The sequence below is a fragment of the Aythya ferina genome, assembly GCF_964211825.1.
Source record: "Aythya ferina genome assembly, chromosome: 1".
Classification (NCBI taxonomy): domain Eukaryota; kingdom Metazoa; phylum Chordata; class Aves; order Anseriformes; family Anatidae; genus Aythya; species Aythya ferina.
Window position 1 is genome coordinate 11,290,706 of NC_140296.1, and position 1,148,712 is coordinate 12,439,417.

The window sequence follows — 1,148,712 nt, forward strand, 5'->3', positions numbered from 1 at the left end:
CAAAAGAAAATGCAGCAAATCAAGAGCAGCGAGCTAACTCTGTGATACTTCTTTAAAAAATGTAGCTTTAAACACATACTGGTGTTTGTTACTTCATTTCTGAATTCTTTGTGACTTCTTTTTTGATATTGAGGTGCTCAGAACAGTTCATTGTTGTGGCAGCCTCTAATATCTAATAGCCATTTAACATCTCTGTGCACTCTGGTCTCCTGTACCTTTTCACAGTCGGAGCTATTTTTTCTTCCTGCCCCAAAGGCCTTAAGTAGACTGTCATTCTTTTTCTCATCTTTTGCTCACTTTTTCTAGCAAGCAATATGATTAACGTCTCTTTGAGAACTGTCAGGCAGCATTCGCTCCACTGTAAATCAACTATACCAGTTCTCTTCCAAATTTATTAAACAAACTGGCCCTTCTGTTACTGCCACCACTGTTAGCACTCGTTAGCTGTACTGCAGGAACCCTACTGCCTCAGCTTCATCCTGGCAGGCACTCCGCTAATGCGTGACAAATAATGGAACCTATTATCAAGAAAAAAAAAAGGGGGGGGGGGGCAATAGATAAGACAAGTAAATAAGAGGAAGTGCAAACAAATCATAGGAAACAAATTATGCCAAATTTATCATCCAGGGGAAAATAGAGAATAAAATTAATTCTGACAACATGTGAGCTACTCTGTATATGTAATTACAAACACGATAGGAAAAGGCAAGCCTGGAAAAGGCAGTCCATCCTGGAGCAAAGGGAGAGGGTGAATCCTTTCTCTTCTGCAGACAGGAGGGCTTATAGCAAAGCTTTCAACCTATTTGTAGAGTCCTTTTACCTTACATTGTGATTTTAATTACCAGATCTCCGTGCATTTCCAGTTCTTCGTACCCTGCTTGGCATTTGGATACTGTGATCTTGTCAAGAGCATGAACAGACCCCTGAATCCTTAAATGTCCCTGTTGAAATAGAATTTCACTCGTTCTAATATTTCCAGGAATTCACTCTTCTTCCTGTGTCCAATATCATATGCCCTCTGGTGCATTCACAATTCATCTCTGAGTTGTGAGCACGGTCATAATGACTGAAGCGCAGTAACATCCTGAAAACTAATATTCTGAAAAGAAACCTCAAATGGCACAGGGTGGATTCATCTTTTATTGTCTCATTGGTCCCTCTAATACAAGCTGTTTACTCTGGAATATTTGAAAGACTGCATTGTTATTTGTCCTAAAACTTGCTGTAGATTGATTTGATAATCATGCCAAGTCCTTTCTATTTCTGATGTCTTCAGTCCTAATAATTCAACTCATTTATCAGCAGCAGCAAAGGAAAGGAATGCATCTTGCTGTGCAGCGCTCACAGAAGTAAGAGTGAAAGAATTTTATTGGTGTTACGTGTCCAGAAAGCGCTATGAAACACTCAGCATGGTTCCTAGATGGTGTACTTCTGCGTTCACACATCTGCAACCATTCTATTTTGTCCGTATCTCTAACCTTCATTGTACTTTCAGGGTAGTCTTTGAAAGAGACATGTTCAGACTGCTGAGGATACAATGTTCTAATGTTCACATTGAAAATCAGGTCACCAGAATCAGAATGATTAGTTTTAATAATTTATTAATTATAAATCTTCAATCTGCTTTTAAGAAATTAAACTTGAGGAAGACTCAAGATTGTGTGGTCTAGAAATCTACCTGCACATACTCCCTGCAAGATTTAAGTGATATTTCAGGTGAAATTGTCACAAACATAGATAAAAAGAGCCAAGGCTCCTCTGGAAAAACTCATTACGTGGTTACCATTTGCATCCATTTTCAAACTTCGCAGCTCCTTGATGAATTACTCTTTATATTGCATTGGACACATTCCGAAACAGCGTGACTCATTTTCCTGTGCTGGAGATCCTGGCATCTCACAACACAAGAGCTACTAATCCCAGAGTCAATACACAGTTAATTTGGAAAAGGAAATCAACTTGCCATACGACAAACTTAACATGGGGATAAACTTTGAAGAGAGCCTGAAAGAACAAATAGAAAAAGCACTTGATTGAAAAGAGCAGCTGATCTGGGAGAAGCTGTGCAAAACTAAGCTGCTAACACTGGAGTTTGTATTCTTGGAATTTGGTGTCACAAGGACATCATTATTTTTCACGTTTACCATAATAGAAGATAGTTCAACACATGACAAAACAACACAGCTACCAAGGTAGAAAATGTACTTCTATAGTTTGGCTACCTTTATTTAGGTCCTACATCTTATATACCTGTGTGGCAGAACAATTTCTGCTCTGCAGCAGTGGTAAAACCTACAGAAAATTTATTCCTTGTAGTTTTTACAAAATTAAAAAAAAAAAAAAAACTGCACAGCAAAAACATTAAGCAAAACGTGGATTCATAATTTTCTTTGATTTGTATTCCTTACTCTACCTCCTCATCAAAAATGGGTAATGCTTTTTTCTCTGTACTCACTATGCCTGTATGTTCATAAAGCTGTGAATTGGATGCAAATGTTACAATGTTCTTACTTGTATAGCAATTAGTATGCATTTCCTCATATACATATATATATGCTCATTTTTTTTCTTTTCAGTCCCACTTCAGTGCTGAACACAGAATCAGATGTACTGATGTAAGTGAGGTCTGCTATAAACCACTGTGAACAAAACACTTGAATATTTTGATGTTTTTAGGACTTAGTGAAACTAAAATATAAATGCATACTAAAGTTATGGACTTGAGCCTAGATATTTCAAAGGAAAAGGGAAGAGGAGCTATCATAGGCAGCAAAAGACAGCTGTCATGTTTGAGCACGATGTCACAGAAGATAAGGATCCTCACAGCCTTTGAGGGAATTCTTTCTTCACAAGTTGACTGTGACTGCTGATGCTACCAATGTCCTGTTTTGCCATCCTTTGTACTGCAGTCTGTTCATACTCTGTCCTACTACAAATAAAGAACATCCTGTAATCTCTCCTTTATTTATTTATTTATTTATTTATTTATTTGAGCAGAAGCAAAACTAAACATTCAAGCCCTCTGTACTGTTTTAGTTTCTCTGATCACAGCTGGGTGGCAATAGAGACTAGACAGACTAATGACTTCTAAAGAAGAAATATTCCTCACACGTTCAAACACGCTTACCTATAATTTTGCCACATTCCCCAAGTAAAATGAAGAAATCCAGAGAGCCTTTTTAGAAAAGTTCATTCAAAAGCAGATAAAACAGAAGCTGAAATCAGCAAGCTCCATGTATCTGTCATACTAATGAATTGTTTCACATTTTCTTTCACATCTTTGTCTATTCCACATGTTTAGATTGCACTGTACCACTGGACTGTCATTTCTTATATTTAAAGAATATTTACATTCCAATATTAATATTCTGTAATCCAATTATAAGATTTTGGGAAATCATTCTTTATTTAAGTGAAATTTGTTAAAAATGTATTAAGACAGGCAGCAAGGATCAGGATACATCCAAGACTCTTCTCCTCAGAGCAAAGTCTTTTTTCACCAGTCTGCAGAACACAGCCCCTGGTTTTGATTTCCTTCAGTCTCATTGATGTTGAATTCTTCTACACACAGAGGCTTGAACAAGCTCCAATAAAAGTGATAAAAGATAATTTTAAATGACTTCTAAAATCCTCTAGCAGTTATATCTCTCAGTCTTTTTGTACACAGAATTAATTCATCAGCAATAGGAGATAATAAACTATTACCAAAAGCTTGAAAATGCAATAAAATGTGGCAGCCATTGAACACAGAGATGTGACAGTGGGCCGTATGCCATAGGATATGGACCTGGAAAGAAGAGGAGTATAAGAGAGACTGTTGATATTCAAGAACTACCATTTCAACCTCTTAAAAAAATCCATCCTGACTAGCAGGAAATCAAGTAAATGTGACAGAAGGCCTGCATGGGTGAGCAAGGAGCTCCTAACTGAACTCAGATGTAAAAAGAAAGTGTGCAAGAGGTAGAAGCAGGGACTGATGACTGAGGAGGAGTACAGAGTTGCTCTCAGATCTTGTAGGGATAGGGTTAAGAAAGCCAAGGACAACCTGGTGTTGAATCTGGTGAGGGATGGGAAAGGTGACAGGAGAGGATTCTACAAGTACATACACAGCAGAAATAAAACTTAGGAAAATGTGGGAGCACAGCTGAATGGTGTGGTCACCAGACAAAATGGTGACAAATGACATGGGAAAGGTCGAGGTAATCTATGATTTCTTTGCCTCCATCTTTACTGGTAATATTGGCCTTCAGGAATCCCAGGCCTCTGAGACTAGAAGGAAAGTCTGGAGCAAGGAAGAAATACCTTCAGTGGATGAAGATCAGGTTAGGGAACACTTGAACTGGACATCCAAAAGTCCATCAGGTCTGATGGTTTGTATCCATGCGTGCTGGGGGAGCTGGCTGATGTCATTCTGAGGACGCTCTCCACTATCTTTTAGAGGCTATGGCAACTGGAAGAGGTTCCTAAAGAATGGAAGAGAGCAAATGTCACTCCAATCTTCCAGAAAGGCAATAAAGATGCTCCTGGGAACTATAGGCCAGTCAGGCTCACCTCTAGCCCTAAGAAGGTGGTGGTGCAAATAATCCTGGAAACTGTTTCAAACACACAAAGGACAAGAAAGGAATTTGGGATGGTCAGCATGGATTTACATAGGGGAAATCATGATTAATGAACACAGTAGCCATCTACAGTGATGTTACTAGCCTGGTGGATGAAGACAGAACAGAGGGGGGTTGCATATTTCGACTTTAATAAGGCAAGATACTCTCTCCCATAACATCCTCATTGCATGGCCACAAAGATGGTTAAGGGACTGGAGCACCTTTCCTACCAGGAGAGGCTGATAGAGCTGGGGCTGTTCAGCCTGAAGATGAGAAGGCTCAAGGTAATCTCATCAAGGTGTACAAATATCTGGTGTGAGGGAATGAAGAGGAAGTGGACAGGCTTTTCATAGTATTGACGACTGGCAGGACAAGAAGTAACAGGTACAAATTAATAAACATGAAAAAAAAAAAAAAAAAAAAAAAAAAAAAACAGACATTGAATTCCTCCCAAACTCAAGAAAACACTTTCTTTTTTTTACTGTGAGTGTGGTTAAACACTGAAACAGGTTGCCCAGAGAAGTCACAGAGCCTGTGATCCATGGAAACATTCCAAAGCCAACTGGAAATGATCAGCTTGCTATCACTGACACTGCTTGAGCAACAGGGTTGGGCTAGATGATCTCAAGAGGTCCCTTTCAACTTAAAACTTTCTGCGATTCTGTGACAAAACAATGACAAAAATCAATGAATTTCTCCAAAAGTGAGTAAGTTCATGAATTAAGACATAGTAAAACATGCTGAATTCTTTGTTCCTGTGTAATTAAATAGCAATTTGGTCTTACAGAAAACCTAGTATTGCAGAGGACTGAAACAAAAGCACGATGTTTCAACAGAAACACTCTGTAGCTCTGGAAACGAAAATCCTCTGTAGAATTATGAGCATCAGTCATCTTGAATTACATTTAGAACATACTGTTGTGAGAAAAGATAACAGACTGTTAAATCAAAGTAAATGCAAATTTTACTCTCTCTTAAAAGCCTTACTTTCTCATTCAAGAAAGCCTTAAGAAAATTCTAAGCTTAAAGAAAGTATTATTATTGAAGTGAAAGATACCTAATGGTAACTGCCAAATGGTCAGGTTGAGAAGAATGCTAAAAAGTATGCATTTTTAATGTATCTACCTCCTATGATGTTTGTCTTAGATAAGCAAAGTTAAAAAAAGTCTGGTCTGTGAACTAAGAAAAATTTCTATGCCTTCTGGTTCTGTTTCTCTGTTTCTTGATTTAAAGGTTTAGAGCAGAGATCTCTGTATATTGTCTGAAAAATGAGGGCTCAGATCCTTCAGAAGCCACCACAACACAAATAAGTAATTATAGCATGGAGGGGACAAGGTAAGAAAGAGATAGAAGAAAGAAATAATGGAAATAAAATTTATGTGAGTTAATCACAGAATTTCTAGGTGAAAATCAATTTTAGAAAAAAAAAATCTCTTAAAAATATTACATATCTAAGACAATTCATAGCGTACTGTATAGAAGATACACCTCTTTTTCTTAGATCCTGCCTTGAGGAAAGACTATTATGAAGTTTAGTCAGTCCTTCTGGATGGAAAAGCAAAAGGAATGGCAGGCTGGTGAACGAGCCTCAGGAGAGCCATAGTATGCTCAGCCCCAAGCTGGAATATGAGGGTAAACCATGGAGCTGTAGAGGCACAAATCGAAAGGCAGAAGTGATCTTTCTATCAACTTGAAACAGCAAAAAACAGTAAAACCTAATCCTTAATATTGTAGAAGCTAATGATTATTCAAGATGGTAGAAAGACGCTCATACATAACATATGAATTCTTGAAAAAGAACCTAAGGATTAGGACAGAATTATCTAAGGCAATGATTATTGGTATGGCTGCAACCTTGGCAGAAGATCTGACAATAATATAACAGAAAGAGAGTGACCAGTGACTGTACCAGCAAAGTTATTATTGAAAATTCACAAGTGAAGACTCACACAGAGCAATGAACTGTAGAACTCCGATGGATTTATTTCCATTTTTCTTTTAATTAAAAGTATTTCAAAACTATACAACAAGAATAAAATCTAAAGCTTCCAAAGCAAAGCATAATGGATAAAAAAAGCTGAAAGTTGTTTTTGCATAGAGAATGTCCGCCTCAGAGTGAACAAGAAATTTCAACAGATAGAGCTCACTGTCCCACTCTCCAGCCACTGTTCTCTGATGAAAAATGTTATTCTGAAAACAACGACATCTTGACGTGGTCCACATCATTCAAAGCAACCAATACCATGTTTGCCAAACACTCAGCAGGTACCTATGGACACTTTCTGAAAGTATCAGAAAAGAGAATGTGGAAATGATAGAATGTAAAAATACCCCTGAGAAAGTCACACAAGCCTATCTGCAACACTATCTTATTTTAATCAGAACTATAGTTGTGTGATTTCTAAAAAAAATATTCTAAGCAGGGAAAGTTTCTCCTTCATTATGTTGTTTTTGAAACAATCCAGTAGTCTTAGATTTCAAAAGGATATGTGTAAAAATAAAATGTCAATAATTATCTGGCTTCAGGGTCCTTTGAGAGGTTACAACTCTCTACAGTTAAACCAAATAAATGAATACTTGAATAACTTGCTCCTAGAAGCATCACAAGGTTACTTTTAAAACTGGGATAACTAGTTACAGCCGCCTGTTCTCCTGTAGTCAAAAAGCAGTATTTGAAAAAAATCCAGTAACTCAAGGAATCAAAATTCTACTGAATCACATTTCTTCCTGCCTGAGACATTGTTTTGACAAGCTTCCCTACATCATTTCATTAGCAGCAGCATTTTTAACGAAAGAAATGTCACATTAAACAGCGGGACTATATATTTAAACTGCCTGTGCAGTATTTGCTGCTATTCTAATTACTTTGGTTGGTGGAAAGTATCACATTGATGTGAAGGGTGTTTCCTGAGCTTAGGATTCATTTCACTTAACTTTGGACAAATGTAACACAGAGCTTTACGCGTGGACTTGGCATCCTAACTTTCCTTCACAATTAATGACAGAAATGAGGACTCTAAAAGCCAAATTCATCAACCCCATCTTTGATACATGCATTAGGAAGAGATGAATTGTGCCTAGAAATACTTGTTTCATCTTATGGATTGTCAAGGGACAGAAAATCATAAAATTCAGCTATAGACAACGGCTGCAAAGAGACTTGTATTGTTTTGAGTCCTCGATCAACTTAATTTGGTGTAGGATAATATAAAAGCAGCATTATTTAATCAGATTTGAAGAACATATGATTACTATTGCATACCTAAATGACATCTAGGTATTTATGTTAATTGGAGTTAGAAAGGTATACATAGGTACCTTATGCACTTATGTAGAACATATTCCTGCAATCAATGCAACACATATTTTATAAAGTTGATACAATTGAAAAATTGTACACATTTTGACTCTATTCTTCTTCTTTACTTCCTGCATATCGCTTGTCTTAGATTCAAAAAGATAGTGGAAAAACTCTTTTTTTTTCCTCTTTTTCTTGTAATTTTTCATGACTGTTTAAGGGAAAAATCTCTTACCGTAACCTTCCTTTAATTGTGGGCTAAACTAGCTTAAATTACTTCAAATATGCAGCATATCAAGAACAAAAAAAGTTGAATTTACAATGAACCAGCTGCTATACAATGAACCAGTTGCTATATGATGAAACAGACACTAGGTCTTACCTTGTTGAAATGTCTAGAACCCAACTTGGCACCCAGAACCTAGCACTATAGAAAAGACATTTATTGGAATAAAAACAATGTAATTGAACCTGATTTGACTGAAATAAAAAATGATCACACGCTTGGCTCCAAAGAACCATAAAACAGTTTAAAAATCTATGCTTGGCCTTGTGCAAGTTAAATAGCTACTTACAAAATTATTTTTTTCCTGTATTTCATTGCAAAGGATTATTGAGATGCAAAAGGTGATACGGAAAAATCCTTAATAACAACAGGCAATCTTTACTGAAGCAAACAGTACAGGGGCTATATGTGGAAAATGAAAGATAACAAAAAGGGATTTGTAACAGGGACCTGCTTAATAAGGAAAGAATGCATTATCAACTGACCAGGATTCTTTCACTCATTTTTTTTTTCAAGTACAATTGATTCAACTCCTTTTCTTGATTCAGAGACACTTCAGGCAGTTTCTCTCTGCATTACACCAGCATGCTATACCTTACACATGCTATATGCATGCTATACCTTACACAAACTATGCACATATCAGACATGCTAACAACAGTAACTGGCTTTTCACACAGTAAGAAGGATGCAGAATTTTAAGCCTGAGAACTAAAGTGATAGAATATAACTCAAAATGCACCACTTGAACAAGAACATATGACAAGATTTATAAATTTGAAAAATAACCTAAGAGACCTTGAAAAGAGGCAGGAGGCAGAAACAGAAATGCTCTCAGATTTGGCTGCATGTGGCAGTAACAGATGACTAGCCATGTGGCTTGGGAGTTCTCTTAAGAAAATAAAAAATAAAAATATCATTCACTTCCCAAAGCTTAAGGAAAGGAGAGCAATGTTGTGAATCTTTTTGGACAGCATACTGTAAATTTGCAAATATGGTTGTTCTCTATGGGCTGATAAAGAATTCAACACCTCAAAAGAACAGATTTTTTTCCCAAGGTTTGAAAAAATGGAAGGAAAACGCAAAAAAAAAATCTTTATCAGTATGTCAGTTGACTCTTTGAATTTTTCCAGCAGAAATCTCTGAAGGAAAAAAACTTTTACGCTCTACAAGAAGAACCATCAAAGCAGCTTAATCCTAAATGGTCCAAACTGGCTGCTTACAAACACAAAGATGCTAAACAGCAATTAAGACCTATCTACAATGTTTCCACACAAATGAACTAGTATTTAAATAAAGAAGTGGAAAAGCATGTTAAAACCCTAATTTCTTGACATGGCAATGCTTAAAAGCCACATAAAAAAATCCAATATCCCACTGATTCTGATAATGTGAATGCAATCCATAGGATTCCAATACACCTCTAGCAGTTGTTTTGTAAAATGATCGATGAAATGTGTGAACCTCTGTGGAAAACAGGATGAGAATGCAGAGCACCTTTTTATTACAACGTATTAACAGAAATGTTAGTTTGTCTTAGAAGATTTATCTTTCTCTATCAGGAAAGACAAAATTTCATGTAACTACTTTCGCTGAAGTGAGTAAGAACAATCTGTGAATGAAGAATGCATATGAATAATTAATGTCACGGCCCCTGTGTTATTAAATCCCAGCCAAGAGAATTCTTGGATGTAACAGGACTTGCTAACCAAGCCAGAACTCTGTTTCCTGAATACTTCATGTACAATAAACAGGACATGGTCATTGCTGCAATAGGCAAACAAGATTTTTTTTTTTTTTTTAACGAGAATAGAATTAATATTCTAATTGATTTTCTATACCTGAAAATTAATCCAAATGATTTGCTGGAAGGCTTATGAAGCCTATGACAAGATTCAGAGCTGAATCCATAACTCATGAGTTCCCAGAACCACCCTCCTTCTCTATGTGCTAATGGTTACGGCTGGATAGAGCTGGCCTTCATAGTTTCTTTCTTTTTTTTTTTTTTTTTTTTTTTTTTTTTGCAGTAACTACGTATAACAAGTCCTAGAGTGTGAACAGACTGACTGCTTTCATGCATCCCCTGATTCTTTAGGAGATCAGTTATCCTACTGAATAGTTCTATTCCGGGAAGTGAATGGTTTTGGCATACCATCACTGTAGAAATACTTCAGAAAAAAAATTGCTGAAAGGTAGGTGTGGTTGACCCTACTGCACTGGTCTATACATTATGTGGGAAGAGGAATTTGTTAAGAGGGAGAAGTGACACTAAGTGAAAGAAAAAGGTTGGATAAAGAACCAAAAAATACGTACAGCAGTGAACTCTACCTACTTGTTGAAGAAAATCTCCAGAAGAGTGCCATTGTTTCAGTCAATAAAATCTAGCCTGGATATAAAGATCATTAGAAATGGCCTTTAAAGATCACTGTGGTCTTGAGAGAAGTAGGTAATGCAGCAGGTTCTTTATAATGCTGTGAATCGAGGGGGGGAAAGCTATTTTTAGTCAGTAATTGTATATTTGGTTTTTCAATTTAAACTACTGGGAATGTGGAGAGCTGAAAATATTGGTTTAATATCTCCCCAGCTGTGGACTTTTTTTGATAAGATGGAAAATACTAATATCACCTTATATATATGCAGCTGCCTTTGTCCCAGAGGATCCCTAGGACATCTACAAACTATTCATAAAGGAAAGCACATTCACTCAATCACAGATTGCAGCAATCAGATGTTGGGAGTAAAAAGCAGCACAACAGACTAAACAAGGGCATTTCGGACATTGGTAATCTTATGCAAAATCCTGTGCATATGGAGTACCATCAGGCAGTATTTAAAGTCAACAGCTTAATTATTTTATAGTTGGATTTAAAAAGTGGCATGAGAAAGGGGACAAACGTGGAGGCTTTTGAGGTGGTAGAGGATGCAGAATACAGCAATCCTAGTCACAGGTAGTTTTTGATCTGAATGAGTAAAAATCTGTGAGGGATTGATAGAGAAGATGCTGAAGAGATGGAACTGGAATTGTTCTAAAGCAGAGGGAGAATATTCAAGAAGTCTGTGAAAGGATTGCTATAGAGCAATTACATGATGGTTCCCTTGTTACTAAACAACTGTTATCTAGCTATTCAGAAAACAATTAAGTTCTTAATGAACCAAGATCTTCCCTGCAGAGCTATGTCCACAGTACATCTGTTATTAATGGGATGCTAGGAGAGCAGCTAAGGAAGTTCTGGAAATAAAAAGAGTATTCACTGTTCAAATCTTCTCCTCCATACCTGTTAGAAAAGTTTGAAATGAGGGTTGAATTTCCTTTTCGTAAGCACTCAGTCCCCTGTTTCAGCTGATCCATTACCCTCTCCTGCTCCAGAGGCAGTGTACCTGTATGCACTAAGGACTTAACATAACAGGTACATCATAAAACTGGGTCACAAACCATAACCAAAAATAAAAATAATTTATATTTTTAATGCTCCTTTGTCCTGCCTCAGGGTGTGGATAGCTAGCAATTAACATTCCAAAGAGCCCCAAATATACACAGATGAATCTGGTCTGTACTAAATACATCCTGTCTATGCTGTCTATGCCAGCTCTGCTCCCATTCCTCTTATCCTTTCACCTACCCAGTTTTTCCTCAGCCTTTCTCAGTTCTACCTTTAACCCTGGTGTTTTTCACAGACCACTCTGATGTCTGTGGAGGCTGATACAGGTCCATTTTCTTTCTTAAGTCTTGTGTTTCACATAGGGAGGAGGAAGCAGAAAATAAATCTCTTTCCTCAAAGGCCAGAGAGAGAAAAAACAGGGCTGAGCTCTTTCCTGTTTTCTTGCCACCTCTTTTCAGCAATGTTATCAGCTTATAAAGAGTGCACATGAGAGAACAACAGATCTAATTGCTGTTTCCTACAAAGGGCAATGGAAAAGGCAACCCACCAGAGGTTGAAGTTCCTGAAATTCAACAGTGATGCTCCTTCTCATGCAATTGAAAGACTGGCACAAATCCTTGCCAGTCATTCAGGAGGAAAAAAAAAAAAAAAAAAAAAAAAAGAAGCCAATGCTTAAGTAAAGTCAGCCTTTGATACTAGTAGTATAAGAAATCTGTTCCCTGGATATACACTGCCTTTGCTGTGTGTATCCTTGTTGCTTTGTCTGGAGACCTGGCCAAGGCTGGCTTGGAACACACAAAAGGCAGAAGGCAGATTTGAATGTTCCAGTCAGGAAAAACAGAGCATCTGGCCCAAAAGGGAGTTCGATGAGAGCAGCTGCTCCAAGGAGAACTCCACCTAACATCCCACAAATGTCCAGCAGCAACTTGGCCAAGCAACCCTAAAGCTATCCAAGGGTAGAAGCCAGAATCAGGTGTAGGATTTGTTTTGCTGCACTTACGGAGTAGGGAGATCAGATCCTTCAGGAGTCATGCCTCTCCAGCTATATTTTGCTGTGGCCAATAGCCCAGTACAGGTGTAAGATTTAGTGTGCACTTCTCTGTGTGTCTGTACATGTGTGTGTTTGTGTGTCTCTCCATGAATCCTATACTTTTTTTCCCTCTACTTTGATCTGCTACTCTCAGTAAAAGAATAAATGGAATGTGGCTTGTATCTAACCAGTTAGTTTTTTGGATGACAGTGTAATGCTCACGAAGTACTATTTAGTGATATCTGAGATGTAGTTGTAATGCGGCCTTAATGAGATGGTTGTGAGGGAAGGTCAAGGTTAAGGCTCCATGCTTTGAAGATGTCTGGCTCTTCTGCTGAAGAGTGGCAGAGCACTCTAACCCTCATTTTCAGCTTTTAGAAAGTGTAGCTTATTTGTTAGCTGAAAGCCTTGCTTGCACTTGCTTTTTCCAGCAAGCTGAAGCAAGATTTCCACTGCAGGTGCTGAAGTTATATCTGAACACAGTCAGCCCTGCGAGGAGCACTCACATTAACTGAAGATTCATCAGCATTAACTGTCAACAGTTAAGCAGAGCTTGATATACAAGTAGGTGCTGTATTTGCTCAGCCCGAACTCAGCCCTGAGCATGTAGACATTCAGGAGCCTGCAAAAGGCAAAGGAGAAAAGCAAATGTTGTGCTGTTATTTCTGCTATAAAAATAATGACTTTCCAGGTCAAAAGGCTCGCTTCAGATGTTGGGTTGTTAAAAAGCACTGTTTTCTGCTCCTAGAGACAAGCAAGAGAGTGACAGAGCTATTACTGTATCTGCCTGCCACCGAGTCCCTAAGCCAACTGACCAAAAAACCCTTTACAGTCAAGTCAAAAGAGGACTTAACTTTGACAGACAAATCAAATCGCTCATCATGGGATGCTGTAGAGGGCATCATAGCAATACATTTTAATTGCTCTACAGTTGTACCCCAACACTAATTCTAAAAATAGAAACATTCAAGTCATTAGAAAACTAGATGCAAATGGCAAAAGAAATAAACCCGGTTAGAGTGCATGATCATCCAAGCATAACCTGCAAATACCATCTTAATATAACCAATAAAGGATCGCACTCTATCTGAGTGCATTCTTACACAAGTGAGTAATGTGAGCTCCCATGTCATCTCCTCAGCTGCTAACTCTGAAACCCTGGAATGACATCTTAAATGTCAGCATTGTTAATTATTCCTCTGCAAGTTATTTCAACTGAATATTCGCTTCGTGCGCTTGAGTCAAAATACTAGGCTTGCTCCAAAATCAATGCAAGGTGACAAAAGTTCCAATTATCCACCCTTCAGATGTCAAATTCAAATGCTACCAAAAGCTACCTCTACAATCTTCATCGCATTTCATACCACTGAAAAACAAAATTGTAGGGATATCAAATAATTTGAATTTAAGATGAAACAAAATGTACAATTTGTTTCCTGTAATCCCTTCAGACAGTACAAACTGAAAATTATGCCTTGGGTAGGTGATATTTTTCTGTAACTTGCCTATTTTAACTAAAAAAAAAGTCTTGGAAATCCTCACTTCATCGTAGCACTGAAGCAACTGTGGCATAATACATAGCCAGAGATGAAATGTTCCCTATGAAGTTTCAGTCTTCTCTCTTTTTTTAATTGCCACTGATCACAGACAAGAGATCATTTCATTTCATTTTTAAAAATAAAAACCAATTAACCAAGAAATATTCCTGCCTATAGAGTGCTAGAAACCATACCCATGTTGCTAAAACGTCAAGATTATTTTTATGCTGCAGTAGCAACAACTACAAAGGAAAGACTGTGGCATGCTTAAAGATGTTACAGTAATGCTTGACATTATCATGAGTTTCTAGAAAAACATAAGCAGAAAGCTTCAAGCAGATTTTTCTTTTGTGCATACATTATCTAGCGTTACTTTTCATCAGACACAAAAAGATGAAATTCTAACTGTTACAGCAACAGGCCAAACGGCACCTTTAACCCCTTTCTGCTTTCTCTCAGAGCACTACCCTTAATTATCAGATTTCTTGCTGTTATATGTTACTGGATAAATTCTGACAGTTCTCCACTTTTAGAACAGGTCCCAGCCTACGGTATGGCTTATCAACCAGTTTACCTGGCAAATCCAACTAAATCCAAGCTCTGTCTGTTCTTCCCTTCAGTGATCTCATAAGCTGCTTAAGAACAGAGTACTTTTCAGTTTAAACTTGAAACAAAACATTTAGAAACAGAGCTCTGCCTCTATGCCTCTGTTATGCTGCCTCTATTACCTCCTGCTAGTAAATTAGGTAGGTAACTTCAGAATTCTCAGGCAGATTTTATGCCCAATTTTCAAAAACAAAAAATCCCTCTTGCAAAGGTTCTTTTTTAAGATGTCATTCTTCTCTTATTGCTTATGTCTTAGGGATTTTGCCACAGGTTTTATTGGCTCAGTGGCTTGTGTGCATTTGTTCACAAACGGCCTATATTGAGCTATTCATTTTCCTTTCCATCTGTCTCTTCTAACAGCACTTCTGTAAATTTAGTTGGTAAGTTCATAAATATCCAAACTGACTAACGTATAGAATGTCATCGTTATTAAACTATTTTAGAGCTACTATGAATCCATCATGTAAGTTTTCCAGTGCTTAGAGGGCAGCTGCATAGAGGACAGAGGCTTTCTCTTCACAAGGAGCCACATGGAGACAAAAAGGAGCAACAGGTCCTGATATAGGGAAGAAATTTTACCAGGGAGAACAATCAATTTCTGGAACAACCACCATGGGGATGTGGGAGAACCCCCATAAGTGGAGGTTTTCAAGGCATGACTGGATGGGGTGCTAGATAATTTCATCCAGGTACCCTTTTCCTGGAAAGATATCCTTTTCCAGCGTGGGCTGTTCTCTGATTCCATGATTCTGGGTTCTAAATTCTCAGAATAATTATTAGACTAAAAGCATTACTTTAATTAGGACTTCCTTAAAAGCTCTTATTAGAATTTGTTGGATTTGTTAATGTAATTTAGCTTTCCTCTCTTTCAGCAATGTCTCATAAACAAGCTACACGCTTCTCAAATATTACTGACAAAAGCTCAACAATGTAATGTAAAGCCCACACCACTGACAAAATACATCCTATACAAAGAACCTTGCTTTCCATTGTTCTCTCCAAAACAGGAACATTTGTGGTATATGCTCTGTTCTGTTAGGTGGACAGAAAGGACACCCTCCCACCAATAATGTGTTGCAATGCGACATAAAAGAAAAAAAAAAAAAAGGAAAAAAAAAAAAAAAGCTAAAAATAAACTCATAGTTGCAGATACTGAAAGATCAACATTTCTTTTTATACTGCTTCTTGCAATTTTTCTACTAGAGCTGTTAGTCTCATCTTGGCTCATGAATCCCAGAACCAGACTGAGCAAAGGGGTGTCCTATTGAAGGTGTACAACCTTACACCCCCTGGCTCGCTATTTGGATTTCCCTATACTCTTTTGTTACCAGGTAGTTGTGACTGTGAATATATTTCCAGATAATTCCCTTTGTTTTTAGAAAAATATCGATGTTGTATCTTGCCTTGTTTGATGTTTGGTCGTATCCAAGTCCCTGCCCTGATTTACCTCCTTTGTTTCTGCAGAATTGTGCTCATAGCTTTCCAGTAATTTTAATCTGTAAACTGGTTTGAAAGTAGTTTCCTTTACTTTTTTTTTTTTTCTTTGCTGACTACTGTAATTTGAAGCATGTGTAAATACCCATCACAAAATCTTTAATTATTCTGTATTTATTGTGCATATTCTCAAGCTGCTTTGAATATTACTAATTACCTCTTTAAAGTCAAAAAGTAAAAGACTTGGTTCTCATAAGACAAACTCTAGTCAAGAGATAGAAGTTGATGAGCAAAAGCAAATAGAAAATGTCAACAACTTGATATGGCATTTTTTTTAATATAGCGAATGAGATATTCAAAGGCACATCAAGGAGTTAGAAACACAACTCTGGTTAATTGCAGTGGGAATTTTCCTTCAAGAAAGCTTTGAAAACATTTACATGTAATTTTAAAATTATCTGTGTTTTTTTTTTAAAGTTGCACCCCCAAATTTTATTTGGTCATGACAGATGGAAGCTAAAATTCTGAATAACTGATTACTACTGAGAAAGGATGAGATAGGGAGATAATTAAAATGTATACACTGGGAATATGGCTGAAAAGTTAACTTCAGTTGCTGCAGCTGAACAACTGGAAATTCACTGGAAGCTACATTAGGAACTACTTTTACAACATATTTTAAACCTTTACAAATCTAAGTATTTTAAATAAATCACTCTAAATTTCAGCATTAAAAAAAAAAAAAAAAAAAAAAAAAAAAAAGGAAGAAAGAAAAAAAAAAAACTTAAAACAGCATTCCAAATAGAATAAATTATATTTGAAATATTTTGGGTATTGATAATCAAATGTTTCAGTGTGATTTCTTCACAGTCATTCTATCACAGTAAGTGAAGATGTCAGTTGTAATGAAGAAAATGTTTTCAGGGTTCTGTAACCTCCTCCCCCTCTGCCCCTTGGGTTTGGCTGCCTGTCCTCAAGGCCAGATCTGACATGGTGCAGTGATAACCTAGAGTTAACGCTGCTTGCTACCAGACAGAGCCATGAGACACTGTGCTGGGGGCCCTTAGATCAGGATTTCAGCTCCAGGCCATGCCCCTGAGCCTTGTCTGAGCAATGCTGTAGCTGTGTCTGTGCTCAGAATGGCACCTCACTGCTCCTGACCTGCTGCTGACTTGCCTTCTGGTGTCATCTCAGACCTGCCCATCACTGCAGGCTTGTCTGGCCATCTCTTGGCTGTGGCTGACTGCAGGCACCATATGAGCAGTGCCGTGGCAGCAAGGGCACTGCTCAGCTCCCTGCCATCACCCTCAGCTCCCAGCTCACCTGCCCTCACCTGCTCCTGCTGCTGCTGCCTGGCAAATAAAGAACTGAAATGTTCCTGGGACAGTTCTGAAATGAAATACACCAATGAAAGAAAAAATGTAAAGCAAAAATAAAAACGCTTTACTAATTTTTAAGAAAACCACAATGGGAAATTACTGCAGCACTTTCTAGAGTTAGTACACAAACTTATCAGGAACTTTCCTGAAACTCCGTGTATAACTTTATTTTAATCTTTCATTTTAAAAACATTTTCCATAATTCATAGGTTGAAACAGTATTTCTGCTGACATGAAAACCATCTGCCTTAACACAGGAGGTAAGAACCAAGCAAAACAAATTATTCCCTGGAACTGATATTAAAAATGCAGTTCACTCAGTTAATTTAAGTAAACAGTCTAAGCAAAACAAAGCAAAAGGTCGAAATTTGGTGTAAATAAATAGACTAGCAGCTCCTGAGAACGCTCCATGGGATTTCAGGACAATAAATCCAAAGTGAATTGTGCTGCCCTTGGAGTCTGAAGGGATCTGTAAACCCTAAGTTTGGAACCGCAAATTACTACTGAAAGAAGTCGAAACGGCTACGATTCATCACGTTTTGCTGTTGAATATGACAAACCGAAACGCACAGGGATGTAAAGGTGGCACCCAAGCCTGCACCACTCACGTAATAAGCAGAGAAATCATCTGAGGGAAGCACAGTCGGTCAGAAAGAAATGGGTAGTGATCGCATCATGGAGTGGTAATGGCATTTAAATAAATAAATAAATAAATAAATGGATGGATGGAACTGCCTAGTGTTTTCCTAAATTGAGTTAAATGTTATTTAGCCCTGACCTGCCTGAGAAGGAGCTCCCAACGCCTGCCTTCAGCCCGGGCTGAGGTGCCCTGCGCTGACAGAAGTGACACCGGGGCGTCCCGGGACCGGTCCCGCGGGGTCTCCCCGCTCCCCTTCCCCCCTTGGCAGCCCTGTCACACCCCATCCCTCTCCCAGCCGTCCTCCCCTTCCCTCTCCGGTCCCCTCATGGCCCCGCTGTCCCCTCCTGCCCTCCCGCAGCCTGCCCGCCGCCGCTTCCCGCCCGTCCCCTCATGGCCGCCGCCCGCCTCCCCGCCTCGCCCCGCGGCTCTCGGCGTTGCCGCGGCGACTGGAGAAGCCGCCGGGCGCTGGCCGCAACCGCCGCGGGGCGAGGCGGGCGGGAGCCGGGGCGGGAGGGAAGGAGGGAGGGAGGGAAGGAGGAAGGGATGGGGGCGAGGGGCTGAGAGGGCGCACGCCTTGCTCATAGCGGGTGCGGAGGGAGCGGCGGGAGGAGCGCGGCAGGTAACGGGCGGGGAGGGGACGGGGGGGGGGGGACGGCGGTGCCCGTCGCAGCGCGGTGTGGATCGGTCCCCGGTGCTGCCCCGGTGCCTGGGACACCTCGGGTGTCCGTTCCCTGTGGAGCCAGTGCCACTGTGCGTGTGTTATCCGGGGTGTCTGTCCCCGTTAGAGCCACAAATGGCCCCGTGTCACCTCAGGTGTCCGTCCCCTGTGGAGCCAAGGGAGGTGGTCCTGTGCCTGTGGCACTCAGGTGCCGGTCCCCTGTGGAGTCACTGCGCCTGTGTCACCTCAGGTGCCACACAGCGGTGTCCCCACACACCTGTACATACAGGTATCTGTCCCCTTGAGAGTCATGCTTTTTGCCCCCCAAGGAATTAGGGCTGTCTCATGGCACCCTCCCTCCCGTGCTTTGCCCTCACACCCATCACAGAATGGCCGAGGTTGGAAGGGACCTCTGGAGATAGCTGGTCCAACCTCCCTGTCCATGCCCTACATCCCTGTCCCACCAGCCCCACAGACCTGTCCCAGGGTCAGGCTCAGTCAGATCTTTCCTTGCTGCTACGGTGAGTGAGTGCTCCATGGATCCATGCTGCATTTGCCAGACAAGGGAGTAAATAGTTCACATGAGTGTGTTTGGGAACCATCCTAGCCTGGCTATAGGTTAATTAGAACATATGAAGGTATGAAATTTGGCCTCCACTCCATGGCAGTGGAGAAAAGGCTGCTGACTGCACCCACAGATCTACAACAAATTTACATTCATATATTCCAGAGTGCCTTGGTGAATCATTGATGTTATGTGACAGAGAATGATCCAAAACAAACTCTTCCTCGTGGAAATCCAAGTTTATCCTCAAGCTAGCACCCCTTCTAGTATCTCACTGTTGCAGCAAGTGCAAAAGCTGCTGATGGAGAGCTGAGCTTACTCCAGAAGTTTTCATCCTGCCCATTCCAGGATGTAATGTAGAGCCACATTTCCCTGCTCCTGTTGTTCACAGTGGAAGAATTACAGAATTTGAAGGGAAAGCACTGAATGATTCAGTATACACAACTTCACTATGCAAATGTGCATGTGTAAGAATATGAATTACTTGATTTGTTGTTTCAACAGGTCAAAAAGACTATCAATAACATGGAACAGTGCTTGGAAGTGTTTCAGGAACAAGCTCTCGCTAAGTGAGTAAAGAATATCTGAGAGTTGAATACATAACAGAATTGAATTTGTGGGTTTATTAAAGATGTAAAACAAAATATTAATGATATGAGAAGCAAACATTATTTTTCAATTTCTTTGGCTGCTTTCTCTGCAAACTGTGAAGAGGTTACTAATAACTAAGACAACATGGCTTATCACAGTAATACCCTACTGACTGTATCTTACTTATTTAATTTTTTTAAATCTGCATATCTAAACAAAAGAGAAATGGTGAAACTATGCAGGGTTTTATTAAGATGTTAAGCAATTTTATTTTAAATGTTTTTCAAAAGTTGTTGCTAGGCTACAGCAGTATAAACACTGCTTTTAAAACATTCTGAAGCCTTAAAAGCAAGGCTATTAATTGTTAAAGCTATAGTCCTATTTTTCATAGGTAATAACCAAAATTGATCTACCAAGTATGAGATGCACTTTTCCTCACAACAAAGTAAACTTTTTTTTTACATAATCCAAATTTAATTGTTACAGTGTTTTAGTACAGCACAAACTATGGGGGAGATTTAAAAGTGGGCCTCATAACATCCAGCCTCTTCAGGGAACACAATGATATGAAGAGTACGTCCTGATATGATAAGCTGAATAGAATATTTATCTATTATAATTTATGAATAAATTTAATACATCCTTTTCATATGAAATGGTTTCATATATCATTATTACCAAGAAGCAGCCCTAGGTCATATGGCACATATTGAGTATAAAAGAACTTAAAATAATAGAGACACACATATTCAATCAGACCTGGCCCAGGAAGGCTTTAATATGATTTGAAAGTGTGCTCTGTTGTACTGAAGAACAATGTGCGCAGTTTTCATAATGGAACAGAAATAGTATGCAGCATTAAAATATATTCTGAACAGTGCGGCCCTTTTTTTGGCTCAGAGGGCCATTCTTTTTGTTAGTGATATGATTGGTAAATATCATAATTAAAATTAGAATTTAAAAATATCAAAATATTGTTATTTAACACATCAAAAGCTCATTTTAAGAGTTCACCCCCTGCTGGCTTTAGTTGTAATTGACATATGTGAAATTTCAAGCCACTGCAGATGGATCTAGAGAGTGATATGTCCTATCATAAAACAGGTATTCTAGATAGTTGTTTATTTCCATTACCAATACAAAGAATCTGGAAGAGTAATTTAGGATACACATCTGATGATAGGAGATTAATGTTTCAGTCTGTGCTGACAGTATTGCAGAGATAATGCAGATAGCTTTCAAATTTGGGAAAAGAGCTGAATAATGGTGACAGAAATCATGACAATTATCTGCCAGCTGCAAGATCCCATAAATCAAAAATTATCCATCCAAACATGTGTATGACTGTGTATGGCTGATAATTGTTAAATAAATTAATTGTAGTTCATATACAGAGTAAAATGTATTAGTGGAGTGCTATATCACAATCATTTTATATATTTCTTATTTTTAAAGTGACTTTTAAGAAGGGAAAATGAATTAATATTGGCTCCAGAAGCTGGGTTAAGAATCAAAAAATAATTAATGTATTTTATTGAAGATGAAAATCTTTGTTTACATTGTTCTGCATAAGTTTTGCATGTGTTTTTAGAAATATGGTCATACGTATTTTTGTATTTGTCAGCAAACCTGAGAGTAAGGACAAAATGCATGAACTAGAGACTGATAGTATGAACTAAACATTTCTTGAAATTTCAGTTTCTAAATTACAATTTCTTTCTAAAGAGTATGGACAAGAATATTCTTTCATACGCATTTTGGTAACTGTTACCCTATGGTTGATATTAAATGTTAAAATGGCAGTGCTAACAGTTTTAACATTAAAAGGCATTACGATTTCTGTAAATTTATAAAACCTTTCCAAGTTCAACAGGTTTGCAGATTTGAGTTCTGTAATAATCATCAAAACATGGCATATGCATCACTTAAGCGCCAAGAAAATGTGTTCAATAAACACTTTTCCATGTTAAGGAACTATTTCTTTTTTTTTTTTTTTTACTGTACTGCAGTTAGAAGTTGAGCATGCAAGATACATGGAATGTGTGGGGCAAGCATTTCACTTGAGCAGATCCTACAGACAGGGAACTTCAGTGTGTCTGCATGGGCACTGGGAGGGCAGGAAACTGGGGAGCTGGCTGAACAGCTGGGATATGGAAGATTACCAGAAAAGAAAGGAAACATTTTCCACAGGAGCATTTTTATCCATGGCATTTGCCATTTTGAACAAGGTTGTTAACTTGAAACAAGTGCTGGTGTTTACCTGAGAAGGTGGTATCAACCCCCAGGAGTAAAACATGTGAGTACACGTACTGTGTTCTTCAGCGATGTGCTGGCAGCACACCCAGCAGCTGAAGTCTCCCTGGCATTAGGGGTATTACCTCTGAGTGCTTGCCTTGCTTTGTGCTTGAATACGTGAAGTTCTGCTAAAATAGCATTCCTAGTTGCTTGGTACATTCTTGGTTGCAGTGACCCCCCCCAAAAAAAATAAGCCAGATTGTAACGTACATGACACAAAGCAGCAGCCTGTGCTAATTTTGGATACTGAAATCCTCTTTGATACTCCCTAGGACTGAGCAGTTACAGGCACGTTGGGGTGTGATTTTTCATTAACCCTGTTGTACTTTACTGCTACATTATGCAGATGCTGCACTGTCTTTTGTCTCTGTGTGACCATCTTTGTGGCAATTATTTCATAAATAGTCAATTTACAGGTCCAGGCAGAAGGAGAGGAAGAAAAGCTAGGAAATACTGAAGAATTAATAAAAGAAATAGTTAAGGTCACTCTAGCAAACCATCATGCCATAGAGGTATTAGAATGACTACAAACTGATAAGTGATCATGAAGGCATGTGCCACACAGATGTATGTACCATCAGCAGTAGAGAGAATATTTAACTTTTAAAACTGCATAAATTAAAGCACTATACCTGCTGACTGTTACTCTTAGTTTTTTTTTTTTAGAACAGGTCGGTAAGATAAATGATACTTTTGAGAGGAAAATATAACATGGCAAAATTCAAAACAATGACACAACATTCTTAGCTTATTTAAAATAAGAGATGTCTATCAGAAGGCTAAATATACTCTCATGAAATGTAATAGGTTTCAGTACATTTTTACATCATTTGAGATTAACAAATTTATGAAAGAATACAGTTGCTGGTTTAATCAACAGGAAATTCAATGTAGGCTTGTAGCCAACCCCCCAAAAAAGTAATAAGAGGCTTGAAAATCATGCAACGGTATGAGGAAATGGAAATTACATTTAGATTAAACTTTAATTGTGCAATGAATAAGCACTGTGACAGATTAAAAAAAAAAAAAAAAGGTGAAGAGAAAACAGGCGTACCACTGTTTACTAATTGCATATTCTATTGAGATAAGAGGGAGACGGTTAACACTGAAGAAACACCACAATGTAATTTACTTTTACTTTCACATAGGTGTGGCAGTTTCATATTTCATGTAGATATGACAGATGTGGATTGGATACACTAATCTCTAAATTGTTGTGGAGGGAAAATATAGAAATTTTCACAATGCTCAGATAATACCTGATAATAATGAGGGGTTTAAGTGAGATTTTTTTTTTCCATGATCAAGATAAGATTGCAGTGACTAAAGGTAGCACATTTCAATACTTTCCAGTATGTGATAAAGATAAGATAGAGTATTCTAAAGATAAGATAGGTATTCTAAATAAAATACTAGAGCTGTATATTGGGGCAAATTATGAATATAATCTCTTATTAAATCAAGCAAAAATATTTTAAAGCAATTAAAACTAGAACAGGAAACAAGGAAGGTATTAAAAAGTTAAAAGAAGAAGCAGATAAGAAAGTTTATTAACTAATATGAGAAGGAGATATGCAAATAAAAGATGCCACTAAAGAAAATTGCGAGGAAAGCAGATGTTTACTTGCTGAAAGTGAAATGAAAGAGATGTTGTTCCTGAAAAGTGTAAAGATTCAATACAGTATTCCACTGGTTAAAAACAATCAACGAAAGATTTTCCTTCACTCTTGTGAGATAAATGCCACTTAGTATAATGCCACTTGGTACTTAGTATAAAAGTATCTCCATCTCACATCCTATGGGCTCTGAACACAGTAAAACTGCTTAGAAGTTGTGGGATTTTCAAAGAAATACAAGGTTGATAAATATAGTTTCCTTTCAAGAAATGACAAGAAGTGAGCATTACAGTGGTGAGTAAGTCTGCCAAAGACTTTTATCAAAATACTGCCTTAACTATTTCTGATCTGGTATCTCAGTTTAAGTAAACTGAGGTCAAAATGAAGTTTTCAGTGACTTACAAATACTGATTTTTGGTGATGTGTGATTACTCATAGTGATAGAGGATAATCTGATTGTTTTTTCCTATATAACTTGATGAAAAATAAGTTTTATAGAAACTTTATAGGCACTCCGACATAGTTAAGGAATTTGTTCAACAGCTAAGTTTTCTTTATAGCTGTCCAAAACCAGCCCTGAGTGTTAATGGAATAAAATTCCCTTTATTAAATGGATAGGAATTAGGCAGGAGTGTATGTGGTCTCATTTCTCTTTTTCCCAAACCCTAGAATCCTAGGTTAAATGGATAAGAAGCTGTGAGTCAGAAAAATAAAATAGCTAGGAACATTTCAATAAACAAATGAATTATCTTGTGATTTTCTTTTTCCTAACTGGAGTATTTCACTGCAAATTTTATAGAACCATGAGTTCTATAAAGATTCTGACTTTTAACGAAATCATTGCAATTCTGCAATGCCAGATATAATTTCACAGATTGAGTGAAACTCCCAGTTCAGAAAACAATTGAGTTTATTGGGCAATAAATTCTCCAAAATACTTACAGAAAAAAATCTCATATACAGAGAAGAACAGTATAATTTAGACATAAAACAGTCATTTCTACAAATAAAAAGTTTAGAGTGCAGAAATAATTGTTCAATTTCTTGCATAAAATGTATCCAGAACCAAATATTCTATAATGTATATCTTACTTCAATTTTTTCTTACATTCATCATCAAATGCAATACTTGAATTTATATGGGATAAAGAAAGCTTCATATTATTCAGATGCTTTTTATGTACCTGCTAAATGGTGTATGCCATCTGATTTCAACAGTTTGACACTGTCCAGTGTTTAATTTTGTGAAATTAATATGCTGTTCCTCCATAACAGTAAGTATAAGAGGGCAACTTTGACTGCGTTATGTTTCTGATACACCTATATATTCTGTTTATATTCTAATATATATATTAACTATATATTTTGATGCTTATGACACATCATATTTCTAAAGGAGTGACACAAAAAATATTCCATCACTGGTGATGAAGTTATAATGTAAGGGATGTATTACAAATTCAACCTCAGAAGTTTGGAAAAATTCTAACGTTTATGTTAAATCCAGCATGTGGTCCCCCAAAGATAAGTTCAATTTCAAAATGCGCTCACTTCTGTGGTTGCTAATAGAATTAAACCTTACTAGTATCATAGAAGTTGTCTTATTCCATTTTCTACAAAGAGATTGGGAAAACAGAGTGTAAAAGTAGAGCTAGCAATCAAGAACAGTGGCTAGCTTTCAAGCCAACTGTTTAATAACTTCTTCCAGCAAACTGCCTCGATCCGTAGTGGAAAGTCCTGTGCCCACGTGCAGCTTAATATTCAGATTGTCCTACTATTGTCCTTTTAGGTTTAAGCTTGGAAATCTTCTACTTAACTTATGCTCATTTGACAGTTCCTACCTGACAGACTGAGAGGATATCAAACAGCCTTAAAGCTAGACAAAAGATCCACGATGTACTAAATATTCCCATTTGGACTTCGGACAAATTTAAGATTTAACTTTTGAAGGCATAATTTAGCTTTTCTATTTCTTTCTATCTGATGTTGAAAAATGATGATCTTCATCAGAAGTAAAATCAAGTCTTACCAATATAAATAGAAATTTACTTTCCGCCTTACTCTGTGTTTGAAAAAATAAATCCATTTTTTATTATTACTAGAGCCTCTCCGTGTGACACTCAACTTCAGGAGTTACTGCATCAAATTGACATCACAGTAAACAGCAAAAAAGTGGAATGGGAAAGGAAGATGAAAGCTTTGGAAGCAAAGATGGATATCCAGGATCAAGAACTAGCAAGAGCCCAAAGCAAACTGGATCAAAAAGGTCAAGAGGTATTTTAAAATGTCACATTCTATAAAGTATTTATTCTGAGAGGTAGTTAATAGTACGCTCAAAATGCTCTATAAGTAGGCTTGTTTGTTCTATCATGTAAAAATACCAAACACCCTTTAAAGGTCACTAATTACTCTTACTGTTTTGTTTTAAAGTGTGCTTCTGTTCTGAAAAGTATTTGTAAAAATGTCATTGAAAGTCCCGTGATTCTTCTATTTCCCTAAAGTCTAAATCAAATAGTTTAGTTGAAAAAAGATATTGTGTTTTTTTTTTTTCCTAAATGCCAATGCGTCTAGTTTCGTCAGATATTTTAAAAGGAGATGTACAGTTCAAAAGCTTGACAAAATTATGTATTTGTAATTCATGTTTATACTCCATTTTTATAATTTTACATTCTGTACTGGCTAAATGGTAATTTTATTATTAATAGTGGAGATTTGAATTATCACCACTTAGAATTGCTTATCAAACTGAAAACCCCAGCGTACCTGACATCATCTGTACTTCCCAGTCATGTCTGCTGAATATTCATTCAGAAGTATTCGTGAATCCTAGCATGACATTCAGCTCTAGTTCAAGACATCTGAAGTTAAGTGTTTACACATAGGTCTCCTCTTGTGAGCTAGTTGTCTAAACTGCCAGTGGGAGTCTTGAAAATGCTATCTCACTCCCTAATGAGCAATTACAGGAACTTGCCCTTTGTCATTGCAGTCAGAGGAGCCAAGAGAATAACTCAGCTAGCCAATCCCCAAAACATCAATTTATTTGCCCATGCACAGATGTTATCTGAAATATTTTAGCATATTCCAACTGGCTTCCAGCTGCCTCTCCAGAAAAACTTAGGTGTCATGTGTGCTCTTTGTCATATTTCTCAGATCTTTGTGAAAATCTCAGATAATTCAAGATATGTCAAATAGCACTTACTTAGGGAAATGAAATAGGTCTAAAATGTCTCCTGATAATTTGAACATAAGTAACTGAAAGTAATTTATATGATTATATAAACCATTCAAACAAAATTTTCACACTGGGGCACAGCAGTTCATTTATGTGGTTGGTTCAGAAATGCTTTCATTAAAAGGTCTTGACAGACATACCGTATTATCATTAGATCATAATATAAGCATACAATGAGGTTTTTTTACTATAAAATCCCTATCTTGATGTTGCTGCCATCTGGGTTTGTGGTGTCCAGATTTATTATTAAGTTACTGAATGAATAAGTATTTTTAATATTTACCTTTTATGCAACAGTCTTTCAAAATTTCAAATGACTTTCAAAAATAATGTAGATTACACTTCAGAATGTAGTTTCAAAAATAATGTAGATTACACTTCAGAAAAGGTAAAAGTGAATGCTTATTCTAACTGTAGGTGGGACTACTTCAGCAGAAACTGGAAAACTTACAGAAAAATAAGTATGAAATGGCTCAGAGTTATGAAACGCAGCTTCAAGCACTGAAATCTCAAGTAAGGAAAATGTCAGTTTCATTATTTTCTGATTGCATTAGAAAAAAACTTATACATGCCTAATGGTATAGATTTTATGGATTTTATAAAACCTTTATGGATTTGGCAAAGATGAATTGTGTCATGCTAATAATGATGACTACAACTTCTTACTTGGCTTCATTGTCATTACTGTACTGACATGTCCAAACTCTTTGGATGGATCTTGATGTGATTATGACTTCTGTTACGAAGACAAGTATTAGGTTTTCTGATCATGGAATAATAACTTAAAACCTTGGTGAATTAATAGAACAGATGATTAGATTCATGCTAATAAGACTGGGATGCACATTAAGGATTTGAAGACTTAAACTGCTCTCGTCACATCTTTGCTATTGATTTTTTTCTGGGTTTAGTTTGCCTGGTTTACAGGGATTATTAAAGGCTTGATCATTTTCCATAAGTGAACATAGTATCAAAACTACAGCAACCTGGAATATTGTTACCGTGGATTTGTTTTGCCTTTATTTATTGGCTGTTTGCTCTGTGCCTGTGCTTTTGTTCTTCATTATTTTTTGCACTTCAGTTACAAATCTAAATTCTTAGCAAGCTTGAGCCTATTCTAATTATCAGATTTAACAAGTTAACATACAAAATTCTATTTTTTTTTTCCTGCTGTTCTACTGTTTCCTTCACTGAATTCTCCTACCAAACATTTAGTAATTAAAATTTTCCAGCAATCACACTTACCACAGAATTGTCTTAGATTGTTTAAATTGGAAATCATTATTTTCATTTAGAGGTGATAACACTTCTTGCCCACAATCCATCAAACCAATAAATGTATAATTTACTTTAAAGATTGTGTTTTCTTTCATTTATTTTTTCTTTTATATGTGGAAACTGATTTGGCAAACAGTTCTGGGAGTAAGCAGAGATTGTTTTGGTTAATATATAATTAACACGTTTAATCATTTGGGAAAGTGGCTAGAAACAAAAGCTGTTTTATAGTTTGCACATATTACAGAGAAAGAAACAATGTCTAACATGGTTGTTGAGAAGTTAAGCATTAGACAACGAAAAATGGTGTGATGTGCCTTTAGCACTACAAAACTGTCCCCAAAACTGTAGCAGATTGCTCTTTCTTCATCCTTTGTCACATTTCCTGCAATGTATTTCACTTCTTAGATTTTTTTTATCTCATGCTAAAAATGGCTGCTTTTAAGTTACATGTTTTTGCTAAGATCTTTGCTATTCTTTATGGAATTTAAACTCTGGGTCATTTTTCATAAAGCTTTTGATTTTGAAGTTGTTACTTACCTTACGTGTCCTTCTCAGGAGCAAATACAATTTGTTTTCTCTTTGTGTTTGTTTGTTTTTGTTTGATTGATTGATTGTTTTAAAGAATCTGACACTTTACCTTCAAGTTTCTCTGTGTAACTGGTTGTGCTTCTTGCTGAGATTCTCCTTTTCAGTTCCTATTCTGACCATCTAACCTTCCTGTGAGTGCCCAGATTGCTACTCCTTTCATCTTTATGCAAGAAGTTTTGAGTTCTGGCTCTTAATATACATCACTTTCCCAACCGGTGTCATCCACCACTTCTTTGTCTTTCAGGCATCCTGTTTTATCAAAGGCTTTAGCACGGATGCCATTTGCATTTCATTTTCCAGTGCCTATTCCTCCTCTTTCACCAACCTTAATTCTTCATGAGGTATCCATCCTGTACACAGTGACTGAAGAACTGCAAGTGCCTAAGTTGGGAAACCTTCCTAGATTCTCTGTGAGACAAACAGAAAGTTTATCTGTCAAAACAATTTCAAATGCTTATGCTGGGCAGTAGGACTGTCCCACTCTGCTGTTCTAGCTTTCACCAAATGTCCTTGTTAAGCTTCTTTCTTAAATGACAGTGCTGCACAGTCTCCACTGTAGAATTACTTTAATGTCCCCAATTTTAGGCTGCACAAAGTCATATCTAAAATATCGAGCTCCACTGAAAATATTAATCTTTACCCTGTGTCCTTTGTCTCCTTTCTTTTGGTTCTTATCTTCACTTGAAAATTACACCTTCTCCAGTATAAATTAAGAGCTACAATTTAATGTTGCACATATGGCGTGTTACTGTTTACCCAGTAGCATTGTGTTTTCCGTGCAGATGTTTTCTTATAATCCCTCCCAGTTTTTCTTCCATCCTAATCATAATAGAAACAGTAAGGATTGCTTTTTCTAGCTCTAAGAAAGTTAAGGCCATTTAGAACAAATTTCTCCACGATAACACTGTGTCTGTGGACCTCAGTGCTTTTTACCCTTGATACTAATAAAAGCAGCTGTTTAATGAGTAACATTCCCACAGAATTCATTATGTGCTTGCCGAATGCAGTAAAACCCTTTTTTTTTTTTTTCACTGTTTTTTTTTTTTTCCTATTAGGGAAATAATTCCTGCTATGTAACCTGAAACTCTTAGGCCACACTGTTGCACTCATCCAAATATACACGTACAGCATTTTGTCATAATTTAAAAAGCAAAAATTTTAGGGGTTTATCTCTATTACTTTATTCTCTCTCTTTTTTTTTCTATAGAAATACTTAGTAGTCATTTGCACTTTGAAAATGAGAGAAAACCTTCAGCAAAAGAAAAAGAATCTATTCTTGCTCTAAGCACTTCAACAACTAAGTGCATTTAAAAGTTAAATGTCTAAGTCTGAGCTACCTCAGAATCGATGGAAGGAATTGGACACCCCTAGAATATAATGCATTCCATTGTCTGGTGAGAATTTAAAATAGCTGAAATGCCTAAGCATTTGGAGATAGTTCTTTCTAACTCAGAGTAGCTCAGGCTTGGATGTCTAACTTTCAGAAATCTGAACTTAGATGAATCTCACCCTCTTAGATCTCATCACTTAGATGAGTCACTAAAACTCATTCCTTCTCTGCCCCCAGATGGGAGGATTCTTGGCTTTTACTCTAGTTTCTGGTCAGGATAACATCCAGACTATAATCTTTATTAAATAAATATCCACATTTCATTAAATTAATCAAACATGAAAACTCATTTTTTCTCATTTTGTGTGTTCCATTTTAGATTGATCTGCTGGAGTGTTGAAGTCCTACATTTCCTAGCCTTTTTAGCATGACCAGTCTAGTACCGGTCTTCATCTGGGTTTGCTCTTCCCAGGCAGTTTCCATATGCCATCGTATATTCAAGAGCAAAACTCCTGTTAGTTGAAAACAGATATCTTTCTTCCAAAGGCAATGAGTTCCATGTTATATGAGCTTGGATGATCTGACACATTTTAAATCTCACCCTTTATTCCATCTCACCTGTGTTCTCTGGCAAGGTCCATTTCAAATACAGGCAGCGTCTCTACAAGACTTTTAATTTAATTAAAAGGTGAGCTTTCAACTCTGTAAGTCCATGTTATAAGATTTCTATTCAGAAATTCCAAGTTGGTCAGATCTATTCCTGGATCTCACCATTTCATGACACTTCCTGGTTTATGACTGTCTACCTGCTGGTCATCTTTTCAATTCCTTTCTCTATTCCCTATTACAGGTTCCTCAAATTATTTCAAATATCTCTAGGAGGTTTCCACATGATTTCTTCACTCCCATATCTGTTTTTCTGGACCTTCTGTGCAGACCTCAATTACTCATTCATTGGTTCAATAGAATTCTATTTCAGTTTTGTTGTTTTTCCCCTTTGGGAGTTATTTCTTTTCCAGACAGTGGTTTGCCTTAGAGCTGAACAAAAACATGAAGTTTTTATGGATTTTATTTGAAAATCATGTTAGAGTCAAAATTTTTAAAGTGAAGCCGTAATTATTACAAAGAATGTAAACTATCATGTATACCTGAATTTAAAAGAGCCAAAAAACAAGAGACATGAGCAGTATTCATAGTTGTAAGCTTCTTTTTTAGTCAACATTCTTTGCAAAGTTCTTTCACTTAGCTTTCCTCAAGATCATATATTTAGTGTTTCCTTTGATGAAATCCTTGGTTTTCTTTTTTTTTTTTCCAAAACAGGATATACATATCTTTGAGCAACCTGATGTGGTGGGAGGTGTCCCTGCCCGTGGCAGGGGGGTTGGAATTAGATGGTCTTTAAGGTCTCTTCCAACCCAAACCATTCTGTGATTCTATGACCTCTACCAGACAATGGCAACCTCTATTATATCAAACCTACATGTATAAACATCCACTAGCCCCTTTGTTTGTGTAGTGCAGCAAACTGTTCAGAGTGGCCATTCTTCTGAAGAGGCTGGTACTTCTGCTGGTACCTTCACTTTTTTTTCCTGAGTCCAAAGCCACGCTTTCACGGTAAGATCAATAGGCAGAACACTATTTAGGGTCCAATTCTCACAGACGCTCTTTGGTACTTCCTGATTCCAGAAGAAAGCAATCATCCTATCCATAGCATGTCAACAGTTTTCGCAACAGAAGAGAAACATGCAAGTTTAAAATATGTTAATGATAATCCTTCATTCTGGTTAGTGAAGCACCCTTTAAAAATGTCAACACAAGATGGCAGTAAACAAGTGTAAAACATTTCATATAAACAGCAGAGGAAATGACACGATGGATAATAGTACCATAAAAAACTTCAGCAGTAGTAGCTGCCAGATGAACCTATCTGAACAGTTAGTTAACATTTATGTGAGATCTTAGTCTTGTTCAGCTAAGAAATTAATTTTATTAATTGATTCTTTGTTGTATTGATTAAATATTTAGATTGTTGAAGCTGCAGTTGGCAATTCTAGTATAAAGAAAACCTTGCCCACGTGGTCAGCCTTTACAGATTCTGCATGTTCATTTCTGCTTTCATTTTTAGTTTTCAAAGCTGACACATAGTTACGAAAAGCTACGGTTACACCAGTTAAAACAAAAAGATCTTCAAAGTAGAGGAAAATGTGAGGAAAGCCTAGAGACACCATTTGAATTGAGTAACTTAAGCAAGAAATTGGAGGTAAGAATACTTTGTCGTTATATTCTACTTTTAATATCCATTTAGAAATAATTTGTGGATTTAAGTCAAAACTTTAAATTTCTGCTTATTCTACAAAAATTATAAAATTGTCTTCAACTGGCAAGAGAAGGTGCATAGTTTGATATCCAGGTTTTGTTCCCTCACTCAACTTTTAGTAATGTTTTTAGTAGCTTTAAGAGGTAATAGACAGAATTTGCTTCATAAATGTATCTACAGATAAATTTTACTTCCTTCCTGATTAATATATTTAAACTGAATAGTATCCATTGAGGCATCAGAGATTTTACATATGCAGGATATTGTCACATGATACCTACCATTAATTTAGGTTTATAGACTTCAGGACAACTTTGATTGTGTAGGACTAGATAGAAAATGGATTTAGGTTTGAAAAATTGCTTGTTATACACATATCTTGTCAGCACCTATATGCCTGAGGCAATCCACAGCCTAGGTCTCAGTATCTGATTCTCCTAGGTCACACATTAGGAAGCATAAGGCACTGAAAAATACAGTCCACAGAATCCAATATACTGAGTGGGGGACTAGATAACGTGTGACGCTGAGGATAGGATTCAGTTATATTTCCTATCCATCCAGACACAGAAGGGATTTTAGCTGACTTATTCATGGATATCAGAAGATGCTGATCTCTGATCAGAATTCCCAGCCTTGACTTGTCATAGTTTGGGGTTACTTTGTGACCTGTGGAATAATCAAATATTTACTGGGCCAACAGGAGAATTAGCTAGCACAGAGAAATGGCATGTATAGAATCTGCCTCTATACGGTGGCTTCTTAAATACTGATGGGTCCATTCACTGGCTCAGAAACTTGGATCCAGTCTCACCTCTGATAACTGAGCAATCTAATCTCTAGCTGTACTCATTTTCCTTTTTTCTTCCTTGCTTATCTAATAGATTTTCTAGAATCCTATGCAAAGTGAAACTTCACAAGGAGGAATTCCAGAGCTTGATGAAAATTAATATATAGTTTATTATGTAGAAAAATAACTTGGGAAGACTCTGGTTCAGATTCTGTTTGGAGAGATTTTGGAAGATTATTAAACCGAGTCTCCCCCATATTAGGAGAACAGTGTAACCACTAGTCTCATGTAGCATAGAAGGATAAGGAAAAGAAATAAAAATTCTTTGGCTATCCTATGCAGAGAGCATGATAAAGTACTGTGTGCTTCAAGCATTTACTACGCTGTGTCCTGTAGGGAAAGTAAGCAGATGAAACTAGTGGAAACTAAGCATGAGCTAGTTACCTAGCTGTTAAGCATTGTGAAGACTTAGAGGCTCATGATTTAGATTTATGTAAATTTATGCTGTAGATAGTATAAATACTTAGAGAACTTCTCAATCAAAAAAATTAAGATCTAATAGATTTTAAGTACTTTCATAATACTTAAGCTGCAATTAAGCAGAATTTTAGGATGTATATTTTGAATTTGCCTATCTTCTCTGTTACGCTGTAGGATATAGGACACATAAATGTTGATGTCTCTTCCACATGGAAGAGTCCTTGTCATCAGAAAAGCTGCTAGGCCTTGGACTTCAGCATAGCTGCCAACACGTGCTACTACAAGAATAATAAATGGGTTATACATCCATTGTTGACTAAATATATTGCTACTGTGAAACTGTCTGATCCAGCTAATTTGAGAATGACCTTATTCAAGATTGAAATGTGAAAATAATGTAACACAATGCTATCATTTGATTAATTGTGCAGTATGAAAAATGAGTGCTTGGAATATATACAGCAAATTCTAGTATTCAGGAAATAATTACGGTGCTGAAAATCTACTAAGCTCAGCAGTGCTTTAGTAAGGCCTTGAATCTGCAGTCCTCATTTAGTAGTCTGAAAGTCCTTTTGTATCACGTTTTGCTAAAAGGGGAAGATTTTAGTTGGTTTAAAATACCAAAGCAGATATTAGGAAAGCTAAGACTTGTATTAATGTATGTTAGCAAGCATTTGATTTAATTTCACTTGCAAAGAAATTCTTATTTTTTAAAATTCAAGGAATATGCCAATTTAGGCATAATTATAAAAACTCATCTACCTTTTTGGGACCAACAATTCCATTGTGAAAAAGGAAATTTTTATAAAAGCATATTAAACAGTATACTTTTATTTTGGTAATTCTTCATGCAAAGAAAAAGAGCAACAACTTTAGTAATTCTGGAGTTCTACTTGTTTGGTACAATACTGCCTTAAAGATCAGTCATGAACATACAAGGTCTGGTACGATATAAAAGGAAATTCAAATACAGTATAAATAGGAATGTAAATACAAATACAAGACCTGTTATACTAGAGCTTGTTAAACAAGTTTTTATTTAAACTAGGTGAACTTAGGTGAAAAATTCTGAACCTGAAGCAGCAATTGAAAAGAGAGCAAGAAGTAAAAATTATTCACTGTAGTTGTTTTCCCCCTTGTTCAAGAAAAAGAACAAAAAAGAAGGCACTCAAAACGTTTGTCTGAATATTAATATTAATCCATGCTGATTACTCTACTTTACTTCAAACTCACAGGAACTACCCTGCAATAAAATTGGTTGTTTACAGTCACAACTCTAAGATCTACCCTAATTTTAAGTGACTAGAAATATTTTGAATATTTGAATATTTCTATTCAATGATTATGTTTACCACTGAAGTTTTTCAGATTAACAGCCCTTAAGACTATTTTTTCTGGTGACGGTGGCTGGTGGCTGGATGGCTTTTTATATGACTGTTCTTTTCATCTTCTTTATGAAATTCTGGAAAGACTATGTATTAACTATAAAACTGTATTTTTCTTAGAACCATACAAATTACAAAATTATTTAGATTAAGGAAAAGAAGTAATTCTTCCTCTATTCAGTAACCTTGTTTTGCTGTCTTTCAGGAATTTAAAGCAAAATCAAGAGAATGGGATAAGAAAGGGACAATCTGCCAAAATCATCTCATTTATTTAGATGCTCAGCAAAAATTATTGTCTGAGAAATGTAATTTATTTCAGGTAAAATAAGAAGCTTTAGAAGGAAGATGAGAATTAAATGAGCAGTTAGTTCAGCTAGTATTATTTACAACTTATTTTTAAAAATTTAAATGTACTACTAAGCTTACAGTATCAAAAATTAATATGGATACATTGTTTTAAGGCAAATCCATACCAAAAGATTTATTGATTCATACAATTATTTTTTTCCTCATTTAATGTGAATAAATATCATGATGAAAAGTAGAATATTTCTGATAAAGATAACTGCAAAATGCAATGTTTTTTTACTTTTTTAAGTATACTCTGAGCATACTTTTATCTTCTATGCTATCTATTAATATGCAATTAATTGCAATGACAAGTTATTGATAAGTATCTTACAAAGTAAGCAGTACATGTCACTCCTATGTTGGCTGGAAATATAAACTTCCCTCTAATCTAAGGTATCCCTTACTTTTTGAAGATCATAAATAAACAGTATAATTTATACAGAAATTTGAATTCCTATGTGCTGTTCCAAAATCACACTTGGAAATGTTTGTTGGATCACTTATCCCTTTTTGATCATATTTTTCAGCTTTCAAGTTACCGTTCAAGTTACCATGGCTGGCTTTGTGATCCTTTCTAACTTGCCAATTTATTACCTTTTTTTTTTTTTTTTTTACATTGCCTATTGATCTAGCATATTTTTTTTTTTTTTAAATTCCTTCCATTCCAGAATGAAATATTGATTTCATGCTTTCTTGATAACATATCCTGCTCTGAAAAAAAAATCAAGAAATAACTAAAAAAATAATAGGTCTACAAGACAACTCAATAATGAAGTACAGGGAAGCCAATTACGTTGCTGACTGGTAATCCTCTTTTCCACTGGGACTAAGTTCATTGGATCTTAATCTAGTGAAACACTTTCTTAATGATTCATATGAGACTCTTTACCCATATCCAGCATTTCCAAGGATGACAGTTACATTTCATTTACAGATGCTGAAAGCACTATATTGCAATTATTGAACTTTCATACAAAGGTGTGAAAAAAAAGCAAGGCTTTGACTAGACAAATCTACTGACTGATGTATGTGGAGGTGATTATATAATTAGACGAGTCAAAGTAGATTGCACAAGATGATCTTTCTTTCTTTCGAGGTTCACATGACTGTCATCAGTGAACTTTCTTTGAAGACAGATTTCATTGTAACTGCAATAGCACACTGGCTAGTTTATTAATTACAAAGCTGATGGAGTGTTACAAAAGCATTAATTTGTCCTGTGTCTTTGCCCCAAATTCCTTTTCTGTGAGTTTTTGATTTCCAGATGGAGACGTGCCCTTTTTTTCACAGGATTCTTTGACATTATGGTATGTCAAACTCCATAATTTAGATTTCAGGGGACCTTAATTTATTATCTGTATAAATTAAACTTACCTGCCAATTTCTTTAGGCTTTTTATTTAATACGCAGCCAGTGGCCACTTCTACTTATGTGTTCAGCCAACACAAATTATGAGAACATAGTGAAATCAAAAGAGTCAAAAGAATGCCTTTTTGCAGTCCCAAATACAGTATTTGTAGCATGACTGCTTATGTTTAATGTAAATCTTCTTGCTCAACTTGATCTCTGCACTTGATATATGTTTTGTAGGTTTTATTTTGTTGTCATTTTTCAGCTAATTCTCAGTCTTCTGAAAGAGTACTGCTACTGTGTCCCAGTAGGAGTATCCATATGGATTTTTTAAACAGTTACTATAGGTATTTTGGTTCTTCACAATGCCCATGAATTCACAAATACCACCAATAGCAATTTTCTAAAGTTTTGTTTTTAGGACTCTTTAATCAGTACAAGAAACTGAATGGAGTTTGTGACTGCTTCTAGAGATGCCGAATGTGCAAATGATTTTTGCACAAGATTAACGATAATGATATCAAGGGAGTACAGTTACTGTAGTAACGGAGCTGTTTATACATAAACTATGTAATACTAGCCTTCTAGTCTAAAGTTAATTCTGATCCTGAGGCACATACACACAATTCCTACTGAGTTCATTGTATCAAAGAGCAACATTTCTCCCCCCAAAATGTTATAGTTAACTGCTTTGAGTTAGATCATCGTAATCACCCTTTTACATTTAGGGCTAATATTAAGTGCTAGGAAAGAAACACAACAGAGGAGAAAAATCCTTGAAAAGTCTGTAACCTTGTAAGTGTCTGAAATATTCTCACTGAAGGTAAGGAACTTGAGGCTCGAGGAAGATAATATCATTTCGAGAAGTAATGCAAACTGTTCTATTAATGACATCTTTTCTAAGAAAAACCTGGTGAAGAAAATGAAAATAGCTTTGTGATTTTAGTAGTAATGGTTTGACCATAGCAATATAGATGTAATTATTTAATTTCATTAAAAGAGTTTTACTGTTTTATAGAAGCAGACCAAGAGTTATCAATTCCAGATAAGCAATAAGAAACAGAATCAAGAAGAGGTAATTACATATGGCCATCCTGCAAGTGAAAAGGATGAGTTAATTACTGAAAAGCTAAAGGCAGCTGTGAATGAAATAGCAATACACAGGAACAGACTACAAGAGAAAAATCTGAAACTCCAGGAGGATCTAAAAATGTTCCAAAAACAGTGCCAGGTAATGATAGTTTTTCTTTTCTATAACTACTGTGGTATAAATGTTGGAGCATTAATTACTTACAGGTATACTTTCAAAAGTGGTACTGGCATGCCTATATAAAATATCTATACAAGCATCGTATATAAATTTTTTGCAGGAGCACAGAATGAGCTGTGAACAGTAAATTTTTATTGAGTAATACATGAAAACAAAAATGTTTGATATACAGTAGCACATTTTATTCATATCTGTTTATCTAGGTTTTTATAGCTTTCCTATCCCTGTAGCAGACGGAGAGTGAAGTGTTTACTTCACTTGGTTCCTTGTATAAAAATTACTTCTGTAAAATTTCTTTATCTTGTTACCTCTTTTTGTACAAACTGTCCTACTAAACTGACTATACCTACTAAATATTTATATTCAAAAGCCTATGCTATACTTTATTGTTGTAAGAATATTTTTCAGTGCAATGAATTTCTAAGTTGCCAACCACGTGAAGACCCATCAGTTTTTATCTTAGCCTACTGCTTTTTTGCAGACGATATATGAAGACAGCTATTTGGGCCTCTTCTTTTGTTCATAATCTATGAATTTTGACAAGATTGAGATAATACAAGATCTCTTCAGACTTTTTATTAGTGAAGTTTGAAACAGATCTGGAATAAGATTCTCATTTCCATATTTTTCTGGTAACATACCCCTGCTTATTTATTTAAGCACTTCAATATTCACTAATATATAGAGAGAACTGTAGTGACTTTAACTCTTTCTCTTGAAAGATAATCTATTTCTCTTAATAGACAACCTTGCTGAATTTTAACTTCAGTTGCAATATACAGTAATTAACATATACGTGCTGGAGATTATTTTCAGGTGTTGTCAGAACAACCAAGTTTTGTACACATGATGTTTATACATTTAATTCACACATTAGTTCCCTGAGTCATTTGCTTGCATGCAAGTTATCGGTATGCAAGCAAAAAAATCTGAGGCCTGTTAAAAAGGTTCCAATTAATAGTAGCAGGATTAGATATATTTAGAGTGGAACAAAACATGGAGATTGGAGCAGGTGGGCAGATGTTGTAGAGAGTACATGGCGTCATGCTGTAGCCTTCTTAAAGAAAATCTCCAAGCAAGAGGATTTTTGGAATTGTGTGAACAGAATGTGGAGAGATTTAATTGGAAGTGGAGCTAGATACATGTAACACTATTGGCTAAAGAGCAGAAAGCTGCAGAATAACTGTGGTCTTCTTGTGAGATAATTGCTGTTTTAGTGAGAAAAGCTGCATTTGCCAACAGCTGCAGAAGAGGACATTGATGTAAGTCAATATATGGTGAAAATAATGTCACTATGAGCTAAGTGCTAACAGCTAAGAGAAAATATTCTTTTTAGGAATGTCTGCATGAGAAATAAGAAAGTGCAGGGTCTGCCATCAGCCAGGAGTAAGCAGGTTTGTGTGAAGGAATGCTGGGTGGAGGGTGAGGATAGTTGGACCTGATGTGGATGAAATTCGGAGGAGTAGATGGGCATCTTGGTGGGGAGAAGGCTGGTTGCAATGCCTCACGTCTTCCATGCCTGCAACTATTTCATTTGTGCTTCTGCCTATTTCTCTCATACTATTGAATAACAAGAAAGAAGTGATAAAGTGAACTGTATGCAAGACCAGTTTACCTGCTCTAGAGAAAAAAACAAACTTAAGGCTATTCAAACCGAGACTGCAGAGTATTTCCTAACCAGATGAACTGTCTGATAAACTTGATTGCAGCCATGCGTGAGAGGCAGCTTGAGAGCATCACACGAAACTCTCAGATAATCTGCATTAAGTCAGTGGACGCTAATTTATATAGAAATATAGCATATGATTGTATTAGAAAGGTTGAACAGTGTTGAGTACAATTAGAACAGGAGCTGATCTCTAAAGTTTTGAGACTTCCTTTTGATATCAAACATGGCAATCTAGTTAAAGCGACATGTTCACAGAGGAAAAGAGAACATTTGGTATTTTTTTCAACTTGAAACAGTCTCTGAAGATGTAATACTTCACTGGATGTTTTCTAAACAAAACCTTATCTTTTCTTGTTCAAAATTAATTTTCATTTTGTTTTTTTAACAAAATGCAATAGATATTTCTGAAAATAATAAATTATAAGTATCTATTTTTATATAAGTATCTATTAATAGTATCTATTTTTATATGAGTATCTGTTGGGTGACGGAGCATTGGAACAGGCTGCCTAGGGACATTGTGGAGTCTCCTTCTCTGGAGATATTCAAGGCCCATCTGGACGCCTACCTGAGCAGCCTGCTCTGAGGAACCTGCTTTGGCAGAGGGGTTGGACCTGATGATCTTTCAAGTCTCTTCCAGCCCCTACAGTTCTGTGATTCTGTGATCTAATTGACTTTTTTGAAGTGATATGTGAAACTCTTGACCTGAAATTCTGTTTCAATTATTATTGCTGCTACTGCTGTGGCTGCTGTTATTCCTGGTACTATTGTAATTCATAGAAGAAAATACAATTTAAGTAAATATGCCTGTTGAATGCAGCCTGCCACAGATGCTTCAACTTCCACCACACAGTTGTGCAGCATTTCCCTTATCCACCACACAATCGAATCAGAGGTGTACACACACACACCCTAAAAAATAATATATTATAAACTAATTGTGGCTGTCTCATAAATGTTAAAGCCATTAAGCTGATCATAAGGAAGTTTCTGCAGAGAATTTTAACAATTTATTACACTTTATTTCACTAAAAATATGGCCACACTTCTATTTCTGAGTTCAAAAGCTCTCTCAGCCTTCATTTAACAAAGAATATAATGACTACATCTGTATTTGCAGCCCCTAAAAAAAAAATTAAAAAAAAAAAAGTTTCATATCTGTCTTCAGCAGCCCTTTCAGCCACAGGAAAACCACAGGCTTCTTGGAAGGAAGGTCATTCTAATATGAGGCTCTAAGGGAAATAAACCTTTGAAGTTCCTTGCTTGTGGAGTCATTTCTGGATTTTACTTTTTAAAGTTGTCTTTTGAACATTTAAAAGCCTTATTTTTGCTTTTAAACATGGAAACTATATTAAAAAGAAGAAATTATGAGAAATACTTGTTTTTAGTGTAACAGTTTTAAAGGCAAAGGATCAGCATACTTGGAAAATCCTTTTATCTGGAACATGCTTTTGGATCTTGGGTGAGAGGAAATAAATGTTCTCTGAACATTTCTATTGTTATTACAAGAATCTGATTACTGTTGCAACTTTTATTATTTGGCAGTTATAGTTCCAATTTCTTATCTTTAGTATGATCTTAGTATACTTTTTGGTAATTGCTATAGGAGCTCAGATTTTATGATGACAAATATGACATGACGGACAACTTGCTGATAGATTATCAGTCAGAAATGAAAGGTAAATTAGAGACAAGATTTGTGGAGTCCCTAAGGAAAATATTTTATGATTGTGTGAAAATTTGGTGATGTTCATCTACCCAGGCAATTACCAACATGGAGACAGAATTGTTTTGGAGATGATTGAACACACACGATATACATACTTATACACATGTACATAAGTCCACAGGTATCTGCTCCAAGCTTCCAGGCAACGTTTAATGAAGATGTGCACCTAACCCTGCCTTTCTATAGCTTTGTAGTTTCATGCTTTTAAATTTGGAAACGCTGTTATCAAAACGCAACATAGAAGTTACTTACGGCACTAATTCTTACATATGAAGCATGTTCAAGGGTGTAGAAGCTGTTTAATCAAGCAAACTCTGTATTTTACATGTATTTTATGTGATAAAGAGCTTCTAAGTGGTGTCTCCTGTGATAACTTCAGAGATATGTATCGGAACATTGCAAGAGCTAAAGAATGTTCGGTATCTGTTTTTTAGATGGCATTTCTGGAGAAAGTAGCTGATGTGGAAGCAATACCTTCTTCAGAAATAAAGCTCAGAATATAAGTATTTATATCCTTTCATACACATTACTCAGGTGTCAGAAGTGATGCATTAAAATACAGCATTTTGAGCTACTACTCTCATTTTATTTGGCTCTTTGTGTATTTGTTTTCTTCTTTAGAACATGGAGGCCAGCTTTTCAGAAATGAAAAAAGAGCTGCAGTCACGCGATGCTCTCTGGAGATGGATACATCTGGAATGCCAACAATTGCATACAGAATTATTGAAAATCAGAGAAATGCAGGAAATTCAAATAAAGTATGTGTGCTAAAGACAATGTTTAAAATAACAAGTACTACTAAGCTAATCATTTTTTTTCTTACTTCTGATTTAAATCAAGTCTGTTGAAAAAGATAGTTGGGATTCAAGTGTCAGACTTTTAAACAATTTTTGAATGAACATTTTCATACATGACAAGATTAAAGACAGTAGGTGCACCCTCTGATAAAAGGCCTTTATGTTGCATAGATCTTTGCAAGTCAATGTATTTAACCTATTTTATTTATATGCTTTAAGTGCCTCTCTATTTCTTGGCATTAAAACACTTTGGAAATAGAGCAATTATGATTCTCCCTAACCTTCTATGAGTAAAATGTTCATCTTGTTATGGTTTATCTAATCTACCATAACTGTCAAAGAACACATGAAATACTAATCAAGAAGAGATTTCAGGATTCTTTCTGCACACACTTCCCTTTTCTTAATCTCTAGAAATCTCCCAAGATCCAACCTTTTTTAGGCCAAATCTCATGGTGTTTTTTGTTTTGGTTTGTGGGTTTTGTGTTGGTTTTTTTTTTTCATCCCCAAACAAGTTCCCAGTTTTACCCTGGGAAGAAGATTTTTAAGTGAAAGATTATTGCACATTCTGCTTATTTCATATTTTTTGTTTTGTTTTTTCATTTCTTATTTAAAGACATCAGTCATCTTCTGTACAACTTACCGAGCAAACAGAAAATAAAAATTCAGATTTATTACTACTGGCACAAAGTCAAGAAAGCCAACAAGAAGTGCTAAACAAGGTACGTCATACTGTTAAGTATTTCCAGGTCTCACACTGCAGTCTAGGATTTAAAAAAAAAAAAAAAAAAGAGGAAAAAAAAGAGAGAGAGATCAAAGTAGTGAGCTTGGACATGTGCAAAAGAGAGCAGAAAGATAAACTGAGGGTTTAGGAGAGTATGGAGTTTTCATATATGGTTGCATTCCTGGAGGTAATTGTATAGCAATTGGTATTCTGACTCTGCGCACTAACAACTGAGGTTGCTACTTCATGAAAGTAATGGAAAAGCCCAAGCCTAAATATTACTGTGATTAAGTAATACCTTGCAAGTAATAAGTCCTCCAAGGCTATGGGTAGTTAATAGGCTGTAGGAGGTAAGTAGTAGTTTGTAGGTGGTCTCAAACATGAGAATAACAGATCAACCAGTAAAATCACTATGGCTGGTACCCACACAAAGCTACTTTATCAGTCATCTGCTGCACAATCCAGGGCAGTGCTTCTTTCTTTGAGTTTTGCATCGTATTGCATTGCACGTTTCAGAACTGCTGTGTGCAAGCAGTTGTGGCATGGCATTGTGGAATGACACATGGCTTGGCAGGTTAACACTTTGAGGAAGAGGGTGCCTGGAACTCCCCTTACAGACGCGCTGTGTTTTTTGCTGAGTAGCAATGTAAGCATGAACATCTGGAATTGGATGCAGCTGACTTGGATGCTGCAGCAATTTTGGCATGATAATCATGCTCTAGCTGTCAGATTTTTTGCATCTATATCTATTTGTTTACAATTCTAGTATTTCTGTGTAGTTTGCATAAATAAATATGAAATGCCATCTGTTACTGATTGTGTACAGTACTGTGAAGAATTATTAAAATGCATTCGAAGGTATTTTTGCTGTTTTTAATAGTAATGTTTCTTACATATTACGAAAATCTATCAGTACTACAGTTTTGGTTATTAGTTGAAAGATTATGAAAACAATCTTTGTGTTGATTCTTTGGAGAACCCTTTACATGGGAGATAATGGAGAAAGCTTGACCTTAAATTTTATATATAACGGCAGAAAAATTCTCATAAAGTGGTTTACCATATATATTCTTCTATTTCTATCATAGTTTCTCATTAAGAGGTCTCTAGATTTATTTATTTATATTGCTCTGGAGTTAATTTTGGTTTAAGACATGTTTAATGCAGCCTAAAATAACTTTGGAGCGTTATAAATAAATCATACTTAGGTTTATTGAAAAGATATTTCCTTGGATTTTCTTTGTCATAATTTCCAGTTCTTGAAATTAACATTATTATTATTGCATTCCTTTAAAATTTTAATATAAATAATATATATTTTGTTCATTTCTAATACTAAATTAGCAAATGAGAAGGGTTAAAAAAGACATAAAAATAAATAAGACTGTGCACTGCCTCATGAAGACATTTTATTATAAAATCTCAAAAATGTCTGACTTGGTTAGAAGAGTTGGTGTCTTGGAAGCAGACCGTAAAAAAGTCAGTAGTATGTGGTTAGTGATTCAGTCATATTTACTGCACAACATTTTTTCTTATTGAAACGTATTTGCTACAGATAAGAAACCATCTTTATCGAGAGGAGCAGTCCCATTGCTCTGAGCAGGAAAGAACAAGGACAGAAATCTCTGACCTGACAGAAGAGCTTCATCAGAAGGAGATCACTATAGCAACTATCATGGAGAAAGCTAGTCTTCTGGAAAGACAGTTAAAAATGGAGTTACAGATAAAAGACAAATTGTTAGCAAAACAACAGGTATGCAAGCAGGCAAAACCAGCCTAGGCCATTTTACTCCACACTATTGATGATGACATACATTATCTGGTAAAAAAGACATTACTTTTCTTTCTCTAGTTTTCATCTCCATCAGCAGTGACGTAGTAGTATTTATTAAATAGTACAGCCAAATATTATAGCAGCCAAATTGATACTGGAACAATAAAGCACCACTAAATGTCAACTGTACATCTAAATTGCAGATCACCCTGACCATCAATTGCAGTCACCATTTTAATATGCAAAAGATCTCAACAAATTTTTTGTTGTTATTGTATGTGCTTTATCATTGGAATCATTTATTAGATTATCTAGAACATTTCGTAATTTTTAAGCCTTTTTTTAAAAAAAAAAGCTTTGTAAAGAATGTTACAAGTATGCTTAGAAAAGCATGGCAATTTGAAAGCTGAAAACTGTAAAATACTGATGTTTTTAAATGGTAGTAGTAGACTCAGTAGACTGAGTCTATCAGTAGACTGTCATAATACTTTACTTTTGACAATAGGAAAGTTAGTGTTTGGGAAAATGTGACACTGCTGCTGTGTGGCACTATTTACTGGGCCATATGTTAGATGGTATCATTAAGAGTGAATGTGGTTCCTAGGCTTCATGACTAAGGTTTCAAGCAGTTTCAGTGGTCTGCAAGGTCTGTCCTTCTTGGTATTTTGTAACTGTATGTCTACTCCCTTGTTTTCATAACTGATTACTTCTTTCAAAAAGGTAAATAAAACTGGTAGCAGACCATTTGTATGCCTTTCATAGATAGCTGAATATTTCTTTCTGGTTTAGTACTGATGTATTTAAAAAAAAAAAAAAACTGTATCTCATAGATAGGTTCATAATTACTTATGTATACTTTGCAAAATTTAACTTATCATACCTATAGTCAATATTTTTTCAAGTTAACAGTAATATTCATATGTCTAAGAACTTAATCTTTTCCTAGGTGTTGGATTTCAACTACAAAGTTGTCAAATCTGAAAACACACATCTAAAAGAGATGATAGAAAATCAGGAGTGCAAAAGTTGCATGGTAATTCTTGCTTTTTTAATTTAAGCAATATGAAGAGCAATTACTTATACTTACTGTAAATGGAGATTGAGATCATGGCAAATTTAGAAATTTCTGGCTTGTGTAAAATAAATAAAAATAAACTGTGTGACATAATCAAAGACAGGTGGTATTCATGCAGAGCCTGAAGATGGGTATAGCTAGGAATAATTTTAACCTTAATTGTAGTAAGCTAGAAGCAAACAAGACTTTTCAGTTATTTTGTCTAGATACTAAATTCTTGGAGCCTATTTTTTGTAACTGACCAATTATTACAGCTGTTTTTAAACAGTTGTCATTTTCACAGATACAAAAATATGTCCATTTTTATTATTTTCCCCTTTTGTTGATCTGGCATTTAAATAATGGTGTAAAAAACCTGACACAACACTTTCCCCCACCCAGCTTATTTTCAGAGTTTAGTAATTATTTCTCTTCAAACAGGGAATATTTAAAGTTTAATTCATAAAAATGTGACAATATAATGTGGAATTACAGTTTATACAGATGTAATAAACATTTCATACACTGTGTTCTACAAAGAGCTTTAAAACCTTCCCTCCTTACAGAATATCTGCAGTTATTGTGTGTGTCACTAGAAAAACACCAAAATGCAGTTTGTAAATACTGCTGTAAATACGTCTTTGGGGGATTCATAGCCTGGTAATTGTCTGACTGTAAACTGGCAAATGTCACCTTTTCCATACCCTTAAAATGGCATATCAGGGCGTATTATTTATACATCCATATATAATGTTACAGATATGTGTGTGTATATACAGCTGTGTCAGCTCAGTTGTGGGCTTCATGCCATTATAACTGCACTAGAGCTGGTTCTAGAGCTATCAGTTTTAGGGTGACTTAGCAGCCACCTTTGTCTCTTCTGCCTCACCTCTCTAGATGCGAGACATAGCTGAGCCCCTGCCTCCATCCTTGGACAAAATGTCATTTTTTTTAAATACTTTCTGGCACTTCTGTGCCAACTTGGCTCATAATTTTGCCATAAAACTAGCCGAGCAAGGCAAGGTTTATAGGAAGAGATAACGTTAGACCAATTAATCCAAAAAATAGGCAAGCTTTCAGGTGCAGGAACCCTAGCTGTGCTATCAATGTGCTAAAAACAAATCTTTAATACTCATGGATTACTGGGTTCCAAAAGAATAAATTAAACTGGAAATATATGAAAGCACTTCATAATAAAGTGTATGGGATTTTAGCCTTTTGTGTACGATCTGAGAAGTCTTGAGATGATTTTCTGTTGGTGACAGCTTGCTGCTATTGCTAGTCAACCATCAGAGCTAATCTTTATCTTCCACTCTTGGCATCCTAGTGGATGGGCCTCTTCAGCCCCTGGATGCAGTGCACACCTTGTTTGCACTTCCATTATTTTGACTTGTGTACTCTGTGGGTACCCAACTAAGAAGCAGGATTTAGTAACACGGGTGGAGACCGCTGTGATAACGTGGCTCTACTGCTTCTGAAGCTGAAGGTGACTGTCTATCAACACAGATATTAAATCGTGCCTGTAGACATACACTGTATCTAGTATAGTAATGAACTTACATAATTTGTCTTGTTATTTTTGGTGCAGTCATTACTGGAGGGAGCAATGCAGTCTATAGCTATAGCTGTTATGGTTGCTTTTATGTCATAAGTTTTACAATGCTAGTGATGATGAATTTACAACAATAACATTTTGAATGCACTGTTCGTTGAGAAATTTTAATTTGTTTTATTGTGTTATAGAGGCTGTAATCCTTTCCCATTTATCTACAGTGTTGTTTTTTTCTGGAGGCAATTCTTTTGGTTTGCTATAAGTGCTGCATGATTATATGTGGTAGCTAGGTCTTTCTTTAGCATAGAACATTGTTTTGTGTTTGCTTGTTGAAAATACTAACACCCATTTATTGTGGAAAATATGCCTATTTAGTGATGGCTTTATCTCCTTTCACAGACTATAGATTTATCTAACAAAGAACATGGAAATTTCACAGCTTCCATTCACAAACTGGAACATGAGAATGTAAGATTACAGAATAGTCTTGTTAAACTACAAAATGACACAGAAACATCAATACTGGGTGGCATGGATATAAATGGAGAAACAGAGCACAGTTACCAAGCCGGTTCAAAGATGCAGGAAAAGGAAGAGAGGTAATATTTAGATTGTACTTATATATGAAACTTTCTATTAACTTCCTGGAAGTATGTAATTGGACCCAACTTGTAAGGATTTTTTTTTATTTTTTTTTCATTCAGAACTCCCACCAACCTAAATATCAGACTCAGTAAAGTTTTCATACATTTTCATGGCTAACTGAATTTGGCAATAAATGAAGTCTCAGAAATGTTTGCCTATTTTAATATTTTTCATGTGAAATAGTTTTAAAACATTTTTTACGCTGCTTAAGTTATTCTTAGCTCCAGGTTTTGCAAAACAGGACAGAATGAATTTTTACTGCCAAATAAAAACAAGACAAGGAAAGGATATACAAACCAACATGAGAGGTAAACTGCTCCACAGGAGGTTATCTTAATAAGCAGTTTGAACTACAGCTCCTGCTGAAAAGCTTTGTGTCCATTTGTTGGAAGCTTCATTAAATGTATTTTAATGCCTTGTAAAGTTTTGGTGTTCTTGGGTGATCTGTTTTGGTTTTTTTTTTGTTGTTTTTTTTTTTTTTTTTAAAGAAACATAAATTCAGATGCCCTGAATAAATTGTTATCACAGTAAACTTGTTAGGGAAAAGTAATGTGACTTAAGAACACTCAGTCTCACAGAAAACGTATGGCAATGATGTCTTTACTTCTTAATTCCTTGTATTCAGTGAAGCACTGAAGGACCTTCAAATGTGTTATCATCATGGCACTGCAGTAATAAAAAGAAAATTAAACTCTCTGCTAAACAATATTTCACACTACAGGAAATTAAAAATTAATAGAAATCCAAATATTTTGATCATTTATAACAAAGAATTTATGCAATAGCACTAATGTAAAACAGTTCTGTGAAACAAAAGTTTAAATAAAGTAGAGCCAAAATTGTACAGGATAAGATTTCAAAGTCATACATTCCAGTTTATGGCAAACCATAAAGTGATTTTCTTCTGTATAGTAGAAAGGCATTGCATTATCTGTTGATACAGTCTTGCCTAGACTTTCCTTTTAAATATGATGTTTAGTGATGGAGGTAGTATTCACGTGGAAATAAATGTATATATGCATATCTGTGTGCATATACAGGGATATATGGAAGCAGCAGCTATGTCTGTTTTGCTACTAAACTTCAAATGATGTTGAAGGCTTTGCTGAATCAAAGATTGACAAATTAAGGTACAGACTGTTGTGCACCTGTAGATCTCATAATTCCACTAAAGATGGGTTGGTGCAATTTTTGCTCATGCTTCCACTCTTCTTAAGTGAGCAAAAATAAGATTTTTCCAATTTTATCAGTAATTACATTTACTGTACATGAGGAACTGTGAAACTTCATACATGTGAATTCAGTGTAAAGAGAGTTATGCAGGTAGTTTGCAGGATGTTGATTTCATAACCATTAAAACCCAATGTTAAACCAAAACAGGGAGAGAGAAACCTTCCTCACAACAGAAATCCCAGTCACCCCTACTGAACACAAGTTAAATTACAATTCTAATTAATCTGATGAAAACGGTGTATTGGGCCTGTTTTTCAGGTTCTAAAACGTGTATTTAAGTTCCTAAGTTAAAGGCTATTTATTATTTTTTTTAAATGCAGATATAGAGATTACAAGAAAGGGCAAATTCCATGTGCAGTGTATGTATACCTCAGCCAGCAGTCTTTTTAAGATTGAGCCCTATGTATACTGTTGGTTCTCTGTTCCCCAGATGGGGAACTACCCCAAGATTTTCTCAGAAAAAGAAAATTGAATTTTCAACCATCAAATGTGAGCACATAAGCCAGGCAATTGATGTTGGTTTGGTTTAACTCTGGGGTATGTTTTATTTTATTGTGAGCATAAACCATGTTATTTCTGTTTTAATTTGCAGTTCTGTTTCCATGGTAATTATGGTACTGGAGAAAGGGCAAAAAGACTTTTTTACACAGGAAAAAAAAAAAAAAGGAAACACAATGTTTGTGCAAGGTGGGGAGGTTGTGTTTTAAATGGTAATTTTCAGAAGCTGTACTTTTTGTTTGTGCATTCAGAAACCTAGAAATATTTGCACAACAGACAAAAATGTCTTTGAGTGTACCCTGTAATATTTTTCTCTCATGATCACTACTAGAATCCTAGGCATGGGCACAGACAGACAGGAGACCTCTAGAGAAAATACAGATAATTGCAGGAAGGTAGGCTGATGATTTAGGAAGAGGCATTTTCTTCTTTCTTTAGGTGTTCAGTGACATTCTAAATATCACAAAGTAGCACATGGAGAAGTAGCATCTTTGTGCTAAAGAAGACTGAGGCCACATCCTACCTATAACCACTTCTAATTAATTACTGTTCTCATATATGATAATTGATTTTATTAATATTAAAATAAGCATTCTCTACCCCCAAAGTTTTAATCCCTTGTTCATACTTTGTACACGTACAGTTGGTTTGAATTTTGGCCTGATTGAAGAGGATTTTCTTTGATAAATCCAGTGTGCTTAGCCTACTTCTTCAGAAATTAAAACGAGCACGTGAGTTTTGACACAAAGTTACCACAAACACATACACAAATTAGGTAACTGGCCAAGCCAAAGTGCACTTTTGCACTTTGTGTGGAAAAAGTGAGAGGTAAAGGCTAGGACTGAATGCCTCCTGAGGTAGCTGGAGGTCTCTTAAAGGATGTGTGGACAGTGTCATGTCTGTCAGAAAGAAGTCTTCACCACTCTTTGGACGTCTTACATTCTTAGTCATGCTCACCGCCCTATCAGTTATTGCAGCAGATAAACTGGAAGCAGCAAAAACAATCTCTTCAGGAAAATACTTAGCAGCAGTTTTTTAAAATCAAGTTACCAGTTACACTTGCAAGGTAAAAGCAACAATAATTCCGCAGGCATCCTGGTCTTTAAAGACCTGTTGTTCTCTTTCTTAAGAATAGTTATGTCAAGCAGCACGAGCTGCGTGAGGAGTTTGTTTTGCACCACGGAAGTCGCTGATCTCATGGGGACCTAGCTGATTTTGTGTATACCTGAGTATGGAAAAATCTATTCTCTCTCAAATTCCCTTTGTGAGGACATTGTTCTTTCATTTCTTGTCCCATATGTCTCCATGCCAACAGTGACATTATTTTTGCGAAGTATGTGTATATTTTAAATGCTCTATAACCCCACTAAAAGCATAAGTTACTCAACTGCAGTTACAGTGAATTCGCATTGCCAGTATTGACAAATGATCATTTTTTTTACGAATTTGCAGATATTTGCCTACCTTTACATTTGTACTCAACCTAGAACTCTGTTTTTAGATTTTATTTTGGACTGAACTAGCAGAAATTTAAGCCCCAGCTGTGAAATTTGTCTTGAGTGAAGGCATAGCATCTATATCAAAACACCTAAACGTAGGTGGCAGACAGCAAACAGCCCCAGCAATTTATTGAATACAGTAGGAAGTAGAGCCTTTAAAAAATCAGGTCTTGGTGGTGTTCTTTTCTGGGGTGTGGGGTATGTCTTTTTACTATGTGAAAGCGACCATAAATGTAGGCACCCAAGTCTGAAAATTCTGGTCTTAGTGAGAGGAAAGCTATAAAATAACAGTAATAACTGTTATTAAATACATATAGAACCAGTTCTGGGGAAAAAATGAACACAGATCACGTGGAGTTTACTAGGGGTTTTCAGAGGAAATTACTTCCAAAAAGGTCAGAACACAAAATGAAAAAAAAAAAAATCTGCGATTTTGTCATTCGTTGCCATCTATCTTCAAAGGTGTCAGTTTTTTCACTGTGGCCTTCATACAAACAATAGGCAGAATAGATTTAAAATAGGAGAAAAAATAAATAAATGCATTCTCCTATGCCCAGAAGGGCAGAGTGTATTTATTTTAATGAAAAGCATGGAAGAAAGGAGAAATTTCTGCCCCCAAAAAGATAAACATTTTCGGTCATTTAGAGAACTGGAAGGTTTGGTACATATTTCCAGAGTTTTGTCTTTGAATGCATAATAACAATATCATAGTAATAATAATATTATAGCATCATGCTTATAATTTGCTTTCTTGTAGCATTCAGAGTAACTTAATCGCTACTACTTTATAATCCGAGAAAATATGTTCTTCATCAGGTTTCTGGGTTGTCCTGCACAGCCCATTTATAGAGGATTCAGTCTCACGTTTCAGCCCCAGCATGCCTATGTACAAGCAGGAGCCATTAGGGCTGCACTTATTTAGTGCTTCTCCCAGCACTAAATATTTAAACCGACATTAGAAAATGATGGTGTGATCTTTCTGCAGACAGCACTGCCCTTTCCCTGTGCTTGGCATATTCTTCCTTTTTTATTAAAAATAAAATCTGTTTTCCTTGGATCTGAGTAGCACTGCATATTCTTAGATATAACAGTAATCACGTTTTAGTGGCAGAGAACTTGATCTTTAAAAGCTTTTATAGCTGCATTTCAAATTAGTAAAGCGTTTTAGGATCTTTTAAACATCTTTCTAGACATCTATCATGTTTAAGTACAGTAGTTACCTCCCAAGAGTGAAATTTCTATTTCATCATAAGCACAGGCCTCCCTACAGTGGCAATTTCTACTATAGCCAGAAATGTTGTCACAGAAATGTAATAAAATCTGAAATAATTGAATTGTCTTTTTTTTGTTTGTTTGTTTCACGTTTTGGTATATAAAGCAAGTAAAGATCCATTTGAAAATTAGACATCTGGGCAAACAAGTCTCAAAATTTTCTGCTCTTTAATCTATGTGATTTCAGAGTTATTCGGTTAACTGTCAGAAGAAGAAATTTCAAACGGGAAGCAAGATTTTGTTGTTGTTGTAGTTAACCATAAAAATTGTTTGCTTCACAGAGCTACAAATGAATGCAAATATATGCTCATACATCCATTCTGATCACTATAAGCAGGATACAAGAGTTATGGAACATCATAATAAAATACTTGAAAATTCAATAAGCTTGAAGATTTCCCTTATTGTTACAAAAGCATGTTTATGTGTAATTTAAAAAAAATTTAAAGATTTCATCATTTCCTTTATTAATTTCCAGTGCATTTTCTTTTATTAATTTCCAGTGGGTTATCATTAAATCAGTAGCATAATTAGTGTTGCAGTAAAGATTTAGGATCAAAGTTTCCTGTACTATCCTTTTTATTTAACTGATTTAAGCATTTATTCTAAATTCTAGCTATTCGAATATAGTTCTTTAAAGTTATATTATAGGCCAAGTTATATTAAGTTATATTATAGGCCATTTGCTGAGGCGATCGGCTCCGGGGCAGACGTGTTCTGCAGCGGAGCAGGGGACCGAGGCGGGCAGGGCTTTTTGTCCGGCATCGAGGCCACTCGGGGGAGCCGCCGGAACCCGGCTGTCCTCGCGAGGGAGGCTGACGAGGCGAGGGCGGAGCCAGCAACGTCAGTGGCGGGCTATTTAAACCAGGCGTTGCCACCGTTTTAGAGCCATTTGCTGAGGCGATCGGCTCCGGGGCAGACGTGTTCTGCAGCGGAGCAGGGGACCGAGGCGGGCAGGGCTTTTTGTCCGGCATCGAGGCCACTCGGGGGAGCCGCCGGAACCCGGCTGTCCTCGCGAGGGAGGCTGACGAGGCGAGGGCGGAGCCAGCAACGTCAGTGGCGGGCTATTTAAACCAGGCGTTGCCACCGTTTTAGAGCCATTTGCTGAGGCGATCGGCTCCGGGGCAGACGTGTTCTGCAGCGGAGCAGGGGACCGAGGCGGGCAGGGCTTTTTGTCCGGCATCGAGGCCACTCGGGGGAGCCGCCGGAACCCGGCTGTCCTCGCGAGGGAGGCTGACGAGGCGAGGGCGGAGCCAGCAACGTCAGTGGCGGGCTATTTAAACCAGGCGTTGCCACCGTTTTAGAGCCATTTGCTGAGGCGATCGGCTCCGGGGCAGACGTGTTCTGCAGCGGAGCAGGGGACCGAGGCGGGCAGGGCTTTTTGTCCGGCATCGAGGCCACTCGGGGGAGCCGCCGGAACCCGGCTGTCCTCGCGAGGGAGGCTGACGAGGCGAGGGCGGAGCCAGCAACGTCAGTGGCGGGCTATTTAAACCAGGCGTTGCCACCGTTTTAGAGCCATTTGCTGAGGCGATCGGCTCCGGGGCAGACGTGTTCTGCAGCGGAGCAGGGGACCGAGGCGGGCAGGGCTTTTTGTCCGGCATCGAGGCCACTCGGGGGAGCCGCCGGAACCCGGCTGTCCTCGCGAGGGAGGCTGACGAGGCGAGGGCGGAGCCAGCAGCGCCCCCTCCCAGGCTGTTAAAAGCTGCCCCTAGGGAGCGCGAGCGACCAGGAGCGCGGCGAACAGGACGGGCAAACAGGGCGTGGCACGTCGAAGGGCGTGGCAGTTTGCGCGGCAGTTCGCGCGGGCAGGGCGAGCGGGGGGCTCATCGTCGCTCTTTTGCAGCTGCCTCTCCCTTCGGTGCTTGTAACCTGCTTGCGTAGAACCTGACCATGGTATCGACCAGGCAGAAAACCGTGGCCTCCGCATCTCGTGAGGCATCTCCAGCCACGGTCACCAGTGTGGCTACTCAGACGGAGGGCTTGGGGAAACACGCAGCCGTCCAGGTCCTGGGCTGCAGAGTGTGCCCCAGCCTTCTGTCGGTCTCTGACAGCAGTGGTGGGTATGCCTGTGGGAGGTGTGCCCAGGTTGAAGAACTGCTCGGCCAGGTAGCGGAGCTCCGGGAGGAGGTGAACAGGCTCAGGAGCATCAGGGAATCAGAGAGGGAAATTGACTGGTGGAGGTGCGCTCTACCCTCTCTGAGGCAGGTTCACGAGACTGCCACGGCACAGGCGTCTCCTGTTACGCAGAAGACGGAGGTTCACTCCTCCAGCCAGGCAGCGGGAGGAGACCTAGATCAAGGGGGGGAATGGAGGCAGGTGCCTATTCGGGGTGGTAGGCGAGCCCTCTCTCTGCCCACCTCACCTTCTCATCTACCCTTAAATAATCGATATGAAGGACTAGAGCAAGACAATCTAAATGACAAAGTAGACAAACACCCGTCCCAGTTGGAGGGGGCGCCTAAGACAATGCGACCTACACGTCGCATTGCCACATCATCCTTCAAAAAAGAAAGAAGGGCTATTGTTATGGGGGGCTCCCTCCTAAAAGGGACAGAGGGACCGATATGCCGACCGGACCCAACCCGCAGAGAAGTCTGTTGCCTCCCTGGGGCTCGGGTGAGAGACTTTGCCAAGAAAGTCAAGCGCCTGGTACGGCCCACTGACTACTACCCGCTACTGGTCTTTCAGGCTGGTAGCGATGAAGTAGCAACGAGAAGTCCGAAGGCGATCAAAAGAGACTTTAGGGATTTGGGGCGACTACTTAGAGGATCAGGGGCGCAGGTGGTGTTTGCCTCTGTCCTTCCGATAGGGGGGATCGAAGCTGAAAGACGTACTGTTCGCATAAACTCGTGGCTTCGAGACTGGTGTGACCGGCAGAATTTCGGTTTCTTTGATCATGGGAAGGTCTATGCTACACCGGGCCTGATGGCACCGGATGGGATGCGCCTCTCTCGGAGAGGGGTAAGGATCTTAGGTCAGGAGTTGGCAGGGCTGATAGATAGGGCTTTAAACTAGAGTCGAAAGGGGAAGGGGCTAAAACCAGGCGAGCCAGTGAAGACCTAAGGGATGGTATGCTAGAATCAGAGGGGCTGTGTGCCAGTGGGGTCCTTTGGTCAGATCCACAAGGTGCTGAGTGTAAGGAGACGCACCTGAAGTGCTTTTACACAAACGCACGCAGTATGAGGAATAAAATAGATGAGCTAGAAGTCCTGGCCCAGTCCCGCAACTATGACATCATCGGCATAAGCGAAACCTGGTGGGATGAGTCCTGTGACTGGGGTGTTGCGATAGATGGTTACAGGCTCTTCAGGAGGGACAGGCAGGGTAGGCGAGGTGGTGGGGTGGCGATGTATGTGAAGCAGGGGCTGGACTGTGTGGAACTTCAGGTCGGCGATGGCAAAGTTGAGAGCCTCTGGGTAAGGATCAAGGGACGAACGAATAAAGGGGATGTCGTTGTGGGAGTCTATTACAGACCGCCTGGCCAGGACGATAGCGCCGATAAATTATTCTTTACAGAACTAAGAGAGGCCTCGAGATTAACTCCCCTTGTCCTTATGGGGGACTTCAACTTGCCGGACGTTAACTGGGAGTGCCACACGGCTGACACGAGCAAGTCCAGGAGGTTCATGAAGCACCTAGATGATAACTTCTTGGTACAGGTGCTAACGGAGCCAACTAGGAAAGGTGCCCTCCTAGACCTGTTGCTAGAAAACAGAGAGGGTCTGGTGGGAGATGTGGTGATTGGTGGCCGCCTCGGTCATAGCGACCATGAAGTGGTTGAGTTCAAAATTTATGGTGACAGAAGGAAAAGTGCCACCAAAACCTCATCCCTAGATATGGGGAAAGCGGACTTCAGGCTGCTCAGGGAACTAGTCAGTAAGGTCCCCTGGGAAACTGCTCTTGAAGGCCTCGATGTCCACCAGTGCTGGTCACTCTTTAAGCGATGCCTCCTAGAAGCACAAGATAAGGCAATTCCAAAATATCGCAAGTCAGGCAGGCGGGGCAGGAGGCCGGCGTGGCTGACCAGGAACATTCTAATGGAGATTAGGCGGAAACAGAGAGTGTTTCGCTACTGGAAGGAGGGCCAGGCGTCATGGAAAGAATACAGGGATGCTGTTCGTGTTTGTAGGGAGAAAGTTCGAGTGGCCAAAGCACAGCTAGAGTTGAAGCTGGCTGTGTCTGTGAGAGAAAATAAAAAGGGTTTTTTTAGATATGTAAATGGAAAAAGGAGAACTAAAGAAAACATAGGGCCGCTCCTTGATAGGGAAGGTCTCCTCACAGACGATGACGTAGGCAAAGCAGAGACGCTTAACGCCTTCTTTGCCTCTGTCTTCAATGCCGATGATGGGCGTCGGGACCCAGGGTGCCCTGAGCTGGAGGACCGGGACGGTGGGGATGACAAACTCCCAACTGACCCTGAACGTGTGCGGGATTTGCTACTCCACCTGGATCCCTACAAGTCCATGGGTCCGGATGGGATTCATCCCCGGGTGCTGAAAGAGCTGGCGGATGTCATTGCGGAACCTCTATCAATTATTTTTCAACGATCCTGGGAATTTGGAGAGGTCCCGGTAGACTGGAAGCTGGCAAATGTTGTGCCAATTTTCAAGAAGGGTCAGAAAGAAGACCCTAGCAATTACAGGCCTGTCAGTCTCACGTCAGTGCCTGGTAAAATCATGGAGAAGTTGGTTCTTGGACTCATTGAGGCGCACCTGGGGGACAAAGCAGTTATTGGTCCCAGCCAGCATGGGTTTGTGAAGGGTAGGTCCTGCCTAACTAACCTGATTTCCTTTTATGATAAGATCACCCGTATGGTGGACCAAGGGAAACCAGCTGATGTGATTTTTTTGGACTTCAGCAAGGCTTTTGACACGGTTTCCCATAGGATCCTACTGGACAAAATGTCCACCATAGAGCTAAATAAAAACATCATACGATGGGTGAGCAATTGGCTAACGGGCAGGGCCCAAAGGGTTATGGTAAATGGAGCTGCGTCAGGCTGGCGGGCGGTCACCAGTGGGGTCCCTCAAGGCTCCATTTTAGGGCCGGTACTTTTCAATATTTTTATAAATGATCTGGATGTAGGAATAGAGGGTATTTTGAGCAAGTTTGCTGATGACACCAAACTTGGAGGAGTTGTGGACTCAAGTGAGGGCGTAAAGGCCTTGCAGAGGGATCTGGACAGGTTGGAGAGCTGGGCGATCACCAACCGCATGAAGTTCAATAAGAGCAAGTGCCGGGTCCTGCACCTGGGACGGGGAAACCCTGGCTGCACGTACAGACTGGGCGATGAGACGCTGGAGAGCAGCCTAGAAGAGAGGGATCTGGGGGTCGTGATAGACAGCAAGTTGAATATGAGCCAGCAGTGTGCCCTGGCAGCCAGGAGGGCCAATCGTGTCCTGGGGTGCATCAAGCACGGCATCGCTAGTAGGTCAAGGGAGGTGATTGTCCCGCTCTACTCTGCGCTGGTGCGGCCTCACCTCGAGTACTGTGTGCAGTTCTGGGCACCACAGTATAAAAAGGACATGAAACTGTTGGAAAGTGTCCAGAGGAGGGCTACGAAGATGGTGAAAGGCCTTGAGGGGAAGACGTACGAGGAACGGCTGAGGTCACTGGGCCTGTTCAGCCTGGAGAAGAGGAGGCTGAGGGGAGACCTCATCGCAGTCTACAACTTCCTCGTAAGGGGGTGTCAAGAGGCAGGAGACCTTTTCTCCATTAACACTAGTGACAGGACCCGCGGGAACGGGGTTAAGCTGAGGCAGGGGAAATTTAGGCTGGACGTCAGGAGGGGGTTCTTCACAGAGAGGGTGGTTGCACACTGGAACAGGCTCCCCAGGGAAGTGGTCACTGCACCGAGCCTGTCTGAATTTAAGAAGAGATTGGACTGTGAACTTAGGCACATGGTCTGAACTTTTGGGTAGACCTGTGCGGTGTCGAGAGTTGGACTTGATGATCCTTAAGGGTCCCTTCCAACTCAGGATATTCTATGATTCTATGATTCTATGATTCTATGATATTAGATCAAAACTGACTAATTATCCAGACCACAAATAATCTCATCTCTCTTCTAATTTGATATTTCATTTCTAGTATTTGTGTGGCTAAGTTCTGTCTATTTCTCATCATACCGAAGCCAGTTTGTGGTTTAGATTGTATCCTGCAAAATTATATGGCAAGGTTACTCAACTGAAATTCCGATGGGAGAGTTTAAATCAGTGTGATTCAAGTTACAGCTGAAGCAGACAAAGAATGCACACTCAGACAATCACAGTAACTTAGGTGGAAAGTTGCTAAATTGCTGCAGCTTGGTAATGCGTAATCTTATGTCCATAACCGGGTGCAGGAAGCACTTTGAACAGTTGAGTAATCAAAGTCAAACAAATGAACAAAAAGCATGGCTTTGCTCTGATAGCTCGGAGTTTCAACTGGTTTTCATATTTTGATTTTATATTTTTATTGCTATTTTAGAACTTCCCAAAATGAAGATGGATGGCACATGAAAGCTCAACAGACTGCTCTGCTCACAGCCAGTGGATGCCACAGAAACCGTAGCCCAACTTCATATGGCCAAGGCAATATCACTGGCTCAAAAAGTGATATCACTTTATCTTATAAACTTGACAGAGGTCATGAAAAGGAACTGGATGATAAATCTCCACCACCACCAGTGGGGTATCCTTTGTGCTTTGGCGGGCTGTTTTCTGAAAAAGGCACAACAGGCGGTTTACTAAGCCATGCTTACGATGCAGAAGAAATCAAATTATCAGTAAGTAACTGTTTTTCTATAACGTAGATATTTTCAGAGCTTCTTTTAGTGGTCCACATCCATCTGTGGACCAAATGCAATCCTGAAGGAACCAAAAATTAGATTATTCCTGTTGTCACTGTTATTTATTCAGTGCTAGCCCAGCAAAACTGTAAATACCTTATCCTAACATAACCACAGTTTTTTTCTGAAGATTAAACATCCCCTACTGGGCCATATCTCTGTACTAGTAACGATGGTGATAATTACCTGCCATTATGTGACTGCGGGAGAGACTTCTACATTTTAGCTCATTGCCTTCTATATTGGGGCACTCTGCTTCATATTGCCTTCTGTAGGGGCACTGCTTTAAATGTCTTTCCATAATACCTGCAAACTTCTGCCTTAAGTGCTGTTAGACAAATCCGGTTTCCACAGCATTTGATTGATGGATGAAATTAGAGGAATTGCAGCAACTATTTTCTGTGTGTTAGCTATTGTATTTGAAAAGGAACAGAAATGATAACTGCTGTAATCCTTATTTTTCTTGAAATGAAAGAGTAATAGTGCAGCATTCTTTCTTTCAGTCTTCATAGGGTGCAGATTACCAACCTCCACTGACAAGTGGGATAAATCCCACCTTGGCTATGGCAACTTCTTAGGAAAAACTTTCCAGAATTCTTCAACTTCAGCTCTCTCTTTAAATTTGAGCTTTATATTCTTCCTTAGTATCCTTTTTCCATCCTTAGGCAACCACTACAGGCCCCTATTTTGTTTTTTTCCACTAGAAGATTTAGCACTCATTTTCCAGACCTCAAACCACACAACCACACCAACTTTTAATAGAATTTACAGATTATTGAGGAATGGACTGTGGCCATCTCTCTGTCCAACAGTGATGTGTGCATCTTTGTACCCAGGAGATCCTGAACTGTTTGTGCCTGAATCCTATTGAGAGAAAAAAGGGAAGACTAGGTCAGCTTTTAATGGGGAGGACCAGTAGGCAATGTTCTTGCCACATGGCATGTTAATTAGGACAGAAGAGCATCGTGACACCAACAGCCATCTTCAGGCAGGTTGCACTGGTCGTGCCCCAGTTCTGCTGTACGCTTCATAAATGTGCACACATCCTTTCTTGTCAGAGATGTGGCTGCTGGAAGACGCTCCAGAAGCTCCCAGACAACAGCACCACATTATTCACAGATTACCTGCCTGGGAAGCAGGGATTGCAGTGCAGCCTGTGCTCCCAGCAGCTGTGTCCCAGCAGTCAGAGTGAACCAGCTAGCCCTGGGTGTATGACCTCATTTCCATGTTTCCATCTCATAGGAATTTTAAGTGAATGGCTTTTGGTTTCTCATTGGCTTGGAAGTTTTCCTCTTTGAACTGCTAGCAGCAAAAAGAATTGTTTGGACTTTTTCAGGAAAAGTCTGGTAAACACCAGTTCTCATCCTCTCTTCTGTCAGAAGTGTCAGACAGAGATAGCAGGGCACAAAGCTTCTATTTCCAGCCAGCCCAGGGAAAATGCCCATTCTGAGACACTTTTGCAAGCTGCAGGGAAACTATTTCCCAGCTGGCACTCAGGACAGGGTCGGTGCCAAGACAGTTGACTAGATTGTAAGGAAAACATTGCCAGCTGGTGTGTGGGCAAAGTACAGAATGAAATTATTAAGCAAGGGATGTTTCTCAAGCATAGTCTAAGCCCAAAGGAGAGGGATCAAAGCAGGTAGGAGTTCAGAAGATCAATAAAATCAAATCATCATTTATATACATACATATTTATTCAAGAAGATTATTGGCAGGTTCAGAATTGTCTATTTCTATATAATTTCTCTATATTAGCTGGAGCAAGCAGTTATGTACACTGTGCTTCCCAACCTGGATCTTTATTTGTGACTTTTAGTCATGAATACTTTGTCATATTTCCCTTCAGGTGATGGACACACATCACGTGCTCTTGCTTTCAAGACTTAGTAGAACAGGAAAGACTTAGGTTGTAGCAAGGAAAATTTAAATTAGACATGAGGAAACTTTCTAACTTTAAGGACGGGAAATGACTTAATAAATAAATTGCAGTGGATAGTTGTGGAAATTCTAGCACTGGACATTATTAGGAATGATTTTGACAGTCTTGATCCTACCCAGAGGCACACAGTGGTCCATGCCTTTTAAGTAATACTGTTACCTACTTGCTAAGGTATTTATGTCCTCCAAATGCCTTCCTATGTGGCTTGAAGTTATCCCAGGAATCTCAATTTTCATATACAAGCAGAAGCACATTCTTCTGAGAAGAAAGTCATCTGTATCTTCTGCCTAAAACGTACTGCATTGCAGGGTTAGAGGACACTGCACCCTGAAAATTAAAATTAGGCAGACCAATTCGTAGTCTTGGTGTGACAAGAACTTTCCAGAGTAGTAGAAGGGCTAAACATGAGAAGACTTTAATGCTCTGTGAGCATGATTTGACCACTAAACATTAGACTATCCTGAATGTTAATGTTTTCTTGCTGCACTGCTAAATGTGCATCCAGGAATGTTGGACAGTTCATGGGGCAAGAAAGAGATTAGCACTAGTAAAGTTAATTAGGCACTCTGCGAGAGAATAGACCTGGCTTCCCGCAGCGCTTCTGCCCAGCAACCCAGTTTCATAACTCATAAGCATTTTGAGTAGTTTCTGTTTAAGGAAAAGACATATTTAATATGTATCACATATGGAGATATGCGTCTATATATCAGGTGCCCTCCTTCATTTCCAGCAAATGATGAGGCAAAAGGGTGGCTCCTGTTACTGGTATACAGCAAGGAAACACGGGGGGAGCTGACACTGTAGTAATGAAAAAGCAGAGTCCTTGTTGCCTAACTACCCGGCCAGTTATGCTGAAATCTTACCAATGATCCCATTTCTGCACAGCTCCAGTTAGAAAACTGAAAGATACAAAGGAAGCGTTATCTGAAGAAAACAAATTCAAAACTAGGGACCATGAGTCTCATCTGAGACAGGGATTAAAGCAGTTTCTTTATAGTTTTCCTTCCTCAGGCACAGAAAGTGAAGATAATATAGGACATAGTGAAAGAACAGACCAGAGGCTGGGAAAACAAAGCTTACTTGCTAACAAGAAATTTTGCCTTTTAGACCTGTTTAGATACAACCTTCTCTCAAAGTGCATAAACACAGTGCATTAGGGACCTATCTAAAATGATAGTCAGTGATGTCTGACCCTCAGGGTAAGAAGCTGCAAGGAGCCACGATCTGCTTGTTCTGTGATAAACATTCCCCTCTCCTCTGAGGAAATTCAGAAATGTCTCATTTGGGGTTCACACTGTATTTCAAGAAAAACACATCAAAGTGAGTACCAATTGAAGCAAAGGACAGTAGCGTTTTAGGAAGATAGCTTCATCGTCAGGCCAGTATGTTTCTACTGACAAGTCAGCAATTGTAAACACTGCAGTAATGAATCTCTGAGAACCTCTTGTAACTTGATGTAATATTTCTGAAGACTGGCACATCTGCCTGGTTTCCTTTGCTTCTCTCTGGAAGTGTTTTATTTGCTCAGTATTGACTCAGTGATTTTAGACTAAGTGAAACATGGTGTTGCTTTAAATAAAGCCTCCACATACAGTGGCTTCTTCATAATGCAAAGCTATCTTAAAACACTTCAGAGTAGTACTGCCAACTCTATCACTGAATCCAAACATCACAAGAAAATATTTATGTGACCTAGCCCGTGAGAGGGGAGGAAAAAAAATGCGTGTAGCCATAGCATTCGAAATCTCAGGAAAATCTCTTTGTGTGAAAACAATGGTGATTTGTGGGTGGGGAATCATGCACATGTTTCCAGGGAAAAACAAAAGGCGGGTGAGTTCCCTCCAGAGTTTCTCTAGCACTGGAAGATCCCTGCTAGTGCAGGGAGCAATAGAAGAGTGTTGTGGGACAAGGTGAACGAATATATTTACATATTCCTACCTGGCAAATTAAGTCACTTTCTTCCCTGCCCCATTAAAACACTTACTTTTGAGGCACCAAGTAAAGGAAAATTCTGCTTTATCTGTGAATTTCACTTTAGGAACCCTGTATGTCCAGAAAGCCTGGCTCAGTCTAGAGGGTGGTATTGCATCCAGAACTTATTTCTGGCTATCATTTACTTGCTGTACTGTGAAAAGTAAGGAGATTTCTTATGGGAAATCCCTAAATTTCATCTCAAGGTCTGCTGCAAACCATTTGAATAGAATAGTGCTTTACAGCATTTCTGTATTTTCTACTTAATATCTTCTGGCCTGAGAAGCTGTTAAGGGCAGTTTTAAACCAGGCTGAAGCAAAGACTGAATCTGCCTGTAGTTGCTGTGGAAATAGGGAATACCCCATTCCGATATAATGGATCCTAGAATAAACATTTACAGGTTTAATAGAATTGGCATTTTCCACAAAGCATTTGGATATTTAAATCATTTGAGGCCCTTCCTATTTGATGTACTGGCAGTCTCCTTTTTATATTCTAGGAAAAACAAAACTAGAGATTCAATGCTAACAATTCTAACAGTTATTAAAAAATATTTCAACACAGGGTTTAAGATGATAATTTCTAATAATCTTACTCAATATGTAGTCACATAAAGACAGAAAAATATCTTTCTCTTAATATTTTACAGATCCTGTTTGAAGTTTTTTCTCAGTTGACTGTTAAAAATTCATGCCATAAAATCATTTTTATCTTTACAAATAAACATTGAATATATTTAAACAAGCAAATTATCTTTAGACCAAGAAAAGGGTTTTGTTTTCTTTTTTTTTTTTTTTGACAGACATTCCAATGAATAGATCTTAAATATTAGCAAAAGGAATTAACAAAGAATGCTGCTTACAGTTTTAGAACTCATTCCAGCAAAGATTTATTCACGTCCTTTGCTTTATACAACTCTGTGTCCCATGACAACCATTTTAAGATTGATTTTCATATGTTTTATGTCTCTGTCTACTAAATGTTCATTAAATGGAAATAAAATTTTTCAGTGAACTACTTGCAGTGAATAAAGTTTAGTACGTCCTCCAGAATATCAGGACTTGAAGTAGACAGTGCTGAAATGAGTACAGTTTTTCTTCCTTTCCTAAGAAAGCATCTCCTGAGATGGAAGAGAGGCAGAGGGAGAAAATTACAGGAGGCAATCAGCAGTACCCAACACTAGTTATATTCTGTAGTTCCAAAGAACAGGTTATTGTCCTCTGTCCTGGTCTAAATTACACAAATGACTCACATGACCTTTAGCTGATCCAAAGATTTAAGAGGTTCTGAGGCAGCTTAATTCTGTCTAACAGGATATTTATATTTTTTAATGGCAAATCTACATCCCAATGCTGTGAATGTCAGAGGTGTTTAAACATCATGTTCACATTATGGTATTTAGCCACCAGAATGCATTTAAAAATGTATGCCTGAAGTCATATTTTCTTGGAGATGTTTAAAGCTTTAGAGGGTTATTAGCTGCTCTGCCTTAAGATGTGTTTAAGTTTAAAAACTGATTATGCAAGCACGTTGTTGAACTTTGTGTTTTTTACTATTTCTTTCTGTGCATTTCTCAGTCTTCTCCTGAGATGTCCATCCTTGCAAAAACAGAAAAGTTCCTTCAAGAGGAAGAGAAACATACAAAAGAGTTTGAAGAACGTTTAAATTCACACCTTGAAGAACTGCAGAGACATTCTGAAAGCACTCTAAAGAAATATGCCATGCTACAGGAAAGCAGGCATACTTAAGCCAGGCACGCAATCAACAAAATAAAACCACGCGTAATCACTCCAGGTTTTCTTAGAACTAAAATCTGCAACTATCTTCGTAATGTCTTTAGGCACATCATGAATTGTATGTATTTTAGCATGAAGGCTTCGATAAGATAATCATTAACCTGCAGATTTGGGTATATTGCAACTAGACTACGTTACAAAACATTGTACTCTAGACATATTATAAAGTACACAGGGTATGTTCACGTAGTTAAATTGGGACCCCGTTGCAGCACTGGAAATGAAGACACTTTCAATTCTGTGATGTACAGAGGGCTAACAAGTGGAATCATTCCCTTAAAAATTGAATCAGACAAGAAAAATTCTCTAGATTGCACAGAAGAAGAATAATAGGGGCCTTTGACCATGTCATAGCTCCTGGCGTAAAGAGCTAATCTTTGCTCTGGTTATTCTTGGCTATAGAAATAGCCCTTGGGACTCTTGAAATGAGGTCTGAGCTTTTCATTTCTTATGGTGTAAGCCATGCCGTTCTGTGGGAGGAACACGAGCAGACAAAGCAGAAACATACTTTGAAGCCATCCCTATTACTCCTTTTGCCAGACCCATAGACTTCACTTGGGACCGTGATCTCAGGTGCTTCCTGTGCTTTATATTAATGCTTAGAATTTTTTAATCCCTTCTTCAAAAGCACCTCTTTTGATAGTTATGTTGGCACATTGTTTAACTACATTGGAATAGAGAAAAAAACTTACTTCAGAAAACTTGTGATGAGTCTTAGGAAAGGGCCTAAATTCTTTATATATTTCTGCAACATAAGGGAAAAAAAATGTAAAATTGGACAGAGTTAGTTCAGCTCTATATGTTTTACTGAGAGCAGCCCTGAGGAGAAGGACCTGGGCATGTTGGTGGATGAGAAGCTCAGCATGAGCTGGCAATGTATGCTTGTGGCCCAGAAAGCCAACCAAGTCCTGGGCTGCATCAAAAGCAACATGGCCAGCAGGGCAAGGGAGGGGATTGTCCCCTTCTGCTCTGCTCGCATGAGATTTCTGAAGAAATTCTTCACTCAGAGGCTGCCCAGAGAAGCTGTGGATGCCCCATCCCTGGAGGTGTTCAAGGCCAGGCTGGATGGGGCTTTGGGCAACCTGGGCTGGTGGGAGGTGTCCCTGCCCATGGCAGGGGGTTGGAACTGGGTGGGCTTTGAGGTCCCTTCCAGCCCAAACCATGCTGTGGTTCTGTGATTCTTTGCTGAAAAACTGCATAATATTGAGATTCCTTTTATTTGCAATTCAAACTGGATTCTGTTGCTGTGTAAGCAAAACAAATTACAGACAGTGTTGATGAACCACCAATTTCAGTGAAAGAGATGCTGAAGTGCTGCTTTCCAGCATGAACTGTTGCCAACTTCCTGGAAAAATCTAGATGAAAATAATGCCAGACTGTCAAACAGCTCCAGTGTGTGAGTAAAAGAAGCCTCGTTAATATTCAAGACCACAGCAAAAATGTAAATTGTCTTTGGAAGTTATATTTCCATTATGACAAAATATACTACATCACACTTACACAAAATACCAAGATTTTAAATACCGGTTTGGTTCAGTTTGCAATAAAATGAGCAATGAAAATGAGGACATCAAAGATCCTTTACAGGAAAATTCAGGAAAATTGCTAGACTCAGCTGGGGGAATAAAGGCTGAATAAAAAGATGATGAAAGGACATCTGAACAAACTAAATATATATGTGTCCTCAGTCTAAGGAGAGAGGCATCTGGGTGTTTTAAAAGGACTAATGAGGAAATTTAGGAACTTCTGTAAATAAAGTTTAATTTTAAGATGGGGAAGATTTGCAGAAGCAAGAAGACAGCAAAATGTTATCTTTCAGAAGAGCAGAAGAATTAAAAAAGGATATTAGCCTGTTAGCCAGATTCTTTTGTTGCTGCAAGACTTAAACAAGCAAGAAGTCAGTATGCCCCAGAGCTGCAAAGAAATGTGTCTGAGTCCAGTTAACTACCAAGGATCCCTCTCACGATGCAGGGCTATGATTATGTAGAGCGAATAGTTGGAATTATCAAAAAGCGAATAAGATATTTTTTTTTCTAAACCTTTTCAAGACCTGCCCAAGCTCCTGACTTTGGCTAATGAGATAACAGAGGCAGTTTCAGCCTGGCTTTTGTGTAACGCCGTGTAATAAACTCCACGTGAAGAGCACTAAAACTGCAAAGCACGTGTGCCCAAGCAGCTGCCTCTTTTCCCAGTCCTTGCTGCACAGAGCATGTTCCACCAAAAACATGCTGAGCCACAGAATCACAGAATTTCTAGGTTGGAAGAGACCTCAAGATCATCGAGTCCAACCTCTGACCTAACGCTAGCAGTCCCCACTAAACCATATCCCTAAGCTCTACATCTAAACGTCTTTTAAAGACCTCCAGGGATGGTGACTCCACCACTTCCCTGGGCAGCCTGTTCCAATGCCTCACAACCCTTTCAGTGAAGAAGTTCTTCCTAACATCTAACCTAAAACTCCCCTGGCTCAACTTAAGCCCATTCCCCCTCGTCCTGTCACCAGGCACGTGGGAGAACAGGCCAACCCCCACCTCGCTACAGCCTCCTTTGAGGTACCTGTAGAGTCAGCACAGGTCACAGGGCTGGCTCGTACCTCCTGCTCGTACCACCTTCCTCTTCACCAGCCCCAACCTGCAGAAGTTGCTAAGCCAGCAGCTGCGTTTGTACAGCCTGTGATAAAGAATATGTTAAAGAACGATGGGCAGTAGAAACAATACACCGAGAAATGATATACCTGCAAACAGGGACTAAAGACGTAGTGTCAAAAAAAAATAATCATCATACAGCTCCAAGGCTATAAAAGTCTGAAAGTACCCATAAAAATGAAAAAGCAATGAATTATTAATTGTAAGTTCAGTTGACAGGACAAGGTGCAGTGTTCTGGGGCTACAGATTAGTCAAAAGATGGAGAAGGTTTCTACTTTATGAACAGCTGGCAATGGAAAATTCTTGCAAGCTGCTGGACTTCTTCTATAATTTTTCAAAGCTTCACCAAAAAGCTTTTTTTTTTTTTTTTTTTTTTTTTTTGGCTCCCACTTGAAAGGCTTGTTTTAAATATAGAGCACAATGGTTCAAACTGCCACCAGCCTTTTGTTGCTGAAGCAAAACCAGAGGTCACGTACACACAGTTGCCAACATGTTTCGGGAAGGTATAATTTCGGAATAGTTGGTGGGAGAGGAGCTGCCAGGCCACCGCCACCCAATTTGCTTCCCAAAACCTGTGCTGATGGGGCTGTCAGTGGACCGGCAGCGAGCAGAAACATCTAAAAGTGACTTAGGTGAAGAGTGGTTATTTTTTAGTGCGTTTTATTAGTGCATTTCCTTCCTACATCATTTTTTACTCTCTGCTGTATGGGAAATTTAGGAAGGGAGGAGCAGCACGAGACCATGGGCACGCCGAGCAATAAACTAGGGATGCAAACAGCAGTGACAAAACGCTGCCAACTCAGCACAAAAACGGGCAAACGTGAGAACTCACAGGCATGGTTTTCTTGCTTTTCCAACGTGTGGACTTAAAACAATGGCTTAAACTTCCCCAGTGAAAGGCAGATAAATTTCTGCTGCGATCAGAGACCCCACAGAAGCCTGAATCCCCTTCTTGCTGCTGCTTTAGTGGCAGTGCAGCAGGGCACAGGATCGAGCTCTTTGCCACGCGGCCATTCAGAGCCAGACCAGTGGTGGGAAGGAGGAGAAGCCATGAACAGAGACTGTCGAACGAGATGAGCCCCGGGGAGTTACGGCTGGGGTGTCTCATGGCAGGCACCGAAGCACGATGCCCCTAGAGCACATTGTGCAGGATGGCATCCAGGCGGGTTTGGGATATCTCCACAACCTTTTTCATGTGTTTCCATGTTGGCTTTTCCTCACTCTAGGGTTCAGATCTCAGTTATTTAATCACTGGGCCTGAGGTACTGTTTGATCACGTGGGCACCCTCAAATCTAGAAATAGGCTGTAATTCGATGTACCATGCCTAAATTCCATTAGTGGGTTGAGCAACACTCCGAGACACTGACACACGGTGCTCCAGACTCACTTCCCAAAGCAACAAACCCATCGGTTTGTTCCTATTACCTACTCTTAGCCACAATGCTGGGGGCCTTAAAACAGATTTATCAAAAACGTGTTTGCCCACTGACCTTATGAGAACCAGCGTCTGCTCAAAAAGCAGTCCTAAACCATCCTGTCTGAATTTCCTGCAACAGATGTAGAATTTACTGCGTTCAGCTCTGGGGACCCCAGCATGAGAAGGACATGGAAGTATTATAGTGAGTCCAGAGGAGACCACGAGGATGATCAAGGGGCTGGAGCACCTCTCCTGTGAAGACAGGCTGAGGGAGTTGGGGTTGTTCAGCCTGGAGAAGAGAAGGCTCCAGGGAGACCTTACAGCAGCCTGCCAGTACCTAAAGGGGGCTACGGGACAGCTGGGGAGGGACTCTTTGTCAGGGGGTGTAGTAACAGGAAAAGGAGGAATGGTTTTAAACTGAAAGAGAGGAAATTTAGATCAGATGCTAGGAGGAAATTCTTTACTCAGAGGTTGGTGAAGCCCTGTCACAGGTTCCCCAGAGAAGCTGTGGATGCCCCATCCCTGGAGGTGCTCAAGGCCAGGCTGGATGGGGCTTTGGGCAACCTGGGCTGGTGGGAGGTGTCCCTGCCACAGGCTGGAGCTGGATGGGCTTTAAGGTCCCTTCCAACCCAAACCATGCTGTGCTTCCATGAATTTACTTATGGACTTGCCATGGCTGCTTGTACAATCCCAGACAGAGCAACAAATCCTGCAAAAGTCCTGGGTCCTTGTAAATACCACCTAAGTACCACAACAAGATTTTTTTTTTTACTTGAAACTTTTCCACCAGGTACAAATAAAGGTGGTGCACAGAGGACAGGATCAGCAAAAGCCTGGACCCACAGCGACGATGCAGACACGCAGCTGGGCAGTGGATGGCCGGACCCAGGGTGGTTTGGTGCCGCCGTGTGAGCTGGGACTGCACATCCAAACCTCTCCTGGTAAGGAACTTCTCCACGATGCTTCTCCAAAACTCAGAATGGCAGCGCAGGCTCTGCTTCACCCCTGCCAGCACCCAGGGGGCATTCGAGTCTGTACCCGTACCGGCTGGGCACGCAGCAAACGTGTTCTGGAAGAAGGACGGCGCGCCCTATTTCCCTGCTGCATTGAAGAGTGCTAGGTTCTGACCACAGCATTTCAATAAGCAAATATTTTCTTGACATTTGATAGAAACAGAAGACGAATCATCAATTTCTCTACGTTCTGAAAACAGGTGTAGTTCTTCCTTCAGAGCATGGGCAGTGCCACTGGCTTCTCTCACTCAGTTTTGGGGACTCGGGCCCATTTCTGCCACAGCCAGCTGCTCACCCGTTGTGGGAACACTTGACACAGTTCCTTTATTTTCCCAGCACTTTGCAGACATGCATAAATCTCCACTCAAACCTTGATCTCTCTTTGACTCAGACGATTTATGCTTTGAAAAACTGGTCTTAATAAATTGCTTCCATAACTTGATTTATCAGAAGGCATTGGCAGGTTTATAATGACTTCACCTGATAATGAGCACTCGTGGAAAACATATCATAAAGCCACTGCTGAAGAAGCATCTCAGCATGAGTTTTCTGGTAAAATGCTTGTAATAAATCATTCAAGTTTGCCCACAAGCTACTGTGTGCTGGGAAACGGTCGGAAACTCTATTTCTAAAACATTTCTGAAGACAACTGACACTTGGAGTAATACATACAGTTAAAAACCAGACACGGTTACACCTTAAGCAGAGAAGTTCACAGGAGCTGACATTTGGGCAACTGCCATTAATTCACTTCCCGATTACTTCCCAGTGATTTTTGACAGTTTCTGTCTACAGAGGCTTCATACCACTTTTCCAAATGTGCATTCTCCTATGCTAGCAAAAGGGAATGGGGTAGAAAATGTCAGAATCCAACTTCATTATTTACTAGAGAAAAAAAAAATATATATATATAATATTTATTATATATAAATATATTTTAAGATTCAGCCTGTGAAACCAATTCTAACTCCTGCACAATGAACAGCTCAGAATATGTAACACTGTTCCTCTCAATTAGTACTCAGCAAAATTGCACATTTCAGGGAACTGCAGCAGTCTCTTATTAGCATTAAGCTATAGGTTCGTACCAATAAACATTTGGCTCTGAAAAGATGATTACTGTGACCTGAAGAAGTTGTGGATGACAAGAGACAAAGGAAAGGCATAAGAAAAAGCAGAAATGAAACATCTAATTAGAGAAGTAATCTTAAATATTATCAAGTCCTACTGACCTTTTACCTCTTTTGTTGTTATCAGCCGGTTAATTGCTCTTTTGTGTCACAGACTCAACTCTTGCAGAAAATGAAGGGGGGAAAAAAATCCCATAATGACTCTGAACAGCTTCAAGGAAAGCTTTCCAAGTCTATGAGATTATTGCTTGGGCTGATAAATAAAATAAAGTGAAAATAAATGAAAATAAATTAAACTAAACTAAACTAATAAAATAAATAAAATATTAAAATAAAAGCCCTACTTTGGATCTCTCCAACTGGAAGGAGCAGCTCTCAGCACAAAAGCACAGGAAATTTTCAGCGTGTGGCTGGGTGACCATCTTGTCTGTGTCACTTACTGTGCTGCCATCCCAACTGCGCTGCCAACTGGGTGGAAAACAAAACAAAACAAATCCTAATAATTTATCCAAACTCTCCCTTTCAGCTTTAAGCAGATCTCGTATCTCAAAAACAACCCGGTCTGCAGAGCCAATTTAGTTCTAGGCACTACTAACAGCAGCGGCCATCCCAGCGTAACAACTGGGTACGCGTCCCCTCCTGAGCTGGGTTGGTTGGTACCTGGTCACAGGCTCACCATGCTTTGGGGACGTTTGCCTTAGGGCAGAGCCTAATGCAGGAAGCTGTATTTGCTTGCCTATGTTTGCTGAGTTGTTTTTTTTGTTTGTTTTTGTTTTTTGCAAAACAGCTTTGGCTACCCAAAGGGATAGAACAACGCATTGAGTTGATGCTTGGGTTAAAACTGGGCAAGAGCCCAGTTTTTCACAGGCAGACCTACAAACAGTCCCACCAAGCTCACTGGGACCACTAGAAGGTGGCACCTGATGTAAAGATGGGCATAGTCTTTGCCTGCCTGCACAGCAGCACAGCAGCACGCCCTGCTGTGCTCCCACACGCTGTAGCATCACTTTCTTGCTTGCTTGGTCTGTATTTAAGCAAGAGTCAAGAGTTCTCAAATTCCTTCCTCCCAAGTCTTTCGAAACTTAATGCTTGCTGAGTGCCTTCAAATATTTGGACTAGAAAGGGCTGTAGAAAAATACAGAATTACTCAAGCGTTTTAAACAGAATTTATAGTTTGACTTCTGAGGCTAAAACTGCCTAAACTGTGCTCGAAGCTCCCTTTAAGTCAGGGGAGGAAGGGGATTTCACAGGACAGTGGCTCACTTCAGTAAAGAGATTAGAGTTATACCATCACTTTTCCTTCCCTTATGAAATGTAAAATAAAATGGAAAAAAATAACCAAGGGCTGTATCCAAAACCACCTTTTATTGCCACTTTATGGATTTAAATATTTAACATTCATATAAACAACTCTCTGTGTTTATGTAGGTACTCGTGATTTCACCATAAATGGCAGAAATGGTAGAAAATCTGTTTTTCCAACCTTTCTGATATTCCTGGATCTGGTGGATCCTGAAGCATTCACGTTGCATGTTTTCATCTCGTTGCGAAAAAAAGAAATTATTTTTGAGTGAACTATATAGTGTTTAATGAAAAAAATTATTACACAGTGTAGGCTTTCACAATTAAGCCACTTTTTTTTTTTTTTTTTTTTTTTTCAAAATAACATTCCAAGTAAGACTTCTCTCTTTTATTCAAAAAATAAATATATCCTTTCTGAATCAAAGCATTTCATATGACATTAAGTACAAAGAAGAAATGTACTTCTTTGGAAGTTCTGAAATAGACAGACAAGAGCTCATGGGAGCAACATTATCCATAGCAGTGATAAAAGCTGAACGCTGATTTCTTTACAAATTTATAGCAGAACAGAATTTCCTCTTACAATATAGAACTTCAAACAGATTTAAGAAAAACACCATTTTAAAAGTCTGAAAGGCACATGAACTGGACCATAAAACGTACTGGCACATTCACTAATACGTTTTATGTTACATTCCTAAAGAGAAACTGTGGAACCCTAACCAAGAGAAAAGACCGAAGACACCAGCAAGTTCTTTTGTAAAGTATCAGGAGTGACAGAGAGTTTCTTTTGGCTCTTGATAAAAGCATGAATACCCCGAAGGTAGAAAGTCTGCAACGCCGCATCATTCAGTCGTATTTGGGCGAGTTGCGACATAAACAAACACCACAATCAGCAGTACTACAACAGCCAGCGTGGGAAGCACTACAGTGGTGATCTGTTGCCGGGCCTCCTGCATCGCCTGTTTCCTCTCCTTTTTGTCTTTGGAGGTCTCTTTTTTGGGCTTCCCTCTTAGCTGCCTCATTTTCCTCTGAGGATCTTTCGGTTGCCAAAGTGGAGGAGTGAGGGGAGTTGAGCTGCAGAAGACGGGCCAAGGTCTCTCCAAGCAGGGGGCTGAAATATTCCGTCTCCTTCAGCTGGCTGGCTGTACGAGAAACTGCAAGAGAAAGGGGAAAATTGCAAGTCTTCTGAGCAAAATCTACATATATAATACAGTTATTAAAACTATTTCCAGCTTCACTTGGTAAAGCTTTTCCCTGATTGGCATCAATACCCACTCGTCTTTTTTGAATGAAACTGAATGGCATCGTGTTCGTTCACTTCATCGTAGAATCACAGAATCATTAAGGCTGGAAGAGACCTCCAAGATCATCTGGTCCAACCAACCCCCTACCACCAATGTCACCCACTAAACCATGTCCCTAAGTATCACATCCAACCTTTCCTTAAACATTCCCAGGGACGGTGACGCCACCACCTCCCTGGGCAACCCGTCCCAGTGCCTGACTGCTCTTCTGAGGAGAAATGTCTCCTCATTTCCAACCTGAACCTCCCCTGGCACAACTTGAGGCCATTCCCTCTGGTCCTATCCCTGGTTACCTGTGAGAAGAGGCCGACCCCCAGCTCCCCACACCTTTCTTTCAGGTGCCTGCAGAGAGCAATGAGGTCTGCCCTGAGCCTCCTCTTCCCCAGACCAAACACCCCCAGTTCCCTCAGCTCCTCACAGGACTTGTGCTCCAGGCCCTTCACCAGCTCCATAGCCCTGCTCTGGACACGTTCCAGGGCCTTGATGTCCAGCAACACTTTCCCCAGGATAAACTACAGCAGCTTGTCGTGGTGTGTCCATTCAACCAGGAGCACTGAACTTGCCCTGTATTAAGCTGGAAACAAAGCCCAGCACCATACATTTCATCCTCCCAGGCAAACAAGATAACACAGCTAAAGACTTAATGAAAACAACATGAATTAGTCTTGCGTCAACACAGAGCACCAGCTGCCCCTTCTTGTAAGAGCAGCAGGCTCCCAACCAAAGGTCTGTGGCTCCCCACAAATCTGCAGAACCAGGAAGGGCAAGCAGGCAGCCTGTCATAAGGAAAAGCATTAAGCATTTATCATCCACACCTGGTATTTATGGGAATAAAGGGTACTCGAACAGGAAGGGACGTGGAGAAGGAGCCGCTTAACTTACAGAACACAGCCTAAACCATAACATGACTCAGTGCTCTCCCTCTCCTTACAGCTGTCATTTTTCTATGGAGAAAAAAAAAAAAAAAAAAGAAAAAAAAAAAAAAAGAAAAGAAAAAAAAGAGCATCCTAAGTGATAATCAGCCTGCTGACAAATCGCTGTCTTAGACAAGCAGTCATTAATAAGCTGGTTGCTCTGGAGCATCAACCGCACTGGTTGTTAAAAGCAGAAGGATCTATCAGGCAAGATGAACAAAAACACCGCACCACGTGAAGCCTTCCTGAAAGGAGAATTAGGAGGTGCTTGTGTTACTGAACCCAAGGGCGCAGGGAAGTTTTTCTCTCCCCCGACACTGCCTGCAGCTGTGTAAGTCACTGCCTGCGCTGGGGGAGGGAGAGGGCCACGGGCTGGCTCTGTTCCTCCTTGCCACATCCCTACTGCACGCAGGGCACTTGTATGCTGAGCACAAATTGGGGTGGAACAGTTACTGGTGCTGAGCAGTTAATTTTTGGTTGAAATGAATAGGAACTGATGGTTTTCCATCACTCAACGTACCGGGAATTAAACATCTGACGAAATTAGTGGGTGACTGCAACTGCCTCTTTCCTTCCTCTCTTTTCTATCACAGCACAAGCCTGATGTTAGCGTGCTGCTGCAGGTGATGAGAGCAACAAGCAAAGCTGCAACGTGCTCGCAGCTCACCACAGGCACGACTTCTTGATGTGTCATCCTGGTCAACGTTACAAGTTGTCTTATGACTACCTTAAAAAAAAAAAAAAGTGGTTTTCACTGAAAGTGAGATTCTTCCTGCTGATGTTATCGCTCAGCCTTGTTCGTCAGCCTGACGACAGAAGCAAAGCCAGACTAAAAAGCCCACGTCCAAAAGGAGAATCCCCACCTATCAGCGAGGTGCTGCTGCAGAAGGGCTCTTGTTCTTTTTTTCATCCCTCCTCCTCGCAGCCAGCTGCCTGTTGTGAATCTCACCCAGTCGGTCAGGTTGGCGAGATGTTTCATTGGTTCGGGTACGATGTGGAACAGCAAACCAGCGGGTCTGTCTGTCTGTCTGTCTGTCCAAGCTCCTCCCTGGGTGCCATCCAGAGGAACAAGTCCAGCGTGAAGGACCCATGGGCAGCTGGGGTCGCTCCTTCTGCATCCCATGTGCACGCCTTGCCAGCTTCTTCCAATCTTAAACTCCATAAATTCAACTTGGCCTCTGAATCAAGCAGTTCCTTTCAGTGTTGGTAAAGCATAAAAGGGAAATTTGGCTGGCTGGGATGGTTCTCAAAAGAGGAGACAAAGCTCAAGCCTTAGAAAGTCTTAGAAAGTCTTCCTTCTGCCAGCTGCAGCATTGGAGCTGAAATGCAGAACGTATTTAGAGACCAGAAGCCATCAGTGAACTTCATAATGAGGAGGCAAATAGGAACGGGATGGAGCAAATACATCACACCCTGTTCCAGTCTGTTCAGTCAAGTAGGACTACCTGATTTCTAGCCATTACCTGTTCCTTTCGTCAAATCCTCATCTCTTATTGATTCAGGAGAAAATCTTTGGTATTGCAACTTCTGCAATCTGTGTTTTGGGGGGAGGCTGTTTTTTTTTGTTTCGTTAATCACTTCTCCAACTCACTGTTAGCTTTCCTCTGGGGAAAACAAACCTCTGTTTTTCTCCTCCAGTTTCCATTTTCCTCCTACTCTGGTCACAAGCTTTGTTACCGAACTCCGGAGGAACTACTATGCAAAACAGAGCTTTACGTTTATCCCTTGGGATAACTAGAGATGCATTTCAGGTATTTTCATATTGTTTTCCGTCTCTACTGTTAGCGCACGTCAGCGGGCTTTGTGTCTGGATTACTCACAAGACCCAAGAAGTGATGGACAGTGAAATCCTTTGGGACTTTCCACGTGCCATAGTAACAAACAGGAGTTGCCATGAAACCAATCTCTCGAACAATAAACGTTTGCTTTGCTCTACACAGCATCACTTGCTACCCAGGCAGTGGAAACATCAAGTCTCTTTTGAATATTTCATTGTGAAGCAGAATGATACCGAGTTAATTACATACCCCAGCTAGCATCTGATGGCTTGGAACACGAAGCCTTCCTGCAAATGTCAGCGCCACTTGAGCTGCAAGCTGGTGCTCTCCAGTTTGGGAATCTGGCACCCATCTTCAAACACGCTGCCAGCAGACCGGGCTATTTGGCTTTGCTACCAGCAGAGGTGGCCTTGCAGAGAAACCAGCCTAGAGATTTTAGCCAGATGAGCCTCAGGGTTCATCCTACCTGAACCACAGAAAGGAGGCCGCCAGGCTCTGCGAGCTGCTGCCAGGCTCCTGCTGCCTCTAGGAGCCCGCGTGGTTTCTGCAGGAGTTAACACTTGCCCACAGGAAAGGTCCAGGACGCTGTACAGGTACGTGCAGGCGTGTTCCTGCAGTGCCTACAAACTGTTCAGCTGCATAAAATGAAAGTTTGCAGCCCGTGTTGTGCAGAGTAAGGGCCACGGCCGTCCTCATCCACTTCCAGGCCTCTCACCAGCCACACGTGGGCTTCACGGGACAGGAATCACCCTGCTCGCCCACTGGAAAGGCCGAACTCGGACAAGGAGGGGAAGGAGATAAAACAGCATTGGGAGGGCTGTAATTAATAACCTAGTTAGCACTGCCTATTTAAAATCTCTCAGATCAAGCTGCTCTCAGAAGGGTGATGAGAAAGCGACGGCCTCGGTGTACTCCAGCCTTGTGCAAACATTTCCAAGCTCAGTGACCAGCGTTCTCACTCTGCAGGAGAGCTGGAAACTTGCCTTTTCTCCTCAAACAGAAGCTGAGAGTCTTCTTTCCACTCCAAGTGCAGTCACACGCTGTAGGCATCCCCCTGAGGTTACCTCCCATTCTCTAGGAACTCCTCGACCACCTCCAGGGCTGGAAATGAACACCAAACTGGGTCAACCACTGCTTTTGCTAGTCAGTGACTCCCTCAGCTGGGACAATTGCAGGAATACCAACAGAAAATTTTAACAGAGTCCCGCAGAAGTGGAATAGCTGCAGCCCACAACACTCCATGAAATGAACCCTGGCCAGCAGTGATGTGCAGGTAGAAGCTCCTCACATGGCTGCTCCGGGCACCAGGAAAGGCAGAGCCAGCTCCAGCAGATTTCGTTTATCTGCTCTTAGTGTAATCACACGTCTAGACATCTGAGGAACTTATTCTCACTGCTGTTACAGTGTGAATGTATTAACCGCATTAAGCTGAATAATTTCTCTCCAAATCCTGAATTACAAGCGTTTGTGAGCCACTTTGGATTAACCTGGCCCCAGGATCCTGCTCCCGACACTGTAACATTTCTGGGACAGCAAATCAGCTTGAAATTCAAACAAACAACCCGACGAGAATTAATTTTTTTCGTTTAAATTTCCCCCTAGGGCCATGTATGTTTGTAATGAGCCATTACAAACAAACAAACAACAGAACAGGAGACCAGGAGGATGTGCTGGATCCAAATTGCTTGCCAACGGGAAGGAAAAAGGACACAAGATATGTAAGCAGACAACGCTCTTTGCCTTACTGCAGCGTCAAAAAGCCCCAAAACCCAGTAGGTCCCAGTCACCAGGACACACCAGAACCGAAAGCAAGTCAAGAGGAAGAAGCCAAACCCACAAACCTATCGCCTTGTTCCTTGTTTCTGTTGCCAGGCTTGTGACTTCAGGGCACTGCAGCGCCCTGCAAAGAGGCTGGAACAGGAGCAGAGCCCCAGGGATGGGAAGAGGCCACCACCACGAGGAGGTGGCAGCTGAAGGAAACGTGGCACAGGGACCGGCCACCTCGGGGTGCCTGCGGCCGGCAGCTTGGCAGGGATAACAGCGTCACGGTTCCGCCTTCGTTAACGTCTAGCTGCTGCTTAGACCCCACTTTATTTCCTGCCTTTGAAACCACACAGACGATTTATTTTTTTTTTAATGATTGAACTGTGTGCGGCGTTGTTATCCAAGCCCCAGGTAAAATTTAGTAAAAGCAAGGCTTGTTTCGGGCTGCCCCACGGAGCACAGATTTACTCCACAGCTGATTTCGCCTGGAGGTGAAATACCACGTTTTGGCCGGGGGATTTGCTTTCCTGCAGCTCTCAGGTCTGGCCATTGCGACGACAGCACCGGCAAGGTCACCCATTTCTAACGTGATTTGGCCAGCTTAAGAGATACAGCGAAATAGGAATTTTAAAATGTATTTCAGCAGGAGCTTGGGACAGATTTACAAACAGCAAGACGTGTGCACAGAGCTCTAGATGGGGTCTCCAGAGACCTTGGGTCTGCACGCAGCCCTTCCGACCGGCCAGGCCAAGGTCCAGCTCCGCCACCTGCTTTTCCTGTGCTTCGGTTTTCACAGGTGTGAGAGAAAAATGCGAATCCTTGCATCTCCCCTGCATTCCTGCAGATGGTCACGACCTGGGTGCCCTGCGGGACTTGCAGAAGAGCTCAGACCTGCCAACACCCAGCTCCTGCAGTCAGAAGCCAAAACTGCTCCTGAGTTTTTTGTGCGACACCAGGCACCTCACGCTCCTGCAAACCTGACTCTGAAGGGGGAAATAAAAAAGAAACAAGCAGGATTCTAGCATTTTTTATCCAACTGCAGCACTTACTGTCCGGCTACATTCCCAACCACGTCCAAGCACAATCACGCTGCTTTATAAACACTCAGTGTAACAGAAGTTTTAAAATCTTTATTATTTGACAGGCTCCGAAGGAGCAAAATGTTCTGTGCAGCCCTTTGTGTGGGTGATGGAGATGGATGGAGCAGAGATCTGTCAATTTGACTGAAACAGCTGAACCCTAATGAGCGGGCCTGCCCAGAAGATTAACGTAAGGCTTTAATCCCCATCACACCCTCCCTCCCTCCTCCCCCAAACCCACTTCCAGCAGCCTTGCAATGAAGTGAGCAATTCCAGCTGCAGGACTGCTCCTTCTGGCGCTGACACGCAGCTCCGGGGGACCATTAACACGGAGAAACAGCCATTATCTGCTCAAAAAATAAACTTTTAACGTGTACGAGCTGTCCCCCTACTGAAACAAAGGCAACTGAGTGCGGAAGGAGTGTGGGAAGAGCTCACCGCGACACGGGGAACTTTGGCTCCTGCTCTATGGGATGCTCTGGGTCACCGTGCCTGCTGCTCCCAGACAGAAGTTATCCAGCAGAGCCGGCAAGCAGCCGAAGATAATACTCACAGTGCTAAATTTGAGATCTTCATGTTTCGGTGACGCTACCTGTCACGACTTCGGAGCGCTAAAAGTGAAGAAAAGCATTACGAGAAAGATTTTGGCTCTGTGAGAAATGGATTTTCGCAGCACGGCGTGAAGCCGATCCTTAATACCGTATGAACCTACCTCAGCCGACTTCACTGCAGCAAATTATGATTAACAAGTCAAAACAACCCCCCTCTTCCAGGGCAAAAGCTTTTAATTACGCACATAATGATACAGAACTATTAAGATGCTGCTTGAAGTTGGTTTAACATTATTTTTTAGTGAGAGGGGGGGGGTGAGTTTTTGGTTGTGGTTTTTTCTTTTTTTTTTTTCTTTTTTTTTTTTTTTTTTTGCCAAATTACAGCCCTACATTCTGTGTCGCCCCGTCATTACTGCAACATCCCATTTACTGCAAATGGAGCTCTGAGAGTCTCCAAACTCCTCGCAGCGTTTGGGAAATGAAAGCCATCACTGAGCACTGCCAGGAAGTCAGGGACTGTGAGGCCGTCAAAACAAAAAGCTGTTTCCATACGATTTTCACAATCCCGAGGACTGGGAGGCAGCAAGCAATCTGTATTAGAAACAAAAAGCCGCGGATTTCTGCATCTGGGGGGGAATTGTTGAAGAGAGACGAGGTGATGGCATTTCAGACTCATGCATCCAGTGCAGAGCAATCCGATCTGCCCTGAATGTGGCAAAGAAACAGCAGAAAACTGAGTAAAAAATAAAGAGGCAAGTCCTTTTGCTCTACAAACAGAGGGACAAATAACCAAGATTTGTCCATGCGGATAATAAAGACTCGGTATCAAGACAGCCTCTGCAAGAGGCAGTCCGGTGAAGAAGCAGGAATCATATTTACCGAAAACACAAGGAAAATAAACATGCAATTTTTGTCACTGCCTGATTTCGGTTCCCAAGGCCGGGCTGGAAGAAAAAAGCTCGTCATTCTCTGCATCTACAGCCACGGATGATCTTGCCCAGAGGGGCAGCAACCCACAGCACCCAGCACACGACCTCACACCACGTGTTTGCTCAGCCACTTTCTTGCAAACTTGCTTTCTCAGCTGTTCCTGACAAAAATCCGGCAGAGGTGAGACATTTATCTGTCCGCTGCATTTATGGAAATCCAAACTGCTTCTAAATAGCCACGTTAAATAAACCCAATAGCCGCCGGTGTCACATTCCTTGAAATTCATGTGCTGCTTTCCCAGGTTCACTTCGCGGCTACCTCAGCACCACAAACCGAGCTGCCACCCCTGCAGCACTCACTCTCTGAGCTGGCGATGGGAAACCCTAAATCCTAAATGGGAAATTCTCTTTTTTTTAAGTTCCAGACAGGAGCAAGGCAGAACGCCTACAAGTCTGAAGGCTGACGTTAGGGTTTTGTAATGCAAACACAGGAGCTGAGGGACTGTCGCTGCTTTTCATTATAACTCCACTGTCATTAAAACTTGGGCACTGAAGAGTCAGTCCCGACTAAAACTTGGCAGGGAAAAAAATCCGTGCCCATAGCAAGAACGGATTGTGGAGCCTAAAACCACGAAAACCCAAGGGATAAGCCTGGGGTGGCAGCGGGGCTGCTGGAATGATGGAGACTGACCAACAGAGGAGGAAAGCTGAGAGACACCAGGACAACATCTAGAAACAACGACACTCTGTGAATGCTGGACTCAGATTTCTTGTGAAGCAGCCTCCTCGGAAGGCACAAAGGGAAATCTCCCTCTTCTGGCTCATGTTACGAACTCTCCACGATAACAGAAATCAAAATTGATGTGTGTCTGAGCTCCTGAAAGCCTCCCAAGGCAGTCCTGCAGGGCAAAATGGGCAACTCTGCCCTGACAGTGAAGCTTGCTGAGGTACGAAGTGTCCTGGAATGGGATGCAGTCGAACAAGGGGTTGTGATCTCAAACTCACTCGTTTCGGGGCTTGTTTGAAGTTCTGGTTTTTCAGGCTTTTCTTGGCACAGCTGGGTTTTCAGTAGGAGGCTGAGGAAAGGCTGCTGGCACCGGGCCTGTCTCTCCCTTCTCGTGCACATGCCAGGGGAGGGCTGCAGGACGGGACAGAGGAACTAACACAGAAGTCAACACAAACTGAAGTGTGTGTGATAGGGGAACCTCTTTCCCATCTCCGCAGGAAAGGAGCCTCCCTCAGCTCCTCATTTTCCAAGCAGGGCAAGCGCCTCACAGTGTTTTGCTTTGCTGTGGTGTGGCTGAGTTCATTTCCACCTCTGCTGCCTTCTGCGCTCCCTTGGCTGATCCGGGTAATCGAGTTACCAGTGAGTGAAACAAAACCCACCTTGCATCAATACAGCACCACGGGTGAGGCTGGAACTCCTCTGACAGCCAGAAACCTGCAGCTTCCCCAGGCTCCTTCCAAATCACAGCAGTGTGCTCAAACATTGCGACAACAAAGCAATCAGGACACCTTTGGGGGGACAGGAAGATGAGGACTGAGACTCGCAACACAGGATGGGTGGGGAGTTTGGTCTTCCTATCACTGCTCTCATTAAAACCTCATTCTGTTTACTTCCCGGCTTAAACCTGCAGCCTTATTGCATTTCACTAAACAATCCCACATTACAATAACGCAGCAGGCTTCCCTGCCGTGATTGATAGACTCTGCTTGCAATTATTTAAGGAGAAGGCACATAATTACATACAGCTGGATTAGGCTGATCAAATCCCTGTTAGTGTCTGTCAATTTGCACATAACAAGACAGTGTGACATTAATGCAAACTAATTCCGATGCAGAAAGTTTAATTAAGACCTAAAAAAAATAAATTAATTAAAAAGAGATGGATGAACGAAAAGTTTCACGTGCTGGAAGCAAAGGGAGTTTCCCAGCAGAGGCAGCCCCCGGACACAAACCTGGTTTTGCCTCGGCAGTTTTGCTCTGGCACCACCGCTGGCTGTGCCCTCTGCCAGGGCTTTCCGTCTGCTCAGGACACTCAGGACAACTCAAGACAGAAGCAAACGGCGTGGAGCTGTGTGTGTAATGGCAGTCCATTACCAGCAAGCGCAGGTAGTCAAAGGAAGGGGCCTCGCAAGTTGCTCTCGGTGCTCAGCAAGCAGCTATTGATTCCACACCAGAATTCAGCCACCACAAATTACGAGCGATCTTCTAAAGCACTTCCCCAGACCAAAACATGACATTCCCTACCTAACAGCGTTAATTCTCTCCCTTCACATTTATTCCTTTCCATTTGGGTTGTTTTTCAAGTGCTCTGCTGTGTTCTCAGCACTCTCAAAGTCACCCCCAGTGCCCCCAGCGCAGCATCCCAGCTTCATTCCCCGCTGAGCAGACCCAAACTTTCCTGTTCCAGAGCTGCTAACCACAGCTAGGTCACGTCAAGGGGTTGCTGTGGCACACAAGCTGCTTTGGAGGGTGCAGGACCCAAGGAGATCTGTGACACCGCCCCACAGCACATCTCATCCCCCCAGGGGCAGCAGCACCCAGCATCTCGCACAGGCCGGCTCATGGCTCCCAAACGTGCGGGCTGAGTTTCCCACACTGCAGTTTCCCAGTGTGCTCCCTGCCAAATTAAATCAATTTGAGCATCTCATTAAAGAAAGAAAGAAAAAAAAAAAAAAAAAAAGACAGGTTTTGATTCATTTTTAATGGCTTCTCTGCCAGTCCAGCCTGCTGCTCCGAGCTGGTTTACTTTCCTAGCTGCTCTGCTTAGCCACCTCGCTGGGGAGACCCTACAGGGTTTCAACAGCTTTAGAAAGCTCTGAATGCCATATAACCCTCACCAAAGCCTTATCCAAAAAGGCAGCAAGCATTCTGAACCCGTCCGTTTCCCAAGCGTGAATGCTTCCCACAGAATTAATTTTGGTCAGCTAGGGGAAAGGGGAAAAGTGAAACAAGGAAAAACTTGAGCAGCATAAGCTCTAGAAAGGATTACGGTGCAACCTCCTGGAAAATGCATTAAAACTCAACACCACACTAAAACCGTCCAAAAAATTAAGCCCTCCACTGCTCAGTCACATCCCTCCAAACCTCTCAGTCACCCTCTCTGTGGCAGGGACAAATCGCTGCTAGATAACTTCTCCTGAACAAGCCTACCCATTATTCTAACTTGTTCTGGTTTCTTTGGCAGCGCAGGTATTTAAGGCACCCTCCTAAGCCAGCTCCTGCAGTGGTTTTTCTGTTCCGTTACAACTCTTCAAGGCATCACAAAGGCAAATTGAATAAGCACCTCAATTTGTGTTGCTTTCTATTTATAATACCGCGGGCACCCGCTGCTGCTGAGACCTGAGCAGGCATCTTTCTTTCTTTCTTCCTGGAGATTGATGCAGATTAATCTCAGGAGTTCCCTGCGTTGGAGTAATTTCAAGAAACTCCTCCATGCGGTAGGGTTTGTGGGTTTTGGTTTTGTTGTGTGTGTTGTTTTTGTCTTTTTTTTCTTCTCATTTTTATCAGCAACCAACTGACCTGCTCTCAAAAACGCAGCTGGCTTTGTTTCCTCGCTCACCTCAGCCACATTTCGTAGGCTATCTTCTGGCTAAACGCAAGGGCAGGCATTCAGCAAGCAAATTGCTTCGGGTTTTCCCCTGAACCTGCAACAATTTACATCTGTAGGGCCCGTGGGCGGTTTGGGAACCGTGGGCATGCAGGGAATGGCTGTTGGGAGGAGCCTGCCCATCGCCCAGCAGACACAGGGCTTGGATCCCGTGTTATCTGCCCTCTCAAATCAGAGATAAATGAGTTTTCTGTCTTATCAAAGCTCCTGTGACCACCAAGAGGCAGCTCAGGCTCTGCAGGGCAGGGTTAAGCCCCGGGGCTGACCTTTCAGAGGGAGCCCCAGCCCCAGGTGCCTCTGCTGGGTCAGCTCCCAACCAGCGCGCGGAGGAAAAAGCTGCAAGGAAATGCAATTAAGGCTAAAAGATGTGGATGGGAGCCAGGTCATTAAGAGGGACACCGGTTATCGGTCTCATCTCCGCACCGTGGATTTTCCCGGGGCAGCTGACCTGTGAGGTCTGGAATCCTCCTCCAGTTCCCGCTGTGTTCAGGGGCGGTGTTGCAGCATCTCGCAGACAAATTCCCAGGACAGCCCGAGGAGAATTTCATCTCAGGAGTGATTCTGTGCCTCAGGTCCTGCTCCAGAGGGATGCTGTGCTACTTGCCTCTCTGCAGTATTGAACAGGGGCCTCAGACGAGACGGATTTTAAGCATTCCCTTTAAAAAACATGCAGCTTTCTCAGCCAAAAAAATAAAAATAAAACAATCTTGTTGCTGTTTTCGATCATCCCAATCTTGCAAAGATTGCTGTTAGCTTAGGAAAGCACGCAAAAATGTGTAAAATGAAGTTTTCAAAACTTTTTTTACTGCATTTCTTGAAAATTTAAGCAAATAAAAAGGCTCTAAGACACAAACCATCTTTGTGAAGTCCTCAGTATGGTGCTCTCCTTCTTCTTACTTATCAACCACACAAACTCAATGTAACCGTTATCTCGGGAATCCACAGATTTTTAACTTTGTACCAACACGAACGAGATAAAACAGATTTCCTCAAAAAATAAACAAGGCACAGGGACCTTGAGGGTCACTTAAGAGGCGCAGCTTCCAAATGGGAGTCCCCAAACTCCTGTAACCTTCACGTGTTCTCATCCCCTTCCACGATTACTTCTTATCTCGTGGGGAGGTTGGGAAGTTTCGCACCAGCTACATTCAGCAGATCAGCTATAAGCGGGCACGCTGTGGATCCTCCACAATTCCAGGCTGATAGCTAATCACAATTTTGAGCCTTTCAAGCAAATAGGACAACTTAAAATGGCAAACATGGCTCTATCAGCCCATCCATAAATTAGGAGTGACAATAGCAGATTATTACTCATTCACTCAGTGTTTGTTTGGCCCTGGGAGAACTGGCTTTCTTCCAGGAGCTGGCAAACATTGGTTAATATACATGTAAATGTTTTATTTCTCTCCGAGTAGGCAATTTCATGAAATGAAATACCGAATTAGAGACGACCTTAGTTTTTTCTGCTGATGCCTGTCTTGGAGGCAGCGCCGCTGAAAGCCTTTGCGAGGGTTTTCACACCAAGCCACCAAGGGACAAGCCACCTTTTCTTCTGAGAGTGAGGCAGTTTCATTGTGGAAACACGAACGCTTTTATATAAATATTAATCATCCAAGTTCTCCTTGAGGGAAGTGGATGGAGAACGGCTTATGTAAGGTTCCAGGGCTGACTGGATACGTGCTGGACTGTCTCTGCCAACTGCTCCACACGGGCTGGTCCTCAAGGTAAAAGCTGCGCTGCCTCAGTGTGAGAGCTGCAGTACCAAAAGTAGATTCAGAGGCCCCCAAATTTAATGTGAGGGCACTTCCAAATAGCACGTGTCAGTTCCTAAGGGTGAAGAAGGGACATTGTGGTAGCAACAAGTCAGCATGGCTCATAAACCTCTGGACATGCATGTGTGGGAAGAACTGAAGATGAAGGAAGCAAAATGAGTTCCTTTCCAGTCTGGCAGCTCGTCTCAGTTGGTACCCACTGGTTTCGGGCAAGTCTCTCCCTGGACACAAGCATCTGCGTATCCCAGGTGGGCTGAGATCCCTGGTTTAGGGAGTTAGGTACAGCTGGCATTAGGATTACTCCTCCTGATATTCTCTGCTTTAAGAGAACCACAATTTACACTTTACAGGCTACTTCATTAACTAAAGCTACTTCTGAAACAGAGCTTTGGGAAGTAAATACAAGAACTGTGGATTTGTTTTAAGCTGCAGAAAGCCACAGAGGCGATCAGAGCTGCAGCAAGCACACCGGCTACTGCGTGACCCCACTCTGCTTTGAACCTTGGACCTCAGGCTGTGCAGCTCTCACACGGGGCACACTCTCCCTCCTCTCGAGCGGCGCCGCTGACCCCACACTTCTGGGAGCTCTCACGAGGATACCTGCTGAACGCCGCGTCGGACAGCGATTGTAACTCATCCGGAGAGCAGACGGCTCATCGGATTTCTGAACGGGCTTCCCTCGCTTTCAGCAGGGCTGATGCACGCAGCACATAGGGTTTGGAAACAGATTTTCCCCCAAATAGCTCGTACAATTGTGCTGCAGCATTCCACTATCAGCTCAGCTCGTGCTTACGTAAATACCGCGTGGAAAGGCAGCAGTCAGGTGAGCGGTCACAACGAGGTTAATCATGACATCCAGGCTTTGCCAGGGCAGCAGCAGAGCTGCCCTCTTGAATAAATTGAGCTCGGATAAGGCAGCATCGATTTTCCTAAAGAGGTTTCATTACTGAACTCCAGGCTTGTGATTCCTTCTGACAGGACAAAGTTAAGAGTTAATCCAAATTTACTATTTCTTTTCTACCCAAACAGAAACTGACTGGATTAAGATGCAGAGACTGCCATAGACCTCCCTCCCTTTCGGTGTTCTCCCCCCTCTGAGAGAAACTGAACTTCACAGGACTTCAAACCTCACAGAAAAAAAAAAAAAATAAATAAAAATAAATAAATAAGAAAAGCTCATCTTTATTCTACAAGCCTTTCTCCCAGCACTGAAAACCCAATGCATATTTTCTGCCAACTACTTTTATCTCTGCATTGTTCTTAACGCTTTCCTAGAACGGAGATTCTTCAGCACACGAGTGAAGAGCATTAACGTGGTGAGGGGACAGGGACTGTTGGAGCCCAGCCAGTTAAAAGAAACGAGGCAGGAATGCGGAGGCATCCCATGACCTCCAAATCTTTCTGACACGTTTTCTGCTCGACAAATTGCAGCCTCCTATATTTATTTTTTTTTTCCAAGACGGTTACATCAGAAGCCAACAGCTGGCCATTACAAGCTATTCCATTCAACAGAGGAGTTGCTTCTTTACCTCCCACGAGGCTGATAAGAATCCTCCATAAAAGCAAAGGGATCCCCTTCTGATTTCCCACAGGTGCCCTAAAACACTTACTGAGCCACAGCAAGTGCATCCCTGACAAATAGGGTGTCCAACAGACTTGGGGGTTTCCTAACTTTCTGAAATTACCTTTCTGACTCACTCACATCTCTGGGAGCATGAAACTTAGTTAGGTAAGGTCTGAGAAAAAGCAAGCAAGATTAGAGAGCAAGATGAAAAAAATAATTACTAATCTTTGAGGAGAAAAGATATCATTTCTAACTCTCCTATCGTAAAAGCCTTGCCTCTTTCACAGTTAAGCAAAGTTTCCCCAGAGCAGCTATCACCGATTGCACTCGCTTGGAATTTTTGTATAAACAAGCATTGGAATATGAAATGCAAAGTCAAAAAAAGTATCTCAAATCACAGGGTGCATACATCCCAGCACCTTGTCTGCATCCCTTCAGAAAGCAAGAACAAAAAAAATAATTGAACATGAAAAAGAAATAAAACCAGACATGAATTGAAACCTGAAAAGCTTTTTGCTTAAGGTCCCTAATGTCTACGAATTTATTAAGAGATGATGTTAGAGCACCTGAATTTCAGAGAATTACTTCAGAGATGGCTCCCGTTGCAGCTTTTGCTGCTGGAATATTTTACCCTGGCCGCCAGCCAAATCTTCGCTATGCTGATGCCAAATAAATGATACCCAATTTCAACGACAGATGCTGTTGTGTTGACACATAATTGATACATTTATATTCAGGGCTCCCTGGAATTCTGTAACAGCAACACTTTATTCACAAGAAATATCACCGGCAGCAGAACTCAGAGGGACTGGCACATCGCTGATGCTGCCACGCTGCTGGAAGCACGAGGCTGGAGGGAGGAGATCTTTAACCACCCAGGGTGGCGAGGACCTGTGGAGACCACGACACTTCTAGGGCAGTGGAAGATGAAAAGAGACAGCCCAGCAGCCAAAGTGGCTCAGCCAGAAACCAGCGTGCTCGCAGAAAAAGGAAACCTGAAAGTTTGCAGCACAAGTTGCACATCCCCTTCCTGCAGAGCCTGTAGCTGCGTAGGAGATGGAAGTCATAGAAACGCCACAGCACTCAAGTAAGAGCCATGGCCATGCCCTCCTTCTCGCCTTGACTTCCTTGGTTTCCCAGGCAGGAAACATTTTAGCAGCCTTTAAAAATACATTTGGAAAAGGTATGTTCCAAAGGAAACATCATATACCCCCCACCTCGTCTGTTCACTCTTCCGGAGATAACTTGAAATAAACTTTCATAAATAATATTTATTTTGGAAAGCAACTGTATCTCCCCAAGACTAACAAAACTTCAGCCTTTACTGAAATTATTACATGAAAAAAAGCAGGTGACAGTACAATTCATGCCTACAACCTAACTTTTCTTTATTTTTGGTAACGCAGCATTGTATCATTTTCACACGACAAATGAAAACATTCCCAGAATGAAAATATTCAGCAAAAAATGCATCCCCATTCAATTCCCAAAGAAAACAACCCTGCAACAACTAAAATTTGGCACCAAAGACAGCAGCAAATAAACAGCAGAGAGCAAAAATTTCCTGTCATTTATCTAGCTAGCATATGCGGTTCAGCAAACATGCAATGTGGAATATCCTACCATGATGCCTCTTTTTAATTAAAATAAGGTTAAGCTTAAAAATACTTTTGAATCACATTTTATGGGGATTATCAAATGCATTTGAAGCTTACAGATGAACAGGAATCACCACCTAGAAATCTTTTCAGCCCCTGGAAAACATATTTTGTTGGCTGTTTCTTAAACTGTATTTTAGAAGATTGAGCACAGCCCAGAAAGCTTTCTGCTGCTTGTGGGGCCTTATCTAGCTCTCAGATTTCATCCTCAGTCAACTTTCTCCTCACATCACACGAAACGGGGACTGGAAATACTGATGGTAATTCTTCAGACTCTGCACACTGCAGCTCTTCCTCTTAATTCTTCCTCTCCTGCGCTTCTAAGGGCTGCTAAGGCCAAAACCTGTCAGAAGGCCTCTTCGTGCTGAATTTCTCCTTCACGATCGCATGGCACAGAGCAAAGATAAAGTCATACAGAGAAAAACACACATTTATCATCAAAGCACACACCTTTCTCCCAATAAATAAATATATTTTTTTTAAATGTCATTTAGCTCAGCAACACAGGATTTGTAAATTATCCAGGGCTGTATCCTTAAAAAAACACAAAGTGATTGAAAAGGTCAAAGTGCATGAAGCAGAAAAGCTTTCGGGGCCAATGAGTTCTTTGCACTGATGCGAGAGAGGCATTGGAAAACCAATCTTTGCCAAGAAAATGCAGCCAGGCATTAAAAATGTAAGCATCAAGTGCACGGGTACCTTCTCATTGGCAGCTGGGCACTTCAGGAGCAAGTACAGAGGATGAGGAAGGGCCACGAACACCACCGAACAGTTTCCCAAACTTACCGGTTGCGGGGAACGTCTGGTCCCAAATTTCCTCACTCCTGTTCAGAGATCTGACGCAAACCTGCTCCAGTTCAAAAGCTGCAGCAGTTTGTTAGAGCAGTGCTGTGCCTAAGCTAAAAAGGCCAGCCTCTCAGCGCTGCTTTTTAAATTGAGCACTGAAATAGCAAAGCTAGGAGGCTTACAGACAAGATCCAACTCCTATCTAATTATTTAAGAGTGTAGACAGAAGTGGAGGTGCGTCTGCAAGGCACCGTGTAGCTACCTGCTGTCAGTGTTGGGAGGAGGATAATTAGCCTGGGAGGAACTTCATGTTAATAAATACAGACTGACTTGAATATTTCAGCCTGCAACTGAATTTCCTGCAAGGATTTATTCCTACAGCTTTCTTTGGGTGTTTGAAACAACCCCTGCTCCCCCTTAAACACGTAATAAATTTAAGAACTTTCTTTAAAATCAAAAAAAAAAAACACACCACGTTCAGTAGCAATAACCCATCCTGTTTTTAACAAGGGCAAGGGTCCACAAAGTTAAACGGATTCTCACTCCAACTGCTACTGCTGGCTTCTGTGTTTTACCCTGGACACAGAACAGAAAGGTCTCACTTTCTGATTCTCCCACTCAGGAAGGCAGTGCTATAGCTGGAAGACATGGACAAAAAATGAAATGTGCGTATACAAATCTTTCAGTCCCTTTTCCCCAACTTATGTCATTAAGGAAGAAAAAAAAAGATGCAGAAGTGTTTCTGCTAGAAATTACCATACAATGAGTTAGCATGCAAAATAAACTAGCAACAGGAAAAAAAAGAGTGAGCTAGTTCCATCTTTTAAACATGTAAAAATCTTAGAAGTAGTTCAAGGCACTCAGATTTCAGGGCAAATCTTACTTTCACAGAGTGTTTTCTATCCTGTCAAATGTTTCTCTTACCACTGTGGGAAAGATTTGAACAATGGAGGGAAGCTGGCTAAGGCTCGGTCTGCAGACTGAAATAATCTCAGTTCTGCATCCAGACTCCTGAGAAGCAGTCCCAAACCGAGACGTTTAGGCAAGATGTTGACCTGCGCCCCCTTCCTCCAGGCTAAGGCCCTTCCACACAAATTACTCCGCGCCTTCAAACACACCTCACAGATCATAACACTGCAGCTACAGGCCACTCCTTTAAAGTGTCAATTCAGTGAACCTGTTTTCGTAGTGCTATGCAGTGTCACCACCTAACCCCTTCCAGCCATTTAAGATCTGCAGTTTCTGTCCTAAACTACCCTGAAATTTAGCACCGTGCTTTCCCACTGCTAGGGAGGTGGCACTGCAGTGCCAGGTGGGGTGGGGTTGTGGAGAGACCCAGTACAGTAAGTGCAAAGGTCTCTAGGTCGTAAAAATGAACAACTACAAGCGTATTCCTCAAGGTTCATCTGAATCATTCCTTATTTCTGTCATCCTTTTATTTGGGTAGCAAGACCAAGCACAAAGTCTTTCATGACACAAAGACGCTACATGAAGCAGAAGATGCTACAGCCATCTAACAACTAGGAGGCAGGCAAGCTAGGAAATGGACTTTTTTAGAGGCAAAAAGCTTCAGTGAGTTTTAATAACACATTTATACAGCACGCCTCCTCTCCAGGCCTGATACGAAGCACTGTATCGTGGTCAGAGAACTGCTCTCTGAGGATACAAAGCCAAGGTGTCAAAAAAAAAAGAAAGAAAGACATACGGTGGAAAAGCAGCGAGACCAATTTATAAATAGAAAGCAGTCTGAGCGCAAGATGAATACACCCCGAGGTTTGGTACATCCAAGGCATGATTATCTAATAGCTCTAACACGGTACAAAGGCCCACATCAAGATGGGCTGAACACGAGGGTTTTATAGGTAGCAATATAAGGCTCCAGGAGCCTTATTAAAGACCCTTAGACCCTTATCAGAGACCCTAACTGAAGGCAGGTGCTACCTGGAGTGTTAAAGCCCACCCTAACCTGCTTCATTTTTTCTCCTAATTATATCATCACGCAGCCATAGCTCTTCAGCCCTTTAACCACAGTATATTTGCACTCTTACTATTTTTTTTTTTTTTAAGAGCTTTAAGGCTTTTAAGGGTCTTATTTTTAAGGGTCCATCAGTATTTTTAAGGGTCCACTTCTTAAGAGACTTATTTTTAAGGGTCTTATTTTATGTATTTATTTATTTATTTGAAGTTTTAAGGGGTTCCTAGTGCCAAGTCCAAGGGATGCCCATGTAAGTAAATCCAATGCTCCAGCAATCTGCAGTCCTCGCCTCCAGCTCACTTCAGCCTGGAGAAGTTACTCGTGCCTGCAGCAGGGCCGGCCACATTTCTGCTCTTCATGTGACAAAGGCACAAACACGTTGGTTTAGGCAGAAGCAGCTTTTGCACTGATGCTGCTCTTTATTTTCCACTCTTTTTGTGAAATACTGAGACAATTTCTGAGCAAAGCCTTTGGGGAAAGAGCTCTACTCAAAATCACTAGTCCTCTGTCTAGCACAATGAGAGCAGAGAATGCAAATTAGTTGCAATAAAAGCAGCTGGCAATCAATACAAAAGGGCTGGTCTCCAAAAGTAAAACTGGCTCCTCCAAGGATGAGAGTTAAAAGGAGAAAAATATAAGAAGATGAAAGTAAAGGAAGAACCAATGTAAACAACATTGTGGGAGGGAGACACAGAGAGAGGGAAAAAAAAATCTAACAATAAGACTAAAAATATTAGACAAAGTGACAAAAAAACAGCTGGGGGTAAAAAGGGAAGAAATACAGAGATAACTGGAGTGCAAAGAAAAGGATCATTAGAAAAAGTCTAATGGCAAACATGTGCAATCCAAACAGGAGATAAACTAAAAATTGTGAAAGGGAGCAGATAAGAGGCTAGCTGGCACTGAGGCTTAAGGCAACAGTCACAGGTTCACATTCCAGCCCAGCTCCCAAGCACTGATGAGTCTGATAATGAGTTTCAGCATTTCTTCCACCACAGGTTTGGCCACTTCACAAAACCTTGGGCTTTTGTCTCCTCACCTTCTGCCATAATTCTCTAGCAGCCAATACCCACCTGAGTGGGCCAGAGCCCGCTCACTCTACCTGCATGAAGAGCCCTTTTTTAAACTCCTTCACCTCAGGAAGTCCACAGGCAGCTGTGAAGGATGGAGAAAAGCCCAGCATTATCATTACCACCTGTTTAAAGAAAAGGAGAGTTCCTCAAGATTGACACTTCCACTGAGTCTCCCTATTATTTTGTCCAATTTTTATAAGCCGGTTAGAGAAGGAATACATTACGGTCACAGAAGCCTTCCCTTGCAGCTATTATAGTGAGTGCTTGATATAAAGGCAAAAAATAAAGGTATTTTTGGCACTGTTAGCTACCTCTACTCAAGAGAAACCAAAAAAAATGAGCTTCCTGCACACTGCAGAGCAGTGCCACAAATCACTCTCGGTCTTCCACGTATGCATCTAGTCCTGGTTTCATCAACCATTTGGTTTCAGCAGAGATCTGAAGTCACTCATTGTCTTGCACGTGTCTTTAATACAGCAAATTAGCAACAAGGAAAAGGTTACTTTGCTCGAAAGCCTTTTGGCCCCTAGGAGCATCACTAGTTAACTACACAAAACTCCTTTGGCCCCAGTAAAGGTGCTTTAACAGCACGTAATAATTACACAGGGTGGACAGTGGTGTCTTCTGCTCTCACACAGAACCGCAGGGAACATGCTATCAGTGCAGAGTATTTATTTAGCTTGGGTTTTGACCAGCATACTGATGGACCAGGCAGGGAAGCTTCTGCCAAGTTGCTAATATACTTAAAATTATGCTTAGCCCTTCAGAACTTTAACACAGAACAATTCAATCAGGGCATGCCCTGCGCTTCAAGAAATTCTCCATGATTTCTAATGATAACAGGTGGCCAGAAACTTCCAGTCACGTTGACATCTAAAAGCAAAGAGCTCACCTTTTAAAGGGAGAAAGAAGAGACCAACTTCTTTGCAACTGAAAACACTGTGCAAGAAATCAAACTAAGCAGGATGGAGAAGAATAAAAAACCCTGAGACCAAACCAGGGGTAGGGCAAAAGACAACAAAGAGAATATTATCACACATTCTCATCCCCTCAAGATACACGTGTGCCTAAAGGGCTCACAAATATCCATCTCTGGCTGTCTGCCACATCCAGTGTGCAGAGCCTCCTTCCTCTACTGCCTACAGCAATTATTTCAGGCTTTGTCTTAACAAGTAAAATTCTCTCTCACAAAAAAAAAAAAATAAATAAATAAAAAAAAAAAAGTAGGGGTGGAGGCCTGCACTGTTGCAGAGATTTACACCGACAACCTCTGGGACTGCCATTCCTGCTAAGACAATTACAGGATTTTAACTGCACCTTTCCCCAAGGTAGCAGCAGTTAAGACCTTTATACACTGAAAGAGATGCCCTTCCACATTAGCGTGGCCTATTAGCCACAAACAGGATTAAGAGCTCAGCAAATCCTCACAGAGCTCACATCTGTCAACACAACTCCTTCCCGTATGGGCTGAAAGGAAGGTAACTTCTCGGCTTTCCCAAGCACTTACAAGAAAGCTGATATTGCAATAGTTATTAAAATAATAATAATAATTTGGGGGTGGGGGGGGAGGATGGACAGAAACATAACAATCAGAGAGGCCCCTCAGGACCTCTTATTTTGTAAAATAAATAAATAAATAAATAAATAAATGCCACCTGGTTAAAGAACCCATATAGCAATTAACACCAGGAGATCTCCTGAGAAGACAACAGCCAAGATCTCTTTGCCAGATATTACAGAAATCTTTCTGTGCTGTCAGAAAGCAAACAATTATCACAAAAAAAAAAAAAAAAATAGAGCAGCTCAGATCTGCACGCAACACAAATCACTATGGGACAACAGGACATCAATGAATCCACAGATACTTCTTGCAGTGCTTGGAGAAACTAGCAGGGAGACAGACAGATCATTTTGCTCCAGAGCACACAGACCTAATAGCTGAATCAAGAAATGCCAGATCCATTCTCGAAGAGCTCAGACTCTTCGGGAGTAGCTGGGACACACAGCTGTAAGAGTAAAAGCAAACCCAGCCAATTCAGCAGAGAGAATTTGTGCTCAGTTCTCTCAAGCCCTGATACCACTGTAAAAGATAAATTAATCTTCCTTTAAGTGCAGTCCCCATGACAGCACTGCTACCTGCTGAACCAGGGCAGGTCTCCTGCGACTCTTCGTGGAGAAAACTCTCCCTTTTCAGCTTCTCTACAGCACTGCTTCTAGGTAAGGCACACAGCACCGGGCCAAGTCTCGTTGGGCTTCAAAGTAACACACAAGGCAGAAAGATGAGGGAGAAAGAAAATTTGTAACAAAAATGAACAAATAAACTGTTACCTTACGCATTAAGTGCCACAGCCAAAAGATCTACTGTGGAGTCTATGGACCATCCCCTAAGATAGCTCATATCACCTAATTAGCATGTATATTGTATAGATATGCAAAAGCACTTCACTGCCTATTTAATGCATGGAAAAACATAATTAGTTTAAGTATATATATAAAATTTTGCTAGCATACTGATAAGGCAGTGACCAGGAGATCGTCTACTCTCTCACCTGTTGCTGTGCACACCTCCACAAGAGCAGCTAGGAATGTGACTGAGGGCAGCTGCCTCACACAGTGCAACCTCCGCTCAAGCCCAGTGCTCTGGGATCACCTCACAGCCCAGGAGCTCGTCCACAGGCATGGACACGCTGACACTGCTAAGATCTTGTCTCAGGCAAAGTCACCCACAGAGTCACAGAACAGCTGAGGTTGGAAGCGACCTCTGGAGATCACCCAGTCCAACCCCTGCCGAGCAGGATCACCTAGAGCACGTTGTGCAGGATGGCAGCCAGGAGGGTTTGGGATATCTCCAGAGAAGGAGACCCCACAGCCTCTCTGGGCAGCCTGTCCCAGTGCTCTGTCACCTCACGGTACAGAAGTGCCCCTCCTATGGAACCAGAACCTCCTGGGCTTCAGTTTGTGTCCATTACCTCTCACGGGGCAAAACAGGGACAGTTCTGTTGGCCTGCGAGCACTGGTCGCACCCCTGGAGAGTGATCTGCTAAGGACTCACTAGAAATAGGGCTTTCTGACGGCCACCCTGGCAGCCTCTGAAGATGCCCAGAGCTCTGTAAAAGGCTCATTTTTACCTCTGTCTGTTACAGTGCTGTCCATGCTCTTCTATATCACTCTGCATTTGCACTCAACAGCTTCGCCAAAACCCTCTTGAGGAGCAGAAGATAACAGTTGTGCGAGTCCCTGCTGGAAAGAGCACTGAAGAAACAGGTAGTTCCTAGAATTTCCTACGTTATAAAAAGTATTTGACAACCACACTCCAGATCCCTGTTGGTAAACGTCCCTTCTACATTTCCTGCATATCATGAGGGAAAGTAACAACTAAAATTGCTATAACAACGAGCTGTTCATTTATCTGACAAAGATGAGTGAAATTTCTAACTACAGAGCTTAAGAACAGTCTAAAACCTGCTTTCTTCTTAACTTCAGTCTAGGAGGTCTGCGTGGTATAAATAGGCCACTAAAGGCAGTTAGAAGAGAGATAAAGTTATTAAAAATGCACTAATTAGAAACTTTTTTTTTTTTAACAGGGTGTCAGGGAATTACTACAAGACTTTTGTTTCATTTAAAGGAGACAATTTCATCAGACCTAAAAATAACACACAATCAGGTTTTCCAAATTGAGAGGATCACGAAAATCCCCAGGAGGCCCCAGTGCAGCCGGGCACCGCTTGAGACCGCAAAAACCTGACACAAATTTGGGGCAGGACCACGGAATGGAAATATGGAAATCTCCACACCATGACAACATTTATTTTCCCTACCGTCTTAAAAGGTGTGAAGCATAACGGCTTTAGAAACACAGCGGAAAGTAAATTATTTTTTAAGGTACCCAACTGTACAGAGACCCGAAAAAGGCTACAAATTGAACTCACGGCAGCACACGGCAGGGACAACACACGAACAAATGAATCCAATGCACTTAAGGAAGGGGTAAAAGCAGCATATTTGCATTCAGAAGGGATTATCGTATTTTTCTTTCCCCTGGGTCACCTTTTAATGCTTTCCTGAGCTTACTTCCCCCCTCGGCCGGCTGCTTAAACACAGGTCTCGGTCCTTCCTCACACACGCTCGCGAATGAGGAAGCGAAATTAAAGAAATAGATGCCAGATGAGGAAGTTTCGAGCCTTTTGAGGAGTTTTTTTCCACATTTCCAAGAGTTATTTTCCTCACGGATCCCCCCTCCAGCAGGGTCGCCGTTCAACCCCGGCGGGGCCGGGCCGCCCCCGGCGCCTCACAGCCGGGTCCCTCCTTCCCGGGGCCGGCTCCCCGCTTCCCCCCACTTCAAAACTTTCCGCTTTTAACCTCCCTGGAGCACTCGGAGCCCCCCTGGAAGTCCTCGGCAAGCCAACCGGCCCGGAGTCCCTCAGCTCGGCGGCTCCCCCCGGGAGGAGCCCGGAGCGGGCTCCCGGAGCCCCGACCGCTCCCCCCTCAGCTCTCCCTTCCCTCCCCTCCACCTCCTCCCCGGGACAGCCGCGAGTCCTTACTCGGAGCTGCGCCCTCCTGAGAGCAGGGACGGGCGGCCAGCGAGGGGCAGAGTCCGGGCTCCCCGCCGCAACTTCCCCCGCTCCGCCACACGTGGGGCTGAGTGAGGCGCGGGGCTGGCGCCGCTCGGCGCAGAGGACGTGGCAGCTCCCTCCTCCTCCTCCTCCTCCTCCTTCTCCTCCTTTTCTCCCTCCCTCCTCGGCCGAGCCGAGCCGGAGGCTCCTCCCGGCCCCTCTCTGGCGGAATTCGGGGCGCCCTCTGCCGCCCGCCGAGGCTCCCGCTGTCCCCCCAGCTTCGCCCCGCTCCCCTCATGGCGCGGCGCCCCTGAGGCGAGCCCTGAGGTGAGGGCGGGCGGCCGCCGCCTCAGCGCTGCCTTCCCCGGGCGGGCACTGGCCAGGGGAGCCCCTCGGTGGCTTTTTTCGGTAGAATAGGGTGAAGGGACCCCCGCCGGTCCCCCGCCGGACCCCTGGTCCCCTACCGGTCCCCTATTATCCTCCCACAGGACCCCCACTGTGTCTGGTCGTACGGGACAGGCGCACGGCAGCCGGCTGGAAAGGCTGGCGCAAAATCATCGTCTGTTCCTGAGGAGATGTCTCTGTCTGGTGTTGCAGTAAAAGGCTTATCACAAGTGTGTTTGTCTGTTCATTAAATAGGGGAGTGCAAAAAAAAAAAAAAAAAAAAGAAAAAGTGGAATTAGAGCAGCAGGTACTTTCATAGTATTAGGAGGGAAGTACTTGTTGTGGCGTGGAGTTGGTCAGACCCCGAAATGATCATCCCAAACACACATAGAGGGATCCCTGCTGTCCTCCAAGTGAACAGGGACAGTGTGAATGTGAATTCACTGAGAAACCCTACTGAACCCACCCCAAGCTGCTGCCTGCACCAGCAGGACCCCAAACATCTGTAGGTGCTGCATGGTTTCCATGGCTTAGGCTGACTGCCACAGAGATGCTCTCCATTCTCACCGAGAAGAAATCCCTTGCTGTGTTCCTGAAGAGACAGTAGCCACAACTGGTAGGCAATAAAAGATCCTGGGCATCTATTTGCATTTTCCTCTTTGCGGGACTGTGTTTTGAAAATAGGAGACGTCACCTGGGCTTCATGGTTTCCAAATGCCTGACACGGAGGTTTACACTCAGAAGGTCAGCCGGGAGGGATCTCCCCCTTCCCCCAGGTTAATAACAGCTACAGAGCTGCTCCCGAGCTTAATGGTGTCATCCTTCTCCTAGTGCTTTTCTCAGAGTTCAAAATGTTTCCTGCAAGAGCATTCTCATCAGGCACCTTTGCGTAACCTTAATATACCTCCTAATTGAGTGATATTGGAGTGTCATGTTGTTACTTCCTATTGCACTTCTCTCTGCTGAAAACATCCATTTCTTCCAGTTGTGGGCAGATTTTTTTAATCTCGAGGTGTACTGCCAATTTGAGATTAGAATCTGACTTTGAAGTTGTAAAGAAGTGCTGTTCCTGATGTTCAAATAACACTGAACTGCTTAGGGCTAAAGCAGAGAAGAAATAAAATTGTGTTTTTCTAAAACATCTCGCACCATGGTTATCTCAAAGGGCTTTATGAAGTAATGTCAAGTAAAGGGACACCTTTAAGCAAAGCAGCCATTCTGTGCACAAATGTACCTTCGGACATAGATTTTTTTTTTTTTGGCCAAGACACTGGAGTTATCCATAATCATTTAATAGGGCTATTATGTATGTTTAATGATCACCTGCAATGGCATGAGAAATGTCCTATAGTGGTCATCACTTAAAGCCATTAAGGAAATATAAAGTGTGCGTATATCAAATTCATCCTTGGGCTGACTCTACTATGCAAGAACACGCAGTTCAGTCAATTTAGGATTACAGTGTACATGTGAATTTTTCCTACCTACTCCAGTAAAGCTATTACCCTTATAAAGGACATAAAGTGTTGGCTATTAAGTTATGCATTTATGCTGAAGTACGTGAACAACAAACTACAACTGAACTTGTTGCAGGGAGAGATCTGCCCCATGCTGGGTGGCACGCAGGTAATTACTACTGTAATCATTCTAGCTTCAGCACCACTCTGTAACAACAGGACATTGCCCTTTAGGAAACACAGTTTCATTTCTAACCTTTAAGCAGAAGGATATATGTGGGCCATATAGGATTTTCCCATTTGCATCTGTCCACAATAGATATGATTAAGTGCATTTTTGTTTAGCTATTGATTTATTCACCTGGCTTCCTCAAATGTCAGATATATGTATGGTTTTTTGTCCAAGAAAAATAGGGCTGTTTGGAGTATTGATTGCAGCAGCGGAGTCTGCGGTACAGCTCGGTAGAAGGTTTGGTTCACATTTTAAGACATTGCACTGTTCTTTAATAAACCTGTACCTCCTTTGGATGTAGATGTAAAATCTGCTGCCAGGATTATATTGTAATCTTTATTACTTTATTTTTAATCTAGAAAAAAAAAAAAAAAAGTCTTTTCAGATTGTTTTGAATTATCTGTATGCAGTAATCCTCCCTTAAACCTGCTTAGACTTTATAGATTTTATATACAGTAGCATAAAAGGATGGGAAATGGTATTATTAAATTCTGATTTTTTTTGTCTTTTTTGGTATGCTACCTCTGTGATGGTAGCAGCTTAGTCTTTTAATATATACATATGCTTTTAAAAATCTGTGTGTACGGAGAGAAAGAGAAAAAATCACACATAAACAGTAATCAAATTGCAATGACTCTTGTAGTAGTTACAAGTTCAAATACAAACTACACTTTTATGGTTGCACTATAAACACTACAAGAGCCTCTTCAAGGAGAATCTTTTCCTTTTCAGAGAACTTACAGTGGCAAAACCTTCCAGATAACATCTTTCCCAGCTAAGAAACAGATGTGGGTTGTCTAGGCTCTTTGCATTTTATTTTTACAGACTACACCAGTTCTGAAACTCTTTTTCTCCAAAGGGTGAGGGAGCAACAGCAAAATCACCCCACCTGTATGCAGTTCCACCTCTGGGTTCTGCTGATGTCTTTACCTTTCATATTTTTTTCAAAATCTCTCTGACCTTTCTTTGAATTCTTTCTGGTTCCACACTTTCTGCAGATTGACTCCGGACTCTTGTTTTCTTTACTCTGTTCACACCATACTCCTGTGGGACCCTCCCTGAAGCACATCACCTGAGTTTTCATTCTCTTATGTTAAACACATTCCATCTCTGAGCATCCAGGAGGCCTCCTGTATTCATATCTGATACCCTTGCACTAGATGATACTCAACTGTAAAATTTAGGATAAGAGGGCTACGCCACAGAAGTGCCTATTGATGTTTTCCTGGTTATAAAAAGTACTCGAGAAGTGGATCAGATTTTGACATTTAAAGCTGGGTGAGATGAATTCCATTTTATGAGACTTCTCTGTCACTAGTGAAGCCATAGGCAAACTCTGACTAATTTCAGTAGTGAAAGATAATGTCCTGAATTATTTTTTTCAGGAGGTGTGGTTGGTACCTGAGGTGATGGACAACAAATGCCTTCTTTTCCAGCTCAGCAGCTACCTCAGAAGGTGAATGACCATTAGTCATTACTCTCTGAAAGTGGTTTGGTAGCCTCTGAAAAATGAGAGAATCCACTTAGCTCTTCATCTGTATTCTCAAAGATGAGCTCATTATAAATGTTGCTCACTGAACTGTCCCAGAGATTACATTACTCTTTTGCTCTCTTCTGGAGAGAAGACACTCTTGGAGCTCAATCTAACTCTGGTAGACCAAGTTTATCAAAGAGACGCTTGTAGTAATGAATTGGCTGTAAGCTGGAAGTACCTATGTGGGGAACAAGACTTCAGAAAGAAACACTTCAGGCTCTCAGATGAAAATTAAAACTAAACATATTCACAGTAAGAATGAGAATAGAAAGAGGTAAACAAATATATGAGAGAAATGTACAAACCAGGATGAACTGAAAAGTTCTAGCAATACCAACCATGAATAAATTCCAACTGGATGTTTTCCTAAAAAATTGCTGTATTTCCCACAAGAATTGAGTCCAGAACTTGTGATGATCTCTATATACAGAAAGTTGGAGTCAGTTATAACAGTGCTTTCTTCTGACTTTACAAAATATTGGATAAGTTCTTCAAACAGAAAGTATGTCCATATTGACAAGGACACGAAGTGGTTTGCACTGTCACCCTGCTGCAAGAACTCTTTTCTTCTGAAGTCTGGAAAACAGTTGCACAATCTCTACAGTTTGTTCAGTGTAGAGACTAAAATAACCTTTAGAAGAATATGTCAGTTGTGATAGAAAACAAAAGACTGGATTCATCTGCTGCTATAACTTGGCATGGCTCCACTTAAGTCCATGAAAATATACTGATTTACATAAGAAGGAATTCTGATCTATGAGCATTTGAAGCTAAGATTGAAACAAACTGAGATGCTATTCCTTCTCCCTAAAACTCCTGTTTACAGCAGGACAACAGAGTCCCTTTTTTATTAAAATAAAATGTGTAAAGTTCTGAAAGATACTATAGAAATGTGACATCACCAGAACTTTTGTTGATCTTATCTGAAAAGCATTAAAATGTTATTCAGAAACTTCTATGAGCTAATTTACATTTTATGCGTTGGATACACTACAGTAATGATTATCTTTCACGGGCTAATTCTGCAGTGCATGTTTAGTCTTTTTACATTTCTTTTGCTGTCAAAAGTGATCAAACGACAGGAAAAAATTTACTTGATAATAATTGAGTATGTCATCTACTTTCAATGGCTCAAAATTCCAAAGCTAAGATAGACTGGAAGAGCAGAAATGTATGGTGTTACACTATACTTTATCTTCCAGGTAGCTAAATATTGTGACTAAAAGTCAGATTAGACAGTTACATCTGTACCATGTTTTACAGAAGTAGAGAAAGAAGTCCTGGACATTGACAAAGCTTTCTTCAGTACGGGCTATTGATACAAATTGTTTAGGAGCTCTGCCTATAATTTTTCACCCTTTCTCTTGTTTTGGCACTGAACTATATGAAATTTACAAAAGCAGCACCTCCAGGTCTCTAAATCACAAGCATTTTGAGAGTTGATGTCTATGTACAACACTTCCACAGTCAGTCATCATCAATATATTAACAGTTATGTGACTTGTGGTGAATCCCTGTAGATGAATGCCTGAGAAAAGATTTTCTTTGCTTCAAGATTTCCTTCTTTCTGAAGAACCTGTCATACCAGCCAGACTTTCAAAATCTGCACTATATAAACAGACTATAGATAGACAGATAGACTCTCTGTATAGATATATAGACTATATATATAGACTGGGTCTATAAACACAGTCATGTAGTGCTGAGCAACTTCCTCCAAGTTACTAAAAGCTTTCAACTCCTGTTGATCTTTAGGAACTGAATGCATTCATCTATTTACGGGAAGAGTTGAGACTTTTAAAGAATCAAGTGCAAATGAATTGTATTAACTTACATATCTGTGATTACTTTGGGGTATAGTTTGACTTAATGTGCAAGCACCTACTGTTGTTCCTTTTACAATTCTCACACCAGTCATAATCTTTTTCTGCTGTTGTGTTTTCTTTGGTATGCTATTTTCAGTGTTAGAGGACAAAAAGCTTTTGGTTTTAAAAGTTAATGTGAAGCTCCATGACTTTCAGCAGCTTTTTTGCCTCCCTTATGTATATAAACATAGTAATGCTGTGAGCTTTTCTGTATTTTTCCTAAATTGTAGCAGCCAGATATCCAAAAGGCTGATTCAGTTGAGGACTTTTTCTCTAAACAATCAGCCTAATTCCAGGCCAGAGCTGTTGACTGCTCAATGATCTGTTGAAAGGTCCGGTAGCATTTGGCGCACAGATACTGTTTACAGCGTGCCCTTTATTCTTTCTGGCACATTACGGAGCCTTCTGCTTCCTCCTGCTTCACTGATGATCATCTCACAGTGACCAGGGAAGCAAAATAATATAATTAGTGAGTGTAGGTATCCCCAGACAATGTTAGAAAATCACATAGCGATATTATCCAGCTTTGTCCTTAGCATATTTAACAGAGAGAGGGGTCGTGTGCTTTTTTTGACATAGGTGTCACTATAATTCTTTACGACAACCCTTCACATTTGATGACATAGCAAAAAGCAAAAGCTTTAAGTCAAAGTGGGATCGATTCAACTCTGAAATAAAACACAATCTGTGAGAATAATTAAACAGTAGGATGCCTTAGCAAGGAAACCGTAGATTCATATAATTTAAGTTTTTTTTTTTAAAGTAAGTGTTAATATCCTCTTTATAAAATATGCATTAGTCATCTGGAAGAAATGTACAGCCTGCGTGCTGCGGTTATGAGCTGGAGACATTGCAGTTCCTTTTGGTCTCAGAAAATATGAATCTGGGGAGTGTTTCTTCATGGGTCCTTACATGGTGAGCAGAATTGTGTGTGTGGTCCTTGCTGTGCTCATGGTACAAAGTAAATAATTTTCATACCTTGAGTCTCGATTCCCTGAAGTGATCAGGAAGTTTTCTCTTCCTTGCCCCCTCACTTGCCTGTGCAGAGCTGGGCAGATGTAGCTTTATTTTACTTATCTTTACTTTACTCTTTATTTTACTTATCTTTTCCTCTTCCATCAACACCATCAAGGATGAGATGCTGGATTGCATGGACTGGAGAGGGAGTCCATGGGAAATGATTTCAGACTGGCTGGTTGGTACATCTTGTTCACAAGCCAGCTTTGGACTTAGGAAGAGAGATCATTCAGGCTTGGACAGCAAGGTGGACGTGGGTGTTTCTGTCAGAAGGGAGGGTGCCAGGAGATTATGCTTGCAGTTGGGTGGAGGAATGGAGTAGATTCTAGCTGTAGATCAGCTACTTCTGGAGATATCACTGATGATGGCACCATAAGACACTTGCATACGTATAATGGTAAAGACAGAATGTTTTGTTCTTGTTTAGCTCCAGCTGAAGAGAATTTGGTGAGTTAACCAACCTCTTGGTCTTTATCTACCTAACTAGCACATTTCTTGAAAGCTTGGGCAGTCTGAGGGTTGTACTCTTGTGCAAATGGAACTAGTCAGTAAAGACCTGTCCCTCAGAAAACTATGCAAGTTTAATTCCACACTTAAAACCTTTTTTATTTTTTAATGTCTGACTTCGAGATTTTAGGAAAAATGTAATAGATTCCGTCTCATTTAATCAGTTTTGCCTGAACTCATTTCTAAAGTATTTCTCCATATTATATCATGGTTGTAATATCTGATATTATATCTGTGAATGTTCAGTCCTGAGGATCTCAGAGTCTAAGTCCATAACCTTTCTTCCCTCCAAGGCTTTATATTTATAATGCAAAGATAGATATTGCACTTTATTGCAATGTTGAAAGAAATGAAGGGGGAAGATACTCCTAAATCCCTTCTCCTTCAATCTAATAACTTGCATGAGTAGGTGCTACTCGGCTACAGGAGCAATCTCACAACGGCGAGATGGGTGTGAAATGCTGTTTTGAAACTAGACCCATGTGGAAACTCACAGTCAGGTGCAAGGGTATTTGAAATAGTGCATTGCTGGCGGTTTCAGGTTTGTAGTTCTTGTTTGGGATCTTTTCCAGTGGAGTTAAGTATGATTATGCACCCTAGCAGTTGACATAATCTCTGGTTACATTTAGATTCATTGCTATGTATGCTCTTCATACGGAAATATTAGAGATTAGCTCTTTTCACTTCCATCTATGTAGCTGGAGTGTTATACTGTTGTGTTATTTTTTCTATAAAATTCAATAACAAGAAAAAATCCAATGCATTTATACTCAGAGAAAACCAGTCATGCAAAGCATTCATTTATGAACGAGATATGGTTACACTGAGTCAATACTAACACAATTACCTACTTGAACAAGCTCAGCTACTCTATGCATTACCTAATTCTTTCTCTTTGGATTCTTGCTGGTTTTTTGTTTGGTTGGTTGCTTGTTTTGTAAGGTTCTTGTCTGTATTCTTTTATTCTTGTGTTTTCAAGAACCACCATTACTGGCTAGAAATGTAGAAGTGCACGCTGTTGTCATGGAAAACCTGACTTATCTATCTATACAGATATCTTGCCATCACTATAAACAAAAAACAGATGCAAGATCTGCAAACTGTATTTACTGCTCTGAGACACAATAGCCTATTTCTTACAGTTGGCTGGGAAATGCTTTTCTCAGTCTGTAAATCTTGAAGGAAACTCTTCTTTTTCCCAGTGGGACGGAAGTTTTCTGTATTCCAAGAGGGATGAGGGATTTTTATTTATTTCATTTTATTGTTTATTCTTTGGTCAGCGGGGAGATGAGGGGGCTAAGAATTGTCTCTGTTAAATTGTTAGATAAAAATAAATTAATTGATTAATTGTAGATGAGTTTAGATGTCTTAACTTAACCTAATCCAAATCTTTTGTTTCAATTTAAACTTTTCTTATACGAGCTTTGTTGCTAAATGGCAAAGACTATAGAAGATAAAAATCAACGTGTCTCATTTGGAGAATACTGAAAGAGGAAGATTTCAACTATTTCCTAATAGAAATTGTTATGAAATTGATAGTTTCACATAAAAACTCCACTTCTGTAAAAATGGCACTTTCCAAAGAAAATTGTTTCAATAAAAAAAATGTAACTAGTCTCGTCTATCACTGATTCTCAAAGATGAACTCTGCAGGTTTGGAGTGGGTAATTTCTGTCAGCCTCTGAAACCAATAGGAATCTTTTACTAATTCCTGAATATTGAATCAATCATTTTTGCAAAGTGTTATAACTCAAAATCCTTGTGTCAAGATCATAAAAAAAAAAAAAATTGGAAATAAGTTTCACTTTTTAGAGACCTATTGAGATTTGCCATATCCCGGTTTTATTGCCCAGCAATGTAACAGGAGCTAATTTAAAATGCTTAAACATCCCCCAGTACATCCAAGGAGCCTGTAGCTGCCTCGTTCTTTAGCTGTAGTCAGAGGAAGGTACTCCTCCAGCACACTGACCATGTGCACTTGTACTTAACCCTACAGAAATGGGAATTACCCAGGAGTGTAGCACTCAACACAGTTTGAAGTTACTTTAGGAGACACCAGATCCACATCAGAAAAGCAAGTAGAAAAGATGCTCCTGTACCACAGCAGTTTGGCCTCGAGTAGTGTTATGACCAAATTTAAGCCCGTGTCATTGTACATTTCCTATCTAGCATTCATCGTAAATGTTCAGTCACATAGTTAGTAAATTAAAAGTCATACATTTCCTGGAGAACAGATAAGAAAGCCCATCCCTCTCCAAATGCTTACCTCAATCACTACATTTCAGAGCCATAGTTTCTCAGATCCCAGTGAATGCTGATTATTTTCCACCTAGAGGACAGCAAAGGTGGTCAAGAGAGACACTCAGAGTGCTCTGTGACCTGGTCATTATGGCACTTTGTGGGAAAACAACCTCAAACCTTTCAGTCAAAAGAAGCAACTGGGCCGTTTGTGTCCTGGACTGAATTCAAATCCAGGCTCCTTATCAGAGAGCTGTTAGCTAGGAAGGACTTATCAGGACCATCCAGCAGAGCTTAGCCTTGAATCTAATCTAAGCAGCCTCCCAGCAGTACGTTAGTCACAGGACCACTGCTGACATTAATATTCCTTCCTCTGGTGTTAATCGTTACTTAGAAAAATCACTGCAGTATATATTTTTTTTTTCCAAGCAGAAGGAATGAGGGTAGAGCGCCCCTAAAGCTTGTAGTGTCGCGAGGGAGATGTGCAGCAGTAGCTCTTTGGGAAAGCACACTGCTGGCAGCCTGCTTTGGCTCCATCCCTCTGCAGCTCACAACTGTGAAATGGCCTGTTTTGTCGAGCTTGTCAGCAATCTGCATCATTCCGTTGACAACACAGAAAGCTTGGGTTGGCTCACAGCACAGCAATTTCCAGTTGACGAGCTGGTTCAATTGATACATTCACTTTGGGAAATAAAGTAAGAATATTCTCAGTTTGAGCGAAGCTAGCACTGCACGAGTATCCCCCTTGTCTAAAAGAGACATGATGACAGCGTGTACAGGACAAGGCATGATTAGCAGGAGGGAGAAGGAGATGCAGTGTATCTTTTGGAGGGAAATGTTACATTCAATTTTCCTTTATCTTTTGAAAGGAGATTTTCTTTATTGGTCGTACGTGCCATTTGAAGCCAATGAGAGTCAATGCTTCCACCTTTTCCCCAGTTCCCTTTTCCCACACTGTCAGCTGGGGATATAACCCAACAGCTGTGTGCACAGAGGATTTCTTCTCCAAAGGAGAGGGATCATCACTTTGTAAATATAGAATTAAAGACTCCTGAATCAATGACTTTCTAGAAGAGTCAAAGAAGTGCAGCTGGACACAGGAGTCACCAATCCTTGCAAAGCTGCAGGGTACCAAAGACAAATACAATCTCTAAAAAAAAAAAAAAAAAAAAAAAAGATGCAGAAGAACAGTAGTCAGGGATCAGAAACCTAACAGAAAACCTCACTCCATTGCTTGCATTCTGGCACCTTCCGGAGCAGGTTGCTTTTGAAGTTGCATGGTATAGCATTAATAAGAGCAATTCAAGGTTTAGCACTGCTCTTCTAGGCACTGCTTCATCATTTTTCGATGCAGAGAAAGACAGAGCTCAATTTTTTTTATATTTTATTTATTTATTTATTACAAGTGTGGCATGCACAAGAAGAATTCCTCATGTTTTATGTAATCTCTTGCTGCTAGCTTTTTCTGCCACTGGCATTTGTTCCCCTTTCTTATTGCTACATTTGCCATAGGTCTGAGCACATAATAACAATGCAGTACATGTTAGCAAAAAGATCAGAGTGGCCTCTCACTGTATAACTTGCTGCTACGGCAGCTGCAAACCCCATCTTCTATTCCTGGTTCTGCTTGGCAGAAAACCTCTCCTGAAAACCTTTAAATAAATTAAACATTCCCAACGTGCAGCATTTAGTGTCAAACTTTCCTCTTTTAAGATGATTTTTCTCCTTCAACTTTGTTCAGAGTATGTATAATTGGTAGTCTTACAATCCTGCAGTGCTAATCATACCTTGAACACAGTAGGCTTGTTTTGCTCCTAGTATAGATACCGATCCTTAATTACCCCGCATTGTTTTAACTACCTCATCGCATCCTTATCTGTGTTGATGCACTTCGCTTCACATTATATATTTACAGTTGGAGTCTTGACAGGAGGCAGCAGCAATCAAACCATATTGTCTGGCATAACGGTGGGGAAACTGCCATGCCTCTCATGCAAAATATTAATAATAGACCCGTGTGCTGTCTTTGTACAACACAAAACATGTCTTGTTTAAACCACTTAAAAGTTACCTCCCATGTGATGCTGTCAGTATGGGCGCCCAGCGTCAGACATCTAAAGGAGTTTTAATCTTTGAAGAAGCAGCTTTTTTTTTTTTTTTCCTTGTAAATCACACTGAAAATCCCTGCTGCTGATCTCAGGGCAAGATGCTTACATTAAACTGTTGCTGCAGATAGGGACAAACTGTTGCTGGGCAGAGGATGAGAATCAGCTCACATGGGAAGGGAACAGCCTGCTGCTTGCCAGACGAGGGAGCTGTTTAAGTGCAAGCTTGAATTTTAGATCCAGACTGTCTCTGTGCTGTAAGGAGCCTAAATGCATTGCTGCTGCTCTAAATACCTGTGGGAGCCACACACTTAATTGCTAGATCTGGCAAGAGCCAGGAAATACTTGCATAGGTGCTCTCTCCATCCTGCTGAGCTTCATTTGAGGAGATAGGGATGCATCCAGGACAATTAACTGGAAAAAAAATTGGAGGTGTAGTAAGACTTAAGAGGCAACAAATGTGTATTTAAAAGCCATATTCACAGAGTGGTTAAGAGATACTTCAGAAATACATGAAGCCACTTTAGGGACTGATTTCCATTCCAGAAATATAACTACCTCATATTGCATTTGCTACGATCCATCTTGGCCTAAATATTTGAATCAAAGGTAATGTGGCACTGCAAGACTGGATGTTATTAATCTCACAAGAGAAAAGGCTAAACAAAACAAAACAAAACAAAGATTGCAGGTGGTGGGGAATAGCAAATCCTGGCAATATACATGCAGGTCATAATCTTTGTTAGAAAATTCAAAGCCTGTCTGGTTGGCGTGAATCCTAGCCGTGTAGCAGTTTGTTTAATGGTGCTGGAATGCTCGCTCTCCATTAATTCCTAATGGATTATTGCAAAATGTTCTGTAATGATGACGTGCTTGAGCTGTTAATTGATTATGAAATGCCTTAAGAGCTTTATGAAAAGTGTAAGATAAAATTATTATCGGATCATGCCACTCATTAGCTTTAAAGAAAATAGATGTGCTTTATTTCCAGCTAGCCCCTAAATCTCTTTTGTTTGGAAATTGATTCATGTCGCCCTCCTTTTCTCTGGTAATATCGATACCTGCTGCTTGTTCAAAAGGAAATGTGTTCAGAGAGATTAAGGGCCTGAACCAACCTCAGCGAAGTCAACTGGAGTTGATCCCACTGTCTGCAGAAGGAGTTGGAGCAGCCCTTGCTTGGTTTGCCCCAGTACAAAACAAAGGTTTGTGGAAGAGCTGGGATTAGGACCCTCATCCTCTGACTTCCCTGCCTGCACCACAGCAATGGGACTCTTTGAATAGAGGGGATGTGGAAATTCTTGGTTTTGGACTGGAGGCATTACTTTATCCAATAAGAGTTTCAGACTCGCAGCCATCTTTTGTTGTCAAAATAAATTTTATCTAAGTGGTGAGATGTAGGACATTAGGACCACGTTTGCTGTGATTCATTCGTTTGGCTGCTACTGCAGCAGTTGTGCAAGTAACCATCCTAAAGCACTTTATACTGTATTTCCCAAGGAATTTGTAAGATAAACCATGTAAGGAAACTCACCTTGGCAGCTCGAATTTTGCTCAGTTCCTGCTCTGTGCTTTTGAAACCCACAAGGCCAGCTAACAGAGCACAATTCTGAAGGAATACAAATTCTGTAGTCTTGGTTAAGCACTGGCCTGATCCTGTCATCTCCCAGGCTGACATGCCAGTTTCTATTATGCCAAACCCCTGCTAGAAAGCAAGCTTTACAGGAGGCTGAGTGCTTTAAATGTTGGGTGAATGCAACCCCTGGATAAGTTATTCACACTGCACATCTGGTGGTATGCTGAGCCTGAAAAAGGATAGTCTGCTGTGATGTAGGGCTGTGAGCTGATCCACCTCATGCCTCTGCGAGCCGTGCCAGGAGAAGGCAGAGAAAGGACAGCGCTGGATGGGGTCACTTCCCCATCATGTAAGACTAAAAATCCACATATAAATCACAGATTTTCCCTAGGGAGAATTTATCTCATTCTCTGTATTTAGCACCTAAAACCCATTGTGCTTTATTAGCACAATTAATTAGAAATAAAGGTGAATAAGCAAGCATCAGCCAATGAGACAGGATTCACCTTCTAGGCTGTTTAACTAAAACCAGGAAACCCAAAGGCTTTCTACACCATTCTATAGCCAGGTTGTCATTACTGTTTACAAAGGAAAAGTCTTCCACACAAAATTTTAGACTTGCCAGCATCTCTCATGCATTCAAGTGCTGCATGCAAGACAGATAAAAATCCCACCTGATGATAAGCTGTATTAGGAAAGAGGCACCTCTGACAGAGAAAGAAAAGCAGCACTTATGGGTGATAGAAATAATGAAACAGTGATAAGTATTTTCCAAAATCCCTTTACAAGTTGAGGTTTTGAATATTAATTATTATTCTAAGTGAATGCTTTGGCAAATTTACAGTAATCTTCACTTACATGAGCATAAGTACTACTATATGTAAGTACTACTATAAATCAATATATACTTTTAAAAATTCTGCATTTGATTTTTCAGATTATTGGGGTTTCCTCGCCTTATTGTCACCTCTGCAAAGTTTTGGAAATAGACTACAGTCTCCAGAGTTCTGCTAAAATTTGATTGGATTTGATTTTCTGACTCAAAGTTGGTCGTGCAATGACTTCAGCATAATTTGTTTTCTTGTAGGCTTACCTTTGGAAGGAGTTTCATGTGAGAAACAATGTCTGAATAAATAAATATTTTATTTCCTATTTAGATTTTCAGATTTTAAATATCAATAAATATAAAGAATATTAAATCCAATTGAAATATTAATTTGAATTTCAGCAGACCAGCTTCTGTATAAATTTACATATGCATAGAGTCATTGGTGTCACTGAACTGTTTCATACAATTTGGCCTTCATGTTGGTTTCTGATGCAGAAAGCAGTTTTGCAGTTTGCAGATCCAGCATTATTTCATCTCAAATACTCAAGATTTGGTTACAGTTACCTTCCTACCTAATTTCAAGAAGGAATTTAAATGCTTAGGGTATGATTTGGCCATGGCAAGGGGAGAGAACAGTGCAGTCCATGACCATTCAACCCATAAATGCCACTCAGAATAAGGAAAATAGTGAGAAGGACATAACCTTGTTTTGAATAAGGCTCACGCATGAAGCTCAGTACTGATCCTTGGTGTAAAGCTGAATTTCAGCTCTAGTTCCCAGGCTTGCAGTGAGTATACTATAGCTGCCAGTTAAGCATTTTTATAATGTATAAATTGGCAATAAATTAACTAGGAGACATGATAGTTGTAGTTGTAAGTGTTTTCAAGTTGTGCTGCTTCACAAATAATGCTGTTACTACCACTCACTTGGAAATGAACAGATATTTTGCAAAATGGTTTTCTATTTTTGCAGAAACAGCGAAGGCTCTTAATTTCTGCAGAGCACTCAGTCTAGAGGAGTCAGCACACTCCCACTTTACTCCAGACCTCAAATGCTGACAGGTACCACCAGGGCCTGGAATAGCTGTAAGTGGAAAGTGAATTCTCGGTATTCATATGTAAATCGAAATAACTGATGTCCCATTGTGCTTTTGCTTTTGAAAAATGGAAAGAAGAAAAAAAAAAAAAAAAGGAAAAAAAAAAAACATAATAAATTATTTGCATATAAAAAGGCTTTTAACTCACATTCTTTGCTCATTGGCAATCTTCAGAAGCCCATTTTTCTTTGCTGCTGTTAAATTTACCTAGAAAAACATTCACATTGCTGGTCAAGTGGAAGTTCATGAAAAATAATTTATTCTTCATTTATTTCCATAAGATGCAAACCTAGACACAGGGCAATTATTTCTAGGCACAAGTGGTAGAACAAGGTAAGATTCTGTTTTTGTTGTTGTTTGTTTGTTTTTAAATTATCCTAGCTAAAGGTATAAGGATGCTATTTCAGGAGCAAGCCTTATAATAACAGGGAAGGAAACAAGGATGTCTTGAGTTTCTAATCCTGAGTGTGCAGCTGTGTGACTGGATAACCATAAACAAATGGCTTAATCTTTGGGGGACTACTGTTAGTATTATTTCTACTGGTGTAAATGTGGAATAACTTCATGGAAATCAGTGGAGTTGCAATGCTAATCCAACGCTGCCTCCTCATCTGTAAAAGAGGTTAATGACATTGTCCTCTCTCTGGGGTTGTGACACGGATATTTAGTTATGTTGACTCTTTGCTGTGCAAAATGCTAATAGGGTGTTACTGTTAGTGCTAAATTTGTACTGCACAGGTGAAACAAACAGTTAATACACAAGGTACTCATGCTTAACCCACTCTGCTAAAGACATATCGTAATATATCGGCTTTCATTATAGCACCTCTAGCAAGTTTCCCATGACTGCTTTCATTATGGAAGGAAGACTGGTCTATTATATTGGGAAAGCACCCAGGTGCATATAAATAAATTAACACCAAAATATTATTACGTGTGAAATGTGCATATATCCTCCACTATCCTCCACTATGCTCTTTGTTTGTGACAGGTCAAAGAGAGCATCGTAAGTTTAAAATAAGCAGCTTTCATTCCGCAAAGTAATTTGTTGTTATATATACGGTGAGGAAGAATAAAATATACACAGACTAAATGGTGGTCTGATAAATAATTACTGACAGAAGTGATCTGTAGCTTTCAGGCAACCCTTTTAACATTTTCCTGTCTCATTATTTCTGTATATAAATTAGAAATGTCTTCGGAAGAAGTAGCAAGGATACCAGGCATAAAAGCATTAGCAGGTACCTATCCAGTGCAAACCAGAACACAACTGTTTAATTACTACTACCTCAGAACTAGTAATTAATGAAGCAACTGTGGCGAGGACATAATGCCTTTGTGTTGTAAAACTGTTACAAAGCAAGTAGTAAAACTTATGAAAGTAAAACTTCACTAACGACACTTTGCATTGCTGTTTGAGGTTCATGCCAGTAGTTCTCAAAGCATTTCACAAGACTGGGTGTATTATTCCTATTTTGCAGCTGTGGAAAGTGATCCCACTAGGACAAATGCCTTGTCAAAACAAAGTACTTGGTGAATGAGCTGGGAGGAGACCACACAGCCGAGTGCAAGGAAGAGAAAGGTAGAAGCAGAGCTGCCATTTCTAGCAGCCGTCATCCCATGGAGCTGCTCCCATCGTTGTTCTCACCATGGGAAAGTTGACCTGCCAGCTCCCATCATCTATTCACTGGCATTAGGTGGAAGGTAGAAAACCAGAAAGGTGCCACATAAAACAGCATCAGCCCATTAAAGAACCCTTCCTTTTGAGTCACTGTCTGAAGCATTTGTGTCTTTTTTTTCTTTCCAAATGCCACTCTTCTCAACTGTGTGCTAAGACTGATTTTTTGCACTGTATCTTCAACTAATAACTTACAGGTCTGCTTCTTTGTCCCCGCTGATAGTACTGCAGTGACAAGGAAGCCAAATGAAGTCTCTTATCTGTGTGGTTTTCCATGGTCTAAACTTTCCAGAGGTTCAGCTATGATCTCTTGATTTACATTTGTTGTACATAGCACGTTCCAGCATGGGTCAGCTCAGGCTCATTTAGCTTGCAAGCTCTAGTGCATTTGGGCTGTGTGGATGAATCTTCCTTCTGTCTGAGCCAGTATGATTGTGTCTAGTGATATTATATATTTATTTATTTATTTATTTTTTGCAGAGAATAACATTATTAAAACTGTCTGGTATTAACCAAGAATGTCTTCACACTGAAATCTAGAGCTGGCAGTGTAGTTTGAATAGCTTGGGCACCAGCTGCCAGGTACTTACACAGGATCTCAGGCTGGTTTGTACAGTTCATTGCTACTCATTCCCACATCATGCTACTTAGCTTGGTTTTATCAACATGATATAAGAATGTACTTGATAAGCTAAAATACGCTTTGTTGACAACATGTTTTCATTAAGAAGCAAGGATACTACAACAATCACTGGAAATCGCACAACGGGAAAAGTTTTTATTTCCAACATTAGGTATTTGTATACTCACATGCTGAAAGAAAAAAAGAAGCAACAATATTTCTTAGAAGGATTTAATTTAGGAAAGAAATCGATTAGGTGACTTTTACTGTAGCCTCTATGAATTAACAATAGCACTGCTTCGGCCAACTTGTCCTGAAAATGAGCTCATTAAATCTAATTGGACATACTGTATAGCAAAGAATCATATGATAAAACTGTGAATTTTATGTCCAATTAGAAAAATACTCTGTGGTGTTCAGCACTTGATTCCAGTGGTGGATGTCTGCCAAGATACATTTAACTAAAGTGTATGTGTGGGTTAGATTAATACATTTTGAGACAGAAGCAGCTCTGACAACAGGGAAGTCATCTATTACAGGCAGTAATTCAAAGATCACAGCAAACGGCTTGTTAAAGGAAATCATAAACTTGGGAAAATATGAATGTTTATTAAAATTTATTATATCTTATTTAAATAGATGGCTTAGTAGAAGAGACGAGGATTTTTTTAAGAGCTTGTAACTTGATGATAGTGTATCAAAATGATTGAACACGTGTCTTGCAAGTAGAAATATGGCTTATATCTCCCTAAAGTCAAAAGCAAAGGGAATATACACAGATGAGATGCAGAGCACCAGTGTATGCACTTCTTATAAGCATCACAAATCTGGTCTGAGTGGGATGAATTGAAGAACAGAAAATACACATCCAAGATCCATATCCTCAAAGAAAAGAATTAGACAATTCCCAGGGTAGCACAGAATGCCACATAAGGGCTTGGTGTCCAGCCAGGATGAAATCCTGAGGGTTCTGTGTCCAAGCACTTCCCTTCTGCTGGACTTGGGAGCTTCTGCCTGCTCAGAGAGCACAGCACAAAGCCTTCCTGGAGCAGCCTAAGTGAGCACAACCTATCCCTTCTAGAGGAATGTAATGGATGAAGGACAAGCCTAAACTGTGATCTCAACTCCCTCATTATCCTTGAAAGTTCATCTCATGCTTGCCTAATGCCAAATGTGTTGACAGTTCAGAGCACAGCGGAGAGCTCAGTCTTTGCCTGACTTGCAGGTCCCCTCACCCTTTTCTCCATGTGTCTAGAACCTGGCAGCACTTCATTTTCTTTTCAGTCTTACGACTGTGAGTGACTAAACCCCTAGGGATGGAAGGTGACTCAGTGACTAAACCCTACCATGGAAGAAGGCTCAGTGGAGATGTGCAAGCGTGATGGGCCCATGGAGCTCCAAGAATAATGGAGGGTGAGACTGACCACAGCTATGGCAAAGAAGTTGGCGTTGTCTCAACATAAAGTGAAAGAGAGGGTGGCTTTTGTTTTAGATAAACAGCTGGTGGTATAAATATTTCTCCCCAGTTCATTGGAATGCACACTAAGTTACTTTGTAGAGCATATAAAACTGGGAGGAGCTCTTGACAGGCCAACCATACCATGGGGTGCATCAGGCATGGCATTGCCAGTCAGTCGAGGGAAGTTCTGTGCTGGTGTGGCCTCATCTCAAACACTGTGTACAGTTTTGGGTGCCACAGTATAAGAAGGACATGAAACTATTAGAGTGTCCAAAAGAAGACTGTGAAGATGGTGAAGGGTCTAGAAGGCAAGATTTATGGGAAGCAGCTGAGTTCCCTTGGTTTGCTCAGCCCAGCGCAGAGCAGGCTGAGGGGAGGCCTCATGGCGGCCTGCAGCTCCCTCACGAGGGGAGCGGAGGGGCAGGCGCTGAGCTCTGCTCTCTGGGGACAGTGACAGGACCCGAGGGAATGGCATGGAGCTGGGACAGGGGAGGGTCAGGCTGGGGGTTAGGGAAAGGCTCTGCACCCAGAGGGTGATCGGGCACTGGGACAGGCTCCCCAGGGCAGTGAGCACAGCACCGAGCTGCCAGAGTTCAAGAAGTGTTTGGACAACGCTCTCAGACATAGGGTCTGATTTTTGCGTGGTGCTGTGTGGAGCCAGGAGCTGAACTTGATAATCCTTGTGGCTCCCTTCTAAGTCGGGAAATTCCATGATTCTGTGATTAAAAGGGTAAGTATGTCTCTCTCAGTTAGTTAGACCATCACGGAGGGGAATGCATATCTAGCACAGCCCAACAGTGAGTATAAGACCAAACAACTAGCAAAAGAATTTTGGAGAAAGCAACTGGTTTGAGCTGTTTTCTACCTGCATGGATTAAATGCTGGCAGAATGGCTGGCCCTGAGAGTAGTAGTCAGTGACACAATACCTTGTTGGAGGGCAGTAACAAATGGAGTATCCCAGGCATCAATATTGAGTCCAGTCCTGTTTAACATCTTTATTAATGATCTGGATGATTGAGTGCACCCTTAGTAAACCTAGAGATGACACAAAACTGAGAAGAGTGTCTGACTCTTCCAGAGGGCCTTGCTGCCAACCTCAGCAGTCTGGATAGGTGGGCTGACAAGAATCTCTTCAAGTGCAACGAGTACAAAGTCCTGCACCTCGGGAGGAGTAACCCCCCAAGCCAGGGGTTGGACCAATGACCTCCAGAGGTCCCTTCCAACCTCAACCATTCTGTGGTTTTAGGAAACTTCTTATTAAATCTTCAGTATATGAACAGAATGCTTTAGAATAGAGCTTAAAATACCATAGCCAGTATGAAAACTAGGAAGTGAACAATAAACTTCTATTTTCTATAAATCTGGGTATTTGTGCATCTCCCATCACTATGCTACCTAAATGAATCATTACCCATATATCTCACTGCTATTAACCTCATTTTATACTTGGGTAAACGAGGCTCGGGCTTTTTGAGTCCCAACTGAGTGACTTTCAGTAGCTCAGGCATTCTGTTCTTATTTATATGTTGTCTTTTTTTTTCCTACAAATGTTGGTTTTACAGGTAAGAGAATTTAAAAAGAACACCAAGAACATAAATGTTGTGTAAATTCTGTCTCTTTTATTGTGAAACAACTTCTTGTTTATGAGGAATCAGATTTAGCTTTTAGCAGAGGCCTGAGCAATAGACCTCAGCACAATAAGTGCTGATTGCTCTCGGGTGCATAAAATTTAACCTTGGTCAATCTCTTTCAACCAGAATGTATCACTGTGTGATGCTGATGCACGCCTAGCTCTTCTTTGCCACCTGCAGTGGAATGAGATGCCTGACCAGCCAACCCAGTCTGCGTGAGAGGAAGCTGATAGATAATGTGCCATAGAGGTTTATTTTTTTCCCCAGTATGTGTTTACTCTGCATCACAGAAAATCAATTTGTCAAATATTAATTGAATTCTCCAACATTTGGCATATTTGCATAACTATTATGAAACGGAGCATTATCTCCCTTGGTATTATATCCATTTCCCTTAGATGGTGTCTCTTTGATCCATTAATCATGTTTCCTGTATACTCCCACAGAAGCTTAATTGCTCACATCCTGCAGAACCCCCTCACAAAGCAAGAAATTAGCTCTATGTAAATCTAAGGTTATTACCTTGCCTCTATAAATGTAAAACAATTAAATTATCCTCTAAAAAGGACAGTGATAAAAATCCAGATGAGCATTGATCACCCAAGGAAATAGATTGAGGTAATTTTATTGGGCCAGTGGGAAAAAAATGTTTTTCCTTTACCAAGGACATTACTGGGGCAAATAATACTGCTACCTATGTCTTTCTCCACTAATGCTTCTGTCCCCTTCACTGATTTCAGTATTATTTTATTATCTGAATCAAAGGGACTAATTCAATAGAAGGCTCCACTTTTAGGGCTGATATAGGATCACACTGGTGGGTATGTCTGCTTCCTGTGCAGCATCTAGACATTATAGGAAACTCAAGGTATGATCTAAGGATGGGAGAACACTTTTAAGCAGCCACTTAAAGTCAAAGCTGCAGCTACCTACAACTAGCTGATAGGAACTGCTAACAAAAGGAATACAGCTTAAATCTCAGACCTGTAGGGATATACTTTTCAGAAAATACACCTTTAGCCTCAAATCTCTACTAAATATAGGAACCCATGTCTTAAAAAGCTTTGCTCCTTTTTTTTTTTTTTTTTTCCCCCTAAGAGAAGTAGATGGTAGGAACTGCATTATTTAACAGCAATTTGATGGCTACAGCCCTTGTGGAGGAAGTAGGAAAGACTCAACATTTTTATTCAACATTTTCCCATACAACTCAGTCAACTCTCACAGAGATGGTCTAACCATCAGGTATAGCTCTTTCTAGGAAAGCAGGCTAGTGAGGATTGTCCGCCTTTTCCTGTCACTGTGCAAATAATAATCCAGTATTAATTTGGCCATGGAGAGATTGAGCAGATGACTCTGTAATCAGATTTTTCAGACAAAAGCATGGAAAATGGGAGGCCTGGTCTCCAATCACTTCTTCTACCCAATCACAAAGGAATACAGCAGTATGTTTTGTGCAGAACCTGTGCAGTTGAAGTGTTACCTGTGTTTTGAGTATACTAGGTGTCAACCTACACCCCCCCCAAAAAATGTAATTCCTGATCTCGTTCAAGTTTAGGTTCTGAGTTGTTCACCCCCACCCAAACAGCTGATATCAGAACAGCTTGAGCATGTAAAGGTGAGCAAATCTAGAAGCTCGGGGACTTTTAGGATTAAAAAATGCTGACTTCTTCTAGACTTCATCAGCTTAGCTAGGCTTCTGGGTTCTGGGCTTCAGGATTCTGGGACTCAGTTGAATTTATCAGATCAGGTCCTAAGAACCAAGATTACGTGCCCAAAAATCTATGGTATCACAGGAAACTGAAGCTCAGATTCCAGTTTACCAAACCAGCATCTAAGTCATGAACCAGCTTCCCTTCTACATTGTCTCCTCCCAGATTTTATTCTAAATTTACCTCCTTTCAGTCACTAATGACCCTTTGTTCTTTGATCCCTCCTTGGTTTCCCTATTCTTTAGTAAAATCACGGCAGAAAATTGTCTCCATGTCTGTAGAGAGATTGGTTTCTGTCAAAAAGAGCAAAATGGGAGCAAGAAGAACTAATAAATCACTGTTCCATGTTCACTGATTTCTTCTAAATACTAGTTTGTTCACCCTTTGCAGCTTTTTCCAAGTGCAAATTCATTCTCGCCCCTTGTAAATTTTTCTTTACCAACTTTTTCTTTTGTAAGTTTCTCTTTGAAATTCATTTCTTCCATAAAGCCTCTTAATGACTCCATCGATATAATCAGTTTCTTTCTACTGAAGAAAACATCAAAGCTAATTTGTGATAGACCCATAATTTGGTACATCACAGGTCTGTCTGATCATATAGTCTGTTTGATTCAGACTGTAAAGGACTTGATCAAGCCAGGATCCACTCTTACCACTGTTAATATTCTGCTGGTATTTCATAAAGAGTATTATGATATTTTAACAGATATCTGAGGATAATGTCATGTCCATTTTTTGAGAGGAACCCATATTTTATATCTTACTTTGCATGTCACTCAGTGCAGAAGTTGTCAGAGATGGCAGAAACCAGCAGTTAGGAAAGGGAGCACCTAGGACATAGGGTTAGTTGCTTTATGCCTAAATGACAATTGAGACCTCAAAAGCTATTCTGATTGAACTCTTTCCATCAGTCGTTATACTGGCAGAACTTTTTTTTTTTTTTTTTTTTTTTTTTTTTTGTAATGATTTCATCCAGAACTTTTAACTTTTCCTTCAGCAATTGGTAGACTTGAAGCCTTAAGCTATTGTTCAAATTGTTATTATATGAATTTTATTGCTTACTACACAGCATTTGGATGCACTTCTGAGAGAATCTGAAGCTTGTGGAAACTTCAGCAGACACTTTTCAATATATGCTCCATGTGCTGGATGATGCCAAGAGAAAGTTCATGCCAAAAACCATTCTCCACTGGCTGTTTCTGATTGCTTTTGCTAGTCTTCCTCCATGTAATAAATATAAGCAACTAAACAGAGGAGGCAAACAGTACAAATCAAGCCAAATTAGGTTAGAGAAAAAGTAATCATTTTAAAGTTAGAAAGAAAAATAGTTTTCTCCCAGTTTCATACATAGACATTCTGAAAATATGCTGCTTACTGCTGACATAGGACTAAAATAAAGAAATTTAAATAAACCAAACAAACATTTTTAATTATATAAAGAGGTCGTTTTCTGCAAGGTAAAATTTTAAACTACTCAATACATCTTGCTGGAATAGAATCCACTACTTAATGAAAATACCAGAAAACTCAGCACTGTTCTATTTTCTGCTTGAAAGTACCTGCAATAGCGCAAGTAATGTTCAGTTTAGGCTCAGAAATTGCATAAAAGTAGATATTACAAGAAGAAACAAGTGAATTTTAGCAAAACAAGATATGGCAAGGTAGTTAGTAAAAACTGGCAAAGACCAACTGTAAACTCGTAATTGTCCCATTTGTGAACATAATTACTATGCACATTGTAACAACTGCAGCAAATTCTATGCATGGTTTCTGTATATTTTAAAAGGCTGAACACAGATTACAGGAATTTTAGTAAAACGAATGTGCACGTACCAAGCTCGTGCTGTAAAATTCTGCATATACTGGTAGTTCTGAGTAACTACACAGACCGGGTACACACAACAGTAAATACACAAGGGTCCTGTACAGAAACCTGAATTCAGCTCTGCTCTGTTGGCTTCAAACTTTGAGAGAGATCATTTGTTTGAGAGTTTGAGAACTCATTTTAAAATGATCTCGTACAGCATCAAGTTTCATACATGAATAAAGGCGTTCTTACACGTTTTTGGTACTAATCCTACCATCCCAAGACTGGCTCTTTTTCCCATTTAAGAACTCTGGGTAAAGTCCCAGGGACAGATATTGGGCATTGCATACAGTTCGTGTTGGTTTTCTAATAAGAACTTTTCCTTCTCCTTCTCCTTCTCCTTCTCCTTCTCCTTCTCCTTCTCCTTCTCCTTCTCCTTCTCCTTCTCCTTCTCCTTCTCCTTCTCCTTCTCCTTCTCCTTCTCCTTCTCCTTCTCCTTCTCCTTCTCCTTCTCCTTCTCCTTCTCCTTCTCCTTCTCCTTTCCTAATAATGGAAGCTACTCTTTCATGTCTGTCAGGAAAATTTATCTCCAAAAACAGTCTCAGTCTCAGGCAGAGACTATTATAGGCTGTGCTTGCATGGGCTGAACATGGTGTATTAGTCAGTCTCTAACATAAAGATCAGGAAACATCTGTGTTTGCAAAGCTTCCATGTAAAAATTGCACTTAATGCAAACTGTTTAACAAAAGCAAACTTTGGTTTTGAGACCTTATATCTGGAGGGTTACAAACCTTTGTTAAACCAAGTCCTGCTAGTTCCTGGTGGTCATTATAATTACATATCCATTGTCAGGTGCTAAAAGAGATAAAACAGCATGAGAGAAGCAATCACAGATCGCAACAAAATGAACCATAGGAAAACATTTAAGACCACATGATAATAGGCTATGTGGCATTGAGGAATACTGAATGCAGAGAATGGCCTATTCAAACTGAGAGCAGCTCTTATTTTATTCGGGTATTTCAGTAATCAGCAAGAAAGCTGTGTTACTGTCTAATGAGGTGCTGGAGCACCGAGGGCAGGGAGTGGGGGGGAATAGTGTCTGAATCTGACACCTTCTTTAAAGCTCTTCCTTCAGAGTTTATCAAGGAGAATACTTAATTCTTGCAGGGTGCCGAGTCCTGCACAAGGGTGAGCTGACGGGTGGTTTTACGGTTCCATTAGTGGATCTCAGCAAACCTATAAACCAGTGCTTCCCTGCTAAAGATGCAGAAAAGCCTGCAAAGCCCATCCTTCCCCTGTAAGAGAGAGAGACATGAGCATCCAGCAAGGAATTTCTAGTGAAGAAAGGAGCAAGCACTCCCAGGTGGCAGTAAGAGAGATGCAGGTGCTGGTGTATTCACCCTGCCCATAATCCATTCAACTCAAGGCAACTCCCTTCTGATTTTTATTTCCAGGCAGATCTTATATCCAGACACAACAACCCACAGAGCACACACACCAAGATAATATGCCTGTGCCAGCATCTCTCACAACGGGACATCTGCTGATGAACAAGCATTCTCTGTGACAAGGATGTTTGGACATCCTCAAGATTTTGGGGGATTTTTTGTATTGTCCTTTCAGCTCCTCTCAGCAGGCTGCTTCAGCCATGGATTTCAGTCATACAACCCCTCTTCAACTTCAAACACACAAAATAATATATATATATATATATATATAATATTGTGTTTTCAAGTAGATTCACTCTGCAGGACATGTTTTTTTTTACATACAGAATGAATTCTGTCTTGAAAATATATTCCGATTTTCCCCTAACTATTCTGAGAATTTGTAGATAACTCCTCTAAGTATCTTTCTTTGCCCCCAAGGAGAAATATGACTGGTAGCTGAACCACAGGGGAGCGACGATCTCCAGTTTTATCTATGCCTGGCTAGATGTGCCAATATCACTGCATCACCCTTCACCTTTTATAAAAGGAGCACATAGACTTCATAAGAGGAAGGAATTAATGGAGGCCTGTAATACTGTAATGCAAACAGGTGTATTAAAAAGTGGAAAGTGTCACCATATTAAAATGACTGTTTGCTAAATACCTGTTTTTATGTATGTAAATTAGGTGGCAGCAGAAATAACTCTGCAATATGTTGACTAGAAAACACCCTTGAAATAAAGTTCTTATCCAGCACACGTAGGCTTCATAAGCCTTTTTTCCAATACCATCATTCTAGAGCATATATTTGACCTCTTTCATGTCTCCTAAGTAGAGGACTCTAAAATCTATAATCTCAATTACTCTCTTAATAGACTGTCTTCAATTGTTTTTTTACCTGTTGACCTGCAGGATAAAGCTATTTAGAAGAGATGTTATTGTGGAGAGCACTGCCATAATGAAAATGCTGAAGGACAAAAAAATCCAATAAGGAGACTGGAAAACACATTCGGAAGCACACTGCTCAAGTTTAATTTATTCACTGTGCATACTGTGAAACATCTGGGTGTCTTTAATGTACAATCAGGTGTTAACTTTGTAGCAGCTATTACAGTCAGCAGTTTGTGGGAAGTTTGATAGAAAGCAAATTGTCTGCCTAACTGATCCCATAGCACAGAAGTCTTTGAATCAGAAGACAGTTTAGCACTAAAATGCAGAAGACAGGGAAGAAAGCACATTTAACTGCTGCGTAACCTTCCTATGCTTGTGTCTTTTGTTTTGCAATCCTGTAATTTTCAGAGTATTTCATGTGCAGCCATGCATCCAAATGCACCACAGCATTTAAGTTTTACCAAGTAATCTCAGCTTGCCCGATTTCAATCCTGTAGGGCACAGTATAATGGTTTACTATGCTGGTTAGCTTATAGTAAAAAATTACTTCTTCCTTTCTCTAGAGGAAACTGACACAGAAAGAATTTGTGTATTGCACTAACATTTAGAGGACTACTGGAAAGATGGGGAAGGACTCTTTTATGAGGGAGTGTAGAAACTGGACAAGGTGTAATGGCTTTAAACTAAAAGAGGGGAGATTTAGGTTAAAGGTCAGGAGGAAATTCTTCTCTCAGAGGGTGGTGAGGCCCTGGCACAGGCTGCCCAGGGAAGCTGTGGATGCCCCATCCCTGGAGGTGCTTAAGGCCAGGCTGGATGGGGTTTTGGGCAACCTGGGCTGGTGGGAGGTGTCCCTGCCCATGGCAGGGGGCTGGAGCTGGGTGGGCTTTAAGGTCCCTTCCAACCCAAACCATGCTGTGGTTCTATGATCTCAGCGTAAGACCATTTATTATATCCTTTGTGATCAGTCACTCCCCTTCTTGCAGCAGCAGCTCAGACCTTAGGAAAATAAAATATTCTATGCAAGGAACTACTCTCGCACAGCCCCTCTTGCTTCATCCCTTTGTGCTGCAGAATTGTTTCTCTCAGTGTGAATAACAAGTTGTTCCTCATAAATCACAGGTATCAGATGACTTTGCTTTCAAATCCCAACTGCTCTAAGTCTCACGCATATAATAAATGGTCACTCTTATACAGAAAACTAAAACATAAGGATGAAAGCAAAGCAGTAGTGTAAAGCAAACAAGTAGTGTATCAGATTTGAAATGTGTGGCCATTAGTTAAAAAGTGTTTTATAAGACCAGCACTAGTTAGGAGGTTGAGGTTGCTGTTACAGACCCACTTAGCCACTGTAAGCACACCTGGAAGACAGGCAGAGCAGCACTGCCCAACCAGCTGCACTACCAGAGCCTAAATTTACTCCTTTTAGTCAGACAGCACACCCCAAAGCCATGTTGGAATAATTAAGTTAAATGTTGGAGAAGTTAGTGGGTCAAGAGGCAATGCTGAACTTTGGTCCTCCACCATCTGTGTCATCTCCAGGTGAGCCAACACCTAAACCTTCATGGTTAGAATCACGCAATGGCTGAATTATGGGATCACAGAACAGTTTGGGAGAGCCGGGACCTTAAAGAACCACCCATTCCCGCCCCCGCCATGGGCTGGGGGCTGTGAGGGAACATGGAGCCCTCCCTCCTCCTCCTTCCCCCTCAGGGCTGCCCGCGGCCTGGCGCAACCGCGCCTGCGCGGCCATGCTGCGGCGGGAAGCGGCGGGAAGCAGCGCGCAGGCGCGGAGGGCCAGAGCCGCCGGGGCGCCGCGTTTCCCGCCGCGCCGGCGCTGATTGGCTGGCTGGCGGCGAGCGGCGGCGGCCGGCGGGTAGGTGCGGGGGGCTGCGCACTAATGGCGGCGGTGGGCGGGTGGGCAGTTGAGGTGGAGTTCTCTCCTCCTTTGCCTCACTTCCCCTCAGCGCGACGTGCTCCAGCTGTCCAGGTCCCAGCTCCCAAGGGCTGGAGAGGGTCCCAGGCAGAATTACGGCGAGAGGGGGGAGGTCTCAAGGTCTCCTGGTCTCCCTGGAGGCGTTGCCGAGAAACCAGGCTGGGTTTAGCCGCTGGGTGTGCTCTGGGTGCCCTGTGCGGCCGTTGGGGTCCGACTTTGGTCACAGCCTGCGAGAGAGGGGCCTGCCCATGGCAGGGGTTGGACGAGGTGATCTGTAAAGATCCCTTCCTACCCCAAACGCTCTGTGATCCCCAATATTAAATCCTCTTTTGATTTGCACTCGAAATTTTCCTTCCTTATTCCAACAACTCAGTAAGGGATGGCTAACTGGAGCCACAGTCCTCTCTTTACCCTGTAGCGAACTTGGGATTCACAGGCTCAAAAACCCGGTGTTAACAATATCTTATAGGTAATTATTGTGTTTTTTCCACCTCAACTGCTTGCTTCAGTTATTTATGTTACTAAAAAGTGTATTTATTTCTAAGAATTACTTATTTATGTTACTGAAAAGTTTCCAGGTGTAATACTACCTCATGTTGCTGTTAGTGCTACCTGGATTGTGCACTGTGAAAACATCTTTGATTTTTATAACAAAACTGTCTTTTAGAAGGTTTTATTTGTTTGTTTCAGGACAGTGTTTTCTTGGATGAAAATATCTAAAGATCAATAGAAATGTATTTATTTTTTATTTAGTAAAGTGGCTTTAGGGCAGGCTACGTATCAGGCTGAAAAAAAGTTTGTTGGTTTTTTTTTTTTCTGTCTGTGTGGAAAAAATGGAAATAATAATTGTGAGGAAAATGGGAAATGTTCTGCAAAACCAGCAGATCCAGGTTCCACAGTAAAACCTACTGGCAAATATAATTTGAACTGGCTGCTTAAGAAAACTCACACAAAAAACTGTCAACGAGATTATGGCAATGTTTTTTTTATAGCTGTCTTTGCTTATATCACTTATGCTCAAATTTCTGTTTTTCATGTTCTTGTAGAAGTTGATTGTTTGGTGTTCCCAAAAATGAAGAGAAAAGTGGCCAAAGTTGGGAAGTTGAGGCTTAGTCCTAATGAAGAAACCATGCTTCTGAAAGAAGAATACGAAAGAAGAAGAAAATTGAGGCTACAGCAAGTATGCCCCTATTTTTTTCAAGTTGTCTATTTCATTTAAAGATGTAACAAATAATTTTGGAAAATCAACCTAATTTTACTTCATATAAGCTAACTTTTTGCAGTGTAGTAACATTGGGTTTATATTTAGCTTGTGGAGTAGTTTCTGTTGTCATGTTCATTTGCTAGTAAACAGGTATTTTTCTTATGATACTGTCTCTGTTAGGTTCATACGGGCCTTTGTTCCAGAACGTCTTCATCCCTGCCAGCTTCACTGTATCTATCTTTTTAGTTTGTTTTTATGTATCAACATAGAGATACCTCTTTTAACTGATGTGTTAGACAGCAGTAATGGAGAAGAAATAAGCCACTTATGGCAAATACAAACCTAGTTTTCTACTAGATCAACTAAATTGTTAGTGTCACAGCTCTTAATGGTTTAAATATTGCACCTTTTAGAATTACCTGTCTGTTCCTCATCTTATGTTCTATTTCTGTTATGCTGTGCTGCTGTTAGGACACAAGGTTATTTTTCCATTTCTTTTTACTTTTTACCCCTTAGCCTTCCACTGTGCTGTTCTCCGAGGCAGTAATTTAGCAGTATAATTGCCATTTCTCTTTAGAGTGTGTTGCATCATAATGAGAGTCTAATAAATTAATGTGTTGTATTTTTGGCAAGAAGTATATTTCAAACAGTTATTACACTTAGTTTATCAGCTGTGTGTTGCTCTCTCATGTTAAGTAAAACTTCTAACTTTGAGATTAAATTTAGTATATGATAGTGATTTTGGAAAAGGGTAATGGCAACTTTAAAGTATTTTCTGAACAGATTTTTTTTTTAATGTATCTTTCCATCTAATCTTCAGTTACAAGGAGGGAGCGTGTATTGTGGAAGTAATTGCTGCAAAAAACACTGTGCTTTTACTAAGTTACTGACAAAACATAAATGCTATTTCTACAGGTTAGAGAGCAGCAGAAGTACATTGCCTTACAGATAAGACAGAAAGTAAAGCAAAAGAGGGAAGAACAGCTGCATCAGTTGGAGGAGGCATTAAGAGCTGAATGGCAGAAAGAACAAGATGAGAAGATAAAGGCCTTAGAAAAACTGTTTTTATCAAGCTTAAGAGCTGTTGGTGAGGGTCATCGACAAGCCAAGGAGAACGTAAGTACACAGCTGAATGTTGTCACAGATATGCCTTGGTATTTTAGAAATAACAAGGTTGCATTTTTTTATATTCCTGTTTCTTAGAGTCCTAATATTTGGAAGGTAGAAATGTTTAAAATGCTTAAATGTTTACATGTGTTTTCTTTGCAGATACTTATCCATGAGACCATGCATGATGAGAAGGAATATAAACTTTTTATTGGGAAAGATTTATAGCCCCATTGTTGCTGGATGGAAACTCTTAGACATCGAAACATGAATAGCCTATTTAATTATTTTTAGAAGCTTGTTTAAGAGTCTGCATGATTTTGTCTGTTTTTTTTAATTAATTTTGTACAGTCTTAATACTGCATTAAGTACTCCAGTAGTCCAATCTGCTGAGGCTTTTGCTGTGCAAACTCCTAAGTTGTGTGTACAATATCACATTTGCTTATGTGATACTGTGTATTAAGATAATAATTTGTTCAAATTGCACATGGTGAGTTGTCCCAAATATGCCAGTAAACATAGTAACTTTGTTTCTCTACTATCTAATAGTTTCTATGCTTAAGAAGATGAACTTTTTTTTCTTCAGAGACTTAAAAGGTCTCAGTAAGGAATTCAGAGGCTTTTGCACAGATGGTGAACTGGCGTCACTTAATTCTGCAACTGCAAACTGTCTTCACCTCAAAACTGTAATTTGTGTAGGCCTAATTTGAGGGGTCGCTGAGGTTGTTCGGTGAAAATCTGTAGATTTGCATTGATAGGCAATTGTAATTAATGGCTGAAAGATAGTAAGGTGCTGTTGCTGTACAGTTTAATCAGCATTTAAAATGTTGAAGTATCTTTATATTACTGTCTTCATAAAGAGATGCAGAGAGAAGCTAAGGTTTCCACATCAGTCTTTGGTTCCATTGGCTGAGGAATATGGCAAACTTACTGCTGTTGGTGGTAGACAAGAAGAGAATACAGGAGATAAAGAAGAAAAAGTGATTATCTGGAGGATTTTTACTCTGATATAATAGAAGGGAATCTCAGGCTTTTGATTCTTACCAGCAATAACTTAATTTGAAATATAACACTGATAGTAGGAGGAGTAAGTCCTGGATTAATCACATGCAATATTTTATTAAGGAACCTGATTTAGAAGCTCTGGCAAAGCAAGCAGAAGAAAGGAAGCAAAGAGCAGAGAAGAGACATAGGAAAGCCTTGAAAGAGCAGAAGTTCCAAAAAGAGAAATTACTTCATGAGCAAACCCGGTATGCAGTAGATATTGGGTTTCATTAGGCATGGAGTGTGCTTCATTGTGTTACGTGGTGAAAGGCAAAAATCACAGTGATTGGTTGCAGCTTTTTAATTTTGATTTGTGTGTGTGTGTGTGTGTTAAAGGTTATCAGCTTGTGGACAAACCCATGGATTTTGATAAAACTTTGTAGTTTTAAAGCCAGGATCCCCATGTCAAGTACACAAGTTGATCTGGTCAACTCTCAATGGCCAGGGAGCCTGTCACCTCTGTATTTCTATTTTCAGTCCAGGTTATTGGCAGCTACTTGGTGACAGGTGAAATGAGATGTTCTTAGTCCAGCTCTTGATGGAAAGTTACTCCTTTGAAAAAAGGACCTATTGCATTTGACACCGTCTTCCTTGTCTCTTTAAGGAAAAAAAAAAAGGCACAAATTGGTCCAAACTTGGGCTGACATGAAAAATAAATCCGTGTACTCTTGGGGATAGCTGAGCTTGAGTAGAGTTGACACCTATTGATTAAATACTTAGCTTTGTGCACACTTCAGTGATTAAAATATGTTGAAGTGATGCAGAGCTTTCTGAAAAGCAGGATTTTGCTTTGATCCAGAGAAGCTCACGTGTTATTAATGTTTTTGCATTACTTCAAAAATTAATTTTTCAGTGCTGCCTTTCAGTATAAGTTCTGTTGACTCTTCAGTGTGCTTCCCCATCCCTGTCTCTCAATAATTAAATGGAGTCAATGATTATATTTTTAGGCTTGCCTTTTATTTTACACAGTGCTGTCATTGTTGCTTGAATTATTTTTCCTCCTCTCTCTCTCTCCCCATTTATTTACTAGACGAATAAATGCACGCAAGCATGCTCTGGATGTGGAAAGAGAAAGAGCAGCAAAAGTTGCAAGCCTACCACCTCCTCCGCCCCATCCTCTTGAGGTACGTATCCACGATGATCAAAAAACACTTTTTTCAGCGAGATTATGGAAAATGCTCTTTTCTCCGATCATCTAATAAACTGGAAATAATATGTTTGGAGTTCCATAAGCGAAGTCTGTACTTGAGAAATGTTATTTTGCTGTTATGCATAATTATATTATGGATCTGTGCTTGCCCTGCTTTGAGATGGATGTGTCAGCTGTTGTAAGTGGGTTTTGTATTTGTACATTAAAGCTCAAGTGCTTTTGTGTTGAGGTAATGCTATTGAAACAGGGAGGCAGAGCTCTGTGCTGAATGTCAATTTGTGCAGAGATGTTCGCTGTAGGCAGTGAGATGCTCTCAGTCATTAAGCCCTCTGGGTATTCCTTGGGCTGCTGTGATTAATTATTAATTGTATGCAAATATTGAAATGACATAATGTTTTCAGGAGAGAATTTAGTGTTTGTTTTTAATTTTTAGCTTTCTTCTGTTACTAATTAAAGTATGGAACTCATTTCTCTTTCATTTAGTTGCTTTGTCAGAGACACCTGTTCTGTGATATGGCTGTACTTACTTCTACTTTTCTTTCTAGAATTTTGAAGCAAAAAAGATTCCTGCAGTGAAGGCCTATGGTGCTGGCAACTTCTCCATCACACGTTACCATATTTCAGAACCTTATGTGGATAGAGAAATGGCTGGAGAACAGGTGATTAAGTGTTTGTGACATATGCATCCATGTATCTTTATATTGCACATTGTGTGTGGCAGGTCAGCTTCCTAGAACTTGTTTAACAATAGAAACTTGTATAAAGCAGCCTTTATATGAGTTAATAACCTAGCTGATAGGAACTTATGAGGACTGTTTTGTGTTCAGTTGTTGCCAGGATCACTCCTCACACTTTTTGCAATGTGAGTAGACCTCTGAATGGAGGTGAGTTCACAAGACTGGCATGTTAGGGCACAGCAGTCTTCTGCTTTGTGGCTTATGCTAAATGAACAGTTGCAGTTGCCATGCTTTTTTCCTCTTTTAGTTGTGTTCACCCAGTCTTTACCTCATATTCACGTTTGTCTGTTCATGCAGTCAACACTTTCAGCTTGCCAAATTGGCAAAGGTTTGATTTGAGAAAAAGAACGATGAACAGAGCTTTGCCAGGTGGAAAGGTTTACTCAGGTTCACAGTGCAAGCAGACAAAGGCTCAAGTCAGATCAGAAGAAGGGGTGGATCTGGACAAGTGAGAGATGGAGTAAGGACTTAGCTTTTAGAGGTGATCTGTTGTTTGGTTTGTCTGAGGTGAGATCACAGTCTAAATTCTTGTTTGGGATCAGCCTCTTTTAGACTAGACTCTCTACAGTCAATAAGCTTCTCTTTGTGAACGTTCTCTCTAGTGGCTTTGTTTTCATTCATGAAGTTTAAGGTTTTCTTGACCTTTAAAAGACTAGGTCTAAACAATAAGAGCAGATGCTGTGGTTCGAGCTTTATATCATAAAATTCCTAAATGTCAATCTTCCGCCTTGCTTATGTGCAACTTTTTAACTTGAGTATTTATTGAAGTGTTTGTTTTTAGTTAAACATTGCAGACTTTCTTTCTTGTTCCCAAATGAAAATGAAAAAAAAAAACTTCTGGCCTTCTAGTTTAGAACAAAACCATGACCACAAAAGTAGTGAATCAGTAATATTGATTACATTATTCATTTTAGCTTCTATTGTAGGAAAAACAACTGCTCTGCTATAATGAATAAATCATACAAACGATTGTCCTTAGTGGAGTTAGGAACTCGAATGCTTTGACACCTAACACTTAGCAAATGTGTAAATATGAATATTTTTTTTCCCAAATGTATAAATACAGTTTGGTTTTGCTTGCAGTTGAGTACTATAAAACTTCCGAGAGTGTTTGTATGGCATTGTATGCCTTTTTAAAGTGGTTTTGATACAGAATTATTTATTGTTACATTGACTTTAAACTATCACAAGAGCTTGGTGGACTAAACTATTAATTGACTGCCAGCCAGATGCTCGGTTAGCTGCTGAAGAGGAAGTGAAGCGCTTGGAGGAGCTGCACAGAGAGGCAGAGAGGGAGAAAAGAGAGCAGGTTACAAAGGCCCATCTCAGAGGAAGTCATGCCTTGAAGAAGGTCCATTTGGCTCAGGTAGGCAAAGTAAACATTGTGGCTGTTTTTCATGTCAAAATGACCAGTGTTACCTAAGCTATAGGTTTCCTAAGGGGCTGTGGTTTCAGGAGGTGAATTAAATAGGGTTTTCAGAATGCTTTCAAAAAATCATCAAGCTCATCTTAATTTTGGCTCTCTGTAAGTTTATAAGGCAAGAAATCTTTTTGACAAAGATAAACTAGAAATGTTTGGAAGGAGAATAGAGACTGCAGATAATCTGTTCTTTTTTTCTTATTCAATGCCGTAGCTCTTACAGGGACGATTTTTACAGCGCCTTTGTTTGAAATAAGTCTTTTTTCATTTGTTTTCATTGGCAGAGGTCAGGGTAGTCCCCTGTGTCAGTTCAATGAGAAGTAGAAATGGAATTTTTGTTTTTTAAATACAAGATAGTGTGGAAAAAAAAATCAACTTGACAAAGTTGTGAGTCCTATACTTCAGAACCTTGTTTTGCTTGTTTTTTTCGTTATACTATAAAGGTGTTCTTGAGCTGAAGTAATACCTTGTGAGCTAACTGATTGAAGTATTTAGATAATTAATGGTAGAATTAACAATAGAACTTTTCTGCCTGGAAGATCAACAAATTCAAAGTTTTAATTTCATCAACTGCTCCTACAGCCATTGTTTTTATAAACTTGTTTACTTAACAGCTGTGTGAGATCAAGGAAAAAGCATATCATGGTTTTAAATTATGACCAGAACAATGGGTACCATTTTGCAAAGCACCTGTAAGAATGTCAGTCACCCTAAATCTGACTAATGTGCTTTTGAGAAAATTGAAATCTATAGACTCATTCATTATCAGTCCTTCTCCCTCTCTTATGTTCAGTTTATTTTACATAAATGTTTTAAATTAGTATTCAGAGCATTCAGTTGTGGGTTGGTGCTTCTCCCAGATTATTTCCTCACCTTCGTATCCTGCTTTTTACAAAAGGCATAAGGAGCTTTTACTACCAAAAGACAGCAAGAGATGCCAGTAAGCCTGAACTTACTCTGCCTCAACTCCAAGGACTTCTGCAGAATCTGTTAATGAAACAGTTTAGAGAGTCTTCTTCAAATAATACACTGCTTACACTTACCTAAGTGTATATGCAGTGAAAGCATATGCTTAGATATGTACCCTTCTTCCAGTGTCCTTGTTAATTTTTGAGCTGCCTCCATCTTTTTTTTTTTGTTAGTTATCTGAGTTTCTATAAAGTTGCAAGAACTTCTTTTTCCACAGCTTTTTTTTTAACATCTTTGTTTCTAGTGTGTCTGTATATATGCTTCAAATTTCTGGTATTACTACATCTTGTCATTCATGCATGTTTTTTTTTCTGTGTCTGAAAAACTTTAAGACAGAAGTCAGATGAAATAACAGCATGTGGAATGTGTAGGAATGCACCATGTGTATTTATATCTAAGAGGAAAGAAAATTCAGTCACTGTCTGAAGTGCAGAGATCATGTTTGTGCTGACATGAGCTGGTACAAATGCTGATAGTCTTTTCTTCAAATCCATACTTGGATTCAAATTGGGTGTCTTTGCAGTTATGCTCAATCTGTTGTTGGTGTAAAATTTGTTCTATTAAATGTGTGTACAGGAGAGGAAACTGTTCAATACTGTTTTATATTGATTGTGGGCATACCACTTCGTTATCATATTGTACCCAAAGCTTGTGCTGAATAAAATTGAGCTTCATCATGACTTTATCATGGCACATCTCAAAGTATCTATGAGATTCTCAGAAATTATTAATATTTCTTATGAAAAGCCAACAGACTTTTTTTTTAATTTTTGGAAAAAAATCAGCATAGTTACTTTAAATTAAGGTTCTGCTAGTGTAGAAATCTGGAAATATTGATGTTATTTTCCTTAAGAAGTAAAAGCAACTGTTGGGAAGGGATTTTCTACTTAGAAGCTTGTGACAGTGACAGACAACACAAATCTCTCAAACACGGCTTCCTGTGTTTAATTGAGATATGATTGGCCCTAAATGAGGCTTTTTAAAAATAGCTTTAATGTGTCATTGTGCTGCACCAAGAATATTAGCTTACTTTAGCAACTCTTATTTTTAAGTACCATATACTAACAAAAATAGCTTACTGAAGGAAATACTCCTTTACTTCAGGAAACAGATTTAATTCTGTTTAGGAAAGTTGGCCTACAGTGTACAATTCAGCTCTTCATTTAACATTAGATCTTTTAGGTAGTGTTTGGCTGTGTTTAAAATGTCTTCCCCTGAGAAATGAACCTGCTCCCTAGAACAAAATTAGCTAAATGTTTAGAATTAAACTTTGTGGTAACCAAATTGGAAGTATTTTATCAGTCCTGACATACAGCTGTCCAAATGTTGACACAAAATGTTTCTCACCCCTTTCCTTGAAGGACAGGGAAAGGCTACTGAAAGAACTTGAACAAATGCAGAACATGGATCGGATGCGCAGGAGGCAGAGGGTGGCGCAGATGCCACCGCAGCTTTTTGTACCCGCATACAAACGGATGGAAATAAAAGATGACTGGCAGAGGGAGCTGGAGTTTGCCTTTGAAGATATGTACAGTGAGGACAGGCGTGAGTAGTTTGTGGGAGGCTGCTGCAGCTGCCTGTTCTGGGCACAGCAAGTAGCGGGGCTCTGCGTTTATTCCTGGTGGATGCACACTTGCAAACCAGGATTACGTACTGTACACAGCAGTACGTAGAACACAGCACTGGGCATTACACACAAATATCACAAATTGGCTCATTCTGTTCCCTGCTCTGGCTGAACAGGCTGAAGGCTGCTTCATGGGAAATGTCTGTACGTACAGTACAGATCTCTGTAGCAATTGGTCTCTCCCCAGACATACACATCCCTGAGGTTTCCAGCCCTACGTGTACATACACCTTCTATCTCCCCCCTTAATCCCCAGAAATGGGTCTTAAGTACCCAGTCTGTCCAGAACTGATCAGGCCTCGTAGCTCTCCAGTTACCTTGCATGTGCACGCGTGCCCTGTTATCCTCAATCTGTGCTATGGATCCCTCACAAAGGTGGTTTTAGAAGCTCATCGTACCCAGCAGCTGGCCCTGGATCCTCAGCCTCCCCACTTGCTGGCTCCTGGGCATGCAAACAGCTGAGGCTTTCTGCTCTGCTCCAGTTAGTGATACACAGACCCCCCGTATGTGCAAATATAGGCACCCACTATGAATGCCTACAGTAACTGACTGTAAATATCTAGGCTATCTAGTAGATAACCTCAGTTGTCTGTCAAAAAAATGTATGTGCGCGTGCCAGCAGGTTTCTAAGTTGAGCTTTAGCTTCCTGCAATCTCCCCTGTAGCTGGCTTGGATCTCCTGATCCTACAACAGCCAAGTTGTAAACCCTCTGTCCTTCCCAGGCTTTCCAAGCCTCTTGCTGTTCTCCCTGGCTAGTCTGGCTTGCTGTTTGCTAGTCATTGCACACTGGTACATATGCCCATGTAATATGCATACTTTCTTGTTTACACTCCACTTTCTGTCTGTTACACACCCATACATGTGCACGCATGCAACGTAGAGAGTTCCTCACATGGGAAAACAGATAAAAATGGGATTTAGCAAGAAGACAGGACAGGCTGCCAGAAACCAGGCTGTGCAACATCAGACCAGTGTACTCACTGGCCCCTTTTATGCTCTTATTCCCCTGTTTTCTCCTAAGACTTGTTAATCCTTCCCTTTCCCTGCTTTTTTTTCCCTAACTCTCTATAATAAGTCTAGTACAATATTAAGGTGCTCTTCCCACGTGTCCCACGCCCCTTGTAGGCAGTAACCCTCAGTCAATAAGGAGATCCTGAATCCTCTCCCATGGATTCATTTTCCAGGATTTTGCACCTGGACCATGGGGTTGATGGCTCCCATGTGACAGCCCCGTGAACAGCCAGGTCAGGGTGCTCCTTTTTTCTGATGAGTTTGCTGGGATTCTCCTGCAATGCTTTTTGCACAGAGACGAGCCTTTTATTTTAAAACCTTTTATGTTGAAACACTTAAAATATTCTACTGGAAAACACTGTAGAAGTTCTGAATTAAAAAGACCTAATGATCTAAATAGTATTAAATTTAAAGGTCTTCTATTTTGGGGGGTAAAAGTAGTTGAATTAAACATGTTGTGAAACAAATCGATGTTGGAATTTCTCAGTGTCTTGCAGTGTTTGCTTTTTATTCTGATTGGCTGTTTTTTGTGGTTGTGTTCCTTTAATTAGAAATGAAAGGAGACCTGATTTTGCAGTTTGAGCCACAACCTTTGCCAACCCCTTCTGATAGATCTCAAGATAATGATCTCGATCTCTCTTTGGAGCAAGAATCTGCTTGTGACAATCGACAAGAATCAGAACAGATGACAGAAGGGGAGGTCCCTGATGAATCAGAAAGTAAGGCTTTCAAATGTTAACTTAGTCTTTTTGATTTTATGGTAGAAGAAAAGAGATTGCAATTTGATATATTAAATGAATTAACTTTAGATTTAGCTAAAACGTGTAAGTACTAAAATGCTCTAACAACTATGAAATATTTCAGAATTAAGTGAATTATGATGTTTGTCATGGATGATAATATTCTAACAAACACTCCATGCCTGGAAGTGTTCAAGGCTAGGCAGGATGGGGTTTTGAGCAACCTGGTCTGGTGGGAGGTGTCCCTGCCCATGGCAGGGGGTTGGAGCTGGGTAGGCTTTGAGGTCCCTTCCAACCCAAACCATTCTGTGACTCCGTGATTCTATAAATTCTATAAAATACAAATTTAAAATAGAAGTGTGAGTTCTTTTCTAATATTCTTCGGTTTGTTAATATACTGAGAATAATTTTAATTGATGTCAGAACTACATTTTTAATAGCCGTGATAGTTCCTCTATAATTACCCCAAATGGTGGGATGGCACTAGTATATGAACTTAAATATGTTTTGTGTGCTTTGAACTATTAGTCCAGTGAGTAGCTGTGTTGATGTTTGACTTTGTGAGAAAGTCCACTTACTGTATGTCCTTTATGCTCAGGTTTGTGATCGAGTTGCTTCATCTTGTGAGTAGGCCCCAATAATTGCATGTAGTGTGTGTGTACTCTTTGCTTGTGGCATCAACAGGATAATGCAATGTGAACGAGGTGTGTTAGTGAACATCGCTGTGTGCCCAAGCATTTTTTCCATGTCCCTCTGTTGGCATTATCCATATTTTGGTCTGTGATGCATTATGGTGCCAGTGGTAATGCACAGGAGGGGGTGGAAGCATACAGACTAGGAGAATAGTGCTGCTGGCTTCTGCAACAGTGGAATTTGGGCTTAATATTACTCTGAGGTAGTGCAACTGGCTGAGCCCTCCTTTCATAGCATCCTGAGACAAATTGCTGCTTCTTTCTTTCAAGTAAGAGAAAATACTTGTTAAGCCTTGACAACTTGACAGTATAGCTGAGCTATTTGTCCAGTTGTGTGAGCAATTTAAAAAAATAAAGATTTTTTGCTTTCTATGACGTGAGGAGTCATTACCCCAAACTTAAAGGTTTATATTCCTTACAGAACACGAAGAGGCAAAGACTCACCAATCTCAATCAAAACTTGCCTTAAAGAAGTTGCTGAACAAGATTAGAAGCCAAAAAGAGGAATGGACATCAAAAAATGAGAGAGAGATTCCAAGTGAAGTTGAGACTATTGAATCTGGCACAATTCCTAGTGAGGAGAGACAGCTCTGTGATGTAGAACTTGACTGTGAGCAACACAAAAATTCAGTATGTGAAGCCGAAGGTATGTAGTATGTACTTAAATCTAAACATGTTGTGTAGGAACAACAAGATCTATGAGGGTGGACTGTAATAAAGTTGTTTAATGAATTTTTCAGTAGTGGTATTTTATCATGGTTCTAGAGAGTAAAGTTCTTTCGTCTCTGCCCTTGTTTTATAGATTCATTGAAAACACAAAAGGGGAGAGGTTTTTGCTTATTTATTCACCTTGCCCATAAAAATCTGTTGGGAGGAAAGATGTCTAAATACCTTTATCTTGTAAATCTTGCCCAAATTTTTGTCACACTTGGTGTTGCCATGTTTTAAAAGGCAACCAAGAGGAGAATTCTCAGTGCAAAATTGTTCGCTGAAATTCCATACCCGTTAAATCACAAGAACTGAATGCTTCAGAGATTCACAGCTAGAAGTGCTACAGACAAGCATGAAGTGATGTGTCTGTAGTGATGTATTTTTCCTGGGCTCAAGGCACCACCCCAGAAGGCCCCAGGGTAAAACAGGAATTTACAGCAGTCCAATGTTCCATTTTGTTTGGTAGCCCAAGCAGTTTGGGTTCCTTTTTGTTCTGGGCCTGTGCTCTTTTGTTGCTGAAACTGGTGAATTTGTATGCTAAGTGTGATTTTTTTTGAAGTCTATTAAAGTGATTTTTTTCTACTTTGATAAGGTGCTTGCTGTGGTTTTGTTTTAAATAAGCTTAAGTGCTTTGGTTCAGTCATGTACATGGATACACCAGCGTAATTCCAGGGGACTGGAAAGTGTAGCAAGAGTTAAAACGTGCCTCTGCTGAAGACATGCTGCTATTTGAAGTACAGGATGAAAATTTCCTTTTTGTGCAGTAGCTAAGTATTAGATCACTTTCCCAGAGACTACCAGTTTTAGATCCTCTTTTTTTTTTTTCCCCTAAGAAGTTACTGCTTTTTTTCCCTCGGGATGATCTTGGTATTAGGCTATCAAGTTATCTGATTAGAAACTATCTTCAATCCTGTTGGAGCCGGGCCATTATTTATATTCAACAAAGGCACGTGATAAAGGGCCATTAATGGCTTAAATAATACAAAACCTGATTTTTCCAGCTTATGGAGGTGGGCAGAGTGGGATGAAGATGGTCATCTTGTCAAGACCTGCTTGTGCATTTTTGTTTAGAGAGTTTGGGAAACTGTAAAGCAAGATGTAAACACGATCCAAAACTCTTTCTGACTGCATTTACAGTTAAATAACATATATATTTTAGACTCTGTGGAAACATTGGAACATACAGCTGCAGCTGAAAGTTCAATTCTGATCCATCCTCAAGAACAAGCAGCTAAAATTCGAATGGAAAATGAGAGAAAGAAGTTGGTAAGTGTATGTATGTGTACTTTTCTTGTCTTAGTTATGATGTAAAAAGTGATTTACAGAAGATGTTTCAGCTTATAATGCTGTGATAGGCTCTTTTAACATGCTATGAACATTTAAATGAACTTCTAATGAGAATTCCAATTGTAGATTAATACCTTTTTGGCTTAGGGAAAATGTAGCCAACAATACACAACTTTGAAAATCTGTGTAACAATATTGGAAAGTCTCTGGGATTGTTTAGAGTGACAGGAAAATTTTACAGATTATTGTGTTTCCTAGCTAATTTTAAAAAATTGAATGCAAAAAGTCTTTTGTATCTATATGAATGCTACGTTATATTTAGAAAATAATAGCTTTGTTCATTATATAAAGTGTATACGTAATAGATACATTTCATTATATTTTCAGTGTATTGTAGTGGTGGTTTAGTCATTAAAAATAAGTTAAAATTCAGGTCCTAGTTAAATTGTAGACTTAAAGGTCAGAAGTTCAGGAAACATTTGTCAACATAGTGCTCTGTTAGAGGTGTGTGTGGGGGAGTAACGAAACTTTCCCCAAGGATCTGCTGCTTTAACATCTGTTTTCTCCCACTGTGGATCTGTGCAGGTATATTTATTTCCATGTCTGCATTAACTGTTCTCAGGTCTACCTTTTCCTCAGGTTGCTCTTCCTCACATCCCCGTTCAGACCCTGCCACTATAAATTGTTGTCCACCTCATCTTTGTCAGTGCTTTGAAATTTTTCTTCACTTCCATTCTAAAATGATATGTGCTGTTGCTCCCTGTGGATAGAAGTGATTTGTAGATGAAAGATACTCGGAAAGGGAATAAAAATAAACAAAACACTTCAGAGATCTATGGAGTGCTCTTAAACTGGTTATACATTAGCAATTTTAAAAATTTCGTTAGACTCAAATTAACATTTAAATGCACTGAAATCTTGATGAAAAGCTCTATAAAATGCAAAATAGGCTTCTGAATACAGTTTAAAAGAAGGACTTCCTTTGCAACCTCTGGAAAATTATAATTTATCTTGAATGATTACATTTTGATTTTTATCCATTCTGTTAATGGGTAGATGAAAATAGCACAATAACTAACAGTCCCTGAAACTGTTTGAAATACCTAGCCAGGCAACTAAAAGTATTCTAATAAACTGGAATTATTTTTGAAGGCCTCCTACAATTTGGAAAAGCCTGTCATATATATAAGCAATAAAATTTCTGGTACAAGTTGCAAGTTGGAGCAAAGTTTTGTGTGTGGGGGGGTGTTTTTTTCCTCAAGTTTTGTACGTTTTTTTCAATAGATTGAGCAAATAGAGCAACAGAAACAGGAACAGCTGGCCTTGCTAAAGCAAATCGAAGAAAAGAAAGCACGTTTGGAGGCTGATCTTCTGAAGCTCCAAATGCAAACCTGTTTGGAGGAGGCTAAGAACAAAGAGGAGGAGGAAGAGAAAGGTCAGCCAGTACAAAGCTGCAGCATTCCTTCTCCAGATCAACTAAAGAAAGTGGAACAGGAGGTGAAGAATTGTAGAAAGTTGTGTGTGTGTGAATTATTATTTTTTTTTTTTTATTTGACAAGAATCGAGAGCACCAATAGCTAGTTTTAAATTCTGTCGGTCAAGACCTTGTTTTTATTCCTTAGGCCATGAATCAGAAGAAGCTCTTATACATAAAGACCACAACTTTCTTTGTCTAATCTAGAGCTTCTGCTTCCCATGATACCAGATAAACACTTTGAATGTTTGCTTATCTTTGCATAGTTCTGGGGACAGCAAGTATGTATAGAATACCTGCTAGGAAAATCTGATTAGAGTTGTATAATGATGATACATGAACAAATATCCTTCTTTTTGAAGGAAAAAAAGTCTTAGGAAAAAAGTAAAGAAAAAAAGCACCTACACCTTTTTGTCTTTGTCTAAATCCTAAACAGCTACTTAAATGAAAGGATGTTTATTGTGGATATTGAAGGAAACTAGCTTTTATTTTTTTTTATTTTTTTTAAATTTTGCACCATTTGAACAATGTTTGTTCTTCAAAGAATCTGTTTGCCTTATAAAAGCAAACATTAGATCGTTGCTCCCTCACTTTGCAACTGGGTACAGTTACCTCCCTGAGCTAAGCACGCTGACTTTAATGGTATATGCTAGACTTGCCAAGAGACTGTAGCTGTAGGCCACGTGTTCCAAAAACTGCTTTAACTTCAGTGCCTGAGGCTGAAATCTCACAGACTTCAAGTGGTGGTACAGAGAGGTTTCTGTAGACCTGGGAAAACAAAGATTCAGTTTAAGATTGTTGCCTTAACAGTTTTCTGTGAGTTATTTGTATACTTCTACTTAAAATTATTCAATTTCAATTAGTCTGGAAGTACTGCTGTGTCAGAAACTAGAAGCCCTAGAGAAGACAGCCATTTACAGATGATCCGTAATTATCAACAGCGTCTTCTACAGCAAAATAGGTAAATTACTTTACAAAATGCAAGTTCTGACTTGTCTGCTTCAAAATAATTTAAATTGCTTTGATTATTGAAAATGCTAGTCTTTGCACCTGTCTGGAAATACTAATGTCTTCTGTGTGTTTAGGCTGCACGAACAAACAATTGAAGAAGCCAGAAAGCATCTACAGGAGTATCAGAACAAACTGAAGGAAAGATACTCAGCTGCTTCTGTAACACCTTCAAGCTCTGTGGAAACAAAATCAATGCTGAAGCCTGTCTTAGAGGCAGTTCTACAGAGGCAAAGAGTGCAACGGACACAGCACCAGTCCCCTGAACAAGTTCATGCAGAAGACCATGCATGGTCACCACCTGTTTTTTCCAACCTATCTAACGTTCCTGAAAGCACATCATCACAAAACCACGAGGAGCAAACACATCATGTTTGTCCTGGTAGACATGCACAGCTTCTAGAAACGTCAAAATTGCAGTATGGAGAGTTTAACTTGCCATGGAGCTGTCCTTCACAGGAACCAGTGAGCCTGTTGGAAACCTCCCCTGATCAGGCCAGAGAGCCATCTCCGTTCCGGTTACCGTCAGCCGTAGTGACACGAGATGTTACTGCAGTCAGAACACAAACAGAAGCACATGTACAGCACGTTAGGTTTGCTTTGCCTGCAGAGGATTCCTCCGAGCCTTCAGAAGCAGAGCACTTCCGAGAATCATCTCAGGTGATGTCTGACCACCAAACAGAAACAGAAGCTGTAGAAGAGCCTCCACTCACAGCACCCCTTATGCCAGCCACAGGATCTCATGTGGTGCAGGCAGCCACAGCTGATTTTTCGGCAGGTCAGCAGGGGTCTGTAGGGAGCACCACCAAAACAAGCCTCGAGCCCACCGCTCGTACTGAACCTGTGACTTCATCTCATGAAGAAGGCGTTGAGGAATTCTTGACATCCAAAAGTGGAGAGGCATCTTTGTTAAATTATTCTGGAATACTGAATTTAAGGGATAGGATGTTGGCCTCATCAGAAAGCATCCAGGCTCAGCAACGGTATTTGAAAGAATTGCAGGAGCAGCTAGATGCACAAAGAGAAGCTCTTCTTTCTCGACGGAAAATACAAGAGCAACTACTACAGAAGCAGGATAAATTGAAGGAACAGATGCAGAGAAAACAAGAGGCTTTTAAAGAATTTCTGAACAAGCAGGTAAGCTTTATAAATGCTTTGCATGGTGAGTCGTCTAGTAGATAATAAAGCTTTAGGGTGAATGGTAGGATCCTGTCATGAAAATTTTAATTAGGACTTGTGATTTGTGAACTGTAGATCTTTCCCATAACTTCTTATTTCGAGAAGTTTCTTTTTATGTGTGCGTATTCAGGAAATGTTTTCATAGTTGCACTCCTGACTTGTAATTTTGCTCATTTCTGGGTAATGGCAGAAAAAGGCAAGTTTATTTTTGAGTTTATTTTTGAGCTAATGAAGCTCCTTTTGCCCTTTCTTAACCTGAAGCCATCTTAGAAAAATAACTGTTTCCTTGAGCCTTGCTATTGCAGTCTTCATACAGTTAAAATTCCTGAACTCAGGAGTGGAAAAGTACAAACAGACTTTTAAGGAATTATTCCTCTTAAAAATGCTGATTATTCTAATAAAATCTCACAAATGCATTGAAAATGTACTCAATTGTTTTATCACACTAGGGTTGTAGAGCTAAATATATTATCTGTGTGCCCAAATGTTTCAGCAAGATATACAAGGCACTTGAATTTCTTTCTCAAAGGAGAAGCTTAGTATTGTAAAATATACACACAAGAAAATACTGGCTTAATAAATGAGTATAAATATAATCTTAAGTACTGCTGCTTTTTTTTCTATTTAAGGTAAGACGTATCAGCACAAATGAAGAAGTGATGGAGGCACTAATGCCTGACTGGATTAACAGGACTGAAATTTTCCAAGACTCAGAAAACTACCAGCAAGAGAACTGTGGCACGAATAAACTCCACAGAAATGAAATGATTTCGCAGTGCATCGATCTAGCTGGGCAAACTGGTAAGGCTGTTACAGCATTTTTTATTACAATATTTTTTTTTCCCTTTTTGCTGCTGAGATGCAGTTCTCTTCCATTTGCCCAAGCTGATTTGATAGATTGGTTGTAACACGCTAGGGGATTATAATCCACAAAACTTTATCTTGCAGAACAGCCTGAGAAAGTCCTACATAGAGAACAGAAATGGAGATCTTCCAAACCACCCGTGACAAAAGTCAAGTTAGGGCTTGACTTGGAACAGCATGAACTTAGTGTTATTCCAGAGGTAGACACACCGAGGAGTTGCAACATTTCTTTTGCAGGTAAAATATATCTTTGATAAAATATATTGTATTTACACACATACATGTGTATATACGACAAATGATTATAAAAAATACAGATTAGAGGAATTGAATCTTTTCTGAAGCCTTTGAGCTGATTGATTGTAAAATACTAGCTGATACTCTTGTCCTAAGGTGTAATTTATACACAGTCCTAGGCAGCTATTGCTAAGAAAAACTTATCCTGTTAGGGTCTGACTAAAAAAAATATATATACAAAATAAAAATCCAGTGAGAAAAGAAAATTTACTGTGATTCTGGGACTGAAGTTTCCTGTTGACTTTTCTTTTGGGCATATGATAAAATTTGCAGGGTCTATGTTAAAAATTCCTTTCATATCAAAGATACAAGATTGAGTGCAGAATAGAGTCTTAGGTATTCATACCTTGTTTCCTCTGAGGGTTTAATCTGATGTGAATATATCAGTTAACTGCAAAAGGAACCATCAGAGCTGATGGAAGGGTGTTTAAAAGTTCAGTTTGGGAGCATAGCCAGAATGAGTGAAATCTTTAAAATAAGGAGCTAGTATCTCGTGTCTACAGAAAATTTTATATGAGCTCTTTTGTTTTTTCAATTACAGAACACTGTAACAATTCCAGAACAAGCACACAAAGCAGTTACTGGTTTCTGTTACCATTTGTATGCAGTAGTTAGTAATTCTTTGTAAGGAACATTAAGTAACAGGTACAACAAACTGATGTTTTCTTTCCCCCCCACACCTCAATTCACCCAAGTCTCTTTGCAGCTAAAATCTAATGAATATTTTACGAGGCTTTAATATTGTTCTAGTGTTTCTAAAAGAGTGAAGCAGAACAATCCAAGTAATTACAGACCTGTCAGACTGGCACTGATCATGAGCAAAATAATGAAACAGCTGATACGGGACATTTTTTAATTAAAGAAAAGTAATTAATGTTAGCATCAGTTTATGCAGAATAATTCTTGTTGGGCCAACTTACTGTCTTGATTAGATAACAAGTTCCTGTTGAAGGGTTTGATTGAAGAATATATTTATATTCTTAAAAGCACTTGACTTAGTTTTACACATTTTCATTAAAAAAAATCAGAATGCATACCTAAAAATACTTCCAAAATATTATCCAATAAAATATTAGAGTAGGAATTTACACATGCTGTGTAAATCCCCTTCTGATCCACAGGTGATTGATTCCATTATTATTTTACCGTTAGTTGTGTCAGATAATAACAAATTGAACTTGAGTTTTTTAATTGGATTGGGTGGCCAAAAGGGGCTGTTGGTGGGGTGAAAGCATTGGGGAGAAAGGAGATCTTAATCCAGAGCAGAGAATCTGTGTTGCATAACTACATGTATATCTAAACTGGTTCAATGCTTTAAATTCAGGTAAAACAGATTCTGTTGGTGAAGAGTCTTCTCCCATGTCAACTGTCGGGGAGTTTGCGTATGTGAAATGTTACAGTCCTGCTCTTCGGAAGGATGGCAGGTCACCTGGGAGCATAACAAGCTGTGAGGAACAAACCTCTGGTGAAAGTCCAAGGCAAAGGAAACAGTCTGGGTTATTACAAGAGCTGTTGCTGATGAGTGCTGAAAATTCCTGTGATTCAGGTGAGGAAATGCTCTTCCTTTGGGGAACTGTGTGAGTAGCATTCTGCACTGCTAATCTTACTGCTATTTCTCTGCAGCATGTATCCTGACTTGTTAAAGAATATTCAGTGTTATTTAAATATTCTTTAATTTCAACTGTAAAGAATGGAATTTCAATAACTGTCTGTTCTAGAAGAACTGAATTTTGGGGCTTGATTTTTTTTTTTTCCTGGTGATCCACTGCCATTTTAGTAACCTGTGTTCGTGCTATAGTGACCTGCACTGCTAGTCAAGAGTTTTTCATCCAAGGCATGTACTACAAATCTGTAACCTGTGGAGCTGGCTGTAAAGAAGCCTCTTGTATCACCTGATTGCTCTGCCTTTTCCATCAGAATCTCATGCGTGCATAGGGAGCCAACTGCTAGAGAAAGCTGCAGTAGCAGTGGTTTCTCTCCTGACAGAGGTACCTTCTGCCCAGATTGCTTGTAGGGTGCCCAGGTGGGCAGCTTCACCAGCTGGGAATCTATTTTGAGCAGCCCAGTGGTGGGCCTGAGTCAGTACCCAGTGACTCCTTTAGAGACACAAAGGAAATTAATGTTTAAAGAGAACGCTGAAGTGTTCATATACTGATGTAGACATCCACGGAAAGTGCTCTTTCTGTAAGGAATTGCTTGAAAGTTTGGTTGAGACAAACTATAGAAGGCTGAGTGTAACCATTAGCTTAAAGAAGCAACCTTGAAAGAAACAGCTGGTAGCAATGATAGAAAAATAATGCAATAATGTAAGGATTACCTTAATTCTGCTATTTTCTGTTAATCTCTGAAGAGCTTTTATTAGAAATTACACTTTTGAGGCTGGTCTGTGTCCATGGATAACAAAGTTACTATGATTCCATAAATAAATAGCAGTTGTTTTGGCTATCACAAATAAAGCAAGCTGTGGATGTTCAAAATAATTTTATAACGGAGTTGTTGAAACCTAAGCACGTTATGGGTAGCTTAACCGGACAAAGGTGACTGGTCTTAGGTAAGCAAGTAAAGCAGGTTACTATCGTGTTTTTAAAGCACTTGGACTAACAAGTGGATGTCAAGGGGTTTAAATCCTACAGTTTTTCCTTGACCATAAGAAATTCAGCTCGTCTCTTCAGTCTTGGAATAGCTAACTCAGAGGCTCCAGTACTTCCAGTTGCTTTGCATTGCTCTTGAAATTTCTGCAGATTGAAATGCAGTTTGTTGTAGTTCCAGTTGGAAAACGGCACGCTTGGCTTGCTGTGAACTCGTACTCAAAGTTTGTGAAACACTTGCTTGAGCAATGTGAAGTTTAATACAAGATGACAGCACCTCATTGTCCGTTAATTTTCAGCATCCATCCAAAATAAATACATTATTAGAGCCTCTCATGGGTTGTTTTCAGCGACTTCACTGCCATACGTTTGTCTGTATGAGCAACACAGCTGTGTGGTATGCACCTCTTTTTGCTAAAATTTTCACTGCTGCCCCAAATCTTAAAGAAACTTTTAATTTAGTTTGTGCTGAGACGTCCTATTCAACTCAATCAAGATTTAATAGGAATTGAACTTGCTTTAAATCAGTACACCTAAGTACGTTAGCTCACTTTTTTTCAATTTCTTCCTTTAATTCTCCAAATAGTCCTTTTGAAATGTAGGTGTATTTAAATTATCACCAAAGAATTTTGGTTTTTAACAATATTCAGAGAGAAGATTTTCTGAGTAAGTTTTAGGAGTGTTGCTAGATCACCAGTTTCCAAATGAACATAAAATACCATGCTGTAGTCTCTTTTTACATAGCATTATATATGAACGGTGTAATGGTTTATGTAAGATTAGGATTAGGAACCACCATATTTATAGAGAAAAGCAAAGCTGTATGTGGTTAGGTATTTAGGAGCGTTGTCCTCTTGAGCAGTCCAACAAACAACCCAAACTGTCCACAGTATCTTCTTCGTAATTTGAAGGATGTAAGGCACTTAACGGCACTTTGAGTAACCAGTACAGTATTTTCAGCAATAAAATCTAGTTTTTCTTCAAGTTTTTAAAGGTGGAAAGTTAGGGTGCTTTTGAAGTTGCAATTTATGATGTTAGCTGCAAATTCATTTTTCTACTTGATTCTAACTAGATCGTGTTTGCAGTTGTCCCATGTTTTCATAGAATATCCCAAGTTGGAAGGGACCCACAAGGATCATCGAGTCCAACTCCTGGCACCGCAGAGGTCTACCCAAAAGTTCAGACCATTTTCAAGAGGCATAATTGTCTCTCCAAAGATAAGAGCAAGCGAGTGCTTTCTGTGTGTGATCTTGACCTTATCCTTTAAAGAGAGATTCGTGGTGGTTTCTAGCTTTAACGTACAGCTTTGGAACTTGCAAGTTGTACAGCTTTGTAGTTACAGGACTACCAGATGTGCACAGATCCTATTTATCACTATTGACTTGCTTTTTCAAAGTAAAGCATTAGAGATAGAAAGGTCAAAGTCATACAGGTTCTGAAAAAGATGAACTTTGTAAACTTATTTAGATACGTTATTGATAAAGGTGTTTCATTTGATATGAGGTTTGTCATTGGGTGACAGGCGTATTCTTTTTTTGGGATTTCCCTAACTATCTGTATTTCTTTCCTCCTATTGTTACAAGAAGGGAAAAAATAACCCTCTCCAATTTAGATGCAGACACATCTGGATGTAAAGGCGGTCTCAAGGACTGCTTTTGGTTAAGGAAGGATGAATCCCCAAATCCCTGCCCTCCATACTAAGTGGTCACAAGTGCTGCACAAACTGCTCAGCCAGCTGGGAGGCAGAGGGAACAGGTCTGTGTTAGAGCGATGTTGCAGGATTTGCCTTGCTGGTGGCACTGATTCAGATTGCTCTCACCATGCCGCTGATGTCTCCCAAGATGAGTTAGAAACTCAACGTATTTGAGATTTCTTCTTTTAAATCCAGTTTGGTTAAAATGGGCTAATAGAACATAAATTGTTAATAGGGAATTGCAGAATAATGCTACAGATGAGACAGTTTGATTGCATAAACCTTATTTCTGTAGGGAAATCATCTTGGAAATAGTGCCTAGACTTGATGCATACAGCTTTTTCAGTTCTCCTTCCATGCCAATCAACAAACCTTTCTATTTATTCATCTTGGGCTTTGAGTCCGCTTGAGCAGCGTTCCAGATGTGATTACTTTCATGTAATGCCACCCTAAACAGAGATGTTATTCCATGATTATTTCTTCTGTAACCTAAGATTTCAGTTTATTTTTAATAATCCCAAATATTTGTCCGTAATTCAGTATTGCAACAGGCTGTTTTATCCATCTCCAATTCAGCAAACTAGTGTGGAGTACAACTTTTTTCCCCCGATGGTTGGGTTTGGACTGGTCCCTGTTTTTCATTGTCTTCACAAATGATTTGTTGCTCAGTCTGATGCCTTTCAATTGCAGCATGAAATTATTGCTGTTACTGTTCTACTGCAATTTCAGTTGAATAAATTGCATTCTGGGTATTACAGCCTCAATTTTTAAACCCATTTTAACCACTGTGGTGGCCAGGAGATTAAAACGTGAAAGTCCCATGTAGATGTCAGGAAACTGTGAGGAACAAGAACCTTGCACTATTATTTTGGAGGGAGGAGAAAAGAATAAAAAAAGCCCCTCTTTGTGAGTCACCAAGTACAGTTTTTAAGGATATTACTGTAATAAAGACATGAGATATGAGCATGTTGTATTTTTAGCTCTGAAATCAGTAATTAATTTGGTTTATAGCATGGAATTGCTGCTGTTTGTCCCTGGTATTTATATCACAGAACAATGCAGGTTATTGCAGCATAGGAATAAAATGTTTGCAGAATAGCTTTTAATAGAATTTATATACGAGAGTATCAGATACTTGAATCTCCTCTCATATGTATCCTAAATTACTGCCTGTCACTGATAGGCTTTATAAAATAAAGCATTTATTTCAGAGAACTATCGAATCTTGATGTAAAGATACCAGGAAAAAGAATTCAGTACTCTCCACGGCAGCTTGTTTCAGCAGTTAATTATTCTAAAATAAGCAGTCTATTTCCACTTCCCATATGTCTTACAGCCATTTCTTGCCCCTGCTTCTTGTTACAACGTTCTTTGAGGTTTAGATTACAGGAAATTTTTTTCAAGGCCTTGCTTATTCTCACGGTCATCTGCCTCCTGTGTTAAGCTCCCAAGCAGAACAGCAGACTTGTGCAGTTTATTTGGACTGGATTACACCACCGACAGCCAAGGAGCTCGCTGCCACCTCATCCTACTCAAATTTTAAGCTATCTTCCCCATGAACCTGAAGACTTTTGTCATATACCTGACTTACAGTTTTACATGTACTGCAGCAACATTGTTTAACAGACCCAGATTTGCATAAAGCCAGGGTAATTTTTACAGCTGCATTGCTACTGAGCTTATTGTTCTTCCACTCTTGGTTACTTGAAAATCCTTCTGCCAGTGGCTCTGTTCAATTACTGATCAAAACGCCATAAATGATCGGGATCAAGCTTTCTAGAAACTTTGGAGAACTAGGGAGGGGAGTCCTTCTGAGGACTGTTTTCCCCTTTATTTTGAGATCTGTCATCTAGCATTTAAAATAACATAGTAAATGAATAAAGAATAGGTTAACTTCTCTTTTAATCCAAGTAAGTATATTTTAGATATTTCCTTTCATTTCTTGTACTTCCTCCTAGTTCTGGGTGATAGCAACTAGAGGAAACCTTGGTTTATTATTTTTTCTTTCTTTCCTAAAAGGAGTTTCAAAGTGTTTCGTACTGACTTAGATACTTCAGTATTACATCATACAGGTGTTCCACTGATGTTGCCTTGCAGAGGAAACTTCTCCCACTTTGTATAGTAGGAAAACCAGAACAGCTGGGCTCCATCTTCTAGTAAGAAATGGAATTTCAGGTCATACAAGGGACGCCTTAATGTTAGAAGTCACAGAGTGTTGAGAGATCTACCTAAGGATAGAGCCTTACAGGTGCTGTAGATTTGAAATGACACTGTCATTAGCAGCCCTAGTAGAATCTATTAAAAAAAAAGAAAAAAGTGTGTACTTAACTTCCACAGTTTGACTTAAATTTCTGTTAGATATGTAACACTTTTCCTTGGAAAAAGTGAGAGCGGCCCTGAGGAGAACGAGCTGGGGGTGTTGGTGGATGAGAAGCTCAACACGAGCCAGCAAGGTGTGCTTGCAGCCCAGAAAGCCAACCGTGTCCTGGGCTGCACCAAAAGTTAGGTAATTTTTAAAAAGTAATGACAAGTTAGTTAGGTAATTCATAGTTTCTGATTTCTGTGGTCTGCCTTTCTTGGTAATCATTGTACTGGTAGAGGCCAGAAGGGTTCCTCCACCCCAGTGAAATGGTTGTAGGAACACTACCAAAGGCGTATTTCATTCTGCAAAGCCAAAGCATGAATTTCTGGCTCTTAATGCATCATCTACAGAGACCAGTCATGCTAATCATAAATTATGGTACACTGGAACAGAAAGTATAATGTAACTGAGAAGAACGAGGCAAAAATCAGTGCCTAACAGTGAGGACAGCAGCCGTAGAGTATTACTGCCATCTGGTGTTAAAAAACAAAAACAAAACAACACTAACAACTGCTTTCTATTTCTTCTTGCTTCTGTTACACTTTGTTAGCTCAGTCCCAAGATTCTCTCGTGGCTCGAAATTCACCAGTTCCTGCTGCTGAAGTTGGAGAGGAAACACCATGTTCTGGACCATCCTTCAGAAGCATTCATGCGGTTAGTCATAGCAAAGTAACTGTGGAACAAAATTTACTCTTTGTGGTGTGTTCATCTGGAATGCTAAGATGATGTGCAGAAAGGAAAAATATTAGGACAAAATATTGTCATGTTTTTGTTGCCTTGAATCATGCGTTTGAGAACTTTATCTTGTATTTCCAGAATGCTTAGGAACAGGTAGGATCTAGTACAATTGTATGATAATTAAGTGTAGAAGGGATCTTAGAAGGTCCCTGTTTCAGCCTCCTGCTTGCAGCAGGGTGTCGTGGTTTAACCCGACCGGCAGCTAAACACCACGCAGCCGTTCGCTCACCCTCCCCCCTCCCTCTCTGGGACGGGGGAGAGAAATGGAAAGTGAAGCCCGTGAGTTGAGATAAAGACAGTTTAATAAGACAGGAAAAAAAAAATAACAAAATAATAATAACAATAATAATAATGATGATACAATGGTGATAATACGAAAGTAATAATAGTATGTACAAACAAGTGATGCACAATGCAATTGCTCACCACCCGCTGACCGATGCCCAGCCTAACCCCGAGCAGTCCGGCCCCCTCCCCCCGGCTAGCCACCCCTATATATTGTTTAGCATGACGTCAGATGGTATGGAATACCCCTTTGGCTAGTTTGGGTCACCTGTCCTGGGTCTGTCCCCTCCCAGCTCTTACTGCACCCCCCAGCCTGCCCGTTGGCAGGACAGAGCAAAGGCTGAGATGTCCTTGGCTTAGTATAAGCACTGCTCTGCAACAATTAAAGCATCGGGGTGTTATCAGCACTCTTCTCATTCTAAGCCAAAACACAGCATTCCACCAGCTACTAGGAAGAAAAATTAATTCTGTGCTAACTGAAACCAGGACACAGGGTAAGCTGTGTCAATGATAGCCACTGGCTTTCTTCATCCAAAGATCCTGCCAGTGAATAAAAATAGTGAATAAAAATTTGTCAGTGAATAAAAATAGTATTTAAAAATTACTGTTTGTTTATAGATGTATGGAAACATTTATACAAACAGTATGTATGTTTGTGTACATATATATATACACACACATTGCCTGCTAAATATATTCAATATAAGAGAAACCAATGGAGGGAATGGGTTTCTTAGTTTTCTGTTTTTTCTTAATGTGTATTTTAATTCAAAGTTTGGGAGAGACAAAACGTTAACATCTCATCCTTCAAAATTTGGAAGTGTGAGTACCCTCATTCTCTATTCCGTGACTGTACAGCTTTCTTCAAAATTCAGGAAGAAAATATTTTTAGAATACTTTGTATATTTAGCTGTAAAACTAGAATTAACTGTTAATTCACTCTCCTATATTCAGAAGGCACAGACTTGAAGGTACCTGTAAAATTCCAGACTTTTACATGTATTCTTGTTTGTGTTCCTCTGAGACCTACAATTCCCCTGAAGTAGGTCTGTGATGAGAAATAGCCAAATCTGACCACCAGGAGATAAAATAATCTTCCAGGTGTAATGATTTGTACAGTTCTGAGAGGCTTGGTGTGTGTGTGTGTGTGTGTGTGTGTGTTGGGGGGAGGGGGCTGTTGGGGGGCATCTGGGTCTGAGGGGTGGGCTGTGAATGTTCTGTGCTGAGCAATGATGAGTTCCTGTTTGCCTGACCGCCAAAATGAAGGCTTCTACACTTGAACTGAGCTCAGAATAAAAGCTGTGGTTTTAAAGTTTCAATTACAGTGTCTGAATCCAAGGTAACAGATATGTTACTTCCTCCTAGGAAGTGCTTTCTAAGGTAGTGTCCCCGGATTTGTGTTCAGAGGCTTTCATGCAAGCAATACCCTGTGATTTATCTTCAACAATTTCCACAGGAAGCTTTTTGACTAGCGAGACGTTGGATGCCAGCCCTATTGACACTGGTAAGTGTTGGGGTTTTGTGATTTTTGTAAATGAAAAACTGTGTTCTCAACCTTATTTTATAGCAGAATGGATCTGGCTGACTGGACATAAATCTGTCTGAAAAAGGTTAATATGGAACTTCACTTAGGAATTGTCAATACATGTTTTAGAGTGTAATTGGAATATACACATTCTGTGCTCGTGAGGTTTTTTAACTTATAATTTAGCCTTACAACACATCAGGTTCGGCAAAGGGAATTTTAATAAGCAACTGTAACACTAGCAATTTTCAGGTGGCACAATTTTTAGAAAATACGATCCCCAAACAACACACTGATGAAAGTTTTCCAATCAGTTTATACCGTAAATTTTTAGAGTGCTGATAGTTGTCCTACTGTTAGGAGAATTGCATCAATATCTTGTTGCACCAAAGTGTCACTGTAGTAATTTCTAGTAACTTGTAAAAATGCCACTTTTAGTGCCACATTGACTTGGAAGTGTGTTTGTATCCTTTTTTGCTTGCAGGCTGCCTCTTGATCTTAAGTTAGCTTTGTATAAAATTAAAAATGATGTCTTTATAATGTATAGTCATCCTCTATATACTGGCTTTATCACCTCTGAACGTGGAAGGTGGGTTTAAAAGTGATTATGTAGTGACCTGTAGATTTATTTACTTTAAGGCTAAATATTGTCTTAATCTGAGCTGTATCTGATCTCATACCCTTATATGTAGATGAGTTATTCCATGTTCATAAACCAATTCTTGAAGATTATTTCTTGAGCCACTGAAGTCTCAGGCTGGCTCTATTTTAACTACAATGTTCTGAATGTGTAAGTGGCGTTTTGAGTAATGAACTTTGTAACTTGCATCAAATTGTGTTTTACTTAGGTAAAGCTCAAACTCTAAGATAATTTGCTTGCAGCCTTTCTTTCCTACTGTTCTTAGTTGTTAAAAAAAAAAAAAAATGTGTCAGTATTGACAGGAGACAGTTTACAAAAAAAGCACAAAACTTAAAAATAAACAAAAAAACAAAAACACAAGAATCAAGATGTTAAGGGTATTTCAGGATACTAAGCAATGTGTTTTCAGGTGACTTTATGTGAGTGGTTTATATGAAAACATCTGGCTTCTTATTTCAGGATTGTCTTCTGACAGTACGGAAGACCGAGTTTTGAAAAAAACGGGAAGCTGCCCTTGGAGCTCTTTGCTGCCTTGTACCTCACGGCTGAGGCAAGAGAATCTGTCAAGAGCACCTGAAACCTGGTTGCCAGAAGGAGAAGCGTTCCTTTATAAGGGCAGTGAGATTCAGCAGATCTTGGAGAAATGTCGTGGAGATTTGAACTCTTCATCAGAGAACAACGTGCATTTCCAAGGTACCTGCTATTTTGAAGCATTTGTGTGCCGCACTGTCATACAGAAAGAGGAGTTTAATCGGGGTTATGCATTTCTGCATTATATTCAGCCTATATTTTATTGTCAGTGTGTTCTATACATGAGAACTCCTGCTTTGATGATCATCATCCTTTGCTTTATGTATATGTCTGCATAGTATAGTGCAACAAAAAGATAATCTGATCAGATATCTGATCATATTCTGTGCAGCTTCCTGCTACTATGGCTAGATTGTTTCTGTTGTCTGTGCTTATTGCTTATGTATCTGTAACTCTGTATTAAGGGATTCAGAGCAGATAACAATATATAATTCTTATCAACTATCAACCCTATTTGAATGAATCACCACTTACCAGGCTGCCAGAAGGTCGGTGCTCTCCAGCGTGCACAGTTCTGTGCTCTCTAAATGTGCACATTTAATGATTCATGAAAATAAAAACATCTTTATTAGCTGTCGTGCAGATAACTCCGGTGTTTTAATTTGAACTACTTCCTTCTGCAATGTGTTTGGAAACATAGAAACACAGAACTTCAGATCCTTCTAAAGAAGGGCCTTCTCCTTGTGATCCAAATTGTCCTTCCAGCTCAGAGCAGAGCCAATTTACACCAGGTTGCTGAAGGCCTTGTTGAGCAGAGTTCTGATTATCTCCAGTGGCAGAGATTCCATACCACCCAGGCAACTTGCTTAACAACCTTCACTGGGAATTTTTTTCTTTGTGTCTAACCAGAATTTCTTGCATTCCATCTTTTGTCAATTATCTTTACTTCTGTCACTGGGCATGTTCCAGAAGAACATGACTGCATCTTCTCTCTACTTTGTTTTAGGATGTTGTAGGTGCCAGAGATTTCTGTTCCTCACCTCTTCTCCCACACAAGCCTTTTTGTAAAACTGAACAAACCCAGTTTTTAAGCTTCTCTTCAAACACAATGTGCTTCATCTTTCCTCTAATCATCATTTGTCTCCTCACTGGACTTGCTCCATTGTGTCAGTGTGTACTTTTCATACCAGGAAGCCCTAAATAGGACACAGTGCTTCTTATGCAGTCTTGCAAGTACTTAACAGAGAGCCTCTTGACCGTAGCTTTTCATTTAAAAACAAAATAAATTCAGCACTTTCTTGCTGCTGTTTGTTCCTGCATTGTAAGAATTGGATATTGTAATTATTTATTTATTTTTTTTTACAAGCTAGTATTTGTATACCTGCAGAGAATTCTATGTGCTCTACCTATTTCATCTGAAAAGTAATCTCTTTTCTTACAGCTCTAGCAGCTGATCTTGATTTGCCTGAAATGGAGAGGCATTTTCCTAACTCCCGTCATCGGCTCTTTCAGCCTTTGGAACCAAGTTTTGACTTGGATATCTCATCATCCATTTCTCAATACAAGATTTCCCAAGACAACAGAGAATTTAGGAAGGTATTACAGAAAAACTCACGCTTCAAATTTATGTAAGATTGAAATGTGTAATCCCTGTGTTGTGCTTATATGAAACACGGTAATAGTTTTTGACATATGTAGAACTGGAGGCATTTTTGCTGTTAGCAAGGAGAAATGTGATACAAAAAGCAAAAATTGCCATTAACCTTTTATCCTTCATATTCCTGAGAAAATGAAATCTTAATCGGGATTTTTTCTGCCACTAGACTTCCACATTTTCAACAGAAAGTCAAGACACATCTGCATTTCTACATGAGAGAAACTCCAGCCTGAATATACAAAGAGGCAGTCTGCCTTCTGCTCTTGAAACAAACAAGTCTGACGCCATTACATCAGAAGAAGAGTCTCTTAAAGAAAATGGTACTCTGGGTATGTACAATGTAGCCTGGTACATTGTACGCTTACAAAATCAAACCATCGCTAATATGGAACTACCAATCTTTAAAATGGGTTTGCTGGGTTGAAACTGGAAAGAAACTATTCCCTTCTAAATCAACAGTGACTAACACAAAAGCAGACCGTTACATTCAAGCCACTGTAATGGATATTAGGTTACTTTGTTTTTTTTGGTCTAACCAGCTCAGCACCATGCAGCCGTTCGCTTGTTCTCCTCAGGTGGAGTGAGGGAGAGAATCAGAAACATAAAAGTTTGAGAGCTCATGGGTTGAGATAAAGGCAGGCGGGTGTTCAGCCACCTCCAGGCAAGCAGGGCTCATCACACCTAATGATTTCTTGAACACAAATGCTGTCACTCCAAACATCCCCCCCACCTTTCTCCTTCTTTACCCCAGCTCTTATTGCTGCACATGACACCACACGGTGTGGGACATCCCTTTGGCCAGTCTGGGTCAGCTCCTTGCTGTGTCCCCTCACAGCTCCTTGTGCACCCCAGGTACCTCGCTGCCAGGGCACCGCCAGGAGCTGAGCAGTCCTTGGCTCTGTCTGAGCACTGCTCTGCAACATCCATCAGTGTGTGACCGCTGCTATTGTCATCAAAAATCCAAAACAGTACCATACTAGCAAAAAAATTAATTCTATCTTAGCCAAAACCATGATGTGTGTGGTAATTATGACATTAGTGAACAAATTTCAGTGCTGGCTGGGACTAATATTTTAATTATTTTTTTGGAAAAAAAATCATGCATACATCCCTCATTTTGTACATTTGAGGAAATCATTCAATTTATGAAACTGGTTTTTGAGGCATGTGTTAGAATTTCCATACTCTTCTTTCTCTGTTATACGTTGTGTTCTTCAAGAAACCATCAGTCTTTGCTCTTGCACTGTTAAGATGCAGCCACTGCGTGCTGTGAAATTTCTTCTGATTATAAACTGCCTTATCTACCTTCAGAATAAAGGAAGAGGAAGAGAGAAAGGAATAAACTTTGAGATTACAGTGTAATAAATAGTAGATTAAAAGCTTAGGATTCTACAGCAGCACTAAGCTAACAGCTGCTCATAACTGGAAAAAAATTTTGTTAATGTTCTGCAGTTGAATTATTAAAATTATTAAAATTATAAACTTAATAAATTACAATTTATAATGCTTACAATTTATAAACTTAATCTGTAACATATTCTAAAGAAAGAACTGATCTGACATTCCAAATGCAGTGAGCAGTAACATAAGTATTTCTGAAGCCCTAAGTTACCAAGAACCAGGTGTTTCAGCACAATGGTGCTCCAACCAGTAAGAGTAAAAGTAACACAGTATTTACATAGTGGATGGATTAATAATAGAAATGTTCCTGGTTATTTGCATGTATGTCCACAATATTTTGGGAAATACATACTGGTCATCTTTGAAGCTGCAAGCAACTGTGCTGTGTTTATTATGCAGCTTTCACTTCAGATTGCAGGTACTAGTACTAAAAAAAAAATGCCAGAAAATGCTTACACTGTGAGACTACCTGGGGTGACAGCAAAGGGGATTTAGGAAACTCCTGCTAGCTGTAACATTCACTTTCTAAATTGCTCATAGAAACAATCTCTGTGCTTTAAACTTCTCTATTATATTTCCCCATCTCTTTTAAATTTTCTTTTTATGAGCCCAAACCAATTATTCTTGTGCTTTAAAAAAAAAAAAAAAAAAAATAAGAAATCAAAAGCTAATTCAGGTTGTCAGTCTGAGGTAGGTTGATATTTTTGTTTCATCATCTGGAGAATTTTCTAGCGATGGCTGATCCTGCAGGGTAATTCCTCCCTCCCTGTAGTCACTTTTGATATTTTAATAACTGCTATTTATCTGGAGACAATATTCCTCATGCATATAATACCAGATATCTTGTTAAACAATACAGAAATTTCTCAAAACAGAAATACTTAAAGGTTTATACGATATATTGCTATCAATATACAAAACGAACCAAAAAACCACTACCACCAAAAAAAAAAACAACTAATAATGTGATGCTGCAGTCCGTGTAACCAGTTTTATCAATCTTATGTCAGAGACGTATTAAACGCACGCACACACACACATTTAAAGAAACCTTGTTTGGTAGATGCTGTAGTACTGAAATGCCTCCCCAGTAATTAAAATATTAACACGCTTTTTTTCTCCTTTCTAGCTTCTTCTGGAAAAAAAAAAATCTTGATTTGTATGCTTAGAATCAAAGGGAAAGATAATGTAGGGTACAATACTGTAACTTTTAGGACTCATAGAATGGGTTGGGCTGGAAGGGACCTGAAAGCCCACCCAGCTCCACCCCCTGCCATGGGCAGGGACACCTCCCACCAGACCAGGTTGCCCAAAGCCCCATCCAGCCTGGCCTTGAGCACCTCCAGGGATGGGGCATCCACAGCTTCTCTGGGCAGCCTGTGCCAGGGCCTCACCGCCCTCTGAGGAAGAATTTCTTCCAACTAGCTGACCTAAATGAACAGCTGTCAATGTTCCAGTCAATGTTCCAGTTTGGAAGTTGTCTTCTGCTATGAATTATTTCTGCCCCAGTAATGATGTTTCTGATCGCTTTCTTCCTGTTCTTGAGATTTTGCTGGGGGTTCAAAAGAAACTCAGGACTGCCATTTGCAGTGTATAAATGGATATAAATACAAATCTAGTGATGTACAATGCAGTTATGTTAGCAGCATTATGAAGGTTATCCCTAAACATATTGTAATAAGCAACAAAAAATGTTTCTTTTTTATGTACAAAATGAATCAAATATTTAAAAAAAAAATATCAAACTGAATCAAAGTTGAATGAATCAGGTATTGTTAATGGTATTCCATTTTACTAAACTTCAGCAGACTTGCACATTCCTCACCAGTCCTGTTATGGAGGGATTTTTTAAAGGTGAAATTGTGTTGTGTTAAGATAGAATTCTGACTCTAACTTTCTGAAACAGGTTCAGATGAATCTTTCCACCCCCTGCGAGCGGAATCTTCTCTGAGTGATCTCAGCCAGAATGCTGATCAGCCAGAGGACTGTAACGTAATGTTAGAGACGTCTTCTGGACAAAACCCTGGGATTGGAATAAGAGGCAATGAGAACGGTATTTCATCGGCCAGAGAGTATGAAGAACTGACAAGAAGCATGGAGTGTGTTAGTCTGCAGTGCTCAATGGAAGAGACACGAAACGAAAGTCTGAGCTCACTGGAGGAACAAAAATCATTTTATCAGCTAAATACCACACCTGTTCCAGTGGATGAAACTTCCCCTCAACACATATTCAATGAGAATGTTACATTCAGGCAAGAGGCTCTGTCTTCTGAAAAACTACCTGTCGAGGCATTTGATAAGAAGTACGTGAAGCTTCCTGAGAAATTTCTTCATGTACATGAAGCAAATAAAGCTGTGGCAGTGGATTCTCAGTGCAATAGCAATGTAAAGGAGCCAGATCAAGGATTTCCAGAAGTACAGGAATCCTCCTGGATTACCAGGGAAACCAGCTTGGAAGTCCCAGGCATTCGTTTACAGGCTGTACAACAGAATGTTTATTTCCTGGGAAGACGTGAAAAACATTCCAGTTCTGTGCCTGGAAGCTCATGTCGTATTCCAGTCTGGGTACGTAAAACAGATTTTTCTTTTAATTTGTGCAGGTATTTTGTTTACCTTTTTTTTTTTTTTTTAAACCAAGCTATTTTATGCCTTTAACATCAGAAAACTTGGCAAATGTTCACTTTACGGTTCCAGTTTGACTTGCCTGTTTCCTGCACTTCTGCTCTCCTGTTTGCTCTTTCAGATCGAAGCACTGAAGTAATCAGCAGTAGCTAAATTGAGCTCGAACTTACTTAACTGAAGAAACAGCCCCTTCCCCAGTTAAAAAGGGGGCTAAATAATTTAACCAAAGAATAAGTAAACTTAAAATAGGTTTGACAAAGTGGTGGGTTTTTTTATATATATATTTTTTAAAAAAGCGTGGCCTGAATGAAAGTAGATTTCAGACATAATTTAAACTTGAGGGGTGATTTTGTTGTTTGGTTGCTTTGAGTTATTTGTTTTTATTTAGCAGTGTTAAGGGGGGAAAAAAAAAAAAAAAAACGTACTTACATTGCATTTAGGTTGTAGGGTTTGCATACATCAATTAAGAAATATCCCAGGCAAGGTGCTCTATTTCCTTAGTGCTTGGGGCAGATTTTTTTTTCTACATTTTGAATGAGCCTTATCTTTGGCACAAGCTACTACTTGTTGCTATTTCTGCAAATAGTGGTGATTTTTTTAAAATATATTTTAATATTAAGTATATATACATATTTTTAAATGTATACAATGTGTATATATATATATATTAATATCTTTTACACTGAGGTCTTGTGTAATCTGTTTGCTAGGAAACTGAGTCGGGGCATGGTATTATGGAGGAACCTGAACTCACTCTGATAAGCTCAAATGACATCAGCGTTGTGGAATCGGACGTTGAGCATATGAACCAAGAAAAAAGTGAAGAGGATAAAATCAGTAACCCAGCACATGCGAATAAATCTGACCTTAATGATTTTACTGAGGTGAGTCTTAATTAGTGTAATTCTGAAGTTGAGATGCAGTGGGTGAAGGGACTGCAGGATTTATTTTTAAAGTTTTTGAATACTTTTGGAAACATGCTTTCTAATTCTTACTGTCAAGATCAATTTCTGATGTTTTTTCTTGTGCCTAAATGCAAAAAAAGTCTTGTTTCTGTCTGGTGTGTGTCAGTGGTGCAGTACTACTACGTGAGTTAAACTTGTGGTGGATTTTATGCATTTTTAACTAACGTTTCTTTTTGAGACAGGAGAGAGAATTTTTACCACTGGTTCCAGATGTGGATTATTCCATGTTTGTAAGGCCTGACAGTTCTTCCAGAGCCCAGAGTCCCAATGACAGACAGCATCCATCACATCAGACCGCAGGTAATTAACTAGGAGCTTCTCAGGTCTTTGGTATGTTTTGTGGCTTTAAGATGCTTTTGATGCAGTTATTATTACAACATTTGTCTTGGCAGTACTGCTTACAGTACTAGATTCTCTAGCTCTGAATTGCTGCTTATTTTGCAACATTCATTATTTACAATGTCACCTCCTAGCACTATTTGTTAAAGCAGTCAAGGTCAGTATTTTATGAGAAATGGATTGGAATATTTGAGTTATTAGAGGTGACAATGTTCTTTGCTGAAAGTGAGAAATCTCCTTTTCTTTCTCAGTGATGCGCCTAGAGTTTCCTTCTGCATCAGGGAGTTTGCAAGAATCTTTTTTGAAAAGAAAGAAGAGCTTCATTCAGAAATCTCTGGAAAGAGTAGAAGAAATCAAAAACAGAGAGAGGAAAAATGAAAAGCCAGAAGCCAAACCATTTCAGAGAAGGAAGTCTGAGAAGTTAAGCAGGCAAAAGGAGTCTTTTCTTCTCCCTGGTATGTTTATCTGATGTAGGAGTAGATACGCTTTTAGTTGCTTTTTAATATCAAAGAACAGCTTTCCCGTTTCTTTCATTGTTGCTTTTGCAGGCATCTCAGGAATGTGAGAAATCTCAGGATGTGAGGAATTTTTTTCCCCATTTAGCTACCTCTTCAGTGGTGTAAAGGCCCTTAATTATCTGTTTCATACATGTATGGTCATAAGGTGTCTTATGACTGTATTTAGAGACCTCATTCATCTCTGATGTCTGTTAATAGGGGTTTGGAAGTCAGCTGTTGAGAAGCAGTTGCCTAAGGAGTCAGAGACTTAATTTCAAAAGAAAACTTAATCTCCATTGTGTCCAATCTCCACTGTGTCCATTCTTCTTGCTTTTCTTGTTGTAGTTTCATCTTTCAGTCTTTGAAACCTCTTGTGTTTTTGAGTACTCTTGTGCTGAAACACCCTGTCATTGACATTCCTTGATGTTTTACAACCAGTGCCTTGTGTTAACTCAATTTGAGTCTTTATTGGGGCACAGTGTAGCTTTGTATGAACATACGTAGTAGCTAGATTAATTAAAATACGTTTTCCGTGTCTTTTGAAGGGAAAAAAGGTACAGTTGTCAACCAGTTGAAGAAAGTAGGCGAAGTGAAAGTATCTTCTCCAGAAGACAGGAAAGCTGGAAAAGTAGAAATGCAGCAGCGTACTTCAAGGTACCACATTCATATGAAGAAATTTGGATTAAACAAACAGAAGTAGTTTGTCTGTGCCTTATGACAGCACTTTGTGGTCTCCCAGTTGCACCTTAAGGGACACCGACAGCTCCAGAAGGGGGGTTTTGTGAGGGCCAGGAGCAGGGGAGGAATTTTAAGTGACCTTTGATTATTTGATAGCAAAGTCAAAATTGTTTTTTTCTTAATTTCTAGTAACTGAGACTCCCTTAATGTTAATGTACTGCTTTGCCACTTTGCTTCCTGACAGTATTTTCCCATTGTTTTGACAGGCTTTATAATCAACTTGAAGAAGTAAAAACCAGAAAGGAGGAAAAGAAAAGGCAAGAAACTTCTGCTAAAAACAGAGAAAAGGCTAAGGAGTTTCAGAAGGTAAAATCACGTTAGGATCTTGTGCTGGTCAGTTCTCATTTCACTGAGCTTCCAATCAGAGATGGTTCTGCAAGGTGTGACTGAACAGACCATGGACTGAGTCAGAATGTTTCAGCTTAGCTTCTGGGGAGCTGTTACCTAACGTTTGGTAACTCAGGGGAGCTTTTAAGGATTTCATAAGTGTTGCTATGGGCATACCACGTTTCAGACAGCCCGAGTGGACACAGTCACTGTGTTTGTAAGTTCAGAGCACCTCTTAGGGCTGAAATCTTTCTCTAAAGGAAATTAATTGGCTTTGGCTGTTCCAGGGAACTTCTGTTTCTACTGAGCTGAGCGTACCTGAGCTCAAGGTGGCAAGGATCCTGTTTGATGTGCCTACGACCAGGAACTGCTATATATAGAAGCTATACAGTTGCTGTTAAAATGTTCAGGCTACACTCAAGTAGTACCTGTTTTCTGCTTTACTACATTTTTAGTATGCCTGTTTTCTCATGATTTTCTTATTTGCAGAAAATGCTAGAAAAATTACGAGCCAAGAAGACAGGGAAAACACCTTGACTGGCAGAAGCCTTTGAGCGCTCTCCATTACTGGACAGGTACACTTCGAAAGAGCAAGTACTTGTAAGATCTTCTTTCAATACGGTGTCTGTGTAATACCTCATGTAACAGTTCAGCAGTAATTCTGCAGACCTTAATTACTTTTAACCTGTGGCAAACTTTACTAGAATGACAATGCTCAAAGACTTCTGTAATCTGCATTTTTGGTTCTAAGAACTTGCAATACACATTGTGTAAAAATAAAGGTTCTTTTTTAAAAAAAACTTCATCTATGGGTTCCTTCTGAAAAGCTGCATCTTCATGCTTTATGTAGTTCATGTTTACTTAGATGCATCTTAGAGCTGAGGGCAGGATAACACAAACTGTAAGCTGAACTGCTACTGCAAGGCTAAATTTTGTTAATTTGGTAGAGTACCTGTGTAGCTCTATGAAATTTGGCCATTGTTAAATAGGGAAATACCTGGCCCTGGATAAGCAAAGCCTCAGAAAGGAAGGAGTTTCTCTTTAAACAATTAAAGCTGCTTTTTTTTGTTGTTGTTGTTCCAGAAAGCACTATCAATGCTGTTGTAGCTGAAGAGACTTTCAAACTGCTTCCTCCTCCCTAGGTAAAGCGCATAAGCCAAAGGCAGTTTGTCATTCCTGGAATTAAGTGACATGGAGGGTTGCTGCATGTGGGGGGGAGCAGAGGGAGTAATTATGCAGCTGAAGGGGGGAGGATCTACTCTCATCTTCACTCACCCCAGTGGTTTTAAAAGGCTGCTCTGTCTTATGCTTGAATATTCTTGTTCCTTTCTCATAAAGGGAAAAAGAAACCAACTTCACCATGGTTTTTAGTATAGGGTTAAGAAATGATCCCCAGCTGCAGCTGCTCCTTTCAGACATTACTTTTATTTAAATGTTGTGAGATGTACTGAATAAACACCCCCCAAGCCTGAATACAGTTGAGTTCAAATAACAGAAGTGGGGGAAAAGCAATTGGTAACACATTTCAGTTTCCAGAGCAGTAAGGAAAGTTAGAGTGACATGAATTACTGCAATTAACACTAGCATCCTTTGCATTTAAGAGCTGTTCTGTTCTTCCTTGCAACAAACTTGCAGCAACATCACAGCAGGACCTGAAAGAGAAGAGCACACATTAGCACCATGATTCCAGAGGAAAGCCATCTAAACTGTTGTCTTCATCTTTTCCTACTGTTTAAAGCAACTAAATTTGGTAATATGGTGCCTATGGAAATGCAGTAGCGCAGGAACATGTTTATATATCCCTTAATGAAGATGTTTATGGGCAAAAAAAAAAACATTTTCCAATGCCAGCTCTGACTATAATAATTTTATTCCAACCAGTGTCTCTAGCATTTCAGTCCTGCACTTCCATCCCCTCCCCCACCTATTTTGGATCTATTCAAAGCCTTCCATGCAGCTCTAGGCACATCACACCCCCAAGGCAGAAAGCAGCAGCATCCTCTCTCCCATCAGCACCTCAGAAAGGTGACAGGGCAGTAGATCAACTTTTTTTTTTTTTTTACTCTAAGCAGCTTTACTGCATCAAGTTTTATCTCCTCAGAAATAGACCACAGCACACACAATGTGTCCACAGCATCCTGCAGAGGATTTCAATGTACGGTCACCGCGTTAAGAGCTGCTGGTTTTTCAGCCAGGCAAACCCTCTTTGAAGTGACCCTGAGCATCCTTTTAGTACCAGCAATTCTGGCAAGCATCTCACCTTCAGACTTGCTCCAGCAGCACTCAGGTGTTTGTTTTTCACCCCTCTGAAGTTCAGTGACTTGGTAACTGACACTACAAGCTAAGAAGTCAGATGGTTAGTGCAGCAAGCTGCAGTTGGCTGCAGACTGCATGGAGCAGAGACATTTGTTTTCCCCAGTCTGTATGCACAACAACTCTCTCCACAGCAGCTTCTGGAGCCTGAATTAAGAGGTGGAGATTTTAAAACTGACTCCTTGGTAGCCCAAGTGTCAGAGCTGCTCAACACCTCAGCAGGAATCTGTTCGGTTAACTTTACCAGCAAAAGGCAGGGAGCATGTGTCTGACCTACGTTCAGGCTTTATTCCCAGCAGATCTAGTGCCACGCAAGGTGGCAGTTCAAGAGTCTGATGGACTTGCTTTATGGTCATGTCCACAGCCTACCAGAAACTTAACATCCTAGCAGCTTTGGTAATGACCAGATTGTCACTGCTACTACCACCAACTTAAATCAGTATTTAAGTCCCAGATTTAAGTATCCCATCCTTTTTCTTAAGGACCAATCAAAATCGTGCCAATATGCCAAGCTGCGTATCAACAAAACTAATATGTTAAATGTTCCAAAAAAGAATTAATCATGACCAGCAACAGCCCTTGCTTCAGGAGCTACAAAATCACTGTCTAACTCTGTGGCATCCACTCAATTTACACAAATGCCCAGGTTTGACTCGCAGATGAAGCAGCTTGCCCAGGTACTGCCAACACCCAGGACCATCTGCTACTGGGCAAGGATTTCTGTCTTTCACCAGACAGTTTAGTTCAAGTCCTATCAAGTTAACAACCACAGTTCTGTAAAGTTGCCTGAAACCTTCCGTACTAACATGTAACTCAGTGCTTACCAGTCAAAGAGGTCATTATCCTCTTCCACAGCTAATCCTTTTAAAATACAAAATTCCCTTTGTTCTGTATTCCAAATCACCTGTTAAAAAAAAAAATAAAAACTGAATACACCTGGGAGAACCAGCTCTCCCACTGGAATGTTGTGCATGGAATAAGGAATGCACTCAGATCCCTGAAGAGGACAAGGTTTGTATCAGCAGAAATACCAGGTTTAACACACACGGCAGAATGAAAACCAACGATGCCAAATGCCGAACTGCTGTAGCACTGTTTTTTGAACACCCCATCAGAGGAATGCTGCTGGGTGCAGATACCATACAGTGCAACAGGTGCAATAGCTCCATCCACCACTGCACGCATTAAGGTTCAAGCTCTTTCTAAACCCACTTCACAAAAGCTGTCATGCATTTAAGAGAAAAGAAATTCCATCAATTTCAGCAGCTTCAGAACTTCCAAGTATTTACTTTTTCCAAAGCATTTTGCATGTTTTACTTTAAGCTATGCTCTGTAGAACAGAATCCAGGAATTTCAACAGTATAGTAGTAAACTGGCTGAAAAGCTCAAAATTTAACTCAAACATTTGAAGAATTTGAAGCTTAAAGATAGAAAAGCAGTATTTATTGCTCAAATAACACAACAAAAACCCAGCATGTTATGAAGTTATTTCAAGACCAGACAGATACCGGACTGCTAGCTTTTTTTCTTTTTAAAAAGCTATAGCAACCAAACCAAGAACTAATAAATAACTGCTGTAGGATTACAGCTGGAATAGACTCTCCCAAGACAAGAAAACTTAACCCACAATCAACAATGGAATAATTTTGATACCCACACACAAAAAAATGGCTGAAATTCAAGCCATGTAATTAACCATGTTAGTTACACTTGAAATCTCAACACATCTTTTGACTCTTACCAAGCTTCTCCATTTGCACCACTTTTCATTTGTGTGAAATGCAGAAGCCAGTACCTGAAGGAGAACATAACGCATTATATTTATTCCTCTAACAGTAAATGAAGATTTGTCTTGTAGTTTTATCCCACAGAGCTAACAGGTAGTTCAATGGGTAAAACTAAACCACAAGTTTGTTCTGTGAGGCGTTTCCAACGACATGAACCTACAGCAGAGATCCCATCGGGATAGACCTCACCACTGCTGTTACCACCAACTAATACAACAGATACAAATCCAACAGACCAGAGAAGCATAGAACAGTAGTTGCTCCTAAAGTACCTTTTTACTTTTTTCAATAAATTTAGGGGAAGAGGGAAGGGAAACAATGCACTAAGACGCAGTGCATCCTTCATATCAGCAACAGTTTTAATATTAAAAAGCTTGCAGTACCTTAGTTGGAATAAACAGAGGAAATTAACTACAGCATTTATTTAAACACTTGCAACACACATAACATACGTACTTGCACAACCTCAGCTGGCATTCTAACCTGCTGCAGGTTCATATTCCTGGGAAATGGCTTCTTGTTCTTCTCATTTTCTCTTTGTGCCTCCTGAAAAAGCAACATCATTACGAGGTTACGAAGTGACATGTATGTGCACACAAACAAGTAGAGCCTACAGCATTACTGAAGTGATTTCTGATCACCAGAAGCATTTCTGATAACCTCGCTCACTGGAATCACATTTAAAGCTATGACATCCGAATATTAAATGCAACTATGTAATTTGACAGGTTTTTTAATTAATAAAAAGTCAGCCTTTATCTTTACTCACTGACAGAACACTGCTTGTTAATTCAGAATGGCCACCCAGAATAAAGTGAGATGAAAAACACAGAACTGGTTTGTTCAGAAAGGCTATTCTCACTCACTCTCTTCAGAGCAGTTGAACATTTTGCCAATCATCACAACAATTACCTTACAATACTCTCACGTTTGGAGGAAGGTGAGTATCTGATGCAGCAACACTGCATCTCCCCAGTAAGAAAAAACTGCAATGTACCAGCTCAGTGGATTGAAGTAAGACAGCTAATTTGCACTCATCAACGGACATAAGAATTTGGTATCAAACCAACTTACCAAGACTTTCCTTCAGACTGGACTGGTCAGTGGGCTTCCTGAAAAGACAGCAAGTTACAGGATCTGAGAAACAGTTCTAAGTTCAGCTCAGGTATTCTTATATTTGACATCAAACATTTCTTTTGAGATCAGAGACGTGGCCCAGCCTGTCACAAAGCCATCAACAAAATCTACCTGCAATTTAAGAAATGCAAATGCTATGGTCTATGAAATGTAAGTAAGCGAGTTACCTACATCAACTGGTATTGGGATGTCAAGAAAACAGGTATGAGATTCCACTTTAAGACAGCTTACAAATATGCTTTCATGAACCATTTACAGGACTGGAGCACTTCACGCCCTTCTTGTAGCTGCCAACCTTCCCCTGTAGGCAGGATGCCGAATTTAAAAGGAAAACGAGCCAACCCTTGGGGTTTTGTTTTATTGTAGCTACATTTTAGACCATGCTTGCATAACCGTTTCACTAATTAAGTCTGTTACAGGCCTCATTGTCACCACTGCAATGAGCTTTACAGTGAGGAAAGCACAACCTGTTGCTGTTCTAGCCACGTTGTTCAATTCAGACACACAGTGAGTTGTGTCTATTTGCTGAAAAACGAGGCATAACAATGCTGCACTATGCCTGGAGAGTAACTTCTGTTTCTAAAACTCAGCCAGTTAACTTTCTGATACCTGGATTTGTGTTTCAAAATGCAACGACTTCCTCAGATACCTCCCACTGCAAGAAATGTTTTGGAACCAAAAATATTATCACGTAACAGTTCCAAGAAATTTTTCATCTACTTATTTCAACAGAAACACCAAGTTCAATCAGCATGTCCACATTAAAACCATGATGTCAGCAGCTGAAACACTGCAGTGCTGCTTTTTCAACGCATCATCAGGAAGACACTGCTGGGCACACGTGCCATACAGTGCACAGGCTGATTACTTGCTGATTACTTATTGCAGTATTCAATGTACTTCTCTGAAAAAAAATAATTCTCTCATGCTGACGCCCAGCAGGAACACAAAGCTTACCTCTTTTCCTAATGCATTCCACAGGAGTGTGTACAGAGGATTTGTACATCAGAAGGTCAGCAAACAGCTCTCAAGAATTCAAGTAGTCCAAAAACAAGTTACAACTGCTCAGTGCTGCCAAGCCGGTGAATTCATCCACAAAGTCTGGGAAGGAAACAATGCAACGAGACTGTACTTCTGCAAAGGCAATATAAAATTCCCACCCCGAATTCAGGATTTAGATTAAACACTGCTTGAATAAATGCAAAGATTGTCCCTTCGTATTAGTAACACAACCAATACATGCATCAGCTGTGGGTTGCGAAGAAGGGTTTTTTTTAAGCACTAGGTTCCAGGTTTTTTGTCTACAGCACCAGACAAAAACTGAACACGTGCTGAAACGAACTGCAAGCATCAGCTTTCACCTTATTTTTCACGATCTTTAGGCTATATTTGAAGAGCACACAGAAATGAAGCTCAATTCCTCAGTCTCCTATCTACTTACCCCATTAATAACTGTCACCTTTCATATCATGCTTCCTGTTTTTAGACAGGTGTAATTTGGACTACAGTAACTGGGGCAACGAGTTCAGTATCAGATACTCCGTCACAGAAATCAATTTGGCACAGCTCAAGTTCTCTACTCTAGTACCCTTCCTACAGCAAAGGCCAGAAGATGATGCTGTGCTCCTACCCTCTTACAGGGAAGAATGCTCTCCGAAGGCTTCACTACTTGCTCAGCTACATCTCTTACCTTCCTATCTTGCAGATTTTTTCCTGTCCATTTACCCTACCTAAAGTGTTCTTCCATGCTATTTCCTAGGCCCTCCAGAAGACACAAGAACTTGACACATGAAAGAAGCTTCTTGAAGGAAGCTTCACAGCTTTAGAGATCTATGTCCAGGACTAGCTCCCATCTGATATTCCCAAGACACAGGGCATGTATTAAGATGGGATTTTACCAGAGGGAAGCAATCAGAAGCTGCAGCTGCATGACACCCGCCAGTACAGCAATTGTTGGTGGGACACCACCAGGACACTAAGTGCACAGTAGCTCTCCAACCTCCTCAGCACAGAAGGCTCCTGGTAATATCCACAACAAATCACATCTGTCCTTGGTGGAGAGACCCTGTGGCATTCAACACCAGGTTAAACAGAAGTATTTTCATTCATGACTTCTAAAAAAAACCCTGCCTTTAATATGCAGGTACTACAGAATTATTTTACCTTCCATTCAAGCAGAAGCTACAGGCTCTAAGTTTGGTTAGACTGATAAAAGGAGTGTTACTCTGAACTTTCTCTCTCAAGGCTTCACACATAGCAGTGAAATGTGATTTATTCACCTGAAACACACTAGACTGTTTTTCAAAAACATTTTGTTTTGGTAGCAAAAGCTACCTGAAGTAAATAGCCACTGCAAACCAAGTAACAGCTCACCTCTTGCATTAGTTGACTGGTATTTCATTATCCAAAAGCAACAGAAACTGGAAAAAATGAAAGGGATAAGAACTATTAGATATGATGAAGTAACGTGGGATTCCTAAAGCCAAAAGCTACATTTCAGCAATCAATTTAACAGCTGTAACAAGCTGGCTTTTCACGTGTACAAATCCAGTTCTAATCAGAATTGAAATTTAGTTCATTTCTGAGTCACTCAGCAGTTGAACAGAAAAATTCATCACGTGAACTGCAGAATGAGCAGCACTCCCTCCACACACCACCTCGCTATGCCTTACCCAGCAAGAACCCCACTCCTAGGTCCAGGATCAGTCTGTGAAGCCAGAGTACTTCTCAGGTAGACGCCTAGAAGAGTTACATTCAGCCATTAATTTTGGACCATGATTAAGTATCATCTTCAATTACTGAAGAGTAGGTTTTTGTAGTCTTATTCCTCCCTACAGCTATTAAGTTGCAATAGGGAAACCTCAAGGGAAATCTTCAGATTTGAAACCTTAATTCAAGCAAATAAGGAATGCAACTTGACCAATCCTCTTTGTACTGAGCACTCGCAGTGAATCTCCCCAGCCTCTAAGATAAGCAGATGCTTGCTTTTTTTTTTTTTTTTGGATCCCCATTGAGCATCAACAACTTTTACCTGCTGAACAGCTGTTAGTTTGTTGCCGACAGCAATTTGGCTATTGCAGAATATTTGGGGCTGAACCCATTGCTCATTTACATCTCCTTGATTTACAGGTAAGCTTTTTAAACATAACTTTTTAAAAAAATATTTCTACCACTATCAAGACAGCCTTGTGATCTAGGAGTTATCACTTAAAGCTCATTAGTCATGTTTCCAACTGTCTTAAACACTTTTCAGGAAGGAAATTTGGATTTGAGGCAGCACTTGTTAAGTACTATCATCCTACAGAGCTTCCTATTTCTGCTTAGTTACATTCACGAGACCCCATTAAAATATCTTTAAACTTCAGACCAATTAACCAATTTAGTATTCTGAAACACAGCCTGCATTTCCTTGAGATACTGAAGAATAACCCCTCAAATATCACTCAGTCTTACTCCCTTAAAGCTACCAAGCTTCCTCTGCAAAGCTATGGAAGGGGTCTCTGACTCCCCCTTCATAACATGAATGCACATGTGCGCACACACACACACTCTTCTAGATTCTGCTTCTGTTAAATCACAAGATTTTGAACATTTCTTAATTCTGCAATTCTACAATCCATTGATTATACAAATTAAGTTGCAGAAGCTAATATTTAAACACTATTACCAGCCATCAAGGATATTAGATATCTGACAGATAAATGCTCAGCAAAATAATTATACTTGTTTCCTAACACTCAGACACAAATAATCCCAATACACTCACCTTAAGCCCAATCTGACGAGGTTGCTGCGTTGATAGCTTAACGTGGTCTTCAGACCAACACTTTAACCCACGTAGGCCTTAACAGGGTATCTGCAGAGTGACCGCTGCCACCTCCCTTAGCAGTTTGCTGTTCACTGGAGTGAACCTCGCTGAAGCCCAGACTTTGCAGCAGCACGGTCTCTCTTTTTTACTTCCACCGCTCTTCTTGATTTCGCACGTTTTGTTTCTGTCTTGGATTTCTTCTTACTGGGAAGGGTGCTGCTTAAAATGAAACAGCTGTTGTCCTGAATCAATGAAAGACAGCATATTCACAAGTCTAATTCTGAGACACTTCACTTTGATAAGGACATTACCTACAACTTCTTTAACCTCAGAAGGTTATGGAGTTTTTGAAGTTAAGGAATATTTACTCACCACTACTCTGACATCAAAGTCATCTTCATTATCAGCACCCATGCTGCTGTCATCACTGAAATAGACAAAATTTAAATCAAACTCAGTACTCTTATAGTAGCTTAACATACTTAGGCTGTTTTCCTACCACAATCCCTGGCTTCTCGTAATGGGTATGGAAGCACTACAGCTTGTGGGTAAGACTACTGCTTTTACAGGAGGCTGTTCTCAGGCAAGTTTCTGGCAACAGAATTACATCCCAGCTACCAACACAGGCAGGACAAACTCATTTCCACTATGGTCCATGAGTTTTTACAGCAAGACAACTTCCCAGAAAGCTGGGACAATTTTAGTCCTACTACTGTTACCCACTTTAGTGGCTCACCCGAATACTTCAACACACAAGAGCTACCAGTTTGAGTGGCAAGTAAATAATACCTGAACAGGCTTGTACCTTTACATCATCTTCTAGCTTCCCCATTTTAAGGTGCTAATAAGTATATTTACAACACCAAGTCACCTTACTGACTTTTTGATCCACTTATTGCATGTAAATAAACTGTTTTGATCATACAGACCTAAGATGATACCCTTGTATCATAAAATGCTCTACTTTATTTGTGGTAACTGTAGAACAGGAAATATTTCCTCCAGGAAAATATTTCAGGAAATATTTCCCCAAAATGAAGATTTCAGTCAATCACATTTCAATTGCATGATGTGGGTATAGGTTAACAAAAAGGGTAGATTAGAGCTCAATACACCTACAGCTGGGTCACAAAAATCACACACTATTACAGCCAACTGTTCTTCCACCTGAATTGTTCAGCTCTAGGTGTAGCAGACTGCACTGGATCTGGCTGGGGTAGCTTGCTTTGTAGCAGCCCATAAGGTGCTCTGCTTTGGATTTGCGATTGCAAGATTTGTGTCTGTTGCTGAACAGTGCCTGGACAGCTTCACAACTTGCCCTTTCCTCGTTCTGTTCCACCCAGCCCACCCCCAAGCAAGCAGGCTACAGGTGAGCAAGAAATAGGAGGTGGAGACAGCGAGAGTGCCCACCTGAACTGACCGAAGGCTGATTTCATACTGTGGAGCATCAGGTTCAGCAACAAATACCAGGGGTTTGCTCTTGTCCCCATTCCCCGCTCTCCTGTGCTGCTCAGGGGGAGGAGGTGGAGGAGGGTGGATAGGGGGAAGGTGTTTTTAACTCATTTTTTCCATTTCTCACTCCTCTAGCTTGTCAGCAATAGGTCATAAATTACATTAATCTCCCATGCTGAGTTTTGCCTGTGACAGTAACTGGTGAGTGATCTCCCTGTCCTTGTTTTAGCACAGGAGCTTTCTGTTACCACGCCATAGTGGTGGCTCAGCTGTTCATCAGTGCTAAACCACATGTGTTACTGACTTACAGGAGTACATCGTCATTTAACCGATCAAAGTCATGCATCTACCTGTTGATAACAGCATTGACGCTGTATACTCAAATTTGTGTTTTTGTTTAGAACAAGACAGCAAGCTTTTTACTCCCGAAAAATATTAGAGGAACTTACTTCATCTCCTGGATAGGGGAAATGGGACCTTCATCATCTAAATACTTGTGTTTCCGTACTGCCAGACATTCTCTTTCTAAGTCTTCACTAGCTTGAAGTGCTTTCAAAGCCTTTTTGAGGTGTTCTTCATATTTGAGCATTTCAATGTACTGCAAATATCCCTTTGTAGCTGCTTGCTAAAGAAAAAAAAAAAACAAACATCAGGCAAGATTTTAAAAATACCACTATGATAAAGCAAAGAAATCAAGTCTTTATACTATCAACCAAATTGCAGTATTAAACTGACACCCTTATTTCAGCTGTGTTTCTTTAAGGTATCAAACAGAAAACAGCAAGTGTCCTGCCTAACAAAAATAAAGCCAGCTTTGCTTCACTGTATGTAGCACATTGGGTAGAAGCAGAAAACAGCCAAATTACATTCCCTGTTTTTAAAATAAATTAAAAATTAAAGCATTTCTCCAGTAAAACAGGACTCACCTCATAGTTAAGAACCATCTTTAAGGGAATATGTTTTGTCCCATAATGTTTTTCAACAAAAGGGAACTGAACACCCCGATGTAGAAGCCTTTCCCTCTTCTCTTGTGGCGAGGCTGTCAGTGGAGGCCTCCTAGTAGGCATGTATGTGTGCTTATGCCTTGTCTTTGTCTTTGTCTCAGTCTCCGTCTTCGTCTTCCTCCTCCTCCTTTTACTCCGAAAATTTTTGTGTGCAGCAGTTTTAAACTTCCTTCCCCTGAAGTGATAGGCAAAAATGGCTTTCAAATTAAGCTTGGATTTCTTCTCTTTGGAGGGTTCAGGTAGCTTCACTGGACTCAGAGGAGATGGAGAAGAATCTGAACTTTCATCATCATGCACTGTAATAACATCTTCCACTTGTTGCCTTGAAGGTTGTGATCTCCTTTTTTGCTTTGAAGGTGCAGCGGTGTGGTACTCACTGCCACTAGAAGCAAAAAGGTCACCCAAAAAACATTTACTTTCAACAGAATACCTACATTCATGAGGTATCACGCAGGTTTTGTTCATGAAAAGTTCTCAAACTAGCAATAAAAACTCACATTTCTGAATCACTGCTGTCCAGGATGACCTCAACTGAAGACTCCTCAGGAGTGGCACCCTTCCGCCTTGAGCGCGAGCATTTCCTTTGGTTATTTGTTGTGTGCTCATGTAACATGTACGTTTCTTCCTGTTGAGTGCATATTAGGTCTTGGGCATCAGGGTAATCGGAACCAGAAGCCTGGGATTCATCCACATCAGTCATGTTTCAATCTGTCCTAAAATCAATGAGCATTCAAGAAATTAAAGAAAATCCTGTGTTAGCCAGGCACACCTCCCTTGCTCCATTTCAAAGGGTTCACTTAAAACAATTTGTGTGCAAACTTTTACATGAAGTTCTCCTGTATATGGACACATGCATGTAAGCCAGCAGCTTAACTTTAAAGGATGCTGCAGTTCTAAGTCACACTCAAGCCCTCACTTCGCTGTAGTTTATAATAATTTTGAATTTATCCAGGCCTGTTGGCATGAGAAACAACACCATTTCCCTGTTCTTTAAGGTCTCCTGCTCTAACAATCTATCAGCATTTTGTTTACTGATTAATAACAAAAATGGAGACTAGCCCCAAAAGAAAAAAGTAGTTTTCAGCTGAATCTGCAATGCAATCCACCCCTTGAACTACATCAATCTATACAAAACAGACTGGAACACACAGCATAGGAACCTGCCCTCACTGTGTAATAGCCCGGAGTCATTTTATCCGCATGCCAGTCATTTACTAACCTCTAGTTCTCTATCTTGGGAATTTTAACATGCTTTTTACACATATAAACCAGCTGTAATAGATAAGATTAACATGCCAAAACAAATGGTTACAGGACTGTGACTACTCACAGGACTAAGTTCCATTTCCTACCCTACCCATACAGCTACAAGCTATGATCAGAAAAAAGGTGACAAAAACCACAGGACTATATTGCAGCTGTTGTTACCGTAAAGCAGCAAATAAAACACTCTAAGACCTATTTGAAAATCTTAGCAAGTGGGCATTCTTTACTATCAAAGCTGCAGCACTGGAGACACGTATGGTTTGCTCTGCCAAAGTGCATCTGCCTTCTCAAGGCTGACCAAAAAAAAAATATATATATATAGATATATATATATGTAATCACAAGGTTTACGTATTCATTCCATTTCTTGAAAAAGTCATATTTATTACTATTGGTTTACTGAAATTATTTATGTATGTTCCTCCCACCCGCATAGACTCAATTAAAGCAGTGGCCAAGGTGGTTGTTGCAGCCTCTCTGCCTGTTGATTAACCCTGAACCCGTTTCCACTATTTTTTCCTTAAATAGTGTTGTTTTGCTGACGTGCCAGCAAAGTTATACATGCTCTTTAATTTCTTTCTTATGTTGCAACACTTCCTCCACTTTAATTTATTAGTGCTTAACTAAGCAGAACATATAATACAAAATTCCTCACGAGGCAGGACATATAGTAGAAGGTTCCTTCTATGCTAATATCGGTGAAATTCAGGCCAAGAGACCTATCAGTATCACTGCACATCAGCAGTTAAGTTATGAACAGCCTACATTTGGGAATGAGTTTTTGCATCATATAATTGTTCAAGGTAGAACCTTCTTTTTGTTTTTTGTTGGTTTTTTTTTTTTTTTTTCAAAATTAAAGTAGTTTATTTATCACCCTGCACTAAACGCAGGTGTGGGAGTACAGCAGAACTGAAAATCGACCTAATGGAATTTCAGAAGCAGCAGAGGGGCCAAATGTGCCCTTCTTTGGTGCCAGATGAAATGCAAAAAGGTACTGTAATTTTCCAAGACTCGTTCTTGAGAGTAAGAAAGCAGGTATGCTTTATTAACAGCAATGGATACATGGGGAATAATTCCACCAACACATGCACCCAAGCATAACAATGAGTACTTATTTATAGTTTAGAGAGATATATATTCACACCATTTCCAAGAAAGGTAAGCATTTAATGTTAATGGTTTCTCAGAACTAATCATCATATTGTCCCTCCTACTCTCACATGTGCAGTATCCTCTGGTAGACGCATTTTGGGATCTTTTTGATTAAGGCTCAGTCTTCACTGTGTACTTTTCCATCTTTGTGCATGCTCATTCACTATTTAACTGTTTCAGCAGTTTTGCTCTTTACAAGCTCAGCTATTTTCATTAAGATCTGCTTTGGGGCACTGTGTTCCCTCTTCAGGTAAGTTCTTCCTCACTCCTGTGATCAGAGCCAAGTCTCCCTATCAGTGAGGCTGATACAACTCCACAATCCCTTTTCATTTGCAAGTTTTATGTCTTACAATTCTGTGTTTTAATTTGGAAGTAAGTTTTTGTATCATGTTACCTACTCCCTTCCATGTTTTTTCAAAACTGAAGTAATTTGTTTACAAACCCACACTAAAAGCACGTGTAGGGGGATGAAGCTCACCCTAATGTGGTTCCAGAGGGGCCTCATTTGGTGCCAGAGCAGCCGCATGGCTGCTCTGCTGCTTGTGGCCATCCACACAAGGCCTGAGCAATGCAAACTCCAGAACAAAAGCACCTGCAACAACACCAGCTCTCCCCACTCAACTGCAGATAACACTTACAGTTAGGGGCTAAGCACCAGCTTCTACTTCGTCTATCTCACCACGCGGCATGCCAAGCAGCTCCCTGAAAAAGAAGGCCAACCCACTCGTTACACACTGACGGATCTTTTCCCTCGGGAGAGCCAGAAGGCTGCCCAAAGGCGCCCAGCCCCAGGGCGGACATTTTGTGCGCGGCCACTGCCCTTACCACAGCCCGGGGGGAGCCCCGGCAGCCGTGAGGGGAAACTCGCCGCCGCCCTGCCCGCTCCTTAAGGCGATCCCCGGCCCATTCCACAGGCTCACCCCTTCCCCGGGCTCGCTCCTCAAGCAGGCTCCCGGCTACAAGCGCTGGGCGAGCAGGAGGGAGCGGCCATCGCCTCAGCATCGCCTCAGCCTCCCCTCAGCCGGGCACCTCGCCCGCCAAATGGCGGCGGGCGCCGCGCTCCCCCCCTGCCCCTCTCACCTCACGCTTCGGCGCCGCAAAGGGCTCAAAATGGCCGCCCCGGGGACTAAATAGCGGCCGGCTCTCGCGAGAGGAGCTGGGGAGGAGGCAGGGAAAGGAGGAGGGATGGCTGGAGGCTGGGAGGGTCGGGCTGGAGGCGTCATGGAGGGGGTGGCGGTGCCGCCTCCAGGCAGTCGGGGGAGGGACTCCCCGGGAGGCGGTGGCAGGGGCTCAGTGCCTTCCCTGTCTCAAAGGGAGCCAGCCGGGTCCCGTCTCGTAGCCCAGCCTGGCAGGGGCGCAGCTGCCGGGCTTTCCCCGCTCGCTGTGGGACTGTGGAGAGGCGCCGGTCGCGCAGGTTTGGCTCTGCGGCTCCTGGCGGTAACTGGGGGCTCGCTGTGTGCCGGGCGGGCAGGGAGCGGAGCCGTGCTGCTGCTGCTGCTTCCCCGCCTCCTTCCCTCAGCTGCCCGGCCTCAATATCCCCTTCTTTCTCCCTCTGCTGGCTTCAGCGGCAGCTTTGCTGTTTCCTGTCTCTCTGCCCTGTTTCCTCGCCTCTGCCTGATGGTCCCTCAGGGATCCCGGTCTGGTCCCTCCTGACCCGCTCCTCTCCCGGTCCCGTCCCTCGAGCAGTCCCCGCGGCCCCTTGCATCCCCTCATCTTCAAAGTTTCCCTGGGACTTGAACTTTTCCTTTCACGTTTCTGCCTTCCAAATTAGTTTTACTCCGGGTTTTGATACCAGGCACTCCCCACCCCATGAACATGCTTTCTATTTATCTGCGTTCTCCTGGCCCTCACCAAATCTCTGATGTTGTCTTCCTGCTTGGAAAAGAAAAACTAAGAAGTCTTTTCACATGCTTGTCTCAGTTCTTACTGCACCATTCCAGATCTCTTCCTAATGATCTCACTGGTATTTTACCACTTCTGTCCATAACACACCAACGCTGCTTTGAAAGATTGCCTGTTGTCTCCTTCCCTGTTCTCCCTCATCCACACCACACAAACTCCCTAAAAATGCTGTCCTTAGGCTGGTGACTAACTGATCTACCTCTCTTTTTGCTTGCTTCCAGGTCAACTACTACATAGCAATTGGATGGTGTTTTTTATGGGACACTGAGCTCTACCCAGTTTTTCTGTTTCGTGACTGTGGTGAGCTGACTACTGTCCTTTAACCAGCAGGTGATGGTCTAGGTGTTACATTTGCGCCTACTTGTTTGAACTGTGTCCAAGTCTTGCCTCAGTCCTTTGCACAATACCAGGTCTAGCCTCAATCTATTTCATGATTTTTCCAACTGGTGTCTTGAATTCTGGCACAGCTTCCTTCTGGACGTGACAAAAGGTTCTTGAGAGGATGAGGATGACTTAAAACAATGCTGCCAAAGCCATATTCACTCTTTGATTGAATAACTCCCTTTCTTGTGTTCAGTGCACACTTAAAGTCCTGGAGTCTGATTTAATCTATCTAAAGGTAGAAAGGTAGGTTTTTTACCAGAGGCACCACATCCAGCCTGTTACCTTCTCTTCCACAAGCCAAGGAAGGGAGAGAGTCTCTCATGGAGATGGATAAGACCAACTAAGATGAAAATTAGCCCAGATAGCTTTCTTTCTTCCTTTCTCTACTGCTTGCAACAGCAGTGCAGACTCAAGAGGACAGTTGTATAAGGACAGTTGTGTTTTGTTTTTTTTTTTTTTTTCAAAAAAAAAATATTTTTTTTTCAATCGTAAAAGCTAGGAATTTATTTTTAATGGAAGCTAACAGTATACATTAGCAGGTAGCTCATGTCATAGTCCCTTCTAACAAAAGCTCTGTGAGATCTGGGAATGCAATATGATTTTTTGGCTTTTTCCCACAAAGCCTGAGATCTGAATGAGTGGGGCACATTTTCTTTTTTTGTTGTGTACAGCAGACACGTGCCTAAGGAGTTAATGATTCCTGTGGCTGAATTATAGATAGCATATAATCAGATGTTTGTGCCCAGAGCTGGTGGTTTGCCCTAATAGATGACTTTGCTGTTGCAAGGCTAACTGAAATAGAGCTCAGTTCAAAATGGACTATTACACTTATGTTCCAAACAGAACTTTTTGTTATGGGCTCTGTACCCATACAGGGCCCAATATGGTAGAACTTGCTGCTGTTGTTTCCTCTTTTGAGAAGTGCTGCTAGCCTGTTTCCCTCTGGAAAGGGAAGCACGTGCCCATAAACAAGTGGAGAACATGTTACAACCAGGGTTGAAAGTCCGCAGTACCTAATGCTTGAAAGAGTAAACATTAACGTAGGGAAGACCTGGGGAGGCAACTAGCATGCTTTAGAAAAGCCCAGTTTTCTTTCAAAAACAATTTATGGCTTGTTCCAAAGCACATAAGCAAATTAACAGTAACCTCGAAGCTGTTAGTCTTTCCCTTGAAGACATAATTGCGATTCTACTGTTGTCTATGTATTCTTGCATGAATTTGAAAAATAAGTTACGTATCGAAAACAGACCGTTTAAATCACTGAACCATTACTCTTGTTGACAGATCAGTCACTTCTACAGCGTGTGATAATATATTTCTTACCTGAAGAAATCAGTAACAATTAGGAAATGGCCAAAGTTGAAAGGTTTGCTTTTCATGTTCCAAGCCTGGAGGAGCTTGCTGGAGGTAAGTCATGCAGAGAGCGTAACTTTTTACAAACTTAAAATGTGCCCTTCAAACTTTAAAGCTTTTATCATATCCTCTCTACAGCTAATACATGCAGAATGTTCTTGCTGTTAGCACACTAGGATGTAAAGAAAAATACTGTTTTTTTATACACTGTTCTTTAAAACAAATGACACCTCCCCTTCCCCCCAAAAAATCTTGCCAGATAATCTTCACATGAATGGAAACATGACAGGCAATATCCTGTAAGAGCAGACGCTTCCAGACGGTGTCTGGAGATTATAATCAAGCAATTGCAAACAGTCTAGTTCATGTATTTCAAAAAGTCATTGCCTTGTCAGCTAAAACTTTCTTCCTTCTTTGCTCTCATATCATACTTGACTGTGATCGTAATTTCCTGCCCTTGCAAAGCAAAAACACTGCTGAATGTAGTTTAAGGTTATCCATGTTACTTCACAGCTACGGTATGTCAATTAAAAGCTTTGTAAAATTCATAATTAATGTGGTAACTAATAATTCTCTGAACAAGCTCTTTATCTTATGCAAAGTTCTGGCTTGAGAAACAATGCATATATAGGCACTAACATTTGAATTAATAGATTTAAGGTAGATTTGCTTAGAGTATGTTTTTTAAAGTGTATCTTGCTGAAATAAAGTCTAAAAATATTTTGTGCTGTTCGTTAACTTGTCCACCCCTCGATAATGTTTCATTGCCAATAACTTTGCCATTACTTTTTTTTTTTATTACAGTTTTGCAGAAAGGGCTTAAAGAAAACTTTGCTGATGCTCAAGTCTCTGTTATAGACTGTCCTGATCTGACTAAGGAGCCTTTCAACTTTCCTGTTAAAGGTAACCTAGCGTTCCAGTCTTCCACAGAGACTTCTGCAGTTCTTGCTACCTGACTGTACTTGGTTTTGATCTTCTAGAGATGTTAGGAAAGCTTAGGTCATTTTTTGGTACAGAATATGTGTGAGAGGGAAGCTACATTTTACTCTTGGATTTGCTTCCTAGTTGATGTATGAACAAGGACAAATCATTCGAGTGCTTGTCGTCATTTTCTTTCTTCACCTATGATTGCAATACACACTTAGGAAATAAGGTTTATTTATTAAACTCTAAAGGTTTTGAAATGAAGTTATCTTCCAGCTGGATAAATGTTTTTGATCTATGCCAATCACTACCTGAACCTAAGGAGCAGTGCTTCCACTTGGTGTAAATTCCTTCCATCCATGTATGTGAAATTGAAGAAACTGTCTTATTTTGAGTGGGATTCATTGTCTTTGACATGAGCTGTCTAGAAGACAGATGCCTCGTCATCTGTGCTACTCATCTCAGTTCATTGTCATCAACATAGGTAAAGAAGCACCTTGAGAAGGTGCTTCTAAAATTTGAGTCTGACTTTCTAAAGAAACTTTAGGAACCAGTTCTTTGGTGCGTTAGACTGCGTGCTTACTTGAGAATTTCACAGAAGACATTTTACCAAGCTAACTCTATGTATTCTTCCAGGAATCTGTGGAAAGCCTAGAATAGCAGATGTGGGAGGTGTTCCTTACCTCATACCCGTTGTACAGAAAGAAAAAGTGAGTTTTTCTCTGTAGTAGCTGTGGGTTTTAAATACATTTTTAATAGAAAAGGGATTTTGTGTTGAAATAAAAACAAAACCAAGGACTAATGGCTACTATAAGATTCCACTTGTGAAAGAGTGTTAGTTTTCAGTGTTCTGTTAGATTGATTCTGATGCACAGACCGCATCAGGAAATCTTACAGATCTTAGCAAAAATTTCATATGCTGTCTGGTATCTGGCAGCTCATCTTCTCCTGCCTTCAGATACCAGATAGTATTGAAAGCAAACGATTTGTGATAGGAGCCATGGGAACAAATACAAAACAAGGGGCTTGTCTGCATGCTTATATATGGCTTGTTGAAGTCGGTGATTTCAAGTCACAGCCATGCTTCTTTGTAAAAACTGTCTGTATTTGCATTTTCAAGCCAACACTAGATTCACATTACTCTTCTTTTCCAAGAATATCATGCTGCCTTTCTGATACCTGGCATATCTGTCTCTATATGATATTCTCTTCCATGTGATTTCTTTTTTATCTTATACAAATACAATTTTCAATAGAAACAATAGTTCAGCTTTCGGTAAAATGGCAAGGGAACATACAGGCAGACTCTCTCTTCCACAAAATGGTCAGGGCTGTACCCAATCTGTTACTACTAAATGTTGTGTTGTTCAGAGTTTGGAACTGTGTTCATCCTAATTATATAAAATACCAATGAGCTGTTGTGAATGAAATGCATCCAGAGGTTACAGTGAACAGACGATAACTCCAGATCACAGCAGAACACCACAATCAAACGTTTGTGTCTCCTGCAGGTTTATGATCTCAATGCAGTTGCAAAAGACATAGAGCTACCTGGAGCCTTCATTCTTGGAGCTGGAGCTGCTTCATCGAGGATTCTTGGTGTAAATGCTGAGGTCAGTAACAAAAAGCGTGACAGTTCTCAATGAATTCATGGAAGTATCAAAACAGTAGAGCACTATCACACTCGGTGTTTCCCATTTACAACAAAATGATCATTCGACGTACACCTTTCATGCCAAAAGCATGTAAACAACATGAGAAGAAATTAGATGGGAGCCATCTAATGAGGTGCATAGTATCGATATAATGCAAATTGATTTTTACTTGTAATCTTCCAGAAAGCGTGTGATTGATTTGAAGCACACAGGAAACGTGATTTTCTTGAAACTGATTGACAAAAGCCTGACCAGTGGTTTTAATGACAAGATGTAGACATGCCTGTCCAAGTTACCTGTAAATGAAATGCCTTTCATTTGAATCAAAATGAAAAGGCTTTCAAATGAAATACCTTTGAAATGCCTCCTGTCTTTTGCCCTCTTGCGTGACTTTGTTTTACCGTTCTACGTTTTAAAGTTTCTGCATACAAAATGTTTACCTGCAATCGAGGTAGGAGACAAAAACTGCTGCCTGGGGGGGCTTTTAGGTAGTCAGAGTCCTTTCAAGCATAGATCCCTGGCCTTACCACCCTGTTTTGATTAATTGGCAGATGAGATAGCTTATCTCAGTGTTAAATTTGGGACACTATAATAGTGCTTGTTAAGGTACAACTTGAGAAAGTATTATGTAGAATTCCAATAAGTGCATGGCAGGGCTCAGACCTCAAAGGCTGGTCTTTTTTAACACTAATATTCATCTTCACAGAACATTCCATTTAACTCTTCAGAGAAGTAAAAGTGATTCTTTTTCTCTGCTAAAAATTGTATGCTTGTGTCATACATTCGATATTGGCACTTAAATAGCTAATTAGCTATTAGCTAATCAGTCTACAACTTCCTCGTAAGGGGGTGTCGAGAGGCAGGAGACCTTTTCTCCATTAACACCAGTGTCAGGACCCGCGGGAACGGGGTTAAGCTGAGGCAGGGGAAATTTAGGCTTGACATCAGGAGGGGGCTCTTCACAGAGAGGGTGGTTGCACACTGGAACAGGCTCCCCAGGGAAGTGGTCACTGCACCGAGCCTGTCTGAATTTAAGAAGAGATTGGACTGTGAACTTAGGCACATGGTCTGAACTTTTGGGTAGACCTGTGCGGTGTCAAGAGTTGGACTTGATGATCCTTAAGGGTCCCTTCCAACTCAGGATATTCTATGATTCTATGATTTCTGGAGGTTCTATTGCGTTACAATATTACCACGTTTTCCTCATCCTGAGAGATGAAGGGCATGTGATGAAGGGGATTATTTCTTGAGATCACGGTCCAACGCTTAAATTTACATTCATTTGACTGACTCTTACATGTTCTTATTAACTTATTTTGACTTATTGCATGTTCTTTCTCTCAGTTTATCCCTGTTGTTCAAACTCAAAGCGATAAAAAGCCTGCTGTAAATGGGAGCTACATCGCTCAGATAAATCCTGCCGATAAAGGGTGCCTGCTCGAGAAGTACAGCAGTAAATACACCGACTGCGAGTTTGGGCTGTTGGCCAACCTTTATGCCAGCGAGGGCCAACCTGGTAAGGTGCGTACCTGGAGCAAAGGTGACTTTGCTTGCAGAGCTTTGTGGCTGAAGGGAAATCCACATTTCAATGTTCTTAAATCTTCTATGATAACAGTAAAGAAGCAATTCTCTGAAAGAAGTATCCAAATGGAAGAAACTACTGTTGGTGAACAAGGAGAAAAAATGGTGGAGACAGAGAAGTGTTTGATTTTTTGAGGAATAAATAATAGTTTAGTAAAACTTTTCCCTTACAAATCTTCCATTCAGATCCAGTCCAAACATGCAGTGACTTAAGGTTATTGCTGTACAATGACTGACTTGCGTAAATCATTTCTGTACACTTATTTTTTGTAGGTGTATTGCCCCCAGCACAGCTAGCACAAAGCGCTGTTGGCAGAGCAGCCAAAAAAGCTGTTTACTGCATGGAAACTGAGCAGTCTTTTCAATTTCCAAGAGTTTCTAAGAGGTGAAGCCAGCTGTTGGATAAAAGGGGGTTACTTATTCCATTGTTTCATGTGTGGGTAAATGACTTGTGGCCCAGTACCCTTCACAGGCAAAGCTAGTGTTGCCCAAAGTTGAGCAGGTACTGAAAGGACATGGAGCAACAGCTGTGGAGAAAGTCCTGCTGTGACACAGAAATCTGGGGTTATGAGTGTGGGAGAGTTTCAGAGCAGCTTTCACGGACCGTTGCAGGCTGTTGCTGGAAGATAGTTATGAAATAACTTTATTCTCCAGGTCATTGAAGTGAAAGCCAATGGAAGAACTGGGGAACTTAATTTCGTCTCTTGTCTGAGACAAATTTTAGAGAAGCATTATGGAGAAAAGCCAGTTGGGATGGGTGGTACGTTTGTCATTCAGAAGGGGAAAGCAAAGATTCACATTATGGTAAGTTGCTGTCAATTCATATCACTTTCTTCATTCTTCTGAAAACAGAAGTATAAATCAAGACGTAACCTCTCATTGCCCTGACTTTTCCTTTGTATTTTTAAATTTATATGTAAACCGTTAGGATAAGCAGTGTATTAAGCTAAGAAGCTGCTATTACAAAACTGACATCCCATAACTAATGATGCTGTATTACTTGACCTTAATACTGTGATCTTTTCTTTTGAAATCCATGGGCCACTAGAGGAGGAACTGTAAAACTGTTGTGAAGTGAAATAAAATGACATACAGGCACTAAGATGATACTTACAGAAAGCAATAAACATTAAAAAACAACAACAAAAACAAACAAACAAAAACCACTATTTGAGCTTCTAACTTATCCTAGGAGGAGAATCCTCACTTCAGCAGCTTTCCCACTAAGCATCTGCAATGAACGAAGTAATGTTCTGATCACTTCTGTTTCTGGCAGAAACGCAGTAATGGGTGAGCTTCTGCAAGGCAAGAAGTAACTTGAACAGAACAGTGGGGTGGGGAAAGGTGAAGGAAAGTTTCTAGAGAAAAAGTGTCTTGGTATAAGTAACTTCATCTCACTTAAAGCTTTTGTTTTTGCTGTAGCCTCCAGAATTTTCTGCCTGTCCTCTGAACACTGATGAGGATGTGAATAACTGGCTCAAATTCTTTGAAATGAAGGCTCCGCTGGTTTGTCAGCCAGTAATCGTTTCCAGGGATCCAGTGAGTCTCATTTCTAAGTGTAAACTAAGGCTTGTGATGGATTTTGTCTTGGATATGATTTTCACTTTAAGAACAGGAGTGTGTATGTATTGTGTGAAATGCTTTCAGGGGGTATGTGATGAAATACAAGCTTCTCATTTCTGTCATTGGTTTGAATTTTAGACGCAGTCAATCAATTTGGGAATGTAGTGGGCGTTCATAGAGGATTGAGGTTAATGCTTCTGTTCCAATTGCAAGTGTGCAAGTGTTTGCATCCCGAACCTAACAGCAGGGCTTGCACTTACAGCTAGGCACAGCAGGAGGAATGTCTAGAGCACGGAAGCTTGATCAGCCATGTGTTCTTGTAGCTCACTTATAGAAGTCTCTTGCCAATGCTGTGTCAAAATGTGTACAACGTGTCTCAATTGCTGATGCAAATTAAAGCCTGCAATTCCTCAAGTTAGAAGGACACCTTGCACAAACACTAAAATCAGCAACAAAGAATTCAGGATAAAAAGTAATCAGGTTTCAAAAGCCATTAAGATGTTAAGAAGACTGTGTTCAGAAGTAACTAGGAAGCCATAGGTGAAATTGATTTTTTAAAATAACAATGCACTAATAAATAATGTAAGTAAAAATTTCCAGAGTGAAATGAGACAAGCTGTAGGCTTGAATACACTCAGTGGTGTGACTTCATTGTGTCTTTATTTAGCAGCTTTTGGCTTAAGACTAAATCGTGTGCATCTTCCCAGAATCTAATGCTGAGTACTTGGAAAACAGCTGCCAACAGCTGCGCTGTTCTGAATCAGTACAACTTGTGTAGTGGATGCAGCTGGAGCATTCTTATCAGTATCCATTGGAAGCACAACAGCGCTCAGCTGGGGCTGTGTTTTTGGAAATGCGTGAATGCCATCACAGAGATAACAGTGGAAGACAGCTTTAATCCTGTGTTAATGAACTGTTCTGTTTCTTGCATTCTAATGCCATAGCATTACTCACCAGTGTCCTCTGGATATATAAAATTGATAGGGGTGATGTCACTGGTGAGGATGCTGGTTATTTTATTTGCTATTCTTCCTGTTTTCATCCAAGCTGGCCCTCAGAATTGGAGAAGAGATTGTCCCTTTATTGAATGTTTCTATGGTATTCAGTGCAGAGTAGTTCTGATTTCCAGTAGGGCTTCCTTGATAAGTCTGATTTAATCCCAAATTAGAGGGAAAAAAAAAAAAAAAAGGAAATCTCTGGGATATTAACAGCAAAATCTGGGGGCTCTCAGGGTTTCTAAATTCTTTAAAAACATAAGCTCCTCTTTGTTTTTCTTAATATTAGTTTCACAAGCACCTTGCAAGTTTTCATTGCTTCATGGCTGTAGCATCCTTTGAGATCTGTGGAAATACAGAAGTGAGATTATCCCAGTACTTTAAAATACCGATTTCAGGAAAGCGTGCTCACAGGCCTTTCTTTACTCGCAGGGTTTCGACCTGCGCACGGAGCACACGCACTGCTTCAGCGCCCATGGGGAAGGAGGGCACTACCACAACGACACCACGCCGGACAGCGTGCAGTACTGCGGGTACTTCTTGCCTGCGGAGCTTCTCTTCCGTATCGACAGGCCCAAGGAGACGCACATGGTTGGCAGAGACTAAGCTGGCCTGTCCTGGCTTTAATGAAGGCGTAGCAATTTAATTTTGTTAAGTAAAAATGCTGATTTTTGTAATGCTTTTAATTACGCGCATATTTATCAAAGTCAAGAACAAATACAACAGCAATAAACTGCCACCCTTTTAGATTTGTTAAGGGGAGAAAATCAGAGTTTATTTGTAATTGGAGTGGTTATGGCTGAATTTAAGCTGTAATTTCACTGGAGTACTATTAATAATGTATTTTTTGCTGTTTGGTTCCTCTTCCTGCATGGTTCTTGCTGATGACTGATGATGTTTTATTGTAGACAACACCAAGCTGGGGGGAAGCGTTGATCTGCTGGAGGGTCAGAAGGCCCTGTGGAGGGACCTGGGCAGGTTGGGTCAATGGGCAGAGGCCACTGGGTTGAGGTTCATCATGGCTAAGTGCCGGTCCTGCACTTGGTGCACAACAACCCCATGCAGTGCTACAGGTTTGGGGCAGAGTGGCTCAAAAGCTCTGTATAGAGGAAAAGGATCTGGAGGTGCTGATTGATGGTTGCCTGAACATGAGTCAGCAGTGTGCCCAGGTGGCCAAGAAGGCTGATGGCATCCTGATTTTTATCAGGAACAGTGTAGCCAGCGGGACCAGGGATCGTTCCCCTGTACTCTGCTCTGGTGAGGCTGCACCTGGAGTACTGTGTTCACTGTGCTCAGTTTTGGGCCCCTCGCTACAAGAAGGACGTCGAGGCCCTGGAGAAGGGCTATGAAGCTGGTAAGGGGCCTGGAGCACAAGTCCTGTGAGGAGCTGAGGGAACGAACTGGGGGGGTTTGGTCTGGGGAAGAGGAGGCTCAGGGCAGACCTCATTGCTCTCTGCAGGCACCTGAAAGGAAGGTGTGGGGAGCTGGGGGTCGGCCTCTTCTCACAGGTAACCAGTGATAGGACTAGAGGGAATGGCCTCAAGTTGCACCAGGGGAGGTTCAGGTTGGAAATGAGGAGACATTTCTCCTCAGAAAGAGCAGTCAGGCGTTGGGACGGGTTTCCCAGGGAGGTGGTGGAGTCACCGTCCCTGGGGGTGTTCAAGGAGAGGTTGGACGTGGTGCCTGGGGACACGGTTCAATGGAGGACGATCGGACCAGATGATTTTGGAAGCCTTTCCCAACCCCACCGCCTTTCTGAGGGACACCACCGCCTCCCTCCCCTCACCAAGGGCCGTCCCTCCCGCTCCTCCCCGCCCTTCCCGAGCGCGTTTTGGGCTCCGCCCGGCGGCGGCGGAGCGGGAGGAGCAGGAGGGGGGGGGGATCTCCAAGATGGCGGGCGTGCCGGCCGTGCGCATCAGCATCGAGTCGGCGTGCGAGAAGCAGGTGCAGGAGGTGGGGCTGGATGGCAGCGAGACCTACCTGCAGCCCCTCTCCATGTCGCAGAACCTGGCCCGCCTGGCGCAGCGCATCGACTTCAGCCAGGGCTCCGGCTCCGAGGAGGACGAGCCGGGCTCCGCGGGCCGCGCCTGGGCCGAGCCGGGCGAGGCGGAGGATGAGGAAGGTGAGGGGCGGCCGGGCCGGGGGGAGCCGCCGCCACATTGAGGTGGGGAGATCCGAAAAGACGCGGGTCCCGCCTTGGTTTGGTGCGATTCGTGAAATGTGCTTCACGGGGAGGCTCGTGCCTTTGTGTCTGAGGAGCCTGGGTTTCGTTTTTAGGGTTGGTGAAGTTCCAGCCGTCCCTCTGGCCGTGGGACTCGGTGAGGAACAACCTGAGGAGCGCCCTGACGGAGATGTGCGTGCTGTACGACGTGCTCAGCATCGTCAAGGACAAGAAATTCATGACCCTAGACCCAGTCGTGCAGGATCCCCCTCCTCCCAAACAGGTACAGCACGGCTCCTGTTGTTGCTCGTATGAGGCCACACCGAAGATTTGGTTTCATTGAGGCTTTTTGCCTCAAAGTGTTCAAATTGTACTAGAGCAAAATGTGCTAGAGCATTCTAGATCGCAAAATGTCCCAGAGCATTACACATCATCTCCTGGTTCAGTGCTCTGTGAGTGAGTACGAAGGCTAGGAACAGGAGGCGAGGCTGATCTCAAAGGCCTCTTTGTCAGGGCTGTAAGCCCCAGTGCTTCTTGTGTACGTTTAATACCGATGTGAAAGCGATTCTAAATCAGCTACTCAACATACAGCAAAACCCGCTGTCATTTGCTGTCAATTGCTTTTACGATTACTAATAATAATATCACGTGACTTAAAACTCAACTCTTTTTTTTTTTTCCCTTCTAGAATCCTCAGTTCCTGCAGTTGATTTCCAAAAAGAAGTCATTAGCTGGAGCAGCTCAAATCCTGCTGAAAGGAGCGGAAAGATTGTCCAAATCAGTGGCAGAAAACCAGGAAAATAAGCGACAGAGAGACTTCAACTCCGAACTGTTGAGACTGAGACAACACTGGAAGCTGAGAAAAGTGGGCGACAAAATTCTTGGTGATCTGAGCTACAGAAGTGCAGGTATGTGGTAGACTTTTCTATTTCATTATTAGCAAGAATGGAAAATTATACTTTACAAAGAATTTTTAAACTGGAAAAGCACAGGGGATATCTTTAATAATGAATAATACTTCATAACAGATAATTACATGACAAAATTTCACAAGGAGGAAACTTGATTTATTATTAGGGAAGATATCAGGATATTATCAGGGAAAACAGGTAAGTGACCTTAAAGGCTGGCTGTACAGACTTTTAGTAAAGATTGCTATACAGAACAATTCTGTATTGGCAGTAGGGTTGATCAGTTGACAGGTAGATGCTGTAACTCTTTGGCTTTTGTCTACATTTTGTCTGCAATACATTTTAAAACATTGAGGAGTACGTTGTATTTTTCTCTGAACACTGAATCATTATTTTTGTTGTAACTTCTGAGAACTGAAGCTGAGAATATGCATTATTACGTGACTTTAAGAGGGGTTAATGAACCCAGAGTCTAGAGCGAAATATGGAATCAAGGAGTGAATGCAGAATACAATTTGTAAATACAAAGCAGGCCTCTAAGCTGGTTATATTGGGTACTTGATGTGTAGTCAGTGAAGGAGAGGAAAGAGAAACTTAGGGCTGTTCATTTTGTGTAAATGAAGAACCTGTATGTGTGACCCTTCTTGATGATTTATCTTAAAGAAGATGAAACGTGCCCAGGATGTGACAGGGTTGCGGATGTGGGCATCTGGGCATCTGCCTCTATCGGTCTCACCCGAATGGCTGGCTGTATGATTGCTTTTTTACGGACCGAACCCTGCCATAGCCGATAAACTTCAGGACAAACACAAGCAACATTGCTTTGTAACAGATGTTGCACCTTTACTTGCTAACTTATTGTAGAATATTACATATCACACACTTGAGGACTGAGATGCTGCTGTGCTGAAATGAACTTTCTAAATTAGCTATATTTGTAAAGATTTCATTAAGAAATTGGAGTTGAGCATAAACTATGGAGCCCTGGAGTTTAGATGTATTGTGAAACAGAGGTTTGGGCTTCCTTGGTTGCAGGAGATGCTGTATAGTCTCAGGGCTGTGACACTGTTGGCCTCAGAGAGACATGGTGGGACAACTTGTGGGCTGTGAGAGATGGTTACAGGCTCTGCAGGAGAGGGAGGCAGGGAAGAAGAAGTGGGTTAGCCCTACACATTAGGGAGTGCCTAGACTGCATGAAGCTGGGCAATGGAGATCTGTCAGGGTGAAGGGAAAGGCCAGTAAGGCAGATATCATGGTGGGAGTCTGTTGTAGACCACCCAACCAGGATGAAGGGGTAGAGAAAATACTCTACAAGCAACTAGGAGAGGTCTCACAATCACTAGCCATTGCGGGAGACTTCAACTTCCCAGGAGTTTGCTGCAAATACAGTACGACAGGAAAGAAATAGTCTAGGAAATTCCTGGAGCGTGTGGAGAATAACTTCTTGATGCAAAAGGTGAGGGAGCTGGCTGGGGAAGGTGCCCCACTTGACCTGCTGTTTGCAAACAGGGAAGGACTTGAGGGTGATGTGATGGCTGGAGGCTGTCTTGGGCACAGCGATCACAAAATGATGAGGTTTTGATTCTTGGTGGAGATCACTGCAATTGCAAAACAAAGAGTTTTTGATTCTTGGTGAAGGAAGGAAGGTGGTTAGCCCTAGAGCTGTTGTGCAGGGAGAAAAATAGGAAGGCCAAAGCCCAACTGGAACTCGAAAGACAATTAAAGATACTCATTTATAAACACATCGACAGCAAAAGGAGGATTAAGGAGCGTCTCCATCCTTTGTTGCATATGAGGGGAAATACAGTGGTGAAAGGGTAAGGCTGAGGGGCCTAAAGACTTTTTTGCCTCTGTCTTTGTTATCCAATTGTTGTCAGGGTGCCCGGCTCCCTGAGCTGGGAGATGGTGACAGGGAGCGAGGGGAAACCTCTGTAACCCGGTGGGAAACTGCAAGGGACCTCCTCCGTGTTGTGAATGTTCACAGGTTGATGGTCCAGCTGGGATTCATCCAGGGAGGAGCTGGCAGAAGTGCTCACCAAGCGGCTTTCAACAACTTTCCAGCAGTCCTGGCTAACCAGGGAGGGCCCAGATTGAATGGAGTTCAGCAAAAATGACTTCAATCTATAAGAAGGGCAGGAAGGAGCATCCAGGGAATGACAGGTGTGGCAGCCTGACCTTGGACACAGGGAAGGCTGTGGGGCTGAATCATCTGTGATGATTCACGTCACAGTGAATCTGAACCACATCAAGATCACATTCAAACGAAATTCAAGATCACATCACTGCAATCTTATCTGGAATGTCATTTTGCAGGACATAAGGGACAACTGAGGGATCACAGGCAGCCAGCGTGGGTTTATGAAGGGCACATGTGGCCTGACTAACCTGATCTCTTTCTATGCAAGATGACCTGCTTAATAGATGAGGGAAAGGCTGTGGATGTGCTTTACCTTTGTTTTAGTAAAGTGTTTGACACTTTCCCGTGGTATTTCCCTGTCTGCTCATGGTTTGGACAGGTGTATGTTTGGGGGAAGAACTGAGCCGTAATGAATGGAGTTTGGTCCTGTTGGTGGCTGGTCACCAGCGGCATTCCCCAGGGCTCAGTGTTGGAGCCAGCTTTGTTTAACATTTTAACATAGATCTGCATGAGGGCATCAAATACTCCCTCAGGAAATTTGCAGATGATGCCGATTAAAGTGGGAATGTTGATCTGCTTGAGGGTAGGAAGACTCTGCAGGGGGATTGGCATAGGTGGATCGATGGGCTGAGGCCAGCTGTGTGACATCCAACAAGGTAAGTGCTGGGTGCTGCTCCTGGGGCACCACAACCCCGTGCAGCTGTATGGGCTTGGGGAAGAGAGGCTGGAAAGCTGCCTGGTAGAAAAGAGCTTGGCGGTGCTGGTCAACAGCCAGCTGAACATGATCCAGTGTTGTGTCAGATGTGCAAAAAAGTCAACGGCATCCTGGCTTGTATCACAACTAGCGTGGCCAGCAGGACAGGGAGGTGGTCATCCCCCTGTACTTGGCACTGGTGAGGCCACACCTCGAGTACTGTGTTCAGGTTTGGGACCCTCATTACAAGAAGGATGTTGAATTGCTCCTGTGTGTGCAGAGAAAAGCAACAAAGCTGGTGAAGGGCCAAGAAAACAAGGGTTCTGAGGGGCAGCTGAGGGAGCTGGGGGTGTTTGGTCTGGGGAAGAGGAGGCTCAGGGGAGACCTCATTGCTCTCTACAACTAACTGGAAGGAGGTTGCAGTGAGGACAGTGTCGGTCCCTTCGCGTTGGAACAGGCTGCCCAGGGAAGTGGAGTTCCTGTCCCTGGAGGTATTTAAAACATGTATGGACGTGGCACTAAGGGACATGGTTTAGCGGTGGCACTCAGAAGGTCAGGTTGATGGTTCGACTCGGTGATCCTGAAGGTCTTTTCCAACCTGGATGATTCTATGCTTCTAATATGCGTGTCTTTGTTCTTCTTTGATTAGGTTCCCTTTTTCTTCATCATGGCACATTTGAGGTGATCAAGAACACTGATATTGACCTGGATAAAAAGATACCTGAGGATTACTGTCCTTTGGATGTTCAAATTCCAAGCGATTTAGAGGGATCAGCCTATATAAAGGTTTGTCAGTATCTTTAATAATTTAGCATGGGTTATATGTTATGTGTTATGTACATTTGCAACAAAAAACAAACATCAAAAACTGTTTTTTTCTCCCACATAGGTTTCAATTCAGAAACAAGCTCCAGACATTGGTGACCTTGGGACAGTCAATCTCTTTAAAAGACCCATGCCAAAATCAAAACCAGGTATGGTTAGTTATATACTGTTTTCTGAACACATGCTCAAAACACTGTAAAATTCTTGCACAGAGCTTGAAATAAGAGTGATCAAGAATATTCTAACTTAAACTGAAATTCTCTGTTTGGGCTTTGGAAACAGGACATTTTCAAAGTGTACTCCTTCCAGGTTTTATACATGTTTACACAATTTCTGAAATAAAATTCCTAAATTTGTATTTAAGTATGCTGGAGTGCCTTGAGCATGTAACTGAAAGTACATCAAGATACTGTGGTTCAGCCGGTTACAGACTATTTTTAGCTCAACTGAATTGAAGGACTGTTCACTCAATTTTGCCCCAAATGCATCATTTGTTGCTGTGGCTCATATATTTTCTCTGAATCTGAAAGGTGCTGGGCAGCATGTCTTAACTACTGACAGCTCACCGGGCAGCAACTTGGTTAATTTGATACACACCAGTATCTGTAGCTGTAAACCTTTGGATTATAAACTAATTTTTAGTAGTTTAAGATTAAGAAAGAACTTGTTTCTGGCAGGATTTTACTTCACAGTGGTGTGTATGCTGCTTTGAACGTAGGCATGATGCTATGTTATGTAGATAGTTCATACAGCATTCAGGCTACAGTATAGACCAGGATATTCCAAGAATTTTGGGCCTATAAATCATTTGAAAGTACATATTTAAAATCATTTTGTTGGTTTGTTGCAGAGTGAGTTAAATAAAGCCAGAAGCTTCTTTAGAAGTCAGTAGCTATTTTAAAAAAAACGAGGTTCACAAGCAAGAAAGATCTGGGAATATAATGACAGTTACAGAAGGGAGTAGCAATTTAGAATATCTGTATATGTGTATACATACAATATAAATATAATGAAAAGTAAAATTCACTAGTGTTATCTAAAAGTGCTTGCTTAACAGATAAAACTGTGGAAAATGTTCTGTTTGAATAGAATATACTAACTGCCTTGCTGCTATAGCAATTGCTTTCAGGCCACGTCTCACAACTATTGCAGAATATCTGATACCTAGAGGGGAAAAAAATAAGGTAACTTTTCTTTACTCTTCTGAAAACATTAATTCATATTTTTAAGGTTCTCCCCACTGGCAGACAAAATTGGAGACTGCACAGAATGTTCTGTTATGTAAAGAAATCTTTGCCCAGCTGTCACGAGAAGCTGTTCAAATTAAATCACAAATTCCTCACATTGTTGTGAAAAACCAGATCATCTCCCAGCCTTTCCCAGGTAGGATTATTTGCTTAAGTACAGGCTGAAATTCTGTTTGACGTGACTTAAAAAAGAAAAAACAAATGAACAGTGTGTGAATCTTGCTCCTCAAAGAATTTGAAAACCAGAGTTTCCCAGAATTTTGCTTACTAATTGTAGTAAGATTAAACTAATACATTTTAGCTTATAATTTACTAGTATTTTATTGTATAGATTTTGATTTGTTTCTGATTTGTTATTTTGTCAGTAGCATTTAATACTGTCAACTGTGATGATATGTGCACATAGCAGTTTGACACGCACAGCTTCATTGCTCCTGGATTTCATGGAGGTGAAACTTAAGATCTTAGCTAATGGGTTTTCAGAAGAACTAAGACTAAAAAGGGATATACAACTAATTATGTCTTAGGGAGAACGTTTCTGTATTGCTTGAAACTTTTTTTTCAGAAAAAGATGCTGAGTGTTGGTTGGTGAAGAGTAAGAAGTTCTTAGCAGCAGGCCCGAGAACTTTTAGTATTTTTTTAGTAATTTTTTAATCTGCTTGTGCAGGTTTGCAGTTGTCTATTTCTCTGTGTCACTCTTCCAATGACAAAAAATCACAGAAGTCTGCTGCTGAAAAACAGAATCCAGAGGATCATCTCTACGTTCTGGAGCATAATTTGCATCAGCTTATCAGAGAGGTAATGTGCAATACATTCTGTTTTTTGTTCAGACTCACACGTAGTACAACCGAAAGCCACTAGAGGCCAGCAAACTCCTATCCACTCGTGCGAGGCAGCCTGCCGATCAGTTCTGGTATGCGTGGGTGATCAGGGAGTTGACGTTACGCTTTCTTGGAACAGTAGTTCTGGACTTAACCTTAGGCCTTGCTGCTTGCTTCAGAAAAGGCGTGCGAGGTCTTTTCAGTACAGCTCCAGTCTCCCTTTTTCCTTTGTGTCTGATGAGTGTTTGTCAAGAGCTTAAACTGAGCTTTGGTTCAGACCGTACTCCCACAAGGAAAGAAGAATCAATTACTATAATAACTTTGCTTTGTTTGAGGTCCACTGCTTGCTTCAGTGTTTTAGATTCTCATGTAACCAGGTAGAAGGACCCGGGATAGGAGGTTGAGCTGTGCTCCCCTCCTGAACAAATTAGACAAATTGCAGATATCTAAGTAGTTGTGAAACCGTGTTCCTGAGTGTTCATATCCTTAGAGCATGGCTCCACAAGAGACGAAGTCATGTGGAACAGTCCAGTGTTTTTAAACACTGAGCTAAGAGAGGTGTGCCCAGCTTTGTTGTGAATTTTGTTTCATGACTTTGAACTTTCTGTACCTCAGTTTTCATCTTTGAAATGCTTCCTTTAGTTTTAGTCCTTTAGTTCTAGATAGCAGACTTAGTAGTAGGAGCTACTGCTATACTACCAAACTTTTGTTAGCTGGTAACCTTTCATCAAGGTTTGAAAGACAGGGAGGCAAAGTGTAATTATAAAGCTGTTTTTATATAAACCACTGTCAAGCTTGAAGTCGAAAAAGGTACACTTCCTGAAAGGTTTTACACTTCTAAGACTCAGTGTGAAACAGAATGTTGTAATATACGTACTGCTTCTTGCAGGTGCACTTTCTCTTACAACAGCTGTTGTTTGTTTGCAGTGTCACAAGCAAACCCTGAGCTCCACAGTGATGCCACATCCAGCTAGTGCACCTTTTGGCCATAAGAGAATGAGACTAGCGGGACCCCAGGCTTTTGATAAAAATGAAATCAGTGCTTTACAGTCAAATGAAGGACTTTTGGAAAAGATAATAAAGCAGGCAAAACACATCTTTCTGAGACGCAGGTAGGTCACAGGCTATTCTTGTTGCAGGTGCGATAAGATATATCCATGTAAAACACAATTGATTTTTTTTTTCAGTGTTCTTAAAACTAGCTGCTTCTTGACTATTTATTTATTTTGAAGTACTAAGAACAGATAATGAAGTATGAGTAAACACTTCCCTAATAAAAAAAAAAAAAAAAAGATTTCCGAGATCTGTGGCAGCTGTAATGTAGGCTGCTGATTGTTGTTTCTACTTTCGTTATATTGCATAAATCCTTTTTAGTATTCTTTGCTGTACATTAGCTGATGCTGAGTAATACCACTTCAATATTTCTGCAGAATACACGTGAAATGGAGTAAACAAGCTTGCTTCATTTGCACCTGAATGGTGCTGAAATAGAACTTTGATCTGCATGGTTCTGTAGGACTGGCAAGCTTTTTGCATGGCGCAAAGAAAATCAAACTCATAACCTACTCATTTCCTTTGTAAAGACCAAAAAAAAAAAGAAAAAAAGAAAGAAAGAAAAAAGGGAGATAACAGCACAAACTGGTGAGATTATTTTGGGTGGAATGTGTCTTTCTCTTCTAGAACTGCTCGAACCATTGACAGTCTGGCGAGCCGTATTGAGGATCCTCAGATTCAAGCCCACTGGTCAAACATAAATGATGTTTATGAGTCCAGTGTTAAAGTTCTAATAACGTCTCAGGGATATGAACAGATCTGCAAGTAAGTATGTAAATGCCTGAATCTCTCTAGTTGCAAATTGATGCTGCAATGGCAGAGAGTATTCAAGTTTTCTTTACAGGTTTAAGACAGAAAACTAGGAAACCAGTTTTTGTGCACAAGTATTTTATTTTTCTGAGTGGGAAGGAGCAACCACCGTAAGAAAGCTCTTGCCCACCTTACAGTACATTTAATGAAGAAACTTAGTAAGTAGATAACTTATTAAGCAGAGTTTCCTTCAAGGGTGGAATTGACACAGAAAGTGGTCATTGAGGAGGAGGATTTAGTTCAGATGGAGATAGCTGAGTATAAAGTTTTTCTTTATGTACTGGATTCTGAGCTTCCAATTTGGTCATGGAGAGCCAGTTGCTGCTCAGTCCTAGCTTGGTTACGTAGGAACTGAAATGTGAAGCTCATGCAATTTATGCTATTATTACATTGACGTTGAAACATGAGACATCATGTTCCAGAAACGAACGTCTACATGCTGACCAGCAGCAAATTAACTATATGGACAAGTGGATGAACTAGTTACTTTAACACCATTTTCCCATTTTGAGCAGTCCTTTCTGGCTGCTTCCACGCTGCGAAGCAGGTTGTGGTCACTGGTACAATTTACAGTCTCGGTTCCAGAAACACCTGCTGCTCAAGACTTAGGTAGAACAGTAACCATCATTTTCCCATGCGCCTCTGGAAAGAAGCTTGGGAGGTAGCTGTGAGGCACCTCGGGAGGTTCCTTGACCTGAACAAGCAGTGGACTGGCTCTGGGAGCATGCCATGTCCTGCAGTATAGTGGGAGGTGTTAAGGTGAATGATGAAATCGAGATACTTTGTGTTCCTTTGTATTCTATGGGCTTTGCACCATCCTCATGTTAGAGTTCTTATAAATTAATGGGAGGGATTCTGTGTTCTAGAGCAAGCTTCCTGTTTTCAGAAGTTTTGTAACACATTTTGAATAAACATGCAACTTGTCTTCAAAGATCCATCCAACTACAACTGAACATTGGAGTTGAACAAATCAGAGTAGTGCATAGAGATGGAAGAGTCATTACCTTGTCCCATCAGGAGCAAGAACTGCAGGATTTCCTTTTATCTCAGGTAGATTTGTATACATTATTCTTCTGTTTCTAGTAGTGTGTTGGGGAAGAGCTGAAGTAAAAATCTCACCTTTATCTTTGTAAAAAAAAAAAAAAAAAAAAGTATTAGAAAACATGAAATAAAGGTATTGCAAATAGGAAGGTGTATGACTTTTTTCTTAGTATATTTGTGTAGTGACTTTAGTAATTGATACTAAATAGGATGCCAGTTTTTACAAAGGTCACTATCAGTAATCAATTTTTATTCTCCCAGTGAAATGCCTTTGTTTATGCTACTCATTATCAGAGTGCTAAGTTTTTTTGCTGACTTCAGAACAAGCAAGCAAGAGTCACAGCAGACTATAAGGTGTTCAATATATGAAGCTTGCTCAAACCAAATCCAATTTAGAGTAGAGATTTTAATGAGTCCACAATTACTGGCATTTCAGCGCTGTCTTGTTAATGTTTGCTTTGCAGCAGCCATTACTAAATCAGCTGATATTTGAACCGTGGTTTCTTAATTGTATGGAGCAAGCTGCTGGTTTTGTTCAGAAGTGACAGTCTCGCTACTATGCATTATAAATAGCCCAAATACAGGCCTTTAATAACAATGGTTGGCCTGTTGCAGTTACATGAAACTCCACGACACAAAGCAAACAAGTTGAAACAGGTTCTGCTGACGGTATCTCTTTTTGATCAAGTGTTTTCAGGCTTTTTCAGAGAACTGCTAACAGTGCTAGGCTCTTCCTTGTAATGAGCTTTACATTTAATACAGAAAAACTTAAGTTTCTAATTTTTGAAGTTGTTAAAGCTCAGTACTTAAACTACTTGAATGGTGATGGAGATAATCATGTGCTCAAGAACCTCAGCTTTTATTTATTTATTTGAGTTTGCCATAATACTGACATGCACAGGATTTTTAGGTATTCTAGAGTAGAGTTCTTATCTCCTGACCAAGAAAAAATAATTCAATATCCTGTTCATAACACTTCAGTTAGGTGTTAATTGAAAGCAACACTTTTTTTTTTTTTTTAAAAAAAAGCATGTATCTATGAAAGCCCATGTATCTATGAAAAATTCATCTACATTGTGTACTTAGTACAGTGGTCTTCTCTGTGTGCAAAGGAGGTGTCTAACTTGAAGAAAGCACTACTGACATACATAGCATATTAAAAAAAGTTCCTCCAAAACTTGAGAGCGTAAGATAAAGTTGCTTTTATAAATAACTACTGTCCAGCAGCAGAAGAAAAAGCTTGGTAAAACTACTATTCAATTAATTCTGTGGTGTGCAAATATTGGTAAGATGAACTTTTTGTTCTCTCTCAGATGTCACAACACCAGGTACATGCGGTTCAGCAGCTTGCAAAAGTTATGGGATGGCATGTGCTGAGCTTCAGTAACCATGTTGGGCTGGGGCCAGTGGAGAGTATTGGCAATGCATCAGCGATAACTGTAGCATCACCAAATGGAGACTACGCCATTTCAGGTAATATTTTCCTATTCCAAACGTATACAAAATTATTAAAGTTCTTAAATGCATTCTAAGGGATTTTTTTTAATATATATTTTTAAGTCTTTTTCTAAAGCCAGTCTCTGGGATTTATAGAATAATGCCCACTTACAGCAAAATATTTTAGAAACAGTCTCTTGTGTATGGAATTGACACCTAAACAGAATTAGTGTATTATTATTAGTGTATAATAAATGCCTTTTTTTACTGTGAGGGTGGTCAGGCCCTGAAACAGGTTGCCCAGATATGTTGTGGAGTCCCCGTCCTTGGAAATACTCAAAACCTCACTGGAAATTGTCAAAGATCCGTTAACCACACAAAGAGAACACCACTGATCTTGCAGAGTTCTGTGATAAAAGCAACAGAAATCATTACTTCTATAGATCCATTTCAAGAGATATAGAATATACTTTTTTGAATGGAGTGGCGAGGAATACATCACAGATAAGAATTGGGGGGGGGGAAACTTGTTCTTGATACTTTTATGGAAGAATAAATGCATGTGTGAGGGGATTTTTTTTTTGTTGTTTTGTTCTGGTCTAATTTTTTCTGATTTGGTGTAGCCAAGAGCATGCTGTGCTAATAGTAAAATAGTAATAGAGGAGAGGTGGGAAACCAGAGAAAGCAAATCAAAAGAGGAAAAACTCTTTATTTAAAAAAAAAAAAAAAAAAAAAGTACAGTAGTTTTTTTCCAGTATGTTTGGAATTGTCTAGGTAGTAATGTATAGCATGCGTGAGGAAGGGTATGTAACATGAGGAATTTTGAAAGTGTAAAAACACTCATAAAATCTCTGTCCTTCACAGTCCGTAATGGTCCTGAAAGTGGCAGCAAAGTTATGGTTCAGTTTCCACGGAGTCAGTGCAAGGATCTCCCCAAAGGCGATGTGCTGCAAGATAACAAGTGGAATCATCTTCGAGGGCCCTTCAAGGAAGTTCAGTGGAATAAAATGGAGGGGCGTAACTTCGTGTACAAAATGGAGCTCCTCATGGCAGCCCTAACTCCGTGCTAATAACCCATCCGTCTGTCCGGGGGGGTTTGGAATCAGCGCTGTGCTGCCAAAGTTTGCTGCCCACACAGCAAAGGGAAATGGAGCCTGTGGGGCAATACAAGAAAACAAAAATTTATTTCCTGTACAGATCTGTCTAGTGTAGCATTTATAATAAAGTGTTTTCAATGACATAGAGAATATGACTTTTTGAAAAAGTTATTTTCAGCTGTACCTTTGCATATTGCTCTACTTAGATTAACATGTCTAATGTTTTTTCTTTTAAAAATATGAAATTGAGTAGTCCTGTGCTGTATGAAAGGTGTCTGCTCAAAGTAATACCCTTTTCTTCCCTGGATTTATTTCTTCTGAATAGATTTTTGCAAATGTTTCTGAAAGAGTACAATTCAGAATAAACTGTGCAATCAATAAGCCTTTTAGTGATCTAGATCACAAAGAAATTTAAAATTATTTAAAATTCAAGTAGCCATTCTTCACTGTGTGATGTTTTTGGGTTGGGGGCTGATGCTGTACATCAGTTGTACAGTGGTGTGGCCTCTGGGTTGCCTGTTTCATTTCTTCTTGAGAGATGCATCAGTGCTTTAAACTGAGAACACTGCAAAGCCACAGCTCCTGAGTGTATGCAGTGTATGGTACTTTGCAATCAACAGAAGTTACAAGCAGGCATGTAGAGGAACAAGTCTTTATCTGTATGCAAAAAGCTCCTGACAGTGAATTTGTGTGTATTTTTTTGGGGAGGGGGTGTAAATTATGTCTGAGAAGAACAGAGCAGGAACAGAGAGGAAGAGCAGGTAACTCACATGCAGTAGACCTGGGATCTCCACAGTCGTGTCTTTTTATTTTTTTATTTTTTTTTTCCCTCTCTGCCCTGGCATCAACTGCAATCTAGGAAAACAATATTATTCTTATGGAGACCAGCTCTTTTGAGGTCCTAAAACAAAGAGGTAATATGTTTGGTTTTTTCTTTTCTTTTTGGTTGTAATTGTAGCCTTCTTGAAGCTCCTACTAAGGTGTTGCACGGAGCTCTTCTGTTGTGTGATGATTAATTGCTAAAGGTCTTTTTGAAACCTGTCTGTATAAGCTGGTTTAGACTTAAATCCATCTTGCGTTCCGAGGTTTATGTATATATATGAGAACTGCACACAGACTGTGCTTGAATTAAACCATCTTACTTCTGTAGTGACAGCTGTTATTTTGGTAATGTTCTTGAGCAATATGGAATAGCTGTTTAGAAATGGGTATTAAGCAACTGCTTGTGGCAAGCTGCTCTTCAGTGTGTATCCACAGCAGCCACTGTACTCATTGTACCTGTGTTGGAATTTTACACCGTGGAACAGACTGTTACTGCAGCTCATTGAAATATTTGCCTCATTGCAACTGAACCGTCGGAGAGAAAAGGATTTTCTCACGTTCTTTGATAACTCATGGAAAAAAAAATAGTTGAAAATAGCACATGTCTTTATCTTCATGAGATGGGCGAGTCTTAAATAACACCTGAGGTAGCAGTTGCTATATTGCTTGGCGGGCAGAAGCTGTAGGATTACAGGCAGAGAGGGGTTTTGTCCCCTTCAGCTCACAGCTGGATGCATTTGTCACGCATCTGCTTGCAATGAGGCTGTTTTAGCAATGCAACACATCTTTCAATCAAACTCTCAATCAAAATTGAAACTGAGTGTATGAAACTTAAAGACAGTGAAGTACGTGGATAAATGTAACTCAAACTGACAAGTCTGCATATAGCAGTAGTCTTTTTTGTCAAATAAGCACTTCGTTACCAAATAATCAATGTTGAACTATTAGGTTCGTATGGTTGCAGGATATGATCCTTCTGGGAGGGGAAAAAAGACAAAACAACACATGCAAGGTGATCATTTCAATTCCAGGAGTGTAAGCACTACACATCAGATGAGTATCTTCACCTACAGCCTTTCAGGCTTAGCTGTTATTAAACAACAACCCGCAAGATGATTTGAAACCTTCAAAGCGTCTTTTAAAATTAGGAATCGCTGTGTATTCAACAGCAATGAAAAAACACTGATATGACTTCTAACAACAGAGACAGTCTTGAAATTTTTGGTAGTATGTCTTTAAGCATGAGATGGAGACTTTAATGGATGATTAAGACCTTTACACTTGATTGTCAAAGCAATCTTATGAACTTGGACATCTCTTTAATTAAAAAGTTTAAATATAAAATGGTTTAATCCCTTTGATCACTTGGAATGTTCTAAGTATTAGCTTTTGCTGCAGCTTTGCATGCAGTTTATGAATGGAATAAGAGTCGCTATTTAATTTCTAAACTTCCATTTTTAAAAGCTTGCAGTAAAACTAAATTCTTCAGCCACCCCACGCAGCAAGGGACTGCTCCAAACAGCCTCATGTTTTGTATATAAAATATTATTGACATGGATAATGAATATTGACAAACACCAGTTTCACAGAATGTGGATTACTTTATGTTGCACTACCTTTAATTATGCTGTATTTTGGATAAAATTTTCCTGCAAGGAATTGTTTAGGAGCAAAGCAGTGTGTAAGCTAACTGCTGTATGGAATCACTGAATATTCTTTGAATCCCTCTTGTTCATCAAGGATATTACTACTTAAAAGCGAGATTGGCGGCAGCAGCATCAATAACCAAGGATGGGTGCCCAAAACTTCTGTATCTTTAGCCAAGCTGAGGTAGAACTACGCTAGTCAGAAGCTTCATACTGCAGTTACAGAGCATCTGAACTGTAAGGACTCTGAACAGTCATTTACTACTTTTATCCCAGCTTCAAGTATAGTATTCTGAAAGTGAAAACAATCCCCACAATTAGAACAATGAATTCAAAAGGTCATTTATGCCTGCATATGTTTGCTGACTTTGACAATTACATTATTCTAGTAAACGTTAGTAGATAATAATGGTTTGACATGTAAGCTGCACTTAACTACTTTCTAAGCAAGTCTGGCAATGCACCTGCTATATGCTCAGCATAGTGAATAACTTCAAGTTCTAAGATTTACGGATTGAAAAATAATAATCTGAAATAGATAAACTGAAAAAAAATGCATATAGTTCGTATGCAATATGGATACCTTACTGAGTCCTGCAAGCTTGGTAGTGAAAGCAGACACTTTTAAGCTTCTGTGAAATCAAAGCTTCACTCAAAGATACAGAAGACTCTTATAAATACATAATGTGAAGAATTGGAGCAAATTGTTCCTTTACAAAGCTGTGCCATAGCTAAGATTTTAGTCTATTTTTAGTTCCTTTCCTCCTTGATGAAGAAAAGAGCAGCCAGCTGAATCTCTAGCATGTGAATTTACGAGTGGATGTCAGGCCCCTTGTACTGCAAATGGCCTGTTCAATCCAGGCCCGACTCTTTAAAAGAATGCTTTTAAAAGAATGCTATCCTGTTCAGGATGCTTTGGAAAAAGCTTTTTAGCACCTACCTGCTTTATTATGCACTCGGCAAGAAATTCGTTGTTTTTACAGGTCTAACCTCTGCACCTGAGCACAGCAGTCCTTGAGCAGAGGGAGGGGACGCTGTTGGCCTGGCTTGTAAAACTATGAGAATGAGCTGCAGTGCGAGAGGCAGTAGCAGCAGTTAAGCTCAAAAAGCCATGTGGCATCTGTAGATAGATTAGCCTGCAGTCTCGTACGTTTTCAATGCTTATTTCACACTGCTTTACAAAAGCAAAATGGGGTAATTTGAAGATTCATCGGTTTAGTGCTTTCTCTCTCAAAAAGCCAATGTTATTCCACCCAGAAGATCTAGAGGTGGAGAATTCAAGTGCACCATGTGGATTCATGCAAGCACTAGCTAGCTTACTCCTTGTTTTCTACAGAATAGGAAAGCAAAGGTGTCTTCTCTTAACTAGAGTGATTTCAGAACTGTAATTGTAAACACTAAATTTCGAAGTAATGCTGTTTTAATTTTCCTTCCTGGATAGGCTGTTCATCAGCGAGCTCAGTTTGCAAAGGGCTCGACATCTTTCACAAAGAAACTGTTCAGTATTTCTGCCGTGCCACAGGTGTGATGTGTATTTTATCTGCCCGCTCTAATCGTTACAGACAGCATCAGCTTCGGTGCCTGTGTGCAGTTCCCCATTTAACAACCTTTCCTAGGAATGTAATAAAATGTGTGTTAATATCCCTGAGCAATGTAAACAATTGGAAATGTAAGTGGTGGAACTTTGACCAGCTTGGCGTTATTTCAAAGTCAGTTTTGTCTCCAGAAGAATTACAGTTTGTGTTCAGACCTTCAGGAAATTCCTTATGACTGAAAGTAGCAGCATAGGCACAATAAACAGGATTCAATCCTTGCAGTTAATTTTTTTTTAATGTAATACTGTAATTAGACATAATAAATTTACGTTGAATGATCCTAATGGCTGGTTGGTCTGTAGCAGATACTTGCTGTGGCCAAAATGCAGGCGTCCTTCAAGAGCACGATCATTTCCTTTATGGGTTGATACTAGTTGAGTGGTTGTTCTTAAGAGTGGTGGAGGCTGTAGATTTTATTAGTTAGCCACAAAAATGTGTTTGTGCTCTGCCATGAAAGCGTACTCTTTTACTTTGACAATGACTAGCAGAGCTGAAATTGTAACAGGTCAAAACAGCTCCATCAGACGCAGCTCGTTTCATGTCCTATTACCTTTGCACGCCAAACAGCTTCTACAGTAGTCACAGACACTTTACCTTATAAGTTTCTTCTTGCTTGCCGTGCCAATGCTTTCTCCTGAGGTAGAATTGTTATTTTTGTTATGAGACAGTCCTTGGCTAACATTCAATGGTTTCCAGTTCAATCTCTTCAGTTGTACTTGCTGCAAATGAAAGGATATTATTATTGATTGGCAAATGGATGGGAAGGTCCCCTTTCCAAAATTAACAACTCTGTGTTAGTAGCTGAGACATTCTGAACTTTTTAATATTAGCTCAAGCTTACTCATCTACAATTGGGTTTTAAATACAAGACATCTTTCCCAAATATTTGCATAAAGAGTCCCTCACCGTGCTGAATGTGACTCTGGTTTTGTTAAGTCCAAGACTAAAGGCACAATAAAAACTAAAACAAAGTCTATAAGGCCATTATACTTTTCTTTACAACTTCCAAAAGGAGGGCTGTCCTAAGGTGGGATCAGGGCAGAAATTATGTCCCTGGTTGGATCCTGTTCTGGATGAGGACAGAGCAGGTGTCCAGTACTGCAGTATTCCTAAAGCCTGCCAAATAATGTATGGGATTCAGGCTTTGTAAGACTCTGGCACTATAGAAACATTGGCTTTAACTGGAGGAAAGGAGAGGTTTTATCCAAGTAAGACTGTGTATTCTGGCATGATATGAAAATATTCAGTAGCTACAGAAGCTCGTGAGCTGTGTGCACGCTGCAAAAACATCAGCAGCCCTTGGAGTCATAGGTGAGCTGCAGAAAGGATGAGACAGCATAAGCCAAATTGACCTCTTTTCACATCAAGTTTTGCAGAGTTGCCATGAAGTCTGGGTGCGGAGGATTGGGATTCCTGAGCATCTGAGTTGACCCGGTGAAATATTGACACTTTGGCTGCTTGAAATGTAACAGCTTAAGCAGCACTTCAAGAAGAAACACAGACGTTTTGCCTACAGGGCAAGAGACCGCAAATGGATCTGCACTTACAAAAAATGGAGGTGAATGGCTGAAATGTTTTGAAGTGGTAAAAGAAACCACCCATCCAAGGATTTGCCTAGAGCTTGAGCCCGTGCCCGTAGCATGGCCTTTTCTCTTGCTACCTAGGCAGTGCATCCCAGGCTGTGGCTGGAAAGTTTCTTCTCTAATATGTGGATGCTCCTGTCCGTGCATCTCCTGTGTTCTCTTGATCTGTCATCTCTGCTTTCCATGGCTGGTGCCTTCGGCTCCTATTAGGAGCCAGATTTTAATATTAGTCAATCTTCATTGAAGTTTGCAACTGGGTCAGCCATGAGGATGGATTAAAGGAGGGTGTTGGGAGGTGAGGAAGTGGTGCAGTCCTCCATGAAGTGAGGAGGGGACCACTCCAGGGGCCATTTGAGTATTTTCCCCTTGGAGACAGAAGGTTCTTCTGCAGTAGAACCTGGGGGTGTTGCTGTTGCTCTCTGGCTCATGTCCTGTGATGGAAGGTGGTTATTGCAGCTCCAGCCTTTTCTCCCTAAGTTTTGTAGTTTTTAATTGCTAAGTTTTTAATGAGGTTGGGAAGTGTTGTATGGTTTCTGATGTAAAATGTATAAGATAAATGTCCTGCAGATCTCTCTGAACTAACAATCTATTATTCTGTTGCCTGTGTTAGCAGAGATTTGAACAGGATAACTTAGCTGAGCCCATCCAATTTCGTTTCTCTGTCACTGCTTAGCACCTTTAGAGCTCAAACTGTGAGTGGACTTTTGGCTCAAAACTCAGATTTGAGAACCCTGTGCAATGACTGCACTCAGATACCTGATAGCTTATGTGTCGTCTTCTGGAACAGGTGCAGGGATTTATTACACAGCCACATGAAGCAGATCAAAATGGCAGACACTGCAGCGAGAAATGCAAAGAGAACCGCTACAAAATGTATATCTTCGTAGATAATCTCTGCAGGGAAGACAGAAATATATCATTAGAAAATTGTTTATGAGCAGATCAGTGTTTAAACATGGGGTACAGCTGAGAACTCCCGTCAAGTTCATACCATAAACATTGACTATGATGGTGCCGTAGGTGTTGGTTCCATACTCCTCTGTGACAGTGACCAAATAGTAGCCAGCATCTCTCATGCCCACGTTCAGAAGCTGTATAGAGCCATTTTCAAAAATAGTCACTCTGTCCTTGTAGACAGCGGATATGTTGACGTAATTCCCGCTTTTCCACTCCACAATTCTGGTGGTGCCCCAGCTCGACACATGCTTCCACTCAACGGTGGCGACGCCTCTGCAAGAGTATTCAACTGAGAGGAGGATATTTTGTGCCACTGTTGCGTTGATGTTGGGCTGTGGGACAGTCAGTGATACTCCTCCAGGGGCTGAAAGAGAAAGGAGGCAGTGAGTGTGGAGGTGATGCAGCAGTGAGTGTCCCGGGCAGGATGGGACCTCTTGCAGGGCAAATCTTCCTGTCCCTGTGACCTGTTTTAGAAGAGGAGGGATTATCCTCTGCCGTATCTCTCTCTGCTGACTGTGGAAGGCACATACATGTCTAACTTAAGACTAAATACATGTTTTAATTGGCTATAGCCAGGAGAAATTTGTCTATCTTACAGGACAAGTAAGGACAATTGCTTGTGTTTCAGTGTTTTGATACCCAAGAGGAGACAGTTTGGAAGAGTTTTTCTGGGGAAGAGAGCATAACATTTTCTGAAAAGTCTGATATTTCAATATATCTCAAATGGAGGAATGGAAATCATATCCTGCTTTCATAACTCTCATCTTTAATACATTTTAACAATCAAATTCTGTGAGTAAATGCATAGGAAAAACAGGTGCTGCATTTGCTTGGTAAGTTAAAGATCCCTGTGGTAGGCACCCCCTATCACTGTGCTGCTGTATTTTCTCAAGTCCCTGCAATCTGCCACCTTCCTTGGAGGTAAAATGAACTGTTCTTTTTGGGAGCAGTCCTCACCTCCCATCTCCCTTATGTCCCAGCTTCACCGTAATGTAGTTACAACTTAAATGCTGAGTACTTAACCAAAAAAAAGAAAAAAAAAAGATGGCATTTATGATTTCAATCACAACGTTCCAGTTTATGGGGGACCTTAGACGAGCCAAGCCAGCCTAATGCCACCCCAAAAATGGCAAGGAACAGTTTGAAGAAATAAGATTGTATAAAATCCAGCTTATTTACCTCATGCCATGGAGCAAGAGTAAAGCTTTTGCATTCATCAGTAACTGGCTTGCCTTTAAAATCCTGCATTTAAATGGAAAGCTTAACTTCCACGGTCAAGGTAACCTATTATATCAGTTAATTATCATCCCCAAAAAGCAAGAACAGACTTAAACATGTGAAGACTTGGCAAGGACTTCATTATGTTTGCAGGATGAGATGGACACAGCAAGCTGCTGGAGAGGTCTAGCAGACCTTATATCAGAAATAAAGTGTTAGCAATGTTTGAGACAACAGCTACATCAAGGCAGCCAGCTGTCGGTCGGTGCAGATAAATTGCTTACAGTCAGAGGCACCTTGTTTCAAGGGAAACACTGATTTCTTGGCAAAAATGGATACAAAAGAATGTTGAATTCTAACACAATACACACTGATGTGATCGTGGAGCTGTTCAGAACTGCTAAACTGAACTGATTATTCAGTTTAATGCGCAACTGCAATAGCTCTGCTTGTGCGAGGGTTTTTCTGCCTGAAGATTTGGATGAACACCAAACATCCCAGTTTCAATCAGTGTACATAGTTCTTGAATTAGTGGCCCATTTCAGACACTTGGCTAGAGGCTGAAAGCCTGTTACCCACAGCAATCAGAGCAGACAGATGGCAGATAAAGCACAGAGTAAGCCCTACCATCAGATGCCTTTTCCTGGTTCAGCTTGGAGGAGCTCACCAGCCTGCTCTCATGATGTGGGCACATCCCGAGTGCTATTGCTGAGCTGAGGAGCAGTGGTGATCTGCAAATGTTGAACCCAGCGGGGCCAGAGGGCGAGTCCCTCAGCTGTGCTGAGGGTGTGAGCGAAGCATGACCATGGGGAAATGCCTCCTGGAGGCAGTGTGGGGGTCTTTGGGAGAAAGAATGCTTAAAAAAGGCAAAGAAGAACATCTCCAAGGGAAATAAAATTAAAAAAATAATAATAACCCTCTGGGCTAGTGATACTCCTAAGCAAGCACAAATGGGGAAGAGCGGGATAAGTGAATTTCAAGCTGACTCCACTCTGTTTAGGATCCCTCTAACAGGATTCAGAAGCTACTGGCTAAAGTAAGCCAGGGAAAGTGGAAAAGCTGCTTTGATTCCTAGATCTTCATCTGTGGAACCAGCACAGGAGAAAGCCCCAGCCTCTCTGTTTTTTGACCAGATGGGGTGTAGGCTTTTTCCAGGATAAGACCCCTGGGGTTCTCCCTCTGTAGTACTGTGTCATGCTGCCTGCTACCGCTGCAGGGACGCCGTGCTTTCCACCTCCAGCTCAGCTGTGCTCTCAGTTTCACCCTGCCTGCACGAGAGACGACACAAACATGTGAAAAAGGGATTTGTGACAGCTAAATAAACGGAACAGACGGGAAGTTCTGGTAATCGCTGCAAATTGTTCCAATTGTTTTCTGTTCCGTGTGTTCAGTTAAAGGACTTTTCCTGTTTCTGTCCACACAGGAGCTGAGTGTCTCACCACAGCCACTCTTTCATGCTTTGATAAACTCAGGACTTTGTTTTCAGCATAAGACTGCAAGGTAAAGGTAAAAATAAATAAATTTCCTCCACTGAATTGCTTGCATGTGCTCTGTCTCCATCCAGCACGCTGAGCCAAGTATGACAACGCAGTAGCTGAACACCGAAACCCATTTTTAACACGCAGCCTGCCTGGGTCACCTGAACCGGTCTGAGCTAAGCAGAGCCGCACCAGCCCCGAGAGCAAACATCGCACCCACGGGCAGCACCCTGAGCAGCGCTGCCGCGTGCTGCTGGCTGCACCCACAGACCCTTACGGCCCCACACGAGGCGGGATGAGGGGAAGGGGGCACCGATGCCGCCTGTTTGCTGGCACAATGTTGCGCTACAAACCCTTTGACCGTCCAGGAGCTCGAGCTGCTGCTGTTTTGTGTCCCAGACCTTGCGACGGCCACACTGGCCGGGTTTTTTGGGTGGAAGCGTGCTGGTGGCAATGAGGCTGGTGCTGCTCGCATGGAGCTCTGGGGTTGAGCGCTGCTGGTCCCCAGAGAAGGGTCTCCATGGGGACATCCACCTGGGGGTGTCCCCCTCGTGTGCCGCCTTGGTGAGGAAGGAGGCAGCACACAGCGGCCAAACCCAGAGCCACCTGTGGCACTGCCCACCCTAATTCCTCTGTGTGGGTGCTGGGGGGCTCGTCCTGGCCCCAAAATATCCTCTGAGCAGCCAGAGCGGAGGCCAGGAAGGGGGAGAGGAGGAGGAGGATGAAAGGAGAAAGAGGAGGAGGAGAAGGAGAGGAGGATGCTGAGGAGGAGAAGAGGATGAAGAGGAGGAAGAGAGGAGGAGGAGAAGGAGGAGGAGAAGGAGGATGAGGATGAAGTGGAGGAAGAGAGGAGGATGAGGAGAGGAGCATGAGGAAGAGGAGAAGTGGAGGAGAGGAGGATGAGGAGGTTCAGAGGGGGACGAGAGGAAGATGAAAGGAGGACGATGGTGAGGAGGGGGTTGAGAGGAGGAGGAGGAGGAGGGTGAAGGAGGGGGCCGGGATCCCGGGGCCGGGCACTTACTCTGCAGCGCCCAGCCGGCGGCCAGGCAGAGGGTGACGGTGCCCACGACGACTCCGCGCCTCCGGCAGCCCCGAGGGGGTCTCATCGGCCCCCAGCCCGGGGGCTCGCATCGACACGGGCTGCCCCGGGGGAAGAAGCCGCGGGGCCTCTCCCTCCTTCCCGGCCTTCCTCCCTCCCTCCCTCCCTCCTCTTCCTCCACAGGCACCGGGGACGCCCCTCGGGTCCCCCCTCCCCTCCAGAGGCGGCTTTGGGGACACGAAGCCGCTCCGGGGCCCGGCCGCCGCCGCCGCCGCCAGGAAATGAGCGCTGAGGGGCGGCCCCGGGCTCACAGCGGGGCCGGGCCCCGGGCAGGGCGGCGGGGCCGGGCCGAGGAGCTCGGCTGGTCCCTGGGGAACACGGGGGGGCCCTTGTGGGGTCGTCAGGGGGGGCTGCATGCGGGGTCAGACCCGCTCCGAGCGGCTGTGGTGCCTCCCTGGTGAGGGCACGGCGGCGGGGTGCTGAGGGGCACCGCGGGGGGCTCCGTGGGCACCCCTGGGCTGCGTGATCCCAAAGCTTTAGGGGAGGAGACAGCACTTCAGGTGGCTCCAGGAAGGGTTTTGAGGAGAAAGCCCCATTATACAGTGGTTTTGCAGGAGCTGGAGGGCAGTTTGGCCGGCCAGCTGGACTCCCAGCCCCGCATCACCGGTGGTTTCTCCTCATGGTGACTGGAGCATCCCTTTGATGCTGCCTCCACAGCATCCCCACGGGCACACTGATGGGATTTGGGGTTAAAGAAGTGCAGAGCGAGGTGCAGAGAGCTGGCTGCATGGCCAGGCACCTGGACAAGGGGAGAAATGGGGAGAGGTGGACATGCTGGAACCAGCCTGGTGAAGGACTATGAGGGAGATTGAGGGCTTGGGCTACCTGTCATGCAAAGAGAGGCTGCAGGAGCAGGGAGCCTTCATCCTAGAGAAGGGATGGCTCAGGGCAATCTTGTTAATGTGTATTAATAGCTGATGGCATGGAGGAGAAAGGAAGTCAGGGCCAGACTCTTCTCAGTGGTGCCCGGTGACAGGACAAGAGCTGACAGTCCTGTTCCCATCCTACTGTATTCAGACAGGCACTGGGTGTTCTCTCCTTTTGACCATCTTCCAGAAGCCTCCCCAAAATGCATGTTCTTTCAGAAAAGCTGGGATAACGCAAGATAGGCAGAAACATGATTTGAAAACATGTAAATGCCCCAATCCTGAAAATTGATCCTCGCTCAAAGACGGATGCTGCCAGGAGAGCCACCCCATAACTAATGAAAGGGTCGTGGTGGCACTTCTGTAATTATTCCATGCTTCTCCTCATGTTTCCCTCTCCTGAATATTTCCATAGTGTGGTGTGTAGAAGAGATAGACACCTTGGTCTGTGCATTAGCTCTCTTCATGGGTGAGAGGAAAAGGAGATTCCCTACCTTGAAGGGTAGGGTACATTGCTGGGACACCAGGGTCTGCCCAAGCCCCTCAGCCACGGAGTAAGCTAAGACCCACAGAGACTATGCAACCTGCATGGACTCCAGGGCCCATCTTTCGTTCAGGATGCAATAAAATCTCCAGTTTCCCTGACATCTGGTGCATTCCTTAAAGCTCAAGCAATGAGAGTCAGGTGAAGGTACAGGGGAAGGAGAGGTCAGTGAGAACTCGCTGCCAGAATATTGGCTCTCGCACAGGTTTTACAGCCTGCCCTGGTCTGGGCATGCCCTGGTGCTGGGGTGTCTGAGGCATCCCACCAGGCACCTTACCTATAAAAACAGCCTGTGAACTGCTGCCCCTTCACCCCACCTGTGTGAGCTGCTCCTGTGGTTCACCAGATCCGCTTTCCTCCATCAGGCCAGCATCATGCCTGTGCTGAAAATGAGACCAGAGCAAAAAGTCCTGCAGTCCTTCTCCTAGGAGAGAACCCCAGTGGCAAAGTTTCTTCCTGACCCCATCTCTTCATGGTGGTTTTATTTCTCAGAGCATTAAAGAAGGTCTCATGGTGATGTGACTTTACATCATTACCCTTATTCATCTATTTAAACCTTTATAAAATTATTTTGGGGCTTTTGGCCCAGTGACCTGTTTTGGTAGCACAACATATGGGGCATAGGCTTGAATAAAATGAATTGCACTTTGAGTAATTTAAAATGTATCCCGCTGGTTCCATCGATTTAATCTGCTCCATTGGAAAGACAGCTGGTAGTCATGAAATTGAAATCCAGGTCTCGAGCTCTTCCCAGATTCTGTGAGTTTTGGCTTTGCAGTACAGGGCAAATATCCAGTCCTGGGATAAGAAGCGAGTGTCTGTTTTCAGCATCAGTAATTAACAGCAACGAGATTTTGGATTCCACCTTTTAAGGGGAAAATTATGAAACATCTGAATTAAAAACAAAACCAACCAACCAACTAAACAAACAAAAATGAGCAAAAAAACCCAAACAAACAAACCCCAAGCCTGTGCCTCAAGAAACACACTGCGACACACAACAAAATGCTCAGTATTAAGGAAGTATTTAATCCAATTTAGAGGCATAGGGCTGCTGTTGGGGGCATGGGCATAGGAGGGAACCCCAGTCTGGTGGCTCCTGCCTCATATCTCTATAGAGTTTCTCATTACTCAGTTTTGCAGCTTGCACAGAAAGGGTCTGCTGCCTTAAAAACCATCACCATCAACTTCTGCAACAAACCTTGGGCACGGAGGAGTTTGCTGCTCCTGGTCTGATTTCTCCCACCCTCGTGGGCTGGATGGTTTGAGGAGCCCTACCAGTGGCTGGTGAGAGGGGCCAGCTTGGATACATTTGCCCCTCAAAAGGCTGAATCCTACTCTGCCTTTCCAAAAGGCAGAGGATTTTACTGCTTTGCATGAGAAGCATCACTTTAGGGCTTTAGAAAGACCATCCATGTCCTAAGCAGTGTTTGAAGCCAGAGCTTCCTGCCCCACAGCGCAAACCACTTGACTCCGAGGAGGACCTATAATGGCCATGTGGTTCATTAGCAGCTAATCTAACCTAATTTGACCTCCGTGCTTGAGTTCTGGTGAGCCCCAGGGGGTCAGCGCCCCAATTCCCCCCAGCATGTGTCTGCCTCCCAGCACCCCAAATGCCAAGGTGGGGACTCCAGCAGACCTCTCCTGCTGCTGGGGCATCTAAACCAGAGAAACTTTGCCAGAAAGCCAGGTTGGGGCGTTAATGCTGAGATTATTTACCTCGCCGTATTCTTGACTCATTTTCCTAACGAAGCTTTTTATTGAAATCCTGTCCGACCACATTCAGACGGAGGTAATGATACGCTGCTCCGGGTTACAGAGGTTTCGTCCATTAGTCTTGCCCTTCTGGTTTTATTTTAATCAGTTTGCCAAACAGCAGCTCTAGAAGCACGGGCATATCAAACAATAAGGCACAGGCTGCGAGGAATTAGTTTCTCCTGGTTTAATTATAAAGTGCCCTTAAAGTAGCAGGCTTTGGGAATGATTTACAGGCATTGTGAAAGGTTCATTTCACCACCCATACAGTGCTATTGACACCTGGAGATTTTTACTGCTCCATGCTTAGTTCCAGCATTTTAATTTTATTTCTCCCCTTCCCCTCGGGTATTTCCCCCATTTTAAGGGTCCCCCACTGCTCTCCTTCCCTCTTTGCTCCTTGAGAACCTCTCAAGTTTGTCTGGGAGGTCTGATTTCTTTTGCTGGTGTCATTAATAATGGAACAAAACCACATTAATGACTGCAACAGCAGCCAGATAGGAGCCAGAAAGCTCCTTTCAGCCTCTAATATGCTGCATGAGTGCTCTGAAATGCTTTAGACAGAGCTTTGGTGTTTTTTGATTTTTTTCTCTCACCCTTTTCCTTCTGAACCAGAGACAGGAACATGCAGCAGAGGTACCGAAGGAAAAGAGGCAGCCTCCTGCTGCACCCTCCTCTTCCACATGGAGTCGTCAGCCCAGGCTTGCCTTATCCCAGCCTTTTGGAAGTGGAAGGGATGTTCATTGGGAGGACGAGGAGGTTTCGGGCTGTAAAAACATTCCTTCCTTCCACATGAGATGAAAAAAGCCCTTTGAAGTAGAACCCAGCCAAATCCTCGCTCTGTGTGTCAGTGGTTTCTTTCTGCCTTTAATTTTTTTTTGGTAGAGGTACAGCACAAAAAGCCCTTCTCTTACCCGAGATGAATCAATAGCTGTAACAGGAGAGACCCCGGCAGTCCTGGTCTGTCAGCATTCCTCTGCTTTTTAAGCTATCTGAACTGATTCTCTCTGTGGTTTGAGGTCTGTGGTTTGGGAGGGGGGGAAGGAATAGAGGAAAAAATAAAATGAAGTGAAATGCAACCTTGAAAGATACAGAGATGTACACATGAGGATGCACAGATGCTTCCCCCTTTGGAAATAACATTTATCAAATCAGAGGTACTCAGAGCCCACGTTCAGATGGGACTGTCCGGGTGACTGCACTGCCCACCAGGCACTGCTCAGGGTCAGTGATGAACCACGCAATTGCTACGTGGCATTAAAACTTTACTACCAAGAATATCCTCACCCCTCCACACCTTTCTGAAATACAGAGATCACGATGCCCCCATGGGAAGCCAAGGCATGGAGTTGCTGTTTTCTGGGAACCTTGCGGCATAAGCCCCAGCTTTCCTGAGTCTCTGGGGTCACCTCCAGAAGGTGTGGCACGGCACTGCCAGCACTGCGACAGTGGCTGTGGGCTCATGCTGTGGTAGTAGGGCATGCTAAATCATTGCTGCAATTCACTGAGCTCCTCATTAATCATTTTTTCTCTTTCTGTCTTCCTTCCCTCTTTTTGGTCCAGTTTATCACGCACAGCGCGAGCACCTGTGGATGGTGTCTAAGACATTGGGACAGAAATCATCGAAGTGAGACGTGGTTCACGCACTACAAATCACACCAGGAGAAACGGCTTCACCCAGGGAAGCAGCTGCTGCACCAGTTGGGGCAGGTGTGGTGACCATGATAACCTACCCAAATCCTGCATAATGAGAAGTGAATACTGCTTGTCTGGTGTGGATCTGCTGTCAAGATGCTCCCAGAAGCAATGGCTACATCCGTGCATCACTTTTACCAAAGCGACTGGGGTGGGATTTCCAGCCTGGCATGGCTGGTGTGCGTCTCCTGGGAGCTTGAGGGTGCTGTACCTGCAGACATGGGCATGCCATCTCCCCCAGACAGCTGTACATGTGCCACCTGAAGGCTTGTTCCTCAGATTTTATAGTCCAGATCTAGAAATCACAGCAGCTTAAAAAATCCCAGAAATAACACACATCAATTGTTGGTAAATCTATTCTGTGTCAAAATCTAGTTTGGGTTCATCTAAAGCTGTTCAATAATTTGAATCCTATATGCTGAATATTTTCAGGATTCTTTTCCCAGGGCTAGGCTCCACAATCCTTACTCTCTTTTCTCGCTTGGTTTTTATTCAACAGCGAGGCTCTCACCCAATAACTGGGAGACACAGGTCAAATGTGGACATTTCTGGGGAGGTGGGATGAAGGAGAATAACTGGATACCCAGTTCTTTTGCCCTGAAATGTTAACCCCGCAAAACAAACTAGATTTTAAATTCATAATAATAATAATAATAATAATACCAGGAAAATAACAGCGTGTTTCTAATTAAATAATTTATTTATGCTCCAGTTTGGCATGACACCAGGTCAGCAATCACATAACCCTTCACTTGACATCTGTACCTGAAGTTATTTTCTATTGTATAAAGAAAAGAGTCTAGCTAGTTTTACACCACACAAACACACACACAAAGATATAAGAGCACCTTTTATCACAATCATCTAACCATTCCCAAAGCTGCTCTAGTTCTATTTTGCTGATCCATGGTGCTTTGAATTATTCATCAGTAGCAGTGTAAATATTTTCAGATGCAGAAATGGCACATCTATCCAATGTGTGCAGAATTAAAAAAAAAAAATAAATCACAAATACAAAAAGAGACTCTCATATCTTCCTTTTCCCCTGTGAGTTTTGTTTTTCTCCTCTCCATTACCAGACTAGTGCAAGGTTTTGACATCCCGAATCCTGGGATGTCCCAGGAGCTCGAGCCCCTGTCTCCCTTCTCTAATTCAGCCGCTGTCCTAAGATGCAGGGGTAGTGATATGCATAGATTGGGTGAGGAGTTAAAAAGAATTTATCCTGAGTTATAATTAAGCAAGGCAATAATTAAGCATGATTAAACTAGTCTAGTTTAAATGGACCATTTAAATATCTCAATAGCTCTTTTTATGTGGATCACCCGAGCATCTCTCCATTCCATTTGGGGTAAATTTGGGGCAAAGAATTTCCTTTGACCTGTCCTCACGGCTCCCCTGTCTGGACGTGGCACCTGTGGGGGGAAGCTGGGAATAGGCAGCCCCAAACCCAATCGAGTCAAACCCATCCAGCCTTGCAGAATGACCGCTGAAGCATTTTAGGCATGTGGCCTTTTGAATAATGGCTGTGATTGAGCAACACGTGTAATTATGGTGTCTCCTGTGGCAGCGAGTGTGGGTAACTCGGGGCACTCACAGCTCAGCCCCTTGCACATGCACCGGGGGTGGTTTCCTCCTGGAGCACCACAGATGGTCCCCAAGTCAATTAGAGCTTGGCTCCAGCTCCCCACCTCAGCCTGTGTGTGGGGACAACTTGGGAACTGCCCCGAACATACCAGAGGTGGAAACTTCATTTATTTTTTAGCTTCTAATTTGTAGGAGTGTGGTGTGGGCAGGTGGCTGCTGGAGGAGGTCATGCAGCACCCTCACAGGCAGCAGAAGACCTTCCAATAATGCACGTGGTGACCTGGGATGGGCTGTGGGCACCTTGTCCCAAAGTCCTCCTCTGGGTGGGCTCCCCAGCAAGACCCTTTGGGAGGTACACTTCTGTCCAGCGAGTGGCAGGCAGTGGTGCCTGGTGGCAGCCTGTGTCTCCAGGTGAGGACAGTTCTGGGGATGCTGCACTTTGGGTGCAGGGAACGGCATGCTCCTCAAAGGAAGCACTAGGTTGTGTTACTTGGGGCTGCTCTTAGGTGGTGCTAGAGAGTAAATAATTAACACCTCTCCGCAATTTTGAGTGTCCAAAGAAATCTGTCCCTAAAACATTTTGTGAAGGGTGGTGAGAGGGTTGGCTCAACACTATACAGCACGGCACATCTCACAGGACATGCCAGGGCTGCAGGGACTGAGGGAGAAGAATCTTAAATGATCCAAATTTTTTTGTACTTTCTCTAAACCTGATTTTAAGAATAAGAGCCCTCATGTCCACCTGTTGAAAGTAAGCGTCCTTTCCTACTGGGGTGTTTCATTGTCCTGGCACATGCTGCATTTGGATAAGGGCTCTCAGACATGGTGCTTGCTTCACAAAAAAAAAAAAAAAAAAAAAAAAAAAAAGAGTAGAACGTGGATTTTGGTCCTTCATAACAACAGATATATGATGGTGGTGGACTGAACAGTGGAAGTACAACTAGAAGTTTCAGGTTTTGCATCCAACCAGCCAGTTTTAGGTTTTGCTGGTGGTTTCACCAGTACCGTGCCAGTCTGCAAACATTGCCTCCACTGCAAAGATAGAAGCAGGGTCTAATGTGGCCAAAACTATGATCCACATTGTGAGCTGTTGCCTTTTATACACTCTTCCCCATTTTTCTGTAGGTTTTCTTTTGTATTTCAAACATCTAAACAATTCTCTGAATCTGGAGGGGCTTTGGAAAGGTGGTCTCAATGAATTGATGTAGAAAGTGCAATGCAGCTACAGAATAAAAAGGATTGTTATTCACTGTGCTGAGCTCTGAGCCTCTTAAATGTTTGATGTTTGATTCCTGCTTTGGGAAAACCTGTTGTAGGGCTGTGGAGGACCCCTGTTTTAGTTGGATGAACCGAAGGAGCCCCAGGGCAGAGATTGCAGGTTTGATTTCAGCTTCATTTCCACTTTCTATCACGGTCTTGTTCCCAGACAGGTGTGTGCAAAGGTGAGTTTCCTCCTGATGAGGGAGTTATATAGCCCGGGCAGCTTCAGCCAAGTTGAGCTAGATCTATCTTGATGGGATTGAACTGTAATCTTTCATAGACTGCATGCAAAACAGCATGATTTCATGCTAAGGGGGCATTAATTGCCTTAAATTACGTCAGGGCACAATTTCTGTGTGGCCTTTGGGGACTGCAGTGCTGCCAAGGCTGTCTTGAGAGCTTGTCTCGAACCAGCCACATCCATCCAAGAAGAAGCTACACATCACCTTAATTCTGGAAACCAAATACCTCTGTTTAATGTCCTGTGTACAGATCCTTGTCCATAAAATGCTTCCTATACTTAGACTTAGTAACCAGGTGGTGAGGCCAAGAAATTAAAAAAAATTAAAAAAAAGCCATTTCAGTACTTAAATGGGCTCCTTTTTCTTTAACTCTGTTTTGCTACTCAAATACATGATTACAAGTGTGTAATATTCCAGGTCCATTGTGCGTGATATTTGACAATCCTGTTTCTTTCTGTGTTCCTTTCTGTTTCCTCTTTGTGGCTTTTCTGTTTTTCTGGTTTCCTTCCCTGTTCCCTGAACACTCAAACTGGCAGGGTTTCCTACCTGTTCCTTCCTAATTCCATCTAATACGATAATCATCAACTACATAGTTAATCTTTGCAATTCATTATCATAGTTAGGCTTGGAAACTTAGTATGATTAAGGGACGTGCAGGAGAATCAATCTCTGCTAGGCAGCGTTTCAAAGCGTCCTACTCAGAACTGCTCCATATCAATCATCAGGCTGCGCTCATCCTGTTCTGAATTGAACCCTGTCCAGAGGTGCATTATGTGAGGTACAGCACAACAGTGCACAGTTCATCAAATAATGTAGAAATGTGGAAAAGTTGGAAGTTTTTCAGTTTGCTTTTGCTTCATAGGGTAATTTTTTTCTCCCGTTCTGTGATTAGGTCAAGGTCTGTTATTTCTGAATTAAAAGCATAGCTGAACTTGTGAAATAAATCTCACAAGTCTATTAAAGAAAACACTGTCGTGCCCTTTCTGCCACACAGTGCAAGTATCACAGTCTGTAGGTTCATAGCAAGAATCCCAGAGTTGAAATATGCTTCGATTTTTAATCCCACTTTCTTCTTTTTTAATAATGACACTCTCTTTGTTATCATTTGCATAGGTAACGTGGGATCAGCAGAGTTTCTGTGGATGTAGGGGCAGTTTATATAGGCATCCAAGTCTCATTATGGTCTTGACTTCATCTCCATGGCTGGGGGTCAGGTGTGATAGCAACGCTCTGAGCATTCAGTGGTATTAAGATAGAAACACCAGTGGTTGCCTGGATGGTTGCCCATCTCCAGCCTTGAGTTCAGGGTCGGGAGAAGTAAGGAGTAGAAGGCATTACTGGGGTTTTCTAATCTGAATGTTAGGCTGGACACCACATTCAGAGCACCCCAAATGAAAGTCATCCTCATTAAAACAGAGGATAACTTTCAGAAAAGCTTCCAGTTTCACTGTAGCATTTTCAGTGATGAAGAATCCACCTCAGTCCTCGGCAAATCACTCTAACATTTAATGAACCCTACAGTTTAAAAAGCTGAGCCTTGTTTGTAGTCCGATTTTTTTTAGTTTTGACTTCCAGCTATGGTCCCTTCCAACCTCAACCATTCTGTAATCTTGCCAAAAGCTCTGTGAGAGAAAAGAGCCATTATCAAAGTAGCAGGAACATGCTTTGTGAGTGATTCATCTCATCTATCTTTCAACATTACAATGCATAACACCATTCGGGGCTTCTTTTCAGGTGGTGTCTGTACTCAATATTACACCGTGATTCACCTGACCTGTCTCTAGACCCCAGTGTTAGACTGTCCATTAGCCCATACTGAAGTGCATCTCATTTGTTTGGCCAGCTGAGGACACAAAGTGGACTGCTTTTCATTGCTTCCCCAGTCACTGAGAAATGCAGTACAATAGCATAGTGCCAAGAATCAGCCTCACTACAGATTCGGATACTGGATGACAATTTTGTACATGTAATTACATTTCAGGACCTCTCAGTTAGCCAGTTAATCTACCTAATGTACACAGCATTGATTTTTTTACTGTTCCTGTTTCTTAATCAAATTGCCATCTGATATCAACTCAGATGGTCCGCAGAAGATGAAGTCTAAAAATGTCAAGGAAACCCAAGATGCTGGAAGCCTTGGGGCATCGCAGTGGATCCTGCTACCCCAAGAGATGGTGGCATGCTGCCCAGGTGCTGGTATCTGCTGCTTCAAATAGGTCTACTGTAAGTATTTCATCTTTTCTGTTCACTCCCAGGTCCTGGGCCACTGCTTATCAACTTTGCATGAGTGCTAGTGCATTCTCAGGATCTTGTTTGGAGTGAACCAGCTGGTTGCTTCCAACCCAAAACTCATCTGCCATTCTGGAGAGAGTTCACTCTGAAGAACTGAAACTGAGCTCGGGGCCCAGGACTGCTCCACCATGCAGCATTGAGTCCTGTAGACACAGCCCCCTGGGTCCTCTCCCTGCCCCATGGGACCAGCACAAGCAATGTTCAAAGGGCTCTTCATCTCCCTTAGGGTAGCTGACCAAAACCCTGTCTGACCACCAATTTAACCCATTTCCCATTTTTAGAATCTTTCTGTTCATTGTCATGCACAAACTGCAACAGCACCAGGAGCCTTGAAGACTCCTTATCACATTTATATTCGCATTGATGGCCCAGACTGTTCTGGCCTTTTTTCCCCAGCTTTTGTTAGTTTTTGTAAACAAGGGCATTCAGGGCTAGCTAAGCTGGACTTCTGTTATCTTGGACAATTTTCTGTCCTCTGTACAGCAATAAAAACACAGTTTTATGAAAAATTTTAAACAAAAACTTTCTAGGATTTAACTGCTTGTTATTATTGATGACTAAAGTGAGAACATATCTGAAAGGAGCCCCTGTCCAGCCCACCAAAGGGATGCTGTTGATGAAGGAGTTTAGCTTCTTTATCCTACCGTGAAACTGGCATTGCAGTCTTTTAGGGTCACCGTCACAGAGGACAGAAGGCACCTCTGGAAATTCCTCAGTCCAAATCTTAGCTCAGAGCAGGATCAGTGAGAACAGCCCACATGGTTCAGAGTATCTCCAGGCATGGAGACTGCACAGCCTCTTTGGGTGACCTGTGCCACTGCCTCACCCTCACAGTGAAAAAAAAACTTATGGATTATCTTGTACTTCAGTTTGTGCCTGTTGGCTCTTGTCCTCTCACTGGGCACCACTGAGAAGAGTCTGGCCCTGACTTCTTTTCTCCCCCTGTCATCAGCAGCTATTAATACACGTTAACAAGATTGCCCTGAGCCAACCCTTCTCCAGGATGAAGACTCTTTGCTCCTGCAGCCTCTCTTTGCACAACAGGTAGCCCAAACCCTCAATCTTCCTCATAGTTCTTCACCAGACTCGTTCCAATGTGTCCACCTCTCCCCTTTTCTCCCTTTTTCTCCCCTTGTCCAGGTGCCTGGCTATGCAGACAGCTCTCTGTGTACCTCACTCTCTGCTTCCCTAACCCCAAATCCCATCAGTGTGCAGTGGGGATGTTGTGGAGGCAGCATCAAAGGCCCTGCTCAAGTCACCATGAGAAGGAACTGCTGGTGGTGCAGGGCTGGGAGTCCAGCTGGCCGGCCAAACTGCCCTCCAGCTCTGCCCAGTAGCTCCTGCAAAATCAGTGCTCTCCGGGTATAACGGGGCTTTCTGCTCAAAATCCTTCCTGGAGTCTCCTGAAGCTGTCCCTCCCTGAGGGGTTGGGAATGTGGAGCCCCGGGGAATCCAATGAGTGGCCTAAGGCATATTGTCCATAAATAGGAAATACATTTTAGGCACATACACCATACAGACTTGCCATATGTACTTATTCTTCCTAAGCTTGTTTGGTATTGAATACATTTTTGTTCACAATTCTCTGTCTGGCACACAGAACCTCACTCTGGTTCACATTTTTCTCCTTCATTTTATTATTCCAGGCTGCCCAGATTCCAGTTGTAAAGATACACTAGCACCTACCTGACGGTCAAAGAAAGCCACCTACTGCCGCAGCAGTGTTTCCATCCCTGGGGATGATGGCTGGCATAGAAGCTTTAAGAATCAGCAAAGTGAGATTTTTTGTTTTATTTATTTATTTTTCAGTGTGCCCGTGGGGATGGTGTGGGAGGTAGCTTCAAAGGCCTTGCTCGAGTCACGAGAAGGAACCCTAAAGCCTGAGAACTGCGAGGGAAGATTGGAGTGCGGCATGTGGGGATAAAGTCAGAGAGCATGGCATTTCTGTGGAAATGAAGGAAAGTTCATCCTGGCCCCACACAGCCCATAGCTCACATGGAAGTATCTTTTTCACGATGTTAGGAATGTCTGACAAACCTGTGAGTGTTTCTTGGCTTTCTGGCTGGTCCCCAGCTGATACTCTAGGGAGGACACATTTAGGAAATCCTAAAATGGAGCATAAGTGAGAAGGGGAAGAGGTACGGATTTCCCTTGTGATGTTTCATATTCCTATTTTTCTCATTTATAGAAACCAGGCATCCATGAATGCCTAGTGAGGAACTATGGATAGTTCCTATTGGTATGGGAAGTTATTTATATATATATATCAGGGATATGTCAGGGATAAATATGTGTATATATATCTATACATACACATCAGGGATATGCACTGGAAGCCAAACACTTCTTCATATTGTATTTTCTTTTTCAAAAAGATAGGATATGATTAACCTTATGTCAGAAAAAGGCAGTAGCTTTTTTTTTTTTTTTTTTTTTTTTTTTTTTTTTTTATCCCAGTAGGCTGGAAAAAGTTAATGAAAACTGGAACTGTACAGAGATCGTGTCATGGGCATATTTAGGATGCAAAGGAGGCAAACCCACAAATGGAGGGGCAGATTGGGGCCCTATAGTGTCCAAGCAAATTATTATTATTATTATTTTTATGAAGAGGGGGCAAAGAAACAAAGGGTACAGTGAACTGGAGGCAGAAACCTGCGAGATGAAAGATTTCACTGGGTCATTATCCCCTGTGCTGGCAGCACCTCAAGGACATTGGGTGTGCTGGACTGGAACAACTAGGCATTTTGTCATAAAGTATAGGCTAGAATTGCTTTTATATTTATTTTACTTGCAGCTAATTTCTTTCAAAACTTTGCCTGACCTTGATGAATGTTTTCCTTTTAAGCTTGCTGGGGGATGTTCTGAGGAGGGAGTCATATAAGGGTGGAAAATGGTAAACATTCGGGAGAGTTACAGTCATTGTGTCCTTCCCATTTCAGTCCCTCCACGCGAAGCAGTGTGTTTCAGCGGTATGAAATTCAGAGGAGCTTTGTAAGGGCAAAGTGTCCCTGCTGAGTGTGCCAGATACCCCCCACAGCATTAAAGATGTTCCTATTTGGACACACTGAGAGTCTTCTGCGGTGATGCTGGGTGGTGACGTGACCGTGGTGCTCGTCAGCAATGTTCTGCCTCACAGTGCTGAACTTCGGTGCTGCCTTGGGAAGCTGGGGATCTACTGCCTGCCAGGAAAAATGCCTGATTTAATGTCAAGCTTGGGGACTCTGCAGTGGAACAGCTGGAGAAGTTGGGCACAGTGGTGAAGAGAAAAGATATCTCCAGATTATAGAATCACAGAATCATTAAGGTTAGAAAAGACCTCCAAGATCATCTGGTCCAACCATCCCCCTACCACCAATGTCACCACCAAACCATGTCCCCAAGCACCACGTCCAACCTTTCCTTGAACACCCCCTGGGACGGTGACACCACCACCTCCCTGGGCAACCCGCCCCAGTGCCTGACTGCTCTTTCTGAGGAGAAAGATGGAGTCATTTACCTTTCAGAGCTGCTGGGTAGGGTTGTGTGAATGGGATGCTGGCCTTGACTTGAGTAATTTGGAGTTTCATTCTCGTTAGGGACGTGCAGCAGGCCCTTATGCAAAGTGCACTGGGAAAGTTTTGGTCTGCTCCACACAGAGAGATATCCAGCACCCAAACTAGGTCATCGCTAAAGTGGGGGAGTATTCCTGAATGAGCTATAGCAACTGTGATTTAACAGGAGCCTGGTTCTTCTGGCACTGAGGTAATGATAGCTTTGGTGTCTCCCTTAGCTAAGCATGACCTCACATGCTCCCTCTCAAATCACTGGTGTGAAAGATTTCAGTGGGTGACTGCCTAGGGCTTTTAATTTTCAAAACATTTGTTTCTGTGCTTTCTAAACACACATTTCAATTAATGACAGCCTCTAGATATACAGGAAGGAATTTCTGGACTTGATTTAACACAGCACGTCAACAGGACTGCTGTACACAGGTGTCTACCAACACTAGGGTGGAGAATAATGTAATGTGATAATCTTTCTGATGAGGAGCAGAATTTCCATCTTGCTGAGGATGATGCTGGAGAAGGTATTTTAAAGGATGCTCTCCATGATGGGCAGAGTGATCAAGGCTGTATCTAGAGCCCAGGGCTGTCAATCCTTGTCCCAGGTCACTGCACCTTGCCTTGGCACAGTTCAGAGCAGCATGTGGCTCCTCACTGAGTTTGCTGCAGGAGTGCACGGTGGCAGCAGCATCACTTCTCACTATGTGTGTGCACGGTGTGTGCTGGACACAACTCACCAAGCAGTGTGTTGCTTTCATGCCCTGCAGCTTGGCAGGCTGTCCATTGCTCTGGTATTGTGGATATGCTGTTATGTGTCTTGTGGACATGCTGTTATGTGTTGTCCCTCCAGTGCCAGGTGTTTCCACGCACAGCAGCTCCCACTGCTGCTTTGTGGCGAGGGGCTGCCCAGTTCCTGCTGGCCGTGGTGGGTGGGTTGTGACTGATTCCTGGTGAGCCACTGTACTTAAAATGACAGCCATAGTTGCAGGACCTTTCTGAATATTTATTTCAGCTCCTATCTTAACAGCCCATGCCTGAGGGATGCTTTCAGTCCATCAGACTTCAGGCAATGGACCAAACCCAATAGTTAGCTGGGCCATGTTTTTTTTCTGACCCATTAAGAATTTATACAAACACGGTACCAGGGGCTTTTCCATAAAGACTTGGTGGCTTGAATCTTTTGGGATCGTGCCTTCAGGGTTTCATGTCCTTGAGGGCAGGGCCAGTGCCTTTTCCCAGCACTGTTCAGTCATCACGGTCCTCTGAGGTCCTGTACAACAATTTGTGAAGGTGTCTCACAGCATCCCCCTATTCAGCTTGGGTAACACCTCGGCACGAGTGATTTAACCAGGAGTGTTAGAGAGCTCACTTGCTCATGAATCTCCCAGCCAACTCCAGTTTTCCAGCTGGTTGCGTTTTTGTGAATAGTGGCTACCTAACACTTTTTTTTAACCCAGTAATTAAAGGCTTCTGCTTTGCCTTCCAGTACCTGAAGGGAGCCTACAAGAAAGTTGGGGAGGGACTGTTTATCAGGGAGTACAGTGACGGGACAAAGGGGAATGGTTTTAAACTACAAAAGGGGAGATTTAGATTAGATATAAGGAAGAAATTCTTCACTAAGAGAGTGGTGAGGCCCTGGCACAGGCTGCCCAGAGAAGCTGTGGATGCCCCATCCCTGGAGGTGCTCAAGGCCAGGCTGGATGGGGCTTTGGGCAACCTGGGCTGGTGGGAGGTGTCCCTGCCCATGGCACGGGGGTGGAGCAGGGTGGGCTTTAAGGTCCGTTCCAACCCAAACCATGCTGTGGTTCTGTGATCTTGCTCCTCTGCTCTGTCAGACCAGGTCCTGGTTGGGGGGATGTCCTCTCCTCAGTCACGTTACAGCAGGCTGCCTATGTAACCTGAGACCACAGCTGGGGAGAAGCATATGCAAAAGATATCGTGATATCAGGGAAAGCTTCTAAAGAATGCAAAGAACAGTGTAGAACTGGTATTACTGATTGACTGCTGTGGTGATTGCATGGCATTCAGCAATCAGTGTTTTATATCTACTGCCCTCCCTGGGGAAGTTTATACTAAAACTCTAGCTGTTTCAATGGGAACAGGTTTACTCACCTTTTTTTTTTCCCCTTTAAATCAAGAATGCCTAATCTATTAAACATCACCATGTCTCCTTTGTGGCGAGAAAAGTATGTGACTTGAGCATGCCATAAATGTTGGGGCCTTGCCTTCGGGTGGGGAATCAGGGACACCCTGGAGCAGCTTGGGCCTGTGGTACCCCGTGGTCACCGCCACACAATCATGCTCCACCACCGCGCGCCTTTAATCACGTCAGACTTTGAGCTCACTCACTCTCCTTGCATGAATGGATTGCATCTTTATTACTCCGCAAGGACTTTAAATAATTCATTGCTGGAGAAAGCAAAGGGAAGAGCAGCTCCAGACGCTAATTGCTGAGTGCAGTGGGTCCTTTCAAACGAGGCCCCACAATTAATCCCGATTCTCTTGCAGTGCAGCTGTTTGTGTACCTGTCCATTTGTCCACCCAGCGCAGGGGGACAAGGGTGTGGGTTTCCCCCAGCACATTGCAGACATCCCATCTGCGGGGAAGGAGGTTTCTCTGAAACAAAACCACAGCCAGGTACGAAACAGCAACGATTGTCCCCAGGGTGAGAAGCACGGTGAATGTTTTATAGGGGAAGAGCTGCGTGTAGGTCCCATTCATGAGGGTGCAGCCTGGGTAGTGGATGACAGGGGGGATTTTCAGGGCAGGCTCCCCCTCCAGCAGCCTCAGGAGGAGCCCAACCAAGAAGCCAGCAGCCGAGCCGTAGGTGTTGGTGCTGGGAATGAAGAGGGCGCAGCACAGCTGGGGGAAGAGCAGGGCATACACCAGCTCCCCGCTGAGGAACCAGAGGTCATAGACAGAGCTGGAGTAAAAAGCCAGGCCAGCAGCCCCGGCCCCAAACACCAGCATGGAGATCCTCATGGCCCATAAGACCTCCCCTTCTGTAGCCTGAAAAACATGAGATTGTAACATTACAACAGCATTGCCCTGCCCCAGGTCGGTTCCCACCAAGCCCCTGCTGCTTCCACATGGCACCACCGATGGCCACCCTGGTTCTGCTCTGAACATGGCTGCAACAGCACTGGAGCTGCCCTCTGTAATTCTAAGGGTTATGGTTTTATGCTGTTTCCATGAATATCCTAGTCCATACTTTTTACCACTCATTTTATGAAGAGCAAAACTCACTGCAGTGGATATTTGTATCCCTATATGACACCAAGCTGTGTGGTGGGGTTGACACACAGGAGGGAAGGGATGCTATCCAGAGGGACCTGGGCAGGCCTGAGAGGTGGGCCTGTGCAAACCTTATGAGGTTCAATGAGGCCAAGTGCAAGGTCCTGTACCTGGGCTGGGGCAATCCCAAGCACAAATGCAGGCTGGGCAGAGAATGGATTGAGAGCAGCCCTGAGGAGAAGGACCTGGGGGTGTTGGTGGATGAGAAGCTCAATACAGCAATGTGCACTTGCAGCCCAGAAAGCCAACCATGTCCTGGGCTGCACCAAGAGCAGCATGGCCAGCAGGGTGAGGGGGATTGTCGCCCTCTGCTCTGCTCTTGTGAGGCCCCACCAAGAGCCCTGCGTTCAGCTCTGGGGCCCCCAGCACAAGGAGGGCATGGAAGTATTAGAACAAGTCCAGAGGAGGACCACAAGGATGAGGGCTGGAGCACCTCTCCTGTGAAGACAGGCTGAGGGAGTTGGGGTTGTTCAGCCTGGAGAAGAGAAGGCTCCAGGGAGACCTTACAGTGGCCTGCCAGTACCTAAAGGGGGCTACGGGAAAGTGGGGGAGGGACCCTTTGTTGGGGGTGCAGTGACAGGACAAGGGGGAATGGCTTTAAACTGAAAGAGGGGAAATTTAGATTAGATATACATAAGAAATTCTTCCTCAGAGGGTGGTGAGGCCCTGGCACAGGCAGCACAGAGAAGCTGTGGATGCCCCATCCCTGGAGGTGCTCAAGGCCAGGCTGGATGGGGCTTTGGGCAACCTGGTCTGGTGGGAAGTGTCCCTGCCCATGGCAGGGGGGTGGAGCTGGGTGGGCTTTAAGGTCCCTTCCAACCCAAACCATTCTTTCTTCTGTGACCTATGTTTCAAGCTCTGTCTGTAGAACTTCAGCAGCTGATGGACAGACACCTCTAATCGTGGGCAACGCAAAATGGATTTGCACCTGTCCTGAAACTAAAGCATCTAACCTGACACCAAAGTTGCTGAATGCTGTAACCAAGTACCTGTTTCCTCAGGATTTTTCTGTAGATGTTGTGAGCAAACATGGAACTGGCAGAGAGAAGTGCTGAGTCTGCAGACGACATTGCAGCAGCAGCGATGGCTCCTAAGCCAGCAATGGAGACGTATGCTGGGCAGAGATAGTGTAAAACAAACGGCAGTACCATAGCAGATTCTTCTCTCTCATATGGACTTGGAAGACCATAGCTTGTCTTGTTCCAGTCTTTAAGACAGAAGAAGGAAAAGTCACAGAAAATCCTTCACTGATATTTCAACTCTCTGAAGCTGCCTTTCCACCAGGACCAGTCACAAGAGGGCTAAGAACTGAAACCCACTCAGAATTTTAGGACTTTTATTCATTGGTCAGATTCTGTTATCATCTCTTATGTTATCCCTAAGCATGCTGCAACTCTCACCAGATCAGAAGTTTTCCTTCTCCCCAGTAGCATCTATAGAAATAGTTGAAAAGTTTATAGAAATGTCTATAGACATAGATAAATGTCTATAGAAGAAGCTTTGTGTGTTTCCATGAATGGGATCCTTAAAGATCAGACTTCTAGACCTGAGGTCTCTCAGAGGAGAAGGGAATTTTCCTCTGATGTCCCTAATGACAGACGAATTTGTAAATTCAAGCTGTTTCTATAAGTGTCTGGTGATCTGGCTGCTCTTTAACCCTTGTTCACAGCCAACACAGGACTGAACTCCTGGCTGTAGGGACTGAAATATCTTGATTCCTCCAGGCAGGTTTTCTCCTGAACATTAAAAGCAATCTGTAGTAATACTACTGGGTCTTACATGCAGAAGACATTAACAGAAGCAAGCATAACTTTTCTTGGAAAAGAGGATTATGCAGTGTTTTACATGTTCTGCCTTCCTCTTTCCTCACCACAGGATGTATGAAAAATCATTTCACCATAAAGATTTAAACAGGTTTTGGGGTTGTTGTAAGGTAGGTAGTCATGCATTGAACCTCAGAGGGCTCCACATTTCTGGTACAAGCTTCTAGCTTGGCAGTCATGTCTCCCATAGAGGGTCTTTAGGACAATTGGTTTGAGGTAATTGGAAATCTAAATTGGGACTTATTTGGATCCTGTTTTAATTACCTTTGACAAAAACATGTTCATTATTCAGAGACAAGCAGTTCAGTTTTACCTGTTGATGCTGCAACTGCACCAATGAGCACGGAGGGGATGGCCATTAAAAAACACCCCAGTCCAGAGAGGTAGGAGATGAACCTGGCCTGGCCTGGTGAGGCAGCTGAGAGTACTCTTTGGAAATAGGTTTGCCATGGGATGCTCCCAAGCACCTGAAACATCCAGATGTTAGCAACAGTCCCCACTGGTTCCTGACTGTCCTTGGGCATCATACATCCTTTCAGATGGATGATATTCTTTCCTGTAATTAAAACCTCACTTCAAATGCATAACCTTTGCCCAGCTTTAGCTATTGAGGCTAAATGTTTCTCATTGAGGGTGTCTTTTTCCTTTGTTTTAATTGCAATGGATGTGAAATTTTGATCAAAACAGATTAAAGCTTTAGCAGATTGAGAAAGCTGAGAAATGGGTTGTTTGGCATGCTGAGAGAGAAACAGAGGAAGGACAACAGAAGAGAAGCTTTTCAGGAATGTAGCTTCTATAAAAATCTGCCCAAAGTTAGCTAGACAATAATCTTAAGAAAAAAAATATATTTTTTTAAATCACCATTTTCAGTTGCTTAGCAGACGAATTTCATCAGATAAAATCTGAAGTTTCTATCCTCACCAAACAAACTCAAGCTTCTGTGTGTCTCTATTACCACCCTAGTGAGATCTTAACAACCCACTGCAGTCTTGGCTATACTGAGAGCTCAAAAGCTGGGTTGTGCAGTGGAGCCAATGGCACCATGCTTGCTGATGACCTGCAGCAGTGCCATTTTAACAGATTTTTTTTTTTTTTTCTCAAATAGAGGGAATTTTACAGAATTATGTTAAAAACGCATGACTGGGGCTGCAAGACCTACCTCTCTAAAGGTACAAAGTGCTTCATTTAGTGCCAGGAATTAGTTACCTGGATGATCTTACTCAAGAGTAAGACATTGCATACCTTCACATGGGTGCAGGATGGACCCCTTTCCTACCCAGAGCTGAGCCCTGGGTCTCCCCAGTCCATTCAGTGTGCTGCAAAGTGGCTGAGAAAAGATTTTACACCTCATTCTGCTCCTGCCAACTGTGCATTGTAGCACTACCAGCTGGAAGGACCCATAAGCTTTCCATACAGAAACTTCTGCACATTTTCTTCTCCCAACCACCCTTCCAAGAAACATTCCATACCAGGTAGAAGAAGTCGTCCAGCCACCTTCCAAGATACTGTTTTTCTATTTTTCCAATCCAAGGGTCTTGGTAATATTCGTGAGTTGCGGTGTAATAAATACTTTCTGTTGCAGAGTTCACCATGGCAAAGGGGATACAGACCCACTAGGGAAGAAATTGAAATAGTTAACCATTTCCCCATGATTCTTGTTCTGGGGAAATTTATTCAGACATTGAAATAAAGTTAGATGTAGAATATAAAAATTATATAGAAAAAATATAAAATACTAGATTAAACCCACACTCAGAGACTTCCTTTTCCTCCTTCCTTACCCTAAATCTACATATTTCTTGTTCATGGCATCATCAAGAACATGAGTCACTAATTCAGGTCAATTGGTGCCTTCAGTAGACAGGTCTCTCTCCTTTCCAGCCAAGATTTTTTCTGGATAGGCTCTGCTGACCTTACGTGTGAGCAACTTGTCACCCAGAAAGACCAATAGCTCGTGTGGACACTGTCCAAAATGCCTAAGGACTGTAAGACCTTTCAGGAGACCTGAAGAGGATCTGTAGGGCAAGGAACAGTACTGATGGAATTATTTTTGGCCTGAGACATACTGAAAAGAGCAGGATTTTGTCCCTAGGTTAGGAAACTGGTAACAAAGAAATGCACAGGACTTGCCAGGCTGAAGGTAATGAAAACCAGCTGGATGACATCTGTGTATGCAACAGAGTAGAGGCCTCCCAGTAGAGTGTAGAGTATGACAGTGGATGCTGAGAGGATGATAGCCAAAGAGCCTCCAATATCCAAGATGACCCTCATTGTTGCTCCTGCAGAAGAAGATAGTGGTCAAGTATTTTAACACAGATTTCATACACACAGAACACAGAATAAATAAGGTTACATTATTCCCTGGATGCCAGCACACCACTCTGGTTGAGGAGTGCATGGTCTAGAAAAGAGTGTGCAGAGTGAGGACCCAGGGGAGCCCATGTTCCCTTTCTGCTCCTGCCCCTACCTTGCTGCATGGCCTTAGCCTAGTCAGTCTGACCTAATGCTTCTTCTCTCCCACAGGCAAATGAAGGTACTAAATCTTATTGCCAGAACTATCTATTATAATATCATGCATAGATATGGCACTACCATTGCTTGTTTTAAATCTAAAAATATATTTCCAGAAATTAGAAATGCTTTTGTTCCTCTCAGAAAAGGAGACATGAAGCACAACTTCCCACAACTTTGTCCAACTCACTTACCATGTGTATTACACTCTATTTGTGCTGTATGACCTTCAACGAATGTAACAGTGAAGCAGTTATTTACCCAGGGATGCCAGGATAGCTGCAAACCAAAACATCTCTCCTAGCAGTGGAGGAATGAAGAGTAAGCTTCCCATCACATTCCCATATGTTTCCTGGAGGGGATCCATCACTGTCACATAGTTCTTGGATCGCATTGGATTTACAAAGAAGAAACCACCTGTCAGAAGTGATGACATTTTAATAGCATTTTGCATGTGTTATATGGCAGGAAAATGTAAGAATACTATAGTGTATAGTATAGTATAGTATAGTATAGTATAGTATAGTATAGTATAGTATAGTATAGTATAGTATAGTATAGGGTGTATTTCAGACCATTATAGTGAGTTTGAAATTTGTACTACTGGGTTACAGGGAACAATGCAGCCAACCAAGTGCCAGGACCTCAATTCATTTGCTTAAATGGGGGATTTCTTCCATCTGATAGGTTCTAGGTTATCAGGGACATCTGCTTGCAGCTGGCAGATATGATCCTCCACTTTTGGCAGACCGATATGTTTCTGGAATGTCTACAGTAGGCCAGATAGGATCCCCTAGGGCATCCCAAACAGCATAAAATATTGATTTAGGAATTGAAATTTGGTCTTAAATGTCTGCCTAAGACTGAGCTGAAATCTAGTTACACTGAGTGTATGGAGGACATCTTCATTGACCCTAACAGGAACTAATGCATTAGCTCAGAGGACACCTGCGTATAGTCTCCTCTTCATCTCCAAAAACACACAGTCTTCTGAAATGCTTCCCCTGGAAAATGTCAGTTGGCAGAAAGAGGTATTGAAAATGCCTGTTTGGCTAAAAATAAACAAACTTCTGTCCTTGACCATGTGATTCAACATGTTGATATACCTTGCTTTTCTGGTTACATTTTCATTTTGGTGGCTTCACTGTCTCTTCCCAGAATTATGTTGTTTTAATCTGTGCACGGAGCTGAGTTTCACCCACCTTCATCTAAATATTAGTCGTCAGTCATGCAGCTGTCTCATTAAAAGCAAAGAATACGTATTGTGCCTAACCCTGAAGCCAACAGGACTGCTTGTCTGGGCACTACTGACCTGAGTAAAGATTGCAGGATCAGACCTGCACTCCTCAATTTCATTAGTAAGAATTACTCACATAAGAAATGCTGGCACTATATTTCCAAGCCTGATTCATATTCACGTCAGTTGCACTCTTTTCTCTGACTTGAGAAAAAAAAGGTTATTGCTTTTTCTGAAATCCCTGTGCAAGGTCTACACAGGTCTCCTCACTTTCATCTTCCCGTGTGCCTAGAGAGTTACGGTATAACTTCCAGTGAGATTTAACTGGAAGAAACCTTGGTCTCAGCAAGACAGCTGAACCTCAGCAGGAGCCCAGTGATTCTCGGAGTTAGGAACAGATATAGGATATTGCAAAAGTAGCTCATCGAGGAGGCTGTGGGTCACAGTTTCAACAACAGCTGTTAGGTGAGACACAGCTGGATGCATCACACGTTCATACTGAGATGAGATTGGGATTGAGTGGGGAAATCAAAATGGTATCGATTCGTCACACCAAAGTTTCAAAGACAAAATGTAAATGATTCTGATACTTTCAGTAGTCTCTGACTAACAGGCTGTGGTGAAAAAGTGATATCCACATAGCCACATGCTCCCAAAGTTCTCAGATAAGATTTTTGTCCACTAAATTGCTTTAAACAGACAAAGCTCTATGCTAGCTCCAAGCTACCCTGATGTTCCAGTTAAGAAGACATCATTATAAGTGCTTATTTTGGATCTATCAGAGACTGAGTGAACAAAATCACCTTTAAAGTGTACTCTAGACTGTTACACAACTTAATACACTCATGATTTTTTAGAAAGATTTTGTGTCATGATTGCTGTGTGAGTTATTTACCGATGACAAGGGACAAGGCAAATCCCAGGGGCGCCTGGACCCAGAGCAGTCCTTTTGAAGGCAGGTAGACAATTTCAGCTGTGCCGTTGATATATGCTCCTCCAACCCAGGTGGCTGTAAACACGAAAGATGCAGAGATAAGTCTTATGGTGTGCATCCTCATCTAGTCCTGTAGAACACTGAGAGCTTGTAATGGTTTTCTCATACAAGCATTTAATCCCACTCCTTTTTTCGTTCATAAGTCTTACAGAGAGATGTACTGCTGAGCGTGGGTAACAGTATTAGAAACTTACCCTATGTAATTCCCCATGTTCAAAACGAATATCAATGTGTGCATGGTGTGCTCAGTGTCTAGACATTTAGAGGCAATTTGAATATACTTAATTTGCATTTCATTTTTCTAAGCTTTTTCTAATTTTCTAATTTTTTTCTAATGCTTTTGCTGGAGAAAATAGAACTGCTTTTGTTATTCTGCTGAGGCTGATAGACCATCCTTCATGAGTATTGCTTACACAGGCTGACAAAGTAGACATTAGGAAAACAAATGTAAGAAGACATTGCAGTCAGACTAGCAAACCTACAGCATGGGCTCAAATGTCTTACCCAGACAAGTATCTCTTGGATAGCCTTTGACAAAAAAGAGTCAGGAAAGGAAACTTCAGATAATGCCAGGCAGCAAGGAGAGAAAAGGGAAAAGAGATCAGTAGTCAGTGGGGAAACTTCTCTTTATATTTCCCACTAGGTGAGACCCCAGTGCTCAACACCAGGAGCAATTTATTCCACACAAAACTGGATTGTTACAGGTGTAAAATGCCGGATAACAGAAACTGGTTCAAGATTAAGACCACACTCCTCCTTAATGAAAACTGTCACATTCTTCAGGCACTCCTAAATTAAACTCTTCAACTCTTAACTAAACTCTTAATTTAAGCTCTTTAATTTAAAAGAATCTACATAAACATTAGGTTCTGCTTAGTGTGAAGAGGTTTAGAAGAATCCATCCTAAAATGATTCATGAAACCATACTCCTTTAAAGCCACACTCAAGTAAAATCTGCCCTGACATTAAAGGAGGTAACCTGCTTTGAAAGGAAGAAGTCCCCCAAATCTGTGTAATGCATGTGTTTTAAGAAGAATTAAAGAAGTCCTTTAAGAAAACTTACCAGTTGCAGTAAACAATCCAATGCAAACATTTATATTCCTCCCTCCAACAAGGGCCATTTCAGTCGGGTTTCTGTTCTGCTGATCCTTTTTGCTTTTCCATGAAGCCCAGATTCCCGTAGCCAAAGTGAAGGTAAAAAACACACTCAAAGATACCAATCCTGGTATATTTAGAGCCATTTTCTGTTGTTGAATTTAGGTCATAGAGATGGATAATGGATTGATGACAATATTATTTGATAGAGTTCACAATCAGAAAAAAGAAAAATAGTGCTGCCTCATAAAGAAACTGCTAAGTATTAGTTTACTGTACTTTGCAAGAGATTATGCAGTGTGAAACAGTGCTATAAAGCCAAAAATCTTGAGAACAGGATGCAGAGTCTCTGTCTTGGAGGACTGCTGGCAATTCAGTCTTTCCCCTTCTTCAGGAAACACCCAACTCTTACAGGGAGAAAGGAACAAGAGAGTAGGAATTGGTGCTGCTGAGAGTCAGGGAGCACTGAAGTGAGGGGTAAAGATAGCTTGGCTTAAATGGGGGAAATGTTATATTTTGTACTGATATGCAGTGGTATGAAAATAATCTGTATTTCTCTAGGTTCTAGGTACAAGGCTAACACAACAGATAGAGCTAAGAATTTGTCTAAAGTTAACTGAACTAAATCCACTATAATAACCAAAATAAAGCTAGGGAGCAGGGAAAGAAGATTTAGCACTGATCCACCGAAGGAGCTGTGTTCTGATATCCGAAGGCAGCACATCACTGTTTCACTGCTGAAAACAGGCAGCAGAGCCCAGTGCTGATAGACCATAAAATAAAGCAGCAGGAAAGGTGCAGGGTTTCCCTCCCTCCTTCCTGAAGCTCCCTTTAAACAGACAAAATATTGAGAAAAACTCTCATATGCATTGCATTAAGGAATTAAGTTGGTTTCATTTATAGAGTTGTCACGTACACAGTTTGTGTTGCCCTTTATTCTGTCCAGATGTGGTTCTAAAAAAACTGACTGTATATAAAACCAGCACTATTTAGGGCACTTGCTTGGCTTTCATTCATCAATGGAGTGAGAAGCTCCTGTCAATGAGGAAATCAAGAATTTCTTCTCCACAGATGGGCTTTGAGCAGGAATTTGAAAGCCCAAATGTTTAGGAAGTTTCTGCATTGTGCCATCTGCTACTGACATCCAGGAGCAGCTCTTCTTGGAAGTGACAGCTAAATTGCCATGAAAGGAAATCTTCCTTTATATTCATAATCAATTTTGGCTGAGTGATGGGTTTTAACTTTGACCCAATTATTTACGTACAAAAAGGAACACTGCAGTTTAAAGGCACATCTTCTGGGTGATAGTTGGAAGCATTCTTTTTCACCTTAAATGTAGCTGCTAAAAAGTGGTAGCAACTGCAGCTGTGGGTGGCAATGGAGACATTGGTTTCTGTGAGCTGTCTTCTTTGCTCAAAGTGGATTTTAAACCTTTATTTTTCTTTTCTTAAAAAATTAATAAATCATATTTTAAAACACTATCTGCAGTCAGAGACACCTGGAGGGAAATAAGTGGCATGGCATCAATCATGTCCAGGTCTACCAATATCGAATTTCTTCTTTGACATCTGCAGAAAACATCTGGACTGATTCCACTTTTTCTTGGGGAAAAAGAGAAAAGGTAGCAGGCATGGAAATCTGAAAGGAAACTTCTTTTAAAGACCTAGAGGAGTGTAGGGCAAATGTGGTAGGACAAAACACAAGCAAAAAAGGAAAAACTACACAGTGGGATGGAGGAGACTAGAGAAAAATTGTGCATAAGGTAATTTTCATGAAGCTGGAGTGGTTTTGCTGATGTACAGTGTCCACAAGAAGTATTGTACGAGCATCAGGTCATATTAAGACCGATTCCTCATTGAGTCTGTCGTTGTGCCCTTTTGCCACTAGGTGACTCTCAGCTATTGCATCTATTTCAAAAAGAAAAGAAAAAGACAAAATCCCAATTACTGAAGGATATGGGATGTGGGGTTCATCTCCTGCTCGCGATGGAGGGCTGCAGCTCAGGGTGCCAGCTGCTGTGCCAGCCACTCCGAGCTCCCTCCCTAACCCAGGGAGAGAAATATGCAATTTTGGGATGTGATTCAGTGACCTATTTTAGGTCACCCTATGAGGCAGGACAGGGTGAAGGCAGATCTCTATACTCAGGTCCGCTTGTAAGAGCAGTGTTGAGGTAGCCAGGAGGTGTTTCAGGGCTGGATTTGGCTGGTAATATGGAGATGTCTGGTGCTACCTGAGATGCTCTCAAGCCTCTGAGATGTCCCCATGGGCAGGCAGACATTGCAGAGCTCCTGTGGGAGGCACAAGTCCTTCTAGACCTGCAGCAAGGATATCCAATGGCCCTAAGGACAAACCAGTGGGATGCTCATCTAGGCTCTTACTGTCCCCCTATCACTTGCCCTTGATGGCACAAACTCTGAAGTAAGAAATTTAAACAGATAAAAATGAACGAGTGTTCGGAAGATATTGAGGAGTTCTGGGTGCCAGGGAAATTTTCTGTCTATGCTGGAAATGATCTGCACTGTAGAGAGCACTTACAGCTACTCAGCTTTGCAGCTAACCGACTGGAAGAAAAGATGAACAAAATGCCTTTGTGCCTTCAAAAAAGCTCTTGTCCTGCCTTGCTGTGTTAAATGTGCTAACTATTGATGATGAGCTTCAGACACCCCTCTGAGGCCCGTGGGAACAAGAGGAGAGGGTGGCTGAGAGGGTGAGAGGTGTCCCCTGGGGAAGGGGCATTTCAGAAGGGTGGCTGTCCCCTGTGGCTGCTCTGGAAAGGGACAAGCCCACTGAGCTTGTGCGCTGTGGGAAACATAATAAAGTATTCTGAAAATTTGGAAATGGCTTTTTTTTTTTTTTTTTTTGGTTTATCAATTCTTTCATGTTTTTTTTTTTTTTTTTTTTAAAGCTTGTTTGCAAAGGAGTGTTTGCCCACGAGTAGCTCCACTGAGGGAGAGAAACAAGACTGGGCAAGGACAGCAGAGCAGAAGCCATGGAACAAGGACATCTGCAGGGGCCAACCTTTCTACTGGCTTGCTTCCCTCTGTGTGTCAAGAGAAACAGAGCACGGGGGCCTGAGGCATCTGAGCCATTTGCATTGAAATTTTCAGACGGTTTCTCCTGCAATGAGACCCTGTGAACCAGCCTGTGGTTTCCAGTCCAAGTACTGAATCATGTCCTTGACCCTGGCAGCTAAAACATCAGAGCATTGGTCTCTAAACACAGCTTTTCAAATAGTGTGCTTGGTCTAAAGTTTTATTCCTATTCCGAATCAATCCCAGAAACACATTTTTTCTCACTTGTTATAAGTATTTTCTCTTCCAACCTACACAGCTCCGCAGGGGGCTGATCTGCACAAGTTAAAATTGCAGAAGGAAGAGAAGTAATTCAATTAGAAAGTAACACATTTTTGCTCCTTGTGTGAATCTGTGTGGTGAGACTCAATGGTGAGTCACAAATAGAAAAATTAAATAGATATGTGGTCATTATGTCTGTGTGAGTTTTTGACCATTATATTTTGGGGTGAAGACACAGATATAGGTAGGTAAGTAGTTAGATAGACAGATAGATAGATAGATAGATAGATAAAAGGTAGATGTAGAATAATATTGAATTCTGTCTTTGTTCCTACTGGAGCTAGTTTGAAGTCAAGAGCCGCTTAGGTCACACAAATGAAACCAGAAAATAACTTCAGAATAACAATATTTAATATTTACACGTATCAGTGAAGCCAATGATTACAGAGTGGTCAGGACAAATGGCATCCTCATTATTACACAGCTGTAGCACCAAACATCCCCAGTGCACAGACCATGGCACCAAACACCCCCAGGGCAGGGCAGCTTGGTACAAGCAGATGGTGGCAGCACATTTACCCCTCTGTGGTGGGGATGATACATACCAGTGGGTATCTCCTTATCCTGGTGCTAGCACAGCCCAAACTGGCTCTCTCATTGAGATAAAAGTCATGGAGACAAACGATGAGGGCAGGGCTGATGGTTAAGGACCACGAAGAGCTCATAATAGCCTTTCTGCTGCAGGTGGAGTATCTCTCAGTCTGACTGCATGCTGGACATTACTTATAGCTGCCTCCTTGGCTTTTTTTCCTGGCTGAATCAGTAGGCTTTAGTTTGATGTCTGCTTTGGGTGGTACATTGCCCAGGCTTTGCTGCTTGCAATGCACGTCAGCTTTTTAAGCCACCTGGCAAGTTTGGATGCACCTAGTCATGTTCACAACCCTCCACAGGTCTTACACTTGTTTCACAAAAGGTGCTTCTAAACTTTATAATGCAGGTTTCCTGCTTCTAGGACTGAAGCTGTGCTCCAAGGAAGCATCTGTGTGCTCCTCAACTTAGCACAACTGACATTTCCTTCACCAGTTTGTGTGAGGAGTTTTGTGTGCTGCACTGGAGGATGGCACAGACAGCAGTGTGTGTCTGGAAACTCTGGGTCTGTTCAGATGATTTGCAACAATGCAGAAATATGAACAACATTTGACAGAGAAAACATAAATACCTCTCTTTGAAAAATGGATTCCACGTACTTTAAATATATTCAAGTTTTCATAATTGTGTGCCTGCATTCAGGATGGAAAACAATTATCTTATAGTTTGCCTGACTCAGGGAAATAAGGGCATACAATTGAGCTTGGAGGAAGTCACTGAGCTGATGGGGTTCCTGAAATTTGCCAGTCATGGACTTCAGCATCAAGGGCTTGATCTTGGTTGATGATGGAGAATTACGCAGATCCTTGTTGGGATCCTTGTTGCTGTAACACCACCACTGATGCAATTTGTTGCCTTGCAGATTGTATCTCTTATTTGTTACTGAGCTGCATGTAATTACTACCAGTATTGATTTAATGTTTATCTTCACCAGTTAATTGCTTGTGCACGTGATCTATTCTAGAACAGCCCTGTGTGGAAATTCATGAGACTCCTACACAGTCTCATGAGGGCAAAATTGATGCTGAGGTTCTCCTTCTTTTTGTTAAACTGTATTTAGTTAAACTATTGTTCCAAAACCTACCATCTACATTGATCCAAATGCTCCTCTAGGGCCACTACATCTATCAGGTTCTCCTGAAGAACTGATTTAGGAGCGCACTGGATTTTGCCAGACGTGACAGCAAGATACCAAACAAGAAGGGGATTTGGCTCCAGGGTGTCTGAAGGAGGGTGAAAAGTGTGTGCTTCATTTGCCTTCATGCTGCTCAACATCATATCTGCAGGTCCTAATGTAAACTTGGGTCCTGGGTAGCAAGTTAACAGGAACAGACAGGTGAGCTTAAGGCAGGTTTGGGGGGGAAGGAAAGCTCTTTACGTCCAGCCAGAGATATTTACAATCTGCTTTGTGCAGCTGATAAAATGCGTACATTGTCAGAGGTTGTTTCCCATATACACAAGAGGGCAAGAGGTGAGCTTTTATCTGGGGACATCTACATTTTAAGAACAAGCACAGCAGTTGGGAGCAGACAGATTTGTGTTATTGCAGTACCTGAGATTTAGAAGGAATATTTAGAGAGATTAAAATTTGGAGTCTCAGATTTAAATGATCTAGCCATTTTCCATCTTGACTTCTTTATTAAAAAAGAAAAAAGAAAAAAAAAAAAGCAATGTACCCTCCTGAAACTCCTGAATATTTGGGGGTTTCTTTCTTCCCCCCATAAATACAGCACAATACACTATCCTTATTAAACATGAATTTGCAGTTCAGCGCATGTCCTGGCATCCCCTGCAGGTTGTTCACATTCCCAAAATATTTGTCTGAAAGGCAATGAATGAAAAATGATTGATTAATATTCCACAGGGATATCAGATGTAGTGCAAACATCTTGTACAATGAAAATAAACAGTGGGAAGGAAGCAGTGGTGATAAATGAAGCTGTAAAGAGGTTTTCTACTGTTTTGTGAAACAACATTTTTACTACCAATTAAAACTGCCTCTAATCCTCATCTTTCCCACTTATACATACTGGACAGTCATTACATTTTATCATATAGGAAGTATGATAAATAAATAGGAAAAACAATCATGCTGGCTATGCCAATAGATCACACTTCTCAGCTGTTTTGCAGTATCCGAGAGCTGAGCTGTCCCAGACTATAACGTGATGGAGAGACTGACAATGTGCAAATATATCTGAACAGCCTCCGCTCTCCAGAGGTTCTCGTTCATGGGCTGTGCATATCTCTCTGATCATGTACCATTATCAGAGCCTAAAATACAGAAATGGTAAGAATGCAAAGCACTCTGATACCTTTTACTGCATACCAACCTTTTTCCTCATACACGTGCCACATATGCAGCCAATAAGTCCATTGGCGACTTGAATAAAACAAAGAACAGCCTCAATCGCACCGATGGCCAGGAGAATAGAGAAAAGGACAATATTCCAAAGGATGATGTTTTCAGGTTCTTTGCAAATGCTCCATGTTGTCTGGTTGAACAAATAATTGTATCTGTGATAAAGAAGAATAATTGGCAATGTATTAGAAAATTACGCTTTGAGAATGCTTTCAGTTGTACGCCATTACAAAAAGGCTTGGCATTTTCTGGTTTACATTTTCTGAACTTGTCTGCACAGTGGGAATTGAGTCTCAAATTCTCCTACAGTTGGTAAAATGTGGTGATTCTCTTTACGATTCCCTTTGCAGGGTTGTAATTGATGACTGGGGAACAGAGCTACACCTGTACTTTGCTGCATGCTCGAGAATCTCCCTTTTGTTTCACAGCTAATAACTAAAGGGAAAGATCCCTAATGGTTTTAAAATGGGTGTCCATAATCTCCATTTCTGCTGTGTTACCTCAGCCCAGCCCATCCATCATCTCTAGCTCTGGCTTGAACATCATGGTTGCCACTGTTAACTTGAAAGAATCAAGTCTTTGCTTTGCTTTTCAAAATTAAGCAATTAAGCAGAGTAGACACAATTCATGATGATTTAACAGATTAACGTGGCATGTTTGTCAAATACTTCCTTTTGACTGATGAGAGTCACAGCTCATTGCTCAGCAGCCTTTTGAAAGTGTGGTGCATCTTGCACAAAGGGCTGCTGACAAGCACGATGGAAGAAACTCAGGCACCTTGCCCACATGTAAGCCCTTGGTCAAGGAGATGACCAGCTGGAACATGCTGGCTCAAAGGAATGTGAATTCAGGTGTAGACAAGGTGGACCACCAGTCCATTTTAGAGAAATTCAGATTTCCTCTAAGAAGGTGTGGATCAGGGAAAGCAAGGCTGGAGGAGCCTGCAAGTCATACTCACTCCAGAGTGTTGTTCCTGAAAGGGTAGATGTATTCTCCATCACCTGTGTCACACAGAGGGCCCCCAGTCAGAGCCATTGAGGAGAGGACTACACAATACACTCCTCCTGCAAGTCCCAGCAGAGACAGAAACACCGACAGCAGCATCTGAAAGGGGAAAGACCTTCAGCATTAAATGACCAGAAAGCTTACAATTAGTGGGAATGAAACTTCTTGTTTCCTACTATATGCTAAAAGTCATATCATGATATATGTGGGATAAAAAATAGTTGACTCCTGACTAGTGCAGGTGTCCTAGATGTTAAAGGATTTCATATTGTACTAGTTCTGCTTTTAAAAGTGGCTAAGACCAGAGTTGTAATAATTTCTTTTTATTATTATAAATCTTATGTCTTCCTTCAAAAAGCCAGTATGAAGGCAATATGAAGAAAATATTGGCTTGATGTTGTCCTCTGCGCCCAACGAAGCTGTGGATGCCCCATCCTTGGAGGTGCTCAAGGCCACGCTGGATGGGACTTGGAGCAACCTGGTCTGGTGGGAGGTGTCCCTGCCCATGGACATGGGCATGTCCCTGCCCATGGAACTGGGTAGTTCTTAATGTCCCTTCCAGCCCAAATCATTCCATGATGATATCACATTCCTTAGCATTTCCAGCTCTTCTCCAAGAACATCCTTCTCAGCCCTTGAACCAACAGAAGCCAAAGGGCAAGCAATTATTGAACCAGGTATGAAAGCAGCAGTAGATCTTTCTTATTGTTCCTTTCCTTTCCTTTGTAACAGCATGAAGTGTGGTTACCACTGTTCGTGTTGAAGAATCTAACTATGCTGTGTGTGGCAACAAACCAGTGGTGACTTCAAATGCCATGTCATGTACTACTCCCATGGAAGTGCTCCTTTTGTTCTGTGTTGGGGTAGTTTTCCTTAATGGATGGGATGTATTTGGTTGCAGTTTGCATTTAGGAGCAAGAAGCTCTGGCAGGTGCTACTAATGTTGTATCTATGGCAGACTTTCCACAAGTCTAGTCAAGAATCCTTAAAAAGGACTTGTGATTGTTTGCAGTTCTGCCAAGAAGGAGAAGAGAGCAGAAACTCTGTGGAGCAAGCCGACAGAGCCAGGAGAAGACCTGGTCAAGAGGCAAGGCAGCAGGACTGCCTTCAAGTCTGAGGAAGCACGTGGGAAACACTCCCATACATGGCTTGGGTTTGAAGCCAGGCACCTCAGGCCTCCCATTTCCCTGTTGCCAGCAAATACTGGCGAGATCTAACAGTCCAAAAAGAAAGTCTAATGTCAGCTGCTCTGCAGAGCTCTGCACTGCAGACCCAGATGGAAATATCCACTGTCCACCTTGGAGATTTGTGACAAAGTCTCCAAAACTCCTCGCTATCCAGACATGTTTAAGCTGGTGAATGCAATTTCCAACTTGCCAGCCGATGACATTACTGCTTTCTGTGCCTTCTTGCCCGTTGCCAGTGTGTGAATTGACTCATTTTGTGTGCTCTTAGCTTCTAAAGCAATCCTTGAGCTACAAGTTGCTGGGATTTCTCATGAGACTTATTTCATCATACTGATTTATAATTCTGTCTTTTTTTTTTTTGCCAAGCTGGACACTCTTTCTGTCTTTATCTGCATGCTGTCTGAGTTGCATCTTAGCAGAGCGTCATGGTCAGCAAAATGTGGATAATGTGGAATACTGTCCTGGACCAAGGCAGAGCCTGTGTTGTAGCCGATGCCCTGCTTCTCATAATAAGATCACCAGCTATGCCTCGCTGTGAAGGTGAGTGACTGATGCCATGTCTGAAGCTCCTGCCTAGCTGAACCATTTCTCCTGATCTGTTTTCTGTTTACTTCATCTGTGTATCTACATCTTGGCTAAATGATCTTAATTACAATAATAATTAGTTTCATCACAACACAGCAGTATGGGGAGTCCCAATGACAATCATGATAGAAAAAGTCAAATGGTCTCTTGCTGTTACTATGTTTGATAGTGGTTAGTACTAGTACCAGAAGTACTTGTCAGTGCTGTCTTTCATGACTGTTCTTTGACACACGATTTTCTCGTTTGGAATCTCTTGGCTGCATGGTTGGCTTCATTTCACGTATTTCCTTTACTGTACCTATGATCACGTAGTCAAAGATTTATTTTACTTGCTGCTGAAAGGGGACTCTGAAATAGATGCGGCTGTTAAATTGGCTCTTCTCAGCATTTTCTAGACACAGGGTGGCTTTTACCCATTATATTTACTGTTCTGGAGATTGTCTAGAGGTTTTGTCCCATATTCTATGGCAATCTAACAATTTTATTAACTGTTGGATCAGTTAATAAAACTATCTCATCATCTCAGCCATTCAACATTTTCCCTATTTATACCATTTTCACTTATCACTTTTTTATTTTGCATTTTTATTTCCTCATTTGGATCTTCACTTGCAACGTGAAGTCTAAGCTGAGATGCTTGCGTTTATTGAAATATTTAGTTTTGAGTAGTGTTGGCCAGTTCTCTACCTCTTGCAGAGGTTTTGCTGATCATTTTTCCCAACTTTCTTTTACCATTATCATGCTTTATCCTTCACAAAATTGATTTGTTTTTGTGGAGCTAATGAAAGTTTCTAGCATTCATTCCTTGAGCATTTGCATCAGCTGCTTTGGTAAAGTTACCAAGTTCCTCCTGTCCCAAATGGTAGTGCTCTCTACTGCTCTTTTTTCCTCTGGCTTTTTTCTCATACAGATTTTCTTTCTTCTCTGTGTGTTATTTATTTGTTTATGTTTATTTATTTATTAATTATTATTGTTACTTTATTTTAAGAATTAATATCCTGCCTGGTTATCCATATATCTCACTTATCTAGCTTTGCTGGTCTGGAAAGATGCTATGGCTATTCTTGTTCTACTAGTAACTCTTCAGAAAGGTGTAGAGTGAAATACTGAGTATGCTTGAAGATGCAATGACATGTGCTGTATTTTAGGGGCCTTTTTTCCTCATTATGCCAGCACAGCAGGTGTTTTCAGTTGTGTACATGCTAAGCTGCAGGACACTGAAGCTTTCTAAATCTGTTACTTTCCAAAGTCATTACTTCATAAAGCAAGAACAACAAGCCATCTAGGTGTTTTTGCAGGCAACAACTTAAAATGGATTAATGACAAAAAAATTACTCAATGCAGAACATAATCACTGTGAACTGGACAACTTAATATGATGAATAAAAGGATGAGAAATACGGTAATTATTCTTACTGTTGTTGTTGATATTCCAGCTGCATGTAAAGACTGTGATGAAGTCTTGGTCTATTAAACCAGGAATTGCACAAGTTATCAAATTATCATAGGATGGGGTCCCAACCCCGAGGAAAATGGTTATATTCTGATTGAATAGTCATTCCAATTACTATTTTTTTAGCTTTTTTTTTTTTTTTTTTTTTTTTTTTTCAAAAAATAGCTAAAGCTATTTTTTAGCTTTATTTCTTTATTTTAGCTATTTAGTTTTTTTAGCTTAAAAAATAAAAAAGGTGGCTGAGTTATCCTTCAGACCACAGTGACTCCTGAGTAGCTCCAGCGAGGACTATTTCCCTGCCAGTGGATGGATGTCGGTGGACAAGACACCAAACCTAGGGACCCAGCTCATCCCAGAGCCACCTTGCAGGGAGCTCTGGCACCTTGGGAAGCAGCTTCCATGGTGCATGTTGGAACCAGCCCCAGAGCTCCTCTACTCTCCAGCATCTGGTGACTCACACCATCCAGCCCTGGGTGCAGCCCGTATAGTCAGGGTGTCTGAGCCACCCTGCCGTGGGTCTCAGTGCATGTCTTCCCACTGTTCCCAAGGCAACATTTCTGTAAGGCTTCTTCTCCTGAAGAAACACATCATTGGTCTTCAGATCTCCCTACGGAAGTTACATCTTCTATAGAATTAGAGAATATCCTGAGTTGGAAGAGATCCACCAGGAACATTGAGTCCAAAACCCATGTTTCTCCATGCTTGGAAATCACTCTTCCCCAAGGGCTGTGCAGGGGAAATATTTTAATGCCATCCATAGCAACTCACTTTTTGCTCATGCCCTCATCTCATTTCTATGTTTAAGTCATAGGATGACTTGTACAGCTGAACCCTTTTCCACTTTTAAGAGGTGGACAGTTTCCACAGTCCCAGACAACCATTTCAAAGCTACACTGTCCTCTCCAAAACTTTTCTTTAAAAAGAAAAGTTCTTATCAGTAGCTTCATCATCTGGCCATTGGCTCTTTTCCTACAGATACTGTAGAACATAAACTATTTTCTCAAAAATGTTTTTGGTGTATACCTCTAACAGCAAACAAGGAAGAGGGGGAACAATTTGTACGAAATATCTCAGTGCTGGGAAGGTGCAGACAGCATACTTGGCCACTGTGGGCCATAGCTAGCACCATCTCGGGCAGTGAAATGGTGGTGGTGGGGAGCACATGGAGGTCTGCCACCTTAGTCTGCCACTGTGCTGCCACCTTAGTCAGTGGGCTGAAGGAGCAAACCCAGCCTCTCCTGGGACATTTGACTCATCTGTGTAATATTTAGGGTTGGGATGAAGGGAGAGTGGAGACTGAACTGAGCCCAGACCAGATAAATTTCCCCACTTACTAGGTTCAGCAAGGCATGGGAACACCCACAGCACTGCCGTTTTTCACCACTGCTTTCTATATCACTCATAATCTGGATAAGCAGCTGGCTGTGGCACTGGGCTCACCGTGCCAAAGCTCACATCCCAGCCCTGTGACTGGCCTACTTGGCCATCGCTAGCAAATCCTGCTTGCTGTGCACAGGACACATAGTAAAATCAGTGTAATGGCATGTCCCTTGTACTCACTGACATGATGTACTTGCTGACATCCCAACTAAGAATGTTATTTTGGTATTATGAATAATGAACCAAGTAAAGTAAAACAACTTGAAGAGGTAAAGGTCACCTCACAGATCAAACTAAATAATAATTGAAGAGTACAGAAGAGATGCTTTATTGTATGGAATCTCTTGTTACAGGCTGCTTCTGGGAGGGAAGAAGACTTAAAAAAAAAACAACATTTCTAAGTCAGTTTATTCTTGCTAATAACAATGGCCGCACAGAAGTCTGTGCCCTGGGCTTGAAGATTATTGAAGATGTCTGTATAAAATGCTGTTTCATTCTTAATTATCAAGGGAAAAAATCTCTCTGGCCTTTGTGTGGATGACATAGAGCCCAAATTACATTTACACCTCTCATGTACATAACCCTTGGGCAAACACATGCTGTGGGTCAAAGCCTTGCCTGGTGACCAGACACTGGGAAGCCGAGCTGGTTCCTCAGTGCCAGCTGCAGCGGCTCAGGCTTTAGCCTGGACCAGAAAAGCAGGTGAATTATCTGCCCATACAGGTAAGCAGGGATGAATCTATGGAAAAGCAAATTGCCATTGAGGGGTATGGAGGAAAGAGGACCAGAAAGAAGAAAGCAGAAGTAATGGGCAACTCTCTCAATTTTTAGGATCACTTCAAGCAGGAGGAAGCTGGAGCCATGCTTTACTTTATGTAGGGTGAGGTGGAGTGTCTTTGTCTCCCTCTACCCTCAGCACTGTGGCTAAGTGCTCCTGTACCTCCCTGGCTGAGTATGATTTCCCTCATATCAGTGGCTGTAACATCATAACATTCCTGTTGGCTAACTGAGATCTCAGCCCCAGCCCAGGGACGCTGCAGATCAAGCTCTTCTTCTGCATTTCCCTGACTTGGCTGTTGATGGTGGTGTGACGGTTTGTCATTGTACGTTTCCGTCTGCTGAGCAGCCATTTAAGAGCTATTGTGCAAACCCTGTAGTGCCATTTCAACACATCTACTTACCCCACATCTGTTAGCGCAACATCCTGCTCCGCCTGCTCCCAGCATCATGAACGCCGGCAGAATAGCCTGTGAGAAAAGCACAAGCTTAATTCATAGAAATCATAGTATCACAGAATTGGCGTGCAGTACTTCTGCTTGGATGGTTTTTAAAGTCTAGGAGCTGGGGTATCATGTTCCTCAAATGCAAACCACCTTCTAGCACTTCTCCATGAGTTGCACCAGCTGCGATGGTGCTTCTTGCTGAAGAGTTTGTTCTCCCTCCTCTGTCTCAGTTCAGTGTTTTAAGCACTAGGATATTGCCTGTTCTGGGATGGGAATTCTGAATGTTTATGAAAAAAAAAAAAAGAAAAAAAAAGATAAAAACATTTTCTTGAGGGAGTATAAATTTCCATGAGGCAGAAGAAAACCTTTCCCTCTTGACTTTCACTTCATCAGAATCTAACTAAATTTATTCATCCCTGCAGCAAGAGTTATGACAGTCTAAATCTTCTGAGCACCCTGTTCTAAATTATAATTGGGGAGTCAGTCTTAAACTTCCTGAAACACATCTAACTTCTGTTCTTTGTACTAAGCTTCTGGCAAACCTACATGATGGACTTCACTCAGCAGGAAAATCCCAATTCACATCAGCTTTCTCCATGGTAATGAGCAGGTGGAGCTGGACAGATATAGCGGAGTCAGCAACCATCCATGTCTCAGGACATAATGCCACCTTACACAGGTGCTCTGGAGATAGGAAAGGCTGTATATGGTTTGGTAGCTAGAGGGCAAGAAAGCTTTTGTGGGTCCAACTGTGCAGCCAAAGCACTCCTGCTGCCTGCCTTCTGCCCACCACTGTCTGTGTAGGCATCTCACAGAGCAATGTAAGGAGATAAGTATTAGACAAACTAGGAAATGGTCTCTGTAAAGTCAATGAAAGGAGAAAAAAAAAAATGGAAAAGGAAAACGCTGTAAAAAACAGCCTGACAAAATGCTGGAAAGATGTTGCCCCATGTAGGAGAGGAAGAGCAGAATGTCCAAGGTGAATGAGGCTCAGGGAATTTATGTTTATAGTGCGAATATCCATGTTATACTATGTAGGACAGTGCTATGAAACCTGCTTAGTCTTGCAGACCATAAATATTTTCCAGTGGATTTCCTTTTAGTTGTATTGTATGCACCCCTCAGAGGCAGCCTCCAGCATGAGCAGTGGTCATTGGACAACAGTTGGAGGCCTGCAGATGGAGAGAATTGTTTAAAAGACTTTCCTCTTCCTGAAATAAGCCAGTTCTTAAATAATCACAGGCGATCCCCATGGCATCCCCAGCTCTGGCATGTTATCTGGCTCTGAGGAGAGCTAACACTGCCCTTTCCTCCAGGGCCATCTTTTTCTTCAGAGGTTTCCCATCTAAGCTGTGGGCACTGTTCTTTTATTAGCCTGGCTAAGGATGAAGGGTTTGCCTGGAAGCTTTCTTTTTCTTTTCTTTTCCTTTCTTTTCTTTGTTCTTTTCTTTTCTTTTCTTTTCTTTTCTGTTCCTTTCTCTCTTTCTCTCTTTCTCCCTCTTTCTCTCTCTCCTTCTTTTTTTCCTTTTTTTTTTTTTTTTTTCCAGTGCCTGATTATAAACTTCTGCCATTTGATTGGAAACAGGAATTTGCTAGATTTGGCTGCTGTCACTAAAACGAGGGCTGTGTGTGAGCTATGTCTCAGACAGGCATTTCCCTCCACTTAGGCTTTCCATCAGGAAGGATGTTACTGTGACACATGGAGATAGCCTTCCTCTTTACACCCTCAATGTTGGAAATAAGAAAATGGAGAGGTTCTCATGTCATATAAAATTTCCATTAGAGAAGCAGTGGATGAGGAGGGATGAGTGGGGCTGTCTGCTCAGCCAAGAGGTGTGCTGATGGTCTGGGTATCAGCTGATGGATTAAGACCCCAGGTGGAGGCAGGTTTCCTGGCATGGGGAAATGCCATGCAGCCTGGTCTGTTCTCACTGGGGAGCTAGGATAGAGCCCAGGCTCTGGTCATGGGAAACTCCTGCCCCTTGCGTTACTTTTCTGCATGGCCCAGAAGCCAGTCTCCATTTTCATGCTTCCATCACTTAGAATAAGGAGCTGATGATCATGCTTTCTTTCCTTATTCTTCACCTGCGGGCATTTGTCACACTGCTTTTTGGGAAATGCGCACACCCAATGCCGTTGTTAGTGGATCAATAATTAGTCCTAGTGCTGCCATCTGAGTTTTCGAGGTCAGCGCAATTTTTTCCTCCCCTCTCACTTTCTGTTCTCATTTTTGATGTATGCAGTGCTGGCCACAGGCAATCCTCTGTGGAGGCCTTAAAAGAAGGCACATTTTGAATGAGTCTGTGATGCTCTCACGCTTAACATCTGCCTTTCCTTTCATTGAACGCCAATGACTCCTGGGCTTGCAGTGATACAAATTTTCCACAGGTCTCTCATGTAGTTCCACTTCTTCCTTTAGGCTGCCTTCCACACACTCATGCTTATGTTCAAGCTCAGGTGAGTAATTTGCCCGAGTGGCAGCTGGAAGAAGAAGGAGGCAAGCTGCTGGTGGAGAACAATTTATTGAATGATCCTATACCACATTTCTGCTGGGGGAAATATGAGTTTGAACCACATCCATTGTAGTTTTTCCATAGACTTAAATGGAAGCTGCATCATGGGCTGACTGAATGAGATTTGCTTCTTTCTAAGTTAATTATTCTTAAATATTCAGTTGTTGGTTTTTTTTTTTTTTTTTTTTTTTTTTTTTTTTTTTTTTGATGTGCAGGTACCAGCTCTGTGCCAATTTACCATCTGCCTAGGCTGCATAACAGCCAGTGCTTGTCATATGTATGCCACTCGCTTGGCTTTTTATCTGCACTTGGGCGTATAACAAAGAAGGTACAAGGAGCAGCTTTCTGGTGAACCGGAAAGATCAGTGTTCCCAATCATGTTCCCTTCTGGTTATGGATATTCAGATGGAAACAATTTTTCCTGAGTGGTGGAATGGAGAACTGGTCACAGAGCATCACACACATGCCAGACTGAATCCAGAAGGAGGTGGCTGTGGAGGAACACAGGAGGCATTTGGGATTTAAGCCATTTGCAGCTTCACGTTCACACAGTGTTGGCAGGGTCTCTAATGAGCACCTTCTGAAACACATTTCAGTGTTGTCCTTAATATTTTTTTTTTTTGTGAGAATAAAATCAATTAGAGGAATAAGGAAAGTGTGAAAACTCACCATCTCCAGATGAACTTAGGAGCTCAGCATTGTTTTAACTTACTGAGACATGAACACCCACATCACCCTTCTCCCAGTGGAAGGACAGTCCTATTGCTTCTTCCTGACCCGGAGTTCCCAATTTCAGGAATATGTTTTATTCTCATGACAGGGGGCTTTGCCAGTCTTGAATGCACTTTCTCAGTCTTGTACGCCACCTTCCCAGTTAAGCTGCTCAGATATTTTTGCACAAGATATTGCTATGACTTTTTTTTTTTTTTAATTAAGAGGTCCAACAAAACATAAAAAGCAGAAGCAACACTTCTCTCTTACCAGTATCCCAGCTCCCAGAATGCCATGGAAGAACCAGACCAGATCGGTTATCTCACTGAGCTGCAGGACTTGCCCGTTGGGGAAGTAGAGGAGGATGTTGGAGACTATAGCACACAGAGCCAGTGGGAACAGGATGATGCCAATGCACCTTGAACACTTCCCTGTGCACATGGTAGCTTGCTGCTGAGGAAAGACGCAGATAGGTCTGGGTTACCGTGGTGTCACAGCCATGGGATTTCAGCAGTTTTCTTTAATGAAAGAAGAATCAGATGTGTGGCAAGAAATGTTCCAGCTCAGACATACACAGGTAATATTGTTATACAATATTATAGGTAATATTGTTATACAGTGTCTGTTCCCTTCAGAGTCTTCATTTAAACTGGAATTATTCCAGACTGGATTGCTTTAATTGGATTTATTTAAAATTGTCAGGAGTAAACGAGCTGGCATTAAATGAATGGAGATGTACACTTTAGTTGTTAATGGATGACTGTCTGTCCACTGGGAACACCACTGTGACCACACAAATTGATACCCTATTGGCAGACTCATGGTGGGGCTAAGGCCATGTGTAGGAGCTTCAGGTTGCCTGGGATGGCAGTCCTAGGAAGCTGATTTAAAAAAACATAAGTACATCAAGTTTGGGGGCTATTTGCCAAAGGCAGGTCACAGAGCCATCTCACCATAACATGTAAAACTGCAGCTTAACACTTCACATTGGTCAGGTTTTTCTTCTAAGATCAACGAATCATCTGTTAAAATCAAATAATTGACACAAATGAGGCTCTGGTTGGAAGAGGTCTCTGCAGGTCTGCAGTCCAACCTCTTACTGAAAGCTGAATGCCACCAGCACTAGAGCTCTGCATCGGCCATGGCTTTGTGTGGCAGAGCCTTGAAACCCCCATAGCTAAAATGATGCCCTTTGAGGACCTGTTGCAGGGCTGCCACAGCATCTGGGTGAAAACATCTTTCCTCCTGTCCTGTCTGAACCTCACAAGCTGCGGATGTTGCATTTGCTTCTCATTTTATCCTCTTATCTCTCCATCACCTTCATTATTCCTTTCCAAGCCTGCTGTAGGCTGCTATTAGATCTCCCTTCACTGAAGTAAACAACCCCAGCTCATACTACACCTGTGCTGCGATCTATAGCCAACAAGAGAAGGCTGATCAATACAAAGCTGGATCCACAGATATTTCTCCATGGAAGGTTGGAAATTTCAGACTATTGCAACTGAGGTTATTGAACTTTCACACTGCCATTAACTTTACGGGACAAACTGATCATGACTTCTTCACAATCAGGGGTTGTTCAGCCTGGAGAAGAGAAGAGGAGACCTTATAGAAGCCTTCCAGTGCCTAAAAGGAGCTTATAAGAAAGACAGAGAAAGGCTTTTTACCAGGAATTGCAGTGAAAAGAAAAGGGGAAATGGTTTTAAACTAAAAAAAAAAAAAAAAAAAAAAAAAAAAAAAAAAAAAAGAGTAGATTCAAATTAGATATTAGGAAGAAATTCTTCACTGTGAGAGTGGTGAGGCCTTGGCACAGATTGCCCAGAGAAGCTGTGGATGCCCCATCCCTGGAGGTGTTCAAGGCCAGGCTGTTTGGGGCTTTGGGCAACCTGGTCTGGTGGGAGGTGTCCCTGCCCATGGCAGGGGGCTGGAACTGGGTGGGCTTTAAGGTCCCTTCCAACCCAAACCATGCTGTGATTCTTATAACTTCACTCCAGCTCAAGGTTTCCAAATGCATAAGATATAATGTTGCAGATTTCTGTCCTCAGAGAAAGCTGGTAATTTATGACAAAAGGGGTTTTGCTTTACGATCAACAAGTAAAATATAAAAGGGGGATTTGGATACCCACCATTTTGTTACACACACCTGTGTTATACACACGCACCCATGCACGCATACAAGCCTACGCTTGCTACGTGCAAATAGTTTTTGTAATAGCCAAGGCAGTAAACAGTGAAACCTGCCTCAATTTAGTCATGTGCATTGGCTAATCCTGAAAGTTTTGTGTCAAAAGTTGGTGTTGGGGAGATGTTAAGCAGAGTAGGAGTACAGAAATCAATCCAGGTTGGGTTCCCAAACAAAAAAGTCCAGGCAGAAGGCAGTATGAAGATATCTGAGACAACCAGAGACAGACTGAGCCCGGCTTTGATGACAGAAGGAAGACAGCAAAAAGATGAGGTAAGGCATGAAGACAGACCAGTGTCCTCAGACCTCTGGTTTGAAGGGATTCAGCATATTGCTGCGAGGGTTCTGCAATTGCCAGAGACTTCTGAGTTTGCATTTGTACAGCAAAAAATTGCATTGTTCTCTGTTGCTATGAATTTAATAAGAGCACTCTGCTTATATGCATTATCTTCTGAGTACTTTATAATCACATTATGCATTCTAATCCAGCTTTAAAACAAGTTATCTGGCACTAAACTATTTCAGAAAGGAACGTTTAACTTGGTTTATGGTCATTACCTGTTGTTTATATAATGCTCAAAATTGGGCAGGGCATTTTGCAAGCATCTGGAAAAAAGCCCTGACTTAAAAAGATAAAAATCTGACCAGACTGGCAATGTGCAAAGGAAGGATGAAGCAGGGAGGGGATGGAAGTGGAAAAAAAAAAAAGAAGGATAAAGGGTATTTTAACTGTCTTTCTCCAAATGCCAAATGCATCTGGTATTTTTTATTATGCTGACCTTTGCCTGCTCTCCCCTTTCATTCCCCATTTTGCTTTTCCACTCGTTTGCCCAGCTTCACCTGCTCCCCCCGCGGAGAGGAGTGAACAAGCATGGGCACAGCCTTTTCTCCTCCCGTACAGCTCGGTCTTGTCGGGGAGCTACACTCTCTCCTCCGCATCTCTCGCATGTAGCCGCAGGGCCAAATTCTCACCTGGAGCTCAGGAGCAGGACTCTGCTTTGGCTGGGAGAACTCAGGTTTGCGCCGGGAAGGATCCGGCCCTTGACCTATCTCAACACCAATTCACACTGCAAGGAGAACTCAGGCAACCATCAATCGCCAGCTCTAACGAGAGCCTCCACCGCCCAAATCAATGCAGCTCGTTGACCTGTGCACATCACAGAGAGGATCTGGCCGTGTTACTACAGCTTAGGAAAACAATCTGGATTGCCAGAAGCACTCAAAATGCTTTATTAATTCAGCAAACAAAAGCACTCTCTGCAGCTTCGTTAGGCCAGGCGGTGAGAGTGAGCTTCTAATTTCAAGCTAGGGTTTTAGAACGTTTTGTTTTGTAATGCTGAGAGAAGAAATACCACTGCTTACCTTTTATATGGGCTTAGGATGGCCTCCAGGCCCCAGAGCTTCCGCGGCCTGTGTCCAGCTTCCCAGCTCCCCTGTCCTGGAGCGTGGCAGCCCGAGAGAGGCACAGCGATGTTTTCGGGCGATGGCCTCTGCTAAGCAAATAGTGGTTCCTTTCCAGAGAATGAGGAAATACCCCAACTTGTTGCTGGTTGGCCAGCGTGAGGTTTGCGTGCCACCCTGCCCGATCGATTACTTGAGGGCAGCGTTCCAGCGGTCAATGTCTCGGCCCCCCAGGACATGAATTTGGGATCGGTGGAGCCCTCTTCACTGCCAAAACCATTTCAGCTGTGTGCAGTTGCAGAGGGGAGGAGAGGCACATGATAAGGAGCACCCTGTGCTGTGCAGAAAGCGTGGCCAAAGCACGAGGCAGTGGTACAGCAAACTCCGTCAGCCGGTGCAGAGTCGTCTTCTGCACAGCAGGCTTTTGTTGGTTCAAGTTTGGCTTTGGCTTTGCTCCAAAGCATGCTGCTTTCAGCCCAAAAGGGAGAGTAGGAGTGATAGCTCAAGGGGTGAGAGACACGGGCAGATAACAATCTTGCAGGGGAGTAAGGTGTGGTTTGGGGTTTATTCCCACTCTTCACCTCACTGGCTTTCTTCTTTCAGTAACCTCCTCTTGTCTTTGGAGAAAAATTCTCACTGGGAAAGCTTGGCCATGTAGGGTAGAATCCATCTCACATGACAGTAGATGTCTGTGAGGCACATGTCACACCAGGATGCCTTTATTCCTGGTGAAACATGCACTTTCAAGGGAAAATTCACCCAATGTATTTTAGGAGCTGCTGTAGGGTTACAACAAATGCAGGTGTTACAAAGGTGCAGGAATCTCAATGCTTATTTAAGCACAGATGCTGGTATCTGTGGTCAGATGAATCCCACCCATGAGGACTTACAAGTGTGGCAGTGTGGCTGCAAAAGTACATGGGCAAAGCCTGAGACTCCAGACCCCAGGCTGCACATTTAATACCAGCAGAATCAGAAGATGCAGGGTAAGTTGTCTTCAGACTGACTCATGGTGGTGAAAACCTTTAAAAAGCCCGTAGAGTGATCTCAGGCAAATAAATTTCATTACGGTAAAAATGGCAAAAGTGAGGGAAGCAGCTGAACTACTGAACACATGCCCCAAATTTCAACCGGTGTCAACAGCACCATGGCAACAGCATTTCACCCTGTTTCATGTGGTGGTGCTTACTCCGTGGAAAAGAAACAAAGGATTAATCAAAAAGGTGAGGTTTGCAAGTCTCACATAATCCTTGAAAGGGCAAAGGCACAGAACCTAATGGCATTTAAAGTCCTAAATTTAAAACAATTTAAAGACCATCATCAGTTTGCACTGACAGTTGGGGCACCTGGGGTGAGACTGCCAGATTTCGTAAAGAGTTAAGAAGCAAATATAGAAATTTCAAAATGATACTTAAGATGAACCTCCCCTTGAGTCTCATATGCTGGTTGGCAGGAGTTTTGAGAGACTCCTATTTTACACATAATATCTCTAAGATGCCATGTTTTCCATCTTCATGTAGCCAAAAATCTCCTTTGGGGTCATCATCCATGACCTTGATTCAGTTTTTCTCTTATTTTCCCTGGCTCAAAGACCTCTAGGGTAGTGTGCAAAGTTCATGTTTGCACTTTCTCATCCAAGCTGTGTCCCTATCTCTGTATATTTCTTTACAGACCGTTTTTTAATCTCTTCCCTTCACCTTCCAAAGCCTATCCCATCCGACCATACTTCATCATTTAGTGTGTAGACTTGATTCCTAGACTTAACTGTGTCTCAGTCTCCAATACCTCTCAATGCCATTTGCCACTGAATACTTAATAGTTTTTCAAGCAAGTGCATAATGAGCAGAACCAATATTGTGCCAGTTTTGTGCTTTTTAATTAATCTACAGCAACCTGTTGTCTTTTGTACTACTACAAAGATTTTAAACTGTTAGGATGAGTTCAGTGCTTTCATCTATGTTTCTGCAACAATTTTCACTCCAGGGCTTAACCGATGACTAGAGCTTCTAGCCATTAAAGAAAAATAAAAATGCTGGTAAGCTGTACTAAACACAATTCTATCTTCAGGAATATTTTTAGATTTGCAGATTACTGAGTGGGATCTGTATTCAGTCTTTGATGAGAACTGAACCAAATTCTTTCTCAGTTCAGCTTGAAATACAGAAATAAAGTTCCTGTTCTGCCCTTCTCTGTGATCTCCAAGAGAAAGGAGTTAAAACATGGGATCTGGCCCATTTTATGCCTGCTGAAGATCCTTCCACTGGAATGAGAATAACAATGCAGAATGAAGCAGAGCACAGGAACATTGTTTTAATCCCCAAACTGAAAGTTTGTGTTAGCTGCAGAGAGCTTGTTGGCTATTACCTGGGTTTCTGAAGTGACAGACTGACCCTGGAGAAATGGAAACAAACAAACAAACAAACAGAAACCATAAAATACTTAGAAGAACAGGATTTTGTCTGTGAAGTGTTTTGCAGCTAAGCTGAGTGTATACAATTGTGTACATCTATTTTTCCCCCTGCAGTATTGACTTTGAAGGCAATGAAAGCATTTTGTGTTCCACTGATCAATGCCTCCTGATTATATTGACTTGCTGTGCACGAGCTCTGGTCCTCCTTTTATTTCTATCTTTTTAGCCACAAACTCTTTATTAATTTTCCAGTTATGTGTAGTAGCCTGGGTAGTGAGAGAGGAGATATAAATATGCAAAACCTCCTGTTCATAACGCTGGGAATGAAAACAGTTCCAGCCCTGCAATTTCCCTGGGTGGTGCACGGCGTGAGTTAGAAGCCGAAGAATTACAGCCCCGTGCAGGTTTCTGAAGGGCATATCTGACTGCCCACTTAGTCTATTAATAGATGTGTCCCATTTGCAGTGCACTAAACAGAAAATGCCCTATTTGCTGTTGATACTCTGCGTCAAAAAGGATCCAGGAAGTTCTGTTGTCGTTTATTTGAGTATAAATCTGGAGTATAAATCTCAGAGGTGCACAGTGATGCTCTGCTCTGTTCAATTTATCCCATTTTGGCACCAGGGCAAAAGCTATCTCTTGTTGCTGTTTCCTATGACATTTTGTTGGTAATGTTTTCTTCCACTGCAGGAAAGGGAGGTTGATTTACTCAAGGAAGAATCACTATTTATGCTGAATCAAACTGCTAAGAGGCTTTTTCAGAGCCAGGTTTATCAGCTGGGTTTTACAGGTAGCCTGTCCCGAGCCCCAGCTGGCCCTCCTGCTCTGGCAGCAGGTACCCTGTCAGCAGGCCTGCCTGTATCCAGGAGCGTCAGGGTGCCCTGTAAAGGTACAAACAGCAAAGTGAAATTGGCAGGACAGGCATTATTCATGTTTTCCCTTACACTGTGTATCCCAGAGCTGCACAGCCCCAGCTAACAAAGAATCCAACCTAATATGAGCACAGAGGCAGACAAGCAGGAGCTCCATGACTAAAGTCTCACGTCTTCAATCAGATCAGAGACAGCCGTAATAAATAACATCAGATAATTGCCTGGTGAAGGTTATGGTGCTTATGATAAGAACATATGAGAGCCTGAAGAGGTGGGATGGTAGTTGATCCAGACCAAGGCTGCACTCGTGGAGTATATTCACGGCAGGGTACCATCACACACACGTGGTCCTAATATACAGCATGTTCTGGTCATATATTTTATGGGGACTACAGCTTATGTCACATGGGTGAATCTTTCCTTTTCTTCTATTTTACCCATTTTCCCATTTTTTTCCTTCTTTCTCTCTTCTTTATATACATAGCTCCCTTTCATACATCCTTATGCTCTCTCCCCTCCCAGAAACAACACCCAGAGTCTGCTGAGTACAGCTTTCCCCTGTTGACACATCATTTCCTCTGGGGACAATTGTGCCACCACCAAGAGGCAATCCTTTGGGAAGGAACCCCATGATTCAGTAACTCTCACCCAGGTTTGCACAGCCAACGCTCTGCACAAGCTCTGCTGTGTGTCAGGGTGGGGGGCACAGTGCCAAAATGACACCTGGAAAATACCAACCATCACAGCATTTATCCACTGCTTGCTTGCGTGGGTCAGTGTTCATTAGATTTAACCCAAAACTCTTTTTATTTCATTACTCAGCTGCTTTGACCAGGGATGGCATGGTGCCAGTGCCCCTGTTTTCTGAAATGGCAATGAACCGTGACCTGTGGCCAAGGGTTGTTTGTGCGCCTCACACCGAGCAGCACTGTTGCTCTCCAATATTAAAATAATTAGAGGTTTCTGCCTTCATTTTGCTGGTTTCGTGCAACACTTCTTTCTGGTTTTGGCTGAGAGGCATTTCTCAGCCTCACGCTTTGTCACTGGGGTTTGTCCCAGTCTGTGCTCAGTGTGCAGGTGAATTTGGGGCTAAAAGCAGGACCCACTGGAAATGCCTCTAGTTACCTGGAAGAAGGGGAGACACAATACTTCTGCTGCTGATTTGTCTCCTTTCTTCCTAACTTGACCTGTCTCCCAGGAAACCTTCAATAATGATGAGCAAACATTGGGAATGTACCACAGAAATGTGTGTTTTGTTAAAAACTGCTGATTGGGCTTGAACGAGCTGTTTGACACTGTCGGGACGGAAGATGCCTGAAGCCCAGGGTGGTGTTTCTGGTCAAATGGAGAAACCCTTTCCTGGCCAGGGAGATTTTAAAAGAAAACCCTGGTGTGAGGCACCTGGAGAGCAGAGACTAGAGCAGAGAGAAGAGGGCAGCAGCCCAAAGGCTGACAGCCATCGTTGGGTGTTTTGTTACTCTGAGGGGGACTGTCCTGCCTTTCAGCATCCCCGTTTGGTTTGGTGCCAAAAAAATAAAGAATAGTAATAAAAAAAAAAAAATCAATATGAGTTGTGCTGGCATAGCTGTGATGTTTCAAACAGAAGTGAGGTCAGGTTTCTAGCCAGAATTACTGCTTGCCAGCATATCTGCTTACTGCTTCAGCTGTATCGGGAACATATGTGGAAAAATTGGGTAAGCCTTTGGAAATGCAGCTCCTTCAGCTCCTGAAATTTGTCAGATTTCTCCAGCTGGTGCTGGCTGGTTGGAGAGGGGACAGTGCATCCCCTCTGACCCAAAGTTGTTCATGTGGGCTCATGGTGGGGCAGGAGGATATTTTACACCTCCACATTGTCACCTGTAGCAGAAGGGCCCAGGCCAATTACAGCAATATTTCCCAAAGTGGGAAGTGTGTTTGGGCACTTCTTAGCACTGCCTGGGTTTCTGAAAGCAATTCACTGCTTGCACAGACAGGAACATTACAGACTTTTCCCCCAAAAAGAAGAAATCTCCACCTTCAAATCAGTTATACTTTGCTGCTCCTGTGCCTACTGGAAGGCAGCTTCAGGGATTTTTAGGGGGAAGGGTGTTGAGGAAGGTGAACTATAAGCACTTTTTTGTTGTTTAAAATTAGGTACCAAAAGTAGACACAATTATAATTGTGCCTTCTGAAAATGTGTGGCCTGTCTGTCTCCACTTACCCGTATCTCTTTGCATCCTCAGGGACATGTCATCTCCATCCCCAAAAGCCACCTGGGCATCAGGGCAGCCTTTTCTAGGTGGCCCCACTGGAGCAGGGGGTTGAACCAGATGACTCCAGAGGCTCTGTGATTGTGTGGTTCAGGGAGGGGCTGTGATATACCCGAGAGGGATGACAGCAGAGCGTTGTGTGGCTCAGGAGCTGCCCTTTGTGCCAAGCACTGTGGTCACGTTAGCAGGGATGGCACTGTGCTGCCATGGGTTTTAGAACACAGTCCCCGTAGCAAAGCTGGCTCTACCACAGCCACTATGAAGAAGACTTCAAAAAGCTGGACTTAAAGGAGAACAAAGTGTCTGGCATACACTGCTTTTGTTCCTGAGTGGTGTCACCCGTTGCTTACATTGGGTGTGGGCCCGAGTTGAGCTGAGGGCAGGATGTGCGATGACAGCAGGTCTGCGGAGGCTGGGGAAGGATCCTGGGAAGCGCTGAGAGGGAAGACATTGGGTGGAGATGGGATCATAAAAGAGCTCGGTGAGAGATGAACACACACACATTTAGAAAATAAAAACCTGGAGGGCCTTCTCCGGCAGGCACAGCTTGCCTCATGCTCCCCCCGGCTTTTGTGCCCGCAGCTCGCCCAGCCAAGAGGCGCACATACTGCGTCCATGAGGGAGCTTGGTGTGACCCCAGGATGAAATGCAGACCTGGAAATCTGAGGCAGAGCATGGCAGACAGCTGGCACAGCTTTTAAAATCTATTTTCAACCTCCTTATGATGCTTGCATTATTGCATATGGCTGTTACAAGACAGGGATGCACTTCCCTGTGACCTGCCTCTTCCTTGCAAGAATTGCTTTTTGAAAGAGGCTGGGATCCTTTTAAGAATCGTTTAATACTTTTATAGCAGCTCATATCTGGTGATAGCTTCAGGCATCTTCCTCCCATGATAAGTTCACCAAAAAATATATCTGATGTTGTCCCAGGCCTGTTCACCAACTGGCATTAAATGCACTGGATGCCTTTCCTTGGGAAAAAGCAAATGGGAATACCACCTGGATTCACACAGCAGTCAGAGGAAGCCATTTTAGTGACATTTAGCTAAGGATTCGGTGGTTGCTGGACTCATCTGGTGTGTAGTGAATCATGTCCTGAACACCTTCATGCTCTGAAGGAAGGGTAGTATATATCACATCAGCACATCTCACTCCAGAGCTCCCCGTGCCTTTGTAGCCAAATGTGAAAGGTTCCAGGTTCAGGCTGGAGACATTGTGATTTTTTGTTTTTCTTTGTTATGTTTTTCTGTTCTCCTCTATCCATCCATCTGTCTGGTCAGGTGTTAGATAAAGAACTGCAGAGCATCTTATCACAGCAGGGATCTAATTGGGACAGCCTCCCCGTCCACCCAAGAGAGGTGAGGGATTCACCGGGCACACGGGAGGAGGAGAAGCGGCCACCCAGTGCCCACGCATCTCCTTCCTGCTCAGCAGCCGACTGACAGCGACCTGGTACCACTGGTAATGACGTTTCCAAACACGTAAAGTTGCACATTGAGAAGGTCAGCTTTTATTCATCGGTTAAGTATTTTCAGTCCTCCTGGCTGCAGAGAAGATCGTGAAAACCTGATATGCTCAAAAATCAGAGACCAAATAAGGAGAAAGCATTTACTATATTCTCTGAAAAAAAAAAAAAAAAAAAGGCAAACAAAACAACAAACACCTTTTATTTTTGAGAGCCTGACTTGTGATTTCCAAATAGCCCAGAATGGCAATATTGTCCTTTTTGGCTAACAGCACATTTTATAAGCAGCAGCTGCCAAAAACACGTGTGCGGTAAGTCACCACATGCACTGCCTTTCCCTGGGTTTGTGCTTCTTTCCTTGCCCTTTGTCTGGTTTATCTGGCTGGTAAGATTAGGAGCACTGCAGGGCAGGGAGGGTCCCTGTCTATGTATTTGCACTGTGTCTTGCCACTTGTAAAGGAAGCAAGTAATCACCACCCTTGCTGCTTTCATGTCTACTTGCACAATAGAAATAATTAATAGTAATAGTAATGCTTTGCCTATCTGCGGCTCCTTTCATCTGAAGACCTTAAAGTGCTTGACAAGCATTAGCTAAATTAGCTTCCAAATACCTGGAGAGGGAGTCAGATATAATGATCCCCACTTTGTAGATGAGCACACATGGAGAAGCGAGGGCTAACTGAGTGCTTACAGTTAGTCAGCTGAACCCATGCTTCCTCCATGGGGGGAGGTTGCTCAGCACTTCTGAGGCTCAGGCTGTTTTCTCAGGCACCCAAATGTGGGGTTTGCTGTCTGCTCTTTATTTCTGAAGCACACAGCCTGCGGACCTGCGCCATCTGCCCCAAGTCCTGCGGGAGCTGGAGGAGGCGTTTTGGGCACTGTGATTCACGAGGATGCCCAGTCGAACTCCTGACCTGGCTGGGGAGAGGAGGAAGCTCTGCTCACGCCATGTCACATCAGTGGGAACAGGCACAGAAGTGTTTCTGTCTGAGTTGTTCCTGGTTTCAGAAGCAGAAGTGGACTCCAGTGCAGAATTGCTCCAAGCAGCCTGGGGCAGCCAGCTTGGTCTCAGAGGTGGTATGGCCACAACTGCAAAGACACGTTTGCCTTTCACTTCGTAACACTTTCGGAGAGAGATCTGCAACAAAGCTGCCAAATTTGCTCCATCCTGTGTGCATGGTGAGGGCTTACCAGGCTGTCTCCCTGCCATGGGGTGCACAAGCCCTTGCTTGCAAAGGAAGATGCCAAGAGCCCCTACCCAACACCAAGGTCTTAATCCATGGTCGTCTTGTCTCCCGCATGTCTCACTCATACCAAGTGTGCCCCGCACTTCCTGGGATCACACCCAGCAGCAGAAAGGAAAAACTGAGTAAGAGCTGGGCAGAGGCCAGGAGAAATCCTCAGAAGGGTCTATGTAAGATTTAGTAGTAGCTTTGGGTGCCAAAACATTGGTAAATGGGAGACCACAGAAAGCTCTTCAGGGGGATCTCTCAAGTGCTGTTGGGTTACCAAGGGGAAAAATTGGTTTGGTAGAAGGGAGAGGTTTTTGCTTTGTTTTGTTTTTCTATAGTCTGTGCCTTGTCTTTTTTAGTACCAGGACTGAAAAGTTTTCACTCCATCTAATGGCACTCTGTTGTAACAGAGGCTTCTTTTAATAGAGAGCAACAGAGCCACTGAAGAGCAGCAGGTCTGGTCTTTATTGCAAAGCCTTGTAGACACAAATGAAAGACTTTACAAGTGTTGGCAGTCGCCTGCAGATCCCATAAATCACACCATGTCAGACAAAAATGTCATGACATTTTTCCCTGCTTGCTTCTTTTCAGGTGGAGAAACTGGGCAGAAGAAGTCATCAGGACAACAGGTGATTTCTGTTGGCTCGTCTACCACAAGTCACACCCCACCATTAAATCAGCAGACCCCAAATGAACTGTCACAAGCCTGCTGGGATTTTGGATGTTTATTCCACTCTAGGGGATGGCTTGCCTGACTGAGGTGAGTCTGCAGCAGGGAAGCTACTTGTGAAGATGCACTAGCATCACTTCTCCTTTTATTTATTTATTTTTTTCCCCACTGCAATGCTCGATACTTTCCTCAGCTATCTGCCTGAAAAAATCCTGGTTAGTTTTCCAGCCCTGGTGTTTCTCACCACAACTCCCCTATTTAACCAGGAAGAAAATGGGGCAATGACCTCATAGGAGGAAAACAAAAGGGACACATTCCCTCCAGAGCAAGTAAGTAGGTCAGTGCCATGGGGCGGGCTGGAAGAGGAGCCCTCGATGCCTGGGGGGTGGCTGGAGGAGGCTGGGCAAGCAGCAGAGCTGCTCGGGGCAGAGACCAGGCTCTTGGTGCTGGGGATCCTGCAAGCAGGCAGCAAAGGTGGGTGTGAAAGGGTTTCACAAACCAAACGGGTCACAGCATCACTCCCGTGAAGAGGGAAAATCCAATGAGAACCTCGTCTCCGTCACATTCAAGCAAACAGGGACGGCAATGGGGCAGGAGGGCAGCTGCTCCCAGTGCTGGACTGGGAGCTGGGAGACTGGGCTGCCTTCCTGCGTGAGCACCTGGAAGTTACCTAACCTTCCTCTTTCCTCATTTGTATAATAGGGTTAATAAACACGCTCTGCCCCACGGTGGTGACGTAAAGTTAAGCTCTTTCATGTTTGTTGGGTGCTACAATGGGCATCACCATAAAAAACCATAAATAATGTGCCTTGAAGTTCTGTTGAGGTATTAGCCTTGTTTTAGCAGTGCGGATGTTACATGAGCTACCCGCACACAAAAGCTTCTCCTAATTAGGATCAAAACTTCCTTTTTTTTTTTTTTTAGCCTTTCGTTAATGGCTTTTGAAGCTGAACACATTTCACTTGCCCAGCCTATTTGGCAATTTATTATAATCTCTTCAAACTAGCACCGCCTTTCAGTACACTCTTAATTCTCATTATTGCATCCCTTTCCAATCTTCACCTTTAAGTGTCCTTTTGTCCTACGTACTATCAGTTTCTCCAAAGTCTAAGCTCAGCTTTGGTATTTCCCTGCATCCTCAGTGTGGCAGATATAGGCTTTGGCTCAAACACACAGTGGCAAAGAAAACAGCTGTGGTTTGTTCTGACCTAACTGGAGCCCTCTTTTCAATTTCATGCAGTTGTGGTTTAACCTGGCAGGCAGCTGCACACCACACAGCCATTTCCTCACCCCCCAGTGCTGGGGCAGTGGGGAGGAGAGTTGTAAAGAAAGCTGCAAGAACTTTTGGGCTGGGATAAGGGCAGTTTAATAAGTGTTATCAACATTATTCTCATCCTCAATCCAAAACACAGCACCGTAACAGCTACTACGAAGGAATTTAACTCTATCCCAGCCAAAACCAGGACACATGCCTTGGCCCAAGATTTGTCTGCAATTGTAATTGTAGTCCAATGTAATGATCTCTGGACAAATGTGGTGGTAAATGCCCAGGTGTGACCCTGAGCTGAGCCCAAATTAGTGGATGGCAAGAGTGGGGACCCATCTGGGCTCTGACGTAGAACCTGGACAGCTAGCTGGCTTCAGTCTCCATCCTGACAAGGGATTTTGTCACCTTGGGAGTCACCACAGGCACAGCTCCAGGTTTGGTGGCAATACCAGCTGGGGGTAGTCTTACCAGGTCCACCTGCACCTGTCCATGTGAGTAATTCCCCAACCAGGTGTTCAGAGCAGACACAAAAGTGCCATAGCAGGCAGGCCAGGAATGGGTGTCTAGGAATGGGAACTGTACTGCTATCAAGAAGAAGCAGAGGGAACCAGGGAATTAATCTGCTGGAACATCAACTCATCATCTGCTCAATGGAGAATGCAAGTTGGTTTTCAGTAGCAGGTGGTCTGAATAAAAGTGCTTACCTCTGAACTCATGTCAGCTAACTTAAATGAACTAAGGTCTACTCAATGCAGAAGATCAGCACATCCAAAATTTCTTGACCTTGGTGGACATTGACCTAAATGTTCATCATGAAGTTCACTTAGTTATTCCAGCTAATTTATTAATGTTGGGTGGCACAAATCTGGGCTTTAGTGGATTACAATCATTCCTGATGTACTTAAAAGAAAGCTCCATTGGTGACGTCTCAGGGCTCATTCATAAACTGATACTCCAGATATTCACTCTTCAGACCTATGAATATTGCTTGAATATTATAATGAGTTACAAAACTTTGAAACTCAGCCACACACTAATTTTAGCCTTCAGAGGGACAGAAAGTCTTGGGGAAACCAGTGTCCAACCTTGTTGCGGAAAGGATTCTGAACAAAGGGACAAACTTCATCCCATTACCTCACTGCCGGAGGGGAACTTCCCAGAAATTTTCCTGATGCAAGGGCAAAACAGCTATTCTTTCATCTTTTTCTGAGTCACGTCCACAGCACCTCTCCGGAATGTAAATGTGCCTGGTTTTAATGATGTGACAAGGTAATTAAGTGTTAATATGTGGATGCAAAGGGTATACAAGGTGCCAGATCTAGTAAATGCTGAAGCCAAGCTAAGGCATTTACCAGACTTACAACACGTTTCTGATACAGGGTGCTAATGTCTGGAAATTGTTCCTGTTACAGAAATGAAATTTCCAGTAAAAGTCAAATAAATTGACTTTGTATTTGGCTTTTGAATATTTTTTTCTTCTAGCAAGCAAGCAGCCAGGAGTCAATCCCAGGCACATGAAGAGCAATAGAAAAACTAGGACATAGCACTACGAGTATTTATGACTATAGTGCTGGCAGGTGCCAGCTCAGAATTAGACATTTCCCCTATTCCCCATTAGCTCGATGAAGTTTGGATTATATGAGTCCACATATACAGACTTACGTTAAACATATAACAGAATTCTTCAGTTACAAAAAACGCAAAAAGACAGAAGGTTATACCAAAATTGTCTGGATGAATTTTGCCCCATACCTGGTCTTTAAGTATACGTAATGCGATGCAAATCTTTGATTTAAGCAATTGAACTGTATACAAACTCATTCAAAGTGCATGCTATTCTCTAAACAAACACGTCCTATTCAAATGCAAAAGCCTAACTATATTATGGCAATAAAATTTCACATAACAGGCTCCCAGTTCTGTAAACTCAGGTGCTTGAGAAGCAGCTCACAGTTTGCTGGGCTCAGGACAACTTCTGGGGGTGAAGGAGGTATTCGCTGTAGGAGGCTGCAGGGTCACAGGCCCTGTGCAAAAAACGCATAGGGACCATGTTAACTTGTTAACCAAGTGTCACCTTGGCCTTCTCCCAGCTTCACAGCCCACTAGCTGGCCTGTTGGTCCCACCACATTTACATGTTTGACAGCTGTGCCACCAGCTGGAAAGCCTCTGCCTGTCCTGCAGTCATTGTCTTTTCTTTTGCTTTCTAATTATGCTTTTTAGAATCACGGTGCTATTACTTGGCACCATTTGAGTAACTGAGTGACACAACAACACAGTGGAAAATGATTTTTTAAGTACTGGTATTTTGAAAGATCGGACATACATGTAGATTGATGTGAGATGCCAAGAGCTTGGGCAGCATGGATTTGCAGCAGAAGAATGAAGAGAAGAGCAAAGTCTTCAAGGTTAACATGAAGATGGTGGGTGACATACTTCAGGATCTCTGTTTGTACAGCATCTGTATCGTTATGTCCCTCCTCACCCTTCTCATTGTTCATCAGTCCATTGACCTGGGGCAATGAACGTCAGCATGTATTGGACAGCGGCTTACAGCTGAGGGTCTCTTGCTTTACAGCTAAGTTAAGATGACCGATTGTGATTGTCTGTATGCTTACCCATGTACACTGGGCTGCCAGTACTCACAGCTAAATAATCTGAAAGCTTCTTTAGTCAGATACTCCTTGTTTCTGCGTGTCCTGTGTCTGCCTTGAAGGAAGACTCACCACGGTCCATACCTCACATAACCGCCCCATAAAAAAAACATTCGCTTTGCAGAGATAGGTTATGAGTGATGCAGATAAACCTGTGGCCACCAAGTTCCTCTGAGAAGCCTCTGACACCCCTAGCAAGGAGTGACCATTAACTTCAAAGGGAAGAGGTCGGATGGCTCCGGAGCGGAAAGGGGAATTTCACAACCGTCACAGCTGGAAATGAGTCTCAGGTGTAATGCTGCATTACAGAACTGTAGTGTTTAATGTCTTTCGTCAGTTAAAAACTAATAAGAGGGTAGTATGGTTCTAAGTGTCTTGTCACCTAGGTGATTTTTTGGGGGATGTTGCCTAAGTGGTTTCAAAAACCCTATCAATTCATACTTTTATAGGTTTACACCTGGCTTCACCAAGATGGTAATATGGATGTCCTCTTAGAGGAAGTCAGGCTACAAAAGAAGGGACTGATTTTCTACAGAGCTAAGTGGCCATGTTAATTAGGAAGTTTAATAAAAAGGTAATATTTGTGCCTTCATTCTTAATGTCCAAATGGATAGACCTTCCAGGGGATACAATTTTCAGAAATCTTTGTTAAAAAGTGATTTGTTTTGGGCATTCTGGTCTTGAGGTCTCTTCCAACCTAGAAATTCTGTGATTCTGTGATTCTGTGTGAATACATCCAGACCACATTCCATCATAAGAAATTGGTCAGAAAATCCTAGAAATGTGAGGGATACTGGCAAATTCTCTTTCTCTCTCTGATAGTGCGCTATTATAAATTAATGTTATGTCACTGAGTAAACCCAATGAAGGAAGCAAGGTGCTAGCTTTAGAAATCTCAGATGTGATAAAGAAATTAAAAATAATAATAATAATAATAATAATAATAATAATAATAATAATAATAATAAAGAAGGGGGAGTTGACAGGGGTCACAAAAAGACCAAAAAAACCCCAACAACACCCTGTCCCAATATGCCATACTAACCAGTCTGGAAAAGAGGGGACAAAAAAGCAATCAGACTTCCAAGAAACACCAACTGGCTCTAGCCTGGACAGGTAAATGGGCAATTTATGCATTCACTGAAGGATTGGCAAGAGTCCTACCATGGCAGCAACCTCCTCCCTAGCCCTGCTCTGCATAGCGAGGCTCTCTACCTATCCCAGCCCTAACCTGCAGAAAAGGAGGAGCTTTGCCCTGTCCATTCCTTATTTATAACTTGTCAAGAGCCAGGAGGGAGGGGTGAGCTCTCCGTGGTGCATCCTGCTGCTGCCTGCCTGCTGCCAGCCTCGCAATCACAACTACAAATGCCTCCTGTGCGAGGTGGTGGCTGCCTTCGCACTCTTGGGTTCCTCTGCCTGTTCACAGTGGTGGAAACAAAAATCAGAACCTACTACCTCGGGATTGTGGAAGAGAACTGGGACTATGCACCGTCTGGGAAAAATCTGATCACGGGACAGAGCCTCTTGGAGGACAAGTAAGTCATCGGGGGCTTTCATAAACTGGAGAAAGAGTGAGGGCTCTAAACAAAATTGACTAATGTGGTTAATGTTGTTGTAAATGTCTTAAGATGGCTCTCTTCTCTTCTCTTCTCTTCTCTTCTCTTCTCTTCTCTTCTCTTCTCTTCTCTTCTCTTCTCTTCTCTTCTCTTCTCTTCTCTTCTCTTCTCTTCTCTTCTCTTCTCTTCTCTTCTCTTCTCTTCTCTTCTCTTCTCTTCTCTTCTCTTCTCTTCTCTTCTCTTCTCTTCTCTTCTCTTCTCTTCTCTTCTCTTCTCTTCTCTTCTCTTCTCTTCTCTCTCTTTCTGTTGTTGATATTGTCACAGACAGCATTTCAGCTTCTAGGCAAGAGGAGAATTTGTTTGACTTATTTCCATCTTACTTAATTAGGCTATGTAATAGCTATTGTGTACTTGAAGGTGATGTTAAGGAGCTGATATTTGCCAAAGAATTGTCAAAGAATTGTAGTGAATTACAGGATCACAGCATGGCTAAGGTAGGAAGGGACCTCCCGGTCCATCTGGTCCAACCCCTGCTCAAGCGGGGACACCCAGAGCAGAGTGCCCAGCACCATGTCCAGGCAGCTTTTGAAGATCTCTGAAGAAGGAAACTCCACAATTTCTATGGGCAACATAAAAGAAAGATTTTAGAACACGTTCAAAAGGGGGTTAAACCCCTTTTGTGTGTGTGTGTAAACCCTTTGTGTGTGTGTTTCATGGAGAGGCAGGAATTTCTGGGACATGTTGTGAAACTGCAATTTCACCACAATCAAACACAAATCTCTGCAATGAGATGCAGAGGAGCATTTGACAGACAAGCACTCGTGACTTTGCTCTTGGTGAGATGATAGAAATTGGGGGTTTGGTGTGACTTTGTAAAGTTCAGATGTGTATAGTGCCTATGAATGAAATTCAAGACGATTATCCATATGCTCCTGCAACGTATGCAGCTATGGAGACTTCAGTTTAGGACATCTGTTTAGGCAGGTGCTTAAACGTACAGCTGTGAATGATGACATTGAAGTCCTGTGCTGAAAATGGAGTGTGTAGGTAAGCTCCATGATGAATCATGCCTTGGCCAGAGGAAAACAGGCAGACAGGCACCTGTCCTTGTGCTGGTGTTGGCTCCGTATTGCTGCCGTGCCAGGACAGCTTCCCTGGACATCAGGTGGAGATGGCACAAACCCTCAGTGCCTCTCTACAGTGTGGCCTTCCAACACGCCTGGGAGTATTTTTAAGATTTGACCAACATCTTTGACATCCCAGGGATAGTTTAGGGGTCCTTCCTCTGAGTCTAGGCTTGGGGTTGGGATGGGAGCTTTGGGGGAGGGAGGAGGTTCTGGTGTCTGAAGGCACACTGGGAGCTCTGTGCTGTGTCCTGGAGTTATAAATGGAAATGTCCTTTCTGTTGCTTTAGGCAGAAGCAGGACTTTTCTCTAGTGGTTGGTAATTTCAGAATCACTATCAGTCGGATTTAATAAATGAAGAGTTTTTGCAACAAAAAGGAGACAAGAAGGAGTTTTATTTTTCAATAAAGTCTTATGTTTATGCTCTTAACATCTGGAGGACCCAGGTAGCATCCTAGTCATCAGGTGTTGCCCTTTTAGGTAGAATACAGGGTAATATTTTGTTCCTAACCCATGAATAACATTGCTGGAAAGGTTATTCCTCTGTGTTGAACACTGGTGTTTCTCACTTACCTACTCTTTTTGCCAGAGGATAACTTTCTCTCCTCCCTGAACTGGAAGGTCTCTCACTGGAAAGAGATGAGCTTTATGTGAAGAGCTGTTTTCTGTAAATCTTCCTTAATACTAGAGAAAAACATGGAACCTGTTCTGTACTTTTAAGTACCTGCACTTTGAGCTCCCTGAACACCAAGTGGCACATTTACCTTCAAGTAAGAGAGGTACTGGCTTTAGGTATTAACATCAAGGTACTGAGACCTTAATGTAACGCCTTGTTCTTGGCATGATAGGGAGAGATGATAGCTTATGTCTTCAGTTAGTGTTGTAATGTAATCATCAGAGAATGTTAATTCCAGAGGGATTACCCACAGAGGAAATGTAATCTGTATTTCAAGGCAGACTATACATTCAAAGTTTGTGAGCTGTTTGTGATGAACTAACTCCCCACGCGAAGCCTTCCACTGCAGAATAATAAAACCATTCCTGTAAATAGTTTACTCCATTTTCAAAGTGTATTAAGACAGAATGAACCTGCTGTATTCTGGAATAATAGTCTCTCTTCATAGGTATGTGGACTAAATTGTGAACCAATTATAGTTATGCAGAATATTTAGCTCTTTAATGTGAACTCTAATGTAAATTTAAAGCAACTCTAATGTAAAGAACTCTGATGTAAATTTAAACCAATGGTTGACCTGTCAGCTAACTAATTGGTTCCTATGGATAGTAAGAAAAATGCAGTTCCACTAATGAAGTTTAAGGATCGGTTCCTAGGGATGCATTTTGAGGCAGCTGCGTTCAGCAAGCAGCAACGCTTGGGCTCGCTGAGCCGAGCACTTCTCACCTTGTGATGCATCCTCGCAACATGCGTCTGATGGGACACAATCCCAGTTTAATTGATAGGGAAGTGCAGATAAAGAGCTTGCATATAAACTGATTATCTTTAAAAGGGCAGGTGCATATACAAAAAGGAATGTTCCCTTTGATTCCAGCTAGCCCACAGAGATACAATCAAAACCACTTATTCTTTGCTCCTTAATAAAAACGCTGATTTAGCAATTGTGTAATGGAAAGTGTTACATTACCTGGATCAGATAGTGAGATTCAAAAGACGATTTTGATGTTGCTGTGCCAAAGCTGATAACATATTCCTCAGCCTTTGGTTCTTAGCAGCGATGAGGCTGCTTTACAGAAAGCAGACCTCGGCAGCTGAGGCATGGGGCTGAGATCAGGGAGCGGGCTCTGGCACAAGGCTGCTCGGTTCCTGCTGTGCTGGTGCTGAGTGAGCTGCCTGCCCAGCCAGAAGCCATGGAGCTGCCTCAGCACCTCCCTGGGCGTGAGGTGAAAAGTCTGCCTCTCGTCAGAGCTGATTAACCCGAGCGCAGCCCCGTGTTAGCATAACTATCCTGCTCGGATGTTAATTTTGATAATTATTTGTATTGCTGCTGTTGTCAAGGGCCAGCCTGCTGCTTGCATGGAGCAAGTATCTCACTGTGCATCAGTGCTTCTCATGTAAAGACAATAATGAGGCTGCTCACCTCTGCCCTTTCTCTAGTCTGCTTGAAGCCTCGAGCTGTTCCACTGATTTTCATAATTTGGATTGTTGCAAACGGGACTAAAATATTTCACTCTCAATTCTTCCTTCAAACATCATGCAGGCATTTTTTGAAACCCACAGGACTTTGGAAAATAAAGATACATCCAAATTACAGCCACTAAATGCAGGTGGGAAGGTTTTCAGCATCCCCTCCCACCTGATATAACTGGTGGAAGGTTTGACATCGGTTTACCACATCCACATGGCGGACTGGCTGTGCAGGGTGCAGGGACCTGCCAGTGCTGCTGGACGTGCTGCAGATCCCTGTGAGATGTCGTGGGACATGGATGTTGCTGCAGCAGGAGGGTGAGCTCAGACACTGCCTGCTTGCTTTAATGGCCACAGAGGCAATGGCCTTTCAAAATAAAAATGCACTTGGGTGTTGTAGCTTGACATACATTAGTCTTTCCCTCCCTATTGTGGCTCAGCCCTCAGGATTAAAGTTTGGTTGATAATCCTTTTAAATTAATTTTAGTGCTAGTTTATATGATGGGCACTTACATCTTGCTCTGCTGGTGGTAGATGTTATTAAGTTTGCCTGATGTAACCACTCATCCCCTCTCCTTAGGCCACCAAAGTTACATTTATCTGGGCTAAATCTTGCACCCACCAACACTAACGGGTATTTTTTGTTACCGCAGCATCAAACACAGTTTGTGCAACTTGCCTACAAGGAGATCCCACCCAGATAAATGATGGTAAAACTGTCATCATAGATGCTAAACTAATGGCTGAGTAATTATGCGGCCAAATGACCCAATTGCGTCAGCAGAGAACATCACTGTGGGAAGGGTCAGCACCAGAAGGGCACGTAAGGTGAAATCCTTGTCACTGACTTCAGTGGAAGAAGTTCATCCTAGGAGAGAAACCATTATATCCACACTTAACCAGTGACACTTCAGAGCCTCATTTAGAGTTTTTTGTGTTTTACTGACCTCTTCAGTTGCCATTGTCAGTCAGAAAAGGTCTCAAGTGTATTTTGAGGACATTGTGCTTCTGTCGTTTGAGGACACACAACTCATCTTGTTTGATGGTGTGTGGTCAGGGCACCACCTACACAAGTGAGCTGGTACTGCTGGTCCCCCTCCACCGGCCATCCCTCTAGCACAGACATTGCTTTGGCCATTCTGTGGGAGCCATGGTCTGGCAGAGGGTTACTCTGAGTACGTTGCATAACCCAGGGGTTAAAATGACAGGAGAACCATGGGCACTGTTGTAGTTTACTCCAGCCATGAGAAAACTGGAGAATTTTTAGGGAAAAAAAGTATAGTAAATTCAGACATAGAGTATGCAAAGAGGGTAGAGAATAAGGTTTCACCAACAGATTTTGGGGAACAAACACATAAGAGTGTTTGCATAAATGACTACTGTTGCAAAACCTATGGGACTTTGGTGGAGCAATAACAGGAAAATAAAATTTGGGTTTACCTACGGTTGCACCCAGGAACATATAGCAGCTGTTGGGCATGTTAACTGCAGGAGAAAATTCAAGACTCCTCATCTGGTAGTTGTTGGAAGTGTGTTGATTTTTCAATGGTGATTATGATGACAAACCAACTCAGCAAGCTTCAGAGTGTATCAGAGAGGGATCTGGCTCTGTGTCCTGTAGTGTTTGCTTTGCTCTGCATGGTGTGTAGCTCTCTTCATGTACACTGTAACGGGGTACTCACATAAGCACCTTAGGAAAAATATAACCTCTATTAGATTGTATCTCTGCTCATAAAGATCACAGGTAACATAAAAAAGGTAAAAATCTATTCAAAGTACATTTTCTGTGTGATAGAAGGAACAGGTATAAAAATTACACTTAACTCATAGCCCTTTCCTGAGATGGCAGAATATCTTCATGTCTGTTCTTGAATCCATTGAAGAAGAGTCTACACAATACCCTTATTTCACCCTTTCTCTCATTTGGAAGAGTTTTAATGTTCATCACTGCAGAGGGATGGGTTGCTGTAATTACATTAATACAATTTTTTAGGAATTAGAGTTTGTCACTTGTTAATAATTCCCTGTCCCACTCATGTACATTGCCATCTTTTCTTGGAGCTTAAGAACTGGGAATGGTCGCTAGGAAAAAAATGAAATCGGGCAGAGAAATAACAGAAGGATCTTTATTGTTTTCCTGGTCTGAACAAGATCTTTTTATGCCTTGATTTACAAGCCTGCTTACCTCTATACGTACCATTAAGACTGCCTGGTTACAGGAGGAAAAGGAAGGACCACTGAAGAGTTTCTGAGGGAACTTAGGAAATTTGCACGGGTACAACTCCAGGGGATGGAGGGCTCCCCTTCCCTACAAGGAGTAGGACTGGCTGATCATTGAAGGACTGGATGAAAACTAAGTTGGAGGGAGACAGTCAAGGTTCAGAAGAGCAGCTCTTACATCTGCACAAGACCTGAAGGATAGGAGAGGTTCAGGCAGTGATATCACGAAAGCATGATGAGGGTAAAGTAATTTGAAGTGAGCAGGAGAGCATGAAGAAACAGGGAATTTAACCTGCTTGCAGCAAAAAGAATGTGAGAAATAGGAGACATTTTGGCACAGGGTGCCCAGTGGAATAGGCACATCATGATCACTAGAAGAAAGAGGCAAAGGCAGATTTAGAGAACTGGCCATGTTTAACTATTACAGCATTTGAAGAAGTTGCTGCTACAATAATGTATTGGAACGTCAGTGAGTGGGAAAGAACAAAGCAGGAGACGCAGGGGAAGGGGATGTTTAATGAGATGGCTAAAAATGTGAAGTGCTTCTCAAAGAAGCAGACACCATCAGAAGAAGACAGGCAATGGTCTTTGAGAATGCTTTTGTCAAAGATGCAAGTTGAAATCCTGCAGCACAGAAAATCTCGGAGGGGTTCTAGAGATGGGAAGGAACCCAGGACTGGGAGATGCACTGATGCATCTGGGTGCACTGGTGCAACACCAGCATTGGAGACCACACTGAGAAGATGTTCTCACTGAAAGAGAGGGACAGGGGAAAAACCTCTGTGTCCCAGAGGAGCAGCAGAGGACATGGGACCAAGCCTGTGCCAGCTCCCTCTGACACATCCTCTGGCTGCACTGAGGCACTGGGTAAAAGTACCAGCCCTGCAGTGTGCCCACATGAAGTGACCAATTGTTTCAGCATCTGGGGGTGCAAAGGAGAAGTCACTAATGCCTCTACATCCTTTCTATGAGATTTCTGTGGCTGATACTGTTAGTTCCAGTGTGGGTAGTCTTTACGCAAAGGACTGTAATGTACAGCACAGCAACCCCTGTAAAGAGTTTCAGAGAGCTACCACTTACTAGAAAGACTGAGGTGGGCACCCCAGAAGTCCTCCTGGATGAAATGGGGAAGCCTGGACACCTAGAGTGGGACTCACAACAACCAGTGTGCTCTGGTCTCAGGTGGTGGAGGGCAACCAAAAGGGCATGCTGAAAATACATGTCTTTGTATAGGCAGAAGTGGGATCCTGTCATTCCCAGACAGAAGGAAGAGTGAGGCTGAAAGATCCAGGGCATCATCGGTGTCTTTTGGGCAGGAAGCTTTTCTGCCCTTTGGAAAGTGTGGATGTGGTAGGAAAGAGAGCTATGGATGAGCTTGAGTCCAGAACACAATCGTAAGAGCATCCATGGGGTGTGGGAATTTGTCTCCCAGAGTTGATTAGTTGTTTTCTCTTTGTGGTTAACTAAAACCCATAGCTAAACAGACCCAAGAGAGTAAGTTTCTGCTTCTGTGCTGGCTCCATGACTTTTGCATGCCCTGATGCTCAGCATAGAGGAGCATCACCTGCTTTGTGACTAGCTGTAGGATACAGACAGTGGGCTCTGCAGCTCTGAATGGATGGGTTACTTGAATGGACCTCATTTCAGAAAGCTGCCATTAAAAATACTTTTTTCCTACCTCCTAGATGTCTTTGAATAGGAGATGGGCACAGATCTGCCCAACAGAGATGCTAGCTAAGTTTACCTGCTAGCACAGCTTTAGGCACCAAGGAAACCTTCAGTGACTAAACCTGCAGGGTGATTTCCTGAACCTCAATACTTTAATGGGCTTTGGGTTCCCCGTTCTGTGCATTTGTAGGAGCTAGACTCATGTCAAGCATCTGAACATGCCTAGCCTAGAAGTGTTTGGTTTTTCTGGAATACAGTTCTGCAGAGCAGAATATGGGAGAGCATGCAATGTTGTCTGGCCAGATAGCCATGGCCATAAAAGCACTGTCATCATGGGTGAAGCAAGGTGCCAATGCATTGATTCATGTAAAATATTTGGCTGTTTATAAAACTGGGGGAAAAAAAATGCTGAAAATAAGTACTTTATGGAAAAAAAGGATCTATTTGACTTTTTTTCCCTAGAGAAAATTTCTTTTAAGCTATTCTAAACACCAATTTATAATTCGAATTAGGGCACAGCCACAGGAATACATTGCCATGAGGTAAAGCAGCATGGGCGTTCACACTGCACTGCTACTACCACCACCTACTACTCTGTGGTAGCAGCTCTTCCCCCAGGCAGTGGAAGGTATCTTCTCCTGGGAGAGCACAGGGTGACTTGCCAGGTCTCGCTGTGCACACAGAGTTACCACAGAGCTGCTAATTTGCTGAAGATCCAGACTTCTTGGCAGCTCATTCCTTAACAACATTTTTTTGGCGGTGTATTTATCTAACATATTTTGTTTGGTGATGAACCAGGCTGAGAAGCTTCTGTCCTTTCTTCTCTGTTCTAGGCAACTGTTTCTGCCACAGCGGTGCCACTGGCAATGCTTTCATTTGTACCAAAATAGCTCTTGAGGAGTCTGTATTATAAACCACATTTTTCAAATTAAAAAACATTCTTTTGGGAGGCTTTCAGATTTCTATCACTTCAGTGATCTGGTTTAGGCAGTGGCCACAGGGCTGGAGAGGCCATGCTTGGGGGATGTTGTGAGTTACCGTGTCAGGTAGAGATGGCTTGATAAAGGGGAGCACTGGATCTTATAGTGAAGAAATTATAGGACATTATACCTTTTAGCTCCCATGACATCCAACACTGATGCTGTTGGTAGTGTACAGAAACGGCAAAAGAGAATGTGTTCAAGAAGGTGAACAGATCAGTCACAAAAATTCAATATAAATATGGAATTACCATGTTTCTGCCAGTGATACATCAGGAAAACTTAGCTCAACTTTTTAATGAGTTTGTTTTAGGAAGTGTAAAAGTTCAAGCAATCTTCAAGGGATGCAAAAACTCATGGAGCAGTCAACTATGTTGAAGTTGGTTGTATAGTCCGCTCCTGGTTCTGTGGCAAGGGCGGTTATTTGGACACCGTGTGGGATACTTAGGGATGAAGAGTGTGCATCGTACTTGTCAGATGTATTCTAGAGAGAAGTAAAAAAGATTTAGCATCATGACAGATGGGCTAAACATTGGTTGCCAGTATGAAATTATAGTTAAAAGGGCAAAATTAATTTCTAGTTTTATAAGAAGTATTGACAGGGAGCACCTCCACCTTTAACTGCAATATTACTTGCATATTATGTGAAATTCTTGCGTTCAGACTTCAAAAGAGATAGAGAAATATTGGAAGGCTTTCAGAAAAGAACATCAGGGAAGGTTTGTGGCATAAAGAATGCCAGTGCATTTGGTTTGTCCAGAAGAAAGGTAGGAGGCAGTTTAATCAATTAATTAAAACTTGTGCAAGTGTCTGGCTAGAAAATAAATTCCTGATGGTGTGTGGCCTCTTTGATCTGAGACAGGTCATGATGGGAACCAGTTGTTGGAATATGGAGCTATATGATTTTAGACTGTAAATGCAGTTCGGGATTCCAAGGGAGCAGGAATTTAATAGCCACAACATGTCAGCCACTGACCATGTGGTGGGTTCTCTGTCACTTGAAGTTGCTATAAAATGTGGGTTCTGGAAAGTAGAAATTATGCCTTTCATGCAAAAAACACTTTATGCTACTCTTATGGGTTGCCAAACTAGTTGATTATAATTGCTCTTATTGGCTTTAGAAAAAAACTTTGAATTAATTTGTTTTTCTTCTCCTGCACAGTCATGCATTTAGATGTGAGGTTTTGCTCTTGTGAAAGAGTGAGAAGGTGCTAAAACTGTACAGAAAGTCCTGGGTGGCTGGTCCTCAAGTGAAGACTTGTTTGTAGTACCTGTGTAGTACCCACGTAGTACCTGCAAGCAGGATAAGTACTGCACAGGAAGGGGCTTGGATTCTGATAGCATTGTCCAGGTTGACTCCTCACTCTTAGATCCACTAGCTACGTGATTTGTCCCTGGGAACTATTATCTGCACTGTAAGCACTTGTTATTTGATCAACTCTTCAAGGAATTTTTAGTCTCTAAATTATTTTCCCTTCTCAACACTAGGTTTGCAAGCGTGTATGCAACAAGAGGAGCCAACCGCATAGGGCGTGTGTACAAAAAGGCTATTTTTAGGCAATTCACCGATGACACATACTCCCAGGAAATCCCCAAAGCAGCCTGGCTGGGATTCCTCGGGCCAGTCCTGAAGGCAGAAGAAGAGGATGTCTTTATTGTCCATTTGAAAAACTTTGCTTCTCGTCCATACTCAGTGCATCCACATGGGGTCTTCTATGACAAGGACTCTGAAGGTAAAAGCTGATTTGCTCTTTCTCCTTTCTCTTTTTTTTCTCCATTTCCCCTGGAGTAGCAAATGTCAGGGCTAAAAGCTGGTCCAAGTATTTATTGTTCTGGCCATTGACATCAGAGGACTTTAGATCACCCTCTCATAAACCCATCAGTAATTGCAACTGATGACTAAAACCAGGAACATCCTCATTTCTTAAAACTTTTGCCACAAACCTTTGACGCCTGGGATAAATCCAACACTGAAACAGGTTAGGTGGGTCTTTTTTTCCCGAATTATTTTCCTGAATTATTAGTCACAGGAGTATTTTCCTTCCTTCTCTCTACTTCTAGCCTGTTGAATAGATAGAGTTCTTGTAAGTCAATGTTTTTTTCTCTTTATAGGTGTGTAACATACATGATATAATTTTCAAAATCCCAAACTTATGCATGTGTATTTTGGTTAGAGGTGTATGGATTTGCCTACATTTATCACTCTCATCAGTTTTCTGTGAGAAGATGTATAATTTAAGCTGACAAGATGTGTATGTGTTTGTTTGATGAGAGTAAAGAGACATGGAAAAACTAAAGTCTGTTTTTTAAAAGCTTCGTCTACTGATGAGTAATTGATTTTAACTATCAACAGTTTTTGACTGTTTTTACCAAAACTTCTGAAAATTTTCACAATTTCTCAGTGATTCTTTGTTTGTGAGTGTTGTTATTATTTTTTAAAGCTCTGATAAAATAGAAGGAAATATGCATTGATTTAAGGAAAACGGTTAAAGGGGAGCTAAAAGCTTCCTTTATTTTTATTTTTATTTTTGATGTATTAGGAGCACTTTACCCAGATGGAACCGGCGGTAAAAGCAAAGAGGACGACTTTGTTGTTCCTGGTGGAAATTACACGTACACATGGCCAGTAAGGAAAGATTATTCCCCAACTTTGGCAGACTCAAACTGCTTGACTTGGATTTACCATTCTCACATTGACACACCAAGAGATATTGCATCTGGTTTAATTGGGCCACTGCTGGTTTGTAAAAAAGGTACTGAGCTAGAAACACTGACAAAGCAAGCCCCTCTGCCAAGCTTGGCATCTTAACAGTCATTTTTGCTTACAGGTATAAACATGATGGTCTAGAGTCTATCCCTACATAGCCCATAAAAAGGGGCAAGGAATAGCTGGGCCATTCCAGGAGCACCCCAGGGTAGGTATTGTAGCTCTGGGACAACCCCCTTCCTGCTCCCCTTTAGCTTCACAAGAGATTTGCCTCGGCTGGTGGAGGGACTGCAGCATGCTCTGTGGCCAGCTGGGCATGAACGAGGCCAAAAATAAACGTTCCAAAACCGGGATCATTTCAGGACAAGCGAAGGACTCATTGCCCAGGAAGTGAAATTAGGGCTGGGTTGGTGACTTCGGCATTGGTATTTACATACTTTAAACCACAATGTTCCTTGTCATTTTTTTTTTTTCCCTTATGGATTTTTGCGTATAAGTTTTATATCACAGCCATATGGGAATGTGCACTGAGCAGCTGAGGTCACAGCTTGTCCCGTGTACTTACAGCCTGAAAATTTTGGAACCATGTATCAACTCTCTCGCCTCTGTCAGCTGAGCCATTGTGCCCTCTCCACCTGGGACATGTGTAAATCTGCCACCTCTTTCCCATATCTGCTGCAGTACAAAACCAGCCCTAACTTTATATAAAGAAGCAGTTTTTATATATTCAGAAAAAAAAAAAAAGAAAGACTTCAGTGTGGAGAGGACAGGTATGCTGTCCAGCTTTACTCACAATTAAGATGTCTCAGACTTTTTTCCCTTGGGGAACTTCCTGAATATGTGAAACCAAGCCAATAACTTTAGAATAATGCATGAAGCTAGGAGATAGCATGTTCAAAACAATCCCAGCCTGGAAAGCCAGCTTATCTGCATCTTGTGTCTTGACTTTGTCAAGGTGGATATCTGCACAATGCCACTGCATTAGGCCTCCTCCCTCTGTTGGTGGTGGGTGGCTCCTTACAGGGCTGACAGCAAGGCTCTGGGGCTCCATCCCAGAGAACACTGGGGAAGCAAAAGGTTTTTAAGTGTTCAGAGGTAGGCTAGACAATTAGATGAAATATAAATCTCTCAATGGTTAATAATAGACTACCAGTGTCACCACTTCTATAATCTCAGGTTGTCCCCCAAATGGTCCCTCAGATACCAATACTCAAATTAGATTGAATAGATTGTACTCATCCTGTCTTAAGGTTTCTAAAATTTAAATAACTTGTCCTAGTTAATTGTCTAGGCTTCCTCACTAGTCCATGAGGAGTGAGCCACATTTAGCCAGCTGTTCTGAGGGTATGCTCCACAAGCTGCTTCCATGCAACAGAAATGTGGGCTACCACTTGCCTCTCCTTAATTCCTGGACAAAACTAAAGTCACTGGTTTCCAGCTGGATCAGGCTTCTGATCTGCCTCACTGCATAGCTACACAAATGCCAATACTGATCAACGGGCAGGGTTGGGGACAGTGGGAAAAAGATGGAAAAAATGGGACCACAGCTTTTGGCAGCTGCTTGTGCTTATGTCATATCAGCAGATCATTAAATATCAGCTTGACTTAGGTGAGATGAGCTGCCTACTGGAGGCACCCATCTGCTGAAAGGCTGGGGAGGGGGGGGTTAAGGTGTCTTGGAGGAGCAAAACTAGGTGAGGGTCAACGTGCCCTATATTTCATGGGCAGACCACTGTATGTCCTTCAATGCTCCAAAGTTACTGTCATTTTTTTTGCATTCAATCCCCTCCAAGGCTCTTTTTAGCACTTTCCTTTTCGTTTGCAATTTAGGAACTGCAGATGAGACCTCAATAGAAAGGACTGGTGCTGCTAATGCTTTTGCCCTGATGTTTAGCATTGTAGATGAAAATTTCAGCTGGTACCTCGATGAGAATATAAAGACTTTCTGCTTAGAACCAGCAACAGTTGACAAAGACGATGACGGTTTCCAGACCAGCAATCGAATGCATGGTGAGCAGGACTCTTGAGCAAATAGTGACCTACAGCAGTGACCAGGATCTTTTCTTTTCACTAGGACTTTCTGTCTCTTGTGGTATCTCTTCTTTATCTGTGACAGCCTGGAATGGTTTGGGATGTTGAAGTACTGTGCTGATAAAAGCCTCTCCCTAAACACAGTACAACACACTGGTTTGCAGTGAGGAGATTCAACTTTCACATCCAGCTCTGTCACTTGTTTAGCATTTTATCTTAGGCAACAGACATAAGCCTTTTGGTGACTGCTTGACCATCTGTGAAAAGAGAAAAGGAGGCTGCAGAGCACTTTGCGATGTGTTTATTCCAAGAGTCCAGCATTTCTGGCTCTCAAAATGGCCTCAGGACTGGTGGGCTGGCTGGTACTGCTACTCCTGCAGAGATCAGTGGGACAGTAGTACTTTGAGCTATTTAGAGACCTGGTGTAAGAAGTTAAATCCAGAAATTTCTCAGTATTTTGGTTGTTCCATGGAGCCCAGGAGCTAAATTATTGTGCAAAATATGAATCTTTTTCTCCTGAAGTTCTCCTAACATTGTCAGATACGGAAGTGGAGGAAGAGAGAGCTGACTAAGACTGATTTGTCTGATACCATAATTTTCAAATCTTAATTGCTTGAGCCAGCTATATAATAGCTATTTATGACTCAGAATTAGAGGGAATAGATTCCAGACATCCTAAGTACCTGCAGAACAAATTAACTTCATTATCAGGACTTTTTGTGATGACTGGGCCTTTGCAATACCTTGTTATGACTCAGAAAGTTTCTCATAGACTCAGACAGAGAATTTGGGCCATTTGATCATCCTAAGCTGTTAGCTGGCTGTTTAAAAATGTTATCCTCCATCAGGGATCCCATCAGCACCTTATTCAGCTAGGGACTCAGTGTGGACAATCATAGATTCTTTTCCAGGAAAGGATCATGCTTAGAAAGGAGGTCAGAGGAATCTGGCACTTGTCTTTTCCCTCTCATAAAGTCTTCCACTTTTGTTTTCAGCTCTTAATGGTTATATTTATGGAAATCTCCCTGGCTTGGAGATGTGTGCTGACGCTCCCATGTCCTGGCACTTGATTGGCATGGGAAGCGAGATCGATATACACGCTGCGTATTTCTACGGCCACACATTCACCAACAGAGACCAGAGGGCAGATGTCGTCGGTCTGTTCCCAGCAACATTCATCACAGCAGAGATGACCCCTGGGAACCCCGGGAGGTGGTTGATAACTTGCCAGGTTAACGAACATTTGCGAGGTATGATGCTATAGATCTTCCTGATCCTACGAGATACAGAATTTCCAGCCTCCAACATGACAGGAAAAGAAAACTGAGAGATGTTTCCAGTGAAAGCATGATTTGACACTTATTTTCTGACTAACTGAACGCTTGAGAACTATTTCATCAGAAAAACATCGTGAGTTTAGTCTCCAGTGAAAATTATGTATGTTGGCCCAAATATTCAGATAGAATGAATAACTTAACTGTGTAAATACAGGCAACTAATGTGAGAACAGCATGATAGACCCAGTGCTGACACAGCACTTTCTATATAAATTACAGATTTTGATGGTCATTGAGAAGATCTTTCATCATCATTTTTTGTTGTAGATTAATATGTACACTTTAAGAAATACGCCAGATGAAACCTTCATAGATTTTTTTTTATAGAAATCAGACAAAAATTAGCGATGTGTTCAGAAGCTTGGTAAGACACCTTTACTTGAAGGAGTTTGATGATGATGATGTTGTATTTGTGTGGTGCAAGAACCTGAAAACCACATATCATAAACTACATGTAGGCTTGTGATAGCAGGAACTGCATAATTATAATATCAGAAACAGCTACAAGTTGTGAAAATTTTTACTTTTAAGAATTTCTGTGTTCACTTCAGTGGGATTATTATTAGGCAGAGAGACTTGATTCTGTCTAGCAACTCCTTCAGTGTGCCAATAATAATAAACGATAATAAACCAAGCTCTCTATTTCAATGGAAGTCAGGGGGAGGTGATGCCACGTTGCACATTTCAGGAAGCACTCTGATCCCTCATATCATTCTGTCATCCTTACCCAGATTAAGGAACTGAGTAAATAAGCCCACTAAAGAATGTCATAGATTTCAGTGGATTTCACCTGTGGGGTGATGTACCACTTGTGAGAGGAGGGTGCTAGCGTCTAGCTCAGAGTAGACAGAAGTCTCTAAAAATAGAAACTTACCCAAATGATCCTAGCCACTTTTTCCAATCCACATAGCTTCTGCCTAGAGGGTTCTGAATGTTCACTTATACCCACAAATTTGCTGACTCTGCAACTGGCCAAGGACTGTCTCCAGACTCTTTCTCCTCCCAGGTGGCATGGAGGCACTGTATGACGTACAGATCTGCCAAGAAAAACTGTCTCAGCCTTCACCAGTCAGTCATAAGAGAAGATATTATATTGCTGCTGAAGAAGTGCTCTGGAATTATGGACCTGACGGTTATGATAAATTCACTGGGCAGGGCTTAAATGCCACTGGCAGGTAAGCTTTCTCATCCTCTCCTGTTGTGCTTAATTTCGAGAGTCTGGGTGAGACTTCCACAGTGATTCACCAGGGCTAGGTCCTGCACTGTTATTAATTTTAATTAATAAATGAGGCAGGGAGGATTTAAACAACCGTGTTGAGAAATTAGATTTGTAACTGTGATGCTTAGGAGTTGCCTTCTGGAAGCACTTATCTCTCTCCATCATTAAGTCCATGGAGAAAGTGAGCCCTGATGAGGCATGAAAAGTTCAACAGAATGGAAACCCTTACATCAAGATTCCTTTGGCAGCTTTCACACTTGAAATTGGTGTATCTCAGAGGTGCTATGATGGTAGATTTCCCCCCCTTGTTATAACTGATGGAGATGAATTGTGTTAGACTATCTCCCAGGAAAAGTAAAGAAGATTAAAGATGAATTGTGCACAGGTAATAGCACTGGTCTTGCCCTAAGGTAGTTAGAGGTAAGCTGACAGAGCACTTGTCCTAAGTAAGTTGAAATTAAACACATGGAAGTCTAATACACAATGAATACCCGTTTGTTAACTAATTTGTAACTGTAATTCAGCTCAGTAATGTTTAATCTAGCCTGCTGGAAAAGTGTATGCAAACTAGTAACTTGGAAGGTCATTTCTCCCATGTCTGGGGTAATAACTTTATCCTAAAGAAAGGTTTCTGCCCGAACCTCTAGTAATTTAACCAGTCTGATTTGTTAAATCCACAGTGAATCTGCAATTTATTTCACACAAGGGACTGACAGAATAGGAGGGCAATACTGGAAGGTTCGCTATGTGGAGTATACTGATGCAACATTCAGTAAAAGGAAGATTCAGCCAAAGAACATGAAGCACCTAGGAATACTTGGTATGGTGAATGTTCTCCCATCCTTTGGAAGCAAAAGTCCCCTTGAATCCAGTGGGAAATTTGGGGCATTCAGCTGCTAGTCAGTGCTGTCTAGTTTAGATAAAATTACTTTTGTTGGTGGTTCTAACGCCTTCCCTAACTCTCTTTCTTTAAGGTCCTGTAATAAAAGCTGAAGTGGGAGATACAGTGCTAGTTACATTTGCCAATAAAGCCAAAAGGAGCTACAGCATTATGGCCCATGGTGTAAGCTTCAGCAAACTGTCGGAAGGAGCTCCCTACTTAGATGGTAAGTTTTGACTGAACTGCTGTATTGTCACATCCAGAATACTTGAGTCTGCAGATCTTCTCCTGTTGCTCTGTAGCTTTGCCATTTTTGTGGGTATTAAGGAATGGAAGTGGTGATTTGGTTTAGTTTGTGTCTACCCTACATGTCACAACCTGAGGGACCCCCCCAGTCTGCCTCTGTACAGGTTCTTCCCCTTGGACATGTGCCAGACAGGGTCACTGAAACCAGCTGAGGTCCATCTGTTAATTTTGAGTACAAGTCAACAGCCCAATCCAATTTACAATAGTTCTAATCTAATATCCCATCAGTGGACCTACTCTGAACATGCTCCAAAAAATGTTGCTTAGGATCTGGCATGATAACCCTGCTGAGTTTTTGCATAGAGCTATCTACGTGGTCTGGGCTGCTTCACACCAGATCCTCTAACGGAGGCCTGGTATTCCCCTTCCTTCATGGCCAGTATAGTCAGCATCCAGGCATCTTTTATCAGATTGACCCAGAATGTGAAGCAGCAACAATTCTTATTAACCCTCATAACTGTGTAAATGACAGAGCATTTACCAAAGGCTTCCTCCCATTTTGTGCAAAGATGGGATCTTTATCATCTAAGTTTAACCATTAAATGTAAGGTGTCATGTCTAATTGGTAGGCAACTTCTTCAGTCAGAGGCAAAAATCAGCCTCTTCAGAGGGCGAGAAGTCTCGTTTACTTTGAACACCTGTTTTAGGAGACAGTAGGTCACCCCTGGAGGTGTCTCTGTTTCCCTTGACTACCAAAGGAACCTAGATTAGGGTTAGAGCACGTGTCCTAGCTTTAGAGTGCTTATGTTAGATGAGCTGCAGCACCAAAGAGAAAGTTATCCTTCTTGTTGTCGTAATTGTTTTGTTTCCATTGCAACGTATCAGAAAGGAACACCCAGGACATAATCCCTCTTTTGAGAACTGTGCTAAGAGAATTAGGTCAGCATGCAAAACTCATAAAACCATACAATAACATTGACACAAAAGGCTTGAATCAAATTCTGTTGTCTCTAGTTGCTGACCTTGCAATGCAACAAATTTTTTAGCAGGCCAAGCTGTATCTTGAAACATCAGGGTTCACTTTGGCCTTGAATTCACCTGTACACATCCTAACGTCAGATATAATTTTTCTGATGGAAAAGCAGATCCTTCTCTCTGCTCACATTCAGTCCTGTTGTGCTTTCTTTTAAACCTCCATGGTAATAGCATCCATCCTCATTGCACCCTTCAATGTGGAGCAAAATCAACCCAAACCCTACAATTCAGCAGCAGCATGAGCTGCACACTTCTGGGTCCCTGGAGAGGAAACTGACTCCAGATTTATCTCTTCCTGACAATCTTTTTGCTCTTCTCTCTCCATAAGCCTGGTGTCTTGGATTTCCATCATACCCATCTACAAGAGTATGTAGGTATGGCCCCTACAGGGGCTGCAAGTTTATAGTGAGGGACAATGATTTTTCTAAGCCTGTGCTTTGTCTGAGTGTAGATTATTCACATGAAAATACTGTACATAAACATGCATAAGGCTTATCAAAATTTTTTTTTTTTCAGTTGTGCTCTCAGTAATATTCTTCCATATTGCATATAACACTTGTCCAATCTCATAATTATTTTTTCTCTCCAAATCAATATTCTTCTCCATATCGAGCACCATTGCAGGATTAATTTAATAGCATCAGATACCATTGCAGAAGTACCCTGCTTGTATCGCAGTTTGTGGCAGATTGTATGTGTTTAAATATTGATATTTTCATTCATGTCTAAGTTCGTAACAGGATTCTTCATGAGGCACTCCAGGCTTTTGGCAGCACACAGAGAATCAAATCAGTGCAGGCTGCTGCTGACAGAAACATCTGATTGTGCTGAGAAAACCCAGCCAATAGGTGCCTTAGCTTTAAATAAAATTTCTAGTTTGATCTTCCTCACAGCAAAGAGTAAAAGGGTTATTTAGTATTTTTTTTCTTCTGAGGGTGCAGGGCTGACCCCTTTTCCAAACGTTCATTTCCAGTCCCTTTTATGAGTCCTCTCTCTGTGAATACCGACACCCTTTTACAGTGGCTAAATTTCATGAGTGATACTACAGGCACCCCATGCCGGGCAGCAGACAATCACCCCAAATTAGCTTCTAAAGAAAGTGGTAGCAGCCACCCTTTGGAGACTCTGACAGAGGTTCCTTGCTGCAAAATCAAAAAGAAGCAATTACCAGGATCAGATTTGTGCTGAATTTCTAAACAGTCACAACTGCAGCCCCACTCGCTGAGGTAATTGCTTCGTGGTGCTTAATGAAAAGCCAGAGTCTGCGTTCGTACCTCAGATGAATCTCACGATAAGGCAGGAAAGCTACAGACATTAGAGGAAGCCATTTAAGAGCAAGGATGAGCTCTGCACGTCTGGTCTGACAGATTCCAGATCCTCCAGATAGCATCGGGCCGGTGTCTGTGTGGTGTAGCTGAACTTGTTCTGTGAGGAACGGCTCAGTGTGTCCCCAGGGCACTGGGCTCTGGCGAGATGTCCCCATGGCAGAAGTCACCAGCCCACAGAATGGTGCTTGAGCTGTGGTTGCAAGGGAGAGCCCACCTGCAGAAAGCAGTGGCTACGTCTGACCCCCCAGTCAACGCTTGTATTCTGGAGGGCATAACCTTTCTCGTGACCTGGGTGCTTCTCAATTTTCTCTCTGCAGGATATATGAAGCCAGGAGCCCATGTTAAGGCAGGTGAAACCTTCACGTACAAATGGAGAGTGCCTGAAAATGGAGGTCCAAGTGAGAACGACCCACCGTGCCTCACATATCTCTACTACTCAGCCACTGATGCCGTCAAGGACACCAATTCTGGCCTGGTGGGGCCTTTGCTGGTCTGTCGGAAGAACGTGCTGAATGAGGACGGGACGCAGGTGCTCAGCTGGTCAGATGGACCCCAAAGAGCAGGGTAGTGGGCTGGGGGGAGGTGGCCTTATGGGCCAATTTTCCCAGCTCAGATTGAAGAGGTTAAACAAATGTCATTCCTCAGATTAAAAGCTGACCTGTGGGGGGTGTTTAGGAAGGTGAAATTGGCATTTGCCAGTATTCAGGCTTGTTCTGAGTGAATCCTGAAAGGTTTTCCATCTTTTCCATGTACTCGTTAGCAATGAATGCATCTTTCCATGCTAAGTAAGTGCTATTTTCTTTATTCTTCTGGCTGATGCAAAAGGGTCAGCCCAAATCCTATATAAGGACATAGTAAGAAAGCAGCTGTAGTTTTCTGGGGAAATAATTTTTTGTTACAAAAATATATATTTTTTTTCACTTGGGTACTTCTACACAGACTGATTTTAATGTCTTGGCTTCTTCCTTGGCTACAGAAAGGAATAGATAGAGAATTCTACCTTCTGTTTTCAATCTTTGATGAGAATGACAGCTGGTATCTGAACAAGAATATTGAAGCATTTACTGGAGACCCTTCAAAGGTAGATGAAAATGACGAGGATTTCAAGGAATCCAACAAAATGCACGGTACGAAATATCTGATATCTGTTAATGATATCTTTCCTTCACTCATCATTGGCAGATTTTATCATCATTCACAGCTGACTGCAATGCCCTAGAGGGTGAGGTGGAAGCTGTCAGTCAGTGTATGGCCAGCTCCTCATGTCCTCTGAATGTGTGTTGAATCCTTTGTCACATTAACAATGACTGCATCCACCTACCAACTACACCTGGAGAAAAGGAACAGAGTCTAGGTTTTAGATACAACACCTAGATATATAAAAAGGCATAGTGCCAGAGTCAAACAGCAACTGCAGAAAAAAATGATGTTCACTGGTGATTTAAAATTAGCTGCCAGCTTTGGCACTGACTCTGATAATGAAGGTTCATCCTCTGCTCTGCTTGGGCAGTGACCTCTGGCAGAGGGATAAAGACTAGGGGAGAGGCCAGTAATAGTTTAAAACTTCACTTCTATACGTAAATATATGACTTTGGCACAGACATCCTCAAATATATTCCTGATGTGTCAGACTTGATCAAATCACATAATCTCATCATGCTTTGATTTTCCTGAGAGCACTGAGAATATATGCTAATAGTGAACAGATAACTACCAAGCAAAAAGTGTGTGAAGACATTGTAGGCACAATGTCTCCAAACATCAGGCACCTTGCAGTGATTATTCCTCTTTTAATACATTTCTTATAAACTCGCCTCCAGATTTTCTGAGTCCTATTTTATTTTTCTGTTATGAGGTGATATTTAATACTGAAGTTTTATTCTGTCTTAATATCTTTGATGCAGTGATCACAGAAAAATCCCCAAAGTTAGGGAGTTTAGCCCCAGAAAACCCTTCTGGAATGAAGAGAGATATTTTTGAAGTAAAAGTAGAAATTAAAGTAAAAATCGTGTCAGAAGGCTACATCAGAATTGAAATTACTACTTGGACTCTTTATGGCCCACTCCATGGTCTTAATGATCTTTCTCCAAGTTGAAAAGAGTCTCCTAATTTATATATTTAACTGGCATCTGTGAAGCACCCTGGAAAGCTTGGAGAAGCAGTTCTACATCTATGTTGAGGGCTGTTATGGTATTTTATAGGCTAAAAAGAAATGTAGAAGCTAAGTTTGTAAGAACAGCATTTAAGCATTAATGTGGTGTTATCCAGTGCTAACTTTGCTTCACAAAATGCCTCTTTAATTAATGTTATGACTTCCTTGGTTGTGAGCCCCTTGCTGCAGAGGTGGCAGGAGGCTCTGTGCTGAGGTACAACCCACAGGCCACCGACCAGGCTCTTTTCTTCTCCTCCAGCTGTCAATGGCTACTTGTTTGGTAACCTGCCAGGCCTGGCCATGTGCAAGGACGACAAGGTCTCCTGGCACCTCATCGGGCTGGGCAGTCACTACGACATGCACGGGGTTCAGTTTCAAGGAAACACCATTGACCTGAGAGGGACGACGAGGGACGGCCTGGCCTTGTTTCCTCACTTATCGGGAACAGCACTGATGCAGCCAGACCGCGTGGGTACGTTCCTGAGCTTATCTTGGTGTTGTGGCACTTGCAGAAATCAGGCAGCCTAAATAACAGCCAGTGAGATGCTCTGCCCTACTCGGGGAGCGTGAGGGAGCTTGAAAGTGTAGGGACATGCACAGGGGATGGAGCCAGGCTCTTGTCAGTGCCAGGACAAGAGGCTATGCGCACGAACAAGAATACAAAAGGTTCCCTCTGACCATCAGGAAGCACTTCTGTGCTGTCTAAGTGATGGAGAGCTGGCACAGGTTGCCCAGAGGGGCTGTGGGGTCTCCTCTCCTTGAAGATCTTTAAAATCTCCTGGACATGGTGCTGGGTGGCTTGCTCTGGGTGTCCCTTCTTGAGCAGGAGTTGGACCAGATGAAGCCAGAGGTCCCTTCCAGCCTCAGCCATTCTCTGATTCTGTCTGGACTGTGGGAACCTGACATAGCTGAGGATTCAGGCCGCGCTACTTCTCTGGCAAGGTGCTGTAAACCAAATACATGTGCACCAAAGAGCAGAGGCTTGGATGACCTTGGGATAGGCAGCGCAGCAGGCAGGCAGACAGCTAATGGGATGCTCACAGAATTTCCATAACTCTCAAAAATGCTTTTTTATCAAAGACAAAATTCACTGCTTTGCAGATAGTCAGCAGCATGTAAGGTGTTTTAGAACTTCAGTAATACCTGGTCTTTAAGAGGTTCTTCAGAAGTATACACATAAAGGATACTTTTTATTTTCATGTCTAATCCAGTGATTCGTTCTTCAAAGCTGTAGGGGAGATTTATTCATTGGAGATACTTCAGAGAAGCTCTAAGCCAGAGTGCAATGTTACTTTTCTTCCCTCTGATGCAAGTTTTTAAATCAAAGGAATCATGAGAGTTGTGCAAGGCTCTGCCAAAAGCCATCCTTGGCTGGAGCACTCAATAGAAATATCTGTTGGCCTTGTGTGCACACACCATGCCATGGTTAGACCTCCAGCACTGCTGTGTCTACGAGGCAGCAGATTCTTTTCTTATGTCTGTCCCATACACTTCCCCTGTCTGTCATGAAACTGCAAGGCAGGAATTACACTGAACAATATAGTCTAGGAGTTCATTGTTTTTTGCCAGCTAACTCTCTACCGACCACAAGGGAAAATGAATGAATTATCAGATCTTTACAATCACCAACAGCTGTATTTTATTTTTATTTTATTTTTTAACTGCAAGTTATTTTACCTTTCATCATCTTTGCCCTAGAAACACAAGGAATGGACTGAGATCTATCCAGGACAAAGTTATGCTTCCAGTTTTGTTCCATCATTGACTCATTAAGTTGGACAGAAATAACTCAGTGGACTTCTCAACTTTTGCATGCACTAAACAGCTGTGTAAATGCTTTCCTCCTTCACAAGAGTGCTAGCAGGTGGAGTTACACAGGACCATGCTGTGGTCAACTTCGGCTGCAGCAAATGGGAGGGGGAGAACAAATGTTAAAATCTGCACAGGGGCCTGCCAAAAGATGTCTCTCCTGTTACTGCAGCCTTAGACCATCAGAGCCACAGAAAACTCACCCTGTGGTGGTTTGGCCTCCAATCTTACCGCTTCATTTGAAGCTTTCCACTGGCAAAAGCACAGAGGTGCTCTGAAGAGGCACTGGGTCAGTGCCCTGAGCACAGAGCACACACCAATACCATCAGAAACCATACACCAATCAAAGCCATCTCAAGCCTTTTGGGAAAGTGTCCCTTAGCACTAAGTGGCTTTCAGCAGCCTCTGACTAGGTTTGTCCCTTGCTCTCAGCCCATGTTGTGGCCATGCTACCCCTGCTTCTCCTGGTATTCTCCACGGGCATGGCTGTGCCTGGACATCCATCCTCTGATGTCTTGCTGCCATGGAGCACATGGCACCTAAAGGAGATGACTGGTGTGTATCCGTCTTGCCAACTGGTTTCCCTTTCAGTCCTCTTAGTTTTTTCAAAGCCAATGGGCTCTGGATGATATGAACACCCCCTTGACTGGATTTCCATACAGCACCACAGACTAGGGTGGTTTTTTTGGAAGACAAAGCAATGATGTACAAGGCGCAGGACCTAATTTTCCAGCCTGATTGTTTATTTTCCAGAATTACTTACATCTCAAGAGCTTTCATTTCTAGGCACATTCAAGGTGGTTTGCAGGACTTTTGATCATTTTGTCGGGGGGATGAAACACCTCTACGAGGTCAGCAGCTGCCGCAATGCCACCCGAGCCCAGCAGCAGCACAACACCATGAGGATCTTCTACATCGCAGCAGAGGAGGTGGAGTGGGACTATGCCTCAAATAAGAGCTCAGAACCAAAGATTTACAACATCAGCAGCAATGAGGAAAGGTACGCGAAGCAAAAAAAGGCTGCTGGGTGTGGGGCCCACTTATGGTGGAGGAGGAGCATAGATGTCTCCTTTCATGAAGCCAGCCTAGTACTTCTTAGGAGGCACTCTTAGAGAGGTAAACATATTTATAAAATGATAACCTCTCAGAGCAGACTAGACAGCATATGCAAATGTTTTTGTCTCTGTCTCATCATGCTGTTGAACCACAGAAGGCTTCCAAGTCCCTAAATCCATCTGTGGTAACAGCCTTGAGTGAGCCACATCTACATGTACACTGCTCTGTGCTAAGGAATAGAAAGTGTACAGATTTGATCTAGTGGTCATTGAGACTATTGTTTGGTGAAATAAATAAATAAGTAGATAAATACATAAATAAAGGAAAAGGAGCATATTTTGAATACAAACAAACAAACAAAAAACAACAACCTGGAAATCGTGGCTGGGAAGCTGTACCCTGTAAAAAAGCATGAGTATGGTGGAGTCAACAGAAAATATACCTGAAGATATAGAGGCGTGCCTAAAGAAAACATTAACTGTCAGAAAACATCACTGTCAAAAGGCTGCTGCTGTACATGCAGTATTTCACTAGAGTGAGCTGTACTCCTGGGTGCTTGTTGCTTGTGTTTTGTGTGTTGTGAGCCAGCCTTGCAACTCTGCTGCCAGGGGGAGCTTGGAGAAGGGCAGCAAGGAGGCAGCGAGCTCAGAGGAGAGGTTGCGAGTGTCCTCTGCTGGCACATAATATCCACGATAAGACTAATATCCAAGCCAGTGAAAGCAGGCATCGTGGTAACAGGATTCAGGTCTGCAGGGAAAGATAGAGTCTTTTACTGGGGTGGAGGAAGCACTGGCCAAAGTCACACGTAGCTTGAACCTCATTTCTGGTCTGTCAGCTCTGCTGAAGGATTTGTGTCCCCAGATGTTTGTGATGAGTACAATATATCCCCAGCTGTACTTGTTTGAAGACAGTGTGCATTTATTGAGGATTATCACTGCTATTACTTGCTGTATAAAACCTCTTGCAGCACGCAGGGCTTCCCCTCAATCACCACGTTGGACCAAGCTGTATATTCTTGTCACACCTACTATGAATAACACAACATTTACTAGCTTTTAGATACATAAGGTTTGGCACTTTTAATTTTTGCCTTTTTATTTTGCAGTTACGGGCACATTTTTCTGAGCCAAGGTGAAGACCTAATTGGTACAAAATACAAGAAGGTGGTTTACAGGGAGTACACGAATGGCAACTTTACACAGCGCAAAGTGCGGACAGAGGAGGAGGAACACCTGGAAATCCTGGGCAAGTAGTTCTCATGGCTCACAGGCTGAGCATAATAAATGAGAGGATTGATTTCCAAAACAAAGATTTTACAGCTTTGTTAATAAAGAAAAGAGGTGACGCTGATACCTATTCCAGGAGATCAGTGGTTTTACAACCAGTCCATATAACTGCTGCGTGTAAAGATGGTTTTCAGATGAGATAATTTATTCCCTAACATGGAATAAGGAGTTTCTGAAGAAGCACTAACAGGGAGGATTCAAAAATCAAACTTCCAGGATTTACTTTAACATCAAACCATGTGGTACAGGGGAAGATTTTGTAGGTAGATTAACTCAGTATTAAGGGGCTAGATTGGTACCTGAAATTGCACAAGACAAAATTTTATATATGTCATAAAATAAGCATCAGCTCCTGGTTTTTATAGGATGAGAAGTAGGCAAGAACTGATCATAAAATAGTCGGCACTCCCTGGTACAATACTGAAAAAAATAGTTTAATATTTCGGGGGGGGGGGGGGAGGAGAATGCTATTACCACTTTAGGAAACACAATTCTGAAAGATATATAAAATATTCACAAAAGTTTTCCTGAAAAACAAGCTGAAACAAGCTGTCCAGAGACCTATTTCCAGAATGAACAGTTATTCTGATTAGCAAAAAAGAAAAAAGGTGTATGTATATATATGTAATTTTTCATCAGCTGAGATAGCAGATTGGTTTCGATTGCTTTGCTGAAAGTCAGAGCAGCCTGAAGGTTTTGAGGGAGCCCATGGCTCCTTTCCAAGGCCAAAGCCATTGGAAGATTGTTGAAATTCAGAAGAGCAGCATTAATCACCGGCGTCTTCTGCTTTAATTTAGGGCCATTACTCCATGCCGAGGTTGGTGACTCTGTGCTGATCGTGTTTAAGAACAAAGCCAGCAGGCCTTATTCAGTGAGTGCACACGGTGTAGAAGAAGTGGGTTGTGAAGAACAACCTGAGACACCAATTACCCTCCCAGGTAAGGCTGCTCATATTTTTTTTCTTTGAGCTACAAAGGCCGTATATAAAAGTATTTTAACACAGGAATGATGTTCCCTCTTTCAAGCTTATTCATACCTATATGTTCTCCCAGGCATAATACTCTCAACGTTTATTCAGATATGATTCTCTGTGTTGCTGTGCATGTTGGTTCTTGATCAAGTGAGCATGTTGGGGCAAAGAACGAGCCTTTGTTCCTATCAGGGGTAGAAGCAGGAATGTAGCATCACTGGACAACCTCCAAAAATGCAGAAGCAGGCCCAAAATCATGGCCAGGTGAAGCCTAAACCAGCGTTTAAATCAAGAGCGATGCTCTAACAAAGTTTTAAAAATGGGAACTTGGAGATAGTTGCAGTCAGCAATGTTAACTCTTCCTCTTCCTTACTGTACACCCAACTTGTCGATGGTGGAGGTGCAATGCTGGGTTCGCTGCTGTAATGTCTCCTGTGCCCACACGGGAGCAGGCTTGGCATAAACTAGAGAAGGCTCATTAGGCGCTTGAAAGTAACAGTCAACAAGGAGAACAAATCCCTTAAAACCAGAAAAATGCTTGGGTACTTTGCTTCCCCCAGCACCTAGAGGGCCTCGCTGGCTGCCTCCACCAGGCCATGCTGACTGCTCACCGGGGCCCAGCTCACCAGATCCCATCCAGTCCTACTAAATCGCGAAGCTGTCATTGCTCAGATTGATGTCCTACTACCCTTGTGTTCCCCAAAGTGCTGCCAGCTCCTAATGAGACTGTGTAGGGCAGTAAAGAGGTGCAGGGAGTAGGCCCCTGGGTGCCTAAGCCACAAACAGTTCTCAGCTGCCAGAGCTTTGTCCCCTCCCTTCTTTTTGTTCCCTCTACTCCTCTATTTAACCAGGAGAAAAAAGGGAGAAAACATCCGTTTTCATCTTTTTTTATCAGTCCTTTCATGGGACACACTTCACTTGCATTTCAAAGATTGAACATTGATGCCATCTGAAGTACCTTGGGTTTTAAGTAGAGTGGAGATCTCTCTCTCTACAGCCTCCAAATATCCCAAAGGGAGGAGTAAGGAACCAGGAAGTTGCACAGGACCATGGCCTGGCTCTTTTCACATCAGCCCCTCAAAAAAAGGCAAGATGGCACGTAGGTTAGATAAAAGTGGATGACAAATTATTTCCTGGTGTATGTCTCCAGGGCAAGAATGCCTCTGAGACTGATGGGTTTCTTGTTGGTGTTTGCTGTCCTACTACTGTAGTCTTGTGCCTTAAAAGCCTTTTTGATCTCTGTGAGGTCAATAAACCCATGCTGTAATGTGCAGAAGGTGCTTGTAAGATTAAGTGGTATTGCATCATTTACATGAGACTCATGCTATATAATATGATATTTGAGCGTCTTTTTTTTTTTTTTTTTTTTTAGTTATTGCCATACTGTAACACCCACTATTGCATGAACCACCAAAACTGTGCAGTGGCTCAGTGATACAAAGCTAGCTCAGACAATTCACAGCCATTTAAGCTTGAAAACTGCTTTGCTCCAATGCTCACAGCCATTGGCAGCTTTTGGGTTATGGCAGTACCAAGACCACAGTCAACAGTTCCAGGATTTCCTTTTTTTTCCCCTGACTTGTATCACATTACCAGGTGTTATCAGGTTTTGTCACCCTGGAATAAATTTGGGGAAGAGACAGACTGTCTGGTTCAGCATTTGTCCAGCACTTGGAAGGACAAGGTGATGACCAATTCTTGGCCTCTTGCCTTTTTTGCTGGAGCACCAGCAAATAAATAATTATTCATTTAAAAATGGGGAAACACAGCACAGACAGTTCATCTGAGTGTAGGTGTGTTTGTGTTCAATATAGAGAGCTGTTTCTCACCCAAGCACATAATTTCCCCATCAAATTGTTTCTTTTTTAGAATTAGAGGTCAGGGAATCTCTGCTCCCCCTTGCTACCGGTTACAGCACCATCTGCAGATCTCCTTTCACAGGTGATATCTGCCTTCCTTTACACCACTGGAACCTTGCCGACCTCCTGGAATGCAGAAACACATCCGCATGCCATTCCTGCGTGCTTCCACAGATAGCTTTGATGCAGATCATTTTTTGACGAGGAGGGTAGCGGGTCTCAGTTACATACTGCTCAAAGCCTCTAATACTCAGCTGTTCTTGGTAAAACTTTTTTTTTTTTTTTTTCTTTTTTTTTTTTTTTTTTTCCCAGGGGAAATAAACACCTACAGGTGGAACGTTCCAGAGCGATCCGGTCCTGGCAAAACAGATCCAAACTGTATCACTTGGGTTTACTATTCAACAGTAAATTTTGTAAAGGTAATCAAGAAATGGTCAATAAAGATTAGATAGTTTCAGATAAAGTATGCTATCTTGCAGAATATAAAGCATCCTGCTTCTCATTTCTGCAAGGACCATGGGCTTGAGGAAGGTTTTACCGAGCTAGATGTTTTGTTGCCTTTGGTAACAGTTGCATATACTTGGGTAATTTGATCTTCTAAAATCCTAGGGATGCACTATGGTAATGTGATTCTTCTTAAAGAATAGTTGAAGGGATTTTTGGGTGAAGACAAAACATTACTTTGGTACATTAACACGGGGACATTAAATTCTGGGAGTAGTATGTCCAAAGAAAGATATATCTAATCAGATGTAGTAACAATAGTATGATAATATGATAATATAGTAATGAAATATTTCATCTTTATTTAATATGTAGATTATCTGTACTTTTTTCATAACTGGATGAACTAGAACATCTGTAATATAAATATTTATTTCATTTCAGGACACATACAGTGGTCTCATTGGGCCTCTTGTAGTTTGCAGAAAAGGAATTTTGGATGAAAATGGTTTGAGGAAAGACATTAATCGCGAATTTACTCTCCTGTTTATGGTGTTTGATGAAAACAAATCCTGGTATTTGAAAGAAAACATTGAAACATACCTTCATAAGAACCCTGATGATTTTAATTCCACTAAGGACTTTGTAGAAGGCAACAGCAAGCATGGTATGTAGGACTAGGTGGCAGCAGCCGAGAGGACAGAGGTTTATTTTTCACAGCCCTTTTAGGAAGACATTGACTTGGCCTGCAATTACCCACCCACATGACATCTTTATAAACTGCAGCAACTGGAAACAAAAAGATTTCATGAGGTCCAGCCAAGATATTTTTGTGACAAGCTAATTCAACCTTAACCTCATGGGGAAAGGCTGCCTTGCCAGACTTCCCTTGATGTTTGGGAGCTGCCTTCCTTGTTGGCTCACTTTGTAGGAGCACAAGGATGACATTTGAAAAACGTGGATGTAGTAGCAACCAGCCCAGGAGCCAAACAGGCCAGAACAAATGGGGACAGGAATGGCCCTGGCAAAGCAAACTTCTGCTTCTCCAGATTTCTACTTGTTTGAGGCAACAACTCTTCCCTCTTTTCCCATGTAGCTCCTCAGCCAAAATCCTGTTTGTTCAGGAGTCTGATCCCACCAAGTGAAAACCTTACCCAGTGCTTCACAAGACAGCTAAGTGGTTGCTGCTGTACCCTTAGATGACAAACTGTTTGGAGACTGAAACAAAAATGTGGCTGTCTCTCTGCAGTCACTACAGAGAGCCCTTGCCTTGCCACATATCCCAGTCACCTGTTCTTCTTGCCTGAAGGTTATCGTCACCCATGCCATGGCCAGATATTAATCAGACCAATTTTGTCATTCTTCCAGCAATCAACGGGAAGATTTATAACAGTCTGCTGGGCCTAACAATGAACGAAGGCGATACAACGAACTGGTACTTGATAGGAATGGGCAATGAAGTGGATATACATACAGTGCACTTCCACGCACAGACCTTCATCTTCAAGGTAAAATGAATCAAAGTAAAACTTTTACAGTGTGATGGGAAATTTCTTCAAAAAAAGAAGTCCAAGTTCTAGCCTGTTTTTGCAGCTTGGACATACAGTCCTGGGCTGATGCTGAGATCAGGGGGAGGTTTGCATGTGAAGGAGACATGAAATGAAGGGGATCCTTGCAAAGCTTCTACCACTCATGTTCTGTTATAGAACCTGAACAAATGTCACTATTAGAGGTCAGGTAGGTTAAAATACTTATTTTCCCATGGCTATAAGGGAAGATAGAGGGAGGAAACCAGAGTTATGCCCGCTTACAGACTAGTTTGATGTTGTGACAGCTTGACACTGGTAAGACTACCTGAAAAATCTGTCTTTCAAAGTGACACCTGTGCTCAACCAGCACCCTAAGTCCTTAGGAGGAGTCTCCTGTGGTTAATTAATTGATTAAATGGAGGCTGTGCACAGGCCTTAGTTTCTCTCTGTGGGACACACTAGAAGCATATAACAAGGAGCATTTAATCTGCCTCAAGGAGCAAAAAGTCAGACTGGAATATTTCAGTGCCGGGGGTGGGGTATTTGAGTGCAGTAAGGCAAGACCCTTACGATGCTGATTTTGCCTTGCCACAGACAGATAAGGACCACAGAGGAGACGTGTATGACCTGTTTCCTGGGACATTCCAAACAGTTGAGCTGGTGGCAGAAAACCCTGGGACGTGGCTCCTGCATTGCCACGTAGCCGACCACATCCATGCTGGCATGGAAACGACCTACACCATCAATAAATCAGGTGAAGTAGCAGAAATCCGTCCTGGGACTCTGAGGGCGTATTGCAGCAGTTTGGATGAAAGGAAGGGAAGTAAGACAGCTAATGCCAGCTGGTGGGAAGCACCTAGGAATCACTGCCTGCTGCCTTGGGCAGCCAGCATCATATAGGGATGCCCTGAGGGCACGGCAGGGACAGGAGCATTGGCTCTGCTCTGCAACTTGGAAACAGGTGGTGCTTCACAAGAGCATCACCTAAGACAGTGGTGGCCTGTGGACATTCACAAGTGGTGCAGAAAGCTCTTTTTTGGTCTGTAGCTGCTATGGCTGATTCCTTCCTCCAGTCACTGCCTGCTCTCAGGGATATTCATGCTCCTTCCTGCACAGGCAGGGACCAGCTGGGATACGAGGTGCTCCAGAAAATGGGGTTCATCCTGCCCAAGAAAGAGCTGTTCCCTTGACTAAGTAATATTGGCAAATATTTTGAGAGATGCTGGTCCCTTCTACCACCTGTGAGTGAAGTCAGAAGTGTTTTGTGAGCCTCTGCACATCACAAAATGTCACCAAACACCTGGGTCTGGCATCTCCTGCCTGGGCCAGCACAATCTGTGCATGCCACACATTTCTGCAGGGGCTGCACAGTCCTGGCGTGGTAGGAGAGTAAATGTAATACCAAATGTAGTCAAAATCCTCCTTCCTTGGGCAAGGTATATTTATTTTCTACCACATTATTCCTTCTGGCTTGTTCAAATGAACAAGCAAATGCAAAAGTGAAGTAATAGATCCCTGTAGAGGAGGGGGACTTTGCCCATGGAGCTGCCTGGAGCAATCTATTTATAACCGTGCTGATGCAATCAGGATTTCTGTTCAGGTTACTGAGGTAGGAGGAACTAAGAAAAAAAAAAAAAAAGTGCTAATTTTCCAGTGTGGTTTTTTTTTTTTTTTTTTTTTTTTTCCTTTTAAGGATTTTGGCTTAACTAATTTTTTTCCCTGTCTGCACAGAACGGGAAGCCCCTTCAGAAGGAGCAGTCACAACTGTAGCTTATGGTACCACCACTGCAGAAAACAGGACCACAGCAAAGGGTATGCTTTTTTTAACATATAGTTTTAAACTTTTCAGGCTCACGTGCAGATTCCTCATGAGCTACTTCTCTTTTGGCAGATTATAACAGCCAAGAGGGCACTCTCTGGGGCAAAATCCTGAATCCTGGAGCAGCCAGCCTGATGTTCGCAGCTTTTGTTTTTGTTGGACTTGTTCTGCTGCTCACCACACTGACCTTCTTCTGCCTCACCACCCGCCAAGGAAGCAGGATCCAGTACCAGCCTCTGCATGACAAAAGCACGTTTCTAGCAGACTCCCTGTAAGCCCCAACTTTAGCATCGTTCACGGAGCTGTGCCGGATTTCACGACATGCTGCTGCTGCACCTGGAGCAAGACCCACGCCGACAGCCCCATCCCGTAGCCAGCACTCACAACAGCGAACGCGAGCTGCCGGGCAGGGATCCAAGAGCCACCCACCACCATTGCCATCCTGCTGTCTCTCAGCTGAGCTTTGCCCGAGCCCAAACCTCTTGGCCAACGCTCTGGCTACAAGGGGATTTCATCACGGGAGGAAGGAGTGGGCAGGATTGCACCCATGCACCCTTTGCAGAAGCACAGGGGTTGCACCAAATACGCCAAAAAAACATCGGGAACTGTCTTAGTGTGCTGGCTCCTGAAGGCACATGTGTAAGTCTAGAAGTCCCCACAGTGTCCTGAAGGGAATCCAGGCTTACACCAGAGTCTGGCTCAGTGATTCACTGACATTTAACCAATTCTCCCTCCCCCCTTTTTTTTTTTTTTCCTTTTTTTCTCCCCACCCTGTTAAATGAGGAAACTACCCTGGGGACAGGTTTTTAAAGGCACCTAGGTACTGACCAATATACTTTAGCACCTGACAGAGCTCAGCAGCTGTTACAGTTTTTGTTAATCCCTTTAAAAACCTAGCCCTGAGCAACCTCCCAGAAAGTTATTAGACTTTGTAATTGCTGCTCCGTGTGGTCGTCCTGATTCTTTAACTCTTCTTTGCACCAAGCAGCACCTCACCCCCTAATTTTAATGAAACCAGCAGGAGGCTGATGTCTGTGGTCTGCAGGGAAGAAGGACAGAATCAGGCCATGTCTAGTGATACTTGAATGTTTATAGCTCATGTTTAATTAATTAGACAGCGCTCACTCTTGCCATCCAGCTGCTCCTGTCAGCTACAGCTCTTGCAGAGGAGCTCCAGAACTAACACAGCTGTGAAACTGTTTATCCCAGTTGGATTTTGAATGTAAATCCAGGTTGCTGTACTTTTTTATTATATTTTTCCCAGCTCTATATTTTGAAGTATGTTCAAATCTAGGGAACTTGGCTGCCCGTCCCTCTTACTGCAGCCTAGCAGTGTCCCGGATCCATGTCCAGGTAGCTGATATGTAGAAGTTTCTTGGGTGCTTCTTGGTTATTTCCTGATTGCTTGTTTTCCCCAGTTATTTAAGAACACACACATGAGGTAGAACTGCAGGACTGAGCCCAAATAGGAGCTATACTATAGCAATAAACACTTCCACATTCATTTACTAAATCTCCTCTTTGAGCTGACAAATAGATCCCCTAAATCCTGTGATCTTTCTGTTTTGTAAACATTGATATTGAGGTTTTTCTGTTCTGTCCAAAACCACTGCACAGAACGTTTCCTCTCTGTATACATACAAATTAAAGCCTTTCCCTTAAACATACATGATTAATAAAGGAAGTTATTTGGTACTTTCTCTTTTAGAGTAGCTGGCGTGTCTGACTTTTTAGAAACAGAACCGTAAATATATTCTGTCCATAGTAACCAGCCAAAGTGATGACAAAGATAATAAAGATCTGGTTATTTGTACAATCCTTCTGGCACAGTTTCTTTCACCCAGCACACTTCTCAGCTGGAGGGCAGCTGAGAAACAAGAATGAGGCCTCCAGAGGTCCCCAAGGCCTTGGGACGTCACCGTGGCTTGCCCAGGTGAGGCAGGCAGACGCAGAAAGCAGAAGGCATCATAGGGAGCGTGAAGCGTGGTGTTTTGCATTACCTGCCTGCCTGGAGCAGGCAGCTCAGGTCCAGCCATGCCCCACATCATGGAGCTGTGGAAAACACCTGCAACAAAGGACGTAATCCGTGCTGGACTGAAGCACCAGTGGGAGCACAGAGCAAAGCAACCAAATGATGAGATGACAACAGGAACAAGTCACCAGAACTATGCATCCAGGGCCACAGGCCCTTGAGGATTGAATGTCTGGATTACGTAGTCCAAAATCTTTGGAACTGCCCCCGCACCAAGAGCTTGGTAGGTGACAAACACAGTCCCAGCCTTGAAAAACTCCCCAGAATCTAGGAGGTGAGGAATAAGCAGCCCTGGCACCGACATAGCACAAGCTGGCAGAAACTGCTCTTGAAGACAGAAGAGTGGCCAAAGGAACAGAACAGACCATGGCAGAATGAATCATTTTATTTTTATTTATTTTTTATTATTTTTTTTAAAAGCAATTGTACTTTAATTAGGTTTTTGAAAGCCTCCAAGAGCACATAGGACACCTGCATGAATGTAGCCTGCTTACACCTCCATAAGACATTTGAGAAATCCATGGTAAAAATTCCTTAAAGAAATGAAATCACTGGGATAAGAGGAAGGAGGCTAAATAACTGGTTAGAAGATGGGAATAAGGAACCACATTTCATGGTGGAAGTCACTCATGGGGTGCTCGAAGGACCCCCGCTATTCACTGCTTTCTGTAAGGGATGTGACAAAAGGCTTACTGAGTTTAGTGACAAATGTAAGTGTACCTAGCAAGAAAAAATGTTATTGAGTGTAAAAAACTACAAAAGAACCTTGTGCTGCTGAGTGATAACAACTGCACTGGTCGATAGCACTTGTGGAAAACACAGTCCTAGCCCTATATACATCATTATATGCACAGGCATCTGTGTATCAGCAATCATTAGGAATTAAGAGCAGAGGAAACACGAAAACACCCTGGTGCCACGATATAAATGTCTGGGGCACCTGCATCTTGAATATGGTGGGAGTCCGAGGAAAGGATGCCATAGCTGAAGGACAGCCCAGAAATCAGAAGAAAGGAAATCAGAGTTGCAGAACAGTTTCCATAAGAGGAATGATTTCCTTGGATCGGGGCTTGGAAAAATAGAAAGGACAATTGAAAGCAGATAGCACAGCGGTTTTATAAGGAGAGAGTGGAGAAGGGAACAGTTTGTGCCTTTGGGCTGGAGCAGCACGGGCTGGGGCAGAGCCAGGTGCAGAGCAGAGGAGGTGGCTCGTTAGGGGGCTGATGGCCCCCTCTGTAACTCCTGGGCTGAGGGGCTCAGAGCTTACTGAGGCTAAAATAAAATAAAAAATAAAAAAGGAAAAATATAAAGGAGGGGGCAAAGCTTGGGATTAGGAAGGTTAGGGGTTGTTAAAGATGACTTCTGCAAAAAACAATTTGAGATGTGGTGATAGAGATGAAACACTTGGGCTGGGGGAAATGCTCACGGTGCTGGGTTGGCTGGGGGCTTGGGGCACCTCCAGGGGCAGGAGAGGCTGAGAGGTGTGTGTAGGGGGGGTATCAGTGAGCAGAAACACCCGAGGGGGGCGAGGATGGGGCAGGCTCCTCTTAGGGGTGAGGACGAGAAGATGAGAGGTGACAGGCACAGACTGGAAGAGCAAAAATCCCAAAATGGCCGGAGTCGGAAGGGACCTCTGGGGACCCCCCAGTCCAACCCCTGCCGAGCAGGACCCCCTGGAGCACGTTGTGCAGGATGGCAGCCAGGTGGGTTTGGGATTTCTCCAGAGGAGGACACCCCACGACCTCTCCGGGCCAGACTTGGAGGTGGCGATGCCCGGCTCGGCACGGCTCGGCCCGGGGCATGCAGCAGCCCGGCGGGGGCGGTGTCGTGCCCAGCCGAGCCGGGCCGGGCCGGGCCGGGCTGTGGGGGCGCTGCCGAGCCGAGCCGGGCGGAGCCGTGCCGGGAGGAGCTGAGCGGGGTAAAACCGCGTTGTAGCGAGCCGTGCCGTGTTGTACCGAGCCGTGCCGAGCCGTGCCCACCATGGCCATCGCGCACATCGCCACCGAGTACGTCTTCTCGGACTTTTTGCTGAAGGAGCCGCCCGAGACGCGCTACAAGGGGCTGCGGCTGGAGCTGGCGCTGGACAAGATCGTCACCTGCATCGCCGTGGGGCTGCCGCTGCTCCTCATCTCCCTCGCCTTCGCTCAGGAGATCTCCATCGGTAACCGGCCCCTCCTAAGCCCCCCCCCCAGCTCCCTGCTCCGGCAGACAAAGGCTTCGGCGGGGCGGGGCTGGGGCTGGGCAGGGAAGGGTTAAAAAGGGGGATTTTAGGGGTTTGGCGCTTTGTGGGGTTCAGCTGCCACCCCTCGGGGGGTTTCCGCTTGGGGCTTGGGGCAGAAGGAGGGTTTGGGCTGTGTGGGGGGTGAGGAAGGGGAGAGAAGCATCCCTGGGAGCGCCGCCATGGAGCAAGCATCAGGCTGGCCTTCCTCTGCCCTCCTCCTCCTCCTCCTCCGTGGGGGCACCCTAGCCCCCTGGCACCTTCATCCCATGGGGGTGAATTCAGCAGGACCTCAAAGGCAGCCCATGTGCTGCACTGCCATGCCCCAGGGTTGGAAGGAGACCTCGCCACCTGCTCGGCACCTGGCAGGGAGAGGAGGCAGGGATCAGGCCCCTCAGACCGTTTGGCAGGACTGAAAACCCATTGTTTGGGTTTGAACCCTGAAAAAATTGGGGTGCGCAGTGGCAGGGTGATCTGCAAGAGCTCCCCAGAGGTTCCCCCCACTCTGCTGTGCTTCTGCAACTGCCCCGATCCTGCTCCTGTTGTGGGTCAGTGGATGAAGCTGTGCTGTTGGTGAGAAAGGCCAAATTTCCCCAGGATTTTGCACCTCCCCATCCCCAAGGACTTGTGTTGCAGCCTGATAGCCAGCCCTCTTCCCAGTCTCAGAAATGACTGAGGAGATTTCCAAGCCCAAATGGTGAAGGTTTGTAACTTGGGTGCTTGCTTATAAAACCCACTGCACGTGACAATTCCTTATCATTGAAGTGGCACTCTGTGAAAGCAGATTTCAAAGGTGAATAAGCAGTGCTGTCCATTTAGGGACAGAGGTGAACACACCTCTTCCACACTTTCAGGAATACTTTGATTTACTGCATGCACCTGCCTGCTGGTGTTCAGCACGGTACACCCGAGCTACGTGGTCTTTAGCTTTGAGTGAAGCCAGTGACAAGAGACTGGAAGCTGGCATGGGATTGTGAGGTAGTGGTGAATCCGGGGAAAAACATCATGCATAGTATTAATCAGATATCAGAGGGGTTACCATATAACATGCCCCAGTCCATTCTGTTCACATCTAATTGCACACCGGTTTCAGTAGACGTGGTTTTGACCCAGAACCCTGCGACCTGCAATAACCAAGCAGAAGAGTCGAGGACAACCAGGCTGGGATTGCCAGGACCAGATCCATGTCCCATGGATGCTCTGGTCAATCAGAGACTGAAAGGATGCAGAAGTATTTCTGTAATTTAACCTTTTAATTTTAGATCAGCTGCTACGTGTGCTTTTCTTTGCCTTGAAACAATGAAAAAGAGGGCTGTCACATTAGTGGGTTGTGCAGGTGCACAAACTAGCTTGGATGTGGACCTGGCAGTTTTTCCTTCTGCTTCCCCTCTAAAAGCTCTGGATTCATCTGTCTGAAACAGTGGCTACGTAGCAAGGTCTCTCTAATGATCCCTGCAGAAGAATTTCTTTCGTTTTCATTTTTTAAGTAAAGCCCCAACATGTGATGGTTGAGTTGAGGTAAATCTTTCCTTTCTTCTGAATGAGTGACATTCTCCTCTTTGCTAACCAAACATTTGCTCCCCGGCGCATGGTGTATATAACACCTTTCATTATTAAAATGATTCAGATCGAATCTGCAACTGCAGCAGATTCACAAAGCAAGAGTAAAGTGAGTGCTCCATCCTGCATGCCAGGGATACGCCACGTGCTTTTTTTTCCCTTGTAATCTTGAGAACCAGTCAGGAGAAAACCTGTGGTTTAAAACCCAGCTCTTCTGTTTGAAGAAGAAATAAATCAATGGTGTGATGGCAGGCCTCTGGTGTCACTGAAGCTCCACCACGTGGTTTCCATATAGAAAGTGATAGTACGGCAGCCGTGCTGCCCCTAGACAGCAAGTGCCTGTGGCCTGCACAGCGCTTACAGCTCAGCAGGCAGGCTGCAGCTCACTGAGATGTTACCATTAAGGGTTTTTGGAGGGATGCAGAGTGTTTCGGGTCTTCTGTAGGCACTGCTGTTCAGCCAGCGATGAAATGGAAAGCAGGTGCCTGTCTCAAACACTTCCTGAAATAACCGTGCTTTGAAAAAGCTCAAGGCTGCTAAACCCAGCGAAAATGGTAGGGTGTGTTTTAGGTGTCAGGAAGAGCGACCCAAAATCAGAAGTGGTTGTGAAAGGAGCATGTGAGTCACTGTGTGGAAATATCCCTGCCTCTGGGTTCAAAAATCACACGCACTTTCCAGAAACAAGTGCTCAGATCCTATTTCTGTTGGGATAGTTGTGTTCTTCCCACCTAAAGCAGCACGGCAGCTCTAGCCGTCAACTTCCCTTTCCCTTCTGGTGCCTCGTTGTAGCACAGTGTCTGGTAACTGCAATTTTCATCCCACCTGTGGTTGCTGTTGATTGTGCAAAGTGATTAAGACATTTACAAAGGCCACAGGTGTCTCCCGAAGCTGTCAAGTACCTTTGGGTTTTGATAGAAGTTTCAGATAACGAATGATTCACAGATCCGAATTGCATATCGCGGAGGATTTCTGTGCTGGAGGCATGAAAAACACGGCCGTGGTGCTCAGGCAGGGAGCAGCGAGCCCTGCAGGATCTCCTCGGGGTTAGGAGGTACATGGTGTCAGATCTGCATGCCGGCATCTTTCTGGGGAGAAGGAGAACTGACATGAGTTTATTCTTAGTTATATTTCAGAGAACCCTGATCAGCTGCAGGTCTGTGATGACTTTAAGCCGGTTCTGGTGTTGCTTCCTTGTGGCTGAGCTGGGCTCTGTCTGCTCTGCAAAGCTTTGGGCTCAGCACGTGGCAAAGGAGGCTGGAGATCTGCACCCACCATCTCTGTGTCTGTCTGATACCATTTTATACTGGGAACTTGGAGATAGCACTAGGATTGTGAGCATTTGAACAGTGCCATGCATGCTTATGTTACTTGCATTGCTGCCTTACGTTGTTTCCTTAGATTATTTGGCAGCTCTTCGGGCAGATACACAACAGGTTGGCAGGTACTGCAGTAACAGAAACCACAGAAATACAGATACATCATCCATCCCTCTGGGGAAAAAAAAAAAAAAAAAGAAAAAAAGAAAAAAAAAAGATGGGGGCACCCTCAGCAATGTATGAGCCAGAGAATCAGTAAGTTCATTCATGCCATTTTTCTTTGATTATGTCTTTAATAACAGTAGCTTTGAGACATGGTTGAGACTCCAGTTTTTAAACTGGGTGTTGAGATCTGCTTCCTTACTGTAAACAAGTTAGCTGAAGACACAAATACTTCTTAGGGAAGCACCACTTGTTATGGTCACAGTATATTCAGTTTTTGTTACACGGCGCTGAGATCCTGTGTCCCGGTGTGTAACTTTGCCTCTCTCTGCAAGGAGCAGGGGATTGCAGAGTGGAAGCAGAAATTTCCCCGGCCAGACATGGGTGGCTGAAATCTTTCAGTGCCTCATCTTACGGCTGGAGCAGCTTGGTCATTGTATGGAGAAGGGGAGAGAGAAGTCTTCAAACCCCTCTTTGCCACGGCCAGCACACCTACTGTGACTGTCGCTGTGTCTCAGGGTGCAGAGGGCTCTGAAGAGCCACAGGGAGGGAGGCAGCACATCAAGAGTATTTTCCCAGACAAGAAGTGAAACCCTAAGCAGGTTGGACAGAGAGGAAATCGAAACAAGCTGCTAGTTTTGGCAGAGGCTTGTTTTTCCACCAAAGTCGTTCTGGGAAAAATGTTGATGGCTGGCGTGGGTCGCAGCTGAAGAAAAGCAGATGTGAGAGATGACCACTCAGCATCAAATATTCGCATCCTTGTCCATAGGAAGGGAATTGGGAATTGTGCATGGGTGCTTAAGCACAGCGGCTGCTGTCTCCAGACTGCCCCGTTTAACCCTGTGTGACAGCAGTGAGCAGGGTGTGTAGTTCAGCTGTGGCTCCATGCAGGAGCTACTGGCGGGGAAGGGAGATGAGGATGGAAGGAGATGGCTGGGGGCAGGAGAAGTTAGGCTCAGGGTGGACACCCGGTGTCCCTGCTGTATATTTGGTCTGGACATCAGTTGCGTGTGGCTGGTACATTGCTAGCATGACTTACTCCTCTCATTTTAGCATCTGTGTTTATTCTATGATCTAACAAAAGCCCTTGGAAAGCTTCCCAGGATCCAGAAACCATCACGTGCTAAGTAGAGAGACCCAAGAAGCTTGGATATAATCAGTGTGAAGGTCTGGGAAGCACTAGTGGCATCCTTGTGGCAGGATGGTGGGTTGAGAAGTGCCTGGCCATGGACTGACCCACAGGAGCAGCACAGATCTGTCAAGATGAAGATTTGCTGCACTGAACAAATCTTGCTGCCCCCCGCTGCTCTCAGGTGGGGAGCCCTGTGCTATGCTGTGCATGCCATGGGGTTAATCTCCCCACTGACCATTTGGGGCTTTCCAACTGGTGACAAACCTCCTTTGCCCTGCTGAAATTCCACTTCATTTCTGGGAGAGGTTTTTGGTTTTGGTTTTTCCCAAATTTTTTATTTTAGCCCTCAGCTCCCCCAGATGGCTGTCTGTAGACTTTGGGGTGCCTCAGACAGCAGAAAATAGGGGGGATGAACGGCATTAGCAGGGAGTCTGTGTGCTGCATCTCAGCAGCTTCTGTGGGTGCTGCTGGGGCAGCATTGCACACCCTCAGCAATTAGCTCAGCATCCCTCTTCTTTCTTCCAGCTGGGCCCACATTTCTATAAAAATTGCATTTCTCAAGCAGCTGTGAGAATCAAATGAATAGGAAGGGGGAAAAAAAGAGAGTAAATCATAACAAATATAGCAATAAGTAGCCTTAACTTTTGGATTAGGCTCCTTGCCTCTGCTGCTACCCCCTTGTTGACCCTTTCCTGCTGATGTGCATCTGCCTTCATGGTCACAAGTCGCCAGGACAGCTTTTGGGAAATAATCCTATCTTGTGACTTCCATGAGAGTTGGGTGTAATTAGGCCAAAGACTGTCACTATGGCAGCTGCTGCTGGCTGGGAGCTCGGAGAGCACTTCCAAGCGCTGTCGGAGCAGGCTGAGCTCTGCTCATCTTGCACTTTGTTGCTGAAACTGGGAGCGGTAATGAGGGGACTGAGTCAACCAGCATCTGTCCAGAGCAGCACTTCTCAGCCCCCTCCAAACTGTGAGCTCCAAAGCACCTTGTGTTAGTGGTGCCAGCCCAGAAGAGCAACCTTCAGCTCCCTGCTGCGGGCTCTGCTCTTGGTTTTGCCCCCTGGTTTCCCTTGAAGACCTCTTTGGGAACAGGCTGTGAGCCAGGGACTGGAAAGCACAGGTGCAGAGAAATAATTTAGGACACGCTGATGTTACCACAGATGTGGCAGATATTTACTGATTATGGTTTTTCCATGGCAGCTTATGCTGTGCTGCAATTTGGCATGTAAAGAGCCTTCAGTGAAAAGAAGATGAAGCCATCAGGGACAGGCCTGCCCAGAGAGCTGGAGCAAACCTCCAACATTGTCTTTGGGTGAATGTCTTCATCTGTTGGTGAAGAGAATTTTTTCTGCTTTACTTCTACAGAGCCAGCTTTTCATTTCCTACAGAAATGACAGAAAGCTGTTCTGGGGGACAGAATGTGCCCTCTGGCATTGCCAAAGGTTTTGGGTAACAGCAACGTAGGCAGGGGAGCCAAAGGTCCTTAGCCATTGTTCTGAGCTGTTGCTCCTTCTTCAGGTGAAGGGATTTTTTATATTTCTTTATATCTCACTGGTGGGAATTTCATGCACATTTTTTTCCCCATGATTAAAAAAAATTTGTCACAGTGAAGGCATTCCTGAGAAATACCTTGCTCTTTTCCCACTGCATGATTTTGAGACTTCTCTGAGGAATAGCTGGCAGCCCCAAGGAGAGGGACAGATCCCTGCTGGCTCCTCTGACCCACTCTACTTAAATATTGCATCACCTGGGCTTTATGTTCTGCTGTCAGAGTAAACCTTGGTGAACAAAACAGGGTTGTTGGCTTTTTTTTTTTTTTTTTCCCTGTGCACCCATGTATCTCTATAATTCCTTCATAAACACAGACTACTCTCCTTCACCCAACCTGCCACTTTGGACCATAAGAAGCGTCTACAAACCTAATAAAACCATTCCTTCCTGTCTGCTCTTGATGCATGTGTGCACACCCACGCATACAGTTTCTTCTTTGGCATGCCCTGGAACATTTTATTTTAATTATTATTAATTACTTTTTTAAAACGTCAATGTAAAGAATGTGCACTGGGTGGTGCCTGGCATTCTGTACGCTGTGTACATGTTGCTTGATTTTGTTTGTGGGATTTTCTTTAGTGGCTGCTAAAGTAGCTAATTCTTCCAAGATACAAACAGATTTTTACATATCATAGCTGGTTCATTTTGCCTAGTGCAACACTATAGTAATTAATAGCCAGGTTTTCATCCAAGCCTATGCAAATCTTTTCACAGTGATTGCAGTGTAGTAGAAAGCGAGTAATTACTTACTGAAGGTTTAATCCTGTTAGCTACAAACCACCTGATCTCAGTTCAGGAAAATGGCTCAGCCTGTGATTAACATTGATTCCTGGAAGCACTCTCTGTCAGTTCAGTTTCTTAATTAGATGCCAAAGTAGGAAGGGAGGTGCTGAGCCACTGGGGAGGGAACCAGTCCTGCTGGCTGGGCATCCTCTCCTGGCGAGGGATGGGTGTGCGGCCTGGGGTGCTGCCCCTCTGTGGGTGTCACTTTGCCCACCAGTAAGACAGTCACATATGGACCTGGGACTTTCCTTCCAACCTGCAATTTTCCTTGGGAGGCTGGAAGTGTCTTTTTGTATGTAGGCTGCTGTTTTGGAAAGCACCTATGACGGCAGCAGGGTGGGAGCGGCAGATTTGACTTGAATCCTGCTCGTTTGGCATCAGTAGCAATATTTCCACCTCCAGTTGGGCCAAAGGAGACTGGGTGGGCTTGCTGAGCCCTGAGGAATCCCAGCTGGGATGGAGACATCCTCTCTCAGCCACCTGATGACCGATGAGTCCCAAATGAGCCTGCAGGATATAGGCAAAGCTCAGAAAGATGTCACCAGCGCAGGGCCTCCACCTGTGGCCTGTCCCACGCTGGATATGAGCTGCAGAGCAACCAGCAGCAGGAGATACGGCTTCTCCTGCCTCAGGCATGCAGGAGACACCTGGGGATTGCTGCCAAAGCAGGCGTGAAGCCGCGGGGAGGCCGGGCAGGGTGGCAGCTCTCCCGGCTGCTCTGTGGCGGCGGTGACGCAGGCCTGCCATCTGCAATTCCTGCTGCCAGCGCCAGCTCTAGCTGCAAAAGTGACGTTTTATCACACTCAGGTGCTCATCTGCTGCTGTCACTGCCTTAATTTTCTGCAGCACTCGTGCCTGGTCACTCCTTGGAGCAGCCACTTTTTTTTTAATGCTCCTTTCTTGGCAAAAGTCTAAGTCAAATCCCCATAACTCCCTCCCCAGGGTTGAATCGGTACCAGGAAATGATTAAAAAAACCCTGTAATGATAACTTGGCCAAGGACTGTGTTGTGGCATCTGCTTAATGAACGCAGCCATGTATAATTCCTCGTCCTTCTTGCTGTGCATGGCATCTCCCTGTCAGTGTTACAGGCTTGGCTGCTGCTTTCCTATTACTTGTGGGAGCAAAGGGGCAGGAGTGGCTTCGTGTGACCAAGTTGGGAGGCTGTCCCTTTGATAGCCAGGGACTGTTTGCCTTCTATAAAGTGTGTTTGTGTGCACATGTGTGTGCACAGTGGTTCTGGTGAAAGGCATTTAACCCTTTGCCTAATTTCTCCTCCAGTTCAAACTACAGACTTTCACTTCCTCCAGAATGTCCAAACATAAGTTGTGTAGATTCATTGCTGTTACTCCTTTGGAGGGGAAAAGGAAAGGAAAAACAAAAAAAAGGTGGGAATTGTAACCATTTTCAGCTGCATTCAGTGGAAATTATGCAGAAAAATTCCCTCTCTGTTTAAGTCTTGGCATACCGTGGTTAGCGCAAGGTTGTAATTTATATTAACGATTATTTACAGCCAGGACTGCAGTAAGTTAATTAAAAACCAGGGCAATAACCAGAGTCCCCAGCTTCTGCTGATGTTTGTCTCTTCTCTGCCGGGCTCCCGACTGAAAGTTACAAAGGTTTCCAAAGTCCCTGATGAAATGCCAGAGATTTAAAGAGCCGGGCTCGCTGCTCTGCTGCAGCCCTGGGATTGCTGCAGCTGCCCTGGTGGGACCTTGTGCTTACACTTCTCTGGAGATGGAAGCTGGCTGCCTTGCTCATCACTGATTTAAAGACTCCATCACTTTCAGTGGTTTCCCACCCGTTCATGAGAACAAACACATTGTTGTTCTTTTTGCAGACAGGCAAACATGGCTAGGACAGAGCTTCTTGCTGAACCCTTTGTTCACCCTTTGCTTGCTGCTTCACCCAGGGCACAGCCAGCAGCACGAGGTTTGTGAAGGAGAGCAGAGCAAAAAGAATCCCCGTGCAACAGAGAACAGAGACACTCCAATTGCATCCTTTATTATTATTATTTTTGTCCTCTGCAGGGTATTTCTTGAGCTTCCATGGATAATAGGAATTTTCTGGAAAGCAGAAACTCCCAGAGCTGTGGGAGAGTGCAAGTGGTTGTGCCGCGCCAAGTTTGTTAAATCACGTGAGCTCTGGTCTGATAAACAGCAACTTGTTTTCCATAAGGGAGGCTTGTGACAGGTCAAACCATGTCATTATGATACTACAGCCTCAGAAATAATTGTAACAGTGATTCATAAAGCAAAGCTTTTATTTATAATGCTTGTTCACTACGCTGCATTGTAAAAAGGCTGTACAAGTTACAAGGCTAGTGCAGTCATCTCCTGTTACAAAAGCAGTTTTATTCTCTAAAAGCTAAAGCAGTAAAAAGACACAATGAATGACACAATCTTACACACACACAAAAAAATATTCCTATCAAACACACAGGATTGCCCTCTAGCACTAACTTTGATGAATATGCTAAGGAGCGAAGAAGGTTGTTCTTGGAAGAGGGCTGCTCGTGGAAGAGCTGCCTCCACTTTTTGTGTAATCAGTTGGTGAAACAGCTATCCTGTTTCAGCTTCTAGGAATGCTGGCTGGAAACTACTTTTTGCTTTCGCTGTCAAAGCTTCGGAAAGAAAAACAAACCCCCTCAGCCTGTTTTACCAGCTCTCATCTAAGCAGCCACTGATGCTCCACGTCAAGTAACCACTCTTCCACCTTGAGATATGTTGCAGGAAGACTTAACTGGTGCCTGTAGCTGGTTAGAGCACAATTTAACCCTAAGGCTGAGGCTGGCTAAACAGCTGCTCTTGCTGACAATTATTGCCTTGATCTTCAGTTTGAAGCTCTGGAGAAGCTGGAGAAGTGCTGGGAGTAAGTGGAGATGACTGTGGTGTGTCTAGTCATGGTCTTGGTCCTGCCAGGAGTTACGGCCGGGAGTCCCTGTTTTCACAGGGGTAACCAGAACCCCTCAAAACTTGTTCATGGTCTCAGAGGCAGAACCAGTGGCCTGGGACACACCTACCCTTGTGTTATTTCAAGGGCTCCAGGGCTGGGGGAATGGTGTTTGAGGTCTTGTTTCAATAGATGTGTGAGCTGTGGGCTGAGCAGCTGAGACATACAGCGGCAAGATGGTATATCGTGGTGGCCATTTCCTCGGGAAACCAGCCTTATCTGGTCACACTTTATGTCTGTTGGCTCCCCTTTGGCCAACCTGAGGCAAGTGGAGGGAAGAGGAGTCTTGGAGGTTACCATTCTCCTCCAAAAAATATGAAAACAGGCCTAAAAGATGTGTTCTTGGGTTCTGTGGGAACTGAGGGAGTCACAGAGCTGCTGTGTTTCCTTCCATCACTTAATGTCGTAGCGTTGCATACAACAAAACTACAAGTATGAGCTGTTCTTTATAAGCTTGATGTCTTTTTTTTTTTTTTTTAATCTTCTGAGTGTGTGATCACTTCTGCTTTGTTTTCCAGGTGCCCAGATAAGCTGCTTCGCACCCAGCTCCTTCTCCTGGCGCCAGGCTGCCTATGTGGACTCCTACTGCTGGGCAGCTGTGCAGCAAAAGCAGCCATCCCAGAGCAACCTGGAGAACATTCCCCTCTGGCTTCATAAAGTATGTACGGGGCTCCTCGTGGAAAAATTGGCTTCACGTAGAAGCCTGCCTTTGCCTTACGTTTCTCATTTCTGTTCTCTGGTATAATCCCTGGCTTTGACTCAACTGTTTTTAGAGACAATGTTTTCTTTCCCTTGCTTCCAAGGAGGATAGTGCTGGAGGAGGTGTTTTCTGCTTTTAAATAAAGAATCTGTTGTGCTAGAATAACAAATGTTACCACTTATCTGGTTCCAGAGTAATGTTGATGTGCTGCCCTGGAGCTGGGTCCCAATTTGCCTTTAACAGGGCACTTTAACTTTAAAACCAGGACACAAGACACAGCAGCTGACTTAATGCTTGTATCAAAACCTTAATTTAGAAAAGCAGGATAGTAAAAACATTTCATATTTTTGTTGTGTTATACTTGGCCAGTTGGAGAGAGTTGGAGTCAGGGCAGATATGGATCTGGGGAGAGATGAAGTACATCAAGGGTACCAGTACATTTAATCCCTGCCTTCAGTGTGCTCTTCTGAGCTTCCTTGGGTGGTTCCCATTGAGTTGTCTTTCAATGCAGGTAAAGCAGCACATACTGAAGGCACAGTAAGGGGCCTATTTTATGCCTAAAAAGTGCAGTAGGTACTGAGATACTTGAGCTGGCTCGAAGGGGCTAGCTGAGCTTTGGCAGGAGTTACAGACTGACTTAATGCCATGCCTGGAACTCACTCCCTTGCTTGGGCAGTGCTGATGCTGAAGTCATAAATGCTGCTGGAGATGGGCAGGTATGGGGCTTTGCTAAGTGCTGCCCTTTTATTACCTCGGGAGCAGCACTGCTAGAGGCTGTGCTGCTCCCTGATCCAAGCTACTGCTTTGTGCTCCAGCAAATAACCCCACTGGAGACAGGGAGCAGGGGAGGGCCTGGTGGTAGAAGGAGCTCAGGTCCAGGACCTGGAGCACCTGTATTTCTGCTGGCATATCTTGTACATCAGCTTTTATGATCTGGTCAGCTGGTTGGATCTCCTCGGACAGATTATTCAGGGCTGTCTCTGATTCGTTTGCTGACCCAGATCATTGACTGTAAGGGTTTACTACTGCCTTCTCCCATGAGCTCCACTCATAACCTTAACCCAGAGGTCTTTCATTTCATGAATATTAAAGCCAGCGTTGTTGGTTTCTGGCCTGAACTCATCATGGCTCAGTTAGTACGTCACATCACTTAAGCAGAGGCCAGCTGAAGCTGCTGAGACATCTCACACCATGGTCAGCTTGAGCAGGTAGGTGGAACCTCCACCTGCAAGCTGGATGCGTTGCTCCCTCCTGCTGAGGAAACACGTTCTTGTGTTACCTGATTTCTATCCATTCATGTGTCATATCATGACACAGCTGATAGCTGGCAAGTGCAACTGTAATTCTCTTCGTTTACCAGCCATGGGTAATAAGCTTTAGTGTCATACTTTTATGACACAGCCCACGTTAATTTGCTGACTAGTGCTGTCTCAGGAATTGATGCAAGGCCCATCCTCTGTGGTAGCTTGATGGTATGTGATGTTTCCTTGCAAAACCCTGCAGACTGGCTGCGAGCAGTGTGTCTGAACAGCTGAGTCAGAGGTTGTAACTGAGCCAGGGTACCTAGTCCTAACCTCCTAAATCCATGCTTGGCCACCAGCCCTTCCACTGAGCCAGGCACTGGAAGCTGCACGTGCTGTTTGGAGGCCAGTGGAATGGAATGGAATAGAATGGAATGGAATAGTTCAGGTGGAAGGGACCTGTAAATGTTATCTAGTCCAACCGCCTGACCACTTCAGGGCTAACCAAACATTAAAGCATGTTATTGAGGTCATTATCCGAATGCCTCTAGAGCACTGACGGGCACAGGGGACCAACCACCTCACTGGGAAGCCTGTCCCAGCATCTGACCACCCTCATGGTACAGAAAATTTCCCTCATGCCCAGGCTGACATTCCCTTTTGTTCCTGAGGAGCTTCCCTCCTCAGGTAGTCTCAGGTCACAGTGAGGCGTCCTCTCCAAGTGGAGCACCCCAAGGCTCCTCAGGACACAGTATTAGTTAATATCCATCCACTAGTTGCTCATCAATAAGTTTCTGGGCAAGGAGCAGTGTTCAGGCATTAACACAGCCCTTTGATTCCTGCCATGGCATCTGGAGGCATTTGGTTGTTGATTTTGGTGAATCCAGGGCCTGCAGCCACTGGCTGTACCCGCTGGTTGGTGTACAGTGTGGGTTTCTGCAGGAGCATGGGGCCATCTCCCTGTGTATGCTCTGTACTGAAAGGCAAGTAAAAACTCATTGGTCTGCAGATTTGAGCTAGATTTTGGCCAAGTTGTTTTTAAAATGTGCAGAGCAGAGCCTCTGTGGGAGCAAGGTGATGTTACCGAGGAAAGGGAGCCTGTCTGAGCTCGGAGGAGAGCAACGTCACTCCACAGTGCAAGGGCAGGGATGCTCATGCAGGGACAGCAGGGATCATTGGCCCAATTTTTCTTAAAACAACACTTGAGGCTTTTTTCCTGCATTCTGGGCAGCAGTGCATTTATTTGCAAGGCACTTCAGGTTCTTTAAAATACCAACTCACTTAGCATCTTGCTCTTTTGGCTTGCTGGAAGACTCTGTAAGAGATACTTAAGGAGGTGCTACATTATGATTTTGGGGGCTTGAGGTTGTATGCCCCAGCTCCTGATTGAAATGAATGGATTTTGTTATGGCATGCTCTCTGTGCTCGGTCAGAAGTGCTGTCAAGGGTTTGGTGGTGTAGGATGGAAGTAGGACCGTGGTGCTTTTTGTCTCTTGGTAAAGAAGCCAACTTGCAGCAACTTGCCCTGCTTTTGTTCTAGGTGTCTGGTTGCACTGAAGGATTATCAAAAGCAGGTTGTATTGGATCAAAAATGAAACCCTCTCATTTCCCTCCTATTTTGTAGAGATATTTGTTCTGGGATTTTTTTTTTTTTCCATCAGTAAATGCATGTTTCCATTTTGGGCAGTCCCCAAAGATCAGGCACATTTACTTGGTGCCAGTTCTGCCCCAGGAGATCTCTCCTAGGGCTGGAATTTATTGGTTGGAAAGCTTGTTTTGGGGTGGAGAGGAGGAGCGTGCTGCAGCTCCCTGGACTCCCAGACTCGCTGCTGGTTTGCACATCCCCTACAGGTGCTCAGGGCCTTCCTGGACCCTGCTGCTCCTTGGAGAACAAGACTTCTGAACTTCCCAGTGATCTGAATAACTCTTTGCACTGAATAGATAATGTGCTGAAATGCACAGCTCAAGAAACAATCTGATATGTGGATATGTGGAAGTGAGACAGTGGGGTGTGCCCTGCCTGTAATCTAGGCTTAACACTAAGATTTCCTCTGCATCAGCAAGAAAGCTGACAAAATGCCTATGTTTGAGTCCTCTGGCAAGACACATCTTCAGGGCTGTCACTGATGGAACTGGGCTTGGTCAGGCTTTGCTCTTCTGCTGTCTCTAGTTTCTTTTTGAGTTTTCCCTTCAGGCTTAACTCCCTTAAGAGGTTTTCTGTATCTATCTAAGTATCAGAACAGACATAGTGTTTTCTAAAAATGATGTTAAAGAGAGACTGGTGGAGGAGCCACGTATTGCTTCCTCTGCAGATAGTTTGTTTCTTGTCTCTGAAGATGAGCACTCCACCTGATGGTCTATTCTGAAAAAACTTAGCTTGATTTTGAGCTGGAATAGAAATTTAAAATAGAATTTCATAATTCTATTTCATAATTGAAATTTGGAATAGAATTTTGGCCATAGTAAGTAGCTGATCTAGTGGAGGAGAAGACTGTACTGTGAAGCCTTTTTAATCCAAAGTGCCCAAAGAAATGCATAGAAACACACACAGGAGAACAGTGAACATCTAATTAGCTCTTGATAGACAAACATGATGGCAACCAAGCAAGCTGGGGGGCAGCTGGACATTGAGTGATGACCTCTGCCTAGCCCCTAAACCTAGATGTGGTTGCCTATGATCTTGTAATTTATTTATTTATTTTTTTTGAATTGCTCTATTTTCTAGTCTGCTGTCAATTGGAGAGAATCAAGGAGGAAGATGGAAATTAGTAAAGCTGAGGTAAAGGGAGTAGGTTCTTCAGAAGAAAAGGATTAGTACCAGTGTGAAATGAAGGCAAAAGGTTCATCTGCCTGCTGCTATGTGCATGACTGAGAGCAGAAAGGAGAGGTCTTCGCATGTGGCACAGGAGGGAAATGGCAGTCGTCTGGTTCAGATCTCTGCAAAAGGGCAGACAATTGCAGTGGGAGGCATTTTGTTCAAATTTTTGTCCAAAAAATCTCAAAGCATTTTGTACAAAAATTGTGTCTGAAGTCATTGTAGGTGTGAACTGAAACTTACCTTTTTCAGAATACCTTTTTTGTAATGGAACTGAGATTTACTGTGGACCTGTGGATTGCTTTCTGAGTTATTTTCTGTAATTATACAAAAAAAAAAAAAAAAAAAGGTGTTTTTCAGTCTGTTGGTGTGATTATAATCACAGTTGTTACCAGGTTCTCGTTACTCAGTGTTTATGCAACTTCTCAATCAGCCAAGGACTCCTCATCTTTCACCTATAAAGCCCCACCCAGAGGGATTAAAGGCTGCCGGTGCAAGGAAACCTGAATGCAGATGTATTTCTAAACCATTCTTCACATGTGTGGTATTATCAGTACTTTAGTTACATTAGTCTTACTAATTGAAGCTGGAAAAGTACAATTCTTAATCTGTATCATAGCAGAAAGCAGGTAACAGGAGGAATAAAAAAAGTGTATTCAAGGTTTGAGATTCTCTTTCAGACCTGAGGTAGGATAACCTCTCAACCACGTGGCAACCTTTAGAATTATGACTCATTCACAGCTCTTGTTCTGCCCTGAAAGCCAGTGAAACATCTCCCATTGACTCAAAAAGGAACAGGATTGTTCGGAGGGAGCTTAATAATTTTGCTTCTGGAAATGTTTGTTGCCGTCAGCCAGTTTGGGGCATGTTCTTTTGCTCTGGCTCTGCCTGTTGGCACAGAGGAATTAGGAACTGAAGAAGCTGGCACCTCACCATGATTTTATTATTTTATGAGAATTATTCTCATCTCAAGTTCGTAAAAGCACTTCAGTGCTTCTTTTAGTATTACTGTATGCCAATGAATTTTCTCAGGACTGTGCTCTACACTAGTGCATTTAACAGCTGTGCATTATTGTATTTAAATGTAGTGTTTTACCACTGTTAAGTATGGTAGAAATCTGAATACTTTCAGTCATTTTAATAGTGTTAGAATAAATAAGGACTGAAGATGCAGTGGAATTACAAAGCGGTTGTTTTCTTAATGCCACTAAAGTGGTCCTCACCTTCTGCCAGCTGTCTTTATCCAGATCTCAGCAGGCTTTCTGTAGGTCAGGTCCTATCGAATACCTTCTGGGCCACTCCACCATTAACAGCTATATGTTCTTTTAATGACAAAACCATATTTGATCATAAGAAATAGTTATTAAAAAGCCCTTTCAACTTATTTTGTGTGTTTCCTGGATCTTAGTGGAGTTGAAGCTAGGGATGTTATATAATAGACTATTTCAGGTTTTAGTCTGATTTTCCTTAATTTTCAGGAGTGTGGTGCTAATGTATCTTTAAAAGGCAATTCCTTGGTAGCAAAGTCTTCTCTGCATGTGCAAATAGATTACTCAAACACTTCCTCTTCAGCCATAAATGTATTCTGATTGCAGAACTACCTGATTTCTAAACAATTAAAATGACTGTAATGGATGTCTTCGAGAAGGCAGATCAACCTCTAGAAACTCAGAAGAATGTTTTTTAGGGCAAGAGAACAGAGGCCTTAGAGATAGCCTGGGGTCTCCTGCTTTCCAGCTTCTTTGCAGCCTGGAGATGATTCTGTTTTCTCTCCTGTAAATAGCTGTGATTGTGTGTGTTAGATGTCAGGCTCTCCCCACAGCCCTTGGCAGTTTATCTATACTGCACTTGGCTAATTACTGCTATTTAGAGCTGTGACCAGTAGCATGTTGCTGTGTATTAGCCTCCAGTGATTCAGATGGATACCTTTTGTGGAGGCATAAATTTGGCAGCTTATTTCCCTGGCCTTCCAATAAAAGGTGATGGAAGTCATGCCATGAGAATATTTGGGATTCATTTTAATATTTGTAAAGCTAACACATATATTTGTAAATATGTGCATTTATCACTGTATGGTTCGTGTCATTCTGAATACTGATCTGAACACAGTTGTTCACAGATCCTAGTAAAACAGCTGTTTTGGAAAATATGCTTTCAGTTTGTGCAGGTAATTTTCATGAGAGGAGTCAATGCAGGCACTTGAATAAATGGTCATGGCTTCAAGAGAGTTCAGTGGGTTAAGTAGGAGATTTCTAACGTTTCTGCTCCATGCTTAAGGGTTATTTTTCCTTTGCATTCATAGTAGATGGTACTGATTTAAAACTGCTCTACCTGCTTATGGTCAGTGATGTAAGAAAACAGTGCATGTCTATGAAATGTAAGCATTTTGATGTGCATAGGTAATTTGCTTTAAAGATAACCTTCATGGCTGCTTTTGTGAGTGCACAACACACGACTGAAAACCCTGTGCTCTGCTGAGATGGGTCCACATTCTAACACTCCTGTACATCCTGCTCAGACATGGGGTGCTCATGGCTTTCAGGAGGATCTGAGTGCCAAACTTGTTGGGCCTTTGCCTGTCCTTTTATTTTTTCCTTGCAGCTCGCTGGAAATGAAAGTTCAGGGCATCCAGGTTGAAGCGCAGTGTTACAGCCCTTAATGTAGTCTCACTGATGAAGTTCAGAAAAGAGCATCTTGTACCACAGGATATTTTATCTATTCTAATGTATCTTTTCTAATCTACTTTTAGAGGACCTGTCGTCAGTTATGCAATGTCAAATGCTGCATTAAACCAAACGTTGTGAACTTGCCATTGGAAAGGCACTTCATAGATAGCAAAAGAAAAACTGAGTTCTACTCTTAGGGCAGTAACTTTCCCTGCCATATATTTGACTGTATAGCTCTTGAAGTGAGTGATACTTCCTGTTTCATCTAAATACTACAAACTCTCCAAGACTGGAGAGTTCCTCCTTGTGTATCCAGTGCCTTAGAAGTAATTACATAAAACATGAAAAAACGAGAAGCATATTGCACATGCTTATCCATGTGCGAGTGCCACAGAATCCATTTTGTAAAATGAGAAGTCGTTGTGCATGACTGTAAAATGTGGTCAGATGAGCTGGATAATTCAAGTCTGTTGTTCTAAAACCTAGGACTCATGCCAGATGACTTTGCATTTTCACTTCTGCCTGCTAGTTCAGGACCCAAAATTTTAATGATTCAGAACAATTGGCTGCTTATCTAAGCCTGCTGTTAACAAATAGAGCACACGTCATTCCTTTTTTTAAAAAAGACAGATTCTGAGAAGGATGGAGTCTAGCATCAAGTGCTGTGGAAGGGCTGACAAACACAGGCTTTGTTTCTGAACCAAAAGAGCCGGACTAATAATGGTCGTGCTGCAGCTCTGGCTTGGAGACCATGCAGAGAAGAGCTGCACAGTGTCTTCTCATGCTTCCATAAGCTGTGGCTTTGGGGGCTATAAGAATCTCAGGAGGGAAGGTTCAAGGCAAACATGCCTTTGCCCCAGTAGTCTGATGTTTCTGGGTGAAGAGGCAGTGGTAAAGGAGCCAGGGAGACGAGGAGGTGCAGGGGAAGAAGGCTGGAGTGAAGCAGGGGTGATGGGTGGGACTGGAGGGGACAGAGCAGCAGGGCTGATGCCACTGCCACACAAGTGCAGAACCTGCCACCAGAGTCTCTTTCTAGATATGAAGGAAGACATGAGGACTGAGACAGTGGAGCTTTCGGGATGTGACTTCAGCATATCAACCATCTTGCCTCTTGCCGTGCCTCTTGTAGGCCTCTGGGTAAAGAGATCTGAAGGAGTAATCAGATACGGCTCATGTTTTTCCAGTTCTGGGGATCAGAAAGGGAATTCATAAGTCCTCTGATACCTGTAATGAATGTGAATGAATGGTGCAGCCAAATGGTATCAACCAATGTAAGATGCATATGTGGTTCCTTACTAAATTAGGTATGCTGTTTCTTTCCCCATCTGGCACCAGTGGAAGGGTGTTAAGAGGTGTATGACAGAGAAGTAAGTGAAGTCAAGCAGTCTTTGCAGCAATCTTCTACAAGCTGACATTTGTTGAGGCCTATGGAAAAGGTGCTGCAGCAGTCCGGGCTGAGGAGTGTAGATAGGTTTATGTGTGTTCATAGATAGGGGATGTTACTTCTAGATTATACAGAATTCAGAGGATTGAAAGAACCTGGCTATGAGACCCTAAAGGTATGGGCAGCCTCAGGCATTGGGACTGTGACCTGAGGGACCTGATGCCATTGTCTACGGTGATGAATAGGGTGGGTTCCTGAGCTGTTGGTTTTGAGTTGGTTGCATGTCTACAAAAACACACTGGGAGTGTCAGAGTATTACACCTGAATTGTAAATGATAGACCAGGAGAAAAGCAGGTGATCTGAAATTATCTGTTGTGTACAAAGAGGGAAAATGGAAGGCAGTGAGGGCAGAGCTCTGTGCAGTGTAGGTGGGGGAAGGCTCACGTCAAGGGTGCAGCAAGTAGAACTGAGGGCTGCCACTAAGGACATGACTTCAGGAGAAGGAGCTTGCTTGGTTTGCTCAGAATCATTTAGCAGCTCAAAAAAAATTAGCAGCACCCAACATCAGGGCTGTCCTGGCTGCTGGTGCATGTAGTGGCTCTGGAGGGAGGAAATTCCTGATGGTGACTATAGACAGCTCTTTCTGTGAGCGTGGTTTAGTGGTGCAGAAGATGGTAATATGGACTTGGAGGGGGTACTGGGTAAATTACCAGTTTCCAGCTGTGTCAGGAGATCAGGAGGAATCCACTAGATCCACCAGACCTGGGAGATCAGTCCCCTGCAGTGGACCAGGGACAGACCACAGCCAGAATACAGCAGCATGGGGTTGGCGTTCGTTCCTTGCTGGTAAAGAAGAGCTACCTCTAGTGGGATGGACAGTATAATTACAGTCAGCTCTGCTTCATTAACCTAACTAGGTTCTTGGAACGAGCCTGGTACAGGGTTAGCCCATTATTATATCATTCTCTTTCAGGTTAAATGTGAACCACTTTTTTTAAGCTTTCTTGAGGGCTTACCTAAAGACAGAAGTAGCAATTCTGGCCAAGGGTCAAGTACATTGCTACCAAGCAGAAAGAGTTAAATTATGATTTTTTAAGGGTTGCAAGGGAAACCTAACCTTTAAATGCAGCATTCTCTGTTTCCTGTGGTTATTTAATCCTTTTCATGGCTTTGTCTTACTGCGTGTAACAAATTTCCGATGTGACTGCTATGCAGAGAACATGCACATCCTGAAAGGCAGTTCATATTACAGCCTCCAGTTGCGAAATGCAGTTCCTTTAAGAAGTTAGTTTTATTTGGGTGCTAATACATCATGTAGGTTCCTAGTATTAATAATTATGTAGGATTTTGTTTTAATAGTGAATGATATCAGAAGCAGCTTTCCTGGATAATGTGCTCAGTAACATCAGATTATTTATTTTGTGCATACAAAACTTCAATCTCTCCTGCAAACACAAGATAATGTTAGGTCCAGGTTCTCATCCTGTTAAATATCTGCAGATCCACTGATGTAAGTGGAGCAGTCCCACTTGGTGATTAATGATCTCAACCCAGGTTTCTTCTAAAATTCTCCATTTACTTTTTCAATTAATATGCATGTGTGCAGCTATAACATTTAAGATAACTTAAATCTGATTCAAATTTGTTCATCACAAATAAATTAAAAGTCCTTAGGAACTGATGCTGGATTTGAGTTAAGTGCAACTATCAAAACTTGGATGTAACGAATTAAAGGCTAGTCAAATTGCACAGTACATTATATTAACTAACGATTTGTCTAACTAGATCTTACATCATGTAAGTGTAATGTTATGTATGAATATACACCTTGAATATAATGTCACAGTAGATGGAAAATACCTTCTTTCCAGCAACTGCAGAGTTGGAGATTTAATCTAATGGAAGAACTCCTACCTCATGATGAATAGGAGAAAGAAAGACTTCAAGCTGTTGTGTTTTAAAGCTGCATCAGCCCCTTCCCTAACCAACAGGGACCATGTGAGGGCTGACTTCTCTGCTCTGTGTCAGCATCAGACCATTCTGATGCCATGTCTTGGTTTCCATTTAGGAGCTGACTACAAATATTTAAATACCCTTAGGACCATAGTTATATCCTTTATAGTCTACATGCCATGCACTCTGAACAGCCATCTGTGCTTGTGGGCAGGTACAGCACTATTAAAAGTCTGTTCATTAACCTCCTGGTTACTAATGGGCAACAGGAGAGATTTCCACCAGCTTTTGGAGTATTTTACTTGCTGTGAACAGTGGTGACACATCTACATGACACTGCCCTCTCCTTCCAGGAAGCCTTTCTGATAGCTCCTTTGGTTGGTTTTGCTATTTGTGGTTCCCTAGATTAATGCCTCAGATTCATTTGAGACAGTGCAGCTCTCAATACTCAGTGAAAACGCAATCAGGACTGTGGTAACTTAATTCAGTTTGTTGGCTTTTGGTTCTTTTTTCAAAGCTAAGTGGTAGCGAGGTTACTGGAGCTGTCTGAAAAGAGATTTGGCTTCCCTGCATGTCCCTGATAACTGCAAAAATATGTTTTAGTAAAAGAATTTACATAAAGTTATAGGGAATTTAATAGGCTTATGGGGAATTTAGCAGGCTTATAGAAAAAGGTGGTGGCAGACTGACTTATTTTATACACAAGTGGAGCCTAATGTGAACTTTTTCTTCCTTCAGTTCTTCCCATACATCCTTCTGCTAGTTGCTATCCTGCTGTATCTACCATGTTTGTTCTGGCGCTTCACTGCAGCACCTCACCTTTCTTCAGACCTGAAATTTATTATGGAAGAACTTGACAAAGCCTATAATAGGGCAATCAAAGCTGCTAACAGCGTCCGTAGCGGAGACGCCAGAGACCCCACTGACTTAATTCCAACTGCTAATGAAAACCTGACACAGAGGTAAGATACTGGGGCTTGGCTTTCTTTGCTCTTTTCCTTAAGCTCTGAACTGATGTGACATGTGAATTAACAAAGACATTTATAACAAAGGTTTGAATGGTGACCTCACACATTTTTAAATTTGTTTAAAAAAAAAAAAAAAAGACATCAGAAATCATTATTATGGGCACTTGGAGCTGGAACTTACAGGTTTCTTTTGTGAAAGAAAATATTTGATTAGATCTTCAGGTTACTAATTACCTGAGGCGTCCCGGTTTCTTTGTTTGCTGTACTTGTTACTTAGTTTTACCCACTGAGCATAAGAAAACAAGAGGGACTGCAGCCCTCACTTTCAGTGTTCTTGGCAGTTGCTCGCACCCTGCAAGGCAGAGCCTTTTTCTTGTCTTCTCCTGCCCTTTTATGTCTGGGTCTGCAGAGCTTCTGGTTAAAACAAACAAAAAAAACTCCACAAACAAATAAACCAGCATCAACATCAAACCTAACACCCTACCCCTGAAAAAACCACCAACAACCAAACAACAAAGGCATAAAAGCTTTTTTTTTTTTTTTTCTGTTAAGTATACTAGAACTACCATTGATTTACCCCAGTAAGAGAGAACTTAGTCTTGTGTCTGTTTTAGAGTATTAGGCTTATCTGAAACTTAAGGTGGTAGCATCTGATCTATGTGATTTTTTTTTCTCTCTTCCAGTTTGTGGGAAATTTCTGAAAGCCACTTTAAATACCCAATTGTGGAGCAGTACCTGAGGACAAAGAAGAATTCCAAATGCTTAATAATCAAATACATTTTCTGCCGTTTACTCACTCTAGTCATTATTTTCCTCGCGTGCCTCTATCTGGGCTACTACATTAGCCTCTCCTCTCTGAGCGATGAGTTCCTCTGCACCATCAAAACAGGGATCTTAAAGAATGACACAACTGTTCCAGAAGTGGTTCAGTGCAAGCTTATTGCTGTCGGTGTCTTCAAGGTCCTCAGCTATATTAACCTGATAGTCTATCTCCTGGTGATGCCACTGGTGGTGTACGCAATGTTTGTTCCCTTCCGCTGGAATTCGGGCGTTCTCAAAGTGTATGAAATCCTGCCAACTTTTGATGTGCTGAAACTGAAGTCAAAGTGTTTAGATGACTTAAGCCTTTACCTCCTCTTCCTTGAGGAAAACGTGAGTGAACTTAAATCGTATAAATGCCTCAAAGTGCTAGAGAACATTGCAGTTTCTGAGAAGTTTGATGTCATGCAACTTTTGATAAACCTTGGTACAATTAAGACAGATACTGTAGATGGGAAGCCAGGGACAGCTGTGCCAGAGAAGCCTGAAGAAACACCTGTAGAAGAGCTGGAAAAAGATGCAACAGAGCTACAAGGTAAGGTGGCCTGCACTTTAAAACAAAACAAAACAAAAAACACAAACAAACAAAAAACAAGAAAACCAAACCAAAATAAAAATCGATATCCAAATCTGGTGGTATAAGGAATCCATTAATAATTAAAAAAGTAATAATTAATCGGGTTGCATCTAGATGTGTATTCCTACCAAAAATGTTTTGATGTATTCTACAAGGAAATTGACCTGCTTAGACCTTGCTATCTTGTCTGCATGTAAATGCTGTAATTTTATTTACATGCCTGCGTCATGAACTTGAGATAGCAAAAATTTAGATTAACATAAAAATCAGTCCGATATTCTGAAACGCCGCTGGTGGAGGAAGAGAAAATGATGAAAAAGGGGAAGTGGAACTGGGGCCAGCAAATGTGCTCTTGTTCCTTCTTAAGCAGAGAGAAAGGAGGATAGTCTGCAAAGTGATTTTTGCCAAAATGGTCTGAGTCAGGATCTGGATTAGTGTACCTGTTCTCTGAATGGTCCCATCAGTTTCCAGACATGACTGGCTCTGAGCAATGCCTGTTATAGGAGACTTGGGGTTAGATTCTGTCTGAAAAATATGGCATATCTTAAATGTGACTCCAACTCTTTTGTCAAGTGCCAAACTACAGAAGAGAAGCTAAATATCCAGACAGAGGCAAAAAGGGATGGGAAATCTTTCTTCCCATTTGAACATGGCCCCTGTCACAGATGTCCCTGCAGAAGCCACAGGACACCAGCACCAACATCCTCTCAATGATGGAGCTCAGACCCCAGGGGCTGCCTCTTCACAAAGTCCTTCACTTGTAGAAGTGGAGATGCTTTAAAACATTTAGTAGGTGCCCTCAATGCTGAGGGCAAGTTAAAGAGCAGGAAGATGTGAAATCTTCCTCTTCAATTAACCATGCCCAGTGCTTAATAGGGAAAAAAAAAAAAAAAAAGCATCAAAGCATCATTCAGAAGGTAACTGTTGTTCTGTGCTTTGGTCAAGCACTTCTGGTAAGCTGAGGCTTGGAGGAGAAGTGAATTTATAAAGCAGGGGAAGTAAGAATGAACATTGAGAATGGTTTTATACTGTAGAAGAGACACTTCTGGCTGCCAGCTCTAGAAGAGCAGTTTGGAGTACTCCTGACAGACAATAAGCTTCCTTTTAAATGTGTCCTTTTTGAAAATACAGGTGGGTCAGTTCTGCTACGAGGATTAGGAGCCCTAGGTGGAGGTGTCTGCTCAACAAGCTGCAAAAGCTAATGGAGAATCTGACTCATTTTTTACCTGAAAGCAGAACTTCTGAGACTGTTTTCATTTCACAAAAACACTTCAAAGGTTTTGGGCTCGCTTATCTTTAGAGGAGAACAAACTCATGCTTGAATCTCTGTTAAAATGTTTTTTGGCTTTTCGCTTTTAAAGGTTTACTTTCTGCTTAGTTTTGACAGACCATGAAGCAAGTGGTCACATGAGCCCGAGAGAAGATAAAAAACTTCGCCAAAGACTTATTGATTCTTCATGCTGATGCCTTCCAGCAGGAGTTTCGTGCTGCAAAAGGGCTTCTCCTCTGCCTTCGCCACGCTGAACACAAGGTGCTGCTCTTCGAGTGCAATTGTCCCAGGAGCCTGGCAACTTCCTGAGGACAAAATGGTTTACAGACTATTTGTTGAACAGCAGGCATCAATCATATACCTGAAAAAACATGCTGTAGACTTTCATTATTTAAAAAAAAAAAAAAAAAAAAAAAGAGAAAAAAAATAAGAAACAAGAAGAACAAAAGAAATGCTGTTATGAGTAACAAGTGAAATGCATTGAATGCTGGTGAAGCTGGCATCAAGAAAGAGCACTATTCTGTACAGGGGTGGGAAACATACCCCCGTAAATATCAAAAAGGGTTGGACACATTACAATCTGATGTGTTGCTCTGCTGGGCATGGACATCATGGTTTTGGGGTGAAAGGGAGGCATTTGCGGGGCTTTCTGTCCTATGAAAGTTTGTTGTTTTTTTTTTGTGTGTGGTTTGTTTTTCTGGGTCTGGCTAATCCGTGTACCAGGTGTGGCTGGGCACTGGTAATGGCTGTGTCTTCAAAGGAAGCATAGGGGTTGCTCCCTTCAGTCCAAGATGTCTCGACGAGTCATCTCAAGAGTGAAGTGTGGGATTATTCACTTGGCACTGAGGGAAAAAGAAACTACAAACAGTATTATTATAAGGGGGTACAGTAGATTTTAGGGATTTTGATTTTTCTAAGTATTCATAAAATAAAAATGTCAACATTTTTTATACAAAATGATATGTAAGCTAAATGTTAGGCTAATTTCTATTTGGCAGTTGTTTTGGTCTTAATGACTAATGCACCCTTCTTGTAGCTTGGACTGAAGATCAGAGAAGTTGGTTCCATTTTTGTAATTGTCTTTAGAAGTTCTTTTTTATGTTTGTACATTTGGAATGTGTTTCATTGTGTTTGTAGCATCAGATGCAATATTAGTCATGCTGTTTTCCGAAACCAGCTCGAGAGGACAGTCCTATTTGTGCTAGTGTAGCATCCAAGTGCCTCAGCAGAGCTAAGCACCCAGCAGCCAACGTGACATGGATGTGAACATGAAAAAATGTTCTCCCCACACACCATGTGACTGAATTTTAATTGAAGATATGATGCTGAAGTCGGTTGGGACAGACATAGGAAGGGGGAGTGTTTGTAAAGTGGAAAATTGTCCCCATTTCTTATTGTAGCATTTGTCCCATCCCGTCCAGGACCTCTACCTTCTGTTAACATTAAAGTGACCTCTGTCTTGAATTTTAGATACCAGGTTAGGTGGGTGGGAGTTTAATTGCCACAGTGACTGTGTCCATCTTCCATAAATGTTATATGTTCCCTTGCTTTTCTGTATCATCTGTGATATTGTAACTGAAATGTCTTGTCTGTCACCTCTTCCAGGTTATATTTGTAGACTAAGTGGTACCTCTGTTGTAGCTAGGTGAGCCTTCTGGTTTCCAGTTCATCTGTGTCATCCGCTGGCTTGTTCCTGCCTGTTCCTCTGTGTTGCTGAGAATGGGGGGAAAAAGAAGAAGTTGGCATTACAGCCTTTGCACTGAGCTACTTATGTGCTGCGGCAGATTTCAAAGAGATAATGCACCTACTTGAATTGGGCTGCTGCTGTTAGACAAGTGGATCCCTAAGTGCTGCCATGATACACGTTGTGCTGCTTTTACAAGAACACTTTGGTTATTGTACGATTTTCAGCCAAGACAAGCCTTACTTAAAAGAAAGTCTTAAAGCCATACTATTATGCTCTAACTCTTCACATCGGGCAGTAGCATGGCTGTGATCCTGTCCATTGCATTACCAGCGAGAAGCAGCGTTTATGTTGGTCTGAGCTGCTGTGTTGTACTGCATACTTCTCCCACAAACCTATAGCCACTCTGACCTTTTCTAGGTCTCTGAGCTGTGCTGGTACCCTTTATCTGTAGGTAAAGCAGATGCACTACTCTGGTTTGGTATGGTTGGTTGGACATGTCATCTGACATGGATTTGCACAACCAGACCCAGCCATGTAATTCTTACTCTTAAGGACTGTTTCATGGGGGCAGCTTCCCTAAAGCTCCCTGATGTGACTGAATTCTGATAAATCTTTGTGTTTCACAGAGACAAGTGTGCAAATACTCCTGAAAGACTAAGACAAGCCCCTTCCCTTGGGTGGTGTGGCTGTGAGCTGTTGGCCACCCTCTGCTGATTCCAGTGCAAACACTCCCGGGCTGTTGTTCAGTGAAAATTGTTTGGTTGTCTTCACGTGCTGTGCGTGTTCAACAAGGAGCAGTAGTGCAATACTAAGATTTTGTGATGTGGCTGTGTTTGAACTGTTTGATGTAAGTAATGAGTTCGTAGTCTTTAAAACTCAAAGCTCCTTCAAGTAATATGTTCGTGTTTCCTGTTGGATCTGACCCTTACCTTTTACTAATTCCTATTTTGTATTTAAAAATATGACTTGCTGCGGTGAGTCTTTTGATGTCTTCTAAAGTATTCAATAAAACATGTATCAATTCTTGGTTATTTAAATAAAACTAACTTGTAAACTACAACAGTGTAAGTGACTGGGGGTTCCAGGAACAGCCATGTGTTGACATCTGAAAAACCTCGGTGCAGGACATGCAGCCTGATGCTAAAACCTGGGCGAACTCTTTGCACAGTGGTTAAAATTGTGTTCATTTATTTTTTGTTCTCAAAACTAATTCATCTTGCTCTGACAGTTCTGGTTCAAAATGTATTTAACCTTTAAAAACTGTTGAGAAAACATCAACACATGAAAGATAGCCCATCTAGCAATTTACTGTCAAAAATATGGCCAGAGTCTCAGCACATTTGAGCTCTTCAGCTGTATCTTGCTGTTTTAAGATATATTACAGCAACTGCCTGGCTCAGATCTACTTTTCTAGTAGTATACCTGCTCCTACCTTATTTTGCCCTTTTAGAAAGATGAGCTAAATTCCGATTTAAGAAATAAGGAAAGGGTCCGTCTTTAGCCTGTTTATCGCTACACACTTTCTACAAACAATTATATCCCTCTTTTTTTTTTTTTTTAATACTTTTTAAAGTAAGTAAAATGGCAATGTGGAGATGCAGGTTTGCTTTGTGCCATCCTTTGAGCCTTCTTCCTCTCCATCACTTCGATAGTAATAGTTCTCCAAATGTGGGAGAGTAGCAACTAGCTCCACTGCATGCTCTTGCCTTGTAACACCACTCAGTAGCTCTTAGCTTCCTGGTGAGTTTTAAAACTTGTAAAATAAGATGCATTGCACAGGGAAAGAGTAAAAATGCTTATTCTAGTAGCAGACGGTTAGGTCTGTGTGTTGTTTCTCTCACTGAGTGGTGGGTAGTTTTTCAGTAGGACTGTTTTTAGTAGGAATTTTGATACCAAGTTTAGGTCTAGACCTATAGCGTGATTTAATGAGCTTGTGAGCAAAGGCTGACCTGGCTGTGCTGTGTGACCGTGAAGATAGAAATCAAGCAGGTCACGAGTGATTTTCTGAAGACTGAGGTGGTAAAGAGGGCTTTAACTCTACCACCACCACCGTCTGCTGCGTACAGTGGCTTCTATGTGAGTTACAACTTTCTAAGAAGGAAGCCACTCAATCTAAATCTTTATTTTTAAATAATGAATGTCATATAACTGATAAGAATAATTTCTACTGTCGTGCACTGTGGACTAATTAGTTATCTAACCTTATCATGCCTGCATCAACTAGACTTCCTCATCAGTATGTGCAAGCCACAGGAAGCCTCATTGCTATTCTAGGCTCAGTCCTCATTAAGAAATCTATTATGATTTCATCATCTAGGGTACTGATTGGGTTTTGAGGTCTCCTGAAGGGAAAATGGCATTAGAGCCACGCACTCTAGAAGGGTCAGATAGGGATAGGACAAGGGGAAATGGTTTAAAACTGAAAGAGGGGAGATATAAACTGGATGTTAGGAGGAAATTCTTCACTCAGAGGGTGGTGAGGCCCTGGCACAGGCTGCCCAGAGAAGCTGTGGATGCCCCATCCCTGGAGGTGCTCAAGGCCAGGCTGGATGGGGCTTCGGGCAACCTGGGCTGGTGGGAGGTGTCCCTGCCCATGGCAGGGGGGTGGAACTGGGTGAGCTTTAAGGTCCCTTCCAACCCAAACCATGCTGTGGTCCTGTGATTCAATGGCAGCTGGTAAGCACCTGTTGGCACGGCTCAGCACCACCACCCTGGCCACGAGCTGGGTGTGGATGGAGGACTCGCAAGGGCACCAAGGTGTGCGCAGTGGTACAGGAAGGCTGTGCCACAGGGACACACAGGAGTGTGCCAAGTTAGCTCAATGGTTTCTAAATGCTGTGTTGAGCTTTGTGCATGTGTCCCAAGGAAGTGAATGCACTGTGTTAACACCTGCTTGGAAATCTAGAGCTAGCCTTGCTGGTGACTGTGTAAGCCGGTTGTGTGGCCCCAAAGGGTGGGAGAGGACTAAGGAAAGCACTGGAGAAGTCTTATGCAGATGCTTTATCCCATCCTAAGTCATCTCAACTCACATTGTGTACAACACTTGTGTACTTCCATGGTGGTATGATTCCCTCTCTGTCGAACTTCACAGGCATCTACAGTTGGATTGCCCTTCCCTGAATTGGTGTAAGGGATTTTAATTATATTTTGTGATTTACCTTGATCCATGGGAACTGTATATTATATACTCTTCTAATAATGCTGCTTAAGAAATCTCTGTGAACTCTACATAAAAAGCATTTCCACTGAAGGGCTTCTGCTCTCATAGAAATGCAGTTTATTCTAATGTGCTGAAGGAAATTAGTGATAGCTTGAACCTTTCATACACCAAAAAGGATTTTGTCAGCCTGCCTTTCAGGTTTTTTTTTGCAGCTAGGCTTGTTCTGTAGGCTTGTGTATTAAGGCTCAGCCTTGTCCAACTAGCTTCTAACCCGTGGATCAAAGCATACACCAATTACTGTGTTTTAAAAGATAGGGGAAGCATTATATCTATCTTAAGGAAGCTTGTAATTCATCTTTTAATGAAGTTCAGAGTGTATTCCCCTCAGTGAATGGTTGTCATCACTACATAAGTGTTTTTATGTGGATATGACACTGCTCTGGGAACCAGATTATTGCAAACAGAACAAGAGCAGATGAAAGAAATCAACAGAAGGGCTTCCAGTGGCTTTGGTGTGCTCAGGAGTATCTTGCTGTGCTGTGGTTTGTGTTGAAATGTCTGGAATACTCCTGGAATAAGAATTAAACAAAATGATATGAGGAGCACAGGTTAACCCTCATGCTGTCTATGAAGTCAGCCAAAGAATTGGACTTTTTCAGGAAATCCCTTTGTATTCAGAGGTTTGAAAAGGTCCAGGGCATGGGTTTTTATTTTAAGGGCATACGAAATTTTAAAATAAATAATAATTTAAAAACAAAACACAATAGCTAAATTTGTTACCTAGTGAAGAATAGAGTTTCTTATTTAAATGTACAGGATCACTATAATTCAAAACTAAAATCATCTCCCCTTTCAGATATGTTATTTTTCATTCCATATTGATCTTTAAAATTCCACACAAAAATATTATCATCTGTTCGTCTACTTGCAGCAAGAAATCCTAATGACAAACTGCATTTTCCTCAGGTGAAGAGTCCTGGGTGTTGGCGTGGGAGAGCTACCCAGTTCCTCAGTTCATGGGATGGGATCGTTTCAGCAATCTGTATCTTCTCCTGCACATGTCCACATTATGTCAGGTTGTTCATTTATTAATAAGTATTTTGTGAACAAAAGTGCCATTAGTCGAGCTGGCATGCACTCCTAGTACTTCAACAAGCTGTGTTTGAGCCTTATTTTTTTTCATAAGTGGACAACCTGACATTGTCCATTTTTTAAGGCACCTATCCATTAAAAGCTTGTCTGTGGAAATTAGGATGATTTATCTTTAGATAAAAATATTTCTTACAGAAGATGTAAGGACAGTCAGGATTAGATCCCATCCATCCTGGTATCAACACAATCATCATCCTGGGACAACACTAGGCATAGGCCAAGCAGTTGTAGATGATGGCCAAGCATATCGTCATACTTTCCCAGAATAGTGACACCACATTGTTCAGGGAATTTCTGAAGACAGCATCTTTTATTAAACCTTTGTACTTGACAATTGCTTGTGGATTTTACTTCCAGTAATTTCTCCAGCTGCTTTTGGAACCTATGAAAACCTCCAACACTTGTGATTCCTACCAGCAAGGCACTCCACGGCTTAATTAAATGTGCAAAGAACTGTCTATCTCCTCCGGTGATTTTAGACTAACAGTTAGCATCTTAAAAGTTTGATGTGATGGGTTTTGAAGGTTTCTTTCCAGTCTGCACTGTTGTATTTTCTATTATTTTATGATCTTGGTGTCCTGAACTAAAATTGCTCAACTCCAAGTTCTATAATTCCAAGTCTGCAGCACCAAGGAAATCAGCTGCTGAGGTGAACTTTCTTCATCCTTTAGTGTCCCAGAAGACACTACTCTGATACTTGCAGGTACTTTCTGCCACCAAGAGTCTCTTGCACCTTTACATTGACTAAACCCAGCTCAGAACAGATGTTCTAGCTCAGACAGTCTCAGCTGAAAAATGTACTGGGTTATCTCTTTGTGGTTGTTTGATTGTAACCCACTGCTGAAACTCCCTCAGGTGAAATTTCTGAGAGTCAAAGATCAGTATTCCTGCAGTAGGTTTACTAAATATTTGAACTGGATTTTATGGAAAATGCACCTATTCCCAAAGATTATTAAATTAAAGCTGGAATTCAAGAAAAGGTTTGTACTTCTAACAGGGAAACATAGGCAGACATCGGAGTTGTTTGGTGCTATTTTAGCTTGAAGTCCTGTGAATGCTCACATTTGTGATTCCAGCCTTCTCTGAAAACAGACAATGTGGATTTTGTTACTAATTGGAGAAGGAGTCTGACTGTTTTGTTTAATTTTATGAACTCTCCAGGGATTCTCAATGTACACACTGTGCATACACACACCAGCTACCAAAAAACACAGCTGAACATGTCTAGAGCTGAATGTGAACCAGTGGAAATTTAGGATTTAGATGTAGGAAAGCATTGGAATGATTAGTATTTCTAGGTATTTTTTTGAACCTTTACACTATTCAGGTTCCCTCAAAGAAAACATATTGAAGAAGCTGTTCATTACAGAGCATACAAGTTAAGTGGTGACACAGGGATAGGATTTGGGAACTTTGGAGGTAGCAATTTTGTCCAAGAGTGGTGGGGTTTAAGGGCAGTAGATAATATTTGCCAGGCTGAAGCATGAGCTTTTAATAACCACTAATTATCCAAATGACAGGCTGGCTAACCCTTTTTTTTTTTTTTTTATTTATTTGGTGTGGCGGGGGGTTGTTTTTTATTCTTTACTAGCATTTTATGGGTATGATTCTGTAGTCTACCTACTGTTTTCTACAACAGACCAGGTTTGCTGCCATGTATCTGAAAGGGACAGAAATTATTGTAGGTAGCAATAACTTCTGCATGCTTGAGAGAGGAGGAAGATTAAGGAATTATGATTTCTCAGACTTAACAAACACTGTTTATTCAGTAAGCAGCAGACCTAGGCAGAGGACTAAATGAAGAACTTGCCTTGTCAGAAAACAGCCTAATAAAATCTGGGAGTGGAGGGGCACATATGTGATGCATAACGACAAATGGCCACAGAAAATGCTTCCCAGAAGTGTTACATCTTTTCAGACCAGCAGCTCTTCTTTTTTCCTTCTTAAGGTCTGTAAAGCCCTTATCCTCCTCTTTAGCAGCTATGCAATAGTTGTCCACTGGATTTTGAGGTACTTTCCAAAGGCTAACCAAGCAATATGATCCTGGTTTCTTGACAGACAAAGAGTTTAAGTGATGGGTCTACAGAAGTAGGGTTAACTAAGAAGAGTGGGGCCCCTGCATGCCTGTCCTGTGATCTGCAATGTTTTTAGTATGGTGCTCCAGTTAACTAAGAGAGTACAGTCAAGATGAATGAAAACTCCCGTGCTTTACCTCGGGAGGAGGCAAAATGCCATTTCTCCTGCCTGTTTGGTCCTCCTATATGCTAAAATGAACGTCTGCATTTTTAAGATAATTTTCTGTGATTATGTGCTGCTTAACTTGATCTGTTTTGCTCCTTATGAATTTGGACATTCTAGGGGAGTAGACCATTTCTGTGATGTACTCCTGCTACGGTTATGTAAACCCAGACAGCTTCCACCTTTTTGAGGCCACTAGATGAGGAAATTACAAGTTCCACAGGAAAATTGTGATGGGATTTGATTAACATGCTGATGTGCTCTGCCCTTTATCAACATTTTGCAGCATGTTGTAACCAGCAGCTGTGCTGCATGCAGCCTGGCACATTGCCTTCCTGCACACCTATGCTTTGCAAAACCACCCCTGATCCACAGAAGCAAGTGGAGCTCTAGGTGAGTAAAGTAATGCTCAGAGAGAAGTGACAGCTCCTGTCCTGCTGCTCAAGCCTGCACCACGGCTCAGTGAAGGCAGAGGTGAGTCAGCGTCGTGGCAGGGGGGGAGAATTAATGGTGTCTCTTTGGCGTAAACTTTTCCAGAAATCTTTTCTTTGAGCCCTACTTTATACAGTACACCTTAGAGTGACACGAAAGAAAATCTAGCTGTCTGATAGGCGTAATTTGCATTTCCTGCCTTTCCCTCCTGCAGGGTGCAAGGCTGAAAGCTCTGGAAGAAATTTGCAAAAGAACAGAGACTGCCCTTCTTGTATGACAAAGTGTTCCCAAAAGCTTCACTCCATTTCTTTGGTAACAAAAGCTAGGAGAATCTTTTACAGCCCATTCTTACTCTGCCCTGTGCATGGATTGGCATACAGAAGGACTTCCAGTTAAAATTAATTAATTAATTAATTAAATGTTATGTTCCCTGTTCGTGCTCAGTCCCAGGCCCCTGCCTCTCTGAGCCCTTCTCAGGCCCTACAGCTGCCTCATCAGACCCCTTAGACTTCACTCTCCGTATAGGTCAGGAGAACTTGGGATACAATGGTCATTCACGTGCATCTTTCCTTCCTAGCTGTTTCCCTGCAGAGAACAGCTCTTTGTCCCCACCCTCTGGGCTGGACAGGGCTGAATCGTCTGAGGCTGATGATCAGGAGAGATCACCCCAAGGTTCACCATATACTCTTTGGTCTTGTCCATAAAAAAGTACCTTCTCTGAACCCAAGGTATCCTCACCTGTAGCTGCATATAGCACAGCTCTCAAATGAACCTTACAAAGACCACTGGAACCAGCATTAGGTAATACTGTTCACTTCCAGCATCAAAGGAAATCTTGCTATACAAGCTGATGTCTTTGAGAGAGGGGCCAGAGAATGCCTTCAACTCCTCCACCATTTTTGCCAGTGTTGCCAGTTACCCACAATCTGTTGTTGGATGAGAGCTTGATCACCACAAAACCAGAGGGAATGAGCAGAAATCTTGCTTTCTTAGATAATCGGGCTTTATTGAATCTCAGCGTCATCTCAGGTCTCTATGCTTTTCTGCAATGTTGCATGAAAGGAAAAACAAAACCAAAACAAAAATAAACAAAACAAACAAACAAACAAAAAAACAAAGAACAACAACAAAACACAGAAAGTTCACATCGACCTGTATGCACACATCTAGGTCTCTTCAGGTGACCACCTTCTCCCTGAGCTGCCAGAGACAGAAACTTTTCATCAAGAGATAAACTTTTAAAGACATTTTGCCAAAGAAAAGCCCCATGTCTTATTGAATTCAAAGAAGACAAGGTTACCTGGGTCACGCTTACGTCCCTTGAAGTTAATGTTACTGAGCTGCTGATGTACAAAAGAGGAGATGATAGCCAGATGGAGAACGATAAAGGAAGCAGGGGAGGTATTCTGGCACACTTCTACTTGAAAAGCTTAAATTATTCTCCCTATTAGTTCAAAGGTGAAATTTGGTATAGATTCAGGAATGGGCTTAGAGTAACAGCTGTGTTTTTAAGTCCTTTAAAAACATCATACTTTTCTTGTGCTCAGGAGAGTATGGGAAACAAACCATGAAAATCTACGGGGGGAAAAAAAATCCTTTGCTGGATTTGGGCAAAGTGGCTGTAATAGAGACAGAGGAATGAAGAATTGGCTTGGAATGAAAACTCTGAACTGTTGCTGATCACACTCTCGGTTCCAGGTATCCTAAATGCAAGATGCACTTGCCCTTTTCTCCCTGTCCCAGATTCAGTGAATGAATTCCTTGGTTTGCTGTGCTTGCGTGCATGGCTTTTGCTGTACCTAGTAAGCTGTCTATATCTCAACCCATAAGTGCTTTTTACTTTCCCGATTCTCTCCCCCATCCCACCTGGGGAGTGTGAGAGACTGCTGTGTGGTAAATTAATTGCTTTTGAACACTGACCTTCTGCGAATCAGATAGAGCAGAACAGAAAAAAATTACCCTGTAATCCCACACATGAATGTTGTGTCATACTGGGAAAGCAAAAGTAAGAGCAAAACGGTAGTTTTACTTTGTTATATTACTGTTCTTTTAAAAGATCTGTGTTTGTTATAATGCTGCATAGAGTTAATTTTCTGTCAGTGTCAGAGACATATTTACTCCAGGGAAACATATTAGGAAAAATGTTCATTTTCCAGCCTTGTGTTGAAGTAATGGAGAATTGAAGTTCAGTCAAGCTACACTTGCCCAAAATGTATTTGAATTTTAGATGAGGTGTAAATGCCTATATGAAAATTTTCCAAAGACTTTAATCCATGAGTTTTTACTTAAAACACATCAGGATTTTTATAGATTCAGCCAGCTTAGGTATGTTTCAATAATGAAACAAAACACCTTGGTTTTAAAATTCCACATATTTAAGACATTTTCAAAATTATGTAAAAACAGGAAACAGAAAGTGAAAGATTATTTTTATTTTTGATGAGACAAATTAGCTGGTGATTAACTGATGATCTGCTGAAACAAGTCCAGAGAGCTCCAAGGCTGACTGGTCTGGAGAAGCGTGACTTCAGGTTATGAGGTTCTACAAGGTGGAGAAGCTTACTGGGAGGAAAGGCAAGGTCTGTATGCAGAGCATTCAAACAATACTTCATACCTTTGGATTTGCTTTCCTTCCAGCAGCCAGATGCTTCTGGTGACTGTTGGCCCTCTCCAAAAGAAAATGCTGCTTAAAGTAACATAGTACAAAACAAAACTCATCTGCTGGTGGTTTGGGAAGGATGGCAGCTGAGCCTGAAGAGTCTTTACAGGCAGTGCATGCAAACACTGTGCCTTTGACTGAAAAACCCCACAGCACTACTTCAGTGGTGCAGAAGAACTGGAAGGTGATATTTTCTGTTAAAGGATATCAACAGTATCTTTGACTTCATAGCTTTATACAAAAGCTAAAAACTCTTCTTTGAACATCTGCACCATCATGGCTTTTATACAATGTACAATTTTTATGCAATTGTACAATTTTTATACAATCTTGACATTAATGTAGCTGTTGTTTCCTAACGGGTTTCTTTGAGTGTCTCAAGGGTTGCTATCCTCCCACTCAAATGTTTTTTTCTATTATTCTAACATTGCCCTGGGAAGTGACTAATTGTTACTCACCTCTGAGGAAATTATCTGGTTTGGCAAGCGTGCTGCTGGTGGAGTTACTTGATCTAGCTCATGCAGTGATGAGACACCAAGACTAATATCTGCAAGCTCAATTGCAGGTGTTAAGGCTGTCCAAAATCCTGCCCTCCCTTTAGTCATTTCTCTCTGATTTCCTCTAGAGGGAGATGCTCTTTGGGGAAGAACTGAGCAGGTTTCAATGTGAGTCAGAATTTGGGAAGAGAAGTCCGCTTTTTAGAGGAACATAATGGCGAAGATGATGTTATATAGTTTGAGGAGGCAGGGATTTTCTGGACATCATTGCATGTGTAAGGCAGTCACATCACAGCCAACTGGATGGCAGACAGAAAACTTATCAAAGCATTAGAATGGATTTTGGCTGTTTTTTCCTCATAATGAGATATTTGATTGAATGTACTAAAATACAAGTACAGTAGGATGTAAACTCTAGCAGTAGTAACTGCTCCAATGGGCTTTCTCCAAGGCAAGTTCTGGGCAAGTTTCCTCACTTGAGGAATGACTCCCGAAAGATGGTGGGGATGAGACCACACCAACTTGGTTCCCACCGCCTGTGCACCCCTCCAACATACCCCATCAGTTTTACATCTTTAGAGGCTCTGCTAGCAGGCTTCAAGGACATCCAGTTCCTGTCCTTAGCTTCATGTTTTGGAGAACTACTCTGGCAACCTCCTCACATTATAATGTTTTGAACTGAAAAGCATACAACAATATAAATTATGTTTAAGGGTCATGGAGATATCCTCAGAGGTCCTGAGTCAAGTGTTATGTACCATCACATGTCTAGATGGAGCTAGCCCTACACACTGTGGAAAGGAGGGAGTTCACTCCTCAGAGCCAGGAACTGTTTGTAGACCTTCAGCTACTGAGCTGGATGGATAATCTACATCATCCTGAATGGCCTTGCATGCAAAATACAGCCTGCAGAAAAGAGACACCTAAGAGGTGGCTGACAGACTGATCTGAAGGAAGTAAAAATGTCAGTGTCTTTGTTTGATAGATAAAACAGAATTGGTGCGGCCAGCAGGACTGGGAGGTGATCGTCCCTCTGTACGCAGCACTGGTGAGGCCGCACCTTGACTCCTGTGTTCGGTTTTGGGCCAAACCCTATCCCTGGAGGTATTTAACAGACTTGTGGAAGTGGCACTAAGGGACATGGTTTAGCAGTGGGCTTGATATTAGAGGTCTTTTCCAACCTTAAAGATTCTATTGCTCTATTCTGTGATACTATAAAGATGATTTTTCTTCTGGTCAGGACATTGTGGTGATGACCAGATTCATTCTGGCCTCTCTAAAGATCACCAAAATGCTTTGAGCCTCAGGCAGAAGCTGGGAGGTTTACTCTAGCTGTGACTCACAGAAAGACCTTCAAGCCTGCAAACCAAAAGGAAGGCTGTGGAGGAAGCATTTCCCAGGAGAAGAAATGGTGGACCAAGGAATCTTCCTGGTTCGGTTTCTCTAGTGACAGCCCAAACCTGCTCTCTCTAAAACCAAAGACTTCAGAGCAGCTGGCTCGGGCTCAAGGATCTGACAGTGAAGTGACTGGCATACGTGAGTGAGCTAAACATGGGGCTGCTGCAATGCAGACTGAAATCCAAACACTACAGCCCTGTTGATTTAGCTTAGAGACCTTTTTGCAGTCTTAGCATAAAAAATATTCTAGAGGTCAACAGGGTCTAAGTGTGGGCATCTGGAGGAGCAGAGCCAAAGCCTCACCTACCCCTGCCATCCCACGTCTTCCATCTCAGGGGCACTCTGCCTGTGCCCCTGCAAGGAGGAGGAGCTGCCCTTCTGCTGGGCTTCAACATCAGGGCAATGGGGGACAGAAAATGTGGGGCAGAACCTTGTCTTCACCCTGAATCAGTGGTAAAAGGAAGATGGGGAAATAAGAGAGCACGCTTTGAGTTGTCTAGGACCATGTCCAGACAGCTTTTGAAGGTCTCACTTTTTGGAGGTCTTCCAAAGCCATCTGGACATGGACCTGGACAATCTGTTCTGGGTGGCCCTGTGTGAGCAGGCATTGGACCAGATGGGCCCAGAGGTCCCTTCTGACCTCAACCATCCTGTGATGCTGTGAGTCATGACGTACCAGGCACAGGGGCTTTGGGAAGGTACCAGCTGTCCCAGGCTGTGACAAGTTCTCCCAGCCAGGCCTCTGAGAGCTGTTACGGCGTGGCTGTGCCTTGGCTAGCACAAACCACCGCAGCTTGGTGTCTTTGCTACAAGGCTGGCAGACTGCGTCAGCAGCGGAGCTGGCTGCGCTCACCGGCACTCAAGAGGTTTATGAATAAGTCAGCCCTGAATAACAGGCAGTCTCCTGGGGAACTGCTCTTCTAAGGCTTTATCTGCATGTCCAGAGACAGTTTCTAGGTTGGTCTAATTAGAGTTATCAGACATTTCTGAGGCTCTGGGAACAAATTTCTTCTAGCCAACAGCTTGCAGTAGGAGCTCGTTGCTTCTTCTAAGCCCACTGCAGCCCAATGGCAGTGGGAATACCTGTCCACAGCCATGTCGTTGCTGTGCTTGAAGCACACAAATGAGTACAGAAAGCAGAGCTGAAACTCTTCTGGAAAGTCCACGCGTGGGTTGTGGCTCAGTGCCATGCAGATGTATCTACTCACGTCTAGGAGCTGTACAGCTTCGTTCAGCTGATGCTGAGCTCAGCGTGAGCCCGTCTCATTAACTTTACTGCACAAAGGCAGCCTGCAACTCGGAGTGAGCTGGGGAGTCTCTGCTTTCACAAAATGCCAGTTCTTAGCTGGCAAAGATGTCAGGCTATCACACTGTGGTCTGCTGATGACATTTATACAGGACATAGTCAGACTGTTCTAGTTGTGGTCTATCCAAACTACATCAAAAACATCTTGGAGTTTCAATATGCAAATGTTGAAGACCCTTGACAATTATAGAATCATAGAATCATAGAAACATTAAGGTTGGAAAAGACCTCCAAGATATTTGGTCCAACCATCACCCTACTACCAATGTCACCCACTAAACCATGTTCCTACACACCAGGTTCAACCTTTCCTTGGCTACAAAGATGTTGAAGGGCCTAGAGGGGAAGACATATGAGGAGCGGCTGAGGTCACTGGGCCTATTCAGCCTGGAGAAGAGGAGGCTGAGGGGAGGCCTCATCGCAGTGTGTCTAGATTCATCAGGTGTCTTGAACCTGCTCTTCACTTACGGCAGGTGGGACATTGATGCCCCAGCCTCCATCTACAGGTTCACAGAAATTAAAGACTTGGGAAGCCCGTCTACCACTGCAGATGGAGGCAAAGAAGTTGATGAGTACCTCAGCATGCTCCATGTCTGTCATTGCCAATTGTTCAGATACAGAAACTCACTCCTAGGATAAGAAATTAGCCACCTATAATCACTACTATTTTCACCCCTCAGTCTATTTTCACAGATGTTAAAGGTGCATGGTGGCCCGTGGGTACTCCTCCTGTCACCCCAGTGCACCTGCCCGAAGGGAGCTGGGTCCTCTCTTGTGATGTTCCTCGAGGCTCTGTGTGGAAGGGCTGCCACCTCTCACACAAGGGCTGGGGGATGGGAAAGAAGCACTCACACAACCCCTGAGAATCAGCAACAGAATTCTTTATTGCCGGGACATCTTGCAGGTAAGCCTGCAGGATGTCCGTGGTGTTTGGCAGCTCCAAGCTAATGCTTGGGATGGAGCCTGAGCGACGAGTAGGGAGCTGGCCGGGCCCTGCCACACAAGTTGGCTGTCAGAGTGCCCAGAAACTCAGCGAGTGGTGGGCCAGCTGCAGGGGTCCTCTTTTATAGGGTCCAGAGCAGACGTAGGGCAGTGGTGGCCACTGTGACCTCAGGCAGCATCTGTGATGGAGCGGCCCACACGTGGCCAAAGGCGGCTGTGTTGGGAGCAGCCTGGAAGATTCCCTCACGTGGAAAGAGGAGGAGGGTTGGGGGGCTGAGGGCCCCTTTTCTGGGGCTGGCTCCCCCAGGCCATTTGGCTTGCCAGAGAGAAAGGCTGCCCCTTGGCCATGGGGACTGCTCTCCACCTCCCATCCTGTGCCCTGGGTTTATTTTTAACACTATTTTTTTAGGTAATTTCATTCTATTCCTTATGGAAAAGAACAGAAGCAAGGTGCATCTTCAGCCCTAATTCCCATTTGCGCTTTGTGCTCTGAGTGAAGAATTTCTTCCTTGCATCTCATCTAACCTAAATCTCCCCTCCATTTGTTCAAAGCCATTATTCCTGGTTCCATGGCTACACTCCCTGATAGGGTCCCTCTCCAGCTTTCTTTTAGACCACTTTTATGGGTTAGGTTAGGTGGCAAAACTGCAGGACCTTGCAAATTGCAGCCTTATCTACCCTGTTCCCCATGCTCCATGTGACCTTTTCCAGCTCTAGCCTCTGATCAGTGTAACATGAATCATAGAAATATTAAGGTTGGAAGAGACCTTCAAGATCATCTGGACCAGCCACCTAACTCCCACCAATGTCACCCACTAAACCATGTCCCCAAGCACCACATCCAACCTCTCCTTGAACACCCCCAGGGACCTCACTGGGCAACTGGATGATGGCGGTGAGTAGCTGCTCTCCCTGTGGTACAGAAATGTGAACAGGAGGATCAACCTTTGTGAAGTGCTTGGAGATCCAGACATAGAAGTCTTGTTTTTATTAGCTAGCAGTAGCTGGCTAAATACACTCACTAAGGAAATCAGAGGGCTTCTAGTCATCAGAAACGGTGATTTTCAGGTCTCAGGAAGCTCCTGCTATTTTTTCCTGTAAGAGCAGTGGAACTGGGGGTGGCACTTGATACCCTTATAAAATGCCCATGAGATAATAGCATCAATGTTCCTGAAGTTCCAGGAAATTACTATATTTTTAGCTGTCCTCTTCTCATTCCCATCAATGGAGAGGGGAACATATTCATCCCATGATGGCAGGAGAACAGGTGGGCTGCCCTGCAATCAGAGAGGATGCCAACAGAAGCTGAGATTCACGTAATGCAGGAGAAATGTGCAATCTTTTCCTTAGCTGATGTTCTCAGGGTGCTTCAAGAAGTCTTGGTGTCCTTGTGTGTATTACAGAGTGAGGTCTTTGTATGCTCTGCACTGTCAGTTTTGCCTGTACTCCCAAAATATCCCTGCCTCTGTTAACTACAATGCTTCAGCCATCTGTTGCTTTGCTTCAGAGAAGACGTGACTTTTGGCTACGAAGTATTAATATTACCACTTCAGCATCATGAGATGTAATACACTAGTGTTGGAAAACAGCACACGGTAGTTTTATGTTTAGTTTCTCCTCTGTTACTGAGCCCATTGCTGATTTTTGAAATAAAAAAAAAGATCTGAATCTGTGTTGCAATTTCTCCAAGCCTCCAACACTCCAGCACGGTTGTACCATAGTTTCTCATCCTGTTTCATTGCTAATTATGGCCAGAATAGCAAAGCATATGTGAAGCAAACCCCTTCCATTTATATCCAGTGAGGAGCTGGTCCTTGTCATTAATTTGTCTGCAAAGAACTTTCTCTGTCACAAAGAAACCCACAGAGTGGGATAAAACAAGCTGTGAATTCTCCCTGCTGAGCACGGCAATGCCAGATTGCAGCTTGTGCTCTGCTGCTGAAGACTTTGAAGATGAACTGGCCTGCTTCCCATGGGACTATTGTAAGTGCATGCCAAATACTGTGATGGAGAGTTTGGAGAAGGTCTGAATTCATGTATTTGATAGAAAGACACTGCAAGTGGAGCCCTGCAGGCTTCTTCTGTTCAGTACTGAAGCGGGTGGTGTCCTACTGAGCGCTACCCATTTGAGAAGTGACCTGAACCCAACTAGGTGAAACTAAATAAAGCTGAATGCAAAACAACGACTCTTATGAGGGAGAAATCAAACAGGGAATAATCAGCCAGGCATTAGTAGTTTAAGAAAAAAAATACTGAGATTTAAACTCACCAAATTGTCACTGTGATGCTTTTGCAGGAACAAAAAGCCAACTCCCCCATCCCTCTGGAATGTCATAATAGGAACACCAAATGTAAGGCATGGGAGATGGCCTTTTATAACACCTTCCATTATAGCCATTTATAACACCCTTCTGTCCCACTTGGAAGGGGCTGTGGAGTACCTGGAATGGTCTGTTTCAGGAATCAGTTTTCAGGAAAAATGTGCGCACAAAGTGAGAGGCTTGGAAAATGGCACCTGTGAGGGAAAGATGGAAGAAGTCTGATTTTTGTAGGAGAGGGGAAGAATTAAGAAAAACCTTCTCTAAACCTTCTCTAAATAAAACTAACGAGACTACTCTTCTAAAAGGACATGAAAAAGAAGACATCAAATTCATGTGCAAAAGCATCAGGTTGGCTTAAATGCCTAGAAAAAGCTTAACCACAAATCTGGAAAACCCTGGCATGAGGGACGTGCTACCTTCACAGCACTGATCCTGGCTTTAGGTGGAGGCAGGGATGGAGCAGGGGAGCACTAATGGGCCACAGGAACTTCTCAGATGCCATTGTTTCAGCAGTGGCATAGCCCTTCAGTTATTTTTCTGTCTTCCAGAGTCGTGACACCCTGGTGCTGATGCACCTCTCATCTGTACCAGGATGGATGTGGAACTCCTCTCAGCAGACTTTTTTAAAATGAGGCTGGACAAGCAGCAATCCAAGACATGCTCTGTCTTTTCTCAATGCAAAGGAGTCGGGTGGATTTTGCCCTGAAGTCCCTTCCCATCCCACAGACATTCCTCTTCATTGCCTTAAGGAAGGAAGGACAAAGAGAGAGGGACAGGGGGAGGAAGAGAATGAAAGCTGAAAGGGAAAAACCTCATCTGACATCAACAAGTGCAAGAAAGGCTTCAAGGATTTGTTCTCCCCTGAGTGCCGCTCAGAATAGCACCAGCTGCCAGACACAGCCTGGCATCATCTTTGTTCCCTTTCAAGGTCTCTGTCTAATTCTTTGTGGAGGAAATTAATAGAATGTTGTTAGAAACAGAGAATTAAAATTCATGAATTCACAGAACTTGGAAGTTAATTTTCATAGGCCAGCTGTCCTACAACATTTTTCAAGGAAAGGGAAAAAAGATTAAAAGAGTATTGTTAATAAAAATAATTTCATTTTTGAATACAAATATCACAGCACTCTGCTAAAACCGTGAAAACCACAAAGCCAACCACTCCAAGTTTTGGAGATGCCAGCGTTAATGTGACCTTAATCAAGCTCCCTTATTCATATGCCAGACAGTGCATTCTCTAATTACAAGATCGTGTTTTGTTTTTTCACAGAACTCCTGCAGTTGGGCTGGGTGGTCTTTCTGCAACCAGCTCCATGCACCTGGGTGCACCTTACCTGGTAGATGCCACTCTGCCGTGGGCAGTGTGTGCCAGGGGCAGAGGGGCTTCCTCGGGGACTTTTGCAAGGCTTGGTTGATGTGGTCAGCCATGCACATGGCCTGGGTGCTGGCGATGAGAGGCTGTAGAGATTTGTAATGCAAATATTGGGATGGAGATGGATGGTGTGGGAATGAAAACACACGTGTGGAAGGTCCAGAGGAAAGGACAGAGCCAGGGTTAAAAGAAAGACCTCTATCGATAACCAAGGACAGGACTGACAGTGGTTTACCTCGGGGCCAGAGGGCCGTGCTGTGATGTGGCCCCAGCTCAGATGAGCTGGCAGCAGATGATCTGATGTCTGATGGCCACAGGAGGACAGCCACAGGGTGACAGCTCATCCCACCTACCTTTCCTGTGCCTTCACCCCGGCAGCAGTGCAGCCTGCAGCTATAAAGAAATGAAAATGAGGGAACAACGCCAGCAGGCAGTGACCTTGCCTAAGATTTATGGAAGCAGGAGTAGGCAGGGTACCTAGGGAAAAGGTAGCAATAATAAATGTTGATTCCTAAAGATGAAAAAACACCTGTCTGAAGTCTACTTCATTGCCAACCAAAAGGAACCAAAGATGTGTAATGAGGAGTGGGTGGCCAGCATCCCTGGAGCTCTGTGTCACACAGGGGTGAGCCTGGCTCTTGGTGCTGCTGAGCACGTGGATATGTCTGTGGGGCTGGGAAAAAGTAATCTGCAAGTCAGATAAAGTGAAATGACCTCACTCTAAGCTCTGATGTTTTACATTCCCCTGAGGAAAAGAAGAGCTTTCTGAGAGTGTGATTCTCACCGTGCTCCAGAGCAACCAGCCCTTTCTCGCACCAAAATCTCCTCCCAGGCTTGTCCTTGCCCATCTGCCTTGCAAAAGGCAGCAACTAAACCACCTCTGTGATGGCTTCAAAGCACTGCATGCTAACAAAACTCAAAATGTAGCAGAAGTATAGCAGCAGCAGGCAAACATAAACAAAGGAGAAAATGAAAGACTCTTCACCCTGTGCATGCACATACATCTTCTCATCCCTCACACTGTCCCTTCACACTCACCCAGAGGGCACCTGAATGCTGTGTAAGCATCAGTGACTTTTGTCACCTTAGAATAACCCTCTGATCTGCAACATAGCTGAGGCAGGGTGAAAAAATACCCACGAAGCCTGGATGCCCAATTTAAATTGCCTGGGACATGACATTTTTCGAATACTTTACATCCTGCTGCACTTTGCCTGCTCAGAACACAACCCCTGCTGTTTTCAGTAGCACCAGTGAATGCAAAACGTTCATCCAGGATCCCAAATCAGATATGAAGGAAATGAAGAAGAGCTGATTAGGAAATGCTTGTCAGAAATTACCCCATGGCATGCAGAGTACATTGTAGCATCGGGTATTACGTACAGTTTTGAAGGGCACCATTTCCAGTGCTTTAGCCGTGAGCTTGTTGTCCTCCTGCCTGCTTCTGTCCTGTTCTCCCAAAAACTCATTCCTCTGCTGGATGCTGAGCACCAGTTCAGGCCTAGATCAGGCTGTTCAGGTTCACTGGTGGTTGATGCTCATTGCTCCTTTCTTTTACCAGGTCCATCCCTCCAAGCCTTTGTAACTACACCAGCTTCAGCACTTCTTACAGCCCCTCTGAGCCCGGATCCGGCAGGGCACAGGCAGAGCCTGGAGGAGGAAGGTTTTCCTCTCAGGATCTGAGCTGTAACTGCAGGAGCCCTGCTCAGAGCCTCCTGGAGCTACGTGTTGGGCACTGCAGGACGTGGCTGCTGGAGTTACGGCAAGCTTCTACACGTGCAGTTGTTCCAAGGTGTTAACTGCACCTACAGAAGGTGAATCTTAAAATGTTGAAAGGTTACCTTCAGCTTCAGAAAGCACAGGTTACTGAGTTCAGACCATGAGCCCTTCGTCCCACACAAGGCTAAGCTGCAAGGATGTACCTGCAGAATCCGACATGTGGATGTCCTTGAAAACAACACCACCATGTTTACTGACAGGGAAGAAAAGAACTCTGCTATAAATCATAGCTCAGTCCAAACATTTCAGGCAAAGTTGTATTGAAGCACTGGGTTGGCAGAGCACCACTTGAGGCTCACCTCTGCTGCTGGCCTGTTCATCAGCTCTGATCATGGAATCATCGATCATTAAGGTTGGAAGAGACCTCCAAGATCATCTGGTCCAACCATCCCCCTATTACCGATATCACCCCTCTAGACCATGAAGACTATTAAACTGCAACCCCTCTCACAGCAAAAGCTCCCTCAGGAGGAGCTGCCAGCACACCCAGCAAGCCCAGCAGGAGCCAGGCCCACACACGGGGTGCTTGTCTCTCCAGGTGTAGGCTCTGCAGCGTCCCGTTGTGGTCTTACACTGAAGAAAAGAAGGAAACCCTGAAGAAAACAGGGAGACTGGTAGCCTCTAGCTAGCAGAAGCAAGGGAGATAAGGGATGCAAGTTAGAAAACAAGGAGGAGAACAGCTGGAGGGAGATTCCAGACTGACCAAGGTAACCTTTTACTCATTAATGGTCATTAACATATTAAAAACACACCCATCAAAATGTAAATGTATGGAAATGTGAGATTTGGTATCCACACTCCCACTGGTCCTCTGTAATGCACAGGGTCAATAGAGATAAACCGGGCAGCTAAAACAATCAGAAGCAGCCAGAGAGAGTTTCACAAGTTAGCTGTGTATAAAACACGGTACTCCAAGTCAGAGGTGTGCGTGCTTTGCAAAAGGTCGTCCTTGATTCTGTAGAGTTTCATAATTCATTATTTAATGAAAAGACCTTTGTGTGGACGCCGTCTCTCGCAGCTGAGGCACTGTGATCAGGGTAGGGGGCAGACTTGCAGAACATGGCTGAGGTCACACCAGTTTTGAAAATACCTCATCGCTTCTGTCTTTCAAGTGCATAATATCAGGTTTTCAGGCAGCCGGCAATCCAAAAGGTTTGTGTGCTGGGAAACAGAGGGGAGCTGCTGTGTCTGGACCGGAGCATGTGGCCGATGGGCCCTGCACAGCTGGGACCTCACCTTGCAGGCACTGGGGGAGTGGATGGGACTTGGCTTCAGGGCTCAAAGCAGGCAGGAGAAAACTTCAATTCTTCCCATCAGTGACACAAAGTACTCTGACTCACGGGGCTTTGATAAAGGGTAGGAAAATAACGCTGGATTAAAAATGAGAGACTGATCCTGCCTTGTGAAAGGAAAAGCAGGAGGACAAGGTGTGCGAGGCGTGCGGGGCAGGCTGGCTGCAAGGAGGGGCAGCCACTGCAGTCTCCTTACGTGCTCAGGTGCAAAAAACCTGCACAAGACTTAAAATGATTTCAGAATAAGTTTATTACAGGACATTAGGAAAAACAGTTTTTTTTCTCTCTCTTTTTATTTTTCTTCCCATTTATAAAAAGAAGATTTTCCTCACTTCTCTGCTGGCTGCCGCAAGTTGAATGTGGAATGTGGCACCCTGGTGTGACATTCAAGCTAATTTCCACAGCACAGGAAAAGTTACTGCTTCCCTGTGTAATGCAAGGTACATTTTGGAATGCCCCTATATGTTTTTTTCTCATTCAGAACCAGATATTTTTCTGTTAAGAACACTGAGTTCTGCAAAATACTCCAGACAGCTGCAGTCACATCAATTTCTTAACAGCCATCCCACGAAGAACACATCTCACTCATCTTTAAATGCACTAAAATTGTGCATTGACCAGGGGATATCTCACCAAGAAATGTTCTTCTTTTATTACTTGCTATCACAGATATCATCAAAGCAGTTTATTTATGAACTGATTCCAAAGAGCTAACATCTGAGCTAAGATAAAATGTCCCAAATGTCTGATCTGAGAAGTCCCCAGGTGCTTTACAGGACAAGAGAGCAACATTCAAAGACAAATTAAAAAGTCAAACTGTGGGATCCTTTAGCTACCACTTGAGAACAACACAGAGATGCTCTGATCAAGAGGTCCTAATCCCAACTCAGATTAAGCGATTAATCATCGATGCTCTGTGGATGGTAAATCCATGGCTTTCAATAGTTTTTGTTAAGGTTTTAGTTCTCTAGTTGAAGAAAAGCTTTATGCATATTCATGACTATTTTATGAAGGTAAAATTCTGTGTGATTTAGCACTGACAACAGATGCTGAGCTACCAGGTTGGTGTTTGCCATCCACTCACACAAAGAATAAGCAGCGATTTTTCTCCAGCGCTACCTTAGAAAAAGTGCCTGTGATGCGAAAGACCACTTTAATTTTCAGTAGCTGTCTAGCCCTCCACCTCTCGGAAGGTATTAACACAAAAAAAAATGGATTTTTAAGGTGTATATTTTTTTACTCATACTGAGCAGACCTCAACCCTTAACCCTGTAGGAAGAGATGTCTCCCACCCAAGTGCGCTGGATTTAAGCCAGAGGCCTGCGGGTCTACGTCTGCCATTTCTGCAGTGCTACCAAGAGACTAAGGGGGAGGGAGGCTCGATGTGACCAGGCTGTTGCTTTAACATTTAAATACAAAATACACGCACCACCCCAGCAGTAAAAAGACTCAGTCATGCAGATAACAGTAGCATACATGCAGAGAATCCCTCTGCTGCCAGGTCCAAAGTCAATGTGACCAACACAAAAAGAGAGCTCCTTCCTGGCAAGAGTTTCCTTCCTCCCCTTCCAGGGCTCTGTATTATTACCATCAGCCTGCATCGAAGATGCAGCTCCTTCATGCTGCCTCTCACACAGCCAGGCTTGGAGCTGCCACAGCCACCATGCAGGGCCCCACATCTTCCCCCCTTCCTAGCTCCAGCCAAAATTGAGGTCCTTCTCGACGCCCCAGGGCCACCGTTTAGCTCACGGCTACTATCGGCTCCACTGCAGAGATATCTGTCTTTCCTGACGGGATGTTGGAGGCCGAGGGCAGGACGTGAGAGGCCTGCAACCTCCTGAAGGTGCCGTTTTCTGGCCAAGCCAGCCGGTAGGCAGGGAGCGTGGAGGGAAGCCTCTGCTCTGTGGGGCCAGGAGGTTTTCTGCAGATGTGGAGCAAAGCCTTCAGCTCCGATCGGAAACTGTCGTTGAGCCAGCAGTAGATGAAGGGGTTGTAGCAGGTGCTGCTCATCGCAAGCCAGTGAAAGGCGAAGTAGAGGGCGTTGTTGGTGCGGATGGTCTGGCTGGAGAGGAGGACGACGTAGCAGTTTAAGGGAAACCAGCAGACGGCAAAGAGGACGACCACGAGCATCAGCATCTTGATGGTCTTCTTGTTCTTCCTGCGAAGGGCGAAGTACTGCTCGGTGGTGACATCCCCGATGGCGTTGCGCAGCCAGAGCTTCTTGGCCACCGTCACGTAGGCGGCCGAGATGATCACCAGGGGCAGGACGTAGAGCAAAATGAAGGTGGTCAGGTCGAGGTACTTCCAAAAGAGGTCGGATGGCTCAGGGAAATCCGGGAGACACAGGCACCGGGTAACGTCCTCACTGCAAGGAGGCAAATACAGGGCAAGGGATGAGCATGTAGAGCCAGGAACAGCAGGAGAGGTACCCCAAAAGCAAGGAGCTAGGAGGGAGAGGGCTCATGCAGCAGAACCTGTGGGCAGACCCTTCGTTTATGCACATTTGTCAGTGCTAAGCAGGGCTCTGTTGTCCGAGGATTTGAGCCATGGTGCAGCCAGTGAGCAGCGCGGTGGTAATTACTCATGGGCATCCATGACATTATGGTAATTTAATGAACTTTATGAATTACAAGATTTCCAGCTGCACTGAAGCTCTGTCCTGTGGTGAACAGAAACACAGACTCTGCTCATATAAAGGACTTCTTAAAGCACTTTACAAATACCTCTGCTCACAACAGTATTTTAGGAACAAGCAGCTGAGGCTGTCCCTTTCCCAAGGATCAGGAGTTGATTAAAACCTGTCAAGTTTTCCCCCATTCCTGGTCTGCCCAAACAGATTGGTACATCGTGTAAAATGCCAATGTGGAGAAATAGAATGGCCAGGCCATATTCTCTACCTTTGTACCCTGTTTTGTAGGATTAGAGGGACAGAATAAAGATTAAATATATATATATAGAAATTAGAAGAGGATGTTAGCCACTGCAAAAGGAAACTGATGTAAAGTACAGACTAGATCTGCACCTTGGTGACTTCAACGTGAGCTCAGGGCTTTTAGTCAAAGATGCCAGTGGGAACTTTGCATTTAATGAGACTTCAGAGGAAAAGCAAAGAACATCCTTACCTGTATTCAAAAGTAAAGAGTTTTTGGTAGATGGCATGTGGGAGGGAAAAACAAGCCGCCATGACCCAAATTACAGAGATGTAGATAACACCTTTTGCAGTAGATATGCGAGGCTTCAGAGGGTGCATGATAACCTGTTTGAAATACACCAATATTCAGGCTTATGCCATTCCAGGGAATAATTGTATCATTTTTCCATATTAACTTCCAGCCTTATGCCTATTACTAGACACGGAAATCTAGCATGCAAACCGTGCTGTCCTCACCCAGCTCCCACTGACTGCAAGCTGTGCGTGAAAGCCTGAAATAATTTTCACTGAAATGGGTAAAAGCAGAGCCTGGTCCCATCCTTTCTGTCCGCCTGCCTCAGCGGGCTCTCACCTGGTGCCTGTCCACGGCGATGGCCGTGAGGGTCAAGGCAGAGACGTGGAGGGAGCAGTACTGGGCAAACCGGCTGATGTGGCACATCCCCTTCCCGAATACCCACGAGCTGTTCACGAAGCGAGCCTGGAACCAGAATGCTGTTAGGAGTCATGCACACCCCCACACGCTTATATTTCTGTGATATATATCAGATATATGCACATGTATATATCCACTGAGCCACCTCTGGCACAGAATGACTTCTGCCGTGCAAAAGATGCTTTAAAGCCAGCAGGTTCTTTCCGCCTTGGGTGATTTTCAGATTACCGAGGCCACCGAAGCGATGACAATCACTCCAGCCACCTCCTGTCCCCACTGCTGCCGCATCCCTCCCCCAGAGAAGGACAGGAGGGAAGCCTCTGCCCCTGCCTTACCAGCGTGAAAGGCGTGTTGAGAAGCGTGATCATGATGTCGGCCACGGCCAAGTTGACGATGAACAAGCTGGTGGCAGACCGCAGGCGCCTGCTCTTGACGCCGACGTGGCAGACAAGGACGTTGCCGAAGAGCGAGATGACGATGATGACGGAGTACGCCGCGACCAGCAGGGCTTTGGCCGCCACGTGCTGTGTGTCCACCCTGTGCCGGCTCCTGCCCACGAGGGTCTGCCAGCCCACCAGCGTCTCGTTATCCCAGGGAAACGAACCCGAGGTGGTCGGGATACCCAAAGACTCCTCCAGGCTTCTGTTGAAGGGCAACTTCCCCGAGGTCGTGAAGGCATTAATGAAGTAGGGGAGGGAGAGAGAGACGAAAAGGGATAACATCCCCGAGGAGATGCTCCTTGCTGCCTGGGATCTGCCCTGTTTGCAGCTCGTGCCGTGGTGGGGAGGCTCGCCATGCACCAGGGCTCCTCTCCTGCCCGGCTCCTCGCCACTTTTGCTGCTCCGGCAGGCTCCGTGCTCTCACAGAAGCTCACCACCCGCCTGCCTGCCCACCGGGCTCTGACGCGCTGCTGTGCTGTGCGATTACACCCCCTGCACTCTGCGTGAAAGGCAACGCCAGCCTCTCCGGTCCTCAGCAGCCTTTTTCGCTCCCGGCAGCCCTGCTTGTGCTGCTCTGGTGCTGTTTGTGAACAGTGGTGTGTGCAGCAGCCCTGCTGCCTTCCAGGAGTGGTTTCAAAGCGAAGTTCGGCTTGAAAGGAGCTTCAGGCGAGTTTCAAGCTGTGTCACAGCTCAGCAGTCACAAACCAGCACAGAACAGAGGAAATCTGTGTATGTACACTGCTTTCACTGTACTCACGGCATTTTTCCGAAGGGTTTTTTCCCCTCAGAGGGAAATATTTAAATCCCTTGGCAGGGATTTCCTCTTGGCCAAAGGAATAAGCCCTGAGCACCACAGAGAAGCACACGCATCCGTGCTGGTGAAAATACACACGTGTGCAAGGTGCTGCCCCGCTGCTCTAAATTTTCCCTGGCTTAAGGCTTTGGGGATTACAAACCTGCCCTGCCAGAGTTGGCACGCTGAAATGGGACAGCTGGGGAAAAATCTGCTGGGATGGTGCCAACTAACCCCAGCCAGAGCAGGTTTTATGTGCACAATGCTTTATTTAGCCATTCATTCACAGCCCAGGATCCCACAGCAACCTAATCCAGGTGGTTTTTCTCCTCACCACCTCTCAGGAGGCCAACACAGCTGGGCAGGTGCCACGTCCCATCCACAGAGCTCCCCTGCAAGCTGCTGCCAGCATCAGTCACTGCCAAAAAGCTGCCCAGGAGCAGCTCTTTCTGTAATTGTCCCGCTCAGAAATACCCACCCGTAGCAGAGCGCTGAAGGTGGCAGCCAGCTAAATGCCCCTTGATGCTGCCAGGGAAACACAAATCCCCTCACAATGTGCCACGAAGGTCTTGGTCCTTCTGCCTTTCTTTCTGCAGCCACCTTTCCGATCCCAAAGTGTGCTGTACATGGAAAAAGCAACACACCGCTGGCTTCCACCTTTGCTCAAACAGCCTACTCTGCTTTAGATGCTTTTTTTTTTTCTAGTTCTCAAGCTGATTTTTATTTATTATGTTTTGAAGGCAGGAAATACAGGTACAGCTGTTCTCTCAGAGATAAGACTCATTTAAGTAATTTGCATATTTGCCAGATGATTACAGGTTGATAGCATCGCCTGCAATGATTTCCTTTATTAAGCAGAAGGCAGGCTGCAGGTACAGAGCAGCACTGCTCCTGCAGGCTGACAGCCGGGTGCGTTCCTGACAACCTACCTGTCAAGACCTCCTCAGGAGCTCATCTGCTTTGTCTCCGAACTTCACCAGGACAACTGGCTGTCAGTATGTCAAGGGATGCGTTAGGGGAGAACAAAACCTTCATCCCTCCAGAACCTGTGCCTCTGTCTAAACAGAAAATCTCAACAGAAATTTGTGTTTATGTGTTTGCTTCTTTTTAACAATTTCAGGAGTTAAAAAGCCATATAAAACTTTCAAAGCAAAACATGCTACAGCATGAACATCCCCAGAACTCTTCTAGCTCAATCCACAAGTAACAAACATTTACTGATGTAGCTACTGCTTTGTTTTCTGTCTTTCTGGGAAGGTAAGGAAGGATCACAGCAGGGTGTGGTATTTCCCTTTCCAAGCATTCAGAAGTTTTGAAAGTTCTTACCTGGTCTCTGAGAAACAAACAAAAACAAACGCTAAAAACCAATGAAAACCCCAAAACAACCCACCAGACTCATGATCAGACAGATCTAGGACAGAGTGATGGTTGAAGCTATTAACTGTTTTGAAGCAAAGACATGCTACAGAAATTGCAATAGCTTCAATTTCACACAAGATACACATACAATTGGCTAAAAAAAAAAAAAAGAAGGCATCCCTGTATTATACCACTTTGAAGTTTCCTGATGTGGTTGAAATACTTCACCTAGCAAACCAGTCTTTTGTAGAAAAGCTTTTATAGGCCTACAACAAAAACAGAACATTGGTTATATTTCTTTTTGTAAAAAAAGCAGGACAAAGAGGGCTCAGCCTTCACAAGCTACCCGTGTATGAAGATGTGATTAGAGAAATCGGCTCAGCAACAGGCCCATCACAAGCAGCACCTGCTTATGCGGGAACAGATGCTCCATTAGTTTTGGACATTTGCACACAAGCTGCTCATGGCCTGTGAGAGAAAAGGCTGTAGTAGCTGTGAGGGAAGCAGCAGAACACAGCTCGGCACCTGCTTCTGCTGATTTCACCATGCACTGCCATCCCCAGCTGTCATCCACTGAAGGCAAAAGGAAGTAGCTGTACAGGAACGTCATGATTTAATGATATATAAAAAGATGTATTTATTTTTTGTAGAAGACATCTGTGAAGTGAACTGAAGTACTTTGTAAAATAAAAAGTATTTGGAAAGCACTTGAAATAAAGCTATACAGTTCAAGATTTCAGGTAATCCGAGTCATCCTAAGCATCTGTTTGACAGCTCTCTCAGCTGAAGCTGTGATTTAGGAAAATAGGCATAGAAAAAACAGCTGTAACAGAAGTATGAAAAAAAAACACCCAAACTACAAAATGCAATTTGGAAACATTCAAGAAAAGGAATATTTAAAAAGCCAAACTGCACACTGTGCACTCTGCACCCCATTTCCAAGGAAACGACCTTTGATTGAACGTAGCTCTGCTAAACATTTGAGCTTTCCTTGGGCAGGTGGATTGGAAGTTTGTATGAGGGAGAAATGACTTCTCAAAGAGCATCCAGTGGGATCTCTGAGAATTAGCAGTATTTTCTGTGTGTCTTATCCCTGTATGAAAGAAAATTACATGGATGATTAGGAGTAAGATATTTTTACAGTACAGAAATATTTCTGTATTTCGGCATCTCCTTAAGAATTTTAAACTGGATGATTTTTATTTTTTTTTCTTTCAGTAACAAAACAACTTTAATTTGGACAGCAACATGAACCGAAATATTTTTAAAAACTCAATCCCTCAGATTAAAGTACTCCATACAATTGACATTCAGAATTTACTTAACAGAAATAGTTTTATTAAAAAAGAAACAAAACTCACAACCCCCATTCTCAAGGACACTTACAGCAGCTTTTTAATTGCATAGGTAATATTGTAAGAGCTTTGATAGCCCTCAACGAAGGGTCAAGACACCAAATTATTTCCAGATGCAGTATGCAGCTGTACAGCTTTGGAAGTTGTTACTGAGCTCTACACTAGAAATTTGATGGTCTTGATTATTTTTATAGAAATCTTCAGGAAGCTCAAGGACCTTTTAGGTGCACTGCTACAGCATTTATGCAGACAAGTAACAACAGTCGTGCTCAGCAAAAGCCAGAGCAACATAAATGCCCACTGCCATCTCTTTAATGGAGAACATAAAAATGCAGAAGTATGGCTTCAGTTACCCACTGTATTTGGTATTTCTCTGACATGCTGGGGTGTTAGCTGATGAACACTTTAGCCTTTCCCTCAATTAGCTCTAAAGGCTGTAGCTGCAGAACACACTTTTTAGGGGAGTGGGAAAAGGGGGAAGGAGAGGTGTGCCTAGGTCTTGGCTCCTTCAACAGAAGGTGTGGTTCCCCCAGTGTGAGTACAGGATCTTCTCTTAAAAGCCTCATTTGGAGAAACATTTGGAAAAACAGTGATGACATTTTAGGATCGCTAAGGCAAAATACCTGAAAAAAATCAGCAAAGAAAACTGTTAAGAGGCAGCAGCTTGCCTGTTACTGGCTCATTGCTTTATTCAAGCAGTATTCCTTGTGAAGCTGTAAGGTTCTAGCTCTTACATCTTATTAAGAGGGTAAACACTAACAAAGCAATTCTATCTGAATTCTTTGGCAGTTCTTGAATTATAGAGCAGAAATCATTCCTGCATGCTATGACGTTTAGTAACAGTGTAACAGGAAAACCAAACCCACCATTAAGTTGGAAGCATTAGAACATTTTCCAGCTTTATTACTGGAAACTATAACTTTGGATTAAAATATTACTCTTCAGAGTTTTCATCTGTAACTGTAGAAAACTGGAATTAAATACAACTTTTGTTTTGCTGGCTGAGTCCATGCCCATATCCATACTTGTATACTGCTAAAGGTTCACAGCTATGAAAAAAATCAAGTCCAAGGGAGTTTTGTACAAATGATACCGTTATGTTATTTACATTTTCCTCACAAAAAGAAAACAAGTTGTTAGAAGTTTTAGAAAGAGTTTAGTTTCAGGCAACACTTCAGAATATTAGATGTTCTAGTCTAATGCCCTAAAAGTAACATAACACCCAAATTATACCAAATTTGGTGCCACTGAAACAAAACCAAAACATTTCATACAAGTGAAGATCGAAGGCAAACCATCATTTACAGAGAAATGTCATATGGAGTACGCCCTGCATACTACTTTCCATTTTCTTCACTAACTTTCATGGTCTCTCCTCTACAGTGAAGCAGCAATCATCTGTTTCTTCGTGATGTCACAGCGCTTTGGAATGGATCATCCTGCAATTTGTAAACAGATCAGCATTACTACAAGTAAGATGGATTCCACGTCATAAAAAGCAAAGTTACCTCTAGATTAAACTAGAAAGCCAGGTCACTTTATTTTATGGTTTCTGATAAACCTGTTTTTATTGTTTTTGATATCAAGGAGATGGTATCAAGGAGATGGTATCAAGGAGATATCAATTTAAAAGTCTAAGAAACAAATGTGCAGAAAACAAATTGAGCTTAGGTCAGAATGGTCAGAATAGTTGCTGTGAAGTGTGAAGCAACCTATATTGCAGATGTGACCTCGAAAAGTGTTATTGTTATGAGGAGCATATACTTCAGTCAAGTTTTATCTACGTACATATATCAGACATCATGGTTTACTGACATTTGCGTGAATCAAAAATAATGTTTCTTCTTGCATGTTCAAGCAAATACAAATTCGTACTCCAGGTACAAGGAGAAGAGACAGCACAGCGGGCAGAATAAGAACACATCATCTCTGAAGTGGTCACTGACATCGTTACGGGTGTGAACCTCACTGTACCTGACAGTCTGCTATGACAGCACACTGCTTGACAACATAATGTGTATTCAGTGCAAAGCTGTGAATAGACGTTGTACTCATTTATTTATGGAAAAAAAAGCTCTTCCTAGCAGTTGAAATATGTACTGCAAGAACAGACTTTTTAAACCTTAAGACAGTAGTGACATTTTTTTTATAAAGTGTACTTTCATAACATGCAACAATAAAGCAATTAAGAGCTCTGAAAAACAGCCATTTTTAAATGCAAAAATCATAAAAGTCTTCCTTTTCAAAAAGGTAAAAGAAAATAAATGAAAGGACAAAGTCATGTTCTAGAAGAGATTACAACTACTTCTTCCCCAGTCAATCTAACTTACTGAAAACATTTCAGGAGTGACAATTAACTGATTAAGAACTGAAGGCAAAAAAGAGTAGATATTTTCCTGGGGTCCCTTTTAGCCCTATTTTTGATGATATGTATATATTTAATTAAAAAAATCTAGTCCCGATAGGAAAAAATAAATATAATAATTTTACTTGGAAATGTTTTGTTTAAATGGCTTCAAATAAATAAGCTATAGAAATTCAGATACACACGCATGAAAAAAGGCCACTGTATACCATACCTCATCAGACTCAAAATCAACTCCTCTTGATGTTGTTTGGCTTTGTGAACCTCTTTTACTAAATGAAGATGTACTTGAGAACCTTGAAACACAAAGACAAAAAAATATATCAGCATGTTCTCAAATACCAGACATTTTAAATAAATTTCCCTTCAGCTTAGATTTGGACCATCAATATGGAGTTTAATACTAAAAAAAAAATAAAAAAAATGCGCTGAACGACTCAAATTCTCAAACTACCAAACAAATCCTGATACTTTTACCTAGCTTACCTCCATCAGTAAGACCAACTTACTGTTATATGAAGATCACTCACAGGCAAAAAAAATTACATAAATTCTGTAAGTAACGTTAAGAATTAAAATAATATGTATCGATTTCTTTAGGTAGTGTATCAGATCTCTAAATTCTGTCAATTACCAATTAGAAATAAGGCAGTTGTGATAGCACAGACCAAATAAACATACGAACCTTTGATTTACTTTGGAAGAAGGAGTGATACAAATGTCTTCCAGATCTGAGTCATCATCTATAATATCCTGAAAAAAAGATACCATTTTTAAAGCTTTTTCACAGAACTTTTTCAAAAACAGTTACATAATTCTGTAGTACTATCATGTAGCTATACAGTTTAATTTTTTTTTTTTTTAAGTTACTACTTAATTATAATATACACTTGAGAGGGCTTCAGAATAAAACTATAATGTGCAAACAAACATTCAATATTGTAAAAACCCCAAAACCACTCATGTATATACTCTTTGTACCTTAGGCTATGGTCAGAAGTAGAATATGGTCTTTGTATTTCTCAAATAGGCCCTGCACCAAAAGAAGGGTCTACAAATTAGCATGCAGAACTTTACTGCTGGAACCGATAGCTTGGGAACATCTACTGGGCTGGGCTAACATTTTGTCCATGCATTTATTTTTCAAATGAGAAGAGAGCAAAAGGCAATAGTTGTGTAGCTTCACTCCTGCCGAGACGCTTCTTACCTCAGAGAAAGATTTAGATGAATTCTGGAAGGGCTCTGTTTTCAAAGACTTAAAGGCTACAATAAAATAAATGTAGTATTTACAAAGTGCTTACATAATAAAATGCAACATGTTACATCATCATCTTCATTAAAGAAAACCTGCTTAGCATTTGTTTCCTCTGGAGGAAAAAAAAAAAAAAAAAAAAAAAAAAGTAAAACAAGCAAACAATCCCCAAACCAAGACAAGCAAAGGTCCTTGGCAGACAAAGTGTCCTTGGCAGACAAAGGTCCTGGCTAGAGTCTGACAACGCAGATCTAACCCTCTGTGCAGCTCCAGGTGCTTCCCAGTCTGGCTGAAAAAGTATCAGCAGCATTCATTACAACAAAGAAAATAGATTACTGTTACTGGGATTCCTCTTTGTCTAACATTTAGTTCACACATTAACACACCTGCTAAAGCTGATTTATGTGCAGGTCATTTGCTGAGAGTCTGATTAATTTAAACATAACTTTTGGGTCCACCTTTGGGTATTCTGGGTGGGATTCATGTACGAATATATGACCAGTATATATTTTTTCCCTGTAATACTCAGATTAGCTGTTTCCTCAGAGCCTGTCCTCTGTAGCAAGGAAGGGCTGCTCTCACATACCTGGCTTAAACTGCAGATACGTTATTCTTCCCTACTACAAGCTGGTGTTTCTAAAACCTACTACAATGAGTACTACTACTAAAACACTAAATGCATTTTTCTTAAAGCTTACTAAACTTGTAAACATCAGGCAAGTTTAAGCTTTTTAACTACTGAAAATATTCGGCATAGAAAGGATGATTTAAGTCGCATTCTTCCCATGTTTATTTCTTAAAAAAAAAATAAAAAAACTGCATACAGTACACAGAAAGATGTTGCCTATTCCCAAATGCAGTCAGATATTCCCAGCACATTTCATTTTACTGCCAGCGACAGCAGGACCTAACTACTCTTTTCTTTCTCTCACCACTGTTAGTTACCTTATTATTAGAAACAAAAATAATCTCTCCGAGTCGAATTGGACTAAGAGAAATAAAGACAATTAAGGCACTTCACCTTTAAACACCTTCATTACAATATGAGAGCAGATTAGAGTAATGGGCAGAACACAGGCCTACCATCCAGAATCGACTTGTTCTTGGCAGGGACAGACTTGTAGGTTCTGCTGCTAGTAGCTGACTCTTGGCTAGTGTTTCCTGTAGGAACAATAAACAACATGCAAATCTGTTAAGTTTCTTCCCCCTTCATGTGTGATTTAATATTTATATTAAATTTTTATATTTAATAGGCTGCCATAACCGAAGTACTGCTATCACCATAAAATACACAATCACACATAGCCAAGGAGCATTTTAATTCGTTTAGCTTAAGAAACACACCCCATTTTTTCAATCACCAGCAATAATAAAGTCTCTTGTAAGCTGTATTAAGATAGAGACAATCTGTACATCACATCCCCTCTAATTGACAAGATGCATTATGTTGCATATTATTAGCAGCAACAAAGATCTATCCATGCACTTCATAACACAGACCTCCCAATAATGGATCTCTTATGAGCCTACTATGTTTCCACAGCTGTAAAGAAAGATAATTTTAGTTCAGTCACACTGTGAAAATGTCACAACTTAGGCCTTGGAAGGCAGTCAACTGTATATCATACAGTACCAAAAATATTTGAGAATTTTGTTTTTCCAAGAGGAGTTCTTAAGCAACAGACGAGTTCCCTTTTAAGGGGAAAAAAAAGTTAGCAACTACAATGCAAATAATTTCATTTTTTTCTTACCTCTTCCCCTTCGAGATGACCCTCTTACTGTTGAATTTTGTCCTCTTGCACCTCTTGCCCTACCTCTCCCCCGACCCCTCCCTCGAGTCGCTGTTGCAGGAAGGTCATCATCCGAATCACCATAGGCCTTCGCTCCTGTATCCATGAGCTCTTCATCGCTGGAGGCTGACACAAGAACTGCGTCTTCAGATCTGTGAGCTCTAGCCCTGGTCATTGCCTGAAATGCAACAATAAGTGCTGGAGAACTCTTTGCAAAGGCATACGACATCTAAATAAAAATCTCAGGGATATCTACAATCTGGCTTGCTGATAAGGACGACAGCACCACCAGGTTCACCAATAGTACCAATTTCTTCCATTAACATCACTCCCATCCACATCTCCACTGGTCATGGGCTCACAGTTTAAGCTGACAGAGCTCTGAAGGCCAGCCACCTGGTTCAAAGCAAGGGCAACTGAGCCTTCAGGTTCACAAATTTCTACGGGAAAAGAGATTTCAAAGGCCAAATCGAGCAGTAGCTTAAGCACACATTATACAAAATCATAAAAATGATTTTGAGAAAAATTCTAATCTGCTCCAATCAGGCAGACAATTTTGGGCATGGATGATGTTGTCAGTCACTTCACTCATATGTAAAAGTCAGTACTCTGTTCTTCAATCTAAGTCCAAAACCCAAAGGAGTTACCTCACGAACTTCCTCGTCCTCCTCTTCGGCATTTTTTCTTCTGCTCTCCCTAAATTTTCGCACCTGAGTAAAGAAAAGTTCCCATCAAAATAACAGTTCATTCCATACAATAACCAAAACACAGGAAGTCTTGATCTGTGAATTAAAGTCAACCTCATGTGAGAGAGCAAGAACAACCGAACAGTTTGTTAAGAGCCTTTTCACGCTAACCACCTTATGGGTGATGCTACAGTTTCAGAATCTCACATTCTGTTAGTAAGTCTCCTGTAACTACACCACTGGAGAGAAGGAAGTTGGCACATGAGATACCACATTCAGGAGAAACAGAATAACTAGACAGGAAGGGACAGTGAAACATGAGTAACTGTAAAGACAGGGTAGGGATGAAGAAGCAAGTTAGAAAGCAATGATATCAAGAGAAACACTGCCATGTATGTACAACTAAGATAGCTTAACTATCTTAGTACAGAAAAGATACAATGTACAGAAAAGATACAATGGGTGAGACTGTATACTGTTTTTTGCTGGGGTAGAGTTAATTTTATTTAGATTATGGTGCTATGTTTTTGATTTCTGATGAAAACAGTGTTGATAACACACCCGTGTTTTAGTTATTGCAGAGCAGTGCTTACACACAAGGTATTTTCTGCTTCTGCTGCTTTCCAGTTCTCTTCCCATCCCAGAGAAGGGAAAAGTGAGCAGCTGTGTGGTGCCTAACTGCCAGACCCAGTACACGGAGACAACTCACAGCAGAGGGAAAGAAGATATTAGATCAGAAGACAAAAAAAACAAACAAACAAATAAATAAATAAAAAAACAACACAAAAGTGGCACCAAAAACCTACAGGTGCTGACTATTGTCTCTAGACCCCTCGTGAATTACAGCAACCAGCTAGAAAACAGGTGGGCAGAACATTCCTCCCCTCAGTTCCCCACCAAATTATTGGTGCAAAACCAGTGCAGAGTTACACTGCAGAGTGCCCTGTCCTACCCCGCTTGAATATTAGCCTACAAGGAAATTCCACAAGTTGTCAGAGAGGTTTATTAGGGGCTACTAGCTACACAAACACCAGGTCTGGCTCTGAGAGACCACAAGCTGCAAGCAGTTAGAAAGCAGCAAAGCACCTGAAGTATGTTTCCTTTATGGTTGTGCTGTTTGTGTACTTTCTCCCAGACAATATGAAAAACAGATTAAATCTACTCTCTTTCCTCACACTAGAGATAAGTGGTCAGTGTAGCCCCAGCCCTTCAAGAAATGAAGGGATTGATTTATGTTTTCCTTTTTCATCTACCATTACTTACTGCAGCAGTGAAATAGCACATACGAGTAAGTGCTTGCACACAGCCAGAGAGCAAGTTCTACGTACATTAGCAACATGTTTTTTCATCCATGCATGCACAAATAAAGCGAGACTCAGTATAAGGATACCATAAAACACACTTCTAACACAAGCTTTTAAAATATGCATCTGAAATTATACCATACTCATTCCAGAAAATGACAAGAGGCAAGCGTCACATGTGCCCTTCACGCAGGCAAAGCTATTAAACCAGCTTTGTGCACCAACTTCTCTGCCATCTGTCTTTTCTGAAGAGTTAAAAGTAACAGAACATTACCTCCTCATCTATTTTTTCTTCCACTGCATCGATGTGACGCTCCTTAAGAAACCTTTGTGTTTTTTCTAGTTGAAATTTCACAAGCTCTTCTATAGCATCTTTCTCCTCTTTGTCCACAAACTCCTGCACTGCTTCTCCCATTCCTCTTTCCGTCAGAAGTGAAAGCTGTACTTTCTTTATAAAAGGGGAAAACAGTTTGTTAACAAGCATCTGCCATCAAAGCATGTGAGAAACATTCCTGCTTTTCTAGCTAAATAATACATTTGGTTGGTTTCAAAACAAGTAACCTGCATTTAAGATTTCAATCAGAAAATAGCACAGCAATAAGCAAATGTTACTCCTCATAATAGAGTTACAACTCTCTTGTTACTCGTGTGCTACACCTAACTTAGCAGAGCATTTTCAGATTAGTCAAAGAAAAAACATTTCATGAATAGTAAAGAAATGATGAATGATGATGCTAGTCATACCTAAATTAATTTGTCTGAAACATATTACCGAGAGAGAAGGCAATCTATTTTTTCTTAGTCCAACCTCCTTTTATAAACTAGGACAGACTTGCAAAGACGTAACAAGCTATTAAAAACAGGCACTGAATTATTACAAATGTGAAATTACTTAGTTTTACTATAACGTTCTAAGAATAAAAATTGGCAGTTACAGAGCTGGACAAATTATTATGAAGCATTAAGAGCTACTAAGGAGAAAACTCTGTTGAAATCAAGTTCTGAAATACCAATAGTCCTCACTCATTCATTAAGTCAGATGATATTCATCAAAATACTCTACATCAAGACATTACCAGAGACACTAATTAGTAAAAGTACCAGAAGCTACTAGTGGTGTTTCAAAGCTGCTCTCTTCTCTACATTTCCTCCCCATTACAGTAAGAGACATTCTGGAAAGAAACCCCATACAAATAGTTGAAATAGCAGTTTCTTTTGTCTGTTAGCTAATTTCTTGGTAATAAGCACTGTATATGCTTCTTAACGACGTTTGATCCTTCCACGTGTCCTTAAGGAATTGTATTGTCAGTTTAATCAGAAGTGTAAAACCTTCCCTGAAATGATGCTTAACAGGGGAATAAATTTTAAAGCTATTATAAAATAAGTTTACAAAAGAGTAACGCAGGCATCTCAGAAGAGAGACTGACTGTAATGACGCAGACTGTTAACGGTGACTTTCAGCAAGACAAGATCAGGTGCCTACAAAGCCTGAAGCACAAGCTATCCTAACACAAAGTTTAAGACCCCTAAAATCACTCTGGGGCAACAACTACTTCACCCCCACCTTCCTTTATTACCAATGTGAACTTAAATTTTATTATCTCCCTACTGCAAGCCTTCCTGGAACACTGGCGGATTCTTACCAGTCTTTATAAGTGCTGAATGGTGTAAGAGGGACAATTTTTGCGGAGTAAAGGAGGCAAATAAATTAAAATCAAACTTATTTTTCACAGATACAAGAACAGTACCCCATGTTTGACCCTGCTTCTCCTCCCCATGGGATTTAGGGATGGCTTACATTTGAAGTAGCACCTACTTCTGCACTACTCACCCCAGGTTACATTCCCTGTCATATTCAGAAGGCAAGTAGCCCTTCCAGGGCATAATTTTTGCCATCCTAATAAAGGCCCCTAATGTATGTTTAACGTTAGGCATGATGATATAAACTTAGGAATCCTTCCATGTTCTAATAACCCTCTATAAAGCATGTTCTGAAGTAGCCTCTGAAAGTTATGCTTGATCATCCAGATCAAGCATTTCGGTCACTGATTATTATTTTTTTTACCTCTGAGACTTTGCAGCCCTGCAGATAGGAATAGGGAATAAATCAGGTTTAACGAAAGAGTGGGAAGAAAGCAAACTATCAGGTGCTCTCTTTGTCCTCCCTGCTCTGCTTTAACGTCGAACTGCACTATGCCTGACGATGCAAATATGATTTGCAAGGTAACAAACCATTCCAAGTTGGTAAAAGTAACTGGTGTGGCCTCTCATTCACCCCACAGTAAATGAAGGTAGCTTCTCAGAGCATGCTGCCTCACGCTTTCCTCCTGTGACAACAGGAGGCATCCATTGGTGCAGCACAGGCACTGCGAGTAACATGAAGAGTTACCAAATGTAACATGAAGAGTTACAAATGTCAAAACAGCTTACGTTCACATATCCTACATACTTTGTACACAACAATTACTTGTTAACCTAAGGCATATATTTTATGCAGGAATACGCATATAATTATATAGGAGATTCATAAAAGGTACAAGGTACAACCTTCTCTGCTGTCTGAAAATACTGCTTTACAAGGTCTTCCACCCTCAGTGTCATCCCCTCAGAAACAGGTCTGCTGACCAGGTCTCCAAAATTAATATTGCTGTCTAAAACAGAAAAGCATAGTGACACTGTTAGCCGTCATTCATGTAGGAGTTGCCAGCTTGTATTCATGTTGTGGTTTAAGCCGGCCGGCAGCTAAACACCACACAGCCGCTTGCTCACCCTCTCCCCTCCCTCTCTGGGATGGGGGAGAGAAATGGGAAAGTGAAGCCTGTGAGTTGAGATAACGACAGCTTATTAAGACAGAAAAATAATAACAACGATAATGATAATAACAATAATGATGATAATAGTACTACTAATAATGTGTGTGAAACAAGTGATGCACAATGCAATTGCTCACCACCCACTGACCGATGCCCAGCCTAACCCCAAGCAGCCAGCCCCCCCATCCCGGCTAGCCACCCCTATATATTGTTCAGCATGACCCCAGATGATGTAGAATACCCCCCTTTGGCTAGTTTGGGTCAGCTGCTCTGGGTCTGTCCCCTCCCAGCTCCTGCTGCACCCCCAGCCTGCCTGCTGGCAGGACAGAGCGAGAAGCTGAAAAGTCCTTGGCTTGGTGTAAGCACTGCTCTGCAACTATTAAAACATCAGCACGTTATCAGCACTCTTCTCATCCGAAGCCAAAACATAGCACCCTGCCAGCTACTAGGAAGAAAATTAAATCTGTCCTAACAGAAACCAGGACAATTTATTATCCCACTGAAAGTAATAGGAAAAAAGATTAATACAGGCCGCTTAATAGCCATGGTCCGTTTTATATGTAAAGGCTTATTATTCAAACAATACACTATTGTATGCAAACAGGTAAACTTAGCAGATACAACAGTTGTACAAGACAACTACATCTCTAGTAGATACAAAAGGATCTTCTAACTACTGAATGTCTGGAATTAGAAGCTGAATGCTACATCCTGAAGGTTATTATAAGTAAACTCTGAAAGATCACAACAGGAAGAGAACTAAAATGCATCAAAGCACAAGGGACTTTTTATGAGTAACTCTGTTACTAGGGAAGAAACTGTCCTCCAAAGCGTGCTGGCTGATTTTGAGTAGAAAAGGTTCATGGCTCAATGAGGGTGCCCTGCACTCCCAGGAAACAAGGTAGGAATAACAGAAGACTGCCACCTAACTTGTAGAAGTTATCAAAAAGTAATGCAGAGAACCATGGCATTCTTTTCAAGTTTATTTCCTGAAGCAGAGATGCACATTAAGCAGGGAAATGAAAATGTATAGGTAAAAGATGGTGAGAGAGCTATTTTGCATTCTGCAAATGTTGATGAGGTTCTTTAACTCGTCAAAAAAACAAAGCAAAATAAAACAAGAGCAATGCAGCATAATTAAAAAACCTTCACTAAAAGCAGTTTCCATTTATGAGCCATCATGTTTTGAACTTTACAAAATTGACAATGTAAATAAAAACTGTCAGTGGAATCGGAGTGCTTACAATGCACTAATGTGCAATATTAACAGTTCTTTAGATTAGCACAGTATGTTCTTGTGCAAGATGTACCTTTATTAGTGACTATTACAAATCCACTAATTAGGCAACATTTATGAACCATTTATTAAAAATTCTAGGCACAGTGAGAAGAGGCACAATAGTAACAGCTATTATTTGTTTTGCAAAAATGTTTGAATAGAGACATACCTGGAACATGTTGAAAAGCTAAAAGCACCTCAAACACAGGACTGATGAGGGCAAACCAAATGCTGCCGTACATTTGCACCACACATCAGATTCTACGATTTGGACTTCTTTAAATATTAAATCAACTCTGAAGCAAATCCCCCCAAATTAGCATTTCAGGCGCAAATGAACAAATTATTTACTACATAATAAAATTAAGAAAAAAGAACACCACCTACCTTTTTTTCTACAGAATAGGAAAAAACAAACAAACAAACAAACAAACAAAAAAAAAACAAAGCCAACCATCTCCTTCTAAGAAGTTCCAGAAGCAAGATGTTTAATTCCTTTCATGGTAATCAGCATAGAGTCATGGAATAATTCAGCCTGATATAGGACTACAGGCAACTCAGTAAGATTTGAGGCCAAAGAGAAATGAATTATTTAGCATTAACTATCATAAAGATCCAGTGATGAGTATCAGAATTTTTAGACAAACCCAGGAATCACTTGGAATAGAACAGAGATACTTGTGCAGTGTTTTATCCTTAAATAGGACCATATATCTTTATTCGTCCTGTAACACATTAGGTGGTAGACACCATGGTTTAGTAATGGCTAGGTAATGAAACAATAGAAGAAAAATGAAAATCAAGGAAAGGAAATGATTCCTTCCTTTCAAATTACCATTTTTCGCTTTTTGCTCACGACGTCTGAAGAAGTGTATGATGTCTTTTGGGTTAGCCACCTTATCCACGTACTTCTGGCTAAAACGAAAGATGCTGAATGGCTCAAAGCCACCTGTATAATCAACCTAAGGGAGGATTGAAAGAATTAAAACATGAAACAAACAGAAAAAAAGAGAAGCCACACAAAGCAAGCAAGCTTGCTATCCTACGAAGCAAAAATTAGAGTAAAAGTCAGCCTAAAATTAATACTTTATTATGGCATGCAGAATAACTAATAAGAGCCCAGATCCATAACTTGTTCCATTTACTATCCTTAAGGAAAGCTTCCATATTTTAGGTTAGGAACCAACACAGGGCAATATGACTTAAAAAATAATAATTTTGGTCACCTTACTCAGACCAGCAATGAAGTACACTGATGAACAATCTCATTCTTTACCATACAATGTTGGTTATATCACAGGTTAATTAAAGCAGTTTGAATTTGCCTGTATACAGTAAGAAATTTTATGTATTTATACAATAAGTATGATTTTGCTTTGAAACTTTTCACAGAGACTTTTCAAAACAAAACCCAAATGGAACAACGTCTTACTCGTAATCTTATGAGAGGCTTGTCCGGCTGGCGTGGATTTCCTAGGCGTTCTCTTTCTGCATTATCCAGCATCATTTCAACCTACGAAGCAGAAGGAGGATTTCAGTTCCACTTTGCCCTTGTAAAGATGCCTGAACCCTTCAAATATAACTTGCTTATCTTTGAAATACAGCTTAGTCCAGCAGCATCTACATCGGTGATCATTCATACTATTTTACTCTGTAGCTTGAGTTCCAGTTCCAGGGAAAGGCAGAAAGAGTCAAATACAGACCTGAGAGCAATCAATGAAACTGCCTTGGTTACTTGGGCCATTTCACACTGCACAGCCCAGCTCCCAGGGTTTAGGTGCACGTATTTATGGTGGTTCCAAAGTGTACATCTTACACCGTCTCATTCTCAGGTAGTTTCTACAGAAAGATGATGTGGGCCCCCATAAAGCTGCTACAGCCTGCTTTAGTTGGTCATCCTGGTCTGGAGGCCAAAGCTGCAGTGAACATCATGGAACTGGCCTCTGTGGAAACACTGCTCAAGTCCATCTCATGTAACATTGGAGAAGAAATAAGGTTCATCTTCCCCTTTTACAACCAGTCACAGCTCACCCTCCCTGCCCACATGCTGTTACCATAAACCATAAGCATTACAAGTTACCTTTTCCATGCAGAACGCTTGTATTGCCTGAGTTACTTTGGGATTGTCAGGATTAAAAAGATCTGGATGATCAGCTAGGACAACATCTTCGATGTAGAAAGTTCGCACTGTTTCTAAAGGAATCTTGTGCATTTTCATTTTTTTCCCTTTAACATGCAGCAGACCAATGTGTCTACAAGGAGAAAGTTCTCTTTAAGTTTGTATCTTCCAGTACAAAACCGTGTTTTAAATTAATGTTTACGTTACAGGGGCAAAAACTTAGAAGCTATAGCAAGTTCTCAGATATCTATTTCAGGGTTGGCACTGCCAAACTTCAATCCCATTATATTCAGATTGTGTTTGTTCTTTTTACAAGCAGATGCACACACTTCATGTATTTCAAATTATCTGGGTGTGACCCCTCTTGGATAAGTTACATTTGCTACAAACATTTGGCTTAGTTCTAAGTAAACCAAACTTATCCCAGGCACCTATTCAATCTGTTACACTGTAACACAAATCCCTTCATGCTTAAGAGAAGTATTTTTCTTTTGATATTTCTGAACACAACACACTTAAAGCAAGAGATAACAACAAAAGAATAAATAAAAACACACACACTTCTTCACAGCTTCTCCAGGGGACAGAGATGTCACCACCGAACTTCCCGGCTGAGAAACATAGAAATTTTGCTGCTCATTTGGGACTGGAGCTATTTTACACTCATGTTCATGGCCCCACACAACGAGATTAATAAAGTCATCTAAAAACTGCTCTGGAATGTAGTTGGTGGCTCCATGTTTGCTCCTGTACAAGAAAAGAAAAGAATAATTAGAATGTGTACAGTCACAGGTGAGCACAGGTGGGGAGTGAAGGAGGTGAAAACCATCCACGTGATTTAAAGCAATAGAGAAGCTCTAGCAAAAATAGCTGACACACATTTCACATCAGCTACTCTTCGAGGTTTTTTCCCTATGCAATTTTTTGAATTGTCTGGGTAAACAAAAAGGCAACTTACAGATTTAAGCCATAAAGTTAGTTAGTTTGCACAGGGAAGGTTTTCAGTAGCATTTTTTCTTTTCTGAATGAAGCTCACTCTTTTATACTTCCCTCATTGGACCTCCCTTTTCTTTTTAACTGGCTTGCAAAGCTTTCAGTTATCTTCCCTGTGAATGCTTTTATAGCATGTCACTTGTTTTGTTTTGTTTTTTAAACGGTGAGGGGAAAAAAAGATATAGGACACATCACCCTCTATCCCTTTCCAGAAGATGGAGGAAATGAAGTGAGACAGAGTTCCTTTAGCCTACAGGACAGAGATCAATACACAGGGTTCCCAGCTCTATTTGTTTACTTCTGCCTCACCGTTACTTCCCACATGAGGACTTCATGAAATTTCATTGAAAACTATATTACAGAATCTGGAAGAGAACTCTGCCAGTTCCTACTAACACTGCTGGGAGAAGTGTGCAGGCAGAAAGAACACACACTACCTCTCCTCTGTCTGAGACACTGGAAGGGATATGAATGCAAGTGAAGACACAGCACTAATGAAATTATAGTTCAAACAAGCACAGAAAATGGCATGTTAAGTTTACTGCTTTTTCAGCTGTAACATGCAGACTTAAGACTTAATTATACACATATCACACTACCTACCCTCTTTCTTCCCCCTCAACTATGAGAGTTTGAGAAGTAACTTCTCCAACTCATTTATTTCAACTCTTTTCCTTGATGATTCTTCTCTAAGAACAGCTCTAAATATTGCTTTTACTGGGGAAAAAATCTTTGAGTCTGCTATTCACAAGAAACACCAGCCACCATAGCTGGCTTTCTCTCCTATGCTTTTCAAGGCACTTTAATTAAAACAAACGACAAAACCTGAAAGTTTAAGTCACCATAATCCATTCAATACTGGTACCTGTTCTGATGAATCACAAACAAGTTAAACCAACTGTCTTCATCTTCCTTTGGTCTCAGCATGGTTACCTGTTTATTGACAAACATACGGTACAACCTCTCATCTGGGATGGCTCCTGTAATGGACAAAACAATCCATCATTGTTGTGTGGTATAAGCATCACACAAAAATATATCAACTATCAACTCTTGACAAACATCAGGAGGTATATACCGACTCTTTATTCCATAGCATTTTAGTCAGCAACTCTGTTAAAAAAAAAAAAAAAAAAAAAAAAAAAAAAAAAAAAAAAAAAAAAAAAAAAAGGGAATACAACTCTGTGGCAAGACCAGATCTTCATTTTCATGACCTAAGAGGTCTAAGGCATTGTTCTGTTGGAATTCATAATAAAGTATAAATTTGTTATTTTACTAGACAGCATTCTGCAAGTAAGACATTGTAACATGAAATGCACCTTTAAATAACTGCTAAAAGCAGTTTTGTTAACTACATCAAGTTTTAAACATCATCAGTTTTCTGTGCTGAACACACTATGGGCAGAATTAAAAATGTGAGGTTTATTTTTCTTGTTGATGGAGTAAGAACTATATTTTGTTGTAAGGTGGACTCTAAAACCAGACACTGAGATAGGGTTCTTAAACGTCCTTAGAAATTCTCTAGAAAACAAGAAATAAACAATGAATTCTACAAAGTCTATGCTTTCCCACAGAGCAGGAAGAAGTCTGCAACACCTCTGAACAATCTGTCACTGGCTACCTCCTCCATGTTTTTAAGCCAGAGACAATCCAGCAGTGGAATAAACCTGACATTTTACAAAACATCTGAATTAAGAAAAGGTACGCTAAGTGGCAGGGGACCTACAAAGGTGGAACCACAAGACCAAGAGGTTAACATGTTGAAGTCACAGTCTATGGACACAGCTGGCACAGCTGCATTTCTAAGCAGCAACACTCTCACCAAACTGATACACCTTAATTTAGTGTTACTTAGACATCTGTGTTTGCTGCAGCACAGGATGTTCGTTCCAACTTATTTCACAGCTATTAAGCTTTGGTAATGCACAACAGTTGAGCCACAGTCTGGCAGAAGAACACTTACCTAAGCCATACAGAGCAATTTTTGTTCTACCCTTACGCAATAAAATGGGGCTAATATCTATTTTCTCCACAGAAGTTGAACGCCCGAAGTGATTCACCAATCCTGCACAGCTTAAAATATCCAATGCACACAGTGCATCAGCCTGTGGAAAATAGGAAGAAACAAATCTAAAAATCTGTGAACAGGCTATGTTCTTGTTTTTGTGCTTAGCTGTAGATGTTTACTTTCAAACAATCATTTCAGTTATTATTCGTTTATCTTCCTCAAAAATAAATGGTCACACAATTGAAGACGCATATCAATTGTACACGCAATCAAAGCACAAGTCCAAGTATCAATATTTCCTTTCCTTAAGAAAAAGGCTTTCAGTCTTCATAGAAACAATTTGTTCTCAAAACTTTCTGAAGGGCTGTCACTTCTTGGTATGAGAAGCGATTCTGTTCCCAATTACCAAAGTTTATGGAATCTGAGATTTAATATACTTTGAGCACAAATATAATCTGTGTGGATACCTTAATTTCTTTCAATTCTTTTTAATACCACACTTAAGCTGTTGTCACTAATCAAGACTTCTAAAGAAACACAAAATATTTATGCAAAGAGTGGAGCAACTGACTAGCCTGTTCGCCAAGAACTGTATTTCTATAAAAGCCTGTATTTCTACAATACTGGTTTTGTAACAGAGCAGTAGAACGAGGATAATAATTACATTACCCCTGTTGGATCATCGTGATTGCCATGAATACTAAAAATTGGAATAGAAATGTTGAGATTTCCATCTTGATAGTTCACCCATGGAAACCTGAACGAAAAGAAGAAAAGTTAAATTATTCAACTTTGCAGATTTATTCTGCAAATCCATGTACAGATAATTCCCAATATTCTCTTCAAATTACTGTCATCACAAATACATGGCAGTGGCACAAATGATTGCCAAGTGGCTATGTTTAAGTTTAAGCTCCACAGCATAAGAAGATTCTTATTCATTGTCTGGAATGGAACTTCCTACTAGGAACATGGTAGCAAATATATTTATATTTTTAGACTGGGTTGTGCAGCCTTTATTTACACACAAAAAACTGTTTATTTTAGCACAATTCCTTTAACTTAGTTTACTTGCAGGATACAACCTAGTTTTTACTTAGATATATAAATTATTACAAGAAATTCAGAAGTTTCTCAAAAATACGGTGTCCAGTCATTTATAGACTTAAATAGTGAAATATGATAGATGAAGCAATCCTACCAGCTGCCCCATACAAGCAAGTCTAAAGCTTCAAAGTTTCAGTCACAGAGGAAAAGCATTAAAAACAAAATAAAATCACAACACATTCACCCCATATGAAAACAAAACACGTGGTGTCATGATTCATAGGAAGGGACTTACTTGCTGTATTGAAAATTAACTGCCTGATCACTCAAAATTTCAAAGTGAATAGGACGGTCACCCATGCAGTATTTTCTCAGCGACTCTAAACAAGAATGTATTGTTTTCCTGGAAGGTTTGTTGTCATGAAAGAGGTCCCCACCTAATAAAACAAAGTCCACCTGTATATAACAAAGAGCTCTATTATTTTAATACAACATTTTGAAGTACTTTGAAAGACCTATAATCAAATCGATTAAATTAATTCTGCTAAGGAGTTCCACATATCTCATACCTGGACTTCTAGATAAAATGAGTCTGTGGCTAGAGATATTGGGATTTAATTTTCTCATGAAACAAACGTTATATATACACACGCATTTTTCAGAATAATTTAGTTAAATATATATTTTAATAGACCGTTTACGAAGAGCTATAGGACAAAACAAGACAGCGTTTAAAGATTGGGATTTAATTTTCTCATGAAACAAATGTTATATATACACACATGCATTTTTCAAAATATTTTAGTTAAATATATATTTTAATAGACCATTTATGAAGAGCTATAGGACAAAACAAGACAGCGTTTAAAGAAGGCAGCAAAGTGTTTTAATAAGTGTCCCTAGATTGTCTCCTGAACCTTTCCTTTGATGGCCTGAAGAATTGCTTTATTTTTTCATTGCTACGGTACCAAGGGTGACGAACCCGGTGCCTCTCTTTGCATTACTTTGAGAAGTAATAGAAGTAACTAGAAGTACTAGTTTGAGCTCAGCTTTTGAAGCAGCATAGAAAATACAAAAGTCAACATTTCAAATAATTTGACTAAGAAACCTTTCCAAGCACTACATCTGTTTGTATCTGAATGAAGGAATATGCATTTCTTTTAGAAATGTAACTGGTTGCAATAATGTGTTTGATAGTAGTAAGGATTATAGCAGAACTAAGTTTTGTGGTTTCTGGCAGGTTGGAAGGGATTTTGCACAGTATCTCTGCTTTACTTTCTAAAAAGCAATACTTACTTCATTTTTTTGAGCCTGCTCCAAGATTTCATTAAAAGTTACAAATGTGTCATTTCCACGCACTGGGTCCTTCTCCAAATAGCCAAGATGAATATCAGTAGCAATCAGTATTTTAAAGGTATCTTCATCATCCCTGAATTAAACGGGAGAATTTGTTAGCAGAATATTTCAGAATTTCAAAACACGTGATTAAGATAAGCAGTTCTGTCCAAAGTTATTAATTACACAGTAGATCTAGTACAAAATTCTGTCCAGATATCCTTCCAGTAATACTCTCAAAACATTTCACTACATTACTTGCAAATTGCACTCGACCAAACAAACTGGTTTCAAAACGAGATTATCCCAATCAGTCTGCTTTAGTGAAGGGCTGCAGGTATCTAATGAAAAACTAAATCATGGAATCAGAGAATCATTAAGGTTGGAAAAGACCTTCAAGATCCACCCAGCAATTCCAACCATCTGCCTACCACCACTAACACCACTGAACCATGTCCCTAAGCACTACATCCAACCTTTCCTTGAACACCCCCAGGGACGGTGACTCCACCACCTCCATGGGCAACCCGTCCCAGTGCCTGACTGCTCTTCCTGAGGAGAAGTGTCTCCTCATTTCCAACCTGAACCTCCCCTGGCACAACTTGAGGCCATTCCCTCTAATCCTATCACTAGTTATCTGCGACAAGAGGCCAACCCCCAGGAGCTTTCCAGGTTTTCTGCCTTTGATTTGGGGAATAGACATTCCATTTCTCCATTTACACTGGTAATTATGAAAATACAAGGGGAAGTACGATGCTCAGAAGGCCCTGAAGGGAAACACAAATCCATATCTGAGCCGTTAACTCATTCGCAGTGCACAAAATCCGTGTTATCTGATATAAAAGAAGAACCGGACAGAGACAGGAGCTTACTGCGAGTTGAGGACGCTCATCTTGCTGCCAGCACTCCCCACCACAGGGCTCCGGGCACAGCGCAGCGAGGCAGGGCGCGGGGTCCCCTTCTGCTTTCACGGATCCCGTGCGAAGCCTGAGGGACGAGAGGACACAAACGGGTTAGGAGGAAAGGCACAGCAAGCTGAATCGGCAATTGTTCAGTATTTTAGTTAAAAAAAATAATAACAAACCCAAACGCTTGGGCTACCCACTGACGGCCGGGATCGCGCCCGCCCCCTCACACGGCCCGGGGGGCTGAGGGGAGCCGAGAGGGGCCGAAGGGGAGCAGAGGGGGGCCGAAAGGAGCCGAGGGGAGCCGAAGGAAGCCGATGGGAACCGAACAGGAGCCGAAGAAAGCCGAAAGGAGCCGAGAGGGCCCTCACCCTAACGCGGGCCCCGGTCGCCTGGCGCCGTCTCCATGGCGCCGAGCGCCGCTCTCGCGAGACTTCCCGGCTCGCTCGGCGGCGCGATTGGCCGGCCGGGCCGGAAGGGTTCCTCGCGCAGGTGGGCGCGTAGCCCCGCCCCCTGGGGAGACCGTGCTGGGAGGGGCAGGTGCGCGGGGGAAGCTAAGCAGGGCCGGGCGGGGGGCGAGCGTGGATGGGAGACCCGTTGGGCTGGGTGCGCTGAGGGAGGCGGCGGCGCCGCGCTCGGGTAGGGATGGGGGAGCCAGGGGCGGTCGGGGGGGTTCCTGCTGGGTTCAACCGAGCCTCCGAGGGGTTGGGGTGGGTGTTGGGGCCCTCCCCGGGCTGTCCCTGGAGGGTTGTGGTGCCTGGAAGGCAGGGCTGGGGTGTGAGGGGTAAATGGCGGCAGCTGGCGGGTGCTGGGGTGGTGCTGGCTGTGGGGAGAAGCAGAAATTCTGCTTTAAAATGAAGCGTTTCGCCCAAATGTTGTGTTTATAAAATGCCTGTGGCTTTAGGTAATGAAATATGTGCTTAGTCCTACACAGTCTGCAGCTGGTGTCACTTCTGGTATTGGATTATGTGGTGTTTTGTAGTATGAGTGTTAATGGGGAGTTCAGCTAGTGCACGAATAACTTGTTATAAACATCATTATATCTCTGCTCCTTGCAGATGCTAACTAAAAATGAGTAAAAGCAAGGATACTGCTGAAAAAAATGTCGACGAAAGAGACGAGGACAGCGACGAGCTAGCTGAGTACACGGAGAGCTTCAACCAGCTGGAGCTGCTGGAAACGCACCGGCACCTGATTCCCGTGGGCACGCAGAGCTGCTGGTCGGGGCAGTCGGATGATGAAGATGAGGAGCAGGAGAAAAGCGAGGAATGGTATGAAATGCAAGAAAAAAAGATGGAAAAAAATCCAGAGAAACTGCTGCTCTGGGCAGCCGAAAACAATCGGGTAAGGCATTTATTCAGTGTATCACTGACAGGAATATTAGCCTGAATAGGCGTCTACAGTTTCTTCCACAATCCCAAACTTCCCTGTGTGCTCCTTTATCTGTCTGAACTACCTGGATCCAGGTTTTGCAAGGCAGTCTGAAAAGCAGCTTGCTTTTCAGTCCACAAACGCTAAAATATTTCTGGGTCAATTAGCTTGCAGAAGAAACACTTTGATTGTAGTTCAAAGTTAAAATAACAGCGCTGTTTTTAAGTTTGTATAAAACAAAAACATGCCAGACCCTTTCTTCAAGGCAGGTAAGCCTTTTAACTGGGGTGGAGAGGGCATATTTGAAGCTTTATTTTCTTCAAAGCTACTTGTACAGAGAATGTGTGACTGTTTTCCTATCTCTTTCTTGGATAAGAAGTTCTTCATTTTTTCAGTAATAACTAACTTCTAATTAGCTAAGTTTGTTCTTAACTTCCAAGAATAAAGTGGAGATTCCTGATGGGTACCTTATTACACCCATGTGTGCATTTATTTTCATTGATTGCCTTTGTTATATGCACAAGATCCACCTATAGTTTTGTGGAGGCTTGTGTTTCTTCACAGTGAATGGGGAAGTCTGAGGCACTGCTGCTAAATGCCCAAAGCTAAGTGGGGCAAACCGTGGTTGTGTGTTTTTGTGCCAGTCTGAGCTGGATATCTGTTTATTTTAGGTAACCATAACTGGTTTCATTTTAAAATTTTGTGTTATGTAGTCCTGGGAGTGAGAGAAACTGCTTTTTCCTAAAAGATCTAAAGATGGGTAGAACACCAGAAGCAATGCATCTTGTTTGCTGAGTTTCTTAATAAATTACTGTTTCACTTCAATAGCTGAGTACAGTGAGGAGGCTCCTTTCCGAAAAGCTGGCCCCCATTAACGCTCGTGACGAAGACCAGTACACCCCTCTGCATCGAGCTGCCTACAGCGGGCACTTGGACATGGCACGGGAATTGGTCGCCCAAGGGGCAGATGTTCACGCGCAGACAGTGGATGGCTGGACGCCCCTGCACAGCGCGTGCAAGTGGAACAACACGAAAGTGGCCTCGTTCTTGCTTCAGCAGGGCGCAGACATCAATGCCCAGACAAACGGCTTGCTGACACCGCTGCATATCGCCGCGGGGAACAAAAACAGCAGAGAAACCCTGGAACTTTTGCTGATGAATCGCTACGTGAAAGCAGACCTGAAAAATAACCTGGATGAAACTGCCCTCGACATCGCCAGGAGGACTGATGTATATCACTACCTTTTCGAAATAGTAGAAGACTGCATAAACGCTGTGACCCCTTAAAAGTTGTGGTTAGACTTGTGGATGTGGGTTTTCCTACCTCTTGTCTGTCACGCAGCGTGCTGCATGCTTGTCAGTGGTGGTCTGTCCCTACGCAACAAGGCTTTCAGTTCAGAGACTTGGGTGTTCTTCAGCCAGGTTACTTCCTGCAAATCAACTCAGTGCTTTCCCTCATACTTTGAAATGTTATTTCTGTTATCGAGGTATTCAGAAAATCTCAGTGATTTCAGTGAGTCTGTTTAATTAGTGCAAATTTGAAGGGACTTTTGTAATTGGTCCAAAACAATGTCAAAGCAAGAGGGAAAACTGGACTATTTCTGTGAAAGAATTCAGGCTTGGTTATACAAAATTTATTACAGCTCAAGAGAAAATTATTTTTTCAGAAATTTAATTTTTTAAGAAATTGCATGAAAGCTCAGTATGAATGTAACTTATTTGGGTGATACACAAAATGCTGTGATCTGTTGTAAGGCCTATTATAAAATAAAACTGTCAACCCTACGTATTTTATTGTCGTATTTTTAATTGAAATCTCAATAATCAATGTGATTGCCTGTTCATAAATCAAAAGAATTATTCATAGGAACCTCAACTGTGTGAGGATGAACAGGCAACATGTTATTGTGCCTAATTATTTAAAGCTAGTATTGCTAATTCTAGCCAGTCAAATCTGTCAAACCTTTTGGATCCCAAACTCAGATTTGACTGCCATGGCTTAACCAAACTGAAGTTGGTGGAGGTTGGTTGGTAAAGCAGTGTATTGCACAGGAATTAGCATACTACAGGATTTCCCATGGTAAAGGCATGCGGTGTTAGAGCTTCAACTTTCCCATTTATAATGTAGGAGTGGAGAAACTTGCTTCTCTTTGTTAATCAAATTGAACTAGAAAATGAATGTAAGACCTGGAATACGGTCTCAGCAAGACAGCTGTAAGAAAACCTCTTGTCCTGTGCAGACACCTTACTGAGTGATCCCAAGCTCCTTCCAGACACCACTAACAGGTCTGAAGCACACTTGTAGCAGCAGCAGCAAGGCTGGAATGTGTCAGCCTTTGTCCTCTGAGGCATTTATTTGGTCCTCTGATCAAGCATCTTTGGAGGGCATGTCCACCACCCTGGCTTTCTTGCCCTGTGTTGTGCTTCTGTTTAAAAAAAAAAATAATAGAGAACTTCCTTTGAAACGTGAATTGTACAAAGTAATTTTTAATGGTTAGTATTTTGAAAGCTTGGTTTCAGGATATCTGTGACCAATATACACTTTGAAACACATTAAGGGAAGACAGATTGCATTGTGCATTGGTTTAACTAGATGTGGCTTGTATCTTACAGATTCTCACTCCTTGTATGCCAAGTTTTGGCTTCAAGGAAGCTGTCACAGGGCAAATCTCTGCTGGGTGAGTGGGACAGCTTGCTGGTGTGCTCATCTGCTGCTATCTGGTAGCACTCTGCTTGCTGTGGTACCTGCAAGATGCTCTTCTTCATACCATGCACAGCAGCAGGATGAGTGGAGTCAAAATGCCACCTCAGTCCTATCAAAGTTTCAAGGTGCCTTATATTACAAAAAGTGCTATTAAAATCAAGCAAATGCTCCTGTAAGTCGATCTGGTCAAGCTGGATCCTTCCATCTTTATCAGTCTCAGTCTGAAGACTGACATAAAATGTGACATCCTTTTAAAAGTTAGGGTAGTGGCAACACTTTCTAGGGACACAAAGCACTAATGATGCATGTGCATACCAACGTGTAACGCTGACTGCCCCACATGAGTGATGTTTAATGATAAACCATTTACTGTAGCCTGCCCTGTGCCCCATGGCAGCGTGAGGCAACCCTAGGTCCCCACACAGCGACCCCGGGACGCCTTTGCACCGGGGGCTCATCCGTTATTTTTTTTTACTAAAAAGAACCAGAGGTAAAAGGCCAAAGGTCTTTTTTTTTAGGTCAAAGTGGAAGGGGCAAAACACCCCGGCGCTGACAGAAGGAAGAAAGAGACAGCACAGCCCGGTACAGAACATCACCTCTAGGGCAGCCACAAGATGGCGCCGGGCAGCCGCTGGCGGGGCGCAGCCCGCCCGTCCCCGCCCGTCCCCGCTCCTGTGGCAACGGAGCCGCGCGGCTCGCAGCCGGCCGGGCACGGTGGCCATGAGGGCGGCGAGCGGCCAGCAGCCGGCGGGGGAAGCCGAGGAGACGGGCAGCGATGGCCGCGGCGAGGCGGCGAGAAGCGGGCAGCCCTGTGAGCGCGGCGGCCCCCGGCTCGCCTCACTGCGCGCCGCGCCCGGGCAGCCGCTTCCCTGCCCCTTCCCCGCCGCAGGGTCCCCTCCCCGGCTCTCTGGGCACCACGGGGGTGGGCTCCGGCTTCTTCCTCAGGGGTCCTGCCCCGTCATGGGTCCCCAGAAAGCTTTGGAGGGTGAGGATGGGGAAGGAAAGCGTCGCATCCCTCCCCAGGCCGCCTCCGTGGTGGCCTCATGCAGGGCTGCACCGCTGAGCGCTGCCTTTTTTTAGGGGTAACATGTTGTGAGGCGTCCCCTTCAGCAAGGACATCTTGGGGGCTTCCTTCATCTCCCCCTGGAAGCTCTCTGCTCCAGCTGGGGCTGCTGATGGAGGGACCCCATCGTCCCTTCTCCCAGGTGCCTGGCAGTTGCCTGGGCTCGCTGCCATGGATTTCACCTCCCTCTGAATCCTGCAGTGCTCCCCTTTAGGTACCCACTGTGAGGAATCCCTTGTGGGTCCCAGCATGTCTGAACCCTATCACGTCTGTAAATTTGTCATAAGGTGTGTGAAAGATAAAGTAGAATGGGACAGGATGAAATTACATTCAGCAAAATATACTGAGATTGGGGTGGGAGACGTGAGTAAATAACTGGTTCTTTTGTAATGTGTTTTGCTAACAGGGAAGAAATTTGTGAATGTTGAGCCATCTAGGAGAGTTAAAGAAATCCTTCAAGAAGAGCTTTATTTACAGAAAGAAGAATACCACATTAAACATCCAGCTGCAGGTAATCCTCCTTACGAGCAAATGAAAAGTGTTCATCAGGGCAAATGGAACAGAAGATGTTTTGAGAACTGCAGCAAAATTACTGATTATAACAAACAACCCCACCAAAAAACCAACCAACCAACCAAACAACAACAACAACAAAAACAGCCTAGAACATTCATGTAATGATCTGGGGAACATTCAGAAACAGAAGAATTTCATATAGTCTCTACTATTTTTTAGCCTGAAATTATTGGGAACATAATTATTGAGAACATGTAATTCCATATGATCTATCAGTTTAATAAAACAGAAGCAAATACCAAGTGCTAGGGAGGTTTATTACATCCTTCTTTGAAAGAGGTGCTGTAGTTATTAGAATACTTCATCCAATTCTGAAGTTGGTGTTGAAAAGAAGAAGTTGAGGTAAGAATGAATAAGGTTAGATAAAGGACAGGAAAACAGTGAAGGCAATTAGAAAATCAGTCTGTTCAGGCAGTTTGAAGGGTATGGAACTACTTGACTATAGTAGGCAAATGAGGAAATGGAAGTCTACGAGGGAACAAGGTGTTTGGTCTAGATAAGAAACTTAATTCTGAGAACTGGAGGTAAAAATTAAAAATCAGAATAAAAATAATTAGCATTTTTTAACAAAAAGAGCCTAATGATGGAACAATTTAACAAAGATCAATTAGATTCTCCACTTTAATATAAATTTTAAATATTTTCCATATAAACAACCCTAGTCCGAGCTCATTTGCTAGTTGTGATGCAGAAATGAGTATAAAGCCATGTGACCTACGTGGGATATAACTTACATTGTGGTGGTTTTCTCTTGCAGCCATAGAACTATTCATCTAATTGTAGAAATTTATTTTTCAGAAATTTGCAATGTTTAAGGATAGGACAGCTGATCTGTTTGACTGCAAGGTCTGACTGTCTGTACTGGTCAAGCTGCTGTACCTCAGGAGGTGCCTCTCTGCAGAGCCTGCTGAATAAAGCTGGTTCTTGCAGCTTCCCTCATTAGTTTGTTCTAGTGGCTGGCATGTTAAAAAATCATGCCTAATTAATAGCGCTACGTTTCACTGCAGGCTACACAAGTAGAAAAGGTGACTGTTAAATGAAGCCAAATTATACCTCTTTTGAGCAGAGTTAGGATTTACATATATTGTGTATTTTCACTTCTTTGAAGAAAACATTTCTCTAGCTGTATGCTTGCAAATATATTTCTGTCAGGACACAGCCTCTCCTCAAGTTTTGGTAGGGCTTTTAAGAACCGTCCTGCTGAAAAAGCCCTTGGCAACTGCCTGCAAGGGGTATTCTGTGATTCTGTATCCTCTTGAAGCAAAAAAAAAAAAAAACCCACAAACATACACATGAATTAAGGGGACTGCAAAACCTTGGTTTTTGGGGATACTGTAGGCTTCAGTGTGGTGGAAGTTGACTGAGGCCTAGTAGAAGGACTTCTTGTCCAGGGGTGTAGTGATAGGGCAAGGACTAATGGATTTAAACTAAAAGAGGAGAGATTTAGATTAGATGTAAGGAAGAAGTTCGTCCCTCAGAGGGTGGTGAGGCCCTGGCACAGGCTGCCCAGAGAAGCTGTGGATGCCCCATCCCTGGAAGTGCTCAAGGCCAGGCTGGATGGGTCTTTGGGCAGCCTGGGCTGGTGGGAGGTGTCCCTGCCCATGGCAGGGGGTTGGAACTGGGTGGGCTTTAAGATCCCTTCCAACCCAAACCATTCTGTGATTATATGAATAATTGTGATTGGTACAGTTCAGCTCCTTGCCTTTGTTGGGTCCTTTGTTGATAGTCCTTTTTTTAGTATCCAGGATCTTCTTCGAGAGAAGTTATGTATACACTGTAATGAAAGTTGCTTGCAGTCAGTATTTGATAGCTTAAGCAGTTTAGAGTCTCAACATCTCTCCATGTGAGTGTTATGTCTAGCACTTAACTTGTTTTTAGCTCTTTAAGAACTCTGACCAATTGTTTTGCCTCCCCTTTTAAAATGTAAATTACAAATCTGATCACGTTATTTCAGTATTTGTATCACTAGTATCCTGGAGAGAATCATCTACTTATTTTAATTTACTTCTCTACTAAAATCTAGAGCTAACATAAGCCAGGGATGTTGAACTATTTGCCAACTGTTACTCCTAAATCCATAACATGTGAATTATATGTATTTCATCTTTTGAATATATAATACATAATTCATCTTTTGCGCCATAATACATGATTCCTGTTCTGTAGCCCCACATTCTTTTCTACAGAGTAAACCTGTTCCTTGGTTATACTAAGCTGTGTTTTGTTGCAATAGGCCTGCTGTTGTCTTTCTTAATCATTACACCCTCCACAAATGTGGCAAGGGTAATTTAGCCTTTATTTCCAAATCTGGAAAATTTTGGAAAAAAAAATATCTGTCTTGTCTTTTGTGGGATGAAGACCCAAGTGTAGATTTACTCAAAGTGAATTTCAAACAATTGGATTCACAGATGAAAATGTACAAAAGTTAGGTGATGTAACCGGTATTCTGTCAAGTTTAAAGACCATCTGAACCTGCAACTGCATTGCTCTGGTTAGGCTCCTTAGGCAATTACAGCACACAGGCAAACAAACTACTTATGTAAGCTCTGTTTATAGTAAATGGAGAAAAGAAAAAGACATTTTGAAAATATAATTCTTGTCCTAGATACCTACCTCTGCATGAGTGATGCTCTGTAAGTGCCTGTTCTGTGCCCAGTTTCTGTAAAGGGGATCTGGGCAAGTAGCTGAGCTGCAGATGTTAACATTGGTTTGCTCGATCTGCTCATGTCTGATGTTACTAAGAGCTTAACACACCTATTTTGGACTGCATTCATCTGCCAGTGGATCAAAAGAGGAAGGCTTCAATTTGATCACATGAGTGGATGCTACAAAATACACTCTCATGATTTCTGGATATTCTCACAATGAAATGCATGTTACAGAGGCTTAAAGTACTTCAGATAAAACAGAACCACCAAAAAATATTTGTCAGGGGAATGTATAAAATCTGTGTATAAGAAGTTCCGTGTATAATGGTATGTAGAACACGGTAGTTACAAGCTATGCTTACCGTAATAATGCTATGGATAAAAAGGTCAATTAGGTGTCAGCGTGCAAATTACTCAGCAAGAGCCTAGTTCCTTTTTCATTAGTATGCATCTAGAGAATTAGAGATGTTCCACAAGTGGCCAGGGCTTTGATTAAAAAACAACTGTCAGGTTGGAGGGTTACTGATTTACACAGTTCAGATGATTCATAAGCTTACTGTTTTACAAAAATTAGATTACTGGTAAATTGTAACCTTTCTACAAAATAAACTAGCTTTTTTTTTTTTTTCCCCTGCTATTGTTTTTATGAGGCCGTTTGGTATTCCAGTATGACCAATAAACCAGATTGGTTGCACTTACAGTATTACTGCTGTTTCTTATACATTATAGATCAGCTACATCTTGCTTCAGTTAGCCTAGTAGTCCTAAGCTGTTCCACAGGCACTAACGAGCAACGTACACCTTTAGCAATCCAAATTCCTCTCTGAAGATGTCAATCTGGTTTTCATTAATTATGGAGGATGATTACAGTGTTCTCCCTATTTGTACCGTACTGACCAAAGGGACTGTCTTCTAAATGTTACATTCATCTAGAACAAGTTGTAACAGGATTGTTTTAACAAATTATTAACAGTGGCTCTGGAAGGAATTTGGAGTCTGAAAAAGAATTTCTCCATCGGAGGCCTGAAACCAGCATCCCAGAACAGAAATGGTTTGCTCTTACAGCCTCGGTTCTACTCAAGGCATGCAGCAATGAGAAGTAAGAGTCAACAATAAAAAACTTTTCGCTGTAACACCTCACTTTAAAGTTGCAGGATAATATGATTTGGTAATTCATAGATATCTCACTGGACTGCAGATCTATTTTGTTCAAAGTTATTTTTCCATCAACTCACCTATAGGGCCTTAGAGTAATCACAGCTGGGCATCTTTATTAAGCAGCCAGCAGACTTGAAATCTTTGCAGAAGAAACCTGTTTAGGATTGCTGTGTTGAGTCACCTCATTTAATATTCTGAAACCTTCTGCAAATGTGGGGAATAATCACTTCTTTCCTATGAATGGGTGGTGATGTAGGTAATGAACCTTACTTCCCCTTCACATTCAGCCTTAATGCTTGGAAAAGCCCTCCTCCATCACGTCTCCTGAAAGGAGATTGATCTAGGAACCATTTCAGGCATTTTCACATTTGCCTGTTTTTGCATAGCAAATTGCCATTTGCAGTTGGTGCTCTGGGGCACATATTTCTATCTTTGCAGTCGCTGGAATGTGGCTTCTGTGGAATGGATCTATTCCTTACGAGCTGGTTGCTTTCAGCTATCTTCTCCATGTGCCCATCTTCTCTCTTTTGCTGGAATGTGTTAACTTTGCAGTGGGAAATGAGAGCTTCCAACCCTGAGGAAATAGAGTTCATTAGCTTTATAAGAAGAATATTATTAGTGCCATGAGGTTGCAGAATATACAAGCTCAGCATATTGGCCATTAGACGAAGCTGCCTGTCATGTTCTCAGGGGATAGTGGCTTAAGAATGCAGTTAACTGCATGAGTTTTATATCAGCACCTCTTTCTTACTGTCTTGATCTGAGCTCTGGAGATACTGGCACCTTAAAAATTATCCCCTTTTGCCCGTAAATTATTTACTAGCACAAATTAGTCTTCCAAGTCTGTTTTGATGTGTCAAACATTAAAATGACCGTGTATGGAAATGTAGATCTGTATTTATAAGATGTTGAAGATAGTCCTGGTTGGATAGGGAATTATTTTCTCTTTATAGTTATTTCTATTCATAGCTTCACGCTGCTTTTTTACCTGTTGTAGTAGCCAAAACTGATCCATATTTCAGTTAGTGAAGGTGTCACAATCCAAAAATTACAGAATGCTTCTGATGACAAAAATGTATTGCTGTGAAATTTGACATTTTTATAGGTTTCTCTATTGCAGAGTGATTGTAAGTTCCAGCAGAAGATCGTAATATATAGTCGAAGAGATGCCTTAACATTCCTTATGCTGGATCTATTCATAAACCCAGCAGTTCTAGGCCAAGAGTTTGTGATTCAATTTCTAGCTTGATTTAATAAAATGTTAACATAAATAAGCCTGTGATGTCTCTATTTATGGAAGAGTTGTCATAGTGTTAAAGAACGACAGAGGCAGCATGGAACCTGAAATAACCTTAACTTAACTCTCACTTGTAACTGTCATTGCTGTGAGGTAATACCAAATGATCCTTAGTTTGTATTTATTGTATTATTACAGAATTTGTGTATATATTTATTGTATTGTCACAGAACTTCAGAAACAGTCCTAGATCCCTCAAGGTACTGTACAAAAGCAGGACAAAAGAGAGCTTCAAAAGGTCATGGGTGGGTGGGGGAGGTACCAGAGGACTGGCAGAAGGAAATGGCACTCCACTCTTCGGGAAGGGATGGAAGAAGGTTCAGGCACCTACTGGCTGGTTAGCTTTCCCTCACTCCCTGGGGAGATGATGAAGCAAATAATTTTGGAAGTCATTTCCAAACATACCAAGGACAGAGGGTGGCTGGGAGTAGCCAAAAAGGATTTACAAAGGGGAAATTGTGCTTGACAACTCCAATACCCTTCTGCAACGAGATGATTTGTGTGATGGACAATGGGAGAGCAGGTGGTGTGTTGTTTTCTTTGACTTTAACAAAGCTTCTTGACACTCTCCACTCCAACATCCTCGCAGACACACTGATGAAGTTACACGTTATATGAACGGGTAAGGAGGTGGAGTGAAAACTGCCTGAACAGCCAGGCTCCCAAGGTTGGGATGAGGAGCATGAAGTCCAGCTGGAGAAGAGTAACTAACTGAGAAGCCCAGGGGTTGACTCTGTTTAACATCTTCATCAGGGACCTGGGCAATGGGATGGAGTTCACTCTCAGCAAGCTTATGGAGAGTACAAAATGAAGAAGAGTGTTTGATACACCAGATGGGCGTGCAGCTATTCCAAAGGAACTCAATGGGCTGCAGAACTGGGCACAGAAGAACTTCATGAACTGCAACCCAGAGAAATACCCCATCCTGCACTTGGGGAGGAATAATCCTCTGCACTGCGACAGGCTGGAGGTTCACAGGCTGGAAAGCAGCTTGGTGGAGTTGGCATCCTGCTGGACAAGCTGCTTTCCAGCAGCTGGGAGTGCTTAGGCTCTTTGAGGTCTAAGAACCTCTAGGAAGAGATGAGATCCATCTCAACAAGTGAGGCAAAAGCTCTGTTTGTACAGAACCTAAAAGGATCCATGATTGTTTCTTAAGTGCTGTGATAATAGAAGGACTCCACAGTAACGATTGCCGTGAGGCTGGCCAACCTGGGCAGAGCTATAATTAGAAATAACCGGGGAGGGAGATGATGACCCACAGTCGAACGAGGCTGGTGAGCATGATGTCTTCTCATTTAGCAATCTAAATTAATGATCAGTCTATGCCGTATTTATAAAATAACTGTAGCACATTCTTTTCCAAATTAGTAATACTTTGCACGCTACAGTTTTCATTGTCAGAAATCTTTCCAGACGTCCATCCTGCAATAAGATATTGAGTGCTACTGTCTTTTTGAAGGAGGAAACTGTTTTGTACAGTGAAAAAAATTAACTGATGGGTAATTACAGATCAGAGTTGAAAAGTTCTTTCTTTCCAGTGCCAGCTCAAACTGATAATTCATGTCACTCTTAAGACATTCATGTGATCCTAGGAGGTGGAGGTGGGATTTGTTTGTGGGACTCTGAGATTCTGATGAAGGATCTGAATATTGTTAAGAAAATAACATTTTCTTATTCAGAAATGTTATATTCTTACTCAGATATTATCAATATCTGAGTATTGTTAAGAAAAAAGAGTCTCAGTGACAACTTTATGAAACTAGACTTTCTGTTTGTTGGCTTTTTTATGGTTATCTGTGAATGAAAAGGGATGTTTGTTTTTTGATTGCCTGGAAGTCTTTTCAAATACTAAAAAATTGGTTTTATTTTGGTATCAGTGATAAGGAGAAAAAAAAAAAAAACAAAAAAACAAACAACTTAGTTGGCTTAAAGGTAACAATTTTCAGCATTTCTATTTGACTTCTAAATAATAAAACAATAAAACTATTGGCACTGAAAATTGCACCTGAGGCACGAGAGGATTTGCAGCTTTTGAAAACATTATTCTTAGTTTTCAGATGCAAATTTGATCATGAAGCACACAATGATGTTTCAGAAGCGCTGGGTTATCAGACAGAGGCTTTGATTAACTTTGCTGCATCTCCCTGCTGCTCCTTGCTTCATTTTAATTCAAGCCTCCTCCGCCTGTTTGCTCATTCTTAGTCATTATTTTCTTTGTGATCTTATTTTAAAACTTGCCAAATGAAAACGCTTTCTGGGTTCATCACAGATTTCTGCACTAGCTCAGTTTTGCTACAACAAAAACAGATTTGTGAAATTCATTGATGCCTTTGCTTCCTTTTCATGCAACTTTGTACAACGGAGAAATGTCTTTTAGGTCTCTTCTGCTGAATATTTTGTTATTTCTATTATAATTATAATTTATTTTAATGCCTCTCATCTTTCAATTGAACCAAACTAAGCAACATAATAATGTCATAGCAATACTATTAATATTACGTTAATATTTATAATATAATATTTAATAAAACTGGATTTCCACTAGTTTAACTGCACTCATATTTTATCACAGTCATTTTTTACTCTCTAGCTGTTCAGCTACACTTTTCTCTTGTTTTTTTTATTTCTTTTTTCAAACTAAACACTGCTGTTTTGAAAGACAACAGCTAGCATTGCTTCCACATCTTGAGTCAGTTCAAGCACTGACATCTGTCAGTGGCTTTGTCTGCACTATCAAGTAATGAGGCACAGTAGGAGGGATCAACATATTAAAGCTCCTGGTGTCGAGGGCCCCAAAACTGAGAGTTTTAGGAGATTACTTCAAACTTGAGCAAGGCTTGTCTCCTGGACTGCAACGTTGCTTCAGTGCCTGAGGTTTAGAGATGTGTGAAGAAAAGCTGTACCACAAACCCTTGCACTCAGGCCTGTGGGATGCTCTCTGGGTGAAGTGAGAGCATCAGAGCAGTCCCCTGGGAGCAGGGGTTTGCCTGCTCTGTACGGATGGCCGCAAGTCACTGCCCCTGCCACGGGTGCTGCTTACGATGCAGCCCAGTACTTCAGAAAACAAGACAGATCAAAATCCATGATAACTGCTAGTAAATACCCACAGAGCCAAACTCCAGCCTGCTGGCACACACACACACATGTCAAATTATCTGAGGATCATCTGGTTTGGGCAGGAAAGTTTTCTGCTCCGATTTTGGTTCTGATCTATGCTGGTGAACGACAAAGGTGCGTGCTGCAGTGGAAGGTAGAAGAGACAGGATCCTTCCTCCAGGGTGTGCACAGCACATCTGGTCATGCCCGTGCCTTGTCCTGGAAACGTCAACTTCACATCGTTTTAGCGCAGCGCTGCTCAGTCACAAATGGATCTGTATAGCCAGGCAGAATATTTTAACATCGCATTTGCTGCGTGTGCAGTCATGTGGGCTCGTCTGTTCGGAAGCTGCTCATCCAACGAGGCAGGCATCAGCTTTCAACTGGATTTTTTATCTCTAGTCATATTTCAGAATTTTAAACTTCCAAGCAGAAAGATCATAATCCCCAGCGTGAAACATTAGTTAATCAAACTACAGGCATTTAATTTTTATACTAAAATACAGCATGCAATTTATACAGAACAGAACTTGTATCGCTCTTTTTCACACAGGATTTAGGGTCTTACCTGGCAGAAGCTTGCATCGAAACTACAGGGACTGCTCATGATAAGAGATTTCAAAGTCATTCTTAAGTGTCATTTTGGTACCAGGTAGTTTCTGCCTCTCCTTGTAGCTGGTGACATTCTTTTAGGATAAAAAACCACCTGCATGGGGTTTCCCTGGTTGATAGAACATCTGACTTGATAGCTGTGGCTGAAGATAAAGCATCCTTTGGTACCTTTTAAACCATGTTTTCAAGACAGTCAACAAGTAACTTCAAAGAGTCTTCTAGGCCTAAATACTGCTCATGTGTGACAAAACGGTGAGTCAGAGTACAAGAGGAAGCCAGCTGGGAAGCTCTAGGCAAAAACATTAACTGCTGTTAGAAACTGCAAACATTTAGCCTTCAAATAAGCAAAATGTTTTTTTTTTTATTATTTTGCAACAGACTCATTACTAACAGACAGCATTTTTTTTTTTAATTCCTGTCTATCAGCAACAGTGGAGCTTACTGCTGTTTCCATGGAGTGGTTCAGCCATGGATCTCCCATTTGCGTATAGAGTACCAAGAAGTCTGTGTGGTCTTTGGGCCACAGAGCGACAGCCTGGGCTGGTTGACCTCCAAAAGCAGGCAAGATCAGGTCTGTTCCCTCTGGGATATCTGCAGGCATCTGGTAATGCTACTCGGTCTTCATCACGCTGTACTTCCCATCAGCGGCAGTGGGTGTGTTTCCCAAGCCAGAGTGAAAAAAGCTGCTTGAAAAAAAACCCTCTCTTTATGAAAAAGAAATTTTGTAAAGAAAAGTGCTGCTCTAGTCCCCACGTTCCTAGCTCTGGTTGAGGTGCAATTTGCGAAAGAAAGGGTATAAGGGACACAGTCATGTTTCCTTTTGCTTGTTTTTTTGTTGTTTTTTCAAAGTTGTTGCTGCTTGTCTTACAAGAACTTCCCTGATGAGTTGTCCTGAAACATTTCATAAACTGGAATGAAAGACAACATTGTTGCTGACTTCACTACGTGCAGGACTGGGCCTGGCATGATCAATAGAATCTACTTGCCTGGGCTGTGGAACTGGAACGGCTTACCAACAAATCTGCAAAACCAGAAATGAAAACTTGATTAGACAAGTACGATCTGGTTCAGCTTCCTCCAAACCCATAGATCAAATTTATGTTCTTGGAGGAAAACAGATGCCATTGCGGCTCATACAATCAAATTTATTGGGCGAATCATAATTCCACAAAAGTCAGTTGAGCTCTTCCACTGATTTTTATGGGTCCCAAATTTCTCACATTATCTGCAGAAGCAGCTAAAGAAACAAAATTATTTGCAGTAGAGTTGTTGACCACTTTGAATCTTTCATTAATGCAGGCAAGGGATTGTGCTCATTTTAGGTAGTGTTCATTGTATTGGATGGGTTGTGGGCTGCTTTCATGAGCTGATTTCAAGTACAGCTCATGCACTCAGAGGATTTGGGTCTGTTAGCATTGCATTTCCACATGCTTACAGTTTTTAACTGTGGTAAAAAAAAAGTCCCAGATCCCCATTTTGTGACTAAAATCAGCATTGTTTGTCAAGGCAGGTCCTATGTTTATTGCATTATCGTTTTATTTTGCTGCTGTTGGCTAGCACACTATATTGAAGACAATACTAAATTAGAAAAGGGGATTGTCATGCTGGTTTGAACAACTTCAGAGAGGACTGGAGAAGCTTGGACTGAGCCAGCAGAAATGTTGGGGAATTCAGCAAGGAGAAGTACGAAGTTCTGTGTGTACAACAGAAAAGCCCCGTGCACTGGTACAGGCTGGGAACTGACTGGCTGATAAACAACCACACTGTGAGGGACCAGGTGAACAGCGAGTAAAATGTGAGCCAACAGTGAGCCCTCCTTGAAAGGAAAGCAAGCCATATGCTGGGCAACATCTGGTGTATGTGCAGCGGGTTGAGGAAAGTAGTTGTCCCCCTGCACTCAGCACTGGTGAGGGGACACCTGGTATATTGTGTCCACTTTCCAGCCTCCCAGTTCGAGGTTCGAAGTTGAGAATATGGAGAAGGTCCAGTGGAAGGCTACCGAGATGATGAGGGGTCCTACAGCACATAACTGAGGTTGAGGGAGGTGGACTTTGTTTAGTCTTGTGGAAAGGAAGCAAAGGGATGATTTAATAGCAGCCAACAACTAGCTGCCTAAAGGTGTTATGAAGATGTTGGAGCTGTTCTGTCCTTGGATATAACAAGGGGCCTTAACAGCCAGAAATTACAGGTTGGGAGGTTCAGTGTTGAACAGCAGGAAAAAATTCTTCACTGAGAGGGTGGTGCAGCACTGGGACAGGCTGCCAAAGGTGTTGTGGAGTCTCTGTTCTTGAGTATTTTCAACTTGTTGCTGCTAGTCAAGCCAGCACCTATGTAAACAACGTAGCTGGTGCTGGCAGTGGTCCTCCTCTGAGCAGGTGGACCACACCTGAGGTGGACTACTCCACCCTGAGGAGGTGGATCCTCTGAGGGTGGAGTAGTGACCTCCAGAAATCCCTTCCAGCCAGCACTGGGTGTTACAGCAGAGACAATAAAATGCTTACTGTAACCACAGCTGTTGTTGTTTTTTTTCTTTGTTTGTTTGAGTGCTTAGATCATGGACAATGGAAGTCTGCAAGTGTTTTCACCTACAATTAATAAGTTTATGGACATGCACGCCCTAGTTGCTAACCTAACAGCAATCTCACCTGCAACCATTCTGTATTTTTGGGCATAAATGGGCTTGAATTGCTTTCTTTTCTAACACAGAGACAAGTCGCAGAGTCTTGACCTATGTGCTATGGAAACACTGTGCTGCTACCCAAATTGTCAGTGAGACTCTATGCCCTGCGTACCTTTGCTGTCCTCGGTGGATGTATACAAGAGGTCCTTGAATCTATAGCTGTGGGTACAAAAATGCATATACAAAAATATACAAAAATGCAGAGCCTCCAGCTCTGTACAAAGATGCTCTGAGCTGTGTGAATCAATGAAATCGTGGTTCGCTGAAACAAATGACTGGGGAAAACATCTTGGGCCTATCTGATCAAGTTTTTCACACTTTTTTTGTGTGAAGCAGAGCTGGGAAAAGCGTCACCATGGAGTTTTTTAAATAGCAGTGAGATTTAAAAAGTAAATGAAAACATATGTAGTCCTAAAAAGAATTAAAGTGACTACATAATATATAAATATATATAATATATACATACATACACATATATGCAATATATACATACATACATATATATGTAATATATACATATATATATACATACATACATACATACATACACATATATATATACTTTCCCAACTTGCTAGACCTTTTAGAGGTGCTTGAAACCGTTTGATGACTTGGCAGGAAGTCAACCTGCTGTGGCTGCCGTCTCTTCCTTTATTTTTCCTCCTTTTTGCTCAGTAACCGATTTATTCACGACTTTGCTCGACCTCACCCTCGGAACCGTGACGGCTCGAAAAGAGACCCCCCCCTCCCCTTCTTCTTCCCAAGTACTCCCCGGGAACCAGCGTGCCCGGGCCGTGGGGGAGAGCCCTTTCTGCCGACCCCAACCCCCAAAAATGATGAAGAAATAGGAACAGCGAGCTTCGGGGGGGCCCCGCTCTCCTCACGGGGCAGGGCCGGCTGCTGTGGGCGGGAGCGGGCCGGCATGGCCGGGAGGGGCGGCGGCGGGGCAGGGGCTGGGCGCTGAGGGGACGCAGCAGCAATAACAGCAGTAACAGCAGTAACAGCAGCTGCAGCAGCAGCAGCAGTGCCAGCACTACCAGCAGCAGCAGCAGCATGCGCTGGGCGGCCCCGCGGCTCCCCAGCGGGCGATGGAGCCGTGCCCCCGCCGCAGCTGCCCCAGGAGATGGCGGCGGCTGTGGCGGCGGCGCTGGGCGCTGGCGGCCGGGCTGCTGGGGGCCGCCCTCGCTTTGTTCGCCTGCCTGCGGCAGCCTCAACCCCGCCGGGTCCCGACGACGGGCCGGGCGGGGGACGAGGTGACCGTGCTGCTGTGGTGGGAGCCCTTCGGCCGCCCCCGGCGCCTCACGGACTGCCGGCGGCGCTACAACGTGTCGGGCTGCCGCCTCAGCGCCGACCGCGGGCGGCTGGGCGAGGCCAGGGCCGTGCTCTTCCACCACCGCGACCTGGCCCTGCACGGAGCCCAGGGGCTGCCCCGAGGGCCCCCGCCTCGCCCCCAGCGCCAGCTCTGGGTGTGGATGAACTTCGAGTCGCCCTCGCACTCGCCCGGCTTGCAGGGTCTGGGCGGCGTCTTCAACTGGACCATGTCCTACCGCAGGGACTCGGACGTCTTCGTGCCCTACGGGTACCTCCACGCGCTGCCCCAGCCCCGGCCCTTCGCGCTGCCCCGCAAGACGAGGCTGGTGGCGTGGGTGATCAGCAACTGGAACGAGGAGCACGCCCGGGTGCGCTACTACCAGCAGCTGAAGGAGCACCTGGCCATCGACGTGTACGGGGCGCAGGGGCTGGCGCTGGTGGAGGGCAGCGTGGTGAAGACGGTGTCGGCCTACAAGTTCTACCTGGCCTTCGAGAACTCGCAGCACACCGACTACATCACCGAGAAGCTCTGGAGGAACGCCTTCGCCGCCAGCGCCGTGCCCGTCGTCCTCGGCCCCCGCAGGGCCAACTACGAGCGCTTCATCCCCGCCGACTCCTTCATCCACGTCGATGACTTCCCCAGCCCCAGGCTGCTGGCCACCTACCTGAAATTCCTCGATAAAAACAAGCCTAGCTACAGGAGGTATTTCGCCTGGCGGAACAAGTATGAGGTCCACGTCACATCTTTCTGGGACGAGCATTACTGCAAGGTTTGCGAGGCTGTGAGAACAGCTGGGAATCAAGTCAAGACGGTACAAAATCTGGCCAGCTGGTTTGAAAGCTGATGATCGTGGTGGGTGAGGCTCACTTGGCCAGTCTTTCCGAGCAGCAGCCTTCACTAAGGCATGAGGAAGGCTGCATCTCGCAGAGATCACCGCCCTAGCAAAGTTAGTTTGTCATCCTTGAGAGAGACGTACAGATACAGGTAAATAAGTTGGGGAAAAAAAAAAAAAAAAAAAAAAAGACAAAAGGAAGATTTTTACTACAGGGCAAAATCATGAAAGTACAGAGAACCATCCGACAAGAGGATTCTTCAAGAGCAAAGTTTAATTAAAGTTCCAGAAGCCGTGCAGATCTGAAACCTTCACAGTCGTGCACAGCTAAATGTAAATAAAACATGCCAAGTTCCTCAGCTGTACAGCTGAAACCAATTTTGTCAGCTATGACAGCTTCCTGGACTGTGAAACTTTCTTTTGCTTATAGCGGATACACGATCAGTGCTGGCTTTCTGCATTCCAAAGACAAAAGCAAATACTTTTAACAGCGATTATTAAAAAAATCAAAGTTATTTGCCGACAAATGCTGAGCCGCAAGTGTTGAACGTAAGAATGTGATGATACAGTAGCACTTTTTAGCAATGTGTTGAATTGCAGCAGCCAAATAATAATTCCTTGAGCCAAATAAAAATTCCATTTTGGAAAAAGTGTATGGAGGGGTCTGGGTGTGAGTGGAACGAACAGCTCAGATGATATAAAGTGTTTCTTCCACTCCCTTCCCAAACCATGAGCACATTTGTCCTGTATGAAGGCAGAGAAGAGCTTCAAGTACAGGAAAAGACAGAATGTAGAAATAAAGTTGGAATGTTTCTGCCCTCCCTTTTTTTTTCAGGAATTTGAAAATGTTTACAGGAGTCTGCATGTTTTTCTCTGCAAAATTACTGCCATATAGGAAAAAGCAGGGAAAGACTCAGAACAGCAGGGTTTTTTTATTACTGTATTGAATATGTATACAGAAAGGCTAACTTATTTCTCTAATATCGTTCAAATGTCTTATTGTATAGCAAATGCTTTGGCGTATGGCACGCATTTTTAAAAATTCTGCCAGGTGACAGACTACTCAGAGTGCCAGCTCGCTGTTTGTGAAACAATAATTACAACAAAAATCCCAAAGTCCAAGTCCCAAATCACTACCTTCCAGAAAGGAAATTACTGTAGAGAATACAATGTAAACCGTTGTTAAATACAGGTTGTACGAGGGAAGTATATGAAAAGGGAGAGGAAGGATTTCTTATCTTTGGTTTTGAAGGTTTCTTCCTCGTTTTTTAATGTACAACTAGTTTTCTAGGCTAAAACTTCCTTGTGAACTGCCTACCCAGAACATTTACAGGCGGCATTCCCTTTCAGGCTCTGCCACCCTGCTGGACTAAGATCTTTGGAGCAGTCAGTGTGTGGTTACTTTTTGGTTACTTCTAATCTTGCATCCTGAAAGCCGGAGAGGGTCTTCAGTTGCAGTTACTGATCCACAGGAACCTCAGCCCTTCCTGCCCTTGGCAGCTGTGAGATTTGGTGGCAAAAAAAATGATAACCCACAAGAGTGCTGTCCAAATGATTGAGGGTTTCATCCTGCTCTTATTTAACGCCATGAAATTATCCAGAGGCTTCACTTGGAGTAAAATCATGGGCACAGAACAGGTGGGGAAAGACGAGTTAGTTGCAAATAAGTGCGAGGTCAGTTTGTTGGCATTTGTTTGTCTTATTTATGTTAGAATAGGATTACATTTGAGTTAAGCAATAAGGGATGTCAGGTTAGGTGCTTAGACTAATCAGCTGACGGCCTACGGTAATTTATGGTAAATTACATGTTCCCATGATTAGGTAAGCACAGATCTAAAGATGATTGAAAAAAAAATCTGAAATAATGATACAGTTCATGAATAATTTGCAGAGATTTACGCCTTCAGATCTTGGTGGCTCCTGTTTTTATTCTCTCCTGCTTTTGTGGAAGGGAATATAGGTAAAAGTACTTCCTGACTGTGTCTGTTGTTCATGCCAGACTTGCTGCAGAGATTTTATCAGGAGAGCAGAGAAGACGGTCAGCGCAATGCAGAGTGCAGTAGGGATGCTCCCTACTTACTGCTGCTCTTTAATTTAAACAGTTCCAAGGGATTCTTTAAAGCAAAAGCATGCTCTTCATTGCACGGTCATCTGCTTCTCTGCCAGTGGTTAATGCTCCCGTAAAACCGATTTTGATAATTTCTAAAGTAGAAATCTAAGTATAACATTAACACTAACAGTTAAGTGCTGGGATAACAGACTCCATCTCTGATTTATCCTTTCTTTTTACAATTTATTTCAGTTCATGTAAGTATGTACAAAAACCTGATGTTAAAAGCGGTGAGCAGTCTCTGAAAACGAGTAATTAAGATTGCACTACTTTTTATCAGCCTGCCAAAAAGTGTATTATTTTTCCAGTCCTTCCAAATTTTTAGCATGTTCTGGAGGTTTTCAGACACACAATTTTTCTGTGTTACTATTAGTGATGCCACAGGCAGGAGATGAGGCTACAGGAGCATGGGAATTTCCAGTGATTGCAACCGGGACTTTATTCTCAGCTTTTCTTACGGGAATCTTGGTGGAATTAGAGTTTTGTAAAATTCAGAAAACAGCTATGCAATGATCAAAGTGTTATTTTTGAATAAGATATCACAGCTGTGCTCTGTTTGTGATTATTTTAAATGATTATTTTAAAAAATTGTATAATGAAAACTGCGGTCTTGTAATAATTATTGTAGAGTACTTGTGGGAGAAGAGAAGCCTTTTCTAGCTTCACAGGTCTTGCATAAGCATTACACACTTTTCCCATTATCAAGAGGAAATTCAGACCTGGTCTACAGCTGCTGCCATCAACAATACAGCATCTCTACAGATCCAGTTGGATTTTTAGTTCAGCCACTCCATGGGCTTATAAGAAATAAGCTAATAACTAGAGTACTGCTATGAGCTGAGGGCTGTCTTGTGTAATTCCCAAGTGAACTGAGCCCAAGTTCGATGGTAAAGAAGAATTTTGTCTTAGCAAATTGGGTTGTAGATCAGGTACCAGACTCCACAAGACATTGCAGGTGGTGTATGTGATGGGTCTATGAAAATCGAGCAAATTACCTTCTATTCTGAGCAGACAAATCTTTTGGAATACATTTTGAAAAAAAATGCTTTATTCCATGTATTAAACTGGTGGGGAGGAGGGAGGGAAAGGAAGATGATTCTGCTCTGTTTCTCAGAAGGAGACGAATCGACATCACCCTCTGATTATAAGTGGAACAGAGAAGTGTGTGATCCTGTCAGTTACATAACGTGTCTCAGGGAAATTTCTACTGTAAAGTCTCTTCATAGAGTGGAGTAACTTTGTATTAATCATGTAGATTAACACTCAATAAAATTACAGAAAGGAAGTAGCACAAAATGACCCTATTTTTGTATTTCTTTATGCGTTATGAATTGCAGCTGTAGAAAACCAATTTTTAGAGAAAAAATTCTTTTCATGTTTTCCACCTTCTAATCAAGAGAAGTGGCTCATTGTTCTCAAATTAGTCAGACTGTCTGAGGTTAGGAATGAGACCAGGTTGTGCCAGGGGAAAAATATTTTCGCAGGAGAGGCTGCACTGGGTTATTTTCACTATGAAAAGGAGCATTTATTGAAGTTGGATGTCTGCTGGAAAAAATGTCATTTAAAACAACAACCCAAAACCATCCAACAAACTCTCTCTTCACCTACAGAGAATTTGAAAGTCCTCAGAGTTTTTTTTTCTTAAATGCCAAAGTGTAACAGAGATTGGGGTTGATGTTCAGCACGTAGTGCAACTCTTAGCTGCAGCTTTTTTCACACTTGTTCGCTGATGTCTTCAACCACGAAACAGAAAACAAAGGGCCCCAACCCTTTCTCCCCTAAATTTCTCAACGTTTTTTGCAGCAAAGGTGGTGGATGACCTCTCTCTTTATTCATCTTCTGTACCACATAGTGGGGAGTTTTGAGTAAGTTTCACCATTTCTCTTGAAACTTCACCCCCCTTCCCCAGGATGTGGTGAGTGCTGCAGCGCTCGCTTTTTTCCCCTTCAGGTGGTTTGTGCTGTGTCACCGCCACATTTAACTTTTGCAAACCAACTGCTTGTTTACCTGTGCCCAAGATGGGAAATTTTTTTTTTTTTTTTTTTTTTTTGCTGGTTTTCCAACCGTGATTGGACTCTGGGTGGTGGAAACGGGTGGAAATATTTATCTGCCAAACATTGGGTACCATTTGCTCAAGTTTGTTTGTTGACTTTTAAGTAAGATGTGAGTTATGCTTGATTAGTTTTAAACTCACTCTTTATCCAGCAATCATATAAAATGGTATTTGCTTTCAGAGCGTGAACGGTCCTTTGTAGGAAGCATAGAGCTGGCTCAATCTGCAATCTGTTGAAGAGAACATGGTGACTTAACGTGGGTTTAAGTGGTATTTAATTAAAGATACACCAGGATCCAAGTACAAACACCTATTTCTAATCAGGAAAAAAAAAAAAAAGTTATTTGAATAATTCAAATATATCTTGTAACTGGCTGTTTATCACCTATGCTCCATATACTCCCGTGCTTTTTTCTGAGGCCAGTTTGGAAGCGATACCTGAGGCCACCATATCTATGCCTCTGCTAAGTTCTGTGGACGTTTTGCCTTACAGGGGCTGCTGTTCCTGAGGGCCTCGCTGCAAAGACTCTGAGCTGAGTAAGAGGAAACCTGGCCCTCGGGAGGCTTTGGAAGCTGGGGGGAATCAGCAGAGAGGTGCTCAGAGTGCTCAGGAAGCATTTGGAAACCAGGAGCCCTGCAGAGTGGGCAGTTTTCTCATAAGTCAATAAAGTCAGCAAAGTTTTTCAGGGATTTCAGGTCCTTGGAATTATATAAATGTATGGGTTAAAATTCTGTGAAGAGAGTTCAGATTGGACATTATTTTAGTGATGATTAGGATTTTAATAATATTCTTTTAATTACTATCAAAAGACAGTGCAAAATTTGAAACCTGGAGCATCTTGTATTTTCCCTTTGTTTATTGCACCATCTTTTGAAGTTAATCAGCCCGTGGTTTGGCTGTATGTGTTATGGAAGACAGCTCAGCATTTATGTCCTCAGATTTGCCACCAGAGTAAAAAACATTCTGGGCATTTTGGATGACGGGACACTAAGTCCGGGAAGAAACTGAGCATTAGCAATTTATTTGTGAAGATTGTATTACCAGGTAGCCCTGAAGATTTCCAGTCCTTTATTCCTCAGAGATGGACCAAGAATGCAAAGACCTCACTCGGTATGGCTGTGCTGTGAAAAAATGAGTTGGGTTAAGCAGAGGAGAATTTGTGCTGGGTTCAGGCTCTCATTGAGCACCATCAGGCACATTCATTAAAAAAAAAAAAAAACAACAAACACAGGTTTGCTGTTCACTGCCCTGCCTGTTCAGTGTGGTGAGGAATATTTCCTGCACCAAATTTTTGGAGGAAGACGAGAGCCTGAGCGGTGCTGAGTTACTCTTCCTTGTCATTCACAGTGGCTTCTCACTGCAAATATGAAAATTGCTGCCATTATGTTGAGTCTATTCCTAAGCACAGACATTAAGTGTGTTCTCCCATTCTTCAAAAGTACTTTAAATAATAACAAGAATTAAAAAAATACATTTCACTGATGTAGCTGGAAAAGGAAATTTGCTCTTGTATTTGATTCCCAGAGAATACTCCAGGTGTGCAAAGCTGTGACCTGCAGCTTGCAGCCTGGGCTTTATCTGCTCGTTCCTACCTCTGCCCCTGCACGACAAGAAGAGCCAGAGCTGCCACCACCTCCTCTGCCTCTTCTGCTGCAGCCTTCCTTCCCGTTCCCATCCTTGTTCTGGCTGATGCTTTTAGTGCAAGCTCAAGAGAGAGCTCGAGTGTGCATTAGGGAAATTAAGAGAAAGAGAGAGCTTCCTGATCACACTTCCCAACTCACAGCCATCTTAAACTTCTTGACAGAAGGTGGCTGGAGACAAGGGGAGGCACAAGGTTGTAGTTTCAGACCTTTTTTGCACCTGGAGAACTGCTAGCTATCTGGGACCACTGTAGGAGAGGAGAGAAAACACATCCCTTCTCCTGTCCTCATCACTCCCACAGCCTGAGGTCTCCTCTGCTGGACCACAACCGCCCCATGGAATAAAAACCTTTCAAAATGCCACGGAAGGCAGCAATACAACTAAAATTATGACTGTTTGTCTGAAGGCCAGATGCTTATGACTCCATTACATGTCAGTAAGAGTTTGGACAGTGCTCTCACTGGAAACAAGATTTCATTCATTTTGGTAACGGATAAAATTCGTCATTAAAACCCTGCTTTATCCTCAGCACAAAAAGTGAGCATTCTGCCAAGCTGCGTGGAGTTACTGAGGTAACCTCACCCTACGAGTTATGGCTGTTTACTTAATTCTTCTCCTCGGTGGCAAATGTTCGATTTTCAGTAAAACTCCCATTGTATCCCATAAGCGAAGCTGGAGGGAGAGGACTGGGAGGGCAGGGCTCAGTGCAGGAGGATGCAGGGCAGAGATGGCAACTAAAATCCTCACTTGGACAGCTCCAATTAATATGGAAAAAATAAAAAAATAAAAAAAAAAGAAGTGTGGGTGTCTGTTTTGCTTAGTTTATTTTTGCATTAGCCCTGGAGGGAAAGACATTTCCTGCAACCTGACAGATTCTGGCAGCCTGCTTGTGAGTCTCGCGCAGTCTCCTCTCCTGCAGGAGGTGTCTTTCTGCTTCGGACTTTACAAGGAGCTAGGAAAATGAAATCGAGTCCTTAAAGCTGGAAACCACCTTGTCCACCTTTACTTCCTAAGGTGCTTCATTTCATTCCTGGAATATTAGGAATTGCTAATTAAGCAGTATTAATAGTACTAATGGTAGTACTAATAGTACTAATAGTGGTACTAATGCCTTCAGAAAGCCGCCTTAAATATATTTTGGGGTTCACAGAAGATGCCATTCCTTTAGTTTGGGTGCATAGTTTTCACTTCAGGTTCTCTGCCTGAAGCTGTGTTATAACTTAGCTGTTTAGTCATTCCCATATCTATTAATTAGAAAATTACTGAAGTGAGGAACAGTTTACAGCAGCTGCTGAGTTAGTAGGAAACTTTTTTTTGTTTTGTTTTGTTGTGATATGTGTATGGAAGGGAGGAAATCTGGCCTGCTCCAAGCCAAGGAGTCCAGGCAGCCTGTCTGCTAACCACAGCTTGGCCTTGTCACGGGCTGCAAACCACCGACAGCAAGATACCACCCACAGCTGGTTTGCCAGGGGCAGTTCATGGCCCAGTGCATGCCCCAAAACTTTCTCTTCTCACCCCATTCAGGTTGCTGATGATTCCTGCCCAGCAGCAGCGCATGGGGCTCGGGGAGTCACCCACCAGGTGACAGCGCTGGAGGGACGGATGCCAGACCTGGCCACGCGTGAGGCAGAGAAAGGAATGGCACCAGAGGATTTTTCCCCCCAGGGCTGTGGGGGATCCCTTCTGGATCTCCCAGCTGGGAGCAGTTACACCCTGAGCACCAGCGGGGTGTACGATCCGCTCTGCCCCTAGGCTGGGCATCAGTAGGACCAGCAGGACACCGAGCATCAAGCTGAGGTTAATTAGCTGGCTAAGCTAATGACCATCAGTGTCTGGTAGCTGTGGGACAGCTAGATATGGGTAGATGTTTTATGGGCTTAAATGTTTCCTCTGTTCCTATTGCTCTGGGGTCGATTTAGCTCCCTGTGCACTTATCTATTACACTTCTGCTGTGTGTCATCTTCCACCGCCTGCTTTCATTTCAGTCAGTCTGGCCTGGTGGATGGTGGTACTCAACTCAGGAAAAGTAATGTCATGGAACAATCGGTATTTATGGGATTTTCTTCGTTTGGTGGTCTTTACGGATTGCAGATAGCCAGGCTGGGGAGTTATCAAGCAACTGAAAAGAGATGGAAAGTTTGGTGAAGAACTGAATGATGTATTTCTTTGCCTTAACCACTGCTTAATCATACCTGAAGGATGGAAGAGCTTCCAGAAGGCAAGTGTCTCCAAATGGCAAATTGACCAAACTCCCCTTATCTGTACCATAACGTTCTCCACAACAGTAGCAGAAATGGAGATGGGGAAGATCTCCATTTCTTTTTTATAAATTCCTGTTTTTCTGCAAATTTCCATTCAGTCCCTGACAGCCTCAATCCCTGACTCCCACATCTTGTGCCTCTTCACATAACGTGTTCACCTGCTTCATCTTGCTTATCTGCAGGGGGATCCAGGCTGGTTGTTATCTTCCCTCAAGGTTACCCACTTGCTGTTGATCGTTTCCTCTGGCAGATGCAGGGGGCCAGGAGCCGGCATCAAGCTCTGTGCTGGGAGCACCGATGGCTCAGATCCCATGCTCACATCTGCCAACAGGACGAGGAACCAGACCTGATGGCACAGGTCAGCCCTGTGAGCTGCCTGGTGCTCCGAGGCACCCTTCTGTCCCCCACCTTGCAATTTGTCTAGGTACTTGAATGGCATTATTTGTGGTGCACTGCCTCTGCTATGGCAGATCATATCTTAGACCCACATCCTTAAAAAACCTACAAGCTAAACTCACAAATAAATTAGCTCAGTGATCTCTGGATACATCCCTTACGAGGTCTTGGGTACTGCAGAAAGACTGCACCACTGCAAGCCATCTCCACTGTGTTTTCTCATGAATAACCTCATTTATTTTACAAAAGCTGCAGTGTCATCTTGTCCAAAGAGAAAACAGCTTGCTTTTTTCCTGATGCTACCTGCTGGTGTACCTACAGGCTACCCAAAAAAATCTGTCTGCTTGGGACACTGGTGCTGTTTACACTGCCTGCCAACATGCACGTGTCCTCTGGATTTCAAAAGTGTGCAAGCTTTTTGGACATGTTATGTGCTAGGAAGCCAGAAATTCAAGCAAAACTGGTAAATTTTTCTGTCATGTCCATTTTTCTAAGTCCAGATTGAGACCAGTGTTTTAAATCATGCTGAGATAACGCAATTACTGCACTGCTGCACTGTGCTGCGCTGCTTCTTCATATCTGCTACACGTGCTGGTGTAGCAGTTTTAAGGCTGCCTCAAAACCAGAGGCAAATAAACAAGGGAATCGAACAGATTTCATCAGTTCAGATGAAACAGCTCCTTTATTGTAAAGCTTTAACCTGAGAATGAAGAAGATGATTGTAAATCAGTTATCTAAAACTGCACAAATACCTGGCAGCTTTAGTACCTGCTACGTGGTTATCCCAGTGATTGCAGTGTTGCTTCCCGCTGGAAGCTTAAATTTGAGCCTTGCAGCTCCAAGACAGAGCTGCTGAGAGCCCATCTGCTAAGGCAGGGCTCGCTTGGCAGAACACAAATGGGGAGGGGGCAACAAATTTCCTAACTACACCGTGACTGCCCCCTCCTGCTCAGGCATGTGGAGGCTGGTCCATCTCTGGCAAGGTGGAGTTCATGGCATCCTGTGCTTGCAGGCTCGTTTTTCTGCTCTCCAAGTGAAGCCACAAACCCTAACTAATGTTTATTTATCTATAGGTTGTAATGTGTCATATGGATGCATATGTTGATTCCCTGTGGCTTACCTGATGGCTTTAATTTGAAGTTTGCTACGGAAGAGCAGCACGTGTACCATTGCTACATATTATGAATGGGCAATTTTGCTGCAAGATGCTTCAGCATCAGAGATCCAGCAGTCAAAGCAGACTGATACACCATCCAGACTTGGACCACCAAGTTTCACTTTATATTGAAATTAAGGCTAATTGGCACATCTGTAGGAACCTGTATTTGTTTCAAGAAGTCAGCGTGCAGAAACTGGCTTTTACTGGCACACCGGCTTTCCCCGTTTGAGCTGAAAAAGTGCCTGTGTAAGGCTCCTGGTGGATTAGTGCTGTAGTGGGGGCAAGCAGGAGGGGCAGCTAATTAGGGGGGACACCAAACAGTGGAGAACATGATGGGGGAGGCAGCATTTGTGTAGGTGTGAGCTGGGTCAGGCACGGGGCTGGCACCTGCTCTGAGTGCCTCTGAAGCTCTGCTGCCTTCACCAAGGTATTCGCAGGGAGAATGAAGTCCTCCACTGCATTTGCAGTCTAGATATACCTTGGCACATGGAAATGCTAAAGAAATATGGCTTGGATGATTGACAGGTCAGTAATAGCACAAGGAGTGTCTGGGTGGTTGTCAGGAGCCTGAATCTGGCCCCAAACCTAATTGCAGGGGGACGGTGGCTTTGTTCTCACCAAGGGGTCTGAGGCATTGTCCCTCCTGGACTCATCTCATTTCTCCCGGTGCTCTCAGTATATTAAAGCCTTCTGTATCGATCCCTCTAAAATGCGACAGCTGGATGAAAGTAAAAGCACGCATTAGTCTCAGCAGCATCTCACCCGCCTGGTTTAACTGGAGCGGGACAAAAAACGCCAGCGAGGCAATCGGCTCTGCCGTGGGGATATTGAATTTCCAGGGCTGTCACTCAGCCGATTTCACAGGTACTGCTCCTCTCTGCTGAGAGAAAATAAGTTCAGTTATATCTCAGGTTACTCAGCGTTTTAGCTTTAAGCTAAAGGAATTTATGGCTTCAGTGAAAATGTCACAGCAACTCCTCTCGGCTCCAGCCTCCACAAGGTCAGCACAAAACACGAGAAGGATGTCTGAGGAGGTTCAACGTCCGTGTCCAGCCTCGGCATCTCTCCCAGCAGACAGAGCCATTGCACTTGAAAGCTTAGGGCCCTATTGTAGACATTTGATCTTCTCCTCAAGCAGCAACTTATGGTTGTTATTGGCAGTAAGAGGAATTCAGTCTTTCTGAGCCAGGAGGGTATGTGGCCAGGCTCTCCACACGCAGTCGTTGCGGTGTAGGAAGGGGACAGCAGCTTCTGGAATCGACTTCATTTGCTCCTTGGGTTTATTCCAGCTGGTGGAGTGGAAGGAGCTTAACCTTTTCCCCTGCCTTTCTGATAAATGTCTCAAACTACTCTCTGGAATTCATATAGGCAGTCTTTTTTTGTCCTTTTTTCCTGGAACTAGGGCTTTGTCCGAGTGTCCCCATGTTCTGGGACACAAATCCACCATGCCTTGTATGAGAAATGCCTCATCATCAGCCAGTTACTAAGATATCATTCTTCTCCCAGGCCAGACTGAGATATTGTGAGATATTTCTCCATTAATACAGTGCTGTAGGATCTACAAAGAAAAATCTACTGTGGTAGTGCAAAGTATCTGATGCTGGAGAAGACGTGAGTGTGTGGCAGCTCGAAGAAAGAAGAAGAAAAAAAGAAAGCTGCTGTGCTAACACAGCCAGGGACCATGGGCTCTGCTGGGACCAGCCATGGGCATCTTTGCTGAGCTAATGCCCTCACGGGAGTTCTCATTTCTCCCTGGCAGCACAGCTGAAACCCCCGGGCTTTGTCCTCCTGAGGATCTTTGCAGCACAGTGATGTTGATCTCAGCCTCTGCTGGAGACGGGGACGTTTCCTTCGTGCCAGCACTCCCAGTCAGTTTGACCTAGGGCGTCAAAGCCATCTCACAAAAACACACGGAAAACCCCTGCAGAGAAAGGCTGGGGTGTCACCCGAAGGCTAGGTGCTGTGCCCACATGGCCACGGCAGGAATTATCTCAGGACAGGGCGCTGCTGCAGCGCCAACCCGTGCTGACGTGGTGTTTGCTCCGAAAGCAGCAGAAGGCGAAATAAGGTCAGACTGTTCCTGCCACGAGCAGTGTTTACATTGCTTTAATTTAGGAATAGGTGTACATATTCCCGGTGCTCTACATCCCTTTGTTCCTTGTAATCACGCAAATTGCAGCACAAACAGAGCAGGGGCTGCAGGAAACAACGCTCTGTTGTGTTCCTGTGTTTGCAGTGGGCATAACCTCACGGATTTCATTTCTCCAGGACCTAAATGCATGAACCTTGGCTGTGTCAAGAATAGAAATACTGGGGAATAAAAATACCAAGGTCACTAGCTCTGCTTCTCCCCCATTTTCAAGTGGAGTTTCCTATAAAGTGCATGTGACGAGGTATTTCTGACCAGTTTTGAATCAGATGGCAAGTTTAGTCCAAGTATGTAACACCACAAAGCGTGCGGTGGAGTTCTGGGCTTGACATGAGCTTTGTCCTGGCTTTGAACGGCAGCCCTGCTGCAATGCCTTGAGCTGACTCTTAGCAGGAGCAATATACATCAGCACAGGCTTTTAGCAAAAAATTTAGGATGTTTTCTCTCAAGCTAATGAAGCAAAGAAGCTCAGAGTTTCAGAGAAGCCCACGGCCCCAAAGCAGAACACAAGGAGGTGGCAATGGGGACTGTGCTTGTGTCTGCATGCAGCAAAGCACATCCCGTGGCAGGGATGTGGACAGGAGCAGAACGGGGGCTGCAGCACCTAGAGCAGGCAGAGAGGCACTGAGCTGCTCAGTGCTGGTGCCAGACATCACCACCTGTCCTTGGCCAGGCTACTACCTAGGTTTTGGGTAAAAAGAAGTGATTTTTTCCATTTTTTTTTTCCTTTCTCTCTGAAGATGGTGCCCCTTATTCTCTTTGAAACTTGATAGGGCATTAGTTTGCTCTCACGCATGGGTGTCCAGAGTAAAACCTCACAATAATGGGCTGAAGAGAAGAGAAGAACACTTGACCTGCACAGCGAAGAACAACTTGCCCTAATCCTCCACCCAGCTTTTATATTCCACGGAGAGAAAAACATCCTGAAGAGCAACACGTGTAGTAGCTAATGAAAGTCCTTCTGAATAGGAAGGGCAGGCTTCTAGCTCAGAGGTTGTTATCGATTTTAAATAAGACAGCACGTAACAAGAAGAGTCACACGGGCTCTTTGGTCGCACATCACACACGTGGCAGCCGAGTCAGGCACAGGGGTGTAATTGTCACCCCTCCTTCTTGGTCCTTTCCAAAAATTAGGTCCTTTATCTCAGGACTTTCCGCACTGCATCACTGCCAGAGGGCTGACATCCAAGGCCAGGGCTCATCTGAATGGCAAACCCTTTGTTCCGTGCCCTTCCTCAGGTCAGGCGAGACGCAGATAATCACATCTCTGCTCAGTTTTCCTTAGCAGGTATTGCAGAACATGCCCACGGAGACTGAGATCAAAAGCTCTGATGACTGCTTTTTTGCCAAATCTTCATCTAGCCTCCAATATTCCTGGTGTAATTGAAGTGCTGAGCTTCTATTTGGGACAACCATGAGCACAGGTACCTGCATTAGCATTTCACTTCATACAGAAAGTATGGCCATGAATACACAGAAATACTGATTATACCGATTTTCTCTGTTTGGAGAACATTTAATTTTGTTTGTGGACTAGCAGGGGAATTGCCTGTCCTCTCGTTGTCACATCACATGTGACAGCTGGAACGGGCACGGTCTTGAAAGCTGAATAGTTTCCATTAAAAGCCAAAAAATTTGGCTCGTTTTCTCTGTGGCTATTTACTCGCTTACCAGTTCTCCAACAACATAGCTGATATCTTGTGTTCTGCTGTCCTTTATGTTTTTGTATTGTGCACTAAGAATTATAAAATGAACAAAGGGCTTGTCTAGGACTGCCTGTGTCCCACCTCTGTTAGCGACATGGTGGTTGCAGGTACCAAAAAGAAGCCATTCATACTTCCTGAAACCTAAAATGAGAAAGAAAATGTATTAACAGCAGCCTTCCAGCACCGAGCTCAGCTTGTTCCCTGCTCCTTCAGATCCCAAGAGCAGAGATGAGCACAGTAGCAGACGATGGATGTTAATAGGTCTGAGTCATTTCTGTTTCAGGAGGTGAGGAACTGACTTTTAGCATAAATCGAGCATAAAATTGACCCTGGCAGCCCAGCCAGAGCTGCTGTGGGAGCACCATCCCTGCTGTAACTTTATCAAGATGGCTCAGAAATCTCAGATTTCAGGGACTTAGGATTCAGCAGAAAACAACCCATAGTCAGCCCTGTCCAACGCACCATTAGCACGAGTCCAGGATCTGGGGGGTTGTGCAGGGCGATGATGCTGCACATTCCCATGGTCCAGCCCCATGGTTTGTGTGCTTCTCCTGTCCCTGCACCCCTGACACAGAGTCCTTCCCCAGCTGTCCTGCAGCCCCCTTTAGGTACTGGCAGGCCTCAGTAAGGTCTCCCCAGAGCCTTCTCCTCCCCAGGCTGAAGAAAGGCAGGGAAGAGGTTAAAGCTTCTTCCCTCTGTTGGTTTTCTCTCTGTAAGCTTGCTGTTTTAGCTGAAGCGTTACGTATTGAATATCTGTTCTGTCGCTTCTTTCATGTCACTGCTTCTACACTGTGTTGGCTTTAGGGCATTAAAGCTTTTAGTGAACAGTAAGGTAGAGATGTGCTCTGGTGCTCTTGTGCATCATTTCTTTAATGTCTTCAGTCTGTAGATGGACTATGCAAGTCTGGATGGGAGGACTGAGCTGATGCTGATGTATATTGGCAGGTGGTAAGAGCAGAGCCAGCCCCATCTCCCTGCTTGTGCAGTCCCTGCTGCAGTGGAAGCCAGACCCAGACAAATAAATATGGTTAATGACAGTGGTAAGACATAAAAATGGCAGTCCTGAATCACTGTCTTGTATTAGTCACAGGCCCCGTGAAAAGGTCCACTCCGCATTCCTCCAACTGCAAAAAAAAAATGAAAATAGCTCTGTTAATTTGGGGGCGAGTTGTTTTTCTTGTAACTCTTGAAAGATATTACTGTACTGAATGCACAATGGCTGCTGTGGTTTATCTGTGCTGCACAAAAATATATAGGAGGAATGAATATTTATCAGCCTTCAGCATAGTTTACCCATGTCTCTCCAACCAGCTATTTTTAGGAAAAAATGAATTATATCTGATATCTTCCCAGTGGCTAGAGAAGGAGCCTAAAGTGACCATCTTCGAGGCAGGTGTCTTTTGTAACCTTTTTGTAAGAAAAAATTAAACTAAACTAAACTAAACTAAACTAAAATAAAATAAAACACCACTTTTGTTGTCTGTTTATAAAATAATTTATCATTGACATTATCAGAAAAAGGAATTAATAGATTATACTAGTCATTAAGCTGACCGGGACAAGTTTAGTAAGATTAATTTTGCCTCCTGATCCTGTGTGCTCTGCTGGCCAGATGAAAAGCAGTGAACTGCAGTGAACCTCCAGATTTGCTACTCATTTTGCAAACCCAGGGAAACCAGAAGACTGTAACACTAGCTGCGTCTAAACTTCACCAGTCCCACGGGACCCGGTAAAAGTGACCAATTTTATGCTTTTCTCTGCATTTCCATTTTCCCCCCACCTTTTTCCACACTGCAGGAGAGGATGCAGCAATGCAAAGCCACGTTTTGCCCACAGGATGCTGTTGTGTGTCAGCTGTTCCCTTATGCCTGGGGATAACTGGAAAATGGGTGCAGGGTGGGCTGTGTGGCAATAAGCGTTTTACAGGCACCTGCCTCCGGTGACAGCGATTGTCAGGGCTCTTTGCATGTGCTCTCAGCACAGTTGTGGAAGGGGTCCCCAAGCTTTTGGTTCTGAGTCTTGTTTTATAGCCCTTCATAAAACCCCAAAAGGTTAGCTTAATGCCCGTTTTCCCATGTCTACTTGTTGCTTTACAGTTAGCTTTTTCTATCCCACCACTTAATTTTGCTGTCAACTTCATAATGTGTACTCCCATAAGGTAACAGATGTTGATGGCAGAAAATCCAGAAAATCACTTTTTTTTTTCCTCACTTCAGGCTGCTTACATTTTCTTATGCTTCACCAAAGAAGACAGCAACAGCACACATTAACAGAAATTAAGATATTAGTATTAAAAATATTTCCCTCTTTTTTTTCATTTAGAACAGACTCCTGTAGGTACCAGTGGAGTTGCAGGAACACGGACACGAGACTCGGTAGCTGAGGCTTGCTGAATCTTGCCTCCTTATCAGTGCCATGCCATGTCTGACTCCAAGTTGGATTCAAGGTGCCTGCTGCTTGCTTCGCTTTACAGCCTTGAGGGTTTGCATGGCAAGGCTGAAGTATTTGATGGAGCAACCCCTCAGTTGCAAAAGCCAGAAAACCACATGAAATTTAACACTGCCAAGGCAGATAAATTGGCGTGCAATTTTGCATGCTTGGTTTGCATGAAAAAGTAACAAATGAAGCCTTAATTTTGTTTAACTACTCTGTGCAGCTTTCGGAGCTGAGCTACACACTGATGCTTAATGCATTGCCATCAGCCTGGCCAGTGGTTTTGCCATTTCCAATACTTTTTGATGTGATATGTGGTAAATCTTCTCCTGTGGGGTATGTGGTAAGGTTGTAAAAAACCTCTCTTAATTGGAGGGAAGATCTAAAGTCATTCAAAGCTGGTGGCAAATCTGTGTCTGTTTCCTTTTTTAAAAAAATATTATTTTATTTTCCCTCTCTGGATCTTGTTGTCCTGGAATTGGATAATTAAAAAAAAAAACAAACTTGAGAGTTTTAAAAGACTTTTCTATTTATGTTTTTTTTTACTGCAAATCATCTTTATTTCAGCATTTTGTTTGTAAGCAGAACCCCTACCACCACACCAAACCCAGCATTGTTACGGAGCTTTGGATACTCCAGATTCTTGAAAGAAATTCTTGCTCCCATGAGCAGTACCTCTAATGGGAGGGAAAGCAATGTAAGGAAGAAAAAGGTAGTGCCAATGTTTTATGGGTAAGAAACAGGACATTTGAATTTTGCTTATATGCTGTTTTCTGGATATTACAACGTAAAAACCACCATGTTTTTGACATAGATTTGTCTCACTTTTTTCCTAAAGTCCCCTAGTGAGGGTGGTTTCACCGACACTCCGCTCAACCCACCTTACTTTTAGAAAGTTCTCCTCAGGGCAGGATGCAACTCGGGATTAGGGTGCTTAAATGAGGTGCTTAAATGGGAGGGGGGGGTCCAGGAACCTGTGGTGGTTTTACTCAGCTGGGCCACCAACCTCCACCACAGCCGCTCTCTCACTCCCCCAGGGAAAGGGGGAGAAAATATGATGGAAAGGGCTCAAGGGTTGAGATAAGGACAGGGACATCACTCAACAATTATTGTCATGGGCGAAACAGACTCAGCATAGGGGGATTAATGTAATTTATTACTTGTTACTAACAGGCTAGAGCAGTGAGAAACTAAAAGCAAACTACAAACACCTTCCCTCCATCCACCCTCTTCTACCTCCTCCCCTGAGCAGCGCAGGGGAAGGGGGAATGGGGGCTTTATGGTTTATGATTTATTTGGGTTTGATGAATTTTTAGTTTTGTTGAGGAGATGGTGAACGGAGCTTTTGCTTCCGTCACATGAACAAATCACCTGTACATTCAGGGGAAGCATGGACCAGCGTCCTGTAACACACTGCTGGAGAAGACAGCTCACAGTCCCAGTGCCTGGAAATGATCTGATTCCCATCCTTTGCAGCTAGGAATTGTGAACGGGAATTGTTAAGTAACTGTTGCAAATCACTGGCATTTTCCAAAGAAGCCCAACCTCATTTTCAATGAAGCTGTGTGATATATAGAAAAGAGAAATGTATTATTTGCTAACTTTGGCTTGCTTTTGACAGCTGCTGGATGGTGGCTGCCAACATCGGCAATGCCTGCCAAGCCCACAGAAATTGTGGGTGATAACAACACGGGAAACACCACGGCTGGTACACGGCGAAACGGCATCGCACTGCTTTTGACAGGCAGGAGTTAATTTTTATTTAACCTGAACCTTCAGGCAGCACCTGTGTCGATGCTGTCCTGGCTCTGTGCTCGTGGGGAAACAGAAGGTGGCACTCCACGGCTGTACATGTGCTGGGGCTCTCGCACACCGCGTGTTTCCAAAACAAGCACGCTTGTTGCCATAAGCCACCACAAACATAAGGCAGGGAACTCTGTGAGCATCTGGATCTGTTTGGGCTTATCCCCCTGAGTGCTAAGAGGTTTATGTGTTTCTACAAACATATAAAAAGTGTCGGAAAAAGAAGTAGCAATGGCTGTAGATTACATGGCAGTGTCCTCCTGAGGATGCTAGTGCTTTGGTCTAAGCCAAGGCGTTGGAGCCAGAGCATGAAATGATTGCTTTGTGTTATTCAAGCAGTCTAAAGAGAGGTCTCTTCTGGCTTAAAATCTATAAAAAGGGTGGACTTCAGCCTGCAGTCCCTATGAAATGGTGCCTCCCTCTCCGTGCCGTCCAATGTGGCCGTGCAAGGGGATGCATGTAGGGCAGGGCACCCCCAACACAAGGCCCCAGTTCCATCAGAATAAGACCATTGGGAACCCAAAGGGTGATGGTCTTACCCCAGTGACCCACTGTGGAGAGGGAAAGGGCTGTCCCCTCCTTCCCCAACACCCTACATCCCCCTTATAGGTGGGCATGGGGCAGCGCTGGGGTCTGTTACCCCATGGCAAGGCCACTGCTGTGGGGCTGTCCCCATGCCACCGCTGGAGCTTGCCTGGTCCCTGGCTGTGTGAGGACAACAAAACCTCTGGGATACTCATGGGCAGAACCCCTTTAGGTGACTCCAGGTGCTTTCTGAAAAAAGTGGAGTCTTCCCTTTTACAATATCTCATGCGGGAGGGAAACGTGGTGCTGGGTGAGGCCAGGCTGGAGCTGCTGGCAGTGCTGTGACATGGGTGATGTCCCAGGGGCAGCAGGGTCTAAACACCGAGTGAGACTTGCCACATTACCTCTCTGCACCAATTTATTCTTTGGCTTGGATAAATGTGACAGAACCCATGTTTTTGTGCTTAAAACTCATTGTTAACTCACTGTTTTAAGCACAAGAACATGTTTTCTGAGATACTCAGATTAAGATGCTCTCAGATACTCAGATTTAGATATTCTGCCTCATGGCAGAGTAGAATCGTGTCTTTCCTGTCAAACAAAAATGTGTGTTTAGGATGTGGATGTCCTTCCTTTCAAATAAACAAGTATTTAAGCTAGAAAGTGTATGAGATTATATATATATATTTCCTGAACGGCCTTCTCACTGCTTTGTGTTGTTTCTGCATTTATGGCCACAACGTCAGGCACCCACATGTGCACCCAAGCGAAGCTACCTTCAGTTGCTATTTCCTGCTGTAAATCACAAAGAATTCAGCTGAAGCCAATGCCATCATGCCAGAGAGAGATCAAAGCCACGCCGTGATATCTAAAAAATGCAAATTTCTGCGTGGATACCGAATAGCTGTATAAATGAAAATGTTTTCCTGTTTGATGTGTTTCTGGAGTCATTTTCTCTCGGCTGAAATTCAAAGGGTGCTTGGTGCAGGGCAGGTGGACCCTGCTGTCTGCTCAGCTTCCCTGCTGCCACACAGTCCCTCAAACCTCAATGACCAGGGGCAGCCATGGTTTATGCTAGTGAGGGGTGGGCTCTTATCTTAGGGATTCAGAAAGCACAAATTACTTCTTAAACTCTCCTTGCAGGAAATGGAATGGAGCTGTTACCTGTTGTCTATATAAAAACTATTCTAAAAAAAATATCTTTTTTTTTTCCTTTTTTTTTTTTTTTTCTTTTTAACTTAGAGGTGGCACTGAAAAGTCTGAAATTAGACAGGCAAGCAGCTTTGCTAATGTGTTGTGCTTAGGAGGTAGTGGTTGTATATACTCAGCCCTTCACCCTTCTTTTACTTTCCAAAGTGTCTTTATTTTCCCAAATGTCTTTTTTTCCTCTGTTGTGAAAGGCACTGGCCTCACTGTTTTAGTCTCTCTGCCAGCTCCAGGGAAGGAGCAATCAGCAGGGTAAACATCATACTTACCAGACTCACAGAAGGTAGAATTGGGGATCATAAAATCGTCTAGGTTACAAGATCTCTTCAAGATCATCATGTCCGGCCAGCAACCCACCCTACCAAGTCCTACCACTAAACCAAGTCACTTTGTGCCATGTCCACACATCTCTTTAATACCTCCAGGGATGGGGACGCCACCATTTCCCTGGGCAGCCTGACACAGTCTACTGGCCAAAGGTTGGCAGCACCGTACAGCTCACGTCGAGCTTCTCATCCACCACCACCCCCAGGTCCTTCTCCTCAGGGCTGCTCTCAATCCATTCTCCACCCAGCCTGTGTTTGTGCTTGGGATTGCCCTGACCCAGGTGCAGGACCTTGCACTTGGCCTTGTTGAGCCTCAAGAGGTTCGCACAGGCCCACCTCTCAAACAATTGGCAGTTTCTGGCCAGGGAAGGATGGGGCTCCTGCCTCCTGGGTGACCTGAGGAGCTTCCTCTCCCACAGTGTAGGAGGTAAGGAAGAGCTCACCAGGAAAAAAGTAGCAAACCAAAGCAATTTCAGTTTTGACCAGTCTGTGGGAAATTGTGCAAGGGTTCCCTGCTGTTACATGCTCTGTGAATCTGCAATAGTGTCTTTTTTTGTCTGTTCCTTGAGCAGGACCTAAAAAGAAGGACATCGTGGTGGAGCTGGGGCTCTGCAGTAGTTCTGGGCTCATCAGTCTTGTTATTTGGAAAGTGCTGGCTCCTACCAGCTTCCTAATTGAGACCTCAGCAGTGCCCCAACAGTCACATCACAGCCCAACGGGTGCTGACATGTGCTCATGTCACTGAAGGATGACAATAAATGACATGAGCATTTTTTTCAGAAACAGTGACATTCAGAGTGCCTGTGCATCATACGGACAGAGAATTTGCTCTGGCTGCAAAGCACTCAGGAAGGCTTGCAATGGAAGAAACTGATGGGCGATGATCTCTGCTCTTCTGTGCTAAGCCCGATGTGAACAGAAGGAGTCGAGCATTCATTTTCCAAAGCCAGGCTTCATTTTACTTCTTCATGTTGTAGGAAATTACTCTGTGTTCATGGGTTTACAAGCTCTTTAAAATCATCTTTGTTCCAATTGTATTTAACCAGCCTAATCCCTCTTAAAGTGCTTGATCTTGTGTAGCACATCCTCAGGTCTCTACATAATCAGTACTTACTGTTGGCAACAGGCAGGGAAAATGACTACTAGAGTAGCAACATACATGCTAAAATGGGATGAAAGCTGAAAAAAAGGGTGAGAGAGAGGTACTGCAGGTAAAAATAGGAGAGTTTAAGAGCTGTGCGACAAATCATCAGTATGGAAAAGGCAGGGAAAGTGGGCACCTGGGGCTCGGAGCAATGTAATTTTCTATAAAAAGCAGTGCCCTTCTCACCCAGCACTGGTCTCCCACATCCCTCTCGGGAGGTGACCGAGTCCCCTCGGAGGTGTTACAGCACCATGAGGCTCAGCACCTGCTGGTGCTTCTTCTGCACACACAGGGGACCAGCAGACAGCACAGGCAAACCATAACGATGTCTTGTCTTCGGAGGGCTCTCATTGGGTTAGTAAATGCAACCCAGTCTAGTCTGCTGGTATTTTTTTTTTCTTGCATTATAAAGGTGGAAATGAGATGCAACCAGATTCTTTGGAAACTCAGGTTTGCTCATTTGAGAGCTGTTTCTTTTAGGATTTTGTTGGTGTATTTAAATTCTCATCTTTTATATCAAATAAAATGCTCTGCAGAAACAAAGAAGCTCATTTATATTGGGGATCTGGCCATGCAGCTCGTGTGCCAGATTTCCTTGACTGAATAAACTCTCCCAGCTGAGTAGTCTTAATGGAAGAGCAGAGGGTGAGCTCACAAACCTAATTTTCACCTTAAATTGTATTTCTGTGTCTGTCCACATGCTATGACTTCCTGCTATCTGTTCTTTGAGGCAACTCAAAGGCCAACGATGTCCTTACTTACACGACCAAAGGAAATATGCTCCCGAGCCCTTGACATCTCTGAGAAGCCTGTGTACCTGTCAGCCCCTCACTCCTCTCTCCAGGCACGCAGGCAGGGTGATCCAGATGTGCAGGGGGTGCTTTTCAAGGACAGGCAGTGAAAGGGGCTCACAGGGATGTGGCTGCAGCCAGCCCCAGGAGGCACAGCTGCAGATGCTCTGGCTGCACAGCCCTGCTTCTCCTGCCTGGGCAGGTGTGGGTCTGTGAGAAATACCAGGATTTCTCAGTTTGGGGATTTTGTATCAAATATCCCAAACTGTGAGGTTCCTCAGAGGTGCCTGGGTTGCCTTAGCATTTTTTTTTTCTTCTTTTTCCATTTTCAGTGCCTTATTGCAGTGAAGGGCAATAGTAAGCACTCACATTCCTGTGCCCATTTCATCCAGCAGCATGTAGAGACCTTTCACATGCTTTTAAAATCCAAAAAGGCCACAGTGAATGGCACAAGAATGCAGTAGCTTCTCTCAGCCTGCATCCCTCTCAAGTGCTGTGTTGGATCTCAGAGCACTCCCCCTCCAAGACAGAAGTAGTCCCAGTCCAAACTGGTAACAAAAAAGGGACAGTCTTCTCTATATCCTGTCTCAGAAGATGCTTCAGAGCTGGGAGAGGAGATGGAGCACGTCCTGGCAGCGAGATCCAAGCCTGCTGGGCTGGACATGGGGCTTGGTGCTTGCATGGGTTCTACACCAGCATTTCTCTGCTTTGCTAAGCATCTTTCTTAGGTTCAGCTAGAGCTAGACTTATGCTGGGTGGATAATTGCTATTGACTGTGTTTGAAGAAGGTGTGTGTGCCTGCACAGACTCAGTTTCCAGGGCCAGAGTGGCCAAAGAATGGACTGCTGCCTCAGCAGCTGCCATGAGCAGGTATTACTGCAGCTTGCTTTACATACTCACTCTGGAAACAAGTTATTCCTTTTAAGAAATGGTTACCCCAAAAGACCAGGTTTAACCAAAATAAACCCACTAACCTGGAAGGGTTTAGAGCATGCATGCACTGCACGGGTGTTTGTTCAGGCCGCAGGTGCTGGTGGTGTTCCCCGTGGCAGTGCAGCAGCGGGGAGTTCAGACCCACGGCCAGGCTGTTCTGCCTTTCATTCACATGGGCACTGGTTTGTGCAGCTTTTGGAAAAAATACAGCCTGACTTCTGGCCCTTAGGGAGGGGAGATGGAGAAGGAATAAAGCCTGCCTTTATGACAGCTCAGAGGCTGGAAACCTTAAAGCAGAAAAGCTGCCTACTGGTACCAGCATCACTGCAGGGGGACTGAGTTTTGCCCTGCAGCCTGCTCTGAAATTTGTGCTCTTGGGGCAAGGCTGTGATCAGAAATGGGACAATCTGGTTAAAGCTATATGAGTTTTTTTTTTTTTTTTTTTTTTTTTTTTTTTTTTTTTTGTGCAAGGTGCAGTCATTTTTTTTATTTTTTAGGGTAGGCACGAAGAGGATGTGGAGGAGCTGGTGGACCTGCAGCAGGCACTGGGGCCACAGAGAGCACTGGGTCCCACTGAACACGTCTCCTATAAAAATGTTTGCTTTTCTTCCCCAGAATGGGACTAAATTAGGTGTTCTGCATTTGCTCCCCCTGCCTGGCAGTGTTACCATCAAAGGGGGCTCACCCTCCAGTGCTTCAGCTCCTTTCCTCCCAGCAGGATTTGGCCCAAAGCTGAGTCACTGACTTGTTCATCACAGGGCATGTAGGCAGAGACCTTCAGCCCTGGTATCATTCTCCAGCTGCCATCTGGTATGGAGAAGTAAGTCTATAAGGACACGTGGAAATGCGAATGTTTCTCATTAAGAGAACAAGAAATTAAAGGCTTCAGTGAAATTCAGATATGAAGCTTTATGTCTCACAAGGACATGTACATGAATTCTGGTGCCTGCTTTGGTACTTTTATTAATTTCTGTCCCTGATACTGAAGGCATCTGAAGCTACCAGTGCCGAGGGGAACACATTTTAGGAATACACGGGTGCCTGGGGGTAAAGCAGAAAGCAGTGAGCATCCCCCAGGCTTAGCAGAAGGCTCTGCAGGGACGTTGCTCTGCTCAAGGAGACAGGCCGAGAACCAAACAGGGAAAACCTCTTCCTCTGCAAATGAGCGCTGGAAACATGTCAGCTTTTCCTTCACATAGGTTCTGGAGGCCTGGTGGCCTGCCAAGTGATGTTGGAGATTTTGTCAGGCAGACTTGAACCCGGCACAGCACCATAAGCACGGTGTTAGCTGCCCATCCTTGGCTAGGCTCGCCTTGCTGCAAAGCTAAGCCTTATAAGCAAGACAAACCTGCCAAAGTTACTCAATATTTCCTCTTTGCTCTATCTGGGCTGGAAACTAAACTAATAACCTGTGCCTTACAAAAGTGCAATGAGCCTCAGACCTCAGCAAGCACTGATGTAGGGTTTAATGATGGTGTTGCCTTTGAAATGCTTGACCACTTGGGAGTGGATCATCCATACAGTGAAATATTGCTCAGTCTTCAAAAATGAGCAGGTGCTTAGTTACTTGGATAATGTACATTTTCTCAATGTATTAGTAATAGGAAAAGTTTGTCTCTATGTTATTGATGCACCAACACTAAGTCTAGATTTCTTTACTTTTTTTTTTTTTTTTTTTTTCTATCTTTTTTACTTAAAAAAAAAGGTTCATCAGCACTGTGCAAGTTCAAACTGTAACTGAGCCACACCACTTGGTTTGACATGACCCATCACGTTATTGAATCTACCCCTTAGTTTGACTTCTGTGCCCAGCTCCATCATGGGCCAGGTGTAAAAATAAGTCTTCTCTTCAACCCTCCAACAGCCCACGGGCATTGTGCAAGGTGCAAGAAGCACCACCAAGCACAATAAAATAACGTACAAAAGGTTTGTAGTTCACCTGAGATTCATCTTTCCATGTCCTCATTAGTGTTTGTTTCTGATGAACCACCAAAATCCAAGAGACAATGGGTTCTAACTGTTCCAAGCTGGTTGTAAACAGTTTTGTAGCCCTCTGTTTTCACTGTGTTTGTGCAAAGTGTCTGCCTTGATCTTGCCTTCAGTAACAAATACACACAACATTGAATATCTAAAATATATTTATACATTTTGGGCATTTTTTTTTCTGTGGTTAGAGAAGGAATAAAGAAAGAATTAAGAACAAAACACGATGGGAAATCACTGTTGGGCAGAAAGACACTACTGGTGGGCTGATGGCATGGCCTAGCCCAGCAGAAGGCCAGGGCCTGGCAGAGTTGCCACACCAAGCCTCGGATGGTGCTTTAGCAGATGTCAGAAGCAGTTTATCACTAAATCTTTCTGGATTTAAGTTCCTTATTCCACGTCTCACATCGCTCATGGTGGTTGGTGTGGGTACAGACCCCCTCAGTGCAGAAGGCTCGGCAGCGGGGCTGGTGGCCCACCCTAATTCCTACGGGGTGAGGTAAGGCTTGTCTAACACTGCCACTATTATTGCTGTGCCTGCCTGCCTTGTTAGGGCAGGCTGAGGTTTCCTTCCCACCCTGACCGCCTCAGATGAATCAGACCATCGCTGAGCTGGAAAACCTGCAAAATCTGCAAAAACTGCAGTATCTGCAAAATCATAAATGATGAGACTTGTATCTGACCCAAATGTTAAGAAATGGAGGAGGGAGGACAGGGCTGCAGGTGCAGAATGGCCCCCATCACCTCCATCCACAACCAGATGCTTGCAGGAGGTGGGGATGAGGACAGGATGGGACAAGGGGCAATGGTCACAAAATGGAGCCCAGAAAGTTCCACACCAACATGAGAAAGAATTTCTTCACGGTGAGGGTGATGGAGCACTGGGACAGGCTGCCCAGGGAGGTTGTGGGGTCTCCTTCTCTGGAGATATTCAAGGCCCATCTGGATGCCTACCTGGACAACCTGCTCTAGGGAACCTGCTTTGGCAGGGGGGGTGGACCCAATGGTCTCTGGAGGCCCCTTCCAACCCCTACAGTTCTGTGATTCTGTGTGATGTATCTGATGAACCTGGTTTGTGGGGCTTCTCTCCTGGGAGCACTGCCTTGAAATGTGTCACTGCAAGGGGACCATGGTGTCCCCAGGGGGGATGTCACCTCGGGGGTGTGAGGGAGGTCCAGGGCTCTATTGGGCCCTCCAGTAGAAAAGAGGCCTGGATGTACTGGGGAGATCCCAATAGAGGGCCATCAGGATGATGGATCCCTGTAGCTGTTTGAGGAACAGATTTGGTGATGGATGTTCTGGTATACTGGAAAAAGTTGTAGCATGATCAGTCGTCCACTATGAGCCCTATTTTTCATGTGGGAGAACCTGAGACCCAGAGCTGCCCTCATCCTCTGGGCTGGGAACACCCAGTGAAGGCACACAAAGCTGCCTGGCATTGACTGTTTCTGATTTTCTGTGTAATTACTCAGACAGAGATTCAGTAAAACACCCCATTTTGCTGTGAGAGTGTCAACACTCCCATCATCTAGAAACAGACTGAATTACACATAGTTCCCTTGACCTGGTCAATTGGATGGTCAGCTCTTGGTGCTTCTCTTTCTACAGCTGCCAGATACAGACAGTGACTCACCAAAATCACAGAATCACAGAATCACAGAATTTTCTAGGTTGGAAGAGACCTCAAGGTCATCGAGTCCAACCTCCAACCTAACGCTAACAGCCCTCCACTAAACCATATCCCTAAGCTCTACATCTAAGCGTCTTTTGAAGACTTCCAGGGATGGTGACTCCACCACTTCCCTGGGCAGCCTGTTCCAATGCCTCACAACCCTTTCTGTAAAGAAGTTCTTCCTAACATCTAACCTAAAACTCCCCTGGCTCAACTTAAGCCCATTCCCCCTCGTCCTGTCACCAGGCACGTGGGAGAACAGGCCAACCCCCACCTCTCTACAGCCTCCTTTAAGGTATCTGTAAAGAGCAATAAGGTCACCCCTGAGCCTCCTCTTCTCCAGGCTGAACAAGCCCAGCTCCCTCAGCCGCTCCTCGTAGGACTTGAATGCAGTGCTTCATTATACATCTCTGTAAAACAAAATCCAAAGCACTTTTGGTGAAAGCCACATATGAACATTACCATGTTGCAACCCATTGGCAGTCAAAGGGTTGACCTAGATTTCAAATAATGCCAACTTAATGCAAGCTCCTGGATGTACAAACTTTGTCCTTTGCATATTCTTCGCCCTTTGTCTATTTTTGTCCTTTTAATATAACCTTTATGTTTTTTTTTTTGTTAGTTTATTTTCTAGCAAAATAGATATACAAAAGCTTTAAAGTTTTAATATTTCTGATTTCCATAAGGAAGCTGGATTTAGAGAGGCACTGTCCAGTTTCATAGCACGGGATGCCTTTCACCTCCTAACAAAGCCTAACAAGCTGCTTTGGCATGGAGGCTGTGTTCAAGGTGAATGGTGGCAGTGTCACACACTGAACTCCTCCACCTCTGCTGCTGGGTCCGTGCTCGCCTTGCCCGTCTCCAGACACACAGCTCAGGTACCACAGGAGATGTGCAGCTGCCGTGGGCTCCACTGACACACGGAGAAGATGACTGGGCAGCTGCAGGAAGGAAACCAGATGACACAAGGACTGAGCCCATCTTTAGTGATGCTCAGTTCACAGGGCTCACACATAGGGCCAGATCCTAGGACTTAGATGTTTCAAGTGCATCCTTAGGTGAGATGAATCTGAGCTTAAATTTTCTTATATTTAGGAAATATAACATATGTAAGTACCCAGATATGTGTACTACTTCTTCTCCATTGTTTCAAAACCCAAAGCATCTTGGCAAGAAGGAAATCATCCCTGGCAAGGGGGAATTTGCATTGGGCTGAGCAAGTATTTGACATCTGTGTAGGACCCAGTCAAGAGGTAAGTAGTGTTGCCCACTGGGTATCTGCTCAGTGTTTGCTGAGAGCATTTAATTCATATACCTGAGATGAACGAAGAAGGGTATGACTATGTCTTCAGCTAATAAAATCTGCCTCATCTCACTATTTTACAGAAATTCTCATATTTTTAAAATTACAAATGTATATTAAAATTGCAGCACAGGACTTCCTGACAGAGTCATTAGTTGCATTGCAATGGGTGCATAACAATCTGTGTTAACTTTTTATTGCTCTAGGATGATCATAGTTCATTAAAAATAGAAGATATGGCATCTAGACCAATTTCACGAGCGTAGCCTTAGATTTTAAAGATAATTCCTAATACGTGTCCCTCAGGGAGGAGAGAATTACAAGTGTAAGATTTCTCTGAAAGCAATTCACATCAGTCTCATCCCCCAGTTTCTTATAACGGTTCTGAGTTGCTGCCAATGTAATTTTAGAGCCATTACACCGGAGTGAAATATAGTAATAACCTTACTAGCCAAGAAACAATATTAAATATTAATCTCAACAGATATATATCCTCAAGAATTTATATGGAAGAAGTCTGCATTTGGATATTGTTTCATAATGTTTGAAAGCAGAATTGAGGGTGCACTGGGTAGGAAAGGCTTTCCTAGACTATAAACAAGTGGGTTTGATGCTGACGTGCACAAAAAGCTCTTGCACCTCCTGGAGTGTGGTTGCAGCAGGTGCAAGGATCGATGCCTGCACAGAAGCTGCTTCTTGGTGCCCAACAGGATCATGGAGCCGTGGAAGAGCTGAGCCTTGGGACCTGCAGCAGCTCATAACTCCAGATAGCGTAGCTTGTCCCAAAGTAGACTCACAAATACTTCAATGTGCATAGTGCTTTGGGATGGGATTGTCCTTAGAGTGCAGCCCCCTTGGAAGATGGGATTCCTGCTGAATGGGAGGGCTCACGGGGGGGGGGGACAGGTGGCTCTGCCCTGGCTGGTGCTGGGCACGGGGAGCCACCTGTATTAGTGACCAAACTAGACTTGTGCATGGGCTGGGTGCTTGGGGTCAGCCTCTGAACTGCTCTTACAGCAGTAAGGAGTCAGGGGACATGTGGTGCCAACTCATGACTGCAGTCCCTGTATTTCAGGTTATGTAGTAAAATCTTAGAGACCCCAGTAGATATCCTCATTTTCTACTGGTGCAATGCCAAATGTACCCTTCTGTCTCAAACAGCTATACAGCTACAGCACCTTTATACTGACAGCAGAGCATGGCTCCCTGCGGTGTGGAGATAAATATGTGCATTACTAAAATACACATTGCTTTAAGATCTGATTAGATGGAAATGAAATAGTGCATTAGCTATTGACTGAGAACCATATTCAGAGGCATCAGAGAAAGTGGCCAGTAGAAATATTAAAGATTTCGGAGTAAAGTCTCAAGTAGAATCACGAAGAAATGTCTCTGACTATTACCAGAGAGGTCTCTAAGTTCTAAGGTGAAGACTAAGGTGTGGAAGGCTGGAAGGCAGGAGATGAGAAGGCTAAGAAGTCAAGATGACAAATCTAACAGGGAAGTTTGAGTTCACATGGTCTGTGCTCTGCAGGGAGCAATCTCTCCGTCCTCGGTGCTCCTAACACAGTTTGTCCTACCTCTGGGCTGTGTCCTACCTCTGGACAGTGTGGGTGACCTGAGTGGCACCAGGGTGCCCTGAGTGGGGTGAGAAAAGGCTCAAGGAGGAGCAGCAGCAGCCTCCAACAGCATCCAATTGTTGAGATGGTGGGAGGAGGTGTCCTGACAGCACCGTGCCTTCTCATTAGCTGAGTTATAAGGAATTTTATGCAGTTTAGTCCAAAAATGGGAAAAATGTCTTTCCTTCCACCAGGTATAGATGTCACAACCCCAGAAATACAGTTTCATAGTGGAAGGGAGCCTCTGGCCAAACATGCAGAGCATAACCTTGGGCAGCCCATGCCCACTGGTGATGGGAAGAGCAAACGTATGACAGTGGTGTGTATGGAAAGGGCAGAAATGACCATTAAAATTTCCTACAAATATTTTTTCCTTTAGGTCTGGTCTACTTGTGAACACCCAACACTGTCTCCACAGATGTCCCCAGATGGAGCAGCCATGGAGGGCCAAACCTGGGGCTGCCGACCAGCCTCTGGGTCTGGTGAAGGGGATAACTTCACTCCATAAATATGATTTTCAGAAATCTTGCTGGATTCTCACAACTGCCAATACAGTTCTGCTACAAATCTCCCTGACAGTAGAGAGGGGAAAATATTCAGTTTTATATTTAAAATGAAGAATAATCTGTTCTCTGCATTAGGCCAGCTGAGCACTGTGCATGCCCGGTGCAGCACAGCATCAGGAATTTTGCTGTTTAAATTCACATCTCTTGAGTCCAGGAGCAAAACTCTCTCTAACACTGTGAGATGTGGGGCATAAAATTTGTCCACGAAGATTTTACCTACATAAATAGACCTCGTCTTGCTCAGCAGGCACCCAGTTGCCATTTATCTTCTACATTCCTTTTCGGGATCTCTTTTCTGGTTACTGTATTTTGATTGTCCATTTGCAAGAGATTTCAAATATGTTTTAAGAATTAAAGGACTATTTTTAACACATAACATGAATGTTGAATTACTAAGAATATATTATACCAGATTTATTTTTTTTTTTTCTGAGCTTATTATGCTGTTAGTCTCGATACCGAGGTGATCGTGATGAAAAGGAAACAGTCACTGGCTAGGGTGGTTTGGAAAATGAGTGCTAACAGTGTCACAATGCAGGGACAGAAGGATCCATGAAAACACATGGGCTGCAGCATTGCTCCTGTGGCAGTGCTCCAGGATGAGCTCTGTATAATATGCAATATAAAAATATATTATATGTATTAAAATATTATATGTATAATATGCAATAAAACAAACAAACAAACAACAACAACAACAACAACAAAAAACAACCAAAACCCGCCATATCAATAGGACATGCCTTAATATCCAAATTTATTTGAATTCGTAGCATGTTATCATACCCGGTGAGATCAGAAGTTCTTCATATCACTGTGATGGGGCTATTAAACAGATGTACTTGATGAAAAGGTAAGTAATTAACTTAAAATTAAAGTAACTTAATTGCAGCTGGGTGCTTGCTTTTCAGATGCTTTTCAAAGTAGTTCATTTCAAAGCTAGTAAATTCTTTTCAAAATAACTATGAGTGGGAGTTTTAATGGGAAATCACTGGGTTTGAGTTGATGTTTTCACTCCCTGATAACACGGCGGTGTAGTAATTTGTGGCTGAAGGAAAGGGATGGGATCTTCAAGCATCAGTAAGTAACTTTACGTTTTTGTTCAAAGAACCTATTTTACAGCAAGCAGCTAGCTCAGCAGAGGTGGTAAGGGCCTGGGGATGAACGTCACCATCAATATCTTACTTTGTGTTTATTTTAGCTGCAGCCTGAGCCCGTGGCCCTGCACTCTGCCCTGGCAGCTCCATCACAAACCTGGGTCGAGCATCAGCCCGGTACCCAGATCCTGCCCTGAGCAATACATCTATTAAAGCTGTGCGTGTGTCTTTCTCCACACAGGCTCTGCAGCAGCTCTGCTGTTGACAGCAGGTTTGCCCATGCAGCAAATTGCTTAATAACAGAAAATCTTCAAAGACTTTTTTTTTTTTTTTTTTTTTTTTTTTTTTTTTTTAACCACACAGAATAAATAAAGCCAAAAACTAAATTTGAAGATGGTTTTACACAGGACAGCTTTGAATCCAGCATGCAATTTAGCCAACATACTTTGAATTATATAGAGAGTTAACATTTACTCTTCCAGAAGCTTAAGGTTTCTTAAAAGGTCATGTTTCATTTTGTATTAGAGCATGCCATGTTGGCTTTCTGCTCAGGGTTTTTTTGCACGTATGAGAGCTTAAGGTAAAATGTTTTCTAGTTCCAAAAGCAGCAAGTTTCTAGACATTTAATACAAAAATGTTTCCTTCATGCCCATTTCTGGTCAGCAGGAATATTTCCCCTCTCTTTAAAGCAGCAGGGTAGAGGAATTCATTTTTCTTTTCTTTTCTTTTCTTTTCTTTTCTTTTCTTTTCTTTTCTTTTCTTTTCTTTTCTTTTCTTTTCTTTTCTTTTCTTTTCTTTTCTTTTCTTTTCTTTTCTTTTCTTTTCTTTTCTTTTCTTTTCTTTTCTTTTCTTTTCTTTTCTTTTCTTTTCTTTTCTTCTGAGATTCTCCAGAGAGCAACAAATATCACAAAAATACAAAATTATCTTAACATGCATGCCCGAACCATTTGCCTGTCTAACCCATCAGGCTGATCTCAGCTGCCCACTTTGTTTTTATGAGTTCTGGGAAGTCAAAACACAAAACTATTTTGCTTTGGCAGTTGTAACTTCAACCAGATGAGAAGCGATGTGCTTGCATGTCCTTGTGCCTTCCCCACCAGGTTCAGATGTTTGAGCAGTAGCACCTGCCTCCTACCTACCGGAGCAAGCCAGAACCGAGTGAGGCCAGTGATATTTGCTCTAAATTTTAGGAGTGGTCTGGTTTTGACTGTTAAATCCAGCATGGTTCCAGCTATCAAATGTTCTGATTTAAACTGAAAGATACCTGCCTAAACGTGCAACATTGCACAGGTTTAATTAAACTGGCACAACCCTGGGCAGGCATGCTTCTGACAAGAGAGCCTGCCATGTAATTCGAGGGTCCATGCAGATTTTCAGTTCATTGGGATGTAAGTGGGTCAAATAGTTGAGCTTTGCAAACCTGAGGGGTTTTGGTTCACGTGGGCTGAGGGACGGCAGTGTGCAGGTCCCAGGCAGCAGCTGTGGGTGGCTGCTGCTCCTGCGTTTGAAGCATCCCTTAATGAAGCTCCAAAAAAAAGGCAAGAAAAAACGGTACAAACCCTGCAGCCCCAAAGAAAAAGCCAACTCTGAAGCTGAGGAACTGTGAAGCATCTCTGAACTGAAACCAAAATCATGGTGGAGAGATTTACACTGTAATGCCATGAAAATAATTGGGGAAGGAGGGCAAAATACATATGTGTGTGTATGTAAGAGAGCAAAAAAGATGTGCTACAGAAGGAAATGTTGTCTGAAACACAGCATTTTGATTTAATGGTGGGAAAAGAATGACATTTTTTCATCCCACTAGGCTGTAGGGAAGTGTTTCTGGAGTGGCTGCTGCCTGGTGGAGATGCAGCCACCACATGGAGCATCCCTGTCGTGCTGACGGATGCGCTGATCTGCCTGAACACGTTGCACAAGCAGTGCAGGCTGAGGAAACACCCAAAGAGAAAACAGAGAGCAGCAAAATCTCCAGGAGAAAATGGAAAAGATGCTTTGAGAAAGTCTGAAGAACAACTTTTCCAGGGAAAGCCCTCATAGCTCAGCAGCACGCTTTGCCTAGCAGGCACGGGAGGAGCACAGACAGCCCAATGTAGCTATGCAAATTCAGCAATGGGCATAGGGTGGAAATCTGCCTAAATTATAAGAAACTGAAAGAATTTTAAAGATCCTAGTTTCTAAATGCAAGAAATACAAAACGAAGCTGCCTGTAGAGTTCCCAGCATGTTGATTGCTCCAACCTTATGGATCACAGATCACATGAAGGTGTGGAGTGGCCTTCTCCCAGCTGTGGCTAACCTGAACTGGTCACCTCATTGCTGGTGTTGGTGAGCTGGTGTTGTCAGAGAGGAGCTGCTGAGGCTCATTTTGTGCCCCAGCATTCAGGTTAAAAGAGCAAAAATTCTCAGGACAGCTGCTCAGAAAAGAATTTTCTCTACAGACATTGGTGGGAGGAGAAGCTGTGGTGCTGGGCCATGGGTATTTCATGTTTCCAGTTATTCCAGGCTGTGCGAATGCTTGTGTTCTCAAGGAATTTATGTTGGTAAAAACTAATAAAAAAGCAGTTTTACCTAAAGTAGTTATTTCTGTATTGAAAGTTTGTTAGCATGAAGCAATTTAGCTGCGTGTCCAGGTACTGTGCAGGTGAAGGTGGTTGGTTGCAGAATCACTTAATAAATAAATTTATGTTAGCTGCATGCTAACCTGTGTGTTGTTAAAAATGGTGCATGCTCTACTTTTATGGACAATGTGGCGCTTACCTGGCTGAAGTTTTCTTTGCTTTTTATTACTAAACTGCATGCAAAATTCATATACAGCAAGCAGAGGCAGTCGGGAGCTGTAGACCAAGCGATAAAGAACCATCACTATTAAAGCTGCACGACCTTCACCGCCCTCAGAGCCCATCCAGACGCCTGTGCTGATGGACAGACAGACAGACACGGGCTGATAAAGCGAGCAGGGCTGCGAGCCGAGCCCACACAGCTGGTGGAGCTGCCTGGTGGCCCCACGAGGCACATCCTTACCCCGTGCCAAGGGGATGCTCAGCTGAGAGAGGAGCTGAGTGCAGGGTTTGGGTCTGGGTTTTGTGTTACTCTTGATACGAAGCAATCGTGGCAGCTCTACAGCTTTAGAAATGCTTGTAATGGTTTTTAAACCAAAGTAATTGTACTTATTTCTTGTAGAGCTCTCTAATTTCCTAACGAAAGAAGGCAAATTAAAGGAGATTTGTTTCTATTGACAGAAAATACCTATTATAATCCTTTTGAAAAGCAGTGTGGCCTTTTAGATGCAGACAAGGCATAGATGCAGCTAATTGCACAGCAAATTTCCCTGCAAAGTTATGCTTCATTTATTTCTGAGTAGTCCCAGTAATTTTAATAGTCCTACACGTTAAAATAAAATTAAGCAGAGGAATTTTTGCATGTCAGAGCCTTAGGGGGCCACTATACAGCAGCTGAAATGTCTAATACAGCTCTGTGCTGTATAAATGGGTTATGGCTGCTCTTTTAAAAATAGATTCCTGGGCTAGAAAATGGAGATGGGATTAAGCTATTTAAATTAAAGAGAACATAGGCTTAAGAAAAAATGAATGTAAACTGCCTGAGATTGTGTTTAGACTGGAAGAAAGCCTGTGACCATCAGAAGAGTGAGTTTTCAGAGCATCTTTCTGATAGGAAAAACGGAGATAGAGGCTGACACTAGCTGTGAGATACGCCTTGGTCAGCTTGGCACCATCTCGTGATGTGATTCCCTGTGGCAGGCAGCGATGGAGTGCGATGACCTGGGAGCTCTCTGCTCTTCTTCTGGTCCCAGTATGATGCAGTGAAGGCTTTTCACGTAGGTAATCTCCATGGACTTGTTCTTCGCAACAAGTTCTTGGATCAGCTCTGATCACTCTGTGGGCTCGTTATGTTCAAGCACTCCAGTATGAGAGGTGAATCAGGCCCTCTTCTGCGGAGATAATTGGGCCGGAGGAAATGATTGATGACCTTCAGTGATTGCAGCAGAGGTGGGAAGATGAAGGCACTTGAAATGTGTCCCTGAGCATGAGAGGCATTAATCAAGCAGGAACAAAAAGGGCAGGAGAACGACTGATGCGAGAACAACACCGCACCTTGGTCATTAGCTGCAGAGCCAAATTGCAGCAAAGGTCCTTGGTGGTCATGGGCTGGGAAAACCTGGAGACTGATGCGCAGTGAAAAGTGGTCGCGAGATCAGTATGCTGGTGTCTGGCTGCACAGGTACCAACACTGGAAACAGCAGGGAAGCGGTGGCAGCTGATCAGGTGTTTGTACCTAGAGAACGAAACGTGGGCTTTGCTGTGAGAAGTTCTGCAATGAGAAATGTTTCAGGCTTTCGTAACGAGCTTCCATCCTTCCCCAAGGAGGTTAGCATGCTCTAAAGAGTAGCTGAGGTGATGCTCGTGGGCTCTGTCTGGGCTCACCTCTTAGGGGAACACCCTGAACACAAGCCCTCCACATCCCATGGGCACGGGAAACCTTCAGCAGCTGAAGCTATGGGGACTATTTTCCCAGAGACAGAGAAATTTGGAAACGCCAACAGCAGACCTTCAACATATCCAATAAACTAAGATGTGAAGGAAAATTCTTTATACTGAGACCTCGAAGAGCTTGACAACTGCCACATTAGTGTACTCTTGGTCACCAGCAGTGTCAGAAACAAGAAGCAGGACATGAGGGCCACCAACCTGCTTGGCTCCACCACCTTTTGGATTCTGGGGACAAGTTCTAAGGAAGCAATTAGTGGTTATCTTGTTTCTCACCGGCTGGCTTGGAAATAGCTGCTTCCCATGGCTGCTGTGTCGCCGGCTGTGTGGTGGCTGCAGAGCTGAACCTACAGGAATGCAGAGGGCCCTTTCCTCGCACCCTGAATGCCCTGGTCTTCGTTATGCAGGTGCCATTTGACTGCAGCAAAATACAGCAGTTACTTGAGCAAGGTGTACTCGGAAACAGAGGGCTGCTGCTGCTGGTCGTGCCAAAGGTGGAACCCTTTGGTGTCCATAATGACGATACATGAAAATTTGAGGGTGTTGTCTCGGTGGTGCCCTGGGATGTTGTTCACATGATGAACAGAGAGGAATTTCCAGGAATCATCAAGGAATTGAGGAGAAATAAGTGTCCAAGAAAGGAGACCATAAACTGTACAAGCCATCTTCAGGGCTTCATCTGGGGATGCGATGGATTCAGGAGGCCAGGGGCTGGAAGCTGCTCCTCCTGAAGGTGTGAGCAGCATAGCAATGCAGCTGATACAGACACACTTGGCTTGTGTATTGGGTTGGAGGTGGTGGCAGGGAGCTGCGTCTCTCCTGCCAGCTTCCCTCTGGACCATTTTAGGACTGTGTTAATCCTAAATTTAACTGCTGATGTCAAAGGCTCGTGTTAGCTCCCTGCACCGAGCTCTGCTCCCACACACCCCGCCGGGAGCCAGGAAAAACTCCCTGGACACAGAGGGCTGAATCCCAACCCAGGCCATGCCTCCTGGTGCCCATTCCCATAATACAACCCCCTGAGCCATCCTCGTGCAGGGGCAGCAGCACCACAGCTGGGGCAAACTCGCAGCAGGAGAGCTGGAGGCGGCCAGTGGGACAAGGAGGGACCTCTCAAGGTAGGCTGGGGGCAGCGCTGTTATTTATTGCTCCAGCAGTGCCTGGGTACGAGGGCAGCTGTGTTTGCTTTGGCTTCTGAACTGACACATTGGCAGGGGAAAGAAAACCCACTTTGGTCTGGATTTAAATGTATATTGATTTTTTATTTTTTTTTTTTTTGAGGGGGGGTGGAGGATTGTCATTAAAACTACACAGGGAAGAAGAGAAAAGCTCCATTCAGAAGAAAACATTTGGATGGGGATGGAGATGGCTTTTCACTTTGGGTGCCTGTAAGGAGAACAAGGGAAACAAATGGCTCATCTCACAAAAAGTATTTGAAAGAGTCCAGCCACCTCGGTCAGCCTCCCATCCACTCCCTCCTTCCTTTCCTGCCCCCGGGAGGCAGCATACGGGATGGTCAAGGCATGGAGGACAGGCTCCCACCAAACTCCGTGAGTTGCCACATGAGCTGTCACCCAGAAAGGCTTTCCTAGGAAAAAGGGTCTGGTTTGGGAATTTACTGACCCTAGTGGGATGTCTCCTCTCATCAGCTCTCTCTCCATTCATCCTGGTCTTTTGAAGGAGCTTGCAGCTGGACAGATGTTTACCAGGAGACAGACGATGGTGTAAAGGGCTTTCCCCATCAGTTCAGAGGAAGTGGGAATCACAACAAGCTGAGAGGGATGGGAGTTTTGGCTTGAAGGTGTTTGGATAGGGTTTGCAATTTGTGGGAATGGAGTTTTTTGGTGCTATCAGGGAAAGGTCAGTCACAGCCACATGTGACATTTTACTGCATGGGGATGCATGAAGGCAGGACGGGATGTGGGTGGGCAGAAGGCTTGAGCCAAGGCAGCACAGGACAAACATCACCTCTGCATTTTGGTTTGGCTTTGGGTTGTTAAATTCCTGCTGTAGCTTGTAGCCCTTCACGTCTCCTGGAGCGCAGTCACGGTGTGGATGGTGGGATCTCAGCCTGGGACATGCAGAGATCATGGGAAAGACACGGAGACCATTGCCTGGAAAGCAAACAGCCTGAGCTGTGGCTGGGGAGAAATGTTTCTTTGGTCTTATTATTATTTCTTTTTTTTTTCCTACTTTGCAGGAGGACCAAGCCTCATCTCTATATTTTTTGATTTATTGATATTGTTGGAACAAGACTTAGAGCCCAAGATAATAACCAAGGGGTTAATGATGTGGGAAGCTTGGACTGGGGATGTTTATTTGAAACAGGCCATCTGAGGTCCGCTAGCTGCTGGCAGCTCCCAGGTGGCTTTTCCACACATCGACTAAAAATTCCAGCCTGAGAAACTTTTCCTGGCAGGGGTTTTGTTGAAAGTGGTATGTTCCCAAAAAGAGGGTGAAAAAAAGAAGGATGAATCCATATTTTCCAGGGGAAAATATGCTTTATCAAGGCATTTCTGCCTGCTGTGGGCAGTGGGTGCTGCAGGAGTTGCTGCTGACCTCCTTGTGTGCATACATCACAACACGGCTCTCCCATGGAAAGGGAGCAGCCCTGGGGCTTCCATGTGTCCTGACCTTTGCTGGCCCCTTGGAAAAGTGAGGAGGTCTGTGTGTCTGGAAAAAAAAAAAAAAACAAACAAACCAAAAAAAAACAAAACCAAAAAAACAGAGTGGAAACCCCAGTGATGCAGCCCAAGCCACAGATGGTCAAGAATGGTCTGTAAGAGTTTGCTCATGGAGGTAGATGTCTCCTTCAGTTCATACAGGGCATGTATGTAATGATGTGTCCCTCATGAAAAAAAAATCCCAGAGAAAAGCCTAACTCTGGCTTTTAGGATAACCTGAGATGCACATCCAGTAGGGTTCACTGTCCCCAGAATAGAGTAGAGGGTGTGCAGGGACCCTGCCTGCTCGGTGAGGAGAGACAGGACTGAGATGTGGGGCAACCAAGGAGCACCAGCAGGTTTCTTCCAGCTGTAGTGATGGGGAGCTTGGGCTAAGCGGTTACTGGAAGGAGAGAAAGGGAAAGGCAGCCTCTGTTGCACCATCGTTTTGAGAAGAGTCATCAGATTGCTCCGTGCCCCAGAAGGTGCCTCCAATTTGCTCAGATGTGCTTCCAGTGCGGGGGTCACAAAAAGAACAGAAACAGGCTTGGAAGAGAGAACTACAGGGACCAAAGTGGGTAGGACTGACTGCTGCAGTGAGCAGCCTGGTAAAGCCACAGGAAAATTGTTTGGATTATTGGCTTTTTTTTCTTTCTTTTTTTTCTCTCTCTTTTTTTTTTTTTTTTTTCCAGCCTTTCCAGTGTTAAAGCAGGTATCTTTTTAGCTATTATGAAGTGCAGGTGAATTGCTGTGTATTATAGAGTAAAAAGATAAAGCTAAGCCCCATACACTCACTTTGTTGTGCCTGTGGTCTGGTCAAGTCGTTGACCTGGAGCTGCTCCATCTCTGCCCTACACCCGGAGCAGTTTCCATTAGAGAAATTGTTACCCACTGATGTCGGATTACTGTTAATTTTTTCCGTAATGCACACAAGTAATAATCAGCTGCGTATTACCTCATGGAATGATTAAATCACCCAGCTCCTCAGTTTCAACGATACATCTGGACACGTCCTGCTAGACACTGCCCTCCCATAATGAACCTGAGCAGACTTTATGGTCATTCCTCACCGATAGCTCATAGCAGTTACACGGCATCACTGTGCTTGTCGGTCTCCTGTGAATCACCAGACCATGGGAGGGATAATTGTTACTTTGGTTCCCTGCTGAGGGTTTAAATAACGTGCACAAATCAACAGCCCCTGATTGCCATGAAGTGCAAGTCTAAAGGGCAGTCAACTCTTTGAAATGAGAAAGGAGAAACGGAGCTGGTACGCTTCGCATTTTAGCTGGAAAAAATATCAGTGCCATGCAGATGCTTTTCTGGTGAAGATAGCTTTGTTTTCTTAAGCAGCAAGTGGAGCTGGCTGGAAAATGGCATTTCTCTTTTATGAGGTATTTAGAAACTTCAGTATTTGGTTTTGTTCTGATGTGGACCAAAGCCAAGGCATCTACCTCTTCTTGAGAACCGAAGAGAGTGAGGCCTGGGCTCAGTGACAGGGACTCACCCCCACCAGGCTGCATCTGAGACACTTGGCCAGCCCCTTGTCAGTAGTGGTGGGGCTCACAGGTGTGTCCTCCTCATCCCCAGAGAGTACCAAGCCAGACCATTTGCCCTTTATCGTAAAATCATAGGTTGGAAAAGCCCTCCAAGATCGTCTGGTCCAACCTTCACCCTACCACCAGTGTCACCCAGTGAACCATGTCCCCAGGCACCACGTCCAACCTCTCCTTGAACACCCCCAGGGACGGTGACTCCACCACCTCCCTGGGCAACCTGTCCCAACGCCTGACTGCTCTTCTGAGGAGAAATGTCTCCTCATTTCCAACCTGAACCTCCCCTGGCACAACATGAGGCCATTCCCTCTGGTCCTATCACTGGTTACCTGTGAGCAGAGGCCGACCCCCAGCTCCCCACACCTCCTTTCAGGCAGTTGCAGAGAGCAATGAGGTCTGCCCTGAGCCTCCTCTTCCCCAGCCCAAACACCCCCAGTTCCCTCATCTCCTCACAGGACTTGTGCTCCAGGCCCTTCACCAGCTTCGTAGCCCTGCTCTAGACACACTCCAGGGCCTCGATGTCCTTGTGCACAAATACATGATGCCTGTGGAAGGGTTGGAGGACAAATGTGACAGCCTTTCCCCACACAATACCCACACAGACCTTCTTGTGTAGCCTCTGCCCAGGTCCTTGCTCCCTGAGCCTGGCTGCTCAAATACCCCAGGCATGGCATGAGGTCTTCTTTTGGGCCTTCAGGTGGAACCAGGAAAGTCCTTTTGTGCTGGGACACTGGTGGTGGTGCCAGGCTGAATGAAGCTGTAGCTGAAATTAAGACCGCTCCCCAGGAATGGCTGGTGGCTGCGTTTCTTTGGCCCCAACAGCAAGACATGAAGTCGCTGTGCCACAAAGGACTGTTTCTGCTTTTCCTTCTCTCCTCGCAGGGGGCAGAGATCATACCCACATGCATCAGCAACATGCATTTCTCTTAGAGAAAAGAGAAGGGAGCTTTGTCTCTCTTCTCCACATCACCACAGCGGGGGCTTTCACACTCCCTTTTGCACGGTGGGCACAAGCAAGCCTGCCTTTTACTGCCATGATGTGGTCCCACTTGCTCTGCCCTTTGAATACCCATGGGGTTAAATACCTAAACCCACGCGTGACCCATGCGAGACCATCAACCAGCAGTCACTTGTGCCTCTGTCAGACATTTCTCCAGGCAGGGGCTTGCACTGTGTGCAGGGTGAGGCGAGCCCCCAGCACCGGCACCTCTCGAGCACCAGCACCATGAGGAGGAGCCTGGGGAGCGGCGCGGTGCTGGGTGTGTTTGGCAGAAGGAGCTGGGGCTCTGGGAGGCCCCGGGGAGAGGCACGGCGGCTGCAAGCACTGGCGTGTCCTGGGATGGTGAAACGTGGCACCGGGGAAGGTCAGAGCTGTGCAGGAGGAGCCGGAGGGAGCTGGGTGAACCTTGAATATAGGAGGATGGATTAGGAGCCAGACCAGGTGCAGGGTCACACACCCTGTGTATGCAGCCAGATTACGGTGGAAGGACAAGCATCCTTCACATGGACCAGCAAGCTGGGGGTCTGTTTTTGACACAATTCCTCCCAGAGTCACCAAAGCATCATCACTTTAATAAACCATTTCTAGCTCCTTTCAGATCCCAGAGAAACCACTCAGTGTCATGCTGTTTGGATTCCCTTTTTATTTTTCCCTGCAGAGCTCTGGATTTTTTTTAGTATTTTATTATTTTTATTTTTAGCACAGTGACATCCCCCAAAGAAGCTTCCTCTGGAGGCAGCGCTGTTACAGGTTTACTTCTAACTCAGTTCTCTGAAAAACAATGCAGCTTAAACAAAAAGCTCTAGCACTTCCCATCTGACAGCAGAGACCCCGCCTGAGACACACTGCAGCTACATCGAAGGGTTCACTTTAGGTTTTGGGGTAGAGGAGCTTCCTCAGTCTGCTCTTGTGCTTCACCAGGGAGTTATTTGTGATTAAGAGGTAGAAGTCTTGAGAAGGAGACCTCATTAATTAATACACAAAGGGTACCTCACACACCTCTGTCTGTGCAGTGAATACTTACAGACCGAGGGCAGGCGGAGGCATGAGGTTGGGACCTCAGCATTGTTGGTGCCGAATGGATTAACTCACCCAAGGCTCAGGAGAAGAGGCTGGAGAAGGAGCATAAAGGCTGGTGACACCCAGCGTGAGTCCCCTCTCCAGCATGGGCTGGGAGGAGAGCAGAGCCACTCCTTCATGGGCAATCCCAGCTCCGCAGGCACAATGCCGTGCAGGGACAGCTCCTCAACACCTCGCCCCTTCCCACCAGGAAGAGATGGATTTGGGCTGCAGGTGCTTGTTTCGTTTGCCTGCAAGGCAGATTGGTGCAGCCTGCTGTAAACCTACAGGAGAACTAGTGACTCACTGTGCCTCTGTAATTACAAGTCTGCTATGTAGGATTTCAATTCTTTTTTTCCTTTTTTTTTTTTTTTTTTTTTTTTTTTTTTTTTTTTTTTAAACAAGCATAATCCAAAACTTCTGCTGCGAATACTGAGCTTCTGCTGGCTCACTTGTGCTCAAGCAGTGAGGTTTCTCCCAGTGACTCCCAGTACAGAATCAGCACTTTGGGGCTTCCCCATCCTCGGGGCAGGTTCTGGGTCACCAGCACCCTGGGGATCACTGGGGGAGCTTCAGCACTGCATGGGTGAGCCTGGACCTGAGGACATCCTCAGGATATCCCAGCACCAGGGCTCTTCTCGACTCACAAAGGCTCAGAGCCTGTGCAGCACATTTCTCTATGTCTTCATTCCACATGGGTCCTTGGAGCACCATAGGAGAGGGAGCTGTTGGCTTCCCAAGTCTGAGATTTTCTGTTTAACCTGGTGGCTGGAAGTGCCTCATGGTTGAGATCATAACTTTGAAATCACCTCCATACACTGCCAAAGAAAATGATGGATGGGCTTGGTCTTCTGGGAGATGGACCAAAACCTAAGATCTATTTACAACCGTCTCAGGTACGTGGACTTGCTCAAGAGAGCTGGCTGTTTTCCTGAGTGAACTGGAGTGATCTGGAGCTTCACTGCTGAGATGTCTTCATTATTAAACATCTGGGAAAAATTGCAAATCTGCTTCAGTGTTGCCATGTGTCAGCATCTGCTGGAGCTATGTGCTCCATGGTAAGCCCATATTCTTCCCTGCAAAAAGATGGTGTAATCAAGGACCCCTTTGCTCTTTGCTCACCATTTTCTCATGCTTGGCACAAGGGCCTTTTCTGGGAAGCTCACCTCTGTGGTACCTTGTTCTCTCATGGTATCTATTCCTCTTCTGGGACTGCCTGAGGTGGCATTTGATCATAGCACAAATTCCTTTGCTGCTGTCACCTTTCCCCAGGTGCTTTTGACTCAATAGAAAACGCAGGAAGCCACCTACCACCCTTATCAAGATGGAACTAGCCCAGACACCGATGCCTCAGATCATTTTTTCAGTTCATATCACTGATGACTCAGTCTCCATTCACCGTCAGTCATCCGGGAATCATCCCACTACATTTCCCCTTGGCCAGAGGCCATGCTGTAACCTGTGCAATCCACCAAGCTTCACGCCAGCTCCCCTAGCACCCTGTCTGCTTTCGAGAAGGTGCTGCTGCTTCTCCTTGGCACCTCTAGTATGGGGAAAGGCAGGCGTGGAAGCAGACAGCCCCACACCTCTGTTAGATCCATGTTTGGTACATAGGAATGAGCAAAGTCTCCTTCATGCCATTGTCACCTTTTGGAGGTGATCTTCTTGCTGGGTCGCTGCTGACCTTCGAGGAATTCAAGTGGCCAGTCCGTGTTTTTCCCCTCTGTTGCACTTCCGTGGCTTTACTTTCCCCAAGATAATTACATGACTCAGGAAGACAAATGCATACTTCACATAGTTGCGGGAACCATAATGCCGATAGGTGGGTTAGAGTATTTTGAAGCTCTTTGAACACACAAGAGCAGCTGAATTCCCGTGACTTACCCGCACAACCCAAAGCAAGTCCAGGCAATGGCTGCATAGTTTTTGTGGAGCCCTTTCCTAACGAAGGACAAACACCTCCCTGAGAAAGAAAGCTTGGTCTTGCAGCACCGAGGCACAGGCTCTTTTTGTTGCTGGAGAAATCACGGACATTTTGCGAGGTAAGATTTACTATTTGCATTTTACTGCTTCTTGAGAGATCGTGCACAAACTGAGACTGGAGCAGGGAGGTGAAATCTGGATGCAAAAAAACAAACAGCATGGAGAAATTATCATCTCTTAACTAGATAAGTGATTGTTACAGGTAAAACAATCTGGCAGCTAATCCCTGGTGAAGATAAGTGGCAAAAAATGAGGTGTGGTGGTGGTTGGTAGCATTGTTTAAGCACAGGCAGGTCTGTGGAAGACACAAAAGGAGACACTGTCTTTGAGTTAAGTGGTTTAACATCTGAATCATTGCATTACAGTTTAATCTGCTGAATTTGGAAGAAAACAGAAAAATAAAAGAAATGTTATTATTCCCTGCAGTAACTCGGAGGACCTTAAAACCACCCAAAACCTGGGTTGACCAGAACCCCAAATGGGTTTTACTGAAGGGGCAGTCAGTGCTGGGAGAGGCTGTGGGCATCCCCATGGGTTCTTTGGGGCCGTTCCTGGGGGGTCCTTGCTTAGGAGTGGGAGTAAGAGCTTGGCTGACCTTAAAGACAAGATCTTTAAAGCTTTGCCAGCTATTGTTACTGAATATCTATGTAGATTCATGTACCCAGATAGGGATGGGCTATTCAATTGAAATCATGACATGTAAATAGCCGTGTAGTTACTGATTTGTTTTCCACGTTTACTCCATACCCAAAGGGACATAGCAGAGCTTTGAGCTCCTGTCCTCATCAGTGCAGGTGACTTGAGACCTGTGAATACCTCCTCTGATACCAGCCTGGGCCAGGTCCTCCAAGAGCATCATGCACCAGAGACAACCCAATGTCCCCTTGTGATGCTGGGAGCCCACCTGCTTGCTTCCATGGTGGTTGCTCTTTTGGGAAAGGATTCTTTTGGAGGAGATGTGTTTCATGGCTTCTGGATGGTTTTGTTTTCTTCTTCTTCTTCTTCTTTTTTTTTTTCTTTTCCTTTTCATTTCTTTCTTTTGTTGAGGCAAGGGGAGCGATACAACTTGCAGAGGAGCCTGTCCTGACATGTCTGCTGTATGTAAACCCTCAGCTTTTATGAAAAGGGCTTCTGTCCTGGGGACTGGGGAGCCTGCAAGTGCTTCTTGGCTCTGGGCTTCTCCTGTAGCTGTCGTAAGATCAGATTAATGATGTATTAGTTTGAGATAACTACCATGAGGTCATGTAATTAACTTGCGATCACGCTCTGTGCCAGTTGGCTGAAACACACCGCTTTAAAAAAAAACTCGTTAAGACCAGCTACAAATAGAGCTTTTTGAATGATGGCATTAACAAACAGATCTTTAGTCACCTTTTGGACTACTTAAAGGAGAGTGTTCAGGGCAGTAAGGTGGTGCAGTGGGAGGTGAAATGCAGCAATCTGCCCAAGCTCTCTCCCTCTTCCCCAGCCAGACCAAGTGCCCTTCTTCAGCCCCTGCCGCTTGCCTCAGTCCTGCCTTGGCTGCTCACCTCATCCCCTTGCCATGGCCAATGTCCATCCCAAATCCCACATATTGCAAGGCTAGGATTGGTGCTCCTTCTTGCTGGAAAAATGCACTAGAAATGTCCAGCCCCTGCTGGGGGGGTTGCAACATGAGCAGAAATTGAGATTTCTCTCCCATGTTCCACTCTCCCAAGTTGCTTTGGCTTGGCCCTTGCCATGGTCCATGAAGATGATGAAGGGTCTGGAGCACTTCTGCTGTGAGGAGAGGCTGAGAGAGCTGGGGCTGCTCAGGATGGAGAAGAGGAGGCTCAGGGGGATCTCAGCAATGTCTGTGAACACCTGAAGGGAGGGAGCACGGAGGATGGGGCCAGGCTCTTGTCAGTGGTGCCCAGTGCCAGGACAGGAGGCCATGGGCACAAACTGGCACACAGGAGGCTCCCTCTGACCACTGGGCACCACTTCTGTGCTGGGTGGGTGATGGAGCCCTGGCACAGACTGCCCAGAGAGGTTGCGGAGTCTCCTCCTTGGGATCTTCAAAAGCCACCTGGACATGGTGCTGGGCAGCCTGCTCTGGGTGTCCCTGCTTGAGCAGGGGTTGGACCAGATGGACCCAGAGGTCTTTTCTAACCTCAACCATTCTGGGATTCTGTGATATGTCCTCCCATAGGGGCCAAGGCAGTATCAGCTTGATACTCCTTGTGGAAGAAAGAAGGACCAGAAATACTTAGCTTGACCATGGAAACCACCTCCAGTCTGTGGCTCCTGGAAGATGTCACCGTTTTTTCCCCTCCTATCAAGTAGGTGGTTGCAGCTACAGCCTGTTCAACAGCTCTGGAGTTGAACTGTGAGCAAGAAGATAGAGTAGCTCTGAGAAATGGGAGATCCTTCATGCAACAGCTTGTGTCCAGTCAGTACATGCTGTTTTGATGAGCTGTGAGGATGAAGCATGTTTTGCGGGCAGTGCTTGGGTGAGAGCTGCCAGCTTCTTCTTGTCGTCCATCTTCAGCCCTGCTTGCTGGAGTGTTTAGGGTTTGACACTGTAATCAGTTGTCTATCTGGGTTAGTCTCAAGTCATTAACTTTTATATTCCTCCTGGTCTGGCAATGTGAACTCTGCAGTTCATGATACTGAAAAAAAAATTCCCAGCGCAGCTGCTGGGTGCCCAGAGGTGCTGTGTGGCAGATTGTTTTAAACCAGAAATGTTCCCAATGAGGAGCCTGAACAAGGCTTGTCCTCTGCCAGCCATTTCTGACAGATCAGAGAGGTGGTAAAATATTGCTGAAATCAGTATTCCAGTGTTATGCTATTTTATTCTGCAGTGTGGAAGAGCTTTATAGGTCAAGATGAAAAGGGAGAGTGCTTTGTGATCTGTGTGGGTGTTAGCTGAAGCATAATGAAGGCTGTGAAGTAAATGGGGTCTTAACTTACCCTGCCTTCCATTATTTTTTATATTGTATTAAGGTATCATGTATCATAGCAGGAATGTCGTGCCTTTGCTCATCTTGTGTTTTTAGAGGACTAGTGGAAGCTGTGGGTGTGTAACATGAGCTTCTGTTCTAAATGGAGACTGAGCACAGGATCTGAGTGGAGGCACTCTGGAAATCTGACATTTGCTTGTCTTTTTCTTAAAAGATGGAGGTAATACATGCTGGCTATTGACTGCAATAAGCCCAAGAACTTCGAGCAGCCAGAGTGTAAATCACAAGTCACCGGGCAGAGCAGTGATGCCTCTTTATTTTCCTTTGCATTTTAGCAAGTCCTCTACACAAACATTGCTTACAGCTGGTGGGCTCTGCTCCGTGTCCATCCCTTTCCATGCCAACCTACTTTTCCTTTCTCCTGTACTGACTAGATTTTATGCATTGGTAAAGTTGGAAGTCGTAAATTTGCAATTAATTTTCTCTTTGATGGAACTCAGGGCTTGTGTCTGAATCGTTTCATGTCCATGTGACTCTGAACAGAGATGGACAGCAGGCAAGGGGCTGGGGTCTGGAAGCTGGCTTTTTTCTTCTGTTAAAGAAACGAGTGAATATGGAAAAGCCATTTTATCTTCTCTGCAGTGTTGATAAATTGCCCTTTCGTTCTTTCTCTCTCATACTTTTACTGAACTTGCAAGCAAGCCTGTCCCTTGGCAGGTGGAAAGAATAAATTGCCAGCAGTACGCGTTTACGAGATGCCTTTCAGTAGTGGATCTGTGCAAATAATAGGTTTTTCATTTCAGTTGCTGAACTGAAAAATAGAAAATACTTTTTGTTTTGGGTCACCCCCTAAAGGAGAATGTTTCTTTTCTTCTCTTGCATTTTTTTATTCCTTTCATTGCATGAGACGTTCTGGTTAGGATTATTCGGTGCTTTTCATATCTTAAAAAAAGAAAGAAAAATGAAAAGAAAAAGCAAACTAGGTCAATCTCAGACAGAAAACATCATATGAAAGAACAACAAAAAATATTTCATTATTAAAATGTCAAAATGGAGTCTTGCAGCTTCTCTCTGAATGTTTTCTCTTCTCTTTCAGCTAAAACTAATTACGTATTCAATCCAAACTCTCTGAGAGTTTCAGTACCTCGTAATTGTGCTTCGGGTGAATTTGCAACATCAAAAAAACCCATCACACTGCACGCAGCAGTGACCTGTTCTGTGTGCTGCTCAGCAAAGGCATCTGCACAAGGATTTAATTCCACTTAATGAAGGTGTTGGGCAAGGAAGCGGGTGCAGTGACCTCCCACAGGCCTGTCCAGCCAGGGAAGCACTGGTGCAGCCATGATTCACCCCAATGGGGACACGGCTGGCTTGTTGGGCTGACATGGCATTGTAGGGCTGCCACATCTTCCCATGGCATCTCCCTGTGGTGGGGTGGTGGCCGGGATTCACTCATGTACAGGAGATGTGGTGGTGGGGCTGGGCCATGGAGACAGGGCCCATGCATGTGGTGGTGGTGGGACTAGGCCATGGAGATGGAGCCCATGCATGTGGTGGGGCTGGGCCATGGAGACAGGGCCCATATATGTGGTGCTAGGCTATGGAGACAGGGCCCATCCTTCTCTTTCTGTGCCTGGTTTCCTAAAGAAATGGTGCTGTTGTGATGCTGTCCCTCCATCGCTACCTGCTCCTCCCAGGGGCACCCTGAATTCAGGCCCATGATGGCATCAAATTCCAATACATTCCTATAAACTGTGATGATAAAAGGGGCCTATAAGAAAGACAGAAAGACTTTTTAATAGGGTCTCTAACAACAAGGGAAGGGGTAATAGTTTTATACTCCAATAGCGTAGATTTAGATTGGATACAAGGAGGGTGATGAGGCCCTGGCACAGGCTGCCCAGAGAAGCTGTGGATGCCCCATCCCTGGAGGTGCTCAAGGCCAGGCTGGATGGGGCTTTGGGCAACCTGGGCTGGTGGGAGGTGTCCCTGCCCATGGCAGGGAGTTGGAAATGGATGGTCTTTAAAGTCGCTTCCAAGCCAAACCATTCTATAATTCTATAACCCTGCTTTAGGGAAAGGAAGATGGATGAAATGTCCCCAGTGCATCACGGGTGCACAGGTCCAAGGGGTCTGGGAGGGAAAATGTGAGCCGCTGTCTTCTTGTGCTGTGAACCCCAGCCATGACTAATGCCCTCACAGTACATCATCCTGTTCAGAAAGAAAACTCCATCCCCAGAAATATTGCAAGGGCTTAGGAACTTCTTGGCATTAACAGAAATTGGAGAAGGTCCAAGTATCACTGGCCTTTTGACCCAGCCAACCAACTTGTCAATATGATAAGTTGAGGCTTGGCAGAAACCCCGTGGTCCAATAATTCCCCCTTGAATCGTGAAATTTTTAATCTTTTCCTTTCTGCCTGAGACATTGACAAGACATTTTCCTCTGCTGAGAGAAGCTCCTCAGCAGCTGCCAGTGTTAACACTCAGTGTTATCTTCTGGTTATTCCCCAGAGAGAGCTGCAGGAGGCATCACAAGCAGAGCTTTGATGCTGCAGATCAGAGATGGACCTTGGTGAAAACTGGAAGCTGGATGAAACCAACTGGTTGTCTCATTCTGGGATCCATCCCTTTGCCAGTGTGAAAGGAGGTAGGACATCACTGCAGTGTTTAATCTGCCTGGTGACCATGCTGGGAGCCTTCCCGATGTGCTGCTGCCCATCACTGTGCTATGTGGCTATATTCAGCTCAAGTAGTGCTCAGTGTAAAGGTGGGAAAGGTCTGATCCAAACTGTAGGGACTGGCAGATTGACTGACAGGCTTGATCTGTTGCTTGATTTCATTCCTCGGAATAGCCTTTTGCCAAATAAATACAAATAAAAATAAAAAATTAAGTTTTGGTAAGTTAGGACACCCCTTATGGTAAGTGTCACCACCCTAACTGTCCACAGTGACCATGGTTAAGGAGTGAGGAAGAGAGCTGGTAAAAGATTTTATTCTCTCTTCAATCATATTTGTGTGGAAACATTTAGGATGGGTCCCCAGGGACACTGTCCTAGCAGTGACAGGAGGGATTAGTGCTGAATTTTGGAAACCTAAGGTTTCCAACCTGAATTTTTGAAACCTAAGGTTTCATCCCAAATCAACATGTCACCAGACCTCCCAGCCCAAGTGCATGACTCTCCAGAAATTGCCAGGAAAGTACTTGGGGAAGATGCAATGGGAAATAGCCAACAGACCAATTTCCTGCATCAATTAATCTCTACTTAATTTCCAGCCAGCTGCTGGGATTTGCTTTTTATTTCCCATTCAAACATTCGGCGGATGCAACCCCATGTGCTCATGCCCCATCACCCCAGGCCAGCACCATCTGTCCCTCGCTGAGGACAGCATCACCTCCTCCATCACCCCTAGCAGCAGTCCACAGTTTCCAGACTAAAAGGTTTTTTTATTATTATTATTATTTTTTATTTAGTCTGGACCAGGTATTGAGCAAGAGTTTTAAACCTGAAATAGAATAGAATAGAATAAAATAAAATAATAATAATAATAATGAACACTTTGCATTTTTTTTTTCTTTTTGAAAATTACATTGAATTTCTGGACTTCAGCAGCACTGTGTTATTGAATGAAATGTTGGAAAATAAATAAACCTCCACCACTTCCAAAGCAGTCATCTCTCAGTCCTGCCCGTATTGAGCTGTGCAACTCACATCCCCTGCCCTTGCTGCAGTGCCATAGGCTTGTAGGGTGATGGAGGGGACCTGGGGGGTCTGACCTGGCTGCTCAGGGCCATATCCTGTCGGTCTCAACAACCTGCAAGGTCAGAGATAGCACAGCCCCTGGGCAGCCCGTGCCATCACCTGTCTGTCCCCAAGGGGAAAGGCACGTGCAGGGTGAGCTTAAAGCAGGCATTTTCACCCAAGCTCTCTGCACCTACCTCTTGAGCTGACCTTTCTGAGCATTTCTTCTTCTTCTCTCAGACAATGACATTTCTGAAGGTGCACCAGCCCTGTTTGCTCGGGATCAGCTGGGTAAGTCCATATACAACACGTTTTCCTCTTTTTTTTTTTTCCTCTGTACCCAGCCGAGTGATTAGGAGATGACTGAGTTAAACCCAGGGCAGATGCTGAATGTTTCCCACTGCTTAAATTCATCACTACCAGTGCTTTTTTTCTGTGTGTTGTTTTTGAATGTTGTCCACCAGAGGGATGGATGCTGGTGACATTGAACACCTTTCTGTGTGAAATTTGTGCAGAATTTCTTCCCTGGGAGCTGAGCTGCCACCTTCCCAGTGCTTGGGTGTTGCTGGGTTGGAAGTCCAACCCATGGCTGGCACTTCTGTGACATTCTGATGCCTTGCAACAGGATGAGTTTTTGTTTGCTTGCTTGGCTTTGGGTTTTGTTGTTTCGTTTTCAGTCCTGGGAGACAAAAGTAGGGGTGTGGAAAGCCATCTCCACTTAATCCCATGGTAGTAATCAAGAAAGGTGCATAATCAAGGTCTGGCACTCAGGGGGACACCAACCCCTCCTGAGGACATGGGGGAGGGCTAGAGATGGAGCAGATGATGATGGCTGGGGATGGTGCTGGGCCAGCCCCATTCCACGGGACCATGCTTTCCATCACCAAATGGCAGAGCACCAGCCCTTCTTCCTCATGGGAAGGAGCCCTCCTCTTCCCTTTACAGGTGATGGTTTCGCCGCTGCTCTTGAAACCCTCCTCGTCCCCAGTAAGGATGCTCAGTGCACGTGTGTTGGGCTGCTCAATACATGAGAAGCTGGTAGAAACTCAGGGTAGGATGGTAAAAGTGCAGGAGCCCCAGATGGTGATTTTTATCATCTGCATCCACCTCTTCTGTAAACCACTGCTGTTAAGACCCAGGATCTTGGGAAAAAAAAAAAATTCCTATAAATCCAGAGATGCCCATGAGCTGCATGATGCCTCGCTGGCTCTGGAAGGGATGGCTGGGCCAGCAGCTGTCCTCACTGGCAGTCTGATACATTTGATTGTGTTTTAAAGGAGTTCTTGTGAGCTCTCTCCACTTGGTGTCAGGATAGAGACTGCTTTGACATGCGCTTGGCCAGACGGGTGTCTAACAGGGATGGGAATAAAGCCAGCAACCTCCCCCTGGCTGCCTCAGTCACTGCCCAGCTGATTTAAACCGAATGAAGTTACTTTAAAGCACTTTTTCTTTGACACAGCTTCCTCCAGCTCCTTTTCTTCTCGATCTTCTGCATCTCTTCAGTTTTCCCCTGACTGGTGCCTTCCTACAAGGACATGTGCCTGTTTCCCTGAGCCTTGGCCAAACCTCCAAGTCTGAGCAAACAGTGACAAAGACAAGCTCCATCTCCGACATAACGAGACTTGGTTGGTTTTAGTTTAGAAGCAGATCTTTAAGATGTGCAAAATAAGATTTATCCCTGGTTTCTTGATGACTTCGGTCAAGGGGCAGGACTCTGGATGGGGCAGGGATCAGGGATGGAGCGCAGGGAAGCCTGGTTCCTGGCATCTCCCCCGTGTTATCAAAGCGGTGTGTGGCATCCAGAGCGAGCTGCTTCCTACTGGGGCACTTGGCTGTGCTGCTCAGCATCTCCCAGGGCCTCTGCCCAGCCCTGCTCCCTGCTGAAGGGCAGCAGAAGCTCCTCGGCCACCACTTCCCTCTGTCTGGAGCTATCAGACATCGCTCAGTCTGGAAAAGATGATTGAAAGCAGTGCTCGTCTCACCTTACGTTTCCACTCTGCCTTCCAAGCACAGCACAAGACGAGATTGCTCCATCCGAGGTAGACGCAGCAGACAAAAGCGTGTGAGATAGTAGGAGGAGTAATGGAAAACCGAGCCCTGTCCTTGCCTCCCTCCTGGCTGGTGAATTTTCAGCTGGATCAGCCTCCCGACCTGAGTCATGCACAGCTGCACGAGCTCCTCTGCCAGGCCAGCGGGGTGGTAAGAGCAACCACGGGGTGCAGGGGGAGCAGATGAGAAGATCCCTCAGACGTTTGCTGCTGGTGGAACCAGGGCTTGGCAGCACCAGGGCGGTGCTTGTGAAAAGAGCCGCCTGGTAGAGGAGCAGAGAAGAAAGCAGCATGGCAATAATAATATCCTGGGACAAAACGTCAGTACGGTAACAAAGCTTCGGTATCCCCAAAGTCACAGGAAGGCAGGTCTGAGCGGGACTTCGGGAGGTCAGCTACACCTCCCTTCTGCCCGAGGGCACGGCTCACAGACAAAACCACCGAGGCGTGGTGGAGCAACCTGTCTCGGGAACTTCCAGCAGCCTTCCCAGGGAGCCTGCTCCAGCACCGCACTGCCCCAGACGCTGCAGGTTTTCTTGATATCTAATTAAATGTCTGTAATTTAAGCCAGTGACGCGTTGTGCTGCCAAAAACAAGCACAAAGAGTTTACTCGTTTTCTCTTTATGTTTCTTTGTGCCTTCTGTGCTTGAAGGTTGTTCTTCCTTTAATACATCCTTCCATTGGCAGCATTAAATAACCCAGATCCCTTCTCCCACAGGATGTTTTTCTAGACCTGTCGTGGTTTCCCCTGCTCTCCTTTGCCTCTAAATGGTTCTCATCTTTCCCGAGCTGGAAGAGGCCCTCTGGCTGAGGCTGACAGAGGCCAGGAGGACTGGAGAAAGCCCCTCTGTGGGCCAGGGCAGTGCCAACACCTCTTTGCAAGGTCTTCCTTTCTCACAAGAGCATGCTCCTGGCTCATGCTTGGTGAGGGATCTGCAGGTCACACACAACTGCCACTTCAGCTGATGTTTCTCCTCTTCCAGGCACTACCCAGCTGCAGATCACCATCTTGCATCCTTTTTTCCCTGCTTGTCAAGCCTGCCTTGAACTCCAGTCCTGTGTCCAGCTTGCTGGCAGTCTGTCCCAGCCTGATGTCAACTTCAAACATAAAAAGCTGTGCTTGGGTTCTGAGTCATTCCTGGAAATGCTGATCAGTACCAGATTTAGGAGAGGTTTTTGTGTAGCCTCATGGCATTAGTAACTAAGAGCTGAGAAGGGTTTTCACCAGTCGTGGTGCCATGTATTAATTCTTTCTTCTAGCCCAGGTTCCTCTCTCTGTCTTGCTTAGAGTGATACCATATGATGCAGCATTAAAGTCCTTACATATATGCCCATATAAATGATATCTGCAGTTCCCCCCTCATCTACAAGGTTTATCACCTCATCACAGCAGATGAAATTAGTCTGACCAGCTCTGTTCTTGCTGAGTCTGCGCTGGCTGTTACTCACATCCTCCTTTCCTGCACATTTGCAAAGCCCTTGATCATTCCGATGTTTCCAAGAATGGAATGAACAATGGCTGGAAAATCCCTTCCTAACACTTCTTTCTCTCTGCCTCTTAAGGACTGGGGCTCTGCTTGCCATGCCCAACCTTTGGAAACCCCTCCCTGCTCTGCTGTTGAGTAACCAGGGCATGGCTCAACGGTACCTTGAGCTGCAAGCCCGTTTCTGGGCTTCTCTGGAGAAGAGAAGGCTCCGGGGAGACCTTACAGAAGCCTGCCAGTACCTAAAGGGGGCTACAGGACAGCTGGGGAGGGACTCTGTGCCAGGGGGTGCAGTGATAGGACAAGGGGAAATGGCTTTAAACTAAAAGAGGGGAGGTTTAGGTTGGATTTTAGGAGGAAATTCTTCTCTCAGAGGGTGGTGAGGCCCTGGCACAGGCTGCCCAGAGAAGCTGTGGATGCCCCATCCCTGGAGGTGCTCAAGGCCAGGCTGGATGGGGCTTTGGGCAACCTGGGCTGGTGGGAGGTGTCCCTGCCTGTGGCAGGGGGGTGGAATTAGATGGGCTTTAGTGTCCCTTCCAACCCAACCCATGCTGTGATTCTGTGGTTCTAAGCAGAGGGCAAGGGAGACAACAGTGACCAAGGGACAGGGCAGCTTCCATGAAGCAGACACTGGGTGAACCACAGCTCGCCGAGGTGGAAAAGAGGTGCTTGAAGGAGGATACGGTGGACACATGGGAGTTATGAATGCCCTGGGAGTAAATAAGGAAAGCCCTCGCACACCCCAAAGGAAGTTTGTCTTCACGCAGTGCACAATCACATTGTGCGACTCATTGCCACAGGATGTCCAGCTTGCCAAAAAGCATGAATGGGCTCAAAAAGTGATGAGAAAACATCATGGAAGAAAGGGCCGCGAAGGGCTCTCAAACCCCGCGGTGTGGCTGCAGGCCCCGGCTCAGGAAGTTCCCAGAGAGCAGGAACTGCAGCAGAATGGGTCCGGGTGCTGGAGGAAACAGCACAGTTTGTCCTCTGCCTCGTATTTTCCCTGCAGTCGTCCCCTTTGTGGCCATGTCAGAGAGAAGGCACCAGGTTAGCACAAACCAAGGTGGTGCTTCGTGTGCCTGCGGTGCTTAACCGTGAGTAACAACCCCCAGCAGCCCTCAGCTCCTCTCCTTTTCCTTTCCGTGCCTCTCCTCTCCGGCAGCCTGGCTGCTGGGCTGCAGCAGATATGAATCAGGCCGTGGCTCTTGCGTCCCTTTTGTTCTGCAAACGACGAAACCAGAACATTTCACACCCTGCATTGTCTCCTTGGCAAGGCCTGAGGTGGAATTTCTGGCCTTGGAGAAAGTGAGGTCAGGGAGGGAGAAGCTTTCCCCGCGGAGGAACACGTGCAGATGGCTGTTCTGTCTCTCCCCCTTGCTTGCTCCCTTCTCTCCTCCCTCCTCTTCCATTCCCTCATCCCTCCCTTCTTTTCCACGTCCTCCCTTCTCCTCTGGAAATGTTTCTGCTCGCTGTTTTTAGGTGATCTGCCTGAACGGCAGGGAAAAAAAAAAAAAAAAAAAAAAGGAAAAAAAAATGTGATTGAGAAGGGAAATTTGGAAATCTTTCCATTTGGAAAATGGAATTTCCAAACTCCAAAAAAAATTTCCATTTGGAAATGGAAAAATAGAGCGGGAGGACAAGGTGCAAAAGCCACCCAGGGAAATCAGGATCAAAATGCTCGTGTGGACGAGTGGCAAGCCCGAGGAGCCGCGCTGGATGAGCGGGCACAGCAGTGGCTGTCCCCATGTGCTCCGTGCACCTGCAGCACGGCCCGCAGCAGGAGGCTCCCCCAGGTCCAGGAATGAAATCCCACTGGGTAAACCAAAAGGGAAGGAAGGAAAAAAAATCTCCGGGCCCTGCTGTGTTTGTTCCCGGTGCCGAGCAGCCCCCCAGCTGTTTCTTTTTCCTCGCTGCCCTGAGCTCATCCCATGCTGGAGGGAGTCCAGGGAGCAGCGCTGCGCCTGCCAGGAGCCAGGCAGGTCAGGCTCGTGGGGGAAAATGAAGGGATCTTTGGCAGAACGGGAAAAACAGATGTGCAGAGTGCTTTCTGCTGCCTCCAGATACAGCACTTACCCAAGGGGACCTGATAAATAGGAAAGTTGGGGCTGTTTCCACCCCGTGGGGCAGGCGGTAGGGTGATTTGTTTGCTTGTGGCATTGGGAATCTGAGTGCTTTGCACACGTGGGGGGGTGGAAATGTTACGAGCACCCACTCCTGGGGCACTTGGGGTTTAGGATGTCCTGCCCCAGGTCTGGGGGGGACAGCAGCGCAGAGATCTCCAGCTCTGGGTTTATTGAATCAAAATGGAATTGAAAAAGTCCCTTGGAAACATGCTCCAGAAAACTGGGATAATAAAGACCCCTTCATCCATCGGATCAAGGTGCCTAATTATCTATCGTCAAGGTTTCCCTTGATTTCACAGAGGATTTAGTCACTGAAAAGCTTGAATTTGGACCTAAATTACCTGCTGTGGGGTACTCAGGGCATGCGCAGCAGGTGAGGGATCTGAGCATCCCTCTCTCGTCCAAGCCTGCTCCCCGAAATCTGTTTATTTTTCCCCGAGGATGTTAAATGTGCACCAAGGCTGCGATGCTTTTCCTGCCCTCCCCCTTGGCCAGCAGAAGGGATTTGCAGCTCCCTGCTCTGCTCAAGCACAGACCCAGCCTGTACCAGCTGCCACAGAGCCGGCCCCATAAATACTGGGGTCGGGGTGAAGCGCCCTGCATGCGTGAATCTGGGCGATGCAGCAGGAGGGCAGCAAGGGGAAGGGGCTGAGTTTGTGGCACCCTGCTCGGGGCTTTGGGGTGAAGCTGGAGGATGCCCTAGGGGTGGGGAGGATGTTTTAGGAGACAGGGAGGATGCCCTAGGGGATGGGGCCTTAGGGGATGGGGAAGATATCTTATGGGTGGGGAGGTTGCCTTAGGAGATGGAGGGGTGTCCTAGGGGATGGGGAGGGTGCCCTAGGGATGAGGAGAATGTCTTAGGGGTTGGGGCTCTAGGGGATGGAGAGAATGCCCTAGGGGATGAGGCCCTATGGGATGGGGAGGATGTCCTAGGGGATGGGGAAGGTGTCCTATGGATGGGGAGGATGCCTTAGGTGTTGGAGGGGCGTCCTATGGGGTGGGGAGGATGCCCTAGGGGTGGGAAGGATGTCTTAGGGGATGGGGCCCTAGGAGCTGGGGAGGATGCTCTGGGGGATGGGAAGGATGTCCTGAGGAGATGGGGGGGATGCCCTAGAGATGGGGAGGGTATTTTAGGGGATGGGGACGATATCCTATGGACGGGGAGGACGTCTTAGGGGCTGGGGCTATAGGGGATGTGGAGGATGCCCTAGGGGATGGGGAAGGTGCATTAGGGGATGGGGTCAGGATGCCCTAGGGATGTGGAGGATGCCCTAGGGGGTGTGCAGGGTGCCTTAGGACGCGGCCAGGCTGCCCTATGGGCTGGGCAGGCTGCCCTAGGGCCTAAGGGACCGTGCCTCGTCCCTGCCCGCACCCCACAGACCCCAGGGGGAGCTCCCAGCCCCGCCCCCTCCCCCCGCAGCCTCCCCAGGCCCCGCCCCCTACCCTTAGCCCCGCCCCCAAGTCCACAACCCCGCCCACTCGTACAAGCCACGCCCACAACCCACCTCCGCCCACTACGCCGGGCACCACCCAGAGGCTTAAACCACGCCTACCGGGCTAAGCCACGCCCACATGGGCCAAGCCACGCCCACCTGGCTAAGCCCCGCCCCCCGGGTTAAGCCCCGCCCCGCCCCGCGGCCCCGCGCTGCTGGCGGCGGGGAGCGGCGGGGCGCGGATGGCCGCGGGGCTGCCGGGGGCGGCGGGGCGCGGAGCCGGAGGTGAGCGACGGGGGATTGGGGGGCGGCTCCGGCCGTGTGTCCGCGGCTGGCTGTCCGTCCGTCTGTCTGTCTGTGTCCGTGTGGCCGTCCCCCAGCACCGGGGGGGGGCTGCCCGCGGCCACGTGTGCGCCCGGGGATGTGCCGGGGGGGAGCCCGGGGAAGCCGCCGTGACCGTGGGGACCCCCCCCGGTGGTCATAGGGATCCCTTCGGTGATCGTGGGACCCCACCCGTGATCGTGGGGACCGCCCCGTGACTATGGGACCCCCCCTCGGTGATCGTGGGAACCTCCCCGGTGACCGTGGGGACCCCCTCCGGTGGTCGCGGGGACCCCTCCGTTACTGCGGAGACCCCCCCGTGACCGTGGGGACCCCACCCGTGACCCTGGGAACCTCCCCATGACTATGGGACCCCCCCCTTGGTGGTCGTGGGAACCCACCCGTGACCGTGGGGACCCCTCCGGTGGTCGCGGAGACCCCTCCATGATCGTGGGGACCCCCCCCCCGTGACCGTGGGAACCTCCTCATAACTATGGGACCCCCCCTCGGTGTCCGTGGGGACCCCACCCGCGATCGTGGGGACACCCCCCGTGACCGTGGGGACCCCTCCAGTGGGTTTGGGGCCGCGCTCACCCAGCCCGTCCGTGTTCCCCCCCCCGCACCTTCCCCGGGCACCCCAGGGGAGTTTTCCCCGCTCGGCACCGAAAACCGGGAGAGGAGCAGGGAAAGGGGACCGGGGCGGCCTCAAAAAGTGATGTTTTGGGGGAATTTGGTGGGATTTGGGGCTTCGCTGAGGCTGGGACCCGGGGCCTGCCGCTGCTTCTCCTGGTGGTGCAGGGAGCGGGTGAGCTTTCACCCCGCTACCCCTGCAGGGAGAGCAAAGAGAAACTCATGTCCGAGCCCAAAATGCATCGAAAGAGGAGTTAAACCCCCCCAAAAAAACCCAAACCCTACTCCAAGTCCCCCCCTGGCATCGCAGTCCTCCTGGCAGGTTTTGTGCTCTGTGGTTTTTCATCCAGGAAGGTCGCCGCTCGCTCCTTTTCCTCTGCCCATGGAAAAAAAAAAAAAAAAAAAAAAAAAAAGTGGTGTACGGTGTTTTTTTTTGTTTTGTATTTTTCATTTTTTTCCTTTTTCCTGGTGCCGTGTGGGGCTGCCACGCGCCTGTGGGGACCCAGAGCTGCTCCCGGGGCATCTGTGGGGTCTCGGGCTGCATGCAGCCAGCTCGGGGCTTTCTGCTTTGGTATTTGTGTAGGGATCTGTGTGTTTTTCCCCTTCCAAAATAAGCTAATTTGGCTTTCTGAGAGGCTTTGCAGTCAGGGTGTCCCCTTGTTTTTCCAGGGTGCCGTTCCCGTAGGTGTATGGCCGTGGGTATGTGTACATACCTCTCGTTAGGAAATGACTCCAGATGAGTTTTTGGTCTAAAATCTCTGAAAGGGATCCAGCCCTCGGGGCTGGCAAGGGGGTGTTTCGGACAAAAAGAGCATCCTGTCCCCATCCTGCCGGGGAGCGAGGCTGTGAAGGGGAGAAAGGGCAGAAGGAGGTGATGTTGGGGTGATGCTGTGCATTGGGATGGCAAATAATGAGGGAGGGATGAGCCCTGGGCTTGGCTTTCCCCTGGGGAAGCACTGAGAGAGGGCAGCTTCAGCTGGCAGGATTTGGGATTGCTCTAATTTACTTCTCATTTATACCCACAAATAACCACTGAGGTGCTGCGGAGGTGCTCGGGGCCGTGCCCTGCCTCTCCACCAGGTCCAGAGCGGCCGGAGCAAAGCGGTGTGAAACCGGATTGAAGCACAGGTTTCCCCTGCAGAAGCTTTGGCTGCTTTGCTCTGTCCTTGTTCTTCCAGATTCGCTCATTTCAAACCATTTCTTCCCTCGCTGACGTTAGGACAAATCCAACCCGATTTCGGAAAGCTGCGGGGATTCGGCCTCACCGGGGAGGGCTCTGGTGATCCGATCACCCAGGAGGAGCCGTGGGCACCTGGGGACGATGCTGAAGGTGTTTCCAGCAGCTGGCTGGCTTTAGGGGCAGCATTCCTTGGGGTGAGGAGGGACAGCGTGCCTTTCGTGGCCCCCCTGGACCTGAAACCACGAAGAGGAGGGCTGAGCGCTCCTCACCCAGCGGCTGGCCGAGGAGTCCCAGTGGAAACTGCGGTGCTGGGGAATATTGGGTGGGTTTGGGAAAACCCCGGGAGGATTTGTGCTTTCCTACAGCAGTTTCTTTTTGGCAGCTTTGGGGTGGATGTCATCTGGTTCCCATTTATGCCCCGAGTTTTAAAATAGAACGGCCTTCATTCATCAGGAGGAGAAATACAAAATAATGCTAATAACCAGAACAACATCACCTTTTTCTATTAAAAAAAATCGTTAGGGAAACTGTTTCTATTGAAACTTCAGGCGTTTAGAAAGTGTATCTCCTTCTGTGGTGTTTTATGGGGCTTTTTCAGTGGGTGGGCTCCAGCACTGAATTTTTGGGGCGTAAAGCTGGGGGACAGCAGCACAAAGTCCCTCCGGAGGCATCCCAGAGCAGCAGCAGTGGGATGCTGCGTTTCAGGAAAGCAGAGCCTGGGATTAAGCAACGGAGCAGTTCTTGGGACTAGAATTTCTAGATGTAAATGTGTTTCAGTTTGGTTTATTTAGGGGAAATCCCTGCTGGATCTGGGGGTCCCCCGAGGTGGCAGGAGACACCAGGGTGCGCACTGCTCGGGGTGGGCAGCGGGTCCTGGGGCCAAGCAGGGCATTTGGGTGTCCCGTAGTGGGTTCATGTTCCCTTGCCTGCAGCATCTGTCGGTTTGGGGCCATTTCTGAACCTTTTTGGAGCCGCAGGCTGCTCGCTGTGGGCTGTTGGAGCGATTTTCCCCGCTGCAAATCTGAGCTCAGCCGTTTGGGAGCCGGAGCGGGAGGCAATAACCTCGTTAGCGCTTCTGCCTCTCGAAAGCGGCCGCATATAAATTGCGTGTAATGATTTAATAACGGGAGGCTCATCGTCTCAATATATATTGGGGTGGGAGGAAGGCTTGGTGTCTTTTTTTCCCCCGAGACGTGCCGTTTGAGGTCGGCAGAGCCCTTGCGTTGCGCTCGGGGCCGGGTTATCGCGAGCGGCTCTCACCGTGGATCAAACGAGGTGCCTGGAGTGGGGTGCGCTGGCTGCGTTTAAAAAAGGAAAAGCTCGAGAAATATGAAGATGCTTCAGATAGAGCTCAATGGCTGCGTTTTCCGCTCAAGAGCACTGTACGGGCTTTGTACTATTTTTGTTCTGCCCAGCTCCCAGGCTCCTTTGTACGCTCGCAAGTTTGTGGGAATGACTCAGGGAGAAAGCTATTTAACCTAAAGGACGGCACTGGCACAAAAATCTGTGGGTAGAGAGCCCTGGCGGGGAAACGAGAAGGGTTTGTGTGTGTGTCAGAGGAACAGGACCCTAAACAGCCTCCACATGGGAGGAATGGGGCAAAAAATAAAAAATTCTGCTCTTTAAGGTGCCGTTGAAGCAGAGCGCAAGGGGAGTTTTATAACGCGGTTGCTTGAAGTACGGAGGAACCAGACCTAATGACCCGCAGTGTCTGTGCCCTCCTAGGTCCCGTTTCACTCCTGTTTAATTAATGGAAGGGCTTAAATATCCCGTGAAACCGGGCCAGGGCCTGTCTGCAGCGCCGTCGTGTCTTTAAGTACAGCACAGCTGACCCTGGCTTCAACTCCGGCTCCGCTGATGCTCTGTCGATGCCTTGTGGCTGGCCGAAGCCTGATTATATTATTTCCTGCTAAAAAAAAAAAAAAAAAAGGCGTTTTCATTCCCTAAGAATTTGCATGATGACTCCTCTCGCGGATGAAAGGCTTTCTTCATGCCTTGGGAAGGGGAATTGACAGGGCGGTGAAATGCCTCCGGTCCGGGCGCTGCTCTGATGCCCCAGCCTTTGTGCTCCGCTCCTCCACGGCGTGCAATTCCTGCTCCGGTTCCCCGGGCCCTCGTTACAAACCCAGGCGGTTTTGCAGATCGCTGCCGGAGCCTTAGAGGCGAATTCGCAGCTCGTAATAAACGGAGGCACGTCTTTTCCTGCAAACCTGTGCCCAAGCCACATGAAAGCGCGTCTCCTCGCCCCGCCTGGCGGTGCAGGTGCGATAACATCCCGCTGCTGTTACCCCCCCTGTGCATCCCGCTCCTCTGCAGCGTGTGAGCCTGGGAAGATGGGGAAGAGGAGAAAAAAAAAACAACAAAAAACCAACCCGTGAGTGATTAAAATTTCATACAACTCCTATCCCTGCGAGATGAAAGCTCTGCCGCCGCCCGTGTGCCCCTGCACGCCCGTGCACCTGATCTGCGGGCATCCAGGCAGGGAGGCTTGGCCCCGCTCTTCCTGCATCCATCTGATCCTCTGCCAGCTCCGGGAGCTGCTTTCCAAGGGTGGCTGCTCTGCTCTCTGCCGAGCTCGGCGCTGGGCTGCTTTTTTTTTTTTTTTTTTTTTTTTTTTTGCTGAGGGGAAACATGTTTGGGAATCAGCACGTCGGGCTGAAGCGAAACGGAGAGCGTTCTGCCTTAGCTGCCCTTAAATTTGGGTATTTTCGTCCGATTCCTCAGCAGTGTTGGGGTTTGGACACCCACATCTCCTTTTATTTGCCTTTGTAGTTCGGTGCTTGCTTGGATGATGCAGTTTTTGGAGAGGAAAATGATGATACCCATGCTGGAGGGGCTCATAGAGCTCTTTTGGGGCTGGAGAGCCCTTGGGTAATCCTCTTCCTTTCTCGCTGACCTGGGAAACTTCCACGGAGGAAGCATTTCGAAGGTGGAATGAGGCATTTCTACTCCCTGCTGGCTTGGCTGCGAGGCAGGAGGACAGATGTGGGCTCTGAAACGCTGCCGGTTGTGTTCTGCCAGCTCTGGGCTGTTCGGGTGAAGACGTAGAGGCAGGCTGGAGGACCACCACCCGCTCCAGATACGGTGTGAGGAGGAAACGTGCTGCTGGGAGGTGCTGGCGTTGCCCTACAGACATGGCTTTCCCGTAACATCGCGGCCCCGCGCTTCCTTTGGGGTTTTGGTTCAGCTCCCACTCAAACCCAGACGGAAACCACATCACACACGGGAAGTATTCGAGCATCGCTCCTCCATCTGCGGGTCCTCGCCGAGTCCCTGGTGTTAATCTTAGCGAGTGATTCACCAAAATAGTTGGGAATCTTCGAATGAATTGCACGGCCGCGTGGTGAGGCTCCGGGATAACGCAGCAGCTGAAAGTGTGATGTCTGTGCATCCTCCGGGCTAAAACCCTTCCCTGGGGATGTGTCCTGGGAGGGGTGGTGGTCCCTTGGTGCCCACTTGCAGCTGTGTTTTTTAATTTTTTTCCTAAAGTTTTATGCTTGCGGATGGTGAGCGTTCAGGTTTTCGGGGAGTGGAGCTGCTTTGTGGGAAGGTTTTGACTGGCTGAACGAATGGGTTTCCATAAAACTGCGCCTTTCAGCGATGCGACACGGCTCCCTTGGTTTTATCTTTAATTTATGGTGTCAGTTTACAACATTTTAGGTGAACCTGATGGCAGTGCAATTGGCCGGGCTGAGGTCTCATGGGGAGGAGAGGCTCGGAGCAGTGCCTCAGAGCAGCATGAGCTGTGCTGGGAAGGTATTTGGTCAAAAACATGCAATTTTTGGGCAGTGCCCGACACCAGGGTCTTAGCTGGGGAGCTTCTCCTCCCTGTTTGGAGGGCTCAGTCCTGCCCTGAGGATGAAGCTCTCTCTTGTGACTGAAGGAGCCTGTGCAAGGTGTCCCAGCAAGCGTCTGGTGTTGCTCAGTCTCTCAATCCTCCACCTGAGTCCTTTGCCACAGGTACAACCCCCAAAGACAAGCGTCCAGGTGAGGATTTCTGCTGCCATTTCAGAAAACCAGGTCTTTATTCGCTTTTTTTGCACATAGAAAAACTTGAAGGCACAACCCGAGGGTGTCTGCTGGCTCAAAATGCAGGAGGCAAAAGAAAGGAAGCAAAATTTTGGTAGCAGTTTCTTTCTTTTAGGCTTTGTTTGGTGAGTGGTGAGGCCTGGCTGGTGGTTTAGGCTGCCTGTAATGCTCAGGACTGTTTTTCTTCCTTGTGTGTGCAGGTTTTGTTTTATCCCGGTCCAGCTTTTATTCGTAAACCAAGCCCAGACTCGTAACTCCTCTGTTTCGGGCAGAGCCCCCAATTCCAGGGCAGGGCTGTGTGTGTACGGGAGCAGGGCAGGGTGGCTGTGGGGATGGTCTGCGCCAGATCACAGGGGTAGTGTTGGAAACTGGGTCCTGAGATTTTCATCAGCGTCAGCATTTGTGCTGGAGCTGTCTCCTGTGCTAATTTTGACGAACAGATTTGCCTCGTATCTACTCAAGTGAGCACTCTTCCCTCCTTGCTCCCTAAATATAGCTAACCGCCATGCAGATCCGTGCATAATGTGGATGGTGAAGTGCTGGATTCATCAACATCTCGCAGAAATGCCTGGTTCCTCTCCTCAGCACTCAGAGGAAAATAATTTCTGCGTCTTCGTGGCTGTAAATACCCATGGGCTAGATCCTGCCTCCTCCTGCTGCCCTGCTCCGTGCAGGGGTGTGGGATCAGCCATGATTTGGATGTAAAATGTGAGCTGCTTCTGCAAGCTTGTCCCCGTGCTCGTGGGCTTCCTACCCTGCCAGGATAGACAGATGCCCCGCTGGTGCCACCACAAAGCCTTCGCCTGCTGCCTGAGCACTTCCCTCGGCAATGCTGGAGGCCAATGGCCATTTCTTGGCCCCAAATGTTTGGGAACATTGTGCAGAGGGATTTGGCTGTGTCCCTGCTGAGGGATGAGATGCTCAGCTCCAAGGTTTGGCCTCAACGAGACTCCTCTTTGGGAAGCTGAGGCAGCGCTTGGAGAAAGGGGTCAGGAGGGGAAGACACCAACCCCACCTCGACACGGCCAAGAGGTGTTTTGCGTGAGCTCGTTAAATCGAGCACTGCTAGAAAAAGGCACCCGAGAGCAGATTTTGGATGGCCTCAGTGCGTGCCCAAAGAGCCTGCTGCTGCGGGACTGATCCAGCCTCCCCTGTCCGTGGGATGCCGGAGCTGGGGCGTGTAGCTCCTGCCGAGCACGCTCTGGGGGCTCTCCAGCTACATCCTCACTGTCCCGTATTAAGAACATCTGGCCCGAGTGATTTATGAACTCCCCTGATAGCGTTGGCTGTATTTTATGTCTTGGTAATTTTCTGTCTTCCTGAGCTGTTAGACACGAGCAGATTTTGCGGTTGAGCCTTTCAGGCTGCGGCCCTGTTGAACGTGCGGCTGGGTCCTCACCTGTCTGTCCTCCTCCTCACCCTCCTCACTGTAATGGCACTGATGACTTGGTGGCTGCCACTCATTCCTCAGAGCTGATGTGGTGGTGAGGACAGCAGAGATGGTTGGCTGGGTGACCCCAGCAGGGCTTCTCAAGCACCTAACAAGGCTCAACATTACTTTTTTTGGTCTTCTGTCGTTAATCATGGCTTTATATTTTGTCATGCACGTGGTTTATTTCCTGACAACCCATCTTTCTTCCTTGCAGGCTCCACAGCTGTTTGTTACAAGCCTACCACCCCGGGCCAGCTCCTGGAAGACGCCGGCTTTCTTTACCAGGACCACCAGCTGTTTGCGGGCAGGCATGAAGTTCCTCCACTAACAGCTGAAGCCATCAGCACTAAAGAAAAAGCTGGTAAGTGGCTGGCCACTCCTCCACAGGAACCCATCACAGGCTTCTCCCTGAGCATAAACCAAACAGCTTGGACCCTTTGCAAGCAATATTTACAGAGCTGAAGGCCAGCTCCTCATCCTCACACAGCCAAAGGAGAGCTGCCTTTGACATGAGTGTCAAAACCCACCATCGTTTGTCACCTGTGCTTGTGGAGGATGCACCGTTTCTGCTCGTCCTTCTGGAAGTGGCTGCTCTTCTCTGAACAGCTGGACCAAAGTCCGTAGCTTTTTGCCACCAAGTCCTTCTGGACCTGAAAAATAGGTACCTAAAGTGCATCTCCTGAATAGAAGGATGCCAACGGGTGACTAGCAAAGGAGAGAAAATCCTCATGGTGTATGATAAAGAGCTCTCTGGAGTGCGTGACGTTGGCTTTATCCACTTCCCTCACTCCTAGCCTAATAACCAGACTGCAAGCTTTCTCGCACGTAAGGGAGGTTTTTATTGCAAGTCTGCAAAAATGTCCATTACGGCAAGACTTCTGTGCGCTGTGATAATGCAAATAGAGCAGTAAGGGTTTGCTGTAACTGTGGGGACATAAAATGTAGGTGGATGCTTGGCTGGTGTGCAGACAGGTGGCTGTGCACCTACCTGCTTCTTGTTGGCTCCAACACTAGCCTGGGGAGCTGGCAGACCCTCAGAAACCTGGTGGCCAGGCTGCCACCCCCAAGACAGGCTGACAGGCAGATAATACTGTCCCAGGGAAAGCAGAGAAATATATTTTGCAGAGCAGGCGTGGAGTGGAACAGCTTGGGAATCTTTTCTCTCTCTCTCAAGCCCTACAATCATGTTTAAGCTTTTGCCACAAAAAAAAAAAGTTAGTGGAAATGACCTATTCTCACAGTTCAGAGTCAAAGGCTTCTCTTCCCCTCTGGCATCCGGATTGTATAGAAGTTATCCCACAGCATGTGCAATAACTGATGAAACCTCAGGGAAATACCAGACCTCAGGAGAAAGTTTTGCTTTTTAACTACTTTCGAATGCCAAAAAAACAAATGCAAGCACTGCTGCAGAACTCCTTTGAGAATTGGAAACAGCAGGATAGAGAAAAAGAGTTGCCAAGAATGACCTCAAAAACTGAACTCACAACAGCACCTCCTTCTTGCCTAGGAAACTGGGAGGACCGTGAGCAGAGCTGAGGGCTTCTTTTTGCTTTTGCCTACACCAGAGTCTTTCAGGAGCACCCCTCTGGGTGCAGGCAGCCCTCCTGCAGGTCTTTACTCCTCCTTGGGCTCCTGGAAGGAAGGGTTATGCCATTAGATGCTTTGCTCCAGACGAACTTCACTGCATATATCACTTTCTGTGGCTTTTGAAGCCTGTGCTGCTACACACAACAAGCAGGGGTGAGCTGGAAAAGGGAGCTGGAGCCTGCTCCAGTATTTGCCACCAACCCCCAAGCTGTGCAGCTTTGGTACAGCATCAGTAACACCTTACCCCATGCAAATGCAGCCTGGGAGACTGGGTGAAAAAATTACACTATTTCCTCTGCTTTACTTCAGTAGTCTCTGCTACAGTGGTTTGATCTGTGATGTTTAAAACGCTGATATCACAGCCGTGACCTTAACGTCGTCGTTGTACTCCCCCAGCAAAATTACAAAAGCTGGTATTGACTCACATAGAAATAGCGTTGTTGGCCAGAGGGGAAGTTGCAGATTTAAGACAAGATGCCAGAGCACAGATTCCTTTTTAATTACACTTTCTGAGCCCTTTTCTTTTCAGCATAATTTTAGAGTTTTTATGTGATGCATTCTGCGTTATGTTTTATTGTGGCAAGCTTGTGAGGGGATTCGTCTCATCAAACCTCAGCTGTCAAAAATGCATCATCTGATTTGGCATTACCACGGAGACTGCCTCTAATCTGTGCAAGGCATCTCCAGGGAGGGATTTACCCAACTCATGTCCTAGAAAAGATCATGTTTCCCTGTCCCTGTGTTGACTGGGGTCAGCGTGGGGCACAGGGAGGGTATTGAGGGGACGAGTGTGTGTTTCTTTGGGGTCACTGCCCACAGAATGAGGGATGAGCTGGGGTGGGGGGTGAGGATCACAGCCATGGGGCTTCGGAGGGGCAGAGGGGTGCCAGGCCTCCCTGTGAAGAGCATGGTGCTGGTTCCAGGCACCTCGATCTTTGAGCAAACCCCCGGGCTGGTGAGCACTAACGGCTGCCTCTCTCTCCCCACCTAGCCGAGGAAGCCCTCTGCACCTTGCACCCTCCAAACTTCCTCCGGAGCTCAGAGGTGGAGATGCGAGGCTCGGAGGAGGTGGCAGCCGGCACGGTCCTGCAGCGCCTGATCCAGGAGCAGCTGAGGTATGGCAACCCCAGCGAGAACATGAACCTGCTGGCCATACAGCACCAAGCCACGGGCAGCGCCGGCCCCTCCAACAGCACTGCCAGCACTCTCTCTTCCACAGAAAACCTCGCGCCAGAGGACCCACAAATGGTCCAGCCGTCGGCGCGGCAGGAACCGCAGGGGCAGGAGCACCAGGGGGACGGTGCTGTGATGGAGAAGCAGCCCCGGGCCGCGCAGCCCCCGCACAGCAGCGAAGAGCTCCCCACCTACGAGGAAGCCAAAGCCCAGTCCCAATTTTTCCGGGGCCAGCCGCCGACGGGGCCGGGGTTTTATGTCGCCGGCGCCTCCGGCCAGAAATCCAGGACGGAGGGGAGGCCGACGGTGAGCAGGGCCGGCAGCGGGCAGGCGCATAAGGACGAGGCGCTGAAGGAGCTGAAGCAGGGCCACGTGCGCTCGCTGAGTGAGAGGATCATGCAGCTCTCACTGGAGAGGAACGGGGCCAAGCAGCACCCACCAGCCCCGGCGGGCAGCAAGGGGCTGAAGGCGACCCCAGCGCCCAACAAAGGCATGGACCCGCGGGGCCCGCCGCCTGAATACCCCTACAAAGCCAAGGCGGCGGCAGTGGCGGCGTCCCCCGGCAGCAAGGTGCCCGAGCACGGGCTTTTCTATGGTGAGCAGCACCCAGCGGGAGCGCAGGACGTCCTCAAGGCTTCCTATGTGGCCCCCCAGCCTGCCCGGACAGAGGTGGCTGTTGTCCGATACCAGCCGCCCCCCGAGTATGGGGTGACCAGGTAGGAGCTTCGGGGCACCGCGCCGCCTTGTTCGGGACGTGGCGGGCAGTGGGAGTGGGGCTGGTGGCTTGTGGCCATGGGTGTTTTGGGCCAAGTTGCCTTGAGGGATTCCCCATTCATGACCTGCTTGTAGTTCTTCACCTAAAAAGCTGTGAGAGCCCACCTGGAGCGTTGTGTTCAGCTCTGGGGCCCCAGCATGAGGACGTGGAGCTGTTGGAGCCACAGGGCTGATTAAGGGGCTGGAGCACCTCTCCTACAAAAACAGGCTGAGGGAGCTGGGGTTGTTCAGCCTGGAGGAGAGAAGGCTCCAGGGAGACCTTACAGTGGCCTACCAGTACCTAAAGGGGGCTACAGGAAGGTTGGGGAGGGGGAATGGCAAGGCAGAATGGCTTTAAACTAAAAGAGGGGAGGTTTAGGGTGGATTTTAGGAGGAAATTCTTCACTCAGAGGGTGATGAGGCCCTGTCCCAGGCTGCCCAGAGAAGCTGTGGATGCCCCATCCCTGGAGGTGTTCAAGGCCAGGCTGGATGGGGCTTTGGGCAACCTGGTGTGGTGGGAGGTGTCCCTGCCCATGGCAGGGGGTTGGAATTGGATGGGCTTTAAGGTCCCTTCCAACCCAAACCATTCTTTGATTCCATGATAAAAAAAAATCATCTCCATCCTGATGTGGCATCCGGCTCTTGCTGTAACACTGAATTTTAGTGAGGAAACGCAAGGCTGTGTTGTACCTCAGCAGCAGCTGGGGTTTTGTGCTTTGTGATTCACGTGGAAGAGCAGAAGGTTGGAGATGAGGTTTGGTCTGTACTTGAGTGCAAGTGAAAGGCTGCTTTCTAAAAATGTGAAAGGTTATAACCGGAGCCCAGTATCCCTGAGATCTTTGAAACCCCAAATTGAAAAATCTGTGGAAAAATCAGCACAAGGCTGATTTCTGAGACAGAGGCCTGTCTGTTTCAGACCTTTCTCATCACTCGATGATGCTTCCACCAGCAGGGTGAAATTCTTCCCCTTACGAAGAGGGCCAGATAAAGTGTATACATCACTTATGCCCTACTTAAATCCTCCAAACAAAGCTTACAGGAGACTTTTATGGTCCTTGGCCCCTCGTGCTGGGCCTCTGCGTGAGGGTGGTTTTATTCCAACCGCATTAAAAATAATCCCGAGTGTTTATTTCCTGTGAGCTGATTGCTGAGAGCCGCGTGGCTCCTGCCAGCACCGCACCGCCCGGGTGCTTTCACTTGCCCGGGGCTGCAAACAGAGGCAGGCCCGTGGGGTTATATGGCTTCTGCCTGGTTATATGGCTTCTTCTGTCCCCAGCACCGCCACGTTAACCTGCTTTTCTTGCTCTCCCTAAATGCAAACGTCCCTCTGTGCCACCCCACCCGCTCTTTGACCTGTTGGGCAGCGTTTTGCCGGCCTCACTGGATTTGGACAGCTGGAGGTGTCTCGTGTGAACGTGGTTTTCGTTCAGGGAGTTGCTTAATTAGGTCTTCATTGACCCCAAAATGCCCCGAGGTTTTAACTGGGTGTGTAACTTGGTGCGTGCACTTGTTTTGCTGTGGGGAAATGATGGTGCAGCTCCCCCCCTGCTCCCTTTATGAAGATCTTGGGGCATAAAACCAGGGAGAGGATGCTCAAACTGGCAGCGTTCGGAGAAGTTTTGCTTTTGCTTCAGAACAGGGATGAATTCGGAGCGTGGCTTTGGTAAATGCTGCAAGTTGTGACAAGGGTAGGGCCCTCGCTATCCCTCCGAGCAGGGAGCACTGCTGGCCTAGCCCCAGTGAGATGTTTTGCTTCCCAGCCTTCCCTGTGTGGAGTCCCTGTAATTTTTCAGAGCAAAATGATATTTTAAAGAGCTAAGCGAAAATCTCTGTTTATGCAAAGAAACAGCTACATGAACTCAAGCGCAGCGGGGTCAAGTTGAGGCTGTGCTCTCAGGAAGCCCGAGCAGGGCTCCAGCAGCTGTTGGTTGTGCTAACAAACATCTCCAGCACTGCCTTCACCCACACATGAAAGGAGCTGGTTGGAGTTTATGGCTTTTGGGAGATGCTGATTCAATCCCCAGTCCTGCTGAGTTCCTGGTAAGGCAGCACAGTTTGACCCCAAATCACCCCGCAGAGGGGATTCTGCCACCCTGTGTGCTCCGTTTCACCTCCAGCACACGGTCGGTCTCTTTGGGGTTGCTCCGTGTCCTGGTACACACCTGAGGTCTTTGCACCTCTCCTAATTTTGGAGTTTTCGGTTTGGTTTCTTGTCTCCCCTGCTGTATACCAGCTCCTATATGCCCCCCTGGGCTGCAGGGTCTCCTTACAGCCCTGGTCTCCAGGAATGTTTGGGTGACAAAAGGGGTAGGGTCTGGAGATGCTGGTTTTTCTGTTAGGGGAACTGAGGTGAGAAATTCCAGCTTTCATCTCTGTGGGAGGGCCCGGGAAGGAACCTAATGGAAATGGAGCTTTGCCTGTGGGAATCTCACTGTGCCCAGCATCTCATCTCTGTCCTGGCCGGTGTCTGTTCCCCAGCCCATCCGTCCTGGCACCCTCTGGGGAGGAGGGACTGTGCAAAAGGCTTCTGCATTCCAGAAAAGAGAGGAGAGAAGCACAAAGCTGCATCAGTCTGGAGGGAATACCCACAGATATCAGGGATGCAAAAAGCCTGTAGGGTCACTGGTTCCCCTTTTCCTCTTTTGTGTGATGAGGGAACTGCGACTGGAAACCCACAGATGTTGGCAGGTAGCTTTTGAAGGAGATGGAATAACTGCAGCTGCTGCTGAACTTTTTTTTTTTTTTTCCTTTCCAATGTGGCTGGCTTTGAAAGGGAAGACTGCCTTTAATAATCATGGTGGTAAAATCTCACATCTTTCCTGTAAATACCAGTTCAGGTAGGATTTGATACTACAAATAACAGTGGTGCAGTTGGACTAGATGATCTTTGAATATCCCTTCCAAATGAACTATCCTATATCAAAATATTTGGTATTATCCTAGACACCTCTTAGTTATATGATACTGCACTAATTAGTGTATTTACATAAATTAGGCTCAGTGATCTCTACCTCATGGACATCACGATTGTAGAGCAGAGCTTGAAACCTGAAGCTTAAAAATCCAAAAAGACAGAAGGCAAATAAAAAAGAAGCAATATTTATTCTTGTTGTTAAATACGCGTATTTTTCAGTCAGCTGCATGGTGCCTCAGGCCCTGACTCACAACTCGTGAATGCTTGAAGCTGGCCAGGTGTAATAATCTTTAAAAAAAGCAAAATAAAACAACTTTTCCTTTCCTAGATGCTAGCTTCTAGAGCGCAGCTATTCCTTAACGATGCCTGCTAACATTCCTGAGGTGCATATTCAGAGACCTGGAGCTTGTCAGGTAAAAGGGCTTTGAAATAACCTGATTTGGTGGCAGGACACAGTGAATGAACTGCAGTTTGCACAACATTCGGTCCTGATGGTTCAGTCTCCAGCTGGAGAATCCATCACAGCCTTTACAGGCTTGTTCCACTCGCTCGCTGCCATCTCTGGCACAGACCTGCATCTCGCTTTCAGCCTGTTTTTTCTAGTTACCAGTTTGGATTTTGCAATATCTTCCTCAGATACAGCGAGCAGCCCCATGCTGTCAGTTCTTTAATGCATTAAACAGATGGAGCCGGGAGCCCTTTCATTACTTCACTGTTGAGAGGGGGAAGAAAAAAGAACTTTTTTCCTTGTGGAAAGCTGAACTAAACGCAAGGCAGATCAGATGTAACATCACCTCTGCAATGCAACTGCATGGTCCTTGTTTATGGACCTCATAAACACTTTCCATGTCAGACATCGGCACCCTGGGAGCCCGCCTTCCACCTCGTTACCTGTTCAGACATGTGAGGGTAGTCCCAGGACAGGGATTCCCACCTCTTGCTGTAGCCTGCTGTATTTATTCCTTGGGGGAAGGACTGTTTGAGCTGCTCAAGTACATACTGTTTCTCTGTGCCCCGTTTAAGCAGCGATCCAGATCGCTCAAAGTGAGCAGTGACTCCTTCCCGTTGCTCCCTGTGTCCCTAGTCAGATCCTAGTGTCCTTTATCCAGAATGATTAATTAATAAATAGTATTTAATAAATAAGTAATGTAATAAATGTATAATTTAATAATAAAAAGTGTACGTGATGTGAAGGAGGCCTGGAACTGCAAACACCACTGCTTGGCAAGGGGCGACATGCAGAAGTCTTTCGTGCGGCCACCTGATTTAATCCGTGTGGTTAAAAGATGGCACGAAACCGAAGGGTGGATTTAGGCTGTTTTAAAGCCAGGCCAGTTTTTTACGTGCCTCAGAAAATTCCCCCCGGCCTGGATCTGCAAGCCTATATTTAACTGCTAGCACAGTCTGCGGCTTCTCTGGTTATTTGTGCCTTAACCCCCCCACACCGCTGCTGTTTTCAGACAACCTGTCTATATTTACTCATTCAACCACATGTCTGCAGCCAGCCGGGGGGCTACAAGGAGGTCCTTTTTCTCCCAGAGACACCCCGGGGAGGCTGATGGATGTCCCTGGGGCGGGCATCGTTGTCAGGCACCCATGCTGACGTGCGCTGATGCTTCTCGGCGAGGTAGCACCGCCAGCTGACGTGGATGCTGGCGACCGTAAGGAAGGCTGGAGCGTTGCATCACGTCCCCGAGGCTGATGGAGGTTGTGGCACCAGCCACTGCAGAAGGGGTTTGTATCATCTCCCGGCCCGGTCTGGCTTTCATTAAAACGAACAAAAGAAAAATGAAGCTGTTCCAGCAGCATCAGCGGTGCCAGTGTCACTTCTCTTTCTCCTTCTGTGTTATCATCTCAGGTGATTCTTCTAGGACACCTTTTCCTCTGCTGAATATCAGCTGGCCTTATAAAGAATATTCTCTGTGTGGCTTCCTGGGAAGGAATATATCCCCTCCCTTTCTTAACTATGTATATGTTGAATACCGTGTGTCTTCTCAGATAATTTCCCCCTGCAAATCGTAATGTAGTCACCCACAAAGTAGTTGGACCAAGTCCAGCCAGCATTAATAAACATCACTAACAAAATGGTAAATTCTGGAGGGGTGAGTCCCGGTGTGCAAAAATGGGTTTGAAATGCACCTTTGTGTCTGCAAGGTGCTTAGGCTGTTGCTCTTCCCATAAAACAGGGAATTCTACGAGGGCTATGTCTTGGCTACTGAAAGACTTCTCCCATTTCTGGCTGTATCAGCATTTAATAACGGGCATATAACTGTGTTTCCTTGCACCATGACCTGCAGACTGGGCTTACTGGCTTCTCTGTAATCCTGCCCTTTTCCCACATGTTAGGATCACCGATTCTTCCATGTTACCCACAGATACAAAGAACTGCATTTAAAGGCTGCTTCATGCTGCAGAAATCGTGCTGGAACTCAGGGGGACGCCTGGCTCTGAAATTAGCATCCAGGCTCAAGGTTCTCAGTCGCTGGGCAGAAACAAGCAGCTTTATTGCACTTTCTACTCTCATTGTAAGGCAGAAACTTCAGGCAAAGACCTTCACCCCAGTGATGCTGGTTTCTCTTCGCTGACTCAGGTACAGCATCCCCAGCAGACACGTGAAGCTGAGATGAAGTCCTTTGGGAGATAAAACAGGCCAGGCTGCCCCGGAGGCAGAGGAAGGCAAAGCATTCAGAGAAAGATAAGCTAAAGAGATTAGAGGAGGGCATTTTAATTATGAATGTAAATGTCGTGGTATGTTGCAACCAAAGTCCTTACTCAGCTGGCTGCTCTCTGTCCCTGCACAGAGAGCCGAGATGTACCTGCACCGTGCACAGGTGGACTTTCCAGAATATTTACAGGGATTTTAGTTTCATTGCTTCTTAATGCTGCCCTGCTTCATCGAGCAAGAGCTCTTCTGTAGTTACAATTTCCTGGTAGTCAATGGCAAGTAGGCTTCATCATTAATTGGTTTCCTACTCCTACATACAGCTGCAGATTGCCCTCGATATTCCTCGGTGTTGATTATTCTTTCTCCCAGGGGCTCCAGTCCAACAGGTGTATTGAGACCGTGCCTGAATTTAGGGTTGTGGATGGCCGTGCTGAATTCTGTGGGATTTCTTATGAAAGTGAGATCCATGGCCAAGTATTATGCTGAAGACAGTGTACTGCAAGTTATCTATGGCAGGTTTTATATACTGCAATCCATATATCATCTAAGAGTGCAGAATAGTGAGCCTAGCGTGATAGCCCTTGAAAAGCTCTCTCTATATCTGTGTTTCTCTCTTATTTCCTGCATTTTTTCATTTCTAGTATTGCATCGCAGAAGTCTATGGGAGCCCTATTTCTAGAATCATGTCAACAAAAATACATGTTTTTAGTACAAATGCTGCAGTAGTGTCGCAGAAATACTCAGAACTCACAATGTTCCACAGTTGCATGCTTTTAAGAAGGACAATTTTTGATGAAAATGTGGTGGGCTGGAAGATTTTAACCTGCTCTAAGGCAGAGTAAGATCAATGTTTAAAATACGGTAGAAACATGCGGAGAATGTCATTCTTTTCTAAGTCCAAAGGAGCTCAGGATAATCCTGATTGCTTTGTTTCTTTGGAGTTTTTACACAAGAGCTGGGATGTGAACAAAGCCGATGTTTTAATTTTTGTGTTCCTACAGATGTTGATCTGTTAATGTGATTCGCTGTGTTGATTTGATGGGATATATACAGCCAGAGATTTTACAGTTGGCTAAGTCATAATTAAATTGGGACAGATTAAATGATTATTTTATCTCCATCCCCATGATAAGAAGGCGGGCAGGGAGGGCAGACAACCAGGCTGAGCAAGGACCTGCTGGTGAGATGGAGGCACAAGAAGGAAATGCACAGGCAGAGGAAGCAGAGACACGTGGCCTGGGAAGAGAACTGAACATGCTGTTTGGATGTGCAGGGATGGGATCAGGAAAGTCAAGGCACAGATGGAACAGAGCTTGGCAAGGGATAAGGAATAACAGGAAGGGATTCTTTGGGTACATTGGCCAGAAAAGAAAGGCCGAGGAGAGTGTGCCCCCTCTGATGGATGAGAAGGGAGAACTGGTAGCAACAGACATGGAGAAGGCTGAGGTACTCAATGACTTCTTTGCCTCCATATTCGCTGATAGTCAGGCTTCCCACACCTCTCAAATCTCTGAACCTGTGGATGAGGGCTGGGGGAACAAAATCCTTCCCACTGATACAACTGAACAGGTCCAGGTCTGTGGGGCCTGATGCCGTGCATCCCAGAGCCCTGAGGGAAGTGGCTGATGGAGGTGCCAAGAGTCTCCATCATATTTAAAAAGTCCTGGCAGTCAGTTGAAGTCCCTGGTGACTGGAAAAAGGGAAACATCCTGTTTTTAAAAAGATTAGGAGGACTTGGGGGTTCTGGTGGACAGAAAGCTTGGCATGAGCCAGGGAGATGTAGATTAAATATAAGGAGGAAATTCTTCACTCAGAGGGTGGTGAGGCCCTGGCACAGGCTGCCCAGAGAAGCTGTGGATGCCCCATCCCTGGAGGTGCTCAAGGCCAGGCTGGATGGGGCTTTGGGCAACCTGGTGTGGTGGGAGGTGTCCCTGCCCATGGCAGGGGGGTGGAAATGTGTGGTATTTCAGGTCCCTTCCAACCCAAACCATTCTGTGGTCCTGTGAATGTCAGAAACAGTTAATACTCATTGAACTGCTGTGCTTCAAAAGGAGCAGTGGCATTTGTGCTGGTTCTGTGTCTGAGTTGGAAATGCTTTGGAGAATCTCTCCTGTGGCCCCAGCTATAAGGATGCTGGTGCCCAGCTGCTGCTACAGTGTGTAAGTCTTTAGTAGCTCGATGGACAATTCACAGTTCAAGAAAAAGGAGATGCTGGGCACCTCTCCTCCCTCTTTAGTATAAAGCAAAACAGACTGAAACATGTGAAAAGGTCAAACTGATGGGAGGATGAGATTTTCCAAAAGTACAGTGTAAAGAGTTTCTGCAAGCATTCGAAGGGTGTATCTACAACAGGAGATTGCACTGCTTTGTAATGAAAAAGAGAAAGTGCTTCATCTCCCCCGGTTTAGTTTCAGAGATCAATTTAGAAATGTGTTATATTGCTCAAAGCTGTTCCCAGAAAGAAGTGAGAAAACCCGTATCTGTAGGAAATGGGTGTCTTTGGGGCAGCATAACTGCGTCCAGACAGCAGGGCTTTAACCCGCATAAAATATACCTGTGTCTTTTGTTTTATATTTATTTTAGGACACACTCGCTCACGTTTAGCTGAGCTATTTGTGGTGGTACAACAGGTAAGTGCAGGCTGGCTGCCAGCTGCGCCGAGGAGATGCGGTGTGCTTGGCTGCTTCTGCACACATGTGGAGCACCTCTTGCATCGCAAGTGACATCCCTTGCTCCACTGCAAGGGGTTTTGCATTTTCAAGCAAAACAATGGGGAGATGAATCCTTTGAGCTCCCCAGTTGCAAACCTGCGAATACAAAGGGGAGTGGAGCCAAGCAGCGGCACTGACACAGTCCTCATGGCTGCTGTGCTGGGCTGCATCTTCCTGGTGGCCTCAGCGCTGTCTCAGCCTCCCGTGCTCTGACCGGTCTGAGTTTGTGGGGAAAATGGATTAAAATGCTCCCAGCAATCAGCACCCGAATCAGATGCTGATCTGTTGCCCATCTGCGGGTCTGTTTCCACACGGGTACTTTGGCCACAAGCAATTACATGTATTCTTCTGTAGATCCAGCTCCTTTGGAGGAGAAGTCCCTGCCTGTCTCTGGCAGGCCCTGTCCCTGCGTTATGGTCCCCAGCAGTGATGGCAGCACCAAAATCTGTGCCTTAGGGTGCCAGCACGTGCTGGGGACCACCCAGCTCTGCAGAAAAGGACCTGGGGAGTCTGGTAGACACCGAGCTGAACATGAGCCATCAATGTGTCCTTGGCACTAAGAAGGCTGGTGGTCTTCTGGGCTGTGTTACGTGGTCCAAAGCATTGCCAGCAGGGTACAAAAAGGATGGAGTCAAAGGAGGGTGAGCAGGGACCAATGTCTTAACCTAGCGCCAGTGCCCAGGAGCTCTGCAGCCGCCTCGGACCCCTCGCTTTGAGGACATTTCAGGGGAAGTTGGGGCTTGCTTCCTTTTGCAGCCGGGGCTTTGCCGAGCACCGTCGGAAGGCCGCTGCATGCAGCTGCAGCAGCCAGGAAGTCAGCGTGGGAAGGGCTCCGCACACTCCTTTCCTTTCTGGCACTGGGGCCGGTGACAAATGCAAGCACACAAGCCCACACGGTGTGCTCCCCCTGCTGTGTCCTCCTCCAGGCTCAGGCAGCATCAAGCACCGCTGCAAAGCTCTGCAGTGGGTGCAGGGAAAAGAGCTGCCGGGGCATCCTCTCCAATCGCTATGAGCTCGGCCCAGGTTTTCCCAATCTTTTAGGGCAGGTTTTTCAAAAGCCTGTTGGCTTTTCCTCTTGTTCTGCCACCACGGCAGGCAGTGACAGGTTGTTATTGTCAGCAGTAGAATTAGGCCAGCGCTGAGAGCCTTTGAAAACCCCACTTTGAGGAGCCGTGTAGACAAGCCATCATGTTTACTATGTATTCATTTAGCACAAAATTGTCTGCCTGAAAAACGGCATTCATGGATCTGCGAGGCCAGACGGTGTAAATGCATCCATTTGCCAGATCCCCTGCCTTGTGCGGGGGCTGCAGCAAGCCTGACGGCTGGCCGCTAAGCTAAAACGCACTTTTTGGAAAATGCTTGGCTGATGGACTTCAGGTGGGGCCGAATTCGGCCGCTCAGCCCCTCGGCTCGGGTTTGGAAGGGTGAGTAACGTGTCCCTTGTGCTGCTGCCCCATCTGTCAGCTTAAGCCGCTCGGCGGTGGGGTTTGCGGTGAGCTGGGGGCAGGGAGAGGCCGCCCGAGCTGAAATATTAGCTGTGCACCTAGGCCAAAATGCCGCTTTGCACTCAATGCTGCCTTTATCCCGCCGTGCCAGATGTATACATCACTGTCAGGAGCCGGCGGCGAGACAATTTCCCCGTATTTAGGAGTGACCGAGGGCCGGAATCACACCCGTACGGCCACAACCCGCTGAATAAACCACGCGGAGGCCCCCGCGTGCGTTTTGAGGCCGCGCGGCTCTGACGCCTCCCCTGCCTGTGCTTCCCCGCAGCCGACAATGCCAGCCGCCCTTCCCAGCGCCGCCGGCCCAGCAGCACAGCCCCATGTCCTCGCAGGCCTCCTCCGCCGCCGGTCCCCTGCTCCCGGGCTCCTTGGGAGCTCCTGGCCAGCCGCCGGCGCTGCCGGGCCCGCAGCTGACGCCCGACGCCTTCGCCATCGTGGAGCGGGCGCAGCAGATGGTGGAGATGCTCTCCGAGGAGAACCACGTGCTGCGGCAGGAGCTGGAGGGGTACTACGAGAAGGCCGACAAGCTGCAGAAGGTACGTGGAGGGGTGGGGATGGGGTCGGGGCTCCGTGCTCCCCGGTGCATTCGGGTCCCTCAAGATGTTCGCAGTCATGTCTGCAATGGGGATGTATCAATGGGTCACGTCTGACCATCGCCTCTCCGTGGTGGTCTCCCAAAAGTGTAATCCCGTGCCCCAAGGTCCCTCTGCATTTAATGGGGCAGCCCATCGAGTGTCCTTCAAATGGAAACTTTCCCCATCCACCCATCAGTGCCAGCTTCTCGTGAACATGCCCCAGAAGCCCTGTGCAGGCAGGGTCTGCTCCCAGGGCAGCCAAGTCCTGCACAGACAGCAGGGCTGCACGTGAGGAGCAGCTGAAGAGCTTGGCCACTTCTGTCCTGAGCTGTCTTATTCAACACAATCCTCTGTCACGTCCCTCTGGAACCATAAAGGCTGGCAGTGGGGTTGATGTGATTTGAACAACGGGGTTGAACAACCAAAATGACGAGGTTTGGACAACATGGTTGTCACAGAGGTCTTCAGTGACTGCTCTGAGTTTCTAAAAGGTGATCTTAGACACATGTTTGGACATCTTGGTTCAAAAAGCACTGCCCCCATAGCTGAATGACCTATGTGGTAAAGATTTTACTCAAAAACGTGTTTGCAGAGATTCTGTTCCCCCTTTTTCTGTATGCACACTGCATATTTTCACTGGAGAAGGATGATGCCTCATTCATGGCCTGGAGTGACAAGGAAAGAGAAGGGGAAATTAAACAAGAGAGATGCTGGGAGCTCACTGAAGTCAGTGCAGATGTTCCTCAGGTCTGCAGGCTTTGGGTCCCAAGGGCCCAGGCTGTGTGAGTTATTTATACAAACTGGAAATACAACACGTAAGCTACTGCAAGAAGTCTGGGGAAGTGCTAGAGCACGTTGAAGGTAATTTCTGTCACAACTTAGTGAGCCAAAGAGGAAAGGTGCCCTCCTGGACCTGCTGGTTGGGAACAGAGAAGACCCTGTGGGAGATGTGACAACAGGTGGCTGTTTTGCCACAGCTATCATGAAATAGTTGAGTTCAAAATGTTTGATGTAATAAGAAAAAAGGTCAGTGAAGTTAGCACCCTGGATTGTAGGAGAGCAAACTTTAAGCTTCTCAGGGAGCTAGTTAGCAGTGTCCCCTGGGAATCTGCTGTAGAAGGTTTAGGAGTCCATGCCTGGAAATCTTTTCAAAAGTTCCTGGTTGCTTTTCAAAAGCCATATTTTAAAAGCCCAGGAGCAGGCGATCCCACTCTGCCTCAAGTCAAGCAAGAGGGGCAGAAGGCTGGCTTGGCTGAACAGGGAACTTCTCCTGGAACTTGGTAAGTGAAAGAAAGTGTATGAACTCTGGAAGCAAAGTCAGGCTTCACGCAGAGAGTACAGGGCTACGGTTCACATTTGTAGGGAGATAACATAAAAGCCAAAGCTCAGCTTGAGTTGACACTGGCCACTGTGGTGTCCGACAACAAAAAGGCTTTTTCAAGTATGTCAACAGCAAGAAGAGGCCTAAGGAAAACATTGGACAGATACTTGATGAAGGTGGTCACCTAAGAAGTAAGGGTGAGGAAAAGGTGGAGAAATTTCTTTTTTTTTTGCCTCAGTTTTTAATATTGATGATAGATCTTGGGTTGCCTTGTCCTCTGAGTTGGAGGATCGTGACTGGAGGAGCAGAGTCTACCCATGTGTGGTCACCAAAATGGTCAGTTGTATCAGCTGAATGTTCATGAGTCCATGGGGCCGGATGGGATTCACCCCAGCCTACTGAAGGAGTTAGCAGACGTTGTAGCTGGACCTTTACCAAAGGTCTTGGGAGCCCAGGCAGGTCCCTGCTGACTGGAAACTGGCCAATGTTGTAGGCATCTACAAAAGAGGTATAAGAGAAGACCCAGGAGACTACAGACCTGTTAGCTTAACCTCAGTGTAAAAGTGTAAAAGTTATGGAAACAGTTATCCTGAGTGCTGTTGGAAGGCAGTCAAAGAGCAAAGCAGTTAATCAGGCATGGCAATATGGTCCTGCCTCATGGCCAGTCACTAGGGGTATCCCCAGGGCTCAATTCTAAGGCCAGTCCTGTGCAACCCCTTTATCCGTGCTCTGAGTGGAAGGCACCCTCAGCAAGTCATTTTATGACTTCCCACTGAAGTGGGCTTAGGCTTCAGGTCTTTTCTCTCTGAATTTAGGAGTCTCAAGAGCGGCTCAGTTTTCCCGTGCTGTGTTTTGTCAGGGTGTTGTTGGAGCCACCTTTCACAGGAGGAGAGGCAGCTCTGAGAGACCATGTCCCAGCCTCAGCTTTGGGAAAGTCTGTGACCAGAAGGTTCAAAAAGGTTAGAAAGAAGACCTGTTGTACTGTCGCTACCCTCATCTTTGCAGCCTCCTCCTCTGTGTTGGATTCACAGAATCTCCTAAACTTAGCCAGGAAATTTCTGCAGCAGCATTATTGGGGAAGATGGCTGTAAGGATTTTAAGGCTGACTTCCCCGTGGCCTTTGTGGGCAAAAGTAAGGATTCCAGTTAATAATTCTACAAAAGCCATGTTGTTCAGTAAGAGGTATGATGCCCTAAAAATGTTCAGTTTTCCTTTCACACTCTTAGGAACGGCTCTCTCTTTATCTTGGATGCCCTGCGAGTCGATTGCATCAGACACCGACAGAAAGGTATTCAGGCACGGGGCTGAAGTCTCACTTCAGTCAACAGAGCGTGGACTCGAATCCCATTGACTTCAGGGGAATGTAAGCAGACTCTTAAAGCAAAACACATGCTCAAGTGCATTCTTGCTTCAGGAAAATTTCCTGAACCAAAATCTTAATGCACGTTATCATTTCTGCCCTGCTTTTTTTTTCATGTTTGAACACATGGACGGGGCAGGTCCTCCTGTGTTCCCACCGCCTGAGCTGAATGCCACCCCTAAAAACCTAACAGTGAGTTAAATTCCTTGCGCTGGGTGTGGAAACTCTTCCCTGCTGTTGGAAGTGGAAGGGTCATGAGAAGTACTCCTTTCTCATCTGCGTGTAACGAGGTTATTATAGGTAGGGCAACCCTCCCTGCTCTTCTGTATTCCCATAACAGAATTAGGAGAAGAAATTAGAGAGGGAAAATCAGCCTGACGCAGATTGCTCCCGTGGGCATTCCTCTGAACGGATCAGCCCGGAGGGCTGTCAAATTCTAAGTCATGTCTGAACAGACATTGTGCAGAGAGGTACAAGGCAGCGATTAATCCCTGTGCTGTCTGATGTGTTGTCTGGTTTTCTTATCTAAAAAAGAACTGGGAGGGAAGGGCATGTTTTAATTTTTTTTTTGCTAAAGTAGAGCATTATGTTTTTTTGCCGTTGTATTTTTGTTGGGCAATGTTACCTTGCTGGAGTTTAATTGCTGGGCTGGGCTGGCTCTTTCCCGTGCTGTTTTGTGGGGGCTGTTTGAGTAGGTCAGCTCGAGATGCTACCAGGGAGAGAGGAGGCTGAATCGTTCTTTTCCACCAGCAGAAGAAGGGAAAGGAAATCCCAGAGCTTCTGAGAAGGATCAGCATAATTTCTTGCTGTTCTGCCCTCCTTTAATTTTGTTCATCGCTGATGGAGGTTCTCAATTTTCCTGCAGCATCTGCAGGCATCTCCTGCAGAAACAGCTCAGTGGGAGAAGGTAGGTGCAGGAGGGTGTTGGGACACCTCCTGAGCATGATGTTTGGCCAGGATCCTGTAGTTAAGGGTTCAGGAAAGTGCCCTAAAGACAATTTTTGCTGAGCCAAACCTTCCTTTCAAGGGGAGCGTTAGAGAAACTCAGTGTGTGTAAATGGTCAAGGAGCAAGGTAGCTTGAATACAGCCTCTGCTACTTACAGGAAGAGAACTTCTGCTAGCAGAGGTCATGTTAAAGGGAAAAAAAGAAAGAAAAAGCCATAAGAGGATCAAGTGACTGCAACCGTGCTGTTACTTGAGTAACTAATTGGTATGCTCTGATTCTGCAAAATTCACACTAAATGGGTTTTCTCATGAAATATGTCATACATTTGGATGAGGCTTTGTATGAGCTTGCGTTGTTCTGTGTATGAGGAAAAATACACGTAACAGCTCGGGAGAGGAACTGAGGAGGGGCTCTTTATCAGGCAGTGATAGAACAACAGGGAATGGCTTTAAACTAAAAGAGGGGAGGTTTAGATTAGATATAAGGAGGAAATTCCTTACGGCACAGGCTGCCCAGAGACGCTGTGGATGCCCCATCCCTGGAGGTGCTCAAGGCCAGGCTGGATGGGGCTTTGGGCAACCTGGGCTGGTGGGAGGTGTCCCTGCCCATGGCAGGGGGTGGAGCTGGGTGGGCTTTAAGGTCCCTTCCAACCCAAACCATTCTGTGGTTCTGTGAAAAAGAAAACTTATTGTGTGTTTTTGAACAACAGTAATGTTCAGGATGAATTTTAAACCAAGATTCTCCAGTGCATGATATTTTTAATACTGATTTCCTGTTTGTGGGAAGTAAATTCATTGCCAAGCATTCTGAGTGCAGGGAAGTATAAAACAAATCTTTGCATACACTTTGCTGCGATGCAGTTAGGATTTATGCAGTGTTCCTCTGAGCATGCTGTCCCCATGGTGGGAACCCTCTTGGTGTCTGGCTGTGTCTCAGCAGCCTGGGGACCCACATTTCCAGGAGTGATTAGCTAAAATGTAACAGGGCTTCCTGCGGGTCCTGCTTTGAAAAAAAAAATTAAAAAAAAAAAAAAGGAAAGTCAGAATAATCATTTGTAGTTCACCCAAGAAAGTGCCATAGCATGGCATACAGCTGGTTCAACATGTCATCCGTGTCTTGGAGCCGTGGGGAATTGTACGAATTGAAACATTTGGGGAATTGTACGAACTGAAACAATTGTACGAATGGCAGAGGTGACTGCTCCAGCATCCCTGGTCCTGGAGCTTGTATTCTGCAAGCACTGCAGCTGGCAAATTAAACCTAAAGCTTCATGAGCCCTGGAGAGGGACCTGCCTCCACAACGAGTGGAGGTGGGCTCGCACCCTGGCTTCACAAATCACGAACCCGTCCCACCCGTGACTCAAGAGGCTCAGAAAGCACCAGATTTAGAAAGGTATGTGGGAAGCTATATATATCTCCTGGTTTTCCAGCCCATGCACATTATCGAGCTTTTCTCCACAAACACGAGAGCCAGGCATGCAGGAGCAGATTCCCACCTTGGTGCTGATCATTCCTTCAGCAGTGATTTAGCCAAGCTGTAACACCCGACATGAAATCAGCTAATTAAAAGAGCTGGATCTGAGTGACCTGAACAACAAAAGCCTGCCTGGGACTGTCTTCTGTCAGTCTTCTGGATTCAGGTTTTAAGTTGCAAGCTTGCCAGGTTTCAAGGAGATGATGTTAGGAAGATTGAACACCCCCCAAAATTGTTTTGGCCTGTTATAGAGAACTTGTTCTTGTGTAGAGCAGTTTGCAGTCAAGGGAAGAAAGGAGTGAACTGCAATGGTTTAAAGCTGAAATGAGGTTAGAGTCAAGGCTATAACGTTCCTGGTGGTGTGCAGAACTTCTCATTTTAGAGGCAGGTATGACACTGGGCACAGGCATTGCCCCAACACCCGTGCCCCATCGCAACGCTCTGTGTGAATGCCAGGTGGGACACTTCCCTGCTAGGCTTTCATGGGAGCTCTCTCTCCTTTCAGTTTGAAATAGAGATTCAGAGGATTTCAGAAGCTTATGAGGGCCTGGTCAAGACCACCACTAAAAGGGAGTCTCTGGACAAAGCGATGAGAAACAAACTGGAAGGAGAAATTAGGAGACTTCACGATTTCAACAGGGATCTCCGTGGTATGTTAAGTTTGCTTGTTTCTTTGTTTGTTTTCCACAGCTGACACGAGTTTCACTTTTCACAAGCTCCAGAGCAGCAGGCTTTAGAGGATTAATTTCACCCGTTTTAGATAACCTTCTTGAGAAATCAGGCCCTGCTCACTGGCATAAGACAAGGATGGAGGAGTAATAAATAATGGAGGAGTAACTGTTGGCTGTCCAGGTGCCTGATGGGGCACGTTGGTACCTTTTCGTGCAGTGAGATGCTCTCTGCAAGCAGCCTCCTACTTTTAAGAGGAGGCGAGGGGGCTGGCTGCTCTTTTTGGTGATGGTGGGGAGCACACCCAAAGGCAGGTGGCAGTGGGAAACTGCCCACAGTGTCCCTGCAGGCTAGTGGCAGGGGAGTCCCATCCCTCTGACAGCCGCCCTTCCCAGGGGAAATCATCCCTGACTGCAGAAGCTGCTCCTTTCCCATGACAGTCCCAAGGATCAGTGACACCAGGGTGGAGGCCGCCTTGCCCCAGAGCATCTGGCAGCACCAGGGGATGCACTCCGCCGTGGAAAGGCATCCATCACCTTGCAGAGCTGGGTAAAGGCAGGCTGCAAGTGCATTGCACGTTTCGGACAGCATGAGAAATGAACTGCTTGGGCACGTTAGCTGCAGATGGCAGAGGTTTTTCCTCCAGCTTCTGGAAATCTGAATGACACAGCTTCATGGAAGAGGTCAAAGGTCTCATCTTTTATGTATGTGTCAGCCTCCATTTAAATGCCCTCCTTCAGAGTCTATTTATACTGCACTGCTGGCACACATCTTATTTTCTTGGTTGGCCTACAATTTTATATACATATATTTATACTTAAAGTATTTCCTGTTTTTTTGCAGAACGACTGGAGACAGCCAACAGGCAGCTAGCCAGCAGAGACTTCGATGGGCACGAGGATAAGTCCACAGAGGGCCTTTATGTCACTCAGAGTGAGTTCTGTGTTAATCTGTTTCCAAGATGCCTATATATATATGCACACACACATATATGTACGGGAGTGGAGGCGAACGCTTTGCTATTAATTTTATTGTCCTTATGGCTTGGTTCTCCTCAGCTAATTCATAATACACTCTTATTTAAGCTGCAAACTGGATTGTTTAGACTGTTCTTTTCTCTGAGCACCAGAAACAGGCAGTGGGAGTTAATGGTAACACAGCTTAGCTCATTTTTTTATAAATATTTGTCTGAAATTGCTAAGTGTTGCTTGCAGGGATCATCTCTCAAAATACATGTTTTTTAGAGAGGCCAAATTCTTCTCTTGGCTGGGAAAAGTCTAGAGCAGCCTCTGATGATTTGTCAGTGCCATGGGTTGATGAGCAAGAGGCAGAGAAGAGCTGGACCTTCGTTTTCACAGAGGACTGCTGAGACAAAAAAATTACAGTTTCTACTGCTATGCAAAACACCCCTTCCCATCCAATTTTAGGCTCCCATAATGACTGAGCACAGCACTACAGCATTTCCCCACCTTGTGCTGGTGGCTGCACGTGACCAGGCAAACCGAAACCCGAGCAGCTGGATGCTGTGTGACAGCCTCTTGTGTATCCCGAGCATCTTCAGTATGCTTCCAGAAGGGCTTTGACCACCCAGGAGCTGTGCACTACCTTGTGGGCTCAAATCCCAGTAAAGCAAAACCCTGCGTCCGGCTGATTTCTTCTGTTTTATTTATTGCACTGAGAGCTTTCTTGGAAGATGAGCTCCAACTGCAAGTGGTTAGCTGGAGAGCCATCCGTCTCCATTACCAGCACTCGTTGTGTCTTGCTGCCAGCCCTGCAACATCCCCCAGCTGCTCCAAACGCAGGAGAGCCTTCTCCTAGCTCCCACCTGCGGCGATGATGCCAGCACATCAACATTGCTGATGGTTTGGTGTGTATGTGCACAAACAAGAAGAGAATCTCGTTATCTTTTCCTTGACTGTGTTGGCTTGGCCATATTAGCAAGTGTAGGTACTGCTGTGAATCCCAATGGCTGCTCTGTTAAGAAAACAGCAGTGCTGTGTGAGTCTTGTCTGCCTTGGGAAGAGTTCAAACAGGGTAAGCTGCACACAGCAAGCTGCAGACTGAGCTCTGCTGTCTTCATATAGAGGCAGCCTGGCGGTGTTCACATGCGATGGTAACTGCAAGGGTGAGGTAAATCCCCAGGATGGACAGAATTTAAGTTATTTTCCAGCACATAAGCACACTCTGTGCTTCTAATGTGAAACATCTAGCAGTAAAACTCCGTGCTGTGCACTCAGCATATTGCTGCTATCAATTCACAGCTAACGACCAAATATAAATATAGCCTTTCAGATCCTATCACATAAGACGGGCTGGATACTTGGAGTGTTTCCTGTCTAGCCCAGAGAGCTCAATGTTACCAATGTGAGGCAGAGTGCTTCCAAGAATAGAAAAGTGGGCACATGTAGAGCAGGTCCTCTTCAGTCGTGTTCTTTGGGCTGCTTTGGCACACACAGCAATGAGCTCGATATCAGGCTGTCAGCCTCAAACATTCCTCCGAGGGCTCAGAAAGTTTTTGGAAAACAACCTGAAAACATGACCCTTAACATCCCCAAAACAAACGGTACATAAAAAGACTCCAACGTTAGCAGCTTCCTAAATGTTGCCATTTTTAAGCCAGTCTCATGGTGAGATGAAGGCAGAAAGACAAAAGTTCTGAGTATTTTTAACACTTGCCCTTGGAAATACTGCAAATACAGAATTAATACTGTGGTAGAACTCCAGTAACAGGATGAATGCCCTGAAAGAAGTCTTGCAAGGCGGGCATGCAGGGATCACTTCTCAGTTCTTGGCAGCTCTCTCCATTAGCAGTGCAGCAGCACGGAGCAGTCGTGTGCTCTGAGATGGGGACAGAAAGTGACAAAAACTCTCATTCTTTATAATAAGGATAGGCAAAGCCAGGCTGCATGCCTCGAAGTATTAAGTGCTAGGCATTTGTGTGGAATGAAAAATGCTGCTGTTGTGGCGGGTGCAGTTAGAGAACTCACAGCCTGTTAGTTCCTTGGTAATTATGTGATGTTTTGTCAGTGGAAAAGGTTCTTTAAAAAAAAAGACACGAAGCAGCAACTGATGAAGGTGTGTGGGCCCATACAGGCAACAGAGGAGGCAGGAGGCAGAGATGCTGTGAAAAGGGAGAGGCAGAAAGACTGATGGTTTCAAAGACACAGGCCGGAGAGAAAGGTTATAATACAGGGTGTCAGAGGAAACATTTGTTCTGGTGGAGTCTGAGAATTTTGTGTATTTTTCTGGGATTTCTGGACTTTGAGCCACTCTGTCAGAGCAGGGGTTCCTCCAAGGGACTGTTTTCTCAGGTGTCTGGGGCAGACTGGAGCCTGTACACATCCGGGTTAACTCCGCACAGCTCTGGACTCATTAGGGGGAATGTGCAGACAGTTTTTATAGTGTCTTAGTAGAGCCTCGTGCTTCATGGGAACGTGCAGCTGATATGCTGTGTAGTACTTGTGCATGTATCTCTGTCCCAAAAATCCCAGACAAAGAAATATTCCCATCGAATGAGCCCAGCCAAAGAAAACGCTCACAGTAAATGTTTCTGAGAGTGGTGTTTTGGGCAGACCGAGAGCCATTTGGTATTAAGAAAGAAAGAATCGATGCAGAGTCATAAGTTTCAGGGGCAAGTGAACGGGAGGCCCTAGCTCTGTCGTTTCACCACAGTGAGCTTCACATGTGGGAGATGGGAGAGCTGGAGCCCTCGTGTACCCAGTGCCAAGGGCAGGAGCCTGAAGAAACAGTTCTGTATTGAAAAATGCATCTGTTCTGCATGATTCCCCCCCACCCTATGAGAGGAAGGGGAATGGGAAATCCAATTTCAGTTTTCAGCTTGTGAAGGTCAAATTCTCCCCTGGCTTGAACCTCATGCCATGCAACTGGCAATGGCCAAGCTGTAAATCAAAGCACATTTAAGCTGCCGGTGATACTTCTGTAGGGTGAGGAAAAGCACACGCAGATGGAGATGTGGTGACTTTCTCTGACAAAGGAGGAAAGAACTTCAAACCTTTCTGCATCCCTACGTAAGTCGGTGACCATAAATAAGCACATACTGAACCATTCGTTAAGTACATTAAAATTCATCATAATGATTAATTCCAGCACAAAATCCCTGTTAATCACCATGTGAGAAAACTAACCCAGGGACTTCAGCTCCTCAGAGCACAAAGTCCTGCAGCTTCTCAGCCTTTCCTTGGTCTTTGCGTGGCCAAGACTTGAAAGAGCTATCAGGAGCGTGCCATTTGTGAGCAAAACTGCAGGAGGAGGAACTTGTAATGAGCTCTGCTGGCATTTGGACAGGATGCAGGGGTTAATGCAGCACTTATGAAGTGCAGGGGGGTCCTGTGCTGTCTCATTTTCTGCAGTGAGGGAGCCCAGGCTGTACGAATGGAGCTGCATTCCTGGTGTGTGCACAACGGCCAGGGCTCAGCCTGCTTGGTGGGAAGGTGATCTTCACAGAAGTGATGGGGGTGAACATACAGAGAGCCTTAATCCAACCCATTCTGGATGCAGGAATGAGCTAAAAAGAAATGGTAACCCATTGAGACTGTGCTACTGCTTTTCAGAAAATGCTCTCCTGAGACAGAGCATTTGGTTATGCCTCCCATCCAGGGTAGGCTTCTTTCATGCACGTTGCCTGATAAATCTTGTGAGGCCATTGGTATCGCCTTTTTTTGTTCCGGGGGGGAGAGGGTTGTGGGGTTGGTTGGTTGGTTTGTTTTTGCTGGGACCTGACAGTGAGGATGCAAAGAACTGCTTCATTCCCCAGTTCTGCTTCGCTGCCTCAGGCCTTCCTTTGATGTAATTTCTTCCACCAGTGGTCATAATGCAGGAACAAGGAGTGTGTTTGTCAGCTGTACCACTTTGCAATATCACAGCAAGGAGAAAAACAGCTTGGGATGTATTGATATGGTCACATAATTACTCAAATAAGTTGATACTTAGATATAATGCTGTATTTAGGTGTGGGTGGCTTTGAGGGCAAGCGTTCAACTGATGGGCTGAATCTCTCTAACTCTAACTCTAACTCTAACTCTAACTCTAACTCTAACTCTAACTCTAACTCTAATTCTAATTCTAATTCTAATTCTAATAATTCTAGTTTCTGCTTCAAAGCAGAAGCAGGCCTATTTTTGGTGGAACTACCCAGCTTGGCAACTCAAAATGCCTGTTTGTGAAGCACCCTAGCTTCACTCTTTGCTTTTTCTCTCCTTTTTTCTACCCAGCCCGAGCGTAGGTGTGACGTCTTCAGTATGCCACTCGGAGGCAGTGGGTGGAAAGCTGTGCTGCAAACCAGAGCAGAGAAGCCTTTTGGGAATTCCTTATTAATGGGATGTGGCAGTGGCCTGTCAGAAAATGGAAACAGTTCTTAGCTGGAGTCTGCTGGGTAAAACATACATGCCAAAATAGAAGGAATATGCACAGTGTAATACAGTAAAACAGGATTTTTAGACTTTAAGGGTACCTTGTAAGTACTTAAAGAGAATTTAAGGTATGTTTGATGAAGTTCTTCTTTACTAAAAATTAATGGAGTGTAGGAAAGTGCTTATAAAGTATACCTCCAGTATTTTGCAGGGAAAAGCTGACATGGAAAATTGTTTAGAGCTGTTAAGTAATTTTTTCTTGCCAGCTTTCTAGTGGGTTCAGCAGTCATTTTGTGGACAGTGTGGTCTTGTCCTCCTTTCAGGGGGCACTAGAAAACTTGCTGCAGCAGGGTGAGCCGAGTGTTTTGAGTTTCTTGGATGAAACCTGAAAGTGAAGGTCCCAAATCCTGTTTTTGTACACACTGTCCTCATATAACATAGGTTTCAAGTCCAGAGCACAGCAAGAATGGTCCCAGCATGAGACGACTGAATGCCACAGGACTGAAATAGTGTTTGTCTTCTGGCCTCCTCACCCTCTAATAAAATGAGCTGCTTGTTAATTTGCCTGGATTTACACTTTCATACAATAGATATTGATGTTTCTGCTGGTGAATCGGATTGAAGTAAATGTGTTTGTGTCAAGGGAAGAGGCCTGCATGTCAGATTTAGAATTCCTGGCCTGTGTGGGAAGATGAAGGCCATGTCCTACTCATCTGGTCCTGGTGCCAGCTGGCGATGTGGAGCACACAGCAGTCACTGTGCTTCTTTCACAGGCTCCCCAGAGCCTGATGAGCTGGTGTTGCTGCCAGGGTCTGCTTTGGTGGTGTGGTGTTACTCCTTTTAGGACAAATGGAGAGATGCCTAGGTGGGTTTGGGGTGACCTGGGCCACTAGTGCCACATGGCTCGGCTCATATTCATCTCACTTCACTGCAGAGGAGTACCAGTAGGTTGTAAATTAATGCTGTTCTCATTCCACCTATAATTAAGGTTAAGAATATATATATTTTAAGAATAAAGCCCTTCTGGGGTAGTTCAGTTCCGAAATAGGCTGGCTTCATCCATGTGAGATGTCCTGACCCTCCTCAGGGACTGCTGGGCCTCACAACTTGAGTGTTCATGCTCAGGTGGAGCTGAGGATAGATGTCAGGGGCAGATTTTCCACACTTGGATGATTTTGGAACAACTTTTTTGCTTCATTTAAAAAATAATAAATTCCGTAATGCTGTGTTTAAAAAATCAAAAATCAAAATAATGTTTAATTGGCGCCAAATTAATTTTTGGAGGAAGTTTTCCTTCCTGGAGGCTTTCCAAGTGTTCTATTTTTGCTGTGATCCAAAACGAAGGCCAGATTTTGAAATCTCAGATTTCACTGAATGAAACCTCCATCCCCTGTTTCCTCCCATCATTAACTGTTTGCAGCCTGAGGCTGGAGATCCAGCAACCAGCCTGTGATGGCTGTGTTCCCTGAAATGGTTCCTCAGCACTGTCAGGGCAGGGATGGATGGAGCTGAGCCTTTCAACATGCAGCTTGCCAGTAAAGTTGGTGATGGGCCCGAGGTTCATTGATGAAGGAAAAACGTGAGCAAAGCTGACTGAATTTAGCCATTTTTTAAAGTGTTATTTTAAATCTTGTCCAAAAAGGAGATAATTCTTGGCATGGAGATTATCTGCTGGATATCTGCTTGCTCTTGATCCATTAAGGTGCTTAGCAGGAGAGCAGCACCAAATGCTGGATACTTAGATCATGCAGGCAGGACATGAAAGCCACTCAAGGCCCCCTCAGAGTTGACATCTCAGCTCCTGTGGCTTTCTCTTTCCCTGCACAGACAGAAAAAGCCCATGTGGATGTCCCCTATCTTATCCTTCCTTACTGGTGCATGCATGTGACCGAGGTTTCTTGCCCTTTAGAGCAGGGCAGCAACATGCAAGCTGGCAGCTATAACCAGTCCGTGATGCAGGCTGTCCTCAAGCAGTGCCTGGGCATCGTGTGGGGTGAAGGGATCACTGGTGCAAGCCAAAATGTTGCTGGGGAAGATGCTAGGAGTTCAGCAGTAAGGACAAGAGTGAGGTTCAAGGGTTCACAAGCTCTGCTAGTGCAGCTGCAGCCCGAGCTGCCACTCATCTCTGTCTCTGGTGCTTGCATAAGGATGGGCAGCGAGAGGCTGAGCTCTGGCTGCAGAAATTCCTTGCCTGTTGTGCCTCAGCACATGTTGTAATGGATCCACTCGCTGCTGCTTCACATAGTTTTTACTTTTCTAGGAAGGCGGCAGCTTACCTCGGGCGTGTGGCACAGGGCCTGTGAGCTGTTCTCATGGAGCTGTTCCTGTTCTTGGCTTTCTTCCAGACAAGGAGCACTTGAAGGAGAAGGAGAAGCTGGAGATGGAGCTGGCTGCCATGCGCTCCACCAACGAGGATCAGCGGAGGCACATCGAAATCCTCGACCAGGCGCTGAACAATGCTCAAGCCAAGGTCATAAAACTGGAAGAGGAGGTGAGGCCTGGGCATCATTCCTCTGCTCACAGTCTGACAGTGCCTTGCAGTTAGGGCTTTCTCCATCCACATCCTACATCTGTTTTGGCCATGGTGTGGCAGGTCTTCCTGCTCCCAAGCAATGTCCCTCCCACAGGGAAAACAAACACATAGCTATACAACACCGAGCCAGACAAGCAATCAAAGGAGACCACAGCCACAGATACTTCCAGAGCAAAGTCTTCAACATGTAACCAGGACCATCATCAAAATGGACTGAGCTGGTGGCTGAGGTATTGGTAGGACTTAACAGAGATATCAGGCAAAAAGCTGACTACTCACTGATTCAGGGCTGTGATATAAACATGGTGTTGGTACATCCCATTTCTCCCCAGGGAATTCCAGGGGGCTTTTGAGGTGTTGTGCACAGCAATGCAGGGCTTGGCAACTTCTCATGTCAGCGGTAGTCTTAGAAGAATAGGCTGATCTGGCTAGAGGCAAAACCTCCAGGATTTATAGCTATAAGATTTATGAGAGCTGAAAAAACGATTGTACAACGAAATCCAGGGAGTGCCAGCTATTCAAAACCCTCAAGATGTTTTTAGGCAATGTTCCTATAGGCCTGATAGAGAAAATCAGTATTCAGAAGGGAAGAGAAATCTCAAGAACGGAGTGCTCTTCAAACTGACAGACAGATACAGAACATCTAGTAGCTGGAAGCTGAAGCTAGACAAATTCAAAGTGGAAGTAATGCTCAGTTTTAGCTATAACCAAGAACGATGTTGTCAGTTCTTCGTTACTGGAGGTCTCTAAATCTGAATTTAGTGCATTCCTTAAGGACCTTCAATGATTAGCCGAAAGTCTATGCTCTCTGGCAGATAAGACACGACTGTCATAACAGGACATTTTGGCCCTGAAATCTCTGTCCCTGTGACCAACAAAGAGGGAGGATGTTTTATGGGGAATAAAATAGATGCGGTCTTTACTATCTGAGCAGGCAGACCACTGGTGAGGGGAAGGATGCTCACCTAGCAGGGTTAGGTAGAGGCTCATGCTCTGGCACAGACTGCTGGCATGAGCTTGGGCAGCTCTGTTCCCCTCAATGACTCATTTCCCACCTGCACTCTCCCTGGGGCTGGCCTGGGGATGAATCCACAGGAGCCTGCTGTGTGCACAGGGGTCTTGTGCGGAGCAGGCAAGGTCTTTTATCAAATGCATGCAATTAATGAAGTGCAGTTCATTTTCTCTCTCTGTCTTGGAAAGGATGGATTGACCTCTGTGATATTTGAATGTTTTTTTTTTTTATGAGGGTATCCAGCATGACAGACCCCCAGTTAGGCTAACTAATGGCTACTCGCAGTCTGGATGATTTAAAGTATTATATAAAAGTGGTTGCTATTTTGTCCCTGACCACTAGACCATTCTGACTTCTTATTTGGAAACATTTTAAAAACCCCATTGCCTCTGGTAGATACACTCAATGGCAAGAAGAGGATCACACTAAGTTTAAGTGCTCCTTTGTTAAGCTGATGTGTGGTCATCCTCCCTGTGTATTTAAGGCAGTCCCTCTGGGGTAGCTGCAGGAGCTGGAGTAGCTTTAATCTGTCTGTTATTCACTTGATACTCTTTGCCTTAAAGGCAACCAGAGGTTTTCGATTTGCATTTTATTATAAAGTGGCTGAATAAAGGGACATTTTAGGCAGCAACACCTGCTCCTGCAATCACAGCATCCTGCAGGGGATGGGAAGAAGCGTGGTTAGCTGCTGGCTGCTCCACAGACTGGTGGTGTGACACTTTGCAACTGGTGAAGGCAGCAGAAGCATAAATGCAGATTTCCAGGCAGGTGGGATGAGAAACTACCCCGAACCTGCTGGGCTGTGGTAAACACATCGGCAGCCTTAGGGCTCTGTGCCTAAAGGCTTTGTGGTTGCCAGTTCCGAGCTAGTCATCCAACAGAAATGTGCCCCTGCTGGATGGGGATCAGAAGTTAAACTGAGGAGAGGGCAAATGGTCCCCTCTAGAGACCTGGGAAACCCACGCCCGGGACATGTTAGGTGTTACAGGGGTGGTAACCTCCTGCTTGAGGTGTTTTAGATGTTACAGAGGTGGTGACCTCCTGCCTGGGGCATGTTGGGTGCTATGGAGGTGGTAAACTCCATGCCCAGGGCATATTAGACCTAAGGGTTGACACCATTTGGGGGTGATGTGACCATATTTGCCAGAATTTATCAGTGAGAGCCTCAGCCTCAGCAGACCCACCTGGTAGTGTTTAACTGATTTATCATTCTAGGGGGAGTTCAAGTGAATGCAACCACCTTTTTAACAGACCCCAGGTTTCAGAGCTCAATTTGACATATATGCAGCCAGATATTGCTGAAGTTTTGAACCTTCCTCTCAAACCAGGTGTTCTTACTATAATTTGTGATACAAGATCAAAAAATCTCTCAAACAAAAAATTGTATTATTATAATGGAGTTCTACCTCATGCACTGGTTTGTAAATCCACATGGATTTCTTCTAGCATCAGAATAATGAAGTTTAAAAGCTTTTTAAATCAGGGCTTGAGAAACAAGCAGCAGTTATTGAGTCAAATTAACATAAAATAGCATACTATGGAAATCTACATTATCCTGAGTGTCTGCTAGTAGAAGGATTTAATTCAAAAATATGTAGGTGGTATTACCACCACATGTCATTTAGGAGACTGCTGCTGGAATCGTGTGTCTGGGTGACGCTTCAGAGAGAAGACTGAATAATTGGAGCAGGTTCAGGAAACAGCTGTAGAAGTTATTTGAGGCCCAGAAGATGTTCTTTGCTGTGAACAATTAGAGTTAAGGGATGGCTGAGCCCCAGTCCATATGCATGAACATTAAGAAGAGATTGATGTCAGCCAGATTAAACATGGCTTTTTAACATCAGAACAAATAATGAGATGCAGTGTTTGGGAGCTGAATCTATGCAAATCAAGCCAAAAGTAAAGAGTCAGAGTAATTAACATGGAAACAACCTACTTAGGGAGATAGTGGATTCTCCATCTCTTACAATCTTTAACTCAAACCCATAGATTTTTTCCAGTTGAGTTCTGTAACTCAAACTGGAGTTATGTTCACAGTGATATTTTTCCATGAGACCCAGTGGTCTCTGCTCAGACTTACTTGCTTGATCAAGACCGGGTTTGGATCAGCCCCTTTTAGGCCTTAGCTCTTCTTAATCTTTTTTTTTTTTTTTTTTTTTTTTCCTAATCACTGGGCTGAGGGCAATGTTCAGGCAAGTTGCTGATCTTGTGAACGTGTGAATTGTTTCATTAAATGCGTCTTGCTCTAGCAGATCACAATTTGGAAACAGAACAAGAAGTAATTTGCGTAAATTGCATAAGAGAAAGACAGATTAAACATTAGGGTAAAAGTTTTCAGGCAGTAAAGGAAAATACACCGTGAAGTAGTTTGCAGGGGGAGGTTGTGGAGTCCCTACCCCTGCAGGGTTTGCAAACAGATTAGGCAGGCATCCAACAGGTTTTAGGAAGAGCTGAGGCTACCTGGCAGCAGGAGAGTGGCCTGGTACCTCCCGACGTGCCTTCCAGACGTTTCTTTCTTTGAGTGCATCTCTGCGAGGTAACAGAGCTTACAGTCATGTGTTTCTGATTGCAGTTTCCCTCCCTCACAGATGCGCACTCAATTGGCAAGCCCATTAATTTCACTGACAACATGTTACACTTTGATTTTTAAATGTACGTGGGTGAAATATTTGCTTACAGATCTTAAGGCAGGATAAAAAAAAAAAAAAAAAGGCAAAATTGGCTCAAGAACCTTCCTGTAAATTTATGAATGTGGGAACTGTCTTGTTGCATATCTCCAACTGAATTGATTACTGAGGCAGTAAATGTGTGCATGGCCTCACCCCCGTACACGGAGGGACGCTTACACATAAATTTGTGAACCCTGGGCTTTGAAGGGCTGCTGCAAGGCCCAGTTCTGGCTGCCATGGTACAGCTGGGCTCTCCAGCACCAGGCAGGACACAGGGATGAGGTCTGCTGCCGAGGAGGGACTGGGGGAGCCCACTTCACCTCTCAGATCTGTGCTCACACAGCTGGCAGGTGATGCAGGCACCTTCCTATTTGCAAAATAGCACGTCCACTAAGAAATCACCGCCGTGTCTGTCTCGCAAAGCTGGGAGCTCCCGAGGAATGCAATCTCCCTGCTGCTGCCAGAGGCCAGTGGGGATTATAATCTCATTAATTTTCGTGGTGATCCCCAGGAGCTGTGAGCATTAGCCTGGATTACAGCGGGGCTAAGGAGGTCACGCTGCAGGTTGTTGGCTCTGGCTGGGGAGCCAGAGGTTTGCTTTGACCGAGCTTTCCTTCTGCTGTGAACGATTTCACTTCATCTGGGACATGGGTGGATTTAGGATGGTGGGAGAGTTTTAAGAAAATTGAAGTACTTAAAAAAGAGGTCGGCACCAGAATATCTTCTTGGCTCTGTCCTAGCCAGCTTCTAGTACATGTCTAGCATTTGATATTTCAAGTGGGTCTCCAGCACTGATGAGGGTTAATGCATTTTTCTGCCTCCTGTTTTGCTTCTGAAAAGCCTCAGGTCTCAAACAGGTGCTCAAATAAATGAGAAAAAAGAGACCAGAAGCCCTAAAGAGCATCATGATGATCACTGCAATGACCTTGAGCACCCCAATCTATCCCCCAGACTTTAGATAGGGTCTGACTGGAGGTGCCAATGCTCATCTGATCCAGCATTCAAACAAATTCACCCTCCCTCTCCAAGTTAGGAGTTTAAGCCAAGCCTCAAGCCTGAAGCTCTAAAACCTCAAAACTTTCCGTGTCAGTGACAAAATTCGTGATTCAGAATTCCAAACGTTGGAGGAGAAGGCACGAACCTGCGTTTCCCAAGGCTGGGACCTCAGCCCATGGGGCGAGCAGACTGACCCCACTGCTCCTGCTGCCAGATTTTGGCTTGGTTTCAGGACGGGCTTTGACACCCCATGAGGTCCTTAAGGTCCCTGCCAACCCAAACCATCCTGTGATGCCTCCTAGCTGGGGTGACCCATGTGCTTTCCCAAAACACGTCCCACACGGTGCCTCTTGCTCCGAAACACTCGGGGGGCTGCTTGTGGGCAAGCGCGCGGGGTCCTGGCTGCGGGACGGGGGTTGCCCCATCCCCTGGAGCTGCTGACCCCCTGTCCCCGCAGCTGCGCAGGAAGCAGGCCTACGTGGAGAAGGTGGAGAAGCTGCAGCAGGCGCTGACGCAGCTGCAGGCGGCCTGCGAGAAGAGGGAGCAGATGGAGCGGCGGCTGCGCACGCGCCTGGAGCGGGAGCTGGACTCGCTGCGGATGCAGCAGGTGAGGACGGGGAGCTGGCAGCCCTGCCGGGACTCGCCTTGACCTAGGCTTCAGGTCGTTGGGCAGTTCACCAAACTGCTCCCTTTTAACCCCAGGTGTTCAGTGGTTGGTTTGGGAACTCTGCTGCGGGGCTGCTGGATGTGGCCAAGTCCTGCCGGCTTTGGCCACATCCCTGCCCACCTTTTGTCCCCGCTCCCCCTGCCTGCTGGGGGATGATGTCCTCAGAGGTTTTTCTCCAGAAATTGCAGGTTGTGCAACATCAGGTCCGCACTGAAGGAGGAGAGGAAAGTTGTGGTACCTCCAGGCAGGAGATTTAACCCATGGTCTTTGGGAAATCTATTGTAAAAGCAAAGTGGGATGACGTGGGGTTAGGTGGGAGCAACTCTGTGCTCAGGCTGTGCTCAATTCTGGGCAAAGGTGATGAACCAGGCTCCAGAGACCTCTGTCCACAGCAGATCTGGAGACAAATGGTGCCATCATCAACAATAAATTAATTAGATCTGAGTCTAGTCCAGAATGGGCTAGAAATGCAGGTTTGTATTTCTTTTTATGTCCCCTTGTTGTGTTTTTTTTTTGTTTTTTTTGACAGCCTATGACCTCAGAGGTATAGGGTTAGAGGTATTTATAGGGGTTATAGGTTAGAGAGGCATTAAGCTTGTATTTTATGCAGGTATCCCTTCGGGTGGGCACCTCAGTCTCTTACACTCTGCCCCATCCCCAAGCCCCAAGTCCAGCCAGCTGTGTAAAGGCACGGGGAGGGGAAGCACCAGGAGGTCACGGGGAGGATTTCCAGGTTACGGCCAGCACCACGTGCCAAATCCACGAGTACTGGCTGCAGCAGGGATGTGAGCAGATGCACTACATATATCAAACCACCGCCTGGGGAGAAGCAGCAACACAAGCAAGGCACGATGCTGTCGTAACTCCTGAAGGGCTCACTCCTGTCTCTGTCAAGAAATGTATCTGCCGCAGCCACCCTGCCTTATTTATGAGCTATGAGTGAAGAGCGAGGCAGCTGTTACAGAGAGCTCACGGTGCCAGAAAGCAGAGGGGCTGACCCTGCCAGCAGGACGCAGCTGGGAAATCGCTCCGTGGGCAGGCAGTGATCTGCAGAGTCAGGGTGCCTGGACCTGAAACCCTCCCCTTCGCAGCCGGCATCCCCGGGGCAGGGCAGCCCCAGCACCCCTCGCTTTAATCCACAGCAAGGCCCTCGCTGGGAACACTTCCCTCCATCCTGGCTCTCCCTTGCTGCCGTGTCAGTGCTCTGCATCTTTCTCATCCACTCCAGCCTCCTCGCCTGCTCTTCTCCTTTTTAGAAGAGAAATCACACGGGGGTATAATGTGCTGACACTGGTGTAAAGATCATTTGAGAAAATACGTTTAAAATTCAAGTGAGGGTAAAACTAGAACTAGAAAAGGCTTTGCTTTCTGGGCTGGAACAGAAGGACAAATTGATAGATTAAGTAATTGGGATGGACTCTCACCTAAGTCTTTGCCATAGTCTTTCAGGCTATGTCTGCTTCTTTTTGCCCCCCCAAAATTCTCTAACTTACCGATTCCTTCATAGGTTTTTTTTTAGAACTGCAATTAGCAACTGCATTTTAGGTTGCCATAGTTCCCAAACGCCTGCACCCATCCCCTTTAGGAAGTTTTAAGAAGAAAGGTTCTTTGATTTCACCTCTCACATCAGTGTCGAGGGGGAGGTGTTGGGGCATTTTTTACTTTTATGTCTTATACTTTTTGCTTTATGAGCCACAACGCTGCAACAAACCACGTTGCTTCAAAACACCCCAACTTTTCAGTTCAGAGCTGTCTGCTCTGAGCTGTCAGAGTTGTATCTGCTGCAGCCCCTGCTCTGCTGGGACGGCGTGTGCCAGGGACCTGCTTCACCAGTGGAAAATCCTGGTGGGGCAGAGATGCAAAGCTGCTGCTCCTGAGACACAGGTTCCCCTCTAGCACAGTATCGTGCACCATGGAGAGTAACAAATCTTTTGTATTTTTATGGAAAAAAAAACACAACATTTCCTTCTGCTGACTTCTGACACAGCTCTGTGCCTGTCCCTCTGCCGTGGGCTCATCCAGCCAACTTCCCCTGGGCTGGATCTTCTGCTTCTTCAAAGGAAGAAGCTCGAGGCAGCTACAGGGGCAGCAGAGGTGCTGTAATGAAGTGCCCGCGATAAATCCTGCCTGGCTGAGTGCTTCCCTCGCAGTGTAGATCTGAAGGGTTGGTGAGCTGCATTCAGCATCCCCCGGGAGCCACCTCGCAGCCTCTGGGGATCTCCTGCCCAGCCAGGTGGGAAGTCACCTGCTGCCCACACAGAGCACCTCCTGAAGGCACCTAAGAGCCGAAATGTGCCAGAAGAGACAGGCATGAATCCGCACCTGGGGTATTTTCCCAGCTGCTGTTGTAACTCACGTTCTCTGTTGTGCTGTAGCTAGGTTACACACCACCTTTTTCTGTTATATTTTCGCACCTAAACCCTCTGGTAATAACTGCCTCCCCGTGCCGAGCACCACCCAGCCGTGTGATGAAGCCCCAGCGAGAAGAATATCCTCTGAAGCTTTATTGCTTCTTTTATTGCTTCTTTTATTGCTTCTTTTTCCTACCTTTTCCCTCGGCCTGGGGCATCCCACAAAACCCACGTGTGTGCAGGGGGCAGCCAAGCCCCTGCAGCTGGCACCTGAGAGGTGGGTGCTGGTGTTTGCACACCAGGTCAGGCTCCGATACCAACCCTGGGGCTTAGCCTGGGATTCCCCCTGACCCTTTTAGCACAGCTGAGCCCACTTGGACACCACAGCTCTTAGAGGCACGGCAGTCCCCTCGTGTAGCACCAGCCTCATTTTGAGGGGACGGCCAAGGTGTCCCAGTGCCAGGAACTCCAGACGGGGCCATTTACACCTCCGTGGTTGCAACCCTTTGTCTCTGAAATTCGCTGTGGGACGAGGAGCCCTCTGTAAGTCTTGAGCTGTGTGCTGTGGGAAAAAAGGGTCTGGTACCTCCTGTACTCATCAGGGTGAGTATCCGTGGCTGTTTTTCCCGGCAGAGGCAGGGAAGCTACCAGGCAAACAGCCTCCCGGAGCACAACGCCCCGGCGCTGATGGAGCTGGTGCGGGAGAAGGAGGAGCGGATCCTGGCTCTGGAAGCCGACATGACCAAGTGGGAGCAGAAATACCTGGAGGAGAGCACCATCAGGCACTTCGCCATGAACGCCGCAGCCACGGCTGCGACGGAGAGGTGAGATGTTAACGGGAATGGGCAGTTCTCTGTTTGCAGCAGAAAACAAGGGATGGGTGTTTTCTCCAAGCTGGGTTTTGCTTTGCCTTCCCCTGAGAGGCTCTGGCAAGGTGAATGCATCCATCCCTGGCGGTACGCCTGTGAAATGCAGCAGGATTTACCCTTCTGGCCATATCCAAAAGTTTATCATTAAGCTTCAAATTAAAGAGGTTCTCCTAATATCAAAACTAAACCTCTTGGCTGCAGATTAGGTTGATTTATTCTTGTCCTTCTCAGGTGTACATGATGAACAACAGATCACTGGTGACCTCGTAACAGCCTCGTACATAGTGCAAGACACATATCCCCTTGTGTGTCTTCCCTGGCCTGAGCTAAGCTCCCTTCCTTCAGCCATGTAGTAAACCCCTTCCCTTTCCCAGTGCTTTCGTCTGGGTTGTCTCCAGGTTGTCTGTCTGCACGCACGGTGCCCCAAAGCACACAACATATTGCAGCAAGGCTTCCAGCAATGAGGGGGTCGGGATAATTAACCTCTCGCCGAGTTTCTTCAGAGCCAAATCCCCTGAATACATCCCAGGAAGAGACTTGCCTTACTAAATGTGATTGAGTGCATGTCCCGGTATGATAGTTCCTCTTGCTCTCCAGTCTAGACAGCAATTCCTGTGCTATTTTTCACCTTCCTACCATTTTGCTTCTCATTTGCGATGCAGTCTTGGAGACTTGGGACCATTTCCCCAGTGAGTGAGTCCCCTTGATCCCAATTATGAATGGCATTAATGACCTCAGCCAAGAGTAGACCGTGGCAAGACAACCAGGCAGCCGTCCGGTTTGATAACCAACCCTTGCTAGCTCGCTCTCCGAACACGGGATTGGGTTTTTTTTCTTTGCAAGCACCAAGCTGCCTTACAGAAGCCGCCCTCGTGGCTGCAGGGCCCGACCCCGTGGTCCTCCCCCCTCACCGTGTCTCACCGCTTTGCCAGGGACGCCTCGGCCCCGAGCCACTCGCGCAACGGCAGCTATGGCGAGAGCGCGCTGGAGGTGCGGGGCTGGCAGGAGGAGGAGGAGATCGTGCAGGCCAACCGGCGGTGCCAGGACATGGAGTACACGTAAGGGGCCGCGCCGGCTCGCCGTGGGGTTGGGGACGGGGTCACCCCACCTGGCTGCAGCTGGGGGTTGAGGAAATAGGGCAGGATGCCCTCGGGTTCCTGCATGCACCCCTGGGAAGGATGGGCTTAGCTCCGCTATGATTCAGGCTCCTCAGCATAAAGGCAGTGATTAAATAGTTGCTGTTCTTAGATATTTCCCCCCCTAGCTGCAGTTGAGCCTTCTTTGTGCCAAAAATGACCTTCTTGACAAACAGAGGCAGTTCTCATATTAAAATGTGTTGGCCTGGGAGGAAGCTAAATGCTTGCTTAATCTCATTGAAAATCCCCCTCTGGAAACGAGCGGGTCTGGTTGTAAAAGCTGAAGTTGTAATCCCACTCCTACATAATCAGCAACACAAGCATCTGCGTTTTCCTTCCTCTTCACTCCTTCGGAAGTCGCCTGCTTGTTTTCTCGATGCTCTGTTTCACACATCCGAGCAGGGGGATGTTCACACTGGCATTTAGGAACAAGCCTGCAGGATTTAGCACCAAAAGCACTGCTAAAAAAGCTGTTTTCCAGTAGTAAAAGGTATAAAGTAAACTTTTTGGGATACAGGCAATCAGCAAGAGTAACATTCCTTGGCACAGACACTTCCCCATTTTCAGCACACAAATAGGCATGTGGCTACATACTCAGCACCATTTATAATTCTTTGCTTTTTTTTTTTTTTCTGGTGAAAAGTGGCCTTTTGATCAGTAAAAATCCCTTGAGAATGGCTGTGCATTTCCCTGTTTTTTTTTAATGAAAAATTACTTAAAATCTGTTCTTCATTTTTGGCTTTGCCGCAGAATGACAAGTCTGCAGACAATTTTATAAAGCAGAATATTTGTTGCTTGTGGAAAATGTAAATGATTGTTTTTACTGGGTTTATTTTATGTTTTCCACTCACACATGCAAGCTAATCCTGCTTCCAGTGAAGCAATGGAATTTTGCCATTGGCTTCATTAAAGATAGATTAGGATCTGGTGTTTTCATTGCAAATTAGACATCTGATTGTGAAAACTAAAGCCAACGTTAAGTTGCTGTCTATCTCCCTTTAGGTATATGCTTTCCAGACATGGCATTTTAGCTTTCACTGCTTCACAAAATGGAGCTGCGTTTGCTTTCGCAGTAAAGATACAGTCCTTTGACTATCATATTTTATACGTACAAGTTTTTTGTTTTGTTTTTAATGTAGTTTCAGGCCCTTTCAGTATGATTTGGTGTTAATAATGCCCGGAGAAAAGTCTCAGATAATCATTTTTGTGTGCTTAGAGAGTCTTTAGGTCTGTATTAGAAAAGCACAGGGAGCTTTGCTCGGCTCTGCACACCACAGGCAGATGGTTTCTGCAGAGTTTAGTGGAAACAAGGAGCCCAGCCCAGCTGTTACAGGAACCAAAGGGAACTTTTTCAGTCGCTTCGGCAGCAGCAGAGCTTTACTGCAGCTGCCAACAGGCCCGAATTATGAGGTTAACTCAGGATTTTAATTCAGATAATACTTACTCAGGCAAACCCCTCCCTGTGGCAGCCCGCCAAGCACGGGATTCCAGATTTGACAGCAATGGGGGAATGTTGCTGGTGTTTTTGTGTTATGTCAGTGGAGGTAGCAATCCGCAGAGCAGTCGGGATATTGCTCTCGTTGCTGCTGCTCTGGTAAAGCCACAGCAATAGGTGGGTTCATTTAACCCATCATTAGCCCTTGGAGGACCTGGTGGGAGCTGCCTTGTCCAAGTCACTCACAAGTGGAGATGACAGAGCAGCAGGGCACGTCCCTACAGACTGGTCCTGCTCCCTTAGGGTGCCAGCTACTGCCTGTATAAGCTCAATATCCATCCCCGTAAGCAGAGCATTTGTATTTTGGCAGAATAAAGAATCTCCACGCAAAAATAATCGAGAAGGATGCCATGATCAAGGTCCTTCAGCAGCGCTCACGTAAGGATCCCGGAAAAGTCGACAGCGCCAGCCTGCGACCTGCTCGGTCCGTGCCCTCCATCGCTGCTGCCGCGGGCACGCATTCGCGCCAGACCTCGCTGACCAGCAACCAGATAGCTGAGGAGAAGAAGGAAGAGAAGATCTGGAAGGGAAGCATAGGTGAGTGTCATTTTGGGCAAGCTTTGGCTCATTCATCGCTTTGTGGTAATCCTTCTGCCTGAGCTTCGCAGGAGTGCCTATGGCTGTGGCGCTGTCCTTGTGCCAAAGTCGAAACCTAGTCCATTTTTCACCTTGCTTCATATCTTAACTGTATTTTTAATCATATTAAGCTGTTCTGCACTGATTATAGAAAGCCATGGTCTGGGGAAAGACTCCTAGACACAAGTAGATGATGTCTGAAATTTTGTGGAAGTAAAGACCAGAAAAAAAGTTTTGGTTAAAGCTAAACAAGGGGGTGAGTGTCCCTTTGGGTGGGAGTTTGTGACGGGATGTGGCAGCTGAGTGGGGAAACAAGTGCAGTGGTTTGGGGCCACGTGGGATGGGGGTGCAGAGGGATGCCTGTGCCAGGGGCACAGCTGGGCCTGGTGTGCAGAAGGGGATGTAGGACAGGGCACTGCTCCCCAGGGACTGTGTTTGCAGAAAAAGCATGTCTGGCCTGGGAAAGTACTGTGTGGGTGTCAGGAAAAAGAGAATCATGCAGTGTCCAAGGGAAAAAATAAGCAGAGAGGGCTGGAGGCATGTCCAGACCAGCACCTTGTAGCTGTGGGGTGGGTTGTGCGGACAGCACTTGAATCTGGGCCGGGATGTGACTGAGCTGGGTGTGTTTTCAGGGCTGCTCCTGGGGAAGGAGCACCACGACCACCCGCCGGGCCCCTCGCTGCCTCCTCCACTGCCCTCCTTGTCGTGCACACCGGTGCCAGCAGCCTCCCACGCGAAGACGGGCAGCAAAGACAACAGCACCCAGACCGACAAAAGTGCCGAGCTCTTCTGGCCTGCCACCTCCTCCTTCCCTGGCCGGGGCCGGCTGGGCACCACCCCGACACACAGCCCTGCTCCACGGCCCCCGGGGGCACGGCCAGCGGGCGAGAAACTGGGTGAGTGCTGCTGGACCCCCCGCGAGGCTGCAGGGATGTGCACGTTCCCCGAGACACCCCGGTGTTGATGGAGGAAAAATTAAAGGGAGGGGAGTTTCCAACGCTGCCCAGTCTGGCGTGGCAGAGTTCGGTCCCTGGCAGCTTTTATAAGGTTCTGCTCATCTGCGGCAGGCAGAGTTTCTGACAAATGTAGTAATTATGCATGCTGCCGGAGATAAAAATCAATCATGGACGAGATCACAGGGTTTCACACCTGAAAACACTCCGTACCTGTTCATGCAGTCAGCCCCATCTTGTTTCTCAGCTTCAGCCGTTGTTCGTGAGAGCACCACCGAGGTTTTGAAAGAAGCCTGGGGGGAAAATACAAGGAGAAAACAGAGAATGTCTTGTTGTTTGGTTGGTTTTGGTGAAGAAATATGATTTTAATTATTTTTGAAAAATGGAAACTGCTGGTTTGCGACCACAGCAAGGGGAAACATTTATTTTACAAATGCTGTTTTGAACAAGCCATTTTCCTGAGTATTTATCTGTTCTCAAAAACATGTCTCCCCCCCTAGGAACTACACATATATCACTGGTAGAGCTAAATACCTCTAATTACTTGCAACTCTGGATTAGTGTGTTTCATACCATTCAGACCGGAGTTTGTTCCCAGGAAGCCATAAATTAGCCTTTCAAGCTTTTCTCTGTTTTAAGAAATGAGAGTCCTTCTTGGTGAAGCTGACAATGCCATGAACTGTGATGATAAAAATAAATAGCTGACAAAATGTATCATAGATTATCATAATTGGCCATACACGTGTAGTTAGCCTGTTTCACTGGTAAAATAATATATTTTAGATTAAAACACCCACCCGATTATTTGTGTACTGCCTTCATGTTGTTTCAAACTCCCGGATTTTGTACCTGAAGCAGAACAGGAATGCAGACATGCAGAGTTAGCACGGATCAGATAATAAGTAGTAAGCTGCTGAAGTGATGCAGACTCTCCACAGATGCCTGCTTCTCTCTAGGGACATACATAAACACTTTTTAAAGGGTGCTTTTGTCTGTTTCTCTTAAATGCCATTTTTATGCCTACCTTGGGGTCTGTGCACACCAACAAACCTGCTGTTATCAGTGATACTCCACCACTGTGCAGGGAATTCAGGATTACATATTCCGGGCCTCCTGAGCAAATCTGGCTTTCAGTCTTTAGGACATATAGTTGTGCCCCAAGCCTTCCACCCCATTGTTCCCCCAAGAATGGTTTTCTATTTCGTTCAAACAATTTGCTGTTGAATTTGAGCTGAGGACTGACCCTGTTTCCCTTGTTTCCATTGCAGAGAACTCCAGCCACGGGAAGCCGCCCGACAGCAAAGGCAGGGTGAGCAGCTTGCTCCACAAGCCCGAGTTTCCAGACACAGACATGATGGAAGTCCTCATCTGAGCAGAGGATGGCATCTCTGGGGTGTCATGGGCATACCTCCAGGCCCGAGGATGTTGTCGGTGTGCCAACCTTACAAACGAACTGGGAGAATTTGAAGAAGGACGGAGAAAGTTTGTGCCTGAAACTGTGCTTGGGTCTGCTACGTTGAGACTTGGGACTGGGTGAGAAGTAAAGAGCACCGAAGAGGAAAGATGAAATGAATGTCTGGGACTTTCTGAGCAGAAAGGGACATGGAAAACTGCAGGTGGCTTGAGAAGGTGATCATCGAGGAAAGAGGAAACTGCATTTTCTGGTTTAAAGAGAAAGGAGCTAAGTTACAGACTGGGTGCATGGGGCCGTTCTGGTTTACTGCCTCTGCAGCCAGGACAAGAGCAAAATCTTGGCTCTTCTGGGGCCGTACGAGTTTCTGAAAATAACAGGAGAAACTTGCATCTTCCTCAGTATTGGTTCATTTCTTAAAAGTATTCACTGCTGAGTTTTAGTGAAGCGTTGGTCTGTAGATGTACACGGCAGGTTCTTGTAAGTATTCCTTTGAAGTGGTGTGGTGTGGTTTTCCTGGACATGCAGGTCAGGTGCCTCGCTCCTGGCTGGACAAATGTTACTCTTGGAGCTGGATTGCAGTGCAAATATTCGGGTCTTGCAAACTCAGAGCTTGCTAAGGCTTCTTTTTTTGGTAGGAGCAGTTGTTTGCTGGAATTTCCATGGAGGATGAAGGTGGGGGAGGACAGGAGCTCCTTCAGCAGGGGCTGAAGCAATCCCTTCTGTAACACCGGGAAGCATCACCCGTTCTGTGTGCTGAGCTGCAGTCTCTTTTCACCTTGCTTCACCCAGGACAATTGCTCCTTTTCAGCTCAGTCCCTGATTTCTCTAAGAGGTGGCAACTGTGAGACAGCCAGCTCACCGGCAGTGTTACTCATAACACGTTTTGCTTCCTATATTGCAAATTCCGACAGGGAAATGTTCCTCTTTGAGGGATTTTGATGTTGCTTTTTGTCTTCCTAAATCTTCCAATGACATTAGGAAGAATTTGGCTTTGGGAAAAGGGTGATGGGATTTGGTGTGAAGCTGCCTGAAGTGGAGAAGTGATGGGTGCTCGTGTGGCTGGAAGTGGCCGTGTGCTCAGGACCGCCTCGAGGTCGTCCCTTCCTGTAGGCATCGAAACAGAGTGAACACACTCCTGTGAACACACCAGGCACTTTAAACGCTGCTTTTGCTGAAAACTGAAGTCCTTGCAAGCTCAAAGCCGGCAGGTGCTAGAGCCCTGCGCTCAATGCTGCGTGGCTGAGAGAGACCATTATTTAAAAACTAAATCTCTGTGCTAAAGCTATGCACTTACTCATGTGTGTACCTAGAGTTAGACGTCCGTCGGTGTCGCTGAGTTTTGCACTTGTTTAGCTGCAGTAGTGCTAAGTAGGCTGTGTAAGGAGAATCGTGTGTTCCGAGTATTACCAGCTCTGCAAAACCAAATGTGTAAAACCCTTTGAAGATGTTACCCTGCTTAATATATGCCTTGTAAAATAATTTTTTTTTTTTTTCTCTGAAGTTAATTTAAATGTTGTAAACGTTTGCATAAAAGCCGGGTCTGTGTGTGGCTGTGGCTGGCTGCAGGCTCCAGCACCCAACGACCTACTGCGGTCACCCTCCCACAAGGGAGCTGGGCAGGAGGGTGACAGAGCAAAGGAACAGGAGTTAAACAGTAGTGAGTATTTCCCCATCTTTCTCCGAGAAAGGAGGATGCCCAGCTGCTTGGAAGTCCCTCAGCGTTGTATGACTGGCTGTATTATTTCTTTTGATGACGCTATTTAATGATTCCTGTCCAGGCAGACAGCTAGGGGTCCGGCAGGAGCAGCGTGCGTGATGTGTTTCGTGGCGGTGCAGCTCTGCTCCTCAAAGTCAGCTAGAACATCACACTCCTCCTCCTCCTCGTGGAGACAACGGGCCCTCCAGTTCTGGCTGTCCAAAGGTGCGTTTCCAACTGGTGCTGCTCCCACATACGTGTTCACATAGGGGAAACCATCTATTACAAGCACAATGCGGGCAAATTTTTCAGATTCACAGCTCAGATAAACATACAGGTTCCTTCTCCTCAATTTAACTGACCTCAGGAGATTTCAGCTTTTCTGGAGGGAAGGTCTGAAGGCGCAGGGGTCCCCCCCGCAGCCCAAGCACTGGCAGGACGTGCATGGAGCACAGCTGCCACGAACCAGCCCCTCAGCAGAGCGGTGCAGCTCCATCTGTACTGGTTCTCCCAGCTCCTTGACCTGTGTGGTGTTTTGAGAAACCGTGCTGTAGCCATTCCAGGTGACGTCGGTGACTAGTTGTAAAATACTGTCGTTTTTTATTGTTGGTTGTATAGAGAAGTTGGTGTACAGCGTTGTACAGCTGGAGGGTTATTTGTACATAGGTGGGTAAACGAAGAACGTTATGTGTCACCCACAGCAAATATTGATATTGTTGGTCAGCCAAAGATTTCTTATTCTTTGCTGTTGAAACTTGTGCCTTAATATTGTATATAATAAATGTATAAACACGTTTCTTTCCTCGCTTCTCTAGTGTGAGTATGTTCAGTCCCTGGGAGGATTTTTTTAAACAGTTTTCTGAGCTTTTCACACCCCGTGCTAAGATGAAAAAGTCGTACTTCATTGACCTTAGGCTGTATCTCCTGTGTTTTTCACAGCTGCTAATGAAAGGCCCCACGGTAGGTAGGTGCCATCAGTTAGAAGGTGTGGGCATGAAATCAGTGAGTCTGTAAAGCAGAGAGCTTTGCCAAGCTGCAAGAGCAGGATTTTAGCAAGATCATCTTTATCTGAAGGAAATCAGGCTGAAAAGCTAACAGGACACTTTGGTGAGCATCACAAGTTACTTTAGCCCTATATCCCATTACGCATAGCACTCCCATTGATATATATATAAATATATTTATCCTTGTGGGTCTGAGACTTCTTTATTTGGCAGTGTTGGCTCAAAGTGACTGAGATACCTGAATACCATGTGGATATCGGTATTCTTGAATTACTAGGATGTCCTCAGTAAGGAATAAAGATCATGTCCCATTTCAAGCTGTTGTACGGACGAGGGGAACGCTCAGACCTTGTGGAAATTTTGCACCCATGTTTGCTTATGGAACTGAAAGATGAGTGAGTGAGATCTGCTCAGCACGCTCTCACATGCTCTTGACAGTGTCTGTCAGAAAATTCCTGAATCGGGTCCCGCCGAGCTGCCGGCACAACAGACACGAATGCCACTGAGGGCATCGCTCCCCTCTGGGCTCTGCCTGCCCCAGCTCCCTCCCCAAAACCCTGCACGAAAGCAAAGCAACCTGCCCCAAGCAGGAGTGTATCAGCAAGGCCCAGGGGGTTTGCAGGAGCTCGAGCAGCAGCGTGCTCACCCACGTGGTGGTACCTCATGTTCCCCATGTGAGCACAGGTCGGTCTGACGCCTCTGATCACTCCCTCTGCAGGACACGGCAGCTCTCAGTATTGGGAGTGCCCTGGCTGCTTACCACCAGGAATAAAAATTGGGTGATTGCTTAGATTGGGGCTTTTCAGCTTGCTTTGAGTCAGGATTTAACACTAGGATTGGAGGTTTAGCTTGTGGTTTCAAGCTTGCTTTTCTTTTCTTTGTTTTCTTACTGGAGAAAAGAAACCAGCAGAGGCAAAAACTGTATGAAGGTGGGAAAAGCCTCGTCACTGCGTTAAGATATATGGCAAGGAGGGGTTTTATCCCATCTTTGGGTTGTGCCTTCACAAATCCTTTGGACAAAAACTGAGAACATCACTGTAACACTGTCTGCAGGTTAAGTACATTTTCCGTGTTACTCTCAGGAAGAAAATAGTGCAAAAAGCAAACTTCCAGAAACGATTTGTTTAAATGTTAAAATCCCTGATTCCTGTGTGTTCCCAAAAGGAAGCATTGGACAATGTCCTCGCTGCTTTATTGCACACAGGGAGAGAGCTCAGAAGAGCTGAAGATGTTGACAAAATTGCCATTTAGAAGCATTCAAAAATCATGAGTCAACCCTGCCCAAAATTAGGAGACCTTGTTAGGATTCACTTGGATTTGGTGCGCTGCACAGCTGTGACGTCTTTCTGTTCTGGGTTGTTACCGAAAGCAGGGCTTTCTGCTCCCTGTGTTGTAATGGAACAACCACAGCCACTGGTGAGATGCATTCTCGAGGAAAAGCTGTGACTTCCTATGTCATTAAATGACTCTCGGAGCTGGACTTCAAGGAGCCCATCACACCGAGCCTTGGGATAGCACAGCCACTGCTATCACAGAAAATGTATGGCACCGCCGTGGATCAGCGATGGGAGGAGAGACCCCTTGCGCCTGGACCTTGAAGCCCATCTTCTTGCAGGTCTGTAGCTCTTAGGACAGGGATCTCAGTCATTTGGGAAGCACCCGTCCTTGCCCACATGCTCCAAGAGTGCTGAGCAAACAGTGTGCCCTGCAGGGACTGCCCCGTTCGAACCCCTGGCATGACCAGTACTAAAACTGGCGGTCCCACAAGCACAAAGCTGACAACCCCCAGACCAAAGCAAAGGCAGCGATGTCTCAAACCAGCAGGATGAGCAGGGCACAGCCTGCACAAGTCCGGTGCCCGTCTGAAAGCTCAGCAGAACAAGAGCAGCTGTCATCGTCCCCGCCGTGATTAATAGTTATCCAGACCTTAAGCTGCGGCTTCGCGGCCTTGTAAAACCGACAGAGAGCACCCGGCATTCCTGAGCTATAAAAGGACCAGGAATTCATTGACTCAAGGTATGAAGCTCCACGGGGTATTTTCTTTCATACCAACCACTTCAGCTTCAGATGAATAAAATATCAGCGTGCATATTTTCCAGAGTAACCCTGCGTGGCCCTGCCACGGCGCGATGCTTGGTCCTTCGCCAGCCTTGCTTTGAAGCAGGGCAGCGAGTCCCCGCTGCTGGGGGGCAGAGGAAAAGTCTGTGCAGGACTGTCTGAAAACCTACGCCTGCTTTCGGTCCCTTTCCAGGCAGGCAGGGAGCATCCTCTGATTTGGCTAAAAAGACAGGTAAAAAGCAGGAGCTGAGACCGAGGACCTGACACCACTGCCTGCTAAAGCAAATGAGAGATACTGAGCTGAAATATGAATAAAATCACAAATATTTTGCAGTTCAGAGCACCGGTCCCAGCACGAGCCCCCACAGATGCAGGGCTGTGGGTGTCCAGGAGCAGAAACCCCTCCGCGTGGAACACAGCCAGCAGCACCTCCATCCTCACCCTGCTGCGACCCTATTTATTTTGCACTGGGTGCTGTGGTGGCAGCAGGCTGGCGTGGCCGGGCTCCAGCCCAGCCGAGTCCCCATCTAGGGCTGAAATATCCATTACCTGGAAGCTCGGCAGAAGCGGCGAGGGCAGCTGGTGACCCTGCGGGAATGCAAAACTTCCTGTGGGACAGCTGGGCTCGGGCCGGGGCCAGGGGCACGGTGGCAGCCGGGCTCTCCGTGGGGTCGCTAATTGGGGTTTTAATCAACCAACACTGGCAAAATCCCCCTGGGATAAAGCAGTGGAATAGAGGAGGGTGGTGAGGAAAATGAGGTGTGCTCCCTTGGCCTGTTAATTCTGAGAACTTTCAAGATGATGATGATGATGATGATGATGATGATAATAACAACAACAACAACAATTTTATTTTTCATTATCTATTTTATTTTTATCTTTATTTATTTATTTTATTATTATTTTATATTTATTGGCTGCTCCAGAAACGAGTAGGCAAAGCGGATGAGCGAGGTGAATGTCCTCATCCCCACCCCACTCCCCTGCACGGCTGCTGCATCCTCGCAGCTCTCCTCCCATCCTGCCCCCATACATCCCTCTCACCCTGCTGCTTCCCCTATTTTTTTTCTGATTAAACCCTCCCAGAAGAGGCAGGGAAAGCCCACGCTGTCAGATATCACCGCACCACTCCTCCATTTCCCCTATTTAATATTAAGATTGCACACCTGAGCCAAAATCCAGCAGAGAGGTACGGGCCCTGTCACTTAGGTGTTAAGTAATGCCCCTCCGTGCCACCACGGGGCTTTTTTCAGCTGGGTGAGCCTCTATTTTCGGCCACCCTGAGCTCCTTATCATGTTACCCAGATGATGATCTCTGCGATGGCTCTTCTCCTGCACGGGGCCCCACAGCCTCGCCTGACCCCATTGGCCTCCCTCATTCCCATCCTCAATAAATAGCAACGTCAGAGAAATAATAAAAATAAGAAGGAAGAAGAGGGAAGAAAGGCAAAGGAGAAGGAAAATTAAAAACAAAACAAAACAAACAAACAAACAAAAACAAGAAGAGGAAGGAGAAAAGGAAGGGGGAAGGAGAAAAGGAAGGGAATGGGGAAGGGGAGGATGAGGGAAGGAGGAAGGGCAAGGGAAAGAGGAAGAGGAAGAAGGAGAAGGGCAAGGGGAAGAATACAAATAAGAAATTCAGTCCATCACAGGTGGCAAAAGAAAGGTTCAAAGATGAAGAATTTGATTTGGGCTGGTGCTGCCAGCTCCATTCGGGCCCTCCCAGGTGAAACATCCAGTCCTGAGCATTGAACTTGGATTCTGCATGCAGAGGACAGGATGCTGTGTTCACAGAAATTGCCCAATATTTTAAAACTTTTTATTTTATTACATAGCTTCTGGGCACTGAAGTCCTCTGTGCCTCATCATCCACTTGACTGGTTAGAACTGAAAATGCTCCAGAAGACCAGAATAATTTCGGTTTCAGACAGGAATGTCATACACCTTAAAGCAAACATTTTTTAGCAGTTGGCAGTATTGACCCAAAACACGTCAGCTGCCCCTTTGGACACTTCACTGGTGGAAAGATTTTTTCCCATGTGAAAAATGCACTCAAAGGCCTACCCAGGGGAGATGTTTGGGACGTGCCAGCTCCACCCCAGCTCTCTGGCTGGGAACAAGGGACATGGGTAGGGGAGCACCACCCCATGCGACATCAGCAATTGCTATCTCAAAGGGCCAAAAATCAGGTATTTTTTCGTCACCCTTCCTTTTCACAGCATTTTTTGAAAGCCTGTTGTCAGAGGGTAAGGAGGTGTGAGTATATTTGGTCAGACAAAGCTGGCCACGGGAGGAACTTCTGCTGGTAAAACGTTCCTCTTGGAGCCCTGCTCTCCATGATGAAAGCTCAGTGCAGTTTGCTGTGCTTCTCCTTAATTAAGATTTGGAGCAAGTGGCAGAGAAACCCTTCCCCTGGAGGAAACACGTTTAGAAACACTCAGCTCTGCTGTGGCCTGGCACAGACAAGGTGCTGGAGAGCCTGGCCTGCCCTGCTCACTTCATCTTTGCCTCATCGCAGCTGTGTTTGTACCTGGGTGCCAAGAAGGATGAATTTAGCTCTCCAAGAGCCTTGAGTCTCAAAATCCCCTCACTCTCACTGCTGCAGATGGGGGTAGTTAGGAAACTTCATGGATTGGGAGCAATGGAGAGGCAAAGGAGGAGGCCAGCAGGAAAAGGGGGAGAGTAAAAATGAATCGGCCTCGTCCTTGGCCTCAGGGTTGGAGATGGGGCCCAGATACCAAGCAAGAACCTACAGGTGCTTCAAAGTGACACCTTAATTAGGGGCCTCAGCTAAATGGTGATCGAAGGAGCTTAGGTTTGATTGAGAATCATGGAAAAGGGAAAGCTGATCATGTAATTCTCAAAGGGGTTGGTTGTATCGAGCGAACCAGGTGCTTCTAAAGGCAACTTCCAGGGTGAGTTTGCAGAAGATCGGGCAAAAAGTGTGGGTCAGACTGGGGAATCATGTGGGAAATGATGAAAGGGACACAAACAGCAGCAGGGATGGAGAAGTAAGTGGGCCTTGTCTTGGCTGTGCGGAAACACGGTCCCACGAGAGCACGGGTCTGGGTGAGAGGAGCCACGGCCTGCAATGCTGTGCCTGGGAAGTGTCCTGGGGGTGCCAGCAGTGACGGGAAGGAAATGGGAGCATCAAAAGCCTGCACAAGGGTGGGGTGGCAGTTTCCTCTAGGTCATTAGGGTCAGGTGTGGATAAGGGCAGGGATTTCTGCACTGTTGTCATACAGCTGATGCCACCAAGTGTGGGAGTAGTGTCCCTAATGAAGACCTTGACCTCCCGTCCCATTGCTGGTGGCTGCAAGATGCAGCCACTCCTGGACACAACGGGCTGGTTTCCTCACTGAAGTGCCCTCAAACCAGCAAAAGGGAAGACTTTCTTTCTTGCTTTCTTACGTCTTTGATAAGACGTAAGGACATTAGAGAGGAATTTGTCATAGAAAATATCTTGGATCAAGTGCCCTCGAGGCATCTCAGTGCCTTAAATCATAAAGAAGTTAGCTTGACACTAACTTTTTCAGAGGGGGAATTTAGAGAAATTAAGGGAATTAGTCATAGAAATCAAATGAGCTGACAACAATCTGGATCATATATCCCAGGCAAGAGAGGAGAACTCTCAGGGGAAAGGCCAAAGCCTTAATTGGATGAAGAATTACCACAAAGAGAAAATTAGGAATAACCACAAGACTGCAGTGAATGGAAAAAGGGATTAACCAGCAAAGAGAGTTTTATGTTAAAGGTCAGGAAATGTAACATGAGAATCGCCAAAGTCAAGCTGTGTTAGATCTTGCAAAGGAAATTAAAACAACTAGTAAAATGTTCGTGAGTCATAAATGAGAAACGAACAAAGAAATGTGGCTTCTGCTTGCCCAGGATGTGGTGGAGCTTAAAGATACTAAAACTACATCCCGCAAATGAGGTGGCTGTTCTGTGTCAGGCTTTGGGAGGAAAGAGGATGCTGAATCCCAGGACAAAATGAAGATGGATGAGGGACATCAGGATATGGAAATGACCACATCTAAATGGAAAGAAAATCTCAAAGAGCTGAGTGCGTGCAAATTGGAGGAGCTGGACTAGCTCCATCCCAGAGCCAGGGAAGAAAGGGCCATCAAACTGCAAGTCCAACAGCAAGTAATTGAAATTAATCTGTGGCTTTTCAGAACTGGTACTGGAAAAAAGTAATTTAAGAAAGGCAAGAAAGATGCGTTGAGCAACTACAGCTCTGCTTGTCTACAGTAAGTCTGCCAAATGAAATTCTTGCCCGAGAACTCTGTGAGCTTTCCTGAGTAATTGATTTTCTAGACAAAAGAGAGGCATTCAGTCAAACCTCTCTGTATTTCAGCAGATTTTTTTAAGGCATCCCACGTGAATTTGTTAGCTAAAATTGGGAAGACAATCTCTTTTAGTGAGAGGAAACTGAGATAAGTAGCAAATGGACTAAGGGATCAGTGTTCCGTTTCAGAAAAGTTTTTTTCCCAGGCTGCAAGGAGCTGCCTACTGGAGATACTCAAAGATGGGTCTTGGGTTACACTTCATATTTCTGGCAATGCCATTGGCACAATGAGTTACGCGCTAGTGGAATTTGTGGTATCATAAAGTGGAATAATAGAAATAGGATGAAATTTAATGGGATAAAAAGCCTGAATTCGTGTAAAATGGTAATGTTCACTAAAACACAGGCTATATATATATATTTTCTTCAAATGCTGGAGAGAGGTGATGGTGATGATCCATCAGCATGATGGAGAACCGAGGTACCCTCACAGGAGCATCAAGCTGTGCAGCAAGCACTTGTCTCTGTGTCCCCATTTCCCTGGCCATAAAGGACCGATGGATGCGCCAACCCAACAGAGCTTTATTAACAGGGACCGAAAGGGCCAAGAGCTGCAAATACACGCGGTGATTGCAAGCTGTGGGGCTGCCTGCATGGTCCCAAATAACTCCAGTGGAGTCACCCAGAAACCCCTGAGCCACTTGTGCATGTCTTAGCCCCTGTGAGGGCACCCTCTGCCCAAAATCCCTGCCCTGTGCTTTGTGCATCAGCTCTTGTGAGCTGCTGAGCACAACCCTCACGGAGCTGCTCCATCGCGGGAGGCCAGCAGCACGTGCTCCAGCCTGAGCCCTGGGGACACGCCGCCCTGCCCGGCTGCCCTGGCCACGCTGACGTACATTATACTTCTTTTTTTCCAGGAAAAAAGGATTCCCTATTGATGCCGCAGGCCTCTTCCCACAAGGTCCCTGCCAAGACAAGCAGTTGTTTGAGCAATAGGAGGGAAACCAGCCCCGCTGCGATCGCCGTGCTGTGCCTTTGCCCCAGACTGCTGCGCCCGGTGCCCTCTGCCTGCAGCGGTGCCATCTGGGTGAGGCTGCTCCCCAGGCTGCATCCCACCCAAATGGGCCCCAGCAGCTGTAATTAATGGGGGTGGTGGTAATGGCAGGAATTAACAAGCTCGGCCCTTCTCACACAGCCACCAGCAGGCCCAGCCGCGGGTCACAGCTCTTATTTTCAAGCAGGAGGTGTTGCTACAGGCAACGTGGCAAAGCAGTTTGCTGTCTGGCAGAGCAGAGCTGGAAAGGGAGTTGCAAATTCCTCCTGACGTGTAACAGGGCCGCAGCAGAAATCCGCCCAAGGATTGCTCCGTGCTTCCCCAGGGCAGAGGGACCGGCCTCTGCAGCACCCCGTCATCCCCAGCCCCTGCTGGGAGCAGGGAGGAGGATGCTCAGAGCCAGACCCCAAGATCCGTGCTGTCCCCTGGGGGCCCAAAGTCGGTCCCGGCTCCTGCCAGCACCCCTCGGAGCAGCCAGCAACGTCCTGGGGCAGCCAGCGAGGCTGGAAGCAAGCCCACGACTCCGTGGGTTTAATCATTCTCCTTGGGGGGTTGGCGGCGTTGACGTGAGGATCAGCCCTTCAGCTTGTCTCCTGCTGTGGGTAAATCACGAGCTGCTTCTGCAATCCACAGAACCAGTGAAATCATCCTGGGGGAGCAGTTGGGGGACACGGAGAGGTGCTGGGTTTGGGGTCCACCACATGGGCCCTCGGTGTCCCCAGGCAGCCTCAGGACCTGGCTCCCCAGCACCCAGCCCAGCGGGGTAGGGCACAGCCTTCGCTGTGTGGTGGAGGAAACCACAAGAAATCCTCTCTTCATCCAGCACAGCCACCAGGGACAATGCCTCGGTGCTACGGCTCTGCTCCAGCCTTACCACCCCAGGTGAGAGCTTTGCAGGTGTGTAGGCCAACGGAGAGCAAAACCACCTGGGAAAAGCTAAAACGTTAAAAACCTGCAGGGAGAAACCTTCTGAATACAGCTTTTACCACCTCGGAAGCGCAAGAGGGATTCCTCCTGGAATGGAGGGCCGAGGACACTCCTGATGCCACCAAAGGCTGGGTCCTTGGGGTCAGACCCACACGTGGAGCATCTCCAGAGCTGCGTGGGCCAGACCGTGCCCTTCTGAAGCCAGAAAGCACCCCCAGTGTGCTGCCCAGCATCCAGCAGCCCCTTCACCCCGAATACAGCTCACTCTGCCCAAAAGCCAACACAACAAAGCCAATCTTCCCCCCGGTTCATCTGCCCTCAAGGCAAGGCACGGCTTTTGCTCTTTTCTTCTGGTTTGCTGAAGAAAAAGGGCTCTATTCCTGGGAAAGCTCCCCGCTTACTAGAAATGACCTTCATGCAAAACACGGCTGCTGCATAAACACACGTTATTCTAAATATTATTAGAGCCAAAATATCCGTGTTGCCACGACCCAGCAGCTTGCCTAAGTGCCAGCAGTTCCAGGAGAACTGAAAGCTCTCCTCTTCTTTTTTTTTTGTTGGAAGTGGGTTTTCCCACCCCAACCCTTCCGAAGCAGCGAGTTGAGATGTTTTGCTTGACTCAGTGTTGTCTTTTCCTTAAAACTCCTAAACCACCAAACCCTCGAGCAGGGGTTTTGCAGCGGGGGGCACCAAAGGATGGCCGCGGGGAGCTGAGGGCCTGCAGGGAGCACGCCTGGATCGCTTTCGAGCCGTTTGCTCGATGGTTTTATAAGGAAAACACACGCCCGAGATAATGTTTAAACAAAGCACAGAAAAATCTGATGCTGCTCCTCGCTGCTGCTGAGGGCTGTGCCCTGCAAGATAAACACTGCTGCTCGGAGAGGAGGCAAAAACGCGGCGTGTAAATTAAGCAGGGGCAAGAAAACATGCAGTTTATATTGAACGGGCTTGTTTTCATTTCTTTCCCTTGCAATCCATGTCCTTGCCTTGACCCTTCTCGCCGTGCCCTACAGCCTGTAGGATGTAGGAGCTGGCACGGCAGGGGGGTCGGTGCAGGAGGCACCCTGACCCCCGCGGGGTGTCTCTCTCTGCCATTGCCCTGTGCTGTATCAGGAGTGCAAGGCTCGGCTCTGGGAGCTGGATCTTCAAAGAAATGAGAAGGAAGGGAACAGGAGGCTGCTTTTGTGAGCACTGGGCTCCCTCTGCCAGCCCCACAGCCGGGGAGGAGTCACCCTGAGGGAGCAGCCTCGGCTGGTGGGAAGGGGTCAGCTTGGGCACCATGACCCCGAGGAGCAGCCAGGCACTGTGCAACGAGGGACATTACGTGGGGGAATTTGGGCAGCACAGCTCGAAACCTGCTGAAGGGACATAAATAAGTGGTTGGGAGAAAATGAGACAGCGGGCTTCAGGGCAGCGCCTTGAAGAGTTCGGGGAGCACAGCTGCAGGACAGGGGGCTGGGTGGGTACCAGGACCCCGTCTTGGTCAGCTCCTGATGCTGAAACGACAGCCTGGAGGTCTCGGGGGAGAGCAGCACAGCTCCTCCTCTCATTTCATGTCCTTTTTGGGTATTTTCTCCAGATTTCCAGCCCTCACAGCACTGATAAAAGACCTTCAGCAAAGCAGAGGATATCATAAGCATAAATTTTGGGGGGTCTCTCCTCCTCCTCTGCCCTGGAGGCTCTCATGCAGCACCCAAACCACACCAACTGTCCCTTTTGCTTCCTACTCGCACCACCGAGCTCCCCAGCAGATCCCAGAGACTCTGCAAGGACCAGGCCCACACTGTGGCTGCTGATGCCAGAAGGCAAGCGCTGCTCCAAGCCGTGCTGGAGATGGTGCTGCATCCGTCTATAGGCACCTATATGGACTGCAAGGCTGCCATGGTGCCCAGTGCCAAAATTCAGGCCGTCTTGCACAAGGCATCGCCTGCAGATACCCAGCTTCTCTCCGTTCCCAGCTCAGAAGAAAAAGGAAGAGAAGTAGCTTTATATGAGGTGTCTGGGTATAGATTTTAAATTAGCACTGATTTTCTGTCTTTAAGAATGCTGAGAGGAAAAAAAAAAATAAAAATAAAAAAGACATATCCAGTGCCTTGCCTGTCTTTTAAATCTAGGCATCAAAAGGAAAGGAAAGGAGCTGAAGCGAGGAGCAGAAACCAAGCCCCGGACTCCCTCCTTTGCTGGCAGAGACTGGCTTAGCAGAAGCGTTGGGGCATCCCTGAGGACAGCTCGGGGACAGATCTCGATTTGCTGACAAATCTCTCTCCTGGGGAGGAGCAGCTGCTGGGTGTGGGCTGTCCCCATGCCACCCCCGGCATCACAGCAGCCCACGGGAGCCCAGCCACCACCTCCATTTCCAGCCAGTGGGGGCAGATCCTGCCCTGTGCTCAGCAGGAACAGAGCTGGCTCCTGGGATGTTTGGGGTATTCCAAGAAAGCCTCAGGTTTATGGTTATTTCCATTGAGGAAACACGTTTCACTAAAAAAAAGGAATTCCAAGCATTTAGGAGTGTCCTGGTCTCGCTCCACCACTCAGAACCCAGAGCAACGCCTCGAGGCCTCCACAGGATTCATTCCTCAGCCTTCTGCTCACTGAGCATCGCGGGGCAGAAATCAGAGCTTCAAAACCTCCCGTTCGCCTTTCCAGACACCTCTTGACCGACCGCAGGCTCAGAAGCTGTTCAGCGTTTTCCTGCAGATCACAGACGGGCCTTGAACATCTCCAGAGAAGGAGACCCCACGGCATCCCTGGGCCTGTCCCGGCGCTGCCACCCTCACCTCAGGCATTGAGCGCGTTGGTTTGCTCCAGAGCTCACCTTTTGCAGTAGCTGAGTGCTGTGAAGAGAGGCCAGATGGGTTCATCTGATAAGGATCCTTAACAGATCCTTCCTCAGCTCGGCTGGGACACAGGGACAGCTCCTCCCGGTCCCACGGGTGACACCGCTCACACTGGTGCTGCTGTTCCCAACGTCCCCTCGGTGCCTCCCGGTGTCCTGGCCTCATCTGCCTCCATCTGCGGGGTGGGAAGAGCTGCTCCTGCTGGGGACAGGTCTTTTTGGGACAGATCAGTGCTAAGGAAGCAAAACCATTGCCTTTGACAGTGTGTAATTTAATAAAATCTTGATGCGGAAGGCCGTAGCTCCCCCTTGCTCAGGCCAGTCACCCTCAGGCTCCACAGCTGAGGTAATGGGGCTGCTCCACAGACAAATGTGTGTCTGGGAAAGGACAGGAACCCAAAGAGACCTGGAAGAGGGTTTCTTCTCACTTGTTCTGCCTCCTCTCAGCTCACCTTGTCCCTATAACGCCTGAACAGCATCAGCTGGGCGATGCCCTGCAGGGTTCAGTCTCTTCAGGGCCATTCAGGGATTCCCGTTCCTCCTCACCCTAACTCTATACACTGGATCCTTTAAAATGACCCCGACAAGGAGCGGGGCAGAGCTGTGAGCACAGAATGGCTGTGTGGGGTGGGATGCAGGGCTCACTTCTGGGGTAGGTCTGGAAGGATTTACACTTCTGCAAATCCCTTCCCACACGCGCGACACCCAGCACCCCGGGTGGCATGGGGTTCAGCCCATTTTCTGGTGGATTGGCAGAGGGCCTTGACAAGGGGAAGATCCCGATCCCACACATAACGCAGTCCTGCAGCATGAGTCAATCCAGGGGAATGAAAACCAGCCCCTTATCCCGGGCTGGTGGCTGAAAACAAGGTCCAGGAGCCCTGAGTGCCATCTCCTGCCCCAACACCTACACACACCATCCAGCTCTCAGTCCTTGTTGGAAGAAAGAGGGATTACGCAGAGAAGGACTGTAATCTGCTTTTATTCTTGTTGTTTTTTGGCTCTGAAACTCTCTAAAAATATTCATTCTCTCACCGTCTGCATTGAAAGAGAAACTACACGTTTTTAGAAAGCCCATGACCAAAAAGTAAAGAAAGGAGAGGAGCCGTGTGTGAAGCAGCTCTAGTTTTCAACATCTACGAATGATTTCTGAAGCACTCAGGGAATGTGAATCGTTGTCACCACCGTCAGTTCACGTGTGCCTTCATCTGAAATGAATCCAGCCCTACAAGCTTGGAACCAAAAAGATGTTCCAGCGCAGCACCATCCTCCAAAGCACATCACGATGGTTTCAACCAGCCTCCCCAGCAGTCCTTCAGCACACAATGCTTCACAGACCCAACCACATGCGTACCATAAAGTCTAACAGGGCCACCCAGATGGGATCCCAGGTGGGATTTTCCATCTGGGGAATGGTTTTAAGCTGAAAGAGGGGAGATTTAGATTGATGTTAGGAAGGAATTCTTCACTCACTTTTTTTTTTTTTCCCCTTTGTTTTTAAATCACCTGGGCACGGTTCCCACCTGCAAGATCAAATCGTGGGAAGATCAGTGACCATAAGCTTCTGCTCCCGGGGAAAAAGCCCCTATGGCACATCCATACTTTTCTCATGCCCTATAAGCACATCCCAACTCTTCAAACCGAAGCAATTTACAAACCAGGCAGCCACTTGTTCATTTGCAATCTCATTTCCCTGCAGGTCACAGAATCAGGCAGCTTTCTTCAGCTACATCCTGCGATGTGCCCGAGCCTGAAATTCTTGAAAGCCAACCCTCTATGGTCTCAGTCAACGGGGGAAAGCAGCATAAGAGTAAGATGTATGTGGCTGAAAAAAGTATAAGAGGGTTTTTTCTTTTATTTTTAAGTGACTTGGGCACCTATGGAAACAATCTTTTCCTTTCTGCTTCCTCTCATTTGAAAAGAAGAGCTCCAGGAGCCTTTCTTGTAGAAGCATGACATTTCCAACTGTGCCTATTTGTGCTCTGCTTAAATCCTACCTTGGGGGACGTCGAGAATGGCAATGAGGCTGTATTCACTTTTAGGGATGAACAGAGGATGATGTTTAAAAACATCACTTCGCCTAGAGAAAAAGCAGCTGAACTTACACCGAAGGACAGGCTTTATTTCTTTGGAAAAAAAAAAAAAAAAAAGCATTTCTGCCTCCCATCCCCAATAAACGGGACAAAATTTGACAGGCAATTTTGTTCCTGACCAGGAGCTAGCTAAATTTCACTTGCAAAGTTTGCAGGAGATGCACGGAGAGCTTCCACAGGCAAGAACATCTCTGAGGGTGTTTTCTTACCCCTTCTTGAAGCTGCACCGCAGAGCACTCGGCACTGAGAAGGAAATAAAACCCTGAAGCCCCCCTAACACACAACCCTGCCCTTCCTGCTAGGATTAAGGCTTCGGGCCCCAAGGAGCCCTGCCTGTGGGTAAGCAGCTCCAGCCTGAAGCACTTTCCAGGCACCAGCACATCCCTCGGGGCTGAGTCCTACAGACCTGAGTCCTACAGGGACTAGAAGTGAGTGCCCCAAGGCAACGTGCCCCATCCATCCTGAGCTCTGACCCCTCCTCAGACCCAGCCTCCAGCAGGCAGGACTCCCAAGGCATTTGTAGCTGGAAGAAAAAAAAAAAAAAAACAGGAGGAATTTCGGCAGCTTGACAGGAACTGGTACTGCCCCAGTGACCAAAAGGAGACACCGGGCTGCCACCACCCTGCGCAGGGCAAGGGGAGCAAGCACCCCACCGCCTCCGCCCCCAGGTTTCATTTCAAATGATTCAAGCAAATGGAGGAACTGGCACACACTAAAAATGCCTTTTTTTTTTTTTTTTAATTAAGAAGTTTAATTCCAGGCTTCCATCCGTAGGATGCTTACATCATACCTGCTGTTAGGTGAGATCCCAGAGAACACCCATCACGATTTTGCTGGCGCAGGCTGAAGCCTTTCATGCTCAGTCAGTGACCGGAGGAACAAAAATAGATGCTGAACATTTCTGAGTTGTGTTTACATGCAGCACAGTTGTTCCCAGGCACAGAACTACTGTTAAATTTTACTCCTCATGCTACCCAAACCTTTAGAATTATAAAATATATTTCGGGTCTAAGTTTGAAAGATAATGCCTTTTTAAAAACAAAACAAAAAATCCACCCCCAATTAAAAGTTTTCAAGCCCTGGTGGGGAAAGGTGCTGGATTTCACTCCCAATGCTACACTGAGGATAACCATAAGCAAGGAGGAATCTTTCCCAAGCAAGTGGCTTTGTTTTGAGCCACCAGCTACAGCAAGTTCAGGTGTTGCTTGCCAAAACACGGGACCGAACAACCCCGCTTCCTTAGAGCTGTGACAATACTGCATTCCTTGAAGGACAGAGCAGAAACCGTCTCCCGTTTCACCTCCTGCAACAGCTGGCTCGCCAGCTCCGCTGCCCGTGCAGCTATTTGTCATACCAAACAGAAGTTCCTGGAAAAATCCAGGCTAGGAGCAGAGGTGTGGAACAGCACGGTCTGAGTTCATTTTTATTTTTTTAAAGAACTGGTCTAAATGCAGTTTTACGAAGCCAAGTGATCTGTTTGACTTTCCTGACAAACACTAGGAGCGCGATGCAAAATTAAACACCACTGCAGCATCACCACTGAAGGCACAGAGCTCTCCCAGCCAAAACGCAGAGTGCTTCACAATTTTCCAGCACCGAGGAGGAAAACTCAGTAGTCACTCATGCAAAACCCACAAAGGGACAAGGCTCAAGCCTTTTAATTACCTAATTGTGCTGGTGTGCTGCAGGGTCCCCAGACTCAGGTCAGGTTTCGCTGCAGGAGGCCAGGATACAGAGCTTTGGGGGGGGGAGGACAGAGATAAGATCTGCGGATTTGTGCTGTGGCTGAACACCACCAACAGAAAACCTCAGGGAGCTGCAGCCCTGGGCTTCAGGGGCTGCAGGGCTGCTTCTCCAGAGGCACCACAACAGCGCTGCTGGGTCAGGCCGAGAGCAGCAGCAGGGCCAGGCTGTGACAGGAACAGCTCCTGCCGCCCCCAAACACGCTGCCTGTGCACCGAGATTTTAGTAGCTTTAAATTCAGGAGCGAATTCTGAACTGCAGCCACGTTCTGACCCTGGGGAGCTGTTACTATCACGCGGCAGGTAGCACGGGCAACACACACACACCCTCCTCCAGGAGCTGTAGGAGCCACATGACCCTAAGCATGCCGAAAATCTCTCTTCCAAGTAAACACGGGTATAAGCTGTTGGCATTAGCGTGCTATGCATGGCTTAATGAGAGGGTGGAAAATACAGCTACAACTACCGAAACCTTCTGCAGGACACTAGAGTCATGCCCAGCAAAAAATCTCAAAGGGTGCTCTACGTTCGCTGTCCTGAAAATGAAATCGGATACGGCTTCAAATTAAGAGCTTGAAAATAATACTGCTGCTGGAAGTGGCATGGAGAATGAGCTAGACTGGGAGTAACACTGGCAAGGGCACTGATTTTACACAAACACGTCTGAGCTCTGCCACCATAACTCCCAGGCAGAGGGCTTCCCACCACCTTCTGTGCTGGTTCAGTTCACATCCACCGTGTCGCGTGGCCTGGATTTCAAGTGCAACCGAGATGATGGAGGAGAAAAAAGCAACAAATCTGTTCACAACTGAGATTTTTCAGTCATTCAGATTTTATGTCATCCTCTTAAACGTTAAAATGGACATTTCAAGATGAAACTGAAGCGTACAATGGTATCTTGGTGAGATCACTCATGTAATAAAAACCACTGCAAGTTTCTGACGATGCCATTACGGCTGAATCCCACGCACACAGGCTGAGCCTCGACACGTGGCTGCATCTGAAGGACTGAGCACTGGGATGATTTATTACAGAAGAACCCCCCTGAGGTCCCTGAGTATTCCCCCCAGGCTGTACCTCCCCAGAACATCCCAGAACATGGGGCTGGTGAGAACCTGGAGGCAGCCCACAGAACGGTAACTCGGTTGCTAACAGAAGAAAACAAAACTGAAGAATAACCAAGTTTGAAACTAGATATTAAGAGGAAGCAGTCCACTTTGCTACAGAAAGATTAGGCCTTCTCAGTGCACCCTATCGCATTCAGCTGCTCCCTGTCCTTGACAGCACTGCCATACAATTTGTGCCAGTTACAAACCCCCGTCCTTACAAACACAGCCTGTTTTGGAAAGCAATCCAAACAATCCGAGTGTTTACTGCAAACCAGCTTCTCTCTCCTACCATTTACAAGGTGGCCAGGAAAAGGAAATATGAACAGAAAAGCATCCGTGAAACACAAACTGGTTTAATTAAAACTGAAAAGGAAAGCACACTGAAGGAATAAAAACTCCAGATACACAGCAATTATTAATTATGAAGCTGTTGATGATCTTGGAAAAGCATTTGGGAACTCATGACCAAATGTTCAGCCTTGGATTCAGAGACAAGGAGGGGGGAAACAGCCATGACTTGCCAAGTCCTTCAGCACCAAAGCACATAAAACTGTACTACTTGATGTATTTTTCCATGAACTTTTTGTGAAATTCTGATCGCAGGGTATCATTGACGAATCTTTTGTCCTTTTTTGATTCATCTATCCCCTTGGCACAGTTCTTGAAGACAACATCGTCATCCCATCTGAAAATAAAGAAATGATGTACTTTAGTGGGGTTATATGAACATTCAGTGCAATTTATTAAAATATTTAAATGTTATCTGGCCCTCCTGTTTAAAAGAGCAACTAGTCATTAGGAGTGGATTCAGTCGTTAAAAATAAGAGATCTGTTCTTCTAATCCAAGCCACCTTCTCTACGCTTTCGAGTTAGAAGCAATAAAAATATCTGTGGATTAAAGGTTATTTTCTCTTTGCAGAAAATATTGGATATCTGAGCAGAGCAGAAAACAAACTTTAATGGCCCAGAATTCTGATAAATGCAATAGTAATTGGAATATCTGTAAACAGGAATCCTCTTCAGAAAAAAGACTTAATTGCAGCTACCCTATAAACATAAAGCTACATTTTAAGGAGAAGTACTACATCAGATTTCTCTAGGAACTTTGGTCCTGCTACTTTTTGTATCATTATGAACAATGTCACAGACAATTCTCAACCTGTTTTTTGGTTTTGTACCACAAAGTAGCAGGATGGTTTGTTCAGAGAAACAAGCAAAATGCTGACATTTACAGACTCACAGCAACGTGAGGGAACTCAGGGGGGAACCTCACAGCACAGGCTGCACCCTACCTCCTCTTCACTTTGAAGTTTGCTTGAGGCTGCGCTGGGCCCGTAAGGTTCAGCAGGGGGTTGCCGCTTAGGATGTTCTCCATTCGAATTCGTTCTTCTTCAGCCTTTTGCTCTTGCTCCTGAGAACCAAAAAAGGACAGATTACTTTTCTGGGCCACTGTTCTAATTTAGTTGGTTGAGACAGATAAAACATTATTTGGCTGCAAATACCCACCGTCACAGCTCCGACTTCCCAGAGCATTTGACACTTGTATACGACGGGAATAAAGACAGAAGCAGGGATACACTAAAGAGCCTAACGTTTCTAATAAACCCTACATCTAGCAATGCTCATTTCTGCTCTACTTACTTCTGATATCCCATCAAATATTCAGTTAAACTCTAGCTTTACCATTTACATATTTATTATATGAAAAACTGTATCCAGATTAAAAGACTTGCCTTATCCTCATGAGAGAAGAGAATACATTACACTGTGTTCACTAGGTGGAAGAAACCTTCCAGCTTCTTGAAACCTCTCTATCATCTTGAGCAATCTGCTTGGGTTTTACAGCTACACCTTCCCTAGGGACTGATTAAAGAGAATATTTACTTCTCCTTGCACTGCTAGAGGTATGCAACTCCAGCCTAAGCAAGGTGCTGCACTACAAGCAACACAAAGAGGATCTCGCTGCCCGCGCTTACAAGCTGTATTCATACATTTAGTGACTTAAATGCTCAGGCTTGGTAATGTAATGCTCATTTTACATCAGTACGCTTTGCCACACCCTTTTGAATGCATTACAAGGGTTCTTTGGTGAACGTACCAGAAGGAAAACAACATTTTCTCATTTGGATGACTATGTTTCCCCCTCCCTGCACGCTGAAGTATGGCCTGCAAACAGCCTAGTTTAAAAAAAATATATATATAAAAAAAACCATCCTCAAGTCTCATTAGTGCCCCAGGAAACTCAAAGCTTTGCTTTCATAAATTATACAAATGAAAGACAGAGATCACGAGTAAGGTTTGTGTTCGAAAGTGCAGCAAATTCATGGCTGAGGGCTGCTATGGGACCCCAGAAGAGGAAATGTTTTCCTTGATGATAGCATTTACAAGGTTTAAGTGCTAAACTTGAAAACTGATCCTAGCCAGAGTTCTCTAGCTTCAAACACTTAATCAAAACTAAGTGACATATTACTAAATCTATCTATAACTTGCAGCGTTTTTCAATCCCACAGCCCGGGTATGTAGAAAATTCCTCTAAGACAACCCAAGCCTCTTGAGAACAATCCCAGCTTGCCATGTATACAAACACCAGACTAGGCAGGGGCACTGCTAAAGGTTTTACCTTTCAACATCTGAGTTCTACTTATGAAAAAACAGCTACCAGTAGGCTGCTTCTCACAAACAGAGTTTGTAACCAGCTGCAATTAATTGCCAGTGGAATGGAAGAGCTCCCCAAAAGAGCATGTTGCTTGAAAACATGGCACTGCTTGAGGACAACCCCATGGTACCCTTACCCAAACACGTGGGTAGGCAAACTTGCTCCTTCTGCGCTGTCAACGGAGCTTTACCACGGACTGCAGCCGTGAATGTTATTAACACAAATAAACTGAAGCTCTGCATTCCACACAGGGGTCTAAATCCAGCATCTGCATTCCAACATCACTCATTACCACCCCAGTAAATAAAGAAACACAGAAATCAAAAGATATTTTATAGAGAGCAGCAACTTCCCCCGTTTTAGAATTACGAACTCAAATTTTACATTTATTTCCTTTGTGGATTACACAGGAGAAATGCCTGCAACCTCTTTATCATGGCATGCCAGACTTTGATTTGCCATTTTCTTTCCTCATAACAAGGAGGAGCCCAGAGGAGCGCCATCAGATGTGCTGCTCTCCAGCTCAAGTGCTCCCACCAGCCCTCAGGCTGCCCAGCACATCCATCTCACCTGGACCCTGGTGCCTACAGAGGACTTACCTGAAACCAAGCAAAAACTTTGATATTGATATGAGCAAAATAAATAAATATATATTTATATGTATCATTATTGATTTTCAGGTTACTCCCAAGAGATTGTGTTTAATCCCATTTGGCAAACCTACAACAGGATGCAAACACACGAAGTGCTCTGTGTCATCCAAAATGAGGTGGGTTCTGCCTCATTAAGCTTAAATCTCTGTTGCTCCATTAAAAGTCAGACTTTGAAAAAAAAGAGGGACCTGTAATTTGGTACAGACATAAAAAAAAAAAAAAGATACTGGATGGTACTCAAGAGAAACTGGTACTGATAAAAGCATTGTAATGAATTAATATTCCTCTGTTGAGGAAAGTTTCTGCAAAGAGAACTTCCTTCAAGTCCTATAACTGCAACCACCAGAGCAATTTTCCATTTTAGAGCTGAACGCCAGGGGAACTCTTCTCAAGGAGGCATGCAGAGCACGGCACATCAGATTTCTAAGCCACCAACCTTGGCAAAGATCCAGTTACTGGACCCGAATGCATGTGTGCATATCTAGTTTTTCTGTAATAAGATTTTAAAACTGCACATAGCCATCATCCTAACCTTTATGCTTTGCATGACCCATGTAATACCTTCCAGTCTCGATCAGCCTAACATATTTTGCTGTCTGATAATGAAAAAAGTATCATCAGCCTGACATGTTAAGATTTGGTGGCAGAAAAAAATAAAATCAAATTGAAGAGTGACATCACATTTTTAAGAAGCGTTATCCTACAAGGAGTAGTGCAAGAGCAGGATTTAGCTCCAGATTCAGCCACCTACACTTAGACATCTGCCTGGAGGCATCGGAGCTCACATCTCAGAGGAGATCTGGAGAATACAGTGTGGTGCCAGGAGAGCTGTGCTGCTCGCCCTAACCCATGCACTCGGGGAACTAACCACGCTCCGGGCTCTGCCTGCTGTGCTGGCTTCGTCTCCACTGCACCAGAATGGAAGCTCGGGTGAGTAAGCTGTACGTGCATCCCCATTTGGCATTTCAAGGGCAACTGAATCCTGTCTAAAACTGCACATTCCTGCTAAAAAAATACTTTGACCCAAGTCACCTACAATTCCAGAGGACTGAAAGGCAGCAAAAAAAAAAAAATCACACTATTAATAAAAGAAACAAAGGATTATATTAGGACTTTCAAATGATTACATTTTACTTTTGCACCTAGTAAATTATTAGAAACTACTAAGAACACAATGCCAACAGAAGCTGTCAGATCTTTCAGAGATACAGCAGTTGTAGAAAACACCCAGGAATCTTATTTCAAAGATCCATTTTCCCTTTCTGCTGCAAGCAACACCGCAGAGCCCCTGGGCACGTTGTTGGCTGCTTTGCCGCTCTGCTGGTGAACAGAACCCTGCTTTTAGACCTGCAGAGACAGCACAACCACAAGTAGGAACAAGCTGCGTTATCTTTATCATTAAAGATCAATGGATTAGAGGCTGAAAACAAATGGGGAACAGATCTGTTGAGTAAGACATCGCCAAGCTCAGTCACCTCACAAAGACGACGCAGCACACGCGGGGGCTTATTGCAGGAATTCCGTCATTCCAGATTTAGGAAGTAGGCTCATTCTGAAGATGAGTCTTGAAGACTTTTGTATCATTTAGCTTTACTAAAACCTCCCCGGGAAGGTATGCAGAAAGTACGAAATCGGTTGGTTATTCAATTCTGTATCTTAGGCACGGAGGAAACCCGAGGTGTAACTCACGGGGCTGTAAAGCTGACATTTACACTCAGGCTCATTTATACACTCCGGCCAGAGCTGTAAAACCCCTCATCTCCAGCCAAAAAAAGGTTTTCATTACATTTCAGAATTTTCCACATCAATCTTCCACTGCCCACTCCTCCAGGCGACGGAGCATGGCTTGTATCAAACCCAACAGAGCAGACACAAGCTTCCCAGCTGTCTGAGCCTCACACCTCTGGGGCACGACACAGCACAGCTGTTTGCAAAATAAACGGCTCAGCCTCCTCCAAAGCCTGCGCCGTTCTCCTGCGTGGTGGAACAAAGGCAGATTAGGTTAAAACACTGCGGGTACAACGAACCTACAACGGGAGAAAAGCCTAAGGGAGAGAATAGCCTCTTTCTGCTCGCTCCACCCTTTTAAAAATAAGGTTTCTTCGTCTGCCTTTCCGTTCTGCGAGATGAGGCATACAATTCTTTTCCTAAACTGTTACAGGAAAAAAAAAACACCACGCTGCAGGTTATTCCATCACTACATGCAGCAGCGCTGTACCAACTGCTTGCAGGGATGACTCAGAAGCCAGCCACGGTGGTGGGAAGCAGCTCCTCCCTCTGCTGCCCCCACGGTAGTGGCAGAGGCAAGAGAGAGGAATATTGTGGTGTGGGGAATAAAACTGGACTGGCAGAGGGAGCCCCGTGCCCCAAGGAAGCAGACGGAGGTGATGCTGTGAGAAGTGGGAGTCACAGCAAGCCTCCACTGCACGCCTGAACTCATCATGGGGGGTTGAAAAAAGCAGAAAAAGCTGCATTAACCTGAACTGAACAATCATTCCTTATCTTGCTGCAAGAATAACAGTCCCTTGGCATACTTGTTTCTGACCGCAAAGGAAAGAAAAACAGTATTGTTACCATGGTTATTTTTCTTCCAGTATAGCTGCTACCCTTCGCACAGAGCAAGATTACTTTTGCAGAAAAGTGCTGAAATTCCTGAAATGACTCCATTGTATTAAAATAAGTTACCCTGCTCGGTTCTTACAGAAACGGAGTTGTTGAAGAAAATCTGAAATATCCCTGTTTCATTGAAGGCTAAAAATCACAAAACCTTATTTAAGTGATATTTTTTGAATGACAAACTGTGACAGCAGCATCTTTAGCAGCACAGAACAAAACTTAATAATGCAGAAATCAACTCAAGTAATTTAATCTCACACAAATCACTAACTCTGTGCAATACAGTGTTTCAAATAACTGTTTGAAACTCCAAAAAATAAACATACAGAGTAATTGCAGTGCCTATATGCAAATTTGTTGTCATTCTCCCCACAAGTGATGGGATGTTATCATTAGTTTTTGACAAGGGAAGGCACTGCCAGCATGTCTCACAAACATTTATTGAAGAAACATACTCCAACATCTGCTTCTTTATTGAAATCCTTCCTTAATCACCAATTTGGCACTCCAGTTTTAGTTATATACTTAAAATTTAAATGAAAGGGTTAAAATCAAGACTCATTTAATGTATTAATTGAGAGAAGCTGTGGCTACAACACAGGACAGAGCTAAGATCTCCTTTGGCCATTAGAGTAAAGAAATGCATCCAGTTACAGAGAAGCACTGGGTGAAAAGAAACTGTAATAGAGCCAGCCAGAAACTTTAAGTCTGTGCTCAGATAAGCATAAAATGACTGGATGCTAAAATAGCTTTGCTGGAACTGTGCTTGTACATTCAGCAGCTCGCTGGTTTGAGGTTTGTTTTTAATTATTGCAATTTACCTTTTAAGGAAGTCTTGAAAATTGGAAATTAGGAGTACTGTAACGCTGAATTTGGAATACTGAAACGTGGTCCCACAAAAGCTATCCGTGGATGGTTAGCACAGGCAGCAGTTCCTGTGTTTGTACAGTTTTAGACAGATTCAGGATTATTCCACAGAAATGGCTCCCAAAACTAAGATTTGCTGGTCAGTTCTGTCTCTCCTAGAAATGAGCTAGGTTAAAATTGGTTAAAGAGGTTCAAATTGCAGAGGGCAGGAGAAAAGTCAGAACAACTTCCATTCCCAGTCAGCTTTTTAAGAAGTTTATAGTAATTGTTTTGTTTCTAAAAATTAAAGGGAATGAAAGCATTTTGGGATATTAATAGGCTTTGATGGCAATCTTTTATTTGATTAAAAAAAAAAAAACAACAAAAACAAACCAAAAAAACCACTATTTCCTTCACAGATTAAAGGAAATACCAGCATGAAGGAAATTAGGACCTCTTCACACTAACATTTACCAAAATTAGAGGTTTTTGGTGGAGATTGGCATTACCACATGAGGGAAGTTAACACAGAACATGATGAACCGAAAAACAGCACATTCCTATCTCCTATTTTTTACTGCCTGACCAGAAATACACTTTAAAAGGAACAGTCCTCCTCCCATGGCAACTTCAATACCGAGCACCAAAGTGACCAGTGAAACAGTTACCAAAAATACAGCATTTACTTTAAATGAAGTCTCAGAAGTAACTGCACTAACATTGCTGGATAGCGTAACTGAAGTACAAGGAAAAGATCCACATATAGCACAATTTTGGGATCGAGTGCTACATTTTAGCTATGTCATCTTTTCCAAGAAGATGCATGGGCACATTAATCTGCCTGTATAACACTGAACAGATGTGAGAACAACGTGGAGCAGAGTGAAGAGGCATTCCCTGCTGTTTCCCTTTTGCCTTGCCACCAGTTTACCCAACCTGTCCACTGGGGACAACGCTGCTCCAGCAGATAAACCAACTGTTTACCTGGCTTAGGGTTAACGGCAGCTACAATTAGCAGCTTACATGAGATGTTATCCTGAAATCGGCTACACGACTAATATAAAGTTACTTACAAAATTAGATTTAAATTACAGTTTGCAACACGTGATAATACAAAATCCACATATATCCTATGAAAGGGGATTTATATTAAATGGTTATGAAATGCTTTGTCAATAACACCTTATTTTAAGGACATAGGAAACAGCATTACCTAGACAGATTGCAGCCCTGAAGACAACATAGGAAACCTTTCCTAAATAAACCCTTACTACCAGAAATTCTTTCCAACACTGCACTCTGCTGTGGTTTTTACTTTTTTAATGAACATACTCTTGGTTCCCTACACTCAAGAAATTACCCTCAAGAAAATAAAGTTCCAATTACTTCAGAGCACCCACTGTTTAATATAGATGTCACTTTTTAATTAACCACCATTCATTAAGATGAACAGAGTAGGTAGTGAGTGTGCAATAATGTATACTATTGCAAATAACTAATGATTTTAGGGATGAAATAAAGGGATTCATTTCAGATAAATGTGCATTTATTAAGTATTCATGTGGTGCTGGACGTTGTAAGCCCTATGTTTTATAGGTGGAGAGCACCCATGAAGGCAAAGAATAACACCAGGTAAAAGACAGCAAGATAAAAGAAGTGCTGTAAGAAATATTTCAGAGCTCTTAGCACCCTCTAGTGACAAAATAAGAACTTTGTAGACTGCTATCAGCCCTGCCTTCCACAAATGAACAGATAAGCACTTGTGTGGTTGTGCGTGCTGTAATTTACTACCATTATTTTCCCAAGGCAAGGTCTCTAAATTGAAGCATGGCAAAAGTTACGCTGTTTATTCTTGATGTATAACTGCAACAATGATGCAAACTGAAAACGTACCCGGATACAAGTTTTCTCTTTAGGCAGTGTGCAGGGTTATTTCAACTAGCAGCCTTCCCTCTACGTTGCTACTCTTAAGTTGCATTTTGATACACTTCAAGCAAAAATACCAGGAAGGACTGTTGCCAGTGTTTTCAGGTCATTTTTGCCATGTTGTAACTGCAGAAGACAATTTCACCTGATGTGTGACAAATGGCTAGGCCAAGAGATGGGAGATGCTTCAGCTACAGTTTAACTTAAAAGACTGTTTGCAGGCCAGATGGAGAACCAATTATCAACAGTCTTTTAAGGAAAGTTTCTACACTTAAGCAACATAGTACAGCTTTTAACCTCACAAACTACTGTACTCTAAGACTGCAGACTTGTTTTGGTTAAACTCAGTGTTTTTTTGCAGGTCTTGCTGACTCTAAAGGTTAACTTCCATACTGTTAGCTGAAAGAGCAGTCAAGAACTGGTGCCTGCAGCAGCTGACATGTTATTCTCTCTTAGCTGCTCCTAGTGTCTGCTAGAGGCTATGCCCTGCTCACTAACTCTAGTGGAGAGCAGCTGAATCTCGTGGAGAGCATTTGTGAAAAAACATTCCAGCTGTAAGGGTGTGTGTTAAGCTACAGAAAAAGCTACGAGTTGTTCAGAGGTATCAAAACATTGTTGTCACAGCAGCAAAGATCCCAATCAATATTTAATAGTTTTTAGCATGCGCTAGAGTAATCTCAGATTACTTTATATAAAGATGATAGATTCTACATTAGCGTCAACAAAACTAACAACAACATATAAAACTACACAGACCAAAGTATGTAACTTTTTGTTCAAAAGCACTAAAACCATTTAAGCCCTACCTCCAAAAAAGAGCTTACTCAAAGCAGAAGAGGGAATGCTGTATGTATCCACCAAATTTCATGCACCTCCATAGGTAAAGCGTTTCAGCAGTGCGAATGAAATAGTCAGACTGCAAACTCCAGTGCAATACGGTGTTAGAGCCAATGCAGTTCCATCCTGACCACTCAGCATTTCGCTAACACTGACAATTCCCAGAACAAAGTCCCTAAAGTCCTCTCATTAATCAAGGATTTCGGTAATGAACTCCAGCCCAACCATCTCTTACACCAAGGAGGTGGGGGAGTCAGCGGTATAGGAATCGTAGGCCATACGCAAGTTGATTTACCACATCCTGGAAAGATTATCAGCCACATTATTAATTTCCATGGAGACATTTTCTAAATAAATTCATCCATGTATGAACACATTAAAGTAGTTCTGGCTTTACAGTTACAGTTGGTGCTTCTTGCCAAGGCAACATAGCACTGGTGTTGTAAACAGATCAAAAACTTTATCAGAAGTTGAAGCCAGAATCAAAAGCAAAGAGCACACTGATATTTTTAATTCATGAACAAAAATGGCAAATTTCTTTTTTCCATACAAGCTAGTTAAAAATGAAATTCCACTGGATGATGACAGGTAGGTCACCAGTGCTGTTATAAGGTTTGGTGTGACAGCTGCCTTCAGAGAAGGACTTGTGTGTTAAAAGCAAGATTGTCTTCAGTCAAATGCCTCTACAAAGCATTGGGGAAGTAAATAAAACATTTTGGTAGAATATTCACCCATAAATATGTCTGCTGAAGAAAAAATCCTTGACAACAATTCCTAGAAAAACAAACCCATCAGACTCCACTTGAGAAGTTTGTTTTGAAGTGTTGGGAGCTTAGCACTTACTTTGTTTACCAGTTCTCCCTTATCCTAATACCTAAGGCACAACAGTTTTGATAAGCACGTTTGCAAAAAGCAGATGCTCTTTAATGGGTGAGATTTTACCTTTCGAGCCTGTTCCTCAGCTCGCTCCTTCTTAATTTTTTCCAGTTCAGCCAGAAGAGCTGCAGTGTCATCATCGTCACTGTCTTCCAAGTCCTCATCTTCATCATCCTCCTAACAGCAACAAAAGGAAGTGAGTAGTAGTTCAATTCATTTCATTTAATACATTTCATTTAAATACATTTTTAAAATAAATGCATCTTTTAATTCTGAAGATTACTACACAGATCTTATTTGACAAAAAAAAAAAAAAAAAAGAATTACGAGAAGTCTCCCAGAGTGTACTTGTTTTCCCAGCTTCTTTATCTCAACAGTTCTGCCTTTGGGAAATTCTAACTAATCCAGTACTTGACTGAGTCTAAAAAAAACAGTATTTTAAGAGGTATTTTCAGTTCTCTAGTTTTTGTGCGCTAGGAGTCACAGCAAACTGCTCCTTCTAAGAGCACCACTGCAGCGTGGACCAGAATCCTCTGAAGCTCTCTGGACTTCTGCCAGAGCAGAGCAACTGAATAAGGAAACTATGCTGGAAGCAGTTGTTAGTTACCTGTCTTAAATCTTTAACATACCTACAAGTACACGTTCTATTAATAGCAAATCCCCAAGGCAGGACAATGAAAGGAAAGAAGATGGAAAAAGATACATACATCAGTAAGAGGATCGTCTGCATCAAGATTTGCTGCAGGAATCTGGTCTAGTCGAGGCTTCTTGGACACCGAAGATGATGTCGTGTGCTCTAAGGGACAGGATTAAAAAAAGTGATTAAGTTAATTTCACTTAACAGCACCTAATGTCAGAAAACAAAAATTTCCATTATGAAGTTGTCTTGCATTAGAGAAAGAAATGAGCTCCTGCTTAGTTCTTCCTCACCTCTCAATCTTAATGCCTGTGCTAATTCCCTTGTATCCTCAAACAAACATCCCCAAACTTACTATTTAGCCTCTAAGTGGTTTTTGAAGTTATTATTTCAAGATGAAAGAAGAACAGAAGGAAAAGCTGTGGAAAAATATCTTTATTTGATATATCCAATTGCAGTGTTTCCACTGTGGACCACCCCAAAGCATTACTATTACCTAGTCTGGCCCAAAAGACACCTGTTTTTATCTGTGAATTTGAAATCCCCGTAAGACTTCTGTACACGTCACAACTAAACCTCAAGTATCTAAATTCTGTCAAGCTTAATATTAAAAACGAGTATTTCTCAAAAAAACAAAACAAAACACAATCCCACTAAATCCCAGCCTTTGATTTTTGTTTTAATTCTCATTCACTCTACAGGAACAGAACCAGGTACTTTAAAAAACAACGTATTACTTCACTAGAAGATGAGTCATTCCCTTTCTCCTTCCTCCCTCATCTGTCCAAGCACAAAAAAAGCCTTTATTAACTGCACGTACCGTTGCCAAACCATTACAATCATACTGTACCAGCTGGTCTGCATGAAGGACTGTGCTTTTCTACTGGCTGGCCTAGATTTTCGCCAGCTCGAAGCCAGCGTGAAAGGCAGCGGACATTCCCTTGCAGGTCAACAGCTCTGAGCTATCAGAGCAATACCCTAAATTCTGCTCTCATGACACACTGTCTGCAACCTGAACCTTGTAACATGGAACTCTGTGCAAATGCGATGTCACAGAGGTATTGTTTCTTGTTAAAGTGCTGGTTTTACCTCTTGTTGGTCTGTCTCTGTTCTTTTCTCTTGCAGCAACCCGTTCCCTCTCCTCCAGCTCCCTCCTGAAGTCACGGTTACGCACCTCTTCAGGAGCATCCTGAGTGGTCTGTCTGAAATAACAAGGAGGGAGAGAAGCTGAAGGTGACAGCCTGCAGCTGGTAGCAATATTTGAAGGATAAATATTTGAAGAATAAATAAATAACTAAGTATTTGAAGAATAAACCCAGGGGTGAACAAGTTAAGTGCAGAGAATAAGAACTGGGTACACGGTAGACATGCGTTTCTTCGTTCTCTTCATCAGTCCTCTTCCTTGCATACACTGCACACACACAAACATACAATGACACCTACACATGTTCATTCCAGTGACTCTTGAATTTAAAAAAACCCTACATAATTTCATGCAAAAACAGGCTGACTGCATCTACCTCCTATAGGTATTTGTAAATCTGTTCTCCTGCAGTCCAGGGTGACATCTATCAGGTCAACTTTTCTCTCAGTTTTATCATCTCAATTTGCCACTGGAAAGAAATCTCTAAAGCTTGTAAATAAGACCAAAACTCGAGTATACTTTTCTCAAACCTTTTCCCCCAAGTGGAAACAAGATAAAGTCCCATGTCTGGAAAAGAAATAATCAGGGAGAAGCAGCAAAACACATTGCAAATACACCTTTTCCTCTCTATTATACAACACACGCTGGCCAAAGGCAGCAGCCTGTTTATACTTGAGTCACACTGCATTCCACCCAGAGTGTGCTGGATTTGTGTGGAAACCTGGAGGAGAACTAATGAAGAAAAAGCGAGCAGCAATTCTTTTCACCTTTCTGTGAACCCACTTCTGGAAGTAAGAGTGCCTGAAGAAACCCAGGCTCTAGCCATTATAAATACACCGTGTGCAGAGGCTGTCTTCATGATGGAGTACTTCATTTGCTTTCGTAATTAAAAACCTGATTTCAGAATCCCTGACTTGCTGCAAAAATCCCCTGAGGCCCCGTGTCACTCAGGCAAGCCTGAGTGGGACTGAAACACAGCATCTTTCCTGCAGTGATGCAGGCCTGGCAATTTAACAAAGTCAACTTTGGATTAGGTTTTGGGGAGAAAGGAGACACTTACTGCCCCCTCCATCTCTCCTGCACACACCAAGGGACTTGTTAAAACACACACTGTAGCCCTGTATAAATTTCTCCCCACAAGCTCCTTTCAAAACAAGAGCCTCGTGTTCCAAACCCCGGTGCTGTTTAAAGAGGCAAACCACCAGCCACTTCTCCTATAATAACAGAACGCACCTGACAGCACTTTTTGTGCTGTTGATTTTGGTACTGTCCAAAAAAAACCACCACCTCTCCAGCTCCCTCATCCACAGGTTTTCTTCAGAGGGGCAGGAGGGAAGAGGTGAAAGGGCAAAAATCTGCGCAGAGAAAGTGCAAGTGGGAAACCTTAGCAGGAGTTTCACTGACAAGAGTAACATCAGCTAGATGAAAATGATTTTAGGCTGACACAATTCAGCTAAATTCTAGGTGCCTGTGCTGCACTGACTCAGATTTCACATCATCTTTCAGCAGAGCATCAACAATTTATTACAAATTTGATACAGAGGATAATATTTATGTAAAATCCTATTATCTTTCAGACTATTTAAAGCAACTGCCTCTTCTGGGACCTGCACGAACCACTTGCAGTGTTTGATATCAGCTCTTCCAACACCTGAGTGCTATTCCATGATTTCCCTGCCTCCTCTTAATGCCCCAGTGGTTCTCAATCAAGACATAAAACACTTTCCTCCTTCTGAGACTTGCTCAGTCTGATCCTGCAAGTGACAGACCCTGCATGGGTCTGTCAGCTGTCTCCTTCCACTCCCAAAGCTTTTCTTTTCACTCCACTGCCTGAAACACTTGGTCCCCAAAGCTCCTTCTGATGGCTCACTTCCATAACTGTACGTACCACTAAAATTAAACTTCTCAAACCTGCAAACCGTTCGGTCTCCTAAATCTGCTTTGGAGATGTGCAATTTCAGCCCACTCACTCAGCACTGCTGCACAGTATCCAGTCATAACAAAAACCAAACAAACAAAAAACCCACCAAACATTCCTATCCTGTTTTCCCACAAGCCAGACCAAACACGCAGCACTTACCTGTATTTGATTTTAGTATGAGAGGGAAGGTCTCTGCTGGAATACTGCTTGGATAGCTGGCTTAGGTCTCCTTCGCCTTTTCCTCTTCCTCCTCTCGCAGGTTCAAATGTGGGCCTTGCTGCTGTCGTCATTTTGGTGGCTACAGAATCAAGGGCAAGAAGCAGCCGTTACTAGAGCTTACAGCACAAGGCACTCACCAGAAGCTGCTACATCGTTCCTGGAACTGTAGCAACAGATCTCTAACCATCCCTTGGCACCTGACCCTTAAAATTTAAGGAGCTTCTTATTGACAGAATCTGTTCAGATTTTCAAAAGAAAGTCTTTTCCAATGTGACTGAAAACTGACATACAGATGTAAATGAGCATGCAAGGTCATGTTAATATAGTAAATAAATTGCCAGGAGCCAGTCTCCTCTCCTTAAGTCCCGGTGGTAAGCAAGTAACTGAACTCCTTCCCCTGGAAAAAGGACAGCCAAAAACTCCCTGCCTATGCAGAATGATTTCTCCTTCATTCCCCAAAGTGTGACTCGGTATCACTACCACCAATGCTGCCTGACACAGCTCACAGCATGCCCAGGATGGTGCTGGTAATTAAAAAGCAATGATCGTCACACATCCTGTAGGCTCTAGCCCTTGCCCTGGCGCTGTCAGTTCTCCTGTGCAGGCACAGCACTGACACTGGTAACATGGCAGAGCCCTGTGGAACTGCCCTGCACAGAGCTCCAGGTGGCCAGAGGAACTTTCTCAAGCACTAGGACTAATGTTTTCTCTGCAAGCACAAGGCTGATGGCTTCGACCATACATAAACCACATGCAAATAACAAAACAACCTGCTCAGGCAAAAGCATAAGTTTTCAGCAGCTCTTGTTTTAGAACCTGCAGGATCTCACCTACCACCAGCATGTCCTAAGAATGGAATAACGGGAGCCAAGAGCTGCAGCTGTGACAAAGGAGCAAAACAGGCTCTGAGCAGCCTTGGCCACACGGACTCCCTGTCAGCATGCAGTGCACTCAGGACACCACGGCCAGTACACAACCACTGCCTGGCTGCTCGACCAGTGCCACCTGAACTCTGTTACGCAAAGCAGCACTTAATCCAGCAGGGCACGCGCTCCCACTCACCACTGCCTACAGATACATCCGCGGGGATACAGGAAGAGCCACAGGGCCAGGTGTTCAAAGCTGTCAAGAGAACAAATTTAAATCAGAGAAAACCAAGCAGATGATATTGTTCCATGTGCTTTTGTGATATTGCAAACAAAAGTTATGTATGCTCCCCTTGCACAAAGCACGTGGGTTTGTGTTAAAAGTAAGCAATGCATTTGTTGCTCACAGCGACATCCCACCGCGCAGAACACACTGATACTGAAGCACTACACAGAAAGCACAATTCACAGCATAAATAAAAATAAAAAAAGGAGCCAGCAGCTGGCCAGACTCCCTGTGAGCTGCTGACACCTTCCCAAACACCGTGCGAGCCAGCTGGGGCTCAGCACGGCCTCCACAAGACCTACAAAAGCCCAACCCGAAGCCCCAACGCCCCCTAAACCACCCCTGCTCCTTCCCGAGCCCTGCCCGCATTCACCTTGGCCTTAAAAACCCCAAACCCCACACCCGACCCCTCAGGTTTTGGGACCGCAGCCACCTCAGGGCCCACAGCAAGGCAGCGCCGCCTCGCTGCCCATCAGCTCCCTGCCACCCCAAGCGACAACGAGGGGGCTTACCCCGATGTTAGGATGCCCCAGAGCCGCCCCAGAGCCGCCCCAGAGCCGTCCCAGAGCCCTCCTGGCCCCTCACAGCCCCGCAGATTCCCCCTCACAGCCCGGCCCTAGGCCGCCGCCATCACCCCGCCCGCCAGGCCCTACCATAGAGGCGGCCCCGCCCGCCATCATGGCTGCCCGGGGCGAGGGCACGCCCCAAAATGGCGCCGCGGCCTGCCCAGCCATGGCGCCCCCTGCCCTCGGCGCTGGCCCTTTGCAGGCTGTTCCTCCTCTAGCACACGGGTTCACAAATAAAAAAAAAAAAGTGTAGAAACGAGTACGGGGGTGATAAAAACGCCCAGATCTTCCCTTTGCGTAGCCGTGTGCATTGACAGTGTTAGCCTCAGCCTGCCAGTCAGCAACCCCCCATACAAATCCCTTCAAACAGGTGTGTTTTCACTGCTGTCCCCCCCCCCCAAATATCCTCAAACTGATGAGTTTTTACTGCTGTCCCCTAAAAATATCCTCAAACTGGTGTGTTTTCACTGCTGCCCCCCCCAAAAATATCCTCAAACTGGTGTTTTCACTGCTGTCCCACAAAAACATCTTCAAACTGATGAGTTTTTACTGCTGCACCCCCAAAATCCCCTCAAACTGGTGTGTTTTCCCTGCTGTCTCCCTCCCCCTCCCCCCAATCCCCTCAAACTGGTCTGTTTTCATTGCTGTCCTCACCAAATCCCCTCGAATTGGTGTGTTTTCCCTGCTGTCCCTTCCCTCCCACTCCCCCCCCCCCAAAAAAAAAAAAAAAAAAAAAAAAAAAAAGAAGCCAAAGTGTGAATGAATATTACTCAGTTATTAAACATATTTTCTCTCTTGTGCTTGCCCTTGTTTTTAAATTGCATCTGGTTGCCAAGCCTTTGTGAATTGCATTAGGGTGTGTGAAGTAAAAGGTTCTCTGATGTATCTTGAGACCTCATTAATGTGTTTAAACATCTGAGGGCAGCATGTCAAGAGGATGGGGCTGGTCTCTTTCCAGCTGTGCCCAGTGACAGGATGAGAAGCAACAGGCACAAACTGAAGCCCAGGAGGCTCCAACTCAATACGAGGGGGCACTTCTGTACTTTGAGGGTGACAGAGCACCGGGACAGGATGCCCAGAGAGGCTGTGGGGTCTCCTTCTCTGGAGATATCCCAAACCCGTCTGGATGCCATCCTGCACAACGTGCTCTAGGTGATCCTGCTTGGCAAGGGGTTGGACTGGGTGATCTCCAGAGGTCCCTTCCAACCCCAGCGATTCTGTGACTCTGTGATCTGCAAACTAACACGGAAACTTTCCTAAACTACTCTTCACCCAGCATGCAATTTAGAAGAGAGCCCGCAAGAGGTCCCCAAAGACATTGCGATGCAGAGACCTACAGCAACTGATGCAAATGACACCCTTGTGGGCAGCAAGCCATCAACGAAAGCACTTGGAAGAAGTGGGCCCTTGTTGTACAAAGAAACCACGTCCCGTTCTTGGCTTGTGCGAGAAGAATTTATAAACCAGCTCCGAGGCACACTGAACCTCGAGGAAGTCTGTGTCTTTTCCATTTGGGTTGGAAGACACGTCTAGGAACAGCAGGAAACACTCCCAGTTGCGTACCCTGCCTCTGGGAATTTTGCTTTGATGCGTTTCTTCACTCTTTGTCTAAAGAGGTGCGAGGGATGTTTATTTACATTGTCTTCTATTATTTTTCGGGTTGATTATTTCTTCAGAGTTTGTCACCCGCAGTGTTGCTCCAGTCCACTTTCCCTTTGCATTTCCAGCACTTAGAAAATGACAGACCAGCAGCTATCCTTTTGGCTGGCAGCGAAGAAAATTTTCTTCTCCTTCTTGACAATGGTAGAAGTTTTACATCAGTTATTTTAGGCAACTTGGCAAAAGTTTCAAACTTAAGCAGAACATGTAGGTAGTAACAATAATTACTGTGTCACTTTGTATGTCAATACTCAAGCATCCACAACTGCATTTTCCTATCTGCAAACCTCAGTCCACGTGCCTGGTTTGCTATTGATTTCACTACAGGCAGCTTAGACTCAAGACCAAACCTCTGAGAGGGGTCTGGCTTCCCAGCTGGGCAGTCAGGAATTCAGTGTTTGTCAGTCAGCAGACTACAGATCACAGCAAGCTGAAATCAGCACGTCATCCTGTGATGGCAAATGTTATTCGTAACTTTATAAATAGCTATCTCTGGACTTTAAATCAGAAGGAGCTGCTGAGCTAATTTGACTACACTGGTGCAGCAGAATGTTGCATTCTCCTCTGTTACCTGTCCTGAGGGCAGAGGCTACTGTTTGGTTGTAATGATCTGTCAGAAGGTATCAAGTCCTGTTTTAAAGACTTCAGGCACTGAGGAGACTTCTGCTGTTGGGTATGAGTAAATGGCAAGAATCGTCTGAGTAGGGGATTACTTGAAGATGAGAGCCAAATTGTTCCCCACAACCCTGAGGTGCTTCCTCCCAGCTTGTGTATATAGATGTGAAGTACAAATAGCTGTGGGTGCGTTTTGTGGTCAAGGGTCTAGATTCCTTGAAAGACTTGGGCACTGAAGAAGGATACCAGGGGAGATGGGGTGCTTGAGTCCAGATTCCTGGAAATCCCTCCTATGCAGCAACACTGAACCTTCACAGATCCACAACTTTTGATTTTAAACATCTCTAAATAATAGTTTTTTTGTTATTTATTCATTTATAATTATTAAAGACCTCTCAGTAATTATTGTATGAGAGCTGCCTGCACACTCGAGCTGGGGAATACATCTTGTTTTTGTGAGGCCTTGGTGTGAGCAGGATGCTAAACTTCCTAGACCTGAACTAATTCCAAACAAATTCACAATTGGCCAAAACTCTGTATATTTACAGAATCACAGAATGGTTGAGGTTGGAAGGGCCACCTGGAGGTCATCTGGTCCAACCTCTGCTCAAGCAGGGTCACCTGGAGCTGGTCCTGGGCACCCTGGTGTGGCTTTCCCCTTTTTCTTGCAGTGGTGAAGGTTCTCACAGGGCAGCCCCTCAACTGCATTCCCCTGAGCTCCTGGAATGAAGCATGTGTGTCTGCATGAATTGTTGGGACTCGGTGACACGAACCCTGTCTTGGGTTGTCACTGCACAGAGAGAGGGATGGAGAGAAGGAAAGCAAACTTGGGGGGTTTTCCTCTCATAGCTCCTCCCATCCCACAAGGACAGGAATAAAAAAATAATTGAGAAAGAGAGCATGTATGTAGAAGGGAGTACCAGTCAAGTTCACTGGTATGGCTGCTTGTCTGCAGGTGGGAATTCCTGGACTCCAGGCTCTGTTTACAGCACTATACATCAAAGCATTGTCAGATAAGGTAAACAACCAGACGATGACAAAATCCTGGGTCTTCCCCCTTTCTGTGAGACCAGCTCAAGACCTTCTTTTTTCCTGTGTCACTTTGAGCCTTGGAGCTCTCTGCACACAACAATTTACATCATGGATTTGGTTATTCCTTTGCTGAGCATTTTGGCTGTGGCAACTCAGGAAGAGATTCTGTATTGCACAGGTAACACGAAAAACAGGAAAATTCACAACTTCCCTTAATAATTTCCTTAAGTGATTAATTATCCTCACAGTTTAAAATGGCACCTCATTTGTTTTTAATTTCAGTTTGCTTGGCTTTATTCCCAACCATGAGTGCCTGCTGCGTTTTCCTCTGGTAATGTGGAAAGCCCATTTTCTCCCTAGGTATTTACGCTTTGCAATCTAGTCTTGCAACTACCTTTGCATAAGGCAAGCTGACTGGCCTCTTCTAGTCCCATCCTTCTTCCCACCAGCTAATTGCCAGCTCTTTTTTGCTCTGTCTCCAATTTATCAACATCAGAAGTATAAGAACTATTTCATCCTTGGCCCCAAAAAGGTGAACGAGGCAGATAAGATCATTTTCCTCCCCCAGCTTTCTACACAGTTGTTGTTTATATAGCCAAGGATCAGACTGGCTTTTCTTCCCACATCACTACACCGGGTGCTTGGGTGCAGATGCCTGGCCTTAGTGATTCTTAAATCCTTCCCAGGGCTGCTGCTTTCATCGTTAAAAATTTGCATGCAGTCTTTGATTCAAGATGAATAAACTTGTTTGGTTGTGCTAAGTGCATTTAGCTTGAAAAGAAATCCCTGCTGGTGTCACTGGCGTGGTCTCTTAGTCACCATCCCAAATCCTTTATGGCACATGTGTATAGTTTTAGGGTGATTTTATACTTACTTGTAGATTGCTGGTGCAAATGCAGAGTAGCAGAGACCACTACACCAGTTCCTCTGGGGTCCTGTTAGAAACCCCTGCTTTTGGAGGTGTCTCAGGGTCTGACACACGTGGAAAGGGATCTAACTCCTACCAGAGTGCCCACTTTGTAATAATGACACCGCAGAGCAGACATTTCATTAGCTCTTATTACGTTCCATTAACAGGACAACGTCACCAGCCAAGCTCCTGCTGAAGAATGACGGTTCCCCAGGATCCACAGCATTCTGGTCTCTGGAGCTTCCCCCATGTTCAAAGATGTGTTAAATATATTAAAACCAGGAGACCAATATTCTCTGGTTATCTCGGCGCTCCAGGATGCATGTACTTTAGCAAGTGTGTGTTCCTCCTAAATGCTGGTCTTTCTCTGAGCTTACTGAAGGGCTGCAGAATGCATCACTTCCTAAAAGAGAACAGAAACATTTACAGAAACCTTGTGCCTGTTTGGAAACTTAATAATGTTTTTCTCATCAACTTCTTGGCCTATAACATTAGGAAGATCTCTTATATTCCTAATGGACATTAAAAACTCCCTCTTAGCCTTGCCAAGGGAGGGATTTTTTTTACCCCCATTTCCTGTGTTATTTTTCTGCTCTTTTAAGCTTCTTATTTTTAGTCTTTGCTATCTCTTTCCCCTTTCTTCCATTTGTAACATTACTTCTATTTTTAACTGGTGCTTTTCACTGACTTTTTCTGACTTTTTCACTGACTGGGAACTTAGGCAAGGCCCTATTCTTCCATGAATCCCTGGGTCTCATGCTGTAGGCTCTGAGGCCGTCCTCTGCCCACCCTGAAGCACGGCATCGGGGCTGTATGTATGATCTGTGCGTTTAAAGCAGCGTGGGACGGCAAACAGCGCACGAGCATGTTTCCTGAGCGGGGCAGAGATCCAGTGCCCAAATGGAAATTTCTCTGCTGGAATTTTTTCCTTGCCTCCTTTCCTGTAAGAGCTTGTCTTTTGCTTTCCAGAGCGTGGATTGCACGGCTCAGAAACTTGATTTCTGCTTAGTTGAGGCCACGGCACATTTCCTCCCTGGGGACGGGAGCGTGCTTTGAAGGATTGGGCCTCCCACTGGGCCAGCGATGTCGGAAGGGATCGTCAGGGGTGGCGGCTTAGCACAGGAATGCGCAGCATCCAAACTGCAGCCTTAAAAGCAGTCGGCGAGGAGTTGCTGTTTCCTTGATTGGGAAAAGAGCAGAGAGGCCTGGCAGGGCTGTGACTCAGTCGGTGAGTCAGCGCGGGGCTGCTTTCCGATGAGGACATCTTGCAGGGTTAGCTCGCCGTCACACCCTCTCCTGCTCCGGTGCCATAAAACCCTCGTGCTGCTGCTAAACCCTCGTGCTGCTGCTTCTCCACATGCTCACGGAGCCATCCTGTCCCCAGACCTCCTCCCTTCTGCCTCCCACCCCACTGGCTCCGTGCCGGTTTGCTTCTGTGCTCAATCGCATACACTGCACTGCTGACTCCCTTTGCTCCTTCAGGTTCAAGGTGGCACAAGCAGGTGTAAGTGGCTTTGTACTGAGAAAGAGACCTTGTAACCTGTTCACTACAGAGAGAAAATCCCAAGAATTGGCAGGAATCCCCTGCAAGAAAAGGCACAGGGTGAGGGCTTGATCTAGACTATCTCTGAGGTGTGACCACCTTCATCTAACCCTGCAGGCTCTGAAATGGGCTGGAGCTGCACTCGAAGTCTGACACAGTGGCTTTGAGTGTGCTGTTTGAGGCTTATTTGGCAAGAGTTTGGCAGTGGGTGGTTGGGAGGGCTGGGGAGGCTGCTGGGGTGGTTGGTCTCTGTGAGCAGAGCCCAGCGGCTGCCACAGGTCAGATCAGAAGTTCCCCTGCGGCCCGTGGAGAGGCCCCTGGTGGAGCAGGCTGTCCCCCTGCAGCCCATGGGTCCCACATGGAGCAGATCTCCATGCTGCAGCCCCCCCATGGGTGGAGGAGCCCCCAGCGGAGCAGGTGGATGTGGCCTGGAGGAGGCTGCGGCCCATGGAGAGCCCCCACAGGAGCAGGCCCCGGGCCGGAGCTGCAGCCCATGGAGAGGAGCCCACACAGGAGCAGGGGGTCTGGGGGGAGCTGCTACCCATACGGGGGACCCGTGCTGGAGCAGTTTGCTCCTGGGGGATGGACCCCGTGGGACGGAGCCGTGTGGGAGCAGTTTCTGAAGAGCTGCAGCCTGTGGGCAGTCCCCGCAGGCTCAGTTCGGGAAGGACGGCATCCCGTGGGAGGGACCCCATGGGGAGCAGGGGCAGAAAGGGACCCTGAGGGAGCGGCGGAGATGAAGCATCAGGGACTGACCGCAGCCCCCATTCCCTGTTCCCTGGCATCATTTGACTGGAGGAGGTAGAAGAGGTTGGATGGGGTGAAGGTGGTTTAAGTTGCTTTTAATTCTCACTGCTCGGGTCTGTGAGCAATAGGCAACAAATGGCATTCATCTCCATTAGGATGAGTCTGTTTTGCCTGTGGTGGTAACAGGTAAGTGATCTCCCCGTCCTTATCTGAACTCACGAGCTTTTCCCATCATATTTTCCCTTCATCGTAAGTTCCTGTGAGGAGAGGCCATGAGTGAGCAGCGTGGTGGTGCTGAGCTGCCCATCGATTGGAGCCACCACACGCCTCCTTTTGCTGCCTCTTCCCCTCGCTGCGTCCCCATGGTCACAGCTCCCTGAGATCCCACTGCACTGCCCACCCCGGATGCGATGCCAACCGAAAGGCACCCAGCGAGGGAGGGAGGGAGCACGGGTGACACTGAGGAGCACACAGCTCGTGCCTCTTGGCCTCGGTCTTGGGCACACGCTCATTCCTGTGGAAGCTGCCTTGTTTCTAAAAAATCAAATGTTTTCTTTGAGCTTGGGTAAAGCAATTAATTTTAGCCATGTGATGTTTGCATCCAGATGAGCAGCCAGCCCATACCTCTGTCTACGGCTGCGTCCAGCATTAGGCAAAAATATCCTGCTGTTTGATTCATTAACCAAACAGCTCCGCTAATAGCTAAGCTAATTTTATCCTCTTCTCAGTGCTGGCTGACAATGACACTCACGGCCTGTCAGGGAGGAGCATCAGCACCGCAGTTCCCAGACTCAAAAACTGGCATTTTATTGCCTGGCCAGAAGGCAGGGGCTGCCACCCACACATCACTGTGCTCTATCTTTGGATTTCCTCTCTTTCTGGCCTTTCTGTATAGATACAGTACGAAGGAAACCAGTGAAATACCCCACAAGCCACGTTATCAGGCAGGATGGCGTGGCTCTGTAGAAGCCAGGCACAGCTATAGCTTCCAGTAACAGCTCTGCATCGTGCGTGTCCAGTCCTGAGGCACTGCGGGGTCTGGAGGAGCCTCAAATGCCCGTGTTGCTCCTTCTGGAGATGGGCAGAAGCCGGCTCACTGCCATCCAAGTGGAAACAATGAACAGCAGCTTGGAAAACTCCTATGATTCTATGAAAACAAGGCGATCTTGACACATCATCACTGCTGAGCAGCGGTGACTGAAACTGAGCTTTATGTCCCCTCCCTTTCCCGTTCCCCCTGGCCTGCAGTGCGAGGGGCTGCTCAGACACCAAAGCACACACGAAGCGGCTGCACCCCGTCGCTCCCCTCCATCCCGGTATTGCCATGCCTGCAGTAACTTCATCTCGCCATCCTCGTGGACAAAATGTGAAGCAGGGGTCAAGGAGGAGGAGCCCAGCGCTGTGCATGGTGCCCCATCCGTCTGGAGGGGAATTCCCCCACAGCACAGACGGGGCTGGTGCTGCGGGGCGGGCGTAGGGCTGCGCAGGAATGTTTGGAGCGTGGTGAATGTGCTTTCTGCATTGTTCCCGTCTCTCCCCCCTTCAGCTTCTCATCCTCTGCTCTGTCCAGAGCCTGCCTACTCCCGACTGCTGCTGTGCCAGCTGCAAGGCCCGTAATCTGTGCTAGCCAGGCTCACAGTGTTGCAGTCCCCGAGAGAGGTAGGGCACTGCCTTGCACCCCATCACTGCCAAAGTGGCAGCTCTGAGACCAGATGCTCTCCAGGAGGTCCCTGTCCCTGCTTTAACTACAGAATTAAAGTGCAGAAGGCGTTTTGCCTTCGGATTTTGTGAATAGGTGACTTTCTGCGCAGCCCAGCAGCAGGAGAAATGGCTCAGGGCAGCAGGGCGGTGAGTGGAGCACTAGGACAGGAGCAGGACTGCTGACCCCAAGCCCTTCCTGCCTCCTGGTGGAGGGGAAAAAACCACAAGCCTGTCAGGTCTGCTCTCCAGAGACCTAGAGCATTGCGCTTGTAATTTAACCTGCGATCCCAATCAGCCACCCTTTTATTTAGAACAAAAATAAATAAATAATACGAGCACTTCCTTCCACCCTGTTGTCAGTTATTGTTCCTGAAAGCACTGCTGCTGTTGGTTTTTAGGGGAAGAGCTGTGTCCTGGCCGTAGCACACGTGCTGCTGTGTACACACGGACAGCAGAAGCTCCGCTGTGTTCTCAGGGCAGTGACGGGATCCCGGGGCTGATGGCTCTGCTCTTCTCATTTGAATCCATCCCAAGGCAGTATTGGCCAAGAGCAGCACGGTCAGAAGCAACCTGTGGAAAATCTGATATTGCATCCACGCCTAGCAGCAGTCCCAAGGTGTATTTTAGCAACGAGGCGTGGATAAAGACCTACTTGCTCTTCCCTACCATGGCCAACGAGTCCATTTTTCAGGAGGTGAGCTCCTGCAGGGGCAGGAATGTGTCAGAGCCCGTCCAAGGATTGTCTCACCAGCCGTAGCCACCCTGGGTTCCCTTCCCAGCCGGGGCAGAGGCAGAGCTTTGTCTCGGGGATGCCATCTCATCCTCACGTAGCCACACGGGATGAGTGCCCCCCTCCTCACAGTGCCTGTTTCCCTGTGTGGGCTGCGGGGGTGGCTCCGTCTCCATCACTGATCCATGAAGGATGAGGAAAACCCCACTGGCTGGCCCTACAAGGCACACAGAGCTATAAACCCCATCTCGTAGTGCTGCCCACTGGCCTGGCCAAGCTTTTAATGCAGAACATCTCACTCCTTCTCCCCCTGCTTCATTCCCCAACATTGCTGCTGGAGACAGGCAGCCCTGGGTGCGGCCGCTCTCCTGCCTCCTGATTAAAGCTGGGTCCTGCCAGCAGGTTGGGCTTTCCCAGGGATTATGGCTTTCTCATCCCCTCTTCGGGGGTGATGCAAGCGCAACAAGCCTGTGCCTAAATTCGGTCCCACCCCTGAGTCCTCCGCCAGCACAGACTGCGAGGCATAGCCACGGCTTGTTCTCATGCAGCACCTGGCACAGGTCTCAGCACGGCCTGAACCACATGGGGCCTGGGAATATCAGCTGTTGACAATTAATAAATAATAACACCTAGAAGAAAAGCATGCAAGTGACTGACTTCCCTGTCCAGAACAAATTTAAGGTGTGAAGGGCCTATTGTGGCTGTGACAAAATGTCATTGCTGTAAAGCAAAGCTCGTTGTCTCTTTCTGTCTTGATTTCAAGAATGGAAGTGCTGGAGCTTTCAGCACATCCCTAAATAACTCAATCCGACAGTTCAACATTCACACTGTTGAAAAGCCTGCCTTGTACTAACTGTGGCTGTCAGACACAGGATCGTTGTTGTGCTTGTTTCTAACAGTCTGGGGGTTATCACAGACTCATAGAATCATCCAGGTTGGAAAAGACCAACAAGATCATTAGGTCCAACCATTGCCCTGAGCTATGGAGTCCCACCACTAAACCACATCCCTTAAATCCCTCCGGGGATGGGGACTCCACCACTTCCCTGGGCAGCCTGTTCCGATGCCTGACCACCCTTTCCCTGAAAAAATCCTGCCCAACGTCCAACCTAAACCTCCCCTGGCACAACTTGAGGCTGTTTCCTCGCATCCTATCACTTGCCACCTGAGAAAAGAGACCAGCACCCTCTCACTGCCACCTCCTTTCAGGTGGTTGCTGAGAGCAATCAGGTCTCCCTTCAGCCTCCTCTTCTCCAGACTGAACAATCCCAGGTCCTGCAGTTGCTCCTCATAACTCTTGTTTTCTGGTCCCTTCAGTTGAAGAGATATCTTGGGTCTGAAGGTTGTGACAAAGTGCTAAAGGATGTAGCTTCTGGATGTTATTAGTTATTCCATACTTATGCAATGTGTTGATACTTCCAGGTTACAAGGTCCCTGTCAGGACCAGGCTCCTGCTATGCAGGTTTTTGTACTCCATCTTTATAATCTGGAGAGTAAGCAGCAGAGGCTGTCAGAAAGACCTGGTTTAAAGTGGGACTTAAAATTGCAACAATGTGCTGCTAACACAGTCCCTAAACACAAGTCCCTAAAGAGTTTATTTTCCTTCTGCCTCCTCTCCCTCCTATCAATGAATCTCTTAGTTTTAGCCAGAGAACTTTCTCACTCCTGCTTTTCTCCCTAGCTCAGCACTGGGCTTCTTTCCCAGACTGAGTTTTGAAGCTAATTTTAAAAAGAGACTCCATCCCCATGAGACAAGGAAGAGACAGAAGTGCTCTCTGAGATGCCGTGGCGTGTCTGCTGGGACTGCCTTGCTCCGAGCCAAATCTTTGGCAGTGGTGTCTCCACTGAATCAAATGGTGTTGCTTCCAGCAGGACTGCTTGCCCTCGGAGTCACTTTCTGCTTCATTTTCTTCCCAGAAGAACAGGACAGTCACACACAGCACCCGGAGGTCATGGCAGGAGGCAGGAGCTCCAGCCTGGGGAATTATTTAGAGTGGAGTGTGTTTTGAAAGATCAGCCTAGAAGGGTCGTGCACGTGAGGAGAAAGGAGCTCCTTTCCCCCTTCTTCTCATGTTCTCCTCATTTTCTTATCACAGGAGGAGGCTGCTTTCCTCAGCAGTCTCTTATCTCTTCACTTGACCTGTCCTCCAGTTTTATGCAATGCAATTGGGGCAATTATTTTGCCCCAGTCTCCCAAACATTTGTCGAGCCTCACCTTTTTCCTTGCCCTTTCCTCTCTCCAGTCTCTCTGTCTTAAATCTCTTCTCCCCCATGCACTTTCTGGTTCTCCTTGCCAATTCAGCGTGCAGGCAAGCTCTTGTGTGCAGCCTTTCCTCTCCACCCACACTCCTTCTCCTGCTGCTGAGACATCGCTTTTCTTCCCTGTAACCACATCACCTGCCTCTTGGCATCTTCCACGCATCTTCTGCGGGCTCCCTCTTCTCCCTCACATCAACCACAAGCCTTTGCCTTCACTGCCAGCCCTGTTGGGCTTGTCGCAGTGTCACCCCTTGGTCCGTGTTGGGTTCCACACTGATGGTCCTCATGGGGAAGGAGATCCCAAGCCCTCTTCAGGCTGAGCCAAGGGCTACCTCTTTGCTGGTAGATAGAAAAAAAGGCAGGTGCAGCCCAGCCTCACAGCCTGAAAGGAAAGAAAGAGCCAGAAAAGCAGATAAGGGGCCTTTGAGGCTAGGAAGACAGTTTGGGGCTGCACATCCCAGTGAGGCTGAGGTGCCCTTGGGGGCAGGAGGCAGATGTGCAGGTTCAGGAGAGAGGCAGGGTGTCCATTTGTTGGTGGGAGCCACCCATCTGCTCGGCGTGCTGCTTGCTGTCATGCCCATCTGGAGACACCTCAAGCTGCTTTCCACTGCCTTGGGACCGTGCCTAGCTCGGGATACTGCAGAGCAGAGCTGGAGTGGGATATTTAAAAGCATTGCCTCACTTTCACCGGACTCACCGCATGTGTGGAAATATTTTCTTCTGCTGCCCTGATAATTGTAAGCCTGGGATCAGATAAACATCAAATAGCTCAGGTTTAGCTTCAGTTTTCAATTTCCCAGGAGCTTTTTTTTTTTTTTTTTTTTTTTTTTTTTTTTTTTTACATTTGGGAAACGCAATGTTCAGCCTGCCTTTTGGAGCTGCTGTGTTCTGGCCGGGCTGCGTCTGTGTTTTCATTCCTGTCATCTTTCCTGCACATGACTAACTCTTTCTGCCAGGGCTGGGTGACCAGGCATCTGCCTGCAAACCAAACAAGCCACTTACCCCGTTTCCTGCCATTCCCCAGCCTGTCCAGCCCGCCTCTGTCTCCCCCGGCTGATAACATCACAAAAAATGGCACTGACGTACTTCCTCGCCATGCTACTCAAGTCATCCCCCAGTGCGGGAATGAGTCTTAGAGCCCGGATTATTTTTAGCACTTTTACAGGCTCCTTCTCCGACCTCGGGCAGGAGCTTTAGCAACCCTCCGTCCCCTTGCGTCACGCACACTATGGGCTGTATTTGCAATATAGCCTCATGTGCAGATGAGGGTTGATTGAACCCGGGGATTCATGCTTGGAAATCGCTGGAATGATATGAGACAGCTTGGTCTGAAAACACCCTGTGAGCTTTCAGCACCTCGGATTTTTTAAGGTGCTGTTGGCAATACATCGGATCATATTGAACTTCTGGGGTGGGAAACTGCACGTTTCTTGACCCTGAGGAACTGCTGTACAGTCTCCTTTCCATCCCCATTATTGTGAGAGCATTAATTTTCCCATTCACTGAAGTAATACAGCCTTTTGCCCAGAAGAAGTCCAGTGTAGGGCAGGTGATAGCCCTGCTGATCATAAACTTGAGCAGTGTTTTCATTCCCTTTAGACAGATTTTTTTTTTTGTCAGTTCTATGTTTGGTCAGGCATCCAGAGGTGGCTGTGACTGGGGCGTGCGATCCAAGGCTCTCTGCCTTTCTGCCTCCCCCGGGGGAGGTTCTGCCAAGGTGTGCTGATGCTGCACTGCAGGAGGATTTCGGACACCCCATCCTGCTCCAGGAGAGTGCCATTCCCAGGCTCCTGTGTAGCACAGTGCTGGCAGCAATAGCGGCGATAGACACCCCAAAAAGAGGCAGAGTGTGTTCCCAGCAGCATTAGTAACCTGCTGCCTCTTTCTTTCCTCTCCTCTCCCTTCCTCCCACTCCCTCGGCCAGGCTCGTGGCTGGGCAGAGCAGCCCACACCTTCTCCTGGGCGGTGGATCCGACTTTGCAGCATCCCCCTTGGCAGCCCCAGGAAGATTTCTGGCTGCGTCAGCCAAAATTCCTCCGGGGGACTGTGCTGCAATGCAGACACCACACCCCGCTGGTGCCACTCAGCTACAGACCAGCACCACCGAGGGCTTTCCTCCTCCTCCTCCCTATTAGCCCCGATGATTTTGGGTTGGCCGGCATCACCTCCTTGGGACCGCGGTGCCCGCAGCGGGTGTCACTGAGGCATCGCTGGCGTTGGGCGGTGCGGCTGCTGCCTGCAGAAGCGCTCGCTCCCCGCAGGGACCAGCGGGTTTCAGATTTCATTTCCCTCGCACGCTACACCCCAATTCCAGACACTTTCTGGCTCCGCCGCTGCATGGACGCAGAGCATGGGTCCTTCGCCGTACCCAGCGCAAGCAGACAGCCCCAGGGAGCGGACCATGAAGGCGCTGATTTTATTTTGGCTTTGCGTCTCACTTTTTCCCGGCTTTTCCCAGGGCAGAGTCGTGGGAGAGGACGAGGCTGGTTTTGCTGAGTGCAACGTGTTTTTCCCCGGACAAGTCCCACCAGAAGGATTCACCGAGCCCTTCCACGTGAAAATCTGTCAGCAGTACAACAGGGAGCCGCGCTTCGCAACACTCTACAGTACCAAGGACAAAATCCCTCTTTATTCAGCTTTTAAATACACAAAAGCAGCCCAAAATGAGGAGGAGAGCTGGCTGGTCGAGCCGCAGGTAAGTCAGTGTTTTCTTTGCTGTAAATCAAATATTTTCTGGGCACATTTCCTGGTGAGAAGCTGTTAGCAGGGGGGAGGATTTTAACAAAATACCCCAGTGCTCCGTGGATTTTGTGAACCCCCCTTTGGATATTAATTCCCCATGGGCAGAACTGAGATATTTTAGTGCTTGGAACTGGACAAACAAACAGTTCCTGGTCCCACAGAGCTTGTCAGGAGAGCTTTTGGGAGGCTTTTGGGTGTGAAACACAGCGTGGGGGCAAGGAAAGCCACCCCTGCACTAGATATCCCGGGTGATACTGCTGGTGGGTGACGGGGTTAAACATCTCAGCGCCAAGCTGGAGTTTGCCCTGCTGCCGGCACTGATAAGAGCTGTTCAGCCTCACAGCATGGACAAAGCGTGTGCTCGTGGCTCACCACCTTGACTCGCAGTGTTACAGCGTGCCCCGGCTGCAGGTTTGGGCGGGGAAGGGAGGTGCCGTGTCCCACAGCCAGCTGTGTGGTGCAACCTGAGTGCTGCTGCAGCCTCGGTGGGGTTTGCTCCCCTGGCATCCACCATGTTTCAGCAGCTCCATGAGTCTGTTATATTTAAAAGGAATCCTTAAAAAGTTGCTAGTGCCCTATGACAACAAGTATGCCTCACCTTAACTCTTCCTTAACTGTTTTTTTTTTTTTTTTCCCTAAATTTCCAGCAGTGATCATTTTGTAGCCACCTTTGCTCTGCTGAGCTCAGAGCTGAGGCAGGCGCAGGGTGAGGGCAGGGTGCTGGAGCTGGGTGCTGGGGTGTGGGCGCTGTGTGCAGGCAGGATGAAGTTTAAAGCCATTCCCCCTTGTCCCAGAAGAGTGGCTGTCATACTGGTGGCCCCCTTTTGGGTGATGGGAGAATTTGGGAAGGGGAGATTGAAAGCTGAAGGTGTCCCTGTCCTCACCTCAACCTGGCTGTGCTCTCAGGGCTAGGCTGAAGTGCTCTCCTTCCATCGCATGGGTGCCTGTGAGAGGTGTCCTCTTGCCCTTTTGGGACAGAGGACAGCTTTTAGCAGGCTGCTGCTATAGAGGCGAGGAAGGGTAAGGAGTTTTGAGAGCACAAATTGCACCTAACAGAGCGAGCACCTGCTGTCAGAGCGAGGGCATAGAGGCAAGGCGGCCAAGATGGCGTCCTTGAGGCCCGTCACCCCCTCTGGCCGCCATGCCTCTTCCTGCTCCTCACGGCCTGGCTCACCGCCATGGCGGGCCCCTCACCTTCCCTGCCCGCTTCTCCAGCACCTCCCTTTGTCCCGGTCACATGGCCCTCATGCCTTGACTACCTTGTGGTTGTCCCTGATAACGCTCCTGAGCCCCAAACCTTGTGTGTCCTGCCTCAGAAAATCATCTCAGCCCCAGAAAAAAATTTCTCAGCGCTACATCCCATGAAGGCAGGCTGAGGGAGCTGGGGTTGTTCAGCCTGGAGAAGAGAAGGCTCCAGGGAGACCTCACAGCAGCCTGCCAGTACATAAAGGGGGCTACAGGACAGCTGGGGGTGGACTCTTTGTCAGGGGATGTGGTGATAGGACATGGGGGAATGGCTTTAAACTAAAAGATGATGATTCTACCTTGATTTTCTGTGGCTTCCCATCAGTGAAGCCCTGTGGGATGCTGTGGGGACAGCTTGTTCCTAGCTGACACTTGGCTGTGCTGGTCAGTGAGAGTGTGGGATAGCTGAGAGCTCTGAGAACTTCTTTTCCATGGAGCAAGCTGCTCTCACCTCTGCTAAACAGAAAAAAAATCTCCTGGACTCTCTCACATCTCTCTTTCCTCCTTTGACTGTTGTTTTCTGAGTAATTTGTTTGCTTGTTTTGTTCTTTTTTTGACTCAAAAGCATCCTTTAACTGACAGCATGGCACACCTTTGAAGGGATGCTCCACATTTTCCCTTGTCTGACTCCTGATTAAGATGTAGATCTGTACTGGGGACCAGTGAGCTCCGGGCGAAAGGAGCCTCACCAAGTGAAACAAAATATGGTCCTGGACCATGGTGAAGGGGAAAGCTAAGGAAAAATCCCAGTATGGGTAGCTTGGAGGAGGCTGCACTGTGGATGGGGACATCGCTGAGCCCTGTGCCTGAAAGCCCCTGTGCCACATCAGGTGGCACTACTGGGGGAAGAGGGAGCACAGAGATCATCTCCCTTCTGCCTGCCCAAATCCCCCACTGGAGCCAGTTTCGTGGTGGTTTTGATCAACAGCATGTAGTAGAGAACTTGTCCCTTGCTAACTCAATGCCGAAGGCCTGATGGGGCTGCAGACTGCCCCAGGTAAAGGCTGACATTTGTTGGGACAGGGCTCTTGTGCGCTTTCTGTCTCAGAGGGACCATGCCTTAGGTGTGCAGCAAGGCTCAGGTCCACACTGATGCAAGAGGGGAAAGTGGAGGACAGATTTTGTACCTATCATGTGTATTCCCATCAAGGCTAAGCCAGGTAATGAAACCCCTAAAGGGAGCTCTTCACAACACGGGCTCTGTATCAAGGCCCTGAGAGATTACACTGTCTGTTTTCTGCATAACTTCCTCGCTGAGACAGTGATAGCCAGGTACAAACAGGCTGAACTGTGCAGTGGCATGCACTTACTTCTGTGTGCATGCACACCCACACGCAGAGATACAGTGAGCAGGAGGAAATCACTATAAAAATGCTCTCTGCACACTGGTGCGTGACTCAGGGTTGTCATGTGCTTTTTTTTGTTGTTTCTATAACAGATCGTGATCTATGCTGTGAGGGCACTGTCTCGCTCTCTGTATACCTACCTCCTCAGGAATGCATGCACCAGAAACAAATGCCAAATGTGGCAGCGAGGTACTCATCAGATGAGAAATAAGAGGAATGTCAGCTACACCCAGCGCTGATTGGCGGCTGGAAAATGTGAATTAATCCAGGAACCAGTACTGATAAAAAATGAGAGGCCAGGAGTGTCCTGATGGGCAGGACACTGATGGGAAGCCCCCAGGCTTTGGTCCCCAAACCTGCTCTATTGCTGACTTGTTAGGGTTAAGAGCAAGCCACTACGGTGGCTTTCACCTTGTCATGTTTTGGTCGTCTGAAAGCCTGTAGTTTGGTCAGAGTCTTGGCTTGAGAGACATGGAGAACACAGGAGTTGCTTTTCCTCTCCTAAGATAGGACAGGCTGGGTGAGTCGCCTTGTGTTTCCATCTGATTGATGATTTCCATCAGCCAGAGGAGCAGGATGGGATTTGCATCCCCCAGCCATAGCTACATCTGGGCTTTCCTCTCAGCTTTGGTGGACCATGGAGAGAAGCTGGTGCTCCTGAAGCCACCCATGAGCTTCCTACAACACACACCTCAGTGTCAGGTTCACTCCCTTCTGCAAAATGGCAACCCCCACTGTACAAAGCCCATTTAATATTGATAGGTGCTTGGACTCGGTTCTGCACAGCTGCTTGGATGCATAATTTATTTTTAAATCCCCCTGGGAATGAGGTGTTTGCCTGTCTGCTTGGATCTTGCCCCGAGCCATCGCAGGGTATTTCAGCAGGTGGATTGCAGCCGGCTCCATGGACACAACCCAAAGGTTTTTTGGGGCAGCGAGGAGAGGCAGCCTGCGTGCAGGTCAGAGACAGCACAGGAGCCAGCATGCCTTTGGGGCTGAGTTACAGGAGGCACGAAGCACTCAGCAGTGCGTGAGTGATTACAAACCACACCGGGAGTTATTGTAAGCACCAGCGCTCAGTGATGTCAGGGCCTCACGCATGCACACAGCCACATTTCTGGTGTTCTTTCCTAACTGCGCCCAAACAATCCCGGCGGTATGTGCAAATCCCCGCAGCCAAACAGGTAACCGGCCACATATTTGCTTGATAGGCACCTCCAGGAATGCATGCATCAGCTCATAAAGTCAAGTCTACGCCGTCTGCTGCTTGCAGGCTGGGAATCCCTGAGAGGAGGCAGAGCTGGGTGTCTCAGCTCTCAAAACTCCTGGCCAGCTGCAGCCCAGAAGCTTTAGGGCGAGCTCGGGGTGTCTGAGCAAGGGCTGCGGAGCAAGGCAGAAGTCTTGCTAAGTGCTGCCTTCAGAGGAAGCTAAGACTTGTGCCTCCGCACGTAGGAAGCCTCCCAGTCCCGAAGCAGGTTCAAAATGAAGCAAGAACCCTCCTAGCAGGCAGCCGGGGGTAATGCAGCCCGGTGACACGGTTTGTGTTGGCACTGCTGTGTCCTGGGGCCAGCCTGCAGGGGCTTGCCTGAGGCAGGAAGCAACCAAAGCACGGTTTGTTTGTACGGCAAGGAGGATGGATAGGACATAGGACGGATAGCTGCCTACACCGAGCGCAGGGGAGGTGAGGCAGGAGCTGTGGCACTGAGGAAACGCCAGCTCCATGTAAGTTTAAAGCACGTAAGTAGTGGACATCTGTCTGGTTGCAGGAGAGCCAAGGGACCAGGAAGGATGATGGGGGTGATTCAGGGTAGAATAGGAACCCTTTGCCCTATACGTCTGCAAAATTTGTATGATGTAGTGCAGGGAACTGCACGCAGGAGCCAAGAGAACAATGTAATCGGGCCAGCACGATGTTGGGAGCAGAAACAGAGACAACACGAGGCGGTGACTGCCGGAGCCCGCCTGCCACCCCTGAGTTGCTGCCAGCATGCTCACCCTCTAATTTGGGGAAGAAAATGACAATTTGGAGAGGCTGCGGTGTCGAGAGGAGTGACTAAGGAGCAGGCAGAGCTGCGGCCACCTGAGAAAGCCCTGAGCACATGGCGGTGCCCCAAATCTCCTGCTCCCACCGCTCATTACCTCCTGGCCCGGCTGCGTGCGAGGCGCCAGGAGGGGTTGTTACTGCCTAGGGGTCGGGAGGGTGGGAAGGACAGACACGGGCACATAGCACGGATTCCACCGAGGACCTGCGGTGACAGCGTCCTCGCCCACACGATGCTGGGAGGTCATTAAAGACGAGGTTCAGACTGCTAATGACAAGCCCCGAGCTCGCTGGCACGTCTGCGGTCAGGGCAGTGAAATTCAGGTCACCTGCCACGGTGTCCCACCTATTCTGTGAGCGCAGAGAGGTAAATGCCTTCTCCAGGCATCCTACACCTCATGGATTTTTTCCTTCGTTGCTTAGATTTGATGGTTCAGAGACTCCAGGTTGCTTGTTAGATTTAAGGATTGTGGATCTCAGGGTGTGATCCGTAGCGTGGAGTAGCGGCCCTCGTAGAAAATACACTTCGAGGCTCATTTTAGTTTCTTTTAGGAAGGCAAATTGCACGCACTAACCCTTTTCTGCCATTTCAGGTAGATGACCCAGACAACGACCAGCAGGAGATGGTGCTCGAGGCCGATCTCGTTGGCACGGTGGCCAACCTGGGTGCCAACCAAGCCCTGACCTCAGACTACGTGGGCTCTGGCTACGAGCGGGGGCTGCTAAACCCCAGCCTGCTCAACGAGGAAGACTTCCAGACGGCCACCTACACGCTGACGAACGCCGTCCCCCTGAGTCCCTCTCTGAGCAAAACCTGGCACAGAGATGTCGGGAGGGTGGTGGAGCAAGCCCTGGCCCCTCACTGCCCCAGCAAGGACCACCTGTACCTCCTCGCGGGCGCGATTCCCTCCAGCGTCCGTGTCAAAGGCAAGGTGTCGGTGCCCGAGGCGCTGTGGCTGGCGGCGTGCTGTGACGCTGCAGAGGGGTGGTCCTTAGGGCTGGTGAAAAAGACCAGCGATGAAAACAGCCTGGCAGACCTGAAGGTGGGTGAGCTGGAGGAGCAGCTCCTGGCAGGGATCGAGCTCTTCAAGGGCAGCTGTGGAGGAGACAGCAAAAACAAGGAGAAAGTGGAAGCGATACTGCAAGCCGTCGGCCAGATCCGGGCCGGGGGACAAGTGGGAACAAACGACAGGCAGGAGTCCAAGGAGAGCGGCTTGGTGAGAAAGGTGGCTGGCATCATTGCCACCCCCTTCATCAAACTCCTGGAGCTCCTCATCTACCTGCTGGTGGAGCTGGTGAAGTTCACCTTTTACTTCCTGTGGCTTGTCATCAAGCGGGTGGGCAGCACCCTCCTGGACGGAGCCTCCAGCCTGTGGGGCGGGGTGGTGTCCTACCTGCAAGCCATCAGCATGGTGCTCATCAGCATCCCCTACGACCTGGGGAGGGTTGTCGCCAACATCTCGCTGGGCTTCCTGGAAATCGTCCAAGACGTGGCGTTCCTCACCTACAGGATCCTGCGCATCCCCGTGGGGTTCGTCCTCCACCTCGCTGCTTTCCCCTACCACTCCGTCTGTGCCATCCCCTCTGTCCTCAAGGACCTGGCCGCTGGGATCGGTGGCACCTTCTCACTGGCTGTTGATGCCACAGCCACCCTTCTGCACGGCTTTTATTACGTGGCCAGCCACATAGCCAAGCGGTTCATCCCTAAAGGCTCCTCCGGTGACTGACAGGGAGAGAAACCGAGGCTGCAAAGACGTGAAGGGGAAGAGGAGCTCTAGGATAGGTGGCCAAACGCAGTCCGTTTCGTTCTGGTATTTATTGTAGCGACGTTAATAATAATGAACCAAGCGGGGGGAGTAACAGGGAGGGCCGAGGTAACTTTGTCAGGGGACACCACCGCTGCGACTCAAACTCTGTCTATTTTAAAGCACTGGGATCCTGTCGGTGCGGGTCACAAACTTTCTGTGATCTGCAGACACCAAGCTCTGGGGATGCTCTCTAAGCTGTTTCCTTCCCACTGAGGTGGCACTGGGACCTCTGTGCCCTGCAGCAGCACATCCCGTGGGGTGGAGGTGCTCCTCTGGGGAGGGATTTGGTTTCTGAAAGCTGGAGAAGGGAAAAGGAGGGCAGGGTGCAAGGCTGAGGGGCTGGGCAGCGGGGAGGGAATGGGGCCGGGTCCTGCTGCTGGCCGCACTGCTCGCTTCTCTGGGACCTGCTGGTGGAGCCCGAGGAGGAATTTAGCCGGGTGTGCCTCGTGGCTCCTTCAAGGCAGCTGAAACCAAGCGGATCTGGCTGTGAGGAAGCACCAGCTTCTAGTTCTTTCCTGCAGGGGGAAAGCATTTCCCCTTCGCTGTGCCAAGCTCACTTTCCCTGAGCTGTTCCTCGCTCCCTGGTGAGCACTGAGGACCTCAGCCCCAATTCCTCGCCCTGGCTGGTGGGCTCCAAAGCCTGGTAGAACCTCGTGGGTCATGACTGGGGCTTTGAGACAACCCCAGCTGCCAGTGACCAGCCTGCTTCTGTTCATCCAACATCCAACAGCACCTCTGTGCTGCAGGATTGTGCCCAGGCGGGGAATTGGAAATGTTGTGGCATCCTCCTCAGGCAAGTTGGGAAAGCCCAGCTCACTGCAGAAAGTGATCCTCCTGTGCTTTTCTGCAGGACAGAAGGAAAGTGGCTCTACCTTTCTTACTGGTCTGGCTCAGTGGCAGCAGCAATGTCCTTACCAAAAGGCACCTGGGGAACAGGGGACAGGAGGTGAGCGGGGAGCACGGGGGGGAATTTTGCTGCTTGTTGCCCAAAGCCCCATCCAGCCTGGCCTTGAACACCTCCAGGGATGGGGCACCCACAGCTTCTCTGTGCCACCCTCCGAGTGAAGGATTTCTTCCCCCTAAGGTGGCTGGGGACAGGGAACAACTCGTCGTTGCCCCCACCAAGCACCCCGTGTGAGAGGTGCTTCGTGGGGGAAGGGTGGCCTCCCGGCTGGCTTCCTTCACGAGGAAAGGCAACTTTTTGTGCTCATCAGGGCCTAATCAGATAAAGTCAGCAACACTTGACAAACCCCTCCTTCGTCCTCAAGCTGTTAGTAGAGGGATTTGGATGCAAGGGGCACGGTCGCTGCTCCCAGCAGAGAGGCAGCCACCTGCCTTGCATCCAGACCTACCTCTGCATCTAGCAGGCAAACACAACCCAAGCTGGGCAGACGTGGGGCTGTTAAAAGGGTCTGAACACGCTCGGATTGCAGCCGTGACGAACCCTAACCAGCACAGGTCGTTTTTCTTCTCTGCTGCATGTCTGAGCAGGCCATGGGAAATCTGCCTGAAACACCCAGTAATTGTTACAGAACAAGCAACATCCTGCTGCAGACCATGGCTTCAGATTATTCTTATCTGGGCATGATTTATGGCTTGTGAGCTTTACTCTGTCCTAGGAAATGTATGGCTTTAACAAAATAAAAGTTACTTTTCCAAAGGAGGGCTGGTATCACGTTTCTGTCCCAGCTGCAAACAAGATAATGCAGCCCAGCGAGCTCCGGCTAATCAGGAAAGCAAGAACTGCATAGTCGCTCTTTGTTCAGGCCTGACATCTGATATTAATGGCCCTTTTCTGCTTTGAAAACACCTTTGCATTTTCAAAAGCGCATTTATTAGAGTACGCAGGTAGGAGCTGGGGGTTGCAGCAGACACGTTTCGCTCCCTATGTGCCACAGGAGGTGTGTGCTCAGACAGCCTGCATGAGGTGGGGCAGGACGGGAGCAGGAAAGGAGGCTTCTGTGTGCAGGAACGGGGGCAGGATCTGCGTGGAGAGCGGCTCCCTGAGCACACATGGGCTGGGGCTTGAGGCTGAAGAGGAAAAGGGGGGGACCGGTCCTCAGTGGCTGCACCCGGGCAGATCACCTTGGCTGCTTTGTGGCTGGCAGGGAGAAATTCACTCTTGTGGGATGCTGCTGGCTTGGGCAGTACGAGCAGATGTTTAGAAGAAGACCTGCTACTCCTAGGAGCAGCTGCTCTCCTCCACCAACTACAAACCACCAGGGGTGAGTAAGGTGTGGGCACCTCTCAGCACGTGGGAGGGGAGCCCTCAGCCACGGGTGGCCCAGCAGGGGAAGGGCTGCCCCTCCTTATCTTTATGGGATGATTCGGGGCTGGGAGTCACCCACAGGACGGGGAGGCGATGTGAAGTGATCTCCCCTCAACCAGCCCACCCAGCCCTTCAGCACAGGAGCTTCTGTGCGCATCGAGGCGGCCTTTATCGCAGTTATCTTCGCTCCGGGGTTGGGCCCAGAGAAACGAGCCGTGCCCTACAAGCACAGCAGCCCTGGCAGCACCACTCACAGCCCCCAGCCCCGGGCTCAGGTCTTCCCAATCCCTTTTTGGTGCCATTTTACGTTTTGGAGCTGCTCCTCTCTGCAGACAAGGGCTGCTGCAGCTGAGCAGGGAGCCGAGCCCTGCTCATTCCCGAGTCCTCCCTCCAGCTTAGGCAGCGCCAGCAGATGAGGAAGGTGTCGGGAAATACCGATACGAGCAGCTTGTTTGGCCGGGAAGGATTGCCTGGCAGCACAAAGCTCAAGGTGTGCACAACTGCGATACCCCGCGGGGGCATGGCCTCATTTCTCCCCTCTGCATGGCCTCGGACCTGCTTCGATTCGGGAACATGCCTCACACCGGGTGACATCTGCCGTTGATTTCAGCAGAAGCGGTGTTTTTCAGCCAAGCAGAAAGGCCTGCAGGTTCCCCAGAGGTGTTAGCATTGCAGCCAGCTGGAAAATCTCCAAGGAAATAGATTGTCAGAGAGGAATGATTTATCAAATGGGATTATTATTATTATTATTTTTTTTAATTTTCACAGCAATTTGTCTTTTCTAGTGGAAAAGGCGTTTCAGGTCCAGCTTGGAAGAAGGACCAGAAACATCCAAGAGCAGTGCACGGTGTGGATTTGAGGTGTAGACGTGGATGTTCAGCACTTTCTCCTGCCTAAAGGCAAGCCTGGCACATGAACAGGGCTGTTTCCATCCCAGAGCAGTGCCCACCCTACCTTTTGTCTCATTTTCTTCCACTTTTAAGTGTGAAAAAATCTGTTTCCATTCCAAAAGTCAGAAATTGTGACCATTTGCTGCGGCCTGTGAAGCTCAGTTTGGGGCTGGTGGCTGAGGGGACTTGTCCCAGCCACGGAGACCTTTGAGGTGCCCCTTGCTGCAGACCCCACAGGGTACAGGAGGGAAGGTCACGTTGGCCTGGCTTGTGTGAGTCAGGATGTGTCTGAGAACCTGGTGTCTGTCCTTTATTTCCCTCAGTGTTCAAAGTTTTTCTCTTTCCCCATCAGCTGTGGGCAGATGCAGACGCTGGGCACTGAGCTTGGCACCCTGGGGCATGGCAGTGGGGTTCTGCTCCTCCATGGCAGTGATAATTTGCACCCAGGTCTGTTAATTAGAGCTGGCAGGGATTTCTCCACCTGAGCTTCTTCTGTTCTTACAGAAAAGCCCCTTTCTGCAAAAAATTACACTTTTCTTGCTCTGTTTTTCTTTTTCAGTATATATACATAAAATAATGGGGTTTAGTTTAAATCTAATAAAAATGTTTTCAATGGATTTTTTCAACATCACTGTGCTGTATTGATCCTCCCCCTCTACTCTGCCCTGGTCAGGCCTCCCCTGGAGTGCTGTGTCCGGTTCTGGGCTCCCCGGTACAAGAAAGACAGGGAAAGAGTCCAGCAGAGGGCCACAAAGATGATACGGGGCCTGGAGCATCTCCCCTATGAGGAAAGGCTGAGAGAACCGGGGCTGGTCAGCCTGGAGAAGAGAAGGCTGAAAGGGGATCTCCTCAGTGTGTACAAATACCCAAGGTGTGGCAGACAGAGGGATTGGGCTGATTTATTTGTGTTGGTTTGTGGGGACAGGACAAGGGGCATTGGCCACAAGATGGAGCCCAGGCAGTTCTGTACCAACATGCAAAGAATTTCTTCACGGTGAGGGTGACGGAGCACTGGGACAGGCTGCCCGGGGACGTTGTGGAGTCTCCTTCTCTGGAGATATTCAAGGCCCATCTGGACATCTACCTGGGCACCCTGCTCTGAGGAACCTGCTTTGGCAGGGGGGTTGGACCCGATGGTCTCTGGAGGCCTCTTCCAACCCCTTCAATTCTGTGGTTCTGTATTCAGGTGTGAGCAGGAGTTTAATCTTCTGTGAGGTGAGTGATGCAGCCCAACCACATTTCCCATGACGTGCGGGGTGGAGGCGGATCGGGCTCCCCCAGGTGATTCAGTGCAGAGCTCACCCTCTGCTGGAGGCTGCTGGCTCTCCCGGGTCGCCGAGGAGCCACGAGAGATTAGTCAGGTCATGTAGCAAGGCAAATTACACGTCTGTGCTCAGACAGTGTCATGTCCCCAGCCCAGCTCTTCTGCTGGAGGTTTTGGTGGGTCATGAGAGGCACCAGGTCCTGAGGACAGCGTGGCACAGGTGGCCAGGGCTGGAGCTGGCCCTTTTCTACGGGGCCACTCCTTGCGACAGAAACTGGGGAACAAATGGTCAAATCAAAACCCGATGACTACTAAAACACTTCAGTTTCAGCTAAAATTATTTTATTTTATTTTATTTTATTTTATTTTATTTTATTTTATTTTATTTTATTTTATTTTATTTTATTTTATTTATTTTATATATTTTATTTTATATTTTATATACTTTATATATTTTATTTTATATATTTTATTTTATTTTATTTTATTTTATTTTATTTTATTTTATTTTATTTTATTTTATTTAAATTTTCTACTCACCACCCCAGCCAGGAGGGGACGGAGGGCTTTTTCCCTTTTGGAGCAGCAGCTTCCTGCAGGTCAGGGATGTCCAAGCTTTGCTCGGGAGGCCTGATGAAAGCCAGAGCACAAAAAGCACGCACGGGCAGCTTTTAGCTATGCAGGAAATACATATATCCTGTGATTTTCTTATTTTATACATTGAAAAGCACAAAACCAGGCGTATTTACACGAGCTAGTTATCGTGATGGATGAGGCCATTTATAACAACCCCAATCCTGCCTTGCGTCTGTAGGGCCTCCGCTCTGCTCTCCAAGCACCTCGCCTGGTTGCTCAGCCACGATCAAATTAAAAGTTGTTGGGGGGAATAAATAAACGAGCGTGCTCACACCTGGCCTTCCAGTTGGGTTGCATTTTGAAGTCAAGTCACGGGCTGGTGGCTGCACCTCAGCCCATTAGCTGCCCTACAAAGGAGCCGGGGCAGGTCACCAGTTCCTCCCAGTGCCTCAGAGTGAAGAACCCAAGGCTGTGCTGGGAGGAGGCCTAGGAAACCCCAGTAAAAGCTGAAATTGAGCCCGTCCAATCTTATGGATGTGACCCAGCTGCAAACTGCCAGCAGGGCAAGAGAGGTGATGCTTCCCCTCTGCTCGGCACCGGTGAGGCCTCACCTCGAGTCCTGTGTTGGTTCTGGCCTTCCCAGTAAAGGGAGGCCTGGACGTACTGGTGAGCGCCCAGCAGAGGGCCACCGAGGTGATGAAGGGCCTGGAGCACCTCTGCTGCGAGGAGAGGCTGAGAGCTGGGGCTGCTCAGGATGGAGAAGAGGAGGCCCAGGGGGATCTCAGCAGTGTGCCAACACCTGAAGGGAGGGAGCACAGGGGATGGGGCCGGGCTCTTGTCCAGGAGGTTTTGAAGACCTGCAAGGAGGAGACCCCACAGCGATAAACCAGAGATATCCAAAAAGCTCCACAGCTTGTACTAAGCAGTTTTGTCTTTCTGAAAAGGCGATCAGCATCTCACCCAGGAAAACCCCTTGGTGGCCCTTCAGCAAGATGCTGCCTGTACCCATGTCTGTGGCAGGACTTGGCTGGTGGGAGGGTGGAATAGTGCTATAATTTGGCTGCAGTGTGAGCTTTGCATTGCTGTCACCCTCAGCACCCACATCATTGTCCATCGCCCCAGCCTTGATCACTGACAACTACATATTAAAAGGACATCATCTTCAGCAAATGCCAAAGATTTTTCAGGACCTGTGCTTGCAATACAGACCTGGACTAAAGACCAGCACAAGTGCACCGATGAGAAGGACACTTCAGGACCGGAGCTCTTCCCAAAACACAGCTGCACGTGGTAAATAACGGACCCAACACAAGCCGTGTTTTATCAGTTTTATTTAACCAATGAAATTCCTACTGATAACAATGAAAGTAATTTCAGCAAGTATAAATGCGATACAGTTTTAAACAAACCCCATTGTTCCGTACCTATAAATAGATTTTTCAAAACCTCATAAAAAGTGCAGATTTATGAATTGCTGTTAAAATGTTAATACACGATTCCTTTGTTTAAAAATGCGTTTTTTTGTCTCTTAACTCACAAAAAAAAAAAAAAAAAGTTCCTTCTGCATCTGTTCAGATAAATTCAAGTCGGGTAACTTAAAAACTAGGAAAGGAAAAAAAAGTCACACACAAAATGAAAAGATCCATCCCACTAGGTCAGTCTGTTCTCTGCAAAAAAAAATAAAAAAAAAATAAAAAAAATACCAATCAACCATCAACAGAAAAAAAAATGGTGAAAGCTGCTGTGGACACCCACAGGTAACTCCTAGCAGCTGCCTTGCTGCAGGCAAACCTCCTGCGAAAGCATGGACCCTGCGAGCTGTCCCAAGGCGGTGGCCCAAGGGACACCACGGGCGAGCTGTCCTTGTGTCACCCTCGCCTGGCAGTGAGCAGAGCCACAGGGGACAGCAGGAGGGAGCAGCAGGATCGGAGCTGTGCCTCCTCCTCTGTCCCGAAATGCCCCTGCAGCAAAGGGGACAAAGGTGGCGGCGGCCGGGCCGCACTGGGCCGTGGTCCCATTTATTCCCTCTCCAGAGGGTGAGAGCTGCAAGCCTGGGGTGGTGGGCACGTCCCGACAGGAGGCTCAGACCCACGACCGTCTTTGGAGAAGCCTAAAAACGAGCCAGGCTTCGTGGACGTCACATCAGGCTGATTTGGGTATGGGAGGGAGGCCTGGAAGCCACGGGCTGCCGACACACCATGCCCACCATCCGCTGCCTGTCCCTCCTCACAGCAGGGCCTGGGTGAAGCTGGTGTCTCTGCGTGTGCACCCGTGTGTGTGTGTGTGTGTGTGGGAGGGCAGCACGCCCGCACGGAGCCGAGGAGGTCACAACATTTCACCCCAGGGCCCGGGCTGGAGGTGGACGTGTCAGGGCCGCCCGCGCCGCCAGCCCTCCTCCCCGTACCTACAGTGGTATTTCATCTACAGCAGGGGCTGTTCAGCAAGAGCGGTTTAAAGTGGCTAGGTTCATCAAGTTTGCTACTTTACGAATTAAAAACAAAACCAAAAAAAAAAAAAAAAGGAAAAAATAAAAACAAAAAAACCCAACAACTATAAATACAAAGACTCTCACTCACCAGACGCTTGCAGCCTGTGTGAATCATAAACTGCATCAATATTCTGTTAAAAAGCTTATTCTACTTAAAACTATACATAGTACAAGAGATTGAAAAGTGGCAGTCGTGTACGGCCGCACTGCCTGCCCACGGTGGCCCCCAGTCAGGTGCTTCATAGAAATCAAGGAGTTACAGTAACAAAGCACGGGACTGCAGAGCCCATCACAGCTTCTGATTACACTGCATACAAAGTACCAAGGGGAACACAAAAAAGAACTGGTGTTAATACTGATGAATCAAAGAGTAACTATAAAGATCAAAACAGACGTTTCACAGCATGCTACATATATTGCTCACAAACTTTTTTTTTTCTTTTTTTTTCCTTAAAAAAAAAAAAAGGCTAATACAAAACAAGAAGTTGGCAGTCTGATTTTCAGTTATGTCAGAGAGATAAAGCGTATACATTCATTACGTAGCTTTCCAGCAAAAGGGTAAAACCGAGAGATTTCAAGTTTACAAAATTCCTATATTTTTATTTATTTTTTAAGCTACCGTTTATATCCAGTTCCGGTCAATAGTCGTGAACCATCGGCGGCCGCAGAGTCTGAGGGCTGCAGCCTGGTTATTTTTTGTTTCCCTACAGGAACATTTCTTTGCCTCGGGCGCTGGCGGGTGGACGGGGAGGGAAGCGAGAAGGAAGGCTGGGCTGTGTCTGGTGGCACTGCATGAGCATGGAGTGGTGAATGAGGAACCCAAAAATCCCCTTCTAAGAGCTGGTGGAGGAGACAACGTGCTTCAATAGCAGCACGCTGCACACAGCCGCAAGGGGAAGGCTCCCTTTCCCTCCTCCATCCCCGGAGAAGGAGAAGGGGATCTTTCCAGAGCGGCCTGGGGTTTCGTCTTTGAGGAGATGTTGGGTGCAGGTGTTCCCTACTGCCTCCCCTACGCACAGACGTGCACGAGGACCTTTGGGACACAGCAGTGCAGCTTCTCCAGCCGGCCTCGAGACAGCCCCTTGTCTTCTGCTGCTGCTTACAGCACAAGCTGCTGCCCCCTTGCCATATATTCACTGGCGTCTTAAATACTGGCTCTAACTGCGGCCGAGAACAAGGGCAGAATTCAGATCCCTGCTTTCCACGAGCTCTGCTGAACACCCCAAGGTGTCTACGTCTCGAGCAACCACGAAGTCTGCCTTTGGAGTTATCCCTCGAATACATGAAAAACCAAACCCATTTGTTCGGAAGGCTGTCTGACTACGGGGAAGCCGAGGAGCAGCCCCAAAAAAATGACCCCGTGGGCTCCTGCCCTTCTCCCACCCACTCTGCACTTGAGGCTCTCGAAATTCCCTGCTACAATTCCCTGTAAGAAGCCTGCACAGCTAAAAGGCTCAAGCAAGGGGAGTGTTGCCAAAGAAAGCATTTTGTTAGTGGATCCACTGGATTAGGACTGTAATTCCAGCGATGGAACATGACACGCTACTCGCAAATGCTACCTAAATGTTTTAAGTAAGTACTAAGCGTCAAACTTTACACCAGATTTAGCATTTTCCTGCCCAGAAAGAACCCAATGCCGGAATTAAGTGTTTCTGAGGAGGAGAAAGGTTCTCTGAGCTCAGGAAGGAATGGTGGCCTAGGAACTTAGCGCTGTTTTAGGAGGTTATGGTGAAGGGGCTGCCTCTGCAAGACTGCTGGGGCTGTGAGCTGGGACAACGGGCAGTGTGTGATGTGGGGTGGCGGGCTGGAAAATGACAGTTTTAGCCCCCAGTGAGCAGCAAAAGAGTTAAATGCCTGCAAGAGAGGCCTGATGTGTGTTTAGAGAGCAGCTGCGTGACTGCGTGGCAAGAAAACTTGCTCCAAGAGATAAATTAACACTGTTCAAGATGCCCCTCAAGTTTCCTCGTGCTGCTTTCATCTCCCGCACCCATGATCCATGAAGTAGGTATGAGATGTCAAATTCGTTCTCAATTGGAGATAAAAAGCTTCGTTTATAATTTCTTCATTTATAATTTAACGTGAAAAAGCTGGTGGGTGCATCTCTTTAGACAATCATACGTGCCAGGGACATTAGGGAGAATAAATCTGAAGTTCAGATGGGGAAAACTGACATTCTTGTCCAGCTTTTGGAATGATAGTTAATGGCACGCCAATCCTAGCAGCTTTATATTCAGAGCAGCTCTGGGAAAGTTCATTTACTATGAACTCTCCCCCCTCCTTTTTTTTTTTTTTTTTTTTGTGCAACATCACCTCTTATTTATGGGAGAAGGATCTGAATGCTTAAGGAAAAAACCTGAAAAAAAAATCAGTTTTAATCAAGAAGACTTGGAATATATCCGTCTGGCCAAAACTTGCGTCCTGGCACAAGCCATCCACTTGCTAATCCCAATAAATCTTTTCTGCAAGCAGAGGTTAAATAATCCAGCTCTTCTAAAAGGGAGCCCGAACTCTGGAATAGGTGCCTGAAATGCATGTCAATGTGCATGGAAAACACACACGCATGAGAAACACCGAGAACCTGTTCTGCAAGAGCAGCAGCTTACAGTTTAACCTCTTTTGAAAAGATTTCTCTGAGTCTATATTAAGTCCCCCCACCAACCCATTTCACTAACAATCGCTGCAAATCACACAGATCTGCTACATATTATTCCTTTAATCTCTATGGAAACTGCTTTTATGCTATTGAATTTAGGTGATTAAGTATCTTTAAAAGTCTGATTCAAAAATGCAAGTGGGCACCTTGTAGGGTTTTGCTGAATGCCTAGCTGCTTAAATTCCCATTGAAATTCAGGCAACTAACTGCTTTTCCCAAATCCCATGAAAGCATCTATCAGCATTGCTACGAACAAAAATACTATTGAAGAATCTGGTGCTTTGACCTTCTGCACTCGAGTAAGAGAGAAGCAAAATGTTTTCCTTTTTGTTCTGATCTGCTCTAAATTTATACAGAGACCTACCAGGTTTATAATTGTTTATAATCACGGATTTTCCTGTGCTTTAAGATTTCTTTAATGCATAGGAAGAGCTGATGTGGCAATTTACTAGTTCTTAAAGCTGAAAGTACATCCTTCTCATTTTAATCAAGTTTTTGGGACAAAGTGTATATGTTTCAGTTCAGTCATCTACAGCTTACTGAAATTCTCATAGGATACCTCAATGCTAGTTTTGGTAGCTATGTGTACAGATTCTACCTTAGTTTAAACTGGTTTCTGTTCCAACGTGATGACACTCCTGTGATGATCAGCTGCAGGCTCATATTCTGGGAAATGCAAATGCTTTCTCCAACTGGTATCTTTTCCACTTCTCTTCATCACCAAAAAAAACGGAGTGATTTCCATACAGCGAGAAGATACGCTACCAGAACACACATTTTACAGTGATTCTGCAGTGATAAGAAGCAGTCCCTGCTCAAAGCTGCTCCCTACTTACAGCATTTCCTGTGCTAGCTCATTAATTTGTACCTAACAAGCTTTCTCCTCAGTAGACAGGAGACTGCACACTTTGTTTGTGTGTTGGTCACAGCTGGGATTTTGTGGACTAACATTGATGCTGGTAAATATCAATTCCAATAAAGGAAAACAGGGAGAGTATCTACACTTCCAATGATTCCGGTACTCTTCAGGATAATATTAATGATCAAAGGGTGAAGATTCACATTCATGAGTGCTTTAAAAATGTAAAAATTCCAAGAACACTTGCACGTTACAATTTGGCACAGTGTGAGCCTAAAGCGTGCATAAAGCATATGGTATAGCTGTATGACTTGAAAGACCTATTCTGAACAAACATCTAGTAAAAATCATAAATTTGAGTATAAAAACTAGGCTATAAATCGTTACACTGTAAATGCAATACTCTGAAAAAAAAAATGCCACATGGAAAATATCTCCAAAAGTTTCAAGTTTGCATTTAATATTAAAGGAAAAAAAAAGTAATAGCAAACTACTTGCACAATGACATTTCCTACGGTGGAATGTCCTGCAGGCCATATGTGACTTGATATGGCACTTAAAAAAAAAATTACCGATTTACTACAAATTTTATGAAGCAATCCATTTATGGTTTCTATATTTCAAATCTGCTCATGTACTTTGCTCTGAAGGCATTTGAGCTGGCAAGTATATTTCATAAGGAAAGAAGTAAAGGCACTCATGTTTCCAAACATAAAACTCAAGCTACTCTAAGAGTCTTTGCATTTCTGAAGGGAAACTAAGCGGTCCTATTAGTTACCCAAATCTAGTTTCACCTCCTTTCCAGAGCTCAACTGTGCTTCTTGAAAACCACTTGGCTTCTCAAAGCAAAGGAATTTAAAGTAGTACTGTACGGTTCCCACCACTCAAAAAAAAAAGCAAAGGTATTGCATGAGAAGTCCTCTCAGCAGAACTGTTTTATGCACAAAAGCCAGTCGGTACGGCCACTACATTTACAACAGGGAGGAAAAAGAACTCTAACAACTTAGAAAGTCAATCTAAGTTCATACATATCAGTGTCTCAACACTTCTGAGAAATCTTTGCAGTTAGCTATTGAAAATAAATAAATCTGATGTTTTACCCAGTGCTCTCTCCAGAAGACAGTCGGATGCTGTCCAGAGGGTACTTTTCCAAGTAGCCAACATTACATTAAATTAAAATAAAAAAATTTACTGATTTTTCCTCAAAGGTTTTTCACATGCAGAATCTGCAGTCTGAAAGTGCAGAGAAGTGTACAATCATTTAGCTTTCCAATCTGGAACAGACAGATTAAGCGAAAAATCCAACACGTGGAGTCACAGCAAAGTATCAGGAAAAGGGAAGAAAACTAACTTGAAAGCATAGTGGTCCATGGTTTTGTCAATGGAAAGTGTTAAAAGTATGACTGGTAATATTACCATTTTCCAAAAACTATTCTGAAAGCATCAGTGGAAAAAAATCCTGTATTATCTTCTACAATCCAATGGAATATTAAAAAGAAACCCATCCAGTTACTTCTGCACGTATGCGACAGAAACAAAGGTCACCCTCCTCAAAGCACTACGAAAGGTCCAAACCAACAGACAACAGTTTAAGCAGTGACAACTTGCATCCTACTGGGTAAGTTTAAGCATCTCTTTAGGCACTTCACTGGTTCATTAAATGCAATACAAAATAAAGCTATAAATATCAACATTTTGTGCTCTTAAAATTAGTCAAAAGCAACAGAAAACAGCACAAAAGTGTGACATTTTTGGCAGCTTATTTCTTCCCTTCCCCAATATTACCAGTTGTCCAAGAATGCTTTGTTTTGGGGATGCTTTGGCATCTCAGTATCAGGTTGTCTTAAGCCATAAAAACTAAAACAAAACTGCTAGGCCTTAGACAATAAAGAAATTTGGTTTTAAAATTTCTTTATGGCTATATAGAAAGGACACTTTAGCAGTGACATGATAGGGAGAAAAGCTTGCTTTCTTTTTAAATATTGCACTTTTCTTTTGTTCACCCACACTAATGCATAGAAACGTTTAAACTTTGAATATTAAGACTTCATGCTATGAAGAAGTTATGGGAAATAGATTTCTACACATCCAATATGAAAGAACAGATATGCTAGCCTGCCTTTACTTTCCTTACTTAAAACATCGAGAAAAAAGAGAGTGCAAAAAAACCCACAACCCTATTTTTGGTCAGCCTGTGTATCAACTTTATAGGTGCCAACTAAACGAATTGCAACATGTGATGAGCATGGATATTGTAACGACAACTGAGGGTGACTGTCAGTAAAAGAGGATTATGCATGATTGAGACACGGTAAGTGTAGCGGAAACGGCAATTTGTGAGGGCTCTTCTCTTGGGAAGAGGCACGATAAAGCAGATGAATTTTGCACTTCAGTAGCATGCTGTAGAATTTGTCACGATTAATTTCACATTAAAGTGTGGTCAATGTTTGCATCCACATTTCACATCACCTTCAATTGCTGTAGTAAGACAGTGACTGGCAAGCAGTCTCCAGGAGACACAGAAGAATCCAGTGGGCAATTCAATGCAACACAGCGTGTGCGTCTCTGTCAGAGCCAGGACGTGGTGGTACGTTCTCGGAACAGGCAGAGCCGATCTTCTGGTGGACTCCACTAATCTGAAAAATGATTGCTTGGAAAAGAAGTCTCTAAGCACTTCACTCCGGTGCTTAAAGAACAAAGCGCTAGAATTGAATATCATAAAAAGAGTTTTAGGATTCTGACCACTGTGCAGAAATCCAACCGGAAACAATGCAGAGTAGTGCTCCTCAGTGTTACTTTTGTTATCATTAGTAATGTTAAGCATCAAGAAAATAAAACACGTCATTGCACATTACAGCCGTCGAGAAACACGGCTAAACTTTGACACTAGAGAATTTGAATAACCTGATGCTACATCACAAACAGCTTCTGGTGTGTATCTATTTCAAAAGGTCTTTACATACTCGGTAAAAATTCCTTTACTCCCTCCCAGTGACTGCTTCAGGTTAAGTGACGAGTTATGGCACGAAGGGCATACAGAAGTTCTGCTTGCATACGAGCTTCCATTAGAAGTAGATTTACGTGAACCTGTTAAAAATTAAATCAGACATTTAATTTACCTCGTAACACAACATCATTTATTCATTTATGCTAGCACCTGTAACCTTTAGTAAAGTACTGTGGCATGAAAACATGTACTTTCTCCCTGTACCCTGCTGCAAGACTCCTGTTCCTTTTGGGAATCCTGTCTAGTATGCCAACACCAGACAATGTCCTAGCACTGCAAGGAGCTAGCCTCACCTGCTTTAAGCAATCTTCCATCCCAGAAGTCCCAACAAAACCACTTCTGTATCCTAATGGTACTAATTCTTCATGAGTTACATTTTGTTTTGTTTACTACCACCTGTGACCACTACACAGGAGCACAGAATAAGGAACAGTTCATATGCAAGACAGGCTAGCAGGCACATAAGCACTGAACCCTTGTCAGGAAGCATTTAACTTAGCTATCTGAAGATACGCTGACATTTTTATTGATGAAAAACACCATGAAGAATGGAATAAGCTCTTTTTTGACCCACAGATCCAAAGTATTGGCATGGTTAACTGCTTCTGTACTCCCAAGTTTATCCATTGTTCTTTTACAGCTGTCAGTTCAATTTTATGGAGAAGTCATAATAAAAATACTCAAAATAAAAAAGAGAAGAATAAATACTCAAAATAAAAAAGAGAAGAATCGGTATTTCCAATACACTAAGAAGTATTTTTGTAAGATTTATATTTAATGAATTAAATTAACCTGGCTTGTTCTTCTCTTGTTAAAAACAATTTGACAGATACAGCCGTTTTTAGGAGTCACAATATTTTCATTTTTAAACCACACGTGGCTCTGTGTGAAGCCAGTCTGGCTATGAAACACGCACCTTCTCCGAGTGCTTGAACTGACGCCAGTAGCTATCGTACATGCGCTTGGTAGTTCTCTCCGGGTAGCAGGTCACTGTCTTTATGTAAACCTTCAGGCTGCGTTCAAGTAGCTGATTAACTTCTCCATAATCATAGTCATCATACCTGAAGAACACAGGCAATCACTCAGTTGGATGTAAGTTTTTAAAAGCAAGGTCTTTTGTAGCATTAATTTCTTAAGCATTTGTTACATAAGCTGGAATAAAACCTGCTAACAGAGGAAAGGTTTGGTATTGGGATGCTGGTTTTTCTGAACAGAGAATACAGGTTTGCTTCAGAGAAGACATTTCTCTAACAACTTCCATTCAGATTCATACTCATTTTCTTCACTGGAAGTGAAAGCTGTGCTAATGCAACAGCAAAAAAACACCACTCTGACTCTCAAACTGAGCTATCGGGGTCTAAGTCTAAGTCTAACTTCTCACATCATAGTTAATTTTTCATTTGCTGTTTCCACAGTTTTAAATGCACTCCTTAACCAGGGGGTTTTCTCCCGTACCTGATTCCGTACATACAGTGGACATAGTTAAATAAAGCTCTTCTAAGAGTAGTTGTATCAACATCTTCATGTGTGGCCATAGTGTTATACGTGAGGTTATACACCATCCGAAACTTCTCATCGAGGAGATGTCCAATATCAGAATAAAGCCTGTTTACAAGGGAAAAGCCATGGTTTTCCCATGTATAGTCCTGCAGGAGAGGAAAGAAATACAGAAATACACAAGTGAAGTGAAGTTCCTACTTGATCCTGTCTATAGCTCAATAGTTTTTGTTGTCTACTATCTGTAACTTTGTTCTCCTCAAAGAATTTGTATGTTGAATCCTTCACTTATATCACCCTCTCCATTCCCCCAGGTTTCCTGGCAATGAATGTCACATCACAACATTACATCATGAGCCTACATGAGAAAAAAACAACAAGCTTGTTCTGAAGTGCTGAGGCAATTTTCCACTTTTTGCTCTGCTGATTTGACCAGAGTCATTCTGAGTGGGATGGACTTGTAAGTTTCCAGATGTATTCCTCTTGGAGGCTTCGATGCTTCACTTTAAGCAGAGGTGGAATATGTGCTTTCACCCAGGACGTACATGGGGTAAAGTGCTGAAAAGTCCTCAAAGTACTAAAACCCAGGATGCTTTGGTCTTAAACAAGCACCTGGACTGCAAAGGTGAAAAGATGCCTGCTCACATCAGCAATGGGAAATCTTTGCGAAGCAGTGGCATGGCATCAACACTGGGGGAGAATGACCCTGCTCCAGAGCAGCACACAACCACTCCCCGTGCTGTGGTTATAACAGAACACATTAGTTGCCCAGATTCTTGCCAATCTCTCAGCCACATACCCTTACTACAACTGAGGGCATCATCTCATGTTTGTCTGTTTGTTTTTTTGTGGACGCCCCACCCCTGGAGGTGTTCAAGGCCAGGCTGAACGGGGCTTTGGGCAACCTGGTCTGGTGGGAGGTGTCCCTGCCCATGGCAGGGGGGTGGAACTGGATGACCTTTATGGTCTCTTCCAACCCAAACCATTCTGTGATTCTATGATCTCCACATCCTTTTCTGCGTAAGGCTGTTTTCAAGAAGTACCAGTGTGCAAGGGGCTCCTACCCACATGTTGTAGAGCTCATCTATTGGACTGAACCCAATTGCTTAGGATTGTGGGGAATATTATCAAGGACAGCTGCATAAAAGAGGAATTTGGTGACATCTGAAATGCCCCACAGCATCACATTTGGCTCTCAGCAGCTGGTCCAAACTACCTTAAAAAGCCTGTGAGATATGCTGGATCTACCAGCCCTGCAAAAGTGTCCAGGACACCCAGGGGGCATTATAAAAGCCTCTGAAAATGGAAGCCCCAGGATGGGGGCTTCGTTGCTGCAAAAGCAGCGTTTACTAACAACATAGTTGATTCATACCAACCATGAAAAAGGAAAACCAGAAAGACTGAAAGACATTCTGCTGTGCGTGAAATGCCTTTTCCTATTGCTGAATTTAAACCCACAGAGACAAACGATAATCTTGCTTCAAGAGACTAAGGACTGAATTTATGGCAGAGTTTTGGGATGCTACTTCAATTGAAGTAGCATTAATAGCAGAGCGTTTGGGGGCTGGGGGTATATACATCTCACTGCTCGAGAGCAGGACATGCTAATAAAGTTAAATTACTAAGGTGACTCCTTTGAATGGAGGCCAGAAGCTGTTCTGTTTATTTAAGAGCAGAGACATTTTAGTTCCAATTTCAACTTCTGTTGAGCTTTTTTCCATGGGAGCCTGCTGCTCCTAAAGTAGTTAAGCGGCATTGATTTACAGGCTCTGTCTCTGCCTTTCTCTTTTTGGCAATAGCTACCTACCTCAGGCTCATATAAAGACCACAGAGTAAATTATCCAGATCAGCAATGGCTGCTATATAGATAAATACATTTCCTGAAAGTGATCACAGATTCTGTATTTTTCAGCCTTAGATACATCCTCTGACCATTGAGTTCTCCTGAACCTAGTGTGTTTTACTTGAAGTTCTCAGTTTTGGTTTAAGATTTCTTCCATTGCTTACAATTTATCTGTAACTGCTGACTAATCTACTCTATAACCTGGAACAGAATTACCCAGAGCGTCCCTGCTGGTACATACTACGAAGAGGTTTGTGACGCTGGTTATGGATGAAGATGCCAGGATGTATGACAATGTATAAACAAAAGGACATTTCTTTCAGCAGCTCTAAAATATATATATATATATACTCATGAAGAACCAAAAACTTCAGTGTTGCAGTAATCATATTTAAGAACTCCTTTTCTTTCCAGACATTCAAAGTCCAGTGATATGGTGTGTCCACAGGAATGACTCACTAAGCTGCTCTCACAGACATGTAAGCATCTATTTATTGATAACCACAGGACAGAGAACACTTGATAAAAATGGCAGGAATAAGGTGTTCTTCCAATAGTTTTGTTTTTTCTTTTTTCACATTTGGAGGGATAGAAAAAAAAGTCATTTTTTTCTTTCACTTTTATTCCATATTGATTGATAAGCTTTGCAGTTTTCAAATATTACTCCTGGTAATACTTAGAATGAGACTGAAAGCTAAAAACCCCCTTGTTTGAGATTTATGAACAGTAAAAGACTCATCTCTGGTAAATTTATAGAAGCTTGCAAGCTATTTAATGGACCATAGCAAGGAAAAGCACATGCAACACGTCCCACTACAACTACTTTACACTCTGTCCTGTAATGACATATACATACACTCTTTGAGTGATGCACTTTAAAGAGATGCTACCTGAGCTCTGAATGTTGGCAGATGGTCTTCTCCTCGCCTTGCGAAGTCTTTGTACCCAAACCCAGGATCTTCAATATAGCGGGAGACATCTGTGGAAACTATTTCATCGTCAAATGCTGTAGAAAAGAAAAAACACAGCAAAATGCTTTGGTTTAGGCAGGAATTAGTACTGACTTCCAACTGCTGCTGTTACTGATGGACTAGAGAGCAACTAAAAAAAAATGTGCAAAGGAAAAGAAAGGTATGAAGGAAGGAAAAAAATCAATCCCAATCTACTTGTATGGGATCCATCCTTTTCATCAAGCCAATTAAATGTCAGCCTACACCAGACAACTAAGATATTTCTGCAAAATGGGCTGCATTTCTGGAGGTGTGCTCCTCTCTCTGTTGACTCCTGAAGAAGGCTAGATATCATAGAGTCATCTCCTAAATCAGGCAAGATGAATCTTGTTAGTAAAGTTATTATGCTAGGATAAGAAATAGAAAAGCTGTACCCTTGACAACACGATTGTCATGCTGAACAGGTACGGTGTCCAGAATTACACCAGCTCTGTTCTGTAACCCAGAATATGAGCAACGAGAAAGCAACGCTCTGCTCCGCTTGTAAATATCAACTACACATTACAGGAAAGCAAAGAGGTCTACAGAACATCAGGCTGAAATTTTGCCAGGAGCTCTAGTAACCAAGCATCTTCAAAGAGCTCCAAAACGTGTCACTAAGCAAGTGCAGGTTTTCTATCAGGAATCAATCTTTCCCTCCTGAATAAACAGGTGGCTCGATTGTGTAACCACCTTTGCAGAAGTTGACCACTGCATAGCTGACTGCATTTGACCCTGATGTTAAAATCCTGGCTTGCTTCCACATGCATTGACAGAGCAGCGGCCAGATGTCCACTGTTAGCACCTTAAAAAGTCAGTTCAGCTAAGAATTGCAGAAGTGCTTTATCTCCTCTTTGCCTCATTAAACAATCAAAACATAACGGCGTAGGAAGAAGCTTGCACAGCATCTGCTACAGTGAGTCCTCAGTGCAGAATGAACAACCTGCACGCACACGCTCCTCTCCCCTGGATTTCATGGCAGGGTAAAGGCACAACGCACACAGACTCCTCGGCTCAAACTCAGCAAAAGGAAAAAAAAAAAAAAGGAGGAAAGTCAACAAGGCAATCAGCAACCACATCAACGACACCCTCCTGGCCCAAACAACACCTCGTGCCTGTAAGCTTGACGTTGCAGACTTACGGAAGCCCTGATTTGATAATGGAACTGCAATGAGCGTTGGTTTATCTACACCACTGAGACTGCCTGACCAAATTAAAACAGACTGAAAATGGACAATGCCCATTTTAAAAAAATCCAACAGTGATGTTGCTGGCTGTGTTTCTTTTCAGCGATTTTGCATATATGTAGAAAGCCACAAAACAACCTTTGCTGATTCACAGTATGTTCTTCCTCCCTTTTGGGCTTGGTGCACAAAAACTTAAATGCCTTTAAACATGCTTGATCTGGCTCATAGTCTGAATAACGAGAATCGATTACCCAGTAGCGTGTAGCTTCAACTTTCTTACCAGATTTTCTCTGAAGCTACTAGTAACACATACTGATGCCCTGAATTCACAAAGAACAGTGTTCATGCGATGCGTGGCATTTTATGGGTCATTTCTTACAAAGATAAAAACTATAAGCTTCAGGTAACCTCTAATGTGAGGAGATGATCTGAGATTCTGATTGGATTAACAATATTGGTTGAAACGCTTTCTTTGGAAAAAAGAACAACCTGCTGGCTGTACGAAACATTTAGTTGCATGTTTTTTAGCGATGAAGGCCTTCAGGGTGTATGAAAAACACTGGAAAAGAATCTTTCAGCTCAGAATTTTGAATACTACTTACAGATAAACTGAATGCTAAGAAATCTCTGACATAGTACAGGTAATGGAAAAGCACAGCGGTAGGATCGCTCAAAACAGCAAGTCGTCAATTCGTTGATATCCTTTCCAGGCATGGATGAATTAATTTGAATATATAGAGCACACAAAGAGAGGAATTTACACACAACTCTTTAAAGAAGCCTAAAGGCTTTTTTTTTTTTTTTTTAACACAGAAAAGCTAAATTTCAAGTAACGAAATGGATGTTGGTATTTGCCAATCAAGAAATGTTAAGGAGGTGAAGCAGGTCACCCTTTTTAAGCCAAGAGAGAGAATAAAAAAATGGACAGGAGTTGTAGTCATTGAACTGGACTCAGTGTTTAGTTCTTGAAAAGCACAAACAAAACAGAGCTGGAAAAGCACAAATACCTCCACTAATTACTAGCAGGCTCTCCTTCTTTTCCTTCTCAAAGCGAGTGTCCATTTCTTCCTGAGAGGCTTCTTCATCCTCTTTATCTTCTTGCAGCCTCTTCATCCTCTCCATTAAGGCCTCCAGCTCGCTTAAAGAATCTGCAATCTGCAAAAACACCATGACATTCTGCAAAATTAGAAGATAGACAACATGTGTCATCTTCAGATTTCATGCTCAACAATGAGTGTTCTCAAAAAGAAAAAAAGACAGCAGCAAACATAAGAATTGAAGCCAGAATGCGTTTTGTCACAGAGAACACAGACAAACAGCTGTCAGAAAGTCAGAAGAAGGGAGGTGGTGTTACTCTCATCTATCACGCTACGCTACTGCAGCAAGATAAACAGCAAAAAGGGGTGGTGTTTGAAGGTGCAAACCCCTAAAAGCGTATGTTCCACCATAAGGACTGCTTGGGAAAATCTGTCTACGTGCCCCATGTGTATCAGGAAACAATTTTTAACTTGAAGGTGCCTTTACTCAGTATACTGGTACTGCTAAGGACCTTACTGAGGAGATACAGCACAACACTGCAATACAGGAATACAACCTGAGACAGAAAACCAGGATTTTCTTTTTCTTTTTTCTTATTTTCATGTTCTGTACTCAAAACAACCATTATGCAGACTTTTTTTCTTGCTTTTATGCAGAAAACAGGCCTCTTTGCTAGAAATGCACCAAAGTTTGGGCTATGTGATCTCTATTTGTCATTCAGATTTTTCATAAGGTAAATTGTTTGGTCTTCCTTTTCCATCATTTCCTTTTGATTTCAATCTTCTGCTCACAGATATAAATGTTTAATTGTGTACCACTCACTGCTTAACAAGCAGCACGCAGTCCGCAGCAGCCCTCTGCCCACTACTGATGCAGAATGAGACATCCCAGTGATTTTAGCTAGCGTGTCCTGCAGCCCAGAAACCTCGGATGCAGGAACTGAGCTGATGGATCACACGCTCAGCCTGTAAGCTGCCTGCTAATTTTTACAAATGTATCAGTGACTCTGCTCATAATCCCTATCTTCCATCAAAGGAGATGAGGCTAAGTCAGCAATCGGGATTAATTCAAGGACCTTCCTTCAAAGGCGCTTTCAGAAAAAAGTCCACATTTAAGTTAATTAGCCAGTAATCAAAGTCCTCTGTTGGTTGATTCAAGACCAGAACACCCGCATGAGGAACAAAGCCATCTTATTTCAGACATTTCCTCTCATCTACAAGGAAAAGCTTCAAAATTGACCTGTTTTGTGATTGGAGGCCTAGAAGTCAAAATGAATATCGTGACCTCTGTTTTTTTTCCCCATTTCTTCTTTCATTCCACATGATAAGGACACGGATGACACAATGCTCCAGTCAGTGATACACTATCTGCAGACACTGGGAATTTAAGCTTTCAATTGGAAGCAAAGTTTTAGTCTTGCTCAATGGGTTGTGAGATTAGCTATTAAAATCACATTACTCTGACTATCATCCTCCATTTCACTGTGGTTTTGAAATGGATTACACGGCAAGCTGTTAGAGCTAACGTAAGAGTTACCAGACCCAAGCATTCCAGTAAAGTAGACAAAAACTTTCAAGCTACCCTGAAATTTAAACAGGAAAGAATGGAAGAAAGCTTTCTAATGCAAAACAGAGGCAAGCAAAAGAATCTTCTTGCAACACTAACCCCAAAGTTGCTACTTGTGAGGGATGCATTTTCTATGTTGTTGTCATTGGCAAGATCACAGACACAGAAGTTGTTGACTGCTATAAGTCTGACTCCATTAGATGTATCCGGATCTCTCTCTGGATTAATGCCACTACCAAATACAAAACTTGCCAAGGCATGATAATGTGCCAACAGGACAACAGCATGCACCAGTTCAGGAAGAGACCAATTATTTTCCCCAGTCTTGACAAGTTTCTGAAATGAGAATAAAAAAAGTGTAAATATAAAATTTATTTTGGCCCCAGCTTTTGTATAAGACTGCTATATACTTTAAAAAGGGATCAATTCCTTTCCTCCAATAACACCGTATTCCTCTTGCACACACTCTCACTAGATAAAAAAAGAGAAACCTGATGTATTATCTCTTTTCTCTTGGGGTTATCATAGCCAATGCCATTCCTAAAAAATAAATCTTGTTGCCTTTGTCACAAAGAAGAATTTATTGGCTTATTCAATGCTCTAGTACTTCCCTGAATTTTTTAACTCAAGGTAACGAAGCCTAACTGGACACTACAGTAGTTCTCATTACTGGACATTTACTGCTATTACAAGGCACGATTTAACAGGTACCTGAATGTGCTCTTTTGTGATCAGCCAGGGCCGGTGTGCAAGGAGCTTATTTATTTCGTTCAGATTTTTCAGTCTTTGGGGAATGTATTCTAAACCGTTCAGCCACTCTGCAATCCCGCCAGTCTTCAGAAACTCATCAACGTGCATATTTATTAGGTAGGAACACTGGTGTCTGGCAGCTGCCTAAAATAATTGAACACAAAGGGAAAAGGTCAGCACATTAGCATGTAATCTGGTTTTGTTGCAGGTGGAAGCAGGATATTAACACACACAAAAAAATAAATTTAGTTGCAAAAGGCCATGTTTTATATTGTAAAGCTCTACGCTGGAGGGAGGGTTCTCTAGTAAGTGTAAGTGGATTACTCTGAAGCACAGAATCTAATAGAGGTTGGAAGGCATCTCTAGAGGACATCTGGTCCAACCTCATCTCGCGCTTAGATCAGGTTGCTCAGAGCCTTGTCCAGACAAAACGTCCATCCTTGGAGATCACACAACCTCTCCTGGTCCTTGTTGCAAAGTCTGAGCATCCTCACGGTAAAATCCGTTTTCCATGTGCCCACCTGGAATTTGATGTGACTCCTGACCGTTGCATCTCACCCTGCTGCTGTGTGCTGATGGTTAAATGCCCAGAAGGTGACAGTTTTAACAGCTCTCTGTAAAACCTCATTCTCATGGGCATGTGAGAAGTGAATCGCCCTTCTCACTGAACACCTTGTAGCAAGGCATGCTTCATTCTGATAAAAACCAACCAGAAAAATTCACACCCTGTCAAAATATCACACTGGTCTCTTCTTTCTAAATTCTTCCTTCTTCCTTTTTTTTTTTTTTCCCCTAATAAGAAAGTCAAGTTCACAGGAGAAAATGCACATCCTGCTGGTACATACCATTATAGCGATGTAGTGCCTATAGGGCAAAGGAAGGGGCCCGTCCATGCGCAACATGTAGAACTGGCTGCGGAGGAAAGACTCCAGGTACTGAGTGTGGATGCTCATGACTTGCGTGATGTTGTCCAGGCGACCAGATGTGGAGTATTCTTCCACAAGAAGATTAGTACGTTCATCCAAACCATTTGCTTGCATAACCTTAAAAATAAGGTGGACAAATTTAGCAGAAAATGAGATTTTGGCCAACTTTAGCCCTGAAGAGAAACATATTGCACTATGAAAGGTTTGCTTGTGTAAAAAAACTTGCAGCTAATTCTGGAGATCCGGATGTATGTATGTAAATACACGTGCCTGTTTGCATGTGAATATGCACATACAGATGCTATTTGTATACAGGGAACTGAAGAACACTTTACACTGTACCTCTGTTATTTTAATATGTTTCTAAAAACAAAAACATTTTTTTCTGTAAAGCTTTCTGAAAAGGATAAGAACCCTCAGACGCTTAAAGTCAGATTTGTGTGAGATCTGTAAGGAAGCAAAATCTAAATGGAAAGTAGAGTCTTTACGGATGTCAGCCTGTATAGACACACATCACCCGAGCATTCAGCCCTAAAAACAATTTCAGAGTTAATGGAGAGGAACGGAGTTATGTAACCAAATTATAGAAACAGTCTGGCAATCTACTCCTTCTGTGTTTGTAAAATTGAAGAGGAGATCAAATGCTAATTTGTCCATAACATTCAAGTATTATTTAGAATAGGAATTTAATGTTTTCTTTAAACAAAAGCTGTTCATTAATTATTCCAGCCGATCCAAATCTTGGGCACAAGATGAAATGAAGCAGTACAAGTAAGTAGCTCTTGAATTGCAAGCCCCGACACAGAATTAGTGCTATTACTCAGTGTTTATCACCAAGAGCAGCCATTCTAAACATGCTCGCCATTGAAGCTACAAGCAAAAGGCTAAAACAGCTATTCTGAAACTGCACAGTATCAGACCAGCAAACACTGTGGAATGGGAAACCATTTCAGCTAGTTCACTGCACGGGAAGATAGAAAGTGCCTAAAACCAGGAAGACACAACTCTTGCTGAGCTATTTTATTTAAAGTATGTTTTCCTTCTTTATGACAGGCTGATGAACGTACAGTGTTTCATATCTTTTTCCATCAAATCTCGTCTATATGCAAAGAAACATGAACAACATGAACTACCTTTTCATTTCTCACCACCGCGGTTCCCTGTTTTAATTTGTGGGCCCAGAGAGAAAGAGAAGACACAGTCAGGCAGCCTCATAAATTTTACATGTGTTGCTCTTCACTCTTACAGCTTTTCTTTGTTTTGTACCAAAAATGATGCCTCTTCAGTTTTCTTTAGGAACTTTTTTACCATCAGAACGTTATTCATACATTATAGATCATTCCATCTCACTCACTATTACATATCCATCATTCCACTCTAAGGAGTCCCCTGTATTTTTAAGCAAGCTTATTTTCCAGGTATTCAAGATACGTCTGTCTCATTTAGTAGTTTCTTGGGAACATTCCACTTTTCAGTCCCACTGAGAAGAAATTCTGCTGGCAGAATTGAAATATAATCCTGTAGGGCTGCACTGTTGCTATGTGAGGCACAGCAATATGCAGCATTATTGCTTCTGAGATTTATCTCCACCTATACTATCCTTTTCATACTGTGTATGTACTTCCTCCTGATTTATTACCATCCATGGATTTACAAAAACACTTTTTTATTCTTCTTGTAAAGCCTTATGGCACTTTTAACAGGATGCTTTACAATTAATTTGTTGTTACTCTGTCCATATTCTCTTCATTATGAAAATAAAGCAGGCTTTGATAACAGCAGTGTTCTTAGCAAGATTTGTGAGACACTTAATGTGTGACCAATCTCTGGCTACATCCTTCCTATGCACTACATTCCTTAATGCCAAGGAACAGGGGGACAGAAATAGCTGTTTGCTTAACAAACAATATTTAACATTTGTTTGTGACACTGCCTGTTTTATTCCTACAGGTGGAGGTTCCATCACTGGTAACTGCTGAGGTTACTCCTGCTGAAGGCCCAGTGCTTTCCTTGTGCTCTGTTAGCTAGCACTTTTTTCTAAGTGCATTGGTTGTGAAATGAATTCATTAAGAATCCTCTCAAAATGTTATATGTTAACGCTTTAATTACCTTCATTTTTCTCCTGTTCGTGCAATTATTGTCTTAATGAGAAAAATCAAGTCGTTACGAGGTTCAGCATCTCATGTTCATGTTTTATACACAAGTGAAGTCCTTCTCGCAAGTTTGGCTGGCTGCAACTCATTCTGCTCCCCCTTTCTCAAGTCTACAAGGCTCATTTTGACATCTTTTTTTGCTTCATTATGGTTCTTGATGCCAGGCTTTAAAGTGACTCTGTTTGGTTTTAGTTTCAAGTCTTCAGTGTATAAACAGAGAGAGACTCAAAGAACAGATATCTTATCTTTCAGAAATTTCTTTTTGGCCCTTCTAGCACATGACTTATCTGCCCGTAGTAGTAACTACTTAAAAGCAAAACAAAAAAGGCCCTGGTTTTATAGTCTGCCATCCTAAACAATTCATCAATCAATAAATAATACTCTGGGAAGATTAATATCAGGGTAAAAGAACTACAGCAAAGGGAAGTTTCTATTTACTGTAGCAAGGTGCAAACCAAGGCTTAAGTTGAACATTAAATCATGCACAGAAATCTCGAGTCTAAAGTCAAACCGTTCCTTTCGACCATAAATTCCCTTAAAGAGCTGCAGTTAGAGTCTAAGAAGTTAGTCATATTTTTAGGTTCACTCAGACTGAAGGTCAGTGACTGCCCTGAGAGCTGCTGCAGTACCAGGTAGGTCTCCCCTCAGGCCTGACATGAGGAGTAAGAACTGATCATCCCCCACAAAAAGAGCAGAGCCAGCACTCACGGCTGTCTCAGGGAGTGTGGACAACTGAGAGCAAGACCACTGGCAGCACTCATATGAAAGGACAGCACGGTTCTTATCCACTGGAGCATACTCTGGATAAACCATTACTTGTGCTGACAACGGGGTTCATCCACGTATTTACCACTGGGCAAGAAAGATGTAAAAGTGTCCTTCAGTGTTTCCATTTAAAATAAATAAATAAATAAAAAGCTCCCACACAACCAGCTCAGCTAAAACTTACTTCGTTCTCTGGTATAAAGGCACTTGGTCCTCTTGTTAACGGTGGAGAGACTTGGACTCTTTTTTCCTGCAAAACAGACACATAATTGTATCAGCATGAGGAATAACACATTAACTCGCCTTATCTTGCAAGATTAGATCTTAAAGGCCTTGACTTGGTTCTCTTCCCAAGGCCACCTGCATGTTTTACAGCCCAGTGCACAGGTGAAGTCATCACACCACCATGCTGCTGCGCCTCCCGCGTTTTGCTCGAAAGAACTGTATGAATTTCGGCAAGGGACAAGACAAAAAAAAAAATAAAAAATTGATCCTGATTATTTTATAGGTTGGGTTAAAGATACATGGACAACAGCAATCAAAAATGTGGCACTATGCTAAAACTGGCAGTTTACTAGATTGAAGTTCGGAAAGCAGAGGGGAGAAAAAAAAACTATCACTACCATTATGTGCACAAAGCCCACACTTGGGAAATTATAATCAAAAAGTTGTTTTTTCATTATGAGAATCTAATTAGATTCTAAGTGTTTAGAAGAGCATAAGCACTTTGTGTGCCAAATCCAGTCTTGAAAAGCCCATTCCCCCCTTATATATGCATCAGCAAGACCCAGTTAAAGACTCCTTCTGAAGAAAAAGACAAAAAGACTAAACATAGTCTCAGCTGCCAAGCCCAGGAAAGAATGAAACATGCAGTACAAATCTTGATGTGCCAACCACAGCTAGAAAAATGGCCAGAGCATACAAATTATTAAATGTCCTTTGATGATGTTATTTTAAGTAGATGATAGGCAGGTAGTGTAACAAGAACCAGAGTACTTTTGGTTTATCAGAGATATGAAATTGAACTAAGGAAAGTGACAGGAGGATTTCACACTGTTGCCACTGACAGAAGGTGAGAAGGGACCTGGAGAGGTTTCCTGGCTCTCGGACCCACCTGGAGGGAAGAGGAGCCCTTCCAGCATCACTCCTGACCAACGTCCATCTAACCTGCTCCTGAAGACCCTGAGACAGCGGTTCCCCTGTCTCCCCAGGTTTCTCAGCTCAGTGACTAACTCCTCTGATCACTACAAAGTTTTCCTAACATCTCATCTGAATTCCCCTTCCAGTAATTTAAAACAGCGACTTCTTGCCTTCCTTCTTTTCCTCTTTCCAGCGATATTCCACGTATCTGGAAACAATCGCTGCGCATTTTTAAGGTCACTAATGACAACGCAGCGCAAGTGACTCTTAATAAGTTACCCATCAACAGCTGTATCAGATTTGCATGCCAAATATTTCATGCCCCTAACATAAAAGTCTAAGGTTTTCCATAACAAATGACCCTTAAATACCTCAATGACTCTACCAGGCAGCCTTACGTGTAATGGCCACGTACACAAAGACCAGCGTGGGTCTGAGAGCGAGCGTGCCACCGATTTCCACACAGGAACATGAAGATGCTAGAAATGCGTAACAACTGCTCTGTGTCTTAAAAACATCCTGTCCTTTTTTAAATTAGATTATGAAAAAACATGCAAAAACCAGCAGTGATTATTCAGGAAAGATGTTCCAAAACAAACTCTCTTGACAATTACATTTGTTACTTTGGAATAATTAGCTGTTAAATGATGAAGAATGTACTCATGCGTGCTTTCACTTATTTTCTGAAATGAGCTGAATCCACTGCATAAAAACAAGGAGACAACTCACTGTGACCACTGCCTGCTGTCACAGCCCTACAGCGCTGCAACATACTCCTTATCAATCACGTATATGCAGTCTGAAGTCCTGAAGAAAGTACAGGGACTGGATACCTGCCCATGAGACCCCTTCTCCACATAGCTGTTCAGGGCTCAGAAGGTATCTTCTAGTTCTATATGCACCATTTTGCTAGCAGTCCTAGCTAGCTACCTTTATCACCATTCAGAAAAATAAATCTTTTCCAAATTACTTCAGATGTTGTATACTTCTTGTTTTATGAAGGTTATTTGGATATTAGACTTTGAAAGCCTTCGTTTCATACCAAGTATCTGGAGGAAACAGCTTGTGTGAGGGAGACGACTTGGACAGCTGCAAACCTTTAGCCTTTGGCATAAGGGCACATCGAAAGCAGAGCTGGACCACTGCTTCCACCAGTGTGCTCGCTGAGCTATACCCCACTCTGCCCAGCTGCCCATCTAGGCCAGACTGGGGCAAAAAGCAGCGTTATTATCCCACTTTCAACGGGCTATGGCCTCCACCCCCTACATTCCCCGTTCAACATGGCTGCCTCAACGCTTCAGGTAAGTTACTGGAGGTCTATACCAGTCGCTTCCATCAACAGAGAAGTTTATTTTGCCTTCTCGCCAAAGCTTCTGGTTTACTGAAACAAGTTAAAACGAGCTTGTTCTTAGGATGCTATTAATAAAAAGACGGGAAGTTTGCAAGCACTCAGTAAGATAACGTCTTTGTCGAACTGTAGATAAAAACCACTGCTCCTGGGCATGCTGTATATGGAGCAGGGATCTAAGACCTACCCAAGGACTCAAACATGAAAAGCTACACATGGGAATTAGAAAGCAACGGTTTAGATATACGGTCCTTCATGATGAGAAGTTCCCACAAAGCTTTTTTTTTTTGTTTCCCAAGAAAGCTGCTTCGATTTCCTGCTCAACTCGTCCTTGCAGGTTACGCTGGCTGTTGCATACTAAGTCAAGCAGGGTCCCAAATATCTTATTTGAAATTGGATTCTTATGCTAAATGACTGAACCAAGGAACAGGTTGCTCAGCAACTGCAATACCATACACACGTCCACGAGCCATTTCTGCTTCGTGTTCCTCCATCAATGCATTGCTGGAGTATGAATAAGTGAGAAATAAGTGATCTCAAAAGGTTTGTAACCAACTCCATTTACATTAAGAGTCATTTCTGGGGGTGCTGATTAGGAAAGAGAATAACAAAGTGCTTTAAAGATGAACAGAGAAGTAGGCCAGGGAAGGTTTACTGGCAGAGGGGGCCCACTTCATGCCACAGTGCAACCTCCAAAGCGTCACGCTGCGGTGTGACGGACAGACAAACCTACGTGTCAGCCCTGAGGAGCTTTTATCCATGACTTGCTTTCTGTCCTTAAACTGTACTTGGAACAGTGTCATGAGCTAAATATTGGGAATCTAAGGATTGTGAAGCAGAACTATTTTCCACGTGAATGGCCAATTTGTACTCAGCAATGAGAAACACCTTCCTCCTTGGATGTGTCCAGAGCACCCCTGAGCCAGAAGCTGAATCTTGTGATGGGACAAGAGGCAATGGGTGCAAACTGGCACATGGGAGGCTCCCTCTGACCACCAGGCAGCACTTCTCTGCTGTGACGGAGCACTGGCACAGGTTGTTCGGAGAGGCTGTGGAGTCTCCTCCTTGGAAATCTTCAAAATCTCATGGACATGGTCCTGGGCAGCCTGCTCTGGGTGCCCCTGCTTAAGCAAGAGTTGAACCAGATGGACCCTGAGGTCCCTTCCAACCTCATTCCTTCAGTGATTCTGTCATCTCAAAGGTTGACTTTAGTTACTGTGGTGACCTCACACCTTCCCTCAAGAACCAAGGAGACACCAGGACACAGCGGTGAGGACAAGACAGCCGGAGGCCCTTGGCTGAGAGCAAGGCCCTGAGCCACATGTGGGATCTGGGAGCACGGCCGGCCCGCAGCAGCTTTCCTGTTGGAGGCTGAAGTTTAGAGAAATAAAAGTTTCTTCCTCTTTGCTATCACATGAGTCACCATGTCCTGAGGCTGTAAAGAAATGACTATTTTTAGCAAGCTGTAAAAAGAGGCTAATTTTATTTGAAGCAGATGAAAACGGAGCCGTAATCTGGAAAGGCTGATCAAGCAGCTGGTTTAGAAAGCACATTTTTAATATCCATGAACACAGAAAGCACAGGCAAGCAGAAAGCTGCTGGAGCGATTCGGGTGTATGGAGGCTTCAGGCAGAAGTAGTGCATATGAGCTATAATTCATCCTGCACTTCTCATCATGATGTGAGTGGGGGGAAAAAATCACTGGAAAGAAACATTTTGTACCTCAAGAGGAAATTCTGTGAGCTGTGGCGATGCTGCCACTTGGGTCCTCCTGGGTCCCAGAACAGTGCAAGCAGCACAGGAAGGCTGGTGAAGGGCTCAGAGTCACTACTTCCACAAAAATCCCAACCACAAGAAAGACACCGTGATCATAAATAGCACTAGATCAAATATAAATCCTAAGGGCATCCCAAAATCAGTTTCTGCTGAGGAGTAAACTTTTCTCCCCTAAATATGCAGGAATTTCTTTGGGGGAACGGTTATGAATAAGTATTTCCTATTTATTATTTTTACTTATTTTCCCTAATACTCCCCTCCCCAGACATGGAAAATGGGTTTTATTTCTGACTTTGAGCCATGCTCATGCTGAGGTTACATTTCCCCAACTATTTCTTAGACCCTCATTATCATCTATTTAAAAAAAAGTCATTACAAGCCCTCCCATCTCCAAACACTGTCCTGCTGCTTAATACCCAGGTTGTCTGCTGTTCTGCTTCACGCCTTCTCTCCGAGGTTTCCAAAGGGTAAATACCATTCACCCTCCACTTTATTACTTTGCTTTTCTGCTGCTTTATGACACTTCTTCCTCAGATGTTTCTCTGCCAAGGCCATTCCCTGACCTTGCACAGAACGTGCGTTTGGAATCGGAAAGTCCCTACAGTTTTCCTACTGCACAGAAGGGCAAAGGGTTAATTAAATCTCTGCAAGTTCAGCAGACTTCGTCTACTCCCTTTAAGCATTTGATTGTATTTATGGTTTTTCCTCCTGGTTTTGATTTTTTTCCCCCTCTTGTTTGTATTTTACTGGTACTTTGTGTAAATCATTTCTGTATACCTGCAAGTTCCCAGCACAGGATATTATGCTCCTAGTTTAGGATTATTTGCCTATTCATGTTTTATTGTCTCCCTATCAGAAAATCATCAAAAGCATATGTATTTTTAATTCAATTTACTAAATTGCCTCTTAAGCTCCACTCCACTCCATAAAAACTTACTTATGTACACACACATAAATCTTTGCAATTTAGCATGCTGAGAAACCTTTTCATTAGATATCCAACATCCGCCCTTTTAAAATTTCTTGCAGCTACTCTATCCTGTGAATGTTACGTTCAGTTACAACAAAAACCTGTACTGTCACTGTTGCTCTGTTGTACTCCTGTAACCATGTTCTGCACTTGTCTCTGCTTGCAACCCAAAAGGAACAATATGCTAAAAAAAAAAATAATAATGTGGTATTCAGGGAAGCAACATGCTTGACTTTTTAAACTGAAGAATAAAGATTTAGTCCATATTTTCTTTGACAATCTGACATTGTCCAATCAACAGTCTATCTTGTTTTCTCTCTGAGGTCTTGAAGGAAGGAGGAATACATATTCTCATTACTCAATCTCAATAGATACTATTCAGAGGGTTGCTCTCTGAAAGAAAAATAATTTAGTTGCTAATCTTCCAGTAATACTATAGCTCCATCTTCCAAGCACCAAGATGTGCTGCTCTAAAAAGTAATCATTTACAGTATTAACAACATGCTTCAGCTCTTGGCCAGCTCTTGAAGAAGTTCACCAACTCAATTTTTGACAAAGACGAGTTTTCTGATCGCTTCTCATGCTCAAATTTTTTTTGTCACTCAGAGTCCAAGATGTACTGCAAGTAGTTTACCTAGCCACAAACTTATTTCCTTCTTTCTTGATAGAAGGATCTTTAACCTTCTCTTGTATTATAATCTACAAGCAATTTTGCTACCATCTAGCATTTCTAAGGAGCTTTGCTATTTAAATTCAGTGATCTCTCTCTTCATAGACACACATTATTCTGCATCTGCAGAAACAACCTGGAGACAAGTCCTTCATTAGAACACCTACACCGAGGTGTCTCCATTTCAGCAAGGAGCCTCAACTCCTTTTCCAGCAGAGTGAGAACAAGGTGCAGTAGCATTAAAAAGCAGAGTTGAAGGCCACTAAAGACTCCCTGCGGCCTCCCGCTTGGCACCCAACCACCTTCCCAGAAGGGCATAAGCTCCCCATATGTCTCTACAGTATCAACTAGTCCCTATAGATGTCCTAGATACCCTCAAGCATCCTAAATGGTACTTAATGCCTACGTTGAACATTAAGGCCCAGTTCATAGAGTGCACTTCAGGTTAAACCTGTGAACCAGGTTATCTGATGGGCTTTGTCAGCTGCACCAGGCATTTGGACACCAAGAGTGCGAGTGGAACTGGGTTCAGGGCTCCCTATCTGTGGCAGAATCACCCCAAAGGCACCAACTTCAGCCCAAGCTCAGATTTTTCTTACAGTTCTTCAAAATGGAAATACGCTGGTTAAATCTCAGACTTGATGCTGCAGAATCGTACTATTCAGCCTGGCACACACAAACACATTTTAGTTCACGTGGCACAGGCAGCATTATTTACTGCTCCTGGTTAAGACCATACCTCCAAACTGGATCCTACTGCCCCTGTTACTGCTTACTGAATACATTTCCACTTTCGGTTCTTGTGTGCTGGGAGAAGGATCCATCTCCATGTGCTCTGACCACAGCCAAACGCTCTGGCTTTTAGCAATACCTAACATAATTACAGGGCTATACTGGACTGCCTGCTTATTCTATCCTCATGGAAGAAAGAAAGAAAGAAAAGAAAAAAATCAAAAAAAAAGTTATCTGAACACTGACTGTGTCCTAGCTTCTACTATCATTCAAAGCCATTCTTGTTTATTTCTACATATGCCAAGTTTCATTTTAATTTATCCACCTAACTGTCAGAAGAACAGTTCAGAAATGTGGCAGCAGTTTATGACACGTCCAATTCATTTCAAGTGGAAACTTTAATACTTCTCATAAATTTATAGAGGCTTAATATAATATTGAAAACTGCATACAGTCTTGCTGACTTGAAGGAAAGATGGACAGAGTTTACTTGTCTTCACATTTCAAGGCTCCTGAGAGATTCTGACTGAGGACAAAAAAGCTTATATACCAATGCTGTGAAATTTTGGAATTTATTGGCAAACATTCATAGATGCATCATTTTTAATGAAATAAAATCTCTTTACAGTCTTTAAGGTGATAAATCAGAAGCTTTGCAGCTTCAGAAGAGATCTGCAAGTCATTTCAAATTAAATTTTGTTGTAATTTCAAAAACATGGATGCACGTTAAAAGCATAAACTTGCTGTTCTCTTTCTCAAAACTATTTCTGTAAAGAAAAAAAAAAAAAAAAAGAAACCAAGCCAAAAGCAAAAACATGAAGAAGAGTAATTTAAATAATACACAACACTATCTGCTGACAGTACAGAACTCATCTTTAGGACTGAGCCTTCCTAAAATGGGTTAAACCAAGGACATATGTCCAGAAGTAACACAAGAGATGTTCACAGCAAACAATGTCAAAATGTTAAGGTTCACAAAGTAAAAGTCCTGGCCTACAGTCATTTGTTAACAGTACTTCAAGTGGTTTTGCAATGCTTTCTTCCTCTTAACAGACTGTACAACTCCAGAAAAGCAAACTAAGCGATAAAGATGAAAATTTGCAGAGGAAGTCGAACTGTAGGAAATCTTTTTTTTTTTTTTTTCTTATGGAACAGCATTTCAAAATATTTAAAAGTCACTTTTAGTGTTAAGAATTCAGCATCTTTGTGCCTAACAGCTGATGAAGTGGTGCAAGGAGCTGGGAAGAGAGCCAGTGCAGTACAATTGATGTGGAGCTTTTGCTTTGGTAACAGGTTACAGCCCTTTTGGATTTCACACAATAAAAGGAAGCCTATCCCGAGTTCCCATCCCTCAACCAGCTATTAAGAACACAATCCACACTAATTAGAAACCAAAGGGCAGCAATTTCTACCCAACCCAAGATGGATGGCCAAGCAGCAGAAGTCCAAGAGCAGATCCTCAGTCTTTGAAAGATATCCGGCACCCTCAACCTACAGGAGAAAAACTCAGAAGTGAACACACAGTTACTGTCAGAAAAGCCTCTCTCCTTTTTCATGAAGAAAACCTATCTACATCTACATCCTCTTCTAATCCCACTTGTGTTGTATCACCCTCTCTACCTACAGTTTCCAAGTTATTTGTGGCTACTAACCGAAACTAACATTCAGCTAAAATTGGAAGAAGACAAGCAAAGACTGCAAGTCTGATTGATGTGTTTGCTGCAAAACCCTTATTTATTTAAGAAGCCAAGCCAAGAACAGATATGCATGTATCGTGTAGAAGTCACACCTGTAACTTAACTGTGATATAACTGAAGTACAGAGTACAGCTACCTGAGAAAGTAAGGGTCCTGACCGGAAAAATGAAAACTCTTCATGAGAAGATTTGCTCAACTAAAGGTGCCAACAACCACGCCTACACATTGATTATCAACACATGAAACGGATGAGAGACAAACAGCCATTTCTTCTGTTTACTTGTTGCTAGAGAATCACTTCCATCTAATTTAAGTCAAAACTCAAAACCTAAGTTCTTATCCATGCCCCAGAAATCATGGGTGAAATATAATTGACCAAACACTGACACCCGAATCAGAATTAGCCAGATAACAACCAAATCAGAAAGCTGGTGTCTAGCTCAAGATGAAGTGAATTGTGCCATAGCAAGGCTTGCTTTCCCCGTGCAGATGAACAGGAATCCGTGGGATACGAGGTCAGATGACATGATCTGATGCCAGGCAAGACCTGTACTGCTGCGAGACAACAAATAGTCTACTTCAGCCTTCAGAAGAAATGAGTAAATGCAACGAGGAACAAACAAAGCTTCTTGTTTATCAGTCCCTGGAGCAGACAAGGCGACCTCGCCTCCTGCCCTCCCTGCACACCCAAAGCTAACACTGGAGGTTTGTATGGTCCCCAGGAAATGCCCTCAGGACTGAAGATGTTCTTGTGATTGTCGGGATGACTCAAAATCCTACAAGCATGGCAGAAGAGCATTTTCTGTTTCAATAGCATCAGATATCAAGGGCAAAAGTTACAGTGAAAAACACCAGCCTTTTAAGCTGGGACTTGTTTTATCTGTGCCTTGGCCCACTGCCACCTTCAGAATTAGCCTGAGTCTGACATCCCGAGACACAGCACCATTATGGAGCTTGGAGAACATGGTCTTTAGCCTCTGAATCGGCAAAGCAGCCTGCCTCAGGTCAACATGCCTCATTAGCAGGCGGGCTGGTGATGCCACTAATGAGGAGTCTCAGAAGCAGCATGGCACAGCCCATCACCCGCTGCCATGGCTCGCCTGTGTGAGGCCTACACAGCCGGGCCGGTCCCTCACATGGCCGCCATCTTCTTGTGGAGGGCGGGCAGCGACCATGGCCAGGGGTAGAACTGACCTCTGGCAGATGGCACAGATAAATGGCAGCTGCTTTGGCAGGCCTGAATTAACACCTAAACATTAATTGCACTGATAGCACGGCCTCTTTACCGTGCAGTAACCAAATGGTTAAATACTTCGGTTCGTAAACGCGCACACAGTTATTGGGCACACTGCCAATCGGAGAGGCATAACTGGGGGATATTAAAAAAAAAAAAAAAGAGAGAGAAAGACCCCTAGGGTTATGTAAATCCATCATGTATCCCTGGCAGAACTGCTTCCTAAGAATGCTCCACTGAATTTTTAATAGAAGTATTGTCTGAAAATACATGCCTTGTAAGCAAGCAAAATTGAATGGTATTCATCCATACTGTAAATGTGTAACAGTGTCCTTCTACTGTGAAGGAAGTGGCTGGTATTTTTTAAACTCTATTTCAAGTATGCTGTTTGAAATATAAGATTAATCTAAGGGTAGTAAACATCAAAACGCTCCAACAATGTATTTTAAAGAAAACCTCTAACAGTTTCCATTGCAATCCGTGCTGGAACATCTTCAAGTGCTACAGTATTCCAGCAGAGATCATCCCCACCAAGGATGTGCAGGAAGGTGCACTTAACTGCAAGCTACTATAAAAGCAGACTGGGAGAAGTGTTTAAACAGAGGCTGGCACCGAGGCTGCATTCTCTCACCTCTCCTCTTTGGCAATGCCGCCACATTCATTATGACAAAGCACAGAGACAAAAAAAATCAGGCACTGCATGCCTTGAAATATAAAGATTTAGATTTTTACCAAGGATAAGACTCTGAAGGTTATGTCTGCGCTGCAGTCGCTAGAGCAACTGCAGCTCTTCCAGAAATAGTTAAAGCTAGCTATAAAGAAGCCTCTGGCTGGCAGCTCCTCGGGCAGGTGGGCACGTGGAGCTCGGCTGCACAACCTGCTTGAGAAACCAGACAAATGTTAATTCAGTTGCTGCCCAGCTTTCGATTTAACTGATGAAGCTAGACAGTTTGGACAGAAGAACATCATTTAGAGATCTGCTCACGGAAAGTATAACAGGTCCTATCTTTGCACTTTAATGGAAAAAATAACAACAATTTCCTCCTCTGATTAGAATCTCAATCCCCCCACAGTTGCAGGAGAGGAAGCTGGTCTCTGACCCCTGTCCCACCTCACTGAGATGATTTCCTTCCCACCTTCAACCACTCATATGATAAACTATCTGCAGAAACAAGGCTGCACTGGCCACACCAGTAGTGTGATGGCTGCTGTGTTTGTCGAGCAGCGTTCATTACCTGCAGGATATCACTAATGCTTCCTTGTGGCATCTCAAGGAGATGGGAAAATTGCAGAAGCCCCATTCTCCAAAAATAAGCCCATCATGTATCCCTGCTAATGCTTTCTCCCCATAAGCCTGTGTTCTTGCAGTATTTTCAGCTGGATGAAAACTACTACCGAGCAAATAAATGGTGTCCCAGAATACGCTGCTGCAGAAAAATGCTTTCAAGCACCTTTCACTTACCAGGTACTATATAAAAACAAATTCTATTCTGAGACATAGGAAAGTCACACAGATGGCAGAACCATGGTTTTTCTAACTGCCTTTTTCCACACATTTCATGTACGAAATGATCACACAAGTTATTTTAAATCTTTGTGCAGGAACTATCTTAAGACTTATGGAAGTAACTCGCCAAAATTCAGAAAAACAAACCTTCTGATCGACATCATTAAAAAAGAGGAAGACGTGCTCAGCTCAGTGCTAGTGCCTCCACAGCTAGCTCTCTGCCATCTTTTTCACACAGGATTACAGTAGCTTGGGTCTTGGAAAGCAACTCTGAACTGTTGAGCTTGCTGTCAGAAGCACGTCAAGATATTTTAATTTACGGCCTCCTGGCTGTCACAGTCCACACATAGCATGGAACGTTTCCAATAAAAGGATTAGGAACTGAGTAGCGAGTGACAAGGCCAGACAAAGCTACTAAACCTCTTCCAAAATGTGCAACTAAGCTGTGGAAATCCTTGTCATAAGATGTTGGGGACACCTGGAGTTTATGTGTGTTCAGAATGAAATGTTGGAGCTCATGGAAGAGAAATGCACGAACAGTTATTAAATATGGAAAAGCCAGCCCCAGCTCAGGAAGTTTTCAAGTTGCAAATACTTGGAGACTGGGAGGCAGCTCCAAGGGGACGTCACCATGAATTTGCTCAGACATATTTTTCTAATATAGGTATGAATTGGCATCACCCAAACAAAGAGAAGCATTTTAGCTATACTGGCCTGTTGCAGAGAACAAAAAGGTCCTGCTACTCCAGTCTAAAGGACGCAGCCCATGTCAGGCAGCTCCTCAGCTGCTTGGGTGAGGACATTACTGGGCTATCTATTCAACACAGATGGTATTGCATCATTTACTTTGTAATTTTGAGTACCTTACACTTTAATAATACTGGTTTTAGGAAAGAAATATTTATTCCCTTTTCTGAATGTGCCTTATCAGAAGTCATATCCATTTAGAGCTGAAAAAATAAAAAAGCCCTGAAGAGTTAAAATGTGAAGACAACTTAAGTATGTACCCTCCCTACTCATTGATGGGAAAAGGATGTTTGTTTAGATCGATATGTACCTGGAAGAATATAAGCAGGCATTGTCTATGCTACCTCATCATGAAGATCTTCAGCTGAGCTGTTCACATCAAAATTCAAGCCAACAGAAAAATATTAAAATATGAGGCTGACACAAGGCTTCTAGTTTACAGGAAAGAGAACTTGTGGCCTTGGTTCCCTAAAACTCCACTCAGTGAAATGTTAACATGACCCACCGAATTTCAGAAGTTAATCCACTGCAAAGCTTTTGTAACAATGAGAAACCCCCTCAGCACAACTTTCTCAGCTGAATGCTCATGCACAATTGATGACTGTCGAGCATCTTTGTTACAATTCCAATAACGTAAGGAACACTGATGCTGTTCTCCCTGCTCTGTCTGGAAAAGGATAGTCCCTCTGGATGTCCAACATGAACAATGTCCTCCTGCTTTAAGAGAAGCATGGTTTTTTGCCATTTTTATTTGGTCGATGACTCAAACAGAAAAAACGTGCCAGATGAAAAATTAAATCTCCCTGACTAACATGCTTTACCTCTAGCCTAAAGGTATAGTTTCCAAGAGCAAGCACCTTGCTGTCTAAGCCAGGGGCTTAAGCCTTTTTTCATTAATCGACTCCTAAGCGTTTTTCAGAAGGAGGTGTTATCTACACCATGCATATGAGTTTACTGGAATAAGTTTTCTTACACAAGTTTCCAGAAACTCCTTAAAAGAAGTCCAGAGAAAACCTAAGGGTGCCGGGGCCACAGATGGGAAACCATGGCTGAGCCCTTGTGGTTCTTCACCTGATAGGAAATCCTAACATAGTTGTCAATTAGAACAAATTATTTCTCTAAGGAGAAAGACTGGAGATTGTTTTACAATAAGCAAGGAGCTGACACACCAACCACTTCGTGCTTGATTAGGCTGGGAGAGGTTTGGACAGGAGACCAATAGAGTAAAGGCTTCATCTTGGTAGCGTAAATGAAAGCCACTGACTTGCCGGAATGACCACAATATTTGCAGTCAACCAGTTTCTTCCTCTTATTCCTTTTTTTATTTTTATTTTTTTTTTAAAAGAACATTTTGCATCTTAATCTAAGTCTTACCCAAGTGAGGCACTGCCAAGATACCATCTCCAAAGTACGCTGCCTTAACGTGGCTGAGCTGCTGGCAGCAAAGACCTATGGTACACAGCTGGCATTTTCCTGCCAAAGAGAAGCTGGTTTTCAAAAATGAAGATTCATAACTTGTGTAGAAAATGTACTGTGTGTAAATACAGGCACATGTCCCGTGCGGCCCAGCAGCTTGGCAGGGCTTCAAATTTACCACCAACCTCAGTGCTGCCGGGCTCCACCGTCTCCTCAGATTACTGCCCACACTTTTACTAAGAGGACTTTTGGCTGTATTTTAGTGACTAACCGACTACAAAAAATCACCAGCAAGTGCTACAGAAATAATAAAAGCACTTATTTTATACCCTGCCTGGATAACCTCTCCCGCAGCAACGCAGGAGTGGTTAACACGCGTGGCCTACTTCCACCCTCCGTTACGTTCCAGCCTACTCGTCCTTTTTCCGTACAAAGGAACCAAATCCAAACTAAAACCCTTTTATTGGAATAGGCCCAGCTCCTAAGAGACAGATTCAGCCTTTAGCTGCACCCAGCTTAGCTCTGTATGGACAGAAATGAAGACTGTGCAATGGGTATTCCAAGTTTTCTGTGAAATATGAACCGAAGCCATTGACCTAGCTCCTAAAACAAGAATTACTCACATGGATGGCTGGATGCTGCCTCTAAGTATTCATGAGGCACAGCTTAACCCAAAGGAGTGTCCCATATAAAGCAGCAACAGCACTGGATAGTCAAACTGCTCCTGCTTGTACTGCAAGTTTCTGTTGGATAAATAGGTCGAGTAACTACAGCTCTATCTACTATCTGCTGCATAAGTGACCTAAAGAACAGGGGCACAGGGGGACACCTTCCTTCCACCTCCACTCCCGTTCTGCTTTTCAGAGCAAAGACAGCTCCAGCTTGGCCAGCGACCGCTCTCGTCCCACTTGTCCTCTGCTCCTGTGTAACAGGTACAAACTCCGTCTCCCCTGAAGAACCACAACGTGGGCTGCAGGTTCCTTCATCCTTTAATTACGCTACAGATGACCTTTTCAACCAACACACCCTTTCTTCCAACTACTTCTGAAGCACCCGTGTTGAAGTAAGACAACGAGTTTTAAATTGCTGGAATAAAAGTCACTTATCTCAAAGCAGGTTCTACTTACACGATCCCCGACGTTATTGCCTTGCCCAATTTTCCCCCAGTAATGTCCTGCGGGCAAAATCTAAACTACTAATGTAATTGAACAGTTTGTTTGGGTTTTCTGGAATAATGTAAGGTGAAAAAAAAATATTCTGGAGTCTCCTGAAGCATTACAACAGCATAAACCAGTTGCAGCTTTTTTGGTTCAACACCCTTCCAACTGATTTGTTGAAAAGTGGAGATTGCAAAAACTGAAAATACCAAAGTCCACAATGGTGGAGAAAACAGATAATAAAAGCTACAAGGAGGAGTACAAAAGGCTATATACGATTCTAGTTCAAATGCCTTAGAGCTTGTCTTCTGTAAGCTGATCGGTCAAACAAACTGCTGTTGACTAATGGAGACAATGCACCTGAAGTGTTGTTTTCACGTTTCCTACCATGAAAGTCTGCAAGTTTCCACTGCAGGGTGTTAATGAAGAGTCCTCATTCGGACTTCTCCAGCAGTGGTGCTCTTGAATAAGAACCATATCCAGCTGAGTTAAAGCGGGTCTAAAACACGGGTGCTACAACACCGAGCTGCCATGGCACCCAGCGGTTGTTTCCATCAGCCTTTGGAGGAAACAGAACAAGCTGGATTGTAACGGAGAGAGCACGGGGGTAGTTCCATAACTTTAATCTTCATTTACAGTGTGCTTTTACTTCATTACTTCACAAGAACAGCAGCAGCTGTAGAGTCCTAGCAGCACGCTTCTACAGCATCTTCACGGTACGCTACGGGCACTGCGTACGCGCACAGCCATGCTCAGGTCTAGCTTGCAGTCGGTAACATGGGTGTTTCCACACACACAGTTTCCTTAATTTTCTAGTTCTAACCTAGTTGTTGCAGCGAGGCAACGAAGGCTCAGCAGATAATCAAATCCTGATGCTGATTTCCAGGGAGGGTCAGGGTTCACTCCGCCTGCTGAACAGCCAGGGGGTATTTGCACGCAGGCAGCACAGTTGATTTCGAGACACAAAACATATTGTAGTAAAGCAACATTTCAAGTGCTCTTCCACCCTGGATGGGATCCAACTGGTGTCAGGTAGAGTATTTAGACAGCGTGTAGGCGCTCCATTGCATTAGAGGGCTAATCAAATTTCTCAACGCTAGAACAAATTACTATTTCCACACCTCTAATCAGCAGTGAGGGTGCTTTACTGAGAAGAATGCCAGTCAACTTGGAGGGATTATTTTTTATTTTTTTAAAGTTAATAGGGATAATTACATTAAAACAGATTTAGAACCATATGGCCAAAACACCTCCAGATATATTTAGCCAATAATATAACTATATTCCCTTCACCACATGCTAAAGCAGGAGATATTAAACATATTTACAAGCACAGGCTATTAAATTAAGTTCACTGCTGTTAAGATAGTGCCTTATTAAATAATTTTAACTGCACAATTCATATAGGAGAGAGAACACATGCTGGCTTTCAATCTTTTTGTCAGTATCAGCAAGAGCAAATCCAACGCAGTAATGGCCCAGAGACAGATAAAAAATGATTTTGAGGAAGAAACCCTGTACTGCTCTAAGAATGGTTTACAGCAGGACAGCTAGCACTTCTTCATACCATCGATAAAACTCTGACTTTGGATTTGTGGAATTGCTCAGCAACACAAGTCCTTAATTCCCAAGTTACTTCTAAGTCAACATTTTTACGTGCAAATGAACATTAAATGTGTAAGTGAGAAGACGTCTTTGCAGTCATTCCCCTCCTCTCAGGAAGAATTCAATTGATCTTTTAGAGTTAACTGATATTTTTAAAAGAATTTACAGTCCTCTCCGCTTTCCTGTCAAAACTAAGTTCAAATTTAATAGTCTCTAAAGCAGATACACGATTATTTATTTTGATTGTGAAGTGCAGTAACTGAGATATACTGACTGTATCTACGAGCTTATTGTTCACTCTCAATAGATCAAAGCCTGGGTTGAAAGTCACCTTTTGCTTTTCCTCCAATCGCCTTCTGCACCTTAAGAGATAATAGAGAGCTATGGTTCCACATAATTGTCAGGAATGTGGATTTCCTGGCTTTCCTATATGTGAACCTAACACTTGTGTACGTTTGAAAACTTAAACCACAACTCTAAGGGTGGTCCACGCGCTGACCACACAATATGGAGCAAGTCCACAAGGAACTTGTTGTATGACACTGGGTTATTTATCCCCTTCAGTTCCAGCCTACTTCTAGGAAACAAGGCTGGGAATACTTCATATTTCTCTAAAATTATTATTTTCCACCTAGCGCCCTGGGTAAAGGGATGGCAGGTAGCCTCAAACTGTGTTACCAAGTTCACTAGGTTGGATGCTAAGCCCAGAATCCATTAGAAATCCATTGCTGCTCTGTGAAAACAAGATGCTTACCTTGAGAGAAATACGAGAGCGCCATTAACGAGAAAGAAAATAGATGTTTAATCAGGAGACTGGACTTATCTATTTATCTTACTCTAATTCAGATAACCAGGGACGTTCAGGGAAGATTTATGGCACCTTTCTAGATTAAGAACACCGATTTCTGTCTCTGGCCCTGAGTACCATCATTTACTCCCTGCTCAGCCCCTCCCTACCTTGCATCTGGTCAAGCCCGCAGCTGTCACAAGCACTATGCCCTGGAAGAAAAAAGCCTATGCTCCAAAACATCTAACTCTCAATTTAAATGAGATGTGAGAGCGAAGATAGCTGAATATTTTGATGGTTGATATAGTCCATACCAAGAACAAAGCCATTAGTGTCTCAGCATCCTAAACATGCAATAAGAATTCTCATCTACAGAGGTGCTTTGCCCCAGCTGATAGTCATCCCATGTCTGATATGCAGGAAGTATCCTATAATAAAAGTGCAAAGCCAGTGGTTAGGAGACATTTGAAATTAATAGTCCTTGATCGGGGCCTCCCCCGTGTTATCAGCAACACTGCTTTGCCCAGGGTGGCGTACAGAGAACCCCACATGGTTTCTTGAAGTATCTGCACTGCCTTCAATGGACTGACTGATAAACAGGGTATTTTGTTTGTGGAGCATATCCCTACCTCCCTGTAAGGGCAGTTCACAAAATATTTGGCTGATCTGCATTATATGCTCCCTATAGCTTCTACCTAATGCAGACTACCAGGCTGGCTTGCACAGAAAGCAACGGAAAGGCCCTCTGCACACAAACAGGAACACCTGCAAAGAACAGAGAAATTAAACAGCGTCAATTATTTCCATCCAGGTTCTTCCGAAGCTGACAACGTGCAATTTCTCATTAACCAAGGTCTCCCTCCTGACAACCTGAATCTCTTTTTGCCGCAAGCACCCCTCTCCCCCCAGCCTCCCCTGACCCACTTAGACTCGAGCCAATGCTCAGTCTGGCCAAGCAAACCGCGCCTGCGATCCCTTCTTACTCTCCAGCCCTGGAAATGGAAATCTGATAATAAGATCTCCAGACAAACTCCCCTAGCTAAGCAAAACCAGGGGGGAATTACACCGATATCTGCTCTCTCAAATCTTCCTAGCCAGGAAAAAAAAAAAAAAAAATAGTTCAAATACAGAACCGAGCGAGTATCAACATCTCCCTCGCCAGCGTGGGAGAGGCGAAAAACCAAGGATGCTTAACGAACCATCCTTTTTTTTTTTTTTCCAGATTTCAAAACATCGTCATTTAAAGAGACGTGAAATTTGAAGCACTAATTAAGTAATATGCATAAATTTAAAGCAAATGCGCGCAGAATCCACATCTCCAAACCACAGCCTGCGATTTGGCTAATGCAATGCACCACTCCTACCAGCAACAGTACGTCTTAATAGAGGACAACCTCCACGCTTGGCTAGCTCCCTCTGAACATTAAACCTCAAGGTTTCTTTTGAAGAAAAAGTCCTCCTCCCCACTTTCTTTCCCCTCCTGCCTCCACTAGTTCCCTGTAATTCAGAGAATACATATTTTTTTTTTTTTTTCTTTTTCAAATAATAGTGACTATTTCAAATGAGCAGGGCTGCTGCCAGGCTTGTCATTGCAAAACATCGTCCTCCACCAGAGGTTTGCTTCACTCATGTCACTCTCATTACAGGTCTAACGAAAATCTCTCTTCTCATTTTCAGCACATGAGACCAGAAAGGTATGAGGACAATGTTTTACATTACCACTGAAGATACAAGTGGAGGAGCACAGGAGCACTCGATACGAGCAGAAATGCTAAAACAGCAATAGCGCTCTCCGCTTCCAGACACCAAAGCCAATAATTAACACAGGGAGCCAGGAAAACAATTACTTAAAAGGGTCAGACTCTAAAAAGATACGAATTACTTGCAAGACTTGCAAGGATGAAGAAGGAGAGAAAACAGAGTCATCACCGGGTTTTCGGTGCATATATTCCACAGGAAAGGATCCTGGTCTCAAAGGTGGTTTTTTGAGTGTGTTTTGTTGTTGTTTGCTTTGGTTTTAAGCCAGATAAAGAAGAACAACTGACGAGGGCGAGGGTCTTGGTAACATTTTGGCCCCTCAGAGGCCGCATTCCCCAGCTCTGCCCCAGCCACGCACACGGGAGCAGCGCTGGAGTGACCTGGGCTGGTTTCACCACGGCTCCTTTCCAAGGGCCAGGAGGACAACCACGGCAGCACGCAGAGTGCCTCGGACGACAGAAAGCGGCTAAAATTAGACGTGATAAAACCAGAGTTAGCTCTCCGTGCCGAGGTTTGCAAATCCCACTGAGAACCCCTTCAGAGAGAGGCCCACTGGAGACCTGAAGGTCTCCAGGCAACTGCAAACGGGGGCAGCTGCAGGGCGATGGGACAGAGAGCAGCTAGAGCTGCTGAGGATGCTGGTTGGTTTTATGCAGTGAGCTGCTCTGCCCCGGCCAAGATAACACCTCCGAGGCCAACCGTGGCACGATAACACGCCACAGAAAACCTGCGGGGCCCTTCCAGCAGGGCTACAGCTGCTCCAGTTTGCAGATGCTCAGCACACATGGGACCGGGGTGGCTCTCTTTGAAACAGTCAGGACGTCCTGGAGAGGCCTTTTGATTTCCACAAAACAGGTGCCGGCATCTCCACGCAGCTCCGTGACTCACGGCGACACACATTTTCGCTTACGCAGCCCTGCGAGACCTGCCATTAGACTATTTTTGGTTCACTTTCGGGCTACTTTCTTACTCACCCACGTAGAGCAATCAAGTGAATGAAAGTGGCTCTTCTCTTTCTCTTTTTTTTTTTTTTTTGATGTGACCTCAGCTCACTGCGCCTAGGCCAGCGCCACTGTAAGCGCTGCATCATCTGAGGACATCCACGATTCCTTCTAGCTTAAAAGTTTTTTTGAAATGTATTGTCAAGTGTGTTTTTGACAGCTCTAGACCTAGAACAAACTCTTCCAGCACCTCACCACTCTGGACACTTCATTTTCCAGCCTAAATGTGTATTTACAACACTTTTATATCCATCAGCTCTTCAGCTTATTTCTCCTCACTGGCTCTTGCCATCTGATGTATTTATAGACACCAATCACATCCCCTCTCAGCCTTTCTTTGTGCAGGATTAGAAAAACAAACTCTTCTAGCTTCTTTTTTGTGAAACCAGCTCACCTCTGTGCCTGTCGAGCTCAGAGCCATCCTTCCCGGCCTCCCTGCTCCCAGCTGCAGGGTGACTGGAGCTGGGGGTGCTCCAGCACACCGAGCCCCTTCTCCTCGCTGCTGCTCTTCCCAAAAACTGTCAGCATCGAACAGCAGAAAACCCACTGCAAGTCCCCTCTCATTGTGTCCCACCGCAATCGTCCCCCCAGATCCCGATTAGGACATTTTGTGCCAGTAAATCCCACAGTTTGCTTTCAGATGACTTGTTTCTGAAGCAAGAAGTTCAGCCTGTGGCGTTACTTCAGACATTCAATGAGCAAACCCAACACGAAGCTCTCAGAAGAGGACACTACAGACCTTTCCCACAGAAGGCCACTACTTAGCTTACTGTGACCTACTTTGGGTTGTATCGTCCGTATTTTTCATTTATCTGTATGCTTTTCCTTCTACATTTGTTTTAGTGCCTCGTCTAGCATCGAGACTCGCGTTGAAGAAGAATCCTGGCATGGGGAATGAGGAGCACGGAAATTCTGCCCATCACATTCAGAGCTACTTCCCCATCACAGGATCACCCCAATTTTATAGCTCTGTGAAAAACCAGGAACAGATCTGGGATTTCACACAGTTTTTCCAGGATACCAGCACGGAGATGGGCTCAGGCCTGCTGGGTTGTCTGAGCTGGCTTCACCCCACCTGGCCAACAGAAAGGGATGCTCAAAACCATCCCTTTTGTCATTGCTCCCCTAAGTCCCCCACTGAAATCTAGCACAAAACAAGTATTTACTTCTGGAACTGAACTTATTTTCTTTTCTATCCTATCGACCTGTTCCTACAGATGAAAAAAAAAGACCCTTTTACTTCATAAGCGTTGCAATTTGCAACTGAGCTGCAATAGTTGGCAAATTCTCTCCCTGCTCCTACATTTCCTGGCGTATCAGGATTTTTCCATCCCCTGAAGACTCTTTGCTTTCTGCTGAAAGCCTGCCTGAGGCAGTTATTTGTCCAAAGCAATCCTGAGCCCCTCCTCTGTGTGCTCTTCTGGCTGGCTCGGGATGGGGATTTCTTTTTGGTACGAGAACCTGGGACTGCAGACGAGCTCCAGCCCCTGTCAGGTCCGTGCCCCTGAGCTCCTCAGCCCAGGGGATTTCCTCTCCCATCCCCAGTGGAAGATTTTCCACCTCTAGATCTGGAGAACAGGCCCGAGCGATGGCAGCAACGCTCAGCCACCTCTCTGCAATACTTGGCTCCAGCACTCGCATGGCATTTTAAGCGCTTTTGCCTCCCGTTATGCCAAAAAACCACTACATTTTACTTAAAAAGCACACCTATCAGGCCCAGAAACTTGAACTACTGATCTAGCCTTGCTCACTCTTCCATTTATTTCAAGATTTATCAAAGCATTTGCCTTGGTTGTCTTTTCCACGGGCTGACTCGCAGAACCTAGAAGAGCTTCCTTCACCTATTTCTGGCTGCCGGTCCTTGCTTTTGCTCTCACGGCCACCTCCATCTCAGCCCTCCTGCTCAGCTGCGATTGCTATCTGGCTATCTGAAGCATCCTGTAGCAGTAAATCCAGTTGGAAAATTTATTTTTTGTTACAAAAAATCCTCCTCATAGGCATATCTAACTACCGGATCCGTAGCCAGGCGCTAGCACTACCCTAGCAGAGCTTTTTGCAGCACGAAGTAACTTTGGCTAACCTGGAGTTAGCTGAAACCTGAACGACTGCACCTGGCTTTTCCTGTTTCCCTGCTGAAAGAGAAACTTACCTTGGCCCGTGAGCATCCCAAGTCTGCTAGGCTACTTCCAGTTTCGTTACAGGGCAGGGAGCAGCAGCCTTGCTTTGCCCCCTGCAACATTTGCCAGCAGCGCTGCCGACGCTGCGGGCGTTCGAGTGCCTTCAGCTCAAGCCTTAAGACTGAGGAGGGCAGAAGAGATTCAGCACGTTTGGAGACCAATCATTCTCCCGGCGTATTATCACATGAGCATTTAAAAAAAAAAAAAAAAAAAGCCATCAAAAGAACAGATGAGGCAGCACTTATCTGCAGATTATTACTCGGAGGCTCAGGTTGCGTCTCACTTCCACCCCGCCTGCCCACCCCCGCCCCGTTTTCTACTTGTTTGCTTGCCGGTGAAGTGCAGAAGGTTAAAATTTACAGTGATTTCATTAGCCCGACTTTTAAATGACTGCAGATGGAGCCAGCAGCTTTACACTCCTGTTTATTGCCCGGCCTCGGAAAAACAGATGCGACGATGCCCGAGCGCACGCACACACCTACGAGAGATCGGCTGGGTTTCGTGGGCTGCTCTAAGGTTTCTCTTCTCTTTCCACAATTTTGCAGCAGAAGTAGCTCAGCCGACCTTAGACAAACCAGGACAGCACTGAGTTGCCTTCAAGAGAGCCAGCCAGGCTCCCCTGCTTTACCATACAACCACCATCCCCCCAGATAGCCAAAAACCACATCTAATCTGAGAAAGTTTCCTATTAGCAGGCAAGCAAAACCTAACCCTGCCCCCCCACCCCGATATTAAAGCAGTACAACAGGACCTACCCAGCACGAGGAGACAACAGCTTCAAAAAAAAAAAAACCAACTCAATAATTTAAATTTAATTTTAGATATGGAGGCGCTGCCAAGCACCACTTTATTTGTCAACAAAACGTCCTGATTACTTGGCAGAACAAAGCCCGCTCCCTCCCTGCTCTCTCCACAGACATGTTTGGCACCGGGTAATTTGCGCGGCCGTCAAGTCTGAAGCTGTTTCGGGCTTTAACCCTGGAGAACTTCTCTCTTTTTTGGGGCACCCGTTCCCCTGCAGGCAGCGAGGACGAGGACGGGGTGCTGGAAGGAAACGGTTAAGAGGCCGGCGCTGCTGCTGCGCTGCTCTGATCCTCGCAGGCTGAGCTCAGCGCCCAGCACCAAGTATCAGCTGTAACATGATCCAAGAGTTTATGGAAAAAATAACTGCGCATACCAAGCATGCACATTTAATAAGATTTTGTTTCCATTAAAATATCCGAGAAACACGATTTTTTTTTTTTTTTTCAGATCTCCTTCTTCTCCCTCCGCCCGAGATGGAAGGTTTCTCCTCCCCCCTGCCTCTAGACACACACCTCCTTTCCAAAAACCAAGCCCTTAAAAAAAAAAAAAAGCAGTCCTACTGCAGGGAAGAGAGGCTTGAAAAACAACTTTGATTGGCACTTGGCCTGACCCACAGAGGAAGAAAAACAGTTTTTGGACAAAGAGCGCAAATATTTGAGCTCGGTGACTTCGAGGCTCCCTCAGCGGTGAGCAGAAGGAACCCGGCGCAGGAGGGGATCGGCAGGGACTGGATTAAAGGACGGCCTCGTCGCCCGCATCCCGGGCTCCGGGACTGGCGTTTGCACAGCTCAGCAATTTTAATTCATTTGCGCTGGACAAACAAAAAGCAGCGCAGCGAGCTGCCGGCCCCGCAGATGGGCAGCCGAGGTGGCGATGCGGCGGGTCCCCTCCACGGGGCTCTTCAGAACCACCCATGGGGCTTTTTTTTCCCCCTATTTTATTTTTTTTTTATTTTTTTATTTTTTTATTCAGCTGGGATTTCAGTATCTGCTGCTCAGGGCTCTGCTGAGGAGCAACTTTCCCAGCAGGGCTGGGTGCGGGGTGACCCCAACCAGCTCCCCCAAGCCCCTACAGCCACCGGGACCCCATAGGATGGGGTGTGGGGTAAAGAGTGAGGCAGGGCCCACCTGCGGCTACACCCCGGGGGCCCTGACAGCCCTACAGGCAGCTGGGGGCCCCCTTCATTCACGGGGAGCCCCTAGACCTTGCCTGGGGGGGGTTCCCCAGGCCCTTCACCTAGGGGGGTGCCCCCAAATGCCTAGTGGGGTGCCCCCCCCAACGCCTAGTGGGGTCTGACTCTAGAGACTGGTGGGGTTCTGCCCCAAAGCTTAGTGGGGTCCTTCTCAAAGCCTAGTGGGGTCATTCCATAAAGAACAGCGGGGTCCCCCCCTAAGGAATAATGGGGTCATTCCATACAGATTAGTGGGGTCACTCCCTTAAATCCTATTGGGGTCCTCCCCTGCGCTCTATCAGGGCCCCCCCCATGCTTTGTGGAGTCTCCCGTTAAACCCTAATGGGGTCTTCCCCCCAAATCCTATTGGGGTCCCCCCACAAAGACTATCGGGGTCTCCCCCCCAGGACCTAGCGGGGTCCTCCCCAACACCTAAGGGGCTCTCCCCCTACATCCTAGTGGGGCACAACCCCAGATCCTAGAGGGATCACCCCCAAACCCTAACGGGCTCCCCCCTATATCTTAGTGGGGTCCACCCCCAAATCCTAATGGGGTCTCACCCCCAAACCCTAACGGAGTACCCCCAAACCCTAGTGGAGTGCCCAAATCCTCATTGGGGGTCCCCCAAACCCTAATAGGCTCCCCCAAATCCTTATGGGCTCCCCAAATCCTTATGGGGTCCCCCAAACCCTAACGAGCTCCCCCAACCCCCCCCACCCCTCACACCCCCCTACCTGTCTGGGCACCTTGCGGCAGTTCCCGCACACCCGGTACTGCCCGGCGGCGGCGGCGGCTCCCCCCCCGGCTCCGCCACCCGCCATGGCCGCGGCGCTGCCCCGCTTCATGCTGCCGGGGGGCGGCGGGGCGGGGGCGGACGCGCGGCGCTCAGCAGCGGGAGCAGCGCGAGCAGTGCGCGCAGGGCGAGCAGCAGCAGCAGCAGGAGGAGCAGCAGCAGCAGCAGCAGGAGCCGCAGCCGCCGGCCGCCCCCATCGCCCGGCCGCGGCCCCCCAGCGCCCCGCCGCCGGGGCCGCTGCCCCCCGCGCACACCCCCCGCGCTCTCCGCCAATCGGCGCCGGCCGCTCCGCCCTCCTCCCGGCCGGCCGGCCAATGGGAAGAGCAGCCCGGGAGGCGGCCAATAGGAGGAGGATTCGGCCCGTTGCCATCTCCGGGCAGCCTGAAGGGGAGAGGGGAGGGGCGAGGCCGCGTCTCCGGGCAGCGTTGGGGAAAAGGGGAGGGGCACGGGGTGGGGGCGGGGACGGGGGGAGCCAATCGAAAAAGGGAGGGGAGGGAGGGATGCAAATGAGGAGGGGGAGGCTCCGCCCCCTCCCCGGGGCTGTGAGGGGGCGGCTGGGGGGGGGGGGGGAGGATGAAGGGGGGACCCTGTCCGTGTGTCCCTGTCCCTGTCCCTGTGTCCGTGTGTCCTCTGTGGGGTCAGACGGGTTTACCCGGCTCCACACTGCTGCACGGAGCTGTAGGGCGTCAGTAGGGGACAGGAGAAGCCGTCGTCTGTTGGGGTAGCTGGGGTGCAGACCCCTGTTGAGGCACAACCCCCTTTTGGGGCGCAAACCCCTTTATGGGGTGCCAAACCCCTTTTTGAGGTGCCAAACCCCTTTTGGGGCATGACCCCTTTTTGGGACACACCCCTTTTAGGGCAAAAAGCCCTTTACACAGACCCCTTTTGTGGCACAGACCCCTTCTGGGACACAAAACCGTTTTGGGGCACAAATCCCCTTTTGGGACACAAACTCCTTTTAGGGCACAAATTCCTTTTGAGGCACAGACCTCCTTTGAGACACAAACCCCTTTTTGGGACACAAACCCCCTTTTGGGGCACAAACCCCCTTTTAGGGCACAACCCCCCCTTTTGGGGCACAAACCCCTTTTTGAGGTGCCAAACCCCTGTTGGGGCACAAACACCTCTTAGGGCACAAATCCCTTTACACAGACTCCCCTTTTATGGCATAGATCCCTTTTGAGGTACACACCCCCCTTTTCGAACACAAATTCCTTCATGGGCACAACCCCCTTTTGTGGCACAGACCCCCTTTCTGGGGTGCCAACCCTTTTTTGAGGCACCAACCCCCTTTTGGGACACAAACCCCTTTTAGGGCACAAATCCCTACCATGGCACAGACCCCTTTTGAGGCACAAACCCCCTTCTGAGGCACAAACCCCCTTCTGAGGCACAAATCCCTTTTGAGGCACAACCCCCCTTTTGGGGCACAACCCCCTTTTTGAGGTGCCAAACCCCTTTTGGGGCATGACCCCTTTTTGGGACACAACCCTTTTAGGGCAAAAAAAACCTTTACACAGACCCCCTTTTGTGGCACAGACCCCCTTTTGAGACACAAACCCCCTTTCTGGGGTGCCAAACCCCTTATGGGGCACAACCCCCTTTTGGGACACAAAACCATTTGGGGGCACAAATCCCCTTTTGGGACACAAACCCCTTTTAGGGCACAAATCCCTTTTGTGGCACAGACCCCTTTGGAGGCACAACTTCCCTTTTAGGGCACAACCCCCTTTTGGGGTGCTAACCCCTCCCGTACATCATGGCATCGCTGCAGTTCCCCTTCTCGTGGGCCCTTTGGGTTTGCAGGACGCGCACCGGGGCGTTCGTGCCGGCAGTCCCGCTCAGTGAAAGGCTATGCATTAAATACAGGGCACTGCACAGTGCCTATCTTGAAAGATTATGGGAAGGGGGATTTCACCGTGTTGTGGGAACCCAACACTACAGCCCGCTGGAATTTCTGAGAGGATTTATGGCATTTTGCGTGTTGTTTTCAAGGTTTCTCCTGGCACAATAGCTGCTGGGGAGCTGCGATCTGCGGTGTCTGCTTGCATCCACGGGAATACCTCCTGGTTGTGCAGAACTGGAGGGCTAAAAAGGGCGCGATTAAATTAGTGATTCACATCCCCTCGGCTTAAAGAGATTGATTGAGCCCAGCTCGGGCTGTCTTCGAGAGCTCCCGAAAAGTTTCTCAGAGCAAACTCCTCCACCAGAAGCAAAACCAACCCCACAGCAGCATCCTCTGCCCCTGCCACCAGCTTCCGAAGGAATCTGCACCCGGGATGTGTTTCTGCTGTCTAATCTGAATGCAAGGCTAAGATGGAAGTAAACAGCACGCGGGATGTAGATGGCGTTTCGTTCAGTACTGAACCCCACCACAGTGGTATCGGTGTGAGAAGTTTTAAAGCAGGTGGTAGAGGAGCGGAGTCACAGCAGAGCTGACTTCTTGCCACATGCAGGATCACCTTGAGCTGCTTGCTGTCCACGTGCCAGCTTCAAAACTCAAAAACACGTTGGGGAGGATAGCAGCAGGCGGGTTTGAAGCACAAGGAAGAGAAGGGGCTGTGTGTGCCCAGATGAAGTATTCAGTGGACTACCTCTTGCTCAGACCATGAGCACTTCAGTACCACTGTGCCTCTCGGTCTTGCCTTGCAGTGCTGTAGTGTCCTGAGAGCTGTCAGGAGAAACATAAGCCTTGAAAGCACTTCATTGTTTTTGGGAACAATACAGCCAATGGATCCTGACTGAAATCTTTTCCTGCACCCCCAAGAAATCTCTTGGATGTCTTTTCTGAAGTTGTTGTTGTTTTTTTTTTTCTTTCTTTCTTTTCTTTTCTTTTCTTTTCTTTTCTTTTCTTTTCTTTTCTTTTCTTTTCTTTTCTTTTCTTTTCTTTTCTTTTCTTTTCTTTTCTTTTCTTTTCTTTTCTTTTCTTTTCTTTTCTTTTCTTTTCTTTTCTTTTCTTTTCTTTTCTTTTCTTTTCTTTTCTTTTCTTTTCTTTTCTTTTCTTTTCTTTTCTTTTCTTTTCTTTCTTCTTTTTCCTCTCTGTTTTCCCGTTTTTCTGCTTTACCCCCTAATGGAAACGAGAAACACACTTAGCAGGGCCAGGTGCAGTGCTCACCCAGTATCAGTACCAGAAAATTGGTGCGTAGAGAAAATTTCAAAACTTTCCAGAGACCCGAAGTCTTTGGCCAGGTGCAGTGTTTTGAAATGAATTGTTGGGTCCATGTGTAAAATTTGTAAAACGCCATGGATGTGCCCAGCTTACACCATCTGTAAAGTCCTGCTGCCTGCAAAGATGTGTTTTTATTTCCTGATGGCACGGAGCACCCTGGCTTGAGACCACCACAGCCCTCCAGACAGATTGCTGACCTGCCGAGGGAGACCTGCACAGGTGCCTGCAGGTTTAAACAGACTTTTATCACCCACGACTGTAACTTTTGCAAAGTTTAGGAAACAAGCAGTGATACAACACAAGGGAGGAACACGCTTCCAGAGGAAGCAGGGATTTCTCCACCTTCTGAAGGAATTGGGTGAATTTTTGGGGTTTTTGAAGGAGCACCTACACTGTATTGTGATACCAGCTGCGGCTGCGGTTTCCGTATTTCTGCCCGGACCTTCCTAAGGAGAAAGCGGAGAGCTGTACGGTGCATCTCCACTGGCTTCCAGCAAGCATCACACCCAGCAAGCATCACGCCCTGCCGTAAAAGTGTGCAGTGCTTCCATTGTGTCCACACCTTAACGCAAAATCTTGATGCTTCTTGGTTGGATCGACAAGATCAGTGCTGTGAAACTGAACTATTTTCGCAGTGACTGTGTTTGCAACTCACAGACCTCCAGCAGCTTGGATGGAGAGGAGATGAGGGGGCAGCTGCCATGCAGTAGCTCTGACTGGGTTGCTACAGGACTGGAAATCCCGTATGAAATTAAAAGATCCTCAAATTTTGTTCAGAAAAAAAAAAAAAGGAGCAGAAAAAGGGCACACGAGCACCTAACTGCCTTACCCGCTCACCCCATCTGACTGCAGCTATAAAGCGCAGTGCGAGTGTCAGACGGGTGATTGGCACATGTCACAAGCCTTCAGTTTGATGGGCCCATGAATCATTCAGGAAAGCCATATGAAACGCGGGCAGATAGGAAAATGGATGTGGTTTCTCAAAGGCCAGGAAAGGCAGCACGTTCCCAGCACGTCGAGCAAGTGACAGCCCTGCGTTCATTACCATCAGGCTTACTGCACCCGTTTGGCATCGCTTGCGCTTGATTTGTGTTACGTTGTTAGAGGAAGCAGATGAAGTTTGTGCCCCGGCACTACGAAATGACTTCCCATCCTTAAAATTACGCATGCTAATTTGCCAAATGAGTGCTCGGGTAATTACCCGAGACAGTCAGATGCGATAGTCTGTGGAATTCTTCCTCGAGGGCGGGGGCGCACACCTTCTGACTCGCAGCCTTTAAAGCCCGTATAGATAAAGCACTCCAAATCATGTTTATCATAAGAAGCAATTACGGCCTGGCCCAGACTTAACAGGCCATTTTCATATCTAATGTCTTTGATGCTTACGTAACTCTAAAAAACATTAAATCACCACCCAAGCGAGAAGGCCCTTCTCCTCTCCCTCTTTGTGTTCTTCTGTGGTTTGCATGATAATCCGCTAAATATATTTCAGCACGTTGTTTACTTCACTTCAGCCTTCTGAGGCCACACTGGCCAACGTTGTGCGACTGTAAACAGGGATCATCTGGAAAAAATAGGTTTTTCATCAAGTCAGCCTTGGAAGTATTCAAGTTAACCTTAGAGGTATTTTGGCCCATACAATTTTTGGGAGCGATGCAGCGCGGAAATGTATTAATTGAAAAAAGATCCAAAAAGCGGGGTGAAGGTAGCCTTGTTAGTGGTCTTACACCCTAATCCAGGGGAACTATAAATAATTCTGTGTAAAATATTCATGTTAGCGTTGGGATGGTCCTGCTGAGCAGATTTAATGACCGCAGCAGGACTGGCTTTGGTGACAGAAGCGCCTTTCCCCTCTCCAGCCGTGGTGATGCCGCGCAGGCTGTCAGAGCAGGCACTGAATCCCTCAAGCAAACACTGGAAAACCCAGTATTTGGTGTCACTAGCTGTTAGATCCACCAAGATTTTACTTCCCTGAAGATGCCAGCTGACTATTAGCTTTGGATTCAAACATCTCTAATCTTGAGTGCCTTGTTTTGTACCCCTGAATGTGGCCTGCAGCTGGGACATCTCAGAGCCAGAGGTGCTGTGGGTCTGGGCTCTGTTGGTCCCCAACTACATCACCCGGTACTGGAGCATGCAGCCTAGCCCCGAGAAGAATTTAGGCTGGGGGCAACCACCTCGAGCTCTCCTTTTGCAGCCAGGCTACCATGAAGCCAAGTGTTCGAAAGGCAAGGAGCCAAAAAGAAGGCACGCAAGAGGGAGCTGACCCGGATGGATGCCTGCTGGTTGTGTGGTGAGCTGGAAATTGAGGTCTTGCTGCCTGTTTCCTTCCACTGCTTTGGCTCAATTCAGTGCCTGGCCAGTGCAAACTGCACAACTGTCTTTGTCTTGCTGAGAAAAAAAATAAAATTTCTCAGGGAACAGAACTTGTCTGCTCCTCTTTTGCAAATGAAACACATGGTACGGCATGATGCCACGTTAAGGATAGAGCTGATCAGTGCCATTAGCTTCCTGAATTCACTGACAATATTATGACTTTCATTATTTTCACAACAAATACAAAACTCAGCAGCTTTGGGGATATGGCACATAATTTAGGCCCATTTCCCATCGAAGCCCCCGAGATATGCACATAAGCATGTTGGACGGTCAGGCTGAGTTATGCCACAGTTTTATTCTTTGTTTCTGGACAAAGAAGAGCCGAAGTGCTGAAAGACTCGCATCTGGTACAAAGTTGGCTTGCTTTGATTTTGAAATGTCTTTACCCGGTTGCATTATTTTTTCTGAGGGTTCCGCCCTGACGAAGCAGGGTGTCAGTGGAAGCGGGCTTTGCTCCGAAGGTACCACGCTTAAAAGCAATTAGGCCTGCGAGCGAAGGCACTTAGCACGTGGGATCTTCCCCAGCAGCGCCGGCTCCGCGTTGAAGGCTCGTTTGCATGGCATGTTTCTCCTTTCATCGAACACCACCGCCGGGATGCCAAGAGCATTCTTGGACGGGAGAAGTCCCAAATCCTGCAATTCAGCTGCAAACAAACACCGCTCCGGGGGATGCGGCTGCGCCGAGCCCCAAACCCGCACACCTTGGCACCTCCGCCTCCTGCAAGGCCGGGCAGTGCCTCCGGTCGTGTACAAAAAGGCAGAAACCAGCCTGGACTCAGCCATCTGGTGCTGCAGAGCGAGAGGAAAGGAGCCACAGCTTCTGCTGCTGCCCTGCACCAGCACCAGCCAGCTCCTCTCCTCCCCTGTCTCCTCCAGCCTTGTGCGCTGCCCGGTGGAAACTCCTGCTTCCAGGTTTGCCTTTGAAGAGGCTCTGCCCTATTCCAGCCCGGCTTTGCAGAGGGCACGAGCTCCCTTTGTGATGCCGTGGGAAGGGGAAGGGAGGGTGCAAGCAGCTCGCCTCGTTCTGCTGGCAGAGCCCTGGCAGCCACAGCTTCAGCAGCCGTGCATCAGGAAACGGAGGAACCTGGCTCCTGTTTGGGCAAATACACGCAGAATAACTTTGCATTTTGCTCTGCTCACTGCTGGCTACGCCTGATCTCGCCGAACCTCAGGCACGCAGACCTGGATAACTCCCCTTGCTCCAGAAGCATTTTGATTGATGCAGCTTCAGGAAGATGCTGGACAGCAGGATCACAGCAGCAGCTGGTTTGTAAGCAGGTGATGCCCTTCGTGCCGCACAGGAGAGTGATCTGAGATGGAAAACATTAAAGGATTGTATTTCCACAGCAAGGTCATGTTTTAAGAATTTTATTCGTCCTCGTTTCTATTAAAATGTCCTTTTACAGGGGGAAATAACTTCTTTTAGTTATGTTGCATTGCTCTTGAAACTTAACTTTCCTCTCGTGGGGCTCCATAAATCGCTGGAAATCATGGATTTCCTTATAAACGGCTTACAGATCCACTTACATTTGTGTGCTATTTGGCTCCACCAATTCAGAAACAGTATGGGTCAGATTCTTCCCTGGCATGGCTCCATCCCCAGGACTCTTACTGGGGGAAGGCTGGGCCGAAGCCCTGCCCTCTGTTGTGTCGGATGACACGGAGAGCCACCCCTCTGCAATCGCTGAGGTCTCCTATCATTAACACCGCCATAGCGCCGGGCAGAACGTAGCCCTCTGTTTAAATATCACTCTGATCAGGTGAAATGAGGAAAGTATTGCTGAATGGAGCCTTAAGCACGTTACTTGTTCTGCCGAAAGATCTCTCACCCTTGGCTTAGCTTATTTCAGGAAAAAGAGCGTACCTTTAGGTGAAATAAGGCTCAGTGGGGGGTCAGTAAGACCCAGCGTATGGCGGTATTAATAAATGTGTGCCGAAGCATGCTGAGCCATAGGGGCTGGATATAAATATCAATGCCTATTGAATTTCTGGAGGAGATGGCTGGCGGGGAGCACGCTCGATGCCGTTCAGCCATACGCAGCCCTGTTTACACAGGGGCTATTCACAGGCACGCTCCTGCTGCTGGGCAGGGAATTTGCCTCTTCCCAGCCAGTTTACGAAAAGCAAATTTCCCCCCTGTAGTTCCCAAGCAGGGGATTTAGATTCCCTTCAAGTTAAGCAGCCAAGATGTGCTACCATGCAAGCGATGGGGCAGATGGTGCAGGAGAAGGACCCGCAGCCTGCCGCAGTGCAAGGGCAGCGCTGTGTAAAGGCAGAGGTTGCTCTGGCACCTTGGGTGAGGGGCAGGGACGTCTCCCCTGCAGCCATCTGATTGGCAAACGTGTCACGGGCGGCGGGGGCAAGTCATCCTGCAACAGGAGGATGTGGTTTGTGAGCGGCGCCTGCAATATGACTAAGCGAGGGGAGGCAGAAGAAAGTGACGGGAGCTGTTTGGCCGTGCGGTGCGTGGCTGGCGAGCCGGCCAGGTCGTTTCCTCGGCTGTGTTCAGAGCCACCAGGGGCAGCTGCTGGCAAAGCATCACCAACCTGCTGGGCTGCAGGTGGGAGAGAAGGGGAACAGTCACGTCTTGGGGCTGGCAGAGCCACAGCTATGTGCCCCAAAGCAGGGCTGCAGCCCCAATTTGTGGTTCTGGGTCCTCCCGTCCCACCTCTGGACTTGTTTTGGAGGTCTTCGAGCTCTATGTGGTTTCAATGGGCAAGGATACACTGAAGAATTAAACCCCATCTGCCTCCTGCTCCCCCCTTTCAGGGCTTTTTAGACTTGTGCTTCCTGAAGTACGTGAGATCCATTCACGAAAGGTGCCGAGGAGTGAAAATAAAAGTCAGAAAGTGGAGTTATCTCGGGAGTTATCAAGAACAGCGACTACCGCTCTATAAGCTGCAGAGAAAGTAAAACCGGAAAATGCTCAAATCGAGGACAAAGCTGATGTGACTGCTGAGCTCCTGATAATGGCATCACGGGGAAGGGCTCAGACAGCGCATCCGAAGTCATCTGAGCGACTGACGGAAAAACATGTTATTCTTCTCACCGCAAAAGGCAGTGCAATGGTTCTAGTGTGATCTCCTTTTCTTCTGCTATCAACACTTCCCTGTGGTTCGAGCTGGAGTAATTAGCCAAGGCAGGATGTCCCAGGAGAGGTAAAAGGCCTGGTGGGACATTGGCCATCTAATTAGCTGCCACTCTCATTAGTGCAGGGGAAAAGCTGTGTTGGATTTTCCCTCTCCCTCAGTGGTTGCATCCATCCTTGAAAGCTGTTGCTGCTACCAGAAGAGGAGAAATCTTCTTGGCACAATGAAAACCAAAGGCAACGTGCACCTAGCAGCATCCTGAGCAGCACTGAGAGACTTGTGTGCACTTGTATAAATATGTCTGGGAGGTGAAAAATCCCCAAATGGTTATCTTTAATTTTTCTTTGCATTTCTGTTAATGCCTTTTGCCCATGGAGATCCTGGAGTCTGGAGTGCTGAGACTCTTCCCTTAGATGAAGGAGGAAAAACTGGAAAACCAGACAGCCCTGCAGAGGCGAGGACGGGCTGGCTGCAATCAAAACCGTGCTGCACAGCGAGTGAGATCACAGCAGTGCATCCCAATGCCAGAGCAGCGTCCAGGTCTCCTGTGGCTCAGCGCTGTGGCCCTGGCTCTGATCACCCCTCTGCGAGCAGAGGTTGGGCAAGTGCAAAGGTTTGGGCTTCTGGTTGGTGAATACGGGGCCGGCGAGCCGCAGATGAGCAACAGCGATACCGAAACTGGGTCTGAGACAAGCGCTACCAGGAAGGTGAAACCAGCGGCGAGGGCGTCAGCCCTGAAACGAAGCAGCGAGTCGGGGAGGCACCGGGTCGGGCACCCGGGAACAAAAGGCCGTTTCATGGGGACGATGCCCTGGGAGCTGTGCTGCTGGGGGGAGGAGGGCAGAAATCAAAAACGAAGGTGGCTGGATATCAGCGGATGGGGCGACTCCGAAGGCTGCCAGTCCTCCCAGCCCAGATGAATGGTTTCTTTCTATTTACGCAGATCCCTTTGCAGAAAAACACCATGAGCATGACCTAAGCGGAGTCACAGACCTTTCGGCGCCTGGGCCCATTCCCTCCTCCCTCCTCTGACAAGCAGGGCCAGAGCCGGGTGGCGAAAGGCATCCCCATGGCACCCCACACCGTGCCCTACCGTGGCACCCCATAACATGCCCCCCAAGGCTGCTCCCTGCCCCATCTTTGCCTTTGCTTTCTCCCATGACATGTGCAGGGAGGACACGTGGGGGACATGCCACACATGCCACCAAGCTCATCCCCGCCTTGTGCCATCACCCACACACCTCTGGCCCCATCCAGAAGTGCCCCTTCAAGGACCACTGCCCTTGTGGAGACCACACTCATTATTTTGGTTCTTTGTGCAGGATGAAGGGGCTGCGCCCCCATCCCTGCCTCAAGAATAGGGGTTTGGGCAAGCCATAAAACCAGAAATTTTGGACAAGGCCTCCTGCTGCTGCCCATCTTGGTGGGGCCACAAGGATGTGTCCCATGCAGGTGACACCCTGCGAGGTGCAGACCCCCTGTCCCCACGTCCCCATCCCACACCCCGCGAGTCCCTGCTTTTCTACCCAGCAACAGGCTGAGAACCGAAAAGCCACTTGGCAGCAGAGATGTTCTGTGGCTAAGGGTGTTGCACAGGACATCCTGGCAGCGCTGCAAAATGGTCGTTCACGAGGGTTATTTATGGAGATTTGGGCTATTAACACAGCCACTGCATTAAAAGTCCTAGTTTCTGCTGTTGTGAATGAAGCAGGTCCTTGGATGGCATGCTTATTTGGAAAGTACAGAAGGGAGGAGGGTGATGGAGTGGCTGCTTTTCGTGATCATGTGCAGCAGGCAGCATTTGGCTGTGGGCCATGCTGGTGGGCACCTGGGCACTTCTGCTGCAGCTTCAGAAGCTCAGAGGATCATGAGGACCACCAGTGGGCTCCCAAAGTATTCAGCGAGGGCTGCGGTTCCACTGCTCCCCTCTTACATTTGTCCATCGCAGAAGAATAATATAGGAAAAAATAAAGAAAAGCAACTTTAAAACTGAATTTTAAAAGTTCAGGCTTTTTTTTTTTTTTTTTTTCCCCAAAGCCAGCTGCCTCCTCCTCTGCAGCACACACCCTCCTTTTGCTATTTCTTTCAAAATGCCTCTGCCCCCTGTTTGGCACCGAAGTCATCTGCCTTTCCTTGCCCCCTTGCTGTTCCTTGAGCCCAATTTCTCGGCTCGTTTTGGTGTTAGGAGCACGGGGGGTGAGCAGTGAGGGAGGAGGCGTGTTCCCTGCAGTGCGGTGCGTGTTGGTGCAGCGTCACCAGCAGCTCTTGGGCAGGGCTGGGAATTCCTGCACTCATCCGTTGAAATCCTGAGAGGGAAGAGGCAGAGCTCAGGTACGTGGGTTATGTAGGATGAGTCTAAGCTCTCGGGTATGTCAGTATTCAGAGCTTACTGGGCCTGAGCAGTGTGCTCCCCCACTAGTCTAGGCATCAGTACCCATGCTAACACTACGGAGTTGTCCTGTGCCATCCCTGGTGGTGCAGTCAGTGTGGCCTGGGGACATCCCTTGTTCCACAGCCAAGTCCTGATCCCCAGCAGCACACGGCATGTGAGGAATTGCTGAGTCTCCCCAGGGCTTGGGGTGGTTCAGTCCCTCATGCTCAATAAACATGGGCACCATTGGTAGCCTCTCTGCAGCCCTGGGCCTAGGGCAAGAAGATAGCACAAGTCCTGTTTGGTGTCCATATCTTGATGCTGGTGAAATCTTGATGTAAGCAGGAGAAATCAGGAGACACACTGCAGCAGGGACTACTGTGGTAGGCATTTAATGCCCTGAGCCTTGTTGGCCCTGCTTCAGAAAGGAGGTTGTGCAGGTTGGTAATATGGAGATAACCGGGCTGGGTTTTAGTATACAGAAACAGCACAGGAAGAGTAGCGATGAGTCCCAGACCTCTGTCCCTTCACCTCTGAAGGGAGCTGAAATCCTCCATCAGCACGATGTGTGCCCCCCACAGCCGGCCTGCCTGCCCCAGTCCCAGAGGAGGCAGCTCCTGTGGAAAACAGCCCTCCCAGCCTGGAGACCCTCCCAGCTGTCCTCCCATTTCCAGCTCTGAGCACTAATTCCCGTCCCTTTTGTGATCCCGGAACAGCCCTTTGTCGATCGGAGTGATTATTTATACAGACAAATGAAGTTAGGAAAGAGCTTGATATCTTTTAAATTGCATCTGCTGAAATCTGCCCACAAGGGACACGTTGGCGAGAAAGCCCCGGGGAACCTCTGGCTCTGCCACCACAGCCACCCCTCAAGCCGTAACTCAGGGCCCTCGTAACTTCATGAGGAGCAGCCCCTGCCCTCGTCACCCTTCGTCTAGCTTGCCCCAAAATGGAGGCCTATTTTTTTCAACGTGGTTTCCAGACCTTGAGCTTTCTCTGTGCTGTGTCCTTGTCATGTTTTTCTAGGGTGGCATGCTGTAAGCCAAGGTGCCCATGGCACCGGGTGGGTGTTCCTGCTCTCCCTTGGTGCCAGGGTGGGCATGTGGCTGTACCAACAGTGACCTGACCCAGCTGAAGGCAAAGCCCTGTCCTAGCTGTCTGCCTAGTCAGAAAAGCAGCACTTACCACGTCTATCTTGGCTAATTTGAGTGAAATTTGTGTGTATTGTTGTACTTTATCCCTTTGTTTTGCTCCAACCTGCACAAATTCCTGTTGAAGTCTGAGGTACGGCTGAGCCCTGGCTTTCCGAAGTGACGAGTACCAGCAAGTTCAGCTGCTGCTCGGTGCATTTGGGAGTGCTGCATGTCTGGGAAACTGTAGGCAGAGAAGTAGGAGTCGTGTCACCTAGCTTTGATCATCTAAAAGCTAGGTGCTACGTTTTGGCTGCTCGTCTTCTCCGGCCACCCCCAGAGCCAGGGGCCCTCCCTTGGCAGATGGTTTGCCTCATCTGTTTGAGACACTGTGGATGGACAGAGGCTTCTTCACTTTTTGGCCAGGCCTTGCCAGGGAAGGGAGAACAAAATTGTGGGGCTGTGCCGGCCTCGGAGGGGTTGCAGACCTGGGAAACTGAGCTGGCTTTGTGCTGGCGTGCAGACAAAATCCACTCTGTTGTTCACTGCGAGGGATCGCACGGGCTGCGCTCTGCCTGCCTTCATGGAGCAGATGCAAGGCCTCCATTTTCTGCTCACCTTACAGGAGGGCTGAAGATAAACATCTGCAGTTTCCTGGGCTGAGAGTGCTAAAAGCAAACGCCACCCCTGCTCAGCTTTTCATATGGTTGACTAAGCACTTTAAAGGTCCAAGTTATATTTGGAAATGAAAAGATCTTTGTCCCAAACAGAATATAGCTTGTGCGCTGCTGAGACCGACAGTCACTAAAAGCAAGCACATCTGCTGATGCAACCTAATTGCTGTTTTGATTGCCCAGCCATGACGGGGCATAAAAATATTGTCTGCATACAAAAAAAAAAAAAAAAAAAAAAAAAAAAAAAAAGAATGAAACCTCACTTGGCCATTTTGTGCCCAAATACCTTGGCACCCAGCCCTGCAGAGCTAGAGTTGGGCAATCTGAATTCAAAAATTCCCCAGTGGAACCAGCTCCGAACAATACAAAGCTGTGCCTGTCTGCCTGGGTGGACTATTTTCATGGCTCTGAATAAAAACCATGTCTGGAGCACTGCACGTTTCTGCGAGGGCTGTGCACGCAGGCAGGCACGCTGCCCTGTGCCTGGGAGTTTTCTGATGGAAGCAGGCAGGGGATGGGTCCCTGCTGAAGGCCAGGCTCTGGAGACTCGCAGGCTTTCTGCTTGCCTGTGGACAAGTCCCGGATCCTTGCAAAATGCCGCTAGGAACATTTCTGAGGAAACATGACAGGCTTGAAGCTAATCTCTAATTAGGAGAGCCCACATCTGCTTACTGAGGAGCTTTTGGACCCATCTTGCTCACTGTGGGGAATGGGAGAGCGACCTTCTCAGCTGCGGGTGTCAGTCAGAAGGACATCTCTTTCACTTGATTCTGATCAAAACCAGGCATTGTGCCTGACTGTTGTCTATCAGTATGAGTTTTTACCGAGTCATACTGGTATGACCACAGCTATTGTCCTGCTGTCCTCCCTGCTCCCTGCCCACACAACCTGGCCATTGCTCAGCCCCAGGTGCCGGCCAGACTGGGATGGAGTGGGGACCCCACCACGACCAGCACAGCACAGCAGGGTCCTGCTCCAGTGCAAGCTTTGTGGGCCAAATCCTGCCTCCTGCCTTCCAGCTTACCCAAATTTGCCTGGCTGTAAGAAGTAAATACGTGGGTAGGAGTAAGCCGTGGAGGGAAAGATAAAAGATTGATCTTTCCCTCCCATTTAAAGGGTTATTGATTGAGCTACCCATTTAATTGCAGCCTGTCTCCAGCCTGCTCCTCCACTGCTTTTGCATTTTTCTTCTCCCATAGTGGATCCTTTCAAGTCTTTCTTTAAAGAGGGAACCAAGTGCTTTCAGGCAGCTGTCAGCCCAGCCCTGTAGCAGTGAAGGGCTCCTGGATGCTCCCTGGCCACGCTCGGTGCTGCATCTTGTGAAATCCCCGAGATCCACCCCTCCCTCAACACAAAAACCCCAGACCGGCTTGAAAAACACCAGACTTTTGTTGTCGTTGTTTTTGTCTTTGGGGTTTCCTAAGTTCCCCTTGACAACCAGCAGGTTTCCCATACTCGGTGAGTACGTGCAGTGGCGCCAGCTCTTGCATGGCCCTGACAGCAGCATCCCATTGAAAACACTGGGGCTTTGCAGCCACCTGATCACTAGCTGAGAAAAAGCATGGGAAAGGCAGGCTGCTCCTTCTCACAACCTGTTAGGCAGACCTGGGCGCTGCAAAGGTGGAGTCTAAGCTCAGTTCTGAATTGCAGATTTTTCCTAAACTATGGGAATGTGTAATCCTGTAGTCAAAATTGTTGATGCTGCTTCCACCGTGTCTCCAGGCTGCCATAACCACCCTCAGCTGACCTGCATGGGTTCTCCTTGGCTCGTCCTCAGCAGTGCCCTGGTCCCACGTAGAGGCTGGCTGAGGCTGAGCCAGCCCAGAGGAAGCAGGGAGCTGCCTTTGACCGCTGTGGGTCTGATAAAAGAAAAGAGAACTTTGTTTTACTGAGTAGCCTTTCCTCATGGCCACAAGGAACAAGAGGGCTTGACAGCATTAACAGCTTGTGGTGCCCCACCAAGAGCCCTGCACGAGGCTGTGTGGGGAGTGGGACCCTTTGGGGAGACCTCCCAGAGAAAAAGAGCGGAGCGGCTGAGGAGAGGATTGTGGAAACACAGAATAACTGGAGCTGGAAGGCACACATGAGGATCATCAGGTGCAACTCGTGGCTCCACACAGAGCAACCTGAGTTAAACCAGATAGCTAAGAGCACTGCCCAAACGCTTCTTGAACACCAACTGGCTTGGTGCTGTGACCACATCCCTGGGGAGCCTGTGCCAGTCCCCGACCACCCTCTCAATGGAGAACTTTTTATTAATATCCAATCTGAACTTCCCCTGAAGCAGCTTTAAGCCATTCCCCCATGTCCTATCTATCACTGGTCATCAGAGAGAAGAGATCAGAGAGGTCACACCCATTCCCAGTCCAAGTGACACCTTCCCATTAGCAGAAGGTAATCAGTAGTTTGAGCAGATGGATCTGTGCTTAATTCCATGCTCAGCTCCAGAGCTGGAACAATAATTATAATTATTGTTGTTACTGTTCATAATAATAAAATCAAAAAATATTTACTCCAAAAGAAAGCACGTCTTAGAAATGGCAAAGTTTTAAAAGTCATCTGTGAAAATTTTAAGGCAAGATTTTGTGCCAACCATTTCCAAGCACCCCCAGTTCTCCCAGTGCCAGAGGGGAGACTTGGGGAGGATGGGTACCCTGGCATTGCAGCCCAGGGATTGTTCACCTTTGCTGGGCTCTTTCACTGCAGTAGCTGGAAGCCCTGGGAATTTGCTGTAGCGATGAGCTGCGTGCCTGGGATTCGGCAGGGCAGACTGCCAGGGGTAGTGTGCGTGAGCCGAGAAGAAACACGGAGGGTTTGGAGACCCACCTGGCAAGTGGGGGCTGCACTGGCAACCTGCCTGCTTTCTGTCAGAGCATTGTCAAAATCATCCCATTCCCAGTGTTTTCTTTGTGTCAGATCAGCATTTTCAGGGAAGAAAAAAGAAAGAAAGAAAAAAAAAAACTCTTTTGGAAAGTTTGCAGCCAGCATTCAGCCTGATAGCAGTATGCCCCTGGCCATAGCAAGTCTCCAACAGGAGGTTTTAAAGCCAGCTCTGCATTTTAGACAGGGCTGCAGTGAGGCTGAGGAAGGCGAAGCAGATCAGAGGCACTTTGTTCCACAATCTGATCCCAAAACAAAATGCTATAGAGGATAGTCACTAGGATTCAGCAATGACTTTTTAAGCCAAAAGCACCGTACTGATGCCTTCAAAGCAAAATCAGTCCACCTTCCTCAAATGCAATGCTAACTCAGGAACCTGGTACTTTTCCACCAGCCATTACCCACCACAGTGGATGAAGATGCAAGATGTAAGCCTGCTCAGTGAGGTTCTTCCAAAATCTGGAGCATCTCAAAACCACCTCCAGTGCACACTCCACCAAAGAAAATGAGGACTGCGTTGCCTTATGGATTTGTTCTGCCACCAGTCAGTCCTATCCACAAAAAAGCAATCCCTTCCCCCTTACAGGCACCCGGCTTTGCTGTGAGATCAAGACCATCCAGACTTACCAGTCTATCTAAAACCAGAAGAAACCTCTGCTCAGGATTCTGGGTAGCAAAAAGAACACAGCCTTAGCCTGAATGGAAAACAGGTGGTTCACAGAGCGACACATCTCAGCTCCTGAACACTGAGGTAGTGGTTGATGCATGATGTAAGATCTAGTTTCCTAGACTCTGCTCCCAACCCGAAAAGGAGATCTGAACACTCAGCTGCTGGCAATCGCTGAGACATAGCTGCTTTGATAAACAGCGAATTTCCAGCTGCCTCCTCGGTTCCATCACTTCCAGGCAGGCTGCACCTGCTAGGGCTGAGCACGTCCAGCATCGCTGCCCTGGATGCGAACCATCTGATGGTGCACATGGGCAAACGACACACTAAACCCAGTGTCCTTTCATGCTGAAGCAGATATTTTCTCTCCTATCCAACAAGAATCTTCTCTCCATGATCTGTACTTCCTCCTCTTCTGCCTACTGGCCTTTAAGTCATGGTATACTGTTGTATCCAATATTCTCACACATGGGTAACCAACTACATTTAGCTGTTGGGTTACAGGTGGCTGATTTTCCTACCAACAGAACATTTATTGCAGGTAACTAGGATCTTTGGGTGGCATTTATCTTACCCAGCTTAAACATCTCTGGATGGACACATCTCTGTCTGAGCTGATTACTCTCAGCTCCTCAAATAGTTGTTGGGAGAAACGAGCAGTTTCAGGATGCAATGCAGCCGGTTCATTTTAGACCTGTTGTGTAGGATGACATGAATTGAAACATGCAGAGTGATCCACGTCTCTAGGTGAACCTCACCCTTGTGTCACAACACAATGAGATACTGAGAAGATGAACTGAAAAGGGCCAAAATTAAATTCTTGTCCAGGATCTGTGTTATCTCTGCTGTTTGCCATTACCTAATCTCAGGGTGCTACAGGGACTGAGGACACCAGACTCCTGTATGGACGGGTCCCTGTTATTGCGCCAGTGATGGCAGCCACTGAGGACATGAACCTACCAAGCAGAGAAATATTTCATGGAACTATTAGAATGAGTCCAGAGGAGGGCCACGAGGATGATCAAAGGGCTGGAGCACCTCTCCTGTGAAGACAGGCTGAGGGAGCTGGGGTTGTTCAGCCTGGAGAAGGGAAGGCCCCAGGGAGACCTTACAGTGGCCTGCCAGTACCTAAAGGGGGCTACAGGAAAGCTGGGTGGGGACTCTGTGTCAGGGGGTGCAGTGACAGGATGAGGGGGAATGGCTTTAAACTAAAAGAGGGGAGGTTTAGATTGGATATAGGGAGGAAATTCTTCCCTCAGAGGGTGGTGAGGCCCTGGCACAGGCTGCCCAGAGAAGCTGTGGATGCCCCATCCCTGGAGGTGCTCAAGGCCAGGCTGGATGGGGCTTTGGGCAGCCTGGGCTGGTGGGAGGTGTCCCTGCCCATGGCAGGGGGCTGGAACTAGGTGGGCTTTAAGGTCCCTTCCAGCCCAAACCATTCTGTTGTTCTGTGATTCTGTGATGAGTAACAAGAGTGACCTCCTAGCACCATACCAGAAAAGCACTCATATTTCCTGCCCAGCTCCTGCTCTTTGTCTAATACTGAAGTGCTTTCCAGATATTATTCTACAGCCCTTCTTATGTTCTTCTCAAATCCCATTTCTCACTATGGCCAAGTGAGGAGAAACATTAACACAGTCACTCCCCAGGCCAGTCACTGGCTAACACCTAAGACCTGTTTCCAGTCTCAGCAGTGAGGAGAAACCCCAAACTCTTCATTCTCACCCTGTCAGGGGTTTCACCCATTCCCAACAGAAAGCCCTTCATCTATCCTTTCCCCATCATAAGACCACATTTAAAGAAAGAGAAGACCCCTTCTGGATATAGAAGGCTCCCTAGGGTCTAGCAGTATGGGTTGCTCCCGTTCCTGAAGCTGCTTTGTCTCTCCCAGCAGCCAGACTGTGTGGATCACAGCAGGAGGTTCAGCACTTAATGAAATCTTATTCTTCCTGGTTGCTCACACAGCAGGACCGTCACAGTCTACCACAGAACTGAATCTCTCCACGTAAGCAATAGATGATGAATGGGAGAAAGGAAATTTTACAGCCAGGGAGGTATGAAGGGAAGTCCACGTCCCAGATCCGAGTGCCCACGGACTGAGGAACAACCTTACTCACAAGACTGGTGGTAGGTGGTGAGCAGAGAAAAGCAAGAGCAGGTCCTGAGCTGGTTGCTCAGCCTCCATCAGCTGGGAACGATCCCTCTTGCAAGCCAAGTCCTTTTCCTAGTAATCCTCTCTGTTAGCAACAGGCAGGGTCTGCTGTGTAAGGTGAAATAGGCTTAAAAGTCCAACCTGGTATGGATGTGGATGACAAGCCGGGCATTTTTTCTTCACAGCTGCCACCTATTTGATTTCTTGCAGAAGTCTTCCAGAATATCAGAGCTGAGTCATTCCTACGGTACATGGCCAAGCTAACATTTTGTAGGGATATGTTTGGGGAGGGGAGTGGGAGTAGGGGGAGAGGGGGATAATCATACTTCATAATTTCTCATCTTCCAAAATAATCTGTTTTCTAAATGCATTGCTAAATCCTTGTGCTAGCAATCTACCATCTGCTCCTTCTTTCAACACACCCACTATGTCGTCTGCTGTCTTGTTATACTGCCAAAACTCTACATGCTGCGGGAAGAAGAGAGTCTGTACTTTTAGCTGCTTTTCTTAGGTCACGGGGAGAAAAAAAGCCCTTTGTGATGAGCACCAGAGAGAAGCGAGCGCATCGCCGTGCAGCTTGCCCTTCTCCTGCAAGCTGTGATGTAATTGCAGCAGCAAACTGGCAACTGGATTTTATCCCTCTGATTCCAGGCAGGGGCTCTGGTAACACCCTCCAGCATCAACTCGAGCTGGAATGTTTTGGGTAATCTCCGGAATGCCTCAATAGAATTATAAATCCATAAATCAAAGCAGTCATTATGTATTTGAATAATATGTGGATCAAAGTCTCAGATTGAGGGCCCCTTTGTTCCCATGCTCTTTTTATATCTTACTCAGTGAGCATCTATTCACTGAGAAACAATCACTGTGAATTTAGAGCAAAAACATACAGTGCTAATGGAGCTCTGAAGACCTCAGCTGGCAAAGTATTTAAGCATATGCTTAATTTTAAGCACATGAGTGGTAAGATTGGAGCTACACACAAAGGAGTGGCGTTTGACTCCACAATACACCGAATCGGTATATAAATTTAAGTTATTGACCTCTCAGAATTGAGTCTTTTGGAGAATAAGTCATCTTTACTCTCCCACCCAAGCTCTTTCCTTGCAGCCTTCCATCCCCGAGGTCTGTGCGAACGTGGCATTAAATTCTGCTCGTCCTACTCTGGTGGTGGGTCTGCCTTCAGCAGGAGCAGCTATAGAAGAAGGAGACAAGGGCTGCTATCAAATTAAACAGTGCAACTACCCCGGGAAATACGCCTGCTTATTTTTTATCGAAGGGAAGCCGAGTCAGAGCAGCTGAGTGAGTTACAGTGTGAAGGGGATCAGTCAGTGGTGTGGCAGACACGGGACGAGGGTGCTGGATCACCGAATGCCACCACCAGAGCCAGCAGCCCAAAGCCTCCTGCCTCCAGCCTGGGGTAACCCCAGCAAGCCCAGGGCTCCTTTTTCATCTGGAAAGACATTTGGGGGTGGGTTAAAAGGCTGGGAAGCCTGTGAAAAGCGGTACAGATGCATACAGGTTGTGATTTCACATCCCCCAAAGACCAGAGGAGCGCTGGTGGATCTGCAGGGCCTGTTCACAGCCGTGTTAACGCTTGCTAGGCAGTATCGAGGCCGGCGAGGGAAGGATTAGGGATGCATTTTGTTTACACACCAGGAAGCAGGAAAATCCTCTGGCTTTAAACTACCTGTGCCAAACTCCCGACGAAACAAACCGGTCCAGAGCAGCTCCCTTTGATGCCCTCCAACGCTGGGATGCAGCAGAGCCTCAAGGAGACTTGCTCAGCTGGAGAGGAAAGACGTGGACCTCCAGCTGCAGTGCTGGAGATGCTGTCTGGGGGCACTTCCAGCTGCCCAGGGGCCAGCCCCGTGCTTCAGCCAGGCTTGGTCCCCAGCAGGAAGCCTTCCCTGTGCGACTTGTCCTTTCAGAGAATCGGTAAGGTTGGAAAAGAAATTCTTTTTCCGGGGTTGGAAAAGAAATCTCTTTCGCACCACGGAAAGCAGGTATTGTGAAACACGCATCGAGGCAAGCAGGAGCACAAAGGAGGATCGCTTACAAGGTGAAAATAAAAAGTTATTTTAAAAGATAGATGTTGCAAGAGACTGCTAGACCGTGTAAATGGCACTGAGAGGCTCCTGCTGCTGAGCAAATGAACCACGTTTTTGCACCACAACGCACTGGGTTGAATGGGAAAGGCCGGCTGGAACTGAAACCTTTCCAAATAGATGGAGAAAGAGATGGAGAATCTTCTTCACTAGAGAGCAAGACCATTTTGCTCCCACTTCAACACACATACTCTCATAGTACTAACCTTTAGCATGTTCTTAACCCTTACTGGCTTTCAAAGCAGCCAACTCCTAGACTCTCCGATTCTATTAAAAAGTAATAAAACCACCAATGACAAAATCCAATTGCTTATATATCAGCTCCAAAATTTCTTTCCACACTTCTCATAGAAATGCCAGACCAAATATGAGCCCCAGACTGGGCAGCAAACAAGAAACACTTTCTAGACTTGTGGTTGATGAACATCCTGCAGGCTGTCGTGTTTTGTCTTACAGGAACCCACGGGTGCAGATGCTGCTGGGCACCTCTCCTGGTGGACATGATTAAACTCTGATGAAAATAATGGTAAAGACTTATTCAGGTCAGCTACTGTAATTTGAGAAAATGTTGTTTATGTCCAAGCTCTTTTTCCCTTGTACATGTTTCCCCCTCTCTAAATGCTCTTCAGTTTGGCCCCAACTGAGTCACAGATCAAAGCATTTCAGCTTTTGAGGCCAAATTGCAATTTATAATGTCTGTGGTTTTAGCTAATCTGTCTCTGTGTCATCTCGTTTTAAATCAACAGAAAGCAGCACAAAATAACTCATTTCAGTACACCCTGCTGAACCAAGGATTTCAACTCGGGCATCCTGTTACCAGCTCTCCCCGCAGGTAAACGGGGTTTTCTGGCGTTATCTGAGGGTGCTTTGTTCCTATTGTAGGCATCAGTTTTGTAAACAACTTGTGCTCCGCTGAGGTGAAACAACTGCACCCTTAAGCCCCAGCTAAGACTCTGGTTTGGTTCCCTTCTTAAATTTTTAACTGTATCAAAGGGTAGCTTAGTGCTGTAAAGAGCCTTTCATTTTTAATTAAGCAAAGAAGGTCCTCATTGCGAACCCACTTGAACAGCCCGGGTTTAAAAGTTCAGCTCATGCTGCAGCCTTCTTCATTCTTCGCAGCAAAGACCACGGCAAACAGAGGGTGATTGGAGTGGAAACCCAGCTCCCTGGCTGCTGAAATCCCTGCTGCGCGATGCCTTGCTTTGTGCTGATGCTGCTGCCCTGACAACAAAGGGGATCCACCAAAGGCTGAGTCACCCCAGGGTGCTTCACCCATCCACGAGCCAGCAGGGACATCTGAGCACAGCTCCAGCAGCCCCACACGCTCTCTTCTGGGCTCTCTCCTGTCTCTCCACGTTCCCCTAAGTCTTGCTGCGTGCCACGATAGGCGACAAGAAAATACACCCTAGTGAATCTAGCGTCTTACTAAAATTTCACCTGTCCATTTCACCTGCTTCTCCCTTTTCTTGCAGTCCAGCACAGGCTTTAGGGCCATGCATGGGCTGTCTGGCTCGCTGCTCCTGTATCCCACTTCATGCCCATGGGAGAGGTGATGTGGCACACGCTGGACGGTCGCTGCCACAGCCGCCAGCGACTGCTGTGTTGTCATACCCTGGGAAAGACGGAGACATGGACTCCTGGTGGGGAAGCTACCAATTAGTGCTGTTGGAGCAGATCTCCCTGAGGAACGAGTAACGCATGAAGCTCCTGCTAATGCCAACCTGGCTTTTGTTTGGGATTGCCTAACTGATGAATAATGCAGGAGTCCAGCCTGCTCCTTTCTTTATTTAACCGCATCGCTCTTCAAAACAAAGCCAAGCAAAACCCAGGCAAACAAATATCCCTTCAGAACAAGCAAACAACATCTGACCTTAAAGTGTGGCTCTGCTGTGTAATGTATACTGCAGAAAATAAGCTTTATGCTCGTGGACACACAGGGAGGGAAGCACGGCTTTCTGCAGCCAGAGCAGAAGTCCACCCAGCTCAGACGTGGCTCACACTGGTCAATAACAGGTGATTAAGGAAAGATGAAAATTGTCTCCTCAATGGCAGTCTGAGATCTTCCTGGCCTGGAAGTTATGTGCAGAACATTACTGTCAGCAGTTCTTGGCAGATTTGTCCTTTATGAGTTTGTCTACGCTTTTGGCCTTCACAACATCTCATGCCGCTGAGTCCCCCAACTTAATTTTGTGTTGAGTGAAAAAGTACATCCACTTGTTTGTTGTAAATCCGCAACATGTTTGTTCTGAAGGTCAGTCTGGGTTCTGGACTGTCACAGATCAAATATAGCGAAAGCTAAAAAAATAAATTGAATTTTCGGAGCTATTATTTACACACAGATCCTATTCTCCTCAAAATATGACCCAATTCCTTTCTACTTCAGTTGAGTAAGTTAATACTGAGGCTACGTGACCAAAAATTGCTCTTTTATGTTTGACCGTCTGGAGACCAGACCGAATCCTGTGCAGGACCTTGTAGATTTTGGTGCTGCGGTCCTGTCCTCGGGGAGTTTTGGGTGCAGAAGATAAGGGTCTCTGAGGAGGAAGACAAAGCAGGGCTCCCTGGCAAGAGCAGAGGTGAATGCTGTGGGGCAGCTCTTTGCTGAGTCCAGTTGACTCAAGCTCCTGAGTTTTGAGTCAGTTGGTTCCTACATCAATGGAGACCGATCGTCTTCTCCTAGTAAAGGGCACCAAGCCCATACCACAAACAGAAGCTGCATGCCACAGCCCCTTGGTCCCCCTTTGGTTTCTCAGCCATGAACACATCTTTCCATCTTCCCCTCTTGGTGGCCCACTGATCGCATCCCTGGACTCACTGCCCCCGTTAGCTGAAAGACCTTCCCTGCTCTTCCCTGCTCACTCTTCTCTCACCCCTATGTCTGTGCTAGTCTCCAGACCCCATCCTCCTCTGACAACGTGTCCTAAACTGCTTGCGATCCTAGTGGAAATCGTGAATATAAAAACCAAACGACGAAATCGGCGTCCTGCAGTGACCAGCTTGTGTCCTCCAGAGAAACATCTGCCCAGGTCCTCTCGGTGGCACAGGCTTTGCAGTTTGTGGGGCAGCTCGGGCAAGCTCCTAATGTCCATGCTCGTAGGAATAAAGAGAGTTTGTGTCATTGTGCTCAGAACGGAGACACGAATCAGAGCATGTCAGCAGCACCGCGCTTAAAAGTTGGGGTGTATCTTGGGAAGGTATCCAGTTCATCCAGTTCGGCAGGGGTTGGGGGTGTGGGGGAGGAAGACAAGCTCTCCACAAGGAAAGGCTAGCCTACCTTTGAGTGTGTTTTACAGAAAAAGAGCAAGTTGCACTCTCCCGGTCAGACAGAAAAGGAAATAAAAGCCGTGCAATATGGAGGGGTTCCTTGCATCGCGTTAATCCTTGCCGCCCTGGGCTGCTGGAAGCACACTGCCCCGAGGCACAGCCACTCTGCACACACCCAGCCTTCTCCTCAGGCCTGACTGTCACAGTTTTACACCCGGAATATAGACTGGAATCAAAAGCAGAATTCGAAGAAAACGAAGTTAAACCAGCTCAATCTCAACAAGCTTAGTCCTGCCCTGCAGAAGGCAGTGCCAAAATACCTCCTGATTTATTTTCTGAGCTTTGCACATTACCATACCCCGCATGGTTCTCCAGTATCATACCTGGGTGGGTACCAGGGCCCTCATCACATACACCAGGGCCCAGTGCTCATACAAAAACAGGTATGCACTGACACAGAGGGGCAGAGAGGCTGCCCAGTGTGCCCAGTATCCCATCACTGGGAGAGGCTCTCGCTGGCTCTCTTTAAGACGTGGCAACACCCAAGAAGGGCAGAATGGGGAGCACGCACCAAAGTAATGGTTGAGGCTGGAGAGAGGGCAATTGCAGGAGCCTGAGGACAGGGCAGCGAGGAGAATAATCCTGGGGAAGGGTGGAAGAGCCAAGGAGCGAGGCAGCAGCAGGGAGGCAGCCTCTGATGAGGATGGATGAGGCAATGGCGGTGCAGGAGGCCTGCCAGCACCCATGGGACATTTTCCCATTTTCTCAAGGGGAATTTTCCTTAGCACACAGTACTAGATCTGATCAGAGGTTCTTATAACCACGTTTCCACCTTCTTCTCCCCCTTTTCACAGAAAATGGTTGTGATCTTCTCCATTTTCTCAAAAGCAACAAGAGACATTTTCAAATGGTTGATATATTTGGCATCGGAAAGCTGGATTTTCCATTACAAATGAGCTGTTGATTTGGAACATATTGTATGACTTTCAAAATCTTCAGCTACTGGCTGACAAACCACAGCTCACTGTTGTGTGCTGGCAATGGGGACAGAAGAGACACCCCAAAGGTGACATCTGCACATGGACAGGCAGCAGAGCTCCTTTCACATCAGTGGGGAGAAGCAGACAGTTTGAGGGTACAACCCCCCTGGGTAGGTCAAATACATTACTCTTTGGTGGGGGCTATTTCTACAGAGTTTAATGGTGTCTAGACAGCCAGCTCTCATGTAAATGGGTATTTGTTGCATTCAACTCAAGATATGGAGAGGAAATGTGCTTCAAGAATCCCAAATATTTCGGTCTAAGTTGAGTTTTGAGCACTTTTCCAAGTTGTTCTGTCAAGGCGCACCCTGAAATCGGGAATCGTTCTTTAGCTAAGTGCAGTCCTTGTAGCATCTTCTCTGTTATTATGTACAGTCCCATCAAATTTTCTCACCATCTGGATGAAAGATGTAGTTATGCTGATACAATTCACATAAACATAATTATGATCAGTATTAAAGAAATAATTTTCCATTTTCCATTAAGCCAGTATGCATGAATTGCTCAGATTTATACATATTTTCGAGATTTTGATCTTTGATCTTTTCTCCTCATTTGGGACAAAGTAATTTTATCATGCCTTTGCCACTTCTGCAGGAAAAGAAATAACACTTTCCATGTCTACCTGAGCTTGGCAGCAATATCCTGAGGTGGAGGCTGTTTATACTTGCTAGTAATTGCAGTTGTTCCGCTAATTGCAGGTTGTGTACTTATCAATAAAACAGTTTTATGATTTTTAATCCTGCTAAGTTTGTTGACACAGTGCTATCTCAAAGCTGCACAGGCCGTTTAACCATTGTGCAAATAAATTCCTTTGAATAATGTCATCTTCTTTGTTTCAACAAATATCCTGTGCTGCTTGAGTGGTAAGCAAAGCCCTGCATGTGATACAGATACTGCTGGAAAAACATAAAACAATTCCGCGTGGTACCTGGGCCATGAGAACATGGGAAACATCAGCTTTGGTGATATATGGAAAAAAAGCACCTGGGGAACCTGTGCTGTAGACTACTCATGGGCAGCTCCTGACTCCTGGGCAGCTCTTGCTGCTCCTGTGGCAACGCTTTTACATTTTATTGATGGAGATTGCGTGTAAAGGCCCTTGAAAAGGAATATTTCTGTTCTGTGATGGGATACAGTGAGCAAGGGGGATGTACTTCAATCTGTAGCACTAGACCCAGGAGGAAAGCCCTAGGTGGAGAGGATGCTCTCCCTTTAGCCTGTTTTTGCTACCCCATCTTCTAGCAGAAGGCTTCAGTGTGTCAGCTCCTGCTCCCTCTCCTTGTGCTGGCCAGCTTGCTGGGTGGCTGCGAGCTGCCACTGTCCCACACGGGCTGTAGTTTCCCCATCTGTGAGTGGGCCAAATCCTCCCGAAGTGCTTTCAGCCCTCCTGATGGAAGCACGACATGAAGACAGTGCGCTGAGGTCTGTGACTGCTGCTGTGTGTCCAGCTTTGTCAGCAAGCTCTGAAGTGAGCATTTATCATCTGTACTTCAGCAACACGCTGAGCTCCTCCAAAGCCAGGCATCCCTTGTCCTAGGTGCTCTGTGAGGATGGGCTGCCTCTTTAAAAGTCTGGAAATCTTATCAGTTTTGGCAGCAGTACATTATATTGCATCATTTGGAGACTTCTCTCTCTGCTTCTGTTCCTCTGCAGAGCCCATGCACCTGAGAAGGTGCTGATGAGGATGCAAAGTGGCCATGCCCTGCTTCTGATCCCTATTTGGGTTGCTGCTCTGAACCAGGTCTTGAGGAAACACCACCTTAGGAGTGTGAAAAGTTACCATAGGAGTGCAGGGTGGTTGTGCCTCCTCCCCAGGCAGAAATCCAGGCAGAGATGATGATCCCGTGAGAACAAACAGGAGGTAGATCCCAGATGCAAGATACGGGAAAAGGAAGCAAGACATCCAAGGTCTGACACTTCCCAATGCACCAATGTAGCCAGAACCAGTTGCCACGGTCAGGCAAGGAGCAGGATTTATAGTGGTGAGCAGCCCTAGTGATTCCTGAGCCACTGCAGCTTGGGCAGATACATGGGACACTTGGAGAAGTTCAGCTAATAAAGCAAGGCAGTCCACAGCAATGTATCAAACTGAATTTAGTTACCAATTTTGCAGCCTTTGTGCCAACCTTGACAACACTGGTGCTCCTGAGTGAGGAAGTCCCAACCCAAAAGTCAATTAAATCAGTAAAAGGATTTCTGCTGATTCCGGGGGACTTCAGACCAGACCCACAAGGAGTGTCTCATGCTCACATTTCCTTCCCCATATTGCATGCCACGTCCCTCAGTAATGCCAATAACATGTTTTTGATGGCTCTCAACCAGCCAAACTCCCAATGTTTGGAAGAAGCCCCCAGCACCAGGTCTCGAGTCCTTCTAAGTTTACTTTGCATCTCCTCAGCCTCCTTGTTTTTCCGCTTATTTCTGCCTCTTCCTCCCCTGCACCCAGTGCTTTTTATATCTTCTGTAAACACGTTGGCTCTAAACACACCCAAAATGTAGCAGCAGGCACATTCTGCCCATACCTTCACACAAGGAGGCTGCAGGAGAGCAGAGAGAGCAGGAACTAAAGAAGAAAAACAATCTGGGTATGTGGGCTGGCTTTTGTGCTTTGGAAGGTTGTTTTCCTTTAAATTATTTTTATTTTTTTGACTTGTATGTGTTGTAATTTTCCAGATCATTTTCTGGAATCTTGTCATACAAGGTGCTCTTGTATCAGGTTCACTTGGGAAGGTTTTGGTAGTGGGGTAGTGGGGCTGCAGGGTTGGCCTCTGTGAGCAGAGCCCAGCAGCTGACCCAGGTCAGCTCAGAGCCAGCTCCAGACAGCTCCAAAAGGGACCCGCTGCTGGCTGGAGCTGAGCTGTGAGTGATGCTGGGTGGGCCTCTGGGAGAGCAGATTGAAGGAAGGGGAAATCTGCTGTGCTACAGCAGCTGGGAGAGAGGGGTGAGAGCTGAGAGAGAAGCAACCCTGCAGCCCCCAAGGTGAGTGCAGCAGGAGGGCAGGAGGTGCTCCAGGCACAAGGCAGCACGAGTTCCCCTGTGGCCATGGAGAGGCCCCTGGTGGAGCAGGCTGTCCCCCTGCAGCCCATGGGTCCCACATGGAGCAGATCTCCACGCTGCAGCCCCCCCATGGGTGGAGGAGCCCCCGGTGGAGCAGGCCCCGGGCCGGAGCTGCAGCCCGTGGAGAGGAGCCCACGCAGGAGCAGGGGGTCTGGGGGGAGCTGCCGCCCACCCGTGGGGGACCCGTGCTGGAGCAGTTTGCTCCTGGGGGATGGACCCCGTGGGACGGAGCCGTGTGGGAGCAGTTCCTGAAGAGCTGCTGGGGAGGGGGGAGGGGGAAGAAGGTGGAAGGTGTTTTTAGGTTGCTTTCAGTTCTAACTGTTCTAGTCTGTTAGTAATAGGCAATAAATTACCTTAACCTCTGTTATTCTGTTTTGCCTGTGATGGTAACCGGGGAGTGGTCTCCCTTAGCTCAAGCCTTTTTTCATCATATTTTCTCCCTCTGTTCTTTTGAGGAGGGGCAGTGAGAGACAGGAGCTCACTGATGGAGCTGAGCTGCCTGTCTGTGAAACCACCACAGCCCCTTGCTCCTTGCATCACGATTGCAGAGTTTGCGTATGAATTCATGCTAAGTGCCCAAGAAGTGCTAAAGCTCAGTTTCTATGTCCACCAAAGCACATACAAGCCATTCTATGCACAATGAAAGAAGCTGCACCAAGACCTACAATGCCTAACCTAGTTTTTATTCATCCCACTTCGATCAAGGCCTCTGGAAGGTCAATGGCTCTTTTAAAAGTAAGGAAAATGTGGACAGACGCCCAGGCTCTATCCTGCTGACAGTGCACTTCTCTGACACATGCATAGTGCGCTGCTGAAACACTGATAGTGGTTTTTCACAGAGGTCTGCAATCTATTATACAGCACTTACTGGTTCGAGTCAATGTATCAGCCGATCCAAGGCTAAGCAGACCATAAAAAATTATGAAATATTTGGCTAGATAGCAATGATCCTGTTAACCAGCAACGTGAATGTATGACATTATATACACACATAAAAGCACATATACATGCACGCACACACACAATCCGGGGCAGTGATCCTGATGAATGGATCGTGCACCTTTGACCACCTCCGCCGCACTAATCCATCTCTTCAGGGCGCTCCAAAACCTCCCCGTGGCTGCCAGCAGCCGCTGTTCCTTGAAGTGAAGTCAACCTGCCGCAGAACTGCTTCCCTCCTTTCCCCCGGTGGGAAATTCCTTTCCCACCCCCCCTGTAATTACCCATAGAAATGCAGGCTAGACAGTAGTGTGTCCTGGGCCAAAAGTGAGTTTGAGGTCCGATTATTGTGTGACCGTGCAGGACTGAAAAACGGAATTTTATATGAATGGTAAAGCAAAATTCTCAGCTTTCTTAGGGGACCACCAGCATCTTCTTTGATTGGCAAATTGAGACCTAGCAAGCTTTAAAGTCATGAGGATTTGAGCTCCAGAAAACCTCCTTCAGATGATTTTTAGAGATGTTGACAATTCATTATTGGTGTATTTTTTTCTTGTTTTTTAGTATAGTGCACTCAACCTTATGGAAACAAAGATTTAGCACTACACGGAAGGGGCTGTAAGAAATGTCTGATGTTGACATTATCCAGTCCAACTGGATAGCTGAAGAGATTTCCTCTTGTGGATGGAGGATGTGCAGAATTTGTATGAGAGTCGAGGTGCATAAAGCAGTCTTGGCCCCTTTTAGGGTGCCTTGCATTAACTGGTTAATGTCTTAGCCAAGGGTTTCCACATCAAGATCCAGACCTTGCTTTGTCATTCATGGTCCATGCTATGAAATATTTGTGTCAATAAAGCCCTTGTGCATGCCCCTTGCTGCCAGCTGAGTGCATAGGACTGCAGGCTTTGGGACTGCAGAACTGACGCTCATCTTGTGTCTGCTTCATTAGTTCACCTACTGGCAGTTGCTGTGCTGAGATCACTGGTTTTTCCCGTTCTGTATTTTTAGCTTTGTGTGCTGCTTTCAGCATGCAGATTATCAGAGCCCTGATCACTGCATTTTGTACTTTATCAAGACCTTATTTTGCTCATCATGAAAAGCGAGTTGCAGCCAACAGAGCAGGAGGGAAATTTCATTTCTCTCTTTTCTCTTTCATAAACATGTGTATGTGTTTCAGGTATGTAGGCAAGCACGTAACACTTTGCAAAATGACTGGTGCAAGTGCTGCCATTTCTAATGGGAGGCTGCTAGCATGCACGTTTAAGTTCTTTAGAAATTTCTAAAGTCAAAACAGATTCAACATAGCATTAGGTTGTGAGGTGACAGAGAACATCAGATCTGCAGTTTGCACATGAGCCCGTGTCTGGGTTTAGGACTGTGGGTCCACTTCTCTTTGTCTTTCCTCCAAATCAGCACCAATGGATGTGTGGGAGACAGCTCAAAATTCTATTGATTAAAGTTGTACTGTCTGCTGCCTTAAAGACTCAGCATCTGGAGCCGTGTAATTCTGCATTAATATCAGGGATTGCATTTTAAGGGAACATCTAATTTTTGAAGTTGAGGAGAAAGCTTACAAATGAAGTGAGGAGCTCTAAAAGCTTGGACGTCAGCAGGCAAATGAAGACATACATACATTTCCTATTAAAAAGAATTGAATGATATAACTCTTGGCTGGTGGCCATGAAGCTGCTCTCAGTGTTATTTCCGTCTACTAGGGCCAGGACTGAATGCACAGGGCATGTCTGCTCTCTGCAATGAGCTAATGAGGGCTTCGGTGGTGAATCCACACAGCACACCCAGCGCAGACCTGGCTGGGGGTCTGGCCAGCAAAGCTGGGTGGCTCTGGGCCAGAGCAGCATTGTCAAGAGCACGTCCTCTGCTATTCCCTTGTCAAGGTGATGCTGAAACTGCTCAGCAGCAGCCGGGGCACCAGGTGGTCTCTGTGCACAAAGGTAAAGCATGTGAACAAGCAAGGTTATCCTGGATCCATGGTGCACTTTCCAGTCGTGACCATAGGGAGCTGGTGCTGAGGTTCAAAAGTATGTGACATGGCAGAGCACGGGCTGTGCTGAGCAGGGAGACTGTGGTCAGCCCATCCGAGCATCATTGGGAGAGGAAGAATTCCACCAAAGGGCTCCTTTTCCTTTTTTTTTTTTTTTTTTTTTTGCTAAAGGAATATTTCTTGTACCTCCTTGCTTTTGAGTGTGGGCTTCGGTTTAACCACAGAAATGAATATTTCCCCAACTGCTTGCCCTTTGTTGAACAGTTTCCCCTTCTCATACCTCCTTTATAACATGTCTGGAGCCATTTGCATGAACTCAGCAATTTATTCCCGCCCTGTTGAAGGTAAAAGTTGCAAATGTCAACTCATATTTGACTTTTTGGCCAATCGCTGGACTTCAGGAATTTGTTCTCAATGTGAAGCAGGCTCTCAGAGAAGAAAAAGCAGATAGAAAGTGAGCAAATTAGAGTTGTACAAGAGGTTTGGTAATCAACTTTTATTTTATTTTATTTTATTTTATTTTATTTTATTTTATTTTATTTTATTTTATTTTATTTTATTTTATTTTTATCAAGATTAGATTAAACCAATAGCACATCGTGAAGCTGGTGTACTATAAGTGATGTGGTCCTATGAGAGTTGTCTAAAGCAGGTGGGATTGATCGACTTCCAAATGTACTTGTCAGTATTCATCAGACATCCAGAGAACCTGGACAACTACTTTACACTGAGTACGAAATCATGATCAGATTGCCTGGAAGCAGCATCTCAGTGGGCTGTGGAGGAATTGGGATACCTGGCTCGTGTGTGCCCCTGACATGGCAGACAAGCTCGTGCAAGTACCTGACTCTGCAACTGAACCCTCTGCTAACTTCGAGATGATGAAAGCTGAAATTTATCCCACCTTAAAAATAGATATTTATCCTTAAAAGCCCACTGTAATTCACCGAATCCAGTGAATTTCTAGCTCTCTGTGTTTTTTAATTGCTTTGAGAAGGAAGGGAGTTATTCATGCTAAGCCATGTCTTACCTTGTCGTTAGCTGCAATTCAGGCTACACCTGCAAACCCCAGTGCTCACGTAATTGGGTAACAGTCATCTGCTGGGTTTGTCGATTAAGAGACTGTAAAGCTGAGACAGAATATCAAGAATCTGATCTCCTACATAACACAGGTTTACTGCTAGCTCTGACCACTCATTGAAGTCAGTCTGTAAAGCTGTGACACCCATGAATCAACCAGAAATATGACATGACTTTTAGCAAAAAGCAGGAACCCTGCCTTTAAATTAGCCTTTGACAGAGAATTCTCCGTAGCAGTTTGTGAGTAGTTCCAATGATTAATCCTTTCACTATTAAAATTCATCTTTCTACTCCAAGTTTGTCAAATGTCAGCTCATAGCCATTAGAGCACATTGTAGGTTTGTCCCTGAGAGCAGTGAACCCTTTTTTGTCCCTGTTCCTGCATGGGAGGAACTTATCAGGTATCATCAAGGCCCTGCTTAATCTCTTTTCCTACAGCCTGGAAAGACTGAACCTCAAGTCTTCGACCAATTCTTTGGGTTGTCCCCAGAGCTTTTTTTCTGAACGCTCTCCAATCGTATGAAATCCCTCCTAAAATGTGGTCACCAAAGCTGTACAGTCAAGCCAGAGCCAGTATAATCTCTGGACTCCAGCTCAGCGTTTCTGTGTTTGTTCAATCGCTTTGGCTTCATTTGCTTTTGGCTACGACCTTTTATTTATTCATCTGTGATCTTAGTCGTTGTTTCCCATGGCGTCCCCCTGCCCATAGGTGAAACCATTGTTTTTGTTGTTAGATATTTACTCTGTCAGTGATGTGCTGGCCTTCTTAGTTGCTGTTTCTTCTATATTTATATGATGATTTTTATTAAATATATTTTCTATCCGGGTCATGGTTAAAAATGTGAAATCACATGACTTCAAGACAAAGGTTTAGGACCTTATGGGATCCTGTTGATGAGCTTCTCCAGTTAAACTTACATTTGAAACTTCTCATTGCTGTCGTTTAATCCATGTTTAAATGCATGCTGGGCTGTTTTTCCCATTGTTTGTGTCTGAGTCAATATGGCACGTGTAAGCAATTCAGATGCTCCCTGGGAATCTCTCAGATGAGCACCATGGCCTTTACCAACCAAACTTGTAATTTCATTGGTAGCAAGTTATACCCTGTAATATTTTATATACCAGTATACTGACTGAAGCAGGAAAAAAAAAAAAAAAAAAAAAACAAAAACATAAACTGCCCTTCCCTATTCTGTAGCTTTTCTTTTCCTTCTCAAAGAGAGCAGCCTCGTTCCTCTTCTTCTGCAAGACCGACACACAGAAGACACGGTTCCAAGTGACCTGCCACATTTTCCTGTTGCACACTCTCTTGCCTTAGTGATCTGGCTGCTAGCACCCTTCCACACTGTGAGAATAGTCATTTCCAGAGCACACCGTGCCCAGATCCACAATGGAAACCTCACCACCAGATCCATAAATGACAGTGCCGTGGTTGCGGTGCTCGGTGCTGGTCTCAGCCCTGCAGCTGTGTTTTTTTCATGCCTGCTGCTGGGCCAAATGCGCCCATGAAGTCCCCACTCCTGCGAAGAGCTTCTCCTAGGGATGTTTCGCTGCCACAGCTCGCTCGGCATCACTGCTGCGCATTTGGGTAGTCACAGCAAGCGCCTACCTGGCTGCTTTACTCTGACTCCACGCCGAGTTAATCATTGCCTAACAGCCCTGTGGAAATGCAGAGCACTGTGAGAGCAAGTGGTGTTATCATAATTAAATCAGTGTTAGACCAGAGCCCTGCTTGAATTTACGGCTCTGTGCTAAAACATGCAAAGAGGACCGTCACAGAGGTTAGACTTCTGCTGTACGCTCAGTTTTTAGGAGGGCAGGAGGCATAGCAGTGCTTTGGTAAAGTCTGTGAGTAATACTTAGGATTATGGAAGTGGGGGGATAGAAAGAATACAAAACATCAGGATTACTCTACTACCTCCCTACATCATCTCAGCTCCCAGCCAACGAAATCACTGAAGCTGAGGCAGTGATACCACAGAATCACAGAATCACAGAATTTCACAGAATTTTTCACAGAATTTTCTAGGTTGGAAGAGACCTCAAGGTCATCGAGTCCAACCTCCAACCTAACGCTAACAGCCCTCCACTAAACCATATCCCTAAGCTCTACATCTAAACGTCTTTTGAAGACTTCCAAGGATGGTGACTCCACCACTTCCCTGGGCAGCCTGTTCCAGTGCCTCACAACCCTTTCAGTGAAGAAGTTCTTCCTAACATCTAGCCTAAAACTCCCCTGGCTCAACTTAAACCCATTCCCCCTCGTCCTGTCACCAGGCACGTGGGAGAACAGGCCAACCCCCACCTCGCTACAGCCTCCCTTGAGGTACCTAAAAAGAGCGATAAGGTCGCCCCTGAGCCTCCTCTTCTCCAGGCTGAACAAGCCCAGCTCCCTCAGCCGCTCCTCGTAGGACTTGTTCTCCAGGCCCCTCACCAGCTTCGTCGCCCTTCTCTGCACCCGCTCAAGCACCTCGATGTCCTTCTTGTAGCGAGGGGCCCAAAACTGAACACAGTACTCGAGGTGCGGCCTCACCAGAGCTGAGTACAGGGGGACGATCACCTCCCTAGCCCTGCTGGTCAGGCTGTTCCTGATACAAGCCAGGATGCCGTTGGCCTTCTTGGCCACCTGAGCACACTGCTGGCTCATATTCAGCCGACTGTCCACCATCACTCCCAGGTCCTTCTCTGCCTGGCAGCTTTCCAACCATTCCTCTCCCAGCCTGTAGCTCTGCTTGGGGTTACCAAGTTTAATTTGACAAAGAACATAGGTTAAAAACAAAAACAAACAAACCAAAAAGCATCATGTGCTGTATCTGCAGTAAATTACTAAAAGGAGAAGAAAAATGGCAGCAAAAAAAAAAAGTACAAGATATAAGGATTGTTATTGCAATTGAGTATTAGCAGGGAACAACAACAACAACAAAAGGTTAAAGTAATGTAGACAATCCATAGTTTGTTTTAAAATCCTGAAATTGTATTTTTGAGTATTTTTGGTCCTGTGAGCCAGCTGGGCAGCTGGGTATTTTACAAATCACAGCCTGAATGTGAGAAAACAGTGTAGTGATGCAGTGCCATTACAGTCATCTGCCTCTGCTCACATGCTTTTACCATAAGGCTCCTACTGTACTGTGAAGCCTTGCTGGATCAGCAGCGAGCATCGCTATCTTCAGGCTGTGTTTACTGCAGCTTCTGAATATTGTAAATTCTGCAGGCTTGCAGGAGTGGTGCCAGAGGCTCTAGGAGTCTGGGCTTGGTTAAAATTTGTGGTGAGGGGACGGGAGAAAGGAAAGAAAAGGGAGATCTCCATCTGGGGTGAATTAGGATAGTGCTGCACCAATCTGCAGTGGCTGAAGGCCACTTTAAGAAAAAGGAATAGGCTGGGAGCTCAGGGAGGGTTGCACGGCGGGTCCCTGTGGAATAGTAGTCAGCCAGGTGATGCTTTCACCCTTTGGTTTGGTTTAGCTGAGAAAGTTGAGTGAAGTTCATGGTTTTATTCTGGTTTTAATTCTAGTTCCCCACTGGTATTGATATAGCAATGGCAAGAAAAAAGTTCTACTTGTAAGCCTGTTACTGGCTTAATTCCAGGTGTACATTTGGACTGCCCCATTTGAGGTGGGGTAGGGTAAGAAAAAGTCAGTTCAAGGCGGGTGATATATTTTTCCTGGCTTTAGAAGGAAAAAAGTAATTGGCCAAGTTTTGGGGAATTTCAAATATTGCAAACCCTTGGACATTCTTACCTGGAGTTTGGTTTGCAGTCGTTTTGTCTTTTGAAGGAAAATAACAAAAATACTAAAATGGGCTATAATCCCATGTTCTGCCTTTTTTTCTGCCTTTTTTTTTTTTTTTTTTCAGATACACTCACCATAACCTTTATGTTATCAAGGGCAGCTCAAATTTTCCAAGACTTTAAGGTAGTCTGGGAGCAAGTATGAGTTCTGGTATCCCCCCCTATGTATGAGCACTGTGGGCTGAGGTGGCTGCAGCTTGGGAAGTATTTGCTGTTTAAAGAGTTTCACACATTTTGTGAACAGCTGCTCCCCTTGCCACCATGAGGACACCTTTGCAGAACGGGTGCAGCATGTGGGATAGTTCTGCTGTCCAGAACAGGTCCTTCAGGATGGACGTCCTCCAGCAGGATGTCTCTGAAAGTCTATTGCAGTGGTTCCCAGCTTTGTGGGAAGCAGGTAGTCATTTACAGGTGTTTTCAAAGATTTCCATTTTGTCTGGGGCAATCCATGACCATCCCAACCCTGTAGAATCTATTCCCATTCATAACAGTCAGTCTCAGTTACACCAAGAGCATTGTAAAGATGTTCCAGAGTTACGTCAGTGCAACCAAGAACAAAACCTTGCTGGAGTATGCAGTCAATTTGGTTTCATATCTACTGCCACTTGGAGTGGATGGGTCTCCTTAGGTAGCTAAACTAAGCAGGTATGCAACGCTGAGCTTGCAAACCAGCACTCACAAGCTCTGTCCTTCCCAGCAGTGTGTCCAGACTTTGTCCAGCATCCCAAGAGGATGTAGACTCAACAAGACTACTGTATGTTCAGCAGCTTCTTGTGGTCACCCATGGCTTGTCTGAAAGGGAATTTTAAGGTTATAGTCAGAGTGCTTCAGGTAGGATTCATCAGCCTGTTTCCCTGTGTCTCCTGAGATGCTATCCCAATAAATATGACAGCCACATCTGGAATGATTTGGGAGCCCAGGTCTCAGCTCAAAGCTTCTCTGAGCTTCTACAGAGCCGAACTGGGCATCTGTGTTTGAGGCTATTTACTCTCAGGGTGACTTCCCACTAGCTAGTTGCACCTAAGACCTGATGCTGGTCTCAACAGTCACCAAAGCCACCTTTTTCTTAGCTAGTCTTTCACATGCACTTGTATAACAGAACTTTATTTTTCTTTATTTTTCTTCTTAATTTTTACTGCTGCACTACCTTATTAGGCATTTCTAAATGTAGAGCTTTTATATATCATCACGGACACATTAACAAGTGTGCGCATCTGGCCTAAATTAGACCACCTATGAAGGTGGCCTACAAAATCTAGATATTACCAGAGGAAACTTTGGAAAAGGCAGTTTACTACCAAGAAGAGAAACATTTTAAAGCCAGCCCACCAGCGAAGAGACCCTGGCAGCCCATAAAGAATTCTTCAACAGAGAGTGGAAAGTGCATATGAAGGACAGATATTGATCCCAGTTCTACCAAAAGTAATTAACTGCGTTGACCTCGGGGTATTTACCCTAGCGTTATAGTTGTGGGGCTGAGTGAGACACGGACAGAAGGCAAGATGCAGTTCTGAGGCTGTGTGAACCCATTGCAGGTATGAGCTGAAATTTTGCCTGCAAGAAGAGAAAACCATTCAAAAAAATAAAATAAAATAAAATAAAAATAAAAAAGAAATCTTCAAGAAACTTTTTGAGAGTGTTGCAAGCCGGTGTCTCTCTGCTAGCAGTAGCAGGCTGTAACAAATATAAAGATTCGTGGCTGCATAAAATACTCCAGAAGAATAAAGGAAATGAAAGTAAAGATGCATACATTTAAAGTATTTCCTATTTCCTCTCTACAGAGCTGAGAAGTCCTGATGCTTACCTCGCATACCAGAGCAGAAGGACCACATGCCGTCCTACATAAACACTGCCAGTCCAAGTCTGGGTTTATAGAGTTCAGGTTTGGCTCAAGAAATTAAGACTGCCTGCAGCCCTGTGCTTTCCCACTTGGCTGTATCGCCAGTGTGCAAAGCTAAATAGGAATAACAACTCCCACAAACAAGTTTTTATCTCAGTGCTACTGAAAAGAGGAGTGTGTTATGTTATGGCAACCTGAGAACATAAACTGAGGATCTGAGCACACACTGCCAATGTTTTTGCAGACTGCAGCTAGAGATCCCGTTACATGTCTGGTATTCCTTCAGCTAAATCATCACAGAGGATCTGGTGCTTAGTGCTTAGCTATGACTGCTGCTTTTAAAGCTATTTAATTGGCGGAATGTTTGGAATATGGTTTGAGGTCGGTGCGTTCTTCCTCCATGTGGGATGAACGCAGAGTGGTCCAGCAGCGGTGGTGGGAAGCACAACAAAGGGCTCTGGGGAATCCCTTCTTTGATCTTCTGCGGGTGTCTGGGTGCCTCATCCTACAGACTCGGATGATGATGGTGCTCTTGGGTCCCCCATTAGGTTCCTGTGAATCCCTCAGGACAGAGGCGAGGAGCTGGCATGGCAGTCTGCTCATGTGGCCGAGTGCTTGCTGGGGTCAGAGGGGCTTTGGGCCATTAGCATCGCCCTGGACACTCACTCTTGTCATCTTCATGAACATTTAGGCTCTCCCACTTGTGGCACAAGTGAGGAAAACAAATTAAGTTCCTGCAGGGGAAGGCATGAGACAGCCAGCTAGGAGAATCCACTGTGAGAAAAATTTGTTTCTAAGCCTCCTCAGCCAGTAGTTTGTCTGTACTGAATGCCTGATAAGTCAGAGGGATATCCCAAGCCTGGGAGTCTGACGAGCTGGTGTGGTGAAGACTTGCTGGCACCTGAGGAGAGGAGCGGTTACCCTCCTGTCCGGCCGCTTCGGACCGTCCAGCCCCAGCTCAGTGGCGGTGCGGCCTGCGGTGACCACGGTGACCAAGGGTGGGACTGAGAGGACATTCGCTTTACCAGTTCTGCTTCAGCAGATATCAATTCTTAGCGAGGAATACGAAACAAGAAGCAGATACATGCTTTCATTTCAGCAGTTACCAGACTTGCCTCTCTTTAATAGCCGCCTACAGCCTTTTCTGCCCCCAGTTTTAGCTTGCTGAAGACACAGGCTGAAGGGTGCTATGGCCTTGTTGGCATCATTAAACTACACAGCTCAGCCTGGAGGCTGCCCCGGTGAGAAGGAAGGAGGAGAGCTTCCATATCCCTTGTGACAAGGCCACCACCCCACTGAGCCACTTGGCAAGGAAGGGTCTGCGAGTGGGACTGTGGCCAGGGAAAGGTGCGAGGCCACCTCATGGTCTTCCATCTCCTGTTGCCTTGGTATCTCACAGCAGCCATCATCTTGCTTAACTCTAACAGATGCTGTCAAGGAACTGGAGGCAAGCAGGGAAGATACAAATAGGACCGTGTCACCAAAGAGAAAGAAGAAAGCTGAAATCTGTTAAGCCCACCCACTAAAACTGTCCCTGCTTTGTACCACGAGACGTTATGAAAGGAACTTGAAGAACAGACCAAGTAGAAAGCACCAGTTCCATCATGCAGTTTATGTAAGGTCCTGGTGCAGACCCCAGCTCCCTTACTGGCTTTTTCTTGCTGTGATAACCCCAGCTAAATATATGGATATAAATCCCTCCACATTGAAAGAAGAAAATGAATCTGGATCCCCGCTTTGCTGTCATTCAGCCATACATTTCCTTCCAGGGTTTAGAGAGCAAGAGAAGCCCATCTCCTTCCACAGATGGCTCACAGAAGGGAAAGGAGCACAAGTAAGCCTAGTCTGAAATATTGCCTGCAGTTAATATTGACTGTGGCCCTCTCTGAAATCAGCTTCCTGTGAGTTATGACAGCAAAATTTGCTCTAGGTGTGTGAACTCCCAAGTCCTATAAACTGTTAGATATTTCTTTAAATGTTGTCCTCCTGAGCCTTGACAGGAAAACATGTACCACTTACTGCCATCAGCTTCGGCCAAACAGGGGCTACCTTGCTTGATCACGTAGGCAGGCAGAATTTAGCTGTTTCAGATATTTTACTCGCCTGTGCTGGATTTTTCATCAGTGTGCACTGCACAGCAAACACTGGAAATAATAATTGTTTGGGAGCTTGGAAATCTCCCAGGTTGATTGTATGAAATTACACACAGGAGCGCACAGCAAAATCTTAGAGTAATTGGTGCAAGACCTCACTAAAACGTTGTCGGAGCTGCTTTTGCCCTTGGGTTATAACACTCAGCTGAGATGCAGGGTGAGAGCTCAGACTCAGTTTTTCTCCAGTGAAAGGTCCCCAAGCTCCTGTTTGCATGACTCAGGTCACTGACAGCCCCATCTGCATTCGGGTGCTGATTGCTGCCCAGAAATTGCTTCAGAGCTTCGTTAACATGACGAAGGAAGGAGAGCAGCTCAGGGTATATGAGCAAGGTCAGGACCCTGAGCTCCTCATGGCTGTCCCATGAAGGGTCAGAAGAAACCCATTCATCTGCTCTCACTACTGAGGATCTTTTCCACCATGGCATGAGAAACTCAGCTGCTTGCCAGGGAGGCAACACCATCAGCTAATTGATATAAAATAAATTCAATACTTTTTTTGTAAGAAAAAGAGAAAATTAAAATCTTTGTGCATTGCTTCCCTAGCTTTGCTGTTTGTGTTTGCAAGACAGGGAGAAGGAAGAAGAGGAGAAGGAGGAAGAAGAGGTGGAAGAGAATGAGGAGGAGGATGAGGAGGAGGAGGACGAGGACGAGGAAGAGGAAGAGAAAGAGAATAAGGAAGAGAATGAGGAAGAGGAGGAGAGCTGTGGGTCTCAGACGTGGTGTGCTCTTCCTCCAGGCCCTGTCCTGACCCTGCTCTGTGCAGCAGTGTCTATCACTGAACGAAGCAATCCCCAGTGTCATGTTTGGAGGTGAAGGTCAGCTAACTGGCCTTACAGCTCATCTAGCATTTTATTTTATTTTTTTTTTAAGTTTAGTGATTTGTGTCCTGGGCCACTGAGTAATCGCTGCTGCTTATTGAAGCAGGTTACTTATAACGGGGTATAGCATGCCTGGCTTGTTATGATTTCTGTTTCGTTTACCTGGGTGGAGGTTTCTGGCTTTTTGTGCCTTTTCATGCTGAGCACAATGGCCATCTAGGACCCTCCATTTGTCCTGGTGAGGGGCCTTACCCATGCTTAGTTTTCTTTCTGATAAACTGAACAGCCTGACACACATAATTCTGGCTGCAGGAATTTCTCCTTACCCTTTCATTGTTTGGGTGAGTGTTTTCTGCCGCCTATAGAATTTTTCAAAAGCCCTTTTAAAAAGCTGACAATTAACTGGAATGTAGCTTTATGGTTTTGGTCTCATCAAATCTGCGTGAAGAGGTAGAATCACCTTCCTTATGGCAATCATCATGCTCCTGTTTAAATATCCGAAGGTCATGCAACCCTTCTTGCTGTGGGCTTTGGGAGATGCTCTTCAGCTCTGACCCTAAACCATCTCAGCTTTACTCCACACACAGGCAAACACAAATCAGGCTTTATTAACACATATTTTGTTTGAATAGATCCCTATTGCCTTGTGTAAAGGTCTCATCATTATTTGCTATTCTGGCTGTATTGGGACCACCCACAGACCTTACCAGTGGTGACTTTAGGGCTCGTTCCAGATGGCTAATGGCCCTAGCAGGCCACCAGCAACACGTTCACTCTACTTTTTGAGCAGGGCCCATTAGGTGCTGGCAGACCCATTCAGCACACGCTGCTGCTGTGTGCTGAGATGTGTTCAGTGAGGTGCTGGTGGTGGCAAACCTCTCCGAATGCGTTCAGAGGCTGATTCTCTTTGGGAAATGCTGCAAAGCTTTCTGCTTCCAAAAGGCCTTTCCATCACAATGCTGGGCACTCTTGCTTCGAAACACCAGCTTCTTGTGCAAGAAAGGATTTCCCCCAGGTCAGTCAAAAATGCAAGCACAAATTATTTTAAAAACAAACCTCTGCACTGTGTAGAAATTCCCCCCTGAAAGGGTGGAAACGCTGGAAACACCATGCCAGTTGTTTATATTGATTTCAGGTGACAGTCAGGAAAGGCACAGATGTCAGTGGTAAATATGAAGAGACCAAATCTAAGCCAAGTTTCAGGAAGAAACACAACTTGGGAAGGATTTCTGCCTGCACTGGAGGAGCAGGAGAGCACCTGGCAGCCCCAGGGTGAAGCTGAACACGGGTGAAGCTCTGGATCACAGCCTCTGGGTGTGCAGAGACCTGAGCTCAGCCCTCCCTTGCTGGTGGGTAGGGATGGAGCCTGGAGGGATGCCAGCACTGCCAGCAGCATCTGGAGATGCCCTGGGCCTTGAGGAGCCTCCTCATTCATGCAGGAGACACACTGAGCCCACCAAGGACACAGCAACCCCCCGAGGATGACGTGGGAATGTGTATGAGCCATGACGGGATGATCACGCCCCAGCACCGCAGACATGCTGCATGTCAGATCGGAAACAAAGAGGGCTCTGAGGAAAAATCTGGGAAAAGGAGGGCTGTGCCGAGCAGCAATTATTTTGGAAAAAGCAGTTTCTGGAAGCTCCTCTCTGCAGAAGGGAGCTCTCTTGCTCTCTGCTGAGCACTGCTCCGGTGCGCCAGGGAGTGGGCAGGGAGAGTGGGCGGCCGGTGGAAAGAGCTGCGAGCGTCTTGTAGCAAATTATCTGCAGGCTTCAGGTGAGATGTCGATCAGAAAGCACCGAGGAGCAGGAGCTGTTTCTCGTATTTAGATAACCAAGGCTTGATGTGGGATTTTATGAGGTTTCTGTACTGTTAGCGGAGCACCTGGTTCCCACTAAGGAAAGACTGTAAAAAACAGAAGTAAAACCTCCCCAGTGGGGTTGTGAAGTGTTTATATCAGGCTGGTACCGTTTTGGTCCACCCAGACAGTGCGCTATCCAAAGCACAGGGAATTCAGTGGAAAATCCCACAGCTTTCAGCTAACATTTTGTTGAGTCATGTTAGACCTATGGCCATAACTCATCCATGGGAAAAATCTGGCTTGTTTTTGCCTTCATCCAAACATTAGTTTGCTTTCTTCTCTCTTCTGGGGAGTAGGAAACTTAAGTCAATGCTCTTTCTAGGTATTTTGACCCATTCCTTGTACTGTGGGTACAGCATCGTGTCTCAGAAATCCCATCAAGTTATCCCATATGTTATGGAGAAACAACTTCTTGTGTTGTCTGGAGCAAGGGGGCTGGGTCGGGACCCAAAGGTCTCCGGGTCTGCCACCGATTGTCTGGCTGACCTTGGGCCAGCACCTGCCCCGCTGCTTCCCTTCCTTGTTCAAAGAGACAGGGCTATCTTTCACAAATATTTGCCTAGGTGATGCCTACCACCAGGAATCAAATGTCGAACTTGCCCCTCATTGTTCTGCTTTAAAGCCTGAAGGTGTTATTTCCTCTCTCAAAGGGCAGCGCACAGGGCTTGCCATCCTACGGGCAGCACCAGGGGACATTAAAAGGCATCATGCTTAATCAGTGACCATGTAAACTACATCTCATGGCTTTTTCTAGCCTTGTCTCTGAGGTATCAGGGTAAACAGGAGGTCGAACAAGCCTTCTCCAGTGGCTGAGGTCTCGGTGGGAGCTGCCTGTCACAGAGTTACAAACTCCTTTGGGCGTGCTGCTCTCCCAACCAGGCTGGAGAGCTATACCTGGCATGTGCCCCTTGGCATTTGTCATCTTACTCCAAAGCATTCTCTTTTCTCCGAAGAACCCAAATCTTGTGGAGTATCCATCAGTGGCATTTTGCCTGAGCAAGGCTAGCAGGATCAGGCCACATGACACCAAGATGAAGGAACAGCTTCCCTGTGATCTGGAAAACTGATCTGGTGATACCACTGGCTGACACGCCATCTGGAACTGCTTCCCTGGTGGGGAGCGAGTATCGCGTGTCCTGTGGGAAGGATACAAGCATTGCCCAGCCGTCAATCAGCTGAGGTGGATCATTTACCCCTTCTGGTGCAACTTATCCTCCGAAAGATAAACCAAATGCTGTGCAGAAACACTGCAACAGAAAGGGATGAGGCTGGTTTTTAGCCAGCGTCCATGACTAAAACTCTTTTTGCATGTGAGCTACCACTGAACTTTGGAAATTTTGCCCATCGGGTGAGAATTCTGGAAATGATCCTACTGAAGAGGCTCTGTAATATCATCACTTGAGTGGTCTGACTTTGAGACGCACCGAGTACCCGGTACCTCTTGGGCTATTCTCAGCGCTTCTGAGAAACTCAGCCACCATCCAGGTGGATTTCTGTTTTAGGAACACAGTCAAAATCACAGTCAAAATCACGGTCCACTTGCTCAGCAGTTAGCGTGGTGCTTAGTTTGCCTATCCTTTAAAAGCTAAGGCCCGGAGTTAGTTGTAATGTGGTGGAGGCTACTATCTGCATCCTCAGCTAAGGTAAATTGGAAACCTGTGGCTTTTCACCAGCTCATGACAATGAAAGATCTGCCTCCAGGTTCTCATCTAGATGATTACACACACATCATTACACACTTTTTAAATACAGCTTCCAAACTGTATCACATCAGCTGCCTCAAACTTTAACCTTGCGATCTGATTTGAGTAGCTGCAGATTGTTCGGGACATGCTCCAGGGTGTGTTACAGCTGATGCTAGTTACGTTTTGTGTCTAAGCCATCCTTCCTACATGTACAGAGATAATTTACTTATCCTGAGACGTGCCTCTAAATTGTGAGGCTGCACGGTGGTGAGGAAGTCTCTCTGATCGTGGTAGCGTCAGGCAATGCAGAAGGTACACAGATGCACTTATGCCAGACTTACCCCATTATAAATCCACATGGGATTAATCTTGATTTATAGCTGAGCAAATGGTATCAAAGTCAAGCTCCTGCTCTGTCTTGCTTGTGGTTATAAGATTCGGGTTTGCATCTCCTTGTGAACTTTAACCTCTAAAGATTTACTTATCATTATTATTTGGCTTTTCCTGTGCATTTTTTTCCCCGAAAATTAATCCAAAGAGTTTCCAATTTCTTTTAAATGCTGAAAATGACCTTGCTTATTCTGATGGGCTCTGAACAATGGTACTCCCTGTCTTGCACTCATTCTCCATCCTAGGGCTGTGAGTCATTACGGTTATGAAAGACAGAACATTGAGTCACTGGCTGTCAAACATCTCTGCGGTGAGGGACGGAGTCTTTCAAGAGCCCCTCTCCTGGTAATCATTACTTTTCTGTATTTACATTGCAGCAGGACCCTGATCCCAAGCTGGAGCCAAGGCTCTGTTCATGAAGTGCAGTGCAAACACGCTCGTGTTACCATAGTTGTCACCCTAACAAGCAAGTATGGGACCAGTCTGGGACTATTGACATCTAGAGAAACTTTCTTTCAAGGGTCTTTACAGATTCTGGTTAATTAAACCTTGCAGGAGTTGCATCTGTTAGCAGAGAGCCAGCATGCAGAGCAGGGCTGGTCATCGCAATCCTGACCTGGATTGGCTTTTGCTGTTCCAAGTCCCTGTGTGGCCCACCACAAATTTCCTACGGGACCTCGCATAAGTCTTCAGAAGCTGTTGGGCATCCAAATACCCCTGAAATCTTAGGTGTGCCTCACAGTCATCTCTGGAGGGAAATATCAACATTGCCCCTTTCACAGCCTGGGTGAGAAGAAGCACGTGTTCAGTGGCAGGGAAAGCCTGAAAGTGAAAGGATTTCTGGAAAATAGAAACTGCAATAATATGGATTGAGGTCACTAACTACATTCCTGGTGAGACCAAGCTGAGGCCGTATGACCTGAGATCCTCGTCGGTCCCACATATCTGTCTGTCTGTCTGCCTCTGACTGGTCCCATCCAGGCACCTTGCAGGGTACATAAAGCCCTGTGCATGGGGGTGCCAGGCACACAAACAACTTTGGCTCCTGATGGTCAGGCACTGATGCCATTTGCCCAAATGAGCACTATGTTGGAAACCCACCTGGGAGGTGACAAGATTTTCCAGAACCAGCAAGAGGGCCAGGGCTAGGACCACTTTGCCTGCTCTCAGACTGGTGTCACCACGCACCTTTCCCAATGCAGGGCACCTCTCTGCTCCTGCTGGAATATGTGCCCACAGGGCCATACCTGGAGGACTTCCTCCTCTCCCATCCTGACCCAGCAGTGAGGTTGTTCCCAGATGGAGCATGACCCGTGAAGGTATGAAAGCCCTTCCAAAAGTCCCTTCTGCATGTCCTAGCAGTGACACCAGCTGAAGTTTGTCACAGAAATATCTCACATGACTTGCAGCATCTCCCATCCTGTCCCCTCTTCAGACAAATTGAGGTTTACGTTGCTGTTTGCTGGATCCAGTTCTGTGCCTAATCCTTCCTGCTCTACACCCGGACCCAGTGGATGAACTACAAGCTGCAGTGATTCTGCTTTGAGGTTTGTACAGGTGCAGACTCAAAAATCTGAAGCACCAAGCTACTTGAATTTCCCCGGATGGGTTTTTCATTTCATTTTGTATTAGTGCCCCAGGAGTTGCTGATGCAGGAGGGAACAAAAACCCTTCACAACTGCCTCTCGTCAGCCAAATATTCACAGACCTTTCTCAGCTTCGCTCTGACTCTGCTGACACTGGTGCGAAATAGCAGAAATTCCCCGTGTGCTAGCAGAAACGCAGATTTCTGCACAAGGTATCACTGCAGAGAGTCCGTTGCTCAGCCCTTTCAGACATCTCATTCCAGCCCCATCATTCTTTAATGACTTCTACTAATATTAATAATATTCTTTTGGGTAAAGTGAAATACATTTTAACAAGTTGTGTCTGCTGCCCTCTGGGTTGGATATGTGATCCCTGACAATTTTTGCAGTGACACAGAGCGTGACCAGAGGAGCCCTGTGTATAATTGAGTCTGTTTCTTTTTTAATATCCACACAACGGTTGTCTTCTTCAGTTGACACAGAAAGCTACACTGCAGCGACAGAGCTTCGCAGCTCCGTGATGAATGTGTCACCCTGCATTACACCAACCTCAGGCTTCTGCTAACATCCCCTTAAGAAACCTTGCTAAAAGTCCACGGTGAGTGGAAGATTATCATTTGAATACACGTCACTGTATCACTGAAGGATGGCTTTAAATAAAGCTGACCAATAAAGCTTGTCTGAACAATTTACAATTAATAGTCAGAGCAACTAGAAAGAGAAGTGCTGCCCAGCTTAGGCAGCTGTGGGGGCTCCTTCTAGGAAGATGAGTTTCTCTGCTTGGCTCTCCCAACCTTTCCCTGTGCTTTCTCCCTAATTTCAGATGAACGTGAACCTGGATCAAGTTGTCCAGGTTGAGATGTTCAGGGTTCCTCAGTCCCACCCCAGCCTTGAGGACTTGGGCCTCTGAAAGGGTTTTGCATTGTGCACCTGGAGGCAAAGTCGTGTGAGAATCCCTGGTCACCGCTGTCAGTACTGAAGATATTTAATGGAGGGTGCATGTAATCATTTAACCCTCTGACATAACATATATGCCTCTGCTCAGAGTTCAGGATACAGCAATGCTATTTCTTGGTAAGGATGAAGGAAGTTGAAGGAAGTGCTATAAAATAATCTATCTGCAGTGTCTGCAAGTGGTAAAGGAGTGCTCATTCTGGAAGTTTGTAGTTAAGGCAGTAGGAGATGCAGGTGGTAGGCGTGTTATGGCAAAGGTTTCTTCAGATTCTAACTGGGCTGCAAATTAAATTAAAAAACAGAGCGACTGGGGGTAGCAGGCCTATAATTAAGTGGATGGGTGGATGCATGGCTTATCTGCTAACTTACCAACATTAAAGAACCCCCTGAAACCACATTAAAAAGTGTGCATGGTTGAACTTAATTGCTCTTCTTCTGTCTCGTAGTTGGTGAAATTAAAGGGAATTTTGGCCTTATGGGAAAAAAAAAAAAAAGAAAAAAAAAAAAAAAGTGTAATTCTGGAAGAGAACTGTCAGTGTTTTGAAGTTTTATTGCGAAATACATAAGAAATATTCATCACTGGTTGGATAAATAGACTATTCTAATACGGGGCAGCACAATATGTAAGCGTTACACAATAAGTAGGGCCTAGCTCCGCGTAATCTACTTCACATGAGCAACCCCAGTAAGACAAATATTCTTTTGCACCAGCTTGCAATCGTTCCCAACAATTTTATAGAGTTGACCCATCCGTAATTATTCTCCCGACCTCCTGGGGCTCGGCGTTTGGTTGCGGGGCTGATGTCCTCCCCGCCACGCAGCGAGGGAGGGCAGGCTGTGGCCTTGCGGCTGTGCCAGGCCTGCGATGTGCCCGGGGGGCTGCAGGAGGCTGAGCCAGCAGCAGAAGGCAGCTGCTGGGCAGCACAGCGAGGAGATGATGAGTTTTGAGCCCGGGGACTGGGTTTTAAGCTCTGGGCTTCAGCGAGTGTCAGGAGCTTGCTGGCTGTGTGGCACACTGCAGGAATCACAATTGGAAACAAGAGAAAAATCCAAGCGAGGCATGGGGAGATTGATCCTCACTTCCCTCTCCTGTGTGAAAAAGCACACTTTTCCTAGTTCTTCATTATTACTATTATTATTATTATTTTTTGAAGCAGGGGGGCTCAGTTTTCACTCCAATAGAAATGAGCTGTTAACCCTTTCTTGACTGCACTACCCTTAATTTCTCATAGACTCACCACCTCCTGACTTTGCTACCTTTCCTATCGTCCTATATCCCCACCTGCTATGAGAGTACAACTAAAACAATAAAAAACAAACCAAAAACAAGTGCAGCTTTAGCGTTACATCTATGAGGCCTTTAGGAACTGAGAAGCGGTATCACACAGAAGCTTGCCTGAGTAATTTTCTTCAGACTACAACACAGAAGAAGGTCTTTCTGTGCTGTAAGGGGCACATGAAAGGCATGCTTCCCTCTTCTCCTTTTTATTGCACACCATGCAAGAGTCCTGAGTCTGAATCAAATTCTCCGTGACCCAGCTCTAAGCGTCCCACTTACCGAGCCTAAACCTCTTTACATTCCTCCACTCTGATCTGTTAATCCCCCATAAATCACCACCGTTTCACGGCAGACTCAAGCCAGGGCTAAGATTTATGTGGAAAGGACCTGTCCTGTCCCACCAGCCTTAACCTGAGTCAGGCTGGGTGGGTGCTGGGGGTTGGCAAAAACAGGAGGAGCTGCAGCATGACAGGGACTGCCTGGCCTGAGAGAGCAAACTGTTTGCTTTGCAGCTGATCGAGGATTTAGGGCTGCAAATGGGAATGTTTCTGATCCCATTTCCATCAGCACGATCTCAGCAGGGATCTGCTGGAGATGGGCTGCATTTTGTCAAGCTGTGTGGGCTGTGTGTGCCAAGTGCCTGATCCAGGTTGGTGGCTCGGGCTGTCAGATCGTGGCTTGGGATTTCCCAGACCAAGACGTGCCCACGCAGCCTGCCTGGCTCTGGGGTCTGGTTTTTGGAGAGCTTGGAGGGCTCAGTCCTTTGGTGTTTGGTGCCCTCCCTTGTCCCCAGCCTCCTCTCCTGAGGCTGTGCTGAGACTGTGCTGGGTTTCCCCTGTGAGGCCTCCAGGACCTGCTCCGGCCCAGCTCCAAGGTGTTTCTGCTGGTCCTTGCACTCACTGCTCTCTTCCCTTCAATTGCCATGAAGGTTTTCTTCATTTAACAGGGCCATGACCAAAGAGAGGAGCTTGGACTCCTCTGCTCTCCACATCAGGGGTGGGTTATCCTGTGATAACACCCCCCTGTGCAGGGGGGGTGTTTATGTGGGCATAAAGATTAGCCAGCATGTCTTGAGCAGGGGCATCTCTGTCATCTCTGCCATGGCTGTCTGGGCACAGTGCTGAGCAACCTGCTCTGGCTGTCCCTGTCTGAGCAGGGCTTGGGCCAGGTGGACCCTTCCAGAGGTCCCTTCCCACCTCAACCACTCCGTGACACTGTGATTCTGCATCCACAGGGATGCCAGCACTCAAACTCCTGCCAGCAAATGCTCACATGGATGGGTTTGGTGTGTGATAAAAGACATATTTTGCATGAACTTTTAGCATTCTCAGAAACTGAATGGGGCTATTCAGGGCCTATCTGCGCAGACACACAGAGCTTGTCTGGTGCAGGACTTTGATGCTGGTTTAAGTTGCATCTATGTGGTGGGAGTCGAGCTGGCTGGGCTGGAGCTGGCAAGATGTGGTAGCGGAGACGTGGCATTAAGCAATGCATCAGCAGCCGCCAGCTGTTCCCAAGATGTGCATCTTCATTTTATCCCATGAAGGGTATAAATAATAATTAAAAAAAGCCACCCGTGCATGAACCACTGGGGCTGAATCTCTCTCTCCATTTGGCAGTGTGTGTTGTGCTGTCTCTCTAGCCTCATCCAGGCTGGCCTTTACACCTGGAGCAAAGGAAAAGATGGCTTTTGCTCAGGATTTTCATTGATGTGACTGGTCAGAGTGTGAAGGATGACCCAGACACATTGCTCTGTGAGTTTTCTGACTTTAAAACCTTGAGCATGATCCACAGCTGGTGTCAGAAGAGAGATGAAAGGGAAGAAAAGGCACCTGTAACCTAGGGCTCCATGGCTGGAGTCTCCCCACTCCAGGGTGGCATCAGATGAGTTCAGAAAACCAGCCCTTCTTCTGAAAACACCAGTACCACATCAGGCCAAGCAACTCTGGCCTGCCTGCCAGATAAATAGTGGCAGCAGCTGTCCGAAACTCCCCATGCACAGCTCAACCATGGTGGCTGGGCCACGGTACTGGTCCACTGCTAATGCTGTTTATCTTAGCTCCTACTCTACTCCTTGTGCAGTAGCCCAGCTTTCATTCTACGTGAGTTCCTACCTGGAGGAAGAATTTCACATCCTGCTCTAGAATGTTGGTTGCTCCCACTTAAATACCCAGAACGTTTTTTTTTCTTTGAGCTGTGAGCCGATGATGGTATGTTTCAGAAATGCACCAGCATTCAACATTTGTTCTGCTTTAGGAATTGCTTCTCCTGGCACTGTGCATAGATCAGCTTAGAAAAATGCAGCTTAGCTACCCTTTCCATACCACTCTTGCCCCTGTTCTCCTTGCTTTGGCAGGTTGGCCTTTCAGTTCAAACTCTGCTCTAGTTCTGCCAAATCACTTTATTCTCATTGTAATGAATGAAATCTCTCTCACTCTCTTCTTTCTTTCTTTCTTTCTTTCTTTCTTTCTTTCTTTCTTTCTTTCTTTCTTTCTTTCTTTCTTTCTTTCTTTCTTTCTTTCTTTCTTTCTTTCTTTCTTTCTTTCTTTCTTTCTTTCTTTCTTTCTTTCTTTCTTTCTTTCTTTCTTTCTTTCTTTCTTTCTTTCTTTCTTTTTTCCCCTAATGCTTGTTAACGATGACAATATTGTATGACAATATCGATGGGCTCCAGGTGAAAATGCTTTGCTGGGTGAGGCTGAATGCAGGGGAGTGAGGAGGAAGAGCAGAAACCCCAGAGGTGAGGAAGAGCCAGAGAAGCAGTGGCAAGGAAGTGCTCCTGGGCTGCTGGCTGGCCAGACCAAGGCTGGGAAGTCTGAGCACAGAAGCATGTTCAGTTCACACAGCGTGTTGGGAAACAGGGGCCTTTTATGTTCCTGGTAAATAAGCAGCGTGTGTCACATATTGTGCAACTCCATCATCCATTTGTTCTAAAAATAAAAATAAAAAATTAAACAATAGCCAGAAAATCACAAGCTGCTTTGTTTGCAAGATGAAATAACTGCATGATACACCAGGCTAGCAAGCCTTTTAAGATAGCACAGGCTTTAAACCTGCTTTGCAGCAGACAAAAACCTCCATGGATGAACAAAGCACCTGGATTTCAGCCCAGGCATACTTGCTCTGCGTCTGGGGTGCTATCACACACTGCTCTGCGCCCTGAGCTCCAGATGTGTGCACAGCGAGCTGCAGTGGGAGCTACGCTCCCGGGAGCCGCCATGGGAGGCACCATTAATGCAGCATCCATCCCGTTACCTCCCGCTCTGATGGCCAAGGACAGCGGTGAGGACAGCATGTCGCCTGCAGGATATACAGTACCTGCAGATACACCAAATGGCTCCAGAAACCTCTTTTCTGGGAACGATCAGAGTATGGGCATATCTGGGAACTAAGTCCCTGAGGATTTCCAAAGGAGGACCAAGCCACCCGCGCTTCTCAAGGCCAAATGACCCCCGAGTGGAGCCAGCTGAGTGCCTTTTTCCCACCTCTTTAATAGTAAAGATGTCCAAGTTCTATTATATATATTACCGTAGCTCCTTTAGATTTAATTTAAGCTACATGACCTTGCATTTGGAGAGCCTGCCCTTGTCTGTAATCTAATCAGCTCAGTCAAGAGGAAGAGTTGGACAAGGATGAATGTGGGCCCAGGAGCCAGAAATTAGATTGTGTGCAATTGCATCTGTGGATTTATAGCAGAAATTTACAGCAGGAGGGGGTGATTTTTATCTTCTCAAGTGCCCAACAGGAGGGAAAGTTAATGGCTGCCACATTTATTGCATGAAATCTGCAAAGACTCGTGGAGTTCTGTCATTAGACGGACAGAACAGGGATCCATGAGTCAATGAATTGGTTAACATACAGTGGGAGAAAAAGCTTGCTAAACCATTCCTTCTTGGTCAGTAGGATGGTGTTGTGATGAAAGCCATAAACAAGAGTGCAGGGAAATGTGAGGGATGGTTTTGTACCCTCTGAGCTCACAGAAACGAAGTTTCACAACACACAGGTTGCACGCTGCTGCTGTTGCTGCTCCAAACCACTTCAGCACCTTCAGCCCACTGGAGACTTCGGGCTGCTCAGACCTCGTCACAGGCCCTGCTCCCCTCCCTGTGCCTTATCAGCGTTACCCCGTCCTCCTGCCCTGGGCCTTGTTTCCCTGGCACGGGCTGTAGGGAAGATGCTTGCACCCATTGCAGTCTTAAATGCCAAATTCAAATCATTTCCCTTCCTTGTTGGGCTAGGTGCTGCGCAAATCACCAAAAATAATTAAACAAACAAAAACCCAAACCCAACCCAACAACAACAAAAAAATAGATCCCGTGCCAAGAGCTGAAATGTAAGGCCAGCCAGTGGGGGACACACAGAGGGAGATGGGGAGACACCAAGAAGGACTAGGGTGATGTTGTTTTAGTGTAGTCCATGCAGGCTAAAAGACGTTTGGGTTTGTGTATGAACTGCAGGAAAAGTTTGTTTGTGCTGGCATAAGAGCCCCAGATCATTACATTTGTCCTTCCAGCCCTGGGTAGTAATATTGTTTAATACAAAATTAAGCAAATGTTTTGCTTTAAGTCACAAAGCCCAAGTCTATTCACATTCGGGTTTGGGAAACCTTTATAAAAACAGCATAACGCAAGATTGCATCTGAACTGCTTGGCAGCCTGCCTCTAATGGCAACCAGGAGGTTTATTGTCGTGAATTAGTTATTTAGTGGAATCTGAAAGTGTGACAAAATAATGACAAGAGGGTTTTTATTTATTTATTTATTTTAATTTGTAGAAGGTGAGAGCACTCGTAGTTAACGGCGGGAACACGTTGCACCGTGTTAGAGCGGAGACCGCACCAGGAGAGATGCAAATGTGGGAACCTGGCTGATGGGGAATGAGAACAAGGAGAAAAACATGTACCAGGGGGCTGAAACAGAGCAGTGGTCAGTGCCGGAAAGACTTGTGATAATGAGGGATTTCTTTGTGCTATTTTATGGAAATCTCTCATACCACCTCGTAACGGCATGAGGGAGAAATCAGAGACAACTGCAGGAAAGGGCCAGTCCGATGGGCCAAAAAAAGACTTCCCCTGCTGTGGCTGTACGGGAACGTGCTGCTTCCCCTTCGGACCCGGAGGGCATTGTTAGCCCGAGCCACGGTCCTGGTGGAGGAAGGCAGCCCAAGAAATAACGAGCTCAAGCGAAGGGGCAGTTGGCACAGTACCACGATTATTGGAGGAAATAATGTGATACGAAGATTAGCACATGGGATAATAAATGTTGCATATAGCAGCGTTTTATGCTCCGCTCGGTGTTGCTTAACGTTATTAGTCATTCTGTGTCAGGCGCTATTAAGCCGAATTTTAAAAGGAGGCCCTTCGCCTCGCTCCAGCGTTGGCGGCTTTGCTGTATTGTTAGGCTTTACAGTCTCCGTGTCTCCGTGCATAATGTAACACTTACTGGTCTGAACTGTAATTCAGTTTTATAATCTTTTACTACTGTGAGACATTGTCCCTTATGGAATTCCCATAACCTCAAACTCAATTTTCTCGTAAAACCAAACCAAAACAGTTGTTTCCCCGTGCTTTATAATTTAGGGTAGCGCACTGCCTCTGCGCAGGACCTGGGCATCTCAGGATCATCTTGTTCCTGCAGATGAAGAAACTACATTTTCCTTTGATGTCTGGAGTGGGAAGGGAGCAGGAATCTGCTGGTGGCTCTGCAGCAGCACAGTTGGGTGACATCAGTCCTTGGGCAGGTTTATGGGATCCTACACATCCCATCACCCACAAGGAGTCAGATGGGTCCCCATGCTGAGACCAACCTTGTGAGATTCCTCCAGTCCATCACAATTCTAGCCCTGTGCAAAGGGTAGAGTCTGGGGAGGTACAAAATTTGGTTAGAAACTTATTAATCCATGACATGTAGGTATGAAGATAATGGCAGCACAGAAATATTGTGCATTTTTAAATGAAGGATAAAATCTGCCTTTTATGAAAAATAAACTAGAATAGCAGGTTGAGTCCTCTTCAGTTGTGGCCTTTGGGGAAATTTGCATCTTAAAATAGTACAATCTCCAGTTAAACATGTCTGATACCTGCCCCTCTGACAGCCCCACTGTGGGGCGCGGGGGCTCTCTGGTCCCTCTCCAGCCCCGCTCTGGGCCACATCCTGGAGCAGTCACGATCCACATGTAGAGGAGATTTGTGTTTGTCTGTCCCATTCGCTGCCACCCTCAGTTTTCCTCCAAGAGCCATGCTTCTGGCAAAGGCACCGCTTTCTCTGCTGTTATGCTGGGACAAGGTGCAAGGCATACCTACTGTCCGGTGAGCCAGGGGCTGAGCCTGGCTCCCTTCCACCTTGTAAATCTGTGCCAAGGAAGGAATGGTTTGAGCACATCAAGTTTTACGAGTCTAAAAAAAAAATCTAAGGAGTGTTTATTTATCTTTGTGAGTGCCACCAACAGGCACCGTGTCTATTGGATGTTTACCTCTCTGCTGGGGGAGTGTATTGATAAAACTCCAGGGTCTGGTGAGGACGGGACATGCCTTGTGGTGTACAAACCTCAGCACCCTGGGGCACGGCAGTGGGTCCCAGCTCACCCCACAGCTCCCCACACTGCTGCAAGGCAGCCCCGGGCTCCAGCTGGGTCTGCAGAGGGAGCAGGGATAGAGACAGGGTTTTATTTGTTTGGGAAGCACTCAAACACCATGGAGATGAAGGCCACAGAAGCACCTAGGTAAATAGAAAAGACTTTGCTAACAGCAAGCAGCAATGCCTGATGAGTCATTCTGCTGCCCCGCAGTGTTGTTATCACTTTTACGTTGTGCAATCAAAGGCTATGAAGTTGGCAATAAAAGTAATGAGCGATGAGATGAATCAATCTCTGCCTGGTTACGCCGAGGACTGCCGTTCTTTATAGACGCCCAGCGAAACGTAGGGGGTTGCTTTCAAAGCCAAATTCCCGATTATCAAATTTCTTGGAGCTGCGAGGGGGGAGACTCAAATCTCGACTGGGATGCCTCAGCATGGACGTCGCCCTAATTAAAATGGTATCCACTATTTACCTAAATAATCTCTCCTCCTGTTCCTTCATGACAGCGTGCCTAAGGGTTGGTGAATCACAGGAAGAGACCACCTAATTCATTCACCGCTGTGGTATGTAGAGCCTGAAAGTGCTGTAGGCTACCAGCTCCTCACCTCCACATAATGAGCTGTAACTCAATATATATAAGCAGCCATAGGGGATGTTCTTCACTTATCTGGCTCTTAAAATACAAGATGCAAGGTAGGCATTAAAGGATAAAACCTCTAGATAAAACGGGGTGCCTCTTCCTCCACCTTTTCACCATTTTAAGTGCTGACCCCGCCATGAACTCCATTTCAGTGCGGAAGAGCCTCTGCCCATATCCACTTGTCTTTGCATGTTGGGGTTTTGGATGGGATTCGTGATGAAAGAGCCCGTTTCTGTCAAAGAAGCTCTGCTTCCTGCATATTTCTGGTTCTTACTGAGAGTTTTCTTTTCCTGTGGGATTTCTTGAGCTGCGCTTCAAATTCAGGTATTCAGCTTCGTTCCAGGTAAACATGCCGGCAGTGGGAACAGAATTCAGCTTCACGCTTTTGGAGATTCAGCAGCTATTTATCGTAATAAATGTCATTTTCAGTAAAGAGAATCCAAACCCAAATTTCTGGGTCCAAACTCTGGAAATTTTCATTTGTATCCAGCCCTTGTGCTGGCTGGCTCTCACTGCCATGGCACTTGGAGAAATTCAGCTCTGAATCCAGGCACAAGGTCTGTGGTTTGGGCCCATCCTACGTTATTAGTCGTGTCCTCAACGCATCTCTGCTCCTATTTAGTCACTCCCACTTGGAGCACGGATTTCACATATCAGTCCCCATCTCTTATCCCAATTTATAACGACTCTACCCGGGCAAGGGCTCCAACCTAAATTACTTCCCAACATACGTATTTGTTCACGTCCCTTCAAGTAGATCTCTTCTAAATAGCCTGTCCTCTTCCCCAAGAGCCATCTCCAGCTGTTCCCTTCAGGGCAGCTCTGCATGTGCACAAGAACAGGGTGGGCTTCAGCTCCTTTTCTCTACCTCAAGTCACTCCATCTTTACAGATGGAGACTTTCTTCTCTCTCTATCCAGCCAGCCAGGGTTACACTCTTGGATTCCTTTTAATCCACGCTTTCTTAGCTCACCTACATGAGGATTCTCGATGTGCTGCTCCACAACTCTGTACATGAGCGCGCTTCTTTCTTCCCCCATACCCACAGTTCCCCTAAGTGCCAGCAGTTGGCTGGGGAGTGGGGTGGGGAGCAGGGTTTTCCATTTCTTGATCTGTCTTTTCGAATTGAAAAATATATGAGAAATATTTAGCCAGCCGCAGACGAACTCTCTGCAGACTGGTGGAATTACAGATTGGATATGAAATGAATCTCGGTTCGTGAAGGAAAGGTTTTATGTGTCCAGTAAAAAACACAGACGTTCCTCCAGCAAAGCTCGGTATCACTGGATTCTTTATCAGCAGATAGAAAACACATGTGCCTTTCTATTGGCAGGAAGTCATAAGATCCAGTATTTTTGTCTCTAGTAGCTGAAAGAGCAGCACTTCTTTGTGTTTACAGCCCCCTAACGCAACCTATAACTGGCTGCAGGACCCCAAGCCAGGCAGTGGGAGCGGGGAGGTCACCGCGTATCGCAGGGCACTCAATGGATCCTTTCAGAAGCTGGGAGGACCAGAAGATACTTTAGCAAAATCCGTCTTGACTTCGTGGAATTTGGTGGAATAACCGTGAAGTCTTTTACTATTATTATTATTATTTTATTTTGATGCTTGCTAACCATTTCTTTTTCTCTTTGGTTTAATTTAAAATCAAGAATAAAGCACAAAAAAAAAAAAAAAAAAAAAAAAAAAAAAAAAAAAAAAAAAACCTCCCAGAAAGAGGCCTTTTAAGATAATGGGAGATGATTGCAGCAGGGAAGTCAATTCAGAAAGGTTGTCTTTAACCTCAGACAAAATTAACTGCACAAGAGAGACTCTGTGGTTCGGAGCATGGGCAGCTGAACTTTTTACCTTTCATTTGGCCATACCAGTCACTACTGAAAGTCACTGGAGCTCATTTTATCTACCTTTGGCTATTTAAAATTAGCTGTCTAGCCTATGATTTCTAAGGCTTTTGGGCTTCCACTTCAGGCAATGGAGAGAGAAGGGCATCTTGAAAGGACAAATCAGCCTAGAAGTCTCAGAGCCTACCTAAACTGCTTTCTGGAGGTAACCACAAATTGTCTATAGAGGAACCCAAAATTACTAGTTTAGCCTTGATCTCTAGCTTTCAGATGGCTTAAATTTAGCGTAATAAATTTTATTCAAATTGTCCAGACCTGTAGTGACCAAAAGCCTCTGCCTCCTATGGCTGTTCTGGTGGCTTTGAACTGGCAAGTGCTGCAGTGGATCCCATCGTAAAGGTACGTCTTTGATGCTGGTCCTAGCTGGGCTGCAGGGACACTGAAGTAACTCTTTTTCTGTGAGTAGGGTCCTGATGTGCTGGGGCTGAGGCACAGGCTGGAGCACTGGAGCACCTTCCTGCCCTACCATCACAATTCAGCATATGTTGGATGCTGATGCTACCTTAGATGCTGTAAAGCCATGTCTTCAGACACACTTCTTACAAAATCAGCAAACCTCTCTAGCTCCCTAAGAAGCTATCTAAGAAGAAAGCAGAACACTAAAATAAAAATATACAGAAAGACAGAAAATATAGAAAGATATATAGAGAGGACAGGGTCGTGTGTTCTTTGGGTCCTTCCATAGCTCTGCTACTGACAACACAGACATGGCTTACATGCTTGCTAGGGACAGTCCCCTCATCCCCATAGTGGGATCTCGGACAATTTCTCACTTGCTGATATAAAAATCTCCCCAACGGCCCCTGCAAGATGGAAATGCAAATGGAAATGGAAAAAAAAAGTCATGATGTGTGCTGTGTTTCATTCCCGGGCTCTGGGACCCCAACCATCCACACCACACAGCTGCTTGTTCACCCTCTGCTTCCCACGGGGACCAAACCGCTGGCTCTGTCCCCATGAGCACACTCAGAGGACAGCTTGGACCAGGAGCGTAGGTACACACCAGTCACACCAGCCTGTGGATGGTGAGGGTTACTTCCCCAGCCCGGACAGCCGATGGGGAGACACCACCACACCACAACCCCTCGGCGGTGTATTCACCGTTGCGTGGCGTGGGCTGAAGGCGAGCCGTGTCGCTGGCCAAAAAGCCTTTGGCAGCCAACATGCACAGGCTCGGGCATCTCTCAGGCTGCTTGTTGTGCGCCTTCGCAGCTGCCCTTCCCTGGCACGGGGCCCGCGCCCTCCTCAAATAAACAGCTTTGTAAAGAGCTGGAGCAGCAGCAGCAGAGCGGAGCGTCGAGGGAAGCAGCAAGTAGCAACAGAGGCTGCAGAGAGACGAAGCCGCTAACCACCATAAGCAGATAAAAGGAGATGTTTTCTTCATCGTGTCAACTGTGTAAATAGCCCCATTGTCACTGGGGTATTATTTGTGTAATCCCTTGGAGTGAACACTGTTTCAAATCTGCTTGTTTTCACATGCAGCCACACTTCCTGCTGCTGCTCTCGGCGCTGCAGTGCGCAGACCTGCCAACAGCCCCATTTCAGGAGGGATAAGTCCTCCCAAACCATTTTTTTCCCCCTCCTGTTTGGTCCCAGCCAGGCAGGAGTGGGATATCTGCAAAGACACGGCCAGCTCAGCCGCTCTCCTGCAGTGCCGTGCCACAAAGACGGGCTGGCAGGACCTAGCTCCTTGGGGACGTGTTGCAGGGAGGTCCCTGTCCCCTGGCAGCCTGGAAGCTGTCACCTTACTATCTCTTACTGCATCTCTCCCACAGAAAGGGGAATCCCACCCGTGATGGATCTGGTCCTTGCAACACGCCTACCCCACTCCATAGGGATCAGCACCGGGGAGCAGAGGAGATCCTTAATGCTGAGCTCTAATTCTGCAGCAGAAATTGCCCTCTTAGTGGCGGAGGCACAAATCTGAATGGCAACCACCGACTCAAACACCAAAGCCAATATGATATCAATAAAAAAAGACACAAGAACATTACTGAGATACGAAGGTATCTGCAGATCCTAAGGTATCTGCATCAGTACTTGACCCATTAAATTTACACGAGAATAACATCCAGGCTTTGTCTGTCCATCTTCAGGCTGGGGGACAGGAGAGGTGGGATTTACAGGCTGCATGACAGGGACTTATGGACTTATAGGGTGGCCTTGGGAGCACCTGGGGCATCTGTCCCCTCCCAGACCACTCCAGCAGGACACAACCCTGGCCCCGTGTTGGCACGGGGGCTCTGGCAGCAACACATGCCCCAGGTCTGGGAAACCACAACAGGTGCACGGCTGCTCCCCATGTGCCCTGCCTGGGTCACCCACCTCCACCAAGGGCCGGGAATGGCTTGAGGGTGTTGTCATTATGGCTAGCTTCTGGGGCACTCTTTAAGACAGATATTTTCCTGGTAGCGTTTTCGGGGAAGCGTGTGTGCTCTGCAATACCCCAAATGACGCTGCGTGTACTAGTTGGCATCCCAATCCCAAAGGAGGCATCTTTCCTGCCATGTCTGAAGGACCTCAGAAGGGGTTCCTAATTGGATCCATGCATGCTCTCCCCCAAGGCACTCTGACACTCTTCAAACCCATTCACTCTCCTCGTGGATCATTAAAACCCTTTGCTACTGACAGTGCTACTCCCAGAAGGTTTCTTTGATGTCTGTTTGGATATAAGTCCTAAATTATTTTATAAATAAACATCTGGATGGAATTAAAAATAAATCTCATAAAAATAAATCCTGTTTGCAGACACAAAACTGCTTTTGAGCAAAATTTTACAGTTTTCTCCCCCACAAAACCAGAGGTGGAAAAAAACCCCCTTCGCTAGTCTCTGTTTTCCATTTAGCGCTCAGCTACGGGCTCAGAAGTGTCAGGTTCGTCCTTCGTGCAGACATGTCGAGAGGGCTTACTGCTATGTGCCACGGCACGACTGCTCCGAGCAACAAACCCAAGCCCTTTTCCCCATCTCAGCCACAGAGAGCAACCCGGGATGCTTGTGTGAGCTGGAGATGGGCTCCTGAGCCTCTCCCCTTTTGCAGCAGCAGCAGCATTCAGCTGGAGGCGTGGAGCAAGCGAGACCTCTGCCACCCCACGCAGAGTGCAGGAGTCACACACTTGGCTCCCTGCGCACCGTCTCTCGTAGAGGAGGTCGTCCCATCCTTTTGCAGTGCATTGCTGGAGCCTTTCTCTTGCTCTGCGAGTCCCCGTGCTCTGCAGCTGGTTGGCAGATCCGCCACAGACAAGCAGCTTCTGGCGCGTGGTCTTTCAGAGTGGAAGAAAGTGGCCAGAGGGACAATATCCATCAAGGGGTACTGGGCTTCAAACGAGCCCTGAGAGAGGGGCTGTTCCCCAGCCAAGTGCTGTGGCTCTTCTCTGTGTGACCCAGCAGGCTGTAAATGTCCCTCAGCCTGTGACAGGTCCTGGCACTCACTTCTGAGATGGAGAAGAACTTGCTGCAGAGTTTTCCACGATCTCCATGCAGCACTTGAGATAACACGCCCAAGACAGAAATCCCTTCTGAAGGCATACGGGCTTCATAAGCTCCTTGATGTCCACAGAGCCGCCTGGCAGAGGAAAGGGAAAGTGGAGATAGAGAGGAACACAAATGTCTGCATGCCTGGTGGTCTCTGCCTTGCCTCCAAATGAGTCAGCTCCATCCTTCAGCTGAGACAAGGCTGCTCCATCACCAAAGATTTCCCTCCCGTGTCCACCTCCTCTCCCATGAGTGCTCCTCTGGGAGGTCAGTGACCATCACTGCCACCTCACTGCTTGCCTGGCATCAATCAGTGTGCTGAGCTGCTCCGAAACCAGCTGTCCTATTTACTCACACTCTTCATTTCACATGCTCAGGCACATCTTCCCGACAGCGCTTGTTGTCCCTCTTCTGTTATTTTAATCTGGAAAGAAGGAGATCAAGCATTATCCATTTACCAGCTTTTCTACGGAGCATAAGCATTCCTTGGGTTTTCCTCAGGGACCCATTATTCAAGAACACTGTAGCTCTTTCAGTCTATTTCCGCAAATCCTCTTGAAAAGAGTGTCTGAGTTAACAGTGTTGCCAATATCAAGCTTTCAAGAATAATGAGCCAGGCCTCCGAAGTCATGAGATTAGTTTTAAAATAGAGTGTTTTGTGCCTTTTTTTTTTTTTTTTTAATAAAAACAAGCATTAAAATTTGGCATTCGTTTTATTTACTTTTTGTTTCTAAATCTTTGGCATATGCTCAAGTCACACTTTCAAGCTTTTCCCCCATAACTGTTAAAAAGCAGAAGCTGATGCTCTGAGGAGCTGACTCCCCAGACTCAGGGAGCTGGGACTTGTGAAACTTGAATTCAGGGACCATCAGGATAAAATTGCAAAAGCTGGCACCACTGAGCTTTACTGAGCAAGATAAAAACTGACTGGAATATCATGATTTTGACTTCAGTTTGCACTTAAACCTCTCTGATCCTTAGGCTCAATCCACCTTTATTCTCCAAAGACCATCTACCCTAACAGGCCTAACAATGTATATTAAGACTATTCTTATTCTAGCCCTTATGCATTTTATAAGCCTTATTTATCCCTCCAGAGCTCATGGGCAAGTATCTGTCTCCCCCTGCTCTGCACAATGGTATTTTGAGTAGGTGTCAGGTTGAGGTTGTTGGACAGCTCAGGTGAGGTGAAGACCCTTGGACTCCTTCTGACCGGAGGTGCCTGTGTACAAAGCAGGTCTCCAAGCTCCAGTTCTTGTTGGTGGAGATGAGGGTTCACGTCAGTGGCCCACACACAGACAACTGAAGTGCTCACAACCCACCCCACCTCTGTGAGCAGCTCCAGAAGGTTCTTCCATTAGTCCTCTGCTCATCCTCTGCTCATCTGTTAGTCCTCTTCTATCAGTCCTCTGCTGGCTGGTGGCCTCAGGTGTGCCTGGATGTCCCACCTGGTACCTGCCACCAAATGTAGGCATCAAACAGAGCCCCAGGCCAGGAGGTCACCAAGCTGGCGAGCTCAGTAGAGTTGGAAATGCTGCTCAGCTGATGAGATGTAGGTACTCACCTGGGTCTCACTAACATGCTTATAATGTGAGTCAGATGTTCCTGTTACACGTGGTCAGTGCTTTAAATTCAATTTCCAAGGTGAGTAGAGCTGTAGTAGCAAACCTGTTTCTTGTCTGAGTGCCTCTCAGTGGTGGTTCTCTTGGCAGTGCTGTGCAGAGAGGAGAGCTGTGCTGGAGACCCAATTTATAAAGTCCCATCACCCATATCTGTGAAAAACGCCCCTCAGACTTCAGCATTGACTATTCCAGTTTTAAAATGTCTATATTGTATACTAACCTGCCCAGCTAAGTCTGTATCAGTATCACTTGGTATCCTTTCTTATGGCTAATTACACTTTTGTCTCACCTTTACAATGACATTTCTAATGTTGGGAAGGACCACCCAGCCAGCACTCCACAATATTTTTTGCAACACTTTTTGGTGGTTATTTGGAAGAAATTTTTGCAAAGGTGCCTTTTGCAAGAAATCTAGAGTTAAAATCACCATGCTGCTTGGGATCAGGGATGACACACGAGCAGAGAGGAGCAGCTCACTGTGTTGACACACGCTCTAAAGCTCTTTATCCATGCACCCCATTGCTAAGGGGAAGCAGCTGAAGCAGAGCCTTTACTGCTGTTGCATTGGCAACCAGTCCTGGAGCAGCAGCAGTGGGTTTCTGGCTCACCAAATCCAACCTCTGCCTTCCCCCTGCTATCAGGAGCAGCCACGTCACGTAACCCTTTCAGAGACTGAACTAACTCCATCTTGAAAGCAGGTGTGTTTTTGAACTCCATCCTCCTCCTGGAAGGCTGTTCCAAAACTTCATGCCCCTAAGGAAAAACCTCATTTCCAGCTTTGTGGTTAGTTTGTTCCCATTTGTTCTTATGCCAATGTTTTCCTTTAAATTCAGCAGATCTTCTTCCCCCCATCCCATGTTCACCTAAAGTGAATCTATCGAGAGCTTTTGCGCTACTACTTGGGCTGAGTAAAGTTAAGTTTTTGATCTCCTCTCGTAAAATGAGTGTCTCCATTCCTTTATCCTTCCTAGGAGCTTTCTTCTGCCCTCCAGGTATTTGATTTCATTTTCTTGAACATGATTTGCCAGGAGACTTCAGTGTTTTCCAGGTGGTATTAATACCCTTTCTACTGGAAGTACCTTAGTGGGAACATCCTAATCTTATTTTTCTTGTTCACAGCCTTGTTATGTTTAAGACCTGTTCCAGCTGTTGATTAATACACCCGTGTTTTTCTCCTAGTACATGATTTTCAGCTGATTCAGAGGAATTTGTAGAAGTCTGCAGAGATCCTTCCTTTCTCTGAGGGCAGGACCTCAAATTCTGTATAATCACATTTCTGTCTCTGCTGCTCCTGTTCTCGTGGTGACTTTAATCTTCCCAAAAGATTCTCGTTTCCTCCTATTGATCAAAACTCCCCTCTGACGTTGTGACATGGGAATATTTCATCAGCACTTTCCTTCACTATTTTGGGGAGTTTATTAATGAAATATTCACTAAAAATGGTTCAAAGCTTCCTCTATGAGGATCCCTGCTAACAGCATTCCTCCCTGCAGATGTTGCTCCTCACAGGATTACTCCCTGCCATCTCCCCTTTCATCGGCTCCCTCCCCACTTTACCATTCCTTGCCTAATCCCCATTTTTCCTAGCTCAAATCTCCCATGGCATCATACCAAATCGTAGACCTACTGCAGATCCCAGTGTAGAAAATATCAGAGAAAGATATCAAGTTCATCTGGCATGACTTTTATAAATTTATAATGCTTTTAATCCATTTTCCATCTATGTCCCTGTTTTAAATGATTCTTTCCATGCAGTTTATTCGCCTGCCTAATACACCATCAGGGTGAAATAAGCAGACTGCAGTTGCCTTTATTACTTTGCTCTTCCCCCTTGAGTGCAGGTTCTGAATTTGCTTTTACTCCCAGCTTGGCTAATTTACAAGGCTCCTTTGCTCTGCCCCTGCAGTTTCATATGCTGCCTTTTCCTGCCTTTAAATATAAAAAATGCACCATAAATTTTGAGTACCTATTAGGTTTTTGAAGCTTTTTTTTCTAGATTAGGTGTGATCATTCCTGTTTTCACTCTCCTGTGTTATTTTCTTTCCTCCTATATTCTGCATTATCCTTTTTGAAAGCTACAGTAAAGTATTCATTTAATTATGTATCCATATTATCTTTAATTTTCCTCACACATAGGCCCATTTCTTTTATTTTATTTTTTTTTCTTTTTTTGCTTGAATAACTTGCCTATTTGTTTTAATGACCTCTGCAAGGTCTATATCAACTTTATTCCTTGTAATTCCCCCTTTATCATTTTTATCTGTAACAGGTTTTCTGTGTTCCAAGTGTTATGTGGCCAGGTGTAAATGAATCATCTTGCACCTTTTACGTAAAGAAATTTCGGTCTTCATTGATGTTCAAGTCCTTGAACTACCTTCATTAGTTCCCTTTGAAATTAATTTGCCCTTTTGAAATTGCAAATATCGTTACCTTTATTTTTATTTACTTTCATATGTAGTTCAAGCAAAATCTATTTGTATTTACTCAATCCAACGATATTTTTGTACACTGTGATTTATTTTCTGTGTGTGTGATTATTTATCAAGAACACAGCTGAAGTAATATTGCTCTTGGTTGATTTAATCATTATGTCAGTAAAAAAAAAAACCCTCTGCTGGTTCTTGCTTCCAGGAATACCCAGTGGTCATTATTACGGGTAGCATTTGCTCTTCCATTGGTATGTAAAAAGTGAAAATCTCACTTAGCAGCACCTATCCTGGCAGTATTTATCTCTCTAATAGTTTCCAAAGATCCCAGTCTGTAGCCGTATTGTTACCAGGCAATTGGAAGCTGATTAATGCCACCAGCGGGAAATATTTTTTGCGTTCTGGTGAAAATGTTGATAGATGCTTAGGACATCTGATAGATTCCTCGGCCAGTTGAAATGAGTAATGGGCAAAAAGCAGTGTGATTTATGTGGTGGGGTCTCATCAAGATAGGGGCTGGGCAGGAAAAGCAGAAGGTCTGTGCTTCGGGGTGGGTGGCTGCTGAACGAGGAGGCCTGCATAGATCCTGTCAGATGGACATGTAGGCTCTGCTCAGTGTAGGCTGGGCTGTCCCCTGGGGATCTGATGATGTAAAACTGCTTCTTTTGCTCCATCATTTAGCATTGTAGCTGCTCTGGGCAGCTCTGGCTAGGTTTCTCTGAGACAGACCTGCAGCACTGGGGCAAGGCCTGGCTCCTCTCTGCCTCCTGTCCCTGCTTTATTCAGTGCTGTGCGCGCAGCCAGAGGGGGCACGAGCATAAAAGCAAAACCATGATTTGCTTGTTTTGCTCAGGGGAGATGTTTTTTATATCCATGCAAGCCAAGCTGTGCCCATAGCAGGGGAGCCCCATTGAGCATAACCCATAACATTGCACTGGCAACAAAGGAGCTGCCAGGGACGTGTGGTGGGCCTGTTGTCCATGGCATGTGTCTCCTGGAGACCAGTTCTGACATACTTGCAGCCCTGTCACTGGTGCCACCGTCTCCCCAAGGGCCCAATGGCTCCATGCTCCTCCCTTAGGCTTTCTAGGAGCTCCTGTGCTCCTAGACAAAGACACAAAGCAAAGCCAGGAGCTCACAGGCACTGGGGAATTTCTCCAGCACAGGGCCACTGAGGTGGTGAAGGGGCTGGAGCTCCTCTCCTGGGAGGAGAGGCTGAGAGAGCTGGGCCTGGAGAAGAGGAGGTTCAGGGGATCCCATCAGTGTCTTGGATCTTCCAAAACCACTGGGACATGGTCCTGGGCAACCTGCTCTGGGTGTCCCTGCTTGAGCAAGGGCTGGCCCAGATGGACCCAGAGGTCCCTTCCGACCTCAGCCATTCTGCGATTCTATGACTGGAAGTTTTAAAAATCCTACAGACTAGTAGTCCTCCCAGACTTGCTACTTCCATTTCATGGGTGTGATGGAGTCATTTATTTTCCACTGAAATATGCTTAGAGCACAGTACGGGGGCAGGACTACACAGACCAGAGCACTCAGCTACAGACAGTATCAGATCTTTTACTCCAAAATGGGTTCCTTTGTGACACTGAGATATACACACATACAGAAAAAAAATAAATAAATAATGAATCCTCATGTAATGAGTGAGTGAAACACGAAATCAGCAAAAAGACAATAGAGGCTTTTGATTTGCATCAATGGGAAACACAGAAGAAGTTGTACGCAGTAGGCAGATCATAACTCACGTTGGAGTAAATAACACAGATATTGTTCTGACCTTGTGCAGAGTTCTGCTGCTTCAGTAAAAAATATTATTGCTGCTGACCATTTGTTTCTAGGTGGAATGCGATGTGTAGAAGGACTCTTTTTTTAGAAGGAATAAAAGATAAATTCATAATATAGTCTTCTGCCTTCATAATGTGTTAGACAGCATTATATTTAATGAGTTAAAATAAAACTCCCTGCAGCAGATGTGAGCATTTGGTTGCAGGCATGGATCCCCTTCGGCAGGGTGCTGCATGGAAAACAAGAGTGGTCAGAGGCTGAGTGCACGTGCCAAGACCCAGTGAAGGACAGAAACACATAGGGTAGCACTGAAAAAATAAAGGCTCTGCTCAGCTGCATGGCACAACCAAAACCTTCAACACACTGGAGAAATGTGGCTCCTTTTTTGATATTCTCTCCCAAATGAATTTAGTGTCCAACATGAATTTAGGGTCCAACAGAGAGATGGCAGAGAGAGGACTGCCCCAAGATCTTCCTGGTGCTCTCAGGTCCTTGGACTCCTTCATGACTTTGCAGCTATGTTACCTGTGTTACCTGTTGATAGCAAAAGAAGATAAAACCTATATCTTGTTCCACATGGACTTCTGAACAACTAAATAGGAGCAGATCCTGGGTGTTATCAAGTTAGTCTAAATTCCACCAAATAATTTATAATAAAAATTATAATAAATTTATAATAAATTATTCATTTATCTAAATAATTTATAATAAATAATTATAAATGAATATATAATATTTATTTTAAAATAATTCCACTACAACTCAAAAAGCTTCTGGGAAGCTAAGGCTATAGAGAAAACTAAGGACCATTTGGCAAACAAATTGAAACAATTCTAGTGTATCAAAACATCATTTCAAAGTCAATTTTTTTTTTTTCCCAGGCACCATTTTTTTAGGGGAAAAGTGCAATTTTTAAGCAAGCATTTTTTGTGAAAGCTTCCGTTTAGCTGAAATCCAGAATTTCTTATGGTAAATAGGTATGATTAAAAAAATCTGTGGCATCTCATCGTAAAACCCCATTTTACATTCTACTGGTTTAGCAAGCCAGGTTTACTGACTTGGTCTGTCAGTGAAAAATTCTACCTTTTCACCAGTATTTCAGAAAAGATAATAATTATTAGCTCAGCTGGAAAGCAGCCCATTTCCACTTTAGTTACAGTGGCTTCCTGGGATGGAATAGACTTTTGGATGGATTTGTGGTTTGAGCAGCTACCTGCCAGAGCAGGTACCCGTCATCACAAAGAAACAGATCTGCTAAGGGCCTTATAAAGTGCCCAGCATCACCAGATGCCCGAGCACCACAAGCTTGGTGATTCAGCCCGCTTTTGCCTTGTTGTACCACCCAAGAGGAGGTGTTGTATTGGGCACAAAGGGGCTGCTCCGCTTGCAGCTGGATGGGGGGATGCAGTGTGGTGATAAAAAAGCAGGTACAAAGCCTGGGATGGGGAAATAAGAGCTGCTAAGCAGAGATCAGCAACAAAATGACCCCAGCAAAGCTCATGAAGTTTCTAGACCCTGCAGAGTGCCTGCTTTTAACTTTACTCCCTGCTCTTGGCACAGCATGGCACGGTAGTGAAAGCTCCTTAGGGGTAAGCTCTTTGGGGAGCTTGGACTCCCTGGTGTGGGATCACAGGTGGGACGGGGCATTAGTGGCATGGCTGCACAAGACCTGCTCTTTGGGGCTGGCTGCCTTGTTTTCTGAAAGCTTGCTTGTTGTTCTTGGCACGTGGTGCCACACGAAGAAATAGCAGCAGCCGAGTAAAGCAGGTACCACACACCAGCCCATTGCTAAGTCTCCATCAGCCCCAACACCCCTGTGCCATTTTCTGTTTCAACCAAGCACACAAAGCCCAAGTCCTTCGTGCACGTGCAAAGATGACACTTGATGGATCCCATCGAGGCAGGCAGAGACACTATCTCAAAGGAGAGCACAAAAACAGAAAGCATATTGCAATTCCTAATCTTATTTTTTTTCCTCCTCTGGGATATCTCCCCATCACCGCCATTTGAACTCATGCTCTGTTCGCAGGCTGGGAGATCTAGCTAATCAGCAGTGCTTGCAAAGCTTGCTTAGCTCTCAACAAACCCCATTTCTTTGCTGTGTTTGTCAGTGTTACTGCTGAGATCTGGGCTGTGATTGCCCGTTTTGTGGAGGAAGGGGGTGGGGAGCTGGGGAGATAATATAATAATGAAATCTATTGTCAGGAATAAATCTGTAGGAGCATTTAGATGTTTTTCCCCCTTTTCTGACCCACTTGGTGCTCACATGCCTGGCTGCACCGAGAGGAAGGCGGCACCAGGGTGGTGAGCAGACCTCTCTCACTGGGTTAGTCAAAGGGGTTGAATCTTGCCGATTCTCAGCAAAAAGGAAATAAAAATAAAAATAAATGTATCTGACACTTTCTGCTCAACTGTGCACAAAATGCTTTCAGTACTGAAGCCAAACCCCGCCTGCTGTGCTCCCACAGGGTATCTGGGCACCCCTGCACTGGGAGTGGGAGGACTTGCACGGAGCAGCTCATCATTTCGCAGCCAAGCAGGAGGCAGAGAGGAGAAAAGGATTTGGCCCTCGGTCCTTGCAGAGAGCCCAAGATGATGCTCACCCCGACTGTAGCAGCAGGAACTTTCCTAATGTGGCACCAGATTTCTGCCTGCTGGGAGAAAATGGATTTATTTTTGGGCTGAATCTCTCCACTTCTGCCCTTATTATTTCCAGATTCCTTTTATTTTAGATACTTCCCCTATTCAGTTCTTACTTCCCCAGGTTATCAGAGCTCTGACTTCATGTTTACTCTGCTTTGTATTTTTAGCCTGGTTTCCTAAGGAAATGGTGCACAAGCTATCATGTTGTCTGGGGCTCCATCTATGCTCTGTTACCCTCCCCCACCAAAAACCAAACCAAACCAAACCAAACCAGAGCAGAATATTGTTGGCATCCTCCCTGGAGTGGTGGCCAAGCAGCTTGGCCCACACATCTCCCTGGGGCTGGGGCTGGGGGTGACAGCTGCAGCTTCCATTGGCACTGCAGAGAAGGAAAGATTGTCCTTGGCAGGTTTGGCCTGGAACTGCTCAGTTGATATGGATGCTGAGTTTCTAGTTAAGTCAACAGGGCTGCAGGATGAGGACGCAGACATGCCTTCATCAGTCTTCACAAACTTCACTTACATCAACAGAAAGAATTCTCCAACACCAAAGTCAAAACATCACCTCAGCACTGACAGGAATCATAGAATTATATAAAGGTTGGAAGAAACCTTCAAGATCATCTGGTCCAACCATCCCTCTACCACCAATGTCACCCACTAAACCGTGTCCCCAAGCACCACGTCCAACCTCTCCTTGAACACCCCCAGGGACGGTGACTCCACCACCTCCCTGGGCAACCCGTCCCAGTGCCTGGCTGCTCTTCCTGAGCAGAAATGTCTCCTCATTTCCAACCTAAACCTCCCCTGGCTTAACTTGAGGCCATTCCCTTTAGTCCTTCACTAAATATCTGCGAGAAGAGGCCGACCCACAGCTCCCCACAGCTTCCTTTCAGGCAGTTGCAGAGAGCAATGAGGTCTCCCCTGAGCCTCCTCTTCTCCAGATCAAACACCCCCAGTTCCCTCAGCTCCTCACAGGACTTGTGCCCCAGGCCCTTCACCAGCTTCGTAGCCCTGCTCTGGACATGTTTCAGGGCCACAATGTCCTTCTTGTACTGAGGGGCCCAAAGGAAGAAACATTGATGGGTTATGGAAAACAGGCAGGGCCCAGAAATACTTCCCAGACCCTTTGGCCATGCCCTGACTCTCAGAAGAGACAACTGCAGCTCTTTGCTCCAACCTCCTTGCACCACGGAGGAGCCGGAGGTGCCACCAGGAGTGGGCATCCCACCCACATCACCTCAGTAAGGCTGTGGCACTTCAGTGTCCCCATCCTGCTGGCCTTGGAGGCCTGGGCAGTGACCAAAGGCTGTGTCCTGGTAGACAACCCCTGGGCACGGACAAGGGGTGGGTGTGGGGAGCGTTGAGGAAGGAGCACTCAAAGGGTTGCAGCGGCGGCAGCCGCTCTTTTCCTGGGGGTGGCCGGTGGGTGGAGGAGCAGAAAGGAACAAACAAGGCTTCCAGATGAGTTCATCCCGTCTCAAATCGCACTCATTGAAACACATCTGTGTTTCCAGGGCTGCGCGCAGAGAAAACCGCCTTAGTCAGCTCTTGTTTTCAGTTTTGTGCGTTGGCTATTTGTATGGTTCCTTTTTTTCCCCTTTCAAATCAGATTCTCTGGTGTATAGGGCTCGGTACAGCCAGAGCTTTATCCAGAAAGCTGCTCCCAACACTTCCTAATCTTATAAACAAGAAAGAAATGACTTAATAGAACAGAAACAGCTTTGTTCGAGCACAGCAGTGGCAATCTGTAGGAGATACCTCGCCTGCATGGGCACCTAGCGAGGGGCTGCAAGCAGCTGACAGCAGAACGGTGTTTTCCAAATGAGGTAAATTACCTTTTATTGCGAAACGGTGCACAGCCATAATTAGTGTATTTGTGTAGAACAACGGGACTCCCGGCCAGCATTTGGCAGGGAGCTGATTAAATCTCCGAGGTGTAATTGAAGGGTTTGATTGCCTTCCACCCACAGCGACCAACACCTGCAGTGTGTGCTGCTGGCGGGCCGGAGGCTGGCACGGCCCTGTGACCCTGCCAGATGTCAGCAGCCCAGGGTGATGCCACCCAAAGGTCACCCCAAGGTCTGTCCGTGGTGTACATGTACAGGGTTCTCAGATTTTGCTTCCTATAACCCCATTTCCATCTTGTCAAGGAAAGCTCCAAACTGTCCCTCACCACAAAAACTCAAAGCGCCAAGAGCAAATACAGGGGTGACATTTTCCATGTTACATTCATATATTTCTATCTCCAGAGTTTTCAGCTGATCACATATATCTTTGAAATAGTTTACTTGCAATAATAATGCTTTCCCAGGGACTGCTGGTGCAAATTAACAGCACCAGCCTGGGGCAGCCACCTTCACTAAACTGAAACCCTTGGTTTCACTTAGGCTGGTCACTTATAGTCAGATCCCAAATGCTCTTAAGGTACCAAATTCCCACAGCAATCACTTTTCCTTCTGATTTCTCTATGCCATCTGGCAGTTTGCATGTCCTTGGTGGCAGCCTTCAGGGCAAGGTGTCCTGGAGGTGCTGCCTGTGATGGCAACCCGCAAGCAGAGCTCCTTCACGAAGCAGGAACACAAAGAAAAAACATTCCCCCACAGACGTTCATTAACATTCAAAAACAAATGTTGACTCAGTCGTGTTTGTGAGCTTTTCTTTTTACCCTCTCCAAACATCCCAGCTGTACAGCAGAATGTGTGTGAGCGAATACTTGAGGAAAATTATCTCCAACCACAACTAGCCCCCTAGATAAGAAATATTCTGCTATTACTCAATGTTGGAAATCTTGCATCCGCATCCAGCAAAGGAACTGAAGCAACAGCATGCGTCTGGCAGAAACAGCTGCCCAAGGTGACCACAGATATCTGGATTCTCCACCTTCCCACCAGTAAGGTCTCAGTTCAAGTCCTTGCAGGTGAAGTCATCTATGATGAGAAGCAGCCATGGTCCAAAGATGCTTGACACCCTTGGCTGCATCTGCTGGACAACATGTGTGGTGGCCACGCACAATCTGCAGAACATCACTTTAGCTACAAAGTGAAAAGAAAGTGAAGAAATAATAGAGAGTTCTCAAATATCTCAGGATTTCCTTCCATGCTCAGTCACTGGACGTGAATTCAACAAATACGGAGTCATTATGAACGATTTATTCAATTCACCGGTATTTCTGCAGTGCCAGGCAGCTTTCTGTGTTGTTACCACTCTATTTCCCAAGTCTAGAAATAGCAGTTCATCTCATTAGTAATTTCAGATTTTCAAAATTCATGCCCTGGGAGCCTGACCTGCACACTCAACTTATTTAAAAATGCGTATTAAAAAAATACTCTGCTCAGCACACTGCTGGAGAGACCTGCCCCAAAAGAGAAAGGCCGTCAGCAGTCACAGCCCTTCCAGCATGCCCTGAGAGCTCTCCAGTTAGGCTGTAAAATAAAATAATAAAAAGCAGGGCTGGAACAGACCTTGGGAGATGTCTACTGCATTGCCTTGCCCGCAGGCAGGATCCTCTCCCGAGCCATCCCTGATAGGGGTTTGCCCAACCTGTTCCCAAAGCCTCTAATAATGGAAATTCCTCAGCCTCCCGAGGCGATATGTTACCAGGCTTATCTTTACCATTAGAAAGATACATATATATATATATATATATATATATATTTTTTTTTTTCTAATGCCTTATCTAAAACTTCTCTGCAATTTCACCCAGACACTATAGCTCCTGTCCTCTGTGGTCAGGGTGAAGGCTTCAGCACATCCCCTGATGCAATGTGAAGCTGCAGACATTCCAGATTTCTCTTTTCTAGACTAAAAACCTCAGCTGTAGCATCTTCAGAGTAATCTTGAGGGACAGTCTCACACAGATGAGATTCTCCAATGAGCTCCTCTAGAAGAATATATATATATATATAGTTTTTTCTACTGTAAAGGATGAAAAAACTCCTTCTTTGGCCACTCAGAAGAAATGTTGCATCCATTTAATTCATCTTATTGTTAGCTCCTCATGAATATTCTGCACAAATAGCAATGACTATAATGAGGGATTAAAACAAATGAACAAACAAAAGCTATTTGCTACCTATTGTTAACTTAGCTTGGCTGTGAAGCTAAGAGACAAGGAAATCCAGTGGGGATATTACACCAGGAGATGGGGAAATCCCTCGAGAACAATGCCGAAATACTGAATATTATTGGAGCATCCTGGCGGTCAGCCTGGGCATGTGCTCAGCAGTGCAGGAGCTAGAGGAAAAGCAGTAAACGTCAAGCTCTGGAGGGAGGGGAGGAAGGCTTTACAACACGGATGTCAGTATTATCAGCAATAAGAACTGTCTGGTGGGACGCTTATCAGATAAGATTGAGGAGCTCTGAAGAGAAGAAAACAAGGAAAGGCTAATTGCAGGGAAGTGAAGCAGATAAAATATCTTTTCCTACAGTAATAGGGATTACATAGCTCCCAGACACACAGTGTATTAGCCTGATTCTCACTAAGAGGAGTTTTCCCGGAAAGAGGTGGAGGGAACCCCATGGAGCCCCAGTCTGAAATTCAAATGGACATTGTATAAGGAAGAAAATCGAGACAACTTCATGATGGGGTGTTCAGACGAGGATCTCAGTTGTGACACTGGCATGGACCCAAGCCAGCAAGCCCCTGGGAGGTGGTCCTGCCAGGTCCTTCCGAGCTGCACCTGATGGTAGGTTTTGGCACATGAACCTCTGTTCCCAGCACCGATGCTCTGACCCGAGGAGGGACAGGGCTCGTTGCACATGCTCCACCATCGGGTACCCCCCAGCTCTGCTCCTCTGGCAGCCCAGGGGCTCCAGAGTCAGTCTGAAAATGCACGGGGCTTGGGAGGAGCAGGGCTTGCGATGTCCGTGTCTGGCAAGGTTGGGAGCCCCCAGCAGGATCAGATGGCTGCTGTCCCACAAGATTGGGAAGGAGATAACAGCAGAGCTTGCCACAGCACCCACATCGGCCTCTTTGGAGATGGAGCTCGGGCCAGAAGTCCCCGGTGCAGCCCGCAAGCCCTGCCTGGAGCAGATGAAGCTGTTTGTGGATCAGCACCCTCCTTCCCACACAGACATATGCTGCAGGAGAAAAACAGGGAAGCATTCAGAGGTGCAAGCTGCCTCTCTCCGAGTCCTCGTGCAGCCTCTGGTGCTGCTGCCATTGAGCTGACATGTGAAAGCTGAGGTCCTAAAGGTGGCCTTGTCTGTCCCCTTTGAGGAGGGCTTTACTCCAAGGACTGCAGTTTGCTCTGGGATGTTGGGTGGGTGCTACCAAGCCAAGGCCTGTGGGGAGTGGAAGAGGCAGCACAAGGTGAGTTATGCAGAGAGCAGGGGCTTCCAGGAGATAAAACACGCAGAAATGTTGTGCCAGGCTTAAAGGGAGGACCCTGCGTTGTTTGGGGAAACCTGAAGAGGGGCATTGAAAAAGGAGCAGGCAGAGGGGGAAGTGCTGGGTGCTTCTGTTGTTCCTCCAGAGCACCTGGAGAAGGGCAGGGACGTGGGAGTCAGTGGGCGAGGTGATGCCGACACGTTGTAAAAGCTGCTGCCCTACGAACAGCAGAGTAGCTGGTGGGCCATGCCAGCCAAACGGCCTGGCTGAAAGCACTCTGGGGGGCTGAATATGGAGAAACCAAAGAGGGTGAAGGCATCTCCTCCACGGGGCCACCACGTCCTGACCTGACTCTTCAAGGATTCACACTCCCCTGCCTTGGCCAGAGCAAAATTTGTGATGACATTTTTTTCTGCCTTATGTATCTGCTGGTTATGTTAGGTGTTGGGTAGTGGGGTCTTCACAGCCCTGTGCTTCCTTCATACAAGACTTCTGTGCATAAAGAAGAAATAAGACAAGTAGGACAAAGTCGCTGGTGGGGTATATTTGATCCTGACTTCATCCCTTCCACTGTAAAACCTGGAGCAGAGTGTGAACACGAGGCAGGGGGAAGGCCTGGGAGGAGAGTACAAGCAGAGAGGCAAAAAGAAGTGGGCCCTTGCCTCAGGCAGCAGCAGTCTTGGACCTGGAGTCAGCAGGAGGCTTGTGTTTACTGGCCCTTACCAAGCCCACAGCTTCAGCCAGAGCTGGATTGTCTCTGAGGATTTACACAGCCCCTGTGCCACGTCCAGCAGCCTCTTTAATTGCTGGGGAAGCCGAGTGGTGTCACCCCTGGAGAAGAGCAAGAAATGAAGCACAGAGGGGCTAAGTCAGCTCTCCCAAACCCAGCATTAGCACCTCACCCTTCAAACTCACCTTCCTCTCCTGGATTATTTGCTTTCAATTCTCTCCAGGTTCTTGCCCAGCCCCATGTCGGGAGAAAACCCCGGGGCAGCGGTAAGTGAGCAGCTCTCCCAGGCAGCCCGACCTCCGTCCTGCAGCCCAGCGCATCTGGTCCTGGGGGGCTGCCAGCTGGCAAGCTCCGGGCTCCCTCGCACGAGCTGGCGCAACCCAAGGGGTGAATCAGCCCGCCGAGGAGCTCACAGCGAGGGTAAACAGCTCTGGGGCTGGGGAAAACCAAATGTCTGGAAATTAATGGGAGAGGAATTGCAGGAGAAAAGTCTTGCAGCTCTACTGTATGTCTGCTTAGCCGCGGACGCGCACTGCAGTGATTGCTGCAAAGACTCTGGCTGATAATGATGTTATTGGAGATGATAAAGGCCAGATGAGATAGAAGAGGATAGAGGAGAAAATATCTAGCTTGCTTGAAAATGGTATTTTAGCAGATCTAAGGGGCTGGCAGAGGAGGATGGGCCAAAGACTGAGTCCTTCTCCATCACCAGTTTATGTCTGAGCAGCATCCTGGGCAGGATAAAATGGTGTAAGACCACTAAAAAATGCACAGACAACAAAGCAGTTCCTTATTCTTGGGCAAGCAGAGGACAGGGAACTTGAACTGAACCAGTTTTTAGCTTCCACTGTCTTGTTGTCTCTCCCTCTGGGAATGATAAGGTCAAGACAGTGCTCAAGGAAGGCATCCTGAAATTGTATGGGACACGCATGACCAAGGGGATTAAAACATTGCAATACCAATGAATGGAAAAGGGGAAAGGGTGATGGGAAGCAGAGAGTTTACTCTTTGCTTCCACTCATTCCTGTGTTCTGGTCTCGTCCTGATGTGTGCCCTGCTAGTCCAGCTTCCCCCAAGAAAAGCAAACCAAAACCTAAAAGGCCAAAAATTAACAAGAAGCCTGAGACTGGACATAAACAGATAACTGTGTTTGAGGGCAGCTCTTCCTGCTGCTGTAGCACCGAAGGACTCATGGCACCAGAGCTGCTTATGGCACCTTCTGACCATTCTGGGCAGAAGGTGGGAAGAAGATGAGGATGAAGATGAGGACAAGGATGAGGATGAGGACAAGGACAAGGATGAGGACGAGGACGAGGACAAGGACAAGGACAAGGATGAGGATGAGGATGAGAACGAGGACGAGGATGAGGATGAGAACCACTCCCAGGCAGCAGCATGGGACACATCACTGGGGGCAGAGCAAGCTTGCTTCCCTGTCCCTGGGCCCTGACAGGGCCCATTTTTGCAACACCTCCACCATCTCCTGGGTGGGTGTGCTTGGTGTCTGCGAGGCTCCAGACTTGATAAATGCTGAGGTCTGTTCTAACCTGAAACGCTCCGAGAGCCACCTGGTTCTGAAATCAGTGGGGGCTGTTTTCCTCCTCTTAGTTGTAACCATCTCAACATTTCACTCCGTGACGGCACGAACGCGTTGGGGGATAGGGAGCTGTGGTTTTAGTGGGAAGCATTGCGCCACTGAATCATCTTTGCTTTTCAAACATTTAAGTGTGTCTGCTCCAGTGTCCAGAAACCCTGATGAAGAATGAGATATAAGGGAGGGAAGGGGGAGAAAAGGAGATGAATTTACTGTCTCAGGAACAGATTTGTCTGGGCCATACAGTGGCATCCTGACACAATGTGTTTCTACATCCTCCCCCTTGCTATAATTAATTTTTAATCATTCAAGCAAGTTCCCACATATCCTGAAAATCTCTTTTCACAAATTTTGCTTTTAATGAAACCCTCACTCGCTTTCAAAAGAAAGTTGGTTTAGGGCGTGTCAGAGTTTGTTCATAATGCGTTTTGTTCACAGTAAACAGCATTTCCTTTCATTCCCATCCAGGGATGGTATTCAGACATCTGCACTCCACAGAGTGTAGCGACTCTGGATTTACTGCTGGGATGCAATGAAATCACTGCCTAAGTTTGCTTTTATCCCAGTGGTGCAGGTTTTAGCCCTTTAAATGCATTAACTCCTTCTCCTTCTGAACTGTATTATCCTCCCAGTCTCTGCCCCAGTAAGTAAACTGAGAACTGCAGCCAATAAGTGATTTTATTTAAACAGGCATATTGCAAAAGCACTCCATCATGTCAGCACCAGCACCATTTTATCTTTTTCTGGATGGCTCTGCTGCCAGGTAATGAGGGCAATGCTCACTCCCCTGTTGTGCCTGTGTCCTGCATCGGTCCTGCACCCCGGACACTCATCACCTGCCTCAAATCAGTCCTCTCAGCCCCATCTCAGCTTGGCTGCAGAAACCCACAAAAAATATTTTTCTTGTCATTACTTCTTGGCATGGGCTGTCGTATTTATTTCGGGCCAGGATAGTGAAGTGAAGCACTGCAAAATCCAAATCCCAAATTCTCCTTTCCAGAAATGAACCACATCAAAAACTCTGGAGGCAGAGACAGTCTCATAGCTGATACTTTTCCTTGTACAACAGCAGAAGATTTAATTAGTATTAAAGACAAACCCAAACTTTGCTGCAAAGCTAAACCAGAACTCCCTGGTTCCATATTGTGCTGGAGCTCCAGCCTTGTTTTTATTTTAATTTAGAAAAAAAAATATAAACCCACATTTCCCAGCCATGATCACATTTCATGGCTGTAGACCATGCCTGTGAAATATTAACTTTTCCGTCTCCTCCATCCTGTGCTTGCTTTGTACCCATTCCTACTGGTAGCTTGGACCTTTCCTTGAAAACCTCTCTGGAGGGCTTGAATCACCTGGAAAAGGGTTTTTAGTGGCAGTCCTACCTCTGAGAGAGGTGGCAATGGCCATTACTCTTCTCCACGTGAGTAGTTAAAGTGGTGCAAGGCTTAATTTCAGCACGGGGCTCTGCAGAAGGATTGTGAGGCTGATGCTGGGATTAGTCACGTACCCAGCGCTTCTCATCTGCACATCTCAGCTGCTCGGCAAGGGCAGATAAGCATGGTTATCTCCAGCATGCAGAGAGAGGAAATTAAGAGAGAAAGGTCAAGTCTGCACCCTCCTAAGGACATCAGACACCCAGGCGGGTTCACCTCTAGCAGGGCGAGCTCCTGAATTTAAGATCCATTGTGAATGTGCGATGACATCCACACAGACCATATGATCCTGTTTCAGTAGGACCACATCGATCCCACCTGAAGAAGACCTCAGCACATCCCTCTGATTGCAACTGTGCCATGGGGATGACTGCCTCCAGGTTTTCCTGCAAGCCTTTCTCTCCCTGTTCCTATCTAGGCTGCTCCAGCAGAGCTCTCCCAGCCTGCAGACCTGCAGCTGCTGGTTGCATCTCCCCCAGCACTGCCCCCTGCCACAAGCCTGGTGTCCCCCAGCCCCCAGCCAAACTGCTCCAGCCCCTGAGGATGAAGGTCAGAGAGCACCTGGGGCAACACCTCACTGCAAGGACAGGAACCTCTCCTGGAGATGCTTGCAAAATCCTGATTCCTGGGGTGGTTTGGGATATTTCATTCATTTTCACTGAATGATTGAGCAAACAAGAAAATAAATAAATAAAAGCGGATGGTTCTCCTGTGAAATAAACCCACCCAGAAGAGGGTTCAGTGGAAGAAGAGGGTTTCACAGAGGCATGGGGGCCTTCTGGCTGCCAACCAACAGCACAGCCATGAGTGAAGCCATCACCTCCTCACCTCCCAGCTACGCTATCCCCAAGCCGCAGGCCACATATCTTTTCCGCTGGCACAGAAATCTGTGCCAGCACAGCCTCACGACAGCTGATGGAGGCCATTGGCAGAGCCAGGAGCTGCAAGGGAAAGACAAAATGTTGTCGTATCTGCATGAGACAATTGAGTAGGAGCAGAGCAAGGCCCGGTCAGACTGCTTTATCCACACAGGAGAGGCTTCAAACCTCTCTGCAGTGGTCACTGCATCAGCATTTCTCACTGGTATTTCTCATATCCGTGCTGACACGCTCCCCAGCACCCGCAGAGACCCAGGAGCTGACAGCATTTCAGACAACTTCCCCCATGTTCCTCTTCTCTTTCTTTGTTGTTCCTCATCTCCAGCGTGGCTCTCTCCAGCCTCAACCATTAACTTGATCCCCACCGTTGTCCTCCTCCTCTCTCTGAGGACACGTGGAGCCCACGGAGCTGGGAATGAAGCCTGTTGCCCCCACCCACGGCCAGCAGAAGGGGGTTCTGCTTTTGGAAACGTGCCGACTGGTTCCGGGGTGGGGGAAGACACACAAATATGTGAAAGACCTGCAGAGGCTGTTCCTGCAAGCAGAAGCGTGGGTTGTTTGAATTTTTATGTGCCATTGCTCAGATGCTAATCTTCTCCAGTAGTTCGTGATATCCTTTTTTTTTATTTTATTTTTTTTTCTTTTCGCTCCTGCAGTCCTTCCAGTTTTCTCCCCAATATCACGTTTCTGTCCATTTCTGTTCTCTGCTCCCTGCTCGGCTCGCCTGTCCTGCATACCGGGGTGTTTATTTTCCAACCTTTTCCTGCCATACCACTTCCAGCATGGTCTTTCCCCTGCTAGCAGGAGCATGTAGAAGGGAGGAGAGCAGCTAGGAGCAGTGTAAGCTGTACACCAGGGCTGAGAGGCAGGACCAAAACAGTCCAAAATGGTGTTTTCTGCCTCCTTTTCTGGAAGAGGGTCTGGAGTGGGAGCTACGTCCCCACTGGAGACACAGCCTCGGGGTTCACCCAGAAATGAGTTACCCGAATCCACTTGCTCTGTGTAAAGTGCCTGTCCCAGAGATGTTATCTCTGGTGCGATAAAAGGAACTGAAACAGGAGGGAACTGACGTGTGCAGGAGGCTGTGTGTGGCAGGAGAGCTGCAGATGAGAGCTGACCTGCTGGGCCCGTCCTGATGGTGCATCAGGGCTGCTGAGATCCTTGCATGAGGGCTAAGCTCCTTACCCACCCCTTCTCTTCTCCTTCAGCCCTGTTCGGGGAGTGGTCCAGCCCCTTGCCCCTCCATAATCTGTCCTCAGCTTACTGCTTTTCCACCTCTCATCCCAGGCTCTGGGCTCAGAAGCTGGGCATATCTGTTTCCCCCAGCCCTCCTCTAGTCCAAGACCTCCCACATCCTTTTTCTCTAATGCAGCCCATAGCAGGAACTGCAATATGGTCACAGCTCTGCGCTCCTTGCCAGAAACTTTTGCCAGAAATGAGAAAAAAAAAATAATCATGATGTTTGATAAGTGTAATTTATTTAAAACCCTGAGAAGCTTGACTGAAATATTTCCACCATCTCTTCCAGCCTCCTTCTGGAAGCCTCTTTCTCCTCTCTTTTTGGACTGCGTCGTTGGCCATAAGCAAGGAAAAGCGATGCTTCCTTTGCCCCCTAGGGAGGATATTCGATCATGGCCACCCAGATGCACGCTCCTGTGCCCCTTAAGCTGGGCCACCATGCCCCTGAGCCCCACGCTTCTCCCACTGGGAGTTTTGAAGCCCCCAACCAACAACCTGAGAGCCCCATGAGGCTGCAGGGAGGCTGGGAAAGGAGCCCCAGAGGTGCCCTCTGGCATGGCCCAGCTCCAGCACGGTGGCAAAGTCCTTGCTGCTGGAGCACAGCCGGAGCAGGTCACATCTGTGACCAGTTTTAAAAGCAAACCCTCAGCCTACCTTGCACTGGAGGCAATTCTGCCTCGGTGGGCTGCTTCCAGGCCCTGCTGAAGGTGCAGGCTCTCAGCTGGTCCTGCAGGCAAGTGGGCTTTGGAGCCCTGGGAGGGAACAAGTCTGGGTTGCTCCTCTCCTTGGCCCCACGCAGCCTGCAGTTTGCTCTGCCTTTACTGCACCATGCTTAGGTCAACGTCTGAGCCTTGAGCAAGCCATCAGTCCCAAGCAAGCTCTGGTGTGAGCCTCTAAGCACAAAACATTAGGAGCACTGTTGGGACACTTGTAAGTGGTCCGTGTGGCCCCACGTTCACCAAAACAGGTCTCTGGTCACAGCAGCAAAGGCACGGGGACCCCTTGCCTCCTCTAGACCCCTACAATCAAATGGCATTGAGCCATTGATGCAAGAGTGGGTGGTTTTTTTTTGTTTGTTTGCTTTTATTTATTTATTTATTTTTACTGGGGCACATGGTGCAGGCAGCAGGAGGTCGCACGGAGGTGCAGAGCGAGACAGGTTTCAGCAGACCACTCTGTCCACGGGGTCTTTCGAAGCCAGGCTCTTGCTGCGCCTGATGGAAATCAAATCCCCAACAGCTCCGTAAACACGTCACCAAGGGGAGGCCTTTCGAGCAAGCGGATTGCAGTTTCCTGACATTTTCGTTCCTCTATCTTGACATTTCTGAAGGGCATAAGAAGCCTAAAAAAAGAAACAGCCGCTCCCAGGGCACCATATGTTTTCAATTCCGCCCTGCGCTGGTGTAATAGATGGTCTTTTTATAAATATGCAGCAGTTTTCCAGATGAGCCTCCCCCTCCCCCTGCGAGTGACCTGACACAACAGCGCGGAGCAGAGATGGCTGGGAACGAGCAGGAGAAGGAGCACAGGCGGGACGAGCCCTGGGAGCTTTCAGGCACGGATTTAGAAGGTGCTGATGTACTACATTAATATTCAAGTTACCAACCCAGGCCCTGGTGCTGCAAATATTTAAAGAAAAACCACTTGACTCAGGCGAGCGATTGCTTGACAGAAGTTTCCAGCCTCCATACACTGTTCCCCCCACTCCTCCATCCCTCCTGCTGCTTTTTCTTAGGCGCTCTTCTGATTTCTTAAAATCTTCCTGGAGCTGATCGTCTCTGCACAAGGCAGCATGTGGGCTGAGCAATTGCTCTCAGCAACTGTTATTTATCAGGAGGTTTTCATATGGTTCCCTCTTCAAGGGACTGAGGCTCTTGTGAGACTTTGTTCTTCTTTTAAACGGCCAAACAATCCCTAATAGAATTAATATAATACAATAAAATATAACGTAATATAACATAATATGATAAAATGCCCTCGCTGGTTAAAAAGCGTGCGGTCTGTGAAGCGGTGCAGCTGCAGCAAGCTGGGAGCTGTTCTGGCACTGAAGAGGTTACTGGTTCCTGTCTATCATCTGGTTGTTCTGGGCATTGTTATAATGACGAGTGCCTTACACATCCCTGGTTTCAGTTATTTATACGATAGTCCCAGTTTAACTGTTTGGATTACATCTTTCTGCTCTGGGCTGATTTCCACGTGTGCAGGGGCTCATTTCAGCCGGAGTGGCTGATGGAAGAAAAATACATTCCTGGTGACTCTTTTCTTAGGAAAAAATAAAAAATAATAATAAAAAAATAATAAAAAAAAACAAACACACACACACAAAATAATAATAATAATAATAATAATAATAAAAAAAAGCAGATCATACTCATGTTTTGGAGCAGAGACCTAACATTTCTTGGTGGGAATGACCCGTGTATCAGGATGTGCTCTTGGCCTCGTGCATGGAAATCCACTCTCACTCATCTGGCCAAATTGTGTCTTTCGAATTGCAGCCCCTGCAGGGAAGTGCTGGAGCCGAGCTGAGCAAAATCCCCGTGGGGTTTCTTGGTGCTGGCCATGCTACAGCCTCCTGCAGCAACCAGCAGGGCCAGCCCTGCTCTCCAGCCCTGGAAGAGCCAGGAGAAATTTTACTCCAGTGTTCAGGGCAAGGAGTCAGTTGGAGCAATGGGAAGGCTGAGGAAACGCAGGAACGCAGCTTTAATTTGATGGAGCTCTGCCCTGTGGAAAGCTACAAAATCACAGAGGGTTTTCCCTTTCCAGGAGATTTTGGAGGGTATCAGCTATGTCACCATCTGCAGTTCCTTGAGTGTGGCAGCCTGCACCAGGGCGTGTATTTTGTGCAGCTGGAAACCTCATCCACGTGAAATAAAGCAGTGGGCACCTCAGTATTTTCTCTTCTATCCTCGCCAGCTCTAAGCTCTCACTTGTGCAGCAGAATTCCCCTTCTTATATCTGCAAGCAAACTGGCTGAGGGGCTAGTGGAATAAGAGATGGAAAAGAAAAAAGAAATTACAAGGGTCCTGAGTATTTTGGCAACAACACTATGAAAAAGTCCCCAGATTTCTTCCAGCCCAGACTCCAGGCTAACTTTTTAGGTTGCCCTGCACATGAGGAAGGGCTTGGTCACTGCAGGGGTCTCTGAGGCTTGGTGCTGATAAATGGGCATTCCTGGTGCCCAAGTCATCTTACCTTCATGTGGTACCCTCTGACTCTGAAAATGCAGGTTTCTCTTCAAAAAATTCTGTCAGTAATAGCTTTTTTTTTTTTTTTTTTTTTTTTTTAACTAACTCAGCAATTCCCGCACCAATGTTCCCAAGGCCAAAAAGCTCACTTGTTTGGCAGACTTTTGTCAAATACTTCTGGAGTTTGACCAAAAGTAGAGATGAAGAAGAGGGAAAAACAAAGGGAAGGGCAAGAGCAATGCCAAGGGGAAGGAAGAACTGTGCAAGTGAAAGATGCAGAGGTTTAGGGGGAGGAAGCAGAAGGGTGGGATGAAGAGGAGCCGCATACAGCAGTATGGCCATGAGTGCACCTCTGGAGTACAGACCTTGGACGCGTAATGTTCATTACATCCTGAGATCAGAAGAGACCACTTGCTGACATATTGTGTCTTGTTTCAAATTCAGATTTACCCCCCTGAAACTTCCAGCCACTGGATCTGCAAATGCCTGTGTCTGTGAGGGTATAAAACCCCTTTGTCAGAAAATTTCTGTTCTTTACACAGAATCATATAATCATTAAGGTTGGAAAAGACCTCCAAGATCATCTTATGAACAATGACTGAAGTCTCTCCTTGTACTTCGGGTGAATAGACTGACACCTTTGAATCATGCTGTAAGACGTGCTTTCCAGTCCTTTGATCACACTGTGGTCCTTTGAGTTGCCTCCAACTTTTAATGTTGTAAGACAAAAGGTAGACCCCAGACCTGATATACTATTCCAGGAATATTCAGGTCTCTCCAGATCCAGAAGGGACATAACCTCCCTAATCTTAGCTGAGATATCTTTATTTCTTCAGCCACATGCTAATGAAGGCTGGCTGGCCAACTCATGGAAGTAGGATATCAGTGGGTTGCCCTGCCCCAACTTCAGCCAGTTCTATGCGTCTCCATTTCTCAGAAAGGCAGCCACTTATTCTAGATATGACTGAATTATAGCCACCTGCAGACATGACCTTACCTTCATCTGCCTTGGATGTGCCCCTTGTTTATGCCCAGCTTACAAATGAGTTGTCTCACTATGGATCATCTTTTATTTAATTATTTTTCTCTCCTCAATTGTCCTTCCCCCTTCATTCCTCACCTCTCCCACTGTCTTTGTATCATCCTGAAACATTATCAACAATCATCTGGCTTCTTCTAGACCAGTGACAAAAATGTCCATGATAATTGGAAAAGTGGAAGTCCTTTGACAGACTTCTTTAGGAAAGCACCTATCCAACAATGTCTCTATTATTTTTTTTTATTATATTTTGAGAGTTAGTATTTTAAGTGTTAAGTTCAGTTTTTATCATTTTCATATGTGTCTTAAGGGTTTTCTATCACTCTAGCTTATTTGTTAAGAAGTGTATGGTAAATCAAGTAGTTTATGGAAGTATATACTGTATTTGTGCAGTTACCCTTATCAATCACCTTTGGAAATTCATAAAAATATCACATTGGGTACACCAGGCCTATTTGTCATAAATAATTGTTTGACTTTGATTATGTTAACCATCTTTAATTCCTCATAATAAAGATGTATAGCAGTAGTCGTTCAAAGTCCTTGAGCCAAAGTCAGACCCACTGACTCAGTCTTAAGCAGCTCATTCCATTTACCCTTTTCAGAGTTAAGTAAAGAGACACTGAATATTTCAGGAGCTTTATCACCCTTAAGACCTCAAAATAAAAATAATAATAATAATAATAATAATAATAATAATAATAATAATAATAATAATAATAATAATAATAATAAAGCCTTTGATATAATAGAAAAAAAATCAACATGATATTATTTGTCCACCATAATTCTGGTTAATATTTTGAGTAAGTTGTTATCCAAACAAACACATTTCTAAAAAGGTGTTAAAATAACATGCAGTAGCCTTTAAGTTCAGCAACAGTGTTTCCAAATTTATCAGTGTATTTTTTTTTCACCTATTTAAACATTTTTTTTTTTTTTCTGACGTTTTTTGTATGTAGTCATTCAGGTGAAAACTAAGTATCCTTAAAGAAATTTAAGAAATTTAAGTAGCCTGGTCTGTTCAGAGGAAATTCTCAGAGGAGCAAGTAACTGCGATGAACAGACAGCGCTGGCACAACCAAACAGCAATCCACAAAAGCAAGGAAGGAGAACATCTTTCAAACAGGGGAACATGCCAGTTAAAACAATCCTCCATCGACGTCTGTCTTACACAACTGGAACTTTTGCAACCAGTAACTTCAGCTTTCCTTGATCTTGGCACTGTGAGGAGGAAATACCTCCACGAGGATGAGCCTTGCCTGGACAATGAATCCAATATGTTGGACTAACGTATGCTTGCTTTCCAGCACCAGCCGTTCAAGCTGCCTCCCCACTTCCAGCTTGCACTTTCACCCTTTGAAGTCTCATTTACAACCCTCTACATGGTCTCTTCTGATTTTCAGGTGCTCATCTTCCAACTTAACACCGTAAGAACCACTCTTCAAACAAGTCAAAATCCAGAAAGACTTGTCCAGCCTACATGTAGGAGAGCTGTGTGAATACAAAAATGGCTGTTCTTTTTACCCTCGTGTAGATATTTTGTAATTTTAGTTGAAGTTTGCTCCAGCATCCCATGCAAGCAAATTTTTTTGCTGATGTAACCTATGACATCTTTACAAAAATGGGTCTTGCGATATCAGTGTCAGCTTCCTTTATGGGGGAGGAACTTTCCACTTGGCACTGAACTGTAGAGGCTCATAGATGCGATCTACCAAATTTAACTAGTCCTGAGCTGCACGTCAGCTATTAAGTGACCTTGTTTCAAGAATAATGCATGCCCTTTGACCAGGACAGAGTTCCCAAGCCTGTGCCCATGTCAAGGGGCAAGAGCCATGGCAGGAGCCATTTCTTACTTCCTTCACTGGCACGGAGCAGTTGCTTGTGCAGCAGTCACCGCTAATAAATCTCATGGCATTGCTCTTGTCACCAGCAGCACGCAGACATCCTCACAAACACACACATTTCTAATATCTGGGCCTGGGTAACATTTATTAGCAAGTGCTGATGTGTTAAGCACCACACCTCCTTCTTGGGCCGATGCGCAATTTTTTCCCTCTCTTACCCTGCGAAGAACCAGGACACGACCAAGCTCGAATCCCTTTTTCTCTGTTAATGCCTGCAGGCAGAAGCTTTTACGCCTGCAAAATGAGAAGCATCAGCACAAAACTGCCCGGGATTAGGCCCTTTGCCTTTTATGGCAAAACAAACAGGTCTTCTAGGGGTCATATTCAAAATGACTGCGGAAAAAAAAAGAAAAAAGAAAAAAAAGAAAAAAAAAAAGAAAGAAAAAAAAAAGCGCTGGGGGAAAGTTTTGGCCAGCCGCCAGTAGCTGTTCACATGTCTTTGTTCCTGCTGATGAAAACCATCCCGGCTGCAGGGCTGACGTCCTCGCCGGCCGGCACATGGAAGCCCTGCAGCCAGCAGCACGGGGCACATTTCGCACGCAGATCCTCACCGCCGCCGTCCCGGCGCTGCCTGGCTTTGCTGCCACAGATGGGACACCAAAGCCATCCCCCTGTCACAGCTATTCCCTTTTCTCTTGCCAGATTTACCCCTGGTCCCCCAAAACTTGACGGTCCAGCTTGGATTCCTAACGCGTTGGTGGGATGTGCTGATGTAACCTTTATTCGGTGGGGTGTAATTAACAGATGTGTGGGGCTTAAAAAATTGTTATCAAGGTGCTCTGCCAGCTTGCAGTTCATTCCTTCAGATGGAAAGAGCCTGCCCCTTTGCTTTGTGTCGCTCTTTCTGATCTTCTCGCTGTGACTCTGATAATGGTCTCTCCTCCCCTTGGGAAGAAAAATCCTTTCATCCTCTTTTTTCCCCTCTGGGTGTTCAGCTCTGTTCTCTGCCTTCAGAGGGGCGAGGGGGGATAAAGCTAAAAGATCCCTCCAAAAATAGTTCTGATGATCAGGGCTCTTCCTGCCCTCGGAGGGCCTGTGTGTGTTGTCTTCTACCTAGCTCTGGCGTGGCTCCTGCATCACGATGCGGATGGGCAGAGCTCAGGGAAGCTGATGCTGAAGTCCAGCTCAGAGAGAAGGACACCCCTTCCCTGTGCCCCTGAGAAGTCAGTAGGAAATTGTACCAGCAGCAAGGAAAGAGCCACATTCAGAGGTCTCTCTGACATGGTGCCCACTCTTTGGGGTGAACTTCACTCTGAGCTGCTCACATTCATTGGAAACCTGTAAGCAAGATTTAGGAGTTTTTCTCATCAGCAGCTCTGTGAATCCAGGGAAAAGTGCTTTCTGCCATGCAAGCAGTTTTAGGCAAGCCTGGTGTTGGTGTGGAAGCCGAAAGCTGCCACGACATGAGCGCCTGGGCGTTTTTTGGTTTCAGCTTCCAGCCGCAATGTGTGGGGAGCAGAGCTCACATCTGCGAGCGTCGTGGGGAAACCGCTCCGTGCCGCCGGAGCTACAGCAAGAAAGTGGTGCTCTGGAAGCTCAGTGCGATCACATGGAAACACAGCTTTGTGCCACGCAGACTGCAAGTGAGCTAAAATAATTCAAAGTTTGGACAAAGTGCTTTCCAGCTCCCTTCTGCTCTTTTCCCTCAGGTATTCGATGCATTGCTTCAGCCTAACAAGGGAAAGCAGGCTTAATTTGAGCCCGGATTCAAATCACCTGAGCCCCGATCGAAAAGTAAATGCAAAGTCAAATCAATTTCATGTAAAGCTGAGTACAGGCAGCTACTGGGAATTACAGCCACTGCCAGCAATTATCACCGTTGTGATGGCTGTTTCCAGAGACACTTTATATTTTGTTTTCACAGGCTGCACTTCACAGCACAAGTCACAAATTACCTTCCAAAATGCTCCTAACTTGCTCAAAAAACTAAAGAACCGATCAGTATCTCAGTAGCCTGGAATTTGCCAAATATCCTTCATTTACATCAAAAATATGTCTGCATAAAAGGTGCCTTCGATTTAATTGAATTTTCAGAAGCGTCCTAGGGACTTCCTCTCACTTTCTCTGGATAACACAGCTCCATAGTCCTCTTAGTTCTCTCTTTCACTTCTGCAGTTGCTGCCTTTCTTCTGGGGGATTAGGACTGAGGCAAAAACCCTTCCTGTGCTGATGACTTGACTTCACTTGCTGCCTGGTGGCTCGCTGGAAGGTTGCTTTCCAGCCATTTTGCATAAACCACCTGTGAAATCCACCTCAGTCCTCCCGTCCTCCTCTTTGACTTCCCAAGGCCCCCACCCAGCAGACATCTGCCCTTTGGAGAAGGATTTATAGCTAGAGATACTCACCAAGGAGTCCACAACGTGATGCTGGAGGAGAAAAGGCAAACCTTGCTTATAGCATGCTCAGAGCCACGGCAGGGATGTTCAGCCCAGCCAGGTGGACACCCCTTCAGGCACCCTTGCGGCTGCAGGAGAGCTGCCACACCTTGCCAGGTCTCAGAGGGCTTTTTCCTCCCCTGTGGGCTGATCCTATGCCAAGGATATGTGGCTGGGGTTGGGTTAGATCGCTCCTGAGCAAAGGGGGCAGGACATGCTCGTTTTCCCAAACCTACCCCATAGAACTGGGACCACGGATGCCAGGTGGGACAGGGATCAGGGACCAGCAGGCTCGGAGGGCTCTGAGCAGCTTGGAGCCGGCTACCTGTCTTGCATTAAATTCCCATTTGCATGTTAATGAGGATGCTTTGCACAGAAGCCAGAATATTTAATGTGACTTTTTGGGCTGAGGAAAAGCGTCAGGGTGAGAACTGGGGAAGAGAAGCAGCGATGTGCGAGCAGGGTGACCAGGAGCCTGCAAGCAGCACTGGGGCTCCGTCTGGCAAGCAAAAAAATGAATACCCAAGGCTGAATATGAGCCTTTTGCAATAACGGAGAGCAGGTCAAAGAGTCTGTGGTCCAGGAAACAGATTGATGTGCCAGATCATGTATTCATGCTGAATATTTCAACCAGCTCTCAGTGCAATCGTGCATTTGCCATTCTAAATATACTTTTTTTTTTTTTTTCTAGCGAGTGGCGATGGAGAAATGCTAACAGCTTGCTTGGGAGGGGGCTGTGCTTTGGTTTACAGAGGAGTTACAGCTACAGACAAGTGTTTACATTGAGCTGCATTATTCACGTATGTTCCAGAGATAGATAGGCATCGCTGTAATAAACGGCACCCTGCGCTTTCTTAACTGGGGCCACTGTCTTGAAAATAACAGCTTGTGATTTTATTCAAATTACTTACTGCAGCAGCACAAGATTTGGCCCAAGCCGCTTATGGATTGGGGCAGATCCAGGACTGCGGAGGTCAGGCAGAGTTCAAGTTCATACATAATGTATGGTGTGTTTTAATAAGGCTCTTTTCATACTTCGGTTCGCCTGCCCGGCTTTGCATGGAGCTGTAAAGCCACAGGCAGCGCCGTTTAAAATTAAAAAAGGCACAGCTAAAACCCTCGCCCTCCGCACTCTCGGAGTCGCATCCATTTTCCAGGTCACTTCGTCAAGGCCCGTCACACCCCGCCTGCCCTCCGAGCTAATTACCCGCCCCGTTGTTTCAGCTCCTCCGTGTGCTCGCGGCGTGGCGGCCGTGGGAAATTCCTGCCTCTGCTGGGAAGCCGCCGGTGCTGGGCCGAAAACCTTTTTACACAGACCAGGCCTTCAGAGGCTGTGGCTAATACCCGGTAATACGGACAGGCACTTTCTGCTGTGTGTCGCCCTGCTCTCTTTCCCAGCTCTCAAGGAATGCGGCATCACGAGAGCCAGTTCTGCAAGATGCTGAGCCCTTGGCTCCCATCCAGCCACAACTTATATATAGGGACGGTCCCATTGACTTCAGCTGGTTGGAATGAGCCCTTAGGCCCAGATCCTCAAAGGCATCTCGGCAACTGGCTCCCGAGGTCTGGGCTTGGGGTCTGTTTGCATCTGTGATATATTTGGTGCTTATGACAGGGGCTGTTTCATCGGGCAGCTCTTCCAATGTGCTGCTCTTTGGAGGCGCTCTTCTCCTGAGAGGTATGGATTCGCAGTTTTCGTAGCTTTAACAGCCAGGATTGAGGACTGCAGAACTGGGTGCACCTTCTTGATTATAGAAACGTGTCCTAAAATCCTGTTTGTGAATGTATCAAATAATATATGGAGGGTTAGTCAGTGCTCCAGTAGAAGATGCAGCCTTACAACCCTATCCCATGAACAAGTTAGCCGGTATTTCCCTGATTTTTGAAGCAAAAAAAGTGAGTGATGGAGTGGCTGTATTGCCCACTAAAGGCCATGCAGTGGGTCAGGAGTGGCTAGGAAGGGAAGAATGAGATTTCCTGAGCCCTGGGACTGCACAGCTCCTCCTGAGGATGAGGAGGGGGATGAGCATCACTCCCCTTTGCAATCAGGCAGCACCTGTAGCTGATGGATGGCAGTGTGGTCGGTCCCAGGGAGCAGTCTCATAAAGTTTGAGGGGGAGCACTTTTCTGTAGTAATTGAATCTTGGTTTGAAGGTGGGTTTTAAACTCCTGCACCCAGGTCCATGCCTTCATTTTGTTCTGAAATCACATCGAGGTGAGAGCTCCCCTTCTTTCCTTCCTTACTTTCACGCAAGGAAACCCGAGCTTTCAGGCAACCGTAGAGAAATGCACTGTGGCCAGTCTCAGACCCCACAGGCCAGGACTCCAGCATGTGTCACAGCTCACAGTGTTTAAACACAGCCTTCCTCTGCCATCGGCTCAGACAGGGAGTGCTGCAGAAGAGGGAGGACCCAACTGCTGCCGGATCCAGCGCTGTGCACACACGGAGGCTGTGGCAGACAAGCACGTGTTTGTTTCATGTTCTTAAGATGCAACCGCATGCCAAATGCGTGTAGTTACATCAATACAGCAGAAATATGCCAAATTTAAACATTTCACATTTCTATAATGCTGGTTGCACAACTCATTTTACCCCAGAGAATATCCCAGGTTTATTGGCATAAGGAGCTTCCAGCGTGCGGCAGTGGGTGTCCTGGACAAATGCCAGAGGCAGATTATGGACAAGGTCCTAAAATTGTTTGTGATACTGGGGGGAGATTCGACTGCACCTTCAGCCACTTCAAACCTCAACTATTTGGTTATTTTTAACCTTTATATTGAGGTTCCCATGAGCCTGGGGTACCCATGGCCTGGCCACCAACTGCTGGGAAGGGAGAAAAAAGGGTTCAAGGCTTCTCTTGTAATCACGTACACAAGGCAAGGCCCTTGCTGACTGGTCCCCTGACATTTTCCGTCTGGCCCCAGGGAAGTGCAGCCTAGCCCTGGCCAGGAGCTGCTGCAGGTGAGGTCCTCCCAAGACCTGGAAAGAGCTGGAGGTGTCTGACCCAGTAAGTGAAGCCTGGCATATAGGATTGCTGCCTACGAGCAGGAAAATCTTCTGGGAAGGAGAAAAACTGTTTAAGCTGGAGATAATATTAAACCAGCAGCGAGTTTAGGTGGTCAATCAACCCAGCAGGGAGAAGGGATCATCCAGCAGGAGCAGGGACACCGGTTGCTTTAAACCAGATGATCCTCGGGGTGCTGTAGGCACTGTGTGATGTGGCTGCAGAAGGGAGTCAGGCTTGCTGGCCCCACAGGCCCCTTGCAGCCTCCACTTCTGGGGCTTTCGCACTGAGGAGACAGCTCAGACACAGAACACACATCTATAAAGTAAGCTCCTCAGCTTACAGGAGATGGGATGGATCCCGGAGCAGGGATGTAACCAGACCAAGAACTTGCACTGCTTGTCCTCGGAGCTGGAGATGTTTAACACCCAATGTCCCAGCACCAAAGCTCTCTTCTGTGGGATCATATGTGATTGAGAGACACTTTTCCATTCCTATTTTCTCCTGTTGGAAGAGTAGTGTAGCCCAGATATTAGCTGGCTTGGTGCATTGTCAGAAAGATGTCTTAAGTCCCTGACGATGGTTCAGCAAATGCCCAAGATGAATCTTCCTCGCTCAGATGCGTCCTTCTAGCAGAGCACTGTGTTTGTTAAAAGCTACAGAAGTTTTACCTACTTCCCTAAGCAAAAACTAGCTTCATTTAGGCTCCTGATTAAAGAGAAAATAATAAAAAGTAATGCTAAACATCAGCATTTCCTACCTTTATTTTCTTACTGCTCCCCCCCCCTCCCATTCACTTGTTTGCCCATAATGTGAGGGCACATTAACGATGACTTTCCGACATCTGTGGTGAGCCGAGAGAGCTGAGACTACAACCTGAGGTGCAGAAACTTCAGGCAATGCTGAGCCGGTGCTTCGTGGCTTTCATTTACAGAAGCAGCCCCAAATGAACACAATCAGCAAACAGGAAGGCGCAGACGCTGTGAGGGAGATTTGCTCTTGCAGCTTCTGAGCGCTTAGAATTGCACAGAGTCTGCATCCTGTTTATTCACACTGTAAGCTTTAATCTGTCCCCTTTAATTTCCTCGCACATGTCTCAGAAATCAGCCCACTGCAAAATCTCCTGTGCAGGATGCTGGATGCAAGAGCAAGTTGTGCTAATCACATCCCAAATCTGCAGCCCCAGATGGATTTTGGCTCTAGCCTCCTGCTTCAGAGAGCCTGTAAGCACAACCTGGAGAGCTCCCACCCATGGCGAACACCACAATCCTTACCCTGCCCTTTGTGTAACCCTCCCTGGAGGCACGAGGCACCAGCACAGAAGGAAGTACTGAAGTCATGAGGCAAGGATGTTATGAAGTTTTCTGCATGCTGGTGCTTAAGTGGCGGTGCACCCTCCGAAATCCCCTCCCATAAACTCATGCTTGTTGAAAGGGGTGCTTGATGGTGAGGAAGAGCTTGATTGTTCCTGCCACCCTGGTGAAATTACTCAAGGCATCTTCAGGACATTGAGTTCTTCTGTGCAAGGCTGTTCTGGCAGGGGGCAGCTTGTGTCTGTGCTACTGCAGTGGGCTCTGAAAGAGGCCGGCTGCTTGTCGGGGCAGTGAGCAGAAGGATGAAAGGCTGGAATTGCCTCTGCACGGAGGGGGCTGTGCATTAGCACGGGGTCTGGGACTGCTCCGTATGGACGGCCTCACCCCAGCCTCTGCCCCCCTCCATGCTGATGGTCGACTGGGCTGATTGCCCCGGTCCATCATAGCAGGCTTCCAGCTGCGTTTCTGACTTTCTTTCAAGGCTGGGCATCAGATACGATGAGGTGTCAGCGGTGATGTGACTCAGCTCCCCAGAGAGGTCTAATTGCAGCATTACAGCCCTCCTGTGCCACTTTTCCAGGGCAATCCTCCCCCTGAAACATTCCCCTGGAGCAGCAGCCTGAATTCCACCAGGGCTTCTTTCGCATTTTGGAAGCATGAGGCACTTTTTGGCACAGCTGCCTTGGTATGAGCCCCTAGGTGGCCTGAGGAGTCGGGAGAATTTTGTAAACTTCACTTATTATGGTTTTCCTCAATGTTTTGCAGCTCTCTGCAGACCCTTTGATGACCTTCGTGAAGGCTGTGAGTGACACTGCATGGGAAACACCAAGACCATGATGGGCAAGGCTCTGAACGAGACTGGTGAGAACTGGGGGATGCTGAACCCAATCCCTCCTGTGACTTACTTGTCTCTGCAGAAATCCCTTCGGGTAGGATTTTCAGAAACTATTCTGCGATTCAAGGACACATGTCCCACTGAAACAGAGGAAGCTCTGCTGCTGTAACTACTTTGAGGTTGGTGCAAATCCCACTCTTCCTGTCTTTAAGTGTCTGCCTTATAAACTATAGGGTAAGAGCACAGCACTCCTGTTCCATGCCTGGTTGAGGCCCCTAGAACCACTGGAGACTGCTGCACTATAAACAATGCCCTAATAAACAAACAAACAAATAAATAAAAGAATTACAGCCTCATGTCTGCTTTGTTGTCTTACTCTGAATTTTCCTCTCTGATTCATCTGAAAAGAGCATCTTTCAGAGATGTTGCTACCCACAGTGTGTGTCATATTGATCAGTTCCTGTAATTAGATAATTTGCCCGATGATCTTCCCCGTTCTCTCTTCCCACCACCCTCCAACACCCAGTGGGTGTCCTTGGCCGGGGTGGACGGGAGTCTCTCGAGAAACACCTGGCTGCTCCCGAAGGCAGTGAAGTCATGCTGTAGGAGGTAATCTCCTCTCTGAGTCAGCTTTCATCTCGTGTCCCAGCCTGGTGCCAGAGAACATTACACATTCATTGAAGCTGCTGTCTAAGAGGGTTTTTTTTCTGTTTGGATGAGATTTTTCAAGGTCACTTTGTGAAAGTGGAGCATCCACATTGCCCCAAAGCTTGGTGGGTGTGGGGAACCAGACCGCCATGGACACCTTCTAAATATCCAACCCATGACCAACATGTGGGATGGATGCAAAGCATAAGGAAGATCTGACACTGCTGTGGCCCACTGAGTAGAGAAGAAGCAAGCAGCACCTCCCCATCAAGACTCCTCCTGTCCCTGATTTTCCTGTTATTATAACACACCCATTCAGTCCTCAGTCTTGACTAGGCTGAGTCTTCCCCTTCCTCTGCTCCAAACTGTTTCATGCAGACCCTGCTTTCCTCCATAGCACATCCAAATTTCTGTGTTGCCTTCAGCCCCCAAAGCCCAAACCCAGTTAGGTTGCTGCCAGCTCACGCTTTCATGCCTGCTGCCTCTTCCTTGCTGGCTTTCCCGATGACCAAAGGTCTTTCTCAAATGCCTTTCAAAATCCAACTGTTGGCACTATTTTTCTGAGCCCCCTCACTTTTAGCCATATAACTCCCATACCCCGATTTTCAAAGCATCTTTAAAGCAAACAGAGAAACATGCTCAGTCCTTTGTTCCTCCCTTCCCACACTGCCGAGGATTTGAGTGCTAAAACTTGCAGAGTGGCATTGTAACATTATACCTGGAAATGTCACATTGACAGGGGAGGATTTTGAGTAATGATGCCCTAAGCAAAGCCAGTCCGGTTCTGCAGGGCCCTGAAAGATGATCCTATGGGTAGGAGAGCAGAGGGAGCAGCAGGAGGATATAACTACCCTCTTCTGAAAGGGGCAAAGAAAAATTGGGAAACAGCACACACACAGAAAGAGTGTGAATCGCCAGTTTGCACCCCCCCAGTTTGCATCCCATCCCCAGGGCCAATGTCCTTATCCCCAGTCCAACACCAGTACTGGGGTTCAGAGGTTCATCCCCAACCCAACAGAGCTGGCCCCTCCACCCTGACCCATCGGCAAGGAACAGCCCTGGAGGGGAGCTGCAAGACCAGAGCGGGAAGGGTGTGAATCTGGAGCATGTCTAAAGTTCAGGATTCTCAATGACTGAGGCAAGGGAATACCTAATTTGATGGTCTTAATGAGGTGATGGATTCATCAATGTCCAACCAAGGCATAGCCTACATTTGAATAAAAGCCCTCTGTAGATTCATGACTTAATTTACAATTTCTCTTTTGCTTTGGCTTGTCATTCTTAAACATTTAGAGATACAGACCTGACACTGGGTTGGACAATATCTTCTAGAGAAGGACTAGAAATCCAAAAGAAGGCTTGGACTCCACCTAGTCCCTATTTTTCCAAACACAAAGGTTAGCTGCAAGCTTTGGGTAGGATTTGCATTTGCTATCAGTTGGCACAGTTACATTTCCTTTATTTCATATCATCAGAGGATGACAGTCTTCACGTAATACAGACACGAAGTCTGTGTGTAGGCGTATGGGGTGATCCTCCAAAACGGTCCAGCCAAACCCACTACAAAGCAGTGCCTCTCTCCAGCATGCTTTTAGAAATGTAAGGACAAGGCAAAGCAGAACATGCCCCATAAAGCCCCAGCATTTTCAACCATAAAACACAATCCTGGTACCATTTTCCTGCACTCCCTGGCCTCTCAGTGTTTAGCACCATGAACCAGCATATTTACATGGGGTTAGGAGATGAACCAGCCTTTCCTTCCCCTTCCTGATATCAAGGTCACTGTCCTGGGCTTTTTGTAAAGCTGCTTCTCTGATGAGAAGATGGAGGTATGGTGAAGCAATGGGCAGACACGTCTTCACAGCCCGATCAGAGCACTCTGCAGTTCAATAAACACTTTTAAGTGATTGGCTTTGCATTCTGCTTTTGGCTCGGCTATTGTGTTGGTAAAGTAATTACTGTATTACCTCACCCCTGGCGCCCAGCCTTGTGTTATCATGCTGAGCAAGTCTTTGGGAACATCTTTAGTAGGCTAGCTGTTTATAGCTTCGCTAGAGTCACCAGCTGAAGCAGTCCATGAAAGCTCATTTCTCTGCTCTGAGACCATCTTTTACTTCTGTGCTCTGCTGTAGGGCCAGAGATCTCTTATGGAGGCTTCTTTGGAGGGAGAGGGAAGAAGGCATGCGCTGGCTAGAAACTGAAAAGGAAGATATATGAGAAAGATATATGCAAAAGTCAATGCAGCAAGCAGTTGCTCAGAGGAAAATGCAAGCCATATAGTTACACTCTGGTCAGAAGGAAAGCACTGTACACTTATATTAAAATCATTAAATCATTTTAATGATGTTTACTGCTTTTTAGGACACACTGTATGGGTTTGCAAAACTTGGCTTTCCTGATTGAGATCTCTCACTCTCTCCTTTCTCAGAAACAACCCTGCGACCTGCCTCCTTGCACTCACTCAAGGAATGCTGCCAAGCTGCCTGCTTGCTTTGCCCACTGCTCTCCTTAGAGACCACAGCGCTGGCTCCTGGCTTGGCACAGCATTTCAAGCACACCTTCAGGAGACGGCAGTGTCCCGTGAGCCTGTCAGGAAGGATTTTGCAATGCAGAAGAAGGCCCGGCTCTCAATCACTTTGTATTCTACAAGAGTTTTCCTGCTCACCAGCAGTATAACATAGCAGTCATCTTTCACTTAACCAGTGGTGAGATCATGCTGTCAAAAAACAGACAGGCATCTGAAATCAGAACAAAACACAGCTCACTTGTAAATCAGAGCTGCATACTGACCACACATGAAAGTGTGCTCCAGGCTCTTGACTGGCTGCCCAGTTCACAAGGATGGTATTTCAAGGTGTGTTTGTTAATCTAGAAATCCGTAAATGGCTGGAGTGATGGCCTCTCCCTGTGCCATCCTGCTACAACCTTGACAAACAAGGGTACATGAGCAAGCGCTGCCTAGACATGTGAATCTCAGGCAGATATCCCTAACAGTTGTGATGGCTTTATCATTTTCTGCAAGTTATGATTGCAAATATATAAAATACATATACAAGAAAATTGCATTTTTATTGCACATCAGATAGCCAGAAACCCTTGGTGAGTCATCCCAAATTTACTGGCATACCCAAAATAAGTCCATGACTTGAAAGTAAGTTGGTCATTTCCTTATCATTCACGTCTTTCTAACCTTATTATCAGTGATAATAGTACATAACAGGATTTGCCTGACAATGGTCTTAGGGTTCTGTAAAAATAAGATACTGCATGGGACTTAAAAATAAGAAGTTGGATCCTAATCTCAGAAGGGTAGGTGAACTTCTCCCTGAGCTTTGCTTTGACATGCACCATACAGTGCAATTTGAAGTGTGACCCTAGCATCCTTTCTGCAACTAAATCAGCCTATAGGCATTTTTCTCATTGAACCACAGGAAAAAATGTAGGTTGTAAGAGATCCCTGGAGAATTTCTGTCTCCAAATTCTGCCTGAAGCAGGGCTAGCTTCACTCTGAGGTAAGAGTTTGGGCTGTATTGTGCTCATGGGACAATCACTGAGATGTTTCAGGTGGACTCCAAGAAAGAGACCGCCAGTGGTTAAGAGGAATCCAGGAGGAGAAAAAATATTGTATTCAGTTCCAAGGTCAGCCAGGAGACAGGCTGATGGGGAAGGAGACTGGGGTTGGGGCTGGGTCTCTGCTCATATGTCATGCATAACACATTCAAGGTGGTCAGTGGCAGCACTAAAACTTAAGCATTCAGGTGATGGCCAGACGTGGTAGGTACCTGCACCCCAGTCTGTGGATGAAAGCCTGCCTTCGTAAGAGAGGTGCTCCAGCCTTCTGATCATCCTCGTGGCTCTCCTGTGGACCTGCTCCAACAGCTCCATATCCTTCTTGTGCTGTGTGTCCCAGAGCTGAGTGCAGCACTTCAGGTGGGTGTATCATGAGGGCAGAGTAGAGGAGGGCAATCAACTCCTTTGACCTGCTGGCCACGATGATTTTTAAATCTCACCTTTCTCTTGTGCATTTGTGGAATATGGCAGGCTGTGTGTAGATAATAGGGGGTATCTTCAGGACATTACAGTAAACAAAGCCACGTGAAATTTATCCTGCTATCACAACCTAGTAGGTAAGCAGTAAAGGTTTATTGAGAGCTAATAGGGCAAGTGTTGAGCAAGTGCTGAAACATGCTGACAGATATTGGGAATTTATCTAAAACATCTGTCATCTGGTTGAAAGCATCCCCATCCTAGGGCAAGCTGGGTCACCCTTCATGTTATAGTAACTTTTAATGAGCTGTTACTGATTGTTTTCTGCTTGTTTGTTTGTTTTGTTTGTTTGGGTTGTTGTTTTTACAAAGACTAACAGATCAATAGGTTACCTACATTAATGGCTTGCATCTATCTACAGTACTATCTATAATGCACGTAACTCATTTGACATATCCATAGTATGTTTATAACAGACATTAATCATCAGATAAGGCTATATATATACTGCTTGTGCAAAGAGCTGGCAAACTCTTCAACTGAACACAACCTAACTTGGAGTATCATGATCAGTTTATGTCATGTTCACACTTCTCGAGTGTTTTTTCCATATTAAGGATCAATTTTTCAGGGTTTCTGTCCTCATGAGACAGAAAAAGAGACTAATGTTTTGCAGGTTTTAAAGATTATATAAAGAGTCACCTTGGTTTCTATGCAGATACTGTATCCCATTATTCCTGAGTCTGTTTTGAATTACCTTTCTTGTGCTGTAGGAAGGATCTCACACAAAGAAAACCAGGCTTTTACAAAGTGGCTATGCAGTGAAATACAGGTGCATTTATTGATAATGTTGTTGTAGCCTTGATAGTTTCAGGACATAGACAGTACAAACTTTATAGGTAGAATGAACATGTTTTGTTAGGTCAGCTTCCCAGCCTTTACAACTTCTGCAGTTGGAAAAGTGGATAAGTTTGCAGGCACACAAGCTTTTTCTTCAGGTCACTATTTGTATGGTGTCTCCAGTGCAAGCCATGTGCCAGGATATACTGCCAGGTGTGCAGACCTTGTCCAGCCTGGCCTTGAACACCTCCAGGGATGGGGCATCCACAGCTTCTCTGGGCAGCCTGTGCCAGGGCCTCACCACCCTCTGAGTGAAGAATTTCCTTCTAACCTCTAATCTAAATCTCCCCTCTTTTAATTTAAAAATATTTCCCCTTGTTCTGTCATTGCCTGCCTGAGCAAAAAATCGCTCTCCATCTTTTTTATAGGCCTCCTTTAAGTATTGAAAAGCTGCCATAATATCACCCCAGAGCCTTCTTTTCTTCAGGCTGAACAGCCCCAGGCTCCAAAAGAGACCTGCTGCTGGCCAGAGCTGAGCCAATAAGCAATGTTTGCACTTCTGTGAGAGCAGATTTAAGTAAAACAAAACAAAACAAATCAAAACAACAACAACAACAAAAAATAGTGCTGCACAACAGCAGCTGGGAGAACGAGGAGTGAGAAGCAGCCCTGCAGCCCCCAAGGTCAGTGCAGCAGGAGGGCAGGAGGTGCTCCAGGCACAAGGCAGCACAAGTTCCCCTGTGGCCATGGAGAGGCCCCTGGTGGAGCAGGCTGTCCCCCTGCAGCCCATGGGTCCCACATGGAGCAGATCTCCACGCTGCAGCCCCCCCATGGGTGGAGGAGCCCCCGGTGGAGCAGGCCCCGGGCCGGAGCTGCAGCCCGTGGAGAGGAGCCCACGCAGGAGCAGGGGGTCTGGGGGGAGCTGCCGCCCACCCGTGGGGGACCCGTGCTGGAGCAGTTTGCTCCTGGGGGATGGACCCCGTGGGACGGAGCCATGTGGGAGCAGTTCCTGAAGAGCTGCAGCCTGTGGGCAGCCCCCACAGGCTCAGTTTGGGTAGGACGGCATCCCGGCAGAGACGAAGCGCCATGGACTGACCACAGCCCCCATTCCCTGTTCCCCTGCGCTGCTCCTGGGGAGGAGGTGGAAGCTGGGTGGATGGAGGGAAGGCGTTTTTAGTTTGCTTTTTTTTTTTTTTTTTCTCACTGTTCAAGACAACTAGTGACAGGCAATAAATTATATTAATCTCCCTATGCTGAGTCTTTTTTGCCTGTGACGGTAATTGGTGGATAATCCCCTTGTCCTTATCTCAACCTCTGAGCACTTTTCATTGTATTTTCTCCCCTTTTCCCTTTGAGGAGTAGGAGTGGGAGAGTGACTGGTATGAAAAGTAGTCTGCAGTGGGCCTTGGAAATGCTGTTCCTCTTCTGGGTTTGCCGTTTTTGCAGCACAGAAGGCTATTTGCCACCCCAGAGAGAAAGGACAAGTCCAAAATAAACCTCAAGGACTGCTTCAGCGGGTCCCCTCCAGCTCCATCACAGTGCACATGGTGTGCTAAGGGTTCCCTCAGCCCAAACTGCATATTGCTCCAGCATGGAGCTGAGCACACTGCCCAAAATGCATGCAGCAGCCTCAACCTACCATCATCCCAAAAAGGATGGAGGGATGTCCCCTATAGGCCACATCTCACGGTTGTCATTGCCTGTGGAGATAAAGCTGAAAAGGTTCCAGGGGAGCTTCCAGTGGCTAAAGGGAAGCCATTCTGAGAGGACTTGTGGAGACAAATGTGACTTGTGTGGTACAAAACAGGAGTTAGCTTGGTTTGAAAAAGCTTGTCACTGGGTAACTTCCAACCATGGGCTGCTGTCAGCTCACGTAAAGCTGAATCTGATCGTGCAGAGGTGCCTTGACAGGTCTGTGCAATGTTATTTTTCAACTCATTACTCAACACTGCAGCTGAAGCCATCAAACCAAGGGTGATTTTACTGCCTTTTGGATAAGCGAGTCAGTGTTTATTCAGAAGGCAGGCTTCTCAGCAAGGCTGCTATCAGTCTTTTCACTGCGTCAGACTCAAAAATGAAATGTTTCTTCTCAGCAAATGGAAAAGAGCAGAGTCAGTATTTCCCCTGGGGACCTAGAGCACAGCTCCAGGAGGTTGCTTCATGGTAGTATTGCAAGCAGCTCCCAGGCATGCATGTGTTTGTGTGCGTGCATGCAAGCCTGCATGCCCACGCACAGGGAGCAAATTCTGCTTTTATCCTTCTGATACACTCTGATACACTTGAAAAACAAAATGAGTGTTTAGAGTACAAAGGTTCTACTTTTTTTTTTTTTTTTTTTATATATATGTTATCCTGGATATACAAAGGAAGCATGAAGTCAAAATACCAACCTGTTCTCACCTGCTCATTATAGGAAGTGTTACAAGTTCTCCTGGCCAGGACATCAGGAGTAACACTAATAATAATCTGATGCCTTGTGGTCTGAGCTGAGCACAGCCTTCTGCTATATTAGTTTGTAAGAAAATGAACCCAGCCTTGAGCAGCTGACAACCTAAAGAGACAAAACAGAAACGAAAGGAAAGGTCCTCTGTTTTCCAGATGATCAGCTGTGCTTTAGATACACAGAAAGTGAAATCCTAGCTGTGCTGAAGTCCATGACAAAGCCTCAGTAGGACTGGGGCTTTTATCCCAGTTGCTTGAAACAAAAAACAGACAAAAAAATCTTAAAGAGCTTTAAAGTTGCCTCCTGCAAAAAGCTGGAAGGAGGTCTGCACATAGGCAGACAGCAAACTTGCTTCCCAGATCCCACATTTATATCTAAAACCCCCAAGACTGAGGTTCCCTAGGCACCTTTCAGTTATGAATTACCAATGCTAAAAATATAAGGGGGAAAAAACACTGTCTCTGATATAGTGGGGTAAACAGTGAAAAACAAAACAAAACAAAACAAAACAAACAAACAAACAAAAAAGCTCAGTTGCTGGTTCTTTGACAAACTGCTTGGAACAAGTGACTGATGCCTGGTCTTCATGAAGGAGAGCAGTACCTCATGCAGTGCTGTGATGAAATGTTTGCAAGCCCTGTGCTCTTCTTCTGCTTTCAATGCCCTTTTCTATTAATCTGTCGCTTTCAGAGTGCTGAGGCTGGCGCAATCTCTCGCCTGTCTCTAGATGGCTGCAGGATAGATGTTTGCATACGAGTTAGTCATTTCAGCTTCCTTTTGGGTTAATGCATGATGATAGGCACTTCTGAAGCACAGTTCATCTCGCCCTGAGGTTGACAGCTAAAGCGAAGCGATTGCACAACAGCAAACAGGAAGAAGAACACAGGGCTGACAGTTTGAGATGAAGTAGAAGAAAAGGAGGGACGGGCTGAGGCTGAAGGGGAAGGACTCAGCTAAGCCATGACAAGATGCACAAGGCACCAACTGGAATCCTTCCAGCTCCTGTTCCCCGCTTTATGAAGAGAGCTATATAAACTCTTCCGTGCACACTTAATGAATGATTCTTCATATAAGCCAGCTGTGGATTTCTTGCATGCATTTGGATTATTTTTGAGGGCTGTTTGAAGGAAGGCTGCATGTGAGAGGGGATGACGGGAAATGGTCCGACCTTCCGCCAGAGCTCAGCTCCAACGCAGCCTGAAAGGACTGCCATTCGATGGCAAAGTGTTTTCAGAAGATATAATGAGAGAAAACATGTCATCAATAAAACAAAAGAGAAAACAGAGGTGAGGGTGATTGCCAGCTGGAGCGGGGAGAGGCAGCTGTTGGTTGCAGAATGGCTGCCTTAGGTCTGGGGCTGCTTCACCTTGCCAAACTTAGTGAGCGAGAAATTGAGGGGCACGTAGGGAAAATAGTCTAGTGCTTTGAAGAGTCAAGTGGAAAGCTCTTGCATTGCATGAGCTTCTTCAAAGCATGTATTCTCAAACTTCACAGTTCAGGTATGCTAGTTACAAATGGAGAGATAAAAGTGAAACTTTCTCTTAGGTGATTCATGGTTGCTTATTTTTCAGTTGCATTGGTTTCAACACTGAAGCTAAGTGGTGAGTTAATACAGATAAATCCATCACAGTCCATGAACTAGATTATTCTTTACCTTGGATAGGGCCATTCTCAATCTCTTTAGTTTCCCAAATACAAGTCAGGACTTCCAATTTTAAGATCCCTCACAGACCGATACCCTACCTTGTGCAAGTTTCTAGTTTAATAAAGCTCCAAATGATGCCAGCAGTTGCAGCAACATGTTCAATTATAACTAAAAACCCAAACAGTGATTCTAAAAAGTCTTTAAAATCCAGGTCAAGTCCTGCTGAAGAGCAAGTCAAAGCCCCAGATAATATCCTATTACCAAAACTAAAACAAACAAAAAAATACGATCAAGTAGTACTATTTCATTTTTTCATATGATGCTCACTGCTGGAGAAAATGTTTTGTCAGCAGATCTGTAGTATCCTGAATTCATTTTCGCCACACAAGTCCACAGTTTTTTATTACATATGACATGCTGAGTCAAGGCATCTTACTGTTCAACATAAAGCTTGCTCTGTCTTATTAGCTACCCAGCCCATAGGAAAAGCATTCAGCATGATGGACAACATGTGGCACAGAAATGTCTCGAAAGAGCAGAAACATCAGGAGGTGCATTCTTCTGCTCAGAGTGACTCCTAATAACAGCTGTTCGCAGTTTCATGATAAACTTCTTCCAGTTTGGGGCAATTATAACACTCCTTCCCTTGACATGCACACATTGTTTTGCTGTTATCTGTTGCTGTTTATTCAGAATCTGAGAGCAGTGATTTTAACACACTTGGTTTTGAAAATATATTTTGGTGTGACCTTGTGTCAAACTAAAAACCATATGACCTAGTTATTGATTTGGGGGAAAAAAAGGGCACTCACCTTAAATATGTCTGTTTATGAGCAGATCAATAACAAGTCAATCAAATCAACATTTGACAAAAGTCTGAATGCCTTCAACATCACAGTTATGAAAAGAAAACAATGCCAGAAACATGGACAATTTATTTTGACTTGGGACAGAAAAAAAGGAAAATCTATGCTACGAAGTGTTCTGCATTAGAGTCCTTGAATGCCGTGTTTTCCAGTAGAAATGATTTGAAAAAAAAAAAAAAAAAAAAAAAAAAGCAATCTTGATGAAAGATTATTCAGTATCCACCGTCACCTCTTGGATTCCTTGTTAACGTGCTCAGACCACGTACTGGTGATGAAGGAGCTTTTTCTCTGGGAGCTGCTACCTGTTACCTCATTACACGTGAACCCAAGTACACTCGCTGACTTGTCAGTGTAGACTTCAGCGAGAGATGCATTATTCATGTGGCTTTCTACCATGTTATTAATTCTTTTGTCCTTACATCAGTTCAGTAGTATACAGATGGATTTCAGGTATGCACAGTCAATGTGATAGCAATACTGCTTCACATGAATTACAGTAGTGGGGATATTTAAACAAGAACCGGCTGCTATAAACAGAAAACATACTGAAAGAATCAGCTCTAAAACCAATACGGGACAGAAAAGTATATCTTAATATAAAGAGACATTGTTTATAATTTGTATGGCTAAAAAGAGAATGCAGAGCAACATCTGTGTCCTCTTTGTTCATTTGGTTTTACAAATGCATTCCAGCAGCACACACCACAGAAGGATCTTACTGAATAAGAACTGGTGCAGATTAAACAAAGAATAAACAAACACCCATCTATAATTGCAAGGTATAGGGAAAGCAAAGGGGCAAGATCTTTCCTATAATTATCCCCAAAGCTTTGTGCCATTTCAACAATGGTATTTACTAATGATGTATGATATTGTGCTATTTACACGGGGGGAAAAAATATCATTATATGACATCAGATATATTTTACAGAGGACAGCAAGAGCTGATATGTATCTCACCCGCACTGCTTCAAAGCAGCAGCACCTCCATTTAGAGGAGTGGAGCTGCATGGCAGGGTTCAGGAGTGAGCCCAGACAAAAGATTGGGGAACCTGCTGTTAGGGTCCCCAGCTGCTCCGTTCTGGCTGGCATCAGATAGTGCTTTATATAGCAATAAAGACATATTCTCTAAGAGTCTTAAAGTAGATGGGAGCTACCTAGTTGAGCTTTCTGTCCTTTGAAGTGCTCAGTAGCCAACAGTGATAGACACATGTCAATGTAAGACACAGAAGGAATAGAGGAGGTTCTTTGGGTGCCTCACCACTCCTGGCACCCAAACCAGGCACTGCCATGGCACAAAGGACCCAGGATTATCCTGCTTTCTCAGATGGAAGAGTGTCACAAAACAAGTCAGGTGAAAACTTCAGGTGAGGATGCGTTGTTGGAAACTGGAAAATCTTTCTTGGTCTGTTTCTGGTGTTGAGCAGCCCCCACACAGCCACTCACATGGGTAGCCAGTGGCAGAGCCAGCATTATTTGGAGGTATTTCAGCTCCCTGCTGGGGTTGTCCTGGATGACCCCACTCCTTCATGTTCATGTCTTGGCACATCAGCAAGGGAAAGACAGAAAGGGAAAAGACATTCAAAATAAGGCAACAGTAGAGTCAAGTCGCCCAGCCCCAGTGTCCAGTCACCTAATCCTAGCCAGACACATCTACCCATGGTTAAAAGATGGATGGTTTTCATGCCTGACACCAGCCTTTAATTAGATAAAGCTGAATATAGAGCCCCATTCTGTCCCAGATCCTCTCCTTTTCTCCCTATGTCAGCTCCAGTTTTCATTACAGTCAACCTTAATTAGCTTCTAATCCTACTGGCCTCTATTTTTGCCTTGTGGGTGTTGTAGGAGCAGGCAGTAAACATACTTTTTTTTTGCCTCTTTGTCCCAAACTTTCACCCTAACCCAGCAGAAAGAACCAGACCTCAGTCACAACAGCTATAAGCAGTTTTTGTTTACCAGCACAAGCTCCATCTTAGCCCTCCAAAACTTGGGGAATCCCATGATAAGTATGGATCCTCTCTGAAACCTATGCTCTTCTCCCAGCATCAGTGACAACACCATCATTCCTCAGCAGGACCCTGCAGCCCTCACAGACTCCAACAGACCTACCCGTTCAGCTTGCTGGTGCCATACCTCTACCCTTCCCTGCTGAAATATCCCAGAAATGGATGTCCCCAGCTGTCCTAGCCCAGTAGCTCACCTAACCTTCCAACTGCAGTGCCACCAGCCAGAAGACCTAGCACAGAAGGCAGCCTAAACCAGCAACTCCACCAATGACTCTTTGGTGCCCTCAGCAGTGCAGCTCTCCTGAGCTCTCCATCATGGACAGGTGTTACAGGATGCATCATAGGGAAGCCAAACTCATGGTATGCATGTGTATGCAAGGGAAATTTGAACACCACAATCTCCTTTATTGACTTGTCTTTATACATAAGACACATTAGGAATGTGCTTTACTAGAAGTCAAAGAACTTCCCCCTCCGGTATCAACACAGAGCTCATGGCATTGAAGTTAAACAAAAGCTTCACATTCGCTCCCTCTGTTATTGCAGTAAATCATGCTGTCACGTTGCCATAGGAACTGAAGCTATCACAAACATCACTACATCGTGGCGTTGGATCAGCTCGAACAGGCAGGTCTTCTGTTTTGATTCTGGGGCCAGTCCTCCTTTCCCTGACCCAACCCCATGTTTCCAACTCTTCTACAACACACTGCGATTTTTTTCATGTAAAAAGAGGGAAAAAAAAAAAAAAATAAATAAATAAATAAATAAAAAGACAGTATTATTCATCTGAGTGGAAAGTTTTATCAAAAAGGAGTCATTGTAAAGCTGTGCTTGTTTGGTTAGCTCCTAAATATCCAGGCACAGTAGGACAACTTACTATGGAGAGTGGAGACTTCGATGAGAGAAATTGTTAAGTTTAGTCACATTTGAAAAAGGCAGTGAAGAGCAAACAAATTAATCACAGGTTGTTTTGAAATAATCTGTAAACAGCTTTGGCAGATAAGTTAGCTTTTTTTTTTTTTTTTCCTCAAATATTTGTGAACCTGAAGATACAGATGGGTAGTGGGTGAGATTTTGAAAAGCCATACTAAACTAATTTATATTCATCCAAGGATTTTGTTTGGAGTTTTCTATAGAAGAACTGGAAAGCTTTAGAACTCTCCCTTCTAATCCTGCAGCCCTCACTTGGACAAATATCTCATTAATTTCATTGCAAACCTGACATAACATCAGTTGCCTGAATAAAGGGTATCGGAGCAGTGGTTTGTTTAAATAAAATGAGCAGACCACTCTGCTCTAATGTAATGATGAAGGATATCTGGTGGCATGGGATTGAAATCCTAGCTTTTTTTTTTTTGTTGTACAAGAAAGCTTTGTAGCCACATCAGCATGTGTTCCATGCAGCGAGTAGCAAAGATCATTTTAACTTTTTTTCAGGGGCCAGTAACATGAGTTTTCAAAGACGCTGTTTTTTTATTATTGAAATGCCTGTCTTTTATTTCATTTATTCTGCTTGTGCTAGCCACATGGTTAAAGTTAGGAAAACAAACAGCAGATACTTTCCAGTGAGGAGTGTTTACATTAGGTCTAGCTTATCTGTGCAAAGAATAATCTATGAACTCTCTCTGGCCTTTTGGATAAGCAAACGTAAACCTCATTTCCCTTTATTGTCCACTCCACGTAATAACTAGCCTTTGCGAAGGTCTTCCCAGAGGTTGTTCAACCCAGGATGTCTCCTGGGGATTTCATTTAATGACTAAAGGGATCACTGTATGCATTATTGAATAGCAATATTGGAGCTCTGATGGTCTAAAGATAAAGTAAGCAAGTTTATAGGAAGAGGTAAGAGCTTATATTAGACTCATCAATACAGGAAGAAAAAGAGAAGCTTCAAGCACGAGTGCTTTCTCCTATCTCTGAAGGGAGGCTGATACACCCCAACAGCTTGGGCACAAAACCATAAGGCCCATCTCTTTCTTGTGAGCGTTCATGCAAACCCTCTGTGAGCTAACTCAGTTCAGCAAACTAGTAGAGGACTAACCCAGCAAAACACAGTGGATTTGGGGAGGGATCAACAGGTTGAATCGGCCCCTTGCAGAGGGCTCTGCAGCCCTTCCTGGAGCCCTTTCTCCTTTTCGAGGTAGGTGCTGAGGCTGTGACATCCTCAAGACACTCGTGTAGCTAGTACCATAGCTAGGACGAGTCATATTCCTTGCAGCTCATTGTGCCTTTTTCTCTATAAAGACACAGAAGATGAACTAGCCTGAGAAACACGTACTTTAAGGGCCTCTTCCCTAGCACTCTGAAGGTATTGACACTGCTCATGCTGATTTCAATGACATTTGGATCAAGTCTCACATAGCTTGGCAATTCAAGGCATGCTGAGAAATCTTACCCTGCAGTAGAAAAAAAGGTCTTACCCTGCTGTACAGAATACAGGTTTTAAAAGGCAAAGTAAAGCCACCAAGTCTGAGCTGCAGCCTAGCACATGGGAAAGGGTTTTATCTATACATTGTCATATAAATCTTCATTGGAGTATTTAGATAATTTCTTTTAAGAACGTATCCACTTCTGATGCAAAAACACAAGGATGAAGGATCTGCTGCACTTCTTCACATTCAGTTTGTGACCTAAACTGATAAAAAAGAAGGCAGTTTATTTTTTGCTTAAATTTGTGCAGACTTGCAGTGTATATTTTGGCTAATCCAGTTAACAACTGTAGGCTTTTAAGAAGAAATATCTTTGAAGACAAGATTAAATGATGAGCTGAGAGACTTAGAGTCCATGTGTAGTTCTGAAGACTCTTGTTTTTTCATTCCATAAAAACCCACCATGTTTTATGGTCTCCCACATGAACGCAATATGTGCATGAGCTGACTGGAATGAAGTTGCTGACTGAGCTATGAACACGAAATGCCTCACCCTTATCTCATTTTTTGGCTGGTTTCACCTGCTGCAAACTTCACGGTGGTTCCTTTGAAACTTACCCTTTTCTAATGACTCATTTGGAAATTATGGGGTTTTGTACCTAAGTGTTCTGTTATGAAAGAGGGAAATAAAGATCCCTCTCTCACAGTTCTCTCATTCCACAGTTACTATCACCAGGCAAGACTGTTTTTCAGGAAAGGCATAAGTCCAAGGCTTCACCTTTCTCCTTCAGAAATCTTCCTAGGAAACCTTTTTTTGTTCACTCGGGTTTTTCAGGTGAGCCTCAGGTACTGAAGAGATTTTGCCAAGTGTGCAAGACTGCTGTCTTCCTGCACTTCTAATGGACATCAATCCTAGTGGATACCAAAAGTAGTCAATACAGTGTCTATAGGGAGACAGCAGGAGAAACACATGGCATGGCCAGTGCTCCAGGTCATCCCTTGCAAAAGAAGGAGACTGGTTATATGAAAATCAGGCCAGCCTTTCAAAGTGAACCTTGTCCCATATTGTAGAGGAAAGCAACTTTCCTCCTCCCAGATATTGTCAATCTGGTGTAGGAGAAAACTCGTGATCCCAAATCACATCTTCAGCAATCAGCAAAACAAGCAAAACCAGGCAGCTGACATATAGCAAAATACCCACACTGAAACACTGTACCAAACCATCACCAGTCTCCAAGAAAAGGGGGAAAATTGCTCCCTCCTCTTACTGCAGTCAACTTTTGTAATATAAGAGTGAAAATGTTCTTCTTGATCCTGCAAATGCTAAAGTAGAGGGTATACATAATGGTCGGGACTGGTCAAACACACCACTGATCAAACCAAAGGACAGGCAGTGTAGACATGTCTGTGAAGGCATCACTTAACAGTATGGACTCCATTCAGTGCTAATGGGTCCTTAGTGTGCCAAGAAAATTGAAGACTTCCAACTTCACTGCACTAAGGTACAGTGAAAAATGTTTTTGGTGGGGTACTGTTGGGTGTTTAGCATCTCTGAAGTAAAATATTAACCTATAGTGCAAGCAGACAAATTGAGAAAGAAAGGGAGTTTGTTGTGGGCAAAAACTATGTAGCTGAATGCAAAAAGAGAGCCCCGGGAAGTACAGTGCTCTTGTTCTGAGTTTTTGAAAAGACTTGGTAAATACATCTACTTAAGTGCAGGAGAACAAGCTCACTCTCATTTTCTACAAAAATGTGATTTAAAGAACTTTAGGGGAAAGTGATGCATTCTAGGTAACATAATACAGAAATTCAGTGGTTTACTTTTTGCTCACAGATTCTCCTTAGGGTCCACAGGTACTCATAACACCAAGAGACTCATTGCACTGCCTTTCAGGAATTGCTTACCAATTACGGCCACCACTACTACCCCAGCACCACCTATGGCTCTAGGTAGAACCATAGAATGGTTTGTGTTGGAAGTGACCTTAAAGCCCATCCAGATCCAACCCCCTGCCATGGGCAGGGACACCTCCCACCAGCCCAGGTTGCCCAAAGCCCCATCCAGCCTGGCCTTGAGCACCTCCAGGGATGGGGCATCCACAGCTTCTCTGGGCAGCCTGTGCCAGGGCCTCACCACCCCAAAGAATTTCTTCCTAACATCTAAACAAAGAGGTAACTACTACCAGGTAACCACCACCATGGAAAATTCTTCCTGAAAAACTAGCTACTGGGAATTGGAGCCTAACTATGTCACGATGCCACAGTTTCTTCTTTTTCCTCCTTCATTTAAGGTTTGCATTTTCTTGCCTCAGTTTGTATGCTCACAGTAACCTCCTTTTGATCTATTGTTCTAGTGGAGCTGAATATTCTCAGTGCCACTACACTACTAGCCTTCTATTAATTTATTGCTGGAGAGAATGCAATCTTAGGATGAGCATTTTGCATATGCCACTCATTAGAGTGTTGTTGTTGGAGAGAAGATCAGTGATGGATAGAAACAACCACATGTCTCTGCAGGGGGGCAAAATATTTGGCCTAGGCTGCTCCGACTCGGGAGCAGTCCTGGGAGTAGCCATGGCACAAGATTCCTCACAGGGCCACAATTAATCCTTGCCTCTCCTCTGTCCCACGATGGTAGCAAGTTGCAACCGGTCCAGACTGAAAGCAATTAGAGACCCATTCATTATCATAGCTTTGTTCTGAGGCTGATTCACGGAGCGAGGGAGGAAGCACCGCCAAGGCTTCTCACACAGGAGTGAACGTACCAGGAGCCGGGCTGAAGTCAGGACGTAGCACATCACCAGCAGCAGCTGTCAGAGAGCACCACAGTCCCAGAACACAACCCCAGGGGCAACCCAGATAGAGGGGAAAAAAAAAGTAACCTTATCTCAGTTTCTTTGCCTCTGTAAATGAGTAGCTAAACTTCATTTCTCTCCTTCTCTGCAGTCTCACAGGCTTTCTTCTTGCTGAAATACTGGCATCCTGAGCAACAATCATTGCTGGAACAACATCTGCACCTTAATCCACCTTGGACTGCAACCTTCTAAATAATGTTACTTGGATTCTCCTCAGTTACACTGGTTTGGCACTGGCATAACTCCACTGGGTGTACTGATGGCCATTAAAGAGGAAAAGTTATCTCACTCACTACATTATTGCTCCATATTTGATTTTTCTTCTCCCTCCAGTCTATCCCTTTACAATAATAAAGAGATCTTTCATATGATTACTAGCTAGTATAACTAAGCTGCATAGCTATTCATCAGTTAAATAACTCAATCCTTGCTCTGAAATTCCACGCACAAAGGAGAATGCATAGCAAAAGCCTATTTGGAAAAGCAAATATTCCATGTCGGCGTATTCATTAATGACTGTCTCATAGTCATTTCAAATTCTTGGCATATTATCATTATATTTTTTTCCCAGCAAGACACAGAAGTTGCTTGGCAAAGCATTCATCAAAGCACATAAGCATATGTCTTAATAGATGTTTTAAGTTAGTCATATGGTCAAGTACTTTGCTAGACTGGAACCCGTGCGTTGCACTGCGGCTGCTTCCAGAGATCTGGCACACTTGAAAGTGCAGACAGACAGACAAGGAAGTGCAGGGCTGAGAAAAGGAAAAGCAAACGTGAAATTATATGATGACTGCCTCTGCTCCAGATAATGCACGGTCTTAGTGACATAATGAAGTGTGAATTTAAATAAAAAATAAAAGTATTTTACCAGTCATGGCTTACCTTCACCCTTGTCATTATCAGCCCATAAGCATGGAGGAACATCTTTGAAAAACAGGCAGGGGCCACGTGGATAGGAGCAGTGTAGGGCAAGGCAAAGGTGATATTTGGGAGACGATGACAAATGACATGTCAAAGCTGATGCCACTGGCAAACTGGAGGGGATTGTTGCAGAGGAAGATGTGAGGCATGTATGAAGCAGAAGGACAACACTGGGAGACTGAGAAGCTTTAAGTGATAGAGGATGAAATAGTAAACAACTAAGAATAACTAACCATATGTAACACTTCTGATTTAACCTGCTGTAAGTATGGTTTGACACGCTGTTACACTATCAGTGAATGAGGGAAATCTTTCTCTAGCTCATTTCACAGCTCACGTAATGTACTGGGTGCCATCTCTACACATTTGTGAACATCTGCGGATAAGCATTTTGCTCTGTTTCCATACATGTGTGCATTGTTAAATTATGATCTTCTATCCATTGGTTGAAACTGATTCTTTAGACTACCAGCCCAGCCTGAAATGCTGTTAACAAAACATTTTTTTTTTTTGCAGTCTATTCCATACAAAAAATAGGCACAGACATCCCAAACCACTGCAAGGACTGTAGTTCTGTGAACCTTGAAGAGTCAGGATTACGGAGTGACAAGGAACAGGTGGGAATATTCTTCTGCACTTTCTGATAGGGATCTGCAAAAAGAAAGAAATCGGCTGTGTTTTTAGTTTCAGTGCATTTTTCCTAGGAAGGAAACATATCTTCTTCCAAACAAAGCTCAGGGTGTGCAGGTTTGTAGGGGAAGACAACTATTTGTTAACATGCAAACAAAGTGCTAAGTAAATATCAGCTTCTCATCCTGCTATTTTTACAGTAACAAAGTTTCTGCTATTATGGCTCCCTTGACAGGGATGTGTTATGATAAATAAATGAATTTGAAACAAATTATCTCTTCTAACAAGTTTAATAGTAAGAGCTATTTGCTTTTGTTAAAATGTGCTTTCTGTTTTGGGATGCATAACTTACTAAACATCGTTGTATAGGGAAGTGAATTCTTCCACTCCACAAAAATGAAGACTAAAGCAAAAATAAGGTGGGCCCAGATCCTTATCCTAAACACATGAACTTAACAGGAAGGTGTCTCCTCTGCTTTCAGCATAGTCCTTCTGGATTTAAGCAAGTATGAATGAGATCAGCATATGATACCTTTTCAAATACTTAACGAGCAAAATAGTCAAATGGCAAAACAATTTCCAGACAGTTCCAGTAAGTGCATTATGCTAGTAATTTAATGACTAATTGCAAAATCTATTATCTTAGAGATGAAAAGATTTTGGAATATTTAAGATCAGGTTTCAAGTTCAAGAAAAACAGGAAACAAAAAAGAACAATAAACTAAATCCTGGAAAAAGCATGGATGACTCAAAGTCCTGCAATAGAAACTGCTGTAAGCTTCCATACACGTTAATAGGATTAAAACCAATTATAAGATATGAGGGAAAAGTTGAGCTCTGTATCGAATGTGAATTAGAAACTTTCAGAGAACCATTCAAAGTGAGAAAGAAGGACAAAAGCATGAGCCTTGCCTTTGCCAAAACTGCACAGCAAACGACCGAGAGGCCAAAGCAGTAATGCTTACCAGGCAAGACAGCAACATCTGGACAAGGCTTAACACTCTTGAAAGGCCAACCAGCATAATTGCCAGTTGTACGAAGTGTCTGAGGCATTGAAATGTCTCAGGCAATTTATTCAGCAGTATACAGCTAATCAAGCAGGGAGAACAACAACCCGGGAGAACAAACTATTATGTTATTTGAAAGGGTAGATGTGAAAGAGCTTATAAATATTGTTACAGGGACCTGGCTGTACGAGAGGCTGATGGCTACACAGTGAGACAAAACACTAGCTCTCACTGGGTAAAATTCACCTCTGTAGAAAAGGCCAGTTCTGAAGACTCAAGTGGGACATAAATAATGCAAAAGCCTTATGATAGCTCCTCTTGAAGGGCTGGATTTAGCATACTGTGCTTACCCTAATGACTACAAGGAGAAGGAATATATTGGGGGCAAGAAAAACAGGGCCAAGATTGTCAAGAGTTGTTATGAATTTTTCTAATAAGTTTCTGGTCCGGAGGTTTCATGCATATTTTGGTGGGTTTCAGTTTATTTTCTCTTTTATCTCAGTCTCTGAAAATGAAAATAACTTTCAGTTTTCTAGATTGTACATAAGAGCTTCAAGTGCCCAGGAGGCAGGGAAACATACAAATCCTTGGCTTATCTCAGACATAAATGTCCCAAGTGTAGTCACTGAAATGATGGAAACTATGAGCCATTAATGGTGTTGGAGTAGATACAGATAATGTAAGCTGATAGCATAAGCTTGAAACATTAATACCCAAGAAGAATCAACTCTGCACACTTGTATGTACAAAGAACTATCAAGGAACTGCTTTGCAGAGAAAGGTAAGAAGTGGTGCAAAGGATAGAAAAAATTGATAAACCCTTTAAAGGGAAGAAAAGTTATGATATGAACCAACTGGTGCCTCCACTTTCTTCTCACCCTGTTATCAGCCATCTTCTTACGATGTGCCATTGTAAGACACAAAAGCACAGCTTACCCCCTTTTAACATATAGTTGTATTAAGTTAAATAATGAGGAGATCGAGGATGACAGCTGTTCAGTTGTGCAACAGTGATAGGCAAATGAAGCTTACACACCAGGGAATTCAACAAGACCACAAAGGACTGGCACAAAGAAAGTGTGTCTTCCTTGAAATGGAAGTGGGCATACCCTTCCCCAGTAGGACACAAGCAAGATTCCTGAATTGTTCTTGTATCACCAACAGTGGGTGACAAATTCCAGGTGATACCAACATTTACGCATACATAGATATTAAGAACAGGGAGGATCTTCTACACATGCAGATCTTACCTATGCAGGGGAAGGGGGGAGAGACATCCTCCTCTTCTGCAAAATGAATAGGAGCAAATGGAAAGGCAAAGAACATGAAAGAAGTATGAGCAACTCCCGTTAAAATGCACAAGGAAGACAAAGGGAGCATAGGAGAAAGTAACCTGAACTCCATCTAAAGAAGGGAACCTAAAAGGGGAGGTGAAGTCCAGAGAAGGTTAGCAGAGAAACCAGAAAAGCCAGAAACCATCCACTCTCCTAAAACTATTGCAGTGTCAAGCTCAAATCTTCCTTCCATTATCTTAATTGTAATACATGGAAGACTCAATATGTGTCTCAATATCTAGCATCCAGCAAGTAGCTCGGCTAGGTTTTGAAGTAATAAAAATGTCTTAAATCCTCTCTAATTTCCTACCTTTATGAGCAGCAATTAAGACTAATCAGCACACTCATCTGATTTAATCTGAGCTTTGACTTTTTTTTGTCTTCAAAACATTGCACATTGCAGATGTTAAATGCCAAAGTTGTAGATCTGCCTCATGCTTTTTTTGAATGTTTTTCCCCATTATAAAGAAGAGAGAGCAATATCACATGTTTACTGAGATCTGCTTGTTTTCCTTCCTATGCTTCTCAGTTCACATATCTATCAAATCTAGGGACCTTTGTTTTACTAAAGTAACTGTATTTACTGATCTTTTCCAACATCTTCTATTCTCTTTATCAATATGCTTTTTCTAGTCTTACTGTATGAAAACAAAAAGAAAACTGTGTGTCCATAGACAAAGTAAACAGTGGTGCAATTTATAAATACAAACCTAGACAAGGATAACTAAAAACTCTTGGTGTTGTCTTGCATGGCATTTATTCTTCCCGTAATGCCTCTTATTCCCTTAGAATTGCTTTATCCCTTGATAATTTCTCCAAACAGCTCATTATTTTAACTAGCTGATTATAATGTTGCCTTATAAAAAGTGCTTATTCTTCATCATCTTAAGAATTATTTCTACAATCTCAGTGCAGAGACAATGTGTTTTGTTCTTGTTCTTTCTGAGAGGCTTGTATTTTAATCAAATCACAACACAATTACAACACTCCACATAAACAACAACATAAAATCTGGATCTTAACTGCAACCTTCTCTATTTATCCATGAAAGTACTTCTGCACTCCCCATTACTTTGGTGTTCAACTATCTCACTTTACTTAATGTATTTTTATAGACCTTAGCTATTATCCCCATATGCCTGGATCAAGAACTGAAGCAAAGAGGGTGAGCTTGTGAGCATGGTTTCATCAAAAGCATGAACAGATGTAGGCTCGCAGTGCTGATGGAGAGGCTGAGTGTGTCTTCCCTTCATGCCACGCTCACAGGTCCCCTTGTGCAGGCACTAGCTCAGGCACCAGGGTGCAGCCTGCTGGGCCCACCAGCCACAGAACTGCACAGTTGCTTTGCCTCTGAGAAATATGACCACATATTTCTGCCTGATAAAACATTTTGCTGCATGAAACAGCTCCTAAAATACTCTCTTATGAACTGATTGTAATTTTGATAGGGAGTAATATTTAATTTTTTATTTATATTTTTTCCCCACAGAATTTAATTCAACATACAGGATGTAGCATAGTAATATCCCTCCTCTAGAAGTCTGTACAGTGCTCCAGAATAAGCCTGCCAACTCTTTTTGGATATTAGCGATATGCTGAAACTCTCTCACAAAGACAGAACTCAGATCAAACAGGAGCAGTAAGCAGCAAGAGATGATTTCCTCATTTTCGTGAGCAAGTACCACAAATCCCTAATCAAGCTACTAAATCCTTTGCACTATTTGGCATAAGTGTTTGCAGAGCTCATTATTTCATTTTCTTTGGCCAGAAGTTGGAAAGAAGGATAAGATTACACAGTGACTTCATTCATTTCTCTCAGGATACCCCAGGAGAGCTGCTCTACCTGTGTAGCTGACGTATCGGTCCTCCAGAGTTCAACCCTACAGGAATGGGATTGACTGGGAGAGCTTATGCAGCAGCATAGACTGAAATGCCAATAACAGTTTGACTGGACACATTTCCAAAGGATTTTCTTAGACCACTATAAAATGGCATAGATTGGAAGAACATCACAGAATAGTTGAGGTTGGAAAGGACCTCTGGAGGTCAGACACCCAAAGAAAGTTGGCCAGGGCCATGTCCAGATGTTTTTTTTAATCTCCAAGGGGGCAGACTCCACAACCTCTCTGGGTAACCTGTGCCAGTGCTTCCTGATATTCAGACAGAACCTCTTGTGTTCCAGTTTGTGCCTGTTGCCTCTTGTCTTGACATTTGGCACTGCTGACAAGAGCCTGGCTCTTTCTTCTTTGCACCCTTCATAAATACACTTCAGGTATTTATAGACACTGATGAGATCCCCCCTGAGCCTCCTCTTCTCCAGGCTCATCTTCCTCAGTCCCACCTCTCTCAGCCTCTCCTCATTTATTGCCCTATGTTGGACTCTCTCCAGTACGTACATGTTTCTCTCACACTGGGGAGCCCAGAACTGGACACAGGACTCCAGGCTCAGCCTCACCAATGCTGAGTAGGCAGGAAGGATAACCCACCTCAGCCTTCTAGCAATATTAGCCCAATGCAGCCAAGAATACTGTTTAGCTTTCTTAGCAGCAAGGGCACATTGCTGACTGACACATATTGAACCTGATGTCCACCAGGACTCCCAGGTCCTTTTCTGCAGAGCTTCTTCCCAGCTGGGTGGCCCCCAGCATATCCTGGTGCCTGGGGTTTTTCCTCCCCAGGTGCAGGACTTTGTACCGGTTGAACTTCATAAGATTCTTGTCAGCCCACCTCTCCAGCCTGCTGAGGTCCCTCTGGGTGGCAGCATGGCCCTCTGGTGAACCAGCCACTCCCCTCAGCTTTGTGTCACCCACGAATTTACTGAGGGTGCACTCCATCCCATCACCCAGATCACTAACAAAGATGTTAAAGAGGTCTGCACCCACTACTGACCCCTGGGATACCCTGCTTGTTACTGGCCTCCAACTACATATTGTGCCACCGACCACTGCCCTCTGGGTCTGGCTGTTCAGAAAGTTGTTGATCCACCTCACTGTCTGCTCATCCAGACCATACTTCAACATGTTCTTTACAAGGGTGTTATCGGGGACAGTTTCAAAGGACTTAACGAAGGCTGTCCCGATAGACCATCACTGCCCTCCCCTCATCCATCAGGCTGGTCCTTTATTAAAGAAGCTTATCATGTTGGTCAGGCATGACTTCCCCTTGGTGAATTCATGCTGACATGCAAATCATTCCTCATGATTTTCCTCTTCTTCACGTGCCTCAAAATGTCTTCTAGAATTAGCTGTTTTATTACCTTTCCAGGGATTCAGGTGAGGCTGACCAACCTGTAGTTCCCTGGGTCCTCCTTCTTGCCCTTCTTGAAGATAAGAGAGGTGTTTACTTTCATCTGATCTTCAGGCATCTCTCCCAGTTGTGATGGTCAAACAAAGACAGAGTGGCCTCACAATTGCATCAGCCAACTCCCTCAGCACTCGTGGGTGCATCACATCAGGGCCCATGCTTAAGTCTTTCTTGACCTGAATTTAGGAATTTTAGGGAAAAGGACTCTGTTCTAAAAAATCTCTATGCTATCAAACTCTGAGAGAGAAAAATCCTGAAGTCAGGGCATAGCCTGACAGTCTTCCCTATTTTGGAATTTTCAAATATCTGTGATCATGGAAAGAATATCTTTGCTCTCAGTATCTGGTTCCTCTTTCAGGATCCTGTCTTTGGCCAGAAGTGAGTCAAGTTTCCAAGACATGCTCTTCTTCCCCCAAACACAAATTTTTGGCAGGGACTGCCAAAGAGAGCTGTGATCTGGCTAAATTCTCAAATAGTGGGGTAAGGGGAGGCAGACTTTGTACGGTAGACTTGTCAATGAACTCAAAAAATGACAATCAGAAGAAATCTAGGTATTCATAAACCTCAAGATTTCAGAGGTAGGCAAACCTCCCACCCCAAAAATCCACTTTGGAAAAAATAGACTCATAGACAAGACAATAAGAGACAACTATTGAGTTACAGGCCAGTAGCTGGAGGGAAAAGAGAAATGCACCCTTGAGTACTCCATGATTCTGAGAAGTATTCAGCTGGCAAAAGCATGAAGGTTAATATAAGACCTGTAATAAAAAATATGGGGCAAGTAAAATTGTTATTAAATTGTGCTGTTTTTGAGTATTCCTATGATGCTACTTTGGCTCTACCACTATTAAATTCATTACTTTTTTCATATTAGCGTGTTTTCATTTACTTGGCAAAACTGATGACAACAACAAAAGTTCTATCAAAATGTCACCAGATCACATGAGAAAGTAAGTACTTACAATAATGGTTTGGTTAAATTATCTCCTCTGGCCTCCTTGGCGGTAAATCTGGATTACTTGGCTCTAACGTTGTCAAAAGAGGCTTTGTAGAATACCATACGGCTAAAAACATAATGAGCTTTACTAGAGGGGAGCATAATTCTAAAGTTCAGCAGAAGGTGTATGTTTGTATGCAGTGACTAAGCATATGCAAGTAGGAGGCAATTACAGATGGCTGGAAATATGCTACTACTGCAAAACACATATGATGTTTAGCATCCCAGAGCAGAAAGCAGAAATGCTCTAAAGTACACAAGCCCGACTACTAGCTGATACAGTGATGCTGAATTTGTGTTATTTGGGACCATAGCATCGCACTCAGCAGCTGCAGATCAGCAACAAAAGGTTGCTCACTTCTTATTTTTTTATTATTGAAAAGAAGTTGAGAATGCGATCATGGAGAATTTGCAGAGATAAGTGGAAGGCACAAAGTGGAAAACAGTTTAGCAATTTACATCCAGTAGGAGCTCGACTGAAAACAAAAGTATGAGTTAACGATGAGACAGTACGCTTGGGGCATACAGGAAATGAAATCTCTTACCTACATTCACCAGAGCAGCTAGCCTGTCCTCCTGCTCGATTTGGGGTTACCTTATCAGTTTTTTTGCTACTCTACAGCTCTGAGATTGGTTTGGGCTTAATAAACACTCCTGCTGAGTGTAAAATATTAATCAGAGGTGTGCTAATTCTTTTAGGTATGATTTACGTGTGTATTTTTCTCTTTTACCTAAGCTGTTGCCTGTCCATTAAGAGATTAGCCCTTACAGTACTCACCCACTTGCACCTTAACTTGGGAGGTGTCCTGCAGGAGGCTTATCAAGGCGATTGTTTTGGAAATGTTGAGTGGGAACTGTCATTAACCTGTTACTTGTTGGAGACAACAACAGATCCCAGTCCCTCCCTGCGGGGGAACAGAGACCTTTCACGGGATGACCAGATGTATTTGGAAAAGAGATGTTTGAAAAGAAAAACACCAAGAAAACCCCACAACTTCAAAACCAAACCACTCTCCACTCCCTATTCCACCCACTTAGGTTTAAAACCAAAGAAGAATCCTACTGATATCTACAGACTGATCAGAGGGCAGCTGAGTGGAAAGAGCCTCCCTGATTTTAGAAGAAAACAAGTCTACAAACAACAGAAAGCATGACTAGGACCCAAGCTACTGTTTCCAGTAGTTGTTAGCTAGCTTTGCATTGAGTGAAAGTAAAGACAGGTAACCAGACATTCTCAATATATCCATAAATCAGAGCTACTCAGATATGTCTGTTCAGCAGCCTTATTGTATGGTCAGCAGGGCACAGAACTCTGCCTGGAAATTGCATCATTGAATGCAATTACATTTTAAAAGACTGGATGAGTGAAAAGAAAGAAGGATTTCCTGCAGGAATGCAGGAGGTTAATACACAGTAGCATATTCTGGCTAGAATTTACATGTGCACTCTGCTTTAATAAATAAGTCCAACTGAGACCTCTTTTGGAAAAGTTACCCTGTGAGCGTTCACACTTCCTATGTTAGGGAATTAGGACACGTACACACTGATGCAAAATAGGCAGAGGACAAATTTGAGAATTCATGTTTTACTCTAAATTGCTCACTAGAAGAACCTGGTAACTTGATGGGAAGCCTAGACCGACTGTCCTCCTCATGTGGGCAGCACAAATGGCCTTAAGAATGCGCTGGACCAGATCAGCCCCCTTTGGTGGAACTGGACATTGAAATATCTCAACTTGGTCTCGAGCTAGCTAATAAAGACACAACTTGAACAGTCTGCTCTTTCCTTCAGGGGTCTACCATCTGGATTGCCCCGTCCTTCTCAAATGAGCTTCATATATTTGCTCCCCCCAGAGTTTCCATCCTCTGACTGTACCCCAATAAGTGTTGTTAGGTTAACTCTACACCTTTTAACACTCTTTCAAGGGATGAAGGGATTGAGAGAGAAGATCCAGACCAGACTTACTGCCCAGCAACACCCCATCCCATGCTTAAGAAAGTGGAACTCTTTTTCTGAAGGAATAGTTCCAATTTTTCTGTAACTGTGTTTTGCTGTGAGTCATTAAGACCATGTATACTCCACTACAAACACTCACTAACAGATGTATAACTGGACACATTGCAAAGGCACCATGCTTTTGCAGATGAGCTCCGAGCTACTTAGTGATGACCATGGGGCTCCAGATCTGACTTTGGGAACCACTGCTGTAGAGCATATTCTTGCCACCAGATAAGCATGGGGACACCAATTTGTCCCAATCACTACAGTAGGATCCCTATTCACCCTCCCTCACCTCTCTCATGCTCCATCACGCCCTAACACATGGTGGCTGTTGGAGAACTACCATGGGTGGACATGGGAGGGACCGTCCATGGTTCTATGACCTCGGTCAGCTCAGTGGGGGAGATGAGGAACTAGAGAGTGGAGTCCCTTCACAGAGAGCCAGAAAAGCTCTTTCACTAGTTCCAGCACCCAAACCCATGAATTTTTACTGTTGGCAAAAAATAGCACTAGAACAAGAGTCAAGAAAATGGAAATGCATTTTATATTGAGGAGCTGAGGGTCCTTTTTCTTTCATGTGCACAGTGACTAACGTATTTACTTCTGTAAGAACACATCTTACTGCAAAGAGATAAAGTCATTGGTGCTGAATAGCAACAAACTAAGTCATTTAATTGAATAAAAAACAGTAGGAGGATCTCTGAATATGCCGATCCCAGATGGCAGTGTTAGAGCCTTTACGTTTTAAGTCAATAAACGTATTAACTAAGAAAGAACCCTCATAGAGATTGTGAAATAAACAGAATTTAGAATTGTAGAATCACAGAAGCACAGAATGGTTTAGGTTGGAAGGGACTTTAAAGCCCATCCAGCTCCACCCCCCGCCATGGGCAGGGACACCTCCCACCAGCCCAGGTTGCCCAAAGCCCCATCCAGCCTGGCCTTGAGCACCTCCAGGGATGGGGCATCCACAGCTTCTCTGTGCTGCCTGTGCCAGGGCATCACCACCCGCTGAGTGAAGAATTTCATCTGAATATCTAATCTAAATCTTCCCCTTTTTAGTTTAAAGCCATTACTCCTTGTCCTATCACCACACACCCCTGACAAAGAGTCCCTCCCCAGCTTTCCTGTAGCCCCCTTTAGGTACTGGTAGGCCGCTGTAAGGTCTCCCCAGAGTCTTCTCTCCTCCAGGCTGAACAACCCCAGCTCCCTCAGCCTGTCTTCACAAGAGAGGTGCTCCAGCACTTTAGTCATCCTCCTGGCCTTCCTCTGGACCTGCTCTAATATTTCCACGTCCTTCTTGTGCTGCCCACCTGGACATTGAGCCTTTGACCACAGCTCTGTGAGTGCCACCATCCAGCCAATTCCTTACTCACCAAGTGATCCATCCATCAGATCCATGTCTCTCCAGTTTAGAGACAAGGATATCATGGGGGAACAGTGTCAAATGCTTTGCACAGGACCAGGTAGATGACTTTTTGTGGACCTTTTCCTCATAATATATAGCTGAGATCACAGCACAAGATTTAAGAAACAAATTAGGGTACACACAAATTTTCAATACAGGTTAAAAAGAAAACTTATCTGCCACGAGGGTATTTTGTATCAATTAACCCAAATCTCTTTCACTTTCTACTGAAGTAGCAGTGATATTTCTAGACTAGATAAATTACTGTTTTTATAAGCTTTGATACTATTCCAGTAAATAATATATCAACATCTATGCTCCTAACTACAAACCAAGCATGGGAAACATGTTATTTTGCTGTTTTGTAAAACATGCTTTTTTTTTTTTTTTTATGAGATCAAATGTTTGTTTATCAGCCTGATAGTAATCTTGACAGCAGAACTAAGTTTATGAGTGCACTCTGAATCACCATAAAATTTCTATTTACTGCTTTTCAAAGTGATCTGGATTAATATTTTTTTCCACTATCACCTAGTTTACTCAATTTAATGGAAAGTATGACAGTACTATAAATGGATTAAGATGTTATCTGATTTTTGCTGTGATTTCTATTTCCCTGTGTTTTCACTCAGAAGTAATGTTCTGTGTGTTGTTGGAAAGATACTTATTTTTTCAGAAAAAAAAAAAAAAAAAGCATCTGTTCTTATCAAAACAACAAACTAAAGGGAAATTACATTCGTCATTGAACTGCAGGACTCCGGGCTCCTGCCACAAAGAAAGAAGTGAGGAACTACTCTGTACTTTGAGTTAGCTCTTTTATGTATAAAATGTATAGGCTAAACATATAGATTACAGTAAATGCATAGACTAAAAATGCATAACAAAATCCATCAGTTCCAAAATAATGCTTTTCTTATTGTATGACCTGTGATTTTGATGTATAAGCGAAGTTTAAATTAACACGAGGCCTGATTAGAAAGCAACCTAAAAACAAAACTAGATCAAACACAACAAAAAACACAAATTCCTCTAAAAATACAGTACTTAGGACTTCAAAAAAAAAAAAGACAGGGTATATATACTAAATGCTCTGTTGTCAAAACCAAGGTGTTCAAAGAGCATACACTGTCATGTTACATACTGACATTTCACATAAGACACCACTTAAAACATACATATTTATTAAAAGATATATGACTTAGGATAAAGGGAAAACACTACAAAAACTCTATGTAGTCTTAACATCATACAACCTTCACCTCAAACTTATTTAGAATGCTGTTACTAACCATAAAAAATAATGGAAAAGGACTTTAAGGTTTTGGATAGCGAGATAACCATACTTCCCTGTTTTCAAACAGACTTATTCGAATCATAAAAGAAATTATGCCATGCTGTAAAAGAATGATATCATGCTGGCAACAGATTAACGGGAAACAAATAGATGGGAAGTTACAGCTCCCTGCTCTGTTTACTTAACATTTGTTTCCAAAAATAGCTTATAGAAACGCTTCTTCAAGCAAAACAATTTATTTTCCAAGCTCAGCAAACTATCTTGGTGATTACATAACAATCATCTACTTTCAGTTAAAGTATTTCACTATGCAACGCTGCTTAACAGGTGAATTTTTATTTTATTTTTTAGTTCTATTAAACTGAACCCAGTGAATAAAAAGCTGAAAACATCAAAACATTGCTTGGCCTTTTTTTTTTTTTTTTCAAAACAGGGTCATGTATTTTAATATTTCAAGTGGAGGAAAATATGTTTACCCACTTAAGTTTCAAGATCACAGAATCACAGAATGGTTGGGGTTGGAAGGGACCTCTGGGTCTATCTGGTCCAAGCCCTGCCCAAGCAGGGACACCCAGAGCAGGCTGCCCAGCACCACGTCCAGGTGGCTTTTGAAGATCTCCCAGGAGGAGACTCCACAACCTCTCTGGGCAGCCTGTGCCAGGGCTCAGCCACTGCTAGCTCACATTCAACTTGATGTCCACCAGGACCCCCAGGTCCATTTCTGCAGAGCTGCTTTCCAGCTGGATGGCCCCCAGCACGTCCTGGTGCCTGGGGTTGTTCCTCCCCAGGGGCAGGATCTGAACCTCTCCTTGCTGAACCTCATGCGATTCTTGTCAGCCCACCTCTCGAGGCCCCTCTGGATGGCAGCACGACCCTGTGACACATCAGCCACTCTTCCAAGTTCTGTGTCATCTGCAGACACAGATCCCTTGATCTTCCTCCTTAAGACGAGCTGTTACTGCTTGTAGAAAATATAATTACAATGCAAAGAATGCCAATAAAACGTACAAATTAAAACATGTTTTCCTGTACTACAGTTAGGTCTTTGTGAACCCAAGACATCTTGCCTTTAAACAATGAGCAGATGAGCAGACATCTCTCACTATCTAGCTACAAGATTTTAAATATGTATACCTACTGATTCAAACAGGGGAAAATGCTTATCAGGAGTGTGTGTCAGACTCCAATAAAGAGGAAACTAGTGTGCTTTAAACCTTATTTTTCCAAGTAAAAAGTCTATTCTTTTCACCTTTGTATTGCTTACTGCAGTATGAGTAAATCATTTACATTATTAATCCATGGTTCAGATGCTAAATCCACTGACTAACGCTATGGATTTATCACTCATCTATATTGACTGAGTAAGACTTCAACATATTCTTCCTGATGTACAAAACACGGGTGCTTCTTTCTTAAGGTAAATCAATCTGAGAAATCACTATATAGTATCATATATATATATATAGAACTATGTTAAATATACTGAATATCACTGATTATTTTTCCAAAATATATTTCATATTTTCTAACATATATTCCAAAGTACAAGCACTTCAGTAGTTAGGATATTCCCATTTTAGCTTTAGCATTCTATTTGAACTGGAAGAGCTACCCGTTGTGAGTGCCAGATTGTGTGCAAAAAGCATTTACAGCTGAACTCTGCTGAGAAACTGTGTGGTTTAAGCAGCATCTAGTGGTTAATCTGATGTAGGCAGTCATTCCTATTTAGCTCTAGCTTCAGTTAGTAAACTTAGAATGTAGGAAGAAAGGAGTTTCATTCCGTCAGACTTTTGATAAACAAGATCTAAAGTTGGGTTTGTTTTAAAATTAAAATCCTTAAATATAATTACTTTTAATGTAAAACACAAGGAAAAGGACTATTCATCACACCCTAAGAAACTGGAGCAGAGTTATTAGAGGAAGAAAGATTGAATGATCTTTAACCCAGGAGCACTCAAATTAAATTTCAGCTGAATCTTGCAAGGCAATTTATTTTATTTTATTTCTGAAGCAAGATGACTTCATGCTATTCCAGGAAGAGTAAGAACGAGTACTCACAACCTTTGGTGGATGTTATTGTTGTATGATATAAAGGCATCTTGCACCAAGATAAATCTGATGAACGATGCACAGCCTGAGTCAGACAAGTCACTGGCAAGCAACTTCTTGCAGATCCCAAAGGAATTACTGAAATTACCGTTCCCAGCTGCATTTGGTAATGTGTTGTGCAACTATGGCACTGTCCAGGTTGTAGGAGAGCTATTAGTGCTGCTTCAGTGCACTCAGCTAGATTAACACATCAGACTTTCAGCAGTGAAAGAAAATGCCTCACTTTTACCTTCACATCCAACAAGCGGAATAATCTCTACCTGAAAAAAGACATTTTTCTGGCAGTAAACATTTTTTGTTTTTAGTTGATAGTAAATTTTCATAAGTTGAATTTTAATCAATGTAGGCATATACTATTTTCAACAGCAGACCATGACTGAACAAACACATTCCAGGAAATAATTTTATCATTTATGCAGTGGAATTTTGAGCATACAAACATGAGGGGAAATTAACACGTACAATTCCGCAATATCTGCAGCAGTATGCAAAGAATTGTCTAAGAAAGTTTAAAAAGTTTCTTAAGAAACATTTGTAAATACAACTCGCTCCCAAAACTTCCCTAAAAGGGAAAGGACTTGACTAGATATACGTGATGAAGGACAAGTTGTGAATGTACTTATCTGTTGTTGAAATAAGGCAAAACATTTATCTGTTGATTCAAATAAGGGAAAACATTTCCAGGACTTCAGCATACAGTTCCAGATAATGTGCTATGAGTTACTACTGAAAGAGGGGTTACATCTGGAGCTAAAAAATCAGCTTAGGCTGCAAACTGTAATACCTGTAAAAGCCACAGCAGGAATGCATCAAATTCCTGTGATCCAACCCAAAGTACAATCACCTTGGCAGCTCTGACCTCTTTGTTGGTCCAATTGACTTTTCTTTGTCCACAAGCCTTCTGTAATCAAAAATGTGTCACTATAAAAGCAGTCTTCTGCTTATGCCTCTAAAACCAACCTTTAACACCCAAAAATGATGCAGGTTTATCTTCAGCCATTAGTATTCTTCAGAGGTTGGAAGGCTTCTTTTCCAATTGCAAATTTACAGAATCACACAGAATCACAGAATCACAGAATTTCTAGGTTGGAAGAGACCTCAAGATCATCGAGTCCAACCTCTGACCTAATGCTAGCAGTCCCCACTAAACCATATCCCTAAGCTCTACATCTAAACGTCTTTTGAAGACTTCCAGGGATGGTGACTCCACCACTTCCCTGGGCAGCCTGTTCCAATGCCTCACAACCCTTTCGGTAAAGAAGTTCTTCCTAACATCTAACCTAAAACTCCCCTGGCTCAACTTAAGCCCATTCCCCCTCGTCCTGTCACCAGGCACGTGGGAGAACAGGCCAACCCCCACCTCGCTACAGCCTCCCTTGAGGTACCCATAGAGAGCGATAAGGTCGCCCCTGAGCCTCCTCTTCTCCAGGCTGAACAAGCCCAGCTCCCTCAGCCGCTCCTCGTAGGACTTGTTCTCCAGGCCCCTCACCAGCTTCGTCGCCCTTCTCTGCACCCGCTCAAGCACCTCCATGTCCTTCTTGTAGCGAGGGGCCCAAAACTGAACACAGTACTCGAGGTGCGGCCTCACCAGAGCTGAGTACAGGGGGACGATCACCTCCCTAGCCCTGCTGGTCACACTGTTCCTGATACAAGCCAGGATGCCGTTGGCCTTCTTGGCCACCTGAGCACACTGCTGGCTCATATTCAGCCGACTATCCACCATCACTTCCAGGTCCTTCTCTGCCTGGCAGCTCTCCAACCATTCCTCTCCCAGCCTGTAGCTCTGCTTGGGGTTATTGCGCCCCAGGTGCAGGACCCGGCACTTGGCCTTGTTGAACTTCATGCAGTTGACCTCAGCCCATCGGTCCAGCCTATCCAGATCCTCCTGCAGAGCTTTCCTACCCTCAAGCAGATCGACACACGCACCTAACTTGGTGTCATCTGCGAACTTACTGAGGGTGCACTCAATGCCCTCATCCAGATCATCGATGAAGATATTAAAGAGGACCGGCCCCAGCACCGAGCCCTGGGGGACGCCACTAGTGACTGGCCTCCAACTGGACTTGGCTCCATTCACCACGACTCTTTGGGCCCGGCTATCCAGCCAGTTTCTAACCCAACGAAGCGTGCGCCAGTCCAAGCCAAGAGCAGCCAGTTTCTTGAGGAGAATGCTGTGGGAGACGGTGTCAAAAGCCTTGCTGAAGTCAAGGTAGACCACAAAAATTTAGGTACTTGGCACTTAGGATAGGCACTCTAAAAGTAAGAAAATCTTAACAGAAGGAAAATCTACACTCCAAACAAACAAACAAACAAAACCACAAATCCCTACTTTTACCTTTCACCTGGCTTGTTCAGCACATCAGCATCCTTGGTACTTAAACTCCATTCAGTCAAAATGCAGAATTCCCTTTACCCAGCAGAAGGAGAAATAGAGACAAGAAATTCCCAGAGTAAGAAGGTCAGTTAGAGCAGTGCCAGCACACTGAAATGAAAGTTTTCACAGGGAAACCTGCAAATCCAGATGTGCTTTCTGTTTGGGTTAAAGCAAGAGAAAACATCAATGATTCATTTGCTGTTTATGTCCAAGGATGATTTCTGTCTAATGTGTAAGATCAGACAGACAAAATGGGTTCAAGTTGTATGTTAAATCTTCTACCATGACCCAGCTGTGGTAAACGTGTACAGTGCTCTGTTACAGTTTTACCTTTTTTTATCTAGGTCTAAACAGTATGACTTACTTCTTATAAGATGTACTTTACATTGCACATCTTTATATTTTCAAGCTCTTTACTCTGCTTGCTTCTTGAATTTGTTCTCTACTATTGTGAAAAGAAAAACAAACCAAAAACCCTCCCGTAGACAATGCTGCATTTTACATTAAAGGATTGCCATTTCTGCATACTTAGATACCTGTGGCTGGAAGAAAACTTCCTTGTGATTCAGCACATCACCTGAATGAGTAACACACCTCAGAGATTTCTTTCTGTTAGCTTTTATCACCCTGCTCCATTCCTCAGGAACATGTCAAACATCTGTCTTCTACCCCAACAATCCCCTTGGCCTGGTTCCCCCTACTACTTCTGTGTGATTCAGCATACATCACTTTATTTATCAGTACCTCTTCCATGAAGAAAGCAGCAGGAATCGCACATAACATGAGAAAACTTATTTTCTATTGCAGTATTTTCAACTGAAACAAGATTAGCAACTCATTTGAAGCAACAAAACATTGCATGAACAGCTTTTACTCCATTTCAAAAAGTTTGTTAAGATTACAGCTTGAAACCATACACTTAAGTGTTTTCAAATAGATCAGTGTGGATTTAGAGCTTCTAAAGCTACTGAAGACCATCAAGAACAGTTTAAGTGCTTACACACAGGTGACATCGGTTTTAAATAAAACTTCTTAAAGAAATTTGCTTCTAATGATGCAAATCTCTTCTAGGGAGGCAGTCTGTTGAATAGCCAGTTACACAAGTTTAGCATGGGTTACATGGAAACTACATCTAAACTAGATATCACACATGGCTTTGCTTGGTTGTCAGCTTTAAAAATAAATGGCTTTACCAAATCCACTGCAGATTTGCATTAAGATGTGGCTAAGAACAATTCAATATTATAATAGCATATTATGCATTATTATATCTAATATAAAATCCACACTGCTGTAAGAGCAGGGCTCTGAAACCCAAATATTCCCCCCTTGTAGATAATTGTGTTGACCAGAAAGCTACAGATTCTTATTTCTTGTTTTGACTTTTTTAATTTTTTTTCCCTGTTCTGAACTTTTAATTCTTAAATGAGAAGCATTCTGCTAGATTTTGGGAAGAGGAACTGATGTCTGAGAAAAATACAAAAAAAAACTATGAACTACAGCACAAAAGCTTTAAACAGCAGGACTACCGTGACTTAGAGCACAGTGTATGGGCACACAACTTCTCCTTAAAGAAAATGGACACAGAAATTGTCAGCTTCACTTCCAGTCTCATTCACCTCCTCGTACACAACATATGTAAAGGAAGAACAATCTTGTAGGTAACTGACCAAGAGTTCAGGTACTTTTAAATACAAGTGCTGATGCTTATCTTCCCTCCTCATTTTAAGAGCATAAAAATCTTGATAAAGACTATTAAATTTCACTGGATTTCAGTTAAAGCTTTTTTTTTTTTTTTTCTCCTACACTGAAGTTTTTTCTTTCTTCTCAACAACAGGTTTCTACATATTATGAACCCGCTGTAGAAAAACAGAATTTTTCTTAAGAAATTAATTTGAAATTCTAATTTGTAATAATTTGTGAACAGCTCAAGGTGCCTAATCTTCCCATAAACCTAAGTATCAAATGCAAATGTTAAATTCTGTCTTTTTTTTTGTGCCACAGTCTTAATTATTGACATACCGTGAAGGACTAACATGAAATACAAATTTATGAATGATTTTAGAAGGAGAGATTAATGTTTTGACAAGATTTTATTGTGAAACATCGGATTTAGAAAAGGTACAAAATGTCAACAGTCAGATGTGTGCCAGTACAGTATTTCAATAGTCTATACAAGTGGACAGCTGAAGAGCCTCACTGCAGAACGCATATTTAGACATCCTAGCTAAAAGGGGGCCGCAATATTCACAGGCTTAAAATACATAAATAACTTGAGCCAAAATGGCCATTACTGGTCAACGCTAATCAACATCTGGAAACAGGCTAAAAAGCACAATACGTTACAACAACCTCCTTGCAGATCCACGTTTAAAGAACATCAGTTTATTAGGTCAATGACCTACAGCTCCAGGACACCATTTTCAAGATCGGAATTCAGCTGGCTAGTTTAGAACTTTAAAAAATTCAAGTTTAAAAATGAGGTTACGGAACAAAAAGAGCAGGTATTTAATTAGAACCAAATACTGTGAAGCCCCTAAAAGTTTTTGTTTTTGTCTGGGATTATAAAATCAATTACTTCTTACACAGAATTTCAGTTTGTTCCTTTAAAGTGTCCTTACTGCAGCTTGAACAGGTATCAAGAAGTTATTCTAATTTAAATATTTCAATTTGCTATGCAGTTTCATGTTTTAAAACCAATTTCACCAAACGCGGGTTGCCATTCACGTGGAAAAAAATAGTATCAAAATACTACTCTGAATTAACGGAAGTCATACATTTGTATATTAAAACCCAAAAAAGACTAGCATCCCAAAAGGATAGCAGCTTTCTCTAGCCTAGTTTAGGAATTTTAAAGAAGGAGAATTTATAAACATACGAAGTTGATTGTAGTGTATAAAAATACACGTAAACCATACGAAACAAGCTAGCATGATTTTTCAAATCATTCGCTAGCCTGTCACTGCTGGAACTTGTTTGAACTACTGAAAAGGCGTTCACAGTTGAGTTCATAGGTGGACAGCCAAGTAACTTTAGATTTCAGTTCTTTTATTAAAAGGCGCGTAGCTTACTCTACAGTTAAACTTACTGAGCTACCAGTCAGTACCCAGAGCTGAACTAAACCTTTTACTCATGTAAGTCTACTTCACTTTATGCTGAGTTGTAACTCACCTCCCTGAACAGAGACCTTGGGGTATACACTAGGTTATGGTTAATAGAAATTTCTAAACATGACTGATGTCCATTAGGAGCAGAGTTAAAACTAAACTGATGTAATTTAGAATCAAAATCTACCCAAAAACGTTAAAACACCCTCCCCCTGACAACATATCCACTCTCCATTTCAAGATCATTAGTTCTGGCTACTCTTTTCACGTTGTCTGTCTTTACCAGGGGATAAGAACCTTGCAGTTCATTAAGAAGAGCAACCGTAATTTAACACTAAGTAATTAAATCAGACAGTGGGGAATATATGTTTAAATTTGAGTGTATATCACTAATTAAAAATGTTACATTGGGGGTACAATGCCTGCCATGGACTTAAAATTATAGCACGGTGCCAAATAGAGAGATATGTAAACAAACTGCTAAACTTTAGTGTCGCAAAAAAAACAACCAAACAAAAAACATTTCTTTTTTTGTTCAGGACGTGTTTGGCATGAGCAGCACTAACAGAACTCTACACCTCACAGACGAGCTACAAAGGTTATCTAAAGCCAATACTCACTGTCCATGAATTAGCTAGCTCTTGATGCTGCTTCAAGCACTGCACTAGCCACTTTGATCTGTGATTCAGATTCCTCTGTACACACATTTATATTTACATAAAACATTTATTAAACATGATTTTAAAACATAAAAACCTTATGTACAAAATACCAACATTCCTATAAATAAACAGTTGGAGAAAGGCACTTGCAAGAAAAATCTACAGTAAATCTTACAAAAAACACGCTGCCTCTGTTACTGTACAATAGATACTCTTTCAGTAAATCCCTATCACAAGAATGTAAAACACTAATTACTTGTTATAACTAAGAATATAACCGTTACAGTTGTATTTACAAATACATATACGTCTTTTTTTTTTCAGTTTCACTTGAGCACCATGATTTCCATTCTAAATTTGTATTTTGATACAAAGTAAAAGAACAGTTGCCAGAAACCAGTGTTCAGCGTCACTGCAGGTTCATGAACTTTTGGCTGACATCCGTACAGTTTCAAAGACTCAGTTGCTGCTTTGTAAAAAGTACACCTAGTTTGTTATTGCATGTTGTCCTTTTAGAGAGAGCACTGCTATGTTCTCTATGCCATTTTTTAATACTATTGCTGGCAAAAGGTTTCCAATATAAAAAAAATAAAAAACATTCTTCAAGCCAGTTGAAGTATTTTATCTGAACAGTAACTAAAAAAAGCTGCATATTAATTATAAAAATGTGTAGGAAACATGCCAACTAATCTGGTGTGCAAAAATATTTTTTCGACTACACAGGATTTTAAGGGCTTCACAGAATTACTCAAATTTACGTTGAGTAGTAGACCCCACGGATAACCAGTTCCTCAAGGAGACGTTAATATACTCCCGCTTTTATCAAACTTTTTACCCTTTGACAATGCTGCAACCTGTTTGAGCAGTTCTCTGTTTTTGGCCTGCAATACAGATAAAAAAAAAAAAAAAAGATGTTTTATGAATTACTGTAAAGCCTCACATAGTAGTGTCATGCACTAATTTCCCATTGCATTTATGAAATTATTTTTCAAAACGTACATGCTAAGAATACTCGAAGACTTGATATGTATATTTCGTGTTTAACAGAACAGGCAACCACACTTCTTGCATAGCAAAATTCAGTGTCTGAGGTATTGCACTGAACATCTGCTCATTCAGTGATTTGTAAGGCAATTAATTCAGGTTTTCTTCCTGTCAAAGTAGACACGTAGTTTAACATGAAATATTTCACTCTTGATTGCATTATGCTAAGCTGAAAAATCAGATCAGCAGCACACTGACAACTGATGAAGTATCAGAGGACAGACAAAAAAAAAATCAAAACCTTTCAGAAGGTGCAAGAGGTAAGCCTCTACCTCTTCAGGTTAGAAAGCAATTCTTACAGTAAGTTTAATTTGCATGGAGATTGTTGACTGCAGAACTGCTTGCTGTACAATGTGTACAAACTTAAATGTAGCGACAATCATTCCAGACTCGGTACTATTTCATTGCAGTGAGCGAACAGCCTGATACATAATTCCATTTGAAATATTGTTCAGGTATCAATAAGCAGCTACTTACCTGCAACTGTTCCACAGTTTCCTTGTGAGCTTTCTCCATGCTGTTCATTTTTGTCCTCAAGTTGGACTCCTGGTACTGGAAGTCTGCCTTCAGCTCTGTCAACTAAAAACACAAGTTCTGTGAAGATTCCCTGGACTGCTGCAATATGCCTTCTAATCAGTCTTTATGGATTATGGATTATTTGTAGGAAAGTATGCAACCAGAACTTCCAGGAAATTGTGCCTCCTTCCTGAGGGTCAAATCTCAGGGACCTATGGAAATGTCTTGGTGTCTCACATTTTATCCAGAAAGCCAAAAAATGCTAGTACGGCAGTCATAAAGCACTGATAGTGACGTGGCTGAGATCTTGACTAATGAGTACTACATAGTACTGCAGAGCTGGTGTACTGAATTGCTGGTTTTGCCCCAAGTTATACATTTGAAAGACTTTTCTTTTGGAGCACTCCAAACTGTTCAAGCACCGTCCTTACACAAACCTTAGGACAAGAATGTCCCGCAAATCTGGTTCAAGACTGGTATTTGCAGACTTTTATCTAAGCAAGCATCTTTATGTTTACTATTTCACAGTAAAGAAAGAAACAACCCCCCCACAATGCATTCATTTGTTGTAAATTTTTCACCTATGCAAACGTTCTACTGTGTGCTCAGCTTTTCCTCCCCTGCCCTAGGAGCTGAAGTGACATTCTGAAAGTGAATAGTTCATGCCTCAAGGAGCCTTTAGGTTCAAAGATCTCAGAGGTTCAACAAACAGTTTTAACAGTGGGGATATTAAAATTATTAAATGCTCTCCCTATGGGAACAGTATAAATAAAGTTACTATGCAGAAGCAGGTGACATTTCCTTACTTAACCCTTTGCTAGTATTATCTGGTAGATGAAATTTAAAAATAGGTAAGTGAATTTCCAACTGACTTGTGACCTTCTGTAGGCTTTATAAGAGAGAGAGAGGTTTTAATGCTTGTCCTTTGAAGAAACTACCTAAAGAGCATCCATGTCAGACTATTCATCTCTTTCACATTAACCACTTAAAGGCTCGGAGTAGCAAGCAGTTCTAAAACTTAGCAAGTATATTAGAAGAGTGATACTAACTAAAAAGGTTCAATACCCTCCATAGAACAGACTGAAGTGTAGAAGTTCAGATACTGATCTGCAGCCCGAAAGTGGAAACTTTATTAATTTTTTTTACGAAGTTATATTAATAACTTCGTAACTTACTCAATCCTGAATAGACAGTCTAGAGCCACCATTACGGATAGTGTCTTAAATCCGTCCAGTTAAACAGATGGCAAAGAACTAAGCTCTAATAAAGGCTAAAAGAAGTATTATACATATTTAGAGTTATTTCTCTTTACTTGCCAGCCATTAGTTTTTTTGAAAGGTGAATCTCTTGTATGAGTTTCACTGTAGTCATTTGGGTCTAAATATATTTTGCTTAACTTCTGTTGACTGCCAGACATCTAATTCAAGCTTCTCTTCCAGTCACTGACCAAGATCTGATAACCTACACTACACATACACTAACAGGATTCAAAAATCTAAACAATTTTCATACATTGTACATGTACATTTGTACACCATCTCATGAATTATGGCTATAGTACCTTAAATTTAGAACTAAGCAAAAGCTATGCTAAACTTTAAATGCTTACTATTATTCCTCCTCTTATCTTGGGTGTCCATCTGCCTACAGAGGTAATTTGGGACTTGCTGTGATTCCATTTAAAATATCTAAAACACAAAACCTACTGTCTGGCATTTTATCTGTCACCCTTGACACATGCTGCCTGAGTAACAGTGGACCAGATCGCTATCTTCTAGGTGGCTGAAGTAAGGTAAGGTGAATTCTTTGACTTAGAGCCAAAACATATTCAAGATATAGTTTCACGAATATATATGATATATACGATATATATACTTGTCCTTTAAAAGGTAAGATCTGATTAGTTACTAGAAAAATAAAAATCAGATGCATTTTTTTTTAATCTCACTATTTTCACATTGTTAGGAGTCTACAAAACTGACAATAAAATGATAAAGTTCTCATTGAGCAGATGAAAAGTTTACCTTTTTATCTTTTTCTAAAATAGTCTGATCTCTTTGCTGCAGAAGACGTTTAAGCGACATTACTTCTTCTTTCAGCTGACTTATGAGAACAAAGTTGTCAGTTCCCCCACTGTCTGCTGATTGATTTATAGAGCTACTAAAAATAGAAAACAATAATTACTTGCAACATCAATAGTAAATAAAAAACAGTTCATTTTTTCAAAGTATATATTCGAAAATTAATAATTCCACAAACATCCTTAAGGACTAATGCAAAAAAAGTATGTACCTGACAGAAATGGATGCAACTGGCAAATTACCTTACTAATGGCACACATTACATACACCTGCAGAAATATAATTAAGTATTAGCTTTGAGGGGGACAAATACCTTTTGACTGAAGCAGCCACTTTTACATTCATTCCCACTGTTTGGTCAGAGACAGAATAAAGATTCAGTCTTACACTTTAAGGCCCAAAAGACTTATTTAGATACTAGGTTAACATTAAACAGTGGGTTCAACCCTGCACCTAATCTAAAAAAAACAGTGATATTAGGGAATACTATTTCACTGTTAACTGTTGCCTTGTTATTTAACCTTTAGTGTTGCCCCAAAGAGCCTAAAAGAAGGAATGCTGTACCAGTTTTCTGCTAATAAAGTAATGTAGTTAACTGACAGCACTCAGATGCCACCCAATAATCTGTTTGGCTGGACAACAGTTTCACCTCCCTCATTCTTCAAACATAAAAAAAGAAAAGGAAAAGGAAGAAACTGGCCACAAGTCAGTGCTCTGTTTTGGTTGAAATGGCTCAGCTTTACAAAAACATAACTTTACCTATCTCCATTTGATGGCTTGGATTCCAGTTTGGGTTTTTTCTTTGGAGTTTCATTCTGAATAGCTGCAGAGGATTTATGGCTGAAATCAAACAAAATGTAAACCTAAAGCCTTGTACTATGTAACTCTCTAACAACACCATTTGGCACATGTAAAATAACTAACTCATGCTCCTAGCTGGAATGCTAGAGACTAACCAGAAATGAAAGAAAAAGAAAGCCCTTTAAATAAAAATTGCAAGATAAATTTACAAGAAATTAACAAATAATATCATATTTACCTCTGTTTCCACAGTCCCTGATCTTGTTCTGGACTCAGACTGCTGATTCTGAAATATGTGAAATGTACTTGGTAACTGACCAAACATGCCATTATTTCTAAGCTAGTGTGAACAGTATCTGTACTTGAGACAAATTACCCCCTCTTTTTATTTTTTTTGGTAAATTACAAACATTACCAATTTTAAAATTTCAGTTGGGCAGTTGTATTGCTTGTCATGCTCATGACAACTCTCTTATGTCAGTATGCTAAAAAAAAATTATTTCAGCTATATATTCACACTACCATAAGATGCAAGGGGTAGATTTCAAGACTGACAGTTAAAGCTTTTTCTGATATTTCCCAATTTTTGTGCCCTTCATATTGCTAATCTCGATATCAGCAAGCTGACCTAAAACAGCATTCTTGGGATTCCCATACTGTAATATGAACATTGCCTAAAATGGTGCTTATGTGGTGGCATATAAGCAATGTTAAGTTTCGGATCCCTGAAAATAACTTTTTCAATTCTAACGACACGTTTCCAGTAATTTCAAAAGTAACTTTACTGAACAGCATGGGCGTAGGAATAATAAAATTTAGAAGACTGCGTTGAATCAAACAGTTCAACGATTTTGTATGTCTCTCTTGTATTATTCTCTCACCTCAACAATAACTGAAACGGAGAAGGAAAGAGATTCGTATTTATTGGACCAGAAGCAACTGACCCAGGGCAGGCTACGGAAAAAAAGTTGCTAAGCAAGGAACATTAAGTGTATCTCTATACAGGTCATATTTTTTCGTAACTCTTGAATATATTGGAAGCTCTATATTATAGTAAAGAGCTAACTTTTTTTTATTTAATCCTCACTACACCTGTCACATGCATTAAACTAGATGTTGTAACTTGTTGTAACTCAATTTTCAGTAGATTAGAGAACAGAAACAGTACAATAATTGTCTGTATGACAAGAATAATTTTCTTCCTCAAGTGCCTAAAAAGTATATTTTTTAAATTGAGAGTATTTACATTTCTCTTCTCCCCATTCTCAGTATTATTGCAGCTTATTTTGCTTCTATCTTTATGTCATGCTTAGCCAGAGAAGTTTCAGTCAAAAACAAAAAAGCACTGGAAAAGTTAAGCTTGAGGAATAAAAAAGTCTGCGTGTCTTTTCATGACAGGGGTCATTACCACTGCAGCTGCAGTATTCACTATCCAACACTATATACAAAACAAAAGAAGATCTAAAGTTACGCTGCCATAAGCCTGTCAATGAAAATAAAAATCATGACAGCTATTGTACTAGCATAAGAAACATGGGAGGCGTGATTTGATAGGGGGAGTATCTAAATTAAAGCTGGTATGCTGCTTAGACCACCAGCAGAGATGACACGCTGAGAAAAGTTGCAGGAGATTGGACATAGCTATTTGAAATGTTATCAGTGACAGTAAATGAACTGACAGCGTTGTTTTCCTATGTCTTCCTAGGACAGCCACTCACAAAATGCTTCTTACAACAGGATTTGATTACGAGTAGCAAAGAGATGCAAACTGCTCGCAGACAGAAGGCGATCCCATGCTTTTCCTGCTTCTCCATTTAACAAGGATGTGCACACAAACAAGGCACAATGAAGTTACGGTGCAAATACATGCACGGTAACTGCATGCCACATAGCAGGTATCGCACAGCAGCTGCTGCTTAGAAATCCAAGTTTATCCCCAAGTAACTTGGTTTTCTGCAGCCATCCTGCAGGTATCTTTTCTAGCCCTGCTGCCTATTGTAAAATCAGTTAGTCTGACGGCTACCAAGAATTTCTGGATTTGACTGACTTCTCTTCAGCCAAATTGTGAGAATACAAAGGTTTTGACAGACCTCCTGCTCCTGCTTTTGATGCCATATTTTAAACCACATTTCTGATTTCCTTTACTTTGATCTCAGTACTAACAGCACACAGAATAAGAAGAGGTACCTAAAGCTACTTTAATTATTGAAATACTTACTTATGATGACTACTGCTGTGACGATGGTGGTGGTGATGATGGTGGTGGTGTTTCGAATGGTGCTGGTCTTTCTCAGTAAGAGATGAAGATGAGGAGTTAGAATGTGAAGATCCTAGACTCTTCCTCTGTTCTTTTGTCTTCTGTAGCACTCGCTTATAGGACAGGGTGCAGAGCCAACACAACAACTTCCCATCAACCTGTTGGGAAATAATTCATACACGTTTTTTTCTTCCCCAGGTATACTTGCACTAAAATGATGCATTTCAGTATTACTGTTATTATTTGCAATTGCTTCAATTTCTCTGATAGCTTTGGGAAAAATCCAGACATCCCTTTGGTAGGAAACAGCACTACTGTATCTCTAACATACACGTGTAATTCTTTAATAAAGTGAAGCTTATTCCTTTTATTTTTGTCATTGGAAATTACGCTAGAAGGCAGTCTTAGCAAATATTGGATTTACTCTGTATCACAGAAGTGACAACAACTTTTATAAGGGGCAAATCATTTTTAGCTTAGACACCATGTAACCTCTCTCAACCCATGGTATTCCAGCAGAATCAAGATGTCCAGCCAACGTGTCACTTGTACCAAGTAAATTCTTCTGTAAAAACCGCACTAGTCTTGGGTTCGGGCAAGAGACTTTTGAGGTCATTTCCTCAGCACCTTCTGGAATGAGAAAGTGGCACTCACCAAAACTATTTAAGAAAACACGGAGAGGTGAAAAAGAGTCTACCTCTCTGGTGCTGTATTTTAAGGCAAGGCAGGCAAATGGGAAGAGGCAATGTGACAGAATCAAGTTAAGGACATACTAAGAGGCAATGAATAGAGAAATACAAAAAAAAATCAAAGCACCAAGAACTATTCAGCTGCTCTGCTCCCAGCGACCACTGTCAAGAGTATTCTTAAGCCTACTTAAAAAAAGAGTGATTTAATTTAAAATAAAATAGCCCTGTAGTGAATGTAAAAATTGCAAGTTAATGAATGTAATTCAAATACTGAAAAGCACGGCATCTTTAATCTAATATTAGTGAACTTGAACACTCCTGTTCATCTTTCTTTTATGAAGCAGGAACATCTTTTGTCAACCTAAGCCACTGCAGCTCTGGAACAAAGCCTACCTTCCTTCTTCCCTCTTCTTTCCGATCAAAAGCACACTGCTGTTTGCACTGTTCACACGTTTGAGGTGGGCCATACTTCTTTTCTGAGTTGGTGCAACGCTGACATTTCGTGCCAATAAACGCTGCAATAATATTACAATACTGACAAGGCTTGGGCTGGAAAAGAGGTAAGTTGAACTGAGGTTAGTTCACTCCAGAAACCGGAAAGCATTAACGCAGTTCATTCCAATCACACGATGCTTCTAAACTACTATGGGTTCGTATGATATGCCTTAAAAAAAAACTTTTTTCCTGCCTTTAGTGTCTTTAGTAATAACAGTAATAGTCCTTCAAAGATCAAAAAACACTGCACTTTCCAAGAAAGCTCACGTACAAAATCAGTGAAAGAAATACTTTTTGGTTGCTATACCCGTCTTTTTTTTTTTAACGATCATATTTATCTCTGTTTTACTACATTGCTAAACAAATTACTTAAATTTAAAATAAGAGTTATTTTTAAACTTCATAGGTTCTGAAAACGTCCCTCTCCACAAACTACTCAGGGATGTGATAACCCTGTACCTCCAGGATGTGTATCTTCATCTCTACAATTCTGTAAGAAACTTAAATAAAAGGAAGCAACAAAAAACGCCCTTCAGGCACCACTGGGACAGATAATCAAGTTTCTGATTAGACAGTAAGCTAGAGTAATATAGTGGTAGAAAATAAAATTCCTGACAGTTTCCATAGGTCAGAATTAGCTGATTATCTTCCCTGCAGTTCCCTTTTCTTGATGAACTACCGATAAAACATTGCTGGATCTGCCCTGTTCTTAATTGCACTACATTTTAAGCTTTTCAAAGAATGTTCTTTGTTCAGTTTACATCATTTACATTCACCAAATGCCTGACTACATACCAACAGCTGTTACGTTTCTCCACTAAGCTGAATTTCATCTAGCGTGCTTGATGTCAAGTATGAAGAAGTTACGGGCTTTTGTCTCCCAAACGAGATTATCCTGATACCTTCCCTGAACAAGTGTCTGCAGGGCACCCAGCTACAACGTTCGTATATTAAAAAGTTTAATTTCTCTAACGGAACCCACGCTGAAAATTCAAGATGGGCAAAATGCAAAGTAACAGGAATAAAGTAAATCTTTTCTACTCAGCAGCTTAAGATGATTAACACGCATCTAAAAATCGAAGACTTACATAATATGAGCGATGTGGTATGATTAGATTTTCCCATTTACCACTCATTAAGAACACAGGCAGCTAATAGTCTTCCTGCTGTCAAGCGTGCATTCATGAGCATATGCAAAGGACTACTTTACATGCGTAAAGTGAATTAACATTGTTTTTGCTGTGAATAACTCCATTGCAGTTATTCATAACTGTTAAACCACACATAACCACAACGCCTTTAAGTCTGAAAAAACAGAAACCGTGAGCCGTAAAGGAAGCGAAGAGCTGCCTGTAGTTTTCATCACCTTTCCAGAAGCTTTTGTTATTTGGTTCTGAAAGCTGTTTAATTATAGGAGGCAAACGGACCTAAGGTGTACTTTTAGAGATGGATGGATCTAACGGGAACTTTTAGAACTGAATGATGGAAGGGCCTAAGGTGAACTTTTAGAAATGAGAGAGGGATGGACCTAACCTGAACTTTTAGAGCTGAGAAAGGGATGGATCTCACCTGAACTTTTAGAGCTACAAGGCGGCTGGACCTAACATGACCGTTCAGAACCGAGAGCCTACTCACCGTTCCGAACTGCTTGACGTTCTGGGCACACTTCTTGCATATGGTGTTGGTTTTGCTAGAAATAAAAACATACAGATATTGAACCAGCCCCTGGTCACTCACTCACGCTCTGTCCGTGGGTGCTGACAGCAAGGACCGGGCACCCCAACGCCCCCCAGCCCCGGTACCTCTCCTGCTGGAACTCGGAGCGGCAGTAGGTGCACTTCACGACGGGGTGTGCGATGCGGCACTCCTGGGGGGAGAGAAAACACCGGGGTCAGCTCCTTCTGCTGGGACATGCACCTGACCTCCCTTGAGTCCCGGCCTCCCCTGGGTCTCAACCTCACCCGGGTGCTGTCCTCCCCTGGATCCTGGTCTCCCCCTGCTCAACCTCTTTGGAGTCCTGGCCTCTCCCTGGTCCTGATCTGCCCTGGATCCTGGTCTCCTCCTGCTTGACCTCCCTTGAGTCCCAGCCTCCCCCAAACCTCACCCTCTGCCAGGTGCTGTCCTCCCCTGAATCCTGGCCTCCCCTGGGTACCAACCTCTCCCTGGCCAGGCTCCCTCGGGTCTCAACCTCCCCTGGGTGCTGTCCTCCTCTGGATCCCAGCCTTCCCCAGGTCCCAACCTCCTCCTGGCCAGACTCCCTTGGGTCTCAACCTTCCCCGGGTGCCAGTCTGCCCTGGATCCCAGCCTTTCTAGAGTACCAACCTCCTCCTGGCCAGACTCCCTCGGGTCTCAGCCTCCCCTGGGTCCCAACCTCTCCCTGGTCAGACTCCCTTGGGTCTCAACCTTCCCTGGGTGCCGGTCTGCCCTGGATCCTGGCTTCCCCTGGGTCCCAACCTCTCCCTGCCTGGAGTCCCCCAGGTCTCAGCCTCACCCGGGTGCTGTCCTCCCCTGAATCCTGGCCTCCCCTGGGTACCAACCTCCTCCTGCCCAGCCTCCCCTGGGTCTCAGCCTCACCCGGGTGCTGTCCTCCCCTGGCTCCTGCCCTCCCCCTGCTCAACCTCTCAGAGTCCCGGCCTCCCCCTAACCTCAACCTCCCCTGAATCCTGGCTTCCCCCTGCCCACCCTCCCCTAGATCCCAACCTCTCCCTGGTCCTGATCTGCCCTGGATCCCGGTCTCCCTCAAGCCTCAGCCTCCCCCAGATCCCAGATCCCGGCTCCCCCCTGCCCTCCCTCCCTTGGGCCTCCCTCTCCCCTGGGCCTCCCCCCCAGCCCCAACCCCTCCCCGCCTGCCCTCCCCCTGCCCGGCCTCCCCCCTTCCCCCCCCAACCCCCAGTGGCCCCGGGCCCGCTCACCTTACACAGCTGCTGCCCCTGGGACAGCTCCTCGAAGGGGTAGCGCTGCGTGCACTTGGTGCAGGCGTACAGAGCCGGCCCGGCCGCCTGCGCCGCCGCCGCCGCCATCCGCGCCTCACCCGGCGGGGACGCGGGGCCCGCACCCGGACCGGGGGGGGGCCCGGGGGGCGGTGCCCCGCGGGGCTCGGCCTGCCATTGGCCGCGAGCCTCCGCCCTCGGTTCTCATTGGGCGGCGGGCACGCCGCTCAAGCGCGGCTCTGTGGCGTCCCGCAAGGCCGGCGGGGGGCGGGGCTTGCGGCGCCGTCCTGCCTTTCCATTGGTCGGCTCGGCCGTCGGTCAGCCCGCGCCCGGCTCATGGCCGCCGCATGGCCGCGGCGCCCTTAAAGGGACGGGCCCCGGGGGGAGGGGGGCCGCCCGCGCACAAAATGGCGGCGGCGGGCGGGCAGCGGCGGCAGCAGCGCACGGTGAGGGCCGGGGGCGGGGAGGGGACTGCGGGGGTGTCGGGAACATGAAGGAGCCGCGGGGCTGCCCAAAAAGAGGGCTGGGGGGCGGCTGGGGGCTGTAACTAATTATAAGTTCTCTCACCTTCACCCGTTTGGGGCTTTTTTTTCCCGAATTTTCAGCGTTTTCCTGAGGTGAGCGCACCGTGGTGCGCCCCGCGGCAGAAGCAGCGTTAAATGGATCTTAACCTGGACTCTATTTCCGGAATTCTGTCACTTTTTTCTTTCAGTCAGGATTATTTAGCTGTGATTCCTGAAGCAGCACGCGGAGCTGGCTTGGTTAAACGTGTAGCAAATGCGTCTGGTGGCAGCTCCCACCTGTACAGCGGTACTGTGGGGTTTATTTGGAGCCAGGGGCTTTGCTGACGGGATGTCACTGAAAGTTGTGCCCCTGGCCTCCATCCAGGTGATATTTGTAAGAAATGCAACTAGTCAACACGCCTGTGTTTGCTTTGTGTAATTTTTGCAGAAGCGTGTAGGCTGTCTCCTGGGGTCAGCCTGGTGCGGGCTAGGTAAGTGTCTCTTTTGCCAGTTTAAAAAGGAAAAAAGGCCAAAAAAGGCAGCAGGTTAGGTTTTCTGTTTAGTTTCTGTTTGTTTTTTTTTTACCTAGTTATTCTTAATTCTCCACAGACAACGTTTTCCAGCTGAAAAATAGAGACCTAGGAAAACTCAGGTCCGTGGCAGCCCTGCATTGATTTCAGACAGATCCCCATCTCTCAGCCCCGAGGACCATCAGATGCTTTTGTTTCTCACCCATAGCAGACCAATTTTGTTTCACACGAATAGCAGAGTGGTGTTTGAATCAATAGTTTCTGCCACTCGGGCTCATGTTGCTGCTGGTGGTGCTCTGCTGCCTATTGCATGAAATGCTGTGTTTTGCTTCGTGCACTTTAACTTTGCTCTTTAATCTTATTCCACTCACAGCGGTCCAGCACCTTGTAAGGCTGGTATTTCTGCAGGGCTGAGGTCCCTGCTAACAGCCTTTCCTTCCGTTTTGACATTACTCATTCTGCAAAGTTTGCTCTGTGTGGCTACGGAGCATAAAACAGTGCCCATATACACACAGACTTACTCAAAATATTTTTGTTAATATATTCTTAATTAGGCATTTGTGTTTTAATCAAGTTTCCATGGTGGCTGAAGTTCTTGTGCAAATTCCAAGAAAAGCACTTGTGCTGTGTAGGAGATAACAAACGCAACGTATTGCTTTGCAGATAAAACAGAAACACCGCCTGAAAGGTTCAGGGTGCTTAGGGTCTTCGTCTTCTTTTCTTTGTATGAGGAAAATTAAGTGTGTATAGGCTTCAAGTGACTTACTAATTTTCTTATTTTTTTCCCTTTGTATTTCTTATGATGTGTTTTGGATGTATTGTCTAACTTGCCATGAGGTATTTGCACAAATACTTCTTGTATTTTAATTTAGGTCACAATATGCCCACAATAACTGGTATTTGCAAAAGCTTAGGAAAGCCCTGCCAAGGTGAGCGATTACTCGGTTGCCTTATTAGTGAAATAAATCTTCTGTGAAGAGCTGTAGGATCCAGAGCATCACATCTGCTTGCAGCCCATTTCTGCCTCGGGCTGCAGGAAGGCTCCTAGCACATTCAAACTAGGCAGCCATATTTCTATTTCTCTCTTACCCACCAAGCTTGTACACAAAGCTGAGACAAGGTACGTTTCAGTCAAAGCCACAGACACGGTGTGTGGAGTGCTGTGCCCCTTTGGCTTGGGAGAACCTTGCTGGAAAGTGTCCAATTGCTGGTGTCCTGACTGCATAGCATGTTCACAACAGGGTGATCCCTTCTGGTAGCTGCATCCTCCAAAATGCACCAAATACTTGGCAAGTAGAGCACTGGAAAATCTGCAGCTTTCATGGCCGTGTTTTTGAGATCAGGGTTAAGCTGCTCTTAGCAGTCTGGCACTGAGAGGCAGAGGTACCTCCTTTCTTGGCTTTGAGCTTTCTGCTGCTTTTCTTGTGCCAGTGACACTGATAAGCTGGGAGGTGAAGTCATCTTGGTGTTTCTGCTGGGGGTGTTCAAGGTGTTCATGGAAGGCTGTGAAAGATAGAGGTGGAAAAGAGGGGCTGGGGCTGCAGTGGGGAGAGCTCTGTCCTCCCTGTCTGGTGTAGTGCCTTCTCATAGTAAGCAAGCATATAAATAATAGTAAACAAAAGCAGAAATTGGAAACTAGCTTGAAAAACTTGTTCTGATACTGTTTTTAGCAGAGGGGACTTTGATGTACATACTGAAGACTCCAAGGAAGAAAATACAGCCTTTGAGCTACAGGTCTCCTGCAGCAGTATTTCTCCACATCGTATAAACTGATTCTGCTTTTATTGTGACAGAGAAACAAGGGTGCTGAATAACAGCTTTGCTTTATTTTCAGGGTGATCTACACAAAGCTCACAGGTCTGCGTCAGCCACAGATGGACTCTCTGCAACGTCGTATATCGATTACCCGAAGTACAAGCCCTTCATCAACTCAGACCTGCTGCGCTCCCCACAGAAACCAGTAATTCCATATCCCGAGAGTAACAGCAGAGGTAAGGCTTCAGCTAAGCTGCTTTTTTACCTGTTTCCAAGTTGCTTGTGCTGTGCGTGAAAGCATCACAAAAAAATTCTATGCCCACAGAGGATATGGTCTCTTTAGCCTTTTATCCCTTCCCAGTGATGTGCAGATCACCTGTTTTGTAAATCCTTTTTGCTTCTCTGTCTGAAGAATGCCTGATGAAAGAGGCTGTCTTACAGCTGGAGAAGGATGCTCACTTCAGTAGCAGAGAGATGTAGAATTGGCTCAGTGAAATGGGCTTGAGATGTTCTTTGTTCCTTCTTCTGGTCCTCATGTCCCTCTGTCGTTCCCCACCCCAGCTCACAACCAAGTTTGGAATGAGACTGGAGTTCTCCAGACAGCTTGGAGCAAAGGAAGAGAATCCGTGTTGCTGAACTGAGAAGGCTTGTAATGTACAAAGGGTGTGGTGGGAATCAGGGAAGTGCTCACCACATACAGAAAAGAGGTGTTTTGTGGCAAAGTGCTGAACTGAGAGCTCACCATTACCACAGGGGGAGGAAAGTTGTACTCCCATTTATTCTTTTTTGTTTCTGGTTTATTCTTTATCCTGTCTTTCCCACTTCGTCTGGAAGTGAACACCAGAACCAAACATTAATATTGCCTGATCAGAGATGAACAAAAACATTTTTTGCTAGTTTTCTGTTGTTTAATGAATTGGCTTCTCCTATAAGGAGAGGAACCCCAGAGCTGCCTGGGGGTAGGTACAGGAGGGAGCTGAGGGAATTGGAGGCTAGGACAGGGTGGGTTCTTTCTGAGCTGCTTGGCTTGGGGTCCTTGAGAAAATAACCCCTGAAGACTGGTGTTGTGTGGAGGGTTCGGGCTATGAAAAAAATATTTTATTCCTTACAGAAAGAAAAGTGAGAGAGATTTAGGATGAACCCTTAAATTACTCTAAATATAAGACAGACTGGGGGGAAAACACAGCACAGTAGGCTTCAGTACCTGTTCCAGTAATGTAATTCATGTTGAAATTACCAGGGACTTTTATGTTAATTATCTAGTAGATGAAACCTGAGTTCCTGAATTGCCATTTAAAATGTAATATATGCTCTGGCATGCACAACGTGATCTGTTTTGAGTGTGGCTAACACAAAACTAAAGGACTTGTATGACAAATTTGGATGTTAAGCTAAGGGCTTACAAATGATTGATACAAGGGTATTTCTGTAGACTGTGTGCTGCATTAGTGATAAGGTTTTGATTTCCAAATTTTCACCTGGCAACTCTTTTCAAGCAGGTAATTTGCTAACTCTATCCCTCTAGCTGTATTTATTTTAGAATCTGAAAGCCATATCCCTTTTTAGGAAATTAAAGGCCTTTTAAGACTTTATGACTCCTAAAATATTTATGTAAATATCAATGCATATGGAAAATAAAATCCAGCAGGCAGTTTATGCAATACTTTTTTTTGTAGAAGCTTTGCAACTCTGAAGTAAGTTTACAAGTTCAGGAGTGTATATAAGGTTAAAGATTTGGGAGTTATCTTCAGATGAGAAAATAGATTTGGTTGTTCTTGGGGGCCCTTCCTGTTCCTGCCTCACACTTAAACAAAAAATCCAGAAGTTAAGTAAATCCTGCGTATTTGGGGTTTAATTCCTTTATGTTGTGCATCTGTGATGACTGTTGCAATGTATCTGTTACTTTGACACTGATTTCCTGCCCTGCCTGCTACCTGGCATCCTGTTGGGTTTCACCCTTACCTACCCACTGCTCAGATTGCTTCATTGATGTGTTTTGCTTGTCATTACTGTAAATACACAGAGGCTTTAATTGAGCTCTAAGTGTTGTGTAACAAAGCTGTTTATGGTTCCAGCTGTGCCCACTTCAACTGAATCCTGATAACAGTGCCATAAACACGGGAAAAGGGTGACCCTGCTAATAGGATCAGGTTATCAACAACTTTCCCTTTATCTGTGGCTGCTGTCACCCACTTCCTAATTACTTAAGTTACCTTAAAGTAGGTAGTTCTGATACTCTGTCCTATTCTGCATTTCAGGATTTGATGTGTTTTCACACTGGAAAACTCATTCTGATAACAATTCCTTTTTTTGTTAATGTGATGCTCAACCAGGTACACAGCCTCAACTTTTCCTGTGTTTTTTTTTCCATGTTTCCATTATTTCTCTAGAGTGTGTTTAAGCACAAAGGAGTAGGCTAAGGAGTGACCTCTCAGATAAATCTGTTATGAGCTGCCTATAGGGTAGTTCTCATGTTTTACTTTTAATAGGACTGTGTATAGGGGAAGGGGCTGATAGTTCTGGTTCCCTTTGCAGGTTTAAACAATACAAGCAGATGCAATATGTCAGATTACCAGCAGATGGTCTAATCACAAGATAAGTTCTATTACAGCTGCTTTCTTTATATATTCGTTGCACAACAAAGGCTTTGAGTATTTGTTAGAGCAGGAAAGTGGGAAAGCTGTTTGGCACAAAGGAGGCGCATATCTTGTGGGCATGAGGCCATCACAAATGCTAAACCAGAAGAGCTGATGCCTGGAGAAATAAACATCTTTATAGCTCTGCTGATATCTAACACTTTTTCTGTGCAGTGATCAGCAAGGTGAATGCTGTTTTATATTTGTCCCACTGGTGTGCACTTGCAGAGGAACAGTAATAAGCATACAGGGAACTTCCACTGCTTCAACTACTCAGTCATCGCCTTTAATTTCCTTCTGATTAAAAAATCAGAAGAAGCACTGGTTGTGCTTAACGTACAGAATATTTATTTGACCTGTCCTGGGCAATGGATGTATTTTTTCCCAGATGTTTCAGATGAAGGTATGCACCAAAAGCATCTATTCATTTAAGACTTGGTTTAGGATTGGTTGCAGTTTAGGGTTATAACTCACAGAAGGAGTCCTAGCTGGTGGTGAGGAACACACTGGCTTTCTCGTGTAACGTGTTTCGAGTCCAATGTTATCTTGAAGTGTAACTAACAAAAGGTCCTTGCTCAATTACAGCAATATTTTCTGCTCTGAAGAATCTCCAGGAAAAAATTCGTCGGCTGGAGTTGGAGCGGCTGCAGGCAGAAGAGAATGTCAAACACCTCAGCAGAGAAACAGCAGACTACAAGAAAGTACTGAGTGAGCAAATGCAACACAGGGAGCAGGACAGAACTGAAGTGTCAAAGAAAAATCAAGGTGGTTTGCTATGTTTTTATACGCACTACTGAACACTGATGTGGATAAAACTTGAGTTTTATCAATGCGCAAAACTATTTCAATTATCTTTGTTCAGTATATTTTACAGTTGAATTTTGAAGCAATAATTTTTAAAGCATACATAATTTTAGGAATTTGCACACACGAATGGTTAATTCAGCTTAATCTGAGTTTCAGATGGTTCTTCTCTTGCTTGTTTTTGAACTGTCCTGAGAACAACAGGCACAAGCAGTGCATGATTTCATTTTTCTGCCTTGTTACCTACAGAACTGGCTTCTCAGCTGGCAGCTGCTGAGTCTCGGTGCAGCCTCTTAGAGAAACAGCTGGACTACATGAGGAAAATGATCCAGCATGCAGAAAATGAGAAGTCACATCTCTTGGAGAAACAGGTGTGCTCCTAAGATTATCTCAGGATTAAATGAAAAAAAATCAGTGACTACATTACAACTTCTCGTTTACTGTGATTTTGATACCTTCAGCTGTAGATGTCATTGAGCTGGCCTTTATATACTTAGGTATGAGTAATTTTTCTACTTAATTTTCAGTCCTGTGAGGACCCTGGTCTTTTCTGTCTTTGTGCTTCTGTCTCTAAGGCAATTCTGTAGGTTCTGGTGTTAATTAGAATTAACTGCTTTTGTGTGACTGACTTGCCTTAGCTCATCTGTATCCCTCAGAGGATAACACCTGTGTGCCAGTGGAAAAACCTTCCCTTTTGTGTTTACAGTATTTATCTCCTGTGTGTTTGTTTTTTTTTTTTTTACTGGTACTTTTCTTGAGAATCAGTATGTCAGACCTAATATATCTAGAAATAATAGTAAAACTTGTTTCCTGCCATCAGTGGTTGTGGGATTTGTCCTTTATCTAAAATGAGCTTTTGAATTTTGTTTTATAGGAGTATCTATCACTTAGTGCTCTCTGTTCCACAGTCTTTGTGGCTGTCTTAGGAGTATTGAATATTTACTGAAATTAAGAAAATTACCTCTAATAGCTGAGTAAAGGGTTTTTATTATTTTTGGCTTGGGAGGGAGGAGAGACTGCACATTTTCACCTGGTTTTGGCTGGCTGTGAGATTCCCAATGTTGGCACAGCTTCCAACTGTGTCAAAAATGCCCAGTTGCTCCTTAATTGTAGCAGCACTTAAAATAGTGCAGAGAAAGTAGTTCCTTTGATCTGTTTATGGTCTTTCTTTATCTTGCAGATGTAAAGCTTGCTACAGGTATGTTTCATTGTGCTTATAACAGTTTTGCTTTTAATTTCTCCCATCAAGGGCTCATTGGAGAGAGACCGGCTCGATCAATCCCAAGTCCAGTCTAAACTGGAAAAGCTGGATATGCTGGAGAAAGAGTACACCAGGCTTACTACCATGCAGTCCATAGCAGAGGTCTGTCACTTGCACTTGCATCAGACTTACCTTGTTTATTGTAATCAACATTTCATAGTTACATGTTGATAACAGAGCTGGAAGAGGAAAAATATAGCAGCTAAAATGTCTTTTTAAAGCTGAAGTGGTGTAAAAACTTGCAGTTACTGTTGGAAGTCAGGCTGTAGGTCACTACAAGAAAGAATTGGAGTTTAGTTGAGACTTGACAGGATCTGTTGGTGTTCATTTTTTTGTTTGGATGGCACAGGGCCACATAAGATAGTGTTTCTGAACACTTTCTGAGTTACTTTGTACTCAATGCTGGCAGTTAGTCAATTATGATCCAGACTTCACTTGGTTTTCTGTGTGGTTTTCTGACATTTTTCTCCCCCCTTTCAGCAGTGGTTAGTGTGTTGTTAGACTGTGGTATTAGGGGTAGCTCTGGAGTCTTACCAAAATTTTACGCTTGCCACCTGCTTACCAGCCCTTCCCACGTGCTTTTCCAGAAGTATTTAAGATGTTTGATAGTAAATCTTCATCTGGCTGGTTGCTACAGCACCTTCCAGACACTACAGCTCTTCTTGGGAGTCTCTGACCCAAGGCAACTTTGACAAGCTGTTGATCTTGACACCCCATTGTGGGCTCCCTTTGGGGAGTAAAAAAGACCGCGTTATTTGGGCAAACCTCTCTCAAAGAGATGAGCTTCTCCCACCTCTTGTTCCCTGAAAGCAGCAGTAAGTTCATCCAGGGTCAGGTTTGAAATAACTGCTTCAGCAACAGGCATTGCTTTTTCACAAATTTTTACCAAGTTCTTGTCTGGTAGCTGCTGAAGTTCGATGGTGCTGGGTTGTCTTTTTGTGCCTGGCTAGTGAACATAATTCCAGCATAATTTTTTTTCCTGTATCAGACTGAATCTTCAGTATCATTAGAAATTAGTGGTTGTCATAATTAAACCATTCTTAGTGGAATTGGGCATTATATTTACAGTTTTGAATCAGTTCTCAGAACCAAGAGAAGTCCCGACTGACTAGCTCTGTCTAAAGGTGATTTTCCTTACAATCATTTTCCTGCCACGAGTCGCCCTCTGGCCAGCAGGTCAGGCTGCCTCTGTGCTTGTTGGTCATGTTCCTCTGTGTGCTCAGGACCTTACAGTCCTCAAGGGGTGGCTGCACTCTGCTCAAAACAGTCACAGCTGTTGCTTCTGGTGATCTCTGCTTTAGTTGTGGCAAGACCACAGGAACATCTGCAAGTTTAATTTGAAGCTAGAAGTAAATAAGGACTACTTCCATGCACAGTGTACTGAGACAAACTGGTGAGATGACCACTCATGAGTGGGCAAGGATTTTAGACTGATTTCAGACTTTGCCAGAGTGAAATGTGTGTGTGTCTTACTTGCTGAGAGCATTTAATCTCCAAAACTTGCAGAGCTGCTACCTTACCTAGCCATATAAGCATATCATAAAGGGATTGTGGAGGTCCTCATTCATGTGATGGTCTCCTAATCAGAGTGCTGACCTCCAAAAACATTTTTTAGTGTACATTCATTGCAACTGCAGTCCTGCAGTGCAGTGTCTGGACAGTTGGCTGAGAGGCTCTGAGCGTGTCTGTGTGTGGGGATGGAGGCAGAGGATGGGGCTGTTCCCTAAAGGAGTGGTTAGGGCTCTGGTCTTGGGTGTCAGATGGGCAGAATCTGACTGGATGTGTTTTGAAGAGCTGAAGTTGGTAGTAATCAATCTCTTCTTAACACTGAGACTTAAAAAGAGAACAAAACCCCTCCATTCTGTGACCAGCAGAGGTAACTATAGGTATGCCACCCACCCCTCTTATTTTTCTTGTCTCCCCTACCTGCCAGGTGGTGAGAAGCAGCACCTGCACCAGGTGCAACACTTGGCTGCTCAGCTGTTAAGCAGGTGCTGATATTCAGGGTAGTGAAGCACAGATGTGAGCTGTCCTCACACCACAGGCACTTCCTCTCTGATGGACGGAACTGGGTGCTTGTCCCAGCAGCCCTGTTTGCAGAAATAAAGGCACTTTGTGTCTTTGAGGTCATACCTTTCAGCCTCTGGTTAAAGTTGTTTGAAACTTATTTCAGTGACAGCCCAAATGATGTGTGCAGTGGTCCCATGAAATTTGTTTTAGAAAATGGGCAAAAGAATATGTTGGAATATTTATTTATTGGCCTTTTTTTATGATTTTTTTTTAAAGTGGTTAGTGGAGACTAGGGAAAATGTTTTAGTCAGCTTGGTGCTGACCTGCAGTTCCCTTTTGTGCTGTGCTACCCTATGTTATGGGGAGCGTGCTCAGGGAATGTGTGCGCTTTCCTGAACAGCCAGGCCTCTGGCTTGCTTCCCTCTTAGTGATGGGACCAGTAATCTGCATTTGGCTGGGGGATGTGGCCATTCTGCGAGCTGAGTATGGAAGAGGGATTTCTTATTCTTTTTCTATAAGAAATAAAAAAAATATATATTTTGGGAATATCACGTAGAGAATTTCCAATGTGGTCTGTCTCTGAAAGTTTAGTAAGATGCAAGCTTGCTGCACAATTTGAGCTACACGTGGCAGCTAGGACAACTGACTGAGTGGACACTGGGTGCATTTCAGCACAGAAGCAGTGGTTTGGGTTCATGTCAGTCTTCAGCTCAAACAGAAGGTTTGCTGCAGCATTTGTATAGTAAAGATTATGTGTAAGAGGCTAAAGAAGGATTTTCATGGAGGCGGCTGTGTGGAAATCAAAAACTGACACGTAAAGGGTGGAAGATGATTTTAAGTTACTTGGAATGTTTCTAATTCCTATGGAATGGGGGAAAAAAGATTCAACAGGAAAAGCTGGTTCCTTTACACAGTGCCTTTGTCCTGGATGTGCACCCAGGGATTTGCATTTTAACACCTTCGTACAACAGTTGGTTATATTAATCTTACAGTTAATGCTTAAATAAAGGTGAATTGAAATATTTAACACCTCTTTTAAGTTTTTAGGGTACTGGCTCTATAAATAATGCAAATTAAAGTGTCCAAAATTAGCTGCTGCTTTGAATTGCATGCTTTTCTGGCTTAGGTTTGATTAGTGGCTCTGTGAATAATATTCAGTCTTTGGGGGAAGAGAAGGGAAGGTTGTTTTTTTTGTGTGTGTGCTTTGGAACTTTGGATCATTTTCACTCTGCTGTTTAAAATTAGAAGGTTGTTTAAAAAACCTTCATGTTGGGAGTTTAATCATATCCTGCTTAAACAGGTTTTTCATCTTGTTGAAATGTCTACGAAGATGTGTGCCTCTCCTTCTAACTCTTTTCTTGAAAGGGGCTTTAAGAAATTCTTACAGTATTTTTACCATAAAAAGATTAAGTCAATTCATGTTTGCTTAAAGGGAACTCAAGCATCATGAACTTTCCTCTCTGCTCTTAATTAAGGAGGTGGCTAGATATTCAAAAATCCCTCTTGTCTTAAGAGTTCAGCTTTGTGTATTATTCTCCCTGTAGGCTCTGACTTAAATCCACATACCCGTTGTGGAAGTAAAAATAGAAAAAATCAATTCAGTCTGAGGCATAAGAACTTGGCTGCTGTGTTTATTATGCCTGTATAGGTAGAACTTCAGCAGTTAATTTAATTCTGAAGTTCTTGCCTAGTCTGAAATTGCAAGCTGAACTGATAACAGCTTTGCTCAATCTCTTGGTATTTTACTCTTCAGAGAAAAAAAGAAACGTGTTTCAGTAGTAACTGTTTTCATTCACCTTTGACTAGAAAAAAATGAAAGAGCTGGAACAGAAGCTTCAGGAGGAAGAACACGCAAGGAAGCTTGTTCAGGAAAAAGCAGCTGAGGTAACAACAGGAAATTTCTCTAGTACAGCATGCACTGTAATTAGCTCTTCCTTTTCATCAACTTTCTCTGATAAACTTGATGATAATGTCTTTATATAGAGAAAAATGAAAACATTGTAGTCTTCCCTGTACCCCACATCTGAAGTTCTCAGAGTGCTTCAGAATTTTTTTTTTCCTAATGAAGCTGCATTTCTTTAATGAAAAAACTAGTGGGAAAAGAAAAATAATTCAGACTGATTTGTAGTTGAGGATGTATAAGGATCTCTGTTTTAAATACACCAAGGTCAAAAAGCATACTCCTTTTTTCGTAATTGCAGCTAGATATATTGCAGAAAGAGGCAAAAAAGGGCCCTGTACTGTTGGGTATGGGTCTGTAAGGACAGTGGCCTTCTAACCCTGAAGTGTTGTGGTCTTTATGTACTGATCAGCTGTATGCTAAGACATATGTAGGTAACGTGGCAGGCATTAACCTTTCTAATGAGTGCTAAGCTCAAATTAATCATGAATAATTGTTTTGTGAATGCTTCTTGATGAGATTGTTTCTATCAATACAAAGAAAAAACATGGCTTTAGAACTCATCTCCTAACCAAAGTGTATAGAGGTCTTTGACAGTGACAATTCTAATCTTTGCTCTTTAGAGAGAGTTTTTTTTCCTGTCAAAATCAATAGATTAGGAAGAATAGCTGTCTGCTAACTGTATGCCACAGAATCAAGTGAACAGTCAGAGTTGGTTACCTGACTTCCCTAATACTTTGCCAAGCGTAAAACACAGCTGATGTTTTGGTACTTGCCTACATGGGAGTAGTTCGCTACAACCGATTCTTTAACTTAACCAAGATTAGTGATGAGACGTGTTATCTGAGGCAAAAATCCTATTTAATGTTTAAATTAGACTGCAGAGGCATCCTACACACTCGCAGCCCTTACTTTTGGAGAGCTTGTATTTAAAAAATGCTGTGTTGCAAATCTTAGTGCATTCTCTCTGATAATCTATTAATACAATTTCAGTAACTTCCCTCATTCCTTCAATTACAGCTTCAGACAGGCCTGGAAACCAACAGACTGTTGATTCAAGCAGCATCACCATTGCTTTCTCCAAAGGCAAGAAAACCCAGGAAAAAAACTAAGCAGCCAGAGAAGGTAACAGAGGGGGAGAGAAGGGCAATTACTGAGGAGTTAAATAAGGATCTATGCATGCAATCAGAAAGCAAGCAGCCTCTTCTATTGCAAAGCAAAAAATGGGTTTGCTGTAGTGTTATCTTTGGTAAACATTTCTCTCTCCTTTCCTTACAGAAATGCTCCCCCACAAGCCATCTCACTACGCAGCCCCATTACAGACTGTGTCTGGGCGACGTACCCTTTGTAGCTGGGAAGGTGAGCTGCCGAATTGCGAAGCTTCACGCTCAGTAGCTGCGGCTCCTTCAGTGGCTTTGGCTTGGTGCACTCCTGACACCCAGCGGTCAGATCATCTTGTGCTCTTTGACGAGCTTCTTTATCTTCAAAAGGCCTGCTGCATATCAGTAACTTGCTGAGCTGGTATTTCCTAAAATGAGCTCCCTCCATGCTGCTAGTCAAGCTGCTCTTGTTACACACGTTTAAGCAAAACTAAATATTGTTTTGGTGTTCTCCATTATAATCAAGGAGGTTGTTGACAATGTCATTTAAAAGCAGTCTTTTCCTTCCAGTCTACCAGTCCCAGCCATTCAGTTGGCGCCAACGTGCAACATGTCCTGCACCTGATGAAGCAGCACACCAAAGCTTTGTGTAACAACCGTGTGGTAAACGACACCCCGCTAGCAAAATCCATCAGTACCAGTCATCCCGCCAGCAAGAGCAGAAAGGCATCGCTGCCAAAGGACTCTTCCTCATCCCACGAAGAACTCTCAGAAGTTCTGCTGACTCTACAGGATGAATTTGGGCAGATGAGTTTGTAAGTTTGGTGTATTTGACGTTGCAGATTATGAATGTGGATGCTTTATATCTTTGTCTTTCCACTTTAAAATTGCAAAGGTTTTGCTGGGGAAAGGAATTAGTTTTGTAAAATCTCTAGCCTGTAATTGATCTCTTCTGTTGGCTGTGTAGGCTTTCATTTCTCCTTGCAGTTAAAGGCAGATTCTGATAAACAGTGACTCCATACCGGTATTTATATGCATCAATATCAAACTTGTGAAGAGTGGGGGGGAAAGTGTGATAACAGCCCTGATGCAGTGGACAAATATTCCATCTTCCAAGGCCCATTTTGTGCATCCTGGCTAACAGAACACAAATTGTTACCTTACTGCACAGCTACAGGAAATACAAATGTACAGAACAGCAATGGGACAAGTGCTGAGATGCCTTCCTTTAGGGGTCATTTGGTAACTTTAAATGTGTGTGCTGAAGTTTGAAGCCACTTCTTGTTGACGATTTAATGTAGCAGCTGTCTGCTGCCAGGGTGTGCTACTTCACTGATGCTACTCACCAACAAAACTGTTCTGACTGGTTTGTGATGCTTTGAATGTGTTGGGCTGCTGATGCTATGGATTTCTGGAAGTGTTGTTTCTGAACTATTTACACAAGCTCTAGAAACTGAGAGAACCTAACACAAACTTTGCTCTATCTAAATCCCATGCTAGTGACCACCAGCAGCTGTCAAAGCTTGTCCAGGAAGCTCCAACCATTGCAGTGAGGGAAGATCTGGAGAGGGAACTTGAGACACTGGTGGGAAAGATGGAGGCAAAGGCAGACCAGATCAGCAAGGTCCGGAGGCATTGGCTGCAGGTGAGTTACGTGCCTGTGTTCATGCTTTGGTGAAGTTGCTGTTGTAAGATGTTTTTTTGCCTTACATCCTAATGTAGCAGCAATAAAGTAGAAATAACTACTGTAGAGCATTGTGCCTAGCTTTGTTTAGCTTCATGTCCCAGAGTTTGTGTGCATGCCTGTGTCTTTCCATTCCTTGCCACGTTACCTTGTGCCTACTCCTCATCCCATGCCAGGCAGAATTTTGTGTCTGTTCTTAGCCTGCCTTCTATATTCCTTTCATCCCCAAAACAGGGAAGAGTTTGATACCAAATTCCACAGCTGTCTGAAGTCTAAAACACAGCACAAACTGGCTGGGCAGCACACACGCTGAGAAACAGCACACAGGGCAAGGGGTGAGCCTATTTCCTGGGCAGCCAGCAGTCAGTCTGGAAGTGTTCCTGGTCATGTTTCCTGACACATCGGGTACCTGGGTGTTCAGATCAGTCCCACTCTTGCTTCCAGCATATGTAAGACAGTGATGAGGAATTAACTAAAGCATTTGCTTTGCAGGGAGGTCCTAGTAACAGCCAGCTGCACATAGCGTGCAGGGGAAAGGCCTCATGAAATGCTGCTCTTTACACTGAAGGAAACTCGGAGCTTCTAGTAACCTACACTGGGTTTAAAAAGAGAGGTAGATTCCCAAGGGCTTTCACTGTTGAGCTCACTCTTAGTGGTTCTCCTCTTGTTGGTGCTAACAGCCTATTTGTTTTAATTTTGTACTTCATAAAACCTGAAATATCTGTTCACTTCAAACCCCTTTCAAAATTTTTTGAATAACATAACCTGTTCATTCAAAGCTGTAAAAAAACTTTTTGATTCTGATTTTTCTAATCATCCATTCTAGTGATTTTTTTTCCAAGGGGCTTAACCTGATGTATTTAATCCAGCCCAGTTCATGTGAACCACGAAGACTCACCCTCATCTGGTGTAGCTTATACATCAAATATGTACTGAGCGCACTGCTGATGACATCCAAAAGGGAGGCATGTGAAATATGTTTTCAAGCAGTTAAAAGCATTTTACCTTTGATCTCTCTTGTGATCTGCAGAGGAACTGTTGCAGAGGAACAGATGTGCAGTAGTCCCCAGTAGTAACGATTCTCCATATACTCAGCCTTTTGACTAGCTACTGACAAGTTCTCAGAGTCAGCATTTAGAAGTGCTGCGTGCTATAAATTGGGAGGGGAGCCCATCACTACGTAAAATGAGGGGCCCTGTGGAAGCTACCTGTGCTGCAGTTTGGTTGTCACATCTCTACAGATGTGGCTATAGCACTGCTGTGTCAGGAAAATAAAATACTGCTCACTTAGGGTGGTGTGGAAGCTTCTGTTTGCTTAGCTGAGTGAGATGAGCAGTGGGATGTTCCAGCTGTCTGGAAGAATTGCAGAGTTTCGAGCAGTGACCTTGTTTCAGTTTGTTTTCCTTTGGGCTTCTCTTTCAGCTGGAGAGACTGAAGAGAGAATGCAAGCCCAGAAAGACTCCTGCTAAACCAATAAAAGACAGCAGGCGCCCCGTCAGCGAGGTCAAAGTCACAACTACCGTAACCACGAAAGGGAAGGATGCTGGTCCCATCAAAGTGAAACCTGGGGAGAAGAGTCGGAAAAACCTTCAGCTGCTGAGGGACATGCAGACCATCCAGACCTCACTGCAGAAAGACGATATCAGCTGGGACTACTGACTGCTCTGTGGGAGATGTTCCTGAAGCCACCCCAGTCAAGCTCGCACACATTCTGGATATAAAGCAGCTGCCTTTCTTGCTGTGTGAAAGAGGCTACTGTATGCGAAGTGCACTTTGGCAATCTGGGTCCTTAATCCCTCCACCTGTGGGTTTGGCTGTATATACTGTGGCCTAGTTCAAAGTGCGTTCCATTTTTAAGGTATCCCAGCACAGGTCTCCCCCCAGCAGCCCCCCTCGTGTCAGGATTCCAGCAGTCCCTCCCTTTTTTCCTTTCAGCACCCCAAACAACACGGTGTCCGTATGGGTTGGGTTGTGTGAAATGCCAATGTGATTTCACACTGCTGTTGTTGAACTCTGTGCATTGGGAGGCTTCTTGAGATGCATCTGTTTGAAAAGTGCCATGTTCTGAGGGCTGCTGTCAGCTCTGAGCTGTGTGCAGCTGCCCTTACTCAGACTGAGTGGGAAAGGGAGAACAGGTAAACTCCTTTTTTTTAAAGTGTTTTTAGTTCTCACAAAGCATTCCTAGGTCTGCACATTCATTAGTCAGCATTAATGGCAGTGGATGTTTGTGTACTCAAAAGGAGCAAAGTGACTTCTCCAGATTATTTTTGCATAATGATTGTATTTAAGGTCTGGAGAGTGAGTTTTTCTTCAGAACTCGTACTTTCCTGAAAAAGCTATAGGAAATGTGGGTAACAGCCCTTCTTCAACCCATGGCTTTGGGCAGTAAAGGAGTGAGATAAACCACAAGTGTTTTAAACTGCAAGTGCCTCAATCATGCCATTCGGTCCTGGCATCTTGCTTTTAACTTGAAATGTGCTTTAATGAGCTATCGATTTTTGGTAGTGGTGCAACTCGTTTTGCACTGACTTGCACAGCTGAGTGAATGTTATTTATTATGTTAATAATGTAAAGAATTTCCTATTCATGGAATGTATGGAAGACCCAGATCATCTGTTTATACAGTTGAAAAACAATAAAGCCAGCTTGCCTGTTGAATCGACTGTGGGAAAGCTGCAGTTCCTCTGAACTCGCTGAGTGTTTGCTGCAGCGCTGTGCCCCTTCTAGTGTGTGTTCTTGGTAGTGTGAGCAAGCAAACTGTGGGTAAGGTGAGGTCAGTTGTCCACCCTGGTGTAGCCAAACAAGCAGAGATGGCTGTGGGGTCAGTGCAGGTCAGACTGAGCCTGCTGAAAGGGATTTGAGTTCAAATCTGAGTTGAATTACCTCTAGGTGATGCACCCTGGTCATCTCCTTGCATCCGAGGCAGAGGAGGTTTTAGCTATGAGAAGTCAGAAGCTGTCTACTACACCTGGTGCCAGCTTCCTGAACTTCACTGGGGCTGGGGGACATGGGCTCTGGGTAGCTGAAATTCTTCCTGGAGGGGCCAGAAATCTGTAGCTGAGGTTATAATCACTGAGTTTGCTTGTTAAGGATGGCTGGAGGAGGACTAGTGTCAGCGTTACCTCAGGCTGTATTAAATGAGCTAGGGCTTAGGAGTATTTCAGGCCTCATAGGTACCTCAGTCACTGTGCACTGCAGAGGTTGGAGTTATGCCTACTAGGAATGGGAGTGTCAGGGGGTAAGCCCTGAGCTGTTGATCCCAAATTATCCCCCTGAAGATGGACTTAACGTGAGTTCCATGGAGAAATGTGGACGTTCCTCTTTCACAGAAGTTCCTGTGCTAAAGCACTATAAATTGCAGAGATGGGTTATTTGTCATTCTAGGAATGATTTTGTACTACCATGCAGCCATATACTGTATCTGTGCTAAAAGTGGTCTGTACAGGGTAAGAGAAACTTGTCCAAAGAGCAGTTGTTTCCCTGTGATTCTAAATTTCAGCGCTGGAATAAGAGCATTTTGCAAACCCAGCTGCATGAGTAAGGAGGAGTAAGATTTGGATTTGACATGCTAAGGTCAGTGCTATTCTTGTTCACGTGCCTACACCTTTTTTGCTAACCATGGAGCTGAAAACATGATCCCAAGAAGAGCTCAATCCATTTAGCTTATTTTTATTAGTGTTAAAGAAACCAAACAGCCTTCATTAAAAAAACAAAGCAACATATACACACAGCCAATTAGCTAATAGACAATAAAGCTATGAGCTGTCTTAGTGATTGTACATAAGAGCACGTCTGCCCTTCAACCTTAAAGTGAATTCAAGTCCTTCAGAAGCTATTTCGTGGGGGTTCTGTGCACTGTTAAGCCATGAACTCTCAGCCCACCCTGTACAACCGTAGTAGTGCTACACGAGCTGTTAATCATTCTGTCAGAAGGTGGCAGTGGATTTCCCTTGGAGTACTGAGATGCTGATTGCAGCAGAGCAGGTAGAAATAGACTGCAGCTGGAAGTCATTCCGTAGGTGGAATGTGGCTTTTGGAAGGCAATTCCTTATCTGTAAGTTGTCCACTCTTCTACCCTCTCAAAAATACCCATCTTGGGAGAAAGGCTAAAAGTAAAAGCATGCTGATGAGCAGATTAATTAGCAGCCCATGGTGTGGGACCCTGTTGCATGAGCAGCACAGGGACCCAGCCCAAGCCATGCATGATTTCCTTCCTTGCAGAGGTGAGAAGCAGCCTGGAGTGAATGGAGATCCTTGCAGATGTGCCATGGCAGTGTAAGCCCTACCACCTACAGCCCCTTATTTCTGTGTTTGAGAAGCAATGCAGCAGGTGTGGTTTCACCAAATGTTTTCCATCACTACTTCTACAATAAAAGCTTGTATTAAAACTTGAGTTTGTACTTAAGTTTAGGCAGGTGCCACTAATTCTTGAAGAGTGCTATGAGGAAAAAGACTTCAATGCTAGGGCTCAGAAACCAGCTAAGCTGTTTAGTCTACCAGAGTGGTGTGAAGTACCAGTTGCAGTGTAGGCAAAAAGGCTTCTTTGGTTGATACGGTTGCTTCTATTAGTTAAATAACTCAATTTTCTGTTAAATATGCCACTATGAGCCTGCACAGAAGCACAAACACCACTAATTACGCTTACCCAAGCAAAATGAAATGACTGCTCCCAGCAGTTTGTGTGCCCCTGAGCACCCCCCTACCTTCCTCCTGCTGTGGCTGAGGCACTGGAGAACAAAGAGCTGCAGGAAGCACTGAGGGAGCCTTGCTCTGCTCCATCCCTCAGGAACAAAGGTGCTTTAATTTATACCCTGGCATGATCCATGTAAACCATGAGCAAAAATCTAGTTGCAGAGATGGAAGTAAACATAGTCCTATAAAGTTAAGTCATGGAGGTTGCTCCTCTACCACCGTTTCTCTGGGTAGAAGATGCCCTTTCTTAAATAAGGCATTGCTTACATGGCTTCCTAGATCTAGGTCAAAGGAAAAATAACTGATATGTTCTGGCTTCTAGCACTACTCTTAGTGTGTTGGCAAACCCCCTTGCGCTGCTATGCAGCTGTTAATACTGCACTTTGATGACTTCACACAGGTGTATTCAAGGCTCTGACAAAGATTCAAAACCTTTAGCAGAGGGGAGCTTTTTCAAACTCCTGAGTAGACATTTTTCCTACATAGTACTTCGTTCTAGCACACAGTCCCTTTTTGAAAGTAAAGTGATTTCCAACACAAGTGAGCAAAAAAAGAGTTCTGGGTTTCTTTTAAGTGGCAAGTGCAAGTAGCTTGTATCCTCACCTAGCCACTGAGAAGGTTAATTGCATAGGGGCCTCGGTTGTTCCTCTGTTTTTGCTTAAGCTTCCTCTAGTGCTACAGTACTAATAAATTATCCTGGAGAGAAATAAATAAATAGGTTGGCGTCTCCCAGACACCGTAACGGGAATCCGGAGGGTTTCAGAAAAGCTGTCCCGGTGGTCTTGGGAAGGTAGTTGGCAAAAAAAAAACAGTCAGTGTTATACAACAGTCTGCACGGGGGTGACGCACTGCGCGGGAGAGCCAGCTCTCTCCGAGGACGAGGTGGAGCGGTTGGTGATTTCTCGCTGCAGTTCCTCCACTTTCTTCTGCAGCTCAGCCCGCTTGGCAAGAAGCTCCTTGTAGCGATTGTGGACAGGCTCCTGCAAGGAAACACGGAGCTGAGTGCTGGGAGGGAAGGGTGGAAGTGGGAACCTGAGCCACGCAGCGGTACCTTGGGGATACTCTTACTTTATCCAACGCATGCAGCTTCACTAACAGTGACTAAACAAAACTAAGAGGTTATTTTGAAAGATGACAATTACAGAGCTCTGATCTCACATTTCTGGGAGACACTGGCCTTGGAATCTCAGCCCAGCCACAACTTCAGAGCTTTGGGGAAAAGAGCAATATAAAGTTTTTTAAGGATTTTCGCATAGCCCTGGCTGTTAAACAGTACTGAAATGTGTTTTGGGTGTCCAGATTTGCAAAACTTTGCTAACTTCAGCTAGATATTGAGGTAGAATTTGTCTCCCTTCTATCTAAAAGCAACTTAAGCATTTAGGGCCATAATCACACTGCTCGTCTCAGGTGCCTGCCTTGGCAAAGCCAGTTCTGCTCTTATCAAAGTTGCAGCCAGACAAAATGAGCAGCAGGTTCCTACTGCCAGTAATCTAATCGCAGCCCCAAAGCTCAGATATGCAAACAAGTGTTGGGTCTTTAGGGTTTTTTTTTGTAAAGAAGAGACACTTAGATACTTTTGCTGCTCCTCAAAACTATTTTACAAATTGCTGAGCAGCTTCAGCTCCTGCAGTTCTCACAAGGTGGCGATCTCCAGCCAAGCACCAGCCAGCTGAAATGCTGCTCTGAATTCGCATGCCATTGAATTTAGGCTTTTGTTTTTAGATGTAAGCGGTGGCAGCTTAAGTTTGAACGATACTTCTCGTGCTTTAAAGGCCTGGAGCTCCACCACGACAGCATTAGGACTCGCACAGAGGGAGAGGAAAGCAGAATCCTCAGAAGAAAGTGAAACAAGCCTGGTACCTGCGGCTTCATCCTGGGGTTCCAGCGGATGTAGTAGCCGACCCACAGCTCGAGGTGGCGCATGCTCGCCACGGGGTAGAGGACGTGGTTGGAGTAGCTGACGTACAAGGGGTTGGTGAAGTCCTCGAGCTGGCTGTTGATGTAAGACCAAAGCGACACGGTCTTTTTCGGAAGGCCCTGCAACAGGAGGGGCAGAGGAGGTTTTATTTCCCATACGAATGCTAGCATTTATCTCCAAAAGCTTTAGGAGTGCTTACAACAGCGTATACATGTGCCTGTCATTAATACAGATCTGATTGCTTTCGTGTAGCTTAAAAAAAGAAAAACACTCTTCTTTTGATGTGGTTTCTGTAATCGAAGCACATGGATGCCTGCAGGCAGGCACACACGTGCCCTGGCACAGCACCCAGCTCCCAGTACAGCCCAGGAATCGCCACTGGGGCAGCAAAGGGGACACCGCAGAACTGGTGCGTGAACCCTCAGCGCCTTGGTTAAACTTCAGCTCTTTAAAGAGCACCGGGAGGACTTGCTGGAGTATGGAATTGGAGGGGAAAGAGGAAAAAAACAAAACCGTCCACCGCATTTGACTCAGGCCCTGATGGAGTGGAGTAATTAGGCCTGTGAATAGTCCCAGTGAAACCGGAGTTGAAGGGCTTCGTAAATTAAGTACCTCACTAAGCTGAGGCCTTAGAAGAAAAAACAAAAAGCAAAAAAGCCAAAGCCACAAACAGCAGGCAGGTTTTCATCTCTGGAAATCACAATTATTCAATCACTGTGGACTCCAGAGAAACAGGGACTCTGATTTCACGTCTGAATAATGCCATTGCTTCTGTATGGCAGTAAGTTTAGTTTAGTTTAGTTTTTAAACTGGTGAGCTGTCAAACGCCATCACAGCAGGCCCACACAGCACTGTCCTCGGGGATGTTGGGCTGCAACCTCTCAGTGATAAAATCCCTCGTCCTCAGGTAGGAGAGAGAACGCTTGTTGCCTTTCCATGCTGTTCCCTTTCCTTCCGATTCCCAGCTGGGGTTGAGCAGGGCAGCGTCTGAATGTATCTGGCTGTACACAGCTACACACAGCTCCCCGGGAGCTGGTCACCAACAAACCTAGAGCAGCCTGCTAAAGGGACCACATCAAGGAAAAGGGGGGGCAAAAAGGTACCAGTTTCCACAGAGAAGGTTAAACCAAACTGAAGTTCAGAGGAACGCTGGATTTCTAGCTAGTTGGGAAACGCCAGGAGCTACTGAGCCAGCAGCAAGTAGCCGAAGGCCACGCTGAGAAGAGTGGACCTGTCCAGAAGGCAATGGTGGTGCTCTGAAATGTAAAATCCCCAGCTGACAGCAGCTGACACAGTACCCAGAACTGCACCTACGACTCGCTTTGAGGGCTCAAAGAATTTCTCAGGCAACACCTGGCCAGCTGAAGCAATCGCAGCACCCCACCTTCACCTTGGAGAGAAGCAGCCTTACCTCCTTCACTCTCTGCTGCTCGCTGCTGCACAGGAACGTCCCAAACAAACAACTGTACAGGTGATCCAGGATGGTTATCAGGAAGTACTCGTTGAACTCAAAGGCTGTAGGAAACTTTGGACAAAAACAGAAGACAGTAAATCGCCTAAAATAAAATAAAATAAAATTCTCCCACTCTGTGGTCTTAGTCTCATTACTAAAACAGGATTTGTCTCTGTTCTCTGGCTGTCTGGATACTTGGTATCATATTTGTTCCTTCCAGGAGCAAGAGTCTCTCTTGGAAAGCTGCTTTACATGTGCAGAGAAGAATTTTGAGCAGAAGCCAGAGGTCCGAAGGGTCTGACCGCTGTGTTTACACACACTCAGTGCCGCTTCAAGTCAAAGCTTGTTCTGCCCCTTACGACAGACCATGCAACAAGGGCGTGGACAAAAAGCTGGAGCATATGTGAAATAATACATTAAAAGAAACCAAAAATCCCTGGCGCCAAAAGGAAATAACCTGTGTGCCCAACAGAGCGCTTCTCCAGAGGGAGGCACCACGCACCACCGAGCAGCAGGACGAACGGCGCTGTGCGGATGGGGCCGTGGTTGCTGTTGAGGTACCACGCAGAACAATCAGACGTCACAGGGAGAACTGGCGCGCCACGAAGGGGCAGGAGGAATGCACGCAGCGCACGGCGTGGATGTGCAAGATGTGCTGGGGAGACGGAGAGGCCAGCTGGAGGCCTTCCTCCCTCGGAAAACACCCTTCTCTCCCCAGACTGCCCTGGTCGCTGCCTCGCCGGCTGCACATCAGGACGTGGGCTCCTCAGAGCTCTGAGGAGAGCACAAGGGACGTGACTTCTGAGGAAGGCAATTCTCCCTCCTTCTCTGCCTGGATACAGTACAGCTTCATATACAGTGGCATCCTTTTTTACCCCCCATTTCACCTGTTATAGTCCATAATGAGCTTGATTTTTTCAGTCAACTGCCTGATCACTGCTGGTATTTGCTTCAAAATACAGCAGAGAGATCACAGCAGACAGTTAAGAACTTCCCAGGCCCCACACACATAGGGATAAAAACCCCCACCAGCCATACGGGATGCCTCTTAAGCTATGCCTCTGCCATGCCTGATTTTGAGTGAGGAACTTGGCTCCTGGCTCTGTAACTTGAGCACGAATGAGGAGCAACGTGCTTGGCTGCAGATGTACCTTAGCTTTGCAGACACGTGTGCCACCCAGCAATTTACCTGTCTTGTCATTTGCCAGACGCAGTCGATGAACTGGAGGAAGACAGGAGAGCGATCCGCGTCTGCATGATTCTTATCTCCATGGCCAACTCTCTGAAACAGAGCAGGACAACGAACAGGAGTCACTCAGGGCTTCGTGGGGAAAAGGTGGGGGTCTCATCTCTGTCACCCAAGCCTGCATCAACAGCTCTTAGAAGGTTCAAATGAATCTTGATTTTGCTTTGTCCTCATTAGTGGGTAAAGGAGTAAATGATAGCTACTCCCTTAGTCTTTGAAGTGAAATTTCTTTAGGGGGATATTTCCATGTTAAATTAAAACAAGAGTTGTTTGAGTAGAGGCTCCAGATGCTATGCTGGCACTGATTTCAGTTAATAGCTACACTTCAGAAGGAGGAAAAAAAAAAAAAAAAAAAAGAGCTTTTTGCTTCGGTTGCAGCTGTTGTCCTGGCTACTGCAGTAGGAGCGTGTGCTGGATCCAACCACTACCTACAGCCACAGCGTGTGGTGATAACCATCACGCAACACCTCGCAGCTTCCAAGCCCTGTACAAACAGCAACCCAGCCCATCTCCTGCCACCTCCAGAGAGGCAATTATGAAAGGAGCCCCAGAAGCAGGCCTCCAGCCCCGGCTGTGTGGCCTTGGATAAGGCATGAGGCAAGATTCCTTATTCCTAGGATAGTACATTGCTGGCATGTATTACCCGCGAGCCCTCAGCACTGTGCAAAGACAGAACAAGAGCACGTAAGTAACGGAGCAATCCCCAACTCCTCTGTAACACTGTTCTCTTAGCAGAGGAAATCGATGCCATCTCCCTTTTACAGACTTGGAAGCTAAAATGCTTGTAGTTCAAACACCAGGTAACAGTTTTGCTGATGCTGACCCCTTAGTTACATGGTACCTCAGTTATCCTGCCTTCTTTGGAAGTGGTGAACAGCATTCGAGCACACTGCTGTTGCCTATGTTGTAAACAGACTTTGTTCTAGGCCTTGCCAAAATTAAACAACCACAAGAGAACAGCTATGAGCAAAACACGATAGGAACACAGACGAAGAACACTATTTAAGTGTCCTCCCAATTTCCATCAACGCAAATGGTAACAAACAGCCAAGCCACAGGTTGACAAAGCTGCCCCTCTGAAGACTCCAGGCACTCGTCCACAAACTACTCAAGCTGTTGGTCCTTTGCCTGAACAATTAACAAGACTCCCCCAAAGAAAATGTGAGATCAAGGCCACCAACAAAATCCCCAGCCTCTTAGGGCCTTTGTTAGATGGCAGTGTCTGAGCGGTTTCAGAAAATGGACTGAACTAAGAAAGACAGACAAAATAAAAAAAAAATGGTCCCTGCCTACTCCCAGCAGAAATCCTTCTGATTTCAAGGTGGGCAATAACTTTCTGTTCAGTCCCTTCCAAGGGGTAGTAACTCACCAGCTGAAACCTGTGGCCGAAGCTCAGCCACTCCTTCTCCACCAGTACTTCAAAGCCCCTGATGGTTCGGTAGTAGCCATCTAACATGAGCAGAGAGAGGGAAGTGAGCTGGGCTGTCCGGTCCCAGCCATCGCTGCAGTGTACAACCACAGATGTCTTCCCTGACTCCACCTTGTCAGCGATCCGAAGGGCTCCAGCAAGAATGAGCTGGGACAAGAGAAAAAAAAAAGTTACAAAAATCTCTTTGGAACAGAAACTATGCGTGAGAAATGGCTACTGACAACACAGGGCACACCAAGGGCTCCGTCTGCCTCAAGGAGAATGGCAAAGCAGTTCCAACTACTTCATAACTAGGACAGCAAATTGGTGAACGCATTTTTTGTTCCACCAAGATGCCAACATATCTAAACCACAATGCAGGCACAACTCCAGAAGAGCCCCAGCACTACGCTCAGTCTCTGGACAGGTCAAGATTTGAGCCCAGGAGCATTCTGTGTCTGCACATGAAAACAACTGGTCATTGCTTTGCAACTGCTCAAGAAGCAGACTGACTCCTTTCTGCGTTAACAGGCAGACATGGTGTGATCTGGACAGAGCTTAGTCTGAAAGCCAACATTTGTAGAAGCCGGAACATTTTGCCCTGGTCATTCTGATTCTGCTTGGATTCCTGGAAGGCTGAGAGGGCAGAACTCCCAACACCTGCTGGTCTGGGCCAGGCAGTAACACCAGGATGCCACAAATCCCAGAGTAAAGAGGTTGGAAGCTCTGGGACTCTTGTGCTCTACCAAGGGTTTTTATGATTACACATTACCCAGGAACACACTTCACTTTGAAAACACCATCTCTCAGTATTTCAAAACCTCCCTCTCCTGTTCTATTTCCAACCTCTTCAAAATTCCCCATTCCAGGAAACTGTGGATTTGTAAATTTAACATTTCCTATTTAAAAGCAACATTTTTAATCTTGAAATTTCTTATTAATTGAAAGTCTGTCAGTGGAGTTAGCTCTGGATAATGTTTCCCAATGAACAGACTGGTACAAACCTGTGACTACTCAGCTTCATCCAGTGGATGCATACCTTGATATGCTCGAGCCAGTGAGTGGATTCTAAATTAGACAGCCAGTGAGTCTCCTCAATATTGGGGTACACAATTTCCTTCAGTTTTCTCAGCGACTCTCTCATGACATGAATATTGTGAATGTCCAGGAACACTAATTCTGCGTTCTGATAGGCATCCTCACTCTCATAGCCTCCTCCTTTAGCCTGAAGAAAAACAAAATCCATAGAAAATTAGCTAAGTAAAAGCATATTTGATATTTGATCCCAATAGTTTGTCATGAGCAGGTATCAGCTGACAAAATACCCCAGTGGCTATGGTATCTAAAGCAGGCAGAAAACATTGGATTTATTTTACAATTGAGAACAAACATGTACATGGACACACTTTGTCTCTCTTTCCTGCAGTAGTAATGAATGCTATAACTTTTACTGGATAATATCACATTACAAGCTTTCTTTTTCTCAGTAATTATCATTTTTCCCCATTCAAGCTGCTAGCTCATTAGATTCACTACTCTGTCATTTACAAATTTACCATTCTATTACAGAGGAGTATATCCCACACACTAATTGCCTTGCCTAAGTAGTGGGAAAGTAAAAAATAATTCAACATTAGTGCAGCAAAGCAGTTCTACCATTAAAACATGGATTACAGTGACTGAATGAAACACAACAGCAGGAAGAACACAGTGATGTTCCTGGCCATTAGAGAACCCCAGCTTCCTTCTGAAATTAAAGATCACGATGCCTTATTTTCAGATGTGCTGAACATCTCCTGCTCCCTTCAGAGTTAGCAAGGACAGAGCCTGGTACAGCCAGAGGAGGCAGTTTTTCAGCTTACGTGGAGTAAAGGATGGTGACATACATGATTCAGCATGCTAGAGTCTCTCTGGCAGATACTACTGACCTCAGTAGCCTGTGTCTTTTTCAGCCACCTTTTTTTTTCCCCTTCCAATCTCATTTTGATTTATGGATTAATCCAAATGGACCTTTAGCAGTCATGCTGACATCTACTGCTACCAGTACAGGGGTAAAACTGTCTAGAAAATCTTGTCTAGCAAATCTCTTACCTAGCAGATCAGACCAGTGTGCATGTATCCTGAGTGGAAAACCCTTTGTGATCCTGAGGAATGATCTGAAATGTTGGTGTGATGTGTGCTCTAGATTCCCAGCTTTTGAGAAAGGAAATAAAAAAAACACAAAACTTACTTTGTTGGCTACTGCGTTCACACTAGGCCTTGCATCAAATATGAAGATTTTATGGGACTGAGCATTAGAATCCATGATGGCCTGAAGGTACTTTTCATCTTCCTTGCTTCGTTTGCCACTCACTCCCACCATTGGCTGGCTACTGCGAGTGATGGTTGCTTGACTTTCTGGGTGAATCCATGACAATACCTGTGGAAACAAATGAGAAAGAAATGAGGGAAAATATGGATTCATTAAACCAGTGAAGTGTTTTACCTGCAATGGCTTGCTCTGGGACCCTGCCATACATTAGTTGGTTCCAAAAGGCTGGAATCCATTAAATCGTGATTGAATGAAACTTACTGTACTTATTCATTCTGGTTACCTTCCCAAAGTTGAAACAAACAAGAGGTGACTGAATAGGCTTAAGTCTGAACGTTTTCTCACTGTTGTATGAGTCACAAACACACCTTTTCACGCTACAATCACTGGGCTATGTCTTTCTCCATGTTACACCATAGAAAATGTAAGCACTTTGGGAACAGATCTAATTTTCTGTAAGGTTGAGAAGTAAAACAGTCCATTTTCTGTTACTGCTGAAATAAACATCATAGTGATGTCATTTGTCTTGGTTGACTTAATAAGCACTTTCACAACGAGTATCCCTAATATTCCTCTGTCCTGAAAGTAAGAGCAGGCCAGACAAATGTCAACAACCAAACAGGACTACTCTGCATTTCCCAGGAACGGAACTGAGATTCAGTCTGGGTTGTGCTGAGTTATCTTATCTCCTCATTTTGGTTTAGTCTACATCTCTTTCACAACAGTAGTTCCAGCAGATAATGCTGTTTTCTAACTCCTCAAACATGCTGCTGTCACTTTTATTATCCATTGACCATTTATTTGGTCCCTGGAATCCACTCAGCCTGATCTTGGCATTATTTATGGCCCAAAGGTATGTAACTAAACCACATCAAAGAAGCTTCTCTTGTTGCACTCACTGGTATGCGTCCTCTTGATCTGAAAGATGCTACTCGTTTTAATTCCTCATCGGGAATGTTTACGGGCACAGCTAGAATGGCAGGGTACGTATCACACAGCTCGTAGCGCTCATTAATCTTGGTCAACCTCCAGCTTTCGTTGGGAATTCCCTGAAGAGAAAACAACAGCAGGTTAGCAAACAAGTTGCTCTGAGGCCTTGGCACAGTCAAATTCCAAGACTTGAAATTCAAGGAAACTTTTGTTAATGAAGGACTTCTGGGGCTGGAGCCCAAGACTGCATTATCTAACTAGCATTTCAGAGAAGTAGATGTTTTGCTCAGGTCAATTAAGAAAACGAAGATTAGAAGACTGCAGGCAGGCTGATCCATGGCAAACGAACCGTGGAGGCTACAGATGAGGCGATCCCCTGAGAGCTTCTTTAACATAACTCCTGTTCTCACAGTGGTGTTTAGGGGAGGGCCAGGAGCAGGGCAGAACTGGTGGCTGACAGCCCCGCTCCTCCCACAGCCCTCAGCTCAAACGTGGTGAGTGGCAACTGGAGACAGAAAGCAGAGCTCCCAGACAGGATGGAGGGGAGGTCAGAAGGGAGAGCAGGCAGTAGAAACCTCAAAAATCAATGCCAAGGGACATAAAGAAACTGCTGGGTCGACAAAGACTTTCCATTTGTAAATAAGAACTGTTGTATGGCACAGGAGTGTATCAAGTGTTGTTTGCTCAGGGGCATTTTGGATAGGAAAACAGCAAAGGGTCCTTCTCTTTTGGGCCTTATTCAGTGCTTGTGGCACAGCTGTGCAATCCCCTAAAACCACCAACAGCCTCATAACTGCATGTTTCCAGCTGTGTGTCTGTATGTGATCAGGACAGGGATGTGTACCCGCAGTGTTCCCCTCAGCCTAAACTCTCTGGCTGTATCAGTCTGACTCGGGCTGGGAGAGGCACACACTGAACTCAGCGTGCCCTGGGTGAGAAGCAACTCACAGCTTCCCAAGCAATGCCCTCCATCCAGGTAACTCCTGAAGCACAACAGGATCCCGAAAACCTGCTGATGTAGCTTGGCCAACGCTGGGAGGCAGCAGATCAAAACGGCATGGTTCCTGCTGCATGCCCGCACGGAGAGATCTAGACACATGCTGGGGGTGAGCACTGACACTGAGCATCTCTGGGAGAAGACTGGGAGAAGACACATCTACTACAGGTCCTCTGTGCAGTGAGTATGGCCAGGGTGTTGAGCAGAGAGCCTGTTTTAGAGGACGATCAGCTCCTAATACATGCTTTTGCTCTAATAAACACCGCTTCACTTTAAGGAGGGTGGTGGGAGGCTGATTACCGCTGCCAAGGCTCCCGGGGGAAATAAATGACAAACCTAACCCCGGTCAGATGAGCTGTGGTAATTAGGGCTGACCCGCCCCAGCAGCAGGCAGTTCCCCATGGGAGCAGTGGCTCATCCTGTCAGAGCAGGTCCTGGACAGAAAACTGAGGGGGCAGAGGACAGGCCTCCTGTCTCACACTGCTCACACCCAGCTCGTGAACCACCCCCGGGCCTGAGGCCCGCCCTGAGGAGATGCTGCTACGAGGAATTAGCAGAGCTGCTAGGATCATGGGTGTCCAAAAACCTCAGAGAAAAGCTGGTTTTGGTGCTGTCCGAAACCAAAAAAGTGGCAGAAACCTTGAATAAAATATACATACACACAGCCCAAACTTACTGCTGGGTATGAGCCCTGTGAGACCAACTGCTTTTGTCTTAAAGTTAACTTCATGAGAAGTGTTGACCTTGAGTGCTGTGTTCAGCTTTGGGCCCCTCACTACAAGAAGGACATCGAGGCCCTGAAGTGTGTCCACAGCAGGGCTACGAAGCTGGTGAAGGGCCTGGAGCACAAGTCCTGTGAGGAGCTGAGGGAACTGGGGGGGTTTGGTCTGGAGAAGAGGAGGCTCAGGGCAGACCTCATTGCTCTCTACAGCTACCTGAAAAGAAGGTGTGGGGAGCTGGGGGTCGGCCTCTTCTCACAGGTAACCAGTGATAGGACTAGAGGGAATGGCCTCAAGTTGAGCCAGGGGAGGTGCAGGTTGGAAATGAGGAGACATTTCTGCTCAGGAAGAGCAGTCAGGCACTGGGACGGGTTGCCCAGGGAGGTGGTGGAGTCACCGTCCCTGGGGGTGTTCAAGGAGAGGTTGGACATGGTGCTTGGGGACATGGTTTAAGTGGGTGACATTGGTGGTAACAGGATGGTTGGACCAGATGATCTTGAAGGCCCTTTCCAACCCTAATGATTCTGTGATGCTATGCTCAGCATGTGCTGTACGTAGTAAGGCCGAGACCTCCTAGGTCCCCCAGCTCTACAGTCAGCCAGGGAACAGCAGGACTGGGAGGTGGTGCAGTGCAAGGCTCCTGTGCCAGGGGAAAGCTGGCACCGTCCATCAGCTGTGATCAAACAGATTGCTACCTGGAAGTGAACTAACAGTAAATGACTAAATTGTCCTCAGTCCTACCCTAATGAGTACTGTGAGAAACTAAGTTGTGTTTTTGCAGCAGAGAACTAATCTTCTGTATTCCAAGGTAGCTGTGCAGTCATAGTAAGGAGAAATGCTAAGTAGGTAAGTGGACAGCAGAAGGCCCCACTGTTCCAAAATAAGGAGGAAGCTTGAGAAAAACAAGAAGAACAGTGTGAGAACAGTAAAACAAAAGATCACAAGTTCTCAAAACATAAGAAAGGAGAAATTAAAACATTGAAAAAAAAAAGAAAAATTGTACATATATGGTAGAGAGGAGCATTGTGCAGCTTGTGAACCTGTAGTACTCAGCCAATGCAGAAACAGGGGAAGTGATCAGGTGTCGGGTAATAGGGAATAAAAGGTTAGTATTTGTTTACTAAAATGCACTCCTGATTGACAGGACGCCCGCCATTGCAATCACAAATAAAATAGCTTCACAGAAGATCCTGTCTGAAGAAAATTATTTGAGATGTTTCTCACAGTACGTGACTGTGCCGCATCCATCAGCAATGCTCAGAGATTTCAACCCCTCCACCTCCGAATTTGAATCAAAACCATACTCTCGGCACGGTCTTGGCAAGTAAAACAGGGGCTGACAAGCAGTTGCATGGGAGAAGAGCTTCCTTTCATTCTACTGATGCTCACAGAGAAGATTAAGCAGTCAGTGGCACTGCAAAGCATCCTCTTCACAGCACTGGGCAGGATGGCTCCAGCACAGGCTGCTTAGCCCAGAACTGACACCTCCAAAGCTCCAAGTCTTGCGGCTGCCACTCTTGCTGCCACCGTGACAAATCCAAATGAAATCCTTCCTCTGCAATAGCCCAGACCAAGAAAATCCATGACATCCTCCCGAGAAAGAAAAGGGTGTGTGTCACTGAGGTTTTCACTTCCTTTGAATCACAGGGGATGTCTGCTTTCCCCGGCACAGGAGCCTTGAATCACAGCACCACCCAAAGAGGACTTGGGATTCAGATCATGACTCTCTCTAAGGACTTGAAGCAAGCAGAAATAAACAAAGTGTGCTGGAAGAGGAGCTGAACTCACATCTTCCCAGGACAGTTGCTGTGACGCGGTGTAACTAATGCATTTATTTGTGTTGCTTCAGATTTGCACTTTCTCCAGCTGGAATCAATAGAAAAAGCTAAGCATGATGTGAGGAAATACCAGTGTGCTTTATATAAGATGCATTTCATTGCTTCCTGGTAAGTGGTAAGCACCCAGAAGCCTACTATCAAGTCAACCCAAACTGACACAGACGCAACTCAGGAATCATCTGAAGGCTCAGGACCAGCACCAGAAGCACCTGCAGGAGGAACCCAAGCACGCCTCACTAACAGGGTACAACACTCCAGAAGCTGCTGGGGAACGTGGCTGCCAAATAACCATGTTAGTTGACATGTTAGAGACTGAAGCTATGCCTGAACTCACAAAGTTGCCACAGTGCTCAGTTATGTTCCTTACAGCCACATCATCTAACCACAAAGACACAGCTGTTGCATCATCTCCACGCACAAAGCAGACTCACTGTTCCTCTGGCTAGTCACCCCTGCCTTACTTCAGCCGCCCATGCTCAGTTATCACTTGACCTACATGCTGCATGCCTTCTGGAGTTCACTTTGTCCACAGGTTGAAACTGCTGAAGACAAACCAGCACAGCACTGAAATCTGCACCTTGCAAAGCACACAGACACATTTAAATTTAAGCAGATGACAATCTTGCATTGACAGGAAAAAGACATCATGTCCTTGCTGGGCAGGATCTCTCTGCTGGACCCAACTGACTGATGCTGAGCTTAGCCACGCAGGTACACCCTCAGCAAGGCAAGGAGGATCCTGAGTTACAGACCAGTCGTTCCCCTCCCAAGCTGGTTTTGGGCCATGAGATACCAAGAGGCTGAGCATATTAGCTGCTCAGGCACATCCCTGCACCAACAGAGGGTAGAGCTGCCAGAGCCGAGCTGGCCCCTCTGCCATGTGCTCAGCCCAGGTTGTCTCCACTCGTCACAAGAGAGCTGTGACCTGTTTTGCAGAAAAGACACACCTTGCATAAGCAGAATCTGTTAAACTACAGGACATTTAACAATTCAATTCTCATTTTTCTCTCCTAAATTGTGCACACCATTCCTCTGTAGGTTTCTGTTCTCAGGCTCTAACTCCCCCACTCCAGTTGTGAACCGATGCTTGCCACTTCCAGCTTCTCTTCTAAATAATTCATTTCCACATGCTTTCTCTGAAAGCAGCAGCCACAGCCCTGTTCTGTGGCTCCCTGGTACTTTAGACCAGAGCATAGGATTAGACAAGCACAACTTCTGTAGGGAAACATCACACATTTCCAGCTTCACAACCCCTTGTAATATTTTCCAAATCCTCCCCACCTTGTTAAAGAAAATGAAAGCTTTAAGTTACTCCAAAGGCATCTCAAGGCCTTTTGGTTTCAACTGAGTCTTACTCACTTTGCAATTCTGTTTCATACTCTGCCAGCCCGTGTGTAATAAAAATCAGGGAGCAATTTCAGTTTTAAATTTCATTTGCCACATGTGATTCCATTTACTGACTAAATCCCAAATCTCTCTGAGTTCCTTTTGTTCTCCACAGGTTGTTTATTACTCCCCGTAGTTTTACACAATCGCAGATTTTTAATAAGTTACATATTTCCATCTTTCCCAAGAACACTAGCAGCGAAGTTGGAGGTTTGCTGAATGTCTTTCCTAATTGCTACGATCTCTATTGTATCAACACACTTATATTAATCTGAAAAAAATCCTTACCACACGCAGAACTTGCCATGTCTACCAGTGTAGACAGAGATCCTACCGTGGATCCTCCTCTAAAAGTCTTTTCTGGATGCCTTGTAGTTGGCTTCTGCTCCCCTCTCTGTGTCCCTGCTCCCACAGGGAACCAACTGGCCTTGCCTAAAATGCACCAAGTTAACGCCTGACCGTACTGCTGGGTTGCTTATGCCCCAGGCCACCTCTTCTGTATTAGCTTTTAAACCAATTCCAAAAGGTCCTGCAGATAGTGCACGCGTCCTGCTCATCTATTTCTGATCACAATTCATACAGGCAGAGACAGGTAATCCCATTATCTGATTTGATGATGCCAGTTTTGTTTCACTGTTAACGAATCCCTGCTGCCATTTCAGGACGTAATCCTGATTTATTGTAGCAGTAGTTATTGCTTTAACAGAACATGGCTGGAGCAAGAAAAAAAAGGCTAAGACATTCACACAGATAAATTGAACATCCATAGTTATAAATGCCAAAATTAAATAAACAGACTGAAATAGCTTAAAGTTTTGGAGGGAAAATAAAACTTCATGTTGCAGGACCTAAATCAACTCTAGCGAAAGGGAAGAAATTCTCCTCCTGGCCAGCTTACAACATAAACATCTACCGCAGCATGGTTTGCCTCTTCTTCAGCAGCTGGCGTTGGTCACTTGGGAGATAAGCTGGGACTGATGGATTGTGTGATCTGGAATGGGAATGACCCATAACCCATCATGGATAAAATTCAGATAGGCCATGGCTGCAAATATCCCGGTCGGGATTCATTTTTGCAGTTCCCAATATAAGCAAATGGCTGGGGGCGTTAGCACACGGACACCAGTTCGGTTTCTTGACGTAAAAGCAGCTGGGCTAAGTTCTTCCTGTCCACTCAAAAATGATACAAAGGCAGGTCGTAACAAAAGGAGCTCGTGTTGAAGCAACATCACCATCACGAGCGTGACATACTTAACACACAACCTCACACGACCAGAAACAAAGACCCCGTGACACTAAGTCTTATTTGCTTTCCAGAAAGACCACGAAGAGCTTCAAATCTCATGCACTTAAATAAGTTTGTATCCTTCCACTGTATAACCAAGCTCCTGACAAATCTAAGGTACGGCCAATCACAATATATAAGCTCCTATGGCCAGAAAAGCCCTATATGCTAAAAACAGACACGCCAGGATTGAGAAGCTGGATTCATTTTCCTTGAAATCCTCCAAGGTCACCCTTCCTTCTTTCCAGGTATTGTAAGAATGTATTTTATCCTCCGTCTTTTTTAACTGAAGCTTAGCTAAGTGGATGTTGTGCTTTTCAATAGAGATTATTTTGATAGCAAACACATACCCTGTAGTCTTTACACCAAAGTTCCCAGTCCTGTAACGAAACATCCTTCCCACACAACTCGGGTTGCAGATCCTTCTTTATAAAACAGATCATTAAAATACTCCCAGGAGGTAAGACTGTAAATGCAGCAATAATCTCTGCGTTATCTGGTATAACTAGTCAAATTCAACCTGATCATACCTAATCTGAGTTTGTCTCTGTGATTTTACATTCTGGTATCTCGTTGCAAAATACATACTTTTTTTTTTTTTTTTTTTTTTTGCAATGAAGATAGGGGGTAAAATTCATCTCACTTTCAAATAGCAGCCTAGAAGCCAGTGATCTATCTTAGGCAGCTATTTTAGGAGGGAACAAATCACCCCCAACAGTGAAGCGCTCTCTCCCCATCTGTTAATGACAGGCCTAGATAAGCAATTTAGAAGGCGTGCCCAGATTTTAGAAGACTACAGCTAGTAAAATGAATCCCCTCCCTAGGTTTTGGATGTTAGGAATCAGATGAACAACTACACTGGGACATAGGTCTTGTTTCCTTCTGTTTTATGGGCAAGATCCAAATAAATCTTTAAATTACGTGGCTGTAAACGTCTTAATTTTACACAGGAAAATTGATTTTATCCTGACAGATCTGGATGAGGCAAAAGTTTATTGTATCCAGGGCAGAACTGCCACCAAAGCGTGTTGTTTCCTCAACTTGAGGATTTTATGAGAAGAATGATTTCATTATAAAAAAAATAAATACTTTTTTTTTTTTTTCCTCAGGGAGAACCATTCTGATTTTTATGCTGGCTTTCCTAATTGACAGCCTGTGACTTCACAATCATTAAAACCTTTGACCAGTCTATTCTAGATGCATTACCACTGCCCCTGCTCTGATTCCCCAAGAAAATGAAGGCATTCTACACTATTTGCTTCCTCCCAGGTTCCTTTTTGAGATATCTTACAGAAATCTGGAAAGAATTAGAACTAATAGAAGCACAAATAGAGGCGTGAAACTCAACAATGAGATGCCTTTACCTGCAAAAATACCTACCTCAGTTCCTTACCACCAGCAGGGGCAGACGACTAAGCCAGAGCAAAAGTCTTTTTCTACCAAAGCCTGAAGTCAGCCTTCTGCAGCCTGAATAATCTCCCAGTGGATGCTGCTACCCCTAAAGCTGTGCTGCTGTCATCAGTCACTGCACTATGGAGAACAATGTCCTAGTCCTCTTTGCAAGACATTTGTCAGCAGGATCGTTCTCTGTTCCATGCAACTGGTAATCGTATTGCTGCACAGAGCCTCACTTTTGAGAAGTAGAGGGGATGAGGAAGGATGTGGCACAGTACTCACCTGTCTTCTGTACTCCCAAATGGGGTCATACACCTTCCATCCGTTTTCTGGAAAAACCTCTTTGTACTCAAACGCGAAAAGTGGCTGAAAGAAAAAAAACTTGTCCTTAAAAGCCCACTCGGAGCCCGTTTTCAAGATGTTTAATATCTGCAGTAACAGCTCTTGACTGGTCCTTCTTTTTTTCCCCCTACCCTGCTACTTTTCTTTTAGGGTTTTGTGAAAAAGATCACCACACTTGCTGTAGTAGGTAATTTGTACAACAACGATGTACCTTCCTCTGTACCCCTGATCCTTCTTGCCCACGACCCAATACTTCATGGACAAGAAGGAGTTTTTCCTAAAAGAGAGAAGGAAAAGACTATGTGTGCAAGAACACTCTTACATATTAAGAACTAGACTCTTTCGACATGATCATAATCCTAGGCAGCCTGCTCTAGGTGGCCCTGCTTGAACAGGGTGGGTTGGACCAGATGACCTCCAACCTCAACTCTCCAGTGACTGGGTGATTCAGCCAGTATTTGAAGCAACAATTGTGGAGTCATAAAGTGACTCTGTACAGTGAACAGACAAACTGCATTCCAGATCCGGGAGCAGTGCAGTCACCATTAATTGCAAATCTCTGATGGATGTCACTGTGCTTTGAATATTTTTCATCCAGTACGAGGATGATCAGTGTAATTCCCCAGTCACGAAGTAATCCAGCCCCACAGCAGTAGACTTTTCCTGTTCTCTATACAATCTGAATTCCTACAGAATTAATTTTCAGACTGATTTTTAAATCAGCATTTCTACTTGTTCAACAAAAAAACGCACCATGTGAATATTGTACCAGATAGATGAGACTCAACAAAACAGCTTACTGCCACTCTGCATCTTTTGGTAATGGGGTGGGGGGAGAAAAACCCAAACACTTACCAGATTATTTGAAACTGGGAAAGCATACTTCATCAAGTTCTCAAATATGGATCGCCTAGTTCTCCCTTCAGGCTTATGAGCAAATCGTAAGTTTCTGATGTCCTAGGGCAAAGAAGGAAGTCAAACTGTAGTATTTGTCACTCACTTGAGCAGCCAAAGGAACTCCAAACCCCAGCATTCACCACAGGCTCACGTCACGATGTTCCTTCGAGTACCGATTCAGTATTGCACACTGAACAGTGCTGCACAGCAACTCAGCTTGGCTCAAAGCCTCCAGCAAAGCCTGCCACAACCACAGCAGAGCAAAGGGAGAGCAGAGGTGCCACTCATCAGCACTGCCTTGCCTCTAAACGAAGCTCTCTACCTGCTGAAAGCCTAGGGGAGAGACCTGGCTCAGGAACAGGCTCTCTCTGATCGGCAGCACCCTGTGAAGCAGACCTCCCAGCTCTTACGGGGCTCCCAAGCTGAGCTGTACCACAAGACTGCTGGAAGGGACTGCCTCACAAAGCATCTCCACAGAGCTACTGCATGGAGGGAGCCCAGGTCCAGCTAGTTGAGTGCAAAGTAACTGAAGCCATCTCCCTTGAAAGCCTCCATCTCAGAGCACTCAAAAGGCTGTGTGAAGCTGACAACTCCTCCACTTTGCATAGCAGCACAGTTCCTACAACGAGTGGCAAGCCAGGACCTCCTTTCTGCACTCATCTCCAAAATCAAATACAGAACCTAAATAAAGCATCTCTAAGGTGCCAAGATTTTTCAGCCAAGCCTACAACTCAAACACTTGTAGTAAACAGTTTAAAAGCCACCAGCAGGAAATGATCCATCAAGGTCAAGCACACGAAGACAGCACAGCAAGCCAGGGAGTGAGAAAAATGGCTAAAGACTTAGCTGTCTTACAAGACTGAGATGAGGTGGCAGGGCTCAGACTGAAAATGTAGGATGTAGAAGCTGTATTTGTAACTCTGTTACCAGCACTAAACTGCTCTGCATTGCCTGGGCCAGGTGGGCTGGCATATAAATATATATATATAAAGAAATATATATATATAAATATAATGTATATAAATACACTGTATAGGGCCAAGATATCTATCATTTACTCTGTGCCTGGGTTTCCCAGCCAAGGAAACAGTGCAGTTCTCTCCAAACCTGACTGTGTGCATGTTTGCATCTAGGCAAAATGGCTGAGAAGAGGACCAAGAATTCAAAGCAAAACAGGGAACAAACTGGCCCACCAGCACAGGCACCCTGTGGTGGCCAGAGAGGATTATGACTGCAGTAGGCTGAGGGAGCAGCTGGATGATTTGGTGCAGATAATATCACCGCTCGTGACTCAGCGTGCCCGCAGCTTCAGAGTCTGCTCAGCTTCCCCGTGCCTCAACATCACAGCAGTGACCAGAGCTGTCTGGGGCTCGTTTTCAGGCCTCCATCTGCTTTTATCCAGAAAGTAGCATTCGTTCTGCCTTCAGGGGGGCCTGGAAAGAGCTCTAAGCAGCCCGAGACCTACAAGGTCCAGAATCCAGCTCTTCCTACATTGTCACCCAGGAAAGCAAAGGGGCTGTGCCCTAGGTGGGTAGGAGGTATGGCTTTAGGCCTGGAGACAGTGGCTTTATCCACTTTGTGAATCTACAATAGACACTGGGAGGTGAATTGCTAATTTTTATTAAAGATTGCATTTTCAATGACTCCAAGGGCTCTTGAGAAGCGTATTTCAAATGTTTTCAAATGTCTACTCCCTTGAAAGGAAGGGAATACCCTCAAGGAGGCTACTTGCCTGTCCCAAAGCACAGCAGCAGGTGGACACAAGCTAATGATTTCAAGGGAAACATGCACCCCGTTCTTACTCCTGAAATGCAAGTGCATGAAAGTCATCCCATGCAGCACAATGAGCAGAGTCTTCCTGGGATATCCTGGTGAGCAACACAGAAGCCTTGAGGACTGCATTACTGGGATGCAGACCTAGGTTTCTACCATGAATAAAGCCATTATCTAGCATAAAGCCTGAAAAAAGGTTTGTATCCCATCCAGAACTTCTTACAGTATCATAGAGAAAACCTTTTAAAATATATTTTCCCCTTCCCCAATGTAAAACATACACAAAAATTTACCTTGCATACAATCTCCAGCCCATATGAATTCTCGCCACGACTGGAAGCACCTCCTATTTTCTCCACTCTGTTGATTACACCTAAAGATGCATCTAGGACAAAAGGAGGGTCCTGTAGACAGTTGAAATTTGTGAGTTTAAAAAGGGGAGGGGGGTGAAAAACCCAGCTTCTGTTCCCTTATGCCAATATGCCCAACCATACAGCTAGGATTCGCACAGAACACAAAAAAATAAAAAGCAAACAAAACAGAACACACCTAGGTCTGAAGACTGAACAACCCACAAAAGCAGATGGTTACAAAAGCTTACCCGTTCCATGCTTTTAAAATAGAGTCTGTAATTGGTAACAGTGAGGGTTCCTCTGATTGCTCCAGTGAAGGGGCAGATGTATGTGACATCCTTAGCTTAAAAAGAAAAAAAAAAAAAAAGTAAGAAAAAAGAAAGAAAAAAGAAAGAAGAGTTAATTTCATGATTAATTTATGGAAGGAAAATTATTACAGCAAAAGCACTCAGGGAGTTCTACCTTCCAAGACCATGAAATGAAAACAAGCGTAATCGGGGGTGCTCGCCTAGAGCTAAGATGGAAATTTTAGTTTTGTTGAGAAGAGTTTGGCTGTAAGTCAAACTCCAGGCGAGCACCATCAGCTGGAATCCCCCACCTGCACAGAGCCACTACCCCAGTAGGGGTGTCAGCGTTAGGAGCAAACTTTGGTGCCATACTTACCAAGCAATGCTCTACCAGTAGCTGAGATCATCGCGTGAGAGAAGTGGATGCAATTCCTGCCTGAATGCGTGTATTTGAAGCTGACATCAATCTGCATGAAAAACTAATGACTGCCAGCAATCCGTTTTGTGCCATCAAGAGCAAGAGAAAGCAGCTCCCCTACAGATGGCTTTTAGGATGCTGAGGTCCTCCTGTACGCCCTTACACACAGTCAGCCCTGGGATGTAGAGTCCCTGCTAACGGCCCTGATTGAAACCAGTGGAGCTACAGTGACTTCCAGCAGCCAAAAATCTGGATAGCACCCAATCGCCAGCGATGTGAAGCCTTGAGCCAGTGATCAAGTTACCCTGCACCAATTCAATTCCTTCTGAACCTGAGTGACGGTGACTCAAAGCAGTCCCCTTCATAAACGGCCTCAAACGTTGCTCGCCTGTGCCAGCGAAAGGCAAGAGGTGCTGCTGGTTTTCCCCAGCAAACACCTCTCCTGACTGCCTTTCTGGTTTCCATCAATTAAAAACGCCAGCATTCGCGTTGTTCCCTGCCCCCGGTGCCCACCACGACCCGTCACACCTCCTGTCCCTGAACAGCTGGCTGGCTGTGCCGTGGCCACGACTGATGCTGTCACCGACGAGGAGCAACACTCCTCGAACACACAGGCAGCCTTTCAGGAGAGCCACCGACTATAGCTGCCAGCTCCATGAAATTTGGAAAAGAAAACAAAAAACCCCTGGGCCGTTTTAATAACCTTAAGCCTCCGAGCCCTAGGGGATTCATTTTGCAAGGGCTGTGTGAAATCCGTAAAGAAAGCTTCACCTCCCAGCCAGGTGACAGCCTCTATGCATGAGGGGCACAAAGTTGCTGGGTCTTCTTCCTGACACCCCAAATTTCCTCCACCTTTATCCCACGAGATTCAGCCTGGAGAGAGGGAGGAAGGCAAACTGCCTTGGCTCTAGGGCACTCGTTTCACCCTCACATCAGCTCTGCTTCTACACAGTCACCGCTGACTCCCGAGGAATCCTGAAAAATCAGCAGCAGGCAGGGTCTGCAGGGCAGCGGTAACGTCAGCCTGAGCCAGCTCTGGTTCCTTTCAGAGCCTCAGCTAGAAAGTTCAAGGGAAAAAGGGATGGGAAGTGACGAGTTCGGAGCAAAACAGGCAGCACAGAATTTCGGGATTAAAATATAAATAAATAAATATGCTAGTGACTTCATTATTTACTTAAATTGAAACGTCGCTGTTGGAAGGGCTATTAAACACAAAATGTTTCAGCTCTAATTAAACCAATACTTCATTACTGGCTGATTATTAATCACTTTTTTCAAAGAGTAGATTGACAGGGGTTTGAAAGCAGCCTCATGAAACACATAATAAGAGTGAGGGCACCCTGCCTGGCTTTTCCACTACAGTTCTCTTTATTGAAAGAGCAGTTTCCAAATGTTCTGAAGTAATAATAGTAGTAATAATAATCATCATCGTCATCATCCAATAAGAAAAATGTGCACATGCATCTGACTTCTCAGTAAAGGGGAAAAGTAGCTAGAAAAACGTTTTCCAGGTAAGGAAGCCTAGGCATGATCTCAAGCTGGTCTTACCAACTTACAAAGCACACCACGCTTCGTGTTTACATTTTGTTAGCTTGGTTTCCTAAGGAAACAATTTTAGTTAGTTACCCTCACACCTACACACGTAGTATCATATGCCTGGCGACTTGACTTTAACCCTACCAGGTTTGTATGATTCCAGCAGCATCCATCTGATGAACAGGCTCTTCCAAGGTATTAAATTTCCTTCACTGCTCGGGAGAATGGATGCCAAGAGTGAAAGAGGGGCTGTACTAGTGCTGCTACCAGTGGGAAATCTAAGAAGCTCAGTCTTTGTTAGATACAAGAATCCATATGGGAGAAAGACACACGAAACCATTCCCAGGAACAGATCACAGTCTTGCTGTCAGAGCTAACTGAGCCCGTGGAGTGAGTTAGATGTCAGCCTGCAGCCCGTGGTTAGAGGAAGAGTTCAGAGTCTTTAGGAAAGCAGCAGAGAAAAGGACTGAGCACTGAAATGTTCTGGTTTAGGGGGCTGGACAAGGTGGTGTGTTTGTTGTTTTTTTTTGTTTTTTTCTTTTAAGACTGAAGTTATGTTCTTCAATATCACTTTCAGAGGAAGAGAAGATTGAATAGTGTTGTATTTGCTCCATGCTAAGAGGAACCACAGTTACCTTGGCTCACGTGATGCCCAATGATTAATGAAACAACTTGATCGTGTGTCACAAAACATCAGCAATTTGCTATTGCTGGTCAACGACCAGCAGGGCATTTTGCTCTGTGATCTTCTATTTGGTCAAGCAAACAGGAAATTTACTCTTCACTTACCCATATCTTTAATGGTTTCTCCTGGTAGCAAGGGTGGCTCTTCCATTTCAGCTAATTTATTAGTCTCCCTCAGGACCTGCGTAAAAAGAGGCAGAAAAAAAAATCATTACTTTTTCATACAGTGAGAAGTTTACACCTACCTGCAACAGGCCAACAACGTCAAGAACAACAAATATTCAAGGATCCTGAGGTACTGCCCAGTGTCTCAGCCTCTGTAAGGTCAACACTGAGCATGAGAGACCTTGGCACAGCCCTGCAACCTTGGAGCATGCCACTGGGCCAGGCAGTAGTGTTTAAGCGAGGATGCTTGTGACGGAGAAGCTGCTGGAGCAGGCTGTGTGCTCTGGCAGCACACTTACCTGCTGGCTTTCACACCCCAACCTCCTCCTCCTCAGCCTAGACACCATCACAAGCTAAACTCTCTGTCCACACAGCTACACGCAGAACCAAAGGGATTGATTAAAGTGATCAGCCAATACCATGATGCTATCGACTACTACATAGAGAAAAATATAGTTTACGTTAAGGAGAGTGACAGTAGACAACTTATCACATCCATGTCCCCAGCGAGGGTCCAAAAACTGCAAAGCCCTTGATTTGGCTCAGTAGTTGTAACTTGTAAAAAGGTCATCAGGTTTTCTGGGGTGTCTGGATTAAGGGGTGTCTGACAAACACCCCCTCCTCCATCCTCCCTTGGGTGGAAGTTAAGCACAGGGCGTTACTTCTCACTGATATAACTGCATTTCAACAGGAGTTTTCTCTGGAACAGCACAGCACAAGGAGATGGCCATTTTAAGAAAGCACATCCCTAACTATAGAAGCATAGCCATAGGTTTGGACATCAGGTAAGAAGCAGGCAAGACCAAGTTTAAGGCTAAGTCTACGTGGCCAAGCGTAGATGGATCTGAATAGTAATGCCCTGAATCAGACAAAAAACCACAGTCAGCCACATTGCTCAACCTCATAACACAGGCAGAGAAGAGCAGGTAAGCTAGTCCATCTCTGCCTCATCCTGTAACAGCCACAAGAGTTTGGATTTAAAGTTGGCGTGCATCCTTCCTGGTGGAGATAGGCAGAGAGCGCTCACGGCTGCTCACAAAAATGTGCAGACCTGGCCAAAACGCCTCCTTTATCTTAACATGAGGAAGGAGAAAGAATTGGTTTAATTTGGTATCAGGAAATCCCTACAAAGAAGATTCAAAGACACAGCCTAAAGTGGCACTTAGAGCCTGACACATCTGCGGTCAACTTTCATGTAGGATCAAGCCAGAGGGAGAGCCTCGGGGAGGAAAAATTCTCTAAACTATGCAGAGAAAGGAAAACAAAACCCAAAGAAATCCCACGCCACAATAAAAGCACGCTCGGGCATTTTCACACAGCAGACTGATGGATAGATGAAAAGATTACCGAGATCAAAGCCTTCTTGAGAACAAGATGTACGTTTAAAAAAAAAAAAAAAAAGCATTCAAGTGACTTAAAAAAATACAATAATAAAAAAAAGACAAAAGAGCAAGCGTGGAGCTGACTTCCTAGCAGGAAGAGCAGTACAGGAACGCACCCACTTACACCAGCTCTCACCTGGGAGGCTGCCAGTGCAGCAGGGCTGGGGTGTGGGGGACGGACAGAGGGAGGTCAGCGCTGAACTCGCAGGAAAACTTCTCTTCCCTCTGCCCCCCCAAAGCAATACCGGTGAAAACAGGGCTTTGCTGGTATAACTGTGCTGGGGACTTCTCGTCAGCACAGCTGTGTTGGCCAAAGATCACACGCCCCATCAGAGCCCTGACTGACAGCCTGTGATGCAGCCCCAGCCCCAGCTCCTCTGCAGCAACTTCTGTGCTCCAACAGCAGCCTTGAAATCAGCCGGGCTGAAACTCGGCGTCACCCAGATGTCCTCCGGATTATGCCAAATGAGACGGAGGCTTCTCACTAATTAGTCCTTGAGCGGTGGGCGTCTTTGCTGCCTTTTATCTTGGAAGGACATGAGTGAGAACCCCGTCCGGGACGCGGTGCACAACTCCTCCGGGCAGGTCCGTGCCCAAACGGGCAGCAGCTGCTGCGGGATGGCCCCGGCCACCAGCTGGGCTCGCCGCTCTCCTGCAGATGTTGGTGGGAGCAGGTCCAGCAGTAAACATTCAGAGGACGGAGCTCTGTCTCAAGCCAAAATGAGCATGAGGTAAGGTACAGAGAAAGCACTCAGAACAGCAAAGAGCTGCTGCGGTCAGCAGGTGGGCAGCGCTCAGGTGGGCTCTGCACCGCACTGAAAGCAGGGGAGGGAAGACAGATCTGTGTCCTCACCATCCTGTCAAAGACAAAGCTGAAAGCCTTTTTTGGTTTAAAAACTGGCTCTTCTACGCCTAATAAAATCCAGCTGCTCACTCACGCTCTTTGACACACGGAGTCCCCAGGGTCAGGGGAAGGGGTTAGCGATCCAAATCCACGCTTGCTTCCACACAGGGCAGTGGACAGATGACCTCCTGCAAGCACAGCACTCAAGGATCGAGGCTTTTTGCCTTTTGTTCCCCCCACATGCTTTATTTTGATCTTTTCCGCAGAGTTAAGGGCTAAATCATTGTTTTTACCATCCTCCAGCTGACCTGGGGCACACGACGCACCTCAGGGCTTCCCGGACTGCTTTCCTGATGGTTGCAAAGCCCGTGCACACACATCCCCCAGGGATATAACATTCACCCCTCCCAGAGGCTGTGACAGACACGGTCAGAAAGCCCAGCCCAAACACTTCTCCAGTGTGCTGGTCTTTGTGGCGTCTGCCTAGCTCTAGACCTTGAAGGAGCCTCCGAGCTGGAACAGGAATACCTGAAACCATCCTGGCAGAAACCTAGAAACGAGCAGTAGGCATTTTGCTGAAACCTGCCTCCACCGACGGCTCCTTCAGATCGATTTTGGGGAAACACAATCTGTACAGCTGACAACGCAGGCAGCGGGCACGGGGAAGACATCTGGGGCAGCACTAAAGGACGGGCAGCTACAGGAGGGAAGAGAAATGGGTGGATAAGAACAGAACATTTTTGGAAACGGATCAAGGGGAGGAAAAGGAGGGGATGATGAAGTAGCCACGTGCAGCTCTGGGATACCACTAGCTCCCTGGAGGGACCCTCTGCCCTTGTATGAGTAAGGAAATGATGCGAAAGCCTCCCCATCCCACTGCGTGTGTGTCCCCCGCCCCATAACGGCTCATCAGCTGTCAGAAAAATCCTTTTGATGTACTTTAGCCTATTTTCAAGGCTCTAAAAATAACACTCTTGGACTTAAAGAAAATGTAAATTTAGCCCTCTGCACATCTTGCAAAACAAAAGTAAGGGCTACCAGGAGGCAAGGAAGCAGGTAGGTGAGCTCAGGGACGCTGGTCCAGCAGCCTTGAGAGGCAGGCTGGCTCCTGATGCCTCAGCAATCATACACACCTGTAAGTGAGATGCTGCACCTCTTTGAGCCTCAGGTTTTTAAATTTTCAGTGGAAAAAAAACTAAAAGATCAGTGCTCTGAGATCTGCAATGAAGATTGGGGCCAGAGCTGGGCAGAACCGTGTTACTTCAGATGGGGCCACTCTGATGCAGAGCCACACACTGGCCGTGTCCATCACAGCCAGCACTGATTTCCGTAACAAACACAAGCACCAAAAACCTGTGGGCTAGTTTGCCTTGCCTCTAAGCTAAACTAGGTCCTCAGTATCTTTTTTCTCACAAAAATACGATGCTTGGTAACTGAATCTCCAGGAGGATGATGAGGTTAGTTACACGCCAGAATGATCTTTATTTGCCTTCTTTTACCAAGCAACATCATCTCCCCATTGCACCCATCAGTGAGCAGGCACCTCGGCACCTAACCCAGCCCTGCCTCAGCTCGGGGAGGGTGCGAGGATTTCATGCCACCACCCACCTTTGTCCTGCTCTCGAGCAGTGACTTGGCAGATCAAACCCACACTCACGACGTTTCACAGCTGCTCCTCGTAGCTCAGGATCCCAGACGGTGTCAGCTCCACCCCACCCGCCCCCGGCTGAGGAAGCAGAGCTCTCTCCCACCCTCCCACTTACAGTGCCAAAGGCAGGAAAACCCTTTGCTGCGGGCAAACCCTTCAGATCTCAGCAAGAAAGTGACTTTGCTCACGTGGACGGGGGCAGGCAAGGAGCTTCAGGTCCTGCTAAGGGGGTAGGGCTGCTCCTCGCCTCATCCCTCACGCCTTCATGTTGGGATTCAGGACAGCGTGCTCCTGCCAAGCCTCTCCAGCCACGTGTTCATGCTGCTTCCTAAAGCAGCAGCCAGAAAATCCCTCTCCCGATTCATGTTCCTGCACGACTCACGCAGGCAGCTAACCCTGTGTGGCTGCAGCCAGCTCAGGGGGTGCAGAGTGAGCCTGGTGCCAGAAATCCACGTGCAGGGCCCAGAGCTCTGAGCATCGCTGGGTGCTGGGCCACGGTACCTGAGAGGGTGCCTCAAATTCTGCATTTAGAGTTTCCCTGTGCCTGTGAACAGAACAACTGATAGGTTTTCTTCTTGTATTTCCTGCGGGCTTTTACCTACCAGCTGTGCTGCATGGCCAGGATGACAGCGCACATCCTGCCCTGGCTGAGGCTGAGCCAGGATCACCGCCTCCTGTCAAACCTGCCAGCAGAGCGGCTCACATAATTGCTCCCATATCTGGTTCAGACAAGATGCCTGGGCTAGCTTAATGTTGTTTTTTTTTTTTTAAATCACAGAACAGAATGGTTGGGCTGGAAGGGACCTTAAAGCCCACCCAGCTCCAACCCCCTGCCATGGGCAGGGACACCTCCCAGCAGCCCAGGTTGCCCAAAGCCCCATCCAGCCTGGCCTTGAGCACCTCCAGGGATGGGGCATCCACAGCTTCTCTGGGCAGCCTGGGCCAGGGCCTCACTATCCTCTGAGTGAAGAATTTCCTCCTAAAATCCAACCTAAACCTCCCCTCTTTTAGTTTAAAGCCATCTCCCCATGTCCTATCACCACACCCCCTGACACAGAGTCCCTCCCCAGCTGTCCTGTAGCCCCCTTCAGGCCCTGACAGGCCACTGTGAGGTCTCCCTGGGGCCTTCTCTCCTCCCCAACTCCAACAACCCCAACTCCCTCAGCCTGTCTTCACAGGAAAGGTGCTAAAAAGAGGAAGATTTAGATTATAAATAAGTAAGAAATTCTTCACTGTGAGGGTGGTGAGGCCCTGGCACAGGCTGCCCAGAGAAGCTGTGGATGCCCCATCCCTGAGGGCATTCAATGCCAGGCTTGGTGAACTGGTCTAGTGGGTGACATCCCTGCCCATGGCAGGGGGTTGGAGTTAGATGACATTTAAGATCCCGTCCAACCCAAACCCTTCTGTGATTTGGGACAGTACCTTTGGCCCTGACACCAACATCCACAGCTCAAACTTTCTGGTAGCAAACCAACAGCCTCAGGACAAAGTGTGCTAAGAGAGCACCTGGGGCCGCTCCTACCCATTTTCTAATTATTCTCTTCTACTTTCTCCTGAACACTTGAGTCCTGAAACCCAAACACAGACAAAGTTGTGGTTTTTTTTTGTCTTTATGCATTTTTTTTTTCAAGGGGAGACTGCAGGTGTGTTAACAAATTGCTGTGTAACCGTCTCTCCCCAGTTCTGCGTAGACTCCTTTATTCTGAACCACAACCAGAACAAAAAAAATGAATCCTTTCCGTTTTAGACAAAATTAAAATGCACGACAATTAAAAATTATTGTCGTTTTCCCCCCCTCTGCGTTAATCTCTCTTCGCTAACCTCCTACACGCTCCAAAGGATTTTTGCACTTTGTGAATAGATTAATTACGTATAAAGCCACATCCAGGCCTACACTGACCACCCCGCTCCTGCATTATTCCTTCCCCCCAAACCACGTCTGCTCTGCCTATCCAAAAGCCGAGCTCTCCAGGCTTGGAGCTGCATCTGTTCCAGCAACACACAGCCCTGTTTTGTTTCCTACAGCAGGAAACTGGGCTCTTACCTGGTCCCCTGATGTAAACATATTTAACCTGGGCATACAGACAAACATTATGCGCACAAAAAAAGCCTTTGCATCTGCAGCCCCTGAACTCACGGGTCTGGCACGTCTGTCTCGTGATCATGCGCCGGTCAGCAGCAGGCAGGATATGTGCTGGGGGCACAAGAATTTGTGCATTTGTGTATGTAAGAATGAAACCTGCTACCTCTCTGTGTGTAAAAATAAGCTGTTCTCAAATTATGGAAAAAACTTTGTGGATTTGAAACTCAATAGCCAAGGAAAGGTTTTTATCTCCGACAGGAAAACATTTGTCTGATGCTTCCAATTGTAATGGACTACCTGGGAATCTGCTTGTAGTTATCCAATCTATGCCTTTTTTTTTTTTTTTTTTTGCCTTTCTCTCAAGGGCTGGCAGATGACTAAGTGCCCTCCTGAATCAGCACTCGTGCTGCTCTGCAGGCAGGGCAGCCAGCACGCTGCAGGAGTATCTATTTCACCTAAAACCACAGATCTACGTCCGAGCTAGTCACCACAGGCTCTCTGTACAGCCAGTGAAAAGAAGACCTGGAAGATTCACCTTTAGGATGACTGAGAACAAGGATAACCCACTCTGATGCAGGTATCTGTATGGCAGGGTGAAAACCAGCTCCTGGGTCTCACTGTGCCCAGTGTAGTGGTGCCCTGTCTCCCGCACATCCCACAGAGAAGTCAGCCTGTACTTTCCAGAGAGCTCCAAACTTACTGTGTGCAGAGACAGCAAAAGATGAGCACACTCAGATCCAAAAATTGCATCAACTTCATTCAAACAGGCACAATCTCAAAGCACAGGGCTTGTTACCTGAGTTACCAGCGACAGCTTTAGGGTTAGAGCTGTCTCAGCTTTAGGTTCCTCCTGTCTCAGAGGATAACATCAGTCTTTCTGCAAAGGCTTAGCCATAGGATTATTTTTGCATAATTATTTTTTTATTATTTTATTTGTAAATTGAAGTAGTAAATCACAGTAACCTACACCTTTCTCCTTCAAACTGCCTTTTGGTTGTCTCAGTCCACATCCACCTGCTCCTTCCCCTGAATTGCCACCCCACAACCCTTGCCTCTTTTACAACTGTTGCCATACATGCCAATCAACAAAGGACAGTGCCACCACGGTTAGGTGTATAAGGATGCATCATTATGCCAGTGATGGTGTGAAAAACTCTAAAATAAAACAGATACAGAAGCTCTTTCTCCACTCACCTTAGAAAACACATGGAGGCCTACTTTTGTCCAGCCTGTGTTAACAAAAGCTGCAGAATTGCCACTAATATGTGCAGAATCGAAACCCACAAGCTTCTTTCAGATAATTTTTCATTGGTACACTGATTTCCTCTCTAAATGAAGCACTTACTACACCAGAGAAGGGGTAAATTTTGAGGGCACGTTTTTTCCTAGCATTTTGCTGCCAAGATGCTTCTGCCTTCCTAATGCTCAATTAAGAGAGCCGTGAAGCAGTGGCTGTGCTTACTTGATAAATCCTGCTCTAGACTGCAAATGCTGTGCTACTTTGGCAAGATTTTCAGCTGCCACTTGTGGCTATTTCGAGTGTACTCTGAGAAGATTTATGTACTAAGTATCCTACTGGAAATGTAATAAAACACAAATTGAGCAAGTAAATGGACTATGTTGCTTATTTTTGAATCATTAAGAATACCACAGCAGAAAGAACAGCAGTATCTCTGCATGTCTGAGGCGCGGGGATTTTTCTGAGGATTATGACCAGATGCTTTGGAAAACTGTTAGACATTCAGACCAGCAAGATATTAATCGCAGGGAAATGCTTTGTGTCTTATCCTTTTTGGGATATTAGAAGTTGAATAGGGGAAAAAGACAAAACACCATGGGCTCGTGGATCATTTCAGAATAGCACAGGGAGAATCAAACACACTGTTCAAGACCACATCAAACTTATTCAGCTCCTAAGAAAGCATACAACCAAAGAAGGCTTCCTAGCTTGGTCAAAAAAAACATCACAAGAGGCATTTATCAATAAAATGTTCTGACAACAGATGATTACAGCACTCTAGATAATCACATACAACACACGCCGCAGCTGCCTTTCAGCTGTGCTTTCCTAGTCCAAAAAAACAAATCACCAATTGTGATCTCTACCTACCGTGTGTGCTTTGAGAAAGTATAAAAAGGCTTGAGAAATCCACTTGCTTCCTTCCCACCGCCTTGAAAAATCTTTAGAAAGAAACTGAGACGAGTGTGTTACAAATAAAAAATAATAATATAGACAGCTGGGTAGTAAAGGAACTCCTCTGGAGGAGGAAGCAGCCACCTTGCAATATTTCCTTGGGGTTTTCTGCTTTGTTTCTCCACAAAGAGCCTTCTCCACTCAGACCCAAGCTTCTGGTGGAGAAGAGCAGTCTCTTCAGGCTGCTGAGTCCCGTGGGCCCTTGCTGCACACAGACAAGGCAAAGCTCAGAAGCTCAAAGGAACGCATTGTTGAGGGCCACTCGCCCAACCACGGCTGGCTTGTCTTTTCAAGTTTGCATGGCTTGGTGCCTCAAGACAATTCTCTTGTTAGGCTCCGGCAGAAAGTCGTCATTGACTCGACACAGCAACAGTCCCTGGCACAGAAGACTGCCGATATTATCTATTCAAACAAGTCCAACAATTTTTAATACAGAACCTTCCTTGGAGCCAAGGGATCTTGAAAGACAACAGTTCTGTTCTCCATTGGCTGCTCAAAAACTTTGGACAGCACTCTAGCCTCGCTCTCTCCTCTCTTTGCTTTTACTGTGCTTTGTTTAGCAAACAGATAAGGGAAAAGAGATTACAATTTTCAAGGAAAACCTTAAACTCAGTCAGTGAAGTTCTTACCATCAGTTTGAAAAAATAACAGAAAAAGGCTCTGACCAATGAATTAAAAATTCTGCCAACCAAAATAAGCCACAGAAAAGTGTCTCTGTTACCAGGAACTTCAGTTAGGAGATGACTGGTGTGTATGACAAGGAGTCAAGACATAAATAATTATATAGTTACAACCAATAAACAATCACACATGGGGGAAAGAAGACATTTCATTCGATGCAAAAACATCTACGGAAAAAATCAGATCTTGGCAGGTGCTACATGCAGTCACCAATCTGACTGCTCCTTTTAAATACCATGCTTGTTCATTCCTGCCCGATTCGTGCTTCGATCTACAAAACTAAAACTACAGGAAAAATAAATAACCACCTCTTACCCGGTTTTAGTCAGCCAAAGGAGAACTCTTGCACTTTGTAGCTAGGAGAAACGCAGCAGTTGATCAGGAGGAGCTGAAAATATTATTGAGGAACATCTGAAGGCCATTTTCTTTTTCTCCTCAATTTTCCATTCCTAGTAGATGGCAATCATAAACACTTCCAGAGATTTCCTTCACTTCCCATTACTTCATATTCAGACGTTCAGGTACCTCTACATAATAAAAATTAGCTATGATTGCTGTCTTTGCTCTCTTCTAACTAGAGAAGCACTCAGGGAGTATTATTTCCCGTGTAAAGGAGACAGAAAACCAACTGCATCTGGCTTTTTCCCCCCATCTAATTTGCATGAAATCAATATTTTGCAACCCAGAGTTTGGCTACTCAGTGTTTCTGTTTCCTTGACGGGGGAGGTACAGAAAGAGACTTAATGGCTAGAGCCTGGAGGGAGGGGACCAAGATTTTCCATCCCTTAAAACAGATTAAAAAGCTTGTAATTCTCATGAAATATACAGCAGTTACAGTCCTGGAAACTGGAGTCTTACAAAAACAAGTTGACGGCGGGGGCTGAATTCCAGTCACTCGCTGGGCTGCCCTGGAATGACCATGCCTATGGACAAGAGCATCATTCATCCTCCAGAACCAGCCTTTTGTGCCTTTGTTCGTCGTCAGCTCCAGAGGAGAAAGGAAGCCCATTTCCCACAGACACACACATGCAACTAGGATAGCCAAAAACCAGAATTTCGACACAGTCAGAATTGTTCCCCCTAAGATTTTCCTACTTCTCAGACACCCTAAGTCCCCCTGCTTGCTCCCTGTGATAGTGTGAAGCTTTGGCCCCTCCTGGACTTGGCACCGAGTTCAGCCACTTTGGGTTTTCTCCCCTGGAAGCTTCTACTTCAGTACACCTGCAGGAATGTGATGTGTGACTCTGTGTCAGGCTATACCAGAGCCCAAAGTGGTGACACAGAGCAACACATATGGTCAGGTCTTCACAGATGACAGCAAAAAAATGGATTGTTTGTTTGCATCCACTGCAGCATCACCGGTTCACATCTAGCCAAGCCTTCTGTGACCACGGGTCAATTATCTTCCCCATCTGGTGGCCTATGCAATATGGGCTGTAATTTAATAGCAGTCGCAGTCCGGTGAGCTGGGAAGGAGGGCTCCCATCATGAGACATCTCTGCGTTTCCTACGAACCGGTCTTCTTGTGGGCAGCCCCACGTGAAGAGGCTGAAACAGGAGAGCTCCGCCGCGCGAGGGGTGGGACCGAGCGGCAGGATGGTGCCCTGAACTACTCAGGAGGTGCTCAGGCAGATGTTTTCCCCGTGATTTAGTGCTCCTAAGCTATCATCCACTAACCAAGAAGTGCCTTAAAAGCAAAAGTTTTAAAAAATAGCTTCAATGAATGCCTAAAGCTTAAAAAGCGATGCCTCTCTCTACAGCCCCGCTCTCGCCGAACATGTGTTACGCATAACCAAAGCCTGACACACTTCCTGCGTTGGCAGGGAGATAGCAATGGAAAAGCTCGCTGAGGCTAGTTCCAGTGATTTACAGCAAAGGATAGGGGGGAAAAAATCACATCTTTCTTCAATATGTTTTCCTACTAACAATATACATGTTCTACATAAAGCCAGTCTAAGCCACTTTGCACCACAGCTAGAATAAAGTAACGTGAAGGTGGCAAAGTCAGCGACTGGCATTGCAGTTAATCCTACCCAACACGGCCCGAGGGACGGCGTTTACTTCAATTTTAGAGGTCTACATCTGGATGGGTTATTCTGAACTCTCTTCGTAACTGGAGGAGAAACAGAGAGAGCTTTCCAACAAGACAGAAATACGCTTTTATGGGAGCACAGCTGAAGGTGAGCTCTGCTCCGAACAACCAGTTGCTGCCCCTCCGACAGCGCTCACAACGTCCTGCAGCGAGGGCTTCCACGGCTCAGCTACATCGTGTTCTCACCTAGTGTGGCATTTCCTTAAACAAATTACAATAAATCACGTTGTAAACGACGTCTTTCTTTCCGTTGACTACAGAGAACTTGCGGTTGGCTAGCTTGAACGCAGACTTGCTCAAAAGAATTTCATTCTGGAAGCCTACCGAAGACAGGGATGGCATCCATTCACTGTCTTGGAAGGAAAAAACTACTTCATATACCTTCTGTCATGCGTGAGTTATGTATCTTACAAAATAAACCACATGGGCTTGTCTAAAGTCTTCAACAATGCACGCCATGGATAACAAACGAAGGTTATGCAAGCAACTGCGCGTTTCCTCCCTTTCCTAACCTTTGAGTCCTGGGAACGCCATGAAAGTGTTCTTGTATCTTTTACACAAGTCCATTGCAAACCCACTGATTCCTCTTATATTAAGGGAAAAAATGCTACAATGGATGGAGCAGACCATCATGGAGAACAGGACACGCGCTTGTACAGTATCTTGCTGTACGTCAGAGGAATCACAGGAATTGTGGATCTCAGTGTTGTCCTCAAAGGGAAGGACACAAACAAAGTGGTCACAAAGAACAAAGGCAAAATCAAAGACTAGAACCACGTTTTTCTGAAGGCTGCACAACCAAGCAGGTGGAGACTTGCTAACAGATTTTCCTCTGTCCGCAGAACAGCAGCAAGAAGCAAAATAAAGCCAGCACGATGAATTTCCAAGCTCTGGTTCGGTCTGTTGCTGAATTTTAGGTTGGATATTAGGAAGAACTTCTTTACCAAGAGGGTTGTGAGGCATTGGAATGGGCTGCCCAGGGAAGTGGTGGAGTCACCATACCTGGAGGTCTTTAAAAGATGTTGAAAAAAAATTTAAAAGATGTTGAACTCAGTGATATGGTTTAGTGGAGGACTTGTTAGTGTTAGGTCAGAGGTTGGACTCGATGATCTTGAGGTCTCTTCCAACCTAGACGATTCTGTGCCCGCAATCCCAAACTAAATACAATCAACCTTTAACTTTCAGGCGAAGGTATTGTTCTTAAGGAAAGTGGCTGGAAACTGCTGGCCGCATGCATCACTTCCCAACTGCAAATGGAAGGGATCCAACCCTTCTCCGAGAGCTACTCCAAAGCTTTCAGCGTAGTAACTTTCAGGCGTTACCCTGTAAATCAACAGCCAACTCAAAATGAAAGCCCCGACTGATAAGCTTGAGCATTAGCAACAAAGCTTAAGAGAAGTGCTATAAACTGCACAGCCTCACCTGCCCACATGCGTAAGAGAAGATACCACCTCTAGGACTGTGGAGCAAGAATCTCGTTGTACTTTACTAATCACCAAGTTCCCAAATCTGTAAGAGAGACTTACACACCTTTGGCAACGTTGGCTCCAAAGCGTTTTTAAACTCCCATCCCAAATTACAACTTATCTATGAATTTCCAGCTCATTTTCACTTTTAATTACTCAGTTCTGGTCTTGCTTGATCAGTAACTTATGCTTAAAAATTCCCTCAAAAAGCACATTCCCTAAATCAATCCTAACCAGCTTCAGATTTGAGATCAGGCAGGGATGGGGCAGTAGGGGACTCGAACCCAATAGTGCTTTGGGCTTTTGAAGGGGGTGAGGGGTGGCATTTTAATTTATTTTATTTAAAATTCCAGCCAACTAAAGCAGCCAAAAGTTATTTAGAGTTAGTTTATGAAGTGAAAATTCTATAAATTGTAGTGTTGTATAAATTTAATCCTAGCTCCAGATACTGAAATGCTCAATATACATTAAAAAAAAAAATCATGAAAGTTATTATGAACCACTTTGGAAAAGGATTTAGGAAAAATACTGCACACGCATTCAGTAGGAATCCCCAGTGGTTGTCTCATTTACCTCATTACCCACACGCACGCACACACACTGAGTGTTAATTGCACTCCAAAAGAAATCCGCAGGCACAGACCGCAAGAAATGATGTGGGTCCTTCCCATTCGTTCCCTCCCCGTGACGGACGCCTACTACCCTGCTAAAAACTCCCCACAGAAAAAAGAAAAAAAAAAAAAAAAAAAAAAGAGTGCTAATTGTAGCTATCACAAAGTGTTTTTCCATCACCACAGAAATTTAGCTCCTAAATTTGAGTCGATGCGCACACAGAGGCAGAGAGCAAGCAGCGGTAGGAGTGATGATGGATGTATGCGGCGATTCGTTCTAGCGGGGAAAATTGAAATACGCATCGGGAGCATAACCCCACGGGTGGCAGATCCACTCCCAAATCCTGAAATGCTTATTTTCAGCCTCTTAAAGCTTACTGATGCAACCCCTTCCTGCGAGAACGTCGGGGAGCCCAGCCACTTGTCTCCCGTATCACAGGGGTACCAGAAACGTGTTAGTTCCCACTGCAGTGCTTATTCTCTTACATTTGTCCTGGAGCACTGTGGAACAAACTTCTCATTCTTAGAAGAAATAAGGTGTTCAGCTCAAACCTCAGTAGGTATTAAGACTTGGGAGTTCTCCCTGTCTTGTGTCAACCCGAGTGCCACGAGATGCTCAGGTGTGCAGAGCACACTCGTGCTGCTGTTTAAGGTAATGCTGTGAACTTATCTGCATTTTCAAAGGCAAAGCCACACCTCAGAAAGGTCAAAGAAAATAGGAACAACAATCAGGACCTCGAAGAACTTCTCAGTGAGCTGGCTTAAAAAAAAAAAATGAAGAAGTGTCACATGGCAGAGATGTTAACTGAGAGAAAATTGGATGAAGAATGATGAGCCCAGAGCGAGTACATCTGTTCTACTTGCTCTGAGAGCTGAAAGACATCAGTTTTAGCTGATCAGCAGACAGAAAAAACCTTCCATTCCCGAGCCTTCTCACTGAGCAGCTAGTGCTGGGCTGCAAGAACAAGCCCAGAACATACAAATATATCAGTGCTGGCTGTAATTGCCTTGAGGACAGGCTGTGGGACTGCAGCCACACTGGCGATACCAACACAAGGGGCTGCCCATGAGAAGGGGACAGATCTCCATCGCACCCTGCCAGGCTTGTTTGCCAGCACCAGCCACAAAGAAAGACCTGGCTATTGCTGGAAATCCTGTAGGAGAAAGGCAACCTGTCCTAATAGAAACCAGGCTTTCCTCACCATACCCCACTACATGTAGGAGCACAGGAATCAATTTTCTGCAGCCAGCATCGACGAGCTCTCACCCAAACGCAATCACAGGAACCAGCTTTGTGCTTGCACACGACAGCATCGCAGCCACTCGCACCACCTCTGCGGGAGCAGGCTTGAGGTGGAGCACAGCAGGAGGTGCTGAATTCGGGCCCGACAGAGCTGATGCACATTACCAGCAGGAAGCATTCTGCCAGCGGAGGCATGTGCTCACGCTTGGCTTGAAGCGCCTCTATTGTAGATAAATAATCCCCTGCTTTCACCATCCTTCCTTAAACGCTGTTGTAAAATGAAAGGGGAGCGGCATTTATTCCAGCCGTGGCAGAAATTTAGGTTGCTTAATAATTAAAATTAAAAAATAAAAAGGCAGGCTGTGAAGAAATCATTCTGCAAATTACAGGAACCGGGGCACAGCAAGGAAGTAGTGGTTTTTAATGACCTCCAGCAAACAGCACATACGCATCTTCAGCCTGAAAAACGTGTCATGCAGCTAAGTGAACATTCCTCTGCTAACATCATTTCTGATTACCAGCGATTATGGGGGCCCTGTTGGAGGGGGAACCAGACAAATACATGGCAGGAGGAGTCCTTGCCACATAGGGCTCACATGTCATGGAGAGAAGGTGACAAAAGGAGGGAAGGAGACACAAGACACATCCAGAGTCACAAGGAAAATGTGTTGAGCCACCTCAACCACCAGGAAGCAAAGACAGCCTTGAGGAACATTGCTTGGTTCTCTATCTGTAAAGGTAATCCCCACACATAACAAAAATTGCAAAAGAGCAGTCAAGTTGTGCACCCGGTTGTGCAAAATTAAGTGTAAAACAAAGTCTGTGTAAAATTTATGGCATTATATACACAGTTACAGCTGTAGCAGTGCTTGCAGTCTTATACATATATTTATATCAATGAATCACTTAGCCTGAACTCTGTGTTTTCTATATGTTGGGGAAACCGAACACTTCACAGGGGAAAAGGTTCAGACCTATTACATGTAACTTTATCCAGACATGTTCTGAAGACTATTTTTTGGTATCCATAGATAAAAGGTGCAAAACAACACTTACACAAACTCCTGACTCATTTTCAAATCATAGCTTAATACTGGCTAATACAACTCTAAGAAGAAACATTTGCTTTCTTGCCAGTTATGAACAGGAGGACTTTCTGCTAATTATGAACCACTGAGACAACTCACGAAACAAAAAATTGTCATGGTTGTCAGAGGAAGGAATTAGTTTTGCGTTCAGAGTTTTTATGCAGTTGTGTTTGTACAGAGCTGTTCAACCACAGCTGAGAAATGCTACAAGTCGTTACCGGAAAGCACTGACACCACCAGTTCTGTGCTCAGGGGACCTTTTTGCAAAGCTAAGGAAAATCAGCAAACCCCTTGGTTTCCTAAGAGGAACGCACAGACAGTTTTCAAAACTTTTCTGACACTCAACTAAAGCTTTGGATGTGACATTAACAAATCACTAACAGACCTAGAAGAGCCCTGTTTGGAACTTTTAATGCAAGAGCAATTTATTGTAACAGAAGACTACTTTATCAGCTTGAAGATAACAATCTTTCTCTGAAAGATACTTCCAAGGACTCAGTGTTTACAAACAAGCAGGAGTTTTCAAAAAGAATATCTCATAGATATGCACACACACACACACAGAAAGGAAAGAAAAGGATATGTAACTGGCTAGTTGAGGATCTTCACTTACTTAAAGCACTTAAAAGAAAAAGGAATTCCTTTGAAAATTCATCTCCAAATGTGGGCTGCAGAGACAGCTTTTTGAAGATTAAACAACTTTATAAAGAGGGAAATAATATGGTAGAGATTAAAGTTCAATTTCTATTTCACTTGTTTGACTTTGGGACCTTTCATGCCTTGGCTACACACAATTTGGCATTACCCTGAAAGCTGAAATCATTTTACCGTATCCAAACTCAGAGGAGCAAGAAAGAGCCAGTGAAGGAGGCCACTAGCTATATTTATACATGTATATACACACACACACACACACACACGTATTTTCCTTTTCTTTGTTAAGACAAAGCACACGTACCCTTAAATCTGGGGAAAAGTTGTCTGCTGAGGTAGAGACCGAGTCCGATGACACAGCAGAAGCAGACTTGGTATGGACAGAGTGGTCCGAGTGAGAAGTGGAAGCACTGTAAAGAGAAACACCACAGAATTAAACTGTGCTCACCATTACTCAAAAGCTAACAGATAAGGCCACTTACTTGCAGTCTATCATGCAGTTTTTCCCAGTTTCCACCTTGCCCATTCTGTTATTTAGTCCCCAGCAGCAATTTCGGAGAACCTGCTTTACCTTCCACGGCTACTGATTACCAAAGCACACACGATTCACTTCCAAATCCCAGCTCAGAGTGAGCTAACACCATCACGATCACAAACTTGATCAAATCCCAAATCACCGAAACCAAGGGCCTCAATTTCAGCCCTTCAGATGGGAGGAATTAGTGCGCTGCAACTGGATGAAAACAGACAGGATCCTGAACGCCCGCCAGCACAACTCCGACCGCAGCTTTACAGCCGTGGACTAAATTCAGGATTAAAACTCTTTCCATCACACGTAGCTTTCCTCTTTCAGGTATAAGAACAACTCCCAGGAGAATTAGGAAGACTCGCAGCATACCAGCACACCTCTGCCGCGATACAAAGCGCCACTTGCTAGAAAACAAACCAAAAACAGCCACCATCTTTTTCTATACGTTTTTTTTTTTTTTTTCTAGGCCAGCTGTAAGCAATTAAAATAAGCTTATTTTATGGCATTTTTATGCTGCAAGCTCTCCTAGAACCGTAATTGCTTGAAATTAGCATTTGATAATAACCCTACTCGACTGCTGTTCCCTCTGTGGAACAACGTCCCCAGCCCCAAAGCCACAATACCTGGAGCAATCAGTGCCCTTAGTGACCCCAGGAAGGTTTTACCTGGGTGTAAAGCCAGCCTTAAGGAGCAGCTACCGAGCTGTAAACCCAGCCCTGGCAAAGGCAGGATATTCCCAGGAGCATTCCCCTTAGTAGTTGTATTAATTAGACATTTGACAGCCGTCAAACAGCTTTATCTGAGCTTCCAAAGGGCCTGGAGATCTGTTAATTGTCTGAAAATTGTTTTGCTGCTTAACTGCTGGTAAACAGGCACGGAAAGGCCAAAATGTTCTGGGTCTATTTCTATTCTTCGAAGTTTGGCAAAGTATGACACGGGCGGCGTTAGAAACAGGAGGTGCTGTGCTAAAATTGGGCTCTTGCTGGGACTCACTCCTTTCCCTCCGAGGATTAAAGCTCGCTGGCAACTTCTTAATCCTGTGAAACAGAAACTTAGAAATGGAAGTTTGGGGAACAGTAAAAATAAATAAATAAATAAATAAAATTAAAATAAATGATGCCGTTGTGCCCATTGAATAGCACGATCCCTCTGAATGCATTTATTGTGCGCAGCTCATGAACTCATCGCTCGGCTTTCCAACTCGCTTAACTCTTCAGCTCACCAGCCACGGGCAGCATCACCCCAGCACACAACGCCGCCGTGGCTGGCCCAGACAGAAAATAATCACACACCAACGTAACGGGAACCACATCAGCAAAGCCTGCTGCTGTCACAGACCCAAAGGCCCCCCGTGTACATGGAATTAGCGCGGGGTTTCGTGGGACAACCAAACCGACCTCCTCCTCCTCTCCTCGACCTGGGCAAGCATCACGGGGACACGCGGCTCCACTTGCTCATCTCTCAGGGCAGCAAACGCTTGCTAAACATGAAGAAAGTCTTCTGCTGGATAACAACACTGGCTGGACTCACCACGTGGCTGTATAAACGTGAGGCAGTGCACAGGAGGAGTAGGGAATCCGTATCTGGAGAAGACGAGGAAGGCTGGGAGCACTTCTGCTTGCAGCAGCCCGCAGGCATGCTAAATCAGGCTTAGCCCTAAGCCACAGCGTTACGATGCTTCCCTCAAACCAGCTCAGACCCCTTGGATGCGTGCCCTCGAGCCTCGTTTCAGCCCGGTTTCCTCACATTCAGACCTCACCTTCCAAGTGCTCACCCTGGTGTTTGCAACTGTTTAACTAATTTGATTTTTTAAGGCACATTAAGAAAAAAAAAATCACACTTTTTTTAATCATTCCTCAAAGCAGCACTAATTCACTGCACAGCATCCCATACGGAGACGGCACTTACTAAAAATCAGCAGATGCTGGAGGTGCCGCGGGCTCTGACACCTCTCCCTCGGCCCCCGCTGCGCCTTCTCCTCCCGCAGCTCCAGCCGGGGGAGCCAGAGCTTCGGCAGGAGCCTCCGCCAGCCCAGGCGTGTGTGCACTGAAACGTGTGTTCGAGGTGAGCAACGTTTTCAAGACATTCAGCACAGGTGGAAATAACTAAGCGAGGGATGCACCAGCAGCTAACCCAGGTGCCTGGCTTCGTTTGCACCCTCAGAGTGACCACCGCCAAGTCACCGAGCAGTAAGGTGTTAATAAAAACATCTGCATCACGGATTTCACGTCCTTTAGTCACAGAAAATGAAGCTGGGAAGACTTTTCACCGGGAATATCAGTCTCTCCCTCTGCCCCCAAGCTAGGGCAAGCTACACCCAAGCAATCCCCACGTTGTGTCTGGCCTGCTCCTAACTGCTCCCAGGGGAAAGCACTAACAGAATGATTAAAGTTTTTCTGCTTACACAACTTGTCTGCCCCCGTACGATCCCAGCCCTTACCTACTACGCAAGCAGTGATTATCTAATCATAATAAATCAAAGATTTTTTATGAAATTCTTGGTTAATTTTGCTTTGGCAGGCTGAGGGGCAAACTGCTCTGTGCAGGGAAAAAAAAGAGAGAGAGAGAGAGAGAAAGAAAGAAAAGAGAACCATAATCCACAGCGATCCTGAGCTGTGAGAGCGTTTTGTGTTTGTTGATCACGCCTGGCTTCAAGTGGGTTTTAATGAAGGAAAGCATTTGCATTTTAGAAGGGATTTTTCAGAGGCTCCCAGCACCAGCATCCCTCCACCAGCGTCCCCGTGCTCCTGCAGAAGACACCAGTGGCATCAGGGGCAGCTTTTGGGAAGCAGAGCCTGCGTGCACACGGACAATCCCCTTGCACAGCTCCGTGGAGGTCGTGCAGGGGCTGCTCGTGTCTGTCCTCTTCAGCTGCTCACAGGAGGGAGCGGAGAACCGAACCGCTGCTGCCTCACGACTCCCCACCTCCTGCCACATTCAGGCTCCGGATCCGCTGCCTGGAGAACTAATTAGCCTGATGGCACACCAGAAGTTGATTAGCTTTAGTGGTTTAGGCAATCCGGAGTTTGTCCCTGCTGCCAATACAAGAAGAAAGATCCCACAGCCCGGGAGGCGTGTAAATAGCCACTGCCTTGGAACATCATTAAGGTTTTATGGCACAGCATTTGGGCTCCCCAAGTACTTTTGGCTCTTCCTACAGGAAAGGAACAGAGTGCAGATGCTCCAGAACAGACCTGTGAAGACCAAGGACCTCCAGAAGTGCTGCTCTTCCCATGCTGCAAGCCCAGGCAGCTCCACAGCACCCATCCTGATGTCTGTGAGGTGCCAAAAGAGACCCCTGCTGGGTTCAGGAGCATCGTCAGGGAAAGCACCTTGCTCCTGTCACTGCTGTTCCCACTTCTCCCCCAGCAGAAGCAGAAAACAGGGTTAGGATGCCATTAACGCTGACATACGTCTTTCATCTTAATAATTATTCTTATTTAAATGCATTTTTACAGTCAGATTTTGAGTGATAAATGAGCCCAAATGAGGGCTGGCAGCACAAGGGTCTCACACCGTGCCTGCGTGCAGCGTTAGCCCCTGGGCTGTAGGGAACCCGAACACACAATTCATGTGAGAAGTACAATGGAAACCAAGCACAGTGCCTCAACTCTTGATGAAGTGCTCCTTGTTGTTATTAAGGACTACCCCACAACACGCCAGGTGGTTTTCCAATGTAACCCAACCCCAGACAGATGCCCTCTGGTGATTCCTGTTGAGGCAGCTGAAAGGCATTGCTGGCTGCAGCAGCACTGAGGGAACGCCAGCACGCTCAGCCTGAACCGTCAGCAACGACGTACAGAAACTGCAAACAAATGTCTGAGACACGCAAACTTACGCTATGAAGGTGCAGGGGAAATATCTGGGGGGGAAGGCGGCGGTAAAGTCTTCGGTCGCTTCAAAAGCTGCCATCAAACAGCATCCGCCAGAGCCACCCGAGGCAACCTCCACCCCCCGACCCTCGTTCCGATTCAAATAATGTGGTGTAGGCAAAGGCAAAGGACACGGAACGTAAACTTGCTGCTGTTTGCTTTGCTAGCTGTTATTTAGGGAGCCTGAAGATGAAATTACTGCTTTTCTAGAGTACATAAGCAACAGTTTTCCAGAGAAGAAAGCAAAGGTGGCAATTTGACCACATGAGGGTCCAGGAGCAACCCCATGAATTCAGGCCCTAGATCTCGAGGAAGAGTTCTTAGGAAGCTTGCCTCTTTCTGTTTGGCAAAAACATTTATTTATATATATATACACACGCACATAAATATACACCTTCCTAAAGGTAAGTAACGATCCTATGCAGAAAGGGACTGGGTACCAACTCTCTGAAAAACTACTCGCTGTTAATTTCTTCAGACTTTGAAAATAGATGGGAGTTTAACACCCTGAACTCTCAGGAAACCTGCTGAGACAGAAAGGAAAATAAGCCATCTCTGGAAAATAAGCCATTTTTATTTACAGCATATGCGTAGGGCTTTAGGACAATTTTATTTATTTATTTATTTTTTTCAACTGCTATCTGAAAAAACTAACCTGGCTCCCTCTGATAAGTAACAACCCAACTGCAGCCACAGATGATCAAGTCATCCCTCCAACGCCTTCTTTAGGAATATTCCTTCCTTGCCACTACAAGCAGCTGCTTCCTTGCCTGCAAAGGTGTGCCAATTACTCACATGCTAATTGGCATCGGCTGCTCACACCACTTCTTCTCTATCAACCTGTGTGTTTTGTTTCAGTAGTCAGAGGAACGACATGGAGTTTGAGTTGCAAAGGTCATAAATGAGAAAAGCACCGCAGAGCGCAAATTTCCATTTCCTTTCTTCCTGTTTTTGTGGAAGTTTCTCATTACGCGCATTCCTAAAAATTAATCAAGGTGGAAACAGCAAATTAATGTCGACTGGTGGCAAATACAATTTCATTTGGAAGCTTTGGATGCCAAGGGAACAGGATCCAACAGGTTCAAATTGACAGCACCTGCAGCACCTGGGCACTTTTCTTAAGAGCAGAATTACGCAGAGGTACTGAGCACTCCCTGCTCGCTTCCCACACTCAAGCCAACAGCTCTCCCTCTTCAATGCTCTCAAGGCTCCCGTTTCCTTCACAGAAGGGAAGAGAAATTCCAAAAAACCTTTTGGGTCCTATCGGAGCAGCAGGAGACAAACCAGCGCTTGTTCCCTGTGAATATCACTTTGTCCTGGCTGGAGCTGCCCGGGGAACCCAGCTGCTGAGAGATCAGGCTCTCGGCTTCCAGCAGCTCCCCGTGGGGCTGAGCAAGGCGAGGAGGACCCCGCAGTCCTTATAGGTACTTGTGTTTGTATGGGAAGTCCCCTGCACACGTAGCCCTACACATTCCTCTGCTCAACCTGCCACAGGCTCAGAGGCGGCAGAAAGCCTCACACAGACACGCTCTTGAGGGGAAGGAGAGAACCAAGTGCCAGGCTCTCCCTGGCATCCAGTTCATACACTAAAATAACGTGCCCTCGCCATTCACCAGAGCTGCTGATGGCAGAGCTGGCAACATAAAAAGAAGAGATTTCAGCGAACAAAGCGCCGTGCATGTGCGTGACGGACCGAAAATAGCCCCCGTGCCACTTGCCTGAACGGAAAGGATTCGCTCCTGTTGCCAAGCAAACGCGGGTCTCAGCCTGACTTCACGTTCCAGGGGAAGAAAATGGCATTTTGTAGAAGTTGGTCCTTTTAGGCAGCATCCCGAGCTGGATATAGAGTACGTCTTCTCCCATGAGCCAGAGGGAACGTCCTATATTTTGACCGTGAGCACGCTTTTCTAGGAATGCAGATGCTGCTCTCAACAGTTACACAATGCACTACAGTGTCACGAGCACCGTTCATGCCCCATTAGTCATTCTTTCATTTATTTATTTTTTTTTTTTTTACTTACCAGAAAATCACAAAAGGCCTACAGTGTGCGTGGAGCGCTTGCTGAACAATAGGCTGATTGTTGAAAATATTTGCAGGATTCCAAGAATAGAAAGCCAACACCCAAAGACAAACCAATACGGGGCATGTAATTAATACCAGCAAGCAGCCCCACGTAGCACGCTGTCATGAGTCAAATGACCCAGAAGGTAAAAAAAAAGAGGAAGAACAGCAGCAGCGAGGGGCCTGAACCAATGTGTCCTGATGAGCACGTGGAAGATGATTAGGAAATGATCTGCATTCACACAAGGAACAAAAGGGGTGCTGCGTTTCTGACAAGCTCCGGGCTGGTGTGGGACGATACACAGCTATGAGGAAGGAAACAGAAAGCCAAAAAAATGAATTTTGTCAAGAAGTTCTTAGACTTCTGCTGGAACTGACATTTTGCCTCCGTTTCACCAGCTTCTCAGAGTCCAAAATTAGTTCCTATCTCCTGAAAGCAGGCTGATAATCCAACGCTTTCGTCTGATTCCAGTTCCTCATGGATGGGTGGGCAAGGCCAGCGACCCATCTCCAGGTGAGATGAGGGGAAAGCCAGGCCAGCTGCTGTGGCTCTGCCCTACCGCTCGTGTCAGAGAGGTTTGACACTTTCCACAGGTGTTTCTGCGCATCTGGGGCTGTGCTTAAAAACTTTGGGGTTTCCAATCTCCAGGACAGACCTTTGGGAATCCAAATCCAAACATTTGCTGGTGTTAAGAGACCATCAGTGTCTCTTAGCTCTACCTGGGCAAGAGGCCATTTCCTGGGCTCATTTCATGCAGAGAAGCAGGAGACGTGGGTGGTGTTCTCATCTCCTCCAGCTGAGCAACCTTGGATTTACCACCGCACCTTGGCTACAGAGGGCTGGCAACATCCAACTTCCTCCTCAGGTACTTTGAATACAGACAAAAGTCATTATGGAAATCATAAATGCTGTTCAAAACCACGTTTGCTGCTCACAGTATTTACCATACAAGCTTCCACCTCCTTCCTTCAAAGTATATGAAGCCAGAGTAAAACATGCAAGAAAAAAAAAAAAAAAAGATGGGGGTTTTGATGCAAATTTGACAATCCCATGCTGAATTACAATAACCCTAAAGTTTGAGGGCAAGGAGAAACAGGAAAACAGAGAGCAACATATGACCTCATATAGCAAAGCATTATAAACAAAAATAAATACTTTGTTTATTTTAAAATCCTTGTTGTTTTTTTGTTCTCTGTTTTGATTTAAAGGAACCTATTCATTTGATCAAGGAAAGAAATCAAAATACTACCTATCCTGGGAGGGACTCATCTTAAGACAGGAAGGAAGTAGGGATAAATAGACAGGTACAACTTCTCTTTTACTGCTTGTATTTTGGTAATTCTTGTTTCTAGCTACATGCTGAGGCCCAGTTACGTGTGGTTTATCCAAACGTATGGGTACTTCCCCCGGTTCATGTGCTCTTTCAGTTTTTCCTTAGGTTCTTTTCTATGTCCCTGTTTAAAAAACACCTGGGTAAGAAAGTACCACGTATTGTTAAATGTTCTCATTTTCTTTCAAACACGCACCACGCAGCCCCCTCGCCCCAATAAACCAAACACCCACAGGAATTAAAAATACCAGCAATTTACTCATCAAAGACAGGAGCTGCTCCATACTGGGAATAATCAAATGAAGGAGGGAAGGATATATAAATACAGCCAGTCTGCAGAGTCACGTATCACCCAGCAAAACACCCTGGTATGCTTTCACAGACAGCGTGCAGCTGCGTGCTCTGCCACGGTCAGCTCAAAAAAGGATTTGGAACAGCAGTGCTCTGTTGGCAGCACAGTCCCTCCGCAAAGGTGGTCCCCAGAGGAGTTACAAAGCTAAAATACTATCAGGAGTTTGATAATTTGGTGGGTTTCTTTCCAAAAGTTCAAACCAAGGAGGTTTTCAAAAATGTTGGGCTCTCCTTAAGCTGATGGAAGATACACATGCTCAACAACTCTGAGGTCTGAGGTTCTTCAAAGCCCCCAGGTTCACCACTCACAGCTGGGTCCAGGTTTTCCAGGAACATAATCCCATTTATTACCTAAATACAAAGCCCAGTTTCCAAAGTGCTCAGCAGCCATCGACTCCTCCTGTTATGGCCCAAGTTTGCCAAAGGGCTCCACACACCCACCCCACTGGCCAGCTGTAGGTTGGGTACACGCTGAAAACAAAGGCGCCTTACACTGAAATGAGACATACACAAAGTTTACGAGCTCAGCTGAAGGTTTTCTGTCCATACCAGTTCCCGTGTGTTTGAATGTGAGCTTATCTCCCACCATCTAGCCACAGCCACTTCCTCCGGATACCTCTGCTTGCCTCCAGAAGCAATCAGTGCCTGCAGAGATCAACCTAACCCAGTAAGGAGTAGGAACAACGAGGTCTGGACAGGCTCAGCTCCTCCGGGCACATACCAGCAGTTTCCATGCTCCCACTCAGCCGATGGAAATCCTGTCAGGGGAGCTGAGAACATCATTCTGCGCTGTCAGTGTGGATAGCCACCCCTGCTCAGCTGAGTTACCTGGGGAGTGTGCTGGTGCTGAGGGTAGGGAGGTGTTAGACACCTGCCCCACACGGAGATGTGGCAGTCTGAGCTGGGTCCTACCCTGCTTTCCACAAGGTGAGTGCCATGTGGCACAGAGGTTTGTGTTTGATTTTGTTTTCAGTTGAGCACGGCCTTTTGTGGACACCAGAGAAGGCACAAGGAAAGAAGGAAAAGCAAAAATGAGAGAGATTAGTACTTCTCCAATCGAGAGAAGTCTTGGCCAAGAGAATCCGCACATGTTCACGACATCTTTCTCATCCAGGTATTTCCTTCTGTTGAAAAGGGAAGAAGCATTTTCCTTAATGGAAAAGCTGACGTGGACACCCTTCGCAGCTCCATCTGTTTAAATGCAAAGTTTGTCCTAAGCTATCACTTTTACTCCTCTGTCAAGCACAGTTAAAGTTGTTCAAAGGTTACAAAATCTACTGGTGGCCACAGCAGACAGATGTACACCCGCACACGAAGAAACGTGGCTTAGGAAACCAGGCCACAAATCTCTGCTCTCTTCTCAGTTGCCAAGAGATTTAGCTACCATGTGAAAAAGAGGAATAACAGGAGTTAAGAAATAGCTCCTTCCTTTTTTTGGAGCGGAGACCAAGCCAAACTCCATACACTCTTTGTCCCTGACGCAAGATGAGGAGGGGGTGGAGGTGTTTGCATCTGAAGTCGTCGCTGCAGGCTCTCGTACACGCACTGGGGAGAAACCGAGATGAGTCCCCACTGTCTGCAAAAAGAAACCCAGAGACTAGCAGAGATGTGCATCAGAGAGGTCTGCAGGCAAATCCCATCCAGGATGCCTGTATTGTTCTTTATGCAAGGTGGAAGCACGAGGTGGAGTCCAGAATTAGAAGTCATTATAAGAAAGTTATTAATTAGTTAGAAGTTATTAGACGAAATAAATAAATAAATAAATAAAAGAGATATCACCCCCATGGTGCTAGAAGCAGCAGTGGCCACCAGGAGCTGCACCCCAGCAGTGCCTGCAAGTGAAGGGCACAAGCCCTGAGCACGTCCACGAACAGCCCCATCCTATTCCTCTCACCCTGGCTTTCAGTGACCATTCTGGTAGCATCCCTAACCTTTGAGCAAAAAGGCTTTGGAAGAACTTTGTCAGAGGTGTAAGGGGTCATTTTCTATGTAGAGATGGGATGACGATTCCTAGACTGAAGGATTCAGCCCAGATTTTCAAGAGAAGCCTACTCTGAAAGCCAACCTGGCTAAAATGGAAGCAGAAGACCCCCATTTTTCATCTCTTTACCAGAGGTGTTCCGCTTACAAATATTATTAATATTACTATGAGATGCTGATCGTTTTGTCCTCATTAGAGGTATCCAACCACTGGTTAAACCAAGCTCTGCTCGGAGTCAAGTAGAGCTTGGTTTAGCCATCAGTGCCTCCAGCAGTGCCTCTCTGGTAGCACAGGCTGCAGTCACTCCCCACTACCTCCAGCATCTGCTCTCCACAGCAGCAGGACGGCTCCTCCAGTCACACGTGCAACCAGCTCAGTGCAGTCAGCTGAAACAGCTGATGGGGTTGGTCCTGCCACCTACCTGCACAAATCAACTACAGGATTTTCTAACAGAACAATAAAAATAAGCAGGAATGCTTTACTCTCAGGAGAGGCAGGAGGTATGGATGAGGCTGTGGTTCAGGAGTTCAGTAATTCAGGTATCAGTGTCCTTTGGGCCAGGAAAGTTAAAAAAAAAATAAAATAAAATAAATCACAAAACCAATTTGCTCACTAAACAACAAGCAATGTAAGATACATCAATAAATGTGGGACCAATTCAGTCCATCAGTTAAATTTTTGTTTAAAAATTTGGTTTAGTTGTGACAACAATTTCTCTCTTTGGCCAGGTGCCTATACCTAATTTGTTGTATTTCTGGTATCTGTGTATGGTGCAACCACAGTTTTGTGCTGACAGCAGTACTAAGCAGTCATTCTATATGGAATGAGATACAACTAACACAACCATGTTGTATAGAGAAATGCAGTAGCCCAGCACGATAGCAAAGGCTTGGAGAGTGAAGATGCAGGACGTGGCATAGAGGAGCACAAAGGATGCTAAGGGCTTGGCACGGAGACCCCATGGCTATAAACAACTCACCAATGGTCAGCTGAAGAAACACAGACCAGGAGCTGGACAAAACTGGTTTTAGGGGTAACAGAGAACACAGAAAGAATATCTAGTATCTGTAAAAACAATCAGATATAGTAAAAAACAGAGGCAACATGGAATTGCAGACTGATGAAGGACAAAAGGTGTAAAGTTGTATTATCAAATACATTGAAATGGTCCCAGGTGGATCCTGCAGTAAGGAAAGCAGGCACCACCACCAAGAACCTCTCACTCCTCACAGCAAAGGATGCTGACAACTCCCTGTAAGAGCCACCACCACCAGAATAAAACCTTCAGCCATAAAAACCAGAGGAGCAAGAAAGGGGTGAGCCTAACTCCAGGAAAACGGGCAGAAACTAAAAACTGCACGTATGACAGTTTTAACCAATTATTCTTTTTCTGTAGCAATTCAATCTGGACAAATAATGATTTGGCTTGCAGGATTTCAGTTACCCAAACAACAAATTCTTGTTAGATACAGTTGTGTTGCCTTTTTGCCCATGAACAAGATTTTGAGTGCAACACTTTGTGCTGGCACACACTCTTTATATCACAGTAAATTAATCCAGATAAAACTGTTTATTCTAACCAGGTGTCACCTGTCTTCCCAGAATAAAGAAAAAAAAAAACACCATAAACTTGTGTTCTCTAACTAACAGCAGAAACATTATCACACACCCACACCTGATCCAAATCAAACACAAACCTTCAGGTGATCTAACATCAGTGATACTGCAGCCACGGCCAGAAGACTGCAGGATGACGAGATCTGTCAAGTGGGAGCAAAATGACTGGAAATACCACTTTGTAGGGGTTATGGACGAGAAAACCGCTAACGCTTTCCCTTCATCAAATGCATCAGGGCTCAGAAAACAATGGAAAAGAATTTATGGAGCAGACAGGCGGAAGAGAAGCAAGGAACAGAACTACCTTGAAATCACTGGAAAATTACTGAGTGAGAACATCGTCTGGCAAAAGAAACCACAGATGGTAGGAAAAGGAAAAACAGAGTTTGTTTTTGAAAAGTTCCACTGATTTTCTGTTGTTGTCTTTCACGGAATTTTTCTTCAATTATCTCCCAGTTACTGGGGCCATAAAACAGCCAGATGTTTTTTAGTTAAAAACAAAGACTTGGGGTAATTACTGTGAAAACATCTCTTCTGCAGAGTCTCCCATCGCGGGGTTATCCCGATCACCTCTACAAGCAAAGCACTTCATTACCTTCCCGGCGCCCTCTTCGTTACGCTGGAATGGGCTTCCCGTGGACAAATGACAAGATCACTTTTCTCACGTCCCCTTTTACAGCTACACCTTGTACATGGCACCTTATCAGCATGACCTCTGGAAGACTTCTGACACATTTCTAATGTATGCTTGCCGGTTTTCTCCCCCCCTTCTGGTAACACAAGCTGTTTGGGGTATGGATCGGGTCTCTTTTTATATCACCTGATACCTCCAGCAGGAAAAAACAGTAACAGCAAGGCAGGGCATCAGGAAAACATTCCTGAAAAAGAGGACTCCTGATTCTGCTGAGCCGCCCAAGAGGCATTACGACCTCCTCAAACGCAGTTCTTGCCTTTGTACAAGAGCGATAAAAGAATTAGTAAAGAAGGAAAAGTGACCATTAAAGTGTCAGAAATAGGTAACAAAGCAGGTCAAGATCAGTGTTAAGTTATAGCAGGAGCACAATCACATAACAGATAGGGGTTGTGTAATTTGGCATCACCGGGTCAGCTGAAGTCTTAAATTCAGGCTCTGCGATGGTGCCTGTGCTGCAAGCAGCCCGTGGTTAAGGAGCCATGTGTAAGACTTAAAGCTGTCCAGCAAACAGGCTGTTAGTCAACACAACAGCACCAGCTCTCTTCAGAAAAGGCAGCACCTGACGGGACCCAAGGGAGCCGTGTTCTGAGCCCAGCTTTGCTCCTCACCAGCTGTCAGCTCTTGCCTCATCTCCCCACAGCAGTTTTTCATCTCATGCCCAGATCCTCTCACTCTTTGCCCAGTATCTCAGCAAGGAGCCCCAGCTCTCTGCTCCACCAGCTTCGTGGAGTGACCCGCCAGGCGTTAGTAAAAATAGAGGAGTGCTGGCTTCAGCATATTGCAATAGCTGCTCCCTGGCTTTTCAACACAGAAATGGCCTCTGAACAGTAATAGAACATCAATTATGACACAAGAAACAGGTGAACGTCAATTATATTTTGTGATCTCAAATGGAAACATACTTAAAAAAACAAACGTGTGCACTTTTACTGTGCATTTAGAGCCTGGACAAAGGAATTTGCATGTGCCCAACAGGAAAACTAAGGCCGAAGGCTCACGTGCCGAGAGAGGCAGGAGCTGAAACACAGGTGCCAAAAACTGCTGCTAAAAACAATTCCCATGTTCTTCAGAGGTAATAGTTTCTCCTCCCAAGTGCAGTGCAAAAAAATAGCCAAACAGACTTCAGATCTGTATTTTCACTATTTTCTGCCCCAAATCTTCATATCCTAAATACAGATTCCCATTTAAGTTTTGGATGCCCCATCCCTGGAGGTGCTCAAGGCCAGGCTGGATGGGGCTTTGGGCAACCTGGGCTGGTGGGAGGTGTCCCTGCCCATGGCAGGGGGTGTTGCTGGGTGGGCTTTAAGGTCCCTTCCAACCCAAACCATTCTGTTAATCCATGATTTTACATATCATGAAGTCAAACTGTTCTTTATCTTCACAACATACAGTACTTGAAGAACCTCTCTCAGAACAGACCTTAGTTGCAAGTAAGTGTTATAAATTATCACTCTCTTATTAAAATTAACGATAATGAGCCTGCCTGGAGCTGCTAATTGGTTCTAGGCACAGTGTTAAGTTTCTCAGATACAGAAAATCAGTTCATTATCAACACTCAGCCAGCAATGTACTTGTCTTCAGCAGCAATAACTCTTGAGAAATCCTGCTTTGGACATACAAGAAATCAAATGCAAGAAATACTCTCAAACTCCAGGAAGAAAAAGACAGCTACTCACATTTCACCAAACACCAGAACTGGCAAAAATCTTCCTTTTCAGACTCTAACTTCAATGACTCATCACAAAACAACTCAATCAGCAAATCTCACACATCTGGTAGCAATGTGGTGCTAGCGAGCCCTCCTCAGCCAACAGCTCACAGCCCCAGCTCCTTCCAGCATCGCTCTCTTCTGCGGGGAAAGAATTCCTGCAACACAGCCTTAAATCAGAGCAGGTATTGACAGGGCCTTATTGGAGATGAACGGGGGAGTTCATACCTCATGGAGCTATTGCTCCAGCAGGCCTGGCTGCACTGATTTACACAGAGCTTATGCTTTCAGCGTTATCCCTGCAAACATAAGGACAAGGAGCGTGATTATTTTCACATGCTGCAGCAGAAAGTGCACGGGATCCTCTGTAGCTGCAGACCTCAGCGGATGATAATCACCAGCAGAGAGGTGGCAACAAGCAACCAGAAAGTGGTAACATCAAACACCGCTACCCTCGTGCTGGCAGGAAGCATCTGCCCACTGCCTTATCTCATTTCATACCGAGGTTGAGGTATCACTGACATCTCCTGCAGCAGTTTCCTTCCAGTACAATCACCTCCACATGTTTGCACAGGCAGCACAAATTTACCTCCAGCGGGCCTAAGAGAAAGACTCTCAGCTGTTTCCTTTGACCGCTGTTCAGGCTGGGCTGCAATATGCTTTTCAAGGAACATTTTACAGGAACACGAGGAGATATGTTCATTCAGAGACCAAGGCACAGAATCACATGCTGCACAAACAAAACACCCAATCCCCGTTAACGAAAAGTAAATTAGATATCTGAAGTTTGATGTCACCTTTTCCTTAAAGTCGCATGCTTTGTTAAAGTCATACTCAGCTATATCTGGCTTTTCCTTCCCAAAAGGCAAGGTCACGGCAGAATTTTGCTGGCTGTTACTTTGAATTCCAGAGGTCAGAGGGCCCACGTGCAGCTTCAGATTAAAAAGCAAAACCACAACTCCACCTAAAAATTCATTTTGAGGGAGGTCTTTCCAAAGAAGTCTGCTTACCTACCGCAGGTGAAAGGTATTTCTCACTCACCCAGCATCCCCAGGCCATTTTAAAGATAAATAAGGAGTCCAAAGCACTGAGTAAAGCTTGCTCTTCTGCACGTAGCCATGCTGCAGTTCAAAGACAACATTAGGATCAGTGTTTTACCCTGTTCCTTTCTGTCCTGTGGGTTGTTCCTGGCCTGGATTGGCACCCAAGCACTCCTTGCAAGCTGCTAGTTCCCTACCAGAGCAGCTCTCTAGGAGCAGCTGGCTCATGCTCACCTGCCTTCCACAAGAACAGGATCCAGGGAGAAAGCCCATCCTAAATATTGTCCTTTGGAAACCACGGGGAGCTGCAGAACCCAGTGCCTTGCCACCCAAAGCTAGCACGAGGTGAGATAGCTCAGGCTTGAGAAGCAGAATAGCTCTATCAGCACAATTAAGAGGGCAGTTGGGTTAATTACCTGTGACCTGCTCATCTGGAACCAACTCAGTATTTCCACACGGAGCTTGGGATTTTCTACAATGCTCAAACATCTATACTGTGGGCCTCACACTTTTTCAAATATTTATAGTTGGGACGGAAAGTAGATAACATTTATTTGGTTATTCTCATATCTTACTCAAGGAGCACTGGTACTGCAGGTTACTTGGGTCTATTAAAACATCAAAGCAACTTTTGCTGTCAAATACCTTTATTATAATATTCCATTTTCACTATTGAAAGACAAATGAACATAATAATATATGTTTTTTCTAAGGCATTTATTTATGTGAGCAACTTTACGTGTGAGTAAACTCTATCAGACGTGCCTTGCTGAGGTGTTAGGTCGTAAATATCTCCAGAAATATGAAACTTACTTAGCTTCTGAGCTGAAACTGAAAGAATCCCAAGTATGTATTGCTGGATATATTTGATACTAGCACCTTTCTGAGTATTAGGAATCTTGCATAAAACAGGTCAATAAAACAAAACTCTCACTCTTTGCATTGCTAGTTAACTGTGAACCTAGGATGAGTGCCTTTCTGCTCAGTTGTTGTTGCCGTTCCTTTTAAATAAAAGAGATTACACAGCCTGATGACAGCACCCTCATAATTCATTGTGCTCCCCACATCAACCCCAAAATGAACTTAAAAAACAAACAAACAAATAAATAAACACAGTAAGAAAAAGATGAAAATAAGTGTGTCCGTACAAATATGTTTCGACGCATTAGCTTCAGAGAGATTGTTTTGGTGCATAAAATCAGATTGCACTGCAGATTTAATGAAAAATAACTAAAAAAAAAAATAAAAATAAAAAGATCATAGTCCAGTTCATATGAAAACTGATTATGTACAAGTATCACCAGATTTGTAGGGGGAGCTGGTAATAAATATTCTGAAGGTCCCCAGGCGTCTGTCATTACAAGAACTTCATTTTACGTCCATGTAATTTTGCTCTAATCTTAACCATTCCAACTAACCACTTCACAGAATACTCAAGACGAGCTCTTTTCAATCAGTAACAGCAAAGGAAAAAGATGTATTTCTGATACCCAGCTAGAGAAAAAGAAATGTTGTTTGGAACACATCAAAAATTTGGCTAGCTTTATCCTACAAGTTAGACACTGGAGCAGAGACTTGAAATTCTGGAAGTTTTAGGATAAGCTTTTTAATACCCCAAGAAATCCATTCAAGTGTAGGGCCTTTCAAGACTTGGAGGAGTGTCTCGTGCATGCTCAGTAGAGACAGGTTTACCATCCCCATTTCCCAGCAATTCCCTCTGTGCAGGGCATGCTGCTGAGAGAGGCTCTTCCAAGAAAAGCTTTCCTTCCATGGCCTCAGGCCCCAGTGTCTCTTATGGTGACTGACCTTCGGATTGGGTCCATGTTGCCCAAACTGATGCAGAGGGGAAAAAAAAATGTATACTGGGGATGTGAGGAAAAGGTGAAAAGAGGCCTCTAGGCGTCTGGCAGGGCACAGGTAAACTGCACAAATAAACTGTTAGAGAGAACAGAATAATTTGATGAAGGAGGGCAAAATGAGGATGAGGAGTCATGAAGGACTCAAGAAGGAAGAATCCCAGGAGAAAACTGGGTTGTGCCTTCCTGGGGGGCAATAAAGCTGAGCATGGGCATGTGGGGCAACCTGGTAGAGAGGCCAACCCCACCATGGCCTGTAGGAACAGGGGCAGAGCCAGGAGATCCAGGGATAGGATCATCCCTTTTACTCAGCACTCACTGTAGTGTTTCTGGGCATCCTGCTTTTAATCCCCCAGTACAGAAAAGACACCGATGAACCAGAGGGAGCTCAGGAGAGGCCTCTGAGATGTGAGGGCTGGAGTGCATGCCCTTTGAGGAGAAGCTGGGGGAGCTGGGCTTGTCCAGCCTGGAGCAGAGTGGACTTTGGGTGGATCCACGAGCACCCCTAGAGCCTCCACAGAAGGTATTGAGGAGATGCACTGCCCAGAGAGATTGTGTGGTCTCTGTCCTTGCAGGTTTCCAATACCAGGCTGGAAAAAAACCCTGAGCAGCCTGACCTGCCCCCAGTGCTGTCCCTACTGGGACAGAGGGCTGAGGCACTCTGAGGTCCCATCCCTCCCCTGCCCCGTGCTCCTACACCCTACAGCAAGACGTGCTTTTGAGTCACAGCATGGCTGGGGTTGGAAGGGACCTCTGGAGATCACCCAGTCCAACCCCTGCCGAGCAGGATCACCTAGAGCATGCTGTGGAGGATGGCATCCAGGCGGGTTTGGGATGTCTCCAGAGAAGGAGACCCCACAGCCTCTCTGGGCACCCTGTGCCAGTGCTCTGTCACCTCACAGTACAGAAGTGCCCCCTCGTATTGAGCTGGTACATCCTGGGCTTCAGTTTGTGCCTGTTGCCTCTTGTTCTGTCACTGGGCACAGCTGAAAAGAGACCAGCCCCATGCTCCTGACAACCTCCCCTCAGATATTTATCCACATTGATGAGGTCTCCCCTCAACTTCTACAATGAATTTCACCTGAAACGTAATTATCAAGCGTTTCCACGAGTCGTGAACTTCAGGCCAACGCAATTCTTGTGCGTTCCATCCCAAATTCATGTAATACCAACAGAGAAAACTGATTTTTATGGGTATAAATACAGTACGTGGATGCTGTATTCGGTGGCTGCTGTGCATACTTCTCATTTCCTCCCCGATAACCTGTGCGAGGCACAGGACGCCTCTTCCCAGTTTGTGTGACTGAAGGACCTCGGAAATCACCCACAGAGAATTAAAAGGCCATTAAGACTGCAAATTAGAGCTGGGAGGGGACACATCCCCGCGGATTTGTTGCTGAAGGCTCAGACCAAGGCCCAGCCTGGCATGCAGCGAGCACCCTTTGGGGTGCAGCACCAGGGCTGCTCCTGGCACCCCTCCCAGCAGACCCCCACCTTTACCGCTCCCTCCCCAAACCCACCGAAGAAACGTGACTTTAATTAGCATGATCACACACTGACGGCGGGGGCACCTCTACCAAAACCTTCACAATTCATTCCTAAATCGGTCGCATAGCGGCTGCCCCAGCGCCGCGCCCTGCATCCCTCCGAGCACCCTCTCCCCCCCATATCCCAAATCCCAAATCCCACACCCCGCTACGACCCCGGGCGGGCATGGAGGGCAATGGGGGACGACCCTGCTCGTTACCTGGAGAGGGAATCGCCGCTGGGCGGCCTCCCCACGGCCGCCGGCCGCCCGGCGCCGAGGCTCTCGCAGCTGGAGCTCTCCTCCATGCCGGGCGGCGGGGCGGCCCTCAGCCCCGGGCGCAGGGAGCGGCCATGGCGGCCCGGCGTGCTGCGCGGGGAAGGGCGGGCTGAGGCGGGGCGGCTCTGCCTCGGCTCGGCCCCCGGCTGCCGCAGCCTGCCCTCAGCCCTTGGGGGATCGGCTGGTGGCTGGGGGTGAAGGGGGAGGCTGGGGTGGTGTGGCAGCGAGGCAAGAGGGGTGGGGATGGGGGAGAGGGTGGGGGGCGGAATGGGCGAGGAGCCGCCCGTGGTAGCCTGGCTAAATCCAGTCACTGTTCGCCCTTCCTCTCCCTTCCTCTCCCCTGGGCATTCACCCTCTGCATCTGGACACCAAAGTCATTCCTAGAGGCTTGTAGCCTCTGTTAGTGGCATTATTTCTGTTACACTAGCCTGCAGGAGGCACAGACACCCCCCCCACACACACTTATGCCAAGCTCCATTCACGTTCTAAAAAAGAATTGTGCTCCCAAAATCCTTAATCACCCTTATACAATGCTTAATCACTCAAGGATCCCATCTGAAGATGATGGCCTCCACCAGGCCCAAATTACTCAGCTTCACAGGGTGCTGGCATGGATCCGCTGTGCACACGTGGAGGAAGAAGTTGTCGGGCTGACAGCTTGAGTACAGATATCACAGGTTGTGCCCATTTCTTTACCGTCAAAGATCACTATCGAAACGCAGGTAGTTCTGCAGGAAGGGCAACGTTCAGTTCCTTGAAGCAATCTGGCGAGCGAGAGAAGAGCTCTTTGCGTTATTTACAGACTGGGGAACTGCAGCTGACGCTCCCCTCACGCACCGTGCGGGTGCTGAACACACAGCTGTTTTGACAAAAATCCTACGAGGCAGACAAGAAACCAAAACACTGGGGACCTGTTAGTAGGCAGGTGGGTTTCCACTAAACCCCGCTCATCCATACTGCCTGTTGGTAAAGCAAACACCCAATGCCATGAACATCACCCCAAATGGCCGTCCACTTGAAACACAAACAGCCTGAGTGCTCTGTGGCTGTCAATGGTTACTCAAACATCCCTTTGCTCTCCGAAGAGCGAGCTGGGTGATATATCTCTGCCTATTTCCCGTTCTGTTCCTGTCGCTGGGGTATAACTCCGGAGCACTTTGAGTCACTTGCACGCCGGTGAAGACGAGCAGGTTGTTGGAGCAGCCCTGCCTGAGACAGCGCTAGGCTGCTGTGAAATTTCCTCCCTCGCTTTTCCTGCAGCGTCTTTCGGCTGCTGTTGAGCAAGCTTGATGTGGGATGGTTTTCAAGCTGGTTTAAACTTGAAAGCATGGCTTTGTTGAAGCAATTTTTCACTGTATTTTTTTTTTATTATTTCGAGTTCTAAAAAAAGTTTATAAATTGGCAAATGAGTTTGTCTAGCCTTTCTTTTTAGCATAAAAAACTGAGCTCGTGTAAACTTTTCTAAAATGCAAACTGTTTTCTGCGTAGAAGTGAGATTTCTGGTTTTAAAATCAATTAAAATTAATTATGAGTGTTTTATCGTAGGGTTAAAATCAAAACAAAATGCTTTGACATTATCAAAATGATTAATGGACCTGTCCTGATTTTGTTCTTGCTGTAAAAATTTTTCAAACGTTGATTTTTTTCCCCCTAGTTTGAGGCAGGAAACCTTTTAGAAGTGTCATTTGTTAATGGAAAATGTAAAACTGTTTTCCCCCATTCCTTTTTGCTTCAGCTTTCCGTCCCCACCTGCGTCTGGGCAAGCACTGTCTGCCAGAGCTGCGTTTTGTCGGAGAGGAGCTGGCAGGGGGTGCTGTAGCAGCAGTGGATGTGCATCTGTGGGAAGCAGTCACACAGCTCCTGGAAACCTTCTCCCACTGCTGCAGTCTCTTCCCAGTCTCTTTCAGGACTGAGCTCCTGAAGGTGGTAACCCTTAGGAGAGGCTGCTGCTGTAGAAGTAGTGTGGAGCTGTGCAGGGCTCCCTTTCAAGGCTTATCAGACTGATAGCCTCCTGCTGAGGTGCTATTACCCCTACTCCCACTGCCCGACATAGTTTGGTAGTGGTGCAGTTTAAAAAAAAAAGTCAAGTAGGAATAAAAACAATATATAAGCCCCCTTTGCTATGTGGAAGTATTAGAGTGCCTTCTTTTCTTCCTAATTTGCCATTGATGTGGCATCTCTAAGTAGTTTATTGATGAAGTGCTCTATTTGCTTTTCACTGCCCTGTTTTGTTCTTGGCCTTATCCCCAGGGCCTGTGAAGCCCTTTAGAAATTCCCACTGGTGCTTTGTAAATGAGAACAAAGCTAATCACCTCCTGGATCTCTCCTGCTGCTGAAAGAAACTACCAGTCTGCTCAGCGAGGCTTTTTGCTCAACAATACCACGTTTTCAGAGTCAGTCAGAATTTTCTGTCTGTGAAATGAGTTACCTCAGGGCTCCTAAAAGTGATGGAGAATTAACTAAAGGCCCTGACATAACCAAAACCAATTAAGGGCAATTCACAGGACTGTTTAATAACTGACACAAAATAACCACATTTCAGTATGTTAGCCTACTTTTGCTTGCCACATCCCTTTCATTACCATTATTTTACACGTATCATCAGTTGTTTTTTTACGCACCATCATTTTGTGATTTGAGCACAGGAAACAGTAGAGGAAAATTAACGTGAAGGATAAATAATAAAATTATCGGTATTCGTCTTTAAAGACATGTCACTGACACAGCTGAAGTAAATGATGTCCTTGAAGACTGACAAGAAAGTTTCTTCAAGCAAAGGTGTGGAAGATATTTCCCAAGTAAAGGATGAGCAGACATCCTCCAGTAGGTTTTGAAATTGTACTCGGTTCTAACTTTGGATTATAACACAAAAGAAGTGTAAAATATATAGCCCCTCTTTCTTAGGTGTTTAGAGGCTGCCAACGCTCTAGTGAATACAGAGGAAAGGGGATAATTTTATGCACCATGTAAAACATGATTAAGTGAGAGGAAGTAAAATTTTTGGCTCAGTCCTTCAAGTGTGAAAGGGAGATAGTGTTTGCGTCCATTGTATTTAAACTGCGTGCCTGTTAAGCAAGGGCCTTTCTAGCTCTGTGTGTGTGTGTGGTGCATACATCTGGTATAAGATAGATGAATGTGCCAGATGTTACAAATATCCCATGCCTGGAACTCCCTGGCTTTGCTGCTGCTCAGCACACAGGCCTCGTGTCTCACACTATGAGCACAGAGCTCCCCAAAACTAGGGTCGGTCACGCTGCCCAGCATCCAGGCACAACCTGGCTCTGTCTCCCTGCTCGTAGGGATCTTGTGGGAATGTTTGGCCAAGGTCTGTGACTCCTTGAATGAATGTAGCCAGGACAGCGGGGGCTGGAGCAGAGGAGTCATGCTTCTGCACTGGTCAAAGGGTGCATCGTGAGGCAGGACCATGTGCTGAATCGACTCTAAGAAAGCATTTCCCACTGCAATCTTTGTCATAACCTGCCCTTGCATGGTACAGCTCATCAGGCATTCCCTTCTCTCTCCCTTCTCCCCATCACACAACCCAACACAGTTATCTGAAAGCCTGGTAAATAATAAGGGACGGGTGCCCTAATCCCTTTTGAAAATGGTGCCCTTGTCTCCTTTACTCCAATGTTAAAATCATATCCAGTCCAAATCTTGCTCTCCCTGATGGAGCTCTGTGGATCTCCCATATCTTCCCCATGCTACTCATGCATTCCTCTACCCCTGCCTGTGCCCTGTTAACCAACACTAAATAATTCATGGCAGTAGCAGCTTCACACACTGTGCCTTCTTCTCCAGTAGTCCACATCAGTGGGTCCAACAAATCTGGAGCATGACTCAATCCCATAATTGTTCTGAAAACCACACAACCAGAGACACCCTCGTCTCTCCCTTTGATTCATTAAAATGGCTCTCAGATTTATTACGGTTCCTTGTCTCCTTGATGTACAGCTTAAGGGCAGTGGGCAGCTGATAAAAGATTCTCAGTGCCTTGGGAAGGGCAGATTGTCGCTGGCTGGATCCCACGGTGATGTATGATCACCAGAGCATGTTGGAGGTGCCATGTGTTCCTTTTGTCGAGCCCCATCAGCTGATAGAGTGTGAGGTCAGAAACAGCAAGAGCTTTGGCACACACAGAGAGAGGCTGATGGAGAACAACATGCTGCGGCTGCGATTTGGAGCTAGAGCTGCTTGTGGTTGCAAGAACATCTGTTACAAGCTGGTCATGGGGCACATGCACAGATTTGGCCCTGCTGATGCACGGTGCCTGCGCCGTCAAAGCTGGAATCTCATCGAAACCCAGAGAGGGGCTTATGGCCACACTTCGGTTGTCACCATGCCTCCGGGATCACTGTTCCTGAGGTTATCCTGATCAGAGTGGTTGCCCTGCCTCACCCATGGTGTGCTTCCTTACTGGATTGTGATGACCCCCAGAGCGTGCTTCTGCCTTGCAGCCCACACGCCTGACAGAAGCAGAAGCTAATGATCAAGGGACCTCTGACACATCATCATCACCACCATTATTATTATTATTATCAACAATATTATTGTTATTATTATTATTTTGTCAGTTGATGCCTTTTTTATGTAGCTGTGCACATGTACGGGGTGCTCCAGGTGTGGAGATCTGTGCAGAAGCCTACTCCTGCATGCGATACCTTGCTGCCCGTTTCCAGAGGCTGACAGGCTGAGTATTTATCCCCCTTGCTGCTCAGCCTGGGGAGCGGTTTCTCGCTGTCACCCCCCCCACCAGCTCGCAGCGAGACATCACATATCAGACGGGCTAATGGCTGTGTCAGGACCCGTTCCAACGTGCGCTCAGTGCGTACGGCCCTCTGCCTGGAGCCGGGCACTTCACCCGCCTTTTAACTGCCTTATGCTTTTAATTTTTAATGGCATCTGCAGACACTGATTTATTGCAGCACAGTGCAGCGTGCGTTTGCTTGTGGCTAAGCAGCAGCAGTCCAGTCCCAGGCTGGCGAGGGAGGTGCTTGGGTGCTGTCGCAGACTGGAGCCCGGAGGTGCAGACACCCCGTTGTGGGGCGCAGGAGGCTGGCTCACCAGCTGCGTGCTGCTTTCCGGGGGCTCTCGGGATGGGACCTCCATCACGCACTGCGAAACACAGCGTCGTTTTAGGAGATCAATTTTTAATGTCACTTTGAATAAAGTGGTATTGTAGCTTTCTTCCTGTAGGACTAAATACATCACGGCAGCTGTCTGGCTGTCTACAGGTTTGGGCTGCAACACTTCAGCAGCTCCTTGCCATCTGTGTAATGGTCTCCAGTCTGGCAAAGGCTAAGTAAGAATAACTCACAGGAGTTAAATTTGAAAGCTCTGGCACTTGTTAAACCACCACTGCTGGAAATAAGTGCATTTCCAGAACTGGTAGGGTGATCAGGCAGGACAGAAGGACGTTTAGGCAACATTTTTTTTAACATTATCAACCATTAGGAGAGTGATTTTCGGAGATCACAGCATCTGCACAGAGCATTCTCATTAAGATTAACAGTAATAGGTGTTCATATGCAGGGCGAGAGTCTCTGTACCTCCTGGACCACAAATCTTTAATCTATTTGATAATCCTGATACACCAATTTTCAGGCATTCATTTTAAATACCGGTAATTTTATGCCTGCGTTATCTGAAGTAGTACTGTCTCTAGGTTGTGTGTGTGTGCACAGATTTCTCAGAGTGAGATCTTAATCTACAACTGGTGTATTTAATAGCTACAATTAGGGAAATGGTTAAGAATTCTTGATTTTATCTCATTCACGTTTCTCTTCCTATTAAGGAAAATGTGCGTTTGTGTTATTGTTTTAATAAAACAGCAAAATGATGATGGCAAGATCTGGAAATGATATTAAAAGCAAGAAGGACGCATGTAGAATCTAAAATGAAGTAGGAATTAATTCCTTTTATTTACCTTGATGACTCAGATTTCCACATGGAAGGCTCGTACAGTTGCCTGGCTTTCTTTTAGAAGCAATAGGCTGTGCAGCTCTGGTGATGAAAGGGCTGGCAAGCTGCAGGCTTAGCAGCGAGCGCAATAAAAGTGAAGTATTCGAGAGGTGTTGGAATATCTGCTCTGTGTTGCTAACCTCTCTGCGCTGGGTGAGCTGTGGAAAACCCTCAGGAAGGTAGCGAGGGCACACTGGGTGCAGCGAGGGAAAGAGCTGATTTCCATTTCCAGCCAGGGATGGGGCTGCACCAGGTCCCTGCACCCTACCCAGCCTCTGGCACAGTGCCGCTGAGCTGTGCCTTGTCAGACGCCCCTGTGCCTCCAGATGTGCACGGCATACCCATCCTTTTGTGCCATGAAAATACCTGCCTCGTGGGCCACCCTTAGTAACAGCAGGTCTGGAGTATCCCCCAAAATAGAAATGAGCCTACAAGCCATCTCAGGCTGTTCCTATTAGCACAGGAAACACTGACCAGCGCAGGGTGTTCTTAATTGTCCTTGCCGTGTGTTGTTTGATTAGCTAAAGATAAGGCTGAGCTGGGTAGCAGCCAGCTTGTGCCTACCTTGCCACTTTTTTTGTAGTCAAATCTGTGCTGCATTCAACACATGAAAGCATGGAAGAAACATTTAGGCTACAAAGCCTCATGTACCAAAAGTTGGGAAGTGCTTGGCTTTAATCTCCCCATGTACATGTAACCTGAAGGGGTGCCATGCAGACATCCCATCTGTGCTCTGGATTCAGTGGAGATTCAAGAGGAAGAAAAGCACAACGGGGCTGTGTAACTAAAATGGGTTGTAAGGGCTGCACATAAGCATCGGCTGAACTCAGGTTTCACAAGCGACTCCAAATATGCCATTTCTGGCCTTATTCCAGCAACAGGATGGCAACTGCTTGTACCCCAAAGAGCAAGGCACTAACACAGTGCTGACACGCTGTAATTTCTGAAGGCCAAAACTAAGCATCAATTGTCTACATGGGTGTAATAAGTCACCTTACCATCCTCTGCAGCTAGTGGCCCCAGGTGTGCAGCACTGTAGCTCACAGACTGACGGTCCTGACACCTCATTTCTCCATGTATGTCTGTGGGTTTGGGGTCTGGGATGTTTGAAAATGATCACTGCATCTGTTTGGTTCAGAGGATGAGGAGGAAAAGTGCAATCCAGTGTCCTCTTTGCTGCCCTTGAATGCCCAGGGCCTGGGAGGCTGGGAGGGACGTGTGCTGCTGATGGGGAGCTGATGAGAGGGAGGCGATGCCCTCACCTCCCAGCCCTGAGAGCAGCTCCCAATGGGGAAGGGGAAGGATGAGGAGTCAGTTCTGGTGCTGGATCTGGTGGCACCACTGGGGAGGGAGAAGAAAGAAGCCCAAGGCAATATTTCTTAGCAATTCCAGCCCCTGCCCTGTTCCCCTTGGTCCATCCGTGGGGCCTCGGGGTGCCGTGGCTGGGCTGTGACACAAAGCACAGCTCTCCGGCTGCCAGCTGTGGTTGCTCCTGTGCCTCGGCAGTGTCTGCAGGCAATTTGTGTTGCTGCTGTGCCAACGGGTTCAGCCCATCCTCAGCGTGCTGATAGATGAGCTCTGATGGTTCGTGAGTGGAGACAGCCCGGAGTCTGATGCTTTGGCTGGGACACGTTTGCTTTGGCCAGCACTGCTACGAAAGCAGCGAGCGGCAGAGAGCAGAGGTGCTCGTGGGGTTGGCAGCGCCTGAAACCAGCAGGAATCCAGAATGAGCCCCAGCATGAACTGCCAGCGTGCCTCACGGCTCCCTCAGAGGCTTCAGTCACTCAGGCACATTGCCAGATTTTTTATTTTTTTAATTTTTTCCAGCGTGAGGAAATTGAGAAAAGTGAAAGAACAGAGGTTTAGCATTAAATGTCCCGGCTGAAGCAGAGGGGAACTTCCCAGGGTGAAGCTACTCCTTTGCCCCGAGGGCATTGCCCACACCAGATATCAAATAGCTGCTTCCAACAAGCGGGGGTGTGATCCCTTCCTAGAGAAACGCTCCTGAGAACCCTTTGAAAAGGAAAGCACTGAGTAACCTTAATGTGGGGTGAGCCAGCGTCCCCTGTAAGAGAGGTTCATTCAGGTTTAGAAAGATAAAGAAGGAAGAGAGAAACGGCCTTGTTCCACTCTTCATGGACAAGATTTAAAGCCTTTGGCTGTATCAGTATCTTGCTCAATCGCCTGAATATCCACTAGTTCAGCGCCTGTTGTAAAAATGCTTGGGTAATATTCTGTAGAGCACATTCCCACTCTGATTCAACCAAACACAAAACCTAACACATTTTTAACTTATCCTACGGTTGCAGTGAAGATGAAAAAAAAGGTATTTTCTTCACTGTTGGGCCAGTGAAGCCACAAGTAACACGTCTAGGTGATGGGCAGCTCAGGGAACATGGCCTGCCTTTGCTCAGAATGAGTATTTGCTGCTGCAGTGAATTTTCCTTTATTCCCCAAGGATAATATCAATTGCTACCAGTTCAAAATAACCATTTTAGTGGTAACACCTTTCAGAAAGATAGGCTGAAGCAGGAGAGGGAAAAGATCTAATGAGCGAGCTTCCCACCTTTGCTCCGCTCCTTCCATAATGAAGAAAAGAATAAGAGCAGTGAAAAAGGATCCACAAAAGCCCCAAATTCAGCTGGAAGAGCTGTTCTCTCATGCAGAAAGCAGCCATCGGTCTGCCTTCTAAGGGTGCTTTCGGAAGCACTGGCCCTGGTGTTTTGAGATGATGAGAGACCAAGGCCCAGTGCAAGGAGCAGCCGCAGCACGGGGCTGCCCCAGGCAGAGCCATGGTGTCCAGAGGGCAATTCCTGTCGGCTGCGTGCCACGATTTATCCCAAGTCCCCAAAGTGACCTAATCTACGCAGAACAGCTCAGTATCAGGAACATGCCATGGTGTCTTAAGACCACTTTAGCCCCATTCCCGGAGCTGTGAGTTTCTCAGTTCAGTAAAAATCTGATTTGATGTTATAACCTATCTGAGAAGGATGTCTGTCCTCCTGTAGACACTCCCCATCCCTCCCTTTGCAAGCTGAGGCACTGATTTATTTGAACCCTTAACAGCAGGTGCTGACCTGCAAGCCTCACCACCTATGTTTCTGTCTGAGAAACATATCTTATTTTTTCTTTTCTTTTTCCTAAAAGGTTGCAGAGGAAGCAGTGGTGGCGCCTGCTCACTGTGTTGGGATTTAAGAGCTCTGATTGCAGATAGGAGGCAGATTTATCAGCAGCAGCTGAGCTGGCGACCACCCCCAGCTGCCCACCCCATCCTACCCAAGAGAACAGCTCCTAGGGTTGGCCACGGCAAGTGTCACTTTGTGAATAAGTGTCACTTATTCACTGGTTTTTAAATTATTAATGCATGTTAACAGTGTGTTCTTCCCCCATCTGACCAGAATCATCCAGCATTTGTGTATAAATCTGTTAGATCACACCTGCATTTTCCGGCTATTATTTTTGGGAGTCCCCTTCCCGTATTGTAATAGGGGAAACATCTCCTTTAGTACCGTCTCCCAGCTTTGAAGCCGTGCTGAACAACAAAGACAGACAAACATTTAATTCTCCCCTAATCCTTTAAACACCCTTACAAGCACATGGCACTCACACGTTTGTAAGCCTGCCCCTTTTACCAGCTGTACGTCTTCTTCTAGCTCTGCCTTTAAAGCTTGCAGCCTCTGCTGGGGCGGAACAGAAGCCTGGGATGCTCCGTCCCACGGTGGCTGTCTTTCTGGGTGGCACGCAGAGGGATGGTTTTCCATAAGAAAGCGATCATCTGGATTGAATTGCAGATATCTAATCCGCACGCAAACTCCTCCGGTTTGGTCTCGTGAAGCGAATAAAGACGTCAGCTTAGCCATGCTCAGGGCTGGATTTGGGGTCTCTCGATGGCCCTCTGATCATTGCAGCGATTAGCCAGCATGCCTTGGGAACCTTAGCACAAAAGGGCAAGCAGAGAATAAAAACTCTTCTCTCCAGGAAAGGGGCTCAAATGGAAGATTTCCTTAACTTCATCCCCCAAGAAAAAGACTGATGGAGCAGGCAAGACCATCGGGACAAATGTCTCTCAGGCCTCCTGCGGTGTTTTTATGACACGGGAGCAGAGAGGGGTTCAAATAACTGTGCTACAGGGTTGGAGGCTGATGTATTTGTGAATTTGTGAGTATTCATTGACTTGAGCCCCAGAAAACTGCCTTTACTGATTCTTTTCCATTTCTTCCTCAACATGAAAACTTCCTGCTTGTTTTCCATGGTTTTACTGCCTTCCCGTGAGGACCCAGGAAGACATTTAGTCCAGGTCTTTAGGCACTACCTGACAACAGCTTGGCTAGCTTCATATAAAGTCACATTTCTGCAGCTAATCTTCCATCCAGATGCACGGCTATGCGGTGTCGTGGTGCTGGTGGCTATCGGGAGTTTTGTCTTTATTCCCTGCCCTCGCTTACTGCAAGCTGGGACTGATATAGTGAGAGGTTTAGGGGCACAGAAAAGTGTGCTAAAAGGACACTGTTTCATTAAAAAAAAAAAAAAATTGAAAAGAAAAATGAAAAAGAAAACCAAAATAGGCCAGTGTCGAGGCTTTTAAAAATGGTATAACAAAAGGAGATTTCTGGGGTTTTGTACTGTTTTGTGTGCTTTAGTCACTTGCAGGAAGACTGTATTCAATGTTGAGAAAGTAATGAAATGTTCTCTGGGATGGCTTTTTTTTTTTTTTTTTTTTTTTTTTTTTTAACTGTTTGCTTCTTTTCCAGCATTTAAAAGTCTCTCCTCGTAACCCTCTTGAAACACTCTGGTCGTTTTCTACAAGAAGGTTGATGATCTGTTGGTATCTGTATGTAAGAAGCTGGCAGATTATATGGTGAAACATGGAAAAAAAATCATTGTCCTTTTGAGTAAAAGGAACTCAAAAAAAGCAATAGACCATCCTTGGCCAGGTTCATGTGCAGATTCGTAAAGGGATGTTTTGGGCCAATGGGTTTGTTCTTAGACATTCCTCACTATTTACCTTAAATTTCCTGGTGAGTTTGATGGATCAGAATAACACGCCAGGTGCATTTGGACACATTTCTCTTCTTAAAAACTATGCTCTTGGAAAATTTATCAAATTCCTTCTAAAATAAAGTTAAAGAGATGCAGCCAACTTGCTCAAATATGCCTTCCCTAGAGAAAGATGCTTTTCGATGATGGAAATTACATTCATACATGAATTACATTCATACACTGACCTGACTCCCTTGTGTGCCCAGTCATTTGTCATGAGATCAGTGCGTGGAACGAACCCTATGGGCTACTCCTGCGAGAAGGAGCTTTCCAAACCAGATCCTCACACAATAATGTGATAATTGGAACATTTAATAATTAATAATTTAGACATTGGAACAGGCTGCCCAGGGAAGTGGTGGAGTCACCATCCCTGAAAGTCTTCAAAAGACGTTTAGATGTAGAGCTTAGGGATATGGTTTAGTGGGGACTGCTAGCGTTAGGTCAGAGGTTGGACTCGATGATCTTGAGGTCTCTTCCAACCTAGAAATTCTGTGATTCTGTGTGATAATTCCTGATAAGGATTTCTCAGTCAGCTCATACCCTGAGCTTAGGGTGCTTCGGACACTAATTTAGCAGATTAGCTGCTGGAGTAGTTTTGCATTTGGAGTTGAACTTCCCTGTTGTACTTAGAGACCAGGTCAGCACAAAAGGCAGTTTGAACGGGTTCCCTGGTTTTATTCTCACCATGTCACACCAACATAACTGCCCTTACGTGATGTTCATTGACCTTCGCTATCACCAGGAACCTTTTCCTTCAAGTCAAATTGATACCGAGGGACAGATTTTGCTAACTTTAGCACGAGCTTCGCGGATGCCCCTACACTCAGCATTTCACCCAAAAGCTGAGCAGTACCGCAGGATTTTCCTAATGCTCACGGGCACGTAGAATAAAAGAGTTACTGTGTCCACAGAACAAGGCAGACCAGTCAGCCAGAGGAAAAACATCGCAGGCAGCCCTCCAAAACACGCAGATAGTGCATCTTTGTTGTCTCAAGCCGTGCAGAGGAATGCACGCCGCGTCTGGGGAGCGAGGGCTGCAGTCGCACGCCAGCGGAGCCGCTCGGCTGCGAGCCACGCAGCTCTCGGAGCCCCCGCCAGGCTCTGCCACTGCTGGACCTGGGGATGAGGAAGAAGCGAATCCAGCCTTGGAACTACGTGACAGCGATGAGAACATCAACACCCAGAGCTGGTGTGGTTCCCGCTGTCGTGTAAATGGCCAGGCAGGGAAAATGTTCACTGCCATCCCTGTCCCCCAGCCCCTCCGTGTGGCCACATCTGCCCAGGCTTATAAAATCTGTCTGGGGACATTCTCTAGCATTGCAACTACAGAGCACAGGGTGTCTCGTGACCATGTTATCACACCCTCTTATCTCTCAGAGGAGGGAGGCTGCATCCACAGGGAGAATAGTTCCTGGTGGTGGACGTGGGACCTGCTTGGGTCATTGCACCTTGGCACTGCTGGGGACCCTCAGAGGCTGGTTGCACAGACAACCGTGCTCCAGGGCTTGGGATGGCCCCCTGGATGTTTTTTAGCTTAGTAATGTAGAAATAGCTTTTTCAGCCAAGCAGCAGCCCTGCCTGAGGCTTCCCCACCCCACCATCCCTGTCCTTATTCAGGGCAGGGCACAAGGGACGAGGTGCTGGTGCTCTCCTCCCTGTCAGCATCCCCAGCGTGCTGGCAGGAACCACCCTGCACCAAGCCATGTAAATAGGAGGCTGCTGCCCTCCATCTGTCCTGCCCCTGCTACTTTCTCCAGGGAGGCTTCATCCAAGCAGATGTGGCTCCAGGGTAGGTGTCTGAAGTAGTTGTCTGGCTGCCTTTACAGCTGGGGTAGACCAAGAGGCACCTTTAGGTTATGTCTCCCGACCCATTTCAGGCTTCTCTCAGATGAGCAGGACCATGCCCTATTTCCCACTCTGGGTGCAAGCCCAGGCTCCCTGCTCACTGTCTGCCACCTGCACTGGAGCTGTTGAAGCAAGGAGAGAGCCACAGGAGATGCGGGACAGGGTACAAGGGAAATGCCAGCATCCCTCCCCAGCAGCCTCTTGCCTCACCTCCAGCCGCTTGGAGATGGAGCCCAGTTAGTGAGGAAAGCCTCTGGATGGATGAGAAATCCCTTCCTCAGGGCTGTTTTGCAGTGTGTCTCAGGTGATGCACAAGCTAGGTTTCACATCCTCGGTTAACGGCTTGAAGAGAGCAATTAAAATGTTGGATCATGTCACACGTGAATGGTCTGGATCGATAGATACTTGCAAGCTCGTTGCTACTGCAGGGCTTTAGGAGCATATATGCAAACTGCTGTGCTGCAAGACTACACCAACCGATACTCCAGGAGCAAAAACACCCATGTGTTGTTTGTTAACCCGTGCTGGTAAGGAAACCAGGGCTCCAGGCAGTAGAAAAAAATCCCAGCTCTCTTGCTAAGAGGCAGGGAGAACTCCCAGAAGCTGCCAGATGCACATTTTCCTCACCCCCTCCTAAAATAGCACTGTAATTTTAATTTACCCAGGCGAACAAGCAGTTGACTAAACAGACATCAATTTTAAAATTCACATTAAGAAAAGAGACACTTGGGATAATTTTGATTGATTTACTTGGCAGAGTTTTGATAGCTACTGAAAAACATACTATTCATGTTTAGGTGAAAAATAAATGGAGTCAAATAAGTGTCACTGCATAGTACTAGGAGGTATATACAGCCACATGTAAAAATGCATAAACACAAACATTTCTGTACAGCAACTTCTCTTTTCAGTCTGTATAGCGAACACTGGTTTATAATATGGGGAAAATATAAAGCAGACATACATGCAACAAGGACATGACAGTTACATAGGTCCCACCTGCCTCCCGAGAGTTACAACAACAACATCAACAATAATAATAATAAAAGCCTTTTTCAGGGAAAAAAATTTGAAACCTGGAATGTTTTCATGTTGAGGTTTCCAGAGAGCTTCAGATTTCAAATATATCTGAAGTTGATTTAAAGGCTTGATTCAAAGCCCTGTGAAGGCAATGGAAAGACTCCATTGGTTTCAGTGAGCTTGGGGTCAGGCCCAGCTATTTCACCATGATCCCATTCTGCCCTCCCCCAAAATCCAAAGTTGAAGTCTGCAGATAAAAATAAACAATCGTATCATACAAAACTTTGTATATAGAATACAAAAGGTAACCATTGACTTTTTGTATAAAATACAACTTTTGATAGTATATTTATTTCACATATGTATAAATATAACCCAAATAATATGATTTTATTATTCCTACCAAAATATTATTACTTTTTGTTTTTGTTTTCGTTTTTGTTTTTTTTTTTTACAAAAGTTTACAAAACAAATAATTCTTTATATTTACAACCCAATACTGCGAAGAGTGCCCGGTTGATGATGAAAAATAGACTATAAGGGTAGTGCACTTAGCCATTGCAAAGAAAGAGAAACAAGGACGCTAACTCTGTTCAGACACGGGTGTTCTGAAGAAATGATACCGGATTCAAGTTTTGGTTCAAAGTGTCTTTCAAAAGCTCACGTTTGAAATGTATCAGGCATCTTTATAGGACTGCAAATGGCCTCTACCTTGTTAAGTTTAATAAGACAGAATGACATTGTGATCCTGGGCATGGCCCTGACAGCCCAGTGCCTTTTCCACTGTAGGGTAAGGCCAACAGGACAAAGCTCAGCATTGAATCCAGCACTGGACGACAGCTTGAAGGCTTGGGACCTCGTCTGAACAATTTATTTTACATCATTTGAGGATCTGGAAAACAATCTGGTCTTAGTAGAGAAACCAGTGGTGGTTTTCTCGATGGCATGTGAGAGTAGCTGACATTACCAGCCTACCGTGCTCAGTGCTCATGATGAGAATAACTCAGCCTCAGCCTTAGTAGCATTGCAGTTGTCTGTTCGTACGAGAAATTCGGCAGTCACAGCTCATGGGGTGGTGTGCCTGTGCACAAGACAGATGAGCTGATCTTCCTTCCACGTTAAACTCCTGTAGCTATTATTTCAAGCCTAGTTTTGCACAAATTTATAGAGGACACGTTTGTTAGACTGCATCTGTATCATCCCAAACTGACGTGGGTCGCCAGTGGCCTGAGCTGAAAAGCTGCTTGAAGAGTTGGAAAAATTTGTACTGGCATATCAAAGGGGCTGCACACGCTCCAGTGAAAACTGGGGAGAAAAGGCAGCTTTCTGGGCAGCTGAGCCATTGTGCAATGCAGGGTTGTGCAACCATCACTAGCTGGGGCAGAAGGGACTCTTCAGCATGGTTTCTCATCCTTCTTGTGAACAACATGTCTGGGAATGAGCAGCATCACGGACCAGCCCACCTCAACCGGTAAGTCTAACTAAATGCCCATGTTACACCTTTCCCGGAGGTGCTGGCACTTGTGCGTGTGACTGTGCTTGAAGCATCACAAAAAAATTGTGCCCACGTGAAATGGCAAAGCAAAACGACTAGAAAAGCCTTATTAAAACCTCTCTTGAGAACTAGGTCAGTTAAGTGCAGAGGCTACTGTCAGATAGTCTTCTCATCCCTCTGCCACTAACAAGGACGAATAAAGCACTTGCATGGGGCAGAGCGCTGCCTCTTGGCGCTGCGGCATGTGAACGTAGGCATTGTCTTCCTTTGCCACATCTAGTTTTAGCTAATCCAGAGGAGGCTGTGAAACACGTCTCACCACATCATTTTAAAGAACTGCATTTTCATTTGGATTGCAAGATCTGTTCCCATCTATGAATTCTCCTGTCAGACTCACGGTGGAGCTGTATTATAGTGACATAGGACCTCCTTCTGATGTCCTTGCTAACAAGCCTGTAGAAGAAAATCTAACACAGTCAGGAATATTGTCTAGCAGTGAGGTCAAGTGGTGTGTAACAACCCATATCCTTACTACTCTGCTCTGTTAGCTTCCAAGGCAAAGTGGCTACAAAATCTCCATGGCCCAGGTTAACTCCCTAACGCACAGAAATCGCTCAACGCAACGCTAACTGGGCCATCCCAAAATCCAGAACAGATGACTGACAGAAATATATCACCCAAACAGTTTCATTTACAAGCATGGATGAGGCTGAGTGGATACCACAAGTAACCCCGGTGGTTACAGCTGATGTGTCGCACGTGTGTGAGGGGTGTCATACGCATGCTGTGCTCAAGGAGACTGTGGTGACCTGGGCCACTGGTGGACCCTTTTCAACTCCCCCCATGTAAAAAAGGAGAGCTACAGAAAGTGGGATGAAGCCAAAATGCTGTGCAATCAAGATGTGAGCCTCTCCCCAGACAGCAGGACTGGCATTTCTGCAGGGATGAGCCTTTCTAATAGAAGAGGACTGGGCTGAGCTACCTGACACATGCCATGGGTTAAGATGAAAATGAGGATAGCTGCTGTGGCTTAGCAGTGTGTATTTGCCCTCCTCTAAGCTGGACCGGGAAAGTAGCCTCTGAGGGTCAAATCACAAGCACCTTTCTCGTTTAATTTGTCCATTAAGTCACTAGTATTCCTGGGGTAGGGCAAGGTGGCAAAGCAAGGCTTCTGAGCTTTGGCATCGTTCTTCTCATTTTTCCCTCAATGCCACACGTGGTTGTGCTGCTGACAGGAGGGCAGCCTCCTCTGGTACCGGCTGCAAGTGCTGGAGAAAGGCAGACAACAAAAACTAGAGCACACCGAGTTACGCACTGATGTCTGTCACACGATCGGCTTCCTTCTCTCCTTGGACAGGACCACTTACCATTTCATGTGGTACAAAACACAGAGGGTTTAAAACAAAAAAATTGGAAACACAAATGTGGGTTTGTATTACGTAGAAGTAAACAGTTTTTTGCAACACAATGAGATTTACACGGGGCCTGATCCTGTCAGGGCTGAGGAGTCCCAGGGCAGTTAAGGGCTGTGAAGACAGTGACTGAAGAGCTCTGGACCACTTGGGCTGTTACTTGCACCCACAAAAATGATGTCTCACAGCCCATACCACTGTCTGGGGCTTGCATTTGCAGGAAGTTAAACGCATTTTGCCACACAGCACCCACGAGATGAGCTGATGTGTTTACCATGCACTGGGCACCAGCATGGGGAACAGACCCTTCACGTGTTCTCACTCCTTTGTGGCAGGCGTGAATATCACTTACATTATCATTTGATCGGGGGAGACATCAGTGTTGTTTCTTGAGCAACTCTTCAACCAGGGCAATCGCCCTATGTGGTATTTTAAAGGACAGCCCAGTTACTGGAGTGTAAATTAATAAAGCAGATTGTTGGCATCTAAAGAAAAAGCTAATGTCCTTACTGCTTCTTCATCGGTTTCACCCTCAGTACTGTCACTTACGAGTGGTTCCCCAAAATTTCATCAAGGTTGATGTCTTTCATCCAGTCATCGTTACCAGGTTCCGTTTTCAGTAAAGAATCTATAAAGTCTGAGTCACTGTTGAGCGCAGGCCCTATACTGTCACCCTGCTGGTTCAGAAAGTCAAACGCTAGGTCATTACCATGGTCGCCTCCCTGGTAAGCCCGAGAGTTTTGGTTGGTAGACGTGAAACTGGTAGACGGCAGAGATGATGGCGGTGTCATGCTCGTTCCTGGCTGATTCAGGGTAGGCACAGTCTGTCCTCTGAGCTGGTTAGGTCTTATGCTTAGGCCTCGTAGTGAACCAGCTGATTGTCCATTTAGAGTCTGGTGCATTTGGTTTAGGGGAGGCCTCATTTGGACTCCTGCTGTTAACTGATTAGGAGGTGCCAACGCACGCTGAGGAAAATGGGGGTTGCCCATGTTGCGTTGCAAAGACTGGTTGGGGTACGGAGTGCCCGTGGGGAAACGGACCCCTGCGGGTTTCAGCGTGTCCTGCTGCTTCACAGCAGCTTCTTGCGGGGCCCAGTTCTGAGCAGTGGCAGTAGCTGTGATCATCACATTGGCCGGTCTCTGCACGGGGATACCCGTGGCTCCGTGGTTCAAACTGGGTCTCGCTTGCTGCGAGTTGACCACCGACCCAGTCCCAAAAGTAGCTACGTTGTTCCCCTGCGTCATGGTTTGCTGTCGAGACATCAGGGGGTTGTTCTGACTGGGCAGGACTTGATTTTGGTTTCTGTGTGGCTGCATTTGGTTCATTCCTGAAGTCACGTTGTATGCGCTCGGTTGGTTGCAGGGAAGGTTCCCGTAGCAGCCCATACTCCGGGCGGCAGGGACAGAAGGCATCCGGGTCCCAGCAGGGGTGGACATGAGGCTGGAGTTCTGGGGCATGATGCTATGTGTTGAAATTGGGTTTGATAAGGACATGCTGGAGCTCATGCTCACAGCTGGTGAGCCACCTGGAAAGAAGAAAACAGAAGTGTTAAAACAAACAGTGCATTGATGCATGGTGCCATTCAAATCCCTACAGGTTAAAAATTCAGAATGTCTTGAACAAGATACCTTGCTCTGAAGCATTTTCTGCACATAAACATCATATTTTGTGCATCAGCAAGCTGGAACTATGAGTCAGCAGTACCACTTATCTATGTTTTGTGGCCAGTGCTGCCCAGTGGAGGATCTTCCTCTACCAGCAAAACACAAGAAGAGAGGTTTCCTTTCTCTTCAGCCACCAAACCGCAACACAAGCTCACTTCTGTGGCAAATGTGCAGCTATGTAGTATCTGTTTTAAGGCTACAGTAAGTCATTTGTGCAATCTTGGCAGATTGCTTATGCACTTCAAGGGTCTGAATTAATCCCAGGCCTCACGGTCTGGTTGAAGAAGACCAAACATTTTCTAGATGTAGATGTAGATCTGGATCTAGATGTCACTTTGGAGAATCCCCCTCTCCATACGACCACCTGCTTCACAGCTTAAATTCCTTTAGAATCACAGAATCATTAAGGTTGGAAGAGATCTTCAAAATCATCTGGTCCAACCATCCTCCTACCACCAATGTCACCCACTGAACCATGTCCCCAAGCACCACCTAAAACCTTTCCTTGAACACCCCCAGGGACGGTGACTCCACCACCTCCCTGCGCAACCCGATCGAATGCCTGACTGCTCTTTCTGAGCAGAAATGTCTCCTCATTTCCAACCTGAACCTCCCCTGGCTCAACTTGAGGCCATTCCCTCTAGTCCTATCACTGGTTACCTGTGAGAAGAGGCTGACCGCCAGCTCCCCACAGCTTCCTTTCAGGTAGCTGTAGAGAGCAATGAGGTCTGCCCTGAGCCTCCTCTTCCCCAGACCAAACCCTCCCAGTTCCCTCAGCCTCTCCTCACAAGACTTGTGCTCCAGGCCCTTCACCAGCTTCGTAGCCCTGCTGTGGACACGCTCCAGGGCCTCAATGTCCTTCTTGTAGTGAGGGGCCCAAAACTGAACACAGTACTCAAGGTGTGGCCTCACCAGAGCAGAATACAGGGGGACAATCACATCCTTGTCCTGCTGGCTACACTATTCCTAGTACAAGCCAGGATGCCGCTGGCCTTCTTGACCACAAAATCCTACAAGAAGTGCTGCTAGAAGTCAAATTCAAGGCAAACAAAAGGAGATAATTCTTCACACAACATGTGGGTCAGCTGAGGAATTCTTTGCTACGTGGTGCTGTATGAGCTAAATGCTGAGCTGGTTCCCAAAGTGTGGGAAAAGCTGACAAATGGGGCTTGCCACCAAGTTGTCTTCACATTTCAGTAATTCCACGAGCCTCTTCCAGAGGAGGGACGGAGGAGGTTTAACTACATACAGAGCTGGAGCTTTGCTATTTTCTATACAGCAGATAGTTGCAATTTTGTGGGACACTGCCTTAGTTCTCCTTATACCACAAACCCAGGCTGAATTTGACTAACTTCAACTTCATCATCCAATCTAATTACCTATTAGTCTGTTTGATTATTTTTATCACTCAGTCCGTCACCAAACCCTTCTTACTGTGCAGGTGCTTAAAGACTGTGGCTGTCTGCAGCATTCTCCAGATACATCAGTCTCAATGTGTGGCATGTTTCTCAGTCCTTCACTCATTCTTAGCTCTTTTCAGAACTTGCCAGTTTTCAGCATTTGATTTCAAGGCTGTACATCACAGCTACCCACAGTATTTAATGGCTCTTGCACAACTCCAACATGGATGTAAAGTAAGCTCATTTTTTCTTGTTCAGCATGACCTCAGACTGCCCTTTCGGCTGTAATCACACAGCCTGTTTGCAGTGATATTTGGAGACCTACCAGCCATTTCCTTATGTGCCATGTTAATTTTGTATCATTCTTTTTGTTTTTGTTTTTGTTTTAATCAAAATACACAGTACCAAGTCAGATGCTTAAAGCACACTACCCAAACAACTATTACCTTCATCATCCAAAGTTTTGCCTTCATTAAAAAAAAAACAAAAAACAAAAAAACATGCTACTTTGAAAAGATGTCTTTTACATAAATCCACAAGGCCTGACATCAATTATATTCCCTTCCTAAATCCTTTATTATATAGGCTATATTAGCTCCCCAGTATTTTTGCTGAGCTCTGCATTAGGTCATTACAGTATCAATTACCTACTTACTCTTTTAATTTTTGTTGTGGCTTTAGCTTTCTTCGTTGGAGTTTCAAGACTAAATAGAAAGTGACATTAAGAATTTGGAGAACCTCTCAGCCAGCTCTTTCAAAACTCTTGAACACAAATCATGTACATGCATATTTAAAAAGTCTATGTTTAGTAACAGCTGTTTAATATACTGTTCCTGTTGAAATTTCACCATAATGATGTTCAGTTCCCTCAGACTGGAACTGAAGAAAAAATTATCATATATTTCTGCCGTTTTTGCATTATTTTTATACGTATGCTATTTCTGTTTAGTAATAGAAGCAAAAGGTTCCTTGTTTCTTTAACTACTTGAAAATAATTTGCTCCCAATTCAATATTAACACTGAGTGTGACTTCACAACCACAGTTACTTAATCCAAGTCAATATAAACATAGCTACCTAAACTGAGAAGCTCACCTTAGGCAGGCTCACCTGAAGGCAGGCTCAGAAGCTGGCTCCAAGCAGGAGCTACTTATTTATAAATAACCTACTGAGATTGTCCCTGCTGATCTAAAATCCAAATACAACCCCAGAGCTGCTCAGCCCCTGGGACAGGATTTGCCCTGAGGAACCCACCATTGGATTCTCCCCTGGGTCCTAGGCTGCTGCTGGGGACCTACCTGATGACTGAACTGAGCTCTGGAAATGGAGAAAATCAGTGCTAAGCAGCTAACCTCACAATTAGCCTCATCTTTGGCTTTGTTAGTTGGTTGTACATTGCTCTGTTTCTTTGAAATGCTGTCACGCTTCTTTGTAGGGGTGATAGGGATCGGTGCCCTCATCCTTTGCTGCCTCAGGCTGGTAGTGAGGTGGAGGAGTGGCACAGAAACCAGTGGTGTTCCCAAAGATCTGGAATAGTGTCTGGGGAGATCCAGTCCTCTCCCCGCAGCTGAACTGAAACAGCTGCAACACGTCTGAGGGGTCACTTCACTTGCCACTGGGATGAAGCCCTCTCAGGGTGCCCCTCCCAGCCATGGGGCAGCCCCAGAAGCTGGCATCGCACTCCTGGTGCAAATGCCACACACTTTAAAGGGCACGAGTGGCTGGGACACGGGTTGTACATGTTGTGCAAAAGACGAAGTTTCCTCTTTCTTTGTATTCCTATTTTTATCCTTTTTATTTTTAACACAAATACTTTCCATCCTGATTTCTTCCAGATGGGAAGACGTTTCTTCCCCAGCAGTGCTGTGTACAGCAGCTGGACACCCCGGGCTGTGGCGATTCTGCAAAACTCCTTCACTCTCCGATCCACCTGCTAGCATCACGGGGGGTTATTGCTGTCACCTGGCACTACAGGGAAAAGCACAGAGGACTAAAATGCTTAACCATGTGTCTCCAGGCCCCTCCGGTATTTTAGTTAACTTTGTTTTTCTTCTTCCCTGACCTGAGCAAAGCTATTCCCAGAAAAAAGGGAACAGATTCCCTGCTGTTTCTCCCTTATGCAAGAGTTTCCTAATCACTCTGTCTGGTAGCTCTGCTGCGAGCTCCCAGCACAGCCCTTTCTCCCAGGCTCGCCCAAAAAGCTGCTCTCCTGCCTGGGCATACTCAGTGGGGAGTTGAGATTTGAATGGGCAAGAACTGCCAATCCCACATGTCACAAACCCAGTAGATGTGACTCCAAATACCATGAGGCTGGCAAAGAGTCCATCAGATTTAGAAGAAGGAGAGCAACATAACAATGGAGATCTACTTATGTTGGAGCCTTTAACAGATGTGGCTGCAGTCATTTCCATTTTCTCTCTGTATTGTTTTTTAAGCAAAAGCCAAGAATCTCAGTTAATCATCTGATTCCAGGAATGAGCTTTTAAACAACACGTCAAATCACAGGATTCCCCAGCAAACTGCCAGTGTTGTCAAGGCATTTGGTTTAATAGCACTGGAGGTATGAAGCCAGCAAACGGGGCTCGCTGTCCCCTGTGGCATTGTCCTCACCGTGGGTTGTTACCCTGGCATCAGTGATGCTTGTGCAAGTTTACTGAGATGGGAAACACCCAGACCCATCAGAAAGCAACTCTTTCCAGACTGCAGCAAGCTTGTCACTGCTGGGATGTGCAGACAGCAGTCACTGAATGTGGCCTGAGCAGCCCAGCCCTTCCACATATACACGGGCTGTTGGTGCCGTAGCCAGCAGCTTGGGCAGGGGTGGCATGGGAGCCAGCTGCAGTTGGGAACCCACTGAAAACAAAACAAGGTGAAAACATTCTGCTACAAAGGACAGGTAGGAAGGAATTGCTCAGATCCCTGCAGAATTTGCACAGCCAACAGTTACAGAAAAACAAACAAACCAAAACCTCTTTTTTCCCCTCAGTGTGTTGTATACAAACAACACTAGAAGGCAAAGGATCCCTTTATATTTAAATGCACAGACACTTTGCAGGATAAAGAACATCCTCTGATCCCATCTGCTGCATTCCCAAGACCCTCTCTCTTTTTCCAGAAATTTTTCCTTACTCTTCCTTCACACTCTGAGCAGCCTGCAGCTAACCAGCAAAGTGAGCAGCATGAAAAGCCAAGCATGCAGTCCTGTCCAAGTAGGCTCTCCAAGGAGCTGAGGAGGTGAAACTAAAGCCCTGTCCTGAGTTGCTAGGAGTTTTCTGCCCTGGGCAGTTGTGGCTGAAAGCAGGGGCTTTCACCCTACTGGTTGACTGGCCTGTTGAAATGCTGCTTGTAGAGCAGCACTGAGGCCACACCATGGCATATTAAAAAAAAATGAATCAAAAGTTCAGATGGTCACTGGTTGCCTATGGTGGTGACACAGGAAATACTTAAACATCAATATAGGGGTCCTCGTGCTGTACGTGATCTACCATTTGAAGGGAGGCATGTTCCTCAGCTTACTCTCTGAAGCAAGATGTACCATGTATGTGAAACATCTGGATGGAGCGAGGCTGCACATTCACAAAGACACCTCTATATCAAGTGTCTGGGTGCACATCAGCCCCAGGCAGTGCTAAAGGGATGAGCACCACCCTCTCCTTCCCTGTGCCTGAGAGGTGCAGTGTCAGCCCTGATGACCCACCAGCTGCTTCTCCAGCCCATCCATCTCAGTGGTGGGGGCAGTAAGGCAAACAGCATGGGAGCAGCAGCCAGCACTCACTGCACTGATACCTAGAAAATCAACCCCCTGTTATCAGCACATGCTCAGCTTTTCTGGATGGTCCTGCAACTGGAAGGAAGGAAAGAGTTTCATTTAGCAGATGGGCACTTACCAGGATATTGGTTTGCTTGTTGCATATTGACCACGTTCCTTCTTTGGTCTTTATAATCCGGTGGCGGTCGCGTCAAGTGTCTGTTCAGCTGATCTTGTGGAGTGATTTTCTCCTAGAGGATGAAAGTAGAAATAGATTCATTTGCTTTTCTTTATTTTTTTCCCGGCTCTGTGTTTTACCTGCCTCTTTCTTTTCTCAGTATGTACAAGCTGAAGTGTTTCTTCCCTTTATCCTCTCTGGTCCACGGGAGAGGATTTCAGTGGCATCTGCAAACCTGTGCCGTCACACACTGAAGCCTGTATGGAAATCTTTCTGCTGATTGTCTTGTGTTTGAGCCTGTTCTAGCTTTCTTTAAAATCTCTGAGAGCTGCTCAGCCTCTGAGAACATCGGCCATGTCTGCACAGCAGTACAAAGTCTCACATCTCGCATCCGCACCATCCTGCTCCCCTTACTTATCAGACAGAGGGGATGATGGTTCCCCATGGCTCCCTCCCCGCCTGTGCAGCTGGGTTTGCTTACAGAGAAAAACAGAGAGCACAGAGGCAGAGCAAACACCCAGGTCCAACCCAAACACGCAGCCGGGATGCAGCTGGAGAGCGCGAGGACCAGACCTGCAAGGACCACACCTGCCCCTTGGCTGCGTCAATATTCACCAGCCCATTCCACCCAGGCTGACCAGCTGATGTGCACAGCTGGCAAAGAGGATTTCAGGGATTTCAGCTTGCCATTAAACATGCTTTGTCCCATCCCTCCCTCTTTTTCTTCTTCCTACATTGGAGGAGCTGCCACAAAAATCAACAAAACCCATTCCTTTGTCATCTCTCATATCTTTCCTCACCAGGGATGCTGGCAGGAGACATGGCCAGGGTTTGGCAAGGACTGTGCTGGGATGGTTGTTGTTCATACCACTCACCACTGCCCTGTGCTTCCCTATACACGTACACAGCACTGTCTTACCTCTTACACCAGGAGTACAAACACTGGGGAAAGGGCAGTGCGAAAAGAAAGCTGAAAAGGCCAAGTAGTAGGGGACATTTTTAGTTTTGGGCCTGCAGCAGCACATGTCCAGTGAAGAAAAGATAGAAACCCAAGCCATGATCCCTTCCAACTCAAATCGTTCTGTGATTAAGTGTGGGCACTGGAGTCAGCAGCATGAGGTGAAGCCGTTCCTGTTCCTGGACCCTGACGCTGTGACTTGGTGTCTGCAGTGTTACTGCCCAAGGACTTCTTGGTGAGGCTGCACCCAGAGTAGCTCTGGGCTCCCCAGTACAACAGGGACAGGGATTTAGGGCCACCAAGATGATAAAGGCACTGGAGCACTTCTGTGAGAGGAGGCTGAGAGAGATGGGGCTGCTCAGCCTGGAGAAGAGGAGGCTCAGGGGGATCTCATCAGTGTCTGTGAACACCTGAAGGGAGGGAGCACAGAGGATGGGGCCAGGCTCTTGTCAGTGGTGCCCAGTGCCAGGGCAAGAGGCAATGGACACAAACTGGCACACAGGAGGCTCCCTCTGACCACCAGGCACCACTTCTGTGCTGGGTGGGTGATGGAGCCCTGGCACAGGCTGCCCAGAGGCTGTGGGGTCTCCCTCCCTCAAAATCTCCTTGCCGTGGCCCCAGGCGGCCTGCTCTGGGTGTCCCTGCTTGAGCAGGGGTTGGACCAGATGGACCCAGAGGTCCCTTCCCACCTGAATTAATCTGGGATTCTGGGATTATGATTTTGCAATATGAGGCACCATGGCAGGAAAACGTGACTCTGACCACCTCAGTCACGAATTTGTCACATTGCTGGTGTGTATGTGCCTCCTGGTGTCATGCTTACTGGTCACGCTTCACCCACTTCTCTGCAGCCCACTGGGCCTGTGCTTTGTGCTTGGAGGGCTGAAGAAGTTGTTGAGGAAGCCATCTCAAAGGCTCTCCCCCAGGTGCACCCCAGCCTGGGCAGGAAGGGAAATGACATTTCCACATGGGCAGAGGCTGAGGGCATCCAGTGAACCACCAGCAGGTGCAACCCGTGCCTGTATTTGCCTCAGGGAACTTGGAGTTGCCTGAACATCAAACCAGCCCATCCATGTGGAAGAGCCTGGCAGGTGTCTGAAGCCGATCAGAGTCATTCAGGTGCCCGAAACAGCACACAAGTGGACTCTCTTGTGATTTATTTTTTTTTTCTTTTGCCAGGGGCTCTTAAAAAAGCAGAGGGAAGAGCCTTTCTTGTGGTACTTAGGCATTTCCCTAACACATTCTGGGAGTGAGTGGCCTGATTAAGATTTATAGGGCTTGTATCAACATAGCAGCCAGCCCAAACCCTTGCAAAGAAGAAAGGCAAGTTAACTTCCAGGAAATCCCTGTGATACCTGCAAAAACTACAGCTCGGCTTTGTGTGTATTTCTATGTCCACAACACAAAAGCAGATGCAAACTGATCTAAAAATCTCATTCTGTAGAGCTATTTTAATTTCTTTTTAGCTTTTACTTATTTTTTAAAATAGCTATATGAGCAATTACATTTTCATTCTGATAAAAATTCTGCAGAAAACCGCAGCACAGAGGTGACTTGACACTTCAGTTCTTTTCTGCATAAATTAAAAAGCCAACAAATATTTCCTTTATAGGGCAAATGAAGTCCTTAACTTCAAACTCGAGCTTTTTAAATTGTATTTTTGGAATGGAAATACATTTGTAAACAACGAGATATTATCTATAAAATCTGAATCATTTCTGCTTTGAAAACATCCACATAAAACCATGGATGTTTTTCCATTTCTGTGTTCTTTAATTATTCAACATCATTCACTAAGTATGCCAGTATTTCTGAACTTATGTTTTTATAGAGAAAAGAAAGTTTGGATTCAAAATACCAGGCCAGCATGATAGGGTCTACCCTGTAGGCTGTCCTACATAAGCCATAGCCTGGGGGTCTGCTGCCACTGCAGCGTGGGGGAAGCAAAGTAGGTGGCAGTGTCACCTCCATCCTTCTCCAGCATCCTCCCTGCAGCCCTTCCCTAGCTGCAGCAGGTCACAAGTGTTACTTTCTGCTTGCCCAAAGGACATGAGAGGCTCTGCTCCTCTAGGACTTTTCTTCTCCATGCTTTGGCAAGCAGAACTATGGAGGAATGGTGAAGATGAGTGTGCACAGAGCATGTGATACTGTTTTGGGCAGATGGTCCCACTGCACTGCTGATGGGTCATGAAGCACCTTCAGAGGACTCAGTTTGTGTGATATCAATAGCAGTGCTATTTTCGTGGAACAAAACTAGTGAGTTATAGCATTTATCTTTCCCAACAAGATCATGCCTCAGAAAATGACTAGGAACTCCCAATTGCTCTCTCAGATACCGAGGGACAGAGAAGAACTGGTTACAAATATCTGGAAATGCATAAAGAGAAATGGAGAAAGGAAGACTCATGGACGATCCCAGCCAAGCACATAATTTTGTCTTGAACACTAAAATCAGTGTACCCAATCTTTGTTTACACACAAGCACTTCATACCATGCTGCCTAGGTTGCAGGGCCTGTAAGTCAGCTTTCTTCTGTGGTCAAAGCAGTGTCACAGTGCATCTTAGCTTACCTTACTTGAGAAACAACTGAAAATATTCATACGCCTTGAATTTAGCATATGCTTATACTGTTCTTATAATGAAGCAACAGTAGCTCAGATACTTGAGTTGTTTCACATAAACCCAAGTAGGTTTCAAAAGGGCTTAGCAAAGTGCTGAAAAATATGAGGCACACTCTAAAAGGTCTAGGCTTTGCCAAAATGACCTCAAAGTCTTGTGGGCTTTCTTCTCCCTGTCTTAGCTTTCTTTTCTATTGTTTCCATGAAAATCATGAAAATCTTTTTTTTTTTTTTTTTCCCTATAAAATAAGGGATTGGAAAACTTACAGCTTCTGCCAACATCTGCTGCTGTAGAAGGAGTTGTTTTTGCTCCATCATTTGCCGTTGCAGAGCCTGTTTCTTTTCCATCAGTTGCTGATTCAACATTGATTGCTGGGATGAGTTCATGTAACCACTTCCAGTGTTTGGATTTGAGCAAGAACTGGAGCTTGGAGTGGGGCCAGATCCCTGGCCTACCACAGAGTGTTGATCCTGAAACAGAAGAAATGGTTTGTGAAGGATGAAAATAATAACAAGCATCAAGAAAAGGAAATAAACCTTTTTATGCAATTTGCTCAAGTACAGGACACAGCCCACAGACGCTCAGGACAAGTGACCGACACAAAGGCTTCGACAAAATAAGAAAGTGATGGGGTAACTTTATCGCTCGTGGAAGACTTTGAAAACTTGCCAGGTGGTTCCAGTGGCAAACCTCAGCGTTGTACCAGGAGCTTGGGAAACGCTAACAGAAGTAACTGAGCCGTCCTGGGGACCTTTCCGGAAACTTCCACTGGGCCGCATGGCAGGCTGTTTGACCACAAGGGAACAAACTCTGCATCTGCTGGCTCCTACCATCTGGTGAGCAGCAGCAAGGATTGTTTAGAGCCTCGTTGCTGGAAGAGCCTCGTTGCTGGAAGTGACATCTATTGTTAGAAAACACAGGAGTCACAAGCTGTGACTTTGCGGTGGGGTGAGTGGTGCTGTTTCCATTTGTCCCTTCACCTCCCTCATGAGAGCAATCACTGAGAGATTGCTAATTGTCTCCCATTAGCACAGGGTTCAATAAATGGGCTTAGAGCTTGCCAGCTTCCTTGGTAAAACAAATGTGTAACTGGACGAGTCTTTAAAGGTTTTAGGGTCTCCCCAGTCTTTGCTATGGACCTAGATCTGCTTCCTCTTCCCCATGGGCAGCTTCATGAGGAAGGGATGGCAAAAAGTCATCTCACGAGGCAATGGGGAAGGTACTTGGGAACTCCAGACCATGAACATCCAGGATCCAAACAGACCTGGGATGACAATATGCTGTTCATTTTCTTTCACCCGTGGTTTCTCTTGGCACAATATGTTTTCTGTCTACTTGCTCCACCAGGGTTTGGTACTTGGACCTTCACCGCATGTGGGAAAGAGCTTTCTCAGTCCGCACACAAGAATGTGTTAGCCCATAAAAACATTCAGCCTGTGTTGGCTGTCACTCAGCAGTCAGATATTTCTTAGCTGCCCAGCTGCACAGAAAATAGCAGAGATTGGGGAGATCACGACAGTTTAGAGAAACATTGTTTTTCTGGCTGCTTTGGTGCAATTCCCTGTAGGAACCCCACTGCTGGATCCTGTCCAACCTACCAGCCAGCAGTACAATTGTCCCAGAGCTCAGGAATCGAAGAAAACTGCAGTTTGGTGCTGCCTGGAAGGCCCCAGCTCAGTCTCAAGGAGCGGTCCCAGCATCTGGGCACTACCTTGGGGAAGCTCTGCTCCAAGGCCATTGCCTCCCAAGGCACCCAAGGAAATTAGGACTGGCCGGGCAGCCTACCCATACCCTAAAGACCACGGGGCACCGATGCAGATCGCTCTGAAAACCCTTGGGAAGCTCATTTCTGTGCCTTAGTTTTTGCTCAGTGCCTTCAGCACACAGACGCACCCCCTCACACACAGTAACATGCACACTGCAAACTAATCCAACTTATCTTTATACCATCTGGCATGGAAGAAACACAGCGATTGTTATGGTTATTTCTATCTTAAAATAATTCCGTGGCTTTTAGATGGGGCCGCACGAGTGCATAGCTAGCTAGATAAAAGTATTTGACGTCTCTTAACGAAATAAAAACCATGACTTTCTGCTGGAGCCACCTGCAGCCCCCAAGGCAGTGTTACAAACCCACCCTCGAAAATTTATTGGGCTCTTACACAATTATATCCCGCACACTTTCCTTCAGTTCCAGAAGGAATCCAGGACTGCTCGGCATTGCCACATTTTTCAGCCCTTATGTTAGCTGCAAGATAGAAAATACCTCCTCTCAACAGACCTGCTTGCCAAGTTGTTGCGCAAACTTTTTTGTCTTTCTTAAAATATTTTGAAAAGAAAAATATGTTACAATAAATTGGCTTTGACTCCTATATTCAAATGACACTCTAGCTTGAACCCGGCCACATGTTACATCCATTAATAGGTTTCATCTGCTGTGCTTTAGCACAGATAATGCAGGCTCCACCAAATGCGCCTTCGTAGTCCAGCCTAAAAAAAAAATCAGCAACAGAGCCCAACCTTCTCTCTCTCCCTCATCCCCTGCCAGCTCATGTGAGCTGTGGGAAGGGACTTTGTTTTCAGATAAACTGGGCAGTGTCCATTCACACTACCTATAAAAGAAAGCTTTTCTCTAACAGCAACTGGCGCAAAGCTCTGGCTGCTTGGCAAAAGGGCCCTGAGAAAACAGTATAAATCGAGAACTTGGAGCCAGTTTGTTTTTTTGCATTCAGTCCTTTCTCTGCTGTTTGTGAAATGTTGGCGTGAGCCTGTGAGGCTGTGGTGTGATCCTCGTCTGCTCTTCTGTAGCAGTGATGAGGCAGGAGAGGGCAGAACAGCTCCGGGGGCTAGCTGTGTGCCAGCATCCCCCTTCCCACACCTTGCTCTGCCCCTCACTCACATCCCCACAGACCTGAAGGCGTCCCTGACATGCCACCAGTGACACGGCACTCTGCCCCTGTGCCTGGACAAAGCATGCTACCCTCCATGCAAGGGCAAAGCAGATTGGGGTTGCAGCTACCCTGCTCTCACCAAACCATGCCATCCCACACCATAGCCTGCTCTGCTACAGCTCCACACCTCTGAGGTTGCCCCCACGTCCCTGGTGCTGGGGTACAGCCACAGCAGTGCTCGGGGTGCCAAGGCAGAGCCCTCCCTGGTGTTACTGCGAGGTACAGGAGCAAGGAGAAGCAGGAAGAGCAGCAGGGGCAGTGAAAGCACTGCAGAGCTGGTAGCACAACTGGGGGTTTGTCTGCAAGCATCACAAAGAACATTTTGCTCAAATGTTTAAATTAGCAGTAAATCAAAACATTGAAAACTGGGTTTGCTTCTCACTTTCCCTGATGCAGCTGACTTGTATTTATACAAACATTTATCCCTTTCCTTCCCTTTCCTTCCCTTTCCTTCCCTTTCCTTCCCTTTCCTTTCCTTTCCTTTCCTTTCCTTTCCTTTCCTTTCCTTTCCTTTCCTTTCCTTTCCTTTCCTTTCCTTTCCTTTCCTTTCCTTTCCTTTCCTTTCCTTTCCTTTCCTTTCCTTTCCTTTCCTTTCCTTTCCTTTCCTTTCCTTTCCTTTCCTTTCCTTTCCTTTCCTTTCCTTTCCTTTCCTTTCCTTTCCTTTCCTTTCCTTTCCTTTCCCTTCCCTTCCCTTCCCTTCCCTTCCCTTCCCTTCCCTTCCCTTCCCTTCCCTTCCCTTCCCTTCCCTTCCCTTCCCTTCCCTTCCCTTCCCTTCCCTTCCCTTCCCTTCCCTTCCCTTCCCTTCCCTTCCCTTCCCTTCCCTTCCCTTCCCTTCCCTTCCCTTCCCTTCCCTTCCCTTCCCTTCCCTTCCCTTCCCTTCCCTTCCCTTCCCTTCCCTTCCCTTCCCTTCCCTTCCCTTCCCTTCCCTTCCCTTCCCTTCCCTTCCCTTCCCTTCCCTTCCCTTCCCTTCCCTTCCCTTCCCTTCCCTTCCCTTCCCTTCCCTTCCCTTCCCTTCCCTTCCCTTCCCTTCCCTTCCCTTCCCTTCCCTTCCCTTCCCTTCCCTTCCCTTCCCTTCCCTTCCCTTCCCTTCCCTTCCCTTCCCTTCTGGATTCAAGAAACGAGGAATTAAAAGAAAAAAAAGCGACAGGCTCCGAATTATTCACCGAAGCCCACTCACTGACTGCTGTGTGCCTCACCAAGAGCTGCTTCCCCAGCACTTCCCAGGGGAGGAGCTGGGTGAATTTGTGTCCACCCAGTGACCCGTCCTTTGCCTTTTGTTCCTCTGTGAGCCCCTGGTGTGCACCTCCCCTGCTTCTGCTGGCATCCTCCTTCCCACAGCCCAAAATTCAGCTTCTCCAGTGGCTCCCAGGGCCGAGCTCAGAGCAGTACCACGCTTACACAAAAAAAAAAAAAAAAAAAATCTCTGAGCCATCTCTTTTCTGCTGCATCTCGTGCACGCACAGACACCCTTCTGCAAAGTGCTGGGCTTTCCATGGACGTCTCGACCCCAGGTACCATGTCCTGGCCTCAGACAGGGAAACCAAACAGCGGCAGGGCCGTGGCAGGCTGCCTGCAGAGTAAGAGCTCTTTCAGCTCTACTGAGAAAAAAAAAAAAGCAAGAGCGTTTTCTTATTTTTAGGAATAACTCCCACTCGGGACTGGAATGCAGAGGGCTGCTTCCCGCGCCAGGGTACGCTGCGAGAGCCCCAGGCAGCTCCCGAGGTTGGGGCGATTTGCAACAGCTGAGGATCTCATTTACGTATCGGGGCTGGAAATAACACAGACCGGGCAGAAGTGCAGCCAGCCTGATTCTGCCTTGCCTCATTGCTTGTTCGGTATCTCTCCGAGCACCTCAGGCTCGTTCATCCTTTTTCCATATGGGCACGTAACAGCACCAAAGTGCATCTCCTCTGAGCTGAGCTCTCTGACTTCCATCAGATTCCCCCAAAATGCCTTCCAGAGCCCTCCCTTCACTACAGAGAGGGACCAGGCTGTATAATTAGGCTCTAGGTGCCTAATTTAGACAACCAAGCTAGGAGCCCAAATTAGATGATAGGAACATTCCCTGACACTCCTAATTTTAGATGCCTGTAGTCACACCTAAGTGAGATGCCTGGCAGAGCGGGTGTGAACAACCTAGCACTGGTGAACTGCTTTTTAAGGATGCTGTACAGAATGACCCAAAAGCCTTTTGAGTTAATCACGCAGAAGGCATTGTTACAGGTTGAATTTCATCTAATACCCTGCCAGAGAGGGCTTTACGGTTTCTAGCAAAATCACAGTCATACGTGTATTTGAGCCTCTCAGTTAGCCAAAATTAGAGGAAATAGCATTTGGAAAAAAACTGAAAATTGCAAGATCCCAAGACCTGTTTTTCTATGTCCAATATCTAGAGATACAGCTGGGTGAGGAGTGCAAAATATTTCCATTAAGTAATTTTGTGGAGTGTTTATAAGAAGCTGGCTCAGCCACGTGAGGCCATCTCCTGTGTTTTTCTCCTCGGACCATCTGAGCTCTCAGGACAAATACACTCAGGGCCAACCATGTTTTCAAGGCACATGCACGAGGAATCACGGACACCAGCGCTGGCAATTTCACAAGCCCAGGCTATCTGCCAGAAATACTTGTGCCTTCATCCAACCAGGGAAAAGAAGCACATGCTGTGTCAGTCCTCCAAACAGTGGAGCTCAAAGAGGAATCGTGGGCCTATCGCCCCAGATGCTGCGACGCTGGAAAAGATCGTGACAGTGGGGAGCCCGTGCCTCGTTTTTGCAGCTCCAGTGAAGTGACAAGGCTGGGGGACACCTCCAGCAGGCACCCAGCTTGCAGAGGGAGATGTTCTTCAGCACAGCCAGCTGCTGGGACAGCCAGACAGCCACGCTTTTTAAAAGGGCAGGGTTTTCTGACTCACCGAAAGGGAGGTGGGTCACCACGTGGGGCTGCCCCAAACAACTGCCACCAAGTTGCACCGAACCCTCCACTGGGCCCAAAATGTGTCTGAGAGCACTATTCCTGCTGTGCAACCAGCTGTGCTTGCCCAGGAAGGACTTTGCTCCTATTTGCATCCAGGAGCTACCTGCACCAGCTCTTCAAGGTAGCGCGGGTGTCTTCCTGGGGTGCAGCATGCTGCCACGCAGAGAGTGCCATTTCCTAAACGGCACGGTAGAGCAGGAAATCTGGCATTGCTCTGCTAAGCCCCCATCCATCATCCTATCATCCACCACCGTTACCCCTGGATCTCCCTTGCAGTCACCTGCAGGCCAGCCGAGGAGCTGTGCTCGCCTGCACAGTCCCACGGGACTGCAAGAGGGCAAAACCAAGGGATGTTTCAAAAGCTTTTCCCTCCTATTTTTCTTTTTTTTATTTCTTTTTTTTATTTTTTTTTTGACTCCTGCAACATTTCTGCATTTTCCATCAGATGTAAACCTATAATATTTAAGAAATTTATATGTAAAAATAACAAAAACAGATACATTGCACAAACTCCTAGCTAAAAATGGGTGATCTGCTATCTCGAAGGAGTCGATCCCACTTTTGATGAGAAACCAAAGGAGTTTTACAGATAGATAGCTATTTATGTAGTTCTTCATAGAAACCCTTTATAGCTTTTTGCCTTCTGAGCACCGCCAAGCAAGCTGCTCACTGCTGAGATCCCTGTGAACTGATTTCCAGCCGTCGGTGATTTATTTGCCGTCTCGCCGTAATCCCCAGGCAGGAGGAGGCTGCTTGCTGGGGAGCCGCACAGCCCTATAGCCACTAGCAGGCACTCTCACAACAACCTTTCCACCCAAACCCGTTAAAATTGGGCAAAGTGGAAGCTGCGCCTTGCACGGAGCGGGGATCGGCTCCAGCCCTTGCACAACCACATAGCAACAGGCCCAGAACAGAGCCTCATTACCAGCCTTGTCCGACAAGCCAGCCTTTAACGAGAACAAAGGTTGACAGTGATTAATCATTAAGCGGTTCCTTGTTCCCTCCTGCACGTGTTGGAGGCAGCCTCCTGCCGAGGCAGTCTGGCATGTTTCCTGTCTGCCTCGTACCAGGGCCCGCACAGAGCCGCCTTTTCCCAAAGCCGAGCCGAAGGGGCTGCCTCTGCTCCTGAGCACGGCGAGTGCCGAACGCCCGTGCACCCTGCAGAAATAATAAACCCTCGCCTGTACGTCTGGTCGCTGCATGTTGGGCCGAAGTGTGTTTTTCTCACCTCAGAAACTTCCCCAGGGCCGCCAAGGCTGGCTGGCCGGCATTTCGCCGCGTGCACCGCCATCAGCTTTTAACGCGCTCTCCGGGCGTGAGGTGTATCTGGAGGTCTCTGCCTCGCGGAAGTTTTGTTTATTTGTCATGAAAATGGCACGCACGTGTTGAAAGCCCAACAGAGGAGGTTATTGTGAAACTTCTGCATCTGCACAGGGATGTTGGCTCCACCGAAGCTCCAGCTGATTTCGATGGGGCTACGGTTTCCTCCCGGGTCCCCACCGGGCCACGGGTGGCACTCTTGGCTTGCAGTCACCGCAGCTTACACCAGGACAAGGTCCTGGTTTGTGCAGACACCAGCAAAGAGCCCCCACTGGTGCACCTGGGCAAAGACTCTCTGTAGGGAGCGCTGGTTTTCAACGCCTCATGTGCTCTAACCTACCACTGAAATGTGTGCCAAGAGGATAAATGATGAAGACTATCAGTTTTTCACAAGATCAGACACATACCGATTCGCTCCACTTCAGCATTATCATCTGTAGAGGTTGTAATGTGCAATACTCACGCTGCAGTGAGCCAAGCCCTTCACTTTACCACCACACAATTGCAGGGAACCAAATTAGAGAGGTTCAAGGAGCTGCCACTCCTCCAGCCAGAGCAGGGGGTGGTGTGAGGGGACCTGGTTTGCCTTCAGGACGAGGTACATGCATGCTTGCAGGCTCCCTGCCTCCACAAAGGAGTGGTAATTCCCAGCTGAGGCAGTGAAAACTTCCTAAACTGACTGAATTAAACACTCCTGATTATCTGCCTGTATCTTTCATGTGGGTATATGTTATCTGTGGGTATGCATACCTTATTCATCTAAACATTCTTTTCTCTTTGCCATATGTTCATTATCATTCCCCCAAATTAGCTAGCCTGAGGATGATACAGAGCATGGAAAATTTCAGCCCTCTTAGAAGAGCCACAAGCAATCAAAAACAGGGGCTTGGAAGAGGAAGTACTGGATGAAATCAGTAGTAGGTGGCACACTCCAGCACACGTGCTTACACGAAAATGTCCAGTTTGCAGAGAAATGCTAAAAATTACCCTGAAGACTGACATATATCAGGCAAGAGAGCAATCTCCTGTCTCTTTTGGCATGCCATCCTCATGTTTCCCTCCCTGCAGCGAGTCTGACCGTCCCACTGACACAAGGGCAGATGGGCACCATGTAGGGGAGCGTGGTCCAAAGATCCCTGAAATTGTGGAGACCCAGGCTGCTAAATGTCACATGAACTAGCTAGGTGTGGAGTGTTCTCAGAGGCCTCTCTTTGTGCTCAATGATAAGCGAGGGGACATTCAGCTGAGGGACATTTAGCTCAGGAGGATGCTGCGTGCATGCAGCTGTCTTCCAAGCACGAACCTGCCTCGTGTTGCCACTATATGATTAGGTCAGGTCCAATGCTATATTTGCAAAGCAATGGCTACCTAAGAGATCTAATGGAAATGGGGTAAAACAGTCTGTACCTCTTCTTCTTGATCATAAACAGTAATGCAGAGTTCAATAGAAAGTTGCTGTAATTTATCCTCTTGATTTCCACGTAATTCCCTAGTTTCATTAACTTTTCCCACTGGCATTTGTCTAGGTTCTCTTTGCACCTCCCATTTCTCTCCTCATATAAGACTCACCCTCCGCATTAATTCCATTTTAAACACATTTGTGTCACTTCTAAATAACAGCCACAAAAAAGGGGGTGGTGAAACACTGAAATTTCTCCTCAAACAATGAAACAAAGCAAAGCAAACACCACAAAATGCCTGTTTTTCTGCAGGAGGGCAAGGGGGAGCAGGCAACCTGAACAAAACATTTAATGAAGAAAGAAAAAAAAATAATTAAACAAAGAGCAACAACAACAGAAAAACCACATCACTGCAGCCAAACACTTGAATACAAATGGGCACAACATGGGTGACATGACTGTCAGGGGCACGTACGAAGATCAAAGCCCTCCTGCTGAGAATACGCAGCAAGAACATGAGCATCTTTAAACGGGAGCCTCCTGGGATCTGCTCTCTAAGCTAAGGGCTCGGAGCTCTGAGGGAAAACAATGCCAAACACTGAAAAGCAGCGCGGGAGGAATGGAGGAATGCCTCTGACCTGGGTCTCCATGCACTGATTAAAGCCCCGGGTGGCAGCCCTGGGGCGGGCGGTGGGGCTGGATCTCTTTGTTCCACGTTGATGACAACGGATGCCAGCAGAAATCGGCGGCTGGGGCTGGGGGACAAGTGGAGGAAGCAGCGTGGCTTCACTGGGTATCCTGTGGGCTCTCAGCACTTCAGGTCTGAGGGGCAGCAGAGCCAGGTGGAGCTCACCCTCTTCTGACTTCAGCCTGGCCATCTGCAGGGCCAGCATCCCCACCACAGGATGCAGCTGCTGCTCGCTGCCCCTCTGGTGGCATTGCTGCCTGTGGCAGTTCTCAGGAGGATTGCCTTCAAACTACCACACAGTCAGTGCCTTTTTTATCCGGTTTCAGAAGAAGAAAAGGTCAGTCAAAGGTGGCAGAAGGCCTCTAACCACTGTGTAATGGCATAGGTCCTGAAAAAGGAACCGGGCATCTCACTCAGCTCAAAGAAAGGCCCAACACTGTCTGGATGTAGTGATCCAGTTCTTCTATTTTTTATCTCCAACCTTCAGAAAGCTGAAATGGAGCCAGCTGCAGAGGTCAGCATAGCTCGGTCCACCAGGGACTAGTCCTGCCTTGGACAGCATGTCTGGGAGGAATAATCTGAGGAAGGCCTTCCTGAAATCAGATGAAGCTAAAAAGAAACTCTACTTCTGGCATTTATTTAAGCTATTTACTGCCTAAACCTTGCAGCGTGGGAAAGAAAAACAGACTCTCCGGGGCCTGCCGTATTCCAGCTATCAGATAAAGCGTGACTCAGGAGAATGGGAAGGTTGGTGCCAACAAAAACCTTCCTGTGCTTCTTCTGCTCACTCCGCATTATTCTTGTGCAAGCCCTGCTTTGCGCCCACCATTTAAAAATAGAACTACTCACGTATGAAAGAGAACAGGTGGGCAGGGTATCACAAGCTGTGCTCTTATTCACAGGGGAATAAATTCCCCCTGCTTGTTATTAGCAAGGGGAAAGTGCAACCGCAATTGCCTATGCCTACAAATCGTCCTCCAATTGCGTTGTGGTGTTTCCCACAGTTTGGGAAACAGCGAAGGTCAGTACCAGATAAACTCTAGGCTTTCATTAAGGGAAAAAATCATCTTCTCCTAGCAAAGAGGCCCCAGGGAGATGCAGGTTCTCTCCATCTTCTTATAGAGGTGGAACTTGGCCCATGGCTGGAAGGTTGACCTCACCTCTTTCTTTTCTCTCATTTCTCTAACGCTACTTCTTAATTAACCTACCGAGAGTGTTAGTGAGCTTATCCTGGCACCATCAGGTTCTCTTTTCTGCTCCTAAATGCGTCTGTGGCTACATGGTTTGCTTTAGCTTTCCATGTTCCTGCTATTCTGTCTGGCGAGGTGCTTTGCTCCTTGTTTCATGTGTCAGCAAAAATGCAAATGAAGGAAACGTCACTGTGAACTTCACTTTGCTGAAGGCATAGCCTGGCTTCGACTGCTACTCAGCCTCCAATGCCAGCAGGGGGGAAATTCTTCACTGTGCTCCCCACTGGCATTGTATTTCCCACCCCAGCCCTTTCCACTGCATTTCCACTAAAATATATATAAGTAGCATTATCTTAAGAAGCAACTAATATAAAAATCCCTTGTGAACATTACACTGCTCAGCTTTTCTCCAACAATTTGGAGCTTTTGAATGCAGTCCAGGAAGAAGACAGCAAACAGACTTGAGAACGAGGATTTTAAGCAGCACCCTGATGGTCACAGCCACACAAGTTGCTAAACGTGTAAACTATGAAAAAACTCTGCTTATTGGCATCGGGCTTTTCAGGTGGCAGAGAATATTCTGTTCACTGCCTGGTGGCAGAGCTGAGGAGGTAACTGCAATACGGAGGCTTTCATAGGCATCCGCAATGCCTGTGGAGATGTGTTGGACCAGGTAGCTCAGACAAAATCCCGAAGCAGAAACACCCAACTCACCCTTAACTGTGCTTGCATAAAAAGGAGGCGAGAAAGCAAAAGGAAGACTACAAGGAGAAGACAGTTGAACTAAACAAACTCAGCGGGGTTGCACTACATTCTGTAAATACTGGGTTAGAAAGCACGGAAGTTAAAAAAAAAATGTTGGCTTGGCTTGGTTTGGCTTGGCTAGAGGTCATCTGTTTGCAGGCCTGACAGCTGGACAACAATATAGGACAAAAGAAAAGCATTCATTTATTGAAAACTTGGATTATTTAGGATTTTAGATATTCTAAGTCTGCATATTTGTTCTGCTGAAAAATGATCTTGACACCCGTTTTCCTGTCCTGAAAAGCAAAAGTTGGATTCAATCTTGGGCAATAGCGAGCATATTCCTCCTTTAGCTTCAAAATAAGGTTTAAATGTGATTTACTTGGCTCACTGGTTTGTACTGTCTTGTGCAGAAATAAATTTTATCCCAAGCGAATGGATCTTCCTGCAAGTGTCTGGGCCAAATAAAGGCTTCTGGTAAATACTTTGGATGCTACAGGCAGGAGAAGTCTACTGGACTGGAGGCTCTGTGGTTTCAGAGGAGGGGCATCTGACCCAGAATAATTTACCTGGATTGAAGGGCAAAAATCTTGTGATCATGAGTTCATAATATTTGGAATACAGTGATAACGATTTGATGCTTGGTGGCAAGGAGTTGTGATGTTACATTTGTGAGGTGAAGCTGGTTTGATACTACGAACCCTGACAAATTGTAGGAGTAAAGCACTTCTACAGTGCTGTGACCCCCTTGTTATTACAAATATAGACGTGATAATGATGGCAAATAATGTGAGTTTTAACCAATGTGTTGAAATATGTATGATTATTTAAATTGGATGGCTTGGGATGTGTAGGGCTAAGAAGGGCAGACTTAAGAAATAGTTGCTTGGCATGCTAAAGAGCTCCTCTGGGGTCTCTTGTTCTCCAGACTAAAGAGGTGTCAAGTTCAGGGAATAACCTCTTACTAGAAAGGTCTTGCTCTGTAAAAACGCTTCCTTGATTTTCATAATAATGTTAACCGTGCCTCTTCATCCAGCCTGTGCTTTTCTGTAATACTGTTTTGTGCCACTAATCAGAGTTGAATCTAACAAAAATAAAGTGTTTATTAAGCTTTATCTAATCTCAATCTAATCTGACAGCAGCAACCCACATCTGCTGCTCTGCTGTGCGCTCCAATTTGGACCACCTACTGTACATGGGTAATTAGGTGTCGCAACTGCTACAGCATTGACATTCAAGGGAGTGCTGAGTGATTCAGACAGCCATTGCAATGCCCACAGCCACCGGTCCCTGCCTTCCTAGACATGCAATTGGCAGTCCCATGTAAGATCCTGAAATGGATTCACTTGGTGCTGTTAGGAAGTTGGGCGCCCAGTCCAGGCACCCAGGCTCTCCCTGGTGTTCGTGGAGAGGAGGCGACTCCTTGACTCCAGAGTGTGCCTGGTTGAGTCTGGGCTCTGAAATGGATGGTGTGACATGAATTTGGAGGTGCTTCTACTGAATGAAGGAGTAAGGGGGCTGACTTGGACACAACACCGTGTGTTAAAATGACACAATTCTCATCTGATGGTAAAAAATCAGAATAAGGCATTGCACGGACACCGCATCTGTAGTAGCAGATTCAGGAGCTAAATGCAAAAGCGTTGGAAAGATCCCACTGGGCTTCGGACCAGGCTCTGTCACAAAGAAAAGCTCCTACTTTCTGTGGTACGCTGGAGGGGAAGCAGGCCAAAGGATGCACAAAATGCTGTACTTCTTATCTCATAAAGAGAGAAAGCAAATGAAATGCAGAGAAGAGGCGTGTTGCGCCATTACCCTTTTTGCGTTATCTTCACATGCAAAGCTTCTTTGTCATGCTGTTCCTCCATTCTACCATTGGTAGAAAAGGCTATGGTCATGTAATGACATGGATTAGAAAGAGACTGTCTTTGCCTTTAAAAAATAAAAAATAAAATGACACTTCCTGATCATGCTCTTCTGTGCATCAAAGTTAGCAATTGAGCCCATGACCCAACAAGATGTTTAAATTTCTTAATTTTCTCATCCTGATATCAGTGGGATATTTCTACAGCCCAAAGAGCGCTTCATAATTACATTTCAAATATTCTTCTGCATGGTTCTGGGTATTTTCAGTGTCCACAAAAAGACTGTTCCCATATTTGCAGTATTGTTCTTTTGCCCAGTTGTGAGGATGAACTAAAGTTTATTCTGTTTGGGATGGCCAGGTTGAAAACCAGTGAGCCTTTGGTGCTCTGGAGAGAAGTAAGGAAGACCAGTGCCTAGGTGAATTGGGGCCAAAATATCAACTTTTTCTGACTTTGATTCCTACAAGCCCTGAAACCATTATCAGACAAGAGAGCTGAAAGGCATTATTGTCTTGTGTTACCAACATTTCCATTCCTTACACACCTTTGAAACTATTAAGATACTAAGAGGGCAGCAAGCATGCCATGAATAGCTTCATTTAGCCTGCAGAAATCCTGGTACTGGCAACAAATTTGGGGAATGCAGAACCCCAACCTCCTTCAGAGCTCCTCCTTCAGAAAGCATGGCTGCAGGGGAGGGCGATGCTTCTTTTTGCATAACACAGAGATTTCCAGGCTCCACTGGCTGTTGGTACAAGGTACATGTGATTGGAAGGTCAGAGACACAGTCATGGAGCAGCCAGGCAGCATTTGGGATGAGGAGTGTGGTTTAGAAAAGTCTTATTACACCAAATGGCGTGGAGGGGAATGCTTGCAATAAAACTCTGTTCAAGTGCATACCTCAGTAGTAATTTACATTCCTTTAGACATAAAACTGGATGTGTTCCTTATTTATTGCTCCTGCTTCTAATATAAGCTTTTGTTTTGCATCCTGATAGTGGCTGGTGCTGTCAGTAAGGGACACGGAGAGCGATGTGCAGAGCATTCCAAATCAAAACGCCCTAACGCAGACGTGTTTGCTTCCAGCCTGCTCCTCCCAAGGTTTTCTGGGGGAATTACTCCAACTAATGCCCATCTTGTACGCAGTCATTTTGCAAGGATAAGGGATGATCTAATGTATTTTCCTCCCTTGCTCAAATCAGACTTATCTAGTCTTTGTCCACAAACACTGCATGACCTGATTTTCCTCTCTGAGATAAGTCTTCCTAAGCTGCTAAAAGCTGGTCTGAAAAGCCAGCTCAGAGGTCAAGTGAGCAGGATTTCATGATTTCACTGGATACCTTTAAGGAGAAAATGAAAGCTTTGGGTGACACCCCTAGTCTGCCAGCACTCGACAGAAGGTGGCTCCAAGGAAATCCTGCAGTGCTCAGCCCACCAGTGGAAAGCGCATCCATCATGAGGTACCAGGGGTCCTCTAGCTGAGGCAGCTATTAGGTTAGGTGAGCAAAAATAATAAATAAATTGGAAAAATAAAAATAAATAAATAATAATAATAATAATAATAATAATAAAAACATTAAAAAGTTCCTAAGAGCTGGACTCTCACCTTACAATTTAGTGTAAGTAAAGGTCTCCAGGGAGTTACAACAAGGACTGTGCCTTTTCTTTGCTCCATGTGCTCTTGCAGAGGGAAACTTGCTGAAATTAGAGGCAAAACCAACTCAAGCAAAGCCATGCGCTCCCTTTCTGCATCTCAGAGAGTTTGCCCAGCTCCGTACAGTGAAGGATCACATGCCTCTGCGAGGAGTAGATATTTAAAAGCACGGCACACTGAAAATATGTGGCATAAATGGCACAATTGTTGTACAGATAAGCAGACGGCAGCTGATATATTCCTTCCTAACAAAGAAGGACAGCCCTTTTTACAGCTGAGAGACCTATCAGCATCTTTGATATCATTGTTCTTGGGGGAATGGCTGAATAAAGGGTCTCTGTCTTTTTGAGTGTAATTACAACTGATTTTTTTTCCTGATAATAATGTAGCCATTGAGCCATAATGGCATTATTTGATAACTTAAATTCATCCTCTAATCCCTCCAAAATCATACAAATTATTGAATAAGTCACTCAACCCTATAAAAACACTTTAAAAACATTTTGTTCAGCACGATAATGATCAGACAGAATGTAGCAAGAGTTACAGTAAATTAGACTCATGCTCCAAGCTGGCTGCTACTCAACATACTCATAGCTAAATTCTCACCTACTGAGTAAGACACTCTGCCATGGACAAATTAAGACATAGTCAGTTCTAAAGTCTGTTGGCAAGGACCTTTAGTTCCTTCCCATTTTTAACGGAGCACATCCTTCTGACTTCTGGAGGTAGTATCAGAGAGCTGCACAATGTTGTGCCTCGGAGAGATGCTGCAATAGCTCTGAGCTAGCTCAGAAACAAGCAAAATTAGTTTGGGCAGAGCTGATGTTTCCAGAACACCATTCCCAGCAAGCATATTTGCTTCTCAGAAACTCCCAACCAGCCTCAAACAGTGCCATAAGTTAACCCTAAGGTGCCTACACCTCAGCCAGAGGTGAACCTCCCTGGCTAGGAAGCCATGTCCACCAGCATCAGAGCCACCCTCAGTACTCCAGATCTACCCCAAATCCAAGCCCACCACCAACAAAAGACTTGCTGTGCTCATCCTGTCCCCTCCTATCACTTTCTGTCTCTCATGGGATGATGGTGATGCCCCAGTAAGGTGAGTCCTTGCACTGCTGTGGTACTGGGGTGGTGAAGGGAGATCCTCAGCTGAACAGAGGTCCTACATGAAAACTACAGTCACTTAACACTGATGATAAAATAACATGAACTGTAGATCAGATATCTGAAATACCAGCTGAGAACACAGTTTGACAGCCCTAGTAATCATACACAATGTGTTAGTTGTTATTAGAAGTATCAGTGTGACAAAACAATTGTTCACGAGGCTCCTTAACAAAGGGCGCGTTAACTACTTGAGTGTTGCTAGTGATGACAGATAATGCATACCGATAATTACAACAACACTGCTGTAATTTCTGCATTTCTCTGAATTGCTGATAGGTAGCTGACAATTTATAAATCCAAAATACCTTCATTAAATGTCACCGTGTGATTCCCTTTCCTATTGTGCAATAGAGTTACTACAACGCTTAGGCTTTAGGCACAGTCATGGACTATCAGAGACTCTTGAATCATGTCCATCCTGAGGAATTTGACCCGACTTACAAAACACTGCCTAGGTTTGTTCCTGTGCTGGAACGGGGAGCCAATGTGCTCGGGAGCCAAGCCAACACACTCGCTCTGCCCAGTTGCCAATGTATTCTGGGAAATTTCTGCCCACAAGCTGAGCTTCAGCTTGTTTCTCTTCATCGTGACTGATGCCTCAGCAGAAAATCCAGCCTGCCCTTCTTTGTTACCCTCAATACCATGCGAAAATCAGTGCTACAACACAATACAAGGATCAGTACAAGCTCCCATATGAGTTATCGTTGGTTACAACAGCTTTCTCCTATCCCAAATAAAAGAGCAGACCTGTGTTGTTTTGTTTGTTTGTTTTTGTTTTTTTGTTGGTGGTGGTGTTTTCAGTTCTTGGTTTTATTTTAAGTCATGTATTACCCTGCATTTATAGACATACAGTTATTCAGTTTTCAGAAACCCTTTCTCAGCATTCGGGAGCTGGCTTTTGGTTTTACACTGAATAACTTGTGTTACAAACAAACTTTCTCACTCTGTAACTCACCCCTTGTTCCAGACCTTCCGCTCTGTTGCATGGCAAAGGTCCTGGCCTTAATCCCACTGATATAACTGCTTTATTAAGAACCTGATCATCAGTCCCCACAGTTTCCTTCCTAATTTGAGCAGACTTTCTCTCTTAGCCCATTGACATTCCAAACCTTGTCAGATAAAAGCCTTCACCTCTCCTTATTTACGTAAGAGATCTGAAAGGAAGTAGAAGATCATTTCAGGCAAGTCAGGGAGCAGAAAGCAGATATCTGCTAAAACTCAATCAAAATATATCCATGTTGACAGTCCCAGGTTACATCCCCAGCTCTGCTTTCTGTACTCAACCACTGGACCACTTCCACAACCAAGGATAAATCCCAAGGATCCCAATATCCTCCATTCCAGAATTCAGAGATGTCAAAGCAATCCTACAGTGAGCTAAAGCATCTTAAAGTCTGTTCTAACCAGCGCCAGTTTGAAAGATCCTTCGGGAACTTTTGTCACTGGCCAAGACCCTTCCTGCATGACTTCAAACATGAAATATTCCCTGTGCCTACAACAGCAGTAGGCAATATAAATCTGGTTATGCTGGCTTTCTTGCTACTTCCTTGCTACTTGTCTGTGTATCAGTTGCCCTTTGAGGACAAATGCCCATATATTCCACTTTTCCATGGCTTTTCCTGTAGTTATGTTGTTCCTGGCTCATGTTTTGACCTGGCAAAGAGCAAACTTTCTTTTCATTCCTTATCTGATCTTTTGAGTTTACCATCAGTAACACTGGGAGAGCAAAACATGGGTCATGTGGAGCAGGGATGGAAAACGGCTTGAAAGCCTTCTGGAGGAGACAGAAGTCAGTTGGCCCCTTGTGTTCATCACTGCCCACCTGACAACCCCTACCTTACTCCCTCTTGCTGCACTTTGTTGACTTTTATACTTTCTTCACATTTACATTTGTCCAGAGGGATATTCTCTGAAAATTGGCCTTTGCTAAAGTCCTCTGTGCAACTGCAGCGCTCCCTCCCTTCTGCAGTGACTCAGATGAGTAGGCCCAATGACTCAGTGGTTTGGAGAGCTTAAATATCAAGGGACTATTGACAATAGCCTTCCCTAGCTTGAGTAAGGATTACAAAGCTCAGTGCTTTGGGACTGAAAGACTCCCTCAGCGCCCTCCCAGTTCTTTAGGTTGTTTGTACCCTCTCTTCCCCGTATTGCAAAAGCATAATCAGGTGGTACTCGGAGGAGAAATTGGAAATAAAGCTGCCTTCTTTCCTGTGGTTGCTTAGGCATGATGCTGGGGCCTTTAGGGAGCAGAGTCAGTGTGACGAGATCAGCACTATCCAGCCTCTGACCTCACAAGACCCAGAAGTGTCTCAGCATTTTCTCAGCTTGCACCTTCTGTCACTTTCCTCCAAGAAAGGGGAACATAAACTCCTGAGACCATTGCCATATTTCCACTAACATACAAAGAAATTACCAGACAGGCTCTGGACAAACCGGGAGCAGAAGTTTGAAGGCTGTGGATGAGAACAACATGCCTGGAGCTCCATGTCAGGCCTTCCCTCCTATCCACCACTATGAATGCACCCAACAGCATGAGGTTGCATGGCTCTAGCAAAGAGGAGGAAGCCAAAAAATAGAGGTTTCCAGGAGCTAGAACCATCTGAAAAGCACACAATGGCAGATGAGAGACTGAGAAAAAGACAGAGAGAGGTGCTAAATGGGTAAGAGGAAAAAAAAAGAAGCTGTGAAGAATTGATATTGATCTAGCTGAAAGTCCCTTTCCATATACACACAGGAAGCATCCAGTTCTGGATAACAGTCTGGATAGTAATAAATAGTGATGTTATCCAGATAAATTGTGTTTACATGTTTGCTTTGATGTAGGTTAACAATAAGGAGTAGAGAGGATGAAAACATCCTCAAATAATCATACTCTTAAAAGATTATATTAAGCTTTGATACACTGTTGATACATTCAGGCAGGAAGAAAAGATTATTTAAACAGAATGTGATTTTTACATATGTAAGTAATTTATTTGTGCACATTTTTGTTCTACTTTTTAGGGGAAGGAAAATGTGATGTACTGTGAGTGGCTAAAAACTTCATCTTGACATTTATCTCATTTGTTGAAAACAGATCCCTCTGAATTGATTTAATAAAAGCTTCAAGTGCCAAGTTTCCTGCTTGGAGCAATTGTTTTCAACAGTCAATGAAGGTATTTCAGTTCCCCTCCCCTCTTTTCTTTTTATTTATTTTTTTGTTCCAACGTCAGAAAAATACCAGTTTTTTACTTCCAAATGTCCACTGTTTTCATTATTTCTTAAAAGTTTTCAAGTTCAACAGTGATGTTCGACAAATGCTTCCTTTTTGTTTTGTCCAAACTCTTGTAAATTCCTTCTCCTGCCAAACCTATAAGTTACCAAATGAAGACGGGAAGGAATTAATACCAAGCTTTGTTGGAGGTACTTAGATTTTTGGCAGTGTGCGTGTTCGAACACATTAAAAGCAAACAAACCATTTGCTTGTACATATTTGCAAAAAGCTATCAAGTTTTATGACAATAAGAAGGCAGCTGCTTAACTACTCCCCTAGCATTCCAGATAGGATTTCAGAGTGCTAGGACTGACTCACATGTTATTTGGCATATTCTGTAGTGGGACAGCATACCTTATTTTTCACTAGGTGGGAGAAGAAGCATTGCAGCATTGAGAACAGCAATGTTGCTCATGGGCTCCAAGTGTATGAAGAAGTCTTCAAACAGTAGGATTTACAACCTCCCTTCTTCCTCTGGCTACTATAATTATTGGAGCTGTTATTTGCATAGCACTAGTTTAATTTAGTTACACTGGGTGCATTACTGCATTCTGCTGAAGTTCTCTGGTGTTATTTTCTTCTATGATGTTCAAGTCTTGGGACAAGCACAAAGAAAACATTTCAGATATAAGAGCTAAATTCAGGAAGCTTGGAGAGTTTCAGCAGCAGTAGTGTTTTCAGTGGTAGGCAATCTCAGCAGACGTGTTTGTCTCCTGCCTTCCCTTCCTTGCAATCCCCTTTTCTCCTCTTAACTTGAACAATCCCTTGGCTTCCCATGGAGCTGATGTCCAGAGCCTGTGCCAAACACGTTGGTGACAAGGATGGCATGAGTGGTCTTCATGCTGGGAGAAATCCCCCACATGACATCTCCTTGGTTTTGAGAGGAGCTGGGAATGGCAATTACACCTCCAATAGCATGGATTCCCTCTGGAGGAGCACGTCCTTTCACTCACACTGACCAGAGGAGCAGGCGAGCCCATGCCCAAGGGTGACATGCACCATGGAGTGAACCCCTTGTGGAGACCAGTGCAATATTCCTTGTAAGCCATCAGTCCTCCAGTGGCCAATTTTGGGATCCAGGAGAGGAAGAAGATTTGAACATTTGAATAAGTGAAACACAGATCATTCAGAGGTCACTTATTTGAATGAAAACCTGGCTGGCTGGTTGGTGGGTTAGCCATCTAGATAACCACCTATCCAGCTACCTATGTGACTGTTTTTTATCACCGTTATATCTTAACTCCTCCAGATCTTTAAGATATGATCTTTGAAATAAGACCTTTAAAGATTAAACCTTACGATTGCCTAATGATTCACAGTTTTGCAAGTCATTACTATGAGCTATTGATTGCTGCCAGTGCAAGGGAGACATTGAGTCTCCAAGTTAAATTAAGCTGACAAAACAAAATAAATATATGATGCACCTACATTTCTGTTCTCTCCTTTCTCTGCCTCCCACTCTCTTCTCCTCTGCCCTGGCCATCTTCTTTCTACTTCCCAGCTCTAAGATTCTAAAGATGCTAAAGCAAGCCCCATGGTTTGTGGTTCCCAAGGGCTTAGTATGTGCCATAAAGTCAGTGGGAGCTTCCTCTAGAACATGTCCTTCCCCATTCTCTCCAACAGGAGCAGACCCACGCTGCAACTATCCATCATTTAAATGCTTTTCTGTAAGGCTCCACCTGGATATTAGGTAGTATATGAAAGTAGGACCCCACAGCAATATGTATTTGTATATATTTGAACCCTGACTCTGAAGAAGGATGCTTGAGCCCATTATTTTAAATTCCTACAAATATGTTATGAGGTATAATTTCTCCTTTTCTGCATTGCAAACCAACACAGTTATCTTTGTTACTGTCAGCTCATCCCGTTCCACTTCACAGAGAGCTTCTCTCATGACTGCTGCCCAATGAATCTCATTCACATCCCATGTGTGTTGTGCTTGTTTTCTTTTTCTTTTTTAATCAGCTGGCATAGCCCCAGATATTTCCCGGTAAATCATATGTAATGTCTACCTTGTGGTTTTCTGATGTGAGCAACAACAAAAACAAAATAAAATATCAAAGTGGTAAAAAGCAATATTAAAAACACATTTAGTGCAATCACACACTGGGGGGAAATGAAGAAAACGCTAAGGTCTACCTACTTCTCTACAACCACCTTGAAAGTTTGAAAGTTATACTGAAAACACAGTGGGTTGTAGAGAGAAGCAGTAATGAGAATCAGAGGATTCAATCAAAAAACAATTAACAATTTTATTCTTGACATGCTGTTTCCTGCACTTGGTTTCATTTTATCTTTATCATTCAAGCATTGGCATAAGTGCTTAACTAAGGTGGTAGTAGCATTACCCAGCGAAGTTTAACATTTTGCTGGATCGGAGACACACATTTATCAGTCCCCATTGATGACAATTATTGTTATTGCGGTTCCTGCTATTAAAAGCCTTCCCTTCCGAGGTTTCTGTAGGCTTATTTGTCTTCCTGCTTACATTTCTGGGTCCTTAACCCTCTATTCTCCTTCAGATCTGTTCTCACTGCCTGCCCTACATCTTTCAAGTTGACCTCTTTCTCTCTTCACCTCCACAATCTCCTTCCAGTCCCATGCCCAGCCAGCACGGGCTGGACAGATGTCCCACCGGGACAGGAGCCCAGCTTCAGGGCTCCAAGCCTTGGAGAGAGCAGGAGGTGGGACCCAGCCCTCGCTGGTGGCTACTCATGGATGTTGGGTGCTAATTTAATCCTCTGCCGTTTGCTCACAGCTGTTCCAACTCCGCTTCTCCTTCTGACAATGTCCAGACTTTCCAGCAGATGGCATCTCCCCCTAACTTCTACCCAGGCTCACCATGTGCCCGAAGACAGAGCCTACGATCGCTTTTCTTCCCAAACAACCAATTTTATGCTCTATCTGTGTAGGAAATGTGCTGAAGAAAAGTGCAAACAGGAACAACTCTACCCCCTTACATGATCATTCTTCAGCTTGAACTGCTACATCTCTCTTGGCATGAAGATGGTTACAAGTTTTTTGTTGCCACTAGTAAAGAGCCAGTGTTTTTTTCACAGGTCAGCTCAGCAAAAGCAACCAAAGCATGAAGATCACTTGTATCTGTTACGACAGGAGCTCTAAAATGGAGTATAATCTGCTACGTAACCGCATGGTTAAAGGGAAGCAACAGCAGCAAGGGCAACGGTGCTGCCGTGCAAGTATCAGATCTTCCCTTCTTTAGCAGGAGCTGAAGAGCTGGAGCAGCTGCAACCCCTCAGCCAGGTACTGAAGGAACATGCAGAGCAGAGGGCACTCCCTCGGGCCCTCCTGTGCAGGCACATACCATTTTTTCATTTTACCACTGAGGTTAACAATGGGAGCATGACTGACACCCAAAACCTTTGTCCCAGGGGTTTAAGAAGTTTAAATTGGCAGGGTTTGGATCAAGCTTTGACTAGCACAGCCACAGCAGCACTTTAAATGCTCTACATGTACAGATCCACCTCCAGCTGCTCCTCGCAGCCCAGCTCCTTTGCAGGCTGTGAAGGAAACAGGGAGGGAGAAGGGACATGAAACTGGGGAGGGGAGGATGGGAGCAGCCTCTAGGAAGAATAAAGGTCTAGTCCTACCTTTAGGGCGGTGGTGTGGATGGGAAAAGGCTGGAGGAGGTGGGGAAACACAAGATGGAAAATGTGCTTAGAAGGGAGCCTTGGGAGGGATGAGACAATGTGAAGACATAATGACGGGATGCAACGAAGGAAAAAGTTAGGGCACTGCTGCTTCTTGGGACACCGTGCTGCCTACAGCCAGCTCCACTCTGCCTCCAGTTGGCATTGCTTCACCGACCAGTGAAAAACACGATTCTGGAGGAATACAGATCTTTTCCTTTTCAAACCTAGTTGTTATGGCTATCAAAGGAACAAATAGAAATGATAGTACTGGGCTGGTGTGACCATAAATATAATTTACAATCACCATTCGACCATAAAATGCTCACAGAGAATTCCTTACGATCAGTCCAAATTTTAAAAACATGCCTCCAAATAAAATCAAATAATGCAATTATCGGGATATCAGGAATTTGTACGGATGCCCTACAAACAGAAAATGAGAGTATGCAGAGTAAATGAGCCACTTTCTCAGTCTAACTTTTGACAAGATAGTCTCCCTGAATGCAGTCTGCTGAGAATACCAGTGAGTCACATTCATAATTAGATTTAGAAAGTACATAAAACAATAATCACAGAGCTGATAGCAAACAAGAGGAGCTGCACCAAAGATACATTTTTTTCCTGCATTAAGGCTAAAAAAGCCTGCACATATGAAATGTGATTAGCGCTGGCACACTTCTCAGATTTGGTACATTTATTATCGTTATTAAATTGCACCACTTGTGTGCACGATGTTGCAAAGACAATGATCTTAGAGTGCTTTCAGCCGCAAGTTGACCTAAGGCTTTTATAATCTGGAGCTGCCCTCTTGGAAAGACAGACAAAGACGTGCCAGAAACTGCAGATGAAAAAAAAAAATAATAAAACATCTAGTACAAAATCTTGTGTAAATATAAATTGGATCTCTGCAATGTGTTTACTAGTTCGGTCACATTTCTAGATAATGAGTGAAATTTTATAAAAGCTTTCTGCCAAAGTCTGTTCCTGTTGAAATCACTGGTCATTTTTTTCAGTTGAAAGAGGGGCAGATAACCTAAAGTTGTGTGTTTTTGAAATTACCACCCTGTCATTTAACTGGAGTGGTCATTTCCTTTAACTTTTGGGCACGAATTCCACTCCCAAAGCGACAGTAGCTCAACAGCAGGAGCTGCTAATGCAACACGTGCCTGTTTTGGAGCATCGACTGTGGTTCATTTAAAGTGGCAGTTTAAAATCCCCTGAATTTCTGGGGAAAGTGTCTTGGTGGGGACTTAAAAAAATAGACTACATTATTATTTCAGTTATACGTGGCTTTTTCTCTTAAGAGGCTCTTTTTTTTTTTTTTTTTTTAATTGTAATTGCTCTCAACTTTCTGATTTCTGTAATAAATGGGCAGGAGTACACTGGACAGTTTTGCACCCCAAAGGCAGTTCAGTGCCTCAGCAAAAAGCCAGAGGTGAAGATGAGAGCACCACAGGACCATTCCTGAGGCACCAGCAGCACAGCAGGAGGTGTTACTGATATCTTGGTCCCAGAGTGGAAGATGCTGAGATGCAGCCTCCCAGTCCCACAACCTTTGGAGAAGAGAGATATTGGGGAGGTTTAACACAGAAGGTTGCAGTCTTTGAGACAATTATGAAAATATCTCTTGTTTTTGGGCTGTGGGCAGCGACAAGACTGGTACCAGCATACTTCCCAGCTTCCTGAGCACCTCATTGAGGAGGACAGGGGGCAGAAGTCTCCAAAGCCAAGGATGGGGCCCCAAAGAGACAACAGCAATGAGAGAGAGATGGATGTGGCTGAACTGAGGTCCTACCTGATAATTATGCAAACAAGCAGCGCCACAACAGGATTCTCTATGTCCTTTCCTGAGGAAACACCTGAAAACAGGGAGATGCGGAGCTGTGTGGGTGCTGCAAGCATCCAGCACACGCTCAGCATCGTCCTCTCTCCAAGAAAGGCTTGGCAAGGTCTGGAGGGCTCAGGGAGGAAAAATCCCCCCAGAATGGCAGTGCCATTTTTCCCCCAAGCACCAGCCGAAAACCAAAGACACAGGCTTGCCTTCACTCACAGATGTGGTGGGGACTGTGGGAGATTTCAGCCTTGGAAAACTAAGATCCCCTTCTGCCTATTCACTAACAGTTTGGGCTGCTCTGAGAAATGCCTTTGTGCCGGGCTTGTAAGGGGCAGCCTTAATTATTCCCGTTCCTCTTAAATCGTCTCTTTGTGCTACGGGCTCAGTCGTGATGATTTTTCATTTGAGAGGATTGCATCACATCAGACACGGGGCCATAAATCCCCAAGAATGAGCAGACTAGTGACAGCACTGGCCTGTTTTACAGCAGGAAAGTGTAAAGTTTATTGTCATTTTTAGAAGTGAAATGATTTTTAAATGACATAATCTTAAAAAATAAAGTAATAATACATTATTATTTTTTTTTAAAAAGCATGCTAAAAGAAACAGTACAGAAGTTAATGTCTCCTCCAAACAAAGTGGCCAGGTTATGGGAAGGGGTGGGAGTGGGTGTGTTGGTGGAAGTGGCCAGAGATGAATGAAAACAGGAAAGGAGAGTAGCTCTGATGTGGCTGCGATGGCCCAAACACCTTAACCCTTTGCTGTCCCTTTTTAACCCTCCTCTGTGGCTTTGGGCTGCCTCAGAGATGCTCTGACAGAGGAGGGTGCTCCATCGAGGAAGGGGTGGCTGGGCTCGGCTGTCCCGCAGGGAGCTGCACCCTGGGGCACATCCCTCCCACGCTGTCCCTTCCTCATGAGTTTTGGCTCTGCTGCCATGTGGTGACTCCAGATGGGAGCATCTCTGCCTTCACATGGGATATGCTGACCTACCAAAGTGGGGAAACCAGTGCCCCAGGGGAAAGCAGGGGGCACAGCGAGAGGAACCAAGCCCTGTCCTGCATGCCTCAGGGCGACCTTTAGCCAGGGGCTGCTCATCTTCTGCTGGAAAAGGGTGCAAATGCTCCCTCCTGCTCCTCTAAAAGTTGCTTTCAATACTCAGGAGCTCCTTTCTGATCGTGGTAGCAGAGGGAAGCAGGGCATTAGTGCCCAGAAAATGCAGACGGGCAGCCCTGGAGGAGAGTGCGCGGTGCGGCCTGATTAGCAGAGCAAGGTGGGGAGCAGGGAGCCCCGCTGCCCAAATTCTCACAAGCAGTAATCGAGGCTGATAACACAAAGCTTATCAAAGCTTATCACAAAGGAGCCTGTCCTCTGCATGCCCAGAAAGATGGGGCTGTGGCACAGAAGTGTTTCCAAACACTACTTTTAGAGACAGCCCACAGCAGTTGACCACATAACTCCACTGTGCTCCTCTCTACGACCCAACCTCCATGCTTAGTGCTGCTGCACGTTAGTAACACATCCCAAAAGCCTTTTTTTTTTTTTTTTTTTTACATACTCAGCCTCAGTGCTGAGTTGCCTTTTCAATTCAAAAGGGCTTATGAACCCAGGTCCCCTCCGCGCGGCGTGCCAGCGCTGGTGCCTCCGGAGGCTACATCGTCTCGCGAGCGCAACAAAAGGCAGTGTATGTCCTACCCCAAAGGCCTGGCTTCCCCAGTCAGGGCAAGTGTTTCAGTGAGTTACAAGGGACATTTCTGTTCAGACAAACGCATTTCTGCAGCCAGCTGCAAATCTATATAACAGTAATGTTTCTATTTCGGTAGGCAAGTCTATTATGTCAGAAACTGTCTAGCCACAATCGTTCAAACACAAAAGCAATCGCATAATCCCCTTACTCTGTGCAAGATAAGCAAGGCTCCAATAAATGGAGCACTTCTTCTCCTGAGGATTTAATCCCCATTTGAGGGTATTTTTTTTGTTATTATTATCCTCTCTAATCACCCAGGAGTAAGCAAGGATTTCAAACGAAAACTACCCCTAAAGATTTCTGCCTTTATATGCATATTATATGCACACACATATATAACAAGCATGCCTGTGGATGTGTATGCACACATATGTATAATTTTGTGTGTCACTGCGCTCGCTCTGAGGATTCACAAGAGCTTCTTTTATTCTGATTCCGCAAGCGGGATCCCTTCCCAGCAGAAATATGAAGTGCCGCAGCTCTATGCCAATGGTTTCAAGTTGCAGGCTTTAAGCTTTCTCTGACCTTTGTACAGAATTTTAATTCTTTCTTTTCTTCCTCGCCTTTCTAGCTCGAGGGTGATCACAGAGACCTACTGACTCAAAGGGGTCCCATCACCCCAAAAAGCAACTGCAAAGAAGAAAAGCTGTGAGCTTCCCAAGAGTCATCACCCAGCCAGCCAGGTAAGTAATAAAATAAACTTTATGGAAGACAGTTCACCAGATTTACTTTCTGTTTTGACAGTAACAGGGTGGGCTAGTTCTTTTCCTTAGGCAACAAGACATTTGCAGCTGGGGAAAGACATCATCTCCCCACGTTTGAATCGGGTCGTGGAGTTGGACAGCATCCGTCCCTGTTGGGACTTTGCATCTGACACTCAGTAGCGAGATTCTGGACTCGGTTGTCCTGGCCGCAGGCCTGGGAGAAGGAAAAAGCAGCTTCATACCATTTCCTTTGGCCTGGAAAGAACTGTTTTCAGGATAAGTAGCAGATTGCTACTTCAAATGAGGAGCGAGATAGAAGAATAAAAAGTCTGGAGACAAGAGAGTGAATCAAGTTTACAAGAAACCTCTTGGCCACGAATGATCAAGTGAAAAGATGTTCCTGCCCATCCGAATGCCTCACAGTCAATGTACTTGAGAAGAGAAGTGTATGAAACAGATCTTCCTGGGAATGCTTTGTCCTGGGCTCAGCCTTTAAAGCCTGACATAGTTTTGCTTATGCATACACGTCTGGCAGGAAGACCCTGCTCCCTCATCACTGCTAAAGTATGAAAGAACAAAAGTTTATACCAAAAATGAAAAATGCTGAGAGCTACAGGATGGCCGGGACCACTTCTTGTACTAAAAGCAGGAGTGCAAAATGAGGCTAAGCAAAACCATCTCATCCATGTTTATTCCTTTTGCTTGGGGTGCACAAAGATGCCAGAGAGGACATTGCAATACCAGGGCAGAGAAATGCCCTACAAGAGCATTTGGTCAGGGCACAGGAAGAGAAGAGCGAGGGATTAGTTAGGTGCGTGTGTCGATCTGCTTGAGGGTAGGAAAGCTCTGCAGGAGGATCTGGATAGGCTGCACCGATGGGCTGAGGTCAACTGCATGAAGTTTAACAAGGCCAAGTGCCGGGTCCTGCACCTGGGGCGCAATAACCCCAAGCAGAGCTACAGGCTGGGAGAGGAATGGTTGGAAAGCTGCCAGGCAGAGAAGGACCTGGGAGTGATGGTGGACAGTCGGCTGAATATGAGCCAGCAGTGTGCTCAGGTGGCCAAGAAGGCCAACGGCATCCTGGCTTGTATCAGGAACAGCCTGACCAGCAGGGCTAGGGAGGTGATCGTCCCCCTGTACTCAGCTCTGGTGAGGCCGCACCTCGAGTACTGTGTTCAGTTTTGGGCCCCTCGCTACAAGAAGGACATCGAGGTGCTTGAGCGGGTGCAGAGAAGGGCGACGAAGCTGGTGAGGGGCCTGGAGAAGAAGTCCTACGAGGAGCGGCTGAGGGAGCTGGGCTTGTTCAGCCTGGAGAAGAGGAGGCTCAGGGGTGACCTTATCGCTCTTTTTAGGTACCTCAAGGGAGGCTGTAGCGAGGTGGGGGTTGGCCTGTTCTCCCACGTGCCTGGTGACAGGACGAGGGGGAATGGGCTTAAGTTGAGCCAGGGGAGTTTTAGGTTAGATGTTAGGAAGAACTTCTTTACCGAAAGGGTTGTGAGGCATTGGAACAGGCTGCCCAGGGAAGTGGTGGAGTCACCATCCCTGGAAGTCTTCAAAAGACGCTTAGATGTAGAGCTTAGGGATATGGTTTAGTGGAGGGCTGTTAGCGTTAGGTTGGAGGTTGGACTCGATGACCTTGAGGTCTCTTCCAACCTAGAAATTCTGTGATTCTGTGATTCTGTGATTCTGTGGATCAAGTTGGTGCTAGCTGAGAAACTGTTGTCCCCTCAACTTGATGCCACCCCAAAGGCAACTCTTTAGGGATAGGTAACTAAAACACTTCTGCAGCACTTTCAGCTAAAGCAGTATGTGCATGAGTAGTTCTGGTTGTTATACACATAGGAAATACCACAGTGAAATACCAGTTTATAAATGAGTACAAAAATATGTAGAAGTTTAGTAAACTGACTGCCATTTACTTCATATTTGAGTGCATTGAGGACACCAAGTTTGTGACCTGGCTCTCCTTTATCTACTTTAAAAACGAAGTGTGAAATGGTAACCGTGCATAATTTCTTGCAGTTACACTGTGAACCAAAAGGGTCTGATGATAATTGGATTATTCGTATGAGTACACTTAGGCAAATGTATAAATATGAGCGTGAAGGTATTTCATCTCGAGCTTCCAGCATACCTGCATTGATCCACAATTCCGGGATGTCAGTGGGAGAGAGAACTGTGGCCAGATTTGGGGCAGCTACAAAAATAAAAATGCTGCTGTTGTTGGAGCGAGGATGAACATTTTGAAAGGGTCAAACATATTGTTTTCAAATCATCAAAGTTTTGTGGAGATACTGGTATTTCAAAAGGTTTATTTTTTTTTTTGAGGTTTTTATTTTTGTTGTTAGGTAGTGGGTCGCTTTCCAGTCTATATTAAATATTCAGCTTTGAAAGGCAGATAATGTATGGAGGGAAACTTTAAATTCTCATTCTGATAGCAAGGAGTTCTTTCTTCTATTTCTGGTATATATTAAAGTTGCCTCCACATCTGATAAGCATTAGAAGAGCTCAGACTTCACTGGTGTTTCATTTGGTTTGATAGGAGAATTAAGTCTTTCATTGAAACATGATTTTTAGAATGTATAATTTTAATTTTAGCATTAGTATTAAATCCAGGAAGCAAGAGATTTTTTTTTTTCTTCCTAAGCCAGAAATCTTTAACACAACTAAATAAATTAAATAAATACAATACGAGAAATTATTTTATGGAACTGCAACCATTGGAGTCAGTCACTGGAAGGGTTCCCGTTGACTGCAGTCCATAGGATGACACTGCAGATTTCGGTGCATTTAATTGAATGAATTGAAACCATTCAGTTAAACCAAATAAAATCATTCCCAAGGCGACTCCTACCCTTTAAAGGGACCTACCTAAAGAGCAGGAGATTTGCCTGAGGTTTACTTCTAACCGATTCTTCAAGGAGGTACTGGAAACCTCTTCCTCCAACTGCTAATTCAATGGACGCACAGCATGAGCTCCCCCATCCCTCCTCGCTCCACTGCCAGAGGTCTGGCATTAGCTGAGAAGGAACCACGAGACAATAATAGTGACAGGAAATGATAAATGCTTTTTGTCTCCATCCCTCTTTTGCCTCAAGGGCAAAACTTTTTATTGCGGCCTCGTGGTTTCACCTCTGCTATGTGCTGGCAGTGTGCTTGAGAGCAACCTCCATGGGGAGCGTTTCCTAGTGAATGTAAATATGTGTACATAGCATGCATGTGAACAGCTCTATAGAAACCGGAGGGAAAAAAGACTGCTGGCACCAGCATCCGTCCACATATACGATACTTATGGAAAGCTGAATTGATAGAGGTAATAAAATGAGTATAAAGTTCATGCTACCTACTAGCCCGGCTTAGTTCCCTGGTTAAATAGGATCTGTTTTGGTTAGCAACAGAAAAGGCAGATTCATCAATGGTATTTAGCATCTTCTGCTCTGGTGATAAGAAATTGCCATAATCCTATTATGAGAACTTGCCTTTAAAACAGTTTAGCCAGCCAGTTTTGGTAAATCTTCCTTTCCATCATTGAAAACATAGTGGGGTGCTTGGCCCTTAGGCTGCCAATGCTGAGTCAATGCCCACGCCAGACTCTCTTGGACTCTCTTGGCATGAACCTGACATATCAACCAACTTTACCATTTACTTTATCATTCACGAAGCCATTTGCGTGGCCCAGGTCCACCTATGGAGATTTTCTTAAGGAGGGAGACAAGGGCATCCCTCCGGCACCAAATGCCAGCTGGTGATGCCTGCTAGAGTGAATGTACACTTGCGACCATAACAAAAACATAAAACCTTTTATATGACCTCTTGCTGAGCCTCATCGCCTTCCCTTTCAGCTTTGTTTCCACCCACCCAAGACCACATCTCTGTCCTCAAAAAGGGCATGAACTGGCTTAGGGTTTACTAAGGGTAGGCTAGGACTTGTCCCACAGTTTGTTGGTTTGGGTTTTGTTTTTTCCCAAGCAATCTGTTGATCTGTCTGTGGGGTTTTATATAGCCATGCTTTTGCGTAGTGCCTGCTATGAACATGGGCATTCAGAGGGCTGGGACTGCATTTTCTTTCCATTGCAAAATCTCTCGTTTGTGTTTTCTAGCTGCCAGGTCTGTGAACATCACCTGAGGCCTGAAAGTCAGACTGTGTTATTCTAGCTTGTGCATCATCACAATAAAAAAAAAATGTAGTTAACTATTCTGTTGTTGATCTGAGAGCCAGAGTATGATCCAGTGAGCCCTCCCTTAGCTGTAAGCGCTATGCGTTGCTAATAAGAAAGGAAAATAAGAGTAAAAACTTGTTTCTGTTAGCAAAATAAGCAGATATGACTCATAATGCACACTGGGGACAAATCAGTTGAGTAAGAAGGTATCTTTTTCATTCCCTTCCTTTCTGTCCATAACCAGTGAAGTTCTGGCCTCAAAAGGAGTGTTGCAATAGGGCTACATATAGTCAGAAACTTATTTTAGATGATTTTCTCCAAAAACCTTGTAACTTGGAAGGCAAATGGAAATGTAGACAAGACAGAGACTCATTCTTCTGCTCCTTTATTTTCTCTACTTTCTTCTTCCCATTCTTCCAACAGATCTCCTTCTCACACGGAAGTATAATACAGTTGTTCCTCCTTCCAGGGGTGACTGCATCGGGTTATGATAGAGACCTGCTGCCAAGGGCTGGAATCAAATTAAGTTTCAGCTTCAAGATTCCTGCTGGCTGGGATCACTGAATTCTTCGAGCTGCCAACAGTCCAAACCCCTCTCTGCAGACACTTCAACGAGGCCTAAACGGAGTGCTTAAGCAGCAGTAAGTAGTCTGCAGCTAACGCCTCTGTAGCAGCTCTCGGTTACGTGAGCCAGTCATCCATCCACCCTTTCAAGCTGCAGCTCCTCAGCATCAAACCTGGGATGACAGCCACTAGCAGCTCTGGATCAGCTTTTCAAAAGCTCCCATTTTTGACTCTTGGCACCGACGCCTTTGGAAGAGGTGGATATGGCAGGTGCGTGCTGGCTGCTAAAATCAAGCTGCATGCATCTGAGAGACAGCTGTCAAGCTGAGAGCTCTAGAAAACCTGACCCCCGTCTTGCCTGAGCATCTTCATTAAAAAAAAAAAAAAAAAGAAAGAAAAAAAGTACTGGCTGAGTTCTCATTTTCGCAAGCTTTTAGCACACAATAGCTCTCGTGTACAGCTCCCTCCAGCATTAGACAGCTCCACAGAGCTGAGTCACATCGAACTCGTCTGGTGTATTGGTCTCATGCCTGAGTCATGTGCAGGGAGATGGCTCAGAGAGCCAAGCTGGGCCATGGCAAGGCCTCTGACCAGGCTGCTGGAGTCAGTGAGCACACACTGCGGTGTGTCCCCGGCAGCACGGCTTGCCCACAGCCTGGTTACTGCCCCAGACCCTCCAGCCTGCAGTGCATACACTTCACAAGGGGTCATAAATCCATCTGAGAAGCTTTGCCAGCGACTTGGTCCCCATTTCACACTCCCTAAAACACCGACCTGCCTCTGGAGAGGCACAACACAGTGAGACACGAGGGCTGAACATGGGAATCTGTGTGATGCTGGTGCATCCAAGATCATCTGGTCCAACCATCCCCCTACCACCAGTGTCACCCAGTGAACCATGTCCCCAAGCACCACATCCAACCTCTCCTTGAACACCCCCAGGGACGGTGACTCCACCACCTCCCTGGGCAACCCATCCCAGTGCCTGACTGCTCTTCTGAGCAGAAATGTCTCCTCATTTCCAACCTGAACCTCCCCTGGCACAACTTGAGGCCATTCCCTCTAGTCCTAAATGACAACCCAAGTTCTTCTGCTTGCAGCTTTACTGCTGCTGAGTGACACAAAGTAAGCCAATAAAAATGCTCTTCTGTCAGCATGGATGTTACCACCCCAGCGCTTCAGCCAGTGCTGTGAACAGTTTGGAGGAGAAGGGATGGTGCTAGATGCTCGCTGCTGCAGCTGGCATTGCTGTGCTAGCAATACCAGGGAGCTACACCACGGAGCTGGGGGTCAGACCACTGTGTACTGCAGTTTCATGGGACTGGATTTATTTACCCAGTAGCACCTTTACATCCCCCTGGGAGCATCAGGAACTTCAAAATGAGGACTGATTGTGATTTCTACAACTAATGCAATTTGCTTGTACACAGCCACTGTGGCAGTGAGGACCCAGCTGGGCACAGTCCTGAGTCACAGCTTTATATCATGGCACCATCACTTATGTAAAGTTCTCCGGTTAAAGCCAATGTTGAGATGAGCAAGGACAAGTTCTCATCCTCCCTCTCAGCTTATGACGAGGAAAATATGCCTTGTGCTCCAGTAAAAAGTGGAATTTCCCACCAGGAGGAATGTTTTAGTGTGTATGAATTTTTCACACAGCTTTACTAGCTGTCAACTGTAAAATCTAATCAAACTCACCTTCGTAATTAATTTTTTTTTCAGTTGCATGAAAACTACAAATTTGCATGAGGAACGAGAAATCGTATAGCAAGAGAAGCAGAAGCCTCAAAACATCATTTTAGATCTCGTACTGCTCCTGCCCCTGAGATAACCACCTTCTCTATTTCTTGTGTCTTCCATGAACGTAAGTTCCTCAATTTTCCCCCAAACATGTGGTCACCGGGCTGCACATGGGACTTGGCGCAGCTCCTGCTGGCCTTCTGCCACCTGCGTCTATGGGAGCAGAAACAGCCCTGTTCGTGATTGTGTTTGAATGTGATAGATACAGTATAGCATAATTAGAAAAGATTAACACATCGCTCAATCCTAAAGGGTCATATAATCATTTAGGACATGGGAACAGCGTCAGTACCTGATTTAGAGGCCTCATTTACAACTATGACATGCCAGCATAAAGCAACAGCAGGCAAAAAAAAATAAAAAAATAAAAGTACAGTGAAATTTATCTGGCATTCTGAACCAAAACTGTCAGGGGGTACACAGTAAAGTGTCCACCAGAACACATCAAATGAACGTTCACCAGATCACACCAAGGTCCAGTGCTCTGACTGTGCCGTGCTTTCATTTCAAAGCTCTCTGTACCAATACAGCCCCAAGGCCACCCCAATTACCACTTCAGAAGTAATGAACTAAGAGTGAAGAAGGATTGTTCCCATAGTCTGTAAGCCAGGTGAGGATTTTTTTTTCCAATCCAAAGACAACGTGGTCAGAGGAATGTTTAGAAGCGCTACACTTTTCTGGCAGACGTACAATTCCTCCTACGAATCTCTTAAATCCATAGTTTTCAGTGTAAAATCAGATGCCTGGGATCCCACAGATTACTTCTGAGGGACAAAGGTAATTATGAGAAGCAAGTTTTCTGTCTGCTTTCCTGGATAAGTGCATTGCCTTGAAATACTGTGGGTTTCCCAACGAGAAGAAGTTGAGGGGCAGCGTGTCTAGCAGTCCATCAGAAAGTTAGAAGCTGGAGGAAAGTCAGGGAAAGGAATTTCAGACTTTATTTTTTTTCCCTCCATGCGGTATCTGCATCTCCAGGCTACATCTTGGCAAACGCATCTCTTCAGGATGTTGTTTTGCCATGAAATAGGCAAAAACATTTCTCTCATTCCTTATATCCAGTCCATAGACACTGCTGGTGATTCACAAACGAAGTGGGTGGTAAAAGAAAAGAAGAAAGAAAAGGGAAGAAGAAAATGTGACAGTCTGCACTGGCTCTGTTATCCATGAGTAATAAGGGCAGATACGGAGAAAAAAAAAAATGTTTATCCCTTGCAATTACTAAGTGTACCTTTCATCTTGATCACAAAACTTTGGTAATGAGATTATGCCATTTGGCTGTGAAAAACATCATTTCAGCTTTACAGTATCCTCTCCCCAAGGATTTGTGCAAACATTACCTCAAACATCAAACATGTATATTTTAATGAACTGCATTAGTCTGCGTTCTATTAAACTACAGTTCAAAACACCCGTGTTAATGAGTTCTCCCTTTTCCCGATAAAATAAAAATAGCTGGGAAAAATTACTTTTTGCTGACAGGGGGGTTTGAAATGATTTGTATTTAGCAAGTCAAACAAAGTTGGTCTTATTTTTACATTTGTTTTCAATGTACGGACTAGTGTATGAAACCTGGTGCTAACATCTGCTGCATCAGCAAAGGTTTTCCAGTATTTTCCACGTTGTGCTGTCCTGCATGTGCAGGTCTCTGCCCTCAGTCCCAGCACCCTGCAGTGTGTATGTGGGTGTCAGTGCCAGGGTAGGGCCCCCACGCAGCTGCTGGCCTCAGCCCCTGCAATGCCTGTGGCATCAGCCAGCGAGCACCGCCTGCTCCTCCATCCTTCCCAACGCGCTGCCACGAAGGCACAATCCTTCCCGCTGCCTGCTCCGACCGCTCTCTGCAACTTCCTCTGTTCCCTCCAAAGTAGGATACAGTCCCAGGGGGGGAACTCAGGCATCTTGTTTTTGGCAAAGGACCTAATTCCCATGAAAGTCAGTGCAGCTTTTACACCACCGTTTAATAACATGGCAACGTTCTCATGCATTCGGCTCATTTCCGCGCTGCACGGACTTGAGAAATAAATACTGCCGTAAAGCAAGCTTCCGGAAAGCGAAGTAGTTTCTCAAGCTGCCCTTCTCCTCTGAGACAATGCTTTAAAAAAAAACTCAAGCATACTTCTGTCTGCACTGCTTAATGTCACTGCAGACTTCGTACCCTTTGGCAGTACGCACGAGACAACAGCGACTGGCTTATCTGGAGAGGAAAGGTCTCTGGAAAGCAGCTTCAGTGTATATGAGCATGACCGAGCCTGCACTTGCCTTCCCTTAGCCTTGGCTGCAGCAGTGGTGGATGTAAAAATGTGTATGTAATGGTGTAGTCGTATGACAGAAGGCAAGATGTGTACATGCAAAGAGTCATCCTGATCAGGCTTACAGCCAAAGGTGGGAAGAGCTCACGCAGATGAAGAGGAACCGAATTGTAGCACTCTAACCTTAAAAAGCTGTGCCTGATGACTGCAGGTTGAAAGACGCCTGGGAAATGCCAAGCTGAGGTGTTTGGGTAGTCCACGCTGTTGCCCTGGTGTGCCAGAATGGGGTGGTTTGAGACCAAACCCTCAATGCTCCGTGCTGGGTGCTCCAAGGTTGGTTCTATGCTCACAGTTTGGCCCAAAACCCAAGTCACATCTCCTCTGCTGGCACCTCGCAAAGACGGAGCCAGTCCTCCTGCTGCTCCCTGCCTCTCTCCACTGGCTGCTTGGGTAATGTTGCTTTATTAGTGTAGGCGAGAAACAACACTTCTGGATACACAGAGACCAGTGAGACAGCTGTAACCTGAGTGATTAGCAGACAAAATTCTTCCTGCAGGCCTTGCACTGCCTGAAATGCAGGAAATACCAGAAGAGAACTTCTCTCGTGGAGATGAAAAAGCACCGAGTTAAGGTTCCTGCAGCACCAGAGCTCTCTGTCACCATTACAGACTATTAACCATTTTTAGTGATTTTTATACGTATGGCATATAAAATTAACAAACATAATTTATTACCCTCTCACACTGTAGCTGAATGTTTTACACAGAGGACCTATTCATCACTCTTTAACTAGTGCAAACAAACAGGGTTCCGCAGTGCTGATTGATGGATATATCGGGTTTCTTCACCACTCCTGCTGCTCAGGCTGCTCTTGAATTAATAACTCGGAGTTTACTTTGCACATTGTTTTGTTTTTTCTTTCTTTCTTTTTTTTCTTTTTTTTTTTCTTTTTTTTACTTTTTAAGAGCATTTGTAACACCTAAAGTCTGATTCTTATTAACACTAAGTCCCTGTTACACCGAAGAGGCCTGAATATGTAATTAAATTTTTCTTCTATTACAGGCTCCTTTCTAAGGTCCTAACGACATAAAGGGGATCTCAGCTTCAATAAGAATTAGACGTCAAACCTTTTCTCAGGAACTTGCAATAGCAGGGAGGAGTAAATAGTACCGTTGTCACTGTTTCCACAGATCATCCTAATAATCAGCAGAAGTCTTTTGAACGTAATGTGAAAAGCAGGCACTAATATTATGGGGGCTTTACATACTGTACTTGAAAGGGATCCTATAATAATTAGTTTAGAAATCTAATTTCCTCCATCTTTTGCAAGAAAGCTTTGGAAGTGAGCAAGACTAGTACCTTGACACTATTGCTTTTGGCTTCTCTGTGAAATGCCATTCCAGCCTGGATCCGTTATAGATGGCTGAAAATCACCATTTCCCTTCCATTGCTTGTGCTCCTCAGGACATTTCTGCCACCCTGTGAAAGCAGTCATTAAATCTGGCAGCAGCAGCAGCAGGAGCACACATATGCCAGCAGAAACTGCTGGGGGTGCTCGGACTCCTGGAGCTGCCAGCTTTAAAGAGACCCCTTGGAGCAGGCGCAGCTTGCAACCACATCGCCGTGCCTGCTCTCACGGCTGAAAAGCCAACAGCAGATCCACTTCCACAGGCCCTGGGACTGCTGGGTCAAAATGGGCAGGTCAACTGGAGACCAGTCTGCTGGTACAAATAGCACCGCAGCGCAAGACAGGTCGGTTAAGGTGATCCTAAACTTGAGTGGGAAGGCATGGCTACGCTGAACTCCTGCCAAAGCATGCCCCATATGGCCTTCTTTGCATTAATAACCTTTTCTGCCATCTTCGAGCAGCATTTCTGTGGCTCTAAAACAATCTGTGTGTTACAGTGGTCAACCTCAGAGCTCATACAAAATGTTCAGAGAAGGACTATAAGGATGTATGCTGTGACTGCCCCCAATTCATCTTCCAGCTTCTACCCTTCAGTTATTTTCTGAGTGAGGTTTTGCATTTGCATCATGGTGTTTGACTGCCCTTGGCAAATATTTCTCCTTAATTTACCCAATCCTTGTTTTTGTTTACTTTGGTACTCATAATGTTGAACAGAAGACACCAACAGTGCATTCTCATTCACTACAGGATTTGCCCTGGGTTTCTCACAGAACCTCAGTAACAATGAACTGGTGCCCAAGAAGAGAGACTTAAGTCTGAATCGAGAGCAAAAAAAAACACAAAAATATTCCTGATCTTCAAGAGCATTATTTTGAAACACAACATTTAAATGTACCTTTATTTACTGTTGTTTATGCAACATAGAAATTATGAACAACATTTTGATTACCAGTTCAATAACGATAGGGTTGCCCTCTGCATCACGTCATACAGGAAAATATATTTACTTTCTGTGTAAATGGACACACGTAATGTAGCTGAGATGCAAATTCAGAAGTCCTGTTGTGAAATCAATTTCTCCTGTGATCTACACTTGGAAGTATAGCTCCAACCTTTACATCTATTTGCCATTTTGTGAAGTGCTAAGGTCCTATTCTAGTGTACATGAGCTCATTTTGATCACACACAAGTATTGACACGTACAGCCTCACTCAGCATGGAATGTAAACCTCTGCATTTTTAAACTGGATTAAACTATATATATTTAAATATTAATGGCATGAAATTCTGACTGCTTTAATAGCTGAAACCTCTAAATCTTTTAAAAGATGTTTTCTGAAAATACTCATTGACATTGATAGTGATCTTTGCCTAGCTGAATGTTCGATGGAGAAGAGCTTGGACAAAAAAAAAAAAAAAAAAGTATAAAAACTGCAAAGTTTATGATAATTCTTAATTGAACCTCAATTTGGAGATGACAAATGAAACCATAATTATACATCTAACTAGATGACCAATTTTCAGAAATACTGAGATAATTCATCTCTCCTTGACTCAGTCCTTTTGTACCCAGGCACTTAATTAGATGCACCACATAGAAACATAGCACATTTTGGGTTGGAAGGGACCTGAAAGGTCACTTAATTCCACCCCCTGCCATGGGCAGAGACACCTCCCATCAGCCCAGGTTGCCCAAAGCCCCATCCAGCCTGGCCGTGAGCACCTCCAGGGATGGGGCATCCACAGCTTCTCTGGGCAGCCTGTGCCAGGGCCTCACCACCCTCACAGTGAAGAATGTCTTCCTTATATCTAATCAAAATATTCTCTTTTCTAGTTTAAAGCCATTACTGCTTGTCTTATCCCTTACAGCCCATGCAAAGAGTTCCTCCCCTGCTTTCCTGTAGCCCCCTTTAGGTACTGGCAGGCCGCTGTAAGGTCTCCTCAGAGCCTTCCCTTCTCCAGGCTGAACAACCCCAACTCCCTCAGCCTGTCTTCACAGGAGAGGTGCTCCAGCCCCTTGATCATTTTGTGGCCCTGGAGTCATTCGAATACTTCCATGTCCTTCTTGTGCAGGGCTCCAGGTGGGGTCTCAGGAGAGCAGAGCAGAGGGGGACAGTCCCATCCCTCACCCTGCTGGCCATGCTGCTTTTGGTGCAGCCCAGGACACGGTTGGCTTTCTGGGCTGCAAGCGCACATTGACATATCATGTTGAGCTTCTCATCCACCAACACCCCAGGTCCTTCTCCTCAGGGCTGCTCTCAATCCATTCTCTGCCCAGCCTGCGTTTGTGCTTGCCCCAGCCCAGGTGCAGGACCTTGCACTTGGCCTTGTTGAACCTCATGAGGTTCGCACAGGCCCACCTCTCAGGCCTGTCCAGGTCCCTTTGGATGGCATCCCTTCCCTCCTGTGTGTCAACCCCACCACACAGCTTGGTGTCATCAGCAAGCCTGCTGAGGGTGCACTCCATTTCACTGTCAATGTCACCAAAAAAGATGTTAAATACTGCCAGTCCCAGCACCTGAGGAACACCACTCATTGCTGATCTCCACTTGGACATTGAGCCGTTGACCGCAACTCTTTGAGTGCAACCATCCAGCCAATTCCTTACCTACTGAGCGGTCCATCCATCAGATCCATGTCTCTGCAATTTAGAGACAAGGATATGGGGGACAGTGTCAAATGCATTGTACAAGTCCAGTAGATAAACTCAGTTTCTCTTCTCCTATCAACCAGTGCTGTAACCCCATCGTAGAAGACCACCAGATTTCTCAGGTGTGATCTTCCCTTAGTGAAGCCATGTTGGCTGTCACCAGTCACCTCCTTATTTTCCATGTGCTGTGTTTTCTAATGTTTCAAAACATGTTTTCTAATTTTTCAACATTACCAGTTGCATTAGAAAAAAATGTTCATCTCACTTTCTCCATTTCCAACCTTTACAGAACAGTCAATAGTTACTCACTTAACAGAAGCTTTATGGCTGAATTACTGTGTAGAAAACAATTTGCATATATTACATAATTTCATTACTTCTGCTATCACTACTGTCTCAGTGTTCCTGCTGATATTTATGTGTGAATTTAATTTGGTTTAGTTTTTGCTTGTAGCATTTGTGTGGCTAAAATAACACAAAATCTGGGCATTCTGCATAATTTCTATTCGCTAGCATTTATAGAATAATTCCAGATCCTGCATTGTTTTGTTGCTGCAAGAAGACCAGAGATGTAAGAAGAATTTGGGAGAAACACAAGAAAGGCTACCCATGGGGATTTCTGAGTATTCCAAGTATTCACCATGCAAAATGCAAGAGACCAAGGTGGAGGCACCTTGAAAATGGTGCTTGAGAAGACGCAGGACAGCACCCATTTGCTTGTTTCTTGCCCTGAAAGTAGCATACTACTCTGTTGTTCACATCCATAAGCTCAAATGCAAATATCAAGGTAAAGTTATCTAATTAGTAGCCTCACAGTTGCCTCTGGGTTTTGTATGTTGTTTTTGTCAGGCTTGGTTTTCTGCTGTGATCTCCTCTGTTTGAAAGACTATAATGAAGGTGATTAAAATGATTCATTAACATTGTGCCCCTTTGAGCAAACAGTCCAAATATTTTTGTATTCCTTGGTATTAAGTGCAATGATCTTCACACAAATGTCCAAAGGTCTTTTAGACTTTTTAATTTTTTCCACAGCTTGACTTTAATTAATGATTCATGTGCAAATTCATATACAATTAGTGTACTAGCAGTCTAGCCTTCAATTTGCTTTGGACTCTTTGGGAGGAAGAGAGGAAAAATATTCTCGGAGCTCATAACAACAGCAGACCATATATTTAAATGAATGTTACAATTAAATGTCCGAAAATCTATCTGGTGTGTGTAGCCATGTCAGTCACTCAGCTTTGCTTAGTAGCTGCCCACACAGCTCCCCACTTGGTTCCTTCAAGGAAAGGCCCACATGAGGCCAGAGGTAGAAAACTGGACTGCATCTGTGCTGTGAAAGAGGAGAAAGGGATCCTGTTTTTAAACTGAGTGCCTTTCTAGCACATTTTTTCTAAATTTTATCTTTAAGGCAGTTAGTTTTTTGGCCACCCGCACTCTCCTTGGAAAAGGCAAACAATTTCTCCATTTGCTGGGAATGCACTTCTGATTTCCAGCCTAAATTTACTTATGGCCAGTTTCAAAGGTGGTTACTAGGTGCATCGGTTGGAAAACTTGTCAGAATAAAAACAGGGGTGGAAATGTTAAAGCTATATGTTTTTTGGACTGACATTCTCTAGATCTGCATAAATAATTTGGCTATGGACACCTAAGTCCTACTGTATAGCTTTAAAAAGCTCCGGTTTAATGGGGAGATGAATGATTCTATCTCCACAAACCACAGACCAAATTTCATTAGTATTTTCAGGTGGTGAGCCCAATGCTCTAGAAAGCATTTCAGACAGGATTAGAAATCTGAAGAGGCTTTTTTTTTTTTTTTTAAATAAAAAAAATAGCATGTATATGGCTATGGAAAACCCTTCTGAAGAACCGCTTCAGTGCTTCCTGGGGCCCCAGCTCCATCTGGCTTGGGCCCAGAGAGAAGTGCTGCTTCTGAAAAAGGCTGCCCTTGATAATACTTTGAATATGAAACAAGATTTTGGTAACACAGCTGTACTTAGCCCATGAAGTAGATTTCATGTTTACCAAAGAGGCCTGTAATTTGTGGATTGAGAGTTATTTTCTTCTTTTAAAAATAAAACTCAGCAGTGAAAACCCTACATGAAGAAGGGAAGACGCCAAAATCAAGGCCTGTGGCATGTTTGGGTCTCCTGCATCTGATTGTGACAGATACTTCTGTTTTCTTGCTGTGTTCAGCAACCCACATAGCTGTGAAATGTTTCTCCATGGTGTTTCAGCTCCCAGAGTCAGGTGCAGGAGAGGAACCAGGGCTGAGAAGGGACAGTCACTGGGACAGAAGTACAAAAAGAGGGCTGTGGGGTTAGAAGTAATGATAAAGATGAGAGGGAGACAGGAAAGGAGGACTCTGCATGCGTATTGCACTGTACAAAGGACAAAACTGGAGAGGAATTTGGGTTCCAAGTACCTTTATCAAAGACAAAAAAGTCAATGTGTATACTATTGGTAGGAACATGTCTGTGAAACAAAGGGGCTGGTCATACAAACAGCTTGTTCTATGGAAAGAAAAGAAAGCCGAGAAACTCAGGGAAAGTACAACAGCTATGACTGGAAATGAGACACCCAGATTGTTTTGAATTTGCTCGGTCTGAGTTGTGGTTCAATCAATGTAGCAGATAAACAGTTAATGCAGCCATCAAAGAACAAATGCAACAATCAAAAACCAACAGGAAAAGGCCATCACTTGCCATAACGTGAGCAGAACTGCTGCACTGAACCTCCTCCCTGCTGGCGAGTGGTAACACCAGATAAAAGCAAGGGGAAAAAAAAAAGAAATATTTTGCAAAAATCCTCCCTGCTCCAAACATGTTTCTTCCTGTTGGAACTTTTTGAAGTCCGATTATTATTGTTTAGTCAGGTTTGTTCACAGGAAAAATGAGAATGATGGAGCTGAAGAAAGACTCAACTTCCAACCTATGAATGTTCTTAAGATCAGCTTTAAAGCTTGTGGATCTGATAAGTAACAAGGCCAATAGACTGATATAGGGAGAAAAAGCTGGAGAAAGAGACAGAGGCCGGCTCACGCACATCTTACTTGGCATGCTGTGGAAAGGGTTAAAAGTGGTCAGTTCATCACTCTGCTGTGTGGTGCCTTGGAAGTTTTCACAACACCAGATGTGTGAAAAAAAAAAGAAGAAAGAAAGAAAAGCGAAGGCTTGTAGACATCCTGGTGCCCTGGAAGCAGTTAAATTAACACCCAGCAGGGACAAATTTGCAGCTTTGGGAACAAGCTTAAAGTTAGTCTGTTTTCATTCCTGGAGCAAATTTGCAAGTGTATGACAGTGAAGTATAGCCTGGGAAGGAGCAGACAGCTTTGGATTAAGGATGGATAGCCAGAACTCACTCCCACCCTCCCTCTTCCCACTCTGTTTTGCACTTAGGCTGTGAAGTTCTCAATATTTCTGCTAATCCCTATGGTTTCCCATGTCTTTTACCAGTTCTAGGAGGAAAAGAAGCCATTCTTCTTCTTCTTTTTCTTTTTTTTCCTTCGCTATAGCTGAAACCAGAAAAAGCTGGAGTCACCCCAGCAAAGCCTGCTTGAGCTGGGATTGCAGCTTACAGTTATTTGGAGAAATCTAGTTCTGCAATGGATAAAGCTGGATGCTCTTCTAACCAGAACCAAAGCACTAAATCCTTTAGTCATTCATCATGCACTTGGAGCCAGGCTGTGGCCCAGCTTGCAACCATTACAAATTAGAGAAAGGTCTGGAAAAAGGCGAGACTGTGCGAGTACATCTAACCCAACTTCACAGAATGCAGAGAGCCCTCAGAGTCTCTCTACCTCTTACAGGTTGCAGAACAAACTGGCTCCTCCATAGAAATAGGCTTTTTTTTTCAAACTTTGGTCATTGCAAGTGCTGGAAGTCTGTCACAGGGAACCTTTCCTTCAAGATGGACTATCCAGCTTCTTATGAAGGCCCAAGAGGATCATCCAACCTGCATTTTTCTTCCTCGTGCAGCTTTTGCAAGACAGGAAGAAAACAACACGTTGGTGGTTCACTGGCTACACTTCCAGCTGGGGGTTGTACAAGAGCTGTAGGGTTCCATGAAGGACAAACCAGAGAACAGATGTGGACAAATATGCTGGTTCTTCTGTATCTCTGATTGACAGAGACTTGCAGTATGAATAGCATGGGCTGAAATATGCAGTGAATCCTTTCAGCTGGCGATTAGAAGGGCTCTGAGGGAAGCATTTCTGGAAAGCTGCATTTCTTGCCCTGTGCTGACGACTTCTTGCAGACACTTTGGGAACTAATAGACAACAAACCCCTTTTTCTGCCACAGGATACAGAAATAGGTATTTCTTTAAGTGTTACCAGTCTTCCGCATTGCTCCTGTGCGAGCTTGTTCCCTGTACATCAACAGTTCCCATCCTGCCCGATTTCCTCCCATGCTATTTCCTACCCTTGAGTCCCCTGCCCACCTCTGCACCCAGACTCACTCCTGGCTTCCTCCTCCTGAGCCCCAAAAGGGGCTTTTGTAGCAGCCCCAGCCCAGCTCATGGGAGCAACAGGTAGCCTCCAGCTGGACCTAGGACTGCCAGCTCCAGGGGCTTGGGCCAGCCTGTGGGTTCAGGCTGAGCACCCACCACTGACTCGATCTCCTCCCACCCTGCCCGGCCAAACTGCCCCTTGCTTACAGCCCCAGGCAATGTCACATTGCAGGGCTTCCACCGTGAGTTCAGTCTGAGCATTTCTTCCAGCAGCACGGCTGGACTCAGGGAAGTGAGAGTCTTCTGCAGTGAGTTTGTGCCTCACGGATGTGTCCAGCTTAAGTACTCTGAACTGTACCTTCCTCACTGGCTACACAGGAAGGTTAGGCGATTAACATTAAATAGAGAGAAGTGATATGAAGGAGAGGGATAAATACCCTTTTTACCTGTTTTCTGCATTTTCTACTGACTCTCAGTATGCTGTAGACTTCAAATCATTCCTCACCTCTTCCCACAAAGTCAGAAAATCATTAAACTCACATGTTTCCACAGCTATGTCAAGACTAAGTAGTACTATTAAAAGACTCTATGAAAGCCATTTGGCTTTTCAGAGGAACCAAGTGTTGGCAGCACTCAGCCTCCTTCTGAATTCCAGCTGGGGCTTGACATAACAGAGGCTCGTCAGAGGGGATGGAGAAATGAGGACTCTGAAGAGATGACAGACACTCAACATGGTTGGCCTGTTCAACATGCAAAGGGTGATGTGAGGCTACCCTCAAGGCCCCATTCGTTTCTCATGCATGTGAGGAAAGCAGAACCTTGGGAATAGCCAGAATATGTCCACAGATGGCTCACAGGTTCTTTGGAGAGTTAGCAAGCTGCTGGGTTCACCTCAATGGGCTGTCTGCCATCAATCCACAGGTGGAACGGGGAAAAGAAGCATCAAACACTGTCCTCCAGCGGACTCCTCTGGGGGACTGTGCAGGCTGTGCAGGCTGAGAGTTGGGGATGCTGGGTCAGTAAGGAAGGATCTCAGAGTAGGAGGCAAGCGGCAGGGGACAGGCAGGTCAAGATGAGCAGTGGTGGGGTCAGGGATAGTCCTGGGATGCAGCAACAGTGTCTCTGAGACTGACTTTTGCTCTGGTTCAACATCAGACTCAGTGAATTGCTGTGTGATGGTAAATGTGTTACTTACGTCCCTATCTCACAGCTCGTGGGTGGCTTGTAATGGCTTTGGGTGAGATCTTCCTTCTCTCTTTCCCTAAATATATAATAATATCTAAAACGTAGAGTAACATTTCCTTCCTCTCATGCTTTGTCTGGCTTGCTTTTTTAGATTATAAATTCTTCAGGGCAAAAGCTGTCTCTTACATTGTATGTGTACATTATCAGAAACAGGCATGCTGCAAATGAAGCAGGCAGATGGTTCTGGATTAGTTCTGTTGGAGCATCTGGCCGATTTTCTGGATCTGTATTACATACAAATGGGAAAGTTACCCATGAAAACTTATATTAAAAGAGCATTACTAGGTCTGTTGCTGTCTTAATGACAGTCATCAGTGGCCTGGGGCAGGTCTCCACCATAAAAGCACCAGCAGTAAAAGTGGCTGAATGAAGAAACAAATATTTGCCACTAGAATATTGCTTCATTTTGAACCCCTAGAGAGGCAAATTACTGGGACTTGTTCTTGAAGACTTCAGGGAATTAAAATAATAGAAAGACTCTAGGGAGAGAAATAAGAGCTAGGTCTTGTTAATTTTTTTTTGGTCATTCCTTGACTTCTTGAGGTATTCATAAATTGCCTACAAATGAGCAAAAACTTACAGGAAAGGGGTTTTCACCATGCCAGCTCCCGATGGTTGTGGAATTATATTGTTTTTCCAGGCTGCCTTTCCAAAATCCCTACAGGAAGTTGACTCAGGGCTTGACTCCGGCCTCGGATGCACAGCACGGCAATGGCAGAAATCTTCACTTCAACCAGGTAACAAGTCCTCACGGATATCCCAGCTTCACTGATAAGATCACAGGTCAGCACAGACTAACTTGCCTCGTAGCAGAGAGCCAGACCTGAAACATCCTTGGTTCTTTGCCTCCCATTGCCTCTTCACAGCTCTTTACCCCAATCTTGCCTCGTTACCCCTCCTTTCCAGTTAATCCCATAAACACAAACTCATGTCCTTTTCTTGGTGTCGATTCCCTACTTTACCCCACTATGCCAGGCCTACAAACTGCAAACTCTGCCACCAGCTCTGTGGATCTTCTCTCCTGCCCTTTCCTCCTTGCAGCCCCTACATCTTCTCTTAGGTACACACCAGGCACCTTGGGTGTCCCTCTGCTTCCCCACGTCTTCCCATGTCTTCAAGGTGGCAGTGGAGTAAAATCAGAGGACTGAAGCACATAGCACTCTTGCTGAACCTTGTTTTTCCCCACAGCCAGGACAAATGACTAGCCCATGAAGTACCTCTGGATCACTGCAGACCTCAAACAAACATCTGCAGACGTGCAGGTGGGTAGAAGCTGATATCCTTCAAATTTCTTCTGTGAAACTCATCTTTTGTCCCTTTGAGACAGGTGCCATTTTTAAACCATTTATATTTTTCTTACAGAATGATATTTTGTCCTATCAGTGGACCTTCCAGGCAATTTCACAAAGCTAATAAACAATAAGACTTCAAGTGTGCCGACATTAGCACAGAACACATCCAGGCAAGCGTGATGATGTTTTGTGTTGGTATCTTCATGGAGGTACCTTCCAAAAGCAGCCCAAATGAGACCACAAGGACTATCTCAGCTATGTCCCAAATCCATGAACACAGAAGCATTTGACCTAAGAGGCTAATATTCTACCATTCTAGTAGTGAAAATACTTTATGAAAAGAGTTCAAGAAAGCTTATGAAGCTGGCAATGTCACCGAGCCTCTGAATTATGATGTACTCAGGGACTGACCATCCACAGTGTGATCGTCTATATATTTGGTTTAGTAAACAGGGTGAATGATATAAGGCACCAACAAGACACCAAGACAACTGTCCACTACGGCAATACAGAAACCTTTGACATTTTCTTTCTGGTTTTGTGTTCATAAATCAGTTATGACCATTCAGTTGACGGTAATTATGGGGACGTCCTCAAGTTTTTATTCAGAATATTTAATTCAGAAGCCCTTGCATGAAGGAATGCAACCAAAATGGAGCTATCAAGAAAAGCTCTCATCCAAACACTATTTTTATAGTGAGCATTGCAAGAAAGGTCACATTGTTATTTCCTTACACTATGGAACGGTTTCTATTATTGCAGATTCCAAAGGCTTGGAAATCGTTGTTATTTATGATCTCAGTCACATTTAAGTCCTGGTTTGTACCAATTACCACAAGCCACTCTAGTTTTTCTCTCTTCATTTAACAAATATTTGCAAAATAATTCATTCACACTTGAAAACAGAGAGATTGCCTCACCAAAATGTGCTCCTCTCTTCTTCTTTAGTGGTAAACACAAAGGTCTAGGAAAATATTGTTTTGATATGAATCATCCAAAGAAGCCACATTTTCTTTGAGAGATTTCAGAGGCTAAACTAGAGGTGTAAGTAATTGCTCAGCAGTGAACGATAACAGGAGTTTTTCTAGCTGCATTTTCAAAGAAACCATGAGATCTTTTGCTCTTGGTGCTTCTTCCTTGCATAGCACTCTGACAATCTGACAGTTTAACATACATTTCTTATTAAATCTGTATGGTGCCCATGCTTTAAAGAAGGCCACATCCTGCTGCTTACTATGCTGCTGTAAGTCCAATTATGCTCTCCCAAAATAAATTAAATTACCTTGGGTGCAGAGCTGCCAGGTTAGTTAAACTACCATCACCATCCCTTGGAGACATTTAGGAGCAATGCATCTATATCAGTTAAGCATTGACTTTCTGAGCTACATCGTGGCCCCTCTCCAGCCAGATGCACCCATGTCATGTCCCTAGGGCATGGAGCACCTGGAAGGACATCGGCCACATGCTGCAAAATACGAAGTCCTGCTGTAGGAGGGCATCAGCCAAGAGGCACATATGGGTCACTCATGCTTGGGGCAGGTAACAGAGAAGGGATTGTTCGATATTCAGTAGGAAGGGAGAATGGTTGGATTTAAAAGGAGCCTGTTAAGATCTGGTGAAGAAAATGATCTAAGGTAGACCCCAGTTAGGGAAAGTAATGGCAAAAATGCCCCCAAACTGCAAGTAATCACACTGCATTTCTGGGTCTTGGGGAAAAAAAAAAAAAAAAGAGAGAGAGAGAAAAGGGAAGGAAGAGAGATGATCCCATCCTCAAAGACATTATAAAGGAGTGAGGACTAACAAGGCCCTGGGCTCTCCACAGGGACACACTTGTAACTACATGAACAACACTGGTGTTTCCAGAGCCTTAAAACAAGGACCTCTGGTTGTTCGTGTACAGCAGGAGCTGAAACTCTCGTGATCCCTTCTGTCCTCCTTGCCTCCAAAGCTGACATTAAATAGGGCTCTTGTGGTCCAAGGGCACATGCCCACAAGTACCACATGGAGCAGCCTTGCTGCATTAGGGTTCCTCTTCTCACGAGCTCAGCCTTCTTTTCTCCCCACCCTTAGCGAATGAATTTGAATAAAAATATTGGAAATAAACTCATCTTGAAACCTCTGAGTTTAATTTGGCTTTAGTATGAAAACAGAAGGGAATGAATAATATTTATAATATTTTATTTAGCAGATACTGGCTTCTTTTTTCTTTCCTTTTTTTTTTTTTTTTTTAACTTCTTGATAGAAGACTGATGGAACTTATTGAATGAGTCATACGGGTGACCAAAAACTTTAAAAATATGTGCAGAATTTCTCAGACTACTTAAAAACACCAAGCTGTTTGTTCAAAAACCTTATGCCTTACTCCAGAAGCATCTTTCATTTCTCCATTTCTTCACAGAGAGAAAGTTAGATTTCAAACTTCTCCCAGTTACAGATTTCCAGTTACAGTTACAGATTTCCCCCAGGTTCTGGATAAGTATTGCAAACCCAATTTAACCAGTGCAGAAATTGAAGTTTCTAATTATTCCCTAAACAAAGAGAGTGTTGAATTTGTACAAGTTTTTTCTTGACTGTGCATATGTTGCATCCTGATAGACAATGGAAAGGTGAACCTTTCCTACAACAATGGAGAGGAAAACTGAGAAGCAAACCAAACTTTCATTCAATTCAACCTTCTTCCAGGAAACCAAGATGATTTCCATCATTTTTATGACTTTTCCCTAGAGGCAAAAGACATCTAATTAGCAAATCGCACTACAAGTTTGCTCCAATTTGACACAAAGTGAATGTGACAGGCAGAGAAATTATAACTCCTGCATTTCTAGTTAGCAAGCCGGGGCTGATAAAGTGAAGTTCAAATGCTTTGGGGGGATCTTAAAGCTTGGGGAAAAAATCCAGAGAGTGAGTTGGTTCAGCTAAAAATGTGAGTTTATAGCATCCCATTCAGTGTTATCTAATGGCAATGTCACAGCAGCTATTTATGAGTGTTTCCAGCTACAAAGCATTTCAGCCAGTTGAGATGGTCCTTATTGTTCACATTTATAATGAATTTAGGATCTAAGGAGGAGTTGAACAATATCTAGCAGAATCACACCTTGATTCCTCATGAAAAATAGAGCATGAGTAAAATATATATTAATCATGAAGTTAATTAGTAATGCTGGTAATTAATCATGCATCACTGTTAATGATCTTTAGAAATCCTCAGAGGTGGAAGATGATTCTCCAGGACAGAAGACCATGCAGCCTAAATGAGGTGATGTCCCCAGTGCTTAGATCAACAGGAATTGACCCATGAGCTCGTTTTGACCTTCATGATCTCTACTGGAATATAATGCTGGGGTCTCTCCTCCAACTCCAATTTAATATTCAGGATGAACCTATGGGGACAAGCAGCCCTGACCCAGGGGTTGATGAGCTCTTGCATCTGTGCAGGCAGGCCTAAAGTTGTTCATAGAAGTAAACATTGCCAGCTGAGCAATTGTGTTCAAAATGATCCTAAATCCTGTAATTTTATGGACTGAGTTTACGCAGTTGTCAGTATCATTCTTGCAGCTACAGAACACTGAGAGAGACCCACCTGATTTTCTGAATTTCGGCAGGAAAAGATCTTAAGGAAAGATCTTTTCTAATCCAGTTATTTCTCTAGAGCACAGAAGCAACAGCTGCAAAAGCCCTGCAATCTGTGCCTACAAAAGTACACTTTTCAGCTATGCCACAGGTCAGATAAGCACATCCTGCAGACAAAACTGTGTGCTGGGTGATGTGAGACTTTGGAAAGCTTCTTGCAGAAGTCTGTGATGATAGGCGAAACTCCTTCCTTGTAATATCTGAAGCTTGGCACTTAGCAAAATTAATTTAGGGAAAGCTTCCTAAACCAAAAGGTCCTGTGGCTTTGCAGGTGATAGATCCCACTACACTCATGATACATTTTGAAACCACTGCTATGACCACATTGCCTGTAACCATCTTGTTGGCTTGCCTCCCTCAGCAGCAGCACAAGAGGGCAGAGAACAGGGAGCTAACATTGCCCTGAGCAGTGTTACACTCAATGTTTTTATTCCTTTCCAGAATGTGACCTTGCATGTTTGTTTTTTTTTACAGAAAAACAGGAGTGTTTGCAGGAGTCCTGCCTGTCTCCCCTGTGCTGACAGATTGCTGGAAGCTTCATCATGGCTGAATGAAGGAACTGCTAAAATTCTTCTGCCTGCCAGTCTATTAAGAGAATGGGGAAATGTGCCTGAGAAGTGAGCACACAGTGGCCCAAGGAGTAGAGCAACAGCCAGCAGAGTTCTCCTGTAAAACAGCAAAGCTGTGGTTGCTGTTAATCCTCCAGCATCATCAAACAAAGCAACACCTCCTCACCCAGTCTGCCTAAATGTTTCACCTGGAGCCTCTTGCCAAGGGATCCTCTGTTGGAAAAAGTCATGGTTAGGTGGCCAGGGAGTTCAAAAGATGTAAAAGGAGAAAGATTTCCATGCATACAGCTCTATTTGCTTTATCTCAAAAACTCATACTGTTTGCCCAAACAGGTTGGCCAAGATATGCCATTTATGACCGATTCTTTCACGGTGCTGCTCCTCAGTGACTTTATGGAAAATTTAGGGTTTCATTTTCTCAGTAGTTTCTTATAGTTCTTTCTCATATCAAAGGAATTCATGAGCAATCTCTACATCTGTATTACCCTCAAATGCTATGAACCCACCAAAACTCCTCAGAATGGTTTAAACATCCCAATATCAAATATATGCTTTGCCTGTTTTGCATGTGGTTTCCAGTTTCGGGGGTACAGTAAGGTTACATATTTGAACTTCAATTGACAGGTCTGAAACATGGGATTTTGGTGCAAGATGACTTGGCATAGCATAACTGAGCTATAATCATTGATCATGTCAGAGCAATGTCTCATGATAACACAGTGGGAGCTGGCCACACGGTATATAATTGTAGATGTATCTGTGCAAGCCTTCACCTTCATATCTAAGCATGTATTTTATGCAGAGACTATTCCCAGAAGTGTGATGAGTGTTTATAAAGCTCACAGATAAGTCTTAGTTTTTCTTTGCCAAACAGATAACAAATGTGCAAACAGTATTTTTGTCATGTCAGTCAAACGATATCTAAAAACAGAATTTCCTAACCCTGCCTCCCTGAGGAAATCGATGACATAAAAATTAACATTGTAAAATGCATTCTCTAAGATAACATAGGAATTCATTACAATTGTGCCATTCAAAAGAACCAAAAATTTTGTAAGGTAGGAAACTCAGACAGGAGTCCAAAATAAGCTTACATCTGCCCTGCTATCACACCTTTCTGACAAGTATCTACATAATATATAGCAGTGACATATTCCCTCTTGCTTTAAGAAAAAAAATATAAGTTCTGAGCATGTCTTTCTTGAAATTCTTACAAATGTGCATCTGTGATACACCTGAATACGCACTAAACAAGCCATCAGCAGCTCTGCTGAAGTATGTCCTGAGGTCATTACACACCAGTACACATCTCCTGGAGGAATGAGGAATGGATGGAAAACCCTTTTTACCACTCAGACCAGAGTGTAACAAAGAAGGAAGAATCTGCCTTACCTGTCTATGCTGCTGAGAGACCGGATACTGCAAACCTGAGATTTGCTGGCTTTGCTGAATTTTCTGAAGCATCATTTTTTGCTGCATTGCTAGGGGTACATTGGGTGGCCTTTGAAGAGACTGGTTTGGGAGAGGCTGAGCAGGTTGCGGCTGTGGCTGTTGTTGCTGCTGTGGCTGTTGCACTGGGGCTGAGCTCTGTGACTGCTGCGTGTAGTGCAGAAGGGCAGGCTTGCTTTGGGAACCCAAAACTGAAGGCATCTGCTGGTTTGTTTGCTCTGAGTTAAAGTGAAACAAAGGCTTTGTGTTGCCATGATGCTGCTCTAGTGGTGGCTGAGCACTGTTGATAAAGTTTCTGTTGAGGTCCTGAGGCTTCTGTTGCATGATTATGTCCATGGGATTGCTCTGGGGAGTGGTTGGCTTATAAACATAGTTATTCATCCCCTTTGACTGGTTCCCATTCACGGGCACCCCAAGCATCGCTGAGCTTTGTGGGCTGAACTGCTGCTGGCGAAAAGAAGGACTGGGGATTTTCTCTTGCACAAAGGGCCCGGGGGAAGGACCAGACGGAGACAAGGTGGACCAGTTGGCTGTCTGGTTCTGCTGCTGCTGTTGCTGCTGAATCAAGGCATGCTGCTGACGGTTGGCTGCGATCTGCTTGAGTTGCTGTGCGTGAGAAACCTCCTGCCAGTTAGGCAATGGCCGACTGGATGCAGAAGAGACCTGCGACACCTGCGTTTGGTTCTGAGGCACCGAGGGGATGGGTGAGGAGGTGGACATGGCAGCGGTGGCCATAGTGAAGGCTGGACCTGTAGAAGAAGGCCTCATCTGTGGGGAACCCACAGAAGCCTGGTTCATGCCTGGTGCATATTCGCTCTTAATTACCATCTTATCCATCTGCAGAGATCTCACAGGGCCCCTCTGGCTTTGCTGCCCAAGGTCAATGTTGAACGGTTCATCTTGCTTTATTGTGGCATTTATCATATTCTCTAGCTCAAGATCACTCATCGGTGGCACTGATATGTTAGTCAGTTCATTAAATAGTTCCTGAAGCTCTGGATCCATCATTTGTTCTCCTGAGTCTTCCCCATATCTGTTGGGGAACATGTTCTCATGGGACATCTGGCCATCTAAGTGTTTGCTGCAGGACATTGTTTCTCCCGGTTCTTTCTTTACCTCTTTCAAAGTCATATTAAACATGCCATTCCCACTAGCATGTGCATTGTTTGCTAGGTTACTGGTCTTTCTTTGTGATCCTTGCCCCACAGGCATAGTTCCAGGCATTGACTGGCTTTGGCAATTGTTAGCATGATGGCCACCTTGTCCCATTGGGATATTATCGCCCACTCTTAACCTCTTAATGTCAAGGAACGAGTTGTCCGAAACACCATTTGGCCTCTTGTTGTTGACAGGTGACAGATTTACCACCAACTTTCTCTTCAAGGAGCCTTGGAGCTGAAAGAAGCAGAGACAAAAAATAATAATCGTTAGATGACAACTGAAGAAAAAAGCTATAGTCTATCTGGTGCTTATGGAAGGATCTCGCAAGTCAACAGGCAAGTAAGCACTGCACAGCACAGAAAACTATTCTGGGCAGCAAAGGTCAGTGAAAACAGTCAATGAAATTGTGCAGAACGGTAGGGAAATGTGTGAGTGAGACATCTCCCTGTCACCGCCATCCCCGTCTTTATAGCCACCAGCAGTTTTTGGGCATCACTGCCTCCTGTTGACCACAAGTCCCACCTTTCCTGTGGGTGTGAGTGGAGGGAGGTGGCCAGAGCTGTAGCTGGCAAAGCCTAGGGCATATCCATCCCAGATTTGCTCCCATCTATCTATGCCAGACAGATCTGATGTATTTTCAGACAGCAGAGACTAATGCAGCCACGAAATCTGCCCGTGTGTCTACCCAATGCTGCAGGATTCCACTGTAATGATTTTGGTTCACGATCCAAAAGATCATGTTTGGACTGCAGAGTCCAAAGGTCCTAGGAGACATTTTAATGGCACAAGTGAGATCTAGGCATCCTGATCTCACGTAGGTTTATAATGACCGGAGATTGGTGTAGTTAAAGATGTTGGATGTTAACTTGTTCAAAACTTGAAGTGAAGCCACTGGAACCATGTCAATTTATGTCAGCCAAGGGGCTGGTCCATGATATACTGCCGGATTATTTTCCAGATTTGTATATTAATACATTAAGCCCTAATTGTTTATGTTCTGAGCCATCTGCTATAAAACACAGAGTGCACGCAACACCGCTCCAACAACGACAACTCTACTTCCTTTTCCTTGAATATTTACAGCAATACTTTCATCTGCTCACAAACCCTGTGGGTCTGCTGAAAGGAATCTTTTCCCACCCTGTGCACACAAAACAAAGGTGTAGTCCCACCAGCTGAAAAATTTGGACCAATATATGTATATACCCTGAAATAGTGTTATTTCAGATTTCAGAAAGACAGTTCATAAAAGAATAGAAACACTTTTTTTTTTTTTTTTAACAAACACACCTGTCAAAGCTTCAGGTCTCTACATTAAAGGCGTGCACCAAGCACCAGCCACAGCAACCATGGGCGTACGCAGACCTAGCTCAGCCCACGTGCACGCTGCGGCTGCTTCAGCTGCACAGAGGTCTGTGAGCAATGTCAGGAAACTCCACAGGGAAATTCGGCTCATCTCGTGCCTGGGCAGAAGTGCACCGACCGAGGAGACGGCAGGACAATGTCATCTGACAAGTAACCGTGTGTACCACTGGGAAAACCAGGCCCATTACAAAGTGCGATGTCTTGGGAAACCACGACGGGCAGATGAGACGCTGAGATCTCTAGTTTTGCAGTTACATGAGGAAGGATGATTTATGAGATCTTCAAATCACATTATTTGGACCCTGCTGTTTCAGGTACAGAAGCCCACGGGTATGTAATTTCCCTCAGCTTCAGACTTAGCCACTGGTAAGAATGCTTCCCACATAACTCCACGTGTGAACACTTTTATTCTAGAGTGAATGCCAGGGAGTCAATTGGGAAGAGCTCAGCTCACAGACATTTATCATGGCCCCATCTATCCTCCCAATGCATCAGCAGGGCACCGAGTTTACCCCTTAAAGCTAAGCCTCGTAATTCCTCTCTCTGACACTGAAAATCTCTCCTCATATCTGAAGTCAAGTTTCAGGCATAGCTTTCGAATCACAGCTTCATGTTTCTGTTTTATAAGGACAGATATGTTGGTGCCTACCTGTGCAAGCCCAAGACCTTTTGCCTACAAGAGTAACTAATTGTTATTAGCTGTCATTGGGGAGGGATTTTTAGGTGGCAAAGTACAGGGACTGCCTTTGTTTAGCATCTTCCTCCTGACACATGACTCACTGTACTTTCCTCTGCAAAAAAAACAGTAAGGTGCACTTCCTTTTACCATCATCTTTGCTGTCAGTGTGCTTATTAGAAATCATTCTCGTGCCCCCAAATTCATCTTCCTGGGAAATGGGGAAGTCCCATGTTCATCAGAATACATGACTTGGCAGCATGTTTTGCTTTCGGATGTGCTGCTGACAAAAAGGCTGAACAGATAATGAATAATATATCCTCTGCATGTATGTGCTTTATGTGGTAAATACGTCTTTCTGAGTTAATTTTACTTTTGCGTGTCATTTTGGAGCTCTTTAAAATGTCCTCACATTTTCAGAGCGCCTGCACCAGGCTTTCTGATGCAGTTAAAGTTGCACGGCGCTGTGCATAATGGCTGTTTTATTTCTGCATATGAATTAACCACTTGCAGATATGGGCGAGGTATGGAGTGGTTTGCCCAGTGACCTGCACAAGTCAGTGGCAAAGCAAAGGAGAGCACCGTGATCTCCAGATATGTCCTTTCACTCAGCCCTCCCTTGCCATGGGCTGGAGCACTCAAGGGTTTCATTACATGTGGTCTCCTGAAATGCCCACAAAAAGAGATTTCTAAAGAAGAAATGACAAGTGCTGACTTATTACATCTCTGCAAACCATCCAGACAATGCTGATAACACCTTGGTCAATGCGTGCATTAGGGGCGTGGAAGGTTAGGGCACAAAGCTGTGAGCAGCCCTCAGGGACAAAGCCCCCTCCCTCTCCATCCCTGCCATGAGATGTTACCAATTCCATGTCAGGGTGGTTTGCTGGGACCAGACTGTGTTTGTTCCAGCGAGACAAGCAGTGTCCATCACAAGCCTCTCTGTCTTGCTATTTCATTCAAACAGTGTCTTTTATGTGGCACCGATGCTCAAGCACTATGCTTCTTTTGTTTTCTGAAGGGACATGATTCGATCACTCAAACCTTTGCCATTTTCTAGCAATTGCATTTTTCAGCTTCTGATCACTTTTTCATCAACCAGAGCCCTTTTTCCCCAAGCAAAACACACACTCTTCAGAAGGGGGGAAAAAGAGCTTGCCAGATTTCAAGCTCCATCTCTTCCAATTTGCAAACCAGGATTGATTTGGGTCAGTAAATGTAACATAGAAGTTCCTAGGCACATAACAGAGGCACATTCCTCAGATCAAACAGGCTCCCGATTACACATCTCAAACCACTCAAACCGTGTAATACTGAAAGGCGCTGTGATGGGAAATGTGTGACATGACAGTAACTGGGAGAGGAAGAAGCTCTCCATGTACGGCTCCATCCCACAATAGGCGGGCAGGACTTTATGAACCATCAAAGAGTACATGGCATTTCCTGGCAGCCCGTATTGTTGTAAGACCTTTTGCTAAGCAGGCTCTGGTGAGTCAGCATGCAGCCACGCAGTGCTGGGTGCATCGATTTTCTGAAGTTACAGCTGCATGGGATCTGCATGAAGTTAAATGCATGAGAAAACGCAAGATATCACAAACAAAATTCTCAGCAACATTATCAGGCCAGGGCAAAACTCTAGAGATGACGCAGTCTAAACAGCACTGTATGACACCACCTCCTGTGCAGAGGGACAATTAATTCCTCCTTAAAACCTAGTTTGAGTCTTTAAAGGGATTTAGGAGAGACAGCTTCTTCTCCAGTGCTCCCTGACACACAGCCAAACCAGCAGGAGTTCCACTGAGCTAATAATTAGGGCTCATCAAAAATCTGGTAACAAATCATTATCTTTCTGGGAAACACCCAAAACAACCAACCAAAAAACTTTTGCTTCACCTTTCTTTTGGTTGAAATTTGTTACTTTTCATAAAAAGCTTTTTATAGCTTTTTAAAACTTTTTTTTTTTTTTTTTTTTTTTTTTTTTTTTTTCCCAGAGATTGGAAACAAAAACCTCTTTGGTGCAAAAACACAATTTTACAATGAGAAATTTTAGGGATTTTTTCCTCCAACTATCCATATTTATCTGTATTTTTATAAGCACACCTTTGCTCCACTTCTGACATTACCCATGTACATTCACTTACATTGCTTTCAAGTGGCCAAGAATGGCCAAGAAAATAATTTGTCTGTGACAGCAGGAAATGCTAAGGACTATCTGATTTCAGTTTCAATGAAAGTCTTTTTTTGTGTGTGCTCCACTCAGCTTCTTCTGTTGAATTTATTTTCTTTATTTTTATTTATTTTTTTTTATCTTTTAATAACGCATAGGACAACAGCACTTGAGAAAGTCCTAAGTTAACCATCCAGCAGCACAGGGTTTCACAGCTCTTAGGACAAGTAAAACACAGCTTATCCCTCCAGCTTGCTGGAGCATCTCCACGGCACCTGGAGATCTCCAAAGGAATTAATTTCCCAGTGCAACCCATCCTTGGGTGTTAGTAACATCTCTAGCTGTCATCTCAAAACATCTACAGCCAGACCCCGGCGACTGGACCAAAACACCAATGCACTGCACGCAAACTACAGAGCAGATAACACAATACTTCGTGTTTTAAGTCTCCACTCTCCCTTACTAGCATCTATGGTGGAACGATGGGAAGGGAAACAAAGTGACTGACACACTTTGTAAAGCAGGCAGTGAGGCAGTGTTAGCAGTTTGTGCGGAGTAATACTTCTCATGTTAGAAAAGCAGCTTTGGGTTTTGTGCTTTTACCATGGAACAGTCAAATCCACTTTAAAAGGTCCCTTTTGGACTTCCTAGACGTCCTCACAATATGTGCTGACTGTATCTATAGCTGCATTGTAAACAAAATCCTTCAAGTATCTGGGGAGGGGAAGGGGTAAAGGAATTACATGAAAAATACAAAAAATATTCAAACAACGAAAGTTTCCAAAAGAGAGAGAAAAAAAAAAAAGAAAAGAAAAAAAGAAAAAGAAACAGGAATTGATTCCAAAGGAGAAAAACATGCTGAATGCTACTTCTCATTTATGCTGTGAAAGCAGCTTAGCATCCCAGGCCTGCAGCAAGGCCTGGACTCCAGCCACTGCCCCAGGCCTCAGAGGCCTCCTGGGCCATCACAGGTCCTACCGCCAGGGTCACACATGCACCCTCACAGCCCCTTCCTGACTACTGTCACATTTTTTAGGATCAGGCAGAATGGTTCCCATTACTGCTGTTTCTACACAGCTTCTGGTATCCTCTCACAAGCTTCGGCCATTCCCACTCCTCCCCATGTCCAGGGCAGTGCCACAAAGCAGCAGGTTTGCTCTGATGTCCCTCCTGAAGAACTCCTGAAGACCTCCTAAAGAGGTCTTCTTCTGAGGGTCTCTCCCCAGCCCCCTTCTCTGCACTTTTTTTTTTTTTTTTTTTTTTTTTTTTTTTCCTGCAGAGAAAGCAAAGGCAAGGATATTTATTTTTAATCTTTCATCCCCATTTGCAACTTCTACCTGACATGGCTGGAAACGCAAGCATGACAGTTGTCTTCAACAAGATTTTATCATTCCATGTTCAGAAAGTCTGCTCTGCTGCCTGATGCTGGTCTTGGAAACCTTTCCAAGTGACAGAACTGCAGCCCTGGGCAGGCGGTGCCATGAGGAGCAGTGCGATAGCCACCGAGTCCCCCAAAAAGCAGCACAGCATCACAGCGGGGTCAAAGCCCTGCCATGTTTGCCCCAGCCTGGTTGGCACAGGCTCAGCTCTACGTGCTTCCTCTTCTTTGTCATCCTCCATGCTGCCCCCTTGGAGCGCATCCGCAGGAAGGAGACAACCAGTTTTGCTGAGCTGTGAGGAGGAGGAGGAGGTGCCTTCAGCCTCACACTGCTGGTGAGCGACTCTGCTCAAGCCACCACAGCTCCATTCCACCCTGTTCCTCTCCCATTTTGCTAATCCACTCCTAAAACCACTTCGATCACAAGGTACAAGGCTTGCTGCCATTAGGTTTCCACTCTGTAGGCCCTGAACCTTCCCACCACCGTATTTCTGATCATAAGCTCTGGGATGGAGCACTGATACAGTGCCTTGTGCACAGGCATCCCACCTCTGGGTGATCCCTAGGCATAAGCAACACTGTCAGTAATGGTGATGGAGAGGTAGTACAAGTTTTTCTCCCTGTTCACTATAATAAGTGCCACTAAATCTGACTTTATAGCAACAAATAAGTAAGTTCCTTGGCTGACAAGTATCCACTTAATTCTCATTAGCTGGGGAACAAGGCTGGAATAGTAATCAGTATGTTAGAAATGCCACAGTTTACCTCCACTTATGGAAAAATCACATATCTTGCCAACTGAACATACCAACCTAAAAATGCATCCATATTATTCACAGTGTACTGCTTAGAAATATAGCGTCAGGGCTTTGGTCCAAGTTGTTGAAGCACAATAATTATATTTTTATGCAGATTCTACATTTGATGGATTATAAAATATCATGTCTAGCCACAGTCTTTTAGAAGAATAGGAACACAGAGAAACAATAGCAATTTAACTAGGTCAAGATTGCTAATCAGAATGGAGCACTCATTACTGTGAGCAAAACAAAAAAGGCATGAAAGATCTGTATTTCTTATCCTGAAAGCTGTGTATTTGTCTTTTGGAAAAGCCTTTTTTCTTTTTTTCTTTTTTCTTTTTTTTTTTCTTTCTTTTTTTTTCCCCTTTCCTTTCCTTTCCTTTCCTTTCCTTTCCTTTCCTTTCCTTTCCTTTCCTTTCCTTTCCTTTCCTTTCCTTTCCTTTCCTTTCCTTTCCTTTCCTTTCCTTTCCTTTCCTTTCCTTTCCTTTCCTTTCCTTTCCTTTCCTTTCCTTTCCTTTCCTTTCCTTTCCTTTCCTTTCCTTTCCTCCCTTTCCCTTTCCTTCCCTTTCCTTCCCTTTCCTTCCCTTTCCCTCCCTTTCCCTTTCCCTTTCCCTTTCCCTTTCCCTTTCCCTTTCCCTTTCCCTTTCCCTTTCCCTTTCCCTTTCCCTTTCCCTTTCCCTTTCCCTTTCCCTTTCCCTTTCCCTTTCCCTTTCCCTTTCCCTTCCCACCATGAATACATTAACAATCACTTTATATGAAATCTACAGAAATTTATGTCAACATTTATTACCATGAAATGTGGAACAAAGCGTAATACAACCTGAGCTTTGGGAAATGCAACTGCTTAACTGATCCTATCCTGATGAGAAGAAAATATCAAATGCATTACAAATGTTGACAGGATGATCAGACATGTAAAAGAGGTCATCCAACACCACCCTCCACATTGTTTACCAGTTTCATAAGTCAGCTTAAAGTATTAAAAACACATACTGTCTTGCACAGGAAGCTCCTAATCCTTAAAAATGTGGTGGCTGTTATTTGATTTGCTTTTTAGAGACCAGTGGCATAGCAGATTTCACCTAAGGAAAGACTGCTGGGAGCAGTCTGGTCCTAGTTTTCTGCCCAGCATCCCTTCCAAACTAGCTGTGCAAAGGCTTTCTAGCTTCATTAAGATCACACAGCCATGCCCACACATGGACTTTAATTACCCAAGTACCTATCTCCTCTGCATCATTCTGTTTCAAAAGCTCAGTCAATGAAAGAAGACAGCAGCCATCAAGACAGCTTTGGAAAAATAAGGAAATATTTAGATTGTTTTGCTCTTCCTGCAAATCAGTGGGTCACACAGGGCACTCACGCTGTTTGGCCTTGAGACCTTCTGCAGGGTAAGTTACAGTTCATGGGAGATCCAGTCATCAACTGGGAAAAAAAATAATCTCCTCAGCATATTACCCAGCTGTGCTTCCAGCACTGAATCCACCAGCCAGGACAAAGAGGACCTGCTTGAGCGAGAAGTGCCTTCCATCACTGCTTCATCTAAGACTCCTAATAAACAACTGGTCAAAATGGCTTCTTGTTAAGAGGAAGGAGTTCTGATCCTCTGCCAGAACTTCAGAAGAGAAGTGAAATATAGGATTTTAGGACCAAATCCAGGCCAGTCATAAGAGAACATATCTAGGAAGGGTGGTGCACTCACTTTATGGCTTGGTTTGACTTGCATTAGCATCTCTCCCCTGCCTCTACCCAGCTTGCATGTTCACCCCCATTGAGAAGGACACAAAGTAACAGCAGTACCTAACAGCCATTTCCAAAACCTTCAGCTTAAACCTGCAGCGTCAGGACAGGCCAAGTGCACCCCACCAAGAGTTTGACCTATATAAACAGAATAGGCAAATATGTTAGGGGATTTTGGAGAAAAGTAACAAGATTTAAGAGCTTAGAAGATAGTCTTATGAGGAGAACAGACAATAGAAGGGACAAATAAAAGAGAAAATTATGGAAGTTTATATAATAAGAGTCTAAAGAGTAAGTGCAGATCAAGAGGTTATTTAGCAAGATGAACAACTGTAAATTAAATGCCAATTAAAAGAAAAGCTTTTTCTTCCAAAATGGATAGAGTCTGAGGAAATATACAGCAAGATTTAAAGAGGGACTCAGTATTTGTGTGGAATATGGAAGACACTGACTTAAGAAACCCAATGACAAAATATTTAAAAGATGAGAAATCTTAAACACCAAGGTTCAAACCCTAGCCAGAGACTGGCTAGGGTTTTGGTGGGCAGGGGAGGAAGAGACATAGTGGTGAAGAGTGTTATATTTGCAAGCCTACCAAGTTGATCATATATTTTCCCCCTGAAATATTTGTTACTGTTATTGGTGAGATGCTGTAGGGGTTTGGACAAGACATGTCTGTCCATGTTGCACAGTTCCTGTATTTCCAATACTTCAGAAGTCTGGAAGAAAACTGTACAGTGGAAGTCATTTGACCAGTATCTAAATATTTTCCACGAACTGTACTCTTGAATTTCAGTTTTAGCCTTAAAACACAAACAGAATGACAGGACAAGAATGAATAGTGAGAACCAGTCTGAGACAATGGGAGATCTTTACCAGGTTACAGGAGCCCCAAATGCCTTTCTCTCTTGGGCTAGCACGTGTTGCCATGTCATTGCTTTTTCATTATTTAGCCTTTCTTTGAGGAGTATCTTCATGATACTTTCTGAGAAGTCTGAAATAATCCCAGAACAAGCAAATGGCCAGAGATGGTGAAGGAAAAGGTTTGGAAACAGACAGCCATTGAGCAAGGAATACTCCAGAAGCTGGAAAAAGTCCAAGCAGACAGAGGGTCTGAGGAACAGTTAGGGGTAAGAAAAAGGTGCCTACAAGCTAAAAAACAAACCAAACCAAAAAAAACTACAACAGATCCTTCAGGTACTGGAAAGCTTACAAAATGATGCTTAAAAGGAATGTGAGAAACATAAAGAGGAGTGGAGATGAGAATTGAAAGATGTTTCAACAAACAGACAAGTCAAATGCATAGAGATGTCTCCGAATAAAGTGAAAATAAGTTTCCTGGCTTTCTTTTTCTCTCAGAGAGAACATTCTATAGCACAGAGCATCTAGCAAAAGCTTGGCTTTTGCAAAAAGATTTTAGTTGGCAAAAACAAGGGCCCTTAACCTCTGTAAAAAAGAGCAGAGCTGTGGTGTCAGAAATATATGCCAACAACCCTAACAGGACTAAGCCCAGGGGCTTTGTATGTGTAAATACCTGTGGACAATACCAGGTATTTCACAAAGAAGATGACATTGCAATAGGGTTCATGCATCTCAAGAGCTGTCGATCCTGCACCAGATGCCATCATCATATGGTTTAAAGTACAACATTGACAAGCATTCCCCTGATTCCTTGATGGGTAGGAAAATAGTGTGAAGATCAAATCTGGTTGCAGGAAAGGGATGAAAGAGGGAATGAACATGAGAGCTGTGCCTTGGCCTGTCTGGAGGAGATGTGCACAATGGCAGTGCCCTGCACAACCCTCAGATGGACTGAGGAGAAGCTCAAAGAGGCAGCACCAAGGCTGGATTTGTAAACCTTGCCAGAGATGAGGTGATGCCTTTTGCACACTGCAGCCTTTCAACTCCTTCGTCTGAGGCCAAACCCTGCTGCTGAGCACACACTGTGGTTTATGGCTCTGAGCAGCAATGCCGGTGTCTGAGACCGTCAGTGTAATCCCCTGATGCACAGGCTCGTGTCTCTGCAGCTGTCTAGTCTCCAAAGAGCCATTGTACTGCATGCTTTAATCCCAACTACAGCTTTCTTCAAGGGGATAGTTGGTGCTAGACTCATCACTAAGTTCCATAGAGTCACTGTGGGATGCTGCTGGTAGTTCTGGGCAAGCTATACATTACATCTTCTGTGGTGGTAAACCACAAAGGGACACCAAAATACTTACAGGTGTTTTTGGCTACTATAATAGTTTTCAGTGAGTGGGATGGAAGCAGATTCATAACACTTGATGCTTCCTGTATGGTTTATTCCCTGTGTGAACCAACCATTTGTTGTGTGAATTCATGCAAACAGAAACAGCACTGAAAAATGAACCTCTCCAAGATAACAGGCATTCTCAAAGTCATTTTTTCCTCCACAGCAGCCGTGGGCCTGTTTCTAGAGTAAATGATTATCCCTGGCTTTGTCATATCAGAATGAGAAAAATTCCCTGCTCAGCAGTGGCTGAGTGGAATAGCATTTCCTTCCTGACACAACACAGCCATGACAAAAGAACCCACTGGACACAGGTATCACAAACATCACTAACACCAGCATTATTTTGGCTACACAGTGAAAACGACTCAGCCAAGAATGTTAAGGATTCCTTGACTACCACAGTTTGTTGTTGCATCACTTCTGTACCCTACACCTCCAGGATGCACCAGGTGTGGGCAGAAGCACAACTGTTCAGCTGCTCTGCTGGCTTTGATAAGGAAATCCAGACACCTGGAGTAAGTCCCCACCAAGAGTCATACAGAAGAAACCCTCTGCAGTCATATAGCTCCATAGAGGGGTGTCTTAAATTCCGTCTCTAACACAGTGAAGAGTTCTTTTGCTACTTATCCATTTACCATGCTAATCACAGAAAGAAAATAAAAGTATTGTGGCAATAGCCTTAGTGGAGAGTTCCTTAGAAGGCATTTAGGATCATAAAATGACATAGATGTGAAGGGACCTCTGGATCATGCCTTCTAGGCCCTGCTGAAAGCAGAGCTACCTTCAGGACCTCGTCCAGGCGAATGTTGAGTACCCACAAGGATGAAGATGCCATAACTTCTCCAGGCCCCATTCCAGTGTTTGACAAGCTCCCATTTTTTACCTTATGTGTAGTTGGCAACATTTTGTTCACTGCTTATCATTTTTTTGTTATTCATCTCTAAGACAAATCCATATGTTATCTGGTAGCGTGTAACTGAGAAACTTTGAATGTAGTGTGAATGGAGCAAATGTATAAGTGTGATTGTCTCCAGATCACATAAGGTGAGGGAGGAGGAGGAGGTGAAAACTATAAATGACAATGCACTTGAGAAGTGCAGATCTGTATTTTTATGCAGATTGCAGGGTGGTGGCCAGTCATTAGTGGGGTTCCCCAAGACTCAATTTTAGGGCCAGTTCTTTTCAGTGTTTTTATAAATGACCTGGAGAAAGGAGTCAAATGCATACTAAGTAATTTCAGGACAATACTGAATTAGTAGGAGCTGTTGACTCCCTTGAAGGTAGAAAGTCTAATCTTGATAGATTAGACTACTACCCTTGAGGGTAGGGAGGCCTTGCAGAGAGATCTGGACAAATTAGAGGGCTGGGCAATCATCACCAAGCACATGAAGTTTAACAAGAGTAAGTGTTGGATTCTGCTTCTGGGACAGCATAATTGTGGATTATGCTGCACAGACTGAGGGGAGAGAGGATGGAGAGTGGTCCTGTAGAAAGGGATCTGAGGGTTTTGGTCAATAGCAAGCTGAACATGAGCTAGCAGTGTGCCCTGGCAGCTAAAATGGCCAACTGTACCTTGGGCTGCATCAAGTACGGCATTGCTAGCTGGGGAAGGGAAGGGAGTGTCCCCTTCTGCTCTGTGCTGGTGCAGCATCATCTCGAGTACTGTAAGCAGTTTTGGGTGTTACAATATAAGGACATAAAGCACTCAAAGACAGTGAAGGGTCTGGAGGGCAAGACGTGTGAGGAGCAGCTGAGGTCCCTTGGTTTGCTCAGCCCAGAGCAGAGCAGGCTGAGGGGAGGCCTCATGGCGGCCTGCAGCTCCCTCACGAGGGGAGCGGAGGGGCAGGCGCTGAGCTCTGCTCTCTGGGGACAGCGACAGGACCCAAGGGAACGGCATGGAGCTGGGACAGGGGAGGGTCAGGCTGGGCTAGGGAAAGGTTCTGCACCCAGAGGGTGGTCGGGCACTGGGACAGGCTCCCCAGGGCAGTGGTCATGGCACCGAGCCTGCCGGAGTTCCAGAAGTGTTTGGACAACGCTCTCAGACATAGGGTCTGATTTTTGGGTGGTCCTTTGGGGATGCAGGAGTTGGACTCGATGATCCTTGTAGGTCCCTTGCAGCTTGGGATATTTTTTCTGTTCTGTCCTAATCATTCACAGAAAGCATCAGATCAGTAGCTCTTAATTGATACAAAAAATCAAAGGGTTGACCAAACAAATTGATTCCATATCAGATGAAGCAGTGTTGCTAAATGATGACTTTCTTTAAGCTCGATCTAACAACCATAGAAATATCTAAGTTTTTAAATGGATTTTGCTGGACTTTGGCTTTCTCCCTTTCTTGACTATAAGGGTCCATGACAAGCACTTTATATATTTTTCTGAAAAATTTTCTTCATTCATTTAGCCAATGTCAAACATGTTAATAATGAGACCTGTTTTCCAGCTAAATTCCAAAAGACATCAGTGCACACTCAGCACCTCTGAAAAGCAGACATCTCTTTAGGTGGAAAAATATGGAATCCAATATGCTTTAGAAAAAAACTAGACTGGATACAAAATAATTTTCCATTTTAATAACTGATGTGAAACCTTTCACCTTTACAGCACCAGTTAATGGTGACTAGAAATCATAACAGCCAAAAGGCTGCGCAGCAAACTGCTGTGTGTTAAACTCCAGAGGTAGCGGACTGGTTCATAGTGGACAAATGACCACATCATTCTTGGTGCTAATTAGTTCCTTTCACTCTTCATCTGCTCCCCTTTCTTTGAAAAGCCTCAGCTAGGAAGCTCTGGGTCAAATATGCTCAGAGGGCACTCAGCAACTTAGCACTCTCAGAAAGACCAGTCAAATAGTCAGTTATTGAAGCACTTCAGTGAAATTTCACTTGTGTATTACTTAGACTAGACTTGCTCTGGTAGAGACAATTTTTTCTCATCTATTCTGCAGGAATAAGCACTTTGTAGCCTATTAAAATATCTGAAAAAAAAATCAAAGAGATCTCGATTTAGGAAAAAAATCTTAATTTGCAAGCATGCTTCTCTCTGTGGTGGTCTGTACTTAGGAAAAGGCTTTAGTAAGGCAGGCCATGAAGATTTGCCTGGGAACATGGACCAAATATGAGCAGTCTCCAGGGCAGTTGTTGCTCTGGTGGGTACGGATGAGTTAAGTCTTTCAGTCATTAAACAGGTCCCTTTCACTAGCACTTTAAAAAAAAAAAAAATAGAAGTGGAAGAGTGGTTTGCCTATTTCCGTAAGTGGAATTCAAATTCCAGGGATCCCCTATAAACTAATATTTGTCTGCATAAATGTCCTTCTCAATGCAAAAGTGTTGCTGTAACAGATGCAAAAAACTGACCTGTAACAGTGTTTTATAATGAACCAGTCCCAAAGCCCTAAATCTGGATTATGAACCAGCATTTACTGGAAGTGTGGATTGCAGCAGGAACTTTTGTTGGATGTCTATTGCAACAGACTCCTCGCTTATTTTTAAAGTGCCTCTAGTATTGCAGGCTTTTGCTAAGAGAACACAATGGAGCTGGCAGGAAAGCAACAGCTCTTCACCATCTCAGGAGAGAGAGAGAGGAAAAAAAAAAAAAAAAAAAAAAAAGCAGTCCTTAAGGATACCACACTGCTAGGTGTCTGGGACAATGAATTAACAAGGGCTGACTTTTTCCTCCCTCTGTTTTCAAAGATAGTAAGTAACAAAATCTGGCAGGCTGAAAAGCCCCTGCTCCAAGGAGAGAGACAAAGAGGCAGGGCTGAAATTCATCGTGTCAGTTTAAAAAGGCAGAGTTTTGCATTTACACAATATGCCCATTCTTGTTCTCCTTGACTCATGGAAAAATATTGAACATCGGACAAGAATGTAGGAATGTGTCTGGTGTCTGATCTCCACAAAAATCTAAACGCAGATTGCATTCACATAAGAAATAAAGAGCAGCTGCCCAGGCACCATTGATGTGTTAAGAAAATAACAGTAGTGATAACAATATCATTATAATAATAGCAGTAATATAATTTTTTAATCTTGATGTGTCACTAGAACAAATAAAGGATGAACCCAGGCACTCCTCGCCCTTAACACAGCTTGGCAGAGCTTTCTAGACCATTTGCCTGTCACAAACATTGCAAAGACTTCTCCCTACCAAATGCATCTGGAACCAAAGCCTGTTTTCCCGGATAGCAGAGGTTAAAGCTTTTTTATTGCTTTTTTGACTTTAGATGCCATAATTGTTGCAGTGCCTATATTACCATCTATGGCAGACAGCCTGAGTGTCTGCCAACTGTCAGGCAGCCTATTCATCTCCAGTTGCCTTTTGCCTACTTTCTGCAGCAGCAGAATTTCCCTCCACTTGATTTCGTGGAGTCCTGTTCCTGCTGATGTTTCTGCTGCTTTGTTTTTAAACATAGCCTGGCTTCAGGCCTGGGTTTGCATGAATTCGGCGGCCCCTAAAAGCAAGAGATGTCTGGAAAGGAGGCAGAAACTTGTGGGGTGCCAGGAAGCAGGAGACGGTAAATCACTGGGAAAGCATGGAAGGATAACGACAGCTGTGGCCAACCTGTGGCTCCTATGTGCAGGTTGCAAGCCAGTCAGCTATGGCCCTGGGTCTGGACAACACCATATAACTGGCAGTACAGGGCTGATGGCTGCTGGATAACCCCAACCATGGACTGTAAGAAGAAACAAAGAACAGGGACACCATGGCCCACATGGATGGGCTTCTCAGGGATTCCCCAAAATACTGTCTTCCTGCCTGTGTCATGGCAGATTAGTGGTACTCATCCTCTGCCTAAACTCCACTCTTCTTTCTCTAGTTCTTCTGATCTGTCTGAGGCACATAGTTTGTGTCACGAGGCTCTCAGTCTCGTGAAGATATTGGAACATGTGATGTTTGGACATTCCCAACCCAGGTGTTCCAGGAAATTCCCCCAAATATCTACCAGCATCTTAAGGCGCTAGCCTATCTCTAACCCATCCAGTACTGTGGTATTTTACCATTTTACCAAAGCCTGCTTAGCACATAGGACTGTGCAGACAGACAAGACGGGCAGGTCCCCAGATCTTACAATCACAACCCTATACTATATCATCCTTTGCCTAAACTAAATATGCATCCATTTTGTAGAGCCTCTGAAATCAAGAGAGGCAATGCTGATTAATGCTGTTTGCTTCTTTCTGCTCCCCAGTATGCTGGAGAACTGAGAACATGCAGGCCTGCATATTTCCTGGCCCAGAGCATGAGGTTGTGATTCATACGAGGTGGAGGGAGGGTGAACAGCTCTGCCAGACCTCATGGCAGGGGTAAAATATATCACTCAGTTGGATGAGGTTTGTCAAACTGGTGTGTTTATTTTACCTTTTCCTAGGAGTGACCCAGCTCATAGCATCCTCTCCCAAGCTGAGGAAGGAACATCTTGAAATTTCACTTTAAGTCCTAAACCAAAAGGGATCAGTCTCATAGTCAACAATTACCAAGCTCCAAGTCATGGGTTGCTCTTCCTGCCATCACTGCTTTATGAAATTGTCTACAGAAAAGAAATGGCATCTTGAAACCTCCCTCACATATGCCAGCCAGGAAGCCCACAGCCAAAGGCATTTGCCTACACACTCTGCAACCCATCTCCCTATTCCCCAAGGAGCCCTAGCCTGGAGCTCCTGAAGTCAACAGAAAGACTGTTGTAGACATCAGTGTGTCTTGGATCAGGCCCCAGCTACCCCAGAGAAGAGATGGGCTTTGCAGCCCATCCAGATGGTTAACAGCTTTAGCATACAACCGCTGCCTTATTAAATCTACAGTAAATTAAATGAACACTTAAGACACTCAACTGAAAGTGTTATTGACTGAGGTAATTAAATCGAAATGCCCAATTAACTACACCAGAATAGGAAATGAATATATCATGGGGGCACCGCTCTGTAGTGTCTGAGCCAACCAGATTTTGTCTGCACCTTAATTTGGGATGAAATAATTTTTAAAAGAAGCTGATGATTACTTAGAAATGTGTTTACGTAGCACATGGATATGTATGTGTATATATGTGTGTATGTATATGATCGGATGCATATTACACTATGATATTTAAGTCTTCTGTCTGAGCTTTTAGTCTTCTGTTGGCAAAGCCGTAGCTTTAATTCCAGGTCAGCCACCATCTTCCAAGATAAACTCTGACATTATTAAAACATCTAAATCAGAAGGATTACAAATGTCCTGCAGTGGATTTCTTTTTTTTTTTTTTTCTTTATTAAGAACATTTACATGAAGGTGTCTGCAGTTTCAAAGCCATTTCATACTGGGGCCTAAGAAAATGCTTGGAAAAAAAAAAAAAAAAAAAAGAGAGAGAGAAAAAAAGAAAGAAAGAGCCTTTTTTCTTTCTGTTTAGCCTGTGCTGTCAGGTCTCTGCCTGCTGCTCTAACCACAGGCACCCCAAAGCAAAAGTTTACCTTTAATTAAGACATATAAGTGTTTGGATTCTTAGACTCTGAATCTCTTTCCCCTTCCTCCCCCTCCTTTTTTTTTTTTTTTTTCAGTAAGGATTGAAAAACATCTCCCACCTAAAAAGACACATTTTGCCCAAATATTGACATTTTGAAGTGATAAATCTTCACTCCTTTACTGCAGGCTCCTGGTGGAAGGTGTTCAGGTGGCTCCAGTGACAGAAGCCCCCAGAAATGGAGAGGAACCAGGCACGGCCACTGCACCCTGCTCTCCCCGAGACATGCACAAGGCCCTGGCTGTGTTTTGGCCTTTGTTTGGAGGGGAATTTGCTCTCCACAAATCATGAAAGTGCAGCCTTGTAATAGCAGCGCTTAGAATGACAAAAGGCCAAGTCGGGTTACAGTCACTCAACCCTACTGAGTTATTTGGGTAGTGGCAAAAGGAGTTATTTTTAATTACTTCACATCCCAGCCTCGCTGACAATAACCAGATAGTGTCTACGAGCCCAAAAGCTTTGATCTTCATCTCACGATCCCACAGATCCCAAGAAAACAGAGATGTGACAGGGTGGAATACATCTTCCTAATGACAATTTCTAACGTACAGGATCTGAACTGCCTGTCTCCACCCAGACCGTGGAGCTGGGGAAGGCAGAGGAGGCCCTGTTGTGGTCCTCACTTCGGAGGGGCCATGCAGGTGGCATTTCTGTAGGCCTTCTCTTCGCTTTGCTCACGCCTCCATTTTGGCCACTTCCATGTGCTTTCTGGACCAAACTGATCTCTTATTGTTCCTCTCCTCATAAGTGGAATTGCAGCCCCTGTGGCCCTCTGCCACTGTTTGTGCTGGCAGAAACCAGTGGATATTGGCAGGGAAACTTGGATGGGATTCATGCAGGGAGAGGGCAGGGAGGGAAGAAAGGGCACACTGTGGCCCTCAGTGCCTTCGATTCCCTTGCAGAAAGCATGAGAGGAAGGAGGTCACAGGTGGGGTGAGGGCTCTCCTCACAGGTCAGGATGCTGGGCTGAAGGCAGGCTTTGAAACGCTTAAATCTTTGTGAGGTATCTGCATCAGGTCAGGTATCTGTTCCCTCTCGATGGAAGCTGGCCCTGGGAACACAGCTTCCAGAAGTTTTCTTTTGTCTATCTGACAACGCTTCTAGATACACTGTTCTGCCCATCCCACCGTGTGAAGTAGGGGTCGTATGGCCTTCTCAAAGCTGTGTACAATGTGTGTGCTGGAACAGAGGTGCCTCAGGCTTCAAAATGCTCTGACAAGCTGCTGGGAGAAGCTGTCAGCCCTCCTTCACCCTACTGCAGAGACAGGCAGGAGAAATGAGGTCTGTTGACCAAGGTGTCCCACCTTTATGCCCGGGAGAGGTCCTAGCAAGCCAGCACCTTACTAAAGTCAATGGAAAACTCATATCAGGCCCCAAGGACGGACCTTACTGCTTCAGAGCCTAAAAGAAGAACCTGGCCCCGACTGCCTGGCAACTATTCAAAATGGCTCTTAGTTATAAAGAACAAATTGTAAGTTCTCGTGTAATGTCCCTGGCAGAATTCAAACTTGTAAAAGAAAAGCCTGTAAACATCATCCCCACTCAGGAACTGTGCAGTGTTATTTTCTGACCCCAATGCACTCTGACATATCGCAGAACTAAGCAGGTTGAACCTCGCGCTGTCAGTCCCAAATGACAAATCTCAAAACGAGCTGCCCACTTTCTCTCCCGTTTCTTTCTCTCCCTGCCTAATACAAAGACCTAAAATGATGACATACGGCTTAGAAATGACTTCAAGTACAGCAGGGAGATTACGAGCAAAAGCAGATCACGAGCTCTGATTCTGCATTTACCTGCTCAGCACGCAGCAGCCAGGAGCTTGTCTCGGAGCCCCGTGCCCCTCCGTGGAGCCGGGGGGGTGAGCATGAGTGATTTGTTTACATGCCGCAGGAACAAAGTCATGTCATGGAAATTCTGCAAACGGCTTTGCTGAATTTCACTTTTGCATTTTTCCAGCTCTTAGTAGTGCCTAGTTGAAAGGGAGCACAGCTTCTCCTGAGCCCGAATTCTCCTCGGCTGGTGGATTATTTATTAAACGGCAATGGTAGGCTGAAGCTGTTTTCACTTAAGAACAGTTCGTTCAAAGCCTAATGGAGAAGGAGAGTTGCCATAGTTACCTGTGCAAGCCCTCGGCAGGCACAGTTACTTCCTAGAACCTGAGAGTTTAGGTCAACTTGCAAATTTTTCAGACAAAGCTCAACGATTTGCTAGTTCATGCAAGAGACTTGCAGTTATCAAGCCAGGAGGAGGAGTGCAAGCAGCGGGCAGGGTTGCCCCCCCACCCCTTCTTTTTGCTGGCCCAAGCAGCCCGTGGGGTTCACACCAGCTGGAAGTTCTGCGGGGTATCTGGACAGCTGGGGAGGAGCTTGGAGTAAAAACACATTTAGATCTTGGCACTGCTTTCGGCCATCCAATCCAGCCCATCATTAACAGCTTCTGTACAGCACTGCTCTTCCTCTAGGGGCTGTAAAAATGAACAAAACCTTTGTTCAACCTAAACTTCCTTTCCTTGTCCGCCGTTCCTGCAGACTTTCCATTCTAGTGGTCCTATTGTTTCACTTGGAAATGTCAGAGCACTGCACAGCATGCCCATTTTATAAGGAATATGTTCCATTTTAGGAGGCCAAAATCTTACACTGTGTCGTTCCACAATTAATTTACTTGAAACTTGCTTGGGCTCACTATGGCTTGTCTGAAATGGCCTTATTTCTTTCTTTCTCTTTTCTTTCTTTCCTTTCTAGGCCCCACATCTGTATTTGGACTGGTAGCTGCTGCAGGCACTAGCCTTGCACCTGAGCAAATAGGATTGCTGAGGACAAGATGAGCTCTTTTGTGCAGGGTGATTTGGACACTGGGTATTTCAATGAATGACCATTTCGCTTTTGGACATCCTTTACTGGAAGTGGCAAGAAGGAGTAAATACCCTGATTGTATCATCTGCTAAGTGGGTCATTCCTACAAAGGGGACTGGAAAAAAGGGGACTGGAAAATCTGTGTTCCTACTCACAGTTTCCTTCAGTAGCTGTAGAGCTGGTGAGAGCAGAGGGGAGAAGAATGTGTGTGGAGACTTAATTCTCCTGAGAACCAGCAAATTTGGGCAACTCACAAACTGCCAGTCCTACATCCCCATAGTGCCTAGGCTTCCATATCACTCTGCCTTTCTCTCCTCTCAGCCTTTTTATCGTGGTTTCAGGCACAAGCACATCCCTGCCAATCAGCACAACTGCAATTTAATTAGGACGCAGGTGATAGGAACACAGGGAAGAGTGCCCACATGCACTGGCCGCCTCTGTCATTAACTGCTTAAGTTTTGTGAGATCACATCAGTGGGTCTTGCTGCTCCAGTATGGGATGGATAATGTTTGTGACCTGGGACCAGAGATTCAGAGGGATTTAAGTCCCTAAATCCTACTCAAAATCAGTGGGGATTAAGTGTCAAAGCTGAGCAGCTGTCTAAACTCCTCTGGAAGATCTGAGGCTGAGTTATAAGGTGCCCACTCAAGTAGTCGCACTTGCCTTTCTGACAATACGGATGACGTGCCTTGGGGAGAAAAGCAGAGAAGATGATGAGAAGGTTGGACAAGGAAGGAAAGGAACACTCTAATGGACATGGGAAAAGAAGGAAACGACCCACCTCAGAGAATGAGGAAGAGGAGAGTGACAGTGACAGACAGTGTATAATTCAGTCTGAGGCATATTAGAAACAGAAAACATTGAAGGCAGAGATCTGCAACAAGACCCCAGAGAACTGAAGAAGAATGAATGAACGAACCGAAGGAATGAAGCATGGTAGGCTCCAAGAGGTTGTTTTTCTGTATCATGGAGGCAGATCTTCACTGCCCTCAAGTTTTAAGGGGCAGCTTATATGTGAAGTGGTTTGTAATTAGTGGACCCTTGCACGATGCACCCATGGTTTCATCCACTCTTATGTATGACTTATATTAAAGTAGTGTGTTCCTGGCTCTATGATTAGATCTGGGGACATTTGATGTCCTGAGATGATAAGCATGGAAGCTCACCATGCTATTTGAGCTTTGGTTGCGTAGGGTCTCTGCCCTCCATAGCATTTCCCTCCTCGCCCTGACAACACTGAGCCAATTCCAATCAGATGTGACAGAGCAGCAGAAGTCTCAGAGAAACAAGGCTCTTACACATTGCATGAGAATTAGCAGCTGGGAAGAAGAGAAAATCCAACCTGGGATGCAGACTTGGGAGATGCTGTCTGAACCCAGCCGTATTTGTTCAGCAGAGACTGGCACGGTGACAAATTGACCCAGCTGGCATCTGACATCTTCTGCCCGGTGAGGATGTTACAGGACACAGAAGAAGGAGCTAGGTGCATCATGGTTGGTAAAAAGAGGGGACGCGAAGGGACAAAGGACTAAAACCTGTAAGAAACCCAGCTTCTTTTTCTGTTTCTTTACTGTCTCAGTTTTCAGAGGTAAATTACCCTGGGTGATTTGGGCCATAAAAGCTTTTGAGTCATCTTCACTATTTAGCTGTGAAAGATGAGACGGTTCAGTTCAAATCACTCATCTGAAGACATGTTAAATAATTAACAGTATACGGTTTGCAGTGCTATTTACCGTCCCACGGGGCTGCTGGTCGTATGACCTTATAGCAGCCTGACTTCATAAAGAGCACTCCGAAGGAGAAGCTGGCACGGCCACGGGACTGCACACTGACAAAGCTTCTTAAAATAAGGAACTGTAATTCAATATTAGCCGAATCAATATGTGTGGTACATCGGGCAGAACAGGTAGTTTGTGCCGGTTCTTTTGGGCTTCACATTAATCGAGTGACTTAAACAATAGGCAAAACTGCAGAGGAAAGAAAGGGAATGTAGCATACGTCAGTGCCAGAGCTTCAATGCATTCATATGATGCAGTAAACTCAGGTCACTGCCTTTGTTAAGAAAATCTTGGCAAATTGCATCTGCTGTAGAGGTCAGGCAATTATGTTCACAAGGAAACACAAACTTGCATGTTATTTAACGTTTCCAGCCTCTGTAGCACAGTCCTACGTCAGTTTAAATATACAACATCCCTGATGAGTAATAGATACTGCTGAACACGCGGCTTTCTTACAAGCTCAGTCCTAACAGCGGTAGAAACATTTATGGCAGAGTTGTGCTTTCACTGAGTGACTTCTTTGAAATGGAAAAATGCTGAGAATAACTCCAAAATGAAATTGAGTGCTTTATTTTGCTTCTTTCCAAGTTTTCTATTTCATGTTAGTTTTTATTTAACTTTGTTTCAAGTGTACCTTTCCCTTTTGAGTTCAGCATTTGGTTCCAGGTTTGCCAGTGCTCTCAGCACAGGTCAGCCTCTCTGCTCTCTGACTGGCCAAGCTCCTTTATCATGAAATCTGTCAAGCTGCAGAAAAATAAACTAGCAGATAATCACTAAATGTTATATAGATTGGCATTAGAAGCAAACTAAAATGCCAGATCATTCAGAATCTTGCAAAACTAAACTCTTTTCCAGGAAAAAAAATAAAATCTATATTTTTCTACTTTTATCTCAATTTAGCTGAACTGCTAACTATAGTGTGCAGCTTTTGGCTGAAGATGGTTTTGGCATCAGAAGACTAGAAGGTGGCAAATATGGCATCAATTTTTTAAAAAGTTCTAGGGAAAATGCTTATACCAAACAAAATTTATACATAACAAAATTTAAAGAACACAAGAGAATAGCTTTAGGTGACACCTGGATAAATAGGATATACTGCAGAAGTCCAGCTCAGCTTTTGCAAAGGGAAGTTGTACTTCATGACTCTAGTAAGGTTTTCTGAAGGAGATAACAAGCGTGTGGCCACAGGGAATTCAGTTGACACAGCTTAACTGGAAAGCTTGTGCCCAAAGGCACTCAAAGATCACTTGTTAGAGGTGCTTAATAAACTAAGCCGTGGTGGGGTAAGAGGGAAGGTCTTCACATCGATACGACATTGGTTAAAAGGCAGTGGAAGGGTAAGAACAAATTATCAGATTTCCAGCAACCGGGTGATAGAAGAACAGATGATAATCGGTGTAGACAAATATAAAATCCAACACGTGGAAAACTGTCCTTACTCCGCCTGCAGGGATGGGCTCCACATGCAGGCTTCCTTCCTGGGAACGAGAACCCAAGGTCAGAGCAGACGGTGCTATGAAGACCATCTCACAGCGCTCACAAGTGCAGGTATCCAGACAGTGAGCCAGATGCCAGCAAAGGAACAGAGAGCAAAGCAAAGGCACATCGTGCTGCCACTGTTAAAATTCATTCTCCTGTCTCAAAAAGAACATAATAGAATGAAAAATATGCAGAAAAGGACAAAAAGGACAGCCAAAGGAAAACAAAGAAACAAACAACAACAACAACATCAACACACCGGGCTCTACAGAAGGATCAGTTTAATAGGCTAACTTTTCAGCCCAGGAAAGGAAAAATTGAGGGCGAACATGATGTAAGCATATAAAATGTGTTGTTTGGAGAAGGTGAACAATGGCGAATGAGTCTTCCAATGCAAGAGTTGGAGGACATTGCATAAAATGAACACGAGAAGGTAAGAGCAAACAAGGAGATCTTTATGTGAAGTACAGCCATGGGGCCGTTTTTATTAAGATGTCATACATGCTAGAAGTTTAAATGGGTTCAGAAAGCAACTGGACAAATTCATTGAAGAAAAATCCATCCCAGCTATTAAATGCACAGACACCATTTATTGATGCTTCGCCAGAGATGGATGGAGGCTGGGAGAGCATCCTGGGGAAATGTAATGTATGCTTATCTGATTATTATGCTTTTCCGCTAATGACCACTAAGAGTGACAGGATGCAGAACCAGGCAAACCTTTGTTCTTAGCTGGTCCAGACTTCTTACTTTCTAATTTGTGACTACTCTGAATTTTAAAGTCACATATTTTTATTTGTGTACCAAATGAAAAATCCCCTTTTTGCTAACTCTGTTCATTTCAAATTGCTCTCAGTTTGGTGTGGAAGATTTAGAAAATACATTGGGAAGGAATACAATAAATTTTTTGGGCTCTCATCTTTTCTCACCTGCAAATGTCATTTTTTATGTGCTCATATAAGAGATAGAAGAACCGAGCCGTCACCTGGTGAAGACCACTGGGTTCTGGTGAAATATAACATTAATAAATATTAATGAAGGCATCTGTTCCTGCAGACACGGGCGATTTTACTCCAAAAGCAGAGCAACTTAGTGGATATTTACATTTCCTTGAACAGTTTTGTTTCACTGAGTGAAAGGTGTGCTTTCATTTCATAAAATAATAGCTCCAGATGAAGACAACAATTGTCCCACATTTTGGAACATCAGAGACATCTAACTGGCTTGAAATGGTCTCGTGTGCCAAAATAAGGCCTCACACGCCTACTTTTGGATTCTGCCATGTAAAACACTTGACCTAAGAAATGTCTCAAGACAGGCACAGATACCAAATTTAGGTCACCTTAGCACATGCACTGTCCCACATGTTTACATGAAAGCTCACAAACTCCTCTCTCATTACTAAGCCCAAATTATATTGTGTCAGTGTTGAAACAAACCACTAGAAAACATAAGCACCGGTCTGTCAGAAGCATCTGCACAGATCTGAGACTGAGTTCGTGATGCTGCAGTCTCCATGCTTTAGAGATCAGCTCAGCCCCGTCCTGCAGAATAAGCTGGAATGCCATTTCCCCTGGGTGAAATCCATTGAAACTGATGGATATGTTGTTACAGGAAATCCCACTGGGGATGAGATTTTACTTCCAGCGCTTCACTTTTGAAAACACCAAATGATTTAGTTGTAATTGTGTAATTTTGAAATGGAAGGAGGGAATGGGTGATCTAAGAACAGGTTTGTCATCTCCAGTCACTAAATACCGACAGGTTAAAACCTTCATTTACACTTGAAGCACGGGTGAAAACAGATATTATTGTTCTGCACTAAAAATAAGCACCCAGATCGACCTCTTTGGCTGGAACAGGAGAATCCTATTCTTCACCATTTGATCAAAAGCTACAATCGCTTTTAGGGAGGCACCAAAATGGGACAGGCTGGCGCTCTACTTGCATTTAAGATGCTGCACTTCTGCTGCCACTCCTATTCCTATTTGCACACCCTGCTTTAGGAAAGAGAAGGCTGAGGATGTATATACAAAAGAGGTCCGAGGAGGTTTTCCTCTGGTTTTAGCCAGCTTCATGTGAAGGCAGTGGTTGCACTGAAGGCTGAGCTGCCCCCCAAATCTCTCACCCTCCCTATGGTGCCAACTGGCTGTGATACCCTGCTGGTGTCAGCCAGGACTGGAGCTGAAGATGATCTCGTTTTTTCCTGTCAATCTGACTTCTCCACCTTTCAGGCTTGGTCCTGGTCTCCCCTACCCTCTGCACGACAAGCAAGCCCCAGTCCTCATGTTTTTCTCCTCCCGGTTCCTCTGCTCGCCTTCTGTTTTCATCCTTCGCGCCCTCTGTTTTTCCTGATAAAGCTAACAATGCTGCCGTTGTTTTGCTCCCTGCTGCCGCCGAGAGCTCTATTTTTAATCACGATTAATGCGGGGGCCAAAACAAAGCCCAACTTATCGCTCGCCCACATTGTTTGTAAAGGGGCTGTTATGTCTGAGGTAAACAGGTAACGGGGCAAGCCTCTCGCCAGGCAGCTTCCCAGCCTCCTTCGGAGTCAAGCAGTGCCTCTGTTACTCCTGCCAACAAAAACTGCATTTCAGGTTTGCTTAATATACTATGTTTTTATTAATTTGAGGCCTTCTACATGTTTACTGCTCCCTGCAGCCTTCAATATCTGCAGCCTCCATGAGGGTGCGTGGCACGGTGTGGATGGATGCTGGGTACGTGGCCCTGGTTCTTGGGCTGTCTGTCACCTCCATGACCATCTTGGACTTTTTGAGAAAGAGTCCGTTTGTGAATAAAGATGCCTTACGTATACCTTGAGAGAAATCTGTAGCTCTTTTCCTGGTGGTGGATTATTTTGGCCATCATCAGGCCACCTTGACCACTGTTGACTTACTGTACATGATCAAGAGGGGTGCTGATGGATTATCTCAACCACCTAACTCATGATGGTACCCTAAAATAGCAGCCACAACTAGTCAGAGCCCATTTCCTCAGTTTCTGAATATGCCCCAATACATCCTAGCTTCGACAGAGAAGCAGGGACCTCAGTGCCATTACAGCTTAGGAGGGACTTTGACTTTCTGCAATTCACTACAGATGTCCTTTCTGTTAATGTGTTTGGGCCTTCCCCATCGGGTCTGGTCCTGGTCTCCCTTACCCTCTGCCCTGTTTAAGCCTGAACAGTTTTGAATGTTGTATAAGAAATGGTCTGCCCATGGTGAAAGGCCTCCAGAGTCCTTCAGAGCTCACCAGGCAGGCAGGCAGCTTTGGTGCTGCACCACCTGAGTAGGCAGCTGCACTAAATGCTACGCTGACCTCAAGAGAATAATATTATTTTCTCTGAATCTTTTTTTTAGGTTTATTTCCTAAACTGCTTATTTGTCTAATTTACAGGAACTGGTTACGTTCCAATTTTGCACACAAAGAAATAATGAAACCATCTTAATTTCAAAAGACGTTGCTTATCAAATGCATTTTTCATAGACGAGGTATTTGTTGAGCATTAGTGTGTCAAGGCAGTTTTCTTTCCCTGTGCCAACAGCCAGTTTTCCCTGAAGAACTGAATGTATTTAAAATATTTTGAACCCCCACTTTCTGCTTCACTTGGTAAATAATTTCATTTTTCTTCCAAAAGTTGACCTTCTTTCATCAGATAGCAATCCATATTATTGCAACCTCCTGGAACAGAGGAATGTTATTGACAGAATGAATATTTAGCTACAGAAGTCATTTTATATATTTATTTTTTTACTTTACTGCAGCAAAATGCTAAATTTGCACATTTCTAACTAGCGTGTGTGTAAATGCACTTTTTGCTCAATCTGTACAACCCAGGTTATGTTCTGTGGGTATCTTTAACCGGTCCTCAGGGTTATTTCTTCCCACTTGATTTAACACACCGTCAGGAATTCAATGGAAGGTCAGCTTTAGCAAACTTCCATGTATTTGACTTTCCATGCATGGAGGCACCTCAGGTACATCACTAGCAGGTTCTAAAGGCACGCAGAAATGCACAGTGGAAATTTTATTGAAGGATGCCTATAATATTAACTGCTTGCAGCTGCTCTATTAAAAAACAACATTATCAGCTTCAGGCTGAGGTCGGTTACTGAAATGGTTAGGGACTAAGCTGTCTACTTAGTTTGAGTATATACTTTATTTGAGCAAATGAAGTGAATAAGCATGTGTGCAAATGATCAGACATGCTGATTTGTGTGTGATTACTCAAGTCAAATGTTTAATTTGCATAACTGAATGCAAATTAGGTACAGAACTGCAGGCTAATGTGAAGCATGCCATTTGGCGCCTGACAGTTTTAAAAATCAGACTCAAAACCTCTATGCTTGGTGTAACTAAATCAGATCAGTGGAATTCAGCACAGAAGATATATATCATTCGATTCTGCTTACAATTATTTGCCAATAAGGGAGGATGACATGTAAACAAGCAGCAGAACTACAAGTCTGCTTCATTGTCTGTCTCTCCAAGAGAAACTGATATTCCGAGCTTCTAGCATATTCCTTCTCCCCTTATATTTTATATAAAACATTTCTGACACAGAAAAGGCTATGGCTGTACACGGATATGCAAGGGCTCCCTTAGAATAGCTGTTTGGTTGTTTTTTTGGAAGTGGAAGTTTTCCGCTGTACGTGGTCCTCAAATTATTTTTAGCTTTGCTTGTTTACAGTCTGGAATGACATATTAAATGTGATTTGATGTTTCCTAGTATTCTTGATCCACTCCTTTCCAAGGGAAGCAGTGGAAAGTCTACGACGTAGTAAACTGAGTGCAAGACCTCGTACGAGGAAAATATTTGTGGAGAACAATCTGACACGGGTTGGGAGCCGAACTAGATGATCTAATAGGCATTACATGGCTAGAGTCTAATGATTCATAATAGCAAAATGGCAAAATGGTAACATGACAATTCTAACGGCATTTATGAATGCAGCAAGTAGGTTTTTTTTTGTGCGTGTGTTTGCAATCCTGACTGACTAACATATTAAAAGGTGCATTAACTGCACAAGATGTCCCTTTGTAATGTCTATAGGCTGGTCATAAACCCAAACATCTTCAATCCAGGCTTGGGACTAGAAAAATAGCCAGTAGACCAAAAGCTGGCTGAGAAAATCCTGAAGTGCAGCCTAGATATATATTCCAATTTGCTACCTTACTTTTGAAGATTCAGTCCCAGTTGAGATGGCTCCTGAGCATGGAACCACTGCCTGTTTAAATGGGTAACGTTGAAAGGAAGGTACCCCACACTCTTAGAATCATGGAGGCAAAAGATGCAGAGTTAAAAACCGAAAGAGCCCTCCCAGCCCCGAATGTCATGATATTGCATGCCCAGTTCATGATTTATGCAGGACCGAGGTTGGCAGCGCTCAGGAATTGACTCATGAACACTCTGCTTTCTCAATCAAGGGAAAAAGCAGCAGAGGGAAATGTCAGAGCCGCCCTCCGTTTGTCTTCCCCACAGCGTGCAGAGCCAGCAGAAGCCCCATGGTGTTGGGCACAGGGGACCAGGGCTGGAGAGACTCCATGGAGGTCATCCACACACTTGGCCTTAGAGGACGGCCAGCTCACCATCCACACCCAAAACGAAAGTCTGCCTTGTCCTAATGGTGCTTCTGGCTGTGCCACCACTACAGGTGCAAACGTGAAGGAATTTTGGACAAAGGCATCCCTGCTTCTCCTGCTGGACTGCCTCAAGTGCTGTGTGTGCATTTTCTGAGGTAAAGCCCCAAGCCAGAAGACGGAAACCACTTCTATTCATCCAAACTTTTTAAGAGTATCTTTTACTATCTCCCTGAATAATGCAAAACCTGGAAGAGAGGCAAGTATTGATCACGTATGATGGATTGGTAGAAGAAAAAGTCTTATAGTGAGCTTTGTGAGCCTTCCACACATATTCACTGCAGATATGCATTTCTGGGAACACACTGCGTTAGCCTGCAAATCCCACTGCTTTGCTGTAGGTGAAACAGAGCTAACATCAAGGACAAGGATTGTTTTTCAAAGGCAACAGGGTAAGCAAGTCTGTTCCTGAAGAACCAAGCTATTAACAGCCATGAGAGCGAGATGCAGATATGTCAGGGAGCAGCCAAAGTTAATGGAATTGCACTTCATTATAATTCAACTAAGATTTTGAGCCTCCATCGATGTAAGTTCACTGGCAGACTCATGAAGATCAATATATATGTGTATATATATCACGGTTGGCATGCAGACTGATTTGGCTAAGTTCAGCTCCCAGCCATTAAAGTCCTTTCTAGCTCTGCCTGCATGGCTGCGGAGCTTTCTTACCCGTCTGCTGTACCCGTGCAGCAACCTGCCGACCAACAAAGTCAGTCCTCACCCTTCTCTTTCATAAAACAGACTAAAGTAGAAGATACCAAAATTCAATTCAAAAGCAGTTTCTTTGGTGTTAAACCCATTACGGATATGCTGGTTCTTGCCCAGTAGGATATATCTATATGACTTCAGGCTCTGTTCTCGTCCAGTAGGATATCACAGACTCACAGAATCCCCTAGGTTGGAAGAGACCTCCAAGATCACCCAGACCAACCTCAATAGATCTATATGACTTCAGGCTCCGTTCTCGCCCAGTAGGATATATCTGTATGACCTCAGACTCACAACTCAGCCACGTTGGCATGTGGCAGCTCAGTTGTGGCACCTCTGTGCATGTATGTGTGCTCACAGACCTGAGCAAATGGGATGCAATTCAAGTTATCTCAAACTCAATTACACTTCAATGACGGCGGGCTGTGCTAAGTCCCATTTCCATGTCTCTGTCAGGAGCCAGGAGCGTGCTCATGAGCGGTCGCTACTGGTAATCAGAAGGGCAGAGTTACTGCAGTTGTAACTGCACCTACTCGAGAATCTGAGCTCTACGTATGTACAGGCTGCAGAGGAGGTGTTGGTTGACAGAGGTCAGATTTTCCTGCCTTTTCTCGACGACTACTTTATTCCTTTTTCAGTGATACTACGCAGGTCTCCGTGCAGTTGCCAAATTTCAAGCAAGGATTTTAACCTCACTCACAGAAATAACAAAATTCTTTTGGCCGGGACTGCAAGAGCCTGATGATTTCAGTGGACTTTGTTAGGATTTAGAGTCTTCGGGGAAAAACTTAATCAGCATTTGCAATGCAAAAAAAAAAATCAAGTAGAAATTGGGATGTTTCCCCCAGCCAAGAACCCTTGTGGAGCGATCTGCTGATGTGGCAAGGGCTGGTGGCTGCAGGCAGGCGAGGGGCTTGCAGGAGAGCAGGTAGGGTGTCCAGGCTGCTAGGGTGGCAACTGCCAGACAGCCTGGGAGGCTCATTAAGAGTAGGATACCAGTCTTTTTCAAGCCTTAGGTTGTGGCTCTGTAGAGAAACCATTCTGAATTAAACGATAGCTGCTGCTGAAAGCGGCCCTGCTCCTCTCCTCTCCTCCCACCCTTCTTCACTGGCATTTTTCTGGCCTCGGATGAGCTGGGTTGGAGATCTGAGCCAGCTGATGGCTCTCTGCTCGTTGCCGTGGGGTTGGTGTTCTGCTGATTGAGCTTTCTGAGCAGGTTTTCTGGTGGGGTCAGATAATTGTCAGTGCCAGCAGAAGGGGAGCGGCGGGGGGCTCAGGCAGGGGAAGGGGAAAGGAGCAGAGCCCTCCTTGTTGGCAGCAGCTAAGCATTAAGTAAACTTAGCAGCATCAAAGTATGACACCATTAGCGTTCCCGTCCTCCAAAGGAAGAACAATGAATTCAACTTTGAATCTTAGGACTTCAAATCTGATATTTCTAGCCAATTGTTTGATGATAAGCGACTTCGCTTTGCTTACTGCAAGCAGTGCTGGCAGAAACAGGACAAGGTTTTGAACCTTTCTCTTCCCTGAATCCTCACGAACACAAACTGGTGGTCGGAACTGTGTAAGCCCTCTGGGAACAGGGTGGTGCAGGGAAGAGCCCAGCAGAGAGCTGCTGACAGTCCATGTTGGCATCTGTTTTGGTGCCTTACCCCAAGCAGGTGAGCCCAGGGCTTTGCTTAACCCTCTGAGAAAGGGCTAAGCACAGGCTGGACCACTGAGGAGAAGACCCCAGAAGTCTCCTTCAACCCAAACACCACTTCACACCAACCCAGGCAGCAGGGAAAGTGGGCCCAAACTAACCAACAGTGACAGGAGGTAACCATCACTCACCCCTCCCTCACACTAAACCAACGTAAAGGCTCCCTAATTAAACTTTCAGGTGCCTAATCAAAATAAATACCAAAAAAACCTCCCAACAACCCAGCTTCAGAAACATAAAGGCTGCAGGTGAGACAAGACACGAGGTGTTGAGGTTTATTCTCGTTTCCTTGCTGTGCTGCCAGGCTGTCCTGGTCTCACCCCAGTGTGCATGCGGCCACTTTGGGGGTGCCAAGACTAATCCATTAGCGCTGCTCGAAGGATGCGGAGCGGTTTCAACAGGGTGAGCTGAAGGAACATAAATCATCCCCAGCGCAGCAGCTAATGAGGCCAGAGAAATCCAACCTGCCTCAGTGATGAGCCGCAAGAACAACCAGGTCTTATTTTGACCCTGCAGGCTTGTGAGGTGTCCCCAGCCCATGAAAGCCTCCTTAGCTCAACAGATTTTGCACAGAGAAAATGGCACATCAGCGCCGACGTGTCCAGCATGTACAAAACTGGAGAACTGGAAGGTCCCAAATCTCCAGTCCGTGCTTTAGTCTCCCTCCGTTCTCCCTCTCTCAGCCTTTAATACTATTTTTTGTTATCATCTGGTAATTTGCTGACCTCTCATTTCTCCCCAACAGCTGCAGCTTACTTACTTTGTCTAACATTATTCCAATGAAAGTTTAATGAGATCTTTGCTTTAAATAACCTAATGAAATAAGGGTACCAATTAATCCCTCTAGGCCCAAGTAAGTTCCTCTTTATTTCTGTTCTCTAGAAGAGGCTGTAAAAGCCCCTCCTGTGGAGGGTGGTCCCACAGAGCTTAGTGGCAATTAACCCGTGAGGTTCGATACACACGGCGGGACAGGGAGCTGGAAATTTTTAGTCAGAAAGGGTTTTCCATTGCAGACGTGCCAATTCATCAAAAACAGTATGTTTGGTGGAAGGGGCTTCCAAAGCAAAAAGTATTACAGAATTTCAGCACCACAAGAAATCAGAAAAGAGTTCTGAGGTAAAATTAAGCCAAATATTAAAGTAATTAGTTACATCTGCTACCGAGGATGCTGTGCCTCCACTGCAGACCATAGATCAAGCACTGGGATGTTTGGTCAGGTAAAGCCCTGGGAATGCTTTGCTGCAGCAGCACGGACCTTGGGCAGGCTCCTTTATTCTGCAGAGCTAAATCAACCTGGGATCTCCCTGCCTGCTGCCGCTGGACTGTGCTGGGTATCTGAATTAGCTCATTTGACGTTTATGTATCTCAACGCGGCGCTGCAAGCTGCAGTGTAGACAGAGCATTATTTCTAATCTAAATTTATCCAGCTTCAGTTTGCAGCCACTGGATCCTGTTATGTCTCTGTCTACCCATTCTAAAAACCTTCTATTATTAGAAATTAGCGACAGAGTTGAACAGATCACATCCATCACAGCTTTATGATCCTCCCACTGTTTTCCTCACTTCTAAGCCACAGACCCTTCTCCGCGTTCGGCTCTCTTGTTCCCAGCCTCTCTTTTCCAGCAGGGAAACAAGCACAGGGCCGAGACTGCAGCTCTTAACGAAGGAAGGCAATCAGAGGACAGAGAGTACCAGCAAGTGCATCTGTCACGGTGCAGGCACACTCACACCGTGTCCACGTTTCACATGGCTGGTGGTGCCTGAAAAATGAGTCCAGCTTTGGCGTGACTTCTCGCCTGCTAGGTAGTTAGCTTCTGACGCACTCTGCTTTGTTCTGGCGGTCATACACCAGTAAAACTACCTTCGCTTTCCCCCCAGACTGCCCTCCAAATTCATGCATGCTGCATAACACAGGCTCTGTCGCTCGAACGGCCGTCAGACCAGGACTGGTTTTGGAGAGGGCTCCGCCACGGCTCTCGGCGTGCGGGATCAGGTTCATCCGCAGGGACGGGGAGAATTCTTTGTCTGCAAATTGCAGTTTTCAAAAGTTCAGCGCAAGTTCCCTGCACAGCCCTGACGTTTGCGCTCTGCCCACACAATCCAAGTGAACAATGAACTGTGGGAAACATTCCTCTGCCTCCCTTGCTGAGCTGCCAGATTGGGATGCAAAGCTAGGATTTATAGAGTTAAGAATTACACAAGGTTATACGGCTATATAAAATGCAATTAAGATGCAAAGAATATTTTATAGCCTGACTGCATCAGTGTCATAGAATTTCATAGCTGACTGTGTGTTTTTCCATTTCCTAGAGCACTCTTTAAAAGCTGAAGGAAATGTATTAAAAGCCAACAAGATTAAATTATACATAGTTCCTATTACTCTGCTCTTATAAAAGGACCTCACATGGACACCTCAACCTGAAACACGGGAATGATGAGGTTATTTTTGCCATAAGCCAAACATATGTCCTTTAGGTTATGTAAGAAATATTTGTGGTCCCTGCTGGTGTTGTCAGACCGTACATCACATATTAGATTCCTGAATTCACAGAAATACCCTGCTATTAAAACTAAACAAAAGGGATTTAACAGGTTGGACTAATGAATTTCAGGAACTGATTATTCGTGGCAGTATGATACTAGCTGACGTGTTAAAAACAGTGAAATAAAGTAGGACCTTGCCTAAATAAGATTTATACGCAGTGCCAGCTAACTGGTAAAAAATAGCAATAACCTTTTAAAACATTAATTTAGGCTTTTATTAGAATACAAAGAACCTCTAGTTTTTGAAAGCAGGCATTGTCTCCCCTTTTAATTTCAACAGCACCATGGCTTGAATACAACACAGCAGGGTGTGTGTTTTCTAAAGTTGGGTTATTATCAGAGTGCTCAATGCAGTTTGCCAATAAGCCTTTATTTGGCAAAGCTTAAAACTGCTGACAAATGAGATTCTTCCTACAGCAGTAAAACAAGGCACAGTTAAATATGCCTAATTACAAAAACACACCGAGAACCACTGCGAAGTATGTACAGCACCGAAAAATCAAACGATCCCCACGTCCCGACCGAGGGGCTGGCATCCCAACGCCATGGATCGGACACGTTTAAACCCGAAAGACCTGGGGATGAGCTGCTGACGCTGGTGCAGTCCCGCTGTGGCTCCCAGACCCCTCGCCCAGTGCTCAGCCCAACTCCCAGCAGCGACGTGGCTTCTGCTCCCACCATCGTGCCACTTTTGGGAGCAGTCCAACCACAGCGAAACGAGTACCCCACAAGATCAGAGGCAAGTTTAAACTCAAAAAGAGAGAAACCTGAAAATAAAATTTGTCGTTTTGAACTGTAAGCTGAATGATTTGGTCATTTGCCTACAAAAGCATGGCAGTGCCTGTTCTCCCAAACACTCCACCATTCCTGTTCTGGACCTCTGCTCCTTCCTCCGTACGTGCAAAGCGATACAGAGATTAGAGCGTAATTAAAACCTTGAAAGTAAAGGGAAAAAATAATCTGTTAAAGTGACGTACTTCTTCATATCATTCTCCAAGGTAGGACGGGGTCACTACTGGACTTGTTTCTTTTCTCTGGCAGCGCAGGATAATGTGCACCACGAGTTCAGTGTGAATCACACTTGAGGACAATTACACATAACACTAATGAACTCGGTTCTAGCTCCGAGGGAATTGCTAGTGTTTTGTGGGAGATTAATTTGCCCACTTGGGCTAAAGGTTGTTCCTAATGTATTTTTTGTGTGTTTCATCCAGCAGCGTTTCAGTAGCTGTTTGTGAGCAACGTTCCCTGATGACAGAATATAAGCAAGGAAGAACGACGGTGAACATGACTGAGAAACAGAAAATGATTTAAAATTGCATTTTGATTGAAGATCAGAGTCTATTTAGTTGACATAGTGTAAAACTTTGGAGCAGAAATCTTTCTTGACCTCAATTTCAGGACATTTAATAGTATTCCCGGGCGAAACTCAAGACAAAGAGGAGTAAATCAGTACAGCGAGATGGAACAATGCAGCTTCATGTCTCTGCTGTATTTCTGGCATATTTTAAAGATTTCATACTTACTAGACATATTTATAAAAAGCCATTAGGAACCACAAGGAGGAATAGCCCATTACAGCAAAAGCCAGAGGCTGAAGTGAAATGTGCCACAACATAATGGAGTGTCTTATTTGTCACCATGCCCTGGCCCTTCCTTAGCTGCCGCGCGTGTCCCTGGCTGGGGATTTACAGCAGCTGCCACGATGTGTCTCGGTCTCTTACAGGGAGACTAGAGTTAAGAAACAAACTTAAAAGTTTCGTATTTATACTCACTACTTTCAGGATCAAATTTTCCTAGTTTCCAGTATATTTTTCCTGAGCGTTACCCCCTCAAACTCAGACTGCAGTTTGAAAATCTAACTTGGTACTTTCACGTTCCTTCTGCGCCAGCTGAGGTGTGCTGCATTTGCGCCTAAACAACATCAGCAATCTTGTCAGGAATGCCTGAAGTGCCTCAGGAACCCCAGCTTTCCTTTTCAAAAGCATTTAAATCGTATGGGAGCACACATTTAATAGACAGTCAGTTTGGTTAGGTTCCCAAATGCACCAAGTCACTTTTGAAAATAAGACCCAGCCTGAAGGTTGTGTAAAAGCACTTTTGAAAACTTTACATGCCAGCTCAAATTCACCTCCCTTGTATTGATAAGAGAGCTCAGGCTGAAACAGGATTCCTGGGAATGATTTGTGAGCAAAAAGGATCCCTGTAGCATCGTGAGATCCCAGGTTAGGCTTGCAGAGGAGTTTTTCATTGATCATTAGCAATCTGCAGATAACGCAGTGCTCGATGCGTGTCCTTCTGAAAAGGGCAGCTGCTAAATGGCTAGGGGGAAACTAGGAGAACAATGCACAATGTATGACTTAGGAAATTAATAGCTTAGTGGAATATGTATTAGAAGTATGGAAAATGCACCGTTCAGGCCACTTGAAGCTATGCATATACCTAAAACTGAACTCTTGTTTACCATGCACTCGTTAGGGGCTGTGACGGCAGCACATGGAGCAGTGCTGCTGGTGCCCAAGGAACAGAGAAACCCTGCAGGGAAACCACAAGGCAGCAGCAAAGTGACAATGCAGATGGAAGATGCAATGTATGAGAAAGTTATCCACATATGGCCTGCCTGAGCACTGAGTTAAAGTGCCTTGGGAGCAGAGCTGTTATTTACAGGGGCATTTGAAGCCAGGGGAATGTCAGAGATGGATTAAAAAACCTGGATGTGCACAAGGCACACATCAGCTGGCAAGTTAGCATGCGTCAGCAGAGCTGTGGTAACTCTTTACCTGGGCACTTTTAGCCCCAAATCCATTTTTCCCTGACCGTCCTGAAAAAGGTTCGAGCCATAATGCATTTGTTGCCTGCTAGGAGGGGGCACACAGACACCAGCAGGGCTCAGGGACGGTAACTGGTTAATCAGCCCAAGAGTTAACAAAAAATATAGAAAAAACAAAAAGTTCTGGATATCAGCAAAAAGAAATCCCAATTCTGAGATCTGCTGGGTTTTATTGTTGTGTCTCTGGGAAGAAGCGGAAGGCTTATTGCCGGGGTTGTTTAAAACTAGACTGACAAAATACAAGACAGCACGCTAGAAGGAATAACTCCGAAGGAGCAAGGAGATTAATTAGATGTCCCCATGGCCTGGACAGCTTTCTTCAGCTCTTATTTCTGTAACTTTCAGATGACCTTCTGTGGAGCATTGGGTGAACTGGTTTAAAGAGAAAAATGAATTTTTCTCTTGAATGCCCCTGAATTTTCCTTCTGTTGTAGATTCAGTTTACCGGCACATTTTCTGAAGCTCTCCAAAGTATGTTTTCCCATTTTCTGTCTGAAATTGGGAGTGACAAAATACCCCGAGAAAAGATGTTCTCATAGCCTTTCCAGCTGGGACCAGACGCAAAGGTTGCCAAAAACCTCGTGAGAAAGTTTATTATCAAGAGATTTCTGACCCCATCCTTCAAAGTGCTGCTCAGTGCTACAACATCCCCAGAACTGACTCCACGCTCTGCTGTTCCTGAAAGCTGCCCATCACTCCCCGGTGCGATCACTTTTTTTTTTTCTCCCCCTTCCCACACTTTATTTCACATCCCGGAGCAGTCCCACAGCACACAAACTCGCTCTTTCCAGTGAAATGAACTCAAAAGTGGTGCTTGAGACACACCTCACATGTTCAAACACCACTAGGTCTGCTCAGCCAGTGCAATCCTGTGAAAATTAGTCCAAAGCAAAACACCCCATGACATGCATGGGGTGGGCAGAGTCGCCCCGGCACCCACGGGACCTCTTGCTAATACATGCCAATAGGACGACCACATTCACGTCTACTTGTGCAAGCATCTTGGGGATGCCGCCCTCTCTGTCTTAATTCATAAGCTTTAATTAGCACACCACTCCCCCACCAGACACCTTGTTAAAGATCTCCTTGATGGCAAGTGCCTTGAGTTCTTCAGCCAAAAGACACCCTGCAAAATATTATGGAAATAGTGCAACTAGCAGCCTGGGGGTGTCTCACCTCCGTGATATATATATGCATATTTAGTCCAAAAGGAAACTGAAATCTCCCAAATGTTCTTCTGTTCGGTAGAATAACAAACCTCTTTTCTTTCAACATGAAATGGAAAGGCCTTTGGTCTTTGCACGTTTCTTCTCACACCCTTTTCATAGAGATAACATGAAAAAAAAAAGAAAAAGAACAAAGAGGAAAAAATGAAATTTCGTTTATCAGCTCCAGTTTTTTCTTCCCCACACTTTTTATGTTTTCATCCAAATCAGAAAATGTAAACATCAAACTTTCTGATAAGATTTTCACTTCTGCAAAGCACCTTTTTCCTAACAGATTAGCATATACATTAAAAAAACCCTACTACCTACAACACACAGCCAGAGCGTTGGCCTTGGGGCTGCACAGATTTTAGTACAAACACAAGAAGCTTAAACACGAGACTGTAAACGTTCTTTGATACTGGAGTGATTGGAAAAATCCCAAAAACCTTGAAGGAGAGAGGAAAGATGTATATTTAGAATTAGCAAGGAAAACAGTAATTAAAGAAAGTAAACAATAATTAAAATATTGCAGTATAAAGACTAGGATGTTGAAAACCTACATCAACTAGAGATCATAGGAAAAGAGTGCGTTTTTGGCTCAAACCGTGATGCCTGGGGTATCATTAAAGTTGGACGGGACAATGCAGAAGAAAACTGATTTACATCTGCATTACTCCAGCTCCGTGACAGTGCAGTGGCTTGGCTGTAGCTGATCGCAGCTGAAATGTACTGGCTTAAACCTAGGGGAGTGTGACAGTGAATCAGGACCTTTTAGGTCTTATTTCCTGACCAAAAAAAAAAATAGCATCTGCCTTTTTAAAAAGCGTGATGGGCACGATCCTGGGCTCTGTGGGCTTATTCTGATTTGCACCACCTGCAAATCCTGCCCCATATACTTTGTATCCCCTGGATTTAATTAGAGGCTGAAAAGGTCATGATCCATGTGACTGAGACAACCAGAAAAGTTATCTATAGAAAAATCAGAGACAAAAACAACCAAAGCAACCCCCCCCCCCCCAACTCTATTTGAACTTACAAGTTTGGCAACAAAAAATAGACACTCGCACCTGGGGGCCACGCAGCCTTTGATTGCCAGCTCTGGGAATTTGCAGGTGTTAAATCACCCACAGCAGGGCTGCCCCACGGCTGCCTTAGGGCAAAACCCAGCCCTTTGATCCCTCCCCGGATCTCAATGGGAGTCCTCCCAGGGCCAGGAACTGGAAGCGTGCTCTCTGGAGATGAAATCCGCCTCACGCATCCCGCCTCGCAGCCCGCTTTCTGCACGGGGCAATTGGATTGGGGTGAGCAGGGGTTCCCCAGAGTTTTGACCCTGAAGGTGGGATCCATCTGCCCCAACACGACGTGCCATGGGATGGTCACATCCATTGGCACACTCCAGCTGTGGGTTTCGCTGTAGGTTGCACTCACGGTGAGAAAACATCTACGTTTCGAGGACCTGCACATAGGCTTTGAGTCGATAGAGTCTCCTAATGCCTACCTACACGTAGCTGTGCCCACTGCATGGCAGCCTGTCTTACGAAAGGACCTCGCAATGCTCTCTGGCAGCTCTGCTGCAGCCTTCAAAAGAGCTGAGATCCAGTTCCCCCGTTGGCCTGTGCAGATTGCTACGGAGATTGCAGCACTGACTCTCACTTCTGCAGTATCCGCTCACGCTACACGGGAAGTCACATTAGGGCTGCCTTTGCTGTAGGTCTGTTTGAAGAGATTTAGAGGAGGGAGCACATTTCTTACTGCAATAAGTTTCCAGAGCTGCCACGTGGGCACAGCATAACCAAATGGGAATCAGGAGTGAGAAAGAAAAAAATGCTTCAAGCCTGTACAGAGACCTGAAAGTCAAAACCACGGGCTTGGCCCCTAAGAATAAGGTGCCCGATGAATACGGATCAGAAACCCAGAAAGGCCACTGAGAAGTAGCCAGCACGGACAATGCAGGTGCCCATGGTAAGGGCGAATTCTGCCTGTGCCAGATGCAGGGCTTGGCACGGGACTGACTGAGCTTGTGGTGTGGGCTTTCTGCAACCTCTGAACACCAACACTTTGTCCCTTTGCTCTTTCCTTTGATAAGGGTGGTGCTTCAAAAAAACCGCTCCCTTAAGCAGCAAAAAACATATCTTAAAAAAAAATAATCTGAAATAACTAATTGCTTGAGGAGGAAGCAGTGACCTATGGCATAGGTTATTGCCATTGCTTAATGCGATCAGATTATCACAAAGAGTGTATAGCATGAAAACATGAAATGGGGAGAAGGAAAGACAGAAAGAGAGAGGAGAGGAAAACCAAACCCTTGCTATTTTTATGTGTTTTGGAAGTTTTAAAATTATGCCCATTTTTGTGCTGACAATTTGGAGATGCGTGCAGTTGTGTGATTCCAGCCACGGGCTGCCTTCTACCCAGCCAGCCCACAAGAGGGAAGAGGTCAGCAGTGTGAGCATCAGTTCTCATATGTGGTCTTCACACAAGTTTGATGCCTGTCACTTAGAACACAAATACCAAATGCTAGCTTGATTCTCCTCTCAGAGTACTTTATTTTTTACTTTTTAATTTTAATTCTCTCGATTGATGATCTTTTGAGGTCCCTTCCAACCCTACAATTCTGTGATTCTGTGATTTGCAAAGAAAAGCAGAATCAGGCTTTGTATTTAGACCTCTGTGTGTGGCATCTGCTCTAGCTACTGACTCAGCAGCTTAACTCTGCTGTGACACCGCCACGTGAATAAATGCAGGTACGCGTTAAACACTCATCTCGAAGCACCTCTTGGCAAGCTCTTCCAGAACTGCCTACCCTGAAGGTTATTGGTTTGTTTGTTTGCACTTTTTCCTGTAATGCCTCCAACAATCAGTGTCGTGGAGAGGATGTTTCGGTAAATCAGCGTTCCCCTGAAGTAGCAGGGTAATTTCTAGGCAGTAGGAAATGTTCTGATGAGCTTTCAGTCATCACCACAGCTCCAGCGTGGACGACAGCAGCAGAAAAAAAAGCCAGATAAACTACGCGGCCGAAGACCCTGGAGTATTTTAGACGTGGGTTAGAAACCTACTGGGCCAGATCCTTCTCTCTCATTTACATTCACACAGAAAACCACATCCTGTCATTGAGAAGCTGGTGAAAGCGAAAGTTCCCTGAGCAGAGGAGCGGTGCAGCTGTAGCACCGCGTGGCCTACACCGGCCCTACAGAGCCCAGGAGCAAAGCTGCCCTCAGGAGGGATGGCTCGAACATGGGAGAAGACAAGCGAGGAGTTCTCGAGACTCTCAAGGACAGGAAATATCTCAGAAATATGTTTTGTCTTCCCAAATCTCCACCAAGATGGAGACAGCGCACCCGTAAAGCAGATTTGGCTGCCAGCTTCTCTCCAAGAAGAGCTACAAACACATCCCCAGCAGGGAACAGCGGTACAAACCATGGGTAAAGGGATTGATCCTCAAATGGTGTAAGCTGAGGGGTTTCAAGAACCCACCTGACTGAAGCTTTGGAGCTACCCAGGCCTTTTATTTCATTTTACAGAGAAATTTGTACCTAATTATCACAGGGGTTAGTGAGGAAATCTTCCTGCCTTCCTCTTCCTCCTCCAGCAAATCAGGCCTGGACAACACACAAAGGGTTTGTACACACAGGAAACTAAGTCAAATTACAGATGTGAATTCAAAGTAGATTAGTTAAAGCACATTAATTCCTTATATGGAAGGTTTCATTCAGAAATAACGCAACTGTAATTTGCTTTAGGAATGAATCAAGCAAACTAAAGGCTCCTTTATGTCTGAATGAAAGCATCCACCCAGGGGTTTAATAGGTTTTACCTCAAACACTTCAAATTCACATTTTAGCTATTTCGCTTTATCTTCCATGCAGATAAGCCCGAGCGGTACCACTTTAACTCGTGTTTTGTTTCAGGTGCCAGCTAAACCTCTGCAGCCACTCTGAAACCGAAATACGGGTGTCTATACAGGGCTTTGCTCTAGCTTTCCTAAATTGGTTTACAAAATAAAACTAATTCAGCTTCTGTGCGGAGATAAGGCCTAAATAGCTGAAAGAATGGGATTTATAGATAAATGAGGAGGAATGCCATAAAAGCTCCATTGATTCCTGGCTGTGCTTCTGTTCTAAATCCCATTCTCTCCTAGTCTGCTGCCTCTGTCAAAGACTGTTGGATCTTTCTTTTTTTTTTTTTCTTTAAAACTTCAGCTGAGTTTCAACCTGCTTCACAAGACTGACAATGAAGACTTAATCCCTCCTGGAATTTGTGAGATGTAAAATGCTGGGAGTTAGCCCAGCTTGACGGGGCTCCGACTGGGGAAACGCGAGAGCTGTTTGCTGGTCCAGGTTGCGCCCAGGTCCTCGGAGCCGTTTCCACCTTCAGCAGGCTGCAAAATTGGCTGCAAAATAGTTTATGGGGCAACAAATCCCCCCCTTTGCATACCAATCCAAACCCACCGCAGCCCCCATGCAGATGCTGCCTTCTACATGGCTGGGATTTCACTCCATAGCTTGCATGCTCTGATTTGTTCGGGAAAATATTCCAGATTGACAACACGGGCTTTTGGTTTGTTTTTAATTAGCAGAATAAAAACATTAGGAAAAAAATAAATAATCTCATCCCATTCAGACGCTTTGGTGGTGTTTGGGAGAGATGAAGTCCTCATTGTGAGCGACAGCACGGCTGGTAAAGCATTTAGAAATGCTAATGGCTAATGACAGTGACAAACATCTTTTAGGAGGGAAGGTAGCTGACATAATTTGCAATCAACTAAGGCAAATATTTATACACGCCATTATCACTTCCTGGCGGGATTATTGTAATCCATTATTTGCAGGCCTCCATGCTACAGTGCTTCCTTCAGGGATTTGTAATTTTTGCAGAACCATGGCTCCAAAATGCTCATCCCAGCCAAGATTCATTACTCACATTACAGGGAAAACTTCATGGATTTCCTCTGCAGCACAGAACTGACTTGAAAGACTTTTTGCTTATATGCAGAACAAAATGGGGATTTACTCCATTATACCTCAGGTGCAAAAATATTTTGGGTGCAAATTCCAAAGGTTTGCATAAATTGCTCTCATTTTATAGAGCATTTGAGGGTTTACTCCCAATCAACATGCATTAAGGACCGAAATTGATGTTGGTAACACAAAGTGACTTCACTAGCTACGGCTGTAAAAACTGGTCAGAGCTTTTCCAAGGGACTTGATTAACTGAGAAGTAATTATGTTGTGAAAATTGGTGAGTAATTTTGCATTTGATGCGCTCAGAGAGCAGCCCCTCTCCTGTTTTGGTTTCGCACAGATAAATGCTAACCCTGAGACTTTCCACTGATGTCAGGGGGAGCTGCTCAGCACTTTGAGGAGTCACGCTGCCCACCGAGGTGCAGTCGCTTGCAATTTCAGAGCCAAAAGGCTTTGAGTCACCGCCACTCGGTGCACAGCGGCGGCACTTTCAGGATGTTGCCACCAGCTTTTCTCCTTCCTCAGCCATATGCTACCACCTCTACCACAAAGCTGGCAGGGAGGACTGCAGGAAGGGTGTTTGGCTTGAAGGACAGATGAAAGACAGTCTCACCCTGTGCTGAACGAAGCACTGCAGAGGCTAAGCTGGGGGTTCTGTCCTGCCCGTGCTGAGCTGGGGCTGGTAGTCCCAGGATAGGAGTAAACAGAGAGCTGCAAATGAGAGATGCTACAACTTTTTCAGCAAACTAGATCAGGGTTTTGTCTGCCAGCACCTTGATTTTTGTAAATCTCAGCCTCTGGGAGTGGCTGATGTTGGGTAAAGCATCCTTCATCTTTCAGCCCCCTTGGTAAAGCCATACCAAGCCCTGCTGTACCCAAACTCGGCATCTCCAAGAAGAGGCTTTGACAAGGCACACTATGAGCTAAACAGTGAGGGGTTAACTTCCAGGCAACCTCCAGAGACAAATAAGAAGCTGTTATCAGCTCAGTGCTAAGCAGATGATTCTGAACACCTTAAAAAGAAGACACTATTTTTGCAACAGTGGCAGGGGGATAATAGCATAAGAGATCACCTCTAAACTGTAAAACATACATGACAAACACAACAATTTTTGGAACATCCTCACTGCCATTAGCTAAACTGGGATGAAAACAACATCATTCATCATAACAAATTTTGACTGACAGCCCCCAAACCCATCGCTCCTGTAGCGCACATAATTTTGAGGCTGAGTAATCATTAGAGCACAACAATGTGATAAACAAAGCTCTTCAGCGCAGTCATCACTGCCAGCTCTGCACCACAGAGCAGCTTTGCGTGGAGTGTGGGTCTTACGGTGAAAATGAATCCTTCTGACAACTTTATTCCTCTGCAAGATGGAGCTGCTTACACAAGCTCATCTGAGCAGGAGATGGCATGTGCACCGGGTCTGGTCCGCGGGGTGCTACAAGCTCTCACGGCGAGGATGGGGCACTGCAGACCTCACCACCTTCTGCTCCAGGGCAGGATGCTGCTCTTCAGCCTGATCTCGGAAGGATGCTTAATGCACATTTTGGCATGTCCGTTTAACAAACATGTAATTAGACTTCCCAAGCTCTCAACCACTGACACTCCCACGAGAAGAGGCTGACAGAACAGCGTGTGGCCAAGGCATGGTCCCCTTTGCGTGCCACACTATTCAGAGGTGGTCAGATGTGACAGCAAGGAACATGAGACTTATAAGAAGTGAGGGGAGGCAAAGACGGAGCCCAGCAAATCTGCCAGCAGTAGTGATGTTTTGAAGTTTTCAGAGTCTAGCTCAGGTCCATGTCTTTCTTCAAAAGACAAAATGGAGATGAGGACACCCAGGGGCTAATGTTGCGTAGAGAGAGAGGTGGAGCTGTGACAGAGCTGACTCCAGCAGCATGGAGGGCTGCATAGCTGCCTCTGTTTTCTATATAGACAGAAAAGGTCACATTTCTAGCTACTAATCAGTAGCTAGAAAGCAGCCTCAGGATTTGGTCTTGGCATCATTTCTGGAAAAGGTTAAGAAGTCAAAGTTTATTATTGTGACATTCTCATATAATTAACTTATGGACGAGACATGATTTTTTTATCAAGTGTAAACTTAAAAGGCATCTCGTAGTATACTCAGCAATCCAGAAGTCAAAGAAAAGTCTGGGAAATAGTTCCCAGTGTCATTGTATATTAGCCTCAGATCATGAGAAAAGGAGGAAAGGAGAACAGGCAAGGTGCCTCCTGATACCTGAAGAAAGAACAAAGCGGTGGAGGCTGTAAAAGATAAATCTCCCTTCGGAAGATGGAGAAAGTTTGCAGATTCCTTCTTTGCTGAAGAAGGCAACGAGGCAGGCTCCAGGGAGAAATGATTCCTGTTCAAAGGCAGGCATTGAAAAATACGACTTCAAAACTCTCTCTCCAAGGGAGCCCATCCAGCTGTGGCTCATGCTTAGACAAGCTGAGTAACCTGTGATAGAGAAAGGGCACCAGGCGTGGTGGCGGCCTCAGCTCAGACAGCAGGAAAGCAACCAGTAGCTCCAAGAGGGATTGGATATATGAGGGATAGTTTGTTTGTTGTAGCCCTGAGCCCCTCTTGCAACCCTAAAAGCTTCCTCTGCATTTCTAGAAAGAAGCAGTAAGCAGCACTGGGACCATGGTGATGTCCAGCCCTTCACCAAAGCCAGCATTTCTTCCGTTTCAGGGCTGTTTTATCGCCTTCTGCATGCAGTCCTGATCTCAGGCAGGATTCAGCTGCTGGGCTGGGGGTAAATGGGACGTGGATGTGTCTCCATCAGCCCATTTCACCCACGACTCTCTGGCACAATGCTGACACGGAGGTCTTTAATCATTACTTCTGGTTGCTGTCACTGCCGTAGTCAGTGACTCAAATTTTCTCCTAGGTGAAACCTGACAGCAAAGCAAGTTGGAGAATGATTTTTGTGTGGAAAGCAGTAGGGGGGCATAGAGTAAGGTTGAGTATCACATAACATTAAATCATCTCCCGGTGGCAGACAGTGACTCCGTCTCGTGTAATAACAGTCCGGTTAGTCTTAAATCTCGATGAAGTAGTCAAAAAAAAAAGAAAAAAGAAAGAAAAACAAAAACCAGGAGGGCAGGTGGGAGAAGCAGCAGCTCCTCTGAGTCCCTGAGAACGAAGCCTGTGTTTCACGGAGGCAGCACGAACAGTTAACACATGAGCTTCGCCTCCTTCTCCGCGCCGCTCTTGACCTGGTAGCCAAAGAACACACGGCACATGTGGAGAATTTGATCTCCAGATAACTGTACTCGGTAGAATTGTAACAGTGCATTAGCATGAAAAATAACACACTGCACAGCTGCATGAAAGCGGATCTGGTGCCTGTCACATATATTTTAAGAGAAGATGCCTAGAAGGTGATCTCAGAACAAACATGTCACAAAGCAAAAGACAGAAAGGAGAAAATACACCCCCAAAATCTCTACATGTTCTTAAAGGGCTTTTGACGTGCAACGCGTAGGTTTACAAGAGCTGAAATGGAATTGTTTCCAGCCAGAAGTCTCTGCAGTCCTTTTTCTATGGGCTCGGAGGGGCTCTGGGCAGCCTGGGGGTGGTGGTGCCAGAGAGGGGTCTCGCCCTGCAGCAGCGATGGGTGGGGGCGTGGGTCGGTGCCTGGCCACCCGCCGGGTGTTTTTGGTGAGAACCGAATCAGAAGCAGCTAGACGTGAGCTTTTATTTCAAATTCCTGCAGAGCGAGTCCTCCCTCGTAAAAGAAAGAGGGTTGGTAGCGACATGTAAATAATAAATATTGCTCCGGCTGCTAATCTTTGGGAGGTCTCAAACCCAACCTCCTCCAAGGTCTTCCCAGCAAATATTTTAATGCCCTATCTTCCCCACACAACCTTGCATTCCTGAACTGTTTATTGTCCGCGTGCTGATAACCTTGACAGTGCGCATTCACAAGGTCTCAGCTAAAACTTGGAGAGAGGTTGGTGCTCTGTGTCTGCTTTCCAAACCTGTTGTCTTCCACACTCATCCGTTTTCCAGCGTAACAAACCACGGGCTCTGAAAAATCCCTTGTCGTTAGCATTTTGGCGTGGTGCGCTTCAAGAAGAAGACAAGCCAAGAAAAGTCAGTGGTGATGTTATTAAGCTAGACAGGGAGCACCTGAGGATTTCAGCTCCTCTAAGGAGAGGCTTTATTTTATTTAATGCCATGCATGTATTAGGATGAGCACCTCATGCATTCTAGGAAGCTTCCTCATCTACCAGCCTGTTGGGTGAAACAAAGGCTTCATCTGGCAACCTCAACTCAAGCCCTCATAAATGTTTTTCATGGGTAGAAAACTAAGCATAAATGACAGATTTAGCTCAAGGGAGGTATGGTCAGGCCTGAACTGCACTGACAGAGCTCTGCTGGGAAGCCTGAGCACTGTCTGCACGTAGCCAGTATGATCAGCCCCGTGACCTTCCCAGTTCCTAGCGTCTGACAAAAAGAAGAAAGCACTGCAGGAGAAGCAGACCCCTAAAACCAAACCCGATACCCTATTAATGCTCTGCTCAGGGTGCACAGGAGCAGGTAGCTCTGCTTGGTTGGATAGCAGCCATCCCAAATGGGGGTGGTACTCAGACACTGGGGCAATGGGTGATCTCATTTAAAAAAAAAAAAAGGCAAGAACCCCAAGTTTGAAGTCACATAACCCATTTTTTACTCTTGCCCAGGAGGCCCTTATCATCTCCTCTTGCTCAAGGAGATGAAGGGGAAAGGAATTCCTCCTTGCAGAAGGAGGAAGGGGGAAATGCATCCAGGCCCCCAAATTTCATTTTGTTTTTCAACAGGAAAGGCTGCAGCTGCCTACCTTTCCATGGGAAAAGGCCCCCAGAGCTTTTAGTTTGTAAGAGGGAGGGTGATGAAGCAGCAAGGGATGATGTAGAGGAAGGAAGGAGTGCACCATGCTCCGGCAGAACCGCCCCAAAATCATAGCCTCTCCATGAGGCAGCTGGGATCTGCTGAATTAGCAAATCCTACCAGAGAAGCAGCATTTTATGTGTTTTCTCCTGATCCAGCCCAGTGCTGTGTCCCCTCCCCAAAGATGAAAGTCTCCACAAGCAGGGCGCAAGGTTATACAGTGCAGAAGAACCTACCAGCAGAGTGTGGGAAGAGGAGGCCACGGGCACAAGGGAGAGAGGTGGCATGGGGGTAAAACCAACTGGAAGAAATAAATTGTCCTGCTGGCAAACCAGATTACTGAAGACCTTGCTCATCATGTCCCAACATAAGGGATGCAGCCGATGCCAGCAACCACCACAAGCTGCCCAAGGGAGCAAAACTTATTGTAAAATGAACAGCAAACTCTTACTCAGCATATGGCCATGAGCGGAGCCGTGCACAGAAACCCTGCTAAATGACTGAGGGACGGGAGAACTCGAGGACAAATCCCCCATGGCCCTTGTGCAAGCCCCAGGCTTACAACACCAGAGCACAAATCCACAGCGCACATCTCCCTGGCAGCTTGGGCTCTTACCAGAAGCCCAAACTTATATCTTAGCCACCAAAAACCAACCTCAGCCACTGCAAAGCAAGCTATTTTGCAAGCTAAAGACTTTATATCACCGCCTTTTTTCCACCTTTGATTTAAATGTGTTGATTTTTATTTTCAGAAAGCTAAACAACAGGCAGCAGGGACTCCTTGGTAGGTTTGTATGTGATGACCAGCGTGCTGGGACTGAGCTCGTTTGGAAGAAAGGGGTGATTTCAAAATCAGGCTTCACATTAAGCAACAGCACTGATGTAGGACAAGGTGTGGGAGAAGGGGTTGGATCTGTGTTTGCTGAACACACCAAATAAAGCTATTTGCTGAGTACCTCCCGGGCCCAAAGCCTGACCTCTCAGCACGGCTAAAGTTCATTCTTGCTCCAGGTCAACAGAGGAAGGGGTCTGGAGCCCACCGAGAGTGGGTCCAGCTTTCTGCACAAAGCGGGACTCATCCTTCCATTGCACGCGCGCTTTTGGAAATGTTGCTGCCCTGCAAAACACCTGGAGCCCAGCCCTGCAGCATTTGCTCAGGCAAGAAATTCCCCAGCACTGAGGGACAACATTTTTCAGAAGCAGCTCCCGCAGTATTAAATGTCACTTAAAGTTATCACGAGGTTATCGTGTAGCTTGAGTTAATTTCAGAACCAACGTAGACACTGCTCGTTTCTGGAAAACCCAGCCTCATACCCTGGTGTAGGTCACTGCAGGGTCTGCAGCAGGAGGAGGATAATGCCCTTCTGAGCATTTATCCCCATCACAAGCTATCCGAGCAGGCAGTGCCAGTGCCAGGAGGTGCTGTTTCTGCACATCTCCCCCACCTGGGCTCAGAATCACAGAATTTCTAGGCTCCTGCTGCCCCATCCTTGCATTGCAGGCAGCAGGGGCAGCCCCAGCCCTCGCTCCTGCGGGCTGAGCGCTGCTGCACCCGGCACGCAGCTCGCCAAAGCCATCTCGCAAAATCTCATTAAGCTCAGCTCAGTTTATTTTACAAATGAGGAACTGACTGCGGAGACCTTCAGATCCCTCAGATAGCATAAATCAGCCCCTGACTCAAACAAGCTGGAGGTCTGGCTCCCAGATTTTTATGAGGCTAAGCACAAAAGGCAGCGAAGCCGAGATGGAAATTGGGTGAAAGCTGGCATGGCACCATCAGCCCGGAAAAACTGGGACCAGAGAGGTGCTGGCAGCTATCAGGAGGATTGCCAGCATGACCACGCAGATCAACACGGCTGCTGGGACTACCACCAGCTCTGCTAGACCTGTGCAGATCGGCGTGGATGTTCTACTCCCATGGCTTGACCGACCCACGTGTTATTAAATGACAGCTCCCTCTGTCCTCCCCGACGTGGTCCCCGCTCGCATGGTGCCCAGCCAGCCCTTTCCTGCCATGGGCAGAAATCATTTTCATTTAAACAAAATGGGATTGCAACCATTTAACCATTTCTGAGACTCAATAGAGAGTAAGTGCAAGACATCACCCAGCTTCAGAATGAATTAAGGCTCAGCTGCTTCTCACTCCCAGTAGGTTAAATTGGGGCTGCATTTTAAAGTTATTCTGTAATTAGTAATAAACTTGAAAGTGATCCAGAAAAACAAAAGTTAATCTCTTCTCTTAACGTGTGGGATGAGGGTATCAAGTTCTGGGATTTTCGCCTATTTTTTTTTTTCTTTTTTTCCTTCATGTCACCTTATTTCATTCAAAACTGATAGCTTTAAAACGCAGTGATGAAAAAGTTATGTTGTTCTGGTGTCTTCTAAAATAAATTTCACATGAAATACAGTATGTGTTAAAGGCAGTTGGATTCCCAGGGAATGTGGGTATACATTTCATTTGTCCTGTTACAACTTCCTATGAATTTACTCAGCTGGCTTCAATAAAAAAAAAAAAAAAAAAAAAAAGAAGAAAAAAAAAAGAAGGAAAAATCTGTGGGAATCTTTCTCTGTGTGTACATTACGAAGCTACTAGGCCTTTACACTGATAATTTAACACCAGCTAAGCACATGTGCACAGATGGGAAAATCTGAGTAATTTGGGTTCATGTGCTTTCCAGCTTGGTAATGCAGCGACGGACGCGGAGCCCTGCCTGCGTGCTGCTCTGCGAAACGCCTCCCTGCACCGAGTCAGCACCGTGCTTGCAGAAGGCATCAGCAGGCCACGGGGTTGAGCTTTGTGCTCCCGTGGCAGGACCCTTCTAGGCAAGGACCACGGAGGTCAAAAGCTGCTGCTAAGGGGAGTAGGATCCCTTTGGTGAGTGCTGGAGTTTAATGTGATAAAAGCTGCTGAGTGCTTCAGAAGCCGAGGTCCCCCTTGCAAAAGGGCCGTCCAGCTTTGACTCGTAAATGCTGATGGTTTGTGTGGTGGTAATCGATGGTGAGAGGTGTGCTGGGCTGCCCAGCAGCTCCCTTCCAAGTATCTACACACTCAGCCTTTACAATAGCTCTACACAAGCTCCAGGCCAGCTGGCAGGCCGCTGTGGTGCCCACAGCGCTTTCTGCTTGCCTCTGGTTCTGTGCTGTGGTCCAAACTGAGCTCGTGGGCAGCTGGGAGTTCTTTAAGGATAGTACACCCAGGTGCTAAACGCTCCTTCAAGAACTCTTTGGGCCTTAAAACGCTATTTATTATTGATTTCCCTATGTACAATTTCACTATGAGGAATGGCATCCATTTCGTTGCACTGCCATTCTCAGGCCAACCCTTGTGGCATCTACGGCTGGCTTTCAGCCCTGCACCCTCACAGAGGGATTCATCCCAGCTTGGGCAGCAGGAAGGTCATTTCGCTCCCTCTGCTGTTGCTGCAGCTTTCATGACATCCCTCCTCTTTTTGGCATTTGTCCTCCTTCTTGGGATTTGAGGAATCTGAAATCCCCTAAGCTGTGCTGGAGGGAGATGGCACCATTGCTTCTTAAAAAAAAAAAATCAACTTGTAAACCTCAATTACTTTTTTTGTAATGTTTTAGTGAATAATGTGCAAGGTTTATGTTGGCTCTTTTAATTAAATAACACGCACATTAGGAAGAAGAGCTCACATGCCCTAAAGCAAATGACTCCCACGTACTCAGATCTTCTAATTTCTACAAGGAAGTTTCTCTCTTTTTAAACCATGGAACTCCTCAACAGAATTAGTAGTACTTTATTTTTCCCCTCAAAAGATAATATAAATAAATCACTAAAAATATTTACTATCTGGAAAGAACTTTTCTAAAAAAAAAAATAAAATTTGCATGCATTTTTCCTGCTCTGTTTAGCACCTTGTGGAAGAAACAGGAACTGGTCTTTTATACACGTCTGTCTTTCTGAAGAGCTCCTACCGCGTTTTTGCTGTTTTTTCTTGCTGAATTGAAAACATAGGCTTTGACCAGAGGCTGGGTGGTGTCATTTGTCTGGCTGCAGATGTCACAGCAGGGGCCAGATTTTCACTACATTACCACAACACAGTTCAAACTGCATCTAATTAGTGGGTACCAAATACTGCTGGCCGCCTTCTTTCAAAATCCCAGGAAATAGCCATGGGTGAGCGTTTCACCCAAGCAGAGCACTACAAAGCTGAGTTTTCGTCGGCTACCCTGGACAACCTCCATCAGTGCCCTGTGCCAGCGCTGGGCCAGCTGTGATCCTTCTCTGGGCCCACGGGGAGAGCCGTGGTGGCCGTGGGTCTCTCCAGCATCCCCTGGGACTATGTCGGGGTCAGGCTGTGAGTCCTGCTGGGACTCACATCTCACTGAAGTCATCCCTTTTCCCCACATGATGGGGCAGGGAGAGGACAAATGAACAGACGTGCAGATATAAAGGGCAACAATGTGGAGAAAAACATGGAAAGGAAGGAAACCTGCATTCTTCAGCTTGAAGAGAGGACTGAGGAGCACATCTTTCAACAGTATCCAAAATCGCCAGCTTCCCTGGCACCCTCCTCTTCAGGAGGTGCAGGCTTCCCCATCCCACCTCCAGCCACATCCTCCACAGCTCCTTCCCACCACTGCCAATTCTTACAGGTCCCATTCCCAAAAGACAGATTCTCCCCTCAGGATATTTCTAACAAATGCTAGACTGCCACTTTGGGTCAAAAAACCCTTTGGCCCCGTTACATAGGAGTTTGAGCCCTCAGAATAATAACGGCCAGCCCTAGAGCTGACACAACCCCAAACCTGCTTTCACAAGTTCCTATGGAAATACAGCTGGCTGAGGATGTGTCCTCAGTTTCCTGAGCAAGTTCCTGAAGAGGAGACTATTTGTGCTCAAACTTACAGACATGGTGAGGCTAGGGGTGAGTCAGGGAGCTGTACAAAAAAGAGGGAGATGCTATCAGGGGCTGCTGAAGGGGGCTGGGGATAAACCTGAAATTTCACAGAGACCACAAGAGGATTGAATCCTGCTTTTGAACACCTCCTCATCAAACTCCAAAGGTATTTCAAACAGCTCCAGGAAGGGAAAATGAGCAACTCTATACACTCCTAATCAGACCCTGCTTTCATGTTAGTTCTAAGCAAAACAGTGTGAGGTTTCCAAAAGACAACGCTACAGCAGTAATTTCAGATAACTTTATGCACAGCCCTACAATAATGTCAGTGTCGCTACAGCAAACACAGCTACCTACTCATGGGATAATATCAGCATATGTTTCATTAAAATTGGTGATTTGAAAATCTGCCTCCCAGGGCTGTTGCAAGCCTTAATTTAACTTTTGAAGGAAAGAGGCTCCACAGTGTTTTAAGCCCTTTAGGCATAAAAGTAGAAAAAAAAACCATCAGCCACCAACAGTGGCAATCCACCAGGTAGTAGTTAAAGTCATCGCCCAGCACCTTCATTTGGAGGTGAAACTGTTTGGATTTTTCTCTGTCACGCCTGTGGAAGACAAATAACAACACTACGCATGTCTACTTCCCTTTCAGGGAGTTAATGCATCCTCAAAATACCTGCCAATGTTCGTGATCAGCCCTGTGGAAATTGCATTACGGATTGTCACAGCAAAGAGATGTATTGGGCATTTTCATGGGAAATAAACGCAAGTAACAGTCCACAATGTGGGTTTGGTTATTTACTTAATCCATCTGCAGTGGACCAATTTTCTGCCCCTGAATAAGAAACACATAACTATTTTTAGGTCGAACACTAACAATTGGGGCTACCTTATATTATGGGTGGGAAGACAAGAGATCAGTTTTTAAACAGAGAAAATCAGAAACTCATGTTTCAGTAACATTGTGACTCAAAGCCAAAAGAAGCCAAGAAATTCAAAGATATTGGCTAACTCCCCCAGAACTGCTCAAAAAGCCAACTTTTAGCCCCAAGTGAATTTCTTCAGCAAGTTGTAAGTCCCTAAACTTTGCTTTTAAATGTTACTTGCTGACACAACTTTAATCACAAGCTGCAAAAGCTCTATGTGCATAATAATAATGTTAAAGCAAATGTTTCCAGCATTCAGGACACTTCAGAACTCCCACGGATGCCACAGCTGACACACATTTTTTCGGGAAGAGCAGTTTGACTTGGATATAGTGACTAAAGGTAGCATATACAGCACTGATTCCTTCTGATATGTAATAAAAATTAAAAAGAAAAATAAAAAGGTCAAAAAACATAGGGTGAGAATTTAATTCGGGTGAGAGTAGAATAAATATTTGTCCATCTGCAAGGTGCTGCTGGTGAAGTATTGGTGCTTAGAGCAAGGGCCAGGTACCACAACTCTTGGGGTCCTCGTCTCAGTCTCATGCAGGTCTGTTCCCTGTGCTGGAAATGATTATGACCTGCTCTGAAACCCCCGCAGGAAAGGTCCTAGGTGCAAAGCATTACGGGGATAGACAGACGTTTTTAAAAAGCTTAAGAGATTTCCCCCAAACAAGGAGATTGTCAGAATAGGATATTCTCTCTTGTCTCAATAAGACTGAAAAACCTGCACTGCATTACAGTGATACACTACCATTGACAAAGCTGGGATTTGCACAGTCATATAACCAAGGAGAGACTTCAAACCCCGGCACATGATTTTCTGAGCACTATCAGACCCCTGGGACTTTAATTGGGTCCTGCTTCCCAAATACTTCTGAAAATGAGGCTTCTTTTTAATTGTACTCTAGCATTGGTCATGCCACAAACAGCTGGGAAAGCAGAGAGCTGACAAAGAGACACCGACTTTTTTTTTTCTTTTTTTTTTTTTTCACTCTCGTGCACATTGTTTGAAAAAGGTTTAAAGCTAAAATAAACTTCTCTGAAGCACCGCGCGGTTCACAGACAATGGCAGCAGCTGCAGATAGCAGAGGTTCATTCCTGTTTATTATATTCATTAAATCTGAAGGGAGAGCTGTGGCAGCACCAACTTAATGGTCATCTGAACATAATTATTAAGAAAGCATTGTTCTTTGGGAAGATGCAAAGTGTCAGACGGAACTTCACACCCTTGTCATAAACCCCCCACTTATTTCCTACCATTAATTGGATAAAATGGGCATTGTAGGATTGGAGGTGGAGGGAAATGGGTTAATGAGTGTGCGTAGGAGGCAAACGACACTGGAAACTTGGTTGTCTATGGAGAGTGGGCAGAGGAAACAAAATCAGATGTGAGCAACTCTCTGGAAGGGAATCGGGTCGACAAAACTCATGAGACAGCACTTTGTGTTCTGATCATCCTTGAACAGTACGAAAAGCAAAACTCTGGCCAGTTTGCACATGTGTTTCAAACAACAAGCTGAGAAAGAAACAAAACCCAGCCATGAATCAAGGGACTGTATCGACAGCCACAAAGCAAACTCCTTTCTGGAATCCAGCCACATCCTTGCATCCCACAGCGTGCGCCGTGCGGACGTTTGCATGGCGCCTTTTACTGCCATGAAGCTCCCTCCACCTGGCTGAAAGCTGGGGCAAATCTTCACCGTAAGCCCCAGCAAGCTTCCTCAGGGCTTTCCGTCACTTTGCCTTTCCTCTGACTGCCCTTCTCCTTCCTAAACCGATGTTGCCTGCCTCATGACGCTGCCTGATGTGAGATGGCGGGGTGCTGAGGGCAGCGTGCAGGCCGTGGGCCGAGCTGCTCCGCTGGCCTTGCGTGGCCAGGGTGTGAGCTCCTGCGGCAGCACCTGAAATCTGGGTGTGCTTCCATGGGCAGGAGTGATTGGTAAATTGGTGTGTGGTTTCTGAGTCTATGGGCTCAGAAATCAGAGAGAAATCGGAGACTTTGGGCTCAGAAAGGGGAGCTCTGTGCTCCTCTCTGCCAGCCAGTGCTCCTCGGTCGCTGTCTGAGGGACACCAGTGTGGGAATACAGGGCCAGACGGATGGAAATGCCATCAACCCGTATGGACCACCACATGCCACCCGCCGATGTTCAGCATCTCTGTGTGCAACACAGAGTCCCTTCCACGTCCTTTTCCAGTCCTTTCCTCGCCTGCCCAAGCGTGGGTCTGCAGCACATCACACGCCAGCCTGCTGCATGGGGCTAGGAGCTCCACCAGGAAGCCTGCTCCCTTCCCAGCCAGAAGCCCTGCTGGTTTCTGTGAAGTTTTAATGCTTCAGAGGAGGAAGTGTTGAGTTGTTCCTGGGCTGTAAAACTTATTTTCCTTAGCTGCTAAAAAAAAAAAAAAAAGGCCTTCACATGTGGGCTGGCCGACAGCAACCCCCATTCCCCACAGCTACCCCCAGCGTTCATTGGTACATGACTGCAAAGGCAAATTATTTGACCCTTTGGAAAAATATGTTCTCCTTTGTACAAAGCTGTGAGTCTGCCCATAAGTACTAGGCACTTATCGTTCAAGGATAATTGGTCTCACCTTTCACCCTTCTTCTATTAGCTGGTAATTTTTTCCTGTTCGTTTAAATCTATTCATGCCAGTGCTCTTGCACGACAAGTTCATTCATCTAAGTCAAAGACACCCCAAAATCACTTCTTCAGCCTGGTCTCCTGGTGGAATGATGCTTATGTGTCTGTGCTGCTCGCCTGCCTGTCCAAATGCCTTACCTCCCTTCCAGGAGTTTCAGAGCAGCTGAATAATTTCAGGTGATGAGGGGTGGGAGTCTCAACGGGGAGAGAGCTGAAGCTCCAGGAGTGCCTCCAAGCACTGAATGACTGTCGTGGCTCTCCTGACATCACAATGAGATAAAACCAAGGTACGCACCAGGCCCCACCCTGCTGACAGGACAATAGGCTGTCCCCATAGAGGTCCCCCTAGAGAGCCAGGACCGCATGCTGGCTCCTTACGTCCTCTGGACAATCTGAGCAAAGATAACTTTGAGTCTATGTTTGATGTGGTTTTATCCTGACCAGCAGCTCAGATTGCATGGACAACATTCTGTTTGCTCCAGAAAGCTGCTGGAGAGGGAAGCATTTGTCCATCAGCTGGAGTTACAGGGAACCGAGCTGTAGTTGCTACTTTTGGCCTTCTTGCTTTTCTCAGGAAGTCATTATGCATTATACAAGTAATTAACTACACTGTGAGAGCTGGGTGATCCCTTTTTCCTTGCTGCATTTTGCTTACTGGGTAGGGTGTTGACAGTTCTTGGAGCAAGAGACCTACACACAGAGTGTAAATCTAAACCAAAAGCTCTGGTTTAAGTTCAGATTTGAGGAAATTTCAGACTGTGGTCCAAAATCTTGGTCTTTGAGCCGCTCTATAATCTATACGTTTCACAGCCCAGGGGAATAAGACTTCTTTTGCTATAATCCTTTCATCCATGAAGAATTGGGAAATTCATTCCCAGGTCCTTTTGAAAGCCCACTCTGTGCTCAACACGCCAATTAGCACCTCCAAAGGCAGCAATAACACTGGAAAACTGCCAGTCACACTTTGAGAAGGGCATCACCTACCGAACAATTTCAAGGTGACCATGGCTTGCTGGAGTGGACAAGAACCCGTCCTCACAGGCAGCCAAATGCCATTCTCAGATTGTGTGCTATGATCGCCATCAACAGGAATGCAGAGACATCCCCAAACCTCTCAATGACACTGTGAAAAGCAGAAATATATCACGTTTATTTTACACCATTTAACCATCTTACTCACCAGCTAATTAAACTGTGTGTGCGTAACGTAGTGGGAACTGACTGCCAAAAGGAGAAGTGGGTTCAAAATGCAAACAGATGAGTTCATAGAGGACTGCTTCAGTGGTGTCTGCATCTGGTCTTGCTAAGCTGGTGACTGCTGCAAACTGGGAGTGTGTACCAGGTGAAGAAGCATCTCATTTCCTACTCCCTGGTCTAAACAGCCACTCCTGGGCATTACCAGGCACAGGCAGACGGACTTTTTGCTTTCTAACTCTAGGGATATCCTTACATGCAGTGAAGTGAGCCCCAATGGATGTTGTCTTGTTCTGATGAGATCATGGCCTCTTACCAAAAATACATAAGTAAATAAATAAAAGAAAAATCTGAATTTAAGGTTCACTTTTAGCACAGGTAGTGAAAGGAATGTTCTGCAAACTGTCATCTGAACTCTCTCCAGTGAAAATAATATTTTCCAAGTTTGGTTTTGTATTTTACCCACATGTCGTAGCCAAGATGCCTCCAGTTATGTCAAAAATTAATTAAAATTTCAATGATGTATTAATAAACTGAACACAGGAGAGACAAAAATCTTCAGTCACTCGCACATTTCTTCAACTGAATTAAGCAAAAAGGAACTACATTCTAAAGTTAATTTCCAGAAAAATGTTATTTCATTTTTTTTTTTCTAAGGAGAATTGTGGGAATATGTGAGTTATTGAGGATTTTCTTGCCTTTATCATTCAGTTTATTTAGCTATCTGTGTTACTTAAATACAATTTGTTCTTCTTTAAAAATAAACTTATTTGCATTATATTTAAAATCTTGACATTTTTAATGTGATGTTTAAGCAATCGATTCCTATAACTTAAAGAAAAGGCAAATAATAAGCAGGCAACACATGCTGCTTCTGAAGTCTTAAGAAAGTAAAAGAACAGACTTCGGGGAAGTCACTCACTGTCTGAGCACCTGGACCAAGAATTCGCTGAAGTGATAAACCAGCTCTTGACAGCTGCAACTTGTTCTGCAGGTGCAGAAAGCACTTCTTCTTCCTCTTGGTTCCGTCAGTTTGGTTCACTCAGTGCTAAGACACCACTTGAGAGTTAGAAAAAAACAACAACAAAAGCAGACCGAGTTTCCCTCTCTAGACCAGGAACAAAAACTATGTACACGATGATTTCACCCACTAGTTCGAAGCTGAAGGACAAGATGGCCTGAAATAATCTGTCCAGCTCCGTTTCTAAAGATGTTTCTCCTATTGTTTAATATGTCAAATAGTTTTAAACTATAGATTAGTTTTGTCGTACTTCTTCTTGAAATATCTAGCATATTTGGTTAACAGCAGGCAACTTAATATCGTGGTCTTCTAAATTTATTGTTGTATTCTGAGTCCATGCTCATGCAATTTGATACAAATTACTAGCAAAATCTCATTAATAAAAATGACTTTGCTTCACACTATAATTGATAACATTATAATTTGAATATATATGTGGCTAACTATGTGATGGCTTCAATGAGTATATATTATATATCCTCATAATTACTAAAACCACCCCAAATTTAGTGTAAAATCCATTTTTAGTAGCAAATCAATATATTTTAGTCGCTGCGAAACAGTAACTTCAACTTTTCATTTGGAAAATATCTAAATTATACAGAGCGAATGAAGACTTAAAAGGATTATTTAAATTAAAGTTATTTACTTGCTGGTTTAAATCACAATTGTGACCAGCACTTTAGCTCATTCTGTCTTACACGTAAACATTAATAGTGACATCCTTTTAGCTTATAAATGAGGCTGAGTTTCCAGTGCAATCAAAAAATAAATAAGATGAAATTTATTTTTAAAAAATCAAAATGAACTCAAAATTGTTGCGTCTTCCTAGCCTTTCACTAGCTATGAAAGAAATCTCTCTCAGGAATTAATTTATGCTAATACTGGAAAATATATGAAGAATAAAAATTATACAGTTAAGTCTATTTTAAAGTTTTAAAAATGAAAATGCTGAAGAAGGGAAAACTAAAGTTTTCAAACATATCTGGGGAAGGCAGAGACACTGGGGTAAGAAAAAAAAAATCTCTGCACAGAATTTGCTTCAGTTGCACAGTATTGAGACTCACACGGGAAGAAGAAAAGATGGGGATTTTAAATACAATTCCCCCACCAAAAAGCTTTATAATCTAGAAACTCATGCATGAGAATTTAAAGTTGCTGCATCTTTTCCTTCTACCGTTTTATAAATCTCTTGGCTCTGATCTCAAAAATACTTCTTGCTTCCTTACAACTTGCAGCATTTTTTTTTTCACTGCAGCTGCAAAATGTATAGCTCTAAAGTCATCGAGGCGCTGCACTTCGAGGGGGAGGAGGGAAGGGGGAAGCTTTTTGCTTTGAAGCCCCGTGCTCCAGAGGATGTCATCCTGCTCGCTCGCCGGCCTATCTCTTAAGCCTGTTAGAGGGTACTAAAAGAACTGTCAAAACTTCCAATACAGTGCGGCAGCACTTACTCCAAATCCCATGAAAGTAACTGGTCTGGTGTGATAAAACGAGCTAGAAACAAAAATGCTCTTAGTTAAATTGAGCTGAGGTTGGTGACGCTTCATGTTGGCCCCTTTCCAGGCCACAAACATACCACCCCTTCCTGCAAGCGCTGTTGATTATAAAGAGGCCTCTTGAATTACCTAGTCTGATCTTCTGGTTTATCAATGCCCAGATCCTCTTACAGTGAGCCCAAAATTTCAGCAGGACCAAAACCTGCATTGTCCTCCTTGGGAGAGGCTGCAGCCGGTGCCTCGGGTGGAAGACAGAGGAAAGTCACATGCTGCTGGTGGGGACTCCTGAAATGACGCCTTCCCTCATGACTGCATGATTCAAAAGACCACTTGTACCTTCTCAGGCTTGAACATTGCCTGGATATCATGGTATCGTTTTCATCAATCTCCTCGTCTCTGCTAGCATCACATGCACATTGTGGTCACCAGCGTGCAAGGTGGTCCCTACAGCACTCAAGAAATGCAAAGAAGCACGTGTAGCAGACGGATAATGACTCGGGGTTAGAAATAAAATACAGCAACAAGAACAAGCAGCATCTAGCAGCAAGATGGGGAAATCCATCACAAGGGAAAAGACACCCAGTGCATGGGTTAAAAAGGTAAAATATTTCCCCTTGCAAACATGTACTTAGAATTGCCCAGCTGGAATGCAGGAGCAGAAGTGCGTGGCCAACTGCAAGCATTTACAAGGCAAAGGGTGAAGCCGCAAAAGTCCCCCAAAATATGTAGCAAACCAGAGGTACCTGCAGCACAACTGACTTCGGATTTTTTTTTATTTTTTTTTTTAGGCCCTTAGGGATATATTTGTGCAAAGATCAAGTTTAGTTCATGTTTTGCCTCCTTTCTCTGCTCAAAACTTACAGCTGCAATGACAGGCGAGAATCAGATGCTTCACTGCATACTTTGTGAATGCAAATTTTAACTCTGGTTTACGTGTCCAGGGTTTGAAAAAAAATAGGCTTCCTTTGCTCCTCACACCTCCCCTTGGCACTTCCAGATTAGATAACGATGTATTATGCTAACAACAGGCTGACTGAAAGGTAAGATGAAGATGCAGCACTCCCTGTGTGTGTAGCACAGAACTCACCACTGCGATGTGACCAGCGCATTTGAGAACTCAAAGCCTCAGTTTCCCATGGAATCACCTTAGGGACTGGAACAAAATGCTCCAGTTTTCAGGCTTTAGGCTTTAAGATTAAGTCACAAGCATTGACATTACCACCCAACCTCACACATCATTAGTGTCAGAGGAGAGCAGAAGTCCTTGGAAAGCCACGGTGGAATCACCACCAGTCTCCTCAAGTAGCACATAGACCTTCCTCGGCCCCAATTAAAAAACAAATGCAATGTTATGATCTCCATGAGCTTCGTGTAGCATACCTCGCTGCTTTCCCCCACTTAAATGTTTATTCATGCCTACACTTTAGGCAGTAGACATGTGGTGTCCCCCGTCACAGACTTCCACTGAGATCAGCAGGCCACACCACAGCACAGTGGGGCTTTGGGTCATAAAGTGAAATCAAATTAGCTAATTAATGAGGCACTTTCTTGTCTTTCGTGGAAATTTAGGAAGCACCTTAACTTTCTGCAAAGCTGGAAGTGTTTTCATAAAATGGATGGTGCTGGTATCCTCATATTAAACAGCACATTGGCTGTAAAACAGAGAAATCAATGCATCTTCCACCTTTTTATAGGGGAAGCAGAAGTCTCTTAAAAGTGTAGTTAGAGTTGTTGTGGGGTGGGGAGGGGGCGGTTTTACCACTGATGTCATTGCCAACATAAGCCTTTTATGGTCCTGACCTAATAGTTGTCTCTCGGCTTCAGAATCAACAAAGAGTGCAGAAAAAAGCCTGCTTCCTCCTTGGGAAATGCTGCATGTTCAGGGAGGAAGCTGTCTTCCTGTTTTCTCCATAATTGTAGCTTTGCATGGTTTTAGCAAGTTCCACAACTTTAAGCCTCTTCCATATGGAACATGTTCCTCTAAACATCTGGCTCCTTTTTTATTGCAGTGATAAAACAGATTTATTTTCTACAAACCGTATAAAATATTACTTTCTCAGTGCATGATCTACTGTGCCTTTAAAAGTAAAAATATACAAAGAGATCAATAGTCTCACATGTTTTTGTTTTACTAGTGACAAAATTCTTTCTAAAGACAACTTGGGGATTAATTCTGAAAGTAGAAAGGAAGAAAGTCTGGACACCTACACTTTATTATCTCTGTGTTTCTCGATGCAAACCAATGATACAAGCACATATTTAAAATTAAATATGAATCCTGCCAAAGTGCATTTCTTAGATCCAGGTCAGATACAAACATGTATCTCCTGTACTGGTTCTTAGCCTACACGTATCTCCTAATAACTATCACTGGAAGGGAACAAAATCCTTTAATTAGTTTAGAAGTCATCTGTCTAATTTGCCTGTATGATATTAGAAAAGAATGGCTCATGCCAAGAAATTCAGAGGGCTATACAGTAACAAAGAGAAGAGCATTCGTTTATTATCTAATGGCAGTCTGGCTGCAATGTCAAATTTCAGTGGGCAGGGCACTCAAGCAATAAACCAGGAAAAAAGCCATTATAAATCAACAGATCTTGTTGGCTTCCCATTCCATTAGCTGTTATTTTTAGATGTACCGCATGCATGGCTAAGCAACAGTGTGGCAGAGTGCTCTTCCAGAAGTTTTCATCTTTTTCCTTCCCCACTATTTCACCTGCTGCTGCCTGAAATGACACGAGAGTTTACTGCATGCAACAAGCCTAAAAATGAACTGTAAACAACATTGTGAAAGACCTGGCCAAGACCAGCTACAGGGATGTATTCCAAAAGTGGGTTCTCGAGAGGAGTGGAAAAAAAATAAATGAGTCATTTTCTAGATGCTTTGACAAATCCTGAACCGAGCAAAGCCTGCCCTGGTGCATCTGTATGGTGCTGCTTGCAGCCTTGCACTGGTGCCATTTCCAGACCTTGGCTGCCCACGAAGCCCCGTGGCCCCTGTAGGAATCTCTGCCTTTGCAAGGAGAAACATTATTATTTTTTTTGCAAATGAAGATGTTTTTTCTGCCATATGTTGTTTTTGAAGGGTGATTGGGGTAGCTGGGAGCTTCTGCATGCTGCTTCATGCAAGACCTAGGGAGTGCAAGAGCTTGGTGCACTCCAGCACCAAGACCAACTATGGGAAATGTTAGGGTTGAGTGGAGAAAGGGTATTTAAATGGTGAGGAAAAGGAGGGTCAGGAAATGGGAAAAGGCTTCCTAAGGCATTCAAAGGGTATGAGGAGTGCTGTTTGGAGGACCTTCCACAGAGCCCAGCACCTGATCACCACAGCTTACCTCAGGACAATGAACCAAATGGCTGTCCTGGTCATGCCTGACCTGCTCCTACAGTCAGGAGGAGCGGGGCTGGGGTGTCCCCCACCAGCAGGACAACACCTGGATGGCACACATGGAGCATCCTGGTACCACCATGGCAGTGCCCTTTTCAGGTCCATCCTCACTGGCATCCACCACCCTCTAGCAGAGAGTTGGCTGCAGTGTGTTGAGGATGGATTTCTGCTGAAATTAAGACTGCATCCTTGAACCTGCACGGGTCAAATTTGCATCTTGTGGGTCTACAGTCAAAGCCAAATCTAGGCCACGTAGACTAGAGGCTGACTGGAAGCTGAAGCAAAATTAGCTGCTGTCTGCTGTTGCTCAACCCGAGAGAGGAGTAGCTGTAACCCTGGACCAGCTGAGGAATGGCCGGGTGGCACCCCTCCTGTCACCATGGCCGACATGAGGCCTGTCCTCACTTCACAAGGAAGTCAGTGCATTTTTAGGGCCTGGTGGTGGCACGACTGCAGTGCTCCTCAGGCTTGTCTGCCCTCACTGCCCTACTGAAGAGAAGGGCCAGGGTAAAGATCTGGCTTTGCTCCTCCTCTGTCTCTCACTAAGAAGGATCCCTGATGACAAATACAGGCCAGAGTCCTGCCCGGAGGGGACAAGGTCTCCCTCATGTGTTCCTGAGCATCAATGAACTCACAGCCTACCTCAATGTAAAGAAGTTTGCTTGTGATTACTTTTGTTTGTGTGTGTGTCTAATAATGTCTGTGTTATGCGGCAGGATAATGTGAAAAGTAATTCACTCGAAGTAAATAACACCTCTTCCTGCTTAAAACGGCGTTTGCTACTTCTTCCACACAACTAGCTTTCTTGCAAAATGAATGTGCACACTTGCATGAAAGACTTACTAAAAACCATTAGGCACCCTCTTACTAAATACACCCATTTTTAAAACTACCTCAAATTTACTTAATTTCCAAGTACATTCCAGGAAGCTGCTGGTGGAAAATAACCAGACACAGACAGACGTCATTACAAAGTTTACACTTATATTTGTCACAAGCACTTTAGATATCAATGCTACTTTGTCAAACGTGCACCCTACCCTCTGATAAAGGTTAATGCAGGATACCCTGAAAAAAACACCTCTCTAAAACTGAATCAACAATGCTTAAAGCCATGTTTCTACGTGAAATAAGCAAATGAGTGAAACCACGCATAAAGTTACTCTCCGAAATATAATATGCTATAATTTGTTTGAATCTGGTCCCAAGCCGCCAAAGGACAGAAACGTGCATAGGAGAGACTGTCTTCAGAGGAAGAGGAGTCTCATCATTGGAAGTTTGCAGGAACAGGCTATACAGGTAGCTGATTCAGAAATTGATGATCCTGCTTTGAGGTAAGACAGGAGAAGTTGGAGCTGGGCCTCTTGAGGTCCTTTCCAACCCTATCTTCTCCGATTGTAGGTGAGCAGCTCTATTTAGGCTGATAAAACCCACATGCCACAGCTCAAGTTAAGCATATGCTTAAGTGTTTTGCCAGCTTAGTGCAGAAATGCAAAGCAGATGCAGTATTGCTCACGGCTCTAGGATATGCACTTTGTTTTTCTAACATACAAACTCTCACACAGCAGGAAGAAGGCACAAGCTAAATCAAGTACGGTAGCTGCTGCTGGGAGAGCGGCTTCCTTGTGCCTGCTGTCCCTTGCTGAAGAGACAAAAGGTAGAGATTTCCATCTGTTGCACAGGGCATACAGTTTTCTCGCAGAGTTAGAAACCTTCCCTGTGATCAGATAGGAATCACCCAGGTTGATGTATGTTTCGGTTTTGACCATACGATTCTAAACCATCAGCTGCACTGGAGAGGACAAAAGCAAGAACGGAAGCAAGATGTTAGCACCCGTGTTCCTGACCCACTCTCAAAGGCAGATGTGCATGCTTCATTTAGTTAACAAGTACAAATTTAACTCCTGAATCTCCCCTTCTTAAACCTGTGAATTTCCTGAAATCACAAAATGTTTCGTACCCAACATGAAGCTTAGATCCCAAGAAAAAACCCAAGTCCTCTTTTTCCTCCCCTTTGTCCTCAAAGCCCAGCACTGCCTTGAGTCCCAGAGTGGTTTATGCACCTCAGAAACAAAACTACATATGTCATCCCAAGCAGAAACCTCAGAAGAAATGACTCAGTTTGATGCTCAGTGAGCCAAGTCATTGGTAGCTGCAACTGCAAAAAACCTAACCTAGTAGATGAAAAGTGATCCTCCTAAACATTAATAGCATTATAATTAAAAACAAACAAAACCACCACCAACAGAACAACAAAGGAATAGCTACCTTTTTGTGTGTAGTTGTCTCACTTTAGGTGAGGCAGTTCCTAACAGCTAGGGACAAGGTCAGTGGCTTTTCCAGTTCTGTCCCAGTTTGCACAGGGTGCCTGTGCACAGGTCTTCTAGTTTCTCAATGCCTCATTTTGCACTTGGGCAAACTTGCTCTTACAGAGGGGCATCACACTGATTAACTCATTAACTGTAGTAGAGAGCTTTGTATTTCTTGGATAAAATGACCTGGGGAAGCGGCAGCATGTGTTTATCGTGTCTGAGTAATGAAGTCAACAGTCCTCAGCTGGTGTCAATGGCAGGGATTAGCTTGTGTATGTAGAGCATCTGTTATATAAACTGGATCTCAGAAGCCTGTAGAGTCAGATGCTATAAATCACTTGACTGTATTTGAGGTGTCTATTTTAATCCGTCTTCAGTGAAATGCAGTTAAGAAACTCAGTTTAGAATGCTGGATCCTGATTCTCTGCTGCAAAGGGAAAGCCAAGTGCCTGTGAAATGAGGCCCTTCCCTTCACTAGTGCTTCATGTCTCCATACCACCAGCAACAGGGAACCGGGTCTTCAAGCCAAGTGAAATGTCTGCCTGAAATCCAGGTTTCTGAATGTCTGGGAGAGTTTGGAAGGACCACATGAGCAAAGGCCCAGCCAGAGAGACATCAGGTTTACCATGTAACCAAAAGGTAGTAGAAGCCTCTTAGTAACTGCACAGAAGTCCATGATGGCCATCCATGACCTGCCACAGGCTCTCCCTGCCCCCGGATATATACACCACAGTTCTGTCTACAACACGGATCTTGGAGGAGGAGAAAGGCCAGTGTCCCCTCAGCAGAGGTGGATGATATGAGTCTCCCTGTGACACTGGGAAGAGCCTCAAGCTTTGAGGCCTTGTGCTCCAAAGAACCCTTGAGAGGTCTACAGAAAAGGTGGCAGTGATGAAGCTTGTGTTAAGCTTTGCTGTTCCTTTTCCTATAGCTAACAGCCCTTCAGGCTGTGTTGGCATCTAGCATGTGATTCAGCCTCCATGCCCCAGAAGTACAGTCCCTTGGTCAGCAGGGAGAGAATCACCTACTGAGGGCAATTCAACTCAACCAAAGGAGAGTGGCCAGGATGGATGCTTTCTGAAGGCATCTGTCTCTTTCTGCTGACCGTAGTGATAGTCTAGATAAGCAGCTGAGACTAAAGGCCCAAGTTTCTAATCACTAAAATATACTGAATCCTTCTTCCCAGGGATGCTGAGGGGAAATATGGCTTTACTGAACTTCACTGAGTTGCAGTGGGCCAGGATTGCTTTCATCCCCATCTGGTGCTCCACACAACATTACAGAGGTAACTCCTCAAGTACAGAGGGCTCTGACTCAAGTCGAGAAAGACACATTCTGTGCTGCTGTGAGCAGGCTTTATAACCGACTGTAGTTTTATCAACTTATTTCCCTAGCAGACCAAAGGTTTTTATTCAAAGTGCTGAATCCCTCCTCAACTTTGCTGTTTTGGCAAGAAAAAATATGCCTTAAAAACAAACAAACAAACAAAAAAAACACTCCAGCATTTTATGAATGTAGGCAAGTAAAAGTATCTTAAAAATAAAGCCTGAAGTCTGGAGGGCAGACTAAGTGCAACATGCTGAAAAGTTTTGTTTTGTTTTGTTTTTCCCTCCATCATTTTACTAGCTAATCTTCCTGGGAACAGACTGATATTTACTCATCCCATGAGAGAGTAGAGTTGTCAGGAATCCAAATGATACGAAGGGATGAGGTTTAAGGCACTCTACTATTAGTCATCAAATGGAGAGAAGTGGCACAGCTCTTTGGTGATGGACTGTGTTTTTCTCCTCATGTAGTTTATATCTGGATTTCTCCACATTAAATAGGGAAATGTTATGATTTGTCTGTGTGGAAAACAAATTACAAGTTCAGAGAATCATCTTGCATCACCAAAGCCTATGGAAAGTCTGTGACTATCATGGTTCTACTCCACCAAGCAAAATGACAATGTTCTATTAGAAAAATAATACATGGAGAAGGTCAAACACCACATTTTCCGTACTAGCTTCCCATAGCTTTCTCATGGCTCCCAGCACTGCTCCATGCTGCACCATGAAGACTCATTAATGTGGATTTTCACTACACTGGGCACCATTGCCCTGTACTCCTCATCAAAGAGAGGAGGTGCTGTGACTTTTTCCACCTCCATATAAACCATGCCCTGCTCTCTCTTCAGTTGGTTGACATGTATGCTAACCTGCTGTTTGTTCTCTAATGTTCACCACCAACAACACACCACACACCACATCCAAACTATTAGTCTTCTAGCTTCCCAAGTAGGGTCTGAATACACATTCATACTGCTTACTGGGAGTGGTGAGATGTGCCAATTAAATGTTTGGGAGAGCTTGAGTTGCCAAGACAGAAAACTGATCTTGGGACATTCTAACAGGTGAACAATCATGTCCTACTGCTTTGGGACATGATTGTGCCACCACCTTTATGGCGCTGGGTCTCTGGCTCTCTGCACCCCATTTGAAAATGAAGGATCGTGGCCGTTCTGCCCCTATGGCATGGAGTTAGGATGATACCTTTGTGACAGAAATAATTGCAGTAAGAAAGATCAATACAGGTATTATCTTACTAAACGCTGCATTCTTCCAACATGCCTCTGATTTATTCTATCCAGTGAGTCAACACAGGCTGCTACACATCCTACAGTCTTGTCCACAGACCTGCAAAGCACTGACAGCATGCAGCCCTTCGGAAACAGCTCAAACAAAAGTAAGGACGTGCCCTGACATGGCATTTTATATCTGAGTATCTCGAAGTATTTGATACCCTTATCCAGGACGTATAGAGCCTTGTTCCATAAATGGCCCCGGGGGAAGTCAAGGAACATGCTGCACACCATGAACGGGTAACGCAGAGTTTGGGTATGCTCTAACCTGCACAGCACACTGAGGTGGGTGAATACAACTCTACCTGCAGATAGGAAAAGACAATGTTTGGTTGGACTAATTGCTCCCAAGACTCCACTGAATGAATTGCCTAGGTCTCCATTGAGTAAAGAAGCAGCTCAGACACTACACTGATGTGTCCACAATCCGGATTCCTACCACATGTGTCAGCTGAGCCATGGTAACTCATTTTGCACATAGTGGAAGCCTGCAGCAAGGTAATTTGTCCTACTTCAGCCTGTAATTAAGAGGGGTTGAAATAAGTCTCAGTACTTTATGTTGGCCCCAGGCTGAGTGTGTATGCACATGGAGAACTCCGCTAAGGTGCAGTTGCTTTGGTCATGGTAGTTTGGGCCTATGACCACAGAAGAGACATCTTTCCAATGGGATACAAGTGGAACCTGCCATGCATAATGGGTGAAGTTTTTGCCTAAGTGTTATAGAAAATAAATGGGACTCACATTCGTGCATTTCTTACTCACCAAGATTTATCCTGGTTATTACCATTTCACTGCCTTCCGCAGAATTATTATTAATTCACCTTAGCATATGTCAGAGAAAAATCAGGACTGCTGTCTTCCCCTGATAGTTCTCAGCTACTAAATCATTGGGTTTTAAACTCAGAAAGGTAAGAGGCAGAGAAAATAACCCCTCTGTGAAGAATAATCTTCTCGAGGATACCCGTATTTCATAATCCTATTGTATTTGTAAGTGAACCTTCAGTAAATCAACTTAAAGCACCCATTTACATCATGAATGCAGTCCCATCTGAGAGACAGAGGTCTGTACAGAGCCTGTGACAACTCAGGCAGCTCAATCAGTCTTAGCACTGCTCTTGTTGCATGTATATATGCTGCTCTTCCATACATCTTTGGTAAAGTTAAAGAGTGTTTTTGGACATGCATATATGGCTGCGTGAAGCGAGGCGACTCCAAACAGGGTGGATGGCAGCCAGCTCTAGCGCAGAATTATGCTTCAGCTAACGCGTCCTGCTGATCTGCTGACAGCATGGAGGAAATAAACAGGAGGTGAAAAGGAGAAGACCCACAGAGCAAGGAGGTGTTGGAGAAGGAATCCAACCTCTGAGACTGTGCTTGCAGTTGCAATGAGCCCCTACTCCATCCTCCAGCCACACAAACCACCTGGACAGAGCACATTGGGTCCTGCAGACCTGTGTTTGTGTAGTGCTCTTGGAGAGGCTGATACCAAGATGCTGCAGGACATGCAGAATATGGATATGCAGAACACAAGAATATGTGCAGGGAAGGCAGTGTGCAACTTTGCATAGCACAGCTGGGGAGACCCAGCTAGGAACTGAGCTCACCACCAGCCCTGTATTCTAATCCCACCTTAAGCCAGCTGGGATATACAGTGTCTCCTCAAATGTTTGACTGCTTTTCAAGAAGCCCAAAGCCCTATCATCACTCCCAGCAGGTCACTTCTGCAGTTTCCAGCCAAGAGGGCTGACCTGCGGACAGAAGTTGCACTGCTTCAGCTAAGGAGGCAACACAGATAATTGGCCCATGCACTACCGGAGGGTATGACCCCTTAGCCAAGTTGGTTAAGCCAGGACGTAGGTGCCAGCAGGCAGTCTGTGTCACTTCACAACCTGATCACATGAAAAGTGGCTGAAGGTTGGAGAACGCTTAGCACGGGGCAGGACACTCAGAGCTAAAGTAGTTTAATGGACCCTGGGAAATGGCTTGCCATGAATTAAACCAGGCTAAGCTCCACACACAAAATCAACCCAAGTGTTTTTTTCTGGGCAGGAGACAAAGGGGAAAAAACTCCCAGAACCCTGAAAATCACAAGGCCTACCCCGCTCCCAACTCAAGCTACAGCCTCCTTCCCACATTCATGCACACACTGACACCCAGATCCTTGAGGTAGGTGATGGAGAGGAGGCCCATGCCAAGCTCAGCACCAGGTTGTCACCTTGTTAACCTCACACAGGAAAGCCAACTCAGTAAGTGTGGCTGCCAAAACTGCACAGGGCTCGTGAGACCACACCGCAGTGTGACCATCTTCTTCTCGGCACCCTTGGCATTGCAGACCACGCTGCCCAACACAATCCTTTACACCCTACAGTCACTCCAGGGATGCGTTTCACACCACTGTGCCATGGAAGACAACAAAGAGCTGCTAACATGGAGCATGCTGTGGTGGTGCTTAGCACTGCCTTCCCCAGCATCTGTATCTTTTTTCCTTCCACTTGTCAAGGCAGCCAGTTTGGCCTCACAGTCACAACATCACACTCATGTCAGGCATCAAGTTATCCTTAAAGTCTTCTGTCATGGCCACCACTTGTCCCACCATGCAACGTGGCGTCCATGTGGACATCAACAAGTGCTCGGAGCAGGTTTCTCTGCACAGTGTGGCTGTCACACAGCTGCAGAGAATGACATTCTGTGGTCCCTTGCAGGGAAGCAGTGCTATTCCAAATGAAACGAAAACTCCAAACCAAATGAAACTAAAAAGTCTTTTTTTTTTTTCCTAAGTAAACCGCAAACTGGAAACTCATATTGTCATTTTAAAAAGTGCTGACTGCTTCTCGAGCAGGTACCAAAAACGTTTACCCTCCGGTAATTCAGATCATCCCGACTGCAAAGTACCACAGCCCAGCTTGAATCCATTCTCAAGGTCAGCTCCTTCCCTTCAGCACTTTGCTGCTTGGGGCAGATACAGCACCACCTTACAGTCCTTCAAACTCCCCTGACAGGCCCCTAAAATTTCAGAGCCATCCGAATGCAAAGTGAAGGCAAACATTTCCCCACGCCAGCATCTGGCTCTTGAGCACGGTGCTGAATAGGGCAGAGCCAGCGAGCTGTGCCGCCGTGACGGTGACACTGCTGGTCACAGCATGGCCACCCCACCATCTCCCAGGATGGTCACACACCAGCAATCCTGGCCTTACGGGAAGCCCATGTCCAGCTGTGGAGGTGACATCCCTCGGAGCAGGCCGCGGGGACATGCAAGCTCCCACGGCCCGGCGCTGCCACCACCGGTCACTGCGAGCGGCCGGAGGCAGCTGGCATTGTGAGCACTGTCAGTGCTGCAGCCGGTGCCAGGGCCTCTCGTTTTGATTTACGTTTCCTACATCCTTTCTGAGAAAACTCAATTGTCTGTTTAATCCCTGAGCACTGGAGCAAAAGCATTCAGCTGCGGAACCCAGTATAGCAGGCGCAAATTTGATACCCATTAAAGTCGAGGAGTTACCAGGCATAAAAACCCATATGGGGACAGTGTAATCCCTGGTGTAATCCCATTCATTTTAGTGTCCCAGTGATGAATCTGACACAGCAATCGGGATTTCCATCTCATACCAGCTTTCCACACCCACCTAGCATGTTCAGTAGAAACAATCTCAGCATACATTTGTACAGGTGTGGGCAGAATTAGGTTCATTCTGCTGGTGGCTTCTGATGCATGTACCAGTGAGGAGCAGGGGCACCACAGCTTTCCTCTCTATATACAATATTTGCCATAGCAAATAGATTTCCTTACAACCAGGCTGTGATGAGGGCTGGGTTTAGGGGCAGGCAAAAAGGGCAACAGCACGAAATGCCACACTGCAGCAGGATCCCATTAGGCTCGGCAAAAACAACACGTGTCAGCCTTGGTGCAGGAGTCGAGCCCTGCTCTGCAAAGAGCAGAGATGTGCTCCGAGGGACTGTCACACAGAAAGTCCAGAGATGGCAACATATTAAGCTGCCCTGACGGTTTGTAATATGCTTACCACCGGGCGCAGCTGAGCCCACATCTCTCTTGTGAAGTTTTATTGTCCGGATCACGAATTACACATCGGGATGTATGAAAGTTACAAGCATTATACCCTCACTTTGTAGCCCTGGCACTAATGTATGCATCTGGGTTTAAAGCACTTTCTTGCAAGTCAAAACCCAGCCCTGCTACGAATTGGTGTAATTCAATACTTCCTTTGAAAACCTCCCATAGGAAGATTAGAACAATCTCCGTGATTACACTCTATCTGGGGTCCACAGATGCCAGTAATCTATGGAAATTGTGAACTCAAAGGATTTATGTCTAAATGTGATTTAAAATCCACTACCAAATCTCCATCGTAGCGTTGTGGCGCGTGTATGGTTTTATTTTCTATTTTTTTACAATTTCTTCCTCCCTCCTCTCTCTCTCCTGTTCTCCCCCTCTCCGTACAGACTGAATTTCCACCTGAATTTCCAACAGGCTGTGATTCCTGCCTTGAGGACGACCCCGCAGCGTGCCTCCCCGGTGCTCCCGCTGCCCGTGGCGTGCGCCGTCCTCCACAGTAGTCCCGGCACTTGCCCCAGACAGAGGCTCTCTGCTCCGCAGCCTGTCTGCAGCCGTGTCCGTGATGAAAGGCAGCTGTGGACGGCTCTGGTTTGTTCTGTTTAAAGGCCTATCGCGGGCTCCCACATGAATGGGAATGCAAAGAAAAGTCACAAATCAAACCTGAACCGTGCAGTCCACTTAGGCGACCGCTATTTGCGCCACATGTTCTGCAGGTTTGTTTCATCGGAATAGTAAATTGGCCTAAAATTAGGGCCAGATTTTTGAAGGCAGCACCAAAGACGTGTCCTCTGAGTGCGCAGGCATGTGAACTCCTGAAGGGACGGGTCGCTCCCAAGCTGCATGTGCAAAGGGGAAATGGATGCACGTATACAGGACATGGGGACGGGCACATCTGTTAACAGGGAACTGCTCAGTGCCTCTTTTTTGGGACTCTGACCTGGACATCAGCTCTTCCCCATGTGGAAGCAGTTTTCGCTTCTGAACGCTGGGCCCTCCACACGCAGAGCCTCAAATATTTAGGTGGACGCACATCCACAAATCTCCAGGATAAGCTTCTCAATTACAGGGTTTTCAAACAACAACAACAATAACCTTGTCTTCCAGGCCTGTTCAAATAAACTGCTGCAGATTAAAGGCCTGAGTTTTTGTCAAGTTTAAACAAATACACAGAGCACCAGAGCTCTGCAGTATCGCAGGGCCGTGACAGCCGGCTCCCAGCAGCTACCAAGGCGCACCGGTGGGATTTCTTGCCCGTGAGCTCCCCTCTCCCAAGCTTGGAAGATGCAGATCCTGCGGGCCCTTAATCCAAACCAGGGTTTTGGTTTCACAGCTCTGGAACAAGGAGGTTTTTGCTTACCCCCAAACCTGGCTTCAATTTTATCTCATTTCCATAAATAGCACTAGGAACCTTTGGCAATGTTTTGCCACATTTTCCAGTGGAGGACAAGCAAAAACTCAAGGCCAAGGCTATATAAGGGTATCTGAACAGTGTTTCTGCTGCCTTTTTACACCTAAGAGCCTCCCAAGTCTCCTACCCAGGTGTTTTGTCCTCCTCCGCTTTTCAGTCCATATTTTCGAGCTGTCGTTCCCTTGCGTTTCACCTCATTTCCTCCCAGTTTCCACCTCCATTTTGTCACTTAATCACGCGGGCCTGCGTAGCCTCTCATTTGCCTGTGGTAAATCTGGCATCTTTATTAAATCCAGACTGCTCCACTCTGGGGGCACATTTACAGGTAAATCTCCTTATAGGCAGCCACCTCTGACTCAGTAGTACATTTAATCCTGCAGCTGTCAAGCGGAAGGTGATCAATCATCCACCTCTGATCAAATAAACCCTGCCTCCCTCGGTTCAGTGCCGGCGCTCCTCCCGCGTTACCCGGTGGTGCCGCGGCGGCCACGGGACCTTCTCAGGGCTCCCTCTCCAGCAATATCCTAACTCCCGCTTGTTTACTTTGTGCTGAATCAGGGCCTAAAGAATGCGATTTTTTTAATTATTTTTTTTCTTCCTGGGGCTGGAAGAAGGAAAAAAAAAAAGAAAAAGGAAGCTTTGATCAAAAGCCTGCTGTGGATCTAGGAAAGGGTTACAGGCAGCCTGTCTGCCCGGCAAGGCAGTGAATCAGTAGGGCTGGCTGGGCAGCCCCTGCCTGCACACAAAGCCCCATTGAAGCGGGGCAGGAGCAGGGCAGAGCGGTGCACAGGGCGGCTGTAACTCCACAAGCCCGCTCCTTTCAGCGCAACGAGCTAGCAAGGCCACTGGCAGCTCCCGCCGAGTTCGCAGGCTCTGCGAGCCAACTGCTCTCTATTTGTTCCTTTTTCTTAAAACAACAACGCACACAGGGAAAATAAATACCAAAAGCCCCTGGTATGCGTGTAGCATTAAGCTGCAAGAGCCACTGCTTCAGTCCAAGGGTTTTAAAATCTATGGTTTCTTCCACCGCGCCGATTTGGCCGTGTTGCACCTGCAAAGTATTTTTTATTCCGGCATCCTTCTTAAACACAGATGTACATGCTGCGCCGGGAGCTGTCTGAAGTGCTCCGTGTTGACTTAACTCTTTCCCTCTGGACCCCGTCGACTTCAATAAGATCGCTTACACCAGGGCTGAATGCTTTGAAAGCCCCCGCTCTCAGGTGTGTGACCCACGAGCTCCAACTCCTGCGCCTAAATTTCATCCACCTACATCTACCCCTTGACTTCCCCAGACTTCAGTACGGCTGCTCAGTACCTACAAAAGTCAGGCCGCTTGTTTTGAAGTGCTCAGACATGGATTTAGGCCCTAGATGCTCAAAAGCTACAGCTTAAATTTAGACATCTGCATCTGTACCACTGGCAGAGCGCTTTTATTTTTGGAAGCACTGAGTCCCGGCAGCTCCCATTAATTTCAGTATGAGCTGCTGGGAGCTCCGAGTCTTGGAAACCTCTTCTGGGGAAGCTGTGCTAACATTAGGCTCCTGTTTTCAGCAGCGTTGTCTTAAAAAGAAATGACACAAAAATCAGGAGGAAGGAAAATGTTTGTTTGGCCTTCCTATTTAACAACATCTTCCCGTGAGCAATGGAGCTGGTAAACTCTGGTGCCTGAGGGCTGCTTGTTCTGTGTCCTCAAAACCCCACCGCCTACCAGCAGCCTGCTGAGCTCTCTCCTGTGCTCCCATCCTGTTTGCTGGGACAAATCGCAGCGGCCAGAGCCAGCATGCTGGCTGGGCAGTTGTCTGCTGCTGTTGAAAACTATGTGACAGCTACCTTTCCTCCACCGCCAGTCTGATTTCCTCCTCCTTCCTCTAACCAGGCTGATTTTCATGGAAACTGCGGGATCTTATGAAGAACTTTACGCCTCTATTGAATCTGGTTGAAGATTTGCACAGAAGTTATAATGGACAAGAAACATGACTAGATAGGATTTGTTTCCTTAGGAACCCAAGCTATCAGGGAAAACAAATCAGATGCTTGTGGATATCTGAAAAAAATCAGGCTAGAGAATTGAGTTATAACCCTCTCATCCTCTACCCCCCACCCCCAAATCTACAAGATGAAGCCAAAAAAACTTCAAAGGCCATGAGACCTAAAGGCAATTAGGAGTTTAAATGCAGGCACAGACCTGAAAAAAAAGAATACAATAGACAATATGTGGCATTTTCTTCCATTTTAACCTATCCCCGTGTGAGGCAGGAGAGCAGCAGTGCGGGTAGCTCCTCTAGCTGGGAAGCACACAGCTCCCATGAAGCGTACAATTCAAGTAAGTGTTACGTTCAGGTAAATCCCCGAACAACACGGAGAAGTGTCTGTAGCTAGAAAATCAATAATTCATGCCAAGCCTAGGATCCCTGCCTCGTGTGCCGCAGAAGCTGCAGAGCGTTCAGTGCCGGGGGAAGAAACGGCATAGCAGGAGTTTTTGCAGATGACATTTGCCATGCTTTTAAAACAGTTATAAATACAACCCCAAAAGCCATACATTCCGTCTGTGTTCACAGCTGAAGGCGACACCAGTAAGCCAGTATCCTCTCCCATCAGATAGGCAAAAACGTCAAGGGAGAACACGAGCATTTTCTAGAAAGTAAGAAAGTGAGGAAGAGAAATCCACGGCAAAAGCAGCTCAAATATTTCTTTAAAAGGATACGCCGAAAACAAAGCCTGCCAGAGCAGTGGAACTAGGATGGAAAAATATAGGAAATAACCCATCTCAGGGCGGGAAGAAGAGCTGCCAGGCTGAGTCAGTGGCCTTGTACTGCTCTTTGAATCGTGATCACTCTGGTTGTGGTCTCCGGGACCAATTTTTGGAACAGACACCCCAACTTGCAAGCAGGGAGATTTATTCTCTTCCCCCTTTTATCTGCCACAGAAGAAGAAACTGTTGCTATAAAATTTTGCCACTCCATCTTCTGAACAAGATATAAACAGAAGTTGTATACGCCAGACATAGCGGCTCAGCTGCCCTCGCTGGCAGGAAATAGCATTAGCAGCTTTGGCTGCAGATAGCATTGCGATACGCAGTTAGCATATCTCGGGGGACAGTGGTGCCAAGATACTCAGAGGGGGAACACAACACGAGTCCTAGAACGGGCTGGGAGAACATGAGGGAGTTTCATCAACTCCATAGCTGGCTCCTCAATTTATTTATTTTTTTTTTTTTCCTACAAGAATTGAGAGGAAAATCCCCAAATGCCAGTTTTGTAAAGCAGTGATCTCACTGTCTTTCATGTGATGTTTCCAAAACATGCTGCTATGGCTGACCTGGTGCTGGTTGTCCCCACGCCCTAGGAGGTGCCTTCACCTCCTGCATCTGCTCACAGGGCTGGACATCCTCCCAGGCTTCAAGGCTTGCCCAAACCTTTCATCCTGCCTAACAAGCTGGTAGGATGAAGCAAAGGGAGCTTGGCTCTTCTGGCTCCCAGTAGCCAAAGGTTACTCGTCACCCAAGAGGGACCCATCTTCCCCATCTGCAGGAAGCCAGGAAACCCCCATGCAGCACCAACGCCTTTCTTTCTCTTCTCTTGTATTTGTAATCAAGGAATCCAGTGCGAAAACTGATAAGGAAACCACAGCAGATCTATATCCTCAGTTTCAGTAGCCAGCCACATGTTAACACCTCTTTAGGTTAACAAATGTCACTCGAAACCTGGCAAGAACACATTTTTTTGCCGCCTCTCCAGGATGTGGTGGGGAACACGACTCAGTGGGAGTCCTGCCCCACTGGGTTTTCATACCTGCCTGTGTTTGTTCAGTTTGCTGTCAGCATGGGCTGTGCTCCAATCTCATGTGATCCACTGGATTACTGAGATCTGTTCAAAGAAGATAACTGAAGGAACAGGCACCAGAAAGAAACTCTAGCTATGGCTTTGGACTAAGCTAAATTCTGGGTACTGAAGTCTCACGAAGTGATAAAAGGGCTGCATGGCAATAATAAATGGCGCTGAATTTAGAGAGTGAACCAAAGATTTTGTCTCTTTTAGGTTTTGTAGGCTGTCCTCAAAAATGCTTAATGTCGGGTTAACAAAGAGCACTGTAATACAGACCGATCCTTTCTCTAGCTGAGGGCCTGCATCCTGCCATCATGATTCATTCCTTATTCATACGGCGAAAAAAAAACAACACAACATTGGTTTCAGGAGGAGATATTTCAGATCAAGGACTGAAGCATTTGTGCCTAGGTTTTCAGTCCATGTATTTTACACGCTTCTGAACACCAACAACAATGCTGTGACTCTGTAGGGATACATGCATTTAAACCAGCATCAAAACTCTTTTATGGCCAAGATTTAAAATGTTGAATGCATTAGAAAAGAGAAACATTTGCACTGTGTTTCTTATTGTTGGTTGCCTTTCTGTAAGTGCTTTCAACACCACCAAATTAGTCCAGAAGTGGTTAAAAGCAGCTAAAAGGAGCTTTGGAGGACTCGGTGTCAGCTGGCATTCTAATGAGAATTAGACAATCGGAAATAGACAGCTCCGAGGCCAAACAATTAGCCAGACAATTAAAAGGCTCTACTGTACAGGGCTTTATGTGGGGTAGGATAATGCAGACGCAATATTTGTGCTAATAAGGTAGACGGATAAGAATGAAGTTAATTTCCCTTCTCAGCAGCAAAATGAACAGATCGCTCCATTTTAGTCAAGCCCAAAAGGACATATTATTTTTTTTTCCCCTGATCAGAAAACGACAAAAAGAAAGAAATAGTCTGTAGCTATGGAAATAAAGCTGGATATTCAACTGGTGTGGAGTTTGCAGAGGTCCAGCCCCGTAGAGCCATGCTCTACTCTGGCTGCAGCTCTGTCTTCTGCCTTCTGCCGATGCCACTCTCACTTGTGTCGTGAGTAAATTCCCCCGTTCCCATTCCAGATTTTTCTGTATGTACAGAATAAGACCTTTACATCAATCTACCTGAATATTTTGGTCATATGTTGCTTGCTACAGACCAGAGGTATGCCAATTTCACGTGGGCAGGGAGTTTTGTATGAACACAAACTGCCACTGCACCAAAAAACGCAGGTAAGTTTTGGCATTTGAAGGAAGTGCAGGGTTTGGCACAACACTGGCTGTGGAGGATGAGCCTCACCCTGGGAAAAAAACCCTTCCTGCCCGTGGTGTGCCGCTGGGAAGGCAGAACACAAAGCTCCACAAGGGCTGCGGGCTGCTGGCTGTGGAGCACTGTGCCACTGCCGCTGGGGCTGGACATATGGAAACTTTCAGACTGAGCCATTTGTTTCGGAGGTCACGGTGACCCAGAAGCATGCCCAGCTCTAGGAGGCTTGTCCTTCCCCTTTATTCTGAAATTCCACAGCTCTCAAACCCTACAGCACAGCGATGACATACAGAGAGATAACCAAAGACCCGAGCCCCTCTACCACCCATGGCACAGTTTGGTGTGAGGGCTGGGGAGGCTGGGTCGTGGCGAAGATGTGCCTAGGAGCCCCATGCAACAACAAAAAAAAAGCAGCCACACATCCACACAGACCCATAGGGCCATTTGAGGTTTCTGTTTCCCTCTGCTCTCCTCCCTGCTCCCTCAGAAGGCACGGGGTGCTGCCAGAGCCTGCTGTCAGCCTCTGCATTAGGTCGCTGGCTTCTGTGGTGTACCAGCAGCAATGTGCTGCTGTTTAGCAGGCAGCACCACCAAAGCAGTGAAAAGGAGCTATTTCTGTTTGGTGTCTTCTTGCAGCTAGAGAAGACCAGAAGCAGTTGTCGTACACGGGATAATTGAATCCCCGGGCAAACGAGCCCTTTGGAAAATGAGCTGCCGGTCCGTCCTACAGCAGGGCACACTGCTGTTTTGCTGCTGTGATGGTAGGGTTTTTGTAGCTTAGAGGTTTACCACACACACCCAGGATAGGCAAGACGTGGTCGGCTTTTCACGCCGCCCCTCCCTCTCCTCCCTCTCCCAAAAGACATCCGAATGGACACACGATGATACCCGGACTCAGAGGCAAATGTAGTTACAGCGTACCGGCACGGCTCAGCTTAGTCTCTAATTACCACATTATGGCTTCAGCCAAGCCGTTTCTCCAATAATGCCCAGATGTACCAATTACTTTCCCTCTATAATGAAAACAGATGAGAAAAAGGTGACGAGCTGTTTGTGTAGCAGAGGGAGGGAAACAAAAATTTGTCTCATCAGGAAAGGGCCCCGGCCAAAATCCTGGATTGGAACAGCACGGGGAATGAGCCTTACCAGGGCTCTCTGGCAGCTCTGATGCAGGTCACAGAGCCAACTATCGCTTTAATATATTTAATACAGGCCTCTGTGTGTGTTATGAACCAAAATCTCCTCTTGGCCACTGAAAACTGGAAGCATGTGTCTGAGGGTGCCTTCCCACCTCGCTAACCCCGCACTGTGAACTCCAGCCAAGTGCCTTCCTTTCCTGGCCCACCCCAGCCCCATGCTGAGCTCTGTTGGGGGACCAGATGTGTGATAGAGCCCTCACCCCTTCCCTACCTCATTTCTAATAATCCTTTTTATGTGCCTGCTCCCCCTTCTGAGCAGGCACAGGCTGAGGATCTCCATGGTGCGAGGCTCGGTTGCATTTTCCCCAGGCACACTGACACAGAGACCAGGGCAGGGACATAAAACACAACCAGCCATCGTCACAGGAGGCAAGAAAAGCATATCCAGCCCCTTGTTAAGTCACACCAGCACCTTGGATCTCCTGCACCTGGGGCTGAGGCATCCCTCTGTATGACTGGAAATCACATTTTTGACTAAAAACCTTTTCCCAGTGACGGCTGTACCAACACCTGTACAAATTGCAGGCAAGCAATTTTGTCCAAAAATTCCAGACGGTACCAAAAACTCTGGAAAACAAGGAGCATCTTCCCCCATATTGAAATCATTTTGCATTCCCAAACAGAAAGAGGGGAAGTTTTGCTAGGCTAACATAACCAATGCTCACAGTGATATTCGTACTGTTGCCCATAAACCACAGCACCCAAAAAACAGGAGTTACTCACAGTTTTACCAGAGGACTTCAGGGATGCATTCACTCTGCCTGAGGTGTATAACTAAAAGCTAGCTTAATTTCAGTTGTGCTTCACGTACACAGCACCCCCGCTAACAGCGAGGCGCAGTGATGTAGCACCATGGGAAGGTTAACAGGCTTACGCTGCCCTGCAGAAGAAATGTTCCCAAACCCACGTGCAATAGCCATTGCCTCCCAGCAAACAAATAAAGCTGAGTGCTCTTTCTGCTCTGACACCACCACTATCGGGAAGGACGCCGCAGCACATCCCGCAGCGTGTGGGGACGTGTCATTCACGTCTGGCTACAAGACAGTTGTTGAGCATTTGCGCAATTAACTCGCCGGTGCTCCCCTCCACACTGATTCAATCACATTCGTCAGCTTGCTTTTGTTTGTTTTATGTGAAGCTGCTCGATTTACGCAGGCCTGCTGTGGGCTAGCAGTGCCGTTCCCCCCAGGACTGGCTCCCGAGTCCTCCGTGAGCACCACTGAAAGATTTCGCTGGAGATGCCGGCGCAGAGCTCGGTCAATCAGCAGAGGTTGCTGGATCAGTTTTGACATGCCGACTGCAACCAGATGAGACCCAGGTCCTCCTAAGTCAATGGCAAGCCCACGACTGCACCCAGCGAGATCCAAGGATGCCTGCTGCTCCAGGATATTTACTACGAGGAGGGCCAAGCTGCCCAGCTTTTGTTTTCTACTGAATTCAGCGATGATTTCCTAGGTTTTCCCCATTGTGTGGCTTTGGCTTCTGAGCCCATCTGCTACACTTCAGGGTATGTTTTCCTCGTGGTGCGTGGGCACTTGGCTCATTAACGTGGTGTTAATGGAAGATGGCAGCTCGAGCCTTCCTCCACGCGCTGATAAGACGCTCCTCACCGGAAGGAGGTTTGCCCACAGCAGATTCAGCAGCCGAAGCATTTATCTGCCGTGCTATGTTAATAACTGCTGGGTTATAATTACCAAATCTCAATATTTACAGAAAACCAGCCTCGCTATTGTGCAGCTAATAGCGCAGCCTTGAATGTACAAGATGCCAATTTGCTATGAATGAGGAGCTGCTCGCTAAAATTCAAAAGCAATTAAACCCGAAGCAGTAGCTGACATTTAACGATTACGCTGTTTACCAAGGAGCAGCCACTTACTGGGCGCAAGGCTGGCGGTGAAGAAGCAGCACGGGACAAAAGGAGCAGGCAGCCTCCTGCCCGGATAAACCACGGCCAGGATTAACGCACACCTTGCCTTGCCTTGCCTGGAAAACTCCAACCATTTGTCTGAGCAGGCTGGCAGCAGAGCCTGCTGCGCCTCCTGTAGCTGCTCTGTTTGTGAGGCAGCATCAGGTTGTGAGTTAGGCAGATGAGGGGCTCCTCTGTTTTCTACTACTAAACGGGGGGAAGATGTGTTTTGTTCCCTTGTCTGCGTCCCTTGGCTCATCTGGTCTGTGGTCTAGGTCCTTAAATGTCTGCTGTGTCTTCTGTGCATAGGTGGGTTGGACACTCAGCATCAGATGTTTCCTGGTATCAGCAATTATACTGCACAACCAAATAAATATAAATTAGCAAAAAAAAAAAAAATATATATATATATATATATATTTATTCCTTATCCATCTCTTTTTGGTTTTGGTGGTCCAAAACCCCTTCTTTTCTTCTTCTTCAAAAAAAGCAAAACTTGTGTTCAGTTTGGGTCAAGCAGAAGAAACCTTCGCTCAACTTAAAAAGAAACATTTTTTGTTTCCTTGGAAGGATTTTTCTTTCATCCTGCTCTTTACTATTACAAAACTGAGACAAATTTCAAAACAAACTTTCAGTCTCATTGGAAAAAAACAAACTTTCAGTTATTTGGAAAATGTCAGGATATTTCTCTTCTGCCTCTGCATTGCCAAAGCCACCTGCTAAATTTCACAGTTATTGGTAAAAAAATGTTGGTTGATCCAAAGCTGTTATTTTTCTTCACCTAAGAAATTCCTTGACCTAGAATTTCATCGCAGCCTCCAGATAGCTGCCTTTATCTGCATTATCCCAGAGCACCCTGGAAATCAGGACTGCAAGGCTTCCCCCAGCACGTTTATATAATGAGAGGGTAACTTGCAGGAACTTTACAACGGATTAAACACAGCAGAGTAAGTCCTCCTGGTTATCCCAGTGGATCTCTGTGCTTAATGTGAAGACCAAGACCTGCAAAGGAGATGCTCGATACGGGACAGGACCCAGCAGCCAAGGACTGTCCCCCTGCAGCCACCCTGCAGAGGAGGACACCTGGCAGGGGCTGCCTCAGTGTCCTCATCGAGGGGGATGGGTGCAGGGCACCTGGTGACTGTGTGTGGGACATCAAATCACCGAATCATTAAGGTTGGAAAAGCCCTCCAAGATCATCTGGTCCAACCATCCCCCTACCCACCGAACCATGTCCCCAGGCACCACATCCAACCTCTCCTTGAACAACCCCAGGGACGGTGACTCCACCACCTCCCTGGGCAACCCGTCCCAATGCCTGACTGCTCTTCCTGAGCAGAAATGTCTCCTCATTTCCAACCTGAACCTCCCCTGGTGCAACTTGAGGCCATTCCCTCTCCTGGTTCTTGCTCCTAGGCGTCGGTCAGGTCCCATGCTTGCCCTGGGAAGTGCAAATCCAGGGCTGTGACACTGAGCTTTAGGCAGCTTTTGCCACTTCTCTTTCCAGTTTTTCCTGTTGCCACACAGCCGGCAGCCGGGTGCTGTGTGCCAGGAGTACCATGCCAGGATCCAACCCTTTCTGACAGGCAGTGGTGTAAGGAGAAGCTGCTCCCAACATTTCCTGTGCCTACTCTTAAGTGTTTGACTAAGAAACAAAACAAAACAAATCAAATCAAAACAAAACAACACACTTTTGCTAATACTTGTTACAGATAGGGATAAAGTTCTCTACCTCTCGGCACATTTGGTAGCTATTTACTCAACTAAATGGTGAAAAAGAGAAGCCTCAATTCTCCAGAGTTGCCTCCCTCAGCTTGTTTATCACTGTGTTGCAACGGCTCTGTGGTTGTGAAATCTCGGAGCTGAAAACTCAAAAGGAAATTTCTAGTGACAAGCTTTCCTTGAGGCTGTAAACAAATAGAATTCATTAGGAGGAAGGAAGAGAAGCAGAAAACATCAGAATTAACACATGCACACACGCGCATGCGTGCCCAGAGCACACACACTGCTCTTCACAACAGTGCTGAGAAACAGAAATCCTCAAGCCAGGCTTTTTTTTTTTTTTTCTTTCTTTGTATTTTTTTTTCCCCCCAAGGAAAAGCAGCTTGATCTAATGCTCCCTGCAGTCGGTAGGGAGCCGAGCTTTCTCAGACTCCAACAGAAGTTGGATTGTGCTTCTATGCAGCGTGCTTCAGCTGCCGTGCCCCGAAAGTGCTTTACCCTTTCTACACCTGCTTGTGCAAATTCCCAAACACTGCTCTCTAGGAGGCTCTCAGGTGTTTGCTGATAGACAACGTATTTGCTTTAAGGGAAAAGGATGAATAATGAATTAAAAAGAAGCCTCCGAGCCAAGTTTACTAATGGCTTTTTACCTGTAGCACCAAGAGCTTGTATATTCTGGCTCTGTGTTAAAAAGCATGGTGATTAAACCATAATATTATGTTTTGATCTAGCCCAGAGTTGAATGAATTACTGGCAGGAAACACAGCTCATGAATTCAATCAGAAATCCTTTCATTTGTCACAGCCGCTTCCTGTCCGTCTTTTAAACATCTGCTTCTCTTGTTCACGACAGAAAAAGTCTTTGTTAAAATAATAAGCATTCACCGATCCTTCCCTCGAACCAAGTGCACAGTTCCTCAACGAAACACGCTGTCCCCCCCCACACACTCCGAGTTTATTTTATATATCTCCAATAGCTTCCTCATACCCCTCTCTTTCTTTCTGTTTTGAAATAATGGAAAAACTCAAGCCGACAAAAGGAGGCACTTCTGAAACGCCAGCCCGGGAACGCGCTTGCGCTGCCCCCGGCCTCTCTGCCCACGGGACCCGGCCGGCTGGGGATGTTTTGCCGCAGGCCCTGCCAAGAATCACTCCGGCTCCCTGCATGGCAGCTGCTTCCTCTGCGAGGAGGCCGAGCGGCCAGGCAGCCCGCATCCCGGGGCAGGGGGACGCAGGAGGGGTCCCTCGAAGCTCCTCGCTCTCCGCGATGGGCTGCGGGAAGCGCCGCCACTCTACTCAGCCCAGGTGGTGAGGGCGAGGAGAGAAACCAAGAGTGTCCCTGCCTAGCTTGCTTTTTCCAGAGCCAGCACTCACAGTTGTGGCTGCTCGGTGTCTCAGACGTAGGATATTTATTCATTTGGTTGTGCAAGTGATGGGGATCAGCTGTGCAGCTCCCTTCTGCCGTCCTTACGTGTGGAGCGTGCTCCCAAACCCACAGCCAGCACCCGGGTATTTGTATGCACGGTTAGCTCCATCCACCCTTCGAGTTTCTAAAGAAAGGGAAAAAAAAAACTCCACCAGTCTTCTGGCGAAATTTTAAATCCCTACTTTGAAGTAAACCTCTTTCTTTGCTAATTACTTCTTAATAATTAATTACCTACTTTCTGTAGTTCTGAAAGAACTCCAGGTGTTCGCTTCTAACCATACTGATCCGTTGCCTGGCATCTCAATGCAACTCACGCTGGGGGGAAGCCAAAGAATCGCCCCCCAAAATCGTAGTGCCCAGAAAACGCCGTTGCAGAGGTTAGGCTGGAAAGTGTAGGGCCAGAGAAGACGTGGCTATGTTAGAGAGAAACAGTAGTATCCCCACAGGTCTGGCTGCAATAGCACTCACACTGTGTGCCAAACCTTCACCTTTTCTTACAGCCATCACAGGGAGGGTGATGCTGTGGGACTGAACAATCATGCTAGGGGCAGATAACTATCTTGCAAAAAAGGGGAGTCGAATTATGCTTCCCCATTCTGAGAGGCTGGAAAAAGAGGAGCCAGTCCAGGCTGCAAATTTTCACATTTTTCTCATAATGCAAAATTTCAAAATGTGAGTCATTTTTGCAAGCGACTGAAAGCTAAGACCACACATGAAATAGGCTGCGGACAGAGGAGAGCAGAAAATGATGAGGGATGCCTGCATGATGCTTTTCCAATGCTCAAATGGCTTTTTTAATTTTCAATTTTCCACTGTACGCTTTCTTATTTTGATTTTAATGTAATTGCTTTTGAAGTACAGATCACTTTTCCTGCAGGAGAACCTGTCTTACTTTGATTCTTTGCTATCGTAGTTCCACCTCATGATCCCACCATTATATCTGAATAAAAGTGGTGTGAGTTAGGGTTGTGCTAAACTTAAAAATTCCTGCAATGGGTCAGTCCAAAGCTGGTCTGTCGCAGCATCCCGTCTCCAACTTAGGCTGCCAGCAGTTACACAGGGAAGAGCATGGGAGTGGGGTAAACACATAGGAATAAATCCTTTGTATTTCCCACCAGTTGCCAGCAGTTTGTAGCTTAGGAATCTCCTGAGACAGAGCTGGGCTGTTGGCATTTTGTAGCTGTCAATGGATTTTTCTCCCTGAGCTATGGTTAATCGCTTTTTACCTTGCAAATTTTTAGCACGTCGAGCATCACGCGGCAAGGAGTGCTGCAGTTTAGCTGTGTGCACATGAGGCACCAAGCAGTCCTTCTGCCTGTCCCCAGCCTGGCACTGCCTTGTCTCGCTGGATGTCCCACAGGGTTTGTACTGAAAGAAATAGCCCAAATTGCTTCCTGTGCACTCACCCTCGGGCATTGAGGAGTTTCAGCACCTGTGTCACATCCTCTCCATCACTCCCTTTTCTGACAGAGAGCCCCAGTCATCTAGATATGGCTTTATTCTTGGGGTTAGCTTTGTAACTCCCAGACTTTTTTTATTTCTAGCATATTTTTTCTGAGAAGCAAAGGCAAAACTAGGGAATTCACATGGCTCTGTTTTGCTCTCTTTTCCTAATAACTTCCTAAGATGCTTTGCACTAATATCAAGCTAAAAGCTGCGGTTTTCACATAACCATGGCATCTCCAGGATCTCCTTGCTGAGGAGGAACAGCTAACTCGCAGTCCATCACTTGGCATCCACTGTTAAGAGTTCTCCCCATGTGCAACTCTTCCTAAATTAATCTCATCTGCTCTTTTATTGCATCCCTCCTAACTATAGTGAGTTCCTTCTGGAAGTCTTCTCAGCCAACTTTCATTTTATTACCTTTAATAGCTTATTAACAAGAGTAAACTCTGCCACATCACTACCCACCCTCTCTTCCAGATCACAGGAGATAGGAGCCTGCTCCCACCATGCCCTGAGCCAGCAGGTTTTAGGGTAGGTAGAGCTACAGTGACAAAGCCATGCTTCTACTGGTCCAACTTGTTTTGCTTGTGGAAAATGGTTTTACAATGCCTGTCCAGCTTTGCTGGCTGTCTCCACATGAGGATTGCTTTGCTACTGTAATCTGATGGTATTATTGTCCCAATAAAAAAACCTCCCGGGGTTTACAAGCATCTCTTGGACGCAACGTGAAACCTGCGGGGGAGTGCGTCCTTCCAGACAGGAGCAGGGCAAGCAGGGAGATGCCAGCTTTGGATGCTCAACCTCGGGGTCTGAATCGGGAGGGTAGCTTCTCCTCCTCGTCCACCAGAAAAGAACGCCTCCAAGGATACAAATTAAGAAAGAAAAAACAGAGCTGACAGAGAACGTAGGAGCATAAATTATTTTCTGTAAGTAAATAAGCAGACAGCTGCTGTCAGCTCCGTCAGAGCTTTTGCTGCACATCCCCACATGGTCATATTAAGATTTCTGTGGCAGCCCATGCAACTGTGGTAGTGAATTTTAATGGCTACTCAGAGGGCATCCGAAAACCAGGTACTAAAGATCTCCAATATCCTTCTGTTCCAGCTGACCCAAGCTGGGGCCCTTCTCAAGCATCCCATTTTCATGCCCTCTGTGTTATTTGGCTTCCAAAGGGCATGGGGTGGGTGCCCAAGTGCAGATACACACATATGAAAAATCCTAACCCACACCAAATTGACTTTAAGCTAGAAACAACAATAAGAGACAAATAGAATGATATTGCAGGTGACACAGCTGCAGACGTGTCTGGGTCTTGTGACCCAGCAACTTTGGAATCTCCAACCCTGCCTTTTTTTGTCCAAAAAAAAAAAGACATTAAATGCAATTAGCAGGCAGCAGGTTTCGAGCAAACCAAAGTAAGCACTTTTCCATCCAGTGCAAATTAAACACTGGAACTCATTGCCATCCGCTGTTGGAGAGGCCAAAAGTTAAAAAAGCAATTACACAAACTTGTGGAGGGAAACTTCGTTAGAATGACTACATACAAGGATAGTCCCTGGTTCAGGAACTCCCAGCCCTATGATAGCATCACGAAAAGAGCTGTGCCGGGTTTGTCTGTTTTCATACATTTTCATCTAGCATCCACTCCTGGCCAGAACAGGACAGGATCCTGGATGTAACATACCCTTTTCAGATGCACTATGGTTGTTCTTCAGCTAGGTTTAGAAGTCCTGAGGCTCATCTTAGTACTGTGTGTGCCTTACTCCAAGCAATCCCTCTCGCTTTTGATTTTGAACCCTCCACTAATAGACCCAAGCAAAGCATGCTCCATAAAATCCAGTTTGTCAAATGTCCAAGGTCCTAGATATATTTCTGCCAGCATATCTCTTTCCCTACTGATCCTGCAGCCTGTATCACCTGATAGAACAAGGCAAAACGATTCACTGGGTACTGCCTGGTGCCAGAGCAAACATGGGAGACGCAGAGCATGCAAGAATCTGGCCTTTTGTGCCAGGCGGGATTATGTCGGCCTGGGGTTCAGACCACAGTATTCCCCCCTCCTGCCCTCCTTATTGTGCACACACATCTATTTTGCCTCACAAATTGTTAAATGCCAGAAACTAATTTCATTCTAAATGATCTTTAATATCATGCATTTTAAAAAAGGCTATGAAGCTCCTACGCTTCAGAATTGCAACTTGACACCCAATTCCCATCTGTCTCCTATTAACAAAAACAACCCAGATAATCCACAGCCACATGCAGAAGGCGATATGCAAAACTGACAAAGATGATCCAGTGAGGGCCGCCACACAGCCAACAGCACCTTCACAGTCCTCGTCTGAGCCGGTGGCTAGCTTCAGGAATGCCCAAATGGAGAGGAGATAAAACTCCGTATTGCTATGTAACGCATCAGCTACATGGGCAGTCTTGGGCCCAGATGCTCATCCTAAGTGCCTGAAGGAAAAGTGAGGAGATGTGCCAGGAGGAGTTTGGATGAGGCAGGACATATATACATGATAGAGGGCAGACTGGCCCTGCTGCCTTCCAAGTGTGTGCTCTGGCATGGCCTGCAGGAGAAGGGGAATGGGAGCAGCTCCACTATTTCCTATGGCCCTGAGCATGTGTGGTGTGGGGAAGGCAGATGCAGGTAGGTTGGAGGGCTCCAGCACAGGGTCCCGCTGAGCTTTGCGATGTGTGGCACCACACCATGCTGAAGCTGTGGGGAAGGAAGGGAAACCTCCACAGTGGAAGAAGGAAGGTCTGGATTTCAGGCCCACAGCTCCAGGAAGAGATGGGACAGGTGCACAGAGGGCAGCTAGGAACAAAACCTGCAGCATCTTGCGGTATTTCCCATAAGAAACTCTGGAGCTCCCTTTGCTGTTGCTAGGGCCCAGGGTGCCTTTTGCTGCTGTGGCGTCTATAAATAACATTTCCACTTCAGGATGAACCAAGCAAGCAGCGGTCACTTTTCAGTGAAATCTCCCCCGTCTCCCCTGAGCACACGGCGAAGTAAAGGATCTCCCATCCACCAGCAGCTCGGCCTGGCCCTACAGAAGTGAGCAGGTTTGTAGGGCAGAGAGCAGCCGAGGAGGAGCTGGTGGGGCTGGCAGGATCCGTCCCTGGCTGCAGCCTGGGGCTGCTGTCTGCAGAGCAAATGCGGGCTCTCTGCAGGCACACTGACACGATTTTTGTGTTCGGAGGATTCCACTCTGTAGAATTATTCTTTTGATGATGCTAAAAGCGCAGCCACAGGCCACTTTGGACAGGGAAAGGAGGCTGTGAGAAGAGCCGGTCCGAGGCACAGGCCTCTCTGACAAGTTCCTCTTTCATTCATTGTTTTTAATCCGTACATATTTCAACCAAAGCGGGCTGCTGTCAGGACAGGCGAATCATTCCAGGAACTGCTTTCATTATCGTTAGCAAAGTGGAAGTCCTGCATGGTGTTTGCTTTAGGCCCAGGCAGCTGCCCAAAGACCGCGCTTCAAAGGTCTCTGCTCGGCTCTCGCCGGAGCACCGCCCCAGCTCCCTAACCACAGTCTCCTCCGGCTTGGGACCTGCTTCTCCTTTCATTTCTCCACTGGGTTCAGGCTCATTGAACATCAGCGGGCTCGGACGTGTGCAAGTGTCTCACAGCAGACAAGGGAGTGTCTCAGGCAGCTGAATGTCATTACCCCACTGAGTGGCTAATCTGAGGAGACAGTTTGTCGCAGACGAATGGCGAGAATTGGGCTTTCTAGAAAAAAAGGGGGAAAAAAAAGCCCAGGAAAGCTGTCTTGTGGGGCATTTACTGCTGTACAAAGGACTCAGTGCACAGCGAGGACAAAATGCTACAAAAATCCTTCATGCCACCTAGCCAGGGGTCCCCACCACCACCTCACCCCACAGCCCAGGCCAGAAAAAGATGAGCCTGGCTTTGGTGTGTGACGCTTCTCCCCCACCGAGCCACGTTCTCCAGCTGTGGGAAAGAAGAAGTCCGTGGCTCTGACTCTCAGGGCTTGCTCGGTAACCTCACGGCTGGCGTTTGCACCACCAGACAGGAAACCAAGGCTTGCCTCTGACTCACCGGCACTGCCGCACGCAGCCGCTGGAGCAGAGGAAATCAGAGATGTGAGAGCTGCTCGGCCCGAGTGCGCCCGAATGCGGAGCCAGGCAGGCTTTGACAAAGTAGCCCTAACTCCATCAAGCTCTGGGGGGGTGTTAGGAGGCCGCCTTCCCTTTTTGCTGCTTGTTGACCCCGCCGCCACATGGCTTGGATCTGTTTTGTGCCCAAATGCCAGGGGGGTCCCCCCCCGGGCTGATGGGTGAGCGTGTTCCAAAGGCACCGTGGCCTCTCTGACAGCCGGATCGCTACAGACACGGCTCTGCTCCTGTGCCAGCTCCGGGCTTATATTGACTCCAATAATTAATTGCTTTTTCTATTTTTAAATATGAAAGGGTCTCTGTTTGGCTGTCAAGTGCAGTTATCACGGGCATGAAAGAGCCAGTTTTCAGCTGAAATTTACCCAGAGGTTGCTCGGGATTTGCAGGGTAGATCCAGGGGCTGCGTTTTTCTGCTGAGCGCAGTTCCCTGGGGGCATGGCCCTTTGCAGTGGCACTAACAACCTCTCAGAGAGCCCAGGGGGCCTCTGGGCAGCTTGGCCACAGCTCACACACCTCCGACCTTCCTTTCACTGCAGCTCCACTGAGTCTGGGACTGAGCACTGCAGCCTCAGTGCTACCTTGGCTAGGCTCAGTGCTGCTCTTCTCCCTGCAAATGCCTGCACTGGAAGTTGGATCTTTTTCTTTCTTTCTTTCTTTCTTTCTTTCTTTCTTTCTTTCTTTCTTTCTTTCTTTCTTTCTTTCTTTCTTTCTTTCTTTCTTTCTTTCCTTCTTTCCTTCTTTCCTTCTTTCCTTCTTTCCTTCTTTCCTTCTTTCCTTCTTTCCTTCTTTCCTTCTTTCCTTCTTTCCTTCTTTCCTTCTTTCCTTCTTTCCTTCTTTCTCTCTCTCTCTCTCTCTCTTTCCTTCCTTCCTTCCTTCCTTCCTTCCTTCCTTCCTTCCTTCCTTCCTTCCTTCCTTCCTTCCTTCCTTGGAAGGGGCAAAGTAGGTGTGTATCCTTTCTTTCTTCCAGGCCTCATTCGATGTCTGTAAGGGCATCACCCTTCTGAGCACTGGGACGTGTCCCAGCAGTGGTGAAGCAGTGCAGGTCCCAGACAGATTTAGGGGCAGCAGCACCTGTTTCTCTTTACTGAAACAGGATCTCAGCTACCTCTAGGGATGGAGATTTAAGCTGTATTTTTTCTAATGGGATGGAAATAAATGCAAGACAGCAACATTGAAGTAAGAGTAGCAGCAGGGCCAGTGCAATGCCTGGCTGAGGGCAGCACAGCAGGGTGAAGCCATCCACAGCGAACCCAGCGTCTCCCTCCCTGGTGCTGTTTGTTCAAAGTGCTACAAGGGCAAGTAGTTATGGGTATTTCTGTCCTGCAAGTTAGAACAGTAGCGAGCTTTCCCTGCTTTTTGATTTCCCACGACCTGTGGAGTGAGTCAACCACAGGCTGGCTGGCTGTTTCCCCAGGCTGTGCCGACAGCGCTGAGTTTTTCTGAGAGTGCTTTGGGATCCCCTCGGGCAATCTTGCTGTGCTGCCACCCCACAGCACGTTGGCTGCTGTCACTGGGTGCCACCTCCTCCTTTCTGTGGAGTGGGCTTGGCATAAAAAATGGTGCTGGCCAGGCTGGAAACCACCTCTGATGGCTCGGGGGTGTCAGTCTGCTTGGGTCGCAACAAAGCTGGCCAGGACTTTCTGTCAGACTGCTCTGACGTGCCCCACTGCAGTGACACACGCAGCTTCTGGTGATGAGGTTTTGTGGTGCGGCCAGGTCTTGCTGGGGACATCTGACATCCCCTGTCTGTGGGTGGTATCCTTACCCAGCCGCTCACGAGCGCAAACGTCTCTCTCAAAGCAGCTGCAAATGGCTGTCTGTACACCAAGGACAAGACTGAGGTTAAATCAGGTTTGCTAGCTCATGTTAGCCAAACCCGATGGCAGACTGACTCACTTTTGGTAAACAGCTGCGGTTGTTTAAGATATTACCACCCCAGGCGTTCGCCTCTGTTGGAGTCACAGCCCTCGTAGCAGAACTGGCAGGAGAAAACAGGCAAACGTGCCCTGGGCTTCCCAGTTCACTGCCTGGCATCTTAGCATGAAACAACCTCCACGTGTTAAGTCTTGGTCCTGGGCTGGGATGCTTGCGGCCTGTGTTGTATTGCTGTCCGGGGAGCTGGGGAGAGATAATCTGGAAGAAAAGGGAGGATGCACAGCTGCAGGGAAAAAGGAACAACGTCTTAAAGCACCACAAGTTCCTGGAGGCAGGCTTTGAGGGTGAAGGTGGTTTTCAGAAGGTGACTCAAGCAACCTTTCTACCTCTGTGCAGCCTGTTATTATGTGGCAGATGAGCAGCAGGATAACAGCTGAGTGGTGGGGAGGTCACTGGGACATCCAGGCTCTGCACAGGTACCCCCATTTGTCTGCAGAGTTTTATGATGCCCTAGAGCACACCCAAGGGCTCACACCAGCCAGAGAGGGCTCCAGTGCTCTTGCAAGGCTTCTGCAACCTAATGGGGGAGAATTCCTCCTTCCTAGGAAGCCAGACACACAATGAGAGCAGCAATCAAATAGTTCTCTTAATCAGATCTTTCTGATTAAGAGCTCCAGTAAGAGCTCCAGTAGGATCCTGAATTTTGCTGACAATGTTTCAGAGGGCTGGTGTTGCGATTGCTCTGAAATACAGCAAAACACCCAGCAAGTGAAAAGGGTTTGCACGTTTCTTATGTTACATGCAGCATAAAGGGTGCCTCCAGTGTGGTACCCCACTCTACCCTCACCAGCACAACCCAGGAGTTCCCCCATCACACAACAGAGAATCACAGCCTCTCATTGACTACTGAGATGAAGCAGGCACTCGGGATAGCAGTTCTTATATTTTTCTGTGCTGTCTCCAAGATGTTCATGCACCACCTCCTGCAGAAACCAAAGCCAGCGGTGTAGCAATACCTGCGCAGCACTGCTGAGCAAAAGGTCACAATCAAGCCCCCTCTGTAACTCATGCTCCCCATCCAAGGATCTGAAGGTAGGCTTAAAGATTATGTTCAAGCTTTTGGAGATTTATGGTACAATTCCAGGCTGTCTTTGGGCTTTCTCCCTACCTTGTCTAGCTGCCTACAAACTATAATAAATGGGAAACACTGAATGCCAGAATATCCAGTCTGCAGGGTCCCTGACACAGCGATGGGTGATGGTTGGAGTTTCCCTTCTCAGGGTGAGCAATGTCAGTGTGTGTGACCACAGTCCATTTATCACCGTGACAAAGACCCAGCTGTAGTGACTGGGGACAAGGATGGATCAAACCCCAGAGGTTTAACCCTGGGTGCATTTCTCCACTACCAGAAAACGGGAGAGCTGGCTCTAGCCCCTAGAGACTGGGATCCTGTTAGTGATCAGCACCTCCTTGTTCCCTCATTTAATTTTTTTTACTGAAACACCACGGGAGTTTTGGGGAGGAGGGAGGGGTGTTTATGAGCTATGCGCTTTATGCACCACGCTCTGCTCACAGCTGCAGCATGGTAATTCGGGAGGCGTGCCACTGCTCGTTCAGTGACAGGGCAGAGAAATCCCTGCAAGCTCCCAGATTTTGTTCTACCTTCGGAGCCGCGACGCGGCGGTTTTTCTAAGTAAACAAGAGCGTTCCAGGAAAATACAAATGTCAACTCTGGTGGGAGAATTCAACCAACTGAACAAATTCCCAGCATTTGATCATGCTCGTGAGGTACCAGAGACCCAAAAAAGAGTGGCGCTCCCACACAGAACAAGAGCGATATTTTCAAACACGATAGCAGCATCTGAAGTTAACAAAAAAGAAAAAAAAAAAAAAAAAGAAAAAGAAACCAACAACCTCGGCAGCAGCACAAAACATCCTTTGTTGCCGGACGTGAGAAAAACACTACAGTTCTAAAAAAAGCCATAGGAAGGAAGTGGAAGAACCTCAGAGGCGAGTGGGAGTGCGAAAGGAATGTGGCTGCATTTTTCCCCCTCCCTGCATGTAAGCTCGCTGTTCGCAGCCGAAGGGAGAGCTGCTGGGGGAGTTTTACTATTTGGGAACTTTGTTCTGCAGAAGCGCCGTGAGCATTAAACCGATTGACTCTCCTGGGTTCTCCTTCTGGATTTTGTAGTTAAAAAAGAAAAAGACAAAAACACTCAAAGGGCTAGCAGATTTAGGATCCAAGCTCCTGGATCTACCTCTGTAAGCTCAGGAGGATCTCATTTCTGATTTGGAAGTATTTAATTCTTGCAGTGTTTTACCAGCCTGATGCTCCTGTTCTTTTCAGGCTCCTCAGTACACCCACAAGCAATGAAACACAGAAAGCAACAGGCACTGAAACCCTCGGCGAAGCTCTGAACTGTATTCCTTGTAGCTCCCAAGCCGCCAGGCTTGCCAAAAACTGAGCAGAAAACAGAAGAGTCATTTGAAAACAATGTCGTAAAAAGGAAATCAATTTCGTATGCATTGCTGAGATTAATGGCCAGCAGAAAAGAGAAAGAACGCCCGGACGGCGAACCGAAGAGGTCTTTATGTCACGTTGTGGCAGGCACCGATGGGCAGAGCAAGGTGTGCTCCCTGCACGCAGTCACCTGCTGCTCTGAAGCACCTCGCTGGGCCCGTGGGCCAGCCAGCAGCTTTCTGGTTTGTTCTAGGGGTCGTTTGCTCCCCTCCTGTCCGCGGCTGCTCCACGTGTCTCCGCAAGCTGCTGCAGGGAGCGAAGGCGGTCGGGGAGCACGGGGAGCAGCAGCAGAAGCCCTCCTGGCGAGCACAGTGAGCCAAGGACCTGTCTCCCCCTTCCCAAGAAGGTAAGAGGAGAAAGCTCCTCTGCTCCTTCATAAAATACGGGACAGAGCCCCCACGTAGCCTGCAGCAACCGTGGCTGCCACGCTCCACGTTCCTGTTGCTGGAGATTTGCTGCTATCTGTGTGGTGGCGTGGAGGAGCTTATCGCCGCATCCAGTGCTTCCTGTGGGAAGGCAGGGGCCTGACTGCTGCCTTGCATTTAGCAGAGCTCCTCATGCTGGTGCAAAACAGGTGGGGAACAACCCAAAAGACCCCTCAGTCCCCTCTGGACAGCAGTGGTGAGCTGGAATCTCTTGTTTTCTCTCTCCTTTAGTTTCCTCTCGAGTGCTGAGACAGAGCAGGGTTCCCAGGAGTGGTTTGTGCCAAGTTTTTAAGGCATTTGTGCAACCACAAGAGCCCTGCAAATGGGAAATGCAGCATCTTTTTCCACTGCATGACGAGGCAGGGTAAGACACCACCTCCTGTCCTTCACCCTGGGCCCCGGGTGCTCTGCTCTGACCCTCTCGTCACCCAGACCTTTCTCAGGGGTGGTCGGAGCCCCGAGCTCTGTGCAGACTTCTCGGTACTGGTAGCCACCAGCAGCCCAGGGCATGTGAAATGCCAGGGTGATGAGTGACTTCCAAACATACCGATAGGCAGTTCCTGCGGTTCTGCTTTTCGTTTACACACACGAAACCAGCCCTGATGCTTCTTCAGCTCCTTCTCCTCTGAAAGACATCTGGAGCCCGGATGGTCAGAGCGAGCCACAGGAGGACGGCCCCGGTGGAACACGCGGTTAGGAGCTCAGTGCTTGGTCCTGTCTGCATCTCCCTGGGTCATCCTGAATAAATCTCAACAGAACTGACCTACAGCACCTCTGTTTTTTTTTTCTGGTTGCCTTCCATGTCCACCGGGCCAGGATTCAGGCTGTGGGGTACATCATAACGCTACCATGACCATGGTGTCTTATCACCAAGCTCAAGAAGAGATCCAGCCTGCCTGCAGACAGCCCATCATATATACCACTACACCTCCAGCAGAGAGGGACAGAGAGGATACGTACATTGCACACTTATAGTGGGCAATGTGAATGCTGCCTCCAGTGCCCATCCTACTAGCTGTACAGGGCAGCTCCTTCTCCCATTTTCATTCTGCAGCTCCCCAGGGTGGGTAGGACCCATCCCGTACAGCCCGAGGTACAACGGGGACCCCTCAGCTCGTGCTGTGACCCCGAGCCCTAACAGGACGCCGGCTCCACAGTGGGAGGCAACATCCACATGCATGGAGAATGATGCTGGGAACATTCCTGGGTGCTCCTCCCATGCCCTGAGTGCCCCAGCCCTGCCAGCAGAGATCTGAGGGGGGTCCTGGCCCCCCCGGGCACTGCCCTCCATGGCCCTGATGGGGACGTAGGCAGGAGGATGTTTGCTCGGTGGTGCCTGCTCTTGTGGGCTCGATAGCAACCATCCAGGACAGCGCAATTCCCAGAAACTGCCCTGCCCTCACATTAACGAGATCACTCTTTACGAAGCAGCATGAAAGGTTAGATCAGAGGGGTTTTTCTCAGAGGGAAGCGCATCGCTGCTTGCCATTCAGGGCACGGGCAGCATGATGCTGGTACATGCTGCAGGCACTGTTCCCCTCCACTTTCCATCCCCTCCCTTGGTTGACTGGGGTGTTTTCCTTCCACCACCACCACCAGAATTTATTTTCCACTCTCTGGCTGTCAGTGTGTCTCTTTGGTGACTTCAGGCACCAACAACAGCTCCAAATTGGCTGTCACAAAGCTCGAGCAGTGTGGAGCAGTCGGTACCAAGCAATTCAGCATTTAGCTCCTGATGCAGTCAGTGAGTGAGAGGTGAAAGTGCTGCAACCCATTACCCAGCTCCTGAGTCAGCCTGGGCCATTTTTTTTTATTATTTTTGTTTGCTTTCTTTACAGCAATCTCTTGAGTGGTTGCAGAAATGCAAACAGCAAGCGATCCTGACAGATTGAAAACAATTAGGAACGTCTCAGAGTCACTGGAGCAGAGATTTTGTTATGATAATAAAGAATGTTCTTTGCTGGTGTATTATTTTAAAAGGAGAAAATTAAAAAGAAATATATCATGAAGGAGCTGACAGTGCTCAAAACCCACATCCTGTTGTTATCCATGGGCCTGGTACTATACACCGCTGGCAGCTGTGAGATGAACTTTCCCATTAGGCCCCTTCCAAGCCCTTAACCCTGACCCAAAGGGACCTTCTTTCTCTCTTTTAAAGGGAGAGAGAGAAATCAATCTCCCTGCTGATTCAGCTGTGGGCCTCTTATGTCCAAAGAATATTAGCACTGCAAAAAGAAGGGGGAAAAAAAAAAGTGCAGATTGAGGTTTTCTTAATGATGTGGATCGGTGATATTTATGGACTAAGGTTCCTATCCCTGGGACCCATTTGATGCAATCAAATTACTTTCATAAAGCATCAAAGACTCAGATTCTAAACCGAAAACCCTTGTTTGGTCTTAATTCCTTCCAGCGTACTTAGAACTAATAATTTCCAAGACCAGATTAAAGGCACGGATGCTGCTACTCCTAGCTCTTGTAAACTTCCTTCGGCAGAGCTGCCTTCCTTGAGAGCCACGGACACTTTTCTCAGGCTTTTTAGCAGCTACACACACGTCTTTTTAATTTCCTAAGACAAGAGGAGTGCCTTTCAAGATGTTCCACAGGCTCTCTGCTATTACTGTCAAAACTTGCTTGTTCTCCCTCTTTTGCCTGTTCTCTCTCTCTGATTTCAGGCTTCTAGGAATATATTAAGCTACATTTTTAAAAAAGGCAATGTTCTGGCCTTCCTGTTGTCTTCTCAGCTGCCTCGTTGTACAAAAAATAAAAAATAAAAATGGAGAGGGAAGGAAGAGAGAGAGAAAAGAGAGAGAAAAAAGAGAAAGAGGAAAATGAAATAAAAAGGAAGAAGGAAGGAAGGATGGAAGAAAGGAAGGAAGGGACAGAAAGAAAGAAAGAAAGAAAGAAAGAAAAAGAAAGGAAGAAAGAAAGGAAGAGAGAAAGAAAGAGAAGAAAGAGAAAGAATGAGAAAGGAAAGGAAAGGAAAGGAAAGGAAAGGAAAGGAAAGGAAAGGAAAGGAAAGGAAAGGAAAGGAAAGGAAAGGAAAGGAAAGGAAAGGAAAGGAAAGGAAAGGAAAGGAAAGGAAAGGAAAGGAAAGGAAAGGAAAGGAAAGGAAAGGAAAGGAAAGGATAAAGAACTCATCCACACTTAACCCTAAAGCTCAAATCTTTTCAATCTTTGTAAAATGCTTACAGTGCCTCATTTAGAGGCAGAAGTAAAAAGTTCACCAGAAATGCCCCCATCTGGAAGCATTTACTGGCTTAAGGTATCTCTGTCTTTTGCCATGTTTCTATGAAGTCACATTTACAAGCTAAGCCAGTCTTTCTGCTCAGATAGTCAGGATACAGAGGCAAAACAGACTTTACCCAGAGCCTTGTGGGTTGAGGATACTGTGTTGTGTTATGCCACTCTCACAAAAATCCTGTTTGTGCAGCTCTGCCTGCAAGACATGTGCTGAGAGAAGAGCACACAGCCCTTTCAGGAGGTCTTGTGCCCCAGCCAAAGGTTTGTGTCTGGTCCTGTGTGCCCAGAGCGACTCCTCCGAAGTTTCTGAGAGCAGATATTGTTGGTCTTTGAGGGGGTTCCTGAGCTTCTCCCCAGCTGAGCTGGGGCAGGTCCAAGCAGGGAAGCTAGAGGTGCACACCTGGAGCCAGCTCTTTGGAGATCTTTGGCCACAGTGAGCTGTCCTAACACCTCCGTGAAGATCGGCAGGTCAGCAAGCCTCAGGCTCGCCACACAGGCAGCTCAAGGAGCCATGGTCCTGGACACAGAGGACAACGGGGAGGGAAGGAAAAAGGGAAGAAGGGAGGATGCTACTACATAGTACTGTGAGAATCCCTCCCTTCAGCCTGTCACAGACATTGCCATGGAGGCAGAGGAGGTGTCTGGTGTTAGCAGACCAGTAGCAGGCTACAGTCCTGCTTAAATCCCAAATTAATCCAGGTAATACTTGGTTCCTCTGACAGCAGAAGGATGGATAAATGCACTCTAACCCCACCACATTTTGATGCTTTTTTTCTAACTTTGGTATCTAATGTGGTATCCAGATTGGAAAGCTTTGACTTAATGGTTTTCCCCATTGCATCTGCAAATGAACCCAGCAAAGGCTTTCCTGACCTGGGGAAGTGATGAAATTCAGCTCATTCAAAGAGCAAAAGCACTGTAAGATCCTTGATGATGAAGCAGTATGGAAGAGCTGAGTGCTCAGGAATTCTGACTCAGCCTCTTCTGTCCCACCCCCAGAAATTATAATCAGGAATTGACTCAAAAAGCATTTTTTTTTCTTCTTTTTTTCTTAATTTTTTCCTTTTTTCTTTTTTTTTTTTTTTTTTTCACACACAAAAAGAAACACATAGTAGTTGAGGAGGGGAGTGTTTTATTACACTCCTAGCTTTGAAATCACTATGTTCATCTTTCCAAGCTCTTCTCTGCTCATGAAAGGGACAATTCTGAAGTTTTCACTAAGTCTGGGTGAAAATCTAGTTTTCAAATGTACGATGTGACGTAGGAGGAGGGAGCCACAGTAGCTCAAGGGACTTCAATGAAGTGCTGTGAGGGCTGTGTCTCCTAAAATCCTCCCTCTCGTAGCAATGCAACATCACAGCTTGTGTCAGGGATGTGCTGTGCCTGCTGCAGATATCTCAGAGCAGGAGGGAGCCTGTGGGGCTCAGCTGTGGGGCAGGACGGGCCATGGGGAGAGAGCTGCACCCTTGGAGGAATCATGGCACAAGAGGGTCTGGAGACTGAAGTGAGACCGTCCTCCGAGGCAAGACTGCTGCCACTGCCGGGCGAGCTGGCAAGGCCCCAGGGGTAAGGTGTTATCATCCTCCTAATTAGCTGCTGAGTTGCAGTCCCGGATTTCAGCATTTCGTGGAGCGCATAAAGAGGACTCCAGGGGGAAGGAGCCTTAGCACAATGCACACTTTCAGCATGAAAATGGGGCTGCCAGAATCACATCATCTTTTGGCCCGTGGACTTAGCACAGCGGAGGACAGGAATGTGCTGAAAAAGGAAAGAGCTCTCTACTTCTGAGCAGCCCCTAAGGTTGGGGATGTGACAGAGGCTTTGAGGGGAACGAAAATTAAAAAGGAGAGTTAGCTATTTGTTCAAAAAAAAAGTTAAAAGAAAAAAAAAATCAACAATATATCCATGTGTAATAATTTAATTGTGTGAACACTTTCCTCACATCACAAGCCTGATAAGGATGATTATAGGGAGAACGGTTTCCATGGGCTTCATATTTAGAGGGAGGAGATCTAGAAGAGATAAAGGAGCTGGAGATAGAAGGGACAGCCTGGGAGCTGGGAGTTACAGCCATGCTGTGTTGTGGTCTGTAAGACCTTAGGCTTCAAATGACCGATGAGAAGTGGTGAACGCTGCAGGTGGCCTCACCAGCAAAGCTAACCCCAGGGTTAGCTTCAGTGTCTGCCACCACCTCCTTGGGCACCTGCAGCTCCTCCAGGGACCTGGGGACCTTTACTTCCCTCTTGGGCACCTCTTCATCTTGTCCTACCTAAAACTGATGGCTGGGAAAGAGAAGGTTAACATAATTAATCTTCTCTAGTGCCTGTCTCTGCGAGAAAATGAGGTTTCCTGTAGGAAAACGTGGAAAATAGTTTTTCTGAAGTACACAGATGTGGTGTCTTAGCCATCACTCTGAAGCTGGTGGAGCTTGTCAAGCCTTCGCATCTTCCCTCCAGAAATCCCAATGGACACAGGGCCCTGGTGTGCCCAGCTCCACGAAGACACAGGTACGCCAGAATCCAAGAAGCTCTAATAAAGTGCTCACAATTGCCTCAGGGATTTGCCAACAGTCCTTGCTGTTGTTAGCAGTGGGGAAACTGAGGCACAGTCAGGCACGGATTTGCTCACAGGCACAGAGACCAAGTGGCCAGGCTCCAAGCTCCGCCACCGCCTCCCTCAGCTGTGCTCACCCCTCTAGGCCACGCCGGCTGCAACCAGGAAAAAACAAGGAGCAGGTCTGCAATTCGGCAGCTTACAAGACTATAAATATAGTTCAAGGTTGCGGTGCTACAATAATAACTCACAGGAGTGAAACCTGAGCCCTTTCTGCGTGCGTGTGTAACCAGCACTGGGAGATGTGTTTATAACACAGCTCAGAGATTTCCTCCCTATTGTACTTCAAGCAAATTGAGTGCTGCAGCAAACACTGCCGGAGACAAAATTCGTGTGGCTGTGCTTTCTTCATCCTCCCTTCTCTTCCTGGTGCTGCTGTTTTTCTTTCCCTCCCTGCCACTTGCTCTTCTCCCTGCCATCACCTGTGTACCAGGTGCACACCAAACTGTAACCAAGAATAGGGAGTAAAGTTTTCTCTCCCTACCTTCCCTCCAACGCCGTGTGGGTCTCCTAGGCAGGGTCACTGCCCCCTTTCCTTCATGCACATCCCTCCAGAGATGTTCATCCTTTAGCTTCCTTGGCTGCCTTGCTCTGAGCAAACGGCAATGCACAGCCGGAGTCATGGACAGGCTCCTGAGCCAGCTCACCTCCCCTTTTTTTGGTTGTTTGCTATCTCACCTTGCGTTTTCAACACACTCATCAATTATCTTTTCTGTAAAGAAGTCAAGGGCTTCGCTTACATTCATTCACAGCTTTTGCTTCATGAGCTCCTCCTATGAATTCACTCCGTATGTCATAACCCCACATCAGGCTTTTATTTATCCCATTCAGTCTCTCCTTCAGGCTGGCCTCCCTGGGCAGCAGCCCCATCATTTTGTGCCACAAGGACAAGGGTTTGGACACTGGACCCTACCCTTTGATCTCTTTTGGCGTTCCTGCTCTCATTGGCTTGGCTCTTTTCCCTCCCAACACATCCCAGCTACCTCCAGAGCACCGCTGGCAGGGACCCAAACCACTTTGTGCCTTGAGGCCAGTCAACACCCGAGTCTGGGGTGCTTTCATGCACCCTGTCAGTGGGTACTGAGGAGGCTCAGCATCCCGAGGCATTCGCGGCCAAGGTACGTGGGAAACAGTAGCACCACAACTGAGCAGGCACTCAGAGATTAGTCTGTGGATCCTCATCCCCCGTGGAGCCTCACCCAGCTGAAATCTTTAGGTGAAGGTCGTAACCAGTCGCAGTCATGTCAAAAAGTAACTCCCACAAGCACAGTTTGCACCAACTGGTTCGAATGCATCACATTCCTACTCATTAAAGAGGAGGAAACTGCACATAAATTCTGCTATTGCATGGGCTGGACTCAAACCCCAGCTATCAGTTCATATCTTGTTGCAGTCATAAATCTTCTTCAGTGACAGCAAGTTTTTATCAAGAAGTAACCATATATTCCTAATATCTGGCAGCTGGCCTAAGATCCATAGTTTATAAAACTTGTTTTAAAATAAGCCGTAAAATTTGTTACATATATTACTATAAACCCCCAGGGTTTAAAATGCAAGAGTTGGACCACAAAATCATGAGACTGACTTAAAAAAGCAATCCAGGAGATTTAAGAAAGCAAATAATGAAAAGAATACAACATTTACTCCCTACCAGCTTTCTGAAGCTAAATTGTTAATGTTAACACATTGCTCAAATGCTCACATGTTTTTCTGTCCAACCATGATGGGGTCAAATACTTCTGAACAAGCTTAAAATTTTTACTTTATCACTTTCTATCAGGGGCTGAAAATAAATAAATAAAAGAATGAATTTGTAGGATTAGAACTGGCTGTCACAAATGAACGGATTCACTGCAGATACCAAATGAAGTTGGCCATTATGGGGTAAATCTTTTTGCTAATAATGACATTGACTATGATGGAGTTGTGCCAGAAGACTGATGCCATTCTGGTTAAGATCAGAACATTATATTGTCCCATGGATGCTAGCAGCCATTCAAATAAGTTGTCATAGCTGGCAAAAAAGACAGACCTGTCCAATCCAATACATTCTTCAGTTGACGAAATGGACCAAAATGATACAATGGGATCTTCATGGGCATTAGAAGGAGTTGGAAAGGGTGAGGTGATTTGGCAGGTGTGGAAATGAGATTGGGAAAAACAAGATAAATATTTTCCCTGTGAATAATTGTCCACAAGATCTGTGAGCGAGACAGTAAAACCCGGCTTGCTGGAATAACTCCGGTCTGTGAAGGACTGGTCTTTGGTGAAGATGATGTGGAAGCGTAAGTGAGAGCAAAGAAGCATCCCGTATAAACGCGGCACTGTGTGAAGGGTGGCTGGCTTAAGGAACAGCAGTGTCTGGTGTGAATTGTGCAGCCCAAATCCTGCTCAGTCCTGGAAGTGGGACAGCACAGCCAGCAGCTTCCAGCACATCCTCTGGGAAAGGAATGCAGCTTCTGGTATTTGTACATGACGTTCCCATCACAAAGGTACTCATTTCTGTGTAAATATTTTGGGCTCTACTCAGGCCACCTCCTCTAGGTATCCAACAGCACCGTGTTGCTTTGGTACCTAAGGTCAAAAGAGGGGCTTATATATATGGAAATTGCCCGGCTCTGGGCACGATCAATACATAATCTGCTCACCTGGCATCACGTCTAAACTAAGAAACCTGCTTGTCCTAGGGACTTAGTCAGGTGGTGTCCAAGGATTTGAGTGAGGAAAGTGTAAAGCTATCCAGAAGTAATCGGGACATTTAAACAAGGTAAAACCCACAACTGGTCTCCTGCTTTCCTCTTTTCCTCCATGGCCTGTACAGGGAGCTGGAGTAAGCCAGCCCCGGGTAGCAGGTGGCTTGAATCACAACTAAGATAAGCGCCTGTTGCAGACAGCCTGGAGATGTCCATTTTATTACCTTCTTGTTATTGATTTGGATTTTTTTTTCATGTCAATTTTGATTTCCAAGCCCCCACGGATCTCTGCTACAAGTGGCATCCAAAGATGGATAGAGAGGTGAAAAGATTGTACTTGCTTGAGAAAAATACTGTCTCGCATACTTGGAATTCCATCTGTATTACCTTCAGAACAGCATTTGGGCCTAAGTGTTTGGCTGGGGCTGGAGAAGTTTGTAGAAAAAAAATGTATCAGAGCAATCTTTTCTCTAGGGCTTGGGTTGGTGGTTGTGTAGCTTCCCTGAGGTTGCAGTAGCCCGGTGACTGGTGAAGGCTTTGTAAGGCCCGCTGGAAGGGCTGAAGCCCAAGCAGGAGGTGACTCCGGCCCAGGTCTACCTGGAGTAGGTGTGCTCAGTCCCGAGCAAGCAGGAGGCCCTGCTTTGAAGAAAGGAGTGTTGTCTTTTACGGGCAGCTCCCTAGAGGCCTATGCACCTTCCCACTCCACTGTGTAACACATTAAGCCATACAAGCAAAAGGGAGGACTTCACCCCTACAGAAAGCCCTAAAACCTATATTGGAAATCCTTCCTGAAGATGACGCATTTGGGAACAAGCACACTGCAAGGAGTGTGTAAGGGGAAGATCACTACCTGGTCAACTACCAAGCAGCCGGGACCCCCTTGATTTCATAAGGTATAGGAATATTTACTTTATCCATTGGATGGTGCCAGAGGATTTGAATATCCCAGAAGTTTGGCTGTCCTTAAACCGCTTTAATTTTGTAAATAATTGATAGGGCAAGAGGAGAAATGTGCTTACACATGACTCTGGTAGACACAAAAGGACCCTCCTGCACACTTAACACAAAAGTTGCGACACAAACTGACAAAAGAAAGGAAATTTATAGATATTGCTGCACCTTTCAGCCAACTCAAACATGTCCTTCCCGACACACAGCTGAAGGAGGTTGCTTGTATATTTTGACTCCTAACCCAACAAAATAACCCGATGTCCCTGCTCAGAAGCCCCCACCGCTACTGATGAGCAAGCTGTGGTGTGTTCCTGGGTACAGAGATGGGGCAGGTTCCTCACCCAAGTGTGTGGTCCAGCCCTATGTAGTGGGTAAAACCACCACACCCTGCCTTGCAGGGTGTGGAACAGCCTGGGCATCCTCTCCCACTGGGATGGGTAAGCATCCCATGGGCTCTCATTGCTCGCTGGAAGCTGTGAGGCTCTCCTGGGTTAGAGACCAAAATTTTCTCAAGGAGCAGAGGGAACTGGATGCATGACAGTACCCCCTGAAGCTGCCCTGAACATCCCAACTGAAGGCTGAAATTCCAAAGTTAGAGCCTCTCAGACACCAGTGAGGACTCCTGGAAGTGCTGGCTTTGAGGCAGACGTTGATTACAAAGGTTCATCCCTCTCCGTTCTCCCAGGGAGGCTGTTAAAAAGAAATTGCAAGGGTGGAGGGTGGTAACGCAGCCGCGTCTTTTCTCATTTCCCTTATCTCAGCCCTACTTCCAGAGCTTAATTTTGGCAGAAGTGCCAGATTCACAGAATTATTTGCATTTCCTCTGGGCTTGAAAAGAAAAGAAAAGAAAAGAAAAGAAAAGAAAAGAAAAGAAAAGAAAAGAAAAGAAAAGAAAAGAAAAGAAAAGAAAAGAAAAGAAGAGAAAAGAAGAGAAAAGAAGAGAAAAGAAGAGAAAAGAAGAGAAAAGAAGAGAAAAGAAGAGAAGAGAAGAGAAGAGAAGAGAAGAGAAGAGAAGAGAAGAGAAGAGAAGAGAAGAGAAGAGAAGAGAAGAGAAGAGAAGAGAAGAGAAGAGAAGAGAAAAGAAAAGAAAAGAAAAGAAAAGAAAAGAAAAGAAAAGAAAAGAAAAGAAAAGAAAAGAAAAGAAAAGAAAAGAAAAGAAAAGAAAAGAAAAGAAAAGAAAAGAAAAGAGACAGAGAGGCCCAGCCCATACAGGAGCATGTTCAGGGGAAGAGAAAAACCACTTTTCATCAAGCTACCCAGAGTTCATCTCAATCACGACCTGCACGGACATACTCTCTCTTCAGGCCAGCCCAAACACACAAGAAACTCCACGCTTGTCAGCAGTGGAAGAGCTGGGCTACGTGGCATTTACCAGGCACTCTCCCCAAAAACACAGGGTATTATTTTGATGGTTGCGCCAACCTTCAGCCCTCCTTGTCTCTGGGGATTTCACTGTATGTATTCAAAGGCATCAGCATTTCTGGTACCTAAACCTCTGCTCGCAAGGGCTTACGCATCTGCTGCAAGCTTTCATTCTGAAATTAGCTGTGCAGTTTATTCCTCTGCATATGCTTTTAATAATTGAAGAGCAGCTATGATCTCCTCAGCTGAGTGGCATTTTGCAGTGCATTTGTCCATATTGAGAACTACGTCTGCTTAATATTTGCAAACCCAGATAAATAGAAACAAAAGAAAGGAAAAACAATTTACAGCTTTCCAGCTCACACACGTACAGCAACATTTTTCTCTACCAGCAAATGCATCACAAACACATTTAGAGCAAGAGCGGCGCATGTAAGGAGTGCCAGGTCTTTGAAATAGTTTATTTTACAACCAATTAGACCAATTGTCCGCAACCTAAAAATTCTCTTTGTTGGCAGTCACACCAGGGAAGCAGGGACCTCTGCTAAAACGGCCTACTAGCGTGTGGATGTAAACGTAATTGCTAAATCTGTCTCTTTTACGGTGAGAAGGGTAACATCTGGTTAATTTATGCACAAAACTCTACTACCTTTAAAAAAATAAAATCTACTCAACTCTGATTTTATGCTGTGTAGAAAGCTGATCACTATTAGTGCGTGCAGTGAAAGGTATGGGGAGGAAACGATGATCTGTAAGGTATGAGTGCCCTCTGCACTTTTTCATGCTCTTCCTGTCCAGCTTGGGGACATGGGAATGGAGCTGCCTTCCCTCAAAGGTATCTGAACTGCTTTTCTAGGAGGAGGTGTGCACTGGAGCCCCCTGTCTCACAGGGCATTTCAGAGAGGCCCTAGCACTCATGGTTCTTAAGTCTCCAAAGCATCCCCACCCTGAGGGATGTTCAGCTGTGTCTGAGCATCTGCCCATAACATTTTTACAGAGGGCTTGAAGGTAGAGGCAAAAAATTTACCCAATGTTAGGTGCATTTGAAAAATTCTTCCCCAAATAGCAAAGAGGCTTCCTTGAAAATTCAAGTAGTGGCCAAGGGGACCAAGTCAGGGCAGCACAATCAGAGCAGGTGGGGACGGAGCAGGGAGCCCCAGAAGCAGAGAGCCCCTGAAGCAGAGAGCCCCTGAAGCAGAGACATGCAGCTCACAGCTGGTGGCAGGGAGAAGGGGAAGCCAATCTTGAGACCAGACCGACAGTGGTATGGTCAAAGCAATGAGTGAGGAAAAACATCTTTCTGACAGCAGTTGGAATAAACTCCTTTTCCTTTCTGTTCACACTGCTTTTACATTTGGAGGCTTTCTAGAGATGGCTTTTCAGAGTGCACTTTCTGCACTCTCAAATTACAGTGATGAATTGCTCCTTTCAGATAGAGCTGAAGTTTTACACAAGGTTTTTAACTCATACCTCTGCCTAGTTCTCAAATGCCCACTCTCCAGGCCCAAATACAAAGGCCTGGTCTCAGGAATTGCTCCAGTCTGGGGTCCTCACACCAAGCAATGCTCACCAGAAGGACTTGGGCTGCGTAATGAAGTTCAGAACTGTGAAGAAACATTAAAAAAACGAAACTATTCCCAAAGTGCTCATAGTGTGACTTGCACTGGTTTTACCAGAACTTCTGACTTGCTCCCAAGGCCAGAAACATTCCCAGGAATGCACATCTAGTGTACATTAGTCACTGTTGGGCTAAACAGCAAAACATGCTGTGTATTTAATGAGTTATCCTCAGTTTAAGGCCTGTAAAGAGTCTACTTTTCCAATAGACCTTTTTTAATTTAGCCCCATTTGCTGAAGATTGCCCATTTAATGCAACACATCATTATGTTTTTATTGTTAGCTTTTTATGAACTGTACCAGATTAGCTGCAGAGAATTTACACTAGATGCCCTAATTAGACCTTTATAGGTAGCCATAATTTTCTTTTCATGTACCCATAAAGACTGATAAATTAATCTGCAGGAACATGAACTCCGTCATCTTTTCTCCCTCTTCACCACTCACTCCTTGTTCTGATAAAGCCCTAATGAACCCACTTGCACAATTCCCTTCTGTTTTGTTTTCCTTTAAAGGCTAATTTCAAGTAGACAATTCAACCAACTGCAATATTTTTCCATATATGATGCCAGAGAATAAGCAGCAAGCATGATCCTTTCTTATATGATTTAATCGTTTCCATTCTGAGTAGAAAACGATCCATCAACAACGGCAAACAAAGAGGTGTGATCTGCAAGGTAACTTGGGATCATTTATTTAACAGGGAGGAAAAGCAGGCAGCATAATAAACAGTAAACACCTCAGCTGCTAATTGTCAGCTAGTTACCAAAAATGTCAGAGGAGGGACAGAATCTCTCTGAAAACAATAGCAATAGAAAGATATTTCTCACTTGCAGCTTTGAATATGCCTCTCACGTGGAAAGACAGCACTCTTAAAGGACCTAGTCTCCGATTCAACTTAAAAACAACACAATTATAAGCAGCAGTCTTAAAAGCTACCTTAAATATATCCTTAAAAACTCTGTTAACTAGAACAGAATCTGGAGGTAGGAATTGGATAGGGCTGTGTTGCTTTAGAAGCGATGCCTATCTACCCTACCCACCTGGTTGTTGCAGGAGCCCTATCAAATATTTTGTGTCCCTCTGGTGACAGAAATCAGTGAAAACAAACATATGGTCTGTTCCTCGCTGCTGGCACCCAGTGCGGGCTGAAGACCATACCTTTGTTGCACAAAGTCCTTATCAATAGCTTGTCTTCTTAAATATTGGCCCCGAATCAGCTGTAGTGGCAGGGATCGTTGATTGCATTCAGGCCTCCGAAATGGCTAACTGCAATCCTAGGCACGAGTACAATTTTCTTCTTGGGTGCTGAAATGAAAGGGTGCTCAAGCAATGTAGTACAACCATCAGCTACAAGCGTGGAAACTGTGCTTGCTAGCTGACTGCTCGAGGCACATCAGGTAAAAATGTGGTGCTTAAGCATTCTTGGGTACGCTCCAATAAGGACACGACATCCAAGTGTCTGCTGTAGCCCACTACACCAAATGCTAAGGGAGAAAAAAATGAAATTGAAAAAAAAAAAAAAAATAAAAAATCCCGGGGGTGGGGAAGACTCACCACAGCCAGTACCTGCAGCGAGCGCTGCGGGAGCTGAGTCACTGCTGGTGCTCGCTCTGATCACGGCGTGGGGAGGGAGTCAGGACGAGGCCCTCACGCATGCTGAGGTCCCACCACCAAGCTTTCCTTACGCAGCACATCGTGGTGTTCCCCAGCCTCCTCTTTTAGTAGGGGGGGATTTCTTTTCTTGGTTTTCTAAAGAGAAGAAGTGCATATGATCCTGTCCCATGTGTACGTGCATCTGCCTAGCATTAACCTGCAGTTCTTATTATTTGTTGGCCAATTTGATCACAAGCATTCAGATATCAATGAATCTGAAACTGTTTTAGGTAACTATATGCAACAGGCAGATAGATAAGAGAAAGCAGAAGCATATTCATGATCCCATCAAGGCAAAGGCACAAGATGACCTTAATAAACATAAGTGAATCCACTCGAGGCAGCCAGGCCCGACCTGCCCACAGAATAATGGGATGTGTTTCAAGGGGATGTTTCCCCAACACCAGCTGTGTCCATGTCAATCTGGCACCGCAAAGCACCATCAGGACTCGAGACCACCCCAGAGAATGGTGCCCAAATGGGAGACCCCCAGCTGGCCTCTAGACCCAGGAGCCTCCCACACTGATCAAGGGCAGTGGGTGCCCTTCTGCTGCTGCCCAACTCTCACCTCGATTCTCAACCCCATGCAGAGAAGGAAGGGGAGCCTCACACCACGCCATGACCCTCATCCATTGTACATGGTCTTCAGGAATCATTTTCCAGCAGATCTGCTTCTGCCCTGGGCTACAAAACCAGAACCTTGCCTGCTGGCAGCACTGCAAAATGTAAACGTCCCAAATCTCACCATTATGGATCAGGCAGTTGTGCTCCTAATTTGTGCCTCTCAGTTATTAACGTCTGGTAATTATTATTCAAAGCAACAAAGGTAAAAGTAATGAAAGAAGTACATGAAGACGGGGACAGGAGTGGAGAGCACATAGTTCAAACTCCCCCTAGGTGTAATCATTCCGAGAGTGTAATGAATTTTATACCAAGCACCAGTCTTGCCAGCCTCATTTAATTACAGGGCCATATACATAACCCCATCAAATTAAGTAATCGGGGACACAGTTTGGCTCCTGGGCTCAGTCCGTGTCTTGATTACATTGGGAGAAAGAATACTGGGCCTTTGGAACCATTATAGCCCACGTGCAATTTTTCACATTATTGCTGGCAAACACCCAAGAAGTGTTTTTACAAACGCGTGGCTCACCAAATAAACCTGAAAGGCCCGTGGAGCTCTCAGCAACAAAAATGCTCCTTAGCCCTGTCTTATGGGTAATTCAGAAGGGGTTTTGCTCAAGTGAGGATATGTTACCAATAAATAAAAGACATTTTTTGTGGTGCTTGCACGCATGGCAGCAATGCCAAACCTACCATGTGTTCTGGACAAACACTGGCATCACAGTGAATGGCATCATCTACCAGGTGCTGGCACTGTGTGTGTTACAGGGCTCCCAGAGGGAGCAGGTTCATTATCCATGTCCTCTGGTGTTCTCATCTGCCTTTGTTTAAACCCAGAAACTGAGAAATGCAGCCCTAAAAAAAGAATTGTTCTTGCTGCCCTCGAGGTTGGTATTGCTTTCTGCCACCTGATGCACCACGACAGGCTCAGCCCCATCCTCATCCCACCCAAACACCGCACTCACGGAGTCTCTTTTGGGCTGGCCAGAGACTTTCAGAGGCAGGGGTCCAACGTTTGGCTCACGGCCTCAGGTAGAGCTAAGCCTTGTAAACGTGAATTACTGCATCGTGTGGCAGCAATTCACACTCTGCCTCTTTCCCCAGCCGGCAGTGCTGCCAACTGTGACCATGAATTGTGCTGCCTGAGAGTAGCATTTACACAGCTGTCATGAAATGGCCTAATTCTGACAGGCAAATAGGGGGCTGCTTGGGAAATACGAAAGCCCCAGGAACTCAGCACCATCCCAGAAGTGGTTGAACATTCATAGAACGGGACCTTTTGGTCAAGCCTATGTTGTAGTCAACTCAGGTTCTCAGCGCACACTAAAAAGGATTACAATTGGGCTTTAGGGATTGAATGGTCTAAAATTTGGGGTAGACCTGTGCAGTGCCAGACGTTGAACTCAATGATCCTCATGGGTCCCTTCCAATTTGGGATATTCTATGATTCTATGATTCTATGAATGGGATCTGCTCAATGCCCTCGCTATTCAGTAGGAACACATATGAGTGTGATCTGTATATTTTAAGAGAAGGATCTGTCCTGCACTTTTTTACAAATTTAAAACATTTCTTTACTTTAATCCTCTAAAGTTCCTTATGTCAGAAATCATTCAACAGAGTTGGACCAAACACCAGTGGTATCCCCGATGTAAAAGCACCACTCCCCAAGCATTCAAAAATCATGAGTCAGATGCCCCCCTCCAAAAGAAAAATCAGACTGTTGGCTTCAAAACATGCACATAAAAACGTAATCAATTCCAAATATGGTTTTGGATTTCTTAGGATATAACTGGGGTCATGTTTCAACCAGTTTTCTGACACCAAAAGGACTAGAAATTTTCTTTGTTTTTCAAATCAGAGCTGAGAGATTCTCACATAAACCATTGTTTCTAGGAGCTGGGGTTTTAAGCAAAATAGCAAACACTGGCTCATGATAAAATCACAGAGCTGGCAATGCTGCAAGGCTGATACTTTTCTCCTACCATTAAAAGCCTGGCAAGGAAGGGAAAAACACTGAGATGTTAAAAAGGCTCTAAACAAACTCTCCTTGTGCATGAAGAGCACCTATTCTTCAACCTCTGCCCCGTGCATTAAAGTTGATACGGATCAAACTCATTTCATTAAACCATCACTGCTGACCAGCACGGCTGTCTACAGCAAGACTGCACTGGAGACCTGGTTTTGTGAAGCCTTCACTACCTTTCTGGAGGTGCCACTGGGATGTGAGGACATTCACGTCCCAATGCCAAGACACTGGGATAAATCCCAAGTCCAAGACATGGTGGCCTCTTCTCCCTGCGGCCAACAGCCATGCAGGTGGAGCTCCATGCCATGTCCCCATGTGGTTTCCAGTGCCAAGTGCTCTGTGCCATGGCCCGTGGCCACCTCCTGTCCCTTCTGCTGGCACAGAGCTTGTCTGGCCATGCCTGGTGGCGTGCTGAGCCATGGGGCAAGCTCAGGCCATGAGATCTCTGAGGCTTTGGAGGATGTATTCTGGTTGGGTCCAAGCCCTGTATGTGAGCTTGCTGTCAGTACGGAGAGTAAACTTCAAGGGATGCCTTAGGGGCTGTTGGACCTGTATCATGGAATTATCCCAAAAGCTTTTACCTCTACCTAAAATGGTCTCACTTGCCTTTCTCCCCCTCTAGCAAACACTGAGGGGCAGGGCATATTTCACCTGTTTATAGAGCTCTAGGTAGGAGCTATTCACCCTGAACTCCTTTTTTAAAATTAAATAAATAAATACCATAGTGGAAGAGAGTGAGCATTTCTAAGGTACAGTTTCTCTGACCTATTTTGGATGTTCACAGACCAAATCTTTCCCGAGGTGTCCTCATTCCTCTCCGCAGACCCTAAAGGAACCCAGGGAGATCAGATCCGCTGCAGATGCCTGAGATGCCTGTTGGAGGAGGGCGCCGGAGGACTCAATAGCTGCTTGCAGACTAAGATCTTATTTAAGCCAAACTTCCTACACAGTTATACGATAGGATTGGCACCTGCCTCCTTAAGGAGCAAGGAGAGATGACCGTTTCCTACATCATCATTCAAAGCCCCCAGTCACTCCCTAACCACGGGGAAAACCAAGCCTGTAACCACCAACAAAGTCAGGTTTGCATCCAGCTCAGATACAAACTGTTTCTGTGCTCAAGACAACAGCACTATGCCTAAAATGTCATTTATAGCGTCATGTGTCTCCTCTTGGACTCCTCAAACCACATCAAAACCACTGTCCCCAGCCAGCTTTTAACAGGAGTTGTCTAAAGCCAGTGAGAACTTGGCCATAGCTGTATGAATTATGGGCCCGTAGTTTTTTCCTCGTGAAAAGAGGTGGATATTTTTATTATAACCTCTGCTCTTTGCTGTCCCCGGAATTTTACTCATGTTTGTAGGAGTTTTCTACAGAAATCAGTAGCCTGTGTCCCATCTGGGAAGCCCGAATAGCCACAGGAGAATATTTCCCACTGTGGGTGCTGGCTGTGACCACACGTAACAGCACTGAGGTCGGCTGAAAGGCCGTCCATATGCACTACCAAGGATGTTTTTAAAGATGCCCTTTGAACTTAGGGGACACATTTTGCTTGAGAATATCACCCTGCCTTCCTCAGCACATCAGTCTGCCTCAGGTCTAGGAACAAACGTAACGGGCAACTCAGGTGGGAAGCATAAGGACTGATTCGGATAGGGCTAAAGCCGGAATCCATGTCACCAGGAGGATCAAAATATTGATACTCCTGCTTTCCAGAGAGGGAGAACTTACACAATACTCCGGGAGGATGCCAAGCCAGGCTTTGACTGAAAGGCAGTTGTTGTTCTGAATCCTCTAACGCTGGGCTCGACCACAGGGCTGACTGCCTTGCTCGGCAGCATCATAAAGCATGGGCTGTTTGGTCACAGACTTATTAACCTATTCAAAAATATTCTAAAAGTCAGTTTAAAATGGGGAGAAAGGAAAAAAAAATAAACAATGGAAAGGAGGCATAGTACTACTTTTTAATCCTGGAGTGATTGTAGTAACCGTAATCTTTTCTATCTGGCTGCTCTTCACAGTAAAGTAATGAAAACGATGTCAAGACATAATAATTTGCTAAACATCTAGAGGGAAAAGGAAACCCAAATAATAGGCAGCACAGATTTAAAATGAGTGTTTCCTTTTTTGTTAAAAACACGCAGTTGCCAATGGATAAAATCTAAAAGGAGAAATAATCCAGCGTGCCAGAATAGGGCCACTGTGATGTGGTTTGAAAACTGGCTGAAGGTTCATAACCAAAGGCTGATGCTCATGTAAATGTAACGAGTTTTGCCCTGTGAGGCAATGCATGAATCGGAGTATTAAGGTAGATTTTATTTAGCACTTATTAATGACCTGAAAGGAGAAATAAACAGTTCTGGAATGAAATTGCCAACTGTGAACAGAATGGGAGAAACCGCAAGGAGCAATGAAAACAGAGAAATATTGCAAGTAGAAATAAACTCGCAGTGAGAAAATGCAAGAAGCCGAAATTTAATTCAGGCACAAAACCAGCACCTTGTTCCTGTGGGAGGTAAGTACTTGGATTACGTGCACCCAAGTGCAGATTCTGAAAAGAGGCTGAAAATAATGAAGGATGGACAAATGAGTGCCCGAAACATGGCACATTAAGAGACCCAAAGCCTTAGAGGTACTTAGGATGCCAGCTGGCACTCATTTCTAGGGGAGGTAGCTCCCTCTGTCCTTCCAAGAACTTAGACTCATGGCACAGCATCACCAAGCGGAGGGCATCAGTCTTCAACCTACCCAGACAAGCAGAAGAGGAGTGAGCACGGACACAAGGGATGAGCTGAAATGCTTGAATCTCACCGGTGCTGGGATCCCAGGAGGGAATCCATGAGTGAGGCCAAGCCAACGGGGCTGCAATTTGGGGCTGCTGGCAGGCGGTGGGTTTGCTGGGGTGCAACACCAGCCCTGAAGGCTTTGGGCAGCCCTTACGGTGATGCTTTGCCGGTGAAAGTGAGAGGGATGGGGACTGATCATCCCCTGGCAAGCCCAGGATGAAGAATGGGGGAAAGTGGCCAAACCCCACCTTTTTTCCACCTCCTCCCGACTTCCTCTCGGCATGAGGTAGGATTGGGGCCAGGAGGCAAGAAAACTGTGATTTATGAGGAAAACCGAGGAGCTGCATGGACAGTCTGGCAAGAAATAAGTGGGATGAGAGAACAGAGATAACAACCTGCAAATGTTTCAAGGGTATAAAAAATAATCTGGAAGGCCAAGAATTTAGGGCCCATCTTCCACAAAGCGTTCGGCCTCCTTTAGCTGTTTGCATTGGCCTTTGTCTGGTACACAGAGAGAAAGGAGAGCTGGGCCCTCCTGAAGATCAGTTATGTGAGTGCAATGAGAGCTCGAAGCAGGAATGTGAATCTGGGAAAAGGCCCCCTGATGCTGTGATGCACGAGGCTATGGGATGGCATCCTGAGGAGGTTTCATAGCCTGGGCCTTTTAAAGCTGGACTGAAAAAAGTATTAGCAGGGAATCTGTGCTTCTGCAGGGAGAAAGGGAAGCTCTTTGCACCAGTAGGTGTTTTCCTCGCCGGCCTGAAACTTTTAATTACGCTGCGCAGGTTCACCCTCGGGCACGTTAGAGGAAAAAGAGCGTTTTCAGCCCGAACCCGCAGCTTCCCTGCCTCCTCGAGCTCTCCCCCATTTGCAAACAATTGCGAAGGTGGAAGAATTCAGCGAGCAGATGTAGCCTGCCCCCCTAGTCCCATCTGTTCACATCAGAAAACCACCACGCAATCTGGCACGGGGAGCGCTCGCCGCTCAAGATAGACTCTGGCCTGGGCTCGGGAGGGGAGAGGGAAGGGGGGGCCGGGGAGGGGCGGTGGCGGCGGGTCACAGGCGCTGCCAGCGCTGCGTGGGAAGCTCCAGCAGCATCTGCCAGCACCGCCGCTGCCTCAGGTCGGAGCGAGATCCTCCAGCAAGGTCTGTCAAAACACAAGGAGCCTGCATGGAGCGCGCTTCGTCTCCCTGCGCACGCAGCATCCCACCGGCAGCAGCAGGAGGGGAGGGAGATCTGAATTTTGGGGATATGGGCACAGGAGGAGCGCTTCAACAACGCAGCGTTGGAGAGAAGAATGTAGTAAACGGGTGTTCAAATGTGCAGCGTGAAAAGCAGGGGATTAGGGGCTGCAGGCTGGACGTTTGCTTTCCTGCACTGCAAGTAGTTACCAAGGCACCCTTGAATGGGGTAAAATCCCAGTGATTTGGGGGCCTCGGGGTTGTGGGGTCCTGCTTCTCCCCTGCAAGTCTGACTCAGGGCGAGACCTTCTTACTATTCTCTTCCTGGCTCCCGGCTCCTCCTGCAGCCTCTCTGCTCGGCTGGAGCTGCTCCAACCCGCTCGGGAGCCGGCGAGGCAGCGGTGAGGTGATGGAGCTGCGGTGTGACAGCCACCGGCGCCGGGCAGGGAGCGGAGACGGCTCTGCCAGCCCCTGCTCCTCCCAAGCCTCCTCCTCCGTCTGCAGAAACAGGCTGACGGCGCTCTGCTCCTTCTCGAGGCTGTTTGCAGAGATGTGGATCGACGAGGCGTGCAGCTAGCGGCCAGGTATGCCCCTTTAGGCGAGTGTCCAGGCTACATTACAGCCCCAAGCCGCCCTCTGCTTCTCCCTACGACAGAAGTAGAGTAGGAGAAGCACGCACCAAGGTGCAACATTCATGATGAGAAACACACACAGCCTGCTTCGAAGCAAATAGAGGTGTAACATCAATGAAACACTGCAGCGTGGTTCCTCCCCCACTGCTGGCATAGCTCAGCCCCGCACACGTGAGCTCCCCAAATATTCATGGGAAAAGGCAAAGCCACGGTGCTCTTCTCCTACCGATAGCCGAGGTACAAACTCTGCTTTTAATTATTATTATTATTATTTTTGATTCATACATTTCCTTGCCTTGGTGTTTGGGGGTGCTTAATATCCTCTGGGAAAGATAAACATCAGTGATTATTTTAGGCCTGTATGACCTTGCTGAGGAGTAACATGACTCCGTGCAGGGCTGAGAGCAGACTTGGCAGAGCCTCGTTGTAAGGAAGTCTTCTATTGTGCAGACTTGCTTTGCCTGTGAAGCAATATGTTTTTTTGTCTTGCAGAGCGAAGCGCGGAGGGAAGGCTCAGCCTGCACCGAACTCTTGCAGCAAAGGACTGACTCATTTTCAGAAAATCAGGCAGGATCACAGGCGGAAGTAATAACTGGCCCTCGAAGCTGAGCACTTTAAAACCCTGCTCTTGGTTCACCCTCATGACGGCGAAGGAAGAAGACAGCAAACGACAGCGGAGGACACGGCACATTCTGTTCGGTTCTAATCGGCCTCTGATTTATGACACATTTCACTAAATCTTTATAAAAAAAACGCCCACCCTGACATCCCCGTCGATGTTTTCTTTCAAACCAACAAAGCAGCGTTTCAAATTCCTGACCACGTCTTGGTCGGCCAACAGCAGAGCCTCCTTTCCCTACCAACATGATTTGTTGTAACTGAGAGTGGAGTAAAGCCGCGACAGCTGTAAATCTGCACTCTGCTCCTCCACGCAGCCCCGCTGCACCTGCAGGTGAGCTTTTGGTTTGAGGCTGAAACAAACAGCCCTCCCCGTAATGAATTTATTGGCTGTCACACGTCCCGACTACTGCAGGGCACTCGAGGCACGGATGGAGTTATGAACAAGGGGGGGGGGGTTATTACCAAAGCAGCATAATGTAATTATTTTTAATGCTGCTTCCATCTAGTCTGTGGCTCCTTTTAAGGCCTCTGCAATTTTGCCAGGGAAGCCATGGGCATTGTAACGGTGAGATCTTTTCTCCTTCCCTTCTCACCTCCTGCTCCCTACATGCTCCATGTCCATCTGCACCTGCAGCTGCTGTTCCTGGGAATGTGTGATGCAGCATCCCTTATCCCTCCTGCCCAGTCCTTAATAAAAAGTCACTCATTTGAGCTAAAGGAGTGTGGCTGTATTCATCCAAACTGTGTGCAACTTTCAGAACACAAGAAATGCAGGCCTGGTGCTGCCCTCACAGACTTTGGCAGTCTCTGCAACACCAGGAAGAAAGAATGTGGCAGGATGGAGATCCTGGGCCAACTTCTAAGCAGCAGTGCTACCAAGTAGTCATAGAATCAGTCACAGCATGGTTTGGGTTAGAAGAGACCTTAAAGCCCACCCAGCTCCACCCCCTGCCATGGGCAGGGACACCTCCCACCAGCCCAGGTTGCCCAAAGCCCCATCCAGCCTGGCCTTGAACACCTCCAGGGATGGGGCATCCACAGCTTCTCTGGGCAGCCTGGGACAGGGCCTCACCACTCTCTGACTGAAGAATTTCCTCCTAGATCTAGATCTAGATCTAAATCTTCTCTTTTCTAGTTTAAAGCCATTCCCCCTTGTCCTGTCACTGCACCCCCTGACAAAGAGTCCCTCCCCAGCTTTCCTGTAGCCCCCTTTAGGTACTGGCAGGCTGCTGTAAGGTCTCCCCGGAGCCTTCCCTTCCCCACGCTGAACAACCCCAACTCCCTCAGCTTGTCTTCACAGGAGAGGTGCTCCAGCCCCTTGATCATCCTCATGGTCCTCCTCTAGACTCGTTCTAACACTTCCATGTCCTTTTTGTGCTGGGGGCCCCAGAGCTGAATGCAGGGCTCCAGGTGGATCTCAGGATAGCAGAGCAGAGGGGAACAATCCCCTCTCTCACCTTGCTGGCCACGCTACTTTTGGTGCAGCCCAGGGTATGGTTGGCTTTCTGGGCTGCAAGCACACATTGACAGCTCATGTTGAGCTTCTCATCAACCAAGCACAGCAGAAAGCAGTACCCAGGCCCCCAGGAGCTTCCAGCATATCCACTTCACAAACTTATCTTTGATGTCCCCTCCCCATTAGAGGTGATCCCAAGGAGGCAGAAGACCCCAGCTCCAGAAGGAAGGCACACTCCCACAGCTGTGTCGACATGCCACACGAGGCACTTTGCCTCTGCCTCCACAAACCTTCTGCCTTGCTGGGAATAAAGAAATACTGCAGGAGCTCACAGCAAAGCTTTTTGGGCATACTATCACCACCACCCTTGGCTGTAATTAGTCTCCTCCTAATTATGACCTTTCCTTCTTGCTTGATTAGCCTGAAGTGCTGCTACCTGGCAAAAAGTAAGGTATCAGTGAGAAGACGCCACCAAAACAACCTGAAAAGACTTCAGAGCATACAGGAGCAGCTTTATACACCACGGCCTAATAAAAAAGCCATCAGGAGGAGGATACATCTAGGATTGAGGCAAGGTTATGGCTTCTCCCCAGCTGCTGCTCTGCAGCTCATGGGAGCCCGATGCAAACAGATCCTGCACCCTGGGACCAAGGGAAGGAGTACACACAGGTCTCCTGCCCACCTTACCCCAGTCCTGCCAGTTTTCATTCCCTAACACCTGCAGAAGAACACAAGGATCATTGATACCGGTACCTAGGGCTTGGAAATGGTATAAGCTAACAGAGCTGGCCCTGCTGTTGGACATTTCCTTAGCTGGGCCTGGCTCAATAGCTGCTAAAACCATTTCTCCCTCAGGGAAGGAAAATAAAACGGGAGCTCCGGAAGCTGACTTCCCAAATTTCTCTGCCACCACAGCGTGCATAACCTCAGGAAATTGCTGCTGCAGCTCATACCAGCCAGCTCCTCTCCAGCTAGTGGGAGAAAAGCTGAGAAATGTTAAGGCTCTCAGAGAAAGCAACATCAGTAGCCCTTTGGATGGAGCAGCACACAAAAGAATATGCATTTTCAAGATGTGGATCAGTTTAAGGATAAACACATTTGTGGATAGTTTCACTGTGCACTCAGCAGAAGTTCTTCCCTTGGAAGACAGTGGTACAGCTGGGTCCAAGTGTCAGTAAGAAGCTCAGCCTTCACGCTCACCAACTGCTGAAAACAATCCCTTTATTTCATAAGACCTCACCGCTTTTAGGTCCATTTTCATCTGTCGTTTTCTTACTTTTGCTGCTGAAAAGACTTGGAAGAAATTACCCCCTGGGGTAAACCAGTGCACTGCAGCTGATATCAGTAGTGCTGAACCAGTTTGCACCAGCGGCAAATCTGGCCCCAGCCACATGAGAATCAGGAAGCTGAGGTTATAGAAAGGGTTATTTGCACTACAGGAATGAATGACAGAGCAGTTTCAGTTTCCTGTGTGAATGCACTTCTTGTGTCCCTCACTTTTGGTCTTTATCACACACTGCATCCCAAGCCCAGCAGGCTGCGAGGAACCATTAAAGATGTTGCAGAGCTCATTAAGCTGAGTGTCGCTGAACACGTAGCTACCAGACCTCTGTGTGGAGGACATAGACTTCTGTACCAAAGCAGCAACGTCACAAAACAACCAGCAGTGAAGAGCAAAAGAGAAAAAAAAAAGGCAGGATAAAAGCAACCCTTCTGAGCAGGGCGGTAGCTTTAAAGCACCAACTGTCCAACCTCCTGGGGAAGTCCTCTGCTGGTGCAAACTGTCACAGCTCTATCAGACCTGGCTGTTTGCAGCAATTGCTTTGTCCCACCGTGTTTGGGACAGAAGGTTAGTCTGCTTCTCGTTGCAGCAGTGGTAAACTTCCTGAGATATCACAGCCCCCAAAGTATCTGGAAAATCAGTTCCCAAGACACATCCTGTTAAATGCAGCATGGGGGCAAGGGGTTCACAGCCAAACCATGGCTGGATCCCATGGTGGTATCTAATCTTTAGTCCTTATCTAGATCCCAGTGAAATCACTAGGTGTTTCTGTCACTTTTCATGTCAGCAAGATCTGTCCCCAGCTTCCTGGTTAGAGCTCCCAGCTCGATCCCCAAGTAACGCTCTATCCCCAAATAATAACATCAGTGACTGTGACAATACACACAGGGTTTTTTTGTTTTGTTTTGTTTTGTTTGTTTGTTTTTTGTTTGTTTGTTTGTTTTTAGCTTTGAAAGTAATCAGGTGATACTGTTGGCTGCTGCTCAGAAGCAGTCCCATATTGCCAGAAGTTTTGCAAGATTCACCTCCTGAGTAAGATCACAGGAGGACTGCAAACATCAGATGTTTGTCACTGACTGCCACGGAGCCAAGATTTCCCTGGGTGTTCTCTGATCACATCCTAACGAAAGTCATTTGCCTTACCCTGCTCTTCTAGAAATCAGAGCTCTGCAAGATGGTAATTTATGGTGAATGTTTACAACACCTTTCCCTGAGCACTGTGTGTTAAAACAACATTCCTAGATGCATCTGCTAGAACACTGAGCAGTTAGGTAGGAAATTCTGATTTAAAAGAGAAAATCAGAGAACTACCTCCACAAGAGTAGTTTGCTATAGCAAATGATTTTTTGTCAATGTCAAGAAGCCCTGACAGCAAGAAGACTCCAGAGCACAACCCTGCCATTTCCCACCTGCTCAAACACACTCCTGGAAGAGGCTTGTGCTTCTGGATCAATTGAATATGACATGAGAACACGGCGCGGCAGCCAAGGTTGCAGGGAAAAGTCACCCTTCCAGCAAATAAAACAATGCAGCTGTGTTGTAATCCTTCAGAATAATCCTGACAACCTATACCTAGTCGCTGTACGCTCGGAGGGAATAAACTGCTTTGAGATCTGCCCATGGCAAGTGCTTTGCAAAAGGCACGCACTGCTATTAATTCCACCTCCAGGGAATAATGGCACTACTCAGAGTATGGCAAGTTCAGTACGAGGATAGTTTTTTTGCTGGATCTGGGCCTTGATTCATTTTTTTCCCCTGTTTACACTATGTATTTACTTTTTGCACTTCATTCAGGATAGATAATGAAAACAGTATAGTCTGCTTCCACTTTTGTTTCTGGAACAGATCAAAGGCTTTAATGGACTCGGGCTCAGCAGAACTCTAAATGCTCCTTTCTGTACAGATACAGCCAATTAAAGAGCCCTGTCGGCTTCCAGGAGGATTACTTGAGATCTCATTATTTGCACTGCTCTGAATTCAGTCCTTAGAAGAGAGCGGACACATTCTGCCAAAAAATAAAGAAGGGAAAAAATATGGAAAATAGCAAAGGATTTTTTTGCATCTCCTGTATTTAATGCAATCAGCCTCAGCAAAGTGCACTGCACTCCTGCTCGTTAAAAAGGGCTCGTCCTTTTTGTTGTTGTTGTTGTTCCTGCCTTGGAATCGCTACAGAGGGATAAAGTTCTGCACGGCTCGCTCACTCGCACAGTTGTAATAAGTCAGAGCAGGCTGGCTCCCTGCCCACCACAACACAAACTCCCCTCAAGTCTCCAGCTTTTCCATGGCAACCCCACAGTCACCAACACAGCAAACAATCGCTGCAGCCCCTGCCTGTCTCCCCTCGTAGCGCGGAGAAGGAGAGCATTGCACCCAGCCCCTGGACCTGGGCTCATTATCAGGCTTGAAAGGAAGCAGTGGCTGAGATCCCAATCCCCTCCGCACGCAGCTTTAGGTGAGATCAAGAGGAAAAAGCACCGAAATGCTCAGCACAGCTCGGTGTACTTTTGCTTAAAGGAAAAGGTTGTTGCTGTGTGTACAAGACGTGAAAACCAGAAGGTGTGAGCATCGCTGAGCCTGCCCAGGCTGCAAACAGCATCATAAAGCGAGGCTCTGAGGCTTGCATTGCCCCACGATGTCCGAGGGCCTGATCCTTGCTGTGTCTTCTGCCAGGCCTGGATTTTGGGGGCTGACAGCAGCCTGAGGATGCTGCGGACAGGACCGTCCCCAGCTCTACTCATGATCCCCACGGTGAAGGAGCAGTAGCAGTGCTGGGGCCTGACGTGCCACTGCTTCGCGTTGGCATCCTCCACACCTGTGCAAATAAGGGCCAGGAGCAGGACTGAACCCCACCGTCCCCATCTGGTAGCATTTTACTCCCTTTGAACAGCTTCGTAAGACCTCACAAGCTGCAAGGCAATAGAAAGTGAAGCCCAGAAGGCCCCAAAAGCCTTACTTAAAGTGAGGGCTCGTGGTTTTCAAGCTGTGGTCTGCAGACCCTTGAGGGTTTTGAGGGCTGCTTCCGAAGGGTCTGTGAAAGCTAAGTCTGGAAAGGAAGTCAACGGCCTTGAGGCTTAAACTAGTTACAAGCAAACCTTCATCTGCACTGGAGAACTTTTAGAGGATCTACAATTTGTAAAAGGCTGAAAGGCATGTTCACAGGCACACTTTTATAGCCCATCGTAGACATGTCAAGAACCTGCTCCGTGCAAGGAAAGTTACCCTGTTATGGGATAATGTCAGAGCACGTACAACAGCATGAGTATGGGAAGTCTGCTGCCATTAAACCTCACCAGCACAAATTCAGCAGTGGATATAGTTTTCCGGGCTTAAGGAATATTATAATTTGTTTGGAATATGCTTTTGCTGGTTTAACTTTGAGGGCCTCGTTAAAGTAAAAGGCTTTGTAGGCTGGAAATACCACAGGCAGGCTCACTTCTTGTGGACAAAGTAGAATTTTGAAGGTAAATTGGCCCCAAAACAGCCATTTCCAATTCAAATCCCGATGCAAAATAAAACATGTCTTTAAGGCTTTAAAAAATTATTTAGCTATTTTTATAACATTTGAAAAAATGATTTCTCTGGAAAAAGTTCAAAATGCAAATAATACACCGAGTACTGAGGCTTAAGTGGAGGCTTAGGTAACAGCGTGCTTCCAGCATGCCTGGTGTCCCAGCGAGCCTGCCCAAAGGTACAAACCTTCCCCTGGACCAGTGACCCGAGGGTGTCAGTCTCCGTGGCAAAATCCCACCAGTGTTCCTCTTTCTTTGCTGGCATGTGTGTGACTGAGGCACTGCGGGCCATGGTTCCTTGTGCAGAGGGTTTGAAGGCTGCCTCGGTCCAGGATGACCTGTGGGTGAGTTCGTCCATCTTTCGGGGAAAATGGTGGAAGCAGAAAGCACGGGAAGGATTTTGGAGCATTACCAGCAGCACCTCAATTACATGGGTTTTAGTCCCAGTGAGTGCAGAACTGCTCTAAAGCACACCCTCAGCCAGATTTAACCCGCTCAGAAGGTTAAGAGACTCAGTTAGAAACTTTCTGATGTGGACAGCAAGTGCTTTAATCAAGAGGGTGAGCTTTCTACACATGGCTCAGGTCGGAGCTGCAGCTGCTCCCGCAAGCTGGATACCCTTAACTAACGCTGAGTTTAACTCTCCTTGACATCAACATTACTTTGCATGATGCCCGAAGTGTGATGAGGTCCTACTGATATGTCCGATGCCATTTTGAGATTGCTTCACCCCGGCTGCTGGATGACATCTGCACAGCACAGGTGCCAAAATACAACCCGCTGGCCGGGGTGTGTTATGCATTCGTTTCTGTGGCTCATCCGCAGAGGAAATGAGTCTCTCAGCTGCTACCCTAAAAAAGCTGGTTCTGCAGCCCACACTATGATAGCTCATAAATTTAATTCTAGAGGTCCCTGACCTCTAGAGTTTGGTGGTGGTGGAAGCAGCGGTTAGCACACAAGTCTCTGTGTGTTAACTTGAACAAGGATGCAGAAAGAAAAGAGGAGGTTATCTTCTGTTTATGTACTGATGACCTGAACAAAGCCAGTCAACCCAGGCTGAGTTCTGCTACAAAAATTGTTTTCAATATGATTTTTCCTTAGCTTTAGAACATAAAATTTCATTTTAGGCTTGGTTCTGGTTTCTTCAGTGGACACATGACCACTCTCTCTTCTGTGAGCAGCTGTCATCAGCTCAGCCACAGTGCCTGCTGCAGACACCACAACACTCAACTCCCTCCTGGGACTCAGGGAACTGCATGATGCACTTCCACGGCAGCCTCAGAACCTACAAATCCTACAGACCCAGAAGAGTAATACGGAGCTTTGCGTTAATCTCCCTCAGCTGCGGGTAAGCTCCTGTCGGTAGGCTCGGGAGCCTAAGGGGAGCCGTGACATTCCCCCCTCTCTCCTTCGTGGGCCGCTGGCGGTGGCTGCAGACATGCACCAGGATGTGAGCCCCGAGGGGACGTCTCAGCTGGAGATCAGATTGGATTCCACAAGAGCAAAGATCAAATGGCTTTTTAACCAGTTGAAATTTCAGCCTTGTTGCTATTGGTACAGATTCTCTCCTTTCTTTCATCCAAAAATCATGAGTTCACGTACAAAACCGAAGGGTCCTGCCCTAGCCAAAGGTCTACGTGTTCACCTTCTGCTTTGTACCCAACCGCTCCAGGACCTGTCACCTCGCACAGAAAGTGTCCCTTGCCACTAGCCACAGCAACCCCAGGGCCCACTTGCTGACGAATAACCACATCTTCTGCCTGCCTGTGCCTGCTGCTGCGTGGCTCATCCTGGCTCCTGCAGAAAGTCTTGACACCACAGTATCCCCTACCTGTGAGGGCAGGGAGCTTTCTGCGTGGCTTCCCGTAGCTACACTGCTCATTTCTGATGCTGTGTCCTAGGAGGGCAGTCCCCCATTTGAGTCACTGTTTAGGAATTATTTGCTGTGTAAAGCATCTTCCTCAGCACTTACTCAACCGGAGTTTCTGCTGCAGTGTAGCTAGGCAGCCCTTTGCCTCAGTAGCCAAGAGGAAATGCTGGAAGTGTTTCTGTGGTGCAAAAGCAGACACAAAAAATGGGGAGGGAGATTGGATTAACCAGGGTATCCTAACTATGGTCTACTGAGGGGTGCCACCAGTAAAACGAAGTGGAGACAAACACTGTCAGTAACTCTGTCTCACTCCCATCAGGCAAACCGAGTGAAATCCAAGGGTGCAGAAACCACAGGATTTGTTCAGAAAGATAATCTCATTAATAGTGCTCCTGCATAGAATGATCAGAGGTATTACTGACATCTGTGGCCTTGCATTTGCATTTTGCTGCGAATCCCTCCAAGACACAGGAAACCTTTCAACAACTCATTCCCAGGCTCCAGATCTCATGCTTCCCGGCCCTGAACAGGCTGAGCCACCAGGTCCCGACCACACAACGCCGTCGGGACACAGCGAGACGAGGTTTGGTTTTTGCAGCACCCAGAGCCCTGCTGGTCAAGCTCTTTTAACCTTTGCTCAGCGTTAACTCTCAGCTTTGCCTCTCTGCCTTGTGCTTTTACCAATACCCCAATCTCCTTCCTGTCATTCCTCGATAACAAGGTAATAAATGCAGTAAGGATACTGATAGGGTAGATTAGATAAGAGAGGCTCATGGGAGAGTCTGGCCAGCACGGTTGATCATACAGAACTTCACTGTGGCTCGCTACAGGCAGCTTTGCTTTGCTTTCAGGTGCATGGCTCCTGCAGTTTTGCACCTTTACAGCCTATTTTGGGAGCCCAGAGCCCTGGCAGGCAGATCCACGCCATGATGCAGCTCTGGACTCCCCCCAGAGCACTTGCAGCTGGTTGGTGCCAATGGGAAAGGGTTGGGAGGCAGGGAAAAATGATGGGGAAAAAGAGATGAAAAAGCCTGATTTGAGCAGATGAAGTGTCGTAGGAGAAGGAAGGCCACAGCTTTTAGACACGTGAATGTTTTGTGCTAGGGCTCATAAAACATGAGATTGGGCCACTTGGAGCTTGTTTCACTGCTGCTGTGGAGCGTGGACAAATTGGATCAGTGTCTGTTTTTTTTTTTTTGAAAGAGGAATCCTCCTTAAAAGGATCATTATCCTGCCCTGTACTGATTTGCTTTCCTATTCCCAGAGTAATTTTGAAGCTTCCTTTGCTAACATGTCATATTCTTGTACAGGGAAATGTTCAGGCACTGACAGCAAAATTTCCCTCTCCTCCTTTGCCCTTCAGCTCTGCTTCTGCCCTCGGCTCATGATGCTGGCCTCTGACATGAAGCTGAGACCGATGGTTACCACATGTGCCTGGAAGCCCAGGTGTCCCAGGACCCAGCAAGGACCAAGCATCGGTGAGAAACAGCCCGAGAGAATGAATTTGGGCATTAGCACTGGATTTCCTGGTGGGGACCTGCCTGTGTGTGGTATGCCTAGAGTTCTGTGCAGGTAAATCCTTTTTAAATACATGATTGCCTTCATTTTTTAAAATGTATGTTCAGCAAATAAGAAAAAAAAAATAGAGGAAAAGCAGAAACGGTGACAGATCAGAAGAAGGTAATGATAAAATAATGACCCAGCCTTCGGTGAAGGAGCAGTACTTACATCATCGGCAAGAAAAGAGACTGGACTGTCTCTTACCAGTGCAGTTTGGGATTTTTCCTAGACCACACACGCTAGCAAGGGAGGCAGCAGGCCTTTTACATTTGTTCCCTTGCATTTCTAACTTTCACAGAAATGACAAGGCCTGTCTTTATACAAGGCGTTTCAAAGTAGTGCCTTTGCTGTATGGCAAGCCAAAATGTCATGTTAGTACCACATTTCAGAAAGTAAATAGGTAACTACTTCTTAGGCAAATAGGAGGGATACTTTGACCTCTGGAACCGACTGGTGACTCACGGAGGTGCTGATGTCACACGGTTGCTTTTGGTGAGAAATGGCTCCCGTCTGTGTTCTTGACTCAGGCAAAATCTCCCAGGGATAAATTTTCCAAAGCACTCCAGAGATTTTAGGCTGTGATCCAAAACTCCAATTAGGTGCCCAGTTCCCACTGGTATCAGTTCAATACAGGAAAGATTAGATACCTCGATGTTATAAGCCAAGAAGATTTGGACTCCAAATCTTTGCTCCCAGATTGATCCAGTGCTGGATGCAGGAGAGGAATCCAAGGGTACAACACAGAGAAACACTGTTAACTTAGCATGAACATTTCCTTTCTAAGATTTAATTGCTCTTCATTTAATTGTAATTTCTTTAAATGATCTTCACATAAGCATGCAACACAAGCACATTAAAAAACATTACAGTGGCATGTAGGCATCATCACTACTAAAATGTACTTAGAGCTCAGAAACACTCAGAGCATGAGTCAAAATGTATGAGATGACCAGGAGAGCCTCCACATTTCCTGCCCTGCCCACAACACCCTGTCCTATTCATTATGATGCATTAAGAACACAAAGCAGTGCACATACCTCTGTTCTTAAAAGTTTGGTATACTCTTAATTACTTGTTGAAGTAATTAAGGATGTGTTCTCCAATATGGGGTCCCAGTTCAGCAAGCAGCACTCTAACTGAGAAGCATTTAAGCATGTTTAAGCATATTCTTCAAGTATTTTCCTGAAGGGGAGCCTGAGCATTCACAACTGCACGCCCAGTGCATGAGCACCCACTGCCTGCAGTGACTGGCCACCGAGCCCACTAACGTGCTGTCAGCTCACAGTTTTTGCTCTAGGTTTCCTGTGATAGTGATGCAGGAGCTTTGAGCCCATCCTTTAGAAACCTAAGGAGAGAGCAGACTCGTGGTTATCAGAATTCCAGCTGAAGCAGAGAGGCGGTGAGAGGGAAGACGAGGAGCACATGTGGAAGCCATGTGTTCAGCATCTCTCTCTTAGCCTGGCCCTCTGGCCCTTTCTTCCAGGCGAGGAAAACAGCACGAAGCAGAGTCAGGAGCAGGAAAGGAGAGAAGGGAGGGGGATAACCCAGGTGAGAGGGAGGAGGAAAAGCTAATAGGGCTGGGGAGTGGAGGAGGGGGCGGCAGGGAAGGACTCCAACCTAGAAAATTCTGTGATTCTGTGATTCTGTGACTTTGCTAGGGAAAGGAAATGTGTGTGACTCCTGTGACCAAAGCGAGTGGCATGAGGCTGTGCTGGAGTCCTGCTGACCCATGCTGTGCTCAGATGACGGGCTGGGAGACCCAAGCACAGACAGTATGTCCTCAGAGCGGGCCACATAAAGGGCTGTTTCCTTAACACACCGGTCACCCAAATGCAGTCGCCCTTCACGGGTTTGGCCATACACACGCACGCCCAGCGCAGCAGTGAGGGGGTTACCCACCTCAGTAGCCATCCTGGCTCTGCCAGGGCCCCTCAGACGTATTGTGTAGGGTACAGATGTATGTTAGAGGCCTTACACATGGTCAGTATATATAGAAACTTTTAGAAGTACCTACTGTTTACTCAACGGACTGGATTAACTTCTGTGGAGCTATTCTGGTCCACCTGTAAATACACGGCCTGAAAGGCCTTATGAAAAGCAGTCACTGTGCATTGGCAAGTGGCACTTCTGAAAACCTGAATATCCCGAGCATGAATGCTGGGGTTTTGTTTTGTTTTTTAAGTACCCACCATGACAGGATCGCGTTATGCAACTGCTGGATGCCAATTTTTATTTTATTTTTTCCAAAGCTCTTTCCCCACCCCCCCCATGGTCCCCTGAGGCTAAACGAGCGTGTGCTAAATTTTCGGTACAAACCGCTGCTGGGAATCGCCCCGCTCCTGACGCCTGCACTCAGAGGAACAGCGAGGTCTGCGTGGCGAGCGGCCAAAGCCATGAGCGGGGAGAGACTGCAGCACTCCCAGCCCTGCTCACACAAGAGCCCTACAGATGTCAGCCCAGGTGTGCCTACCGGTGTTTTTTGGCTGCTGAGGGTGACACATGCAGCATCCGAAGGGCTCCAACAGCGAGGGCTGAGCATGGGCTGAGGACGGTGCTTGTGCTGTGCTCTCAGGTTCGGCATGGGCACCGACAGCAGACTGTGCCTTCAGGTTGCCCCAGGCAGGGCATGACTTGCAGGATGGTCTAGATGGCCCAGAGGGGTGGCCCCGAATAACTTAGCCTGGAATCGGTCATTATCTCTGGTCTGTAAACTCACGGCTTTGACGGAAAGCAAGGAGTTTGTGGTAAAAGGGAGAAAAAAAAAAAAAGCAAGGGAGGCAGGGGGATGGGGACAGAGTGTGTTTGCAGCTGCTGGCCATCAGATTTCAACTCAATCAACAAGACTGAGTTCCAGCTCCCGAGAAAGAGAGCTTTTGATGACATATTGACACAGCCTGAACTACAGCGGTCCAAGCGGCAGCGCTGTAATTATAAGGATTATATTTAATACTGCACTTGGAAGTGAAGGTCTGAAACACCGTTGACTCTCTCTCTCCTTAAAAGCTGGCCAAAATCTGTCCTAGGAGCCATCATGGCAATGCACAAAGTTGGTAGGAAAAAAGAAATATAGGAACTCGAATCATTACGAAAGCGGATCGTGTGGCTAGCAGATCAGGTCTGCTAGGAGCTGTGCAGTGAGGAGGGAAAATGAACGTGAAAGGAAGGGCGACTGGATTTGTAGGAAAAATTGAAAGTAGTATTTAAAAGTATAGAATTAACTGTGTTAAGGAAATAAGTCAATTGACAATTAATATGCTACTTGCTCTTGAATTCAGCTTTATTTTGGTAGTACATAGCGGGCTTCAGCCAGGCTGAGGCCTGTTTGTTGAACAAAGACCAAACCCTGGAAATACTTCTAGACTTGCTTAATTCTACACATCTTGATTTCAGCGTGATTACCCATGTGTGCACAATTAGGCACACGCATAACTATTTCCGGGAACCGGGCCATAGAGGTAAGCAGCCCAGTGCTGAGGACCAAGAGTATCTAGCTCAGAAGGACACGGAATCAAAAGCTCTTGGAGAAGCAGAGTGAATGAACTTCTCCGGAAAACAGAATAATTGACTACAAACTGGCATAATCTACAGAAATAAAGAACGTAATCCTGCATTAGGCTGATGTTCCACAGTGCCACATCCATAGTATTTCCCACAAACTGTTTCGGGAGAGGCCAATCAGATCAGAATTAACATTAGAAAGCTCAGATGTTGAGATACTACAGCAGTGAGGGAAAGGGAACAGGAAGAAAGGGGAGAGAGGGAAAGGAAAGGAAAGGAAAGGAAAGGAAAGGAAAGGAAAGGAAAGGAAAGGAAAGGAAAGGAAAGGAAAGGAAAGGAAAGGAAAGGAAAGGAAAGGAAAGGAAAGGAAAGGAAAGGAAAGGAAAGGAAAGGAAAGGAAAGGAAAGGAAAGGAAAGGAAAGGAAAGGAAAGGAAATTGGGAGTGTCTGGAGATGGTTTCTAAAGCAACAGAACCCTAAATAAATGGTCTGATTTTCCAAAGTGAAAAACATAAACTGAACAGCCCATGCAGCATTTTCGCCAACTGTCACTGGGGTGGCATTTCTGAAATCTGGTGGAATGACTCATCTCAAAACAACAACTGTTGCCAACAAGGTCTTTCCTCCAGGTCTAGTTATTTGAATGAGAGAGCTGTAAAGAACAAAATAAACAGAAAAGTCAGAGGCAAATCCTTGTCTTGGGGTTCAGCTCTGAAGCTTCCTCCGAAGCCATCCACTCTCCGAGGAGCCTTCCCAGCCCGCTGAGCAGGAACGCAGGTGACCCTCTGCGTCAAGAAAGGCATTGGCCCTGTTGTAATGAACCCCTTGCTAATTAAAAGAAATTCGTCATACTGCACCTAGCAACCTCCTCTCACACCACACATCCGTACGGCACGCATCCTCCTGAGCCCTTCTGCCCTCCCCGTTAGAGATTTCTCAGGATGGCAAACATGACACCGACAGGTAGCATGGTGCTGGAAGGGCTTGAGACAGACACCCCTGAATTCAGCGGGAGCAGAATTAAACACAGCCCCATCAGCCCAGCTACGCACCCGTCTTTGGCTAGTACAAAACACGACAAATTCAAAGACGCCTGCTGAAGCAGTGTTGTTTTGCTGAATAATTTATATCCCTGAGACCTCTGAAAATGAGCAGCATACACTTCAGCGCTGCAATAGCTATTCAGTGGAGACAGTGCACATTGTGTTCAGGAAGCTCATTGCTTAAACGCTGTTGCCATGACTATAAGAAAGTGATTATACTATTGTTTACAAGAGACTCTCGATAACTCATTACCACCCTAACCAGAGTTTTGCCTCCAGTCAAAAATTTGGGGAGGACAAAAAAAAAAATCTCATAGGTATAATTAACTTTGTGATCAAGATAACTCCATTTAGAGACTTTGAAAATTGAACACATCGTACAGTGAGGAATTAAAATAAGTAAGAATTACAAGTGACTGCACTGTTGACACTCTGCTTTTCTGACTATTTAATTAGTTCATTGGTAAATTCCACAGAGAAGAAAAGTCCTGCTAACTAAATAACTGTTGTAACTCGTTTTCAAGGAAGAAATGATTTATAGGGTAAGTGCCAATGTAGGAGTTAACTGTGATGAGTAACTCTGTAAAATAAGCCACTTTGTACACAACGTAAGGAGAAAAAGGCTTTAAAAATCTGAGTAAGAGTAAATGTTTGGTATTATGAAATTATGGCTTTCCAGTGTCCTGGAATGAAATCAATACCTAGAGCACTCAGTTCTGAATCCCCTAGTGCTCATGTCCCGTACACGACCTCTTTATCTCAATAGTGTGCTGATGATCAATAGTTTCCAAAAATGAGAAGTTGCTCTGAAGCTGTCGGAAAGTCTTCCTCACATTTCCTATGGCCAGTAACAGGCTGCAGAACACAAAGCGAGGGGATGATTAATAGAGCGCTGGACTAGGAGTCAGGAAATCTGGGCTCTGTTCCCAGCTCTGCCACTGACCTGCCGTTTGACCTTGGGCAAGACACTTGACCTTTCTGTGCTTCTGTTCCTCTTTCCATTCTTTGTCTATCTTGTCTCCCGAGGCCCTAAGGTATGCAGGGAAGGGCACGGTTCTCACTGGGTGTTTGTGTAACACCTACGGTGGGGAGGTGCCTGAAGAGCTCTGTAATAACGCCAGGGTACCACAGCGACGGCTGTTGCACAACGGCGTGTTTTGTTTCAAAGCAGAGTAGCCAAGATGAAACTTCTTGGGGTTTCATCTGCACGTCCAGGATCTTACCGTCTCTTTCAGTCAGCGTCAGGCTCGGGCAGCAGGTACACGGCTTTGCAAGAGCTGCTTCCTCGCTGTGCCTTCATGCTGATTTCTAACTGGTTCTAATTTCTCTGCACCTCGATTCAGCTGGGCTTAAAAGCACATCACAACAAATGAGTGGCACAGATAAAAATAGCTACAGGAGCCATTTCTGAACAAAAGGAATTTTGTCAGGGAAATGGCAACACCTGTGCGTGAAGCCAGGGGCATGATGTATTTACAAATTAAATCAATTTATATATAATTCCTCACTAACTGTGTTGGAATTTTGTGCTTGTTCATGTTATTTGATTAAGAACTACTTCTGAGCCTTCCTCCCACCCTGAGCCATAGACACAAACCTTCCCCTATTACTACAGGATCGTTCTCCTAGCAAATGGGAGGCAGCATATGCAGTACAAAGCGGCTCCCACCTGCTACTTACTGCTGGGGTGCAGCTGCAGCCTCACCAGAAAGCAGATGACTTCGGTATACGCTCTCAGTTCCAGTCCCACTCTGCACCCGGTCTGCTGGAACATCAAATGCACGCAGTGCTTGGACGCAGCCGACTTAATTGGGAGACTAATTTGAGCACAAACTGATGCAGAATGAAGAGCAAGTGAAGCAAGAAAATATGAAGCGTAAGAAGCACTGCCACATCTTGCACTTTCATTGTGAGTCTGGGGCAACACGCTGCCTCAAATAAAAACCCAGCCGGGAGTCACATCATTATGTAAAAGACTCATTTGAGTTTACGTTTCCAGTCCTCATACCTGTGGGACAAAGGCTGAAAAGGTGATTGGAGTGCACCTCAAAGGCTCAAAACACAAAAGTCAAATAAGAAGAATCCATCAACTCATATACATTGCCTGCAGCTTTGCCAAAGCAAACGTTCAGATATCCTGTCTCAGGCTCCATCAATAATGAACTTGGCTTCTAAGCCATAAAACTCACCATCAGATCTCAATGCGCTTTACAAAGGTGATAAATAGTATTTTTCATAGAGGAAACTGAGGTTTATGGAAGTGAAATACCAGGAGTAATCTGCTGAACAGATCCTAGACTCCGAGTAGAAACACTGGGGTTTTAGTTTACTGTGCGCTCACCTAAGAACTTTTGCTTGAGAGTTGTAAGTGTTTTGCGCTAGGTTTTAGTGTTGGCACTTCAGTACAGTTATGGATTACTACCTGCATCTACGAATACTTTGGAAGAACTTGACAAGGTATGACCAGTTCACAGGTTGCTCTCAGGTGGCTATGGGAGGCTTCTCATGGGAAATCTGGGGTGTAAACAGTTTGTGCTTTCATCTAAAAAGAATAAAAAATAAATTAAAAAATAGTTTCTTAATACTGTTAAGTTGAACAAGTGATCCACATTTCAGTTGGCACCAATTCCTTCTTTTCTGCAGCCAAGACCACTGCCTCTATCCCAGTGCTCTGGCAGCTGGAGCAGGCTGCCAGCTTCCAGCAATGCCTACACCACACCTGAGGTGCAGCACACATGGGGCAACGGGGATATTACCCCTCCCAAAGGTGTCAAGGGGACCGTGGTGGAGCCCTTCTTTTCAGTAATTAGACACGGGTGAGGTTTCAGTTTCATCAGCTCACAGGCTTGATAAGAAAGGCAGACTACAACTGGCCTCTGAAGATGATATCTTGGTAGGAAGGACCGTTGCCAGCAGTTAAGAAGAGGAAGAGAAGCATGTTATGGTCTTTCTGAACCTGCTAACTGACTAACCTAGCTGTGGGGTTTTTTGGTCACTGCAAGCTAACCGAAGACCACATACACCTTCTGCAGGCAGTGCTCATTGCCAGGAGAGAAGAAATAGGAGCAAGATAAGTCAAAGTTTCAGCAAAGCAGCTTCTGGGTCTGACTCAGACACACCTTTCTAAGCTTCAGATTTTCCCACAGAGCGACTAACATTTCTGCTGGAGTCACATTTCTCAGTAGAGAAGAAACAGGAGCTGTTTCACCGTCCTTCGTCGTGGTGCTATGCTCAGGGGACTCAATCTGAGCACTGCAGGAGATGTGAGAGCAGGATCAGAGGACGAGCTGTACTAGTCGGGGAAGTTAAGGAGCCATGGGTTGGCCTTGGAGACCTCGTCACCTCCAGGCAAGCTGTTTACAAGCTGCTCACTGTCTACAGAAACTTTGGTGGCGGAAACAGTCTGTTAGACAGTTTCAGAATGGCAGAGACTTTCATTAAATGCATTCGGAGGCTAAAAAGCTTCAAAGTAAATGACTTGGCTGGAGAATTAGGGCTGAAAAGGCTCCTAAACTAGCAGACACTTAATAAGTTCACTGGCTGAACTTCTCATTAAATGATAACCTTTACACAGCCCCCGGGGTGTCTCCTTGGTGTTGGTGCCAAGAACGTTCTCGGACCCAAGGGGGACTGAGATGTTCAGAGGTGCCCAGGTCCGTCCTGCCCCAATGGCTCCCAGCAGGCAGCAAGGCCCGGGACAGCAAATCAAAGTTTTCGACCCACAAAAAGCAACGTGACTCATTTCGTCTGTCTTGGCTACAGAAACCGTCTCTATCCCTCAGAAGCCCCAGGCAGCGCTCTGCCACCTCACGCACAGAACGTTTCGTCGTGTGGCACCGAACTTTGTTCATCAAAAAGGTCCCAGCCCACTTTCGAGGAACAGGTCCTTGCTGCAGTCCCCTCTTGTTCCCCGCACCCTAACACCGCTGCACCTGATCACCTTGTCCTGTTTGCTTTGAAAGAGCTTCCCAAAGCTGCGTGCATCCAGACCAGAAAATGACACAACTTTGCAGGGCTCCCTGGCAGGCCAGCAGCAAGCCGGCAGTCCAAACCTCAGCAAGTACAGCACAGATCATTAAAAAAAGTTATTAGGAAACAATGCCAGGGTTTCTACACTCATTTAAAGGATCTCCACACACAGCAACCACCTAAATCAAAGTTTTACAAGCAATACTTGGCTCTCGGCACCAGCCGGGCAGCCCTGTCTCCCAGGGATGTCCTCAGGGGACTGAGACAAACCCATGGCTATTCCAGATTTGGACTGCTGTTGATGAGAATTTAGGGGAGCAGGGGGAATTAGTCCATTTCCCTCTTCCTCGGCTACACCATCTTTGCAAGACTGTTTTCCCTTTTTTTTTTTTCACCTGCTTGCGGACTACATCTGGGGACCAGGCCGCGTTCGCAGTCATCCTTATGAGCACAGAAAATAATAACAATCGTTCCAACAATAAATCCAGCGCGACTTGGAGAGGGATAAAAGCCGAACGAGTCACCTGGGACTGGTGACAAACAGCACTTAACACACTCGGAGGAAGACATCGGCCACCAGGGTGACGGCTGCAGCGGAACAACCTGAGCAGAATAACACAGCGATGCCTGTGAAAGCGAGCTCCTCGCTTGCACGGGGTGAAATGAACGCTGCTCAGCCCATGGCAGAGGAACGAAGGGAAGGAAGGGCCGCTGGGGATTTGTGACTGCAGAACTTTGGTCTCACCAGTTCAACGCTTAACCCGCTGAGGAATGCCCTCCAGAGCTAACTGTTTATATATAACACAAAGAATATAAACAGCTAAGTGCTGGAGGGCGCATATATACATGCAGATATATGTATAAAAGACGGGATATTTTCTGTTCCACTCTGCACCATGAAAAGTAACACCACCAGATAAATAAACACATGTCAGCTCGTGGGAAATGCAGGGAGGCAGAAAGCACAAAAGCTTTCCTAGCCGTGTCCAGAAGAATAAATTTCTCTTTCACATGCACCCGCACCCAGCAGTCCAGCTCAAAAATCTGGCCTCCACTCTCCAAGGAGGAAATGCTGCTGCCAAGGCTGCTTGCTCAAAAATCAAAGTAACACTGCCAAACTGAGCCCAAACCCAACCCCACCAAAAACGCTCTTCTGCTGGTTTTAAACTGTCCGCTGGGGACAGATAATTATCAAATAATGGTATCAACAGCATCAGATTATCACTTCAGACCCTTTGATATGTTCAAGCGAACGCTGTTTCAAATGTTATCGAGTCTCAAATATTTACTCTGGAGTCCAACCGAGCAAACGACCCATCCCGTGCCACTGAACGTGGCAGGCGCGCTCCTAACAGGAGCAGTGGGATCTGCAGAGCGAAGGAAACAACCCAGCTATTTTCAGCAGAGGAAGCGTGGGGACAGTCTTGGATTTTGCAGAACAAAGAGCGCCCTGATAGCCAGAACTCCCCGGAGAGAGCCAGGGCTGCCTTCACGCTTGTCTGTGTGTGGAGCTCTTTTTATACTGGTGGAGCTACAGCAAGGCAGGTGGAGCTTTGCAGTCCCCCCGTGGAGTCAGAGAGGTGTCAAATCTCACATCCTCAGTGTGAGACTCGCACAAACGCTCTCGTCTTGTGCCTCCTCGTGCCAGAGCTGTACCTCCCACGACCGATGCTCAGAACCGCTATGTTCCAGGACCCCACGCACCCCCGATCTGCCATCTGCTCCGAGCAAAAAGGCTGAAATTAGAGCAATAACCACTGGCGCAAGCAAGTCTTCTGCTGGATTTCCCCTTGGGGAACACCCCCAGAGGATGGATTCTGCTGCCTTAGAGATGGCTCTTCCACATCTATTCATAGTGCACAGGGCAACTTACTCTGCCCCATCCTTCCACTTTCAAGTGCCCTTGGGATAACTGGCAGAGCAAATTCCTCCTCTGCCTATGGCCAGAACAAAGCAAGACCCTGTCATTATCCTGGCCCATCACCGCCCTCTGAGTTTTCAAGAAGAGGAGCACAACGCTGGGCTACCTGCTGCCCGACCCTCAGCCACTCCAATTCACCCCACTCAGACACAGTGTGGTTTCCCTTGCCTTTTCAGCACATGCAACGATGTCCTAAGGGGTGCTCGGTAAGGGGAACATGTGCCTCCATCACGCAGAGACGTGACTTTGGACCGATGCCTTTCTCTGCTCCTTAATTAGGCAGCCCTACCGAAGCAGCGAATGCAGCATGCCTGTGCCGAGCACAGAGTGGGAGGATCAGCGATGTGCAGCGATACCATTACAGCAGCGCTGCCTCATGAGCCAGCGCTTCTTCGGTGTCAAAACACGGTCCGGGGCCCCAGATGTCACGTTTGGTGAAGTCACGTACCTTGTCAGCAGGACTGCCAAGCGCGAGCATGCAAAACCGAGGGGGACTTTGTCAGCGAGGGGGATGCCCTCACCCAAATGCACTCGTGTTTGGAGCTGTCGGGGAGGTGAGGCAGTGTGCAAGGTGGAACGGGGGCAGTGTCCAGCAAAGAGCGGGTTTAGGATCTCAAGTGAAACACGGACAACCTCCCTGCACTGCAAAGATGAAAACCTTTCGGTATTTTCGTTGGAGTTGTTTCATTTAGCTGTTTCGAACAGCTGCCTCCAGCTATTTCATAATAATAGTAACAACTAGTAAAGAACCAAAACAAAACAAAAAAAAGAGCACACGGGCCTGTTCCCTGACTTCAGATGTTCCCTGACTTCAGAAAGCAGAGTTTGCTGGGATGTACGTTATTATGCAAAATCTTTTTTTTTCTTTTTTCCTCAAGACAATCACAAAGCATTTCATTAGTACACACTGGAAAAATAAGATAATGGCTTTCTTGATTGCGATGGGAGATTTGCCCTGAGCACCGAGCCAGGCCAAAGCACCCCACTGTCATCAGGTTCACCCCTTACATCGCCGCCCTCCCAAACAGAGCCGCAGCCCCCAGCGCCAGGAGTGCTGAGAGGGGAGAAAATAACCACCAAGGTCCCGTTTTAGAATACGCCAAGCACTGAGAAGGACAGGTTTCTGTCGGGAAGGGAGGGAGCAGTCTATTTTGGGCCACTCGAACAGCAGCCATGGGCCTATCAGGGGGCAGTCGCTCCTCGTAATGTTTCGCGTGTGTGCACATGCTGGAAGGACGCTGGAGGGAAAGGCACAAAGCCTGGTACACGAGTGGCTTGTCATGAAGTAACAGGAGGCAAGGCTCTGCCACCCAGCCACCTCCAGAGCAACTTGGAAAAGGTCAACGTGCCATCCGCAGGGTGCAGAAAACTTGTAATTTCTCCCTGGGAAACACAACGGGTGACAGTAACGAACCAGCCCTCGCCGGTGGGGCTCACGGGTGCGAGATGGAGCTTCAGGAGCTCTGCTGGCACAAGCACTTGTCCACCTCAGGGATCATAAAGCTCTGCCAGGGGCACCTGCACGTGGTGCTCACCACTGCCTGCCCACCTGCAGCACAGGAGGCACAAAACGAGAGCGCAATGCCTGAGGTGTGAAGCCGTGGGCACGGCTCTGAGCGTGAGCTGTAGTTTAACGCCACCTTACACCGCTGCTCGGGGACAAGCCGAGGCAGCTTGAAGCCCCCAGAGCCCTGCCAGGCACCAGGGGCGTCACCACCATGGTGGCACCAGGGGTGTCACCTCCTGGCGGGACATCATGAAGGGGCACTCAGGAGACTTTTCCAGGGGTGTCACTGCCCCAGCGGCAAGGACACAACGAGGAACTTTAGCACCTGTGACCCACACCAGGCTTGTCACCGCCAGGTGGGACACCATGAGGGCTGTCACCACCGTGGCGACGAGGGACTTGAACCACACCTGGCGTGTCCCCTCGCGGCAGGACATCACCAGGACACTCCTGGGGGTGTCACCACCACCGAGCACACACGAAGCACACCACCACCACCCCTCTCTCACCACCCTCACCCCTCCCTGCCTCAGGGCCGGGGCTGCCCCCATCCCGCCCCCCTCCGCCCGTCAGGGGGCGCCGTGACTCACCGCCAGCAGGGCCGATGCTCGCTGCTCCCCCGCCGCCTGCTCCCCGTTGGCGCCGCCGTTGCTGAGGAGGTGCTGGTGGTAGTCGGGGGGCGCGGCGGCGGCGGCGGCGGAGGACGGGGCGGCCGCTCCTCCTCCTCCTCCTCCTCCTCCTCCACCTCCTCCTCCTCCTCCTGCGGCCGCCTTGGGGTGCTTGGCGGCCTTGCGGGCCCCCTGCCCCTGCTGCACGAGGTGGAGGAGCTGCAAGGTGCTCTCCCGCTCGCGGTCGGAGCTCTCGGCGCGGCCCCGCTCGTAGCGCCCCTCGCAGCTGAGGTGGTGCTGGCGGCACACGGCGATGCGGGCCCGCAGCCGCTCCACGATGGCGCTGTGGACCCGGGGGGCCGCCGGGCCGCCCCCGCCGCCCCCCAGCAGCCCGGCCCCCAGCCCCGCGGCTTGGGCTTGGGGGGGAGCCGTGTCGCCCATCGCCGCCTCAGCGCCGCATGGAGCGGGGAAGGCAGGGGGGGAGGCCCCGCGACCCCACACCGCCGAGGGGGGCCGAGAGACCCCCCCGCCGCCCCGTCCCCCCTCGAGCCGGGGGTGGTGTTTTTGGGGGGAGAAAAAAAAAAAAAAAAAAAGGGAAAAACAGGGGAGGGGGGGGTGCTAGGGACGGGCCACCATCGGCCGAGGGGGTCGGGGGTGAAAGGGGAGGGATGGGGGTCTATGGGGGGGTGGGGGGGGCAGGCGGGAGAAGGGGAAAAAAAAAATAAAAAAAATTAACCCGCTACCTCCAAAAGGGATCCCCGGGCGAAAGGAGATCCCCCTGGGGAAGGAGTGGGGCTTGGCAGGTTTATTGGTTTTATTTCATTCCGGGGGCCGGGGGGGGTCGCTCCTTCAGGGGGAGATTCAGGCAGGGGAAAAGGGGTCGCGGGGCTCAGCGGCACGGAGCCGACCCCCCCCCCCCCTCCCCAGCCACCCCCCTCCAAAATCTTCTCCGCGGCCGGTGCAGCGGGTGTCTCGTTGGCTTGTTGTTGGTATTTGTATAAAGTCCTCCGTGGATGTGCAAATAGCCGGGAGAGGAGGAGGAGGAGGAGGAGAGGCTGGGGTTACTTTGGTCTTTGTGCGGGATCCGTTCTCCTGCTCGCTCCGCGCCGGCCGCTCCTGGCTCTCGGTGCGGGCTCCGAGGGGCTGCAGCCCAGGGGCAGCTCCGGGAGCCGGGGGGACGGAGCCCAGCTCGGGAACAATGTCAGGCAGCGGGCTGCCAGAGCACGCCTCGCCTCCGCTTAATCCAGCCGCTGGGTAAAATCCGTCTTGCTTTCAGCGCTCCTTTCCCCCCCTCTTAGCAATAAAGCAGCGAGCCGCCAACCCGAGGCAGAGAACTCCTCTCGCATACTTTCCCTTCGGCTCCCGGCGAGCGAATAGTTTCAAGTACAGTTTCAAGAAAAGCACGGCAAAAAAAAAAATAAAAAAAAATAATAATAATAAAAAAATACAGAACCACCAACCAACCCTTCAAACGGCGATCACGAACGGCGAGTTGCACTTACAAACTTCCAGCATTTTGCCCCCGGCACGCTCCGGCCACTTTTCCTTTGTGTTTTTTTTTGTATATTCCATCCCCGGCTGAGGGTTGGGGGGGGGGGGTGTTGGGTTTGGCGGTGGGTGCCGCCCGCTCGCTGCCTCTCTCTCTCTCTCCGCTCGCCTCCGGCTGCCGGAGCTGCCGGCGCTGCCCGTGGCCCGCGGTGCGTGCGGGGCCGCGGTGCGGGGCGCTGCGGGGGCGGGGGGCGGGTGGCACCGAGCGGCCGGGCCGAGCGCCGGAGCCTCCCAGCGGCCGCGCAGGGGAGGGAGGCAGGCAGGGAAGGAGAGGGAAATGTCGCCCCGCCGACCTCAGCCCGAGGTGGGGAAGGGGTGGGAGGTGGGCAGCCGGCTGGGGGGGGGATCTGGGTGCTGGGAGAGGGTGGTTTGCGCTGGGAAGGGGAAAGGGGGGGGGGTGTAAGGGAAGGTTTGGGGAGGGGAGGCTCTGGTGGGAGCTTTTTGGGTGTCTGGCACTTTGCTTCCTTCCCGGGAAAGTCACAGCCTTGGTGCTTCTCTTTGCTGTCTCCTCGGATTTAAAAGCCCTCCGGGATCATCCAGTCCAACCACCCCCCTACCACTGCTGTCACCCACTGGACCATGTCCCTAAGCTCCAGGTCCAAACTTTCCTTCAACACCCCCAGGGACGGTGACTCCACCACCTCCCTGGGCAACCCGTCCCAATGCCTGACTGCTCTTTCTGTCTCCTCATTTCCAACCTGAACCTCCCCTGGCACAACTTGAGGCCATTCCCTCTAGTCCTAGCAGTGGTTACCTGTGAGAAGCAGTCGACTCTCAGCTCCCCACAGCTCCTTTCAGGTGGTTGTAGAGGGCAATGAGGTCTCCCCTGAGCCTCCTCTTCTCCAGACTAAAACCAGGGGTGGCCAAGTGGCCCCGACACCATCCAGGCTGCAACCAGCAGCCAACAGGTTCCCCGTGTTGCTGCAGGTGAGCCGTGAAGGAGGACGCAGGAATAGCTGGGAGCTGGTCAGGTTTATTAAAGCTACACACCATTGTGCCACCACGGGGACACCTCTTTGGGAATAAAAATGGCCCTAAGCATACGGAGACACAAGCCTGATGCAAAAGCGCCAAGCTTTCAGTCCTAACACAAGACCTTTCAGGACCCCACAGCCCCTAACACAAGGACACATTGTCTCATTTGATGAGTCGGCCCATCAGAAAACCACGCCAATTCCATTACACCATACCAAGAGCAGCAAGCTGAGGATGAGGAACAACTAACAGTGACCCTTTCAGGTGTTTTTATCTCCCGAAGTCCTGCTCACAACCCCTTTGAATGCCACTGATAAAACGACACAGTCCTTAAACTCACCCCAAACACACAGACAACACACAGCGCTGGGCATATGGGAAACATTTGCGTGACCCCCATCTCCTCCAGGTTGCACCAAAACACCTGTGTGGGTTCCCAGGACCTGGGTGTTTGGGCCCACATCTGTCCCAGCAAAGACTTCGCTTCCTAACTGCGGGGTGGTGTCCGCGGGCGCCAGGTTTGGGGATGTGCTGCGTTCAGAGGAAGGCATTATTGCTAACAGGAAAAAGGGATTTTTTTGCTTAACCTTGAACAACTGAGGAAGAGTGGGTTATTATTTGATATGTAATAGTAGCTTGCATCTGTTGAGAACAATGGGCTGGCACTGGGGGAAAAAAATGGACATTTTTCTGTTTGTAAAATAATAGACAATGTTACCTTTGCTTCAGGCCTCTCAGGGGCTTTTATTCATTCGTTACAGCTCAGATGTCACTGCTGAGTTTAGGAGGGTCAGCCACAGACCGTACGTGTCACATTAACACAAATCTCGTGAAAAATAAGCAAGGGCACTTCAAATGACATCTTGATGGGGGTTTCGAAGTTGCTGTGGGCACACGAAAGCAATGGTGCTGCCCAGGGAGATACCTGGGTAGCTGCAGGAATCCTCTCTCCTGTGAGTTTCTGCAGATCTCAGAGAACGGTCTTTCAAAACAAAGATTCTTGAGCTGTAACTTTAGATGTCTAAGATTCACTTTTTGCTAAGCAGCATCTGATGTGTTTTGTGGTTTAATACAGACCGCTTCCAGGGCGAGAGACGGCTTGGTTGCAGGGCTGCGAGTCCCCAGCCGCGCAATACACAGCAAAGACTGCCCCTGGTGTTTCTGAGAAGGAAATACCCGAAATCCATCCTTCAGCTTCACAACTTTTGTCCGGGAGACGCTGCCGAATGCTACCAGCTCCTGTAAACAGGTATCATTTTTGGGACCGGCTACTTGTCGGTTTTCTTAAAAGCAGACGGTTCTGAACATGATCCTAACGTCACTTGTGATCGTGTCATATGTGTGCTCATAAAACCACACGAGATGAAACATTAACATAATGGGTCCTGAATAATTCATTACTTTTATCCCCTATGCCAACATCTGTGACCTCTTGAAATGATACTGTAGGCTTATGTGAGCTGTCAACCTTGAGTATTTTTCCGTGTGAATTTGCTCCTGCTGCTGCAGCTCTGAGTTTCCCAAGCCAGCAGCCCCCACTGGGTGAGCAAACCTTTCCTGCTGCTGGCTTCTCGGCCGGGACTTCTCACTGTGGAAGTCCCATTGTGCTGATAACTTACCAAAAATTGAAGAAAATGACTACGCTGAACCTCTGTCGCTTAAAAACGTGAGCCCGCGCCTAAATCTAGGCACACACCTCGTTTGTCTCTGTTTAGAAATCACGTATCAAACTCCTTCAAAGTTGTATTAACTCCACCAAAATGGCATGTGTTTAATAACTGTCCTGTGGAAGACTAACTAGGGCTATACATTTTCAGCCATTCCCATTATTTGTTTTTCAGAGGGTTCTTAGCCATTTTGAATGACTACTGCTATAAATAATGTGATAAATGTACTTGCAGCTGGGCACGCTGTTAGGATGCACTGTGCAGCTCGCCTGCTCAATTGCTAAGCTTTGGAGCAGAATCTGACTGCACCTGGGTCACTTTTCATGTCCTCAAAGTCTGGGCACAAGGCTCTGTGTAAACTGTAAAATAAGCCATCTTGAACACACACACACACACACACACACACACACACACACACACCTTTTTGAATTAAGAATACAATTTGCAGAAAAATGTAAAGAAACTGTGTCTATATGTTAATAAATAACAGGGAAAACAAACAAACAAACAAAATAAAAACAACCCATACCATCCCTTATTACCGAGAAAAATACCCAAATTCACATAAACTATTCAGGGAAGTGTAGCCCACGAAGGGGGCATTATCATCAGGCTCTTTCAATACCACTTCACATATTTCTCACATTATTCCTTGGCCCGTCAATCATATTTTCTGTCTTTCTTTTGTTTCACCTCGAAATTCAGATTAGAACTTGATATTTATTATTTCTCAAAGCAGAATCAGCAAGTTGTCTTAATAAAGTATATTTCATGTGTGCCGGGTATTTCTCTTGGAGTGGTGCTGTATGTACATGTGTTTATCTAACACACCCACTCTGTTTATCCAGGAAGACTTAAAGAAGGATAAAACTACAAGCCTTTATTTATCCAAATAAAAGTAAACTAGAGGAGTTAAGCATGGGAATTGCCTGTAATTGCCTGCTGAACTACTAGAAATAGCTGCTTTTGGAAAACAGAAGCTTTCACTGTCTAATAAAAGAAAAAAAAAAAAAGAAAAAAAAGAAAAAGGCAGCATCAGCTATCTACTATTAGTGAAGTTTGCCATTCCACTTGATCCACAAATGATTTTTTTTTCCCAAAAACTGAGGGACAAGGGAAGAAAAACAACTTCTTTTCAAACTTCCCTGCAAGAATTGGACACAGAATATAGACCATAAAGGGCCTCATCTCCCAAAAGCACACCACATTTGTAAGGCTGATCCCATGCATAAGCATCGCGTATGAATTTTGTCATTATCATAGTCCCGGGCTACAAAACTTCAACTAGATCAGATTATTCAAACACTACAGGAGCTAAAGTAATTTCCAAGTATGATCATTAATCACCTGTTCCAAGTCTAATCACATACTGATCTTTCTTCATTGTTCCATGAAGACAGCTACTTTATCTTAATTAGAGCTACTGCTTCAAAAACTCACACTAAAGACAATTAAAAATGCCCTCTCAGTACAAGCATTATATCCTCTCACCGTCTAAATCCACTCAAAATCTCTGGAGTAGAAAAGGAACTGTGAAAGACCGGCTGGATTTTTGACTTCCCCCATCAGCTGACGTTTGCATTTCTCTATTACAAATATTCTTGCTGCAATTGGACCCAAAAACTTCGGGGGCGGGGAGGGTGATGGTGGGGGGGTGAGCCCTCTTAGCACTACACGCTGTACAAGTGCTAGCATTTACATACAGCCTGTCCTGGAAAATTTGACCTGAATTTTCACATAAATGTCTCTTCTAAACAATTTTTTCATTTCCTGTGGTGAAGATGAATGTAAACACGATGTCATGATACTTCACGTTCTCTGCCTTGTAGAACCTCTTCAGGTAAAACAACAGCCACAAAAATATTATCACTTCCTCTAATCTCGGTGAGAGGAATAGTGAAGCCTGGTTATACACACACAAACATTTTGTCAGCCCCCTGCCAAGCCAGCTGAAGTTATCAGTTTCCTGCTGACATAGAAATCAGTGATGTCAATTCGAGGCATTTTCTTAGTCTCAGTAGCATTTTCTTGGTCCAGCTAGTGATGTCACAGGCAAAGTCGGTGAGCCGGCGGAGGCACTTTCTTCCAAGAACTTTTGCATGACTGGAAAAAAAAAAAAAACAACAAAAAACTGCCTGCAAGAAAAAGAAAGAAGTAAGTAGCTCAGAGACTTTTTATGCAAATGAAGAGGAGGTGAGAAACATGATCTGGGACCGCAGAATGGCTGAGCTTGTTTCTTGCAGGGGAGTGCAGCTACCCTATACCTCTGACTGATGAACTGTAGGGTCTCTGTCAGGGAAGGTCGGGAGGGACGCACAGGGAGCAGTGAGGGAGGAAGGGGACACCCCCCTAGCCTACCAGATCAGCTGAATAAGCCCTGGAAATCAATGGGGTGACAGATACTGCAGCCAGATTGCCCTCACATCCAATAATATTCCACCCCCCAGTTTGTGCACTGGGGAGGAAAAACAAGGGCTCGTCCGGGATTTGAACCCGGGACCTCTCGCACCCTAAGCGAGAATCATACCCCTAGACCAACGAGCCAACCATGCAAAAATCCCAGAATTAGCAAAATTCATCGCTGGAATAAATTGACAATTTTCAATCTAAATGTAGATGCGGTTGAAATATTACAAATACTCAAAAAGCCAGAATTTCCCAAACTTATTTATTTATTTATTTATTTAGGTAGTATTCAGGTTAGACGTGGCAAAATGAGAAACTGACTGTTCATTCTAACAGCATTTTTTTTTTTTTTTTTACATAAAAATCGTTTCCTAGAGCTTTCAGAAAATTCAGAAGGCAGCAGAATTTAAAACTATTCTGAAACATCTATGAAAGTGCACACCATTAAGCGGTACAAACCCCATTAATTTCAAAACAGTTTTCTTTCATGAGAATACATTACACCAAACAAATGTCATTATTTTAGAGGTACCAACAAAAGTGTACAAAAGAGATTTCGTTAACAGAAAGAAGTCAGGTTTTCAAGGGGCACTGCTTTTCTTAAAAGGGATATGCTTGAGATTGATTCCTCAGTAATTTTAAGTTGATGGGTGTGTTCCCACCAACAGTCCCAGAATAACAGGGATGGACAAGGAAAGAGAATAGAAAGCACAAGTTACTTCAGCTCTGGTAACCAGGGAGATAAATATGATATATAAAATCTCAGAATATTTACATATTTAACTGACAGTTAAGGTATGAAAATAATGTCTTCAAGTACAAGTTTACTTGAGGGTAAGTCTCATCCTCTTTACTGGGATTTTTCATCAGAGTTTGTAAATCTTGTTACTTACATGATATAATAGAAAACTGACAGCTTTGTCTCATTTGACCACCACATAAACCCATTGCTGAGTTTCAACACCTTAAGATATAAAAGTACTTCATTACTTACAATTAATGCTGGGAAAAAAACTACTAAATGACAAATTTACAGTTCCTATAGAAAAAAGCCAGCAGATTCTGACCATGACAAGGTACATGTGGCAGTAGTTGCTCACCCAATCAGCATGTGACCAGTAACGTGGCATATCGAGCACGAGGAGTTCTGATGGACAAATACCTGAAAAATCAGGCTTCTTTAGTTTTACTTCTGAGAAAGCAACTTGTTAAAAAAATCTGGAGAGTTAATGGTATTGTCCATTTTACCAAGCTGCTCAGCCACAACAGACTAATAAAAGTATGTGCATACAGAAAGATAAGAACAGTCCCTAGCTGGATTCAAAACCCTGTGCCCTGCTCCTTCTCGTAGGCTACATATAATTAATTTTATATGCAGCACAAAGTGAAGGGACAGAACGAACCATATAGCACTTAACCCTTCCCAGCTCTTCAAAAATCTACTCCCCGTGCCCCACAGTAAGCCATGCATCATGATTCTGAGTAACTCCCACTTTCTGTTGTCAGATCATGCTGGAAGAATTCTTGCTTAGCTTGCATGGCCACACTAATCCATTCTCTTAATTGTTTACTTACTGCAAGTTGTTGCTATTATGTTTGTACAACATAATTTGACATTTGAAATCTCAGTAAGTTGTCTCAGTTGTGTATCAGAGACAGCATTGTGGGCCCAAGTGTTCATTTAGATGGCTAAGCCAGACTCAGTCGGTATGACGCCTATAAAGTGACTCATCACCTAGTCTCTAAAGAGAGGAATGACTATTGTGCTGCAAATGTAGTCAGAACTGCAGAATAGTTCCTCTGTTGCCTTGCAACAGTCTACAGTGATACCTCAGAGGGGAAATAAATCCTTGCATTTGGGTCCTTTTCATTGTAACTATCATTCTAAATGACTGAAGGTACAATGCAAGTCATACGTTCTTGTGTAACATAGCCTCATCTTCCCAAATATCCCTACTTGCAAAGGTCTCAGCATCTCCCACCTTCCCTGTGATGCAGCTCAGTATAGGTAGACAGAAGATTTATTTCACAAAAATAACATCTTGGTATCTCTTTGCTTAAGAATAAGAGGAAACTTAGAGTGACCTGTGCAGTAAGACTAGAAAGACCCATTTGTTAAAACTTCGGGTTATTATTTACACAGATGAAAAGAAGATACAGCACATTCTTACATGGTGGTTTACAGACACGTGGATTTAAGCATAATACAGCCTAAAAGGAATACTGAAGACCAGGCAGAGATAAAGTGCACGCAGATAAAACAGGTCATTCAGTTCTTTACAAGACGTCTTTCAAAGAGCAATATGACGAGTTAATCCATTTTTTCTTCTTGGAAATCGTCTGCATCATTCATGTAGTTTTCAAGATCATTGTATCTCTGCAAATCAAATAGAACTTGTATTATTTGATCAAGGTTTAATAACTGAATTACACAAAGAATGCTTTTTGTGTTTTTCTTCAATACATTAACAAGCATGCCAATAACAACTCAGAAGCAAAGATATCCAAAAGCTTGTTAAATGCAACACTACTCCAAGTTGCCTTAAAATACTTCATAAAGCGTTTCTGAAACAGCCAAAGTACTCAACGTAAAGCGAAAAGTATTCTTGCTGTGCCTCATGTACGCGTTTCCAGTCTTCATGAGTTACATACAGCTTGAGTTTGTTGTGTTGCTGCTTTCAGATGAAACAAGAGCCTGCCCAGCTCAGCCCAGAGATCATGCAGCTGCCAAGAAGCTTAATGTCAGAAGCTGATAGAAACCGTACATGAAAGCAGCAGGCATACCGTTTGAGAGACTCGATCGGCAGAAGCAGATGAATGGTTAAACTGAGTTCTTATTATCAAAGACCAATAATTCAGAACTTCACACTTAAATGAAACGTTTTATCTCAGCTTTATTTTGTCTCCTTGAAAAAGGATACATCAGCTAACTTGGTCATACCTCCTGAATCCACCCTGTGTCTTCCAGGTGACTGAACAGCCGTTCGACTGTGTCTTTAACTGGTTCATCCTCAACACCATCCAACTTGGTAATGGAGCTGCAATCCACATACAACTTGTATTTGAAGTGCTTCAAATTATGGTAAACTCTTGTACGATTTGCACACACTACGCCAACCTTCAAAACCTAGACCAAAGTAAACACATTATTTTCTCAGGGAGGACGGTCATCATCTTGACAATATAACGAATGGCCAAGTCAGCCTACCTAATAAAATTTTATCAGTCAATCTGGAAACATTTTTTTTTAAATAATGAAATAAATAAAATGACACTACATGCATAAAATCAGAGTAAAACCACGTAGTTTTCACTACCACGGCAGAACAACTTTGGAGCAAGCAGGCAGTCAGCAAGCCTAAACAATGGCAGCTTATCAGCACTGTTTTCTTGCAAAAGCTGTACACAGCCATCGTTATAACTACCATCATCTTTGTTGTCTCCTGGGGGAACTTTGTTACAGAATCACTGGCATTTTAGAAAATCATCATACTGTGAAAGCAGAGGAAGAGGAATTATTTGATGACTTTTGCTTAAAATGTAGTATACTTCTAGGGACAGGAATCAACAGTTCTAGCATTTTGTAGACTGAATAACATTCAGTGTTTCTTTAGTATATGCATATTAATACAAATAGACATGTGCACTAGCATATATACTTAATAAATGCATATAGATTTCAAAAAAGGAAGATCCAGAACCCCAGGTTTTATACAATGCACATAGACTGGTTATAAGAATGTTCAGCAATCCCAAACTTTCACTAAGAGTATGTGAAATCAGGGGTGTGCATAGGAAGATGGAGTCAAAGTTCACCTACATTTCAAGACACCCAGCAATAGTAATAGGTGCACAAATTACATTTCAACTCGTGGAGACAAAGACTATTAAATAAAAATATCTACATCTGGCTGGGTTTTGGAGTCAGGTTTTCTACCCTCCAAAGCAGGAAAATAAATACATTCGTGAAGAAACTCAGCTCCTGATGCACACAGGAGAAACTGATTTAGCATTACTACAAAACCCCCATAAACATCCTTCAAGGGCAGCATTGTTTTGGATTGATGTTTTGTCACATCTTTGAGAGTAACAAGCAGATAAATGGCTAAAGGTCAAAATGCTTTGCGTCAATAATAAAAGCTGTGATTGTATTGCTATTTTGGATTACACGCACACATTTCAACGGACCGCATTATTTACTGCAAAATGATCTCTTCTGAGCCACAACAGTGATGCTCTTCATTGCTGCCATTGGCAATAATCTGAACGCTCTTTTAAAGTATTAGAAGGTTAAGTTTTAATCAATGCTTATATCCTGCATTTTCAGCAAACTTTCCTAAATGCATGACCAAATGTTTGCATCTGTGAGCAGTCTCCCAAAACATCTGTCCCACTTGTACAACCTAGCTCTAGCAGCATCTGCTGACAGTGACAGTGATAGAAAAGCATATTTAGTTCTTATCATGTTTATACATATAAACAAAAAATTATATTTATTATTATATACATAAATACACTTCAGTTTTTAAATATATTAACCAACAGCCCAGGTGATATAAACTGATCACCGAAGTCAATGGAGGCACTCTCACTTGAAAGGGCTTTTGATCTGATCTACATAGATGCCTATGAACTGAAGATGTAACCAGCTTGAGATAAAAAATGTTATTATTATAGTGCAATTGTCTAATGATCATGTGTGTTCACGTACCTATATGCAGCTCCACTTCCTACTCACACCCAAAACTGAAAAACTAAGGCTTATGTTGGGTGCTACAGTTGTTTCTAAAGTGCAAGACCTACTAATCAAGGCAAAGCCTTGAATGATTCAAACTTCCAGAAGTACCATTTCAAACACTGAGACAATCAAAAATGCGATGTGGTGTTTCACTGAGTGTTTCACAGCTTTTTAAGCATTCCAAGCAATGAAGTGTGGCATCTGGAACATGGTTTGATCAGATATCATTCTGCATCAGATCAAAACTCTGCCTGGCCCAGTTCTTCCCGTTACAACAGCTACCAGGAAATGTTTAGGAAGTTAGTATAATATACGGGACGTACACCATAATGTTTATGGTGTTATCATACAACTTGTAGCAGTCAACAGTTAAGACATTCTGTATCATCTCAGCTATCACATTCCATAGCATGGAAGGAGCTTCCCCAAGAACCTGTCTAATCCCTTCTGGGACCCAATTACAGTTTTTGCCTCCAAAGTGCCTTGTGGCAAAGAGCTTCATAGTTTATTTATGTGTGTGGTGTAAAGAATTCCCAGACTGGAGAGGTGCCAGAGGAAAATAGTTAAATATCACATAATGTCATTACGCATTGTGTTTTTAAAGCAAGGAAGATCGTCTAAAAATACAAGGTTATTTCAGAATGCAGCTTTGGAAAGAATCTCAGCACTGTACACATTCTAATTTTCTCCACTCACAGTTCTCACTGACTCTATCCTAATGCTTAACTTATCTGCTCAAGCTGGCCATATCAGCCAAAGTGGTGTTAAATCACTTTGTATGGAATGCAGGAGCATAGCCTGACAACAGCCTAACACGTAGTGACTGAATTCATGTCCTCTAAGCACCGATAAAAATGGAAATACAACGCCAAGACCGAAAGCAGAAAACAGTTTATAATCCAGGTGACGCAGGAGCAGAGAAGTGTAGGGGACACCAACAACTCCAAACTGTTCGATTCTCCCTGACCATGGAGGGCTGGGAATTGGCAGCTCCTCACAACGATCACTGCAAGCCTAAGCAAAACTGGAACAGCTGTTTCTCTTCAGGCCTATTGGCAAAGCAGAATACTTCAGAGATGAGAGAAAAGGAAAGTTTTATGCAGAAGAGGAGGGTTGGAGGTCTGTTTTTGTTCTCTACACATTCACTTTTCTTGAGTATTTTCAAATAAAACTTTAGAAATAGTCCAAATATGTATTTCCAGTCAATTTGATCTGCCAGTGCTGATCTGCCTCCTTTCAGTCAATTATTTTCCTTGCAGTGCCAGTTTTATGTAGCTCTGTGTGCCCTTTTTGTTCTTTCTTTTCCTTCAGTTGGCAGGACAAGTTGATCAATGCACTGCCAGAAGAACTTCAAAGACAACTTGAGAACAGTACGTTTAACAGCCTCAATTAAAGGTCACCGTAGGAATAGGAATGTTGCATTAGCAAGCCATTAGTAAAAATTACTGGAAAGTGCTCAATCACTCGCTCTCCCGGGTCTGTTCTGCAGCCCCTGAGCTCCACTGAGCATGCACGTAGCAACCATCTCACCAGATGCTGGGCTACACAGCATAAAGAAAACCCCCGTCTTGTATTGTTAAGCTGAAGAGGATAAAAATGAACCAGCAAGTTAGTTTAATATTCAGTAGGGTATTTCAAGTGCTTTCCACAGTGAAAAACAGCCAATGTAGGACAACATTTGGCCAGCATTGAGGGGGTTGCTACTGTTATTTCCACAGTTAAAGTGGAAGTTGAGTAAAGATTAAATTCTTGTGCTAGTTCACTTATTTCTGCATAGGTAAGGCACATATTTCCCATGCAAAACTGATTTTAAGTTAGTGATTTTCCTGACATATAGGTCTCTAAATGTAGAGTAACGACTGTACGATGGTCTGCAGCAGCCGTGCTAGTATGACTGCTTCCCCACATCCTAAGTACTTGGTATTTTCCTTCAACAAATCAGGGGAAAAGCCAAGCTCTCTTAATTATCATACACACTCACACTTATCAAAACAGTATTAACAGCTACTGTTCAGCAGGTTCTGTAATCTGTTTAACCAAAAAAAAAAATCCACACCTGTCAGTTACCTAGATTCTGCATCACATTATCATGATGACATAATGATAATCACACCCATGTCCCTCAAATGTCTCCATTAGAATATTTACAGAGATGCAAACTATCTAGGCTTGAGCTTCAGTAAGGTAAGCTTCCAGTTTGTTGAGGGCTTTGCTTTATTTTTCTGTAAGAAATCCTATTATATCCCTTTTCAAAACATGTTGTAAATACATCTTGTGCTGACACTTTTTTTCAGCAAGCACTGTGAAGAACTTCATCTGTATTCAGAAACTCTTTTACATGCACAAAGAAAAGGAATATAGCTTCTCCTGAAATACATCTCCTGAAAGAAAGATGTAAGGAGAAAGGCAGAAGCTGGATAACAGCTTGGTATGCAAACACAACAATATTTTATCCTTGACAAATCACGTATTGAGTTCATCATAAGAGGTCATCAATTACATTACTTAGGAAGGCCACATGCATACATAATCATAACAATTAATGCTAGCTGTAAATTTTATGCTAAATACTGGGAACACCCAGGTTCTTCAGATTCAAGCTCTTCCAAAGTCTCAGCTGTGAGATACAACAAAGTTGACTGCTCAAGTCATCTAGAATGGCTGCCTAGTGCAACAATGTGTATGTAACAACACGAAAGACATGTTTCATTCAAAAATTACAATTTAATCCAATATGCCCTAGTAAAGACAGCTGGGTGAGAAAAAGATGCAAGATTACCTAAGTGGAAATGGTTTCTAGTTTGGACAAATTGTTCCAATAATGCAGGAATGAAAAAAAAAGGTTCTACTAGAATGTACCAAAGTCGTTGGGAACAAGTCTTCTTGAAAGGAGATAAAGAATTTCAAGTGTCAATTCAACTGAGATCTCGAGATACTTTGTCCTGGGTGAATAGCTACATGGGAAATAGCAGATGTGAAAACATCTGAAGAATGAAGCAGTAAATCTTGACTGGGCTGCACTTGGACTGTCCGAATGACAGTGGCACTATTTCACTCAGTGTTCTGACCTACAGCAAACAAGAGCACACGGACACTCCAAATGCTGCAGCAGTCGGCACAGAATTAGCAAACCTAGCGACCCAAGGCAGAACAAACCTTACTGGCAACAAAGGAGAAAGTAGTCATTCCACAGAGATGATCGTCCATTACACATACAGTTACTTCTATAATGTTTCTGAAAGCTAATCAATGCATGACTCTTGCTGGGAAGGTCTTAAGGGCATTATAGGCACACAAAAAGGTAAAGGGCTTTCAAGTGATCTAATTTCAGTGAAAAGGCATTCTGATATTTAGAACAGATGTAACTCTGAGGCAAATGTCACTCCTGATTTAAAGCCTCAGGCTCCTGGCACGAGGAGATAGGATCTATTCAAGATTAAAACAAAAAAAATAAGTCCCAGCATTTCTCATGTTCTTGGTAAAAACCAGGAATGCCAGACATGTTCAGTGCAACACTCAATCGTGTCATTTTTTTTTTTTTTTTTCCACTAGAGCTGTTTCTCCCTTCTTTATAATATGCTTAGGATTTTCAACCTTCTATTGAACATCCTTTGCCAAAACAAAACACAACACTACTTTAGAAATAATTGATAAGTGCTTGTATTAGTACTTCAGTTAGTATGTGAGTCTCCGTGTGTGCTCTCAGCCTGGTTGACACACAATTTCTGACAACCTCCACATGCACCACAAAAGACAAGCATGCAGAGGACACCCTGTACCTAGAGCATTTCCTTCCTGCCCTGGGTATGACTCAGACTGCAGAGATTTGAAACAGAAGAAACACTGAAGCAAATCTTAATTTTGGGTTGAAGGCAATAGTTTTCAATGAAACCTATCACATGTCCTGGAACACTTTATCTTTCTTATCCTGATGTTCAGCTCACAATTGGATATACTTAGTAGTACTTCATGCAGTGCTGTAACAGGCACTAATAGTAAGCAGTAAAGCTGGGGAGGAAACAGCACACCAATGACTGAGATGCAGGCAAAAACAAAGGTCATAGAAAAAAAAAAAAAAAAGATTTATTTTATTGATAAAAGTTTTTTTTTTGAAGATACTTTTCAAGACCTCTTTCCCAAGATGTTTGAAAGGGCCAGGGGTATGGAGGGAACCATCTATTTCTCCTCATTTTCACAGGAACTGCCTTCATGACTCCTACCTAGACCTGAGGCTACACTCCTCAAAACTGCAAAATGGTCATCACATTTTAAAAACAAACAGGAGTTCAGATGCGAAGTACAGCAGCTTAACGCTTGCGTCTGGCATTATAGACGTTACAGGTGCTGACTGGATTTCTATTTGTTGTATGATTTTCCGTAACACTAGACAAAGCTTAAAAATAATTATATAAGGTGCTTGTTTGGAGTTACCTGTTTGTCATCTGACATGAATTCATCTGCTTCCAAGGTTCTGCTATCATAAAGCTTTCCAGATAGTAGCACATTAAACTTACAATACCGATTCAATCCACAGGCATGACAGAACTTATTTGTTGGATTTTTCAAGATGATGCGAACATTTGGGTAACAATCCACACGCTCCTGAAAAACATTTTTCAGATAACATTAAAGAATCTCCGTAAACTTGAATAGACTGTATACCCCTACTAGGGGTAAATAATAGAGTACCCTCTATTCACACAAAATTAGCAGTAGAGAAAACCAAGAAGATTCAAGTGTGAAGTTTTTTAGCATTCAGTTGCAAACATGTACCCTCTCGATCACTTTCTAACACTTCACCCAGTTTTATTTCATTTATTTCATTTTATTTAATTTTATTTCATTTATTTCATTTAGGTCTAAAGAGTGACTCCTGCATCCAGGCAGTTATTTTTCTTTCGTCTCTCCCTCTGTTGTTATTTTTTCTGGGGCGGTGGTCAGGGCAACTGTATCAGTGGGTCTACCTCAAATAAATACACTGTATCCCACCACAGCTCATACTCCATTACTACAGTGATTACTAGGTCACCACAGCTAGAACATTAACAGTATTCCAGTACTTCATATACAATGATTTTGACTAGGCTACTGTATCTTGGCTTCATATTTTTGAAGTAGCAGAAGATTCATTATGAACATACTGGTTTCTCTTTTTGTGGGAGGGGGATAACATTTTGTTATAACATTGAACAAATGACAAAAAATACTCTAAATAGCATCTGCTAAAGTCAGCTGGAGAAGCGTTCAGGTCACAGAGAACAAAATCTGAATGCTTATCTGAATGTTTATTGTGTATTCATAAACACACAAATATTTCTGATATTTGCAAGTATCAAAACAAGTTACATATGGTAAAGAGCAATGAGTCTCTTGAAATATATATATATAAATATACAGTGAGTATTGTGCCTTTATTGAAAAATACTACTGAAAAAATCTGTCAGTAAGTATATGATTTGGAGAGCACTTCACCATTTAAAGTAGAAGCTACGTACCTTGTACCGATCTTTCCAACGACTTCTGGAGATTAAGTTGTCAAGACGAGGCTGAACAAAACGGTCATCCAAATAATGAAGGGAGAGCAACATATCTTGTGCATACTTCTTTTGCCTTGTTCCATCTGTTCAGCAAGAGTCATTACTGATTTGCTGACCATCATATGTTGTACAAGTTTCCTCAAATAAAATTTTCAAGGACATTATGCTTCTGCATACTAAGAACCATGAATAATTGTAATAAATTACTACTGAGTACATTTAGTACCGTTATCCAGATAAGTCATACATGCATTTTTGATAAACTAATACATTTAATTATTTTACAGGTGTGTATCACAGGAGGTACACAAATAAACTCTACAAGCCAGGTTAAAGTGGAAAGCTGTCACCCCAAAGGTAGAAGTATTCACTCAATGCCATTTAAAAGAATTGAAAAGGAAAAAAAACCGTCTTGCTTTTTGCCCAGCTTATGTGAGGTGTTCATAATGTACAAGAGAAGGTTGTAATCCACGAAAACAAACTGCCGAGTAGCTTCCCAGCAGAAATTTTGACAGCTCTCTTCTCCTTCATCACTTCCAAGCAACACATACAAATTGACCTTTAGCCTTCAGCAGCCCAGTCACATGCCTCGAGTTAAGCAGCATAAATATTTCCAAATATTTACTCAAGCAAAAGAAATAAACCAGTAAGATGAGTAAAACATGAGTATTCCATGATTATCTCCCAGATATGTGCTAGATTCCAGGAATTAGCCGGGAGTTTCACTGGTGCAGGCCAATTCTTACTGTCTCAGGCTTCAGCACGTACAGAAAAACATTACTTTGTGCAGTTACCTTTCCTAATCTTTTAGTGGTGCTGTTATCAAAGGCTATCTAGCCTTTTCTATAAGAACAGTTAATTGTCATTATCATTATAGCTACAATAATTACCATAAATCAGTTATACTGAAACCTTTAAAGAGGTTGTGCTAGACTTTAAAATCTTTTTCATAATAAAAAGCACGTCTACCACTAAACTAATTCAAACTTAATTCAAACTAGTTATTAGTATTAGGCTCTTAATTCAAACTAGTTATTTTGTGTTAACTCAGAAAAATCCATTCTGTGTTTTGAAAATATATTGTAATGCTAGGTGATGTTGTATGTTGCTCATGGTATATAATATTCTTCTGAATACATCCTTTAACCTGCCTTTATAGCTGATATACTACTAGCACCTCGGCAGGGAGTTAATAATTTTCTACAGCAGATACACTATGAAACAGAAGGAATGTCACATAGCATAAATCTGGCAAGATTTACTTTTCACTCTTCATAAGCTTGTTGCACTTGGTAAAACAGAACAATACCTGAAAGAACCAGCGGTGGTAGCTGAAAGATGTTTTTAGTTGCAAGAATACACAACCTTTACTCTAAAGCTTGTGGTGTATTTTAGTTCCTCCATTCACCCTGATCTCCTGGTGACACCAAGAGTTGCCATTAAGACTCACCAGGCCAAATCCCAAAAGCCACTTCCTCAGCAAAAACAAGCCAGGAAGTACCGGCTGCAGTTGAAATTTGTTTCATCTCAAAGATCAAATATTAAAGATTAGGACACAGAATAATCGCCATAACTAAAAATATTTTTTATCTACCAAATTTCTCAGAAAAGACTATAAAACATGACATTTTGAAAAATCACATGACCTTGCAATCTTTCCACTAATTTGAAATTAATTTTGCTTTCATGCTGGAACTAGTACTACTGATCAGCAACACAGAAATACTTCCTTACACCTCAGAATGCCTTATGGGCTTGAAAGAATTAAGTCCACACACTTTTCCAAGATTACCCTACTCATTTCAGATAGATCAACTTTCTAAAGTTACAAAGCAGAAAAACTAGAAACAGATCTCAGGGATTTCAACTCACAAACTTATACTCTAACTGGGAGACCATCTTTTCCAAGAGTAAATGCCTTTGTTTGTTTTTGCATGCACTATTAAATTTTAAACGCAATTTACTTACCATACAATGAGTTCAGGAAAGTGTCATCAATTGCATTTATGAGAAAGGCCTTTACTATTCTTTTGAAGTGTACATAAGGACTACAGCGAGATACTGGAAAGAAATAAGCAGAATTAAAAAAAAAAAAAAAAGTATAAGCAAACATGACTGTCACATAATAAGTTTTTTTTTTCTCCATTATTGTAAATTTAGAATTTTAAAGTCATTTAAATATGAATTTAAATATAATGTTAAATGTCCTGCATCAAAACCCCTTATTTAAGATCTTGCATTTAAATGTTGCTTCTCATCCCAATAATCTTAATGAATTTTAGCATGTCCTAAAGTCACACACGTCCTTTCATCAGGAGCCCAATATAGGAGCTATAAACACAAACTAAAGAAAATAAATTGTTCTATGAATGGCAGGAAGCAATGCAAACAACAGAAGGTCAGGCTTATGATTTTTATTTTCCTAACTTTCTTTCAAATAAACCTAATTCTGCTCACATCTTTACTGGGGAACACATACCACAAACGTGTATAACCATCTACACTAGCACTGACTACCCTGTCAGCACACACCTCCTCCTAACAACAAAGTATGCAAGAAGAAAACTAGCATGAAACTTCTGGTTCAAGTTTCTCCTCCATCCAGATACCAGTTTTCATAAAGGGAACGTGACCAACATGACAAGTGCAGCTCTGTGCAGCTCTGTGCAGACTCTGTGCAGCTTGTCTAAAACTGACCTATGGATTCAGAAAGCCCTACAGATCAGCGCTTCCAAGTCTCGCTGCCATAAATAAAAATACATTACAAACAAAACAAACTAAAAACAACCCACAAGCAAGACTCTTATGTCATTCTCCAAGACAAAATTGATCCAAAATTAACCTATCTGTTAACCTATCTGCTCATAGGTAGCCTCATTCTAAAGCAGACTGACAAAAAAAAATAAATCTGGGCAACAGAGCTTCTTGTCCTTCTCTCCAAATTATACCCTCCCTTTAATAAGGTACCGAAGGACTGTAAAAGATTACTGTGGAAACCACAAGCACTTTCACAAATGAAAGCTGTTCAGGAATTTCTGCTTTTGAACTATCATATTCTATTACACAGTATTATTTTGTATTTAGAGCCCATAAATATCTATTGCAGCACTAAAAACAAGTTATAAATATAGAATTGTAACTAATTTTGATCTTACACTGTGGGATGTAGTATGCCAGCAATTCGCTATTTGATGTATTTATTTCTTCTTGTTGCTTTTTTTCAGTCTTTACTTGCTCTGTGTCGTCATCACCACCTTCTTCTTCCTCATCATCAACTATAAAGTCTTTCAGGCTGTCACTGTCAGTTTTGCTTTCTTCTTTTGGTGTGAGGTTACAGAATGGTTCCTCTTCTATTTCTGTTTCACTACTGGTATCCTAATTAAATTTAAAAAATATATTTCAAAAGCAAATCAAGAATTTTTAGTATCTGCACTAACAAAATACTACATCTACGGGACCTTCTAATGACCATAACTGTTGACAAAAAATAATACATTTCAAAAAATTTATCATTCTGTACTACATGACGATTACTTTCTGCTTTAAATCAGCAATCTCCATGTACCTCTCTTCAGTCAAACAGACTGAATAGGAATTAAGTTAACATGAGATTTCTAAGGTGCTTTAACAGGTACTTTGTTTCCTGATAAGAGCAATCTGATAGTCTTCTCATGTCTCTTCTCTAAGGAAAAAGGAATATTAAAAATATTTTTCCCCTTCTGACAACATAGAGAAGAGTGATACGTGCATTCTACACTGCTCAGTCATCAGAATGCCTGAAAAAGCAAATGAAAGGGAATTCTTAAATCCCCAGTGACAAAAATTAAATTAGATCTAAAGGTTTTCAGCAGTCAATACTGTTATTTAGTTAACATGTGACAACTGTTGAAATGTGATAGGATTACTGATTTGTCATGAATAAAAAACAAAACAAAATTAAAAAATCCTACTGATTAGTATCTATTAATTGCCATCTTCCCCTACATTTAGTGGTGGAAATGAAGCTCAAAGATAAAATTCAGACCTCCCAATTTTCACTCGCAGAGGATGTCCGAGATGCTCTTTGTCTTGCAAGAGCATTCAATTTTGCCACCAGTTTCTGTTTCCTGTTAGTAGAAACATTTTCCGTAGGGCAGGTTTTATCAGGCTGCTGTTCTTGGGAACTCTCATCTTCATTAATTATACAGTGGCGTTTGGCAAAAACTTTCCTAACAAGGATATCACTGTCCTCGCTTTCATCACTGTCGTGCAGCACCGAGCTGTTCAACCTCTTACGCTTCCCAGGCACAACGCATTCATCATCTGTTATTTCCCCGCTGTGGATTTTCTCTTCCTGATCCGAAAAGCCATTCTTCAGAACAGTTTCATCTTTTTCACCCACTCCATCCTCTGACACGGTGGATTCTGTGGACTCTTCCTCCTCGGAGGTAAGCGAGGATTCGTCATCGCTGTCAAACAGCAGGCGCTCCCTCTTGGTGCGCCTCCAGTCCACGCGGGATTTGGCTGACAGCTCCGTCCCGGCCGTCTTGTTTCTTGTTTCGTACCTCCTGACACCTGCTCCGGCCTCCATCGGGAAGCTGTGACAACACACCACGATACACACCGGTGAGACGACGCACCTAGTACGTTATCCCAAAAGATGAAGGATAGCTGGCACATTTCACCATGTAAAATTAGGATATTTAACGAGACCATTAGTGAGACACGCAGAAAACATCACCGCACCAAACTCAGGACTTCTGAGGAGCACACACCTTCCTCAAAACACACACAGGAGCAGAAATACCCCCACCCAGCCCGAATAAATGGAAAAAACCTTTAAGTATACCCCCCCCTCCCACACCGGCCGAGGCAGAGTGCTCGGACCTGCCACCTCAGGCCTCCCCCGGTGTCCCCACCGGGCCCTGCCCCCCACTCCCTGTGGGGCTGGGGCGCCCCGACGTGAGCCGGGTCGGGCCCAACGGGGCCCATCCCTCTCCCCCCGCCGCCACGGCACAGGCCGATGGTTCTTGTCGCGCCCTGTCGCGCCATATCGCGTTATATCGCGGCATGTCGCGCTCTGTCGCGGCCCGGCCCCGCCGTTCGTTACCGGGAGCGGTTCCCGCGCCTCAGCGCGCGCGCGAGCGGCCGAAGGGAGGTTACCGCCCCCACCCCGCGCTCCGCGCACCCCGATTGGCTGCCGCGGCCTGTCACTCAGCCCCCGGGATGTTTACGGAAGTGCTGGCAGGTCATTGGGGAGGCGGGGCTGTCACGTGGTTTGCCCAGGGTTCGCAGGTTGGAGAGGCGGAAGTCGCGGGTTCGAGTCCTGCCCCCGCCGCAGGGCAGGGCCGGGCTCCGCCGTCCTCCCGGCCCTCAGGTCCCTGCCTAGCAGGCGGGGTTAGCGCCGGGATGTGGTGGCTCGGTTGTGATCGCGTTTCAGCTCGGTGCATTTGTGTTTCTGAGGCTCTGTGGGCTTGCTAGGCATGGGGCAAGAGAGATTCTTGTGGCCACTGGTAGCTGCAGATTATAGAATCATTCATAGAGAATCACAAAATGCTTGGGCTGGAAGGGACCTTAAAGATCATCCAGTTTCACCCCCCGGCCATGGGCGGGGACACCTCCCACTAGCCCAGGTTGCCCAAAGCCCCATCCAGCCTGGCCTTGAGCACTTCCAGGGATGGGGCAGCCTGTGCCAGGGCCTCACCTCTCTTACAACAATAAAGCATTTCTTCCTAGTGTCTAATCTGAACATACCCTCTTTTAGTTAAAAGCCATTCCCCCATGTCCTCTCCCTACACCCCCTGACAGAGTCCCTCCCCAGCTTTCCTGTAGCCCCCTTTAGGTACTGGCAGGCTGCTGTAAGGTCTCCCTGGAGCCTTCCCTTCTCCAGGCTGAACAACCCCAACTTGTCAGCCTGTCTTCACAGGAGAGGTGCTCCAGCCCCTCTGATCATCCGTGTGGCCCTTCTCTGGACTTGTTCTAACACTTCCATGTCCTTCTTGTGCTGGGGGCCCCAGAGCTGAACACAGGGCTCCAGGTGGGGTCTCACAAGAGCACAGCAAAGGGGGACAATCCCCTCTCTCGACTTCCTCGCCACGCTGCTCTTGGTGCAGCCCAGGACACGGTTGGCCTTATGGGCTTCAAGTGCACACTGACAGCATGTGTCAAGCTTCTCATCCAGCAGCACCCCCAAGTCCTTCTTGTCAGGGCTGCTCTCAATCCATTCTCCACCCAGCCTGTATTTGTGCTTGGGATTTGCCTCAACCCAGATACAGGACCTTGCACCTGGCCTTGTTGAACCTCACAAGGTACACACAAGCACACCTCTCAGGCCTGTACAGGTCCCTCTGGATGGCATCCCTTCCCTTTAGCACGTCGACTCTACCACACAGCTTGGTGTCATTGGCAGGTTACTAAGACCTGTACAAAGGCTTCCCTGGGAAAGCAGCTGCTTCGCAGCTGTACACTACTGTCTGCTGTTTTGTGAGCAAAACCTGGTAATTTTCACATGTTCTATTCCCAAGTGTTGGGGGACATGAGAACAGAGGTTGTTGAAGCTGCAATTATGGTGAGGTTTGGGGTCACCAGGCTATGACCCACCCACAGCTGAAATCCCAATGGTGCCTGTGCTTTGGAAACCGTCTGCCAGCCCACTGTCCTCCGTGGGCTGCCCTGGAAGAAAACAACCCTTTATTTGACAACCGTAAATCATATTTTGGGTATGATGCCAGCTGCTCTGTGGTTCCCTTCAGTTCCTGCTATGTCCAGGTGAAAAATCAGCAGCTAGGTGACATACAGATGTCCTCCTAGAGCCGGTGCTTGAGGAGAGAGCTGTCAGCTCCATGCAGAGCTCTTTTTCTTTGTAATAACAACTTAGGAGCACACACACAACTGCTGAGCAAGGGCACTGCTCTCAGCTGGGGCTGGCCCTGTGCTGCAGGGAACTCCCAAAGTGGAGGTTAGGAAATGGGGAGGTGGCCTGAATGCTGTCCTGGTCAAGTGGGGAACACAGGAATATTGCAGCAGGGCAGTCTGGGGGATGTAGAGAACAAAAAATTCATAAGGAACCAAGTTGCACTAGTTTCACTGCTCAAAGACCAAGACATTTTCTGGATCAGTATACACAGAAGAGGAAACTATTAAAATCTACAGTAATGATCTTCTGTTGTTTGTCTGCTTAAAATGTCTACTGAATGTGATGCTGGATTCTGTTCAATGCTAATGCTTTTATAGATGCATTTTACTAACGAGATTTGTATCTTAAATTTGTTTTTTCATTGCTTGGTCTGCAGTAGCAAACTGCTGCTGTCTTGGAACTCACTGTGATGGCATTGTTTGTACTGCTTGGTCTTAACAAGACCTTGTAAATGCCTCCATGAATTTCTTTAAATATAAGTGGTAATGAAAGCACAAGGAGAGGAAATACCTGGAAGTGAAAGACAATTCTTTCTCATCTTATTTACATAGCACTGCTATGGATTTCATCTGGCTTTCACATACACGAAGAGATTCAGACAGGTGTTTACGTAGATGGTGGGTTGAATTCCCACTGAAATCTTTATATTGCAAGGATTAAAATGGTTATCATTCAAGGATTATATTGCATTAAGGGACCTATAGTACCAGCCTGGCATTTATTTTAATTGCTTGAAAGTCAATAAGTGGGTTTTCAAATAAATAAACGGAGCAGAGTTTGCCCAGGATTTAACTTTCCCTCCAAGCTGTGAAGCAAGCTGGCAGTTCGGGGTGCCGGACCTGCTCTTCATGGCGATTCTTGCTTCCTACGTCGCCATCTAGTGATAGAAGGAGTGAAGAAAACCTTACTCTTGTACCACTGTAGTACTACACATAGGAATAAGGCAATGGCAATGAATATATTATATGGAACTAAAGAAAATGCATGGAATATATATATATTTTACTTAAATAGTATGAAGAGTTTCCGTTATCAGTGTTGTCTTCTGACAGACAGTTGAGCAGTTTTTCTTACACACAATGCTAAAAGATCTTGTCTTGATTTTTCTGATAATTTTTTCAGATTTATAGAGTCCAAGTTCCAGGGCATTCAGCACTGTGGGGTCGTGTTGTGTCCTCAGATTTTTAGAATTTGACCTCCAGTCAAGATACAAGTTTTCAAAAAAGTCCAGTTTACTGCACTCTGAATTTCCTAAAAAGTTCCCTAAAACAAATAGGCAAGCTCATCTGTCGCATAAAAAAATATTGCTACATTCACATTGCAGTTACTGTAAAGTTTGAGCTCTTCTAGAGTTCAGTGATATCTGGGATCCTATGGACATCCCTCCCTTTAAATGGACTTTTCCTCCGTGGGGTATTCTTTCCCTAAGATAAACAATGGGAAGCTCAGAGCCCACATTTCCCAGGGACTGCTTCCTGCACCAGAGCAGCATTTGCAAACCCTCTATGACTCCCAGGCATACTGAGCATCAGGCTGGCTCATAACCAAATAAGAGTGCTGGAAAGAAAAATAGGGGGAAAAAAACAACAAAACAAAACAAAAATGACAACAGTGAACTCTCATGCTTTTGAAATAAATTTTCATCAGGCGCAAGGAGGTCTAGCATCACAGGTTCTTAGCAGGGACTGTTATTTTCGCTGCTCACTAGTTTACATCAGCAGGGACTCCTTGTCCCTTCACCAAAGGCCCTACTCAGTCCATTTATCTCATACACTAAATACAGACACAGATGTGAATTAAACAGACTATAACTGTTTTATCACCTGAACGAGCTGCTAGGACTTGTAGGGAGCCCCTCAATTAAAGCTCTGCCTGGAGCACAGAAACTAAATACAGGGTCATCTTTCTTTCTTTTGTTCGTTCTCTCATTCTTGCTTTCTGCCTGCTGAACTCAACCTCCTACAGAGTTCCTAAAGAGAATATCACAGGAGACTTGTTATCTTGCATTCCTCTGCCTCCTGTTCCTCTTCCATGGAAGACCATTTTCCTAATATCAAGGAAAATCCCCATAAAGGATAAGCCTGCCCAAAAGCCCTGCTAGCTGCTGGCTTTTTGACATGATTCTTGTCATATCTGCTATCACGCTAGCCAGTACCAACAGAGAAATTTACTTTAATCGTTACAGTTTATTAGCAGACAATATATTAAAATTAAATTTCAAAGCATATTTTAAAGAATTTCTATCTCAATTAAGAATTTTTTTGAAAATTTAAAAAGTTTTCTGGAGCATAAAGGTAATATTCAAGCTTATTCTAAATGCTTTTTTAATTATTATTTTGGCATACTTCTGTTAATAATGCAACTTTTCTCAGAGACTGCAATTCACTTCTGCACAGAAGCCTTTTTAAAGAATTAAATAGGGTTTATGAGATTCTTAATCCTGGTTCTGGCTCTTTGTGCAGGGTTGAATTTCATAGAAAGAGTGAATTTCAGACAAAGGAGACCAATGGAGTTAACATTTAATCTCTTTTTGAAGCACTGAGAGCTTTGTGGTCTCACGAGATTCTGAAATCATGTTCCATATACAAAAGTTTTCTTTGTCTGTTTTGTAGGGTGGATCACAATTACTAGGTGACTTGCATGTTTATGTTGTCTGCAGTGCCTTTGGCAGTGCTTGTTGTTCCTGCTATTTAAAAGTCCTAATAATGAATAAAATGTGTAGTCTACTTTGCCATAGAAGTGGAAGTTATATTTTGCTTTCTGTGCCTGAAGTATATATAGCCTAATAGTAGGAGGTGTAACAGAGTTAATGTTCAATATAATTTTTATTTAAAGATCACCTGAATTGTGCTCCAATTCCATCCCAGTATAACTCACTGTATTTCATTTTCACTTCCTTAAGATTAAAGAAATATTCTGATCTTTCACCGTCAGATAGAATATTAATTGCATGCTTCTGTATTGAAGTAAAAGATTGAGGAGTAAATAGGATTTGATGTTTATCTGGTGTCAGTATGAGTGCGAGGCGTTCCTGTCCAGCCTTGGAAAGGCTCTGTTTGAACATTGTCGTGGTTTAGATAGCATCAGCAATAACATGACCACATTGATGTGCTGAGTTTGGAGCAAGAGCTATTCAAGGCATAACTTAAAAGCAACCACACGAATTATGTAACGAAGGTCAGGATTTATGTGCGATGTGAGGAGTGGCATTTTATGATACTTTTGGAGTTTTTCACCTTCATTTTGATATTTCTTTGACAATTTACTTTTAGCTTTTGTGTGGTTTATTTTCTCTTTGTCACAAACCATGTATAACCGTTTGGCAGCAGTTCTCTAGCCGGAGCAGAAACTTTTGCCAGGAAGAATGTGATGAATCATGATGTGTGACCAGAATAGTTGTACTATTGAAATGGCCAGGAGTAGATGTCATTCCACCCATAAAACCGTAATTAGCTTCTCTGGTGTATTTAACCTGGGACAGTGGAAACAAGGAATTCTTAGAATAAACTGTAGTGGCAAAAGCATTTATCTGCTTGTATAAACTGCATCTACACTAACCTTTTACTGTGACGACGATCCCAGAATATCAATACCTGCAAAGCTTTTCAAGTATAGACAGTCTTAATTTTTTAACTGGCTTGATTAACATCTGTTAGAAGCCCTCTTTTATTTTTTATTTTTTTATTTTATTTTATTTTTCTGCCATATATATAAGTAAAAAAAATATTTAAACTAAAATGATGCCAATGCTTGACTGGTTAACCTCAGCTGCATGCGATACACAGAGAATACTCAAGTATATGCAAATAAACTGACATCCCTCCAAATCATTTCTTATTGTACTATTTTTTTTTTTTTTTAAGTGAGGGGATGAAGGTGAAGTAATCCTGTTTGTAAGGAGGTAGAAATGTAGTTATTATTGCTATAAAGGTTAGAAAGCTATTAAAGTCTATTAAATCTATTTCTATTACATAGAAATCTATTACATTAATTTGCATAAAAACAAAATCAGAATAAAGTACTATCTCATTCCAGGGATTATGCTTCTTCTTCTTTAAGATTTACTATTTGACAAGTAATAAAGAACCCTTCGCCTAAGGTTATTATTGTTTGCATTCATGTCTTTGGCTCCAGAAAAGACAGATACCAAGACAGTTGCAGAGCAATTGAGGTTTGGTTCTTAACCTGCTGCTAACTGAGCCCACAAGAAAAGTTCAACTGGCTTCAACCTCACAGAATTGTACCCTGACAGAACAACACAGAAAAATGAGATGCATGTAGAGATGCATTAGAGAGATAATAAAGAGCAGGGTATTCTTTAGTATTCTTTGAAGTACATATAATATGTTTTAAAATACATTTGGATTAGATGAAAAAGGTAACTGCTGTGGAGAGTCCTTTCCTTTGTTAAAGGAATTAAACTAGAAAATGGATTTCCACTTTAGGTATTCAACTCTGAAATACTTATTTTTTTCACATTACTGTGAAAGTTGCACATCTACCCTTGTTCAATATTCTGCTCCACTTCCTTTGCATTTTCTTGTATTTGCTGACCTTTCATTCAAGATCTGGTCCGTAATGCAGCAATGCTGAATTTAGGGGGCATATTTGTACTTTAAAATCTGTGAAACATAATTGGAGATATATGGACAAAAATTATATGTATTATGTATCAAAGGTACCCCAAAGCAAACTGTAGACAAGACAGACACAAATGCTGGTATCCAGTAAAAGATTACTTTTTTTAAGCACAAGTTCCTTGTAATTTTAATAACTGATTGTTTTCCTAAACAAACATGTTCACCCAGTGTATAGGTACAGTCTTTGCAGAGGCGCAGTGGAGTGGTGGGGTTTTTCCTCTCCCTCTGTATTTAAAGTTTCCCATCTGCTTTACTATAGGGAAGTTCCTGCCTGTTCCTCCCCTGCAAAAGTAGCCCTTGAGCTCACCTAAGCCCTGCTACACGATGCCAAGGTTGTGATGTGGGTTCTGGTAAGCCAACAGGAAAAAGCAAATGAAAAGGCATCACAGAAAGCTTCTGTCTTGAAATTCTACCTTGGAATTAACAAAACCAGAGGACAGTAGGTTGAAGCCAGTACAGGATCTCTGAGATTATCCACTTCCTTTGAGATTATATAGATCAGGAACATCCTAATTTCTACCTCCTTTCCCCATGCTCCCAAATAGCAGCTGGTGCACAATACCAGCATTTTCAGCAAGGTGAGATAGGCCTGAAAAAATGCTGCTATGTAGGTGAGCAGTTAGGGGCTGAATTGCCTCTGAACATTGGGAATGACAAAATAAACTGGTCGTATGAGAGGGCTCCAAGACCTGTGCTCCTCTGGGGTCTCGGGCTAGATTTTTATCTTAGATTTCTTAGGCTAATGTAGTTTCTAAGTTCCTTTCCCATGACTTTTCTATTTCTGATGTTATCTAAGCATATGTGGCATACTTTCCCATTCGGACATAGGGGTGTATAGTTCATTAACTGAGGGCTTATATTTTAGTTACATGACATGCCTGAGGATTGTCATGGCTACTTTAAGCACATGGGGATATTGTGGGAGGGAAAAGAAAGTTCTTAGTTCTTGGTGGGGAGTGTGGGGAGAGTTGCTTTTATTAGATGTGGACATTTGCCAGTAGCTTGACTATAAAACTAGTTCTGACTGTAATTTTTATTGTTTGAAAGGCTTTCATATTCCCCCCCCCCCCCCCTTTTCTTTTGTAATTGGGCTTACTAAAAAGGAATTATTGGAAATATATAAATATTGGAAATACAATTATTCCTTAAACATCTTTCTTCTGTCCAAAGATAAATCTTTCTTTCTGTCACACAAGTTGAAAAATAGCTACATAACCAAATGTGAAGTAAACATGTGACAATGAAAAACTTCCTTAAGCTTTCTGTGATTGCTCATACTAAACACTTAAGAATTTCTTCCATGTGATTATAATGGTATCATGCAATTATATGGACTGTTGCGTTCACTTAAGGTGCTTACTTCAATACTATGGTGTAATATTTTCATATTGTATTTTTCTTATTACTTTTGGCTCTATCGAACTCAAGCACATCACATTCAAAGTTGGTAAAGATGGTGGTTAAATCACGTCTTCAGTTCCAAGCATCACATTGGCAAAGTGGTTAATGTTGTTTGTAAGCAGAGTAGCCCAGAGCAGAACATGAGGATGTAACCGTAGGATTGCTGGATCTCTGCTTTGCCCATGTGCTAGGATAAGTCAAGACACAATGATTTTGTGGGGAGACACAGGAGAGGCATTTCAATTTGACTTTCTGTTACTATTTTGAATATTCATCATATTTATCACTTGTATTAGAGAACAGCTACCAGTTCAGACACAGGCCTGCAGCATTAGTTGGCTACTGCGGAAAGCTTGTCACTGGTCCTTGGAATGTACAATTTAATGATGAGGAGACAGAGGGTGCATAAAGGAAACCAAAAAGGAGCAGAGGGACACAGCCAGTTATTTATGATTGCAATGATAACCAAAGGTCACAGAACCACAGTTTCGTAAACAGCGTGAATCAAATCTCAGATAACTTTGGAATTGGATTGTTGTTTTGGCAGAAAACAGCATTTCTGTAGCATTAAGTTATTAAACCAGCCCCTTCTCCCTCTGACAGTGCCAGACAAGTAGGAAACATAGGCAGTGATCTCATAATTTTAGCTGGAGAGCTAAAGGAAGTGAAAGGAATTGAGTGAAGCACCTAAAAAAATAATACAGGAGAAAACTCCTGTGCTTATAAAGACGATTTCATTCAAAATAAGCTTGCTTTATATACATACATATTTGGGCAAACTCACAGTGACTGCTTACTCCACTTGAACATGATTAAGTGATTAGTGCTGATCATATTTCCTGCAGCTGGAGAGATGTATTTGCTAAGTCAGCCATAGTTTCTGCCCCCCTTTAGACCTCTGTAGTATTTAGCTTAGTCAAAATTGACAGCGCTGTTTTAGCCAAGGCTATATTCAAGCAAACGGCAAAATTCTGCTTAGCACCCTCCTCTAGACATGCCCCTTTATATATAGTTGGTCCTGCACCTGCATATTTTGCTAATATCCCTTTAGGTGGGGTTTGCTAGCGGGACTGGCACCTTTTTTTGTTCCTGCTCCTTACAACTGAGTAGGCAATGAAGGAAACTTCCTGAAGTACAGGTTCATGAGTTCTGCCTGTGATTCCCCATCTTCCCCATCCCTGATACTCAATAACCCCAGAGCTAGCAATTTCCAGCTGATACTCTTCTCTGCCTCCCAATTCCCAACAAACACACACTTCTTTGTGACACTTGGGGCTGGCAACTCCAAGTTTGGGAGTGAATGTAATGGGAATATCTGGGGAAATAATGGGAAATAGCAAAAAAGGCGGCCAAGAATCTGCTCAGATATGTTGTGACTACTTTCTGTCCATGCTTCAGAACGGAATAGCCCACATTGCCAATGCTTCTATCTCCAAGAATATCTGTGAATTAGTTAAGTAGGAAAAATAACAATCTTCTTTTTTCTTTCTGTGGAGGCAACAGAAATAAAACATATTACAAACATTGTTCCTTATGAATGCTCACAAAATTTTTACTTAACATTGTATTCACTTGAGAAATGTGAATCCCAGGAATCCATGCTGAAACAACAGAACCCTGTATCAAAAAACTCTACATTCAGTATTTATCTTCTGATAAACTAGGTGTTAAGGTAATTGGGCGTTAAAGTCACATTTAGGCCCTTAATTTCCCATTGAAATCTGAGTGTATCAGGCCCTGAGTCCTATGTAGACACTTCAATGTCATTAATTTCACTTAAAATTAAATATTTTAAAGCTTGTGAGACTCTCAGCTTTGCTTCTTGTTGGTGTTTCTATGTATTTTTGAGTGAAAAGGCACCTCTGTCCATTGTAAGAGCAAATGCTGCACAGAAATCATGGCATGGTATACCCCTGAATAACCAAGTGATAATTTGAGGGGCCTTTTCACAGGGAGGAGACCAGGGGAGCAGGAGAACCATGGTGGCACTAGGAGCAGGAATGATGGATATTTCACAGCACAGTAAGATTATTGTGGTACGCAGGTCTTCTAGTACGCTAGAGAGAAACAGGGAAAGTACTACAGAATGACACGGAAGAAAATAAAGGATGTTCCCTTGCCCGTTTATCTATAATTAGGGTGGATAACTGACTAGGGGCAATGTTCCTTGACTGGAAAGCAAAGGTGCCAAACAGAAAGGTCGCATCCCAGCCAAGAACCATCCCAGCGAAGGCCTGATCACAGGCCAGGGCTGGAGCCGCCATGGGCTTGAGCCTGCGGCCTCCTCCCAGCTCTGCCAGCAGGCCGGCACCTTCCCACCCACAGCCAGCCCCCTCCTTCACTGCTGGCATATTTTCAGCTTTTCCAATCTATGCAGCTTTATTGCTTTCTTGTTGGAATGAGCTTCTAGGGGAAGAATTTGAATAGGGTCTTTAGCATAGGGAGTTATGCCTTGTAACAGCCGTCTGCTAAAATCGGCATTTAAAACAGGTTTTTAATAATGGTTCTTGAGGAAAGAAGAAAGAACTGTTACTCTAGGATAATTTAATGATAACCCTTCCTCATTAGTTGACAGGTGCCGATTTGTCTTTATCTGATGCACTTACTGTAGATTATGCAATGCTGATTGTATTTTGGGACAGAGCTGGATTTCTGCATTTGTCAGATACAGGCTCAGGAAGTTGCTGAGTTGCTGTGCTTGCTCTTTTATTCTGTTTTGATGAAAAAGAAAACACATCGTTACTGAAATTAAGAAGTGGGGTGTTTCAGAAGCTGTTTAATAAACTTCTTTATCAATAAAGAGATTTTTTTTTTTTTTTTCAAATCCAATGCTTTGTGTAGAAACGGTTTGGTTGAAACCATCTCTTCACCTTCAAAAGTGCTTAAAGTATTTTTCAAAATTGCCACTATATTAATGTAATATTTTCAAAATGGAGAAGACCTGGTCTTATGTTTCAAAATATTTTTGTTTGAAAGTATATGTTAATGGCAACGCATTATAAGATTTACTAGAAATGACACATTCAAAATTTCCTGAATAAAATGGTTTGCACCTTGCATCAGCTCATACCATTTTGATTAACTTTTTGTTCAGATTAATTAACATTTTTGTTCAGATTCATATTTTATTTACATGTTGCCTCTTCCTTGCAGCTTGGAATAAGATTTATTTACAAAAAGTTTAAAAGCTTCTCTCATTAAGTAGACCAATTCCCACTGGTCCTATTAAAATGAGCCAAGACTGAAAACAAACCAGCAGAAAAGTCTGATTGTTTGTCTATAAATCTACAGCCATGGGAGACGGGTTGGAGAAGGGGGGGGGAGAGGAATGACCATATGTGTTCTCTGGATTTGATGCAACATAAGATAAATTAAACTGTGTGGTAGATTTGCTTTGTAGCAGATCAAAGAAGTGGAGAGGGGGCCTGAAAACCCAAACGTAAATCACAAAAGACTGCTGAATTTGCAGAATAATTTGGGTTTTTCCTCACCCAGAACGCAAGCAGCCAGTGGTGCTTCCACAGAGTCCTGAAGGGAGCTGCTTGCTTGAATCAGGGCTATGTGCTGGGAACCGGAGCTCTATGGGCCCTGTGCTTTAGTTCATGGATTGCTACTTTCTGGTTCTGGTGCAGCTGAGACAAAGCCTCTGGAAAACAGACTCAGAGTCAGGGAACGTGAAAGGGAAGCCAGGCAGGGCAGCCATACCCAAAAGCCTTGGAAATGCACATGAAGACTCCCACTGACTGCAGTGTGCTTGCAGCACTGAACTGAACTTGGGATACATCAGTGCTTCCTTTGGGATTGGTTTTGGTTTTGGATAGTGCCATGACATTCAGCAATTCTTTGGCCTTACTGCACAACAGAGCTTATTAGCCTATTTCAAGATGATCTCTCTCTCTCTCTTTTTTTTTTTTTTTTTTTTTTTTTTTTTTTTTTTTTTTTCCCCAGATCTTCATGAGCACGCTTCCGCTCTGAGCTGTACTTATATTCCAAAATGCCTTTCTCTTTAGTGTTCAGAGAGAACTTTGTGCAAGTATTTTTTACATTCAATCTTTAACAGGCTATCACAGGCAACTCTGGCCCCCAGCTCTGCAAAGCAAAACGCTCGAGTGCTGCCCGGATCCTCTGCATTTCTGAAGCCAAAGCGAAACGTGCTTAAAAGCTTTTCCTCAGCTTGAAGCGCTGTGGGAGAAGGGCACAGGGAGGCAGGAACAAGCCCAGGAGGTGTGCCTTGGCCTTGACCAGAATCACATTTGCCCAGTAGATGGCAGCTGATACCCACGTATTGCAAAGTGCTCGGCGCCCTATTATAATGCATCTCGATTTTCCTTGCTGAAGTGATTTTTAGTTAACACATACCCTATGTTTTCATTTATTCTGGCCAAATGAGGCTTCTTTGACCTTGATTAATACAATTTATAATCATTTTGGAAATATTTGGAGCTGGAGATCGGCCAACTGACCCCCCCCCGAACCCCTTCCAGATTGCGCAGTAATCAATACAGCAAAATCTAAATTGCAAATCATACGAAGTGTATTGCATTGCACAGCTCCCTCTTAGCCTCCCTTCCTGCCTCCCCCCGCATAATTTATCCATTCTGGAAGTGATTTGCAGTTGTCAGTGGAGGGGTGAGGAAACAATAAGCCGAACTTGCCCTTTCTTGTTACTTCTCAAGGAGAGTAAGTAATGCAAATGTACAGAAAATCACTGCTGCCACCGCACGCGGCATTAATCACAAGCCTGCTACCAGCAGTCCCTGAGCCCCAGCCCTCCCCGGGAAGCTGCAGGGCTGGGGATGCTCCGCGGGACGCCCCTCGAGCCCCCCGAGCCCCCAGCCCGTGCGGGACTGCGGGGTCCTGGGGGCTGCGGCAGGGGCCGGCAGGGGGCCTGCTGCTGCTTCCCGGGGAACACAACGCTTATTTTCTCTTTCTTTCTTTTCTTTCTTTCTTTCTTTCTTTCTTTCTTTCTTTCTTTCTTTCTTTCTTTCTTTCTTTCTTTCTTTCTTTCTTTCTTTCTTTCTTTCTTTCTTTCTTTCTTTCTTTCTTTCTTTCTTTCTTTCTTTCTCTTTCTTTCTTTCTTTCTTTCTTTCTTTCTTTCTTTCTTTCTTTCTTTCTTTCTTTCTTTCTTTCTTTCTTTCTTTTCTTTCTCTCTCTCTCTCTCTCTCTCTCTCTCTTCCTTTCCTTTCCTTTCCTTTCCTTTCCTTTCCTTTCCTTTCCTTTCCTTTCCTTTCCTTTCCTTTCCTTTCCTTTCCTTTCCTTTCCTTTCCTTTCCTTTCCTTTCCTTTCCTTTCCTTTCCTTTCCTTTCCTTTCCTTTCCTTTCCTTTCCTTTCCTTTCCTTTCCTTTCCTTTCCTTTCCTTTCCTTTCCTTTCCTTTCCTTTCCTTTCCTTTCCTTTCCTTTCCTTTCCTTTCCTTTCCTCTCCTCTCCTCTCCTCTCCTCTCCTCTCCTCTCCTCTCCTCTCCTCTCCTCTCCTCTCCTCTCCTCTCCTCTCCTCTCCTCTCCTCTCCTCTCCTCTCCTCTCCTCTCCTCTCCTCTCCTCTCCTCTCCTCTCCTCTCCTCTCCTCTCCTCTCCTCTCCTCTCCTCTCCTCTCCTCTCCTCTCCTCTCCTCTCCTCTCCTCTCCTCTCCTCTCCTCTCCTCTCCTCTCCTCTCCTCTCCTCTCCTCTCCTCTCCTCTCCTCTCCTCTCCTCTCCTCTCCTCTCCTCTCCTCTCCTCTCCTCTCCTCTCCTCTCCTCTCCTCTCCTCTCCTCTCCTCTCCTCTCCTCTCCTCTCCTCTCCTCTCCTCTTCTCTCCTCTCCTCTCATATTTTTATTATCATTATTATTATTACTTTAATGTTGTGTGAGGCAGAGGAACAATGACAGGGCCCCTTCCTTACAAAATTTTCAATTTTATGTTTTTTACCATTGGCATGTGTTTAATACAGTATTTTAACTATTCTTTAGGAAAATTGTATATCTTGGGAGTAGGTTAGCTCTATTCTTATTTCACCTGTCATGTTTGTCTATAAAAATCAACTATCCTCTTAGCTTAATGTTTCAGTATATACTTTAAAAATGCACCTAAAGATGTGATTTGCTGTTATTGCTACGGGAGGTGTTTTCTACAGGGTTTTTCTCCTGTTGTTGTGTCATCCCTGTGTTTCTGTTGGTTGCATGCATTTAATGATAATTAACTGAACTGTGAAGATCTTGACCACATTTTAAACTCTATGCAAGTAGCCCTGCTGAAATCAACAATTCTGTTCAAGCACTTTAGGTTAATCGTGATTAAATGGTTGACTCTATCTTCAGTCACTATATCACAAAGCTTACAGGGGAGCTGTGAAAACTATTATGAGTAAAAGTGAGTGCAGTGAGTCCAGGCTGAGGTCAAGTCCCATGACTCCAGAAGGAGGTAACACCGTGGGGGGTACCGCTGGGTGTGAGGTTCTGGATTTGGGATCCTACCACCAGATCAGTGCTAATCTCAGCTGTCTGAAGGGGCTGTAACAGCACTTTGTAAATCCATTGCCATGCTGTATGGAGATGCTAAAGAATCTGCAGGATGCTTTACTAGAGCCTGGATGCAAACCAGTGGCCAACTTTCAGCAAGGGATTCCCTGCCTGCATACATTCCCCCTGCAGCTTTCAAATACCATCAGGCTTTCTGTAAGCTGATCTGAGTATAAGTCAACTGACATTGATTTAAAAGGATAATCTCTACAAAAGTATTGACCTCTGCATATGAAAGAGCTAAAAAGAACAGCAGGTACTGCTCTGTGTGAAGCCAGCTCACAGGCACTGCACTGCCTAAACCTAGCCCCCGCTGAGCACTGAGCCCGCTCTGGGTAAAACCACCACCGTTAATGTTGTATCACTGGTTTGCAAAGCAGTAGCCAAATTACGGGTTTTATATCCTCAAATCTTGATGAGATATCAATATTAGCCCAATTTGGGGGATTGTGAAAAAGAAAGAAGATGAAGTATTGATAAGGAAACACAATAAGCAGGGAATAGCATTGTTTTACATAGGATTTTAAGCAGCATAGTAATGAATACACTGTGGAGGTAAGTGACCGGGAAAGAGAAAAAAGAATCTGCTTTCTCCTGGTTTAGAAGTGAAGAACACGAAGGGCCTGGACTAGATATTAGGTGCAGTGAGCTACAGTAGGGGGCAGTCCCTCCTGAATCATTTGAAGAGAGTATTTGGGCTTTAGCAATCGCAACTGTAACAGAAAATATTTCCATTATATACGTAAGATAATGTCCATCTCAATCTAATTCAGTGCAGTCAAATGGTTGGTGTGCTTGTCAGTGAGACGAAGGCTAAATCAAATAGACTTAACCCACTATCTTGGATGCTCTTAAATTTAGTCAGAGGCAACCATCTGGTAAGCATCAACAAACGTGTTTTGTTATTGGACAGCAGTTTATTGCTTATTGTTTTCTACCGCATTAAAGTTAGCTCATAAGGTAAATTAGAAACAGACTTGAAATATTTTGCTTTGTGTTTACACACTTAAAAAGAGCCTAAAATACTAAATAGCTTTAATGAAGGTATTTTTAGCAAAGTGAATGAATACAGTCTTCTCATTCAAATGGCTGGCCCAGAACTCTCAAACCTCACCTTCTCCTGACTCTATTTCAATTTTGGACCTTATATATATAAACATATATATATATATTTAAAGTGCAATCAGATCATTTTCATTTTTTACACAACTGAGAAACTGAGAAACAGACAAACTCCTAAGGGAGTTCATTTCAGTGATACATGAAGTGACCAGAGCTGTTTTTTCTTAATTTCATCGTAGTGCAAAATGTAGATTGGTCAGAACACTCTGGAGAGCTTCCTCTGGGAGTTCTCCTAAAACCTGTGGTGTCTCACACTTGATTCTTTCCTGTCTGCAACTGCACCTGCAACTGCAGCACAGTGCTACAGCCCCTCTCCCACTCCATGACAGGTATTTTTTAACTTAACTCCAAGCATCTACCCTGCAGAGATCTTTTTTTTTTTTTTTTTTTTTTTTTTTTTTTTTTTTCCCTGAGCTGATCTGCCCAGGTTCCCTTTCTAGTAGATGAAAAAAAGAAAAAGACATTTCTAGGGTGTGAGTCATCTCACTGTAATGCACACATCTAAAATCAGATAGACTGCTTTTGATTTCACAGGAAATGTGAAATGTTCCAGGTTCAAGGCATTAGGAGAAGATAAGGAAGAAATACTCCAAGAAACAGGGAAACTAAGATTTCAGCATCTATTTTCATTTATTTCTGCAAAGGGCATGTGTTTGACTGCTGCTTCCTCATAGCTGTTGTGAAAACATGATTCATTAATAACTTTGAGATCTTTGGATAGTGGGGTCACACTGGCTGGGTAAGTGCAGGCATATGTAGACAGCAAAAGTGTTGAGAATGAATCATGAGTCTGCACATCAAAAACCCCACGTTCATTAATCTTGCAACTGAAATCAAACTAATTTGTTCAGTGAACAGACGGTTCTAATTTTACCAATTGTTGCCACTCTAAGTTCCTTCCCTGAGGACAGGTGTAAATCCAAAACAGCGCATCTTCCCAAGCCATGGGCAATCAGGGAGAGAAAATGCTCTGAGATGTCCAGGTGCTCTGTTGTGTACACGGTACTGCCTGTGTGTTCATAAGCCAGCATTCTTGTGCTATAGGAGTATAAAAGTTGTTTCCTTCACATCACTGAGGCGTAAGATGAAGCATGGCTTTTGGTGAAAAAACATGACCAGGTGTCATGAGATCTGTGATCTCTTTCCAGCACTCCATCAAGTCACCACAGCTTACATTTTCAGGTATGAGTGGCTGGAGTTAAATACCTAAATCTATAGGTAAAGAACAAAGATAAATGACTGTATATTTTTAGAACTGTTGAGTCACTGAAGCTGAGTATGAAAATTAAGCCTGTAACTTGTTAATGTTTGGAACTTGTCATGAAAGCTGATGGATGGTACCGTACAAGTACTGAGAATAATTATTCCATTAAATGCAACTATTATGGTGTCAGGACAAGAAAAGAATATTCTGAAAGGTCTGCAGTGAAAATGCAATTTGTTTGAAAGTATGGAAGGGCATCAGTAATCACAAAATGCCTCTAAAATCTCCTTGAAGTGTTATAAAGCCAGGAAAAGACAGCTCAGCTAAACCTGGACTGCTTCAGCAGATATGATATGCAGAAACTGACTTCCAGCAGATTCAGGTTTATTACAGCCCCCGCTAACTCATCCACTGAGAATCTCACTTTTCTGGCCCACCTGGTAAAGCTGCTGTATGTGGACCACAAAATGTCCCAGATCACATCTCAGTTGTTCTTAATGTGCATTTTGGCCGGCACGGGGGACTGTGCTAATTGGATAAGTATGTTCTAGTGTCTGGCCACCAGCTGCCAGACACAACACTGCACAGCGCTGCCTTAATGCTGTTTGTTACAATCAGTTAATTTGTCTGGATTATGAACTCTTCTGCCATCAGGAAGAAAAAAGCACTTTAAGGCTATTTCAATCCGTCTGCTCTGCCTTCCCCTGTCAAAAGTCTAATTTGCAATTAGGAATTTCAGCAGCGCTTTCGTGTGCTCAGAAAGCAGTGGAGCAAAGCTTCCAGAGAGATTTATTTCCCATAGAAGTAGAGGTATCGGCAATTCCCAAGAAGCCGGTCTTTACCAGAAGTCAGTAAATTGTTAGTATTGTTGTCGTTTATGGAGCTATAAATGTGCACAGAGCCGAGATGTCTCGCCCTGAGACCGGCGCGGTGCCCAGCGGCTCGCGTGGCTGGAGCCTGGTGGTGGGGCAGGATGCAGCTGCACTGCCCGTGCATCAGGAAAGGGCTCTTTGCTGGAAACCCCCAAATTCGGGGTGATCCTGTCCTTTGTGATGCCCTTGAGACATGCTGGTTAGTGTGAAAAGGGGATGAAGCATGCCATTCCTATAGGGCTGACAGAGCTCTGCCTCTCCTCTTGTAGCTTTCCCTTTGCTCTTGATATTATGATCCTTACAACTGAGTGTCCTAATTTATAAGACCCTAATTCAGGAAGGTGCTGAATTATCTCCTGTAAAAGTGCTGATTTTCTATAGTTCCCATCTATTTCTTCTGAAACCAGCAATACTTTTGGAATTATGGCCTTTCTTTATTTGCTCCATTGGTACAATGCAACTTCCTTCCAAATGAGTGATCCCCACTTCTGACAGTGCAGTTTTACAAATAAATCCTGGGGCCAGATTTTCTAAGGGGCTTCAATCCAATCAGTAATTACTTACTGAAATAACCTGTAAATAAAGAAGAGAGGGGTACCTCATGAGCACAAAGTAGGAATCATCTGCTCACATGTAAAATCCTTGTTGTAATTGACCCTCTCTGAATTAGTTGCCCAGAGCCCTTTTATAGTTAATGGAGGGAAATGAACACTTCTAGGGTCCAATTCCTGTCAGCCTAAAGCAGACATCTAATGGATTGGATAATTCATGCCTAATATGCCTCTTTCAGTCCAGTAGCTATAATTGGAGCCCAGGATGACTAGATCAAACATAGATGTTTACATTGTAGATGTCTAAAATTAAGTGAAATGAATCTCATGGTGAGTATTTTTTGGCAGCTGCAAAGAAGTCCAGTGCTGATCCCCAAATCTTATTAACTGTAAAATGAAAGTATCACCCCCTTTTCTCTGGTGTTACACCATCTCTCTGGGCCCTGGTGCTTATAGCAGAGGAGTAGGAGGGGGTGTCATCAGATGCCATTGTCCTGAGCTCTTCCCTAGGGGGACTCTGATGCTGAAGATCCCTTCCTCCTCTATTTTGGGGTCAATTTGGGTTTATGTTCGTCTATTTTCTTAAAACAGCCTGCATTATTGAGCTTTCTTTTCTTTAGGCATCCAGTTTTATGGTCTCTATTATATGTAAACAGGTTTAGACAGTTGTGTGCTTGCAGTGACCACTGAATGAGCACTGTGATTTGTGTTTACAGGCTGGGACCTCCACTACCATCCTGTGTTTACATTCTTGCAAACCATATTTTACTCTAGGATCACAGGTAATTTAATCTACACAGGAAATCTACTTATCAGTATAAACTAGTGCTAACCCAAAGCAAACCTGACTGCTGGACATTTGCTACCCCAGTTAAATAAAACAAGCTAATTATCAGCTTAGGACAGGACAAACCCAAACAAATCCTGAGACCCCGCGCTGTCAGGTCAATAATAAACATGTGGCCTTTTACTAGTAACAGCAAAAAAGTCATATCTACAGGGCTGCACCAAACACCATCCAGAAACTGTTTGTCTGTGTTTGCACAGTGCTGTGCCTCATCTGTTCTGCTCCAGAAGTTGCATAGCTGTGTTGACACTGCTGTGCTAATACAGCCATACAATTGCTGAGCAGCATTTAGCTTGTGTATGTCCAGCTCAGCACACCGACAGAGAGGGCTTCCATCTGTCTCCATCCATCTTTAGAGGCAGGTCTGCCTGTCTCCAGTAAAAATGCAAGCAAGTAAGCAGACAAAGATTCTTAAAGTGTTCCTTACAGTGATGGTTTAGTGTTTTGGGAAGCCATCTGACTCACTTTAAATGCCTAGGTATTCGGAAACAACTGAGCATCCAATGTCCACCTTGAAAGTGGTTTCAGTCAAGTGCTGAGTAACCGATACACCCCAGATCACTAGTCCATTAAAATAATTCCAAATATTATTTGTGCTTCTAGTTATTCATTAGCAAAAATCAAGGAGCCATTAAAAAATTAGGTGCTTGACATGTCCTTTAGTAATTACAATTTCCAAAGTCCTGGCATGATAGTTTTTAAATGCAGTTTTAGGATTGCTGCACTGACAAATTGTAATCTTCCTAATTGCTTAAATGACTCACTACCACCAATCAAAACAGGATACATACTCTATTTTGTTGATAATTACCATATATTTGAGTATTTCACAGACCACTTAGTCTTCTGTTAGAGCTCCCTGAATGACCTCCCACTCACATTTCTTCCTGTCCATCAGATTGTTTTAAGAAACACTTTAACACCAGAGCAGGAGATTAAATACCCTTTAAAGTGAATTATAAGCTTCTGGAAAGAAGAGTTACCTTTCATTTAAAGGACAAAATATGTCCAAATTCAACAACCGTGGAAAAGTAGCAGCCACCTGAAAGTATACAGACAGACACCTACACTAAAGAGACTGGTAGTTTCACCCTAATTTGTACTTGTAGGATTCAGCTGACTACGTACATTTCATACAGATGACTACATTTGAGCTGCAAAGCTAGGTTCTCTTTCATCAATGAGGAGAAATGGTGACTTCCAGAGTTAGAGTCATCACAGTGTGAAAAGGGCTTCTGAAACAAACCAGGCAAATCGTGTTCTACATGTTCCTTTTTAATCTTCACTATCATGGGACACTAAGATGGCCAGCTTAGGTATAGATCTTTACTGACAACTGAAGTACAGATCATTGATATATGTGGACGTGGCACTAAGTGACACGGTTTAGTGATAGGGCATGTTAGGTCAGGTTGACAGTTGGACTTGATGACCTTGAAGGTCATTTCCAACATAAATGATTCAGTGAAACCTATATGCATCCTCCTGGTAGCTAGGGCTGTAAGTGATGAATATGGGAGTCTCATTAAATGCTGAACACACATGACACTGAAGCTGTGGTGTAAAGCTTCCCTTCACAAGATTAAATCAGATGAAGAACACCACAGACATGTGGTGCAAGCACAGAACTGAAGCAATCCCATCCTGCCAACTCATATGTAATACTTTTCCTTTAGAAGGGATGACTTTGTGCCAGTGGACTCTTCCAGAGCAGAAATGATCTCATATCATTCTCCTTTTACAGTGGACAGGCTATTAACTATCTTTTGCAAATAGCAAGAAGCTGATGTAAGTAACGTATCATTTTTTTTCTAAAATGACAGAAATGATCTTGTCTGACCAAGATCAAATTTCTTCTGTTTGGTAATGCACATATCTGGTATCAATGAAGGTGGAACCAAGGTTGTGCTCTAAGGGCTTTTATTCCTGAACGATGGCATAACTGCTGTCTGGCTCGTTTCTTGACTGATCTGTGCTGGCAGACCCAATCTGGAAAAGCGAATAAGCCTTATCAGGCACAGACATATTTCTGTTCATTGATTGTAGCTACCTGCTCTACTCTCATTTTTGCTGTCTGACAGAAACTTTCACCCCAAGGAGAGCTGCCTTCAGATGATAGGTAAGGACTGGGGCTAAAACGTGCTAGTGTCTTCCAGTGCTAATGCCAGTTCCATAACAGGCTTCATACTCTCAGACAGCTGCTAGTTTGAAAGCTTTATTGTCCTGATAAACGTTTCTAGCTCATGTTAAATGGGCTGTGAGCTTGATCCAGATGGCCTGCTGGATAGAGCTTTGAGGTCAAATGCTGATGACACTTAAGCCAGTAACGTGCATGCACTACAGCATCTGGAATCAAAAGCATGATTCTCTTGTTAATCAAAACAGGACTGTGCTAGTTTGTGGTGGTTTTGCAGAATGAGCATCTGACTTGATTTACACTAACCACAAGAGAGCTACTTGTGTGCATTAACTTGAGATAATTGATGCAGAGAAGAAAAAATATGAGAAAATATTCTCCCTTCTTCCCTCATTTTCCTTTGCACTCACAAAAGTGCCTGTGTCAACAGTGAAGCTGAAGGAGTTCCCTGTAAATGGATGCTGCTGGGGCAGATTTCGCAGAGTTATATACATTTTTAAATCAGCTATGACGTTTGTATTCAGGTAGAATAATAACACAGCACACTTAAAAACAAAATAAAGGAGAATATAAAATTGGAACAGGACACACAATGTTTTTTGCTGTCAGATGTAATTTGTTTTGATAGAAGGAGAGATGTCAAGCAGAGCTTTGGTGAGGACAGGAGAAATATTTTCGGTCAATAGTCAGAGTACAATTTCTTAGCAAATTCACTTTGATTGTGTTCATGCCTTTCTACCAGTAATCTAACAAAAGAAGATGCAGATAGTAAGTAGTGTGAGACAAAGCTATGTATAAATCAAATAACAAAGAATGTTTGCAAAGTACTTTTCTTGGTCAAAATTTTGTTGGTTGCACAATGGGAAGAAATTTGGATAATGCATCCTTCCAGTTTGGGAGAAACGGCTTTCCATGGGAGTAATGAGGCTACTCAGGACAGTTCGCATTTCAAATATGAAAAAACATACTCCAGTGATTTAGTCAGGGAGGTCAAATTTCCTGGGAAGATGAGGCAGTTGCCAAGACTGGACTTTTTTAAGGAAGTGCTGCAAAATTTTGCTCTGTTTAAAGAAGACCTTCTATCACAGTTAAAATGTCACTTTTAACTCTGCACTCTCCATCTATGTACCAGCTTTTCCAAGAACCATCAGCCATCCGATGCTAATCCTGAACCTTAAAAAAAAACAGCAAAGTAACCAGCCAACCAAGACACTTATGTTTCAAATAAAAATAGACAGAAGTACTATAAAGATCATGATACTTCTGCTGTTACTGATCCTACACAGAAAATGATTTAAATATGGCAGTATATAGTGATAAGATACATAAAATTAATTCACTGAATGTTTTTAGCTGTATCTTTCCACTCCATTTTAGAAATTCACAGACTAGTTGGGGCCAAGAAGAACAGACAAAGCACTTGAGTAAATTATTCATTGGCAACTTTTTCTTAGTTAAGAAAGCTTAACAAAGATGATCCTCCATTATTTTTGGTGCTAATATCAGTCCAGATGAGGTCTTTGAAGTGTGCTTGGCTGCGCTTACACGCTATTTGTTGATACTTGTTATAAACACTGCCAGTCATAAATATTGTTCTGTACTTCTTCCCTAAAATTAGTCAAGATACCTCAGATAGTTCTTGCAATACAGATAGCTGATATCGATGAATGGTATGTATAAATAGGATCTTTAATTACAAGTTTTAGATGTGGTGAAAGGTCAGTTTTAGTGCTGTATCATCCCAGTTTTGTGCAAATTAATAGAGGATTGATTGTAGATTTTATTATTATTATTATTATTTTTTGAGTGCTTTCTTTCATGACATCACAGAATCCAAGAATGGCTGAGGTAGAAAGGGACCTCTGGGTCCACCTTGTCCAGTTTCTGCTCAGGCAGGCACACCCATAGCAGGTTGCCCAGGACCATGTCCAGGCAGCTTTTGAAGACCTCCAAGGAGGAGACTCCACAACCTCTCTGGGCAGCCTGTGCCAGGGCTCCACCATGTGCACAGCACAGAAGTGCTGCCTGGTGGTCAGAGGGAGCCTCCTGTGTGCCCAGTAGTGCCCACTGCCTCTTTTCATGGCACTGGGCACCTCTGAGAAGTGTTTGGCCCCATCCTCTGTGCATCTTCCCTTCAGATGTTTATAGACATTGATGAGATCCCCCTGAGCCTCTTCTCCAGACTGAGCAGTCCCAGCTCTCTCAGCCTCTCCTTACAGGAGAGGTGCTCTAGTCTCTTCATCATCTCCATAGTCCTTCATTGGAGTCTCACCAGTATTTCCCGGTCTTTCTTGGACTGAGGGGCTCAGAGCTCAACAGAGGACTCCAGGTGTGGCCTCACCAGTTCTGAATAGAGGGGAAGGATCACCTCTCTTGACCTGCTAGCACTACTTTGCCTCATGTAACCAAGAACACCATTATCTTCCTTAGTGGCAAGGGCACATTGCTGACTCATGTTCAGTTTGGTATCCACCAGGACCCCAGGTCCTTTTCTGCAGCTGCTTCCCAGCTGGGTGGCCCCCAGCCTGTCCTGGTGCCTGGGGTTGTTCCTCCACAGTGGCCAGACTCTGCACTTTCTTTTGTTGAACTATCCTTGCCTTTTTCAAACTACTTAAGCAATAAGGCTTCCACCCTTTTCCTGTGGAAACTACTGCATAATTTAATAGATCTCTCTGTTTAAAAGCCTTTTCTCACCATTTTGGCAAGACATTAATTCCACAACTAACACTATCGGCAGCAGCTTCAGGATGAAATGGAAAGATGAGATAAAATGGGAACAGTGAGAAGAGAAAATTGTTTCTTAATTTTGCTGTAGGCAATCTCTCTGCTTGTTTCTCCTCTAAGTGGAAGCGGATTAACCTATGCCCATTTCTTTTTCAGATACAGCAAAGGTAAATTGTTAAATGAACCTGTAATGATTCTCCATTTGCTTACCTACAGACATTACTGTTGCCAGATAAATATCCAACTTGTGACATAGGGAACAAAATTAAGTTATTTTGTACTTAAAATAACAGCATTTATCTGGGTATCCAAAGAGAATCTTCCCTACCAGCAGTGGCAGTATGGCAGAATCCTGTATTATAACTGCAGCTGGTTACAATCAGGCCTTGCAATCTTGAAACAGCAAGGGTACACATTCAATAGCACACCTACATGATAGCTTCTGTTTTATTACACCTTTTCCCACTGGCAAAAATATTTTATTCTAACTCCTGCATATGAATAATTGCACTGAAATAAATAGCATTAGTTGCATCCTTAAAATTTATTTTGTTTATAGGTGCTTCCTTAGATGGGCTACTGCCTTGCTTGATCAAGCTCTCAAGGCAAATCTTGCTCTTTTTGAGGGACTTTGTTTCTATTGATCTAAATAGAAAGAGAGGTAAAAGAATGACATTTTACTTATACACGGTGATGAACTACCTGAGTCTTCAGTGAAGTAAGATCCTATAAAAAATATGCTTCCCAAATTGTTGTAGTGTCTTGATAAGAAAAACAAGAAAGCGTTACCTATGTTTGAAGGACCTCAGAGGAATATCAGGAAGAAGGAGATACAACAGAGGCCATAAATTGCACATATCCCCCTCAGTACACACTGGAGATGTACTCTTCAATGGGCATGATCTGTTCTTTAAAAATCTTGGGGCAGTCATAAGCAACGTGGTTCTCTGTTACAGCAACTGCCTTCTCTCTATGCCTCTTCCCCCCTCACACCAAATGCAAGTCCATTGGCTTCTTTGGGTCTTCCTAATCTGCAAGAATTTCTTTTGTCTTCTGAGCTTATTTAAAACCTCACATTCCTAACAGGTGCAAGCCTCTCCAGATCAAAACATCTGGTCAACTTTGTTCTCCTCCATCTCGTCCATCAGTTTTACACTGAGGTGGAGAACAGGTGCCAAGTTCTTCCCTCAGAAATCCAGAAACTCTACTGGGGTTTACATTTCCTCAATGTAAACTCTTGCGCTTCCTTCCTTCCTTCCTTCCTTCCTTCCTTCCTTCCTTCCTTCCTTCCTTCCTTCCTTCCTTCCTTCCTTCCTTCCTTCCTTCCTTCCTTCCTTCCTTCCTTCCTTCCTTCCTTCCTTCCTTCCTTCCTTCCTTCCTTCATGTCTTGTCTTTCTTGTCTGTCTGTCTTCTTCTCTCTGGCAGCTATCCAAATTATGCCTTTTCTGTTTTTCTGTCTTTCCTACCAAGAAAAGGAGCCTCACCTTTGTAATGATGCACTTTGTCTGTGTCATTCCCCAGAGTCATGGATTAGGAGTCCAGTCAAAAGTATCAATTGCCATTTGATCCTCAGAGCTTAAATAAACTGCAATCATCAGCAGTATCACCATAAGTATTCCCAGAGGTCAGATACTAAGATTAAGTCTTTTCTTAGTGTTCTGAAGACACATATCAATAATGAAAAACAGTCTTTATAACTCTTGAGCTCCTCCATCCCTAGGTAGACATTCGAACACTTTGATTCTTCAATTCTGTCCCATTACAAAGGCAATAAATACCTCGTTGGATAACATTTGAGAACCCATGGTAGTGGTCAATACTGTCTCCCATAGAAAGGACAGTGGCCTCACTACTACAACCTGTTTTGAGTGAAGTCCCCTACAAAGAGGGAGAATTTCACAACTTTCAAAGTAACTCAGCATGTTCAGCGATTGCTGAAGAGAAAAGAAACAGACACAGAGGGGATGGAAGAAAAAGACTTTTCTTGGGAGCCCTGAAGAGACTACCTCATTTGTTACAGCCCAGCAAGCTTGGTGGACAGAAAGTGGGCCTGGAGAAAAACAATGTTTTGCTAGTTTTCCTGTAAGAGGGGACAAGGGAGAAAAGTCTGCCTCACATCCTATTAAAAAAAAAAAAAAAAGATAAAAATCTGTTTCCCAGTTTCCTCCTCTGTTATATAATTTCCGTACTCTGGTGTATGTTCTAACAGAGCCTGGCCGGAGAGTTTATAAGCCCCTTGGGTCTCTTCTCTTGAAGGAAAAGGCACAGAAAGGTATGTCTTAAAGCATCATCACCATGTAGCTTCTTGTTTCAAGCACAAACATATATATGTACAGCATGAATGCCTCAACTGATGTAAAGAGGCTTAGCCCTGTTTAGTCATTAAGATAACACCATGTCTGTGTCAGATGAGAACCTCTCTCAAAAACTATAGGATAACTTGGTTCCATAGCTTGGGAAAGAGATTTAATGTTCCTCACACTCGCAGTGCACTGTCAGCAACAAAGGATATTACTTCTTGTAGCACAGCTACATTAAGTTCTGCTGTGTTTAAGTACATTGCACGTTCTAACTTTGCTAACTGTAGAAGCTTGTGCCTGGAGAAGAGAATTGCCAGTGGAAGGAACTATTCATCTGGTAAAAAGTAAGTATTATCTTAAAACTGGAACCAGACTTATTATCCGATAGGAAATTCAATGGCTATGAAATGTGCTCTCATTTCCGAGCTGGAAAGAAAATAGGTGAAAACTGAAATTCAATGTGAATGAACCTATCACATTGGTTTGTTTGTTTCAGATTTAATGTAGAGACTATATTTTATATGATGGGAAAACCTCTTGAAGCAGTGATTTCAGATAATACTTTGAAGTACATATATATATATATACACACTTTCAGAACAAGAATTAGACTTTCTCAGGGAGTTCTTCCAAGATGTTTTGGCTTAAAAAACTCTAAGATTCTTGAATGGAGAAATGCTCCATTACTTTTTTGACTAAATGTAATCACTTAGATTTTTATTTCACGTGATCTGCATTTCATTAACTTCAATTTTCAAGTTCTACATTGTTTCTTTGGAAGAAATCTGCAATAGCTGTCTATTTTAGTGGGAATTTTCATCTAGATGTCATAGATAGGAAACAAATGCAAAAAGTACTTCAGATGTAATATCGACATTCATTCAATTCTTATTCACTCTTGTTGCGGACACATTTATATTTCATGGTTTCTAAATTCAAAGTACTGTAATATCTAGATCTCGATGGTTGCTTTCAGGGGGAAATGACAAACAGCATTGTCCCTTGCAGTTAGATAGCAATACTTGAGAACAGTCCATTCAGCAACTTATCAAAAGATTTATATTAAAGAGGAAAGACATATTAATCTTGTCTAGGTTGCATCAACGTATGAAACTGATTTGAAGGAGGAAGTAGAAACAGTAACCTACAAAAGAAGGTGATTACACTTCAGCCCAGAGAAGAAATGATAACATGGTGATAGAAAAGAAAGGCAAACTGTAACTTGGAACTATTTTTTTTCTTCTGCATTGAAACAGAAAACTTGGTATCTGCAGTAATTGACTAAAAGGATGAGCTTATCTGATATTGAGCATGTACGCTGCTTCATGGAATAGACAGGATACATGGGAAAAGATGCATTGCACTGTGTAAAAAGTCTTTGTCAGGGACATAGTGCTTTTGATCTTAGTATTTTATCTTCCCTGGATTTTTGTACAGTGTGACTTTTATATATTATATATGGCATAGAATAGTGTTTCTTACTGATAGTGAAGGAAAAAATGAATATCCACTGCAGTGTGATAAATGAGGTGGAGATATTTTAATATATACAGCTATTTGTGGACTTTGTGCTTTTTTAAAGTATGCATGAGAGCAGAAGAACAAATAAAAAATGTATCTGATAGCTAGATTTTCTTCATTTTAGCTCAGTAGCAAATATGGATAGCAAGTTTATGATTATTTCCCTTAGAGGCTCCCAGGTTCAGTTAGCATAAAATATTTTCATGGACTATATCAACCAGGACTTGTGAGATTTGGGTTAAACTTCCACTTCTGCCACAGCCAGACAGTAAGCTTCATGGGCGCAAGAAGATCTCTTATTTTTTCATGTATAAACCAGAGGAAACAACCAAAAAGCAGTAGCTGGTCAGCAATTAGCGAGCCTGCCACACATCCAAATATGGACCTCTTGAGGTCTTTTGCAGCCTTATTTTCTGATTCCTCTTTTTCCCTGCCTCTTCAATTTAAAATGCAGTGTGTCTGGTCAGTGTCTCTTACCCTGCATATACCCAGTTCCAACAAAATGACATCCAGTGTCAGCCAGGGGCTCCCAGCACTCTTGCAGTACAAATAATAATAAAAAGAATAGTGCCTTGATATGAGTTGGTTATTACTACTCACAAGCAATACAGCAGATCCGTACAAGCTATTTTTTATCTCTCAGGAAGAAGTTTTCACTGAGACAGAGGCAGAGGATTATCGTTTTGTGAATAAACTGCAGAGTTTGTAGATAAAAAAAGTAGAGACTGCAAAAGGCTTTCTGATCCAGGAATCAGATCACTTCTTTTGTTAAGTTGCTCTAAAGGACACTGTGTTTCTTGCCATTGCCCCGAGAAAATATATATTTCCCTAGCTATGGAGATATTTGTTTTTCAATATGGTAAAGTATAGTGGTGTTTTTAGAGCTGTTATGAATCTTGGGTAGGAAACATGGGAACTGTTCAGATATATGGCAGATGTAGTGCAACTATCGTGATGAAAACCACCCAAGGAGCTTGTGTTTTTCCCTTCTCTGCCACTGTGTTCAGAAAACCCTTCAGAGCGTATCATCAGCCTGGAGTTACAGAGCCTCAAAGCCAGACGTCAGAAGCTGCAGAGAGCATCACCGTTTCCAGCTCATCCCTTATGTAACACCATGGATTTGGGTGAACTTACACTGGGAGAAAGCCGAGCCTTATGATCCTCACTGACCCTGCTTGAATTCATGAGTCTCAGAATGAGGATTTGTAATGCTAAACAGACAGCAGAGGCCAAAAGTAGTATAAGTGGAGTTGAGACATTAGGAAATGAGGACAGGGAAAAAGGAAGAGAAAGTAGGAGGAGAGAAACCTGATTTCAGATGACTTTACTTTCCATCTTCGTCTACTCTTTTCCCTCTATCTTTCCCCTGCTCTTTTTATTTTTCTTTCTTTCTTTCTTTTATTTTTTCTTTCATTCATTCATCTTCATTTTATTTTCATGGTTCAGTTATGTTAGTCAGTCTTTTCTCTATGGTGCTTTTTTTTTTTTTTTTTTTTTTTTTTTTAAGTATTGTAATTTCAACAGCTTTTAACAGCCACATGCATTAACAAAATTACCAAGGCCCCCTAGGATAAGACCCCCTGGAGTGCCAATTCAGCCTTTTCACAGCACTTGAGTAATCTCCTTTACTTAGATACCATGGTGTTCTTCATATGCTTCCCTAGTTGCAAAAAAAAAAAAAAAGTGGCTGTGAAAAAAATGGAATTTTGTAGATCTAATGCGGAGCAAGTGGAGATTTTGGGCTGTGGATTCACTTAAAAAGTGGACCCCCCTCCTTGAAGTGTGAGGAAATTTGGGCTGGATTTGGTTTACTGATGGTGGCACCTGTTGTGTTGTGGTGGTTATTCTTTCCCTGTTAAGCTTGTTGCAGCACTGCCCAGAAATCACAGTTGGGGACTGCAAGCACTGGTCATAACGCAGAGCTCCTGTGTCAGGGAAGGCTCTCCTGGGTAGGGATTATCTTTTTGAGGTGAGCGTGTTGGGAAACAAAAATAATGAGTTCACAATTCTTCTCTGACTTTCTTTTATCGGCAGGTTTTGGTGACATTTTCAGGAGCAGATAGGAAAAGTCAAATTAGAAAGCAATTTGAGCTTACCAGTCTGCACAGATACTGGATTTAAGACCTTGTCTGACTTAGAGTTATGATTTTGAAAGTAGTTTAGAGGAAATACCTTTTTTAAAGATCGCTGTTTACCACTTGAAATCATATTTTGCAAGAGTAATCTGTTCCAAGATCAAATGAGAACTTCTTGCTTCTTCAGTGAGGACTTTCAAGAGCACAGGGCAGAAGGTGAAGGAAGTTTTGTATTCTTTGTTGCTTTTTTTTAACTATACTAAGTTGTTGTTGGTGGCAAAAGCCCTGTTCCTAGCAGTATGACAAGTAGAAGTGATCTGTAAAAAACTCTTTCTGTTGTGAAGTCCAGAGGTTAAACACACTTGAGGAAATAATATTTAATGCTATGCAAGGAGATTTGGTACACAATTCCCACTGCAGATAAGTCTCTGTGCAGTGTTTGAGAGCTTATCTTGTTTCCTTTGGGAGGAGGCAGGTTTTGATTATACTCCTAAGAAAACAAATGAAAAAACCTGGTAATGTGGTAATGTTTGAGACTGTGGATGGCAAATGCATATGTCATTTTTACCAATTCAAACATCACCTGAATGTTTTCTGTATGAAGGCTAAGGGATACTAAAAATAATAAAAAAGCCTTGGTAGCATAACAGTATTGATTGAAGACACAAAGTAATCTGTTTTAGCTGATGCTTGGATTCACCATGTGTTCAGTCTTTATTCTGTCTGGCTGTGTATATGCATAATACATTTTTGTTAAAATTAAAACCAAGTTATTGATCTGTCAAACTGCTTCAATGAAACTCATTCTCTGTCAAGAGCTTTGCTGAGCAACACGTAGCCCGAAGTAGCCAATTTACAAAAGACAGATAATTTAGAGGTAAAATCGTCATGACAACTTTAACTCCATCCCTGCCTTCTCTTCCATGCACACCCTATGAATGGAGGGGTGGGAGGTTGTCAAGGGAACTTAGGCTGAGCACCCTGACTTCTGTGCATTGAGAGTTCAGCCATTGCCCTGGTTTTTATTTATTTTTAATTACTGCTTTTTATTCAGAATTGTGGTTAGTCCTCTATATAGAGTTCCAGGATATTTGGGGATCTTATGGATGAATGGCACGTATAATACACAATGGCATGTACATGTATAATACACAAGAAGAAACAAACAAACAAAAAACCTACTCTAGCACTTTTGTTGAAAACTGTATAGAACTCAGGTTAAAGCACTGTGTTAAATGTCTCTTTCAACAATACTTCCTATGAAGAAAAGGGTCTTTGCTACTATTATTTTAGACACAATGTCCTTGGTTTGGATTTCTTGCTTGTGTTACCCTGGGATAACACCACAGAGCTAAATGGCACTGTTTCTGACTCACAGCAACATAAGTAAAAACAAATGCAGGTGAAGAAACACAACAAACCATCCTTCCATTTTAACTTCTGCATACAAAGTAAAATAACCATGACAACTTTTGTTTTCTTCTCATTTCTAGTGGGAAAATGACTGTGACCAGTATCTAAAGGACTAGTGGCTACCCCATGTACAGGCAGACCCGTTTTGACCTGGTGCTCGGTATTTTGTACAGACAATGCTGGTAGCAGCAAAGATGCTGGATGCACCACTTGATTTTTGAACCACTTTCTGATCTGGAAAAAAAAAAAAAAAAAAAAAAAAACATTTAAAACAACATCTTAAGAGAGAAAGCAATGGATGGATGGCTCTGTTTCTTTGCTGGTGCAAGCAATGGTTCAGCATGTTCACTAGGACTGTTTTGGAGAAAGCTGGTGTTGCCTGCCCTCCACAGAGGTCTGTGAGCCCAACTGCTCTCCGTGCATCTAGTTGACTTCTCAGGGCCCTCTCCCGCTCCCCAAAATCCTACCTGGCAGGTCACAGCACTGCCTTTAGGACATGGGAAATCTGTCAGTCCTTCCAAAGGCATGGTGTTACGGGTCGGAATTAAACTGACAAACTGTTTCATTTCAGGGCAATGTTCAGGACTCTCCTGTGTAGGAGAGAAATTGCTGTGGTCTGTACAGATTCAGCTGGACCTCAGCTTTCAGCTTCAGGCCAGATGTTGGTAGCAGCTGATGTAAGCTGCTGGAATGCAAGAGGTTGAGCATGAGCTGCAAGCGTACCCATGACTGGCATTAGCAAGAGCTCTTGGCTACAGATACCAAGGGTCCATCTGTGCTGGGAGAATGGTCAGCTGCTGACAACTGCTGTTAACAAGAGTGCAACAATGGCAGGAAAATCTCCAGGGCAGGATTAAAGAGCGAGCATCAGGGGAAGCTTTCCCTGCTGTTGTCCTGAATGTACTTTTTCAGCAGATAAGGGTCTTCACTGTGGTGCCGTGCCAGGGGTCCATTTGATATATATTTTGAAAGAGAACCCACGCTAAAGAATAGCACAGATGGAAACTTGAACAAAACCATTTAACAACCTAGGAGAATGTATCACCAAGCAGAATTGGGTCTGCATTTTGAAAATAACCCCTTGGGAAAAAAACTAGACAAAGCTAGACTCCTGGACAAATCTGAAAAGCTGCTGTCTGTGTCTGCAGGGACTAATGGTTGTGACAATCTGCAGAGTAAACAGCTGCTGCAGGAGCAGCAAAAGCAGCACAATCTGGAGAGTGTAAGCACAGATGACTGACGTGCAGCAATTGTCAGCTGGGTGGATGGGGCTGACAGGTTGTAAACAAAATCTTGCAAACTCTTTGGGCAAACTTCTTTACCTGCTTCTGGTCTGTGGATGTTCTTGTCCCCGTGGTAGATCTCTGCTGTGAGTCCTGTGCAGCTCTCATCGACATTTGATCAGAAGATCAGTCAGGAATAATGGAAGTCGGGTCTCAAAACACAGCTGCTCCGTGGTGCAGGCAACTCACTTTATTACCTGGATCAAAGAAGGTCTGTGCAGCATCACTGGCTGTGTGAAGTGGTTGGGAGATGTGTAAATAAACTTTCAGTGGTCACAAAGTTGTTCATTCTTTAGTAATTAAAGAAAAGGAGGAAGACAAATATGAATAATTTTACTGTCTAAAGCACAGAAGGCCTCCCAGTGAAATGAGAAAAATATTTGAATATTTAAAATAATTAGACAACTTGCCTGAATATGGGGAGGAGTGGGAGCAAAGCCAAGAAATCTTTACTGGCTGATTTCCAAGCATATTCAACAACTAAAAGTGTCTTGGAACTGCAAAATTAGAGCTGGAAATGTGGAGTTTTGGGCAGTGTGCACTGGTTCAAGATGAACAGCACTTGAGCACCGCAGTGATGGGTATGTACAAGAATCTAATAATGCATACATTCCAGAGACATAAAAGTGTAGAAGTCAGCTCATGCATAGGGGGAATAAGTGAAATTCTGCTATTGCTTTTACTGGATGTGAACACTTCACTGGAGAGGCTTCATTACCTAGCAAGAGCTGGCATGGCAACCCCTTATATTCTTGCTGGCTGTGAACATTTTCCATGCAATTGGGACTTGTAATGTCAAAGCAACAGAATTATTTTGGGCTCTTTACTCAAGAACTGTGGCCTCCAGGTCATAAATTTTATAAATTCATAGCTCACCCAGAAAAATCCCATTGCCCTCTCGCCCAGCAAAGCTTGCTAGGAGTTCAAGTGGTCCGTTTACTCTCTCAGACTAAACACCCAACGCTCCTTTTTACTTTCCTGACATGCATAGTTTGTATTGTTCATATTGGGATATTGGACAGAGCTTCATGGCATGCAGGAAAGACTTCTGTTCCTGTGGTCTTTTCAGTGGTGCCCAGTGCCAGGACAGGAGGCAATGGGCACAGCTGGGCACCCAGGAGGCTCCCTCCGAGCACCAGGCAGCACTGCTGTGCTGTGTACATGGTGGAGCCCTGGCACAAGCTGCCCAGAGGGGCTGTGGGGTCTCCTCCTTGGGGAATCTTCAAAACCTCCTGGACATGGTGCTGGGCAGCCTGCTCTGGGTGTCCCTGCTTGGGCAGGGTCTGGACCTTATGGACCCAGAGGTCCCTTCCCATCTCATCCATTCCATGATTCTATGGCTTGTCCTTTCAAGGTCAGCAGTTCTGACATATTCTTTATGTTTGATGTCATATATCCCACTATCCTAGCCTCCTTTGTGGTCTTATTCTGCAAATTATTTCCTGTGACTGCCCTTGCTAACGTCAGAGGAAACAGTTTCATCAGTAGGACTGTGTGTGCCTGAGTACAAATCTGGGGGAAGGGAGCCTTCCTTTGTTCTCCTTTAAAAATACCAACCATAAAGGTTAAAGTGCTTTCTTTAACCAAAGAATCAAGTATAAGTTAATATATGACATTAAATCTAAAGATCACAGAATTGGGTATGTGTACAGGAACTGGAGAAAATGCTCTGTTTGTGCTTAATGTTATACACAAATTCTCCCTCCCTTGAAATTCCTTGTATCTTTTATGGCCAAACAAAGCATGACAATTACAGTTAATCTGGTCCCACTGTAAAGGGTTCATAAACTTGCATAGGGGATTTGTGGAGTCAAGCTGGAGGGACAGGACATGACTATTTTGTATAATCTAGCTCCTCAGGCCATTCATCCTGTGGATGCTTTGATGACATCTTCTGCAGCTAAGCCACCTCTGGCATCAAGTGCATCAAGTGACACTCATTTTCCGTGTGGCCAGGTACGCATTTACCCAGTAGCAGCTTAGATGTGTTACTCTTTAAAAGCAGTTTGTTGTTTTAATTTGCTTGACCTGGCATTTCTCAGGTTTACCATACTGGGACAGGCACAGAGTCCAGTGCCTGCTTCAGGATGGATATATATATATATGTGTGAATGCATTTGTCTGACATATTTTTATAGAAGAAGCAGAAAATCCAAGATACTTTTTTTTTTTTTTTTCTTTTTTTTTTCTGATTTCAGCTAGTTTAAGCTCTATAGCCACAAACAGATGGTAGAGCCCTCCAAGAAGTTATTTCTTATTATGCTGGGGGAATGAACATTCCTTCCAAGCACTTAGCTCTGTCTGCTGTTAAACATGATGAGAACAGAGAAGATGGCTCAGGTTATGTGAGAGGAATCCCATCCTGCCATAGGGACAGCAGCAGTGGCTGTAAATCTCAGTACCTTTCCATTTTCTCGCTGGCTGAGCGGCGTGATGTGGGCCACAGGAACCCATTTCCATCTCATGTGCGGGCAAAGAGGAGAGTGTGCAAGGCTGCAAGAGCCTTTTTCTAACACAGAGTTAAAAGCTTTTCCCTCTGAGCCAAAAAAAAAAAAAAAAAAAAAAAAAAAAGAGGAACCTGTGAATTCCTCCTGAGGCTTCTTCCTAACGTGGCATAGCTAAATGTTACCCTCTGTCAAGAGCTGTGTCTGAGTGTCACCACCAAGCCCTAAGGAAACAAGAAAAACCAAGAAGTATTGGCCTTTGTGCCTCCAGATTATAATGTTAATTGCCTGATTTAATGCAGCACAAGTTAAGAATTTCAGCTGGAGACAGTTCTGCTGTCTCCAGTTTGTGTCTTAGATTTCTGTTCTGTTTCTGAAGTAAAATACCGTGTTGACTTTTTTTTTTTTTTTGGATTTGTCAGATTGTTGTAGATCAAAACAAATAAGTTTTAAATGTAGGATTTTTAATATATGTATATATCTTCTTATGCCTTATTAATATAATCAGACTGCTGAGGAAAAACATGTCAGAGATAACAAACTCACAGAAAGTATTCTCCCCTACTTCACAAAATGTAGGTTATGCTTTTGAAGATTAACTGCTTGCTGTGGAAACTGTAGTGATCTATTTTTATGCAGGTGAGGTAAATATATGAATAGCAGCTGTTTATGTCCTCCAGGGCCTAGTCCTGTCAGGTTCAGAGCAACCTTGCCCTGTAAAGCCTGGTTCTGGTGCAGTCCAGGACAGCAGGGAGTGAAGCCAGGTCAGGGAGCAGGTCCAGGAAGGATTTTTGGCTGGCTGTTCCCCTTGCTGACCTGTAGGTTCATGGTACATTGTGTGGTGGACTCGTGGCCTTCCTGAGCTTGTCCTTGACCTCCATGTGGGCAGGCTGGTTGCAAAAAAACCTGAAAAATCCCACAAGCAGCACAAAGTCATTTGTACTTTGGGGTGACGCCTGGTGGGGAGGAAATGAACCACCAAATGAACCACTCTTTCCTTTTTGCAACACAACCCAGGGTGATTTTATGCTAAACAAATAAACAATCTGATATATATATATATTAATTATTATTCTATTGCATGTCTTTAATCTTTGCACAGAAGGCATTGAGACTCAACAATGCATCTTGAGGGCTTTCAGGATGGGGCCCGTACTAAAACCTTTCCTCTCTGGTTGTGTTGCTGCATGATGTGGATCTGTACCAGCATGGAGTCTGAGGATGTGTCTGAGTGACTGGCAGGTAAGAGGAAGAAATATAAATACTTCTTCAGGTCTTCTGGTTATCTCTTCGATTAATCTTTGTTGGGATGGTATTTTCTGTGTGCTAACCCAGACCTGTGGTAAAAGTGCAGAAGAAACGGGGACCTGATTCACTGCTTTTGACAAGTAGTAACTTAAAATACACACCCCCTAAAACTATTTCTTAATTGGGTTTTGTATAGTGAATGCCTCAGCTCTGTGTGCAGCAGGAGGTATAAAGATAACAATTTGCGAAACTTGTAGTTTGTGGTGATAAGTTTGTTAAATCCTACCCAAAACCAGGCCGCTCTATTTCTCAGCTGCGAGAGATCTTTAGGCAAATGTCCTAACACATTCACCATGCGAGCAGTTTGCAGGTCAGTAACTGTACATTTGAAAGTATTTTACTCAGCGATAAAATCTTCATCGTGGTTTCATTACCATAAACACGTGGCGGCAAAAGTACTTCAGAGCTTTGCACCACACGTCGGCTTTATATTAACTCTTAATTGCAATTCTCCCAGGGTTACCCACAATGACTGAAGGTCTTGCACTAATTGAACAGGAGGAAAAAATAAAATTAATGGACTGCAAAGGTCAGCCTGTGACTTCTGACTCGTATAATAACTTATTGTAAATACATGAGAAAGGCAGCACTACGCTCCTACCTGTGTGGTCAGATGGCAGCCTATAAAGATCTGGCACCTGGGGTCTACTGCCTGTTTTCATTTTAAAAAATCCCTCATTAGTGCTCTAGGCATTCATGGTATCCTTAATTTCGCCTGCTTTTCTCCTAGAACATACTGCAGTTTTTATGATTTTTGGTCTTTATATTTCTGGTCTTGCTTAAGAAAAATATATTGTGTTTGACCAAATGTTCCTCTAGCCCAGTGCTCTGTTCCCAGCAGTGAATGCATAAAATAGAAGCAACAGAGCAAGCATAGTGCATATTTTCCTCCATCGTCTGTTCTGACTTCCAATTCAAGTTTGCTAGAGGCTGTTGGAAGTGGTTTGTGTCCGGCAGTGCTCATGGCATGGATGTTGCTGGGCTGTTCTGGATTGCAACAGCCTGGCCTTGAGCACACAAGAGTCCTGCCAGCCCTTGGTTCCCGTCTCCACCGATGTGCTGCAGGATGGATGAGCCTCATTGCAAATGCTCTGTAGAGTGGTTCTGTGCCTTAGCAGGGACCACCGTGATTTCCAGATATCAATCAAGCAAAGAAAGCCACACAGGAGAAAGAGAGACTTTATTACATGTCCCAGCTGTGGGAAAAGCATCTCTGTCTTTTTTTTTTTTTTCTTTCTCTCTTTTTTTTTTTTTTTTTCCAGACCACAGTAACTCAGTTACAGGACAGAAATTGCTAGAAAACTAGATCCAGGCATTTCTGAACTGTTGTGTCATTTCCCAACAATGTTTTAAGAGCTGCTTTTGAAAAGACTGAGTAACAAATATTAATTTCAAAGCTTAACAGGGAGACTGGCTGTGCTGTCAGACTGGCAGAAACAAAATCTGGACCTTGTACATTTCCTAAGTCTCAACTGAAATAATTTACTAATGCCAGCTGTGGTGGTGACTGTTTGTCCACTGGAATGAAACCCGTCATTAGATACTAATGCCTTCTAGTCACTAATGACCTGTTCAGGATTTGAACCAATGATTTACAGGTTAATGATCTCGTATCCTATTACCAATGTGCATGAAACTAATTGAGAATTGTGGAACAAGAGGGACTGAGTTACTTAGTAACACTCGTTAAAACCGTAGGAAGCATTTTTCTTAAATATGAACTGCATCTGAAATGCTTAGAAGTGATTGTACAATGTTAGGATCCTAATTCTGCCAGCAGCCTCCTGAGTACCGGGAGAATGATTTTTTTTCAAGCACCCAAGAGTATCATCTGAAGTCAGAAAATGAATGGAATTGTGATAAACTAAGCCATGCTTGTGTTAAGTCCCTAATCACAAGTTTTAGAAGTTGCTTTCAAATACCCACGGTGCCTGTGTAACCAATAATTCCAGTGTGACTGGTCTTCCTACAAAATTCCATCTGTTGGTAGAAAATTTGGACTCATATCTCTGATTTAACCCTTATTCAGCAGAGTGAGCCTTCACTTGAATGAAAATCCTTCCTTTGTGGTGATGGATAGAGCAATATATCACAAACTCATTCCACTGTGCCTATGGCTTTGCTTGTTCTTACAATGAATGGTTTCCATGTCCTGAATCTCTGGTTCCTCTACCTGAAGGTTATAAAAGATGAGTGAAAATGTCCTACACATTAAGTTAGACCTTCACTGACACTTACATGTTCTTACATGTAGATATTTGTGAGTAAAACCCATCAGCACATACAGTGTGAATGTGCATGTGTAAAGGCACTGGAATAAATGGCAAGGTAGGATTTCAAATGATGCTGTGTATGTTGTGAGCCAAAAGACTGAGAAAAACAAGATGAAATATAAGAAGATATTAATTAAAGCAAAAGCAAGACGTAGGCATGTTGATGACTGAGCTCATTACAGATACGAAGCAACACTGGTGCAAAACAATTCATGCTGGACCTGAGCCTCCTTTGGCAAAGGTGACTGTGAAGGCTGCAGAGCTCCTCTGTTGTCATCATATCTCAGGAAGAATCCAGGAGGACTCGTTAGCAGGTGTCCCTCACCGGTGATCCTGAACAGGGCACTTGGACACACACATCTCAGTGCTTGTAAGCACAGAATAATTAGTGAGATAAATTTTGGAGAATAGGCATGAATGAGGGAAATCCGTCTTTGGAAATAAAAATCTACTATCCCATCTACATGGTTTTGCCTTCAGTTTTGCTATTTTGCCTGACATATAGGAATCCCTGTATGGTACCTGAGCCTGCTGCAGTCCTTGCCTTAGCTGCTTTTACAAAATCATGTTGTTATCCCAGTCCTGGAGGCACCTACTGATTTACTGAAGTTTATAAAGGGTGTCTACAGCAGAGCAGAAGACTCTGACAGATCCCCTAGCCAGTGGGTCGTCCTCCTTTAAAATGCTGTGAAATAGTTTGGGGATGGAATTAAGTGGGGTGATAAATGGCAAGGAGATTATTGATCCACTATTAGCAAAGTGGTAAAGTCAACTAATTTAAATCCAAGTCTAATCCTATATTGCGGAACGGTCTTGTCAAGGTGTTATGCCAGCTGAATTGCCTTATAAAATGCACCACTTCGAGCAAACTTTTGACAGTTTGTATAGACAAGAAATAAATTAAAGCTTTAGAGATAAAGCATATATACAGCTTTTTGTATTTTGTACAAATGCAGACCTAACATTATGAAAGAGACTGCTAAATTATGGTACTGAGGTTTTATGAAATGTAATTATAGGTCCAAAGATATTTTGTGTGGAAGGAAAGAGCTTACTGAACACTATTAAAGTGTTTTATGTCCAGAGATGACTGACACAATGCATTATGGGGCTAGAATAAGCATAATTGTCCAGGAAGAAATAATTGAAAATAATCCTTTAGATGTCAAAATAAAGCTATACATCATGTGAGACTGTCGGCAGTTATTACATATCTTTGGTCGTATAGACAAGCTTCCTTGGGGGCTCATAATTTGTGCTTCTAGGTAAACAAAAACCCCATTAGTGATTTAGCTAGGACTTGTGTTTCAGCATGGCTGGATGGGCAGCGCTGGACTGCTGGAGTTTCAAGTGGCTGCATGTTTTGCTTGGTTAACTGGGATAACTGGGTTAACTGGTTTAACTGGGATGGGATCTGGGACACCCTCGAGACTCCTGTTTTGTGGGTTGTCATTGCCAGCCTGGGTGTTGCTCGTGATGCTTTTGGGAAAGACATAGCAGCATGGATGGCAGCACCTGCAGCAGAGCTGGTGTGCCCAACCTCTCTGAGCTTGATTAATAGCATTGTGCTTGTGCATTGTGCTCGTGCTCTGCGGTTGTGTGCAACGTTACAGCCCTGGCCTGCTCCCTCTGTGGTATGCAGGGGATGTCTTGGTTCTTTCTTACCTAGAAAGGAGTCTGTAAATGTGTGGCTGTCTTGATCTTTTTAAAAGCTTTCAATGAGAACTGTCATGAGTTTTGGGTTAATTACTTCAGCCAGATTGGTGGTAAAATAGCGAAGTTTGTTGTGTTTGTGAACAACAAGAGCAGTGTACCACATAGGAACACTGTGTGAGTTCATTTGCACTGTGCAGCCAATCTGATATTTCTTGGATAAAAGCCCTGTACACATCAGTTATCCTTGCTGCTGAGAGAGGCTGTGGTACCCTTGTTTTCACACAGAAGTCACCAATTTCACCAGAAAGCCCAGCAAAGCTGATGGGACCTCCTTTGGCAGCACAGACACAAACTAACCCTGAGCTAGCCCTTCCTCCTCCCATGTTACCCATGATTAATACATATTTAGAACAATGGTGCTGCAGAAAAAAGCATGAAAGTATAAAATAAATTTAATTGAAACCTGAGTCCATGTCTGTATATGAATTCTGTTATAAAATGTGTTGCACTTTAAACTGCAAACTGCATTTAAACTATATATGAGGAATGCAGCTGAGCTGTGTGTTATAGAGAGCTCTGCAGCCAGAATAACAATTATCCCCTCAGTGAGGATCTTGGCTAAAGGAGAAGAAGGAGACAGAGATGGAGAAGGCAGTGAAAGGCCAGCAATGAAGAGAGTGCAGCTTGCTGGAAATGTTATTTAAGAACTGTTGCTGCATCTGCTGGTGATTTTGATAGCTGGTTCTGCTAAATGAGGTGGAATCACACACCTTTCTATATTGGAGTGCTTACCTATATATATATGCACACAGATACATGAGGTGCAGTGTCTAAAAATTATGTTTTATATCACAATTATACAAGCAAGAGGAAAAGGAGGTTTTGTACTACCGGCACATCTGTGCTTACCTGAACGCAGAAAGCAATGACAGGATTTTTGAGAATATCTGGATGAAGGGAGTAATATGAAAAAATATAAGGGTGCCTCACAAAGAGCTTTACAAGAAATGATTGGAGCAAGTGGGGAAGCATGTGAAGTGTGTTTACCAGTGTGGAGAAGCACTCAAAGAGCAAGACTGGTGTTGGTGAAAGCCAGTAAGTAATAGACTGCTAGAAAAAGCAGTCTGGCTGGACACACAATACTAATTTATGGATGTAGAAACATGTTGAGAACTGTCTTTTATGCATTTTTTTTTTAAAGAGGATAGCATCACTAATATAGCACGTAGCTATTTTTAGGTGTTTCTAGCTGAAGTGGAGGAGACAAAGTCAGAAGGGATCTGGAGGGACCCCAAAATCATGATTGATAATCTTGATGGAAGAAAGAAGAGAAAGAAGCAGTCTGACAACCAACTTTGCAGAGGTGGAGAAAAGAGGAAGCGTAACCAGAAACTTGTGAGTGCAATAGAACTTCCTTAAGATCAAAGAGCCAAAGAATGATATAAAAATTCACAACAAAATGTTTCTGGTGATAAATGTAGGGAACACTGCAAGGCTGTAAGGCTAAAATCAGAAAACAGCATGAAATACAATACAGATAGCAAGGAGCAAAAAATACAAAATAAAAGTCTCATATCTATTAGAAAAACAATCTGGTGGGCTTTCAAGCATTTTGAAGGATGGGCTTAATCTTGCTAAAATCAGGTAGGCAGTTTAAGATCACCAAGATGGAATTTAATAAAGACCAATCCAAAGACAATGTTTTAGAAAAGAAAATATACAGTGGAGGAAGTGATTACTCAGCAGTGCTGGGCAAAAAGATCTGGAGGTGGCGTTGGATTGTAGGCTGAAGACTGGTCAACAGCAGTGTAATGTTGGCATAAAATGTACTAAGTGCATTGACAGCTATGTCCTAGGTAAGGCATGAAGTTAACTGATTTCTTTTACTTCACATTTACAAAATCCATGTTGGAGTAATGTTCTGGGTCTCACATTTAAAGAAATATGCAGAATAACTTGAAAGGGGCTGAAATGGGAGGAACATGAGCTATGAGGAAAGCTGGAGGAATTGCATTGTCAAGAAAAGAGAAGAAAAAGTGGGGAACATGAATGTAGTCTTTAACCATGGTGGAGCATATATATATGTCCACAGAGGGTAGGATGAGAAGTAATCAGCTTAATTTGTAGCAGGGGAGATGTAGGTTAGATACCAGGAGAAACTTTCTGACTGTAAAGATAGTTAAGTGCTGGAACAGATTGCCTCGGGACTCTCGGCAGTCCCAGCCATTTTCAGTTTTCTAAGATCTAGACTGTCAGAGAGTCCGAGGCTGGCTGAGATTGTCTGAAAGCTGGAGGAGCCAATGACACCTTACAATTTCTCACTTTCCTGCACTGTCACCTAAATTATCTATCTGTGAGTAAACTCATGAAAGTTGATGGTTTTGCATCTTACTATCCATCATGTTCAGAGGAGCCTTTTAAAATATTCCAATCAGGACCTTCACAGCATGGAGAAAGACACATGCAGCTGTCCTAGGACTTTCAGGAGTTTGGGATGTGTCTGGGAAGTCGGAATCAGAAGAGCTGGTTGCGTAGTGCTGTTTTGCCAGGTTGAGTCTCTTCACTTTAACTTTGCAGAAACAAAAATGTAGTGGATGCTTCATTCATGGGACTTTCCACCTACTGATGGGTGCTTTACTGCAGTACTGTGCTTCCCAGCAGAAGAAGCAACTAGGTAGTGTCATGCACCATTGCTGGGTAATATCTTTTATTTTTCTTAAAGTAATTGCATACTGCCTGTGGGAAGCAGGGCAATGGAGCCAAAATGAATAAAAAACTCCAGAAGTCTGAACTGAGGGTGTGATTCCGCAGTCTGCTGTTCGTAAGCCAGCTGTAAAGTGAAGATTTCTTTTTTTTTTTTGCAGGCATACATCAAGGAAAAGAGTGTATAAATTTAGACCATTTCTTCCTAGATGAAATGGAGTAAGGAGTCTTGAAAGAATGAAAAAATCAGATACGTCTCCAGCTCAGTAAAGTCTTAATCAAAGATGATTTAGCTATTTTTACACTAAAAGCAGCTATAATTAGATTAAAAGCAGTCTCCTTCATGGTGGTTTTAGGAATGTTTTCTCTCAAAAAATCACAGAGCAATGGAAGGCTGGGAGGCACCTCCTTTAGACCAAGCCTTTGCTCACAGTTGTGCTGGGACCTCTCCCAGCCAAGCTCTGATGATCTCCAAATATACAGATTTCACAACATCTCTGGGCAGCCTGCTCTGATAAGTTATCACCCTCATGATCAAAATATTTTCCTAATATCTAAATGGAATTTCCTCTCTTGCAGCTTATCACTATTATCCTTTGTCCTTTTGCTGTCAGCCTCTGAGAAGTGTCTCTCTCTTCTTCATACCCTCCTATTAGGTGTTTCTTTGAGGCATAATAATGTCCCCTCTGAGCCTTATTTTCTCCAGCCCAGACAAATGCAGTTCCCTCACAGGACAAGTGCTCCAGCCACTTGACCATACTGGTAGCCCTTCAAAGCCCTCGTGTTTGTTATAGCTCAGGATCCATTCCCTGTGGCCACCTTGTATCAGCTGTTAGATCAGCTGTTGTCTGCACCTGATCTGTGCCTTGCCTGATGGCCTCAGTACAGACACTACTTCTTGGTTCATACCTTGTATGAGTTTAAATGCACCTTGAGAGTCCCTTGGAGCTTTGAAACAAGTCTCCTCCACTTGCTGGTAGATGAATTGTCTGCCTGATGAACCTAGTGCACAGTCTGGTAGGGTTTGGGGTTCTATGGTGAATAATTATATGAATTTTACTCTAATGGCTCCAGCTGAATGTTAATGGCCACACTGCAATTGAACACTCCTACATATATGACGTTGGGGACACATTTGAAGGTACGATTGAGTATAATTGTGGCACTCTGAGGTTTAGTCATGGGAAAAGGTGTGTGCATTCTGTCCAAGTGAGTAATTATGGGTCATCAGGGATTGTGGGGCATCAAGCTTATTAGTGAGTAAAAATGGAAGCAAAACTCAAAGAAAGATTCAGAATTTCAGAGTTTAACTCTGTTTAGTAGCCTTTAGGATCATTCCATACAGTCTTTGCCTAGCCCATATAAAATAGTTGAAAATAGGCAAAGAGCAGAACACCTTTCCTTCATCTTATGGGGTTTGTTTAAGAGCTGAAGAAAGGAGAAGCAAGGATGTGCTTTGTCCTTGCTCCACGCTGCACAGAAAATTCCTTGTCTTCCTGGATGGGCTTAGTGAGTTGTTGGACAGCGTGGGCAACAGCAGTACAAACAGCAGTGATCCTGCCTGCACTGAGTGAGCTGGGTGTAACAAGGAGCATATCTGGGGTTCTTGGTTGCTTCTATTTTCTCTGTCTTCACCCCAGTAACTGGAAAGGAACCATAGGCATTATTGTTTGAAGTCTATTCCCTTCCTGAGGTATCCACGTGAAAGACTCAGAATGCTTGAAGTCAGATTTTTAATTTTGCCTTATAAGCACAACTGCAAGTTATTTATTTTTAGAAATATTAGGGACAGACGTTATGCAATATGGATGGTTAGTAATTACTGAGAGAAAAATAGAAATAATTAATCCTCTGGCTCCTTCTCTGGCTTTCATCCAGTCACGAGAGTGGGCCTTGCAAGGTACAAGCAATAGGAACCTGCTGTGGCCAGCCTCACAGTGCTCCAGGATTAGTCCCTCTAGAGCAAATAGCTGTTTCCATTCAATCTTCTCACGGTGCCCCAGTGACAGCTGGAAGGCTGGCTTTCCTGACCACTTCTGAGCATTGGGAATGGCAGGAGAGTCCCACAGCTGGAGAAGCACGGGGAAAGTCCCTGCTCACAGGGTGACTGAGGTTGGAAGGGACCTCTGGAGGTCATCCAGTCCGATCTCCTGCTCAAGCAAGGCCACCTAGAGCAGGTTGTGCAGGACCATGTCCAGATGGCTTTTAAATATCTCCAAGGAGGGTCCATATAGCCATTAGTGTTCCCTCCAGTGTGTATCCTCAGGCAGCCTGGTTAACCTCAATCTGGGAGCATGCTTTCCATTGTGCTTTAATTGTTTCAGTGGATATGTATATCAAGCAGTGCTGCTTTTGTACCATTATCTAAGACGGTAATGGCAAGTATAATGTCCTGAACTTTGGCCAGCATAACCCAATGAAGCAATGTGGACTGACTGTGGGCTGGATGGGAGACTGCTTTGTTTCTACAAGGATCAGAGAGCAGACAACAGGTGGAAGAAGAATCAGCAAAATGCCTTTGCAGAAAAGAAGGGTGCAGAACCACATCCTGGGCTGCATTAGTAAGATCTTGGGCAGCACAGTGAGAAACATCATCTTTTCCCTCTATCTGGGATCTGTGAGTGGCTTTACCCATTAACTCCCTGCAGCTCCATTCCTCAGGTGGCTCCTTTGCTGCCTGTCACCCATGGTCTACCTCAGCTAATCACACGTGAGGCTGGGCCAGTGCTCACTAAACAGGAATTTCAAAAAGGCTCATGTATTTTAAGATTATAAATTCCACTGATTTTTTATGGGTACATCAAGCTGCAAATGCCTTTAAGCCCATCTGACAATCGCATCCACACTAACAAATATCCAAGGCAGCCCTTGGAAAGAGACAAAGGTCTGCATGTTTGTGTTCCGCAGGCAGAGGAAACAAAGGCAGGGGGATTGTGCCTCGTCTTCATAATTATTATCTCCATTAATACTTTTGTTCATCTCTCGATTCTCCCTGGGATTGTTGGAGCAGCTTCCCTGGTGTGCCTTGAGCCTTAAATTCATGAACACTTTCTGCACCACCAGGCCTCAAATGTAAGTTATGAGTGAATAAAGCATATAACAAACTCCTACACAAGCCATAGGTTTGGGGCTGTTTAAATTACAGCTGGGAGAGGGGAAATCATGCTAAATCTTTGGGGGGTACTTGCTCAAAGAGCTGGAAAGATTCAGCACAGTTTCTCTCTCTCAGTTTTATAGCTTCCTCACTCAGATGTAACAATAAAAATGTTCCACTGGATTAGCTGCGTGGCTGAACTGTGATTTCTCTGTAGCACTTTTTCACACTCTGAAGGCCTAATGACAAGCAATCAAGAAAATGTTAATTGGGACGATTGGCCCCAGGGGATCACAGGGTCCTGCGAAGTTGAAGGTTTTCATTAATTCTGTAGGGCCGGCTGCAAAAAATACTGTTCTTTTTCCCCAGGAAATTACTTGCAACTGTGGTAAAATATAAATTTAAAAGTAAAGTCTCCAGACCTTTTAACTTCACCTCCTAGATGGTCTTTTTTTTAACATATTTTTGTCTCCAGGCCTTCCAGGCCAGCTGATGGTTTCCCACAGACTTACACTGAGTGGTGACCAGGGTTAAGAGGATAATTAAGCTGCTTCTTGATGGCTACCCATCAGTTCAAGCATGCTAAAGAGGAGCTGGTAGCCAGGTCTCTTCCCTGCTTAAAGGCAGCCATGGCAGAGCCTGCATCCTGCTCTCATCCAGGGGTGAGAGGTGTCTCCTCATTCTCCTCCTGGTCTGCCTAGCCATCCTGGCTGCCCCAGGAGGAGAAGGCATGCTGTGGCTCTTTAAGGTTGCTAATTCAATTGATTGGAAGAGAACTGAAAGGGGACAGACTGCAATTCTTTTCCTTCTGGAATAGGTCCTCAGTATCTTCCTGAGAAGACATTGCATTTCTTTGGCCTGGTCTCACCCCACAAGACACCAGTGGCCATAGCCATACAGCGTCACTGATCCTGAGTGAGTGGCAGATGAGGTGGTGGCTTTCCTGTAGCACAACACAGAATTAACCCAGCCTCTGAGCCAGGGAGGTTATCCTGGGCTTTGCTGCCACACTGCTTGCTGCTCTGTGCAGTGAGAGGATAGCACTGATGGGACCCATCTCCCACAGCAGAGTGCTTCTGCTGGCATGGGGAGAGGTGGTTGCCTGGTCTCATGTAAAGAACAATAAATGCATTGGCTGAAATTTCTTCTTTCTTTCTTTCTTTCTTGCTTGCTTGCTTTTCTTTCTTTCTTGCTTGTATTCTTGCTTTCTTGCTTGCTTTCCTGCTTTCTTGCTTTCTTGTTTGCTTTCTCACATTCCCATTCTCTTGACCTTTCTACCTCTTTCTTCTTTCTTTTCTTCTTTTCTTCTTCTTTTTTTTTTTTTTTTTTCCTTCTTTCTTCTTTCTTTTCTTCTTTATTTCTTCATGCTTGTTTTAACAGTCCTCATTGAAAATAAATGAGGATCCCATAATTTAAACTGCTGGCAATAAACTTGCTTCAACATCCCATTTAATTGACAACCTGATTCAAACCTGTTGGAGTTTGTGCTTGGGAATGCTTTTCTACCATGCTCCAGGGCTCTGTCTAGATGAGCATCTACACCCATGTGGAGTGAGTGGCTAGCTGTATGGGGGCATTTTGCAGAAATGTCTACAAGGGCTGCAAAGGTCTGGATGGCATGTACATGAGTCACTAACAGTTGCCTATTTTTCTTCTGTCCTGCAGGTTTGTAAGATGAATACAGGTTTCCTTAGCGATGGGGCAGCTATTTGCTATCAGTAGAAGTTAATGTACCAGGGGAATTTATAGGAAAAATGCATTTAGTTAAGAGTTCATGGCTGTTGAATCCACCCACCCATCACTCAGTGTAAGTGAATTCTGGCAACAGAGGTTTTATTATTTGCATGGCTTTGACAGATGATGATGTTTGTCTAAGTAAATGCTTTCTTTCTGAGTAGTTCATTAGCATTAGGAGAGGATTCAGGCACAGAAAAAGAAGGGATTTCTTACCCTCCCAGTGGCAGCAGGTGTGGTGGAGCCAGTGGGGCTGGAGTGACCTCTATGGTGGTGACTGACTGAAAAAATGGGAGCAGAGCACCCCTCCTGCACCATGTCTTGGAGACCCACCCTCAGAGGTGCCTCTCTGGCCTGCAACAAGCCATCCTTCCTATAAACTGCACACTGAGGGCCACTAATCATCTTTTGCTACATTAAACATTATTATTTTCTGTAACTGCCTGGTAGTTTTTATGAGTATTCCTGGAAGCTCAGATACTGCAGTAGCTTCCCTGCAGTGGGGGAAGCTCACGAAGTGTGAGCCTGCTTTGTCATCACAGCAGCTTACGCTCTTCCAGCAGATGTGCTTTGTGAAAGCAGAGCTCATTTAGCTAAAGCTCTTGGCTAATAGGATGAACACCCTCAGGCTGTGCTACATGCTGCTGTGTGGTGCTCTGTGTGGCTGGAAAGTTGCCTGGCAGAAAAGGGCCTGGGGGTGCTGGTTGACAGCCGGCTGAATATGAGCCAGCAGTGTGCCCAGGTGGGCAAGAAGGCCAATGGCATCCTGGCCTGCATCAGGATCAGTGTGGCCAGCAGGGTCAGGGAGGTGATCGTCCCCCTGTACTCAGCTCTGGTGAGGCCACGCCTCGAGTACTGTGTTCAGTTTTGGGTCCCTCAGTGCAAGAAGGACATCAAGGCCCTGGAGTGTGTCTGGAGAAGGGCTACGAAGCTGGTGAAGGGCATGGAACACAAGGGTTATGAGGAGTGGCTGAGGGAACTGAGGTTAACCAGTAGAAAATGAGGCTGAGGGGAGAACTCATCCTTCTCTATAACTATCAGAAATAAAGTTATAGTGAGCAGGGTGTCAGTCTCTTTTGTTAGGTGACAAGTGGTAGGACATGAAGAAACAGCCTCAAGTTGCACCAGGGGAGATTTAGACTGGCTTTCAGGAAGAATTTCTTCATGGAAACGGTGGGTAGGCATTAAAACAGGCTGCCCAGGGAAGTTGTGGAGTTGTTATCCTTGTACACATTTAAGAGATGTGTGAATGTGGTGCTAAGGGACATGGTTTAGTGGTGGACTAGGTAGTGTTAGTTGGATGGTTGTACTTAATACTCTTAAGCATCTTTTCCAACCTAAATGACTCTGATTCTCTTATTCTCTGTTCCACTTCTCTTCTGGTGTGGGTTGGACACTCCTCTGAAAGTCTGTGCAGAACTGAAGGATGAACCCCTGTGAACTCTGCAGGATTTGATTTCCCACTTATTACTATGTTGTGTTCTTCAGCTGTATCTTGCCTGCAGGTTTTTGTCAGTAAATACTGGAGTAAACCCCCCTGGCTGAAGATTAGCAAACTGACACTTCACTAGGGTCACCCAAGAGTGGTGGAGCAGGGATGAGAGCTCCTGTCTAGACTTCAAAAGCTCTTCTCTCACCCCTGGGCCATTGTGTCTCTGAGCTGAGCAGAAATCAACCCTTTTATCTTGTAGCACAATTCTTCCTGAGAACTGCATTTCTAACTCCTTGTTGTTCCTTTACAACAAACCTTTTCACCCTGGTAAGACACTCTTGCTACATCCTCAGCATCTGACACTGACCAGCTCTGCATTATCCTGTGTCCCCACTGTTGCCTTGCAGTTCTCTCCTGTCCTGAAAATCAAAAGCATAACAGGAACAGGTAAATATAAAGTTATGTGTGATCCATTCTTTAAATAAACTACAATAAAATAAACATAAATCAGGCAATTAGTTTGTGTTTCATATATGTGAAATACATATTTTTTCACATATACCTTTCCAGAGCCTTCCTGGTAAAGGAAAACCACTTAAATGTAAGAAATACAGGATTCCAAAAACGTGGACTTTGTTTGGATCGCATTTCAAAGGCCAAAAATGTGAAGTTTCTACACTGTTAGAGAGCTTGCGTTGACCAAGAGCTGCAATTTATTTTTGTAGCAGTATTTAACTTGCATGGGGTGAGAGCCAGCAAGATGATTAATTCCTCCACTTGCTATCTGTGCTGATGGTCAGGAAGGGTGGCTTTTGCTTTGACCAAAATGCAGATCTGCATCAAGATCCAGACCAGCAACTTGCATATCCAGTGTTGGTATCTTGCGTTGCCAGGAAAGCACCTCAGAAAAGCCAAACAAGGGGTAAACGTTGCTCTGGGCTGTTTGCACGGACAGTGGTGCATCTCCTGAGTTATCCTGCACCTCAGTACCTTCACAGATTACCACGCAGCGTAGCACAGATTCAGGAGATGTAATCTTGGCAAAGGCTTTGCACTGGAACCTGGTTCATCTCTGCACTGCTTGGGGAAAGGCTTTCACAAATACTTTGTAATCTTATTTTATCTTTGAGAATCTCAAAATCCATTTTGTAGGGTGAGTTTAGGAAAAGCAGGGTTAAAAACAACAGCAACTGTGTTTTCCATCCTCCCTGGCAATTTTGTCCTCCCAGCCTGCCTCCATCCTGCCCCAGTCTCCCTTTCCTCAGGCCTTTTTATGTGTCCACTGGCCTTTGGTGCTGCTGGTTTGCACTGCCTGACCTGGCAGTGTGTAGTTCAGCACAGCTCACCAGTTGGGCTCACGTATGGTCCTGACCATGAAGGTGCAAGCTACTGTAAGATGCAGTAACCTGATATTGTGCTGGGGCAGTTCTTCATCTGGGAGGCACATGAGCTTGCTCACCGCTCTCCAGGGAATATCAGGATGCTCAGCTGGGCTGCGGGTCACTTTACAGCACTGTGTGTTTGTGTGTGCAGGTGCCTTATTGTCTATACTTGCATTTCAAAAAAGTCATTAACATCCTCTGTGACTCAGAAACACTTCATAGATGAATCTGCAGCCAAGAAACAGTGCAAGCTCAGCACCTTACTGTGTGCACCTGAGCTGAGCACATCTGTGAGAGCATCACACTGAGGCAGGGTTGTGGGTGCAATGGAGATGTGCAGTCAGGAAGAAACTTCAAAGTTTTGTCTCTTCCTAAACTACAGTTTTCAGTGCCCTCTTTAAACTTCACTGCCATTTTTTTTTACAATACTCTGACACATATATTAGCGGGGATGTACTGTATCAGAGCTGCAAAACAGCCTGCAATTTCTCAGGTTCCTCTGTAGTTTTTTATGCCTGTGTACCTATAAAAGAACTCCAGCCCTTCCAAGTTTGCCCCATGAGAACAGAGTAACGCCTTTCCTCTGGAAATAATGTAATAAAACAAAGGGAATACAAAGCTCCCGTTGTGAAGATCCCATGGATGGCCTTTATCATTTATCAAAAGGAAAAGGTGTTCTTGTAATACGTGTTAAAACTGTACACAGGGGAGGCTGTTTGGTGGAGCACATTAATAAAAAATCAGAAACCTGGAAGATATGTCTTTTTGCAGATTCAGAATTGTGCATTAATTTATTTTTGTAGCTTTTTCTCAATAGTCCAGTGGCTTCTGTCATGAAGCAATTTCATTAAAGCTTTGATCATAGTGGTAATATAAAGCCAAGCTTTCTGCAAAGGCTTCATTGCCCTAAAGAGTCTGTAATTGGCCAAATGTCTTCGAAAGTTTTGCTTGGTTTCTCCAGAGCACAAGTAAAAATTAATTACCCCAGTAGTAGCTGCAGTGCCATCATATAAGGGTGTCAAATGTAGGCTTTCCAAATGGCATATTCTAACAGAGCACTAGATATGAAACTTGCCATAAATGTGATTTGTGAACATCATTAATGAAGTACTAGACCTAATTGACTTCCCCTGGCTTTACGACAGCATAAAAAAAGTTCCGCACTACCAATGATATTTCTCTTAAAATTCTCCAGTTGAATCCCTGATCCTGCAGAGCTCTCTTTAAAGCAAGGTTTCACCAATATTTATTTGGGAAAAAGGAAACTGGCTGTTAGACAACATTTCCAGTTCTTCCGAAATAATAAGGGTTTTGGGGAAGTTCTTTCCTTGCAGAATGAAATGAAGATGCTTCACAATTATCTTTGAAAACCCAAACACATTAGGGAAGATCAGCTGAGGGTACTGACTAGTTTGATCATTTGAGAATTCAGTTATGGATGAACAGATTCAGGCTTGTCTCTATTGTGATTCAGTTCAGGGATTTGTACTTTCATCTTTTGCATTTCGGAAAAAAGCATTAACTTTTCTGATGTGATTATATGTTCTTGGTATGGAAACATACCCATTATATTTGTGTCAAAAAATGATCATTCTAGCAAGATATTTTGTTTTCCAAGCATTTTTTTTTCATCCATATTGAGGTTTGTCACAAGAAATGTCACCATTCAGACCGGTACTTACAGTAACATATTACAGTACTTTATATTGCTGTCATAATATAAAACAGCCCAGATCCAGCTTTGGCTAGTATTTTTTCCAGGACATTTTGTTATTCTATTTTTTATGAAGATTGTGGTTATATATCTGTACAACAGATATATATGCCAATATTTGTTGTGCAGATATTATGAAAGAACAAAAAAAAAATGCAATCTTCTGAAATTAATTATTTTTGTATTTACATTTACACCTAAAATTTAAAAAAAAAAAAGAGAGAGAGAGAGAGAGAAGAGAAAAAGAAGTTTATATGCTAAATCACGTCTTATAGCTATCACCTTGCTCCAAGCTAAACAGGTACACTATTCAGGTGATGTTATTAAAAGTGAGCAAAAAGCCGCACAATCAAATGAAGCGGTTGACCTCCAAGAATTTGCTCAAAACATTTGAAGATTAACATTTTGCAAATTAAACTTCACTTTAGGGAGGAGGTGGCTGAAATGTAAGGTGTGCATCCCCAACTACTGCTGTCTTGATAAACACTGAAGAAGGACCTTTGAGTTGACCCTAAATGTTAAAGTCAGTTGACTTAAACGGTTCATCTAATCCTCTACTGATTAGTCCTGCTCCATTTTGTTGGCAGTCTCAGGCAGAGCTGGAAGAGACTTTATGCTGGTCTGCCACGTTGCAGGGCCCATGCTCACTTTGGTCCTCTTTGGCATACACCAGGGTGTTCCCCAGCACCATGTGTGAATGCTCCCAAAAATGTATGAGTTGTTTTGACTTCCATGTCCCAATTCCTCTCTCCCCACTTTCCTCCTTCAGACCCCCAACAGCATCAGAATTTACAAGATCTGTTGTTCTTTGTTTTGTGGAGTGTGATAAATACACAGTCAGGTGAAGAACTGATTCGAGATTCAAAGGTGAGGAATTTCCCAAACATTCAGCACCTGCAATTTACTGATTTGACTGAAACTCACAATGATTGCATTAATATTAATCACAACTCTTTCTTTTACTCACTTCATTCCCTCAAATGGTGCACTTAGAGATACGTATGAGAAAGACAATGAAAGACAATTATAGGGTGGCTTCGGGGACATTCTCTGAATCATGAGCACCCTCCTTGCAAACAAAAGGTGGCTGCAGGCTAGTGGCAGAGATGGCTCCTGCCTGAGGAGAGTGGTGTCACTGGTCCCCAGATAGAGATGTGCATCAGCTGAATAACTCTCAAACTACTGGTAAGCAGCAAGCATCCTGAAAGACTATCCTCAGAGTCCCACAAATTTTTGACATTCTACTGTTTACCCCAGAGGGACTAATCCCTGAATCTATGTTCAGGGACCTCTCTCCTCACTGGCTTTGCTCAGCATCTCTGGCTATGTTGGTACCACCAAAAATGTAAAGCAGAAGCATGCAATAGTAAGGGTGGATCTGTGGATCTGATGCCAAGGTCCTGATGTTAACACTATATGTATGTTGGAAGTTTTAGGTTAGACCAACCTCGGATCACAATGCCCACCTGTGGCTGGACTGCAGCAAGTGCAGCTCCCCACTTTGCTTCATCAGTGAGGAGTTCAGTTGCAATCTGAGGAAGGTGAAGCTGATTGCTTCCAAAAGACATTTCCAACAAAGAGTAAAATACTAGGCAGAAGCAGCATTTCTTTGAGGATATTTTCTATTTTTGTACTCTTGCACGCAAGAGGTGAATTTAGTTGTAGCCATCAACTTAAATTTAAAACTTCAAAACCCTTGCAGTTTTTTTTTTTTTTGCCGTGGTGCAGCAGTTTGTCTTCTGGTTACCTCCCTGCCATGGAGTATGATTTGTGATCTGAACTTTCCTCTGTCTTTCTAATAATTTGCAGCTTGAGCATTCTGAAGGCATTATTTATGCAGCAGTTGATGCTGAACTATGCTGTGCTGCTTCCATGGAAACCTCTGACAACATATTACTGTCAGGTATGACAGATATGCAATTCCTCATTTTCCCTTATGTCAGTCATCAGAAGAGCCCTACTATGTCAGACCAAAGGTCTATCTATCTGGTGCCTTGTCTCTATAACAAATAGCAAATGCTCAGGGAAGAAGGTAGGAAAAGGGCAAGAATATAGGAATACTGGTATAAGCTCAAACTTCCAGCATTTTGGAACATAGGGAGTAAAATCTTGAATTCAAAGGCCTTGAATATACATATTTTTTCTTGTTTTTTCCTTTTTTTTTTTTTTTTTTTTTTTTTTTTTTTTTGGATCTGTGTAATAGCATGGTATGGGATCATAGCACAATTTAATTTATGTGAAATCTCAGGAGGTCTCTAGTCTGACTTTCTGCCCAAACCTGGGTCAGCTATGAGACCAGAGCAGGTTGCTCAGGGCTTTATCCAGTTGTGTCTTTACAGCCTCCAAGGAGACAGACAGAGCATCCTCTCTGAACAACAATTTTATTTTATTTATTTTATATTTTATTTTATTTATTTTATTTTATTTATTTCTAAGTCCACTGAAGATACTCCAATAAACTCTCCAGTTCTCCACCTAGTAACCCATATTTGGTTAAAAAGACCAAGCAGGATTCCTGGAGAGCATCTGAACACCCAGTTGTCTGTTTCTCCATGAAATGTGGAGGGAGGATGACAGGTTGTAGGAGGCTGTGAAGTTTGGAAGAGACACCAGAACATTAGTCTGTAGGCCCATGGTCTGCAAGCTGGCACAAACTGTATCTCCTTGAAGAAAGTCTCCTCAAATTAAGGCAGTTTATGTTTTGGAAACCTGGAGGAGGAGCCACCTGATTAAATATAAAAGTCTGCTTATGAACTTTTCTCATCTTCCCTTACAATCAGTAGAGAGAAACAGTTCATTTTAAGCTTGTATCAGTCTGATGCAGATCTCTAAAAGAGATCAGATGAGTCATATGCTGAAACTGCCTATTGCTTTTCATTGACTAGAGTGGGACAGTTGGGTTGCTACCCTAGATGGCACTTTTACTCTGTAGATACCTAATGGAGTCATCTCCTACTGCCTTACACAGAAAAACACAAGCAAAAACAGTATCTGATGGGTAAGAGAAGCCTGCAGCTTTTGAAGACTCTTTTCTGTCTTTTCTCTCTGGCCACGAATGAGACAATTTTTTTGCTGTCCTCTATGTACTATAATTTGTCATTTAAAAAACAATCTATCAGAAACATAGTACTATTTACATAGTAGAATAAAAGAATTTGTAGAAAGTGGCTTTTTAGGTGGCTATTTGAAAAAGTTGTAAGCTGCCCAAGATGGGAAATCTCCAGCTATGAGGGTTCAGAGGTCAGGAGATGGGAAGATTTCAGTAGTGCTTGGAGGGGAAATATACAGGAGGTTTGTATATATGAAGTGGCTGGTTGTAGGACATGAAGAAGTCATGAATTCAGCATTTATTTTTTTTTTTTGAGCTGCGCTGGGGATTTGGTGGGAATCTTTCTTCTGCCTTCAGCAAATCCAAAAACAGAGATTAGGAGCTTGTTCCATGGGTGCAGAGCATGTGAAATATAAGTTGGGCTTGCAGTTTCATGATTTCTCAGTTCTGAGGGTGATGCATGACAACCACCTTCTTCTGGTCCCAGTTTGAGTTGGTTTTCTGTATCTCCAAGAGCAACTTGGCCCAGATTCTGCATTTGGGGAGAAGGAGGGGAGAAATGATGGTGACAGCTTATTTTCTTTCCACCATGGAGCGGCGTGGCATAGAAAGCTTTGATTTTCACACACCTGGGAACCTTGCAGGCTGTTTTTGTTCTTAAAACTTTATCTTCAGCTGAAAGCAGTATCCCTCTCTGGTCTCTTCAGGCCCTTTAGAACTTCCAAAGGTCACTTGCACTGGGTGGTGGAGGAGTCCATCTCGTATAATCTTGTTCTCTGCTTATTAAGCTGGTGTACCTTTCAATATTAGAAGAATAATTTCTTTTCCCTTTCTGAAGCTGGACATGAATTATTGAGTTTATCTTGTACCTGCCTAGGCTAGAAGGATTTTCTGAGGAGAGTAATGCACACATTTGGTTTTACTTCCTTGACTTCAGCAAAGATCAAAGATAACATTTGCATACTTCATCCTTCTGAGCTGTGTTATTCATAGGTGGCAAAAACCTTCTTTATGGAATCTTTAATTAAGGTTATTTTGACACCACTTCTTGTGTTTCCTTTCATTAAGTAATTTCTCAGTGTTGAAGTTTGAGTTGATTTTTTTCTTCTTCTTCCTGCTTTCACATATAAAGGGCTCTGAAACCCTTTGTTTAATGAATTAGGAGTTAGGAGATATTAACTATACCGGTATTTAATAACATTGTCAAAATAAGCAGCACCACTGTAGTACATTCTTCACAATAAGAGACTTTCACTTCAAACATGATTACATACAGCTAGATCACTCCCAGTTCATAAAAGTATTTACTAGATGGCTTTCCTTTGTGTTAAACAGAATAGTTGATGAGTACAGTTGAACATGGCTTTGTTATGATTTTTGAAGAATGTTGAATGCTAGCAGTAGAAATATTTTACTATTCATTTGTTTTCTGGCTTTATGTTACTTGCTATATCTGTTACAATGAAGAGATATCAGCAAATGCTGTGGGTGGAGATTTTGCCAGTAAAGTTAGCTGTCTTTTCAACTGACTCTTCTAATTGTATCCTTCAAGATAACAACTTCCCCCCCTGCTTAGCTGGTCCATGACAAAATGTGGTAGTTCTTGGCTTTGTCTTTTTCTTTCATACTTCTGACCAGTTTGTCAGAAAAATGTTGTATAATTAATATAGTTTACAGGTTGCCATCATTTTTTTCATGTTACGGACATCTTCTGGCATGTATGAACTCTTGAAGAGTACTGCCAGCACTGCAATACTCCCCCTTTTCTAGGGCTGGGCCTTGGCTGTTTTACAGAGGGGCAGGCTCTGGGTTGAGCTCTCTCTCTCTCTTTTTTTTTTTTTTTTTTAATTGAATTTTGAATTATTTATAATATCTGCAGTCTCAGGAAACTCTTGTCCATTCATGTGTTCCTGTATATACTGGGGCTTTCCAAATTATACATCATATATTAATTCTTCTACGTATCTTTAAATGTTTTGTCTGAATTTGTCCACAGTCTCTTCTTTAATATAATTTTAGTTAGCCACATCAGCTGTTGCTGTAAGTCTTGAAAGCATCACGTTTCACAAACAACTATTGACACAAAATCCTCTCCTCTCCTCTCCTCTCCTCTCCTCTCCTCTCCTCTCCTCTCCTCTCCTCTCCTCTCCTCTCCTCTCCTCTCCTCTCCTCTCCTCTCCTCTCCTCTCCTCTCCTCTCCTCTCCTCTCCTCTCCTCTCCTCTCCTCTCCTCTCCTCTCCTCTCCTCTCCTCTCCTCTCCTCTCCTCTCCTCTCCTCTCCTCTCCTCTCCTCTCCTCTCCTCTCCTCTCCTCTCCTCTCCTCTCCTCTCCTCTCCTCTCCTCTCCTCTCCTCTCCTCTCCTCTCCTCTCCTCTCCTCTCCTCTTTGTGTGCCAGTAGTCTTTAAACCTTTTCCAAGTCTTTTAACTAATGGAGATTTTAATAGCACTTTTCCTCCTATGTTTCCCATCCTCCTTCCAGAACATTTTAAATCTCTCAAGGTCAGAAGGACTGACAGAGTTTGCTTCATTTAGCATACAAGGCTCTATGATTTCTAGTAAAGGAAATACTTTACTGCTCTGGCAGGGACTTGTGCAGGAAGGCAGAAGGAGAGGCAGAGTGAAACCCAAGCACTTGCTCTCTCTTGTTTAAGCCAACAGTTTGTTGCTTTCATTGCCTGTGACATGAGCCAAATACCTACTGGGCTTGTGCTCATCTTTTGTCCTGACCTTGGCTGTGATCGAGTGGATAATCTCTTCAGAGGGAGTTTTTGCTTTTATGACTTTGGATTACTTTATCAAGGAAGATGCTTTTCTCTGGCTGGAGGTCTGAGCTAACTGCTCCACGAGGCAGACTCCCTGCTGGCACAGTCACAGAAGCATGAGAGCATCATCTTCACGGGGCCTCATCGTGCCATTTACCTCTCCCTGATGAGACATCATCCTGTCAGAGAGGACTTCAGAGATCCCAGAGGAACTATGGAAGAGGGACACCTGTGAGGAGGGAGGAAAGGTGGAAAGGAGAGACAGACAGAGCCCCTAGGAAAGCTATTGCAGATCATACTGATTTTCAATAGGAGATGAGGGCAGATATTAGGGTCAGCCATTATTTATAATGCATGTCCACCCAGGGAAGATGGGTCAAATGTTCCCTAGGGCAAACTAAGTAACACTTGTTCCATAGAAGGGAACTCTCTAGCATGGATGTGACTTTGCACAGCTCAGCTCATGCAGCCCAGCAAGTCTGCCACCAGTCCATCACCCCCTAGAGGCACAGGGTCCAGCATAACACGGGCAAATCTTCCTGGTGGGCGCCAGTGGTGTCTTAACGAAGATGCTCTGGGCTGTGAAATATCATATTTCCAGGAGATACAATCCTCCTCACTCTCTGAGAGAGATCACAACCTTTCTAACACTTTGCTTGACCAATTGGCTTTTGTTTCCAAGCTGAGATGTATGCAAACGCCCAAGCGTGCAGCCAAATGTACTTAGAATTTGTTAAGCTAATAGATATTTTCTCTATAGGCTCCTAACAACTTCTAGTGATATTTAAATTATTTAAGCAAAATATCTAATTTGTTCTAAGTTAAATACATTCATATGATAATTCTTAAGGTTGCTGCTCTTCCCTTATATTTCATTATTTGGAAAAGGAACGTCTGTCTAATGCCTCATTTAAGATTCAGTGGAATCTTCCTTGCTTCAGTAATTTTCCTATTAAATTACAACTATTAACACTCGTTCTTCACCCTAAAGGAAACCAATAAAATCACCCAAACTAATGAAGTTGTTTTCAGCAGCAAGCACCTCGTTACGGGGGTACTTCTAATTACTGTTAAAATGAACTGGAACACAATGCCTCCAGAATGGGATGTCCCAGAGCTATCAACCCAAACCATAAACATCTGTGCAACTCATAATCTCTTCATTTAACCTTTGTAATAGCAACACAACCTCAACTAATTTTTAAATGCTGTTAGGCATTAAAATAAATAGATATGAAAATGTCACTGACACATTATAAATAGAATTCTAATTTATGAGCACTTCCTCCCAGAGAGGAGTTTGTTTTTTGTCTTAAAAAAAATAACCGTGCCACCTGGAGTTTATCTTCTTCTTATATTGTCTAGTTTGAACTCATTTTTTTCCCTCCCTCTGACTAATTGTTATATTTAGATACCATCGCACAGAAGACTATGTTGAGGAGTGATTAGGGTATAACTTACATATCAGAATGCATGAGCTAACTAGAAAAGCAAAACTTCAGATCAGATTTAATTAAGATAGCTTACACTGTCAGTTCAGTTTTCTGCCTAAAGCAAGGAAAAAAAATGAAGACTAACAGCTTCTTCCAGAAACGTGATACTCCTGGGATAGGAATTTAGGACTTCATAAGCAGACCAGCTTTTACTCCTGTGAGTAGTCCTGCTGAAATCAGCACTACTAGTTATGTGAGTAAATGGTACTCTACATAAATTAATAATGCACAGTCTGGCCATATAGAAATCCTTGTTCTGGCACAGATTACTAACTGTCTGTATCATTCAAATAATGGTTAAGAAAAACGAGGGATATTCGTATGAACGATGGCTTGCGGGATATTCATTTTTAGTTTTCATAGATGTAAAACTAAAGCTTTAGCACCAAAGTAAATCAAGCTGTGAATCTCTGGTTGGAGCTTGCTAAAGGGCAGTGCCTGCTACTCATATTGCTTTCACATCCTTACAAGAAGAAAGGTGATTTGTCAATACTAGCAGCTTAGTCTGTAAACAGGTTTTTGAAATTTCATGTGTAATTGTAATCTCCATCAATTCACTATTCACACTAGAGGACACCTAAAGGTTTGGGAGCAACTGAGATCCACTTCCACAAGCAGCAGACATGTAAATGATGTAAGTAACTGCACTGGACTATCTGTGTTAACTCTCATTCACAGAACATCCCTAGGCTTTAATATTATATATTGTATTTAATATTATATATTATATACATGAGAACATGAGCCAAAATATATTCCACCCATTTCTCCTATTGCTAGGTGATATATGCTGGGTTCTGCACATGGTAGAAGCATCACAAAGGAAGAAGGCAGAGGAGTTTTTTTATAAGCATAGAAAATATTGAGGTCTTGTGTTCTTTGGATTTGTATCTTTTGACTGATCAAGAGAAAGGAGATTTATAAAATGAGAAAAAAAAGAACTTCATCTGAACCTTTTTCCTCTTGGCTCAATTCAAGGTCTATGCCCTCATGTCTGTAAGCTCCTAGACTTCCTTTTCCCTGGGGCATGAGTAAGGTCTTTTCTCTTCCTCTGGCAATCCATTTATTTTCATGAAATTTGTAGAAACCTAATTATCTTTCAGACTGATATCAAACTGTATTAAAATCAACCCGTAGTTTCTAAAGATGTTGAGAAAGACATGCAGACAAACACACAGACTAAATGCCTTGCTTCATTTCTACAAGAAATATGGGCTATAATGGAGATTATTTATTTATTTATTACTGAGTTATGTGGATAAAAGAGTGGGAGTATTTTGAACGTAAGACAGATATAGATGTTGAAAAAATTATATCTTTTTATGTAATCAGGGCTTCAGTTGTGAAGTGTGCCGTAAGACACAGAAGCCACCTTCAGAGGTGATGGCTTGCTAAGCTAGGTGCTTTTCAGATAGATGGGGCAGTTCAGTTTTCATTGAATTACTTATGAGCTATAAAGACAGAGAAAAAAAGGTGAAAATACAAAGAACAAAAGCATATTTTCAATTAAAAATGTATATATCTATTCTTTCTCTCTCTCTTTTTTTTTTTTTTTTTCTCCCTTCCCCTCTTCGAGCCTAACTATAAGGCTTGACAGAAGAATAACCATGTCCTGATAGTCTGGTACATAGGGAGTGAAAAAACATCTTCATTCATAGAGTCTTGTCAGCAAACTGCAGAAAACCATACATAGACATTCAGAAAGTTGTTTAGGAACCCCTTTGCATGGTCTGAAAGAAGATACAGAAATCTGTGAAAGCAGCAGACGTGTGAGTGGCATCATTTGTTGCATGGAGACAACAGGGAGACAAGATAAGTGACAAGGATAACAGCAGCAACTGGTAGACTTTGTACCTTTGTCACGAGCAATTCAAAACCTACCCAAGGATATTATCCTCCCATACTTTAACACAGAGTCTGAGATGAACTGAAGATGCTGGGGGATTTCACAGAAGCTTTATCTTGTTTGTCCCTTTCATTTGTCTGGTTGAGCTTTTTAGTGTGTATGCGTGCTTGTTTTTTTTTTTTTTTTTTTTGTGTGGTGTGTGTGTGTTGGTGGTTTAGTTTTGTTTTAAATTATTGCCATCGTTAAAAACTAGTTTGTTAATGACTTGCTTTGCAGTTCATGCAAGTTGTGGGAAGCACCTCAAGTAAAAGGAAGCAGCGTGGCTACACAGACATAGGGGGCTGGAGAGAACTGAGGAGGTGGATAGAGCTGTCAATGTCACTCTTACCAGGAAAGGCTGCAAGGAATAGAGACCTTGCAGTTTTCCAGCAAGGACTCAAACTCTGGATTTGTGTCATTTTCCTTTTAAGTTTCAAACATACAGGTGGCTGTACTGTGCTACATCAGAGTTGAATCTGGCTGCTCATCCCCTATTTGACAATGGCCACTAACGATGACAGGAGCAGTTAAGAAGCCTGCAGCAGTACAGCCACTGGAGGTTCGGAAACATAAGCAACATAATTATCTTTAATAGCCCTTGCTGAATTGTTCTTCCATTATCTTGTCTGCTGGCTTTCAGAGCACTTGTATGTTGTTAAAATCCGTGATGTCTTGTGTTTTAATCCTTACAACTGAAAATAGTCTGTTCCCAGCTGTTTTGCACCTTGTTTTGTGCTTTGTGGTCTGCATTGCCTAGAGCTGGACATAAATCCAGTGATTCCCAAGTCTGCATTTGCCCTTATTGATCTGATATTGATATAAGAAACACTGAAATGATACGAACCTAAAGTCATTGATGTCATTGTCATGACAACATGCATTGAGAAAGGTGGTAGGTGTTTCCTGCAGAGATGGAATATGAGATTTGTCATCAGTTTCAAATACAGTCCTCTGATTTGGACATGAGGGACCATGGGGTCATTATGCTCAAAACCATGGTTTAGGGGAAAGGACTAAGTTTCTTACTTCTAAAAGTAAAAAAAAAAATAAAATAAGAAATCAAGGTCTGTGGTGAGATCAGCTGTTAAAGTCTGAAAAATGACACAAGTCTTTCTTCAATCCAAAATATAAGGTGCAGTTTTCAAAGCTAAATACAGGTCCAGAAGCATGGAACAACTGACCTGAGATGAGCCTGTTTGACTGAAAGCTTGCTTTCTTGTCTTTTCATAGGTCTACTAAGAGAATCCTACAAACTATAACTTATTCTAATCCTTAGAAATCCTTAGATCGTTCATTACAGATACAGCACTACCATTCATCTGAGTAAGTTTGAGGTACAGACGCAGCGTAGGTACAAGTTTTAGGTACCTAGTACCTATGTAGCCACCAGACATGAAGAATCATGTTATAAATGGCTCAGGATTCAAATTAGGATTAAATAAAAAAATAGGATTTATTGAAAGAATATAAAGGAATAGAGGTAAGCAAACAGCGCTGGGTGCACCGGGAGTCTCCGCTCCACCAGGACGCACACCAGTTACATCAAGCAGCTGATTTTTATGCTCCTAGACTAATACATATTCATTACTACTTCTAAAAAAAATAGATTATTAAAATTAGCTTCCGGGGTGCAGTCCCTCCTACTGGAGCATGCGCAGTCTCCTCTGGGGTCTCTTCTGGGGGTCTCTAGGGGTCTTCCATGCTGAAGGCTCGCAGTCTTCCTCTTCCCCTTTGTACTTACTGGGCACCATGCCAAGTTTACAGAACACCTTCTTCAAAACACCTTCTTCAAATCTTGTCTCCCAGCCGCTTTTCAGCTTCTTTCTCGGCCCCCCCCTAACCAGATACCAAAGATCCACATAGTATCCCATAACAGTCACTAGTTGTTATCAGTTGTTCTGAAACTCCCAGACACACGGGTAATTAAAACATTCTTCCCCAGCCATTCACAGACACATCTATAGCAGTGTTAGAAATAGAAGTCCGGAATAACAAAAGCAAACAGGTTCATAAATTTAAGAAGTGATAAATTGGCTAGAATGAGGAATGAGGGGGAGACTGGGACACACTGCAGCTGTGGTTCAAGCATTGAATTGCCAGTGCAGGGCCCAGAGGCAGACAGGATTCAAACATTTCAAACAGAATTGTTCTTTATGGACACGAATTGTTAAAACATTCCTCACAAATCAGAACACAAGCCTCTTGCTATGTGTCTCTGAACTCTTTATACAAAGTTTTAGACATGGATCTTATTTCTCAGGCTTGCTGAACCTAACTATAGTCAACATCATTTTTTCAAGTCCCGATCTCCTGGTGACTTTCTGACATGTTATCTGTGGAACTGTCTACCTCAGTTGAAAACATGAAAGAGATGTTGATATATTTCGAGCTCAATGAAAATCAGAATGATAACAAATATATATATATATATATATATATGTTTTCATCATCAAGAGTTACATTATTTCTGGGTAGTGAAATCAAAGAGTTTGAATTATTCTTCCTCAGAAATAGACTCTTAATTTTTGATTTTAAGAGTTTCTATCCTTTTGTGGTCCTGAATAATTCCAGTTTGTTTAGCATTGCTGTCAAAGCATGTGTTTTCCTCTCTGTATCTTTTTGTTAGCGCTGGGAGTAGTAAAGACCTTTTCTTAAAGTCATTTCAGTGTAGTCCTATTGATATTTGTGAACACAATTAACATTCCCACTATTCTGTAGGGTAATTTTTTGCATTTATGGACAATGGACTGTTACTATAGAAGGATGACTCTATTTCAAAATATGCTCTTTTCTCTTAGAAAAAAAAGACACATTGGGAAGAGCAAAACATGTTTTCTGTGGAATCATGTTTTTCTGTTTTTCTCAAAATTCAGACTCAACTCATACAAATGAAAGTGTGACAGAAAGCTGTTAATTTTGTTGACAGCAGTGCTTTACTGCAAAGATTAATCTTCATATATGGCTGATTTTTTTCACCCTCTTATTCATCTCTGAATGATGTCTGAAATAACAGCTTGCTGAAATTTCAGAACATCTCAACAATCTTTAAGAAATGGTGCAATATGTTAAAAGAACTTTATTTCCCCTGAAATCTCTTTAAAATATAGTAAAAGTGTTATGGCATGATATTGATAGAGAAATATAAGGCATAACAGAGACAACTAGGAGGAAGTCACAAAAGCACAAGAGTACTGGGCAGTTTACTACCATGGTCCACGCATGATTTTTATTAAGAATGTTTATTTACAAAGTGTGTTGTTTTCTTACCAGCTCATTATATTGGTTCCTCATTGTGGGGAGATTCATCTGAGATTAAAAGTTATAACCAGCAATGTTATGAACTAATAAGCACATCTAATTTGAATGCTGTTAGAGCATTAAATGGAATTAGTGACAGCACCATTTCATTTCATTTTGGCAAGGTTATTATCACCTACATATTCCTACAATGAAATGGGACCATAGCTACTACAGGAGCTACAATGAGAGCATACACAATATTTCTTTGCTTCTGTTTTCAGGTTAGCTGTGGCTATTGGATGATGTTCATCATTAGGAAGGCAAAGAGGCCTATTAGAAGGAGGCCTCTTCCTCTGCTAACAGGAAACCTCAGCTGGTCTTTAAGGCCTTCAAGTGGAAGTTTGAGGAGTGTGCACATAGATCTACATCTTGTGGAAAATAATCTTCAGGTTCATTGTGCTGGCAGCTCATGCCAGCGGAGATGTGGGGTGACATGCCATCCGTTTCACAAAATTTAAGAGAATAGATTGTGGCTCAGACCATGAAGGCCCGCCTTCCTCTTTCCACCTCCTGGTTTTTGAACTACTTCTAATCCAGGCCAGGAAAGGCTGCAGCATCCATCAGATGGCTTCCCTTCTTAAGGTCTTCATTCACAAATTCACGTCCATGCAACGATGCCCAGGACAGCACTAACGAGTTCGCTGAAGTGCTGGAAGCAGGATAGCCGTGTTTTTGTGGCGCTCTGCCCAGGTTAATAAGCCCAGCTTCACAGCAGTGCTAATTAGTTGAAGCAGAGCTCTCCCTGGCTGTGAGTATATTTGTTCTGATGTGTGGTTATTTCAGGCGCTTCCACATGGTATTACATTGCTCTGGTAGATACACTCTCTGCATCAAGGACATTAAAAGGGAACCCTCTCCAATAGCTCTATAGGCTTCCTGCTCTCTCTTCCTCTTGTAAATGCAGCACAGGTCTTTGACATAAATTATCTGAGATTCCTTAGAGAGACATCTACTGCCTGACTGAAACACTGATATGGGCAGAAATATCCTCATTGACTCAGATAGAAATTCTGAATCCAAGTGAGTACGATAGAGTAGACAAACTTGTCTGAAAAGCTGTAACTTAAAAACCTAACAAGTAATTATGGGACACAAACCTGTAGGGTGTTGTGGTCTTCTGTCACTAGCCATCAGGGAGCTGTGCACATTCCTTTTCACACCTGGGGTGGCCTGGCTAGATTCAGCTGGTGTGGGTAGGGGAAGCAGAGGAAGTAGGTGAGTGTCCTGGAGAGGCCTTGGGAAAGTCAAAGAGCTGATCTGCACACACAGAAATTGGAAGCAAAGAAATAAAATCTTCTCAGTGTGCACCCCTACTTCCTGCTTAGCAGGGCTTCTTGGGTGCACTAGGCTGGGTCCCGGTTTCTTTTCTGTAGTAGACCCTCCCCTTCCTCTTCTGGGGTAGTCAACACCATAATCACATTTTTGAGACAACCTCCTTCATGCACAAAGTGCATGACAAACACACCCTATATTGCCTACGTGACACATTCCAGGGAACGCTGTACACCCCTTGCTTGGGAGCTGCTGTTGCAGGAGATCCCTCATTCCTGCCTCTCCATCAGGTGCAATGGTGAACCTGTACCTGGCTCAGCATCTCCACAGCTTGCCCTGGTAGCTTTTTTCTCTCTCCCTTGCCAGGTGATCTGGGATGTGGGTTGATGTCTGGAGGACCCTGTGGCTCTGGATCCCATGAGGTAAACAGAGCCAAGGCCTCTGCAGGGTGTCAGCTTCTTCCAAGTGATGTAGGAGGGTCTGCTCCTGTCCTGCATCCAACACTGAGCCTTTGGCTCCCAGGGACGGAGCCTGAAGAAATGCAAGGCAGGGTGACTTTAGTCCTCTCTCCATGGCCCTGGTTCTCACTGACTTCAGTTCAGCCCCAGAAGGGGACAATGCTGCACTTTACAATTTGTTGGATTTTCTCAAGCTGCATTTCCTTGCCCTGCAATTTAAATTTGACAGCTGCTGTCTAGACACAGTTTGCAGCTCGTGTTTTGCTATGAACTGTGTGGGAATGAAATAAGGACTGGAGTGAGAGCCCCTTTCTTTTTACAAAAGAAACTGATTAACATGATCAAACCATTAATAGAAGTCAAAATTTGCAATGCCTTACTTGCAAAAGCTGACAACAATCCAAATGTCATCCTTGCAAAATCAGAGCCAAACAGCACTTCACTCAAAGTGTACTACTTCCGGGCAGAACTCTCTTCTTCTGCTTCTTCTTTTCTTTTTTTTTCCTTTCTTTTTTTTTTTTTTTTTTTTTTTTTTTTTTTTTTTTAGAACATTATGCAGGCCTACTTGAATTGGAATATACTAATTGGATTATTTATGCTGCATTGGATCAAGTAATTGAAATAAATTGGAGGGCTAATGATGACTCACTGTTTCAGTGAACCCCCACAGGATAAGCAGCCATAACAGGAATTAGCCTGTTTCATTAAAACGTTTTCTGAAGTTAAGGTCTTTGATCAGCTCTCCTATGGCAAATTGACACTGCACCAACGATCATAAAATCATTGTGCAGACACAGAAATTGGGTTGCTGTTTCAGTGGAATGAGTGAGTGCCATGCACATTTTATCTCTCTCTCATGACCTTTTTAAAACACATTGACAGGGCTAGAAATATCATATTTGCCCCAACCGTTTCCTCAAATTAAGACTGTAATGTAGTCCCTTGCCACAGCTGTTGCTCATCGCTGAGAAGAGCCTTGACCTCTAGCTTCCCAGATGAACATGCTCCCTGTTTTGCTTGCTTGATGGCCCCAAGTCATCTGCTTCATCTCTGTGGAGCACTGGGTTTGTCTCTACTCACAGCCCTCAATGCCATGCACCTCTATTTTGGGAGCCAAAGGTCTCATCTTCCTTGCCTGCATGGATAGTTACAAAACAGCAAATAAAAAAAAATATACGATAACAATAATCATAATAAAAACCACAAGGATCACCCCTCCCTTCTTCCAAAGGTGTCATTCATTAGCACTGATGGATGCTCACCTGCGCTACAGCGTGTGCCTAATAGCAGCAGGGTGCTGCTCAATGCTGTGTGTTCTGAGCAGGGCTGGACTCTTCCCTGCCATGCCTGGGAGCAGCACGGTGCTACAGGTGGCTTAAACACTCCATCCGATATTATCAGTCTATCCTGCAAACCACAGCGAGTGTAACAATGCAGGAAAATATGCTCCAAGTGCTAAACACATGCTGCAACTGCCTGCTGTAAGGATAACTGTGTTCACAGAGGTAGGGAAAAGGTATCAAAACAAACCTTTGTCTCACAGATGATGTGATGTATGCTGTTGCAACCAGAAGCACTGATAATCAGGAAACTATTCTACTACATCAATACACTTGACAAGCTAAAAAATAGCTACAAAATTTCATGAATATTTCTGTGTAAATTGCATTTAAATTAATCTCAGTGCTTCCCCCTTGTAGATTCTAAATTAGCAGCTATTCTTCTGCTAATGTAAATTTAACTTCTTGTTGTCGTTGTTGTTCTTTACTTTTGTACCAGCTCTATTCCAGTAGAAACTGAAGCACAAACTTCAGAAGGACACTTCTCAAAGCATCCAGATGGCAACAATAATTATTTATTATCTTTAGCTACCATGATTATGTTTCCCAATCTGTGATATTGTAAATCATTTTTCAGATGGCCATAGGAATTGTAGCAAGTTTAGTGAAAAAAAAATTGCTCATTGTATGTTTGTTCAGAAGGATTTAGCAATCAGAGAACTGCCGCTCTTTCAACATAAGTAAATCTATATGAAAGTTGAGATCTGAAAGGGACTGTGGGCATGTAGGGGCCAGCGTGGTGGGACACCATTTGGGTTTGCACAATGAGGGATACGTCACCCATGTGGCACGCAGCCTGGGTTTCTTTGAAATCCACACTCCCAAAGGGGGTTCAGACAAGGGCTGTGCTATTTTCTGTGTGAGCCAAAATATAGTATAAAATGAGACAGATCTCTTCTTTGAGCTAATTCAAAAACATGGCATTCAGTTGCAACAGCACTGAGGTTCTGAAGTAAGGGTGCAGCCCCAGTGCAATTTTTATTTTATTTCTTTTTATTATCATTATAAGCTTTGTATAGTCTTTGTCCTCTAGAGTTTATTTTTTCCCTTGACCTAATTCTATCCAATCTGTCATATTTTTCTTAGTAATGTTCTAACCCCCCCCCTTTTTTTTTTAATTTCTTGCAGAAAAATTAGCTCTAACTGTTCTATATTTGCAGGGTAATGGTGACATTGGATTGAAGGGAATGACACACTGATTTTCAGCAAAGCTTTCATAAATTGTCTCTTAGATTTATGGTATGTCATTTGATTTAAAGCACTCTTTTTTTGTGGATGCTGTTATCTGTTAACTTTTCTACAATAACCCCTTTTCTCCCCCTTTCTCTCTCCCTTACTTCTTGGAGGCTAAAGCAACAATTGTATGGTTAGATTTGGATAACTTGATAGTCACAATTGCTGACTCTTAATAAGAATAGAGGTTCTTTTCCAAGATACTGTCTCTTCTTGAGCCCCTCATGCCTTTGTTTTTCATCTTACAACTACAGTTAAAAATGCAGTTTAAATTTTAAAGGTGATAAAACTTATTCTGACAAATAAATCTATCTTCTGGTATGCTCAGAATTGCTCCTAAGATTGATGTGTTTTAGACTCCTTAGGGTCTCCAGGTTTTTCCGGAAAGATGGTCAGTGGTCAAAGGTGCCAAGTTTCTATTTTCTCAAGGCATGAAGACTGAATTTTGTTTTCCTATAATGAACCCACTATAGTGTCTTGATTGGAGGGAGTTCAAGGAATTTTCCCCCATGTATCTTCAGGCTGTGCACTTATGGCAACTAAGAGTCTATTTATGGTCCAGAGCATCATTTCTCACACTGTAGTATATGAATGCTGTCCAAGCAAGTGAGTGCCTCTTCCTGCCTGTGTGCATTACCGGGGTTTGGTCTTGCTACCTTCAAGGGTAGTATATTAATAGATCACATACTCCCTCCAGCTGAAGAAAAGAAAAATGATGATTCGGAAAAGTGCTACAGAAGAGCACTTGCAGGAGGCCCTTTAGGCTCCACAAAGCTGCTGTTTCCCTTTTGCCCATCACTGGCTAATACTTCTCAATGGAAAACATCTCGTCCTAAATGACACCCAGCGTTACCCACCAGAGTTGATGCTGCTTGGTGGCGAAGAAATTCTCTCTTGGTACCCACTATTCTTATATGCTCAGTTTTAGAGAAAGGCACAAGACTGTTTTCAAAGACTGGCAGGAGGAGAAATGTAGTGCTTTGTGGTTTGCCAGATAACAGCCAATTGCTTTGAACAATAGAGAAAAGTGGAAGTACAAGCCCGGGAGGAATGTATTAAGACAGTTTTAACAGTGGGGTTATTAGGTTTAGAAGCAGATATGCAGCACTAGCTGAAAACAATGATGATAGCTATGTTTATATTGAATTAACACCAAGGTCAATTCATTTTGTTTCAGCTGACAAGCTGCCAGACTGTGCACGTGCACTTGGTGTGCAGCACCAGTCCTTCCTTTGGCAAAATCCTCAGGCTCTCGTTTGCCTTCACTGTCAGGGATCAGCCACCATGGTGGGCTTGCTTGGCTCTTTGTGGCTGAGACATCAGTAGTAGTGAGCTGCAACGTGAACATCTCATGTGACTTACTCTGTGTTTTGCTTTCCTTTTTCTTCTTTTAGTTTGAGGTCCATTGGACTATTTTCCCATGTAATCTAAGACTGAAGATATTGTTACTTTTATATACATATGTGTATATATATATATATATATATATATATCTTCCTTTACTATGGGTATATTTCCTAGCTATTTAAGATTTTTTTCTCTAAACTCACAAATTGCCATGACAGGCTTTTACCTCCTAATTCAGCAGGTAGCCATGTTATGCTTCCTGTGGCATAGCCTATACTTGGATGCATCTACAAGGGAAGTCATAGAGGTTTGTGAAGCTGATTATAAGAAATGCCAACAACGAGGCACATGTTCTCTGTGCTCTTGCAAGGACACAGATGATTTCTGCTGTGACTTGGGAACATGTCTGTCTTGGGCAGATTTCATACAGAGATTAGAACAAGGACTGAACAAGATGCTTCAGACAACACTGCTGAGAAAAAAAGAAGAACAAATAATGTCCAAGATAAGAAAAGATAAAGGAGAAAAATATTTCCTATCTTCTTGTGACTGTTGACTAAAAGAGCTTATAGCTAAGGCCTGGCTTGTCAAGAAATATAGCAACATGTTTTGGCAAAGCTTGCTGCAAGCTTTTGAATATAGACAAAGCAAAAAGCTTCTATCCATATGACAGCTGGACTCCATGTACCAAATAACAAAGCTTCTTCAGACCATATGAGGCCTGTTACCAGTTGCTTTGCTGACAAGAACTGTAAAGCAAGATCCAGCACAGAAATTGTCACCAAAGCTGATCGTTTGTCTAGCTTTATTCCTTATTCGTTGAATCTTTTGTTGGAACCTCCTTAAGCTCTGATTCAGGGAGGCAGCAATTTCTCTTGAGACTGGGATTCCCACTGTTATCCTCCCCAGCTGTCCGCTTTTTTTCCTTTGTGAGGCTGGGTGAAATCAGCAAAGGTGATTTTAAGAAACCACGTTGTTGGCTGTGGCCTTTGCATCCCTCTTATATGAGCAATTGAGCTGTCCATGCGTTGAATGGGAAGGGCAGGTGGACATCTCTAAGTCTTTTCAGCCATCCTAAGAGATAAGATAATTGACACAATTGAGGATAAATGTTGTCTCTGTGGTGTTTTAAAGATGCTGTGCTTATTCAGTTTGCTCCAGAACTTTTCTCATTATCTTTGCATTTGAAATTGGTATTTCTAGGTGTTTCCTGGGGCAGGGGAACACAAGAATTCTGTGGTGCAAATAACACCTAGAAGCAGGACACACCAAATCAGTTCTGTTCTGTCTGATTGGGTACACAAATACAAAAAGTATACAAAAGATTCACTAATTTCAAAGGTTTTCCAGCTAGGGCTCAAGAGCAAGGGCAAAGAAAAAGTCTCCTGAAAAAGAAATCTTTACACAATTCCCTCTCCCCCCTTCCTCTGGAGAAAAGTAGCCAAGGTGCAGTAATAGCA

At 44.5% G+C, this 1,148,712-nt stretch overlaps 25 protein-coding genes and 5 long non-coding RNA genes across 89 annotated transcripts; 14 read left to right on the forward strand and 16 right to left on the reverse strand.

Moving 5' to 3' along the window:
• The first annotated feature begins 10,243 nt into the window (after positions 1-10,243).
• Positions 10,244-65,263, forward strand: DEUP1 (deuterosome assembly protein 1). Of its 9 annotated transcripts, XM_084538021.1 has the most exons (16): positions 10,307-10,377; positions 17,762-17,812; positions 17,974-18,235; positions 19,920-19,984; positions 26,020-26,191; positions 27,567-27,662; positions 32,471-32,605; positions 35,523-35,636; positions 38,037-38,249; positions 42,308-42,444; positions 43,100-43,205; positions 44,763-44,960; positions 45,928-46,014; positions 47,987-48,186; positions 59,203-59,500; positions 65,052-65,263. In XM_084538021.1, the coding sequence occupies exons 4-16, from the start codon at positions 19,941-19,943 to the stop codon at positions 65,220-65,222; spliced, it is 1,971 nt and encodes a 656-aa protein (XP_084394147.1). In that variant the 5' UTR covers positions 10,307-10,377; positions 17,762-17,812; positions 17,974-18,235; positions 19,920-19,940; the 3' UTR covers positions 65,223-65,263. The 9 variants fall into 9 exon arrangements, with proteins under 9 accessions (XP_084394146.1, XP_084394147.1, XP_084394145.1 ...); XM_084538020.1 differs by lacking the exon at positions 17,762-17,812 and having other exon boundaries at positions 10,244-10,377; XM_084538019.1 differs by lacking the exon at positions 10,307-10,377 and having other exon boundaries at positions 17,657-18,235.
• A 7,560-nt stretch (positions 65,264-72,823) lies between these two features.
• On the reverse strand, positions 72,824-98,248 carry SMCO4 (single-pass membrane protein with coiled-coil domains 4). Its single transcript, XM_084536204.1, has 2 exons — positions 98,085-98,248; positions 72,824-73,936 (listed from the first exon to the last, which is right to left on the reverse strand). The coding sequence occupies exon 2, from the start codon at positions 73,802-73,804 to the stop codon at positions 73,625-73,627; it is 180 nt and encodes a 59-aa protein (XP_084392330.1). The 5' UTR covers positions 73,805-73,936; positions 98,085-98,248; the 3' UTR covers positions 72,824-73,624.
• Positions 98,249-125,964: 27,716 nt separating this feature from the next.
• Positions 125,965-164,598, forward strand: CEP295 (centrosomal protein 295). 3 transcript variants are annotated; one of them, XM_084507241.1, is made up of 29 exons: positions 125,965-126,038; positions 127,145-127,278; positions 128,218-128,418; positions 129,535-129,659; positions 130,484-130,577; positions 131,149-131,262; positions 132,566-132,706; positions 135,091-135,274; positions 136,919-137,086; positions 138,221-138,445; positions 139,670-139,776; positions 141,082-141,294; positions 142,135-142,232; positions 142,357-143,416; positions 144,088-144,259; positions 144,407-144,559; positions 145,944-146,165; positions 151,813-151,916; positions 153,651-153,789; positions 154,910-155,143; positions 156,423-156,577; positions 156,805-156,967; positions 159,946-160,604; positions 161,372-161,545; positions 161,809-161,926; positions 162,217-162,420; positions 163,008-163,116; positions 163,407-163,506; positions 164,017-164,598. In XM_084507241.1, exons 2-29 carry the CDS (start codon positions 127,171-127,173, stop codon positions 164,062-164,064), a joined length of 5,592 nt encoding a protein of 1,863 aa, XP_084363367.1. In that variant the 5' UTR covers positions 125,965-126,038; positions 127,145-127,170; the 3' UTR covers positions 164,065-164,598. The 3 variants fall into 3 exon arrangements, with proteins under 3 accessions (XP_084363367.1, XP_084363369.1, XP_084363368.1); XM_084507243.1 differs by lacking the exon at positions 125,965-126,038 and adding an exon at positions 126,097-126,567; XM_084507242.1 differs by lacking the exon at positions 125,965-126,038 and adding an exon at positions 126,097-126,567 and having other exon boundaries at positions 127,148-127,278.
• Positions 164,599-164,933: 335 nt separating this feature from the next.
• TAF1D (TATA-box binding protein associated factor, RNA polymerase I subunit D) lies at positions 164,934-530,121 on the reverse strand. Of its 17 annotated transcripts, none has more exons than XM_084503891.1 (16): positions 530,112-530,121; positions 178,085-178,150; positions 175,526-175,741; positions 174,951-175,410; positions 174,474-174,649; positions 172,945-172,999; positions 172,531-172,814; positions 171,437-171,503; positions 171,138-171,184; positions 169,722-169,865; positions 168,702-168,739; positions 168,111-168,173; positions 167,582-167,635; positions 166,665-166,744; positions 165,788-165,868; positions 164,934-165,179 (listed from the first exon to the last, which is right to left on the reverse strand). In XM_084503891.1, exons 3-7 carry the CDS (start codon positions 175,726-175,728, stop codon positions 172,662-172,664), a joined length of 1,047 nt encoding a protein of 348 aa, XP_084360017.1. In that variant the 5' UTR covers positions 175,729-175,741; positions 178,085-178,150; positions 530,112-530,121; the 3' UTR covers positions 164,934-165,179; positions 165,788-165,868; positions 166,665-166,744; positions 167,582-167,635; positions 168,111-168,173; positions 168,702-168,739; positions 169,722-169,865; positions 171,138-171,184; positions 171,437-171,503; positions 172,531-172,661. The 17 variants fall into 17 exon arrangements, with proteins under 17 accessions (XP_084360017.1, XP_084360007.1, XP_084360021.1 ...); XM_084503881.1 differs by lacking the exon at positions 530,112-530,121 and adding an exon at positions 178,527-178,579 and having other exon boundaries at positions 178,085-178,148; XM_084503895.1 differs by lacking the exon at positions 530,112-530,121 and adding an exon at positions 178,527-178,572 and having other exon boundaries at positions 168,702-168,764; positions 178,085-178,148.
• LOC311427054 (ester hydrolase C11orf54) lies at positions 178,697-188,667 on the forward strand. Of its 3 annotated transcripts, none has more exons than XM_084504024.1 (10): positions 178,697-178,860; positions 179,570-179,678; positions 181,017-181,139; positions 181,890-181,988; positions 182,646-182,719; positions 183,521-183,622; positions 185,009-185,185; positions 185,900-186,049; positions 186,668-186,784; positions 188,236-188,667. In XM_084504024.1, exons 3-10 carry the CDS (start codon positions 181,082-181,084, stop codon positions 188,407-188,409), a joined length of 951 nt encoding a protein of 316 aa, XP_084360150.1. In that variant the 5' UTR covers positions 178,697-178,860; positions 179,570-179,678; positions 181,017-181,081; the 3' UTR covers positions 188,410-188,667. The 3 variants fall into 3 exon arrangements, with proteins under 3 accessions (XP_084360150.1, XP_084360151.1, XP_084360152.1); XM_084504025.1 differs by having other exon boundaries at positions 178,698-178,860; positions 179,570-179,648; XM_084504026.1 differs by lacking the exon at positions 179,570-179,678 and having other exon boundaries at positions 178,698-178,860.
• On the forward strand, positions 189,403-202,187 carry MED17 (mediator complex subunit 17). Its single transcript, XM_084503868.1, has 12 exons — positions 189,403-189,925; positions 190,081-190,247; positions 190,653-190,872; positions 194,356-194,492; positions 194,596-194,680; positions 195,762-195,914; positions 196,446-196,576; positions 197,527-197,711; positions 198,280-198,417; positions 199,395-199,512; positions 200,817-200,976; positions 201,805-202,187. Exons 1-12 carry the CDS (start codon positions 189,523-189,525, stop codon positions 202,008-202,010), a joined length of 2,103 nt encoding a protein of 700 aa, XP_084359994.1. The 5' UTR covers positions 189,403-189,522; the 3' UTR covers positions 202,011-202,187.
• VSTM5 (V-set and transmembrane domain containing 5) lies at positions 199,501-212,592 on the reverse strand. 2 transcript variants are annotated; one of them, XM_084504074.1, is made up of 5 exons: positions 212,358-212,592; positions 208,675-209,004; positions 208,440-208,577; positions 206,695-206,819; positions 199,501-199,587 (listed from the first exon to the last, which is right to left on the reverse strand). In XM_084504074.1, the coding sequence occupies exons 1-4, from the start codon at positions 212,440-212,442 to the stop codon at positions 206,776-206,778; spliced, it is 597 nt and encodes a 198-aa protein (XP_084360200.1). In that variant the 5' UTR covers positions 212,443-212,592; the 3' UTR covers positions 199,501-199,587; positions 206,695-206,775. The 2 variants fall into 2 exon arrangements, with proteins under 2 accessions (XP_084360200.1, XP_084360199.1); XM_084504073.1 differs by lacking the exon at positions 199,501-199,587 and adding an exon at positions 201,958-202,094 and having other exon boundaries at positions 212,358-212,591.
• Positions 228,703-237,315, reverse strand: LOC311429824 (high affinity choline transporter 1-like; the record flags this gene model as incomplete). The annotated part of the gene is made up of 8 exons (XM_084506067.1): positions 228,703-229,224; positions 230,499-230,716; positions 231,646-231,799; positions 232,802-232,945; positions 233,463-233,611; positions 234,105-234,260; positions 235,976-236,089; positions 237,138-237,315. 8 exons carry the CDS (start codon positions 237,313-237,315, stop codon positions 228,703-228,705), a joined length of 1,635 nt encoding a protein of 544 aa, XP_084362193.1.
• Positions 240,927-257,400, reverse strand: LOC311424868 (transmembrane 4 L6 family member 1-like). Of its 3 annotated transcripts, XM_084500322.1 has the most exons (7): positions 257,074-257,334; positions 254,434-254,551; positions 253,800-253,982; positions 250,264-250,329; positions 244,431-244,576; positions 243,444-243,627; positions 240,927-242,931 (listed from the first exon to the last, which is right to left on the reverse strand). In XM_084500322.1, the coding sequence occupies exons 3-7, from the start codon at positions 253,968-253,970 to the stop codon at positions 242,911-242,913; spliced, it is 588 nt and encodes a 195-aa protein (XP_084356448.1). In that variant the 5' UTR covers positions 253,971-253,982; positions 254,434-254,551; positions 257,074-257,334; the 3' UTR covers positions 240,927-242,910. The 3 variants fall into 3 exon arrangements, with proteins under 3 accessions (XP_084356448.1, XP_084356449.1, XP_084356450.1); XM_084500323.1 differs by lacking the exon at positions 254,434-254,551 and having other exon boundaries at positions 257,074-257,400; XM_084500324.1 differs by lacking the exon at positions 254,434-254,551 and having other exon boundaries at positions 253,800-253,979.
• HEPHL1 (hephaestin like 1) lies at positions 271,297-305,158 on the forward strand (the record flags this gene model as incomplete). The annotated part of the gene is made up of 20 exons (XM_084500357.1): positions 271,297-271,466; positions 281,111-281,355; positions 282,163-282,375; positions 284,160-284,339; positions 285,356-285,610; positions 286,704-286,872; positions 287,597-287,736; positions 287,891-288,022; positions 290,723-290,934; positions 291,382-291,532; positions 292,817-293,029; positions 295,153-295,366; positions 296,528-296,667; positions 297,506-297,646; positions 299,850-299,956; positions 300,426-300,648; positions 301,350-301,489; positions 302,105-302,264; positions 303,242-303,322; positions 303,402-305,158. The coding sequence occupies 20 exons, from the start codon at positions 271,297-271,299 to the stop codon at positions 303,602-303,604; spliced, it is 3,489 nt and encodes a 1,162-aa protein (XP_084356483.1). The 3' UTR covers positions 303,605-305,158.
• Positions 307,228-334,177, forward strand: PANX1 (pannexin 1). The gene is made up of 5 exons (XM_084500369.1): positions 307,228-307,522; positions 317,555-317,694; positions 328,535-328,758; positions 329,448-330,118; positions 331,539-334,177. Exons 1-5 carry the CDS (start codon positions 307,342-307,344, stop codon positions 331,622-331,624), a joined length of 1,302 nt encoding a protein of 433 aa, XP_084356495.1. The 5' UTR covers positions 307,228-307,341; the 3' UTR covers positions 331,625-334,177.
• Positions 355,266-358,117, reverse strand: GPR83 (G protein-coupled receptor 83). The gene is made up of 4 exons (XM_084506238.1): positions 357,585-358,117; positions 357,169-357,294; positions 356,788-356,921; positions 355,266-356,030 (listed from the first exon to the last, which is right to left on the reverse strand). Exons 1-4 carry the CDS (start codon positions 357,969-357,971, stop codon positions 355,406-355,408), a joined length of 1,272 nt encoding a protein of 423 aa, XP_084362364.1. The 5' UTR covers positions 357,972-358,117; the 3' UTR covers positions 355,266-355,405.
• Positions 361,158-381,526, reverse strand: MRE11 (MRE11 homolog, double strand break repair nuclease). 13 transcript variants are annotated; one of them, XR_014688483.1, is made up of 21 exons: positions 381,272-381,352; positions 381,060-381,174; positions 380,149-380,281; positions 379,148-379,289; positions 378,475-378,562; positions 377,761-377,902; positions 376,663-376,777; positions 375,366-375,551; positions 374,766-374,937; positions 374,118-374,198; positions 373,521-373,647; positions 371,141-371,244; positions 368,868-369,041; positions 367,251-367,313; positions 366,565-366,781; positions 365,897-365,974; positions 364,769-364,824; positions 364,243-364,314; positions 363,776-363,848; positions 362,558-362,635; positions 361,158-361,819 (listed from the first exon to the last, which is right to left on the reverse strand). XR_014688483.1 is itself a non-coding variant. In XM_084506235.1 (21 exons), exons 2-20 carry the CDS (start codon positions 381,077-381,079, stop codon positions 362,591-362,593), a joined length of 2,112 nt encoding a protein of 703 aa, XP_084362361.1. In that variant the 5' UTR covers positions 381,080-381,174; positions 381,464-381,519; the 3' UTR covers positions 361,158-361,819; positions 362,558-362,590. The 13 variants fall into 13 exon arrangements, 9 of the variants coding, with proteins under 9 accessions (XP_084362361.1, XP_084362357.1, XP_084362359.1 ...); XM_084506235.1 differs by lacking the exon at positions 381,272-381,352 and adding an exon at positions 381,464-381,519 and having other exon boundaries at positions 363,776-363,857; positions 364,247-364,314; positions 379,148-379,308; XM_084506231.1 differs by lacking the exon at positions 381,272-381,352 and adding an exon at positions 381,464-381,516 and having other exon boundaries at positions 363,776-363,857; positions 364,247-364,314.
• ANKRD49 (ankyrin repeat domain 49) lies at positions 381,547-384,248 on the forward strand. 2 transcript variants are annotated; one of them, XM_084506239.1, is made up of 3 exons: positions 381,547-381,632; positions 382,151-382,436; positions 383,292-384,248. In XM_084506239.1, exons 2-3 carry the CDS (start codon positions 382,164-382,166, stop codon positions 383,748-383,750), a joined length of 732 nt encoding a protein of 243 aa, XP_084362365.1. In that variant the 5' UTR covers positions 381,547-381,632; positions 382,151-382,163; the 3' UTR covers positions 383,751-384,248. The 2 variants fall into 2 exon arrangements, with proteins under 2 accessions (XP_084362365.1, XP_084362366.1); XM_084506240.1 differs by having other exon boundaries at positions 381,631-381,731.
• On the forward strand, positions 385,888-392,196 carry LOC311430140 (uncharacterized protein C11orf97 homolog; the record flags this gene model as incomplete). Its single annotated transcript, XM_084506545.1, has 4 exons — positions 385,888-385,978; positions 386,637-386,741; positions 390,428-390,553; positions 392,080-392,196. The coding sequence occupies 4 exons, from the start codon at positions 385,888-385,890 to the stop codon at positions 392,097-392,099; spliced, it is 342 nt and encodes a 113-aa protein (XP_084362671.1). The 3' UTR covers positions 392,100-392,196.
• FUT4 (fucosyltransferase 4) lies at positions 399,274-403,847 on the forward strand. Its single transcript, XM_084506773.1, has one exon. It carries the CDS (start codon positions 399,386-399,388, stop codon positions 400,451-400,453), a length of 1,068 nt encoding a protein of 355 aa, XP_084362899.1. The 5' UTR covers positions 399,274-399,385; the 3' UTR covers positions 400,454-403,847.
• AMOTL1 (angiomotin like 1) lies at positions 458,022-509,625 on the forward strand. 2 transcript variants are annotated; one of them, XM_084503843.1, is made up of 13 exons: positions 458,022-458,123; positions 465,645-465,791; positions 468,009-468,906; positions 479,010-479,277; positions 484,924-485,068; positions 485,931-486,020; positions 492,802-492,947; positions 498,124-498,273; positions 501,318-501,508; positions 502,486-502,611; positions 504,495-504,721; positions 505,393-505,656; positions 506,982-509,625. In XM_084503843.1, the coding sequence occupies exons 1-13, from the start codon at positions 458,081-458,083 to the stop codon at positions 507,083-507,085; spliced, it is 2,799 nt and encodes a 932-aa protein (XP_084359969.1). In that variant the 5' UTR covers positions 458,022-458,080; the 3' UTR covers positions 507,086-509,625. The 2 variants fall into 2 exon arrangements, with proteins under 2 accessions (XP_084359969.1, XP_084359970.1); XM_084503844.1 differs by lacking the exons at positions 458,022-458,123; positions 465,645-465,791 and having other exon boundaries at positions 468,009-468,132; positions 468,237-468,906.
• CWC15 (CWC15 spliceosome associated protein homolog) lies at positions 526,268-542,136 on the reverse strand. Of its 2 annotated transcripts, none has more exons than XM_084504059.1 (8): positions 542,071-542,136; positions 541,328-541,387; positions 540,206-540,344; positions 538,071-538,183; positions 537,052-537,140; positions 536,411-536,521; positions 527,227-527,345; positions 526,268-526,619 (listed from the first exon to the last, which is right to left on the reverse strand). In XM_084504059.1, exons 3-8 carry the CDS (start codon positions 540,334-540,336, stop codon positions 526,490-526,492), a joined length of 693 nt encoding a protein of 230 aa, XP_084360185.1. In that variant the 5' UTR covers positions 540,337-540,344; positions 541,328-541,387; positions 542,071-542,136; the 3' UTR covers positions 526,268-526,489. The 2 variants fall into 2 exon arrangements, with proteins under 2 accessions (XP_084360185.1, XP_084360184.1); XM_084504058.1 differs by having other exon boundaries at positions 541,930-542,097.
• A 12,872-nt stretch (positions 542,137-555,008) lies between these two features.
• On the forward strand, positions 555,009-564,021 carry ENDOD1 (endonuclease domain containing 1). Its single transcript, XM_084504090.1, has 2 exons — positions 555,009-555,874; positions 561,147-564,021. The coding sequence occupies exons 1-2, from the start codon at positions 555,530-555,532 to the stop codon at positions 562,278-562,280; spliced, it is 1,479 nt and encodes a 492-aa protein (XP_084360216.1). The 5' UTR covers positions 555,009-555,529; the 3' UTR covers positions 562,281-564,021.
• A 4,655-nt stretch (positions 564,022-568,676) lies between these two features.
• Positions 568,677-613,752, reverse strand: SESN3 (sestrin 3). Of its 3 annotated transcripts, XM_084504105.1 has the most exons (11): positions 613,513-613,752; positions 589,266-589,331; positions 586,083-586,280; positions 585,199-585,381; positions 584,587-584,823; positions 582,891-583,038; positions 580,598-580,713; positions 577,823-578,013; positions 577,284-577,428; positions 576,324-576,447; positions 568,677-575,996 (listed from the first exon to the last, which is right to left on the reverse strand). In XM_084504105.1, the coding sequence occupies exons 1-10, from the start codon at positions 613,621-613,623 to the stop codon at positions 576,361-576,363; spliced, it is 1,482 nt and encodes a 493-aa protein (XP_084360231.1). In that variant the 5' UTR covers positions 613,624-613,752; the 3' UTR covers positions 568,677-575,996; positions 576,324-576,360. The 3 variants fall into 3 exon arrangements, with proteins under 3 accessions (XP_084360231.1, XP_084360230.1, XP_084360232.1); XM_084504104.1 differs by having other exon boundaries at positions 568,677-576,447; XM_084504106.1 differs by lacking the exon at positions 613,513-613,752 and adding an exon at positions 610,776-610,941 and having other exon boundaries at positions 568,677-576,447.
• A 131,217-nt stretch (positions 613,753-744,969) lies between these two features.
• On the reverse strand, positions 744,970-757,619 carry FAM76B (family with sequence similarity 76 member B). 4 transcript variants are annotated; one of them, XM_084536641.1, is made up of 10 exons: positions 757,460-757,619; positions 756,350-756,414; positions 756,183-756,237; positions 754,446-754,601; positions 753,325-753,521; positions 751,345-751,392; positions 751,065-751,145; positions 750,249-750,381; positions 748,186-748,287; positions 744,970-747,545 (listed from the first exon to the last, which is right to left on the reverse strand). In XM_084536641.1, exons 1-10 carry the CDS (start codon positions 757,565-757,567, stop codon positions 747,456-747,458), a joined length of 1,035 nt encoding a protein of 344 aa, XP_084392767.1. In that variant the 5' UTR covers positions 757,568-757,619; the 3' UTR covers positions 744,970-747,455. The 4 variants fall into 4 exon arrangements, with proteins under 4 accessions (XP_084392767.1, XP_084392766.1, XP_084392768.1 ...); XM_084536640.1 differs by having other exon boundaries at positions 750,249-750,384; XM_084536642.1 differs by lacking the exon at positions 751,345-751,392 and having other exon boundaries at positions 750,249-750,384.
• Positions 757,620-757,799: 180 nt separating this feature from the next.
• CEP57 (centrosomal protein 57) lies at positions 757,800-774,318 on the forward strand. 2 transcript variants are annotated; one of them, XM_084536739.1, is made up of 11 exons: positions 757,800-757,923; positions 760,345-760,501; positions 763,487-763,666; positions 763,955-764,076; positions 764,955-765,068; positions 768,783-768,860; positions 769,897-770,001; positions 770,155-770,235; positions 770,547-770,791; positions 771,477-771,621; positions 773,083-774,318. In XM_084536739.1, exons 1-11 carry the CDS (start codon positions 757,825-757,827, stop codon positions 773,317-773,319), a joined length of 1,563 nt encoding a protein of 520 aa, XP_084392865.1. In that variant the 5' UTR covers positions 757,800-757,824; the 3' UTR covers positions 773,320-774,318. The 2 variants fall into 2 exon arrangements, with proteins under 2 accessions (XP_084392865.1, XP_084392866.1); XM_084536740.1 differs by lacking the exon at positions 768,783-768,860.
• A 995-nt stretch (positions 774,319-775,313) lies between these two features.
• On the reverse strand, positions 775,314-834,641 carry MTMR2 (myotubularin related protein 2). 6 transcript variants are annotated; one of them, XM_084536679.1, is made up of 16 exons: positions 830,622-830,833; positions 830,053-830,123; positions 815,984-816,089; positions 799,634-799,709; positions 796,852-796,946; positions 796,544-796,654; positions 794,436-794,537; positions 793,521-793,604; positions 785,588-785,737; positions 784,608-784,796; positions 783,417-783,602; positions 782,339-782,545; positions 780,913-781,005; positions 779,682-779,795; positions 778,213-778,389; positions 775,314-777,332 (listed from the first exon to the last, which is right to left on the reverse strand). In XM_084536679.1, the coding sequence occupies exons 2-16, from the start codon at positions 830,055-830,057 to the stop codon at positions 777,171-777,173; spliced, it is 1,857 nt and encodes a 618-aa protein (XP_084392805.1). In that variant the 5' UTR covers positions 830,058-830,123; positions 830,622-830,833; the 3' UTR covers positions 775,314-777,170. The 6 variants fall into 6 exon arrangements, with proteins under 6 accessions (XP_084392805.1, XP_084392803.1, XP_084392804.1 ...); XM_084536677.1 differs by lacking the exons at positions 830,053-830,123; positions 830,622-830,833 and adding an exon at positions 834,468-834,641; XM_084536678.1 differs by lacking the exon at positions 830,053-830,123 and having other exon boundaries at positions 830,622-830,767.
• Positions 823,712-826,873, reverse strand: LOC311445066. The gene is made up of 2 exons (XR_014698183.1): positions 826,785-826,873; positions 823,712-825,400 (listed from the first exon to the last, which is right to left on the reverse strand). It is a non-coding gene; the product is annotated as an uncharacterized lncRNA (long non-coding RNA).
• Positions 834,642-848,105: 13,464 nt separating the features above from the next.
• MAML2 (mastermind like transcriptional coactivator 2) lies at positions 848,106-1,056,791 on the reverse strand. Its single transcript, XM_084504130.1, has 5 exons — positions 1,055,008-1,056,791; positions 914,419-915,870; positions 862,133-862,336; positions 858,251-858,362; positions 848,106-852,825 (listed from the first exon to the last, which is right to left on the reverse strand). The coding sequence occupies exons 1-5, from the start codon at positions 1,055,464-1,055,466 to the stop codon at positions 851,846-851,848; spliced, it is 3,207 nt and encodes a 1,068-aa protein (XP_084360256.1). The 5' UTR covers positions 1,055,467-1,056,791; the 3' UTR covers positions 848,106-851,845.
• Positions 979,583-981,115, reverse strand: LOC311427124. The gene is made up of 2 exons (XR_014687215.1): positions 980,887-981,115; positions 979,583-980,410 (listed from the first exon to the last, which is right to left on the reverse strand). It is a non-coding gene; the product is annotated as an uncharacterized lncRNA (long non-coding RNA).
• Positions 1,032,023-1,042,393, forward strand: LOC311427128. The gene is made up of 3 exons (XR_014687216.1): positions 1,032,023-1,032,134; positions 1,032,675-1,033,134; positions 1,042,284-1,042,393. It is a non-coding gene; the product is annotated as an uncharacterized lncRNA (long non-coding RNA).
• On the reverse strand, positions 1,039,301-1,043,803 carry LOC311427118. The gene is made up of 2 exons (XR_014687213.1): positions 1,043,518-1,043,803; positions 1,039,301-1,043,188 (listed from the first exon to the last, which is right to left on the reverse strand). It is a non-coding gene; the product is annotated as an uncharacterized lncRNA (long non-coding RNA).
• Positions 1,056,792-1,060,959: 4,168 nt separating the features above from the next.
• LOC311427131 lies at positions 1,060,960-1,064,851 on the forward strand. The gene is made up of 2 exons (XR_014687217.1): positions 1,060,960-1,061,369; positions 1,064,304-1,064,851. It is a non-coding gene; the product is annotated as an uncharacterized lncRNA (long non-coding RNA).
• On the reverse strand, positions 1,063,733-1,077,083 carry CCDC82 (coiled-coil domain containing 82). Of its 3 annotated transcripts, none has more exons than XM_084504145.1 (8): positions 1,076,986-1,077,083; positions 1,075,939-1,076,473; positions 1,075,052-1,075,271; positions 1,073,865-1,073,957; positions 1,071,855-1,071,979; positions 1,070,791-1,070,961; positions 1,064,563-1,064,748; positions 1,063,733-1,063,998 (listed from the first exon to the last, which is right to left on the reverse strand). In XM_084504145.1, the coding sequence occupies exons 2-8, from the start codon at positions 1,076,464-1,076,466 to the stop codon at positions 1,063,933-1,063,935; spliced, it is 1,389 nt and encodes a 462-aa protein (XP_084360271.1). In that variant the 5' UTR covers positions 1,076,467-1,076,473; positions 1,076,986-1,077,083; the 3' UTR covers positions 1,063,733-1,063,932. The 3 variants fall into 3 exon arrangements, with proteins under 3 accessions (XP_084360271.1, XP_084360270.1, XP_084360272.1); XM_084504144.1 differs by having other exon boundaries at positions 1,075,921-1,076,473; positions 1,076,986-1,077,082; XM_084504146.1 differs by lacking the exon at positions 1,063,733-1,063,998 and adding an exon at positions 1,064,314-1,064,447 and having other exon boundaries at positions 1,064,543-1,064,748; positions 1,075,921-1,076,473; positions 1,076,986-1,077,082.
• Positions 1,077,084-1,148,712: the final 71,629 nt, after the last annotated feature.

What these genes read in the sequence shown, in the direction of transcription:
- TAF1D (XM_084503891.1), bottom strand. Translation starts at nt 175,728, where the DNA reads ATGACTGATGTGGATGAATCCCAGGCTTCTGGTTCCGATTACCCTGAT. An exon ending in GACAGCAGTGATTCAGAAAT is followed by an intron (nt 175,411 to 175,525) that starts GTGAGTTTTTAT and finishes TTTTGCTTCTAG; the next exon opens with TGGCAGTGAGTACCACACCG. An exon ending in TCCCCTATCCAGGAGATGAA is followed by an intron (nt 173,000 to 174,473) that starts GTAAGTTCCTCT and finishes TGTCTATTTCAG; the next exon opens with TGATGACAGCAGCATGGGTG.
- LOC311427054 (XM_084504024.1), top strand. Translation starts at nt 181,082, where the DNA reads ATGGCCAAAGTTGAAAGGTTTGCTTTTCATGTTCCAAGCCTGGAGGAG. An exon ending in TTTCAACTTTCCTGTTAAAG is followed by an intron (nt 181,989 to 182,645) that starts GTAACCTAGCGT and finishes GTATTCTTCCAG; the next exon opens with GAATCTGTGGAAAGCCTAGA. An exon ending in CCGTTGTACAGAAAGAAAAA is followed by an intron (nt 182,720 to 183,520) that starts GTGAGTTTTTCT and finishes TGTCTCCTGCAG; the next exon opens with GTTTATGATCTCAATGCAGT.
- SMCO4 (XM_084536204.1), bottom strand. Translation starts at nt 73,804, where the DNA reads ATGAGGCAGCTAAGAGGGAAGCCCAAAAAAGAGACCTCCAAAGACAAA.
- CCDC82 (XM_084504144.1), bottom strand. Translation starts at nt 1,076,466, where the DNA reads ATGGAGGCCGGAGCAGGTGTCAGGAGGTACGAAACAAGAAACAAGACG. An exon ending in CTGCGAGTGAAAATTGGGAG is followed by an intron (nt 1,075,272 to 1,075,920) that starts GTCTGAATTTTA and finishes AAATTTAATTAG; the next exon opens with GATACCAGTAGTGAAACAGA. An exon ending in GGCATACTACATCCCACAGT is followed by an intron (nt 1,073,958 to 1,075,051) that starts GTAAGATCAAAA and finishes ATTTCTTTCCAG; the next exon opens with TATCTCGCTGTAGTCCTTAT.
- LOC311424868 (XM_084500323.1), bottom strand. Translation starts at nt 253,970, where the DNA reads ATGTGCACAGGGAAGTGTTCAAGGTGCATTGGCATCATCCTGTTCCCA. An exon ending in TTCTGGGAGCTGGGATACTG is followed by an intron (nt 250,330 to 253,799) that starts GTAAGAGAGAAG and finishes CTTTTCTCACAG; the next exon opens with GCTATTCTGCCGGCGTTCAT. An exon ending in TTCAGGAACAACACTCTGGA is followed by an intron (nt 243,628 to 244,430) that starts GTGAGTATGACT and finishes TCTTTATCACAG; the next exon opens with ATACAATTATTTGTTCAACC.
- ANKRD49 (XM_084506239.1), top strand. Translation starts at nt 382,164, where the DNA reads ATGAGTAAAAGCAAGGATACTGCTGAAAAAAATGTCGACGAAAGAGAC. An exon ending in GGGCAGCCGAAAACAATCGG is followed by an intron (nt 382,437 to 383,291) that starts GTAAGGCATTTA and finishes TCACTTCAATAG; the next exon opens with CTGAGTACAGTGAGGAGGCT.
- GPR83 (XM_084506238.1), bottom strand. Translation starts at nt 357,971, where the DNA reads ATGTTATCCCTTTTCGTCTCTCTCTCCCTCCCCTACTTCATTAATGCC. An exon ending in TCAACACGCCTTTCACGCTG is followed by an intron (nt 357,295 to 357,584) that starts GTAAGGCAGGGG and finishes TTCTGGTTCCAG; the next exon opens with GCTCGCTTCGTGAACAGCTC. An exon ending in CTCTTTACTTTTGAATACAG is followed by an intron (nt 356,031 to 356,787) that starts GTAAGGATGTTC and finishes GCCTCCTTGCAG; the next exon opens with TGAGGACGTTACCCGGTGCC.
- MTMR2 (XM_084536677.1), bottom strand. Translation starts at nt 834,553, where the DNA reads ATGGAGGAGAGCTCCAGCTGCGAGAGCCTCGGCGCCGGGCGGCCGGCG. An exon ending in ACTTTTCCCCAGATTTAAGG is followed by an intron (nt 799,710 to 815,983) that starts GTACGTGTGCTT and finishes CTTTTTACGCAG; the next exon opens with GTCCTGAGGGAGACTAATAA. An exon ending in ATTTTAAAAGCATGGAACGG is followed by an intron (nt 796,655 to 796,851) that starts GTAAGCTTTTGT and finishes AACTGTCTACAG; the next exon opens with GACCCTCCTTTTGTCCTAGA.
- CEP295 (XM_084507241.1), top strand. Translation starts at nt 127,171, where the DNA reads ATGAAGAGAAAAGTGGCCAAAGTTGGGAAGTTGAGGCTTAGTCCTAAT. An exon ending in TTACTTCATGAGCAAACCCG is followed by an intron (nt 129,660 to 130,483) that starts GTATGCAGTAGA and finishes TTTATTTACTAG; the next exon opens with ACGAATAAATGCACGCAAGC. An exon ending in GAGAAATGGCTGGAGAACAG is followed by an intron (nt 131,263 to 132,565) that starts GTGATTAAGTGT and finishes ATTGACTGCCAG; the next exon opens with CCAGATGCTCGGTTAGCTGC.
- VSTM5 (XM_084504074.1), bottom strand. Translation starts at nt 212,442, where the DNA reads ATGAGACCCCCTCGGGGCTGCCGGAGGCGCGGAGTCGTCGTGGGCACC. An exon ending in CATCATAGTCAATGTTTATG is followed by an intron (nt 208,578 to 208,674) that starts GTATGAACTTGA and finishes TCTTCCCTGCAG; the next exon opens with AGATTATCTACGAAGATATA. An exon ending in GACGACACATAAGCTATCAG is followed by an intron (nt 206,820 to 208,439) that starts GTATCTGAGTGC and finishes TTTCATTTGCAG; the next exon opens with CAAGTACAACTGAAGAGATT.
- CWC15 (XM_084504059.1), bottom strand. Translation starts at nt 540,336, where the DNA reads ATGACGACAGCAGCAAGGCCCACATTTGAACCTGCGAGAGGAGGAAGA. An exon ending in CATACTAAAATCAAATACAG is followed by an intron (nt 538,184 to 540,205) that starts GTAAGTGCTGCG and finishes TTGTTATTTCAG; the next exon opens with ACAGACCACTCAGGATGCTC. An exon ending in AACTTCAAAGTGAAGAGGAG is followed by an intron (nt 526,620 to 527,226) that starts GTAGGGTGCAGC and finishes CTTTATTTTCAG; the next exon opens with ATGGGATGACGATGTTGTCT.
- CEP57 (XM_084536739.1), top strand. Translation starts at nt 757,825, where the DNA reads ATGGCCGCGGCGCCCTTAAAGGGACGGGCCCCGGGGGGAGGGGGGCCG. An exon ending in TCCCGAGAGTAACAGCAGAG is followed by an intron (nt 760,502 to 763,486) that starts GTAAGGCTTCAG and finishes GCTCAATTACAG; the next exon opens with CAATATTTTCTGCTCTGAAG. An exon ending in AGTGTCAAAGAAAAATCAAG is followed by an intron (nt 763,667 to 763,954) that starts GTGGTTTGCTAT and finishes TGTTACCTACAG; the next exon opens with AACTGGCTTCTCAGCTGGCA.
- AMOTL1 (XM_084503843.1), top strand. Translation starts at nt 458,081, where the DNA reads ATGGCCGCGGGGCTGCCGGGGGCGGCGGGGCGCGGAGCCGGAG. An exon ending in CAGCACTAAAGAAAAAGCTG is followed by an intron (nt 465,792 to 468,008) that starts GTAAGTGGCTGG and finishes CTCCCCACCTAG; the next exon opens with CCGAGGAAGCCCTCTGCACC. An exon ending in ACTCGCTGCGGATGCAGCAG is followed by an intron (nt 498,274 to 501,317) that starts GTGAGGACGGGG and finishes TTTTCCCGGCAG; the next exon opens with AGGCAGGGAAGCTACCAGGC.
- FUT4 (XM_084506773.1), top strand. Translation starts at nt 399,386, where the DNA reads ATGGAGCCGTGCCCCCGCCGCAGCTGCCCCAGGAGATGGCGGCGGCTG.
- FAM76B (XM_084536640.1), bottom strand. Translation starts at nt 757,567, where the DNA reads ATGGCGGCGGCGGCGGCGCAGGCGGCCGGGCCGGCTCTGTACGCCTGC. An exon ending in TCCGAGTTCCAGCAGGAGAG is followed by an intron (nt 756,238 to 756,349) that starts GTACCGGGGCTG and finishes TTTTATTTCTAG; the next exon opens with CAAAACCAACACCATATGCA. An exon ending in AAGCCATCAAATGGAGATAG is followed by an intron (nt 750,385 to 751,064) that starts GTAAAGTTATGT and finishes TTCTATTTTTAG; the next exon opens with TAGCTCTATAAATCAATCAG.
- ENDOD1 (XM_084504090.1), top strand. Translation starts at nt 555,530, where the DNA reads ATGGGTCCTTCGCCGTACCCAGCGCAAGCAGACAGCCCCAGGGAGCGG. An exon ending in GCTGGCTGGTCGAGCCGCAG is followed by an intron (nt 555,875 to 561,146) that starts GTAAGTCAGTGT and finishes CTGCCATTTCAG; the next exon opens with GTAGATGACCCAGACAACGA.
- MED17 (XM_084503868.1), top strand. Translation starts at nt 189,523, where the DNA reads ATGATTTTGGAAGCCTTTCCCAACCCCACCGCCTTTCTGAGGGACACC. An exon ending in AGGGATCAGCCTATATAAAG is followed by an intron (nt 194,493 to 194,595) that starts GTTTGTCAGTAT and finishes TCTCCCACATAG; the next exon opens with GTTTCAATTCAGAAACAAGC. An exon ending in CATCTCCCAGCCTTTCCCAG is followed by an intron (nt 195,915 to 196,445) that starts GTAGGATTATTT and finishes CTGCTTGTGCAG; the next exon opens with GTTTGCAGTTGTCTATTTCT.
- MRE11 (XM_084506235.1), bottom strand. Translation starts at nt 381,079, where the DNA reads ATGAGCGTCCTCAACTCGCA. An exon ending in ATTTTCAGACAGCAGAGAAG is followed by an intron (nt 369,042 to 371,140) that starts GTTGTACCTTGT and finishes CCTTTTATAAAG; the next exon opens with AAAGTACAGCTTTCACTTCT. An exon ending in TCTTCCAAAGTAAATCAAAG is followed by an intron (nt 363,858 to 364,246) that starts GTTCGTATGTTT and finishes TTGTGTTTCAAG; the next exon opens with GTTCTCAAGTACATCTTCAT.
- MAML2 (XM_084504130.1), bottom strand. Translation starts at nt 1,055,466, where the DNA reads ATGGGCGACACGGCTCCCCCCCAAGCCCAAGCCGCGGGGCTGGGGGCC. An exon ending in AGCAGATGTTGGCAGAAGCT is followed by an intron (nt 858,363 to 862,132) that starts GTAAGTTTTCCA and finishes TTCATCCTCTAG; the next exon opens with GAGAAAATCACTCCACAAGA. An exon ending in ACAAGCAAACCAATATCCTG is followed by an intron (nt 852,826 to 858,250) that starts GTAAGTGCCCAT and finishes TCTTCTTTCCAG; the next exon opens with GTGGCTCACCAGCTGTGAGC.
- SESN3 (XM_084504105.1), bottom strand. Translation starts at nt 613,623, where the DNA reads ATGAAGCGGGGCAGCGCCGCGGCCATGGCGGGTGGCGGAGCCGGGGGG. An exon ending in CCTTTATACCAGAGAACGAA is followed by an intron (nt 586,281 to 589,265) that starts GTAAGTTTTAGC and finishes CTTATTTTTAAG; the next exon opens with GTTATGCAAGCAAATGGTTT. An exon ending in AGTTCAAGCACTCGGAGAAG is followed by an intron (nt 576,448 to 577,283) that starts GTGCGTGTTTCA and finishes AATTTTTAACAG; the next exon opens with GTTCACGTAAATCTACTTCT.
- PANX1 (XM_084500369.1), top strand. Translation starts at nt 307,342, where the DNA reads ATGGCCATCGCGCACATCGCCACCGAGTACGTCTTCTCGGACTTTTTG. An exon ending in CGCTCAGGAGATCTCCATCG is followed by an intron (nt 307,523 to 317,554) that starts GTAACCGGCCCC and finishes TTTGTTTTCCAG; the next exon opens with GTGCCCAGATAAGCTGCTTC. An exon ending in AATGAAAACCTGACACAGAG is followed by an intron (nt 328,759 to 329,447) that starts GTAAGATACTGG and finishes TCTCTCTTCCAG; the next exon opens with TTTGTGGGAAATTTCTGAAA.
- DEUP1 (XM_084538020.1), top strand. Translation starts at nt 19,941, where the DNA reads ATGGAACAGTGCTTGGAAGTGTTTCAGGAACAAGCTCTCGCTAA. An exon ending in CAGGAACAAGCTCTCGCTAA is followed by an intron (nt 19,985 to 26,019) that starts GTGAGTAAAGAA and finishes TATTATTACTAG; the next exon opens with AGCCTCTCCGTGTGACACTC. An exon ending in AGGAGTGCAAAAGTTGCATG is followed by an intron (nt 46,015 to 47,986) that starts GTAATTCTTGCT and finishes CTCCTTTCACAG; the next exon opens with ACTATAGATTTATCTAACAA.